Source organism: Lissotriton helveticus, chromosome 3_1 (assembly GCF_964261635.1).
Source record: "Lissotriton helveticus chromosome 3_1, aLisHel1.1, whole genome shotgun sequence".
Classification (NCBI taxonomy): Eukaryota; Metazoa; Chordata; class Amphibia; order Caudata; family Salamandridae; genus Lissotriton; species Lissotriton helveticus.
The window spans coordinates 177396445-178549877 of record NC_136061.1 but is presented as its reverse complement, the minus strand read 5'-3'; the positions used below and the strand labels follow the sequence as shown (position 1 = coordinate 178549877).

Below are 1153433 nucleotides of genomic sequence, written 5' to 3'. Positions count from 1 at the left end.
TTTTTTTCAACGCAAGTCGCTACCACGACTTGCGTTGGAGGGGTGCGGACTTAGGAATTTTTTAATTTACTATTCTAACACCAGCCTATGTACAGTAGGGAAGGTGTTGGATAGTAAATTAAAAAATTCCTTGTCCTGCAGCGCCCTCCAGCGTTGCGTTGAAGAAACCACGTTGTAACGGCACGCGGTGTAACAGCCGCATCCTAAAGGCTGTTCCCCTATAATGTCTATTGTCCTTTTAATTACAAGTATGAGCTCAGCTATGTTTTATGCCTTGTCATATGCCTTGTCTTCCTTTTGAAATCAATACAGAAATGTAAACATAAAAGTATATGTTTACCTTTGTGAATCAGGCCCTGATAGCTTTTTCTATCCAGACCAGCATGCCACACACTGTGGTCCCAAGAAGGGGAAGCGTGTGACTATTGCGCCGCTATATTTATGGTGTGGTGATCATCAGTGTGACCTTATGGACCTATGACAGAAAGGGTCATTAGGTCAAAGGTTTATGCCAGCAGAACCAGGGGTGGACTCTGCTAGTGTAAGCCAAGCGCTTCCCCAACTCGAGCAAAGGATTAGTAAACTTGGCGGGGCAGGAACATCACTGATTTACAGCGCTCATGCTCTGCCAAACATTAAACAATGATTAATATTAAGCTGATAGTGAAATGAGCGATGATATAAGATGAGGCTACAGGCGTTCACACTGTTGGTGTTGCTAAATTAAAACACGAAAATAAGTGTGGGTGCACCCAATAAAGAAACAAGCATTAGAAATCCAATAGGTCTCGGATTTATTTGAGTTATAGCTAATAGCATTGTAAATGGCAATGTCTTTTAGCCATGTGTTATGGAGTGTATGCATGTGGTGTGTAGTGGAATTATGTGGGTTGGATTGGAATTGTAGCAATGGTGGCATGCCGCGCTTTAGATTAATATGTTTAAAAGTAAAGTGCACCATACTGCGATTGCTACAATAGTTAATTGTGGATGCATTAACAATTGATGTGTGCACTGATGGCTGGTGGTGTGTGTGCCTCTAGAAATTGTGCACTGATGGCTGGTGGTGTGTGTGCTTGGTGGAAGCTTGCACTGCCGGCTGGAGGTGTGTGTGCTTGGTGGAAGCATGCACTGATGGCTGGTGGTCTGTGTGCCTGGTAAAAGCGTGCACAGACGGCTGGAGGTGTGTGTGCCTGGTGAAAGCGTGCACTGATGTCTGGTGTTGTGTGCCTGGTGGAAGCCTGCACTGACAGCTGATGGTGTTTGTGCCCGGTGAAAGCGTGCACTGCCGGCTGGTGGTGTTTGAGCCCGGTGAAAGTGTGCAGTGATGGCTGGTGGTGTGTGTGTGTGTGGTTGTGTGTGTGGTTGCGTGTGTGGTGGTGAGTGTGTGGTGGTGCGTGTGTGGTGGTGTGTGTGGTGGTGTGTGTGGTGGTGAGAGCAACGCCGTCTCATCGTCATGCTTCGACATCCTACGCATGCTCAAAAAAATCTTCCGTTGGATCCGCACCGAAACAAGAAAAAAGGTCACCCACGCACTGGTCACAAGCAGACTGGATTACGGAAACACCCTTTACGCCGGAACCACAGCCAAACTACAGAAAAAACTCCAACGCATCCAAAACGCCTCAGCCAGGCTCATACTAGACATCCCCCGCCAAGCTCACATTTCCGGTCACCTGAAAGACCTCCACTGGCTCCCCGTCAACAAGAGAATAACGTTCCGTCTCCTCACCCACACACACAAAGCCCTCTACGACCTAGGACCCGAATGCCTCAACATGCGCCTGTCCTTTTACACCCCCACCCGCCAACTACGATCGTCCAACCAAGCCCTCGCCGCAATTCCGCGCATCCAAAGATCCACCATGGGGGGAAGATCCTTCTCCTACTTAGCGGCGAAAACGTGGAATTCTCTCCCCACCCACCTCCGACTCACACAAAACCACCTCTCCTTCAGAAAGCAACTAAAAACTTGGATATTCGAGATTTAAGTAAAGTACCCTCCCCCTCCCTCAAGCGCCTTCAGACCCTCTGGGTGAGTAGTGCGCTATACAAATTCTGAACTTGTGTGTGTGTGTGTGGTCTTATGTGTGTGGTCTTATGTGTGTGGTCTTATGTGTGTGGTTTTATGTGTGTGGTCTTATGTGTGTGGTCTTATGTGTGTGGTCTTATCCTGCGCACTCACTCTCACTCTGCAGTCATTCTGCACTCAGTCTGCACTCACTCTGCAGTAATTCTGCACTCACTCTCACTCAGCACTTATCCTGCACTCATTCTGCACTCACTCACACTTTGCACTCATTCTGCACTCACTCACACTCTGCACTCACGCTCACTCTGCACTCATTCTGCACTCACTCTGAATGTGCACTCTGCACTCTCTGCACTCTGAATCTGCACTCTGATTCCGCACTCTGAAACTGCACTCTGAATCTGCACTATGAATCTGCACTCTGAATCTGCACTCTGAATATGCACTCTTCACTCTGAATCTACACTCTGCACTCTGAATCTGCACTCTGCACTCTGAATCTTCACTCTGAATCTGCACTCTGCACTCTGACTCTGCACTATCACACTCTGCACTCTCACTCACACACTGCACTCTCTCACACTCTGCACTCTCTCACACTCTGCACTCACACTCTGCACTCACTCACACGCTGCACTCACTCACATGCTGCACTCACACTCTGCACTCACACTCTGCACCCACACTCTGCACTCACACTCTACACTCACACTCTGCACTCACACTCTGCACTCACTCACACACTGCACTCACACACACTCTGCACTCACAAAGTCATCTGGCGGCTTCCTGTGTGGTTTTATGTGTGTGGTCTTATGTGTGTGGTCTTATGTGTGTGGTCTTATCCTGCGCACTCACTCTCACTCTGCAGTCATTCTGCACTCAGTCTGCACTCACTCTGCAGTAATTCTGCACTCACTCTCACTCAGCACTTATCCTGCACTCATTCTGCACTCACTCACACTTTGCACTCATTCTGCACTCACTCACACTCTGCACTCACTCTCACTCTGCACTCATTCTGCACTCACTCTGAATGTGCACTCTGCTTCTGCACTCTGAAACTGCACTCTGAATCTGCACTATGAATCTGCACTCTGAATCTGCACTCTGAATCTGCACTCTTCACTCTGAATCTACACTCTGCACTCTGAATCTGCACTCTGCACTCTGAATCTTCACTCTGAATCTGCACTCTGCACTCTGACTCTGCACTCTCACACTCTGCACTCTCACTCACACACTGCACTCTCTCACACTCTGCACTCTCTCACACTCTGCACTCTCTCACACTCTGCACTCACACTCTGCACTCACTCACACGCTGCACTCACTCACATGCTGCTCTCACACTCTGCACTCACACTCTGCACCCACACTCTGCACTCACACTCTACACTCACACTCTGCACTCACACTCTGCACTCACTCACACTCTGCACTCACACACACTCTGCACTCACAAAGTCATCTGGCAGCTTTCTACTGTAACAGACGCGTAGGCCCTTCAGGTCGGCACTCAAATTGCCTGCGGTACCTCCTAGAGTGTAGAGCGACAGGCAGCATGAGATGTGTATTCGGCCCAAAGTTGATGATTACTCAAAACAGTCTGGAATGAGTCCACGGGACATCTTGTAGCACAATCAAGCGCTGCTCCATCATGGTCGGCTGCAGGCCGGCCCTCCTCTTCCCTATGACAGCGAGGCATCACGGGATAAAGACGGAGCAGCTCTGCAGCTAATTAGACAAGGAAACTTACAAGGAACTACATGCATGGCTAAATAGTCTGGAGTGCAGGGAGTGTTGGCGCGATCCATCTCTTTCCCGTCCCATACACCTATGACTGTAGCGGGTTGAACATTAACTCACTGGGTTGGCACTTTTCTCGCCCCTATCCTGGCACATGCAGAGAGGCGACTGAGAAGGAACTGGTATTTTTCAAACGCAGTTCCTCGCTGCATTATCCGCCAGGGCATCAATCTTCAGCTCAATTGTTGCGAAGAACAGCACAAGATGTTTTTTAAGCATTTAGATGAGAAAATGCACGGTGCGCGCGCTTTCCATATCTATGCGGCCGTTTCCTCTCTCGCGGCTGTATTTGTTTTCAAAGGGGAGGACTGGGAAGGCGTTTTTAAAGGACGCGAAGGAAATGGTCATAGAATTGCAGTAGAATGGATTCCTCGTCAGGAAATGTGCTTTGAGCTGTAGTCTGATAGAAACGTGCCCGATAAACAGATTCCATGCATGCTCTTTGGACGCCGTAGCGCTGAGTGCACTGCCTCACAACCTTAAGTAACATATATACAGCATGGATGGGTCTAGGAGGAATGAAATAATGACCCGAGACACATATTTGGAAAACTGTCAGGGTCGGACTGTTGTTTAAACAAGCAGAACATAGACGATACCGCGGCCATCACACTGACACATGAAAGGAAGCGGAAACCAGTCCTTCTGAAACGAGCAGTGGTGCGCGCCCGAAGCCCCGAGCCCTAAAAACTCGAGACTGGTGCACGCTCGCCCAGCATCTGTCTTTAATTACCGCGGGCCCTGACAGCCGCGATAATTGAAGAAATATGCCCTTCTGCTGCGCGTGTCCGCACGGAATATGCAATAGGCGGAGCTACTCTACCGCCTATGGCCTATTGCGTGTTCTCTTCCGAAAACACACGCACGAGAAGGCCAATCGGAATGCAGCTGGCAAAAAAAAGGACGAAAAATCACGAGCAGCCAGGAATTTGTTAGGTAGCTTTTCGGAGACGCTAACTAAAGGACTCTTGGGCTCCGCCCAGAATGCTACGCAGTGTGACGTAGGCCCGAGCCCTAAAAATACATGTATGCATTGAAAACACACTTGAACACACTTGAGCTGATTAGGAGTTGATTTCAATGGATTTACCATATGTGAGATGTGCGTAAATAATGCAAACAATGTATACACAGCATCACTCACAAAAACTGTACCGAGCGACTATAGTGCACCATGTCAGACAATTTGATATTCACTGATTTATTCTCTCTGGAGATGATTATGAAGGAAATTTAAAATATACAATTTCACACAGATCATTTCGCTTGATATGCTAAAGCTTGTCTAAAAATGAACATGAAGATTCAGCTGATTCCAGAGTTCTTTATGAAATGGAGGTTGTTGATTATAGGACTTACTCGCCTTCATTTAGATAATACAAGTTGGACCTGTTAAAAAGACTATTCAATTTGTGGCAACAAATATTTCTCATGCAGTTACTCATGGTGTGTAATCCCTAAACTCAATGTGGTGTATTCACAAGAACGTGTGCTAAATATCACCAAAAAATGCTAACGCACCTTTACACATCGCAGCCCATCACGGGAAAAGAACCGTGTCACAACACCGCGGTACCATGCAATAGTTTTCCCAAAACACGGCCAATGTCCGCGATATAACCACCCCGATGGAGATAAAAACACAAGCCTCAACGCGGAAAAAGACGTGATACGGGCAAAACGCGATGAAAAAATCAGCGATAATCTGCGCCAGGCCTGCAACACACACATGGCAGGTGGGAAAAATCACTATAAAAGTAGAAAAAACACACAAACACAAACTGACCAACACCCAAGCACCATGTAGGCAGCCGTAGCAGGCGCAGAGGACGAGCACAACCCCACAAGCACCCCGGACGACCGGCCCGGGACCTCGGGGACAGGGAAGTGCAAGGACAAGAAGAAGAGGAGGACGAAGTTCAGTCCGTAGAAAACAGGATCCTGATAACGGAGGTGGTGGAATAGCAGCAACAACTGTTCAGCCTCTCCAACGTGTCATTGGGCACCAAAAATAGGATATGGTGGAACATCATGGACAAGGTGAATGCTGTCGAGGAGCACAAGAGGTCAGTGGTCGAGGTCAAGACGCGATGGATTGACATCAAGCGGAAAACCAAGGAGAAACTTGCGGCCAACCATAAGGTAGGAATGCAGATTGGAGGTGGGAGCCCAGCGCCACAGCAGGAGCTGGATGACTTGGAGGAGCTGGTGTCGACAGTCATCAGTGTGGAGACTGTGGCTGGAGTAGGGGGAACAGTCACTGCAAAACAGGACACAACACAACCTCAACAGTGGGAGTGACCACCATGTACTGGGGGATGGGTGGAGAGGCCCACAATCGCACACATGCACAATCAAGCAGAGCTCAGTGCACACCCACAATGACCCTGGGTCATGGACCTGATCTACGCACTGTCACAATGTACATTGCCATGCTGTCTGTATGTCAACATGTTCCATGCAGCCACACACATGTGGATTCATTGTAACACACCATCTCCCCTTCACATTGCAAAGGGCACCGTAAACCCCCCTGCACGGCAGTCCCAGCCCCTCTTCACTGATGACGAGGAGGACACCACCGGCATCGACACCCAAGCCCTCCAAAACGTTATGGACATGATGCGCGACTCACCTCCAGGATCAGGGCAGACAAGCTGCATCGAGGAGAACCCATCCACTACCCAAACTACCCAGCAGGAGGCACCCACAGCCCTGGCAAGACCTCCCAAGACCCCCAGGAACAAACCATGGCCTTCCAACGCCGTGCGCAGGAGGGCCAGTGGGAGATGGCTGAGCAGGTGTGGGTGGGCTTCCAAACTGGACGCCATCCATGGGTGTCTAGGTCCCATGAGGGACCAGCTCCAGTCCCTAACGGACACCCATGGCCGCTCCTTGGTGACAACAAGCCCTGATTGACATCGCTGTAGTCATGACGCGGAGAGAAGAACACCCGTCTGCTCAGGGTGGCTCCAGCGATACCAGCTGTGAGCTGGCACACATGCGGAGACTCATGGAGGACCTGGTGTGGATGGAGGCGAAAAGGATGGTAGTCACCGCTGAACATCAGCGAGATGTAACTGGGATCTACCATGCCCTGCAGATCCTCATCATGGCATTGCTGCCACAAGATCTGGCACTGATGAATGCTTCTGCCCCCACACCGTCCATATCCCCGCCCCCAGGTGTGTCAGGGCCTCACAGTGCGGCAGGCGTTTCCACTCCGGCACCTGATGTGTCACTACCACACAGTGTGGCTGACAATCCTCCTCCTGCCCCTGAACGTTTCAGTGGCACACAATGCCGCAGCCGGTACTGCAACACCCACAGGTGGGGCAGAGCACACTTCCGAGGACGAGGATCCGGCTGGGATTGTTGTCAGAGGGAGGCACCAGCATTCATTTACGCCACCTGGCCTGTTTTTGCTTGGCGCCGCACATGGCCTCATGGCCTTTCACTGGCCCCAGATACACTCCACTGCACTCACCTTGAACCCCGACATGGACTGCCATAGCCTGTTTGATGAACAATGACACGGCGACCAGACTGGAGACTGTACCCTTCCTCTTCCGCAGTACTTGTCATCCCCGGATGGACTCTGGCTGGCCCTCCATGGACCCATAATGTGTGGTGTGCTAGGCATGGACCCGTACCGCTCCCGCTGCATAACTCCACTGTATGTGCAATAAACATCCAGTTATGCACTGCAGTGTTATGTCCTTCTTCATCCATGTATGTATGTGTGGATGAATGTAGGGACAGTGATTCCCCTCACATCAATGATGCCCATCTAGTGGGATGCCAGTCACAGTGTGCTACATTGCCTATTTCGAACAGTGTGCCATGGACACTGCAACAGGGACACACGCTTCAGTCACTTCCTGGTCCGGACATGGACTGAACCATGTCCAGAGCCCCTGAGTCATTGTTGCAAGCGGGCGTATGCCAGGACAAACCACTTCGCTCCCGCTCAGAGGGGGGGCCCACATAGCTACCTTTCACAGGCGTTCACGCTGGTGTTGTGCAGATCACTGGTCTAGTTGTCGGCAAGTCACGGCCACTCCCTCAGGACAGGTTTACACACTCACCACACCCATTCGGCACAGCCATCACAGGCCAGGTGACCACGCAAATATAAGGCGCCGATGACATCACATTCCCCTCTACCGGTGGCGACTGGATGACGGACGCTCCACGGTACTCAATCATAAAGGCCCAATGAGATGTTGTGCGCAATGTTAGTGGCATTCGACGCCTTGTGACCGTCATGGGTCTGCCACCAAGTGACGCTTACTTGGGTTGAACAAGGTAAGTGGCACCCGAAGCCTTGCAGCCAACACGGGCCTGCCACCATGTGGCTCTGACTTGGGTTGCACAGGGTTAGTGGCACCGGACTATCTGAGTAGGTGTGCAGTATGCGATGATGACGTGTGCACTGATGTGGTCTCCGCCATTGAGGACTCGGGACTCAGTGTCATGTGTGTGACCTGCTGGTCTGCAGTGTAAGCCAGAGCCAATGGGCAGCGTGGGCCTACCGCCACGTGGCATGGCATCCGGGTTCACAGAGTCAGTGCCACCTATTGGGCTGAGCAGGTGTGCAGCCTGCAATGATGCCCTATGCACGGGCATGTCCTTCTCCATGGCGTACTCAAGACCCAGCATAAAATGTGGGACCTGGTGGCCTGCGGAGCAGTGCTGCTTGATGTGGAGGGTTCCATGTCCGTGGGCCCCGGGCTTGTGGCTTGCAGTGGCACATGGTGGGATATCTTTTACAGAAGCCGGTGGCAGAAGGTGAGCAGTGCGGCCTGGGTGTGCAGGGGTGGGCATGTTCTGAAGTGCGGGGGGAGGGGCTGGGGTGCATCTGCCTGGGTGCGGAGGGGCGGGCATGTTCCGAAGGACGGCTGGAGGGGCTGGGGTGCCTCTGCCTGGGTGCGCAGGTTGTTTGTACTGTGCCATTGATGTATCTGGACTCTGTTGCAGATGACTTGTCCGTCTCAGATGTGGGACCTGGTGAACTGCACTACATACCGACACGTGGTTGGAGACACACCGGTGGCAGAAGGTGAGCAGTGTGGCCTGGGTGCGCAGGGGCAGCACTCTCTCTCCCCCCTCTTCTTCTCCCTCTCTCTCTCTCCCCCCTCTTCTTGACTCTCTCTCTCCCCCTCTCTTCTTGTCTCTCTCTACCCCTCTCTTCTTGTCTCTCTCTCTCTCTCCTACACTCTCTCTCTGTCCCTTGATGTGCGCAGGACACCCCATCTGATCATGAATTTTGTCTCTTGCAAGCTGGGGCGTACAGATGGTCCGGAGGGGAGCTGCCATGTGTCTTCATTTCTGTTCAGTGTTTTTTTTAATACATTTTTAATTGTTGCTTCGTAAGTGAATGTGTGCTACTCATTTTTGTGTCTGCATATGCATGTCACCAGATGTGATTGTGCGACATCATGCAGATTATTTGGTACATGTTTAGGTATAGTTGATGTGGCATATATATGTTTGGGGGAAGGGTGCTGGTGGAGGAGTCCAGGGGATGGTGGCCGTGGATGTTGTGGCCCTCTTGGGGATCTGAACTGCACAATCGTTGTCTCCGTGGCACCTGTGGGTCTGAAGGTGAGGCTTTTGGATGAGCTCCCTTTCATGCTGTGGGTAGTCGTCCTGCTTAGCACCAGCAAAAGGCAGGTGTTAAATCCCTGCTGCTACCGTGGCTTATCGCCTGTTTTTGGTTCGCATCGCGGATCTGGCATTTCTTTGTGAAAGTGGTGTTGTGTGTTTTTGCACTGGAACGCCTACTCTGCATCTCATTAGGGTTAGTTGGTGGTGTCCACCGCGGAGGTAAATTTCGGGGCAGTTATCGCGGAAATACTGGTGATGTCTGCAGTTTGCACCAGCTTGTGAAAGGGGTGTTAAATCTATCTCCGCCTTTGATGCGGTAAGGTGGGGATAAATCAGAGTTACATCCTTGTGAATATACCCCAGTGATTCAAAATTTGTGGTACGCTGGCCACCAGGGGACTGTATCAATCAATCAATCAAACATTTATATAGCTTGGGAAATCACCCGTGAGGGTCTCTTAGACAATAAAATAATATTAACAAATGAATAAAGCATACATGTATAAACAAGCAAACCATAAAAGGAAAAGGTTATGTGATGGGAATGGTATTTGTCAAAGTATTCAACTAAGGGCAGTTTGTAATCTGATTTTTGGATGTTACAGAAATGTTCTCGTATCCATTGTTTTAAGGGTCTTATTGTGCTTCCAAGGTAATTATTATTTCCACATGGACAGATAATGTTGTAGACCACATAGGGCCTTTCACAGTTAATCCAATCCCTGATTTGGAAATTGTAGTTAATTGACCCAATAACCGTTTTATTTAGACCTAATTTGCAGATAGAGCCGTTGCTGCAGGTGTAGAAACTTACAGGATTTGTCAAGAAGGTGGTTGTTCTTATCTTATCTTGAAAAAGTGAGTGACATAGCTTTTGTTTCAGATTTGGTGCTCTTTTGAAGCTAATTTGGGAGGAGGGGTGGAGCCCCTCTTGCTGTTGTACGTGATGTGTTAGAAGCGAACAGTGTTTTCTCAAAGTCTTCCTGATTTGATGGTGACCATTATTATAGTCTGTGATGAAACAAATTGTTTTGGTTCTTGACTTGAGTCAATTTTGTGTGACTCCTTGAAGAGTCCATTTCTGCTTAGTTCACTCGTTTCATCCATGGTTTTGTGCATGTATTTCTCATTGTATCTTCGTTCTTTCAGTCACTTAGTGAGGTCAATTGTTTTTTGGTAGACCTTGTCCTCGCTGCAGTTCCTTCTCGTTCTACGATATTCACCTTTAGGTATGTTGTAAAGTGTGTTTTTTGGGCGACAGCTTGTATCTTGCAAGATGAAATTAGTGGCTGTTGTCTTGCTGTGTAGGCGGCTATGCAGTTTAATGTTGTGCATGCATAGGTGCAGGTCTAAGAACTCTGGGCCTCATTTATGCGGCCTTGCGTCAGTTTTACGCTTCCGATGCGTCACTTTTTGTGACGCATTGGCGGCGTAAAACATGCCTTCTGTTGCGCACTATTTACAAAGTTATGTTATGTTATGTTATACTGGGGTTTTATATAGCGCACGGCTACTCAAAGAGTGTCCCGGCGCTTTGTTTTGCAAGCTATCTACAACACAACAGATAAAAACAGAAAGGAAACAGATGCGTCATTTTGTTAACCCCTGCGCTACATTATACCTACGTTAGGTATAATATATGCAGGGGGGCGTTCCCCCGCAAAAAGCCTCGTAGAAATTAGGCAGTGAAATCTATGAGATTTCACTGCGTCACTTCTAGGACGCCGTTGCGTCAAAATCTTGCTCCTGCCTCACAGCAGGCGTAAGACTGACGCAGGTCCTTTCACATGGGACTTGCCACATGTGAAAGGACGCATTGGTGAAGTTGCATCACTTTTGTGACACACTCCAGCAATGCGTCACTTTTGCACTTGCAGATACGTCAGAAATACTGACGTATCTGTAACTCCTTGCGACATGATGCGTCATACATTAAATATGACGCATCAGGTATGTCGCAAGGAGTGCGCACTGAGAAGTGATGCATTGCTGCTTTCACGCAACGATGAGTCATTTCTCATAAATGAGGCCCTGTATTTCTTCTTTGGAAGTGCATGTATCTTGTCAATCGTAGACTACCAATGCAGCATCGTGTATGCCATAGCAGAGTAAAAGACCAAAAAAAACCAGAAGCAGGACTCTACATTTGATACAGCTTAGCGATGAGGCTGCTAATTGTATGATCCCAAGACTGTTTGTTTTTTCTTAACTCATGTAAACAGATACAAGGAATGGATGCCTGTATGTTTCTAGTCAGTTTACAAAAAACATTCAGGCCAAGAAATCCCTAGTATTATTAAAACTCACAAACCCATTCTCCAAGCCAATGCTGCTATTAATTAATTCATTGGAAGTGAGGGGTCTTTCTTTCAGCACTTCCCCTCCAAATGACAGTAGATAAAATTATTACACGGTGTAATTTCAACTACATAGGTTAAAACTGCAAGATTCCCCAACTTTGTGTTATGTGAAATCCCAAACATTAACATTTTCCCATTATGTGATTTTGTATATTTTTTTGCTGTGGAAGACTAGTTCCCAGAAAATGCGTCACCAAAAAACATTGTGTACTGGAACCAGCCTCCAGCTATTATCTCGCTTGACTTTTGGAACGCAAAATGCAACTTTGCATGAAAAAAGTCAAGCAAGATAAATGCAAATCACATTTCGGGCTAAAAGTGTACTTTTGTGGAATGTTTGTGTCATTTCACAAGAACCAAATTATGCAATTTTGTACACCCTTAGTTAAAATTATAGTTAGAGATTGTGACGCGATCGCCTATAAGACAATGGGCACTATTTAAATAAGTGGATCCATCAAATCTAAAATCTTACCCTGACAGGAGACCTTTTACCATTATTTGGATCACAAAAATAAATGACTTGTTTAGTTCTTTCATTAAACTGTGATACTATTTGTAATGATACAGGCACATTACCAAGGAGACACCAGGACTTGTACCCTTAACGTTAGGAATGATTGTCTTACACCTTAACCTTTAGGACACAAATGACCCTCCTACTTTTAGTAAAAAAGGTAACCACTCTAAGTTCTAATACGGGGGCAGCTGTGGGGCTGGTGTGCTGAATAAAAGATAGATCAAACTTAGGGTTATCATTAGTATGTTGACCAACTGACAGTAGTTCTGGGATACTCCTGTCTTGAGGGACTGGGCAATGGACACATTTTATCTTTTTAATAGGTCAGGCCCTAAGCAGAAAATATTGGAATCATTCCATTATAATTCCATGAATTATTTGTATTATAATTAGCATATTCATAGTCTTGTGTATTCTCCAGAACATTAGGTAATTTCTGTGTCTTGCATTCTACGTCAAGACATGCAGCGGCCACATGTAAGATAGGGGGGCTGGCGATTCCTGCGAAGGCCACCCGCAACAGCCTCAGGTAAGGCTGCAGTCCCCAAAATGTGTGCCGCCCGAGGCAGACCGCCCCTACCCCTCTTATTATGCCACTGAAGACTTGAGAGTCAAATAATTCACTAAGTGTTGTTATCTTTGGACAATTAAGAACCCCTAATCACAATACAGAAAGTACTGAAATAATCCCAGTTATCATTGTGTGAATTAGTGCTATCATAATTATCTAATTATCATTATCATTCTTCTGAGCATTCTCCAGGATAACAATAGGCCATGTCTTGCATCCTCTAAGCATTAGGGTCAGTGGATTTGACGGAGTGTCAATATCTGTGGGCAGTTGAAAATTGCTAATCACAAGGGTGAGAGAGTCTGAAATGCATTGTATAGAAGGATTCTATCCCTTATGAAAATGCACATTTTTAGATTTAAAGATCATAAACCTCTTTTTGTTGAAGTCTGAATTTGTCTGGCTGCAGAGAAAGATTCACCAACAAGTGTGCCCCTTCAGAATGAGATGTGCACATCTTGCTAATGCTAGCAGGCAAGGGTCACGTTTTCAGTAATTGTACAGATCCAGGAGCCAATATCGTAATGCCATGAAATTTAAAACAGAACTAGTGAAAAAATAATATAGGTTATATTCTATCAACTCTTCCTTTTCAAATTTAGAATCATATGAAAAATACCAGGCCCTTCATACCTATTTGTATCATAATCTCAAATTTGCATGTCAACCATGTGTATTGAAATCCAAGGTTTAGAAATCAGACATGCCACACTCATTTAAGCAGTAATTTCCATTTTTACTGTTTGTGCCATGCATAAAACAACCTGACATCTATCTGCACAGTACCATCAACCTATCCTCCTTTAAATATTTTCTCCAATACTTTCTCAGAAAGTGATGAACAGGCATCCCAGGTGCAAGCCATACATGCATGTGGGCAGTCTTGAGACTTATAATTAGTAAACTACTGCAGTGCTAAATCTGTTCTACAAGAGCAATATTCATGCTGGTTAGATGTGGGGCCTGGGTGACTGTCTTTCTTGTATCTGTCGGGATCCATCTGTAGATCTTGAGCGTGAGCATGCGGAGGATGTTGAAGCAAGAGGAGGAGCCGGCTTTGACTTGCTTGGTCATTGAAAGCGTTGAGTCAAGGATGATTCCCAGGTTGCGTGCGTGGTCGTGGGGGCTGCCCCCAGTGCTGTTGGCCACCAGGAGTCGTCCCAGGCTGAGAGGTCCAGGAGGATGAGTGCTGCAGTCTCCCTGTTGTCTAGATGGGTCCTGATGTCGTCGGTGGCGGCGATGAGGGCGGTCTAGTGGACGCAGTTCTAGAGATTTTCAATGATCTAGCCAAAATCTTGTCCCATAGATCAATGTTCCAAAAACATCCCAAGTCAGTCTCCCAAGTAAGCTCCAGTTTTGTTTTAGTGCGTTCAGAGTTAGTGGCTGTTAGAAAATTAAAAATCAGAGCAGCTTTTGGGAAGAGAAAAAGGATCTTAAGAAGATTATCATCCGGAGAGGTATCATTAGATGACGGAAGCAAATAGAAACCATCAAGAATTACCTCCATAAGGATTGAGTACTTATACCAAATGGAACGAGAACAATGGAAAATAACCTAAAATTGAGGAAACGAACAGGGAAACGTACCATCAAAGAAGTCTTGAGCCCAAATTAGGCCCTTAAGACATAGGGCTATATGTATCAACAAACTCTTTTGCGATTCCTAAATAGCGATTTTTAAGGAATCGCTATTTAGGAATCGCAAAATGGTATGTATGAAGAATTTCGGTATTTTTTTGCGATTCCTTAATCTTCCTTATTTGCGAATTCGCAATTAAGGAATAATTTCCAATGCATTCCTATGGGCCAGGAGGCCCATAGCAATGATTGCGAAATAATTCTCAAATTGCGAATTTGCAATTTGTTAATCGCAATTTGAGAATTATTTCAAGGGTGCAGGGGTGTCTCAAAGACACCCTGCTGCACCCCTGAAATGTAAATGTGTGTGCATATGGCGCACATACATGCGCTATGGGCATGTGTGTGCATCACATGCCACCTTCAAAAATGCCAAATTGTGCATTTTTTGAAGAATTCGCAAGTTACCATCAACTACAAGTTGGTGGTAATTTGCGAATTCTTAACCAAAATGCGCAACCCAAAAATGCTACATACATAGCATTTAAGGAATCGCAAAATTGCGATTCCTTAAATGCTATGGCAAAATAAGGAATCGCAAATCTTTGCAATTCTTTATTTTGCGAATATTTCATACATCCCAAAACATGCAAAAAGACCTTTTGCGATTCGCAAACGCCGAAATTCTGCGAATTTCGGCCTTTGCGATTCGCAAAAGGCTTGATACATATGGCCCTTAGTCTTCCAATAAAGGTGTCTATTTTTGAGAGTGATAAGACGATTATACTATAGAGGTGCCCTTTCTAGAAAGAATCTTGGATTGATAATGAGGTCTTAGCAAAGAACAAGTATGTTTAAATAATGGGGAAGAGGTAATAGAAGTCTTTGAAGAAAAAGCAAGAACTTCTTTCATAGAGAAAGGTGCCTATAGAGAATATTCAATAATACGCCATAAAGGTGGAAAGTGAAAAGAATCAGAAAGAACCCATCTTTCTCCTCGTCATTCTTTCTTTGGCCCAGCAGGGCTCTGCTCTGGGCACTCTCATAGGCTATCTTTCGGCCATTTCTGCCTTTCTTCGGCTTCCTCACCAGTCTTCTCTTTTCAAGTCCGCTATTGTAAATCGCTTCATTAAAGGCATTACTCACTTGTTTCCTCCCATTCTTTTCATAATGACCCAGTGGGACTTGAACCTGGTTCTGATGTATCTTATGTGCGCTCCTTTCGAGCCGCTACATAACTGTTCTCTCAGACTCCAGACACTTAAAACTGCCTATTCGGAGGGTGAGTGAGCTTCAGGCTGTTTCTTCCAAACCTCCTTTCCTCGCTATTCATATGGACAGAGTTGTCCTTCGTACTAGGCTTTCTTTCCTTCCCAAAATGGTTACCTCTTTCCACATAGGACAGACCATCACTTTACCCACCTTCTTCCCCATCCTTCTAAAGAGGAAGAGAGGCTCCACCGTCTGGTGCGCTTTCTTTTTATCTGGATCGCGCTAAGCAATTCCGGGTGGATGACCTGCTCTTTGTTGGCTATGTGGGTGCCAAGAAAGGTCTGTCCGCGCAAAAACGGGCCATCTCTCGAGTTCCCCATCATGACAACTGCCAGGCAGCTATGTAGGCTTCATTGCACATGTTTACTAAACACTCCTGCCTGGACAGCCAAGTCCGGAGGGGTGTTCAGTTCTCCAGGACTTTCTGTTGTGAACATAGTTTGCAGACCCACCTCCAGGGTTGGCATTGCTGGGGTATTCTAAGATGAGGAATCCATAACTAATAGTCTCTTTCAAATGAACAAGTTGCTTACCTTCGGTAACCATAGAGACAGATATTAGTTATGGATTTCTTACCGCCCCACCCATCCTCCCTGTTCTGCGATCTGCGAACTGACTTCTAAGGTAAGGGACTCCCTTTCAGTGCCCTCGTTTTGTGCACCAGTGGCAGTGTCTTGCGTAGCTCTGCGCTTCTGGCGTGGAATGCCGTGTAAAGAACTGACGTCAGGGCGCGAGGGAAGCTTCTAAGTAGATACCGCAACGTCATCCCGGCGACCACGACACCAACGACAAATGCGGAGTCGACCGATACCACCTACCAACGCGCAGGGGTACTGCTGAAGAAAAATTCTCTGGATCCAGTTGGACTCCTGGGGGTAATTCTAAGGTGAGGAATCCTTAACTAATATATGTCTAAGTAACTTGTTCATCGCAGATTCTGTGTACAAGTTATCTTTAAAGGTATTTGCTGAAAATGGCAAATATATTGAATTAAGTCTCAATACCCCTGGTTCAGGATTAATAACCAACCACAATCAATCTTCATTGTCTGTCTTTTTTCAATCAATCAAGGCTCTAAACTGGATAACAAACATGGTACATTCTGATAATCTATAAAATATACATATAGTGGGCTTTAATAATAATAATAAAGGAGTTTGTAGAGCGCATGGACGCCATCCCGGCGTGTCCCCGCGCTGTGGAGAGAGAGGAAGCCGTGACCTGGGGACCAATTATAGGGTGAACAGATAGGTCTTTAACAGTTTTCTAAACTTAGTTTCAGTGTCCGCTAACCTGATGTTCACTGGAAGGGAGTTCCATTTGTTGGCCGCTAACACTCTGAAAGAGCAGCCTCCCATTCTGGCTTTTTTTACACGAGGAGTTATAAGTAGACCAGTTCCTCTAGAGCGAAGTGTTCTGCTAGGCTCATAAGAGAGGGCTAGGTCCGCCAAGTAGAGAGGGGCTTTGTGCGATTTAATCCTATAGCACATTAAGAGTGCTTTGAATAAGATCCTTTTTGGGTTTCGCCTGCCGAAGGCTGCGCTCTGCGCAGCTTTTCAGCGCAGGTGAAATCCTATGTCGACAATAAGGACTTCTGGAACGTCCCCCGGCTCTCATTGGCTAGCTCCATAAATGGAGGCTAGCCATTGAGTGCCGGATCTGTCCGTCAAGGCCGGACCAGATTCGGGGGCGTTCCGGAGATTTTTCCCCAGGGCGGAGTTACGTTTTTCCCGTTCCCTCCCCTTTCAATGAAAGTCTGTCCATTCCCGCCCCCTCCGTGTGCCTTTCCGCCCCCCCCCTCGCTGTCCTGTGCACGTTTCCCGCCGTCCGTGTCCTCTCCCGCCCCCTCCCGCCGTCCGTGTCCTCTCACGCCCCCTCCCGCCGTCCGTGTCCTCTCCCGCCCCCTCCCGCCGTCCATGTCCTCTCCCGCCCCCCTCCCGCCGTCCGTGTCCTCTCCCGCCCCCTGTGTCCTCGTAGGTGCTTGTCCTTCACTTTTCCAAATGGCTTGCGCGCGCTCACTCCCTCTCTTCCACCCCCCGCCCCTCCCGCCCGGGTTTCTCGCCTGTGGCCACTCACCATTTCCAGAGAAGGCGGGGGCATTCTATTTTTGGCACGCTGGGTCAGTCACGTGATGGCGAGTGACGTCACCGAATGTTGTTGTCGGTGCGGGGGGTGTACAGTGGGAGTTGCGGGGATGGAGGAGGAGCGGAGGCGGCCCGGGAGGGAGCGGCGCTGAGAGCAGGGAGGCACGGCCAGGAGAACGGGCCCGGAGCACGCTACAGCAGGTAAAGAATGGACGACAACCCGCCTTGGGAGGATGTTGGACGGTTAGGGCAGTTACTTAGAGTACGGAAGAAATCTAGAGCTTGGAATGTGCAAAGGTACAGGGTTTGTATGGGGAACGCCAATGGTTCTCCTCTGGGGTAGAGGAAGAAGGTATGGGAACGGCTGAGAGGAGAGGGGCTGGCACTGGCACACACCCGGCTCTGGCGACTGCAGATTGGCCCGAATTTCTTGTTGGCTTGTTGTTAACCAGGGCGGATGGGAGTGTGGACTGACCTCCCATATGCGTACTGACTTGTAGACCCCCCCTGGCCCCTCCCCCCACCTCCCGGTGAGGAGTCTGGGTGCTGGAGGTGGGTAGCAGCGAGGTCGCTGCCTCCGGGGTGCCGAGGGGTGCGTAGGGTGCCTGCATTGACTTACTAAGCATATCATTCAGGCGGTGTGTCCCCAGTCTCAATAGACTGCTGGTGTGTGTGTGTCCCTTATGGTGTCATCTCAGCTGAGACTGCAGACACCTCCCGCGCATTCTGAGTGGGACCCCGGGGCCCTCTGCAGCAGGCTGTGTGTCCGCAGTCTCAATAGACTACTGGTGTGTGTGGTGTGTGTCTCTTATTCTTCTCTTTGCTTCTCTCTTCCTCCATCATTCGACCCCCTCCACATTTCTCTCACCAGTGTGTTTTTCTCGCCGGTTCTTTCCTTCCCTCATCCATTCCATTGCCCTCCCGATGTTGCTGTCTCACTTTGCCCCTTTCTCTCTCTCCCTGCTTTGCACGCTTCTCTTTTCTGTGCCTCGCCCTCGTTTCTCTGCTCCCCGTCTCCCTGCCTGTCACCCTCCGTAACGTGCCTCTCCCTCCTCATGCCTCACTCTTACCCTCTTCACTGCCCTCTCCCCCTCTACTCTCTGTGCCCCCCCCCCCGCAGGCACCCCTCGTTTTCCTCTCTCACTGCCTGTTTACTGCCTCTCGCTTTCTCGGTCTCGCCCTGCTCTCTGCCTCTCCCTGACTCTTTTCTCTGCCTCTCCAAAGTGTCCCCTGTGCACCCTCTGCCTCTTTCTCTCTTTCCACTCCACCTCACGTCCCTCTCTTTCTTTAAATCCAGTGTTGTCTGAGTTTCCTCCAGTCTCACCTTTGAATTTAATGACCCATAAATGCCTACTTTCTCTGCCTTTCCCGTTCTCTCCCCTCCTTGCTGTCCTTTCTTCCTCTGCCCCCTCGTCTGTTTCTTCCTCCCCGGCCCTCTTCACTGTTTCTCTCCCTCTCCGTGCCTCTCTGTGCCTCTCCCTCTCTCCGTGCCTCTCCCTCTCTCCGTGCCTCTCTGCGCCTCTCCCTCGCTGTGCCTTCCCTCTCTTTGCCTCTCTCTGTCCAGGCTTTCTCCCTTGCCCCATTCCCGTCACAGCTGGCCAACTCGACTGCGCGGTTTGATCTTCAACGGGCTGGCCGTGACCTCAGTGGTCGTGACATCTCTGCCCTGCTGTGTTCTCTAGCTCCGTGACCTCAGACGCCAGCAGCCCCGTTGCTGTGGTGATCAGAATGCCACCTACAGACAGGTTTGTGGCCGTTGTGGATGGTTTTGCTGGACTTCACTTTCGGGTTGTGTAAGAAGCAGGACCCTCCCATCAGAGGCCGCTCCGCCCGATCACAGAGATCATACCAGCGAGTGGTCACACTGAGAAGAAGAACCCGGAGGAGTGTGCAGGTATGGGCGTGAGTGCAGCAGCGTGTGACTGTTGGATGAAGTAATCAGAGCAGAGAAATAGCCTTCTCTGGGGGTGGGGGCAAGAAGTAAATCGTGTAGGCTGGGCCTTTAGTGGGATGAAAAAAACTGGGGGTCTCTCCAAAGGGCATGACCAATATAATTAAGGACGTGGCTTAAAAACATGTAAACTAAAAGTCTGTGCTTAATAGTATAGTGTGCCGCTCGGCCTGTATTTTGCTGTTTCTGTCATTACATCCAGATATATATATAAAAGTAACATATCTACAACAAGTCGAGACTATTGACTTTGTCAATGGTTGTTAGTTGCATAAGATAAATAAGCAGCAACTATGGGTTGCATATAATATTGGAAAAGCTTTGACTTAAAGCCCTGGTGACACAAGACCATGACCAAGACAATGTTGCTGCTCCTTCGTTTCAAAAAGAGAAGGGAAATCCAGAGAGAAAATTACTCTCTTTAAAGGATTCCCCTCCCCTACACCGCTCACCTGGCATGTCCTCATGCCGTAACTTCTCCACTAGTGAGAAGTGAACAGTGTGAGCACGCGCATATCAATGCTCTGCTATTGCCATTGTAAATGATTGCAGAGTGATTGCAGAGTGCTAGGGAGTGCAGAGTGACTAGGGAGTGCTAGAGAGTGCAGAGTGACTGCAGAGTGCTAGGGAGTGCAGAGTGACTAGGGAGTGCTAGGGAGTGCAGAGTGACTAGGGAGTGCAGAGTGCTAGGGAGTGCAGAGTGACTAGGGAGTGCTAGGGAGTGCAGAGTGACTAGGGAGTGCAAGGGAGTGCAGAGTGCGAGGGAGTGCGAGGGAGTGCAGAGTGACTAGGGAGTGCTAGGGAGTGCAGAGTGACTAGGGAGTGCTAGGGAGTGCAGAGTGCTAGGGAGTGCAGAGTGCTAGGGAGTGCAGAGTGACTGCAGAGATTAAGCTAATGGCAATGTAAATGACAATGCCATTTATTTATCTGTTTTCAAAACCAACACATAAATACACATTTTGTCATTTACAATGCCAATAGCTCTAACTTTTCCAAAGGCGAAACCATTGCATTGTAAATGCTTGTTTTATAGGTAACCAATGTAGAGCAGCCAGAGTTGGTTTGGCCCCATTTATGACGTATTTCCCTCCCACATCATGCTACTGCCTGTTTGTTGTATCACACTGACCTTTATGGATTGTTTACACTGCAGTGCATGAGGGGTTTACTTATATCTCAAAAGCACACTGTATCATCCCATATACATTTTTCTCGTATGCATTATATAGAGAAAACAACCTTTTTTGTTTTTGTTTTCATTCAGCAAGCTTTTATAAATGTTTTATTTGACAATCACACGTGAGTCATACATACATGTATGTACATATATATTTCAGAAACAAACACATAGGCATAAGGGGTGCACTATCTAGCTGCTTAAAACAAAACAAGCATTGAAAAAGTCAATAGGTCTGACTTTATTAGAGTAATATAGAGACACAGGCATGCAGAAGTGCACTTTACATGTATTATCACATCAAAACTTGACCTGCTGGTTTTGCCAATGTTTATTTAGCAACTAGTTTGTTAATCAAATGGTTTGTTGAACATTGTGCAAAGGGTTAACGTGATAGATTTTTTTTATTTTAGAAATACCTGCACATCGAGGTGAAATAACGGGTAAAAACAGAGATCTATTCGCAAAAGAGTTCGAATGTTCTCAGGTAAGCAACCATGTGTCCAGATAATTCCTCTGAAGGAGTCCAAGGCCCTTAGGATGTGCAGGACCAATTGCCATTCTGAAGTTCACCTGCATCCTAAAATGCCACCCTTCAGACCCCATATCCAGAAGCCGGTGGTTCACTAGTGTATGCAGCAAATTCAGTCTGAAGTCTGCCACTGATATATTTACAAAGATCCTTGGTCATATGACTGACGAGATGGGAGGATAGACAACCAGGCAGGCAGCACTGAGTGAGAGGGGGTTGAGAGAAAGTAAGACAGAAAGGGACTAGAAGAGAAAATCTAACAGTGGAGACAGGGAAGGTGCAGGAAGTGTGTGCTGTGAAAGGGTATTGAGGGTGCAGGGGAAGCTAGCAAGAAGCTAAGTAGAGCAGACTGGCGTTAGAAACTGTCGTGCAACACATGATTGATATCCCAAGAGGATAGGGGAGAGGTATAGCCTAGAAGGAGGGTATCATTGAAGGCATAAGAGTCCCTTTGAAAGTCCACGGCTAGTTAATGAAGGAGGCACACTCACTGGACCTCCCTTTGGACGAGATCAGAAACACTTGCTGGAAGAGACACTTGGCAGCAAGGGGGGCTCCTTATAATGAAAGAACACGGAGAAGCGGGACCAGGCCTTCAAGTTCCCTTCTATTTCATTGTTTATCTGCAGCGGGATTAGCCCTGTTTGACTTTTCAAGAGTCATTGCTTTGCTACGAACATGTCTTCTTCGCTTGGTGCCAAAAATGTGTTGCTGTTCCAAAATGAGACTTGACTTTTGTACAGCCTCCCAGATCTGGTGTAATGTTGAGTCTGGTGCAGGGGCTGGAGATAAGACCCGGCCTAACACATCTCCGAAGGGAAATAAGCGCAGATGAGGATGAACAAGAGGGAGGCGAGGTCAGTGTTCTGAGCTGGGTTTCGTTTCTTTTAGTTTTATATTTTTATTGCATTTTGACAAAAGAAAAGAACAAAAGCCAATACATGAAAAATGGATAACAGATATAAACCACTGACAACTTTGGGGGTAAGAAGAGGGTACGGATCTGGCTATCTTGAACATATGGTGGTCAATGGGGTTGTCTGAGGAGGCAAACCATGAGGCCACTGCTCACCGCAGGATCTCTGCCGCTGAGGAGAACTGGGGACCGTGTAGCATCTGTCAGACCCTGTGTCCCCACCATGGGCCTGGGGGTTAATTGCCACTGGTGTCCCAGGTTCTGTCCTAACTGGATCTGCAAAGTGAGCCAGTACAACCACTTCAACACTTAACTCTCAGGGTAGCAAGGACGGGTAGTTACAGGCTTTTTTCAGGGAAATAGTGTGGGGTGCCCGACCTCAGTGCTCAATAATCAACCACCAAACACAATAATGTCAATGTTCAGCCCAGTCTCTTAAGAAAAAGAAAGTACTTTTTATTCACATTAGTAATACTACACAATACAGGGCCCTTGTCTGGTTATGTCTTCCTTGTGGCACTAGACCTGTAGTGTTCTCTCAATCTAATTCACCTTCGGGTAAACCCTTTGCTAGCTGGGCCCATCTAGAGGTCAGGTAAAAGCATGAATCGAGCTTAGGTACTGCCTCAATTTCGTTCCCACAAGTCCAATGCTAATTTAGTTCATAGTTCATTTCAGTTCCTACCCCTGGTATGTGATTGTCCTTTCTTTGCTTCTCCGGAGTGGAGAAGGGAGGCATGGGACGGAAAGGGAGTCCCAGGGTCCTCCTGGTGAAATAGGCGAGGGCAGTTTATTTGGTTATGCAACTGTACGGCTTAGTTCCGTCAGCAAAGCAGCCCTTATGCCTAAATATGGGAAAACACCTGGCTGCTCTGGGTTATTCGGACAGAGGGTAGGTTGTTGACTGCCAGCAGGACCCCAGGAGGTAGCAACTGAGGCGGTGGCTAACCCTTGACAAATGTGTGACCAAAAGTTGACTCCCTTTCCTCTTCCTGGGCTTAGTACAAGTAGTGTAAACTATTGATTGAATCCAATGTGAAAAAACATTGGCATTAGTAGTGGTATCCTCATGGGTAAGGAGTGCAGGCTTTACACATAGGTATTTCCTATTATTAACTATAGTCTTTTTTTTAACCATTTTTATAAGAGTTTTAACATTGACAACATAGTATGCAGGCCAGCATACGCTAGCGGATGAACAAATCAATGCGAGTAGTAATCCCACCTTAGCCCTTATGTTCAAGTGATATATTTCTGAGATAATCAGGAGATACAGGTTCCTCAAACTCATCAAACATATGAACAATGCAAATAATAAGGCACATTAGCAGGGGACGTACAGGGAACACAGCTAGGCAGAGGAACTTTCCCTCATTTCCCGTAGCTTATAAGACCTTTGTCGCACTCACCCTGTTGTGGTAGATCCTATGATTTGGTATTTGGAAGACATTCCGCAACCTCTGCGATTTCTGAGAGCGGTTAGGGAGGTCACAACTTATGAAGAGGACGTGCTATATTTGCATATGGCTTGGTCTGAACTGAGGTGGTGAAGTAAGCTAAAAACCGATGATGGATTCAACCCGGAACAGTGACTAGAGGTGAGTGTCTGAAAAGTTTCAGCGCTCCATCAATCATCTCATTGTGTTTCCTTTGTTCATCCTAAATTGGAAGGGTATGCCCTTACTTGTGTCCCTTGCTCACTTTGCCACTGGATTAAAGCTAGCCCGGCTGATGAGCGGTGCTTCCCCAAAACTTGTACCAGGATGCTTGTTTCCGGTCCAGGGGAGACCTGGCTTGGCAGTTTGGGCTGGACTGTTCCCAGGAGGAACAGGGTCAAAACTGATTTGCCTATTATCTCCTTGTTTTTGCTTTGACCTCCCTAATATGGCAGGGATGCCCAGACGTGGATCTCTTGTTCACTTCAAGCTAGCCTGGCTGATGAGGAGTGTTACCCTGAAACCGGGCCGGGATGCTTGTTTTTGTTCTCCCTTGCTCACTTTGTCACTAGATTCAAGATAGCCTGGTTGATGAGGGGTGTTACACCAAAACCGGTCCCATGATGCTTCTTTCCGGTCCAGGGAAGCATTAACTGGGAAGTTCCAGCTGGACTATTCCCATGAGGAACAGGGTCAAGACTGATTTGCATATGGCTAGGTCTGAACTGGGGTGGAGAAGAGCTAAAGAACGAGAATGGATTCAACCTAGATCTGTGACTGGTAGTGAGTGTCTGAAAAGTTTCAGTGCTCCGTCCATCATCTCCTTGTGTTTTCTATGGTCACCCTAAGTTGGTGGGGGATGCCCAGACGTGGGTCCCTTGCTCACTTTGCCACTGGATTCAGGCTAGGCTTGCTTATAAAAGGTGTTACCCCAAACCGGTCCCAGAATGCTTGTTTTTGGTCTCCCTGCTCATTTTGTCACTGGATTCTAACTGGCCTGGTTGATGAGGGGTGTTACCCCGAAACCGGTCCCAGGATGCTTGTTTCCAGTCCATGGAAGACTTGGCTTGGCAGTTTGGGCTGGACTGTTCCCGTGAGGAACACAGTCTAGACTGATTTGCATATGGTTTATGATTTGGTCTGAACTGGGGTGGCGAAGTGAGCTAAAGAACAATGATAGATTAAACCCAGATCTGTGACTGGGGGTGAAAGAATTTCAGCGTTCCATCTATCATCACCTTGTGTTTGCTTCGTTCACCCTAAGTTGGCAGGGTATGCCCAGACGTGGGTCCCTTGCTCACTTTGCCACTGGATTCAAGCTAGTCTGGTTGATGAGGGGTGTTACTCCAAAACCAGTCCCAGGATGCTTGTTTCCGGTCCAGGTAAGACCTGGCTCGAACGTTCGGGCTAGAATGTTGCTATGAAGAACAGGGTCAAGACTGAATTGCATATGGCTTGGTCTGAACTGGGGTGATGAAGTGAGTTAAAGAACGATGATGGATTCAACCCAGATCTGTGACTGGTGAAAGTTTCAGCGCTCCGTCCATCATCTCCATGTGCTTACTATAACGACAAACTAATGTCTCTTTCCTGTGTACCAGGGTCAACCCGGGGTCCTCTAAGACGTCCAGTACCCCTTCCCAGTCTGTTGCAATGGGTCTCTTTTGCAGCCCCCTTACCTCCTCCCGCAGTAACGCCACAACCTCGTCTCTACCCCACTTAAGCGTTGCTGCGCTCTAATGCCCCGCCCCAGGCAAAATTGCAGCCTTCCAATGCATAGCGACCAATTTATGGACCATCAGCATCGCTAAAACGATTAAACGGTTTAAAGGGCCCTCTGTGTGCCTGCGCTCATATCACCCCAACATACAGCTCGCCATACAAGATCAGTGCGACCCGTTATTCTTGCGAACTTTCCCACGACCTCGAACCATAGGCCCCTTACTAGTGGGCAGTTCCAGAAGATTGGCGCCATTCCACCTCAGGCTCCATGCACTGTGGGGAAGTCGATATGGATTCAGGAAAGATTGTGTGATGTGAAGTAACCCCTGTGTAGAATGTTGTGTTGTATGTACTGGACTCAGGCATTACGGGAGACCTTTTGTGAGAGTAGGAGGGCCCTGTACCATTCCTTCTGCATCAAGCCCTGGCCAATATCCCCTCCCAAGTCCTGCAAAGTGTTATTATGGGATTCTGTACTACATGTAAAAGGGTCTGTGTCAGCCATGTTATCAGACCACGGTCTGCATTGCCTGTATGTGCAGCAATTGTTCAAACCCAGCCACCAGTGCCCTTCAGGGAGGTTCCTATCATTTCTCAGCTTTGCAAAAGGGACCAATGTGCCATCTTGTAACAGGTCTTCCATGGTTTCCACCTCAGCCGTCTCCAACTGTGTCCCCCCAACTCTCCACAACGAGGAGCTCTCTGAAAGTTCGGATAGAGGGTAAACTCCTCTGAAAGCTCTTATGGGAAACTTATAATAAGCCGCTGGTCTGCTGGGGGAATAACCCCTTGAAGGAGGAAATGTTCTAGCACCTTCCGCTGTGTATGGTGCCTGGATGCCATTCCCAACTCTTCTACGTACCGTCCCACCATCCAGCGGGTGGGCCACTGTAGTTGCACTGCCAAGCAATAATGCTCACGATTTGGGCATCCCTTTTCCACCGAGAGCTGCGTCATAAACAGCGCTATCTGCAACTACCCTTGTTTCATAGGAAGCCCCCTAGCATTCCTTGAAGTGCATGAAAGGTGCTTCGTGGGACGTTTACTGGGAGATTATAAAAATAATACAGAGATGAGGAAGTATCACCATTTTTGATAGGGTCGCTCTATGCTGCTCCGAAAGCGGGAATGTAAACCAGAAATGGATCTGCGATTGTAGGGAGTCAACAACTTTCATGAGGTTACCATCTTTGAGGTCCTGAGTGGCGTGATGACTGTTAATTGCCAAGTAACGGAAGGTGCATGGTTCCCAGAGGAGGGGAAGTACATTGACCAGCAGTTGCTGCGATGGGCCCTCCAGAAGAACTGGAAATAAATAAATCTTCGACCAGTACACCTCCAGCCCTGAACTGGCTTAGAACTCCACCAGAATACCTGCTATATCAATAATGCCCTTCTGTATATCTCTCACATAAATCAATACATCACCTACATTGACCGAGGCCACTTGCATCGACCCCTCCAGTGGTATGCCCCAGGCCTTGGCTACCTGTCTAAGTCTCTGTGGAAGTTGCTTGATTGCCAGGGCAAAGAGCAGCGGAGAGAAGGGACAACCCTGGTGTGCACCTCTGATGACCAAGAAAGGGGTTGAAACACGTTGTCCTGCCTTCAAACATGGCATGGGCTCCAAATAAAGAAGCCTTATGAGCCTCTGCAGCCTACCGCCATTGCCTAATTTAGTCAAAGTTGCAAACATGTAGTCCCAATCTACACTGTCAAATGTTTTCTCCAGGTCCAATACTACACACAATGCAGAGGGCCATCGTGCTGGCATGATTTCTAATACTTGGTAAAGTCTGCGGATATTAAGTGTTGTGGGTCTGCTCGATAAACATCTGTTTTGGTACGGATGGACCAGATGCGGGAGATGTTATAGAAGTCTTACTGCATGATTTTGCTCAATATTTTATAGTCCGTGCCTAGCATCGACAGGGGCTGATAGGATGTCATCTCTAATGGGTCACTCCCAGGCTTTGAAATTGAGGCCAGTAATGTCTGATGGAGTGTTGGGGCAAACACCCCGTGGTGAGGAAGGCAGTATATAGCTCCAATAGCTTTGGGACCAATATAACGTCATACGCTTTGTAAAACTCACTGGGCAACCCATTCAGTCCCAGGCTCTTACTTGTGGTGGACCCCGCGAATGGTGTCTCGGATTTTCTGCTCAGTAAAGTGGGGGTTAAGCTCTTCTTTGGCAACCGGCTCAATGACTGACAATGCAAATGTTCCGAGGAGTTCTTGGATTTGGATCAGAAGTATGGGGGGTTATCATAAATTGATCAGTAATAGGCGGTGAATGACATATCTATGTCCATTTGGCTTGTGGAAGGTAGCGTCTGGGCTACTCGTATCGCGTTACGGGAGTGGTTACCATGGTGCTCTTCAGTAACCATGCCGACAGGTGACTCAGATTATCGCCCTCAGTGTGTACCTTGGGTTGGTACATTCTATAGTCAAGGCACATCAACGATTCCATGAGGCTAACATGTTGCTCTCTTGCCGCAGACAGAGCCGGCCACTCAGCCGGGTCGACTTGTGCTGTGGCCTCAAGGGTTCCTAGCGAATCCTTAGTTTGGATGACATCACAGTGTAGGGTAGCTCTTGCGTCCACCATTGTATGTATGTATGCAGTGACCCCGCAGCACCACCTTCATTGCCTCCCATTCTGTCAGTCTCGTGATAGCAGTGCCCCAGTTGTTCGTTAGTAGTATGATAGTGCAGTTCTAGTTTAGTCCCTAAATTCCAGATCCTCCCATGCAATGGGTTGTAATCGCCAGGTCAGCACTGGAGGTAGTAGTGCCCCCCTCCCCCACGTTAATTAGGCATGAAGTGTATTGTGATACGACAGGGTCTTTCCTAGATAAACAACACACGTAATCTTCAGCTGGGTGGCATGGTGATATAGAATGTTTTTGAGCCGCACATGAAGCTCATGTGGCGATGAGTAGGGTCTGGCTGCAGTACACACCAACTATTTACTAAGGACCAATGTGCAAGCCACTGGTACAGGTAAGTCACAGACTCCACTACAGGGGAGGTCATATGGGGAGGGTGAAATCAGTCCAGTTGTGGGTTCAGCACACAGCTAAAATCACCCCCATAATCCAGGGTATATGTGCATATCTGTCAATTTGGTGGAAAGGCCCACCAAGAATGTTTATTGTGCCATTTATTGTGCCACATTCAGTGTGTAATTACTTCCTATTAACAGGGGTTTGACTTCCAGTTGTCTCCCCACAAACATATAAATAACATCCCAATGATCTATTGTTACTGTGCTTTTAGCGGGCACTGAGGACCTCACCCATATAAAGACCCCACTAGCAAACCCCCGAAAATGTGATGCTGTACCATTGACCCGCAACTGTTTTTGTAAGTGTATTTCCTCTACCTTACGTATGTGGGTTTCCTAAAGGAATGCTATCTGGGGACCCCTCCGCCTAATGTATGATTGTACTGCACATCACTTTGCTCTGTCCCCATTCCCTGAACATTCCATGTTACAATCTGCAATCTATCTAATAGGGGCACAGTGGCAGGTGTAGTCAGAAGCACATCCACGAGTCACGCCACAGTGTAATCCAGGAATATGAATATGTGAACAAGAGGACCCTTGGTGTATGCCGCCTACGGTAAGGTTTCTTTGTCCCTGTAGTTCATCAATTTGGCCACAACCCATCTTGGCGATGTGCCCAGCGGCGACTGTCTAACAGGCACCCATTGGGCCTTCTCCACCAAGTAATGAGGCAATATTTGCCCTGTGGGTGATACTGACTGTGCCAGCCATGTTTCGAAAAACACCACCGGGTATGATCTTTTCCCTCCTGAAATCCTGCAACTCAAACACAATGAATTGTGAGCTTTCTGCACCTGGCTGTCATTTGACCAACTGAAGCAGTAATCAGGCCTAGTAACTTGTTCACCTTTCGCAGCAGAAATGATGGGCCCACCTCGCACATTTTTCATGTATCAATTGGCAGTACTCAGGAAGAACTGTTCAAAAGCCCTTTTCCAACAAAACATCTTGAATTTTTTAGGGAAGCTCTGTCTCCATCCTCCTCACTTTAGTACCTGTAGCTCCACCCTCCAGCCACAGGAATGCAGGCAATACACTTCAACGGTCTGGGACTGCTGTCCCCATCCTCCACCTAATGCTATACCAGGCCGGGGATATGCAAAAGTGATTCCATAGGACTCAGTACTTCGTTTCACTCACACACATACCTGTATCTGTGTACATGTACAACACATGCTACACATGGTCACAGGATTCCAGCGCAAGGCTGTGGGCAAACAGCAGAACCTAACACAGGCTGGGCTAGTTGGCCTGACTCCTAATGATAAGGATAAAAACGTCTGGTCACACAATTAATCTTCCAGGACAAGGTATAATGCTTCCACTGGGGACAGTAGTCTGCCCAAAATGAGGGTCTGCCTGGTGTGCCCCCTCCAGGTCACTGGGCATGCCCACAATCTCACACAGTTAGGGACAAGGTGAGGTCCCTGCACACAAGCTTAGATTTAGTATGATACTAAGGCCAAAATATAAGCCAGGATACCGGATACACTCATAGTTGGGCGTTCAGATCAGGGGAACGCACCATGCAGAGGACATTCACATCGCACATGCATCAGTCACTGAAGGCAAGGCTGATCTAATCTGGGCAGGTCAATTAAATGGGAATAAAAACAAGCGGGAACACCATGGCTTGTCAAAATCATCAAAATTGACTTAAGTGAAATTTGAAGCAGTTCATGATCTTTTCAAATAACAAGAATTGAGGTATTTCTGTTTAAGTGAACAAAGAACACATTTTTAACATTTAAAAAGCACTCTTGCATTTCTGAACAATCTTTCAACCAGCACTTTTTTCGTATCCCTTGTTGTCAGTGATGTTTCATCTTGAACTCCCTTAACAAAAAAACAAAAAAACTTCCTTTTTTAAATTAAATCCTCACCTTTTACCTATTTGAGCTGCAGTGTCAAAAAACCCTAGATTGGCTATGTTTTTAACTAAAATACAGGCGTGATTGATGAGTGGTATTTGGCTATTCACGTGTACAGCGGATACATTTATATGAGTTAAAGTGCAGTCAATCACTGACTGATTGGGAGAGGAGTGTCCCATTTCAGTGTGCTAAGGGTAAGATATTGCAGGGTATTGGAAGTATGTTTGAGATAAAATGTTGTGCGTCTCTGGATGTTCGAAAGGCAGGCACTCTATCTCAGGGGCTGAGTGTACGTTTGCATGAGCTATATTGAGATACAGTGTTGTGCGTCACTGAAAGATTTAAAGGTAGATTTGTAAGCATGAACGCCATTTCAGAGTAATGTATGTAACTCTACATGTACTACACTGCTTTGTGTCGCAGGATGACTGCCATGTCCGGCATTGATGTGCTCTGTGTGTTTAAAACTTTAAATGATGCTAGGAGAGTCCCCTGCATGCTATACGAATATGCACCCCTGCCCTGAGTTATGCAACTGCATATGAAACTGATATCCTGCCTTTTTATCAGCCCAGCTCACACTCTAATCAGTGTGTGCACTGAGACCTAGGCCTGTCTGTGGTAATGCAAGGTTCCATGACCAGGAGGGGCAGACCAAATATGCCCTATGTTGTTGACTTGGGACTACTGCCCGTGTCCTGGGTTATTGACATGAGGCGGTCCTTGGTGTGCAGCTATTGTAACCGACCCATTGAAGCAGAACTGTACCCCTCAGATCCTTGTACTGACATTCATTGTGCATGTCGACTGTGAGTGTGCTTTATACATGCGTGGCCCATATGGCGCAGCGAGACTGTGTGTCTAATATGAGGTGGCTCCATCGATTTGCTCCTGTCTGGCAGGGGTAGCTTTTGTTTCTGCTCCTGCCGGGTCGGAGCAGATCTATGTTCCCTGCCCAGGAGAGCACCGGCAAGGAATTAGATTTATAATCCCTGCCCACACTCCCCCAGGCAGGGAACAAGTCAGTGTCCTCAACTCAACCTCAAAGAGTATTTTGATTTGAGGGCACTGTTTAGATACACGTGGCATTTTCACAGCGTGCTTATTGTTTAGTGAGGATTAAGGTGAGAGATAACGCACATGTAGCATGACGTATTCTCCTAAAGCACTGGTCAGAAGCGTGGGGGATTGCGCACAACTGTATGTAAGTCTTGCTCTGGGGGAGAGGTTGTTTAAGGAGTTTGGGTCACTGATCTTTATTATGGTAGTTTATTGTGGGAGTGTATTATTTGTGTTTAATCATAAAAGAATTGTTTTGGAAAATACTCTTTGAGTTGTGTGCTGGCAATATGAGGTTCTCATTTTGATTCTTTCATCACAGTCACCCCTGAAGAAGGCCTTCTCATGTCCGAAACGCATTGGGACTAAAACTTTCACATTGAATTATGAGGAATTATGAACCACCACGGGTCTAAGAGCAAGCCCACTCTAGGCACTTGTTGAACCTTTGAAAAATGTGGAATATGAAAACATCTGGGTGAATATATGGATGACTATGGATTACATTTGGAATACATTTGTTCACTTCTGGACAATAATGTTTGAACTTCATTCATCTCTATCACATCCCTATAAGAGGAGAAAAACATTGTTCCACACTCAGAAATAAAAATGTTGGTAAATAAAACCTTGGGAATATACCTAGGAATTCCCTGGCTACTAACATAGCAGTTGTGCTCCCAATAGGTACTGCCTAAGATTTCCTGGTGGATCGATGCATCATAACCAAACAGACCAAGAATGTCAAATGCTTGCCCTCTCGAATGGAAAGCCTTCTGCTGCCATTGGCACCAATGGGGTCATGGCCTTACTCCTGACTTGCCACTCAATTGGCAAGAAGAATAAGTTCTGCAGAACCTCTTTGTGTCTTAATATATCCTTTTCTCTGTGCCTTGGTACATCCCTGCCCAATAAAACAAAGAGTCCAACCTATATTGGGTCTTTTTAATTTCCTAGTGATCTCCTAAAGGCACTCCATGGGCCAATTACAGAAATGAGCTACTATGAACTAGGTGAACCATTAGACTCTTGCTACTTCCTGTCTCATAATTCACATGCTCTCTGTACATAAATCCATCCTCCCACCAAAATAATGCATTTCAGCCACTACTTTGCTGACTTGCATCTCAGCTTTCTTCCGAAGCCCCACAAGGGACTCATCTTGTGCCTGGTGAAACGTCTCTGAGGTAGGTCCTCCAGCAGCTGACAAGGCCTACAACTGTGGCAGTGTCCCAGACTTGAACACTTAGTCTACTTCAGGTGCCTCATTCTCCTCTCTCTCTTGAGTTGGAGTGATAGGCTCTATGGCGTGTGCCTTTTCAGAGTCTTCCCTTTTCCACTCACTTCCCTTCTATAGACAGTGCAAATCGGACGGTCCCAGGATCTCTCTGAGTCTGATGTATAGCTTGTGCTTTACCCAACACAGCTGATGTGATCCAGGCCATGTAGGTTTTTGGTGCTTGTATTAACCCAGAATCAAGCAAATAATTGTACAAGAAACATCCAGCACCTAGGTGCTCCCCTACATTCCACAAATCATGGCACAAGCTGTCCCTGAATGAACCTCAACTTCAATATAAACAATCAGCTACTCCTTCTTAACCCCAGTGTCTACCACGCCTGTGTCATTGACACTGATGAGATTCTCCTCAGGCTTGAGATACTGCCTCTCAACCATAGTTCTGGAAGCATTATATTCATCATGGAAGGAACCATTTTCCCATTGATATCTACTTTCAATACAAATGTCATGATATTCGAATGATGTGCTCTACAGCATATGGGTTCCATTCCCAAATGTCCATTATTATTAAGTTGAGCACCATGAGGTTTTCTCCGGTCCTCCCACCCATAGTCAATATAATAGCTGGACCTGGTACAAGGTATTCCTCTTGACAGTTACTTTCATCATGCGCCTTCTTATGACATCTATAACAAGTAATCAGTTTGGGCATGGAGTAACTTTTTTTTCCTCCTTTGTCCTTTTCTGTCTGACCTGGAACGCAATTCACTTTTTGCCTATGCCCTCCTTTCCTGGGGGGTTTTACTGGCCTTTGCATTCTGGATTGGAACCTTTCTGTTGAGTTTTCTTCTCTCTTTGGCTTACATAACCCAGTTAGCTAACTACTTGACAACCAACACTGCACGTTTTGAACAGAATACAAGTCTGTCTCTTTGAATTGCTGAAGGTGCAAAGCTGTCTTCAGCCCGGAATTTCTTATCAGAGCTTACTTCATTCAACTGTAGTTCATCTGGTCAGCTTCGGCCATTCTCCCAATGAAAACCATATGTTCCATGAGCAAGCGACTCATTAAAGTAGCTTTGTTAGACACATCCTTCAGCATTCTGCAAGCGATCTCATAACTCACAAACCAATCCAAAATATTCGGGACATCCGCTTTTGGAATCTTTTCAAGCACTGGACAGTTCTGACCCTCTGCACCCGCCACTACCCTGCTAAGACTAAACAGACCCCCTAGGATATAGCGGCATGGATTAGCAAATTTTGCGGCACAAATATGGAAATTTAGCGGCACAAATATAGAAATTTAGCGGCATTTTTGCCGCACTTTATTTTACTCATAATCATTCATTACAGGCTATTAAAGCATATAAATACAGGTGAGGTTTTTGTACAGGATCCATCTTGTACTGATTTACTTGAAAGTGCTCTCAAATGATAATGTCAAGTAAATTAGACATATGAAGTAAATGTATTTGACTTAGATTACACAATTTAGTTATGCTGGGAATTTGGGATGTTAACCTTCGTTTCCTGGTCACATATAGTGCAATTATGTCACTGACTAGATTCATTTATTTTTCTTAATCCCCTTTGAAACCAGAGGTCTGTGTTTTTGTACAACTGCGTCAGATGAATAGTTAAATAAATACAGATTACAGGTTAATCTGGCATTATTTCTAAAGAAGGACATATATAGTGAAGGTAAAGGAAGGCAGGACACTTATCTGCTAATTTCACTGGCTTTCTCATGCTTTAAATAGCTTTTCAAAGCAGAGCTGAAGTGCACTGAAAAATTTAAGAATACTGTGATCTCGTGTGTAATGCTGGTGAAGGCAGCGAGTGTTGAAGCGGATTCGAATGCGTGGCTAAAAAGAAAACCTATTCTGTAACCCTCTTGTTGATGTTTCAACATCCGGTAACTAAGTGCATATAAAATAACGAACACCTTCAATGAAAAATAAATTCAATATAAACTAATCAGCTGGAAATTCACTACTTTATGTTACAAAACCTCAAGTGGTCAATGGGATCACTGGAGATGTGTACGCGTGTAACCAGAGTCTCCCAGAACTGAATCCTGTTTGGTACAGCAGAGAATTTTGATGTGGGTAATTTTAGCTAGAATTACACATAGTATAAAATAGGATGCCACAAACTGAGCAAATACATTTAGGTTAATGATGAAAAATGTCCTTCTAAAGTATAGATTGTTCCCAGTACAAATATTATTATAACTGTCCATTAAAAGCATGCACGCCACAGTTCAGCCTGGAACACCTTTACAATAACTCTCAAAAAGAAGAAATCTTTGTAATCAGGAACCTTAAATTGACTTGATCAATTAATGCCTAAATGGCTGCCAAGCAGCCTATATTTGTGTAGATTAACCAATTACACACATTCACAATTCTTTCAGGAAGCAGGCACCCTGTCAGAACGGATTGTTTCTTGTTAAACTGTCTGCCCTTCTCTGGGATTAAAGAACAGGAGATTCCCTCCCAGTTCAGTTGAGCCATCTCAACTATCTGAATTAACCTTTTGTCTTTTAGCAGAAAGGCTAAAATTACTGACAAATGTTGTCGACTGAAACAATTATCACGGACATGTGACATCAGTGTCACAGGACAGTCTGTGTAAATTAAGAACGGATGGTCAGTGGTCACCCTACTTCTCCGCCGCAGTCCCTTATACTCCCTAGGCTATGACCCATGTATTTCTGTCGGAAGCTACCAACTCGAACAAGCCTTACTTTCACGCTGCGAATGCGCAGCAACGCACCGGAGGTTTTTATGACGTCACCGGAAGGGGGCTTCTAGGGTATATCGGTCAAGCCCTATCTTTTCCATGCATGCACACTTCTGCTCCTGGCGCAGCATCTTCCAGACACGCCCGGGTGGGCAGTCCCTGCTTTAGTCTGGATATTGAGAGAAAGCTCTCAGCGCTGGAGCATGACCCACTTTTCCTTCCTCCAATCCGGAATACAGAATAAAAAGGTTTTGTCATTGCATTCCTCAATTTCACCAGGCACTTTTGCAAAAATCGCGGCATTTTTACAAAAGTGCCGATTTTGCGGCAAATCGCGGAATCGCAAAATCGCAAAATCCTGGGGGGTCTGACTAAACAGCTCCACTGCTACTACTCATACGCTGAACTCCACCCAAGTTACGGTGACCTTAACACAAGGTCCATGGTCAAATACCAAACAGAAATATTATTCTACTGATTGGATTCCAAAGCATCAGATATGCTGCTACTAACTGAACATGGCTCACTGATGAGTCTTTCACAGGTATCTTATCCACCCTTCCAACTGACTGCTAAATCTTACAAACTAAGGGGCATATTTACAAGCCCTCACCACCACCCTGTTACACTACCTAGCGATTTCGCTATTCAATAGGAAAAGGGCAGGCAGATTAAGAGTTTCAGGGGCATATTACCAAGCAATAGCGATAATTATCGCTATGCATGGTTAGTGGCTAAAATTATATCGCCGTGCCCGAGGATTTTTACCGCTGAGATACCTGGGACGCCTCCTCTGCACCCGACATCGCCATCGCCATCCCGGACGGGTACAAGATCGTCAGGAGGGACCGCATCAACCAGACCGGAGGTGGCATCGCCATCGTCCACAGGAACACCATCCGCATCACGACCGACACCAACGACTCCTTCGCCGCAGCCGAACATCTCCACTTCCAGATTCACACCGACCCTAAGACGACCCTCAGAGGCACCCTCGTCTACAGACCCCCGGGACCACGCACACAATTCAGCGAAGACATCACAGACTTCATCAGCCCGCACGCCCTCCCCTCCACTGACTACATCCTCCTCGGGGACCTCAACTTCCACCTGGAGAACAACAAGGACCGCAACACCACCGCCCTGCTGGAAAACCTCGCCAACCTCGGACTCAAGCAACTGGTCAACACCCCCACCCACTACGCCGGCCACACGCTTGATCCCGTATTCTCTTCCAGCAAGTACATCACCTTCAGCCACACCACCGGACTCCACTGGACCGACCACAGCTGCGTCCACTTCAGCTTCAAAAGATCCACGACCCACCACCACCCACAACAGGTACCTCACAGGAATTGGAGCAAGATCACCAGAGACCAGCTCACCACCTCCCTCAGCCAGAGCCCACCCGCCAACACAACGGACCCCAACAAAGCAGCCCGCAACTTCACACAGTGGCTGACCGCCTGCGCCGACGACCTCGCGCCACTAAAGAACCCTCCCAGCAGACCCAGAAGCACGAAGGCATCCTGGTTCACCGACGACCACAAGGACTCCAAGAAGACCTGCCGCACCCTCGAGAAAGCCTGGCTCCTCGACCGGACCACCGACAACATGACCGCCCTCAAACACGCTACCCGCAAGCACCACCAGCTCATCCGCACCACCAAGAAGAAATCCCTGAAGGAACAACTGGACAACAACGCCCACAACAGCAAAGAGCTCTTCACTATCGTCAAGGAGTTCTCCAACCCCAGCACCGGCACCAACGACATCACTCCGTCACAAGACCTCTGCGACTCCCTCGCCTCGTTCTTCCACCGCAAGATCGCCGACATCCACAACAGCTTCGGCGCCCCACCCACGCACCCAACCATCGAACCAACGCCCCCCACCGCCACCCTTCGCGCCTGGACCACGGTGACCACCGAAGACACAGCCCGCACGATGAACACCATCCACTCCGGATCACCGACCGACCCCTGCCCACACCACATCTTCAACAAGGCCGACTCCACCATCGCACCCCAACTCCGGAACATCATCAACGCCTCCTTCAACACCGCCACCTTCCCGGAGAGCTGGAAGCACGCCGAGATCAGCGCCCTCCTGAAGAAACCTAAAGCAGACCCCACCGATCTCAAAAACATCCGCCCCATCTCGCTCCTCCCTTTTCCTGCTAAAGTCATCGAGAAGATCGTCAACAGACAGCTGACCGCCTTCCTCGAGACGAACGGATCCCTCGACCCCTCGCAGTCCGGCTTCAGAGCCAACCACAGCACCGAGACCGCCCTCATCGCAGCCACCGACGACATCCGGACCCTGCTCGACAAGGGGGAAACAGTGGCCCTCATCCTCCTGGACCTCTCCGCTGCGTTCGACACGGTCTGCCACCGCACCCTAGTCCAGCGCCTCAGCAACATCGGTATCCAAGAGAAGGCACTGGAGTGGATCATCTCGTTCCTCGCCGGAAGAACACAAAGAGTCCGCCTCCCCCCGTTTCGCTCCGAGGCCACCGAAGTCATCTGCGGCGTCCCGCAAGGATCTTCACTCAGCCCCATCCTCTTCAACATCTACATGAAACATCTCGCAGCCATCGCACGCCAGCACAACCTCAACATCATCTCTTACGCCGACGACACCCAGCTGATCCTCTCCCTCACCAGAGACCCCGACACCGCCAGAACCTGCCTACACGAAGGGATAAAAGACGTCGCCGAGTGGATGAAGGACAGCCGCCTGAAACTGAACTCGGACAAGACGGAAGTCCTCATCCTGGGATCTTCGCCCTCCGCCTGGGACGACTCCTGGTGGCCCCCAGCCCTGGGCACCGCACCCAAGCCAACCGACCACGCACGCAACCTGGGCTTCATCCTGGACCCCTCCCTCTCGATGACCAGACAAGTCAACGCCGTCTCCTCATCGTGCTTCAACACCCTGCGTATGCTTCGCAAGATCTTCCGCTGGATCCCGACCGAGACCAGGAAGACTGTCACCCAGGCACTTGTCACCAGCCGACTGGACCACGGAAACGCCCTCTATGCCGGAACCACAGCCAAGCTACAGAAAAGACTCCAGCGCATCTAGAACGCCTCCGCCCGACTCATCCTGGATGTCCCCCGACGCAGCCACATCTCCAGCCACCTGAGGAACCTGCACTGGCTCCCCGTCGACAAGAGGATCACGTTCCGACTCCTCACCCATGCACACAAGTCTCTCCACGACCTGTGCCCCAAGTACCTCAACGACCGCCTGACCTTCTACACGCCCACCCGCCAGCTACGGTCCACCAGCCTCGCCCTCGCAGCCGTACCACGCATCCGAAGAGCCACCGCCGGAGGAAGATCCTTCTCTTACCTGGCTGCCAAGACTTGGAACTCCCTCCCCATCCACCTTCGGCTGACCCAGGACCATCTCGCCTTCAGGAAACAACTCAAGACCTGGCTGTTCGAGCAGTAGCATACCCCTCCCCCCAAGCGCCTTGAGACCCTCCCGGGTGAGTAGTGCGCTATACAAATGGCATGATTGATTGATTTATTGATTGATTATTATCAAGGTTTATCTCAAAAGCGGTAAAAATCCTGCAAAATGCATGAATATCGCTGAAAAATCAGCGATATTCATGCATTATCGTGACAATGCTCTTAGCCGTGTTATCCACCTTCCATTGGATAACATGGCTAAGAACTGCTCTGTGCAGGCGTTATCTATTGGAGATATTCGCGCTTAGCGCGGATATTTCCAAAAGTAAGGCTTTGTTGATAATTGGAGATAGCGATATTAGCGACTGTTTCCAGTCGCTAACATCTTGGCAGGCCCACTTTGCATGTCATTAGCGATAAATATCGCTGACATGCAAAGTAGGCCCCAAGATGATCGCTATCTCCAACTAGCTGTCGCTAACTGGTGTTAGCGACAGCTAGGTAATAGGGCGATAAAATTATCACCGCTTTAGTGGGAAAAAGTCCCGCTAAAGCGGTGATAATGGCCCTTGGTAATATGCCCCTCAGTCTTTACCCCGCATCTGGAACTCCCTGCCCTTGGAAACTGGAAGCACCTCTAACTATGGTGATGCTAAAAACTTGACTCTTCAAGCAAACCTGTAATTACTACTCTGAGCTGCCTCTGTGTTAGTTACCTCAGTGCCAAGAAACTGCCTGGAGTTTGTGCGCTCTACAAATTACATTAACACAACCTAACACCCTTTCTAACCTGAGAGTCAAGTACATAAAATGTCCGCTTTGCCTAGTGTACAGAGCCATAGAAGGATGGACCCTAGGATATAAGTGGCAAATGACTTAACCAACATGGTTGTGCCCCAGTGGCCCATCTCTGTCCTGTGGCCCCCTGGACCAATCTGACACATAAGCTACAGTGTTGTGAGTCACTGGATGATTGAAATGGGTGGTAGGCCATCCAAGGATTCTGCGATGCCCGACTCCAAGGCTTTGAAGATCACTTTAATGACTGAAAGACAGGTAGAGCATTGCAGGGTCCAGGAGGTGGCCACATGCCGAAGTTCAGGGGCTCCTCTCTCTGAGCGGTTCCTCGAGATCCAATGGACAAGGAAACTTGAACCCTTCCTAGACTTCATCGGGAAACCTCTAGATAGATCACTTTACCTAAAACTTAGGCTCTGGACTCTCCCGGTGAATGATTTCACCTCCGGGTGGAACAATCTAGGTGGCCTATCAAAAGCCTGCCCTGGTTGTGCAGCCCCCAACGAGTCTGTGGCACATTTTCTCTTTGCCTGCCCGGCATATAGGGTTGCCAGGAAGATATGGTTAAAACCATTATGCAAGGGGCTGGGCCTTATGTGTCACAAAATCGCCCTACGGGTCCTTTGTACCGACACGTCCTCTACTGCTATGGTGTGTGGGGTAGCTAAATACTTGGGTAGTGCATGGCAGACACGTATGAGGAGGGCCAAGCCCACCCCCCATTCAACCTAACTGCCAGATGGCCCCCCGGTAGGAAGTTTTCATGGTTCTCATGTATCCGTTTTTAGTGTATATTTTATTGATTTTAGATTTGGGTAGTATGTGATGCAGTATGTACACAAGGATTGGTGGGTTCTTGTTTTTATCTTTTTAATTGTATTGTATAAATTGCAGACTTTTATGATGATTTTTTTATCGAATAAAGTACATCTGCATTGCAGGGTACTGACTTGTTTTTGTGTGCTACAGTGTTGTGCATCACTGGATGGCTGAAAGGCAGGTGCCCATGGCCGGATGCAGTGTGTATATTTACATGTGCTACTGTGTTGTGCATCACGTGATGACTGGAAATCTTGTAAGCAATTTCAGGGTGCTCTGAGTATGTGTGTTATACGTGTACAGTTATTCGTTATTGTTACGGACCACAAAACCCTTTCTGTGTGTAATTGTATTTTGTGGTGACCAGAGTACGATACGCAGGGCAAATGTTTATGTTACAGGATTAGTATATAGTTGTTTTACTTTAAAGTGCGTCTCATGAATATTAGCTCAGTGTTTTATGTGCAGGGTTTTAGTGGGGCGGATCCTTGAAAACCGACTTTGAAGCGAATATATGATGTTACCACGAATACAAGTTCCACGCATGGCAATACCACGCGAATTTTAGTTCGCAAGTGGCTTTACCACGCTGGAATTTGCAACGAAGGATCATACCACGCATTTTTAAGTCCTAAACACAAACACAAATGCTAAAGATTATTTTCTTACCTGACACCTTCCTGTCTTTCACCAGCAGCCCGTACCTTCCATCCACCATCGAAACAAGCGTGAAAACACGTCTGCCAAAATTAAAAAAGGACTGCCGTAACGGCACGTCTTTGGGGGAGGCACTTTCCTTTTACCTCAGTGCTACTGAAGTGCGTTTTTTTTTTTAAATGTAATTAACCCGCTCTGGAGGAAGCCGTCGACGCCTGCTCAATTAATTTAGGTTTTTCTTTGTCTAATTATCGTAAGCACTGGGAAAGGGAGCCGAGCTCAGGGCAGTAAACTGACACTCTGACGCCGTGTGTGGCATCCTCGTTGGTACTGAAGTGCGTTTTTTTAAATTTAATTAACCCGTTCTTTTTTTTTTTTTTGGGGGGGAGACCCCCCCAGGCCCCCCCCAGCCCCGTTCCTTTTTTTTTTTTCTGGGGGGGAGACCCCCCCAGGCCCCCCCCAGCCCCTCCCCCAGCCGACCCCCGCCAACCCCCCAATCCCCCTAGCCAGTACGTATATGCGTGGCAAAGACTGTCGTTGAAGGCATACGCGTGGAAAAGACGTTTGCGAGGTAAGTGCCTCGTAGTAAACGTCACGCGTAGAAAAGCCTTCGTTGAAAATGATGTTTCCCCAATGACAGACATTTCCTTAAGGAATTCTATGACAGCGATGCAATCCATGTTTACCTTTTATAGGTTTGGCTTCATGTTGTATTCTCTGAGTATTTGCTTTTTCACGATGTTGTGTTTCTCTAGTTTTTTTTCATGTCACATTCGGCTATTGTACATACTTCCAACGGCCTCCAGATGTTTGGGTGAGTTCAGGTTGCGTATGGTTGTTTATGACGCCACACTATTGAGTGCTCTGAAGTTGAGGCAGGTGCAGCACAGGTTCTCACAGTGCCTGTCTGGGTTATAAAAGTGTGCAGTCTACATGCACATCCAATCCTTGGCCTCTCTGCAGGGCGCATAGAGGGTTGTTTGCATATGTGTGAATTGTGGGAAAGTGTGAGATATGCAGACGGAACTCTTCAGAAAGCTGTGTTGAGAAAACAGACGTAAATGTGTAGCACTGAGAGACTGCAGAGAAAAGTGGGGTGAAGGGGTGAAGGGGAGTGTTTGAGACACTCCAAATGCCACAACTTATCCCATAGATCTTCATATTGTCTAATTCACAATTCTCATATTTTGAGAATTGAAACATTTTCATTTCCAATTATTCACAGTAAAATCGTTGTTATTCATTCAACTGATACAGTTAATAAGCATTGTCAAAGCCAACAGGTCTGGTATGAGTTTATTGTTGTGCGATGTTCCTGGAATAGATGCATTAATAGAAATCTTACATTGGCCCATAAATACTGGCCAGATGGCATGCTGTGTGTGAAGCTCAGATGCTTTAAGCCTTGCCCTTAATTACACAGGCCTGACCTCTTGGAAAGCATTTCTAGTTTTGCTTGTGGCACTCCCCTGTACAGATCCCCCATCTTTTACATCCCACTTATAGCACTGCTGATGTGGACTGGTTTCCTCTATTCCCAGTGCAAAACTGGTAGCGCTGCAGTGCTTTCTACACACAAATGTCACCATGTATTATTGGGCAAAATGTATCCAAGGAAAATAGTGTTGGGTGTGCAAGTTGGCCACATTTCGGAGTTCCGAATCAAGATGGCCATAGGCCATGGGCAGGGCCAGCCTTTCTTCAGACAGCGTCCGGGGAAAAACTAAAGTGCTTATTTACAAGCCCCTTGCGCCACTGGTCCGCCACTTTTTCCCATATGTGCCGATCCTAATCGTTGTCCTCCACTCTTTCCCCATCTGCCCTCTTCCCATTGTTGATCCTAGTTTTGGGGGGTTGGTGGGGGGCATGTGTGCTCACAGACTACGTCCTGGATGAATACTCAGCAGTGACTATCCTGTGAACACGCATTTCCATCTGGTCCCCTCACCTCAATCATCTATTCAGTTGCTAAACTGGAGGTGAAAGACTCTGGGAGGTGTCTGTGGGAACGTGGACTGGCGGTGTGGAATAAAATATGTATTCAAGACAGCTCAGGCGGTGAGGCACCTGTGCGCTCCTCCAAATATAAATGCCCCGGCCTGGGCCCAGCTCCCCATGCCAAAAGACGCCCCTGGCCTCGGGATGAGAACTTTGACGTGTTGTTTCAGAGAGACAGTGAGATGAAATAAAGGGTTATGAAGATCAGACTCAGGCGTGCAACACCAATTGGGCTCATAGGGCTTCGCCCTCCCCCCTCCTCCCTCCCCACTCCACCCTCCCCGGGATGCGACACCTTCCCGGGCACACAGACAGTTTTAGAGCTTATGGCAGCCACAGCCGAGTACTTCACAGGTCCATTTACGTGTTAATGAGGCTTCGTTGTTTTTTCACCCCTTCATCTCCACTCTGACTATTGCTGGAAGTATTAAAACTCCACCTACGCCCCCCCACGCCCCCCCCCCCCCGGAAATATTTGGCTCTAGTTGTGCCTCTGATCAGACTGCGGCTGAAAGAGCGTGTCTGCTGTGAGGAGGGCGTTGTACTGTGTATTTAAGCTCTACATCTGTCTGCGAATCTTCCACCTCAGTGCGAACAGGCAGTGTGCTGAGTGTTCACAATGACTGCATATGCAGCCATGTCGACATGTGTAGGGAAGTCACCTTTGCCCCTGGTATAGCATGTAATTTATGCAAGGAGTTAACCTCAGAATAATTCGATTTATAAAGCTGCCAGACCGCGCACATCCCTCACTCCAGGCACGCGACGTGGACGGAGCAGGCTTCTTGGCAGGGGCATGGATGGAGCGTGCGTTTTGTGGTGTGGGTGGGAGGCAGGCCCGTCAGTGTTTTAAGATGAGCGAGGGGGTGCCGAAGCCATTCTGTAGACGTCATTGCGTTCTGAAGATTGCGACTGAGTTTTCCATTGTCCAATGTGTTTATTCTATAAAGTATTTTCACAGTGAGATAGGCCTGTGGCAGGACAGAACATACTCTTTAGCATGGATGCTGAGAGGCAGATTATTGGAGACAGCTGTATGTATCCCTCCCAGAGGCACCGAGGAAGGTCAGGCCGCACTCGCAGAGGGATTCTGGCAGAAAATGGCTGAACGTGATGTCAGCGTTCTCACTGTTGTCTGGGTGGATCTCCCACAGGCACGACCGGCCCACGTCTAGGGAGGCAGGAGCCATATATGTGTTGTTCAAAAGTGTTTTGACCGGGCAGTGCATTAGTGCATCAGTGTCACAGAGACGCCTCTGTACTGTGATGGTGACTGCATGCCAGAACTGATGGAGCTCAAGCAATGTCATCACATCTTGCAAGGTTGGGCCTTGCCGCTCGGGCAGCAGACAAACGGGAAGTCTTCTGCATGTCTCTGGAGAGAGTGCTTCCCCTGCCATATGCTAGTTTTCAGGCAAGTCACTGAAAAGCTACTGTATGGTTTCTAGAACCCTACTTCAGTGAGCATGACAATCATACATGTCCACTGAGGGTGTCGCTGTTTACATGGATTGAGACCCTAGGGTTTGGCTCTGGGGTCTTGGTGGTATGCCTAGGGCATGCCTATTTATCAGAGAGTGGCTGCTGCCCTCTCTATCCACGATACAGAAAAGGGGGTGGTGATGAACAGAGTGTCTGAATTAAGCAGACCACTCTTACCCAGTCCAAAGATCAGGGCTTGATCCATCACCGTTATTTATCTCACTGCCCCATCCCAGCTCAGAACCTGGCTATATGCAAATTAGTCTGTCCCTGGCCCAGTGCATCATGGGAACAGGGCAGACCAAACTACCAAGCCAATTCTTCACCAGAAAGGAGACAAGCTACCGGGGACCGGTTTCTGGCATTTCAGCCTCTTCGGCCCGGCTTGCTTGAATCCTGATGGAGCAGTGAGAAAGGGACTCATGTCTGAGTATACCCTGCCACACCTATAGTGGCCAAAAACGATACAGAAAAGGGGGTGGTGATGAACAGAGTGTCTGAATTAAGCAGACCACTCTTACCCAGTCCAAAGATCAGGGCTTGATCCATCACCGTTATTTATCTCACTGCCCCATCCCAGCTCAGAACCTGGCTATATGCAAATTAGTCTGTCCCTGGCCCAGTGCATCATGGGAACAGGGCAGACCAAACTACCAAGCCAATTCTCAGATGTGAGTCCCTTGCTCATTGCACCATCAGGATTCAAGCAAGCCGGGCCGACGACGCCTGAAATGGCAGAAACCGGTCCCCGGGAGCTTGTTTCCTTCCCAGTACAAGAATTGGCTTGGTAGTTTGGTTTGCCCTGTTCCCATCATGCACTGGGACAGGAACAGACTAATTTGCATATAGCCAAGTTCTGAACTGGGATGGTGCAGTGAGCTAAAAAACGGTGATGGATCAAGCCCTGATCTTTGGACTGGGTAAGAGTGGTCTGCTTAATTCAGGCACTCTGTTCATCACCACCCCCTTTTCTGAATCATTTTGTCCACCATAAGCGTGGAAGGGTATACTCAGATGTGAGTCCCTTGCTCATTGCACCATCAGGATTCAAGCAAGCCGGGCCGACGACGCCTGAAATGGCAGAAACCGGTCCCCGGGAGCTTGTTTCCTTCCCAGTACAAGAATTGGCTTGGTAGTTTGGTTTGCCCTGTTCCCATCATGCACTGGGACAGGAACAGACTAATTTGCATATAGCCAAGTTCTGAACTGGGATGGTGCAGTGAGCTAAAAAACGGTGATGGATCAAGCCCTGATCTTTGGACTGGGTAAGAGTGGTCTGCTTAATTCAGGCACTCTGTTCATCACCACCCCCTTTTCTGAGCCCTCTCTATCCAGGCTGTGATAGACTGACAGTGGCGGCAGCAATAAATCTATAGTCAAGGGGGGTGAGTCACTAGCCACCCTCCTGATCAATTCTCTGCTGTCTATCCCTTGCCTGGGGTCCTGCTACTTTTGTCTACCTGACGTGTGTTTGAGAGCCAGTGGGTATACTGGGGAAGAATGGTGAGTTGAGCCATTGTGTGGAATGTAAGCTGTTCTGCTGGACATCCCAGTTCCCTCTGGGCCCCTCCCCATATCCTTAGAGAGGCCTGGTGGGCTGGGGTAGACACTCAGCTACTACCTGGGTTTAGCTGCACTAACTCTGCTAAGAGGATTTGGTTTGGGGTTATGGGGCTGATCAAGAACCTTTGACTTCACATCATAAGGTGAAACTATATCCTTTCAATCAAAAGATTGGTATCAAGGTTCTAGCGTATGAGAGCAACCCTGTGCAACATGGTCAGCAATATGCAATGCTAATTGTGTGTTTTCAGGTTAATTGTGTTTTTATAGTGTATGGCGTCTAGGCGCTATTATACTGTTTGTGGTCAGAACTCTGGCCCAGAGGGTTGTAGAGACATCTGGTTTTCACTGTTTATCCTAGTTTTATGTGCAGTATAAATCTCTTTTTTTGTATTAAAGTACTTTTCTTTTATAAAAAGTAAAGCATGGCCTGGACATTGATTTTATCAGCTGGTTGTACGGTGTGCATTGTATTCTGAATGTCAAACCCCACCTAACCTCCTTAAGTAAGCCTTAGACTGCTCTGTCTCGCTACCCTCAGAGAGTCAAGTGCCAGAGAGGAGTACTTGGTTATCTAGTTTTGGGTCAACTAGTACTGTGGCCCCAGGACACCGGTGGGGAGCACTCCAGTTGATGCAATTGGAGCGCAGTAACGCCTGAGTGCCAGGAAGCTGGGTTTAACATTGGTGGCAAGCGGTGTTGGATCACTAGACTACAGACTCAGTGGACACTGAGGCCAGTCGATAAGTCCAGCAGGTAGATATGAGCTATATGTAAAATGGCAGATAACATTGTAGAGGAATTAAAACTGCAGAACTTGACTGTGGAGCAATTAAAGCAAATGTGTGCTGACCGGGGGTGGAAAGGCCTAAGGACAGGGAGCACTTGATTAGCGACATGACAAAATGCTTTGAGAAAGAGGTTACTGTTCTGCAGGAGGTGGAGAGCACTGTTATCACAAGCCTGCCAAGTCAGTCAGTGCAGGCTTCCTCTATATCAGCCCCTAGGCTTTCCCTTATGCTTTCTCCTAGGTTTTCCCCTAGTACTGGCCCAAGACTTTTACCTCCCCCTATCTCAAGGACTAGCTTTTCCTCTGTCCCAGGATTTGCCTCCTTAGGAGGGATTGAGCTAGCAGAAACCCTTAAACTTCAGCTGAAACTCCAGGAAGCTGAGGATTTCGTGGAGGAGAAAGGAAGGGATATTGAGAGGGAGAAGCTAAGGATGGCCCGCAAGGCAGAAGAGAAGCAGTGAAGGGTCAGACAGGAAGAGTGGGCTTGGAAGGAGAAGGAGAGGGAAGGGAGAGGCAGGAGAAAGAGAGGGAGAGGCAGGAGAAATAGAAGGAGTGGGAAAGGGAGGAGAAAGAAAAGGATAGGGATTTGGAGAAAGAGCGGATAGCCCTGGAGAAGGAGAAGCTCAAGTTAGCAGCTGATAGTCAAGCTCTGTGGATGGTGAGTCCACTTCAAAGTTCCATGGAGAATAAAACACCACCAAGGTACCAAAAGAACTGATACACATGTATGTCCACTGATACTCTCAGTTGGATGTGCACCTTTCATCTCACATGTAAGGCTCAAGGTCTTAATGGTCAGTCCAAAGCAGCGACTTTACTGAGTTGCTTCCCTCGGGAAGGGACTGAAGTCATTGAAGGATGCCTGAGAAAGACAGTCTGATATATGAGTGCATGAAGGATGCTTTGATTAGGCGGTTTGGGTTGAAACCAGCCCAGTACTTGCAGAGGTTCAGTGAGAACAGGAAGGCAGAGATGGTTCCTTTTGAGAGTTGCATCCATGACATAGTGAGAGACTGGAATGAGAGGGTGAGAAGGATGGAAGCAAATGATTACCAGTCCCTAAATCAGGTGATGAGAGCAGAGCATCTCCATTAGGAGTGCTCTATTCCACTCAGAGAGTATCTGTCTGACCTTTCTGAGAGGGATCTTAAGAAACGTGCAGTGATGGCAGGTAAGTGGCTTGTCAACAGAATGAACAGGGGAAGTGGCAACCCAGGTCCAAGCCCAAAGGGAAGAAGAACTCCCAGCAGGCTGACCCTGAACCAGAGAGGTAGGGCCTGAACAGTTCCCAAGACTCTCAGTCAGGACAAGAGTCTGAGGGGAATGTGGCCTCTAGTTAGTACCAGGATTTTGAAAGGAGGGAAGGGTCCTTTCTCTCCCAAGGTGATTAAATGCTATAAGTGCCACGGAGAGGGACACTTAAAGCCAGACTGCCCAGTGAAGGATGTGGTGCCAGTGGCACCCGTGATAGCAAGTGTGCTTTCACTGTGGGCAGAAATTAAGGGAGGCTCAAGTGAGTTTAACTTAGTCACCAGGTACATCTGGGAACTAGACCCAGAAGCCCTTAAGCAAATTTACCTTAACTCAATGGGGTATATGAGTGTGGTAAGTATCAATGTGAAATGAAAATGAAATAAAATGAAATGAAATGAAAAGAGGATTTATTAAGCGCTACAGCTGCCCTGAGGAGTCCAGGCGCTAAAAACTAAGAGAGTGCCTTTAAAAGAAACAGGGGGATTCTAATTACTGAAACAAAAAAGTTTTAAGCTGTTTACGAAAACTAAACAGATTGGGGTTAGTTCTCAGATGCAGAGGAAGAGTGTTCCACAGCTTTGATGCATTATAAGAGAAGGATCGGCCTCCTGCTCTAGCTCTCTGAATTCTAGGAATTTTGGCCAAAGATGCAGATGATGAACGGAGCATTTTGTTGGGTAGATAGGGGGAGATCAAAGAGTAATTGATTTTCGGGCCCAGTTTCCAAAAAGCTTGGTGAGCAATACACAAAGATTTGAACTTCACCCTTTCCCTAATGGGCAGCCAGTGCAGAGCTCTTAACCCCGGCTTTATTGGGGTTCTTAGCGGGATTCCAAGTAATGCTTGAGCTGCACAGTTTTGGGTTCGTTGGAGTGTTTGCAAGCTATACTCTGGCGCCCCAAGGTACAGAGCATTATTGAAGTCCAGGCGGGATTGAACAAGGCCCTGTATGACTATCTGCTAGGCCTCAAATGGAAGGAGGGGAAGGATCTTTTTTATCACCCTAAGGAGGCCAAAGCAGGTGGCCGCCACCTTGGTGGCCTGTGTGTTGAAGGACAATGACTTATCTAGCCACACCCCCAGACTTTTGATGTTATCTCTTGGAGTGGGAGCTGACCCCATGCTCAGAGGCCACAGCAGCTCCAGAGTGGGAGGGGCTGCCGCGCCCAAGAGCATGAGCTCTGTCTTATCGTCATTGAGCTTCAAACAGGACTTCATCATCCAGCTCTTAACCTCTTCCAGGCACGTTGTTAGATTGGGCAGTGATTGGAGGCCACTCTTCTGCACAAGGGAGACCACTAGCTGGGTGTCATCCGCATAGGAAATGATGTTAATACCATGCGGACGAACAATCCCAGCCAGCGGTCTCATGTATGCATTGAAGAGCGTAGGGCTCAATGAAGAACCCTGAGGTACTCCACACCCCAGAGGCCTGCTTGACGAGACAGATGTGCTATCAAAGACCTGGAAGGTTCTATCAGTTAAAAAAGACTTGAACCAAACCAGGGCTTCGTCGGAAACACCCAGGTCGGCGAGACGGTTCACAAGGATTTTATGATTTACCGTATCAAAAGCGGCACTCAGATCGAGGAGGATCACTGCCATCGATCCTCCCCGATCCAATATCCGCCTCGCCTCCTCTGTCACAGCTAACAGGGCGGTCTCCATCCCATGTTTGGGGCGGAAGCCCGTCTGGGAAACATCAAGCAGATGGTTATCCTCGAGAAACTGAGCTAAAGTGGTGTTAATGTGTTTCTCGAGGATCTTGGTTGCCCATGGAAGCAGGGAGATCGGACGATAGTTGCTGGAATTGCGCGGATCAAGAGCAGGTTTTTTCAACAAACCCGTACCATGGCGTGCTTCCAGGCCAAGGGTACCATCCCACTCAAGATGGAAGAGTTCAACAACTCCATGAGTGTAGCACAATGGTACAGCACCCCACACAGTATATCATTTACAATAACATTGAATACATTCTTCAAAGAGACAATTCAGTAGGACTGGAGGTTCTTTTTTTCTTTGCTTTTATTAACAATTTTCAAATTTTAAAATGAAGAAACGTAGCCAACGCGTTTCGTCCGTAGGACTTCTTCAGGGCGGAAAGTTTTTCTACGGATTTCAATGTTGTCACACAAATCTTTTTATGGGGCATTTGCCATCACGGTTTTAAATTTTGTCAGTAATGATCTTTTCATATATGGCTGTTTTGAAAAAGAATATTTGTCGTTTCTTATTATTTTCTAGTTTGTTGAGCGTCAAGGGTATACAAGGCATAAGTGGCCTCTCAAAAAAGGATGACAGTCAAATCCTTCCGTTTATACTGCGCTCTGGCCATGTGGAACGCATCTATTCACTGTCCACACCCCATCATTTTTCGATTGCGCGCTGTATCTGCCGTCTCACTCGATGCCAGGGTTCAGAGTTGCTGGAATTGCGCGGATCAAGAGCAGGTTTTTTCAACAAACCCGTACCATGGCGTGCTTCCAGGCCAAGGGTACCATCCCACTCAAGATGGAAGAGTTCAACAACTCCATGAGTGTTGCAAGGATGGCTTTGCTGGCCGAAACCAACGTGCCTTGGGGAGCAGGATCACACGGAGAGCCAGATTTTATTTGGTGTACTAGAGTCTCTAGTGTTTCCAGATTCAGCTAAGGGAAGTGGTCTAATTTATTTTGAGAAGGAATTTCTGTGTCTAAGACCAAATCGGGGCTTTGAGTGGGTGGTTCAATGACTGGGTCCGGAAAGGAGTGGTAGATTGTGTTGATTTTGTGAAAAAAAATTAACCAGCTCATTGCATCTCAAAAGTGAGTTGCAATTGTCTGCCAAGTGTGAAGGGGGCCTTATCAGAGATTTTACTATTCGATATATTTCTCTGGGCTTAGATTTAGCCAATGTAATCTTCTCATTATAATGGGCTGATTGTATGACTTTTATGGCGGATTTGTAAGTCCGGATGGCTTCCCTATAGGTAGCTTAATCGGTGGAATCATAGGTCATACGCCATCTCCTCTCCAGTCTTTTGCAGATACGTTTTTTGTCCCTGAGCTCTTCTGTGTACCACGGTGCAGTTTTATTCTGTCTTTTCGACCCGGATATGCGAAGAGGAAGAATTGAGTCTAAGGAGGTGGTAATCCAGGTGTTATATACGTTATTGTTCACAGCTGGGTCACAAGATAATGATGGTCTAGTATTGCTCAGGGTATTGGTCCAGTTATCTACATGAAGTTTGGACCAATTTCGAGTTTTGCGGGAAATGAAAATAGAGGGTAAAGGTTTGTGTGTGGTCCAGGTAAAGGGAATCAGAAAGTGATCTGTCCAAGGTAGACAGCTGATAGTGCCCACTCTGAGATGTTCACAGTTGCTAAAGATCGGATCTAAAAGATGACCTTTAGCATGCGTTGAAGAAGGGACAAGTTGCTCTAATTGAATAGCCGCTAAACTCGCCATCATCTCTGTAGCCACAGTGTCTGACATGTTATCGAAATGGACGTTAAAATCTCCAAGTAGTGTAAAGTTTGAGGGAGATGTGGCCAGTTCAGCGGCCACAGAAGGGAGGGATGTTTGAAATTGTCTAATGGGTCCAGGGGGACGGTAGATAAGGATGCCTGTAAAACTAATGTTGGGGGAAAATTCGATAACGAAGGGCAGACTTAAACAGTCAGCGACAGACTCCGTCAGACAGCGACATACATAGTTATCCTTATAAATGATTGCAAGCCCTCCACCTTTGCCCTGAGATCGATCTAGACGGGCTATCTGGTAGCCAGGTATGAGGGCTTGCACCAAGTCAGGCTGAGAGTCTTGGGCCAACCAGGTTTCAGTCAGAAAGACTGCATCCGGTGTATATTCATCCAACAGCAGGGATATTTCTACACTGTGCTTAGGGAGAAGCCTGCAGTTGAGAAGAAACATGGAGTAATCCCTTGCATCTGGCTTGGCTGATGTGCTGCTCAACTCAGTCTTACAGTGCGGGCAGAGCCGGGGGATCTCCGAGGGAGGTATACGATGACAACAGCTGGATGACAAGGGTGGACGAAGCTGGTGTAAGAAGTCCGAGCTAGACAGCCTCCTATCTCCCACTAAATGGCCAGGGGGGGTGGCCCCTGGTCCCGATTGGGCGCGGACGGGCGCTGACGGGCGCAGACGGGCTTGCCTTTGGCGCGCCGCCGGCGCGCCCGCTGCGCCCGCCCGCTGCGCGGACGGGAGGACATGTGACCTTTATACGATGTTGAGGAGGGTGGGAGGCGTCCTGCAGCTAGACTGCAACCCCCAGTCCTCTCAATATGGCGGCTGTGAGCCCCTGTCCCGGTCCGTCCACGTCAGCGCCTAATCGGCTGCACAGGGGATCGGGGGACAAGGTATGCGAGCTCCACAACTGTTATTTTAAAAGCAAGACACCACAGTAAGTGAATCTACTTGTGGCGGCGGCGCAAAATAATAACAAACACACTCACGCTGTTTTTTAAAAAAGTTAGGGAAAGTAGGTAGAGCCCCCGGCTTCTGCCTCAGGGGTCGAGCAACTCAATAGTAGTCTGCGCGCTGGGGTTTCAAGTTGATTAAATAGCCCGGGAGGGCGGGAGGCATCCGGCAGCTAGACTGCAACCCCCAGTCCTTTCAATATGGCGGCTGTGAGTCCCTGTCCCGGTCCGTCCACGTCAGCACCTAATCGGCTGCACAGGGGATCTGGGACAAGGTATGTGAGCTCCACAACTGTTATTTTAAAAGCAAGACACCACAGTAAGTGAATCTACTTGTGGCGGCGGTGCAAAATAATAACAAACACACTCACGCTGTTTTTGAAAAAAGTTAGGGAAAGTAGGTAGAGCCCCCGGCTTCCGCCTCAGGGGTCGAGCAACTCAATAGTAGTCTGTAAGGAAGGTTTCTGCCATGAGGGATACTGGTGCCCACAGGACTATGGTTGAATGCAGAATATCTCAAACCTAAAGAGATCATCCCTGGTTCCAAGGGTTACGGACTTGTAGCTAGTGGTGATGACATGGAGTACCCTCTTGCTAGAGTGGAGGTAGAGGTGAATGGTAAGAAGGCCATGGTCAACGTAGGGGTGCGAGAGAAGCAGGGTCCTGGGTGCTTTCTGGGGAATGATCTTGTTGAACCCGGGTTAGTACCAGGCCCTGAGGCCTATATAGCCCGGGTTTTATCCACTGTGCACTCTAGGGCTTAGACTGTAAAATTGCTTCCTAGTAGTGACCACTCAAGCAGAAGAGAGACTATAGGGGAAAAGGCCTGAACAAGAACTAAGGGCAGATTCTGAAAAGGCACCTGTCCTGTTGTCTGCACCTCCTGCTCCAGTTGGAGAGGAGGGTGAGCATCCAGAGATAAGGTGTTGGAGTCTGGGTTTATGCCAGAGCTGCAGGAGCTGCTGGTGGCCGGAGGACCGTCCCATGAGGAGTTTTCTAAGGCACATGCTGAGTGTCCTACACTTGTTAGCCTGAGGATGACTGCTCAGGAACAGGTCTCTATGGAGTGGTCAGAAAGCACAAGGTGACTTGCGAAGAGGGACTCCTTTACAGTGAGCCTGCTGACCAAGAGCCAGGAGCCAGCAAAAGGTTCGTGGTTCCTCAGGTGCACAGGAATTTCCTGTTGCACCAACCCATGAAGTACCCCTGGCTGGTCACTTGGGCATCAAAAAGATGCTGCTGCTGTTGTGTTGTTTTACACGACTTTGCATCGCTACTCAATGGATCAAAGCTTTAGTAAATCTGGGCTTTAATCTTTTGTCTGGAAGTCGGACTCCAGAAGGTCATGGCTACAGCTTTCGTCGTCTCTAGAAGTCAGATTTGCAACTTCGGGGTCATGCTGTGGAAAAGTAAATTTTGCCATGTTCTGTGTCACTACGTGTCATCCATCATATGTTATGTGTGCATGACCAATATGCATATGTTATTCCCCATGTCCGATTCAAGACGCAATTATAGTTGTGTCCACCTCTGATCTGCCATTTCCTAGTCCTCATGAGTAATATGAGTGTCAGGCCTATGTAAAGTTATGTTGCCACGTTTCTCAGTGTGCACGTTATTTCATTATAAAGTCCCCGTTTCTAGGCCTCAACAGGGCCCGGACATCAGATTCAGCTCCTGTCTCCTGAAGCCTCGCTGAGGAGTGATCCAGCCCCCACCTGTATCCTCGACCTTTCACTTACTTCCTGCCTCGCAGTGCCCGGTGCAGCTTGGCTCTGCCTCTGAGTCTGCCAAGACTATGTTATGATTCCAGCTATCAGTTTAGTCCTCCTTCTCTGCATTCCTAAGCTACTGACTCGCATCAATAGTTTCCGTCATTGTCTAGCCTATGCGGCTCCATGTTAAGAGAAATACTGTATTTACTGGTCATTTAATATTCTTCATCACGCACTACATGTAGAATAAATGCATGCTCCAGTCTTAGAGTCAGTTAGCTTTTCCCCTCATGACTTCTAGTTTATATCAACATGTTCTCTAAACATCAGATACCAGATAGGGTTTAGGTACATGTCGCTCCGACCCTCCAGACTTTAGTCTCTGCTCCTAGCACAGAGTTCATAGCCCCCAGCTTCTCTTAGTAACACGTCATTGCCAGTTTGCGCGCACCACCAGGTTAGAGGTCCCGGCTCCTTAGGTAGCCCCCTCCTATGTTTCCGCCCATTCATGACATATTCTGTTACGTTTGCATCACATGTCTGAGTTACACCTCTTTTTACTCTTATCTTTCGCGACTGCTACGCGTCACACCCACTGCTACGCCTACCGCAATGTAATGCTATGTGTTCGCGCTATGTATATATACTCATGTATTGTTATTAAAAGTTAGCGCGCTCATCCCAGCCCCAGCAGCTGCTGGGCCCTGTCATCCTATTCCTATGCAGGTTGTCCTGTTCCTGTCCTTATGCTGTATTAAACCTGCAAAACTCCTACTACCTCGAATCTTGACTCTTATTTATTGAGCTATCTGTTATGATATATGTCTAGTCAAAAATAGGGTATTATTTATTTATTTACCACATAATGGCGCCCGAATAGGGACTTGCCCTTTCCCCACGCGTCGGTGAAGCCACGCCGACCCCCTGACCCTCTGCAGTCGTGACGGAACTCTTCTGCGCAGTGGCAGATATTTCTGCTCAAGTATCCCTCAGGCCCACGGAGGAGACGGAGGAGGCGGTCCAGCATCCAGACGAGACGGTGGAGGAACGCGGCGAGTCCCGACCAGAGCCCAAGCCAAGAGTCCAAGGTCCGAGGTATCCGGAGGTCCACCCGTAACTGAAGTCCGAAGTTTGTCGTCGTAGCAGTCCAGTCCAGTCCGAGGCCTTCCGTTCTTGCTGCCCGGTGAGTACCGTTACTGGGGTGGTATCTAGACAGGGTCAATTTAATTGACTCTGGTCTGTGGGTTGGTGGTACACAGTCCCACAAACGAAGTGTCCACTTCGGTGGATGCGGGTCCTGACGTGTCTCTTTAAAGAGACCGGTAAGTTTCGTACTGTTTCAGCAGTGCATCTAGTTTCTGTTCTAGTCAAGTTTCTGTTCTCGAGAAAATTTCTGTTCTCAATATCTCCAGGTAGTATTCTGTTCGAACTGTTATTTTAAATGTTTTTCATGTATTCTAATGTCGTGGTATGAATGGAGTATAAGTATCGTGTTCATTGTGTATTGTATTGTGTCTAGATTACAGTTCAGTCATGCCTATATTTTCCAAGTTACGTCAGTTAAAAACTAGAAAGGGTCTGCTGGAAGCAGCAGTTCCCGTCCCGAACAGGGACAGTCCAGGTCACTTTATGTATCAGAAGCATGGCATAAGCGCCATATTGTATCTAGATTTATGGGTAGAGTATACCAAACAGTTAGAAGAAAAGTATAGATGGCCCGTATCGGGTACATGGGATGCCGAATGCATCATGCGAGTAGAAGAGGCATTATGGAAAAAGAAAGCCAGACAATCACAGAAAGACGCCATCGAGTTATGGCGCAAAGAAGCTCATAAAAGAACCGAAAAAGAAATCAGAAAGTCAGAATTAAGTAGAGAATCCCAAGAACGAGCCCAAGAAAGAGAATTAATCGAGATAGGTGAACGAGTCAAAGCTGAACAATCAGACAGACAGAGGAATGCCCTCATTAAGGGTATGTATCCTCTTCTTGCTGAGGGCTTGCCAAAAGCGACCCCGGAGGCATCCAGTAATTTCCCGCCACCGTTAGTTCCGACCAAGCTACGTCACAAACCGACCGCAGCTGATATTTTTATTTCGTCCTATTTGGACGACACAGTCCCCGAATATGCAAATCCTGTTCGCGCTCCGCCAGTCCCTGTAAATCAGGTAATTCCTGCTCCTCCAGACACCGGGGTGCCCTTAACAGCCCCCCCGGGTCAGCCCGCCATACAAGTCCAGCCCACGTTACAATTACCCACCCTGCCAGGACGAAAAGCATCAGTTGAGGATTCTAGTCTAGGGGCCGCAGGAGGAGGTCTTCCTCAAACTCCGCCGCCATACAAACGTTTATCAGCACTCGAATTACATGCTCAAGCATCACAGCGTACTCCCAAGAGTAATAAGTCTGTTGCAGAAATCAGGCAAACCCTTGGCGAATGTGTCTATGACCCAGTTCCAGGCGAGTTTAATATGGTTTTATATTCCGTACGCGTAAGGAGAGTGACCGAGTATCTAGTCACCCTGCCGAATATGAAAGAAGATCTAGACAGGATATATCGTTTCATCCGTACAGGGGATGACCCACAAAGTATTAGTGATGCCATGTCTCAAAGGAAAGCCGAGATTCAGCGCATGATATTAAAGTTCTTAATTAACTGTCTAATAAGAGAACAGGATTATCCGTCTAAAGACCCGGAAGAAATGAAAACTCTAACAAAGTGGAGTGATAATATAGCCGAAGGAAAGCACAATACCATTGGTGCCATGGAAAGTATGTACAAGAAAATCCGTAGAGAGATAATAAAGATACACGAACAGCGTAAAGCCGCACAAGTAAGCGAGAAAGAAAGTACCTCTGATCCTGAAGAGGAAGACGATGAGAATACTGCCAGAATAGCGTATGTAGGAAAACCTAGATTTCCAGATCGCCATTTACGTCTAGAACACAAGTCAACTTTCCATCATACAGCACCAGAACAAGGTTCCCTAGAACAAGTATTCCAAGCTACCGATCACATTCTGAAATCACGAATCGGTTATAGTGAGTTAAGTACTATGCATGAACAAGAACTAGCCCGATCAGCAGTCAGATGGATTACTGATTCTACCACTTTTCCAGACGAAATAGTGGCACAAATGTTCCTGAAAATGCCCCCAGCCGAGCAGCGACTGGTGGGTATGTATATGATTCAGCACCTCATTACTCTGTATGAGGGTCAACATTCTGATCCAGGCCCGTTACATGATATCCTGAACGAGTTACTCCAGTATAGATGGAGAGGTCTAGGTACCGATTTAGTTAGTGTCATTTTAGAACAACGTCATAAATATAGAACATTCTTGAACCCGCATTTTGTCCATGTCTCACCCCCAGAAAGTAAATCATTCTACATAGACAGACAGAATCCGTTACGAGAAGTCCACCCAGTCAGAGGAACGGGTGGCGAAATGCAGCGAGTGTTTGTATACACTCCGATCACAAAGATGGAACTCCTCGAAATGAAGAAATTAATTCCCTGTCATGACAAAGATCCAGCAGGGTTCCATAGAGAATTAAAAGACATGCTCCGTATGGGAGAATACACTTACCCAGATATCATTAAAATGTTAAAGGTTCTGCTGCCCGCAGGGGTGTATGAAAAGCTAAAGGAAAAAGAATGGGAGGTGGGAGAGAAAAAGATAGATTGGGCAGTCCTAGAAGCAGAAGATAAGATACGTGTACCAGGTACTGGTCTTGGAGAGAAATGTAAAGAATTACCAGAATTATTAATTCAAGTTTTACCCAGATTATTAACAACGAGAAAAGAAGACTGGGATGCAATCTCAGCCTGTAAACAGAAACAAGATGAAGATATTAGTGATTTTTATTCTAGGTTTGAAAAGTGCTTCGGTATCAACAGTGGCCTCAAGACAAGTAGTGAGTCATATCCTCACCTTTTCGTTACTAAATTAGTCGAGAATTCAAGCCCACAAGTTAAAAACCGAGTTTTGAAAGTCGAAAGCACCTGGCAAGCAAATACTCCGTCCCAGATGCTCCAGATGCTCCAGTACCACCAGAATAGAATCAGGGAAGAGCAAGAACACGAGAGAAAACGTATGAAAGACACGAAAATGAAAGTACTAGTTGCACAATCTGTTCCTCAAGACAGTCAGAAGAGGGGTCCGAATCAAGCCAGTCATCCTGCAGCACCCGTTAAAGGGAACTGCAATTATTGTAAACAGCCAGGTCATTTTATAAATGAGTGTGCAGTTCTGAAACATACCATAGCTACTGGTAAGACTAAAGAAAGACCACGTCCGCCTAGACAAGAACAAGTTTCACAGACTCCTCAGTCACAGAATGCACCACAGACAGTTACAGCACCGCAGCCTATTGCTGCAACACAGCATGTTACATCGCAGATGTACCAGTATGCACAGTCTGAGTATCCAGAGTACCAGTCATATTCATGAAACAGCCTAGAGAGGGAGGTAGGCTTGCCTCTCATCGAGATACCTGTAGATCAAGAAGGTCCCTATGTTCACAGTCAAGTATTAGGGAAAGACAGAAAGTTTTTGATTGATACAGGGGCAAGTAGGACCACAATTAGTCACGCTGAAGTTCCAGGGGCTCCGCTCTCAGGCTCAAGAAATGTTTCCCTTGGATTTTCAGGAAAGCCTATCGTTAATGAGATTTCAAAGCCAGTCATTCTAGAAGTAGGTCCATTGTCCCGCACTACTGATCTGTTACTTACTAAGTCATGTCCAGAAAACCTACTAGGCAATAAAACACTGAAAGAGTTAGGTGCAGTTATATGCTGTTCCCCAGAGGGAATACGTCTGTTCCTACGTGACTTTAAGGGTCACTATGTATTACGAGATTTTGATTCCAGACTGTCTAATGTCCCGCAGCATTTATGGGCGCAAGGTCCAACTGATGTAGGTTATATGCAAATCACACCCCATCGTGTGACCCTGAAACCAGGTGTAGTGTTACCACGAATCAGGCAGTATAGATTGCCACCTGAGGCTGTAGCAGCCTTATCCAAAATTATAGACGAGCTCATGGCTCAAGGAGTAGTTGTAGAAACTGACTCCAACGTATGTAACTCTCCGATCATTCCAGTTATGAAACGTACTGATCCAAATGCACCCCCAGTATATCGATTAGTGATTGATTTACGAGAGCTTAACAAATGTATTATTCCTCAGTACCCAGTTGTCCCAGACATCTCTTCCCTGTTAACTGCTATTGATTCCGAAGCCACGTTCTTCACTGTCATAGACCTCAAGAACGCATTTTTTAGTGTTCCCATCCATCCAGACAGCCAGTTTCTTTTCGGATTTTGTTTAAATGGAAGGAGCTATATGTTCACACGCGCTCCTCAAGGTTTCACAGAAAGTCCTAGTATTTACAGTCAAGCACTCAAGAGACAACTAGACAACATTCACATGCCAACTGACACTGCCCTGCTCCAGTATGTCGATGATCTACTGATCACAGCCCGTTCTGAACGTGACTGCGAGCGTGCGTCACTTACAGTTCTGTATTTCCTTGCCGAGATGGGGCACAAGGTGTCCCCTTCGAAGCTTCAATTCTGTGTCCAGCAAGTGGTCTACTTAGGACACTTACTGTCCAAGAGGGGTAGGCAGTTGACACCAGACCGTATCCAGTTAATAGCGAGTCTTCCCCAGCCCAGAACCCAGAAGGAGGTACGTGCCTTTATCGGCCTTACTTCTTATTGCAGACAATGGATTCCTCAATATGCATTTCTAGCCAAGCCACTGATACAGTTAACGACACAGGAGGCAGCCGTATCGACTGTTCTCCCTTGGACATCTGAACATACACTTAGTTTCAACGAGTTAAAGAAAGCTTTATGCCAAGCTCCAGTTCTAGCTACACCGAACTACAGTAAGCCTTTTATACTTTTCGTTACTGAACGTGAAGGTACAGCATTATCTGTTCTTACACAAGATCAAGCAGGACAATACAAGCCCTGTGCTTATTTTTCGAGCACACTAGATCCTGTAGCCCAGGCTCTGCCTGCGTGCCTCAAGTCAGTTGCAGCCACAGCACTAGCTATCAGACAAAGTGATTCCATAGTTTTAGGACATACCTTGACAGTACAAGTCCCACACTCCGTGGAAGTTCTTTTAAACCGAACACAAACACAGCACTTGACAATTGCACGTTTAACAGGTTATGAATTGACACTGTTTCAGCCATACATAGAAATTAGACGCTGCAACATCCTGAATCCTGCTACACTGTTACCATCAGTTAATTCAAATCCAGCCACACATGATTGCGTGGAAGTAGTCAACATTACGACAAAGCCAAGACAAGATCTGACAGACATTCCGTTACCAGATCCTGACCTGACACTTTATGTGGATGGTTCATGTATGAGAACTAGTACAGGAGAACTAGTCGCCGCGTATGCAGTGACTACTGACACTGAAGTTATTGAAACACACCGTATTGATACCCTGTCCGCTCAAGCAGCAGAGCTAGTTGCTCTGACACAAGCCTGTATACACGCCAAGAACCTGAAAGTTAATGTTTACTCAGATTCACGTTACGCATTTGGAGTTGTTCACGACTTTGGAGTGCTCTGGCAGGAGAGAGGTTTCATGACTTCTCATGGAACCAAGATTCAGCATGGTCTCCTTATTCAAGCTCTGTTAGATGCAATACACTTACCGACATCTATCGCTATCATGAAATGCAAAGCACATACGAAAGTTACTGACATTATTTCCCAAGGTAATGATCTAGCAGATCGCACAGCCAAGCTTACAGCACAGACTCCAGACATTCAAGTTAATCCGACACAGACACATACTCCAGATCCGACTACATGTATGACAGTTAAGGACCCTACACAAGATGTCATAGATATCCAGTTACATGCTACTCCCGATGAAATCAAGAAATGGTCTGAACAAGGAGGGGTCCAGACAGATCAAGGATGGTTAACAAAGGGTAGAGCCACATGGTTTCTCCCCGACTCTATGGTTCAAGTCATTATTAATACCGCACATAGTCCAGCACATTTAGGAGAAAAAGCAATGTTAGACAGTATCCAGAACATTTGGTTCAACAAGCATTTACGAGCTGCAGCCAAGCAGAAAGTCCGTACCTGTATGATATGTTGTCAGTTTAATCCAGGTAAAAGTGTCCCGGTGGAACAAGGTGGTTTCCAGCCCCCTGACCACCCTTTTGAGGTCCTCCAGATGGATTATATTCAGATGGAGCGATGTCGAGGTTTCAAGTATGTCCTTGTAGTTGTATGCTCTTTGTCCAGATGGACAGAAGCATATCCAGTCCCAGATTACACAGCCGCGACCACTGCCAAGCAGTTGGTTCGTGAGTTTTTCCCTCGATATGGACTCCCTAGAGTCGTATATTCTGATAACGGTCAACCATTCTCATCTGAACTGATGAAGCACGTTTCCCTGTTGTTGGGGTACCAGTGGAAGTTTCATTGTGTACGCCATCCTGAAGCAGCCGGTCTAGTCGAGAGACATAATCAGACTCTGAAAATTCGAATTGCCAAAATATGTAAAGATAAGGGTGTGGACTGGCTAGTAGCTCTGCCAGTTGCTTTGTTTTATATGCGCATGGTCGCACATTCCAGATCAGGTCTGTCCCCGTATGAGGTCGTTTTCGGCCGCCCCCCTAACATGTGGGGTACTCCTAGACCCCGAAGTATTACTGATGTTTCATGTAATATGCTGACAGATTACCTAGCTTCCTTGATGTCTGCCCTCAACTCATGTCGTTCACAGGTTGCCGCCGCATTTCCAGACAATACCGAGGTGGCACCGCATGAAATCGTTCCAGGTTCGATGGTGCTCGTCCGGAACTTTGACAGATCAAGTCCGCTGGAGCCACGTTGGAAGGAGCCCCGTCAGGTCCTCCTCACCACCCGTACAGCTGTGAAATTGGAAGGACGCCGCGGCTGGGTGCATCTTTCGCACGTCAAGAAATTCTACGGATTAAAGCCGGTTTTTAAAAACATTTCCCAGGATATCAAGACTTGTCAAAACATTGTTCCTAAGGACTGTCCCGCAAATGACATTGATTCAAAACCCCCCCTGTTAGAGAAAACTCCGCAGCAGGAGTATAAGCAAAAACTCCGGTCTAGTAAAATAAGTCAGTCAGTTTGATTGTATAAGTCCTCCCCTAGGTGAAACGGTTAGACTGTTTCTGACATGTATAAAATAGACCCCCATAGTGAGAGAGTTAGTCAAAACTCAAACCGATGTATCGTTTTTCTAAGTTTCATATTATTCATCAGCATAATGATTTCCTGCACTAGTTACGCATTTTTCCTGTGTTTTCCAGTTCCTCATGTAAATAAGCCTTCTATTGTTACAGTAGAACACACGTTTAGTGATCTGCCTCCTCATGAATATTCATACCGCCTCGCTATGCGCAATAACTCATTTATCCGCATGTTACATTACTCACACCAGACCAGCAATGCCACTAATTGTTGGGTGTGTGGTCGACTCCCCCCTTTCCAGACACCGAAGGGATTTCTGCCACTTTTTCCTTATCCGTTTTCACATAATGGTTCGTGTGGAGCATGGTCCACGTTAACGTCATCCTTAACAGATATGTCTTTTCTTAACAGCACATGTTTCCCAGACAAGCAAGGTTTCCCCCACAGAACAGGTTTAGATCTAGAAAATGAAGTATATAATTTAGGTAACTATTCTTCGAATTTCATGGTCCTGAATGTTCAGTCTGATACTACTCCAGACTCACCTGCTATTTCAGTATTACCAGTCAAAGGCGAATTATGTGTCCGAAATTATGGTTCTGTACACGTAGGACATAGTGATTGTACTACTATTATCCAGTATAGTGACAGTGGGAAATCTATTTTCAAAGCTTCACGTCATTCTTATTTTGTTTGTGGTCAAACTGCATATGTTCGTCTGCCCCTCGATTGGGAGGGAACCTGTTACATTGCCTTCCTACTACCACCTGTTTTTCTAGCCCCACCTGACTACCATAGGAATTCCTTCCTAGTACATACTAGACACAAGAGAAACCTCCCGATTGTCGATTATACTGAAACTGCTGCAGAGCAATTCATTGATATTGATAAAGGTGTGTTCCCTTATTTAGGTACAGTTGTAAATAGTAAGCTAATTCGTAGGTTAACAAGAACCCTTGAAGCAGTAGTAGATGAGACTGCCTCCGCTCTAGGTAACTTAACCGAAGAGCAATCCTTTATGAGAATTGTCGTGCTCCAGAATCGTCTCGTCCTTGACGTCATACTGGCCGATAGGGGCGGGGCCTGTAGAGTCCTCGGATCTAGTTGCTGCATTTTCATTCCAAATAACGCGCCGTCTGTTTATTCAGCTATAACCAGACTTCATAAAATTGCCCATCTATTACACCAAGATCCAGGCACCTGGACATGGTCCGGTTGGTTCTGGAATATAATTTCCGCCTGGGGATGGAAAGTCCTGTCCTTTCTAGGTATCGCAGTAGCGATCATATTCAGCTGCTGCCTCTGTATACAATGTGGCCCTGCGATTTGCGGCATGTGTGCTACCTCTTGTATTCCTAGTCCCAAGCCCCGTTCTAAATCTCGTTTCAAGACAATTCGAGATGAACAAATGGTACTGTATGAAATGATAGATGGTATCATGAATATTGATGTTTCCTGATGGAAACGTAGTGACAAGGAGGGAATGTGGAAAAGTAAATTTTGCCATGTTCTGTGTCACTACGTGTCATCCATCATATGTTATGTGTGCATGACCAATATGCATATGTTATTCCCCATGTCCGATTCAAGACGCAATTATAGTTGTGTCCACCTCTGATCTGCCATTTCCTAGTCCTCATGAGTAATATGAGTGTCAGGCCTATGTAAAGTTATGTTGCCACGTTTCTCAGTGTGCACGTTATTTCATTATAAAGTCCCCGTTTCTAGGCCTCAACAGGGCCCGGACATCAGATTCAGCTCCTGTCTCCTGAAGCCTCGCTGAGGAGTGATCCAGCCCCCACCTGTATCCTCGACCTTTCACTTACTTCCTGCCTCGCAGTGCCCGGTGCAGCTTGGCTCTGCCTCTGAGTCTGCCAAGACTATGTTATGATTCCAGCTATCAGTTTAGTCCTCCTTCTCTGCATTCCTAAGCTACTGACTCGCATCAATAGTTTCCGTCATTGTCTAGCCTATGCGGCTCCATGTTAAGAGAAATACTGTATTTACTGGTCATTTAATATTCTTCATCACGCACTACATGTAGAATAAATGCATGCTCCAGTCTTAGAGTCAGTTAGCTTTTCCCCTCATGACTTCTAGTTTATATCAACATGTTCTCTAAACATCAGATACCAGATAGGGTTTAGGTACATGTCGCTCCGACCCTCCAGACTTTAGTCTCTGCTCCTAGCACAGAGTTCATAGCCCCCAGCTTCTCTTAGTAACACGTCATTGCCAGTTTGCGCGCACCACCAGGTTAGAGGTCCCGGCTCCTTAGGTAGCCCCCTCCTATGTTTCCGCCCATTCATGACATATTCTGTTACGTTTGCATCACATGTCTGAGTTACACCTCTTTTTACTCTTATCTTTCGCGACTGCTACGCGTCACACCCACTGCTACGCCTACCGCAATGTAATGCTATGTGTTCGCGCTATGTATATATACTCATGTATTGTTATTAAAAGTTAGCGCGCTCATCCCAGCCCCAGCAGCTGCTGGGCCCTGTCATCCTATTCCTATGCAGGTTGTCCTGTTCCTGTCCTTATGCTGTATTAAACCTGCAAAACTCCTACTACCTCGAATCTTGACTCTTATTTATTGAGCTATCTGTTATGATATATGTCTAGTCAAAAATAGGGTATTATTTATTTATTTACCACAATGCGGAAGCCTTCTGTTTGCTCCCAAATGATCTAAGCAATTCTGCAGTGACCTCGCTGTGTCCTGACCCAAATTTTTACCTATTCAATTAGGCTCAAATTACAAGTTGGTATATAGCGAAACAGTGGTTCTGTCATATCAATATTTCAAGTTTTTGACAATTTGAGGGGGTCCATAGGAGAGGATCCTCCAATTCGGCTAACAGGATTTATAGTAGTATCATATACACATATACATAGACAATAACACAGTTAACAAAAGATATATTGTCTTAACAAAGTTACTTTCACTCGAGAAAAAACACAACTTATCAGGGTGCTCCTTGCACAATGATTGTAACATGCTTGTGTAAAGAAAGATGTGCGTGAATATGAAGAATACGTATATACAATGTATCTGAAAATATTTTGAAACCATGTTTAGAAATCTGTCCACTTTATGGTATGCAACAAATATAGTTCATTTAATTTATAAGTCCATTCATATTTTAATAGTCTGCAGGTGTGATAGAGATACAGATTTGTCGATGCTTCAACCCCCAAAAGTTAAATGTGGCAATTGGTCATTAGATGGGTCTTCCTCAGGACAACAAATGGTGACACTTTGTGAGTGGAAAAGGGCAATGTGTCATTGCTATGTGTAATGGTCATAAGTAGTATAAGTTAGTAAGTCCAGACTAGTCACTCACCTAGTTTCCTATGTGAGCGTCTCAGTTCAGAGGTAGGAGAAATTGCTTATGTTTCCCAAAGGTCACCAGAATTAGGTCACTGTGTGTACAACAATGTGGCCTGAGAAGACCGGAACTTAAACCCCCACCTATTTCACAGAGTTGCCACACCATGCTAGGAGGAAATCTGGTGAGAACCATTTAGTGCATTGCGTGAGAGGAATAATAACTGACTTTTTACAATTAATGGTGATCCCCTTGAGACCTCCATAGCTAATGAATTTCTTAAGAAGGGGTTTCAGCCTTATATGTGGGGCGCACATGTAAAGTGTCATATAATTTGCATGAAAGCAAAATAAAAGTGTTATTTTTTCAACTGGAGACTGTGAGGAATTCCCGTGACAGTGATCCACGATTCCAGATCGACCTTCTACTAGTGTTTAATATCACGACTTCTTCTGATCATTCTGGATATCAGCCAATCTGCATCTTTACATAAATCTCTAAAATATAAAGAAGAGCCCCAACAGACTCGCTGGGCAACTTTTATCCAGTCGGAACTAGTACCCATTCCTGAAGATCAGCCTTATACTTTTGATGTATCTAAGGGGTTTTATTTTGATGAAAAATTAAGTCCTGATGATGGTCTTATACATGACAACAAACAAGACCGAAACGTCGACCAAAGACATCAACTCCTCAGCATTGTTTGCACTGAAGGACACCACGACACATTTATGATTTTGGTTTTCCTTATGTATTAATGGAGCTGATGTACTGTTATGAAATGACCAGTTGATACAGATATACTGCTTTTCATGACTTTTATTTGAACGTTTTGTTCTGTCCTTTGTCCCCATTAAATTTTCTTTGTGATTAACTTCAATACAAACAATTTGAAATATAACCTTCCTCTGCTGTGTGCTTTTTCTCGTTACTGTATTGTTTTACCTTTTTAAAAAAACTGGTGATTAATGTCGGAGTAATCCTGTGGATACATTTAGTTCAATTCAGTAAAAGAACCTATAAATAATCATTACACTTATTCTAACTGATTAACAAACAAAATCCTTTGTAGCCATCCCTCACTTTAACTATTCATTGCCCAAGCCTACAAGGGTTTATTGGGTTTTCCCACGTCTTTGATATTATTTTCAAGAGCAGCAGTCAAGATATATAAGAGAAAACTAAAAATCTCATAAGGCTTAGGAAACACAGCCAATGAGATAAAGAACATTGTACACACAAACAGACAATAGCAACTTATGAACACTTAGAATACCAGAATAAGAGAAAATACAATAGACAGTGTCTAAGTCAGGGAAAAAAGTTTTTGGCAAAAGTACATCAATCCAGGTCCCAGGTAAAGCTGCAGGGAAGCACCAGGATGAGATGTGAGAGCCTTGAGAGAAAGAAGGCGGAGGTGCTGGAACTACTGTCAGGGAGGGAAAAAACATGAAGTTAATCCGTGTTTAGGCACGAAAATACTCACCTCTGCGTCTTTAACAAAATCAAGACTTTCCTTCATAAATTACTAGGGAAATCTGCATTTTATTGCAAGACTGGAGACTCCTATTAAGCTTGTTTAAAGTGCATTAACAACAACAGAAGAAGCCGTGTGTACAGGTTTGCAATAGAACGTCAGAATACATTATCATTAGACCAATCAACTGATTTCAGAATGACATTGAGACGAGAGCCGGTCCTAAAAGCTTTGGAAGCCATTGCTCCTCTGGAAGAATGGGCACCAGAAATGGTCGCATGGATACCCACCAAAGACATAACCAACTTCACCCAACGAGCAAGGGTAGGAGAAGAGACCAATTTGTGGGGTTTTCTGAAAAAAAATTAGGAGTTGGGTATCCAAGGAGGTTCTGTGATCAATTGTATTCTGCTTATATATTTTGAGGCATTGTCCAACACATAGGGGCTGATTACCATGGCGGTTGGACTTACGAACGACGGCCATCATATCGGGGATGGGACTTCCCGAGAAGCTGTTGGCGGCACCGCACCCGAATTACAATGTGACCGTCTTCAAGGTGATAGCAAAGTGTATTTTGTTTATTGCGGCGTGTGCGGCTGGCTGCAGCACACGCCACAGTCACAAAAATGCACATTAGGCATATGCCTGCGCTATGTGGCAGGCACCATGTGGTAGGGGTGCACCATAGGTGCCCCCAAAACTAAACACAGAGGGTGAAGGGGAAAGAAGGGCCTGCTACAGGCCCCCAATGTCCCGTTCTGCCAGCCTATTCATAGTGGGCAGGGCCGGCTTTAGCACTGGTGGCACCCGGTCCGACAATGTTTATTGGCGCCCCCCAATGACCACATCTACCACGGGTTAACTCTCTACCACCATTTAACAGTGCTTGTCAAGTCTTTATAACCACTCTCTCTCAGACTGATTTAGTTTTATAGCACCACTCATACCGATGTAGTTGGTCAGAGCACTTTAAATAACTCACATTGGCACAGAGACAATCATACGTGTGTAAATCAGTGTATGGGAAATGTTACATAAGACAGAGGACTTCAAGGTGTAGGAATCACATGTCATCTGTATTGGTAGGCAGTATAGTGTACGAGTCCTTAGTCTAGATAAGCACAAATTCAGAATTTAAAACAACATCATTGTTAGAGTTTTCTTTAATAAAAATTGATTTCTTCTACCAAATGAACCTTTTTTTCCAGTTTAGGATAAGGAAAGACTGGGGAAAAAGACACATAGCGCTAACACATATCTTGTAGTTTGCATGCAGCTCTTTGATGACAGTTAATAGCTCAGTATGCTATATTAAGATTTTAATTTATAAACTGCAAGTAACAAAGGATCCCTGGGACACAAGCAGTAACCCGCTGACCTGTTTACATTATAGGTACTTTGTGAGCTGCATGGTACATATTCTTTGCAATAGGCATATTAACCCACTGCACTACCTTACAATGAGTTAAAACTTCCACTAGACAAACCTACAATCTCTCTCCAGCAGGAACATTAATCACTAGAGTGATCTTGACGTTTTTATTGATGCCTGCAAATTGCTGGAAGCAAGGAACGCGGCAGCAGGTGCTTTTAAAAGGAAAATATACTTGCAAACAGGCGCCCCACCCCAAGTCAGCGTCCTTGCGGTGGAATTGATCGCACCGCCCTAGAGCCGGCCATGATGGTGGGTAACCCGCCATGAAACGTATGATGGGGAGGGACATCATAATCCCTACGGTGGTGCCTGGCAGACAACACCTCCATTGTAGGGAACAGAGTGCCCTCCAATGGTTCAACGGGCTCCTTGAGCCTATCAGATCCGTGGCAGTCGGTCTCTCCCCCCACTACCCGCCATCCTAGTGTGGCGGGCGGAAAACATGCTTACAATGGCGGGGAGACCTCCACCGAAAGGGTGGCGTCTCACCATCATCGTAATCAGCCCATAGTTTGGATTGATCAGGAAACTAGGGTTAAAACACAGAAGTCAAATTTGTCTTAGTGCGTCTACGAACTGTAAACAGAACACCATAGGCGCAAGGTTGACCTGTTTAGGATCCAATTTTAACAACAGAGTATGCGTTGCCTCGCAAGCAAAAAGCTTTTTGCGTACCCACAGAGAGAGGTCATCAGGATCAATGGGAGAATTGTTCAGCCTTGCAGATTCTGCCAAATCAAAACTCTGGGCCATGGGACAAGCAACATCTAATGATTTCTCCTTACAAGTGGACCAAGCTTTATCCACCCCATCTGCGTGGGTCTTTGCCAAATTTTGAAAACAAATCTAGTAAAGAGGGATCTATGGTAGGGGTAGCACGACATTTTGTCCGGAAGGTAAAGGCGGGGACTGACTTGAGTTTGGCTCTCATTTGTTTTTTCAGAGACCTCGAAGCCACATACTCTCCCATGTGATCAGCGGGAAACACTCAGTAGAATTAGGATGATGAATAAAGTTGGGGTCGAACAAAGGAACACCCTCTGAGTCCTTAACCAGCTTGGCCTTGAAAGGGTCAAGAGAGTGAGAGGCCATCTTGTGTTTCTTAAAAGGAGGAGAAGCGAAAGGGTTCTTGTCCCCAACTCCATCGTTTTCACAATCTGAATCCAAATCGCCTATATGATTGTCCGTATCAGGGATATTAGAAATGACGATAGGAGATGAAATGTGCTTTAACTTTGATTTACATTTGTAGGAAAATGATTTTAAAATGGTAATATTTATTTTGTTTATTCTCCTCCTGAGCAGGAGGCCTGGGAGGAACCACCTCCTCTGCCATGTGTGATGAAAGCTCCATAGCATAACATTATTTATCATATTGGGTTTAATACTAGCCACAGGGGGAAACCCCACTGCCTTACGCTTTCCACTTTCCCCTACAGAATAGCCCAGAATTTTCTTTAACATCAAGTTAAGCACCGATTTTGGTAACTTTATCCAGAGGCTGAACCAGCCTGCTGCTCTGAAGCCTGGAAAATCCCATTCAAATTTGAGGGAATCGTCCTCATCATTATTTTCATGAAAATGGGAGAACTAACTAAGTCCATTTTGTGAAAATGGGCAAAAATGTAAAGGAAAAAGTTCACCTGGAAGTTAAGGGGTTACAATAAGGAAGGCAGTGAGGAAAAAGCCTATTGGTGTACACGGAATGCCAGGAAGGGCAGAGGCAGGAACAGAGGCCGCACTCCTAGAAAAACTTTGAGGTAAGAACCACCACTGGAGGAATTGTTATCCCAAACGGAAGGCAAGGGGGCCAAAATACCGCCACAAATGAGAAGTAGGTAGAGCATGAAATGTCAAAGCGCGTCTCGGTCTGCGATATAATGGGTACTGTGGTCCGCGACATGTTGGCACTCAAGGTAAAACAGCGCTCTTGGACAATGCAGCAATGTACTGACTGGATCAAAACAGCACAACATTAGGCGTGGCTTGGACGGCAATGCGGACAGACGTCTAGCTCCGATGCCTCCAGAGCCCCGAGGTTTTCAGCCGCGAATATAGTCAGCCAAACGAGTTCATCCTGGAACAAGAAGCACAGAAAAAGAAATCGGAACATCACAGGAAGGCAACGAGCCCAGAAAAATTCCCGGACAAGCAGCCAAAGACGCAAAATCTGAAACTTCCCCTCCAGAACCAAAGGGGTCGGAAAGCCAGACAAGATGGCATACGGCAAGCGCGATTAGAGAAGCGAAGAAGTGAGCGCAGCCCCGGCGAAAAGAAAAGAAAAGAGCCCCGCAACCCCTCCTAAACCTCCAGCAAAGGCCCACACAAGCCAGCGACCTACACGAGTCCCCAGAGAGAGCGCTCAAACTAGCTCCGGCAGCCGCCGGACCAAACCAGGGTACAGGAGCTAAACGAAACCGAAACCTAACGTTGGGCACGGCCATTTTGGAGCCAAAAATATAGAGGGGTGGAAGAGGGCTGGCAGCAAACAAGAGACAGCAAGAGCGAGTTGGAGAGATTTAAGAGGCCGCACGAACCCAGAGAATAAAAGCCCCCCACCGCTTATCGGGCGACGGCTACCGGCACAATCGGCACGCGATCCCAGCGGAAGCAGAGAAGTCGGAAGCCTAGACAAGATGGCGGACGGCAAGCGCGAGTAGAGAAGCGAAGAAGTGAGTGCAGCCCCGGCGAAAAGAGCCATGCAACCCCTCCGAAACCTCCAGCAAAGGCCCACACAAGCCAGCCACCCACACAAGACCCCAGAGAGAGCGCTCAAACTAGCACCGGCAGCCGCCGGAACACAAAGGAGTACAGGAGCTAAACGAAACCAAAACCTAACGTTGGGCGCGGCCATTTTGGAGCCAAAAAGGTCAAGGGGTGGAAGAGGGCTGGCAGCAAACAAGGGATGGCAAGTGCGAGTGAGAGAGACTTAAGAGACTGCACGAACCCAGAGAGTAAGAGCCCCCCACCACTCATCTAGCGGCGGCAACCGGCACAACCGGCACGCGATCCCAGCGGAGAGCAAACGAGCCACGACAAGCTAAGAAACGAAACCAATATTAAACAAACACGGACATCTTTAAAGTGGAATAATTGGCGCTGTAAAGTGGAAAAATAAAAAGCAACAGAGGGGCAACGCAACAAGCGGGAGCGCACTAAACGGGAAGGGCTAACAACGCGAGGAAGCGCCAAGGAAGCGGGACATCTGCAACCTCAGCACCCCGCCGTCAGCAAGCAAACGAGCCAGAGGTGGCGGTGCTACGCAGGCCAGCGACTACACCAAAAGACGGGAAGCAGAGCCAGTAACCACAACAAAAGGAATAAAAGGGGCACCACAATAAAAACGCTGGCAGGAGCAAAAGCGAAAACGAGGAACATCAGAGAACCCAGCAGATACAGGACGCACCCCACAGTCCCCGCACCAAAAACGGTGCCAGCCAAGGCCCTAGCATCAATCCTAAAAGAGGGCAGACTAGGCAGCTTCCAATCCAGAAGGGGTATCAGCACAATGGCAGGCCACGAAGGAAAACCCAATAACGACCTGAAAAAACATAGAAAAGAATCGCCGGAGTCACCACTAAAGCAAAAAAATGAAACATCCACACTAGAGATGATCCTGAAAAGGGTAAATGAAGGCAACGCAGTGGCCAAACAAACAAAATTAACAATAGACAATATGCAGCTGGAACTAACAGCAATAAGAGCAGACCTACACAGCACCAACACTAGAATAGAAGCAGCAGAGGCACGAATAAGCGATATCAAAGATGTAACCATCAAGAACAACAAAGCCCTAACAGAAAACTCCAAGATCACAAGAGCCCTACAAAAACAGATGGCTGAACAAGACGATCGGGCCAGAAGGGGGAACATCCGAATACTGGGGATCCCAGAGGGCGCTGAAGACAAAGCTGGCACATGCATGGTCATGCTAGAGGAATTGCTGCCACAGCTGACGGGCCTGAATTTTGATGGGCAGTTCGAGGTCGACAAGGCCTATCGAGTGCCAGCCGTAAAACCACAACAGGGCAAGGGCCCTAGACCAATAATCTTCTGCCCGCTCAGATCAAACCAGACAGACTCTATTTTCACCTTCGCCCGGAGAAACCAAAATCTAAAGTGGGGAAGCAACAAAATAATCCTTACACAGGACTTCTCGAAACAAACAGTAGAAACCAGGAAAGGTTTTCTAGCACTAAGAGATGCTCTACGCAGGAAGAACCTCACCTTCAGCTTCGCAGGCCCTGCACGCTTGAAGACACAGTTTTTCGACGACCCGGACGCCCTAAAAAGATACCTACGAGGACCACCGGCAGAGGACATGGAAACCAAGAGCCCAGGAGCAGCTAAAAGAAGCGCCTCGCCGTACAGCGCAGAAAAGTCAGACTAGAACTGGGTAAACGCTGGCTATGAAGCAAACATCCGAACAACATTGTTACCTCAGTGACTATCTACCTCAACCCTAGTATCGTTTACAGTCTCCTTCCTCGAGACACACTAATCTATGCGCACAGACGAATCTCTGATCACAATAAGCTACCTCAAATACACCATGGTGCCTACAATGGCGAACAACGAACAAGGAGCGGAAGGTAACCAGACGCGGGAAGCAGCCAGAACACCTACCATATCCTTTATGTTTTACACCCGCCATCACTAAAGAGGCACTCTGGTACACAAGCGGGAAGAACTCAACACTAAGCCTCGGGGACTCCTATGGAGCAAGGGAACTTTGCTGTCGCACACCCACTCAGCAAGTGACAGGGGCAGGGGCGTGGGGAGGGAGAGGAGCAGGGAGGTCGGTGGGAAGGTCGGGTGCAGTCATATGGGGTTCTTTACATTTTTTACTCTTTCTCTCTCTTTAAACTTTCTTCCCTCTTTGACCACTACTCCCCTCCTAGGGAAATGCACAAGCAACCACTGACAAGCACAGGCAGGCAACACTGTAACAAAGGCGTAGACACCAGGACAGACAGAGCTATCCACACGAGACAAACCAACAACACCACTAATAGAGCACAAGCATAAGGCGAGGGTCACATCACATAGAATGACACACAACCAGCAATGCCACCTCACAGCCAACATCAAAGTGGTGTCCCTCAATGTTAAAGGTCTCAACCATCCGGTAAAAAGAAGGAAGGTCCTTGAATACCTTGCCAAACTTAAAAGTGATGTGTACGTCCTTCAAGAGACAAAACTCTCTGCGGACGACATAGGCCGTCTCAAAGCTAACTGGATAGGGGAGGTAATAGGCTTACCAGCATACAACAAAAAAAGCGGAGTCATTACATTAATTAACAAGAAAGCAAAGCTAGCACTCAAAGACTCATACGCAGACGACGAGGGGAGGGTCCTGATAACCAGCCTATCCAGGGGAGAGGAGACAATACATGTAGACAATATATATGGGCCAAACACGGATGACAAACACTTCTGGGAGAAGGTAGAAGTACAACTGAGCACACTGCCGCAGGATGACCTTCTAATAGTAGCGGGCGATCTAAACCAGGTCTTTGGCCAGGCCATAGACAGACACCCACTAAGACAGAGCCAAAGCACACAAAGAGGGAACACTCTGAAAAACATGTGCGCTAGGCTTGAACTCAAAGATCCCTGGAGACTTCAAAATCCGGACGGCAGAGAATACACTTTCTATTCACACCCCCATAACTCCTATAGCAGACTTGACTACATTCTAATCTCGGAGGAACAATAAGATTTCCAACCTGGAAAAGGAAATAAAAGGCCTAGAGACGGGCCACATAGCCAACCTAAGAGACAGGAACAACCTCACAACACTAACAAAAAAGAAGTATGAGCTAAATAAGATTCTCAGTGAAAGGGCGGGAACAGGGCTAAACAAATACAAGGCCATAAACCTATGCACCGCCAACAAAGCAGGGAAAGCGCTTGCCTTATACCTCAAAAGCAAGCAAAGGCAACACGCAATAGCGACAGTGATAGACGCCAAAGACAAATCACAGACCGCTAACAAAGAAATCCTCAAAGTGTTCAAAGACTTCTACGAGCAGCTCTATAAGGAGGACCAGACCTTAAGCAAGGACGGCGGAGCAGCTCTCCTAGATAAGATCACAATGCCCACACTTACAGACACACAGAGGGAGACGCTAGAATCGGACATCACAGGCGACGAATTAGAAAAGGAAGTGGGAAGCCTCAAAGAGAACAAAGCCCCAGGTCCGGACGGGTACACAGTGAGATTCTATAAGCAATTCCTACCCCTACTCAGACCCACAATGACAGAAGTCTTCACAAGCTGCGTCCAAAAAGGCCGCATGACACCCACAATGGCGGAAGCCAACATCATAGTAATCCCAAAAGAAGGGAAGGACACACAATATCCCAAGAACTACAGGCCAATATTCCTGATAAATGTAGACTTCAAAATCTATGCAAAGATACTAGCGACCAGACTTAACACATTCCTACCCAAACTCATACACTGCCCGCAGGTTGGCTACCTCAAAAACAGAATGTCCCATGACAACACAAGACTGCTCTGCCACCTAATCAATCATGCTTCCAGAAGCAATAACGCGGCAGTCATGATTGCCTTAGACGCAGAAAAGGCATTTGACAGAGTGTCCTGGCCATTCCTGGACCACAGTATGCAAAAATTCGGCCTAGGACCTAACTATAGGAAGATGGTGCTAGCACTCTATAGCGAGCCTAAAGCACGCGTAGTAGTCAATGGAGGCACATCAGAGCCATTCACCTTAGAACGAGGTACCAGACAAGGATGCCCGCTATCACCGGCCCTCTTCCTACTTGCCCTAGAACCACTCCTAACTGTGATTAGAGTCAACAATGACATCAGAGGAATCCCAATAGGGGGCGACACGGTCAAGCTGGCAGCGTACGCGGATGACATCCTAATTACAACCGAGAACCCAGACCAGTCAATAACCACACTTATGGCCACCACAGAGCAGTATGCACGAGTATCAGGCTACAAATTGAACAGAGATAAATCAGAATGCAAACCCCTGAACATGCACACAACGAAAGTGGTGCTGGGGAACTCGGGGCTAGCATGGCAGAAAAAATCCCTTAAGTACCTGGGGTTGCTCTTTGGGAGAGATCTCAAGACCACACTAGATCAGAATGAATCCACTCTACTCAACAAACTGAAAGAGAGAATAGAGGCATGGTCACCCAAATTCATCACATGGTGGGGCAGAGTAGAGACAATCAAAATGATGCTGATCCCGATGGTGAACTACATGCTCGATATGCTCCCGCTGACCAAAACAGGTGATTTCCACAAGGGACTAGATAAACTAATCAACAAGTTCTTGTGGAAAGATAAAAAACCCAGAATTAGCCTACAAAAACACAGGCTTAGTAAAGGCCTGGGAGGCCTAAATATAACAAATTTTAAAACCTTCCAAACAGCATGCATAGCTAAACAAGGACTGTACTGGCTCACCCCCAAACAAGAATACACCCCAGCATGGCTCTCACTAGAGAAGAGACTGCTGAAGGGGCTGGATCCCATCGCCCTCCTCACGGCGACCAAGCACCCGAGTTCGCAAACAACCCCATACTCAAGAACACCAGGATGGCCCTCCTTAAAATAGACAAAAAAATGGACACAGGCATTAAAAACACTGAGTGGGAATCTATATGGTTCAACCCCAAGATCAAATACCAAGAAAGAACGCTAGACATGCATTCCTGGTACAAGCACAGCATCTCCACCGTGAACCAACTGTATACCCTAGGGACACACACAACCTTTGACTCACTCAAAAATAAATACAAGCTAGGAGACATCGAGCTGTACAACTTCCTTAAGATAAAAGTGGCGATCGCCAAGGCTGACCTCAGAAAGCAAACCCCCCCAATCCTACAATATGCCACCAATCTAAACAAAACAGGACACCAAACGTCGCACCTGTACAAAATACTAAGCCTGGGAACTTCCAAACTGAACAACAAGGTCATAGCATACTGGGAATCACTCCTAGACAGAAAACTTAGCGAGAGAGAAAAGTCCAACGTCTGGACATCAACCTCGAACAAGAAAGTGACCACCACCCTAGCCCAAACTAAATTTTGGCTAATACACAAGGCATACTGGACCCCCGCCCGCCTGGCGGCCATTGGTGTCCGGGAAAACGACAAATGCTGGAACTGCGACGGGCAGAAAGGCGATTTGGCACACCTAATCTTTCAATGCCCCAAAGTTAGAAAATTCTGGCACAAAATAAGCGAATTCATGAACAACATGTTAGGCACCCCCCTACAGCTAGAATTCCACAGCCTAGCCACAGGCTTCATGGCCCCAACAATCCAATCCAGAGAAGACAGAGACCTGATTGACCTCCTACTCACAGCGGCGGTCAAGACGGTTCTGAACAACTGGAAAGACAGAGGGAAGGCGTCCTGCAAGGTCTGGTTTAACTGGGTCACCTTCCTGCGTGGACCAGACACCATAACTTCCAACCATACACCCAAAACCCACACAAAGTGCGAAATGTGGCTCTCCCTGGATAACTACCTGTCCTCACACAAGCCACCGTAGCCGCTCGAGTAAAGATCCTGACCAGTATCAATCTAACACAAGCACTGTGCTCCATCTAACATCACAGCTACACATTTCTCCTCCTCTACTTTCCTTCCTTCCTTTCCCGTCACCGGGGGACACAGACGGACAAGGGCCGTAGACATGAACAAGCACCGGCCATACGAACAATGTGCCACCTAACCGGACCTGTAGAGGCGGGGGAGGCTGCCAAGGCCGGGACAAGAACAATCACCAACTATACGAACAGTATCTAACCTCACCGGCCCGGATTGTCATTGCAACCTCTTGCTAGGTCCTCCCCCCCCCCCCCAGGGCACTCCTGCTTTTCATTTGAATGTACCCCTGTATACTGTACCTTGTATATATAAACTTTCTTTTCAATAAAAAATTACTGAAATAAAAAAAACAGCACATCATTGACAATAACTATCGGCAACCACAAAAGCCGACAAAGTCAGCACAATTTATCATAAACAATGCATGTAATAGCTAAAAGAAGTAATATGCGAATACTTATCTTGACTGCGAGCAGCAAGAAAAGAGAGCTGATTGCAGTCAAGTTAGGTATTATTGGTGTTCCTAGGTTGCCACTGACTAGTAATTTGTACTACGTTCTTCATCCTATCGGATGTGTTCCTTAAGCCCTATGGAATTTGTAGTTTTCTTATATAGCTTGACTACAGCTCTTGAAAATAAAGCAAGATTTGAAAGCATTTTAGGATCCTCCTGTCTTGCAATAAAATCAAATCTCAGTCTTGGAAAGTAGATAACAGTGCTATTTAATGTAGGTCCAGCTCTCCCAGCAATATTCCTTTCCATGACATTGTATACATACTTCTAAACCTGTAGAGCCATTTATCCTTTCCAGGTTTACTATCATTAATTTCTTCTACAGAAAACATGCACATCATTGCTACAGTACTTGTGTTGAGCAATAATATACTTGCTCTGCATTAGCATACTTTACCAGCCAGAATGCCCAACTAACAGCCAGATTGCCCCAAGACATGAATGCTTGCTTTACAAATGCAGATGTTACAGTCCACATTTAAAAATGACTCCATTAATTACTGCTCTTAAAGCAAAACTTTCCACATTTTCAAAAGCCATCACACACACATACAGACAATGAATCATACATGTGTAAATCAGTGTTTAGAAAATATTACATAAGACTAAGGGGACTACAAGGTGTAGGATGCACCGGTCAAACATACTGCAAGGCTCATAACACAGTGGTTATGGCTGACTTTAATATGAAGAATTTATTTCTACCCAAACAAACCTTTCTTAGCAACATCAGGATAGAAAGACTAGTAAAAAACACCTTTCTTACCTGAACCAACCATAGTCAGTTATTATGTGGCAGAAATTGAATGCTATTGTGAAATTAAGAATTACTCTTTCCTAGTTTGATGTGGCAATCGGAATAACTTTTTAAAATGTGTTAATGCCATTGTAGTATTACAGATAAACACCTGGGACCACAAATGTGCCATTAACAGACCATTTTATTATGTGCCGTGACCTACCACCTTCATGGTTTCTCTAGATTTACTATACTTGGTCAGAAAATATATTCCTAAAAATGTAGACATGGAAAAAAATGTATGTTTCAGTAGACGGCTGTTGCTGCGTTAAACCGATCATAGATTGCAATCCCTTATGATTAAAGCCATGTAAACACATGTAATGTTTACGTACCCTTCCCTCCTGAAATACTAAATCTATAACAATATTTTTAAGATAATAGTGGAGTTAGGTAAATAAACTTCCAGAGGGATGCTGTCTCAGATTGAGCCTAATCGTACTAACATGTTTTTTTAAGCTTGTAGACAAAATTCTACACCTACAGAGTGCCAAACACAAGTCTACCTAAAAATAGGCCCCAGTGAATACTTCCCTCTCCACCTGGGTTTCTTCACAAACATGTGCAAAACCCCAAGTTCGCATTTATTGAAGCAAGAAGCTGGTTCTCAGTATCTTTACTATAACCTGTCCCCAAACTGAGAATAATATTATCCTGACATCATGATTGAGGCGCTATCACACAGCTGCTTTAAGAGATATGCATGCAGTGGAGGTCCACGTGATATATGCTTGCTGTTCTTGCATTGACTAAACCTCTGCTGGAGTCTAGCACTTACCTTACATGATCCTGTACCAAGGCCCTCAATTAGCGTGTGTCGCGTGCAGGCCACTGGGTGGTCGTGTAGTAACGGGGCCAGCCATAACATACTCATCAAATACAGAGTTCCCTGCCGTACAAGTGGGGAGCTTTTACCAAAAGAACTCCTACCAACATGCCTGGAGCACATTTGGTTAAAATGCACAACGTTGCCCATCCCATAGTATCGGTGTATGGCAGTCCGAGGTACGAAAATAGGAGTGTCAAAACCCCACCTTAAAAAAGGAAGGCTTTGTAGTGCCATTGACCTGGTGGTCCTGCAGGAGCTAGACTACTGCAAAGGGATGTCTGAGAGGAAAGCCAGCTTAGTTTTGCCCAAATGTTAATAACCACTTGCATGCTAGCGGTTAGCGCCTGGATTGGCCAGAATTGTTTGAAACTGAACTCAGACAAAACAGAGGTTGTCTGGTAACAATTCCTCCTTCGTGCCCCCTTTCTGGTGGCCAACAAATCTGAGTCCACTACCAGTCCCAGCCACAAAAGTAAGAAATGTAGGAGTTATCATGGACCACAGACTTACCCTTTGAGATCAGGGTAATTCAGTTACTTCCTCTAAATTTCTTATCTTACGAATGTTAAGAAAAATCCTACCTTTCATACCCCTAAATGCCCGGTAAACCATAGTGTCCTCTTCATTCTGTCCAGACTAGACTACTGCAATTGACTGTACATGAACATGCAGCAGCAACATCTTCACAGGCTCCAGGCCCTCCAAAATACGGCTGCTATATTTCTTTGCGGAATTCCTAAAATCTGTTCCATTAAACCAGTGATCAAGGACCTTCATTGGCTCCCCGTCATAAAAAGATTTAAATACAAAGCACTCTGCATAGCCTATAAGGCTTCCCAAAATCCGGGACCTGCCTTCTTCAGAAAACCATCTTACATTAGAATCAAAATAAGAGGAAGCTGTCCATCTCATAAATTGGCATTAAGAGTTATTTATTTAAATAGCTTTGCTACAAACCAATGTCTACTTTTTCAAGCACTCCCTCTTCTTCAGGCAGCACGGTGTAATTATTCATTAAACATAGGGGCATATAAGCAAGAACCTCGTTAAAATTATCGCAGTTTTAGCGGCAGGAAACTGCCTCTAAAACGGAAATAATGGGCTTGCTAATATGCGTTAAAGAATTCCAATAGAAGCCTAGGTTAGATTTGCAGGACATCTAACCTGGGCTTCTATTGGAATTCTATACCACGTATTAGCAAGCTCATTATCGCCGTTTTAGCGGCAGTTTCTGTCGCTAAAACTGCGATAATTTTAACGAGGTTCTTGCTAATATGCCCCATAGCATCAAAGCATTGGGATTTTCTTTAGACATATGCTCGCGATGTCTAATAAATGTCATTTGTTCAGCTGTTTGGTAAGAAGGAGTAGAAAACCCCACTTTTAATCTAGAATCATGCACCCTCCAACTAGACATTTAAAAGCATATTCCAAGTGAGAGGTTTGGATTGCTGTTACCTCATACAGGGGATGTACGTTGTTACAACGCAGGTTGTAACAACGCATACCTTTACCACGCGGCCGCTACAACGCACGTCGTTACCACGACTTGCGTTGGAGGGCGCGGATTTAGGATTTTTATAAATTTATATTCCAACACCAGTCCCCGTAACAGTAGGGAAGGTGTTGGAATATAAATTTATAAAATTCCTTATCCCACAGCGCCCTCCAGCGCAAGTCGTGGTAACGACTTGCGTTGTAACGGCCGCGTGGTAAAGGTAGCGTGTGGTAAAAATTTTGTGGTAAAGGTTGTTTACCCATACAGGCCCTCAACCTGCGTGCCCATGCCACGGTATGGTCTTGGAACTACTCGGGTCCTTTGACCACTCGGGCAGAACACAATGAACACATACATTAATGAGCTGGTTTCTTTCCACCTGAATATTGGTCGTTTGGATTTTCTAAACCTATTTTTTCCAGCTTTGGAAGAACCTGGATTATGTTTTTCAGTCAGCAAACCAGTAGATTCGGCCAGGAAAATTTGAAAGCTACAACAATGTTTTTCCTTTTCTCCACTACTTCACCCACACCCCTCAGCCGTCCTCCACTCTACATAGAGCCCTGCAGCATAAATTTAGCACTTGCTCAAAGATGGTGGTAAATGTGTGAGAGAGCGCAAATCGAGAAAAAATAGAAGTGCACCATATTTACAAGCACGTTGCATCAGTTTAGTAAAGATTACATAAGAGTGTCGAATTTATAGAGTGAAAATACATAAGAGTGTTTAATTAAAATAGAATGCATATATCAGTGTGAAAAGCTAATGTAGAAGTGTGTAGAGATGTTAGAATGATGTTGGAATCCCATGTTATGTGGCTGTTGTAGAGGAGAATGTAATACTGCTAAACGTAGAAATGTGTAGGCCACATGGCAGTTCACAGAGAATGAAAGGTGCTGTTATACTCTCACATGATATGGATTTTAATGTTGTTGTGATTCAAAGTATTATTGATCATAGAACTGAAATATATGTTTTATAGAAGTGTTTCATATAACCATTGTGTGTAATAAGTTAGAATACTGTTTTGACTAAGAAATTAAAGGTTTACAGAGTGCACAGGCCCGTTTCATGTAATTCTAGTAGGCCTGAATAGATAAGGTCATTTCTTTTGATCTGCATGTGTTAGAGAGGAATGTCATGTTAAGCATAAATTGCGGAGCCTGCTCGAAGGTTTACGACTTAGAAGATACGGTGGAGGCCGGAATTTTGGGCCCACTGTACAAGTGTCTGTTTGCAGGTGCGAGGAGGTTCCAATCAAGAGAGTGATGAATAGAGTTTTGTTCAGGGAGCCAGGCACAGGCCTGGAGGAGGCTTCAGGAATTTCCTGGGGGGTACCGTCCTGCCGGAGAAGAGCCTGATAAGCAAGGTCAACGTTAACGATGGGCCCAGAGGAGTATCAGCATGGAAAATGCCAGAACTGACACCACGTGAGGGGCGTCTCTAAAGGGCGTTTCTATTGTAAATGTGATTTTTGTATTAGGGACAGCACCCGTGGGTGGAGTTAGGGCAGATGGTCTGAGGAACCTAAGAGAGCGGATGGGTAGGCAGATAGGATAACTGCGAGACACCGATTCACAACGAAGACTAAGGGAAGTGAGTGATCTTCTTTGGAAGTCACCACGGCTGACACCTTTTTAGGTTAAGATTTTACTAAGTAGGGATGTCACTTAGTCTAGTGTAGGTACAGTCTAATCTGGATTTTCTTCTTTTCTGTAAATGACTCACAAGTTACAGCTTGTGTCTATTCTTGCAACTCTGATGATTTTCGAATTGGTTTTGGTGATATTCTTCTGCCGACTAAGAGCATTTAGAAAATTTATGTTTGTATTGATACCAGTATATCTTTTGAACCTTATTTTGAGATGTTTGTATCTCCAGTTAACTTTGGCTTTATAATAAACTTTTAAAACGTATTCGTAGTAAGTGGTTCTTTAAAGTGGTGTAAGTCCTTAGCTGATTGACCTAGTAGTGGATGGCCTTTTACTCTATGACAGGTATCAACGGTTCAGTCGACCTGAGTTGGGATCTAGACCTATAGCAATAGATCAGAAATCCTGCCGTAACAGTTGGTAGCAGAGAAGGATGGTTACCTTCTAGAGGAAGGTGATCTAGACTAGGTTAAGATTACCCCAAGGTCCCTAGAGATCGAGAGATGAGCAGCGGAAGAATCGCCTGCCGAAGAAGGTGCTGACGGTGCGAGAGAAAAGCAGCAGGGTCGGACGAGAGTGAGTATAACAAGGGTCATGCGTTGACAGATTGCGGTGTTTTGTGTTGTATCTGTATTGTAATGTCATGCGGAGTTCAATGACTGTAGTGTGATTGAGAGAGGGTTGTGAGCGCGCGCAACCTGGGTGAAAATCTTAAGTTCGGAGAAGAGCTTAGGTGGTTCGGGTGTATCGAACATCCAGAGTAGTTGTCGACCAGAGTAAAGGGGGTTATGAGGTACCATTGATCGCCCGCAGGACCGAGATAGGGGGAACGCAAGAGTGAGTGTGTGGGTAACGGACGCAGGTCGAAAGTTACCGTGTGTAAGTAACCTATCAGTCAAGGCGATTGTCTGGACGTACACGGAAAGACATTTCGTCAGTTAAGGTGACAATTACAGTTAGACTGTGGGCGTACAGTCAAGGAAAGTGATCGCTTGGTCGGAAGTAATCATTTTTCAGAGTATGGATGGGACGCATGCATGACCGGGAGACGAGCTGAGAAAGGAGGGGAACTGCTGCGAAGGGGAGACGAGTGACGTCAGCGAGAGCCGCGCTGTGATAGGCCGGTTGGTGTGAAGCCGCGCTGTGATAGGCCGGTTGGTGTGACGTCAGCGAGAGCCGCGCTGTGATAGGCCGGTTGGTGTGAAGCCACGCTGTGATAGGCCGGTTAGCGAGAACCGCGCTGGGATTGGTGGATTGTCATCAGGAAGTAAACGAACGCAGAGAAAATAGAAATTTTGTAGATTTTGAATATGAAGTGTTTTAAATGTTTGAGAGCGATCTTTAAGAGAAAAAGAAGAGAATCTTATTACGGTGAAGAGGCACCGCCAGAGGGTACACCAGCTCACTATATGGCAACGAATGTTGGGTTGCATACTATACTGTGGCTTGATACTTGGAGTAAGATTACAGAAGGGAATGAGGAACTGACTTTTCCGAAATACGGAACGTTTAGACTAGAAGTGTTGCATCAGCTGAAAGCAGTTATGTCCTCATTGAGACCTTTGCCTAGACCAACACAGTTTGAGGCCCTTAATGCGTGGATTAGGGCGGCGCACGACAGGAATCAGAACAGACGCCAAGAAAGGGTAAGGTGATCAGTAAGGGCAGTGCAAGATGCCAAATGGGATGCGGAAGCCAAGAAATGGAGGGTACAGACGATTGAAGTGGATAAGTTGTACCCAGTGAGAGAGGTTACAGGAGAAAAGAGACCCATAGAAGAGGATGACGAGAGCGAGTCCGAGGATGGCCTAATAAATAGGTTGTTGATAGATAGACCGCCTCCGGACAATAGGGAGATAGAAGGTACTGAGCTCCCAAGGGAAGATAGGGTTGACATAGAAGGGAATAGGCCACTCCCTATAACGAATTGGGTACCTACCAAAGGTGAGGAGACACCTCAACATAGTCCTGTACAGAGAGTAGTCGGAAGGGTTGTGGTGCAGAAGATGCCAGCAACAGAGAGGGTTGAGTCTTATGGATTGCCAGATGCTCTTCAAGTACCCGTTACCATAGGTCCTATAGTGTCGGTTTATCACCCAGAGAAAGGGAGAGAGGAAGAACAGGTACGGCTAGATAGAGAAAGAGTTGAGATGGAAAGAAGGAATAACACGACAAATGCCTGGAGGCAATTGCCAGGACCGATAACGTGGAGCACCCCATTGGATTCAGCAGTGGATCCCGTAACAGAACAGGGGGGTCAGAGAGGACCGATGGACCTGAGGGGTCCACGGCCGAAATCCTATAAAGAGTTGAGGGCTGACTTGAAGGAATGGGATAGGTCCACAGAAGCACCGAGCAACAGGTCAAGAGCAGAAGCTGAATGGGGAAGTCGAGGCAACGGGACATTATCTCACTGCGGGGCTAGCGAAAGCAGTCAGGAGTGGGACGGTAAAAGTCAGAAGAGTAGAGGAGTTATATTGACGGTGGAAATGGGCAAGAGCGAAAAGGTAGAAGTACGGAGTGTGGAGAGACGTCTCGTCTCATTCAAAGTGAGGGAGACCAAAGGACACAAGAGTACATGGATAGGTTTAAGTGCACTCTCCATGCACCTGATGATAACGTACAGCACTGGAGTCGTGGGAACATGGGGAACCGCGAAGGACCTTGCCATGCGTCGAGTGATCAGAGATCACAGGCAAATTGCGAAGGCATGGGGAATAATGGAATGTCTTACCATGCACCTAGAGAAACCAGGCAGAATGGGAAATGTGGGACTATGGGAAATAGAGAAGTGTTTCACTATACACCCAGAGAGGATGGAACTGCATGGGACCTGGAGAGATGGGAGCATGGGAGGACTCCCCATAACACGCCTGAGCCCAGACGTAGGACTCAGAGCTGTGTTGGGAGAGATGTAAATGGACTCTCCAGAGATAGCATACTGAAAGCTGTGATAAAAGCCAAAAGACTCGATGTGACCAGCTTAAAATCTGACCTGGAGGAGATAATAGATGGTGCGTTGCCTTTAGAAAGGATTGACATGTACGAACAAGATGAGCTGCTGTTTATAGCAAAGGATATTACTCGAAAGGCAAGAGCAACTCATGAGAAACTGTCTGAACTGGCAGACAAGTATATGGTAGATTTGTCCAGAACAAAGGCATTGCAGGGTAACCATAGGTTGCATTATTCAGATCAGGACTTAGAAGAGAGGAGGACAACTGGATTAAAAACACACATAAGGGAACTGATCACAGGAATAAGAGCATGGAGAGATCTGGACAAATGGGAAGAGAGGTGGTCCAAAAAGGGAACTGTTAGGCGGAGCGCGAATGTGATGTCTCCGGAGGGAAGGCTACTGCAGATGGAGGCATTCCCTTTGCGAGAAATAGCGAATGGGAGTTATGTACACGTGCCCTGGAGTAGGGGAGATTTGGCTGCATTTACCAACTCATTTCCGAAGTTAAGGGAAAGTCCCGTAGAGTGGTACAAGCAGGTAGAGAGGTTTGTCAAGATTTCAAAAGTATTGTGGATTGATTTGAACACCTTACTCGACATTGTGGTCCCAGGAGACTTGTGGATAGCATGCAAGGTTAGTGTCGAATGGCCAACTGCAGAACCAGAAAGGGATGCTCGTACTAATGGACCGTCAGAAAGAGTAATGTTAAAATATGAAAAGGTGATGACATGGCTGAAGGAGAAGGTGCCACCACAAGATATAGATTGGGTAAAAATAGACCGAACAAGACAGGAACCCAAGGAGACAGTTCATGAGTTTTATGAGCGATTGCTGAAAACGTTCAAACAATACAGTGGATTAGATGTAATGGATCCCAGAGATATAGGACAGTTTGTATCGAAGTTCGTTTTGGGGTTGAGGCCTGATATTTGTTTGATGATTCAGCAACATTTAATTTGTTGGCAAAACAAACCATTGGATGAAATTTTGAGATACGCAAGGTATTGCAGTGATGAAATAGATTCCAAAGCAAAGAAACTAAAGGAGAAACTGATGATGGTGCAGATGCAGTCGGCTGGAAAGGGTGGACAGCAGCAACAGGGAACAGGGACGATGGGAAGGAAATCAAATAGTCAGAATAAGGACAACGAGGAAAACCCGAGACCTAGAATAGACGTTGCTACATTGAAAAAAATGACAAAGTGTCACCAGTGTCACCAGGTGGGACATTGGAAACGCGAGTGTCCCTATAACCCTGAAAACGGAGAATTAGAAGTAGAGGAGGAGGAAGTTCAAGAAGTTCCAGTTCAAGGGGTGACAGTGCCAAAGAGTAAGGTGGCCAAAGGGGGGACTTCGGCTCCACGAGCTCAGTTCCCGCAGCCACCAAAGATTACGACAGGGGGAAAGATCTATAGACAAATGCCTCTTTTTATAGACGAAGAAGAGTGTTAGTACGTTGATCCATTGACGGGACGACGTGTAAGTAGAGAGGAGGACTGTACCCTCGGGGCAGTTCTAGAGGTGGATCAAAGAGGACCGTTTGTTGAGGCTGAAGTGGCAGGGTGTCCTATAACATTCTTAGTAGATACCGGAGCTACTCGATCAACTTTGAGATCGGCAGTGGTTCCAGATCTACCAATGTCGGGGGAAACAATTCAAGTGGTAGGAGTCGCAAATAGGAGAATGACTAACCCTTTGACGGAACCAGTACTAGTGAGAATAGGAAACCACAACTATGAACATCAGTTTGTAGTATGTGATTCTAGTCCTGTGTGTCTGTTAGGAAGAGACTTATTGTGCAAACTGAACTGCACAATATACTGCACACCTCAGGGAGTGGAGGTACAGACTACAGACGAGGATGCTACCTTTAAAGTTGCAAATTCGAGAGTATGCGTAGAACTGTATCCTACCCTGACTGTGGAGGAGCTTCCTCGGGACTTACGAGATACAGTGTCATCAGAGGTATGGGATTATACTGGAGAAGAGATAGGATTGATCAAAGGAGTAGAACCAGTGAAGATCATGGTAAAACCAAATGTTGAATATCCAAGAACGCCACAATACAAATTGACCCCGGAGATGATTGCAGGAATAAAACCCGTAATCGACTCAATGATTCACCAGGGAATACTGAAGGAAATCGTGGGTAGTCCATGCAACTCCCCGATTATGGGTTTGCTGAAACCTAGTGGGAAATTTAGAATAGTACAAGATCTTCGAAGGATTAATAACATAGTTGTTTCATGTTGTCCAGTGGTACCGAATCCATCAGTGATATTGTTTCAGATACCATTCCAAGCTGAGTGGTTCACAGTGATAGATCTTTGTCAGGCTTTCTTTTCAACTCCATTAGATGAGGAAAGCCAGTTTCTTTTCGCTTTTAAGCTGGAAAATCGTGTCCTAACATGGTGTCGTATCCCACAGGGGTATACAGAAAGCCCATCAATTTTCAACCAGCTATTGAAGAAAAACCTTGAAAGTCTAGTACTGCCACAGAACTCGGTTCTGGTCCAGTACATAGACGACCTACTTGTTGCGTCAGGAACGGAAGAAGCTTGTAAGATTGATACCATCGCTTTGCTGAACCATTTAGCTGAAAATGGGCATAAGGTATCTCCGAGCAAATTGCAGTACTGTCTGACAGAAGTACAGTACTTGGGTCACCGGATAGAAAAAAGAAAGCGCAAGGTGTCACCAGATAGGATAGAGGCGATAATGAAGATGAACTCGCCTACGACACAGAGAGAAGTCAGGATGTTCCTAGGAATGGTTGGTTATTGCCGACAGTGGATAGCTAACTTTTCCCTGAAAGCAAAACCCTTACAAAAACTGACGCACAAGGAGGTGAGTGATCCGGTACCATGGGACAAGGATTGTTTGATGTCGTTCCTACAGCTGAGAGAGGACTTGTGCCGTGCTCCAGCTTTGGGGAGGCCTGATTACGAAAAACCATTTTCACTTTACTGCTGCGAAAGAGAGGGTTGTTCTTTGTCAGTTTTAGTACAAACTCATGGAAATGCCCGTAGACCAGTTGCATACTTTTTGGCTACTTTAGATCCGGTAGCCGCAGCGTTGCCCGGATGTCTCAAATCCGTTGCTACAACAGGTGTCAGCATTGAAAGGTGTGAAAATATAGTAATGGGACACCAATTAGTGGTGTATGTACCTCATTCTGTAGAACTGTTAATGACCAGGACCAAGACACAGCACTTAACCAATAATAGGCTCACGCGCTAATAGCAAGTTATTCTTGCTGCGGAGAACATGACCCTTAAGAGGTGCTCTGTTTTGAATCCTGCTACATTGATGCCACTTCCTAATGATATAGAAGGCGAAGAATGTGAAGATCACGATTGCCTTGATGTGACTGAACTATGCACCAAGCCAAGACCAGATATTGTGGATGAGCCGTTGACTGACCCTGATGAAATTTTCTTTGTTAATGGCTCATGTTTAAGAGACGATACTGGTCGGTTGAGAGCAGCTTATGCTGTTTGCACCATTACTGGAGTTGTGGAAGCCGCTTGCCTGGAAGGAGTACACTCCGCTCAGGTAGCCGAAATCATTGCATTGACACGTGCCTGTTTAGCAGGTAGCAAAATTAGAGTCACCATTTATACCGATAGTCAATATGGTTTCGGTGTAGTTCATGATTTTGGGCAATTGTGGTCTCAGAGAGGTTAAATGACCTCCTCTGGTTCGCCTATTCGAAATGGGGAATCTGTGCGACTGTTGTTAGAAGCATTACAAGGTCCAGCAGCAATTGCGATCGTTAAATGTGTAGCCCACACCAAAAATACAGATTTTGTGTCGCAAGGTAATCGATATGCAGACGAAGTTGCTCGCTATTGCGCGGAGCAAGGATATTCTTTCACGGAAGTGGAAGTAGGTGGGACTCAGGAAAAGACAGAGTTAAACATGATGCTAGAAACAGTGGATACTTGGGAGGATTTAAAAGACATGCAAGAGAACGCACCTGATTCTGAGAAAAAGGCATGGGAAACAGCAGGTTGTGTGAAAAGTGAAATGGGTTTGTGGGTTTCAGCAGATGGAAGGGCAGTATTACCTGATGAATTAGTGAGTCCAATGGCACGACAGATACATGGTCCAGTACACTTAGGAAGAGATGCCTTGCTGAGGTTATTTAGGCAGACTTGGTATAATCCAAGGTTTAGGATTGCAGCAGAAGCAGTGTGTCGAAGATGTTTCACATGTCAGCAATTGAATGTAGGGAAAATAACACCAGTTACAATGAGTCACATTGGGAGGTCTGGGGGGCCTTTCAACCGAATGCAATTAGATTTTATTGAGATGCCAAAAATCAACCGCCTCAGGTATGTTCTGGTGGTTGTATGCATATTTTCCAGATGGGTCGAAGCATACCCTACACGCAGGTGCGATACACTCACAGTAGCAAAGTTGTTGCTTAGAGAGTTGATCCCGCGCTTTGGGGTGCCGACCTCCTTGGAATCAGACAGAGGAACTCATTTCAACAGTGAAGTTGTGAAGATGCTTTGCTCTGCATTAAACATTGATCAGAAGTTGCACTGTAGCTATCGACCAGAGGCTTCAGGTATCGTGGAGCAGATAAACGGAACTCTAAAGTCCCGAATAGCCAAAGTATGTTCATCGACGTCCTTAAGCTGGCCTGATGCTCTGCCCTTGGTACTCATGAGTATGCGTAGCACACCAGACAGGAGGACAGGTCTCTCTCCACATGAGGTTTTAATGGGGAGGGCAATGAGACTTCCGTCTGTTCCAACTACAGCTTTGTTGAATATTTCAGATGACCTGATCCTGGAATATTGCAAGGGACTTTCTGATGTCATTCATTCTGTGTCTCTTCAGGTGCAGGCTGCTGAAGTTCCATCTTCAAGAGACCTATGTCACGACTTGTGCCCTGGTGATTGGGTGCTTGTGAAAAAACACGTCCGGAAGAACTGCCTAGACGTGCGCTGGAAGGGGCCCTACCAAATAATCCTGACAACGAATACTGCTGTAAAGTGTGGAGGGCTGCCAAACTGGATTCATGCTTCCCATACTCGAAGAGTTCCAGCACCCTTAGAAGAAACAGCTCCTCTCACAGATGAAAATCCAGCTGTGGACGGTGAACCACTAGAGGGGATCAGTCAAGCTGTGGGGGTGTCGAAAGAAGTTGGGAGTGCTACAGATCCAGCAGAAGAAAGACAGGACGACAGTGAAACTGAAGTTGCCACCGAAGGAGAAAGTTGCTGTGAATACGGCTCAGACACAGATCAAGACAAAAGTGATCAAGAACCGAGTGTGAGGACAAGAAATAGGAGAACAAGGCGTGGAGAAGCTAGTTGGCCTGAAAGAAAGAAGAGGCCCAGCTTGAAGCCAACTCCAGAGAGAACTCTTGCTCCTATATCTGAAGACTCGATTTGGTCGAAGGTGCACAAAGACAGGAACAGGAAGGTCCGAGAAGATCGAGGAGGGTGCGAGTGCCCTGCAGAAGATACGCTACTCATGAGTGGACCTACCTAGCTGCAGATGTCCAGTGCACGGAGATCCGGGAGGGTGAGGGAAGAGACAGTGACCAGTACTGACCCAATCATAACATTGGAATTAGTGTTGTTGGTACCAGGAGTGGAGGTCGAACGGTTGCTGACACTCACTATCCCCAATCCTCCTTATCTGAGCAGGATAAGAGAACTGGTTTTAAACAGAATAGAATTTCCGACTTTTGTTCAACGATGCCAACACTCGAGGAGATCATTCTTCGTTTAGAAATATTAGAATACGTGATTAGAGCCGCTGGAACACGTATGATTCCAGATTGCTAAAGACTTTGTAAATAAATAGATTGAAAGATAACCTAGCGCCAAGTGGAAGAAGAAGAAATTTAGGGACTTCCCATTTAGTGGACGGAGAAGGGCTAGGGTTGTCTGTTGCTATAGAACTCAAAGACTGATCTTGCAGAAGGGATTATCAGCTTCCAGGTGTGGTTCGGAAAGGCTGAATAAGCAAAGAAAAGAGACTTTGTGTTGTGAAAAGAAAATCAGAACTACACTGTCTTGAGATCATGGAGGCCGGCAACCCAAACCGCAAGACAAAATGCATAGTAGGCACACTTTTAGTGGGAGTAATTTTTCTTATAGTTTTAGTAGTTACTATATCATATGTAGTGGGACATGAAAATGAAGAGAAGGCAACAAAAGAAGCAAAAATTGTATCGATACAGAAACCTACTACTGCTGGTAAAAGGGGGGACAATACAGAGAAAGATAAAGCTTTACTAGCAGCAGAGACTCGTAGGTTGCATGTGGATGAATCACAGGGAAATTTCAAATCAAATGCATATGCTAAATTGCTTTATGAATATATTGATGCTATGGAGGCAAAGGATTGCTACGTGTGCATGCAATTGCCAGCCTCTGTAGACGAAGGTATTAGATATCATCATCTTCCATTGACTTATGGAATCACATGTAGTTTGTTGCTTAGTATATTTTATGAACGTGATGGTTTTGAGTATTATTTTTCAAATTTTGATGCTGTTTTACCAAGAAGTTCCAAACTACAAGCACATGAACAAGTGGGATTATTATAAGAGTGAAGATAGATTAAAGAAATTTTTCATTCCTTGGAAAACGTTGGATACTTCACATGCCCGAAGAAATAATTTGACTTGTAAAGTGTCAGAAATTGAGAAAAGGTTTATAGGACAGGTGGATGATCGGTATAGGAGACAGAAGATCTTACAGGCTTCAGGCCAATGGAAAACAGATTGGACCGAGGAAGAAAGGTCACACAAAAGAAAGGGTGGTAATGGTCCAATAGCTTTAGATCGAGAGAAAAAAGGGAAACTGTGTATATATAGGGGTAAAACCTATGATGAGAATGTGTTTGTGGGAGAAGTAAATTGTGAACATGCTTTCCAATTAGAATATTATACAAAGGATTTCTTGAAGGGAATGCAGGTGATCCCGAATGTATATTTTGTTTGTGGAAGAAATGCATACGTGAAACTACCGGATAATTGGTATGGATCATGTTATTTAGCAATTGTCTTCCCCAAAATATACCATGCTAAGGATCTAGAAATTATAGAGGGAAGAACTCAAGCTAGAGGAAGAAGGGATGTAAGCAATGAGGAGGTAGTTGGAGACGTATTTGGTGCTATGTTTCCTCTTTTAGGGATAGTACTGAATGATGCCAAGATTAGAAGATTGGCAACAGTTGTAGATAGGTTGTCTGCCAGTACTGCTAGATCATTAATGCTGGTGGAGGGAGAGATGCAATCGATAAGGGCAATGGTTCTTCAGAACCGACTTGCTCTAGACGTTCTGTTAGCCAAAGAGGGAGGAGTCTGTAAGGCTTTGAAGGTTCAGGAATGTTGTACTTACATTCCAGACAATTCAAAACCTCTAGAAAAGTATATACGGAACATCACTGAAATTCATCATGAGATAGAGGATTTGACACAGGTAAATGTGTGGGAAAAAGTAGGTCATGGAATGGGTAAAGTTGGAGGTTGGTTTGCCAACCTAGGGAAGGGTTTCATTTGGTACATACTGAAACCTATCATCATAATAGTGATTTGTATAATTACCTTGTGGGGATTGGTGCGGCTGTACCAATGGTATAGATCAAATAGGTTGCAGAGATCCATGAGAGAGCAGGAGAGGAGATTAGCTGCGATGCAGGATAATCAGTACAGGAGTCTGAGGGCTCTAGAGATGATGAAACGAGAGAGTACTGCAACGAGTTCAGTTTGATTCAGTTCATACCTCAGGGATGGTGTTGTGATGGTGATGACTACTAAAAGTCATCAAAGGGGGGAACTGAGAGAGCGCAAATCGAGAAAAAATAGAAGTGCACCATATTTACAAGCATGTTGCATCAGTTTAGTAAAGATTACATAAGAGTGTCGAATTTATAGAGTGAAAATACATAAGAGTGTTTAATTAAAATAGAATGCATATATCAGTGTGAAAAGCTAATGTAGAAGTGTGTAGAGATGTTAGAATGATGTTGAAATCCCATGTTATGTGGCTGTTGTAGAGGAGAATGTAATACTGCTAAACGTAGAAATGTGTAGGCCACATGGCAGTTCACAGAGAATGAAAGGTGCTGTTATACTCTCACATGATATGGATTTTAATGTTGTTGTAATTCAAAGTATTATTGATCATAGAACTGAAATATATGTTTTATAGAAGTGTTTCATATAACCATTGTGTGTAATAAGTTAGAATACTGTTTAGACTAAGAAATTAAAGGTTTACAGAGTGCACAGGCCCGTTTCATGTAATTCTAATAGGCCTGAATAGATAAGGTCATTTCTTTTGATCTGCATGTGTTAGAGAGGAATGTCATGTTAAGAATAAATTGCGGAGCCTGCTCGAAGGTTTACGACTTAGAAGATACGGTGGAGGCCGGAATTTGGGGCCCACTGTACAAGTGTCTGTTTGCAGGTGCGAGGAGGTTCCAATCAAGAGAGTGATGAATAGAGTTTTGTTCAGGGAGCCAGGCACAGGCCTGGAGGAGGCTTCAGGAATTTCCTGGGGGGTACCGTCCTGCCGGAGAAGAGCCTGATAAGCAAGGTCAACGTTAACGATGGGCCCAGAGGAGTATCAGCATGGAAAATGCCAGAACTGACACCACGTGAGGGGCGTCTCTAAAGGACGTTTCTATTGTAAATGTGATTTTTGTATTAGGGACAGCACCCGTGGGTGGAGTTAGGGCAGATGGTCTGAGGAACCTAAGAGAGCGGATGGGTAGGCAGATAGGATAACTGCGAGACACCGATTCACAACGAAGACTAAGGGAAGTGAATGATCTTCTTTGGAAGTCACCACGGCTGACACCTTTTTAGGTTAAGATTTTACTAAGTAGGGATGTCACTTAGTCTAGTGTAGGGACAGTCTAATCTGGATTTTCTTCTTTTCTGTAAATGACTCACAAGTTACAGCTTGTGTCTATTCTTGCAACTCTGATGATTTTCGAATTGGTTTTGGTGATATTCTTCTGCCGACTAAGAGCATTTAGAAAATTTATGTTTGTATTGATACCAGTATATCTTTTGAACCTTATTTTGAGATGTTTGTATCTCCAGTTAACTTTGGCTTTATAATAAACTTTTAAAACTTATTCGTAGTAAGTGGTTCTTTAAAGTGGTGTAAGTCCTTAACTGATTGACCTAGTAGTGGATTGCCTTTTACTCTATGACAGGTATCAACGGTTCAGTCGACCTGAGTTGGGATCTAGACCTATAGCAATAGATCAGAAATCCCGCCATAACATGTGTGCATTAATTCCTATGGATTTGTGACTTCTGTTTTTTTTTACAACTGGAAATACCAACTCCTCATTACATGAGGTTTAACTCGTTACCAAAATGTAGGAGTAAATTTACCATGCAGTAAATCCACACCAGGACCCCCGCTGGGACTCGATGGCACGACAGAATTTCATAATGTGAAGTTGTGTAACAATATCCTGTATACGGCTCATCTTCTATTTGTAGAAAGGATCACAGATAGTGCTTCTCACTTGTAAGACCACATAGTTCCCCGCAAATTGCTCTAAGCTTATCGATCCAGGTTCGGTGCTTCTGCAACATTGACACAGCAGCAATACAGATTGTTACAATCTAATAAACAAGACCAATGTCTATGACATTTGCATTCAGCATCCAAGGCACACAGGCCCTCCTGACGTTCCTTTAGTTTGACTTGGGCATCTTAAACAAAGCCCTAGACTGTTTCACAGTATTTCTTAATAACAGATAATGATTTGTGTACAAGGAGGCTTTCAGATCCTTCGCACCTCACTGATTGTACAGATTGCTAAAGTTGCAATATTTCTCTTTTGACCTTTAATCTTTCTTCAGGATCAAGCTGGCTGCCATATTTTGAACCGCCTGAAGTCTGTTAGCATAGTAGAAGGCATAGCAAGATAGAACAAATGTTCACAATCATGTCTAAATCTTATGATCGTGGTGACAGGAGCTATTTTCCTATCTGTCTTCAAGAATGGCATCAGTTTCCTGAGAACTTTCAGGTGAAAGAATCATTTGAGACCATTGAGACAATCTTATTAGGCATTTTTTACTTTTTGCACTGAAGAAGATGGAGTCGGTAAAAGTTCCATTTCAACTGGCCAGTATGAATCAAACTATGACCAATCTGCAGGCGAAGTGTAACTGTACCTCAAAGCATCATCGACCAAGGACCTCCAACATTTTACAGTCTGGCTCGACACTATACAAGTGTGTACATCTTACATTTATCTTAAGTTGAACCTCTCCAAAACCAAGTGTGTCTCAATGAAGTGGCATATCTCAATGCCTGATTCAGACATGTCCCACTGTCATGTGACAACGCCAGCTTCTTCCTCTCCGATACAACTGTACCACATCGTTTGCATTCTACATTCACAACCATCTCAATTACGCCGACAAGTAGCCTTAAACATCACAGTTTTATCTAAGTCTGCTACATAGAACAACACATGCCAAATCCAAATGCACTGCATCCACTTCAAGGCCTTCACCCATAATTCAAACTGGATTTGCGACAAATTCATCTCAGGCGACTGCATTAACACTTGTCACCAATAAGCTGGAAACCAGAATGGTGCACAAGTGGAGGACATGTAAGAAGCTCTTCTCTGTGTACGCACACAGGCTCTGGAAAGCGCCCTCTGTGATTCTGTGGATCTTCACGGGCTCTGGAAAGTGCCCCCTCTGATTCTGTGGGTCTTCATTCCTCGGACAATCACAAAGGATCTAAAGACCCTCCTCTTCAGACAATAGGTGTCACTATGCAACTTCCTTTAAACCCCTTCTGCCCTCTAGCACTGACCTAAAAGTCTCACAACTAGTACCACCACCAATGTGTGGCCTCTACAGCAGTCCTCCTGAGCCCTGTCCTGACCTACTACTTATCTCTAGTGATCCCACCCCCAGGATAACTGGTGCAACACCCTCCCTCATGTTGTCTTGGCAATATGTCTAGCCCACCCCGAATGCAGTTAGCTTGCGCTGTGTGTACGACCACGCCGGCCCTTACTGGGCCAGTGGTCGCTGGGCGAGGCACATGCTTGTTCGAGATCCTTTCGTTGTTGAATATACTCGTCCATACACCATGGAAAGTGCTCTGTTATCCTGCAGAGAGGCCCCTCTTTAGGCTGTAACCCTTACAGTGAGTAGCCCTCACGGACCTAACGATGCAGGAAATGTGCACATTTTTGTGAGTCCCATAGCCTTACTAGCAGAGCAGCTTAGTTTTGAAAATGCTTTTCATATGAATCATATCGTGATAAGGGCTTTTCTCCTTTCAGTCCCTAAAGTGTTTGGCTCATACCATCTTCTCTCCCCAGTTCATAAAAGAGATTTAAGAGAAAGCAGTGTTCCTAATAACTCTGCAGCATTTAATAACATTTCCTTCCAAAATATAAAGAATTGGAAAATAATTATTTACCATGAAATATAGCGAAAGAATGCAATGTATATTCTAAAGTCTCTAGCCAAGTATGACTCAGCATTAGTGGGCATACATCCAAGCCTGAGCACGTGAGATTACATTGCCACCCTCAATTACTCCACAAGACAGTATCCACCCACACCCAAGCAGATGTAGAGCACACCACTAACTCAAACAAGCATTGAAAAAGCCAATGGGTTTGACTTTTCTACAAATACAGATACACACAACATACACATACATGCAGGTGGAGCAGATCAAGACAACATTAGGAAAGGCACCTATTTTCACAGTCAGCACACTAGCAGACACCTATATACATACACAGTGCACATACAGGCACCCATGTATGCAAGCAATACATGCAGTCACCCATGTCCATATACAACACATGTAAAGTGCATACTCGGCTACACGAGCGCCATGTCACGCGTGCCATCTCAGCCAGTCCTGGTCAAAATATTTTGCATGCTGGGATTCATAAGTCCATATGTATAGCTGCAAAAGTATAAATACAAAAGTGAAAATACAAATCTCTCCCAGTACCAGAAGTGGCTGAATGCGTTACATGTTGACCTGAAACCCTCAACAGCTATGCCCATGTATAAAAACACACATGGACAAATGGATGTACATATATTTTTTAACTTAAATTTGGCTTTTATGGTGTCAACTTCACATGCTTTGAAGAGGTTTATATGCTTTGCTTGTGCATTTGGAAGGACGATTGTGTCTTACAACTACAAGGAGAGCTGTTCTGAGAACTACTTGGCAGATACAATACATGCCTGTAATGGGGCATGAGGGGTTCTGGTAAGAGTGACCTACTGCAGAGAAACTGCTGCTGAAACATACACACATTCTCTACTCAAAAGCCTGACTCCAGTGGTATCCGTTATGGAATTTCTTTCTAACATCCCCATCAATGAACACAAGAATGGCATATTATCACAGCGAGGAAGTTATCTTCTAGTTCAGTGAAGCTTACTTACCTCTATCAACAACCAGAGATACAGTCAGTAAACCTACAAAGCACACCTGAATCCTTTTTTGTATATTTCCAGAAGGGTTTAGTGTATACCTAAATTAGAAACAAGGATTGGCAAAGCCTATAGGTCCTGCCTCTGAGAACTATTGACAATGTTTTGTAGCCATGCTGTACAGCAGCTCGGATGCTTTGCAGCGGGGCTAAAACTGTTTTAATAAAGTTCGATGGTACAGCCACAGCTAATGCACTTTTGTTTTATTGCATTAGCACTAGATGCATCATCGTCCTTTATTTTATTATTGTTTACATTCATGCTGCACAGCAGCCACACTGCTTTTTAGCATGGCTACAAATCATTGCCAGAGTCGGGAATGACCATGCTGTAAAGCATGAACAAAAGGCAATAGAAGAGCCAATATTCTCGAAATGCATGCCCTTGGCTTTGCTAATGTTTGCTAGATTTCGGCACAACTCCCGTGTAATTTTGAGCAAATCTGTTAATCTCCCAATGTGTGAAAAATAAAATGAAAATTACATTCGGAAAAAAAACCCTATTACGTAAAGACAGCAATTGCGCCCATGCCCATGTCTTAGTGAAAATATGTGTGGAAACAGATAACCACTGTTGCCACAGTTAACATCCATTTGAATGGAGAAAAGTACTTCTTTCAAGTTTGTGGCATAGTAAAACATAGCTAAAAATGGCAAGAGGTAAACAAGGACTAAAGTGAAAAAGAAAAATTAAAGTAGTGTCTCTATTACAGAGTGATCAGCAGAAGGACAGCAATCATAGCTGAAGTAATCAGTACTTGGTCCATGCCCCATCAGAAAGAAGAAAAAGTGAAGCCAGCAGGTGCTGGCTAAGTAGAAGGCAGAAAATAAGAGTGACAGTGAAGCCAACAAATCTTAAGCAGTGGCTGAGCTGCAAGCTCCTTATTTTTTTAATTATCTCTCGCAAGCTAGAGCAATTGAGTAAGAATTTATAAAAAAATGTGGAAAATTCTACAGTATGCGAGGGAATATGTCACCTCCCAAATCTGCAGTGTAAAACCCTGTTAGGAATGCTGCAAACAATTATCTATGACTGACCCACATGTGGTTTGTTTCCAGGTGCATCTTAAGAATTTTGGGGGCCCTGGGCCAAATGTATTTTGTTTGGAAAAGCTTTGAATTTATGATTCAATTTCAGCCCTTTCATCCCTCTTTAGCCAGGTCACTAACAGTGCACAGGCACACTGGTCCAAATTCTAAATGTGTTTGTATCTAATATTTAGGGATAGTGGCGTGTGTTTTCAAATTGTACCACAGCAGCGGCTCACTAATAATACTGCGAATAATCTCTGAGACACACTCCCATTTCTCATCTGTGAGGTCCTATTGTCATCTAAAAGAACCTTTTTATGGATGTTGCATGAAACAAACACATTTCTCTCCAAAATGTCTGCAATAGACCCTCACACATACCCACACTAAAAACACATTAATGGAAGACCGTATTTAAAACAATCTGTTTAGGAATTATCCAAGGTCATCAGGACAAGACTCTCTGCAGAACAGAGTTGGCTCTATCAGGGGGCCCGTGAAAGCTATGGCCCTGGACCTGAGTCCACTTTGCCCATATTTTAAAATGTCTCTGTTTGCCTCGACCAGGACTCCAAAGGCTTCAGTAATTGTACCGTATTGCATCTCAAGGCATCTTCGTGATAAAGCACATCAAGACCCGAAGCCAAGATTTGTCAAGGACAAATGGTAGGTCCCAGTCACACTCCAGAGGTCGCTTGGTGACAGATCATCTTCAGATTCTAAATCCTCAGTTAAATCCAACACGAAGCGCAAGAAGTCCAATCAACACTCGGCTCTGTCTAGTCATTCTGGATCTCCTGAGAAGTCACATATGTAACATTGTGCCTCCAGGTCGCACTCCTGAAGGCACTCTACTTCAAGGTCAATTCTGACACTTGTTCTGCGTTAACCAGAAATTCCAGGGCTGTTGGCAACTCCACCGAAAATGAAGGACTGCCGCAAAGCCATACTGCAGATTTTTGGCATGTTACCAGCTCCCTCAGGTGTATCTGCAGGTCCCAAGAGGCCAAGATACCTCATAACTGGGCTTTCACCACCAGGTCCGTCCTCTGCGCCACCTGAGCCCTCTGGGTACTCTCAGTGCTCCCAACTGACTGGTTCCATTTCCAGCATTGCAACCTACACCAGAATGCGAACCACTGATGCTGATGCTGACGCCATGGACTCCTGATGATGACGGGCAACCCATAGTATTATCCAATGCCGAGATAGCACCACCCCAACCTTGACCAAGGTTGCGCACTCCTTTATCTGAGCTGCCTCCGTTTTACCACCTTTCAGATGCTGATACATTGCCTCTACCTTATGGAAAAGCCCAAGTTCTTCATGAATTATTCAGCAAAGACTATGATAATGGGAGCTGTGATGCTGGGGATGAGATTGCCAAGCATTACAAAGAGGATAACTGGTACGAAGACCTCCAGGTTGCCAGTGGTCAGGAAACCTCCCAAGACACTGGACTAGTTTCCCCCTGGGGCATGCCATGGTCCTTCTTTATGGTTATGTGAAGGGTGTCGGAGGTTCTTGATCTTCAACTTCCTACCAAGGAAGTTAAAACCAATGTCTGGATGGAGGCTCATAAGACTCTTCCGCAGTAAGCACAGTGAACCCAAACTTGTTTTTGACAACTCAACTTAACAGGAAACCAAAGAGGATAGAAACATTTAGTAAGAGGGTTTTTTCCGCTACAAGTGTGGCCTTTCGCTCGGTGAATGCCAGGTGCCTCCTAGGCTGCTACTGCCACACCTTGTGGGACTCAGTGGCCCAAGTATTGCCAATGGTCCGTAAGAGGCCAAGGCCATGCTTTCCCAGGCCATATGGGATGGTCGTGATGCGGCCAAGTTCACCATGTGCTGCGGGTTGGATATCACAGACTCCCTCAGCAGGGATAGTAGCACCAGTGTGGCCAAACTCTGGATGCAGACCTAGTGCACTGCCCCAACCTCAGCGCCTACTGGAGAGTAGTGGCAAATGCACTCCATGCCTGGACGGAGAGAGAGCTGCCCTTAGAGTGGCAAACATATCTGCTACATTTCTTCCATAGGACAACCAATACTAGGGTCACCTCCCGGTTCCTAGATCTGGGCATGGTCACTGCCAAGCAACTAATTACAAAATGATGGAAAGTGTCAGATCCCCCACAAGTACAGGCTTGGAAACGTTCCACCATTGCGTGGGCAAGAGCAGAGGGTATAGCGATCAAACGGGAAAGAACTAGTGGGTGTCAGGAAAGAACGTATAGCTGAAAAGTGGGATGTGATCCTAGCAACACTGCAACAATTCACAGACAAGCCAACCCAATCCCTACAGGCACCTGACCGAAACAACCAACACTGCGCATGTGACCCTCACCCATAGACCACATTTCCGCAACCGATCATGCTCCACAAGCTAAATGATACAATTTCTATGCACTTGCGCATCATAACCTTATGGCAGTGGCATTGCTAAGGAGCATTCTACATACTCAAACCTACGTGAGCATTATAACCCTACTCCAAGTTTAACACCCCAGGTACACAGTTATCGCCACATGAACAGCTTAACCAATCTATCTGCATCGAATTGACTATTAAACATAACATGCTCAGCAAAATGTACAAATACACCAGATGTATTGGTTATGGAAAATAATGTACTATAAGCAACCATGTGTTAAAATATTGTGTTGAAAACAACCATTGAAACCTCACTGTTGTATTAACATATATTGATGTCCAGTGACGCACAGCATCCAATGTCGCTACATACTGCAGAAATGATGAAACAACTGCTCATGCAATTGTTTACTAAAAGCCAATAAAAACAGATAAAAAAAAATGAAATTAGAGACATGCATGCTCCACTGCTCTGACAATGATGCCATTAGTGAACCAAGAGCAAAGTCAGTTGTCTTTTGCCCCCTATACATGCCCCACAGTGTTACTTTAGATAGAGTAACATTATAGTCTTTTGTTTTTGTGCAGCACACACTCTGAACTGATGCATTTCAAGGTGCTCTTATGTGACGATGAAAGAAAACAATGTAAAGAGACACAAGTGGTCCGAACGGAAAGGACAATTCTTCAAGAGAAAAAATGCATAAGTCCCAGATTCCACTTGGCCACATTGTGTGATCCTAGACAATTACATTTTTCACTGCCTTTTTTTTCATCATTACTAACAATGGGGAAACCTGGGTATGTATGTAAAGAGACACAAGTGGTCTGAACGGCAAGGATCTTTCTTCAAGAGAAAAAATGCTAAACAATTTAGGTGAAATATATTTAAAATAAACACAATCAAAAACCAAAAAACAATTCAATTTCAATAGTTAATTTTAGATTTTTGGGCATTTTGGTCATCAGTAGATACATTATTTTCATGTGAGCAGTGAAAATCATTAATGAAGAACAGTTTCAAGTACTTTGCTCCAAGGAGGGTGTAAGGGGAAGGTGGTGAATAAAGTGCTCGTAAATAAGATAAGGAAAATTGAGTGAAACAATTAGAAACAGTTTTAAGAAAACAATTATGCAACCTGTCTGTAAATGTTACATATCCTATAGTCCACATTGTGTTATAGAATTGTCATTGTATTCTCAACATGGGATACAGTTCCAGTACAGGTGAATATGGTAATTATGTCGACGTTTCGGCCCCGGATGTGGCATAAGGGCCAATTGTTTCTTTAAAAGGGGTCTTCTTCAGGACGGTGAAGAGAGCAACTTGGGAGACAGTCAAAGGGAATAATGAATTGTCTACAAGTTGTTGAGTAAATACTTGGGTATGAAGGTGGTGGTCAAAAGGCTCACCTTTTCGGCATCGTACAAGGATCAATGCAGTGACTTGAAGGGCCATGGGGCTCCTATGAATGAAAGTCATGGGAGATCGATTATAAGGTCCAATATGGATCCGTAAAGGTATCAATGTATGGAAAAGGAAGCAAAGCGCAAGCGTCAACCGCTAGACACGTGAGTGTCCGGGTTCTCACCCATGAATTCAACTGAAGTGTAATTCCCTTGGGTGATCATTGCGAGTAGAACCCAACTCTTGAGGCAATAAATGTCTGTGGTCAAAAATAATAATGATCAAGTTTATAGAAGGACCAGAATCTATATCACCAATCAAAATTAGTAGAATTTACCTTGCTTCAAACTTCTCAGAGCACACTGGCTACAATGTCATCCTCGTTACTTTGTTAAAAACTGAAGATAGATTGAATCAGGCAATTTAATCTGAAAAAGTAACAACAAGACACGAGGACGCATTAAAAATAATAATAATAAACGTTCAACTTGTTATGAGTGCTACTTAAAAGTAATACCAAGGCCCGGCAGTACTTACTCGGACCCTCGCCGGCAGTTGTCTCGCAGCTTTGCGAGTGACCGGGAGGCTCAGTAGTTATACTGTCAAAAGTGGTTAACGTGCATGTGGCTCTGCTTACGTCGGGAGCACAGCTGCTAAATGTTGGGCATGTTTCTGTGTTTACTCGAGGCTCAAGGAGCCTGTCTGTCGAGGAGGTTCAAGGCATCAATTTAGTTGCTGTTGGGGACACGTAGCTATGTCTATTCTAAGTTGATGGGGCCTGGTCTGTCAGATTGATTCTCGGGAAGAAGCACCATGTGTGTTTGACGAATTACCTGATATTTGCGGTACAAAACATATATGTATGTCAAAATAGTACACAGAAACATGATGTCACAATTAGAAATATATACGATGGGGCAAGCAGTCAATGGCTATTGAAAAAGTTTGTAGTATATAACAATGCAGGATGACCCAGCTGGAGGGTGAGAAGTAGGTTTTGGAAGAGGTGTGGTGCAGTGATCAGAGTTCCTGACTCCGGACCACAGGGTTCACGGTTCAATCCCCGGTGCCGGCGGCAGGTTAGCCCAGCACCATGTGACTCTGGGCAATAGCTCACTTAATCTTCCCGGCGCCCCCCAGCTCCTTGATACCCTCTGGTAATTGTGCGGTACATAAATTCTGGATTTCATTTCATTTCATTTCGGTTCTGACAGTCGGTCTGCATATGACTCTTATGTGGACCTCTTCATATTTGATTGGTGTTAATACAGACAAACATAATAGGTATTGTAAAAACAAGTTGGGAAATCGAAGACATAATTATGTCAGACCTAAAAGACCCTGAATAATTAATAGTCTATTTCAGGTAGTTGAAATATCAGATACCTCAAGCGTGTAAAATTCGGAGTTAAGACGTTGAGGAGAGATAATTGTTTCGATATCTCCTCATGTTCGTTCAAACCTGATTTCACAGTATCCAAGATGTGCATCCATTTGCACTCTCATAGATTTAGTAGTTCATCATTCTCCCCCTCAGGGCCAACTACTACATTTTCCAAAACCAACCATTGCAGGCTGTCAGCGGAATGATGGAGTGTGTGAAAGTGTCTTCTCTAATCTTTCACTGGGGTTCGCGTAACTAGTTAATACCGATAACGAACAAGACCCCTCCTTGCTAACTAGTTATGCGACCCCCAACAAAAGATTAGAGAAGAAACTTGTAAGCACAAGACGCCATGGGCATATGTTAACAAAATACTTACAAGCCAACATCATTCCGGTTTGTCTACAGGTTAGGAACGAACCTGCCATCTTCTTGGACCTACCTAAGGTTAAGGAGGGCTTCAGCTTCGCGGCCAGCAATTGTTCTTGCCACTGGATGCCTAGGCATTGAGACAGCGCTAGAATGTGTTGAAAAATTGACAAAAAAGATCAATGATCTCAAACGTGAAATAGTAGAATACACTGCACTGACCAATGCTATACAGGCACTTGAACATCTAGAGAGGACAGTGCGTGAATTTGACATTAACACACAGGCACGTGATTTAGACAAGCTAACCAAAGACATTTGTTTTTATGATAAAAAGATCACTTACCCGTATTTACAAGAGGACTATTTCACACAGGACACACAAGGCAGATATCCAACAAGAGGCAGAGGAGGATATAGGGGCGAAAGAAGACCTTCTCAGAGTCCTCAGGATGAAGCAGTGCAGGAAGTGACATTGAACAACAAGCGGGTCCTAGTTCAGGACAATACAATCAAGGCTACAGATACTCAGATCAGGCCCAGAGCCCTTTTTAAGGACCTGCAGAATGGAGACCACCCAGAGGACGAGGGAACATGTGGAACCAGGGTCCCCAGAGAGGACAGAATTGGAGTGGAGGCTGGAACAGAGGCCAGAAACAAGTCAGTTTCCAACAAGAGAGTCACAGGAAATACAGGTGAGGAGACAACATTACCGCTGGTAGGCATGGACAGAACCAACCCGATCATCAATGTTAGAAATGGGTGTCTCTAGTTGGCAAGGGTTTGCACTTTTGTCCAAGTAGGGACCCTTCCTTCTAGTCAGGATAAGGGAGTAACACTCCTAAAAAAAAACCTGCTCACCCCCGTGGTAGCTTGGCACGAGCAGTCAGGCTTATCTTAGAAGCATTTGCACATAACCAACAGTAACACAGTAAAAGCACTACACAAGGACACCACACCAGTTTACAAAAATATCCAATATTTTTATATATCCAAAACAAGACCAAAAACAGTACTTGGAAATCTTCAGTCATAAATAGACTTGAAATATAGTTCCTTAAAGTTGATAGCTCCGTCTGGGACTATCATGGCATCATGAACAACAAATCCAAACAGTTCTGACTGACCGTGGCGTCGCGGGCCAGCTACGGTGTCGGGAAGACCTGCAAAACAATACCTTTAGAAATGTAGAGCGTCGGCGACATCTCGATGAGCCCTGAAAAGCCAGTGTCCGCAGGTTTCGGTTCCGGAGGTTGGTGCAGGAGTGTTCGGGCCATTGAAGGCACAGGCGTTGCAGATCGAAGTCCTTGCGGTTGAAGTCAGGAGCACCGGCGCCGGCAGGCATTGGGCTGCAGTGCGAAACGCAGCGGTGCGCGGTGACCTCAGGTCGTGGTGCAGGCAGCGGCTCAGTGGCGGTCATCCATCGGCATCGGTGAGACCAGGGCTGCGGTGCGAAGTGATGCGGTGCTTATCGTGCTGCTAGCAGGTCACGATGCAAGCAGCATTGTCGCCGTTCCTGAAGCGCTGTCGTCGGCTGATGAACAGGAGTCGAAGGCGCTGGTATCAGTAGGCCAAGACTGCGGTGCAGGATGAGGATGGTGTGTCATGGAACTTGCGAGCGGTGCCCTCGAACCATGGTGCAAGCAGCTGCGTTGATGTCGGCATGGAGCATCGTCATCGGGGATCCCAAGGCAAAGTTGTGAAGCAAGGCGGTGCGGAGGGCGGTACCCACCAGTCATGGTGCAAGCAGCGGCTCGGTGGCGGCATCATGAGGCGTTGTTGGTGAGACCAGGGTTGCGTTGTGGCGGTGCCCTCTGCGGTGCCTTCAGCACTCAGCAGCGGCATCATAGACGGTGTTGGGTTGCTTTTTCTTCTGTTGCAGCACAAAACACACAGTCCCCAGTGCTGATGGCAGAAGAACTAGAAGTCTTTGCTGTTCCTGAGACTTCTTGAACAGGGGGCAAGATCTACCTCAAGCTTTGGGGAAACTCTCAAAGAGAAATTTCAGAAAGTTGAGTCCAGTCCTTTCACTGCCCAAGGCAGAAGCAGCCACTGCAGGCCAACACAGGAAATCACACAGCAGAGTGGTAGTCCCTCCTCACAGCTTCTCCAGCTCTTCTTCTTGGAAGTCTCTTTGTTCCAAAAGAGTTCTAAAGTTATGTGGTTTGGCCCCCACTATTTATACTCCAAATCCCTTTGTTCTCTCAGGCAGAGAGTGTCTGTGCTTAGTCCAAACCAGTTTGGTCCTCTCTGGACCAGCTTCCCAGCAGAAGGCAGAGACAGCATTATCAGAGGCAGACCCTGCCCATTCAGGTGAAAGCAAATCGCCTCCCCCTACTTTTAATGCAGCCTATGTCTATTCAACCCAGCCCTGACTCTTTCCGAAAAGGCAGGACACACATCAACTCCCGGTAGGCAGGACACACATCAACTCCCCGGTAGCTGTCTGAGAGAATGCACCTCCCCAACCCCTGTCATTCCAACGCCAGACAGTCAATACACATCATAGCAGAAGCACACTGGATGGCTAAGCAAGAAAATACCTACTTTTTAAAAGTAATATTTTCAAACACAGAATGTTAACATCACCCTTACTCAAAGATGCATTAGCATTCTGAGTTCAGGCATACTAAACTTTGTTTTCCAATCTGGTCCCAATGGGAAGTTACATTTATAAGATGTTATAAATTAACTCCCATGCTTTCCTATGGGCCAGATAGCCTTTCAACAGTGAAAAACGAAATTGGCAGTATTTCACTAACAGGGCATCCCACATATAACAGGGCATGTCCTACCTTTCACGTACACTGCACCCTGCCCACAGGGGTAACTTGGGCCTACCATAGGGGTGACAATTATCTAAGAAAAGGTAAGATCAGGGCCTGGTAAGTGGGTGCACTTGCCAAGTCGACATGGCAGTTATAAACTGCGTGCAGACTCTGCAGTGGCAGGTCTGAGTTACCTTTTCAGGGCTACTTATAAGGGTACAAAAGAATGCGGCCCCTGCATAGGGGATGTCCCCCAGTGCACAGCGTAGGGAAACAAACAAATGCTTAAATCCAATCGGCTGGTAAATCAAATGTTAAACGATCAATTCATATTCAAAAAACGTTTTTAATGACCACTTCAATTCAATGGTCATGATTAGGCTTTCCTGTTTTCAGTTTGTATTTTGGGTAAATTCTGGTGGGGTTTTTTCAGTGTTTTCCAGTGATTTCAATACCTTAAAAAAACAGTGGTTATCAGTGGTTACACATTTTTGCGTCATTAAAACAACAGAAACAGTGTTTTTACGGTGTTTATGGAACTTTTTGCTTTTATTATTGCTTGCTTTCTGCACTGATATTGCATGGTATATAGACAGTATACGTACAGTGTATATGAGGTCCAATGCATTTTTACAAATCAAACTTATCGTAGTACACCGTACAATACTTCTTTAGTGAATCTTTGGTCATGCACACTCACTCTTTCCTTCTCATGTAAACGTTTATCAGTGAAAAGGCCCTCTCAACATTGGCACTTGAGACAGGCAACACCAAAATAGCCAGTACACAATTTGCTAACTCTGGCCACTGGCATAGCTTTCCATGCCAATACTGGTGCACCAGAAGATTGTGATTCTCTGCGACAGGTTCTACAACATATGCGTTGAACTGGGTGCATATGCCCTCAGAGTTATTGAAGCAGTCAAAAATTAGGCCAGCACTTTTGAAACTCTGGAGAAAATTTCCCTTTACGGTAGGGATCTAAAACTTGTGCAGAGTACCACAGTGAGGCTTCATTGACTTCAAATGCCATGGTTGGTGAAGGGCTATTTCTCAAACACTGTAAAATAAAAGTTCCTGAATTGCTCCTCAACATTTCTTTGCTTACCAAGTGGCAAGCACTCGAACATGTTGCAGTGTCAAAGTCACTAAAAGTGTCACCCAGCTTACTCTCAAGGACATGTTTCACATCTACACAAATTATGCTGAACACTTGGCAGAAAGGGTGTTTTCAGACTCTAGGTTGTTTATTATGTCCACTATAGCAGTCATGCTTTCCTGTAAAAATCTAAGAATACAGTAGAGTGTACTTTTTTCAAATCACCATCAATAACTGACCAAAGATCCTCACATTCTTGCCGTTTGCATCATCACTTAGCAAAAGATCTGTAAACTGTTGCCACATGGATAATATAGCATTCACGCCCTCTAAGACTGAGAACCACTGGCTAAGTGATAAAGTTGAGATGACTCTTTCTTTGATGCCACACAAAGCACAAAATGAGAAATATTTGTGTTTTAGTTCCCACGCATAACAAAACAGTGCACCAGAATGGACTAAAAAGTCAATAGCATTCTTCATTAACTTTAAAGATTGTAAATATGCTTTCAGATTGCCATCTAACAAGTGGCAAGGATCTCTTACCGGGAAGCACTTCAGCTCAATTATCGATTTTGACAGGTCTTCACACAACTTTTTCATATACATAGCTTAATCACTGCAAATACAAACAATATCACTCCAATCTTTGTTGGACTTGGTAAGAACTTTTTGCAGCAGTATTTCAAGTGACACTGCATTCCAAGTTTTCCAAAAGTCTGGTGTCATGTTTTCACCAGTATCCCAGATGCTTTGTGACTGCACTCTTTTCACATATACCTGTCACTATACCTTGCATTGAATGTTTAAAGACTGGGGTGTTTGGCAATTCACCTACTATCAATACTGACTCACTAGAAAAGGGGGCTAATGTATCAAGGGTTTTTACACATTCTCTGTGGGTAAATGTGATGGTACATATTGGGAAAGATTCTTATGAAACCTACATTTTTCCTATCAGTGAAAGACTCAAACGTAGCCAAAAAATCAAATATGATTTAGATATTTCCTGATTCTCTACAGTTTATAAAATAAATAAACAACACCTAAAACCTGCTTCTAACCCCTTTATCTTTAGACCAAAGACCACAAAACTGAAAAAAGGATGAAGAAACAATATTTTAGTGACATCCCTAAACAACAAAACTCAAGCAGAATAATGTTAGCCCAGTCTTTCTTACTGCTACCTTATATAACAAAGTTACATTGTATTGGCCCATTCAGGAAGAAATAAAAATTACTCTTTCACTCTCCTTTTCCTTTCTTTGAATGGCATTTAGTTTTTGTTGTGCAGGTTTTTTTTCAGTGTTTATATGTTTTCACTGGTGAGGGCTATTTCCCTTCCGGTGGGGTTTTATCAGTTATTATAGGTTTATACCTAAAACCGGACAGCCTAATCATGATCTTTCAAATGTTCAAATCTCAATACATCAATAATCCCAATGCATTTCGGGCATTGAGTTTGCCCTTTGTCAGGGGATAGATCTACAAGCAAAAAGGATAATAAACAGGGATTAATAGGAAGCATCTCACTGTATCTAAAATTAAGCTCAGGTGACTGATGAAACCGTGATGTGCCAGGGTGTAAGTAGAACAACGAACGTGAAAGATGTGAATTATGTGTTAACCTTCATGGTTCGTGTTGTAAAACATAACCGTTAGGTTCAAAGCCAACTGCTAATATATCAGATAGAGAGTGTAATCAATGGTGGTAGGTGAATTATCATCAGGTGCCAAAGTGATGTGTATGAAACCGAACTGTGCTCAAAAACGTGCAAACGTGTATTCCAAGTGAGTTCCCTGGTGAACGGGATCAGAATAGGGTACTGACAATTATGATCCGAGTTATCTGTACCATGCCATAGAGTGAACCACAAGTATCGTAAAATACGTGCAGTGTGAGCGGGTTAAAAACGCTAATCTAGATATAACATCTCCAAAAAGAACAAAGTTAAGATCTCACGTGATTGGCGGATCGTAAAGGCGGCTGAAGTTGCTGTGTAAAAACCAAAAGTAAAAAATGTGTCATTACGGAAATTAAATCACACGTGAATGTTCGGGCGGGTTCGAATGTCCACCGTGGTGGTACTTACAGAGTGAGGGTGCTCTAGATCAAAATGTGCCAGAGGCATCGGATGTACCGCATGTTGTTGCACTTCGCCATACGCCGGGTGTAACAGTGTGTGACGATCACGGTGCAAACAAAATAGTTAGTACAAAAATGGAAGATGGATGGTTACTTAGCTCTCAGAAAAAGTGGGCGCCATCTTGAAATGGGGTCGGCAGTATAGAACGTGTTGTGACGTGCATGGGGTTTGATGTTCGTGTGGTGTGGGGAATAAATAAAGATAAGTGAAAAATGAGAAAAACCTATGTATATAGAGGAACATTGGTGTGTTTCTAAAATATAGAGTAACAATGAATGGACGAAATGAAAAAACGATCAGTGCAAAATAATGCAATGATATTCAAGTGAAATCAATAGTTCTGTATAAAGGTAACACAGATATTCCATCCTGTCGTTCAGCCCGTTCGGCTACATCGTGCATAAATAACGTATCCAGTAGTTTTCTCTTTGTAACAATTTGTTTTTGTTCTGTATGCCTTCACTTGATTTGACAACCTCTACGACGAGGAACTTGAGTTGGGCAACATTATGTCTCTTTTCAACAAAATGGGTGGCAACAGTAGAGCTCAGATTTTTGGTACGGATGTTGCTCTTATGTTCTAATATCCGGGTGCGGATTTTCCTCTCGGTGTGTCCCACATAGCATGACCCACAGGGACACTTCAGCATGTAGATCACATTAGAAGTGTTGCACGTGGCGTTGACTTTGAGTTTGATTTTGGTTCCTTTCATCGGATGATTAAAATGATTACCCTTTATGATGTTATGACAATTGCTACAGTTGTAGCATGTTAACAGGTCTGTAAATAGAGCAGTTGTCCAACTGTCTGTCGGTTTGGAGAGCAAGTCCTTGAGGTTGCTTCCTCGAGTATATGCAAAGATCGGTTTGCTTTCAAATAATCCCATGAAGTCAGGTTCACTGCTTAGTAAGGACCAGTGTTTCAAGATCATATTCCGAAACCTATGGCTCATGATGGAGTATTTAGACACAACAACCATTCGTTTGTTGGAATCCTTCTTTTTCACTGTCAAAAGATCTTGTCTGTTTAAGGACTCACATCTCGTCTTGTCCAATCTCAAGATCTCTTCAGGATACCCTCGGTCTCTGAACCTGTTACCATGCTACAACTGTAGCAATTGTCATAACATCATAAAGGGTAATCATTTTAATCATCCGATGAAAGGAACCAAAATCAAACTCAAAGTCAACGCCACGTGCAACACTTCTAATGTGATCTACATGCTGAAGTGTCCCTGTGGGTCATGCTATGTGGGACACACCAAGAGAAAAATATGAACCCGGATATTAGAACATTAGAGCAACATCCGTACCAAAAATCTGAGATCTACTGTTGCCACCCATTTTGTTGAAAAGAGACATAATGTTGCCCAATCAAGTTCCTCGTCTTAGAGGTTGTAAAAGAGGGGTGAAGGCATACAAGAACAAAAACAAATTGTTACAAAGAGAAAACTACTGGATCCTTAATTTATGCACAATGCAGCCGAACGGGCTGAACGACAGGATGGAATATCTGTGTTACCTTTCGACAGAACTATTGATTTCACTTGAATATCATTGTATTATTTTGCACTGATCGTTTTTTCATTTCGTGCATTCATTGTTACTGTATATTTTAGAAACACACCCATGTTCCTCTATATACATTGGTTTTTCTCATTTTTACTTATCTTTATTTATTCCCCACACCACACGAACATCAAACCCCATGCAGGTCACAACACGTTCTATTCTGTCGACCCAATTTCAAGATGGCGCCCACTTTTTCTGAGAGCTAAGTCAGTCCATCTTCCATTTTTGCACAAACTATTTTGTTTGCACCGTGATCGTCACACACTGTTACACCCGGCGTATGGCGAAATGCAACAACATGCAGTACATCCGACGCCTCCGGCACTTTTTGATCTAGAGCACCCTCACTCTGTAAGTACCACCACGGTGGACATTTGAACCCGCCCGAACATTCACGTGTGATTTAATTTCCGTAATGACACATTTTTTACTTTTGGTTTTTACACAGCAACTTCAGCCGCCTTTACGATCCGCCAATCACGAGAGAACTTAACTTTGTTCTTTTTGGAGATGTTATATGTAGATTAGCGTTTTTCACCCGCTCACACTGCACGTATTTTACGATACTTGTGGTTCACTCTATGGCACGGTACCGATCACTCAGATCATAATTGTCAGTACCCTATTCTGATCCCATTCACCAGCGAACTCACTTGGAATACACGTTTGCACGTTTTTGAGCACAGTTGGGTTTCATACACATCACTTTGGCACCTGATGATAATTCACCTACCACCATTGATTACACTCTCTATCTGATATATTAGCAGTTGGCTTTGAACCTAACGGTTATGTTTTACAACACGAACCATAAAGGTCAACATTTTGGGCCCGATTCACAGAACTAACTTAAGACAAAATCCTAAACTTACTACTTTTGGTATTCACAGAAGTTAGGATTTTGTCTTAAGACAGACTTAAGACAGACTTAAGTTAGTATTCTGTCTTAAGTCTGTCTTAAGTCTGTCTTAAGTCTGTCTTAAGACAAAATCCTAACTTCTGTGAATAGCAAAAGTAGTAAATTTAGGAATTTGTCTTAAGTTAGTTCTGTGAATCGGGCCCATAATTCACATCTTTCAGGTTCGTTGTTCTACTTACACCCTGGCACATCACGGTTTCATCAGTCACCTGAGCTTGATTTTAGATACAGTGAGATGCTTCCTATTAATACCTGTTTATTATCCTTTTTGTTTGTAGATCTATCCACTGACGAAGGGCAAACGCAATGCCCGAAATGCATTGGGATTATTGATGTATTGTGGAGACCTAATTGAGAGACATTATTGCATTAATTTGTGATGATTTGAACATTTGAAAGATCATGATCATTGAATAGAAGTGGTCATTAAAAACGTTTTTTGAATATGAATTGATCGTTTAACATTTGATTTACCAGCCGATTGGATTTAAGCATTTGTTTGTTTCCCTACGCTGTGCACTGGGGGACATCCCCTATGCAGGGGCTGCATTCTTTTGTTCTCGTTGATAACGCTGTTTGGCACAGACAGTGAAGCCCTGGTTGCACGCGACACTGAGAGAACCATATTTACATTGAATGAACACAGTCTGTGCGTGTCCCACTCCCATTTGTTACATACACGTCTCTGTCCTAAGACGCGGCACGCCTTATCCACAAAATGAACTTTGATACCATTACCAATCTGACTGACTCCAAAGCCGATACATTCGCTTTTTTCAGATGATGATGCTGCAAAGATCTGTGGCCTTATAAAGGAAGACACCTCACCATCAGCTAATACCAGAAGTAAGGAAAGTAACATCAAACAACTATTATACTTACTAAAAATAGAATCCAACTAATTAGTACACGCCAGCACGCTCGTGAGATACAATCGGGCTCAACGGATCCCTAGGGGCCTCAGAGTCCCACTCAAACCATTATTATGTAAAAACAATTCCCGCTTTGCTGAGAAATGGTACGCCATTCTCAACAAATGCTCTCTAGATTTGATCTTACTAATTATAAAGGAGCTATCCAAAGCACTGGAAGGGCTAACCATCAAGATATCGAACATAAAAACAGAGCTAACCAATATCATGGAAACCACTGATTTCACCAAAACATTAGAGGACATCAACATTCAATTGAACAAATACACCCAAGAAATTCAGGAACGTAAAATACGCAAATTCAAAAGAGATACCATTGATTACAAGCTCGGCGAGGTGTACACTTGGGCAGAAGTGCATGCCCGCCGACGCAAGAACCGCCCATACAATCCGTACTCGGAAACGGACACCTCATCTTCAGAAGGTGAAGCTAGATCCAAACCACCCAGAGGACGGAACGCGGCACCGGACAAATAGCAACCACATCAACTCCTGCGGTGCATTTTTTAGAGGAAGGCCCAAGCGAGCAGGCAGACCCAGGCCGGGCAAAAATTACAGACACACCAAAAGCACCCGCGGAAATCAAGAACAAGAAGGGCATCAGGTAAAAATGACAGATTTTAATAATCTTGTGATCAACATCTCATCTTACGATCTCACACCACTTGAGATCCGCACTTTACAGAAAGGACAGACATTCGTACCAACCACCATGACCAATACACTGGAACTTGAAGTCAGTTTTTTAAAACTGATGAGAAACATTCGATTGAGACATTACTTTGATAATGTAGTACAGACTACCATTCCTGAAAATGACATCCTCCGAGGATTGCGACCTCGCAGCACCTTCTTAGCTCAAGTGAGCCACAAAGTCATCGATACTTTTGAAAATCAGGTGAAACACGAAATGTCCACTTTGCCATTCCAACAGACTTCCAAACATTGTAACTTAACGATGAAAGACAGGAGTACTTTGAAAAAATTGGCGAACAACCCGTCCATCATTTGTCAGAATGCGGACAAAGGTGGCGCTCTAGTCATTATGGACAGCACTTACTACCATGAACAAGTTGCATTACACGTGTCCGATACCAACACCTATGTTCAACTAGATGAAGATCCCACACAGGAATTTGCATCCGTTCTAATGAACATCATTCTCAAAGCAGTTGACAACAACACAATCAAAGAGCGAGCTAAGAAGTTCCTAATTCGAGAGAATTCAAAATCCACAAAAAACACCATTTAGACCTATAGTATCGACCAAAGGCAGCATCCATGAACCCGTCGGGAAGTTCATAGATAGACACCTGCAACCATTCGTGATGACCACCCAGTCCTATATCAGAGACACTTCAGACTTTTTAAACAAACTCAATTCCAGCCAAATATCGACAGAAGAGGAACTCTGGCTATGCACTGTGGACGTCAAGTCCCTATTCACATCGATTCCCCACAATTTGGGAATAGAAGCCATTGAACAAGCTTTAATTAACTCTTCACTTGACACAGACTTCCAGATTTTTCTTATGGAATTACTCATGTTCACACTGTATCACAGCTATTTTAAGTGGAACGATAAGTGGCATCTCCAACTGTGTGGCACTTCCATGGGGAATTGCGCGGCTCCTGCCTACGCTAATCTCTTTATGAGACACTACGAAGAACAACACATATTGAATCAACCGATCTGGCAAGAACATGGTAGAATCTTTCTCAGAGTCATAGATGACATCTTCATCTTATGGGCCGGTAAGACAGACATTTTGGAAGGTTTCCTACAGCGCCTAAACATGATTGATGAACGTATCCAGTTCACGTGGGGATTTAATCAATGATTAATCCATTTCCCGGATGTTGAAATTCAACTTATCGACGGCAAACTTTCTACCAACTTGTTTCGCAAAACCACTGACCAAAACAGTATTTTACACGACAACAGTTTCCACAAACCGGGTCTCAAAAACAATTTACCATTCTCACAACTACTCAGAGGCAAACGTATTGTATCTTCACCGGTTCAATGTGATCAACAAATTGATGAGATGCTGACGAGGTTCAGAGACCGAGGGTATCCTGAAGTGATCTTGAGATCGGCCAAGACGAGATGTAAGTCCTTAAACAGACAAGTTCTTTTGACAGTGAAAAAGAGGGATTCCAACAAACGGATGGTTGTTGTGTCTAAATACTCCATCATGTGCCATAGGCTTCGGTATATGATCTTGAAACACTGGTCCTTACTAAGCAGTGAACCTGACTTCATGGGATTATTTGAAAGCAAACCGATCTTTGCATATACTCGAGGAAGCAACCTCAAGGACTTGCTCACCAACCCGACAGACAGTTTGACACCTGCTCTTTTTACATGCCTGTTACCATGCTACAACTGTAGCAATTGTCATAACATCATAAAGGGTAATCATTTTAATCATCCGATGAAAGGAACCAAAATCAAACTCAAAGTCAACGCCACGTGCAACACTTCTAATGTGATCTACATGCTGAAGTGTCCCTGTGGGTCATGCTATGTGGGACACACCAAGAGGAAAATATGCACCCGGATATTAGAACATAAGAGCAACATCCGTACCAAAAATCTGAGCTCTACTGTTGCCACCCATTTTGTTGAAAAGAGACATAATGTTGCCCAACTCAAGTTCCTCGTCTTAGAGGTTGTCAAATCAAGTGAAGGCATACAGAACAAAAACAAATTGTTAAAAGAGAAAACTACTGGATCCGTTAAATATGCACGATGCAGCCGAACGGGCTGAACGACAGGATGGAATATCTGTGTTACCTTTAGACAGAACTATTGATTTCACTTGAATATCATTGTATTTTTTTGCACTGATCGTTTTTTCATTTCGTGCATTCATTGTTACTGTATATTTTAGAAACACACCCATGTTCCTCTATATACATAGCTTTTTCTAATTTTTCACTTATCTTTATTTATTCCCCACACCACACGAACATCAAACCCCATGCACGTCACAACACGTTCTATACTGCCGACCCCATTTAAAGATGGCGCCCACTTTTTCTGAGAGCTAAGTCAGTCCATCTTCCATTTTTGCACTAACTATTTTGTTTGCACCGTGATCGTCACACACTGTTACACCCGGCGTATGGCGAAGTGCAACAACATGCGGTACATCCGACGCCTCCGGCACATTTTGATCTAGAGCACCCTCACTCTGTAAGTACCACCACGGTGGACATTCGAACCCGCCCGAACATTCACGTGTGATTTAATTTCCGTAATGACATATTTTTTACTTTTGGTTTTTACACAGCAACTTCAGCCGCCTTTACGGTCCGCCAATCACGTGAGAACTTAACTTTGTTCTTTTTGGAGATGTTATATCTAGATTAGCGTTTTTCACCCGCTCACACTTCACGTATTTTACGATACTTGTGGTTCACTCTATGGCACGGTACAGATCACTCGGATCATAATTGTCAGTACCCTATTCTGATCTCATTCACCAGCGAACTCACTTGGAATACACGTTTGCACGTTTTTTAGCACAGTTCGTTTTCATACACATTACTTTGGCACCTGATGATAATTCACCTACCACCATTGATTACACTCTCTATCTGATATATTAGCAGTTGGCTTTGAACCTAACGGTTATGTTTTACAACACGAACCATGAAGGTTAACACATAATTCACATCTGTCACGTTGTTCTACTTACACCCTGGCACATCACGGTTTCATCAGTCACCTGAGCTTGATTTTAGATACAGTGAGATGCTTCCTATTAAGACCTGTTTATTATCCTTTTTGTTTGTAGATCTATCCCCTGACGAAGGGCAAACTCAATGCCCGAAATGCATTGGGATTATTGATGTATTGTGGAGACCTAATTGAGAGACATTATTGCATTAATTTGTGAAGATTTGAACATTTGAAAGATCATGATCATTGAATAGAAGTGGTCATTAAAAACGTTTTTTTAATATGAATTGATCGTTTAACATTTGATTTACCAGCCGATTGGATTTAAGCATTTGTTTGTTTCCCTACGCTGTGCACTGGGGGACATCCCCTATGCAGGGGCTGCATTCTTTTGTTCTCGTTGATAACGCTGTTTGGCACAGTCAGTGAAGCCCTGGTTGCACGCGACACTGAGAGAACCATATTTACGTTGAATGAACACAGGCTGTTCGTGTCCCACTCCCATTTGCTACTTATATGGGTGGCACAATCAGTGATGCAGGCCCACTAGTAGCATTTGATTTACAAGCCCTGGGCACACACAGTGTACTAGGGACTGGCTAGTAATTCAAATATGCCACACATGGAAACACCAATCCATAATACAAATTTCCCAGAGAGCATATGCGCTTTAGTACTGAATAGCAGTTGTAAAGTGCCTAGAGCCCTCAAACCAACAACAGCAGGTCAGGAAAAAACAGGAGGAAGAAGCTAAAAGTTTAGGGATAACCCTGCAAAAATGGCCATTTCCAACAATCAATCTGTCAGATTATGAACTATCCACTGACGAGACAGATGTGCTCAGCAAATGCGTATCCTTTGTACCCACTGCATTACCCAATTCATTTAACATCAAGATGGAACTCCACTGTTTTTTTGTAAAGTTTGGCTACTTTATTATTTCAACATTGTACCTTCCCACCCTACTACCTCAGGGTCAGGTCTGAGAGTCGCTTCAACCTTCACCCCACCTGCTCACTTCCTGTCCCACAGAATATTAGCCTATGAACAAGTGGTCCATAGAGACGTTATGAGCAAGATTTCCCAAAAGAAATATGTGAACTATAGCATTTCAAAGGCTGAACGAGAAACTTTGACATCTTTGAAAGACATCGGGGACATTGTCGTCAAAGCAGCTGACAAGGGAGGTGCCATTGTTATTCTAAACACAACTGATTATAAAAGGGATATTATCAATCAACTCACAGACAGTATCAGTTACACCAAACGTGACTCCGAGCCAGCAAAAGGAATCAGTAGACAGATGATGATGACTACTAGGCACGGCTTAAATGAGGGGTACCTTACAGAATTGGAATATGACTTTCTGAACCAAAAGGAACCATGGACAGTGACGATCTATACCCTTCCCAAGGTCCACAAAAATGTTCAGCATCCACCAGGCCGCCCAATAGTGTCTGGGTGTGGGTCCATTTTGGAACCCATTTGCAAATATATTGATGTCTTCCTTAAACCCTGTGCGCAGTCCACCAAGTCATACCTAAGGGATACAAGGGAAACAATCAGGCTGATTAACAAATTTGCCTTTGATTCAACACAAACACTTTTGGTAATGATCGATATTGCATCATTGTATACCAGCATCCCCCAAAGACCAGCATTGGAAGTTATGAAGACTGTCCTGAATAGTAGACCACAACCCGCCCAGGTCCCTGCAGAATTCATCATAGGGTTGTTGGAAATAGCCATGATCAAAAGTTACTTCTTCTTTCAAAGGAATTTTTACTTACAAACTAAGGGAGTAGCCACGGGGGCCAGTTTTGCGTCAAATCTGGCAATACTCTATATGGACAATTTTTAATCCAAATTAATTTTCAGTGATGACAACCCGCATTCCAGGAACATATCCTTCTGGAAGCGATACATTAATGATATTCTGCTCATATGGACAGGCAATGAAGCTGACCTACAATCTTTTCACCTTTGGCTCAATGACAGATCACACAATATTAAATTTACGATCTAATTTAATTGCAATAGCATTGATATCCTTGACATTTCTATCAAAGCAGATGAAAGGTCAATTGTTTACCACTCTTTTCAGAAAAGGAACGGAAAGGAATACTCTACTCCGCTATACTAGCCACCATCCCAGGGGACTGAGGAATTACCTGCCACATGGCCAATTTTTAAGAATATGCAGAAATTGTTCCCGTAAACAAGATTACTTCAGGGAATCTACTGATTTACAACACAGACTGGCAGAGAGAGGGTACCCTATAAGCCTCTTTAAAGAGGCACGCAAGAGGGGACAGAGCTAGCCACGCCGGAAGATGGCCGCATTCTGAGCAAGCTCCTTTGGTTGCTTGCAAAATCCTTCACTTATCCTACGTCACCAACCTGCTAATTCACCAAAAAATGCAAATAAAAGCATCGGAGGCTTGTGGCATTCTGATGAGCCTTTCACTGCCGCCCAGAGTAACTCAGAAGTACGGAGAGAGCACCCGCGACCACACTGCCGAGGTCAGGCCTGCAGAGCGTGCGCGAGTGTGAACCTGCTGAGCCTGTGCAGTGGCCTGCCGGGGGAAAGCGAAAGCGAGGCAGCGGAGGTGATTCTGTCCTGTGCATAGAGGACTCACTGCCCAATGCGACGACACTGACACCAGAACCACTGCCCCCTAAGCGACATGCCTGTAACATACGGGCTTTGTAGGGGACTGGCGGTGGAGATCGCCTAGACCCGAGGCCTAGCTGTGTGGGGAGTCAGAAAGGCCCCTCCTGCTGTAGAGACACCAGTGAGAGTGGGTGAGGGCAGCTCCGCGCGTGTACTGTGGCCAAGGTGAGGGGCCTGGACGCTAAGCTGTAGCGGAATGCGAGGGCTGGAGACTGCACAATAAGACTGAGGCTGCCGAAAACAGTAGCTGGAAGGCTGCCAAGCTAGCACATGCAAGAACACCAGCATGAGAGAAGGCACAGGCATGTTCATCTGCCCGCACTGTAGGAACACTAGAGTCGGCGTAATAAAATACGATAAGGGCCTGGGCTGATAATCGAACTACTGCGGCGCTGAGGTAGGGAGCACGCAGCACCGGGAAGGACGCCCAGACACAATAATTGTCATTAGCAGCCACCACATCCTTGATAAACGTGGGCTGAACCTTAACAAGGAGCAGGAGTCCCGCGAAGCACTGTACTGCAGTGACAGGGAACTGCAGAGCAAGTAACAGGATCAATAGACTGTGAAAGACATCGCTATTAGACTGATCGCCTCTGGATGTAGTGGAAAGGTAGACATAAAACAGTACACATAAGGCGACATACTCTGAACTCCCACTGTGCCACCTGCTCATAGTGCCACTACTGGGAAGCCCAGTGTACCATGCGATAGGGAGTGGAGAAGCACAGCCTTGCTCCAACCTAGTCTGCCCGCACCTCCTAGACAGAGCTGCGGACTCCCTATGAGGACCCACTGGGTGAGCACCTGGAGCTCAGACCCTGCGGAGTGCTAGTCGCGCCCAAGTTGCTTACTGTAAGGTAGACATGGCCACATCCTTTCCAAAGACCCGGAGGACAACACCTCCACATTGCAAAGAATGACGAAGATTCCACCAACTTTCAAACCTGCGAAAATGACCAAGACCATCTTGGTAGACCAGCTTGGTACTCAACCAGCCATGTCTGATGCGGGAACTGAAACTCCCGGAGACGTCCATTCCATGTTCTCAACAATCCAGGCCACCCTGTCCAATATTGATGACAAGATAGAGTCCCTCACCTATAGAGTAGACCACATGTCCGAGTGCCTAGACAAGCACACAGAAAGGATTGACATGGCGGAGCGCCGTATCTCAGATGCTGTAGATGTACAACAACAAATGGAAATCAAACAAGGGAAAATGGACAAAACTCTGGCAGTACTAATGGTGAAGTGTGAAGATTTGGAAGCACGGTCCCGCCGCAATAATCTGCATTTTATGGGAATAGCGGAGACAACGAATACAGGGAACATGAAACACTATATCTAAAACTTGCTAATAAGCCTTCTAGGCAAAGAAACTGTTTCCGACGTCTTCATCATAGAAAGAGCGCACAGATCCCTAGCTCCACCTTCACCACCCTGGGCTATGCCGCGGCCGATCATTGCAAAACTGTTGAACTATAGAGACCGCGATGCGGCGCTTTGCAAGGCCTGTGAAATAGGAAGCCTGAAACAAGTATCTACCCCGATTTCACGCCGCAGGTCCAAGAGGTGCGCCAATACTTCCAACAGAAAGTGTCTCAGAGTACGCGCAGATCACCTAGAGGTGGTCAAGAAGAGCAGGCCAAGACTTCAGACATCGACTAATATGCCTGTCCCCCTGACTTGCTCGGAGGTGACGGGATGGAGATTAGTGTACATCCCAGACAAAGAAACAAATGGACACAGATAAGTGATAAATGTGACTTTATGTTTATATGATTGAAACAGCATGGACGGTGCGAAGTAGAAATATGCGATGTACATGTGTCCAGGCAATACTGTGGTTCGTGTTACAGAATGATGTGCAAGATGGTCCCCCGAAACTTGCATTTTTTTAATGTATTGACAAGTGACCCCCTGTGTGACAGTCACTGGGGTACTCGGCTGGCTGCTCCCGCCAACCTGTGTGCACCACAACTAGTTAAAATTTCTTTAAGGGACCGGTTGGGAGGGAGGGGGGTAGGAACAGGTATTTTGGGTCTGTCTTCGCTATAACTGGGATGTCGAAGTGGTTGGGGGGAGGGACGGGCGAAAATCTATCCAGGAATAGTCAGTAACAGAACGGCAGATACCACATACAACATGAGCAATTAATCTACACGACAACAAAATGTCCACTCAAGTCACCTAACACAGCATGGAAAATAGATCACGAAACACCAGAACCCTGACACTCGTGACATGGAATGTGCGAGGCCTGCAGAACCCGAAAAAAATATGCAAAGATCTTGCATACTTAGATCATCATAAAGTGGACTTAGCCTGTATTCAGGAAACCCATCTCACTTATACCACATGTAGAAGGCTAGGCATGAGATGGGCATCATACAGTCTAGCATCCTCGTACTCCACATACGCCAGATGAGTATTGCTCCTTATTAAGCGCGTAACACCATTCACATTGCTTAGTTCAATAAAGGCTGATCAGGGATGATATGTCATTGTCCAGGGCAATTTTGAAGGAATAGCTCTAACTATTGTCACAACATATGGTCCGAATACAGACGATCCATCCTTCTTTGCACAATTATGGGCTAAACTGCGCACACTGACACCAATGGCAATTATCTGGGGGGAAGATTTTAATACATGCATAGACCCATCCATGGATAGGTCCACATGGAATGACAGGTAAGGGAAACAGGCCTCAAAAGCGCTTAGAGAAGGCATCGAGGAATATGCGATGACAGACATATGGCGCTTGCCACGCCAAGGACACAAAGAGGACACTTGCATATCCACAACACACAACGCACAACACATGATCCAGAATAGACTTCTGGATAGCCACAAATGATATCTACATATGGACAACAACAATAGAAATATGCCTAAGACACTATCAGACCATACACCTGTACACCTTGAGCTCGCAATCCCCACGCACACCCCACGACAATTCACATGGCGTTTACAACAGGGCGCGATGCTATAGTAGGTATTTAAATCTGAGCTGCTGTAGTAAGAATCTGTGAATCTGGAGAGGAAATGATGATGGGAGGCTAGCTGCAGCAGCACACCTCAATCTCCATCTCCCTCGATGGATCGCAGTCTCAGGGATCGACTGCACTGCACGAGGGTACGGACGAGCATCATAGCAGGTCGCTGATGGCAGGAGACGCTGGAGCTCGCGGTTCGGCTGACTGCGGCCTCGCTAGCACTTTTGTTCTCCAAACACAACCAGATTTTAAAGCTCATTTAAAAGAATACTGCAATCCGCGGGATGGCAACGGGCAGTAGCAGAACAGCAAGGGGGAGAGGAGCGGCCGTTCCCGGTAATAAAGGAGCACAAACTAGAGGTGGCCAGCCTCAGGACAACAACAGAGCGGGTCAGACTTCCGAGGAGGCAAAGCAAAGAGGCGGAACCGGAAAGGTAAAGAGGGACCTGCAATTGGGGAACAAACAAACTGTGAACAGACTAGGAGGCAGTATGGAGGGGGGCATGCTCATCCTTCTGTCGCTTCATTGTTTGCCAGCATGACAGTGTTAGGGGCTATACTGGAGAGAACCGAATCCCTGGAAGCAGGGAGGGGGAGACACTAATTGAGGAAACCCAGCAGGAGGAGAATGCTAGGAGGGAAACAGAGACCAGTACTTATTTTAAAGACTCCACTGGGGTTCAAGGAATGAAGGCTCTATCCCCCCACAAAAACACAGACTTGGTTGGAAAAAAGACCTTACTGCCAATACCTAATGACAGCAAGGAGGCTGGCCACAGAGCGGAGTCCGTGGGGGAGAAAACACGGGCAACACCCCATTGCTGCAGTAAGCTGTAGACATTTACGTGTGCAAGATGGCACCTATACTCCAGAAAGTCAAGTTGGGGAGAAATTCTATTTGCTGACGGAAGACTCAGAGATAGCAGAACACGAGGATGAGTCACCAAGTGGGAAATCCCTCTCAGAAGACAGCTCCAGCTCTTCAACCAAATCAACATTAAAGAAAAGAACTTCAAGGAACAATAAGAAGTCTAGGAAGGGGAGCCTCAAAAGAAGCATGCGGGCACATCTCAAGTGGGACTATACTGACGCACAGGTATGGCCCCAATGTGAGAAAGAAGATGAAACTATAGGAACTAAGGAACCTACTCTGCTGACCATTTTAACATCAATTAGACAAATGCAGAAAGAGAACAGAAACGAAGGGCGTAGAGCTAGGGTGGCCTCAAAAAAGGTACAAATAGGAATTTGCAAACTAAACAAAACATGTGGGGAGATTGCGGACTGCCTGACCATGGTTGAGATGCAGACAGAGGCCCTGGAAGTAGATGTAGAGACCATGAAGACGAAAGGTATGGAGCAAGGAGCGGCACTGACGGATGCAATAACCATACTGGAAGAGTATGAAAATCGCCACAGGAGGAATAACCTGCGCTTCTTAGGAATACCAGAAGGTCTGCAAGGGACAGATCCTAGAAACTACATGGTTAAACTCCTAAAAGACTCATTTCCAGACCAAACGAATTGGGAATGGGATAAGGAAATACATCGGGCCCATCGTTTTCCTCTATTCAGGAAGAAACAAACACAGGAAGTAGGAGAGAAACCAAATCTTGGTTTTCATCGGCAACTTTCTGCTGCGACAAATGATATTTGGTAAGGCCCGCCCTAATGCTCCTATAGCCTGCAACGGTGTTACCTATTTTGTGCGTCCTGATTTCACACATGAACAGAACATTCCTTTATTGTTTGATTAATTAAAATCTTACATTGAAACAAAATCATGCAGTACTCCATTATATTTTCCACAGTTCTGCTTACAAGCAAGGAGACGCACTCAGGAATACTCAGCATAAATTTATTTGCCCAGTTAACACGCTACGCGTTTCGACAATGAATCTTGTCTTGATCACACGTGATTACCCCTGTGGGTCACAACATAATATACACTCTGTTGGTTATTCATGGACATAAAGGAAGTCCCCTTGCATTGTTATTTTCACTGTTACAAGGCGCCACCATCTTGGAGTGGTAACCATCCTTCATATTTACAATGAAATTACAAATACCATTGATTCTCGATACCATTTACATATGCATTGTCAGAGAACTCATTATGATAGGCAAGGTAAAAACCACAATTATTATCACAATCGCGATATTTGTATATGAACTGTTATTAACACAGCCCCGAGGAACCACCATCTTGGAATGGTTTAAGTTAGTATTGACTAAACTACATTGCTTATATTCAGGCAACACAGTATATTTCCTCATTTTTATACATTTTCTCTCATTTTGTCAGGTCTAGATTTCTTTCGGACTAGTGCCCCGGTTGGCCCACAAATTGAAATAACCAAGGATTAGGTCTTAAAGTCTCCCGGAACAAAAGCGCCCCATGTTTCCTCACTTTTGGTTCGGTCTAGTGCCCGATTTAACATCTGTCCCGTGGAGACTCATCCCATGGCAAAGGGTACCCTTCGTGCATACTCCCGATTGAGTGTACAATGTTTATAACCCATAATACGGTGCAAAATCAATAAAGTGAAAATATACTTTCATACAGGTGCTCAGTGTCTTTCATCCAATTTTCAGAAGGTCCAAGGACCGTGATGTGGACGTGACAGAAGTGAATTTCCTTCTCCTACAAAACACATAAAAACATACAGTTAAAAATTACATAAAATTATTTTGTTCCTTATTAACATTTTAACTTGTTGTAAATACACAGGATTTACGTTACATCTCTTTATGTGCCTAATCAGTTCTGCTTCCAATTATTGGTCATACCCAACACTGTCTCATCTCATTTTTTATTCCTCATGTAAGTGGGTGGCAAGCTCTTCATCCCAATTCTGCCCCCCAGGGAACCTGGTCTCGAGCTCCATGATCCAGTTTAGAAAACCCGTCTAAAGAAACATGAAGACGATATTAAATTTCGCAAGCAGCGTAAACTGCACAGGGATTGCGGTGATTACGAGAGTGGACGGATCCTAACGTATAGCCCAAAATACGACTATATGTACAATCAAACTGGACTACAAAATCCCAATGCATCGAAAACTGTCCAAGTGGCAGAAAAAGGAGCGTCTAATATCCAGACAGAATCGGATCCGGAAACATCTAGCGCTAACACCAGTAGTACATCAGACCTGGAAGTTGTTACCAAGCAGGCTAATTTTTTAGACGAGTTCAGGGTACTAAGAACACGACGGAAAAAGGAGCAGACACCACCCATCCCTTTCCAAAAGAAACCCACTCGGGGGCGCCCGAGGGGCAGAGGAAGAGGAAGGGGAGATCGTTCCGAAGAAGACTCAAGCTCCAGCAAAGGAGAAGAAAAGAAACAAAAACCAGTGGGAACCAAAAGAGGTGGTTACAAAAAAGGAAAATAACCATGGATGCAGAAACGGTAAATAAAACCATTATCAATCTTTCCTCTAGAACACTCACCCACGCTGAAAAAGAAACCCTATGCCTGGGTCTCACATTTTGTCCCACTGAACTGTTCAATTACTCAGACACTAGAGTCGACCTCTTTAAATTCACCAGGAAACTGAAGTTAAAAAAATGGCATTTCTTGAAACAAAACCAAAATACTAGAGATACAATTGATGGGGAGGTGTCGGATGGTAATGGGCAAAATGATGATGTACTAGACTTGACTATATGGGATAGCCAAGAAGATAACAACAATCTGACTATGGAGGAAAATAGAACTGATAGACCAGCGTGCTCATCTTTTAAACCTAAATCTATTTTTTGTCCCATCATGCCCCATGACGCAATCGACACTTTTCAGGAGGTGGTTACTAAAGAACTCACTAAAATGAAACACACCCCTGGGGGGTGGGGAAAAGGCGAGTTCAACCTCAACAAAACCCAGAGGGAATTTATCCTTTCTTTGGCAAAAGATACTAGTATTGTATTAAGACCTGTGGACAAAGGGGGGAACATTGTTCTGTGGGCAAAAGAGATGTATATCACCGAAGCACTGCATCAACTTACTAGTAGTAACTTTTATGCCAAATGTACTATGACAAACTATAACGATAGTATTTTGGAAACATGGGAAATGCTTAATGAATGGCGCACCAGTGGTCTACTCACATGGCAAGAATTTTGCTTTTTAAAAAAGGATTACCCCAAAATGCCTATATTCTATCTCCTTCCCAAAGTGCATAAGAATGCCACTGTTCCACCAGGGAGACCGATCATCTCGTCCATAGGCAGTGTAAACGAAAACCTCTCACAATATATCGATCACTATTTGAGAGATTACGTGAGTAAATTACCTACTTATATTAGGGACACCACTGACTTCCTGCAGAAAATAGACAGCTTAAAATGGGTAGAGGGCTCTCTTCTCATTACGTTAGATGTGAGTGCCCTATACACAATTATTGATCATGTGCAGGGCATGGAAGCCAGTTACCATTACCTTAAACAAAGGGAGACATGTTACTCCGAACATACCCAGATGCTCATAGGCATGATGAAAATATGCTTAAGAAATAACATCTTTATGTTTAATGGAGATATGTTCAAACAAATACGGGGAGTAGCCATGGGCTCGGCGTTCTCGCCGAGCTTTGCTAATCTGTTCCTAGGGAAATGGGAAGAGGAAATCAGAGATGACAAAAATCTTACAGAAGACTTCAAAAAGGTATCTACCTGGGTCAGATACATTGATGACTTGTTCATTATATGGCAAGGGACACGGGAGGAAGCAACATCATTTATTGACAAGCTTAATAATAACACCTACAACATCCATCTTACACACAACATGGATGAGAAACATGTAGAATTTCTTGATACGGCTATAGAAGTGATTGACAACCATCTCACTTCAAAGTTACACAGGAAAGACACGGCGGGTAACACTCTCCTCCACGCCCTCAGTGCTCATCCGGATTCACTTAAATGGAGCATTCCATTTGGTGAGCTACTGAGGGCGAAAAGGAACTGCAGTGGCAATGGGAGTTTCTTAGCCGAGCAAGAAGTCATGTTGCAGAGATTCAGGACAAGAGGGTACCCGGAGGGTGTGCTCACTAAGGCAGTCCATAAGGTTTCTCTCATACATCGGAAAGACACACTGAATCCCCCTGAAACTAAAGATAAGGATGATGGGATGAGTACTCGGGTCATTACGACCTATAACCAGCAATCCAAGAAAATTAGTAAAATCCTTGCAAGCAACTGGAACATTCTCAAAACCGATAATATAGTGGGTCCGAGCCTAAAAGAAAGACCTCAAATAACTTACAGACGAGGCAGGAACCTCAGGGACATGCTAGTCAGGGGTGACATAACCGAAAATAAACCACACTCCCAAGGCCTAAAGGGGTTTTACCCCTGTGGGCACTGTAGAGCCTGCACCAACAGTACAATGGTGAAGCAGATAGACATACCTGGTAGGCAAGAGCCAAAAATGATAAAACAGTTCTTGACATGCACTACATCGTTTGTCATTTATGTTTTGGTGTGTCCATGCAAAAAGAAATATGTCGGCAGTACCACGTGTATGGCCAAGAAGAGGGTACAAGAACACCTTAGGGCTATCACTCATGTGGACATCCGCTATCCCATTGCAAGGCATTTTGAGGCCGAACATAACTCTGACAACTCCCTTCTCAGGTACTATGCTGTGGAACAGGTGAATATGGGGAGAAGAGGGGGAAACCATGAGCTAGCGTTGAGAAAGAAGGAATCACGCTGGATCATGGAGCTCGAGACCAGGTTCCCTGGGGGGCACAATTGGGATGAAGAGCTTGCCACCCACTTACATGAGGAATAAAAAATGAGATGAGACAGTGTTGGGTATGACCAATAATTGGAAGCAGAACTGATTAGGCACATAAAGAGATGTAACGTAAATCCTGTGTATTTACAACAAGTTAAAATGTTAATAAGGAACAAAATAATTTTATGTAATTTTTAACTGTATGTTTTTATGTGTTTTGTAGGAGAAGGAAATTCACTTCTGTCACGTCCACATCACGGTCCTTGGACCTTCTGAAAATTGGATGAAAGACACTGAGCACCTGTATGAAAGTATATTTTCACTTTATTGATTTTGCACCGTATTATGGGTTATAAACATTGTACACTCAATCGGGAGTATGCACGAAGGGTACCCTTTGCAATGGGATGAGTCTCCACGGGACAGATGTTAAATCGGGCACTAGACCGAACCAAAAGTGAGGAAACATGGGGCGCTTTTGTTCCGGGAGACTTTAAGACCTAATCCTTGGTTATTTCAATTTGTGGGCCAACCGGGGCACTAGTCCGAAAGAAATCTAGACCTGACAAAATGAGAGAAAATGTATAAAAATGAGGAAATATACTGTGTTGCCTGAATATAAGCAATGTAGTTTAGTCAATACTAACTTAAACCATTCCAAGATGGTGGTTCCTCGGGGCTGTGTTAATAACAGTTCATATACAAATATCGCGATTGTGATAATAATTGTGGTTTTTACCTTGCCTATCATAATGAGTTCTCTGACAATGCATATGTAAATGGTATCGAGAATCAATGGTATTTGTAATTTCATTGTAAATATGAAGGATGGTTACCACTCCAAGATGGTGGCGCCTTGTAACAGTGAAAATAACAATGCAAGGGGACTTCCTTTATGTCCATGAATAACCAACAGAGTGTATATTATGTTGTGACCCACAGGGGTAATCACGTGTGATCAAGACAAGATTCATTGTCGAAACGCGTAGCGTGTTAACTGGGCAAATAAATTTATGCTGAGTATTCCTGAGTGCGTCTCCTTGCTTGTAAGCAGAACTGTGGAAAATAATTGGTTTTCGGTCGGCGTGGTCCGCCGAACTTTGAGACGCCACCTGGCTGGGGAGAGAGGATCCCGGAAGGGCCGCGCTGTTGTTCTGAAAAAAGTACTCCATTATATACAGTCCAAATAGAAACAATTCTTTTAAAATGCAATATATCTTATGTAAATAAGTATTTTTTATCAAATCCATTACAAAATAATAAATGTTTATTTTTTTTTAAAGGGCAGAATATAAAATAATTATGAATTTTTTGTTTCATAGAGTTCTAGTTTTTTCCATACTTTCATTAAAGATTTTGCGAGGGCGGAGTTCAAAAGTAAATCCTCTGGGGAGAGACATAAGATCAGTGCCTGTCTGCAAGTTCTCGCAAGTTCTCGCCCCTGTTTCATTAATTAGACTTTTTTCTCAGTTCAGAGCAGAGACACAGGAGAAGAATAATATCCTCCTCACCAGATTTGCACAGCCTACATACAGTATCCGTTGCTTGCTTTTTCCAGGGGGGTAGATGGTATAGACCCGGCAATACACCACAACAGCGCCAAGAAACCGCATGGTGATCGAGCGCTTTACAAGTCTTTTAACTTCAACTTCAACTTCAACTTCAATGTGCTTTCATAAAGATTTGTTTAATTTTCAATGACCATGGAGTGACCATGTATTGCTGAGCCATCTTTTTTTGTAAAACCATTTATTATGGGCCATGCATGCTTCCTTTTTGTAAAAGTGGCCTTGTCATTTAGCAATGATAAATGGTCTGTTGTTTTGTTAACAATTTTTTTTAATGATTCCTGAGTAATAGAAGAGTCCCATACCTGGCTGACCTTAAATTCCTCCAAGGCCTCATCCAAGTATTTCCGAGCTGGGGGTTTGCTGTTGCCACTAATTTCCCTCCAGATTAACTGTGACATCAGTTTGTCTTGGTCATTTTTAATTCTATACCAGACTTTGATTGTATGTCCCTTTCGAGCATACATATGGTTATTTAGACCAAATTCCAGCCTGACTTGTGCTTGTGAGATAGCATCGTTGATGATGGATGCATCTTTCCCGTTTAAGGCTTCACTTCCGTAGGATAGTGAGGGTAGAAGTTTAGCGGAAATCACTTTTAGAAACGTGCGATAGGTAAGGTCGCTAATAGATTTTTAGATAGTCCTAAATGCTGCTGTCAAAGCATTTGATTTTCTATGGATTTCGAGTTTCTGTGGAAGAAAGTTTCTGTTGTCATTGAATATAACCCCCAAATATCTATAGGTTTCTACTTGATCTAATTGTGACTTTCCTAGAAACCATTTGGACTTATATTTCCTGCATAAATTTTTTGTTATAACCATGACTTTCGACTTTCGTTCATTTATGACCATCCTATTATCTTTTGCGTACTCAGATAATCGCGCTATGAGGCGCTGTAGTCCCACTTTTGTTTTGCTTAAAAGGACCACTTCGTCCGCATATAGTAGGTTTGATATGTGCTTGTCTGCAAGCTTAGGTGGATGTGCATTTATATCCTTAAGTACCGCCGTTAAATCCGCTAGGAACAGGTTAAGTAATAATGGAGCAAGTACGCAGCCTTGCTTCAGGCCCCCTGATGTCATGATTTCCTTAGTTAATGAACGGCCATTACCCATCTGCACTCTTACCCAGGTGTTTGTATGGAGGAGACAAATCAGCTGTAATAGTTGTGGGGGGATCCCTCGCAGTCGTAGCTTATCTCAGAGTAGATTTCTGTCCACACAATTGAAAGCTGATTTAAAATTGACAAAGCAAAGGTACAGTGGTTGTTTTATTGCAATTGCTTTATCCATTAATATCGATAGGGTTAGGATTTTTGTTGTCGTACCTAGGCCTTTAATAAAGCCTGTTTGATTGGGCGGGAGAATTTTATTTTCCTTAACCCAGTCCGATAGGCTTGACAACAAAATCCCCGCAAACAGTTTTGTGTCCGTGTCTTGTAGTGTTATTAGACTGTAGTTCTCAGGGCGGGCCCAATTTCCCTTTTTAAAAATAGGGGATATAAGTGAGCCTCTCCATGAATCGGGGATTGTCCCTCTCCGTACTACTTCCTTAAAGACTTTGGTTAGATGTTCAGCCCATATGCCTGGATCCTCCTTGTAGAAGGCAAATGGGATACCATTTGGACCGGGTGCCCCATCTTTTTGTTTTTTTATTAGATTAGCCACTTGAGCTTGTGTTATATCAATTTTATTTGCCGTTTCTGGTTCGGATGTCTCCTTCACTCTATGGCTGTATCTTTCACATGCAACGGTCAAAAGACGGTGGCGCCTAAGACAACTTTTTACCCCATTCCAAAATCTTGGAGCTGAGGTCTTCCTGCAAAACCCTGCCAGACTTAAGATAAATCTAGTGGGCAGGACACGCAGTTTCACCTCGGAAGCACAAGCACAGGAATACCTTAAAGAACTAAGGAGGGGGGAAAAATGAATGGAAAAGACAGGACACGCAAATAATGACTGAAAATGTTAAAAAGAGATGAAACATGATATAAAAAAATGCTATGAAAAAAAAGGACTGGAGACATCGTGCAGTCAAGAGTAATTCAAAATGTTGTGCAGGGAGGGAGGTGGGGGGTAGTGGGTCTGCCGTACATCACTCAGGCTTGTCTGATTGCCTTCTGTCTGGGGGAGGGCGGGGGGAGAGGAGGGTGGGGTTGAAGGAGGGAAAGATAGGGACGGCTCACACAAAGGGTGGAACAGGTGGACTAGGGAAGGTGGCGGGAACAGCTGGAAATAGAGAATGGGGAGGCTAGGAATACCTACACTAAATATTTGTGCGCTAAACAATGTTAAAAAAAAAGGCAAGTAGTGGCGCAAGGGTTGCAACTATTGAAGGCAGACATTGTCTGCCTGCAAGAGACACACCTGGATGGAACTCAAAAGGATGTGTTGAAAAGCCTAGGGTATACAGTAATAGGGGCACCGACTCAGGGAACTCATACAAGGTAGGTTGCAAGATTATCTAGATGGAATTATTTGCAATGTGCCAAAGTTAAATCAAATGGGTTAGGCCGCTGGGTCATTGTAAATGGGAAAACCCCAGATCTTTCGAGCTTCACTCTATGTTCTATTTACGGCAGCAATGTGGATGATCTGTCCCTACTGGAATGGTTTACTAATCAACTGGCGCACTGGCCCCTTCCAATTATTCTGTGTGATGATTTTAATATAAACCTTGAAGTGAAATGGGGTCAGGAGCAACGGTAAAAAGGGCGAAAGCCAAGAGTATATCAAGCATTATGTAATCTATGTCAGGTACACGGTTTACCGGATGTTTGGTCAGTCAAAAAAACAGACGAGCATGGGTTCACTTACTACTCAGCTCCCCATCAAAAACACGTTAGGCTGGATTTCTTCTTTGTTTCCTCCTCTCTATTGGGTAGTAGTAAAATTTGACAACACACCAGAGTGCTATCCGTTGACAGCCCTTTGGTGTTACAGTTAAAGAACGGAAAAACCTCCAAGGGAATGTCAACATGGACCTTTGAAAGGGCTCTTATACTTCACAAAGATTATATTAGCCACCCAAAAGAATGGATACCTGACTTTTTGCAAAGAAATAAGGGGACGGCCTCACTGGGAGTAGTCTGGGACACTCTAAAAGCCGGAGTGAGGGGGATGACTATCCAATACTCAGGTAGAAAAAGAAAAAAAAGGAAAGGGATCGGTGGAACACTAGTCTTCTGAGACTAGCCCAGGCGGAGGAAAAACTAGTTGAGACCCTAACACTGAATCAGGGGATGGAAAATGCACAGGAGGAAGTGGCCCTAGCACTATAGATAAAGTAAAAGTCCATCCGGAGGAGTTGTATGAATGTGGGGAGAATGTGGCCCACTTACTAGCAGTCAGAACGAGGGTAGTGGCGACACACAGTGATATCCTATCTATAAATGATCCGGTGCAGGGTCCTGTAACAGAATCTAGTGACATTCAAGCAGCTTTTTTCAGGTTTTACCAGGCATTGTACCTGGAAGAGATAGAAGGAGAGAGTGGGGAAGCAGAAAACCAAATACACCAATATCTAGATCCATGTGAGCTGGAAGTTCTGACGCAAGAGGAAAATGAGGCTCTGGAGACCCCGATAGTTTGGGATGAAATTGAAGAGGCAATGTCAAACCTTTCCAGGGAGAAAGCAGCAGGGCCTGATCTAATCCCCACTGAATTTTATAGAGCTTTTAAAGAAGAACTTAAAGAAACCACGGCCTCTGTGTTTTTACAGACAGCAGAAGAGGTGGCACCTCGAAAAACCTGGGCATGGGCAAAAATTATAATTTCCCCCAAAAAAGACAAACCGACTCAGGAGTTGGGCTCCTATCGACCAATAACATTGATAATTGGAGACGTAAAAATATACTCCAAGATACTAGCTAAGCGAATTTATCATACCATCAGCAAAATGGTGTACGAGGGACAACATGGTTTTATACCCGGTAATGGAACTATAGAGCATATACGGAAAGTTATTACTCTTTTCGATGTAAAGCAAGTGACAGGGGAGCTGATCACAGCTATTCTTTTAGATGCCGAGAAGGCCTTCGTTCGGGTCTCCGGGCCATTTTTGTGGGCAACAATGCAAAAGAAGGGGATTGGGAACAAATTTGTAGGAGCAATACAAGCCCTGTGTACAGACCCCGAAGCCAGTGTACTTGTAAACGGTGAATTACCCAACCTCTGAAGATCAGAAGAGGGACATGGCAGGGGTGTCCTTGCTCACCCCTCTTGTTTGCCTTGTATATAGATACCTTTTTAAAACATCTAGAAACAGCACAGAACATCATCCTGATAATCAGCCATAAACACAAGAGTAAAGTCTTGGCCTACGCTGACGACTTGGCCATAGTAACACATCAACCGGAGCAAGCTATGAAAGCTATTGAAGAGGAGGCAAGACAATTTGGCGTACTCTCAGGCTACTCCCTGAACCGGGAGAAAACGCAAATAATTATAAATGAATTTATTACATACAATGATAGCCGTGTAGTAAAGAAGGCAAACTACCTGGGAGTTAAAATTAATGTGGATCTGGATCAGGTAGTTAAGGACAATTGGAGAGCTGTGCTGTGGAAAGAAAAATAGCGCTGAAAAAGCTAGATCACTTACACTTAACTGTTATTGGTAGAACCAATATAATTAAAATGATTTCCTTTCCCAAATTGTTATATTATTTAAGAGCAATTCCATTTGTTTTTACACATTTTTGGTTTAAAATTGTGAAAACATTTTCGCACAATTTATTTGGTCTTATTCCCGGCCAAAGAGAGCATTCAAATTTTTATCCCTACCCAAGGAGCGGGGAGGCTTACCCCCCGAATCTTAAGATGTATTGGTGAGCAACCTCACTTACTCACTTTACTACACTATTATGCATCAGCCACAGTACAATGGAAGATAAATCCCCCACCATTTGGGAACTTGTGATTGGTCATGAAGCCAGGTGTTGCCTCTGGCATCAATCAAGTTGTGGATATTACAAAAAAGTCCGATTTAAGACTCTATTAACGGCCTTTAGAATTCTATAAGCTGTATAAATGGTTTAGGGGGCTTAAATCACCACACCCCACTATGGCAGAATAGGAATCTACCAGAACTTTTCAGGGATATACACTTTAAATCCTGATTCAAGGCCGGAATGAAACAGATTGGTTGCTTTTATGCCCACGGGGAATTAGATCATAAGGGGAATTGGCCTCTAAGTATGGTCTTACACACAAGGATTTCTTCAAGTACCTGCAGATTAGGGACTTTCTACAAAAAAATGGGGAACAGATGGATCAGCAAGGGAGAAGGGAACTAGTGAATAAAATCACCTTGCCCACTCCCCCCAGAATAGAGACAGTTTATAAAATATTGAAGAGGGACTCAAAGATGACATGGAAAGTTGCTCCAATAGATAGAAAGATTGGAGATTACGGGGATTACGTTTCAAAAGATTTTTTTGAGCACCGAAGCTATCCTAATATCGGCCAACCTGCAAGTTCAATTTTATATGACCTGTTTTGGATTGTACTATACCCCAAATCGAATAGCGAAATGGTGCGAGGGGAAGGGAGCCTATTGCCCGCGCTGCTCCTTATACAAGGCGGACATAGTCCACATGTTTGCAACCTGCAATAAACTAGAACCCCTGAGCAGGGATATAAATGGATTTTTAAAGGAGAAGTTACAACTGCAGATCGAGCTGGATGCGCCGGCAATCATGTTAGGAATATCACTTTAACCGAATAAAAGGAGGGGCACTGATAATTATAGCAATGGCAGTGTACAGACTGTGTATTGCCACAGCCTGGCTAGATCCGATCCCCCGTAACTTCAACAATGGGTGGCGAAGCTGTTGGCCATATTTAATCTAGCACAGGGGCCTAAAGGCAAAAAAAGGGGGCTGGAGATTTGGAAGCCTGTAGAAGAATGAGTGGCATAACCTTATAGACCTGTATAGAGCCTTCAAATTCTTTTTGTTTAGAAGATTGAAATATTGAAGAATTAAAGTATTGTTTCTTGCATATTCGCATGTGACACGAGGTACTTTAAAACCTGTTAATCCTGTACATAATTTAGTGAAAAATTGTCTGAAATTATCTAAGCACCTTAAGATCAGAATAATATATGGTTAAAAATGAGCCAGGGGGAGAGATAAAACGAGGGGGGGATGGGAAATATGCGTATTTATCGTCTCTCTCTCCAATAAAAATAATTTTTTTAAAAATCTGAGCTGCGACAAGCCATCACAGATTACTTTGAACATAATGTAGGACCAGTAGATAGGTCAAAACATTATGGGAAGCTTTCAAAGTAACAATCTGAGGCTTCTGTATAGGCAAACATGCAGGGATACTGAAAGATATTCAACAACCGCTATCCAAGGTTGATAAAGAAATGAAACAACTAGAAATAGAATATATGACCACCCTGAACCCCAAGATACTGGCGGAAATCAGAACAAGAATTTACACCTATCATGAATTCGCAGACAGCGAAGTAAAATACATTTCAAATAGGCATACAGCATGCAACTATGGGGAGGGAGGACGACCGGGACAAGCGCTTCCTAGTAGGAAACGCCATGCACACACAGTGTCCCACATAACCCAAACAGTAGACGCGCAGGACAGGCCCAAATACAACACTCCATCTATTATTGGTTACTTCTCAGAATACTACGCACGCTTATACTCCGCTGAGTTGAGCAAGACCCCAACTGAAATAAACCAGTATTTAGATGACATTGCCTTGGCATTGTTATCTGATGAGCAATGAAAATACTTTTGCCACTACATTACAGAAGATGAAATAAAAGAGGTGATTAATTCCCTGCCGAATAATAAGCCCCTGGAATGGATGGGTTACCCGGGGGAATTCTGTAAAGAGTATGAAGACTTACTAATCGCTCACTTTGCCGCGATGTATGATGAGGCTTATGAAGACTGTCTGCGGCCGGCGTCATTACGCGTGGCACTGCTGGTTACAGTCCCAAAACCTGACAAGGACCCCGTAAAATGCTAATCTTAACAACCATTATCGTTAATAAATATAGACGCCAAAATATTGGCAAAAATAATTGCACTCAGGATACAACCCCTAATGCGTAACCTGGTCCTGCCGGATCAACCTGGCTTTATACCAACAAGGTCAACAACGCAAAATATGAGGACAATATTTTCAATGTTTCACCATCTGAACCCTGAGTTCCCAGCAACTGCGGCCCATTGGACGCAGCGAAAGCTTATGAATCTGTGGAATCAGCCCTTTAAGTTCACTGTACTGCAGAGAATGGGATTCCCCGAGCCGTTTCTATGCTGGATAGCACTATTATACACGGAGCCGTGCCCACGACTAAGAGTAAATTGCAATACATCTGAACCTATTAATATAAGCCGGGGGACAAGGCAGGGATGCCCGCTTTCGCCACTCTTATTCACACTAGAACCACTAGCATGTAAGATACGGCAGAGCACGCAGACACTGCATTGCAGTTCCAGCTCTGACCAGTCAGTATATCGCTGTATGCCGACGATATGGTCCTCTAAACAAGGTACCCAGATGTTAACTTAAATACACTCATCAGAGAGTATATCCATTTCTAACAGTACTCAGGACTCAGATTAAACTGGAATAAATCCGTGGTGATCCCACTCACCCCAGCCACAACACAACCACTGCTAGATTACCCACTACAATGGCAGACGGAACCTGTGAAGAACCTAAGCATCTGGATATATCGGGATCCGGAGCTGGTGCTGGGTGAAAACTACGGTAGAGCCATAACAAAACTAGGGGCCCAAATAGATAGATGGATCAAACTACCCCTGTCGTTAGCTGATAGGATCGCAATACAGAAGATGGTGGTGCTGCCACGATTCCTTTACCTAGTCATGAACATACCGGAGTGGGTTACACAACAATTATTTACTAAACTGCGTACTTCCATGCTTATGCTGACATGGGTAGGTAAGTAGGCAAGAGTAGGGTGGAAGGAACTGACCAGACCATACACTCAAGGGAGCTTCAGAGCACCAGATTTGCAATTATACTATTGCTGCACGCAGGCACAACACGCACACTACTGGCTACACCCACATGACCACAAACCGCACATAGCAGTAGAATAAGAGAACATAAAACTGACCCCTCTGATTACATTTATATCGGAGCCGAGATGGAACACCCCGAGAGCTGAAATGCACCCAGTCAGCTGCACATCGAGGACTTGACACATGCTGGCGTAAAGAACACATAAACTTCCAATATATGCACCAGCACTTCCCAAGAACCACCACCTGCGAATAACAGTGATGCAAGAAAAGAATATGACAAACCTACTAGGGGAAATGGACCTCTACACCATAAGCAGCATATTTCCACACAGACAATTTATAGCACAAACTGACGCCTCATTTAGTCTCCATCGAACACCTTTAAATATATTTGCGTATTTTCAGCTGCGTATGGCTGTGAAGGAACTATGCCCCACATTCCCTGATGAGCCACCGACATATAATGTGCTACAGATTCTATTAACGTCTCCGACAAGCCAGCGCTTAATCACACGCCTCTATAACGCGGCCCAATGTGAACAATTCAGAGAACAAGAAAAATCTATACTGCGCTGGAAGGAGGCACTTGGTAACCCCATTGCCAAGGAAGACTGGGAGTATAATTGCACACAGTTGCAAATGCTCAAAACAAATTGCAATCTGCGAAATTATACATTTCAAATTTATACACCAAGCATATTATACATCAATTGCATACATATGGTCTGTGAATAGATGACATGTCACAGATGCAGTGCGCATAGTGCAGACTTCTTACACATGGCCTGGGCATGCCCCAAGCTTCAACCATATGGGCGAGATGTGACCAACGCCCTCACTCTCATGCTGACTGAACAGATACCCAATAGACCTCTGGTATGCCTGCAAGGAGAGACTGGAAACATATGCAGAGGAAATACCATAGGCCTCCAGACCTAGGGACTTCTGGCACCCATTTGTGCAATATCTTAGATCCATACAAACAGATGACTGAACACACGCCATAGTACGTAAATGGAATTCACAGTGTATGGGCTTCTGTGTTACAGTACGTCGTAGATGACACAGCTGTAAAAGTCGAGTGATGTAGAATGTAAATACTGAGAACTATGCTTGCTAAAGATGCATCAAGATAAATCAACAAGCTGAAGTTGTGAACAAACAACTATTTAAATGTGGAAAAAAATGTTTAAACACGTCAACATGTGAATTTGTTCATGGAAATATGTATAGTACTTGTACAAATGATGTGGAATTGTGTATACTTTGTCTGACCAGAATAAATCAATTTTAAAAAGGCACGCAAGAGGGTATGGTTCAACCCTAGGAAATCTCTTTTAGAACCCAAAAGCCGTGCCACAAACACCACAAACAAGATGATTTGTGTCACAATATACTGCACAACGATATTAGGGACATTGTCAACACACATTGGAAACTGATTTTTGATGACATTGACATGAAAGATCCACCAATGCACTCATTTAAGAAAGGCAAAATCATTAAAGAACATGTAGTCAGTTCACTTCTAGGGAGCACTGTAGAACTTTCGATTCATTCATTCATAATGGAACTTATGAAAATCTCTGGACACTACAGATGCAGTCATAGCAAAGCATGCAAACTAACATCTGACACCAAGGTTTTCACCCGGAACAAGCGTACATTTAAACTGAGGGATCGCACTAACTGTAACAGTTCAGATGTTATATATGTTATCATATGCCCATGTGACTTATTGCACGTTGGGCAGACTCACCAGAAGGTAAAAACACAAATTTTACAACACTGTAGTCGAGTCAGATGCAATGTACAAGGCGCACCCTTAGTGGAACACTATCACACACTCCAACATTCCGCGGATAGCCTGAAATGGTTGGTTTTGGAAAAGGTGGTACTTGGGCCCCGAGGGGGGACATGACAGAACTACTAAATCTACGAGAGTGCAAATGGATGCACATCTTGTATGCTGTGAAATCAGGTTTGAATGAACAAGAGGAGATGTCGAGACAACCATCTCTCCTCAACATGGGTTGACATCGTCTTAACCCTGACTTGTTCACGCTTGAGATATCAGGTATTTCAACTAGCTGAAATAGACCGTTAACTATTCAGGTCATTTAAGGTCTGACATAATTATGTGTGTGATTTTCCAACTTGTTTTTACCATACCTATTATATGTGTCTGCATTAACACCAATCAAATATGACGAGGTCCATATAGGAGTCATATGCAGAACCTACTTAGCACCCTCTAGCTGGGTCATCCTGCATTGTTATATACTGCAAAATGTTTCAATAGCCATTGACTGCTTCCCTCAAATTAAACAACTGTTTAATTAATGTTTTAATCAATGGATTCACAGTTTTATCTATCTAAATGTTTCAATAGCCATTGACTGCTTGCCCCATCGTATATATTTCTAATTGTGACATCATGTTCCTGTGCACTATTTTGACATACATTTGTTTTGTACCACAAATATCATGTTATTCGTCAACCACACTAGTGCTTCATCCCGAGAATCAAATCTAACAGACCAGGCCCCAACAACTTAGAATAGACATAGCTACGTGTTCCGAACTGATGCCTTGAACCTACTTGACAGTGAAGCCCCTTGAGCCTCGAGTAGACACAATAATGTGCCCAGCATTTAGCGTCTGTGCTCCCAACGTGAGCAGAGCCCGTGCATGTTGAACGCTTTTGACAGAGTATAACTACAGAGCCACAGGTTCATTGACAAAGCTGCGAGTCAACTGCCGGAGACGGTCCGAGTAAGTACTGATGGGCCTCGTTTTTTCTTTATAGTATCACTCATACCAGGTTGAGCGTTTATTATTATTTTTAACACGCCCTCGTGCCTTGTTGTTACTTTTTAAGATTAAATTGCCTGATTCAATCTACCTTCAGTTTTTAACATAACATTGTAGCCAGTGTGCTCTGAGACGCTCGAAGCAAGGTAAATTCTATGGCGGTCTCCTTTTACTAATTTTGATTGGTGATATAGATTCTGGTCCTTCTATAAACGTTATCATTATTATTTTTGACCACAGACATTTATTGCCTCAAGAGTTGGGTTCTACTCGCAACGATCACCCAAGGGAATTATACTTCAGTTAAATTCATGGGTGAGTACCTGGACACTCACGGTCTTTAGGTTGACTATATTCATCATAAATCTAGCATTTGACGCTTGCGCTTTGCTTCCTTTTCCATACATTGATACCTTTACGGATCCATATTGGACCTTGTAATTGATCTCCCGCGACTTCCCCTCATAGTAGCCCCTTGGCCCTTCAAGTCACTGCATCGATCCTTGCACGATGCCGTAAAGGTGAGCCTTTTGACCACCGCCTTCATGCCCAAGTATTTTCTCAACAACTAGTAGACAATTCATTATTCCCTTTGACTGCCTCCTAGGTTGCTCCATTCACCGTCCTGAAGAAGACCCCTTTTAAAGGAACAATTGGCCCTTATCCCACATCCGGGTCGAAACGTCAACATAATTACCATATTCAGCTGTACTGGAACTGTATGCCATGTTTAGAATAGAATGAAACTTCTATAACGCAATGTGGACTATAGAATATCCATAAAAAATGTACAGACAGGTTCCATAATTTTTTTCTTAAAACTGTTATTCACCACCTTCCCCTTACACCCTCCTTGGAGCAAACTACTTGAAACTGTTCTTCATTAATAGTATTCGCAGCTTACATGAAATTAATATATCTACTGATTACCAAATCACCAAAAAGTTGGTCATGAATAATTGAAATTCAAATGCTTTTTGTTTTTTGCTTGGGTTTAATATAATTTTATTTCACCTAAATTGTTTAGCATTTTTTCTCTTGAAGAATTGTCCTTTCCGTTCAGACCACTTGTGTCTCTTTACATACATACCCAGGTCCTACGGATTAATTGGGTTTCCCCATTGTTAGTAATGATGAAAGAAAATAAGGCATAGTGAAAAAAGTAATTATCTAGGGTCACACAGTATGGCCAATTGGAAGCTGGGACTTATACAAGGTTTCCTTGTTCGACATTGTGCAATTTGGCCACTGCATTGTTATTTCTTTCTTTCTCCCGAGTTAGACCAAGGCTTGATGATTTGTGCTTAATTCTTTAAGGGCTAAATCAGAGCACTCATCTATGCATGTTTCACAAGGAGTTGTGGTGTTAGTGTTTAGGGAGAGTGATGTTATAATACAGAAGCTTAAATTAAAACAGGAACATCCACCACTGAAAGTGCAATGAGATCATTTGCTCCACGTAGCTAACTTAATTATTCATTGTCATCCATTCTTGAATTAACTCATCCATCCACTCCACACCCATCCAACTATTCATTCATTCTTTGAACCATGCAGCCATGTTTCCATACATCCAATGATTGGACAAGGTTCTATAATGGAAAAAAATAAGTTGTAAAAAGCACCATATTTGCAGTTTATTTTCCTGAAAATGTCTTGGGGGAAGAACACCCCTGGCCCTCCAAACCCCTTGCAGTGGTCAGGCTCGCTCATTATGTGCAGTATTACGGTTCGTCTGGCAACATTTGCCAGGGCTGCTTTTGGTTCCCAGTCCGGGCATGAGCACTCGTCCGTAAGCCCCAAGGTGCTTCAATACCAAGGTGTCCACACTTGCTACTTAAACAGCTGTCCGTATATGCAGGGCTGCAATGAACTGGATGGGGCAACAGCTTCACTTTTCAGCAAGAGAGGATGGAGGATGATGTAACATTATGAACTGAGGGGGTAAGAGAAAGAAGGAGAGGTTTAACAATGGAAACATGACCAGTCTAACAGTGGCTGATTTTACCAGGGAACAGGGAGGAAGATGTACATGAGGCAGGAGGAGAAGATGCCAGAGCGGGGATAGACAAGGCAAGAAGACCTCTTCTTCCACAGTTCTTGCCCATTTCTGTCATGCTTCCTTTATATCTGTCTCACCCGTGTTCGCAGCTTTCATGTGCCCAGTAGATGACTGCACCCACACACTGTATTGTGCAAGTTCTCATAATGATTAAAAGTGATATACCTATTAACACTAGTTATCTCAATGCTGCATTAATAGCCTATATGGTCCAAAAGATGCAGTAAGTTTCTAAAAACTGAAACTGGCTCATTTAAATATGGCATCCTAGCGAAAGAAGGAGATGGGGGACACTTCATATCCCTTAAATTCACCTTAGGGTATATTAGGACCCCAGCCCAGTGTTCTCTGTAGAAAAGTCTAATAGATTCCAAAGGTCTATCGTCCTCTATCAGGCCCGGACTGGCCGTTGCGGGCACCGGGCAATCCCTCGGTGCGCCGCAAGGGTGGGGGCCGGTTTTGGGACCTGGGGGCCATTTTTGTTACAGGGCCGTTTTTGCAGCATAGCTGCAAAATCGGCCCTGTAACAAAATCGGCCGAAAACCGACCCCGGCAAAGAGCTCGGTCGCACCCCCAGGGGGCCGGCCGAGCACTTTGCCAGGGCCGGTTTTGGTTCTCAGTCCGGCCCTGTCCTCTATTTATTTATACGAAATGCACCACCAGGGCAAAAACCACTGCTCCCTGATGGGGGCCTCCGACTTCCTAATGACCATGTATTTCACTACAGTTTTCAAAGAGAGACTGGGCCTTCTGGAACACTCTTTCTGGTGTTCTAATGGTCCCTGTAAGACATTGTGAGATGGAGAATTCTAAAAACTATTATTTTGATCTTCTTGACCAAACCATTTGTGGGACCATGCTCTTCGCGTGACCGTGATGGGTCTGCAAAATGCCTCCTTTCTAGTTACTGGAACGAATCATCTGAGGCAGCCCAAATAGCACTCTTAACAGTAAAGCGTGAAGCTCTTTGCTATTTTCTAAATTATGGTAAAGAAAAAACTCCCTCCTATATTTTTACAATGTAACATTTCAACATGGAGACTTTCTTTAGAGGGCAACGTTCCTCCTAATGAGACTGCTTGTCAAGAGTAACAGTACAGCCATGTAGTTTAACCTACATTTAGTAAACATATATGTTTAGTAATTTATAGATTTGATAACCTGAGGAGAGAAAGCCTTTCCCTTTAGTGGATAATAAATGACCCTGTATTTTCCCCCACCCCTGTAGCTACCACTAACCAGGGCATCAGTAACTGCAGGGTGTTGAAAGCAACAGTATGAGCACACTTCCCATTCCAATTATGTAATTTTCTGGAAGATAACATACAGGAATTGTTATTTGTGCACAGAATCTCACCTTTTTGCAAAGGTTATCACCCTAAAACTTTGCTTGCAGCAGTCGTAGTCTTCAGTTGCATACTTCCAAACTCAGAGCTACCACTGATCTCATAAGGCTCATGGAGCAGCCTGTATAGTTCTATTCCAGCCCCACCTGGACTACAGCGGTCCTCTTTCTGAAGCCCTAAGTGACTAGACCTTGTCTTGACCTAAGTAGGAATAAGTGAAAGTAATTAGGATCTGGTAACCTTTGTTTGTAGGGCATGTCATATGGATGCAACACTCTATTTACATCCAGGTTGAATTTCTATTTTAACGTAGAACACTTTATACAGCTACGTGAGTTGGTATTTGGCATCTGTATAGCATACAAATAGGCTGATACAGTGGGACACTGTACGGATCCAAGAGGCACATGGGTACAGTCACAATGATCAGAGAGGGGAGAGGGAATTGAAGCGCTTCGTTTATGGTGGGATACATAACGTATGTGGTGCAGACAAGGACGTAATGGCCATTTCCATTGAAAATATATAACTCTGTGTGGGAAACAGGAGATGGTGACTCACTCTCAATGGAACTGAGGCCAAGTGGACCTGAAACAGTTTCTTTCCTTAAATAATCTCTATCATATACTGAAGTGTACTGTAACATCTTTTTAAATTTTTTGCACTCTTAGTACTTCAACTTTGCCTGATAAAGAAACTCTAAAATCATCTCTAATGATGAGCAAAGGCATCATTCAGTCCATGGACGTTGTGTCATCGTTTCAAAAATAAAGCATTGTCTGCATCTAATATGGGTGTAATGCATTTATTATTTTTATTACACGACTCAACACACAATTGTATTAAACAATTTTAAGTCAAAGCTCCGCTTAGACGTCATTTTCTCAATATTAATTTGCCGCGATAGACACATAAACTTTGGGCAAGCATAAAGGTCAATTTTGTATTCTTTTTCAGTCACAACAGCTCCAAGCACACGCTTTGGGCATAAATCAAACCAGATGACTTTATGTGTTCATCAGATATAGCATCTGTTGCATAGTAAATTCATTACTCACTCTCATTTAGCTTTTCCTTCAGCACTTGTATTGAATCATTGCGAGAAACCCTTTTGCAGAATTCTATTTTCATCCTTTGTAGGACTTCAGTAAGACAGTACTGCTTGTGGACAAAACATAACATTGAGTGCAAGCCATATGTACGATGGATTAGTACCTTCCACTAGAAACTTTTTTAGTGAAATTTAGTATCTTCTTGACCCTGGCCAAACTTCTGTCTCATGCGGTTCATTCACTCTTCGTTTTTGCTCTTGCAGTCCTTCCTGTATGTTGTCAAAGGAATCTCCCTACAAGCTGAGTTGACAGTCTGGGAGGATTTGGCAAAAAAAGGTATTAGTCTGTGAATGACAGAATCAGCTAATCAGGGGTCCTCCTGAAACCAATGGTGGAGACAAGCATAATGAGGAAAGACAATTCAAACGTAATCTATTACATTTCAAGCTTCTGGCAGTGGTCACATGATACAAAACATCCAAGGAATGTGATCTGAGGCCCAGCTGAGCGCTTGAGACCTGGGGAACAGCCTTCACTAGTAACAAAAATATAAACAATTTTCACCTGAGGAAACTATTCATTTGTCCATGCCTTGAAAGCCAAAACACAACGGGGCATATTATCAACAACTAGCGATATTTATCGCTAAATGAGGTTAGCGATATTTTTTTTATCGCTGCGCAACGCCAGATTTTATCGCAGAGATAACGTGCTATTAGCAACGTTTATCTCAAATGCGATAAAATATCCGGCGATAGCGGCGCAATGCGTGAATATCGCTGGAAATCCAAGGATATTCAGGCATTAACGCCAATAGGGTCTTAACCTGAATATCCAACTCCCATTGGATATACAGGTTAAGACGTGGTCTGAGCAGGTGTTAGTTTTTGGCGATATTCGCGCTTAGCACAACTTTTTTAATTGCTGTGCGTTCGTTGATAACAGGCGAAAGTGATGTTAGCGACTGCTTTCAGTCGCTAACAGGTTGGGTACGCCCACTTTGCATGTCATTAGCGATAAATATCGCTGACATGCAAAGCGGGCCCCAAACCGCTCGCTATTGCCTACAAACTGTCGCTAACTGCTGTTAGCGACAGCTTGCTAATAGGATTACACACAGTGAGCGACCCAGAATACCCTTGAGGGCTTGGGAGATAATGATAGAAGGGTAAAAGTGCCTTCAAGGGAATTTGTTTACATCAACTTAAGTTATTCAAACCAAACTTGGAGGGATAAATAAATAAACCCTGTGTGGATTCAATCTTTCTATGAATACTACAACTCACATAACATTAAACAAATCAAAACTACATCAAAACACAAGGACTGACAAGGTGTATAGACAAAAGGTTTTTATCAAAAAATAATTGAATCAATATATACAGTAAAACAAAGGTCTGAAGGTCTATAGATAATAAAAAAATATATAACACAACAGAACCTAAGAACACCTATCCAATACAGTACAATAAATGATACAAAAGGAAGAGGTGAAGGTCGACGTTTCGGTCTCTTTAGAAAATACTTTTTGAGACCATCTTCAGGACTGGAGTCAATAAAAACTGTATAATGACCAACCGTAACCTGAAACATAAATGTTCTAAGTTACAAACAGTTCATAGATCAGTTACTCTTATCCATAACACCTTGAACATTCAACATTTAATATTACAAATTAAACACACTAAACATATAACATACTATTACACATTACGACGAATACTATCAAATAATTACACGAAACACTTAGACATGAATCAAATTATCATTTATTGTACTGTATTGGATAGGTGTTCTTAGGTTCTGTTGTGTTATATATTTTTTTATTATCTATAGACCTTCAGACCTTTGTTTTACTGTATATATTGATTCAATTATTTTTACAGGGTTTATTTATTTATCCCTCCAAGTTTGGTTTGAATAACTTAAGTTGATGTAAACAAATTCCCTTGAAGGCACTTTTACCCTTCTAGCTTGCTAATAGGGCAATGAAATTATCGCCGCTTTAGCGGGAAAAAGTCCAGCTAAAGCGGCGATAAGGCCCTTGATAATATGCCCCAACGTGTCTCCATACAATAGACAGACACTTCCTGTGGTCAATGCTAGCCTGAGATAGAATACATGGCTGAAGCAGGTTACAGCTAGGGGTTGGCAGATGGTTCTTTTCCACACATGGATTTGGCAGAATTTTGGCCTCTCCGTGTTACTCTTTAACGCTGAGTTCTGGCCAAATTCCACCAATCACAGCGTGGTGGACTTTGTCTCCTGCGAGGCTCCAAAATAGGAGAGCAGGAAGGAGATTTGGAGTCCTCTGCTGTGATTTTCGAATGTGGGCGGACGCCGGTGTTCGCGGTCAGAGGGCAGCTGCTTGAATATATTTTTTGCAGCTCAAGTAGATTTGCTACTCCAGCGGCAGTAAAATCAACTTGAATGGCCGCGCGCCTTTGCGCTACACATGATGCCATTCGTGATGATTTTCCAGTGCTGCTCATGCTACCTGCACTAAATTGCAGCGTGAGTTGCATATTTCCCACCCAGTTTTTCTGTAACTCCGTGGAATTTCACAGAGCTAAACTCCGCAAGTTTCGCCCATCACTGGTTACAGGTACACTAATATGGTCAAAGTGTGTTTATATTACAGTGTCTTTGTTGAACATCAAAGGATGAGCTCTATAGACGAACACTGCCAAAATATGGATTTCTGATTGTTAACCAGAGCACTATTTACCACAGGATCCACCGCTTAGCACACAGCAGTGTACATCTGGAAGGGAGCACGATTCACCAAAGACGGTGCCTGCTTTCTGTAACCTGACATTTCTCTCAGGATAAGCCTCAGAGAAGGCGAGGGTAGTGCTCTGAAATACAGAGGTATCCCAGGAGCCGCGTGCTTGAACTTGAAGGTATCTTCAAAAGCACTGGAAACGAAGTCTCATTCCTTGCCCGAACCTTCTGTGCTGGGAGGCTTCATTCTCGCATGTTCACTTATCTTTCCCAATGTTCAACCTTTCAATTGTCATCTTTTTATTCCCATCGGCACAAATGATGACATCACAGAGTTACTCAGCCCTAGCTGACAGTGGGATGTTTTACATTACAGAGACGTACACATGGGTACACATGGGTAACATATAAACAAATAAGTAACCCTGATAAGTGCTCTCTCAACAATTAAACAACACAAATACAGTTTTAAAGCCTGTCAGACTAACTACAGCTGAAGACAAACTAGCAGGCTGGCTCTATGACTTGTGTACTTTTACATTCGTTTGGGGTATCAGGAGCCCAGAGATGGCAACATCCTTTCGGGGCATATTAGCAAGGTCCTGCGATAATTATTGCTCAGCGCTTTTAGTGCAAGGAATAATTATAGCAGGCTAATGCTGGATTCCATCGCGGAGATAGCGTGCTATCAGCAACGCTTATCTCCCAAGCGATAGGAATCCATGCGTTAGCTGGTAAACAGTGTGATTATCGCTGGAAATCCAGCGATAATCACACTGCAACCAGCGAAACCTTGCTGATAAGGCAGGGTGATCTTAGCCATGTAATCCACCTCCCATTGGATTACATGGCTAAGTCTGAAAATTAGCAGACGTAAAAAAGCAGCGTTAACCGTGGTTAGCGCTGCTTTCTTTTTCTCTAAGAGGGTTAGCGTGAAGCTTGACAATAGGCGAAATGTCGCTTAGCGACATTCCTCCTATTATTTTGTTCTGGAATGTCCACTTTGCCTCTCGTTAGAGATGCAAAAGGAAGCGTAGTGTGCTAACATGCGATTTTGCATGTATCACCCTGTTGTTGAAAGGGCGATATTTTTATCTCTGCTTCTTTGGTTTTTAAAGGCAAAAAAGCGGAGATAAAGCCCATGATAATATGCCCCTTCATTCCTGAATCACATTTAATCCCAGTTTGATTTATTATTGCCAGGGTGACTACATTAGCATTTGCTACAGCAGCACATATATGGCTCTGAATAGCAGCCTTCACTGGCAGGTTACTTAGTAAATAAAATGCTCTTCTTGTATTTCTTTACAAGGCAATATATTTTTTGTACACTCTTGTTTTATTTTTAACACATCAGGCCTTCTCGCTTTAAAAACAGAATAAAGAAACAACACATTTAAATAATCAATGAATAGTGGATCTTTTAAATATACTAACCGAAGTGCCATGCATGTTTTCAAATGTTTTCACTTCTAGTGAGTTCCAAGCTGAAGTGGTCCATAATGTGTAAAAGAGATACGTGTTTTTTTATTATTACTACACCTCTCTCCATAAATGGAAGTTCCTAATTTCCTAGATAGTAACTGCATCTGTACACCTTTCGTAATGGTGTTAATGGCAAACAAAGAAGCATGGCTTGGTAGAAAACAGACAAAAAAAGACAGCGGAGAAGAAGACAAAAAGAAGGCAAAAAAGAAAAGAAATAGAAAGACTGAAAAGAAGAAAGAGAGATGACATTAATATGCACAAAAATACAAAAAATCAAAGACTAAAAGAAAGCCAATAGGAGAAATGCATAAAGAAGAAAGATAAAATGAAGAAGCAGACAGAAAGAAGAAAGAAAAAAAGTGCAAAAATCGAGAAAGCGCACATGTACAATACGCTGTTTTGAAAGGACGGAGTGTAGTAAATGCGCTCAGTGATTTTTCCTCACTCTGCAAATCGTCGTTCTTAATTTCCTAGACAGAAAGTGCATCAGTATACCTCTGGTAATGGTGTCTATAGCGAAAGGATTTTGGAATTCAGCTCTTTCTAAGTTGGTGGATGAAACTAACTCATTTGGTTACGTTTTTCTATCTGGAACAGGCAAGTGCTAGAGTGTGAAACATAATTAAAGTAATATTGTCAGGTTTCTTCTATAATATGGCAATTAACCCTCTGATTGTTCTAATAATCATACTGAAAGGATTTAGACAGCTCTGAAATACTTTTAAACTAATTTCTTTGTGTGTTTGCGGTTTTAGATTAGTTTAGGAAGGGAAAAAATACTGGATTTCGTTGCGTTTCCCAATATTTTTGATTGCCTGAAATTTAAAACACAGGCTAGGCCGGTAAAAAAAACATGGCTAACATGGCTTATAGACATGGCAAGTCTATAAATCTTTTTACAATATTTACAAGCCTTGGCCTGAAATCTAAGCAGATCCCTCTGTCATCACTAAAGAGGTGGAGTGCAGGGTCAGATATGGACAGAAAATGTCCCTGAATAGTGAATTATATACCTAAAAACACGGGTCATGTTTGCAAATTGGGGCAGTTTTGAGCTTGTAATTATAAGGGGCCAGATTTACAAAGGTACTTGCATGGAGTAAAGTTACAAGTGCGAGGGTACACGTGTGTAGATTCCGCCAAAGTGCGTAGACTCCCCCACAAGAGTGGAGACTCCGCGCTTGTCACTTTACTAAACGCAAGTACCTTCGTGAATTTGGCCCGCGCTGAATAAGTGTTATGCAAGGTATGGAAGACTGCATTGATTTGAGCTTGCTGCAAGCAATGTGTGTTTGAATATTAGAAAAATGAACTATAAAAACCTGCCCAACAAACAATAAACAGCTCAGAAATAGCCGAAACAAACGGCTCACACACTGGACTGTCAGACCAGCCCTTCGGACACTGCCTGATTGCCCCATAGGCCGGTCCGACACAGGCAGAGGATTGTGAAGACTTTAGAACTGACTACATTGTTGGGTTCCTGCCTAGTGGCGCAGATCCCACATGTGGAGCAGCACCTGTCAGAAACCTGGCCAGGAAAGCAAGGGGCTAAAAGTCTTGTAAACATATTCGTAACGCCTGAACAATAGAGAGGAGTGTGTGTTTAATTCAACTTCGAGGACGTGACATCACCCTGCCGTGCTTCAGCCTTGCAGTTCGAGTTACCCCTGGCGACCCGCTGGTTGGCCAGACATCCCTACTCACGAGAGAAACAAATCAAAACATTGACATTCCCTCTGACTACAAATGAACCCCTTGCCCTGTCGGATACCCCCTTAGTGCCCCCAGAGAACGACGCACACCGCTGGCTTTATTGCTCACGACGTGTTAGAAACTTGAAATGCGAACTCCCAGACCCCCGCCTAACCACCTTCCTGTCCTCTTTCGGTATCTTCCATCTCTCTGCGCTCTGGCTTCAGTCTTAGTGGAGGCTGCCTCCTTCCTCGCTGAGGTTCAGAAACATTTAATAAAGCTGGGGTTTAAGTGAGCTTGAATTACTTGTCTTTCATCCTCATTATTACCAAACCTCCGGAGGTTAAAGCAGAAACGGAGTCCTTGATGTACAAAGTATGTAATTTGCAGAATTGGGCCGATTGCGACCGCAAAAATGCTTTTCCTGATGTACAAAGCCCAAATTCCTTATTTTGCTATTGCATTTAAGGAATCGCAAATTTTGCGATTCCTGAAATGCAATGTAAGAAGCACCAAAAAAGTGCAATTTGGCCTTAAGGAATCGCACTTCAAGTTGGTGGTAATTTGCGATTTCTTTGAAAAATTCACTTTTTTACATTTTTCAAAGTGCAATGTGAAGCACATACATGCCCTTAGGGCATATATGTGCGCCACATGTGCACCCATGATTATTTCAGGGGTGCTTCAGGGTGTCCTTTTGACACCCCTGCACCCTTGAAATTATTCTCGATTTGCGATTCTCAAATTGCGAATCGCAAATTGAGAATAACTTCCCATTCATTCCTAGGGCCTCCTGGCCCATAGAAATGAATGGAAATGTATTCCTTTATTGGGATTCGCAATTTTCTAATCGCAATTAAGGAATATAAGAAATCGCAAAAAAATTGCGATTTTTTACATACATCCCTATTTGCAATTCTCAAATAGCGATTTCTAAAAAATCGCTATTTGAGAATCGCAAATCAGGATGTTGATACATATGGCCCTCAGTGACTTGTTACCGAATTGGAAATTGGGTTTGTGATTCAATATTTGTAAAGGGCGTGTTGAGAGAATCTCTTCCTATTTCCAATTCGCAGTGAAATATTTTGTGACCAAAATGTGCTTGCAAAACATTCTCAATTTACTGCAACTCAAATTTGGTGGTAAATCTGTTGCAAATGGGACCATTCCCCTTTGAAAATGTTGGCAACATATTTTTAAGAGCAAGCAGTGGTCCAGCCTGTTCTTAAAACAAGCATTTACAATGCAATAGGTCTCGCAATGACATTGTTTTGAACTAATGGCATTGAAAATGTTATTGGGTTTTTTCCCTTCGTGGAGCATTAATCATGTAATGGCGTTGTAAATGACAATTTTTTTACCCCCTGTTGATCCCCGCAAAGCTCATCAGCATGTGTCCATCATTGTTTGCTGCACACCCAACAAATCCAGAATGGACAGCTGTTTCGCCCAGTGGAGCTATTTCACGAAACTCGCTTAAAAGGCCATTAAGATTGTATTTTAAGTGCTCGTTTACTGTATATGTGGACCAGTGGCTCAGCTATCAATAGTGCAGAGTGGAGGGGCAGTTAGGTGCGCACCTCATCCAAATAATAGCAGTTTTTTGTTATTTTGTATTTTCTACTGCCAAACAATGGTTTTGGGACATTTTCAGTCCTTACGGTAGAACCCAGCTCTAATTAAGCATATGGTTGGTGAGAAAAAGGAAGATGAGGAGGGTTTGTGTTCAGGCGATGACTGAGCGCACCATTATCTTTGTAAAGAGAAACGTCACACGTAAAAACTCAATTTCTGTGAGAATCCAGCTCGAGCCAGTGAGCAGAGCCTCTTTCCGAAACCGAGGCACACGTCTCAGGGTGACGGTGCAGAAAATGTGTAGTGCACCTAACTGGAAGCTTCAATGAGAATCCCACTTCCAGCAAATACTGTACTGATCACTCTGTTACTCTATTTCTAAACTGTTCTAAAAAACACAAAAACAGAATCTTAGTTAGGCCTCTGAAGAGCAGAACATACTCCCTTCTACAGTACAAAGCACACTCTCTTTCAGATGTGAACATTCTCGTTACATAATACAGCAATAAAAACCAGCAAACGGAACGAAAGTGAAGGGAAACAAGGATTACCCTCCTGATGGAATTTAGCGCTACTAAATAATTGGCAACATAACGAAAGTACAGTTTTTATATCGCAAGAGCCTCTTAGAAGGTAGGCTATTTAGCAGACACGTGGACTTCAGTAGTGGAAGTTCATGGTTGGCTGTGAAGTGGGTGAGGGGGCCAGAAAGGATGACAGAAATGGAGTACAGCGCTATACATCCGGGCATACCGTTAATTTACACAAGCCAAGGCTTTCCTCAAGAGTGTTGGCCCATTAATGTACCTGGTGGGGGGGAAACGGCCCAACGCCTGGCTTAAGAAAAAGGTTACAGCAAAGATCACTGTCCTGGAGCTTTTTCCCATTGTTGTGGCTTTCCACTTATGGCCTGCAATATTGTCCGCCAAAAGGGTCCTGCTTTGGTCGGACAACTTGGCAGTAGTGCAAGCCATAAACTCCCACTCTGCCAGTTGCCCCTTGGTGTTATGCTTACTGCGCGAGCTTGTGCGAGCTTGCCTGTACAACAATGTCGAATGCAGGGCGCGCCACATTCAAGGTACCAAGAACATTGTGGCTAATGCTCTCTCTCCTTTTCAGTGGCAACGGTTTCGAGAAGCTTGGCCGAGAACGAGAGAGGAAGCCACCCCTTCCCGGCACATCTCTGGTACCTGTGGAAGTGGTAAAATGAATGAGGGCCCTGGGGGAGCTGTCGCTGGCACCTAAGACCAACAAGAGATACACAGCATGCGTTGAAATATTTTGTGCCACAGTTGGGGCGTGGGAGGACACTGGGGCAGCCGTTGAGTTGAGAGTGCAGGCTTTCATCCTGTGGGCTAAAGACAACAAGAAGAGCCACTCGTGGATAGCGGGCCACCTAGCAGCCATCAGCCACCACGCCAAGCTAAAGGGACAGGCTGACCCTAACAAGACCTTTGTAATTAGGGCAGCATTAAAAGGGTGGGCTAGAAGCGAACCCAAGGCACCTGACAGCAGATCGCCCATTGACTTCCATACGCTGCAAGGCATGATCAATTGGCTGCCCCAGGTCACCACCTCAGATTTCGAGGCGTCACTGTTCCCCAACAACTTTCAGCTTGGCCTTCTTTGGTGCGTTTAGGATCTGCAAACTGGTGGCTAGATCTAAGAACGACACGACTGGTGTAGCAATCCAGTTGCAAGATGTGTCAGTGATAGGCGATGCACTCAAGATCACGCTGCGACAATCTAAAACTGTCCAGCGGGGGAGAGGGAAAGTGTTTTGGTTGCAAAGCCTAGGACTGAACAAGTTCTGACCAGTTAGTCTACTGGTTGCCTATCTAGCCATACGCCCGGCAGTGGATGGGTATCTCCTCATACATGCAGATGGCACCCCTCTTTCCAAATATCAAGTGGAACATGTCATGCAAGCAAGTTTGGTGTGGTCAGGTGTTTCTACACCGGGCAAGCGTTTTTGCACGCACTCCTTCCGCATAGGCGCAGCCACCACAGCATTCTCCGAGGGTTTACACATAGAAGGCATAAAGCAAGTGGGGAGATGGCATTCAAATTGTTACAAGAGGCACATTAGACCAGAAAGCAATATCTAGGTTGCAGTTATTCTACAGAATGTTAGGAGCGTTTTAATAGAAATAAAAAGCAGTAATTGTGAAGTCAACCTGGCCACTAGCCATATAATCATTGCGCGGCTAGTTATCGGGCCCTGTCCCGCAACAGTATGTTATGTTATGTATCGATTTGCAGTGTGGTTTTAACGTGTGTTAATAAAAGTAGTTTCATACACCACTTCTCTTTATTTACCAGGAACAACGGTCTGGGTGTTGGGCCGCGAGGGTGTCTCCAAGTTGGCTCTGTGGGCCGAAAGCAGGAAGTGGAAACATGCGTTTATCAAAACTCAATTTGTATGACGCGGATTCAATGGCTTGCGTTGGATTGGGGTCCTGGGCATATTGAAGCAAGAATTGCAGGGGAGCCCCCATCCCCCAGACGTGCTAGTACTGTACCTGGGAGGGAACGACCTACCTATTCTGGGTAAAAGATTTCTGCTGAGGGACATGAAGGTGAACATTACCAAGATAGGTAACTTATTAGCGTCCTGTGAGCTGTGGTGGTCTGAGATCACGCCACGCCTGGTTTGGTTCGGGGCACGCTCTGGGCAAGCGTTAGAGGTAGCGCGCAGGAGGGTTAACTGCACTATGCATAAATTCGCCTAACTGATGGGTTTGGGCTTTATTAGACATGGGGAACTTCACACCAAATCCACCGGATGCTTCGATGAGGAAGGAGTTCACCTCTCCAGGGTAGGCATGGACTTATTCCTGTTGGACCTTCAGGAAGCCTTAGTATCAGCAGGCTGTGAGTAAGAAAGTGAGCTCAGGTGGGGGGCCCTGGCTGCGACGGTCGCCACAACCAGGGCTGTGGCGGAGTTACAAGACGATCAAGAGGCGGAAAGGTACTCAGGAGTACCCTATTCAGAAGCACAAAGGGTGCTGAGGCCCAATATCCCTGGGAGATCTGTGCGGTGGACCCTGGGGTGCGATGGCGCCCCGTTATCCTACGGGTGGTTGGAAACCTGGACAACCGGGGGTCGCTTGAACGCTCCGCCCCTCGTAGGGGGGGGGGTGAGCAAGAGCGTGGTCCAATGGTTCACCGGATATGGGAGGGGCTATCCTCTCACCACAACCGCTAAGCACCGTCTGGCCAAGGCTGCGATGCTACTTGGCCTATCAGGTGACAAGCTGCGAGGGGCGGCTTGCCTTTGGATCGTCTGTAAGATAACCCACCATGTTTTGGCATAAGTTATGCTAATAAACCTGCAGCAACGTTTTCCCATCAACAAGTTGTCTTGTCTGTTTATTTATGGGATATACAATATGTTATGGGGGGCTGGTGTGCGGGCCGATATTGGCACTAAGGGCCATGTGCTGGATGAAACCAGTACAGACGCACAACATCCGGAGAAAGAGCCACTCCGAGATATTGCAGACACTTTTTGGAGGGTTTTGCACTGTCGAGAGTGTGTCTGCTCGTCAACAGAGAGCCGTTCAAAGGCAGTGCTTAATGACTGCTGGGTCTGAGACCTGGCAGGACTCGCCCACCTAAAGCCCTCCTAATGAGGCCAAGTAAGGCGGCTCTAAGGAGGGAGAGACAGGAAGAAGGGTGAAGGAAGGGGGCCACTGCTCTACCTGCCCCTTCCTCCTCGCAGCGCTGTATAAATCAGGCAAACGCTGTGCAGCGTTGAGGGGACACGTTTGTAGCACCTCTACTCTTCCCAGATAGCCACACACCAGTGTGCTGAACCCCAAAAACAACCACCCTCCCCGAATGGCGTCCCACCCACACATCTCAAAGCCACCCTATTATAAGTTTGACCGATCACATAAAAGCAGGTGCGTGATGTGAAGCTCCATGCGCAATCCGTGGGTCTCAGGCCCGAATTTCATGTGGACACTCAGTGAGCTATATTCCTTGCGTCCGGCGCCCAAGGCCGGGCTCCACGCTTTCTACACCCGCCCCACGAAATACGCTCCTCCCCGGTACAGTGCCCCCTCCCTCTCGTCGCTGTCCACTGCAATCCAAATCCGTGGGCCCAACCAATACTCAATCCCGTTTCCACTATTCGGGCCCTATCTCACTCACCCACATTACCAAACCCAGGATACAACTCCTCACAACAAATACCACCCTCACCCGTGCCAAGCAATGGAACCCAAAGACTCCCACCCCCCCAAAAGCTGTGAATCGACTGTGGCCTGCAGTCGAAATGCGTCCCACGAACCACCCATCCCCCATGCGCCACCCCCCTCGCGCTCTCCTTTACGTCCTCCCTAACAGCTGCCACTGTAACCCACAAACCCTGTGTTCTACCCCTCACCTCTCACGCGAGTTTCTGTCTCCCCCTTGCCAGACTCGACGGTGTTGAAGCGCTATACATGAACACTGGTCGCGTCACACCAGGACAAATTCAGGATATTAAATGCCTTGGAAGCAAGGGTATGGCTACACTCTCTGTTTCGGATCCAAGCCGCTACTTTGCAACAACACTCGCTTAGCCCCTCCAACCTCGATTATTCTTGGCAGCAAAGCATCTCAGGTAGCTTCTACCAAGAAGCCCCCACCCTTGAGGCAGCCCATTGAGTATAAAGTCTATGGTGCCCTCATTAACTTCTGTGGATGGGCATCATTTTGCGTTACTCCGCGATAAAAATAACGTCACGAAAAATGGTAAGACTGGTTATTGGATAAGCTGCTCTGCTGTCTCAGATCACCTATTGTGGGAGAATAACACCAGAAGTGTACAGTACTCTATTTCTGAGAAAATACCTCTTATTTTACCAACTTTTCTGTTCACATGATGAAAATGTACCCAGCTGATGAAGTTCAATCGGAATTTCTCCGTGGCACACCTGCCAACGTGTGATATATCAGTGTGTAACTGGGAGGGTGTATAAACATCTCAGGGGCAGGCACTGTGCGTGTCTGCCGTTTGTGTGAGGCAACATGACCTTTGGTGTGTGTGATTTTTATGTGCATGTGTGCGTGTGAATACTAATAAAATACTGTTCAAGCCCGAGGGAGGGGTGGGCATGGGGGTCTGTCTGTCTGAGTTGTAGGCACGCTCCACAGAGCACTCGAGGGAGGGGGAGGAACAGCAAAGAGTGGGGTGGAGGTAGAGTAGCGAGGGGAGGGAGGGAATTCCGCTTCTCTTAAGACTACAGAATTTGCCGGGATCCCTCTGCCCTCCCCGTGAACCCCTGAGCCGGTGAGCTCCGTGCCTGGCTGGAGTAGTAAACAAAGTAATAAAACACGCCTCCACTGATAAGAATGTTAGTTACGACAGCCGTAAACCAGGCCATCATGTCCGGAGAGGCTGTCCGAAAAGCGGACAGGGTGGCACCCAAAAACACTCCTTTCCATTGGGAAGCCAGCGTTTACCATAAACACTGACGCTACCCAATGGAAAGGAGGGGTGGGGCTTAGAGTCCCCTTTAGAAAATGTTTTCTAACAATATCTCTCGCAGAGGCGGAGCAGCTTTGCTGCTACGCCCACGCAAGACCTAAAAATGAAACCTCAAAGTTTCATTTTCAGTTTTTAAATGTGGCCATTTTACTTTAAGGAAAATGGGATGCATTTAAAAAAAAGATTGCTTTATTTAAAAGCACTCCAAGAGATGGTGGTCTGCTGACCCTAACATGCCACCATCCTTGTGATGGTAGTGAATCCCAGTATAGTTACAAATTGTGACCTAACTCATTAATATTCATGCGGTAGGTCTATTTACGACCAATTATAAACCGCTAACAAAACAAAAGAGAGTTTAATATATTAGGAAATAGTGAATTCCTTATTGCGATTCACAAAAAATCGCAATTAAGTAATTGCTATTCCTAGTTTTGTACATCTTGCCTCAACTCTTTATCGATAAGGTATGGAATGAGGAAAAGAAAATCGGTTCATGGGGACTTTCTAGTCAGGAATGAAAGAATCACCTCCTTCTGCTACGTCATCAGGCCTTACTAATGTGATGACATTCTGAAGTGGCTTTCGCTTCAAACCAACCTAAAAACACCACTCCAGGACTGCATGTCACACACTGGAAACCTTATCATCAATAAACAACGATACCTGTGATCACGCCTTCTTAAACAGATTAAGAGCCTTCACTGTCACTTTGATGACCACTGGTCCCCCATGTTGTTTTTGTAATGGGAGATAAGGGTAGAGGGGGAGACCATGTAGCTCTCTATAATATGGCAGTAAGTCACCCCTTTCTTCTGCCTATAGGCTCACCACCCACACTAACTGTTCTGTAGTCAGTCTGTAGTATCCCTGGTATCCACACTACTGCACTATGAACCCCCTCCGTAAACACTCCCCTATGTGTGGGTCAGGTTGTTGCTAATCTGTAAAGAACCTGGCACACTTCCTGGTACGCATGTGATATGTCCCTTAGAGACACAAAACTCGTTATGTTAAACAACTATGGTGCTTCCATCCTGGCGGAGGGTCAAGGAAATCCTCCCTAGGGTGTCTTGCCAGATAGAAAAACACACTTGCTATATACATGCCCCAATACAGCAGGAAAAACATAACAAGGAGCTGCAGCTCTCTGAACTCCAGGTGCAGACATTCATAAGTGATATATGTAAAGGTTCATACTGTCTCACAATCTCTGGCCCTGATGACCACACTCAGTTAAGAAAATATCTTCTCTCTCTTTTTCTTCATCATGAACAGTGACACGTCCTCCTTTCCAAGACAGTATATCCATACCTGTCCTACTCCATCTCTGGGGTGACACTCATCAAGGAAGTGAATGACGATGACCAGCACTGTGGGCCAAGGTTTGTGACAAAGTCCTCTTCCCTTAAAACAAATTAAGTCCTCACGATGTGCTTTGAACATGCCCACAAAGTCCTCTTCCCTTAAAACAAATAAAATCCTCACGATGTGCTCTGAACATGCCCACAGAGTTGGCAGATCTTAGTGGTGGCTTGCAGTATGCTGTCTGCTTCCAGCTTTCACTAAGAGTTTCTGGGTCTGCCACCTCCAATCTACTTGCGGTTTGCCTTGTAATATATATTTGCTTGATACTGAGAGCCTAGGAGAAGCCTAGGAGAATCTGTGTTGATGTCTTCACAGTGCCTAGTGCTGGCTTCCATGCATCCTGATCCACTCGATTCAGGTCCTCATTTTTGGGTAGAGGTTTCTTGTATCTATCTCACATATACCTGAAGAAATGGAGATCCTATACATGTCATTCCATCAGAGCAAGTATGCTAGTGAAACCACCGATTTTAGAGAAACACACATGCCAGTGTGGCATGACTAAGCACTGAAGCCTTACCCTCTACATTTCAATGCCAACTGAAGGAGCAGTCAAGGCCCGAGAGAAAAGGGTAGGAGATCTGATAGGAGTCAAGTACACTTGGAACACCAATTCTGAAACTTGGACGTGCTGACAAAGAAATTACAACTAAGGTATCCTTGGCCAAAATGGATCACCACCACTACCTAAGCCCCACAAATGCAACTCTGATATTCTGTGGATAGAGGTGTAAACTGAGCAGTAGGATTTGAGGTTAAGATGTGAGCAGAACATCCAACCCTTCCATCCCTCTGCCATTGATCTAGGGAGAATAGAAGTGCAGTAGTGGGCAAAGAGGAACCACACATCGGTCTTGAACCTTTCATATAATGCCACAAGAATCTTCTGAAACATTCCTCTGCAGAGCAGAACACTCTACTTGAATGATTTGGTGATGAGTTGTCCATTACTGTGCCAATGGTGCTAATAACCGAAGTTCTGTGAAGGTACCAATTTAAAATTCAGAAAATGCACATCTGTTGAACATGGCCGCTTTGCCTCTTCAGATACGCATTGGCCACTGTGTTTTCCATCTACATAACAACTATCTGCCCTTCCAAGGAAGAGGCAACATCTTAGAGAACAAACTGTTAGGACTTAGCTAACTGAGTATTCTCGAGTCAGGTTAGTTTGATATATCAGAAAAACATAAAGCAGAGCCAGAGGAGATTTAAAGGCCTACGAAGGCAAACTCCTCTAACTCATATAACAGAACACACTAGAGCCCTCGGGTCTAAGAAATAAAGTTTTAGCCTAAAGGGGAGAACACCGACTCAAAAAAGGCGTCCCTTTAAAGGACGGTTTCCCTCACCCACCAACGGTGGCACGCGTCATCATTGGGGAACCTCCACACACGATGAAGCCTAGTCATGATGCTGGCTACAGCCCCCGCGCTGAGAGGGAGGAGCTCAGGGATGTTTTACTCTAGGAGGGTGGTTACTAAATACCCAATGTGAGTTATAGGTTGTGGTGAGGAACGCAGTGCAGGTGAAAAAGTGAAAATAAGACTGGCTACAGGACACGCCATGTATCTTTATTCAGGTGTGTCCTGAAGCCAGTTTTAAAGAAAAAGAAAAAAAACACGCAAAAGTGCATGGTCTTGGACTGCCGGCCACCTCCCCCCTTGAACACTGACTGAATTACCCAATTCAACCAGTCAACACATGGGGGTCTTTGGAAGTCAAGGGGGGGTACGGGGCCCCCCCCCTGGCCGTATTTATTAAAATATAAAAACAAATCAAAAATTTTAATCAAATAAACATTTCTGATAATTATTAAAATGCACACTTTTCAGAATATTAGATTGACATCCGTTTCGACATGGTATGATGGGCTAACCTTAACAAATAGCTAATACAGCGTGTCTCCTAACGTAATCTAATCATCCTGAAAATTAAACTGCATTCTAATATTTCCAATACTTTTTAATAACTTTTTAATAACTTTAATAAAGGCCTACGGCAAGGTCGCCAACCGGTGTCAGATCCTTTTACAGCTGCGCTCTCGCGTTGAAGATGCGCATGCGCAACCCAGGGCACGTTACACCCACGTGCGCTCCCCGAACTCCATTTAACCATAACAGGAGGGCCCAGACACTCGCGCACCTTAATGACGTCATAGTGTTGTGAGGGGTGGCTACCAGCCTGAGGAAAGCGTAGACTCCCTCCCCCGCACCCTTTAAATTAATGGAGACCATCTCCTGCCCCTGAAGTTCTGAGAGAGACCAAATGGCCCCTCCCGCGGGCGGCCCCTTTCGTGAATGGGTCCGCCCCCCCCGTAAGGACCTTAAAATGCTGCTCACCGATTAATGACCTTACCGCCACAGGCCAGGTAGTTAACCGACTATCTGGCCCCCCCCCAGAACTCCCCCCTTCTAGAAAGGTCATACCCTTCCTGCAAAAACCTCCACCCATGCCAGGATGTTTCTTATAAAAAGGGCATTCCCTTCCTCTGTTAAGTGCACCCCATCCCGCAGGTAGAAGTGTTCCCCCCAAATGCAACCGTGAGGGATGGTCTGTAAGACCGGAGTCCTAAATAACCTGTCCAGCTTGTTGTTGACCCTCTTTAACGAGCTGTTCAACGCGCTGACTGAGTTTCCCCCCCTCCATTGCATCCTTGGTATCAGTTGTGACCATACTACAACACTACCTGGTAACCGCTTTGCTAGCCAACCCGCTGCAGATATAATTTCTTCCAGGAGGACCCTTCTGCCCAGACCTGCCAGATCATTTCCCCCTAAGTGAAGTATTACCGCCGAGGGTGGTGTAGTATGTCGCGCTAGTAAGTCCGACATATAGTCCCTGAACTGATTGAGGCGGAGCCCCCCCCTGCCATGGAAGGAGACCCTGCACCCCCTACTTTCCACCCTTTGTTTGCCTGAACCTGCAAGAAAAATTTTGTTAGCACGTTTGACATATGAATGCCCCACTACCCAAATGACTACGGTCTTCTGTCTGTCCTCCTGGTCCCTCCATGCTGTAGTAAAGTTGTCTTGATGCTCCATGGGTAGTTTCCGTCCTGCGTCACAGGCCCGTGAAACTGTAAATAACCAGAAAAACAGCAGGTATTAGCAATACTCCACATGGCGGCAGCTCTCACAACATGTGCAACCGCACGTAGCGTTTATAAGCGCTTGAGGACCATCTCCCAATTCTTTGCACACTCTTTGTGGTCAAACCCCTAGCTGTTGCTTCTGTGGCTGCCCCTATCCGGAAAGAGTGTGTCCCAAACTCTCTGTGATTATAACCCGCTTTTGCCATGCTCATGGCTAGTACCCTCTGGAACTGAAACCTGGTCAGAGGAGTCCCATCCACATGCATTAGCAGTGACCCCACACACTCCTGTGCCCGCTGTCTTATTAGATCCTCCACATGCGTCACCGGGCAGCAGGGATTGTTCCTTGCCCGATGTAACGCCAAACTTTGGCCCCTAGCGTTCTGATCAGTTTTAGATTTCCTGATGCTGATCCACATAGTGTCGCCCCTTATGCTGATATCCTGCAGCTGAAGGCCGCCTATCTTATCACCTTTGTTGGCCGCCACGAGTTCACCTACCCTGAATGCCCCATAGAAGGCTAACGAGAAAGCAGCTTTAAATAGGCCCACCTCAGACGTAGAGCTACATGTGTCCGGCAGCGCGAGGAGAACAGCTGACAGACGTTCAAAACCTATGGGTTTCCTGGAATCTATGGAGGGGGGCTGCATGCGCCGCCATCCTTTTAATGCCCTGTGGGCCTGAAAGCTGTGTGTAGGGTCCCTGCCCCCCCCGTGCCCGTGCGAAAAAGGAGATAGCGGCCTTGTGCCTGTTGGCTGTTGCCACCGTGCGCCCTTCCTTGTGTAAGCTGCCCAAATACTCATTGAAGCTCGCCTCCCTAGTCCAACTACTCTCCCAGCCTTGTCCCAGAAAGTGACAGTAAGACCTGAACGCCCCTTCGTATGCCGTCCTGGTCTTGGGTGCTAGGCTGGCTGCCACGAGGTCATGTAGTTGGGGGCACCAATTTGCCAGAGAATCGCCGGGAATTGGGCTGGCGCTGTCTCTGCCTCCGGCAAGTGATCCCTGAACACCTGCATCTTAAAGCGAGAAAGGGCATCAGCTGCATTGTTTAACACGCCTGGGACATGTTTTGCTCTGAAAAGTACATTCCTTGTCATGCAACACAATACAATCTCTTTTATCAAGCGTAAAATGAGTGGACACCTTGCAGCTTGTTGGTTGATGCATTCAACCACTGACATATTGTCTGACCAGAATATTACCGATCTGTTGGCCAGTTCCTCGGGCCAGACTTTCAGTGCCACCCAGATTGGGAAGAGCTCGAGGAAACCAATGTTCACCGTCAGCCCGCTCTCCTCCCACCAGGCGGGCCACTTCTGCGCCACCCATTTCTTGCCAAGGATGGCACCAAACCCCACACTGCCCGCCGCATCGGTCCATAAACCAATGTCCGCCGAAGACACCGTAGGTGCACCCCACAGCACTCTTCCATTGAAATCCGCCAGGAATGCCATCCATATCCGCATGTCCTGGCGCACCTCAGCAGACAGCCGTGTCCGGTGATGTTTTTCACGAAGACCCCTCATGGCCTGTGCAATTGAGCGTGAAAATGGGCGAGCCATAGGAATTACTCTCAACGCAAAATTCAACTGTCCCACTGTCTGCTGCAACAGCCCTAAATTCACCTTCTTCGCTTGTAAGCACAGTCCTAGAGTCTGTTTGAATTTTTGGATCTTTTCTGCTGGTAATCTAAAACACCCCTCCACAGAATCCAGTTCGATGCCTAGAAATTCCAGGCATGTCACTGGTCCAACTGTCTTCCCCTGCGCCAACGGGACCCCGAAAGAGCGCATGAGCACGCAAAATTCCTGCAATGCCAACGCACACTCCCGTGAACCCGCCGGGCCCAGAAAAAGAAAGTCATCCAGGTAGTGCATCACCCATTGGTGACCCGTATGTTGTCTTAATGCCCATTCCAAAAAGGAGCTAAACTGTTCAAAATAAGCACATGAAATTGAGCAACCCATGGGCATACACTTATCCACGTAGTACTTTCCCTGAAAGGAGAAACCCAGCAGGTGCTGGTCCTCTGGATGAACCGGGAGTAGTCTAAAGGCTGACTCAATGTCTGACTTAGCCATCATTGTACCTGCGCCCAAACTCCTCAGCATGCCCGCTGCCTGATCGAAGGACGCATACTTCACAGAGCAAATTGTGTCATCAATAGCATCATTCAATGATGCCCCCCTTGGTGCGGATAAGTTGTGGATGAGCCTAAATTCCCCTAGTTCTTTCTTAGGCACCACCCCCAGAGGAGAGCACACAAAATTCTGCGTGGGAATGACGTGAAATGGTCCTGCTACCCTCCCCAAACGCACTTCTTTAGCTATTTTTGTTGACACCACTGTCGGATTGGCAAGGACTGATAGCTGATTCCTACACTGTGGTCTCCCGACATACCCCCCAGCAGGAATTCGAAAACCATGTGTGAAACCCTCTTGTAATAGTCTAGCAGATGTGTGATTCGGGTACCTATTCAACCAGGGGATCAATGCTGACAGCTGGATGGGTGAATGTGCTATTAGCGGGTGGATCTTCCTATTCAGGTTTCTTCCTACCCCTGCTTCCTGCACCCCCAGTTTTATTTCGGCATGTTGTTTCGGGGTGGGACGTGTGGCCACATACGCTACATGCGTGCCTGAACTTACAGGTACCTGGTGCCCTGTTGCATGTCCGCCTATTGAAGTCCCAACATACCCCCTTTGCCCCTCCATTTGCTCTCTGCTTTTGGGCCGCCTCCCCTCCCGGTGCTGATCGAAAGGGCTGTTGAAAAGCCTGCTGCGGCCTGGGGAAATAACCTCTACCCGCATTTGTGCTTGTGCTTGCCCCCTGACCCTTCTCGAATTGATTGTGCCATGAGATAGAGTCTACCTTGTCCCATGATAAAGTTTTATCAAATTCTTTGGACTTTCTGAACGCGACATCATATTCCTTCCACACATCCCCTGCATGATTCTCATGGAACATTGTTATCCTACTTTGGTAGCAGTTCATGGCTGGTTGCATCCCCTTAAAACGTTCGCCCATTACTGCGCCGAACACTGCAAAACCCCTCAGCCAGTTGATGAGATTTTCTTCCACCCTAAACTTGTACAGCTTCGCTCTCCATTCACTGGGCAAAAACATTTCCTTCTGCGATTTTGCATATTCCCATTCCCTGTTATCTATCAGCAATGAAAACATGTTCACATACTTGTCGGCCCATATCAATTCCTTTACACTCTGTGACACATGCTGTGCTAAGCACTCACCCCTAGAGGGCAATGTTCCTTCGCCCAGCAAAGGCAGGGCAATCTCCTTACCATTCCCATTGTCGTTGGGTAACATTGCTTCCGCAGTCTTGGCACTGCCTCCATCATTGGCTGGACCTGTTTGGGGAGAAACCGGTGCAGGCGGCGTTGCGCCCCTACCACTAGCCAACAATATTTGCGTCACCAATGTTTGTTGCTCCGCTGTCAGAGCAGTATTGACCGGCAACGCACCCCCCCCTAACCAAGGTAGAATAGCCGCCACCTGAGCTGCCAGGTCTATTGGCACGGGCCCTGGCGCGGGAGTGGGAGAAGGGCCCGCACCTAGGGGCACCGGAGCCTGTGGTGGCGCGACGGGTGGCAGTGGTGCCGCCGCCGGTATTACTGGCACATTTGGTACTGCCACTGGCAACTGGGGCACCGGGCCTGGAACGGGCACCGGGACCTGAAGTGGCTGGAGTGGGGCAGCTGGGGGTACCTGTGGTGGTACAATTGGTCCAGCAGGAGGTAGGATGGGAATAATATTCTGTGGCTGCCCCCCCACTCTCTTATTTCTTGCTCGCCTGGGTGGTGACACAAAAACGCCCCTTGGCTTGGGCGGTACTATCGTCCGCTTGGGTCTACCAGATGGACCGGCCTGGGCATCTACTTTGGCCCCTAGAACCGCTAAAGCCTTATCCATTTTATCAACCTTCCCCAGTCTCTTATCCATTGCAGACATTCTGCGCATCATTTTTTGTAACATTACACCCACATTTGGATTGACACGCCCCCTTCTTTGAGACATATTTATGAGCACACCGTGCTCCGTACCTGACCCAGTTGACGGTGCCCGAGCTGGGATACGTGGACCAAAGGCCTAGGTTCGTTCCCGTCCAATACAGACCGAGATCCTAGTCTTGTTGTCCTGAAATAGAAATTTCGTTAGCTTTCCAATTGCGGTAGACGGGCCACGTCCAGCCTATATTTGAGTGAAACAACCTTAATTCCAATGGTTAAACATCCAGATTACGTATATACCCTTGCAACCTGTATCTTGTAGCTAAGTCACGTCCTTGTATGATAACAGCAAAATTAAAATGTTTGTCCTGAGTGCTTTGAAAAGAAATCAAACTTTGTACATACCCTGCCTAACCTATTTAAATCGTAAATACAATACACATCTCAAAGCATGTACCTCATTAGCCAGTAAATAAGTGACTAGTCAATAAAGGCAAGCCTCCTTGCTCTCTCGTGCACCCTCCGCCTCAGCTGTCCCTGTTGTTACATACACATTTCACACAAAATATGCACCGCCAATTTCGAGCACAGTAGACACTATTATCGTCAATGGTAACTGCTGTTAGCAATAGGGCAGGGAAACAGGCATGCAATCACTCAGGTCGCTAAGCCTATGGTAACAGTTAAATATCGTGAGCGAACAAGGCAGGCAAACCGGCAGTTAAATATCGTGAGCAAAACGGCAGGCAAACCGGCAAATCGACAAGAATGCACTCAATAAGGTCGCTGAACCTTCCTTATCATTTCCTTCAAATTCACCAACTAACTTCCCCAGCACTTGCACCGCTGTGATGGGTCGTTTACAAACCGGCTTTCCCCGACGTGCGCTAAGCCTTCCTGCCGCTGCCCCCGCCCCGCAAAATACCTCGTGTTCTGCCTCTCCTTCAACGGTCTCCACCGCACGGCTGTGTGACGCCTCTCACTCTTTGTCCCGCGTTCTCCCGCCTTCCAGCAGCAACCGCTCGGCAGCAGCAACGGCTCCAAGATCACCCGACAAGGTCTCCCGCTTCCTATTCGACAGGCGCCGGTCTGTGTTTCTTCAAAACCGAGTCCTCCGCAGCGATCAATTCGCAACGCTCTGATCCAACGCGGCGGTCTGCTGGGCTCCTGGGAAAATTCAGGCGACACAGGAACCTGCAATACCTGCAAAAGAAAGAAGAAAATTAAACGGCCCCACGGTGGGGCGAGGAGCGAGCCTGGGGAGCGCGGGCACAAAGAGGCCGCTTCCCGCGCTCCCCAGGCTCTTAACCCCTTCGCCGCCGCGACCCCGCCCCCTCGCCCCGGAAGCACACCAGTACTTCCGGGGCGAGGGGGCGAGGAACGCGGCCCCGAAGGGGACGGGTTGTGGGAGGGACCGGGCCCCGCCATGCTTGCGTGGGGGCCTATTGGCCCCCCCTTGTATCATGGTCTTGGACTGCCGGCCACCTCCCCCCTTGAACACTGACTGAATTACCCAATTCAACCAGTCAACACATGGGGGTCTTTGGAAGTCAAGGGGGGGTACGGGGCCCCCCCCCCTGGCCGTATTTATTAAAATATAAAAACAAATCAAAAATTTTAATCAAATAAACATTTCTGATAATTATTAAAATGCACACTTTTCAGAATATTAGATTGACATCCGTTTCGACATGGTTTGATGGGCTAACCTTAACAAATAGCTAATACAGCGTGTCTCCTAACGTAATCTAATCATCCTGAAAATTAAACTGCATTCTAATATTTCCAATACTTTTTAATAACTTTTTAATAACTTTAATAAAGGCCTACGGCAAGGTCGCCAACCGGTGTCAGATCCTTTTACAGCTGCGCTCTCGCGTTGAAGATGCGCATGCGCAACCCAGGGCACGTTACACCCACGTGCGCTCCCCGAACTCCATTTAACCATAACAGGAGGGCCCAGACACTCGCGCACCTTAATGACGTCATAGTGTTGTGAGGGGTGGCTACCAGCCTGAGGAAAGCGTAGACTCCCTCCCCCGCACCCTTTAAATTAATGGAGACCATCTCCTGCCCCTGAAGTTCTGAGAGAGACCAAATGGCCCCTCCCGCGGGCGGCCCCTTTCGTGAATGGGTCCGCCCCCCCCGTAAGGACCTTAAAATGCTGCTCACCGATTAATGACCTTACCGCCACAGGCCAGGTAGTTAACCGACTATCTGGCCCCCCCCCAGAACTCCCCCCTTCTAGAAAGGTCATACCCTTCCTGCAAAAACCTCCACCCATGCCAGGATGTTTCTTATAAAAAGGGCATTCCCTTCCTCTGTTAAGTGCACCCCATCCCGCAGGTAGAAGTGTTCCCCCCAAATGCAACCGTGAGGGATGGTCTGTAAGACCGGAGTCCTAAATAACCTGTCCAGCTTGTTGTTGACCCTCTTTAACGAGCTGTTCAACGCGCTGACTGAGTTTCCCCCCCTCCATTGCATCCTTGGTATCAGTTGTGACCATACTACAACACTACCTGGTAACCGCTTTGCTAGCCAACCCGCTGCAGATATAATTTCTTCCAGGAGGACCCTTCTGCCCAGACCTGCCAGATCATTTCCCCCTAAGTGAAGTATTACCGCCGAGGGTGGTGTAGTATGTCGCGCTAGTAAGTCCGACATATAGTCCCTGAACTGATTGAGGCGGAGCCCCCCCCTGCCATGGAAGGAGACCCTGCACCCCCTACTTTCCACCCTTTGTTTGCCTGAACCTGCAAGAAAAATTTTGTTAGCACGTTTGACATATGAATGCCCCACTACCCAAATGACTACGGTCTTCTGTCTGTCCTCCTGGTCCCTCCATGCTGTAGTAAAGTTGTCTTGATGCTCCATGGGTAGTTTCCGTCCTGCGTCACAGGCCCGTGAAACTGTAAATAACCAGAAAAACAGCAGGTATTAGCAATACTCCACATGGCGGCAGCTCTCACAACATGTGCAACCGCACGTAGCGTTTATAAGCGCTTGAGGACCATCTCCCAATTCTTTGCACACTCTTTGTGGTCAAACCCCTAGCTGTTGCTTCTGTGGCTGCCCCTATCCGGAAAGAGTGTGTCCCAAACTCTCTGTGATTATAACCCGCTTTTGCCATGCTCATGGCTAGTACCCTCTGGAACTGAAACCTGGTCAGAGGAGTCCCATCCACATGCATTAGCAGTGACCCCACACACTCCTGTGCCCGCTGTCTTATTAGATCCTCCACATGCGTCACCGGGCAGCAGGGATTGTTCCTTGCCCGATGTAACGCCAAACTTTGGCCCCTAGCGTTCTGATCAGTTTTAGATTTCCTGATGCTGATCCACATAGTGTCGCCCCTTATGCTGATATCCTGCAGCTGAAGGCCGCCTATCTTATCACCTTTGTTGGCCGCCACGAGTTCACCTACCCTGAATGCCCCATAGAAGGCTAACGAGAAAGCAGCTTTAAATAGGCCCACCTCAGACGTAGAGCTACATGTGTCCGGCAGCGCGAGGAGAACAGCTGACAGACGTTCAAAACCTATGGGTTTCCTGGAATCTATGGAGGGGGGCTGCATGCGCCGCCATCCTTTTAATGCCCTGTGGGCCTGAAAGCTGTGTGTAGGGTCCCTGCCCCCCCGTGCCCGTGCGAAAAAGGAGATAGCGGCCTTGTGCCTGTTGGCTGTTGCCACCGTGCGCCCTTCCTTGTGTAAGCTGCCCAAATACTCATTGAAGCTCGCCTCCCTAGTCCAACTACTCTCCCAGCCTTGTCCCAGAAAGTGACAGTAAGACCTGAACGCCCCTTCGTATGCCGTCCTGGTCTTGGGTGCTAGGCTGGCTGCCACGAGGTCATGTAGTTGGGGGCACCAATTTGCCAGAGAATCGCCGGGAATTGGGCTGGCGCTGTCTCTGCCTCCGGCAAGTGATCCCTGAACACCTGCATCTTAAAGCGAGAAAGGGCATTAGCTGCATTGTTTAACACGCCTGGGACATGTTTTGCTCTGAAAAGTACATTCCTTGTCATGCAACACAATACAATCTCTTTTATCAAGCGTAAAATGAGTGGACACCTTGCAGCTTGTTGGTTGATGCATTCAACCACTGACATATTGTCTGACCAGAATATTACCGATCTGTTGGCCAGTTCCTCGGGCCAGACTTTCAGTGCCACCCAGATTGGGAAGAGCTCGAGGAAACCAATGTTCACCATCAGCCCGCTCTCCTCCCACCAGGCGGGCCACTTCTGCGCCACCCATTTCTTGCCAAGGATGGCACCAAACCCCACACTGCCCGCCGCATCGGTCCATAAACCAATGTCCGCCGAAGACACCGTAGGTGCACCCCACAGCACTCTTCCATTGAAATCCGCCAGGAATGCCATCCATATCCGCATGTCCTGGCGCACCTCAGCAGACAGCCGTGTCCGGTGATGTTTTTCACGAAGACCCCTCATGGCCTGTGCAATTGAGCGTGAAAATGGGCGAGCCATAGGAATTACTCTCAACGCAAAATTCAACTGTCCCACTGTCTGCTGCAACAGCCCTAAATTCACCTTCTTCGCTTGTAAGCACAGTCCTAGAGTCTGTTTGAATTTTTGGATCTTTTCTGCTGGTAATCTAAAACACCCCTCCACAGAATCCAGTTCGATGCCTAGAAATTCCAGGCATGTCACTGGTCCAACTGTCTTCCCCTGCGCCAACGGGACCCCGAAAGAGCGCATGAGCACGCAAAATTCCTGCAATGCCAACGCACACTCCCGTGAACCCGCCGGGCCCAGAAAAAGAAAGTCATCCAGGTAGTGCATCACCCATTGGTGACCCGTATGTTGTCTTAATGCCCATTCCAAAAAGGAGCTAAACTGTTCAAAATAAGCACATGAAATTGAGCAACCCATGGGCATACACTTATCCACGTAGTACTTTCCCTGAAAGGAGAAACCCAGCAGGTGCTGGTCCTCTGGATGAACCGGGAGTAGTCTAAAGGCTGACTCAATGTCTGACTTAGCCATCATTGTACCTGCGCCCAAACTCCTCAGCATGCCCGCTGCCTGATCGAAGGACGCATACTTCACAGAGCAAATTGTGTCATCAATAGCATCATTCAATGATGCCCCCCTTGGTGCGGATAAGTTGTGGATGAGCCTAAATTCCCCTAGTTCTTTCTTAGGCACCACCCCCAGAGGAGAGCACACAAAATTCTGCGTGGGAATGACGTGAAATGGTCCTGCTACCCTCCCCAAACGCACTTCTTTAGCTATTTTTGTTGACACCACTGTCGGATTGGCAAGGACTGATAGCTGATTCCTACACTGTGGTCTCCCGACATACCCCCCAGCAGGAATTCGAAAACCATGTGTGAAACCCTCTTGTAATAGTCTAGCAGATGTGTGATTCGGGTACCTATTCAACCAGGGGATCAATGCTGACAGCTGGATGGGTGAATGTGCTATTAGCGGGTGGATCTTCCTATTCAGGTTTCTTCCTACCCCTGCTTCCTGCACCCCCAGTTTTATTTCGGCATGTTGTTTCGGGGTGGGACGTGTGGCCACATACGCTACATGCGTGCCTGAACTTACAGGTACCTGGTGCCCTGTTGCATGTCCGCCTATTGAAGTCCCAACATACCCCCTTTGCCCCTCCATTTGCTCTCTGCTTTTGGGCCGCCTCCCCTCCCGGTGCTGATCGAAAGGGCTGTTGAAAAGCCTGCTGCGGCCTGGGGAAATAACCTCTACCCGCATTTGTGCTTGTGCTTGCCCCCTGACCCTTCTCGAATTGATTGTGCCATGAGATAGAGTCTACCTTGTCCCATGATAAAGTTTTATCAAATTCTTTGGACTTTCTGAACGCGACATCATATTCCTTCCACACATCCCCTGCATGATTCTCATGGAACATTGTTATCCTACTTTGGTAGCAGTTCATGGCTGGTTGCATCCCCTTAAAACGTTCGCCCATTACTGCGCCGAACACTGCAAAACCCCTCAGCCAGTTGATGAGATTTTCTTCCACCCTAAACTTGTACAGCTTCGCTCTCCATTCACTGGGCAAAAACATTTCCTTCTGCGATTTTGCATATTCCCATTCCCTGTTATCTATCAGCAATGAAAACATGTTCACATACTTGTCGGCCCATATCAATTCCTTTACACTCTGTGACACATGCTGTGCTAAGCACTCACCCCTAGAGGGCAATGTTCCTTCGCCCAGCAAAGGCAGGGCAATCTCCTTACCATTCCCATTGTCGTTGGGTAACATTGCTTCCGCAGTCTTGGCACTGCCTCCATCATTGGCTGGACCTGTTTGGGGAGAAACCGGTGCAGGCGGCGTTGCGCCCCTACCACTAGCCAACAATATTTGCGTCACCAATGTTTGTTGCTCCGCTGTCAGAGCAGTATTGACCGGCAACGCACCCCCCCCTAACCAAGGTAGAATAGCCGCCACCTGAGCTGCCAGGTCTATTGGCACGGGCCCTGGCGCGGGAGTGGGAGAAGGGCCCGCACCTAGGGGCACCGGAGCCTGTGGTGGTGCGACGGGTGGCAGTGGTGCCGCCGCCGGTATTACTGGCACATTTGGTACTGCCACTGGCAACTGGGGCACCGGGCCTGGAACGGGCACCGGGACCTGAAGTGGCTGGAGTGGGGCAGCTGGGGGTACCTGTGGTGGTACAATTGGTCCAGCAGGAGGTAGGATGGGAATAATATTCTGTGGCTGCCCCCCCACTCTCTTATTTCTTGCTCGCCTGGGTGGTGACACAAAAACGCCCCTTGGCTTGGGCGGTACTATCGTCCGCTTGGGTCTACCAGATGGACCGGCCTGGGCATCTACTTTGGCCCCTAGAACCGCTAAAGCCTTATCCATTTTATCAACCTTCCCCAGTCTCTTATCCATTGCAGACATTCTGCGCATCATTTTTTGTAACATTACACCCACATTTGGATTGACACGCCCCCTTCTTTGAGACATATTTATGAGCACACCGTGCTCCGTACCTGACCCAGTTGACGGTGCCCGAGCTGGGATACGTGGACCAAAGGCCTAGGTTCGTTCCCGTCCAATACAGACCGAGATCCTAGTCTTGTTGTCCTGAAATAGAAATTTCGTTAGCTTTCCAATTGCGGTAGACGGGCCACGTCCAGCCTATATTTGAGTGAAACAACCTTAATTCCAATGGTTAAACATCCAGATTACGTATATACCCTTGCAACCTGTATCTTGTAGCTAAGTCACGTCCTTGTATGATAACAGCAAAATTAAAATGTTTGTCCTGAGTGCTTTGAAAAGAAATCAAACTTTGTACATACCCTGCCTAACCTATTTAAATCGTAAATACAATACACATCTCAAAGCATGTACCTCATTAGCCAGTAAATAAGTGACTAGTCAATAAAGGCAAGCCTCCTTGCTCTCTCGTGCACCCTCCGCCTCAGCTGTCCCTGTTGTTACATACACATTTCACACAAAATATGCACCGCCAATTTCGAGCACAGTAGACACTATTATCGTCAATGGTAACTGCTGTTAGCAATAGGGCAGGGAAACAGGCATGCAATCACTCAGGTCGCTAAGCCTATGGTAACAGTTAAATATCGTGAGCGAACAAGGCAGGCAAACCGGCAGTTAAATATCGTGAGCAAAACGGCAGGCAAACCGGCAAATCGACAAGAATGCACTCAATAAGGTCGCTGAACCTTCCTTATCATTTCCTTCAAATTCACCAACTAACTTCCCCAGCACTTGCACCGCTGTGATGGGTCGTTTACAAACCGGCTTTCCCCGACGTGCGCTAAGCCTTCCTGCCGCTGCCCCCGCCCCGCAAAATACCTCGTGTTCTGCCTCTCCTTCAACGGTCTCCACCGCACGGCTGTGTGACGCCTCTCACTCTTTGTCCCGCGTTCTCCCGCCTTCCAGCAGCAACCGCTCGGCAGCAGCAACGGCTCCAAGATCACCCGACAAGGTCTCCCGCTTCCTATTCGACAGGCGCCGGTCTGTGTTTCTTCAAAACCGAGTCCTCCGCAGCGATCAATTCGCAACGCTCTGATCCAACGCGGCGGTCTGCTGGGCTCCTGGGAAAATTCAGGCGACACAGGAACCTGCAATACCTGCAAAAGAAAGAAGAAAATTAAACGGCCCCATGGTGGGGCGAGGAGCGAGCCTGGGGAGCGCGGGCACAAAGAGGCCGCTTCCCGCGCCCCCCAGGCTCTTAACCCCTTCGCCGCCGCGACCCCGCCCCCTCGCCCCGGAAGCACACCAGTACTTCCGGGGCGAGGGGGCGAGGAACGCGGCCCCGAAGGGGACGGGTTGTGGGAGGGACCGGGCCCCGCCATGCTTGCGTGGGGGCCTATTGGCCCCCCCTTGTATCATGGTCTTGGACTGCCGGCCACCTCCCCCCTTGAACACTGACTGAATTACCCAATTCAACCAGTCAACACATGGGGGTCTTTGGAAGTCAAGGGGGGGTACGGGGCCCCCCCCCTGGCCGTATTTATTAAAATATAAAAACAAATCAAAAATTTTAATCAAATAAACATTTCTGATAATTATTAAAATGCACACTTTTCAGAATATTAGATTGACATCCGTTTCGACATGGTTTGATGGGCTAACCTTAACAAATAGCTAATACAGCGTGTCTCCTAACGTAATCTAATCATCCTGAAAATTAAACTGCATTCTAATATTTCCAATACTTTTTAATAACTTTTTAATAACTTTAATAAAGGCCTACGGCAAGGTCGCCAACCGGTGTCAGATCCTTTTACAGCTGCGCTCTCGCGTTGAAGATGCGCATGCGCAACCCAGGGCACGTTACACCCACGTGCGCTCCCCGAACTCCATTTAACCATAACAGGAGGGCCCAGACACTCGCGCACCTTAATGACGTCATAGTGTTGTGAGGGGTGGCTACCAGCCTGAGGAAAGCGTAGACTCCCTCCCCCGCACCCTTTAAATTAATGGAGACCATCTCCTGCCCCTGAAGTTCTGAGAGAGACCAAATGGCCCCTCCCGCGGGCGGCCCCTTTCGTGAATGGGTCCGCCCCCCCCGTAAGGACCTTAAAATGCTGCTCACCGATTAATGACCTTACCGCCACAGGCCAGGTAGTTAACCGACTATCTGGCCCCCCCCCAGAACTCCCCCCTTCTAGAAAGGTCATACCCTTCCTGCAAAAACCTCCACCCATGCCAGGATGTTTCTTATAAAAAGGGCATTCCCTTCCTCTGTTAAGTGCACCCCATCCCGCAGGTAGAAGTGTTCCCCCCAAATGCAACCGTGAGGGATGGTCTGTAAGACCGGAGTCCTAAATAACCTGTCCAGCTTGTTGTTGACCCTCTTTAACGAGCTGTTCAACGCGCTGACTGAGTTTCCCCCCCTCCATTGCATCCTTGGTATCAGTTGTGACCATACTACAACACTACCTGGTAACCGCTTTGCTAGCCAACCCGCTGCAGATATAATTTCTTCCAGGAGGACCCTTCTGCCCAGACCTGCCAGATCATTTCCCCCTAAGTGAAGTATTACCGCCGAGGGTGGTGTAGTATGTCGCGCTAGTAAGTCCGACATATAGTCCCTGAACTGATTGAGGCGGAGCCCCCCCCTGCCATGGAAGGAGACCCTGCACCCCCTACTTTCCACCCTTTGTTTGCCTGAACCTGCAAGAAAAATTTTGTTAGCACGTTTGACATATGAATGCCCCACTACCCAAATGACTACGGTCTTCTGTCTGTCCTCCTGGTCCCTCCATGCTGTAGTAAAGTTGTCTTGATGCTCCATGGGTAGTTTCCGTCCTGCGTCACAGGCCCGTGAAACTGTAAATAACCAGAAAAACAGCAGGTATTAGCAATACTCCACATGGCGGCAGCTCTCACAACATGTGCAACCGCACGTAGCGTTTATAAGCGCTTGAGGACCATCTCCCAATTCTTTGCACACTCTTTGTGGTCAAACCCCTAGCTGTTGCTTCTGTGGCTGCCCCTATCCGGAAAGAGTGTGTCCCAAACTCTCTGTGATTATAACCCGCTTTTGCCATGCTCATGGCTAGTACCCTCTGGAACTGAAACCTGGTCAGAGGAGTCCCATCCACATGCATTAGCAGTGACCCCACACACTCCTGTGCCCGCTGTCTTATTAGATCCTCCACATGCGTCACCGGGCAGCAGGGATTGTTCCTTGCCCGATGTAACGCCAAACTTTGGCCCCTAGCGTTCTGATCAGTTTTAGATTTCCTGATGCTGATCCACATAGTGTCGCCCCTTATGCTGATATCCTGCAGCTGAAGGCCGCCTATCTTATCACCTTTGTTGGCCGCCACGAGTTCACCTACCCTGAATGCCCCATAGAAGGCTAACGAGAAAGCAGCTTTAAATAGGCCCACCTCAGACGTAGAGCTACATGTGTCCGGCAGCGCGAGGAGAACAGCTGACAGACGTTCAAAACCTATGGGTTTCCTGGAATCTATGGAGGGGGGCTGCATGCGCCGCCATCCTTTTAATGCCCTGTGGGCCTGAAAGCTGTGTGTAGGGTCCCTGCCCCCCCGTGCCCGTGCGAAAAAGGAGATAGCGGCCTTGTGCCTGTTGGCTGTTGCCACCGTGCGCCCTTCCTTGTGTAAGCTGCCCAAATACTCATTGAAGCTCGCCTCCCTAGTCCAACTACTCTCCCAGCCTTGTCCCAGAAAGTGACAGTAAGACCTGAACGCCCCTTCGTATGCCGTCCTGGTCTTGGGTGCTAGGCTGGCTGCCACGAGGTCATGTAGTTGGGGGCACCAATTTGCCAGAGAATCGCCGGGAATTGGGCTGGCGCTGTCTCTGCCTCCGGCAAGTGATCCCTGAACACCTGCATCTTAAAGCGAGAAAGGGCATCAGCTGCATTGTTTAACACGCCTGGGACATGTTTTGCTCTGAAAAGTACATTCCTTGTCATGCAACACAATACAATCTCTTTTATCAAGCGTAAAATGAGTGGACACCTTGCAGCTTGTTGGTTGATGCATTCAACCACTGACATATTGTCTGACCAGAATATTACCGATCTGTTGGCCAGTTCCTCGGGCCAGACTTTCAGTGCCACCCAGATTGGGAAGAGCTCGAGGAAACCAATGTTCACCGTCAGCCCGCTCTCCTCCCACCAGGCGGGCCACTTCTGCGCCACCCATTTCTTGCCAAGGATGGCACCAAACCCCACACTGCCCGCCGCATCGGTCCATAAACCAATGTCCGCCGAAGACACCGTAGGTGCACCCCACAGCACTCTTCCATTGAAATCCGCCAGGAATGCCATCCATATCCGCATGTCCTGGCGCACCTCAGCAGACAGCCGTGTCCGGTGATGTTTTTCACGAAGACCCCTCATGGCCTGTGCAATTGAGCGTGAAAATGGGCGAGCCATAGGAATTACTCTCAACGCAAAATTCAACTGTCCCACTGTCTGCTGCAACAGCCCTAAATTCACCTTCTTCGCTTGTAAGCACAGTCCTAGAGTCTGTTTGAATTTTTGGATCTTTTCTGCTGGTAATCTAAAACACCCCTCCACAGAATCCAGTTCGATGCCTAGAAATTCCAGGCATGTCACTGGTCCAACTGTCTTCCCCTGCGCCAACGGGACCCCGAAAGAGCGCATGAGCACGCAAAATTCCTGCAATGCCAACGCACACTCCCGTGAACCCGCCGGGCCCAGAAAAAGAAAGTCATCCAGGTAGTGCATCACCCATTGGTGACCCGTATGTTGTCTTAATGCCCATTCCAAAAAGGAGCTAAACTGTTCAAAATAAGCACATGAAATTGAGCAACCCATGGGCATACACTTATCCACGTAGTACTTTCCCTGAAAGGAGAAACCCTCTGGATGAACCGGGAGTAGTCTAAAGGCTGACTCAATGTCTGACTTAGCCATCATTGTACCTGCGCCCAAACTCCTCAGCATGCCCGCTGCCTGATCGAAGGACGCATACTTCACAGAGCAAATTGTGTCATCAATAGCATCATTCAATGATGCCCCCCTTGGTGCGGATAAGTTGTGGATGAGCCTAAATTCCCCTAGTTCTTTCTTAGGCACCACCCCCAGAGGAGAGCACACAAAATTCTGCGTGGGAATGACGTGAAATGGTCCTGCTACCCTCCCCAAACGCACTTCTTTAGCTATTTTTGTTGACACCACTGTCGGATTGGCAAGGACTGATAGCTGATTCCTACACTGTGGTCTCCCGACATACCCCCCAGCAGGAATTCGAAAACCATGTGTGAAACCCTCTTGTAATAGTCTAGCAGATGTGTGATTCGGGTACCTATTCAACCAGGGGATCAATGCTGACAGCTGGATGGGTGAATGTGCTATTAGCGGGTGGATCTTCCTATTCAGGTTTCTTCCTACCCCTGCTTCCTGCACCCCCAGTTTTATTTCGGCATGTTGTTTCGGGGTGGGACGTGTGGCCACATACGCTACATGCGTGCCTGAACTTACAGGTACCTGGTGCCCTGTTGCATGTCCGCCTATTGAAGTCCCAACATACCCCCTTTGCCCCTCCATTTGCTCTCTGCTTTTGGGCCGCCTCCCCTCCCGGTGCTGATCGAAAGGGCTGTTGAAAAGCCTGCTGCGGCCTGGGGAAATAACCTCTACCCGCATTTGTGCTTGTGCTTGCCCCCTGACCCTTCTCGAATTGATTGTGCCATGAGATAGAGTCTACCTTGTCCCATGATAAAGTTTTATCAAATTCTTTGGACTTTCTGAACGCGACATCATATTCCTTCCACACATCCCCTGCATGATTCTCATGGAACATTGTTATCCTACTTTGGTAGCAGTTCATGGCTGGTTGCATCCCCTTAAAACGCTCGCCCATTACTGCGCCGAACACTGCAAAACCCCTCAGCCAGTTGATGAGATTTTCTTCCACCCTAAACTTGTACAGCTTCGCTCTCCATTCACTGGGCAAAAACATTTCCTTCTGCGATTTTGCATATTCCCATTCCCTGTTATCTATCAGCAATGAAAACATGTTCACATACTTGTCGGCCCATATCAATTCCTTTACACTCTGTGACACATGCTGTGCTAAGCACTCACCCCTAGAGGGCAATGTTCCTTCGCCCAGCAAAGGCAGGGCAATCTCCTTACCATTCCCATTGTCGTTGGGTAACATTGCTTCCGCAGTCTTGGCACTGCCTCCATCATTGGCTGGACCTGTTTGGGGAGAAACCGGTGCAGGCGGCGTTGCGCCCCTACCACTAGCCAACAATATTTGCGTCACCAATGTTTGTTGCTCCGCTGTCAGAGCAGTATTGACCGGCAACGCACCCCCCCTAACCAAGGTAGAATAGCCGCCACCTGAGCTGCCAGGTCTATTGGCACGGGCCCTGGCGCGGGAGTGGGAGAAGGGCCCGCACCTAGGGGCACCGGAGCCTGTGGTGGCGCGACGGGTGGCAGTGGTGCCGCCGCCGGTATTACTGGCACATTTGGTACTGCCACTGGCAACTGGGGCACCGGGCCTGGAACGGGCACCGGGACCTGAAGTGGCTGGAGTGGGGCAGCTGGGGGTACCTGTGGTGGTACAATTGGTCCAGCAGGAGGTAGGATGGGAATAATATTCTGTGGCTGCCCCCCCACTCTCTTATTTCTTGCTCGCCTGGGTGGTGACACAAAAACGCCCCTTGGCTTGGGCGGTACTATCGTCCGCTTGGGTCTACCAGATGGACCGGCCTGGGCATCTACTTTGGCCCCTAGAACCGCTAAAGCCTTATCCATTTTATCAACCTTCCCCAGTCTCTTATCCATTGCAGACATTCTGCGCATCATTTTTTGTAACATTACACCCACATTTGGATTGACACGCCCCCTTCTTTGAGACATATTTATGAGCACACCGTGCTCCGTACCTGACCCAGTTGACGGTGCCCGAGCTGGGATACGTGGACCAAAGGCCTAGGTTCGTTCCCGTCCAATACAGACCGAGATCCTAGTCTTGTTGTCCTGAAATAGAAATTTCGTTAGCTTTCCAATTGCGGTAGACGGGCCACGTCCAGCCTATATTTGAGTGAAACAACCTTAATTCCAATGGTTAAACATCCAGATTACGTATATACCCTTGCAACCTGTATCTTGTAGCTAAGTCACGTCCTTGTATGATAACAGCAAAATTAAAATGTTTGTCCTGAGTGCTTTGAAAAGAAATCAAACTTTGTACATACCCTGCCTAACCTATTTAAATCGTAAATACAATACACATCTCAAAGCATGTACCTCATTAGCCAGTAAATAAGTGACTAGTCAATAAAGGCAAGCCTCCTTGCTCTCTCGTGCACCCTCCGCCTCAGCTGTCCCTGTTGTTACATACACATTTCACACAAAATATGCACCGCCAATTTCGAGCACAGTAGACACTATTATCGTCAATGGTAACTGCTGTTAGCAATAGGGCAGGGAAACAGGCATGCAATCACTCAGGTCGCTAAGCCTATGGTAACAGTTAAATATCGTGAGCGAACAAGGCAGGCAAACCGGCAGTTAAATATCGTGAGCAAAACGGCAGGCAAACCGGCAAATCGACAAGAATGCACTCAATAAGGTCGCTGAACCTTCCTTATCATTTCCTTCAAATTCACCAACTAACTTCCCCAGCACTTGCACCGCTGTGATGGGTCGTTTACAAACCGGCTTTCCCCGACGTGCGCTAAGCCTTCCTGCCGCTGCCCCCGCCCCGCAAAATACCTCGTGTTCTGCCTCTCCTTCAACGGTCTCCACCGCACGGCTGTGTGACGCCTCTCACTCTTTGTCCCGCGTTCTCCCGCCTTCCAGCAGCAACCGCTCGGCAGCAGCAACGGCTCCAAGATCACCCGACAAGGTCTCCCGCTTCCTATTCGACAGGCGCCGGTCTGTGTTTCTTCAAAACCGAGTCCTCCGCAGCGATCAATTCGCAACGCTCTGATCCAACGCGGCGGTCTGCTGGGCTCCTGGGAAAATTCAGGCGACACAGGAACCTGCAATACCTGCAAAAGAAAGAAGAAAATTAAACGGCCCCACGGTGGGGCGAGGAGCGAGCCTGGGGAGCGCGGGCACAAAGAGGCCGCTTCCCGCGCTCCCCAGGCTCTTAACCCCTTCGCCGCCGCGACCCCGCCCCCTCGCCCCGGAAGCACACCAGTACTTCCGGGGCGAGGGGGCGAGGAACGCGGCCCCGAAGGGGACGGGTTGTGGGAGGGACCGGGCCCCGCCATGCTTGCGTGGGGGCCTATTGGCCCCCCCTTGTATCATGGTCTTGGACTGCCGGCCACCTCCCCCCTTGAACACTGACTGAATTACCCAATTCAACCAGTCAACACATGGGGGTCTTTGGAAGTCAAGGGGGGGTACGGGGCCCCCCCCCTGGCCGTATTTATTAAAATATAAAAACAAATCAAAAATTTTAATCAAATAAACATTTCTGATAATTATTAAAATGCACACTTTTCAGAATATTAGATTGACATCCGTTTCGACATGGTTTGATGGGCTAACCTTAACAAATAGCTAATACAGCGTGTCTCCTAACGTAATCTAATCATCCTGAAAATTAAACTGCATTCTAATATTTCCAATACTTTTTAATAACTTTTTAATAACTTTAATAAAGGCCTACGGCAAGGTCGCCAACCGGTGTCAGATCCTTTTACAGCTGCGCTCTCGCGTTGAAGATGCGCATGCGCAACCCAGGGCACGTTACACCCACGTGCGCTCCCCGAACTCCATTTAACCATAACAGGAGGGCCCAGACACTCGCGCACCTTAATGACGTCATAGTGTTGTGAGGGGTGGCTACCAGCCTGAGGAAAGCGTAGACTCCCTCCCCCGCACCCTTTAAATTAATGGAGACCATCTCCTGCCCCTGAAGTTCTGAGAGAGACCAAATGGCCCCTCCCGCGGGCGGCCCCTTTCGTGAATGGGTCCGCCCCCCCCGTAAGGACCTTAAAATGCTGCTCACCGATTAATGACCTTACCGCCACAGGCCAGGTAGTTAACCGACTATCTGGCCCCCCCCCAGAACTCCCCCCTTCTAGAAAGGTCATACCCTTCCTGCAAAAACCTCCACCCATGCCAGGATGTTTCTTATAAAAAGGGCATTCCCTTCCTCTGTTAAGTGCACCCCATCCCGCAGGTAGAAGTGTTCCCCCCAAATGCAACCGTGAGGGATGGTCTGTAAGACCGGAGTCCTAAATAACCTGTCCAGCTTGTTGTTGACCCTCTTTAACGAGCTGTTCAACGCGCTGACTGAGTTTCCCCCCCTCCATTGCATCCTTGGTATCAGTTGTGACCATACTACAACACTACCTGGTAACCGCTTTGCTAGCCAACCCGCTGCAGATATAATTTCTTCCAGGAGGACCCTTCTGCCCAGACCTGCCAGATCATTTCCCCCTAAGTGAAGTATTACCGCCGAGGGTGGTGTAGTATGTCGCGCTAGTAAGTCCGACATATAGTCCCTGAACTGATTGAGGCGGAGCCCCCCCCTGCCATGGAAGGAGACCCTGCACCCCCTACTTTCCACCCTTTGTTTGCCTGAACCTGCAAGAAAAATTTTGTTAGCACGTTTGACATATGAATGCCCCACTACCCAAATGACTACGGTCTTCTGTCTGTCCTCCTGGTCCCTCCATGCTGTAGTAAAGTTGTCTTGATGCTCCATGGGTAGTTTCCGTCCTGCGTCACAGGCCCGTGAAACTGTAAATAACCAGAAAAACAGCAGGTATTAGCAATACTCCACATGGCGGCAGCTCTCACAACATGTGCAACCGCACGTAGCGTTTATAAGCGCTTGAGGACCATCTCCCAATTCTTTGCACACTCTTTGTGGTCAAACCCCTAGCTGTTGCTTCTGTGGCTGCCCCTATCCGGAAAGAGTGTGTCCCAAACTCTCTGTGATTATAACCCGCTTTTGCCATGCTCATGGCTAGTACCCTCTGGAACTGAAACCTGGTCAGAGGAGTCCCATCCACATGCATTAGCAGTGACCCCACACACTCCTGTGCCCGCTGTCTTATTAGATCCTCCACATGCGTCACCGGGCAGCAGGGATTGTTCCTTGCCCGATGTAACGCCAAACTTTGGCCCCTAGCGTTCTGATCAGTTTTAGATTTCCTGATGCTGATCCACATAGTGTCGCCCCTTATGCTGATATCCTGCAGCTGAAGGCCGCCTATCTTATCACCTTTGTTGGCCGCCACGAGTTCACCTACCCTGAATGCCCCATAGAAGGCTAACGAGAAAGCAGCTTTAAATAGGCCCACCTCAGACGTAGAGCTACATGTGTCCGGCAGCGCGAGGAGAACAGCTGACAGACGTTCAAAACCTATGGGTTTCCTGGAATCTATGGAGGGGGGCTGCATGCGCCGCCATCCTTTTAATGCCCTGTGGGCCTGAAAGCTGTGTGTAGGGTCCCTGCCCCCCCGTGCCCGTGCGAAAAAGGAGATAGCGGCCTTGTGCCTGTTGGCTGTTGCCACCGTGCGCCCTTCCTTGTGTAAGCTGCCCAAATACTCATTGAAGCTCGCCTCCCTAGTCCAACTACTCTCCCAGCCTTGTCCCAGAAAGTGACAGTAAGACCTGAACGCCCCTTCGTATGCCGTCCTGGTCTTGGGTGCTAGGCTGGCTGCCACGAGGTCATGTAGTTGGGGGCACCAATTTGCCAGAGAATCGCCGGGAATTGGGCTGGCGCTGTCTCTGCCTCCGGCAAGTGATCCCTGAACACCTGCATCTTAAAGCGAGAAAGGGCATCAGCTGCATTGTTTAACACGCCTGGGACATGTTTTGCTCTGAAAAGTACATTCCTTGTCATGCAACACAATACAATCTCTTTTATCAAGCGTAAAATGAGTGGACACCTTGCAGCTTGTTGGTTGATGCATTCAACCACTGACATATTGTCTGACCAGAATATTACCGATCTGTTGGCCAGTTCCTCGGGCCAGACTTTCAGTGCCACCCAGATTGGGAAGAGCTCGAGGAAACCAATGTTCACCGTCAGCCCGCTCTCCTCCCACCAGGCGGGCCACTTCTGCGCCACCCATTTCTTGCCAAGGATGGCACCAAACCCCACACTGCCCGCCGCATCGGTCCATAAACCAATGTCCGCCGAAGACACCGTAGGTGCACCCCACAGCACTCTTCCATTGAAATCCGCCAGGAATGCCATCCATATCCGCATGTCCTGGCGCACCTCAGCAGACAGCCGTGTCCGGTGATGTTTTTCACGAAGACCCCTCATGGCCTGTGCAATTGAGCGTGAAAATGGGCGAGCCATAGGAATTACTCTCAACGCAAAATTCAACTGTCCCACTGTCTGCTGCAACAGCCCTAAATTCACCTTCTTCGCTTGTAAGCACAGTCCTAGAGTCTGTTTGAATTTTTGGATCTTTTCTGCTGGTAATCTAAAACACCCCTCCACAGAATCCAGTTCGATGCCTAGAAATTCCAGGCATGTCACTGGTCCAACTGTCTTCCCCTGCGCCAACGGGACCCCGAAAGAGCGCATGAGCACGCAAAATTCCTGCAATGCCAACGCACACTCCCGTGAACCCGCCGGGCCCAGAAAAAGAAAGTCATCCAGGTAGTGCATCACCCATTGGTGACCCGTATGTTGTCTTAATGCCCATTCCAAAAAGGAGCTAAACTGTTCAAAATAAGCACATGAAATTGAGCAACCCATGGGCATACACTTATCCACGTAGTACTTTCCCTGAAAGGAGAAACCCAGCAGGTGCTGGTCCTCTGGATGAACCGGGAGTAGTCTAAAGGCTGACTCAATGTCTGACTTAGCCATCATTGTACCTGCGCCCAAACTCCTCAGCATGCCCGCTGCCTGATCGAAGGACGCATACTTCACAGAGCAAATTGTGTCATCAATAGCATCATTCAATGATGCCCCCCTTGGTGCGGATAAGTTGTGGATGAGCCTAAATTCCCCTAGTTCTTTCTTAGGCACCACCCCCAGAGGAGAGCACACAAAATTCTGCGTGGGAATGACGTGAAATGGTCCTGCTACCCTCCCCAAACGCACTTCTTTAGCTATTTTTGTTGACACCACTGTCGGATTGGCAAGGACTGATAGCTGATTCCTACACTGTGGTCTCCCGACATACCCCCCAGCAGGAATTCGAAAACCATGTGTGAAACCCTCTTGTAATAGTCTAGCAGATGTGTGATTCGGGTACCTATTCAACCAGGGGATCAATGCTGACAGCTGGATGGGTGAATGTGCTATTAGCGGGTGGATCTTCCTATTCAGGTTTCTTCCTACCCCTGCTTCCTGCACCCCCAGTTTTATTTCGGCATGTTGTTTCGGGGTGGGACGTGTGGCCACATACGCTACATGCGTGCCTGAACTTACAGGTACCTGGTGCCCTGTTGCATGTCCGCCTATTGAAGTCCCAACATACCCCCTTTGCCCCTCCATTTGCTCTCTGCTTTTGGGCCGCCTCCCCTCCCGGTGCTGATCGAAAGGGCTGTTGAAAAGCCTGCTGCGGCCTGGGGAAATAACCTCTACCCGCATTTGTGCTTGTGCTTGCCCCCTGACCCTTCTCGAATTGATTGTGCCATGAGATAGAGTCTACCTTGTCCCATGATAAAGTTTTATCAAATTCTTTGGACTTTCTGAACGCGACATCATATTCCTTCCACACATCCCCTGCATGATTCTCATGGAACATTGTTATCCTACTTTGGTAGCAGTTCATGGCTGGTTGCATCCCCTTAAAACGTTCGCCCATTACTGCGCCGAACACTGCAAAACCCCTCAGCCAGTTGATGAGATTTTCTTCCACCCTAAACTTGTACAGCTTCGCTCTCCATTCACTGGGCAAAAACATTTCCTTCTGCGATTTTGCATATTCCCATTCCCTGTTATCTATCAGCAATGAAAACATGTTCACATACTTGTCGGCCCATATCAATTCCTTTACACTCTGTGACACATGCTGTGCTAAGCACTCACCCCTAGAGGGCAATGTTCCTTCGCCCAGCAAAGGCAGGGCAATCTCCTTACCATTCCCATTGTCGTTGGGTAACATTGCTTCCGCAGTCTTGGCACTGCCTCCATCATTGGCTGGACCTGTTTGGGGAGAAACCGGTGCAGGCGGCGTTGCGCCCCTACCACTAGCCAACAATATTTGCGTCACCAATGTTTGTTGCTCCGCTGTCAGAGCAGTATTGACCGGCAACGCACCCCCCCCTAACCAAGGTAGAATAGCCGCCACCTGAGCTGCCAGGTCTATTGGCACGGGCCCTGGCGCGGGAGTGGGAGAAGGGCCCGCACCTAGGGGCACCGGAGCCTGTGGTGGCGCGACGGGTGGCAGTGGTGCCGCCGCCGGTATTACTGGCACATTTGGTACTGCCACTGGCAACTGGGGCACCGGGCCTGGAACGGGCACCGGGACCTGAAGTGGCTGGAGTGGGGCAGCTGGGGGTACCTGTGGTGGTACAATTGGTCCAGCAGGAGGTAGGATGGGAATAATATTCTGTGGCTGCCCCCCCACTCTCTTATTTCTTGCTCGCCTGGGTGGTGACACAAAAACGCCCCTTGGCTTGGGCGGTACTATCGTCCGCTTGGGTCTACCAGATGGACCGGCCTGGGCATCTACTTTGGCCCCTAGAACCGCTAAAGCCTTATCCATTTTATCAACCTTCCCCAGTCTCTTATCCATTGCAGACATTCTGCGCATCATTTTTTGTAACATTACACCCACATTTGGATTGACACGCCCCCTTCTTTGAGACATATTTATGAGCACACCGTGCTCCGTACCTGACCCAGTTGACGGTGCCCGAGCTGGGATACGTGGACCAAAGGCCTAGGTTCGTTCCCGTCCAATACAGACCGAGATCCTAGTCTTGTTGTCCTGAAATAGAAATTTCGTTAGCTTTCCAATTGCGGTAGACGGGCCACGTCCAGCCTATATTTGAGTGAAACAACCTTAATTCCAATGGTTAAACATCCAGATTACGTATATACCCTTGCAACCTGTATCTTGTAGCTAAGTCACGTCCTTGTATGATAACAGCAAAATTAAAATGTTTGTCCTGAGTGCTTTGAAAAGAAATCAAACTTTGTACATACCCTGCCTAACCTATTTAAATCGTAAATACAATACACATCTCAAAGCATGTACCTCATTAGCCAGTAAATAAGTGACTAGTCAATAAAGGCAAGCCTCCTTGCTCTCTCGTGCACCCTCCGCCTCAGCTGTCCCTGTTGTTACATACACATTTCACACAAAATATGCACCGCCAATTTCGAGCACAGTAGACACTATTATCGTCAATGGTAACTGCTGTTAGCAATAGGGCAGGGAAACAGGCATGCAATCACTCAGGTCGCTAAGCCTATGGTAACAGTTAAATATCGTGAGCGAACAAGGCAGGCAAACCGGCAGTTAAATATCGTGAGCAAAACGGCAGGCAAACCGGCAAATCGACAAGAATGCACTCAATAAGGTCGCTGAACCTTCCTTATCATTTCCTTCAAATTCACCAACTAACTTCCCCAGCACTTGCACCGCTGTGATGGGTCGTTTACAAACCGGCTTTCCCCGACGTGCGCTAAGCCTTCCTGCCGCTGCCCCCGCCCCGCAAAATACCTCGTGTTCTGCCTCTCCTTCAACGGTCTCCACCGCACGGCTGTGTGACGCCTCTCACTCTTTGTCCCGCGTTCTCCCGCCTTCCAGCAGCAACCGCTCGGCAGCAGCAACGGCTCCAAGATCACCCGACAAGGTCTCCCGCTTCCTATTCGACAGGCGCCGGTCTGTGTTTCTTCAAAACCGAGTCCTCCGCAGCGATCAATTCGCAACGCTCTGATCCAACGCGGCGGTCTGCTGGGCTCCTGGGAAAATTCAGGCGACACAGGAACCTGCAATACCTGCAAAAGAAAGAAGAAAATTAAACGGCCCCACGGTGGGGCGAGGAGCGAGCCTGGGGAGCGCGGGCACAAAGAGGCCGCTTCCCGCGCTCCCCAGGCTCTTAACCCCTTCGCCGCCGCGACCCCGCCCCCTCGCCCCGGAAGCACACCAGTACTTCCGGGGCGAGGGGGCGAGGAACGCGGCCCCGAAGGGGACGGGTTGTGGGAGGGACCGGGCCCCGCCATGCTTGCGTGGGGGCCTATTGGCCCCCCCTTGTATCATGGTCTTGGACTGCCGGCCACCTCCCCCCTTGAACACTGACTGAATTACCCAATTCAACCAGTCAACACATGGGGGTCTTTGGAAGTCAAGGGGTGGTACGGGGCCCCCCCCCTGGCCGTATTTATTAAAATATAAAAACAAATCAAAAATTTTAATCAAATAAACATTTCTGATAATTATTAAAATGCACACTTTTCAGAATATTAGATTGACATCCGTTTCGACATGGTTTGATGGGCTAACCTTAACAAATAGCTAATACAGCGTGTCTCCTAACGTAATCTAATCATCCTGAAAATTAAACTGCATTCTAATATTTCCAATACTTTTTAATAACTTTTTAATAACTTTAATAAAGGCCTACGGCAAGGTCGCCAACCGGTGTCAGATCCTTTTACAGCTGCGCTCTCGCGTTGAAGATGCGCATGCGCAACCCAGGGCACGTTACACCCACGTGCGCTCCCCGAACTCCATTTAACCATAACAGGAGGGCCCAGACACTCGCGCACCTTAATGACGTCATAGTGTTGTGAGGGGTGGCTACCAGCCTGAGGAAAGCGTAGACTCCCTCCCCCGCACCCTTTAAATTAATGGAGACCATCTCCTGCCCCTGAAGTTCTGAGAGAGACCAAATGGCCCCTCCCACGGGCGGCCCCTTTCGTGAATGGGTCCGCCCCCCCCGTAAGGACCTTAAAATGCTGCTCACCGATTAATGACCTTACCGCCACAGGCCAGGTAGTTAACCGACTATCTGGCCCCCCCCCAGAACTCCCCCCTTCTAGAAAGGTCATACCCTTCCTGCAAAAACCTCCACCCATGCCAGGATGTTTCTTATAAAAAGGGCATTCCCTTCCTCTGTTAAGTGCACCCCATCCCGCAGGTAGAAGTGTTCCCCCCAAATGCAACCGTGAGGGATGGTCTGTAAGACCGGAGTCCTAAATAACCTGTCCAGCTTGTTGTTGACCCTCTTTAACGAGCTGTTCAACGCGCTGACTGAGTTTCCCCCCCTCCATTGCATCCTTGGTATCAGTTGTGACCATACTACAACACTACCTGGTAACCGCTTTGCTAGCCAACCCGCTGCAGATATAATTTCTTCCAGGAGGACCCTTCTGCCCAGACCTGCCAGATCATTTCCCCCTAAGTGAAGTATTACCGCCGAGGGTGGTGTAGTATGTCGCGCTAGTAAGTCCGACATATAGTCCCTGAACTGATTGAGGCGGAGCCCCCCCCTGCCATGGAAGGAGACCCTGCACCCCCTACTTTCCACCCTTTGTTTGCCTGAACCTGCAAGAAAAATTTTGTTAGCACGTTTGACATATGAATGCCCCACTACCCAAATGACTACGGTCTTCTGTCTGTCCTCCTGGTCCCTCCATGCTGTAGTAAAGTTGTCTTGATGCTCCATGGGTAGTTTCCGTCCTGCGTCACAGGCCCGTGAAACTGTAAATAACCAGAAAAACAGCAGGTATTAGCAATACTCCACATGGCGGCAGCTCTCACAACATGTGCAACCGCACGTAGCGTTTATAAGCGCTTGAGGACCATCTCCCAATTCTTTGCACACTCTTTGTGGTCAAACCCCTAGCTGTTGCTTCTGTGGCTGCCCCTATCCGGAAAGAGTGTGTCCCAAACTCTCTGTGATTATAACCCGCTTTTGCCATGCTCATGGCTAGTACCCTCTGGAACTGAAACCTGGTCAGAGGAGTCCCATCCACATGCATTAGCAGTGACCCCACACACTCCTGTGCCCGCTGTCTTATTAGATCCTCCACATGCGTCACCGGGCAGCAGGGATTGTTCCTTGCCCGATGTAACGCCAAACTTTGGCCCCTAGCGTTCTGATCAGTTTTAGATTTCCTGATGCTGATCCACATAGTGTCGCCCCTTATGCTGATATCCTGCAGCTGAAGGCCGCCTATCTTATCACCTTTGTTGGCCGCCACGAGTTCACCTACCCTGAATGCCCCATAGAAGGCTAACGAGAAAGCAGCTTTAAATAGGCCCACCTCAGACGTAGAGCTACATGTGTCCGGCAGCGCGAGGAGAACAGCTGACAGACGTTCAAAACCTATGGGTTTCCTGGAATCTATGGAGGGGGGCTGCATGCGCCGCCATCCTTTTAATGCCCTGTGGGCCTGAAAGCTGTGTGTAGGGTCCCTGCCCCCCCGTGCCCGTGCGAAAAAGGAGATAGCGGCCTTGTGCCTGTTGGCTGTTGCCACCGTGCGCCCTTCCTTGTGTAAGCTGCCCAAATACTCATTGAAGCTCGCCTCCCTAGTCCAACTACTCTCCCAGCCTTGTCCCAGAAAGTGACAGTAAGACCTGAACGCCCCTTCGTATGCCGTCCTGGTCTTGGGTGCTAGGCTGGCTGCCACGAGGTCATGTAGTTGGGGGCACCAATTTGCCAGAGAATCGCCGGGAATTGGGCTGGCGCTGTCTCTGCCTCCGGCAAGTGATCCCTGAACACCTGCATCTTAAAGCGAGAAAGGGCATCAGCTGCATTGTTTAACACGCCTGGGACATGTTTTGCTCTGAAAAGTACATTCCTTGTCATGCAACACAATACAATCTCTTTTATCAAGCGTAAAATGAGTGGACACCTTGCAGCTTGTTGGTTGATGCATTCAACCACTGACATATTGTCTGACCAGAATATTACCGATCTGTTGGCCAGTTCCTCGGGCCAGACTTTCAGTGCCACCCAGATTGGGAAGAGCTCGAGGAAACCAATGTTCACCGTCAGCCCGCTCTCCTCCCACCAGGCGGGCCACTTCTGCGCCACCCATTTCTTGCCAAGGATGGCACCAAACCCCACACTGCCCGCCGCATCGGTCCATAAACCAATGTCCGCCGAAGACACCGTAGGTGCACCCCACAGCACTCTTCCATTGAAATCCGCCAGGAATGCCATCCATATCCGCATGTCCTGGCGCACCTCAGCAGACAGCCGTGTCCGGTGATGTTTTTCACGAAGACCCCTCATGGCCTGTGCAATTGAGCGTGAAAATGGGCGAGCCATAGGAATTACTCTCAACGCAAAATTCAACTGTCCCACTGTCTGCTGCAACAGCCCTAAATTCACCTTCTTCGCTTGTAAGCACAGTCCTAGAGTCTGTTTGAATTTTTGGATCTTTTCTGCTGGTAATCTAAAACACCCCTCCACAGAATCCAGTTCGATGCCTAGAAATTCCAGGCATGTCACTGGTCCAACTGTCTTCCCCTGCGCCAACGGGACCCCGAAAGAGCGCATGAGCACGCAAAATTCCTGCAATGCCAACGCACACTCCCGTGAACCCGCCGGGCCCAGAAAAAGAAAGTCATCCAGGTAGTGCATCACCCATTGGTGACCCGTATGTTGTCTTAATGCCCATTCCAAAAAGGAGCTAAACTGTTCAAAATAAGCACATGAAATTGAGCAACCCATGGGCATACACTTATCCACGTAGTACTTTCCCTGAAAGGAGAAACCCAGCAGGTGCTGGTCCTCTGGATGAACCGGGAGTAGTCTAAAGGCTGACTCAATGTCTGACTTAGCCATCATTGTACCTGCGCCCAAACTCCTCAGCATGCCCGCTGCCTGATCGAAGGACGCATACTTCACAGAGCAAATTGTGTCATCAATAGCATCATTCAATGATGCCCCCCTTGGTGCGGATAAGTTGTGGATGAGCCTAAATTCCCCTAGTTCTTTCTTAGGCACCACCCCCAGAGGAGAGCACACAAAATTCTGCGTGGGAATGACGTGAAATGGTCCTGCTACCCTCCCCAAACGCACTTCTTTAGCTATTTTTGTTGACACCACTGTCGGATTGGCAAGGACTGATAGCTGATTCCTACACTGTGGTCTCCCGACATACCCCCCAGCAGGAATTCGAAAACCATGTGTGAAACCCTCTTGTAATAGTCTAGCAGATGTGTGATTCGGGTACCTATTCAACCAGGGGATCAATGCTGACAGCTGGATGGGTGAATGTGCTATTAGCGGGTGGATCTTCCTATTCAGGTTTCTTCCTACCCCTGCTTCCTGCACCCCCAGTTTTATTTCGGCATGTTGTTTCGGGGTGGGACGTGTGGCCACATACGCTACATGCGTGCCTGAACTTACAGGTACCTGGTGCCCTGTTGCATGTCCGCCTATTGAAGTCCCAACATACCCCCTTTGCCCCTCCATTTGCTCTCTGCTTTTGGGCCGCCTCCCCTCCCGGTGCTGATCGAAAGGGCTGTTGAAAAGCCTGCTGCGGCCTGGGGAAATAACCTATACCCGCATTTGTGCTTGTGCTTGCCCCCTGACCCTTCTCGAATTGATTGTGCCATGAGATAGAGTCTACCTTGTCCCATGATAAAGTTTTATCAAATTCTTTGGACTTTCTGAACGCGACATCATATTCCTTCCACACATCCCCTGCATGATTCTCATGGAACATTGTTATCCTACTTTGGTAGCAGTTCATGGCTGGTTGCATCCCCTTAAAACGTTCGCCCATTACTGCGCCGAACACTGCAAAACCCCTCAGCCAGTTGATGAGATTTTCTTCCACCCTAAACTTGTACAGCTTCGCTCTCCATTCACTGGGCAAAAACATTTCCTTCTGCGATTTTGCATATTCCCATTCCCTGTTATCTATCAGCAATGAAAACATGTTCACATACTTGTCGGCCCATATCAATTCCTTTACACTCTGTGACACATGCTGTGCTAAGCACTCACCCCTAGAGGGCAATGTTCCTTCGCCCAGCAAAGGCAGGGCAATCTCCTTACCATTCCCATTGTCGTTGGGTAACATTGCTTCCGCAGTCTTGGCACTGCCTCCATCATTGGCTGGACCTGTTTGGGGAGAAACCGGTGCAGGCGGCGTTGCGCCCCTACCACTAGCCAACAATATTTGCGTCACCAATGTTTGTTGCTCCGCTGTCAGAGCAGTATTGACCGGCAACGCACCCCCCCCTAACCAAGGTAGAATAGCCGCCACCTGAGCTGCCAGGTCTATTGGCACGGGCCCTGGCGCGGGAGTGGGAGAAGGGCCCGCACCTAGGGGCACCGGAGCCTGTGGTGGCGCGACGGGTGGCAGTGGTGCCGCCGCCGGTATTACTGGCACATTTGGTACTGCCACTGGCAACTGGGGCACCGGGCCTGGAACGGGCACCGGGACCTGAAGTGGCTGGAGTGGGGCAGCTGGGGGTACCTGTGGTGGTACAATTGGTCCAGCAGGAGGTAGGATGGGAATAATAGTCTGTGGCTGCCCCCCCACTCTCTTATTTCTTGCTCGCCTGGGTGGTGACACAAAAACGCCCCTTGGCTTGGGCGGTACTATCGTCCGCTTGGGTCTACCAGATGGACCGGCCTGGGCATCTACTTTGGCCCCTAGAACCGCTAAAGCCTTATCCATTTTATCAACCTTCCCCAGTCTCTTATCCATTGCAGACATTCTGCGCATCATTTTTTGTAACATTACACCCACATTTGGATTGACACGCCCCCTTCTTTGAGACATATTTATGAGCACACCGTGCTCCGTACCTGACCCAGTTGACGGTGCCCGAGCTGGGATACGTGGACCAAAGGCCTAGGTTCGTTCCCGTCCAATACAGACCGAGATCCTAGTCTTGTTGTCCTGAAATAGAAATTTCGTTAGCTTTCCAATTGCGGTAGACGGGCCACGTCCAGCCTATATTTGAGTGAAACAACCTTAATTCCAATGGTTAAACATCCAGATTACGTATATACCCTTGCAACCTGTATCTTGTAGCTAAGTCACGTCCTTGTATGATAACAGCAAAATTAAAATGTTTGTCCTGAGTGCTTTGAAAAGAAATCAAACTTTGTACATACCCTGCCTAACCTATTTAAATCGTAAATACAATACACATCTCAAAGCATGTACCTCATTAGCCAGTAAATAAGTGACTAGTCAATAAAGGCAAGCCTCCTTGCTCTCTCGTGCACCCTCCGCCTCAGCTGTCCCTGTTGTTACATACACATTTCACACAAAATATGCACCGCCAATTTCGAGCACAGTAGACACTATTATCGTCAATGGTAACTGCTGTTAGCAATAGGGCAGGGAAACAGGCATGCAATCACTCAGGTCGCTAAGCCTATGGTAACAGTTAAATATCGTGAGCGAACAAGGCAGGCAAACCGGCAGTTAAATATCGTGAGCAAAACGGCAGGCAAACCGGCAAATCGACAAGAATGCACTCAATAAGGTCGCTGAACCTTCCTTATCATTTCCTTCAAATTCACCAACTAACTTCCCCAGCACTTGCACCGCTGTGATGGGTCGTTTACAAACCGGCTTTCCCCGACGTGCGCTAAGCCTTCCTGCCGCTGCCCCCGCCCCGCAAAATACCTCGTGTTCTGCCTCTCCTTCAACGGTCTCCACCGCACGGCTGTGTGACGCCTCTCACTCTTTGTCCCGCGTTCTCCCGCCTTCCAGCAGCAACCGCTCGGCAGCAGCAACGGCTCCAAGATCACCCGACAAGGTCTCCCGCTTCCTATTCGACAGGCGCCGGTCTGTGTTTCTTCAAAACCGAGTCCTCCGCAGCGATCAATTCGCAACGCTCTGATCCAACGCGGCGGTCTGCTGGGCTCCTGGGAAAATTCAGGCGACACAGGAACCTGCAATACCTGCAAAAGAAAGAAGAAAATTAAACGGCCCCACGGTGGGGCGAGGAGCGAGCCTGGGGAGCGCGGGCACAAAGAGGCCGCTTCCCGCGCTCCCCAGGCTCTTAACCCCTTCGCCGCCGCGACCCCGCCCCCTCGCCCCGGAAGCACACCAGTACTTCCGGGGCGAGGGGGCGAGGAACGCGGCCCCGAAGGGGACGGGTTGTGGGAGGGACCGGGCCCCGCCATGCTTGCGTGGGGGCCTATTGGCCCCCCCTTGTATCATGGTCTTGGACTGCCGGCCACCTCCCCCCTTGAACACTGACTGAATTACCCAATTCAACCAGTCAACACATGGGGGTCTTTGGAAGTCAAGGGGTGGTACGGGGCCCCCCCCCTGGCCGTATTTATTAAAATATAAAAACAAATCAAAAATTTTAATCAAATAAACATTTCTGATAATTATTAAAATGCACACTTTTCAGAATATTAGATTGACATCCGTTTCGACATGGTTTGATGGGCTAACCTTAACAAATAGCTAATACAGCGTGTCTCCTAACGTAATCTAATCATCCTGAAAATTAAACTGCATTCTAATATTTCCAATACTTTTTAATAACTTTTTAATAACTTTAATAAAGGCCTACGGCAAGGTCGCCAACCGGTGTCAGATCCTTTTACAGCTGCGCTCTCGCGTTGAAGATGCGCATGCGCAACCCAGGGCACGTTACACCCACGTGCGCTCCCCGAACTCCATTTAACCATAACAGGAGGGCCCAGACACTCGCGCACCTTAATGACGTCATAGTGTTGTGAGGGGTGGCTACCAGCCTGAGGAAAGCGTAGACTCCCTCCCCCGCACCCTTTAAATTAATGGAGACCATCTCCTGCCCCTGAAGTTCTGAGAGAGACCAAATGGCCCCTCCCGCGGGCGGCCCCTTTCGTGAATGGGTCCGCCCCCCCCGTAAGGACCTTAAAATGCTGCTCACCGATTAATGACCTTACCGCCACAGGCCAGGTAGTTAACCGACTATCTGGCCCCCCCCCAGAACTCCCCCCTTCTAGAAAGGTCATACCCTTCCTGCAAAAACCTCCACCCATGCCAGGATGTTTCTTATAAAAAGGGCATTCCCTTCCTCTGTTAAGTGCACCCTATCCCGCAGGTAGAAGTGTTCCCCCCAAATGCAACCGTGAGGGATGGTCTGTAAGACCGGAGTCCTAAATAACCTGTCCAGCTTGTTGTTGACCCTCTTTAACGAGCTGTTCAACGCGCTGACTGAGTTTCCCCCCCTCCATTGCATCCTTGGTATCAGTTGTGACCATACTACAACACTACCTGGTAACCGCTTTGCTAGCCAACCCGCTGCAGATATAATTTCTTCCAGGAGGACCCTTCTGCCCAGACCTGCCAGATCATTTCCCCCTAAGTGAAGTATTACCGCCGAGGGTGGTGTAGTATGTCGCGCTAGTAAGTCCGACATATAGTCCCTGAACTGATTGAGGCGGAGCCCCCCCCTGCCATGGAAGGAGACCCTGCACCCCCTACTTTCCACCCTTTGTTTGCCTGAACCTGCAAGAAAAATTTTGTTAGCACGTTTGACATATGAATGCCCCACTACCCAAATGACTACGGTCTTCTGTCTGTCCTCCTGGTCCCTCCATGCTGTAGTAAAGTTGTCTTGATGCTCCATGGGTAGTTTCCGTCCTGCGTCACAGGCCCGTGAAACTGTAAATAACCAGAAAAACAGCAGGTATTAGCAATACTCCACATGGCGGCAGCTCTCACAACATGTGCAACCGCACGTAGCGTTTATAAGCGCTTGAGGACCATCTCCCAATTCTTTGCACACTCTTTGTGGTCAAACCCCTAGCTGTTGCTTCTGTGGCTGCCCCTATCCGGAAAGAGTGTGTCCCAAACTCTCTGTGATTATAACCCGCTTTTGCCATGCTCATGGCTAGTACCCTCTGGAACTGAAACCTGGTCAGAGGAGTCCCATCCACATGCATTAGCAGTGACCCCACACACTCCTGTGCCCGCTGTCTTATTAGATCCTCCACATGCGTCACCGGGCAGCAGGGATTGTTCCTTGCCCGATGTAACGCCAAACTTTGGCCCCTAGCGTTCTGATCAGTTTTAGATTTCCTGATGCTGATCCACATAGTGTCGCCCCTTATGCTGATATCCTGCAGCTGAAGGCCGCCTATCTTATCACCTTTGTTGGCCGCCACGAGTTCACCTACCCTGAATGCCCCATAGAAGGCTAACGAGAAAGCAGCTTTAAATAGGCCCACCTCAGACGTAGAGCTACATGTGTCCGGCAGCGCGAGGAGAACAGCTGACAGACGTTCAAAACCTATGGGTTTCCTGGAATCTATGGAGGGGGGCTGCATGCGCCGCCATCCTTTTAATGCCCTGTGGGCCTGAAAGCTGTGTGTAGGGTCCCTGCCCCCCCGTGCCCGTGCGAAAAAGGAGATAGCGGCCTTGTGCCTGTTGGCTGTTGCCACCGTGCGCCCTTCCTTGTGTAAGCTGCCCAAATACTCATTGAAGCTCGCCTCCCTAGTCCAACTACTCTCCCAGCCTTGTCCCAGAAAGTGACAGTAAGACCTGAACGCCCCTTCGTATGCCGTCCTGGTCTTGGGTGCTAGGCTGGCTGCCACGAGGTCATGTAGTTGGGGGCACCAATTTGCCAGAGAATCGCCGGGAATTGGGCTGGCGCTGTCTCTGCCTCCGGCAAGTGATCCCTGAACACCTGCATCTTAAAGCGAGAAAGGGCATCAGCTGCATTGTTTAACACGCCTGGGACATGTTTTGCTCTGAAAAGTACATTCCTTGTCATGCAACACAATACAATCTCTTTTATCAAGCGTAAAATGAGTGGACACCTTGCAGCTTGTTGGTTGATGCATTCAACCACTGACATATTGTCTGACCAGAATATTACCGATCTGTTGGCCAGTTCCTCGGGCCAGACTTTCAGTGCCACCCAGATTGGGAAGAGCTCGAGGAAACCAATGTTCACCGTCAGCCCGCTCTCCTCCCACCAGGCGGGCCACTTCTGCGCCACCCATTTCTTGCCAAGGATGGCACCAAACCCCACACTGCCCGCCGCATCGGTCCATAAACCAATGTCCGCCGAAGATACCGTAGGTGCACCCCACAGCACTCTTCCATTGAAATCCGCCAGGAATGCCATCCATATCCGCATGTCCTGGCGCACCTCAGCAGACAGCCGTGTCCGGTGATGTTTTTCACGAAGACCCCTCATGGCCTGTGCAATTGAGCGTGAAAATGGGCGAGCCATAGGAATTACTCTCAACGCAAAATTCAACTGTCCCACTGTCTGCTGCAACAGCCCTAAATTCACCTTCTTCGCTTGTAAGCACAGTCCTAGAGTCTGTTTGAATTTTTGGATCTTTTCTGCTGGTAATCTAAAACACCCCTCCACAGAATCCAGTTCGATGCCTAGAAATTCCAGGCATGTCACTGGTCCAACTGTCTTCCCCTGCGCCAACGGGACCCCGAAAGAGCGCATGAGCACGCAAAATTCCTGCAATGCCAACGCACACTCCCGTGAACCCGCCGGGCCCAGAAAAAGAAAGTCATCCAGGTAGTGCATCACCCATTGGTGACCCGTATGTTGTCTTAATGCCCATTCCAAAAAGGAGCTAAACTGTTCAAAATAAGCACATGAAATTGAGCAACCCATGGGCATACACTTATCCACGTAGTACTTTCCCTGAAAGGAGAAACCCAGCAGGTGCTGGTCCTCTGGATGAACCGGGAGTAGTCTAAAGGCTGACTCAATGTCTGACTTAGCCATCATTGTACCTGCGCCCAAACTCCTCAGCATGCCCGCTGCCTGATCGAAGGACGCATACTTCACAGAGCAAATTGTGTCATCAATAGCATCATTCAATGATGCCCCCCTTGGTGCGGATAAGTTGTGGATGAGCCTAAATTCCCCTAGTTCTTTCTTAGGCACCACCCCCAGAGGAGAGCACACAAAATTCTGCGTGGGAATGACGTGAAATGGTCCTGCTACCCTCCCCAAACGCACTTCTTTAGCTATTTTTGTTGACACCACTGTCGGATTGGCAAGGACTGATAGCTGATTCCTACACTGTGGTCTCCCGACATACCCCCCAGCAGGAATTCGAAAACCATGTGTGAAACCCTCTTGTAATAGTCTAGCAGATGTGTGATTCGGGTACCTATTCAACCAGGGGATCAATGCTGACAGCTGGATGGGTGAATGTGCTATTAGCGGGTGGATCTTCCTATTCAGGTTTCTTCCTACCCCTGCTTCCTGCACCCCCAGTTTTATTTCGGCATGTTGTTTCGGGGTGGGACGTGTGGCCACATACGCTACATGCGTGCCTGAACTTACAGGTACCTGGTGCCCTGTTGCATGTCCGCCTATTGAAGTCCCAACATACCCCCTTTGCCCCTCCATTTGCTCTCTGCTTTTGGGCCGCCTCCCCTCCCGGTGCTGATCGAAAGGGCTGTTGAAAAGCCTGCTGCGGCCTGGGGAAATAACCTCTACCCGCATTTGTGCTTGTGCTTGCCCCCTGACCCTTCTCGAATTGATTGTGCCATGAGATAGAGTCTACCTTGTCCCATGATAAAGTTTTATCAAATTCTTTGGACTTTCTGAACGCGACATCATATTCCTTCCACACATCCCCTGCATGATTCTCATGGAACATTGTTATCCTACTTTGGTAGCAGTTCATGGCTGGTTGCATCCCCTTAAAACGTTCGCCCATTACTGCGCCGAACACTGCAAAACCCCTCAGCCAGTTGATGAGATTTTCTTCCACCCTAAACTTGTACAGCTTCGCTCTCCATTCACTGGGCAAAAACATTTCCTTCTGCGATTTTGCATATTCCCATTCCCTGTTATCTATCAGCAATGAAAACATGTTCACATACTTGTCGGCCCATATCAATTCCTTTACACTCTGTGACACATGCTGTGCTAAGCACTCACCCCTAGAGGGCAATGTTCCTTCGCCCAGCAAAGGCAGGGCAATCTCCTTACCATTCCCATTGTCGTTGGGTAACATTGCTTCCGCAGTCTTGGCACTGCCTCCATCATTGGCTGGACCTGTTTGGGGAGAAACCGGTGCAGGCGGCGTTGCGCCCCTACCACTAGCCAACAATATTTGCGTCACCAATGTTTGTTGCTCCGCTGTCAGAGCAGTATTGACCGGCAACGCACCCCCCCCTAACCAAGGTAGAATAGCCGCCACCTGAGCTGCCAGGTCTATTGGCACGGGCCCTGGCGCGGGAGTGGGAGAAGGGCCCGCACCTAGGGGCACCGGAGCCTGTGGTGGCGCGACGGGTGGCAGTGGTGCCGCCGCCGGTATTACTGGCACATTTGGTACTGCCACTGGCAACTGGGGCACCGGGCCTGGAACGGGCACCGGGACCTGAAGTGGCTGGAGTGGGGCAGCTGGGGGTACCTGTGGTGGTACAATTGGTCCAGCAGGAGGTAGGATGGGAATAATATTCTGTGGCTGCCCCCCCACTCTCTTATTTCTTGCTCGCCTGGGTGGTGACACAAAAACGCCCCTTGGCTTGGGCGGTACTATCGTCCGCTTGGGTCTACCAGATGGACCGGCCTGGGCATCTACTTTGGCCCCTAGAACCGCTAAAGCCTTATCCATTTTATCAACCTTCCCCAGTCTCTTATCCATTGCAGACATTCTGCGCATCATTTTTTGTAACATTACACCCACATTTGGATTGACACGCCCCCTTCTTTGAGACATATTTATGAGCACACCGTGCTCCGTACCTGACCCAGTTGACGGTGCCCGAGCTGGGATACGTGGACCAAAGGCCTAGGTTCGTTCCCGTCCAATACAGACCGAGATCCTAGTCTTGTTGTCCTGAAATAGAAATTTCGTTAGCTTTCCAATTGCGGTAGACGGGCCACGTCCAGCCTATATTTGAGTGAAACAACCTTAATTCCAATGGTTAAACATCCAGATTACGTATATACCCTTGCAACCTGTATCTTGTAGCTAAGTCACGTCCTTGTATGATAACAGCAAAATTAAAATGTTTGTCCTGAGTGCTTTGAAAAGAAATCAAACTTTGTACATACCCTGCCTAACCTATTTAAATCGTAAATACAATACACATCTCAAAGCATGTACCTCATTAGCCAGTAAATAAGTGACTAGTCAATAAAGGCAAGCCTCCTTGCTCTCTCGTGCACCCTCCGCCTCAGCTGTCCCTGTTGTTACATACACATTTCACACAAAATATGCACCGCCAATTTCGAGCACAGTAGACACTATTATCGTCAATGGTAACTGCTGTTAGCAATAGGGCAGGGAAACAGGCATGCAATCACTCAGGTCGCTAAGCCTATGGTAACAGTTAAATATCGTGAGCGAACAAGGCAGGCAAACCGGCAGTTAAATATCGTGAGCAAAACGGCAGGCAAACCGGCAAATCGACAAGAATGCACTCAATAAGGTCGCTGAACCTTCCTTATCATTTCCTTCAAATTCACCAACTAACTTCCCCAGCACTTGCACCGCTGTGATGGGTCGTTTACAAACCGGCTTTCCCCGACGTGCGCTAAGCCTTCCTGCCGCTGCCCCCGCCCCGCAAAATACCTCGTGTTCTGCCTCTCCTTCAACGGTCTCCACCGCACGGCTGTGTGACGCCTCTCACTCTTTGTCCCGCGTTCTCCCGCCTTCCAGCAGCAACCGCTCGGCAGCAGCAACGGCTCCAAGATCACCCGACAAGGTCTCCCGCTTCCTATTCGACAGGCGCCGGTCTGTGTTTCTTCAAAACCGAGTCCTCCGCAGCGATCAATTCGCAACGCTCTGATCCAACGCGGCGGTCTGCTGGGCTCCTGGGAAAATTCAGGCGACACAGGAACCTGCAATACCTGCAAAAGAAAGAAGAAAATTAAACGGCCCCACGGTGGGGCGAGGAGCGAGCCTGGGGAGCGCGGGCACAAAGAGGCCGCTTCCCGCGCTCCCCAGGCTCTTAACCCCTTCGCCGCCGCGACCCCGCCCCCTCGCCCCGGAAGCACACCAGTACTTCCGGGGCGAGGGGGCGAGGAACGCGGCCCCGAAGGGGACGGGTTGTGGGAGGGACCGGGCCCCGCCATGCTTGCGTGGGGGCCTATTGGCCCCCCCTTGTATCATGGTCTTGGACTGCCGGCCACCTCCCCCCTTGAACACTGACTGAATTACCCAATTCAACCAGTCAACACATGGGGGTCTTTGGAAGTCAAGGGGGGGTACGGGGACCCCCCCCTGGCCGTATTTATTAAAATATAAAAACAAATCAAAAATTTTAATCAAATAAACATTTCTGATAATTATTAAAATGCACACTTTTCAGAATATTAGATTGACATCCGTTTCGACATGGTTTGATGGGCTAACCTTAACAAATAGCTAATACAGCGTGTCTCCTAACGTAATCTAATCATCCTGAAAATTAAACTGCATTCTAATATTTCCAATACTTTTTAATAACTTTTTAATAACTTTAATAAAGGCCTACGGCAAGGTCGCCAACCGGTGTCAGATCCTTTTACAGCTGCGCTCTCGCGTTGAAGATGCGCATGCGCAACCCAGGGCACGTTACACCCACGTGCGCTCCCCGAACTCCATTTAACCATAACAGGAGGGCCCAGACACTCGCGCACCTTAATGACGTCATAGTGTTGTGAGGGGTGGCTACCAGCCTGAGGAAAGCGTAGACTCCCTCCCCCGCACCCTTTAAATTAATGGAGACCATCTCCTGCCCCTGAAGTTCTGAGAGAGACCAAATGGCCCCTCCCGCGGGCGGCCCCTTTCGTGAATGGGTCCGCCCCCCCCGTAAGGACCTTAAAATGCTGCTCACCGATTAATGACCTTACCGCCACAGGCCAGGTAGTTAACCGACTATCTGGCCCCCCCCCAGAACTCCCCCCTTCTAGAAAGGTCATACCCTTCCTGCAAAAACCTCCACCCATGCCAGGATGTTTCTTATAAAAAGGGCATTCCCTTCCTCTGTTAAGTGCACCCCATCCCGCAGGTAGAAGTGTTCCCCCCAAATGCAACCGTGAGGGATGGTCTGTAAGACCGGAGTCCTAAATAACCTGTCCAGCTTGTTGTTGACCCTCTTTAACGAGCTGTTCAACGCGCTGACTGAGTTTCCCCCCCTCCATTGCATCCTTGGTATCAGTTGTGACCATACTACAACACTACCTGGTAACCGCTTTGCTAGCCAACCCGCTGCAGATATAATTTCTTCCAGGAGGACCCTTCTGCCCAGACCTGCCAGATCATTTCCCCCTAAGTGAAGTATTACCGCCGAGGGTGGTGTAGTATGTCGCGCTAGTAAGTCCGACATATAGTCCCTGAACTGATTGAGGCGGAGCCCCCCCCTGCCATGGAAGGAGACCCTGCACCCCCTACTTTCCACCCTTTGTTTGCCTGAACCTGCAAGAAAAATTTTGTTAGCACGTTTGACATATGAATGCCCCACTACCCAAATGACTACGGTCTTCTGTCTGTCCTCCTGGTCCCTCCATGCTGTAGTAAAGTTGTCTTGATGCTCCATGGGTAGTTTCCGTCCTGCGTCACAGGCCCGTGAAACTGTAAATAACCAGAAAAACAGCAGGTATTAGCAATACTCCACATGGCGGCAGCTCTCACAACATGTGCAACCGCACGTAGCGTTTATAAGCGCTTGAGGACCATCTCCCAATTCTTTGCACACTCTTTGTGGTCAAACCCCTAGCTGTTGCTTCTGTGGCTGCCCCTATCCGGAAAGAGTGTGTCCCAAACTCTCTGTGATTATAACCCGCTTTTGCCATGCTCATGGCTAGTACCCTCTGGAACTGAAACCTGGTCAGAGGAGTCCCATCCACATGCATTAGCAGTGACCCCACACACTCCTGTGCCCGCTGTCTTATTAGATCCTCCACATGCGTCACCGGGCAGCAGGGATTGTTCCTTGCCCGATGTAACGCCAAACTTTGGCCCCTAGCGTTCTGATCAGTTTTAGATTTCCTGATGCTGATCCACATAGTGTCGCCCCTTATGCTGATATCCTGCAGCTGAAGGCCGCCTATCTTATCACCTTTGTTGGCCGCCACGAGTTCACCTACCCTGAATGCCCCATAGAAGGCTAACGAGAAAGCAGCTTTAAATAGGCCCACCTCAGACGTAGAGCTACATGTGTCCGGCAGCGCGAGAACAGCTGACAGACGTTCAAAACCTATGGGTTTCCTGGAATCTATGGAGGGGGGCTGCATGCGCCGCCATCCTTTTAATGCCCTGTGGGCCTGAAAGCTGTGTGTAGGGTCCCTGCCCCCCCGTGCCCGTGCGAAAAAGGAGATAGCGGCCTTGTGCCTGTTGGCTGTTGCCACCGTGCGCCCTTCCTTGTGTAAGCTGCCCAAATACTCATTGAAGCTCGCCTCCCTAGTCCAACTACTCTCCCAGCCTTGTCCCAGAAAGTGACAGTAAGACCTGAACGCCCCTTCGTATGCCGTCCTGGTCTTGGGTGCTAGGCTGGCTGCCACGAGGTCATGTAGTTGGGGGCACCAATTTGCCAGAGAATCGCCGGGAATTGGGCTGGCGCTGTCTCTGCCTCCGGCAAGTGATCCCTGAACACCTGCATCTTAAAGCGAGAAAGGGCATCAGCTGCATTGTTTAACACGCCTGGGACATGTTTTGCTCTGAAAAGTACATTCCTTGTCATGCAACACAATACAATCTCTTTTATCAAGCGTAAAATGAGTGGACACCTTGCAGCTTGTTGGTTGATGCATTCAACCACTGACATATTGTCTGACCAGAATATTACCGATCTGTTGGCCAGTTCCTCGGGCCAGACTTTCAGTGCCACCCAGATTGGGAAGAGCTCGAGGAAACCAATGTTCACCGTCAGCCCGCTCTCCTCCCACCAGGCGGGCCACTTCTGCGCCACCCATTTCTTGCCAAGGATGGCACCAAACCCCACACTGCCCGCCGCATCGGTCCATAAACCAATGTCCGCCGAAGACACCGTAGGTGCACCCCACAGCACTCTTCCATTGAAATCCGCCAGGAATGCCATCCATATCCGCATGTCCTGGCGCACCTCAGCAGACAGCCGTGTCCGGTGATGTTTTTCACGAAGACCCCTCATGGCCTGTGCAATTGAGCGTGAAAATGGGCGAGCCATAGGAATTACTCTCAACGCAAAATTCAACTGTCCCACTGTCTGCTGCAACAGCCCTAAATTCACCTTCTTCGCTTGTAAGCACAGTCCTAGAGTCTGTTTGAATTTTTGGATCTTTTCTGCTGGTAATCTAAAACACCCCTCCACAGAATCCAGTTCGATGCCTAGAAATTCCAGGCATGTCACTGGTCCAACTGTCTTCCCCTGCGCCAACGGGACCCCGAAAGAGCGCATGAGCACGCAAAATTCCTGCAATGCCAACGCACACTCCCGTGAACCCGCCGGGCCCAGAAAAAGAAAGTCATCCAGGTAGTGCATCACCCATTGGTGACCCGTATGCTGTCTTAATGCCCATTCCAAAAAGGAGCTAAACTGTTCAAAATAAGCACATGAAATTGAGCAACCCATGGGCATACACTTATCCACGTAGTACTTTCCCTGAAAGGAGAAACCCAGCAGGTGCTGGTCCTCTGGATGAACCGGGAGTAGTCTAAAGGCTGACTCAATGTCTGACTTAGCCATCATTGTACCTGCGCCCAAACTCCTCAGCATGCCCGCTGCCTGATCGAAGGACGCATACTTCACAGAGCAAATTGTGTCATCAATAGCATCATTCAATGATGCCCCCCTTGGTGCGGATAAGTTGTGGATGAGCCTAAATTCCCCTAGTTCTTTCTTAGGCACCACCCCCAGAGGAGAGCACACAAAATTCTGCGTGGGAATGACGTGAAATGGTCCTGCTACCCTCCCCAAACGCACTTCTTTAGCTATTTTTGTTGACACCACTGTCGGATTGGCAAGGACTGATAGCTGATTCCTACACTGTGGTCTCCCGACATACCCCCCAGCAGGAATTCGAAAACCATGTGTGAAACCCTCTTGTAATAGTCTACCAGATGTGTGATTCGGGTACCTATTCAACCAGGGAATCAATGCTGACAGCTGGATGGGTGAATGTGCTATTAGCGGGTGGATCTTCCTATTCAGGTTTCTTCCTACCCCTGCTTCCTGCACCCCCAGTTTTATTTCGGCATGTTGTTTCGGGGTGGGACGTGTGGCCACATACGCTACATGCGTGCCTGAACTTACAGGTACCTGGTGCCCTGTTGCATGTCCGCCTATTGAAGTCCCAACATACCCCCTTTGCCCCTCCATTTGCTCTCTGCTTTTGGGCCGCCTCCCCTCCCGGTGCTGATCGAAAGGGCTGTTGAAAAGCCTGCTGCGGCCTGGGGAAATAACCTCTACCCGCATTTGTGCTTGTGCTTGCCCCCTGACCCTTCTCGAATTGATTGTGCCATGAGATAGAGTCTACCTTGTCCCATGATAAAGTTTTATCAAATTCTTTGGACTTTCTGAACGCGACATCATATTCCTTCCACACATCCCCTGCATGATTCTCATGGAACATTGTTATCCTACTTTGGTAGCAGTTCATGGCTGGTTGCATCCCCTTAAAACGTTCGCCCATTACTGCGCCGAACACTGCAAAACCCCTCAGCCAGTTGATGAGATTTTCTTCCACCCTAAACTTGTACAGCTTCGCTCTCCATTCACTGGGCAAAAACATTTCCTTCTGCGATTTTGCATATTCCCATTCCCTGTTATCTATCAGCAATGAAAACATGTTCACATACTTGTCGGCCCATATCAATTCCTTTACACTCTGTGACACATGCTGTGCTAAGCACTCACCCCTAGAGGGCAATGTTCCTTCGCCCAGCAAAGGCAGGGCAATCTCCTTACCATTCCCATTGTCGTTGGGTAACATTGCTTCCGCAGTCTTGGCACTGCCTCCATCATTGGCTGGACCTGTTTGGGGAGAAACCGGTGCAGGCGGCGTTGCGCCCCTACCACTAGCCAACAATATTTGCGTCACCAATGTTTGTTGCTCCGCTGTCAGAGCAGTATTGACCGGCAACGCACCCCCCCTAACCAAGGTAGAATAGCCGCCACCTGAGCTGCCAGGTCTATTGGCACGGGCCCTGGCGCGGGAGTGGGAGAAGGGCCCGCACCTAGGGGCACCGGAGCCTGTGGTGGCGCGACGGGTGGCAGTGGTGCCGCCGCCGGTATTACTGGCACATTTGGTACTGCCACTGGCAACTGGGGCACCGGGCCTGGAACGGGCACCGGGACCTGAAGTGGCTGGAGTGGGGCAGCTGGGGGTACCTGTGGTGGTACAATTGGTCCAGCAGGAGGTAGGATGGGAATAATATTCTGTGGCTGCCCCCCCACTCTCTTATTTCTTGCTCGCCTGGGTGGTGACACAAAAACGCCCCTTGGCTTGGGCGGTACTATCGTCCGCTTGGGTCTACCAGATGGACCGGCCTGGGCATCTACTTTGGCCCCTAGAACCGCTAAAGCCTTATCCATTTTATCAACCTTCCCCAGTCTCTTATCCATTGCAGACATTCTGCGCATCATTTTTTGTAACATTACACCCACATTTGGATTGACACGCCCCCTTCTTTGAGACATATTTATGAGCACACCGTGCTCCGTACCTGACCCAGTTGACGGTGCCCGAGCTGGGATACGTGGACCAAAGGCCTAGGTTCGTTCCCGTCCAATACAGACCGAGATCCTAGTCTTGTTGTCCTGAAATAGAAATTTCGTTAGCTTTCCAATTGCGGTAGACGGGCCACGTCCAGCCTATATTTGAGTGAAACAACCTTAATTCCAATGGTTAAACATCCAGATTACGTATATACCCTTGCAACCTGTATCTTGTAGCTAAGTCACGTCCTTGTATGATAACAGCAAAATTAAAATGTTTGTCCTGAGTGCTTTGAAAAGAAATCAAACTTTGTACATACCCTGCCTAACCTATTTAAATCGTAAATACAATACACATCTCAAAGCATGTACCTCATTAGCCAGTAAATAAGTGACTAGTCAATAAAGGCAAGCCTCCTTGCTCTCTCGTGCACCCTCCGCCTCAGCTGTCCCTGTTGTTACATACACATTTCACACAAAATATGCACCGCCAATTTCGAGCACAGTAGACACTATTATCGTCAATGGTAACTGCTGTTAGCAATAGGGCAGGGAAACAGGCATGCAATCACTCAGGTCGCTAAGCCTATGGTAACAGTTAAATATCGTGAGCGAACAAGGCAGGCAAACCGGCAGTTAAATATCGTGAGCAAAACGGCAGGCAAACCGGCAAATCGACAAGAATGCACTCAATAAGGTCGCTGAACCTTCCTTATCATTTCCTTCAAATTCACCAACTAACTTCCCCAGCACTTGCACCGCTGTGATGGGTCGTTTACAAACCGGCTTTCCCCGACGTGCGCTAAGCCTTCCTGCCGCTGCCCCCGCCCCGCAAAATACCTCGTGTTCTGCCTCTCCTTCAACGGTCTCCACTGCACGGCTGTGTGACGCCTCTCACTCTTTGTCCCGCGTTCTCCCGCCTTCCAGCAGCAACCGCTCGGCAGCAGCAACGGCTCCAAGATCACCCGACAAGGTCTCCCGCTTCCTATTCGACAGGCGCCGGTCTGTGTTTCTTCAAAACCGAGTCCTCCGCAGCGATCAATTCGCAACGCTCTGATCCAACGCGGCGGTCTGCTGGGCTCCTGGGAAAATTCAGGCGACACAGGAACCTGCAATACCTGCAAAAGAAAGAAGAAAATTAAACGGCCCCACGGTGGGGCGAGGAGCGAGCCTGGGGAGCGCGGGCACAAAGAGGCCGCTTCCCGCGCTCCCCAGGCTCTTAACCCCTTCGCCGCCGCGACCCCGCCCCCTCGCCCCGGAAGCACACCAGTACTTCCGGGGCGAGGGGGCGAGGAACGCGGCCCCGAAGGGGACGGGTTGTGGGAGGGACCGGGCCCCGCCATGCTTGCGTGGGGGCCTATTGGCCCCCCCTTGTATTTTTTTCTTCTATACGAGTGGAAAAAGCACCCGAAGGGATGGAAGCAGCAGCGAAATTGAAGCAACACAGAGAAGAGGGTGGGCAGTGCAAGCAAGACACAGGGAATGAGTGGGGGGTAGCAACACATGGGTAGGAGTGTGGGAGGAAGCAACGCCGAGGGTGCTGGTAGGTGACTGAAGCCATGCCAGTGGGGGAGAAACAACACAGAGAGCGGGGAACAGAAGCAACACGGAGGGCGCAGGAGGGAGAAAAGCAAAATGGAAAGAGAAAGCAAAATGGAGCTGGTGGGCATAAGCACTTGAGCGAGGGAGAGGTACACGGAGTGTGGTAGTGGGGGAGAGAAGTACAGAAGGGAGAAAGCTGGAAAATACATGCGCTATCATGGAGTGCTTAAGAAAAAAATAGTGTTTAAAAACACAAGCAGTGGAATGACAAAAGTAATGAGCATCCAAACTCCAGAAGGTGGATAAACACAAGAAGAGGAATGAAAGCCCACAAAACCTACTGAATAAGAAACAAAGAAGAAAATAACCGACAGTGAAAGTAAAGCCAACCAATAGTAAGCAATGTAGGTTCATTATTCCAAAACGTCTCACAACAGACTGTGCATGCACTGTCTAGTAGGTGAGACCTAAAATTAAACTGCTGACACTGTAGGGAACTCTAAATATAGTAATGTTCCCCCCTATATAGTTGTGGTGGCCGGCCCACCAAGGTCTAAATGATCCATGAGTTGTCAGAGCCTGCCGTTAATAAAAATGTAAAGCTAATGGATTAACTGTAAAAAAAACACATTTGATAGCGGAGGTATCTTATTGGTGATGGGTTCATCACTTCTGGAAAATGATTTCTACCAGCTGACCTGAATAAATCACAAACTGAAAAACGTACAGCCAGTGGTAAATAAAATATATAAAGGTCAAAATGATACAACATACAAGACCATACAGCTATTCAGTGACACTTGTGGATTCAGAAAGAAAACAAGGACATCAACCACTCCAGCAGATGTTCTTCAGCTTCTACAAGGTCCATACAAGATACAGGTGTCTTGTGAGACCCCTATGAGCAACACCAAAGGCATAGTGGCCCAACTGAGGCAACCCCAGCTCTCAATAGAAGTGATAACAATGACCACCATCACAATAAAGGCAGCGAAAAAAAGGAACTTCCCCAGTATGGCACATCGCATGTCCTTCCTTCTGGACAGGACAGAATCACATACATGACTCAGACTAACATACCACTACAAAAAATGTGGGAATTAAACAGTTGCTTATTTTCATATACACTGCACCCTTAGGTAGGGCTCATAGCAATAAAACATTTTGCAAACTACATTCGAACTTCATAGCTTTTTACAAGTAAAACATAGCTCAGCAGACAGGTTAGCAGACACATCTATACTAATGGATATTCTTGCCATGCAACAATGAAACACACATTAATTAAGCTGCTTTTCAGATACTATGGGCCAAATGTATGAACACATTTCCCATAGACACAGAATGGTTAAAATCCTTTGATACATCTGGCCCCAAGCTTCCAATTATTTATATTTTTAACTCATCAAGTGGATGTCAGGGGTAAAAAGAGAGTGGTACATAGTAAATAATATTTTTTATTAGGTTAAGACTTTAGACTTGTGATGTCTTGGATGTATAAAAAAGACAACAGATATAATACATATTATTACACATACAATTAAGTAAGAGCATTTCACTTCATGTACTCACCTGCTTCTCTTTCACAAGCAGAGCGCTATTCCTTTCTAAAGTTCCTATGAACTCTCCTTTCTGGTGTTTTGAATGACGATAGCGACCTCAGAAGAACGGCTCAATGTTTCTAACTTCTGCGTCTCAAACTCCAACCCCCAATCGCAGAAGCTTCTCAGGCAAATGAGGGAACCTGAGAGGAGAGAAAACCACAGGGAGGATCCAAGGAAGTTGAACTGCTATCTGCAGAAGTAACCTGAGCCAGGGACTATGGCTCCATGAAGGAATATTGTTGCCCATCCACGTCCATTATTGTATATGCACAAATAACAAAATGCTTTGTGTTTTTCTGCTTATGCACAATTGAGTATGAGCAAAATTAAATTGATTTAAAACAAGTGACTACTATGTATAGTATTGGACAATCTAGCACAATAACTCTTATGGCCTCATCTTAACAAAGATTCTATGAATTGTGATTGTTAAACAGATTTTATTGTTGCATACTATTGGTAATAAAGGAGGAAATACTTTTACAAAAAAAGGCTTACTGTTTGGGTATATTGGATGTAAATATGAGGAAAGTATGATGTGGAAGGAGTGAATGAAATAATAATAACACAGGGGACAACATTTTGTTATCCATGAAGGAACCACCAACAGAACCTCTGCCTGCTCCTACCTTTTATTGCTCAACACTATGCTGATGAAAGCAAAGGGAGGGAAAGAAAAGAGAAGTAAGTCCCCAGGACCATCAGAAACTCATAACATCTACCCTCCACATTGCTGGCATGTGAGAAGGGAGCAGAACCTGGGAAGAACAGCACTCTGAGGAGTTACGAAATGCTCCAGAGAAGGAGTACCTACCTCTAGCAAGAGGACATAGAGTCATGAACAACGAGAAAGGGACATTTTGGATCAGTAGATTTGCATGCCCACTCTCTCCCTCTGGAAGATAGACAAGAAGTGATAAACCAGGTGAAAGAGACGATGGGGAGCCCAAGGGACAATGTGCAGTGCAGCCGCCATGTCTCCTGGCACTCTCAAACACTGAATTACTGGGGCTTCCTTGTATTTTAAGAGACGTCTCAGTTGTATCATCAATTTTGCTGTCAGAGCTAAGGACGAAAGACTTTCCCGAAATTGGTCTTGAATAGTGCCCTATAAATTGAAGTTCCTGAATTGAAAACAAATGTGATTTCATTAAGTTCAGAAGGAAGCCATACTTTGTCAGACAGTTACACACTAGCTGAACAGCTTCCTGACCTGGAAAAATAACAAGTATATATTAGCCATTCGTATACGTACGGGAAAACCAACATGTGAGAGCCCACCAATGGAGCCAAGGTCTTGGTGAAAACCCTTGGAGCTGAGGATAGTTAGAAGAGAAGCAAACAAAAGTGGAAATGTTCTACCAGAGCATTAAATATTAGGATTTGTTCAGAATGCAGATTCATGAGTATGTGCAAATAATAATCTAATACCTCAATCGAAGCTAAGTACATATGTCTGGAAAAAAAGATCTATAGTATACTAAAGACTCACCATTTTGAAATATTAGAAAAGAATGTAAGGATGTACAGTCCTCAAATCCAGGACTGGTCAAAATTCTCGGGAGCTTTTTTGTATCACAAACATAAGAGAATAAGCCTTACCCTTTCTCCCCTTCTGGTACCGGAATTACTACCAATATTCTTAAATAGGTTCCGAACCCCTTCGAGTAGTCCCTGATGCTTGGCAGGATTGCGTGGAGTTGTAATGAAGATGTCCTTGGGAAGCACTGAAAAGGATATTTTGTAGCCTTCCCTCACCAATCAAAACCTCCAAGCATCCGATATATCTGATTCACAGGCGAAATAAACCGTCTGGATCCATCAACCCACTCTGCCAAGATAATCATGTGGACTGGAATTTGCTAGAGAGGTTATAGGCAGAGTTGGCTGGATTTTTCAGTGAAGGGACTATCATGGCCACAGCATGTTGATATCAGGCAAAGCAGAGGCAGCGGCTACCTCCTAACTGACTAGGCAGAGGAGGTAGATTGCTGTGTTGAAAAATTATTTTACTCAAAACACCGCCATGCAATCCAAAAAAAGAAACTTCGTGCAGATAATGGCCGCTACAACAGGTCTTATGTCACCAAAAGAATACATTTAACAAAAGAGAACATAACATAATTAAATAAACTTCTCTCTTTCTGGTGAAGTCCACTTACTGGAAACACAGAAATAAAATCCGGAAGTGCACCCTACTATATGGATCACAAAATGGAAGCTTCCTGTGTTGGCCATGTTGGGAGGGACACTTATGTAAGTTTTTCTCCTATGGGTGAAAACCATGCATGCGAGACAGAAGGCTTATGGTGGTAGGACCCGATGGTAAGATATTCTCTAACAGCCACATGCATCATTGTTGGTAGTTGCGATTCCTAAATTGCGAAAATTAAGGAATCGCAATTTAGAAATTGCAAATACCTATGTATTAAAAATTCACAATTTTTTTGCGATTTATTATTTTTCCTTATTGACGATTCACAATTTTGCGAATCGCAAATAAGGAATCCCTTTACATTGATTCCTATGGGCCTAGAGGCCCATAGGAATCAGTGGGAAGGCATTCTCATTTTGCGATTCGCAATTAAGGAATCGCAAAATGAGAATGCAATTTCTAGGGTCCCCCCTGCACCCCAGAAATGTAACTTACAGTCCATTTTTCACACATACATGTCCAAGGGCATGTGTGAGTGTAAAATGAAAGTGTCAAAAATGCACTTTTGTGCATTTTTGAAACTTTTCTTAAATTACCATGAAGGTTGACTTCATGCTAATTTAACACTTCTAATTTGCGAATTCACAAACTTTTTCAGATGATGCATTGCATTTAAGAAATCGCAAAATTGCGATTTCTTAAATGCAATCGCATTTTAAGAAATCGCAAATAATTTGCGATTTCTTAAATTGCGAAAAAACAAAAAAGGTTAATGCATCCCAAAACAAAGAATTGCATTTGCAAACAGCCGAATTTTGCGATTCGCACCGTTTGTGAATGCAATTCTGTTTGATGCATGTGGGCCTAAGAATTTTGAGGGTGTTGGGCAACCCTGACCATTATCTCTGTACTGAGACTGGAAAGAAAATCTGATTATGATTAGTGGTGTGTAGAGCCATGGTGTACAGGTGTGGGGTGTTGTGCGAATTCCTTCCAGAAAGTGAGAGGGTGAAGGGGAAGAATTGAAAGAAGGAGTTCTTTTTTAAGAGATGGAAATGTCCACCGCTTTGATGTATTTTTTGCACACACAAATCTAAGAAAAAATATATGTGATATACAAGAGTGCTGCAGGATCTTTCCTGCGAGCATGTTGACCAGTAACCTCTTGTTGTTGTAGATGCAACATACCTCTAATTTTCCCACCTTTTAAGCAAGTCCCAGGAAGGGACTTTGGCAGCGTGATATGTATATGATGTGGCCCCTGTGTGACAGTTGTCATTCAGGACTATGGTTGCCATGAGTGGGATTATGGGTGGAAGAGGGGTCTTGCACAAAGGAAGGCGAGGGAGCACCTTATCAACTACAAAAGAATTCCCCAGGAACAAGAACCAAAAAAAAACTCATTACGAGCAGTCTGGAAACATCTCAGGCCTGCGCAGTTTCCCTTGTGGCTCTCGGTTCTCAATTCAGCCGAAATCTCCAGGTGAATATCTGGGAAGGATTGTTAAACAGCCCAGAGAATCGAATGGGTTAAATACCATCCACTGTAATTCCCAAACCCTAAATGGGCACTCAGGGTCCAATTCATGAAAGGCGAGTGTTTGCAAGCCGAAAACCTTAAAAGATGATGTAATCGCTTCACCTGTGTTTTTTTAAAGATACAGTATGTTAGAAAGGCGGTCCCTGGGGAGGCAGAAGATGTCTGACTGATCACCCCGGGACCCACCACTCCTTATGGAATTGGCCGAGCGCCGTCGAGAGGCCTCCTGGATGAGGGTCCTCTCCTAGAATCGTCACAGCAGAGCAATCACGCCACTACAAAGGGACACCACACAAGAGGGTAACTTCTTAGAATCTTTATCAGCAATAACGATTGGTTCTTTTGGCAATATGTACAAACGGATCGAGGGATCCTTAGAGTCTCGGTAACTGGGGGAAAAGGGTAGCGGGACAGTCTTGGTACCAGTCTGGCACAGGGATACCCTACGCTCAGCTCTCAATCCTCGAGCTGGGGGGTTCCGCGAGGTCGGGCCGTGGCAGCAGGCTCCAAAGATGGTTTCAGCGAGGTTGGGCCGCGGCAGCGCCGGCAGGACCCGAAGATGGTTTCAGCGAGGTTGGGCCGCGGCAGCGCCAGCAGGACTCCAAAGGTGGTTTCAGCGAGGTTGGGCCGCGGCAGCGCCAGCAGGACTCCAAAGGTGGTTTCAGCGAGGTTGGGCCACGGCAGCGCCAGCAGGCTCCGAAGATGGTTTCAGCGAGGTTGGGCCACGGCAGCGCCAGCAGGCTCCGAAGATGGTTTCAGTGAGGGTGGGCCGCGGCAGCGCCAGCAGGCTCCAGAGGTTCAGGGTTCAAAGTAGCGAGATCCCTCATCCTCATGCGTACTCTTTAGTCCTTCCCCCCTCACTTTACTCACACTTACTATCGTGCTGTTTCTACACCTACCCTCACTACCTCCTCCACCGCTCTACACCTCTACCCACAACATGGAACGCACTGGCATGAACACTTATAAAATCAATTACCCCCGAGCTTCCCAAAAAAAACGCCAAACGTTTTAAACATAACTTTTTGAAATCCCATCCTGAAACCCCCTTCGTGGACTCTTATCTCTCACTTAACAATGGAGCCAAGAACACTGACATTATCTTCTACACTCCACGAAGAGCACAATGGAGAAAAACGTTCCCCACCCTACTCACCATCTCCGCCACTAGGAAATCCGCCCATGGCCTAACACTTACCACCGCACCATCCCAACTCTTCCCAGCGAGAGCTACCATCACTATCTACAACAATGGTATTATCCTAACGCAATCCACAGACAGGAACCTTGACCTATTCGACAACCTGTTCCCCACTTTCAAAGAACATATCTCCAACCCTCTGACACATACCCATCTCACCCCCAACCCCAACACCCTCGACTCGATTCCACTTCCTACCACCAACCACCTATCCTCACCCACTTTCTCTCCTTCTAACCCTACACAGCACCAGAACAACACACCCCTCCGCCCTCCCCCAATAACATAGCACATCATCAGATCGACTCACCTCGCCCCCCCACCGCTAATATCCCTATCACCCACCCACCCCTCATCATAACACCACACCCCTCTACCCCAGATGTCAATCATCCCTCCTCTCTCATTCAACCCACCCCCACTCCCCTTGCCCTTCACCCTAACACCCCCCTTCGGTTACCAGCTGGACTCCCTGAACGCCCCACTTCCCTTAACTCATCTCCTCCTCCCCTCAACAGGACCATCTCCCACCCGAGGACCATCACCCCCCTATACTCATTCCCCACCTCCACACCTACACCCCCACCAACCTGAACCTACACCCATCCCCCAAACTCCTTATCACCCTTGCCTCTTACCCCCCTACTACTCCTACCCCCCCACTAATCCCTCTACACCCCTCCCAACCGTCCAATAACCCTGTCACTAATACAATCAACCGCTGCACTCACACCACACCCCTCCCCCCACTTCAATATCCATGGTACTTTCTCACCCTCAGCGACTTCCCCCAAGATCATGTCCACCCTCCTCCAAATCAAAGAGGACCTACACACCTTCAAAGAGCTACTCTTGACACACACAAGACACACCCTACCCACCACTACTCCCCCTCCCAACAAGTCACACACCCATCCTACTCACCCCCTCACACAAAAGTCCCCCCACTCGACCCCTACCCCCGCTCACAAACACTCCACCCACCCACACCGTACCAGCAATCCACACTCGGAACACGACATACGCCCCCTCCTCCACTCATATGACCCCACTACCCAAAATCACATAACCAACACACACCTGCCCATCCCCACAATTCAATCAAACCCTCTCAGGCCCTCCACACACAGCAACAGAGGCTCCGTCCCTATCAACCTTAAAAAAGTCCCCCTCATTATGGAACCCTCTACCTCCCTTATCACCCCTCGGCTCAAATGCACATTACTAAACTGCAGATCGGCTCATAGACACTCCTCAGACATTGCTGATCTCATAGAAACCCTAGACCTTGACCTAATGATCCTCACCGAAACTTGGTTAACAGAATCTTCTACACCTATCATTGACATTCTAGTTCCACCCAACTATCACATCATTAGACTTGCCAGGACTGTCAAGGCAGGTGGTGGAATCGCTTGCATTCATAGGAACAACCTCTCCATTACTAGAATCACCTCCCCCACTCTCACCTCATGTGAATACATCTGCCTGGATGTCATTAGCATAGGCAAACCTGTATGCTCTCTGCACATCATTTACCATCCACCGGGGGACAACCTCATCTTCACCCAACAAATCATGGACATAATCACAACCAACTCCAGTCATCAAAATTCTCAAATTTTCCTTGGAGATTTTAACCTCCACTGGAACGATCACAATGACGCGCTGGTTAATAGTTTCAAAAACTTCCTCAACGCTCTTGACCTCATCCAAATATGCAATAGCCCCACCCATGACAAGGGCTCTATCCTCGACCTTATCATCTCCAAAGAGGACTCCACCCAACTGGAATCAATACAACCCTGTGACTGGTCAGACCACCACATTATCACATTCTTTATCAATGAAAAAATGAAACTTAACCCCTTCGGGGCTGATGACGAGCTGGGCTCGTCATGGAGTAGGGCGCTCGCACGCTCATGACGAGCCCAGCTCGTCATGAGCCCCACCCTCGGGGGAAGCGCCAGCGCTCCCACCGAGTCTGGCCGATCGTTAGGATTTCTGCTGGGATGGCAGGGGAAGACCGTCCCCTGCCTCCCCCCGCCATCCCCGCCCGCGTCATCAATGACGTCAGCGCGCGAGGCGCGCTGACGTCACTGGGGGTTCCTGTTGTTTACCGACGCGCAGGGAAGCCATTTGCTTCGTGCGCGTCGGAGGAATCAGAGGTTTGTTTTGCGGCTGGGGCAGGGGGGAAAGTTTTGAAAAGGCCATCGAGTGAAAGGAAAGGCTTTTCCTTTCACTCTTTGCAAGTTTAGAGCATTCCTGCTGCATGATCGTGCGATCGTGCAGCTGGAATGGTAGGGAGTTTTTTTTTTTTTTTTTTGAGGTCAATTTGAGGTCAGTTGTTCGGGGAGCGGCCCCTTGGGGAAGGGTCGCTCCCCTTTTTGGGGTAACAATAATTTTGAATTGTTTTCATGCCTCTGGTATGAAAAAATGTTCATTTGTTGAAAAAAAAAAACAGATGGGGTCATTTTCAAAATGTGAATGTAGTGCTGATTTTATTGAAGGATGCAAGTGCCTCTGTCCTTCATCTCTTTTATTTTTTGTGTACCTGAAGTGGCTGAAAAACACACCTGTGCTGCCTAGGCAAAGCTCACTAGTGTTTTTGGGCTGATGAATGTTTTTTTTTGTGTGCTGCTTTTCAAACACATGCTTTGTCTCCAGTGACCATGTGTGTGTTACTATGCCATGTGCGCAGGGGTCCTTGAGTGAGCTGTCTATCATAGTGGGAAGCTCACAAATGTTTTTGGGCTGATGATTGTTTCCTGAATTTGTGCTGCAACTCGAGCGCCATCTTTGTCTCCAGTGTCCATGTGTGCGTTACTATGCAATTGCACAGATGTGCGCAAGGGTCCCTTGTGTGAGCTGTCCATCATAGTGGGAAGGTCACAAATGTTTTTGGGCTGATGATTGCTTTCCTGAGTTTGTGCTGCAACTCGAGCGCCATCTTTGTCTCCAGTGTCCATGTGTGCGTTACTATGCAATTGCACAGATGTGCGCAGGGGTCCCTTGTGTGAGCTGTCCATCATAGTGGGAAGGTCACAAATGTTTTTGGGCTGATGAATGTTTTCCTGAATTTGTGCTGCAACTCGAGCGCTTGCTTTGTCTCCAGTGACCGTGTGTGTTACTATGCCATCGCACCAATGTGTGCACAGGTCCCTTGAGTGAGCTGTCCATCATAGTGGGTAAATTTAGGAAAGATGGTGCACTCCGCTAGTTGGTGGGCGTTGCCAAACGGGGATCTTCTGTGTGAGTTCACATGCCTCTTATGTGTATAAATGGTCAGAGACTGATGAGAGCAGCAGATGGGGAGAAAGAAGCTCCTGGTCATAGGAACTGTTTTTGGATTGCGCTTGTGAAAATCAAGGATGCAAGTGCCTCTGTCCAGCATCACAGTTAACCACAGTAATTCTGTTGTCCCCCTCCCCATGAGAATCCCTGATGACGTCAGCGCGCACAGCACGCGCCAACATCTTCAGGGATTCCCAGGCGGTCGGGAAGCCATTTGCTTCCTGCGCCTGGAGGTGTTAGGTTGGTTTTGAGATATTTGGGGGGGTTTGCAAAGAGGCATCAGGGGAGAGGTAAGTGAATTTCCTCTCTTCTGATGTCTCTTTGCAGGGCATTTCTGGCTCACGGTCGCGCACAGCATTGCGATTGTGCGGTGGAAATGCCCCCACTAGCACCAGGGATTTTATTTTAGATTGTAGGAAGTGACCCATTGGGCAAGGGTCGCTTTCAGGTGGGTCGGATTTTAAATTTAGATTTTCTGGCCTCCCCCCCGGTGGGCAAATCAACCCGTACTTTTGTCCGTTTTGCCCTTTTTGATGGCCCATCTGTGTGGATGTGATTTTGGGGGTAAATTTGTGTATTGTTTATTCATTTGTTATGTTGTTTGTGAAATGTAGTATTACATTATTTTTTTCTTCTTTGTTTTTGATCCAGGCTTTTGCTGTTTGTATTGGTGCAGGTTGTGGTTCGGTTAATGCTGGTTTTGCAGCTTGTGTAGTTGCATGTGCTTGGTAAGTAAATGTTTTTTGTACTATTTTTCCTGGATAAATGTGTTTTTATGAAAAGTGAAGTTATTGCTGTTTGTGTGGCTTTGTGTTTCTTGATTGTTAACTTTTTTTTGTATTGCTGCTTGATGTGTACTTTGTCTAATCTATACTTTTTTTTCTTTCCAGTGGGATTTCCTTTCTTTTTGCTGTGTTTCAGCAGAGTAGGTGCTGGTGAGTCTTCTTATATTTGGTTAGATTTGAATTGTTTTTGAGTGTATTGATTTTTGTGTGAAGACTCTACCTTGTTTACTTCTTACTTTGCACAGTGTAGGTTGTTGTTCACTTGTGTGTGTAGTCTTCTTGATTTGTAAGGATAATGGCTGCTCGCAGGATTACTGCTAAGCAGGTTGTTAGTTTGCTTTTTGAGTCTTCCTCTGACCATGGTCCAGACACTGACTCCGATTCGGAGCATGAGGTAGGTGCAGAAGATTCAGGCAGTGAGTTTTCTCTTCGCATGGTATCATCGGATGATGATTCTTCTTCTAGTGCTGATGAAGTGCCTGTGGTAGAGAGGGACATTGATGTGCCGGTAGAGAGGCAAGAGCCATGTGAGCGGCAGCCTAGGTCCTCAAGGTTTCCCTTTTTTTCTCGTCGGGAACAGGCAAGTGTGGTAAAGGCTGCGCCCAAAAGGTTTCACATTGCTGTGGTGCGCCAAAGGTTATCTGGTGCTGCTAGTCTTCCTGTTGTAGAGCAGCATGAGGCATCTGGTGCTGCTAGTCTTTCTGTTGTTGTTGAGCAGCAAGTGGCATCTGGGGATGCGAGTTCTTCTGTTGATGTTAAGATGCAAGAGGCAGATGGGGATGTGAGTTCTCCTGTTGGTGAAGAGATGCAAAATGTATCTGGGGATGCTAGTATTCCTGTTGGTGTAGTGATGCAAGAGGCATCTGGGGATGCTAGTGTTCCCGTTGATGTAGTGCAGCAAGAGGCATCTGGCCTGCAGGCTAGGGTGGCTTCTTCTCCTCATGTTAGTGATGACGTCTGGGTTGCCCCTGGCATGGTGCAGCCGGAATTGCCAGACTTCACTGGTGTTCCAGGGTGTAGAGTGAATACTGACAATTTTTTGCCAATTCAATTTTTTCAGTTGTTTTTTGACGATGAGTTTTTGCAGGAGATTGTGGAGCAAACTAATTTGTATGCAGAGCAGTATTTGAGGGACCACAGTGCCAGCCTTAAGCCCCATTCTAGAGCTACCCATTGGTCTCCCACATATGTTGAAGAGATGAAGAAGTTTTTGGGATTAACTGTTTTGATGGGCTTGCTAAGGAAGCCATCAATGTCTTCTTATTGGTCCACTAGTCCCTTGATGGCAACATCTATATTTCCAGCAGTTATGACTCGTGATCGATATATGCTTCTTCTTCGCATGATGCATTTTGTTGATAATGATTTAGCGTTGCCACGCGATCACCCTGATTGTGACCGTCTTTTTAAGATTCGGCCTGTCCTTGATCACTTTGTTGATCGTTTTCCTGAGATCTTTGCACCTGGAAGAGAAATAGCTGTGGACGAGTCTTTGGTATTGTTCAAGGGCCGCTTGGTTTTTAGGCAATACATTCCTAGTAAGAGGGCACGCTATGGCATCAAACTGTATATGCTGTGTGACAGTGAGACTGGATATGTTTATAATTTCAGGGTGTACACCGGTAAGGATTCCAGCATTAACACTTCTGCTTGTCCGTCCACTTTTGGAGTGACTGAGAAAATTGTGTGGGAACTAGGTAGACGATTATTTAACAAAGGCCACCATTTATATGTAGATAACTTCTACACTAGTGTGCGTTTGTTCAAGGAGTTGGCCAAAGTGGGCACTGTTGCATGTGGCACGATGCGCAGTAACCGGAAAGGTTTCCCAATAGAACTTGTTTGCAAAAGGCTTGTGCGGGGACAGTCTACTGCATTGCGATGTGGGAAGCTTCTAGCTGTGAAGTTTTCAGACAGGAGAGATGTTTACATGCTGACTACTATCCATGACGAAAGCACTGCCAGTTCGGGGTGAGACTGCTGAAGTGCGTAAACCTGTGTGCATTTTAGACTATAATAGGCACATGGGTGGTGTTGACAGAGTAGATCAGAGGTTGGAACCTTATGCTGCTCTTCGAAAGGCTTACGTTTGGTACAAGAAGTTGGCTATCCATCTTTTCCACTTGGCATCCTTTAATGCTATTGTTGTTTTCCAGAAATCTTGTCCTGAGTCAAAGATGCCTTTTGTTAAGTTTCAGGAGACTATAATAGGCAGCCTTGTACTAGTGGAACAGGCAAGTGTGCCAAGATTTAGAGTGGTGGAGGAAGTGGCTAGACTGAAAGATCGCCACTTTCCAGAATACATTCCTCCCACAACTGCAAAAGACAATCCCACTAAAAGATGTAGAGTCTGTTGGCGAAGAGAAGTGCGGAGGGAGTCTCGTATGCACTGTCCTGACTGTCCTTCAAATCCTGGATTGTGTGTGCCAGCTTGTTTTAAATCGTACCACACACAAAAGAAGTTTGGGGAGTTTCATTGAGCTTGTAAGTGTACTGTCTGGTCTGTTTTCTGTAATATTTTTTAGTTTGCTTTTAGGTTTGCATTAGTGCAAAGCATTTAGTTTTTGAATTTGTGTTAGCAGATGTGTAGGTTTCTACATTTGATTTGGGGTATTTCTTTAAAAAATTCTAATTTCGATGGTGGTGTGTGCAGGATTGTGCTTGGATTGTTGGTGTGCGTGGACTGGCGCTTGGCTGGTGGTGTGCGTGGTCTGGTGCTTGGCTGGCATAGTGCATGGATTGGAGTTGTGCTGGGGGGGTGAGTGGATTTTTGCTTGGCTGGCGGAGTGCATGGTTAGGTGCTTGGCTGGTGGTGTGAGTGGATGGCGCTTGGCTGGTGGTGTGCGTGGTCTGGTGCTTGGCTGGCATAGTGCATGGATTGGAGTTGTGCTGGGGGGGTGCGTGGATTTTTGCTTGGCTGGCGGAGTGCATGGTTAGGTGCTTGGCTGGTGGTGTGAGTGGATGGCGCTTGGCTGGTGGTGTGCGTGGTCTGGTGCTTGGCCGGCGGCGTGTGTGGAGTGGTGCTTGGATGGTGTTGTGTTTGTGGAGTGGCGCTTGGCTGGTGGTGTGCGTGGAGTGATGCTTGGCTGGCGGTGTGTGTGGAGTGGTGCTTGGCTGGTGTGTTTGTGGAGTGGCGCTAGGCTGGTGGTGTGCGTGGAGTGATGCTTGGCTGGTGGTGTGTGTGGAGTGGTAGTTGGCTGTCGGTATGCGCTGAGTGGTGTTTGACTGGCAGTGTGCATGGTCTGGTGCTTGGATGGTGGTGTGGGTGGACTGGCGCTCGGCAGGCGGTGTGTGAGTAGTTACTTTCTGTTGGTCACTACACACACTGCTAGTTGAGTGACACTCCACACAGTCCATCATTTTGTGTAGTTGTAGTGTCAGAAATGTGGGCGGGTGAAAGTGATGGTCCCTTGAATGGCGCTGTTTGCTGGTGTGAGTGTTGAAATGTGATGGGTCCGCGGCTGGCGGTGTGAATGTTTTGTATGTGTCACGCGTACGAAAGGTGTATGAATGGCCTGTAAAGAGGTTGGTGCCTTGACGTGGCTTTACAGCTCACGAGCTGTGAGTCAGTGGTTCAGTTTATCATACTTTCAATTATACTCAGTGTATTTCATTTTTGATGAAATTACTTGCGTATCCAATTGTATGTACTGAATCATCACTCACCCTCGTGCCAAATCCAACCAGTATGTGTGTGTGCTTGCGGATTAGATGGGTGTGCAGTAATAGTTGTTTTTTTTCTCTTTCTGCATTAGGGTGTACCTTGTCCCTTATTGTGATTGTTGTAATGTGTTGCTTTTCCATTCAGATGCTGTCAATGGTCTGGTTTGTATCAGGTATGAAAGGTGCGTGAATGGCCTGTAAAATGGTTGGTGCCTTGTCGTGGCTTTTACAGCTCACGAGTTGCGAGTCACTGGTTCGGTTTTTATGCATTTATTTATTGACAGACCATTTCATTTTTTTGAAATATCTTGTTAATAAAATTTTATGTACTGAACCATCACTCGCCCTCGTGCCAAATCCAACCTGTATGTGTGTGTCTTTGAGGAACAATGGTGAAAATGTTAAGTTCACCAGCTTTTGCAAGAGGGGTTACCTGGGTTTTTGGCCCCGTGCGAGACAGCCATCTAGGGAAACCTACCAAACCCACACATTTCTGAAAAGGAGACACCCGGGGGCTTCCAAGGAGGTATGGCTTGCGTGGATCCTCCAACGTTCCTTTACCCAGAATCCCTTGCAAACCTCATTTTGTGCTTGGAAAAAAATCAGTTTTTTCACACGTTTTAGTGTGGGAAAGCGTGGCATCACTAGGCTCACACAAATTACCACCCACCCAGCGTTCCCCAAGGTCTCCCGATAAAAATGGTACCTCACTTGCCTGGGTAGGCATAGTGGCTGCTTTAGGAAAAGGCCCAATTCATACTGTGGCGACCAAAACATTACCTTTAGCCAAATAATCTTATTTTTTGAGGGGGTCACCTGAGCTTTTGGCCCGGGGCTTGGCGGGCATCTTTGGAAACTACCAAACCCAAACAGTTCTGAGAACTAGACACCCGGGGGAGTCCAGGGAGGTATGGCATGCGTGGGTCCCCCAATGTTTTCCTACCCAGAAACCCCTGCAAACCTGAAATTTGTCCAAAAACCCACTTTTCCATACTTTTTGGGTGGGATCTCGCTGCCGGAACAAATGTCCTACCACCCAGCGTTTCCCTTGTTCTCCCGAGTAAAATGATACCTCACTTGTGTGGGTGGGCCAAAGGCATGTGACTCAGGCTGGGGTGCTCAATTTGTAAAACTTAAATATGACTAAAAACTACTTTTTTTCAAAATTCATTTTTGGCGTGTTCTGCTTTGGGGCACCCACACAAGTGAGGTATCCTTTTACTCTGGAGAACAAGGGGAACGCAGGGTGGTAGGACTTTTTTGCCGGCACGGCGATCCCACGCCAAAATGTTTGGAAAAGTGCTATTTTTACCTATTTTTAAGGTTTGCAAAGAGTTCTGGGTAGGAAAACATTGGGGGACCCACACATGCCATACCTCCCTGGACTCTCCCGGGTGTCTAGTTTTCAGAACTGTTTGGGTTTGCTACTTTGCAAAGAATACCACCGAGCCCCGGGCCACAAACTCAGATCCCCCCCCCCAAAATCAAGGTAGTTTTGCAATGAGGTAATGTAAATTCACCACCGTACGATTTGAACCGTTTCCTGTTGCAGCCACTATGTCTATCCACGCAAGTGAGGTACCATTTTTTTTGGGAGACCTGGGGGCACGCTGGGTGGGTGGAAATTTGTTGATCCACGCAGATTCCAGAACTTTCCACCACAGAAATGTGAGGAAAATGTGTTTTTTTGGTCAAATTTTTATGTTTGCAAGGGATTCTGGGTAACAAAACCTGGGGGTAGGCAGACGAGTCACCCCATCCTGAATTGCCCTGGGTGTCTAGTTTTCAGAAATGTATAGGTTTGCTAGGTTTCCCTAGGTGCTGGCAGAGCTACGGCGCAAAAACAAAAGGTAGTCTTTTTGTCCGAATCGTGCTAAATTTCACTGGGAAATTGAGGTGCGACCATGCTGCGTTTTGCGCTGTTTCATGTCGCAGCCACTATGCCTACCCACGCAAGTGAGGTACCATTTTTTTCAGGAGACCTGGGGGCACGCTGGGTGTATGGAAATTTGTTGATCCACGCAGATTCCAGAACTTTCCACCACAGAAATGTGAGGAAAAGGTGTTTTTTTGGTCAACTTTTTATGTTTGCAAGGGATTCTAGGTAACAAAACCTGGGGGTAGGCAGACGAGTCACCCCATCCTGAATTGCCCTGCGTATCTAGTTTTCAAAAATGTATAGGTTTGCTAGGTTTCCTTAGGTGCTGGCAGAGCTACGGCGCAAAAACAAAAGGTAGTCTTTTTGTCCGAATCGTGCTAAATTTCACCTGGAAATTGAGGTGCGACCATGCTGCGTTTTGCGCTGTTTCATGTCGCAGCCACTATGCCTACCCACGCAAGTGAGGTACCATTTTTTTCGGGAGACCTGGGGGCACGCTGGGTGAGTGGAAATTTGTTGATCCACGCAGATTCCAGAACTTTCCACCACAGAAATGTGAGGAAAATGAGTTTTTTTGGTCAATTTGTTATGTTTGCAAGGGATTCTGGGTAACAAAACCTGGGGGTAGGCAGACGAGTCACCCCATCCTGAATTGCCCTGGGTGTCTAGTTTTCAAAAATGTATAGGTTTGCTAGGTTTCCCTAGGTGCTGGCAGAGCTACGGCGCAAAAACAAAAGGTAGTCTTTTTGTCCGAATCGTGCTAAATTTCACTGGGAAATTGAGGTGCGACCATGCTGCGTTTTGCGCTGTTTCATGTCGCAGCCACTATGCCTACCCACGCAAGTGAGGTACCATTTTTTTTGGGAGACCTGGGGGCACGCTGGGTGGGTGGAAATTTGTTGATCCACGCAGATTCCAGAACTTTCCACCACAGAAATGTGAGGAAAATGTGTTTTTTTGGTCAAATTTGTATGTTTGCAAGGGATTCTGGGTAACAAAACCTGGGGGTAGGCAGACGAGTCACCCCATCCTGAATTGCCCTGGGTGTCTAGTTTTCAAAAATGTATAGGTTTCCTAGGTTTCCCTAGGTGCTGGCAGAGCTACGGCTCAAAAACAAAAGGTAGTCTCTTTGTCCAAAGAACGTAAAATTTCACTGGGAAATTGAGGTGCGACCACGTTGCATTTTGTGCCGTTTCCTGTCGTAGGCACGAGGCCGACCCACACAAGTGAGGTACTGTTTTTATCGGGAGACCTGAGGGAACGCTGGGTGGGTGGAAATTTGTTGATCCACGCAGATTCCAGAACTTTCCACCACAGAAATGTGAGGAAAATGTGTTTATTTTGTCAAAATCTTAGCTTTGCAAGGGATTCTGGGTAACAAAACCTGGTGGTAGGCAGTCGAGTCACCCCATCCTGAATTTCCCTGGGTGTCTACTTTTCAAAAATGTATGGGTTTGCTAGGTTTCCCTAGGTGCCGGCAGAGCTAGGGTGCAAAAACTACAGGTAGGCACTTTGCCAAAAAAGGGTCAATTTGTAACTGCTAAATTTAGGTGTGACCACGTTGCATTTTGCGCCGTTTCCTGTCGCAGGCACAAGGCCGACCCACACAAGTGAGGTACCGTTTTTATTGGGACACTTGGGGTAATTCAGATTTGTAAATCAACTGTTATTACCAATTGAGCTTTCATGCATTTCTCCCTTTGAATGAAAGACATTGTGTAAAAAAAAAATCTTTATGAAACATGACCAATAATTCTCATGCTAGTGAGTATTCCCAACTTTGAAAATGTGCAATTATATACTGTTTCTGAACTCTATATTTTGTACCCAATTCAGAAATACATAGGTGTCTTTCATACAGATTATTCCATGTATACATTTTCCAAGACAAAGTGCACTATACCCAGTAAATGAAAAAATACCATTGCAAGTTGCTGCTCAGTTTTTGGATCTGGGTTCGTCGGGTTCTTGGTGAAACTACAAGTCCTATATATCCCCACAACCAGGAAGGTCTAACAAATGTAACGGTATATTGCTTTCCAAGAGTTGTCAAAATTAGAAAAAGTTATAGGTGAAAACGTTGAGACAAAAGGCTGTTTTTTTTCAACAAAATTTCAAATATTCCCATATCTAACTGTTAGTTTCTATAACGAAACCTTCATGGATTTAGACAAATGACCCCTTTCTGAATTCAGAATTTTGTCTAATTTTCGAAAATGTAAAGCTTTCCAGGATCCATTATTGCTTTCAAACTCATTTCTACCATTAACTGGAAGGAGGTGGAAAGCTCTAAAAATAGCAAAAATAGGCTATGTCCCAGAAAAATGCCAAAACTGAGTGAAATATTTCGGTTCTCTGACAAAAGTCTGTCATTCCCTGAAAGCTGAGAAAATGGAGATTTCAGCCCCACAAACCCTTTTGTGATACCATTTTCAGGGAAAAACCCAGAGGCTTTCATTTGCAGCCCGTTTTTCCCATTTTTCTGAAAAAAACAAAAAAATCACTATATTTTGGTTAATTTATGGGACCCCTCCAAGGGAATCCACAAACCCTGGGCGCCTTTAGAATCCACATGATGTTGGAAGAAAAGGACGCAAATTTGGCGTGGATACCTTATGTGGCCTAAGCGCGCACTACACCAAAACGCCAAAAAAAGCCTCAGCACAGGAGGGGAAAAGGCCTAGCAGCGAAGGGGTTGACTCAGTTCAACCCACCAAATCGAAGACTTGGAAAAGAGACCTGAAGAAACTTAACCGTAACTCGTTACCTCCCTCCAGCTTCAATCTCCTCCTTCCCCCTACCGACACCTCAGATGTTCATGCATTGACCCACCACTACCTCAACACTATGACCACTATAATCAATGAGGCAGCCCCCCTACAACTAAAGAGAGTCCCCACTAAGATCTCTAACCCCTGGTACAATGGCAGACTCAACGAAGATAGACGTGCCATGCGAATTGCAGAGCGCACCTGGAGATCAGCCCCTTCAGCATTGCACCTTAAAGCTCTTAAGAAAAAGAGAAATGCCTACTTTAGGAAAATGAAACGCTCTAAATCAAACTTCTTTAGCCTCCAGCTAGACCAAGCACAGAACCGACCGAGGAAATTGTTTGATCTAATCAAAACACAATCCAAGGAACAGCCCAAACAACCACATAGTTCATTGCTCAATACGCCATCCTGTGAAGCCTTCTCAGCCTTCTTTACCCTAAAGACCGACAACATCAGGATGGATCTCCTAAAAGACCTTAGCCTTTACGCTAGCCCGCACAGCATAACTCCCACTGAAACAAAAAACAATGCCGCATGGTCCTCATTTGAAACCTACTCAGAAGAAACAATTGGCAAACTGCTCAGTACACTGAAACCTTCTAATCACCTCACAGACCCTCTTCCAGCTAACGCTGTAAAAGATTTTATCCCTCTGCTCCTCCCACTGTGGACCAAAATTGTTAACAGCTCACTTCAACAAGGACTCATCCCTGACTCCCTCAAAGTGGGTCAAGTCACTCCTATTATCAAGAAACCAACAGCGGACCCCACGGACCTGAACAACTATCGTGCTATTACCAATATCCCCACCCTGGCCAAACTGTTGGAAAAATGCGTACAACTCCAGCTAACAAAACACATTGAAAAGTTTGACCTCCTCAATCTTCATCAATCAGGCTTCCGATCAGGTCACAGCACAGAGACAGCTATGACACACATAATTGATGATGCCCTCCAAATCCTAGATCAGAATGATTCCTGCCTCCGCATCCTACTTGATCTATCCTCCGCATTTGACACTGTCAAACACGAGAGCTTACTCGAGCTGTTAAATACCAGAATGGGTCTATCAGGGACCGTTCTCAAGTGGTTTACCTCCTTTCTGCATAACAGATCACATTAATTCAAGAGCAACAACTTGATGTCCTCACCTATGCCTGTTACTTTAGGCGTCCCACAAGGCTCTTCCCTATCCCCAACATTGTTCAACCTATTCATGGAGCCTCTCTCCGCCTTGTTACAAGCATCCAATGTTCACTTTCATATGTATGCTGACGACACCCAGCTCTATCTCAAATTACAATCCCTCGAAGACATCAATCTGTTGAATTCAACGCTCAGAAACACCCAAACATGGCTGGCCGAGAATCACCTCAAACTTAATGCTCAGAAAACTGAGTTCCTTCTGATCACACCTCCCGCAAAAATCTCCACCACACAAACCTGGCTTAAAAACCTAACTGCACTCAACATCCAACCTACCATCGTAGACTCCGCGAAATCCCTTGGCATCACCCTGGACACCAACCTCAATATGCAACAACATATCAGCAAGGCAATAAAGGGATCTAACTTCCAAATAAATACTCTGAGGAAACTTAAACCTTTCCTCCCAGCTAAAGACTTCCAAACTGCAGTACAAGCCCTAGTCATTCCTCGGATAGACTACGGAAGCGTCGCCCTCTGTGGACTACCCCTATCAACAACCGCACCACTAAAAGCCTCACTGAACTCTGCTGCGAGACTCATCACTGGTTCAAAGAAATGCTCCCATATCTCCCCTGACTTGAGATCCCTGAACTGGCTGCCTTTCGAAGCCAGAATCCATTTGAAAATCGCCTGTATGACTCACAGTGCTGTACACCATAACTCACCCAGCTACCTCACTCAGAAGCTGACCATCTCAGGTGGCTCAAGAAACACTAGAAGCACAAAAACCCTTCTTCTGAAACCCCGAAGATTTCGGAAGGAAAAAACCTATAAACAATCCTTTTCAGGAATGGCACCCAGGATCTGGAACTCACTCCCCCCAGAAACCAGACTTATCTCCTCCACTTCATTTTTCAAGAAGGAAGTTAAAGCTATCCTCATAGCTAAATTCACTTGAACATTGATCTTGGATATTTTTGCACCTTTGTATTATCTGTATGTATCTGCTTGATTTATTATGCTCCTCATTATTACTTCCTCCCCTTTCTTTAGATGCCTTTTATTTATCTTCATTTATGTCGTGATCAGATACTTTGTTCAATACCTGCTTGTTTTTCTTCTCCATTGCTTTAGTATTCTGTAAAGCGCTCTGTTATCTGCAAAGATCTTGTTCGCGCTATATAAAACTCTCAAAATAAAAATAAAAAAAATAAATCTTCTCAGGGTCAGCCGCGACAGCGTCAGCAGGGCTCTCGACTCCAGGATACAACTGTCGACCCATTATAGAGCTGCCCCAGATATAGGTCTGGAGTCCTTTGATGTCCGGACCCTCGCGCCTGGGGGTCAGAGGGGCCGGGATGGGAGCGTCCAGACACCCAGCAGGGGGGTGGAGCCAGCGCCCAGGGAGGCCGGAGGGCGATCGAAACCAGGCGTCCGGGGACGGCTGATCCGTCAAGTGGCCGCTTTACCACCTGGTTGGATCTTGGTGCCTCGATGTTGGGGCTTCGCGGGGGCTGTGGCCGAGGTCGGGCCGAGGTCACGTGGTCCGGACGTGGAGGGTCCAAGATGGAGTCGGGGCCTGAAATGGTGGCCCGGGATTGGGGTCGGATCCGCAGAGTGGGGCGAGTAGGGGTCGCCGGGCTCCTAAGGGAGAGAGCCGGGGGTCGCCAGGGGTGGCGGCTCTTGTGAAGGTTGGAGGGGATAGCTTCGTGAAGGTTGGAGGGGATAGCTTTAGGCCGGGGGACAGGGGTCGATGCAGTCCAGGGCCCGCCATGCGGGAGAAGTGGGACCACGCCACGAGGCCGGGTCCAACACAGTACCTAGTAGCAATTGAATTATCGATACAGCTATGAAATTCCATCATCGTTGAATCGGAGTAACGTAAGCCTCTGCAGCCCTTGTGGTGTGTGTGTGTGGGGTGGGTGGGGGGGAGGGGAATGTGGGTCACATCCTTTCAGGGCTCCCCCAACTCTTCAATACGCCCCTAATCAGCACAAGGCCGATGAATAGCTGTAATATGGGAGACAAAGTGGCCCCTCTTCAGATTTTGCAAGGTGGCCCCATCATTTTGCATTATGTCACTGCGCTGGATATGATGGCCGTGTTCTGCGCAGACACTGTCTTGAAGCGTGTTCTTGCTCTAAGAGTGTGCTCCATAATTTACAGATGGAACTAATATTAATGCATGTGCTGGCGAGCTGGCAATATGGCGCCTGCTAAAGAGAAAATGGGGGAATAAACTGAAGACAAGCGAATTCCCTGATGTGCTGACAAGAAATGGCCACCCTCTCTAATGAAAACTAGTTAAGTCCTGTTTTCGTAAAATTAGAAACAGATCATGTTATTTATTAACTGACATCAGTGCTGAAAAGGCAACATAGGAAGAAAAGATGAGGCACTCAGTCTGGTGTATTTGTTCCTCTGTAAACGTTTGCTGGGAGGGTCACAAAGGACATTTGTAGAGACAATTGTTACAGGGACTACTAATTCAGGAAAACAGACACTGCACACCAGAACCCCATACAGTGGTTAGTGGCGGTTGGTGACATGCTTAAGTGGTAGGGCAAACAATAAATCATTTTGAACCACTACCAGGCATCAGAGGCCCAACTAGAGCCAAATTTCGGGGGAGCTTAGAAAACATTCCGAGTGGGGGCTGAATCTTTAAGCAACATGCAGAGTGGAGCTCTTAGAAGGGGTCAAACAACAGCAAGGCCTCATTAACATGCAAATGGTCTTTTAAAGACCTGTGAAGTGCTCGGGTGCTGCTGTGTGCCCGGGAAGCTGTCTCATCCCGGGCTGCCACACACGGTGGGGGGGAGAGGGGCTGAAGCCCTTTGAGTCCAATCGCTGTTGCGCGCCTACCAGGCATTGTGAAACAGTGAAAATACCTTTAGGGTCAACGGCAAAGCTTTCAATCATGGCTCGTTATAAACGGTGTTAATAACGGACCATGAGAGAGAGCTTTAGGGTTGAGGCAGGAGGGGGTGAGTGTTTCTCACTGTGCCTGTCAGTGGGCCATAAAATAAAATATGTACTTATCCCCTGACTCGCCTCCTCCGGCCCACCTCGGTGTTCTTCAGTCGGAGAGTACGTGGTTTCAGAGCCAACACCCTGTAGTGAGTGGTTTTAGATTTGCATATGATATACACCTTTAAATGGTTAAAATAATTTTATGTTTTCTGTATTCTCAAATCTAGAATGTTGATAGTGCATTTTTCATTATGTACCTGCTGCTTAACTGGATATGACGTGGGTCTCTGCAATGGAATAAAAGCTTTCAGCTTTACACTACTAACTTGTAGTTTCATCTTCATTTTCTGGAAAAGGACTTCCTACATTTATTGGCAACGATTTGACTGAAGACACACCGACCTATTGAATTTATTGAAATTTTTATCCAGTTTTATTCACAAACATTTTACTAAGGAAAATTTCAGAATTTTGCTTCAACTTTAATATTATCATATTTCCAAAGAATTACGATTGTTTGAAGTGGGTTTCCAGTAATTGAATTCCTCATTGCGATATATTAAAGGTACTGTGCAGATCCTTTATGATTCTTTTAAAGACCGAAAGTGTATTTTATACATTCGGACGCATGCACTGTGTTCATTACTTAGTGCGCGCTAGAGTGTAGTACATTGGATATGTAACTTAAACGTTACTGTTTACCGTTGATTCTGCTCTCCACCGTTCCTCGATTGATTTCTTTCAAAAGTGCCTCCATTCCTGGACTCATTGATGGACTCGAGGATTCCCATTTGAAGCGCTCATTCTGAGATCTGCTGAGTCTCTACATCACAGATTATTATGCAAGTGGATCATTACGTTGAAGACGCTCATCACGCTCTCTGTCATCACGTTGAAGACGCTCATCACGTTGAAGACGCACATCACGCACTCTGTCATCACATGATTCACGCTCTGGCGGCCATCTTAGCTTCACATTACCGGCATTTACACATAGATTGAAGACTTTCTGTCGGAAGTATTTCGTGCAATCTTCTCCTGACGTGGATGTCACCGGTGCTTTTCTTCTATGATAAGCACGCGCTGTTGATTTCGTGTTGGTTACTCATTATTCACTGGTGATAATTTAGTTTATTTCTGCTTCTTTACAGTTGGCGTTTTACTTGTTTTACTTGCATTTTATTTTAGAACACTATTATATAATGCTTAAACTGATTTTGCATTTTACATAATGCCTTCTTCTTCTTCTTCTAACAATGTCATCAGCCTCCACCATTCTTACTTAAATGGTATAGGATCTTTGATAATTATTTAGAAGCAATTGATGCTGCTAAATATTCTGCATCTGGAAAAAAGCACTTTTATTCAACCACTTAGGTAGTGCAGGTCAGGATGTATTTGATAATTTACCTGTAATTCCAGCGCCACCTGGTGACGAAACATGGAATGTCTTTTCTGAGGCTTTAGCTAGATTAGGTAAAAATTACGTTGATGAACCATCTGTCATGGTTGAGAGGCATGTGTTTTTTAAGCATAAACAAACACAAGATGACTCAATTGAAGATTATTTGGCGTTTTTGCGTGTCTTGGCAGCTAAATGTCAATTTGCTTCATACTTGGACACAGCCTTGCGTGATCAATTAGTTTTCAATTGTCACAATAAAAAAATACAAGAACGTATTTTAGCATGCAAAAATCCTTCCCTTGATGAAGTAATGGATATTGCCGGAATCACTGAGCAATCTGTTATCTCATCAAAAATGTTAACCCAGGATTCTGCTAGTAAATCTTCTAATAGCTTAGAAGTGACACAAGTCACTTCCAATATTAAATGTAATGAACCTGTTGTAAATGTTGTATCTACAAAATGTAAACTAAGTTTAAATGTGGAAAAAAAGGTTCTTGCTACAGATGTGGTTCTAAGTATCACATGGGCAATAATTTAGGTTGTCCTGCACAAGGTAGGAGGTGCTATACATGTGAAAAAATTGTCCATTTCAATACTGTTTGTAGATCAGTTAAACATAAGAGCAAAGTCAATTCTGTCAATGTTGATGAGGATGAACTGTGTCTCAGGCCATGAGTAATATGTTGTCTACTATTGAAATTAACACCTTACATGGAGATACCAAAAGATGTAAAGGTCCTTTATGCAATGTATTAGTAGGACTTATTGATATCAATGTTATGGCTGATTCAGGGTCTCCAATCACGATACTAGATGTTAAGACTTTCAACAAATTCTGGTCTAAGGTTCTTCTTAGACCCACTAATGTCAACCCTAAGGCATTTGGGGAATTCAATATCATCATGTGTGGATATTTTTCAGACTCCATCAAATTTAAAGGGAGAGAAATTTATACTAAAATCTACGTGGCTGTGAATGGTCATGATATTTTAGGCTGGCAAGATCAAGCAAATTTAGGGATTATTTTAAAACCGGAACATCCAGAACCTGTTGTCTTAGGTGATTTGCCAATTTTATCAGTTGCACAAGATACTGTCCAAACCTATGAGGATCCTGTTTTAGCACATTTATTCACCAGATATGCTAGTGTGTTTTCTGACAAAGTAGGTTTGGTTAAAGGTTTCCAACACAACATTAAAGTTAAAAAAAAATGCAATTCCAGTGATTCAAAAATGCAGACCCATCCCTTTGTCAGCCAGAGAGGATTTAAAGAAAATGCTTCATGATTTATGTGTACAAGACATTATAACGCATTTAGAGTCCTCTGAGTGGGTTTCTGCAAGTGTTGTCGCTCGCAAAAGTTCAGGTGAGATTCGTTTATGTGTGAATTTAAGAGCTCTTAACCGCAATATCGTGGTAGACTGGCATCCCTTACCCAGAATTCAAGAAATGTTGTCTAATCTGGGTGGTAGTAGGTGTTTTACCACAATAGATTTAGGATCAGCGTACCACCAGATTTCACTCTCTAAAGAATCCCAGCCATTAACCACATTTGTTACTCCTTTTGGGGTCTATATGTACAAATGTTAGCCCTTCGGATTAGCATCCGCTGCAAGTGTTTTTCAACGCTTGATGGACCAATTATTTACACATATCAATGATATCCAAGCGTTCCAAGACAATATCTTAATTCATACAGCAACATTAGAATCGCATTATAGCCTACTTGATATAGTTTTACAAAAATTAGAGACTGTTGGTATGACTGCTAACAAGAACAAATGCAAATTTATCACTCAAGATGTCTACTATTTAGGGCACAATATTTCTGTTAATAGCGTAAAACCTAAATTATCCTTAATCAATGCCATCAAGGATGCTCCCAGACCTCAAGATAAAGATGCCTTAAGAGCATTTTTAGGACTTAGCGAGTATTATGCTTGTTTTGTACAAAGTTACGCTATAATTGTGCAGCCTCTCAGAGACTTATTAATAAAAATTCCAAATACATTTGGTCTGAGGAAACTCAACAGTCATTTGTTTCAGTAAAAAAATTAATTTTGGAAGCACCAGTTATTAGAGCTTTTACTCATGGTCAAACCAGTATTGTGAATGTAGATGCTAGCTCTAAAGGATTAGGTGCAGTGTTGAGCCAAATAATTGATGGTCAAGAGTATACGGTAGCATTCGCTTCCAGAACATTAAGTGGTGCAGAAGCTAATTGTAGCACAATTGAAAGGGAGGCTTTGGTGTGCTGTTGGGCCGTAGAAAATTTCAGAATGAACATTTGGGGTTCTAGAGTCCTACTTTTTACAGACCACAAACCTTTAATCTATATGCTTGGGGATAGTTGCTCTAACAAAGCTTCCTCATGATTGATCAGACTTTTGGCTACGCTACAAGAATTTAACTTTGATATTAAATACATTCCAGGTGGTAAAAACATCAGGGCAGACTGTTTGTCACGTATTCCTTTGGATGGTGTAGAAATGGATAGTCCTATTAAGGACAATATTGGTGATGTTGTTTTAACCATTAATGATTTGACACAGTTTAGTAAGTTGTCTGAGGAAGAATGGATTGAATGCGATAGGAATGATCATTGTCTTGGAAGGGTGAAGAAGTTTTTAGTCCAAGGTTGGCCTTGCGATAGAAGGTTGTCTAATCAAGACAAATGTTATTCGCAAGTTGTGCAGAATTGTCTATTGTTAATGACGTTCTAGTTCGAGAAGACAAAGTGGTACCACCTGAAGGTGTGAGGAGTAAAATTATTTCCCTTGCCCATGAAGGACATTTAGGAATGTCTAGTACAGTTTGGAAAATTAAAGAGATGTATTGGTTACCAGGCATTGATTGTCAGGTTAAGGCTTTTGTGGATAATTGTCCTGAATGTTTATGTTCCGATAAACTTTGGCCACATCGACGACTACTTTATGTCCTGTCGAATGGCCAAAAGGTCCTTGGCAAAAGTTAGGATTGGATTTTTCCGGTCATTTAATCTGCTTGGGAGCGATAATAGGTTTTTGATTGTGATCATTGATTATTTTTCTAAGTGGCTGTATTTCTCTTTTGTGAAGAATTCTGATTCTAAATCTGTCATTATGTTTTTACAATGCCTATTTTTGATTGAAGGTCTTCCTTCCCAAATTGTGACTGATAATGATTCTTATTTTGTGTCTAATGAGTTTGAACATTTTATGGGAGAGGTTTCTGTTAAGCACATTTTAGTACCTTTGTATAGTCCAGCTTCAGGCAAAGAGGTTGTTAAAAGAAGGGGTGCAAACAGCTATAGCAAACAGTCTGGATGTATTTAAGTATGTAAGTGAAAAGGTGTGGAGTTACAACACAACTCCCCATTCAACCACTGATGTTTCTCCATATGTGTTGTTGAGGGGTAGAAAACCTATTTCTCTGTTTAGTCCATCATGGTTTTCATTTGCATAACGTTAGAGAACATGTGAAAGAAAAACAAAGCATGTGTAAGGAAAATTATGACATGAGAAAACATGTTAAAATAACTTCTTCGTCTCCAGGTGACTGGGTTCTTATAAAGAAACCCATTGAGGTTTGCAAAGGACAATCTAGATTTTCAGAGCCTGACGGAATTGTTAAGTTATCTAAAATGGCTGTGATGTTACAGAATCGAGGTTGGTGGAATCGTAATGCTGTAATAAAACAAGAGGAACAAGCTAAGATAATCTGTAAAAGATTCAAAACTCAAACTGATTCTGGTTTGATCTTGGTGTACTCACTCATAAGCATAATAATTTTGGTGACGCAACTTGTTCTTCTCATTCTTAGAGAATTGGGGGGAAGGTGATGCTGATAATATTTCTTCTCCTTCCAGGATGTGTGGAAAATATTCCAAATAATGTTAAAGGATCTTGGGATAGTATACAAGTGAGGTGCAGTTCTCGTATCAGAACTTCTCATTTTGTTTATTATTAATGCTGTTTTATTTATTTTTATCTTATTTTGTTTTATTTTGGGTTTTTTCTGTTTTGTTATAGGATGGGGGGTGTAGAGAGTGGTTTTAGATTTGCATATGATATACACCTTTAAATGGTTAAAAGAATTTAATGTTTTCTGTATTCTTAAATCTAGAATGTTGATAGTGCATTTTTCATTATGTACCTGCTGCTTAACTTGATATGTCGTGGGTCTCTGCAATGGAATAAAAGCTTTCAGCTTTAAACTACTAACTTGTAGATTCATCTTCATTTTCTGGAAAAGGACTTCCTACACACCCTTAACCACTCCGGACGCTTCTCTCATGCTGCGATAATGTTAAGCCAGGAATCAATACATTTCATACTTAATCCCCCAAAGGGTAAGGACTGCAATTAATGATTCAGTAAAGCACAGCACTGATTGTACAAACAGAAAAATAATTGACTTGAATAGTGTTAAAATATTGAAAAAAATCATCATGTATTTTAGAGAATAAATAAAACAAAACATGACACATACCCAATATACACAACAAACATAAGTGATTATCTACAATGGTGAGAAAAAAAAGAGTAAAGAAAGTGACTGAAGTCTTTATTTTTTTAACACGTATCAACAATACAAACTTTACATAACAAATATAGCACATGGAACAGAAATATTTCATTGTATAGCGTTGTATTGACAGTGACAAAAGCCTTAGCAAGACCTATAATTCATCTTCTTAGTTGCATGGGTCTTGTTGGGCAACAACGCTTATATTTGAACATCGACGTTTAGACCCCTAAAACCGTGTGCATATGAAAATCATCCCAAAGGGGGCTTCATCAGGACAAATGAACAGTGTGTTTTGCCTTCTTAGGAGACTGAAGAAGCAGCTAGCCTTGTTGACAGTATTCAAACACTTGATTAGTCTATTACAGGTATATAGTCATCCGAAGCCCACCCAGGCCAACCAATGCTCAACAAACATTGAAGGTAGAGTGTTCTTCCTCCTTCCCTTGCCTGATCAGGGAAATTATTGTGGAGCCAGGGACACACGTGCTCCCTTATGACCTCCGGCGTCACTCGCTCAGAGAGTGATGAAAGCATCTTATGCCACTAATGGCGTGCACACAATTTATATGGCTAGCAGGGCCTGGGGCCTCTGTCCGTGTGTAAAAGTCAGCTACTTCCTTTTGTGCGATATAATAGTCTAGAATGGACTTCAAATCAGTTGCAACAATCATGAAGCCCTTACAGGGTGGAACCGACACAAAAAAAAACGAGGGCATCAAAATAAAAGTGGCCCTCGTTAGCAAATAAAATAGTTTTAAATACACAAAGATAAGAGATGCACATATAAAGAGGCAGATTCACAACAAACCACTATGCCACCGAATATTATGTGACCGGGATGTAGAAAATAGAAACTTTCTCAGGGGTCCCACTGATACTTTGTCCTTTTAAACCAACAAAGAAGAAATTGGCACTGAAGCTGAAATATAAAAAGAATGCATTTATTCACCTCAGATGAGGGAGACTACGTCATACAGAAGCCTTAGCAACTGAATGAGGCAGTCTAAGGAGTACAGAAAACAGGGGCATTATATATGCTTAGGGTTACATAGTCAGCATAAGACCAAGGGGCAGTCCTGGCACATGTAAGTATGCAAAATGCCTAAGATGGGCATGCAAGATCTGCTTGCTCAACAAAGTGGGAGGAGAGTTACTTCTCCATACAGCAGCAAAAATAGCCTGACAGTTATACTAGAGAAGCAGGTTTATTCTACTAGCTAGGCCCTTCTGAGCATGTGCAAAGGTGAAAAATGCTAAATATGATTAGTTTCTAGGCAGATTACAAGAGCAGTCAACACTGAGGGAGGACAGAGTACATGGTGAGCACGTGGCAGCACATGGCAAACACGATGGCAGCCAGAAATACAAAATGGCTTTCAGCTCATGCTAACAAATCCCTGCAATATTTTACAGATGGTCCTTTTACCATGAGCTAAAGACATTCCTATGATCCAGTAGGAACATAGAAAATATTTGCACATTAATTTTCATAAATTTATCAATATCCTAATTCATTGCTAGGTGGGCATTTTCCATTCGAAACATTTCATTAAGCGGGTATATATAAAGTATAAGCACGAATACAAAGGGAACAAAGCAATAGGTCATAATTAACATACAGACAGTAGGAGAGAGTAATGACCACTATTACAAACAGAATTATTATTTTTCTAGTCCTAAGCAAAAGCAAATCCTAAAACCATCTATTAAACATTTTCAGGGCTACTTGTCCATTTTCCTTTTATGAGGGCTAGAACATCAATCATATCTGGGACCAGGAGGACCACACAGGGCCATAGGAATTAGGACGAAGAGCTGCAAAGGGCTACTCCTCTTTAAAAACGGGACATCCAAAGGGGTACATTATTGACAAAAAAAGAAGTCCTTGGGGAAATTGAAGCCGCTGTACAACCAAGCCAGAGGGAAGTCTTCTCCCTGTGTCCGTTTGAGCCTCACAGGCAGGTTCTTGTTGTTTCCATGGTCGAGCTGCACAACTCGCAACTCAAGAATCACAGCACAGTTTCAAGGAAAAAAGTATTTTCTTTCAGGATAAGGTAGTAACCCACCAGGGCAAATGCTCTTAGCGATCCTGTCCAGTGTCTCAGGCAGTGCACCAGTTTTCTTCACTTCAATCTAACAGGCACCAGAGACACAGCACCTGTACCCTAAACTCAAGTCCTTTCCTAACTCCTGTATTGCTCTGCTGGCGCACTGCTCATTCGTTGGGGCCACACATTGCATCCAGTGTACCCAGGTATCTCTTGACCAACAAACAAAGGAGCAAACATGCATTCACTTTAGGACCAGGATTCAGAGGCCTGATGCTAGGATCTCTGAAGCAACCCTTGTTTCAAAAGGGGTCACTTCAAGCAAAGCTTCCTCGCCATTCTGGTCGGTCTGTGACTCTCAGCTGGGCATTAAATACTTGATCCATAATTTCTCCTTTCTGATTTGTGACCCCGTCTTTCACCCAAGACAGTGGCAGGGGTACACACTTGATCACAGGGCTTCCGCCTTCACTGAGGTCCTAGTTGCCAGCAATGCCTGTGCTGGTTACCTTCACTTTGGCTTCAAGCTGGACTGGTGCTGACGCTGACTCCCAAGGCTGAATCTGATGTCCGGGCCCCTCTGGCAATGGTTGTAAGGCAGCAAATATCTATTGGTGGACAGAACAAAAGGTCTTGAAACAAGGCACAGAAACACTCTATCAACAGAGAGGATAGTCTCAAAATACTTCCTAGTCTTGGACCGCCCCATATATTAGCAAGGTACCCAAGAACCACTTTCGTATATCTATGAGAGAGTACAAAAAACAACAGCCTAGACCTATTGGCAAGTATTTTTTTTTATTTTTTTTATTTTGAAAGTTTTATATAGCGCGAACAAGATCTTTGCAGATATCAGAGCGCTTTACAGAGGAGGGGTACGAGCATGTGAGTGAATAACCATTGGGGTGGGGGTGGTATATGAGGGAGCATAGACAAACAGATACATCAATAATGATAAAAGTACAAATAAGTGGTAGCATAAACAAACAGGTAAGTCGATATCACACGTCATACAAAAATGCAAGGGGTTCGCACAAGTGGTACAGCTCGGTATCGAGTCTTTGAAGTTAATCCCCAGTAGTAATTCAAGTACATTTAGCCATGAGGATAGCTTTTACTTCTTTCTTAAAAAGTATGGTAGAGGAGATGAGCCTAGTTTCAGGAGGGAGTGAGTTCCAAATCCTGGGTGCCATGAACTCTTTGGTGAACTGATAAGAGTAATACATCACTAAAACACAAGCAGCCAAGGAAGTCTGTATTCATTTACTAAATTGTGAGGAAAAGAGAAAAACAACACAGACATACTCTAAATCCTTACATTGGTGTATTCCTGTGTACTAATCTGAAAACCCTCAAAAAAAGGAAATGTTCTACACTTTTGCTCATAAACTTTACATTACTTGTACAGGACTGCAGACACTTCTAAAAAGATTCTTCTTAATAAAAGCACCTACAATGTGCGCTTAGGACCATGCTCTCATGTTATAGGAGCAGCAGGAAAAATCTAAAACTGCTAATTTAACAGGAGCTTCTTATCTATAAAACAACATTTTCTTCAAAACATTTTTTTTGCTAAGGATCACATGGGCATCTTCCCTGCTTTCTACTTTTCATGATCCAAAATATGCAACATCAGCTCTAATAAGGACTGTCAGTTTATTTACACGGACTAGCTAATAAAAAACTAGCTATGCCATTACATAACTATGTAGGATGGAATAACATACAATAGTGCTGTTATCACCTATGAATTTTAGAACAAAAACTACCCACATCTAGTTCCCCTTAAAGATCAAAATAATGGAACAACAATCTAGACTACTGATCCTGTCATAATTTCATCAAACAGGATGGGCAGTAACATAACATATATATTAATTCATTTTATTAATGCTAACAATGTTTAAAACAGTATTACTGAATAGCCAATTAAATGTCTCATTGCTATTTCACAGACAGCTTAGACAGGCTAAAAAGAATTGAGAAAAGGAGAGAGCAACATACATATTACCTAGCCTTAATTTGTAGAGGAGATAGCCTCCTTCCCCCATTTTGACGCTAGGAAACCTGAAACAGATTTCAGTTCTGTCAACACTATCAACCCCTATTTGTAGCAACTTTCCATAAACAAAGTTATACGAGGTACATAGCACCTTTGAGAGAACTAAAAAAACGCATGAATACCCAAACCACAATCCCTTTTAGCAAATGTACAAGTGAAACATGAGGGCGAATGAATTCAAACTAAATCCCATTGGCTCAGCCCTAGTAAGCACCAAACTAAAAGCATTAGTGCTGTATATATGGTCAAGCTCACATATACAATTGTATTGTGGTATAATCATATGAGTGCATAAAAACTTGCTTTTGCCAACAAAAAATAAGCACAACTCCTCCTTCTTTCCCTGCGCTGCCATCATGTCTTTCAAAAAGTTTCAGATGTCAAAATGTCAAAGCAGACCTTGCTCTGGTAGCCCTGCCAGGCTTCTAAATATAGAACTGACTGTCCTATTCTGTGTGCAAATTTTCCATGCAGCTTTCCCTATTCAAAGTCACCCTAAAAAGAGAAAGCTGACCCATTCCCCTGTTTGTCAGTTTAATAACTTCTGCTGGTTTTTTATACATATTTTCAATTGTAAGCAGTGTGCAGTATACTTGTCGGACAATATTGAAGTCAGCTGTTTGTATTATACCTAAATGTATGCATTAATTGAGGCCTAAGGCAAGTTAAAAGCTGCTCTGAATGCAGAATTTCTTTTTAAATTAGTGAATTTTGCCCAATTTCGACTTTGATATTTGGGGCACTTAAAAATGAATATCCTATAATATTTTTGCATAATATTCATCCCCAGAATGTTCGCTACATAGCCCAGGAGTTGGAAATTAAAAATAATCATATATACCGTTATAAAAATTAGTTTTTTACGCCTGCGCGGAGTTATATTTCATATGCAAATGTCCTCATTATGCGGTACAACACAACTTAAATTAAATTTTAATGCTAGGAGGTCACAGTATGAGTATTAAGCTTTATAAATATAAAAAAACGAATTTAAAAGCACTTATTTTTTAATAATTGTTTCATAATAATTATTCCACATAGGAAAAGCAAGCTGCATCCCTTGCCTATCATATATAGACACATTCATTCATAAGCCTAAGCACAGAAGCCTAACTTGAAACATGAAACATTTTGCGCCACTTTTTTAAAAAGAACAGTCATTATTTAAAATTAGAACCACGGATATGCTTATGTAAAAAGGCTTTAGAAAAGGAAATCCTTACTTTAAATGTTTTCCTGTTATCCAAAACAATGAACCTGATTTTTGTAACTTTTTAAAACAGCAGTCTGAAATGCAGGATTTTACCCTGTGTTTAACTGACAAAATCCTGGCTGAGTCAACATTCCTGTCTCTCCGTGGCCTACAATCAAAACAACAGCTGTTCATCAGGGGCAGTTAAAACACAGCTGTTTCTAGGACTCTGCAATAGCTTCCTTCACCCAACCCGGGTGATATACACTTGTCGGACCACTTCTTTGCCCTGAAGAAGCCCACAAGGGTGAAATGCGTTGGCTGTGTTGTATATGAATTACGAATAAAGGATTTACTACATCAAGCCTTACCTGTTCCTGTCATCGTCATTCGTCCATGTGTTGTGGACTGTTTCCAAGGATTGTTGTGAATTTGTCTCTTTATATGTGCCTCTCTTACCTTCGTGTATATGTATTAAATTTAAGACCAATAATGGTGGCTCGTCTTTAGAGGTGGGCCACTTGTGAGAGACTATATAGGAAAACCCTATTATTACTGTTTTTGAGAATACCGGAAGTAGTGCGTTGGCATATACCCCGGCCTCGTGTCTTTGTGTGTTCAGTTTAAAAAGGTCTCACATTTGAAAATCAGGGCTGTTTCAAACTTTTAAAGACACTCTGTCTAAGTGTTTTGCAAGGTATTGGAGAGTGCATGCATTTATGTTTGCTGCAGGCAATATTTGTGCTAATAACAGGCAAACGAACAGCAAAGACTGGCAAACCAGACCATGTGCAGCCCACAAACAGGCAAAAGCAGCTACAAGCAGCTAAAAAGCTGATCCACACACTGATCTATCACCAAGCCCTTTGGGCACTACCAGACTGCCCTATTAGCCAGTTGAACCTGAGCACTTAGGCAAGATAGTATATTAACAATGCTCTGAAGCAGCATAGCATCGTTCTAGTATGTATAGTTAGCCCATACCAGGGTTATTAAAATACAAGCTGTGAGTCCATGGTTTTATCACAACTAGAGGATACAACGACCTGCCTCCTGCGTAGCAAAGGTTTCATCAAATCATACTGGCAGTCTTTAGGCAATACTGCACTGCCCATGCTCTTTTCTCTGCCCATCTCAACCTGACTTGTCCTTTTCTTTGCATTTACATAGTGGTTGCTGTCACTACTGTCGTCCCAAGTACTCTTAACTGCCCCTGCAAAAATATCCAGGTTTATGCATGTGTGGTTGATAGGATCCTCCTGGGTGTGGCTGATCAAAGTAGAAACAAGGAACTACCAGAGATGCAGATCAGAGTAGCACGTCTTGACAGCCAGGATTTAGGCATCCCAGACTGTCTGAGTACATCCTGACAATGGGAAACGTGGGTATCATTTATTAACCATGGGGCAGGGGTTAGAAAAATAAATGAAAAAAGTTACTTACTTTGCTGGTGGACTGCCTCCTTGCATCGTTCTCTTCTGTTCCTACTTGATGCAGGAAGCAACCCCAGGCTCCCCTAAGCCAAACAGAACACTGCAATGCAGCATTGTGGTTCGGCGTTCAGACAATAAGTGGGATCCCCTAAATGTTCCTCACCAGGCTGTATATCACAGACTGATGGGGAACATGCAAAGTGTGCAAGACTGTTTGGACGACCCAAGATGGTCGGCCAAACTGTCATGACCACTTACGTGCCCACCATCCTCTCTTTGCTGGCTGTGATGACCAAGCCCCGCCCACCCCATAAACCTGCCTGGGAACAGAAAAATAAAATGATAATAACATAGTGTTATTATCATTTTATATTCACTTTTTCCACTGCTCAAAATGCAGTGAGGCGACGCTCCTCCCCCTTAGCATTAGGCCGACGCTGCCGTGTGGAATCAAAAAGGGAAAAAATTGAGCTTGTGTTTCACTGGCCTTTAGAGTTGGGTAGTGAAGAAAGAAAGAGGAGTCCAGAAAGAGTAACAGGTTAAGAAGAAGGAGAATCAGAGTAATAACCAAAGAAAAATCAGAAGACAAGAGGCAGAAGTGAGCCCAGCTAAGAAGATGCATTAAGAGGGCTGACAGGCAAAGCTCATTGCAGAGGTATGAACATTTATTAAATTGACTACAGTGGTCTTGTCTTGTCGCTGGAAGGTGCACAAGCTTAGCCGGGTCATATACTTGAGCTTGGGGGAATCCTCTTTCTCCACTTGCAGTGACCCAGAGGTTATTAAGCTACACAGTGACACTCAGGACTCAGTAGTGCTTCATTTCCGGGATTTCCTTTTACAAACCATTTTCAGCTGGTCTCTTAGTCCAAATGGTTTAATTACTGGGTATTATGACTGCAATTAACACAATGCACTTCTCTGTGAAAATAAACTCAGGGGTGGAGCACTGCATCACTGGTGACTTGGAGTAATCTGATAACAATAAGTCACCCAGCAATAACAAAATCAAAAAATATGTTGTAGGCAAATGTAAACACGTTATGCAACAATAATTAGGATGTACAAAGTATAATAAATAGTGTATGCACTTTGGCTAACGGTGGTGTTCGTTGTGGAAGAGTTGTGGATCCCATTCACAAAGGTAAATTTAGACCAAAAGTTTAACTTTACTACTTTTCAGTATTCACAAAGGGACTTACGAGTAGTACCTGCTCAGGTTCCGCACTCAGGGCGGTGGTCTGTACTCAGGGGGAAGTTCCACACTTGTGGCGGAAGCTCTGAACTTGAGGCGATAGCTCCATATTTGGGCGGGGAAAGTGTAATAAAACCACATAAAAGCAACACACATCCAAGGCTGTTTTTTCCAAACACCTGGCAGCTTTGTGCCTTGCCATTTGTCAAGCCTCAGCATGTTGAACATCAGGAAGAAGAAAAAATAGGAACAGAGGAGGAAACCTAGATGATAGTCAAATTTGTAGTGGAGACCTATGAAAAACGACATGGTCTTCCCCCATACCTCAGCTGTGCAACACAGAAGGCAGCCCTATGACAGCAGTACATTAATTCAGTTACAAAGAAAGGGAATCCCTGTTGTTATTGTAGCAGACTAGGATCGCTGGGATGAAAATAAAAAAAGGGGGGTGAAGTTGTTTAAGCCAGAGTGGATCTAAGCTTTTTAATTAAAAAAAGGGATATAATAAGGATTATGACAACACGACCTTTTAACCTAGATTCAGGCACAACATTAAAGTACACAGAAGTAAATAGAAATACTCTCAAATTTATAAAAATAATGTACAGAATTTATTTATGGCCTCCCAAATGGGTTACAATCTAAAACATCACATTAAAAATACTACCAAAGATTGGTAACACAGTATAAAAAACAGTCAAAGTATAAAAAAGTCGACGCGGCGTTTCGGTGCTATTTTATCTTGACACCTTCATCAGGACATTTGGAACATTTGACTCCGTATCTGTGTATTTGCGTTGATATAGCTTATCAATTGCTTTTCAACTCGGTGTGGACACTTTTCAGATGGTTGTCCTACGTCTTTACACGTTTCTTGTTGATAGGAACCAATATTATGTATCTGCACGGAGGGGCCACCGTGGTTAATAGAAATGGCTTCGTTAGTTTATTCTTGTGTGGAAATCATCATGACTTAGGACTTCTAGTTATGGCTGAGATAGATGAGCTTCATCCACCATCCCAAGCATTCACAATGACAGGAAGTTCGATATCTTTTGACTTAAAATCGGCCTCCCTGCTCCTCCGTGCTTCCTCCTTCGTTTCAATTTGAAGTGATACGGAGTCAAATGTTCCAAATCTCCTGATGAAGGTGTCAAGATAAAATAGCACCGAAACGCCGCGTCGACTTTTTTATACTTTGACTGTTTTTTATACTGTGTTACCAATCTTTGGTAGTATTTTTAATGTGATGTTTTAGATTGTAACCCATTTGGGAGGCCATAAATAAATTCTGTACATTATTTTTATAAATTTGAGAGTATTTCTATTTACTTCTGTGTACTTTAATGTTGTGCCTGAATCTAGGTTAAAAGGTCGTGTTGTCATAATCCTTATTATATCCCTTTTTTTAATTAAAAAGCTTAGATCCACTCTGGCTTAAACAACTTCACCCCCCTTTTTTTTATTTTCATCCCAGCGATCCTAGTCTGCTACAATAACAACAGGGATTCCCTTTCTTTGAAACTGTACATACCCCATCCCTGATATAGACAACAGGGGTACCTCCCTTTCTTGGAGACATTAATTCAGTTACCACATTGGGAGAGGATGTCTGGACCATCACCAACAACAAAAAGAAGTCCCAGGGTGAGCGGAGATGGGTGAAGGAAAAGTTCACAAGGATAGAGGAGGCCAGAGCTCTCCCTGGTGGAAAACTGGAACCTGTCTCCATCTCACACCACTTGTAAGGACGTCCTCTCCACCATGCTTCATGGGTTACCTGTGACAGACAACCAGGGCCGGACTGGCTGCAGCGGGCACCGGGCATCTCCCCGGTGGGCCGCCAGGGTGGGGGCCGGTTTTGGGCCACTGGGGGCCCTTTTTGCAGCACAGTGCAATTTCGGCCCCTGTAACAAAATCGGCCGAAATCGGCCCTGGCAAATAGCTTGGCTGCACCCTGGTTTTGGTTCCCAGTCTGGCTCTGCAGACAACCTTATTGTGGTGCCAGATAATATGTGATAATTACTTTATTAGTAAAATGTTTAATATGAAGAACAGATGTGACTATGGAAGTCACTTCGAGTTTGTGCAAATATTCATGGTGAATTCTACTCTCATGTGTTTCATTTTCACACTACAAGTCCCAGAATCCTAAGTACTGCAAATCATAACTCCCATTTACTTCTTCACAAACAGTTGACCATCTCTGCTGGTGATTTTTAATGAAGGTTTGTAACTGGCACATTTAATTGTGCATAAATTAGTTCATATCATAGTTGCATTGTAATTGCATTTAATTAACTACGTGGAAAGTTGTACATAATCATCATTTGTTGCATTTGTCTTTTGACTTCTTCATTTTTTTTTCACATACAACCATAATTGATCCACAAACTGGAGCAGAGGTCCCTGCTCTTGCAGGAAAGCAATGTCATGGGGCTGATCAACAGCTACCACTGGCCCAATCTGGTACAGAAATATGCCTAGAAGTGGGTCCCATGTACAAAAGCATTATCAGTCAAGCAATAGATATTTTCTTAAATTCCAGTATTTGTTTCAACCATGTGATATCTATACTACTATAATAAAGGAAGAACTTTCAGCCTTTGAGGCGGGTAAACTCGGGAACCACAGCGCCAATCCACACACCCGATACGCCGGGTGTGTAGATGGTTATAGGCTCTATAAATAAAAAAAAAAACATTATTTAAAAAATTTACAGTAAAAAAAAAGTAGTCCCTCCGAAGTAGCACCGGCCTCGACGTGCGTGCTCACGTCAGGAGCGCGGGGAGGAGCGGCGTCCAGGAGCACGACTAGGAATGGCGGACATGGCGCGGGGGAGGAGCGGTAACGTGAGGAGCAGCGGACAGGCCAGTGGCGGTGCGAGCAGTGGACAGGCTGGAGGAGCGGCGGCTGAGGTAAGGGAGCGGCGGACATGGCACGGGGAGAAGCGCTGACATGAGGAGCAGCGGACAGGCCAGCGGTGGTGCGAGCAGCGGACAGGCGGGAGGAGTGGCGGCTGAGGGAAGGGGACCCATGTCGGGGCAGAGGGGACCCATGTCGGGGCAGGCGGGTGTTGGGGCAGGCGGGGGTCGGGGCAGGGGGGGCCCGGGCCAGGCGGGGGCCGGGCTGCTGGACAATGTCGGGGCGGGCGGGGGCGGGGAAGCTTGTTGCTCCCGGACAACGTCGGGACGGGCTGCTAGTTAACTAATATATGAGGCTTTTAGCATGTGTCAAATAGAATGATAATGAAATTATACTTATATCCTTTTAGGCCCTGTGACGTTGGCCAGGACAGCACATATTACAGTGACTTCTACTCCACGTACGGATGTGATAAATGGTCAGACACCACACACTGGGCGGATGTTAGACCCTGGCAAGGTCACTTACATATAACTTTATATAAAGCTCATTGTCTGATATATTGGTTAACATGTTAGCAGTATGTGATGTGCATAAAATATTCCTGTTGTCACCCATCTTCATATGCTCAGATATGGTTCATAAGAGTAAACTTCTTCATAACTAATGTTGGCTAATGAAAGTATGACTCTTCATTTAAATTGATATAAGTATGAACCTCATTGCTTATATTGTCTCATCTAAAGAGGAGTAGCACTAACTATGTTGAAAGTGTATTCTAATGACACATACATGTATAATAATACACATCATTCTTTGTACGGACAAATGTATATGTTTGTTTTATTACAGCTGTTGTCAGGAGTACTTCAGTCATCCAGAGTACATCATCCAGGGAATCAGGAGACCCTCTGGCTGCAGCAGTCAGTCCCACTACCAACTGTCCGTCAAGGTAAATTGCCACATAGTGTCGTAAACTATTATTTTCCAAAGAGTTCACAATAACCAATTCATTGTGAAATCACTTTTGTAGATATCACCACTTTTCCTAAGCTTCTAATGTTGGTGTGTGAAATGTTCCCAACATAATCAGTGATGTCTGCGTTTATTTTGTATGTTCACTTATCATTCATGCTGAATATTAACTAAGGTGTCACTTCCTTATAAAGCTTCTGAATTGAGGAGCATGTCTTCTGGCATACAATCAAGAAGCCAGGTTCAGCAGCTAACATTCCTGGGGATCTCAATACCACACAGATCTATGGCTGAAGCTGTGAGTGTGATTTTGTATTTCACATCTTCATTGAACCCCTCAATGCTACAGTGTGAGCTGTCACACGTAGGTTTACAAAAACCAGATGACTTCAGATAGTTCCAAAGAAAAATGGTTTTAATGGTTGTGTTGTAGCACATGATATCTATGGCAAGTACTTTATATTTTGCAACCTCTGTCTTTCAGGTGCTGGGGACAATGAGTAGCTTGGTGGAGCTGAACCATCCACCAGCGGAGGGAGGTGGGCAACCCGATCCTACACCTAGCAGCAATGTCAGCGGCTAGCACTGCTCAACAAGACAAGGATGAGGAGGAAGGAGATGAGCAGGTGCTGGTCACAGAGAAGGACATACATGAGGGGGACTGCATTGTTGGCCCACTGGCCAAAAGACTGAAGGCAACAGTAGGTCCAGCAAGCATTGTGCCTCCCAATTCTCTTCTGAGTATTGCCCGTTCCCAGCAGTCAGCCAACAAGCCTACAAATCTATATAGGATATGCGCATTTTAGACCACATAAACTAAGGGATTGGTGTCCAGACTGATTCCAGACACCCCCAGAGGATATGTTAGTCTGTAGACCAGCTAGCTCACAGTGCCACTATGAGCCCCTCTTACCAAGGAGCGAATTGTTTCTGGAAACTATTGAACATGACAACCCTGACCCCTCAGGGATCGTGGAAACAGTACAGTACTTTTCGCTCAGTCACTCGTGCTCACTTTGTCTCTGAGATATACACAGAATAAACGGTGGGGATCTTTTCAATAAGTATTTATTGAACCAGCGTAATTCTAGTATAAAATACGTGTGTGCAACAACCATGAGACAGAAACAGATATATACAGTTATAAGCACCAGCAGAGTAAAGAAAAGGTAGAATTCTATCATAGTGCTAAAACAATGAATATATGCAGGCATATAGATGCATGGCAGTAATTATGTGTACTCCGACTATGCCAACCCTAACTAGATGTATCTAACTGTACCTTGCATGTATGTAGGTGTATAGCCAAGAATCCCCTTAGGATAGGGCAAACCCATTACCTGATGTGGGAGAGCGAAGAACCCTGCCTTTGTCTCAAGATGGGATGGACACCCCGAAAGGGATGTCAGACCACTACGTGCTGGAGTTTCTGCGTACAGGGACCTCAGTGTCTCGTGTCAGCATGGAAGTCTTTCTCCTCTGGTTTGCCCAGTGAAGATGTGGTGCTTATATACCTGAAAGGTACCCTCTGGGGTTCTACATAGATGTGTCATGGTACTGTGGGCATGTTGGCCAAGTGATGAACCTTATACAGAGTTATTATGAAGAAGATGGTAATCCTGCTGTGATCCTGAGAATCCTCATGCATAATAAATTAGGCTAGTTTTCGGAGAAAACCACACAATGTTTATGCAGCGCCCAAGTAGATAAAAGGTCAGCACCAAATCTGTTATATAGAACAATGATAGGACAAATGTAGGTAAATGGTTGTGCAACTACCTAGGCCTATATTGGATTTCATAACACCCACTCCTCATCCCACTGGACGATAAAGTAATAAATGCTAAAATATGCCTGTTTAAAAGCATAACAACGTTGCAAAAATGACAGTATAAAAAGCATCTGTAAACATGGTATGTGTTAAAAAATGATGTAAACCATAAAAAGCTCTATAAGTCAATATACTGTTAGACTAACTGAGCACGCCGAAAGCCGTAGTGTTCAGGGAGAGCAAAAGTGGAAAACTAAAACTAAAATGATGTTTTTGAATTCCAATTCAGGTTGTTTTTTAAACAGGCCATATTGTCCCAGCTCACGGAGAGCCAAATGTTTATGTGTCCTGTGTGGGAGACGCAACTTCACTACTGCTTGCGTTCACAGACGACAGTCCCTTTAACAACTCTTTTAACAGGTCAATGGAGCAAAGGTGATCTTTTCCGGTTTCCACAGCCACGGTCAAAGGTAATTGGTCTAATATTTCAATGTGCAACATTGTATATTTTACATCTCTTTGTGTCATTGTTTTTTGCAGTTCTGTTAAATGATAAGCAGAGAACATAGACATTCTGTTGATTAATCGCCATGGGACATGACCAGAGTGCAGTAATTGTAGCGTCCAGCTTAATAACAGGATGGATCATAACTGCGATTGCCCATGTTGAAGAATGGACAGGTCCTGTTGTATCATATAAGTTGCAGAAGACGTAATGTTGCCTAGTGAATACATTCTGGATATTAGTTTGGTCATGCCATTGTCGACCACTGCCAGTGCCTTTTCTAGGTTAACCCTATCAATTCCATGCAATCTCTCCACAGCTTCCTGTCGAGAGATTTTTCATACTTCGTTGTAAATAGTGTATAAGAAGCGTTTACAACGTGGTTCTCTGGGACCTAGCAAAATATCCCTAAGATCCATGTCATCTGAAAGTAAGGACAAGTGTTGTTTTACCTGGAACGGTGATGAGGTATTTAGCCAATCTAGGCATAACTTCTCAACACTATAGGAAGTCACCACGCCCAGATGTTCTTGTTGTATATAACGTAGGTCAGGCCTATAACTACTAAACCCTTTGGTGGTACCCCTGAATATTTTCTGATACCTATTGGTATCTATAGGGCAAACCAACCATCCCTTCCAATTGGGGTCTGATAATTGTATGAACCATCATGTATAATATCACCAAGCATACCCTCACTTGGCTGTATATAATTTTACCATCCCTCAAAGTGTGAAAGCGAGGGAATCTGAGGTGTGTTCAAGTCTTTGATCTTGGCTAGTCCAAGACAGAAACTCTGTTGCACTGTACTTGCCAATTTTTAGTCCCCCAGACAGAATTTGTGTCTATGGTGTCCCTCCGAAAGTCGAACCCTTATAAAGATAGCTGGAAAATAAAGGAAGCAGAGTTTATCTCTTTCGTGTTAGTAAGCATATTTTTCTTTGTATGTGTAGGTGCAACCTTGTAATAATATGAGGTTGGGTCCAAAGTATTAAACCCAGTGATTGTGAACAACATTTTGGTGGTGTTGGGCAATGTTCCCATTGATGGTAAGTAAACATGTTACGTGGGATACTCGCTTTGTTCAAGAAATGATGACCATAAGGTTGATAGCAATACATGGTATCAAAATCAGATGTATCATCATACAATTTATTTTTAGAAAATGCAGCAGATTGTTCTAAATCAGACAGCATACTATTCACAGTTTCAAAGTCCCAATCATCAGAGAATGTACTGGAGGTGATGATATCATTCAGAGAAATGTTAAATACATGCAGTATTGTCAAAAGTTCAGTGGGACCAAATACATCATATGAAACCCTATCCCAAACTATTCTTTCAGGAATCGGAACTGCTGTAATGTTCACAAAGGACAGGTCTCTTCATTCACAATGAGATGACGTATGTGGTTTCAGGACCAAGTTCACATGTTGTACAGCAGTGCGTCCCGGGAGATAATGTCCATTCAGGAGCAGGAAAAAGACAGTCACTAATCCAAAGGACTAGGAAAAGTAGACCACTTGCAATCTAAAGCTGTAGCCAGGGAGATACAAAGTAAGTCTTTTTCAGCCAACGGTAGATATTATATATTTTGTCTATGCGGGAAACAGAAGCTGGTGGTGACTCAGGTTCACTCAGATCCAGTGAGAAGGTATCGAAATCTATGAAGTAGCCAGACACTGTTCAATCTATCTTTGGTAGCTCAGCCGGTTTTGTTGAACTGGCAGATGACTTACATAAATGTCGGTATTGGGCCAAATTAAGATTTGCGTTTCATTAGTATTTTGTTGTTGTTCAATTTCAACTGGTATGAGTTCTATTCCATAGTTGGCAACTTCATTACTTCGTGATGTAGAATCTTCAAACATTATTAGTCTTTCTGTCTGAACTTTCTGTATGGTAGCAAGAGGAGATTGGCGGCTATCCAGGAACCCACGTGGCCTGCTATACAGTATCGGCCACATAGTGTGGTTTGATCAGATCAATGGAGACAACTCTCTTTTCTTTTTTTCCAGCAAGAAGCAGAAGAAGTACCGTTCTTGTTCCTTCTACAGCCAGGACAGGTACAGGTGCTTTGTTAGATGGCCCAAATTCTTTTTTGTCCACAATCTTTTCCCTGACCAGATGCCCAATCTTTGGGACCCAGGCAGGTCTTGCCGGAACAGCTTTAGCTTCCCCAGTGATGGTGCTTTTCACTTGGACGTTGCTTTGTAGTGGCCAGAATTCATTGAGTTCCTGTAAAACGTGGGCACACAACACTGGTCTGGGTGGGTTTTTGGACAACGTAAACAAAATGTCTGCATCCAAGGAAGTGATGGAGGCAATGATATTCTCACAAGTCTGGACTGTGACTCTCGGAACAAATGCAGCTCATCTCTGACCTCTTGTAAGCCCAGAGAGAACACAGTTGGACATCATCAACTGCTCCCTTCACTCACTGGGGTGCAGCCTCAGGAGCAACCACACTCAAATGTGTTTTGGTCGAACATGAGGGCTGTGGGGTGTTGGGAGCAGATCTCACCTCAGATCTTCTTGGCAGGCACTTGGGGAAGGAGGAGTGGCACGGGGTGGAGCTGGAGGTCCCGATGTAATGGGGGCTCAAGAGTAAGAGAGGGGTTGGGAGCAGGCCCAGATTGTGTTAGGGCCTGCTCAGGCGACACCATCTCCATTTCTAGTTCTTGTCAGCCAGGAGAAGACCACATTCAACAGCCCCTGGCTGGTGGTCCCCCACTCAGTCCCCTAAGCCTCCACCCGGACTGTAGATGTTGATGACAATGTCTCTGGGTGGGTGCACTACCGCTGCTAGTTGCCTTGTCCCGCTCCTTCTCCTCGCTGGTAGTATGTAGAGTATGTGCCAGCCGGATAGCCAGGATGCCCTGGTCTGCCCCAGGTGTTACAGCAAACAAATGATGGACGGAATGCTGACAATGCAAACATTCTCCCCCAGTCAAAAGATCTGGGTTAAATCCATCGTTCTTTTGACCACTATGCCACCCCAGTTTGGACCCAGCCACATGCAAATCATTCTTGACCCTGTGCCCCATGGGAACACCCCAGACCGAAATGCCAGGCCAGGTCCTCCCTGGACCGGAAACACCCATCCTGGGACCGGTTTCAGGGTATGTCACCCTTCTTCAGCCAGGCTAGCTTGAATCCAGTGGCATAGTGGTCTACCCCAGGTCCAGTCCAGATGGTCCTTGTCTAGCCCGGTACACTGAAAATGAAAACAAACAATTTTTTAGTTGGTTTACAATTTTTAATAAAGTTAAAGACAGCATAAAGCAAGTGCTAACATTGTAATTCCTTGATCACACTAACTAATAATATGTGGTTTGAATTCAAAAGTAGGTATGATGTCACTGTGATGCCAAGAAATTAATTAAACAGTGAACATTTTCTCATTTTAGGTCAGTATAATCTTCAATATTTATCAACCTCACTTTCAGGTTTAGTACAATGAAAGGTTCCCGACATTTTCACGTTGTAATCTTCCAATATAATTTTACAAGTGAAGATTGTACATAGTCAGTCTCCACACCTAAAAGTGGATCCAGGTTTATCCTTTTACATGTGGAGTTCTTAGCCCCAAATGCGCAGCCTCAACAATCTTATACTTACTATATACTGTCATCTGTTGTGTAGTATAGATGCTAAATTTGTTCTACCTATGCAAACAAGGCCTTAGAGGTAACCTTTGCAAAGATGTCATTCAAAGGTTTTGTATATTCCTTTGAAACATCAGACACTGTACATGGTAAGAGACACATTTTGCATTACAAGACTGCTTGGTTTGTGCTTTGCACTGGAATTCATATGTGCTTACTCAGTACCGGTACATATAAATTGGAAATTACACACTTGCCACTGTTGAGAATATGTGTGCATTTAGTACACATTGGATATGTACGTATCATTTGAATGAGACAAGTGACACAATATCAGCCTATCTTACAATAAATATTTGTGTGGAACCTCCACTCGAGTGCGGAACCTTCACAGGCAGAAAGATACTACTCCTAAGTCTGTTTGTGCATACCGAAAAGTAGTAAAGTCAGACCTTTAGTCTAAGTGAGACCTTTCATCTAAGTTTTCCTTTGTGAATCAGGCTCTGTAAGCAAGAACTTTTCACACAGCAATTTTAAACTTTTGAAAAGCAGCAAAAACTCACAATTTTTTTGATCTGAGCTCTTCTGTGCACCAGTGGGAATGCCACTAACAGTGAAAGACTGGAGCAGGCCAGCACCTGTTGAGCAGTGCTGAGTATAGTGGTCACCTGTGGGAATAGATGCCTCCTTTGACAACAGGCCAGCCTACAGCTCAGGAATAAGCAGCAACATGGGGGAACTCTGAAAATAGGATCTCACCAACACTATGTTCTCTGGAATCACTGCTAATCATTAAAACGCTACTGCTCTCTTCCTCTTGTTATATTACTTTAACTTAGTATAGCACATGAATCACAACCCAAGGAATATGTTGGCACTTAGGTTAAACACAGATAAGTTAGTACGCTAAGTTAAAATAGAACTGTCTTAAGACATTTCCTGAATTTGACATGATCTGTGCAGATGCAGATGTGATAAGGTAGATAATTTCATTAGGAAGTGGCAAGACAAGAGAAAGACCTGCCTCCACATCTTGTCAATCAAATACGGGGGACGGTAAGTAAGGCTTTATCCTTAGATCTCAATTTCCTGACTGGACGATAATAACTGAACTTCTGATGTAAAGTAGCAAGGACCTTTTCCCATTAAGGATTTGTGCATAAGGCATCAGAGTTTGAAAACTGATATTTTTCTAACTGGCAGGCAGCCAATGTAAGGCTCTCAGTAGAGGTGTATATTCAGAGCCGGAAGGAAGATTCCAAACGAGCCAAGATGCCGTGCTTTGGAATACTTGCATTTTCGATATCAAAGTCTCATTCGCTGATGCAAGTAGTGCATTTCCATAATCTAATATACTGATACCCAGTGCCTGGACTAGAGTTTACCTAGCAGAGAGAGGAAAAAAAGGAAATGCTTTCCCCAGCAGTCCCATCATGTTGAAACAAGTGCTGCTAATGGATACATGTTCTTTCATTGCTAAGGGTTGATCCATTTTGACACCAAAGGTTCCTAACTGACTGCCTGGGAATGGGGAACATGACATAGCTCCGAGGGCAACCATTCAGGAGACCAAAGTTGTTGGGCCTTACCAAACAACATAATCTCTGTTTTATCACTGTTTAATTGTAAACAGTTTGTTGTAATCCAGTCTGCAAATGCTTTCATGCCTTTAGAAAAACTTTTTAAACTTCATTTAGATCTTTATCAAAGGAAATAACCAGCTGAGTGTCATCAGCATATGATGATTTTTTAAATCCATAAATTTTAAGAATCTTGGCAAGAGAGACCATCTTGATGGTCTTCACAAGCACAGCGGCACCAGGACACCACGCTGCACCTCAGGCAGTCAATATGAACTCACCTCTATGTGGCATCTGAAATGCCTCATTGGATTGGTGAACACATCCAGGAGGCAAGGTGCTAATTGTCAAAGTACAAAACTATCTTTGTAATTAAGACCACACTATCAGCTGAACACAGCAGCTGATAGTATGACTTATTAAGAACCCTGTGGTCATGCGGGGAATGTTCCATAATGCATTAGTTTGACATGTGCTGCAAGGTACTTGGCAGTGCTGGGTATGGGAAAAACCCGGGAAAACCAAATCAAATTTCCTCCTGCTGAAAGCAGAGCTAAAATTTGAGCTGTAAAGGCCTGAGACAGAAACCTAGAGCAGTATTGGGCCCAGTAATTTTGAGCCCTGGAGGATATTCCCAGTAGCGGTCGGTGGTGGGAGTAGCTGCCGGGCGGTGACATGGGGAGGGGGAGGGGCAGGGTGGGAGGGGTAGTAATCTATGGATCACGGAGGATTACAGGTAAGTAAACATATAAATAAATAAAACGAATTTTGTTGGGTGCACTGCATCGCATTTGGGGATGCAGTGTGCGCAACGAAATTCATTTTATTTATGTATATGTTTACTTACCTTTAATCCTCCATAATCCATAGATTACTACCTCCCACCCTGCCCCTCCCCCTTCCCACGTCACCGCCCGGAAGCTACTCCCACCACCGACCGCTACTGATTATTCCCCATCTAGATCCACACCTTATGTATGTATTTAGTATTTATAAAGCGCAATGTAACCCTACGGGCATCCTGGCGCTGAGACACGGTAAAAGATAAAAGCAAGCTGCGAGGGTCTAAAACTACCGGTTACACTCTGGGGAAAAGCCAGGTCTTAACTTTCTTCTGAAACATCAATAGATCCTGTATTTGCCTCAATTCCAGGCGGAGACTGTTCCATAACCGGGCGGCTGCCACGCCAAACGCTCTTCCCCCCAGTGTGGTTCTCTTAAACCTAGGGACAATTGCCAGGCTGGCTGCCGAAGAGCGCAAACTTCACGCAGGGACATACCAACCAAACCTACCCTGAAGTGGTTTGGGTCCAGATCCTTGAAGCACTTTAAAAGCGATACACAAGGACTTGAACTGTATTCCTTGGCTCACAGGAAGCCAATGCAGCTCAGCCAGTGCCTGGGAGGTTGATGATCCACGAGTTGCTTTGCTGCTGCCGCCTGGATACTCTGGAGCCATGAGATCAGATACTTCGGGGACCCCAGTAGCAAATCATTACAGTAATCCTGGCGGGGTAAGGACAACACTCCTGACCACTGTGCCTCTGGCCTGAAGAGGTAACAAAGGTAGTGCCTTCCGGAATCCTTTGATGTTATTGACTACTTTGTTGACATGCGACTCTAGGTTAAGCTTGTCATTGAAGCTGACCCCCAGGTTACGTACCGTGCTCACTGGAACCAAAGGGGCATCTGTAGGGATAGGCCAGAAGTCAAAGCATAAAACTGTTGGCACTCTGCCAACCCCACTGTGCAAAATATCAGTTTTATCATTATTTAATTGCAATGCATTGTTTCTCAACCACAGTACCATATCCAGCATACACTTATGAAACGCTTCTTGAGAATCCGCATGATCTCCTTCCAGGGATACTATCAATTAGGTGTCATCAGCATAATTAACCACACTAATATTGTGGGCTTTGATGACATCCATGAGCGGCCGTATATAAACATTGAATAAAACCGGGCTGATTGAGGACCAATGAGGGACCCCGTGCTCATTGTTGGTAAAGTCTGATTGAAAGGGGGGTAAGGCAACAGCCTTCCGTCTACCCACAAGATAGGGCTGGAACCAACACAGAGACATATTTGCCAGTAACAGTCATGAAAGTATTATCCAGAAATAGTAACTCCTTGCCTTCTATCCCCTCCTCTTCGTACAAGCGAATCTCAGAATTGGCCCCTACATAGTTGTCAAGTTTTCAGATTCCTTGTGTCAGAACCCATTTCAGAGGGCCACGCGGCAAAGCAGGAGCTACTGGGCTCTACTGTGGAGGTTAAGTCCTTTTACTCCTGAAGTTTCGGGCCCAGCCTACTATGGGTCCTGAGTAACTGGGCCAAGTACAACCTGTTTTATCACTTGACTCTCAGTAGTAGCACATGTCAAGCAGTCCAATGGTTTTCAAGAGGGAGGTAGGTGTGAGCCATATACAGGCTCAAAGTACACAAAGTAACAACAATAAGAAGCATTTTAATGTGAACACACAAAGCATAGAGCACACACAAAATTCCATCCACAGTCTCTTAAGGTCAGCGTGCCAGCATCATCCTGGGAGGTATCCTTGAGTCCCTCCGTCCTTTCTAGTGAGTCTTCTTATTCTTCATTTGGTACTAGAGGTGATTCCCAGACACGGCCCACAATAATCCGCATGCAACAAATCCTCAGGTTGGTATTAAGAGTCAACTTTCACTGCACCAGGCGCTAAGTACATGCAAGTCCACAGCAGGCCTACTGGCCTCAAACTATCTTATTCAACTCAATTGCATATGGCAAGTGCAGGAGGACTGGGCACATCTTAGCTGCTTCCAGTCTCCTGATGCTGAGGGTCCACAACCTTTCGCTATCATGCCCCGATGACCTGTGGGGAAAGGAGCCATTCTACCCCAACATTATGTGTGACATTTCCATGGTTTTGGTGCACTTATGCGTGATATTCAACTGCCACATTTGTGACACAAACCTAACACATTCTCAGGAGTAAAACCTAGTAGTGGAGTGCCAGGAAAAACATAAAATTTGCTCTTTTGAGCAATGAGAAGCTCTCAAATATCTTGACACTGCTGCAATACTTGTATTATAAAACAAAACACTAAATCTCAGCACATATTTTTCCAGCCTATCTTATACTGTGAGCAATATGCTTTGAAAATAATGACTTGCATATTCACAGTGTTTTCAGTCGTAGGCTGAGACCGTGCAGCACTATGAATACAGTGGCCACTATTTCTCACTGTACCAACCAGGGTTTAATTTGGTTTGTGTTTGCAGGGGCAGCTCCGCCGTTTGAGCGGAGGAGCATCGCCCCACTGGTTAAAATCCCTAGAATCAAAAAATAAAATGGTAATAAAGTTGGTTAATTACCATTTTATTTTTCTCACACTTGCGTCAGGACGGGGATGGCGCCACTGCTGAGTGACAGCAGCACGGAGGAGAATGAGCTGCCTCAGCACTTTTCAAAGTGTGCATGTCTTTTTGGCTGACCATCTTGCTACAGCCAGCTGACATGCGCACTTTGAAACCTCTAACCCAACTATCTTAAGACTGCTGGGTTAGAGTAAGTGCAGGGCTCCAGTGTTCTTGGGAGTGGTATGTGAGGCCGCTCCCTCCAAACAGGGCGCTGCTCTTACAGAATGATAGCAGCACCAGGATTGGTTAAGGCACTTCTCAAGGGCTCCTGCAGCAGGAGGAAGACGTACAGCGAGGAATGGGTTGGAGTCAGACGTGTTGCAGGTAAGTGTTTTTTTATTTTTACCCACCACCCATTTGCCTGCCTCACCACTCCCCAGAGATGCCAGCTGCCACTGTGTGTTTGATTACACACACACCATCTGCAGTGGTTGCATTACCTTATTGCGCTTTCATAAGATAAACATAAATCAAAAGACAGTAAAGTTGCCCATCGTCAGAGAGGTTAGTTATTGGGCTGCAGGCAGTCAGTGCTAATTGTTACTAGGTTGGAAGCTCTCATCTCAGAGGCTTAGCTAGCCTGGTTACTGCACTGCTCTGGCGGTGATCCTGCCCTGTTGGTACTTGGCAGGGCTGGTGCCACACTAGGCTTATAGTGTTTGCACTGGTTTGTTGTCAGTCCAGATAATTAGCTGAGCTGTGCTCACTGTGTCTGCTCTGGCTGTCAAAGTGGGTAAGCCTGGGCTGTAACTTTGACTGTGCACTCAGTCGCCCATTGGACTGGACACCGGGGCCCCACTCCCCATAGCAGAAAAACATCCTACACCGCCGCCCACTCAGCGATAGACATAGTCCACTCAAAAGTCAATGGTGCCAAGATGCTTAAGGAAACACACAATATAATGCGAAAGGTGGTGAGGTAGGCAAAGTACCACCATAGTGTGGTCAAAGCTTGGGAGGGTGGCAAGGAGAAAGCAACAGCTCAAAACATTATTCTACGAGCTGAGAGAGCAACACATGTACATTCATCTTGGTGAAGCTTCAGAAGTTATGACCATGTTCCTGTAAGACGGCGGCCATTTTGTGGTTCGGCTGCCTATAAAAGCCACACCCATAAAACGACTCACTGCTTGTTATTTTTTAACCTCACCTAATGGAATCAGCTTGCTGGATCTAGGATTGGCGGTTGAGGCTGACCTACATTCTGGCCATCTGATTTATCCCGTGTCATTTAGACTTCTTGGTGACCATCAGTCTGACGACGACTTGAAAAACCAGAAAGAACAACAAATCAACAACAGAAAGCCATTCTGCAACAATAAAATAACTTGTGCACATGCAGCGAGTAAGGGGAAGTGCACTTATCATAATTTAGTCTTGAAACCCAGCAAGGAATGGGAATTTTAGCGAAGTTAAGTCTGAAAGAGAAGAAAAGAAATCTTGGTTAAGACAGAGAATTGCTGAGGATTTGGGGAATTTGTGATATAAGAGTAGATGCAAACAATGCTATGAGTAAGCATGTGATTTGTTTTCTGTGAAAAAATGCAGGCAGGAGAATTGCGTCTCGTACAAGAACCCTCAAAAAAGGTTTCCAATCCTGACCTGAGAAGGTTGAGAAAGGGTATTGCGAACCCCTGAGTAAGGAAAAAGTTATATCATCGTGATGAATACTTGTGAGGGTTGGAAATGAAGCCGGGGCTAAAGTCTAACAAATCTGTGTAACAACTTCTAAGGATGCAGGAGCAACACATATCAGACGTTACAGGGTTCCAGTAATTACTCATGGGAAAAAGTGTATGCATACAGGTGCACTGGAAGTAGGGGGGGTTTGCCACAGCACTCCCAAAATAACCATGCTGGAGTTCAGAACGTGAATGAGCAAGAAGTACACCATTAAAAATATTGTTTATCTTTTTGATTTTCCAGGTAGTTTTATTTTATGAAAAGAGAGTATAAAATAAACATGCAACCGAGAAATAACAAATATATAAAGTACTAGAAATAAAGAAAAGAAGTACAGAGGGCAGTAAATTCCGAGTATCCGCACAGCAGAGTATCAAAAGTAGCAATGTTTTGGTAAAGTCTGTAGGATTGAGTAGAGGAAATATTCTACGGTCTGTGTGGCTCGGTTAAATAAAACAAGAAAGTGGTTACTGAATAGGGTAAATTACCTAGGAAGGGTAATTTGATGGAATGATCAGAGTTCAGGTACAACTGCCGACCTATAGTTTATAAACCTATGGGATGGATTGTACTGCATGCAACAGTCCACTGGTCGGAGAAAAAGAGAGGAAGGTGGAGGAAGGAGAGAGTAAGAGATAGAAAGAGAAGCAGAAGTGGCGTGGCTCTTCTGGACCGCAGTGGGCTATTAACTTGGTATGGCACTGCGCAGGATCCTGACTGGGGGTGTGACGGTGAGGAGGGCCTATGGGGGTTTGTGTTCCTGTATAAAATTGTCGATTCTAACCCAGAATCGTCTTGGTCTTTGGGGTATAGTGCGTTATCCGCACTCTTAATTGAACAAAATAAGTTCCACCACTTGTCAAAGGCACTAACAGACGTTAATTTCCAATCTGAAAGTATTATATTTGTGCCAAGGGAGAAGAGATCAACTAACAAAGCTGTGTGCGTTGATAACTAATAGGCTCTTTGTGATCTGCTGAACTAATTCTTGGATTTGTTTATTATCTTGACACATTTGCTGTGCAGTGGCAGAGGTCAAATGTCAGGCTATATCTTATGTCAAAAGAACTTGGTATTGGTGTTTTCTCTTCTTTCTCGGACTGCAAAGTGAGACAACTTTGAAAAGTTTGCTATGTGACTGTCTTGCTGGTGTGAAGGGAAAGGCTGGCGGATGTAATTTTCTCTAACAATTACCAACATTTAAATATGTGTAAATGAAATGTACAGTAATTTCAAAATACATCAGCAGCTCGCCTAGCACAAAGTAAGCACTTTTTTGTTAGTCTGAATTGAAACAGTGATTTTAATAGGTCCTAATCAAAACACTTTACTTGGTGATACGCATATGACAAATACTCATGAAACACGATTCTCACATATTATTATCATTCATGCGCTATATAGTTTTATCAGTAAAACTGTATCCTATGCAAAATCAGTTCCCATTACAAAGCAAAGCAGAAAGTGCTGTCTGTGAATGACAGTGTTCTGCCACACTTTAGTGGGAGTGTGCTCCAAAATGCACCACTTAACACATACTACACACCTACTACTCTCCTGCTGGATGGGTATGGCTCTTTTTTGCTATACTTGTTCTTTGTGTCTCTTGGATATTTTTCAGTCGTCTCAATCCCTATGAGTTCAGTTATGTATCACTGATGGCAGCTTCCCACTCTCAAAATTGTTCAAGCACCACTCAGTGTATGTTGAAGTAATGAGATTACCAACAATAGTACAGGAGGATCCGGAGAATCACCAATTCACTATTCATTTTTTGCCTTTATACAGACAGCTGGTCTATTAACAGTGATTTGGATAGGCATAGACAATTCATAATCAAAGTGGAATTATTCATTTGTGTCGGTATTCCAGAGTCTCAAGAGAATTGTTTTGAAGACCCTCAAGCACACATTCACAGTATGCGGTGTATATTTATTTTTCACTAGTGTGGTTAGGTGGTTAGTATCTTCACTGGGAATATCACTTGAGTGTTCTGTTCCCCAAGTGTTCTACTGTCCAAGTGATTTACTATCCTCCACGTTTCAGTGGCACAAGGAACTACGAAGTCACGACCTAGAGTTCCAGTTCTTCGAACACCCACAATTGAAGCCTCTCTCTCATTATCCCATTCCCCTTTCCACTGTTGGACTGACTCTGTTTCAAGTGACCCATTGGTGTTGCGGTGGCAATAGTTTTGTGGGGGAGTTTGAAGCCAGCCTTTCTGAATCTGTCTCGAACCCATAGGATTGCTCAAACCACCCATTCTCACTGTAGGGGGCACACGCAGTCCACACAGGAAAAAAACAATCTCTGAGTTGCTGCACATCGGCCAATCAGGTTATGTGTGGTCGCAGAAGCAACAGAACCACCCAATCGACATGGCCTGCAAGGCCTGGCTTAGCGATATACAATATTTTTAAAAAACAAGCCACGCTGCACCTGCAGGAAATGAATTAAAACCTACAAACCATCAGTCTCAGCCACAGCGACAGCATCCGTGAGTGACCGTAGCAAAAAGCAGTCAGGGGCAGGCAGCACAGCATCCGAGAAACAGACTGGTTGCTTTTGTTTAATTGGAAAGCCACAACCCGGTGCTAAATGAAGTCCAGTGGAACTGTCATTTATGTGTGACTAATGCATTTTGGTGTGGTGATGTGATCACCAGCACTAAAATGTGATAGTGTAAGCGCTGATGCGTGGTACTTTAACAGTGCTGCCCCAAAAGAATAAAACCTGAGCAGTAGGGCTTAAAACTGCTTCATGATCGCACTGCGCTAGTCACTCTATAGGCTTTTGGGTGGCTCCCATCCAGCTACCAGAGTGGACCACAATCTTGTAATCTACTTGTTTCGGAATGTGCTATCTAAAACGGTACCTTCAACTGTAACAAACGCCTTCGTAAAATATATTAATATATTGCAGACACAGAGTTAGAAATATACATTATCCCCTTTTTCGGTGCCCTATACCCATTCTTTCGTACCAAGGAATATATTGGCTCCCATGTTTCTCTCATTTGCAAGTTTGTCAATAGATCATTACAAAGGGACACCTGTCGAGCAACCTCAAACTCCAAGCGTGACACCATTCTCAAAGATGTCCTCCTTAGACCCAAAGCTGCCATTTTGCTACTTCAAACAGCTGATAATGAAGAAATTCATCTCTGACTCCAGTACACTCACAACTCACCACTGGAAATTACTGAAAGGTGTATGTATGTATGTTTGGATTTATATAGCGCTTATAACCCAGGGGTCTCTAAGCGCTTTGCCTTGGGAACCCGTCCTGGCTTTTCCCTGTGAGATAGCCCCTACAGGGCATCCCCAAGGTGAAAGCCAGGCATTTCCCTGTGAGATAGCCCTGTCAGGGCATCCCCAAGGTGAAAGCCAGGCATCCTGCCGCGGGGGGCCGTTGTGGAGATTAAGCAAGCTTAATGCCCAGAGTTGCAGAGTGTGAACCCATGATTAGGTCAGGCACCGAAGCGAGAATTATCGAGTCCGTGGACATTTGAGCTCGAGACCCTGCCGCGTCGGGAATTGAACCCTGGTCCCGGGTCTGACCTCTGCTTCAGGGTCTGCCTGCTCTAACCAGTGAGCCACACTTCTCCACTTATGTAGGCAAAGGTTTTTCACTGTGACATATGTCCATGACGCTGAGGTATAAGGGATTATTGAGCAATTAAAAAGAAATTGGAACCTATTCTCGCCGTTGGGGGAGCACGCCTGAGTGGTAGTTGGCTTAGCACTAACAGCGCGACGACTGAGTCAGTCATCACGTCTGCTGTACTTGCAGTGATTTTCTGCAGAGAAACGTGATTCATGGAAGAATTCTTGGACCTCGGTGTATTTTGTCCTGGAGAAATTCCAGGCACGTGGATATTTTGTTTATTTATGTGGTTTATGTGGTTAGTTTTTGTATTGCACACTGTCAATCCTAAACCAAAACACTTACAAATGAAGAAATGCTTTTAACAGATCTTTAAAGTTTAACATCCTAGGACAGACAGGTGTAAAAGTAGTGGGGATATTGGAAAGCATGATGGTAACTCATTGGAAATAAATATGACAGAAGGCAGTTGGAAGCTCTGAAATGGTATATCATGGGACGGTCACTAACGGTTCAATCACAAATAATCTTAATCACAGTTTTGAGAAGTTGTCATCTATGGCTGCCCTCCAGAAAACATCTGATGCATCAGATGAGAACATTCATCTACAGAGACTTTTCACTGTATATGCTTTCTTTCTGGGGACATCCCCTAGGAACATAAGTTGTCATTGCTAATGCGAAGTGTGTATAGTCTTCCTCGAGGAAAAGGGCTGGATTGATTTTTTATTCCATCGGGCAGTTCCCCAATGGGCTGCTTCCATAGGAAGCCGGTTTTGAAAGCCCAGGGCCACTGGAGGTGCCTTTGTCACTTCATTCCCCAGCTCCCCATGATTATTAACTGCAGAAAATACAAGGGGCCTTGAGAAAGAGAAAAGCGCTATAGGATGCCTGCGGGTAGCTACCGCGCTATACAAAAACCAAATCCAATCCAATCCAAAGAGGGGGGACAGGCTTGAAGAGAGAGCAGGGTGGTCAGAGAGGGAGAAGGACGAGAGGACCAAAGGGCATAGAGGGAATGGATGGATGGAAACGGAAAGTTAGAACAGGGGAAAGGGGGAAATGGGGTTGGTTTGAGCATTTTCGGCAGGGCTCCTTTTGATTCCCTGGTCCTCCAATCCTGTCGACGAACTATGGACTAAACCAAGCTCTGGTAGGTGGAGTATATGAGTTCAATGGACAAAGATCAACATTTTATAGTCTCCCGATTGTGGCGCGGCAAAACGTCCTCTGACCTTTACACATCAACTGTTCCTCTGCAGACAGCAATGGCCCAACTTGGCATGCAAGAAGGTTGACAAGGGTTTCTGTCAGGTACACTGGCCGGATTTAATTGTTGTGGTGGTCCAAAGAGATACACTCTCTCCCTGTGCAGCCTCAGCAGAGACCATCTGGTCAGTCTTCTGGTATTGTCTGCTAAGGAGTCTGAATAAAGTCGGCCCTTGCATAGTTGTTAATTGCTATGGGGAGGCCTTTGCTTAGGTCAATTACCTTGGTTAAAGTAGACAGTGTGCTCTGGAAATGACAGCCCTCTGGAGATGATCCACCTTGACTACGAGTGTGGGAACTCTGTTCTCTTGGTAAAGAAGATTCAGCGTCTCGAGGTGTTTTCCAGTGTACTTCCAGCCAGGTCCCCTCTAAGGAAGAATGATGTAGGAAGACGGTCTGGCCATGACTTGTCTATTTGCACCAGCATCATCACTTTGTGCTATCAGGACAATGGTCACTCGTACTTGCAGGATGGCCATATTACAGGCATCCCTGAGGTGAGCTGCTGCTCCTGGGTACCTCAATAGGCGTCAATGATTCTAACCTGTGAGATATCAAGATATCACCCCTGTGATCTGTCTTATGGAAGACAAACCCCAGTTTCTGGGATATGTGGGTGTCGTCGCTGCCTTCTGTGTGTTGTGAGGCAAGGGGCAGTTTCTAGGCTACAGATGCATCAGCTCTTTCTGTGCTTGACTATGGTATGGAACCTCTGTCTTGTATGTTTTGACAGACTCAGGCCAGTTTATGGGATGTGAGCAGTGAGTCGATAGGACAGTGCCTCATGTCTGCCCTGTACGAGCTGAACTACAAGTGTTTCAGATCTTTCTGGGGGAATACCGTCTGTATATCTGCCATTTATTAGTTGTACTTCGGCTTTGTCATCTCCTCTTTCTTTAGATGCGGCATATAGTACATCTTTTTTAATATTAGTGGTTAAAAGTCCGTTTCTTGCGAGCTCAGTGTAGCATTTTCCTCTGTGCGTCTTGGGTGAAATATGATAGCTTTACTTTGGGGAATAAAGATACTGCAGCGTGACATGTGGGTGTGGTGTCTCTTTGCAGGGTGCCACCTTTGCCAGACTACCTGATACGTTTTGTGACACTGATGTCTGCTCGGGGAGAGGCAGCCCGGCCAGCCTGAAATGGCGGCTTCCCTTCTGCTCTCTGTGCTGACATATGAGCCCGTAAGATCTGTCTTCTGAGATATGGTAGACAATGCCCAGAGTAGGGGATACTGTGTGCCTTAAGTGCTGTCTGTGTGTTGGCAACCTTTGACCTCTTCGTCTGCTCGTTTAGGGATAACAGAGTCTGGGATAGGCGAGTTTCAGGTCTCCCCTGTCTAGGACAGAAGAGAAATGACCAAGTCCAGGGCAGCGATGCAGCACCACTGCCCCCTGTCGGCTGGAGGAAGGAAGTGCTCCTCGAGGGTCTGAATGTGGCATCTCTAACCTGTCTCCCTGAGATATAGGGTTGCCATGTTCTCACCCTCATCTTCCCTGTCTGTCCTCTGGCCATGGCCTCTTTACTTATCTAAAGCAGATAAATGATTCATACATGTGTTTCTGTTCTCTGGCCAAGAAATGGTTGAAATACTTGCATACCTGGCTGACTGCAGTTAGGAACACAGAGGGCCAAGAAAGATATTGGGTCTGGCCGAGGTCCAGACGTCGCTTGTGTTTTTCGTCTCTGCTTTCAGCACTGTGGTGAAGGATGGGGATCGGGGGGTTGCTTGGTCCACGCAAAGGCCTGAAAGTGCTGATTGACACTCATATAGTCAGTACAAGGATATCAGATTGACTCACAGGGAAAAGTTAAGTTTGGAAAAAAACTTGGAGACGCGTGTAGAACGAGAGGGTTAGAAAGAAGTAAGGAGGTGTTTTGTGATGTACGGGTCTGCAAAAAAAGAAGTAATTTAGGCCGTTAAACGAAACGAGCTGGTACTCACAGATCAGGTGCAAACCGTAGTGCAATCGAATTGGGATTTCGGCTAGTGTGGTAATATTACACTCTTACCCTCAAAGGCCATCAGGTAAAGCCTGGTGGAATTGTGCATGCACGGATAATGATACCCTTAGCAGCATGCCAATAACTCTATGGCAAGGGCAATCAGGAAGGGGGATAGGGGGATCTCTGACCTGTATCCTGGCTGTTGGGATATAGCAGAAATCTTCAGACAAGAGGGTGGTGGGAATATAGTACTAATTTGAGAGGGGAGGTTTAATGGAAAGAAAGATTTCTGTAAGAAGCAGGCCTACTGGAGACAAAAATGGTTAGAAATGTTCTCTTTGAGAGAAGTTGGCTACCCAAAGAAATGATTTGTGTGACAGGGCTTGAAATGAATGAGATTTGTAATGAAACCGTCGCATTTTATGAAAGGGAATTTAGTGGAGCTTTGTCTGGACTAAGGATTCACTGAATGACAATTATACTGGTGTTTAAGAGTTGTTTGGTGGAATGGCGATTTTTGCGGGGTTTCAGAAGATGTGTAGTTTCAGGGGTAGTGTTTGGGGTGTTACCCACCTCTCCCAGTTATTGCATAATGTACTTGTTATTTGGTTTAAGGATTCCCAGTCAGAAAGGCAGTGTTAGATTTCTCCGTGGGTGCGGGGTCAGGGGGGTGGGGGTGGCTAAAGCAAAAAAAAAATTGACCATAAGGTTGAACACAGGTCCCTGCAGCAGACGCCTTCGTCCACTGAGACACCAGACCCGGCATACACACATCTCTCTCTCTCTCTCTCTCTCTCTCTCTCTCTCTCTCTCTCTCTCTCTCTTCTCTCTATCTCTCTCTCCCCTCCCCCTCACTCTCTCCCGCTCTCTGTCTTCCTCTCTCTCCCTCCCTCCCTCTCCCTTGCTCTATCTCCCTCTGTCTCCCTCCATCTGTCTCCCTCTGTCTGTCTCCCTCCATCTGTCTCCCTCCGTCTTTCTCCCTTAGTCTGTCTCCCTCAGCCTGTCTCCCTCCCTCTGTCGCCCTCCCTCTGACACCCTCCTCCCTCTCTCTCTCTGTCTCCCTCTCCCTGTCTCCCTCTCCCTGTCTCCCTCTCTCAGTCTCCCTCTGTCTCCGTCCCTCTGTCTCCCTCTGTCTCTCTCCACTGTCTCCCTCCCTCCTCTGTTGCCCTCCTCCCTATATCTGTCTCCCTCTGTCTCCCTCTCCCTCCCTTTGTTTCCCTCCCTCTGTCTCCCTCCCTCTGTGTCTCCCTCCCTCTGTGTCTCCCTCCCTCTGTCTCCCTCCCTCTGTCTCTCTCCCTGTCTTTCTCCCTGTCTCTCTCTCCCCCTGTCATCCTCCCTCTCCCTCCCTCTGTCTCTCACCTGTCTCCTTCCCTGTCTCCCTCCCTCTGTCTCCCTCCCTGTCTCCCTCACCCTCCCTCCCTGTCTCCCTCTCTGCCTCCCTCTCTGCCTCCCTCTCTGCCTCCCTCTCTCTGTCTCTCTTTGCCCCCCTTCCTCTCCCACCCTCTGTCTCCCTCCCTCCCTCTGGCACCCTCTGTCCCCTTCCCTCTCTCTGTCACCCTCTGTCCCCTTCCCTCTCTCTGTCACCCTCTGTCTTCCTCTGTCAACCTCTGTCTCCCTCCCTCTCTCTCCCTCTGTCTCCCTCCCTGTCTCCCACTCCCCCCTCACTCCCTGCCTCCCTCCCTCCCTCTTCCTCTCACTCTCTCTCCCTCCCTCTCTGCCTCCCTCTCTGCCTGCCTCTCTCTGTCTGTCTTACTCTCCCTCCCTCTGTCACCCTCTGTCTCCCTCCCTCGGTCACCCTCTGTCTCCCTCCTCTCCCTGGCTCCCTCCCTCTGTCGCCCCCTGACTGCCTCTCTCTGTCTCCCTCTCTGTCTCCCTCCCTCTGTCAAACTCTGTCTCCCTCTCTCCCTTTCCCTCTCTCCCTCTCCTTCCCTTCCTCTCCCTCTGTCTCCCTCCCTCCCTCCCTCTCCTTTTCTCCCTCTCCCTCTGCCTCCCTCTCCCTCCCTCTGTTATCTCACCCCTGTGTGTGTGAGCCCTCAGCCTGGGCTGAGACAGCTTCCCTGGCAGACACATATAGCCACACCTGAGTACTTCATAGGTTTTTAAAAGACCATTTACATGTTAGTTACGCTTTGTTGTATTTCACCTCTTAGTGCCCCTGCATCTCCAATCTGACAATCACTGGAATCCCCCGGTCTCTGAGAGTCCGGGCATTTGCTGACACAATTAAACATTTTTTTTTTTAAACACAGGTACGATGTCTGCAAGGTCCGCGGGCTGCCAAGGAAGGCTTGCCGGGCTGCTGGCGGCCCGAGGGTCATACTATCAGTACCCGTGGTTTAGACCAATAGACCAAACTCACAACACACACACACACATGCACGCGCGCAGACACACACACACACACACACACCAGGACAGGGGAACACAAAGAAAAAAATTAACAGATTAATACCCGATACCTCTAATGTTCCAAATATGATGCTGGTTACCGCCTGCTCCTCGCACTGGGCCAGATTCACAGAAATTCCATACTCTGTGATTTACAACCTCACATAGATATAGATTTACTCATTATATGAATTCACAAAATGCTTCCAGTTTATTTCTAGACACCTCCCCAAGTTCTAGGTTTCAAGGTGCACGTCTGGAAACTTTTTGTCAATTCTATTTTTGCACATACAATGAACTTATTTACTTTTTTCTCTACGGCGCATATATTTTCTTCTATAACACATCCCTTTCCATAAATCCCCACCAATTTGTTGATGTTCTCTTGCCAATCCTACCCTCCAAGGGTATTTACTCCTGCCACTGAAAGAGTAAATCTCCAACTTTTTTCAGCGTGGGACGGAGATGTTGAGCACCATCAAACGTACGTTTTTGGCTTTTTAATGCTCTCCAACAAACACTTGCTGCAGTTGTGGAAGCAAGGATTCTGCTGTCTGTTTGGGCCTTTTCCTGTCTCTGTGTTGCAGTTGGTGGTGAGTAACCTATTTTTTTGCAGAACATACATATAATTCTATACCCAGGGCCATAATTATGTAGGAGTCGCATCACTTTTGCACCACGCAACATGGTGCATGTGCAACATAACTCCAAAATGCGATTTATCAAGCCACGCAATGCCACTTTGCGGGCCCTGGGTAGCTTGATAAATTTGGAGTAACGCTGGACAAATCGCTGTGTTGCGTTACTCTGCCCTGGGAAGGCGTTCCTACGGCGTTGCATGGGTGTTCGCATGCAACACCCATGGATTTTGCTGCATTCCCAGATGTACCATTACTGGTAGACTTGGAAATACACCAAAATGCAACGCCTTTGCAGGTGAGGTATAACAATTAGATTTATCTTTATTTCTCCTCGTTACTTCCTCTTTCTATGTTTGCTGCATTCTGCAGTACACATAGAAAGTGCAATATGTCTCTTGGGATTGTTTTCTGAGTAGGAAGGTGTCCCTTCCTGCACAAAAACAATCCTGCATGCAACGCAGGCATACTTGCAACATGGTGTAAGGGTGCCTGTGTTGGCGCTAGGCAGACCATTGTTCGCCAGCACTGGGTAATAGCTGGAATGCACCATATTGTGATGAATACAGAGTATTCCTGTCCTTTGCCTATAATGCAAAAACAACAGTTGATGGACAGAATACAGAAAAATGTCATATATTCACCCCAGTACAGAGATCGGGCCTAAATCCATCATTTTTTTGCTCACCATGCCATTCCAGTTTGGACCCAGACATATGCAAATCAGTCTTGACCCTGTACCTCATGGGAACAGTCCAGCCCGAACTGGCAAGCCAGGTCCTCCCTGGACTGGAAAGAAGCATCCTAGGACCGGTTTCGGGGTTTCACCCCTCTTCAGCCAGGAGAGCTTGATTCCAGTGGCATGGAGAGCACAAGACCCACGTCTGGGCATACCAGTCTCACTCGGGGTGACAAATTAAAAAACAACAGTTGATGGACAGAATGCAGAACAATGTCATACATTCACCCCAGTACAAAGATTTGGGGCTAAATCCATAATTTTTTTGCTCACCACGGCATTCCAGTTTGAACCCAGCCATATGGAAATCAGTCTTGACCCTGTGCCTCATGAGAACAGTCCAGCCCGAACTGCCAAGCCAGGTATGCCCATCCTGGCTGAAGAGGGCTGAAACCCCAAAACCGGTCCTAGGATGCTTGTTTCCGGTCCAGGGAGGACCTGGCTTGGCAGTTCGGGCTAGACTATTCCCATGACGCACAGGGTCAAGACTGATTTGCATATGGACAGGTCTAAACTGGGGTGGCATGGTGAGCAAAAGAATGATGGATTTAACCCAGATCTCTTGACTGGGGGTGAATGTTTTGATTTGTCCTGCATTCCGTCCATCAATTGTGTGTCTTTTGCTTTCTCGCCTCAAGTGTGCCAGGTATGCCCAGACGTGGGTCCTGGGCTCACTGTGCCACTGAAATCAAACTATCCTGGCTGAAGAGGGGTGAAACCCTGAAACCTGTCCGAGGATGCTTGTTTCTGGTCCAGGGAGGACCTGGCTTGGCTCGCGGGCTGGAATGTTCCCATGAGGCCCAGGGTCAAGACTGATTTGCAAATGGCAAGGTCTAAACTGGGGTGGCATGGTGAGCAAAAGAATGATGGATTTAACCCAGATCTCTTGACTGGGGGTGAATGTTTTTTTTTTTTTAAATCTGTTTATTGATTTTCAAAACAAGTAAGTACAACCATCAGAAATGGTAATACAACAAACACCAGAACATTCCCGCATCCGTCATCCCAACATACATTTTATAAAATTAGACATTGTTATAATTTGTACCAAGTACTAGGTAAAATTGAGTTAGTGCACAAATTTCACAAGGTAGACCTGAAATAAAATGGTGCTGATAACATTAGGTTTCACGGAGTGTCCAAGGATTCCACACTTTGCAAGTAGTTCGTAAAATAAGACCAGTAGTCTTTCGGTCTAGACCTTGCCGGTAGTTCTTCCTCATAAGTTAGCAATTGAGTCTTGCAGTGTGCTAGATCTTTTAGCCACTGTTTCGTGGTCGGTACTCTTGTGCCACCCCAACATTGTGAAATTTGCCTTTTAGCTAACAGCAGGGAGATTGCACAATACTTACGTTTCCCTGCTTTGACCCCAGTTTGTAGACCCAGGAGACACAGTTTTATAGTGCAGTCAAATTCTATTCCCACCATGTTCCGAAGAATTGCAATCACTTGCCCCCAATAGTCCTGTATTTGCGGGCATGACCATGCCAGGTGAATGAAGTCCGCGTCCTGTTCCCCACACCGTTTACATTTAGCATCGTCCCGTAGCCCAAACTTGTGTAGCCGTGATGGGGTGTGATATGATTGATGGAGGTACTTTAGGTGTAGAATGCGTAAATTGCCATTCGGAGTGAGTAGTTTGATCAGTGTGCACGTGGCGTACCATTCTTTCTCAGTTAGTGGGTCTGAGAGGGACTCATTCCAGCGCTCCCAGGCTCTGTTAGATGTGAAAGGGATCTCGTTCTGGGCCAGCTTGTAAAGGCGGGAAACCAGGTGTGCCGCATTTGAGGTGGTGAGTACGTACTGCAGTGTGTCTAGACTGGGGGGTTCTGCCGGGAAGTTCGGGTATAAATCACGCACTGCTCTTTGTAGCCTATAATACGTGAAGCGGAACAGGGCGGTTTGATTGCTGATATAAGACAAATCATCTATGTTTCTGAATACGCCATCCTGATAGAGATCTCCAAATGTGGCAATACCAACTTGTTTTAGAAGACCCATACCCACTTGTTCGTTAGTGACAGAAATCTGGGGATGGTAGTGTAACGGCAGCGCTGGCGCGTAGAGTGGTGTTTTGTGCGTTAGGCGGCCAATTGCGCCCCAAGCAGCTATTGTTGTGTCCACTGTGTTAATATCCGCTGCGTGCAACGGCGGTCGTTTATGCGTGATCATCGCTGTCAGCGGTGTAGGAGAGGCGTCCCCCTCCTCCACCGCCGTGTGTGTAAGATAAGGGACTGTGTGATACCAGTATGTTACATACTGCGCTTGAGCACAGAGGTAGTACAGGTAAAAGTCAGGGACACAGAATCCACCTCTTTCATAGGGTAAAGTCAAAGTTCGTAAATCTATGCGAGCCTGCTTACCCGCCCAGATGAGTCTGAGAACCATCGAGGTGATATTTTTGAACACTGCTTTCGGGGGTGTAATCGGTATGTTGTTAAACAGGTACAGGAGCTTGGGGAGGGTATTCATTTTGGTTATGGCTATACGGTCAGCTAGTGACAGTGGGAGTTGTATCCATCGGTCAATTTGCCTATTCAGTTTATCCAGTACTCTGCCATAGTTTGTACGAATAACTTCTTCTGGGTCCCTGCTGTACCAAATCCCCAAGTACCGAACCGGGTCTGTTTGCCAATCTAGTGGGAAATCAGTGGGGTGTCGCTTCGTGGTGTCTGTAAGAGGGATAATTACCGATTTGTCCCAATTGATCTGTAAACCCGAGTGCCCGCCAAATTTGATATACTCGCGTAATATGGGGTTCATATTTTGTTCGGGATCTCTAATGTATAACAGCATGTCATCAGCATACAGAGAAATGTGTAATGGACGGCCCGGAAAGTGTAATGCGGAGTGGTTATATGATTGTCTGATAATGCATGCTAGTGGTTCCAACGCGAGAGCAAATAATAATGGGGACAGAGGACAACCCTGCCGTGTTCCTCGGCTTATGGGGAAGGGGCTTGAAATATAACCATTGACCCGGACCCTGGCTACAGGGTTCGTGTACAGGAGCGTTACCCATGTTACAAACCGTGGCGGGAAGCCTATGCGTTGGAGTATTGCAATCAGGTACGGCCATTCAATTGAGTCAAACGCTTTGGCAGCATCTAGCATAACCGCCACCGCTTTAGTGTTAGGAGTTAAATAGTGGGAGAGTGCGAACAAGGTCCTAGTATTGTGGGAGGTCGCTCTGGTAGGTATGAACCCTGCTTGGTCCGGTAGTATCAAATTAGTCATTAGGGGCTGTAGTCTGACCGCCAGCAATTTGGCTAGTATCTTTGAGTCGACGTTTAGTAGTGAAAGGGGTCGGTAGGAGTCGCAGCATTCTGGGTCTTTGTTGGGTTTTAGTAGGGTTATGAGTACAGCTTCTCGTAGTGATGGTGGGAGTGTGGCTTGATCAAATGCATTCCCATACATGGCAACGAGGTATGGCGCCAAAGTGTCAGCGTATGTTTTATAAAATTCGCAGGTGAACCCGTCAGGGCCGGGCGCTTTGCCATTAGGCAAGGAGCGAATTACGTCTTTAACCTCTTCTACTGTAATTGGCATCGCTAGGTATTCACGTTGCCTATCCGATAACCAGGCAATGGCTGTGTCGTTCAAATAGGCTAGTGTTTCTTCCTTGGGCGGTGTGGGTTTGGAGGTGTACAGTGTGCTAAAGTTATCTACAAAGGTACGTAATATGTCTTCGGGTTGTGTCAGTGGAATGCCCGTGGAGTCCCTGATCTGTGTTATGGTTTGGTGGGGTTTCCCATCGCAAATTTTCGATGCAAGTATGCGGCCTGGTCTCCCACCCTCTCCATATTGTTTTGCTACTGGTCGTTTGGTGATATACTTCAGCTCATCAGTGGCATATGTTTGATGTTCAGTAAGTGCCTTCCTCAGTTCCCCCAATACAGTAGCATCCTGCGTCCTATCATATTCCATTTCAAGCGTTCTTATCTTCATTTCACACTTCTTAATCTGATCTCTTAGGTCTCGCAGTATCCCCACACTGGTACTGATACAAACCCCTCTAAGTGTCACCTTAAAGGCCTCCCAAAGTATACCTGGGTCTTCGACCGATGCCATATTAAATTGGAAGTATTCTGCGACAGCCGTCGCTATTTTGTCCGCGTATAAGGGGTCTAAAAGTGCTTTGGCGTTAAAGCGCCAACTGAATGGCGGGGGTGTATACTGTGGAATCCGGACCTGCAGCTTGAGGGGATTGTGATCAGATACAGTCCTGGGAAGCACAGAGATGTTGTCAGTCCACAGCAAGACCCCATCTGACCCCAGCCAGTAGTCTATCCTGGACCAGCTGCTGTGCATGGCATTAATGTGGGTGGCAGCAGTCGTATCTGGGTTCTTGGCCCTCCAGATATCTCGTAAGGGGAAAGTGGACATCATGTCTTGAATCTTAGCCCTTGCTTGTCTATGTGGTTCAACGGTAGTGCCAGAGCGGTCTAGGGTGTCATTCAATGCGACATTAAGGTCCCCCCCCCATATGATGCATGTGTTGGTGAATTCCACCATTCTATTCCATAGTTCCTGAAAAAATTCGGGTGAGTCCACATTAGGTCCATAAACATTCACCAATGTGAGGGGTTGGCCTCGCAATAGGCCAGACACGATGACGTATCTACCGTTGGGGTCTGATATGGACCTTTCAACTCTGTAGTTAACACCTTTCCTGACCAGTGTCATAACCCCTCTTGAGTAGGAGGAATATGAGGATGAGTAGCACGATTCGGCCCACCGTGACCCAATCTTTCTATACATAGTTGGGGCTACATGTGTCTCTTGCAGTAATGCAATGTCAATGTGGTGCCTGTCCAGACTTGCAAATATCTGTCTAGTTTTTTTGGGATTAACGATACCCCGTACATTCCATGTCAATAATTTCAGCCCATTAGTGTTAGCCATTACTCAACTGCGAAATGATACATAACCACATATGTTTCAGCTGAAGAGTTGGAAGTGCATAACTCACCATCAGACAGTGACAAAGATCCATGGTACAAATTTGGAATTGTTTTCGGGAATTAGCAATGCATCTCAAACATACTGGTGTTGCAAGTTTAACGAAACCCAAACTGGTCCCACACCCACCCACATCAGCAACCCAAATTCGCTGAAGCCATGTCCCTTTAAAAACTTCACCAATAACCATAACTTTGGGGAACTCCCATGTGGAGGTCCGCCGGGGTCGCACGGTCACCATCCTACTCAAAGGATGGGGTCAGATCATAATCCAAAAATGCATAGTGTAGGTTGAAATTGTAGCTAACTATCCAGCCACAAGTGGACGAGAAGTCGTCTGCATAAGTGTAATCACTAAGCCCTCAACAGAGAGTGTGTGCCTGTGTTCCCAAGTCACATCAGCGTTACCACTACTTGCTGCGAGTAATGTATCCAATGTCTCATAGTGTGGTAGTCAAGAGTACATGTGCCTTTAGTTCAGCGTGTCGTGTTAACATGCCCCACAGATCCCGACTGGCACGACATTGTCTATGTGTCCATGGCCCCTGGATGTGCAGAGGTTCGTAGGCAGCCAGAGTTAGTCTGGGGGAAAGTCATGCCGTAAGGCATCCAGCGATAGATATAGTGTACATCACATTATCCAGTGCAGTATGTCGCCATCTTACCTTACTCCGTGTCTGTTGCGTTCTCTTTGCGGTTCACCTTTTTACCCTTTGTCGTCACAGTTTTTATGAAGTCCGTGGCCGCCTTAGGAGTCATAAGGATGATCGTTTTCTCCTCCCATGTGACTTTAAGTCGCGCCGGATACAGCATGGCATATGGTATCTGCAGGTCACGTAGTTTGGCCTTGGCGGTGCTGAATTCTTTTCTCGCTTGTTGCACTGCATACGTGTGATCTGGAAAAAAGTCCAGTTTGTTACCTTGATGGGTGATGGCGCCTTTCTCCCTTGCCAGCCGTAGTATGGTATCTCGATCTCTGTAGTTTAGGATTCGAGCAATTATGGGACGAGGCGTTGCACCAGTCGGTGGTTTCGGCGCCAATGCCCTGTGAGCCCTTTCGACGATAAACACAGAGGACATAGAACTTTCACCAAAGATATCTTTGCACAGCTGTTCGATATAAGTCTCCATGCGTCCCGTGTTGGTTGTCTCGGGAAGGCCTGCGATGCGTATGTTGTTTCGACGCGATCTTGCTTCCAATTCCTCCGCCTTCCCCTTGATTACCGCCAGGACCTTCTCCATACCCGCACATTTAGTGGTGGTGGCATGAGCGTCGTCTTCCACCGTGGATATGCGTTTTTCCGCGGCATCCAGCCGCTCCCCATGTTGCTCCATCCGTGCATGCATTCTATCCATGCGACCAGTCAGACTATCAAGCTTACCATTAATATCTTGGAGGTTGTTGTTAATAGCCGCAAGAATGTCTGCCATGTTGGTTCCTTCCAAATTGCCATTCGTCGCCTCCTCGTCCACTGTTTCCACTGGACCCTTCGGGGTTTTTCGCGCTTCAAAGCTGAGTTTGGATTGTTGCCTTTCAGGTTTGCCCATGATTGTTGAGCTTGGACGTGCAACACACGAAGGTCGTCGCGACGGTGTATTCTGGAAATCACCTGCGACAGGTGTTCGAGTTTGTCTAGTGGGAAGGGTGGTTGGCGGTCCCCTTCCCGGCTTTACTTGGGACCGTGTAGAAGCAATGATCCAGTCGGGCGGGATGGAGACGCACTGGGATCACCTAATCAGGAACGTAGGTGCAGGACGTAGTATGTGGTTAACTGCAAGGTGCGTCACGTCGTCCGTGTATCAGAACTCAAATCGGACCACAGGGGTGACCGGTTAACGTGCTGATTCGGGTCTTCTCCGTCCCCGTGAACAGTTGGACGTCGATGTGTGGTGGCGGCAATGTAGCTCACTCAGAAGTACTGGCTCACCGGGGACTGAAAACTGGTCCCTGAAAGCGGATGGATCTGGGCTTCCCGCTTACGAGAGTAGACATGGCAGCATGGCGGGCAGCGAGAGCGGCGGGTCCCAGATGTCGGCGCCCAGAGTCACTTTCCAGTTTTCGCGGTATTTTAACTCCCTCTATTGTCATGAGGGGGTGGGTGGCAGAGCGATATCAGCGGCGTTGGTAGCTTGCTGGTGTGGGGATAGTGCACGATTTTCCAAAGGCTATACTAAGGTGTGCATATTACCCGGAGTGGTCGCATCTATCCCCGACTTGCTGCTCGTTTAGAGGGCTCCGCCATCTTGCATGTATTCGCCTGGGTGCCGCTGGTAATTAGGTGACAAACTCAGCTGTAGGGAACGCTCTGAGGCAAGAAACGCGCTGTTGTTCAGCTAACAGTGGGGAAAGGACCCGTGACACATATCCACCCTCGGGATCTCTGTTCCTGCCGTCAACCGTTAATGTTCTCCGTTACGTCTCTCACAGCGCCGCCATCTTGTGTGTAGGACCGTGCTATGACTGTCCCATGGAGTCACGAAAACGGTACAATCCAGAGTGATGGTCTGCGCTCGCTGCGTCGCAGGCGTCTCTTACCGCTCATTCATCCTGTGTAGGGCATCGCCGGGGCCGCCGGTCGTGTATGCGCTCCGTAGTCAGTTGCAGCATAAGGGTCACTGTCGGAGACTGCGACCGGGCGCCATGTTAGCTTTGGGCTCCCGTTCCCTACCGGAGCTGGTGGCGCCGAGGAGAGTGTTTGCAGCCACCGTCTGGGTCGCGCCGATTGTGCCCCTGAAGTTTATAGATCCTACCATATGGCTCAAGTCGGCTGATTTGCAGGTTTGACAACCTTTAAACGCGGTTGCATGATCTTCCCGGCGGAGCTGCTGTGTCAGGCAGCCATCCCGCTGTGCGCCCCCTAGCGCCTCCCTGGGGGTGAATGTTTTGATTTGTTCTGCATTCCTTCCATCAATTGTGTGTCTTTTGCTCTACCTAAAACGCAGCGCAGCGCAGCACAGCAAAGTGACTTTCTGCTTTGTGTTACTTTTCATAAATATTCCCCTCAATATTTAGATACATTTTAAATGCTTCTAGAGTGTTGTTATACCTTTTATAATGTCACTTCTCCCCAATGCTCCACAGACTTCTTCCCAACTCCTTAAGGCCCCTTCCCCTGCTCATTGCATCCTCTCTTCCGGGCCAGATTTAGTAAGCTTCAATCTAACAGCACTGAGGTCAAATCTCAACGCTACATTGTGCAAATGAAAAAAAAGAGTGCAGTGCCACACTTACAGAGAGTCTACATTAAAAAAAAAGGTTTTAAGAGATACCAAACAATGAGCTGTGAGTTTCTTGTGTGAAATTTGTACTTAATGTACAAATTCCAGTCCAAATTTCTACGCAATCGCCACTGTTTGAGGTTAAGTTGCACAAACTGGGTTATTTTGCGGAAATTGCATGTTATGCATGGGAATATCATGCAATATACCCCTTGCGCCCCTGTTTTGCACTTGGTTTTATTTGGCACTAGGACCTCATACAAAGCCATATCACACTAATTTAGGAGATTTGGCTTTCTTTTAAATTCAAAGTTTACGCTATTCCCACTCACTTACTATCTCTCTGCATAGATGATGTTGGGCTGGGGTTCTATGTTAAAAATCAATTTTGTGCTGTTCCTGCATCACGTTTCTGGTGCAAAATGTATTTTGATGAATTCTGCTGTTATGTGAGCTCCCACACTAAATAATAGTAAATCTGGACCTTAGTTGGGTACCTCAAAGTGTGTATGTATTAGTGTTTATATGGCACAAACCTAGCTAGGAAACAACTAAGTGATGTATATTAGACGGGTGTTGGGTGACAATCTACAAGATTGTTTACATCAAATGGGGTTCAAATTTTTTGGCACAGGAAAATTAAGTGATGTGCCCAGAATCACATGATGTTGAGCCAAGCGGCAAGGCCAAATCTGGGTCTCCAGGTTTCAAAATCACCAGCTTTAGCCATTAGGCCATATCTCCTTTGTGATGAGTATTGGGAAATTTCAGGCTCACACCCCTCGAATTCGGCTGACCAAGCCAGTGGCAGACGCCACAAACAAAGTATGGTGGCCGGGTAGATGGAGCACGGGAGTGAGAGAGCAGGGTGGGGGTAAAGCTGTGGGGTATTAATAATGACAACAACAACAAAAAGCGTACCTTAAGCTGCTGGCCTTCTCCCACGTCGTGCCTCCTGTGCTCTTCCTGCTCTCAGCAGACACAGACTCCCTGTGCAATCCCTGCGCAGGGCTCATTCTATGAGAGCAGCACGAGGATTGGCCTCAGCGGGCTGAAAAGTCAATACGCTCAGACCAGGGAGTCTGTGCAGTTTCTCCAATCAGGCTGAAACTTAAGTGTGAAGAGCACTCCTCCTCCCCCTTCCATGCCCCTGTCCCATCCCTCCCTGCATACACTGGCAAATGATGATAGAACATTGTTTTATTTTTCACCTGCTGGCTTTAAGCCAGTGGGGCGACAATTCTCCGCCATTGCGGAGGAGCCGCCCTGGACCAAGCTATGCCATGGGTTTTATTGGAGTGGAGAAGGCAGATTATTTTTAAATTGAAGGGGAATTATATAGCTGGACAGGATTTCTAAATATCTTCTGTTGAAAGATTATGGAACATTTGTCTTCAGAAAGTGAAAAAAATAATTGGGGAAAACATTAGAACAGCATAAGTATTTCCATGCCGGTTATAACTCTTCCTTGCAAGATTGACTGTAGCAAGGTTTCGCAATAGGCACCATGCACTCATAACTGCAAAACAGAAACACACCACACACAGAACACAACTGTCAATCTAATAAAAGATACAGTAAGCAGGTCCAACATTGTACTCAGCATCCTCCACATTAACAACCCTTTGCCACAAGCAACTCTATGAAGCTCCCGACAGACAGATGGCACAAGCTACATCTTCCTGCCCACCAAGGATGAACCCCTACACCCAGTCCATCCATGGTACAACCTTGAACTACACCCAACACACACGTCACTAAAAGACAACGGGCCCGATTCACAGAACTAACTTAAGACAACATCCTAAACTTACTACCATTCTGGTATTCATAGAAGGCACTTACTCATTTTGGTATTCACAGAAGGCACTTACTCATTTCGGTATTCACACAAGTTAGGACTCCTAACTCTAGGACTCCTATATGCCTTCTGTGAATACCGTAAGTCTTAAAATTGTGATTTTTCTCAGTTTAGTAGTAGTAAAGTTAGGACCACTGCCTGTCCCCCAACTCTGCAGAGCACCTGTTGTCCCACCTCAACTTTAACGTTACTATTCCACAGAGCGAAGCTTTGCAGGGTTAGCTCCAGCTGCACCCCCAACACAACAGATTATCTTCTTACCTATGGCCAATCTTACAAAAGAGGCCACAGGTGAAGAAGCATCATTACCTTTTAACTTTGAGTCAGAATGGTGACCCCTAGTCACCTGTCTGATGCAACACATGCAAAAGGATATTGTTAGATCTGGGGGTCTCTAGTTGGCAGAGGTAGGTACTAATGTCCAAATAGGGACCCTTGCTTCTAGTCAGGGTAAGGGGGATACACTCTTTAGATAACCCCTGCTCACCCCCTTGGTAGCTTGGCACAAGCAGACAGGCTTATCAAAGGCAATGTATAAAGTATTTGTATAACCACTCACAGTCACACAGTGAAAACACCACAATTGGACTCCACACCAGTTTAGAAAAATAAAGTTATTTAATCTAAACTACACAAGACCAAAATGACAAAAATCCAACATGCACAGTTCAAGAATATGATTTTAAAAGAGTTCGAGGGTGTGTGTCAAAATAATCCACAGTTGCGTCACGTTTAGCCAAAAGTACCTTTAGATGTGACAAAAGTTCCAAACTAAAAGCTGCAGCATTGAAATACAGGCGTTGCGTCACTCCTGAGACCCTGGGTAGGCGATGCGACAGCCCCGCTGGATGCAGCGGGCATGTTGCAACGAATCCGATCTGTATGGGGAGGGGGCGATACCTTGTATGGATTCGGATACGCAGGTTTCGTAGGAAGCGTCTCGCAAAGGTACGATGCGATGACCTTCGGGACAGCGACGATCTCAGGTGCGATGCGCAACGCAGCATCAATCTTCTCCTCTCGCAGCCCCTTAATGCGATGGCTCTGCGACGATACTCGCAGTGACATGATGCAGTCCGCAAGCAAGTGGTGCGGTGATCTCACCTAGCGACGACAGGCTCTGCGACGATACTCACAGCGATGGTAGTCTTCCCGCACGGGAGCGATGCGTTCCACAAGCGAAGGATGCATCGGTTCTTGCAGGGGCAACAGGCTCTGCGGCGATCTCGATCTTCGGGGCGGTGGGAATTTCCTTGCGCTATCGGGGATGCGCTCCGCAAGCGAGTGATGCGAGAAAATTTGCAGATTGTCTTAGTTTCTCCTTGGCCAGCTTCCCAAACAACAGGTACAACTTCCAGAGGCACCAGGACTGGACCAAGCACTCTAGGAAGGACAGAACTCTCTCAATAGAGTTCAGGGGGGAAGCTGGGGGTGAAGTCCTTTTGTTCCTGGGACTTCTTAACAGGGAGTCAGCTCTACTTAGGCCCTTGGATATCTCTTCAAGCAAGGGGACACAGCACAAAGCAAAGTCCTTACCCTCTCCTTGGCAGCAAAGCAACTGCAGGTTGGCCCACAAGTACACAGAAGGACAGTCCAAGATGATCGAATTTTCTGTAGTCTGGGGTCCTGTACTTATACCCCAAAAAGTCTTTGTTCCCCTTCTGTAGGAGGGCTCTGAGCCCGGTCTGAACCAGTTCTGGGTGTTCCTTGAGCACTTTGTTTTCCTGGCTTCTCCTTTCCTTTCAGAGAGAGGGGCTGGGTCATCAGCCGCCCAGCAGGAGGTGGAGCCAGCATTGTGGAAGGTAGGCACAGCCCTATTCAGGTCCAGGAGCTACTCCCTCCCACCACTCTAGATGCTGATGGAGCTCTTCATCCCAGGGACGGGCCACTCAGCCTCTGGGAGCCACCCAGTTCTGTAACAATCAATTTACAAACAGGCCAAGGCACACAGAAAGGTCAGACAAGAAAACAGCCACCTTCTAAAAGTGCTGTTTTCAAACACAGGATTTAAAAACCATCTTTCCTAAAAATGTGTTATTAAATTCTGAGTTCAGGGAAACCCGACTTTTATGTCCTATCTTGCTCCGATGAGAAGATATGCAGGTAACCACTGTACACAGCATTCCCCATTATAGCCTATGGTCAAGATAGCCTTACAATAGTGAAAAACGAAAATGGCTGTAATTCATTACCAGAGCATGTCACCCACACTAGTACATGCTCTACCTTTCACATACACTGCACCCTGCCCAGGGGGGTACCTTGGGCCTTCCATAGGGGTGTCCAATGTGTACAGAAAAGGAAGGGTTAGGCCTGGTCAGTGGGGACACTGGCCAAGTGGACATGGCAGTCCACAGGCTGCACACAGGCACTGCGGTGGCAGGACTGAGACACCATTTTAATCACCTGCCCTGGCACACTCAGGGGACTTCTTGGTACTACAAATATGCCAATCATGGACAACCAATTACAATAACAATTTACTCAGGGAGCACTTGCACTTTGACACTGATCAGCAGTGGCAAAGTGCCAAAAGCATCTAAACCAGCAAAAACGAAATCCAGCACAGCGTAAAAAATACAGGGGCTAGAGGCAAACGGTAGAGGCAAACAGTCAGGCGAAACCACGCCAAAGATGCCAGGTCTAACAGATTTATTTTAACTGAAAATAGATCACCATATTGTCGCTCCCATATATGTTTATTTGTTCCTGGGGGAGTAGTCATTATGTATAAGTATGGTAGCACAGGCTTTCAAGGTGCCTGGTGTTGTGGTGACTCATGTCTGTCTTGACTCTGTTCTTTTGCCATCACACTGCTGGCGCCCTCAGGGTGTCTTCTGTGCCCTTTTTGGCGATTCCTTGACCTAGTTCTGTTGACCTTTCGCCACCCCTCACTCCAGTTCCATGCCACTTCAAGGGTCAAGAAGAGCCATGTCTGCCCCTCCTACCTCACCCAAAGCTTTGCCAGAAATATAATGGAATGTTGTCCTTTAGTGCCCTTTTTAAACTCCAAGAAACTACGGTGTTGCCTCTGGACCTGCTGCATGAAGTCAGGACAAAAGGTTTTCATTGCATTTTCATATGCGACTGGCAGGGCACTCCGGGCAGTCTGAAGGATAACATCTCTGTCTCGAAAGTTAAATATACAGGATATGATAGGGTGGCGCCCGCCCAGAATACACTTAACTTGTTTGACTGAGAAATATATGGAGAGACCCCGTGGTTGTATTCCCTTAAGAATGAGGTCCTCGACAAATAAGTCCACTGCAAGTCCCTCAGCCTGCTCAAGGAACTCCAAGTATACGCACATTGTTACGGCGTGATCTACCTCTCCACGTAGTGCAGTCTTCCAGGCGAGCATCCAGTATTTTATTGCCTGTTAATAACCCACTTACTTGGGTCTTAAGGATTGAAGTTTTATGGTGCAAAGTGGTTGAGGAGCCCTCCACCTCCTGAACTCTTGTGCTAATGTTCCGAAGGTCTGCCCGCAGAAAAGAGACCTCCGTCATGGTGGAGTCAATTCACTTTTCCAGCGCTGTACGAATTCCATTAATCGCAGCCAAGCGATTGTGCATTGTGGGTTGTGGTCAGACAGTCAACAATAGGGAAGCAGTCTGAGGGGAACTCTGAGAAGGGTTAGGCATGTATATATAAATGCAATTTATTTTGTGCAAATACTGGGAAAGATCAACACATCTGACGTTCTAACAGTGCATGCAAATCTAAACAGAGCCTGAACAAAATGAAAAAGTATGTGTAAAGTGCTAACAAGGTGCAAGCCTTTGTTTCGCCTCTGCTGCATTTGCATCAGGTGTGAGGCTCCTGGCTGCTGCCAGCCAGGAAACTCCAACAAAAGGAGGCTTGATGACCCCTGAGATTCGGCTTTTGTTATGGCCGAGTATCCCAGCAGGAGTCAGAAATAAGAGAGCCCCCTCCCTGCCTGCAAGTTGTTGTGATCGAAAGCAGACAACAACGTGCAGGAGCTGCTGAATGTGTCCCAGTGTTTGGAAATTACACTGGGATGAATCCAGCATCTTTTTTTTAGTGGGACCCAACTTCTTGGCAGGGTGGACGGCATCCACCCTGTGAAAGAAGTGGGGGGACGCCGTCCACCCGCGTGGACCCCCGACTCGTGCCCTGGGCATAATGGACTCTTTAGGCAACATATATTTATCCAATTTCATCTAGTGAATGCCCCACTAACGCATGCCAGTGGTCACAGTGCACGCAGAGGAGGACGAGTCACAAGCGGGGTAAGTCTGGGCCCGTCAGGGGTCTCGCCGCCGAATTCCAGTGGGTATCACTGCGCACTCCACACAGCCTGTTGGTTTTTCCCCCAGTTTTACGAGCCAAACAGATCTGGTGGTTTGTAGGTATTAAGCACTCCCACAATGTTGAAGAGTGTAAGTTAACATTCCCTCCATACAGGCCGCCGCCAGCAGTGATATCTCTTGCAGCCCACTAGTCAAGATTCACAAGAGCATCGCAGGCCCCCTAATCACCAAGGATGGAAGATGTCTCATGATAGCCAGCGTGAGAACTGCTTCCAGCCTTGATCCGCACCACTGCCACAGTCTGGGCATCTGGGCCCTCCACAGCAATGTGCCCCAGCTGCGTAAGTGCAGGCGGGCAGCCGGTTTCAAACGCTCTCCCTCAGCTGAGGCACCCCACCGTAGGTGGCATTGCAACTTCTCAGGGGAACGGGGGGGTCCGCCGGATCCTCTCGCGGCTATCTACCCCTGTCACAGAATGCGGCCCCCAGGGTAAGTGAGGTTGGCAGACCAGTCTTCTCCTGGGGAGTTCGCGCGAGCGGGACAAGGTGTTAGGTGGTGTAGGGGGTGGGCTTAGGGGGTGGGGTTTTTGGCTAGCAGTTAAAAGTGAGCAGAGGAGGAAGTTTTTCCTTTTCCTGTCCCCAGCGTCTCAGGGAATAGGCCAGAAAAAGTTTTGAGGGAAAGTTGAGATTAGGGAGAGGTAGCGGTGCATCTCCCAGTTGGTCGACTGGGCGGGGGAGTGAGCCACTGGGGTCCCTGTGTGCTGTGCGACATAGGGCGTTGTCGGCTGTGGCGAAGGGGTCTGGAATTAGGTTGTTGGACGGTTGACCTGCAGAAGATGCCATATGGGGGATCCCGATGTGGCAGCGATCTGCGCTATGTTAATTTTGCTTGGCCTTGGCGGGAGAACAGATCTCCTGCGGCCCGGCGTGCTGGACCAGGCGTGGGTCGGGATGACCCGTACGCCTAGGTCCGCATCTGCTGGTATGGCCGCGGTGGTGGTGGCATGCCAGGAGGAGCCACCACCGTCCAAAGCAGGAACAGCGGGGAGGGGGCGTGGCAAGAGGCAGACAGACGGCAGCAAGCGCGGGGGGCAGGCATCAGAGCCACCCCGCGCGACTTCAGAATGTCCCGGCCTTGCTTCAGAGGCCGGATGGTGCGGGAGGGGGGCTGCCCTCAGTGATATAGGTGCGCCTGCGACCGAGGCTGTTGGCGCGGTGCTCGGAGGGCTGCAAGCCCGATCACAGTTGGACAAGGGCTGGGGGGCATTTCCTGCGATTCGAGTGAGGCCGGTGGGGGGAGGGAGAGAGTTCTACTGAGGGGCCTGCTGCGGAGGACTTTGTTTTGGTACTGTCAGGCAGTGAGTCGGTTGAGGAGGAAGGGGCCTGGGGGAGCAGCCAGTGGACCTATCTTGCAGGAGAAAGGGTGTGAGCAGGCCACAAGGTGGTAAGGGAAAAGGGCCTTTGAAGGTTTCCAGGCCACAGGTTCCCTGGGGGATTCCAGGTAGGAGTGCCCCTGCCCCTTCCCAGCTACGGGGGCAGACCCCAGGTTTGTTAGGTCAGTGGTTATGGTCAGACAGGTGTGACAGCATGTCCCTTGAAGAGAGGATACATGACCAGCATCGCATCATCGAGGAAACAGAAATGAGATGGCAGGTACTGTGTGCTGCCAGGGAGGCAGGCTGGGGGAGTGCGCCTGGGGGGTTGGGCCCCCGGCGCATTATCGCGACATAGGGCTAGTGAGTGGACAGGCTACAGGTACCTCAGGGTCACAAGACAAACGGGTGTGGGCGGAGATGGCAGGGACTGCCTTGACGTTGCAGAGACCTCAGGCGTAGACGGCCTGGGGGGTGCAAGCCAGCAGTGGAGGCTGGCAGAGGCAAGGGTGGACCGGTGCAGGGCGCAAGACGGCCTCCAAATGCCGGGGCGATGCAGCAGGGGGTCTGCGGAGGCCTGTCCTCCACTGAGGGAGCGGGCAACAGCAGTACCTGAGTGCGAGTTTGTGCCTGGTGTGAAAGGGAAAGGTACGAAGAGATTGGTGAGTGAAGTGCAGAGGTGGTGGATGAGAAACAATTGGACTATGATGAGGACAGTGAGGAGTTGGAAGAGGGTGAAGTCTGTGAGGATGTGAATTGGGGGAAAAGCAAGACGACAACAGGAAAGTTTGGTGTTTACAGGCGCCACAGGCCAGCACCAGTGGGGCCAAAAAGGCATGTCAGAAGACGGCGGACGCCAGAAGAAAAGACCGGGAGGTGCCCGTGAAACTATCAGGTGAGGGTGCCTGGTGGGATAATTGGGATGACGGCCCCAAAGGGGGGGCGTAGGAAGGCCTGCCGGTCGGTGGGTATGGGGAATGGGTCAGTTAGGGATGCTGGGGCGCCGGCTGAGTTGGAGGTGGCAACGACTGGGGGGAAGCAAGTGGTGGGAGCTGACAAAACAGAGGAGCAAGGTGGGAAGGACGACGCGGGGGACAAGCATCGTAAGAAGTTGCCGTACATGGGTCTGGCTATACTGGTTGGGTCTCATTTATCGGAGAAGACAAGGTCTAGGATTTGGAAGCATGAGTATATGGACGTGTTCAAGCTGTTGTACAGAGAGATACAGGCCAAGGAGGGTTTTAAGGAGGAAGAATGGGAGTTGACTAGGAAGCATCTGGATAGGACGATAGCTCTGCTTAACTATATGGACATGATCAGGAAAGCCCAGATGCATTTTGGCGGGTTTGCATGGCTCAGTTATGATGAGGAGTTCAGGGCTAGGATTAGCGTTAACCCAGAGAAGCCTTGGGGGTTGGTGGATCAGGAACTCTGGGTGCAGTGGATGTCCTCCATGCAGTCGGTGGCATCTAAGCATATGGGCAGCGGCCTCCCGGTCTCGTACCGGACATTTCAGTTGAGTCCCGCCCAGCCTGGGGCGGGAGGGCAGGTAGTTTCCACCGATTGGGAAGTCAGACCACTTACACTGGGGCAACAGGTCAGCCGCCCAAGCCCGCAGGGGCCACTACAGGGGCCTGCAGGAACTTTAATAAAGGTTTCTGCACGCGACACCTTTGCAAATTCAAGCATGAGTGTTCCAAGTGTGGCGGACGCTACCCTGTCACGCAATGTTTCACTCTTGCTACGCCCTCCGAGCAGTGGCGGATTACTAAAGGACGTGGGGAGGCTGGGCCAAAGGGCCCCTACACCGGTTGACGTGGAGGCCATGGTCCATGGCTTTCTTGGTACCCTGATATAGAGGCGGCGTTGAAGATTCCCTGGGGGTTTACGGAGGGATTTTGGGTTGGTTATGAGGGTCCCTGGGAGCAAAGATGGGCAGAGAACTTGAGGTCAGCGGAGGAACTGGCAGGGGTGGCGGCAGCAAAATTGCGGAAAGAAGTTTTGGAAGGCAGGATTGTGGGCCCGTTTGAAACTTGGCCGGTCCCGGACCACATTATCTCACCTTTGGGGGTGGTGCCCAAGAAAGAGCAGGAGGAGTTTCGGCTGATTCATCATCTGTCCTGGCCGGAGGGGAGATCAGTGAATGATTTCATTGCGGAGGAAGATTCCAGGTTGTTGTATGCTTCGGTTGACGATGCCATCGGTTTGGTGCGGGTGTGTGGTTGGGGGCGGAATTGACAAAGTGTGACATCAAATATGCGTTTCGCCTCCTTCCCATTCATCATGCGGATTTCTCCCTGCTGGGGATGCAGTTTGACGGTCTTGCCTGTGGGTTGTGCGATTTCCTGCGCTTTGTTTGAGATGTTCAGTTAATTTGTGCATTGGGCCTTTATGGACAGGAGTGGGCATCGGCTGGTGTCTCACTATCTAGATGATTTTTTTGTTTGTCGGGCGAGGGCAAACTGGGGAGTGTGAGATGGCCCTTACACAGTTCCAGAGTTTGGCCCAGGATTTTGGAGTTCCTTTGGCAACTGAAAAGACAGCTGGGCCCAGTTGTTGCTCGACATTTTTGGGTATTGAACTGGATTCCGTTGCATGGTTGGCACGTTTACCAGACCAGAAGGTGACAGAGATGCAGGCTTTTCTGCTGCATGTGATTGGGTAAAGGAAGATTGATCTGAGGGTGGTGCAGTGTCTCCTGGGGTTGTTGAACTTTACGTGCCGGGTTGTGCGGGCTGGGAGGACTTTTTGCAGATGCCTCGTCATGGCCATGTCTGGGGAGGTGTCCCCTCATCACAGAGTCAGGGTTACGATGGGGGTCCGGTCGGATCTGGGGGTGTGGCAAAGTTTCTTGTCTGATTTCAACTGTGTGTCACTGGATTTTGTGAATGATAAGATGGTTTGGCAGGTGCAACTCTTTTCCGACGCTGCTGGCGCTGCTGGTTTTGGTATTTTTTCTTGAACGGAAGGTGGTGCACGGAACAGTGGCCAGCTCAGTGGCTGAAGCAGGGCAGGAGCATTGCTTTTCTGGAATTTTTCCCACTGCTTGTTGCACTGAAGGTGTGGGGTCCGGAGCTTCAGAACAGGTCGGTTTTGTTTCATGTGGACAACAGGACAGAGGTGGATTTGGTGAACAATCTGAGGGCGAGGGACCTGCGAGTGCTGCGCTTACTGCAAAGTTTTATTCTGCTATGTTTGTGATTTAATGTTCTTTTTTGCGTGAAACATGTCCCAGGTGCAAGCAATGACATTGCGGATGCATTGTCTCGTTCACAGTGGCAGCGTTTCAGAAGTCTGGCGCCGGGAACGGAAGCTTACAAGACCAAGGTGCCTGAGGGTATCTGGGCCTGGGGGGAGTGAGAGTAGTGGGCCTGGTGGAAAATCTATAGCAGACTCAAGGAGACGCTCGTACAGGTTGGCGTGGTCTGAATTCTCTGCCTTTCTTGGCTGGAACAGTGAGACATGTCGTATATGCCCGGGCACAACTGTGAGCTGGGAGTTGTTCAATATGTCCTGAATTGCATGGATAGGGGACTGTCGCAGATGACGATTTCAAGAAAACTGGCAGGGATCTCCTTTTGTAGCATGTTGTACTTAGGTTTTGATCCAGCTAGGAGTGACTTGCTGAGCAGAATATTGAAAGGTTGGGGTCGGGAGAGGGGTAAGGGTGGAGGGGTAGCGCTTAGAGAGGTGATCACTTTTGACTTGATGCAAAGTTTGTTGGCAGAGTTGTCGCATTGCTGTTACGAAGGCCACGAGGTGGCATTGTTCCGTTTGGGCATGATTTGGATGTTTTTTGGGGCTTTTCGGGTGTCAGAGTTAGTGGGGACAAGGGGCAAACCCGGCAGTGTGTTTGAAGATATGCGGTTGGATGGGATGCGTCTGGGTATCTGGTTGGGTTGTTCTAAAACGGACCAGGTGGGAAGGAGCAAGTGGGTGTTCCTGGGTGAGAGTGGCTGTGCCGGGATGTGCTCGGTGCGAGAGTGGAAAGAATTTTGTCTCAAGGCACAAACGACAGTGGGAGAAATATTTTGTCATGCTTCTCAGAAGCGAGTGACAGCTTTTCAGTTGCTAGAGGTGTTGTGGATGGTGCTGCGGCACGCAGGCAGTGACCCTGCTAGGTACGGGATGCATTTGTTTCGGATAGGTGCGGCGATGGCGGCAGCCAGGTTGGGGTGGTCATGGGAGGAGATCAGGAGAATTGGGCTTTGGAGATCTCGCTGCTGCAAACGCTATGTGCGCAAATGATGGAGAATGGTGTGTTGGGTAGGTGGTAGGGATGCTGGAGCAGTAGAACATTTTGTCAGCTGTACTAATCTCTTTTTCCTTCGTAGGTTGCGTTGGGGGTCCGGGAGCCAAGACGGTTACCTGGATTGTCGGACACACTTTTGTTCATTGGGCCTCAAAATATGCAGACAGACAGGTGTACGGCCGTAGCCTAGGTCTGCGAAGCAACCACCATGAGGTCCATTAGTGGAGTAAGAGTGGGATGCGCTGGGGAGCTTTGTTGACCTGGCTGACAAAAAAGGTGGCTCAGCAGGGCTGCCTGGACATGATTGTTATCCACTTGGGGGAAATGACTTGGTCAAGCAATCAGGAGTGTCCCTACTACATCTGATGCAACGGGATTTGGAGGCTGTTGGGCTTGGCCCTTTTGGCAGGTTCACCCCGAAACTTTTTGCATTTTCCTAGCCTGTTTCTGTAACCTGGTGTTGGTGATTTTAGTCCTCTGCGCAATTTTTCACTGTGGTCTAGTGTAAAGTGCGTGCGCTCTCTGTGTATGTGTGGTGAGAGTGGCCTGCCCTCCCATAGGAATGCATGGGGATATGTGTGTCCATGGTAGTTCCTGATGTGTGGGGAGTGCAGGGGCGAGTTTGGTATGTGCGAACTTGTGAGATTAAATGCCGCGCGATGGAGTGCGCAGATTTAATGTGTCTAGTGGAGAAGTGCCACTTTTAGAAGTTGGCATTTCTGTGTTCAGTCAATGTGAATTGACTGTCTGGCATGTGGTGACAGGAGCTGGCTGGTGTGCTTGGCTCCAGGAGTCAGGATGGGTCTGCCCGGTGGTGAAAGGGGAGATCTGCATGTAGATGGGAGGGAGGAGTTGCACCTGGGACCTGAAAAGGAATGTGCCTCCCCTCCACAATGCTGGCTCCACCCTCTGTGGTGCGTCTGATGTCCCTATCCTGTCCAGTGAAAGGGAGAGAGGGGCTGAGCAAGACAAAGTGCTCAGGAGTTCCCCTGAACCAGTTGTAGCTGGTTCTCCCATTGCCTGCACCCTGTAGACAAAGGAAAGTGCCATATAAATATAGGGGCTGTGTCCCCCTGAAGCTGTTCTACTTTGGATCCTGACCCTGCAGGGCGTGCTGCTGCTGGGGCCCAGGGGGGCTGCCATGAGGGCTTGCCTCCCTGGGCCCTGCATGGCCCCTGGATGCTCAAGGGACTATTGGCACTTTGTGCTGTATTCTCTTTATTCCTAGGGACTTCCAGGCCCCTTGTAGCTCCTAGTATCTGGTGAGCGCTACCTTTCTCCAGGGACATTTTCTGCCTGCTGGATCCTTTGCCCTGGACATTTTGGGCATAGCACCTCGTGAACGCTGTATTTTCCTTGCCCAAGAGGAGCTGGGGCTGTCCAGCGTCACGCTGCTAAGAGGGAATCCCACATTAGGGATTCCCTGTGACACCTGCAATGGGGGAAGAGTTTTGTTAATAAGCCCCAGTGAGGCCCCCGAGGGCACAGCCGTGCCAGGACCCGTTTTTCCTACTTGATCAGAGCCCCTGAGGCTCCAGCATGGCTCATGTTTTGTTTCTGAGCCTGCGGGCTCCAAACCTTTGGCGCAGTTGTTGTAAGGGCTACTGAGAGCCCATGCCATATTTCTGACTTTTACAGCTGCCCAGCAAGTAGTGGGTAGCTGCACCGTCTAGGCGTCATTCCTGAGAGAGTACCTGAGAGGGACAGAAGTGGCACAGGGGTGCCAGGCCTTCCACAGCTGCGCGGCACTTAGTGCCAGCTGCAGCGTTTAGGCCCAGTTATTGTTCTCAGTTGCCCAGCAAGTAGTGGGCAGCTGCAACGTTTAGGTTTGCGCAGATGGCGCACCCCTGACTGGCGCTACCTAGGCAGCATGCCCTGACATTCTGGACACAGGGCATTTGAGCGCCTTTGGAGATGGCCAGTTGGCCAGGGGGATGGTTACTTTTATAGGGGGCCAGGCCCTAATGTGATTTATGTACTGAAGTGATTGTGGAGCTAGGCAATGTAATGCATTTAGTATGTTTTACGCACCCTGTGTTTGATACCTCTAGATATGGTTTAGGCTTATGAGGTTGTTTTACCGATTTAGGTTTGTGTAAGTAAGATTATGTTTCACTCTGTGATTTACGCCCCTAATGTGAGTTATACTTAGGAGGTAGGGTCTAATGTAAATGTAAAATGTAAATGTAGTATACTTGTAAAGCACACAGCTGCCCCAGCAACGGGGCGTCCCGGCGCTGTATAACTCTGGGGAACCCGTCCTGGCTTTCCCTGTGGGATGGTCCCTTGCTGGGAGTCCCCAAGGTGGAGCCAGGCATCCCCGGAATTGGTGGGGCCGTTGTGGAGATTAGGCAAGCTAATGCCCAGAGTTGCCGAGTGGAACCCCTGATTAGAGTAAGCACCGAAGCGAGAATTATCAAGTCCGCTGACCAAGGTCCACGACCCTGCCGCGTCGGGAATTGAACCCTGGTCCCGGGCTGACTTCTGCTCTCAGGCCTGCTGCCTCTAACCAGTGAGCCACACTACTCCTAATGTGTTTAGACCAGTGAGGAGATTGCATAATGTGTTTATGCTGGTGAGGTTGGCGCAGGATGTAATTCGCGCCTGATGTGACTATGCATAATGTAAAGTTAGGTTACAGGTTGAGGTAGAGTACAGTGATTACCAGTGGCTACTGGTTGTAGGTTTATGATCTATTTTTACTTGTACCAATTTCTGCTAAATGTTGATCCCGACAGTGGCCCACGTGGCCCTGTCCTGTGTAAAAAATACCTTGTGAATATTGGCCGTGCCAGTTGGCACAGTGTAGGTTATGTGTTTACCATTCTAATGTGTTATGAGAATACAAAGGCTATTTTTATATAACCATGTGTGGAGTTCCTTTTGTAGTGTGCCTGGGATGTTGTTGCTGTGTGTGTGCGCAAATGCTTTACACATTGCCTCTGGGATAAGCCTGACTGCTCGTGCCATGCTACCAAGGGGGTGAGCAGGGGTTATCTTTGGCGTGTAACTCCCTTGCCCTGACTAGAGTGGTGGTTTCTGCCTGGCCTTGGCGCAAGCTTAGCCAACCAGAAATCCCAGTTCTAACATTGGTGATCAGCGGTGAGGATTAGGACTTGTGTTTGCGCAGTACCACAGCGTCAACTGGCTACATTACAAAACTCTGCATTTTAGATAGTCACATGTTGGGGATTATTGTTTTTGATTTTGTTTGTCCTCAAGAGTGTAATTTTTAAATGGGGTTTCCTGTGCTGTATGTTTAGTGGCAGAAGAGAGAAAATGACAGGGCAGGACGCCAGTAGGTGGGGAGGTTTCCATAGATTGGGAGTCCCTTGCTGGGTCCCGTGCCCAATCCCTGTTCCTGTCCACAGAGGTGTGGGTTGATAGGAGAGAGGGAGTGTGGAGGAGAAATGGCTAGCTCAGGAGGGTGGTTATCGCCTGAGTGTAGTGTGTGTGTGTCTGGATTCCCCAGTATGGTGGGAACCAGTGGTGGCAGCAAAAGTGTGTCCAGTGTGTGAAGTCCCATTCCCAGTTCCCAGAGTATGGTGTCTGGTGCTCAGTAAGAGGGGTACAGGTTGAGAGCCAGGGGCAGTGAGGAACTGTCTCACCAGTCTGGAGGGGGCTTGTGGATGAGTGATGTGTTTCACTAGAGGAGTTGGTGTGAGTTCTTTTGGTGATAAGAAGCTTGCACAGAAGGTGGACCTCTGGTGGTGTACTAGAGGTCTTGCAGAGGCATTGGGGAGTGATTCCAAAAGGAGTGGCTTGTGTATCTTCTGGTCCTGTGTGGGGAAGAGGTTCATGTATAGCCCAGCTAGGTCCCAGTAGAATCGGAAGGGTGTAGGGGGCCACGTCCTGTCTCTGAAGAGAAGGAGTGGGAGGGACCGTGTGTCTCCATGTGCCTGAAACCCTGTCTCAGGGTCTGGAGGGTTCCCTAAGGGAGCGCCAGGTCGGGCGCCTAGGCTGTACTGGCAGGTCATTTGAGGAGGATCTTCCTGTGTCTAGAGGAAGGGGAGTGTCTGTAACCAGAACTCCGGCGGTCCTGGTGTTGGGCAGTACCGCTCCTAAGTGGAGGGTGCAGAAGTCCTGGATGAGGGGTGAGAGGGGACAACCAACCCCAGTGGAAAAGCCAGTGGGTCAGGGGCCAGCCAAAAGGGCTGAGCCATCCGTGAGTGACCATGGTGACCCCACTTCTGTTCTGAGAGACAGGCAGACTGTCACACGACACATTAGTGATGTGTCACCCTCAAGGGGGGCATGCATGCTCCCCGTGAAATCCTGGTTCGCCGGGCATTTGACCGCCCAGAGTGCTTGACCATTTGTGGGGCCTCTGGAGATCGTTCCCCGAGGAGGGGAAGGCCAGGTTCTGGCTGTTGCCTGACCTGGAAGCCAGGGCCTCTGTAATCAGTTCCCCTGGCAGGCTTGCCTTCTAGAGGTACCCCTGTGAACACAGGAAGGACCCATCTGAAAGGAGAGGGAACCTGTGTTTCCCAGAAGGGGTGGTGCAGGCCTCGCTGGGATCCTTAGGGTCCCTGGCTGACTATGATAGTACTACCCTGAGAGCAGGTGCGGCCCATCTTAAAGGAGAGGGACCCTGCACTACAGTGGGAGGGTGCAGAGGGAGGGAGTCCTCGCCTCTGACCCCGGTGCATCCGGTGAATGTAGATCCCAGTGGGTAGACCAGTGATGGAGAGAGGTCCTGAACTGGTGGGACAGTTGTGTTCTGGAGGGTGCTTCCCTGGGAGGGTGCGGAACCCCAGAAGTAGAGGTAGTGTGAGGCATTCTTGCCTGTGACCTCTGGTCAGCCTGAGGGTGCGACCCTAGGTTGAAGGATCAGTGGTAGTTGTAGCTACACTGCGAGGGAGAGTGGAGAATGGTTATTGTGTGCCAGGGGTTACTGCCCCCCACTCTGTGGATTGGCCAGGACCTGTGACTTCTTGATGGCCTAGGGCCTGGTCCGGGTGGTGGACAACTAGAGAGTACCAGTGGGGTATTCAGTTGGGCCGGAGAGTTCTTGTTTAGAGGAAACCATGTGGGTTCAGAGTGGCGTAGAACTGGAGGGTGTCCCTGCCATGCGGGCCCGCGTCTGTGTTCTATTGTCCAAAGCAGGGAAGCCCATCAAGGGAGTGATTGGTCTCCCCTGTGTTTTTGGCTGGAAGGAGGTTGTGTTGGACTTGACCCTTTTGGCACGTTCACCCGAAACTTCTTGCATTTTCCTAGCCTGTTTCTGTAACCTGGTGTTGGAAATTTTAGGCCTCTGTGCATTTTTTCACTGTGGTCCAGTGTAAAGTTTGTGCGCTCTCTCTGTATGTGTGGTGAGAGTGGCCTGCCCTCCCATAGGAATACATGGGGATATGTGTGTCCATGGTAGTTCCTGATGTGTGGGGAGTGCAGGGGCGAGTATGGTATGTGGGAACTCGTGAGATTAAAATGCTGCGCGATGGTGTGCGCAGATTTAATGTGTCTAGTGGAGAAGTGCCACTTTTAGAAGTTGGCATTTCTGTGTGCAGTGAATGTGAATTGACTGTTTGGCTTGAGGTTGTCAGGAGCTGGCTGGTGTGCTTGGCTCCAGGAGTCAGGATGGGTCTGCCTGGAGGTGAATGGGGAGATCTGCATGTAGATGGGAGGGAGGAGTTGCACCTGGGACCTGAATAGGAATGTGCCTCCCCTCCACAATGCTGCTCCACCCCCTGTCATGCGTCTGATGTCCCTAGCCTGTCCAGTGAAAGGGAGAGAGGGGCTGAGCAAAACAAAGTGCTCAGGAGTTCCCTTGAACCAATTGTAGCTGGTTCTCCCATAGCCTGCACCCTGTAGACAAAGGATAGTGCCATATAAATATACGGGCTGTGTCCCCCTGAAGCTGTTCTGCTTTGGATCCTGACCCTGCAGGGCGTGCTGCTGCTGGGGCCCAGGGGGGGGCTGCCAGGAGGGCTTGCCTACCTGGGCCCTGCATTGCCCCGGGATGCTCTAAGGACTATTGGGACTTTGTTCTGTATTCTCTTTATTCCTAGGGACTTCCAGGGCTCTTGTAGCACCTAGCGTCTGGTGAGCGCTACCTTTCCCCAAGGACATTTTCTGCCTGCTGGATCCTTTGCCCTGGACATTTTGGGCATAGCGCCTCGTGAGCGCTGTAAATCCCTTGCCCAAGAGAATCTGGGGCAGTGCAGCGTCGTGCTGCTGAGAGGGAATCCCCAGATTAGGGATTCCCTCGTGACACCAGCAATGTGGGTGCCCACCCCGCTTATTTTTATTTAAATGAGCAGGTTCCCACCCTGTGTCGTCATGTGCATTTTTTTAATTAGTGCGCGGGTGCCCACCCTGCGCCTTTGTTTTATGGGTGGAGCGGGTGCCCACCCCGCTTTATATCTTTAATGTAGAGGGAGCCTACCCCTCAAAATGCCCAAGAGAATTCACCGCCGCGGCCCGTTCATGAAAACGGAAGTCAGGCAGCATTGTGCCTGGCGGCGGGCGGGTCATCCAGGTCATCGGAGGAAGTCCCGCGCACTCCGCTGCCGCCTGGGAAGGCGCCCGGGTGAAGACGCTGGCGCCTGCCGTGCAGGGCTCCCATGGCTGAGGGAAAGCCCCGCGGGTGCCATCACGTCGAGAAGGTGGCGGCCGGAGTGGAGTGAAGCCCCGGGTCCCAGGAGGGGGCCCGGGTGAAGAGAGTGCGGTCGGAAAGAGGAAGTGCCGGCAGAGCCTCACGGGCTCTATAGCAAAGTCCCTGGTCCCAGGAAGGGGCCCGGGTGAAGTGGGGAGAGATGCGTCAGCTGTTTGGCGGGGCTCCCGTGAAGCTCAGGGAACCCCCGCACAGACCACACAGAACATCAGCGAAGTAGGGAGGATCCCCAGCGCCAGTCCCGAAGAGCAGCGAGGAGCGCAGGATCCTGCTTCTGAAGCCGGTGAGTGGATCCTCAAGATGGGGACAGTGTGGGGGCCTGAGCGGTCCCGCCGTAGCAGGCCGCTCCATCGTTGGGACACCAGTTTCTTTGTGGGTCATGTTTTGGCTTGAATAGCAAGCGCGCTCTAACAAGAGGGGACAGTGTTCTTTTCAAATGTATTGGCCTTATTGTTTTCCGAGCCAAAGATGGCTCCAACGATTAGGGGGCATGTGTTAGGGGACAGAGCCTGCGGGGTTCCAATGCTTAGCCTACCTCAGTCTTAGAGCCTGCTTGGCTCCAACATGGAGTTTTGTTAAGAAGCCCCAATGAGGCCCCCTAGGGCACAGCCGTGCCAGGGCCTGGTTTTCCTACTTGATCAGAGCCCCCGAGGCTCCAGCGTGGCTCATGTTTTGTTTCTGAGCCTGTGTGCTCCAAACCTTTGGCTCAATTGTTGTAAGGGCTACTGAGAGCTCATGCCATATTTATGACTTTTACAGCTGCCAGCAAGTAGTGGGCAGCTGCACCGTTTAGGTGTAATTCCTGAGAGAGTCCATAAGAGGGACAGAAGTGGCACAGGGGTGCCAGGCCTTCCACAGCTGCGCATCACTTAGTGCCAGCTGCAGCGTTTAGGCCCTGTTATTGTTCTCAGATGCCCAGCAAGTAGTGGGCAGCTGCAACATTTAGGTTTGCGCAGATGGCGCACCCCTGACTGGCGCTGCCTAGGCAGCGTGCCCTGACATTTTGGACACATGGCATTTGAGCCCCTTTGGAGATGGCCAGGTGTCCAGGGGGATGGTTACTTTTATAGGGCGCCAGGCCCTAATGTGATTTATGTGCTAAAGTGATTGTGGTGCTAGGCAATGTAATGCATTTAGTATGTTTTACGCACCCTGTGTTTGATACCTTTAGATATGGTTTAGGCTTATGAGGTTGTTTTACCTATTTGTGTAAGTGAGATTATGTTTCACTCTGTGATTTACGCCCCTAATGTGAGTTATACTTAGGAGGTAGGGTCTAATGTGTTTAGACTAGTGTGGAGATTGCATAATGTGTTTATGCTGGTGAGGTTGGCGCAGGATGTAATTCGCGCCTGATGTGACTGTGCATAATGTAAAGTTAGGTTACAGGTTGAGGTAGAGTACAGTGATTACCAGTGGCTACTGGTTGTAGGTTTATGATCTATTTTTACTTGTACCAATTTCTGCTAAATGTTGAACCCGACAGTGGCCCACGTGGCCCTGTCCTGTGTAAATAATCCCTTCTGAATATTGCCCATGCCAGTTGGCACAGTGTAGGTTATGTGTTTATACAAAGAATACAAAGGCTATTTTTATATAACCTTGTATGGAGTTCCTTTTGTAGTGTTGACGTACCTTAGAAAATAACATAAGGAGCTGTAATTACCAATAGCCCCAATATCAATTACCCAATAACCAGTCAGTTGGGGATGTATGACGTTACAACGCATGCTTTTACCACGCATGCTGTTACAACGCAGTTTTTACAACGCAAACCTTTACAACGCATAGCACTTTGGGGTGCTGGATAGTGAATAGTTTAATTTGCTATTCCAACTCCAGTCCCCGTGGACACTAGGGAAGGTGTTGGATAGTAAATTAAATCTATTCCCTATCCTAGAGCGCCCCCAGCGCAATGCGTTGTAATGGTTTTCGTTGTAAAACCTGCGTTGTAAAAGCACTGCGTTGTAAAAGTTTCGTTGTAAAGGATGTTTCCCATCAGTTGGCAGTGAAGAAAGTTCAATCGTTTATTATACAGAATATTCTATAGAGGAGCCTCTCCCATCCTCACCCATCTAGGTGCGTGGAGAAGACTGTTGGCCTACACTCAAAATAATATACTTTCAGGCAGGTACATGAAGTCACCGTACATGGAAAAACACTACTCAGCTCCTGGCCCTCGAGGAAGGACCATATATGGCACACATGATTAGTACAAAGCTCTGCTTTAGTTATTATTGGGGAGGACAGGAGGGGTGACTCCCTTTTGTCTCAGTGCCCAGGAGTGCAGGCACGGCGCCTTCAGGAATGGGCTTATCGCATCCAAAGCCAGATGCGACCTTGAGTCCCAGGATAGTAGAAGAATAGCGTGTATTCAACTGTGTCCAGCAAATCAACTAAGCTAGGGCCTGTCAGCCATTGGAAGGTAGCACATGATCACTGTTCGTGCCTAACACAAATAAGAAAAGATGGCGTCTGTATATAGTATTCGGCCTACTCGATGAAAACAGAACACCCTCACAACATACCCTTACTAACTCAGCTAAAGAAGTTATAAACCACGACCAAGACATATTTCAGATTATTCACACAGTCCAATTGGATATAATCCATTTGGAGCACCTCAAAGGGCAAAGATGTTGGTGCAAAGTTCCCACTGAGAACTGGTTCCCTGCCCCCAGGGTTGTGTCGCAAACAAACCATGCAATATTGGACCAAATGGGCAGCAGTCTTAGAAATATTAGGATTATTCCACTTGGGGTCCAATAGAGCACAGATGCCTTTTGCCCCGATATGTGCTGGGCCATGTGCCATGGTCAGTACAGCATTAACCAATGTGTTAGGTAGCAACCATCTCTGTTTTTCAGTCATATCAACCCAGCAATAGTTTTCATCTAATCTTCCCACTTCCTTTTCCCAACGGGCCAATTCAGAGGGTGTAGCTTCTTTCTGTATGTCTCGAACACTTTCCATAGTATTATCTAACATTTCTGTCTCTGCAACCCTCCTAGCAGAGATAGTCAAAAACATAGATGACATTTTAGATTTTGCAGTTTCCTTTGCCACCTGATCAGCAAAAGCATTTCCTTCACCCACTGCATCTACTACGGCTTTATGCGCGCTGCATTTAACTACAGCCACTTTTTCTGGTAACGTTAATGCTGTTAGTAATCGTAAATCAAAGGACCATGTTGTATTCTTTGACCATGGGAAGTGAGAAAACCTCTCTCTGCCCATAGGCGGCCGAAACTGTGAGCCACGCCAAAGGCGTATTGGCTATCTGTATAAATGTTTTGCTCTCAATCCTTCACTCAACTCGCAAGCTCGAAGAAATGCCACTAACTCAGCTTCCTCTGCTGACTGATAGGGTACTCGAGAAGCCTCAACTACAGTGCGGAGGGTGGTAATCGCATTCGCACCTGTTGTCGTGCCATCTGGTAACATGAAACAAGAGCCATCAACATACAAGTCCCCTTGGGGGTCATATAGAGGAATGTCTGTAAGGTCTACCCGTCCCTTTGTTTCTTCTTCGGTCCGAAATATACAATCATGTAAGTCATTAGTTTTTTCATCCGAAGGGAGGGGTAGCAACGTGGCAGGGCTCAGAGTGGCACACCTATTAATTGTAATATGGGGAGCAAACAAGGTCAATTCATAACCTGTAACACAAACTGAGTCTTTGTTTTGTTCAATAATGTGTCCACAGCATGCGGTACCATTACTGTGAGGTCAATATTCAGAACGAGCACCTCCGACTGATGAATGGCCACCAAAACAGTGGCAGTAGCCCTCAGACAGCTTTGAAGCGCTCTGGCGACGTTATCCAACACCGCCGAGAAATAAGCACAAAGTCTTTGCTTACCACCAAATCCTTGTGTTAACACTGAAAGCAAACAACCATCCACCTCCCGTACATAAAGCACTAAAGGTTTTCGGTAGTCAGGAGTACCCAAGACGGGTGCAGAGCAAAGCACAGATTTCAAAGAGTCAAAAGCTTCCTGGCATTCATTGGTCCAAGGTGGGGGTTCATGCACATCTTTAGTAGTCAAATACAGGAGGGGTTTAGTAAGAAGAGAAAAATTAGGAATCCATTGCCGACAGTAAGAGGTTATGCCAAGAAATGCACGAACATCACGCTGAGTACGCGGTACAGACATGTTAGAAATAGTAGTCACACATTCAGGAGTTAGTCTCCACCCCTCTTTCGACAGTAGATGACCAAGATAAGTCACCTCCTGTCGACAATATTGGAATTTGGAGAGGGATACCTTGTTACCGTTGGCTGCCAAATGAAATAATAATTTAACCGTGGCTTTCTTGCAGCCTTCCTCAGTATCGGAAGCCACCAACAGATCATCAACATACTGGAGGAGCATGTTGTCAGGGTATAGGGTTAATTCATCTAATACTGCTTTCAAAGCCTAACTATAGATGCTAGGACTCTCAGTGTACCCGTGGGGTGCGCGGCAAAATCGAAAGCTGCGCCCAGATAAGGAGAAGCCGAAAATATGACGGCTATCAGGATGGATCGGAATGCTGAAGAAAGCGTTCTTCAGATCAATAACCGAGAAATACTTTGCAGTGGGAGGAATCATGGTAAGAATAGTAGTGATGTCAGAAACCACCGGATACTGCGGCACCACTATTTTGTTAATTTCTCATAGGTCAATTACAAACCGATAAGTATCAACATGGTCAAACTCATTTCCAACAGGGGCCTTCTTTAAGATCGGTAATATAGGGCTATTGCATACATTTGCAGCTGTTTCTTCTACTACACCTTTGTCAATCAGGTCCTGGATGATAGCAAGCAGAGCCTTTTCACCAGCCGGTGAAATCTTGTACTGAGGTATGCGAGGCAAGCAAGCTTTTGGTTTTAGTGTGATAGAGACAGGCGGAATTTTTAATAAACCGACATCCGTATCCCCCGTCTCCCACAGAGTCGTGCCAGGGCCCGTTTTTCCTACTTCATCAGAGCCCCCGAGGCTCTAGCGTGGCTCATGTTTTGTTTCTGAGACTGCGGGATCCAAACCTTTGGCACAGTTGTTGTAAGGGCTACTGAGAACCCATGCCATATTTATGACTTTTACAGCTGCCCCGCGAAGTAGTGGGCAGCTGGACCGTTTAGGCCTCATTCCTGAGAGAGTCCATGAGAGGGACAGAAGTGGCACAGGGGTTCCAGGACTTCCACAGCTGTGCAGCACTTAGTTCCAGCTGCAGCGTTTAGGCCCTGTTATTGTTCTCAGCTGCCCAGCAAGTAGTGGGCAGCTGCAACGTTTAGGTTTGCGCAGACGGTGCACCCCTGACTGGCGCTCCCTAGGCAGCGCGCCCTGACATTCTGGACACAGGGCATTTGAGCCCCTTTGGAGATGTCCAGTTTGCCAGGGGGATGGTTACTTTTATAGGGCGCCAGGCCCTAATGTGATTTATGTGCTGAAGTGATTGTGGTGCTAGGCAATTTAATGCATTTTAACAGCGTGGAGTGAGTATTGTGCGATCAGGCAGGTGCGCCTCGCCTCGCCCAAGGAGGATGCACCTCTCCTCAATCCTGCTGCGGACCACACGGCCGAACTCCACCGTACGCTCATGATGTGGGGGTGTTACTCTGGACGGGTGGGGTCATCACCACCCCTGGAAGAGTCCGGCTGGTGTAGTTTGCGCTGCGGGGGGCACGCACCCCCTTTACTCCACCGCTGCTGCTGCAATTGCTGCCCCCGCCACATAAGGTAACCAATTGAGGCCGCTGCATGAGCATGTTCACCAAGCTCCGCCACTCGGCCGGTATCGCTCAGAGCCAGCGTAAGTTTAACACCACTGGCAGCACCACGGAAGACTCTAACTAAGCGGTAGAGGAATGCCGCCGGGTGCCAGATAATGTGACCGGGCCGCTAAATAAAGCAGCCATCTACTTTGGCAGTAAACCATGACCCCGCCAAGAAAATTTTAATCTTGGTTGTTATCCCTACCTATCATGTTTTCCATTTCTCCTCCAGCTGTTGATTACAAGTTAGAAACTTGGTGAATGCTAGGGTCAAGATGCTTAAGAGCATGTGTGTGCTTTAGAAATCCTAAAATCAATCAATCAATAACTCGAACCATCCTTCATTCTTCCATTCTCTTCATCCACCTTTCTATCTCGTCATTTATCTACTCACCCATCCATTCGTCCATCTTTTTTTCTCAATTCATCCTCCATCTGTGCCTCCCACCTTCCCTTCTGTCTTTTGTTTCATTCGCTCTTGTTGCATGTCTTGCTCCACTCCAAAAATCCATCATGTTATTCTTTTGCAGTAGTTTATACATCCAGTACTGTCCCTGCATACGATGGGTAAAGAAGCGCCAGTGACATTTCTAGGCATTTGCATGTGAGAGAAATACACTGCATGGCTACTTAGGTTACAGCAGAGAGATTCTTTCACTGGACTTTGAATGCTTCCTCTCGCAATGACTCTAAGTTTGGGCAGGAGGTTTTTATCAAATGTTACTCAGGCCTGAGCATCAGAGAATTGCCTGTTTCCCTATGCCTTTTCGGTCCAAGTCTGCCATCTTTTTCTTCTGACATTCCTCTGTCTCAACAGGTGAGCAGTCTACCCACGAGATGACGATGTGAAAGATCCAGGACGCAAGGGTGGGATAAAGTTACCTTTAGGATATTTCCATTGGTCCTCAATGTCTTGTTCACCTGTCAGCCAATGGTCAGAAAAGGCACAACAACTGGTTCATTGTCCAATGAAGGTCTTGCGAGAGTGATGTGATAACAAGGGAGCAGCCAAAAAATTAAAATACTCGCCACTTTGATCCATCCCTCGAATGCCACTTGGTGACTAAAGCGATTAAACTTTAGCCACTCTAGATGAGGTCCCTTAATCCAGCCTTCTGCCCATCTATTTTTCCATCCTTCAAGCCTTTCACGCATCCTCCATCTATCCTTATTTTCATGTGCCCACCCATACATACATCCTTTCACCATTCCATCCATCTACCGTCTCATTATTACAGTCTTGCATCCATCCTTCCCCTCACACTTCCAACCATTCCTCCATACTTTTACCCGTTCATCCATCCATCCATTCATTTTCATCCATTCACCCTCCTTTTATAATTACACCCAAATTCATCTTTTCAGCCTTCTATTATCCCAGCCTTTCATCATTACAGACACTTTCTTTCACCCACCCATGTAATTCTTGGTTTCCCCTTCCTTTCATCAGTCATTTTATCCTTGTATTCATTCTCTCATCCACAGTCCCTTCCATATTTTGTCCTTCCTTTTGCTATTTCTTCTGAACATCTCTCCCACTCTCTCATTCTTTCCCTCTATTTTTCTCTTAATTTCTTTGCTGTGGTTCACTCCTGATCACTGTGTTGTTAACCATTTTTCCTTTACTTTTTTTGATTTTGTAATAGCTTTATCTGCAGAGCTGCTGCCAGGACAGGGTCATAAATAACAATATTTCTCAACACCAACCCCGCTTAAGCGGTGAAAGCGGAGGTTGAACATGCCACTGTGTGACGAGTATGGGTGTGCACGTGCTTATGTGCACTGGCACGCAAAATCTCTGTAAACAGCACGAGAGCAGCGTATGGGCTTGCTAGTGGGTGTCAGTATGCAAGAAAATTGATCTTGGGAAAAGAGCCTAGCCCTTTCTAACATCTGGGTATTTTTTATCTCATGTTACTAAATACGCCACATTAAGTCACGCTCACCCAGGGACAGCTTAAGGATTTTGGGTGCCCTGGGCCTAACGAAGTTTGGTGGCCCCTTTTTGGACCAGCATTCAATTTATGATCCAGTTTCAGCTCTTTCATGCAGGCCAGGTCACTGACAGTGCACAGGCACACTTGTCCAAATTCTAAATGTGTTTACATCTATTATTCAGAGACCACGTGTGTTTTCAATATTGTAATACAGCAGCAGCTCACCAATATTACTGCAAATAATCTTTGCGACACCCTCCCATTTCTCATATGTGGGGTCCTGTTTTGATCTAAAAGAATTTTTTTTTTAATGTTGCATGAATCAAAACAAAACATTTATCTGCAAAATGTCTGTAATAGACTCTCACGCTTCACCCACATACATTTTGTTAAGGTAAAACGCTATTTAAAACAATATGTTTAAGAATGATTTAAAGTCAGCAGGGCAAGACTCTGCACAACTGAGCTGGCTCTATCAGCAGGGGGCTGAAAGGGGGGGGGCCTAGGCCATAGCTCACTTTACCCATGCCTTAAACTTTCTCTGCGTTCAATGGGTTTCTCTTCACTCCCATCTGTTTTCTTCAGCATTTCAGTTGATATTGAGATTTTCGGGAGCTTTACACCCCAAAAGGCTTGTTTTTTACCTGTTTTGACAACTGCAACGTACTTCGCAGGGCATGAGTTGGGGGTACACGCGGGTGGACAGCGTCCACCCACTTTTTTCACAGGGTGAACACCATCCACCCTGCTAAAAATGTGTGACCCACTGAATATTGTGCTGAACTCGTCCTGGTGTAATTTCCAAACACTGGGACACTTTCAGCAGCGCCGGCCCGTTGTATGCTTTCCATCTGCAACAAGCCACAATGTGCAGGCGGGGACAGGGCTTTCCAATTTAAGATTCCTGCTGGGCCATTAACAAAGGCCGAATTTGAGGGGTCATCAGGCCTCTTTTTGTTCAAGTCTCTTGGCTGGGAGCAGTCAGGAGCCTCACACCTCATGCAAATGAAGCTGAGGAGAAACCAACTAAGGCTCTGCCTAGGCTGCAATTGCGCAGTCTCACTGGCGAGATCCTATGTCTTAGAGTAGGGGGCTTGAACCCGCCCCTCTTCTCCATTGGCTGGCTTCCTAAACGGAGGCCAGCCATTGGAGGAGAGGGGCGTCTGTCCATTCTAGGCCCGTGTTTTTGGGATTGAGGGGCGTGTTTTTTCAGGTTCTTTCTCTCCTCTTCCCATTGGTTGGAATTTTACATTCCAGCCAATGGGAAGAGGAGAGAAAGAAAAACACGCCCCCCCAGTCTGAAAATGTCGAGGATTTTCAGAGAGCCATTTCTGCTGGACCGCCGGCGTAAGAAGTAGAGAAGCTGCTGAGTCCTCCGCCCCAGCCGGTGAGTGCTCGCTTTTCTTGCCTCTTCTTGCCTCTGTTCCCTCGTTGTGTTTGCTTTTCTGCCCCCTGTTCCCTCGTTGTGTTTGCTTTTCTGCCCCCGTTCCCTCGTTGTGCTTGCTTTTCTGCCCCTGTTCCCTCGTTGTGCTTGCTTTTCTGCCCCCCGTTCCCTCGTTGTGCTTGCTTTTCTGCCCCCCCCTTCCCTCGTTGTGCTTGCTTTTCTAACCCTCCTGGATGTTTCCAAGGCGTCAGGCAATGGTATTTTGGTCAGCCATGTAGGAAACTTACTGTCCCGATGTCCGCATTTACCTGAAAGCATTCACTGCCATTTCCCACTGACCGCATTAGAAAATGGTGGGCTGAATTATTGCGTGAGGATCCCCAGTCAATGTGCGCCTGTCTGTGCCGCTTGTAACGATGTCAAGTTGTATCATCAGTGAGCCGACACCTACCCGCAGTGGTAGCTCAGACAGACAGAGCAGGGCCTCCGCGCTCACACCGCTCCCATCGGCGGCCTCGGATCCCCAAGCGCCGGCGCCAGGCTGCACACACCCAGGCAGTGGGGTCATCTCAAACTCACTCTCCTCATCTGCGATATCCCGCAGCAGGGCTGCTTCACGTTCCGCACCTCACAGCAGGTCTGAAATCCACCCCGAGTTTACGTCAGCAGCCACGGCAATCCCCGCAGCATGAGCAGTGCCCAAAGCACAGCAACGATCCTCCTTATGCAGCCACAGCATTCACAGGGTCGAGGCCACCGTTTCCCGCAGGCAGTGCGAGCCAGCACCGGCAGGCAACTTAGAGCGCGTGTGTGTGTGGCTCTGTGTGTGTGTGTGTGTGGGGCTCTGTGTGTGTGTGTGTGCGTGTCTCTGTGTGTGTGTGTGCGTGTCTCTGTGTGTGTGTGTGTGTGTGTCTGTGTGTGTGTGTGTGTGTGTGTGTGTGGCTCTGTGTGTATGTGTGTGGGGCTCTGTTTGTGTGTGTGTCTCTGTATGTGTGTGTGCGTGTCTGTGTGTGTATCTGTGTGTGTGGGGCTGTGTGTGTCTCTGTGTGTGTGTGGCTCTGTGTGTGTGTTTCTGTGTGTGTGAGTGTGTCTGTGTGTGTGTGTGTCTGTATGTGTGTGTGTCTGTGTGTGTGGGGCTCTGTGTGTGTGGGGCTCTGTGTGTGTGGGGCGCTGTGTGTGTCTCTGTGTGTGTGTGGCTCTGTGTGTGTGGGGGGGGGCTCTGTGTGTGTGGGGGGTCTGTGTGTGTGTGTGTGGGGCTCTCTGTGTGTGGGGGTCTCTGTGTGTGTGTGGAGGGCTCTGTGTGTGGGGGGGCTCTGTGTGTGCATGTGTGTGGCTCTGTGTGTGTGTAGCTCTGTGTGTATGTGTGGCTCTGAGTGTGTGAATTCTGTGTGTGTGGCTCTGTGTGTGTGTGGGGGGCTCTCTGTGTGTGTGTGGGGGGGGCTCTCTGTGTGTGTGTGTAGGTCTACAACATGGATTATTTATTCAGAACAGGGGGCTGTGTGTGTGTGGGGAGCTCTGTGTGTGTCTGTAGCTCTGTGTGTGTGTGTGTGTGGCTCTGTGTGTGTGGGGGGGCTCTGTGTGTGTGTGGGGGGGGCTCTGTGTGTGTGTGTGTGGGGCTCTGTATGTGTGTGTGGGGGGGGCTCTGTGTGTGTGTGGGGGGGCTCTGTGTGTGTGTGGGGCTCCGTGTGTGTGTGGGGGGGCTCTCCGTGTGTGTGGGGGGCTCTGTGTGTGTGTGGGGCTCTATGTGTGTGTGGGGCTCTGTGTGTGTGTGGGTGAGGGGGGCTCTGTGTGTGGGGGGGGCTGTGTGTGTGTGTGGCTTTGAGTGTGTGGCACTGTGTGTGTGGCTCTGTGTGTGTGGCTCGGTGTGTGTGGCTCTGTGTGTGTGTGTGGCTCTGTGTGTGTGTGTGGCTCTGTGTGTGTATGTGGGGCTGTGTGTGTGTGTTTGGGCTCTGTGTGTGTGTGTGTTTGGGCTCTGTGTGTGGTGGGCTCTGTGTGTGGGGGGGGCTCTGTGTGTGTGTGAGGCTGTGTGTGTGTGGGGGGGGGCTCTGTGTGTGTGGGGGGACTCTGCCTGTGTGTGTGTGGCTCTGTGTATGTGTGGGGCTCTGTGTGTGTGTGTGTGTGTGTGTGGGTGTGTGTGTGGGTGCAAATGCAATAGGTCTCGCATTTGTGAGAGATTCAGCTATTGACATTGTAAATGGCAATGCCATTTATTTATCTGTTTTCAAAACCAACACATAAATGCAAATTTCGTCATTTACAATGCCAATAGCTCTAAATTTGGTAAAGGCGAGACTGTTGCATTGTAATGCTTGTTTCTTGTATAGCCCTACTCATTCCAATGCAGGGTGTCAGAGTGCTTTACTTCAACACATGCATATTACATGTACAATACATTATATATGTTTGTAAATGAATGTACAGGATGTGTTACATAAAACTGGGGAATGGCAAGGTGTAGAAGTCACGAATCATCTTCTATAGCTCACTTTTCGATTATCCTCGCAATGCGCTCAAACATACACATGAAAGACCTGCCAAACATATATGTGAGGGCTTTACATCTGATGTCACTTCTTGTCATGCAATTTCCTGTAAAGTCGTGGCTTGTGATACCACTTTCTATGATGTCAATTATTGTGATGCCATGTGTGATGTCATGCGCCCTGATGTCGTGTGCCGTGATGTCATGCGCCGTCTTGTTGCGCACTGTTTTTTTGCGTGCCGTGATGTTCCGCGTTATGTCACTGTATACTGCCTAACTAGGTTAGTCCCCCGCTTGTGCCCGGCTACTTAGACTAGACCCTTCCCAAGTGGCAGAGATGGACTTTGAACCCTGCGGTGTTCACTTCCCATGTCTGATCTCTGTGCTATAGGCAGAAGCATGAAATCTGTTGCTAAGCAGAATCCGAGACTACGTGGTATAGTGGTGTTCCTAAACACATTATGCATTTCTCACACCCTATTTCTAGGTAGTGGCGCATTCGAACTCTGCAGTGCGCATGCTCCCCCTCTTCTCTAATTCCCCCCCACCCACCCCGCGTGGGCCAGGAGACGGTTGACTGAGCCATGACAGGCTGGCCGCCTGTAGCGTGAGAGATGCCCGTAACGTTCCTGGGTACATGGCCCATGTAACATGGACCGGGTGGTTTAAAAATGGGTTCCAATTTTAGTCAGTCATGGGGTCTCGCTGATCTGAGCGCGCAGGAATGTCCTTAGCAGCAACACTGGCCCGGAGCGCGAGTCACCAATGAAGATTTATTGTGTTTGTCTTACACTTGTAATTCCAAGCAGCGGGATGCCGGCCAGCGGCAGAAACCGAGGCACAGAGCTCTGGGAATGAGTGTGTTTGCGCAGGAGGGAGGAAGGCGAGGGGGTACAAACTGCACATGGCGGTGCCGGCGGGAGTCCCTGAGACGTGAGACCTGTGCATATAACACCTGCGATCAGGGCTAGAGGGGGATCACTATGTAGTCAACCTATTGCGTGAATCAAGTGCAAGCTATACCCACCCCAAGCCAGCAAAGGAGGGGGCCATGGCTCCTAAGTCCGGTCGAAAGCTTGCTTCATTTCAGGATCTCTGCTACATACCGTCTAGACAATGTGTCTCCACGTTGTTTCCAAAGAATGTTTGATGTTTACAAAAAACAGCTATTGGATTCAAAGGATTCCTACACTTTTATTTTTTTTGGTTTGTGTTATAAACCCAACTTTGTCTCAGTGCAGTATGAGAGCATGTGTATATACAAGTTGTATATATTGCGCGAACCTAGCCGGACAACAGGGCAGCATTTGCAAGGTTGAAGGCAGATTTGCAGCTATCAAGTGATTGGTGGTATAGTGGAAGTGAACTGTTACGTCCTTGTGCATTACTGTTGTTTACAGATGCGTGTCTACATTTATTTCCTAAATTGGAGCAGGACTGGGGTGGTAATGATGGAAATGGCTATTGAATCCGGATCCTGGGTGCATAGCTAGAGAAGGCCTTTTTCCTTGTATTTTTGCAATTATTCATCTCCAGTCTGGGGTTCTGGCCATGGGTTGCCTGACAGCAAACAAAGGTGTTGAACTCATCAGCCAGTTAGGCAGGGGTGCTTTTCATGGTGGCTTTGTGAATGATGCAGATAGGTGTGTAGAAAGCCCTTAGGGGTGGTCCAGTATGGTGTCGGTGGAGTCTTCAAGCAGGGTGTTACCACCTCCCAGTTGAAAGAGCACAAAGAACAGAGCAGCAATTCTGAAGTCACATTCTGGAAGGAACCTTTTCACTTCCTTTACTGTAGAACAGATGCCAGGCTATCTCTGTTATTTTCGTGATGTGGGTGCCAAGAATGAGGGCAGTTTTAAGGGTGAATCCAAATGCATGGTATTGTGTGAACGTTGCAGTTCAATTCCATCGAGGCTCCTGTTGTTGAGCCAGGGCTGTGGTACTTGTTTGTTGGTCTTTCAGCAAATATTAGGACTTCTGTTACAGTGGTTTTGAGCTTCACGTAGATGCAGGAGATATAGGTCTGGTCAGAGTTTGAGGCATTAGATGTCTGGAGCGAAGGATAATTTCAAGTAGAGATGACTGTCTTCAGTGTACTGGTGAATATTAAATCTGTTCGCAGTAAGCAAAGTCTCAAGGGGCTCCATGTAGAAGGTGAAGTTGACCGGGTCAAGATGAAACCCTACAGTATCTCCTGGGACCTAGAAGTGCCCATGTGAATGAACCGGCATCTTTTGGATAGGTGAGGAGAATCAGTGAAGAATATTGTCGAGTTCAGGCCGACCGTGATGGAGGGCAGGCCGGCTCCGAGACTCATGCAGGTCCAGCTGAAACTGTACCTTGGATGGAGCAAAGTGTTGATACTGAGAGCACGATGCATCAACCTTTCCCAAAGGAATTGTCGTCAAGCTCCGTTGAAATGTAGGCAATGTGTCGTCGACGAGCCACACAGAGCCCTGTCGTTGGGCCGCGTGGGCTGTAGAACCACTGGCATTGAGCCGCCCCTGCATCAGCATCGAAGGGCGATGCGTCTGTACCGACCAGCGCAGTGGTGACGATGCATCCGTTTTGTAGTAAAAAAGCTGCAGAACCCACTTCTTAGGCCCGGGACTGGAGGGGGATTGCCGCCAAGGACAGGACTCACAGTTGGCAGAATCCATCAGCACCAGCAGGGTTGAAGGAAGCCTTTTGTGTCCCTGAGACTTCAGAAAAAAGGAGGCAAGCCAGCAAGCCCTTGGAGTCACTCTGGGTTTAAGTGAGATGGGACCAGTCCTTGTCCTCAGCAGGCAGCATAGCAGATGAGCAAAGCAGCGGAACAGTTCCTCAGAACAGTCAGTCAAGGCAAAGTGGCAATCCTTACAGCACAGCAGTCTTTACTCAAGCAGAGTTCTTCCCAAGTCCAGTAGTGTACTGATTTGGTAGCGTCAGAGCCCCAAAACATATACCTAAACATGCTTTTGAAGTGGGGGGTGACTTCAAAGCAGATCCTTGAAGTTAACAGATCCCCTTTCATCCCAGCCCTGTCTGCCAGGCTATCTGTGGCAGGTAATCAGTCCTTTGTGTGGGGGACAGGACACAGAGTATTCAAATGTAAGCGTGAGCTCCTTCTCCCCCTTCCTCCCCAGGAAGGCTATTAGAATGCAGATGATTCCTATGTCACACCCACCCTTCCTGTGTTTGTGGCTTTTTAGAGGGAATGCACAAAGTGTAGCTGTCACCCAACCCCTAGCTGTCACCCAACCCCGATGTATTTTGGTGACAGGCTGCAGGCACACAGAGCAAAGTTAAAAGTATTCACTATTAATCATGAACATATTTTCACTTAGACAAATATTTATTATCTCTAACAGCAATGTGGAAATGTTCAAGAAAATTGATCCTGCTTTTCCTCAAAACATATTTGCACGCTTTAAATCCATCAGTGTGTCAAATGCTTGTGTTCAAGCTTCCAACACCAAGGAGACCAAGACAGAACATGACTCCCAATTAATGTTCTGTATTTTGGCAAATAAATCCTTTGTATCTTTTACATGAGATGCTTAATTTTGTACAAAAGGAAATAAGAAATGGTCAGCATAAATCAAAGTGTTTTCATACAAGCAATAAACATATATTTGGTATCATGGGTGGATCATTCATCAAATCCCATTCGATCAATCCACTGTTATACCATTCCTCAAGAGTGATATCTATTATGTAGGTCTAGAAAATATTGCTTGTCTATCCTCTGATAATATTCACTGTTATTCAGTTGCCTATATACATCCTCAAAGTGTTTGTCTTTAGACATAAGTTCCATATTTCCACCTTTGTCAGATGGTACTGTAATGATGTCATGGCATTATGTTCTTCCTGATTTAAAATTCTGATGGACCATGGTTGTTTGATTCATTTATTGTAAAAGATCTTTGGTAATCAGTTCATGATATACATCAATGTTATCTTTCAGCATTTGTGGTACATATTTAGCTATAGGTTTGAAGATTGTCTGTACAGTTAGGTCTGTTTTAATGCCAAATTCATTAGGTATCATCACCCTATAATTGGGATCAAAAGGGTCACATTCTTCATCAGCTATAGGCATATCTGTTATATGATTCAATTCATATAGTGTTCTATATAATCAATGGTCAGATTTGATTCATCAATAGTCGTTAGCATAATGGTTTTTACTCTTATTTGTTTCATTACATGTACTTTATGAAGTTTAGATTTACGTAAACATTTGAACAAATCAATCCCCATTTGAGCATAATCAGCTTAACAGTATGGACAGAAAGATGATTCTAAGCTTAGAACATTAGTCCCTATATCAGTTAATTTTTGTGAGGAAAGATTAATCACCAATAGTTGACTTCACAACTTTGTTCGTACATTATTTTTTCCTGTCTCCTCGCCCGCATGTTTCCATAGTGCTCTTCTTGTATTTTTCAGTGGTTCTTGTTTTTACTCTTTTTCCTCGACCTTTCTGTTGAAAAGTTTGATTTAACTGTTCATTGCCTTGTCTAAATAGTCTGAATTCCTCGGAAAAAGACAATTTATTTCCTTGCAATACACTCGTTTCATCATAAGAGTCCAATTCAGAACTCACATCCAGAGCTGTATCCTCCATCATACTATCCCTCAATTCCAAGGGGTTATCTTTGGTTGTCTGCATTCTAACTTTATCAAAAGGTTTTGCAAAAGTTAAGATACATCCTGATTCATAGTCATTTTCATCCTTCTGAAATTTTCTTCGTTTGCATTGGATTATCTGTTTCTCAACAATTTGAATGCATTCCTCACCCAGTTTCAATGCATTTGTCACCCAATTTGGATCCAATCCATTCTTTAATTTCTCCAGTAGTTTATGGATCTTCTCCAATAAATGCTTTCCCCATGCATATTTTATCAACATTTATAAAATTCCCTGTGAGCATTTGTTTGAGGTCTATGCCCTTTCATCCAAAAAATTAGGATTTGGTTTACAAAATGTCAAGATCAAGAAGATTCAGAATCCTCTTGCGACATGTCCCACCTCTAAGTACTTTTGCAGTGATGTTGCTTTCCCCCATCTGCTCACTTCTTTCCTCCGTAGTTTCTCCCATAGCGATACCTTCTGTTTTGCTGTTAGACTGGCTCCCTGTGTGGGGCTTGAATTGGCACTGTTATTTGTAGTAAAACACACAAGATGATGGACGGAATGTTGCACAATGGCAAAACATTCACCCCCAGTCTCAGATCTGGGTTTAATCCATCGTTATTTTGCTCACCAAGCCACCCCAGTTCAGACATGACCATATGCAAATCAGTCTTGACCCTGTGCCTCATGGGAACAGTTCAACCCGAACTGCCAAGCCATGTCTTCTCTGGACCGGAATCAAGCATCCTAGGACATGTTTCTGGCTATCAGCCGTCTTCAGCCAGGATAGCTTGACTCCAGTGGCTTAGTGAGCACTGTTATTTGTAGTACCTGCTTTTGGTTTGAGAATCATTAATGCCAATGCCTCCCGCACTTTTAAAAGCGCCCCTGCCAGTGTTGTTTATTCAAATTACAGTGGCTGATCGTGTGCATGAGGTTAATTCCTTTGCAGGCTATGGCGGCCTAGAATCTATTGTAATCAAAAACAGAATTACAAACACAGGTAACCCCACCATTCTTCGATGCTGGACTCAACCTGTGTGTACTGTTCCGTCCTCTGTTCCAATCTCTTCGTGCAGCCGGCGGGCATCCCTTCCCCTATCACTTCGGTTGCCTAGTTGAGACATAGGGACTCTCAACCTCTGAGCCTGGGCTTGTGCTAGGTTATCTCAACAACGCCAAATGACGAAATGAGTTTCCTCCCTTACGTTCATTGGTATGTACAAACAAGCCACTACGAGCAGTCGTGATGCTGTGCAATACAGTTTACTATGGCAAAGAAACGGACGCATCTCAACCCTGTCCGGGTGTTGGTCACATGATTAGCCACAAATGAATTCATTAATGAATTACATAGTAGAGAAATAAATAAAAGACTATGCTTCCCCATGCAGACTACCCAAATTTCATACACAATAACATGAATAAGTTACATAAGGGGGGGCGTGGCTTGACGCAAGGCAAGATGTCCGCTTTGTAATGCGGCTCTGCCGGCCACCAACATTATCTTTCAGCAATCCTGCGTTTCCTGTGCCATTAAAGTCACCAAAATTGCTGCATCTCCTTCACAGACACAGGGCTACACGCTGATTGCATTTGCGGACGGATCGCTGACCCAGAAATCGCGAAACAGGCGTTTGTATCAGGGCTGCGCCGTGGGCAAGATGGCGGCCTCCCAGTCCGCATTGAGGTATGCCAGAGCCCGGGGCCCGGAGTGAGACTAGGGTGCCCGAGCCTCTCCTGGTTGCCGGCTCTGGTGGACTGTATTGACATAGATAGCGCAGAGGACTGCGCTCCATGTGCAGCGAACTCAGAGGACATTTAAACAAGAAACCCCAAGGCCGTGAGGTGCGGGGAGCAGCGGCTCGGGCTGCTGTGATCACCTGGGCCCTGAGGAGATTGCGCAGCCAGCGCGTTAGCGGCTCGTGAAACTCAAGCGCTGCAACCACCAACCGAGCTTCAAAGCGAAGAGAGAGGGGAGAGGGGTTGGCCTAACGGCTAAGGCGCTCGACCTCGGACCTGGGGATCTGGGTTCGAGTCTCGGTAACGACGCCAAAAAAAACCTTGTCATTCTGGGCAAATCACTTAATCTCCCCGTGCCTAAAATGAAAGTGTGTCCTCATGTAACGTAACTGGTGCTATGTAAAGCGCTCTGATAACTGATTCGGTTCGGTTCTAGTTCGCGCTATATAAAACTCTAAAAAAAAAAAAAGAAGAGAGACACCGGCAAAGACGGCGAGACATCAGATGCTGAGGGCTGAAGATCGAGATTGCCTACAGGCAAGACGTTCCTCACCAACGGAGTCACAGGAGGCCTTGATTTCATTGTTGCACCCCCAGTTTCAGGCTTCAGACTCTGTGACATTGGTCTGCTCAGCTATGCTGCCAATCTGCAGAGACAGAATGAGTCAGGCTGCCCTCGTCAGCAGCCGACTTGACTACGGAAACGCCCTCTACGCCGGAGCCCCATCCAAACTCATCAACAGACTCCAAAGAATCCAGAACGCCTCCGCATGCCTGATTCTCAACGTCCCACGCCGGGACCACATCACCCCGCACCTGAGAGAACTGCACTGGCTCCCCATCGACAAAAGAATCACATTCAAACTCATGATCCTCGCACACAAGGCACTCCACAGCACCGGCCCAGCCTACCTCAACCACAGACTCTCCTTCTACGTACCCAACAGGAAACTCCGCTCCGCCGACCTGTCCCTGGCTGCCGTCCCACGCATCCACAAAACCACCTCCGGGGGCAGATCCTTCTCCCACCGCGCCGCCAAGTCCTGGAACGCCCTCCCCCTCCCCCTACGACAGACCGCAGACCTCCCGGCATTCAGAAGACTGCTCAGGATCTGGCTCTTCGACCACTAGCTGCAGCTCCCCCCCCCCAGCGCCTTGAGACGCTAGCGGGTAAGCAGTGCGCTTTACAAATTCCCTGATTGATTGATTGATTGAGGCTGCGGCCTTTATATCCTTTGCTGAACAACGTTTTTTGTTACTAAAGTTACATAAAAACAAAATAAGCCACCATGTTTATGCCATAGATGTGTATTTTACAGATATATTTGTCCAAAACTCAAATGATTTGAATACCATGTAGTTGTAAGCATGATATCCATGAAGATGTGCTCCGACAACAGAATCACAACCAATGCGTTAATCATTGACAACTAAGTAGTATGTCTGTGGGACAACTACATGGTATTCAAATCATTTGAGTGTCGGACATATATATCTGGTTACAGCCGCCATTTTGTTTTTTACTTGGCCTGGAGAAGGAAAAATAAAGTGTGAAAATAGATAAGGTGTTGGGATACATGTATCCAGAACCCATAGGGCAGACGGAGGTGTCCTTGAGGGACCGCTTATGGGCAAGAAATTACCCATAAATTGTTGTGGGGCTATATTGTAGGAATCGGATGTACCCGCAGGAACCCGTGAATCCAAAGCCTAATTGGAAGAAGGAAAACCTCATCCACACTAACACCATACACCTGCCCATGCACAGCCATAGGCCATGCGCAGGCCGTAGGCAAAGGTGTTTGTATCAACGTAGTATAATTATATATGACTTTAAAATCCTTTGAAAAACTAAAGGTTACAGGGACGTTATAGTTAGGTTCACATTTCACCCACACAATACCATAGAAATTCAGCAGTAATAGTTATACTTATAGTTATACTTATGTGAAGAAACTATAACTTGTGTTGTTAAGTAACTTTAGGCTACAAGTTATAGTTTCTTAATATAAGTATAATTATAACCACAGCATTTCAATGGTTTTGTATGGGCAAAACGAGAATCTAACTATAACGTGCATGTAGCCTTTGGTAACTATAACGTGAATGTAGCCTTTGTTTATTTCAGTATATATATATATATATATATATATATATATATATATATATATTCACTGAAAAAAACATAGGTTTCAGGTACGTTATAGTTAGGAATTAGCATTTAAAAAACCTTAGATATTCACTAGTGTGGCTCACTGGTTAGAGGCGGCAGACCCGAGAGCAGAGGACGCCCCGGGACCAGGGTTCGAATCCCGGCGCGGCAGGTTTCTGGACCAGGGTCAGCGGACTCGATAATTCTCTCGCCTCGGTGCCCACTCTGATCAGCGATCACACTCGGCAACTCTGGGCATTAGCTTGCCTCATCTTCACTAACGGCCCCACCAGACCGCCGGGGATGCCTGGTCTCACCCTGGAGATACCCATTAAGGGACCATCTCTCAGGGAAGCCAGGAAGGGTTTCGCAGCGGTCGAAGCGCCTTGGGACCCTCCGGGTAAGTAGTGCGCTATATAAATGCCTATACATACATACATACATACACTGATAAAACCATAGGTTTCAGGGACGTTATAGTTAGCTGGACGTTTCACTCTTACAAAACAATAGAAATTCCACCGTTATAGTTAGTTCAGCTAACTATGACTCGTGCACCCGCAATGCACTGCTCATGACGTCACATATTACATCATTCATGACATGGTCAGTGACGTCACTGATGACATCACTTCTGTTTCCCCTCCCACTCTGCTGACTAAGTGATATCCATCTGCCCATGTTTGTCGTAGCAACTCCTGTGAATGCTTGTACCTACTATTTGAGTCTACATGCTTACACTGCAACATACTCAGTATAAAAGGTCCATGGTCTGTACATTCAAGCCACTAACTCCTAGAACTCTTGAGGGTGTTGCATGGATGTGGTCTCACTCATGAGTGAATAAACTTGTTTTTTTGAATGTCAGCTTCAGTGTCAATCTCTATTTCGTTGGTCTAAGGACCTGTGGACAAAGATAAGGGTGACCCTGCACCCGTGTGCCCCTAAAAAGGCACATTTCCATAGTTTGGCACCCGACTCGTGGGGCTCACCATCTTCGCGGTCGCCTGACGGAGTGGTCTTGATGTAAGAATGGAATCTTGCTAATGAGACGTCCTGCATTAGGAGACCCTTGTCTTTGCAGACCGAAGTGTTTTCTTGATCGGACCCTCCAGGTGGTGGCCGGTCCCGACTGAGATTTCCTTTGGCGCACGCTTTAAGGTGACCATTAGGTCGACCAAGAGATTGGCGGTTGGAGGTTGGAGACTTTTGTTTGGTAAGGTTGCTGAAGCGGCACTCCTGCTTTTGGATTTGCTTGGCCAATATTCTGGTTTTGTTTGTTTGTTTACCTATTGCAATAGTTAAAGGCAGGTTATGTGGAGATTTTTCTCTTCTTTGATATATCTGGGATAAGTAATATTTTACTATAATTTAGTAGCGTGCCTGCTCCAAGCACACTTTGTCGGGTGTGTTGCTGTCTTGGAGGTACCAAAATGGATTTAGAAAGAAGTCAGCCGGCTCCCCCAGAGGGGACAACTAATAGGCACATGTACATTAAATACGCTATTTCTTCCATAATGTATAGTACACTGTGGAACAAATATACGAAAAAGGATCCTGATTCACGATGGCCTGTAAATGGGTCATTTGACTCTAAAAAGATTTAATATTTAGAGCACTGTTTCTTTAAGAAAAAAATAGACAGGATATGTTTGATTGTGTACGAATGTGGGAGAAAGAAGTACGAGAGGGAGTGAAAAGAGCAGAAGTTATAGCAGTCAAAAAACAACGAAAAACGATATAAAAAACGCTAAAATTAAAAGAATTACGAAAAGAAGGAAAAAATAGAAAAAGAAGATAGGGAACGTCAAATAGAGGTAAATGGCCAGTACCCTATTAGGTGCCCTATTTATCCCATACTTAATAAACCTCAAGATGATTCCATCTTGATAGATGGACCTCCACCCTCATATAAATTCCCTAGTGCCCCTGAGAATGAGGTTCCTGACGAGGAGCATTTGTCTTCAGATGAAAAAGATAAAGATAAGTAAGGTGGGCGACTAACTTCTCTAATTTGACCAAGGAAGAGAAAGATAAATTACGGACATTGCCAGAGAGGAAGCACGTCGGACTACTACAGCGACGGTCCTCACAGTTACAGTTCAAACTTGGGAAAATGTCAAACAGTTATATTTTTTAGAAAAATTCTCTTGGGAGGTAATATATGGTTGGTGGCATAATTCTAATGAAACAGAGCCAGATGATATCAGCATTGATTATAAACAGTTAGTAGATGGGACTTTCCTTTTTTCAAACTTACCTGATATGATTAGGCGAGTGGTAAAATTCCCAGATGAAACATTGCATTTACGAAAAGAGAAAGAGTTAGCTAGAAAAAATAACATTGTAGAAATAGCTCCATCTCAGACAAAGGTAGTAGATGTTTCTGTAGATGCGAACAAACCTAGTAGTAGTGAAGCTGTTATGAAACCAATGCGTGAAGCAGCACCTCTGTTTGTATGATGATTCCAAGGGATATTTTATTCATAATTGGGTCTATACCCCTTGGAGTAGAGCAGATGTTATGGCTCTTAAAGCTGCTTTACCTGATCCGCGGAAAAATCCGGCCGCTTTTTATGAAGAAGTGGAAGGAGCTATTAGCTCCAGCACAATGACCCTGCCAGATATTGATATGTTTTTTGGACTTATTTTGCCCCCTGATATATGGAGAACAATTTGGAATGTAGACAATATTGCAACTTATGGTGATACTTGGGTGCATTTAGAGGAAATAGATGAGGCTAGAGAGCCTGCTCAGAAACCGCAACAGGTTATATTAGATCTTCCCAAAGCTATTGTAACTAGGTTGAAGACTCCCATACCCCCTAAGATAATAGATTGGACCACGTTAGCAGCCTGTAAACAGAAAAAGGATGAGTTAGTTTCTGATTTATTTTCAAGATTTGAAGAGACAGTCCATGATTTTAGTGGTCAGTCATTGGCAAATGATATGGGTAAGCACTTGTTTGTTGATAAATTTGTCACTAACATGTTGCCAGAAATAGCTAGTTGCCTAAAGGCCAGTGAGAGTTCATGGACTACGTCATCCCTAGTCTCACATTTGACTATGGCCCAGTATTATGAGCGTCAGGAATTGGAAGCAAAATGCAGGGAGGATAAGAAGGTTAAGGAGTTGAAAATAAAAGTTATGTTGGCTCAAGTATATGGTCCACCATTTAGGGGAGGTGGAAGAGGCGGACATGCAATGCATACACCTGCGGTGCCCCCTCTCCCTTGAACAAATTTGTCCCCTGACCTGTGCGCCTATTGTAAAGAGACTGGGCATTGGCGTTCTGAGTGCCCTTTTTGCAAAGTCAGCAGTACCACCGGGGAAGGGGTAGTGTGAGAAGACGCCCAGGAAATTCAGGAAACAGCGGAGGTACAGGAGCTCACCTCAGATTTGAAGCAGTTGAACAAGGACCAAATTACTCTAATACTTTTGATAGACGAACTCAATATCCAATGTCTGATTATTCTGCTGATGCTCTTGCAGATTCCGATTATGCATAGGGATGCCTAGGATGGGGTAAGGAACCAGTTGAGGTGCCAGTAGAGCAGAAAGGTCCTTATGTTAATGCAAATGTCTTGGACTCTACTGATCAGTTTCTGGTTGATACAGGAGCTACTCATAGTGCCCTGTCTAAAAAATTAGTTCCTAGGGCTCTCCTGTCCGGCACATCTGCCTGGTCGACTACAGAGACATCAATTGCACGTTTTCCCCTACTACCAGCATAATGATTGAACAATTACAAATCGTGATGGTAGGTTGGGGGAGCTAAAAACACAGGTGGTAGTAGGAAGACTATGTAACAGGTACCAGACCAGCCTGAATATAGGAAGTAGTATGTCTTAGTTCCACAAAAATAAGTGTGACGTAATGCAAGGAAGCTATTTCGGCTTCTCGTAGACATCTGCAACACTGCAGTACAGTTACTGTGGCCCACTGGTACATCGCCTGTTCTTGGAACACAAAGGGGGCCAATGGTCATGGCAACAGAGATAACAAGGGGTCCATTTCCTTTATCCAACCTAGAATTTGAATACACATAGGGGCATATTAGCAAGAACCTCGTTAAAATTATCGCCAAAACGGCGATATTGGGCTTGCTAATATGCGTTATAGAATTCCAATAGAAGCCCAGGGTAGATGTGCAGGACATCTAACCTGGGCTTCTATTGGAATTCTATAATGCATATTAGCAAGCCCATTATCGCCATTTTAGCTGCAGTTTCCTGCTGCTAAAATGGTGATAATATTAACGAGGTTCTTGCTAATATGCCCCATGGTTTGTTGCTACACTTCTTTTACTATATTCTTCCATTTCTAAAGCAGTCCCTTTTGCTTGTGGGCCCCCATCTTCGTTGGGGTAACAGATTTTGTTCATTAGACGCATGTAGAAGTTTGAACCAAGCTGGGCATGAGCCATTGTGAGAGAATGGCAGCAGTGACAACGGGATTCTTTTTATTGTTCTGATGAGGAGGAATCTTGCCACAAACCCAACAGTTAGTAGCATTGCTTAGCTGGTGTGTCTGATGCAACATTTGAAGAAATTAATTATTTCCCAGATGTTGCCGGTATGCCTGTTCATGTTGCGGCAAATCAAAATGATGATGCTCTTTTGCACCAAGTGATGTAACAGTTATGTTAGGTAAGGAGGCTCCAGGTGTTACTTCCTCCACTACCCACATTACAGTAGCGATGATAGCAACAGTCAAAGTTAGACCAAGAATGCAGATTGTACAGCCGTTGCACATTGTCACAGCGATCTCCTTCTTCTTAGGCGAGCTCATTTTCATTGGCAAACAACAAAACAGATGGTGCCCTAAAGTCCTGGGCAGGCGTTGGTTTCTTCACTAACATTGAGACGAGTAGTCACTAAAAGTCTACCCCCCCCCTTTGAAGTCAGTCTTTAACCATCCAGGACAGTGGCTCAAACAGTCTTTTTCAAAAATAGAAGGTCTTTCTTCCTGGATCGAAGCAGATATCTAGATGTACCAGGGATCTTGTGGTCTGGGAAGACTTCCTCAGGTCCTTCAGGTGACGTAGCTTGTCCTTTCCCTGTAGCCAAAATGCCACAGTGATCTGTCAACGCAGCTGGGCTCTCTGGAAGGACTTTGTGACAACAAAGTCACCAGGGCGCAAGCAGTGGCCCTCATCTTGCACCTGTTTGGAAGAGTCTCCCAAACCTGTTGATAAATAGAAGACAAACTGTCAGTCAACTGAGACAAATAGTCGTTACATTTGTACATCATGTATAGGGTGTGGCTTAGGAATCCCCCAAATATTCATTGGCCTTCCAAAAACCAACTCATATGGTGTAAGGCCAGATCGTGTATGTGGTATCGATCTAATAGATAGCAATGCCAAGGGCAGTGCATCAGGCCATTTCAAAGATGTGGAAGCCTTTATTTTGGCCAGTTTTAATTTTAAGGTAGAGTTGTAGCATTCTACTAGCCCTGCTGAGTGTGGGTGAAAAGCAGCATGAAACTTCTGCTTAATTCCTAACCCTTTCATGAGATACTCAACAACTTTCCCAATGAAATGAGGTCCGTTGTCCATTTTCAGGACCTCAAAAGCTGCAGTTGATGTTGCAAACCCTCCTAATGGAGTTTGTGTTAACTTTCCAGGATTATACTGGAGGCAAATCAGACAGTGTTTCTTAGCTGTACCGACAATCTCTGGATGATCCCAAACTTGCATAAGTAGCTTTGCTATTGAGGGTGAGGGTGCTCCAACATGTGCCGGCCCATGTGCCATGTGAATTATAGGGTGTAAATAGGGTGCAAGTAACTTCCATTTTGTCATTTCTTTATTCCTCAAGCAGCCCTCATTGTCCAATGCTACTACCTTGGACCATTGGTCTAATTCATCAACAGAGGCAGATTGTTCCATGCCCAGGACCTCTTGCCTGGCATCATGCCAAGTTTCAGCCTGTGATTTAACTACATACATAGATGTGGTACTTCGTTGTAATGCAGTCTCACGAGCTGTGTAGTCTGCAAAGGCTTTGCCTGCTCCTATTTTGTCAGTCACTTTCTTGTGTGCACTACACTTAACAATTGCCACTTTCTTAGGATATGTCAAGGCATTAAGGAGATTATGTACTAATTCCCATGCACTATTTGTGTGCCATGTGAAGTGAGAAAGCCTCTTTCTTTTCAAAGTTGGGCAAAGCTATGTACCATGTCGAAGGCGTCCTTAGTGTAGTCTGGAGTTCCTAATACTGGTACAGAACAAAGAGCGTCACATAACTGTTGAAAAGCATTCTGGCATTAAGTGGTCCATGGGAGAAGCATCGGAGTGTCTTTAGTCAGAAGGGCCTGCAAAGGTTTAATAATGTCAGAAAAATTAGGGATCCACTGCCTACAAAAAAAAGGTAAGGCCAATGAGTGCACAGACATCTTTCTGAGTGCGGGGTACAGGAGTGTCTAAAATGATCTGAATGCGGCCTGGTGTGAGTGCACGTCCCCCCTTAGACAGGAGGTGACCTAAATAGGTAACATGCTGTCTACAAAATTGTAATTTCTTTCTAGAGACTTTGTGATGATGGGAGGCAAGAAATAAGACTAATAACAGTGTTCCTTCTTCACACTAGGTAAGGACACCAGAGCGGCATCCTCATTGATAAGACAGGATCTCTCAACCATCGAATGATTGTTATTTAAAATAACACGCACACTTTCCGGAGAACGACGTATTGTGGCACGAAAATATTTAAGCATATTGATACCCACAATATGGTCAGGTGGGGTAGGGAGAAGCAAAAAATGTACATGCTGCAGTGAATATGTGAAGTCTGAATTCAAGTGATTGTGAAAGTGGGCTAGGTGTAGGTGCCCCATGGAATCCTATTGATGTTACCATCGATTCTACCAAGTCACAAGATGGCTTCCAACACTTCCTGGTTTGGAGTGTTGGCAGCCAATCACAGTGAAGCTCGTGCTCAGGAGGGGTCGCGACTCCACCGCGTCCCTAGATATCGAAACTTTTCTTTTTCAAATTTCTCAGGAACTACTAAACAGATTTACACCATTTAACAAAAAGGGCTCTTTCTGAAACAAGACCTACCTTTTTGGCCAATTTGGTGTAATTCCGTTCAGCAGTACGGGTTGTAGCTGAGTCTAAAGTTTCCTATGGAACATTACATGGGGAAAACATGTTTTGGGACCCCCCTTTTTTCTCAGGCCTGCTTGTCGAATCACTCCGAAACTTTCAACACAGGAGCTGCCCGGAGCGGACCACTAGTTTTGAAAATTTCACGAAGATTCATCAACCGGCAAAGATATTGAGAATTAAAGCACCTGTGTCTGGACACTGCTTATACCTCAATCCTATGACTAAGGAAATGAAAGACTTTTAAAATCTGCAGCCACTCTTCCCTTGGAGAATAAATACTGTGTTTTTCCATAAATTGGCCTCAGCACTTTTCCTTTGTGTGTAGAAATACTTTTTAGACAAGAGACCGGCCAAATATCGAGAACATGGTCTGATGTTGACTGAAATGTTGGAGTTCTGTCTACAGAATAATATTTTTTTATTTCAGGATACCCTATACAAACAGACCTCAGGGACGGCGATGGGAACCTGCTTCGCCCCCAGCTACGCGAATCTTTTCGTGGGCTGGTGGGAGGAGCAGGTGCCCCTTGCCGGGAATAACGCAAAGTGGGCAGGACGTATTGTGGTGTGGTGTCGTTACATTGACGACTTGTTCGTAGTGTGGAGGGGTTCCTCCACTGAAGCCAATGACTTCATTTTGGACCTCAATAACCACGACTTACATTTAAAATTCACAGCAGATATCAACAGGGAACAAGTGCATTACCTAGACCTTAGAGTATTTGTCGGTGATGGTAAGCTACAGACCGCCCTTTATAGAAAATCTACGGCGGGAAATAGTATCCTCCACGCCGAGAGCAGCCATCCACCTAGCCTCATAGAGAGTATACCGTATGGTGAGCTACTCAGATTACGTAGGAACTGCTCACGTGACACCGACTTTATGTCAGCTGCCAACAAGAGCATACAGAGGTTTCTGTTGAGAGGCTATGATCTGGATCTATTGAACAGAACCTTGGAAAAAGTGGCCAGAATCCCGAGACGAGAATTACTAGATTGTGATCAGAAAAGGAAGAATGATCCTGAAATTACCAATAAATTCAGGATGATCACTACATACTCAGAGGGGGCCAGTGCCCTTAGAGGCATGATTTCAAAAAGCTGGCATATCTTGCGCACGGATCCAGTTATTGGCTGTGATGTACCTGTGAGACCCTTGATCACCTTTCGTAAATCAAGATCCCTAAAAGATATGATAGTTCATAGTCATTTAGCTTCGAACAAAACTCCAGCACAGGGTACCGTTAAGGACATGGCAGGCTTTTTCCCATGTGGAAAATGTCGAGCATGTGAAAACAGCAAAAGGGTCCTTTCCTACCAGATTCCAGGTCTAGCTCAACCCAAGAAAATCAAAAAGTTTATTACATGTACAACACCTTATGTGGTATACTGTTTGGTGTGTCCCTGCGGCCTCAAATATGTGGGAAGCACAATTAACGTTAAGATGCGAGTGCTGGAACACCAACGGGCTATAATGAATAAAGACGCATCTTATCCCGTAGCCAGACATTTTGCGCAGGAACACCACAGTAACCGCCAGTTACTCCAATATTTCGGTTTAGACCATGTGTCACCTAACCCAAGAGGGGGAGACAGACTATTATGTCTCCGTAGACTGGAGTCACGTTACATAATAGACTTGCAAACTAAACAGCCGGGTGGGCTGAATATTGGGGAAGAACTGACTGTGCATCTAGGTAAATGAAAAAATGAAAAACTGAAAAAATGAGGCTATGACTTTGTAGGTTGCTGAATCCTAAACGTTGAAAAAGCTGAAAAAGTTGTGATTAATAGGGATTAATTGTGTACCTCTGGAAGAGGACATTAGGTAGAACAAACTGGAGAAATGAGCTTTGGAACTGTATGTAAACAAATATGTATGTAAATAGTCTTTCTTTCTCTCCCTATCTATATTGTCTCTGCTCTCTTCTTCTCTTCCTCCTTCCCTTTCCCTCGTTTTCTTCTCTTTTCTCTTCTTGTTTTTTCGCTTACCATATATCCTGCTACAAACTCACCATCTTTATCTCTTTCTTGTAGCCTCATCTAACCCCTTCTGCATTATCGACCTATATTAGAATGATAACTGATAGGGGGTTTGCGACTATTTATAGTCGTGGTGGGCCATTATGGACCAATTTATGAGACTCTAGATTTTTGATTGTGTGGGCGCTATGGATATATGAGGCAATATGTTGCAGTTTTTCTGTCATTACATTAGTCGGTGAGGTGCCGATACACGGCAAGATTATTTTCTTTCTCACCGACAGGGGTTCAATTCCCATCAATGGGTCACAATCACATCAGTGAAAAAACTAATATGTCATCCCATGTAATTGATTTAAAACTGCACGCCTTTGTGGAAGTTATTATAGCAGTATGATTTTGTAACAATCAAAAAGCCAATTGAATTGATCACAATGAAGTAAAATGATTGAATTGTGGCACATAACTGTCGGTAAAGGCTGATACACAGCTAGATCGTTTTTGGGTATACTGACAAGGGGATCATTTCATTATGTTTGTGGCATTTCCTATATTATTTGTAATGTTAAGAAATGGCCGCCGCAATTGTCAATCTAAAAATGTCCGTCTTTCATTTTAACTGACAGGAAGTGATTTGTATATATTGTGCAAGATAGGCACGGGAATGTAAACACTGACGAAGGACACCTGGTCCGAAACGCGTCTGTTTTGACTGTCCGTGGCTGATTAAAATATTCGCTGCATACACCCCCCGCGAGTGCGTTATCGTTTGTGGGGAAGGAGAAACGATTTGAGCTGCCATATATATATATATATATATATAAGACCAAGGCAGAAATGCCGAAACGCGTTACAGCGGATTAAATAAAGTGCAAGAAAAGGAAAATTGTACACAAGTTGTTTTCTTGGTGTTGGCACCCGATCCCTATTGAGGGAATTGGAGTAAAAATATATATAGATATATATATATGAACAGCTGTACTCATATTCAGGCCTTTAGTCTAAAACATGTTAACAACAAGCGGTGAAATGTATTATCAATCCAGATAAAGTAAGGTTCAATATTAGTGCTCATTGATACAACGACATACACCTCAAAGGACTTCATTTTAAACACGCTTCATAATCTTAATCCTCCACAAATCTCTGCATGGCGTGATTTAACAATGGCCTTTGGATTGGCCTTATGTTCCGGGGATGTGTGAACATATCAGTAAAGCCCAATTTCAGAAAAATTTATTTAATATTCACCGACCACTGGATTTTGTTAACATTTTGTAAGGCTAGGCAGTCAGAGATGCACTCTCCTACCAGTTGATCCTCAGGATTCAGCCATCATTTTATCCACAACAAGAGTGGGGCAATTGTGATCTGGTCCTCTATAAACCGGATGCCCAGCTCCTTGTGGCAAATAAAATGTGAAGTGTTTTTTGGCACTGCCAGCAATCTACGGGTAAAACCATTTTCAATGTGCTCCAGTTTATCCACGTTTTTAAACCCCCACACACCAGCCCATTGACAGCTCTTGAAATACATTTGGATTTAAACAGGGCAATCATCTCAGACCGGGGTTTGCGATTTAAAGTCCTTGAAAATGTGAAGATAGCTTCTGTATTTCTATTTATTTGAAAGGATTTCGTTTGGATATGTGCCCTCTATCTTAGAGTGGAGCTAAAAAGTTATTCCTAAGTAACCCAAATTATGTATTTTTATGTGAGCACCCACCACATTCTCAGGCACTTTGTTTTTGTCTGTAAAGAGCCACATGTCATGGTATATGATTTTGCCTGTTAAACCTTTAAGCCAAGGCCTTATATATACTCCATATAGTATTTTAGCAGCTTTTTGAGGGCCATTTGGCATGCGTGCAATTAGTATTGTGTCATCTGTGTAAAGAAGTATGGGGAGAGACATATCTTGGGCATATCTGCCCCAGCCTGCGCAAGGTGTTCAGTTATGACATTTATACATAGTAAGAACAGAAAAGGAGCTCAGATGCAGCCCTGTCTTACTCCTCTTAGGGAAGACGTTTGGAAGCTAAGTCCTGCTGTGGTTCACAGTGTACTTCTGCTTTAAGGTCGTAGTGTAGACGTTTTACTAAAGTAATGAGATTAGGTTTGACCCCCATAGTCTGCGTTAATTCCCAAAGTTTGACCCTACTGACCAAATCGAATGCACTTGAGATCTATAATAGTAATATGAATGCCCCCCCTTATTTGCCGATACATATTTGCTAGTAATAAGGTGCAGGTTTAACGATTGCTTTATAGTGCCTTTAACCGGTCTGAACCCAAACTGAATGGGGGTTAAGATCTTGTTCTCATTTGCTCACTGCCAATTATACCCTCCCCGAGATTTTTGCAATAGTGTTAATCAGAGATAATGGGCTATACGAGTCCGGGTCTGATTTGTCTCCTTTTTTGAAAATGGGAACTAAGGTGGCAGAGCACCATGACATGGGTATGTGGCCTTCCACTACACACCTTATGAAGTTTGTTAAGACCTGACTCCAGAGGTATATGTTTGATTTAAAGACATCAATTGGCACCTCATCAGGTCCAGGGGCTGAGCGACTTATTGGCAAGACTACCTTGCCCAGCTCAATTAGCCGTAGCAAAGGGGCCTGAACTACTTCCTATTCAGCAGGCCCGGGTAGGACAACAGTGTGGCGTCGACCTTCCTGATTAGGATGAAAAACTCGTGTTAAATGTGATAGTCAATTAACTTCTGGAATCAGAGCCTGTAATCTTGGGGGTGTCAGAATCTGAGAATAAAGGGTGATTTACTACCTTCCAGAATTTTGCACTGTCCCTTAAGGAGGCAGCGGCTGTCAAGTCTTCTCAGGCTTTGGTTCCTATTTCCTTTTTTCTAGTCTCCACAATATTCTTATATTCCCCTCTCAATCTACGAACCGTCATGGTATACTACGGGGTCGATTTTAATGCAAGCTTTAAACACTTATGGGCAGCAGTGCATGCAGCATTCTACCAACAATGTAAAGGAGCCTCTTTTATTGGTCTGTTGACCATCATGCACCCAAATGTTGCCTCACATAAAAGATTAAAATGCCTCAATATGGTTTGAGGAGAGAGGTTATCTGCCAAACAAGCTATTATGTGTTTCAAGTTCTCCTGAACTATTTTTTGTGTAAAGCACATTGGATCGATTGTTTCCTACCTGACCCTCATTCCTTTATTTTTGTTAAAAACCTGTTTACTCCCTTTGTCTGCAGAGCTTTTCTTGGCAATTGTATCTAGGGAGAAACATACCTGATTATGATCACTAAGACAGTTAGAAATAGTTTTAAGATCAGAAACAAGGAGGACTTAATCTGCGGAAATTAGTATAACATCTATAGTGCTCCCCTTGGATCTCCCGTAAATGAAGGAATAGTTTGACTGGAGCCTGACCTGACCCACCCAAAATGACTAAGTCATATATTAATATAATAGTGTTCAATGTATCCCCCAAGTAGTTAGGTTTAAAGTGTGCCCTGTCCAAACCATTTCCCTGCGGCAGTCCACACATGTGATGATGTTGTAATCCCTAACCCATAGCAGGATTGCTTTCTTTTTTTGCTGCAGAAATACGTACACCACAACGGATAGTCCCCTGAGGCAGGCATCTTGTGAACCGACTATCAAGTAGGCGGCCTTTGATATCCAAAAAATATCAATGTATTGCACTATCCTAAAAATATCGAATAATATGGTTGCTAGGATTATATGAATAGGTGTATTTTTTGGCACGTCTGAACTTTGTCGAAAAAGCCCAATGCCTTAATTAATGATGTACATTATATATGACGCTGTGATTAGTCAATCGGTGTACTGTTGATCACTATATAAATTTGCTCAATAAAATAAAAAAAAATAATATAAAAAAGGACGCCTTTCAACTTACCCTGGCACAGGCCTTACAAATGGCAAGGTGCTTGGCGACAAGCCATAGTGATGAGCAAGGGGGCCCTAGATAAAACAAGCAAAATGGGCCTCTGACAACTAGTTGGGTAGTAAATTCCAACAATAATCCAGGTTAAGTAGGCCCGCACCTCTCCACCCCCTACACTACTGATAGATACTCCCCTGGGTGGCACCGATTCATGCACTGAAAAGCCGCATGAAAAGCCACCTTTGGCTGTCTGTGTTGCCTTTCTTCGTGATGCCCCTGAATGCAGCTTTGGTATAGATTAGATTTAATTTATATTTTTAAAGTGCAGATTATACCCTAAAGTGTCTTGACGCTAGCTCTGCACTTCTTGCCTACTGGAGAAACGATCATAGGACAATACACGTGTAGATTACAGGGCCGATGAAAACAGCCAGGTTTCTAGCTGCTTTCTAAAATCGTGAGGTTTGCCTGTGATCTCCGATGAAAAGGCATTTGGTTCCAAAGAATGTCCATAGCATAAGTAGATCGTTTGTGCTTTGCTTTGTAAAACTGAACCTTCTTCTTAAATTTGTCAGTTTGTATTTCTTCTGACCCAGGAAAGCGCTGCTATCTAGTACACCTTTCAAACATAGAACCTCTCAGAAGATGTTTAGGCATTGCCAGTTTTCTGAATGTTTGAATCCATACAAGAGCAGTAAACATCGTGTTTCCAGTACCAGTTTATTATTAGCAATTGGATATTCACAAGGATGCCTACGAATTTTCAAGACTTTGGACGTTATTTTACAATACGTTTTTCAAACATGAGATTTAAAATGTTTTTTGTTTGCGCTAAATAGAAATGAAAATGGACAGATTAGCAGATCTTTTCTAAAGACAACTGCGTAATAAGGCCGAGTGATGGGGGGCATAAATGTTTAAATACAGAAGATCAAAAGTCAATAAATGCCACATTTCAGATAATTATGCTAACATGTCTTTGTAAAATGTCCTTGCTTAAATGAGAAGATAATAATAATTTCTGTCATATATTACACTCGAAGATGACGTCCTCCTGTTTCTAGGTGCTGAATACCAGGTGATAATGTTACATTATAAAATGTTACCCATCCTATCAACCTCAGAATAGTGTACGACGAAGGTAGCCCAGCTGGCATTTGCCTCCTTAACTGACAGCTAGACATCGAACTCTGTAGGTGGCATTTGACTCACTGAGGCATCTTGGCACAAATAAACCCATCAGTAATGTAATTGTTTTCAACTCGTAAAATGTCCCTAATTACTTCATAGATGACATCACTGATGACATAATAGGCCCCGGCCCGGTACCGCAGAGCAGTGGCTTTTGTTGTGAACAGGGGCGGAGCGAGGTGGTGGCTGGCCTCAGGTTCAGCCTGGCTCTAGTCTAGGCCTGGCTATGACTCCAGGTGGGTGGGTACTGCTAGTCGGCTCAGCTGGTCCTCTGGGGGCAAACTAAATGAAATTCCGTCTATGACATAGTTCGAAGACCTGCTTTCAATACTGATCAGAAATCCATGTCTTAAGGAATGGGTTAACTGATAGATATGCTGGGTATTGAAAAAAGAAATGCAGTGGCATCTGCCTACGCTTTGCAAGCAGCTTCGACTTGAGGGCTGCGATCAGTAAATTTTCACAGCTTTGTGGATGGTCTTTGTGGTATGGAGAAAGCTGCCTCCCTTCCAAATACATTTGCTGTTAACTAAGTTTTAGCAAGACTGAGTTTTTAAGTGTGTCTGTAGTCTAGCAATAAAAAGAAATAGTTTCTAGAATTATATTTACTTGGTAATGTTAGGGAGACCTGGAACTGCAGATATGTTTGCCATTGAATAATAGTGGCAGTTTAACTTGCACTGACCGCACTATCCGTCCTTGGTGTGAGGTTGCGTTAATGTACATCAGATGCGCTCAGAATATAACATGACATGAATGACCCTTCACACATTGAACTTAAAGGCATTTATTATCTTTTATTCTCAGTGCTAAATATTTCTAAATGGTATGTGCTGCAGAACTTGTTCAGGTTGGTTCTCCATTCAAATGTCTTTGCCAGGCTGCTGTTGAGACACGGTCTTTGTGTAAAGGCGCCACTCTCAGCAGGTAGCCTCTGGCCTTGAGCATCCACTACAGAGGTACACCGAGGTGTCAGGTTCAGTGCCCTTCTTCTCTGCATAGCTGCTCTCACATGCATTTGATTTGTTTTTAAATTCAATTCAATTAATCTTTATTCGGATGCAGACTGTATCCATAAAAGCACAGGTCAAAAAGATCAGTATTAAAATACATAAAATATTTAAGAATGCAAGAGTATAAAAACAACAGCATCATTTGTTTTATAGCGCTACTCAAAACCAGTGTTGGTTGTGTGAACACTTTACAACACACACACATTATATATGGAGCCAATGAATTATACGTGTGTAAATAAGTCTATAGGAAGTAATACATAAGACAATGTGAATTGCAGGGTGTAGGTCTCACATATCATCCATACTGGTAGGCAGCAAATTTTAAGAATGTGTGTTCTGGAGAAGCACACATGCAGGATTTAAAATGTACCTCACTGGTTGAGGTTGGCTTTACTATTAAGAATATATTCTACCCAAACAAACCTTTTTTAGCAGCATTTGTATAATGATAAACTGGGGAAAACATAATGTTCTAACCTATAGCATGCAGTTTGCCTGCTGCTCTTTGATGACAGTTTATTGGTTATTGCCATATATTAGGATTGTAATTTAGGAACTGCTGGTTACAAAAACATCTCTGTGGCAAGAGCAGTAACCCACTGAGCTATGCACATAACATACAGTTATGTGATTTGCATGGTACATGTTCTTTGCAGCAGACATATTAATCCTTTGTGCTACTTTGTGATGAGTCAAAACTGTCACTAGCCCAAACTCTAATCTCTCTCCAGCAGGAACATTAACCAACAGAGTTAACTTGGCATTTTTATTGTTGCCTGAAAACTGCTGGTCACATTACACACAAGGTACTTTGCAGAAGGTGCTATTAAACCCATAATTTATTTCTTTACACAGCACACCCCAGGTCAGCATCAGGTGCGGCTGCACCAGTCAGTCCGCCCCTTAGTTCCTTGCAGCGAGAAGAACAAGACCATGTTTCAGCACGCACCTGTGTATGTGGTGTTTGTATAGCACAAACCGAGTAGCGCAGCTCTGTACAAGGCCATGGTCACAGGTAAATCTATGGAGTGCTTGGAGGGGTAACTGAGCTCTGAGATGTGCTGTAAAATACACCATTTAGGTCTGTCTTATTACAAAATTTTCTTGGGGGAGAATCCCCCTCCCCCAAACTCCACTATTAGTGATCAGGCTCGCTTGTTGCGCTCGTGACGTGCCGGACGGGGGCTGGTCTGCCAAAATTTGCCAGGGCTGCTTTCAGTTCCCAGTCCGACCCTGTACTCGACCTCTCATTAGCCTTCGATACAGTCAAACATGACAACCTCATGAGCATTCTGGAACATAGGATGAGACTCTCTGGCGCAGTGCTAAAATGGTTTGCCTCCTTTCTCCATATTAGAACACAGAGAATTAAATCCAACCAATCCCTCTCCCATCTAAGTCCTTGCACCCTAGGGGTGCCCCAAGGCTCCTCACTTTTGGTCACACTTTTTAACCTATTCATTGAACCCCTCACCGAAATCCTCAAAGCATCTAACATCCAATACCACATGTATGCAGATCACACCCAACTGTATATGAAAATCTCCTCACCTGATGATACTAAGTCACTGAACGGTACCTTACACAAAACCCTTAACTGGCTTACCTTCAACCATCGCACACTAAACGCCCTCAAAACGGAATTCCTCCTTATTTCCCCGCCCAAGCAAGCACCCATCATTGAGGAATATATGAAAAATCTTTCTGCTCTCAACTGCACACCACATATCATAGACTCTACGAAACCCTGGGTATAGTGTTGGATAGGAACTTGAACATGCAGTATCACATCAGCACTTCTATCAAAGGAGCGAACTTCGAACTGAGCATCCTAAGGAAACTAAAACCTTTCCTTCCACCTGATGACCTCAAGTCTGCAGTATAAGCATTAGTGATCTCACAGCTGGAATATGGCAGTGCAACACTCTGCGGTCTTCTAAGGTACAGACTCCCCCCTTCAGAGTCTCATTAAATGCAGCAGCCAGGCTCATCACAGGCTCCAAGAAGTCCAATCACATCGCCCTGGACCTGAAATCTCTCAATTGGCTACATTTCGAAGCAAGAATACACCTAAAAATTGCCTGGATGACCCACAAAGCCATTCACTTCAATGACGCTTCTCTACCTTGCAAAAAAACTTGAGTTGTCAGGTGGTGCCCAAACCTCCAGAAGCTCCAGCACCCACTTGCTTAAACCAAACAAATTAAAAAAAACAAAAACCTACAACCGTTTCTTCTCAGGAATTGGCCCAAGAATCTGGAACTCCCTGCCTCCAGAAATGAGACTGATTCCATCAAAAGTGTCCTTCAAAAAAGGAAGTGAAAGCGCTACTGATGAATACATGCCTGTCCTGAAGTCCAGTTGTGGTCCTGAGTCACCTCATCTACTATCACGCATGCTCTAAAATGTACAATGACCAAGTCACCTGAAAATTGTTTTTCAAGTTGTCCATTGCCCCTCACACGTTAGACAAAATGTTCTCACTGAATAAATTCCAGTGACCACTAATATTGTGACTCAGTCAGTATGCCACCTTATTTTTTGATGCCATTGTTGACTCAACTGAGCCAACTGGTAAAACGGGGATATTTGCCAAGATGAATATTTAGGGACTGGCAGCAGGAGTTAGATTAATAACCGTGAGAGGGTCAGCTCTAAAATTGCCTTTATCATCAGTTACCGTTGGGGACGTTATGGTAGGAGGAGTTAATGAGGGCTGAGGCCTGCTTCCCTGACATGAGGGTTTGGAGATTAAACCCAGAGCTGCATTGCCACCTGATTACCACTCCACCTCTTTCTACAGCTTGAGCCAAGGTAATCGCTGAATGCACAATCAAACTTGGTGCACTTTCACCCACTCGCCCTAATATCTGATCAGGCAACACTGATTGCAGGTGGACTTTGCTGGCGATTTTTATATTTTTTAAACCATCCTCAATGGTTCTAAGTCGCTCAAGCACTCGGAGTAGTTTTAATTCCAAAAGGTAATTGAAGAGCCCACCTTTATTGGCCCAGATATCCAAATTTGGTGCTGGTGGAGAAGGAACTCTACACTGCCTCAGAACCTCTTGATTCCTTTTCCTACGCTTCATTGCCAGCCTTGGCTCTGGTCAGTGTTCAACAAGTTCAAATTTCCCCCACAAGCAACTAGAATGGGTAGGAAGTTAGCAGGGCAGGGGCAGGAGGGGGTTGACACTGGGGAAGCAGGCAGCAACAACAAAAAACGTACCTTCTCGCCGCTTCCTTGCGGAGTCTCTCCTCCTTAGTCCTCCCTCGCTGACCTGAACAACAGGAAGCACACCCAGGCTCCCAGTCAGCCAATCACAACGCTGCCTTCATAGCATTGTGATTGATCTGAGCGCCGTATTTCGGCACTCAGACACTGACTGGGAACCTGGGCATGTTCTCCATGCAGGCTATAATGCAGCCTGCATGGAGAACATGCGAAGTGTGCAAGCTTGTTTTGGGCTCCCTAGTGGATCGGCCAAGCAGTCATTGTGCATTTATGAGGGTGCTATCACTCCTCTCCTGCCCCTCCCCCCAGCCCCCACACACAAAGGTGCAGAAGTAGGAGAAAATAAAATGAAAATAATGCGAGTTATTATCATTTTATTATTTCACTGCTAAAAAGCGGTGGGGCAACTCTACTCCACCTTAGCGGAGGAACCGCCACTGAATCTTCCCTACCTAGACTTTCCACAGCAGCTGATGGGGGCTTGATAGAAGAAGGATTGACAGAGGAGGCCGGCCTAGACGTTGATGCCATAGGCATTGGTGGCGAGGACAGTTTTATTTAATTAGAAATAACATTTACAGGCCGCACCAAAACAAATTGTCAATTGATGTTTGCCGTTGCTCCAAGGGGAATGCAGCAACCATTGTAGGGATTTTCCTTTTCCCCATTTCCACGTGCACAAACCATCCAATGAAAATGGCCAAAAAGTCCACAAGGGGTGCCAGGAACTGGCACCCAAAACATTGGGCAACATTTATGAAGTTTTGCCATAGGGCAGCGCCGCAGGCCTTCCTGCTGCACTGCATTTACATGGCAGCATTAATTAAAAAAAAAGGCTTAGTGCTGCCTCGTAAATATGGAGCAGGCTCCTGCATCATGGAACGGATTTTGTGCAACGCTTAAGAGCAGTGAGGGCACCACAGGAAAGAAAGAGGGCCCTACTTATTCAGTTTGCTTTTAAGCCTGTCGGAATCTCGTTTTTCCTTCCTTTGCATCACTTGCCTCATGTGAGTCATGTGAATCTGGGGGATGAAGTCCCACCCCAGACTAGGGAACTCAAGAGTTCAGAGAGGCAAGGGCACAGGAGCAACAGCAACAAAAATGACAGTAAGACAGCGGCCACATACCTCCTCCCCCAGACTTGCTGAAACCTGCCGCCTCCACCCACAACCATTGCAAATTCAGTGAAGGCTCCATGGAACTCAGCGCCCTGAGAGTCTGCTCCTTGATGAAGTGTCCGGTGTGGTGAAATGGTAAAGGGGATCCTACTTGGTGCTTACTTTCAGTTGCCCCTGTAGCAAAAACCTGTAACAGTCAGTAACCAGGCACCAGCAGCGCTGAAATCACCTGCTGCCCTGCCTTACACCCGTACCTGTCCATCTCCACGAGCAAGTCAGGCACAGTGTCAGCAAACGGAGTCAGAAACAGCAGTGGAGCCAGCAGCTGGGCGGGGCAACAGGAGCACCAAGTAACCAGAACGGGAGGAGCTGGGGTAGTAAAATGAGGCCAAGTATGGAAGCGCAGGAGTAAAAAAAAAAAGCCAAAAAAAACCAGCTTCATCATTCAACTACGAGCCCACGACAGCCAAAGAGCCTTTGACAATATAGGAAGGCCAAAGAGGCCACAGCGATGTTTTCCATCCTCGGGCAGGGCTCCCACAGCCTCACAGAAACTTGCATCCTGGCGAGCTCCTCGGCGTGTAGCGTGCATGACGTGCAGAAGTATATAGAAGTAGAATAAGAGGAAAAGAGAGGATAGTAAAGGAGAAAGAAGAGGACAAAAAGAGGGAAAAGAGAGAAGAAAAGAGAAAAAGAAGTAGACAATAGTCAACACTAACTGATCAATATGGGTGTTATTTGATAATGAAAATGTAAACAAAATAACATGGCAAATATATAGAATAATATATACAAAACATAAACTGTAACATGGCAATAACTATAGCCTAAGACCCTTCAGAAGCGGGATATACTGGCCATTAAAGGCATAATCCTGCTTTTGGCTCGGGCCTTTAACAAGGGAGCGGGACTTTAATGCAAGTTTAGTCCAGATATGGAGGGCTATTAGAGCATTCCGCCACTAGAGGGCAGAATGTTCTAAAAAATAAAGCAAAGGCCTCATGGAGCCCGAGGGGATTGTAATCATCTCAGGCTCCTTGAGGCCTTCTTTCACAGCAACAGCTGTGAAGGATAACATGAGAATGTTGGACTTCTGGTCTTCTAACGGCCATTAGCAGCCCAGGGCCCTCCATTGTTTTCAATGTATCTCCCAACATTACAATGTCATATTTAGGCTTCACTACTTGCATGTAGGGATAAGTGTCTGATAAGTGGTTCCCACAATGGTTCGCTTCTGGCAAATAAAAAAGTAGAATGTAAATTGTGCCAATCCAAGCGGTGGTTATGACAGACCAAGTTCCAGCACTGTTGGTGGATAGAGTCTGTAGACTCCCAGTTGGAGGTGACTATCTGTAACCCATTTGTGATCACAAGGTCTGCTAATTTGCCACACAATCTGTTACGAGACCAAAGATTAATCAAACCACCTAGAAATAAAGCAGTCAATGAGAATGGAGAACTAACTCCCATACTGTCACGTATTCCTGTCCACACAATATCTCAGAATAGAGAAAGCCTGGGACACATAAAAAGACATGTAAAGGTATGTCCTAGAGTTTGTATTGCAATGCCAACAAATATCTCTTTGAACACATTTAGTTTGAAGAGATGTGCTGGTGTACAATAAAGCCTGTTATAAAAATAGTATAGGGTTTGAGTAAGGTAAGCAGGGCGTGCGGTGGTGTGGATTTTCTCCCATAATGTTATATCAATCAATCTATCAATCAGGATTTGTGAAGCACTGCTTATCAACCGTGTGGGTATCCATGCGCTAGGAGGGGGGGTGAATTGCTGCTGAGATTAATTAGTCAAAGAACCAGGTCTTCTGGTCTTTCTTGCACTCCTGCAGGGTGGGGCTGTGTGGAGGTGGAGGTCGTTCCAGGACCTGGCTGCCAGGTGTGAGAAGGCACGGCCGCCACTCCTGCTTCTGTGAATGTGCAGTGTGTGGGCCAAGGAGAAGACCGAGGAGCAAAGTTTGCTGGTAGGTTGATGGAAGATCACCCTGTGGTTGAGGTAGGCTGGTCCCTTGTTGTGAAGGCCTTTGTACGGGTGGATGAGCAGCTTAAATGGCACCATTTGCTGATGGAAAGCCAGTGTAGAGCTTTGAGTTGGGGAGAAATGTGGGTCCGCCTCAGGAGATCAAGGATGAGTCTGTCTGCTGCGTTCTGGATGATCTGGAATCTGTTTAGTAGTTGTGTGATGATTCCCATGTAGAGGGAATTGCCGTAGTCTAGGCAGCTGGTGATTTGGGCATGGGTGACTATGCGTCTGACTTCAAAGTTGAGCCATTTGAAGATTTTTCTGAGCAATTGCAGGGTGAGGAAGCAGGAGGATGAGACCGAGTTTATTTACTTCCTCATGGAGAGCTTGCTGTTGAGTATTAATCTGAGGTATCTTACATGCTCTGTGGGTGTGGGGCCGAGCTCCGTTGGCAACCATCATTCGTTCCACAGGGAGTTGTTGTTCCCAAAGATGAGTATTTCTGTCTTGTCTGTGTTGAGCTTGAGGGATCTGTTTTGCATCCAGCTTGCCACACTTGTCACGCACCTGTGGAAGTTAGATTTGGTGTTAGTTGGGTCTGAGGAGAGTGAGAGGGTGAGCGGAGTATCATCCACGTAGGAGATTATGTTCATGCCATTGGATCTGACCAGGGTGGCTAGAGGTGCCATGTAAGTGTTGAAAAGGGTTGGGCTTAAAGAGGAACCTTGTGGGATGCTGCAAATTATGTTTTTCGGTCCTGAGGTTAAACGTGGTAGATGAACACTTTGGGTTCGTCCAGGTAGGAAGGACGAGACCCATTCGAGCGTTTTTCATGTGGTGGAGACTGGCAGGAGGGTGTTGTGGGACACGGTGTTGAATGCTGCAGAGATATAGAGGAGGATCAGGGCGGTGATCACTCTCCTGTCTAGGAGAGTTCTGAAATCGTATGTGGCCACAATTAGCGTTGTCTCAGAGTATGATTTGTGCAGGTGGGCATTGAGTTAGAGGTTTATAGCTTTCTTCAGCACCATGGCTGGAAGTGCTAGTAGTGAGATGGGGCGGTAGTTTATGAGGTCTTTGGAGTCTGCAGTTTGTTTTTTGATGAGCGGTTTAATTTCTGCTTGTTTCCATCCTTCAGGGAAGGAGGCTGATGTGATGAATGTGGTGATGATTGTGGTGAGTTGTTTGCTGATGGTGCTTTTTCCTAGGCATGTCACCTTTTCATTATTTTTTGCTATAGGTTCTTTTCTCATTTTTATTTCATATTAATGTGGCACCCAATGTTATATTTTTGATCTGCGCGTTTTTCATTAGTTATATCTTTTTTTCCGGTCTGTTTTGCACTGACAATCACCTTATTGACTTGCAGTTTACTTCATCATCCTCCTAAGCAGCTCCCTTAGGTCCGCCGCGCATTTGGTTCTTTCCGCAAACGCGGTTTCTTTCTCTTTTGCATCCCTGTATCTTTTTCCTATTTAGAATTTTTTCCTCTGTTTACACACCATTCCAAGATGGCGCTGCCTCATTTTTGGCACAAGTCCTAGTTCCATCTCCAAACACCATTCCAAGATGGCGCTGCCTCATTTTTGGCACTAGTCCTATTTCCATCTCCAAACACCGTGCGGAACGCTGGTTAAGTATTGTGCAAGGTGGAGACCAGCAGCGTTTCTCTTTCAGAAGACCCCCAGACTGTTGTTTCTTCTCACGGTTAGAACCGGTAAGTTTACTGGCCCCCTAGTAAACCCTCCTTTAAAACCATAGCCCGACATTAAAGCCTTCGAGTACTGAAGGCCTAATAATTACTATTATTCCCTTTTTTAGGGAGTCTGATTTCAACAAAAGACTTTGAATCAAAGTGGTGAGTGTTAGTGTTTTTCTCACTTGGTGAGTGTTTTATTTTGACCCTAGTAGTAACCATTGGTTATTAATCTTGCAATACAGCTTCAGTTTTATGGTGATCCATATATTTCATGCCCCCCACAGCATCACCTGAAAATTGCCGGTATCCGTTATAGATTTTGAAGACTCCACTGTCTACCTTATCCCACGTTATTCAGGTGTGTAGCCATTAGATAACATTAAAGGTGTGCAGTAGTGTTTAGCCACTACATTTCACTGGTTTCCTTTATTGAATGGTATCCCCATTTGTGTTACAGAAGGTCTCCCCACAGGACAGACAGGTATTTTCATAGTACAATGGTCTCTTTGCAGTTATTATAAGGTTTACTTCCACACTTGTTGTTTTCTCCAACCCACAGACTTTAGGTGAAGGGTTCTATCCACTTTTTTTCACGTGTTCCTTTACTATCATGATTTTTTATCATCATTACGTTTTTGGATATGTGGAGTACATTGGTTCCTTCTATATGTTCTACACATGGCTGTTTTATAGAATTGGTAATTTCTGATCACAATACCATCATTTAACCACGGACTTTTATGTACTCACGTGCAACTTTCTGCTGTTTTTTCCTCTCGCTGCGTATTCACACAATTATGTTAAGTGATATATGCTCATTGTTTTCTATGTAGATTGTCCCCTGAAGAAGGGACTCTCAGGTCCCTAAATGCATCGGGCCCACGTCTAAAAAAAATTCATAAACAATTGATTATCTTTCTCTTTGTAAATGTTCTCAAGATACATTTATAAGGAATTCATGCTTTTGATTTCTATGTGAATGCAACTAAAAAATGATATCAATGTAAAAAAAAAATTGGGATTTGAACAATTACCTGTAAAGATTTACATTTACAAGTATATTTGCTATTCTTGTGATTTAATTTTGATACAGGGTTGTGTCCCGGGGTGCCTGGGGACTCGGGAGTTAAACTATCCACTACTGCACTAACTGGCAAGTCAATGGAAGGAGAGGCAGAGAACTTATATAGACTTCTCAAAGATGGTTTTATTTGCGTATAGGTCTTTCTCCTTCGGTTGGTGATGCGCTCTCTAGCGAACGCTGCAGGGTCATAGGCCTGGGTGCGGGGTAGATCCAGTTTGGCTCTGGAGATGGTTCCACACGTCCTCCGGACCAGGGGTCTCCTTATGAAAGAAAAGAAGACAGAGGAGTATCAGGACCGGGTAGGCACCTACACGGTGAGGGACCGGGAGTGAGGGAAACTCGTGCCACGTGGTCTATACACAGCTCGTATAAGGTGAGGTAGTGCTCGTGAGGGGGGGTATCAGGGACTCTTTACACTGGCTGTACAGGTCAATCGACAACAGGCGGGACTTGTCTTCCCATCCACCCTGCCATACGACCCCGTACCTGTTGTAGCCACTCTCCTCCCGTGGGAGAGTGGCGGGGCGGCTCGCAGATCTGTTGGCCTCCTGGCTTCTCCGTCTCCTCCGCTTTCCTCGGGCTGTTGTCCTCCGACTCCTCGCGCTGTCCCTCGCTTCCTCGATCCGGGCTCCTTTTGTCGCCGACGCGTCATCCTCTGGGGGCGAAACTACTCGTGCAGGGTCCAACACCTTAAAGGAATAGGTTTCATTCCGGTCCGACGTCGGCCACCAGTATTCCGGGTCTCCGGTCCTCCAATCCACGTCCACGTCAGGGTCAGGCGGCTGTGGAGAGGGGACGGAGTCAGGTGAGACAGCGGGGTCCGACCACCAGTCCGTGGTCTGACCCCCCTCTTGGGGCCCCCGGGGACCCACCCCGTCACAGGTTGTTAAATTGTATTCAATGACCTAGAGGGTCACTTTGTGACCATTTGTGGATAGTGCGCAGTGTTGCGACCGTCTTGGTAGCATTTTTCCACTTTTGTCTATAGACCCCTGTTAGACAGCGAGGATTACACTGCTGCACCAATTGTGTTAAGATTGTTTATTTGTTATCAATATTTGATTACCTTTTGAGTACCTTTAATTGGTGTGCGCTTCCAACCCCACTTCTTTTCCTAGGTTGAACATATGGTGAGGCACGGATCATTGGGGGTTTCCTGAGTGGATGGAGCCCATGATTATGGCCGTTGTGTTCACAGAGAGAGGCTCCCATGCGCTTAGTGAGCTTTTGAAATGAAATGACAGAATTTTCTATAGCTCAACAGCTACTCCAGCTAGAGTGTCCTGTCGCTAAGATGGACATTGGTACTTTGGTGGAGATAGTGGTAGAATACTAAACAAGACCAATTCTTGAAAATCCAGGTTTTAAGGTGTTTTCTGAACGTTGCCAAGTCTGCTGAGGGTCTCAGTGAGGAGGGTAGGCTGTTCCATGTTCGTGCACTCAGAAATCCAAAGGATCTTGCCCCTATGTGCACCAGGTGTATTTTGGGGATGCGTACAAGTTCGGCAGTAGAGGATCTTAAGGTCCAGGTTGGGATGTAATGGATAACACGCTTCTTCAGGTACATAGTGTCTAGGCCATGGAGTGCTTAAAAAAATATCACCATGGCTTGAAATGTAATTCTTTCTTTCATACAGAGCCAGTGCAGAGATTTGAGAATGGGGGTCATATGAGATCTAGACTTTGGTCTGAGGATGGCGCTGGCCACAGCGTTCTGCACTACTTGTAGACGCTGAATGAGGTAGTCAGGTAGGCCTAGGTACAGGCTGTTAGCGTAGTCCAATTTTGATGTCACTAAAGCCTGAACCACAATCTTCCTAGTGTCTACCGACAACAAAGGGAGACATTGTTTTAGCATGCAAAGTATGCCAAAGCAGGAGACAGCCCATGTTTGAATCTAGGGGTGCATGGAAAGGGCGTTGTCAATGACCACACCCAAGTTTTTAACCTTTTCCTGGGCCGACTGAGGGGGAGACAACTCCGTTGGCCACCAAGTGCTCCAGTTACATACTGCCGGTTGGCTCAAAAAAGATAATCTCAGATTTGTCCAGATAGCTTTTTAGCGGATTCATTTTGAGCCAGTTGAAAACCTTTGTGAGGCAAGATCTAATGCTGTCTCTGACAAATCTGCTCCTTTTTCACACGTAAAAATCAGTTGTATATCCTCGGCGTAGGAGATAATCTTACCCCCGTCTTCCTCTACCAAAGATGTTATATATATTGAAGAGGGTGGGGCTATGAATGGAGCCCTGTGGTACTCCAGCGCTCAGATTTAGCATTGGAGATGAGAAGGGAGGTGTCCACATTTACTGCGATCTGTTTTAAAAAAATGATGACATCCAGGCCAGGGCGGTCCCGCCAACGCCTATATTCCGCAACCTGTTGAGCAGTCTCTCATGCGGGACGGTATCGAAAGCTGCTGAGAGGTTGAGTAGCACGAGGACTGCCCTGTCACCCTAATCAAGTTTATCCTTAATGTATTCAGTAACTTCCAGAAGGGCTGCTTCTGTACTATAGTTTAGCTTAAACCTGATTGTGAGCTATGTAACAGGTTTCTATTTTCGATGTACTCTGAAAGAACTTTGTTAGCATGTTTCCCTAACACCGTCGAGAAGATCGGAAGGAGCGAGATGGGCCTGTAGTTGGTCTAATCGATCTGGTCTGTGGCAGTTTTTTTAAGAGAGGTAGAATTTTTACCTGCTTCCAGATCCTTGGGATAATACTGTTAGAAAACAATAAGTTCAACACCTTATTTACTATAGGGTTAATAATAGGGGTTAAAGGAGCTACTAGTTTGACAGGGCGGGCCTCTTTGTGGAACCTGATTTGAGGCAAAGGAGATAATTGAACAACTCCTCTAGTTGCAGTTCTTGGAACTCTAACAGTTATGGGCCCGCAAAGCACATACTTTTACATTCTGGGATTGATAGAGGAACATGCTCTCTATTAATACCTTGTCAAAGGACTGTTGATTGAGAGTAATCTTCTTGTGGAGGGATGTTGCTACTTGCAACTTGTGGAGTTCGGTGTTGTTGAAAAGCCTGTTGAGTTCAGCTAGTGGTGGTTGGGGGTTGAAGTTCTCGTAGATGATGGTGATTTTGTGTACAAGAACTCAGCACAGGTGTTGCATAGCTCCTGAGAGAAGGTGACGACATTCTCGGTAGCAGTGGGGTTGTAGAATTCTCTAATGATGCAGAATAGTTCCTTGCTGTTATTCAAACAGGCATTCAGGCTGGAGACCAGGGCGTTTCTCTTTTGGTAGTGGTACCTGTTGAGGGCTAGTTTGAAGTTATTACGAGGAAAACAAGTTGAAGAAAGAAAAACAAGTTAAAAGGGAGCCTGACAGATAAAGCAAGTTAAGAGGGAGACAAATTGGTTACAAGGAAGGAAAAAAGAGATACAAGGAGACAGTAAGATGAAGCAAGTTGCAAAGAGCAAAGAGCCTAAAATTTAAAGCAAGTTAAGAGTGAGGAAAACGGGCTAAAAGGAAGGAAAAACATGTTACAAGAAGCCTGAAAGATAAAGCAACTAAATAGGAAGGAAAACAGATTAAAAGGAAGAAAGAAATTAGATTACACAATGCCTGAAAGTTAAAGAGGATCCTGAAAGATAAAGCAAGTTAATAGGAAGTAGATGGGTTAAAAGGAACGAAATATTTGTTACAAGGGGCCTAAAAGATGAAGCAGGTCAGGAGGATAGAGAAATGTGGGGGTGGGGGGAGGGAACGAACCTGGTGACGAACCAAGGATGCGAGTCACTTCTGGAGTAGCATAACGAGGGAGAGCTGGCCCAATTGGATTGTAAATCTGATTCCCAGACGAGTTCGGTTTTAGATTTGTATCTGTCTGTTGGAATATTTTACAATGTTTCATATATAAAAGCAGCTTTGGAAAGATTGCACCCACTGCCACTTCACCTGCCATTGCACACACACCAGCTCACTGACCAGCCTCACCCCAAACACACCACAGATACTACCTGAACAAAAACACCAACTTGCATGCCCCCTTATCAACACTCGCTCACTATACAAGCATTCCACTGAGATATGGAACCTTCATTGCCACTCTTGCACCCAACATCATCTTCTTCTCTGAGACCTGGCTCTACCCCACACCTGCCCCAGACATTGCCACAACGATCCCCAATGGATATAAAATCAACCTCTCCATGCATCTCCAGACCTTCACCTCACTTTCGGAAATCCAAATGGCTCTCAAGACCTGACTTCAAATAAGCCTCAGGGGGCAGCAAGCGCGGGATACTCTATTGGGTGATTGAGTGTGTTTAAATGCATTGTGGGACTTGTGGGGAGAAACTTCCAATAGAATGTCTGTTGAGGAAGGGCTCAAGGATTTGATTGCAATCACAGTCCAAAACGAAAGTTACAGCGGTACATTGTGCTATCTTTTGAGAGGAATTACTTCAAATGGTTGGGCCAGGGTTTTAAGGACCATAAACATTCATCATTGTAAAAGTGATGCCATCAATTTTAAGCTGGGCTAAAACCCTCAACCTTCCTCGTCATTCTCCTGGGACACAAGTGAAATGTTTAAACGTTTATGATGCAATATTGCCACTCTATTTTTATGCCACACAGGGAGAATAGCCAAGTTTCCCCACTCATTGTTTAAGTTTATTAATATCTGCATCATTAAAGTGACTTACTTGAAGTAATGCTAATTGAAAATTTTAGTCTTGACAAGTGAGATAAATAATGTTGGCGTTTGATGGGATTTTTTCAAACCTTTGAAGTTCCATGTTGTTATTCTGAGCATCATTCTGGAACAAGTCATCCGTTAACATCAAAATAATACCTAGACGTCGTAGTTGTAAATGTAAAAGTATTCACTGGAAAAGCCAGATGCATGTTCCATATGAGAGTCTGGTACTGAAATACAAAGGGAGAAAATCAAAGAGGTTAAAATGGAAATTGATCCGAAGCAAAATCACAGTACTTAAACATGAAAAAGCAGTGATTTAATCATAAACAAGCTAACTTAGCAATTACAACAGTCATGTTTTGGCAGTAGCACCTATCTCTATTTCCTCATAACGATATTGGCAGAGAAAGTCCTCCAATTTAGATGGGTGTTCAAAAGTGTAAGGGATATCTTTGTAAGTGATCTTGACGAAACATGGGTGGACTAAACAGTATCTAATGTTCATGTACTTTAGTTGCAAGACGGAGTTCAAGAAAGCGATTCCTTCTGACAGCTGTGACATTGGAGATATCCTGTGAGAGATATAACTTATGACCAGACTGCCGAAAGTGCCCTACTTGTTTGGCTGCAGAAAGAATGCCCATTAAGTCAGTGTGCTGCAAGATAAGAATAATTATGCCCCTAGGTCTGTAATGAGGATTCATAGCAGATGGTTTGGGGCCCAGGCAGTGAGCTCTTTGAATGTTTGGTGGGTTGTTCTCCTGTAGAAGGACAATGGAAGGGATTGCCTGTTGCAAAAAGTGGAGATACTTTTGGAACCTTTTGAGTTCTTCGATATACCATAAAGACAAGTTGTTTCTCTGATTTCAGTTTTCTAAGTATTCAGTGGTCTACTTGAGTTGTTCAATTTCTTATGTCAACTGAGATACATCTGGGATGGAGTCCTTAACATCACTAATATACTGCGCTATAGCTGTAATACGTTGGTCATGAGTGGGCCATTTCTCCTCAATACATATAACGGAAGCGTTAGTATCCACACAAAGAAAGGTTTTAGGGCTTTGATTTCTTCCATAACATCTTCTAATGTGAGAGGGGATTATGATTTGGAGAGAGATTGCAAGTCTTTCTTAGGTCTTTTGACTGAAATAGAAGGTGGTTTAGCATTAAGACTAATGCAAAACCAACCATCCTGAAGTGATTGGTGCCATCCATTAGGACTGAGAAATTCTTAGGGATGCGGTCCAGTTGATGATTTTCATGGCGCATAGTAAGCTTGGCTGAGGATGAGAGAGATGTGCCCTTTTCCCTCCACTTCAGAGATCTACCCATAAATGAGTATGATTTTCCCACACTCATAAAAAAAAAAAAATAGGGAGAACAAGTTGTGAGTAGAGAAAATACCTCCAGGCACACCAGAAGGATGGGACCCACTGAGGTGTCAAAAGCAGTTGTGCAGCGTACCTTAGGAGATCTACGCCGCTCCTGTTGTGAATATCATGCCAAGGATAAATAATAGCAGGACCACAAGTGGCATGGAAAAACAGACTATGTAACAGCACCAGCAATAAGGTGACGCGAGAAAGGCACTCCCATGCAGTAACACACAGCTGCTGAAACAAATGCTGAATTGCCAGTAATTTCTTCAAAAGTAACAAGAAAGCCTCTTACTTTGCTCCAAACATCGAAGTAATATTGCACAGGATGTAAGGGTAGACAACTCCAGTCACTACGTAAGAGTGTTTGATTCACCTCAAAAGCCTGGAATGGCAGCCCTCCTGACGTACGTGGCTCAGCATGAAGGACAGAATGCTGCAGTTGTGTTTACATTGAATAGAAATGTCAGGATTTTGTGGCCACTTCCTACCCCTGAATTTAGTGGTTTTAGAAGGAATGAAGCGGGGAAGTAGCATTAATCCAAGAGTTTGCCACAGCCACTTGAGAGAACTAGAGCCCGGCGGTCATCTTGGCAGCGCTTGTGACGCACCATCTTTCCTGATTTTGATTTAATATTGATTTTATATTTACAAAGCGTGTGCTAATGCCCAGAGGCATCAATGCGCTAAACCTGATAAAGGGAAGACTTGAAAAGGAGAAGGCAAATAAATCTCTAACCTATTGTGAACAAGCAACATGGTAAAAAGCAAGGCCTTAAGGCCCTTCCTGAATAGAAGCAGTTCTGTGGAATGTTTTAAATGGGTGGGAAGGATGTTCCACCGTTTAGATGTGATAGTAATAAAACCTTTGCCACTCCAGTTAACTAACCGATATCTGGGGATCTCAACCAGATTGTGGGTGGAAGACCGGAGATTTCTTGGTGGAACATACCAGTGGAACCGGTGTATTCAGTATTTCGGTCAGGAATTGTGTCTAAGGCCCTAGAGCCAATACAGAAGGCTTTAACCCCTTCAATGCTCATGACGGAGCGGTTCCGGCATGAGCATCGGTCATGCTGTGTTCATGACGGAAACGTTCCATCATGACCACACCCGCGATTGGAATGTTCAGCACCGGGGGAGAATCGGCACCGCAGGCAAGGTGTTAAAGTGAATCCGTTTCTTCATGGAGACCCAATGAAGGGGGATAAGAGCTTGTTTGGCTGACTGATGCCTGGGAATCCCCAGCAGGAGTTGGGCTGCCGCTTTCTGAAGAACCTGTAGTCAGCTGCGGCCCATGGACATAAGAGCGGTGAGGTGGTGGGGCTAGGTTGGTGGGTAGGGGGAATTTCGACAGACAACGACAAGGGGAAATGATTTATTTATTTATTTTTCCCTTGTGGTCGTCTGTCGAATCCCCCCGCCCACAACCTTACCCCACAGCTCTTACTTGCTTTGGGCCGGGGATGCCAGTAGCTTGCCAGGAAGACCTTTCTGTAGACTGACAAAGACGGCATACCAATAATCTAATTTAGAAAGGATCAGAGCAGAAACAATTGTTTTTTGGAGCTCTCGAGGTATAAATGGAAAGATTTTCCTGAGCATTTTTAATGTGTAGAAATTGGAGGAGGCAATAGCATTTACCTGGTGTTTAAAGGATAAAGCTGTGTCGATGATTGCTCCCAAGTTTATTGCTTTTGTTACTGGAGTAGGGAGTGAACCAACTTCCTGAGGCCACTAAATAGGTGACTAAAAGGAGATGTTGGATCCAAAAAGCAATACCTCAATTTTGCCTGAGTTTAATTTATTTAACCAGACTGTATTTTTCTGTGGATGCCAAAGTGATCTATATGTTATAAAGATCACAATTTTGGAAAATGTTTATGATATTGTCGAAAATTTTATGTCTGAAACGTTTGATTATCTTATAAAAATGATGATGACCTATCATTCTGTCATAAATGATACAGTTTATCTATACATTTCTTATCTTGCCCACTCAGTTTTGAAATGTTATTCTTGAAAATACACTCACCCTAGGCAGTAACTTGGTTTACCTGGACTTGTGATCCATCCATTCATTCATCCATCCATCCATCCATCCATCCATCCATCTATCCATCTATCCATCCATCCATCTATCTATCTATCTATCTATCTATCTATCTATCTATCTATCTATCTATCTATCTATCTATCTATCTATCTATCTATCTATCTATCTATCTATCTATCTATCTATCTATCTATCTATCTATCTATCTATCTATCTATCTATCCCTCTCTCTGCCTGCCTGCCTGCCTCTCTGTCTATCTATCAGTGAACTGTAAGGCCAGCTCCCCTCTGAGTGGAAACACAAGCAATGCCAGACCAGTTTCGGATTATTTTTCCAATATTTTTATATTGATTACTTACTGGACTATTAATTCATAGCGAACTACTGTGTTTACAATGGTGCAATACATTTGTAACACGATATTTATGTATTCTATATTCAGACATGCAGCTATCAATATAAGCTGGGTGTTCAAGTTTTAGGATCAGTGCAAATACTCTGCTTAGTTGTAACAGTTGTGGCTGACAGAGGTGATCACTTTGAAGAGAGGAATGAGGGTCACATTAAATGGGAGTGAGACTATGCATCGGGTGCTGAGGGGAATGGTGCCAAAGGTGAGTTGGGAAGTGAGATGATAAGGGATTCGTCTGTGAGGAGTAGCCACTTTTGGGCAAAACAATTCCCTATATTCCCTGTAGTTGTGTTTCTGCCTGGCACTCCTTTGGCCAGGCAGAACATTCCAAATGCTCATGCACTCCAAACAGTCTTTCCCAGCATGTGGAGAGAGATTCTGAAATGACCTCCCATGCATCGCAGACTTGCTCATGTGTTGGTGCAATTAAGGGAAAGTCTCAACCCCCACCTTTTCATAGTAAAGATGCTCATTTGTCAATCACGTTTATCCTTTCTTCTACATGTCTATGTGCATTTTTACAAGTCAATTGTTTTATCTTATATCTCACACAGGTCACAGCCTATTTAATAATGCCTCAATTTCAGGAAGGACCTTAGATACTCACCATTTTAGAACATGGAAGGACCCAGGTTTCTCTACCGTAACCCAAAAAACCCTCTTACTTCTTGGTTTCAAATGCCATCTGATATTCACTTTTGATAGCAAACAATTTAACGAGAGCTGACTCTTGAAGGGCATGTTGGTGACGCTGTATAGAAAAGGAATTGAATATAATATATACTATATTGCAGTCCTTACTTTAACCCTGTAGCATAATTTCGAATGTTTTCACCATCTGAATGCATTTGAGATTTAAATACTATCTCCACAAATGGTAGTGAGCAACAGAGTGGGGAGCACCTCTGCTTCTGGCAGAAAAAATTCTATGGGACTCTATTACACTTAGCAAGAGTAAGCATAGCAACATGCACACAAACCCTTGGGATTGCAAGTGCTGAAATCCAAGTGCCAGCTCCGCAGATCTCCAAAAGAAAAACTTGTCTGGTGAAAGCAGTGGCAGCCTCCACAGATTCTTCAGAGTGAGCCTCATGGTAAAGGTGGACAGGCCAAACCATTCAAAAAGCGAGCCTAGCTAGGGGTTGATGCGTCCTTTTAGGAAAATACAAAGCGACCCATCAAAATATTCATCAAGTGAGACATGCAAGAGGTGGCATGTAAAATATGTGAAGACTGCATCAATCAGAAATATTTTGTTATTTGTTGACATTTGCGATTGTTTTACTTTAATATATTTATATAATAATAATACTGCATTGAGTGACATCTATTAAAATTCACCATTCCTAAACATTCCCGTAGCAAGATTTACGACCGAATACCCTAAAACTGACGTCATGTGTGGACCAAAAGTCAACTTCATTTTGGTGGGTACTGTATAACTGGTTATTTGTATTGTGTTTGCAGTAATATGTACTATATTTGAGAAGGTATGAATGATTATTTTCTTTTTACATTGCACACTGAAATAAACGGCATGGGCAGTTTCCCACAACTTTATCAAGTTGCTATGAATAAGGGTGTTCCCCTTCTTTGGTTACATGTGCTAATTAATCAATAAAGAGTGTATGCATGTGATTCATGGAATGGACATTCGTTTATATTATTCTGTTGTGCAACATGATAATCAGGTTTGCTTGAATGTATTTGCAGTATTGAATGTAAACGCTGACTCTTCTGTTTCACAATATTTGTTATTGATTTCTGAGTAGTTTCTACATGTTTGATAACTACATATCTTTTTCATTGTTTTTGTTCAAAAGAACAGAGGCTCGCACAATGAAGATAAGTGAAAGGGCATTGGGCTACTCTCTGTTAATTTGGCTATTCTGAACGTTTTAACAATTCAAAGCTGCGCACAAAGCATGAGTAGGACAAGTCATGCAGAATAATTTCACTGATTCTAACTGAAGGCTACTGAGAACGGAGACACTTACCCCCAGATGCATCAAGCATCCATTTTGAGATTCCTTATTAGCGAAAAATAAGGATTTGCTAATAAGGAATCGCAAAATGCTATGCATAAAAAAATCACTAAAAAAATTACGATTTCTTAATATTCCTTAATTGCGACTCGCAAATTGCGAGTCGCAATTAAGGAATACCTCCCTATTCATTCCTATGGGCCTATAGGCCCATAGGAATGAGTGGGAAGACATTCTCAATTTGCGATTAGCAATTAGCTAATCGCAAATTGAGAATGCAATTTCAAGGGTGCAGGGGTGTCCAAAGGACACCCTGTTGCACCCCTGAAATTAATCTGTGCACATATGTTGCGTACACACATGCCCTCAGGACATGTGTGTGCGCAACATGAAACTTTGAAAAATGCACAAAAGTGCATTTTTCAAAGTTTTTGCAAATTACCATGAAGGTCAACTTCATGGCAATTTGCTCCCTCTATTAGCGAAATCGCTAATTTTTTTAATTTGTTGCATTGCATTTAAGGAATCTCAATTTGGGATTCCTTAAGTGCAATCGCAATTTAAGGAATCTCAATTTTGAGATTCCTTAAATTGCGATTTTTGCATTTGGGATGATGCATCCCAAATGCAAAAATACAGGTCGCAAAGGGGCAGATTTTGCGACCAGATTTTCCTTTCATGCATCTGGGTCTTAGACTTTGCTCACTGAACTTGTCAGTGCAGCTGGTCTCTAGCGGCCACATGCATCATTGTAGGATTTTGCAATTCCTAAATTGTGAAAATTAAGGAATCGCAATTTAGGAATTACAAAATCCTATGCATCAAGAAATCCTAAAACTTTGTAGGATTTCTTAATTTTCGGAAATTGCGATTCCTTAATTGCGAATCGCAATTAAGGAATGGCATTACATTGATTCCTATGGGCCTAGAGGCCCATAGGAATCAATGCCTTTTTGCACCCTTGAAATGTTTGTTTTAGTGCAAGTTTCACACACACATGTCCAAAGGACATGTGTGTGTGTAACATGACACTTTCCAAAATGCATTTTTGTGCTTTTTTAAAGAATTTCGCAAATTACCACGAGGGTCAACCTCGTGTTAATTTGCACTTCCTATTTCAAAATTCGCATTTTTTTACAAATTCATGCATTGCATTTAAGGAATTTTCGGAAATTGCGATTCCTTAATTGCGAATCGCAATTAAGGAATGGCATTACATTGATTCCTATGGGCCTAGAGGCCCATAGGAATCAATGCCTTTTTGCGAATTTTGTTTTTGCCAATGACATTTTGTTGATGCATTGCAAGGGTGCTGAGGGGGGTCCAAAGGACCCCCCCCTGCACCCTTGAAATGTTTGTTTTAGTGCAAGTTTCACACACACATGTCCAAAGGACATGTGTGTGTGTAACATGACACTTTCCAAAATGCATTTTTGTGCTTTTTTAAAGAATTTCCAAAATTACCACGAGGGTCAACCTCGTGTTAATTTGCACTTCCTATTTCAAAATTCGCATTTGTTTACAAATTCATGCATTGCATTTAAGGAATCGCACAAATGCGATTCCTTAAATGTATTCGCATTTTTAGGAATTGCAAAAAAATGCGGATTTTCAAAAATTGTTTCTTGCATCCCAAAAACTTATTTAGGAAGCGCAAAGGGCCGAATTTACCGATACGCACCGTTTGCACTTCCTAAATAGGTTGATGCATGTGGCCGTATGTCCCTGCTTTTTTTATTGAACCCCATTGTTCAAACACAATGCAGATGTGAACCATCTAATACTCAAAATAGAGTTTAATTCTGCTGCACTAGAGTACAGGTCTGTTTAGAAGTAGCAGCGTGGGGGTTGACATTTTATAAATGCATAATAGCAAAAATATTGGAGTTTTACCCTTTATTCACTCTTTTGGTAAACGTTGCTGCTGCTATTTTATTTGTCTTTATTTTAGTTACAATTCATGTTGTGTGCACTAGACTAGGATTTAGATTTTAAATACATCTTTCAAATGTATCCTTCGTATTCTAGTGTTCTTGAATATGTTATTCCTAATGACTTAGGGATTGGGGTTCTACTAACGATCCCTGTAATGTCGCAAGGGATTGATCGTTATCTGAAGCACATTGCACTCAAATGTTGCTCAGTGAGTTATGCAGTGGTTGTAATACAACTGGTTTTCTGTCTCAGTTGACACATTGATTCATTTTTAGTGCCAGAGGGCCCAGAAAATCTCTGTGTTTCATCCTGTTTTTAGAAAATCTAGAAAACATATCAAGATGGGTAAATAGGGATTTCAGGACGGGTTCTCCCAGCCACATACTCTGTAACATGTTTCTAGTGTGGTACAAAATGACCATAACCTTGGAATAATCATATTTCAAGAGGTAAATTATTATATTGTGTTGAATAAAAGTGAGTTTCTAGTTATACTTATCACATAGTGTATCAACCCAACACTTATAAAACAAGATAGAAAACTACAGAAGTAAAAATAAAAAAATGCTTCCTTGTTTGTTCTCCCCAGTGCAAAGGTAAATGTAAGGAAGGCAGAAAACAATATTTATCTAATAACACTTGACTTACTTTCCTTGATAAACAAAACTATTTCAGGATACGCCCTACACTTCAATAGAGATATTAGATTGATGAAATGAACATGATAACAAGATGGCATGTGTAGGAAACTGGGTTTTGTTGCAGTACTCCCCACCCCATGGTTTGCTTGGGTTTTGATGCAACTTTGACTGAAGTGTACTGAATCCATGTTAACCAGGTTCCCAGTACCAGTATTCTTTCCCTAAAACTGTACAATTGTTTACCCAATTGGCAAAACCTTTAGTACCCTCTGTAAGTCCCTAGTAAATGGTACCCCTGGTACCTAGGGCCTGAGGTGACAAAGAGAAAGCCTTATGGGTTGCAGCACAAATTGTGTTATGCTAAGGGACCCCTCACTAAGCACATGCAAGACCGCCATGGCAGGCTGCATGTCTTGGTGCACACAAAAGTGAAAACCTGATATGTCACACATCCCTTGGTGCCTCGTCCCTAACACTGTATGTCATATTTGCAAGTCACCCCCACAGCAGGTCTAACAGCTCTAAGGCAGGATGCTGAATTTTACCTGTGAGGGTATACCTGCATGAGCAGTTATGCCCCTGTGCTGGTCAGGCCTATGTTAGAGGTCATAGAAAGCTGCTTTCTTTGCCTTTACTGGCTTCAGATGTTGGAAAAAATCCTGTCCTCCTGCTACACATTCTGTACCTATTCTGTATGTGTGCTTGTGTGTATGCACACGCTGCTTCCACCTGTCCACACCATGGGTGATTATTAGAGTTCTGTGTCATTGCTTCCTTGGCCTGGAATTCAAATGCCAACCATGTGACCACCAGATCTAGACATTTGGCTCGAGCAATCCCTTTGTTATCTCATCCACCTCAGGACAGACTGCCTAACTAACTCATCACTCTGCTTTGCCATTGCCTACGCCACCTCTCTAGCGACTAACCTGTTTTAACCCTAAACCAGCCCTTAATCTTCTCAACTTTCTGATGGTTCCTTCTCAATAGGAGTGTGAGATGTAAGTAAAACCACCTGGAGACACATAGAAATGCAACCTTTGAAAGCAGATAAGGAACACCAGGTCAATGTAAACCGCCCTCTTTTATCACGGCAAGTCTTGAACCCATGTTTAATCTTGGTTACCAATCTCTATATTTCCCACATATCTGTCTCAATTCTTTTCTTTTTGGAAGTATAAACTCTCTCAGACTCTGAGCCTGCATATGTTCCTGTGGTGTTGGAACTTAACTGTATGGAGCCTGTGAGCGCAGCAGTCCACCATGAACCAGTCCACAAGGAGTGTCCAGCACAGGGTGTGCCAGACGCTAGGGCGGGTTCTGGTGTGGCACTGATGAGGACAGTTTGTGGTGAGATGCCACATGCCACATAGACAGGAAGAGAGATCGGCAGTAGGAAGCAAGGCATTGTGCAGGTTTTTGGCACTTATGATGTACCCTAAAAATTTATGTTGTACACGTCACTGCGTATGTACCTCTGCGTGCCCATATTTTGGTCAAAGATGATAGTGAAGGAGAGATGGTAGACCGGCCTAAACATCTATGTGGAACGTAGCTTCTTTGTTGAGCCTATTGTGGCAGTGAGTCTGATATTTGAACTATATGCTGGAGTTTCCTGCAGGAATAAACTGTGCATCCTACATAGTCCCACACAATTTATATCTTCCAAGCTCCCTCACAAATACCCCCGCCGGGTCCCCTGAAATATTCTAAAGCCCACTCTGCAATCTAGCACAGTCCATTGCAGCAGATCTTTTATTTTAAAATGCCACTCGCTCCTCCTAAAAAGGGATTCATCAGATTTTCAGCCAAATGCTCTAAGAAAGAGGTATCCAAGAGAAATCAAGCCAATTAAGGGAGCTGTGAGTAGCAGGTGAGCTGTTTGAACAAAGGAAATAGGTTGACACCAATGACCATGCGTATAAAATGAAAGGGTCATCAGAATGAAGGCCCTCCTCTGATCGCTGCCTTCAAGGCCCTGTTTTGCTGCCACAGCCAATGTAACGTTCTGATACCTGCTCTCTCATGATTTGTTGGCCCTCCACTGACCAAAACCTATATGTGCCTTGTTCCCATTCACTCCCACATCAATGTTCAGAAAATTTATAATATGGAAGCACTGTACAAAACATCAGACAGTGCTCTCGCCTGGGGTTTTAAGGCGTGGGCAGTTGCCCAGGGCTTCACCTTTGAAGAGGTTCCTTGAGAAGGATATATTTCTCTCTCTGTCTCTATCTCACCTTTGTCTATTTCTCTATCTGAGCCTCTCCACAGTCATCCTGAGGATGTTTGGGGCCCTGGACAAGACACATATCAGGAGTGATTAAGTGAACCCATTTCTGAAATATATACGTTTTATATTTTTGGACAACGTGTGGGATTCAGTTTGAAAAACTTGGTAATTCAAAATTGTTTGAACAAGGGCCCAATAATATGTCATACCCGGGGCCCCAAAAATCCTTAATGTGACACCCGTGCTCTCCAGTGCCTCAGCACATGTTGGGTTATGGAAAGTAATGATTCCTAATGAATTACATTACATATTTTGCTATTTCTCATAAATAAATAATTCAAAGTCAATAATTTTGGTTATAGGACTACTCATCATATTGTATGACTCCCCATTCAGTAATAATCGTGTCTTCTGTTCAGATGCCAACCAGGGATTCATTTTTAGGTCTCCCCTACCAGAGAGCACAAGCTACCTATTTACAACATCTTACTGTCTTGGCTTTATTATCGATCTCATTTACTTGCTTTTTATTTGTTAGCTTGTGTGGGCTTTCCTTCCTCTCTTTGTGTTTGTCTCTCTCTTGGAACATGGCCTCATTACTTGTCCTATCACTACTTACTTTTCAAACACTACTTTTTCATTTTTGGCTAAGCAGTCCATGAGAGTGCATGGGTTTTTCAGCTGATCCATTTGTACTTCTCTTAACCCTTGTTGCTTTCTCTTACCTACGGGCTTCACTCCCGTCCCCTCCACAATGCATTGGCCCATGTATGTTCCCCCCTGCTCTGTTTTTGTTCGTGTGCTTCTCCCCCAGCACCATGTTCTCCGCCCGTGCTCTACATTACTCACTCTCTCTCTGTCATGTACTTCTCCTCCAACCCTCCATATTCCTTCCACTTTCTCAAACCCTCCAAGATGCTTCTGCCCTCCCAAGCACTCTATGTTGCTTCCACCACCTAAAAAAAAAAAATCAAGTTGATTTATTTTATTTTCATTTATTTAACCAACTCAAATCATTAAGTAAAAAGAAAAAATAGTGATTTAGTAGGCGCACACATGAATGGTGCACATGCCTAGATGTTACAAAGTCCATCCTTGTGGTATGCGGTGAATCCCGTAGGTGCCAAATAGGAGACCTATTGGCTTTGCCAATGCTTGTTTCATTTATGCATGCTCTCTCTGTGCCTGGGACAAACGTTGATGCTGCTGTACTGAGCCTGGCAGAGATCACCCTTCCAAGAAAACTAACTCATCCATTTAGTGTTGCTGCAGCGCCTCTTCCTCTTTCATAAGTTCATACAATATTCTCTGCTACTCTTCCACTGCTAATGCAATAGACAGTAGTTCAGTTTCTTCTAAAAACGACGACATCCTCATAAGCTCATGCAAAGACACATGCTGGTTGGCCAATGTACTGTGCGCTCACACAGTTACACTGAAGTAAGTGTGTGTATATGCGTATGTATGAATGCATGAATATAGTATTCGTATCACATAATCCTGCAGAAAGGCAGCCCCTGTACAGTGTCAAAGGTAAGGAAACAGTCAACAAGTTTATAGGCTTTTGGCACTGGGTCGATATAGGGAGGTAGCTGATTTGTGGGCTGTTATTGCATCATTAGTAGTGTTGTTGAAAAAGGTGCATCATTCACTTTTTCCTTGTACTGCCCTTGATGGATTCGGGGATATTGTTCGAGATCCAGAGTGCATAGCTGGAAAAGGCCTTTTGATATTTTCATATTTAGGTCTCAACTAGATAGCGCATGTGCTGTCTCGAGGAGACGGTTGTAATCAATATGTGGGCTTCAGCTCGCCCATAGGTTTTCCATTTGCTGGCACCATCATCTCTCTCATATTCTTTCTCCACATTTGTCCGTGGCATGTATGCCTCATGCCGCTTTTTGTGTTTAGCCCTTCCTGAGAGCACTTCACATGAGACCTCGTGTTTTCAATTGCTCCAAGCTCCATTTCTGTGAACAGGCCTGTAATCTTGCTCTTATCTTGTCACATTTTCTGCGCATTCAAAGACCGAGGTAAGATGTCAGATGTTGTTTTCGATGGCGCGTGTTTACTTTTCTTTATTTGACTTCAGATTGAAAGGAATTTTTTTAGTTAATGTCCTGGTGCTAACTTGCCCGTCCCCCTAACCCACTCCCGCTTCACTGCTTGACCAGTTCTCATACTCCCTCCCTCATTGCTGCTTGTTTTTAATCCTATTGAAAAGCTAGGGCTGCTGTGCTACATAACTTTTTTTTTTTTAATTGTTATGGTGTGGTTAATGCAGGTCACGCCATAGTGCTTTTTTACTTTAACTGATCTTGCTTGTTAATAATTGCGGGAACCCAGTCTAGGGGACATTGAGGTGCTTTATATTTAGGAGCAATTACATTGCACAAGGTCACATACATTTGTATGGATGTACGCAGAATCACAGGATGTTGAGGAACATTGGACTCAAAACAAATTATAGCAGGAATCAGCGCCAATGGAGTACTTTACATTCACCATCTGTCACATTACACACAGTCAACTTCATTTTTTTATTTTTAGTATGTGCCCAGAATCACAAGTTGTTGGGCCAATGCCAGGACTCAAACCTGGGTCTCCACTTCCAAGGTCGGCAGGCCGCGCCAAAAGCCACATCCTCTGCCTTCCACGTCTCCCCCTATTATTTATCTTGTCCTGTGATTCCCCCCGCTGTCCTACTTCTTTAACCTCACCCAGTCCATCTTTCAAGCATATGCACAGTGAGTGCCACCAGTGTATAACGGTTCAGGAGCTAAGCTCTGTCGCCTGGTGACTGGCCCAATTTATTCTTGTGTTGCTACAATTGCTTTAAAATACGTTTTGTTTTAGTTTAATGTTCAGTTTTTGTTTGTTCCTTGTAGCTGATTTCTCTGCCATTTGCAATACACAAAAGCATTACGCAAGCACTGCCACAATTGTGGCTGGGTTTGTGTACTTAACATAACTAATACAGCTATGGGCAGTTCTTGCCGAACGTGCTAATGATAGATGTAGAGTTGTGTTAGGGGTATAGTGTAAAAAGCTGAGACCTCCAGCTCGAAATGGCAGTGTATTGTAGTGCTACAGTTAGATATCCCTCTGTTACTTATGAGCGGGCTTTCCAGAGCCGGTACCTGCTGGCTGTGGTTCCACACTTTATATGTCTGCTACTTTACTGCGCTGTGATTCTGCTGACAAAAGGGCTTTAATTGAATCTCTGATGTCACAAGTTTTATTTGGTGAACTGATGGCACCCCTGTTAGCTGCACATCATGAGGTTATTACTGCTTGGATAATATGTGGAAACAGACACCTGGTGTAGTATTATTAAAGTGCATTAAAGCTGCCCCGTTTCCTGGTACAAGTCACCTTCTCTCACTTCCAAGTGACTTAGGGCCATATGTATCAATGTTAGGTTTTGCGATTCTCAAATAGCGAATTTTTGAGAATCGCTATTTGAGAATCGCAAAACGCTATGTATGTAGAATTTGCAATACATTTTGTGAATCCTACATATTCCCAAATTGCAAATCGCAAAATGCAATTCGCAATTAAGGAATACCTTCCCATTCATTCCTATGGCCAACAGGCCCATAGGAATGAATGGGAAGACATTCTCAATTTGCGATTTCCAATTAGAGAATCGCAAAATGAGAATGCAATTTCAAGTGTGCCAGGGTGTCAAAAGGACACCCTGTTGCACCCCTGAAATGAGCATGGGTGCACATGTGGTGCACATACATGCCCTAAGGGCATGTGTGTGCACCACATGCCACTTGGTAAAATGCAAAAATGTGCATTTTTGAAATAAATCGCAAATTACCACCAACCTGAAGTTGGTGGTCATTTGCGATTCCTTATGCCTTATTCGCAAAACTTGGGTGCTTCATACATTCCATTTAAGGAATCGCAATTTGCCTTATACCTTAATTCCTTAATTTGCGAGACAGTTGGGCTTTCATACATAGCACTAGGCCAAATTGCAATCGTAAATGCTGAAATTAGCGCAATCGCAATTCGCCTTGATACATATGTCCCTTACTCTCTATACTAGTAGTTTATCATTTAATGCCAAGCACCTAGTATTGTGACAGGAGCATGCAGGTAGACACAAAGCAAATTCTCCACTATTGCTGTGCCAGTGCTGAAGCTTTAAGTGCTGCAATTGGTTGGCATTTCACCCCACTGCAATCTACCCCACCTCAATCCAATCAACCCAACTCCAATTCAATCCACTCCACCCCAATCCACCCCCCTACCGTCCAATTCACTCCAATTCACCTCACTACAATCCACACCACTCTAATCAAACCCATCCCACTCCAATCCACCCCACTCCAATCCACCTCACCCCACCCCAATCCACTCCAGTCCACCCCAGCCCACTCTAGTCCAATCCACCCCACTCCAAAGCAGTCATCCTGCTCCAATCCAATCCAACCCACTCCAATCCAATCCACCTCACTCCAATCCACCTCACCTCAATCCCACCTCACTCCATTCCACCCCAATCCAATTCACCCCACTCCAATCCAATCCATCACACTCCAACCCACCTCACCCCAATCCACCCCACCCCATTCCAATCCAATTCAATCCAACTCCCTCCAATCCGGTCCAATCCACCCCACTCCAGTTAACCCCACTCAAACCACGCTTCTTAGTCCGTAGTCTGATGGTGCACCGCCTGCAGGGGTGCCGCGAGCCACCAGAGATTGAGAAGAGGGACTGATGGGCGGATAGGTGGAGGGTTTGTGTGTGTGAGTGTGTGTACACGTGTGTCACTTTCCTTTGAGTATTTGAAAAGGCTGGTGGAGGCCTTTACATCATAGCTAGTCAGAACGAGGTCAGCGTAAATGATGGCTTGTCAATAAATCGTACAATAACAACCAGTCTATAATCATCAACTCAGACGAAAGAAAAGGCATTTGGCACAGGAGTTTGGAAGGCTGCTAGTGCTTTGATGCCTCAAATGAAGCGCACTCAACTCTGAAACGTGATGAGTCAAGCATTCCAGCCAGTTCCAAAGAGGCTTTGGTAAAATTATGAGCTTTAAAAGAAATGTGCAGAATTCTGTAATCCAAACGTGCCCGGATTCTCAAATAATGAATCTTGGAAGGGCTGTCAAAATTCCTTCACCCTCTTGATAGAGCAGGCAGTGCTCCCAGGAATGGTCAGTCGTTGTGACCCGAAGATGCTGAAGAGAGCTGTCCTAGACGAGTGGGTGTCAACAGACTACAGTACCATCATGAGTTGTGGAAAGTGAACCCTTCTGAAATCTTTACAGCAAGCTCACAACTCGACAGAAACAACTTATAAATTGGAACCTCTTTTGGAACCCTCCCCTCTTCCTCTTCTCAAAAACACATTACGAACAAGACAACTTCTCCTTGCACGCCCTTAGCTAATGGGTCGCCCCTCAGACAGTGTTCGTTGTTCGTAACACGATATTTGTAATAACTTAAAGATGTGTTATCTCTGGCTTCCAAACTTTATTCTCGTGTTCTCTTTCTCCTCTCCTATTACATGTGGCGTTTTCCATCAACACTGATGGCTGTTGTATATTATTTGTTCTTTCTAAAATTGAGTTGTATGCCTTGTTTGGTGAATTGTATCCTTTAATTTCTTGGCAAGAACAACTCTGTTTGGCCCAAGCGTTTAATAAAACTTGACTTTGTCTCCGCTTCTGGGACATTCTTTGACTTCCCTTTCAGTGCACTCACAAGCTGCATATCGAAGCAGGTGGTTGTGTGTGCAGTTAGGTTGCCTGGTGGAAGTTATATGCACTTTTGTGGTCGTGTTTGGCATTCCACTGCTATGTGTACAGTTTTTGTTTTATAAAGCTGTGTGCACTCCTGGAGTGATCCCACATTTCTGGTGGTGACTTGCATGCATCTGTGTTTTCATTAAGTGTGAGTTGTGTTCTGCTTGCCTAGCAACACAATGCATACTGTATTGGGCGGGCATGTGTTTTCCCACACCAAGGGTCCGATTAGGATGTCAGTCGGAAAGTCTCTGAACGCTAGTCTGAGGCTTTCCGACTGACACGGTTGGTTTGCGGTCTGACCGCCTGATTGTCGGTTGGAACGTAAACCAGATGGTCATTCCGACTCGGTTTTGACCGGGTGTCGGACACCACCAGCTGGCCGGAACCGCACAGTATTCCCCTATGGATGGCATTACCGCCATTGGATTTATGATATCGGTTTCCCACAGCATTTCTGTGCCGGCCGTTCTGACCTGTCGGAAAGCAACTTTGGGTGCCCGTAGCAGGTCCCCCTTGCCTCCGCGGTGTACGGTTGGTGGCTGAGGTACTACCTAGGGTGCCTGCCTGTAAAACTTTGCACTGTGTGGCAGGGACCATGAGGTTTCTGCCACCGGGTGCAGGGTTTTACACACACACACATTTCTCTATAGGAGCCTGTATTACGGCTGGTTACGGCCATGACACAAGCTCCCATAGAGAAAAGTGAGTATGAGACCAATCAGTGTTCAGTCGCATTGTAATCAGGCAGTCGGAACCGCCGACCTGAGGTCGGTTGGTCCCGAGTCCAAGACGGTGTCGCTTGGAGACACTCCAACCAATATCGTAATAAGCCCCCAAGTGTCTCTGGTCCCCCAGGTTTGACAGATTTGTTAGTGGTGATGGATAGCTGCATATACCAATGTGTTTGAGCGCTGCTATTTTGTTTCTTGTACCACTGGAAGGGGTGGTTATAGGCTGTGATGTGGTGCATGTACCTGTCACACCTAGAGTGTGGTGTGAAGTCCCAAACTTTGTAAATGCTTGTAAGTGGTGCTAGCATCAGTTGGCTTGTTTTTTTTAGTATGTTCATTTAAAGTTCCTTGTGACATGTATGTGTTTCTCTCACCTACTTTATGGTGTTATTCTCCTGTAAATTACCTGTTTATTGATGAGTATGAAGTGACCACATCCGTACATCTCTGTCTTCATATAGAGGACGATTTTTATACTGTTCTCTGCCACTGTTGTGAAATTTGCTCGGATTGTCTCAACGTGGCAAGAGTGTGTATCATTATTATGGTGGTTTTGAATGTTTATGGTTGGAGAGATACTTTGTTTATTTCATGTATAAATCCAAAAGGGAGTTGAGCTGTGTTCTGTCTCTCTTAGTGGCTAGACTCACTCTTAGTCATGGGCCAGGGAGCAGAAGGTCAGCTTGAATAAAGTGAAAGATTGAACTGAACAGGGAGGAGTACCTTAACCTATGTTGGCCGACAAATACTTGGAATTAAATATACATTACACAAGTCATCCTGAGCAGCCAACACTACCCAGATACTGTACTTTATTGTTAACCGTTTGTTAATTACACCAACCTAATTGGCGAAATTGACCAAAGAGTTTCATGCAAAATGTTGGCCTTGTAGTGAACAAAGAGGTGATTTGAAACACATGTTGTTTACATGTGCACCTTAAATTACTTTTGGAATATATTCTGGAAGGAGCTGAATAAATTGTTTTGTGTCAATGTTCCATTCAAACTCTCAAACATATTCTTGGGCAGGTCTATCGAAGAACTGAATCAACCACTGCCAGAGCTTCAGACTGCTTGACTTATTGCTAGCGGTTGCCTTCCAGCACATAACTTCGAATCGAAAAATGTGCAGCAAAGGCCATATTTAAATCTTAGTGGTATGCTGTCTGATTCAGCCATAGACTGGATAGTATCACCTTGTTCACTGGCGGTCAAAAGAGAAACCTTGTGAAATCCTGTTACAACTTATTTTTTGTAAGTTTTTCTTTATTACAACTTATCCCAAATATTCTTGTTTGCTAGCAAAGAGCAATCATATTTTTCCTGAAGAACTTAACAGACCACTTTAATTGTTATACTTTCATTATTTCTGTCTGTAGATAAACACTAATATTTTATAAGAATATTTTCATGCAGGATTGTCTACACCGCTTCCATTTCATGGCCACTCACTGCTTTTCCTTAAATACACTGAATTATTGTGATTTTTCAGTTCCTGTTCTTATAATCCCCTCCTCCCCTTTCTTTCCTCTGATTTTCTTTTGTTAGATGCTCATATTCATCCCTTAAGCGTTTTCACATAATTATTCTCTCATTGATGTGTAATAAGTAGGTTCACAGTTTTTCAATACTTATGCAGTTGTCTCTGTGTCTAGAATGCAATAATCTCCTTTTCTTTTCCCAAGTTCGTTTTGTGAATCATGTTTATTCTAATAAATTGATTAAATATTATTTACAATAATGCTTCACAGTTAAAAAAAACAAATTTTGAACTGCAACTGTATATTAGTGAAACTTGCCACCCAGCAGCTTCCTTAAACAACTTTCCTGATCAAAGGACACCTCCGTTTTTAAATTGTTAACAGCTTCAGTAAGACAACTGTGACACAACCGTTTACAATTATTTTGTGAGTGTAAGAGCGTGTGTTTTACATGGGACTCACGTTCAATGATCATCATAGTTGTCCATGATGGGAGCTTTGTTTGTGTTTATGATCCCAAACATGCATAGGTTGGGATAGAAAGATGGTCTGGAGGACTCCTGGCGTGGACTTTATTACAATCATACCTTATATCATAGTCATTGTGAGATGTCAAGGAATGGTCAAAGAATGTAGTTAGTGGGCTAAAGTCCTCCGTTGGCCTGCACTATGTTGCAGATCTCTTTAGTTATTTCATGCCTGTTCACTTAGTGATGGATGGTTTACTGCTTCTGAATGGTACAGGACTGGGTGATGGACGTGGCCCACAGGAGTTCTGCCTTATTTGAGTCTAACAGGGTCAAGCAATATAAGGGACTTACTATGCATGTTTGAAATGCAATTGGGCCCACGCCCACTGAGTGTTATGCTATTAGCATTAATGAGAGCCAGGTGGGTTATGTATGAATTTACATTACAATATAGTAGCCATGCTAGAAAAAGGTCAGCTCTTCATAACTTACCTCTACCTAGAAAACTGTGTGCTGATTGTGGTGTTCCATTACTGTGAACTTTAGACTGTAAGCTGTATTTCAAGGAGTATTTAGTGTTCTGGGTTCTATCTTAGGGTTATCGGATGGCGTTGTTATCTTGGAACAGTCATGTTTTCACCTCTCTTCTGAACTATTAGCGGATGTTTCGAATCTTGACTGGCAATGGATTGTAGTATTTGTGTAGTACCCCTATGGGGGTCGCTGAAGTGATTGCACAGTGTAGGGCAGAGGTCTTCAAACTTTTTTACTCTGAGCCCCCCCTAAGCAAAATGTTTTGAGGTTGGGCCCCCCTCCAAAACTTTATGGGAATGATTGGGGGAGCGGGAGGGACATGGCTGTGTGCAGGGAGCGGGGCTTATGAGATGATTTCAGGAATACTTTTTCTATAGCTTATGAACCACACCAAATATGAGACTTATAAAACAGCAAATGCATCAAACAAAAACAGATATCCTAAACAAAGTACTCCCCATAATTGGGGTGTTGTGAGCCCCTCATACTCTTTGACCCCAATGCAACAATACCCGCTGCACTAATGATAACTGCAGTCCTGAGTAGCAGGGTATCTCCTCTGCCTCTTTTAACTCATCCCCACCATGATGTATCATCACCTCTGTCCTAATGCTTGAAAGAACAATAGGCTCTGATGGCCCTTTTTTTAAAGGTAAACAGTCATACTTGTGATGCAGTGGGCCCCCCAAAGACCTGGCCCCCAGTCCTGCTGCATCTGCTCCTTTATGATAACCAGCAGTGGCCACTTACACACTTGGCAGCAGTACCAGCGTCACTAATGAATGACCCTTTAAAAAAACTAAAAACACTTATATTGTCACCTTCTTTGGGGTATCTCTCAGAAGAAGCGGTCTCTGGCCATTTGTAAACATAAAAATGAGTCTGCATACAGTGCTCCTTATTCTGGCCCTTCTCTTTGACAATATCTTTGAACCTTGCTACTTTCCTAGACCATTTCTGTGAGGCCCCAAGGATTGATTGGATTAGGGCTCTGCATCTGAATGCAACCCTGCTGGCCTTCTACCTGCCACCCTAGGGACTCGGCTTGCACACAAAAACTTCCCCTGAATGGTTAGTACTGACTTTGAGATGCCGGTGCCTGAAACGAAGTGTGTGGCAATAGTGCAGAAAGTTAAAAAAGAAACCGGCCTTCTTACCAGCCATTAATTGATTGAGTCACTTAAAGCCAGGGCCACTGGAATTATGAGTTTCTGCAGCAACAGCTTTTTCCACATAATTATCAGTTTAGTGCATTTGCTACATGTTCCGGAGCAGTGGAAGGCCCTTTGCAAAGATTGACTGGTAATCTTGTAGTTGCTTTCTGCTGTATTTGGGTGTTAAACTGGTACTAATGAGGTGAAATATTTCCCCTGACAGCATTACCGTGAGTTAAAATGACAAAATAATGAAGTAATGCTAACCACACAATGTGGCACATTGTGCCACATAATTTACCTTTTCTTGTCGCATAATTTAGTCAAACCTGCCACATAATGTTGTCCTCTTCTGCTGAATAATTCCAGTGGATCTGCTTAAAGCTTTATGGTGGCAAAGATCTATCCTTTTTAAGATGTAATGTAACGGAGTTATCAGCTGGGATCTGGAATAGTGGAGACACTTACAAAAATGTCTGCATTAGATACAGTTTGATTACTTATTACTTAAAAGTATATTTTGTAAGGACTTGTTTTATCTCAATCACTGCATCATTTTGCAGCAGCCTAGCTTAGAGTATTTAAATACTGTTTTAAAATGACTTACATATTCACAGTGCTTTCTGCTACAGTCTGGGACCTCATAGCACTATAAACAGGGCCATTGGAATTATGCGGCAGGAATGGAATGGAATGGAAAGACGATTTATAGAGCGCGATAGTTACCCTAAGGCGTCCTAGCGCTAACAGACACTGTGAGCAGAAGGGGTGGGCAGGAAACCTAATTGAGTTTTAAGAAAAGAAGGGTCTTTAGTAGTTTACGAAAAGCCAGTAGGTTAGATTCTGCACACAGGTGGAGCGGGAGGGAGTTCCACAGCCTGGATGCATTGTACGAGAAGGCGCGGCCTCCGCATCTGGCTTTCTTGATCCTAGGGACCGTCAGTAGAAATGAGTTCGATGATCTGAGCTCCCTGGCGGGAGAATATGGAGTTGCCAGGGAGCAATTGATGGGCGGGCCAGTTTCCCATATTACTCGGTGGATGGTGCATAGAGATTTGAATTGGATTCTTCGTCTGATTGGTAGCCAGTGTAGGCTCCTTAGTTCATCCCTAACTGATGTTCGGCGGGGAATTTGGAGCAGTGTGCGGGAAACAGTTCTGCACAATCTGCAATGTGTTCAGGGTCGACTGGGGGGCACCCAGATACAGAGCGTTTCCGAAGTCCAGTCTAGACAAGATAAGTCCCTGGATCATGATTTTCCTGGCCTCAAATGGTAACACGGGGAGAAGGCCAAATTATGCAGCATGGTTGACAATTCTGCAGCAAGCAGCGGCGAATTATGCTGCATATTTTGTGATAGCATTACTGTACTATTTTGCTATTTTTACACTTGTTAACATTGTCCTGGCCTTTATTGCCCCGCATAAGTACCACTTTAACACCCACATATAGCAATAAGCAACAGAAAGGTGACCAGTCTACCTTTAGGAAGGACCTTCCACTGCAAGGTAACATGTGTTGCTGCATTTTTAAATCTGCAAATTATGCTGCAGATGATGGATTATGTGGCAAATGAGGGAAAACCCTAACTATGTTCTGAGAGTGCAGGGTGAGTGTGATAGTGAAGGGTGAGAATGAGCAGTGAGTTGTTTGAATGCAGGGTGAATTCCCAGACACTTGAAGTTAATCAGCATGTTATTGATGTGGTGTAGGGTTTCAGATATAAATTAATCTATTGCTATTATGGAATTAATCAGGGAATCGAGGGTGAAAGAAATAATGTGCTGATCCCACAACATTTCCAGTCTTCTGATTAGGGTTGCCAGCTCATTATTTTGATGTTGCAGACATTACAAAAATAAACATTCACCTAAAGCCCTATTTTCAACACTTATCTGTGCGTACTTTTAAAAGCAAATATAAAGCACTTTTAAATGTGTTCTAGGGCTGCCTGAAACCTAAAGCCCTATTTTCAGCACTTATCTGTGCATACTTTTAAAAGCAAATATAAAGCACTTTAAAATGTGTTCTAGGGCTGCCTGAATGATTCATGACTGACAATAAAAGGAACAGACAGAAAGTCACTTTACAAATGAATACATACTTTTTTATTTAAGACCATATTTAGTGTCAAAGCAGGGTCCTTGCAGGCTCTTTAAACATACAATGCTGGCATTTTTTCTATTGGCAACCCTTTTTTGTACTCCTTTTCATGAAATGCATTTTCTCACTACATCAGTAAATTTATACTACAATTGTAAGGAATAGGCAGAGTCGGGGCCCAGGAAAAAGAAAAAAAACTAAGCTTCGGTAACCAGTTCTTGAAGGTATTTAAATGGTCTTTAAAGACCTGTGAAATTTGTGCTGGAGTGTTAATAAGACTCCAGACACTGCCCACCGAGCCCCCACTGACCTCTGGCCCCACGGCAACTCTGAGGGCTTTGGAGTAAATGAAGATAACCTGGAAATACAGCAAATAAACATCGCTGCACTTCCAGGCGTCTTCATTTACATGTGCTTGCAGAGGCCTTCTCTCCCCCCTGGGAACCCATCCACGCCCCCCAGGTGGCGCGCCCCACAGTTTGAAGAACTGTGGTGTAGGGTATGTGATTGGAAGAATGTTATCTTTGTTTTGAACCAATGTGGGAAGAATTTCCTTGTTGTGTGTGATGAAACAACAAGTCAAAGCAGTTGCCTCCTACTTCCACAACCTCGGCACTCTCCGCAGAATTTTCAGATGGATCCCAGTCAACTCTAGAAAGACCATCACTGAGGCCCTCCTCACCAGCCATCCCAATTACAGCAACGCACTCTATGTCATCATCTCCGGCCAGCTCCTCAGAGGACCCCAGACCACACAGAACACTGCTGCCAGACTCCACAAACAGAGCCATATCATCCCCCCCCCACCTCAGAAACATCCACTGGCTCCCATCCAGAAGACATGCTAGTTCAAGATCTTCACGCATGCCTACAAAGCCCTACATGATCAAGGGTCAACCTACATCAGCCACTGACTCAACTTCCATCAACCGCGAGACAAATGTGCTCCTCCTCACTAGCCCTTGCGCACACATCCCCAAATCTGTTGCAGCGGAGGTCGCTCCTTCTCCTACATCGCTGGCAGAACCTGGAACGACATGCCCCCCACCTTTGAACAGCTGCCTCCCTGGCAGCCTTCAGAAGGAAACTGAAGAGCTGGCTTTTCGATGGAGACCCCACAGCCCCAGCTCCTTGATACCCCTAGGGGTGACAGTGCTGCACTATAAAATGCTGTTTGATTGAATGATTGATTGATGACCACCGAGGTGCATTTATTGTGTTATTATGGGATGCATCATGTAGCAGTGTGTTGGATGATGACGCACAGTTTTACATTTTTCAGTATGCTTGTAGCTTTGAACACCTCTGCTGGCCCCTTTATGGTATTTCTTATGCTATAGTCTGCTTAGCTGGTTAATGCACTGGGTTGGCCAATCAGAGATTTTGTGTAAAGCTGGGATCCTGAGCTGGGAAGGTTGGAGGGAGATAGAAGTATAAAGATATTTCGGCATGGGCATTTTTATTATTATTCCATATCTGAGTGTCTTTGTGAGATGGAAAAAAGCAGTCAGATTGTATAGATTTTTAGGAGTTGCAGTGGTGAACTATATTAAAGTCTGCCAAATTGTCTAGCCATGTGTGACTGATCTCCTCAATATTTCCATACCTGTTCATTTGGTGATGGACATTTTTTACTGTACAGTGTTGGTGATAGAAAACCCTCACAGCAGATATGTCTTATGTGAATTTAAGAGGTGTAAGTTATAATTTTCTGCTGACCACTGGGTATTATGGTTTTAGTATTATTGTGGGCCAATACTGTTATATATGCAAACACATACGCATAGAATGCCATGGCAAAACAAAGGTCAGCCCCTCTTAGATTACTTGCATATCCAAAGCAGTTTGCTGCTTAAGTTGTTTGCAATTTGTAGATTGTCAGCTGAGGATTGTGCTTTAGGGTGCAACTGTTTTCTGGGCTCTGTTGCTGGGATATGTGTGGTACAATTATTTAGGAAATAGCCATGTTTGCAACTGTCTTTGTAAGTGTATGCTTCGGGGTGCCTATAATGTTGGCTGGTAGTGAGTTCCAGAGCTTGGTGGCTTGTACTGAGAAAGCAGTGCTTTCTACGGATTTCTTATGGCAAGGTGGTCTGATGATATGTGGTGTAAGCCTAGAGTGCATTGTTCTGCTTGGTTTGTATTGCCTAGAATTAACTGACAGGCATAGCGGTCCTTTAACTTGGGAGGGTCTATGGACAATGCAGAGTGCCTTAAACAATGTCCTTCTAGCTATAGTTAGCCTGGGGAGTAATTGCAGGACTGGAATCATGCAATCTCTTAGGTGACGGCAGAGTGGAAGCCCTGCAGCAGCATTTTAGATAAGCTGTATTTTGCACGTCATGAAAGTTGTTTCACCATTGTAGAGTTGTAGCGTCTGTTGGCATAGTCGGGTTTGGAGATTATGAGTTTGAGAATGGCTTGGAGTGTATGCTGGTGTGCAAGATGTGGTATGATGCAACATAGTGTTTTCATTGTTTAGAAGGCATTCTTAGCATGCACTGTCAAGGATAGGTCCTAATTCATGGTTTTTCTCTTAATGTTGTTGGAGGGGCTTGAAGTTCCTTAAGCCATATCACTTTAGGATGATACAATTGCCCGCATGTCATTGTCTATGTCTTTGCGGAATTGAGCCTTAGATGGTTATTCATCATCCATGTGTTTATGGCATGAAGACAGTCATCGAATTGTGAAGTCTTTGGGGAGATCCATTTTTAAAATGAGTTGGTGCTTTCTGCATAGTTGTAACTGGCGAGGCTGTTTGATATAAGAAGATATGCTAAAGGGTTTAGGTAGATGTTGAATAATAGAGTGGCTATGATGGACCCATTAGGAACCCCATTGTGTTGTGTATGAGGAGGTGATGTGAAAAAGGGGTAGGTAGACTAGACTTTGTCAGTCTGTGCAATAATAAGCCATCTAATTTAGAGCATTTCGTAGTGACTTTTAGGAAGCATGTGATGGTGGACAGTGTCAAATGCAGCCGATAAATTTAGAAGTAATAAGGCAGCTACTCAGTTTCTTAGAATTTGAGTTTTGAACAATAATTGATGGATATGATGCCTGACTGTGCCTCGGCCTGGTCAGAAAACAGAGTGTTGGTCCGACGGTAAGCCCTAACATTTGGTATAATTCCTAAAAATGGTCCACTTGATATGGACCAGTAGTCAGTTGAGTCAGATGAGTCAAGTTTTTTTGTTTTTGAGGAGGGGTCTAATGTAGGAGATTTTCAGTTTATTTGGAAATTAACCTAATTATATGGACTTGTTGTGTAAGCATCTGCCTATCTCTCCTGCACAGGTTGAGTGAAGGATATCTTTAAAGATGTCTGGTTGTGCTTGGTCTGAAGGAGATCCAGATGATCTAGCTGCCATAATATTTTTGGGAAAATATTTTTTTTTACAAGGTTTTGAAAGTATGCATTGATTATCTCTATGTCTCTTTCTCAGGTGGTTAGGTCATGCGTTGTGGTGTTATCCGTATTCTCCATAAGGTAATTTTCAATCTTTAGAATTTTTTAGAGCATTTCATTAGAGATTTTGTCATAGAAGTTCTGCGATCATGGTGCTTCTGTGTTTAGGTAATAAGCACTGATGAATTCTGTTTGAATTCATGGAGTCCTTCAGAAGGGCAGTCTACTTCAGTATGCGGGAGGAGCCCTGGGATCTATATATGGTTCTGTTGGCTCTGTTATGACATAGCGTGATTTTGTCTGCTTCATCTGATTTACTGAATTTGTGTTGTAGAATGTTTGAGTTGTCTATTCATTCTTTTGATTTTGTGATTAACCCATGTGATGTGCTTTTTGTGGTCAACCCCGGATGTGGTTTTTTTAGGTATCTGTTTGTCCAGTGGTGGAGATGAAGTTGTAGAAGTTGTGTGTGTCTTTCGGCCGCATGTTTATTGGAGTTTTTTCAAGGTGGGTGTTGAGTTGCTGAATGTCAAGTTTCTTCCACTTTCTGTTCAAGCGTTTGTTGTTCTAGGATTTTGTTGTCTTTGAAGTGTTGGTATAGACAGGTCTGTATAATCTTTAAGTGATGATGTAGTTGCACCAGCTGAATCTATGACATAATATCGAAACACACATTATCGTAGTACAAAATTATCGACACAAAAATATCGACATCAAATATATCGTCATCCTATATTTATTTAATCACATACACAAATATCGAAATTAAAATATCGCAATACATAAACATCGATATCAATTATATCGACCCCATATATATCGCAATATTTAAATATCGATAATTAAAATTTATAAACAGTACGTTAAAAATATCGAGAGTAAAAATATCGGCTACAATAATATCGTTATTTAAGCAATATCGAACAATTTTATTATTATTCTATAACACTTTTAAACATTAAAAAAATACTATTAGCACTACAATTCACATTTTACAACAATTTATAAATACATAAATTTTCACATTTAAAAATAAATGATTTACACATGTATAAATTATTTCTTTAACATATTATATAAAGGTATGTATGCTCAACATTAATTAGCGTTTACCATATATGGTAATTAATTACACCAACAGTTTTTCAAAAATACAAACCAACGAATCAAAACAGTACAAACATAAACTCACCAATAGCTAACTAATTACTAACTCCAAAACACTATATAAACAATTACATCCAACAAACAAATTACCTGAGAAAAGTAGAAGACAGGAAAGAATACTGTGGATACATTTGACGACGCCTACAAGAAAACTAAGATTCAACCTACCATTAAGAGGATTGAAAGTAAGTAACAAAATGTAACTTAATTAAAGGAACTGCTAAAATTACACATTTAGTAAAAAGGACAAATTACTCATACATATGTATTGTATATTATCTCCTACCACTACAGAAAACTTCACTACTAAAGAACAGAAAAAACTAAGAAGAAAACTACGAAACTACAAACAAAGTAATCATTTTTTATTTTTTATCGAACAACATTAATTAATTGAAGCTTTAACATTAAAACAGCAAACAGACCTGCTTCCAAAAATATGTTTATAAATATGGATTTTAATGAATATTTTTTTTTTTTACAGATAAAGACATCAAAGAAAATACAGGCCACAACTGAAAATTGAACAGATTGCCTTACACCAACAAATATCAAAGAACAGAATTCAACAAACAAAGATACAACTACCAAAGTAAGTATATCCAAACACTTTTCAAAAAGATAAAATAAGTAAAAGCTTTAACTTATAGCAAAACATGTAAAAGCTACCCAAAAAAAATAACTAAACAATTAACACAAATAAATGTTTTTTTTTCAAGCAAAGAAACACCAGAAAAGACAGACCACAAGGAAAAGAGTAAAGAACATCAAAATCACAGACTAAACTTCAACCAAAGGTAAGCATGCACAATATAAATATTTATAATTCCCACTTAAAATACATATAACTATAATAACTATACCATATATTTCTAATAGATTTAAAAAGGAGAAAATGACAGAAGGAGCTGAATTTGTTACCAGTCAAAAAGGGAAACTATTACTCTGCTACATGGGTTATACTTATACCCAAGAGAAACAATTTGGGATGAAAGTAAATTGGAAATGTTGCAAATATTACTCTAACAAATGTTATGGAAGAGCAACAACTAGAGAAGCAACTGTCCTTTACACCAGGGAACACAACCACCCTCCAAATGTAACAGAAATAGAAGTCAGAACAGCATTAGAAAACATTAAAGAAGCTAGTACATGTTCCCAAAAACCTACAAGCCTAATTTTAAAAGAACAAATTCCACAAATCCCAAAAACAGCCACTACCCAAATGCCTAATATAATTTCTCTCAAAAGAACAATATCACGTACCAAAAAAGCAACTACTACTACCACTCCACCTCCTAAAACATATAGTGATATAAATTTAACTCATGACCAAACTATAACTTTAAACAAAATACCTTTTATAATTTACGACAATAAAAACAATGAGAAAAGAATAATAATCTTTGGTACTGCCATAAATTTAATAAAACTCCAACAATGCCAATTTTGGATGATGGACGGTACTTTTAACATCTGTCCCAGACCTTTCTACCAACTTTACACAATACATGGCTTATATCAAAACTGTAACATACCTCTACTATATGCACTGCTTCCAAATAAAACTAATTCAACATATATGGATTTATTAAACATTATCAAACAAAAAACAAATGACTATTCCCCTGAAAAAATTATACTGGATTTTGAACAAGCAATGCTCTCAGCTATTTTAAAAATACACCCCCATACCTGTATCCAAGGCTGCTATTATCATTTTAATCAGTGTCTTTGGACGCATTTACAAAAAACTACTCTAAGCATAGAATATGCTACAAGCTCATCTTTTGCATATCAAATAAAAAAACTGATAGCACTAGCTTACGTCCCTGAAACAGATGTGGCCGAACACTACAACCTTTTAATAGACAGCCAATTTTACAAACAAAATGAATCAAAGTTAACTCCTCTCTTAGACTACTTTGAGGACACTTGGATAGGTAGACTCCATAGATCTGGCCACAGGAGAAATCCTAAATTCTTAATACCCTGGTGGAATGTTTACAGAAGCACCTTAAATGGAGAATCTAAAACAAACAACGCAGTTGAAGGTTGGCACAATCCCTTCCTCCAATCAACAGGCCGAACTAAACCAACATTAGAAAAATTCATTACATGCCTCCAAAAAGAGCAAAGTTATCAGGAATTCAGAATGGAGCAATCCATTACTGAACTAACTCCAAAAACATCCAAACAAACAAAACAAATGCACAAATACCTAGAGCAACAAGTAAAGCTGTACCCTAGCACAACAGGCATGGAATACCTCAATATAATAGCCAAAACACTACTGTAAACTACTCTAAGCCACAAACAATCTCAATAGAAAAATGTTCTAATACAATAATATTACATTCATATAATTTATCTCGAAAACAATTAATGTATGGAATATATATTATATAATTAAATATATATACACACATTAATTATGTTTGAAATAAATAAAACTAAACAATATTTCTATTTATTTCTATTTATGGTATTTATATATGGTATTCATTAAAACATTACCCACCCACAATTATAAAAATGTAAAAAAACTTACCAAAGATATTCCAAATGATGTAGAATCCATTTCCACCAAAATAATCCAGTTTCGAATACCAGTTACCCAAAAAAAATGAAAAAATACAACTGTCCCAAAATAGATAAATCCATTCCACAAAGCTCTTTCGAAATACCATAAAAAACCCGAAAATTGTAAAAATGTAGAAAAAACGCTCCAGAAAAGCCGAAAAATTTAAAGAAGTGTCTACAAACTATTAGTTAATAAAACTAACGAACACTTCTCCCCAAAAAAAAACGCTTCCTTCGGACATCAGGAACTCCTGCAAGTGAAAGACATAAAAGAAATATTCCCACCCACATAAAATAACACATACACTCCTACTAAAAGTAATAGCAACATAATATTTCGAATAATAAACTTAAACATCGAAACACTAACTCTACACACAAGGCAATACAACACTAAAAAGTACGTTAAATGTACATCTGCAAACACAACATATCATAATCGCCAATACAACACATTTACTTCTAACAACACTAAATACGACCAAACTACTCTCAAAATTAATTCAAAACACAGTTAAAACATATTAAATAAACCTTACCTTCAGAGACGTGAAGTGTTTCCCAACCGCTAGCTGAACTTCCTCAAAATGACACAAAACGACCTAAAGCGGTTACAAAATAAAGGACCCAAAACTAAAGAAAATGATAGAAATTACACACTTACTATGTAATGCAAGCAAAGTATTTGTTAATTTAATAAACCAAGGAATACTATGAAAAAATAGTAATTTTTCATTTGTATTAAATTACTTAGAAAAATGTACACAATTTGTAAAATTATAAAAAAAAATATTATAAAATACATAGGGGCCCATTAGGATGTCGGGCGGATTGCCCCCGCCAGGGTGGCGGTAGCCACCGCCACCCTGGCGGGGGCAATCCGCCCGACATCCGCATTCTAATTCCCCCCGCCATATTAGGATGGCGGGGGGGACCGCGGCGGACGAAAACACCGTCCGCCGCTTTTCCGCCCCGGTCGCATTGCGGCCGGGGCGGTAATGGAACCATATGGTGGCGGTGTCTATCAGACACCGCCATCCATATTAGGGTGCCTGTCTGGAGCTGCTTTTCCGCAGGCGGGGATTGCTGCGGGGGCCCCCTGCAGGGCCCCCAGGTTCACACCACTGTCTTGGGGCACATGGGGGGTACCTATGGTACCCCCCCACATTTGCATATGCAATACGGCAGGCACCGCGCGGTGCCTGCCGCTTTGCATATGCAAATGCAAAAAAGCATTTTTAGCATCGTGGCGGGCGGTGCAGAGTGCACCGCCCGCCACAATGCTACAACTACAGGATGTGCCCGCCACTGTGGCGGGCACATCCTAATGCCCCCCACGGGACCCCCGCCCTTATGGCGGGCGGTCCCGTTTCCCACTATGGTGACGGGCGGACAAAGTGCGCCCGTCATCATAATGACCCCCATAATATTTATTATTATAATTGTAAAAATGTTGAAATGGTGTAAAAAAAATTAACAAAATGTTTAACAAAATGTATAAAAATAAATCTATTCTACAATATTTTCTTCAATTAAAATGTTTGTCACAAAATGTAATATTAATATATTTATATTAATATAAATACTAAACTATTGTTTACTAACAACATGTATTTGAATATATACATTGTATATGTATTTTTCAAACAGTATATTTTATTTGGATGTATGACGTTACAACTCATACGTTTAGAACGCATACCATTACAACGACATTTTTACAACGCAAAAACTATTACAACGCATGTATTTACAACGCATGTTTTTACAACGCAGATACCTTTACAACGCATATCATTACAACGTAAGTATTGGTAAGTATATAATAATTTTGTTAATTTAAATTAATAGAAAATAATATAATTTAATTAAATGTAATATAATTTAATGTAATTTAATATCATTTAATTAATTTAATTTAAATTTTAATAATTAAAAATAATATATAATTTAATTTAATTTAATGTAATTTAATTTCATTTAATTAAATTAATTTAAATTTAAATTTATTTTAACCCTGTACCCCTGTACCCCAAAAACCCAAAACTGACCCTGAACCCTAAAAATACCCTTTTACCCAAAAACCCAAAACTGACCCTGAACCCTAAAAATACCCCTTTACCCAAAAACCCAAAACTGACCCTGAACCCTAAAAATACCCCTTTACCCAAAAACCTAAAACTGACCCTGAACCCAAAAAATACCCCTTTACCCAAAAACTGAAAACTGACCCTGAACCCTAAAAATACCCCTTTACCCAAAAACTGAAAACTGACCCTGAACCCTAAAAATACCCCTTTACCCAAAAACCCAAAACTGACCCTGAACCCGAAAAATACCCTTTTACCCAAAAACTGAAAACTGACCCTGAACCCTAAAAATACCCCTTTACCCAAAAACTGAAAACTGACCCTGAACCCTAAAAATACCCCTTTACCCAAAAACTGAAAACTGACCCTGAACCCTAAATATACCCCTTTACCCAAAAACTGAAAACTGACCCTGAACCCTAAAAATACCCCTTTACCCAAAAACTGAAAACTGACCCTGAACCCTAAAAATACCCCTTTACCCAAAAACCCAAAACTAACCCTGAACCCTAAAAATACCCTTTTACCCAAAAACTGAAAACTGACCGTGAACCCTAAAAATACCCCTTTACCCAAAAACTGAAAACTGACCCTGAACCCTAAAAATACCCCTTTACCCAAAAACCCCAAACTAACCCTGAACCCTAAAAATACCCCTTTACCCAAAAACCCAAAACTGACCCTGAACCCTAAAAATACCCTTTTACCCAAAAACTGCAAACTGACCCTGAACCCTAAAAATACCCCTTTACCCAAAAACTGAAAACTGACCCTGAACACTAAAAATACCCCTTTACCCAATAACTGAAAACTGACCCTGAACCCTAAAAATACCCCTTTACCCAAAAAACCAAAACTGACCCTGAACCCTAAAAATACCCCTTTACCCCAAAACTGAAAACTGACCCTTAAAAATATCCCTTAAAAAAAAACCAAACATATAAAATGTAAAATATAATTATATACTTACCAATACTTATGTTGTAAGGGTATGCGTTGTAAAGGTACCTGCGTTGTAAAAAAATGCGTTGTAAATACATGCGTTGTAATAGTTTTTGCGTTGTAAAAATTTCGTTGTAATGGTAGTGCGTTGTAAAAGTTGCGTTGTAATGGTTGTGTCCCATTTTATTTACTTATAACAATACTTATGTTTATTAAATATGTACTCTTTGAATTAAGTAATATTACCAATATTGTTTGAAATGTTTAATAAAATTTACACAAATTCCACTAATATATTAATAAATATAAATGTAAAAAGTATATGTTATACTAATGTTTATTGTTGTTCTTTCTCATGTTAATAAAAAATTTAATTTGTTCCAAAAAACACTACAGTATTTAATATTTTACTTCACTAAAATATTTATTTAATGACATTTCAATCTACATAACTTTACTATTCCCACTCCAGTCTACATTAATTTGGTGTAGGTGCTGGACACTAATTAAATATAATTTACTATTCCCACTCCAGTCACCATTAATTTGGGGTAGGTGCTGGACACTAATTAAATATAATTTCATTTTCTCACTCCAGTCTACATTAATTAGAGATAGATGGTGAACACTAATTATATATAATTTACTATTCCTACTCCATTCTACATTAATTAGGAATACTTTAGCACACTATTTACATATACTTTTAAATTCCCACTCCAAGGTACATAAAATGCATGTATATATATGTTTAGTTAAATAAAAATACATGCCTTAAACACTATATACAATAATAATGTTTAAAAAATAATCTTTTCTAATTAATAATTTTTATTTTCACTATTCAAATGTAGTATAATATACAAAACTGTACAGCAATATAGATTGTTAACAATTTTACTCACTCCATACACTCAACAAACAAATATACTTATTCCGAATGTGTAAATATCAAATAAATGTAAAAAAATATTCCGATTATTTATATAAAATAAATTGTTAAACATATTTTAAAGTAGAACAATATTGTAAAATGTTATAGAAAAAATTTCGCAATTTATTTTAAAATTTTTGCGAAATTCGAAATTTTAAATTTGTATTTAATGTACATATTGGTTTTATAAATGTTTTGACATATTTTAACAAAAAATTTTAAAATATATAATTTTAAATTATAAAATATATATATCTTTTTTTTAAATTTTCCCAATAAATTTAAAATTTAAAACACTTTTTTTATGTAGAATTATTTAACTATTTTAAATTTTTTCTCTTATTTAAATATATTTATTTATAAACATTTTTTATATTATATTATTTTAAAATAAATATTATAAAATAACATCTATTTCAAATATCAAATTTATAAAAAAATATATTTGAAAACATATTTTTAAAATTTTGAATTATTTTAAAAAATAATAAATTTTTAATTTTTAAATGTTTTTTTAAATTTATTATATTTTTTCAATTAAATAAAAAAAAATTATAATTTTTTTTAAAACACTCCCCACCCTTATCCCCTATAAACCCAACATCCCGCTCCTAAATTTATATATCTATTAATACATTTTTATATAAAATGAATGTTTAAATTTTTTTTTAATATATTTTCCAAATAAAAAAAAAAATCTGCAATTTAATATTTATAATATATACATTTTTAATACACTCCCCACCCTTATCCCCTATTAACCCAACATCCCGCTCCTAAATTTATATATGTTTTATTTTTTTATTTATTATATTTTATAGGTACACATTACTATTAATAAATTGTAAATATTATTAATTATTACACAACAATAACACATATTACTACATAATTATTACTATATATTTTATTTCGATATTTTTACTATTTATCGATATTTCTTTACAACGATATTTTTACTTAGATATTTTTGTTATCGATATTTCAGCACACATACTTATTACGATATTTTTGTAATCGATATTTGTGATTCCGATATTTTTCATCATCGATATTTAAACTTCGATATTATGTCACTTCGATATTAAAAGTTCGATATTATGTCTGAGTACCGCACCAGCTTACATGGAATTGTATTTAACTGTGACTCGTCCTAAGGTTACAAATATAATATCTATCTTTCATCCTGTACAGTGAGTTGGGCCAGAAATGATTTGTTGTAGGATGAAGGCTTCAAGGTTGGTTGTGATTTTCTTGGTTGTGGATGGATTCTTTTTTGTCAAACCATATGGCGAGGTCTGGTAGAATGCATAGGTTTGGTCTGGTCCAGATGGGTGTTAGTTACTTATCAAGTAGGACATCTTCAAAGTTGGCATTGCGGCATGGTGGTCTATATATTATGAGGAAGGAATGAGTAATAGTTGGAGCGCCTGATTAGATCCACATTTTGTGTTTTTAATGGAACATTAAAGACATCCCCTTGGGCACACCTAGTTCTCCTCCTTAGAAAAAAGAGGATTCCACACTCTTTGTACCTTTGTTTCTGTATGTATTTTTATTTTTATCTTTGTTCTAATGATATTTTACGTATTTTTTATAAACATTCTAGTCATGTTCAGTCTTTCCTCATGTTCATATCAGCGACAAAATTACATTATTATCCAATGCATTTCGGGCGTATCCATAACGCCCTTCATCAGGGAATCAACACTGCAATCCAAAAATAAATACAATCATGAGTCGAAGTGTGTTGGATTGATATCGTGTTCAGCTATGCCTAATGTTCGCTACACCAATGTGTATTTAATTAACTTCACCTCATTCACCATATTCCCCCGTGCTACCTAGTTCAATCCTGACTTGAGTGAAGCCACTTACGTGTCGCTGTAATCAACCTTGCAATGAGTCACTGTAATATAAAAGATCCAAATAACAAAACATCAGTAAGGTCTCTAAGGAAAACGCTTGAGTTAGCGCTGTGTTCAACCGACAAAACTACCATAACTTCCTGGTTCTAAAACTGACCTGCTCTGTGCTATCTCGGCGTTCTAACTCATTCTTCACCCCGTCCGACATTCCTCCATTCCGACCGGTTGTTATGGTTACGAGCAATCTGCTCTCCTATAGGCTAGAGTTCCGGTCATGTGATCACGGAACTAGCCGATATACTTCGCTTAGACTCATATAACAGGTAACGTGTTAATCATCTCACAAGGATATAACCAATCCTTACAAAAAGTAAATAACGTGTATGGGCCCTACACAAACTAAATTATTATTAAATGTAAAAATAGCTTTACACTGCCAATCATAAAAATGCCTAAGCCGTATGGGTTGATAACAAAAGAACCGAACCCCTGACTTCTCAGAACTACATGTGTCTTCGGTTGAATCGGTGTGCTATAGTGTTAATGACGTGATACAAGTGAACAATGGTTACATAGCGAATGGTTGATCAACTCATGATTAAACATACCGATAAATAGTATACATTCAATTCGCAGGTTTCCCTTTCAGGACAAGGAAAACAACAGTCACCTCTTATAGTCTATTTACAAATAACATGATAATTCACTTCGCTCATTGAGCCCATTCGGGCTCTGTGTACCCAGTTTATGTATCCAAAAGTTCTCTCGCTGCAGCATGAATTTGGTGTTGTCTCTTCCTTCTTTTGTTTCAACTGTCTCCAATACCATATACTTTAATTGCGAGATGTTGTGCTGCGCCTCCATGAAGTGGGTAGCTACTGAAGATTTTGTGTTTTTCGTCTGTATGTTGGACTTATGCTCTGTGAGTCTTGTCTTTATACTTCTTTCTGTTTTTCCAATATATAATTTACCGCATGGACATTTTAATGCGTATATTACATTTTTGGAGTTGCAAGTCGCATTTACTCTCACTTTGATCTCTTTTCCTTTCATTGGGTGGTTAATCACATTACCTCTGATGTTGCTGTTGCAGTTTCCACAACTTAGACATGGTTTTGTGCCCTTATATTCTTTGGTGAGAGGTTGGTGATGTTTTAGTATTTCTCCCAAATTTCGTGCTCTAGTGTGAGCAAAGATAGGAATTTGATCAAAACATTTTTGAAAATCCGGTTCCAGTTTGAGCATTTTCCAATGTTTGATAATTGTTCTCTTGAAATTGTGACTTTGTGTTGAATATTTAGATACCGCTACTATTCGAGCTTCCTCATGTTTTTTTACAGGTTTCAAGAGATCTTTCCTGTCTGTGGCATCCACTCTCTTTTTGGCGTGCTTTAAGTGAGTTCAACAATATAGACAGTCGCATACAACTTACTTGGGATATCTCAGAATCTACAGTAACCTTTTTGGATGTGAGGATAACGATCACAAATGAAGGATTTGAAACAAACATATATAGAAAAGAAACAGACAGAAACAATATGTTGCATTTTGCCAGTTTTCATCAACCAAGTTTAAAAAAACATTTACCCTACTCACAGATGACCAGGGCTAAAAGAATCACATCGGACAGTACCAAAGTAGCCACCACATTGGAAGAAATGTCAATGAGATTTATGAACAGAGGTTATCCCAAAGAAATTATAGACAACGCCAAAAAGAGAGTGGATGCCACAGACAGGAAAGATCTCTTGAAACCTGTAAAAAAACATGAGGAAGCTCGAATAGTAGCGGTATCTAAATATTCAACACAAAGTCACAATTTCAAGAGAATAATTATCAAACATTGGAAAATGCTCAAACTGGAACCGGATTTTCAAAAATGTTTTGATCAAATTCCTATCTTTGCTCACACTAGAGCACGAAATTTGGGAGAAATACTAAAACATCACCAACCTCTCACCAAAGAATATAAGGGCACAAAACCATGTCTAAGTTGTGGAAACTGCAACAGCATCATCAGAGGTAATGTGATTAACCACCCAATGAAAGGAAAAGAGATCAAAGTAAGAGTAAATGCGACTTGCAACTCCAAAAATGTAATATACGCATTAAAATGTCCATGCGGTAAATTATATATTGGAAAAACAGAAAGAAGTATAAAGACAAGACTCACAGAGCATAAGTCCAACATACGGACGAAAAACACAAAATCTTCAGTAGCTACCCACTTCATGGAGGCGCAGCTCAACATCTCGCAATTAAAGTATATGGTATTGGAGACATTTGAAACAAAAGAAGGAAGAGACAACACCAAATTCATGCTGCAGCGAGAGAACTTTTGGATACATAAACTGGGTACACAGAGCCCGAACGGGCTCAATGAGCGAAGTGAATTATCATGTTATTTGTAAATAGACTATAAGAGGTGACTGTTGTTTTCCTTGTCCTGAAAGGGAAACCTGCGAATTGAATGTATACTATTTATCGGTATGTTTAATCATGAGTTGATCAACCATTCGCTATGTAACCATTGTTCACTTGTATCACGTCATTAACACTATAGCACACCGATTCAACCGAAGACACATGTAGTGCTGAGAAGTCAGGGGTTCGGTTCTTTTGTTATCGACCCATACGGCTTAGGCATTTTTATGATTGGCAGTGTAAAGCTATTTTTACATTTAATAATAATTTAGTTTGTGTAGGGCTCATACACGTTATTTACTTTTTGTAAGGATTGGTTATATCCTTGTGAGATGATTAACACGTTACCTGTTATATGAGTCTAAGCGAAGTATATCGGCTAGTTCCGTGATCACATGACCGGAACTCTAGCCTATAGGAGAGCAGATTGCTCGTAACCATAACAACCGGTCGGAATGGAGGAATGTCGGACGGGGTGAAGAATGAGTTAGAACGCCGAGATAGCACGGAGCAGGTCAGTTTTAGAACCAGGAAGTTATGGTAGTTTTGTCGGTTGAACACAGCGCTAACTCAAGCGTTTTCCTTAGAGACCTTACTGATGTTTTGTTATTTGGATCTTTTATATTACAGTGACTCATTGCAAGGTTGATTACAGCGACACGTAAGTGGCTTCACTCAAGTCAGGATTGAACTAGGTAGCACGGGGGAATATGGTGAATGAGGTGAAGTTAATTAAATACACATTGGTGTAGCGAACATTAGGCATAGCTGAACACGATATCAATCCAACACACTTCGACTCATGATTGTATTTATTTTTGGTTTACAGTGTTGATTCCCTGATGAAGGGCGTTATGGATACGCCCGAAATGCATTGGATAATAATGTAATTTTGTCGCTGATATGAACATGAGGAAAGACTGAACATGACTAGAATGTTTATAAAAAATACGTAAAATATCATTGGAACAAAGATAAAAATAAAAATACATACAGAAACAAAGGTACAAAGAGTGTGGAATCCTCTTTTTTCTAAGGAGGAGAACTAGGTGTGCCCAAGGGGATGTCTTTAATGTTCCATTAAAAACACAAAATGTGGATCTAATCAGGCGCCCAGGGACGTTGGCCGCCACCCACGGAGCACCCAAAACGGTTTAATTTAATTGTGGAATCATAAGCTGTGCACTTATCCCTTTCCCCACGTACTTAATAGTTGGAGGGTGACATCTTATCATCAAAGATTCACAGCTGTCCATGGGAAGTTTTCGATTATTGGGTATTTGTAGTGTTTTTTCATGAATGACAGTTGGCCTCTGTCAAATTTGCCAATATGATTTTTGGTAATGATGTGATAATCAGGAGAGATGCCTTCATGGCATGTGGGTGCAGAATATTCATGTTTCTGTAATGTAAGTGAGGTCTAGTGTAGTTTCTCAGATCAAAGGTCAAAGATGTGAAAGTGATTTTTGTTCATGGATATTGCACTGAAGAGTAGGCATTTTAGTTGCTTTGTTTCTGTCTGCTTCATGCCCAAAAATATGTGGTGGAGGAGAACAGGGCATTTTGGTGTAGTTAGTTTGGGGGTGTACTGTGCTTGTGGCCTTTGGTGGAGGTCGAAGGGAGATTGTTTGGTTAGAGAAGTGAGAACTTTAAGATCCCTTTCTGTGTGAGTGGGGGTGGGCCTTTATGTGGTGTGTCCTGGTGTTGTAACTGCTGTGTTGTCTGGTGATTATTGTAGTGTGGGGAGTTGTGGTGGGAAGGTGCAATCATTAAATCTTGCGATCATATGTTCACGCCTTTGCTTGATTTTTAGTTTCCTTCTGGCAAGTGATATTGTGTTTTTGTATTCTTTGTGATAGGTTGTGTGGTGTTGGTGCTTTGGTCGTTTTTGTTTTGCAAAAGTTAGATGGTTGATGGGGAGGTTTATGAGTAGGTAAAGAAACTCAGTGATTGTATATGAGGGGTCTGCATTAGGTATAGGTGACGTTTAGGGAGTATTAATTGATCAAAATCGTGTAATTGAATAGTTTACTTGCTTACTGTATTTGCTTGCTTGATATTCTTATGGTGTAGATGCAATGTTTCTCACCCCTTCCCGACTCAAACAGACCCAAATAGGCAACACCCTTAAACTGTCTCCCTTTACCTGGATTCCTGGGCTGGAAGAAACAATGGTTGACTAGGATACATATCTTAATGGCATAGTGAAAGGGTCTTTAATGATTTGAAGACAGAAAAACGGAATAACATATTTTTACCGAGACATAAAAACAACAGGCTGAACAGAGTAAAATAACTCATTTGCACAAAATGGTACAATACACCATGGGGTAAGGATCAGGCAGTGTAAAAAAAATTACGCTGCTGCGGGCATGTTGTCACAGCAGAAAATGACACATCGGAGAAAAATGGACGTAAGGCTGGTTAGCGGCACGTAAGGCGACACTAGCCACCCTTGCATCACTTTTCATTGTGTGAAGCATCAAAAAACCTATAAAAAATGACCGCTTTGGAAGAAAAAAAATGTGCACACTTTACAGAAGCCAGCCATGGAGCGGGGAGAATATCAATCAATCAATCATGCCATTTGTATAGCGCACTACTCACCCGGGAGGGTCTCAAGGCGCTTGGGGTGAGGGGTATGCTACTGCTCGAACAGCCAGGTCTTGAGTTGTTTCCTGAAGGCGAGATGGTCCTGGGTCAGCCGAAGGTGGATGGGGAGGGAGTTCCAAGTCTTGGCAGCCAGGTAAGAGAAGGATCTTCCTCCGGCGGTGGCTCTTCGGATGCGTGGTACGGCTGCGAGGGCGAGGCTGGTGGACCGTAGCTGGCGGTTGGGCGTGTAGAAGGTCAGGCGGTCGTTGAGGTACTTGGGGCCCACGTCGTGGAGAGACTTGTGTGCGTGGGTGAGGAGCCGGAACGTGATCCTCTTGTCGACGGGGAGCCAGTTCCTCAGGTGGCTGGAGATGTGGCTGCGTCGGGGGACATCCAGGATGAGTCGGGCGGAGGCGTTCTGGATGCGCTGGAGTCTTTTCTGTAGCTTGGCTGTGGTTCCGGCATAGAGGGCGTTTCCGTAGTCCAGTCGGCTGGTGACGAGTGCCTGGGTGACAGTCTTCCTGGTCTCGGTCGGGATCCAGCGGAAGATCTTGCGAAGCATACGCAGGGTGTTGAAGCACGATGAGGAGACGGCGTTGACTTGTCTGATCATCGAGAGGGAGGGGTCCAGGATGAAGCCCAGGTTGCGTGCATGGTCGGTTGGCTTGGGTGCGGTGCCCAGGGCTGGGGGCCACCAGGAGTCATCCCAGGCGGAGGGCGAAGATCCCAGGATGAGGACTTCCGTCTTGTCCGAGTTCAGTTTCAGGCGGCTGTCCTTCATCCACTCGGCGACGTCTTTCATCCCTTCGTGTAGGCAGGTTCTGGCGGTGTCGGGGTCTCTGGTGAGGGAGAGGATCAGCTGGGTGTCGTCGGCGTAAGAGATGATGTTGAGGTTGTGCTGGCGTGCGATGGCTGCGAGAGGTTTCATGTAGATGTTGAAGAGGGTGGGGCTGAGTGAAGATCCTTGCGGGACGCCGCAGATGACTTCGGTGGCCTCGGATCGAAACGGGGGGAGGCGGACTCTTTGTGTTCTACCGGCGAGGAACGAGATGATCCACTCCAGTGCCTTCTCTTGGATACCGATGTTGCTGAGGCGCTGGACTAGGGTGCGGTGGCAGACCGTGTCGAACGCAGCGGAGAGGTCCAGGAGGATGAGGGCCACTGTTTCCCCCTTGTCGAGCAGGGTCCGGATGTCGTCGGTGGCTGCGAGGAGGGCGGTCTCGGTGCTGTGGTTGGCTCTGAAGCCGGACTGCGAGGGGTCGAGGGATCCGTTTGTCTCGAGGAAGGCGGTCAGCTGTCTGTTGACGATCTTCTCGATGACTTTAGCAGGAAAAGGGAGGAGCGAGATGGGGCGGAAGTTTTTGAGATCGGTGGGGTCCGCTGTAGGTTTCTTCAGGAGGGCGCTGATCTCGGCGTGCTTCCAGCTCTCCGGGAAGGTGGCGGTGTTGAAGGAGGCGTTGATGATGTTCCGGAGTTGGGGTGCGATGGTGGAGTCGGCCTTGTTGAAGACGTGGTGTGGGCAGGGGTCGGTCGGTGATCCGGAGTGGATGGTGTTCATCGTGCGGGCTGTGTCTTCGGTGGTCACTGTGGTCCAGGTGTGAAGGGTGGCGGTGGGGGGCGTTGGTTCGACGGTTGGGTGCGTGGGTGGGGCGCCGAAGCTGTTGTGGATGTCGGCGATCTTGCGGTGGAAGAACGAGGCGAGGGAGTCGCAGAGGTCTTGTGACGGAGTGATGTTGTTGGTGCCGGTGCTGGGGTTGGAGAACTCCTTGACGATAGTGAAGAGCTCTTTGCTGTCGGGGGCGTTGTTGTCCAGTCGTTTCTCCAGGGATTTCTTCTTGGTGGTGCGGATGAGCTGGTGGTGCTTGCGGGTAGCGTGTTTGAGGGCGGTCATGTTGTCGGTGGTCCGGTCGAGGAGCCAGGCTTTCTCGAGGGTGCGGCAGGTCTTCTTGGAGTCCTTGAGGTCGTCGGTGAACCAGGATGCCTTCTTGCTTCTGGGTCTGCTGGGAGGGTTCTTTAGTGGCGCGAGGTCGTCGGCGCAGGCGGTCAGCCACTGTGTGAAGTTGCGGGCTGCTTCGTTGGGGTTCGTTGTGGCGATGCCTCCTCCGGTCTGGTTGATACGGTCCCTCCTGATGATCTTGTACCCGTCCGGGATGGCGATGGCGATGTCGGGTGCAGAGGAGGCGTTCATCCAGGTTTCCGTGAGGAAGGCGACGTCCGGTGATGTAGCGTTGAGGAGGTTCCAGAGTTCCACGGCGTGTCTGTGGACGGAGCGGGTTTTGATCAGGATGCACTTGAGGTGGTTGCTGCTGGTGTTTGTCTTGGCAGGTGCGGGGCAGGTTCGGAGGCAGGTGAACTTTCAGGTGCAGCAGGTAAAGGGTCCGTGGGTGCGTCTCGGGGTGGCTCGGCAGCAGGCGTGGGTCCGGCCGGCATTGAGTGCGTTGAGAGTGGTGGCGTCGTAGGTCAGTCGGGTCGTCTTGCCTCGGCGGGGAGGGCCAGGGTTCCTGGCGCTGGGCGCGGGCCAGGCGCGGACGGGCGCAGACAGGCTTACCTTTGGCGCGCCTTCGGCGCTCAATCGGCTCTCCCGCTGCGCGCTTCCGCAGCCAGGAAATAACCCCATCACCCCTAGCACCAGCCAGGATGTCCAAACAGACTCTCGGGAGAAGAGGGAGATGAAGTGCAACTTCAGTGAGATGGAGGATGAAATCTTGATCACTGAGATGACTGAGATGACAGAGCACCAACAGCAGCTATTTGTCACCTCCAAATTGACATTAGGAAAGAAAGTCCATAGTGGCCAAGATCAACAGAGTGGGACAGGCCAAGAGGACAGTCACCGACTGCAAAAAACGGTGGCTTGACTATAAGCGCAGGACGAAGGAGAAACTGCCCAAAAACCTGTGGTTGAAGCCCGGTGCCTCATGAGGAGCTGGATGCCTTGAAGGAATCTGGGGCATGTACCATTAAACATCACACAAGTATAAGTCACACTGCCCATTTACATGTGGCACTGCTCAGTCCAGCTCCCTCGCGTTTCTCCCTTCCATGTGCGAAGTGCAGTACCAGTCCAGGTTCACCTTTGTATACTGGCACTTAGAGTGGAAACATGAGTCACCAGAACTACAAGTACCAGAATACAAAACATAAAACATGTACTGGAACAACAAATCATGCATGGAGACAATAACCCGGACCAACCTGACTTTAACGATGCAGGCCACCTTGCACTATGATTCCACAGTGTCATGTACACAAATATGGACTTTAAAGAAATGGAATGGGCTTGTCAGAGGACAAATTGCACACCTGAGAGGGGGGTGGGGTGAGGGTCATGTGAATAATAAACATAGGAACATGCCAAGAGTCACATGTATAGTAACCTGCATTTCACACAGCTTGTCCTGACATGCGGGGCGAGAGCACACAGGTGTCAGCTCCAATGGTAGGGACTTGCCAAACTCCTGTCATTAACTAAATCGGACAGGGTGTGGGGGTGAAAGCAAGTGATGTACACCAGAGGACCATGTGTGTTGAAACAAAAGATGATGTTTGGGTCTGGTGGGTCGTTGGAAAAGGAATGCATTGTAGACTCTGCCTGAGCATCTTGAATTGCCACTGTGTTTGAATTGGGAGACATAGCATATCAAGGAGGAGAGAAGGGATTAGTGCACTGCAAGGTAACCTGACCAAAACACATGCACTGCTGTGTCTGACAGTGTCCCACTTGTGTCACAGCTTGGAAGGGATGACAGATAAGAGACCGTTGTGGAACCACATCCTACATGTGACGTGGCCCTGGGTGAAGATGTAGCACATCACAGGAGGGAGTCTGAAGGCAAAACGTCTCATCATCCCTCATATGTCAAAGTCAGAGGATGTAAAACAGGGATCTGTCAAGGTTTAGGATGAACTAGTCTGCTACCTCAAAGGGCAGGAGTCAGGGATGGTTGGAGGCTGAGGTGGGTGAGCCCAGTTGTGTGGCAAACCTGGCTAGGAACATGTCACCAAGTCCAGCACTACTACCAAGTGCGCTACAGCTCATCCCATATCTCTCAAAAATAGCAAGTCATGTCAGTCCATTGGATATTGTAATGCATACTGTTGGTGGTGTAGGCACATGAGGGCAAATGTATTAGCTGGGTTCCATCTGTTTGTGGCAGTAAGTTGAGTACCTGGCCCAAATCAGGTTTGGCAGTGGAGGCATTTACCCGTACAAGTGAGGGGGTCTGAGTAAAAAGATGTGTGAAACTGTGCAGATTAACTTCTCTGTCAATGATGAAATGTGCTGAGTGTCAATGTTAGTAATCTACCTAATTTGACTGGGCCCATCCTCTCAGAGTTGCTACACAGTGCCCACTATCCGCAAATATGGAGCCAACTGTGTGTGCTATGAAATCACATTTGTATACACAAACCCCTGGTTAGTACATGCCCTCATATACTCCTGCAGTGTAGCAAATTTGGATGGTGGGTAGAGGTGTGCAGGATATGTGTGAAAAACTAAAATCATAGCCACATGAAAGCACAATTTGCATGCAAGAAAGCACAAAAAGGCAGAGTGCACTGTGTGAATGGCAGACCACAAGAGCATAACTAATTTATGAGTAAAACCACTTCATCTTCACAGGTGCTGTGAGCTGAATACTGTTCACGGAATGCAGGCACCCTGTGGACTAGGTGCAATGTGCACAGTAGTGGTGTCAATACATCAAAACTCAATCCGTTTAGGCATCTTGAAAAAGGAAGCTAATCACAAAGGCAGAGGTGAAATGTACCTCCTATTACATGTGCAGAAATGGCAGGGCCAGCAAGCTGTGCAACTGTGTTGCAACACGCCATGACATGACAGGTCAGCCCTGTCATACAGTAATGTGTGAATAATGCAGAGATATTGCCATCTAAAAGGCAACTACACTGCAACTTGGCCTCTAAACATATGGGGATCAGATGTCAGAAGCATCAGTGTTGATCTGACAGGGAATTAATAGGAAGTCTGAATGTCAACCAGATTACTCATGTCACCATCTAACATATATCTATTTCATTGCAGAGGGTGTGCCAATAACTCCTGACCCGTTGCTTGTCCTGGATGAGGATCCTGCTGATAATAACAGGCTGCCAACCCTCGGCCAAGAAACTAGGAAATCTAGTACGCCATTTGGACATCATCTCCGGTTGTAAGAAGGGCCGACATGGTTGCACTGACTCTAGAGGATCTGCCTATCATCCAACAATCACCACCAGCCAGCCCACCCCCAGCCCTGGACTCCTACACTGGTGATTCAAACTTCGTGCAGTAGGAGTGCATCAGGAGCTGGTAGATGAAGTGTGGGTGGGGATGAAGAGTGTTGCAGGGACCCTAGAGGGAGTTCGTACATGTCTCAGTCCCAATAAGGACACCTCGTAGGCGATAAGAGATACCTGCCCTCCGTTCCATGGTTTGGAACAGTCCCTGGCTGACATCGCTGGTGTCATGAGGAAGAGGCACAAACAACTGTCCTTCTGCAGTAGCACCAGCAAGGCTGCCAACGAGCTGGGGGGGATCCACATCCTCCGGGAGTACATGGAGCAGACTCCAACATAGCAGAAATGGCTGCCTTACACCACAACGCTGTCGCTGTGCTGGGAAACCAGCAGGCCCTTCTTACTGCTGTGCTGGCTTATTTGTTGGTGCAACGAAATACTGCTGGGGACAGAGTATCCACATCTTCAGCCCCTGATGTGTGTGTGCCTCAGTGCCACCGGCACCAACAACATCCCCCTCTCAGAGAAGGATCCACACACATCAGTGAACAAAGATGTGGAGTTTCCCTCTTTCCACCGAAAAACGGGCTTGTAGCATTTCTCTGTGCCATATGGCCAGTTTCCCTATTTACCTGTGCTTATGGCCATGCCAGTTCACTTCACAACTGGTACTGTCCCCGCTTTGCTTTCCCACCTGTTGATCTCATCTATTTGTGGACTGTCTATGTGGCCCATCTTCCCTAACCACAACTTGGATCTCCTCCTCACCAGAACACTCCTCTACTCCACATGGCCCTGGCATGTATCCCCCATGGACTCTGTCAAGACATCCAATGGCTCAATGTTGGGGTAGTTGTCAAAAGGACTGCCACTTGCTCCTTGGTTCACATGTCAATAAAACCATTTTCTGGTCATGATTGGACTGTGTAGACCATGGTGGATGTGCTCATTCTAAAGACACTACCTAACATCTAAAGGAATTATGTTTCATCTCCCCAGGGTTAAATCTGCACAGTCCATGTGAAATAGTTTATGTGATGGGTGGGAAACTGCAATTATAAAGGTCTAACCATGTGTTGCTTTTGCAACGCGGTACGAACAACAATTGTGTCTTGACCATGCATTCCTATACAACGCATGTCGTTACAACGACATGCCTTAGGTAAAGCGCCGTTGATCTTTGAAGTCCAACGCTTTCCCTACTGTTGTGTGGACTGTAGTTAGAATAGTACATTTTACTATTCCAAAGTCCAGCGCTTTACCTAAGGAAATTAATTGTAAAGACTTGCGTGGTAAGGAATGAGTGGTTAAGTCTCATTCGTTGTTCTGACCTCATTGTTAAGGATCGCAAGGTTTATGCATGCGTAGTTGTGTCATACAACCTATGTGTTCCCTATGGTCATCTAAACTAGCAAATAGTAACCCAAGGTCATATGCATGAAGTGCAACAATTAGCAATCAGTCAATGGTAAGACTGTGTGCAATTTTTGCCCAGGTGGGGGATACTTCCATGCATTCTAGCCAGCAGACCATGTAACAGAGCAGTCAGCTTCTCGCATGCTTGTGTCTAAGCTGCTATATGGTGAATTTGCACAGAATTTTAAGTACTAACTCTGTTTTACATTGTTGATAGCTTCTCCTTGTTGTGTTTTAATCTGTTTTAAATAGAAAATAGATAATCACACTGAACTTAGAATTTGAATTGAGGAGGGTGGTGGTATTCGAACCCTGAGTGGGACACTCTACCAGACGTTAGACCAGACACATTGTAACCGCCATTTTGACTTTGTGCGGTCTAGCTGTTAAACTAGGGAAATAAAACAGGAAGCTGCGCGAGCGCACAGCGGATGCACCTAAGGCAAGCCCGTCTGTGCCCGTCAGCGTCCCTGAGGGGACCGGCGCCGGAAATGTTGCTGGGTACTCGCCGGATTTTAATCATGGCATTAGGTATCGCAGATGTAAGTTATTAGCCATCAGAAAGGGCACAAGCTGCCGCCCCCACTTATCTCTTTCAGCCGATGTTGACTGTCTTGCCTGCAAATTTTGCAGATGGACTGCCTCTTTCCTCAGCGCCAAGGGCACTGAGGCTTTACAGAAATCCGATAACGGCGCCCACCTGGATCGGACCTCAGGGGAAGGAAATCACCTGAAGGCTATCCTGCTAAACATTCGGTCGTTAAAAAAAACATGAGCTCTCCGGCCTTTTAACTGATCTAAAGGTTCTCCTTCTATTAGACAAAGAGTGACAGGTACCGTCACTGGTCTGCTTTCACCTTTCTTCGGGTCGCCTAAAACGACCCCTAAAACAGAAGATAGACAGTTACGTAGTCAACTGCCTGATTACGAGGAAAGAAAAGTGCTGAATGAACTAGCCCGTAAATGGATTACGGATACTGTTAGATATGATGTTCAGTCTGTTATGGAAGTTTTCCGTCAATGGAATGCACCCACTCAGAGATACGTATTCGAAGAAATGTGTGTATATCTGGGCGAAGATGTGAAAACAAATGATCCCACATACACAATGAACTAACTATGGCGTACACGCTTTAAGTTCTATGAAGGTATGATTATAGGTGCAGATGTTGAGAAAGCAATAGAGTTATTGCTCTCTTATAGGAGTAAGGGAAACGTCTCTAGATCATGTCACGAAGACGATGTATCAGGCGGGAAAAGAGCAAAACAGTACCCCATGAGAGAGGTTCCTCCGGTTTGGAGGGAAGGTGATGCGAATGCGAATCCACCGATTCTGCCTCATTTCCAGAGTGTATGGGTACATGTCCCCTGGAAAAGATCCGATGTCTTAGCACTCACTCAAGCAGACACTGCCTGATCCTCGTAAAAACCCGACTGGGTATTATAAGGAGTTATCGCAAACTGCAAGCTCATGTATAATGAATTTAGCGGATATAGACATGCTGTTTGGGAACGTTGTTCCACATCCTCTATGGAGCAAAATACGTCATACGAACCATGACCAAGAACTAGGTGACTCATGGGTGAACATTGCCGCTATAGATGCTAGACAAATTGGTGGTTCTAAACCTGAGCCGTTAATAGCTGAACTTCCTGGTAGAATTATCGCGTACATGAAAACGATAATGCCTGAAGTACGCGTAAACTGGGACAAGTTATCTGCGTGCAAGCAGAAGAAAGATGAGAATGTGTCTGACTTTTTCACAAGATTTGAGGAGACTTTCACCGATCATAGTGGTCAGGATATGGCTACCGAGGGTGGCCAAAGATTGTTTGTAGACAAATTCGTACATAATTTAATTCCTGAACTGTGTAATAAACTGAAAGATTCGGAGAGTGCTTGGGCTGTCTCTACGTCAGCTCAAATTTTAGCTACAGCCCAGTACTATGAAAATAGGCGCAAAGACGAGCTAGATAAAGTCGACAAAAAGACAAAAGATTTAAAAACTAAAGTTCTTCTCCAGCGAGCCTATCCGCCTCGTACGGCTAGTCAGCCCAATTATCAACAACAACAGCAGTATTCGAGAAACGCGCAAGGAAATGAGTTTTCCCATCAGCGTATTGCTTATGGCCCGAATCAATGTGCGTATTGCAAGGAAGAGGGTCACTTTAAAGGTAATTGTCCGGCTCTTGCACGACGTTTGAGCGGTGCTTCAGGTGTAAGGGGAAGAGGTGTTCAACATGCCCCTAGAGGTAGGGGCCGTGGAAATTTCACCCAAAATACAACTTCTTTTCCGCCTCAGAATTCGATGAACAGCTTTGACCAACAGAATAATGCGTCATCCAGGTCAGCTCAGTACTATACTGACGACTATTACACCGAACACGAAAATGAGGGTAACGATTGCTAGGACAGCCATGGACAGTAGATCAGAATGGACCTTATGTCAAGGTAATTACGTCGGGAGTGTCAGAGCCATTTCTGCTGGATACTGGTGCTACAAAAAGTTCTATCATGCACTCGAAACTTCCTGGTGCACCTTTGTCTGGCGAAATGAATGTTTCAGTAGGTTTCTCTGGCGCCCCTGTTAGAAACCCGATCTCCAGTCCTGTATCTCTTTCTATTGGCCCATGCGAATTAGAAGCACCCCTCATTTTGACAACAGGTTGCGGTGAAAATTTGTTAGGCTTGGATTTGCTAAAAAGGTTATATGCGACTTTGTACTGTTCACCCTTGGGAGTACAACTTACTTTAGGTAAGAAAGTCATTTCTCCAATGTATGTGTCAAAAGAAAATATTGCAACTGAATTGTCATCACTTCCTGATATACTTTGGGCTAATGGCTCTAATGATGTAGGTCCTTTGGAGATAGCACCGTATGTCATAACATTGAAAGCCAACGTTAGGTAGCCACGCATTCCCCAATACAAAATTTCTAGCGAATGTGAAAAGGCGTTATTGACGATTGTTTATGACCTGATTGATAAGGACGTCATTGAAGAAACGACAGGAAATGTTTGTAACAGTCCAGTCTTACCGGTTTTAAAGCGTACGGATCCTTCACAGCCCCCTGTGTATAGGTTCGTGATCGACCTCAGAGAAGTGAACAAGATAGTTATCCCACAGTTTCCAGTTGTCCCCGACATTACTGCTTTATTGACGATGGTGCCAGTTTCAGCAAATTGGTTCTCGGTGATTGACCTGAAGAACGCTTTCTTCAGCATCCCGATTGCTGAGGAGAGTAGAGATATTTTCGGATTTAATTTAGGAGGACGAAGCTTCCGCTTCAAGTGCGCTCCTCAAGGCTACTGCGAAAGCCCATCAATATTCAGTCAGGCCCTGAAAACACAACTAGACACGATTGTTCTACCGAATGGTTCAACTCTGATTCAGTACGTAGACGATCTGCTGATCGCTGCAGACACTGAAGAGATTTGCAAGAAAGCTACGTTATCATTATTGCATCACTTATGTGACATGAAGCACAAAGTCTCTCTTTCCAAACTACAATTTTGCCGACAAGAAGTAACCTACCTAGGTCACATCTTGTCGAAGGAGGGAAGGAGACTGACACCAGAGAGAATACAGGCAATTGCAGAACTGAGTGCCCCAAGGACACAGAGAGAGGTTCGAGCCTTCTTGGGCATTACATCGTACTGTAGACAATGGATACCGAATTTCTCACTACTAGCTAAACCCTTGCTGGCACTACTCTGTAAAGACACGCCAAATCCTATGCCTTGGTCTGAAGATTGCCAGACGAGTTTCCACGAGTTGCGTGATGCATTGTGTTCGGCTCCTGTGTTGGGAAACCCCAACTACAGTAAGCCTTTTATATTATATGTCCATGAGAAGGAAGGTTGTGCATTATCAGTTTTAACACAACATTTTGGGAACAGACAGCGCCCATGCGCGTATTTTTCGGCAACTCTAGACCCTGTGGCTAAAGCCCTACCAAGTTGTCTGAGGGCTACCGCCGCAGCAGCTGTCTGCATTCGACAATCCGCTGGATTAGTCATGAATAATACTCTGATCGTTATGGTTCCGCATGCAGTAGACATTTTACTAAACAGGACGAAGACACAACACCTTACTAGCGCTCGACTATCCAGTTACGAACTTACACTGCTAGCAAGTCACATCCACATAAAGAGGTGCGATACACTGAATCCCGCAACGTTATTACCCATTCCGACAGAAACAGACAAGATTGATAACCATGACTGCTGTTTTAGGACAGAAGAAGAGACAAAAGGGAGAGTAGACTTACAGGACACTCCCCTTCCTGAATGCAATGATACTTTATGGGTTGATGGTTCATGTTTCAAGCTGTCGAATGGTGATACGACTGCCGCATATGCCGTAACGACATTACACACCATTATAGAGACCGCGCGCATTTCCCATAATTCTGCACAAGCTGCAGAGCTAATTGCGCTTACCAGAGCATGTGTGTTAGCGAAAGGAAAGCGAGTGAATGTGTACACTGACAGCCAATACGCCTTTGGTGTGGCTCACAGTTTTGGGAGATTGTGGTGTGAACGTGGGTTTCTTACGTCACATGGTGCAAAGATACAACATGGTCAGCTAGTTAATGAGCTCCTCCAGTCACTGACCTTGCCACTACAAGTTGCCATTGTAAAATGCAGTGCACACAAAAAGATTCAGGATGATGTTGGCCGCGGGAATGCATTTGCAGACGAGGTTGCGAAAGAGACTGCAAGGAACACAATGAGTCGGATGTATGTTGTAGGTCCCGCTAGATGGATTACTGATGTTGGAATGTGTGAGGACACCATCGAAAGCGTGAAATCTATACAAGCCGAGGCAACTGAGAAAGAGGTGAATGAATGGAGAGAAAGTAAGGGTAGGTTAGATGCGAATGGTTGTTGGGTCGAATTGTCAGAACACCAGCGATGGCTATTACCTAACGCATATGTACTTGCAGTAGTAACAATGGCTTATGGATTTGCGCACATCAGTTCGAAAGGAATCTGTAAAGTATTGGCCCCAGTATGGCAAAACAGCAATATCCCGAAATATGCAGAGAATGTGGTCAGAAACTTTATGGTATGTTTGAAGTACAATCCCGGTAGGGGAACCCCAACTCCAGCTGGTCATTTTGCGCCTCCAACGTATCCGTTCGAGGTTTTGCAGCTCGATTTCATTCACATGGAGAGATGCAACAATCTGAAGTATGTGCTCATTGTTGTTTGCGCTTTCTCCAGGTGGGTGGAAGCATATCCCCTTAAGGACAATACTGCCTTGTCAACTGCCAAAGCTCTTGTCAAAGAGTTCTTCCCGAGATTCGGCATGCCTAGAATCGTCTGGAGTGATAATGGAAGTGAATTCGTAGGACGCGTGATGAAGAGAGTGTGTGAATGTTTAGGCATACAACAAAAATTCCACTCTGCGGATCACCCCCAATCAGCTGGATTGGTAGAGTGCTACAATGGCACTTTAAAGCTCAAATTAGCCAAGATCCAAGCCTGTACAGGTCTTAAATGGCCTGACGCCTTGCCTCTGGCACTCTTGTCAACCAGAATGACAGTCCATTCCAGGTTAGGACTTAGCCCCCATGATATAGTGTTTGGCCGCCCAGCCAACGTCTGGGGCGTGCCAAGACCAAACAAACTCAGCGAAATAGAGCACCCCGTACTGCTTGACTATTTGTGCGAATTGACAACTAAATTGCGTGTTTTACACCAACAGGTTCACAGTTCCTCTCCACCAGCCTCTGACGATCCAGGTCACTCCATCACACCCGGCACGTGGGTCTTGGTGCGGAATTTCCAGCGCACAAACAACGGACAGCCGAGGTGGACCGGACCTTACCTGGTACTTCTTTCCACGAGATCAGCGGTTCGGGTGGAAGGCAAAAAGAACTGGGTGCACGGGACCCATTGTAAACGGGTCCCTCTGCCCCTTCCATACGACCGGTGGGTCAACGAAGGAATTGCCGACTCCGAGACAGAATCCATACCTCGCTTCATCCCTTTCAGCGATGCACGTTTAAAAGAAACTGGTACCGAAAAGGAGAGTGATCATATTTTACAAGGACTTGTGCCACCGTCTATGCAGTTGGACACTACCGAACCTGAGACATTGTTTGAAGACCACACCGTACCTGGGAAAGAACAATATAATCTAAGGTCAAGACAAAGAGACTAATAAAAAAAACAAAAAAATGTGATTTTCCCTTCCCCCAAGAACTATTTTTGATTTTTCAGCTCTCTCTCACTCTCAGGAAACTTGCTCATTTTTGATTTTCGAACCGCCATCCGGTTCTGCTGCTAGGGTCGCGGTTGAAGGCTGGGGAGTGCAACTGGGGACGTCTAGGTCAACGGTTCTGGTTGGTCCAAGGGAGTTACCCCAGACTGAACAGAGCGCACTCCCTGGCAGAACCAACCTACCACCGCGGGCAGCAACTAGAGGATGGAGTTTCCTAGGGTAAAGAGACCTACCAGACTCCCGAACATTGAAAGACAATTATGCACTGTACTGGCCAAAAGAAGGTTTTTGATAACATGTATTTTAATGTTGTGTAGCATAACGATGTTTTTAACTGGTTATACTCTATTCGTATTCCAAGTTACTTTTTCAAATGACACCCGGCCACAGCCTCCTCCTACTATCTCTCCACACTACTTTCACCCTCTACCTGAACACGAGTCTGCCAGAAGACTCGAATTTGTAAATAACTCATTCATTCAACTTCTACACCAACACCAGTCCATAATGAACACGTCGAACTGTTGGATATGTGGCACTCATGCCACACACAATGGATAAGGGTATCCCATACTTCATCCTGCCATTCAGTTATTATGGTTCTCTGTGGGCTTTCCAGACCATGTTCCTATTCGCCCTAGAACCATACCCGACCCGTTCTACTGAAAGTGATTCCAGTAACAAGGCACTAATAGCAGGGATAAGAAATATGAGTAGAGAGTTCGACACCTATCTTACGATTCCCAAAGATGAACTCACTCTGTACACTCGTTGGAACGTAACTAAATATGGGGTTTACCTGAGTAAGAGCCAGACAGCAAAGAAATCCCGCCTAGTTTGGATAGTACCCAACCGAGGTCACTTATGTTTACAAGGTATCGGCAGGGATCCCAAAGCACAATTAGGAAAGAGTATATGCACGGAAACCTATGTGTTCGCTTCCCGAACTTCCCCTATACTATTAGCAGCCAAAGGCACGTATTTCGTCTGCCATGACCAAGCTTACACCTGGTTGCCCCCTGACTTCTCAGGTACATGCTTTATCGCATTTCTGCTGCCTCCCACCTACACGGCCAGAGCAGATTACCATCGGACAAGGACAGCTAGAGGTGTCGTGAGTAAAGACGACACCGCGGGTCAGGAATTCGCTGACTTCGCAAAGGGTTTTCTGCCATTTTGGGGGCCTATGGTGAACAGCAGGAATATTCGCCAGTTATCGAGGATAGTTGAATCCGCCGTGATTACAACGGCCGGAGCCCTTGGCAATTTGACGACCGAACTTCAGTCGGATCGACTTATGACCCTTCAGAACCGAGTTGCCCTAGATATCATACTCGCCGATCGTGGTGGTGTGTGTAGAGTGATCCAATCCAGTTGTTGCATTTTCATCCCTGATAACGCACCGACAGTGTACCAGGCCATCTCTAAGCTACACGAGATATCTGGTTCCCTTCACGTAGAAAAAGGGGACTGGTCCTTACTAGGGTGGTTCTGGGAACTGATCGCTACATGGGGATGGAAAACACTGATCTTCATTGGGATGATCTTAGCACTTCTGTTTATGTTCTGCCTGTGTGTACAGTGCGCTCCTGCACTATGTGGCCTCTGTGCTACCTCATGTGTACGGAAGCCTGTGTCAAGGGACGAACTGAGCAACAGAATGATGCTACAGCAGCATCTCCACGAATTCCTTCATACAGACTTAGACTCGGATTAACACGAATTATTGCCTTATATGAGGGCAAAAGGAGGGTCTGTGGTTCTGAAATTTTGGACCCTACTGTTGTCCCGGTATCGAGGTCCGATACCCGTATCCCGAAACATCAACGTACCATGACGAATTTGGTATCGACGAACCGATAATGATTAGGACATCATTCCTATGCATTTGCATCATGATCGAGACATGCTAACACCCCCGAATCGTAGTTTCCGTCCCAACCCCTCAGACTCCATTTTGTAAACAGTATCCATCTTGTGTCTTGCCCTCATGATAAGTCAATTAAAGGTCGAGCTTGATCTAAAAGGACACGTCCACCTTCCCTGAATTCCCCCTGACCTGTCCCAACTGACTCCCTTGCCTCCAGCCAAACCTGTTTGGGCAGCTCCTCGCCCAGTGGCCAAACACGATAGCATCAATGCACAACATACCACAAACCATTTACCTCTTACAGATCATGTTTTCTACACACATACACACCTGTCCACGCTCCCTGTTTATGGCCAGTTTTATGACTAGGAGGTGCCTTCTTTTATTGGGGTTTCACCGATATCTGATGGGAGTTCCGGGTCTGGCTAGGTAATCTATCACGAATTGGACATCTAAAATACGGGCTTGCCTACATGACTTCGCTCTTTTGTATTATTGTAGAAATATGTGTATAGCCATATCATAAACTCAAGAATTCTTGCCTGCAGCTATTATTTTTGTATATAAGGAGAAGGCTGGTTCTGTAAAAACGAACAGTCTCCTGAGAACACATGACGCGTGTTTGTCGTGCTTCTAGGACACCTGTTACTTGGTAGCTATCAATAAAACTTGATCTCTGACTCGACTAGAAGACTCTGTGTTTCTGTGGTCCGGAACAGGGAGAACTCAGAAGTCTTCGGGTGTTATTCCCTGACACCACCGGGTTCTTAAAAACCCGGCACCTCAACAGCTCTTCCCAGGAGCATTAAAGGTAGTGTGCGCCAATATTTAACGTCTTTTTTAATCTTGTCAGGGGTTGGGTCAGGTTCTTTTCAGTGAATTGTGAATGATCATGTGTTACAAATATCCGAAGGTACTTAAATCCAGCCGTGACTATTTGAAGTGTGCACCCATGCTGTAGCCACGGTGGGGGGCCATGTAGGACACAGAGTTGATGGTGTATCCTGACACCCTTCCATAGGCCATACAAATATCTAAGAGGCACTTGATGGATCGTGCTGGCGATGTTAAATATAATAAAATTGAATCCGCGTAAAGCAAAATACGATCCTCCCAGCCCCCGGTCCATCTCATCCCCCGTATCATAAGGTCTTGCCTAATCCATGCCGGAAGAGGCTCAAGGACTATGGCAAACAGAAGTGGCGATAATGGACAGCCTTGTCATGTTCCTCTACCCAACGGGAACTCAGCCGATAAATGGCCGTTTACTATTACCTGCGCCAGTGGTCGAGTACCCAGCAGTTGAATCCATTCGCAGAATTTTGGCCCAAACCTCATGTGTTTGAGGATTGGGAAAAAGGAAAGGCCACTCTACTAAGTCAAACGCCCTTCGCGCATCTAGCGAGAGTATGGCTGCTTCCTCTGCTATAGTCGATCTACGCTCCATTACCCCATGCAGTCTTCTGAGATTAAGTGCTGTGTTGTGGTAGGGCATAAATCCGGACTAATCTGGATGGATCACCGTTGATAAGTGTGGTTGCAGCCTAGTTGCTAGCGTCTTGGCAAGTATTCTTGTCTCCGCATTTAGTAGGGAGATCGGTCTGTAGGATGTACATTCTTGTGTCGGCTTACCAGCAACTATGGTGGTGAGACGTTGGTCTGTAGGTAGGATCCCTATGTCAAGGCTCTCGGTGTACATGGGGAAGAGGTGTGGTACTAGTTGTGGGGTTGCTTGTTTATAGAATTTGACCGGAATCCCATTGAGCCCTAACACCTTTCCCATGTGCAGTGCCCTAATTGCTTGAGTAAGTTCCTCTGGTGTAATGACCTCATCTAGGGCTGCTATGGCATCCTCACCAAGTGTAGGCATGCATATGTCGTGTATGAATGCAAGGTCTCTTCCACCGTTGCAGCGGCAACTGGTGTATAAATTGCCTCGTAGTGATGCGCAAGAACTTCAGTGATTTGCTGCGGTGTAGTGACTAAGACTCCGTCGTGTGACCTTATCTGAGTTATCCAATTATTTGCTCGTTATTTCTTTCCCAACCAGGCCAATAATCTGCCTGCTTTATCTCCCTTCCCTGTTCATATATTATGTGTTGTGTCTTGGTCAGTCTACTAGATGCCTCTTCATGCGTGAATGCTCTATATTCCTGCTGTGTCAAGTGTAGTCTGTGTGTCGTCTCTTCAGTGGTGTCAGCGGCCTGGGCAGCCTCCGCTAATGCAACCTCTAATTCTAATCCGTCAATATGTTTTTAGCGTTCCCTCTTCTGTCCCCCAATGAGGGAGATGGCGTGCCCATGGAGTACTGTCTTATATGCCTCCCAGAGGGTTATTGGAGAGGGAATTGAGTGTTTATTTTCTTCGAAATAGCATTTTAACTAGGTCTTTCCTTATTTTGCGATCCCTAAGATACCCTGGTCGGATTGGGAACAACCTGCAGTTTTGCGGGGTGAACGGTGCATAAGCAACGAGGACTGGGGAGTGGTCCGATATACCTCTGGGCAGATGTCTAACCTCTGTCATGCCTAGCATTCCTGTGGCTAAGGTAAACATGTAGTCGAGCCTGGAGAGGCTATTATGTACCCCAGAATGGAATGTCTATTGTCTTTCCTCCGGATATCTGGTCCTCCACACATCTAGAAGTCCAAGCGCATCTACAAATTCCTGCGACCTATGGGTAGGTCCACCAAAATCTCAAGAGGGCTGTCGGTCGACAGCTGTATTCATGGTGGCATTGAAGTCGCCAACAATAATTAGCTCTCCACTGGGGAGTACGAATAGGAATTTCCCATGGTCTCAAAAGGCGCTCTGATGTAACGTCGGAGGTATGTACACCAACACTATATTGTATAGTCTGCCATCCCATTGGCCTGTGATTGCCGCAAATCTCCCCTGATGGTCTTGGTGTGTTCTGGACACTATCAAAGGAAAGCGCTTGTTTATGAGGATCCCGACTCCTTTGGACCCGGAGGTGAATTCGGAGTGGACCACCATTCGTAAGCCCCAGCGGTCTAGGGCTTTAACAGTTGCCCTCTATATGTGTGACTCTTGAAGGAGCGCCACGCCGGATTTTTCCGTCCAAGATACTTCAACACCAACCCACGTTTAAATTTGTCCCCAAAACCCGTTCACGTTCCACGAGATCACAGTCAGTGGGGAACCTTGCCGCTGGGTGTCCTGTGACTGTAAGACATTAGTCTTATCGACTTGGTCTGTGTCTGTCATAGTTATCTGTACTGGTCAATCTGCCCTGGTCTATTCTGAATCTGTCTGACGTGCAGTGGTCTATTTTGTACCTCGCTGTAGCTTTGCGAAAAATGGCTTCATTCAGAACTAAGAAACCCATCATTAACTGAGCCCATCCCACAACCCTCCTCCCTGCCTTCCTGCCTAGCGGATTTAAAACTACCCGCCTCCCCAACTCAGCAGAGTGCTTAAGTCCCATAACTGTGTACTTGCGTGAGGGGGTGAGTCGCTCCTTGACCCCCGCGCACCCCCGAAACAGTCTTTGCAGTCTGTTATGCATGATCTGCATCCAACTTCCTCCCCGTCTGGGGCGCAGTGTTAATATATCGTCTCACATAGTCTATTGCAGTCTTCGTCTTGTAGCCTGTAGGCACGGCGACCCTTTCACCGCATTAATAGTCTGTCTTTAGGTCAGTAATTGAGCCTTGATATGATGCCGGGGTGTATCCTAACTGAGGTTACAAAGTTTTTGACTCCGCTTCGTATCTAGCCGCCATTTTGTGCTTTGCCGCCATTTAGTGTTGCCTCACTCAGGCAGCGCAGCGAACACAGTGTTTTTGTATTTTCAGCTGCCTACGTGTCTCTCGTGTCAAGTAAACCCCCTGCCCTTGTTTACGAAACCGATGTCAGGGTCTGGCCGAGTCCACTAATCCATGTCTAGGCTGATTGATCCCTGTCTCGACTGACTGTTTGGCTCTCACTATTCTTCCTGACTTTATCTTATTTGACTGGCCTTCGCTATTCTCTTCGTGTATTCTCTTTTTACATAAACTGTCCTTTGAAGTATTCAAACATGTTCTACCACCTGCAAATTGAATTACGGGCACTAGTGTTGATTAACTTGAGGGGAGGAGAGCACACAGGGTCTGAAGGAAGGGTGTGTTTTGGACATTCGATAGCTTGTTTTCGAACTATTCCTATTCGTCAGTTTTGTAAGTTTGGGAGTGGGCATTGTAATTCTGTGTACTATAATAGATTGTGCGCCACAGAATTAAGTGGCAGTCTCCTGATAATCTACTTTCTGTAACTTCTAGGACCACTGTGCTTAGCTGCAGCTAATAAATCTGATTTTCTACGCCCAACAGAGTGTCTTGTGTCTCTGTTCGACAAGGCAGGTGAACCCGGAGATATTAGGCGTGCTCTGCGCCCCTTGGCCTATAAGGCCCGGTTCTCCATAACGGGCAACATTGCACAGGTCACGTCTCAGGGTCTTGAGGTAATTCTTTCACATTGTTATTCTGCGTCACTCCCGTTTCCTGTATCAGCGTTCAGTCCTGGCGTTTCATGCATCCCCGCTTGTTGGGCAGTTGCGATGGTTGTCGCCGTCGTCTCACCTCCTGCTGCCTATTGCTACCTTTAGCTGGGCGCCAACCAATCCTGCGCCTCTTCCGGCGACGCGAAAAGTAAACCAGCTTCTGCCTTCTGCTTCGACTCTTAACTTTGCAGGATAAAGCATTGCATATTTAAGTTCTCTGTTGCGGAGCTCTCATTTGACCTCTGTAAAATTCCGCCGTTGTTTAGTGACTGCCGCTGTGTAGTCCGGGTATAGGGTTACCTCACTGTTGTCAATCCGGAGGGGTGGTCCGACTCGTGCCGCTTTTAGGATTGCGTCTCTATCTCTACAGTTAAATATTCGTGCCAGGATTGGCCGCGGGGGGATCCCCAGGTTTGGGTCATCTGCCCCGCACTCGGTGGTCTCTTTTCACTGAAAAGAATTCGGAGAGTACACGGGGTTGTAATTCTGCTTGAACTAGCTCTAACACAAAGAGGTCTAGTGCTGGCCCCTTCACACTTTCTGGCACACCCACCAAGCGGATGTTGTTGCGCCTTGAGCGCCCTGCTTGATCATCCAGTTTCTCTGCCATCTGCTTGGTCGTAAGTTCTAAGTGGCGTACCAGCCGCTGCAGGGTCGCCGTGTCTGTTGAGAGGTCTGTCATGGTGGCTTCAACCTCCGCCATCCTCGTGCTCATTTTGGGAATGTCCGCTCTGAGTAGCGTTATGTCACAAGAGATAGTACCAATGGAAGTTTGCATTTGCTGCAGAGTAGTCATTACATCATGTAGGGTGATCTCTTTTGGTTGTTCTGCCTGTTGACTGGTGGCAGCGTGGGCGTCGTGTTGGGCGCATCATGTTGTTCTTTAGTGATTGCATATTTGTCTATGTGATTGCTTTGCACCGACCTTGGTCCCCTGCCGCTCATGGCTCTTTGAGGTTGAGGAGAGTGGATCCTGTTTAGACGGTGTAGGGCAGGCGGCGCCGGCCACAGAGAGTTAGTACTGGACCAGTATTGGGGGTAGGTGCCTGTAGCTCCTGGTCATGGGTATCTGACTGTGGTCCTGGATAAGTGGGATTTGGCATTGCGGCTATATAGCTTAGTGGTCCACAGTCCAGGGTTTACTTCTTTCTTGCAGGGGAGCCGTCCGCAGGGGCCAAAGGAGTGTTATTAGTGTTAGGCGGGTCGGCATTGAGTAGCTTTTCCTGGTGGCGTCACAGTGTCTCCGTGGCTCTACCTCAGATTTCTTCCTAGCCAGGCGGTTGTCACTAACCGCCTGTGATCGTCTTTTGAGGCCACTGCTGGCCCCACCACTGCTTCTTAGGCGGCTGCCGCATATCCAGGGCTCTACGCCGCATCTCCAGTGTGTCTACGCCGCGTCTCCGTCTTGTCACTCTTCCGCTTCCATTCCATTTCTGCACCTATGCGGCGCCTCAGCTGCACGATACATTAATTTCCCCCGGACAGCGTGATCTCTGAAGGCCGTCTACCTCGCGTGGAGTGTGAGCTATACGAGGCAGCCACCCTTCGCTATTCTCTGCTATGCACCGCTTTATGGCAGGAAGGTAGGCCCTCTCAGGGCACCCCTGCGATGTTGCTGCACCTCAGTTCTTGTCACAGGCCTGTAGTGACTTAGGCCCCCGCCTGCGTCTCATCTTCGGTCTGTTTGCTGTCCGGTCGGTCTCTCTTTTGATCCTGATGCCGTCTGAATTAAGCGTGTATGTTTCCCCCTGGATCGGCGCCCCCAAGCCGCCGAGTATGTTCTTGCGGTGGGCAGCTGCAAGGATCACTTTAGTCACCGCCAGTCGTCACCCCCACTTGGAGTGTGAGCTATATGGGGCTGCTGCCCTCGGCCCTTTCCCGCTATGCGCCTCTTCGTTGGAGGAGGGTAGGCCCACTCCGGGCACTCCCACGATTCTTCTACCCCACAATACTTTTCACAGGCCTTTATTGACTTGGGCCCACGCCCGCATCTCACCCCTGCTCTTTGGTGGGCCGGAGGGTTCCGCCTTTGATCTTGGTGCCGTCTGGGTTATGCATCTATATTTCGCCCTGGACCGACGCACACGTTGCCGACTTCGGTCCCGTGGCAGGCGGCTGCAGTAGTCACTTTAGTCCTCGGCTTCACCGCTGAGTGTAAGCTACAGCTCCGCCTCTCGGTCTCCGGCAGGTCCGACTGCACGCTTTTTCTTTCAAACTCAGGCAGTGGCCCTCGGAGGTGCTGCAACACCTCCGCCTTCTATTTTCGGTGGTGCAGATTGCAGGATAAGTGCCAGGATTGTTGGTGCATGCTCAGTGGTCTCTGGAGCCCTCCTAGGCCGCGGCCATCTTCGCCGGTCGCAAGCCACGCCCCTCGGCGGAAGAATTTTAGTCCCTCTGACAAAGTCACTTATAAACAGGCCTTGAAAGTTCTTTACTCCAAGGTCAATGAAGAAAAGACACTCTTCCTAACCACCAAAGTTGAACAAGCTGAGAACAAGAGTAAGGAACTGTTTAAAATCGTCAAAGATATCCCCGAATGCTATGGACAGCCTATTTACCCCAACCAGCGCATGGACTAACAGTTTAGTGCATTATTTCTTTGCGAAGATTAAAATCAGCCAAGATTCTTTTAAGGAGCTGCCATGGGTAAAGGGGCATAATACAGCTGCTACTCCAAGAGTTAATTCTACTTTAGGTCCGTCTCTTTCACAGCTTCCGCCTATCCTACTGGATAAATCCCTCGAGGCAATGAAGGCTCTGAAATCCGGTGCCCCCATGGACCCTTGTCCTGGGAAAGTACTGGTGTCAATAGCTGAAGCGATTAACCCAGCGGTTAACCGGGTTCTGAACTCCTCCTTGTCGGAGGGAATAATGCCTGAGAGCTGGAAACACACAAGAATCCACCCACTGTTAAAAAAATCTACAGCAGGCCCACTGATAGAGAGTAAGTATAGGCCAATTTCACTGTTGCCTTTCTTTTCCAAAGTTTTGGAGAAATATGTAAACATAGTTACTATGGAATATGTGGAGGCCAATAACATATTACATCCGAGTCAGTCAGTCAGGGTTCAGAGCAAATTTCAGCACTGATACGGCCTTACTAAAAGTCTCTGAAACTTTCAAAACTACCTTGGATAGGGAGGGCAAGGTGGTCATGGTGCTTTAGGAACTGTCTGCTGCCTTGATACTGTGCCCCATGACGGACTCCTAGAAAGACTTCAGGACTGCGGTATTGGTGGCAAGGTTCTTAAATGGTACACTTCCTTTTTAAGTGGCCGCCAGCAAACAGTATGGTCACCTCCTTTCTCAGCCCCTATCACCTCCATGAAAGTTGGAGTTCCCCAGGGCTCTATTTTAAGTCTAGCCTTGTTTAATGTGTATATGGCCCCCTCGCACTCTTTGCTGAGGAATACAGTGCTAAAATCGTATTTTACGCCGATGACACGCAACTTCTGTTCATCTGCGAGAAGGGTACCGTGTTCAGAGGCAGTAAGATAAACACTTGCCTAACAGAGGTGTTTTCCTGGCATAGAGGGAACCAATTAAAGTGTAATCCCAAAAAGTCGTAGATAATTTTTTTTGGTTCCAATTCGAGTGAGGTGTGGCGCCAGTGGTAGCCCCTGGACATGTCCCACCCGAAGTCCTCTGTTACCACCGTACGCCAGTAGGAGTACGTCAATTCTATTGTTTTATATAATGTTTTTATTCATCTTATTAGCACTATGGTAGAAATGTATCTACTTTTTACGATATTGGTACTAGCGATTACAATTGTCTGCTCCTGTCTTTTGATCGTCACAGCTAATATGTTTCACACTAGACTGACACTTGACCAATAAATAATTATTGAAACCTTTTCAATTGTCATTTCCATGTGTATTCTGAGCAAAGAAAGCACGAGTGACTAAACGAAAGATACCGTATTGTTTCCACGATCCCTGAGGAGTCAGGGTTGTCATGTTCAGTGGTTGCCAGAAACTACATAAAATTAGGGCTGGGCGTAGTTTGCGAAGTAGCGCTACGGGAAGCTACGCGTGGCACTACACGAACTGCGAATTACCCTGTTCGCACTGTGCAAGATGCCATTTTCAATGATTGCACAGTGCAGACAAGCAACTGGCACTGTGCAATCATTGAAAACGGCATCTTGCACAGTGCAAGCTGTAGTTTTCTGCCGCTCGAGTAGATTTTTACTCGAGCGGCAGCTTTCTCAACACAAACTGGTAGTTTCTCATCGCGAGCGGTCGCGATCATACGCGACCACTCGCAATGAGAAAACCTGACCTCCCCACGTTGAGAATCTCGCCAGGAGGTTTATTTTCCACGCTCGCGATTGGCAACTTGATGTTGCTGATCGAGAACGAGGAAAAAGTCTCACCGGGATGTCATTGTGCTTGCTCGTGGTCGGCAACTTGACGTTGAGGACTGCGAGCAAGCAAATAATTACAGATGCGCTATGCTATGCGTGTTTGCACTGTGCTACTGCAGTTCGCGTAGTGTGAAGTAGCGCAAACTACGCAAACTACGCGAGCGTAGCATAGTGCTTTGCCCAGGGTTACATATAATACTGTAGAATAGAGGGGGTGGTAGTGGCACCTTAGAGCTAACTGGTCTGACTCATCCTGTGGGGTGTCCAGAGTCTGTTTGCACACCCAGCCCTCAGTTTAGGTCATCCAAAACACACAGGTCCTGGGGTCCTAGGAACTACACAACATGGCGCCGCCAACTTTAGTTTGGTTCTTATATTAACAGCAAAATCTAAGTAGTTCAGTCGTGCTTTCTCATACAATCCTACTCAAATTTTCCAGAGAAGTCTGAAGTGGGAAGGTTAATCCGCCTCAACTGAAGGTTTTAAACAAGCTTGTAAGGATTGAAGGTTCCCATATTGTGCTAAACCTTACCTCCGGAACCTTTACTTTCTACTTCTTTCAAAATGACTGAACCTGTGAGTAGCAGTGAAAGAAGATGAATTTGCTAATGCTCTAAATCAGTGGTTCCCAAACTTTTGACTCCTAAGGACCCCCACTGAATCACTACTGGAAGCCGGGGACCCCCAAGCAATTTGTACAGTTTCAATTTCAACAAATTAAAACAGTAATTCGCAAAATATACACAAATAAGTACACACCAAACAAATACTTGCATTACTAAAGCTTTTATTATTTTATATTAAAAAATATGCAAAAATCAAAACATTTTAATGGGAAGGATACTAACTTTTCAATGTTTGGTTTTATTTCAGAAAGTTGAACCCTTAGGTCAGATTCAACATTTTGCAAGCGATTTCTGCACTTATTTTTAAGGTACATAAGATTTGAGAAAGCCTTCTCACATAAATATGTGGTGGGGAAAGGAAGTAAAACCTTAAGTGCCTTGTACGATAAGTCAGGGTCATCTGTTCGTACATGCAGCCAAATATTTGTCAGACTCAGAGACTTTTCCTTGAATTGAAGTTTAAGTGCACTATCTGTAGAGATTTCAATCAAATCGTTTTCTTCAGATGCGGTCAGCCCCATTAAATTGTCAATATCAACATTAACAGGATCTTTAATCCAGTTTTTGCTTTCAACTGGAAGTAGAAAGTACATACGAAAACTACACCGCATATCTTGGATATGCTGGATAAAAATTTCCAAGACTTTGTTCGATAATTCATCATCAGCAGATTCCAAGAATGTCTTCCACCAAATGTAAATCTTTTGCTGCTTTTTCTCCAACCATTGCTGTCACCATGGTTTTAGCAGGAGGTACTATTAGTTCTTCAGCAATTGTATGAGGTTTTCCAGCTTTTGCTATGAGCATGGACACTTCATATGAAGCTTTCAGAGCATTTTTATTAACAGATCTTGTTGCAGTTTTCTTAATTATTTTTCTACTTTTTAGGAGCTCTTGCTCTTTATTCTTGAAGAATTCTATGGATTTAGTTGCATGTTCTTTATGCTCAGTTTCCAAGTATCTTTGTAATTTAGAAGGTTTCATGGCCTCACTTGACAACATTTCAAAACATAGCACGCATTGTGGTTGCAGTTCATGTTCTGAACCTGAACATGTGAAACCCATTAGTAAATATTTACCATCGTATCTGCGACACTTCCTTTTCTTTTCACTTAAATCCCTTTATTTTGACCATGATGGCCCATCATTGATTTCTTCAGTGGCTTTCCGCTTAAGGTTAAGCCAGCGATCCATCTTCCTTATGTTTGGGATACAAATGACAAGTCTATTTCACAACCGGTTATTGAATCCATTTCCATCAAAGCTTTTTGGTGAGGCACGTAGTAGACCTTCACTACTTTACCTACTACAGTTTGTCCTCATCAGATGTTTTTGGACTATATATGCTTTGACGTTTAGAGATGAAGCAGCACCTGTAAGAAGATTTTAATACTGTATCAGCACTTCTTGAAAAGACAGGACACCAGCAAATCATATGCATGGATATGAGAATCTTATGTGCACTGCTTCAAGAAAATTCCACTTGCTCAGTTTAATTTTAATGGGAAGTAACCAAGAAGCAACCAATGTGAAAATTCTAACAAGATAGTACACAAATCGATGAGTCCAGTGTATAGAGCAATTTAAGCCCTTTATTAGGAGTTCCTCATGGAAGTGCAAGAGATGGCAGTATGGTATCTGCACAGGAGGCATATTGTTTCTGCAAGATCATGGAACAATGTTATTCCAATTACCATAAACACCTATTAGGCATAATCTTTAGTCACAGACAGTAGAACAACATTTTACCACCAATGGGTGAGCAGTGCAGTTAAGTCATATTTTAGAGAGGCCTCACATGGCACCTGACGAGACCCTTTCCTGTTAAGGTACCCACTGCCTCCTTCCCCTGCCAACAACAAACCACAAAGGCTACACAGTGTCTATTAAGTGGTCCTGATAAGGGAGCATATTCCACAACCGTTCAGGCATACACAAATAGTATTTTTACACAGGGGCAACTCGTAGCTCCCCGAAGACCCTATCGACTGGTTCCTACAGGTTTAGACCTGTGAACCTTCATACAGTTTTTTTTAAAGAGTTATATATAGGGCAAACTAGAACCGAGGATATCAGGTATCAGAGCACTTCACATGACCACCAGTTTCGTTACAGATGGACACATTAATTTTTGTACTGGGAGATTAAGTGATTTGCCCAGAATCACAGGATGTTGCGCGTCCCTGCTGAGACTCAAACCTGGTTCACCCGCTTCGAGGTTGACCTCGCATGACAGGACGGCCCTGTTCAAAGTCAGCAGGGGAGTAGGTCTTTGTTTGTGTGCAAACGAATCCCCAAGCAGAAATATATTACTTTGACAACCTGGTGATCAGTGATATGTAATTGATTCTTTTGTCGAAGCAAAACACATTTATGAATTCCAGCTCAGTCTCCCCCGGGAGGGTCAGTGGTACAGTCCTCACTTCCATGAGTCTATCAGATGAATTTTTCCATTACAGTCCTCTTTCAATTTAGAAGCAGGGGAGAGGTGGGACTGAAAGAACAAGCATTGGCATAGCCAATAGGTCTCGCCTTTGGGACCGTATAAGTGTTTAGCCAGAGATATTGACTTTGCCTATGTATTTAAGCTGTGCTGTACAGAAGTCTGCAGCATGCTGGAAAGTTATAATAAAGAAGTGGCAGAAACAAACTTCACCCAGGCTTAATTGTGGGTTAGGCAGAGGGCCCGGCTGGCCAAAGGCTGTGCACATTGGGAAGGGAACACTTTCAGAAGTTGAATTTACTTGTTAGTATAGTTTGACAGGGGGAATTTGTTATTCTAAAACAGCGATACTCAAAGTACGGCCCGCGGGCCAATTGCGGCCAGCCAGGCCTTTACATGCGGCCCTGTGTAAAACAACAGACGGATCGGAATCAACTGCAATTCCGCCTGTTGTGATTCCTCGGGGACCGCATTCACTGGGAAAAGCATGAAAGAAGCAAGGGCAGAATCTGTGTCTGACAAGCTCACCCACAAAAGGTCATCCTCCTGCAGATTCCAATTAGAAACAAACTTGATATATCTGTTCAGGCGCACAACGCTCATTGGGATCAAAGGGCTTCGCCCACCCCCTCCCCCCATCGTCATCTGTGTCAGTCCAGGTGAGACAGCATCCCAGGCACACACACACAGTTTTTGGTAGGCTGGCTGGTCGTCTGGGGCTCGTATTACTACAGCCGCACCCGAGTACTTCACTGGTCTTTAAAAGACCATTTACGTGTTAACGAGGCTTTGTTGTTTTTCACCCCTTCTTGGAGCCCCACTCTGCCAATTGCTGGAAGAATCAACCCCCCACCAAAATGTTTAGTTCCCCCCCCACCGAAATGTGGCTCTAGTTATGCCTCTGCATCTTTTTTTGGAGAAACTGCTGTCATGTTGTTGGTGTTGTTTTTCACTTTCTAACTGCCACATTGAAAAGCCCCCTTGATTAGTTTGCTTTGATGCGGTGGTTTAATGATTGTAAATAGATGTTCCTTCTTGCCACATATTGCTCCGGACAAGTATGTGAATAAACATGAGAAATGATACATATTTGAATTGTCCTCTGATGTTGCTGGGCTGTACTCGATTTCCATTTTACAAAAATAAATGACAGAAAAACATTTTTAAAGTACGTTTGGCCCGTATGCAGGGGGTTTGTGTTTGTGGTCTGGCAACTGGCAAAGATTATCGATGACGCCAAAATCAGCCTCATTGAACAATTCGGACATCAGGGGTGTGCTTGTTTCCTTAATCCGTGCATCAACTGTGCGAAGCCTCGGTGTGCCAACCTTGTGAGTGCGGTGAAGGCTGTCTGACCTGAGTCTCTGTCAGAAATAACATGCTTAACTCTTACAGGAAGACATGATATTTTCTGAAAGTAAAGATTGTATACCCTCTTTTTTCTGTATTTTAAATTTATAGCACATACAAGTGAGAGAGCGCAAACTGACCTAAATGTATGAGTGCATCACACTTACCTGTAGTAAGCATAAATCATGAGGAGAAATGCCATGAGTGCTAATAGTATCTGAAATTATATTCTGAATGTATAGCTAATGTAGAGATTTAAGTAGAAGTGGAACTAATACAGAAATGTGTGACACTATATGATTTTATTAGATGTGATTATTCCTGAATTCATGTCGTGTAGCTGCTAAAATGTAAGATGGCATGTGGTAAAACGCAGAATGTGGTAGGCCTCAGGGCCAAAGCTAGAAGGTGTTTCTTTTCACGACATAGATTGAAATAATGTTTTGGCCATTGCATTAATGGGCCATGATTTATAGATGTGTTTACTGAATAATAGAATAAGAGTATTAACATGCTTTAATTAATGAAGAAGTTGAATGCTATAATCATTATGAGAAATGCTGTGGGCCTGAATTATTTTAAACATTGATTTATACGTACATGTCTGGGCTGAGAAATGTTGCAAGCCTTTTTGGAAGTCTATGAGAGTTGGGTTCTTGGCTGCAGATATCTGTCTGCAAGGAAAAGGGGGGATCCAATTATAAATGAATGAATAGAGGTCTGTTCAGTAGACGGCCCAGACATGGAGGAGGGTTCCGGAATGTTTAAGGGGTATCAGCGGGCCGGAGAAGAGTCTGAGAAGCAAGGTCAACTCCAACGTACGAGGCCCAATACAAAGCAGCATGGAAAAAGCCAGAAGCTACACCACGTGAGAGGCGTCTCACGAGGGGCGTCTCAAATGTTGTTGACTGTTTTGTATTAGGGACAGCACCCCTGGGTGGAGTTAGAGCAGATACCTGAGGACCCTTTAGAGAGCGGATGGGTAGGCAGAGAGGGGTCATGACTGGAGAACTATAGGTTTTCACCAAGAGACTTAGAGTGAGTGACTTCCCTTGGGGGTCATTCACTGCTGACACCTTCGTTAGGTTGGGATTTGGTTAAGTAGGGATACCATCTAGAGCAGGGTAGGGACAGCCTAACCTGTGCGTTTTCCTCCAACTTAAATGAAGGAGAGATATGCGTCAATGCTGATAGCTTTATTATTCTTAGAACTTGTGTTAGTGATTTCCGTTGCTCGTCTGAGGGCTTTCAGAGAGCACATGTATGTAGTTGGACCTGTGTATCTCGTGAATCTCATTCTGAGATGCTTGTATTTGCAGCTTATCATATCTTTACAATAAACTTTTGAAAGCTAGAAGTTGTTTGTGATCTTTGGGAGCAGAGTCCTTTATTGGGTGAACTAACTTGCAGAGAGGTGCACTTTCTTCCTCAAAGACAGGCAATAAAGGTTCAGTCGACCAGATCGAGGTTTGGATCAATAGTGATAAGGTATCGATCAAAATCTCGCCCTTCCAGTTGGTAGCTATAGAGGATGGTTGCCTTCTTGAGGACGGTGACCTAGGCCAGGTTAGCTTACCCCAAGGCCCCTAGAAATCGATGATCGGAAGAACCGCCCGCCGAAGAAGATCCGGATGACGTGAGACAGAAAAAGCAGCAGTATCGGTCGAGAGTGAGTATAAAGGGTCATGCGTGTTAGATTGCGGTGTTTTTGTATTGTATCTATGTTGTAATGTCTGGCGGAGTTGAATGTCTGTAGAGTGACTGTGGAACAGGTTGTGAGCGCGCGCAACCGGTGGAAATCTTAAGTTCAAGGAGAGCTTAAGTGGTTCGGGTGTATCGGACACCCAGAGTAATTGTCAAATAGTGTGAAGGGGGTCATGAGGTACCATTGATCACCCGAAAGACCGAGATAGGGGGAACGTAAGAGTGAGTGCGTGAGTAACGGACGCTGGTCGGAGGTTACTGTGTGTGTAAGCAACCTATCAGAGAGACGATAGACATTTCGTCAGTTGTGTTGACAATTACATATAGACTGTGGACGTACAGTCGAGGGAAGTGACCGCTTGGTCGGAAGTAGTCATTTTTCGGTGTATGAATGGGACGCATGCATGACCGGGAGACGAGTTGAGAAAGGAGGGGTGCTGCTGCGAAGCGGAGAAAAGTGACGTCAGGTAGTGTCGCGCAGTGATTGGCTGACCGAAGAAAGACCGCGCCGTGATAGGCCAGCTAGAAAAGACGTCAGAAAGTGTCGCGACGTGATTGGCCGACCGGAGAAAGACCGCGCTGCGATAGGCCAAGCTAGCAAAGCCGCGACAGGATTGGTGGATTGTCATCAGGAAGTAAACAGAGTAGCGAGGCTGGATATTGTGCGCATAATTATGAAGTGTTTTAAATGGCTGAGAGCGGTGTTTAAAAAAGAGAAGCGGGGATCGTATGAGGGGGAAGAAGCCCCGCCGGAGGGTACGCCAGCTCGTTACATGGCAGTGAATGTTGGGCTGCATACGATCCTTTGGATATCAGAGTGGAGTAAGATTACTGAAGGAAATGAGGAACTGACGTTCCCGAAGTACGGGACGTTCAGATTAGAGGTGTTACATCGATTAAAATCAGTCATGACCTCAATGAGACCCTTGCCTAGACCGACCCAGTTTGAAGCCCTTGATGCATGGATTAGGGCAGCGCATGAAAAGAATATGAACAGACGACAAGAAAGGGTGAAACGATCGGTAAGGGCAGTGCAGGATGCCAGGTGGGATGCGGATGCTAAAAGATGGAGAGTGCATAACATGGAAGTAAATAAATTGTACCCAGTGTTAGAGGTGCCCGGTAATAAAAGCCCCTTAGAAGAAGATGATGAGAGCGAAACAGAGGACAGCCTGATAAACAGATTATTGACAGACAGGCCACCCCCGTATAATAGAGCAGGGGGAGAGGTCGAGCATACTGAAGGAGAAAAGGGGGGCAATGCAGGAGAGCATAGACCGCTTCCCAGTTCAGAGTGGGATCCTGAGGCAAAGAAAGAGCTGTCCCAGCCTAGTCAGGTGCAACAGGTAGTTGGGAGGTTTGTGGTACAAAGAGCGCCGGAAACGGAGTGCGCCACATCCTACAGATTACCAGATGCACTACAGGTACCTGTTACCATAGGTCCTATAATATCGATATATGACCAAGAAAGAGCAAGAGGGGAAGAACGGGTACGGAAGGACAGAGAAAGAGCAGAGAAGGCAAGGAGGAACGATACGATCAATTCCCCAAGTCAGATGCCGATACCGAGAGAGTGGAGCACCCCGATGCACACAGCAGGGGACCCAGGAGGGGATCCTGGGGGCCCTAGATGGCCAGTGGATCTGAGGGGATCTGGACGAAAATCCTTTCAAGAGCTAAACGAGTACATGAAGAAGTGGGATGAGGCAGTGGAGGCTCACAAGAGCATCATAGCTGCAGAAGCTGAAAGGGAAAGTCAGGACAGCAGAGCTCGGACTCACTGCGGGGCTGGGGAGAGCAGCCCGGAGTGGGACTGTAGAGAGAGGGATAGTAGGGGAGTCACCCATTGGGCCCGGAGTGGGAATAGAACAGATCTGGAAAACGGGGGCCCCGGGAGTGGAGGGGTGGCGTGCCCAATACTCAGTGAAGGGGAGAGGAGAGCGCAAGAGTACAGAAACAGCTTTAAGTGTCCACACTGTGTGCCCGGCAATAGAGAACAGAATGGGAGTTGTGAGAGGTCGCACCATAGTCCCTGTGATGACGGAAATGAGCGCAGCCCAGGGAATATGGGGAACCAGGAAGGATCGTATCGGATACTGAGCGATACTAGGCAAAGGGAGAGTAGCGACCAGAGGGAAAATAACAGAGAGGCGTACGGTGAAAGGAGAGAAGCAGAAGAGAGTGGGCAGAGTAAGAGTGGGGGTAACAGGCCCGTGTTCCATCACCTTCCAAGATCGGATGGCCGAGCATGGGACCTGGAGAGATGGGAGCAAGGGAGAGTACCCATTAACTCTCCCGAGCCCAAACGTAGAGCTCGAAGTTGGGATGGTAGGGAGACCAGTGAGCCCCCTTCGAAAGACATATTGCGAGCTGAGATAAAAGCTAAGAGACTCGATGTCGCCAGCTTAAAGTCAGACCTGGATGACATGATAGATGGTACCCTGCCTTTAGAAAGAATGGAAATGTATGAGCAGGATGAAATACTGTATATGGCAAAGGATATCACTCGAAAGGCGAGAGCAATCCATGAGAAGTTAGTCGAACTAGCAGGCAAATATATGGTGGATCTGTCAAGAACCAAAGCATTACAGGGTAACCACAGGCTACATTACACAGATCGAGACCTAGATGAGAGGAGAACGATTGGGCTGAAAACGCATATAAGGGAACTGATCACTGGAATAAGGACATGGAGGGCACTAGATAAGTGGGAAGAAAGGTGGTCCAAGAAAGGGACCGGTAGGAGAAGCACGCTTGGGACGACACCAGGAAGGCTGCAGGGAATAGAAGCATACCCTTTGCGTGAAGTCGCCAATGGGAACTATGTGCATGTCCCTTGGAGTAGGGGAGATTTAGCTGCTTTTACCACCTCCTTCCCCAAATTGCGGGAAAACCCGGTGGAGTGGTACAAGCAAGTTGAGAGATTTGTAAAAATCTCAAAGGTCCTATGGATAGATCTGAACACGCTGTTTGACATTGTAGTACCAGGAGATCTGTGGACAGCATGCAAGGTTAGCGCTGAGTGGCCCACAACGGAGCCAGAGAGAGATGCTAAGACTAATGGGCCGTCCGAGATTGTGATGGCAAAATTCGAGAGAGTGATGAATTGGCTGAAAGAGAAAGTGCCAATGCAAGACATAGATTGGGTCAGAATAGACCGAACCAGACAGGAACCCAAAGAGACCGTCCACGAATATTACGAGAGATTACTGAAGGCGTTTAAACAGTATAGCGGCCTGGATGTAATGGATCCAAAAGACATAGGGCAATTCGTGTCCAAGTTCGTCCTGGGACTGAGACCGGATATTAGTTTAATGATTCAGCAACACTCGATTTGTTGGCAAAGTAAACCCCTAGACGAAATACTGAGGTATGCCAGGTACTGCTGTGATGAGATAGACTCCAAGGCTAAGAAACTAAAAGAAAAGTTGATGGTGGTACAGATGCAGGCAGCAGGAAAGGGGGGACAGCAGCAACAGCAGCAAGGAACAGGTACAGGAGGAAAGAAGCAGTACAGTCAGAACAAGGGCAATGAGGAGAGTTCCACCTTTAGACCCAGATTAGACATAGCTGCCTTGAAGAAAACGACTAGGTGCCACCAGTGTAACGAGGTGGGGCATTGGAAACGCGAGTGTCCCTACAATGTAGAGATAGGAGAACAAGAGATAGAGGAGGAAGAGGTCCAGAACGCGCCTACAAGAGGGGTGACGCCATACCAAGGAAAGGTGCTCAAAGGGGGGGGGGCTCCTCCCCGAGCCCAGTTCCCGCAACCTCCTCGAGTAGGGACCATGGGTAAGACCTATAGACAGATGCCCCTGTTTGTAGAAGGAGAAGAGTGCTATTATGTGGACCCATTAACCGGACAGAGAGTGGAAAGAGAAGACTGCACCCTCGGGGCAGCCTTGGAAGTGGATCAGAGGGGACCCTATGTTGAAGCAGAAGTAGCAGGGTGCCCCACGACATTTCTGGTGGACACAGGAGCCACTAGGTCCACGATCAGATCAGCTGCAGTTCCAGACCTGCCCATGTCTGGAGAGACCGTACAAGTGGTAGGGGTCGCAAACAGGAGAATAACCAGCCAATTGACAGAACCGGTACAGGTGAAAATAGGGAAGTACAGCGATGAGCACCAGTTTGTGGTTTGCGATTCAAGTCCTGTGTGTCTGCTAGGAAGAGACCTGTTGTGTAAATTGAATTGTACTATATACTGTACACCTCAGGGAGTGGAGGTATTGACCAATGATGATGATGCAGACTTCAAAGTTGCAAACTCAAGAATATGCGTGGAGCTGTACCCTACTTTAACAGTAGATGAGCTCCCCTGGGACTTGAGAGAGACAGTGGCACCAGAAGTATGGGATTTCACTGGGGAAGAGATAGGATTGGTCAAAGGGGTGGACCCAGTGAAAATTGTAGTGAAACCGCATGCTGAGTTCCCAAGAACACCCCAATATAAATTGACTCCAGAAACGATTGCAGGCATAAAGCCCGTGATCGAGTCCATGATTAAACAGGGAATACTGAAAGAAATCGTGGGTAGTCCATGCAACTCCCCGATTATGGGTCTGCAGAAACCAAATGGGAAATTTCGGATAGTACAGGACCTTCGAAAGATTAATAACATAGTCGTTTCATGTTGTCCAGTGGTACCGAATCCATCAGTGATACTGTTTCAGATTCCATTCCAAGCTGAGTGGTTCACTGTGATTGATCTTTGTCAGGCTTTCTTTTCGATCCCTCTGGACGAAGAAAGCCATTTTCTTTTCGCATTTAAGCTGGAAAATCGCGTCCTAACATGGTGTCGTATCCCTCAGGGGTATACAGAGAGCCCATCGATCTTTAACCAGCTTTTGAAGAAAAATCTTGAAAGTCTAGTGCTGCCCCAGAAGTCAGTTCTGGTCCAGTACATAGACGACCTCCTTGTGGCGTCAGAAACAGAAGAAGCTTGCAGGGAGGACTCCATTGCTTTGTTAAATCACCTAGCTGCCAATGGGCACAAGGTGTCCCCGGGAAAGTTGCAGTACTGCCTGACAGAGGTGCAGTACTTGGGACACCGAATAGAGAAAGGCAAACGAAAGGTGTCACCAGACAGGATAGAGGCGATCATGAAAATGAATGCGCCTAAGACACAGAGAGAGGTCAGGATGTTCCTAGGGATGGTGGGTTATTGCCGACAGTGGATCGCGAACTTTTCACTGAAAGCAAAGCCCTTGCAAAAACTGACGCATAAGGAGGTGAGCGATCCGGTACCATGGGACAAAGACTGTTTGATGGCATTCCTACAGCTGCGAGAGGACCTGTGTCGTGCTCCGGCATTGGGAATGCCTGATTACAATAAACCATTTTTTCTTTACTGTTGTGAGAGAGAAGGTTGCGCGTTGTCTGTGTTAGTCCAAATCCATGGGAATGCCCGTAGACCAGTTGCTTATTTCTCGGCTACTTTAGACCCAGTAGCCGCAGCGTTGCCCGGATGTCTCAAATCCGTTGCTGCAACGGGTGTCAGCATTGAGAGATGTGAAAATATCGTCATGGGGCACCCGTTAGAGGTGTGCGTGCCCCATTCTGTTGAACTGTTGATGACCAGGACCAAAACACAGCATCTGACCAACAGCAGGCTCACGCGCTATGAGCAAGTTATTCTTGCTGCAGAGAATGTGACCCTCAAGAGATGCTCTGTTTTGAACCCTGCCACCTTGATGCCACTCCCAAATGATATCGAGGATGATGATGAATGTACAGACCATGACTGCCTCGATGTGACTGAACTATGCACCAAACCCAGACCCGACATCGTAGATGAGCCACTGACTGACCCAGATGAAATTTTCTTTGTCGATGGCTCATGTGTAAGAGACGAAGTTGGGCAGTTGAGAGCAGCTTATGCTGTTTGTACAATTACTGGAGTTGTGGAAGCTGGGTGCCTGGAAGGAGTACACTCCGCTCAGGTAGCCGAGATTATTGCCTTGACACGTGCTTGCTTGGCAAGCAATCAAATTCGAGTCACCATATACACCGACAGCCAATATGGTTATGGGGTGGTTCATGATTACGGGCAGTTATGGTCTCAAAGAGGGTTCATGACCTCTTCAGGCTCTCCCATTCGCAATGGAGAGTTTGTGCGCCTGTTGTTAGAGGCGTTGCAATGCCCAGCAGGTATCGCAGTTGTAAAGTGCACCGCACATACCAGAAATGAGGACTTCGTTTCGAAAGGCAATAGATATGCTGATGAAGTTGCGCGGTATTGCGCAGAACAAGGGTACTCTTTCACAGAGGTGGAAGTGGGTGGAATAAATGTAAGAACTGAATTAGCCATGATATTGGAAACTGTTGATACTTGGGATGAACTGTCAAACATGCAAGAAAATGCTCCTGATTTTGAAAAAGAAACATGGGAAAAGGCAGGATGTGTAATGGGTGAGTCCCATTTTTGGGTCTCAGCAGACGGCAGAGCAGTGTTGCCCAATGAGATGGTGAGTCCAATGGCCAGACTCATACATGGTCCCGTACACTTAGGGAGAGATGCTATGCTGAGAGTGTTTAGACAGACTTGGTACAATCCTAAGTTTCGAATAGCAGCAGAAGCAGTGTGTCAGCGTTGTGTGACCTGTCAGCAGCTGAACGTAGGGAAAAGAACACCAGTTGCACTGAGTCACATAGGAAGGTCTGGAGGTCCATTCAATCGAATGCAGATAGATTTCATTGAAATGCCGAGATGCAACCGCCTCCGCTATGTCCTGGTGGTTGTTTGTGTGTTCTCCAGATGGGTTGAGGCATACCCTACACGTAGGTGCGACACCCTCACAGTGGCCAAGTTACTGCTTAGGGAACTCATTCCGCGCTTCGGGGTGCCGGCCTCTTTGGAATCAGATAGGGGAACGCATTTCAATAGCGAGCTTGTGAAGATGATTTGTGCAGCTCTAAATATCGATCAGAAGTTGCATTGTAGTTACCGACCAGAAGCCTCAGGAATTGTGGAGCAGATCAATGGCACGATCAAAGCCCGAATTGCCAAAGTGTGCTCCTCAACGACCCTGAGTTGGCCTGACGCCCTGCCATTGGTTCTCATGAGCCTTCGTAGTACCCCAGACAGAAGAACGGGGTTGTCACCCCATGAGGTGTTAATGGGGAGAGCAATGAGGCTGCCATCTGTCCCAACTACTGCACTGTTAAATATCACAGATGATATGATCCTGGACTATTGTAAGGGGCTGTCTGACGCCATTCGTTCTGTGTCCCTTCAGGTGCAGGCTGCCGAGGTTCCATCGTGCCAGGGCCCGTGCCATGACCTGTATCCTGGGGACTGGGTCCTGGTGAAAAAACATGTGAGAAGAAGCTGCTTGGATGTTCGTTGGCGTGGGCCCTTCCAGATCATCTTGATTGCGAATACGGCTGTGAAGGTGGGAGGCCTGCCCAATTGGATCCACGCGTCACATACGCGAAGGGTTCCAGCACCTCGGGAAGAAACAGCTCCTCTCTCGGATAGACGTCCAGCAGAGGACCGAGAAGCCATAGAGGGGGCTAGCCAAGCTGAAGAGGTGCCAGCGGAAGCAGGGAACGAGTCTGACCAAGCTGAGGACGGTCAGTACAACAGCGAAACAGACGACGCTACAGAAGGAGAAAGTAGCTGGGAGTACGAGTCAGACACTGACAAGTCTGACAGAGAGCGAGAACAGACAAGAAGGAGAAGGAGTAGAAGGGCACGTGGAGAAGCTAATTGGCCGCAAAGAAGGAGTTCTAGCCTGAGGTCAACTCCAGAGGTAACCCTTCCTCCGATATCAGAAGACTCAGACCCGGAAGAAGGTGCTCAGGGCGCTGAAGCACCGGACCGAAGAAGGTCAAAAAGAGTGCGTGTGCCTAACAGAAGATACTCCACTCCTGAGTGGACATATCTGGCGACAAATGTCTGTGAAACAGGAGACAGGGAGGATTCGAGCGGTGGTGGTGTCCAGTTCTGAGCCCATCGTCACCGTGGAAATACGACTGTTGGTACCCGGAGTCGAACAAGAAGGGTCACTAACATTCATGCTCCCCAGACCTCCCCGCCTCAGCAAGTTAAAACACATGTTTCTTTCAGAATTGCAATTCCCCGACTTTGGTACAACGATAACAGCACATGAAGAGCACAATCTTCGTTTGGAAATACTGAACTTTGCTATCGAAGCTGCAGGCACAGGCTTGATAGTAGACTGTTAAAGGACTTTGTAAATAAAGTGAACAGAAAAAAGAAGATTACCTAGCGCCCAGGAAGCAGAGAATTTTAGGGAACTTCCCTTGAGTTGATGGAGAAGGGCTAGGGTTGTCTTTATTGAACTGTTAAAGGACTTTTGCGAAAAAGGTTGTCAGCTTCCAGTTGTGTGGATTCTAAAGACAAAAAGGAAAAAAAGAGACTGTAAAGGAACGAGAGGAAAAGAACTTTTTGCTAAGATAAGAGAGAGCCATATTGTCTGACGAAATGGAGGCCGGCACCCAGAACCGCAGAGCTAAATGTATAATAGGTACACTAATAGTAGGAGTGATAATATTAATAGCTTTAGTGGTAACAATTTCTTATGTAAAGGGACATGAGGAAGAGGCGAAGGTAACTGATGTGAAATCTGTAGAAACGCTTACACCCACTGTTGCTGGTGAGAAAAGGGAAAACATTCAAGAGAAAGCGTTATTAGCTGCAGAAGCCCGCAGGTTACACGTAGATGAGTCCCAAGGAGACTTTAGGTCAAATGCTTATGCTAAACTCTTATATGAATACGTGGATGCCATGGAGGTTAAGGACTGTTATGTCTGCATGCAGTTGCCGGCGTCTGTAGATGAAGGCATTAGATACCATCACCTCCCGCTGACATATGGAATTACATGTAGCTTATTGCTTAGTATATTTTATGAGAGAGATAGTTTTGAATACTATTTCTCCAACTATGATTCAGTGTTGCCAGAAGTCCCAAATTATAAGCAGATGAACAAATGGGACTACTGGAAGAGTGAAGACAGATTGGCCAAATTCTTCATTCCTTGGATTACCTTAGATACTTCACATGCCCGTAGAAATAACCTGACATGCAAGGTGTCAGAAGTCGAGAAGAAGTTCATAGGGCAGGTGGATGATCGTTACAGGAGACAAAAGATTTTGAAAAAATCAGGACAATGGAAAACAGATTGGACCGAGGAAGAGAAGGCACACAAGAGAAAGGGTAGTAGTGGTCCAATAGCTTTAGATAAGACGCAGAGAGGAAAGCTATGTCTTCACCGAGCCAAAACGTATTATGAAAATGTATACGTGGGAGAAGTCGACTGTGAACATGCTTTCAATATAGAGTACTATACTAAGGATTTCCTGAAGGGAATGCAAGTGATTCCAAATGTGTATTTTGTATGTGGAAGAAATGCTTACGTGCGACTACCTGACAACTGGTATGGATCATGTTACCTAGCAATTGTCTTCCCCAAAATATATCATGCACAAGACTTAGTGATCATCGAGGGCAAGACATCATCAAGGGGAAAGAGAGATGTAGGAGATGCAGAAATGGTTGGAGATGTCTTTGGAGCTATGTTCCCTCTTTTGGGAGTAATCCTTAATGATGTTAAAATTAGACGACTGGCAACAGTTGTCGACAGGTTGTCTGCCAGCACTGCTCAGTCCTTAATGCTGGTAGAAGGAGAGATGCAATCGATAAGGGCTATGGTTCTTCAGAACCGTCTTGCGTTAGATGTCCTACTAGCAAAAGAGGGCGGAGTCTGTAAGGCTTTGAAGGTCCAGGAATGTTGTACTTACATTCCAGACAATTCAAAGCCCCTTGAGAAAGTTATTAGGAACATAACTAGTATTCACAAGGAGATCGAAGACTTGAGTAGAGAAAATGTCTGGGAAAAGGTGGGCCACGGAATGAGTGAAGTTGGAGGGTGGATTTCCACCATAGGCAAAAGCTTTGTGTGGTATATACTAAAACCTATCATCATAATATTGATCTGTGGGATTATATTGTGGGGATTGGTGAGGGTATTCAAATGGTACAGAGCAAGAAGGTCAGAAAGGGCCCAAAGAGAACAGCTGCAGAGATTGGCTGCCATACAAGATAATCAGTACAGGAGTCTGAGGGCTCTGGAAGCGCAGAGACAAATTATGCCAGCAATAACTGCAGTTTAAATGTTAGTGATGACCCCGAGAGGTCATCAAAGGGGGGAACTGAGAGAGCGCAAACTGACCTAAATGTATGAGTGCATCACACTTACCTGTAGTAAGCATAAATCATGAGGAGAAATGCCATGAGTGCTAATAGTATCTGAAATTATATTCTGAATGTATAGCTAATGTAGAGATTTAAGTAGAAGTGGAACTAATACAGAAATGTGTGACACTATATGATTTTATTAGATGTGATTATTCCTGAATTCATGTCGTGTAGCTGCTAAAATGTAAGATGGCATGTGGTAAAACGCAGAATGTGGTAGGCCTCAGGGCCAAAGCTAGAAGGTGTTTCTTTTCACGACATAGATTGAAATAATGTTTTGGCCATTGCATTAATGGGCCATGATTTATAGATGTGTTTACTGAATAATAGAATAAGAGTATTAACATGCTTTAATTAATGAAGAAGTTGAATGCTATAATCATTATGAGAAATGCTGTGGGCCTGAATTATTTTAAACATTGATTTATACGTACATGTCTGGGCTGAGAAATGTTGCAAGCCTTTTTGGAAGTCTATGAGAGTTGGGTTCTTGGCTGCAGATATCTGTCTGCAAGGAAAAGGGGGGATCCAATTATAAATGAATGAATAGAGGTCTGTTCAGTAGACGGCCCAGACATGGAGGAGGGTTCCGGAATGTTTAAGGGGTATCAGCGGGCCGGAGAAGAGTCTGAGAAGCAAGGTCAACTCCAACGTACGAGGCCCAATACAAAGCAGCATGGAAAAAGCCAGAAGCTACACCACGTGAGAGGCTTCTCACGAGGGGCGTCTCAAATGTTGTTGACTGTTTTGTATTAGGGACAGCACCCCTGGGTGGAGTTAGAGCAGATACCTGAGGACCCTTTAGAGAGCGGATGGGTAGGCAGAGAGGGGTCATGACTGGAGAACTATAGGTTTTCACCAAGAGACTTAGAGTGAGTGACTTCCCTTGGGGGTCATTCACTGCTGACACCTTCGTTAGGTTGGGATTTGGTTAAGTAGGGATACCATCTAGAGCAGGGTAGGGACAGCCTAACCTGTGCGTTTTCCTCCAACTTAAATGAAGGAGAGATATGCGTCAATGCTGATAGCTTTATTATTCTTAGAACTTGTGTTAGTGATTTCCGTTGCTCGTCTGAGGGCTTTCAGAGAGCACATGTATGTAGTTGGACCTGTGTATCTCGTGAATCTCATTCTGAGATGCTTGTATTTGCAGCTTATCATATCTTTACAATAAACTTTTGAAAGCTAGAAGTTGTTTGTGATCTTTGGGAGCAGAGTCCTTTATTGGGTGAACTAACTTGCAGAGAGGTGCACTTTCTTCCTCAAAGACAGGCAATAAAGGTTCAGTCGACCAGATCGAGGTTTGGATCAATAGTGATAAGGTATCGATCAAAATCTCGCCCTTCCACAAGTTGTAAAGTAAGACTTTGCATACACAGAGCAAACACACGAGGTACTGAAAATAATATTTGTACTATGAAAAACAAGACATGATAGAAAAAAACTTTGCACACAACTTGCAGCCTCATTCGAGGAAATGGTCTTTGAAACTGGTTTTAACTTTTACCGTACTCTATCCTCGTTATGATACTGTGTTTTTCCAAAGTAATTTTCGCCAGATATTAATTGAAAGCAATTACAGATGCAAAACACAGCAAATAAGCTAAATTTGCACAAAACCAATGATTGAAACAAGCATTGGCATTGCCAATAGGTCTCGCTTGTGGGACCTTATAAGTATTTAGTTTTGCAGCACAATATCCGATTATGCAACAAGGATATTGTGCTGCAAAACAAAATACTTATAAGGTCCCACAAGCGAGACCTATTGGCTATGCCAATGCTTGTTTTCTTTTTCATCTCCTCTTCATGGTCGAGTCAAGCTTAAATTCTCTGGGGCTTGTTTTGTGTTATCGCGTTCTCGTGAGGGGAACATCAGCGCACCTAGCAATTGGCATTCTCAACTAGAGCACCGCATTGATGTACAGATAAAGAAAGCGGCAAACAAAAAGCAGAATTACAAAAATCTCAGATGAGTTCCGAAACAAAGGAGATAAGATACCAGGAACAGGCTATGTTGTGTGTTGATGACTGTGAGATAGCGAGTTAGTGTGAGCAAAAACTACTGTATTGGACGCTGGTGTGGAAGAAGAGATGCGCAGAGAGGACACGGAACTGGTGTGAGGCGGAAAGGAAGGAAAGTAATGACAAGAAGGGAAGAGGACCGAGATGGGAGGAGAGAGGATGAGCACGAGGGGGAGAGAGGATGAGAAGGAGGGGGGGGAGAAGTAGGAGGAAGAGATGGGATCGGAGAGAGATCGAGGAAGGGGGTGGGGAGAGAGACGCGAAAGAAAACAGAAGTGCAAGTGTGTGGGGATTGCGTGTGAGAGAAAGATTGCGATCTAGATGAGACAGAAGGGGTGAAACGCTAACCTCGAGAGAGAGAGAGTGATGGAGAGGAACGGAAGGAGAGAGGGAACAAATGACACGAGCAGTGGAAAGAAGAGATAGAAAGATACATCTGTGTCAGTGGAAAGAGGGGGCAGCGAAAGACCAGCAATGACGAAACAAGACTGCCTGTGGAGACCAACTACGGGCAAAAGCAAAAGCAAATGGAAGCAAATGGAAGCAAATGGTGGGGGCCTGAAGGAGGAGGGGGTGCGAGGGATGAGGGAACACGGCCTGGGGGAAGCTGGCTGGGGAGGGGGAGCAGAAATGCAAGGAAGGCTTTGTGCGGCGTAATTAGGGGAGGAGAAGCCGAGAAGCCGCAGAGCGCACGCTGGGCGAAGCCCTTTGATGTGCTGTGCGGCAAATGGAGGGAGGCTGATGCGCGTTCATGTTTGAACACGTGGTTCACATGAACTTCATGAAAACGCCAGGCAAAAAGCTGGTGGTTTCATGAAGATTTTGCCGACTTGAATTCTCGCTCCGCTCGATGCGCATGCGCGCATCGATAGTTCGCGAGACCTAAAAACAGGTGCCAACCGTGATTGTGCCAGATTTTACAATTACCATTACACTCAGGATGAGCCCATTATAATTGTGCTCTTTACCTTGGTGTTGTTTTTTGGTCATGATGTTACTTGATAAATCAAAAATGCAATGGCCAACTCGTAATGAGGACCAGAAACACATGCAGTCACAAACAGCCACCCCTTTATACAATGGATTAATAACTCACAACAAAATAAAGGTACAACGGTCTGGCCATGATTCTCTGATGTGAGCCTCAGGAGCAAAGGCACTTGAGTCAGACGAATGGGTTTTTCTACTTTTTGGGTAAGTTGATGGCGCTCACTGCTGAACTCAGTAGCATAACGCAAAATGATGGGGGCCCCCCTGCAGAATGTGACGAGGGACCCCAGAATCTCCCTATATCACTGATATTCATTGGCCTTTGACTAAATGGTGGGGCTCCCCTTGAACTGCTGCCCCCTCCGCCCACCCAGGGACTGCAGGGGCCTGCGTTATGCCCCTGGCTGAAATCATTCCTAATGGACGGCGGTACTCAAAGTACAGCACACGGGCCACTTGCGGCCCCCATGGAAAACAACAGCAGTCATGGAATCTATGCCATTTCTGCTTGCTGTGATTCCTGAGGGGGCCGCATTCGCCTGGAAAAGCATGAAAGGAGCATGAGTAGACAATCAGCGTCTCATCTACCTCTCTGACATCACTTGCTCATGAGTGGTGAACACTGAGGGCAAAACAACAGTAGAAGAAAAAAGTTGTGACAGAGTGCCAGGCTGTGGGATGGGCCAGGAAAAATGTGAATTATTAAGCCCAAGTGGTGGGTAGAGGTAGGATGGAGTTAAAGTAGAGGAATATAGCAAGCATGGAACCCTGGGACCCTGAAACAGTAGGGTCAGAGTTAGAGCACAGGGTCAGAGTGAAAGCCTAGGCTCACAGCAGACCCCATGAGCAGAGTCATTGAGTGTAGGGCTCAGGGAAGAATAGTAGTAGACGTGCTGCTTGATACATGCATTATTATGAAATGACATGCACCTACCTGCGATGATGATACTTTTGGAGATGACACTACAATGCCTCTACTGTATTTTTGCAAGTACTTTCTAAGTCCATTACGAATATGGCAGCCTGCTGTCAGTTATGCTTTAATTGCTAGGTTAGATACATGTGGTAAGTTTTATGAGCTGGTGTTTGTACCGCAGACTGGACAGAGGAAAGGAATCCTACCTCTATCAATTTACTTTGCATTTTCACCACTGAATTTTGCATGATGATCTTGGGGCTTAGTACTGTAAACTCTCAACAGGGCCATTAAGGGGTTGTTCAGAGCAATTTTAAGAGGTATCGGAGTAGGAGTTGTGTCTTCTACTGAGCGACAAATGAAGAGTGTATCCAAGAACATTTAGTAGATGGAAGTGATAAGTGTCACTCAAAATGCTACACATAAGATGTAACAGCGTCACACATAAGCAGTCCTCAAGTATGGAAATGTCACACATAAGCTAACTGAAAACTTGGCAGCTCTGCCAAAGCATAGTGGTTTTCCTTGGCAGGTTTCTCCTGATTCATGCAACTTATGATGCAACTAAGGTGAATGTTGATTTGGTCTTTTTTTTAAATCCACGTGAAGGATATAACTTGTGGTCATTGATGTAATGCCAATGAGGACATAGCTGGCAGGTTTTCAGATGACATATGTGTGCCATTGTCAAGGTTTCAGTGTACATATACGTTCTGTTTCACAAAAAAATGTATGCCACTTAGAGTGACACTTGCTTGCAAGCGAACCAAAGCAATGAAGTCAATGGGAAAAGGTAAGTATTGGAAATGACACCATTTTGAGCTAGGAGAAGCTCTAAAAATATCTCAAAACTGTTCAAATCCTCTGAAATGGAAGGTCACTAAACAAGACGTTGCTAGGATGTGGGCCGGCTGAACAGACTTCCTAAGGCACTGCCCTTGCTAGGTGGTAGGGGTAAAGGTGGAAATGCATTTTCCCTTGTGCAAGGCTTTGCAACATCCATAATTAGAAGGCTAACAAACTTCAGATAGTACTCGTTTACATATGACCTTGTATATAGCATGCACAGTTTTTCCCCAATTATGATATGTCCCCTGGTGGAAGGTATAGTATTGATTATTTGGGTTACGCATTCTCACCAAAACTACTAATTTTCACATTTCCACCAGTGCCATGAATTTACCAAACAGAAAACCCCCCTAGGTAGCAGGCGTGCACCAATTAGGTTAATTTGTGAATGTAAGCGAGAAGATTTATTGCTGATCACCATGTGGTAGATCCGCTCTGTGCAACTGGGGGCCTAAGAACAGGGAACTGGGTGTTTGTCAGAAGGCAAAGATGGAAAGCTATGGTCAGAAACACACAGATCCCAGTAAAAATAAAAATATTGACAGTTATTATTAGGGCTACATACACACATATATTGCATTTCGAAATACAGCATTGTCTACTAATGTTTTGGAAATGGGTGATTTTTTTATGACCCAGTAACCCCGCCTCCACTTACCCCACTTCCCCACGGACCCCACCTCCATCTCACAGGCCCATCTGTGCGTCCCTCGGCCACAAACCAAACTGTAATTTTGGCCCCCGAGAAAAAGTTTGTGAGTACCCATGTTCTAAAACGAATAACACTTTAAATTAAAAAAAAATTTTAGAGAAGAAAAGATCTAAAAGTGCAACAACTACAACCCAGCGATAACTATAATAAGTTATAGTTATCGTGATAAGGGGCAGCGAATGAGCAGTGGGCAGTCAAGGGGGGCGGGGCCGCAGGGGGCACAGTGGCGGGGGAAACGAGTGGAACAGAAGGAAAAAGGGGCACAAAAACAATGAAAAAACAGAAGGCAGAAGAGCCCAAAAAAGAGTGGAAAAGAGGGCAGAAGGGCACAAAAAATGAGGGAAAAATGAGTGGAACAGAGGGCAGAAAGGCACAAAAAACAGGGGGAAAACGAGTGGCACAGGGGGCAGAAGGGCACAAAAACCGAGTGGAACAGAGTGCCGAAAGGCACAAAAAACGAGGGAAAAACGAGTAGCATAGAGGGCAGAAGGGCACCAAAAAACAAGTGGAACAGAGGGCACAAAAAACGAGAGAAAAGCGAGTAGCATAGAGGGCAGAAGGGCACCAAAAAACAAGTGGAACAGAGGGAACAAAAAACAAGAGAAAAACGAGTGGCACAGAGTGCAGAAGGGTAACAAAAAACGAGTGGAACAGAGGGCAGAAGGGCACAAAAAACGAGGGAAAAGCGAGTGGCACAGAGGGCAGAGAGGCACAAAAAATGAGGGGAAAAAGTGCGGCACAGTGGACAGAAGGGCACAAAAAAACAAGTGGAACAGAGGGCAGAAGGGCACAAAAAACGAGTGGAACATAGGGCAGAAAGGCACAAAAAACGAGGGGGAAACAAGTGGAACAGAGGGCAGAAAGGCACAAAATATGAGGGAAACGAGTGGCACAGAGGGCAGAAGGGCACAAAAAAACGAGTGGAACAGAGGGCAGAAAGGCACAAAAAACAAGGGAAAAATGAGTGGCACAGACGGCAGAAGGGCACAAAAAACGAGTGGAACAGAGGGCAGAAGGGCACAAAAAACGAGGGAAACACACACAAACACGCACACACAAATTAAACACTTACATACAGTCCCAGAAGAAGAGCCCTCCTGCCTGTTCAACGTGCTCCAGCCTCCAATGCTCTTCAATCTCGGCATCGGATGATGGGCAGAAGTGAATAATACAATAAAAGGGCAATCACCCTTCAGCTTGCACCTATAGCTGAAGGGTGTTTGGCCAAATTTCATTGCAGTCTTGCCGTCCCGGTGCCAGCAACATTCACACCTCTCATGTGCTGTGAGCCTGGGGGCCAGATTGTATAGCTGTCACACCTCTTACATTAGGCACTCCAGTCCTGCGGACCTCCTGGGAATGTGCCACGGACCCCTGGGTAGTCCGCGGACCACAGTGTGGGAAATGCTGCTCTAAATATCACAGAGAAATGCAGACAGACAGTAACTCTGAAATTGTTAGAACATGGATTACCTGAAGCAGGTGGCCATGTTTCCTTCATGATTGAGGCACACAAGGTGTTCGTAACAGAGGTATTTAATTCCTGGGTAAAATTCCCACCTGCAGATCAACAGACACAATTATATTACAAATATATTGAAGTGGATCCACCAGAAGGATACATCCCATACGAGGACATTGAAGTTCCGTTAACTTACCAGCAACATAAAAACTGGTTGAAAGAGGCCGTAAATCACACAACTTCGGTTGTAAGATGTGGTCCGCTCAGCATAGGAGGAGCGACATGGCCGGTCTTCGCGGCTTACACTCCGCATCCTGGGATAGACACACTCCCAGAAGGGGAAGTGCGTACACTTTACAAAGAAGTAGTAAGGCTATACAGACATATTGCAAAAAACAACAAGTGATGGACTGAATGTGGATCAATGTCACACACTCCCCCAGTCAAAAGATCTGGGCCCAAATCCATCGTTTTTTTGCACTCCACACCACCCTGGGTCAGATAATGGCTTTATGCAAATCAGCTCTGACCCTGTTGCCCCATGGGAACAGTCCAGTCCGAACTACAACAGCCATATCTTTCCCAGACCGGAATCAAGCATCCGAGGACCGGACCGGTTTCGAGGTAACACCTCTCTTCAGCCCGGCTAGCTTGACTCCAAGTGGTGTGGAGTGCCTGGGACCCACGTCTGGGCATCCCCAGCGCACTTAGGGCAGACATATTGTCCATTTCATCACGCGAACACTCACATGGAAACCTGTGTGAGCTGCTCCACCTGGAATAGTTCAGACCCAGCCCAATCAATAATTAGTCCACAAACACTAAAGCAATAATGGGTGCGTTCCCATCAAAAAGGGATCAAGTACCATTCTGGATCGTTGAAAAGATAGCACAGTTAGAAGCAGTATTTCCCGGTACAGGTCCACAGGAAAAACACAGAATGTTAACAATTTGCTTGCCAATGGGAATGGTTCCCTCACTGGAGGATTGTCCCACATGGGGAACAATCTTTGCTATGGTTGGAATACACAGTACCCCAACCATATCAGTTATTCCTGATGTATTAAAACAGATACAGAATGAGTACAGGACAGGAGTTGCCCTGGACTTGTGGATGGAACTGATGGGTCATTTTGACTAAGTCTTGGCAATTATTCTGAGCAACATCAAGGGGGAAGCAGCAGTGGTACCTATATGCCAGGGGTACTCATAGTATGGCCTGCGGGCCGGTGGCGGCCCGGCAAGCCTTCCTGGGCGGCCGGCGGACATTGCAGACACCTGTGTTTAAAATTAAATAAATTAAATAGTGTTCGCAAATACAGCCGCAGCAGCACAGACTCAGACTCTGCTCCGAGGAGGTCCGGGGGGTTCCAGTGATTGTCAGAGGGGAGCTGCAGGGGCCTAGAAGGTGAAATTCAACAACGCTTAATTAACATGTAAATGGTCTTTTAAAGACCCATGAAGTACTTGGTGCGGCTGTGTGCGCGCGGCCGGGGAAGCTGTCTCAGCCCGGGCTGAGGGCTGACACACACACACAGGTGAGAGGACAGAAAGGGAGGAAGGGAGACACAGAGGGAGGGAGGGAGGGAGACACAGAGGGAGGGAGAAGGGAGACACAAAGAGAGGGCAGGAGGGAGAAAGGGAAACAGAGAGTGGGAGACAGGGAGGGAGACACAGAGGGAGGGAGGGAAACAGAGAGTGGGAGACAGGGAGGGAGACACAGAGGGAGGGAGGGAGACACGGAGGGAGGGAGACACAGAGGGAGGGAGGGAAACAGAGAGTGGGAGACAGGGAGGGAGACAAAGAGGGAGGGAGGGAGGGAGACAGAGGGAGGGAGGGAGACACAGAGAGATGGAGGGAGACAGGGAGGAAGGAGGGAGACACAGAGGGAGGGAGGGAAACAGAGAGTGGGAGACAGGGAGGGAGACACAGTGGGAGGGAGGGAGACACAGAGGGAGGAAGGGAGGGAGAAATAGAGGGAGGGAGGGAGACACAGAGGGAGGGAGGGAAACAGAGAGTGGGAGACAGGGAGGGAGACACAGAGGGAGGGAGGGAGGGAGACACAGAGGGAGGGAAACAGAGAGTGGGAGACAGGGAGGGAGACACAGAGGGAGAGTGGGAGACTGGGAGGGAGACACAGAGGAGGAGTGGGAGACTGGAAGGGAGACACAGAGGGAGGGGGAGACTGGGAGGGAGACACAGAGGGAGAGTGGGAGGCTGGGAGGGAGACACAGAGGGAGAGTGGGAGACAGGGAGGGAGACACAGAGGGAGGGAGGGAGGGAAACAGAGAGTAGGAGACAGGGAGGGAGACACAGTGGGAGGGAGGGAGTCACGGAGGGAGGGAGACACAGAGGGAGGGAGGAAGGGAGACACAGAGGGAGGAAAACAGAGAGTGGGAGACAGGGAGGGAGACACAGAGGGAGAGTGGGAGACAGGGAGGGAGACACAGAGGGAGAGTGGGAGACGGAGGTAGACACAGAGGGAGAGTGGGAGACCCGGAGGGAGACACAGAGGGAGAGTGGGAGAGAGGGAGGGAGACACAGAGGGAGAGTGGGAGACTGGGAGGGAGACACAGAGGGAGAGTGGGAGACTGGAAGGGAGACACAGAGGGAGAGGGAGACAGGGAGGGAGACACAGAGTGAGAGTGGGAGACATGGAGGGAGGGAGGGAGACACAGAGGGATGGAGAGGAAGGGAGAGAGAGGGAGGGAGACACAGAGGGAGAGGGAGGGAGGGAGAGAGAGAGAGAGAGGGAGAGAGAGAGAAGATGGGAGAGAAGGAGGGAGAGAGAGAAAGATGTGTGTATACTGGGTCTGGTGGCTCAGTGGACGAAGGTGTCTGCTGCAGGGACCTGTGTTCAACCTCATGGTCACAATTTTTGTTTGCTTTAGCCAGGCCCCCTCCCCCTCTGACCCCGCCCCCACCGGTGCGTCCCTCAGCCACAAATCACACTGTAAATTTGGCCCCCGAGAGAAAGTTTGTGAGTACCCATGCTGTATGCCAACGCTTAAGGAGCGTGCATTACCAAAAATTATCAAAGAAACCTATGCTTCACTAGGTAGAGATAGCTTGGGAGCCAAACCAGGGACACCACAAGTGGTGAGTAGTTCTGATAAGGATAACTCAAAGTAAGCACCCATTTCTTCTAAAAAGAAATGGGATAATAATCAATCTAAAAATATTAATAACAGAAACACTTTACGATCAAGGGGTGGGTCTTCCCAACAAGAGTCCTTTAAAAAGAGGTACAACCTTAGGAATCGTGATAACAGTAGGAAACCTGACAGGTATCAGTATTCTGATACAAGTTTCTTTCGTTCCTTTCAGGGGTCATCGACAAGTTTGGAGAGGGAAGGATGGTCAGAAAGTATTGAAGATCAACCAAAGGGAAAAAGGGAAAGACATCATACTTCAGATTTCATTGTCAAACAAGAAAAGAAACCTAAAGCAAAGCCCCAATTCAAAAAGAAGAACGTAGCTGGCTTAAAAATTAGAAATGCCCAGGTTACTGAGTACTCAGCTTCTGAACGGGGAATCAATCAGCGAATTAAAAGTGCACTACTCACCCGAGAGGGTCTCAAGGCGCTGAGGGTGGGGGGTGTGGGAGAGAAGACTCCGTTCAGCTGAAGAGCCAGTTCTTGAGAGTCTTCCTGAAGGTGTTCAGGGAGAGGGCGTGTCTTATGTCTGCCAGTAGCTCGTTCCAGGTCTTGGCTGCGATGTGAGCGTACGATCTTCTGCCTGCTCTGGCTTTGTGAATGCATGGGGTTTTAGCCAGTGCGAGGTTGGACGAGCACAGGTTTCTTTTGGGTACGTGGAAGTTTAATCTGTCGTTGAGGTACTTGGGTCCGTTGTTGTGTAGGCATTTGTAGGTGTGCGTGAGGATTTTGTAGGTGATTATTTTCTCCACGGGAAGCCAGTAGAGTCTCCGGAGGTGTCGGCTGATGTGTTCGTGCTGGGGATGCCCAGGACAAGTCTGGCTGTGGTGTTCTGTAATGTTTGGAACTTACAGAGTAGGGATTTGTTGATGCCGGTGTAGAGTGCATTGCCATAGTCCAGTCTGCTGGTAATGAGTGCATGGGTAACTATCTTTCTTCACTCAGGGGAGATCCATTGGAAAGTCTTGCGGAGTATGCAGAGGGTGTTGATGCAGCTGGAGGAGACGGCGTTGATCTGTCGGTTCATGGCAAGCAATGAGTTGAGTATGATGCCAAAATTTTTGGCGGGGTCTGAGGGTGTGGGAGGGCTTCCGAGGGCTGTGGGCCACCAGGTGTTGTCCCATGCTGAAGGAGTGGTACCGAGAATGAGGACTTCTGTCTTCTCTGCATTGAGTTTTAGGCAGCTGTTGGTCATCCAGACTGCGACTTCTTGCATTCCTCTCTGGAAGTTGAGTTTTGCGGTGGCAGGGTCTTTGGTGAGGGAGAGGATGAGCTGGGTGTCGTCAGCCTAGGACAAGATGTTAAGGCCGTGTTGTGGAAATGTGGCTGCGAGGGGCCATTTATTTATTTATTTTATACAATTTATAAAGCACGCAAATACCTGTGGGTGTCTTGGCGCTTCGGAAAGCAAGCATGAACCATGATCTATAGACTATTGGCTAAAAAGCAATGTTTTTATCATTTCCCTGAAGGCAATTAGGGTCGGGCTGGACTTGATGTGGATGGGGAGAGAATTCCACAATTTGCCTGTGGTGACGGTGAACCGCCTATCACCCCATTAAGCTGTCTTAAGGTGGGGTACCTTCAACAAATTTGCTGTAGATGACCGTAGAGATCTGTTGGGGGTGTAGGCATCAAGAGCTTCCTTCAGGAACAAAGGTCCAGTATTGCCTGTGGCTTTATAAGCGATGTAGATGTTGGAAGAGGGTTAGGCTCAAAGATTAACCCTGTGGGACTCCGCAGGTGATGTCCGTGGGGGCGGAGAGGAAGGGCGGTAGTCCAGTCAAGGGCAGTTCCTTGTACGCCAGCGTTGTGTAGTCTGGCGACTAGTGTCCGATGGGAGACTGTGTCGATGGCCGCAGACAGGTCAAGGAGGATGAGGGCTGCGCTGTGGCCTTGGTTCAGGAGGGTGCGGGTGTCGTCCGTGGCGGCGAGTAGGGCAGTCTTGGTGCAGTGGTTGCTTCGGATTGGGACGGGTCGAGGACAGCGTGCTCTTTGATGAATCGTGTCAGTTTCCTGTTGACTGTTTTCTCTGCCACTTTGGTTGCGAAAGGGAGAAGCGAGATGGGCCGGTAGTTTTTGAGGTTGGTGCGGTCGGCTGTGAGATTGATGAGATGGGGCCTGACTTCAGCGCGCTTCCAGTCATCTGGGAAGGTGCCCGCTTTGAAGGTGGTGTTGATGGTGCATTGCAGTTCAGGTGTGATGGTGTAGATGTGGTAGATGTGCGGGGCCCCCGAGAGGATGCCTTTCATGGTTATGGCAGTGTCTTCGTTCGTGATTGGTGTCCAATTGGAGATGGTGGGCTTGCTAGTGTCTTGGGGAGGCGGGGTGCTGGCTGTGGCTTCTTGTGGGTGGTCAATGAAGTTGTCATAGAGTGTTCTGATCTTGAAGTGGAAGTAGGTTCCAAGTTTGTTGCAGAGATCTTGGGACTGGGTTGACGTCTGTGGCTTCGCTGCGTGGGTTGGTGAATTCCTGAATGACACTGAGGAGTTCCTTTGAGTTGGTGGAGTTGGTGAGGATTTTGTTGTGGATAAAGTTCCATTTGGTTGTTCTGATTTCGTTGTGGTAGTCCATCATGGCGTCCATGTAGGTGGAGTAGTTATTGGTTCTCTTGGTGTTCCTCCAGTTCTTTTCAAGGCATCTGCAGGTGCACCTGGCTTCTTGGAGGTCGGTGGTGAAACAAGTAGCTTTTTTGGGTGTTGTTTGCCAGGGTTGCCTAGCGGGCAAGCTCGTCTGCGCAGTTGGAGAACCAGGTGTGGAGTCCTCCTGCTGTGTTGTTTGTGTCGGATGCGCAGGTGTGGTTGTCTCGGTGAGGGTGGTGTTTAGTTGCTCGTCCGTGACCTTGCTCCAGTTTCTTCGTGGTTGGTGGGGATCTGGTTTTGGTGCCTTGGGCTTATCGATGGTGAAGAGAACGCAGTGGTAGTCGGTCCATGGTGGTTACGTGGTGTGGCTGAAGGGAACATTGTTGCCTGCAGCGAAGATGGGGTCGAGGGTGAGTCCTGCTCTGTGTGTTGGTGTGGTGACAAGTTAGTTGAGTCCGATGCTGGCGAGGTTGGCACGTAGGATGGTAGAGTTGGGGTTGCTGGGGTTGTCAAGGTGGAAGTTGAGGTCTCCAATGAGTACGTAGTTCATTGATGCGATTGGCGTGGGGTACGATGAAGTCGGTGATGGTGGTGGTGAAGGGTGTCCGGGAGCCGGTAGATGAGTGTTCCACAGAGTGTGGTCTTAGTGCTGGTGTAAATCTGGAAATGCAGGTGTTCTGTGAAGGAAGGGTTTTCGCTGGATGTGGTGAGGTGGAGGGTGCTTTTGTGGGTGATGGCGATGCCTCCTCCCTGGTGGTTGGGGCAGTCTTTCCGTGGGGATCTTGTATCTGTCCGGGATGGCAGTGTTGATGTAGGGGGCAGAGGCGGTGTTTGTCTAGGTCTCTGTGAAGAAGGTGATGTCGGGCGAGTGAGCCCCGAGTAGGTACCAGATTTCCATGGAGTGTTTGTGTACAGAATGCACGTTGAGGAGGAAGCATTTTTGGTGCTGGTGTTGGGGCCGGGGTGGTGGTAAAAGTTTGGCGAAGTGAAGGCAGGAGAACTGGCCGTGGGTTGTGTTCGGCAAGCAAGGCCTGTTGGCAGTCTCTGGGTCTTCCGGGGTTGAGTGAGAGGAGGGCGGCAGATTCGTAGCAGTGGGAGGTTGCAGATCCAGGGGTATGTCGGTGGTCGCGGTCGGGTTGGAGACAGGCGCAGATGAGTTTGCTTTAGGCACATCTTTGGCGTGCCAGAGGTGCGACTGCCCAACGGCTGCAATTAAGTAGGGGAGGAGGTAGGGACAGGCAGCTGGGAGGCAGGATCGGATGTGGACAGGGGGGCAGGGATGCAGGGGGAGCAGTGACAGGAACAGGAAGCGGGAGAAAGGGGAACGGCGAAGAATGGGCACTGAGGTGTAAGGAAAAAAACAAAACACAAGATAATACCAGGAATTACAACACGCGACAATACCAGGAATTAAAACACAAGATAATACCTGGAGTTACAAAACCCAGGGGGCGGAGTCAGGCAGAGGCAACAGGAGGAAGAACTGGCAGGCTGCGGTCTCGAAAACCTCCCAGGAGGAGGATTGAAGGCTCAACGACGGTGAAATAAGCGTGGAGCTGCTGGGGAGAGAGTATGCCTTCGACTAAGGGTCAGAGGTCTGACGATGCTAGACAGCATGGCAGAAGTAACAATAGCTCGTCAGAGCCTGAAGAAATTTCTGGTGACAGAAGTATTGAATGAATATATCACAGTGGAAACACCTGATACAAGAGTGAGTGTCCCACACCGTCTACACAACAATTAATCTCCAAATAGAGGGGGACATCTCAAGAACAATTAAACGTCTCTTTTGGGAAAATTTGATATTTGGATACGACATCCTGTTAGCAAAAATAGATTGGCCGGCTGAATTTGTATGGATTGCCCAAAAGTTGAATGCCTAATTTTGCCTGCTTTTTCCAACCTCGTTTCTGTTTCCTTAAAACACTCATACGTGCAAGAGTGGGCACAATCGCTAGCTATGGCATTATACCGCAACCATGTAGGGTGGGACGAGGAGTCCAAACACCACAAAATCCCATTAAAAACGACTCCAACTCCACAGAGACAGTACCCTGTTAAAAATGGAGCAAAGAAACAGATCAAAGAAATCTTAGACCAACTGGAATACCAAGGTGTGATTGAAACTTGCACCTCGCCAATAAACAACCCTTTGTTTCCCGTCATGAAACCCGACAACACATATCGTTTGGTTTTAGATTAGACACTTGAACACATGCACAAAAACATTTGCAGTTCAGAACGCACATAGTGCTGCAATAATGACATTCTGCGGAAGAAATACAAAACAACGCTAGATGTCTCAAATGGATTCTTCTGCCAATATATATCGCTCCTGAAAGCAGATATTCAAAAATGTTTTTTGCCCTCTGCATTCAGCATCAGTTTTGGCGCCTGACCCAAGGCTAAAGGGAACAGCCCCAGGTTATTTTTGGAGTGTCAGAGCTATTACAAACTTGTGATGAAGTGGCAGTGTCCTACGTAGATGATATTTATCTGACAAACTATGAATTACTTTAACACTTGAGCAGGGTGGACAACATAATTGTTGGTTTTGCCAATTTGAGCTACAAATTTAACTTAAAAAAATCTAAAATAGCCCATCTCAGCCTGATATATTTGGGATATGAACTTTCAAGTGAAGGCAAAAGCCTGGCTACAAATTTTCTATGAAAATGCGCGCTAATCCAGCCTCCAAAAACTCTGAAGGGTTTACAAACCATTTTAGGATTTCTAAATTATGCAGAACATACATTCAAGACTACACGGAAAGAATAAAACCTTTGTATGACTTAATCAGACTTGATTTTACATCAAACAAGTGGACTCAAAAACATACAGACACTCTACGTTCAGTTCAAGCTGACGTGATAGCTTCAAAAGACTTACAGACACGAGTAAACGTCCGCAACCTGGTAATACGGGTCGTCCCCAGGTTATCAGGGTATACCTTCATCACGTTCAATGAAGGTGAGACAGTTCAAATCACGTACAAATCTAATTTGTACACGAATGCAGAAAGTCAATTTGCAGCAACAGAAAAAATCCTGACGGCAGTACAGACTGCGGTAGGGAGAGAAAGAGCACTAGCACATGGGAAACACATTATCCTTGTGACCCCGATACCGACTTTAGAATCGGTAACAAAAGCCAGCATTGCCTCCACAGTGGATACAATGGGCTAATTTTCTCACTGTAACAGGTGTAGAATACAGATATGATCCTACACTGAAAACACAAGCCTTTCTGCAGTAAGAACAAGAATACCCTGTCCCGAATGAGATCTTGCCTCTTGATCAGTATGAATACATCATTTACACTGATGGTTCTGCCCAACCGGCTATTGGAAGTAAACAGCAATATAGTGCAGCGTGTGCTATAGTGAAAGGTCGAATGCGGGACAGCAAGTCCCATCCCAGCAATAAGACTACACAATCTCTGGGAGATTTACAGCACAGCTGGCAGAACTGAAAGCCCTGATACTAGCATTACAGTATACGGATCGGGAATTGCCCACACTGATTTTGTGCGATTCATTTTACTGTGTGCAATCTTACAACACAAATCTTCACTACTGGGGCCAGAATGGGTTCAGAGACTCCAAGGTTTGCACGATAAAACACAAATTGTTATGGGAACAAGTGGCAAAGCTGAAAGCATGCCTGCAATGAGCTCAAGTTATTCACGCTTTGAGTTTTCAAAGTATTGGCATACACATTGTAGGGAATTCACTGGCTGATCAAGCCGACAAGGCAACAGTGCAAAATGCCATTCCCGCAATCACTCGTTCACTCACGAGACTAGATGGAGATAAAATAGTAGCTATCAATGCCACAAAGAACGGCTCTACCGTCCTGCCAAAAGGCTTTCCACTCAAGTACTCCTACAAGTTGGATGCGCAAAACACACCGTATGCTCAAATTCCAGGAGTGGGGGATAGAATAATACCAAACAAAGATCGCAGATTAGGTTTATTACAAGCTGCACACGAGGATCTGGGCTCTGCATACGCAGGAATCACTGCAACAATTTCAATATTGAAGCAGCATTACTGGTGGTCGGGGTTGACAAAATAAACAAAGGACTATGTCCTGAAGTGCTTTATGTGCCAGCAGATGAAGGGTTTCACCATTTACAAGCCACCACTAACACCATTACTGATTTCAGACAGACCTCTCGCATGTGTCAGATGGGGCTTTCAAGTACATCTTGGTCTCAGTGGATTCATGCTCTAGATTCCTATGAGTTTGGCCCCAGCCCTTGGCTGACGCTCGAACTGTTATAAAAGATTTGCAAGTCTTCATTGGGACATACGCAATTGGCACGTTACATTCTGACCGTGGCCCTGCGTTTAGCTCTAGGGCTTACAAGGAAGCCATAGAAAGTATGGGAGTGGTCTTGCGGTACTCCTCCCCCTCCTATCCCGAGGGAAAATCGTGGTGGAGAGGAAAAACTGGGACCTAAAGCAATCCTTAACAACAATGGTATTAGGCAAGGATAGTAGTTGGGTCAATCACCTATATGGGGTCCAGACAGAGGGCACTAAATATAATGCCAAGAAAATCATTGGGAGGCTGTACCCCTTATGAAATCCTGTTTGGGACAAGAATGTGGGTACCTGATCTCGATTGTGCCAGCACAGTGGTGGATGCAAAACCATTTGAACTGAATGACCGTTTGGCTGTTTTACAGGAACTCAATGATTTCCGAGCGTTACAAAGCAATGTGCAAGTCAAATGCACCGCCACTGTGGAAGTGAAACCAGTCCAGGCAAGATTAGGAACCTGGTCATGGAAAAGATTGTGGACAGAAGAGAGTTTGGGCCATCTTACAGAACAGCCGTACCTGTCCTAGCGGTAGTGGGAACAAGAACAGTACTTCTTCGGCCTCTTGCCGTCAAAAAAGAAAAAGATTTGTCTCCATTGATATGATCAAACCGCATCATGTGGCCGATTCGCAACAGTAGGCACCATCGGATCCTGAGTAGCCGCAGACCTTCTCTTGCTACTTTACAGGAAGTTCACTTGGAGAAACAAATAACCTTTCAAGACTCCATTACGCAATGTGAAGGAGTAACGAATAATGGAGCACAAATCATTCCAGCTGCAATTGAAAAACATCAAGAAGAAACAACAATGCAAGTTGCAATTCAGCCCAACTATGATGTCTACATTAATGTGCCCTCAAAAGAAACATCTGCCAGTTCTACAAAACCTGCTGAGCTACCGAAGATAGATCGAACTGCGTCTGGCTACTTCATCAACTTCTATGATTTCTCTTCAGATCCAAGAGAACCTGATCAAATGCCACCCACTTCAAAGAAAGAAACATTTCGACAATTCTATCTTTTGCTCAAAAAGACTTACTTAGTGCCACCTCGGTTGCATATTTGGTTCGCAATAGGGGCAGTATACCTGTTAATTTGGATTGGTACAGTGACTGTCTTTTTTCTTCTTCTGAACGGACATTAACTCCCAGAACGTTCTACAGTACAATCTGTGAACTTGGTCCTGAAACCACATACGTCATCATACCTTAAACAAAGAGACTTGTCCCTGGTGAACATTACAGCAATTCCAATACTGGATGGTATAGTTTGGGATGAAGTTTCTTACGATAAACATTAGAAAATTCTACATTTGTTTAAAATTTCTTAAAATGATTTCCTTACCCCAGTACACTATCTGATGACATTGAGACTGTAAATACTTTGCTCACAGATTTAGAACAATCTGCTGCCTTTTCTTACAGGGAATTGTATGAGGATACAACTGACTACGATACCATGTTTTGTTACCAGCATTAAGGGCATTATTTTTTGCATAGAGCAAGTGTACTACGCACTGCTAATGTGTACCATCAATGAGAACATTGCCCGATACTGCCAAAAGGTAGTTCTGCCACATTCGTACAGAACTTTGCATACTTTTCGGAGTTCAATACATCCAACCACAATCGTTTTACTACAAACTTGCAAAGACTAAGAAGAAAATTATGCTAACAAACATAAAGCTGATATATTCAGCACCTTTTATCTCCCAACTGTTTATACAGGGTTTCGACTACTGGAGAGACAGCATAGACACAAAATCTATGTGGAGACATGAAAGTGGCAGGTTCAGGGAACTGATGCTTTATTCAGAGCTTGTATCAGTTAGTTTTAAACAAACTTTATTCATTTTTCTGCACATACAACAGAGAAGCAATAGTTCCATAGAGATATACAAACATGACTTCATATGAGACCATTAGCTTTATCACTTTACAATATCTCTATAGTTGCCTGTTCGGATCTGAGTCTGACGGTATTTAGTTGTCTCTCATTCTCCCTGTGTTGTGAGTCGCAGTTGATCCTGCTGTTACAATGTTAAAATGACAATATCTCCAAAACATTAAACAACACTCTAAAATTTTGAACTATCCCCCCTGCCTCCCTGCTGACGGCTACTATCTAATATATAAAACAGAATTACAACATGCTAGTTCAAACATGACTTGCTGTGGTTATTAATTATCTATTTGCTACTACGTTATATTTTTTGTAATTTGTGACCAGGTACTACACAGACTCTTATGGTTTCACTTGTGCTGACAGTTCCAATTAGTGCAAAAATACGAACCCATATCTATCTATAATTAAGTGTGTCAATATCCAGGGTTGAAGGTGTCGACCTCTTTGAAGGAGGCCACAGGGCTTGCCTCATACCATTACAGATGATTTTCCTGAACAGAACAGTGCAACAGACTAGCTATTTTGGGTTTGCAAAAATCAAAGACCTGAAAACACCAAGCATCCCTTCACCCACACCTAATAAGGTTTTCACGAAGAACACACTAAGAAATGAGAGGACACATGGTACAAGTACATACAATTCATCATCTCCCAATTGGAAGGGTTGGTTGGTTTAGCCTGAAGACACGAATATGTGTAATGCAAGATTCAAGGGAACCATCAAAGGGTTTAGTATACATAGGCCCGACCCACACTATGTACACACAGACGACCCAGGGGTAGTGACTTCCTATAGAGTCTGGAAGTTTTGCCAAGATTTGCTAAAGACCTCAACGCTATCCCAGGTGAAACAACACTTGTCCCTTCTGTCAGACAAAATGGATCGTAGGGATTTCTTGTTAGGTCCTAAAAAACCACATTGCAAACGATTTGTATATTCCATCTATGATGAGGTTTGGAAAGTCTCCCAACAGGAAGCTGTAGAGAGCCTTCGGAAAATAGATAGAATTAACCTAGAAAAGGCCTTAGCTGTGGTAGACAACTGCATGACAACACTCTCGTCTCGTATTTATTCACTGTCCTCAGCTATCGACATAATGGAATATAATTTGTCTATTCTACAACATTGGCAATCACAGCTACGTGCTATTAGGCTTTTAAGCTGGACACTTTAATCACTGCGTTCTGGGCATGTTTCATGGCGATACATTAAAAACAGAAATCTGTTTTTGGCTTACAATCTGACTGAAAGGCAATTTACCATGGCACGCAGAGATGCGAAGTACACCATGCTGCTCGTTGAAAAACTACAGAAGTTACCTTTCACTGTAGCAGTCATCATCTACAGAATTGTCAATCCATGGCTTTATCACACTGCAAATCACAACATTCCAATTCTATTACTGCCTGAAATATTACTAGGGCTGGGCGTAGTTTGCGAAGTAGCGTTACGCGAAGCTACGCAAAGTGCACTTCGCACTACGTGAGCTACGTGTAGCACTACGCGAACTGCGTAGTACCCTGTTCGCACTGTGCAAGATGCCGTTTTCTATGATTGCACAGTGCGGACAAGTATCTGGCACTGTGCAATCATTGAAAACGGTATCTTGCACAGTGCAAGCTGTAGTTTTCTGCCACTCGAGTAGATTTTTACTCGAGCGGCAGCTTTCTCAACGAGGACTGGTAGTTTCTCATTGCGAGCGGTCACGAGCATACGCGACCACTCGCAATGAGAAACCTGACCTCCCTGCGTTGAGAATCTCGCCGGGAGGTTTATTTTCCACCCTCGCGATCGGCAACTTGATGTTGCTGATCGCGAACAAGGAAAAAGTCTCGCTGGGATGTCATTTTGCTTGCTCGTGGTCGCCAACTTGACGTTGAGGACCGCTAGCAAGCAATAAATGAACGCTGCACTACGCTACGCGTGTTTGCACTGTGCTATCTTCAGTTCGCGTAGTGTGAAGTAGTGCAAACTACGCGAGCGTAGCGTAGTGCTTTGCCCAGGGTTAAATATTACCCAGTAGGCAGGTATGAAGCTTTGGGCGAAGGGTACATATGAGAAATCTGAGAGTTGCCATACACATATAGGTTTAGGAACAAGGACAAGGAGGTTTTCTTGAGTTGTTCAAACTGCGAAAAGGCCTTAAGTGGGTCTTTAGTGTGTAAGGAAGTCTCGCTGCACAGCGCATGTAATGTAATGCGTCAATAGCGAACTTGTCCTGCTACCTGAAGGGTTTTCCAGCTACTGTGATTCATCCGGGTTTTGAGTTACTTTCAAATGGGAGTTACTTGATCCTGAATGACCAAGGTTGCTGTGTTATGATGTCCGGCATTGCTTATCTAGTGACCGTCAACTCTAGGCTTATTTGTTGTAAGCAAGTATTGTTTCCCCCAGCTCGCACAGTTAGGGATGCACCTCTGGGGCCTTCACTGAATGTATCCAACATAGGGTTTGATTCTCTGAGCAGACTGAAAGCTATGCTATTTCAGCATAATGTGGCCTTAACGTCAGCCCGAGCGAACTTTGATCTCCAAGTGTCAAAGTCCTTGGAAGAGATAGAGGCTCTGGTCTGTACGAACTTCCAGCTCCATTTCGGAGAAATGGTCCATCATATCTTTAACATGTCTAATACGCGGGGGATAGTACACTTATTTAAGAGCATTGGATCAGGTCTCTTAACCACCTTTCAAACCATTTTCGAAGTGATTCCATCATTTATACACTACGTACGTTTTTGGAGGGCTTCCTTTGCTTTCAGAAGCGGGCATCCTGATAATTCTATTGCCTCGCAATGGATGTTAACAACACTGAAGACATGGAGAGAACACTGCTGGAGTGGCGTTTTTTTTTTGTTGTTTTTTTTTTTTGCAGAGTTTTATATAGCGCGAACTAGAACCGAACCGAATCAGTTATCAGAGCGCTTTACATAGCACCAGTTACGTTACATGAGGACACACTTTCATTTTTTTTTTTTTAGGCACGGGGAGATTAAGTGATTTGCCCAGAATCACAGGGGGTTTTTGGCGTCGTTACCGAGACTCGAACCCAGATCCCCAGGTCCGAGATCGAGCGCCTTAGCCGTTAGGCCAACACCTGTCCCCCCGCACGTTGTCATGAGCGGTTGGTGTTCTTTGTTGGTATACCTCGGCTACGAGAGCTGAGTGAGCATTGGTTCCTGTCTTTCAGACCTGTCTGGCTTGACCACATCCTGCCAGTATTCCACTGCCTCTTTTGCAGATTTGGACGCGTGATGGACCTCTGTCTGATACTTCCATTGGTTGCGCCGCCGGACATAGACATGCTCCTGGCGACTTTGAGGGTCCATGTGCAAAGTTGTCCACAGCGTATTCCCATGTTGATGATGGCGTTCCTGGAACCTTTACGGGACACTTCAGCTCCTGTTAGAATGGAAATCGTCTCCACCGCGGATGTGCAAGCATCAGTCTCAGGCACACAGGCATCAAATTCTTCCTCGACGGCTGCCGAGGGAACTAGTGATGACCACCTCTGCTCCCTTGATATCATACTGGAGGTACTAGAAGGACTGCCTCCTGCGGAGGAAATGTTCAGTGATGTTGAGTCTTCAGCACAGGATTTCTAAACAATCTGGCCTCTCCTGTGCTGGGAACCATGTGGCAAATTTTTAAACATTGATTGATGATTGCAAGGTTCTCACAACAGGCATCTTCGGCTGTCTGTAGTGAGACCTTATGAGCCAGAGCTATTGGTTTGGCAAATGCTTGCAGCTTTGTCTTTTACCTCCACTGGTATTATCTCAAATTCCTCAATCATGGTCTTTTGCGGGTGTTTCTTCTGCTGTCCCAAACTTGGCTTTCCTGCTTAGGTCAGCCTAAACACTGCTTCTTGACATGCTGCCTCTGAAAGCTCAAACATTTTTAGGTTGAGCATTCAAGACCTTTTATATATACGTTAGTATATACTTATATGTGTATGTACTTTGTGGGCTCTGGAGATCAGCCCTAGGACTTGTCTGGTTCCGCTTAGGGACTTTTCTTTTCGATTCAAAGGCCTCTATTTAACTGTCTTGATAGAAAACGACCAGTAGAGGTCAGTAAAATACTAGATTTGCTTTCTGCTTGTTCACCTGCCTCCATTTAACTGTCTTGATAGAAAACAACCAGTAGAGGTCAGTAAAACACTAAAATTTCTTTCCGCTGAGAGACTTTCTTTTTTACATTTTTCTGGCAACTGCCTATATTTAACTTTGTTGATGGACAACGCCCAGCAGAGGTCAGTAAAATACCAGAATCACTTTAGCATACTCTAGGTTCCAGACCATAGAAATTGTCTTCCTCGAGCACCCGTAGACAATAATATTGTTTTCAAATCTTATATTTTCAGTAATATGACCACCGAAGACCCTGATTTTATATTAAAAACAGAGCTTTGGGCTATACCATTTCCCGTTGGAAGGCAATATTTCTCCTCATGTGTTCACATACCTGGCATGTCACACAGTTTGGTGCTTACTTTCCCTCCATGTTAAAGAACAGTAGATGTTTCAACGCCCAGGCTAATGTGCTGCACAGCTAAATGCATATAAAGTCCCAAAGGCGAGACCAATTGCATTGCAAATGCTTGTTTACCTAATGCTGCCTCTATCACTGCTGTCCCAATGACTTGTCCATTCTAACATTGCTACCAAAGGCAAAATCGTTGTTCCAGTAAACCTCACCTAAAAACCACTTGAAAGTTTACAACACTGCTAAAGTATTTCTCATAACCCATGGTGTGTCTGCCAAATATAGGTAAAGTATATTTCTTGACAGGTTACACCTCATTCTCAATTCCCCCATCTTGCTTTTTGGCCACATTCCTCCTTCGGTCCAAATCTAATTTCCTCCTTTGCGTTAGGCCTCTGAGCTCACATTTAGAAACGTGCTCTTTTCGGGGGCATTGCTTGACAAATGTAATAAATATTTAGGGCTATGTAACACAACACCACAATTAACGTGGAATAAGACTGTGGAGGACACTCTGCTGTGCTGTCATGCTAAGCTGTAGCAAGACTATAAGTGTGAAGCCAAAGAACATTACATTACTTGCTCTCCGATGTTCGCAATGGTTCCCCAAACTTCTTTCAAAGAGTCTGCGTTTCCAAAAACACAGGAACTGTGTGTTCGTACTACATTAAAGTTATGCTTCATAACCTGGTGTGGGGGTCTGATTCTAACATGTTTGACACCAAACACAGTAGGGTTTGTTTCAGCCATTTTATAGTTGATCATCACGCGGTTGCATAATGCCACTCTATATGTCGTAAATGGCTGTCTCACTGACAACCAGGGAGAGTGGGCTCCGTAGTCTGCAGGGGTTTTCTGCTCATGCAGTGGTACCAAGCCACTGCCTTCAGGATTGTTAAGGCCTGCTATAGGGGTGACTTATAGGTTTTCAGTGCAGTGACCCTTAGATATAGTAAACCTATATCTTAAGTAAGTAGTGCATGCACCACCTTACACAGGCTGCAATAGCAGGCCTGTAGTTCCATTTTGCATGGCCGCTCATGGGTGGCATAATACATGCTTTAGCCCATGGGAGGACTCTGGGGTACCTTTGCCCTGGGTACATGGGTACCATGTACTAGAGACTGACAAGGGTACCCCAGTATCCAATCTGTAGTTTACCTAAGTACATAACATAACAGTTTAGGGAGAAAGCAGATAGACTGGGGTTCTGATTAGCAGGATCCGAGGCAGACTAGTCAAAAACAGTATCACATTTAGCAATAAGTGGGGGTAACCATAAGAAGCAGATCCTACTTTCCTACACAACGTCCCCCCAAACGTTAGGAGATCAGACTAACCTTGCCCAGTTGAGTCTTTATTTTCTAAGTGGAAATATCTGGAGAGTCCATCTGCATTGGCACGGTTACTCCCAGGTCTATGTTCCACTTTATAGTACATCCCCTGTAGGGAAATGGACCAACTCAAAAGTTTGGGGTTTTCACCCATCATCTGTTTTAGCCGTAGGAGGGGCTTATGGTCTGTCTGAACAATGAAGTGAGTGCCAAACAGGTATGAACTCAGCTGGTTCATGGCCTAGGCCACAGCAAAGGCTTCTCTCTCTGTAGCTGACCAACGTTTCTCTCAGGGTCAACCTTCTGCTGATGAAAGCTATTGGTTGATCCTGACTCTCTGCATTAAGTTGTGACAACACAGCCCGTAACTCCAGATCAGATGCATCAGTTTTTAATTTTTTTTATAAATATGTTTATTTATTTTAAATAATTCAAACTTACAATCAGAAAAATCATGAATGCACGATACAGACTGGCAGTTGGGCAATCGCAGTTGGCATAGGGCAAAAATACTTTTCATCTGAAAGAGAGCACGGGGTTAGATTTCAACACAGTTCATATACATACGCTAAGGGTCAGATCTAACTGAATCCCAGTCTTCAAGGATAAGTCCGGTCTCACAATCCTCAAGACCCTATCCCCGCTCCACCCATTGGTAAGAGCTAGTCCCCCTCTTCATCACCCGGTTCTAACCCATAGTATTTTATCCACGGCGCCCATACCTTTCGGGACTTCTGGGGGAAGCCTCTCGCCTTAAAGGTCACTCTCACTGTAACCATATATAGATCCAAGCATGCTCTCCATTCTTTGAGTGTAGGGAGTCGGTTATCACCCCAATGTCTATCTATGTCCCTCTTGGCAACCACAAGCCCCAAATTAGCCAACATGAGTTTATGCCTTGTCAGGTCCACTCCTGTGGCGATCCCCAGTATAAGGAATGTTATGTCTAACTCAAGTTGGGCCTCCAGTATGTTATTTAGTTTTGTAGTATCCTGCTCCAATAAGTTTGAGCCCTACCCCACTCCCAAAGGGTGTGTATAAATGTACCCCGATTTGTGTGGCATCTGAGGCAATCTGGGTTATATGCTCGCCCCATGGAATAGAGTTGTGCTCTGTCAAAGTATGTCCTCTGCAGAATTTTATATTGAATGAGCTGTAGTCATAGTTTAATCGCTACTTCTCATGGGTGCATAAGGGCTGCTTCCCAGGCTATATTCTCTAGTGGACCCGTGGTAAGTTCCTATTTATTTCGAAGAGGGCACAGTTTGTCAGGCATATTCCTGAAAAAGTCTGCCTTCTAATGGGGCATTTGCTGGCAATGTCTGTCTGTCCAGGCCCTCCGCCTGCCAAGCATGTTTAGTCTGAGATAGGCATAAGCTTGATTATCATGTAGTTGATATGTGGCTTGCAACCAGGCAAATGGGGCCAATGTACCTGCCTGCAGTACATCTCCTACTTTTAAAATCCCTATTAAATCCCACTGTTTAAAACCTCTTAGTTTCCTAATTTCATCCCGTCTAGAACCCTCCCATAGCAGGGTCTCCCTTGTTGGGTTCCTGCACTATTTCATTTGCTTCTCAGCCATTTACATGCCTCCAGCACACGTTGGGTTGCTGGTAAGAGTTGAGTACTACCTTTGCCACCATAGATAAAGTGTGATTGCTTACGCTCTCTGAATTGTAATCTTTCCAACCTATAGGTGGGATGGTCTCCTGGAGCATGGCGCCATTCATTAATTACAGTGAGATGGGCTGCTCTGTAGTAGGCTCTGATATCCAGCAGGGCAAGACCACCGTTGTATGGGTTTCGCTGTAGTGTTTTTAAAGCTATTCGCAGATGAGCTCGTCCCATAACAATAAGCGTAGCTCGCTATTGAGGGTTGCAAACACGGTCTCTGGGATTTTACAATATGTATTTTGCAAGATGTATAGCAATTGTTGGAGCATTGTCATTTCGTACATTGCATCCCTTCCCATAATCGTCAATGGGAGTTTTCTCCATCTCTTGACATCGACATGGAAATTCGAGAGAATTCGCCCGATATTGCGCTCTAAGTTGACTGCCACCTCAGTGGTAATATAGAGTAGGTGAACCCCTCTGTGGATAGCCGAACGCAGCTCGGATAAGTGTGGAGCTCCACCATTCCGGCTATAGGGTATAGGACAGATTTACCCCAATTAATCCTATATCCGGCATGTCGCCCATATTCTCAGAAAATTTGTAGTAGTTTGGGGAGTGTCGCTACTGGTTCAGTGATGTATAATAAAATATTATCTGCGTACAATGATATACGTTCTTCTTTTAAAAAGCAAAGACTCGTCTACAAAACCCCCTAGACCTTGAGGAGTTTGCACCACACAGGCCAAAGGCTCCAATATATGAGCAAATAATAGGGGGGGATAGGGGACAACCCTGCCTAGTGCCTCTTTGAATCGACCAACTCTTCGAGACCGCCTGTTAACTCGGACTTTAGCCTCAGGAGCATTATACAGGAGTGCTAACCAGTCTCTAAAGATTGTATCGAAGCCAAACCTTTCCAGTGTACATCTCATGAAGGGCCAATAAATGGTATCAAATGCCTTCTCGGCGTCTAACTACAGGAGCCGATGAGGACTTTCCCGACCCTGAACCGTGGCCATCCAATTGGTCAAGCGTCGTAGGTTTAAACGCTTGGCTCGCTTAGGCATGAAACCAGATTGGTCCCTATGAATCAAGGAGGTAATGACAGTCAGGAAACGCGTCGCAGAGTGGTTGCTAGAATTTTGGTCTCGATGTTAAGCAGAGATATGGGTCGATATGACCCACAATCCTCCAGAGGTTTCCCAGTCTTGTGAATTACCACTACCATGGCCATCCGAAGATCTAGTGGGAGCATCCCTTGCTCTTTTGCTGTCAGGAACATATTTCTCCAGGGAGTCCGTTTGGGCCCGGGGTTTTCTCCGACTTTTGGCAGCCGGTGGCCTCTGTTACTTCCTCGAGAGTGAGGTCCTCCTCTAGTCTGTTCCTCTCCTCCCAAGAGAGCGAGGGAAGCTCAATTGTGTCCAAGTAGTGGATTATTTACGCCACGTCCACCTGCAATGCAGCTGCGTACAAGTTCGTATAGTACCGTGCAAAGGCCCCTGCAATATCTGTGGGTGTGGTATGCGTGGTGCCTTGTTCTGTGTTTGACGTTACCCATCTCCACTCCATGTCCTTCCTGCCCAGCCACGCTAGCAGTTTCACCGCCCTGTCGCCCGTTTTGTAGAGTCAATGTTGGACTGTCAGTTGGCGAGCCCTAACATCCCTGGTCGCCAGTGCCTGATACTCCCTTCTGGTAATCTCAAGTTGGCGAAGGGTCTGAACAGTCATTGTAGAGGCGCCACTACCCTCCAGATTCAAAAGCATGTGGTCTAAGGCCTCCATTTCCTGCGCTTCTCGTCTCTTTTTATTGGCAATTATATTTTGCGCTCTATCTCTAAGCACCGTCTTGAATGCTTCCCATAGGGTGACTCATGACTGTACTGAACCTACATTCTCCTTAAAATAAAGCTCAGAATCGACCCTAATCTCTTCAGCCACCCTCTCATCTTTCAAGACCCATGGGCTCAGTCTCCTGTTCGTTACTTGACAGTCACCCTTCCCGCTCACCATTAACAAAGCGGTGAATGATCTGAGATGCCCCAAGCTAGGTAATCCACCCTCTCCACCGGAGAGGGTGGATTACCACATCATTGACCACATCATTGAAGTCCCCTACTATGATATGTAGAGCGGGTCCGGAGTGCAACAGGATCTCCATCAGCCTGTCTAGCGCACGTTGCTGCAGTCGCGGGGCGCATATGCACTAATAAGTAAGAACGCTGTGCGATTCCAAATCCCCTGGACTGCAACATAGGTAACGTCAGAGTACAGCCACTGTTGAGTAATACGAAAGAGAGGCAACTTTTTAATGAAAATTGCCATTCCTCTCGACCCCTTGGTGAAACCTGGGTGTGCTATGGTGGTATATTGTCCCCTTCCCAGGAAAGAACAACTCAAACCCATTAGGTGCATTTCCTGTAAAAAGATTATGTCAGGTTTAAGTCATTTGAGATATTGAGATACAAGACCCACTTGATTTTGTTTCCTAGCCCATTGACATTCCATGTCAATGCCGTGAATCTATCCCTGGTCAAGGCAATAGGATACGTGACTCCTTATGCACCTCGCCCCCTCCCAGAGGTTTGCCCACATCCCACAAACCAAGCTCACTCTCTGCATTCATTTGATTGAACAAAAAAAGAACAGCCCCCCTCATGACAGTCTCAATACCCAACATAAGACAATGTCTAACTCACCCCCGACCCTACGCTCTTCAGGTACCCATACCCTCCCCCAATTCATCAACATGACAACTCTGGCACAGGTGATCCACTAAGAGGTCTGTACCCCTCACTCCCTGTTTCAATTAACTACACTATAATACAATGACAACACTCAGTGTACCTCACTGTATCAGGCCAAAGATTTGTAATGTCTACCAGGCCTTAGGGTTATCTTACTGTCTGTAGGCAGCCGTCCGGCCCCATCTTAGTCCTCTTTACCATTACTCGTCGGATGTTGCTGTTGCGCGCTTGTGTTGAGCAAAACCGTATCGAGGCTTCTAACAGTTGAATGCTCTCTAGTAACGGAAGTTCACTGTCTGCATCCGCAGAATCTTCTCTTTCTGACAGTTCAGTGTGGGTATTGTCACTCGGTCTCAGCAAGGTGTGTGACACATGGCCTTGCTCGACATCGTCATCCGGGTCCGATATTTGGGACCTACTTTCTCTAGGTTGCAAGGACCACACCAGTGTTCCTCAGATTTTCAACACTTGTCTCCTGCAATTTTCTTTGGGTCGCTCCTGACTTGAGCCCAGTCTCTTTTCTGTGAACTGATTTGGAGCTTGAGGTGATCCGTGCCGGAATTGAGGCAGTTCCTCAATCCACATCCATGCCTCTTCTGGAGTCCGAAAAAACAACTTGTTGCCTTGGAAGGTAACTGTAAGCTTAGCTGGGAAAAGTAACATGTATTGAATTTTGAGTGTTCGAAGTTTCGCCTTGACCGGATCGATGGTTTGTTCTTATTTTTGCAAGTCCCATGAGTAGTCAGGGAATACCATAACTCGCAAATTTTCATATTCAATTGCTCCCATCTTTCTTACCTCACATAGGATTAGGTCTCTATCTTGGAAGTTCAAAAAGCGGGCCATCAAGGTTCGAGGGGGGGCCCTGGAGGCAGACGAGCAGCCGGCATCCTGTGCGCTTGTACTATGACAAAGCAAGATGAAAACTGGGTATTTAAAATGGTGGCTTTGAGAAACATCAGGAGAAACTGACCCGGGTCCGTCCGTTCAGAGTTTTCCAGAAAACTAATAAATCGAAGGTTATTTCTGCGGACCCCATTTTTGGGCCTAATTTAACTTGATGCAACGTCTTCGGTTCCTTATCTTTCGCCATTGCAGGCCGACAGATGTGAAGGTATATGCAGAACTTTTCTGCCACAGTCACGACCCTTGGCGCACAACTGTTGGTCTCCCAGAGATTCACCCGCAGTTGTGCCCTGCAATTCCCAGGCCAGCTGTAAAAGGATACCTTCTGGTGGTGCATCCTGTCCTTCTTTCCTGTGTAGCTCCTGTCAGCTCCTCTGTAGGAGCTCGTCGAGGTGGGGAGGTGAGTGTTCCACGGGTTACAGGCCTTTGTACAGGGGATGTGTTTGGCCATTTCATCTGTCCATACTACTGGAACACTATGTCTCCAAGAAGCCAGTCGCTCGAGTTTGCACCTGGGCCTGCAGGCACAACGGTGCCTCACTCCCACACTTCAGCCACCCATAGCCGCTTTAGTGGAATCCACATGAGGGGAAGGATAAGGGAGAAAAGCACTTCTTCTCCCTCAGCAGACCTCTTGAAGTAGCTCTACGACGTGCCACCAGATTTTTGGGACAAGGCCCCATTCCTCTCAGACGCCACGTTGCCAGCTAACATGAGAACCTCCAGCGCAGTTCCAGTGCAAGCAGGTCACTCTGCGTGGTCTCAGCCGTGACCTTCCCTGCCTGTCTTGAAGGCCAAAAGACGCTGGGCCTCTTGTGTAATCTCAAGGCATTTACCCCGGTGGATCAATCCCACCATCTCGGCTTCGCAGTCCACAATGCTGGGTGTCTGGGCCTGAGGAGCCACTGTCCTTCGGCCCTAGGCGGCGCAACCTGCCCCAGGGTCTACAACGCTGTTTGTCCCAACTGCACGCAGCCGGGCAGGTCACATGGATATCAGCCCAATGTTGCAGTTCCTAACAGGGCGAGCAACTCCAGGCAGCAGCACAGTCATGGGCCCGCCGACCCATGCGCCCTCCTCCACCACAAAAGGACATCCAAAGCCACGCTGCCTCAGGCTGGCCGACTCACGGAGTCCTACTCTGTTCAGGAAGCAGCCATCGAGGGTAAGGAAAAGTGACCACTAGGAGTCGTGGTCGATCTGGCCGCCAATGGATTCCAGTGCCGGGAGGCAGGGGACCAACTTCTTCTGGCAAGGCTTCTCTGGTCCGCTCGCCTCGGCAATACGGTCCGATGTAGTGCCTGTTTCAGGTGGACCACCATTTTGTGTTTATGGTGCAACCGCTCGGGGTGGGGGGACGAGGTTCACCGGCAATTCCGTTCTTCGGTGCGTTGGTGTGCTCCCCTTCCGCCTCGCAGTCCAGGGCCCTCTCAGGGTCCGCCAATCACCGCTGTAAGCCTCCGCAGGCCGCCAACTTTAGAGTTGGCACACCAGCGGCGATGCAGAAAGGGCTCGTAGCACCGCAAAAAAAAAACTGTGCCGCGTTCTTGCAGCCCGTCTCCGCTTCAGCCCACCTTCCGATCGTCACTGGAGCAGTTTTCAGGTGTCGAGGGTCAGGATACTTCCCACATTTTAGTCGGTGCCGGCAGAGCTAGCGGAAAACGCAGCTACCTGGCCATGCTGTTGGCCACCCCCCTAGATGCATCTGTTTGGACAATAAATTGCTTGGAGTAGTCAGGAGTCTGCAGAATGGGAGCGGTGCACATGGCCTGCTTGAGATCATCAAATGCCTTCTGACAGCTAACTGTCCACTGAAACTTCTCGCGCATTCTTTTTGATCTAAGATCATTGAAGGGAATCACTATGGGCCCATATGCTCTTACAAATCTTCTGTAATACCCAGTCAGGCCAAAGAAAGCTCTGACTTGAGTCTGGGTAGTTGGAGCAACCCAGTCCATTATGGTCTGGATTTTGCTCTGTAATGGTTGGACCTGGCCTCCACCCAGAAGGTGGCCCAGGTACACAACCTTGCTCTTCCCTATCTGGCATGTAGTAGCATTGATAGTGAGGCCTGCTTTCTGCAGAGCCTCCAAAACATTCTTCAGGTGGACCAGGTGATCCTCCCAGGTGGAGCTCAAGACAGCTATATCATCGGGATATGCTGCACTATAGGCTTCCAGGCCTGTAAGGACTTTGTTCACCAGCCATTGGGATGTGGCACGTGCATTCTACAAACCAAAGGGTATCACAATAAATTGATAATACCCACTAGGGGTTTAAAATGCAGTTTTTGGTTTGGCATCTTCAGCTAGTCTGATTTGCCAATAGCCAGCAATGAGGTCAAATGTGCTCAAGAATTTGGCTGAGGCCAAAGTGTCAATAAGCTCAGCTGCCCTAGGAATTGAATGAGCATCAGTCCTAGTGACTGCATTGAGTCCCCTGTAGTCAACACAAACCTCATCTCTCGTTTACCACCCTTGTGTGAGGCTTTGGTACCAGGACCACTGGGCTAGCCCAAGGGCTATCTGAGGGCTCAATAACTCCCAACTCTAGCATCTTTTGGCCCTCAGTCCTCATGTAATCTCTGACATGGTCACGCCGCCTATAAATCTTATTTTTAACAAGTAGACACTCACCTGTGTCCACTTCATGGGTACACCAGGTGGTCTGACTAGGAGTCAGAGAGAACATGTGCTTATATTGATTGAGGACTTTCCTGCAATCAATCTTCTGTTGGTCAGTGAGGCCGCCTGCCAAGGCTATACCATCAACTGGCCCATCAATAGGGTTCTGAGACAGGGGATCAGGGAGAGGGTCCCTCTCTTCTCCCTGTCCCTCATCATTTGCCATGAGCAAGCTCATGTCAAACCTGTCCACAAAATGTTTGAGCCTGTTCACATGGAGCACCCTGTGGGGGCTCATAGGAGTGCTAAGGTCCACCAAGTAGGTGACCTCACCTTTCTGCTCAATTATATTATGGGGTCCACTCCACTTGTCTTGGCGAGCTGCTGGGGTCACAGGCTCCAACACTTATACCTTCTGCCCTGGCTGGGAAACAGTCAAAACAGCCTTTTGGTCATGACAAGCTTTCTGTAATTCTTTACTTGCCTCAGGGTTTTAGCTGGCCTTCTTCATGTACTCGGCCATCCTGGAAGGGAGACCAAGTACACAGTCCACAATGTCTTGTTTAGGAGGTTTGAGAGGTAACCCCCTTCCCTCCTTCACCCTACACAGGGGACCCCTAACTGGATGCCCAAACAGAAAGTTCAAAAGGGCTGTAGTTAACCCTCCTTCTGTGGGACCTCTCTGTAGGCAAAGAGAAGGCAGGGCAACAGGACATCCCATTTTCACCTAAGCTTTTCTGAGAGGCCTATGTTCATGCCCTTGAGGGTTTTGTTGAACCTTTCAACTAACCCATTGCATTGTGGGTAATAGGGTGTGGTGAAATTATAGTTCACTCCACACTCCTTCCACATTGCAGTGATGTAACTTGACATGAAGTTGGTACCTCTGTCAGTTAGTACCTCCTTAGGAAACCCCACTATAGAAAAGATTCCCAGAAGGGCACTGGGCACCACAGGGGCTGTGGTGGTTCTAAAGGGTATTGCTTCTGGATACCTAGTGGCATGGTCCACCACTACTAGTATGTAACTGTGGCCAGATGCTGTTGGAGGGTTCATGGGACCAATGATATCAATCCCAAACCCTCTCAAAGTTAATCCCTACCACAGGTAGTGGTAGGAGGGGGGCTTTGAGGTACCACCTGACTTACCACTGGCTTGACAGGTAGTACCGGAGTGACAAAACTCCTTTGTGTCCTCAGACATGGGAGGCCAGTGAAAGTGAGGGACACGCCTTTCCCAAGTCTTGCTTTGGCCAAGGTGTCCTGCTAAGGGAATATCATATGCCAAGGTGAGTAGGAATCCCCTAAACTTCAGAGGTATGACCAACCTCCTGGAGGCACCAGGCTTGGGGTCTCCACCCTCCGAGTAAAGGAGTCCCTCATCCCAATAGATCATGTGGGATCCACTGATACTCCCAACAGCCTCTGCAGCAGCTTGCTGTCTGAGGGGTTCAAGAGAGGGGTAGGCTTGCTGCTCCAAACTCAGTTCTGCCCTCGAAGGGCCCCCTGTCCCCAAGAACTCAACCTGAACAGGTTCAAGTTCATCTGAGACAGTTCCTTCACAGGGACTAAGATCATCTCCCTTAAGAAACTGATCCGTACTCTAAGTCTGGGGGGAAGACACAGCCTCACCCTTCCTGCTCCTTCTGTTGGAAGACCCTTGGTCCATTGTTTCAGGGTCCAGGGCCTGTTCAGTGTTTGTCAAAGTCAAAGTAGTCTTTATTTCGATAATTTCAATCACCATAGACACAATAAAAAAAGTACAATACAGTATTCCTCATACACCACTAGCAGCAAAATTTGATAATCCGATTAATGTAAAAAATCTAATAAAGTTATTAAAATAGTTTAAGAGTTAAAAAATCTATGTTTAAAATTTTTTTTTTAACATTTCATATCAAAGCACATATAATACCTGTATATATAGCAGCATGAATGTAAAGGTTATCTCAAACTATACAGCTAAGGAACAGAACCTCAGATACCATAAAACCCTATTTGAGTTCCACAAGTTATATTGATGTTATTTCTGTGAATGGCCCACATCCAGCTCAAGAACTTAGCCATTGCAATAGCTATGTTTTCCCGCGGGTGTTTATATGCAGGGCATACAGATTGAATATGCATTATAGACTCGTCCATCAAATGACATGAGGGACATTTGGTATCTATTTCATTTTGCCATTTTCTAGTAAAAGTTTTTATGGGCAGTCAGCCTACTCTAAGTTGATAGAACAGTTTCCTGTCACTCGGTCTCGTAATGAAATTCCAATAAGCTTCAGATCTCGGTTCTATTTTGTGTTCCAGGAAAATACCTGTAAGGGAAGTATTTTGTACTCGTGAGAACGACTTACTATTCATCATGTTCCAATATGCTCCTTATAGTCTTTTTTGGATGGGAACCTACTACCCATCGGATCCTCCCACAGGTAGCTAAAACCCATATCGGCCAATGTGCTCTTTAACATTTGTAGACATATAATTTTGCATGCCGAGTCGATTTCCTTTACATGTTTCAATGCATTTGCATATGGTAGTAACTCTGGCGTAGCCCAGAGCCTTCTCCAGTATGCTATAAGTCTATATGGTGCTAGCTCCTCCAGTGTGGTACAACCCAAATCTAAGGTAAGAGGTTTGAGTGGCGTGGATTGTGGAAGGCCTGTCAATGCTCACAAGAACTTGTTTTGGACTATACTTAGCGATGTTATATTTTCGAAGCCCCATAATTCGGCACCATACAGTATAGAGGCTCTGATCTTTGCATTGTAAATCGTTATAGCAGGGCCTACCGGCTTAGTTTGTGAGAGCCGAAATTCATTTAAAAGGACACCTGCAAATTGGGCATGCCTTAGGGACAATATATCAATCTGTGGTTTCCAATTTAGCCTTTTTCCCAAGGTCACACCCAGATAAGTTAATGTATCTGTTTGTTCAAGTGTGGCATTATCCATTACTACTCTTCCTTTTACTGCTTTATATCTGTGTAAAACCATAAATTTCGTTGTATCTACATTCACCACTCGATTATGGTCTTTGCAAAATACCGTAAATCTATCCAGTGCCCATTGCAGGCCCATTTGTGTCTTAGATAGGATTAAGGTATCATCTGCAAACATTAGCAGTGGTACCTTAGTGCCTGCTAGTGAGGGAGCGGCGTCTGTTGGCTCATGATAAAAAATATGTAAAAGCCCTATTAATAAAAAGTGAATAAAGGGTAGGTGCCAAAACACACCCTTGTCGTACCCTTTGCATACAGGGAATCGTTCAGTGACCTTCCCCTGAGACCCCCAGCGGACCTGAGCATAATTAGACTCATGCAATTTGATGATCACAGAGAGAAGTTCTAGAGGCATCCCTGCTTCCTTATGGATTCGCATAGTTTATTTCGAGGGACTAGATCAAATGCAGATTTTAGGTCTATAAAAGCTGCATATATAGTTCCCCCTGCCAGAATTACAGTGGTCCAATAAATCAGCATAAATCTAAAAACTTTGATCTATAGTACTAACATGGGGACGAAAGCCAACCTGTAGTGTTGATAAAATCTCACATTCATCTATCCAAACATTTATACGGCTTAACACGAGCCGGGCCATAATCTTTTGCATCGTGTCTATTAGACTTATTGGCCTATAGTTTTTTTGGCTGGTACGATCCCCTTTTTTATAGATCGGTATATTCTCAGCAGCGCGCCAAGCGTCTGGGATAAGTTTCCCTCTCTTGCTATAGCATTTGCTAATAGATGTATGTATTTGGTCCAGTTTGCTTTATCGAATTTAAATAGGTCAGCGGGAATGCAATACGGACCAGGTGTCCTTCCAGCTTAGATTGCATCCAGGGCTATTTCAACCTCCCCAATCTCAAAAATCAATGTCGTCTCTGGGACTAAAACGAGGTTTGAGTTTAAGATGTTTGGCGGGGCAAAAAATTATACCTCGAAATAAGAAACCCACTGTCCCGGTGCAACATTGTTGACTGGGGTTTGCAAAATTTCACCACTCCCCCATTTTACATTATGCCAAATTTTCTGCATATCTTTCCCAGAGCTAGCTTGCAACATCTCTTTCCATCTTATTTAAATGTATTTTTATTGAGTCAACAATTGTCAGATCAGCAGGTTACCATCGCATGCCGTAAAGACTTGTGTACAATTCAATATTCATTGTCAAAAACAGTATTAACCAGGACTCAGTTTTTTTTCCCCCCTAACACTCCCTTCCCCTCCCCAACCACCCCCACCCCCCGTCAGTGTGCCCTCGAGTGTCTTCGTGCTACACAGCGCCTATAATTCTGGTTGCTACCATTGTGAACACAAATCAGTGTAAATTAACATCCCCATGATTCTCAATAGATAGTAGATAGTAGATTTCGTCCGGTTGCCCAGGTGCGCTCCGACTCTCCCTCCTGAACTGTGAATATTTCTGGATGTGTCATGTAGTGCTTAGCTCCTCCCTACATGTGATCAGGTGTCCCCATCTAAAACATTCCCCTCTGCATTCCCGGGGTCCCCTGCTCTGGTACTCGCTCCCTGATCTACCACTGCCTGTACCTCGTCAACCCCATCCGGCTCAACCGGTGATTGAAGGTCCGTTACTAACGCTCCCCAGGCCCTTGCAACTTCCAGCGCCTTGTCATTAGAGGAACGTCTAGCCAGCTGGAGCCGAAGTGTCGCCTCGCTCCCTGCCCAGTGCTGGAAGCTCGCCTTCCATCTCCCAAAGCTAGGGCCCGTCCTAGTCTTCCAGTGCATGGTAAGCTCCCTCTTTGCCATTATTAAACCCAAATCATAAAATTTGCTTGTCACTTTAGTGTTAGGGGTATGCGTAAACCACAACAGGAGGCAGGTTCCCATCTCAGCTTCCAACTCACGCTCCGTCACTCAGTTCCAGCATGCTATCACATCCTTCCAATAAGAGCCTAATCCCGTACAGGACCAAAACATGTGACCAAAATCAGCGTCTTCTGCCTGGCACCGAGGGCACAGCGACTGGGTCCCTCCAAAATGCTGCCGGACCTTGACCGGGGTTAAATAGGCCCTGTGGAGGGTATAAAATTGGACCAATTGAAACCTGGCATTGCGGGTGCCCTTCCAAGCGCGCCTCAACAACTGTGGCCACGTCGTCTCAGGAATAAGCCTACCAAGATCTTGCTCCCATTTACCCTTCAAGTTGTCCAGAGGGGAAAGGTGTTCCATGGACAATCGCAGATACAATCAGGTGACGGCCTTAAACGTACCCGCCGCCATAGTGATGTATTGGCACCCCATCGATGTCGAGGGCTCCGACAATCCCATTTTCCAGTGTTTCTGGATTCCCGCCTCTAGGGCAGCGTGCAATAAGTAGTCCCCCCTTGGTAGGTCAAAGGCCTCCCGCAACGCCGGGAAAGGCATCAAGACACCATCTCTATATAGATCCCCAACCATGTGGAGACCGCGCTCCTCCCAGCCAGCCAATGCTGACCAGTCTCCGCCATGAGGGAGGGCTGTGCACATACCCAAGGGGATTTCCGGGTCATAGGGGCTCGCAAACCCTGCGCGCCTCTGACTTCGCAGCCAGCATGACCGGAGGGTGCGCTCTTCAAGGGTGAGCTGGCCCAATTGAAGCTTCTACCGGAGAATAACGAACGACAGTACGTGCCTAGGAATGACCCTGCCCTGCGGACCGTCCGGCCCCCTGAACTCTCGTGTCACAGCCTGTGTAAGCCACTGTAGCTGTGCCGCCAGATAGTACCACTCGAAGTCCGGAGCCGCCAGACCCCCTTCCTTCCTCGGTCTCATCAGGGTGGCCAACGCTATCCGTCCTCTGCCTGATCCCCAAATAAACCCTGTCATCATCGCCCGGAGCGTCCGAAAAAAGGAAGCAGGGATCCAGATCGGCAAAGTACGAATAAAATAGAGCAGCCGTGGGAGAGCCACCATCTTCAAGAGTGCTATGCGCCCAGCTACTGATATGGGGAGAGTACGCCAGAACGCTATACTGCCTCTGAGCCCTCTCAGCGCGCCACCCACATTCCCGTCAAAGAGGTAGGCTGGAGCGTGAAATATGCGGACATCCAAATACGGTAGGGAGGCATGTTCCCACCTCAGGCCATCCAGTGCCGGGGGGCGGCCGACCCTCAGGGGAGAGGGGGAACAAACAGGTCTTGTTCCAATTCACCCGTAAACCGGACAAGCAGCCGAAGTCCCCGAGCAAGTGCCTAGCACCTGCAAGGCGTCCCTTGTGTCAGCCAAATATAAAAGGAGAAAGTCCACATATAACGATATGTGATGAAGCTCCCCACGTAGCGAGACCCCCTCGTACAATCGTCCCTGACGAGCATGGGCAGCTAGCGGTTCAATTGCGAGCGCAAAAAGCAGTGGGGACAGAGAGCAGCTCTGACGGGTACCTCTCTCCACCTGGCAGGCCGCTGAGACACTACGTCCCATGCAAACCCGTGGCAGAACTGTATAACAGGCTGGTCCAACGTATGAAATGATCCCCCAGACCAAAGCCCTTCAACACTCGAAACAAATACGACCACTCTACACTATCGAACGCCTTTTCGATATCCACCGACAGCACTGCTGCCCTCGCCGAGCCGTGTCCTCCATCCCCCATGATCCGGATCAATCGCCGAATACATGTCGCAGTATTCCTAGCAGGGATAAACCCCGATTGCTCTGGATGTACTAGTGTGCCCATGTGATCTAAAAGGCGCGTGGCCAAAATCTTACTGAGGATCTAATAGTCCACTGTGAACATGGAGAGTGGGTGGTACGCGGCCCCCGACTTGGGGTCCCCACCCTTCTTCAGCAGCGGCACTATGATCGCTTCTCTCATGGTGGGCGGCAGCCTGCCCAGGGTCCATGCCTCCTGATAAACCGACTGCAAGTGTGGCACCAGGATATCCAAATACGCTGCGTAGAACTCCACCGGGAGGCCATCGGCTCCCGGCGTCTTTCTCCGAGCCATGTGTTTAACGGCCGCCCTAATTTCTCCCGGCGAAATAGGCTCCCCCAGCTTTGTGCCTTGTTCCGGGTCCAAATGTGGTAGCCCCGCGGCCTCTAGATAGTCGTCCAGATCCTCAGGGGGGTCCCTCATCTTGCTCTGATATAGCAGCGTGTAATATTCCCAAAATTGGTTGTTCACCTCCGTTTGTGAGAAGACCAGGTCCCCTGCAGGCGTGGCCAGAGACATTATAGGGGAGCCCCGGACTGCCGGGTTAGCCAACCAGGCCAACAATGTCCCTACCTTGTCCCGTTCAGCATGAGCGCGGACTATATATTCCCTATAATCATAGCAGCGGAGACGCTCGACCTGCGTAACCACTTCCTCGCGCGCCGTCGTCATCGCATCTGGGACGTTCCTATTTGCGTGGCTATCTATTTCTGCTTGACGCAGATTAGCCTCTGCCCGGTCAATATCCTGTAACAGTACCTTACGCATCCCAGCAACTGATGAGATACATGTCCCTCTCACCACTGTTTTAAAAGCGTCCCATTCATGAGCTCTGCTCGACGCCGTCCCCGTGTTGTCTAAGAAGTAGCACTCTATGCCCTCCCCTAGCTCCGCTGCAAACACGGAGTCCTCCAGCGTCGCCGGATTCAATCGCCACGTCGGGATCACCTGTCGCTGCCGCGACCAGAGCACGGCTATCAAGCAGGGGTTGTGGTCTGAGAGTGTACTCGCTAAGTACTCACTCTGGTACGTGAGCGCCAGTGCCCCCGGAGTACATAAAATGCCATTGAGCCGCACATGTAAATCATGCGGCACCGAGTAAAAAGAATAGTCCCTGTCCGAGGGATGCTGCGCCCGCCAGGCATCCACAAGACCCCACGCTTCCTGCCATTACCTGTGTGCCTTGGCCACTCGTCGTACAGCCGACTGAGCCAGCGGAGGGTGAGAGCGGTCAAGTTCCACGTCAGTGATTGAATTGAAGTCCCCCCCCCATAAACAGCGTCCCAACCAAGAATGACACCAACTTCCCAGAGAGCCGCACAAAGAATGCGGCATGGTCAGACTTTGGAGCATAGACGCTGCTGAAGGTCACATCTCTGCCGTCCAGGCGGCCCAAAACCAGCACGTATCTCCCCTCTGGGTCTATACCAGTGGTCATAGGTTGGAAGGGGACCCCCGATCTCACCCAGACTAAAGTCCCCCTGGCGAAGGCAGAGTAAGTGGTATAAAACAACTGTCCCTGCCATCTCTTTTGTAATGCCCGCCCCTCTGTCTGATCAATGTGTGTTTCTTGTAAAAAGGCCACCTGGATCCCCCTGCGAACTAAATATGCATGTACTTTATAACGTTTTCTCATGGAGTTCAGCCCTCGCACATTCCACGTGATACACTTTAATTCAAGTCGGGTCGCCATAGGAAAGGAAGACACAAAGCACAACCCAGCACAGTCTAACGGGCACACTGATAATCCCCTCTTGATCAGAACTTCCCCAACAACCCCCACCCCAACTTTCCCCAGAACAGGCTCTAACCGTAGGTACCCATCCAAACACAAACCAACTAAGGGAAATACCCTGGTAGCAACCAGAGTCTCACAGTAAGTGTGAGGTAGAGGGGGTGGTCCAACACCAGCAGGGGCCGGACAGCCACCTCACTTGTCCATTCTAATGTTCAGGCCTCGGATATGATATTCCCCCCCTCCCAGCAGTGCCCCGCCCCGAGGGGGCCCCCCAGGCAAATCTCCCCCCCCCAGAAGACGCCCCCCGCTCAAATCAGAGATCCAGCCCCCCGACCTCTTCCGCTGAACCATGTCCACCCCTCCCAGTGGGGCGGCCCTGCTTCCTGGACGTGCCCCCTTACTGTGCACAGGTCAGAGTCCGGGATCAACACTCGTCCAGCAGGCTGTCAGCAGTCCGTGGAGTAACCTCAGGCAGATGGTCATTGTCCTCCTCAGAACCCTCTGGCCCCACCTCCTCCGACCCCTGGTGGGATGTAGTGTCCGCCAGGGACGACGCATTCGTCGCTCTGGAAATGATAGCCACCGCCTGTAGCGCCGCTTGCCGCTCCAGTCCCGTCTGGGAATTTGTTGGCGATTTTCCATTCGCCCCACGTTTCCTGGCGCGTCGGCTTCTTCGGGGTCTTGGCTGTATCTCGGCCTCCGATACCCGTTGTCCCGGACCATCCTTGCCCGCGCGATAATGTTCGAGCCAGCGCCAAGCATCATCGGGATTATCAAAGAAGGTCGCAGTCCCATCTATCATCACCTTCAGGCGTGCGAGGAAGAACAAAGCGTACTGTATACCCTCCGAGCGGAGTGCCCTCTTGACAGTCATAAAGGAAAAACGGCTGCGTTGGACCTCCTGGGAATAATCAGGGTAGAGGGAGACTGATGCATTTTCCACTTTATAGGGACCAGACGTCCGGGCATTCCGCAGTATGAGATCGCGGTCCTTGAAATGGAGCAGACGTGCGACCACTGGCCTGGGGGGACGGCCCTGGGCCGGGGGCCGGGCCGGCACACGATGAGCCCTCTCCAGTGTATAGAACAGCGACAGGCCTTCAGGAGCGACCACCTCGCACAGCCACTTTTCCAGAAAGTCACCCATATTGCCCCCTTCGCATTTTTCTGGAAAGGCCCACCACCCTTATGTTGTTGCGTCTGTTACGCCCTTCCGCGTCTTCGGCCCTCCTTTCCAGCAATTGCATTCTACGCAATAGGTCAATCAGCGACGCATTCGTCGCCTTCTGCGCAGGTTCCAACGTTGCAAGCGCAATTTCCGTGCCCTTGACGCGATCCGCCAACTTGCCGTGGTCAGCCCGCAGCAGTCCAAGGCTGGTTGAGACTTGCGTTATATCGTGGTGCAAGGATTCTTTCGTGTCCGCTATGGCCTTAAGAATTTGGTCCATTTGCTGTTGCTGTAACCCCACAGCCGGACCCCCAGCCGGGTTCTGGTCATGAGGGTCATGCGAGTCGTCAACCGGGTCAATCTGCAGCGCCTACGGGACGCGCCGCGGCTTCCCCATGATCCGCTCTCGATATCAGCGGCTCAACGCAAAAACCCCCCAGGCCAGGTGCTCCCAACCGTGCACCGCCAGAAGCGCTAGGGTGTGCGCCGGCGGGTCTCCCCTATGCTCGTGGTCCACGTCGCCCAGCCTCACCACAATGGAAGTCCTCTGTGCTTCGTGCACCAATCAGGGGTCACTGCAAACACAACAATGATGGACAGAATGTGGATCAATGTCACACATTCACCCCAGTCCAAAGATCTGGGCCCAAATCCATCGTTTTTCCACTCCACACCACCCTGGGTTAGACAATGGCGATATGCAAATCAGCGCTGACCCTGTGCCCCATGGGAACAGTCCAGTCCGAACTACAAAAGCCATGTCCTTCCCAGAACGGAAACAAGCATCCGAGGACCGGCCCGGTTTCGAGGTAACACCTCTCATCAGCCCGGCTAGCTTGACTCCAGTGGTGTGGAGTGCCTGGGACTCACGTCTGAGCATCCCCAGTACACTTAGAGCGGTACCTGCAAACACAACAATGATGGACAGAATGTGGATCAATGTCACACATTCACCCCAGTCCAAAGATCTGGGCCCAAATCCATCGTTTTTCCACTCCACACCACCCTGGGTTAGACAATGGCGATATGCAAATCAGCGCTGACCCTGTGCCCCATGGGAACAGTCCAGTCCGAACTACAAAAGTCATGTCCTTCCCGGAACGGAAACAAGCATCCGAGGACCGGCCCGGTTTCGAGGTAACACCTCTCATCAGCCCGGCTAGCTTGACTCCAGTGGTGTGGAGTGCCTGGGACTCACGTCTGAGCATCCCCAGTACACTTAGAGCGGTAACTGCAAACACAACAATGATGGACAGAATGTGGATCAATGTCACACATTCACCCCAGTCCAAAGATCTGGGCCCAAATCCATCGTTTTTCCACTCCGACGATGGATTTGGGCCCAGATCTTTGGACTGGGGTGAATGTGTGACATTGATCCACATTCTGTCCATCATTGTTGTGTTTGCAGTTACCGCTCTAAGTGTACTGGGGATGCTCAGACGTGAGTCCCAGGCACTCCACACCAATGGAGTCAAGCTAGCCGGGCTGATGAGAGGTGTTACCTCGAAACCGGGCCGGTCCTCGGATGCTTGTTTCCGTTCTGGGAAGGACATGGCTTTTGTAGTTCGGACTGGACTGTTCCCATGGGGCACAGGGTCAGCGCTGATTTGCATATCGCCATTGTCTAACCCAGGGTGGTGTGGAGTGGAAAAACGATGGATTTGGGCCCAGATCTTTGGACTGGGGTGAATGTGTGACATTGATCCACATTCTGTCCATCATTGTTGTGTTTGCAGTTACCGCTCTAAGTGTACTGGGGATGCTCAGACGTGAGTCCCAGGCACTCCACACCACTGGAGTCAAGCTAGCCGGGCTGATGAGAGTTGTTACCTCGAAACCGGGCCGGTCCTCGGATGCTTGTTTCCATTCTGGGAAGGACATGGCTTTTGTAGTTCGGACTGGACTGTTCCCATGGGGCACAGGGTCAGCGCTGATTTGCATATCGCCATTGTCTAACCCAGGGTGGTGTGGAGTGGAAAAACTATGGATTTGGGCCCAGATCTTTGGACTGGGGTGAATGTGTGACATTGATCCACATTCTGTCCATCATTGTTGTGTTTGCAGTTACCGCTCTAAGTGTACTGGGGATGCTCAGACGTGAGTCCCAGGCACTCCACACCACTGGAATCAAGCTAGCCGGGCTGATGAGAGGTGTTACCTCGAAACCGGGCCGTTCCTCGGATGCTTGTTTCCGTTCTGGGAAGGACATGCCTTTTGTAGTTCGGACTGGACTGTTCCCATGGGGCACAGGGTCAGCGCTGATTTGCATATCGCCATTGTCTAACCCAGGGTGGTGTGGAGTGGAAAAACGATGGATTTGGGCCCAGATCTTTGGACTCGGGTGAATGCGTGACATTGATCCACATTCTGTCCATCATTGTTGTGTTTGCAGTTACCGCTCTAAGTGTACTGGGGATGCTCAGACGTGAGTCCCAGGCACTCCACACCACTGGAATCAAGCTAGCCGGGCTGATGAGAGGTGTTACCTCGAAACCGGGCCGGTCCTCGGATGCTTGTTTCCGTTCTGGGAAGGACATGGCTTTTGTAGTTCGGACTGGACTGTTCCCATGGGGCACAGGGTCAGCGCTGATTTGCATATCGCCATTGTCTAACCCAGGGTGGTGTGGAGTGGAAAAACGATGGATTTGGGCCCAGATCTTTGGACTGGGGTGAATGTGTGATATTGATCCACATTCTGTCCATCTTTGTTGTGTTTCCAATCAGGGGTCAAGCACCAGCAGCTGCCTGTCCGGGACAGGGCTCCACCCGGCCCCACCGCCAGAACCGGCAGGAGATGGACTCTCTCCGCCTCGCCCGCCGGCACCCCTCTCTCCACGGCGGCGTTCCTCTCCACGAGGATGTGGCCCCTACAGGCGCTGCCCCCACGACTCCAGCCGCCACTCCAGGCACATCACCATCCTCCTCACACGGTGTGTACTCCCAGTAGAATACCGCACCCGGGACGTCGCGGCAGGCCGATCAGGAGACTGGAGCAGGCACTCCAGTGAGTCGTCCTTGCGATCACCCTCTAGGCACGCAGGCAGGCCACCAAATTGCAAGGCAGGGAGTCGGCATGAATACCTGTGCTAGCCGTCGCCCGCCGATGAAGCCAGCTCTCCCCCAGGACGAAGTGCAGGGAAGCAAGCACCGGAAGGGGGGGGACTTCACAACGTTAAGGCTCTGACGCCCTTACAGTCGCAGGGAACTCCCGCCGTATCACCACGGCAGCACCGTCCTCAGAAATGCATCCCGGGGCCCGAGCGGGAGTTCAGGCGTACCTCCGATCCCCTGCCGTCGCCGACGTGGCCCCAGGTCCGCTCCGACAGCACTGCTTTTCCAGGCGCCGCCCTCTGTCTTGATGCTGCAATCCCCGCACTCTGCTGCGGCGTCCCCGCCAAGCCGCAGTCCACCACCGGCGGGCACAGGATCACTCGGGCCGGAGATGCCAGGCCCTGGACAGGCCATAGGCAAAATGGCCAGGCCACTTCAAAGGCGGCAGCCACAGACGCTGCGCCGGCGGCCCTCGCCGTCGGAATCGGGGCTCAACCTGGACGCAGGCACCCCACTTCCCCGGGAGGCCCCCGTCGAGGGCTCCGACACCGCCGCGGGGAGTCACAAGACAGGATAAATGCCGAGGCTGACACGGAGCACGGAGCTCACACGTCCATTCCCAGTGATGCCTAAACCACGCCCCCTCTTTCCATCTTAGTTCATCAAACTCCTGTTTGGCTATATGTTGGGCTTTTTTGTAAGCAGTCCGTGCAATTCTAACCTTCTCTATTACCTTCCCCCTTATTGCATGAGACAGATTCCTATACGCTACTCTGCATTCCTTGTTGTACCACTTGGCTGATTTTTTGGGGCTCAGTTCCTTGTTTTTTTAGTCTTAACAAAAAAACCTTTACGTTTAGCGAAGAGATCTTCATGAGCTTTTATAAATGCATGTTTACTATCTACATTGAGATCTAGAGCTGAAATGATTAATATCGTGTCTTCCAATGCATTCTTCATCAGCTCCTTATTATGGGCATTTCCCAATAACATCAGCCATTTTACCGTTCTCATGTCAGCGGGACACACCAAAGTGAATCCTCTTCACTACTAAAACCACTAGCTTCGTAGCCTAAGGGCTCAAATGTACAATTAAAATCGCCTGCAATAACTATATAGTTATTCCCCCTGAAATTCTTAATAAAGTTATCTAATGTGGCAACTGTGGGTGAAAATTTTCCACCCGCCAAACCTCTTGCATAAACATTAATCACTATTATATTTAAATCGTGTTTTGATCTCAGTATGATAGCTAAAATATCTGGGCTGTCTGTTTGTATTTCTTCAATCCTATAACCTAAGTGTTGTCTTACCCATTTTGTTAATCCCCCAGAAAGTCTCCCCTTTTGATTAGGGATGGCGGGTTTTATAAAGTTTAAGAATCCCTGACGGAAAATGGGATTCTGTGACCAGGTTTCTTGGGAAGCCCAAATATCAAACCCCTCTACAAAAGAAGACCAATCAGAGGATGCAGTCTTCGCTTGTAAGCCAGCTATATTCCACGATGCAATGCCTAAAAGTCTTGGGCTTACAAAGTCGCCATTTTGGAGGTCAGTGCCCTCATGGTTTGTATTTCCCAGGATACTTGGGGTTTCGTTAGCTGGTGTTTGATTTGCTCTTACAGCCCCTGAAGATAGTTGAGAGGGGAATGACTCTAGACAGTCATTATTTTGCTGTGTATTTGACCTTTTTCCATTACATTGTCTTGGGTCATTTACCAGAGTCATCCTAGAGTCTATGTTGTATACCGTGTTGTGAGACCCCAGCAAACCAATAGGTGACAGTAAGATGTCCACAGCGACAGATGCCGAAGACGGAAGATTCCCGCTATTCTCTGGTTGGATTGGGGTTAGATCCTGTATATTGACCCCATTAAACAAGATTGATGGAGACTGGCTTAAATTACTCTCATTGTAAAGCAATAGTGAGGCCTGTAGTCAGTCGCAAGCTTCTAAGTCTGAGAGAGGAGCAAATCTATTTTCACAAATTAGGTTATATTCATTTGTTGAACCTCCTAAGGCAGCCCTAGAATGTCTCCCCCGCACAAAACTGTGTTGATGAATCTGTGGTGTTATTAGGTGGGGTGGTCTGTAAAAAAATCCCAAAGGGAGAACTCTGATATTATTCGGATTCATATCTAAATCGGTGCACATCATATCCAGTAAAAATGTTACAATGGAAAGATTATTAAAATTTAAGACTGCACAATCCCCCTCCTTTTCTTTCCTTAATGGCCCTATCCAGGTTGCTCTTCTAGCCATAATCAATTGGCTTTGTATGTTCATGTCCCACACCCAGCCCCTCTCAACTTTTGTGCAAGACTTTAGTCATTAATTGAGCTGTGGATTCAACTTGACCCTCCCGCAGTAGAGGCTCGTTACCTAATACCACCACCAGTGGAGCATCCGCTGGTGGGAGATGCAAGGTTATGGACTGGCTTTCTGGTTTCATTGGCCTTCGTGCCTGTCTTTCAGTCCTCCTATTGGCACCTGGGCTTCCCTGGGCCATAGATGTTAAGGCTTGTCCAGTGACTTCACGGTCGTTAGTGGCCATTGATGAAATACTTATAGTAGCTATGCTGCCCGGTATTTTAGCAGCCAACAGGCTTGTGGTTGTGTGTGCAAATTCGCCGAGGCAGTCAGTTCATTTGTCAAGTTCCTCCATAATTTTAACTGGCTGAATATTCTTTGGTGGTGCTGGGGATATGGGCTTTGGCCTTATAGGTAGAGGTAAAGTGGGTAGTTTAACTGGAGTGTCCGCTTGCTAGTTTTCCGATGAGTAGCTTCCGTAAGACCCTATCTTAGTGAGTAACGCCTCTGTTGAGTGAAAGTTTGACTTAGCCAATGATTCAAGACCATTTAATTTATCTTCTATCTGGACCAATCTCATTGTGAGGGGGTGTAAAATAGTAAAAAACAAAGTTTCCAATCTTTGCCACGAGACTTCATCCATAGTCAAGTATGATGCTTAGGAAGTGGCGGTGATCAGTGTTTTTGTAAGACTTTGAGTTTTTGTACCTTGGTCATTGGGGTGGTCAGATGAATCATCCCCCCCTCTTCTAGATTGTTTAGGCAGTTTTGCTGGTTTGGGCCTCTGTGGTCCCCCGCCCCTCTTCCTCTTCACCACTGGATCTGGGGTTGGGCCCAAACTCGGTGGCTTTGTCTTCCCTAATGCCCTGGTTGTGGCTCTATAGTTGGTACAATAGGGCTCTACTTCTAGAGTAGACTCACAGTGTGACAGTTCAGTAGGAGGTTTGGGGACTGTCTCTGGGGCTACAACCAATACTATTTCACTCAGTTGGTCAATTTTAGATCCGTGGTCCGGAGTAGCAAAGGAAGCCAAGCCCCCCAGTGAGGATCTTTTGTTTGCAAGTGGCTCCAGGGATAGGCGACTCTCTGGCCTCACTATTTCATGATCAAAAATTGGTCAATGGTCCCAGCAATGCTTCCGCTCGGCAGCACGCCCTTCCCCTTCCCCTCGCGCTTGTTCATTTTAATATATAATAAGTCTAACCAGCAGCAGTTAAAATCAACAGGAGGAAAATGCTGGGGAATAGGTTGACTTAAAATAGCTCGTAGTAGAGGAGCCGTTCACTATACCTTAATTGTAGCAGATCTCAGAGAGGGGGGCCCAGCCCGGCCTCCTCCGGTCACTGACCGGTGCAGACGGGCCCGCCCTTGGCCCGGGCATCACCCGCGCACGTCCCAAGTTGCGGGAGCCCGCCTCCGCTTATGAAGCACCTACTGGAGCTTCCAGCTTACGTGGTGGCCGAGCGCCACTGAGGGAATGCTGGTCAGTGAAGTCCTTCCCAATCCCGGCATTGGTAGCAGCAAGTGCAGCGGGAGATGGTGGCGTCGCGGTCCCCTTTGGACCGGAAGAAGGTAGGCGGCAAGAAAAGGTTTGAAGTGTATCCCGTAGAGCGGGAGCCCGCGTCCGCTTATGAAGCGCCTCCTGGCGCTTCCAGCTTACGTGGTGGCCGAGTGCCACCGAGGGACTGCTAGTCAGTGAGGTCCTCCCCAATCCCGGCGTTGGTGGCAGCAAGTGCAACGGGACATGGTGGCGTTGTGGTCCCCTTTGGACCAGTAGAAGGTAGGAGGCAAGAAAAAGGTTTCAAGCATGTTTGTCAGTTTGGACTGTGACCTGGTCATAGCAAACACATCTGCAGAGATGCCCAGCATTGCTGCATGAGTCCTAAGTTCCACCTCAGCCCAGGATGAAGTCTCCAAATCATTGCACAACAAACATTCTACTGGTAGGTCTGACCTAACCACAGCTTTCTCAGGGCGAGTTACCCCTCCCCAGCTGAAATTACCAACTGCCAAGGAATGGTCAGTGCTGACATTGTTTGCATTGGTCACTTCTTCAAGTAGAATTTGTTCAGTGGCCACAAGATCTTTTATCACCATAGTGACACTTGCACCTGTGTCCCCGTATGCCATGGCCTCCTTACCATTGATTAAAGGCTGCTGTCTGTATTTGCACAGATTACTGGGACTGACAAATATGGTGGCAATATGCCACCATCAGCGTCAGGATATCCTTCCGCCATCGCGCCACCAACGACGTCAGACGCCGTGACTTCTTGCTCGCCTTCGGCTTGCTTTATCAAAGCTCTATCATAGCTTCGTTCTCTATCATTTTTAAAGAAGTCCAAGGGTCACGTCCGACGTCTCGAGCACCTGGATCCTGTTATTAGTTGCTTGGTACGAGACCTAATAACAAGCCATATCTTAGTCTTTTTATCGGTATAACTACAACGTTAGACGCTGTGACTTCACGCTTACCTTTGATTTTGTATCGACAAAGCTCTATCTAAGCTTTGTTTTTTATCAAATCTTTAAAGAACTCGAAGGCTACGCGCGACGTTACAAGCAACTGGAAAAGGAATATGGAACAATAATTTCCCCTTTGGTCTGTTACAATCGACATCACGATAGTACTACAGCATTTCAAATACTGAATATTGAGAATTGAGGCGAAATAGGATTGATAACATTCTAGTGACTAGTGGCTATTCCTGAAGAAGGCGCTGGTTCGCCGAAACGCGCGTCGAATTAACTATTGTGCCACATATTTTTGTTTTATGTTTTTTCTTGTAATTTGTGATATTAATTGTATTAATATTGTGTTTGGAATTGTTATATATTGTATGTCGATACAATTTTTTTGTTAAATGAACCTTGTATAAAAATGTGTTTTTAAAGAAATTCTAAATTTTAAAACAATAAAGACAGAACTCAAATTTAGGATGTGTTAATTCTCCCATTTATCATTGTATAGACAAGAGTATACAATTGCCTAGGTCGTTTTTTTCTCATAAATATTTCCCTGACCTAGGAATTGAACTAATCATAGTTCAGGGGGTCCTTGCTATATACATTAACCATCACCGTCAAGTACAGCCTGAGCTGGAGTTCTGGCTAGGCAAGAACCTATCTCAGAGCCCAAGGTTAACCCTACTAATCCCTTGTTCCCTGTACCACCACTTGTACTTGTGCTAGGGGGCGCAGTTGCCTTAGGGGCAGTGGTGGTAGGAAGATTTTCCTTGTCTTTTGGACAATCAGCATCTCTTGTCCAATGTAATTGGGGGTGAGGTCGCACACTACTCACACACCAGCGGGATTGCCCCTAAGGACTCCCTTGAGCAGTTGGCTGACGAGCCTGGGACAACGCACCTGCGTGCCTGAGTGGTACTAAACCTGGCAATATTTGGCAGCCACCGGCAACCCCAGAACACGGCCTAATCCCTGCTGATGAGGGGTAAATACCCCGAAACACGTGTCCAGGGATGGCGAAGATAGCGAAGATAGCATAGAATCGAAAGAAGATGCATCGCGGAACACGAACTACACTTACCACAGTCCTTAGGGGCGATCCCGCTGGTGTGTGAGTAGTGTGCTACCCCACCCCCAATTGTAATGTTAAAGCTCCCTTGAGCAGTTGGCTGACGAGCCTGGGACCCCGCACCTGCGCGCCTGAGTGGTACTAAACCTGCCAATATTTGGCAGCCACCGGCAACCCCAGAACACAGCCTAATCCCTGCTGATGAGGGGTAAATACCCCGAAACACGTCTCCAGGGATGGCAAAGATAGCGAAGATAGCAGAGAATCGAAAGAAGATGCATCGCGGAACACGAACTACACTTACCACGGTCCTTAGGGGCGATCCCGCTGGTGTGTGAGTAGTGTGCGATCCCACCCCCAATTGTAATGCTAAAGCTCCCTTGAGCAGTTGGCTGACGAGCCTGGGACCCCGCACCTGCACGCCTGAGTGGTACTAAACCTGGCAATATTTGGCACCAGAAAACGGCCTAATCCCTGCTGATGAGGGGTAAATACCCCGAAACAAGTGTCCAGGGATGGCGAAGATAGCGAAGATAGCAGAGAATCGAAAGAAGATGCATCGCGGAACACGAACTACACTTACCACAGTCCTTAGGGGCGATCCCGCTGGTGTGTGAGCAGTGTGCGACCCCACCCCCAATTGTAATGTTAAAGCTCCCTTGAGCAGTTGGCTGACGAGCCTGGGACCCTGCACCTGCGCGCCTGAGTGGTACTAAACCTGGCAATATTTGGCAGCCACCGGCAACCCCAGAACACGGCCTTATCTCTGCTGATGAGGGGTAAATACCCCGAAACAAGTGTCCAGGGATGGCGAAGATAGCGAAGATAGCAGAGAATCGAAAGAAGATACATCGCAGAACACGAACTACACTTACCACAGTCCTTAGGGGTGATCCCGCTGGTGTGTGAGTAGTGTGCGACCCTACCCCCAATTGTAATGTTAAAGCTCCCTTGAGCAGTTGGCTGACGAGCCTGGGACCCCGCACCTGCGCGCCTGAGTGGTACTAAACCTGGCAATATTTGGCACCAGAACATGGCCTAATCCCTGCTGATGAGGGGTAAATACCCCGAAACACGTGTCCAGGGATGGCGAAGATAGCGAAGATAGCAGAGAATCGAAAGAAGATGCATCGCGGAACACGAACTACACTTACCACAGTCCTTAGGGGTGATCCCGCTGGTGTGTGAGCAGTGTGCGACCCCACCCCCAATTGTAATGTTAAAGCTCCCTTGAGCAGTTGGCTGACGAGCCTGGGACCCCGCACCTGCGCGCCTGAGTGGTACTAAACCTGGCAATATTTGGCAGCCACCGGCAACCCCAGAACACGGCCTAATCCCTGCTGATGAGGGGTAAATACCCCGAAACACGTGTCCAGGGATGGCGAAGATAGCGAAGATAGCAGAGAATCGAAAGAAGATGCATCGTGGAACACGAACTACACTTACCACAGTCCTTAGGGGCGATCCCGCTGGTGTGTGAGTAGTGTGCGACCCCACTCCCAATTGTAATGTTAAAGCTCCCTTGAGCAGTTGGCTTACGAGCCTGGGACCCCGCACCTGCGCGCCTGAGTGGTACTAAACCTGGCAATATTTGGCAGCCACCGGCAACCCCAGAACACGGCCTAATCCCTGCTGATGAGGAATACCCCGAAACATGTGTCCAGGGATGGCAAAGATAGCAAAGATAGCAAAGATAGCAGAGAATCGAAAGAACAAAAGAAGATGCATCGCGGAACATGAACTACACTTACCACAGTCCTTAGGGGCGATCCCGCTGGTGTGTTAGCAGTGTGCGACCCCACCCCCAATTGTAATGTTAAAGCTCCCTTGAGCAGTTGGCTGACTAGCCTGGGACCCCGCACCTGCGCGCCTGAGTGGTACTAAACCTGGCAATATTTGGCAGCCACCGGCAACCCCAGAACACGGCCTAATCCCTGCTGATGAGGGGTAAATACCCCGAAACACGTGTCCAGGGATGGCGAAGATAGCGAAGATAGCAGAGAATCAAAAGAAGATGCATCGTGGAACACGAACTATACTTACCATAGTCCTTAGGGGCCATCCCGCTGGTGTGTGAGTAGTGTGCGACCCCACTCCCAATTGTAATGTTAAAGCTCCCATGAGCAGTTGGCTGACGAGCCTGGGACCCCACACCTGCGCGCCTGAGTGGTACTAAACCTGGCAATATTTGGCAGCCACCGGCAACCCCAGAACATGGCCTAATCCCTGCTGATGAGGGGTAAATACCCCGAAACAAGTGTCCAGGGATGGCGAAGATAGCAAAGATAGCAGAGAATCGAAAGACCGAAAGAAGATGCATCGCGGAACATGAACTACACTTACCACAGTCCTTAGGGGCGATCCCGCTGGTGTGTGAGTAGTGTGCGACCCCACCCCCAATTGTCTTGTCCAATGTATCTTCTGTTTACAGCGATAACACCAAGGTTTCTCTTTGCCTTTCCCTTTGTTGGATTGTGACCCCCCCCGCCCCCAGATGCAGGTTTTTTGGGCCCTGGTGCAGACTGTTTTTGATCTTTACCCTTGTCCCCCCTCTTATCTGGAGTTTTAGGATCTTGTTTCTTTTAGTCACCACCATTGTTCTGTTTTTTTCTGGTTCACCCTGGTTCTGACCCACTTATCTGCCTTATTTCCCAATTCTTGGGGAGAAGTCAGATCAGAGTCAACCAGGTATTGATGCTCCCTCATAATCAAATTGTACTATCCTTTGAAATCATTCACTTTGCTGCCAAGCAACCAGCCTTCCAGAGACACTCTCTTCTGGGTGTCTCTGGACTTAATCCTATACTATTCAGTGGTTAAGCCAAACCTATCAATGGGAGCACCCTTCAAGATTGAGTAGCTGTCAGCATCCTCTTCTCTAACAGCGAGGAGCGTATCTCTACCTTTATCAGCAAAAGAGAGCCACAAGATAGCTGCCTACTGCTCTTGAGGGACCCTCTGAACTTTACAGGCCCTCTCTAAAGAAGTTATCTATTTGTGGATGTCATCCCCAACATGGTAGGGAGGCACGATCTTGCTCAGGTTCTTATTATCAAAGAATGTCCCTTAACTCTAGGGACACTGTTGCTGCCACCATGGGACTCTAGTCCCAACTTTTTCTCTGGCTCTCCAGACTTCTAGGGACTCTTTATCAAGGGCAAATTGCTCTTGCCTGTGCCTAAGCCTAGCTTTCTCAAGTTCAAGAAATTGGTATTCCCTATCATAAAAGTGGCCACTCTTGCTAGATACCGAGGTCCCTACTGACTGCCCTGAGTGATTAGACTCTGCAGTGGGAGTTCTATATCTCCTTGGTAAACGCTGTACTCTTCCAGGAGGAGTAAAGAGATGGCCCTCATGGCCTCCTCCAATCGCCTCTTGAAGATCTGAGTTATCTAGGTGAGAAACATCAGGTTTTCCCTGGTCAGGGTTAGAGTCTAGGCCATGAAAGGTGTCACCTCCTGACCAGTCTTCATTTCCTGTCCCACCCACTCTGTCCTGTTCATCTGACCCAGGTGTCTTCCTTAGGTCATCTAACAGTACCACCTTTACCAGGCGTTGATTGTTGGTACTTCTGCCTGTCTTCAACTTTCTAGAGGCACATAGGGCTTTCAATTCTTGGAATAAAACCTAACTCACTGTATCTAGAAGGCAGAGAGCCACTGGCATCTCCTTTTGTGGACATACTAAGGGATCTATTAGGATGGCGGGCAGACTTTAGTCCGCCCGCCACCCTAGCGGTGCTGGGATTGGCCGCCAGTGGTGCATCGGTCCCGCACCAGCAATGAGGATGCCACCGCCACAGTGGCATCCCCATCCACAACAGTGTGGCGGTCGGTGCTCACAGCACCGCCTGCCACAATGCTGTAGATGCACCTTGTCCATGCCAATGTAGGGGGGGGCAGACACCACCACCATATTGAGCCCCTTATCTGCCCGGTCGACTCGACGACGGGCGGAAAACTGGCAGAGGATCTTTCTGTCCATCGGGGTCCCCCCCGCCATCATAATATGGCTGGGGAAATGGTAGGTGGGCGGTGAGGAATGGCAGGTGGATCGCCACCGCCATATGGGTGGTGGCGATCTGCCCGCTATTCTAATAGACGCTTAAGTGTGGTGTGGTGTGGTATTGTACCTCCCTAAACTAGTGGGAGCTAAACTCTCTGAGGTTGTAGAAAGGGTGTGCTAGACCCTTGACTTTCCCAACCTTAAGTTCAGTAGAACTTACTTATTCTAAGCTAGTATTATATGTACCTAGTACTAGTGGTTTTTCAGTTAATCAATAAAAAAGATTTATCTAGTAAAACAATGCAGCCTTGAATCCCAACTGCTGCACACCAATGTGAGACGGTGGCCTGGTATATGCGGTTCACTAATTAAACTGGGCACCTTGCATCAGTCCAAACAACACTTATGGTGATTTAAGAAGTCAAAGATAACCTTAGAAAGCTATCCAAGTGGTATCTGTGGGGAGCAGCCTTCAGGCTTATTCTTGAAGGAATGTTAAGCAACTTGTTTTACCAGAATGCAACCTTATAGTATTGGTTAAAATGAAAGGAGAACCGCACAGTAGTTATAAACATATGTAATTATTAATAAAACATTATCTAGTACGACACAGTATCTCCTTCATGAAGATAATCACAAAGCACACAATACATAGGGACAGAAATGATAGTAATTGGCACTAATACACAGTGGGCCCCAGGGGGGGACCAAACCATATACTAAATTAGAGGTATAAGAACCATGACTGGAGTCAGGACTGTGTCGAGAGGATGTAGAATCGCTGGAACCCCAAGAAACCACCCAAGGTGAGTAATTAGGGACCCCACAGAGGACGGGTGCAGTGTGAGAACACAACCTCATCCAAGTTTTAGAGTTTAAGGACCCTTCCCAGTGGAATTCAAAGAAGCCCCGTGGAAGCTAGGAGGCTCACTCGTGGATACCAAGGTACCCAAGTTAACTCTCCCAGGGAAGCCGGGTGCATAGGTTTGAAGTGGCATCAGAAATCGCAGCCGAACCCAATAGAGGACTTCAAAGAAGAGCCGCTACTGGAAGGAAGAAAAGTGTCAGTTGGAATTCAAAGGTGGATTCTTGTCGAAGAGTACCTGAAAGCAGAGGGGACAGAGTCTGGGTCACGCAAGAGTGACCAGGGCTCGGAAGACGAATGCCCACCGATGTCGGGTGCTTCAGGTGCATTGATGGGGTTCATGACTCTGCAGCTATGGGGACCAGGAGATGTTGAGGACGAGCAGGATACGAGCTGTCCCGCAAAGGTTGTCGAGTACTGATGGGTCGGTGTCCGGATGGAGCACCAACAAGCCTTGGCAACGTCCAGGAGACTCACAACAGCAAGGGGAGTCAGGGCAGCCCTGGAGCAACCAGGGAAGCCCTAGAAAAGCAAAGTTGACCCTCAAGTGGACTAACAGGCAGGAGGAACAGGACTTGTGGGGGACCTTGCGCAATTTCACCAAACAGCAGCCCACAGAGCACTCGGTGCAAGGAGGCCCGAGTTCTTGGTAGGAAATGGTGCCAGAGGTGGGGCTATTCGGAGCCCAATGCACTTGTTCTGAAACGCCAACAAGCATATGCATTTGCAAATGTACGCGGTGCCCAGGGGTTCAGGTATTGCAGCCCCCACGAGGGAGTCTGACCTCAAACTTGGTGAGAGGGCAGCTCGGACCTCAAGGGACCTAGAAACCCACCTCCAGTGTTGCTGAAACTTTCGGAGTCCGTAAGAGCTCAAAATCAGCAGACCGGACAGCAGTGTTACGGTGCCTGCGAATGCAGGGGAGTGACTCCTTCACCCCAAGGGAGATATCTTTGGTTGTCTTTGATGCTCCACAGGTCCTGCACAGATCCTGTATAGTGCACAAGCACATACAATGCTTCAGACTGAGAGGGAGACGAAGTCAGGCCCAAAAGAAGTCCAGCGAAGTCCAGTGTCCAGACAGTCGAAGTTCAGTGGTTTCTGGTTCAGAATCTTGTCCACGTCAAATCTAAGGTCCTACATCCAGGTAAGCCCTTTTGTACCCTCGGGAAATGGTTGGACAGAATTAGGGGACCCTCCCAGGGGAGGGTCTGGACAGTGGGGAGGTTACTACCATGTCCTTTGTCCAGTTTCACGCCAGAGCAGGATCCAATGGCTGCCAGGACTGGTTTGAACTGGACTATGCACAGGGACACCAAATGTGCCCCTCATGCAGACTTTCGGTCACTGGCAAGCGCTCCCACGTAGCCCTAATACACTAAATCCTGTCTGGGAGGTGGTCACGCCTTCCTGTGACAGGATGCCTATTGTTCTGCCTTCCCCTGCTCGAGCTTGGCTCAGCAGCAGGAGGGCAGAAATGTGTCTCTGGTCGGCAGCAGCCATTTTGTGCTTCCTGGGACTAGAAGGCTGGTACTGGGAACACCAGGGACCCAACAAAGCTCGCTTCCGAGGGGTGGAATTATACCTCCCACACCGGTTACCGATGAGAGGGATATGATTCCAACATGTTTGACACCAAACACGATAGTGTTTGTTTCAGCTGTTTTAGAGTTGGTATCACGCGGACGCATAATGCCACTCTACAAGACAGAAGACGGTTGACTTCCCTTTCTACACCTCTATGCCAGTTTCATCCTCTGTGTTGGTCCCGCGCAACAAACCCATACACCAACTGTCCTATGGTGTCACTTTTTTCCAGATCCTTAAGCAATACTTGAATGGTGTGCGTTGTAATGCAAGAAATGTCCAGGAATTTGCTTTGACATTTTTCAAAATCCTTTATTGATCAAATTTTATAAATGGTTCACAGAAAAAATGAGTTCAGCCAACGCGTTTCATACTCAGAGAGAGTGCTTTTATTGTTTTCTCTTGGTGTTTCCTTGTCTCTCCATATATAAATGTATGATGAAATGATTTTGTTATAAAATTTGTGTTAAGGTTATTAGTCTTGTAATCTTGTTTATGTACATATTTTTTGTTGGTGTTATGTATTTTCATATTTTTGTGGTTGTCATGTATTTTCATATGCATTTATTAATGTTGTCGTGTAGTTTTATTGTTCCCCTTTTCCCATGTTTAAATTTTAAATGTGATTTTTGTCTGATCTTCCCATATGTGAATATTTATGTATTTACTTTGTCTGTTTTCAGCCCTGACGAAGTTCTCTCTGAGAACGAAACGCATTGGCTGAACTCCTTTTTTCTGTGAACCATTATAAAATTTGATCAATAAAGGATTTTGAAAAAGTTCAGAGCAAATTCCTGGACATTTCTTGCATTCCTGCGCACACCATTCAAGTATCGCATAATGCCACTCTATATGGCGTAAATATCTGTCTCACTGACAACCCGGGAGAATGGACTCCGTAGGCTGCAGGGGTGCTCATGCAGTGGCACCAAGCCCATGCCTTCAGGATTGTTAAGGCATGCACGATCCTATAGGTTTTATGTGCAGTGACCCGTAGATATAGTAAACCTATATCTTAAGTAAGTGGTGCATGCACCAACTTACACAGGCTGCAATGGCAGGCATGTAGTTCCATTTTGCATGGCCTCTCATGGGTGGCATTTATTTATTTTATTTATAATTACACTTGATTAAGCGCACAGCTACCCGGAGGTTTCCCGGCGCTAAAACATGCTTCAGCCCATGAAATGAAATGAAATGAAAAAGAAACTTGCTAAAGCGCACTGTGGCCAAGCGGCTTCCTGGCGCTGGGGGGGATAATCGGATTCTACACAGCAACCAGGGGAACTAACCAGGGAAGGCCTGGAGAAAGAGAAAAGTTTTTAAAGCTTTCCGGAAGGAAGAGTAAGTAGGGATAGAGCGGATGGATAATGGAAGACTGTTCCAGAACTGGGGGGCCAAGACCGAAAAACGGGTGCCACCAATTCGGGCTTTACGATAACGGGGGACTTGAAGAAGGAGTAGAGATGACGAGCGAAGAGTGCGAACTGGGATATAAGGAGTGATCAGAGAAACAATAAAGAGTGGGGCAGAATGAGTGTAGGCTAGGAAGGCTAAGCAAGCTAATTTAAAAAAGGAACGAAAGTAAACCGGAAGCCAGTGAAGGGACTTGAGGACGGGCGTAATGTGAGAGAATTTGGGGAGGTGAAAGATGAGCCGGGCGGCCTGATTTTGAATGGCCTGTAGCCGGCGCATTTCGAAGGCGGGGATGCCAGCATAGAGGCCATTCCCGTAATCGAGACGGGAGGTAATGAGGGCCATAATGATGGATTTGAGGGCGTCGATGGAAAAGAACCGGGAGATTTTACGGATGAGGCGGAGGGATAGAAAACAAGATGAGATAACAGAGCTAACTTGAGTATGCATAGAGAGGTCATTGCTGACCTTAATGCCTAGAGTGCGAACGGAGGGGACTGGAAGAGGGGGGGTTCCGAGAGAGAGGGGCCAGTGGGTCGGGGACCAGGGGTTAGAGGGGCCACCTGTGAGGACAAGCTCCGTCTTGTCAGGATTCAACTTAAGGTGGTTCGTGATCATACAGTCCAAAATAAAGACTAAAGTGGAACTGAAAAAAAGAGAAGAAACAGGAGTGGAGAGATCAAAGATGAGCTGGAGGTCATCAGCGTAATTGTACACGGAGACCCCCAGCTCACGGAGGGAAAAAATAAGAAGGTAAATATAGAGATTAAAAAGAAGAGGGGAAAGGGAGGAACCTTGGGGGACCCCACACACAAGAGGGCGGGGGGAGCAGAGAATCCAGTGAGCTGGACTGCCTGGGACCTGCCCTGGAGAAAGGAAGTCAGCCAGGAAAGTGCCACTCCCCTAATGCCGGCTGCGCTGACACGGTCGAGAAGAATGGCATGGTCGACCGTGTCAAACGCAGCCGACAAGTCGAGGAGCACCAGCGCCTCGGGGAGGTTGGAATCAGCCTTTCCCTTAAGCTCATCCAAGACAGCGGTGACAACAGTCTCGGTGGAGTGGCCCGGGCGGAAACCCGCCTGGTGGGAAGCTAAGAGGCCATGCTCCTCAATATGGGAAGACAGGCAAGATGTAACATAGCTTTCCACAATCTTCCCCAAATAGGGAAGAAGGGAAATGGGCCTAAAGTTGGAGGGGGAAGAGGGGTCCAAGCCAGGTTTTTTTATAATAGGGAGAACTGTTGCGGCTTTAAAGGAGGAAGGAACAGATCAGTGAGCCAAGGACGAATTGAGCAGTGTGAGAGGGGGCCCAGGGCAGTGAGCAAAAAGAGTTTGAAGAATCCGGGCCGGAGCGCAGTCATCTGGAGAGCCAGACTTGATCTTAGCAAGCAAGGAAAGAAATTGTGCAACAGAGATGGGGGGGAAGCGATCAAGCAAAAAGGGCGGCGGTGGGAGAGGGGGGATATCCTGGGTAGGAGGGGCAGCGGGAATATTGGCTTTAATGGTAGCAATCTTATCAATAAAGAAATTATTAAGTGAAAGACAAAACAATTGAGATGGAGCAGAACTAATATTGGTGCGGTCGGATGTGGCAAGTTGCTTGACAAGTGAAAAGATCTCTCGAGGTTTATTTGCGGAACGGGCAACTTTTTCAGAAAAATATTCAGTTTTGGCCAATAAAATAGCTTTTTTATAGCTGTTGAGCAATGATTTGTATTTAGTTCGGAGTAGAGGACAGTAGTTGCGCCGCCAGTGATGCTCCGAACGCCTAAGGTTAAGTTTGAGCTCTTTAAGTTCACTAGTGAACCATCTGTGGGCCTCATGGGGCCGAACAGATTTGATGTTCTTGAGGGGGGCGGCGAGGTCACAGGAGGAAGAAAGCCAGGTATGAACAGCGTCGGCTTGAGCTTCAAGAGGGAGATCCGTCATGTCGGGCACTGTTGAGGCCAGGGAAGAGGAGAGAAGAGAGAGATCCGTATGGTTCCAGCAGCGGGCTATCAGATTCTTTGAAAGGGGGGTTTTTACAGGAAGGGGGAGGGGAATATTGAAAGAGATCAAAAAGTGATCCGACCAAATGCATGGAAGGATAGAAGGGGCAGAAACGGGGCGACGCAGTGACCAAACAAGGTGTGACCCTTAACGTGAGTTGGGGAGGAAATGTGAGGAATGAAGTTTAGTGACTGGAGGGTTGCAGAGAAGTCTTTAGAAGCTGGACTTTCTCTAGGATCGTCGGGCCAATAATTAAAGTCCCCTAGTAGGACAACTGACGAGTTGTTTACTGCCAAGGTGGCCAGGATGTCTTGTAGTAGGGGAACAAACTGAGGCATAGGCAGAGGGGGCCGATAGACAAGGACGAAAGTGAGGGGGTCAATAAGATTAGTGGACCGAGCGACCAGAAAATCCACGTTGGCTATTGGAGGATGATCGAGAAGCTGAAATCTCAGCGTGGATCGAATAATCATTGCCACGCCGCCACCCGCTTTTCCGGCCGGGCGGTCCATGCGGAGGGCATAATGTGTATCCGGAAGAATAGCTAGGAGGTCAGGAAGTGAATCTGTAGAAAACCAGGTTTCCGTGAGGAAAAGAAAGTCGGGGCAATCTGAGGATAAAAGGTTGAAGAGTTCAATTTGGTGCTTGACTGCCGACCGGGTGTTAAGCAGAAGAGCGGAGGCAGCGGAGAATGATGGTTTGGAGGGAGGGGCTGCCTGATAAGCCGCAGGGGAGGAAGTGGGAGGGAGGGAGGGGGGGGTAGGCAAGGATGAAAAGGCGCAAGAACACCAAGTGAATCAAGGCGTAAAGCCAACGAAGGAGGGAGGGGAGTAGGAGCCATAAGTGCGGATAATTGTGCAGAGGTGTATGACACAAGTTGAGCAGGGTATGTGGCCCCTGGTCCCGGCCGGTCGCGGACAGGCGCAGACGGGCTTGCCTTAGGCGCGCCTTCGGCACGCAAACGGCGCGCCCGCTGTGCCCGTCCGCTGCACGTACGGGGGAAGCACATGACTTATAGGACCGTTAAGGGCGTGGCCAGGAAGAGTGGGCGTGGCTAGGGGGAGCGGCTCGCTGGAGGCGGCGAGCGAGGGATCCTGGGGCTGCTGCAGCGTCTGCCTGGGCTGCGCGGGAACTGTGAGGTAAGGGAGAGGTCCCTGAATGCAGGGTGAGTTAAGATAAAAAGCGCGAGGCGAGCGCTGTTTCAGAGCAAGTATTTTAAAAAAGATTCAGGGCTTCTAAAGTAGCTCCCGCGGAAGGCAGGGGAGAAATCCAACTGGTGAGCTCGTATTCAGCTCCTCTTTTAGAGCCCAGAGTGGGCGTGGCCAGGAAGAGTGGGCGTGGCTAGGGGGAGCGGCTCGCTGGAGGTGGCGAGCGAGGGATCAGAGCAAGTATTTTAAAAAGATTCAGGGCTTCTAAAGTAGCTCCCGCGGAAGGCAGGGGAGAAATCCAACTGGAGAGCTCGTATTCAGCTCCTCTTTTTGAGCCCAAAGTGGGCGTGGCCAGGAAGAGTGGGCGTGGCTAGGGGGAGCTGCTCGCTGGAGGCGGCGAGCGAGGGATCCTGGGGCCGCTGCAGCGTCTGCCTGGGCTGCGCGGGAACTGTGAGGTAAGGGAGAGGTCCCTGAATGCAGGGTGAGTTAAGATAAAAAGCGCGAGGCGAGCGCTGTTTCAGAGCAAGTATTTTAAAAAAGATTCAGGGCTTCTAAAGTAGCTCCCGCGGAAGGCAGGGGAGAAATCCAACTGGTGAGCTCGTATTCAGCTCCTCTTTTAGAGCCCAGAGTGGGCGTGGCCAGGAAGAGTGGGCGTGGCTAGGGGGAGCGGCTCGCTGGAGGCGGCGAGCGAGGGATCAGAGCAAGTATTTTAAAAAGATTCAGGGCTTCTAAAGTAGCTCCCGCGGAAGGCAGGGGAGAAATCCAACTGGAAAGCTCGTATTCAGCTCCTCTTTTTGAGCCCAAGTGGGCGTGGCCAGGAAGAGTGGGCGTGGCTAGGGGGAGCGGCTCGCTGGAGGCGGCGAGCGAGGGATCCTGGGGCCGCTGCAGCATCTGCCTGGGCAGCGCGGGAACTGTGAGGTAAGGGAGAGGTCCCTGAATGCAGGGTGAGTTAAGATAAAAAGCGCGAGGCGAGCGCTGTTTCAGAGCAAGTATTTTAAAAAAGATTCAGGGCTTCTAAAGTAGCTCCCGCGGAAGGCAGGGGAGAAATCCAACTGGTGAGCTCGTATTCAGCTCCTCTTTTTGAGCCCAGAGTGGGCGTGGCCAGGAAGAGTGGGCGTGGCTAGGGGGAGCGGCTCGCTGGAGGCGGCGAGCGAGGGATCAGAGCAAGTATTTTAAAAAGATTCAGGGCTTCTAAAGTAGCTCCCGCGGAAGGCAGGGGAGAAATCCAACTGGAGAGCTCGTATTCAGCTCCTCTTTTTGAGCCCAAAGTGGACGTGGCCAGGAAGAGTGGGCGTGGCTAGGGGGAGCGGCTCGCTGGAGGCGGCGAGCGAGGGATCCTGGGGCCGCTGCAGCGTCTGCCTGGGCTGCACGGGAACTGTGAGGTAAGGGAGAGGTCCCTGAATGCAGGGTGAGTTAAGATAAAAAGCGCGAGGCGAGCGCTGTTTCAGAGCAAGTATTTTAAAAAAGATTCAGGGCTTCTAAAATAGCTCCCGCGGATGGCAGGGGAGAAATCCATGGGAGGCCTCTGGGGTACCCATGCCCTGGGTACATGGGTACATTAAACTAGGGACTGACAAGGGTACCCTAGTATCCAATGGAGTGTACCTAGGTACATAACATAACAGTTTAGGGAGAAAGCAGATAGAGTGGGGTCCTGATTAGCAGGATCCCGGTCAGACTAGTCAAAAACAGTTTCACATTTAGCAAAAAGTGGGGGTAACTGTAAGAAGCCGATCCTACTTTCCTACACTGTAATACCATTTGCAATATTATTATTTGCTTAATTATACCTATCTGGGCAGCAGGTCAATTTTCAGCTCTAATTCAGTTCTTAACTCAATTATAAGTATAATTGGGAGGTATATATGTCAATGTCAATGTCAATGTCAATGTCAATGGTATTTATAAAGCGCAAACAATCATCCCGAATAGGATATCACGGCGCTATCATGACAGTAGTGAGTGATTGACAGATAACAGAGTCAAGATTATATTTAATCAGATTTAGGGAAAAGAAAAGTTTTTAATTGCTTCCTAAAGGACAAATAACAGTCTGTTAGTCTGAGTTCCATCGGCAGCTTATTCCAATTGTTTGCCGCCAGGTGGGAGAACGCCCGTCCACCCATCCTAGCTGTTTTCACACGAGTGTTTCTTGCTCCAGCTGCCGTACGGAAGCGCAGGTTCCTAGAAGGAGCATATAATCTGATTTTATTTTTTAGGAAGCGAGGACCCGTATTGTGCAATGCTCTATGCGTTATGCACAGTAGCTTAAAAGTGGCTCTCTGCCTCATTGGTAGCCAATGAAGCTCTCGCAGGCAGCTTTTGGCTGGGTCGTACTTTCTTTTATTACAAATTGCCTTCGCCGCAGGGTTCTGTACGACTTGTAGTTTGGCAAAAAGATAGTCAGCCATTCCCACGAACAAAGAGTTTCCATAATCCAGCCTACTCATTAATAAGGACTGGACCAGTATTTTCCTACACTCAATAGGGATCCATGGGAAAACTCACCGAAGCATCTTAAGTAGTGCAAAGCCTTTGCCACAGATTATAGATACATGGGTTTTCATGCTCAAGGTATTGTCTAAAATCACACCTAGGTTCTTGGCCGTTGATGCTGGACTGGGAGCGGTGCCCAAAGTTGTGGGCCACCAGCTGCTGTCCCATAGTTGTGTATGTCTACCAAACAGCAGTACCTCAGATTTGTCTGCGTTTAGCCTAAGGCAATGGTTGTGCATCCAGTTGGCTAGTTCAGTCAAACAGTTCAATAACCTATCCTTAGGGTCATCTTCTTCATCTAATGAAATCATCAGTTGGGTGTCGTCTGCGTAGGAGCAGATTCCGACACCCCACTTTCTCCCTATTTCGGCTAGTGATGAGACAAACACATTAAATAGGGTTGGACTCAATGAGGCCCCTTGTGGGATCCCATACTTGATGTTCCGGGGAGGGGAAACAAAATCACCCATCCGTACTGACTGTGTTCTGTCTTGCAGCAAAGACTGCAGCCACCTTAATGCCTCTTCCCGGATACCCTTGGCTGCAATGATTTCCAGGAGTCGGTAGTGTGGGACGGTGTCAAATGCCGCCGAGAGGTCCAATAAAATCAGGGCGACTGTTTTTCCCTGATCTACCTTGGTTCTAATATTGTCCATCACTGCCAAGAGTGTTGTCTCGGTGCAGTTATTGGCCCGGAACCCTGTTTGGGAACTATCTAATAAATCGTTGGTTTCTAAGAAATTGGAAAGCTGCCTGTTGACTAATTTCTCCATCACCTTAGACAAATAAGGTAGTTGAGAAATAGGCCGGTAGTTTGCCGGATTGTGAATATCAGACCCTGCTTTCTTTAGTAAGGGAGTGACTATGGCGTTTTTCCAAGTCTTCGGGAATTCAGCAGAATTCAACGAAAGATTAAAAACTTTGGTTACAACTGGGCAAATTATTGGTGTTAGCTGTGAGAAAATATGATGCGGGCATGGGTCCAATGGAGAGCCTGATTTTACTTCCAAGATAGCATTGCCCACTTCCTCCTCTGAGAAAGGGCCGAATCTAGGACAGCTAGCCAGAGCTGGGGATGATACACGGGGTAGTAGTTGCTTCAATTCGGTGTTGGAAAAGGAGGCATAGATCGTATCGATCTTTTCGCAGAAGTATTCATTAATTTCGTTACAGCCTTCTTGCGAGGGAGTAAGATCCAGTGAAAGATTGGCAGGGCTGCATAGGTCTTTGACTATTTTAAATAGTTCTTTCGATGAATTTTTGCTTTCTGTTATCCTCCGTGAGAAATAATCTTTTTTTGCTTTCCTAATAGCTTTATTGTAGAGCGCAAGTTCCCTTTTATATGTGGCTCTCGTTTCTAAGGTTTTATTAAGTCTCCATTTGTGTTCACAAGATGAACATTTCCTTTTTAAAGATTTTAATTCAGGTCCATACCATTTCTCTGAGACTGTGCCTCTACGTTTGTGTATAGAATGTGGAGCTGAGCAGTGTTCCAGCGCACTCCTGATATTATTCTGGAGCTCTTCTATGTCACCATTAATATTAGTGTTTCCTGTGGATACATGTGTAAAATAATGCTGGTATTTTCTACAGAATTTGTTTTCCAGCTCCTTGTTGATGCTGCTGCTGAAGCCAAAGGTTTGGAATGTTTAGTAGGTACATTAATAGTGAACACAATCATAGAATGGTCAGTCCATATCATTGGTTTAATCACATTAATGTCAATGGCTCCTATATTAGAAAACAAGAGATCTAAAATGTGTCCTGCACTATGCGTTGGCTGATTAATTCTCTGTGTCAGCTGTAGAATTTCCATGTCCTCCACTAGCTGTTTAGTTAATGGGTTGTTACTGCTATCAAAATGTACATTAAAATCCCCTATCACTAAAATATTCTTGTTCTTAAGACAGACCGGCAAAATTTGAGTAAAGAGTTGGGCACTGAAGTCTAATGTGCTAGCTGGGGGGTTATAAACTATCACTCCACCAAATAGAATGTTGGTGTTTATAGATACTGAGAACGCCATTGCTTCATGGCTGTTGGACTGTGTGATCGCTTCTTGTCTACAGGTGAAGGATTCCCTAAATAGCAAGGCCACCCCTCCGCCTCTTTTCTTCACTCTATTCAAGTTAAGTATTTTGTACTCCGCTGGAAGGGCTGTCGCGATATCTGGGGTACTATGAGTATCAAGCCAGGTCTCAGTTATAAAAACCAAATCAGGTTTGGAGTCGGTCATTAAGTCCCATAGCTCCGTCGCGTGCTTGGGTAGGGATCTAGCATTGAGGTAAATGCATTTAAGGGCCAGATTTGGGGTGTCTGTTAGACAGACTTCTGTCCCTATGTCACTTCCCCATCGGCAGTTCCGACAACAGAAAGGGCCAATAGTATCATGTGGTCCCAATCGAGCACAATGTGTGATCTTTCTTACCCCTAAGTAGTTGAGACTTCTAAACTCACTGCTGGAGTACGAGATAATGCGGCTAATACCCCCTGAAGGTAATTGGACAGGGGGTGTGGCCCCTGGTCCCGGCCTGTCGCGGACGGGCGCAGACGGGCTTGCCTTTGGCGTGCCTTCGGTGCCCCGCCGGCGCCCCCGCAGCGCCCGTCCGCTGCGCCTCCTGTATGAGGGTGCCATTTTATCCTGTCAAGGGCGGGAGGGGCTTAGCGCTAGTATGCTAGCCCTCCACCTTCTCCTCACCCAAAATGGCGGCCCCGAGCAGCCCCTACTCGGCTACAATCGGGTCAAAACAAAGTGCAAGTGCCTTTAAAACCCTGGTACAGTTTTAAGAATTGGCAACAATGTTTGAGTACAGGTCCCGGCTTTCCGCCTCAGGACACTGTGTAATTTTTAAAAATGACGATTTTTACGAGTGCAGTAAAAAATTCTGTGCAAATAACAATTTTTAAAAAGGCAGATGACAAATAGTAAGGGCGGTTTCAAACGCCTTCAAGCGCTCAGTTTCACCATACCACATACACTAGCAATCAGTGGGGGAATGGTTTCTCTGTGGTTTTTATCCTGTCAAGGGCGGGAGGGCGGGAGGGGCTTAGCGCTAGTATGGTAGCCCTCCACCTTCTCCTCACCCAAAATGGCGGCCCCGAGCAGCCCCTACTCGGCTACAATCGGGTCAAAACAAAGGGCAAGTGCCTTTAAAACTCTGGTACAGTTTTAAGAATTGCCAACAATATTTGAGTACAGGTCCCGGCTTTCCGCCTCAGGAACCTGTGTAATTTTTAAAAATGACGATTTTTACGAGTGCAGTAAAAATTTCTGTGCAAATAACAATTTTTAAAAAGGCAGATGACAAATAGTAAGGGCGGTTTCAAACGCCTTCAAGCGCTCAGTTTCACCATACCACACACACTAGCAATCCGTGGGGGAATGGTTTCTCCGTGGTTTTTATCCTGTCAAGGGCGGGAGGGCGGGAGGGGCTTAGCGCTAGTATGCTAGTCCTCCACCTTCTCCTCACCCAAAATGGCGGCCCCGAGCAGCCCCTACTCGGCTACAATCGGGTCAAAACAAAGTGCAAGTGCCTTTAAAACCCTGGTACAGTTTTAAGAATTGCCAACAATGTTTGAGTACAGGTCCCGGCTTTCCGCCTCAGGACACTGTGTAATTTTTAAAAATGACGATTTTTACGAGTGCAGTAAAAAATTCTGTGCAAATAACAATTTTTAAAAAGGCAGATGACAAATAGTAAGGGCGGTTTCAAACGCCTTCAAGCGCTCAGTTTCACCATACCACACACACTAGCAATCTTCGAGAAGCTGAACATGACAGGTATGTCTACATGTATATGTTTGCTACAATTTATATTTCTTGCTTTCATGCAGTACTCCAGCAGTCACACATATGTAACATAGCACATCGCATATGGACTTAATGAATCTATGACATCAAAATAATGAGTTTATATTATCATTGAAAATATCACTAAAAGTTAACGTTTGAGAGGGAAATGGGGTATATTTACATGAAAAGTACTGGGACGTCAGCATATACCTTGCATTTTTTTGTGTTAAGGCCCTACTTCAGGGTGAAAAGATATATGTACATAAATAACGAGCTGATTGTTCTTGTGTATGCGCATCTATCCACTATTGGGTTTGTGCACTTTGCCTGGAAAGGGGGGAGGTGTTACGGGGTGAGCTTGGACATTTTTGCCTAGGGCAACAAAAACTCTAGCGCCACCCCAGATCGTAAATATGCTTCAAGTATAAGTAGAAATCTACAGAAAGTAGGTTTATATTTTTCATGAATCATGCCTTGGGTGTATGCTTAATATGTTCTTTTGCAAAGAAAGCATGACTACGCAGCTCCCTGCACTACATAGGTTCCGTTTCTAGGCACAGGACCTCTGTGTTGGGAGCCCGCAGCCACGCCTCTGAGGACCCGCGCAGATGTGCGACTGTTGATTTCTGAATATGGTCCTCTGTGTATATTTGAAGAAAAAAGGAAGTTGTACCTGCCAACTATCACTTGGAAAGAAATCCAAGTACATTATTGCAAACATCACTAGACAGAATGTTTTCCTTTTTGGTTGTTAAACATCTGATTGCTTATAAAAAAAAAACGCTGCAAAGGCCAATCCTATGATCTTTCAAATTAATCACGAGGTCTGTAATTTAACATTGCATATGGGGAATAAATAGGTTTAAATCAATTTAAACAAGATTAAGTCCCCTCTTATAATAATAAACATTCCATGTCCAGCTTCAGAAATCTTTTTGAATCAGAAAATGGTAATTTCTAGACATTAATGTTACACCATCTCTTTTTTCCGCAGAGTGAACGAAATGCTTGCCAACCCAAACCATCATCAAAGCCAAGTAGGAGATGTGCATAAATTGTTTCTCTTGGAGAAGAACGACCGGAGCCGCTCTTTTGTTTTAAAGGCAGAAGGCCATATAGGAGGAATTAAATACTCCTTCTGGGGTATTGGAGGTGAGATTTGTGAAGGTATTGACTTTTGTTGTGTCACTGGCAAGGATACCAGTAGGAATAATGTTCATTGCTAAGTCATAGAGTCTGGGGTGTGGGCTGGCGTCAAAATCGTTCTGGAACAGAAAATAGGCCCTTGTACCAAAATAAAAGTATCCCTCATTAGTGAATTAGATACTTTAAAAAGTGGTTCATGTTTGCAAATTGGGGCAGTTTGGAACATGTAAAGCATGCAGTATGAGTGTTTTCAAGGTATGGAAGACTGCATGGATTTGAGCTTACTGCAGGCAATGTTTCTTTTAACATCATAGAAATCCACTGTAAAAACCAGCCCAGCAGACCACAACTAAGGCCCACAAATTCGCCAAAAAAACAGTCTACACATTGACCTACCAGACCAGCCCATCTGGCACTGCTTGATTGGCCTATAGGCCAGTCCAACCCTGACATTGAGTAGGACACAGCATAAACTCAGACCCCTTTGTAGGAGTAGTGTAAATGCATAGGCAGAGGCCACAGCAGACCTGGACACGGGTTGTGACACAGAGATTGACTGTTGACAGGGAACAGTAGTGGGCACGGTCAGCAACAGGTTGGCCAAAATGTCCCCAGAGGATGTTGAGGGCTGTTTCATGTTCGCAACGCGTCCTACATGATTGCCACTAGTTGACAAGAAACAGTACACCACAGGAGGAAGCAGCTTACTTGAGTCTCAGTGCTAAAAAGAGGAAAATCCGCACTATATTCAAGTCATTGCAGGACAGTATGCAGTCAGTTAGCACTAATTTGTGGGTTACCCGTGATGTATGTGAATCAATGGAAAAACCAAAACGGAGAAACCACATTGGAAGACAACAAATCATGGAAAACCAATTTTAAAGAAAGACAATTTTAAGGAAATTCAAATAAATCCAAAATTAATGGAATATTTTAATGGAAATATAACTTTAAAGGAAAAATCAAAAATGATGTGACACTTGGGTGAAGTTTAAGACTAGTGTGGATTTTTAGGTTCCGGATGGATAATGTTTAGGGCTTTTTAGTGGTCAGGAATGGGTGGAGTTAAAGCTTAGAAAGAAGTTTCAGGTTCCATGTGTAGTGAAATTTAGGGGTTGTGAGGGTTTTTTTAGGTTTCAGGAATGGGTGGAGTTTATCGGTGGTGAGAGGGTTTTTGGGTTTACAGATCAATCAATCATTTGTAAAGCGCACTACATGCCCGTGAGGGTCTCAAGGCGCTGAGGAGAGGGGAGGGGGCCGCTACTGATCGAACAGCCAGGTCTTGAGTATCCTCCTGAAGGTCAGCAGGTCTTGGGTCTGTCGTAGGCTCAGTGGGAGGGTGTTCCATGTCTTGGCGGCGAGGTGGGAGAAGGATCTCCCACCTGTGGTTGTTCTTCGGATGCACGGGACGGTGGTGAGTGAGAGGTCGGTGTAGCGTAGCTGGCAGTTGGGGATGTAGAAGGAGAGCCATCTGTTGAGCTAGGCTGGGCTGGTCTTGTGGAGTGCTTTGTGTGCGTGGATGAGGAGCTTGAAGGATATCCTCTTGTTGACGGGGAGCCAGTGCAGGTTTCTCAAGTGAGGGGTGATGTGGCCGTGTCGTGGTTCGTCGAGGATCAATCGTGCTGAGGCATTTTGGATGCGTTGTAGTAGTTTGATGAGCTTGGTCGGGGCTCTCGCGTAGAGGGGGTTTCCGTTGTTGAGTCTGCTGCTGATGAGGGCCTGGGTGACTGGCAGGAGGAGGAGACGGCGTTGACTTGCTTGGTCATTGAGAGCGTTGGGTCGAGGATGATTCCCAGGTAGCGTGCGTGGTCGGTGGGTGTGGGGGCTGCCCCCAGTGCCGTCGGCCACCAGGAGTTGTCCCAGGCTGAAGGGTTGGAGTCGACGATGAGGACCTCTGTCTTGACTGAGTTCAGCTTCAGACGGCTGATCTTCATCCAGTCGGCGACGGCCTTCATTCCTTTGTGAAGGTTGGCTTTGTCGGTGATGGGGTCTTTGGTGAGGGAGAGGATCAGTTGAGTGTCGTCGCAGATTATGTTGAGGTCGTGCTGTCGGGTGACGTGTGCGAGCGGGGCTATGTAAATGTTGAACTGTGTCAGGCTGAGGGAGGATCCCTGGGGTAACCCGCAGATGAACTCAGAGGCTTTGAAATGGAATGGGGGGAGGCGGACGCTCTGGGTTCTGCCGTAGAGGAAGGAGGTGGTCCATTCCAGAGCCTTGTCTCGGATCCCTGGGGCATGCGCGTAGAGTGCGGTGGCAGACAGTGTCGAAGGCGGCGGAGTGGTCTAGGAGGATGAGTACTGCAGTCTCACCATTGTCCAGCAGGGTCCTGATGTCATCGGTGGCGGCGATGAGGGCAGTCTTGGTGCTGTGGTTGCTGCGGAACCCTGAATGTGAAGGGTCCAGGATTCTGTTTTCTTCGAGGTATCGGGTTAGCTGTCTGTTGACGATTTTCTCGATTACCTTGGCCGGAGAGATAGGCCGAAAGTTCTTGAGGTCTCTTGGGTCTGCCTTAGGTGTTTTGAGTAGGGCGTTGAGCTCGGCGTGTTTCCAGATCTCTGAGAAGGTTGCAGTCTCAAGGGAGAGATTGATGATGTTGTGCAGGTGGGGTGCGATGGAGCTGCTTGCTTTGTTGAAGACGTGGTGCAGGAATGGGTCTGACGGACAGCCGGAGTGGATTGTGCTCATGTTCTTGGGTATCCAGTCATAATATCAAGTTTTTTATTTCAACTGGACAGAATATCGAGTAAAAAATATAGAATGGACAGAATATCGACTAGACATAATACAGACAACAAAAATATCGACTAGAAAAAATTAATATCGAATAGAATGGACATAATATCGAATCAAAAATATAGAAGACATAATATAGACAACAAAAATATCGAATTTAAGGTAAGTTAATATTATTTTTTGTTTTTTGTGTAATATAATTCTGTAGCGGGTTGTGGGTTTATAGGGGAATAGGGTGGGAAGTAATTTAATTATAATTAATTAAATATGTTAATTTATTTATTGATATTTATTTAGAATTAATGGTTAATTAATTATTAATTGGTAATTAATTAAAATATAATTGGTAATTAATTATAATTGATTAATAGATAAATATTTTAATTTTAGTAATTTATTTTCTGTAGCGGGTTGTGGGTTTATAGGGGAATAGGGTGGGAAGTAATTTAATTATAATTAATTAAATATGTTAATTTATTTATTGATATTTATTTAGAATTAATGGTTAATTAATTATTAATTGGTAATTAATTAAAATATAATTGGTAATTAATTATAATTGATTAATTGATAAATATGTTAATTTTATTAAATTATTTTCTGTAGCGGGTTGTGGGTTTATAGGGGAATAGGGCGGGAAGTAATATAATTATAATTAATTAAATATGTTAATTTATTTATTGTTAATTATTTTGAATTAATTGTTAATTAATTTTTAATAGGTAATTAATTAAAATATAATTGGTAATTCAAATTAATTGATTAATTTTTAAATTGAAAATTAATTTATTGTTAATAGGTAATTAATTAGTATTAGTAGGTAATTTTTTATAATTAAATAATTTTAATTTGTATTTATAAATAATTATTTAATATATTTTATACAATTGTTAAATATTTTAATTATTTTGTAATTGGTATTACTATTTATGTTATTTATATTTATATATGAAGTATTTACTTTCCCTACTATTGCACTCACTGGAGTTGGAATAGTAATGTTTACCCCTACACTATCCAACACTTTCCCTACTGTTGCACTCTCTGGAGTTGGAATAGTAATTTTAACCCCAACGCTATCCAACTCTTTCCCTACTGTTGGACTCTCTGGAGTTGGAATAGTAATTTTAACCCCTACGCTATCCAACGCTTTCCCTACTGTTGCACTCTCTGGAGTGGGAATAGTAATTTTTACCACTACGCTATCCAACGCTTTCCCTACTGTTGCACTCTCTGGAGTGGGAATAGTAATTTTTACCCCTACGCTACCCAACGCTTTCCCTACTATTGCACTCTCTGGAGTGGGAATAGTAATTTTTTCCCCTACGCTATCCAATGCTTTCCCTACTGTTGCACTCTCTGGACTGGGAATAGTAATTTTTACCCCTACGCTATCCAACTCTTTCCCTACTGTTGCACTCTCTGGAGAGGGAATAGTAACTTTAATCTCTACGCTATCCAACTCTTTCCCTACTGTTGCACTCTCTGGAGTGGGAATAGTAACTTTAACCTCTACGCTATCCAACGCTTTCCCTACTGTTGCACTCGCTGGAGTGGGAATAGTAATTTTTATCCCTACGCTATCCAACTCTTTCCCTACTGTTGCACTCTCTGAAGATGGAATAGTAATTTTAACCCCTACGCCATCCAACGGTTTCCCTACTGTTGCACTCTCTGGAGTGGGACTAGTAATTTTTACCCCTACGCTATCCTATGCTTTCCCTACTTTTGCACTCTCTGGAGTGGGAATAGTAATTTTTACCCCTACGCTATCCAACGCTTTCCCTACTATTGCACTCTCTGGAGTGGGAATAGTAATTTTTTCCCCTACGCTATCCAATGCTTTCCCTACTGTTGCACTCTCTGGAGTGTGAATAGTAATTTTTACCCCTACGCTATCCAACTCTTTCCCTACTGTTGCACTCTCTGGAGTGGGAATAGTGACTTTAATCTCTACGCTATCCAACTCTTTCCCTACTGTTGCACTCTCTGGAGTGGGAATAGTAACTTTAACCTCTACGCTATCCAACGCTTTCCCTACTGTTGCACTCGCTGGAGTGGGAATAGTAATTTTTATCCCTACGCTATCCAACTCTTTCCCTACTGTTGCACTCTCTGAAGATGGAATAGTAATTTTAACCCCTACGCCATCCAACGGTTTCCCTACTGTTGCACTCTCTGGAGTGGGACTAGTAATTTTTACCCCTACGCTATCCTATGCTTTCCCTACTTTTGCACTCTCTGGAGTGGGAATAGTAATTTTTACCCCTACGCTATCCAACGTTTTCCCTACTGTTGCACTCTCTGGAGTGGGAATAGTATTTTTTACCCCTACGCTATCCAACGCTTTAAATACTCTTGCACTCTCTGGAGTGGGAATAGTAATTTTTACCCCTACGCTATCCAACGCTTTCCCTACTGTTGCACTCGCTGGAGTGGGAATAGTAATTTTTACCCCTACGCTATCCAACTCTTTCCCTACTGTTGTACTCTCTGGAGTGGGAATAGTAACTTTAATCCCTACGCTATCCAACGCTTTCCCTACTTTTGCACTCTCTGGAGTGGGAATAGTATTTTTTACCCCTACGCTATCCAACGCTTTCCATACTCTTGCACTCTCTGGAGTGGGAATAGTAATTTTTACCCCTACGCTATCCAACGCTTTCCCTACTGTTGCACTCGCTGGAGTGGGAATAGTAATTTTTACCCCTACGCTATTCAACTCTTTCCCTACTGTTGTACTCTCTGGAGTGGGAATAGTAACTTTAATCCCTACGCTATCCAACGCTTTCCCTACTGTTGCACTCTCTGGAGTGGGAATAGTAATTTTTACCCCTACGCTATCCAACTCTTTCCCTACTGTTGCACTCTCTGGAGTTGGAATAGTAATTTTAACCCCTACGCTATCCAACTCTTTCCCTACTGTTGTACTCTCTGGAGTGGGAATAGTAACTTTAATCCCTACGCTATCCAACGCTTTCCCTACTGTTGGACTCTCTGGAGTTGGAATAGTAATTTTAACCCCTACGCTATCCAACGCTTTCCCTACTGTTGCACTCTCTGGAGTGGGAATAGTAATTTTTACCACTACGCTATCCAACGCTTTCCCTACTGTTGCACTCTCTGGAGTGGGAATAGTAATTTTTACCCCTACGCTATCCAACGCTTTCCCTACTATTGCACTCTCTGGAGTGGGAATAGTAATTTTTTCCCCTACGCTATCCAATGCTTTCCCTACTGTTGCACTCTCTGGACTTCCAGTCCCAGCATACATCGCTTTAAATTGTTCACCTGAGATGGAACTTTGGGAATATTCAGGTGATTCAGATTGTAACAGCAATAAAAGAGGGACTTATGAAACTGGTTGTTGTTTGCTTGCAGTCTAACAATTTGCAGATATGCCTATGAAGAAGGGTGGTGAACTCGAAACGCGTCAGGCTCTGCGGGCGCCGACTGCATTTGCTTCTTCCCTAAACTGGAGAGTGCTATCAGGGAGTGCACTCCGCTTTTGGGCAACTTGTGAGACTTGAATATTTGCGGCCGACCCGGCCAGGGAGAGCACCGCTGCACAACGGAGCGGTTCCGCTGCTGGTTCCTGAATCGGCATAGCGGACCTGGTTTGCACAAAACTTGACCGGGGAAGTGCTATGCAAATGCTTTCATGAAAGTGGAATTATTTTATTGTGAGAACTGCAAGCAGCCCACATGGGTGATATATGATTGGACTTCCAGTCCCAGCGTACATCGCTTTAAATTGTTCACCTGAGATGGAACTTTGGGAATACTCAGGTGATTCAGATTGTAACAGCAATAAAAGAGGGACTAATGAAACTGGTTGTTGTTTGCTTGCAGTCTAACAATATGCAGATATGCCTATGAAGAAGGGTGGTGAACTCGAAACGCGTCAGGCTCTGCGGGCGCCGACTGCATTTGCTTCTTCCCTAAACTGGAGAGTGCTAACAGGGAGTGCACTCCGCTTTTGGGCAACTTGTGAGACTTGAATATTTGCGGCCGACCCGGCCGGGGAGAGCACAGCTGCACAACGGAGCGGTTCCGCTGCTGGTTCCTGAATCGGCGTAGCGGACCTGGTTTGCACAAAACTTGACCGGGGAAGTGCTATGCAAGTGCTTTCGTGAAAGTGGAATTATTTTATTGTGAGAACTGCAAGCAGCCCACATGGGTGATATATGATTGGACTTCCAGTCCCAGCGTACATCGCTTTAAATTGTTCACCTGAGATGGAACTTTGGGAATACTCAGGTCATTCAGATTGTAACAGCAATAAAAGAGGGACTTATGAAACTGGTTGTTGTTTGCTTGCAGTCCAACAATATGCTGATATGCCTATGAAGAAGGGTGGTGAACTCGAAACGCGTCAGGCTCTGCGGGCGCCGACTGCATTTGCTTCTTCCCTAAACTGGAGAGTGCTAACAGGGAGTGCACTCCGCTTTTGGGCAACTTGTGAGACTTGAATATATATATTTATATATATATATATATATATATATATATATATATATATATATATATATATATATATATATATATGCATTACATTTGTTTTTTAAAGTTATATTAATTATTTTTTAATGTTATGTTTATTTAAGTATTTTAAATGAGTTAAAAATAATTTTATTTATTATTATATTACTTTTAAATGACTTTTAAGACATTTAAAAAATTCGATATTTTGACAGTCTATATTTTTTACACTCGATATTTTGGAGTCGATATTTTTGTACTTACCTGTTTAAAGATAGGAAGTCCATATTTTGTAGTCGATATTTTGACCTCGATATTTTGTCGTCTCGATATTGTGACTGTCGATATTCTGTCAGTGATCCTGGTCTTGATGGTGCGACGCTCATGCTGGACCAAGCTAGCAGGGGGTCGTGGTTGATGGTGTGCGGAGGATCTGTTGTGTGTACTTGTCTGTTGGGGCTGTCTGGGTGTTGAAGCTGTCGTGGATGTCTGCTATCTTGTGGTGGAAGAAGGTGGTGAGGGAGTCGCACAGGGCTTGCGACGACAGGATGTCGACAGGGTTGGAGCTGGGGTTGGAGAGTTCCTTCACGATGTTGAAGAGCTCCTTGCTGTTATGTGCATTGTTGTGTGCATTGTTGAAGGAGGTCCTCTTGGCCGCCCTGATGAGGTGGTGGTGGTTGCGGATGGCGTCCTTGTGTGCTGCGTGGCTGTCCGGAGTTTGTTCACTGTGCCATTCCATCTCTAGTTTCCGGCAGGCTTGCTTGGAGGCAAAGAGTTCTGGGGTGAACCAACTGGCCCTTTGCTGGTGTCTCTGTGGGGGCGTTTCTTCAGCGGGCGAGGGTTTTGGTGCAGTCCTCGATCCAGCGTCTGAGGCTGTGGGCAGGGTCGTCGGTGTTGGAGGGTTTGGTGGGTGGGCTGAGAGCGCGGTTTGCATGTACTTGGTCTTCAGTGATTTTGCTCCAGCAGGGGCAAGGGATCTGTTGGGTGCGGTGGTGTGTGGTGGGTTTCTGGAAGGCGAAGTGGATGCAGCGGTGGTCGGTCCACAGGAGTTCGGCGGTGTGTCTGACGGAGACGTGTGGGCTGGAGGAGAGGACGGGGTCGAGCCTGTGGCCAGCAGAGTGGGTTTAGGGGTATGAGTTGTTTTCAGGGTGCAGGGATTGGTTGGAGTGTAGGGATGTGGTGGGGTTTTCGGGTTCATGGATGCGCAGAGTTTAGGGCTCGGTAGTGTTTTTAAGTTCAGTGATTGGTAGAGGTTAGTGGTGGTCAACAGTTTTTAGAGTTTTAGAGTTCAGGATTGGGTGGAGTTTAGGGCGGTGAGTAGTTTTAAGGATTCCAAGATGGGTAGTATTTAGATGTAAGAAGGGGTTTTTAGGGTTCAGGGATGGGTAAGAGGTATGGGGTGGTGAGTGTTTTTTATTGGTCATGGAAGGGTGTAGTTTAAGTGCAGTGAGTGTTTTTTTAGTGTTCAGGGATGGGTGGAGTTTGGGTGTGGTAAAGGGTTTTAAAGGGTCGGGAATGGGAGGTGTTTGGACATAGAAGGGGCTTTCAGGGTGCAGTAATGGGTGGACTTTATAGGAAGTGATGGTTTTACGGTTCAGGGATCATTGGAGCATAGGGGTAGAAAGTATTTTTAGGGTTCAGGGATAGGTGGAGTGTAGGGGTCAGGGATGGGTGTAGTTTAGGTGTATTGAGAGCCTTTAGGTTTCTGGGATGGGTTGAGGTTTGAGATAGAAAGAGCTTTAAGGGATCAGGGATCGGTGTAGTCTAGGTGTGGTGAGGGGCTTTTAGGGGGCAGGGATTGATGGTGTTTAGGGATTGTGAGGGATTGTGAGGGGTATTTAGCGGTGGTTAGGGGTGAGCAAACTAGAGGCATCTGATGTAATTGTTTGACAGTGTAAAAGATATAAAAAAGTAATGTCTCATGAAGCAAAGCACTGAAATGAATACCTCTGACAAAACGGTTTCTGAAAGTAAGATCTGCAACCATTTACACCTCAAAAATAAGTGTGCAAAAATTCTATGAACTGATTTTTACAAAAAGTGAAATACCATTCATTCTGAAAATTTCCATTAAACAGTTTCGATGAAATGGTTTCTCTGTAATGGTATATGGTTAATTTATTTTTCTATGAACACCCATACAATCATTACCTGTGCAGAATGAAAGTTGGCTTGTAAGTGGCATGTTTGGTTCAGACCATAAGGTGCAGACATGTTGGGAAGCATTCCGCTGAACAAAGATAGCAATGTCATTAGTACTGCTCAGGGCTTACCAATGGGTCAATGTATTCAGACCCTTGTGTATTCCTGTTTGTGCATGGTCAGAATTATAAGTTGTTAGGTATTTATGCTTCAGGTAAATATCGGATGCGTTAAATAGCATAACCTTCATTAAATTTCAGCAGGTCAAACCTGCTGAAATTTAACAGAGGAAATGTGGACAGTACTTACCGTACAAATAGCATGAAAAGGCCACTTGGTCTACGAGATGTGGAGGAGTGTATTGGGGTGTCCCTTTTAAAGGACGGTTTCCCTCACCCACCGAGGGTGCTTCATCATAGGGTAACCTCCACATATTAGGAACTTTAGTCATAATGCAGGCTCTAACCCCCTCTCTGAGAGGGAGGAGCTCAGGGATATTTACTGAGTTAGTAAGAGGTACACTCAGAAGCACGAATCCTCCTGAGGCGGAAGCCGGGAGTTCTTTTGTTGTATTTATTTTGAAACTTATATGTCACATCATTGCTGATTTTAAAAGCACTCACTCTGTTTAGGACTTCAGGACTCTGTCCTCTAGCGCACTGACAGCCGAGTACACGCTGGTCGCGGACCCTTGCAAACAAAATTTTCCCGCCGCCATCACCGGCGAGCCGCGAGGCCACGCCCACTCTGAGGCCACGCCCCCCGCCCTGTTCTGCTTAAAAGCGCCGACCTTCAGCGCCACAGTTAGAAGCACGAATCCTCCTGAGGCGGAAGCCGGGAGTTCTTTTGTTGTATTTATTTTAAAACTTATATGTCACATCATTGCTGATTTTAAAAGCACTCACTCTGTTTAGGACTTCAGGACTCTGTCCTCTAGCGCACCGCACAGCCGAGTACACGCTGGTCGCGGACCCTTGCAAACAAAATTTTCCCGCCGCCATCACCGGTGAGCCGCAAGGCCACGCCCACTCTGAGGCCACGCCCCAACCCTGTTCTGCTTAAAAGCGCCGACCTTCAGCGCCACAGTTAGAAGCACGAATCCTCCTGAGGCGGAAACCGGGAGTTCTTTTGTTGTATTTATTTTAAAACTTATATGCCACATCATTGCTGATTTTAAAAGCACTCACTCTGTTTAGGACTTCAGGACGAATCCTCCTGAGGCGGAAGCCGGGAGTTCTTTTGTTGTATTTATTTTAAAACTTATATGTCACATCATTGCTGATTTTAAAAGCACTCACTCTGTTTAGGACTTCAGGACTCTGTCCTCTAGCGCACCGCACAGCCGAGTACACGCTGGTCGCGGACCCTTGCAAACAAAATTTTCCCGCCGCCATCACCGGCGAGCCGCGAGGCCACGCCCACTCTGAGGCCACGCCCCCCGCCCTGTTCTGCTTAAAAGCGCCGACCTTCAGCGCCACAGTTGGAAGCACGAATCCTCCTGAGACGGAAGCCGGGAGTTCTTTTGTTGTATTTATTTCAAAACTTATATGTCACATCATTGCTGATTTTAAAAGCACTCACTCTGTTTAGGACTTCAGGACTCTGTCCCCTAGCGCACCGCACAGCCGAGTACACGCTGGTCGCGGACCCTTGCAAACAAAATTTTCCCGCCGCTATCACCGGCGAGCCGCGAGGCCACGCCCACTCTGAGGCCACGCCCCCCGCCCTTCCCATCCCCTTATCAACATGTGCATTTACCGTACGCGCAGCGGACGGGCGCAGCGGGCGCGCCGTTTGCGCGCCGAAGGCGCGCCTAAGGCAAGCCCGTCTACGCCCGTCATCGCCAAGACATCGCCTCTCGCCTGTCCCCCTGGCCAATCTACCCGGGAACCCATCCGCTATGACAGAGACTCCCTTATGGCACTGAACCCTAGAAGGAACTGCAAGATGACATCGGGATATCTCGGACAGACCTACCTCCACTGTAAGTCTTGTCATGTCTCCACACCCAACCCTTGTCTGCCTAAACACCTGTCAGCTATGCACAAACCTACCCCCCTCACCATCCTACAACTCAATGTGAGGTCGCTCGGTACGCACCACCAAGAGGTTAACACCCTGATAATGGAAGAAAACCCTGACATCCTCTTCATTTGCGAAACCTGGTTACACGACGACATGACCAGTATTATCAATCTCGCGCTACCCGAGAGCTATCACATGAACTTGATAAATAGAGACACTAGAGGTGGCGGCATCGCTGTCATATACAGAAAGCAATTTCTGTGCTTGTTCACTAAAGAAACTATCTCGAACTGTGAAAGCGCTCGCTTTAAGATCACTGCAGGACCTCAGTTCTCACTGTCCGGCCTCTATATTTATCGTCCCCCCGGGCCTTCATCTGAGTTCATAGAAGCTCTCCTTGAAGTAGCAAACTCCCTAGTGGTGAGCTCGGCTAATTTCACTATACTAGGAGATTTAAACCTCCATTTCGACCGGAACCAAGACCCTACTATTAAAAATCTTCTGGCCGACCTGTCAGCCCTACAACCCTGCCCCCTGATTCAGGATGCCACCCACTCGGCCGGTCACATCCTAGACCCTGTTTTCACTAACCTCCGGAGACTCTAACAGAGGTGCCCAAACCCATGGACTGGACGGACCATCACTTAATCAAATTCACTATACTGATTAAGGAAGCGTTCACTGGAGCTGAATCCTCCCGTCACCTCAAAAGAGCATGGCATGAACTCTCACCCAGTGACCTGCACGCCACCTTAGGAGAATTCCACCAAGAAGCGCATAAAAACATAGACACTACATATGCTGCTTTTCATAATTGGATCACTCAAGGGTTAGACACCCTTATACCGCTCAAATGGACTAAGGGACGCAACTCCCCCTCCAACCCTTGGTATAATAACACCCTGAAAGTCATGCGGAAGGACTGTAAGACAGCCGAAAGAGCATGGAGACGTGAATACAGCAACAAAGACAAATCTGCCTATCGTTTCAAACAAAAGCTTTATCACAAAGCAATTTGCTCCGCTAGGGCCTCCTTTTACGCTGAAGAGATTAACTCTAGCCCTAACCCCTCCAAAGTGGTGTTCAAACTTGTGGATGAGCTGCAGAGTAAGAGATCTCCCTCTTCTCATACCATGTCAGCACAGCAATGTGAGGACCTTGCATCCTTCTTTGTCGACAAAGTATAAAACATCTATAAATCCTTCCCGCACCACTCAGCCGCATCTCTCAACTCCCCCCCTACCCACCAATAAAGGCACCAAGCTGGAGCATATACCTGAAATCTCCCAGGAAGACCTGAAGGTACTCTGCAAGAAAGTCAAATGTGGTTCCCCAGCAGACCCCATGAGACCGGCCCACTTCATGGAATCTCTGGAATTCCTACTTCCCTCCCTAGCATTTATACTGAACCTATCCTTTTCCTCGGCCACGGTACCGACTGCCTGGAAGCAAGCATGGGTCTCTCCCATCATTAAAAAACCGACTCTCGATCCCTCCAAACTGGAGAACTTCAGACCCATTTCATTGCTCCCTTGGATATCCAAGCTCGCAGAGGCCCACGTTAACATCGCCCTGTCCAAACATATGGATCTAAACAACACCTTAGATCCATCTCAAAACGGTTTCAGGCCAGGCCACAGCACCGAGTCTGCCCTCCTAGCTACGTCAGAACATCTCCGGACGATTCTCGATACCGGCCAAAGTGCTGCGCTGATCCTATTAGATCTCAGCGCGGCCTTTGACACGGTATCCCATAACATCCTGTTGAATCGTCTGGCTACCGCTGATATCGCGGACCGTGCTCTAGAATGGTTCCGCTCCTTTCTGGAGGACAGGTCATTCAGGGTTTCGGCCCCTCCATTCCTCTCCCAGTCCCACACCATCGGACAGGGAGTCCCTCAAGGCTCTGCACTCAGCCCATCCCTCTTCAACCTATATGTACAACCTCTTGCGGCTGTAGCCAGAGAATGGGACCTCTCGCTGGTGTCATATGCTGATGACACTCAGCTGGCTATCACTCTTACCGAGGGTCCCTCCACCTCTGCAGCAAGGTTCAGGGATGGGCTGGCAGCGGTAGCCCAATGGATGACAGACAATTGCCTACAGCTCAATGCAGGCAAGACGGAGGTGCTGCTCCTCGGAAAGAACACCAGTCACTGTAACCAACACTGGTGTCCATCGTCGCTGGGCACCATCCCACCCCCCAAATCCTTGGTCAAAAACTTGGGTGTGTGTATGGACTCATCACTCAACTTCCAGACCCACACAAAAAGAGAAGCGGCCACCTGTGTGGGTCTGATGAGGAGCCTCAATCCCATACTCGGCTTCTTTGAGCCCAAGGTCCGCCAAACAATCATCCAAGCCACAATTCTGTCCCGCTTAGACTACACTAACGTCTTACTTTTGGGCGCCAATAAAGCAGAGATAGCGCGTCTACAGCGCGTACAGAATACCGCGGCAAGAACCTTAGTCGGACTTCCCCGCAGATGCTCGGCCAAAACCACAATCCGAAAACTGCATTGGCTGCCTATCGAGTCCCGAATCAAGTTTAAAGCTCTCGTCATGATCTTTAAAATCCTTAAGACTGGACGCCCAGAACTCCTCCGGCCTCTCCTTACACCTTATGTGCCACAGCGCAATCTGCGCTCACTAGGGCAACAACTTCTGATGGTCCCTTTCACAAAGTTGGCTCGACCTGCCTCTTAGCATCCGCTCACTGGACAATCTGTATGCCTTCCGGAGAGCCGTGAAAACCCACTTATTTCCTCCCCTCTAGGTCCTGCCTAGTCTCTGCCCTCTTGAATGTTCTGTGGTTCACCAGCGCCGGGACGCCCCTTTGCTGGGGCAGCTGTTTGCGCTCTACCAAATTTTAACATAACATAACACTAAGGCCTGTGAGCAAGCAGGGTGTGGTGAGGAGTGAAAAGAAGAAAGAGGCATGTGAGGTAAAACTAACTCCAGGGTACACTGTCAACTTTATTTGGATGTCCCTGGGCCAGGATTGAAATCAGACTACAACAGGAGGGTATTCAGCCTGTCATAGAACTGTGTGGATCTACATGTTTCTGTCTTACACCCTCCTTAGAGGTGTGGCAGCTTTTTTCAGGACCTATGTGAAAAAATTTGTAGAATGGGTCTTGGAGAAAACATTCTAAATCATAAATCAATGTGATGCTATACAAAACCAGTAGTTCGAGTGGAGTGCCACTCTATCAGAGTTCCACTGAAAGAGATAAGTTGTTTCAAAAGTAGCATACTCATAGTTAAACAGTGCATTCACTCCAAAGGCTCACAATAAAGCTAAGGGAACCATATTTAACCAACTAATTTGTAAATATCAATTCATCATAGTATGTATGTGCTCTATCTTACCCTACCATAAAGACAGGTAATAGGCATCAGCCTTACCGTGGCCCAAACCCAAGGTGGCATCAAAGTCCTATAATTAGAAGGACATGTGGGGTCTCAAAATGATATAAATAGTCATTAAAAATTGAAAATTAAACAGTTGACTCAAATGTATATTCATATAATTGTTTTCATTCTGTATTAATGGTGGGCAGCATCCTGATACACCTCCCAGCTGGATATATGTTGCAATGTAGTTGCAAACATTTGTATATAGCAAAGGTGCTGATAGTTACAGTAGAGAGAGGTATTATCTATCATGAAGATGACAATACTGTGTTCAATAATTAAGGTCATGGCGGGTGTGTGTTGGGTATTCCCCTAATTGGTGAACCGACTGCCAGACCATCAGGTTATGCGGTGGCCAGCTCAGTAGAGGCCGATCTTTGTTTAACAACATGTTAACAGGACAGCCTTTCATTGAAAGGAGGGGAAAGGGGTAAGGGAAATCGTCCAGTATATCTGACTGGCAGTGCCAAAAGGTGTAGGTAGTTGGAACGTAAAATCGCCCAGGGCCCGAATCTAAACCGGCCCCAGGGAGACTAAGGGCACACAGACGGGATGGATTGGAAAACGAAATGTGTACGGCGGCTTTGTGTTCACAAATGTGGTCTTTTGAAACCATACTGCTTACGTTTTGTAAGCATATAGGCAGTGGACATTGAAATGGGTCCTTTCTGGGCCCTGTAGTTATGTCCTTAACTTTTCAGGCAAAAATACTTGTTGATTTCTGAATAATGACTGTAAAAGCTCACCATATTCCTGCTTACATTTTACATGCTTTATTAAATCTTTAATTCCTTATGAGTGTTTGCTATTTCCAGGATGTTGTTACCTTTTCTTTTAGGCAGCATATTGCTCTTGCCTAGTGTGTAATTTGGATTGAGTCACATCCAGTTATTTATAGCAGGTCAAATTGGATTGTAGCTGAAGGCAGTAGGAGTTTCTCTCAGTGGGGCAGTATGGTATTCAGTGAGGGAGCAGATTTAGCACTGGGGGCAGAGCTGCTCAATTTAGAACTGGGGAACCAGGTTCAGCCTTCATGAACAGTCCCCGAGACCACTCTCCTGAGGGAGCACATTCCCATGCCAGACCTTAGAAGGCACCAGAAGGCACCAGAAAAGCCCTGGTGTGTTAGCACCAGCAGGGGGACCCTAGCAGTGGCAAGTGTGGGTTAACCTTGAAGGCTTGCCCACCTACGTAGTAGCAGACCCTAGAGCAACAGTGACTCTGTCACTGAGGTCACAGGACCCCTGAGAAGAGCTGGCTCTAGGGTGGTGCGACTGGTGTGACCGCAACGGGCGCTGACTTTGAGTGGGGGCATTGTATATTATGGTTTTAAAAGCACTTGCTGCTTCCTTCCTGGCCGCCAGCTATTTTCGGCAATAATAAAATGTCATGATAACTCTGATGAATAAACTTCTACTTAGAGCAAGATCAGAGATTTGTCTAGTGGAAGTTTTGACTCATGGAAAGATAGCGCAGAGGGTTAATGTGCCTGCTGCAAAGAAAATGTACCAGGCCCATCACAAAGTGCACATTTTGTAAATAGGTCAGTGGGTTACTGCTTTTGTCAGTGAGATACTTTTGCTACTTGCAGTTTATAAGTTAAAATCCTAACAAAGAACAGTGAGCTATTAGCTTTCATCTAAGAGCTGCATAGAAACTGCAAGGTATAAACTAGAGCGTTATGGCTTTTTCCCTAAGCCTTTGATTATCCTAATGTTGCAAAAAGTGTTATTTTTGATACAAATCAATAATAATTTTTAAAGAGAACCCCCAATCATGGTATTAAGTTTTAAATTCTGAGTTTGTGTTTCTCCAGGCCAATCACTATTAAACTATGCTGTCTACTAGTATGGTTATCATGTGACTCCTACACCTTGTAGTCCTTTGTCTTATGTAACATTTCCTATACAATCATTTACACATGTAAAATTGATTGTCTCTGTGTATATTGCTGACGACAGAAACTCCATAGCTCGGAAACAAATGGCTCGTGCTTCCACTTTAAGCGTTTTTGGGACATTCTGTGATTAAAATAAATTCACAAAGTGGAATATGTTTCTAATGTCAATAGCTCATATTAATCGTTAAATAAACATGTGTATCCATTGGTTGAATTACATAACATAATAATCTGTAACTGGTCAGTGAAATGCCACACAAATACTAAAGATTGGGAAGTTTTGCGCATCCTGGCCACACCTCTAACTCCGCCCACTGATCCAATCCTCAGGTTATTCCCGCCCTCTGATTCTCCGCCCACAGTTCCCCTACTTTTTTTTCCCCACTTCGACCACTGGTATAGAGGCAGTACTGTACCTTGGAGTGAATATGCAGATGGCGTGGATTGCGCCTCAGAAGGATTACTGGGTCGCCGTAAGAGCGATGATTTGGTTCGATAGCTACGACGCCTGCCTGGGGGCGTCAAGCTTCTGCCACGCCCACTACCATTGTCCGACCTATTAATGCATCGTCCCTTCAGAAGTACAATGCATTTGGGATATATAGTTCATTAAGGCGCCGTACATGTAGGTGTGCAGTGGTGGCATTGTGAATTCAAATTGTAAGTGCACCTGAAGACAGATTGTGTCATTAAGAGTATGAACCACGGTAGATGGGGATAGTGCAAAGTTTAGTATGACAGTGAAATGGGTGGCATCATTATAAAAACAACCAAGATTGATGGAAGTTGTAATTAATATAACACCACTGATGAACAAGATGATAGTGTCGCGGGGGATATCATGTTCATTGGAGTTTGGTGTGTAGCAGCTATTCTCCTGTAGTATTTGTCTACAGATGTGCATTACTTAGGATTCATCCATGGGAAAATATGTGATGTAATCTATGAGAGTGCTGAAGCATAGCTGTCACACTGGTTGCCAGAATCCCTTTTCACTTTATGATGGAATCAAATAGAGGGCAAAGAAGGAGTTCTAGCAGAGCAGCTATATCTAATGTGACAGGTAGCTGCATATATATGTGCTCCAAGTTATATGGTGAACGCCATCAAAGAGAGTTCCGAGGATGGCTTAATATCAGTCATCTGTGTGTGAAAGAATTGAAATTCGATCACAATGAATACCATGACAGTGTGATCAATGGAAAGAACATCAGCTTGGGATTGAGAAGCTATATTTCAGGTCTGTGACTGAGTTCAGGTCTGTCACAGAGTGAACCAGGGTATTTCATCATTGAGACCTTGGCTATCACTTCACAGCCTAAATACCCATCTCTGTTCTTTCCTATAAAGGTATTGGATTATGTTCATAATGGACTGAGGAATGACCGATTTATCCAACACCGTCTCTAGAAAATGAGTGTTCAGTTTGGTGGCTTGTTTGCTGCATTGAATAGTACTTTTGTGTTCCATTATTCGGGTCTAGACCTTCCGCGTCATCATTCTCATGTATTTTAGTCCACATGGGCATGTAATCAAATAAACCAACCGTTATGAAATCTAATTTGTGTCTTGTCTTTGTTCCCAGGGTCTGTTTATGCCTATGTTGATATGGATGAAATGAGAGGTTTGAGCACATGTACCACAAGAGTCACATGGGAAATTTCCTTTGACAAGTTGGAAAACTCCAAAGGGTACTCTGTTCATTCATGTTCAGAGTCCTTGGCCTCGTGTGAGTCAAATTATCTCCCAGGTCGGCAATCCTTTTGAAAGTGAACATTGGTTGTGCTAATGAGCTAGACCCTTTGTTAAGGATGGGCCAGTTTTTGCTAAAAGATCTCTGAATGAGGGGTCCATGTGTTGCTAAAGGTGTTTATGCATACCAACCTCTCTCAGGGTTCTTTTGGCGGTCATGCTTTTAAAAGAGCTTCACAGTTGTTGTTTCTCGCTCTTTTGGAAGATCTATATATCAGATGCTGAGGTTATTGGCGAACCGAAGGTTGTGATGATAGATTTGCTGCATGAGTTCTGTACTGTCTATCATCAGAGCAGTTGCGCTGTTAAAGCTGGTCCACAGGCCTCGGAGGAGACGATTCAGCAGTTCTTAAATGGATTCCCGTTCCCAGTCCTGTCGCAAAAGCAATGGACGGAATTAGATGCACCGCTTACACTTGAGGAAGTTCGGGGTACTATGAGGGCTTTGCCTTCTGGAAAGATTTACGGTCCCGACGGTCTTCCTCACATATTTTATAAAGCATATGCAGATCCCCTGAGCCCCCAGTTGTCAAAGTATACGCAGAGGCGGTTGAGTCTCTGGCCCTCACTGCCTCGATGACAAAGGCCACGTTGATCACGCTCCCCAAGCCAGGTAGGGACCCAACTTCCTCGGGGGCGTATAGTCCCTTAGCACTTTTAAACGAGGACTATAAGATTTTGGCGGGTGCCCTGCCAAAGAGACTGACGCTGCTGATCCCCCAACTGGTTCTCCCAGACCAGAATGGGGTTGTGCCGGCTCGCAATACATTGCTTAATATACGATGACTGTTCAGGGTAATGCGTTGTGCTTCGTCAATCTAGCCGACGGCCGGTGGTGTTGTTCTAGACTTGGAGAAGGCCTTCGACACAGTTAAGTGGCCCTTCATGTACGCTATGCTTCATCGTTACGGTTTTGGTCCCTATATTCTAAGCCTTATAAGGCTGCTGAACGGCCTCCCACGGTTCGGTTGCGGTCTCTATTTTCTGAACCAATCTCGATAGAATGAGGGACTCGTCAGGGGTGTCCTCTCTCCCCCCTGATCTTCTCCCTAGTGATTGAACCGTTAGCGTTGGCACTACGCACCTCTGCGCCGAATTGGGGGATACGTCTCAGGGATGGCGTGCATGCTATTTCGCTTTATGCAGACAACATTTTGCTGTACATGCAGGATGTACTGGCGATTCCACAAACCATCCCCGCCATGTTGAAATCTTTTGCAGCCTTGTCTGGGCTGTGGGTGTACAGGGGCAAATCTTGTCTCTACCTCTTTAATCCTAGTGGAGCTGACCGGTACCTTGCCAACATCTAAACTACACGTCCCAGAAGAGCAGTGGGCTAATTAAGCAAGGAAGCTAACGCCCCCAGCACCTGACAGCACTATTTGAACACCTCGCGCCTCCCGCTTCGCGCTGAGGCTGGGCTGGGTCACCCCTCCAAGACCTGGAATCCTAACGGCGGAGGAACATCATCCTAGTAGGTGAACGGCACTGATTTGTACCTTTATTTATCAAGGGCTCCTCATCCACCAATTAGCACCAACAGGCGCACCTCCTGATCATGACATCTAGGGAGGCTAGAGGGAGGAAGGGCATGGGTGTAGGGTATGTGGCTGGGACTTTGGACCAGTTTATCGTCAGGGCTTCATCCGTGTTAGCTCATGAAATTGCTATCACGGGGCGTCGCCTTTCGCTGGAACCGGCTTACCTGAAACGCTCCTCCTTAGGGGCTATGGCCAATGCCCGTTCACCTTAGTTTCCCGTTCAGCATGCCCCCATAGGCGGAGTGGTGAGGGAAGGGGATGCTGAAAGACAGGTTTTGATTGCTCCTGTATCTGATATGGAAAAAGAACCCATAAGCACCCGTGAACAGCCATCAAGGTCAGTGCCAATTCAAGCCAGGAGCACGGTAGTTTGCGTGGCTGAAGTGCATCAAGAACAACCTAACCCCACTGACTCTGCTGCTGTAAATCAGGGGGCAGGGGGTAAGCGCAAAAGAGGTGGAATACGGGGTAATAGCCAGCAGAAGGGCAAGAAAGCCAAGACCATCAAGCAGAGTAAATGGGTGCCATCACTGGTTACGGATGACTCTATTATTGAACTGCCACAGTCCCCAACCCCTAATGGAACATGCCCTAGGGGGGAAGATAACACAACGGACTTGGCGGTTAGAGACGAAGAACATATGCAGAAACTGAGTGTCTTAGTAGCATCACTTTTACAGCCCCTAATGGATAAACTGTTATACATCCAAAGTTGTTTGGAGAAATTGGAGGAAAAAATAACCCCTAAGATAAGATGCATAGAAGGGGGGGGGTTGGGATGGGGGGGGGAATGGGCTAGGGAGGAACGGGGGGAAGGTGACCCTGTTGCCCACCCTTTATTTATTTATTTTATTTATTTATTTATGCATTTTTATATAGCGCGGACTTTACCCGAAGGCGTCAGAGCGCTTCACAATAGGAACAGAAATGAAACATAATGAGAAACATTACAAAAGAACAGATTACAAAAGCATACGTTACGTTACATAAGGTAATAGTGACAATTGTGAGCTAACAAATTACATGAGGTAGTAAAAATTGTGAGCAACCAGAAATACATGAGGTAGTAAAGGTAATAGTGACAATTGTGAGCAAACAAAATACATGAGGTAGTAAAAATTGTGAGCAACCAAAAATACATGAGGTAGTAAAAAGTGCACAAGAGGAAAAAGTGACAAGTGTGCAGTTACAAGAGAAAACAAAGTATAATTTGAGGTATAATACTGCAATAAGTGCTAGACACTCAGGCACAAGAACAAGCGTTACGTAGGCAAAGGTGGCACTTGTGCAAGTATCAAATGTAAAAACATGTGAGAGGTAGCAAACCGTGTGTTACAAGGGCAAAGTGGTGTGTGCATGTTACAAAAGGGCACCAAACACAAGTACATGGAAAATACTGCAAAAAGGCAGACACTCCAACCACAGGAATACACTGGGAAGGCACTTCCATGGTCATGGAAAGTAGAAATTATCAGTAGTGGGAAGTCTTCCTCCAAATAACAAGAGGACGTGAATTACTTTTGGGGGTGTCTCTGGAGGAGGAGAACTTTGAGGTCCCTTTTGAAGGCCTGGACCCAGATCTGGAACACCAACTGTATCGGGGCAAACTGAACGTCCCTCGGGCTTTAATAACCCAAGGGGGGGACCAGTAAGGGAAGAACTTGCATTTAAACCAAAGGCTCAAGGTTCGCAGAGGGGCGATGGCCCTGTTAGAGCAGAGCCGGTGATGAAGAATCCACACTCTCATTTGAACCTGCCACCAGAATGCACTCCGTACGTGGTCATTTTGACTGGTGTCCCAGAATGGGGGAGGGCAAAACTGAATCCCACGACTAATTAAAAAACAAGACCACACATTGGCTAAATGCAAAAAGACCACTCCCCAATGATGTAAGGTGTAAAATTCTTTCAGTACGAAGAGTAAATTGGGTGGGGAACAAGTGGAAAACCATAGCAGGAGATTGCATTGTCATAAATTTTAATGGAGAAGCGTGGCTCAGTGGTTAGAGGCGGCAGACCCAGAAGCTGAGATCGACCAGGGACCAGGGTTCGATTCCCCGCCTCGGCGGGTCTCGGGCTCAAAAATTCCACGGACTCGACAATTCTCGCTCCGGTGCCTACTCGAATCACGGGGTCACACTCTGCAACTCTGGGCAATAGCTTGCTTAATCTCCACTACGGCCCCTCGCGGCGGGATGCCTGGCTTTCACCTTGTGGACACCCTGCCGGGGTTTCTCACAGGGGAATACCAGGACGGGTTCCCTAAGCAAGTGCCAGGATGCCCTTTGGGTGACAGGTTTGCGCTATATAAGTACACCTACATTTACATTTACATAAATTTTAATGACCCTAGAGTGGTGGAACATGTTTGCTGGGGACCGTGGACAAATTCTACAACACCGTCCGTGCAAGCCCAGAACCTAAGATATTTTTATAGCCGACCGACATGTAAACAGGCTCTGGAACGTCACTATGCTCATCGGGGTAGACCTGAAAGTGAGAGTAGAGAAAGAGGGGGTGAGAGAGGGAGGAGGAGTGACCTCGTGGCTGATCCATCAGGGGTGGGAAGCCAAAGCATCTCCCATAGAGGGAGAGATTGGGAGGGGGCAGGACCAGGCCTATCCTTGTATAATAGGTATGCACCACTTCAGGGGGGCAGACATCTTAGGGAGGTGGACTGACTACAGGGTGTGGGTCACACAGGAGGGAACACGTCAATCACCTCCCCCCCCCCGACCATCAAAGCCCATTCAGAGTGATCAAGGCAGGGTACTTAGGACCAGTATGGTCTGTCAGGCTCGGGAGGAAAAAAGGCCAGTGGTGGTAGCCCCAAATATTGAGGAACTAAGCAGGGAATCAAGCCCTATTATTAGTAAAATAGGGAACACTATTAATTTGGTTTGCTGGAACGTGGCAGGTCTGGCCTCAAAATTCCGGAATAAGGAGTGGCTGGAATTTATTAGTAAATTCCAAATTATGTGCTTTCAGGAAACCTGGGAGGTTGATCGTACAAAGTTCCACTTAGTGGGGTACAAATCCTTTTGGATACCGTCAAAAAAATCAATGGCCGGCAGAGCAAGGGGGGGCTCTTAACATTTGTAGATGTCTCACTAGGTGGGACCTGGGGTGACTTAAGATGGAACTCGGAAGACCTTCTTGCACTGGAGTTTAGGAATAGGGAATATAATATAACCCTGGTGAATTTTTATAATTCAAAAGGCTCCGGAGTGAGAGAGCTCAATGAGAGGCTTAGTCAGTTGAAGCAAAATCAGAAATCCATGGTACCAATGTTAGTCGTGGTGGGGGATTTCAACTGCCACCTGTGCCCCAATTTGCTTCCTATTACAGAAGAGTGGAACTCCTGTAATTTGGAGGAAGGGCCACACTTCGAGCACACATTGGAGGGTAAGGGCCTGAGTAGGCTAATGTGCAAATATACTCTGGCTCATACCATTGATCTAGTCAGGATCCCACCAGACAGGCAGATTACGCCTACCTTTAAAGGTCGGGGCTCTATTCCCTTTATTGATTTTATCTTAGTGTCGCATTTGATAAAAAAAGATTGAGGGTTTCTCTTTTTTTTTGTTTTTAAATATTTTTTATTAAAAGTTTTTCACATTTATACTCCAAAACTTTTACATCAAAGCACAGCTTTATACAGTATATCTAAACCGTCAATACTTATATACAGTAAATACATATTGCAATTGAGCTTCATTGCATTATACTACGATGATATAAGTTATCTATGTTCATCCAAAAGAGATCAAGCACTCCAGCCTGGGAATACATTTACTATATTTTATAAATGCAAGAAAAACAGGAAAAGGATGAAAAATACCAATTAGTTCAATTATTCCTTCACTTAGGGCAGCTCCAATCCCTCTTTCCATCTCCTAATAGGATCCCATATTCTCAGCCCAAGCTGCCTCCCTCTCCTACCTTTCCGTGCATAGATTGATTTTTCCAAGTTATATGCAGCCAAGAGGTTTGCCAACCAAGTTTGTAGTACCGGGGGGCTTTTATCCAACCAGGCCCTGGCTATGCCTAATCTGTAGACTGCCATAGCTACAAACGTAAAGTCCTGCTGTGAAATGTCAACATCTGGGCTAATACCCAATAATATCCAGGTTGGTGTAAGTGTTATCTGGATGCCTATTGATCTAGCTAAGAGTAGCTCTATATCTCTGATAAGGGTGTGTAATTTGGGGCAAGTAGCAAAAATGTGTACGATATCTGCTTCTAGAAGAGTGCAGCGGGGGCAGGAAATCCCTGAGGTACCGCCCCACTTTGTTATCCTTGCTGGGGTAAAATAAAGAGAATATAATGTTTTGTAATGCTGCGCCTGCAAAGGTGCTGAACAAAGGATTGTACGCCCCAAATCCAGCGACTCCTGAAACCAGTGTATTTCGACGCTCAATTTCTCAGCCCATTTAATACTTTATTTATCTATATCATCTGGTTTCCCTTTTGCTAAAATTGCATAGAAGCTACGGATCGTACAGTCGCCCCCTTTCCCTATTTTATCCAGGATTCCATTCCTACCAAACCCTGCAGGGCCACCCTGTTTAGCGTTCAAGAAGCTCCTAACCTGCAGGTATTTAAAAAAACTCCTAGTGTCTATGCCATATTTATCTTTTAGTTCAGTGAACTGCACCATCCCGTCCAAGTCCATAATATCACCAATCTGTACTATCCCATTATCAGCCCTTATCAGCCCAGCCTGCCATGGTTGAATCCGCGAAGATCGCCTCTGGGAATGATCTATTTTTATACAGTCTCCTGTATCTACTATATCTGCCTAAACCACATTTTTTCAAAAAGGCAGTCCAGATTCTGATAGCGGCACTAACCGTCTTAAACCTCGTCCTCTTATAATATACAAAATCAGTGAAATTTAAAAAGCAATTCTCCACCTCCACCCCAAAAACCGCTGCATATACCTCTGTGGAATTATTAGTGATCCTTTGATCTATACCACCCCCACCGATCAACCCCTGCATATATTGTAGAGCCGCCGCCCAATAATATAGCCTAAAATCCGGGGCGCCCCACCCACCTCTATCTCTGGGGAGGTAAATGAACCTATATGCCCGCCGTGTTTTGCCATGGGCCCAGATAAATCTATTGAGAATTAATTCTAAGGCATTAAACCATTTAGCCTCAAAATATAAAGGAATGGCTCTAAAAAAATAAAGAAATTTAGGCAGAACCAACATCTTAATAACGTTGGTACAGCCCACAAGGGATAGATGTAAATTGTTAAATCTCTCTAAATCTGCCCTTACTCTAGCAATTAACGGAGTCATATTGCTCTCGACCATCTTATCCAAATCTGCCGAGATCTCAACCCCCAGATATATTGTGGAGCTAGTGACCCGTATATCACTGCAGCATGTGTATGTATTTTTAACTATCTGGGTCTTAGTTCTGTTGAGCTTATAGCCTGAGACCTCACCAAAATACTGAGCTTCAGCTTCCACCTCCCTGATGGCTACGGTCGGGTTAGATGTTAAACTGGCCACATCATCAGCCTAAGCCAATGTTTTTACCTCCCTGCCATTTATCCTTATTGGTGGAATTGCAGGATTAGTTTCTAGGCTACGCAGCAAAGGATCCAGGTATAGAGTGAACAGCAGGGGGAGGAGGGACAGCCTTGTCTAGTCCCTCTCTGAATCCTGACCGCCATTGAATACCCTCTATTAACCCTAATCCTAGCTGTTGGTTCTCTGTATAAGGTCTGAATAGCCTTTATGTAGCCCTCTCCAATACCACACCACCTCCTTGATGCCCACAGAAAGTCCCAAGAGACCCTATCAAACGTCTTTTCCGCGTCAAGGAACAAGGCTGCCATAGGGTCTCCTGGGACACACGCCGCATCAAACATTGTGACTACCTGTCTGACATGCTGTGTAGTGCCTTTGCCAGGGATAAAACCATGCTGTGAATGGCTTACCAAACTCTTGTTGATCCTAGCAAGTAGTTTTGCTAACATTTTAGAAAAGATTTTCGCGTCAGCGTTCATTAATGTGATTGGCCTATATGACCCTGGTGCTAATGGGGGTTTCCCTTTCTTTAATATTACTATGATGTCCGCCCGCCCCATGAGTTCGGAATCAAATCCCCTTGCTGTGCCTGTAACATAATATTAAACATATCAGCAACCAATACTCCTTGGAATACTTTATAAAATTCTATCGGGATCTGGTCCGGGCCGGCAGCCTTACCCGAGGGGAGGCTGCCCACAGCTGCGGTGAGCTCCTCTAACTGGAATGGTAAGTCTAAAGCGATCTTTTCTTCCTCAGGCAGACTCGGCGGTTGGATGTCTCTAAGGAACCTTACTATATCAAATGATCCCATTTCATTATCTGGGGTATATAGGTCCGTGTAGAATTGTCTGAACACTTCCCTCACCATATCTGGTTCAGAGACATAGTTGCCCTGCCCATCAGTAATCTCCTTAATATCAGATGAGGCTAGTCTCTGTCTGGTACGGAAGGCTAATATGTGGCCCACCCTCTCGCTTAACTCATAAGCAGTTTCTTTTTTGATAAGATAGTGCTCTGCAGCTTTATTGGCAATGCATTCCGAAGCTTCTGCTTTGAGCGCCACAAGTGTTTCTCCAGCGGGAGTTGTTTCTGGATATTTCTGGTTAACTCTTCTTCCGCCTTCAGCAGATTTTTACTCAGTTCCTCTGCCCTAGCTTTTTCCCTCTTGTGCTTATGTAAAGAGAAACTCAGTGTCTCTCCCCTGATCCCGGGCTTTAAGAGCATCCCACACCATGCCTGGGGATGCTGACCCTCTATTTATCTCCAAAAAGTTCCTAATCCATATTTCCATATGTTTAAAATATGCCTCATCCTTCAACAATGCCCTTTCAAAAGTCCACTGCGTTTCCCGTCTTTGTAGCCGACCTATTTTAATCGTTAAGTTAATGGGCTATGGTCTGAAATAACCCGGGGTGTCTTTCTATCTGGGCGCCAGGAACCAGAGAATAGGATGTAAAAAAATAATCTAACCTAACCATAACTTTGTGGGGAGCCGAGAAGAATGTACTGCCGTCTATATACGAGTGTATCTTAACCCAAGGGTCTACCAAAGAATTATGCTGCACCATGTCAGACAATGCTCTATGCGTTTTCCTCTTCCTCCCTGAGTACTGCCCCCCTACTTGTCTGAATGAGCTAACAAGTTCATGGATATTAAAGTCGCCACAGCACACAATTGGTTCGGGCCACTGAGCCAACTCTGTGTCCAAAAATTGGAAGATATCGGGGTCATCCTCAGTGGATCCATAAATTGTAGCAATAGTGAGCCTCTCTCCTTTATAGGTTATTTCCAGCAACACCCACCTACCCCATTGATCCTCTTTTTTCCTAATAACGACCACGTCCCTGCTTCTACCCAACACTGCTACTCCTCTCGTTCTTGACCCCTGCTTAGTGTTTGCCAGTAGTGAGAACCCCAGTTGCTCCAAAAGGTACCCCTTTGCTCCCTCTATGTGTGCTTCTTGAAAGCAGCCCAGGTCTAGACGAAGTGTTTTATGTAGTGCAGCAACTCTAACTTTTTTGTGCACCTCATTAAGTCCACAAATGGTAATTGAAGCAATTCTGCATGTCATTAGAATACATCAAATGCTTTGCCTACCAGTAGAAACAGCTCATTAAACAGAATAGAACGAGAAAAAAAGACAATTATTCTGCGATGTGCATACTGCAAACCGTGCGTGCTCCCCCTTCCCACCTCCCCCCCTCCCTTCGGCTCCCCTCTCTCTCCCCCTCCCATGACCCAGCCTCCCGTCCCACCACCACTCCTACTGGCAAATAGGTCACACATGACCTATGTGTGACGGCTGTTGAGTGCAGTAGCCGCAGCCCCCCCCCCTCCTCTCATTTTTTTTACCCACCAGTAAACGTTTCTTCCCCTGGCCTTACTTAAAGTATGACAAAGTATGACAAACCCAGTGACCATACAACTAAACCATACTCAGGTTAACCGCCCTTTTTATCTCCCAGATCCTTAATGTATTGCTGTACTGCTAACTCAGAGGTAAAAATCCTGACATTTCCCCTCACAATAGGTTTGAGCCTTGCTGGGTACAGTAGATATGCTTCATGGCCCAAATTTTGTAGGGGTGAGATCAACTGTCTAAGCCTCCACCTCCTTTCCACTGTGGCGTGGCAAAAATCTGGACGCTCAAAGAAGTTAACTCCTTCAAATGTATGTCTTGCCTCTGGTCTCACCTTGTCCATGATGTCCTGCCTAGCCAAGACGTTACCGATATATACCAGAATTGCTCTGGGTTTTGAATCTCGTGCTGGACCGTAATTCTGCCTCTGAACCAACGGGAAACGGTGTGCCCTCTGTACTTCGGATCCCAGACCCAAAATGTAATGTCGGGAAATGCCCCCTTTAGCAGCTTGATCACATATGCCCTTGCGTCCTGGCCTTGCAACCCCTCCGCAATCTCCAAGAGCCTTATGTTATTATGCCTCTGGCGATTTTCAAAATCTTTGAGTTTCCATTGTATGTCCAATGATAGTTATTCTTGTGATGCTTTAAATTCCTGCCACCTGGTAACATCGTCTTCTAGTCTACCAGTCCGCTCTTCCACGTGGGACACCCTGTCTGCCATCTCTTCGTATAGCTTGTTCATCCTCCTCATGGAGCTCTGTAATTTTTTAGCGGTCAGCTTGGCCCGCCTACTCTCTGATCGAGCTTCAGATTGCATCTGTTTTATGGTCGCATATACAAGGTCCAGTGAAGTAGCTGAGGCGGACTCCGCCCTTTCTCGCCCTCCGTTTGCAGACCCTCACCGTGTCCTTCGTGGTGTAGAAGAGAGGTTGCTGAATAGTCCCAGCATAAATTCGTATTTGAGGTTTGTACTGATGGACTATTTGAGGGCATTTGGTTTTAGTTTTTTTATGTATTTTCTGTAAGTTCTTATGGCCTGGTGGGGCTTTCTGAACCGATGATTTCCTTACGGGTTCAGATTCAGAGTCTGTGCTTAAAGACAAACTCTCATCTCCCTCCTCACTTGAGAGATAAGAGTCAGAATCTTCATTTAAGGAAAAAAAGCAGTCACCTTCAGGGGTGCCAGGGATTCCTGGGAGCCCCCCTCTGCCTACTACTAGGGCTTTGCCATCCCCCTCCTCTGAAATAATCCCGCCAGTAGCCCCTTTAATTGCCTGTTCGCTATTCACCAAGTATGCTTCTTCCGAGAGGTCAGCAGTATAAACAACAAGGGAACCCGTGTAGGTAGTTGAGGACCTCAGGTAGTTACTGGAATTTCAAAACAACAAAGGTCCTAAACTTATATCAATGAGATTGAAGGCGATAACCATAGACTTCAATAAGAACTATGTCTTTTTGTTCCAATGTCCAGCCGGGCAAAGGAATATTTATTTTATGAAATAAAGAGAAAATTCAAAAATACGTAAGGCACAAAACAATTCATAAACCGGGCACAAGCCTGTACCAAGTAAGAAAGGGAAAAGGACAATACACAAGAAAAATAACAGGCAAACAGAGTGGAGCGAAAGGTGGCTTATAATGCAATGCAATCTTTTGTAAGCACAAGCCAACAGTGACCGCAATACATAGTATACAAATGGAAGTTGCAGTACTGTTACAACAGTCGACGTTTCGATCCCTATCTCCAATAATAAAATGGGATCATTTTCAGGACTACATAAATTGCTTTTGCCTGAATTGTTTATGGAAGGCCTGTGGAAATAAACAGGAAGCAAAAAGGGAAGAGACAGAATTTTTTAACTCAGGGAGAGTACAAGGTTAAAAAACCAGCATGTCAAACATTTCAAAAATCTGTGACAAGTGTTCAAACAACATCAATGCAAGGTGCAGAGAAAATTGATGTGAAACGGTGTCTATTGTGCACAAGGGGAGTGATAGACAATAGCATTGACTACTGGAAAGGGCATTGGAGTAATTGTGCTCATATTTCTAGTAGTTTTTCGTATCTACAATGCAAGTGTGATTCGCACAAGATTTGGGAGCTATCGACGGTTGGTGGTGCGACCTGGTGCGGTAAAAATTATTATTCACAACGGCGACACCTGGTCTGGTAACCCGTTGGGGTGTGGGGCGAGTCGTGTCTTACTGTGCAATTGCCGTTATAGCGCAGTGAACGATGGGCGGCGATAGTGGTGTTGGTGCAGAGGGGCCATACTGACCTGTTGAACAGGCAGTGGAGAGCCGTCGGCATCTTTATCTGGGGCCTCGAGGATGGTGCTATACACCTAAGGGCAACAGATAGCCAATTAGCAACTTAGGGAAAGTCACGAGTACTGGTAAGGATAGGAGCCATGATCGCGGACAGGGGAGTTACCTGATATGATATAAGGGAGAACCTGATGAGGCTTGGGTGAAAGATGGCAGGGTGTCAGAGAAGCGTTCCTGACCCAGTGTGGATGACCTGCAGAAAAATGGATTGCTTAGTTGGGGGTGCCATCGTTCAGAGTGAAAAAAGGGAGTAACATGCAGCGAAGTATAATACCTATCAAGACTGGCGACGTAGCCAGGCAGCGGGATTATAATGGGAAGCTGCTGGGTGTTGCAGTCCGTGTTCTGCAAAGCCTGTAAAGTTAAAATTAAATAAGGGAATCAGGTCCATTGTCGTGCTGGGAACCGGGTTCCAAGCGCACGGGTGAGGTGAAATCAATAACCGGCATACGGCAGGTTAGGTTACCGGTCAGCACTGGCGGTAAGCCAGGCAGTGGGAGTTCAATAGTGTGGGTCTGGAGAGCTGGCAGCGGGATAGGCGGCTGCTGAGTATTGAAGTCCGTATCCGGTTGATCCTGTAAAAATAATCATTACGGGGATCAGGTCCATGTACAAGCTGATTGCAGAATAACAAAGCGGACTGAGTTGTCACGCTAGAAGCAAGGTCTAATAGCGGACAATAGCGGGCATAGAGCAGTCTTACCTCAATGGGATTCAGAGGGCGGGCTGCACAGAGTCCCGTCCAGTGCAGCGAAAATGCTGAGTGCGAATCGCTCTGTTTGGTCGAGGGAATTGTAATGCACTGTGAGACGGTGGACATAGACAAGGGACTTACCCAGCCAGAACCGCGGGGGGCATTTTGGAATGGTGTGAGGGTGAATACGAACGGCGGACATGTTACAGTGGGTGAAAAAAGTGCTTAAAGTGAATATATATACAACAATTACAACAAACTTCCAAGAACAAGGTACTTCAATTGTCTATACCATATGATCGAAGTGACAATTGATCCCATTATGGCTCAGTTAGGATCCATCGTATTGAATGTACATTCAGACCTGTCCAAAAGTTTTTTATCAGAGTGAGTTTTGAGAAACAACAAGTGACAGGTAGACTTGATGGAAAATTAGAGCAGATTGGTCCAGTCTTCAGCTCTGTTGAGTCCATCCTGTATGGAATTGAATTGAATGATTGATTTCAGTTCCTCTTTGTTCAACAATTTTCCCATGTCACCACCTCTGGGAGGTAGCTTCAGTACTTTGAGGACTGTCCACTTCAAGTCATTTTCAGTATGTTTGCACATTGCATAGTGGTCGACCAGAGGGGCGTTCACAGTGCCGCATCGAATACGGCTCCTATGTTGTCCAATTCGGGTCTTGACCTTTTGTGTCATTTGCCCTATGTATACTTTCAGACATGGGCATTGGATCAAATATATCACGTTTGGTGTGTTACAATTTGAAAAAGCATGACTTTGCACAGTTACATTGTTAAATGTAAAACTTCTTCCTTCTATTGTCAAGATACAGTTGTTACAACCCCCACACTTCGAATGACCAACAATGGGGGACAGACCCCATACAGTGTCGAGAGTAGATGCAGGTGGTGTGAAAGGTAAGGCTGCCCTCACGAGATGGTCTTTTAGATTTGTTCTTTTTAAAGGCAAACAGAGGTTTATCAATGTCAAGGACACCTGAATTAATGATTGGCCATTGTTTCTTTTTGTTCAACAACAATTTCTTTGAACAAATCAAGGGCACCTCAATGGGAGCTATTTTTGCCCCGAATCTGGCGGTGCAATTCATGGACCAGCTTGAGACTAACATCATCCTTACCCCCTCTAATCCTTTCTTCAAAGGGATTGGCTTTTGGCGTAGGTATATCGACGACATTTTCATTATTTGGAAACAGGATGTCGATTGCCTGCGCCAATTCCTCCATTGGTTGAACAACAACTGTTCAGGGTTGTCATTTACAGTCACCACTAACAATGAATCTGTTGCGTTCTTGGACCTGACAATTTCCCACAATGAGGGGCACCTTCTCTTACGTCTCTACCGCAAACCCACTGAGAAGAACACCCTGTTGGCCTACAGCAGTAACCACCCTAGAGCCTTAAGGGATTCTTTGCCATATTCCCAATGTTTACGAATCAGGCGCAACTGTTCATGCAAAAGTGATTATTTCCTTGAAGCTGCAGTTCTAGCATCTAAACTCAAAGAACGTGGGTACCCAAGAAAAATCGTAAAAAATGGTTCCAAAAGAGCATGGTACTGCCCTAGAGAGGTTCTGCTCACCCCCAAACCTAAAAGCGATTTGAAACGAATTGCATGCGTGACCACGTTTTCGCCCATCTCACACAAATTGAGGAAAACTATATTAAAACAATGGCCAATCATTAATTCAGGTGTCCTTGACATTGATAAACCTCTGTTTGCCTTTAAAAAGAACAAAAATCTAAAAGTCCATCTCGTGAGGGCAGCCTTACCTTTCACACCACCTGCATCTACTCTCGACACTGTATGGGGTCTGTCCCCCATTGTTGGTCATTCGAAGTGTGGGGGTTGTAACAACTGTATCTTGACAATAGAAGGAAGAAGTTTTACATTTAACAATGTGACTGTGCAAAGTCGTGCTTTTTCAAATTGTAACACACCAAACGTGATATATTTGATCCAATGCCCATGTCTGAAAGTATACATAGGGCAAACGACACAAAAGGTCAAGACCCGAATTGGACAACATAGGAGCCGTATTCGATGCGGCACTGTGAACGCCCCTCTGGTCGACCACTATGCAATGTGCAAACATACTGAAAATGACTTGAAGTGGACAGTCCTCAAAGTACTGAAGCTACCTCCCAGAGGTGGTGACATGGGAAAATTGTTGAACAAAGAGGAACTGAAATCAATCATTTAATTCAATTCCATACAGGATGGACTCAACAGAGCTGAAGACTGGACCAATCTGCTCTAATTTTCCATCAAGTCTACCTGTCACTTGTTGTTTCTCAAAACTCACTCTGATAAAAACTTTTGGACAGGTCTGAGTGTACATTCATGGGATCAATTGTCACTTCGATCATATGGTATAGACAATTGAAGTACCTTGTTCTTGGAAGTTTGTTGTAATTGTTGTATATATATTCACTTTAAGCACTTTTTTCACCCACTGTAACATGTCCGCCGGATGATTCATCCTCACACCATTCCAAAATGGCCCCCGCGGTTCTGGCTGGGTTAGTCCCTTGTCTATGTCCACCGTCTCACAGTGCATGACAATTCCCTCGACCCAACAGAGCGATTCGCACTCAGCATTTTCGCTGCACTGGACGGGACTCTGTGCAGCCCACCCTCTGAATCCCATTGAGGTAAGACTGCTCTATGCCCGCTATTGTCCGCTATTAGACCTTGCTTCTAGCGTGACAACTCAGTCCGCTTTGTTATTCTGCAATCAGCTTGTACATAGACCTGATCCCCATAATGATTATTTCTACAGGATCAACCGGATACGGACTGCAATACTCAGCAGCCGCCTATCCCGCCGCCAGCTCTCCAGACCCACACTATTGAACTCCCACTGCCTGGCTTAACGCCAGTGCTGACAGGTAACCTAACCTGCCGTATGCCGGTTATTGATTTCACTTCACCCGTGCGCTTGGAACCCCAATCCCAGCACGACAATGGACCTGATCCCCTTATTTAATTTTAACTTTACAGGCTTTGCAGAACACGGACTGCAACACCCAGCAGCTTCCTATTAAAATCCCGCTGCCTGGCTACGTCGCCAGTCTTGATAGGTATTATACTTCCCTGCATGTTACTCCCTTTTTTTACTCTGAACAATGGCACCCCCAACTAAGCAATCCATTTTTCTGCAGGTCATCCACACTGGGTCAGGAACGCGTCTCTGACATCCTGCCATCTTTCACCCAAGCCTCATCAGGTTCTCCCTTATATCATATCAGGTAATTCCCCTGTCCGCGATCATGGCTCCTATCCTTACCAGTACCCGTGATTTTCCCTAAGTTGCTAATTGGCTATCTGTTGCCCTTAGGTGTATAGCACCAACCTCGAGGCCCCAGATAAAGACGCCGACGGCTCTCCACTGCCTGTTCAACAGGTCAGTATGGCCCCTCTGCACCAACACCACTATCGCCGCCCATCGTTCACTGCGCTAAAACGGCAATTGCACAGTAAGACACGACTCGCCCCACACCCCAACGGGTCACCAGACCAGGCGTCGCCGTTGTGAATAATAATTTTTACGGCACCAGGTCGCACCACCAACCGTCGATAGCTCCCAAATCTTGTGCGAATCACACTTGCATTGTAGATACCAAAAACTACTAGAAATATGATCACAATTACTCCAATGCCCTTTCCAGTAGTCAATTCTATTGTCTATCACTCCCCTTGTGCACAATAGACACCGTTTCACATCAATTTTCTCTGCACCTTGCACTGATGTAATTTGAACACTTGTCACAGATTTTCGAAATGTTTGACATGCTGGTTTTGTAACCTCTCCCTGAGTTAAAAAAAAAAAATCTGTCTCTTCCCTTTTTGCTTCCTGTTTATTTCCACAGGCCTTCCATAAACAATTCAGGCAAAAGCATTTTATGTAGTCCTGAAGATGATCCCATTTTATTATTGAAGATAGGGATTGAAACGTCGACTGTTGTAACAGTACTGCAACTTCCATTTGTATACTATGTATTGCGGTCACTGTTGTCTTGTGCTTACACAAGATTGCATTGCATTGTAAGCCACCTATCGCTCCACTCGGTTTGCCTGTTATTTTTCTTGTGTATTGTCCTTTTCCCTTTCTTACTTGGTACAGGATTGTGCCCGGTTTATGAATTGTTTTCTGCCTTACGTATTTTTTAATTTTCTCTTTATTTCATAAAATAAATATTCCTTTGTCGGGCTGGACATTGGAACAAAAATACATAGTTCTTATTGAAGTCTATGGTTATCGCCTTCAATCTCATTGATATAAGTTTAGGACCTTTGTTATTTTGAAATTCTTCCAAGAGGTCAGCAGCTTCCCCCTTAGAGCGATTTGCCTGAGTTTGACACCCGCTCATTGTAACCTCAGCCTCCTTACTTGAATTTTGCTGATTTACGATCCCCACTGTCTCGTGTATTTCCACTGTTGGAGCCACCGCTGCTTGAGCTGGCATCCCGGTAGCCTGCTTGTCCAGTCTCTGCTCCTGTCATAGCTGTTGCCCGGTAACCGCTTTTCTGGCGTCTCCAGCCGGAGATGCCTCGCGTTCTGCCAGAGCCTCCAGGGGTTTCAAGGAGAACGATTCTACCAAAGTTGATTGGCACAGTGCTGGATCTCTCGGATCTTTGGGGATTCTCGCCGTCTGTTTTGCTGAGGCGCCATCATTACTGCTAACCTTGGCGGAGCCCCCATCTTTTCCTTCGTGATATGCTGCTCGGCGGCGCTGCCTCCGCCGCCATTGCCACGAGACTCAGATTGCCTTCCAAGAAGTCTCCGCTGTTGGGCAGATGTCCGTATTGCAGCTGCTGGTAAGGCATCCTTGTCTCCATTCAGTGGCGCTGGGCGTTTCAGAGAGTCCGCATCTTTCTGCTGCCTTACGGCCTTCGGTGCCATCGGTGCAATCGGTCTGCTATCCCTGAAGTGATGAAGCCTCCAGCGCTGAAGATGCTGAAGCCGATCCCTAAGCCAACGAAGCAGTCCTGACTTCTGAGTAAGGTAAGGGAGCACTATTATTCCAATCATTCCGTTAGACCATTGTTACTGCATCTCAGAGGCCAGATTTTCACTTTTGGGAGGAGAGTGAGTTTGCTGCGACTGTCCGCTTTAATCAGTCAGCGGCCATCTTGCCTCCTGAGGCAAAAGATTGAGGGTTTCTCTATAGAAGCAAGTGGCTTCAGCGACCATAATCCCCTAACATTGGTCTTGCAAGTATCAAATGCAATGAGGAACGGAAATAAAGGGGAGGGCCTTAATAAGGAAAGGTTAATCGACCAGGGTAGGTGGCTGAAATGGGCAAGAATCGATGGGGAAAGTTTTTATAGGTCCCTGGCAACTAAAGGTGGAGGGGTTATTGATAAATGTTTGGATCTCTCGGTAGAAGGACACGAATTAGTGGCGGCTTTTGAGGAAATGGGCCGGATAATTGATGCCCTCCTCAGAACAAAAGGACAGGGAAGGCCCAGAAGGGATCCCAGATGGTTTGATAATGCCTGCTCACTTGCACAAAGGAAGCTGAGGGCTGCTCTGAGGTCTAACCCTAGGGACAGACTCAGGGTCACGTTATGTAGAACACGTTATAAAAAGGAATTGAGCAGACGGAAAAAGTCGCTCCAAACGCAAGTTTGGGAGGACTTAAGAGGCGCCGCAGAAAGGAAGGATCTGGCTGCCTTCTGGAGCATAATTAATAATCCCCGTTTCAATAGGACTAACAGCCCAGAAATTGGCTCTAACATTTTACCGGAGCACTGGGTAGAACACTTCTCTGGCCTCTACAATAGGAGCCATAAGGGGCATCGAAATAGGGGTGAAGGTGATGGGCAATGGAATGTAGTGCTAGAGTTTTCATTGAAGGAGGTCACTGCGGGTATCGGGGGTCTTACAAAACATAAGGCGCCAGGCCCGGACGGGATTCCACTGGATCTCTTTCTAAGTAAAGTAGATCTGTGGGCCCCAATTTTAACTAGAACATTGAATGCCGCAATAGCCACAGGGCTACCTCGGTCATGGTCGTCGGCTACAATTGTGCCGATTTTCAAAAAGGGCAATAAAGATAACCCCCAATGCTACCGCCCGATTTCTCTTATAGATGTCACGGCAAAATCCTGGGTCGAGTAGTCCTTAATCGCCTGATGACCTGGGCGGAAGACCATCATATCATCTCTGACGTCCAGTACGGATTTAGAGCCAATAGATCAACTCCAGACCAGTGCCTGAATCTTTACTTATTGGTGTCCAAGTATGTAATTGCAGGCACAGAAACGGTCCACTTGGCCTTTATGGACCTCACGGCAGCGTTAGACTGATAAGCTGTGGGACCTTCTAGATAGCCTAGGCGCAGACCAGAATCTCATATGTATTTTAAAAGCCCTGCACTGGAACACCTCGGCCAATGTAAGATATAATATGGAGGGGGGATGCACAGATTCCTTTGCCTGCAAAAGTGGCGTGCGGCAAGGATGTATTCTGGCGCCCTTTCTTTTCTCTGTATATATAAATGGTCTGGAGAAAGCGCTACTACAATTACAGGTGGATTCCCCAAGTATAGGCAGAAGAGCAATCCCAGAGGTACTTTACGCGGATGACGCGGTTTTGTTGGCCCGCACTCCGTGGGGTCTTCAGACCCTGATAGATGGATTTGTGACCTTTATGGGCAACCTAGACTTGTTGGCGAACTTATCCAAGTCCTATGTTATGGAAGTGGGGAAGAAACAGAGGGTCTGTTTTAATTATAGTAGTGGAGAATGTAGAATTAAGAAGGTGCAATCCTTTTCTTACTTGGGAATATTGTTTGATGGGCGTTTAAATTTTAAAGTCTTACTTGAGGAACGCTGCACAAAGTTGTTGTCAAGTACAGGGGCCATAATGAACTTTGGCCGTAGACTGGGTAGGTGGTCTCCAGAGCAAATGATGACGCTGTACAAATCCATCTGCTACTCTAAAGTGGCGTATGGAGCGGAGCTCTGGGGGTTCTCCGAGCTGGATAAGTTGCAGGTTGAGGAGAATAAGTTTATGAGAAGGCTCCTGCGGGTCCCCGAGGGCGCGCCTGCTTATATTGCTCATGAAGAATTGGGGGCCCCCTTTTTAGAAGATAGGATACAAGTTAGACCACTGTTAGCATGGCTCAAGATTTGGGAAAACCCGGAGGCTGACTTGACAGGGCAAATTATTATGGACTACCCTGGCTAAAGTCGATTAAGGCAGCCTTTGGGAAAATTGATTGTAAGGACCTCTTTCCCGACCCAGCTAGGGGAATAGTCCGGGATAAGGCTAGTGTGAAGAAGAAGTTCTTCACCTACAAGACAGCCACCAGAGAGGAGAAGGAATGGGGGAAACAGTCAGTGAGCGCTTATAGTTTGGTCAGGTCTTGTGAAGGAATGGAACCATACTTGGCACTCATATATAACCCTCAGGATAGATTTTTAATAACACGTTTTAGGCTCAACATTTTACATTATTTATTAGCTGATCCAGCAGGTTTTATAAATTTTGGAGAGCCAAAGGTGCCCTGCGGCTGCGATCATAGATCTCCACAGGACACCCTTCATTTTGTATTACTTTGCCCATACTATCAATTGCCAAGGCGTTTGTATTTAAAAAATTGGTTAAAGAAAATGAAATTCCGACACGCTAGGGTTGCCCTTTTATATTTACAACTAGCGCAGGACCCTCTTACCCTGCTTGCCATCACTAGTTTTTTACGGTTAGCACTGAAATTAGGAGAGACAAGAGGCTCACTGGATAGTAGAGGGAGCCAGGAAACAGGACTACCTCACCCCAATTGAATTATAATGAATATTTCTGCTGCTGTGTTTTTAGCTATTGATTGTCATATTCATTGACTCTGTAATGAATTATTAACGTGTTTTCCTTCTTTGTTTTTTTTAAAAAAACATATGTACTTTTTATAGTGTTGTAAATTATGCCCAATAAAGGAATTTACTACTACTACTACTAGTACAGAAGATCCAGGTTGGGAGGTGGACGGGATGGTAGTTAAATGGCAGCCAGTGGCGTTTAGATACCTGGGTATCCACCACAACAGTCAAGATCTTATGGATGGTAACATTATGTAGGCGGTTACAGAACTTAAGTCTCAGATTGAATTTTGGAAGACACTAAACCTTTTGGTTATGGGTCGGGTGGAGTTAATCATAATGGTCATGCTGCCACGCCTTCTTTATTATTTTGCTAATTTACCACTCTACCTACCCATGTCCTACTTCTGCTCTCTGGAGAGGATTGTCCGGCACTTTATCTGGAATAACTTGTGATGCCGGGTGGCACTGATGAAATTATACCTCCCTTGCTCGAAGGGGGGCTAGCTTTGCCCAATCTGGAGCAATATTTATTGGCCTCCCAAATCTTATGGGTACAGGAATTACACTTACTGGACTCGATGGAGCATGACCACCGTACTCTCCAGACAAGATCCATTACCTATTCAATCCTGGTAATAAATTGAAAGAACCTCTTCCTTTGCTGGTACGGATAGCGCAGAAATGTTTCCATAGGGTCCTTCGTCTCACCAAACATGTCATACCAAATGCACCTGGTGTGCCTATATTAGGTATGTCGACCATGCGAGGATGTGTTCAGAGTGCGGACCTTACTTTCTGGGTGGATGCTGGTATATCCACCTTAGGAGCCTTAAACTAAGAGGGAGCATTGCAGCAGTTCCTCGATATCACAAATGAGGATGGTGTCCCCCAGGCCAATTTCTGAACCATGCCTCCTGGACAGCAGCAATGAGACGGTGGAGGAGACATAATGCAAGAACCCCGAACGCATCTCTTAGTGCAATACGTGCACATTATGGACACCGGCCGTCACTTGGTGAAGTGGTTCGTGGAATCGATTAGAGAACATACCCTAGTAGACTTAACGCCGTTGCGAGTTAAGTGATAGGCAGATCGAGGGACGCCCTTCTCGGAGAGGGAATGGTCGATGGTACTCGAAAGCCCCAAGCAGGTCCCCAGAAATGCCTGCTTTAGGTTAATCCAATATTACATTGTCCATAGGGCTTATCTTATCCCAAAATAAATTGGTATTTTCATAGGCAGGATGCGCGCTGCAAGCTGGCGAATGCAGATCTGTTACATATGCTCTGGTCCTACCCTGCCCTAAAGACTTATTGGGATAAGGTGCTAGAGGCATTAGCCACTTGTACGGATAGGGAGATACTGCTGACATGGGGGATGAGCATCCTTGGTGTGTTCCCTAGGGATAAAAAAACCCAAACTCCACCACTCTTTTGGACTTGGGCTTTATTGTGGTCAAGCGATTAATTACCAGCAGGTGGAAGTCGGAGCAATTCCCACCGATGAAAGCTTGGCTTCTTTCCATGCTGAACTGGGTGAAGACTAAAGCGGTTTCCCTGATATGAGAGGATATGTTGGGTTTACGTAAATTCCCCATCTCTGCTGAAGGGAAAGTTATGATGTGTGCGCTACAGGAATTGCTGGTGCTGGATGATTCAATGGATGTTCCCATTCAAGCTGACTAAAGTGTTCGACTGGGGTAGACTCTTGTCCCGAGTTGCGAATTGCTATGTGGACTGAGACCCCTGTCTCCTTTGCTGAGTGGTCACCTCTTTTAGTGGTCCGTCAGGCCACCCATAGAGTGATCAGCGGGACACTAGGGTGTTACATTAGAGATCCATTTTTTCCTTCCTCCCTCTCTGCAGCTCTCGCTATCCTTCCCACCCCATTTCCCGATAGTTTTCCCACGTTTGTTGTTCTTATATTATGTTTGACTCCAGAAACAGATTCATGTGATATGGTGAGTGAAGCCATAAGAAACATAATTATATAATTTGTTGTATGTTGCATAGTAGAAGCCATGTTGCACCACAATGTGTTTGTACAGTACTCTTGGTGACGGGAAGAGGTATCCTAATAGTTGGGTTGTACAACAAAGTTATTACTGGGTATATCTACGTTCACTATGTAACAATGCTGGCGTGTTGTTGATATATTACTTGCACTTGATTTTTGCCTATTGGCTCTGAACGGTGTTTTATATGATGCTGTATCTTTTATATTCATGTTCACAAACAACAAAATCTTTAATAAACAGATCAAACAATAAATCAGAGCAGTTGTGCTATACCCTTAAGAAATGACCAAATGGCAGGTTATCCCTAAGAGACTTGGGATGTTAACTCAAATAAGCAAGCTGGGCTTTTCTGGCCAGGGGGTTTCTGTACAGGTCTGTTCATAGGATCTCATCAGAAGGGTGTATCAACATATCTAAGAATGAAAGGTGTTTCTGACTGTATTCACAGGTAAATTTCAAGAAAATATTACAAACATTGTGTCAGTGGTGGAATGAGACTATAGCTTCTGCAGTGACTTGCCATATGACAAAATTATCATCGATATACCGCTTCCAAAGTAGAATGTGATTGGATTGGAGGGGGTTAATGGAGGTAAAGACCACTTCTGTCTCAAAGGAGTACATGAAGAGGTTTACTCAACTGGGGTTAAAGATACTGCCCATCGAAGTCCCTTGTAGATTGGCTACATATTGAAATACGTTTTCTTTCATGGCTAGTGTCAAACATTGCATGATGAATGACACAGGAGTCAGAGTGTCCAGCTCCTTAGACCTTAATAAGGCTTCTATTGTAGACAAAGTTAGGTCCTTCAGGATGCAGGCGTAGAGGGACTCTACATCAAAACACACCAGGAAGTCAGTCTTGATGTAGAACTCCATATCTGCCAGTACACATAGCATATCTTTGGTGTCCTGTGTATACGTTGGCATCCCTCGTACTAGTGGTCTCAGGAAGAAATCCGCAAATTGAGAGAGGGGATCTAATAAAGACCCAATTCCTGAGACGATTGGATGTCTGGGCGCTGGCCTTTGATTCGTATGAATTTTAAGTAAAACATAAAAATAAGGAGGAATGAAATCTGTGTTGATGAGAAAGTCTGCCTCTTTTGAGGTCAGCCAGCCAATGACTTTAGCATCTCCTACCATGGTGGTGATGATTCCTAGAAGCCTCTTGGTGGGGTCCATTTTCAATGGACGATATGCACTCCTGATATCTAGCTGTCTCAGGCATTCTCCAGTACTGAATCTACCATAGATTGACATGCTTAAATGTTCCCCGTCATCATGGTGGGAGTCTTGCGGTAGTTAGAAAAGCTGTACTATAAAAGTACATAAGAAACCTTCAAATGGAAAGGAAAACTTTAACAATCCATCCACATCTTTCTGTAGGTCTAAACTTTAACCAATCAGAGAAGAGCCCTAGAACCTCAACTCCCCAGCAGAGCCACCATACCTCAGATTATTATTTTTTTTTTTTTAAGACCTTTATTACACAAATTTATCAGTACACATCGTATAGCCTACAACCCCAAGGGCCGGCCACGTCACGGATAATGTCTGTCAAATAATGTTCAATTTAACACAGCCTTTCAGCCGACAACCCTGGGGCCCGGTGGCGTGGTTTGATAAAAATGCATATCATACAATCAGTGTGTGTCCCGGATAAATACCAGTTCTAAAGTTTTTTGTGTTAGTCTTAGAACTTGACACCCATATGCATCAACTATATTAAATAAAATATATATATGGTGGGCACTTCTGTAGGCAGCCATAGCAGCGTGAACAAAGCAACAGATCAGTTATGTAGGTAGTGTAGATCCAGTGTTTTCAGGTACTTATGTAGGCACCTCTTCATCTATCTACGGTGACCAAAGAGATCTCCTATCTTCCCCCTATACATCTCCATCATATTCATCCTCTGAGTCTATAATCTCGTCCTCCGGCAGAGGGTCACAGATCTCCCCCTGGACACATTCCATGGAGTCCATATCTTATTCCACCTACGTGGACTGGCCCTAGCTGTGTATACTACGCGTTCAGTGATCATTACCATGTCCATATTTCTGCACCATTGTGCTAGAGTGGGGGTTTCTGCCGCCCCCATTTCTGTGTGATATCTCTCTTTGCTATTATCATACCTACCGTGACCCATTTCAACCCATGTCTGGACAAGTCGTTGGGGTCCCATATATTCAGTAGACATTTGCGCGGCTCGGGTACTAGAGATGCATCCAGTGTCTGTGAGATAGTACGCATGATTTGTCTCCAGTGGTCAGCTATAAGTGGGCAGTCCCATATAGTGTGTAGAAATGTGCCCTCCTCCCCACAGCGGCGGAGGCAATAGGGGGATTGCGCCCGATGTATTTTATGAAGTGTGGTTCTGGTGTAATATACCCTGTGCAGGATTTTAAGTTGCACTAAGCAGAATCTGGCCGAGATACCCACTTCTCTTGGGGACGCCAATGCTTCGTTCCATTCTGAGTCGTCCATGTCACCTAATTCTTCCACCCATGTTTCTCTTAGTTTTAGTGAAGGGTCTGGTAAGTTGTTTATCAGTTTCCGATACGTTAGTGAGGTGGCGCTGCATTGCATGTAGTCTGTAAGCAGTCGGTCCTCTAGTGGAGAGGCCTCCAGGACTTCTGTGTCTGTCGGTATCGCCGTCAGTAACGCATGACGAATTTGTATGTATCTATAGGTCTCAGTCGCTCCCAACTCATACTGTTGCTGGAGTTGGGTGAATGGAATCACTGTTCCCTTATCCAATAAATCGCCCACTGTTGAAATACTGATGTTGTCCCACTGTGTAAAGCCCTTGCAGCGTCTCAGGTGTCCGAACACCCTGGTGTCCCATAATGGGGTTAGTTTAGTGATTTTGTCTTTCCACCCCAATTTCGCTTAAGCCTTGTGCCATAGTGTGGTCGTGTGTTTTGTGGGTCCCACTAGTTTCACTGCCAGTCTTTTGTCATAGAGCATCGCAAGCATATTGTCCGAGTTCATCTGTTCCCTATCTGCCTTGTATGCTGGGTCGTCTTGGGGTGTGTGTAGCCATTGATTAATGGTTTTAAGGTGTGTCGCCCAGTAGTACGCCTGTAAATTTGGCAGCGCAATCCCCCCTCATACCAGCTTCTGTTCAATTTGGTGTGTGCTATTCGTGCCGGACGATTGTTCCATAGCAAGGTGGACACCAGTGCTGTTACCTGCCAGAAATATCTCGGCGGCACCGGAAATGGGGTATTGTCTAGGGCATATAGAAATCTCGGCAAGGCCATCATTTTATATAGGGCCGCCCTGCCTAGGAGAGTCAGGGGCAGTGTCGCCCAGTGTTTTACATCGTGTCGCAGACGTTCTAGCGGTGGCTTTAAGTTTTTATCAAAGAAGTCGGAGGGGCTCCTTGTAATGTGGATGCCTAGGTATTTGAAGGACTCGTCTGTAAGTCTGAGGGGGCAATCATCGTGAAGTGAGGCAGTAGGGCCTCGTACGACAAATAACACTGATTTTGCCCAGTTTATTGTGTACCCTGAGATCTTCCCATGCGTGTCACACAGTGTCAGCAGTGTCGGTATACTTTGTTCCGGTTCCGTTAGGTATACTAGCATATCATCTGCGTACAACGAGAGACAGTCTTCCCATCCCTCCCGCCAACTAATGCCTTTCAGTAACGGTGTCTTTCTGATCAGTGTTGCCAAGGGTTCTAGTGTAATCGCAAACAACAAAGGCGACAATGGACAACCCTGATGTGTTCCTCTTGCCAGTTGTATTGTGTGGGAGATGTGTCCGTTAGCTGTAATTTGATCCATTGGGTTAGTGTACAGGAGTATTATCCATGCCATGAATTTTGGACCAAACCCCATTCGTGACAGTACTGCAATTAGGTATTGCCATTCCACTATGTCGAACGCCATCTTTGCGTCCAGCGAAAGTATCACCGCTGGCGACGACAATAGCGTGGCTCGCGCCAACACTCCGTGGACCCGCCTGAGATTAAGTGCAGTGTTTCTGTGAGGCATGAAGCCGGATTGATCGGGGTGGATCAGATTCGGGAGGTGGGATATCAGTATGTTTGCTAGAAGTTTCGCTAAGATTTTTGCTTCTGCGTTTAGAAGGGATATTGGGCGGTAGGAGGTGCATTCCGCCGGCGGCTTGCCGGGTTTCGGAATTGCCACTATCATTGCAGTCCGCTGGTCTGGTGGGAGGTCGGCTGTAGAGGAACATTCGAGGTACATCGCTAATAGGGGCCCGCTAATTGTGTCAGACATAATTTTATACCACTCTATAGAGATCCCGTTGGGTCCCAGAGCCTTCCCGGATTGCATCGCGTGTATGGCCCGGTGTATTTCCTCAAGAGAGATGTCGGCCTCCAGTTCGTCAACCGCTTCCGATGTCAATGTAAGAATCTCAGTGTGTCTGAGGGAGTCTTGTGCCTCCTCCTCTGTTACAATTCTATCTGGGGTGTAGACCATTTGGAAGTGGTCCGCCAGTATGCAGACTATCTCCTCAGGACGTGTCTGAGTAATCGCGTCCTTGTTATACATTTGTTGTATTCCACGCGTACTTCCCCCTTTTTTGTCCAACCAGACCAGCATTTTTCCTGCTTTGTCCCCCATGTCGTAAATTCTATGTTTGGTGGTTTCAATGTGTTATATTGTCTGTTGTGTCAGATGATCTCGATATCGCTGTTGATGTATTTTCAGGGTGTGCGCGGTGTCAGGAGTTGGGTCTGCCGCGTGCGCTGCATTCGCCGTGTGTAGCGCTAGTTCTAGCTCTGACAATTCCTGCTGTCATGTACGTTTGTAGCCAATGATTGAGGTTATCGCCTGACCTCTAAGAACTGTTTTATATGCTTCCCATAGTATGGTTGGAGAGACGACTGATGTCGTGTTTTCGGCAAAATAGTGTTTAGTCGTGTTTTTGAGGTCTTTTGTAATCTTCGGTATTTTGAGATAATTTGCATAGATGGGAAATATTCTCTGTCGTGATTTCTCTTGGGTGGATAGAAGTAAAGTAATCGGGGAGTGATCAGAAATCCCCCTGGGTTGTACGTCTATTTTGTCAATGTGCTGGAGTCCGTTACCCAACAATAGGAAATAGTCTATGCGCGATAGGCTGTTGTGAACCGTGGAGTAATATGTATATTGATTTGTAGTGGGGTGCATGTGTCTCCAGACATCTACCAGCCCAGTGCCTCAAGGAAGCCTCAGAAACGGGAGGGTCCGGCGGGTGGGGTCGGGCCGGGAAACGATCAACTGTGGCGTCTACAATCGTGTTAAAGTCTCCCCCTATAATAATATCCCCTTCAGGCAGTTCCAGGAGGAATTCCCCCAACGCTGACAGCATGACCGAGTGGAGTGTCGGAGGTATATAGACAGAAATCACATTCAGCAGTCTACCTTCCCACTGTCCCTGAATTGCCGCAAAGCAGCCCTGCTTATCCACCTTCGTGTGCCTGATAATGAACGGGGAGGACTTTTTTACTAGTGATAGAGATCGTGGGTCACCCGACCAACAATTTCACCTATAGGTTTCGGGCCCATAGATTTCAAATCACCATATACATTAATCAGGTGACCTCAACAACCTACCATCAGCAACCCTAATTCTTTTCTATTGTATTCTGATGTACCCGACTTACCATCCACCGTCACGGGTACCTAATGACCACGATAGATCAGGGAGCTAGCTGTAAAAGAAAGGCAGGCAAAATACAAACCCAACTTTAAATAACTTTGATATTCATTAAATGACCACGGACAACTGAGAAGTTTTAAAGGTTTTATCTAGAAATCAGTTTCTGAGAGCATTAGGCTTACAGTTAAAAGGCAATCGATAATCAAGATAACGAAAGAACATAACCATACAAGAAAAGTGTAAGGGCAATCATTTAAGTTGTAAATAGTGCGACAGGGAACACGCTAAGTAGACTTAAACTGAAACTCAAGAATAGACATCTATAAATGAGCAAACTTATTGCATGTACTAGAATTTTATTATTGGGACGTACTTTATGAAAATGAGTGGAAAATTTGAATATCAAAAGGGTGAGAAGTGGAACACACTATAATTCAATTATTATTATTACTTCAAGAATAGAATTCAGGAGAAACTATGAACCACATCTAAATTCATAAACAGTATGGAGAGAATTGTGCTCTAAAAGGTAGGGTAACATAGGAACATGCTATGAAAAATGCAATGATCATTCAGATTGCGAAAAACATGGAAATTATAACATGTGCAAAGGTATGTCTTTAATGAAGCAAAGGCAGAAAATAGAGAGGTGCAGTATAGAGATCTCAGCCCTATCTATATATTTACCTAGAATGGTGTGAAAACCAACCCTGGCCACGGATCAGTCAAGGACAGGAAATACCCCAAGGAATAGCAGTCATCAATGGGACAGCAGGTGCAGAATGGACACCCCAGGACAGGACAGGAAACCCAGATTAGGATCAGGACAGGACCACCAAGGCACGACCAGCACCCGCAGTTTGGAAGCAACGCCTGCGCTCCACCCTCTCTGCAGCTATCAGTCAGAACCCCGATTGGGTTAGCGAACTCCCCAGCAAAGTGCTCCGCCAGCACTTAAGGTTTAGTAAAACCTTTAAAGTCTAAGGTCAAATTCGGACAGAGTGCTCCGCAGCGCTCTGTATTCAGTCACCTATTGAGTGCGTTGGGTCAGTGACAGGTCAGCTATTCAGACAAGTCGGACAATTTCTCTAGCTGAACCTAGGCTAGATATACTGTTTTGGGGTCAGTGTACCACCCCCCAATGTTGCAAAGTGTCACAATCCACAATTTCGATTGGTCCCAAAGTAGGCTAGGTTAACACACCAATCAGAACAGACTATTGTAAGCCCAAATTTACATTCTAGGGATCCGCCTAGCAGGATTGGGGTTCCCACGAAAAGTATCACAGAATACAATGAAGAATTACATTTGTTACAAATGAAGAACAAATTCTGCTCCATCCTCCTAGGTCAGTGATGGCTTTCGCAGGAGCATCTTGACTGTGGCTGCCAGCTGGCTGAGTTCCACTGCTCAAGGACATTTCTCCCTGGCTGCGTTGACATGCGCAGAAGGGACCGTCAGAATGGTTCTCGTCACAGTCAGACCCCCCAGTTATCGTGGTACATGAAAAGTAAGCGAAAACAAATTAAAACATAGAAATAAATGAATATACTACACATCATGATTGTATACTTATGGTTTATCACTATAAAAATATACTATGCGGTTTTATATTAGTGCAATACACAATAACACGAGAGCATCTGCACGAGCTTCACCAAGTTAATACATAAGCAGCCATCTTGTGGCTATTACGCATGCGCACCCTTTCCCTCCAGAATCACAACTACGTCACGTCACGTGAGTGTGACTAACGCATGCGCAGGAGCAATATTCCAAACGGCGGCCATTTTTAAGGACACAGATTAATCGTATTAGCAAAACACATAGGCAAGCATCACTAAGATACACGCGCATTCAAGAAATAAAGGAAAATTAGTACAACATACAATTTTGTTACCGGGTTATAACAGATTCGAGGTTCATGACTCAAGCAAGTCGCGAAATATGCGAAATCTTCCTCTATCAACCCCCTCTTTGATGATATTTACTATCATCACAAATAAAAATGGAACCAGATGCCAACTTTTCTCACACCTTATGCATCTCAATCTCTTCCAACAAGCGATTCAATTTCTCTTTCACATCTTTATCAGGGTGAGAATTTTTCACCTTTTTGTAAATCTGATTATTCATTTCTTCCAATTCAAGCTCATCCACACTCCGTTTCACACCTCTTCTATTCACAGTGTATTTCTTTGTGTGTTTGCGACATTTGCAACAGACAAATATGAGAAAGATTAGGATACCTATCACTCCAATTGGCATCAGTACCTTGAACAATAAACTTCTACCTAAATTAGCAAACCAATGACCTACATTGGAGAGACCATCAACAAGTCTCTTCCAGGCACTGTCAACGACCAGTGGTTTGAGTTCCTTTTCCAAATTAGTAATGTTTTTCACATATCTTTTGATCTGTACACTTTTGTCCGGTATGTAAGTGCAACAATGTTGCGCCTTCAGCATCCGGCAGACTCGGCCCTCTTTTGCTAATAAGGTGTCTAGCGCAAGTCTGTTCTGCAAAACCATTGATCTGATCGCAACCATTTCGGTATTGACCAGCAGAAATCCATGAGCTGTGTCAGTAGACAACACATCCACTATGGTGGATAATTTGCAAATTCTGTGTGTGTTCAGAACCACTCCCACTCCAGGTATCAGTGCACTAAAAATACTACCCATTATTTCACCTACGATTTCTCTTCTACTACGCACTAAGCCATTAGTGTTTTCATTGCTTCCAGCAATTTCTTTCACATGGTATATTTTCGGGAAAACAATGCCAAAGTAGCAGCTTCCATACCAGTGATCCGGTAATTTGAAATAAGCCTTGGTTCCACATATATAATAAATTCTGGGAAACACAGGTCCTGACCCATTTTTGAAACCCCAACCTCCAATTACCTTGTAATTGTGTTCACATTGACTGGAACCAATGAAAATGTTATTAAAATAACTAGTCTTCTCGCGGTGAAGACAGAGTTTCCCTTTCCTTTCGAAATCCAGCAACAAAGCAGGACCACTCCCACCATTTGAGGTGCCTTCCATGTTTTCAGCCCATTTAGGAGTTTTCTGTCTCTTATCATTTGCCTTTCTTTCGAAACTCTCCCTTCTTTTCTCTGCCATGTTTAAAAATATGTTTTCTTGTTCATGTAATGAACAGGTCAAGTTATCTCTGTGTGCTTCATTTAAGTCTATAGTACCTATTGTCAGAAAGTATTCTCCCATATAACGTGTAACATCACTTTTAGTATGTACAGGATTCAGATTTCCACGTATAGGAAGTTCAGAAAATATTACGTCTGAATTAGAATAGTAATACTGTAACGGTCCTCTTTTGTAAAATAAACTAGCTAAAATGCTACAGGAAATCCCATAGGTCAAAGGTAGGTGATGATAAGTCACGCCTTCAGCTACAGAAGTAGGTAGCTTCATGCAGACATAGCAGTCTTCTATTTCCATAGTTTCTACATAGTGCACTAAAAGATTAGAGAAAACATTTAACTGTGTCTGGTTTCTAACTCCATGATAATGTAGTCCTTCCTCATCTGATGCTTCTAAGTCGCGTTTTGTTTGTCTGAGTGCCTTTTCACGTCTTTCTACACTTCGTGTTGTCAGTTCTTCAGTGTCAGTAGTCACAGTCGGAGTAGGGTCAATGTTAGTATTTTTGCTTACCATATGAGGAATGAAAACTGTTAGTCCTATCCAAATTATTATCACTATAACTATGCTACATATACATACTCTGCAGTTATGTTTTGCAACAACTGCGTCTAGGCCTTCCATTCACGTTTGAATCAGACATTTTCGTTCAGAAGAAGATTTCTCAACCCCTCTTTGTAACTCTGCACAGATAGCTTACTCGTGCAAATTCAGGTTAATTCGTCTTCCTCTTCTGTAGACTGATCAGCAATCGGTTCTCCGTCACTTTCGTCAGTTATATCAAGATCCTCAAAATCCTCCGAAATTAAAAATGTCCATTCAGGATCTTGGTATTTTTCGTTCAGTCTTTTTATTCGATCACTCCTTCTTTTGGAGCTTTCTCCAGTTTGTTCTGCAAGTTGAGGACTTTTCCTTCTTTCTGCAAGTTTTTCTTCTACTGTTTTTCTTCTCAGTCTCAGTTTCTTAATATATCCTGGTTCAATATTTTTCTTTTTCTTGAGTCTTTTAGCTGGCACTATGATTTGGCTTTCTTCTAATACTCTTTTATTTTCGTTTGTTTGTGGCACTTCTATCTCCTTTTCTTCCCTTCCTGTCTGACTAGTTCCATGTCTTATATCTGTTTCTTCTGCCTGGTTACAAAGCTGGACTGGTTCAGGTGAATTTTGGGTTTGGCTTTCGAGTGTCTCTGTTTCTGAGTCCTGAACACGTTCTTCTAATTCTATCTGATCCTGTTCAAGCACTTCGATCTCTTGATTTTCTTCCACTCGAACTTTTGTACTAGTTCTATTCTGTCCCTTTTCAGTGTCCGGAGTTTGTGGAGGTGTGTCAATCACCTGTTCTGTCCCTGTCTGACCTTCCTCTTCTTCCTCAGATTTGACGTGAATCTCAATAATCTGAGGGTCTTCGCCTGTGCCTATCTCTTCCTCTCTATTCCACTCTCTATCTTCCTGGGTTCGCTCTCTTGTTCTGATTGGGTCTTCGTTCAAGTCGATTAAGGGTATCCAATCATCCGGACTGGTGCTCGGTTGTTCGTCATCAGCTACGTCAGGACCAACGTCTGCAGACCCCTCAGCTGGACAACCTTCAGCTCCAGGTTCCTTGTCTGGAATCACTTTCTGTGTATGGCTGGCATGGATCCACTTGGGAACGCCTGCACACTTCACTGCTGTCGTGGTCACCAGTATTATTTGGCGCTTTTCTCCCCACCTCGGTGCAAGGCAACTCGAACGAGTATGCTTCTTGATTCTAACCCAGTCACCAGGAACCAACTTGTGGACTGGAGTTGTCGGGTTGGCGACGGCGTCTTCCCCAATCTGGCGAGAGATAGAACGCACTTGGTCACCCAGTTGCTTGCAGTACTCAAGTACCAAATCATCAGTAATGCTTAACAGTTTGTATCCTGGTACCCATGCTTGTCTCATCACTCTTCCCATCAGGATCTCATGGGGGCTCAAGCCTGTTTTTCGGTCTGGAATACTTCTGAGTCAATTCAGTACAAGAGGCAAGGCAGTTATCCAGTTCATGCCAGTAGAGTCACACATTTTCGCTAATCTCGATTTTATAGTGCCATGTATTTGCTTTACTACTCCAGAAGCCTCTGGACGATATGCACAGTGCAGCTTTTGTGTGATTCCAAATGCTTTACAGAGCTGATCGATTACCTCATTCTGAAAATGTTTTCCTCTATCTGATTCAATAGTGATTGGAACCCCGAACCTAGGTATTAGTTCTCGTAGTAACATTTTGGCTACGGTTATGGCATCATTCTGTGTGGCAGGGTAAGCTTCCACCCATTTTGAAAACAGGCAGACAATGACAAGGACATACCTTTTTCCCTCACAACGAGGCATGGTAATGAAGTCAATCTGTATTCTCACAAAGGGACCCCCTGATTTTCCAATTTTCCCCAGTTCAACTACTGTTCTTTTACCAGGGTTGAACTGCTGACATGTTAAGCACCTCTGGCAGAGTGATTCCGCTACCTTCCTGAACTTCGGATTATACCAGGTCTGCTGAAACACCAGAACCATGGCATCCCTACCAGTGTGTGAATTTCCATGTATCAATCTGGCCATAGAGGCAAGCAGGTGTCTAGGTAACACAGGCATACCATTTGGGCCACAATGACACCATCCTCACTTCTTGGTCGACAACCAAGTTTTCTCCACCTTTCTTGCTCTTTCAATGGTGTAGCATGCTGCCAATCTCTCACCTCATCCCAGGTAGGCACTTCTTCAAACACCCTAAGTTGGCAGCTGTTTCCAGTCCCTCCCAGTTTGATATTTATGGACATCCGATCTTTAGTGTAGTGTAGTTCCTATTATCCCAATAGGCTCTGCGCATTGGAATAATACCTTCAATAGTATAGGCCTAGACCAGACGTTAACTAGGTCTTCTATTGTCGATATTAGACTTAAAGTTTTGGGTTTGCCAGCTAGCTCAGAGTTCACTAGAAACTTTCTCGAATAGGCAAGGAGGAGTTGAACCTCCCTGGATAGACAAGAAGGGATTTAGTTTCTGACAACCATAGAACATGACAACTTTGCTCTCCCCTAATCAAGAGTGTATCTCTAGAGTCGTGTGAAAACAAAAGACAACTTATTTTACTCAGTCAGTACGTGCATTCTTAGTCTCACCAGATTGTAGAGAAAAGGAAGAGACGGGCGTGTTCAATAAAAGATGTTATTTATTGATCAGTCTCTTTTCTCATACAAGAGAAATGGATCGATATTATCGCAATACTTATGGTTAAGTAAAGTGCATACAATAAAAGCAGAAGTATAAAATAATACTGTAAAAACATTTATATGGTTTCTAAGCCATAAGGTGGTTTAAAATGGATAAAATAGATACATACACATATACATTTGACTAATCGTACTCAACTGGTGTTTCTAACTACGCCTACCCCGGTGTACCTGACCTAAGCCTAATACGTGGGCGGGAATAGAAAGTAGCAGTTTAAGTTAAGTTTGTTTTGCCAAGTGACTGACTCAAGAATTCTCTGCAAGGGGTTATTCAGTTCTGTACCTTGAATCTAGGATGAATGAGGGATGGTATCTCTCGTCTCCGGTCTCGATATTCCAGGCTGCCTGCGAGGGCTGCCCGGAAGCGCCGGAGCTGGATTTCTCGGCAGGAGAAAGCAGCGTCTCGTTCTCAGCGCGTCAGGAAGGCGGGGCTGCGCCAGCGGGGTCTGCTCTGCTCTGGGCTTCGGCAAGTCTGGCTGCTCCGATCTCGTCACCACCGCGTGTGTTTGCTTAAGGCAATACCGGTAATATTTATACCTGTAATGTGCCGAGATTGACGTAAGGATGGACATAGATACGTCAATAAGGATGTCATACGACTTGGTCGTTAGCACATTCTTTTGCTGAAGTTCTCGATGAAATCAAAACAATGGCCGCAGGGTTTTTCCCAGGTTGTCATAGGTTTGATTTGTTTTGAGAACTCCGTATGCCTTATCAGGGGCTGGAGGAATATCGCTTGTCTAATTAGATGGCAAGCGTTATGACCTAATCAGATAACACGTTCCTGTGCCGTAGTGTGGCTTAATCAGATAACGGTTTCTGCATCATGGGATGGCTGCTAGTTAACTTGTTAACCAGAACAGGGTCAGGAATAGGGGGATCGATACAGAACCTATAAGAATACATCACACCCACTCCACGCTAACTGTGGCCATGTTTACGAATCTAGGCATAGTAAAACATACTGTAGAGTATCGTGTATACCTTACCACCCCAAAATACATATAATGCATTTCGAATAATGTAATATACGGAAAAAAATATTCACATGTACTATATGCACTCAAGCTGTAGAATAATGCTAAAGTAATCACGCATATGTATACACTATTGCTAAGTTGTATATGAGAATTTACACATGAAATGGCTCTTAATACAGAAAAAAAGTTCGAGACCATTTCATCACAGAATAAACATAATTATGAACATACCAGCGGGCAGCTAATGTATATAAAGTTTCTAAAAATAGAAATTTTAGTTCTCTAAGAATAGTTCTTACTTTAAGCAGATGATTAGTGTCCCGAAAAAATCGTAAAAATATTTTGGGGCTGCCAAAAAATTTGCTGTCCGTGAACTGGAGGGAAAATTGTTCATGTAATTTCATCATTAAAGTTGAAGGCCAAATTCAGGGTGTTTGGAACGCCGTGTGCTAGCTTGCTCAAAAGTCTCTATTTCTGCTCTGGTGAGAACATCATATCATTTAGACTGTCGAAAAAGCTGTCAACAGCTTCCTGGGAGAGTTCCACTAACTCGGAAAAAGGTGTAACCATGCATTCGTGCGCATGATTGTCTCCATTGATGTTTTGATTAGTATTGCTGACAGAAGGTCGTACCTGATCGATGCTGCTTTCATCTTGAACTTCACTACCCCTAAATCGTAGTGGTGAAGTTTCCACGAATGCCGTCATCAGGATTGGCAGCCGTTGAGGGCAGCACAAAGCATGAGCCTTTATCGGACCCAACAATGTTTCTGCATCCATAGGCGCATCCGATTGTAGCGTCAGACAGGTGTCCAACACGCATTCTTCTCCGCACAGCAGGCACCTTAATACAGGTAAAACACATCGATGCCACATTGGTCGAAATGAAAGAAACCAAGTCATGTTCAGGTCTCTAAGCCAGGATAGTCCCAGGATTTTTGATATCCGGTCCCGGTATCCAATGGCTCGGATTGTTTCTTCCCTTGTCGCAGGTGTTTTGTCTGTGACATGGTTTGCCATAACGAAATATTAGGACCAAGAATAGGATTCCTGCAATTAGTCCCAAAATGAGGGGAAGTCCGTCAAAAATCGAATGGACGAAATCTGGAAAAATACCCAGTATGGCTTTGAATGGTGTTAATGCCATCGAAAATACTGTCTTAAATACTTTTGAGACTCCACTGGTATCAGAAATATTTAAGATTTCATTCAGGATTTCCGCGAAATGTATGGGGGAATTAGTTGATAACAATGAGTGAATCTCTGCAGTCGTCCTTGCGACTAGGAGATCATACGTTTCTTTTGATGACGTGAGTCTGGTCGGCGTCTGAAGAAGCACTGTTTTCATTCTGCTTAAAGTATCTATTCGAATAGAAGTAATTTTCAAGTTAGGCCATGCCCTTGCCTCCCTGTCTGGAAAGGAGCTGGGGAACAATGAGTGTCCACAGCACATGACCTTCGCAGTCGTAGTTATGTGATAAGGAGTCCCGGGCATAAGACTACAACATCTGCGATCCACAATTAGAATGTAACTCCCGTTATAGAGTCTTTTAAGGAATGGTTCTATCTCTGTTGCAGGTGCGCCTAGCTGGGACATGAAAGGTTATTTGAGTTCCCTTCACAGGCTCCATGCAAACTAATTCCATTACACAGAAGTGTACCGCTTAGTGACATCGCACAATTATTGCCACTAAGAAACACTTTCTGTCCTTTATTAATGACACATGCATGTGAATAGGGCAAGTTCCATGTTGTCTTAATGTACCCTTTTCCCAATTTTTCGTACATGCCAGCCTGTATATATTTTTGGCAGTATTGAAACCTGAAGGTTGATATTGGAATATTAATTATCCCATGTATTATCCATTCACTGACAGGTCGTTCTGACATTGTCACTGGTAATCTCTCGAGTTTCTCAATGCTCAGGATTGTATAATCAGCACCCTTCTGTGCCATACTGATTTGTTTATCAGTAAGGTTAAAGATATTGAATAGTGACGTTGTGTTGATTAAACGCCAAGGCACATAGCCTGAACGCAGATTTTGTAACGTCCAGCCAAGCTGTACAATAGAACGCAATTGAGACTGACCGTGTTGTAACAACAGTAAGTCTTGCGATATTATGTCGATTGCTGAAGACACAATGCTGTCCAAAGAAAAAATTCTGGAGGACAGAGTCATTAACCCATTGTCCACTACAGAAAGTGATTTTTCCAAATTAATACGGTCAATTTCCCGTATACTTTCTGCTGTCTCAATTTGAGTTACCTTCCAGGCCTCATTGTAAGCTGCATATACAGAGGCTGCTATGAAGCGTTTTTGACGCTGTTTGCGCGGTCCCATAATGAAATCACGCAAGTCAGCACCATCAGTAAGTAAAGTTAGGTGTTGCTTAATTTCTGTCAGTGTGGAAGTTTGTAGCCATTGAAGGCATAATTTGCCCACACTGTAGGTGGTTATTATCCCTGGGTGTTGTCTTTGGGAATATCTAGGGTCTGGCCTGGTCAATTTGAACACCTGTTTTTTGTTCAGGAATCTGTCTTGACAGTTATTAGTATCTGTGGGCAGATCAACCACTGTTTCCAATCAGGATGTGTTCTGTTTTGGTTTAATATATAGTTTACGTCTATCTCTTCATCTGTAGAGCTATTGCTGTTCATTGTTGGCTTTGGAATAGACGGTTTATTTAAGTCTTTGATTTTGGCTAGGCCAAGACAGGTAGTTTGTTGAACAGTGTCATTTAAAAATATAATTTGTTCTGGGATCATGCAGGCTCTAAACAATGATTCTATACCTTGTACTTGCCATTCTTTTGTACCCCAAACACTTTTAACTTCAACATTTTTGTCCCAATAATCAAAACCAAAAGTATTCATTTGTTCAAAAAATGAGTCTGAATATATCAATTTCATGTTTGTTAGCATGGTCTTTGTCCCTGTCTTATTTGACAATTTGAAATAAAATGTTTCAGCATTACTTGTGTTGAACCCTGAAAAGTATGAATATTTGTCGTAAAAGGTTCTTGAGCTTCCTTTTGGAGGGGTTGCACAATGTTCCCATTGATTATAATTTAAAACATTTCTAGGTTGTGCAGATTTATGTAGAAAATGGTTACCATAGTGGTTGTAACAGTACATACTATCATAATTAGTCGAACCCTGCAAATAATCATGTTTGGTAAATTTAGCAGACATCACTAAGTCAGACATCATATTATTTATACTTTCAAAGTCCCAATCATCAGCAAATGAGCTTGTTTTTACAATGTCACTCAACGAGATCTTAATTTGGTGTGGATATTTCAGGATCTCAACCGGACCATAAATTTCGTAGTCAGTATTGTCCCATGCTACCCCACCCGGTATAGGATTGGCTGTGAAGTTGACTGAAGAAAGTTCTCTTTTCTCGACGTGTGAAGATGTGTGTGGCTTGAGGATCAAGTTGATTTTCTGACTTGCTGTGTCCATTTTAGCATATTTTCCCTCAATGAAGCGTCCCAAAGTTAGTACCATGATGAGCCAAAGTATGAGGATAAATGCACCAAAGCCCACCCAAAATTCAATCCATGGAGAAATCAGATATGTTTCTTTCAGCTGTTTCAAACGTTCTTTAGCTTTATCTTTAAAGGTTTTTGTTGATGGCTGTGTTTTTGATTCACTTAGGTCTTCAGAGGAATCATCGAAGTTTATGAAGTAGCCGGATGCAGTTCTGTCAATTGTTCCAATTGCTTCAGGATTACTGTTTCTTGCATGTTCGTTTGTTACTTCATTGTAGGTTGGTGTGTCTCTACTAAATGTTTTTATTTGGGTTTTCAGAGGTTTAAGTTCCAATGCATTGTTGCATAGTCCTTGTTGTTCTTCTGTAGGCGTTTCGAATGTGATTAGCCTCTTAGTTTGGACCTCTGTATTGGTAGCAAATCTTGGTGTTCTACTACTTATCGGGAGTCCACTTGGCCTACTGTTTGTTATCGGCCACATGATTGTGGTTTTACCAGGTCGATGGATACAACTCGGTTCTCCTTTTTACCAGCAAGCGGCGGTAGTACAACTGATCTTGTCCCGTTGATAGACAAGACAGGAACTGCTTTTCTGTAAGAAGGCCCAAATTCCTTCTTTACCGCGATCTTTTCTCTGACTAGATCCCCGACTTTTGGAATCCAGACAGGTCTTGCTGGGACAGGTGGTGGTTCTTCAGTGGTTGTTGGCTGCTGTTTCAACTTTATGTTGCTCAGGTCTTTTCTTGTTTTGTTTAAGTCCTGCAAAATAGCCAAACGATCTTTGATATCAAAGCTTTTTTCCTTTACCACTGAAGTCTGACTGTCAAGATCTAAGACTAACATCCTAGTTCCAAACAATAATTCGTACGGACTGAATCCCTTCAGAGAATTTCTTGGCAGGTTATTTAGACTACGTTTGACACTTATTAGATGTTTGACCCACCCAGCTCCCGAACCTAATATCCTTCCTGTTATAGATAGCTTTATGCCTTGGTTTTTTCTTTACACCATCCCGTATCCCTCAGGAAGGAAGTGAGAAGAATCCCGCATCGCTATGCTCATTTGGCCGTGCTTCCCCACAAGCTTGAGGGCTAAAGTGAAAACATTGGTCAAACGTAGCATGCTCCTAGCGTATATGCCATTTAGACTTGCAAATCTTTGTATAACAGTCCAGACGTCAGCCGAGTGCTGGGGATCTACATTATAAGTGGAAACTAGCCTGTATATGTTAATCGGACGCTTTGCTTTTTACTGCTGATCCTTTCTGGAGTGAAACGCCATGGGAGTATACCGTTTCTCTCGCCACTGCGATCTCTGTTGCAGTTCTGGCATTTTTTTTACAAAAATGTGATGCTGCAGGCTCATGCCTGGCCACCAGTACACTGATTGTAATTCTTCCAGAGAATCTTTTAGTTTGAGGTGTCTGAGACCCTCGCCCATATGTGCGTCTGCTATTAACAACGTTCTCCTGTCCTTGTTTGGAATTACCCTATCCCCCACTCCAGGGATTCGAGCAAAAGGGACGGAGTTTGCATCGATTATGTATGTATAATTGAGTGGATAGTTGATCGGTAGCGCTGAGCAGTCGCCTTTTGATGACGTTTTCACCGCCAGCATTGTTTCACCGTCAATGTATTTCACTGTACGCTTTTTTCTAGCTACGGAAGCCGATTTAGTTGCTACCGCTGTGGCTGTCTCAGCCAATGAATTCCCTGCAACGTGAACGCCATCACGTTGATGACTCAGTGTATGTATCACGTGAGTCTTTGGTAGTTCTTTTTGTAACAGAACTATTTGTTCCCAAAGCAGTTTTTGCTTTATTGTTGTACCTGTGTCATCTTTGTAACCGTTTTGAATCCATGTCTGCAAATCGTTGTTATATGATTTGACGCAGTAATATGAATCGGACACTATGAGTGTCGGGAATTCGCGATCTGCATTATCTAGCGCCATTTTCAATGCTATTATTTCAGTCTGTTGTTCTGAATTAGTTTCTACTGAGTGTGTTTTTGTTAATAGAGGTCTTAGTTTACCTCCGCGCCACACTTCTTTTGTAATCTCACATGTGGGGTTGTATGCTTGTTCTCCCCAAACGGAGGGTTGAGCATGTCCGTTTGTATAGTGCCCACACTCCCAGCGCTTACTCCCCTCTGCGCCCCATAAACTCACATACCAAGGAAACCATGAGACAAATTAGTGGGAAAGCAGTGGTGCAGGTTTATTTTGCACAACAAGTGGAAATAAGGTGGGTCATCTTACGGGCGATCCAATGCGGCAGCCCCTCGCTGTCCCGCATGCCTAATGAGCCATTCTTGCACGGCGAGTCGATGCTCTGACGGTGCAGTCCCTTATCACTTTCTTTCGTTCACTCCCGCCCCCCCTGTCAGGGCGGAGCGATGAGGCACACCCCCGGTCGGTTCAGGCCCCCCGACCGCCCGAAGGACTAACGGGGCGCCGACGCTGTTCGCTGGAACCCCCTCGGCTCCAGGTTCTTGGCTCAGGCACCCCTACTGTGCCAGGCAGAGGTATTGACTGTGTCCTTCTGCCGCAGAGGTACCCCTACTGTCCATCTGCCTCCAGATCGCCCTGTGACTCCGCCTGCAACACAAAATTAGACCGTTAACAGTTCCAAACATGCCTGCCTGCCGCTCTGCCGCTGGGTCTGGGTCAGGGAGGGAACAGCGCAGAGCAGCCAGGAACGCGACGGCAGGAAAGGCCGAGCCTCGCTGCCGCGCTAGATTTAAACCCCTTAGGGGCCGCCCCTCGCACCTGGTGACCCGCGCCCATAGGACAAGCATGGAAGGGGGCGGGCCAGAGCTGGCGTGCGCGCGGAATGTGGGACTAAGATGCTGTCTTCGCTTAGCTCCCCTTCGCGTCGCGCGGCCAGCGGCATAGTGCCCACACTCCCAGCGCTTACTCCCCTCTGCGCCCCATAAACTCACATACCAAGGAAACCATGAGACAAATTAGTGGGAAAGCAGTGGTGCAGGTTTATTTTGCACAACAAGTGGAAATAAGGTGGGTCATCTTACGGGCGATCCAATGCGGCAGCCCCTCGCTGTCCCGCATGCCTAATGAGCCATTCTTGCACGGCGAGTCGATGCTCTGACGGTGCAGTCCCTTATCACTTTCTTTCGTTCACTCCCGCCCCCCCTGTCAGGGCGGAGCGATGAGGCACACCCCCGGTCGGTTCAGGCCCCCCGACCGCCCGAAGGACTAACGGGGCGCCGACGCTGTTCGCTGGAACCCCCTCGGCTCCAGGTTCTTGGCTCAGGCACCCCTACTGTGCCAGGCAGAGGTATTGACTGTGTCCTTCTGCCGCAGAGGTACCCCTACTGTCCATCTGCCTCCAGATCGCCCTGTACTCCGCCACAGCTCTGGAGGAGGCCCCCGTCGATGACAGAGCCCCCCCACCACCTTTTACTTTTCCTACTGTTTTCATCACTTGTATCTTACTGTGCCTTGCTGCATTGGTACCTGTCAGCCAGGTCACTGGCACCCTGCTGCTGTTAGGCACTCTTCCAAGTCCAAGAGGAAGACATCCATGCCCAGCCCAGACAAGTGCACCCCGTCCTTTTCGTAATAACCCACAGTCCTTTCCTGAATCAATGCATGCCTGATAAACCCCCGGCCTCTCCTTTCCATGAATTTCTGCATGGCCCTACCACATGCTACTTACAACCTGCCGCTGACAAAGCTTCTTGTACGTCTAGGAGGAAAAAAAAAAAAAAAAAAATAAATAAATAAATAAATCCATACCCAACCCAGACCAGGCACCCCGTCGCTCTCGTAATAACCATCAGTTCTTTCTTGCATGAGTGCGTGCCTAATAAGTCCCCTTTTCTCCATGAACTTCTGCATGGACCTGTTGACCCTCCTGCGGGGCTGTTCTAATAGCTCAGTAGCTCCTAGCCTTTTCGTTATGCGGCCACGCCCTTCTGGCGGCCACGCCCTTCTGCATGGCCCGAATCAGGGACCAGGTCGTTCCCTCCTAAGTGTATAATGAGAATATTGGAAGGACCGGCCTGCACTACAAACGTTGTTCAAGCTTATTTTCCAGCTGGCCCCATCTCATACCAGGAAACCCAACCACCGAATGTATGTCCTAGCAAAAGCCAAATTCCATCTTTTGGAAGTCGCCCATCGTTCCAGCCTGGGAACGTATGATTGGCCCATCACCCACACGCAACAGTCGCTGCAAAGAGGCAAGACAATTTACCAGAAGTCATTTCTTTGCTCGCCTGAAGTCTAGTTACTTGACTCTTTCTCACTCTGTGAACATGAAAAGGGGGTTGCTTCAAATTAACCTATTTGTCCCATTTCCTGGTTTCGCTTACTATGCAATAAGGTAGCTGTTTTCCTTCGTAGATGGGATACAAGGGCTTGGTTAGTGATTATTTGCATAATTTTATTTGTTGCCAGTGGAAACCAGTGATATTGGTACCAGGAAGCAAAAGTGATGGGAATGAGAAAGTTCCCTACCGCTGAACGTTTTCTTGCTGTGGGGCCCAGCATCAGAAGTAAATAGACAATGGAGTTACAGTCAATCGTCCTTCCAGTTTTATGTTGTACATAAGGTAAATTGCTAAAGGCCTTTCCAAGTTTTGATGTACAGAAAATCGCTTTCTGTCTCATTCCAAAGTCGTTTGCTTGTCTGCCTGAGGTCTAAATACTAACTTTTCCTCGCTCTGTGACTTAGCTGTTTATGAACATGTCATATTTATTCGCCTTTCTTATATTTATTTGCTTAATGAGCAATGCGTTCGCTGTTTTCATCTGGAATTAGTATATGGGGGATTGGATTCCTTGTACCTGTGTTTGGTACTCTTACGTAACTTGCACCGTCACTTTTCTCTGTAACACACTGTTCGCTACCTCGCAACTGTTGTTTGCCTTTGCTACTTGCACAAGTGCTACCATTGCTTCCATAACGTTTGTTCATGTGCCGGACTGTCTATCATATATTGCCGTATTTCAACTTAATTGTATGCTGTTTCTCTTGTAACCTGCACGCTTGTCATTTTTTCCCCTGTCATGCACTGTTTGCTACCTCATGTATTTCGTTAGCACTTTTACCACATGTACTTAACGTCTGCTTTTGCAAGTTTTTCCTGTCATCTACTGTTCCTAATGTGTAGCGCTCGCACGCCCCCGGGCGAAGTCCGCGCTATATAAAACGCATGAATAAAATAAATGAATAAAGTTGACCTCAGCAAATGAAGGAATGCCCCACTCGGGATGGCGTGTTCACCGTCCTGCATAGCATAATTCATTTTACAGTGAGGGCCAAGAAGTGGCTGTGACTCCTGCTAGAGCACTTGGTGTTCAGGCTCAAAACTGACTGTCCTAGCTGAAACACATGTGCGCCAAACAACTAATCATCATTTGAACATATGCGCGCTAACGCAATTTCCTTCTCTGTAAGGGGCTGTCCTGTGCCTACAGGGTTAGTCTGAATAATGATGAAACCTGCTATGGTAAACATTCTCATTTAACATGATCCCTGTGGTGAACAGCTTGGCCATCACTAGTCTCTTACCATGTTTTTTGACCATTTGCATTTGCCACTCGCCCAGATTCAGGCTATATAACTTGAACGGTGCAGACTAAACAATGATTGCAGGATATACATTTTGTTAGTACTATTCCAACGAGGGTGGGAATGGCTTTGCGTCCGCATTATTTCAGGATTCCATAACTTCCAACTCGCCCATGGGAATGTGCGTTTCATTAACTCCGCTGCAGATACTTCTTACCTATGGGAATCCCGGGAGAGTGGTAAATCTCAGGTTACTGCTCTAAATACAGACCCTCACAAGCGTGTGGGTGCTGTTATCCCTAGCTGAAGACAGAGGGCGGGTAGCGGGCGTTGCGACAGGGGCAGAAAGCATCACGCGCCTCTGCCTCTTGGTTGTTTTGCCAAGCCCAGCTGCGAATGAGATAGTTTACACGATGGTGACACACAACCAATGGTGGCTGCCCAGGGATTCTCTTTGAAAGACTGAGGCCCGTTGTTTGCAGGTTAGGCAGCACAGAGCAGCGCAACTGTACAACAAAATTGTGAAACCTCTTGCAAGCTCGGTAATTTAATGTCACATATTGTACACCATAACAGCTGACCCACTGAACAATCTGTTTCTAGTGGTTCTGCCTATATTACAATGAGCGCTATGAAAAGAGTAATGCAATTCTGCAACCAGTGCTACAGGTTTCTGAATATGTTTCCAAATTTAGATGGACCAAGTTCATTCTGCCATTGCTGCTTTACTACTCACTTACTCTGAGATAGTGGTGACGAATATCATATTCATACATAGGAAATGCGCACTCCACGAGGGCCTAATCCAACTTTTCAAAGATGGGAAACGCGAGTATTATGCCATAGCATGTTATTGGCAGTTATAGAATACTCGCTCACCATGGGCTTCCTGGCGCATGGAGCGCCTGACCACGATCACCCGTGACAATCATTCCAGAGATTGTTTACACGGAGCAACTCCCAACTCTCTTTTAACCGTGAGAGTATCACTCTTCGATTAGCCAATTGTTGTCATTCCCTAGCCCATGAATAACTGTTACATATATTTCGTGGGGGAAACGCACTACTTAAAACAAATTGATAATAACATCCCCCATCCCTATTACACTATGAAGTCGCAAATCGTGAAATGACCTTGGGCGTACAGAGAGGAGGCATAACAGCTTTTGTACTACTGACCGCAATTCTACTGCCCGCATTCTGCTCAACTGTTGAATCACTGAACAGTGCAGTGGTAGGCATGCCTGGTGCGAAGAATCCCACTTCCCAATTAACTGCATTATCTCCTAGTCTATGACTACAAGCCTGTGCTATGCACCCCCTTACTTGTGATGCTTTAAAGCCTATTAGAATTTATGACCGTGACAATTAGCTTCACTGTGCACCCCCTTACTTGTGATGCTTTCAAGCCTATTAGATTTTATGAACCGTGACAATGATCTCACTGTTCGCTTATGTTTAACTGGTTTTAGACTTTGATTTATGGTTCACCATGGTTCGAAACCCAGTGAAAAACGGTTTTCAAACGGTGGTTACTTATGCAACAACACATTTGTGGGCAATTAAACGCTGTCCACGAGAAATGCTTGGTAGACTTTTGGGAGCCGGGGTGCTCCTTCCATCAAAGCTGCACATTTGATTCTGTACGGTGCCAACCAACCTTGGTTAATCTCGTCAAACACTACTGGTTAACAAGTGCATGGATAAACCGCTGCAGGTCAGGGGTGATAAACCGCTGCAGTTCAGGGGTCAATGTGATATGCAGCAGGGTGAAGGAATGGCAAAGGGGCTTACAGAATAAATAAATCATTAAATGATTACCATACAGTGATTCTCCAAAGTATGCGGTATCCAGCAGGGTAAAAGGATGACAAAGGGGGCTACAGAATACATAAATCATTAAATGATTTACATAAAGTGATTTTCCAAAGTATGTTTCCGAAATTGCTAAGCGTGAAAAGTATAAACAATGCAACTGAAGCACGCGGGTGGAGATTGTTCAACACCGTGCTAGTGAATGTATGTATGTTACACGTATAAGTCAAGTTTCAAAATTATGGAGTCAGCCACAAAGAGAAAAGAAAGTAGCCCCAGCTCCCGACATGGCAATACATGAGCGGCGCTATAACTGTCGATAGTAGAAGGTCTTTTCCCTGTCCTACGGTGTCCCCCACGCCGCACTGGTGCAGAATGCCAAGCGTGTGGAGCATCTCCTGCTTTACGACTTTCCCGCACTTTATTACGTGAGAGTGGGGGCCTGAGCTGGAGGTGGTTTTAGAAATGTGGTGCTACACATCCGAGCATGAAGTCGGGCCAGTTTGAATGAGCCCGCAGCGCCCCCACCTCCTGCTCGCTGTATGAAAAACACCCAATGCTCCACGCCTTACACACCTGTGGCTCAGTTCCTGCTTCACCACATTCCGGCACTGCACCCTATATTTCGTACCTTGTTATGGACTGATGTTTACTGGTCTTTAATTATCGGCACTAGGCGCTGCCCTGCAGACTCACGGTAACTGAGATCTGAGTTTCTGTACCTGTGGTAAATTTGGCTGTATCCAGCTGGCTCATTCCACCTCACTCAAGTTATGTTAAAATAGCGGAGCGTTTGGGCCATTAGTCTGAGACTTAATAATTGTCGCAAGTGGGATGCAGTGGATGTTCACATGACCCACGTGCATGATTGTAAATGTATTGCTCCAACGAGCATCGCTATGCATTATGGTAGGTGCACTGCCTTGAAGGTAATATAATTGTATCCAGTAGCTAAGTGGCTAGCTCTTAAGTACAATTGCTAGACAGCTGCTTAAACTTCCCTTTTTTGTCAACGGACTGACACATCACAAACGCGATCAATTCCTAATGTTCCTAAATACGAATCATCAGGGGCTAGCATAGAATCAGGAAACTCACCTCTCCGACGGATTGAAAACTCAAAAGATAGGGTGGGCAGGGACCACGCAGCCCCGCTTTCCGGGTGATTATTTACCCTCGGACAGATCAAACCACAAGGGGAAATGGTGATTCGATCTGCAAAAAGGGGGGTGACGCAATGGGAACCGAACTTTCCCATCATCACATAAATTGCTTATAATAAATCACCGATGAGTCAGTACGGCAAACCACTCGTGAGGGAAAACAACTCGTGAGGGTCTTAGACATTCACTATGTTGAACTGTGGGCAATGGGACAGGCGAGGAGCAAGGCGAACGACATGGTCTCTTCAGTCGTTATACATGCCATACAACGACAAAGTAAAAACCACTAATACCCGAGCGCATTGCACGGGTTTGTATAAACATCAAGACGCACAAGAGGGCACTTGTCAGGTTAAATCTTTCCCTGGTACAATATTGTGTAAATGTTCCCCTACAGGGTTACCAGTGGGGCTGGCTGCAGAAAATAGTCCTAGCCGCATAAGTCTCTCTTTAGTCGACATAAAGAATCAGGAATTGCATTCCCCAAAAGATACGATATGCAACTTTGCCCTCCCCAAGCCTAAATATTTCAATTGCAAAACAGTCTGTTTAAGACATTTGTCAAATGTCTATCTGCTGTAAGCCAATTATATTAGCTAAGACAGTAGGTGAAGCCAAAGCTCGGCAATAATATTAGCTAAGACAGTAGGTGAAGCCAAAGCTCGGCAATAAATCACAGTACATTTTGGTGGGAGAACCGTGATTCTCGTAAATACCCAAATGATTGTAAACACGTACACACCGCAGTTTCATGCGTTCTTGGGCTAACCTGTCACTAGGCAGTGCGAATAATTCATAATAAAAAGTAGGTTTTCTTGCAATAATTTTGAATCTCTGTATTTTGTCTTCTCTGCCTCTGGCCCCGTCGAGGGTTTCTTAATTGGGCCAAAGACTCAGAGGCGTTGCTTTATTCATTCAAGGCGCTTTTATCTTCACCATTCTATTTGTGGCTCAGACTTTTCATATATACATCATAAACGATGGGCCATGAGTACTGATACGCACGTGGCCTATGCCAGTTATCTTGAAATCTAGTGTAACTTGCACGAGACATCCTTACAGCCCGTTAAACTCTTCCACCATACTCATTTCTCTCGTTAGCTGTTCATCGCTCCGGTTCGCTAGTTAGTTCCCATTTTCCATGTTCATATTACTTTGCCAACTTGCATTTTCCTTCTCTGTTTTAACTGATCATTCGTTGTCTGTACCTTTACTATCCTGTCGCTGAGTGTCCTCTGTAGTGGTTCTACTTTACTTGTAGACCGCTCTCCCCGCCCCGATGGACTCTCTGCGCTGTTTCTATTACATATAATTAATTATTATCAATGTAATAAGGACATTGCTAGCAGCGTTGAGTGAGGCTGGAGGTGCGCGTGGGGCAAGTTTTCCGAAAGCACCCACACTAGAGGTCGGCTCAGCTCAACGCGCACCTCACATGCTACCAGGGTAGTCATCGCCTCGCGCGGGTGATCTGCTAGTTGCGATTAAAGGCAATGCCTGCGCAGGTGGCATAGCTTTCGCGGCGCTGGCTTCCCCTCTCTTGTCCACTACTTATAATTTCCAGACATCGTGACTCACGCACTCTTGAGAAAACATCGATATACTTGTCTGTTGTGCTAACTATATTTTAACTGTTATTCTCCGCTGTATGTTCTTGAATAGCTTTGCCATAAAATAGCATGCGCTGTACAAGGTGGTACTCTTAGCACAGTGCAGCACAACCTTGTGTGAGGTAAATCAACCTGATCTCATCGCCTTTTCAGATCATGCTCGGCTTGTGCTTCAGTGAGCTAGCAAATGCGTCTTAAAACACCGGCACTCCTCTGGCTTGTTGATCTCAAGAAACAAGTCAAGGTTGAATGACTCCTAATTACATGCTACGTCTAGCAGTGTTATTCAGTGGGTGGGTAAAGACCTGCTTAAAAACACCGGCGCGCTAACGCTGCTTGGACTGCACGAAAACAACATCAACGTTCTGTATAAAGCCTAACCCTGGCAGTTACAACGGCTCGAGGCGCTAGTACCGAGCCGAATACTCGCGATTTATCGAAGGTGAATACTTTTTTGTCAGAGACTCTCGCTTGGTCGACGCGCGGAGGCGTCTGCTGCGCACCGACGGCATGTGCAAAGTGTTAATTCATGTATCAGGAGCAACCACATCGCACATTTCATGGGCGAACCTTGCAAGGCTTTGGTTTCGCGCCATTTTTTGTCATTATTTCGTGCCGCCATTGCCAAAATTCGGCGCCAACCCGGCAGCGGCTACCTCGATGAGCGACCCTCGGGACTTTCCCGTGCAGGCTAACCCGCTCCATCACGCCACGGTTTAAAGGTCCAACGCGACCCGTGCGGCACTGCTAGCTCTCTCCGCCCCTCCCCACACACCGCTACCATAAGCTCAGCACATCGCCCCGCCACCACTAACCCCCCCCGTGGCCGATACCACTGGGCCCCGTACAACCTGGTCATGTCCAGGGACGAGGCCGGGGAGAGGCAAGACGGCAGCACATACCAAGTACCACGACGACCAGACGACCGGCGAACAGCGCAGAGCAGCCAGGAACGCGACGGCAGGAAAGGCCGAGCCTCGCTGCCGCGCTAGATTTAAACCCCTTAGGGGCCGCCCCTCGCACCTGGTGACCCGCGCCCATAGGACAAGCATGGAAGGGGGCGGGCCAGAGCTGGCGTGCGCGCGGAATGTGGGACTAAGATGCTGTCTTCGCTTAGCTCCCCTTCGCGTCGCGCGGCCAGCGGCATAGATTACACAAGCGTACTGTCGTAAGGGCAGAATGTCGATTGGCAGAGGGAATGTTCTTTCATATTCTAGATTTTTCAATTCTTTTAATTCTGGATCAAAGTAGTATTTTACTTTGTCGGTTGTAATTGAATTCACCCATTGTATCCATTCCGGATTCAATGCTGTTGTTGGTAAATTACACGGTGTTGTTAATGCCTCAAAGGCTGATTCTGCTGTTCTGACTGTGATGTGTCTACCGTCAGCTTTATCTTTTTCTCTAGCTATTGCGGTTTGAACTGCATGAACAATGTTTTCTTTAATGCTGAATTTCTTTTCAGCTTCTGTGTACAAGTGTGATTTGAATGCAATTGGTACCTTTTCTCCCTCGTTAGAGGTCAGGTATGTGAATCCGCATCTTCCTGGGATGACTCGAATCACAAGATTGCGTGTGTTATCACGTGTTTCTAATTTTGTTTTAATTAACATGTCTGTTTGTAAGGATCTCAAAATTTCTGTGTGTGTTTGAGTCCAATTGGTTCTTTTAAAATCTGGTTTTATTAGATCATAAAGGGGCTTGACCCTTTCTGCGTAATTTGCAATGTATGTTCTTCCGAAATTTAGGAAGCCTAGAATTGACTGTAGGTTTTTTAGTGTTCTAGGTGCTTGGAGTACGGCACATTTCTCTAGGAAATTGTCAGCCAGGCTTTTGCCTTCACTTGATAATTCATATCCTAAGAACAGGACTGTTAGATGGGCAATTCGAGATTTTTTAAAGTTGAATTTGTAACCCTCTGCTGCGAACCCAAGTATTATGGTGTTCACTCTCTTCAAGTGAGTATCCAAGTCATCATCTGTTAGGTATATGTCGTCGACATAAGATAATGCTTCATCATCATATGTTTGTAGTAACTCTGTTACTCTCGCTGAGAATAATCCTGGGCTGTTCTTGAACCCTTGGGGTAACCGACAGAATTGTTTTTTAGCGCCATTTATTGAGAACGCGGACAAATATCTGCTCTCTGGTGCTATATTTTGACAAAAGAATCCATTAGAGATGTCTAATGTTGTTTTGTATTTTTTGCGCACTATGTTATTCATTAGCGCTGCACTATGCGAGTTTTGCACTGCAAAAGTCTTGCAACATGAGTTAAGGTGTCTGTAATCCAAAACTAGACGATATGAATTGTCTGGTTTGGAGACAGGAAACAAAGGGTTGTTCATTTGTGAGGTGCAAGTTTCAATCACCCCCTGGTATTCTAATTGGTCTAGTATTTCTTTTACCTGTTTTTTAGCTTCTTGCTTAATTGGGTACTGTCTTTGTGCAGTAGGTTGTGATTTTAACTGGATTTTGTGAGGAGGAGAGTCCTCATCCCATCCTACGTGATTTTTATATAAAGCAGGAGCTTGAGCTACTGCCCACTTTCTAGCAAGTGTGTATTTTTTATGAATTGGGATATGATTTGAGAAGGCAGGCATAATTATTTCTTCGCCATGAGGGCAGTCCCTGACAAACTCTGGTGGCCAGTCTTTTTCAGCTAGAAGGATGTCATAGCCCTTGGAGAGATTATCCCAAAATAGTCCCCTTATTTTTCTAGTCTTATCCCCTTCTATACGTAAAGTTATTTCATATATTTTGTGAGGTTTGCTAACTCTGGTGTCTGCAGTTTCCACTTGAAGATATTCATTCGTGTCCACTGTCTCCAGGTGATTCATAAGGACTTTGCGAGCTATGCTCACTTCTGCAGCGCTGTCTAGCATTGTCTGAGCCCATTCTCCGTTTTTCAGTTGTGTCCTCAGTATTCTCGGCATTGTTAACTACTTTAATACTGGCTACCTTCTTTTTTGGAAATTGTAATTTCTTATTTGGATGAGCAGGTTCCTTGTCTTTGGACTTGACGTGCCCTTCCCTGGGTTCCGATCGTCCTCTTCTTTCCGATTTCTGCGAGGAAGTCTGAAAAGATTGAGAGGGACGTGTATCAAAATCTTGATATCTATCCGGTTTCTTTATATTATCCCTATTTCTAAGGTTGTATTTTTTCACAGAGGGCTCACTTTGGGGAGACTTGGGTCCTTGGTCCGGAGATCTTTCTCTCCGCCGAGGAGACCTTCCTCTGGACTGGAATCTCTTTTCTTTTGGATTGGATTGTTTCTTTCCATCCCAGTTCTTCTTTTGACTGTTTAGATGATTTTTAATAAATATTTTTTCAGGACTTTCAATCAGTTGGGGTTTTATTGGTATTCCACCTAAACTATCTCTACCTAGTTCCTCATAGGATTTTTCTATAATTCTGGCAATTTCAGCTGGTTGGTCTGCTATATCTGTTTCTTTTAACCTTTGGCGGATCGCCACGTTTGCTGCTTCTCCCTTTATATTGGCTAGTAATATAGCCGAGACCTGCTTGAAGTCTTTCAGTAATTTCATACCAAGAGTTAAAGCGGGTTCTGGACCGTATTCGTCTTGAATTTGTTTTAGCACATCTGGTATTACCGAAATGGATGGAACACCATGCGTTTTTGTGTAGATGGAAGCAAAGACTGTACCCCAAGTGTCACAGTCCTCCACGTGTGGTGCGATTCCCATTGGAAGACAGATAGTCAGAATCCTGTGTTTATCCACAGGGGTGGTGTCTGGAAACACCGCCTCTATTTGGGTGATTTTTTGTGCTAAACAGAATGGTATTTGTTCCCTTTTAGCTGGTACTTTACCTAGGCAGGACTGTATGTTCTGTGGTGTAATTTTATTTGTGTTCCCCTGATGAGGGGTCAGCTGTGGAATTTTAATTGCTGGTTGGATTGTTGAAGTCCGCATTACATATTGGACTAATTGTCTATGTACTTTTATTAATTGTTTTAGTTGTATTAGAAGATCTGCTGCAGACATTCTTTCGATGTCTGGATGTGGTGTGTATCCGGCTAGGACCGGCCACGTTGCTCCTGGTCTACCTAATGGACCGAGCCTGGTGATGTGATTGTTGTGTTTTAGGGCGCCATTAAACAAGAGCGCGTGCTCTTGAAATTTAAGTGGTACTTCCACCTCCTCAAAAGGAGTGTATTCATCAGGAGGTTCCTCTGTTTTGTAATAGTGGAAGACCTTTGTTACAGCATTTGCTGCTGGAAAGTGTATCCATGAATAGAATACCTCTGTCTGCCGATATTCGTGTGCCTCTATTACGAATATGACTGTGCCACCTCTAGGTGTCAGTCCATTTTCTATAAGTTTTAAAGTTATAGATTTCCTTTTGTTGACCGGGATGAGTATTATATCCGGGTCTGCTTCTTGCATAGTATTATCAGCTGTTACGAGTTCAGCTGCTACTCTAGCTATCTCTCTTTCTTCTTCAGTGTCTGACATTCTACTGTCAGGAAGGTTATTTTGTTTGTTTGCAGATCAGGTTTCTTTGGAAACAAAGATTAGATGCACAATATTTTGGAACAGTGTATCCTTCAACGTTGACTAAACCAAGAACCATACATAGGAGTTTCTTCCTGCGAGGTTTGGCGGATATGACCTTTCACCCACTCCAGACGTCTTTGGAGTATTATGGGTAAAAAGGGGTCTGAGTGAAAAAGCACGACTGAGTTACTCTAATGTCTTGCATTAGTTTTATCGCCTTTCCAAACGTTTGGGCGCCATGTAGTGTAGTTCCTATTATCCCAATAGGCTCTGCGCATTGGAATAATACCTTCAATAGTATAGGCCTAGACCAGACGTTAACTAGGTCTTCTATTGTCGATATTAGACTTAAAGTTTTGGGTTTGCCAGCTAGCTCAGAGTTCACTAGAAACTTTCTTGAATAGGCAAGGAGGAGTTGAACCTCCCTGGATAGACAAGAAGGGATTTAGTTTCTGACAACCATAGAACATGACAACTTTGCTCTCCCCTAATCAAGAGTGTATCTCTAGAGTCGTGTGAAAACAAAAGACAACTTATTTTACTCAGTCAGTACGTGCATTCTTAGTCTCACCAGATTGTAGAGAAAAGGAAGAGACGGGCGTGTTCAATAAAAGATGTTATTTATTGATCAGTCTCTTTTCTCATACAAGAGAAATGGATCGATATTATCGCAATACTTATGGTTAAGTAAAGTGCATACAATAAAAGCAGAAGTATAAAATAATACTGTAAAAACATTTATATGGTTTCTAAGCCATAAGGTGGTTTAAAATGGATAAAATAGATACATACACATATACATTTGACTAATCGTACTCAACTGGTGTTTCTAACTACGCCTACCCCGGTGTACCTGACCTAAGCCTAATACGTGGGCGGGAATAGAAAGTAGCAGTTTAAGTTAAGTTTGTTTTGCCAAGTGACTGACTCAAGAATTCTCTGCAAGGGGTTATTCAGTTCTGTACCTTGAATCTAGGATGAATGAGGGATGGTATCTCTCGTCTCCGGTCTCGATATTCCAGGCTGCCTGCGAGGGCTGCCCGGAAGCGCCGGAGCTGGATTTCTCGCCAGGAGAAAGCAGCGTCTCGTTCTCAGTGCGTCAGGAAGGCGGGGCTGCGCCAGCGGGGTCTGCTCTGCTCTGGGCTTCGGCAAGTCTGGCTGCTCCGATCTCGTCACCACCGCGTGTGTTTGCTTAAGGCAATACCGGTAATATTTATACCTGTAAGGTGCCGAGATTGACGTAAGGATGGACATAGATACGTCAATAAGGATGTCATACGACTTGGTCGTTAGCACATTCTTTTGCTGAAGTTCTCGATGAAATCAAAACAATGGCCGCAGGGTTTTTCCCAGGTTGTCATAGGTTTGATTTGTTTTGAGAACTCCGTATGCCTTATCAGGGGCTGGAGGAATATCGCTTGTCTAATTAGATGGCAAGCGTTATGACCTAATCAGATAACACGTTCCTGTGCCGTAGTGTGGCTTAATCAGATAACGGTTTCTGCATCATGGGATGGCTGCTAGTTAACTTGTTAACCAGAACAGGGTCAGGAATAGGGGGATCGATACAGAACCTATAAGAATACATCACATTAGCACACTGTTTTGCCACTTGATCAGCAAAATCATTTCCCAAAGATACAGCGTCAAGGCCTTTTTTATGGGCAACCACTGCTAATTCCTTTGGTAATTGGATTGCTTCCAGTAGATTTTGTACAACCCTCCCATTCCGAATGGGGGTAACTGATGAAGTCAGGAATTCTCTTTGTAGCCATAATTGGCCAAAGTCATGCACAACCCCATAACAGTACTGACTGTCAGTATACACTGTTATTCTTTTGTCTTTTCCCAATTTGCAAGCTCTTATCAATGCTACCAATTCGGCTACTTGTGCAGACTTTACTCCAAATAAACATGATGCTTCTTTAATGCTCTCTAAAGAGACTACAGCATAAGCAGCGCTTAGGCCTACAAGTTTGTGTCTCATACATGAGCCATCCACAAAGAACTCCTCATCATGTACAGGCAAAGGTGTTTCCTTAATGTCCGGGCGGGGTTTAGTACTGAATTCTGTCAGGTCAATGCAGTCATGCTCGTTCTCTCCTTCATCTTCTACAATCATTGAGTCAGGGAGTAGGGTGGCTGGGTTCAGGATATTACACCGAGTAATAACTACATTTGCAGCACCCACGAGAATCCTCTCGTATTTAGTCAGCCGACTAGGGTTGAGATACTGAGTCTTGGTTCGGGTCAGTAAAATTACAACTGCATGTGGAACATACACAGTTACAGGATGTCCCATCACAATGGATTCACTCTGCTCTAAGCTCGTGCAAGTGGCAGCTACCGCTTTCAGACACCCAGGTAATCCAGCAGCCACTGGATCCAAAGTTAAAGACAATGGTCCTTGACAGGGAAGAATAGTGCTTACAATGATTATAGGCCACAATATGCACTATAATGAACAGATAGTCCAGCCGGACTATAGAATTTATTCAATAGTAAAATACTTTAAATCCAACAAACAACAATAAGGCAGTAGGACACAGTCCTGTATCCACAGTGCTGCACAAATAGTACAAAATACACTTAACTAGGGTATTTCAGGCATTAACAGAAACAGGAGCAAAAAGGTGACTTAATAGTATAATTGCTTCACATATGTGGAAAACACATGATTTTGGCACGTCATAGTGAACTGGTGTTTAAACACATATTTAGTCGGCGGCGTTTCGATCCAATCTTTAGTAATGGATCATCATCAGGACATTTGGTTGATTGCCTGAATTAAAAAGCATAGGCATGGAGGCACTTCAGATACGAACGTTGTCTGATTCACAGTTGAGGAACCAGGGAGAGTCGAATAAACAGGAAGGTGTGGCTGGCCGGAGGGTAGTCGTATAGTGCCTTATATTCTAAGTGTGCGCATAGCCTGAGACAATTAGTCCACAGCGTAAGCGGATGATAGGGAGGCTGTGATTAACCTCAAACTGCGGTGACACCTCGCAATATTAGTAAGAGCAGGAAGTGTAGGCACAGGGCGCTGCCGCTGAAATTGCGATGATCGATATGACATGCGGTTAAAATCGTAATTCCGGGTGAATATCTAGGGACTCGAGGGATCCGAGCCCTTCGCTATGGTGCGCGATAGCTGTAGTCAAGCTCCTAAGGTTCACAATGGAACGCGCAGGAACATCCCGGCGGGATGTGCCAAAATCATGTGTTTTCCACATATGTGAAGCAATTATACTATTAAGTCACCTTTTTGCTCCTGTTTCTGTTAATGCCTGAAATACCCTAGTTAAGTGTCTTTTGTACTGTTTGTGCAGCACTGTGGATACAGGACTGTGTCCTACTGCCTTATTGTTGTTTGTTGGATTTAAAGTATTTTACTATTGAATAAATTCTATAGTCCGGCTGGACTATCTGTTCATTATAGTGCATATTGTGGCCTATAATCATTGTAAGCACTATTCTTCCCTGTCAAGGACCATTGTCCTTTGCTTAACTGACACCCCAGGTCCTTGCTTACTTAGTGGGTTCCCTTGTCCTTTAGTAACACACTGGATCCAAAGTGGCAGAAAAATATGCCACTGGGCGTCTAGTCAAGCAATGCTCCTGGGTTAAGACTGACAATGCACAATTGTCTCGTGTGTCACAGAACAGGGCAAACTCCTTAGAATAGTCAGGCATGCCTAAAGCAGGGGCTGTAAATAAACAATCTCGTAATTTGGTAAATGCTGTTAAGCTTTCATCATCCCATTCAACTGGGTCTTTTGCTCCTTTCGTTGTCATTTTTATCAAAGGCTTTGCTAGGACTGCGAATCCTACAATCCACTGCCTGCAATAGCCTACAACCCCAAGGAACATTCTGATCTCTTTCTGAGTACGGGGTAACTGCATCTTTTGAATTATTCTAACTCTCTCTGAAGTGACTTTTCTGATGCCTTTTTCTATCTGGTGCCCCAGATATTTCACTGACTTTGAACAGAACTGCAATTTTTCAGGGGCCACTTTATGTCCCTTTTCACCTAGGTGATTCAGCAAGGCAATGGTGTCAATCACACAGTCCCTATGACTTTTAGACGCCACCAAGAGGTCGTCAATATACTGCACCAAAACAGACTTTCCAGGTAAGACTAAGGATTCAAGGCACTTTTTCAGGATCTGATTAAAGATAGAGGGACTTTCGGTGTACCCTTGGGGGACCCTATTCCAAACGTACACGTGACTATTGGAAGCAAATGAGAAAAGAAATTTGCTGTCTGGATGCAATGGGATCGAAAAAAATGCGTGACACAGGTCTATCACAGTGAACCACTCAGCATCCCAAGGAATCTGATACAGGATCACTGCGGGGTTCGGGACAATAGGACAGCAGTGGACAACAATCTTGTTTACCTTTCTCAGGTCCTGCACTACTCTGTACTTGCCACTAGGTTTCTTGATTCCAATTATGGGGGAATTACACGGGCTGCTCATCACTTCTTGTATGATGTATGCTTCTAGCAATTTCTGTATTTCAATGGCAACTCCTGCTCTCACTTCGGCACTCATTCTGTAAGGCTTGGTATTGGGGTAAACTGCATTTTCTTTCATGGCTATTTGTATGGGATCTACATTTGCCATTAGTCCTACATCCTTTCCAGTAAAGTCCCATACTTCTGGTTTCACTGTCTGTTGAAGTTCTTCAGGTAAGTCTTGTATAGTCATTCGTTTAATTTCTGAGTCAGGTCTGATTAACATTAACTTGTAGATGCCATCTTCGTCTGGGGTCTGAATTTCGACGCCCTTTGGTGTGCAAAAGATAGTACAGTTCATTTTGCACAACAAATCACGTCCCAGTAAGTTTACTGGACTAGTGTCACAAACGACAAATCTATGCATTTCTTTAAAGTTCCCTATTGTAATCTCCATGGGCTCAGTAACTGGGGTACTAATCAATTGGTTAGATACACCTACTACCTGGATTGCTTCTCCCGAGAGGGGTAGGTTTGGAACGTCCGCTGTTCTCACAGTAGAACGGGTAGCACCAGTGTCCAACAGAAAGGTGACATCATTTCCATCAACCTTTCCTTCAATGTATGGTCCTGACTGGTCTACCGGCAAGGAGGCGCCAAGTACACACTCCTTGTCCTCCCCTCTCAGGCCCCGTCAGTACTGGTCGTCACAGAGAAAAGTGTCATTTAACAAATACTGCGAAGTTGCTACATTTCTGTTCTCATTGCCTCCCCAGATCTCTATGTCGTCACCCTGCGGTGATTTTCCCTTAAAATTAGGTTTTGGCGCTCGGGGCACTTGGATTGTTTTTACCTGCTGCTGGGTCTTTCTTGGTTTTTCATTCTGCGTCTGTGGAATTAAATCAGGGGTTTGGGTATTATCATGCTGTAAATACGGACACTCGTCTCGCCAATGTCCAATTTCCCCGCACTGGTGGCAGGGAAATTTCTTTTTAGCTTCTTCTCTGCTCATTTTTACTTTGGGCTTTCCCCCACCCCCAGGGCCTTGATTTTGGGTACTCTTACTCAATTTACTTAATTGCTTTTCCTGTTGTTCTGCGAGCTTTACTTGTGCCCACATCACCTTTTCCTTGAGTGCTTTTTTCTTATCTGCCATCTCGTCCTCACAGTATTTTGTATACCGTAGGACCTCAACTATTTTCTTGGACTGCCAACAAATTTTATTATCTTTGATCCACTGACAAATTTCAGGTCTTAAACCGTTTACAAACCTGTAAATGAAGTGAGTCATATCCTTCATCTCGATGTTATCTATGCCACTGTATGTTTTAAACACCTGTAACAGTCTTTCATAAAAGGAGTGCACAGTCTCGTCCCTTTCCTGCGTGGTTCTATCTATTTTTGTCCAATCAGTTTCCTTTGCGGGCACTTTTAGCTTCAGATGTTGGATTACTTGTTCATATTTTCTCATCACTTCTTTAGAGGGTTCCCCTGTTCTAGAGTCCCTCGGGTACTCCTCACTAGGCCAAGCTATGGCTATTTTACACTCGGTCCATAAGTCTACCGGAACCACAATATCAAAGAACCCATCCAAATCTTTCCACAGGCATTTTTGAACCTTTACAAACCTTTCCACCTGCCTGTACCAGTCCACAGGCTTCTCTCGTAACTTTGGGAAATCATTTGTAAAGGACACAATGTCCTGTCTGGACCATGGAACATGTACGTATTTTCCACCTGGCACTTCACGCATAGGACATAACTGTTCTGGTTTATCAGCTTCCTTTAGAACGAATTGAGGAGTCACTTGTTTAGATCTAGCCTCCTCTTTCTTTTTGGCCCACCTGGCTTTCCACCTGTCCACATCTCCCCATTTCTGTAATACTGTCAATAACTCTTTGACCTGTGCCTTTTTCCCTGACATATTCAGGTTTTCCAGATCCTTGTCTGAGAAATCTGCTCTGTACGGTTTTTGCAAAGGTTTTGATTTCGAGATATCTATTCCCATACTAGCTGCAGTGTCAGTTAGTTTTTCATGGAGTACCCTGGCATTTCGAGTAAGGCTCTTGCAGATGAACAACAGCTCTTCTTCTGAGTAGGTATTTAATCGATCTAATCCTACATTTCCTGCCATCAGTTCTTCTATTTCTACTCTCAGTTTGTAGAGATCTAGAGGTTTCGACTGAAGAGTTTGTTTTTCTAATTCTCGACTCCATCTCTCAATTTCTTCAGGAGTTACTACCGTGACACTCTTAGTACCCGAAGTTGATTCCATTTGAATCTCCCTCGCATTGAAAGGATTATGTCTTTTCTGCATCCTTTTTTCTGGTTCCCTAATGGGCAGATCCATTAGCGACACTTCAGACTCACATTCACTTGTTAAGTCATCTACAATTAAGGGCTCTGATCTCAGTTGGGCTACAACCGCGGTAATAACTGGAGTTCTTGGACTTCCCTGTCGATCCCCATACAATGGAACCACTGGTCCAATAGTAACCGGGATTGTTAAAGACTCAGGACTTGCATTTAACTGAGAAATCCTCTGGATTATTTCAGCTCTCTGCTTAGCTAGTGCCTCTCGTTCTCTGTCCTCCAATATCCTTTCGACTGAATTGTCATGTAATACTTGTGGGGTTAAAGTTGGAGCACAACTCGGGGCAGTGGGAAGTGTCTCTCTGGGTCCTTCGTTATTACTAGGTCTTGGGGGCAAAGTACCTGTGCCTAGGAATCTTGGTTCTTCCTCATATGGAGGGTTTAGGAACGGCATCCTTGAACTGGATGATCTTGCCTCACCTTCGTAGGGAGATCTAGAGCAAAAGTCTCTTTCACGGGAGTATCTTGCGTCCCCATTAGCTGGCATTCTTGGATAAATATCCCTGGCATCTACGGGACCTAAACTCTCGGTATAGGGAGGTATGAAGCAACCCCCTTCCACACTGGCAGATCTGGCCTCTTCCTGGAGAGGAGGTCTTCGAGAATTATCCCCCTCACTGGAAGGTCTATTTCTTTCATTGTAAGGAGGCGGACTTCTCATAAACAGGTCATCTAATAATTCATCATCCGACTCTCCAATAGGTACCCAATGTTTGCACTTTTCTGTCTTCTTTTCCCCCCCAGGAGGACCACCCACCGGCATCATTGGAAACAGTCCTTCTACAATCATATTCTGTCTCCATTGTTTCATCTTTTTGTCTCGAGTCTCTTGCTTCAATTTCGGATAACATTTTGTAAGCCCTTTATCCATTCGGGGCTTATCTCTTTCGAAAGCCTCGATCTCCCATTCTTCTAAAGCTTCGTACTGCGTTAATCTAGGTCTGGGATGTAAATCATTCATTCGGGTTCTCAAATTGAATAGAATTCTGCCGTTAAATGTACCCTCTAACGGAAAAGCCAATACTCCGTCATCTTTCGTGTACTCCACCCAATTTTCCAACCATACACACGAGTGGTACCCTTTATAGAACATCATGAAAGATGCGGGAGTATTCGGTGGCGGAATGACAACACCTTCTCTGGTTCTAATTGGTTTGTCCTTTTTGAAGTAATTCTTTACCTTATTTACAAGGGACAATTTTCTTTTGTTTCCGTACATAATGTCGTTTTTGACACCTTTCCACTGATCGTTCTCAAACCCCAAATGTCGTGGATCAGGTCTAGTATGCGGTCTATACGAATGCCACATACGATTTCTGCGAGTGACTTTGTTTACAAAATCACTTCCAATCCAAATGCGTCTTTTATTTTCGTGCAACCAATAGAGTGCACGGGTTCAAATAATCTCGACCAATGGGTGCGCGGCCTTTCGTGAGACAGTTCTCACGCTTCGGCCCTCACCCCTCCTTTACAATTCCAGCTCCGCTACACACCCGCTGCGTCTACCAATCCCAGCGCGGCACGGAGTGACATCAGAGCAGCTTCGCGACTGACTCCCTCCTTCACAAGGTAACAGAAACTTTATTTCTTTCTAAAGTGCTAGTGCTTGGTTATTTAACAACGAATACACATTCGCCACTGTACTCAAGTGTCTAGACAGGAAAGATTTGTTTCACTGCAAGTAAACTCCTTCCGTCTACTTTTCACACACTACGGATAGCTCTCTTCTGCCTACCCTTCACACAAGCATTGGAGAACCTGCTACTTCCCTAGACTCATCCACCTTTCCGGGATATATCCAAGTCTAAAGTTTCACCAGCGAGCCCCTTTTGCTTTCACTCAAGCTCCGATGAACCTGCTACTTTTCCGGTGTGACCCTCACTAGGTTATGCCACAATAAGAATTTTGTCAATGAACCTCGTTGCTAACATTTATTCAAACATACATTTAGAAACCCTAGTTAGTGCTTCCAGTTCTACCTAACCTGCACCAACTTCCTTAGAGCCAGTGACCTCAAAGCAAGTGGATTCTCTTCACCACTTGCTATTCAATTCCCCGGGGATTCCAGACAACAAATAACGCTTAACTTACAAATGTGTTACCCCGCCGAACACTAGTGCACGCTTTAGTCACGTCCAAGATGGACTATGGCAACCTGCTCTATTTAGGAACCCTCGAGAAGAATCTGAGCCGCCTACAGGTCTTGCAAAACGCCGCTGCCCGGCTAGTTCTCAGACTACCTAGAAGATCAGCCTCCAAAGCCGCGCTCCAGGCCTTGCACTGGCTTCCGGTCAGGAGCAGGGTAGAATTCAAGGCCCTCTGCACCTGTCATCGGATCATTAACGGCAGGGCACCCCTCCCACTTCAGGGTCTCCTGACACAATACGAGCCTTCCAGTGTGCTTAGATCCTCTGGCTCAGGGCGCTTGACCATTCCTAAGGTGTCCAGAGCAAGGATGGGTGGCAGATCCTTCAGGTACCTTGACGCATCCAGCTGGAACAAACTTCCGGTAGCGCTGCGTTTGGAACCAGCAGAGTCTATCTTCAGAGCCAAGCTGAAAACATTTCTTTATGCCAGATAGCTGGCCTTCCCCTCAGCACACTCTCTGGCCATGCTCGCATCTCAGCGCGGGGACACGCCGTTGTGCGTCACCATGCGCTCTACAAGATACCCTATTATTATTATTATTATTATTAATACATATATCAGTACAATAATAGAAAAATCAATTTAAAACATTTCATAATTTTCAAAGAAAAACATTTCACGCGAGTGATCAATTCGCATGAACTGCTTCACCTTTTTCGTAGCAGCATAAACACAGAAAAAAAATAAAATAAACCCTTTTAGCAGCATCCAACTTATCTAGCTTAACTAGTCCTACCTGACTTTAACTAGTCCCTAACCATCCTCTTTGCTACCAGAAAATTACTGATAGAGATCGTGGGTCACCCGACCAACAATTTCACCATATAGGTTTCGGGCCCATAGATTTCAAATCACCATATACATTAATCAGGTGACCTCAACAACCTACCATCAGCAACCCTAATTCTTTCCTATTGTATTCTGATGTACCCGACTTACCATCCACCGTCACGGGTACCTAATGACCACGATAGATCAGGGAGATAGCTGTAAAAGAAAGGCAGGCAAAATACAAACCCAACTTTAAATAACTTTGATATTCATTAAATGACCACGGACAACTGAGAAGTTTTAAAGGTTTTATCTAGAAAACAGTTTCTGAGAGCATTAGGCTTACAGTTAAAAGGCAATCGATAATCAAGATAACGAAAAGAACATAACCATACAAGAAAAGTGTACGGGCAATCATTTAAGTTGTAAATAGTGCGACAGGGAACACGCTAAGTAGACTTAAACTGAAACTCAAGAATAGACATCTATAAATGAGCAAACTTATTGCATGTACTAGAATTTTATTATTGGGACGTACTTTATGAAAATGAGTGGAAAATTTGAATATCAAAAGGGTGAGAAGTAGAACACACTATAATTCAATTATTATTATTACTTCAAGAATAGAATTCAGGAGAAACTATGAACCACATCTAAATTCATAAACAGTATGGAGAGAATTGTGCTCTAAAAGGTAGGGTAACATAGGAACATGCTATGAAAAATGCAATGATCATTCAGATTGCGAAAAACATGGAAATTATAACATGTGCAAAGGTATGTCTTTATTGAAGCAACGGCAGAAAATAGAGAGGTGCAGTATAGAGTTCTCAGCCCTATCTATATATTTACCTAGAATGGTGTGAAAACCAACCCTGGCCACGGATCAGTCAAGGACAGGAAATACCCCAAGGAATAGCAGTCATCAATGGGACAGCAGGTGCAGAATGGACACCCCAGGACAGGACAGGAAACCCAGATTAGGATAAGGACAGGACCACCAAGGCACGACCAGCACCCGCAGTTTGGAAGCAACGCCTGCGCTCCACCCTCTCTGCAGCTATCAGTCAGAACCCCGATTGGGTTAGCGAACTCCCCAGCAAAGTGCTCCGCCAGCACTTAAGGTTTAGTAAAACCTTTAAAGTCTAAGGTCAAATTCGGACAGAGTGCTCCGCAGCGCTCTGTATTCAGTCACCTATTGAGTGCGTTGGGTCAGTGACAGGTCAGCTATTCAGACAAGTCGGACAATTTCTCTAGCTGAACCTAGGCTAGATATACTGTTTTGGGGTCAGTGTACCACCCCCCAATGTTGCAAAGTGTCACAATCCACAATTTCGATTGGTCCCAAAGTAGGCTAGGTTAACACACCAATCAGAACAGACTATTGTAAGCCCAAATTTACATTCTAGGGATCCGCCTAGCAGGATTGGGGTTCCCACGAAAAGTATCACAGAATACAATGAAGAATTACATTTGTTACAAACGAAGAACAAATTCTGCTCCATCCTCCTAGGTCAGAGGTGGCTTTCGCAGGAGCATCTTGACTGTGGCTGCCAGCTGGCTGAGTTCCACTGCTCAAGGACATTTCTCCCTGGCTGCGTTGACATGCGCAGAAGGGACCGTCAGAATGGTTCTCGTCACAGTCAGACCCCCCAGTTATCGTGGTACATGAAAAGTAAGCGAAAACAAATTAAAACATAGAAATAAATGAATATACTACACATCATGATTGTATACTTATGGTTTATCACTATAAAAATATACTATGCAGTTTTATATTAGTGCAATACACAATAACGCGAGAGCATCTGCACGAGCTTCACCAAGTTAATACATAAGCAGCCATCTTGTGGCTATTACGCATGCGCACCCTTTCCCTCCAGAATCACAACTACGTCACGTCACGTGAGTGTGACTAACGCATGCGCAGAAGCAATATTCCAAACGGCGGCCATTTTTAAGGACACAGATTAATCGTATTAGTAAAACAGATAGGCAAGCATCACTAAGATACACGCGCATTCAAGAAATAAAGGAAAATTAGTACAACATACAATTTTGTTACCGGGTTATAACAGATTCGAGGTTCATGACTCAAGCAAGTCGCGAAATATGCGAAATCTTGCTCTATCAATCCCCTCTTTGATGATATTTACTATCATCACAAATAAAAATGGAACCAGATGCCAACTTTTCTCACACCTTATGCATCTCAATCTCTTCCAACAAGCGATTCAATTTCTCTTTCACATCTTTATCAGGGTGAGAATTTTTCACCTTTTTGTAAATCTGATTATTCATTTCTTCCAATTCAAGCTCATCCACACTCCGTTTCACACCTCTTCTATTCACAGTGTATTTCTTTGTGTGTTTGCGACATTTGCAACAGACAAATATGAGAAAGATTAGGATACCTATCACTCCAATTGGCATCAGTACCTTGAACAATAAACTGTTCCTCTAGAGCCTGACGTGAATTCAAAGTGCACTGCCATTTGATATCCTCTTCTATCTAGCGCCAGGCACGCCTTCCCAGTAAGATGGGTTTCCTGCAATAAGACCAGTGCCGGTCTCTGTCTTTTTATCGCCTATAGTACTAATCCCCTCTTGATTTTGTCTTCCAGACCCCTCACATTCCAGGACATCAAGCCCATGGGGCCCACTGGTATTATCTACGCTACTCTATCATTGTCGGTAAGGTGTGAACTGTGTGCCATTGTAAAGGTGTCTAAGGTTGTAGAAGGGTAACTTCCCTTCTGGTATCCTGGGTCTACCCCGTAGTTGTGTATGTCTGGTGTGGTCGCCGTTGTGTGCCGTTAAGACGTTTTTAACTTGGAAAACAAAAACTAACTCCTCCCTCCCCCCCTGCCTCCCTGCTTACCGGACATTGAACCGCCCGCCTCCCCAACTTAGCAGAGTGCTTACCCATTCCCAAAAACATTGTACTTGCTTGTTGGGGCGAAAGGTCCCGTGGAGGAGGCGGCTCCATTGACCCTCTTTGGCCTCCCCTAGTTCAGTTCCGTCAGGCAGCACGATCTGTAGCGCCGAAATGCTGCTATTAGTGCAGCACCTGGTGTTCATGAACCTGATTCGTGGTCATCCTCTCGCGTCTCAGGCCCTGATAAGTGTTCCAGAGTTTCCCCCCCCCCCCGTGGCTTGGAATCCGTCTTGGCCCTCCTCTTGTCTGTTCCGCTGATTTTTGTTTGTGCGGCGGGGTGGTCCAACTTGTCGCCACCCTTCCAACCAGTCTTGCGCAGCTTCTGGCGTATCAAAGAACCAGGTTTTATTGTCAGCCACTACTCGCAGCTTAGCCGGGAATAGCATCGAGTATGGCATACCTTTCGATCTCAGTACTTTCTTGACTTCTAAGAATGTTCTCCTACGACGGGAAACTTCGGCCGTGTAGTCTGGGAAGAAGGTGATTGTGGAGTTCTGGACTTTGATCGGTGGTGAGACCCTCGCCGCCTGTAGGATAGCGTCCCGGTCTCTAAAAATTGGACAGTCTGGCCAGAATTGGTCTGGGGGGTAAGCCTGGTTTAGGTTTTCCGCCAGGAACCCTATGCGCCCTTTCCACCGAGAAGAAGTGCGACAATCCTTTGGGCTGTAGTCTTGTGTTAATTAGCTCCTCTACGTAGAGATCCATTGCTCTGATGCCCTCTGTCTCTGGAACCCCAAGAATTTGAACGTTATTTCTTCTGGAGCACCCTTCCTGGTCGTCCAGTTTCTCTTTAAGGAGTTTGTTGTCAGCCTCCATGCATTCCACTGCGGATTGTAGTTCAGACACATCCGCGACCAGAGATTTCATGACAATCTCTACCTCTTTCACTCGGTCAGTCATTTTATGGAGGTCCGCACGTAGCAGGGCCACGTCCGTGGAGATTGATCCTACCGTGACCTGCACCTGGGACAATGCTTTAATGATGTCTTCCAACATGATCTTTGTAGTTCCATCTCCTTCTGGCGATTTTCCTGTGGGCGTGCGTGGATCTGTTTGAGGGGGGTTGCGTTTGTCGTAGGCAAATTTGTCCAATCTCCCCTGTGTCGCGTTGTTCCTCGAGCCTTTGCCCGTCATTGCGCTGATTAGCGGTCTTTCTGTAGCTGGTCAGACTCGTGGCTCTCTACGTCTAGCCTCACGGGGAGCAGCGCAGCAGTGACCCGCACCAGGGAATCGCGGCGACGCCATGACAGGAGCTCCAGCACCGGTCCGCCCACAATGATATCCGAGTGGGAAATGTGGTAGCTTGAAAGTGAGCTGCGGCTGTCTCACTGCCCCTCTCCTTCTTGGAGCCAGGCCGGTATTTACAACTTCCTCCCGCAGCCCGCTCAGGCACCCCGACTCACCCCAGATAGCGAGGTGAGGGGTCGTCTCGTCTCTTCCCCTCCTCGGGCTCACCAACCGCCTCTCTCCCGTGCGCGAGTTGTGCACTCGCTACAAGGGGGACACGTAGCGTGCAAGGCTCCTCTGCGTTGTTCGATGCTCCGGTAGGGCTGGGGGATATGAGCGTCTGCCAGGGATCCGGACTCTTCCAGTTGAGTGACGACACGCCCCAGTGGCAATGATCACTGCTGGGGCTATTCCACTCGTGTTGGCTGCTTGTTGGATTTTCCCTTGGTGATATGTGCCCCAGCCGCCGCTTCTGCGTTGGCAGCACTCTGCAACGGCGCCGCCGCCGTCCAGGCTCCGCCGCAAGCCTGCGCGGCCTACTTCCGGTCTCTCGCCGCCGGATCGCCTGCACTTCCGCTCCGCCCTGGGTCCTCACTCCAGGTCGGGTCCCAGGGTCGCTGTGTAGGCTCGTGCCAGATAACACTTCCGTTCTCTGCTGCCCGGGCTCCAATTTTTACCGGAATTATGCCGATCAGCGCCGCTCGGTCCCAAAACACAGAGGCTGCCTTCTGAGATATTAATAGTGGGGATCAGTGTACGGATTAGTGATTTGGAGTCGCCTCACTCTCGGAGCTCCCCTTCTATGCGGCCGCCATGATCGGCTGCTAGCCACGCCCCCATACCTCAGATTTTTAACTGCACATCGTGTATAAGGGAGTCTCCCTGAGGTCTGCTCAGTTTATTCAGTGAGCAAACTTTTGACCCTGCTGAATTCACCTCAAGGTATTGGTCTTCTTTCTACTTTGCTACCAAAATGTCAGAGGGATCTAAGAAAAGGCTTTTTAGACCTTGCAGGTCTTGTGGGAAGCCAAACCTTTTCTCTGAGGACCCCTGTTAAGACTGTCTCTATTGCCTTTATCCCAAGCATACTGCTAAGGACTGTAAATACTGCAGAACCTTTTTGGCCAAAACCCTGAAAGACAGGGTGGCCAGATTGTTATTATGGCTCCAGAAGATACAATCCAGATTGGATTTTGGATCTGATGTTGAAGAAAGTCCTGGGCCATCCTCAGCTGAGAGGAAACGTAAAAATGAGGGCTCTAAATCATTAAAGGCTGATCCAAAGGAAATGAAGGCTGATAAACCTTCCACTGCCAAAAAACAGCCTTGAAACATAGAGACTCTGATCAGAAAAAGTCTTTAGCTGCTTTTCTGCCTGTCACACTGCTAAAGCAGGCTTAGTTGACAAAAAAGCTCAGTCGACAGACCCGTCGTCGAGAACGGGGCCAAAATCACCATCAACGTTTGTGGCTACGACCGATTTGATGATGGCAGTGGTAACAGCCCCGTCGACGACTACTGTTGTTGTGAACCATTTTAGGACACTATTGTAAATTTCCCAATTCATGCACTTATATAGGTATAAATCACTATGTCCTTATATAGGCATAAGGATCATAACCATATTTAGTCATAGCTCATGCAGTCCAAATACGGCAGGGTTACTTCCACTAGTTCCGAAAATATACAACGATTTCTTGGAAAACTCGGCTTCAGCAGCTAGGTACTTTCCCTTGCTCGAGAACTGACTTGTCCAAGAACTCATGGAGTTTTCAAAGAACTGAGAGTCTTTAATGGCGTTATTATGTCCACCTTTACGTCAAACTCGGCAACTTCAAGGTATAAATATGCCCACACTTGCCTTAGCAAACACACAGTGGTTTGGAGCAGTTCGACTATCTACTTGCAGACTTTAACAGTCCAACCTGCTATAAGAATTCCACAGCACACCCCTCATCAGGGGTACATAAACAAAATCACACCACAGACTATACAGTCAGTCATCGGTATGTTGCCTGCAAAAAGGGAACAAATTCCATTCCGGTTAGCCCAGAAAATTACTCAAATAGAGGCAGTATTTCCCGATAGTACACCTCATGAGAAAGACAGGATTCTAACAATCTGTTTACCAATGGTAATTGCACCACATGTGGAGGACTGTGACACTTGGGGTACAGTCTTTGCTTCAATCTACACAAAAACACATGGTATCCCGTCTATGGCGGTGATACCAGACGTTCTGAGGCAGATTAAAAATGAATACAGTCCAGAACCAGCTTTGAATCTTGGTCTGAAATTACTGAAAGATTTCAAACAGGACTCGGCTATTTTATTAGCTAACATTAAAGGTGAAGCAGCATCGGTGGCAATCCGCCAAAAATTAAAAGAACTAGAGCAACCGTATGAACTTGCCGGAATTATTGAAAAATCCTATGAAGAACTTGGAAGAGATAGTTTGGGAGGGAAACCTGTAAAGTCCGAATTAACAGAAAATCCGGAAAAAGTTTTTATCAAAAACAATCTAACTGCTCCTAAAAAGAAATGGGAAAATAGTAGACAGTCACTTCCTAAAGAGAAGCGCTCTCAGTCAGAGGTAGATCTCCTCAAAAAGAGCACTCTGAAAAGAGGTATAATCTTAGAAATAGGGATAATTTAAGAAAACCTGATAGATATCAAAATACTGATACACGATCCTCTCGTACCTTTCAGACTTCCTCGCAGAAATCCGAAAGAAGAGGACGATCAAAACACAAAGAAGAACGCATGAAGTCCAAAGACGATCAGCATGTTCCAAAAAGTAAGAAAACTCGATTCTCCAAAAAGAAGGTAGCAAGTATAAAAATCAGACATGCCGAGGATCTTGAGGACACAACTCAAGAACGGGGAGTGGGCCCAGACAATGCTGGACAGCGCAGCAGAGTTCACCATAGCTCGCTGGATCCTGAAAGATCATCTGGAGGCAGTGGATCTGAATGAATGCATTCAGGTTGAAACTGCCGACACCAGAGTTAGTGTACCACATAAGTTATATGAAGTAACACTCCGGATAGAGGGGGAAATAACTAGTAAAAGAAAAGCACTCTTTTGGGAAAACCTGATAGATATCAAAATACTGATACACGATCCTCTCGTACCTTTCAGACTTCCTCGCAGAAATCCGAAAGAAGAGGACGATCAAAACACAAAGAAGAACGCATGAAGTCCAAAGACGATCAGCATGTTCCAAAAAGTAAGAAAACTCGATTCTCCAAAAAGAAGGTAGCAAGTATAAAAATCAGACATGCCGAGGATCTTGAGGACACAACTCAAGAACGGGGAGTGGGCCCAGACAATGCTGGACAGCGCAGCAGAGTTCACCATAGCTCGCTGGATCCTGAAAGATCATCTGGAGGAGGTGGATCTGAATGAATGCATTCAGGTTGAAACTGCCGACACCAGAGTTAGTGTACCACATAAGTTATATGAATTAACACTCCGGATAGAGGGGGAAATAACTAGTAAAAGAAAAGCACTCTTTTGGGAAAACCTATCTAAGGGTTATGGCATCCTTCTGGCTGGAAAAAGACTGGCCACCTGAATTTGTCAGGGAGTGCCCACATGGCGAAGAGATCACTATGCCAGCCTTCTCAAATCATATTCAGATTCATAAAAAATACCCCTATGCCAGAATATGGGCTGTGGCCCAGGCTCCAGCATTATATAATAATCATGTGGAATGGAATGAAGACTCTCCTCACCATAAAATCCAGTTAAAAACTCAACCTACTGCTCAGAGGCAGTGCCGAGTAAAGCCGGAAGCTAAAAAACAAGCCAGGGAGATATTAGATCGACTTGAATACAAGGGGGTGATTGAAACATGCACCTCGTCCATGAACAATCCTTTGTTACCTGTCTCTAAACCAGACGAATCATATTGTCTAGTTTTGGATTACAGACATTTAAACTCTTGTTGCAAAACTTTTGCAGTCCAAAATGCACACAGTGCAGCACTGATGAATAACTTAGTTTGCAAAAAATACAAAATTACATTAGACATTTCAAATGGATTCTTCTGTCAAAATATAGCACCAGAAAGCAGGTATTTGACCGCTTTCTCAATAATGGGGACACAGCGTTACTTTTGCCATCTCCCCCAAGGATTCAAGAATAATCCAGGGTTATTTTCAGCCTGAGTAACAGAGTTACTACAAACGTATGATGATGAGGCATTATCTTATGTCAAAGACATCTATCTTACAGATGATGATTTGGACAGGCACTTGAACAGGGTGAACACCATAATACTTAGATTCGCCTCTGAAGGGTATAAATTCAACTTTAAAAAATCAAGAATTGCCCACCTCAACGTCCTATTCTTGGGATACAAACTTTCAAGTGAAGGCAAAAGCCTAGCAGCCAACTTTTTAGAAAAATGTGTGCTGCTCCAACCTCCAAAAACGCTGAAAAACTTACAGTCAATTCTAGGATTCTTACATTCTGAATTACGCAGAAACGGTTAAACCTCTCTACGAACTAATCAAACCTGATTTAAAACATACAAATTGGACTCAAAAACACACAGAAAATTTGCGTTCAGTACAAACAGACATGTTGGCAACAACAAACTTACAAACACGCAACAATGTATGCAACCTTGTAATCCGAATCATCCCAGCGAGATGCGGATTCACATACCTAACCTTTAATGAAGGTGAAAAGGTACCAATAGCTTACAAATCACATTTGTACACACAAGCTGAAATGAAATTCACTTCAACAGAAAAAATTCGGACAGCGGTTCAAACTGCAGTAGCAAAGGAGAGAGCCCTCGCACAGGGTAAACGCATTAAAGTCGTTACACCTGTACCCACCTCAGAAGCAGTTACGAAGGCAAACACTCCAAATGCAAAAGCTCTACATCCAAGATGGATAGAATGGGTTAATTCTCTTGCTGCAACAGACGTTGAATACGTTTTTGACCCTTACTTGAAAACACAAGAATTTCTCCAGTACGAACAAGAATGTCCTCTGCCTACTGAAATTCTACCTCTAGAACATTACGGCTGTATAATATATACAGACGGATCAGCCCAAACCGCAATCGGGGGTAAACAAGCTTATAGTGCAGCATGCGCGATTGTTATAGGTCGCTGGCGCGATGGAAAATTCCGACACATGGTCACAAAAACTCAATTTCTAGGAGACTGTACAGCTCAGCGAGCTGAACTACAGGCTTTTCAAGATGGCGCTTGAAAATACCGATCGCAGATTCCCCACACTTATAGTGTGCTATTCGTATTACTGCGTCCAGTCTTACAATGAATATCTGCAGAACTGGGTTCAAAATGGTTTGAAAGACGCAAAAGGTGGCACAATCAAGCATAAAATGCTTTGGGAACAAGTAGTTCTATTACAGAAAGAACTACAAAAGACTCACGTGATCCATACACTGAGTCATCAGCGTGATGGCGTTCACATTGAAGGGAATTCATTGGTTGATGAAGCCGCGAAGGCAGCTGTGCAAACGGCTTCCGTAGCTACAATTACTCGTTCGAAAACAAAAATAGACGGTGAAACCATGCTCGCTGTCAGTGCAACAAGCAAAGGCAGTGGAGCCGCGTTACCTCAAAATTATCCACTCAAATATACATACATAATTGATGCAAACTCTGTTCCTTTTGCTCGAATCCCTGGAGTGAGGGATAGGGTAATTCCAAACAGGAACCGGAGAGGTGCTCTGATTCATGAAGCACATATGGGAGATCTAAATCTCTATTAGAATTAGAAGAGATGTACTGGTGTCCAGGGATGAAAGCTCACGTATACGAATTCGGAATTAATTGCGATGACTGTTACAAATACCACAGCTTTGAACACCACCAGATTCCTGACTACAGTGTAGGCAGCCCAGTACAGACACCATTGTTAGATAGCATTAGACTATCCATGCTCAAACGTCACAATGGAAAAAGCGGTCCCACAAATACTAGGACAAGATTCTTTTGGATGAGGCCTCAGCCCTCCGCTGATGCCCAAACTGTTATAAAAGATTTGCGAGTCTCTATAGGCACATACGCAATCGGCACGCTACATTCTGACCAGGGTCCTGCATTTAGCTCTAGGGCTTACAAGGAGGCCATGGCCAGCTTGGGCGTTGCATTGCGATTTTCGAGTCCATTCCATCCTGAGGGAAATTCGGTTGTGGAGAGAAAAAAACGTGACATAAAGCAATCGATAACAGCTAGGGTATTAGGTTCGGGTGATTGGTGGGTCAAACATCTAATCAATGTCCAACGTAGTCTTAGTAACCTGCCAAGAAATTCTCTGGGTGCAATCACTCCATATGAAATCCTTTTTGGTATTAGAATGTTGGTTGAAGACCTCGATCGTCACACTTCGATGGTGGAACAAAAATCATTTGATATCAAAGATCGTTTGGCTGTTTTGCAGGACTTAAATGAAACAAGGAGAAGTCTAAGCAACACCAGTGAAAAGCCAACGACCACTGAAGAAAAACCACCTGTCCCAGCAAGACCTGTCTGGATTCCAAAGATTGGGGATCTGGTCAGGGAGAAAATAGCAGAAAATAGAAGGATTTTGGGCCTTCTTACAGAAAACCAGTACCTGTAATAGCAATCCACGGATCAAGTACAGTGCTACTGCCGCCCCTTGCTGAAAGAAAGGAGTACCGGTCTGTATCAATTGACCTGGTAAAACCACACCATGTGGCTGATAATAAGTAGTAGGCCCAGTGGGCACCCAAGATGTAGCAGACAACCAAATCTTGCTACTATCCAAGATGTTCAAACTGAAAGACTCATCACCTTTGAAGATTCCAAAGTAAGAAAAGAAGGACTATGCAACAAAGGCATGGACCTTGTGCCTCTTGAAACCCAAACAGTTTGTCAAGAAACTCCTGTCTACAATGAAGTAGTATCTGACTATACAAACATGTCAAGGGAACAAGCAACTCCAGCGATTTCAAAGAATCCGGATGCAACCTGAAACTACGCCAGCAAATAAAACTTTCAAGAAACAATTAACGGAACTTGGCCAAGATCTTGCAAAAACATATCTGGTTTCACCATGGGTTGAATTTTGGATTGGATTAGGTGTATTTTATCTCCTGCTATGGCTCATTCCTGTTTTAAGTTTGGGAAAGCTGATAGATGGAAAACACATTAAAATGGACACAGCAAGTAAAACATCACCTTGCTTCTGATGCCACACAAATCATCTCATCATGAACAATGAGACCTGTCATCAGTGAACATCACAGCGGTTCCTCTACCTGGTGGAATAGCTTGGGATACAACTGATTATGACATTTATGGCCCTGTCGAGCTGCTGAAAATTCCACACCAATTTAAGGTTTCCTTGAGTGATTTCATTTTCACCCAGCACATTTTCTGATGATTGGGACTTTGAAACTCTTAATAACATGATGGCAGACTTAGAAATGTCAGCTAAATTTGCAAAACATAAATACTTAGAAGGTTCGTCAAATTATGAAGAAATGTATTGTTTTAATCATTTTGGTCATCATTACTTGCACAAATCTGCAAACCCTAGAAATGTTTTAACTTATAATCAATGGGAACATTGTCCAACACCTCCAAAAGGTACTTCTAAAACATTTTAAAGAAAATTTCCATATTTTATAGGTTTTAATGTACCAAACCCGGAAAGATTTTACTTTAAAAATGTTAATAAGACAGGCATGAAAAGTATGTTGATAAATACTAAACAAATTTATTCAATTGTCCACCTTAGGCTCTGACTTTTGGAAAGACAACATTGAGACAAAAACTGTCTGGGGCGCCAATGACTGGCAGGTACAAGGTTTAGAAGCATTGTTCAGAGCCTGCATCATCCCAGAACAAATACTGTTCTTAAATGAAACTGTTCAACAGGCCTCTTGTCTTGGCCTGGCTAAGATAAAAGATTTAAACAAACCGTCCATACCTAAACCCACACCTGATAGTAATTTAACTACAGATGAGGAGGTAGACGTAAATTATATTTTTCTACAAAACAGAACACATCCTGAATGGAAAAAATGGTTAATCTGGCCCACAGACATGAATAACTGTCAAGATAGATTCCTGAACAAGACACAAGGGTTCACAGTAACTCGGCCAGATCCAAGATATATCCAAAGACAACATCCAGGGATAATAACAAATTATAGTGTAGGAAAACTGTGCCTTGAGTGGCTACAGAGATCCACACTTCCAGAAATAAAACAACACTTATCTTTGCTTAAAGATGGTGTTGATTTACGAGAATCCTTACTGGAACCTAGTAATCCACGTCATAAACGTTTCATATATGCCGGTATATACGCTGCATACAATGAAGCATTGAAAGTCACGCAAATAGAAACAGCTCAAAGAATACGAGAAATTGATAGTATTAATTTAGAGAAATCACTCTCTGTAGTTGACAATGGGTTAACAACTCTGTCGTCCAGAATATATTCTTTGGACAGCATTGTATCTGCTGCCATTGACATAATGGAACAGGACTTGCTAATGTTACAACATGGCCAGTCTCAATTACGTTCTATAATGCTGTTAGGCTGGATGTTGCAAAAACTTCGTTCTGGCTATGTGCCTTGGAGTTTAATCAACACTACGTCATTGTTTACTGTGTTTAACCTTACAGATAACCAAATCTCGTTGGCACAGAGGGGAGCAGACTATATGGTGCTGAGCATTGAAAAACTGGAGAGATTACCTTTGACCCTTTCTGAGAAACCATTGGTTGAATGGATAATACATGGCACCATCACGATACCAGTGACGATTTTCCAGTTTCAGTATTGCTTGAAACACATACCAGGAGGCCTGTATGAAAGGTTGGGTAAAGAATACATTAAGTCGACCTGGGATTTACCATACACACACAAATGTTGGAGTGGGGGAAAGGAGGTATTTCTTAGTAGTAAAAATTATAAAAACTCACTAAGCGGTACACTGTTATGTCAAGGTATTAATTTACACGGAGCCTGCGAGGGTTCTTCCAAAAACCTTTCTTGCCACCTGCGAGGTTCGCCCAGAGCGGTGATAGATCCAATTTTTAGCAGCTTTCCAATGGTAGCTACATTATGTTAAATGATCACAGCTGTTGTTGAATGATGCCAGTAATAGGCTATCTGGTTAGTGTGTCAGCCAGGGTCACTTGTTATATGCAAGTATTGTTTCCTAAAAGCAAGACAGACGGGGAGTCGCCGTTATGGCCTTCACTGAACATCTCTTCTATACGAATTGATACTTTAAGCAGAATGAAAGCCATTCTTTTGCAAAAAACTGTGCCACTGACCTCGTCCAGAGAGACATATGATCTGCATGTTGCAAGGTCCTCTGCAGAGATACATGCATTATTATCAACAAATTGCCCAATAAATTTCGCAGAAATGTTAGGTCGTATCTTTAACATGTTTGATACCAGCGGTATTGCACATATATTTATTATGATTTTTTCGGGACTGTTAGCACCCTTTGAACTCATACACTCTGTGTTCAGCGGCCTGCCTCTTATTTCCGGACTCGTAGCCGGGATCTTATTTGTATTCCTCCTGCTCCGTTATGGCAAATCCGGCCACCAGCGATACCCAAGTCAGCATGGAGAATGTGCTCCAGGCCATGAGGTATCGTGGCAGAATAACACAGATCCTTGGCTTGGCTCGTTTGAGAGATCTGAATACCACATGGTTCCTGTCATTCAGACCAATCTGGCAATATTGCATATTACCTGTTCTACAATGCCTGCTTTGTGGAGAGGAATGCGTGTTAGATATCTGTCTAACACTACCATCGGCTATGCCAACGGATGTTGACGCATTACTGGGTCCGGTAACGGCTCATGTGTTGTGTTGCCCCCAACGGCTTCCAATCCTGATGACCCCATTCATTGAGATCTCACCGGCAAATCCAACTGGAGGTGAGATACGCGGACCAACAGGCACACATGTACCATCTGCTATGAACATTGCTAATGCGGCTGACGCTGACGGCGATGCTTCACATCTATGTACAATTGACCTTCTTAATGAAGTAGTTGAACTTTCATCTACTGTGGTAGACGATTTCTTTGCCAGCCTTGACAATTGAATGTTTTCTCCTGACACCAAGAATAACTTTTGAAATTAGCACACAGCGTTCTTTCGAACTCTGAAATTTGACCTTCACTTTTTTCAAAACAAAAACTTCCAAGTTTGGAACTCTATTTCACTACAATTGAATTTGACTTTTTCCAAAACAGACTGAACTTTGGCACAAAGCAATCTGCTTAAAGTAGAACTATTCTTAGAGAACAAGAATTCTTTGACTACTTCCTAGAAACAATATTGACCTAATGCACAAATAGAACTAACTTGTATATTCTGCTATGAGATGGTCTCGACCTTTTTTATGTATCTAGAGCCATTTCATAAATGTAAATTTTGTGATTCATTTGGTTAGCATTGCTAATATCATATCATATGCTTACAATGAAATCGTTGCCCTTAGATGCATATTGTACAAATGCTCATTTTGTGTTTGACCATTAATTCATTTTATGTACTTTTAGGATGGGATTGTACAAACTAATGCTCTAGCTTTTATGTTTAGTACTTAATGATCGATGAACATGATAACGTGGAGTGGGTGTTGTGAACCATTTTAGGACACTATTGTAAATTTCCCGATTCATGCCCTTATATAGGTATAAATCACTATGTCCTTATATAGGCATAAGAATCATAACCATATTTAGTCATAGCTCATGCAGTACAAATACGGCAGGGTTACTTCCACTAGTTCTGAAAATCTACAACGATTTCTTGGAAAACTCGGCTTCAGCAGCAAGGGACTTTCCCTTGCTCGAGAACTGACTTGTCCAAGAACTCATGGAGTTTTCAAAGAACTGAGAGTCTTTAATGACGTTATTATGTCTACCTTTACGTCAAACTCGGCAACTTCAAGGTATAAATATGCCCACACTTGCCTTAGCAAACACACGGTGGTTTGGAGCAGTTCGACTATCTACTTGCCCGACGCGCCCTGCTACTGCAAGTGCCGAAGGAAGCCGACCCTCCAGCAGATGCACTGAGAGAGACGCTGTCTTTTCTCCTGCCGAGAAATCCAGCTCCAGTGTTTCCAAGCTACCCTTACGGGTTGTTGGGAAATCGAGTCCTGAGCCTGACCTTCCTCGTTCCAAGCTTAGGTACGGAGCTGATTAGACCCTAAGAGAAATCTTGGACAGATTCTTGGCAAAAGAATACTACATTTATGCTACACCTCACTTACTTCTTCCCTTGTACCAAGCTTAGGTTAGGTACATTGGGGTAGGCATATTTTAGAAGCACCAGTTGAGTACCTTTAGCCTCTGTTATTTATGTATGTATTTATCTATGGTGTAGGCACCATACAATGCTCTTACAGTAATATTTTATTCTACTCTTTATACTATTTGCATTTTATTTTGCAACCAGTTTTACGATTGTAGCAGTTCATTTCTTATGCTTGAGAAATTAGACTGTTCAATAAATACTTTTATTGAAAACGCCTGCCTCTCTATTTCTCTGCACCTCTGGTGAAACGAAGCATGCACGATTGATTGAGTAAAATATCTATCTATTGTTTCCACGACTCTGATGATCAGTTTTATCTTGGGGAAACAAAGTTGTCATGTTTATGCGGTTGTCAGAAACAAATCCCTTCTTGTTCATTCGAGAAAGTTTCTAGTGACCTCTGAGCTAGCTGGCACTCACAATTAAGTCTAATATATTCGATAGAGACCTAGTAGACCTCAGTCCTACGTCACATCTATAGGATATGTTATTCCAATGCGCAGAGCCTATTGGGAATATAGGAACTACAATACACTGTGACAACGATCACCTCATCAATGGCTATGTCTACGGCTCCGATGACGGTAACACCGTCAACGACATTGTCTACGGCCCTGTCGACGGCGGTCTTTAAGTCTCCTTCTAGACTGCCGGTGTCGACGACAATCACTGTCAGACGCTTCCCTTCATGAACGCGTCGTAGACGGAACATAAACAGGACACTAAAAGACTTCAATTAGTCCAAAAGTCTCCAGGTGTCCTAGATATGGAGGAATCAGGAGATGTGAGTTTGTTCAGTCCAGCTTACAGCCCATCACAGCTCAGGGGTAAATACTAGGACACGGATTAGGAAGATGAGGCATATATGCAGGAGACGTCAGAGTTTATGGAAGGGGAATACTCTTTCACGGCCCGTCCTCGGGTGCAACGATACAACTCTTTCAGGCGCACTATCCATATGAGGCTTATGAGGAGCAACAGGAGGTACAAAGAGATACCATGTTGGTGCCAACTTCCCTGGTCACCAACCTTAGGCACATGCTCTATGATTACTATAGGCGATTTCCGGACTCTCATGCTCCAGTCCCTGTAATGCCCGGGGGACCGGGTATTCAGGTTCAATCACCACCACCAGTGGTTACTCCACCGCCTGCTTCTCAGGAAGAGAGACCAGCTCCTCGGAGCATTACAATATGTGATGATTACATCGAGAGTGAAGCAGAGGACCAGCCTGAGCAGGGTGAGCTCATTCAAGCTCCAAACTTGGTTGGTCCAGAATGGAATTATTATGTCGCTCCATCTTCGCCGTCGCCTCCCCCCCTCCAACGAGTACGCCTCCGGGAGATATTGGAGGCTGCCATGAGTTACTGGAAAGGGCTTCTTAAAGATTTAAGTTGCCTTTACCCGTAGTACAGACCGAATGCTTCCTCTATGATTTTAAGGATCCTGTTAGAAAAATGGTACGATCCATACCAATAGTGGACTAAATATGGGAAGTAGGTTTGAAGCTTATGATGAATCCGCCCTCTGTTCTGGCTGTATTACAGAAGATGGAAAAAAATACAAAGCGCCCGATTCGGCTCCCGCGTGCTTAGTTGGGCATGCTCGACCGGATTGAGTAATAATATAGGCTGCGCAGAGGCGCTCCAAGAATCCGGCATCGCCTTGTTCGGTGCCTCCAGACAGAAAAGGTAAGCGGCTCGACAGTATCAGCAGATGCTTTGCTACTATGGCAGCTACTTCCAATGCCTTAGCGATTTTGAGGCATATGAGCACCAATTGTGGTCGTATCTTGCACCTGTTCTTGAACTCCTTACAGAGGATAAAAAGAAGAAAGCAAAAGACCTCCTGCAGGAAGATGCTAGGGCTTCTTCTAAAGTAATTGATTTGGCTATGAATCTGTCCTCAATTGCTTTCAGGCAGATGGCAGGAGCCACTGTTCTCCGTTGGTAGGGCTGGCAGAGGGCGACGTCCTTCCGCCCTGAAATTCAATCAAAGTTCTTGGACATGCCCTTCAATGGGGAAAACCTGTTTGGTAAACAAGGTTGACAAGACATTACAAAAGGAACCAACGTGCTTCTTCATCTGGGGCCTGTGGAAGTGAGCGACAAGCCTGTTTAGGGTCTTGTCTTGCCCCAGATGTCCTGCGAGAGGCACGTCATGAGCCAGACCCATTAGGAAGTTTCTGAAGCGCTCGGGTACCACCAGCACACGGGCTACACCGGGCTCAGCAAACTTAGGCTCACTATACAACAAGTCATCTTCCCAGTAGATAAAGTGATCTCTGGCTGCTCCACCTGCTGCCTGGTCTGCAGCCTGTTGCCGCAGACCAAAGAGGGAAGGGCATTCCTTCTGCGCCTGGCAAAATTCCTCCCTGGAGGGACCACCTTCCTGCTGCCAATGGGTCAGCTCGGGGAGGTCCCCTAGTTCCGCCACCTGTTCCCCTGTAGGTTCCAAGGCATCCCCCTCAGGTTCTGCTCCTTCCTGGACCCTGGAAACTGCTGGGGCGGGTTTCCCGCGCCCCCTGCCTCTTCCTCTCCTGGCAGGTCTCTGGGCCACTGTTTCAGGCTCCAGTTCTGCTGAGTCACCCTTACTGGCTGCCATAGCACGTGTGGTCACACAGATCCACGCAGGCAAACCCAACATCTCCAAGTGAGTTCTGTGTTCTACATCCTTCCATGGAGAACTCTCCAGGTCGTACCTAACAGACAGTCTACAGGCAAGGCATCACTGACAACAACCTCCAAAAGACCAGAGACTCCCCCCCCCCATTCAAAGGGAACACGCGCCAACTTGCAGAGGCGCACTGAGCTGTCAGCTGCCACTACCGGGCGGAGTACATCAGGGATGATTTGCTCTTCAGACACCCACTGACACCTTACGGATGTCACGCTGGCTCCTGTGTCTCTCAGAGCCTCTATCTCCCTCCCATTGATGGTCACCTTCTGCCCATACTTCTTAGTGTTCAGGGGCAGTAAGGTTTCCTGGACCATCTCTTGGTCTCCTAGTGAGATAAGGGACATAACTGCTAAGCCCTCCTCCCCACTGGAAATCAAATCCCCGCCCAAAGCTACACTCGCTAACCCTGGGATTGGAGCACCAGTGGGTGCTGGATTCTTTTTAGGACAGTTAGGAGCTATGTGACCCACCTCATTGCAGTGATAGCAAGTAGGCGGAGCCCGGATGTCTCTGTTATCTCTCTTGTCCCGCCTGCCCTTAGGGGGCCATGGCTGTCTAGACTTGGGGGGTTGGGATTCCTTTCCCTGGGAACTATTTTGGGGCCCTTGTGAGAACTCCTTTTGGTTACCCTTGTCCTCCCCACTCCTCTGCCTGGGACCCTGCCCACCTTTGGCACCCACAATTCCTCTGTGGACCCTGGTACTGGTCCAGCGGTCCGGCTCTTTAGCAAGCTCAATGGGGTCTGTCAGCTTGCTGGCTAAAAGATGCTGGCGCAGCTCTGGAACACAAAGACTGCTCAAGTGCTCCCAACTGATTAAATGCAACAACCCCTTAAAATCAGTTACTTTTTTGCCCTTCATGCAACCTTCCAGTGCACGTGAGTACAAATTCACACACTCCATCCAAGTCTCAGACACTCTCGTCTTAGAGTTTCTAAACTGCAGTCTATACTGCTCTGGAGTAAGGCCATACCTGAGACATAAGGCATCCTTCATATTGGGGTAGGTCATGGCACCTGCCATCTCTAAGGGCTCTAGAGCACTCCTCCCAGAAGCCTCAAAATGTTTCCACAGGCCCGCCCCCCAATGCTGTTCAGGCACACCATTCATTCTCAATACAATCTCATACGAAGTAAACCAGGCATAAATATCCTCACTCCTATGGTAATTCTGCACCAGGTCCTTCATCCCCATGCACTGGCTGTGCACTGCCACCATTTGAACTGGCATCCACCTCCTTGGCTTTAAGATCCAGTTCTCTCATGCTCAACTAATGAGCCAAAATCAATTTCTTTTCCTCCAGGGCACGGGCATTTTGTTTGTCTTCCGCTGCCCTTTCTTTCTCCATTTACAACTGCTTCATTTTTAACTGCAGGACTTCTAAGTCATGTTCCCTCACTCTTTGATTCTCCTCCAACTCTTCTTGGGTGAAGCCCCTACCGGAATGGTTACTGCCAGCCCCTGAGCCTCCTCTGCCCACGGGCAGATCTGTGATTTGGAAACCATTCCCTGTATCCACATCATCATTTCCCTCTTGTGCCTCCCAATGGGCCTTCAAGATTCTCTGCAGCTCATCCTTCCTGTAGCCGCTTTTTATGGGGCACTCAAACTAGTGGCAGAATTTCCTAAGTTCCTCAACTTTGTAGGAATACAAATCCTCAATGACAAATTCCAACTCTGCTTCTGCCTCTTTACTGGGTGCCTTTCCATTCTCAGACATGATGCTTGGAAGAGTTACTCAAAAATAGAATCAAAAATCAAAAACAAGTAGTATGCGATGGCATAGTCATCTGCACTCACTAGTGATGTACACCAATCACTGTGGGTCTAGTACAAATACAAGTTTAATTTCCCACCGCTGACCAACAATGTTAGAACTGGGGGTCTCTAGTTGGCAGTGGTAGGTACCACTGTCCAAATAGGGACCCTTGCTTCTAGTCAGAGTAAGGAGGAAACCCTCCTAGATAACCCCTTCTCATCCTCTAGGTAGCTTGGCACGAGCAGTCTAGGCTAACCAGAGGCAATGTGTAAAGTATTTGTACCAACACTCACAGTAACACAGTGAAAACACCACAAACTGACTCCACAACAGTTTAGAAAATTAAAGGTATTTAATCTAAACTACACAAGACCAAAATGACAAAAATCCAACATACACAGTTCAAGAATATGGTTTCAAAAGAGTTCTTAAGGTTTGCGATAAAATTCTTCAGGTTGCGATAAAATAATCCACAGATGCGTGAAAAGTTCACAGTTGCGTCACGTTTACTCACAGTACCTTTTAGTTGCGACAAAGTTCCAAAAGCAGAAGCTGGTGTGGTGGAAAACAAGCGATGCGTTGCTCCTCAGACCCCGGGGAGGCGTTTGCGACAGCCCCGCTGCAGCAGCGGGCGTGTTGCGACGAATCCGGTCTGTATGGGGAGGAAGGCCACTTGTATGGATTCCGATGCGGAAGTTCCGTAGGAAGTTTGTTCTCGCAAACGCACGATGCGACGATCTTTGGAGTTGCGACGATCTCCGGGGCAACGATGCGTGGACCAGCGGTGATCTTCTCTCTCGCAGCTCCTCGACGCGATGGTTTCTGCGATGACACTCGCAGCGACGTGATGCGGTCCGCAAGCAAGCGGTGCGGCGATCTCACCCAGCGACGACAGGCTCTGCGATGACACTCGCAGCGATGTTAGACTTTCCCGCACCGGCCTGGTGCATCCCACAAACGAAGGATGCGGTGGCTCTGGCAGCGGCAACTGGCGCTGTGACAATCTCGGCCTTCGTAGCGACGGGAATTTCCTTGTCGGGGATTTGCGAGCGATGCGATAACTTTTCAATTGCAAAAGTCTTTCAAGCTTAGTTTCAAGCTTCCCAGCACAGGTACAACTTCCAGAGGTCCCACAACTGGATCAAGCCCTCTAGGAAGGACAGAACTCTCTCAGCAGAGTTCAGGGAAGTTGGGGGTGAAATCCTTTTGTTCCTGGGACTTCAGAACAGGGAGCCAGCCCTTCTCAGGCCCTTGGAGATTCCTTCAAGACAGGGGACACAGCACAACAGCAAAGTCCTTCCCCTCTCCTTGGCAGCAAAGCAACAGGTCAGTCCAGCAGACCAACAGCAGGACAGTCTTCCTTCTTCAGTTTCAGCTTTCTCCTTGGCAGAGGTTCCTTCTTGATTCCAGGATGATCTAATTTTCTGTTGTCAGGGGTCCTGTACTTATACCCTTAAAAGTCTTTGTTCTCTTTGTGCAAGTGGGTCCTGAGCCCGGTCTGAACCAGTTCTGTGTAGTGCTTGAGCACTTTGTTTACCTTGCTTCTCCTTTCCTTTCAGAGTGAGGGGCAGGGTCGTCAGCCGCCCAGCAGGAGGTGGAGCCAGCATTGTGGAAGGCAGGCCCAGGTGCTATTTCCTCCCACCACTCAAGTTGCAAATGCAGTCATTCAGCCTAGGGCTGACTCAGCCAGCCTCCTGGGGAATCCCCAGCCCCATGTCACTCTCAAACCAGACAGTCAATACACAAACAGGCCAAGGCACACAGAAGGGTCAGACAAGAGAATAGCAACTTTCTAAAAGTGCTGTTCTCAAACACAGGATTTAAAAACAACCTTTCCTAAAAGATGTGTTATTAAATTCTGAGTTCAGGGATACTAGACTCTTATGTCCTATCTTGTTCCTATGAGAAGAAATGCTGGTAGCCACTGTAGCCAGCATCCCCCATGTTAATCTATGGAGCAAGATAGCCTTACTATAGGGAAAAACGAAAATGGCTGCCATTCACTACCAGAGCATGTCACCTGCACCAGTACATGCTCTACCTTTCACATACACTGCACCCTGCCCATGGGGGTACCTTGGGCCTTCCATAGGGGTGACTAGTGTGCACAAAAAGGGAAGGGTTTGGCCTGGTCAGTGGGGACACTGACCAGGAGGACATGGCAGTTCCTAGACTGCACACAGGCACTGTAGTGGCAGGCCTGAGACACCATTTTAGGGCTATTCATGTGGGTGGCCCAATCAGTGCTGCAGGCCCACTAGTAGCATTTGTCATCACCACCCCTGGCACACCCAGTGCACTTTACTAGGGACTTCATGGTGATACAAATATGCCAATCAGGTACATCCAATCACAACATCAGTTTACCTAGGGAGCACTTACACTCTGGCACTGATCAGCAGTGGAAGAGTGTCCAAAGCATCTAAACCAGCAAAAACGAAATCCAGCACAGCATCAAAAATACAGGAGGTAGAGGTAAAAATATAGGGGGAAACCACGCCAAAGATGCCAGGTCTAACAGAGATCATGCCCTCTATGGGCTTATTGTGTCTGCTATGACAGTTTGTATTCAGCAAAGTTTGGAACACCAAGTGCCTCATTGGTCTCTATCTCATTTTGCATATGGGAACCTTACTTCCTCAACTATCACTATGTATGCCTATTTAACCTACATGAATCCACATCTCTTCTTCGTTATTTGAGCCTCTCGGTGCTTTGGTTTGTAATTTGATAATATATCTTGACTCCAATGTGCATAACCTCCTGACTGTATCCCCTCCTCTTTCCCTCTTCTCAATCTGATCTAAACAGAAGAATGTAAGGAGACTGCTATTGCGCTGATGTTCTGCCTCGAAATGTCGAGCTATAGGACAGTTATGGTCCCTTTTATTAATCGCTCTTAGAAGTTCTAGTATACGTTTCTAAGTGGGATGGATAGTACTCCCCATATATTGTTTTCCACAGCAACATACTAAGCAGTAAACAGTGTGGTTACATAAACCACTATCTCCATCTACCGTGGTTGATCCACTTAGTGACACAACCCGTCTTCAGGTGCACTTTATTTTTGTGTTTTATAGAGCGCGAACATGACCCGTGAGGGTATCAGAGCGCTTTACACGGTATACATTGTTGAACAAGCAAAATGTTTTAAGTGCACAGACAAACAAGATCAACATGTATGGTTACAATCATCGTCAGAGTCAGAAGCAAAAACAAAGGTTCCATATGTTTTTGTCGTGGGCAGTTGGTGATATGGGAAAGCGGTAGTCATAGAGTAGTCCCGCTCAGTGAGGTGGTTGCAGGCAGGCCTTAGGCGAGGAATTTACCCATGAGGAAGGTTTTGGTCTCATTTTTGAAGCGTGCTAGAAGAGGGATTTTCCTGATGGAAGGTGGTAGAGAGTTCCAAATTCTTGAACGCCCTGTTGTAGGTTCTTTTTTTTAAAAGGAGGCAGGTTGGAGTAGGAGGTTTCTGGCGGACCTGGAATTCCTGCTTCCACCGGATATCACTAATTTCTGTGCCGTATAAGCAGGGGAGTTTGTGTATAGAGTCTTGTGTATAGTGCATGCCAATTTAAGCTGAATTCTGGCCTCCAGGGGGAGCCAGTTCAGCGCTTTCATGTGTGGAGAGATGTGGTCAAACTTCCTGGTACCTGTGAGTAGTCTGGCAGCCGCATTGAGGCAGGCTTTTAGAGGCGCTAGGGAGGTCTTAGGTACTCCTGTGAGGGTGGAACAGCCGTATTCCAGTCTGGAGATGACAAGTGCTTGAACTTCCATTTTTAAGTCTGGTGCATCGATGAAAGGTTTCAGCTTCCAAAGGTAGCTCAAGTGGAATCTGGCTGCTTTGGCCATTGAGTTATGTGGTCTCTCATTTTGAGGTTACTGTCGAGGATTATGCCCAGGGATTTGACAGAGTCCACAATGGTCGGTGGGCAGTTCAGGGCTGTGATGGCCTTAATCCACATCTGAATCTCCGGGTTGGCTTTTGATGGGGAGATTAGGAGAAATTCCGTTTTCTTTGCATTCAGTTTGAGTTGGTTATTGGCTAGCCATTGGACAGTTAGTTTCAGGGTCTCGTTCAGGGAGAGGATCTCATTGAGCGAAGAGATGTTGATGTATATTTAGGTGTCGTCCGCATACATATGGTAGGAGATGTTGGCGGAACGGAGAACTTCGGTGAGTGGCTCTAGGTAAAGGTTAAAGAGGGTGGGGGAGAGGGTTGAACCTTGGGGGACTCCGACTGTGACCGGGGTGGGAACTGATAGTTTGCTGTTGATGAGGAATCTCTGAGAGCGGTTGTGGAGGAAGGACCTGAACCATGCTAGTACCACGCCATCCAGACCCATCCTGAGTCTGAGGCGTTCAAGTAGTTTTTCATGGTTGACCGTATCGAAGGCGGAGGATAGATCAAGGAGGATTAGAAGGCAGGTTTTGCCTTGGTCTAGGGCTTGGAGGGCATCGTCCACGATGTGGAGCATAGCAGTTTTGGTGCTGTGCCCTGGTCTGATCCCAGATTGGAAGTCATCAAGTAGGTGGAAGTTGTTGATGTGCTGGCCTAGTTGCTGTTGAACACACTTCTCCAATACTTTGGCTAGTAGCTGGATTTTGGAGATAGGTCTGAAATTGTCAGGGGAAGCTGGGTCCAGTGAAGGCTTTTTCAAGATGGGGAGGACTTGGCCAGCTTTCAAAGGGTCCGGGATCAAGCCCTGCGTGAGACAGGCATTGATAATTGTAGTCCAGCAAGGAATGATGGATTGGGAGGCAGCGGCGAGGCAGTTGGAAGGTAGCGGGTCATTGAAATGGTTGTTTGGTTTTAAGGTAGAGAGGATTTTTGAGATGGAGTCTTCATTGTAGTATTCAAAGTCAGTTCAGCGGGCTTGGTTTTTAGGAGAGGCCAGGATGGTAGGAGCGGAAGAGTGTGGCAGAGCAGGAGGGGGTTGGGGGCAGGTGAGGGTACTGAGTTCAATTCCTAATGCTGTGATTTTATCAGCGAAGAAGGAGGAGAATTCATCTGACGATATTAGCGAATTGGGGGATTCTTTCGGTGTTTTAGCCAGTTTATTAGATTGGAATTTGACCAGTTCAAAGGGCTTTTGGGGTCTATTCTTGGCGTTCCCCAATTCCGATCTGAAGTATTCTTTTTTTGCAATTGATGATGTAGTTGTTTTAGGCAAGGAGGGGTGGGTGTTGTCTCCAGTTTCTTTCAGAATGACGTAGGGATCTCCTCTCCATGTTGAGGGAGCCAGTGAACCAAGGGTTTCTGTCATTGATTTGTGTTCTTTTTAGTTTTAGAGAGGCAAGGTCGTCCAGAATGTTTGAAATGGACGATGAGTAGTGCTCATTGAGATGAGATCGCTAACCTTGGTTATGTGCAAGGGGGGGAGTAGGTCAGATTTGCAGCAAGCCTCAAGTTTCATAAAGTCTAGGTTCTTAGTGTCTCTGGTCCAGCGTTTGGTAATCACCGGTTGAGACGACTTTGTCTTGCGGGTCCCGGGTAAAATGAAGGATATGGAGTGATGGTCAGACCAGTCACAGAGGTCTATGGAGATAAGCTTGACAGCGGACTCCTTAGAAATGATCCAGTCAAGGATGGCTCCTTTTGAGTGGGTTGGCATAGAGCAGGCTTGGGTCTGGGCTTGGTCAGTTAGAAGGTCTTTAATGGCATTGACGTAGGGATCTTTAGCATCATTCCAATGCAGGTTGAAATCACCCAGGAAGACCTCTGTGGCATTGGAGGAAATCTTTGTTGTCATGATTTCCAGAAGGTGATCAGTGAAAGCGTCGTCATTTAGGGCACCTTAAGGAATTACATATCCCAACAGCATTGTAGTTCTGAAGGGACGGTGCATTAATTGGTCATACAAAGGTAATTGGCATGAAGGTGTTGTGTGTCGATTTAGATTCTGGATATAGATTTCCCGATGTATGCCCTGATTTAGGCATTCTCCTTGCTAACCATATACAGGCATGGCCACCTACATCTGTTCATCTACGTCAAAACGAGTTCTTGGAAAACCAGACTCTGAAGCCTTTAGGACTTCCCCTTGCTTGGATATTGATTTCTCCAGGAACTAATTTATTATGCATTAACATCTATTCCTTAGGGGTTCATTCATGATGTTCTTATGCCCGACTTTAACGTAAATACTGGCATTCCTAAACACCTTCAAGTTATAAATATACTTTCACTTGCCATGGCGAATCATGGTCCACGGTTCGGCTGCCTACTTGCACGACGCGGCTCGCCGCGGCAAGTTCAGAAGGAAGTCAAGTCCCCAACTGACACACTGACCAGATGCTGTCATCTTCCTCGTAGAGAATCCAGCTCCAGTGTTTCTGACTCCCCTTGCGGGGTGTTAGAGATCGAGACCCGGAAAGAGATTCCAACCTCACTCATTCAAAGGTATGGAGCGGACTCGAACCTTGAGGGACTTTTGGCAATTCTTGGCAACTATACCTAAACTAAGACTATAGCTAATCAGCACCTACTTCTTCCCTCATACTACACCTAGGTTAGGTACACTGGGGTAGGATTATTTTAGAAGCACCAGATGAGTATTTTAGCCTCTGTTATTTATGTATGTATTTTTATGAATATATATCATAGCGACAAACCATGCAATTGCAGTATTATTTCATCTTACTGCTAACGCTGTACGTATTATACTTTGCATTCTGTCTCACGATTGTAGCAGTTCATATCTCTTGAATGAGAAATAAGACTGTTTAATAAACCCTTTTTATTTAAATGCCCGTCTACATATTTCTGTTTAAACTCTGTAGAAACGAAGCATGCACGATTGACTGAGTGAACGGATTATGCATTTTTTCCACATTTCTGAGAGTGTCCCGATTGTAAGGGAAAGAAAGTTGTCATGTTTATGCGGTTGTCAGAATCTAATCCCTTCTTGTCATTCGAGAAGTTTCTAGTGACCTCTGAGTTAGCTGGCACACACAAGTAATCAGGTGTAATGTACTCGATAGAGACATACTGACCTCAGTCCTATGTCAAAACTATAGTGTATATTATTCCAATATGCAGAGCCTATCAGGGATATAGGAACTACACAACATGGCGCCCAACGGTTTGGTAAGGCACTAATTAAACGCTAGATAATGAAGTAACTCAGCCGTGCTTTTCTCAGAGACCCGTACCCATAATACTCCATAAGACGTCTGGAGTGGGTAGGGATAATATCCGCCATAGCTGAGTAGGACGAAAACCCTATATATTAGCTGTTTGGTTTGTTCAACGTTGAAGGATTCAGTGTTCCAAAATATTGTGCACCTAATCTTTGTTCCCTTGAAACTTGCTCTGCAAATTTTCATTAAACAATGTCCCTAAACGGGGATAATAATACCGTAACCGGTGGAGTTGCGGCTCTCCCAGTCGTAACAGCTTTTAATCAAACAGGTTTTAATGAAACCAATGAGGATGTTATACACATCCATCCAAATTTAAGGAAAGCCATCACTCTAAAACTTATAAAACATGGCCTAACACCTAGAGGTGGTAGAGCAGTTTTTGTGATAAAGGCACATGAATCTCACCAGACAGGTATTCTGCTCATGGATAGTATTCCCAGAATCAAATCCAGTAATAAGAATGTTTCACTTCTACAAAGAAGATGAACCACCCGAGGAATATATTCCTTTTGAGGATGTTGAAATTCCACTCACATACCAGGAGCATAAACTCTGGTTTAAAGGCGCCCTTAAACATTACAATTACATTACCACATTCACTTGGTAGACGAGGAGCAACATGGCCAATTTTAGCCGGCTACACACCTGACCCCAACATGGAATCAATGTCGGACAACAAATTACTTAATAACATACAAAAGTTAATAGAACTGTGCAGTTAAACCACAGCTGTCCTGAGGTCCTGAGAAGGATTCTATTATAAACAATCCCACCGCTTCTAAAAAGAAGTGGGAAAATAGCAAACAACAATCAAAAGAGAAAGATTCTCAATCCTGAGGTTGGTCTCCTCAAAAGGAGCCCTCTGAAAGGAGGTATAACCTCAGGAATAGGGATAATTTGAGAAAACATGACAGGTATCAAGATACTGATGATACATATTCCTCTTGTACCTTTAAGATATCGTCACAGACAGCTAGGATTTTTCTCAGTTTAGGAGTAGTAAAGTTAGGACTCCTAACTTTAGGACTCCTAAACTGAAAACATCCTAACTTTAAGACTTTCGGTATTCACAGAAGGCATTTAGGAGTCTTAAAGTTAGGACTCCTAACTTCTGTGAATACCGAAATGAGTAAGTGCCTTCTGTGAATACCAAAATGAGTAAGTGCCTTCTGTGAATACCATAATGGTAGTAAGTTTAGGATTTTGTCTTTACTTTACTACTCCTAAACTGAGAAAAAATCCTAACTTTAAGACTTTCGGTATGCACAGAAGGCATTTAGGAGTCTTAAAGTTAGGACTCCTAACTTCTGTGAATACCGAAATGAGTAAGTGCCTTCTGTGAATACCAAAATGAGTAAGTGCCTTCTGTGAATACCAAAATAGTAGTAAGTTTAGGATTTTGTCTTAAGTTAGTTAGTTCTGTGAATCGGGCCCCTAGGAGATTTACAGCTCATCGAGCTGAACTACTAGCATTCATAATGGCACTTGAGAATACGGATTATGCATTCCCCACATTCATAGAGTTCTTTTTACTGTGTTCAATCTTACAATTAATATTTACAGAATTAGCTTCAAAATGGTTTCAAAGGTGCAAAAGGTGGCACAATCAAGCACAAAACGCTTTGGGTACAAGTAGTTCAGTGCAAGACGGACTACAAAACACTCACGTGATACACATGTTGAGTCATCAACATGATGGTGTTCACGTTAAAGGGAATTCATTGGCTGATGAAGCAGCGAAGGGGGCTGTGCAAACGGCTTCCGTAGCTGCAATCACTCGTTCAAAAATGAAAATATACAGTGAAATAATACTGGCTGTCAATGCTTCAAGCAAAGGCAATGGTGCAGCGTTACCTATAAAGTTTCCACTCAAATACTCATATACAATTTATGCGAAAAGTGTTCCGTTTGCTCAAATCCCTGGAGTGGGGGATAGGGTGACACCAAACATGGAACGAAGAGCAGCTCTGATTTATGAAGCACATCTGTGAGAAGGTCTGACACACTGGGGTATCTCTAAAACAATATTAACATTAAAAGAGATGTACTGGTGGCCAGGAATGAATACACTGATTCACATTTTCATCAATAACTGCATAGACTGCACTAGAGATCGCAGTATGGAACGCCTCCAGGCACTTGTCTACAATGTAGCCAGCCCAGTACAGACACAATTGTTAGACAGCATTAAAGTATCTACATGCAGGCGTCCTTTTGGACAAATGCAATCCCACATACACTAAGTCAAGGTTCCTTTGTATGTGGCCTCAGCGCTCGACTGACACTCGAACTGTTATAAAAAAATTGTGAGTCTTTATCGGCACATACCCAATTGGCATACTACACTCTGACCAGGGCCCTACGTTTAGCTCTCGAGCTTTCAAAGAAGCCATGGCCAGTTTGGGCGTAGCTTTGCGGTATTCTTCTCCATTCCATCCTGAGGGAAATTCTGTTGTGGAAAGAAAAAACCAGGACATAAAGCAGTCTATAACAGCTAGGGTATTAGGTTTGGGTGATGGGTGGGTCAAACATCTTTATGGGGTCCAACGCGCATTAAACAATTTGCCAAGAAGTTCTCTAGAGGGTGTCTCTCCATATGAGGTCCTATTTGGGACAAGCATGTTGGTTCCTGACCCTGATTGTCATGGAACAGTGGTGGAAAATAAGAAATTTGATATCAAAGATTGTTTGGCTGTTTTACAGGACTTAAATGTACTAAGATCGAAACAAAGCAACGTGCTCCTGAAGCCTACCACCACTGGGGAAAAACCGACCGTCCCAGCAAGGCCTGTCTGGATCCCAAAGCTTGGAGATCTAGTCAGAGAAAAGATTGCGGACAAGAAGGAATTTGGGCCTTCTTACAGACAACCAGTACCTGTCCTAGCAATCTACAGATCAAGAACAGTACTACTGCCGCCCCTTGCTAGTAAAAAGGAGGAAAGATTTGTGTCCATCGACCTGATCAAACCACACTATGTGGCCGATACTAAGCAGTAGGCCAAGTGGACTCCAACAAAGTAACAGACACTCTCCTCTAGCTACAATCCAAGAGGTTAAAAATGAGAGACTCATCACCTTTGAAGATTCTACAGTGAGAAAATAAGGACTATGCAATAATGCTATGGAACTCGTTCCTCTTAAAACCCAAATAACAGTTCTTCCTGATACACCTGTCTACAACGAAGTAACAAGTGATCAAGTGGTTCCAGCGATTTCAACAAATCCGGATGCAATTCCAACCATTGACAGAACTGCCTCTGGCTATTTCATTAACTTTGATACGTTTTCTGAGGATCCCAGCGAAACAGAAAAAACACCAGCACAAAGAACTTTCAAAGAACAAGCAATAGACTTTTTTCATTTCGTGAAAAATACTTATCTGGTTTCACCATGGATTGAACTATGGATTGTTTTAAGAATATTCATCTTTCTAATTTGGTTAGCTCTGGTAATAACTCTGGGTATGCTGATAAATGGAAGATATGTTCAAATGGACACAGCAAGTAAAAAAGTTAACTAACTTCTCCAGTCACACAAATCATCCCATCGTGAACAAAGAGACTTGTCAGCAGTGAATATCACACCCGTTCCTATACCAGAGGGTATAGTTTGGGGCAGAACTGATTATGACATTTTTGGCCCGTCAGAGCTTTTGAAGATTCCACACTTGTTCAAGATTTTATTAAGTGACTTTATTACCTCTAGTACCTTTTCTGATGATTAGGACTTCGAGACTGTTAATAACATGATGTCTGATCTAGAAATGTCTGCAGTATTCACAAATCATGAATATTTAGAGGGTTCATCAGACTATAAACAAATGTATTGTTATAACCATTATGGTCATCATTTTTTGCACAAAACTTCAATGCCTAGAAATATATATGTGTATAACCAATGGGAACATTGTCCTATACCTCCAAAGGGTAGCTCAAAAACATTTGCAATGAAATTTCCATATTTTTCCGGGTTCAATATATCCAATGCTGAATCATTTTATTTTAAAAATGTGAACTAGACAGGAACAAAAAATATGTTAACCAATACAAAACAGATTTATTCTGCAGCCTTTATTGCCCAACTGTCTAGACAGGGTTTTGACTTTTGGAAAGACAAAATTGAGACAAAAACTGTCTGGGGTATAAAAGATTGGCAAGTGCAGAGGGTAGAAGCTTTGCATAGAGCCTGTATCATCCAGGAGCAAATTATGTTTTTGAATGACACTGTCCAACAAACGTCTTGCCTTGGGTTAGCCAAGATCAAAGAAATGAACACACCGACCATACCAATACCTACAAGTAATAGCACTACACTGGGGGAGGTCGGTGTACATAACATTTTGCATCACAACAGATCAGATTCAGAATGGAAAAAATGGTTGCTCTGGCCCACAGACACAAACAACTGTCAGAACCGATTCCTGAACAAAACACAGGGTTTTACTATCAATAGGCCAGACCCAAGATATGTTCAAAGACAGCATCCTGGGGTAGTAACAACATACAATGTAGGGAAGCTATACATTGATTGGCTAACGAAATCTACACTTGAGGATGTAAAACAACACTTACCTTTACGTAAAGATGGCGCAGACCTTAGGGAATTCTTGCTAGGACCATGAAAACCGCGTCAAAAACATTTCATATTTCCCGGTATCTATGCTGCTTATTATGAAATATGGAAGATTACCCAAGCAGAGACTGCAGAACGAATACGACAAACTGATCGCATTAATTTAGAAAAATCTCTCCCTGTAGTAGACAATGGGTTAATGACTCTGTCGTCCAGGATATATTCATTGGACAGCATTGTGTCTTCTGCCATAGACGACATGGAACAAGACTTGGTCAAGCTGCAACATGGGGCGCCGCACATAGAGACAGAACAAGTCACTGACTTGTGAGAATCGAACAAGGTTCTTTCACCACTCTCCCGGCACCCTGAGGAAGCCAGAAAACGGCATCAATAAGTTTCAGATCTGATTTAAAAAAAAACAAGTGTGGCAAGTTACCCACTTTATTAGGAGCCGCAATGAGCTCTTAAGCACACTTGGTCCTGACGAAAGCCTCAGGATTATACAAGAAGGCTGAAACATGTTGACCTACTAGTGAGGTAGACTAGTAACTGGGTCTACAGACGCACCACCTCATTATTTTTAATTTCTCCCATCACCGTTTTTCTAAATACATTTTTTTGTTTTAAAGTGATGTATGTAATTTTAACTTCACTGCACTTGAGCACACACACGCCCTCTTTTTAGTCTCTGGACACTACTGGCAAATTAGTTGGTCTACCTCCAGGTGGAGGATAGCATATATACTATCTAAAAACCCTATGATGATGCTTCAACAGTATACCTAGGCGGAGAATCAAGATATACCGCCAATTGCCTGTGAACGTTTATGAGGGTTTGTATACGGTTCCAATATGACTAAGACCCTGATTTTACAGGACAAGTGATCCATTCTCCCCCCTCCTTGATTTTCTTGAACTAACCATTGGAACCAAATGGATCACAGATTTTTATTTCCTCCAAATTGATTATTACATGCTGCAACATTGTCAGTCTCAATTACGTTCTATCATGCTATTAAGCTGGACGCTACAAAGCTTGTGTGCAGGCTATGTGCCTTGGCATTTAATCAACACTACGGCACTGTTTTCAGAATTCAATCTCAGAGATAAACAGATCAAACTGGCATAAAGTGGAGTAGACTATACGGTGCTGAGCTTTGAAAAACCAGAAAAATTACCATTCACATTGGCAGAAAAACCAGCTACTGAGTGGATCATACATAGTAAAATTACTCTGCCTGTTACATTTTTCCATTTTCAGTATTACCTAACAAGTATACCAGCAGGCAAATATGAAAGTTTAGGTAAAGAATACATCAAGACATCCTGGGATTTACCATACACACACAGATGTTGGAGTGGGGGGCGTGAGGTTTTTTTTACCGGTACAAACTGTGAAAACGCACTAAGCGGCTCTCTGCTTTGTTGGGGTATTAATTTACATGGGGGCTGCGATGGTTCCACTACAAACTTATCCTGTCACCTGCAAGGCTCACCAGCTGCAGTGAATAATGCAATTTTTGGACTACTTTCTTATGGAAGTTACCTTATGTTGAATGATCACAGCTGCTGTGTCATGTTGCCAGGTATCCCATATCTAGTGACTGTTTCATCCAGGGTCACATGCTGTATGCAAGTATTTTTTCCACAAACCAAGACAGCCAGGGAGTCGCCTTTATGGCCTTCACTGAACTTCTCTTCTATACGAATTGATACTTTAAGCAGAATGAAAGCCATTCTTTTACAACAAACTGTGCCACTGACCTCGGCCAAAGAGACCTATGATCTACAAGTTGCAAGGACTTCTGCGAGATACATGCCCTTTTGAATACAAACTGCCCTATACATTTCTCAGAAATGTTGGAACGTATCTTAAACATGTCTGATGCAAACAGCATTGTACATGTATTTAACCGTGTGTTCAGGACTGTTAACACCTTTTCAAGCAGTTCACCAACGTCACTCCAAGCACCATAGAGAGCGCTCTATTGGAGATGAAGTGTTGTGAGCGCATCGTCCAAATTTTAGGTTTACCTCGTCTACGAGAATTAAATACCACATGTTTTTGTCATTCAGACCAATCTGACAAGATTGCATTTTACCTGTTCTACGCTGCCTGTTTGCGGTGAAGAATGCGTGCTAGACATCTGTCTTACACTCCCATCAATCATGCCCACAGATATCGCTACTCTGCTGGACCCGGTGATGGCCCATGCTCTGTGTTGTCCCCAGCGGCTACCAATACTGATGACGGCATTCATTGAGATCTCACAGACGCAAATTGCTACTGCTGAGGTACGAGAGGAAACAACAGGCGCGCAGGTAACATCCGATACGAACATTGCTGATGTGACCAATGCTGACGGCGGTGCTTCTCATCTATGTGCGGTTAGTCTTCTAAACGAGGTAATCCAACTTTCACCTACAATGGTAGACGACATTTTGCCTACAGAATTAGAAGATTTCATGTTTTCTCCATCCCCAAACACTGACTTTTGATTCAGGCACACAGTGTTCCGGAAAGACTCTGAATTTGGCCTTCATTTTTCAAAACAAAGACTGAAACCTTGAAACTTTTTCCTATGATTAATTTTTGTTCCCAAATTAGTATTTTTCTTTTTTGGGCAAAGTAATCTGCTTATAGTAGAACTATTCATAGAGAACAGAATTCTTTGAAACACTTTCAGAGACAATATGTGACCTTGTCAATAACAATTGATTTATGGGAACTTGCCATGAAATGGTTTCGGCCTTTTTTCTTCTGTATTTACGAGCCATTTCATCATGTATATATGTTTATGATTCATTCATGTAGCATTCAAACGTCTGCATACGCTTAGAATGAAGCATTGCTTTAATGCGCATAGCAACACTTTTAAATGCATTTTTTTGAAATATGTTTTTGGACATGTTTTTAGCACATCATGCGATACTCTATTTTTAGATATGTTTAACATGTTTAGGATTTAGTAACGTCGTTCATACGAAAGTGGAGTGGGTGTTGTGTGTCGATTTAGATTTCGTATATAGATTTCCAGATTTATGCCCTTATATAGGTACAATTCACATTGCCCTTATTTAGGCATAGAAATCCAGCCCTTATTTAGGCATGGCCACCTACATCCGTTCATCTATGTCACAACGAGTTCTTGGAAAACCAGACTCTTAAGCCTTAAGGACTTCCCCTTGCTTGGATATTGATTTCTCCAAGAACTCATTTATTATGCATCAACATCTATTCCTTAGGGGTTCATTCATGACTTTTACGTCAATACTGGCATTCCTAAACACTTTCAAGGTATAAATATACCTTCACTTGCCATGGCGAATCACGGTCCACGGTTCGGCTGCCTACTTGCACGACGCGGCTTGTCACGGCAAGTTCAGAAGGAAGTCAAGTCCCCAACTGACACACTGACCAGACACTGTCATCCTCCTTGCAGAGAATCCAGCTCCAGTGTTTCTGACTCTCCTTGTGGGGTGTTAGAGATCGAGACCCGGAAAGAGATTCCAACCTCACTCATTCTAAGGTATGGAGCTTACTAGAACCTAGAGGGACTTTTGGCAAATCTTGGCAACTATAGCTAAACTAAGACTATAGCTAAACAGCGCCTACTTCCCTCGTACTACACTTAGGTTAGGTACACTGGGGTAGGATTATTTTAGAAGCACCAGATGAGTATTTTAGCCTGCGTTGTTTATATTATGTTACCTGGATTTGTATAGTGCACAGCTGCCCCAGCGATGAGGCGTCCCGGCGCTGCCAGCATCAGAATAACAGACCTAGGAACCAAAACAGTAAAACGCCAAGAACAGGAAAGAAGACCGAAAAGATTAGGCTAAAGGAAAGAGGAAGGTTTTAATTGCTTTCCTAAAGTCCAGCAGATGTTCCATCCTGCGAATCTGAGAGAGGCAAGGAATTCCATAACTCGGCTGCAAAGCAGCGGAAAGAACGACCCCCGGACAGAAGACGTTTCACACAGGGGAACACTAACCAGGAGCTGCCCCAAAGAGCGCATCTGGCGTGTAGGAACATACGAAGTAAGCAAATTAGTTAGCAGACTGGGCGGGGCAAGCTTCAAGATCTTAAAGAATAGACACAGCGTCTTAAATTGAATGCGCTTAGCCATAGGTAGCCAGTGAAGTCTCCGGATAGCGCTAGTAGAGGGGCATGTCCGCAGACGGCCCAGCAAGGCTCTGGCGGCAGCGTTCTGAACACGCTGCAACTGCAGAACTTCAGCCTGATTAGCCCCCAGCAAGAGAGAAATAGCATAGTCTAGTCTGGATAGAATAGCAGACTGAACAATCAGCTAGTGCGTAGGTGGATCAAAGAACTTCAGAAGGGGCTTAAGACCCCGAAGGAGGCCAAAGCAGGTACCAGCAACTTTTTTAGTATGGTCTTGAAAACTAAGGAAGGAGTCCATCCATACCCCCAAGTTCTTAACCAGTGACTTTAGAGTGGGGATACTACCAAGAATGTTCGGCCACCATTGCTCATTCCACAAGCTCGAGTTCTTCCCCACTAACAGAACTTCTGTTTTGCTAGCGTTCAGCTGGAAGCAATTTATTGTCATCCATTCTGCAACTGCAGCCAGGCCACTTCTAAACCTAGAGGCATCTGATGAGAAGCCATCTGCCAGGGTCACCACCAGCTGCGTATCATCTGCATACGAGACCATGGTGAGGCACCAGTGCCTGGCGACCGCTACAAGAGGCTGAACACACAAGTTAAACAATATAGGGCTTAGTGCAGAGCCATGAGGCACACCCTGGTCAATGGGATGCGCCTGAGAAAGAAACAAGGGGGCCGAAACTATGAAGGATCTTTCGGTCAGAAATTATCTGAACCATTCCAGAGCCAGACCAACCACCCCAGCTTCTTCTAGCCGCTGTAACAGAATCCCATGCGAGACCGTATCAAAGGCGGCACTCAGATCAAGCAAGATCAGTGATCGGAATCAATAATGGTCCGCAGATGTTCTGTCACAGCCAGGAGAGCAGTATCTGTGCTGTGACCGGGGCGGAAGCCATTTTGAGACGGATCCAAGATGTTATTGGTGCTCAGGGAGCTCATTAGTATAATGTTGACATGCGCCTCTGCTATCTTAGCCACCCAGGGGAGGAGAGATATTGGTTGAAAATTTTCCAGTTTTGCCGGGTCAAGTGATATTTTTTTAAGAATAGGAGATACCCACGCCTGTTTCCACAGCACCGGGACCGCCGCTGTGGAAAAAGACGTGTTAAGTATCTGACACAGCGGGGCCAGGCAAAGAGAGGTTGAATCCCTGAACTGGACAGGCTTTAAAGGATCGGCCGGAGAGCCAGATTTAACTTTTCTACTCAGCCGAATAAACTAATTCTGTGAAATACTGGGGATAGCCGTCAGAGGGTGCAGTGGCGGGGATCCACAAAGAGCTATAGGAGGAGAAGAACACCCTTGTGGGAAGGACCAATAGGTGGTATGGACTTTCTCAACAAAGAAAGTGGCCAGCTCCTCACACTGCTGCTCAGATGAGATAACAGATGCCACATTTTTTCTAACCCTAAGCTCTTGAAGGATCTTGAAAATACATTTGGCCGGGTTAAGGCAAAGCTTTATTTCGTTGGCATAGTAGGCCGTTCAAACGGTACAGATAGTTCTATGATAGTGTTTAATCGCGGCCAAATAGCATGTTTTTTTCATTGGGCCGTTGTCCTTTCTCCACTCACGCTCTGATTTCTTATATGGAAAACAACAGTGGTCCCTGACAACAAGACAATTAATTACAAATAAATATAGACTCAGTCAGTTCTATATTGTAGAAGACATGCCCAGCCGGGCAGAGGTCCTCAAAATATGTATTTAAATCAGAAAATGTTTTCAAAACACAATAACACCTTCAACAATTCACGTGCGTGGGGCACAACCTGTACCCAGCCGCAACATTACACGAACAACATACAGAAAGGGCTTGTAAGGCAAAATCAACAACCTCTGAAAAGTTGAAATTTAGACAGAGAATATCTTATAGGTACCATTACACATTTTTTGTAACTAATAGTATCACAGGTATATGGTACACACTAGGTCGACGACGTTTCGGACCCCTTGCTAAATGATGGGGTCCATCATCAGGACAAAGCAATGGTTGCCTTTTGAGTTTAAAAAGCCTCTTTTGCCAGAGGGGTAAAGGTACTGGAGCTCAGTTAGACCCGGGATCCCTTTAATTAAAAGTGGTAATCCGCTAGAACTGGTATATCTAGATGAAGGGAGGGATTGGCGTTTTAGGGCTGTGGCCAAACATCTAGCAAGGTAATTTACCATAAACTAGAAGCGCCTTACCAATGCTACAGATTATAGGTTATTGAATTAAGAGCTCGCGCTGAGAAGGCCCAAAACGGGAGATATTATCCACTGGGTCGTGTCATCCATGGATCAAATACGCTAGCTTGAGGGTCCGGAGGTTAAGAAGTCTTGAATCCACATGTACCTTGTAAGCCGGGCAATACCGGGAGCGCCGCGTCGCGCTGGGATCCTGGAACCAGGGGGCCGGATCAGTCGGCAGCCGCGATTTCCTGGTTTGATTTCTTACAGGCCTTCCGTAGAGTGATCAGCGAGTCGTTATACCATGGGCTTGCATCAGAAGTACGGCCTTTCGACCATTTAGCTGGAATAAGAGAATCCATCTCTTGGATGATCCAGTTGCAAAATGATCTATAGCCTTGTCTGCATCGTTAAAAGGTCTCAGGGGATTCGTGACGAGGAACGCATAAAAGTCCTCCAACCTCAGTTTCCGTCAAGGGCATCTAAAAACAGGCAGTTTGGTGGCCTTATTAAGGGGCTCAGTGGCAGGGAAGGACATTACTACCAAAGAATGGTCGGTTCACCCAATGGGTTTAGGAGTTTCCACTGTAGTGGAAAGAACATTAGAAAAGATAGGGTGTAACAGATGGCCAGATAAGAGGGTGGGGCCAGGGACCAATTGGTTTAGTTGGCACTCAGCCAGATCTGCAAGCAGACTACAGATTTCAGTGTCTTGCACCAAGTCAAAGTGCAAATTAAAATCGCCCAAAATGCTAAAGTTAGATGTACCCATAACAAGCATGCAAATAGCCGTCAATAGGTCAGCTTTAAATTTTGTGGCGGGCCCCGGTGGGTGATAAACTAAAAGTCCTGATAAGGTCAGATGAGTACACACTGTAATACTGAAAAAAGCACATTCACAGCCCTTAATTACCTCTTTAATAAAAAGGCATGAGTAATAAGATTTAAAAATCTACCGCCCCTGGACTCTATTAACCATACAAATAGTGTACCCAGAAGGCAGTGCTAAATTCGGTTCAGCCACCATATCGTTGTTAAGCCAAGTCTTAGTCAGAAAAAACACATCCGGAGATTCCTCCGTTACCAAATCATAAATTTCTAGATAGTGCTTAGCCAATGTCCTAATATTTAGATGGAGAATTTTCAGCTACAGCCTGGGCTGAGAGGTTAGGTGAGGGTAGAAGAGGCAATAGCGAAGGGAGACATATCTACAGCTCGAACAACAAAAAGGCCCCTCCAGAGGAATTAATGGAGGCGCACTGCATACCTTAGCAGCGGAACTGAATGCTAGTTATTCTTCCCTAGAATAGGTGCGCAATCCTAAGGAAACCCGGCCATCATTCCTGGCGAGAGGCGACGTACCGGCGCAGACGGGGGCAGATGGGCTTGCCTTTGGCGTGCCCGCTGCACTCCCGCGCCATCTCTGGTTAAATACTGGTGGAGTCAGGGAGCCCAGACAACTAGACCGCCAACCAAGATGGCATCTAGAAGTGGCCGACCGGAAGGGGGGAGTTCCGGCGGTCAGGTTTCAACTCGCCCTCCACAGCAAACAGCCAAGGGAGGCTGCGGTGGACCGTGGCGTTTTGAAGCCAATGCTAGCAAGGTAGGGAGAGTCTCAAGAAAGAGCACAATAGTAGCCACAGTACAATGCGAGTAATTAAAAATGAGGCAGAAGCGAGATAGAAAAAAATTAAAACAACAGCGCTACCAACGTGGTGCAGGACTAAACGTCAGCTGGGCAATCAGTTGAACTCTCACGCAAACTCCCGGTTAAATACCGGTGGAGTCAGGGAGCCCAGACAACTTGACCGACAACCAAGATGGAGTCTAGAAGTGGCCGACCGGAAGTGGGGAGTTCCCGCGGTCAGGTTGCAACTCACCCTCCATAGCAAACAGCCACAGGAAGCTGCGGTGGACCAGGTCGTTTTGAAGCCAGTGCTAGCAAGGTAGGGAGAGTCTCAAGAAAGAGCACAATAGTAGCCACAGCACAATGCGACTAATTAAAAATGAGGCAGAAGCGAGATAGAAAAAAATTAAAACAGCGCTACCAGCGTGGCGCAGGACCGCACGTCAGCTGGGCAAGGTATGTATTTTTATGAGTATATGTCATAGCTACAAGCCATTATATTGCAGTATTATTTCATCTTACTGCTAACACTGTACGTAGTATCCTTCGCATTCTGTCTTACGATTGTAGCAGTTCATATCCCTTGCATGAGAAATAAGACTGTTCAATAAACCCTTTTTATTGAAACATCCATCTACATATTTCTGTGTAAACTCTGTAGAAACGAAGCATGCATGATTGACTGAGTGAAACGGTTATCTATTGTTTCCACGATTCGGAGATTGTTCCGATTCTAAGGGAAACAAAGTTGTCATGTTTATGTGGTTGTCAGAAACGAATCCCTTCTTGTTCATTCGAGAAGTTTCTAGTGACCTCTGAGTTAGCTGGCACACACAAGTAATTAAGTTTAATGTACTCGATAGAGACATACTGCCCTCACTCCTATGTCAAAACTATAGTGTATATTATTCCAATGCGCAGAGCCTATCAGGGATATAGGAACTACACTACAACAGAGGTTTGACACCCCCGTCATAGCGATCCAGTGATGCTTCCGAGGCGCAATTTGTGCCATCTACATCTTCACTAGAAGGTACGGTGCTGCTTCTATTCACGCTTGCATGCCGGCTTGGGTAAGGAATGCAGATTGGGCGCCGCGCGGACGGCTTTCCGACCCGGGTTTATCCCGTCTGTGTTCCCTTAGTCTCCCCGAGGCTGGTTTAGATTTGGGCCTGGGCGATTTCACATTGCAACGACCTACACCTTTTGGCACTATCGGTCAGATATACCTGACGATTACCATTCCCTCCCCCCACCCCTTTCAACAATAGGCTGTCCTGTTAATATGTCGGCAAGCCACGATCAGCCTATACTGAGCTTGTCGCGGCATATCCTGCCGGACTGGCGGTTGATTGACCAGTTAGGGGAATAACCATCACACACTCACCATGACCTTAATTACTGAACACCATATTGTAATCTTCATATTAAAAAATACATCTGTCTACTGTAACAATCACCACCTGTGTGTGCAATATACAAATATTTGCAACTACTTGCAACACATATCCAGCGGGGTCATCCACATGTCGATGCTCTCCATTTGGAGGAGTAACAGGATGTTGTCCACCATTAACACAGTTTGAGGACAATTGTAAAAATTTGCATTTGAGTCCACTGTTTTATTTTCAATTTTTAGTTATTATTTGTAATTATTATTTATATCATTTTGAGACCCCACCTGTCCTTCTAATTATAGGACTTTGATGCCTTCTAGAGTTTGCGCCAGGGTAAAATGGATGCCTATTACCTGACTTTATGGGCAAGGAAGAGCACATACATACTATGGCTTTAAATTCTGAGTGGTGTGATGAATGGATATTTACAATTTATTTGGCTACATATGGTTCCCTCTGATAGAGCGGTTCTCCACTCCAACCACCGGTTTGGATACCATCATATTTATTTTTGATTTAATATAATTTCTCCAAGAGACATACTACACACATAGGTCCTGAAGAAAGCCGCCACACCTCTAAGGAGAGTATAGAGTTGAAACATTTTATCACCTGCACAGTTCTATGATAGGTTGAATACCCTCCTGTCGTAGTCTGATTTTAATCCTGGCCCAGGGACGTCCCCATAAAGTTGATAGCGTACCATAGAGTTAGTTTTACCCTAATATCTCTTATTTTCACTCCTCACCACACTCTGCTCACTCACAGGTTTTAGTATTCCTCTTTCTAACCCAGAAAACAGCCCTGAGCTCCTCCCTCTCAGCGAGGGGGTTGTAGCCTGCATTATGACTAGATTCATAATACTGGGAGGTTACCCTATGATGTAGCATGCCACCCTAGGGTGGGTAAGGGAAACCGCCCTTGAAAAGGGAAACACCCAAATCACTCCTCCACTTCTCATAGACCTAGGAGCATTTTTGTGGTATTGGTTTCTGAAAAAGTCTTTAAATCTCCTCAGGCCTTCTTTTGTGTTATAGTGAACATATTTTACATACCCCATGGGGATTTTTCATGTGTTAAACACCATTATCCTTATGTTATTCCCCGAAAACATGTGATAGGCTCTACTTATCACACACAATAAATAATGTACTCCGGATATTGCTATTTATGAGGTGCAATAAATAGCACTCGTAATCAGGCCTTTAGTCTTTTGGTGGTTCTTTTCTGGCTCTCTCTGACACTTAGGCCCTAATTATGAGTTAGGCGTAACAGTAATTACCACATTTCTACTGTAAACAGTGCATGAATTTGCAGACTCTCCTGATCATGAAATGAAAAAATGCAGGTGATATTTAGCATATGTGCTAACTACTGAACGTCTGTGGTGCACATGTGCTATTTAACACGTGTTTTTTAACTTGTGATTCTCACCTCATGCGAAAAATAAAGCATGTGGCAAATACACCCCATTACAAGTATAAGAGATCATTGAAAACTAGTGGAAAATATCACCTTAAAATACCTCCAGTCAAAAGCCGGAGTTAAAATCCCTGTCAGTATAGGAAATTAAAGAAAAGCTATAAAATAAAATCACATACACCTGCACAGAGAGCCATACCTACATAAACATCCATGGACAGGTGAAGCTCTCACAGGCTGATTGCAGCACCTCTCACTTTCATTCTGCAGAACTCCACCATGGATGCAGCAATGCTAAGCTGTTATGTCACGCTAAGCCAAATCCATGTTCTGCTGCAATACACCATACCGCATAAGGATGGAAACCATGCCACCAATCAGTGACCTCAAATGTGCTGGCAACACAGGATGAGAGCCAGAATTGACAGAGCAAGGTTGGCACCCATAAGCAAGAGTCAGCTTGAGATTCAGAGGATATACTGGATTGTAATGAGCACCATAGCAATGATATTTTCATTACTATGGATACTCTGGAGCCCAGCATGGGGCTCCACTGCCATCCTCCCTTCTTGGAAATGCTAGCTGTGCTAAAATGCTTTGCCGCAGGTGCCACACAGCAGGATTGGTGCTCGATGTTTGTCAGTCAATGTTTAGTAAAATACTCTGCTTAGTGATGGATGCTTGGAGAGAGTGAGTGAACAGCATATATAGTAGCTCTTGCACACTCACACTGCTAATGTCAGCAAAGCAATCATCTACGGTACAGCAGGATTCCATGACAAACTTGTGTCAATTGACTACACTCATGTACACCTGGTAGACAGAAGAGAGTGTGCTGAATCCGTAAAATCGAGCACACTATTTATATGCAAATGCTGTTTGGTGTGGATCTGTGTATACTGAACTTCTGTGTTAGGTACTCTTGATCAAATCACAATGCCATGATGCTGCAAAAAAACAGCATTATTCATAGTAACGTCTAATCCGTTGCGGAGAAAGGTTCGACCATGGAAGAAGGTGGAGGCAGACCCTTTAATCTCTACGCTTCTTTCCATCTCACCACCTGAGAGGAGTGAGAAAAGCTTAGACTCTGACACCACAGCCCTTATGGTCTGGATCTGCACTGCTCTGGACATGCTAGCTCCTGAGCGGTTGGAGAAGACCAGTGCCATAGGAAAGGGAGTACCGTGGTTTGACGCCTCGCTCAGGGAAAAGAAACAAGTTCTTCGCAAGGCGGAGAGAAGGTGGAGACTCAGCTACAGTCCAGCTGAGTCGGAAACCTATAAAATACTTCTGTCAAAATACAAGGCGGACATCCTGGCGAGGAAGGCAGCCTTCTATGAGGACAGAATTAGAGGGGCTGTGAACAAACAAAGGGAGACATTTGCAATCCTCAGGGAACTAACGCAGCTGGAGGGGAGAATTCCTGCAACCGATCAACCGGAAAGTGCAAGATATTATCAGGGATATTAGGGAGATCCCAGCGGATCCTCTTCTGCCATCTCGCCCTGCTTGCCAGGAGCTGACAGGGTTGCTGAACAGTATCCCATGTTTAGATGAAGAGAGCTTGGCGGTCATCGCATGCCAAATAAAATCAGGATCTAGCACGGATCCATGCCCTCCGAGAATTTTTCAAATGGCCTTGCCCGGCATTCAAAGTCAGCTGTTGAGCCTATTAAATGAGTCATTAGAAACGGGCTATCTCCCGTCAAATTTGAAGGAAGCTAGGGTCACTCCACTCCTGAAGAAAGCAGGAGCGGACACCAAGGCTTTAAAGAATTACAGGCCCATCTCTCAACTGCCATTTCTGAGCAAGATCCTGGAGAAGCATGTCCTGAACACGCTGGCCGGCTACCTGGAGGAACATGGTTTACTCCACTCAAGGCAGGCAGGCTTTCGGCCTCAACATAGCACAGAACTGGTAATGGCCACAGTTGCTGACGAGCTGAGAGTCCGGGCAGACAATAAACAGCCTTGTGCCCTGATTCTATTGGACTTGTCTGCGGCGTTTGATACGGTCAGCCACACCATCTTGCTGGACCGTATCAGGAAGCTGGGAATAACAGGGCAAGCATTCAAATGGCTTGAATCTTTTCTTACGGGTCGGACCCAGAGAGTGCAGTTGGGAGACCAGTTATCGGAGGCAGATGCTGTGGCCTGGGGTGTACCCCAGGGGTCCGCACTATCCCCCCTGCTTTTCAACATCTACCTTCAACCTCTTGTGGAGGAGTTAATGCATAGCAACTGCCAAATCTTTAACTATGCCGACGATACCCAGCTACTGGTTCAGCTGGAGGATTCAAGGGAAGCGCAGGAATCGGTAAGGAATCTGCTTAGATTCACTGTAAATTGGATGACCAACAACATTTGTTTTGGCCCCCTGAATTAGGGACTACACCTATTCCTGGAAGGGTGGTCAAAAGCCTGGGGTTGAAGACTGATGCAGACCTTTCTATGGCTCCCCAAGTCTCGGCAGTGGTTGGGTCTTGTACTGGGGTGCTTAGGCAACTCCGGAAGTTAGTACCCATTCTATCGGCCCCCACACTACAATCCATAGTGTCAGCCACAGTCATCTCGCGGCTGGACTATGGGAATGCCTTGTACTTAGGCCTTCCGCAGAAGCTTTTGAGGAAACTGCAGGTTGTACAGAACGACGCAGCCAGGCTGATCTACTCACTACCTAGAAATTCGCATGCAACCCCCTTGCTCCGGAAGCTGCACTGGCTGCCCGTTAAATTCAGAGTGCAGTTCATGAAGCCATTTTTGGTAAAGCCCCGGAATATATTAAACAGCGTTTGAGGAAGTACATTCCAGGTAGAGCCTTGCGCTCGAGTAAAGCCTCCAATTTGTTTCAATCCAGATTTAAGCTAAAATCCAAAGGGGGCAGAGCTCTGTCCGTACTTCTCCCGCAAATCTGGAACAAGTTACCAGCCAGCCTGAAGGAAGACTCGCAACTACTGTCTTTTAGGAAGAACTTGAAGACCTATCTGTTTAAAAAGTTAACATCCACGCCCTAATCTGGGCCGAGGGCGGAGTGATTCAGGAGGCATCAGGTTATGTACCTTTTCTGTGTGAGCGCTTAGAGACCAGTGGTGATTTGCGCTATACAAAAACTTTTTAACATAACATAACATAACATACTGTGGTAACATCACTATCAACCTTCATCATCAAAACTACAATGCTGTATGCTTGCCGTAGTTCAATCTCAATAGATGTTACTTGTACCATTAGAGAGATGTTAGCCCCTATGACATCAAATACGTGGATAAATGTGAATCAGTGTACATAAGCGTAAGAAATTTCATTGATCACTCTTCAAAATGATAATTATTCTCAGCCAAGTCAACTTTTTTTCAAAGCTTTATTTAATCAGCATGACTGTCACAGACAAATTACATTTAGGTGAGAGCCTGAAGAAACATAGGACATTGTTCTTTCAAATACATCTAATCATTGTTCATTTTCTGTTTCTGTGATGTCCTTCTACCTCCCTCTCACGCTTCGAGTCATGACTCTTTTACCACAACAGACCTAACCAAAAAGAATCCCGCCTCAACATTGTTGCAAACAAACCCCCGACCCCCCCTTCTCCCGCCTCCCCTGCGCTGGTGGTCGTGGTTCATCAACTGTCTAAATGTCATTGAATAGTTGGACTTGTATCAGAGTAGGGAGCCGTGTCCAATGTAAGGCTTGCAAGGACAGGAGGGATGAGACTTGTATCTAGAAATAAGGTGGAAAAGTTGTAATGCTCATATTGAAGGTGCACATGCCGCTGATGGAAGGCCACTCGAGGGAAGGGAAACCAATGGACCACACCGATACTCATCATTTTTATAATCATCTCTAAAAATATCTGCAACTCTTTCCATCGAGAGTATTTTCCAGAGTTGTGAGTGCCAGAGAGACAGCACTAGAGCCTTGTTCTTTTTCCAGGCTGGCCCTATTGTTGTTTTGGCCGATCCTAAGCATGCCCATAAAATCACTGTGTCTGCTTTTTTCTGGTGCTCTAATGCCTAAAAGTACTTCCTCGATGGAGGTCGGTATGGGATAACCTGGCATTCCCTTAATATGAGTGTGAATCTCCTCCAAGAAAGGGTGAATAGTCGGGCAATCCCACCATATGTGGGGAAAGTCCCCAAGAAGACCGCATTCGCGCCAGCAGAAATCAGAAGAGTAAGGAAAGATCTATTTAAGTTTAGTAGGGTAGAGGTACCAATCATAAAGAGTCTTGGAATGGGCCTCTCTTAGACTCACTGTGTGATTACTCTTTGTTATATCCGACCACAGATGTTTCCACACTTCCCCTGAGATATCTCTCCCAATGATCTGTTCCCAGAGAGACATGTACCAGGCCCGTGGGGCGTGTCTTGCCGACAATAGTAGTCCATAGAGAAAAGAGATCACTCCCCTCATGGTGCTCACCTTCTGAACCCATTTTTCTATCATTGTGCGTTCTCTGGTGGTGGCTTCTCTTACCATAGGCTGAGAGGCTCAATGTTTGAGTTGGAGACAGTGAAAATGTTCACTGCTCGGGACCTGGAATTCTCTTTGGCATCTTTCGAATGTCTGTACGTCAAAGTTGTGAAACATGCCTGAAACCATCAGACAGCCACCTTCCCGCCAAGTGTCTCATGGGCCATCTCGCAAGGTTGGTGAGAAATCGGGGTTGAAATGGATGGGTGTGTACGGTGAAGGAAAGGATGTCAGCCCCCCCTCCCTAGTTACCTCATCCCATACCTTGAACGTGGTGCTTGTCGGAGTGAAAATGTATGCATTTGCTGGCCTCTCTTTTTTCGATCTCCAGAGGATATCCCAAATCGTCCTGCCCATCATTGCCCTGTCCATGTGTAGCCAATGCTTATCGGATTCTCTCATGGACCACTCCTCCAGTACCCTCAATTGGGCAGCCTTGAAATAGACTGAGAAGTCTGGTAACGCTACACCCTCTCCTTCTTTGGCCGTCTTAAGACATGGAATGGTAGGCGTGCTCTTCCCCCTTTCCATATGAATTTAGTAATTAAGGAGCGTAACTTGGGCAGCAGCTCACGTTCTAAATCAATCAGGAGAGCCTGGAACAGATAGCGTAGCTTCGGAAGCAATGTCATTTTGACAGCATTGATCCGTCCTAGCTAGGAGATGTACAATGGTTCCCACCGTTTGAGGCCCTTTTGTATTTGGGGCAGCATTGGGGGATAGTTGGCCTTATAGAGGTCTTCTACTCTAGGAGTGAGTTTGATCCCTAAATACTTAATGGAGCTTTTGGTCCATTGAAAGGTGGTTAGGCTTCCTCTTCTGGGTCTGTAAGATTCAATAGGAAGGATTTCGAAGTATTTACCTTGAAACCCGCTACGGCTTCAAATTTATTTAATTCTGTCTGTAATGCTTGTAGGAAGGTTCCCGGGTCTGTAAGCGTCATTAAAATGTCATCAGCGAAAAGCGAGGTCTTATGTTCTGTGCCCCTGAATTGTATGCCTCTAATATCTGTGTTAGCTCTGAACTGGACCACCAGGAGCTCAATGCTAAGAGCGAACAGCAGGGGGGGACAGTGGGCCCCCCTGTCTTGTGCCCCTACTCAGGGAGAATGGTGGGTATTACGACCCGTTAACTTGTACTCTTGACTGTGGATACCTATAGTTAGCCCAGACCATGTTAATGTAGCCTTGCCCAAATCCAGATTTTAGCACAGTCAGAAAATGGAAAGACCAATCCACCCTGTCAAAGGCCTTCTCCGTGTTTAGGCCCACCAATAGTGCCAAATCTTGAATTTGGCCACTTTCTCAATCAAATAAATAGTTCTTCGAATGTTATTGTGAGTTTATCTGCCTTTTATGCAGCCCGATTGATCAGGGTGGATTAGTAAGGGCATTAAGATATCTAGTCGCGCGGCAACTATGGCAGAGAAGAGTTTGGCAACCAAGTTCAACAGTGCAATGGGTCGATAAGATGCACAGTTATGCGGATTCTTCCCTGGTTTGGGAATCACCGTGACCACAGCCTCAGCCATAGAGTTTGAAACATGAGATTCTTCTGCTATCGCATTAAAAAACAAGGTGAGGTGTAGTGTGAGTTTCGACGCATATATTTTATAAAATTGAGCTGTAAGCCCGTCAGGCCCTGGGTATTTGTGTAGTTTGAGTTTCGAAATTGCTGTCATCACCTCATCCTCCGTTATCGGTCCATTCAGCCGATCGTTCTCTGCAGGCGAGATCTGGTGTAGCAATACTGAGTCCACGTATTGCTGCTATAGATTAGTATCTGTACCTGTGTAGAGATCTAAAAAAAAAACGCTGAAAATGTGTGCTTTAATGTACTCTTTATGGGCTATAGTGCCATCCCTGTCCTGTATGCCCCCTATGTATTCACATTCCCTCTTTTCGCGCAACTGCCTTGCTAAATGGGCCCCCTCTTTGCTTCCGTGCACATCCGAGATTTTCCGGAGTCTCAAGAGTGTGTATTCCACCCTGTTAGCATAAATTGCTTTGATTTCCCCCCTCAGTGCTGTGAGTTGCCTCTTCAATATATGTGACGGTGCTGTCTTATGGTCCCTCTCTCCTTTCGCCAGTTCCTCATCCAGTGCTACTCTTTCCTTAGCCCTCCGCTTGTTTAGGGTGGAGCTCAGCTCTATGCACTTACCCCTGAGGATTGCTTTAAATGCATCCCAATTATTCTGGACTGAGGTGGTCTGGGGGCGATTAAGCTCAAAGAAGTCAGAGATGGATTTCCACAACTCCTCTCTCAAAAGTCTCTCCCTGGTCACTGGAACTGGAAAATACCATTTAAGAGTGCTTGCCCCCTTGTGCCCCCAAGACAGACTGATAGTTACCAAACTGTGATCTGAGATCGTAAGCGGGAGTATCTTTGCATCTTCTAAAGAACCTAGGAGAGATTGCCTTATAAAAATGTAATCTAACCTAGAATATGTCGAGTGGACATGTGAAAAGTAGGTTTAATCTTTGGTGGTCGGGTAGAGCGTCTGCCACCCATCTCGTCAGCCCAAAGCTTGTATTTTCTGCTTGTTTCCCTTATAAAATATGTTTGTGGCTACCCTCTGAGAGTGTGTACTATCCATCTCTGCTTGCCATGTCAGATTAAAGTCACCCATGAGTGTCATTAGGCCCTCTGCAAATTCCCCAATCTGGTCTAGGAGTGAGGTCAGGAACTCAGTTTGCTCTGTATTGGGGACGTATACGGAGTTAAATGTGCAAAGTCTGCCTCTCGGTCTCCCCTTCACCATGATTATTCTGCCCTCCTGATCAGACTTAATAGCCTCAGTCTGGAATTTTGTAGAGCTGTGGAACAGCAGGGCAACCTCCTTTTGTATGGATTTGTCGGACGATCTATAGATTAATGGGTAGCTTTTATGGCGGAGCCGCATCTCTTCTGTTTTTTTAAGATGCGTTTCCTGCAACGCTACCACTTCAAACTGGTGGTCTGTGAACTATTTCCAGACTTTTTCCCTTTTAAGGGGCGAATTCATACCTTTTATGTTCCATGACACTATTAAAACCATATTGCCATTTTTGAACACTGGTCCTCCTTCTTCCCTCCCTACATATCCCCGCTCCTCCTTTAACCATCCCTGGTTGTTGTTTACAATTACCTCTTTTAGCAGTGAATAGTGATCCAGCAATCCCCATTTGTAACAGTTGTCTATTCATTCTTTGATCCCACCAACAGATACCCTCCCCTGTGTAAAAAGACAAAGAAAATCAAACTTCTCATCAACCTTTCGCCCGACAGCCAACGGGCTTCCAGCCAGTTCAGCAATGATAGAAACTGGTCTAATAACCGGAGACACAGGCAGTGCCCAGAGCCCAGAGTCCCAACCAATGGATGATTTCATCTTAGCGTTCCATCTGTAAAGAAATCTTTAGTATTAGGGTCCAGTTCAGACCGTTTACCCTTACGAAGGTGCGCCAGTTCTATTAAACATCTTTACACCTGTGTTCTTCTCTCCTGTACTCGTAGCTCCGTCCCCAAGAACAAGGCATGGATTGTCTCCTGACCGGTGAGGGATTGGTCTTGGCACGTCATTTGCTACTTGGTTTGCCTTTTGTGAAGGTGTGCCATTGTTGTCTTCGCCTTGACGTCGCGTTTGTGTCTTTTGAGGTGCCTTGGCTGTTGCCATCTTCAGGGACAAGGAGGCCCAAAATAGGCAAGCCTTCTTCTAGACCTAAGACCAGGTGGGATTTGTTGTTGAGTTCAAAGGCTAGACCAAATGAGAATGTCCATCTGTAGCGTATATTGTCTTCACTGAGGTTGGTGGTGATCAGCCTTAGTTGTTGCCTGCGTGCCAGAGTGGAGGGCCTCAGACCCTGAAATAATAGGCACTTGTACCCCTGGAACGCGGTCTCTTCATTTTTCCTTGCGGTTTGTAGTATTGTTTTGTTTATTTCAAAAGAATGGAGCTTAACGGGGACATCCCTTGTGCGGTGCCATTCCCCTGACTTCAGATTCCCAACTCTGTGAACCCTATCTATTTTAATCTTCAGCTGACGTGGACTCACAATTTCTGCAAAGAGCCCTTCCATAAAGGCCTCCAGGTCTGGGCCTTCCTCACCCTCCTCCAGGTCTCTTGTACGAATATTCTTCCTCCGAGACCTGTTTTCTAGGCCCTCCACCTTCAGGATGGCTTGTAGGAGCTGCGCATGGAACTCAAGTGGTTTTTCATGTATCCTGTTAGAGCGGGTGTCCAGGTCTTGTGTATGTTCCTCAATTTCAAGAACCCGGGATCCCACAGCGCCCATATCCTGCTGGAGGGTAGACATGCGTTCGGAGAGGTCTGTCTTCAGTTGTTCCATTGAGGCCCGCAGGTCTTGTTTGATTTCTACGCACAGTTCTGATTTGAAATCTTTGAGAGAGGCCAGCAAGTCCTCACTGGTGAGTGGATTGTGCTTGTTTGTCCACTTAATTTGTGTTCTTGACTTTTTTCTGAAACTGCGAAATACGTGAAGACCTTGTTCGTTGCCTTTTTTGGTGGTATATGGACACCTCGGAGAGCTCTCCCTGCCAGCACAGGTCAATTCCTCTCAAAGTATGGCTTCTGTGTGCGGAGTTACTTTCAATTGCTGACCTACTCTTGAGTGGGAGACCGGGCGGGAGGGTCTTGTTCTGACTGCAGTCTGCGTCATCCGTCGTACTGTCATGCACACGAGAAGGCAGTGCGATCACCCATCCAAAGGATAGCGCTTATGTTAAGGACATTATAAAGTCAGCGTGTTTCGGCTACCTCTCCCAGTACGATGCTGTGTCTCTTACCATAAGGTCAGGGCCTCCATTGTTTCCCAATATTAATTTTCAGCCACCATCTTGGAGTCAGGCAAATGGTGTCACTTTGTGGTTACTTCACCGCAGCCCTTGCTTACAATTTTTGAGGGCAGAGACGCAGCGTGGCTCCCTCATACCCTGGTCAAGCAATCATGTCCCCTATTCAGCATCTCCTTGCCCCCACTGCTGTTAGGCCGTCATTTTGTGTTTTCCCTCTTAGGGTCAGGCAGGCCCTCTCAACCCCCTTGTGGGCTCCATTAATTCATGCCCCACTGTCAGCAAATCTACTGGGGGGTGAGGGGGTATAGTCTGTGCTCCCTGCAGAAACAGCATTCTGCACCCCGCCTTTCTCCACTGCTTCGGGGGGGACAAATGGGAGCCTCCTCGACCCTGGCCCCGCTTCAAGGCCCGGAGTAGCCGCTGCCGATCATGCGCAGTGCCGCCGGGGAGGGGCCCCCCCGCCAGGCTCACCTTCTCCGCTGCTTCTCACCTCCTGTGGGATCGTCGGTGCTCTGCCTACCCTCCGGACGCTGCAACGAGCCCTCGGCTTCATGGCTGCCTCCAAGCCGGAGTCTGAACACCGGCAAATCTTAACTTTTGCAGCAGAGTCCTCGCGTCGCCGGTCTCTCCGCTACCTCCCGCAGTCATCCTGAACCAAATCTGGTAATTTTTAGATCGCCAGCGCTGTGGTTGCGCTCTGCGTTCAGTGCAGGTCTCCGGAGCTGGAGTAAATTCGTCCACCCGGCCATCTTGCCTGGCCACACCCCCGAAGTCAACTTTTTAACAACCAAATGTACTCCAATTACAACTCTCATGTCTCTTACCTTGAATACTTCCAATCTCGCGACTTTTTTTATGTCTTCTACTCCAGACACATTGACGATTATCATAATTTTTTCTTCCCACGGCTAGAAGTAGAGCTGAAGTGGAGAACTATCATCAGTTGCCATTAATGATTGTGCTTGGCAACTCGCTTAAGTACCTAGCATTGCAAGGGGTGGAACCTGTTTTTAATGTTCTCAACATTATGTGAATATTAATAGTAGTAATGTATTTTGTCCACAATCTCCTTTCACATGTGAGTTTTTGTTTGCTTTTGGAGGCATCTTCAGTATGAGACAGCACATTAAATGCTCATGGTGTCTTACCGCCCCCTTAGCTAGGACTTCCAGCTCAAGATCTGTGAACTTCTGCTTCCTGTCCCTGCCTGGATACATGATGGAAGACTTTAGCAGGTTTGTGCTTGTGGTGACTAAGTGATATCAGATGATGGCAGTGGATTCAATTTGTCTTGTTTTGTGCTCAGTCCCCACAAAATGAATGCCTACATACTCCCTCGAAGGAAAGAGTTATTGGTGTACTTTTGGGGTGTTCTGAGGTCCTTCTGTTGGTGTGGCTGATTTTGTTCTCTAGGCATTATTTCCATCACTGTGGGTCTAATGATACGTTCAAGACATGCTATGCGTTGCTGGCTATGTGTCTGCTGCTACTGTTTAAATAGAAGACAGACTGGACAGTCAACCACTGTGAAAAATGTCCATCAGTTACTCATTTTCGGGCTCCCAGTACATCATCTGGTCTACTCCACAGTAGTATGACCACCACTCTATCCCCATAGATATATATTGGAGAAATATAGTGGTGGATGAATGTCTGGTAAGTTTTGTTCATTTGTGAGTAACGGAAAGCAGTGCATAAAAAATAAGTGCAAAGGGAAAAATATAAGTGTAAGATTGGATAGTGCATACAATAATCACTTTATTCTAAGGTCATGCACCTCCAATATTAAAAACAACAATAGTGCAAAAAAGTCAGGTGGTTCAAACAAATACCTTCTGACTGGGCTATCTGGTCGACATGTTTCTGCGGGTAATGGTCATATATTATACCAACCGCTTCCTCAGGACCCATAAACTTAATTGCTACTGCATAACGTGATAATATGTGAAAAAACAACAGGACATTTGTGAACAGAAAAAAGTGTCACCTGTACACTTCCATTTTCCTCCTTAAATTGTAAGGGGAATTGCCTCACCTCACCTGGCAAACAGCTCAGGAAAATGAAGCCCCGCTCTCTCCGTCGGTACTTCAAACAGTCAGTCAGTGGTGGTCATACTACTGTGGAGTAGACCAGATGATGTACTGGGAGCCCGAAAATGAGTAACTGATGGACATTTTTCACAGTGGTTGACTGTCCAGTCTGTCTTCTATTTAAACAGTAGCAGCAGACACATAGCCAGCAACGCATAGCATGTCTTGAACGTATCATTAGACCCACAGTTATTTGTTGTTTCTTAGTACTTGTGTGGGGGGTTATAACTGTGCCCGGGTCTCTAAATACTTCCCTTGAACCCTTAAATAATTGTTTGTTGATTGTAATTATTTCCATCACTTCAGGACATTCCAATGCCTGAAAATGGGCACCTTCTGATGTTTTGTGCTTGTGCTGTTTATCAGGTGTGGTATTTACCACATGCGGTAACACACATTCACTATTTAACACATGGAGTAAATGCTGATTCCTTGCTATACAGTAAAAACTCATGATCAGTGTTTTTTTAACATGTGTGATATTTACCGAATCTTTTAGAAACCTTTTTACTCTATGTGCAAGATTGGTGGTTTTTACCACCAAACTCATAATTAAGGTCTTAGAGTGAGTCTGTCTAACGTTTTTATGCACCATCTTACTTCCTATGATGTTTGAGGTTTTCTCTCTTTCTGGTTGTCCCAGAAGTGAAATGCCTTCAACACCTACCTCTTGCCATCTCTTTGCATTTAGCAGGGAGTGTGAGAGGATATATGTTGGACTTAGGCCTTTTTCGCAGGTTTACCCCCAGACTTTTTGCCTTTAGCCTCTGGCTTGGTGGTAGTGATTTTAGGCCTCTGCGCACTTTAGCACTGTGGCCCAGTGTAAAGTAAGTGCTCACTCTGAGTGCGTGTGCTGAGAGTGGCCTGCCCTCCCATAGGAATGCATGGGGGATATGTGTGTCCATGGTAGTTCCTGATATGTGGGGAGCGCAGGGACGAGTTTGGTATGTGCAAACTCGTGAGGATAAATGCTACACGATGGTGTGCGCAGATTTATTGTGCCTAGTGGAGAAGTGCCACTTTTAGAAGTGGGCATTTCTGTGCGCTGTGAGATGTGAATTGCCTGTCTGGCTTGTGAGTGACAGGGGCTGGCTGGTGTGGTTGGCTCCAGGACCCAGAATGAGTCTGCCTGGTGGTGAATAGGGAGATCTGCATGTAGATGGGAGGGAGGAGTTGCACCTGGGACCTGAATAGGGCTGTGCCTTCCCTCCACAATTTTATCTCCACCCCCTGTGGTGTGTCTGATGTCCCTGGCCTGTCTTGTGAATAGAGAGGGGAGCTGAGCAAAACAAAGTGCTCCATAACCAGTTGTAGCTGGTTCTCTCCTTGCATGCACCTTTGGGAACAAAGGATTTAGCTGTAAAAAAGGAGGGGCACCCCATGAAGAGGTTTTTGTTCTGGACTTGAATCTACCAGGGTCGTGCTGCTGCTGGGGCCCAGGGGAAGGCTTGCCTCCCTGGGCTCTGCCCTGCCCCTGGATGACTTGGAGACTTTATTCCTTTGGGACCCTCCTGCTCTGCCCCAGGATCCCCTTTTTACCTTTGATGACCTTTTTGCCTGTCCCAGCTCATTGCGAGCGCTTTATTTTAATTAACCTCCCCAGTGCTGTGCTGCAATGCTTCCCGGAAGTAATCCCAGCATGGGGATTCCCTCCCTTTCAGAGACGGAGAGGCGCGGGTGCCCACACCGTATTGTGGTGCCCTTTTGCGGGTGCCCAGCCCGCTGGTGCTTTTGTTTCTAATAGCGGGAGCCTACTCCGCTTTATGGGGCTTTTATTTAAATTATCGCGGGTGCCTACTCCGCTTTATATTTTGAATTAGAGGGAGCCTACCCCTCGTTTGCCTCGAGACTCACCGCCGCAACCCGAGCCGCACATCAAATCCCTCCCGGGCCGCTGCCCAGTACGACCCGGAAGGCAGGCAAGTCTGTGCCTTTGGGGGCTGGGCTTCTGGGCCGGAAGGGAAGCCTCGCAGTGGAAGAAGCCGGCCGAGCATGGCCGGATGCCGCTCGGGGCTCCCGTGAGCTGTTGGGAGCCCCGGTAAACCTGTGGGGAGAGAGAGACGCCAAACGCATGCTTCCTGCAGAGGGGGCGCGAGGCACATTGCCCGTGCCTGCACCTTTGTTTCAAGAGCCGAAGTGGCTCCACCAGTGGGCATGCTTTGTTTTTTAGGGCCAGATGGCTCCAACAAGGCCCCCATTTATTTTAGAGTCCCTATGAGGGGCTTGGGACATACTTCATTTAGGGCCCGTGATGGCTCCACCATGTACATATTTATTTACAGCACCAGCATGCTCCACGGTGCTCTCCACGCTTTGGGGGCAAGTCCTTTTTCCTGATGGTGGCCCTATTATTTAAGGAGCCAGTGTGCTCCCTGAGACATGTTTATTTTTAGAGCCAGATGGCTCCAACCTTTGGCCCAATTCATTTAAAGGGCCTCTGAGAGCCCATGCCGCATTTTTACCTTACAGCTGCTCAGCAAGTAGTGGGCAGCTGCACCGTTTAGGTCTTTTATTTTAGGGGACATGTTTCTAAACTAGGAGTGAGACGTGCTACTTCCCCCCTACCTTGGCCTGCACAGCTGCGCAGCACTTAGTGCCAGCTGCAACGTTTAGGCCCTTCATTTCAGTCTCCCAGCTGCCCAGCAAGTAGTGGGAAGCTGCCACGTTTAGGTTTGCGCCAAATGCGCCCCCGTGACTGTCGCTGCATTGGCAGCGCGCCCTGAATTTGGACAGAGGGCATTTGAGCCCCTTATAGATGGCCAGTTGGCCAGGGGACTATTAAGTTTGTAGGGTGCAAGGCCCTAGTGTACTTTTTATAGGTGCTATGAAATGTGATGTTTATAGTATGTGTTACGCACCTTGATTGATGCTTATAGATGTGCTTTTAATGCTTGCTATGTTTTACCTACTGTCTTAGGTCTTATCGTGATTCCCTACTGTGTTCTAGGTTTGATTTATTCCCTATTTCAGGTTATGTTATTAAGCTCATTTTCTAATACAAGGTATGTCTAGGAGATTGTGGTCTACTTCATTCAGACTTACGAGGTTTTCGCAGAATAGATTTCTCGCCATATGTGACACTGTGTCTGTTATGATTTATGTTACCGGTTGACGCTGAGTATAGTGTCTGCCAGTGATTACTGGTTGTGTTCTAAGTTCCTGATATATTTCTTTTACTATTTTTATCATGTGACAATTTTGATTTAATAAGGGTTGTGCAGGCGCTCGCACTGTGATGCACTCACAGGCCTTTTTAATGGTAATTAAATTGACACAATGCCTTGCAGCACTCTGCAATACATTACGCCATGAAAGCTCTTTCTCGAAAAGTTAGTAAATATCTTCCGCAGACTTTTCATTATGACCAGGAAGGCTTTTCCTTCAGGGTGCTCAGTTTTGGCTTGTTAGGGTTAGCCGAAGTTTTTTTCCCCCAGACGTGAATGCTGCTATATAACTTTTGACCTGAATTGTTATAACTAAGCCCATTATAACTTCAATCAATCAATCAATCATGCCATTTGTATAGCGCACTACTCACCCGGGAGGGTCTCAAGGCGCTTGGGGGGAGGGGTTTGCTACTGCTCGAACAGCCAGGTCTTGAGTTGTTTCCTGAAGGCGAGATGGTCCTGGGTCAGCCGAAGGTGGATGGGGAGGGAGTTCCAAGTCTTGGCAGCCAGGTAAGAGAAGGATCTTCCTCCGGCGGTGGCTCTTCGGATGCGTGGTACGGCTGCGAGGGCGAGGCTGGTGGACCGTAGCTGGCGGGTGGCCGTGTAGAAGGTCAGGCGGTCGTTGAGGTACTTGGGGCCCAGGTCGTGGAGAGACTTGTGTGCGTGAGTGAGGAGCCGGAACGTGATCCTCTTGTTGACGGGGAGCCAGTGCAGGTTCCTCAGGTGGCTGGAGATGTGGCTGCGTCGGGGGACATCCAGGATGAGTCGGGCGGAGGCGTTCTGGATGCACTGGAGTCTTTTCTGTAGCTTGGCTGTGGTTCCGGCGTAGAGGGCGTTTCCGTAGTCCAGTCGGCTGGTGACGAGTGCCTGGGTGACAGTCTTCCTGGTCTCGGTCGGGATCCAGCGGAAGATCTTGCGAAGCATACGCAGGGTGTTGAAGCACGATGAGCAGACGGCGTTGACTTGTCTGGTCATCGAGAGGGAGGGGTCCAGGATGAAGCCCAGGTTGCGTGCGTGGTCGGTGGTCGGTTGGCTTGGGTGCGGTGCCCAGGGCTGGGGGCCACCAGGAGTCGTCCCAGGCGGAGGATCCCAGGATGAGGACTTCCGTCTTGTCCGAGTTCAGTTTCAGGCGGCTGTCCTTCATCCACTCGGCGACGTCTTTCATCCCTTCGTGTAGGCAGGTTCTGGCGGTGTTGGGGTCTCTGGTGAGGGAGAGGATCAGCTGGGTGTCATCGGCATAAGAGATGATGTTGAGGTTGTGCTGGCGTGCGATGGCTGCGAGAGGTTTCATGTAGATGTTGAAGAGGGTGGGGCTGAGTGAAGATCCTTGCGGGACGCCGCAGATGACTTCGGTGGCCTCGGAGCGAAACGGGGGGAGGCGGACTCTTTGTGTTCTTCCGGCGAGGAACGAGATGATCCACTCGAGTGCCTTCTCTTGGATACCGATGTTGCTGAGGCGCTGGACTAGGGTGCGGTGGCAGACCGTGTCGAACGCAGCGGAGAGGTCCAGGAGGATGAGGGCCACTGTTTCCCCCTTGTCGAGCAGGGTCCGGATGTCGTCGGTGGCTGCGATGAGGGCGGTCTCGGTGCTGTGGTTGGCTCTGAAGCCGGACTGCGAGGAGTCGAGGGATCCGTTCGTCTCGAGGAAGGCGGTCAGCTGTCTGTTGACGATCTTCTTGATGACTTTAGCAGGAAAAGGGAGGAGCGAGATGGGGCGGAAGTTTTTGAGATCGGTGGGGTCCGCTGTAGGTTTCTTCAGGAGGGCGCTGATCTCGGCGTGCTTCCAGCTCTCCGGGAAGGTGGCGGTGTTGAAGGAGGCGTTGATGATGTTCCGGAGTTGGGGTGCGATGGTGGAGTCGGCCTTGTTGAAGACGTGGTGTGGGCAGGGGTCGGTCGGTGATCCGGAGTGGATGGTGTTCATCGTGCGGGCTGTGTCTTCGGTGGTCACCGTGGTCCAGGTGCGAAGGGTGGCGGTGGGGGGCGTTGGTTCGACGGTTGGGTGCGTGGGTGGGGCGCCGAAGCTGTTGTGGATGTCGGCGATCTTGCGGTGGAAGAACGAGGCGAGGGAGTCGCAGAGGTCTTGTGACGGAGTGATGTCGTTGGTGCCGGTGCTGGGGTTGGAGAACTCCTTGACGATAGTGAAGAGCTCTTTGCTGTCGTGGGCGTTGTTGTCCAGTTGTTCCTGCAGGGATTTCTTCTTGGTGGTGCGGATGAGCTGGTGGTGCTTGCGGGTAGCGTGTTTGAGGGCGGTCATGTTGTCGGTGGTCCGGTCGAGGAGCCAGGCTTTCTCAAGGGTGCCGCAGGTCTTCTTGGAGTCCTTGAGGTCGTCGGTGAACCATGATGCCTTCTTGCTTCTGGGTCTGCTGGGAGGGTTCTTTAGTGGCGCAAGGTCGTCGGCACAGGCGGTCAGCCACTGTGTGAAGTTGCGGGCTGCTTCGTTGGGGTCCGTTGTGTTGGCGGGTGGGTTCTGGCTGAGGGAGGTGGTGAGCTGGTCTGCGGTGATCTTGCTCCAATTCCTGTGAGGTACCTGTTGCGGGTGGTGGTGGGTCGTGGATCTTTTGAAGCTGAAGTGGACGCAGCTGTGGTCGGTCCAGTGGAGTCCGGTGGCGTGGCTTAAGGTGATGTACTTGCTGGAAGAGAAGACGGGATCAAGCGTGTGGCCGGCGTAGTGGGTGGGGGTGTTGACCAGTTGCTTGAGTCCGAGGTTGGCGAGGTTTTCCAGCAGGGCGGTGGTGTTGCAGTCCTTGTTGTTCTCCAGGTGGAAGTTGAGGTCCCCGAGGAGGATGTAGTCGGTGGAGGGGAGGGCGTGCGGGCTGATGAAGTCTGTGATGTCTTCGCTGAATTGTGTGCGTGGTCCCAGGGGTCTGTAGACGAGGGTGCCTCTGAGGGTCGTCTTAGGGTCGGTGTGAATCTGGAAGTGGAGATGTTCGGCTGCGGCGAAGGAGTCGTTGGCGTCGGTCATGATGCGGATGGTGTTCCTGTGGACGATGGCGATGCCACCTCCGGTCTGGTTGATGCGGTCCCTCCTGATGATCTTGTACCCGTCCGGGATGGCGATGGCGATGTCGGGTGCAGAGGAGGCGTTCATCCAGGTTTCCGTGAGGAAGGCGACGTCCGGTGATGTAGCGTCGAGGAGGTTCCAGAGTTCCACGGCGTGTCTGTGGACGGAGCGGGTGTTGATCAGGATGCACTTGAAAAGTTTAGTGCTGTTTTCAACTTATAGCAGTTATATTTTGAGCTCTTTTGGATTTCATGACCATTGGTGAACCTAACAGAGACGCTATGACCAACAGGACCTTTCAATACTTATTGAAACACAGATGAATCCTCTATTAATGGGAACATTTTTAATGCAAAAGCCATTCATTTGAAGACACATTCAAGCTTTTCGGCGCTTTTTTAGGTCTAGTTTAACAGTTGCCAGGCTTTTGTGATCAACAGGAAAAGAGCTTTAAGAAGAGATACTGAAAAAGGGGCTTTGGCTCCACTCCCAAGTTGATCCTTCTCCATACTGGAGTTGATTGGGTAGACGTGGTGTACTTCCACTGAAAAAGTGTGCTTTTATGTCACAAATGATGCTCAATAGAGTAGGCCTGGGTTGTTTATAGTGACAATCCAGTGATCAAGACTGTAGGCCCCATTGATCTTTTGGAGAAATTTATGTCAATTGCCATAGGTCTAAGCTGTTTATTATTTTTTTTAAAAGATATGAGAAAGGCAATAGCCCTGAATTATTTATCGTGAAAAGTATATGTTACATCAAATGGTCGTATGGAACTACTTGCCAAAAAACTCATACACAGTGGTTTTACTTCGTGAACTCTGACAAATGCAATAAAAAAGGGTTAAGTACCTATATCCCATTTTAGGTCTGCCGACGGTACATGCTTGATATTTTTCGAATAAGAATGAAGGTTCACACCAATGTATACCTTGGTCTTACTAAATTGTTTGATAGGACTTGCTAGAGATTGTCGGGCGTGCCCTGTTCGCCGATCGCGGTCGACGGGCGGGCAGATCCGGACACACATAAAACGGGCGGTCTGTGAAAGGAGCGCGCTTCGCGTTCTATCGCAGTTGCTGCCTAGCCTCCCCCCTCTCCAGGTCATTCCTTACCTGATTTTGCCTGAAGCCGTCAGGTTCGTGAGACTTCTCCGAAGTGTTCCCTTGACCACTGGAGGACTCTTCTCTTCCGGGCTCGTCGATTCCTATTCCGAGTTGCTCTCTTTCGCTGTTGTCCCCTCGCCGGTAGCCCGCTTGTCAGTTGAGTGGGTCCTAGGCAGTTGGTGCTTCATCTTGTCTCTGGCAAGATGCTAATAGAGGAAGAAAAAGAGAAATATTTTAAAGTATTCTAGCCTTCTAACATCTACTGTAGGATCGTGATATTTATTGTTAATATGGACATATACTTATCTGATCGTTTGGGAATCCATGCAGCGTGTTTTCTGTTTCTTCTTTGATTCTTACTGCATTTTACCTGAGCTGGAATTACAGAGAAATCAGTATAGGTTAGTTCCAGAGTCTTGTGGATTAGCCTATTTACTAATCTGACCCAGCACCTTTTTGTGTAGCGTTTTTCCTTCTTATTTTATCCTGTCTAGGGATATATGTTGTTTTTTTCCAAAGAACAGGCTATACATATGATTTTTGGGTCTGGTGTATATTACGGTAGCATTCATTAAGTTTGGTATCATACACTCTCTTTGTGATTATGTATCGGGATCCACAGCCTTAACGTTAATGCGTAGTATTTTCTATCTTTATAGACACAAACAGTCTCAGTTGGTTTTCTGCATATTATTGCTTTGGTTGTAGTAGAAGAGGGATTTTCATCAGGTACACTATATCTACATGTGTGTTCAGTTATTGTTATCTGTTACCCACATAGCTTATTGTATGATTATTTCACTTAGGGAGAGAATGCAATCAACCTACAATGGACAATGTGCCAGATGTCACAATCGTGATCGTCTCCTTCTCCCTTTTGTTGTTTTGTTTACTCTCTTCCCCACATTCACCTCATCGGCTTTGACCTTGTTTGGCTAATCTGGTGAGTGAGGGAAGTTGGGATCCAGCATCGGTTTTTCCACCTCACTTCTGCGGAAACACCCGGTGAGTCCGACATAGACCAGTGGCGGCTGGTATTTGACAGAGCGGCGGCGAGTCGCGGTGCGGGGGGATGAATTAAAAATTTAATTACGGGTTGCGGGGGGTAACTAATAAAAAATTAAAATACTACCTTACCTGTCTAGCCCCCGCTGTCGCAGCCGCCTCTTCTGGGTCCTCTTCTGCCCGCTTCCAGGGCAGGAAGCAGCAGGGAGCACCCGGCTCCAAGCCTCCAGATAGACAATCATAACTCTGCAATGCTGCATTGTGATTGGTCTGAGCACTGTGGATCGGTGTTCGGGCAGAGAATGGGAGGCTGGGCATGTTCTCCATGCAGGCTGTAATGCAGCCTGCATGGAGAACATGTAAAGTGCGCTTGGCGGTTTGGCCGGCCTGAGGCGGCAGGCCAAAGCCTCATGCGTACTTGGAGTGGGCAAAGCACTCCTCCCTTGCGCTGTTCTGTGAGCAGAGCAGCCCTGCCCCAACCCAGCTGAGGAAGGGTACAAATAAAATGATAATACCTTGAGGTTTATCATTTAATTTTTTTCTTTTTCGACCTGCTCTATTGGGCGATGCTCCTCTGTCTTAGAGGAGGAGCCGCCACTGCTAGAGACGAATACCACATGGTGATGCTTATGTTAATATTAAAGAAATTAGGCTTTTAATACTGATTTTTAAATGTGGTGATAAAGGTAGTGTGCCTCTCATTTTACATTGTGAACAGCTTTACAAAGTTTTTAGACTTAACCTTTCTAATAGTGAAACGCTTCATGTTTTACAATAGGTCCATGTAGGATGATTAGGGTTTTTTTGCAATTGGAGCCGGCTTGTGCACACATTTTCACATAGAATTGCATGGGAGTATAATTCATTTACAGAGTCAGTTGCTTACAAGGATATTTCTGTGATTGTCACCCTGGTCAATCTCAAAGGACTTATAAGGGGTGAGGTCCAAATTATAATTCCATCTGAAATATTTTTCATTTTGATTATAGTATTTAGTTGTGTGTGCATGAAATAACTGTTCTATTTTAAAGAAAACGCACTAGTTGAACACTGATGTATTGAGTATTAGTATTGTACATTGCTGTGCTCGGGGTTTCTAGCCATAGCTCCTCACTGTAGCCTTGGATTGCACTACCTTGTTAGCCTTAGAAGCAAGTGTTAAAAGGGGCACTTGGTCCTCACAGGGGCCCCAGGGTACCAAAGGTGAAAGACTCCCTTTAGTGACAATTAGCACTAATAACTTTTTACTGACCTGGGATCACCTAAACCGTAATTGTCAAATAGGATAGGAAGGAGTTTTTATATTGTAAACTATCTGACAATAACAACAGCAAGGGCTCTATATTGTGAACCCTCTTTCAACTACAATAGGTAGATGTTTTATATGTTTGAAGCCATGACAAAAACCATAGTATGAGGCTTACATTTTGAGCTATGTAATAAATACAATTATAGGAGGTTTAATATGGTGACGTCCCTGACAAGTGCAATAGGAAGAAGTTTGGTACAGCAGTCCAGTTTTAGGTCTAGGCACACTGTTTGCTGTGTGTTTCTAGAAGGAGGCTGTATGTTAATGCTTTTGGACTGTCTAAAATGTTTGCTGTCTCTCTAAGAAAAAGTGCATGGTCATGTGTATATTCATATTTTAGCCAATGGTTTGCGTTATTGATTTGTAAATGTGGTGAAAAAGGCAGTAGGACTCTCATTTTACATTGTGAATGCCTTGGAAAAACATGTAGGCCTAGCCTTGACCCAGTGAAAAGCTTTGTGTTGCAATAAGCACATTTAGGGATAGTCTGGTTTATAGAGGTTGATCCAGCTGCCGTTGAAATTGTTACTTGGTACCACACAGAAAACAGGTGTACCAGGTTAGTTACCCTCTCTGATATGTATATATGATTTGCACCCTGCCATTCTGAAAGGCTCCTCCTATAGGTGTGATTTCAATTTGCAACTACGCTTGAAATCTTGTAAATATTTGTCATTTTGTGTTTATCGTTTAGGTGTGTGTTAATTATAGTATGTTTATGACTGGGCATTGATTTATTATTATTTGTGTGTGCTGCTAAGTTTTGATTTTCTCGCTCACATTACCGCCACAATTACGTCTTGGGCTGCTTTGCCTTATTAGCTGAGATTCAAGTACTAAAAAGGTTGATTAGTTCCTAGATTAAGAAATAGAGGTACAGAGGCTCCAGGGCACTTGAGAAGAAAGACCCTAATTGACACAATTGGATTCCCACTAACGACTGACTGCTTGAGAACATGCTGAACCGGATTTCTCAAATACAATATTAAGGGTTTTTGCAGTGTGAACTTTCTGTGACATACAACATGGGGGATTTTTCATTGTGAACTCCTTGTCTAACACTATAGAAAGAAGTTTTGTATTGTGAACATTGTAATTGCATTTATGTAGCACTTACTACCCCTGATGTGGCGTCAAATCGCTTTTTCAGCGAGTAGCACACTCCTCCGGAACGCATAAAGGATTAGTGTTGGATTAGTACAGTGAAATATGAAAGTAATTTGAGTTGTGGATAGGTTAGTCAGTTATTTGGATTCAGAAGGATAGCGGAGGGATAGAAGACAGAAAAAGATTTGCATATATATAGCGCTTGTTACCCCTGATGGAGTGTTGAAGTGCTTTTTTTGGCACGCTACTCCGGAACCCATAAAGTATTAGTGATGAATTAGTAAAGTGAAATGTGAAAGTAATTTGAGTGGTGGATTTTAGTCAGTTATTTGGATTGAGAAGGACAGCGGAGGGATAGTTGAAGGAAAAAGGTTTGCATTTATATAGCGCTTGTTACCCCAGATTGTGTGTTGAAGCACTTTTTTGGCGAGTATCACGCTACTCTGGAACCCATATACAATTAGTTTTAAATTAGTATAGTGAAATATGAAAGTAATTTGAGTGGTGGATATGTTATTCAGTTGTTTGGATAGAAAAGGGTGGCAGAGGGATAGAAGAGGGGAAAAGGTTTGCATTTATATAGTGCTTGCTACCCCTGATGAAGTGTTGAAGCACTTTTTCGGTGAGTAGCACGCTACTCAAGAACCCATTAAGGAGTAGTGGTGAATTAGTATAGTGAAATATGAAATTTGAGAAGTTGACATGTTAGTCTGTTATTTTGATTGAAAAGGATAGTGGAGGGATAGAAGAGTGAAGAATTCAGACTTTTTTTGGGAGGTCATAGCAGTAAGAGGAGGTTTGGGATGAGTAAAAAGAGGTGTGAAGTGGAAGAGTCAGAGGGAAGAGTTTAGAAAGGCTTGTTTTTGGGGATCGGTATAGTAAAAGAGGTGTCAGATGATGCAAGGAGGGGTAGAGGGGACAGTCTAGAAAAGCTTATTTTGGGGATCATAGTAGTGGTATGGTTTGGGATGAATGGGAGCGTGGATGTATAGGATTTATTGATAGAGGTATAGGGTAATAAATAGGGTAGTGTATTGGAAAGAGTAGTATAAAGAGGTTTGAGATGAGTCAGAAGAGTTGAGGTAGAAGATATACTGAGAGAGGCATAGGGTGAGAAATAGGCTAGTGCATTGGATATGCTGAATTAGAAAAAAGTAATAAATATATTGATCCATACGTACATGGAAAGTATATAGATGCATAAAGGAAGTAAGTATATGTAGATTAAATATATTGATAGAGGTATAGGATGAGAAATAGGATAGTGCATTGAATATGCTTTTTGGAGAAAATAAATAAATACATAGATCCAAGTTCATGGAAGGTATATAGATGCATAAAGGAGGTAAGTATATGTAGATTAAGAATGCATTAGATGAACTCTGGTTTTCAAGTATTGTACTTAAAAATGTATTTTATTTGTTTAAAAAAAATTAATTATTGTGATAATTGCAATAAGAAGGATGCTGTCAGCTATGATGAATACAACAGTACACACTGAGTCTTCATGAAATGTTTGTTATATTTCTAGGCACAAACCACATGGTCATGTTTAGTGTCATGTTAGAGCTATCAGGCTTGCTTTATTAATTATTTACTAAGGTGACAAAAAGGTAGCAGTTTAATTTTACTGTTGCTTGTAGGCTTACTCTTTTTTTGTGAAAAGCCTAATGTTTTCCAATAGCCCCAAGCAGAACCATTGTCAGTTACTAGGATTAAAGCCGGCTAGTGTGCAAATTGCCTGACTGTACTTACAGATTAAAAGAGCAGGACTCCATTTACAGGGTTAGTTGCCACCTGTAATATTTCTTTAGTGCAGGTGATTAATACTCAGCTTAGTGTGTGAGGTCCCTAAAGGAGGGGTTCCAATTTGTAATTCTGTCTGTAATTGTGTGAGTATTTGTCATTTGAGTATAGTATTTAGTTGTGCATGCATAAACGTATTTTCTATCTTTAAAGAAACAGCATTGGCTGGACACTGATTTATTGTGTGGTACTTTTATGTGTTGCCCAGTTCTGATTTTCTAGTGTTCCACAGCTCTTGGAGTCACCCTTGGACGCAACTGCCTCAATACCAAGAGTCAATTTTACATTTTGAAGCCTGGAACAAATGCAACAGGAAGAGGGTTTACAATGTGAACTCTGTGACAACTACATTAGGAAGACCCTTCTGTTGTAAATTCCTTGTGGAACCACATAGGAATTTGGCTATCTACTGTTTAACAGTGAGAGACCTTCTTAAACAGAAGTCTAGTCCAGGTGCTGCTAGAAAGACCTCAAAACCCTTGTGTGCATTTGTAATCATATGTGTATGGACACTGATTAAGAAATATTGTGCACTTTGTGGGGTTCTTTAAGGTCTATTTATCCCGTTTAAATGCTTTAATTTGTTCTTATGGCTTTTCTTTATTCACTACACTTGTGCTATTTGATTCCTGATACACCAATGTAGTAGTAACACTGACTTTCCAGATTTGTGAATTGTCTACCTTCAGTCACTTGTTTAATGACTATTACCCTGTTGAAGTAGAATGCAGATAGAGTGGGGGGATATGGTTGCATCTAGGGAATCTTGTCATGTTATGATAGCAAGTTTTATAAAGCGAGCATTCAACGAAAGGTCTCTTGGCGCTAAAGCTACAGAAGTAAACCTACAATTATACGCTCTTAGTGGTTAATCATAAGCAATCCTGAACAGCCAGGGCATAAGGAGTTTCCTAAACTTGAAATAGGATAAGGCAAACAAAATATCAGATGGTAGGGTGTTCCAGATACCGGGGGCCAATGTAGAAAAGCTGAATCCATCCAACGTATTTTTATTAAAGGAGGAAACGGACAATAAGTTGAAATGAGAGGATCTTCAGTTACAGCCAAGTGTATATTTGTTAATACGAGCCGAGATAAAGGCTGGGCTACAATTCTGTAAAGATTTAAAAGCAATGCAGCAGGCATTGAAGACTGAGCGTTGCTCAACTGGTAGCCAGTTCAATATCTTCAGCAGGGGTGTGAGGTGACGCTTCCAGAGTAGTTGATAGAAAAGCCTGGTAGCTTGACTCTGTATCAATTGCAGCCCACCAACTAGACCCTTAGGTTACCCCAAATAAAGGTTGTTAGCATAGTCCACTTTAGAAATAACCAGTGCAATGACAACTTGTTTGATAGCCTCAAAGGAAAGCAATCTCCCAAATGTTCTAATTTTGCGGAGTTGAAAACAGTAAACTTGAGATTTCATTGACAGCTTAGAGTCAGACACGGCCCCAAGACTTTTAACTTACTTCTTGGGCTGTGGAGGGGAGCCCATAGAGGGAGGCCAAAAAGCAGAGTTCCACAGATCCCAATGCTTACCAAAGATAACCATTTCAGTCTTGTCTGAATTAAACTTTAGATGATTATTATTTATCCAATCACGGATGAATACTATTGTATTCTGAAAGGACACTTTCGATTCCGAAGAGTTATTGATGGAGAAAATCAATTGTAGATAATCTGCATTATTGTACACCTCGACTTGCATTTCATACAGGGCACACACTAAGGGATGATTTTATAAATTAAAATGATAAGGGGAAAGGGGCGAGTCCTGAGGAACTCCACAGGGCTAAGTTAACCTTTTGAGCTTTAAAGGAAGAAAGCTTGACAGACTACAAGCGATCCTTCAGGAACGAGATAACCCATTCCCGAGCAATATCTTGGAGCCCTGCGGCAACGACACGGTCCAGCAAAACCCCATGGTCGACCGTGTCAAAGGTCGCCAAAAGATCAAGTAGTACCAAGGCCTGGGTGGTCCCTTTGTCAACAGCCCCCTATAGATAATCCACCACCGACAAGATGACTCGCTCTGTAGAGTGAGCAGGTATAAAACCGGGTTGGTGGGGATTAAGGAAATTGGCTTCTTCTAAAAAAGAGCACATTCAGCCTGCCATATGTGCTTCAGGTACCTTAGCCAAGTACAGAAGAAGTGAGATGGGGCGATAGTTTTTTCAATATAGAAGAATTGTCCCCAGCTTTATACAACAAAGGTACCACTGTGGCTTCTTTAAAGGCAATAGGAACCAAACCACAGCTCAGGGACTGATTTAGAAGAGATAATGCTATTTCAGGAAACAGACTTAAAACCATTCTTAACACCTGCGGAGGACAAGGATCATCTGGTGATCCTGATTTCATTGTGGTTAATAATTCCAGAAGGCACTCCATACTGATGGCAGGAAGTTCATACATTATCACCGGATTGTGATCTCCCGCTGCTGCCCCTTTATTAGAAGGCCAGGATGAGATACTAGGTTTATAGATTGACCTTCATTTGGTAGTTAATGGCTCTTGGCTCACGCCCAGGCCCTATTACTGTGACCAAATATTAACCCTGGGCGAAGTATGCAGAGTGGCACTCTGCAGAGTTCCACAGAGTTAAAAACAAACCTCTGTGGAACGCCACTCAGTTCCACCTCAGCCCCACAATTTTTTTAAAAAAGGGTAAAAAAAACACTTACTTTCTCCTGTCGGATGCGGGACCCCTCACAGCGGTGTCTCCTGCTTGCTGTCATCCTCCTCCTCGCGTTGCCAGTCGCAACCCCCTATGTTTTACATCTGGTGTGAACTGCGCATACGCAGTTCATGCATGATGTAAAATATAGGGGGTTGCGACCAGCAACTCAAGGAGAAGGACAACAGCAAGGAGACACTGCGGCGAGGAAGAGGGCGGCCCGCAAATGACAGAAGAGAAGGTAAGTGTTGTTTTTTTACCCTTTTTTGGGCCGTGACACAGGGGGCTGAGGGACGTACTCTGCTCCGCCACGGGGTCGGAGTTTTGCCGCAACTTTGCGTTCCCAACGGAGTTGGGAGTTGGTAAAACTCTGCAAACTCCACTGGCAGAGCGGAGTACGCCGCCCAGACTTACCAAAAATGTTTGTGTGACTGTCAATACTGAGCTTTCCTTCTGCTGGCATATCAACAAGATCTCTTGTACACTTGTCTCTCTTTTGAAGAGCATATGGAAAATGTTTCCCTGCCTCTTAGTTAAAGGAAAAAGATGGACGATTCAGGCAGCTATTTCATTTTGTTTGAATTTCAGGAACGCAGTCTTGCTTGGCTTGCCTAAATATCTTATCTGTTGCCTTCAGATTGTGCAAAGAACAGCTGCCAACCATATCGGTTACTTTATTCTTTATACTTTATACTTCTGATAATCCCCATTAGACATCCTCCGCAGATTACCAGTGAATAAACTGATATTTTAAGACACTTTGTGTGGTGTACAAGATGCTTGCTGGCACTTGAAATCTCAACTCTTGGCATCACCCATGCTTGATTGAACAAGATCAGACAGACACGTTCTTGGTCATTGCTCTTAAACCCAGTACATGAAAACTAAAATGCCCATGTGAATGCAGGGTGAGCATTGTGTCTTTGAGAGTGCAGGGAGAAGCACATTAAGACCAGTCCTGTTGGCATTGTCATTGCGTGTTTTAGTTGGCCTCTGCACGGTTCCTAATAATACTACACTGGAAGTTTATGCAGTTATGATTCTAAGCAGGCACGCTTCACCTCCTGGTAAGTCTGCCATTTATTGGCACACATTGCATCTTATTGTGCCTTTCTTGATGGTAAGATATTAACATCAGCTAGCTCATGGCTACCTTTTATCGGTATTTACATATTGGCTGTTTTTTTTTTTTAACTTTATTTTCCCAATTTTTACATACCAGAATACAGAAAGGGTGAATACATTGCATCATAGAATGTCTGTCATGGCGAAAAGCAGCATACACATCATAAAATGAATTAGAAAAGAGGGGAAAGATGTACATGGAAAAGAATGTGCAGAGAATATTACAGGATAAAGCCAACATATATAGAATGCAGATTAGCAATGAAGAAATGCCATATTTCACTAAGAAGCCAATACTTCACATAAGTCACAGCCGAATCACTGGTGATCGTACAAAGATGAGTCACAAAAAACAATGAACAAAATCTGGAGTAACACAGAGGCTGTCTGCCTAGCCCACCCCCTCTGGGACGAACCCCTGAGATGTTTGCTAGGGCAGAACGGGTCTGGTCATGGCGATATAGCTCCTATAGGGGCCCCAAATATCCACCGGACGTGACGGGCCAGGTAACAGAGTGGAGTATTCCTCGCAGTTTACATTGCAACATGCCAAGCTACGAATCCAAGCTGCTCGTGTTGGGGACCTCCTACTGCTCCACAGTATGGCAACCTCCCTTTTGGCCAGCAAAAAACCCAGCGCAGCAAGCTTCCTGACCGCACATGAAAATTAGCCACATACCCGAGCAATGAGATCTCAGGGATGGGCTCCAGTTGCATTGAAAGCATGTCGCCCAACGTGGCATGAACGGAAGACCAATAAAGGTGTATCTTAGGACAAGCCCAAGAGAGGTGGACAAAATCAGCAAAAGGAGCCCCGCATTTCTGGCAGTGATCTGTTAGGGTCGATTCTGTGTGAACGTGCAGGAGTGTGATAGAGTCTACGAAGAAACTTGAAATGTAAAAGCTTGTGTCTACTATTTAAAGAGACCTCTTTAGTCACCCTACAACAATATTCCCATTGGTCGTCCGTAATGGGTTTACCCAAGTCCTCCTCCCATGCCGCCCGAACCCTGACATCTGAAAAGGGAAAGGAATCATTGCATTGCTTATATCATTTGGAGACCAAATGGGCACCGTTTGTGTTTTGAATAAGCAATGTCAGTGGTGGCGTAAGGTTAGGGGCATTCGGATAGAAAGGAAAAGCAGCCCGTAGCATGGAGTGCAGTCAAGTCAAGACGAACGTATCCTTGAAGGAACGTTCAGAAAAACGGGTGTCCGAAAAAACGTGGCCGTCGGGAAATAGGTCACCAACAGTGCAAATGTGAAATTGTGTCAGAGTACGCTGGATAAAAGTCTCGGCTGTTATGGGGAACAACGAAGGATTGAGTAGGGGTAATGCCAGAGAGTACAGTCGCTCAAGGCCCAACAGTCTACTTAATCTGTCCCATGCCCAACATGTGGTCGATACTGTTTGAATGTCTCGGGGTCCTGAGGGAATCCAGTAGGTAGCAGTTCAGAAAGAAGGCGAGGGATCACCAAGTCTGTCTCAGGTATCAAATAAGGAATGCGTGCGTCCGGATGAAACCAGGCATGAGCATAACAGCATTGTGCAATCAGATAATATAGAAAGAAGTTTGGGACCACGAAGCCCCCTCTCGCATATGTCAGGGTCAGAGTTCGCCAGCTAACCCGAGGCGCCTTGTCCCCCCAAACTAGACGAAACAACAATGAGCGCAACTGGGAAAGAAAGTTTTGGTGAGTGGGATGGGGATGTTGTTAAACAAATATAAAAATCGCGGAAGGGGGGGCGTGGCCGGGCAAGATGGCCGAGCAGACATGACCTGCATCGGCTCCCGGTCCGCGCGCTACCTGGCGAGTGTTTCTGGCGGCGCTCCTGAGCGGAATCACCTCCTCAGCATACTCTTGGGCGGCAGATGGTCTGAGGCGCCGCCAACAAGCACTTTGGCGGTTTCCCGGGGTCTCGGGGGTCCCCACGTGCCGATTTCGGAGGCGACGAGAGCCCCCGAGGACAAAATGGCGGCCGGCAATCGGCCTTGAGAGGCTGCGAGACCGCGCTGTTCGGCGGTGGCAGAGGAGGCGGCGGAGGAATGCTGGAGTCCCTAAAGCAGCGGAGGCAATGATGGTGAGTCCCGGCTCTGCTACGGCGTCCTAATCCCCTGGCCATGACTTTACAGAGGCGATCACCCCAGCTGCCTGACCCTTAGATGGTGGCCGGAGAGGCCTCCTGAGACGCTGACAGTCCCCGAAGGCTTCCACTATGCTCTCCCCTGCCTGAGGACGCCACTTTGGAGCCGCAGAAGTGGGGCTGAGACGACATGCGGTGGGCAGTGATAGGGGCGAGAGGGCCCCCCTATAAAACCAAGGAGGCGGTTCTACAGGCGGCCAGAGCAAGGGACTCTAGTTCCTTCCAGAATTTCTCTTGCGCCATCTTCCAAGACGTTGCTCCTTCCACGCTGGCGCACAGGCAGACGCTGCGACCTATCACTACCAAGCTCCAGGAGGACGGTATTAGATACCGGTGGACGTACCCTTTTGGTCTATGTTTTGAATACCTCAACAAGAGGCGCCACATCACCGACTTGAAGGATGGACTGAATCTTTTGGGCCTCCCGTCGGAGGAGAGGGACACTCCTTCTGAGACACGTGGCGACCCTTCCTGGGGCAGAGCTTCCACTTCGTCCTGGGTGCAGAGCTCGAGAAGAGGGAGACGCTGACGACGGTCGAGGGTCGCTCCATCGATGTGAGTCTGCCTGCCCCCCTGTGGGGGCGTTGCTGGGTCCCGGGACACCGTGGGGGACTTCAAGAATTCCGGAGCCTCAACAGAGGTGAGACTATGTAGTTCATGTGCCACTAGTAATGCTCCTCTAAGTCTTTTCTGTTCCGGCTCTTTATGGGTCAGGGCGAGAACTACGGTTATGTCTCCGGGGTTGTTTGTTGCAAATTGTAATATCAGTAGAGCCTTGAGCCTTATCTTTTCTCCGATTGGAGGTGATGAGATGTCTTCAATTTCAAAATGTTTCGTGCTATAGCAGCTATGGACTTCAAGAATGGGACCTGTGTTTTGGGCTTCATGGCTAGGGGTAAATTGTGCGGCCTTAATGACTCGATGATTCCTTTATGAGATCTCGCTGAGGTGGGGTGCGGACTGGGTCCCAGGACCCGTTGTCCCCCCCTGGTCCATGTGGGGGCGTACTCGCCCTACTCTGCGACTGAACATTGGTTCTGGGTCAAAGTTCTGATTTCTTCCTTTCTTGGGTTTTGTAGGGGTAGAGGGGTGGGTTGGGAGGGACAGTGGTGGCAGCATTGTTTTGTTTTTTGGCAGCAAGGTTCTGATATGGGGGTGTGCAATTTCGATGAAGATGCACGGGAATTTGGGGAGTGATAAGGGGGGGTGAACTTGGGGGATGGGGGAGGAATGTGATGCTCGGACGACTTCAGAACACAGCGAGACATGTAGGGAGGAATGTTGTCAGGGTGGATAGTTACATGTTAGCCCCCGGGATTGTGAGGGGACGGGGGCTTCTTAGGGCACAGTGACTCAGTCTCTACCTCTGCTGCCACTTACTATTGGAACGTGGAACATCAAGGGACTGAATTCTCCTCAGAAGCGGCAAAATCTTTGGAAATATGTCATAGATCACCAGCTGGACATAGTTGGCCTCCAAGAGACCCACTTAGTCAAAACGGAGGACACACGTCTCAAGCACAAACAGTTCCCGCTCATTTATCGGTCCTCTGCCGCCACGAAGCACAGGGTGGTGGTCCTTATGTTCCGTTCGGCCCTGCAATTTGAACCTTTGGGGGTGCAGAGCGATAAAGATGGGCGCTGGGTTATGGTCAAGGGCCGACTGCGGGGGAAACTTTGTACTTTTATAGTGGTGTATGCTCCTAACACTGGTCAGACCGGGTTCCTCCAAGTTCTCCTGGGGAAAATCACGGATTTTGCTGAGGGGCCGTTGTTCCTTATGGTCGACTTTAACTTGGTATGGCAGAAGGATCTTGATAGGACTCACCCACAACGATCCGACATGGGCACATTTTCTCAGGACACACAACAGAAGATTCAAGACTTAGGCCTTCTAGATGCATGGCGGGCTCTGTACCCCCAATCACGAGAATACACATTTTTCTCCCACGTTCATTCGGTCCTATTCCCGCTTAGATTACATCTTCCTTAGCCAGTCCCTTTGGGGTGATCTTCGCGAGGCTAAGATATTCCCGCTGTCTATTTCTGATCATAGCTTGTTCTCGATCTGTCTTAACTGGGGTGTGAGGCATCAAGCTACTCCTAGATGGTACTTTCCGGCATCCCTGGCCCGAGACAAAGCCTCTTGCGATACTCTGAGGGGGCTATCACTGAATTCTTCTTCCTTAATGACCCGGGGGACACATCAGTATATAACACTTGGGACGCTTTTAAAGCGTTTTTTAGAGGGCAGTGTCTAGCTCTAAATGCCGCTCTCAATAAACAACGTGGATGGGAAAGGGAGCAACTGGAGGAGGAGCAGTCCACTCTCGAGAAAATCCCACAAGACGAACCCCACTAGACAGGTACAACGCAATCTGACGGCGGTTAGGGGCAAACTTCGGGCGCTATATAATAATAGGGCTGAATATACCTTGTTGAAATTGTGGAATTTTTCTTATTCTCAGGGTGACAAGGTGGGTAAACATCTTGCCAGGCAGCTGCGGGACAAAAGGGAGCGGGGATATATAGGGGGGATCCAGGATCCCTTGGGAGAAATCACACACAGAGACGAAGTCAAGGCCGAGCTCTTCGGAGCCTTCTACAAGAGTCTGTATTCAGGGGACTCCCGGGGCCCATCCGAGCAACGCGAGTATCTACGGACCTTGCCACTGCCCCAGATCTGGGCAGAATGGAACGAAACACTGTCTGCTCCTATCATTGGGGAGGACGTGGTGACTGCCATTAACGCTTTGAAACCCCATAAGGCTCCTGGGACAGATGGGTATACGGCTATATGTTATAAGACTTTCTCCTCCGAACTCAGTCCATATTTAGTGCGCTTATTTAATTGTATGGCTGAAGATGGTGAGACATCTGGAACTATGGCTGAGGCCCTAATTTCAATTATACCCAAACCCGGGAAGGACCTTAATAAGTGTACCTCCTACAGGCCAATTGCCCTCCTCAATCTGGATGCGAAGCTATACTCGCTAAACGGCTTAACGATCTGATGCCGGCGCTCATTCATCCAGACCAATCGGGATTTATTAAAGGTCGCCAGCCCCATGACAACACTCGACGTATAGTGCATTTGATTGAGAAGGCCAATAAGTTTAAAATCCCGGCGGTACTTGTAGGGCTCAATGCTGAAAAGGCATTAGATAGGGTGGATTGGGGCTTTTTATTCCAGACACTGACAGCTTTCGGTTTTTCGTCGAAATTCTTATAGATGATTCGGGCTAACTATCTATTCCCCAGGTCTAGGGTCGCGGTTCACGGGCACCACTCCTCTTTTTTTGAACACTCAAGGGGCACTAGGCAGGGGTGTCCTTTATCATCTCTGCTTTTTGCCTTAAGCATAGAATCTTTGGCACTGGCGATTCAAGCCAACTCCGATATTCGGGCCTGCCCTTCACTGGAGAGTCGCACAAAATCACCCTATTCGCGGACGATGTCCTTTTATCCCTCTCTGAGCCGGCTCACTGCCTTCCATCCGTGCAGGGGAAACTGGAGCGCTTTGAAGCAGTGGCGGGTTTCAAAATTAACCTTGACAAGTCCTACATCCTCAATCTCACTCTCCCCCACCCTGAAGTACTTAGGCTCAAACCTCTCACACCTCTACCAAGGGCTGGGTCTTCTATTCAATATTTGGGGGTCCATTTGACTCCTACGTTGGGGAAACTGTATTCGGCTAATTTCCCCCCTATATTGGCTAAGATCCAAACTGACCTTGCTCGATGGAAACCTATGTTCATATCCTGACTGGGGAGAACCACGCTGTCAAAATGTTCCTAAGCTGTTGTACCTGTTCCAAGCCCTTCCCATCGAGCTGGACGGGGACTTTTTTTCGGCGAGTGAAATCTATGATACTAAGCTTTATTTGATAGGGTGGACGGGCGCGATTTTCTTTCTCTATTCTGCGCCGACCAAGGAGAGAGGGGGGTGTGGGGCTCCCACATATTCATTTATAATATAAGGCGGCACAACTTCGGGTGTTGGTGGAGTGGACGCAGCTGGAATCAGAAAAACATTGGCTACATATGGATCGAAGTGTTGCAGGTAGGACAATCTGGGATTTGGTATGGAGGCCCAAGTGCGACAGACCTAGGAATGTGTATATCAGCATTCCCACCAGCACGACTCTGAGAGTATGGGACTCGGTATTCAGGGATGATAGGTGGACTACCTTTCCCTCACCATTTACACCATTACATTTCAACCCCGTTTTTCCCCCTGCGTTAGGAGAGGGTACCTTTGCGGCATGAAAGGAGGGAGGATGCCTTACATTAACACATCTATTTCACAATTTCGACCCTCCCACTTTCGAAAATTGTAATCGGGACTATGGGGTAGGGACACTGAAAGGTACCATCACGCACAACTACTCCACTGGGCACTCTCCCCTCAGGTGGGGGAAGCAGCTACACGCCCCCTTACGAAATTTGAGGCATTTCTTACTAGGACCTCTTCGATGAAGGGTGTCATCTCCTTCATATACGGGTTCCTACTCTCCACGGCAATTTCCCCTAGGCCCCGATACATGTCTATGTGGGAGGGAGTTCTTCAGCAGGATATCACTGACGAGGAGTGGGCGCACTTATGGTCAGACATCGCAAAGTTTAACCACTCCTTGGAACTTAGGGAGGCTCACATGAAGACTATGATGGATTGGTACCTACACCCGGTCAAGTTACAGCAGATCTTTCCCGGTTCCTCCGATAGGTGTTGGAGGGGGTGTGGGTACTTAGGGGATTTTCAACATATCTGGTGGGACTGCCCCATTATCCGGCCTTTCTGGGAGGAAATTCTAGCTCAAATCAAAGAGATGCTGGGTTACCCCATCCCCACATCTATGGCAACTATCCTTCTAGGATTACGTGATCCGATCTTGGAACATCAGACTAAGGCAGATAAAAAGATTATGTGGCTTAGTATTGGGGCAGCCAAGCTCACCCTGGCGGCGGCGTGGAAGAAGAGAGGGGCACCGCCATCTCCCTCTGGCACTCCCGTTTATGGAAACTATTGACGGACATTTTTAGGGATGATTTTAAGAACTTTGAATTTCGGTGGGGCCCCATGGTCTCTTTTCTTTCCAGAGGCCTCCCGTCTGCTGTTTGCCCTGCTAGCGTTAGAGCTCTCCACCTTTTCCAGCTCTGAATCCCTAACACTATGCGAGTTCAACCTCTGATCTATGCTAGCTCTTCTTTATTTCTTCTTTTATGACAACGCCCGTAGGGAGAGCTACACAGGGAGGCTCTCAGACTCATGCTTCACACTGGGGCGGATGTCGCCTTCTGCTTGAGGAGTGCAGGACATTCTACCTGACGACTAGGGGGTGGATGCCCCGAGGTTTTGAAACATATCCCCTTCATATGGCAGGCTGCATGGCAAACCCCGTTTCTGTCAGAAACTGTAACCCTTAGAGAGCTGTCTTGTAAGCCAGGGGTCTTTGTTCAGTTGGGGTTCTTGGCCTGTTTCAACCTATTGTACTTTGGCTTTGATTTGATTGCTCCCCCCTGTGTAGGAAGATGTGTGGGATTGTCGCATGTTTCTGGTTAAAACAATAAACATATATTTGAAAATCGCGGAAGGACCACGATCTTAATAATGGCGACTCTTCCGGCAATGGATAACGGCAGACGTAGCCATTTTACAATTTGCGATTCCAGAGAACTCATTGCTCTGCCGTAGTTCAGTCGGATCATGGTATCGGTATCAAGATGGATCTGGACACCAAGATATCGAACCGAGTTCAGGCACCACTCAAGGGGGAACTCACAGCTCCAGGCACTGGTGCTGGCGGTAAGCGGAAAAATTACAGATTTATGCCAATTAATGTGTAGCCCAGAAAATTTACCAAACCGGATTATCTCCAATATAAGTGGTTCTAGGTTAAGCCGAGGTGTCCTGATATATAAAATAGTGTCATCAGCGTAGAGCAAAATCAACAAAGGACCAGTGTGAAATTGGATGCCACAATGTAAATGCTTTTCTTGGAAAAGGCGCACCAGTGGGTCCTTTGCCAAAATAAAAAGCAATGGGGACAATGGGCAACATTGGCGGGTGCCCAGAGTCAATGAAAAAGAGTCAGAGATTGTACCATTTAGCCGTAGTCTGGCAATTGGCTGGGTGTAGAGCAATGCAACCGTGGAAACAAAACATTCGGGCATCCCCATACGCCACATGATGGACAAGAAAAAGGCAATTCAAGGGAGTCAAATGCCTTCTCCGCGTCAAGGAGGACAGCGGAGGAAGTGTGTGGCAGGGTCAATCCTATGCAGCACAGTGAAGAGGGTCCTCAAGTTGAGGGAAGTGGATTGATGCGGAACAAAACCCGACTGCGCCGGGGAAATGATGGATTCCATCAATAAGGATAGGCGTATCGCAATGACCCTGGCAAGTATTTTATAATCAAGGTTCAGTAAGGACAGCGGCCTGTAGGAACTACACAATTTCGGATCCTTACCGGGCCTCGGCAAGAGAATGATGATCGCTTTCCTGAATGTTGGAGGAAGACAGCCCACCTCCAGTGCCTCAGCGTAAACCTCGACCAGACTGGGAACCAAGATGTCTTTATAAGCCTTATAAAAATCTGTCGAAAAGCCATCAAAGCCAGGAGCAGACGAGCCACGCAGTGCCTCTATGGCCTCGAAAACACTGTCTTGGGTGATGGGGACCGCCACAAAATCCTGCATATATCGCTCTAAATATACTATTGCTATCTCTGCGAGGTAGGCATCCTGCTCACGCATGTCTCCCGAGATTCTGGATGTATATAGCGCTTTGTAATACGCTAGAAAGGAATCACGTATGTCTGGGGTCGAATGCAGCAAAGTATAATTTGGGCCGATGATTTCCGTGATGTAAGAAAAGTCTCTAGGGGGACGAAGGGTCTGAGCCAACAGCTTACCAGGCCTCTCGCCTTCCCTATACCGCCGCACTGTGATCTGCTTCTGCAGAAACAATAACTCACGTTCAGATGCATCTCTAAATTCAATCATCAATTCGAACCGTTTGGCCTCGACCTTATCGGACGTGGCGATCAATAGTTCCCGGTCCAGTGCAGCGATGTCTTTTCAATCCTATTGAATGTTGAGCGTAAGTCCCTGAGCACCCCGGCATGCTTAGCTATGCATATGCCTCTTATGTAGGTGCTTAAACCCCTCCCACCAAACCGCCCAGGTATCCACAGAGCCAGAGTTGAGCTCAAAGTAGTCCTCGATGGCTTCTTGGATCCCCTCAAGGAAAATCGGGTCAGCTAGCGCCTTCCCGGGAAAGCGCCACTGTCGCTCGAAGCCGCCTGGTCTGGGAATTAGTAACTTGAGAACAACTGGAGAGTGGTCCAAAAGAGTATGGGGAAGGGTGAGGAGACCATCCACCCAGCCCGAGAGCCCCAGGGAGACTAACCAATAGTCTATCTTAGTCCAGTTGTCGTGGAACCCAGAATAGTGAGTGAAGTCGGGAAGACCAGGGTGCAGTTGCCTCTCGATATCTATCAGTGAGAATTGAGAGCAAATGTCACGTAGGGCGTGCCGGGAGCGTGGCTTGGTGTCAGATGAGGTGGAAGTACTATCCCTAGAAGGGTCAAGCAGCAGATTGAAGCCGCCCCCCATTATTAATAATCCCGGATCCAGTGAAAGGAGCTATACGTTCAGGCCGTGAAAAAAGGAGGGGGAGTCAGTGTTCGGGCCGTAAACCCCAATAAAGGAGACCTTATGTCCCAGGAGAGTACCTGTAACTATTAGTGTCCGACCCTCCATATCCGCTAAAGTCTTGTGTAATGCAAAAGGGACCCTATTATGTATGAATATGGCAACTCCCCTGGAATACTGGCTATAGTTAGAGAAAAATCTGTGAGAGCCCCAGCTTTTTGCGATGGAGGAAGGGACCGAATCGGACAGATGCGTCTCCTGCAGAAATTTAATATTTATTTATTTTATTTATTTATTTAGGCGATTTGTTAAGCGCTCAATTACCCGTGGGTGTCTCGGCGCTGAGTGAAAGAACTGGTCCAAGAGGAGTTATTGCGTGAACAGCCAAGATTTTATCTGCTTGCGGAAAGAGAGAAGAGAGGTGGAGGCTTTAATGTGCTGAGGAAGACTGTTCCATAGTTTTGTGGTGGTAACTATGAAGGATCTGTCTCCCCATGAGACTTTTTTCGTCCTGGGAACCTGCATGAGTCCAGCGGTTGAGGATCTTAGGGATCTGGCAGGTTTGTAAGGACAGAAGGAGTCTTTCAAATAAGCTGGACCTTGCCCATGAATTGCTTTATAGGCAATGCAGAGAGCCTTGAATTTAGTTCTCTTTTTTACGGGTAGCCAGTGAAGCTCTCGGAGTGTCCCAGAGATGGAGGCATACTTAGGACATCCAGAAATCAATCTGGCCGCCGCATTTTGCACCAGTTGTAATTTCTTTAAAACACCTTCTTGAGCGTTGACTAGCAGACCATTACAGTAGTCAATGCGGGCCATGATGAGTGCGCTGATCAGCGTTTTTGTCATGTTCATGGGAAGATATGGTAGAAGTTTTTTTATCATTCTCAAAGTGTAGAATGAGGAGGAAACTACTGCGTTAACGTGGTGCATGAAAGTAAGTTTGGTGTCCAGTATAACTCCAAGATTTCTAGCCTTGGTCACCGGGGAAGGGGGTGGTCCCAGGGCATCAGGCCACCATGTGGGAGACCAGGCAGGGGAGAGATTGCCAAACAGCATCACCTCCGTTTTATCGGAGTTTAACTTCAAGCTGTTTCTTGCCATCCAATTACTTATTGCCAACATTCCCAGTTTAAAGTTGGCGGCCACTTCATCTCCGTTTTTGTTTATGGCTAAGACAATCTGGGTGTCGTCGGCATAGGATGTAACCGCCAGGTGATGGATTTTTATGGTCCTCGCTAAGTCTGACACATAGATGTTGAATAATGTGGGACTTAGCGAGGACCCCTGGGGAACACCACAAGGAGGAGTGAAGGGAGGTGAGTTGTAGTTGCCAAAGGCAACAGATTGAACTCGATTGGCGAGGAATGAGGCAATGAGTTCCTTCGCTGCACCCGTAATGCCTGCCATTTCGACACGGTCGATCAAGGTGGAATGATCGACCGTGTCGAAGGCCGCAGACAGGTCCAGTAGAATAAGCACTGCTGATCCTCCATTATCTAAGGACTTCCTAATTTCCTCTGTGGCTTTAATAAGCGCGGTTTCCGTCCCGTGTCCCTTCCGGAAGCCGAATTGTGTTTCATCCAGGCAGTTATTTTGATCTATGAAATATGAGATTTGTGTGTTCATTATTTTTTCCACAATTTTGGCAGGGAGTGGGAGGCAGGCGATTGGACGATAATTAGCAACTATCGTCGGATCAAGTGAACTTTTTTTGATAAGTGGTTTGACGATGGCTTTTTTCCAGATGGAGGGAAAAGTAGTGGATAAGAACATAGGATTAAAAATATCAGTGAGTTTAGAGCTTATAATTTCGTGGAAATTTTTGAGAATGACGGGGGGACATGGGTCTTCCGGAGATCCGGAGTTCGTGGTGCATAAGAGATGAGACACCAGATCAGAAGAGATCTGAGAGAATTCCTGAAAGGAACTAGAAGGGTTTGTTCGAGGGGGGTTGATAGAGTTAATGTCCGACGGAGTTTGATCGATAGAGACGGAGTAAGGGTATCCAGTGCCTTTATTCTGGGCTTTAAATTGGGAAAAGATGTCCGTGATTTTTTTTGGAAATGGTTTGCCAAAGAGTTACATAATTCTTGGGTGTATGTAATAGGGGTGGATGCTGTTTGTCCAGAGAGACGCGTCACTACCTGGAAGAGTTGTTTGGTCGAGTCTTGAGCAAGGTTAATTTGACTTCTATAGAACTTACTCTTCTCCTTGATGATTAATTGTTTGTAGTTATGCAGCATGGTTTTATAGAGAACTTTTTGCTCTTGGTCGTAGTCACGTCTCCATTTGCGTTCTTGGCGCCTACATTGTTGTCTTTCAATTCTAAGGGTATCATTAAACCAGGGGGAGGACTTGACGATTCTATTGGAGGATTGTTTCTTAAGTGGGACTGTTTGATCGACAGTGTTTCGGATCCAAGTGGTATATTTATTGGCCGCTAGTTCAGGATCAGCCTCAATGGGTGGTAAGGAGGTCAGAAGTAAGGATTGGGAGGCAGGAATGTCGATACTTTTCCAGGCTCTAAATGTATTCAAGGGAGGGGAAGTGTGAACTCGGAGGGGGGTAGAATGTAATATAAAATCGAAAAGAATAGCAGAATGGTCCGTCCAGGTGAAGGGAAGGAGATCCTTTATCACTAAGGATTTCTCGCTAGAGAATAGACCGTCCAAAAGATGGCCCGCAGTGTGCGAGGAACCAGTGACCAATTGTGGGAGTCCTATAGTATTTAATTCTGATAACAGAGCAGAGGTATCAGGATTATCCAAAAGTTCGAGATGGAAATTAAAATCACCTAAAAAGGTGTACTGACTTTCACCTGCCAGTGGTTCAAGGAGCATGGGTAAACTAGCGAGGAAAGGACTGCGAGGACCAGGAGGGCGGTAGATAAGTGTACCTTTGAAAGGGGGCGCATTCGGGATAGAGATAGAGAAAGACAGTGCTTCACAGCAAAGGGTAGGAATAGTTTCGGTTCGTACTATTAAGTTTTCACGGTATATAATGGCTAGTCCGCCTCCTTTCTTTGGAGGAGGTCTGTCCAGTCTGATATTAGCGTATCCTTCAGGGGTAGCAGTAGCGAAATCTGGTCCGCAGGAGAGATCGCCCCACGTTTCGGTAATGAAAAGGAGGTCAATGTTGTGGCTCTCGATGAAATTGGAGATTTCATATTTGTGCTTAGGGAGGGAGCGCACATTTATCAGAGCGGCTATACATGATTTAGGCAGTGCCTTTTTGATTGAGGTCGTTGTAGGTGAGGGTCGGTAATTGTTAGTGATGAATGAGCATTTTGGGCAGATATAAGGAAGGTGGCGTGGTTGTTCTGCTAGATTGAGACGCTGGCATTGATGCGAGAAGGAGTTTAGCGAGTGGAGGTAATCAGAATTGTATCTAATGGTAGTTGCAGGCTTAGTAGTGGTGAGACGGATAGGGGGGGTGGCCCTGGGCCCGGTCCAGGCGCGGACGGGCGCAGACGGGCTTGCCTTAGGCGCGCCTTTGGCGCGCAAACGTCGCGCCCGCTGCGCACGTCCGCTGCGCTTCCTATAGATGCACATATTTATAAATGGAGATGGAACCGAGTGCGGGGGGGCGTGACCTCGCAAGTGGGCGTGTCCCGTGGCTTGCGAGGGGAATGGTGGCCGAGAATGTCAGCAAGACTGGGTTTGCAGCGCTAAATCCGCTGTAAGTGGAGTGGCCTGCCCAGGAAGATCTGGTGCCAGGAGGCAAGTGAGTGAATTAAAATTCTAAGCAGTTTCAAGCAATAATATTTAAAAAAGTGATACGATCTAACTCAACTCCCGGCTGAGCCTCAGGAGGTTCTACAGTCTAACAGGCGACGCTCATCAATCGGCGCGCTTTATACCTGTAAGGGGGCGTGGCCTTGCAAGTGGGCGTGTCCCGTGGCTTGCGAGGGGAATGGTGGCCGAAAATGTCAGCAAGACTGGGTTTGCAGCGCTAAATCCGCTGTAAGTGGAGTGGCCTGCCCAGGAAGATCTGGTGCCAGGAGGCAAGTGAGTGAATTAAAATTCTAAGCAGTTTCAAGCAATAATATTTAAAAAAGTGATACGATCTAACTCAACTCCCGGCTGAGCCTCAGGAGGTTCTACAGTCTAACAGGCGACGCTCATCAATCGGCGCGCTTTATACCTGTAAGGGGGCGTGGCCTCGCAAGTGGGCGTGTCCCGTGGCTTGCGAGGGGAATGGTGGCCGAGAATGTCAGCAAGACTGGGTTTGCAGCGCTAAATCCGCTGTAAGTGGAGTGGCCTGCCCAGGAAGATCTGGTGCCAGGAGGCAAGTGAGTGAATTAAAATTCTAAGCAGTTTCAAGCAATAATATTTAAAAAAGTGATACGATCTAACTCAACTCCCGGCTGAGCCTCAGGAGGTTCTACAGTCTAACAGGCGACGCTCATCAATCGGCGCGCTTTATACCTGTAAGGGGGCGTGGCCTCGCAAGTGGGCGTGTCCCGTGGCTTGCGAGGGGAATGGTGGCCGAGAATGTCAGCAAGACTGGGTTTGCAGCGCTAAATCCGCTGTAAGTGGAGTGGCCTGCCCAGGAAGATCTGGTGCCAGGAGGCAAGTGAGTGAATTAAAATTCTAAGCAGTTTCAAGCAATAATATTTAAAAAAGTGATACGATCTAACTCAACTCCCGGCTGAGCCTCAGGAGGTTCTACAGTCTAACAGGCGACGCTCATCAATCGGCGCGCTTTATACCTGTAAGGGGGCGTGGCCTCGCAAGTGGGCGTGTCCCGTGGCTTGCGAGGGGAATGGTGGCCGAGAATGTCAGCAAGACTGGGTTTGCAGCGCTAAATCCGCTGTAAGTGGAGTGGCCTGCCCAGGAAGATCTGGTGCCAGGAGGCAAGTGAGTGAATTAAAATTCTAAGCAGTTTCAAGCAATAATATTTAAAAAAGTGATACGATCTAACTCAACTCCCGGCTGAGCCTCAGGAGGTTCTACAGTCTAATATCAATGTTATGTCGGACAATATAATTAAGGACTTGATTACATTTCTTAGAGTTATTGAGACCCCTGACGTTCCATGACATCATAGATAGCCCGGAAGGCCCGGGCTGCTGACCTAAGCTAACCATGACAAATATCTAAAATGTAAAAAACTGTAGTGCATGCAATCAATTTGCCACATATCGACCCTCCCAGTAAGGATTCCAAGTGTACAAAAAAACGAAGCAAAAAAACCCCACCCCACCCACCACCCAGCCTCAATACAACCACAAAGAGGTAAACCCCATTTTTCATGATGAAACAACAGAACCAAGTCAATATACCAATCACAATAAGAGACTGATAGGCACAAAAATAAAACGTTATGTGGAACAAAAAACCTTTGGTATTCACCGTGGGGCAAGGCAACGCCACGCCAGTTGAGCAAGAGCGAAATAACTTCAAAAAACAATTGAGAAGATGTGAGCGTGGGATAAAACAGTGGCACACAGCTATAACATATCATGGCAATCAGCCCGTCCCAGGCTCTGAGAACAGATCAACACTGGCCTGTGAGTCCCCTAGAGACGGAGAGCCAGTACTAGGGTCAGCAGGAGTTCCAGAGCGACTCCCCTTGTAAGTATGACAAAATTCCTGTGCCTCAGTGGGGGTATCAAAGATACGAGCTCTGCCATTCACATCGATCCTCAGTCGTGCTGGATACAACATGCCATATCTGAGGCCAAAGTTCCTCAGGGTCGCCTTTACACCATTAAATTTGCGCCGTGCATCTTGAACCATAATGGCAAAGTCAGGATTGAAGGACAGCTTGCTTCCTTGCCACTGGATGTCTCCCTTGTCTCGAGCCAATTGGAGAGCAGCGTCACGATCCCTAAAATTCATCATTCTGGCAATGATAGGGCGTGGAGGGAGACCGGGCCGAGGCCGTGGGCCCAATGACCGGTGCGCCCGCTCAACAACGAAGCCCTGCGTAAAAGTGTCTCTAACGAACAGAATCATTCTACTAAGCAGTCCATGTGTCCAGTGGAGGCCGTCTCCGAAACGCCAATGATCCTGGTGTTGTTTCTGCGGCTACAGGCCTCCAGGTTCTCATTCTTGATGGCCACATTCTTGAGGATCTTTTCCAGTCTGGCCAGGCGCTTTAGCGAGGAAGAAGAGCCATCCTCAATATCCGATACCCTTCATTCCACCACGTCCAGCCTCAGGATGGTGTACTTAAATCCTCGCCCCCATATCCGATAATTTCTTATCCAGCTAGTCAAATCTGTCTTCTAAGGATTTAAAGCCAGCCCTCATTTCGTTGAGCATGGCCGTGGTCAATGAAGCAGAGTTCTCCGTATTGTTAGAGCACATGGCACCAGTAGCTGGGTCCGAGGGGGCATCTGATTTGGGGCCCGGGGGCCTTGTCGAACTGCAACTTGCGCTGATTGGGATCCTTCTTCCCCATTTCGCAGTTGCAGCGGCAGGGCGTCACAAAGGTCGAGAGGCACTAAGTGCAGGCTGGGGGGTGGTGCCGGCGGGGCCAATGGACGCAGAAGGGACCCACAGCTGGCCCAAGTAGTGGCAATTGCGCAAACACTGTGCCGCCAGAGGCTGCCTGACAAACAGGTAGGGGCACAAGTGTGGAGATGCCACCAGACCTGGACCCAGAGAAAAGCAGCGGACAGGAGAGGAGCCTGGGTGGCACTGCAGCAGGGTAAGTAGGATCCACAACAGGTCACGGGGGCTGAGAGCGTTGACCGGGGCCGCTGAGGAGGCACAGAAACATCAGCCAGGCATGGAGGCGCTTGTTAGGTGGGCCAGTGCAACCGAGCAGAAGTCATTCTACTAAGCAGTCCATGTGTCCAGTGGAGGCCGTCTCCGAAACGCCAATGATCCTGGTGTTGTTTCTGCGGCTACAGGCCTCCAGGTTCTCATTCTTGATGACCACATTCTTGAGGATCTTTTCCAGTCTGGCCAGGCGCTTTAGTGAGGAAGAAGAGCCATCCTCAATATCCGATACCCTTCATTCCACCACGTCCAGCCTCAGGATGGTGTACTTGAATCCTCGCCCCCATATCCGATAATTTCTTATCCAGCTAGTCAAATCTGTCTTCTAAGGATTATAGCCAGCCCTCATTTCGTTGAGCATGGCCGTGGTCAATGAAGCAGAGTTCTCCGTATTGTTAGAGCACATGGCACCAGTAGCTGGGTCCGAGGGGGCATCTGATTTGGGGCCCGGGGGCCTTGTCAAACTACAACTTGCACTGATTGGGATCCTTCTTCCCCATTTCGCAGTTGCAGCGGCAGGGCGTCACAAAGGTCGAGAGGCACTAAGTGCAGGCTGGGGGGTGGTGCCGGCGGGGCCAATGGATGCAGAAGGGACCCACAGCTGGCCCAAGTAGTGGCAATTGCGCAGACACTGTGCCGCCAGAGGCTGCCTGACATACAGGTAGGGGCACAAGTGTGGAGATGCCACCAGACCTGGACCCAGAGAAAAGCAGCGGACAGGAGTGGAGCCTGGGTGGCACTGCAGCAGGGTAAGTAGGATCCACAACAGGTCACGGGGCTGAGAGCGTTGACCGGGGCCGCTGAGGAGGCACAGGAACATCAGCCAGGCATGGAGGCGCTTGTTAGGTGGGCCAGTGCATTCAGGAATCGAGGCAGCGAGCGATAGCCAGCACTAGGAGGCAGGAACTCCAGAGGCAAGAGGCTCCATGGGAGTAAAGAGTCAGGGCGAAGGTGAAATGTCCCAGCATAGAGGCCTCCATGCTACTCCCCAAACAGCCACCACTCAGTATGGCCGATAGCTGGCCCAAAGGTGGGGAGGCGGGGGGCGGGAGCAGCAAGCACGGACAGGCCCAGCGCCGCCACTGCCTCGCGAGAGCGCGTTGGGGCCTCCACGCTAGTCAGCCACTCCTTCCGCCGCAGCCTGCAATCCAGGCCCCGGCGCCAAGACGAGCAGCAGGACCAAGGTAGGCCCGGAGGCGCCCTGCGCCAAGCGGGACCCAGAACGCAAGCTGCAGCAACAGGGACAGGGGGGAAGAGCCCCAAACACCACCGGGGATGAGCGCAGGGCAGCGCCAGACCAGAACCCAGGCCGCACTAACCTCACCCTCTGGCCGCCGTGTCCGCGTCAGGAGAGGGCCTCTGAGTCGCGCACGCCTCCAGCTCCGGGCCGTCTCCCCAACAGTCAGCACAGCGGGCCGCCTCAATTTGGCATTGGGCGCTCCACAAGGCATCAGGGGCAGATGGTGGGCGCTCGCTGGTGCAGAGAGTCCGCTCACATCCCTAAATAGGTGGTTGCCCAGCCCGACCGTGGAGCTTCAGACAAAGGCGGCCTTCTTGGTCACCTCCGTGGCCACGCCCCACAGATTGGCTCTGTTTAGCAAATTAATGTCGTAGGCATTTCTTTATAACGTTTAAATGTATAAATATAATATTTACATTTTAAAGACCTTTTTATATCTGTCAATAATTTTAAAATAATATATACATTTATTTCACTGTTACGTAAAGTCCTTTTTTCCAATTTTGCTACTTTTTTTTGGCTAACTGTATTCTGTATTCTTCTATTGTTCTTCAGTGTGAAGCAGCAGTTGACAAGGATGACAGTTCCATGGATGCAAACAGTGTTTTTGTAAGGGTATTTTTTTCCCAATTTTTAATTAGTAGTAAGAGGTCAGGTTGGTCTGTAGGAAGGTTAGTGGGTTTAGTTATAGTGGTTCGGTTAGTTGAGTTCCGTGCATTATATATTTGATAGAGACTTCTAGCCGCATATTCCTTACCTTGGAATATTCCCTATGGGTCAGACTGCATCCAGAAATGTTTTGAGCAGTCCCCTTGCAGGCCGGCATGTGTCATTTTTCAGCGATGTGTGACATCATCCGCACTACAAATGCACCACCACAGCATGTTGACATCAGTTCCTTTTTTCCTGAGCCATTGGCGTGGATCCGGAAGACCTCCCCGCAGTCATTTTTCTAAATGAATATTTCAACCGTTTCGTTGATTTCGACCAGTGAGCCTATTTCCACCTGCTTTTGGACGATGTCCCAGAAGAAACGACTAGTTTCAAACCTTGTGGTGCCTGTCACAGGCTAATGTCTGTGACAGACCTCCACTTGATGTGTTTGTGGTGCCTGGGACGGGGCCACGGCTCAATGCATGCGCGAATTGCAGGACAGTGAATTCAAAGCTATCTGTGTGCTGGCGATGAAGCTTCTGGCCGTTTGCCATACGACTCCGCACCACTTCAGGTACCAATTGCGAAGGAGGTCTCAAAGTCTCTCATACCGATCATTGTCATGATCACAGACTTCTTCAGGCAATTCGCACAAGGAGAATTCAAAAAGTCTTAGCATTCTTCGACTTCTCCATGCCGATCCAATTAATTGAATGAGGCACAGGAATGATGCCACAAGTCCAGGCCCCGCTCCCAGGTCCTCCCTGTGGAGCCTGCGTCTAACACAGGGTCCGCTCTACGTTTACCTACGTTTCCTGAAACCATTGCGACCCCCACCCAACTTCGAGAGTTTTCTGAGGCCTAGAGCCTCATGTTTTGGGTGGTAAACCCCTCTGGAGTGCCTTCTGGCCAGGGGGGAGTCTGACTGGTGCTCTTCCAGCATGTCCCCTCTCAGCGCCAGCAGTCCCTCAGGATTGGTTGGTGGATCCGCATCTGCGTCTACCGCAACTTTGCGACCTCCTCTGGAAACCATTCTAGCACCATAATTCCAGGTGCTGCCGACACCCATCTGTAGCGCCAAACCCATCGTGATTCCAGACTCCGATACTGATCTGGACCGGGCCGCCCAGCGCCAGGTCTGGCACTGACCAGTCCCATAAGGCCTGAATTGGAGATGGATCCCAATTTCCCTGAAGGGCCCTCTGAGGAGAGGATCTGAGGATCCCTATGGCTATTCTGACCTTACATGTGGTATGAGGGCCTGGTTGATGCCAGTGGTCGGAACACCTCACCAGAACCAGGCACTTGTCTTCTCTCTCCTCCCACAGTATCTACAGAGGAGGGATCTTAATTTGTGACATGGGTCCAGAGGGCGACTGAGATCCTGGACCTTCAGATGCCCACAGTTGAGGCCAAACCAATATCTTGACCGAGGTGACCCCTCAGAACCCCAACACTTCTTCAATGAAGCCCTCACTGATGTCCTACTCGGTCTTGGGCCAAGCCCTGCATAGTCATCCATGTGCATAGGACTTTCTCTCACCTCCATTGTTCCTCTCCTGGGGATCCAGCCTTTCTGACCCAGCACCCCACCCCTGGGAGTCTGGTAGTCCAGGCCTCTACTTCCAAAATCAACCCCAGCGCATTCCCAATCACACCACTGGATAGGGAATCCAAGAAGCTACGCACCTTTGGAAAGTGGAAGAGAAATGTTGTTATATGTATATACCTTCACCACTTCCGAACCACGGCGAAATGAAGACACGGACCCAAGACTGTCGGCAAGGTAGATTTATTGACCTCTCAGGCGACGCGTTTCGAGCAACGAGTGCTCTTGTTCACACGAAGTGATATATTATAAATATATATATAGTTTTATATATATATATATATGTATATATATATGTATATATATATATATTGGTTACCAATCCGCATTCACTCCGATCAAGGATGGCACTGACACCGTGAATTCGACTCAAGAAAGAAGTTTAATCCATAAAGCTGCTACAGACGCGTTTCGGCAGAAGCCTCCGCCTTGCTCACTTGGCATATATATATATATATATATATATATATATATATATATATATATATATATATATATATATATATATATATATATATATATATATATATATATATATATATATATATGTATATATATATATATGCCGTTATTCCCCTGCTGTGTGGGATACAGCTATACTTTCCAAAGCTATTACTGATGGAAGAGATGCAGCAAAGTTCACAATAGAATGCAGATTGGATACAACTGACTTGCTGGGCAGAGATATTGCTTCCAATGTGGCACTCCGATGTCAAACATGGCTAAGGAAAACTGACTTTTCAAGGGATGTAGGCATCACTGATGGATATGCCCTTCGAATGCACTTGCCATTTCGGCGCCAAGGAGGATCTGCTTGAGCGCTTTAAAGACGGATGTATGACGGTACGACGCGGGCTATTAACACGCGTACCGTTACAACGCATGTTTTACAACGCAAGTCGTTACCACGACTTGCGCTGTAGGGAGCGGACTTAGGAATAGTTTAATTTACTATTCCAACACCAGTCCCCGTGGATAGTAGGGAAGGTGTTGGAATAGTAAATTAACTATTCCTTGTCCTCGAGGGCCCTCCAGCGCAAGTCGTGGCTCATGGGTGGCATGTGGCCCCTTCCCCTTTAAACCATAAGGTCTGGTGGCCAACCCCTCGACACACGCGGATAAAGGTCGTGCACGGCAGATGTTTGACTTTATGTATGGTAATAAAATATTACTTTACGTTAATAAAAACTAGAAATTCACTGAAAACAAAAAAAACTTTGAATTTCACCAAAAAAACTAAGGTTAAAGTAATGTTATAGTTAGATGAATATGCCAGTGACAGCATTAATGTTTTGAAGTAAAAACAGAAAACACAGAAATCCACTTTCATCCTCGCTATGCACTGTTTATGACCTCACATATGACATCACTTGTGACATGTTATATGACATAATTTATGACATCACTGATTATATATCAAATGTCATAATTGATGACATCACTGATGGCATCACTGATGACATCATCCAATGAGTGTCTTAGTTTGTTTTATAGTTTACATAGTGGCGGATAACTACCATATAACATTTCTACCTAATTTTGTATAGCATTTGTCTAGCTAATCGGTATTATTGTTTACAAAACACTTGTGCTCCTAATGTACTATAGATATGTAGAGGTATTGAACACATTATAAATCTTTGTAATGACTAGGCCTGGGCAGAGTTTGCAGAGTGCCGCTATGCGGAACTCCGTGAATTGACAAAAAAACTCAGCAAAGCTACACGGAGTTCTGCGAGAGGCGAAGTGGGTTACCTTGCGCCATTTGCACTGATTTTTTGCATGAACGGCATTCCACACCGCGCAAGAGGGTGCTGCTTCTTTCTGCCGCTCGAGTAGAAGTTCTCCTCGAACTGCAGCTTCCTCAACACAAACGGAAGGTTTCTCAACACGAGTGGTAGCGACCATCCAAGACCGCCTGCATTGAGAAATCTTGCTGGGAAGTGGTCTAACATTGGATTTTCCTCGATCGCTCTCGCCAACTTGCCGTTGGCGAGCACAAATGAGGAAAAACTCTGCTCTTTGGAGTGGAGTTGTTCGAAACTCCACGACATCCGCAGAGTGCGGAAAACTATGCACACTCCGCAAACAGAGCAGAGTTCACTACCCAGGCCTAGTATTGAAGAGTAACTCTGGGTGGAGGTGTCAGTAGAATTGTGCTCATTATGTTCCCCACAAGTTTTTTGGTACTGTCGAAAAAGTTTCCAGCAGGAGCAAAGATTCTACATACTACATACTAAGTATTGTAAGCAGCCTTGAGTTATTCGACAGAATCATCTTAGCTCTAATGGTATACCCAGTTAAAGATCAATGTGTACAAAAGAAGCTTAGGAGATGTGATCAGTGATATTATCAAAGATGTCATCAATTATGTCATTTTATATGTCATCAATGATGTTATAAATTATATACATATATATATATATAGATTATGCATATATATATATATATATACATATATATATATATATATTTATTTATTTTTCCCTCCAAAGTGACCCACTGCTCCTAGGGCGCTCAACAGCCGGTGCTCTGCATAGGCACCGGATCCAGATCCAATATTAATTTTAGAACAAAAGATGCGGCACACCGAATGGTATTTAGCTTATTTTATTGATAAGCTCTCCCCCATCAACGCGTTTCAGCCACCAAGGCTTTGTTCACGGTTGGTAAGTCCTTCTTTCATTTTTACTTATATACCCACTTCTGCCTTTAAGTGGCATTGTGGGATATGTAGTTTAACACAATATTGTCACAAAAACTTTACACACAAACAGAAAGACAATTGCGCTGTTTGAATAAGTTAAGTATGAAATGAAAAAACACTCTTCGAAATGTCCCGGGTTAGTACCCAGCATCCTATTTCTGAGTTACAGATTTGTGTTAATGTAATGGTATAGTACCCAATTTCAAACTATAAAGTATTCAGTTCAGATAGGGTGTTTGATGGATCAAAGTTATTCCAAATGAACGGAGAGTTCCTCATCAATGTTGATGCCCCCCGGCTGTTTTGTCCTGAGCTTTATGATGAGTCGTGATTCAGCTTGGCGTAACTTACGGACATGATCACCTCCTCCATTTTGATCTCATAGAAGCACATCGCTCTCCAATCTCCTTTTTGGCATGAGTGGATATGTTTAGCTGTTGCATATGCCATGTTGGCATTCTTCACTGCACGTATATGTTCAAGGACCCGCTTCTTTAACATGCATGTCGTGCTTCCGATGTATTTTTTTCCACATTTGCACTCTATCATGTAAATGACAACTTTAGATGTACAGGTTATATTCTCTTCAATTACCATTGTTTTTCCATTTGGTTCTTGGATGTTTGTCATATTTTTGCCTATCTTGCAGGCTTTACACGATTTGCATGCTCTATGTCACGATTCAGCTGGGTGATAGCGCTCTTATAATATGATCTGGTGTGAATGCTGGACTTCAAGTCCCAGAATGCTTAGGGCTGTTTGAGTTGGCCTTTCTCTCTTTCTCTTTGCCTACTTAGGCATTCCCTTTCCTGTGTTCAGGTGCTTGTCACCTGATTAGTGAGTGTCCGAGTCTTGGAGTTTACACTCGTTTTCTGGAGCCTGTTACTGAGAAACTTGTTCTCGTTCCTGATGTGGTAGCGCATGACGCGCTGGATTCATACCATGAAGATTGTATCCATGTTTGCTGCGCTGGGCTAACTTTTGGTGCTGCTGGAACCCGGAAGCGTTTGGAAACGCTCTTCCATGCGGAAAGACGGTCGCGCTGAACTTTAAAAGCGGGTCGCACAGAACTTCGGACATTTTGTAGTTAGTTGTAGCGCATGCCGCGCTAGATTAGAGAGGCTCATACTCGTGACAATAACGAGCGAATTAGCAGTGGGAAAGTCTACTGCCTCATTGGACACACAATCTGAATGGACACTCACGGGTGCAGATAAGTACTAACGTATTGAGTGTGGTGGAGATTGTAATCCCACTGACGTAATTACTCTCTGCCTTTAAGAGTATAGTAATTACCTCTGTCATTATCTTTTCCTTTACATTTTCTTTATTTCTCCCTTTTGTGACTTTTTCTGAATGATACCATCTGCGGCAGTGTTTAATGTAAGTTAGTCACTCACACATAGTTGTTATTATATGTTCCGCAGTTGGTGAATGTGTGAGGTGACGTGTTCTTTCTTCTTCTGCAGGGTCCTTGGCTAGGAAGAAGTAATTCTGTTGTCCTATATCGTCCCAGACCTGCTGATTTACACTGCTGCATCTTTATGGTTTATTTATCCACTTTTCCCCTTCGCCTGTTGTGATACCCTTGTTGGAGTTAAATACCACTACTCACGGGAGGTATTGCATATAGGGGAGGTCGGAATTAGGCGTCTGACATCGCTCCTGCTGTATCCGGTATATAAGAGGTTAGTCTACTCATGTTTTGGATTCTGACAGAGTGACAAGCCCACGGATTACATACGGCCTAAGCGATGGATACTAACACCGTTCTAACCTCGGTGTTGGAATCTTTAACTGCCCTCCGGATGGAGGTAGACGCGTTTAGAGGGGAACATACTGATATGCGCAATGAGATGATTACAGTACGGAGGGAGGTCGCAGGCCTTTCACGGGGTGGTCCTACTGGTAATCATGGGGTTCCTACATCAGAAATTGGACATTGCCCCCCCCCCTGTTACTAGGGATACTCTACAGGCACAGAGCGGGGGCGCTAGCCCTTCAACCATCCAGGTTATACAGCCTCTTCAGCTTCCTCTTTCACCCCCTGAACGATTTTTTGGGGATCCAAAAAAGTTCAACATATTCCGGGGACAATGTAGGTTACACTTTATGTGTAAGCCGGCTGTCTTTCCAGATGATCAGTCCAAGACAGCGTTTGTCGTATTTGGGGGGAAACGCTGCTACATGGTCTTTCCCGTTAATAGAAAGAAATGACCCTGCTCTTTTTGATTTTTCTAAGTTGTGTGATGAAATGAGGAAGCTTTTTGATAGGAAGGCTCATTCTCTATCCTTAGACAGAGAACTTATTACGTTAAGACAGGGCACGCAAGATCTGTTGCCTTACATAACGAATTTCAATAGATTAGTGGTGGAAACGGAGTGGCCTCTTGAAAAACGCACTTCACTATTTTATCAGGGGCTGCGCAGTGAATTAAAAGACGTTTTGGCTCAAGTTGTTCATATGCCAGCCACTTGCGAGGACCTGATTGACCTAACAGTCCAGCTGGATCATCGTTTACAGGAGAGAAAGGGGGATAAACAACGTGGTGACTCCAAAATCCTGTACACTAGACCCAGGATGTCGGCTGAAGAAAATACTTCCTCTTCAGATGGATCCGAACCAATGCAAGTTGGAGGCATAAGAGGGCCTATTAGTTCTGAGGAACGGCAAAGAAGAAGACAGTTGAAGCTGTGTATGTACTGCGGGAAGGCGGGCCATTTCATTAAGAACTGTTCTGTGAGAACCAAACTCCCCTATAAGGAGAGGCAAGAGGGGAAGAAGGTGCCTGTGGTGGAGTGGGCAGATGAGCCGGCGGAAAACTGACTTCCTCAAACATGATTGAGACTCCTTGTTTGAGGTCAGAGAATAACGAAGTTTCTTCCGCTCTGATTAACACCATACAAAACTCTGTGGCACACATGAATGTGTGTGTAACCTTGGAAGTGTCTGTAGGAAAACTGAAATTGGTCCATGCACTTTTGGATTGTGGAGCCACCGGGAACTTTATCGACCAAACGTATGCTCATGAACTGGGTATTCCTTGTATTCGAAAGTTGAAGCCTGAACCGGTTAAGGCAGTAGATGGCGCAGCATTAACCTCTGGGCCAGTGTGTTCCCATAGGCACCCCATTCTTATGCAAATGGGGACAACGCATTTCGAAAACATTCAATTTGATCTTATTGATGCCCCGAACTTCAAATTGATATTGGGCATGCCTTGGCTAACTACGCACGATCCTCACGTGCAATGGGCTGCAAGAACCATCAAAATGAATTCTATGTTTTGTGCTCAGCACTGTACAAAAGCACAATACACAACAGAAAACTCACGTAAGGAAAATCCTGCGGTGTTATTGGCCTCTAGTTGTAGTATACAGGCGGTGTGCCTGGTGTCAACGTTACCCGAAGAGTATGCGGCCTATCAAGAAGTATTCTATGAGAAGGAGGCGAGTCGATTACCTCCCCACCGGGAGTATGATTGCGTGATAGAATTGGAACCCGGCGCAAGCATACCGTGTAGCAGGATATACGCACTCACAGAGCCTGAGAATGTGTATTTACAATCGTACTTGCAAAAGATGTTGGCCTCTGGGTTCATTCGTCCTTCTACTTCGCCTGCCTCCTCGCCGCTTTTTTTATTTCAAAAAAGGAAGGCGGTTTGAGGGCATGCATTGATTATCGGGCGATAAATAGAGTCACGAAGAAGAATAGGTATCCTTTACCCCTGATACCAGTGCTGATGGATCAGCTGAAGGGAGCCATTGTGTTCACGAAATTGGACCTCAGGGGAGCATACCATTTGGTGAGGATAAAACGGGGCGATGAATGGAAGACAGCCTTCCGAACGAAGTATGGTCTGTATGAATACCGTGTAATGCCTGTCGGCCTATGTAATGCCCCTGCCGCCTTCCAGTTTTTTATGGATAAGGTCTTACGTGGATTGTTGGATGTCTCATGTATGGTTTACATTGATGACATTTTAATATACTCCAAGACCGAAGAACTCCATGTCCAGCATGTGAAGGCTGTGTTGCAACGTTTACAACAAAATGCCTTGTTCATGAAACTCGAAAAGTGTTTGTTCCATGCAACAGAAGTGGAGTTTTTGGGATATGTGATCGGCCCAGGGGGTATATTCATGGACAAAAAGAAAACTGATGCCATCATTCATTGGGAATCTCCTACCAGCGTGAAAAGTCTGCAGAGTTTCCTTGGATTCTCTAATTTTTATAGGAGATTTATCAAAGGATTCTCTTCCATTATACAACCTATGACGTTACTGCTACGGAAAGGAGTCTCTTTCTGTTGGAATAATGCAGCAGAGGCTGCTTTCCAGTCACTGAAGAGACGCTTTATTTGTGCTCCTGTTTTGCGTCATCCAGATCCCGAACAACCGTTTGTGTTGGAAACAGACGCTTCATATTACGCCTTGGGAGGAGTCCTTTCCCAAAGACATCCTGATACTGGGCAGATTCATCCAGTTGCCTTTTTTTCCAAGAAATTGACTCCTTCTGAAGTTAATTACAGCATTACAGACAAAGAACTGCTGGCAATAAAAAGAGCATGTGAAGAGTGGAGACATCATCTTATGGGGGCCAGACACACAGTGGAGATTTACACGGACCATCGTAATCTCCTCTTTTTGAAAAGTGCAAAGGCATTGACACCTAGACAACTTCGATGGTCCCTATTCTTCGTGGATTTCCATTTTCTGATCAAGTATCGCCCAGGGCCCCAAAACGGGAAGGCTGATGCCTTGTCTAGGCCCGTAATTCCTGTGGATGCTTGTTTAAGAGAAGAAAACGAGGAGCCGCCATCTATTCTGCACAAAGCATCTTATCAGAATGGAATAACAGCTGTGACTACATCAGAGAGTTTCTAGGATGATGTTAGGAGGCAATGTGACGTCCCAGATGCCCAGGTTTGGGTGGATGAAGACCCTCTTCATCGGTGTAAGAAAGATGAGCTGCTGTTTCATGACAAACAGTTGTATGTTCCCACTGGTCCATTACGTCAACAAGCTCTACAATGGACTCATGATTCTTCGTTGGGGGGTCATTTAGGGCAACAAAAAACATTGCAGAATATGTCTCACTCTTTCTGGTGGGAATCGATGAGAAAGGACACCATGGAATATGTCTCCAAATGCTCCATTTGTGCTCAAGCCAAGTCTAGTCATCAATCTCCCTGTGGGTTGGAGCGGCCGATACCGGTGCCTCCATCTCCGTGGCACACAGTTTCAATGGATTTTATTGTTGAAATGCCCCCCGCCCACGGTCATACCACTATTTTAGTCATCATTGATCATCTGACTACGATGGGGCATTTTGTTGCTTTGACTAAGCTACCTACTTCAGGAGAATTGGCTATTACGTTCTTACAACATGTGGTAAGATTGCATGGACTTCCTTCTGTTCTAATAACTGATAGAGGAACGCAATGTACATCTCGGTTCTGGAAAGGGTTGTGTACCAGCATGAAGATTGATGCCCGTCTGTCCACAAGCTACCACCCTAAGACAGACGGTAAAACGGAGAGGTTAAACCAAACCCTAGAACAATATCTTAGATGTTTCACCCTCCAGCATTGCGATGAATGGAGCACCCTATTATGGACTGCCGAATTTGCTTACAATAACGCCAACCACTCCTCTTTAGGTTGTTCTCCCTTCTTTTGTTTACTGGGTTATCATCCCAATATGTTGCCTTTAGCCCATCCTGTCACTTCTTCTCATCTCTCGATACAAGGTCATCATGCACATCTTCGAGAAGTGTTGAGGGAAGCTAAGCAACACTTAGGAGAGGCCAGAGATAGAGACACACATTATGCTGACCAAAAGAGAAAGGAAGAGCCTTCCTATCAAATTGGAGATAAAGTGTGGCTGAACACTAAGCATTTGAAGTTCAAGGGAAACACCAGACTGCAGCCTAAGTTCGTAGGGCCGTATGTTGTACATAGTATAATAAACCCTGTTGCAGTAAAGCTTCCTCTTCCTCCTTCGTGGCATATACACCCTGTGTTCCACGTTTCCCTTCTGAAGCCGTGCAATCCTTGTACTAGGTTGCCTTTGAAACCTTGCCCCCTAGAAGTGGAAGGGGAGTTGGAGTATGAGGTGAGGGCCATTCTTGACTCCAAAAGAGTAAGAGGAAGGGTGTTGTACTTGGTGGATTGGAGGGGGTATGGGCCTGAGGATCGCTCTTGGGAACCTCGGTCCAATCTGCATTGTCCAGCACTTCTGCGGCGTTTCCACGCACGGTTTCCTGGGAAGCCTGGTGGACTGCCGGGACGTCGGTCATTTTGAGGGGGTTCTGTCACGATTCAGCTGGGTGATAGCGCTCTTATAATATGATCTGGTGTGAATGCTGGACTTCAAGTCCCAGAATGCTTAGGGCTGTGTGAGTTGGCCTTTCTCTCTTTCTCTTTGCCTACTTAGGCATTCCCTTTCCTGTGTTCAGGTGCTTGTCACCTGATTAGTGAGTGTCCGAGTCTTGGAGTTTACACTCGTTTTCTGGAGCCTGTTACTGAGAAACTTGTTCTCGTTCCTGATGCGGTAGCGCATGACGCGCTGGATTCATACCGCGAAGATTGTATCCGTGTTTGCTGCGCGGGGCTATCTTTTGGTGCTGCTGGAACCCGGAAGCATGAGGAAACGCTCTTCCATGCGTAAAGACGGTCGCGCTGAACTTTAAAAGCGGGTCGCACAGAACTTCGGACATTTTGTAGTTAGTTGTAGCGCATGCCGCGCTGGATTAGAGAGGCTCATACTCGTGACAATAACGAGCAAATTAGCAGTGGGAAAGTCTACTGCCTCATTGGACACAAAATCTGAATGGACACTCACGGGTGCAGATAAGTACTAACGTATTGAGTGTGGTGGAGATTGTAATCCCACTGACGTAATTACTCTCTGCCTATAAGAGTATAGTAATTACCTCTGTCATTATCTTTTCCTTTACATTTTCTTCATTTTCCCTTTTGTGACTTTTTCTGAATGATACCATCTGCGGCAGTGTTTAATGTAAGTTAGTCACTCACACATAGTTGTTATTATATGTTCCGCAGTTGGTGTATGTGTGAGGTGACGTGTTCTTTCTTCTTCTGCAGGGTCCTTGGCTAGGAAGAAGTAATTCTGTTGTCCTATATCGTCCCAGACCTGCTGATTTACACTGCTGCATCTTTATGGTTTATTTATCCACTTTTCCCCTTCTCCTGTTGTGATACCCTTGTTGGAGTTAAATACCACTACTCACGGGAAGTATTGCATATAGGGGAGGTCGGAATTAGGCGTCTGACATCGCTCCTGCTGTATCCGGTATATAAGAGGTTAGTCTACTCATGTTTTGGATTCTGACACTCTAAAACCTTTGCGTTGATTCATGAGCCAATCCGTCTTCTTTTTGATTTGAAAATGGCTCTTCACCAGTTTATCCTTTGAGAAGTGTTCTTTTGGTAGGTTACAGTTGGCTTATTGCCTACTAGTTCTCCAATATCAGGATCCCCTGAGATGAGATGCCAATATTTCCTCATTTTATTTACGATGCTTCCACTCTCCTTGCTGTAGGTTGTTATGAATCGTGGAGGATTTATTTTTGTTGTTTCCTTTGATTTTTCCATCAAGATTTCAACTCTGATTTTTTGATCAGTTCTTTTCTTGCATTTATTTAATATGCGTTCATTATATCTTCGTGCTCTGAACCTTCTTTTGCTCTCTTGAATCTTGTCTTCCGCATCTTTTTCTTTGGAACAGTTCCTCTTCATTCGAATGAATTCCCCGTAGGGGATACTATTCACTAGTTGCCTGGGGTGGAAACTTGTTCCATGTAGGACACAGTGTGTCGCGGTCTTTTTTCTGAACAGGGTGGATTCTATTTTACCATTGTCTATATAGATCCTGGTGTCTAAAAAGTCAATCTGTTTCTTGTTGGTTGTACACGTGAATTGCAGTCCCACCTCAATTGTGTTCAGTTTGGCGAAATATTTCCGAAACTCTTAATCAGTTCCATTCCAGATAAGGAATAGGTCGTCGATGTAACGTACCCATAAGATAACTTTATCCATCTCAAGTTGATTCTCAGTGTCCCAAGCAATGGTTTGTTCCCACCACCCCATGGTGATGTTGGCGTAATTTGGGGACAAAGAAATTCCCATGACTGTTCCGCACTGCTGTATGAATAGTTCTGTATTGAAAAGGAAGACATTGTTCGTGAGGCAAATATTGATCATATCGAGAAGCATTCTGGTGTGATTCAATTTTGTTATACTCTGTTGTTCCTTATATGAAAACCTATCCAAATATGTGGACATATTTCTGGCTCCAATCGCTCAAAGCATGAGCTCGTACTTAAAAGATACTAGAGACTTCTTAAGGATACTGACAGGAATAACATGGAATCCAGATTTTCTTCTTGTTAATATCGATGTCGTATCACTATACACATCCATCAGACATGACATCGGAATGACGGCTTGCCAATATTTCCTAAAACAACAGAGTTTAACAAAATGGAATCACACCAGAATGCTTCTCGATATGATCAATATTTGCCTCACAAACAATGTCTTCCTTTTCAATACAGAACTATTCATACAGCAGTGCGGAACAGCCATGGGAATTTCTTTTTCCCCAAATTACGCCAACATCACCATGGGGTGGTGGGAACGAACCATTGCTTGGGACACTGAGAATCAACTTGAGATGAATAAAGTTATCTTATGGGTACGTTACATCAACGAACTATTCCTAATCTGGAATGGAACTGATAAAGAGTTTCGGAAATATTTCGCAAAACTGAACACAAATGAGGTGGGACTGCAATTCACGTGTACAACCAACAAGAAACAGATTGACTTTTTAGACACCAGGATCTATATAGACAATGGTAAAATAGAATCCACCCTGTTCAGAAAAAAGACCGCGACAAACAGTGTCCTACATGGAACAAGTTTCCACCCCAGGCAACTAGTGAATAGTATCCCCTACGGGGAATTCATTCGAATGAAGAGGAACTGTTCCAAAGAAAAAGATGCGGAAGACAAGATTCAAGAGAGCAAAAGAAGGTTCAGAGCACGAGGATATAATGAACGCATATTAAATAAATGCAAGAAAAGAGCTGATCAAAAAACCAGAGTTGAAATCTTGATGGAAAAATCAAAGGAAACAACAAAAATAAATCCTCCACGATTCATAACAACCTACAGCAAGGAGAGTGGAAGCATCGTAAATAAAATGAGGAAATATTGGCATCTCATCTCAGGGGATCCTGATATTGGAGAACTAGTAGGCAATACGCCAACTGTAACCTACCGAAAGAACACTTCTCTAAAGGATATGCTGGTGACAAGCCATTTACAAATCAAAAAGAAGACGGATTGGCTCATGAATCAACGCAAAGGTTTTAGAGCATGCAAATCGTGAAAAGCCTGCAAGATAGGCAAAAATATGACAATCATCCAAGAACCAAAATGGAAAAACAATGGTAATTGAAGAGAATATAACCTGTACATCTAAATTTGTCATATACATGATAGAGTGCAAATGTGGAAAAAAATACATCGGAAGCACGACATGCATGTTAAAGAACATATACGTGCAGTGAAGAATGCCAACATGGCATATGCAACAGCTAAACATATCCACTCATGTCAAAAAGGAGATTGGAGAGCGATGTGCTTCTATGGGGTCAAAATGGTACCAGAAGGCAATCGAGGAAGTGATCATGTCCGCAAGTTACGCCAAGCTGAATCACGACTCATCATAAAGCTCAGGACAAAACAGCCGGGGGGCATCAACATTGATGAGGAACTCTCCGTTCATTTGGAATAACTTTGATCCATCAAACACCCTATCTGAACTGAATACATTATAGTTTGAAATTGGGTACTATACCATTACATTAACACAAATCTGTAACTCAGAAATAGGATGCTGGGTACTAACCCGGGACATTTCGAAGAGTGTTTTTTCATTTGAAACTTAACTTATTCAAACAGCGCAATTGTCTTTCTGTTTGTGTGTAAAGTTTTTGTGACAATATTGTGTTAAACTACATATCCCACAATGCCACTTAAAGGCAGAAGTGGGTATATAAGTAAAAATGAAAGAAGGACTTACTAACTGTGAACAAAGCCTTGGTGGCTGAAACACGTTGGTGGGGGAGAGCTTATCAATATCATAAGCTAAATACCATTCGGTGTGCCGCATCCTTTGTTCTAAAAAAAAAAAGAATATATATATATATAAAAAATCACTGCAAAACCCAAAGGTTAGAGGGACATTATATATAGTTAGGCTCAGATTTTTCTCTTCTAAAACTATAGAAATTCTGAAGTTATAGTTACCTGAGCTAACTATAAATTACATCCCCACAATGCACTGCTTATGAACTCACATATTACATCACCCATGACATGGTCCGTGACATCATTGATGACATCACTGATGACATCTCAAATGACTTTACTGATGACATCACCCACAGAACCACTCACACACCCACTTACGCCCCCATACAGCCTCTCATACATCCACTCACACACCCTCAAAACCACTCACATGAACACTCTGCTCCTAGCAAGTAGTTTGACAGCTCCCGCTTGCTGGGAGTAGGTTAGTATTTGCTCTCGCTTGGTGGGAGCTAAGCAATAGCAATTTGCTATCTCCCGCGGTTTGGCACATATGGGAGATAGTATGAGCCGGCCCTGGGCTGTGGCGGTCCCCAGGGCCATTAATGGATCCAGGAGGGGGGCTGTAAAGCCCCCCTCATTTCATTTCAAGGGCCTGCTCCGGGGAGGTGGTGGTCCCCATGTCGTACGTGGCCCCTGGTGGGGCGGTAGCCCCATTTCCTCTATTATATATATGGCCCTGGAGAGGTGTTTCCACGCAGCCCCCTCCTGTTTTTTCATAAAGCACCAGGGAGGTGGTGGACTCCGGGGCTCTTACAGCCTCTGGAGGAGCTCCAAGGCCCTCCTCCACTCTATTTTAAAACTCGGCCAGCAGATGGCAGTCCCCGAGGGCAAGATTGGCCTTGGGGAGGGGAGCAGTGTGCACCACACCCCAAAATATATTGTAAACTATGCTCTCGGGACCTGGCCCACTTGGGGGCTTTAATCAAAACAAGCACAGGAGACCACAATCTTGTTTTTATTTATAAAAAAAACAAATTGCCACAAATTCATGCCTACGGTATCCCTGAACCAGTGCTAAGGGCCAGAGTATTCCTATCCTTCCCCCTTTTCGTTATTTTTTTGTTTTGTTTGGGACTCCACTTAAGCTCACAAAGTGGCTGCCGCAACGGATTTCCCTCGCTGCCAACATATATATCTGTCCCTTAATTGTTAGTTTGTGTTGAGGTATATTATTTTGTGTGTGTATCTTTACATTTATTTATTTTTTCAGGGTGTTATTGATAACAAAAGAAGTCAACAATATGCACAGGGTTTCACTGTATACATGGTGCATAATAGCCACTATTAAAGAAAGTTTTACAACCCATAATCACAGATAACATCAACAGAGGACAAGACAATAGTAACTTCACGAGGGATTCTGTCAACGCAGCTATTTGCATATTGTGCTGGTTAGTAAAGCAATTGTTTTACATATTGAGGTGAAGCCGCGCAGTAGCTAAGAAAAAACAGAACTTGCTGTTTGTCTTATAACTAAGCTGTCTCACAACAGTCTGCACAGCCTTTAAGCCATTTCTTATTAGCCGTAGGTGGCTCCTTCATCCTTGCAAATAGCAATTCTCGTTTCACAAATAAAAGGGCCACTACAGTTATTCTCCTAAAAGTCTTCAGGAGTGGGTTAACATTCTTAATAGACTACATTTAGCAGGGCAGTCTCCTACTGTATCGGAGATCAGGCCTAATTTCTTAGTGATATCTGCCCAATATAATCGTATTCGTGAGCATCCAAAATCAGATGAGAGAATCCATCTGCTTTGATTTGGCAGCTGGCACAATATGCCGGGGTGTGTGTTTATTTATATTGACATTTTATTAATTGATAAATTGGTTATCAAAAGGTTTGTTTATTTTATGTTTCTGTTTTAAATATTGATGGCTGCCTTATGTTTTGAATGACTAAGGTACAAAGGTGAAACCTGCCCATTTATAATTTAGTGTGTAGTCTGTCCCAGGAAAGATGGCGGTCTCCGAGGCCCAGATTGGCCATGCGGAGTGGAGCAGTGTGCGCCCCCTCCCCAAAATATATTGTAAATTATGCTTCCGGGATGTGGCCCACCCAGGGGCATTAATAAAAACAAGTGTGGGAGACCGCACACTTGTTATTTTTTTTTGTTATGGGTTTTTTTTTGCCACAAAGTCACAACTCTGACACAATTTTGTGTAAAAAATGTAAAACAATGCATAGTGGACCCTAGAATCAGGGCTAGGCTGAGGAAGGAGATGCCTTTGTTCTATAGGTCCGGGAGGAAAGCTAATTGGACACCAGCTCAATGGGAGGGGGAGCTGGTCCCAGAGCCAGTTTGGTGTAGCTTAAGAGGGAGGGACTGCTTATTTCCCTAATCACACCCTTGCCTGGCACACAAGCTCCCTTCAAGAACAGAAGGCCTGTGCCATCTTGGACTCCTCCTAGAATAGTGCATTCTAGGACAATTTGCAGTAAAACAAAAAGGATGTGCTGCAAAAGTGTGTAGTAAGGGAAATAGAGGGGTGGTTAGGACGTGAGCTGTTCTAATGATACTTTCAGGAATCACCACCTTCAGTCATTAAGTGGTTGTGGTGCTTTTATTTCACCTTTTCTTATTTCATTCAAAGTACAAACTATTACGACATTTGATTCATGTCATAGAGGAAGGCACTGTAGATTATTCATAAATACAGATAAACATTGACATAAAGCACATTTCAAACAAAATATCTGAAAAAACCAAATCAATGAACAAACAAGTAAATACAAAAAACAATATGGCAAACATCAGACCAGTCCTTATTTGTATGGTAGTGTAAATAATTAATACTTATTAGACGAACAACAAGCCAGATGCAGCTAGATTAACCGAGGTTACAACAGACAAAGTCTGGTTTGTATATGGTACATTCCATAAGCTGGTAGTGGCAGTTACTAGCTGTAAGGGGGGGTCAACGTGTTTCTGGACCCAAAACATTCTAAGGGTTCTCCTCAGGACCAGGACGGGGTCAGACACTACAAAACATAAAAGGGAATGGTATGTGATTAGGGAATCCCTGCGTTATATAAAGGGAAAATGATTTTGAGCTCGGGTGGGGGGGGGGGCGTTCGCTTACCTATTGAAGTGGAGGAATCAGGAACTGCCTTTAAGTTAGTAGCAGCTGTTGAAAACTGGGTTGGACGGTGTGCTATAAAAATGAAGGCTGAACTACTGCACAACAGTAGGTCACCCTCCCAAGACCAAGGGTTTGTTAGGAAAGAGCCAAAAAAATTGGCAGACAAGAACAGGAGCGTAAACCGAGTCAGCATCCTCCCAAGATCTATCACTGGGAGGATAACCCTTCCAATGGATTAGAAACTGCAAATTGTTCCTAAAAAACGGGAGTCACAGATTTCCTGGACCGCGTAGTTAGGAACATTATTGACCAAAACTGGAGGTGATTGAGAAAAAACCCTCATACAATGGTCAGTAACATTGGGTTTCAATTGTGAAGTATGGAAAACAGGGTGCATCTGCCAGGAACGTGGCAATTGTAGATGAAAAGACACTGGGTTCACCACTAGAGTGATTTTGAAGAGTCCATAATAGTGTGGTTTTAATTTACTAAGGGACAGGTGGTGAGGCAAGAATCTTAAGAGCCAAACCTTATTGTTAACCTGATATGATGGAGACTGATGTCGAAGGGCGTCAGTAGTATTTTTCATTTTCTTTTTTGCTTTCTGTAGGCTGAAATGTACCCTTTGCCTGACAGCTCGAAGATGTTGGGTAAAAGAGGCTGCTGCTGGAACAAATAGAGTCATGTAAATTCGAAGGAAAGGATTTAGGATGGTAACCATATAAAAAGGGGTAGTCTTAGATGCACTGGGGACAGCGTTGTTATAGGAAAACTTTGTTAACGGTAAATAGGAAGACCAGTTGCTTTAGGTAGAGTTGCAAAAGCAATGGAGGTATTGTTCCAACCACTGATTTAAGTGTTCAGTTTGACTATTAGTCTCGGAATGAAACCCTGAGGACAAGGCTACCTCAGTGTGAAGGGATTTGAAAAAGTGTTTCTAGAATTGAGATATATATTGGGGACCTCGGTCCATGGAAGACCATATAGGTGAAAGATCGCTTGCATGAAGATTTTTCCAAATTCTCTTGCAGTAGGTAGTTTTCTTAAAGAGTTAAAATGTGCTATCATGGAAAATGAGTCTACTGTCACCATAATGACTTAGTTTTCTGAAGAAGGGTCAAAGAGGAAATGAAATCAGTGGCCACAGTATGCCAAGGAGCTGGTGGAACAGCAAGAGGTTTGAGGAAACCTATGAGTTTAGTGTGAGGGGTTTTAGACTGAGCACAAATAGGACAGGAATATACATAGGTCTCAGTATCTTCATTTATTGATGGCCACCAAAAAGAGCGCAGCACTAACTCTAGAGTATTAATGAAACCACAGAGACCAGCAATGGGAGAATCCTGGCAGATCTGCAAGGCATCTAGCTGTACCTGCTGTGTAGGAATGAATAATGACTTCCTGTTGTAATGGATTTTATCATGTTGGTTAGGCTGATTATTCAACTTCTTCCACTCTTCTCAGGTTACAGAGGTATATTCCAATTGGACCCTATCAAGGAATGATTTAACCATGCCAATGATTTGTTGCAGCTCAATAATATTTTGTTGTGGAAAAGTTGGACTTTCCGGATAACAATGGGTAGGGTGTCTGCCAGATTGTTCTGAGACCCTGGTATATAGGTAATGGTAAAGTCGTATTGGCTAAAAAACTAAGCCCACTGGGCCTGACGACTAATCTGACACTGAATGCTACAAAGACATTGTAGGTTCCTATGGTCTGTTCTGATTTCGAAAGGCTCTTTAGTACCCATTAGAAACTGCCTCCACTCAAGACAGGCTAACTTCATGGTTAACAGTTCTCGCTCAAGAACAGAGTAATTCCTCTCAGTATCTGACAAGATATGTCACAAATAAAACATAGGATGTTCCAGACCCTCATCTTTTTGTCTTTGGAGGAGAACAGCCCCTATTGACCTGTCTGAAGCATCTGTTTCTACAATATACCTTTTTGTTGTATCAGGATGACATCAAAGGGGGAGCTTGAGTGAATGCCTCTTTTAAAGACTGAAAGACTCTTTCTGCAGCTTCGGTCTATTTGAATCCTGCCGAAGATTTTACTTCTCTAAAGTTTGGGAAATATAACTTGTTTGGTGAGCAACGTTATCAACAAACTGGTGATAGAAGTTTGTCAGTCCTAGGAAATATTGGGTTTCTTTGCTGGTTATTGGTTGAAGGCCAGTCTAGATTAGCCTTTACCTTTTGTGGGTCCATGACAGTTCCCATCTTGTTGATCCGTTAACCCTAATATTCCACTTCAGGCTTGTCGAATTCACACTTTTCAGGTTTACAGAGTAGACTGTTTTGGCGTTATCTTTCCAGGACTTGAGTGAAGTGTGCATGATGCAACTCTGGAGCTGCAGAATAGACCAGGATGTCATCCAAATATATTACAACAATGTGGTTTAGAAGATACGCAAACACATTATCCATAAATCATTGAAAAATGGAAGGAGCATTGGTCAGTCCAAAGGGCATAACTCGATATTCAAAATGGCCCAACGGTGTTCTAAATGCGGTTTCCACTCAGCTCCATCCTTGACTCGAAGGAGATGACAAGCACCCAGAAGATCCAATTTGGTAAACACCTCTGCCCCTCTAATAAACTCTAAAATAGCCTTTATTAGAGGCAAGGAATTGCGATCCTTTATAGTGACATTATTTAACCCCCTAAAGTCTATACATGGCAGCAGATCTTTAGCCTTCTTTGGCATGAAGAAGGGGGATGCCCGGGCAGGTGACGAGGATAGTGTAATCAGACCACTCTGAAGGATCTCTTTGAAATATTGTCTAATTGTCTCTTTCTCCGGTTCAGTGAGAGAGTACACTCTTCCAAAGGGTACTGTTGCTCCAGGTTCTAGACGGATGGCCCAGTCAAATCCCCTAAGGGGAGGTAACATCAAATAATTTTTCAGTTTCTGGAAGACACCCGCATACATCTGGTAATTACTAGGTGCCCCTTGAACTACATTGATGGAGTTGCAGACATATTCTATCGCTATAGGAATCTTCTTAGGTGACCTGTATTCCAAAGTCGCATGGCAGACCTTTTGACAGAAATGTGATGATAAGGAGATAGTACTGGTTTCCCAGATGATATAAGGATTGTGTCTGATTAGCCAAGGTATTCCTAAAATCATGATATGTTTGGGTGAAGCAATCAAATAAAAAAACAAATACTCTTGATGTCTTCCGAAAGTCAGTTGTAATTATGGCGTCATTTCTCCGACCCGTCCAAAGACATGGGGGTTCCATTCACTGTATGTACTTGTTCCGAAATCTCCTTAGGACCTCTAAATATTTCTTTTTCCATGGCCCATCTTTCATCCAAATACATTCCACTGGCACAAGAGTCTAACAGTGCGAGTACCTTTCTGTCTGAACCATTAGGTAATCTTAGAAGCATAGGCAGAAGAAAGAGAAAATTTGAAGTTTCTTTCAAGGTGCAGATTGAATGCATGCCAGACCATCCCGTTCTCGCCCTTCTTAGAGAGGACGGGATCCGGCCTTTCCTGTCTGCCTTGATGGATGAGTAGGAAATTACGAATCATATGCTTTCGTTCGGTCTCAGACAATGGCCCTCTGGTCAGATCTATCTGCTTAGGTTATTCTTCAGTCAAAAGGTAAGGAAACATCTGTTATGCAAGCATTGGATCGTGGCATTCATGTATGTTGCTGGACATGCAACTTACGACTCTCCAATCTACATTCATTGAGGCGATATTCTACTGACAACGCCAAATCCATGAGACCGGCCATAGTATCTGCTCGAGGAGAATGCACCAACTCATTTTTTATTTTTTCTCGCAGACATCTGCGAAAAAGAGTGACTAATGTATCTTCCAACTAAGTGATCTATGCTGCTAGTTGTCTAATACAAGTTATGTATTGCAGGACATCTTGATTCCCATACTGGATATCACACAGGGCTTCTTCTGCTGAGGTCTCCAAGCCAGGTCTTGTGAACATTTGTTTGAAGGCAGCAAGAAAGGACATGTAGTTGGACAACCGAGGGTCTTCCGTGGCTATCAAGGGTGTTGCCCATGCCAATGCAGGGATAAGGCGCTAATCAAATATCCAACCTTGGTTCTATCTAGTGCAACCTGGGCTGGACAGAAAGCAAAGAACGCTGTCAAATAATCAAAGATTTTTTCAATGTATTCGGATCACAGGAATAACAAGGAATGGTGGTAGATTCTATGGGCACATCAGACCTTTTAGTTGCTAAAACTTGACGTAAGGCTACATTTTCATCACGCAACTGTTGTAATTCTTGGGCTTGCAATTGAACAATCTGCACTAAAGCCTGTGCTGCCTCTACAGATCGTTCTGGAGGTGATGCTTGGGGAACATCCATGGCAACAGGATCAAAAACGGGTTTTGGGCATTGTAATCTGTCAAAATCAGAACTTTTCTCACTTACTTTGGTGCAGTGGGAAGGTTCACGACTCCAGTTCTTGAAGGTTCTGGTCTGTCCAAGGTAAGGGCGACACTTTCTGGTAGCCACGTTTCTGCCAACAATGTAACGCCAAAGCAGACTGTGCCTTCTAGAAGGAGTTTCAAAGAGAAAAAACCTGAAGGGAAAAAACTCGTATTGCAGGCAGAGACTCCAGGAACGGAAAAGGGTGAAAGGGTGAAGGGAGATGACCAAGAAAAACGGCCAGAGGATACCAGCAAGGAGAATGAATCTGAAGACTGAAACTCCAGGCAAGATCAAACAACTTCATGGAATCCAAACAGGAACAGGAAGCACTAACAGGAAACAAAAATACACCAGACAGGAGTATAATGCATCCAACAGGAGCGAGGACACACTAGCAGGGGCAAGGAGTATTGCAACACAAAGAAATGAAAGATTCAGCCCCTTATATGCCCATAGACCGGAAATGATGTAACAGGCAGTAAGCAATCACCATTTTGGATAGGGAAAAAGCAATGAAAAGGATAGGAAAGGTCGCCACCTTAGAATGGTACAACAAAATACCATAACCAGGGGCATAGCTTGGTCAGTAATATTGGGGGAGGGGCGGTGCGCTTCAGATATTCCCAAAATGTAATGTTATCATTTTTAATGATCTTATTCATAGGGAGCTATGATAAATAGATTTCAATATTACAAATAAACATACAATGTCTATATATCAAGTTTCATCGTGATTTATTCTCAAAACGTTTTTGAGCAAAAACAAATGTTCTTCACTTTCTTTTTTCAAATCACAGTTTTGAAAAGGTTTCAATACATACAATTACAAGAATTCCAAACAACTAATACACTGATTACAATAACAACAACAACATTATCAGCACATATCATGTTCAGTCTCATCTTTATTTGTCAACATTATAAATCTTTTAGTCAACATGAATTTCACATGCCGCTTTTTCAGGGCGGAAATGTAAGAATTGAAATTAGAATCACAATATTTGTAGGCATTTGGATATTTGCTATTAAACAAAAATTCCTGACTGTTAATATGCATGGTTAAATACTGCATGAAGACTCATACACATCATTAAACCCAATGTTATCACATTTCCGACTTTCAAAGTTAAATGCCACACAAGGACTCATAGGCATCCTTGAAACAAATTTTTCTATAGATATTTGAAGGCATATGTGTTTATCAGTTGATTTCTTAAAGAAAATGTAAGATAATTTACATGTCTCTGAAAGCTGTCCCTACTCACCCCATTTTTAGATACAAAACATTGGGTTTAATGGTGTGTATGAGTCTTCATGCGGTATTTAACCATGCATATTAACAGTCAGGAATTTTTGTGTAATAGCAAGTATTTAAATGCCAACAAATATTGTAATTCTACTTCTTAAATTTCAGCCCTGAAGAAGCAGCATGTTACGCAGTGAAAGCTGCCTGAAATAAATCAGTTGACAGTACATCTCGAAAAAAGATCGTTATTATCAGAATATTAGTTGTTTTACATTATATGAATTGTATATACTTAGACCTTTTCAAAACTTTAATTTGAAAGAAAAAAGTAAAGAGAAAAATGTTTTGATCAAAAACTTTTTGAGAATTAATCACAATGAAACTTATATGGACATTTTACGTTTAATTGTAGTATTGAAATCTATTTGTCATAGCTCCCTACGAATAAGATTATTATATGTTTAAAGTATCGACCTGGTTGGGCCCCGGTCTAGTAGGTAGCACGGGCGCATGGGCATTATCAACTTTGCACAAACCTTTAGATGTTAATGTTAAAATACGTTATACCAGGGGGGGTGGTTACGACACCACGCAAGATGGCGGCTTGAGGGTGCTCCTCTGCCGAGCCGGACCCTCTTCAGCCGCTTTTCGCCCTCTTCACCGAATGCCCTGACTCTTCCTGACGCGCGGTTCTTCTCACGAACCGGCGCGCTTCATTAATATGCTGCATTAAGCTTCCTGGTGGCTTCTCTGACTTTTCTTTCCTCATTGCCATATGTTTGCCACAATATTGAACACACTCATGCTTGTAGTCTCCGAACCTTCATCTTTCCTCATAATATAGTGACACCTTCTACAGTTTTTCTTTTTATTGTCTTCTGCGCTTTGTTTGGCAACTACAACTGGCATGTTTATATGACACTCATGAATGGTGTGTGCGCTTGGCACTCATAGTCGACATTTTACATTACTTTGTTGGCTCCAGCGCTGTCATGCTAAGAAAAGCAAAATTGACCTTGATAGAAGACCCTGTTACAAGCATGAGAAAGGCTCCTAAGCATTAGGAAAAAGAATACAATTAAAGGAAACTGAATTGCTTCACAAACACTTACGAGTTGCTGAACTTTACATGAAAGAAGTCTGTCATCGATTCTCTATTGCATACCTTTTAAATAAATGAATGTGAATTGTAAGTGGAGCTGCGTACTAAAAATTAATGTATGCAGGAAAAGTGGAGTGATACATATCGGCTGGTTCATTCTTTGTGCTACGTGCTTATACTCCATAAGAATATAATATTAACAAACTACTATGCAGCGTGCCATATATGCGGCGATTTGAGATGTCAACAGTTCAAAGATATGTGAAATCAGGTGCAAAAGAGTTGTGAAGTCATCGTATGCGTCAGTTGTACCAGTGACAGGAGCTATCCCAACGCTCAAATCAGCGATAGTTTTACGTATTTTCAGTGGGCACTGAATGTCAGTTGTTACCCACATCACAAACAGCTAAAGATGAGCTCTGCTGATGATGCTTAAGACACTATGAAGTCGCCGTTGTGACAGACATCTTTAACATTCCAAGTTGGTCTCCAGCTTCTGTGGTGATGCGTCACGGATTTATGCTTGCTGCCATTTTGTGACTGATAGTTGCGCTACGTGTCATATCCCCGGAGTGCGTCTCCTCTCATTACTCTGCGCACATCTTCAATTATATCGTTGTGAATCAAGCTGGCTTACAACTCCCTTTCTCTATTGCCTCTGCATATTACATAAAGGAAGAGCTACTCCACTTGCTGCCTTTTCTTGTTTCACTTTGTTGTGACACCTTCTGCATCCTGTGGCTCTACTAGTTTTATATACAGTACTGTATAGGTGGCGCTTTATGGGCAAACTCCGCACACCGAAATTTGTCTTTGAACCTTCTTGTCGCTGTATTGAGGATCTTTCTTCTCCATCTGTTCCTATCTCTGTTTCTTCAACTCCAATGGCTGGTGCTCCTCCTAATCGATCTTCTGCATCGCAATCCTTGTCATCCAAATCCTCTCCTCCTACCACCTCGTCCAAGCGATTGAAGCAGACTCCCCCTTCTCCAGACATACCATCCCCTCCTAATTCTATGGAACTAATTTTGGAGGAGATTCGGGCTCTGCTTCCATTTGTTGAGGATACTAACAATGAACTGAAACTTCTGAAGGAGAAGTGGTCAACTATGGATGGCAGAATTGCGTCTGTGGAACAACAAGTTTTGGAGATACCAACCCATGCTCAATGCATCTCTTCCCTGGAGAAATCGGTTCTTGCGCTTCAGCAGCACACGGAGGATCTTGAAAACAGAAATAGTAGGAATAATCTTCGTATTTATGGTCTTCCTGAGTCTCTGAAAGGTGAAGATCCTGTTACTTTCTTCACCTCTTTTCTTCCAAAATTATTGGATATGCCATCCACCACTTCTCTTACCCTCCAAAGAGCACACAGGCTTGGCCCTCGTTCTTCAACTTCATCGCAATCACGTGGAGTCCTCATCCTCTTCTTGAAATTCATGGATCTTCTTTCAGTTCTTTCTGCACCTAGGTCCAAGCGTAAAGTTTCCTGGTTGGGTCAGAGAGTGTTCCTTTCTCAACGCAACAGCAGCCAGGAGAAAGGAATTTCTTAATCTTCGTGCGCCATTACGTTCTTTTGGTACAAGATATGGCTTGTTTCATCCATGCATCTTTAAGGTCACCCATCAGAATCGAACATGGACTTTTCAAGACCCCGGAGAACTTAAGAACTTTATTCACATTCAGAATAACAGTAGCATGGATACTTCCTCCTCTCCTAGTGACTAATTCATTTGTCGTTTGTATTTGATGATTAATCTTTTATGATGCTTTTTCTATGGTTCTGACAATGTTTCTACTCTTTATGTATCTGTTACTGGTTACTTTTCAATTTGTTTTGAATGTGTTCTGATGTGTTCTGATGTACTTCTCTCTGTTCTATTTTCCTTGTTATACATTTTTATTGTATTATTGGTGTATTATTATTATTTATTCTCTTTCTTTATTTATTCTCATACAGGTTCCTGATATTTGTTCTTCCCATTCCGTGTGGCTCCTTGTCTTTGATTTCCTTGTCCTGGCTCGGTTGGACTTCCGCTTTTCGAGTGATCCGTCTTGTTAAGTGTCGACATTGCCCCATTTCGCTCTTTTTTGTCCCCCTCAGGTATGTTCCTTTCAGTCATCCTTTGGATATGTACTGTCTACTCTCTTCTTTCACTTCCCTTTCCCTTTCCTGTTTTCACCCTTCCCTCTCCTTTTGACCCTTTATTCTCTTTTCTTTCCTTATTCTTTTTCACTTAGGCTACATTTGGTATATATGTTTCTTTGTATTACTTCTTTGTATTATTTGTATGCAATTCTCTCATTGGCTATCTGTTATGGCTCAATTGTTTGCAACTCTTGTTCATATTAATCTTATATTTCTTATGCATTCAGACTAATCTCCTGGAATGTAAAAGGTTTTAATAATCCCATTAAACGACAGAGTCCTTTCCCATTTAGCGTCTTATAATCCTGATTTAGTCCTTTCACAAGAAACCCACATTAATGACAATGAGTGCCTTAAATTAAAAAAACAGTGGGTTGGTACGGTTTTATTTTCTCCTTCTGCCAATAAGAAGAATGGTGTTGCTGTTTTATGTCATAACAAATTGACATGTAAAGTGTCATCACAAGAAAACGATGAAGATGGTAGATGGATAGTGTCTAAATTGCTTATTAACTCTATTCCTTTAACTGTTTTCAATGTTTATGGTCCCACCCAACCTGATTCTTCTTTATGGCCTATGATTACAAACAAGTGTATTCAATATAAAGATGCTTCTTTCATTTTAGGTGGCGATTGTAACCAGTTTGTAGATCCGTTTCTAGATCGCAAATCTTCAGTGCGATTTATCCCACACAACTCTCATAAACAATGTCTTGACACTATCTCACAATCACGACTTATTGATTCCTGGAGACTTTCCCACCCTGACACTTTAGATTATTCCTTTTTCTCTCCTCCCCATTCATCTTTTTCTCGTTTGGATTATATTTTTCTCTCTCAATCTCTGTTTCAAACCTACTTTCTTCTTCTATTGAACCAATTGTTATTTCAGACCATGCTCCCATTGTGACGGATCTTGATTTACTTCCACCCCGTCCCAAGCACTCTCGCTGGCGTTTTAATAGCACACTTCTTACTGATCCTAAGTTCTCTTCTGCATTCCGCTCCTTTGCTGAAGAATTTTTTCTTCTTAATGCTGATCTTGGTACCCCACCTTGTATCCTCTGGGATTCTTTTAAAGTTACTGCTAGGGGATTCATTATCGATTTTGTTTCTCGGAAACAGAAACAATATCTTCAGAAAGGTAACTCTTCTCTAGCACATATAAAATCCTTGGAACATAAATTTTATACCTCATCAGATAAAAATATGATACCTGAGCTTCTACACGTGAAACTACAATTTAATAGACTTACAACTGATAATGCCTCTTCAATTCTTCTCTGTTCCAGTGCTCATTATTATGGGGGTCATAACAAATCGGGGAAACTTCTGGCTAATTATCTAAAATCTCGTAAGGAACGTACTCTCATAGAAGCCGTTTATTCTCCTAAAAATTCTCTCCTACATAGAGATAAAGCTATATTGGATCAATTCCAACTATTTTACCAACAACTTTATATGCCAGAATCTCCTCCATCTCCTGCTCCTATTCAATCCTATTTTGACAAGCTTCCTCCCACCCTCATCTTAATATCCAAACACTTGATTGTGATCCCTCCCTACAGGAACTTTCATTGGCTTTGACTTCTCTCACTAAAGAAAAGACACCTGGTCCCGATGGCTTTCCTGTTGAATTTTAGTTACATTTCTCTGATTTCCTCCTGCCCAAACTTCTTACGCTTTTTCAATCCTTTTACTCTTCAGGTAAAGCTGAAGGTACTTTTCAAGATGCCACTATCTGTATTATTGCAAAAGAAGGCCGTGATCTCAAATTTGGAAAAAATGATCGGCCAATCTCTTTAGTCAATGTAGATTATAAATTGTTTGCCAAATTACTTGCATTGCACTTAGATCTTCTAATGCCACATCTTATTGGCAAAGAACAATGCGGTTTTGTGAAGGGTAGGCTTACTTCTGACAACTCCCGTCTCTTCCTTAATGTTCTAAATAAAGCCCGCTTCTTTCTACCCCTCTGGCCGCCATCTTGGTTGACGCAGAGAAAGCCTTCGACCAGGTTGACTAGTCCTTTTTATTTGCATCTTTATGTTGGCATGGTTTTGGTCCCAAATTCATTTCTCTCATGTCTCTCCTCTATTCTGCTCCTCAGGCATTAGTACTTGTAAACGGTCAACGTTCTTCCTCATTTACTCTTCAACGGGGAATTTGACAGGGTTGTCCTTTATCACCTCTCCTTTTTGTTCTAGCTCTTGAACCTTTTCTTTCTTCTATCCGTAATAATACCTCTATCTCTGGTTTTTCCTATGGTGATAAACAATTGAAACTTTCTGCTTATGCAGATGATATTCTTCTGTTTATTTCTAATCCTGAAGTGTCCATTCCCTCTTTACTTTCTGAATTTACATCTTTCTCTTTAGTCTCTGGCTATAAAATCAATTCAGATAAAACGGAAATTCTTCCCTTAACCAAAACTTGTCTTCCTCATCTTTTCTCCACTACTGGTTTTGCTTGGAACAGCTCGAAGATTAAATATCTGGACATTTGGTTCTCCAACTCCATTTCTTCTTCGGTTAAATTGAACATGTCTGCGGCTTTATCCAGTATTGATCAGCTTTTTTCCTCTTGGAATCCTCTCTTTCTCTCCTGGTGGGGCCGTCTAGACTCAATAAAAATTATGATGGCTCCCATCCTAATTTATACTTTTTCTATGTTACCTGTTCATATTCCTGCCCTTTACCCTTAAACGTATTGATTCCTCTCAGTCGAAATTTCTTTGGAAAAATAAAAAATCTAGAATCTCTCTTCTTACGCTTCGTAAATCTAAATTGAATGGTGGAGTTAAATTCCCTAATTTCCGCCTATATCATAAATCCTTCTCACTTCGTCAAGCGTCCCGTTGGCTCTCTTCAGTCCCCTCTCCTTTTACTCCTCTCTGGCTTCCTATTGAACAAACTCTTTTACTACCTTTTTCTTCTGATGAGGTGATACGTTTTTCTACCAAATCTCCTTTTACATTATCTCCTTTATTCAAGCATACCTCTTCTCTTTTAAAACCTTTGGTTTTCCCTCAAGAAATCACGCAGGCTTCTTTTTTAACTACCCCCATTTGGTATAACTATCTTATTCTTCTAAATAATAGACCCATATCTTGGATTTCATGGAGGTTAATAGGTATCATATGGGTTCATCATTTATTTGATGGCTTGACCCCTTGTTCTTTTCCTCAATTTCAACTTTTATTTAAGTGTCCACACTCTTTTCTATATAAGTTCAATATCCTTATGGGAATTATTCTTGATCGCTATTACTCTCTTCCTTCTTCATCTTCCGCAAACTCACCTCCATCCCATCTTCTTTCTATTCTTACTACTCTCCCTAAAGCTTCTCTTATCTATACTTTCTTTTCCTCACCTAATCCTGACCGTGCTAAGACTAAAGTGGAGTTGGCTGGGAAGACGGACTTTGGTTGTACTTGGTCGGTTGCTCTCTGGGATAAAATTTGGTCCAGATCTCTGAAAATTTCCCGTTCTGCTTCTCTTACTCAGTCTCTTTTCTATTTCTATCACAGACTTTTTCTTTCTCCTCTTGCATTGTCTCACTTTCTTCCTCTCTCTAACTCTAAATGTTGGACTTGTGATGCTTTACATGCAGACCTTCTGCACTTGTTCTTTTTCTGTCCTGTTGTTTCCGGTTTTTGGAACAAGGTATGGTTATATCTCTCCCACATATTTTCACTTTCTATTCCATATACCTCTAGCACTCTCTTTCTGGGTAGTCTCTCAGACACCTTAGAGCTCCCTCCACATTCTCATGGTCTTTTTGATCTTATGCTTGCTCTAGCCTTCCAACATATCTCTTCTAATTGGAAATCTCTCAGCAAAATTTCCATACAGAGTTGGTGGAACACTTTATGTCATTTCCACAGGCTTGATGTTGCTTTCGCTTCTTCATCCAAACCATTACGCAACACTGATCTCTACTGGTTACCTCTCACCTCATATCTAGATCAATTGTCTTTAAACCATCCTGTTCTTGTTAACTCGGAGAACTTTAAACCTCCTTGAAAAGTTTACACTCTCTCCTTCCTGTCCTTTTATTTCTTACAGCCACTTTACATTATTACATGATTTGTTCTCCTTTATACTATTTCATTTTGTTATTGGACACTGTATCATTTATTTATTTGCCGTAATTTAGCCTTTATTATATATTTTACGCTTTTATTACTTTCTTTCCCTCCCCCCTTTCTTTCCTCCTTCTCCCTTAAAATCTCTATAAAATGCTTCTTCTCTTACCTCTCATGCTTTGACAGTAGTACTCATTAATGTTTTGATATGTTATGCAATTTTACTGTTTCTATGCTGATGTCTTCGCTTGTTTATCATTTTTTTTAATAAAGCTTTTCAAAGAGAAAAAAAAAACATTATACCATAAGCAGAACGTGTGACAGGGGCTTAAGGGGCAGTGAAAGGGGAGAGGAATGCAGATTAGTAGGGACACTAAGTGAGCGAAATCATAAAATTTTGTAAAATAACCAACATTTTTGAAGGCTTTCAAAACTGAGAGCGAGAGAGTGAGAGAGAGAATGTACGTGTGTTTTTGTCTATGTGTATGTAAAAAGTTGTGGTGAAATCTGAAAGACACCTCACCATACCGTACTGAAAGCACCTGTATTCAACTATTTACCAGATATTATATTTATTAAGGGGGTGTAACACTCAACCCCCCCCCGACGCTAAACCCCTGAACATAACATAATATATCATGTTCCTTGTTTCTGATTTACCATTCCCTTAACTTTCTGACTGCTCATTTTAGAGCATGAGGTTGTGATTCCATTCTATCTTTAGGAAGATTAGAGAAGATCCCATGATTGTATAAGACAGGTTATTTACGTTAACCCTTGTTCTTTATCAAGGGTAACTTCATTGAATCCCTAAAAAAAACATTCTTGCTTCTAGGGTAATTCCACTCTAATAATAAAAATAACGTCTGGTTTAAGGTACTAATGGATGTATTAGTCAGGCAAAATAAACTGTCACTTCCAGTACAATCATCAGAATGAGTTAGTTATGAACATCAATAAAACAAAGATCATCAAAATTCGGAAAACAAGCATCACAAACCAGAGCGCATGACGACTTGTATCAAATTCTAGGACTGTAATACAGGCCTTGAATGCAAACCTATCCAGATGCCTTGAAATTAAAAGCTACTTATTTACATACCAAGGAGTCTCTAGCACAACCTGCTCCACCCCAGAGCCGTATTCATTTTAACCGTTCCTCGCTAAAAATATATGCCAGTAGTGTCTTATGACGCAATCACATTCGGAAACAAAAGGAGGTCTTTAAAAAATTATGAGCAAAACTATTAGACATATTTTTTTATTTTCCTAGTTCCACTCTTGTCACACAGCGATGTCAAGAGTTAGACCTTGTCATCATGGCCTATAGCATCCATGCACATAGTGCCAGCTATTGTTAATGACTAGGGGTGCCAGTGGAAGGCACATTAAGGCCATAATTTGTGCAGAGGCTCCATGGACACAAAACCTAGACAGAATCGTATCACAATATAAAAAGACAGAAGACTCGTTGAATTACCCAGGCTTCCCTGACTTAAAAAAAACCTGAAAAATGTAAATTCTTTGAGGATAATTTAGAATGTTAAACAGCAAGCGAACACAATTCATTGTAGCATGCCTAGAAAATTTAGAGCCATAGAACTGTCCATGAACACATCTTGAGACACACATTTTAACAACATTTCTCGAATGTCTTTTCTTGCTGCTCCTATTTGCTGATGTAAGTACAGGCTCTGAAGCAAGTTTTTCCTACACGCCCTGTAGACTCTGTGGGTAAAAAATAGAGGGCCTCATTTATGAAAACTGTTGCATCGTTGCGTGAAAACAGTGATGCAACAGTTTTCACTGCACCCTCTTTGCAACATGATAGATACCTCATATTTAATGTATGGCGCATCATGTTGCAAGGAATGACAGATACGTCAGTTTTACTGACGTATCTGTCGGCACAAAAGTGACGCATTGCTGGGGGGGTGTCTGAAAACAGACGCAACTCCAGCAATGTGGCCTTTCACCTGGGGTAAGTCCTATGTGAAAGGCCCTGCGTCAGTCTTACACGTGGTGTGAGGCAGGCTTAAGATACTGATGCAGTAGTGTCCTAAACGTGCTGCAGTGAAATCTGATAGATTTTACTGCGCCACTTCTACGAGGCTTTTTGCTGGGGAATGCCCACCCTGCATACATTATACCTGACGCAGGTATAATGTAGCACAGGGCTTTACAAAAGGATACATCTGCTTAAATGCGTCACTCTGTAAATACGACGCAACATGGCCCATTTTTTACGCCGCCGGTGCGTCACAAAAATGTACGCAGTGACGTCGTAAAAGTGTTGTAAGGTTTCCTAAATAAAGCCCAGGATAATTCTTATTTGTTTATTTTTTTGCAGTTTCATACAGCACGAACTCGACCCGAAAGAATGGCACCGCTTTACATGAGCACCAGTTAATGCATTTAATCTTAAATTAAGGAACTGCAACCACTGGGGCATTTCGACCCATGAACAGTCAGACAATCAGGCAGGCTCTGTCAGCGGGGTTTCAGGGTGAAGACGATCAGACGTCTGCTGTTTAGTTAAAATCATTGGCAGCTGTCCAACAGTTGGAAAGATGTGTGATCACACAAGGAATATGTGAGAGCACACGAAATGAGAATGGATTTCAAGCAAAAAAGCATAAAGGACAGAGATACGCTCTTAAATTTCGTTCACAATAGAAGCTAACCAACATTTGTAACATTAATTCAAGCTTAAGACATTTCTGAATGGTCCTTAAGTAATAAAAGTTCGTTTTTTTACTACTAAGAGTTTCTCCCCTTTTGTTTCTTAATGTGATTTTTTTATTGCGGCTCTATTTATGATATTGCGACGAAGTTAGTTGATTTACAGTAAAGATGATTTGATTTGTACTGCTTTATGTGACAGAGAGACAGCGAGATAAAAGTTCTCTTTTTCCTGTCTTTCTGACTGTGATGCTTATCTACCCGGTGTTTCTTAATATCTCCTTGTAAAAAAAGGACACAGAAATTGTTTCCAGCCATTACCCTTTTAAACAAGCATTTTCAATGCAATAGGCCTCGCATTTATGAGAGTTTGAGCTATTGTCATTGTAAATGCCAATGCCTTTTTTTATGTGTTGCTTTTAAAACAGATAAATAAAAGGCATTGTTATTTTTAATGCTAATAGCTTAAACCAGGGTTCTCCAAACCGCTCCTAAACTCTCGCAAATGTGAGACCTATTGCATTGCAAATGCTTACTATAAAAAAAAATTTAAAAGCCTCAGGAGACAGCGTGTCCTGCCTGCAACAGCCGGCAGGACAAATCTATTTGAGAAAATAGTGCTCGGAGGATGTAGTAAAAGCCTACCCGGCAACAACACACTTAACGGGGTATATTGCCATGGAAGGCTACAAAATGAGACATGGCAGTAGTAAGGAGGGACTACTAAGCCTTTTGACCAATGAATAGCCATATTTTACAGAGGACAATGAGACAAGCCAATTAAAAATGTGGGCGGAGAGTGGGCGGAGCATCAAGTCCCTACCTCAATACAGCATGCCTTACAGAGCAGCGCATGATTTTACTAGGCTTGACCTAAAACAAGCATTGACAAAGTCATTAAGTCTGGCCTTCTTTAGATGAAAATGCATTCATTTAAACCTGAATAAACAGCTTCTCCCAAAGTACTTTATGTTTATCCGACTAACCCCTAAAACATCAGAATCATGGTTAAGGTAGCTTACATCTTTGACCAATGGGCTGAAGTTCTTAAAAAAATCTTTCCCAGTATCAAAGAATAAAGAGAGTGAGCAGGTAATAAAATAGAGAAATATGCAAAGTGAAATGAATGAAAGCTGGAGAGTCCTATGTGGCAATTGTTTCAACAGAGGTTCTGCAACAGAATCTTTAAAGAATGGGAAGCCAAAAACAGCATCCATTTAATGGATAATGGTTAAGCGCTAAAAGAAAAATCCCAAATTCTACCCGCAAAACTGTGGCTTTGCCTCTGTATCCAATTAGCTTACAAACTTAGGGGCATATTTACAAGCTGCTTGCGCCACTTTTGTGTCACTTTTCCCATGTTAAAAGTGTCACAAAAGTAGCGAAAGGGGCTTGTAAATAAGCCCCTTAGTGACTGCCATGAAGCTGAAGAAGCAGCAGCATAGGAGAAACACCTCTTGTGGTGTAGTTTTAGGACCCATGCCTTCCTCCTTAAGTATGCACGTGCTGGGAGGAGCATATGTGACAATTCCGGAAAACCACAGCAGCTTTAGGCAATGCTCGATCTGCAAAGAAAGACGCCCTCTTGAAGAATGTACCCATGGAAGTCACTAAAGCAAGGTTTCCTTTATCACATTCATCTATGGTTTCCACCAGGGACATGCATGTCTACTAGTTTAGAATCTGTTTCCAACTATCCAAAAATGATTTTTATTGGCAATTACAGCTTGATTGTGAAGGGAACATATGCCATTATCATGGTTCTGCAGCGGAATGCACTCTAAAAGGTTAGTTCTTTTTACTTCTCATATATGGTAGACTGTGGTGCAAAATGCTTGAACCAATTGTACAAAACATTTCTTGCAAGGTGCTCCTGTCTTTACAGTGGGAGATGACTCGTTAGATTTGCTCTATTAGTCACTTGGTGACTAGTTTATTTAAATATTATTAACTTATGAATATTAAAAAAAAGGTAAACAGCAGTGTGCTGGAAGTTCAATGTCCCAGTTAGTCTGAACTTCTTCTGTCCTCTTTAAAGAAACCCGTTTCCAAAACTATCATGGGTGGCGAGGTCAATCTTTGTGTTGTTTGCACTGGCGAGTGCATCTCAATATTAACGTAGCATGGTAAAGGAAGCAAGGCTTGTGAACAGGCATGAGTATGTAACATCTGTGAAGGTTCAGGTTTTTTCCCAAAGAGGCACACCAGGAGAGCAGGGGCATTGTGGGAAGCAGAGCAGGGCATTCAAACATGCCTACACCAAAGTATAAAACAGGGCGTTCGGGGAATCTGTCAGAAGCAAAGAAAGTGCAAAACTCAGTGAAGAAAACAGAAATAACGAGCACCTAAATACACTGTACAAACATTGTGTAATCCGAAAAGTAAAGGTTTAACTGTTCTCTGTGTAAATTAAACAAGTATCAGTTCTGTTTCTATTGTGAAGCCTCTGACGCCTTCGGGTAAAGTCCGCGCTATATAAAAACGCATTAAATAAATAACTGTGTGGACTTGGCGCCGTCTCTGCACATGTCACGGTATATGCGGCGGCTACTGCCATAGCACAGGGATGCAGGTCTGCTGAAAATCAAAGTGCGCACTGAAAATAAAGAGTGTAAGCAGTGCCCTGAGCTGCGGCAAAAAGACACCCGAGCTTGGGAGACGAGTGCAGCCCTGCCAAGTATCACGCATCAGGCGTGACGCTACCGCATTTCAGTGAGGTGGTCTGCATCACCGCACTGAAATGCGATGTCAGACATATAAGGGCCTGTGCCTATCAAGCGCTGTTCTTATAAAACACTAGCATCAGTGGTATATAGGCAGGCAGCTCGCGCTGCAGGGGAGACTTCTTGGTGTCTGGGTTCTGAGTTGCGGCGCAGCGCTTGCTATAATGTAATTACTGTATTGAATCACTGCGATAGCGCGGTATACTTTCACTTTTAAGAGTTCACGGCCCGGGCAGCAACTTACTGAACTTAGAAATGGCTCCAGGCTGGTCTTGATGAGGTCACAGGCAGCGCCGTAATGAATCCCGCGCCCGCTGTATCATACGCGCCTGACCCAGCTCTCTCACCACGGCCCGGTCGGTGGCAGAGTCACTTAAGAACACCAGGACAGACTGCGGCGGTCAGAGTGGTTGCTTCACGGCTCCAGAGCACCAACAACTGTGCAGCTGAGCCGGCCGGCCCGAGCGAGCCTGATTTGGGCGGCCGGTCACAACATAGGGAGGGGTGAGCTAGGCGGCCGGCATCGCCGCGTGAAATGCAGCTCTGCTCGACTCTTTTCAAGTAAGTGTGTGTGCCTAGCCCCAAAGTTAGAGAGGGGCGTAAAGTAAGAGTACTTCGCAGTGGCAATTAAAAGATGCAAATTAGCTGTGCTTCCGGCTTTGAATTCTGACAAGTTCAATGCAAACACGCGCCACTCTCCGCACTCGCAGCCACACACAGACTTTCACATAGTGGCCAGTCAGTGACACGCGTGCACAGATAACATTTACAGCATGACACCTTTCGCAGGCCGGCTCCGCAAATGTAACACGATTTCTCTGTGCCGCATAAAAACCCACGTGACATCTACTAATGTCTACATGATCCTCCATATAATTACCCACTGGCTCCAGGCTGCCATGCCCCAAATGCCCGGCGTGCATGTTGCAGTCCGCCGCAATTCGTTTTCCCTTCGCTGTGGGCCAGCCAACAACTCAGACTGTGCTTTACTTTATTCATGAGGCAATTAAATCCGGCGCTCAGGAGAGGCTGGCGGGTGTCTCTTGAAGGTGGAGCCCGTGTTTGTGAGGCATTTATTGTTGCTCTAATTTAATTTATTATGTTTCCCTCGTCTTCATTGCTGGATTTCGCTCGCGAGAAGGTGTCACTCCTGGTCGTTCAAATGTCACTCATTATTACACTGACATTCGGACAATGTCACACATACACATCTGAAACCTTGGCAGCTATGCGAGTGTCTGGGCACCCCCAAAGCAACGCCGAATATTGGGAATACTCACTGTTACCTGGCAGCTCACACAAAGCGATACACGAGCGCAGGCGGGCCGCGGGCCTTGTCCTTCTTATACTTCCATGGCCCTGGTCTGCCCCCTGTCCTCGGGCTCGGGTCGTACGCAGCTGACATTAAACCTGGGTCCTTGTCCTGCTCTCTTTCTGTGGCGGGCGGGCACGCGCTCGCTCAGTGCGTAGGAGGGACGCACTGGTCCTTGTTCTCTTACGCACGCGCCGGCAGTCAGACAGACGGACGGACCGAGCGCCATGGAGCCGCCGCTGCTGCCCACCGCCTGCCTCCTGCTGCTCGACGGGGCCCGCGCCGACCTCTCAGGTGAGTGCGAGGAAAGAGGGGGGGAACATCTCACCCTTGGGGGGGGGGGAGGTGTCTGTATGTGTGCATGTGTGTGTGTGTATGTGTGCATGTGTGTGTGTGTATGTGCGCTCGTGTGCCCGTGTGTGTGTCTGTGTGTGTGCTTGTGCGAAAAGCAGGGGCTGTGGCTGTGTGTGTGTATGCATGAGGCTTCCAAGGAGAGAAAGAAGAGACAGGAGAGGGTGAGCGCGCGACCTGATCCCATTGCGGCCGGCTGCGTGCGCGTAACAGCCTCTTGTCCGCTCTGCCTACTCCTTGAAAGTCAAAAGCCTGAAATGATTACAAAAAGACTCGCTCTGCGACAGCAGGCCTTTGGCCTGCAATCGCAGGGCGAGTCCTAAAAAAGGAGTTCATTGGGCCAATAGGGTTAAAAACAAATGTGCCTGAAAAGTATTTTTATTTTTAAAAGAGTTATTTGGGACCCCACACATAGGCAGAGATGTTCAGTGTTTATTGGTTCGCTCAGGATGCACATGATGGAGTGCTAGAATCATAAGTAACTCCTACTTGCCTGCTCCATCTCCTTGGGCACGTGCATCCTTAGCCTCTTCTATGCCCCCTTTCTCCCTCCCTCAGGAAGCTAACTCTTGTTCCCAATATCTCTTTTTTATATCCCCTCTCCTTCGAGGAGCTCGCACCTGTTATCTCTTCTCTGATAATCTCCTGTCTCTATCCTTGTTGCTTCAACTCCCTTTCGTTGCCTAATACGGTCCTTTTAACTTTTCTTTCCTTCCTTTTGCTGCCCCTCTTCCCAGCTCTACCTTTCCAGCCTGGTATTCCCCATCACTCTTCCTTGCCCCCGTTCCCTGCCCCGTCATCCCTGCTTCCCCCACTCATGTGCCACTCTTGCACAAGTCCCTCTTTGCTGTCTACCATCACCGAGCCAGCATCTCTGCAGCGCCTCCACAGCATTACCTTCCTCCCTTTTAGCGTTCACATCCAGGCAGCCTCCTTGGCTTGACATTATAAGCGCTTGAACCAAAATTAGTTCAGCTCATAAAGCAGGCAGCTGGAATGCGTCTGAGTCTTCAATTAGAGGTAAAACATTTAATGTTGTACTTAGTGCCTGGAGGGTGAACATGCAGCCTGTAAAGCTCGTGGCAGGTGTTACTCCTTTTTCTTATGAATAAATGCCTTGTTTAGCATACCTCCTTTAGATGAAACCGACTCAATTTAAGATTTGTTATATAACTTCTTGTTTTTACAATATTATGACACATCACATATACTTTATTTAATATACTTACAGCCTTACTTTCATCCCTCTTGGCTGGACGCAATTACTGTTGCAGGCATGTCTGTCGCTAGCAGTAATGATCTGTTATTGTTCGTTTGTCGGTACAAAAGGGGGTGGTGATATACGGAGCATCTGAACCAATCAAACACTCACACCCAGTCAAAAGATCTGGGTTTGATCCATCACCGTTCTTTAGCCCACTCTGCCACCCCAGTTCAGACATGGCTATATGCAAATCAGTCTGACCCTGTGCCTCATGGGAACAGTCCAGCCTGAACTGCCAAGCCATGCCTTCCCTGGACCGGAAACAAGCTTCCGAGGACCGGTTTCTGGCATTCCAGCCGTCTTCAGCCCGGCTTGCTTGAATCCAGTGGCAAAGTGAGCAAGGGACTCACGTCTGAGCATACCCTGCCACACTTATGGCGGCCAAAGCGGTACAAAAGGGGGTGTTGATGGATGGAGCATTTGAACCAATCAAACACTCACACCAGGTCAAAAGATCTGGGTTTGATCCATCACCGTTCTTTAGCCCACTCTGCCACCCCAGTTCAGACATGTTCATTTGTCGGCAGGTCGCATCTACTTCTAGTCGTATGTTGCAGTTAATGCACATACGGTATGCTGTATCGCAGTAGGAGCCTGCTTTCTGTCTTGTCTAGGAGTGTGTGATGTATCTGGGGGATGGAATACTCACTTCTTCATACACTCTGGCAACCAACGCCAGCGACAGTGACGTAGTCGAAAACCCAAAACTACAAGATGCGACAGCCCTGGCTGAGGCTAGGGGGACGTATGGACAGGCTGTGGTGGTTGTACAAACGAAATAAAGAAGGCCTCCTAACGATTCTTTCCCACGTGCAGGCCTGTTGCAATGATTGAATGGTAATCATTTCTGTGGTGACATTTATGTGAGGGGGCAGCAGGAAGTGTTAAGTAGCACAGCCACACATTAGACATTACACAGATGCCACACAACATGTTTGGAGCCTGAGGCCCACACCCATATACATGAACCTCCTTTAATTAGCCGTTTGGCCTAAGCTAAGCCCGCGCATGGAATGTGAGGTGCGCTTAAAGTGGTCAAACTATGTACATGTTTCTAAGCATAATTAATTAATTTACAATGATGGGCTGGCGCATTGTAGTGGTTGGATTACTTTGTTGGGGTAATAGCAACAGGATCTCACCACAGCAGGGAATGTAGTAGCTATACTTCCCTTGGCCTGCTTCAAAGGTCAAACTGCTTTGAAGAGGTATTTATATATGGCCGCCAGCTGAGAGACAGACAGCTACGCAGTAACTTTTGATGCTGTGCCAGGGCCCACACCAAATAACGTTCCAACTAGAGCCCTTGAGGGAAATTTAAGAGAGGGGCGGGCATCTGGTGTCCACATAGAACGGGGTGCAGGCCATGAGAACAAGGTCAGAATCAAAGAAAAAAATATAAAATGTCCTAGTTATCGAGCAGGAATGTTTCAGGTCTATTAAGGATGCAGAGGTGAGGATGATGCATCACCTTCTTCACTTTATTTGAATAGCAGTCGCTTCTCAGTTCATTCTTTAATTAAACTTGAAAACTACAATTTCCAATGCTTCGGAGACAAAGTAACAAAGGGCCTTTGTGTTGGTGCCGGTGTTGGTCTCACGGCCATCGTAACTGTGTTTTCCGCCCGCCATATTACAATGGCGGGCGTGTGGTTAGCTGTCAGAAAGATCGACCGTCAGGCATCTGATGGGCTCCTCGAGCCTGCCGGTGTGTTGGAGGGAGTTGTATTCCCTACAATGGTGGCACTGCCTGCCTGGCACTGCCACAGGGATAACAATGTACCTTTCTGTCCGCCGTTTCCTGGCAGTTAACCCGCCATGAAAAGCCAGGCGGAGAGGGATTTTAGGGGGCCCCTCCCCCCGGCCCTCAGCTGTGGGTTTTGAGATGGCACCTATGGTGCCCCCTTCATATGCCTGCACCATGTGGCAGGCACTGCATGGTGCCTCCCACGTAGTGCAGGGATATGTGAAGTGCCCCCTTTCTGTACTGAGGCATGTGCTGCAGCCAGCAGCACCCGTCGCAATACAAAACATAGGCATTGCGACCGCCGTAATGGCGGTCGCATCCTAATACCTATGGCGGGACTGCTGACAGCCTGTCAGGCAGGACTGCTGACAACCTGTTGGATGGTCCAAGGATGGCGGTCGTACGAAAGTCCAACCACCATCCTAATCAACCCCAAAGGGTCCAGATCATGTAGCTCAACAGGGCATAACTGATATTGATTGACACCGCTTTCTCTTCTACTTTCTTAATGCAAGGCTCTCAATCATTGTTTCTTTTAACAATCATGTTCTGGTCTGCTACTACAAAAGAACAGCGTAAAGACTGTCATCTAATACTTAAATATACACTAAATACTTGCACTCGACAAACTGATAAGTTACACATCATTTTGAAACAGATCAGCTATACATTCAGTTTCTTGTCAATTAGAAAGAGTGTAATTAATGATCCAGCGCTGATCCAAACCAAACTTTCAAACCATCACTATATATCCTAGGAGCTATCACACTTTACTCGTCGATGGGGCCCATAACACTACGAGTCATTCATTCACGCAAATCACCCTGCTCCCAAGATCAGTGAAGAACCAGTGGAGGAGACGCTGGATTAGTGGAGTGTCTTACTTCACCTATTTAATCTAAATTTTATACACTATATACATCTGCAGTTTATTATATCTTACCATGGTTTTACTCTTAAGAAACATTTAAACACCCCACTGTTTGGTCAATGGATCAGCTAGTAAAAGTTAACTAATGGACAACAAGACTAGCTTAATTTTTCATTTATTTAAATTTTATTAAAGATTTTATCTCCTGGCATGACCTTATTTTATTTACCCCTAATTTGAACACCATTAAACATTTAAATTCACCTAAAGAAAAAGAATATTAAATTCAAACAGCTTACATTTATTAGCAGAATAGTTCAGAAAAATAAGTCAAAGACACATTACCAATGATATCGGCAATGGAAATCAGAGTTAACGTAGAATGGTTCCCAAATAAAGCCTCTCTATTCTTTCTCGATGTTCACCTCCCATTAGGACTCTGTCCCCATCAAAAGTTAAAGTCAACAAAATGTCAAAATCTTTGCACCATGGAAAAATCAATCAGTCCGACAGCATGTCGAGGTGCAAAAATAAATTGAAAAGCACGCGCTCTTCTTTTTTCCAAACAACCTCTTTTCTATCCTTTTTCCTTAACTATCTAAAATTTTAAACTTTTAGGGTCCACGCTCGATTCTTATTGGTCCATTCAAGGGGTGGATGAGGATCATCCTCATTGTCCATACTTCCGCCAAGTCATAGTTCTAATCTTAATAAAAGTTCTGATTGTTTATTATTAAATTATTTTCACTCGTGTCTTTTAACTTGTCACTTGATCCCAGGCTCATAACTCGGACATCTAAATCTAGGCACCATTGTGCTCTTCAAGCCACGCTGACCTTGACCCACGCTGCACAGGCACAGACTGCTTGCATATCTCTCGAGCATAGTCGGCAATGCGTAGAAAATCATTGTCTTGGAGTCTCGCAAACCCTCCATTTATATTTAGGCTTAATGGGCCATAATGGGAACTATTATAGAAACAAACACAATTAAACGTTAGATTTTGAAGTATAGCCCTTCTGTTTAACCTTCCCCCATTCTATATTCACCCTGTTAGTGGTTACCTAGCCATTTAAGCAACAATTATGCATTGTTGTCTTACCATTCTTAATCATTTCTGCCACAATAATACATTTAGGAAGCATACATGCATCGCTTTTCATTAAATTATAGCATTTCCGCACTCTATTAGTAAGACGGCTTCACATAAAAAATGGATTACGTTTGCAACAAAAGCATATTAGTATCCCACGTGTGTTTGTGTGTGTGCTTTCTATTCTACCTTGATTAATTTTAAAACCACAAGATTAATGCATATTACAGTTATGGGAAGCCAACTTTACGAGGGGTATACAAAACATTTTGTTTTCACACTTACTCCATCAACTCCCCCCTTTGGTGATTTATCACCAAATAACACCCAAAATTTTCATACCATTTTTCGAAACATGTTTCTAATTCTTTTAATTAGTATGAGTTATACTCTAGTATCTTCTATTGTATTTCTGTCTTGATAAAGTTTCTCCTTAAACTCCTCCATTTCAATGTCTCCTTTTTCACGTTCTCTTTCTTGTCTCTCTTCAAACTCCTTTTTTATAGACTTTTCAAGGTTTCTTATTTTTCAGTTTACAACGTAATGTTAAGACTAAAAATATCACTATTATTAGTGTTACTGGAATTAATACTTTCCCTATTTTTGATCTACCTATTTCATAAAACCATTTCTTAACGCCTGAAAAACTTCTACCAAGTTTCTCAAGAACACCATCAACCTCCAGTGGTAAATTTTCTTTATGCAATTCTTTAAGATTTGTAATATAATGGTTTGACTTTTATCAGGAATGTAGGTACAATAGTGCTGTACCTTTAAAATTCCACAGACTCCTCCCTCTTTTGCCAAAATTATATCAAGAGCAAGTCGATTTTGCATCACCATAGCTCTCATAGCCACCATTTCTGTGTTAACCATTCAAAATCCCCCTGTGGTATCTGTTGACAAATGATCTACTATCGTTGACAATTTCCGAATTCTGTTTGCATTAACCCCTTCCATGCTGCCGTCTGCCATTGGCCGACGGCAGCACTACCTCGCTGGTGCCGCACTGCCGCAAAAACACTGGACGGCCGCACTGCCGCAAAAAAGCGGAAGCAGCCAACGGGTTAAAAGATATACCCACTGCTGGTATCAATGCTCCAAAAACATCACCTACTATTTCTATTACACTTTCCCTTCTCCTACGACTTAAAGGTTTACCTATCTCGTGATTTCCATTAGTGCCTCTATCTACATGGAACATTTTGAAAGACAAGACCTACATAACAGGACCCATACCAATGATCAGGCAATCTATAATAAGCTTTGTTCCCACATAGAAAATATATGCCAGGGAAAACTGGATCATCACCTCCTTTAAATCCCCAACCCCCTTTTATAATATATGTATCTTCACATTGACTTGCTCCCACAACATAATTATCAAACACAGTATTTTCTCTTCGAATACATAATTTCCCTAATAATGGTGCATCTATATTTATAGCCACATTCACATTATATCCTTCTATATTATCATCCTCAAATGTCCACATTGTAGATTTAATATTTCTTTGCTTTGTCCTTCCTCTTGTATTGATTCCTTCTTTCCTCTACCATATCCAAAAAGGTTTTCTCCTCATTTCTCATTTTACAAGTCAAATTATGTTTGAACGCATAGTCATGGGTCAGTTCTTGTGTTTCCCAAAAATATTCTCCAAAAACCTTTGCAGGCTTGATTTGATTCAATTCAGCAACAATTTTCAATTTTGCAAAAACCTAATCAGAATTGGAATAATAATACTCTAATTTACCTGTTCTGTAAAACAAACTAGCTAACACACTACATGTAACCCCATATGTTAATGGAAGGTGGTGGTACGTCACACCCTCTGATACAGCTGCTGGTAATTTCACACAGACGTAACAATCACTAGCGTCCATTGTTCTCACATATTCAGATAATAACTTTGAAAATATATTCTTTGAGTGATCACTAAGCAAATTATCTTGATGTACTTCAGGTCTATACACATGCATTATTTCACACTTTGACTCATAGGCCTTTTCTCTCATACTCTCATTTGCCTTTGCTTTTTCAAAATTTGGCCTGAAAGGAATTACAATAGCTAATATCAACCATACCAACATCAATAGCCCTGTACATATTAACCACATTCTACACCATTTTCTAACAATAGTACATTTCGATCTTGTTACATCATTAGTAGCCATTTTCTTTTTACACAGCGCTTTACACAATCTTTTCTGTCTTTATATTGTCTCTTTCAAATCTCTTTTGCACTTAATAGTGTCCTTACCACCAATAAATTCAACAATCTTGTTCTTTCACTTTTCCCTCTCTTTGGTTTCCCAGTTCAGGTACTCCTTTTTCCCTCCTTTTGAGTTTCAGTTCACTCACTTTCTTTTTCTCCACTTTGATAATTCAAATTTTCTTGACTGCTATTTACTTCCCTTATTGGAGGCAAAGGGATGTACGACCATTCAGGTGACTTGTATTTTTGGTTTGGTCTTCTTACCCTTTGTGCCCTTTGCACAATTTCTATCTTTTCTCCCAGCAATTCCTTTTGACTGTTTATTTCATTTACTTGATCTTCTTGGATTTTTGATTTATTAACTAGTTTGAATCTCCGACCATCATTTGCCTTATCCCAATTATCTCCATTAATGTGGTTTCTTGGTTTCAGTCTCACAGTGTTACGTTCCACTCTCCAAGCTCTCTTTCTTGAGCTTCTCCTCAATTGAGTTTCATCCTCACTGTCATCAGACTCAGTTTCAGATTTCTCATCAGTTTCCTTTATGGTGAACTTTATAATGTATGTTTTCTTTACTGAATCTGTTTTCTCTTTGGTCAGGTCTTTCACTCTGTTAGGAACTTCTCCAGAGCTGGTACTTGGAAGCTCCTCCTTATCGTGAGTTATTTCCTTTTCACCAGTTTCAAGATTTCTGTTCCTACTTTCAGAGCTTTCAGACTGTCCTTCAGTACTCATCTGACTACCAGTTTTGTCTTTACTTTGATCAGTATTCACACTGGTATCAGACCTTACCAAATCTTGACTTTCGGGTCGATCTTCAGAATTTGGTATTTGGATGACTTCACTTTCTCCTTCAGATGCAGAGTTTGTATCTGATATTTCCAGATATCAATGAACAGGACGAGCTACAGTTTCTGGATTTTTATCTGGTTCACCTTCAGAATCTGAGCCAGTTGTGCTTTCTGCTTCTTTCTGTGGATTCTCAGGCACACGGATGGTATGGCTGGCATGTAACCATCTCTTTACATCAGCACATATAACTGCAGTCGTGCTAACCAGAATGACTTGTCTGGGCTTCTGCCAACGAGGAACTAGGCAGTTTCTTCTCCTGTGTACCTTTATCGGAACCCAATCTCCAGGAACTAGATCATGAGCTGGATGTTTCTCTTTTGAGTGGTCTCAGTTCCCACCTGATGGAACACAGAAGTTACCACGTCAGACAGGTTTTTGCAGTAATCCAGTATGATATCATCGTTAATAGTCAATAGTTTATCCACTGGCACAAACGCTTGTCTCATTACTCTTCCCATCAGAATCTCATGTGGACTCAATCCTGTCTTTTTATGAGGTATGCTCCTTAGGGTCATCAGAACGAGTGGCAAAGCATCAGGCCATTTCAATTCAATGGCCAAGCACATTTTTGCAATTCTGTTCTTTATGGTTCCATTTACTTGCTCAACTACCCCAGAAGCCTCTGGTCTGTAAGCACAATGTAATTTCTGACGAATGTCCAGTGCTTCAAAAATCATTTGCATTAACTCATTGGGAAAATGTGTTCCACTGTCAGTCTCAATTGTTACTGGGAAACCAAAACGCTGAATGATTTCTCTTAACAATAGTTTTGCAACTGTCACTCCATCATTCCGTCTGGTAGAGGAAGGCCTCCACCCACCGGGAAAATAGGCATATGATCACAAGTCCATATCGAAGCAGATTACAGGGTGGCAACTCGACAAAATCCAATTGCATTTGTGTAACTGCTGATAAACAAGACATCGTTGACAAAGGCTCTCAGCGATCATCCTGAACTTGGGATTATACCATGTCTGTCTAAACATCCTGATCGTCGTCGTCGTTGTATCCCCTGGTGTACTGTCAGCCCCCCTGTTTGATTGTGTATATCCCCGTTCTGCTGGTATTGTAGTTTGTAGCATAATAGGACTGTTCCCCTGTGTTTTCTGCGCCCCCTGCCCCTGCCGCGCTTCCCGCCACCTCCCCGCTCCCCGCCCCTCACCTCTGCTGCCCTCCCCATTCGCCGCCCGCTCCCCGCCTCCCAGCTGCCCCTCCCTCGCCCCGCCCCCCCACTCTCCACATATGGCAGAGTGGCCTACGCGCAGCGTTGACGCGCAGCGGGAGCACCGATTGAGCGCCGAAGGTGCGCCAAAGGTAAGCCCGTCTGCGCCCGTCCGCGCCTGGACCGCGCCCAGTGCCAGGACCCCTGGCCCCCACCGGCGGAAGCCGACCCGACGAACCTACAACGCCACCGAACTCAACGCTCTCAACACCGGTCGAATCCCGGGATGCTACCGAGCAGCACCGAGACGCACCCACGGACCCTTCAGCTGCCACTCCTGCAAGTTCACCTGCAACCGGACCCACGCTACACCAGCACCCACCAAGCCGAACTCCAGCAGCACCCACCTGAAGTGCATCCTGCTCAACACCCGCTCCGTCCACAGACACGCCGTCGAGCTCTGGAACCTGCTCGACACCACAGCCCCAGACGTCGCCTTCCTCACGGAAACCTGGATGAACGCCTCCTCAGCGCCCGACATCGCCATAGCCATCCCAGACGGCTACAAGATCATCCGGAGGGACCGCAGCAACCAGACCGGAGGAGGCATCGCCATCATCCACAGGAACACCATCCGCATCTCGACTAACACCGACGACACACTCGCACCCACCGAACACCTGCACTTCCAGATCCTCGTCAACCCCAAGACCACCCTCAGAGGCACCCTCATCTACAGACCCCCGGGACCATGCACTCAATTCAGCGAAGACATCACCGACTTCATCAGCCCGCACGCCCTCCCCTCCACCGACTACATCCTCCTCGGAGACCTCAACTTCCACCTGGAGAACAACAACGACCGCAACACCACCACCCTGCTGGACAACCTCGCCAACCTCGGACTCAAGCAACTGGTCAACACCCCCACCCACTACGCTGGCCACACGCTCGACCCGGTCTTCTCTTCCAGCAAGGACATCGTCTTCAGCCACGCCACGGGACTCCACTGGACGGACCACAGCTGCGTCCACTTCAGCTTCAGGAGAACCACGCTCCACCATCACCAGCTACAGGTTCCCCACAGAAGCTGGAACAAGATTACCACGGACCAGCTCGCCACTGCCCTGAGCAAGAACCCCCCCACCAGCACAACGAACCCCAGCCAAGCGGCCACCAACCTCACGAAATGGATCAGCAACTGCGCAGACGACCTCGCCCCTCTGAAGACCCCGCCCTGCCAACCCAGCAGCAAGAAAGCCCCATGGTTCAACGACGAACTCAAGAGCTCCAAGAAGAACTGCAGAGCACTCGAGAAAACCTGGCGCAGAAACCCAACACCAGACAACATGACTGCCCTCAAGCTCGCCACCCGAAAACACCACCAACTGATCCACGCCACCAAGAGAACCGCATTCAAGGAACGACTTGACAACAACGCACACAACAGCAAGGAACTCTTCAACATCGTGAAAGAGCTCTCCAACCCCAACGCCCGAAATAACGACATCACCCCTTCGCAAGACCTCTGCAACTCCCTCGCCTCCTACTTCCACAACAAGATCGCGGACATACACAACAGCTTCAGCACTCAACCGACGCACGCCACGACCGAACCACCGCCCCCCACCACCACCCTCAGCGCCTGGACACCGATCAGCACCGAGGACACCGTCCACACGATGAACTCCATCCACTCCGGTTCCCCGACAGACCCCTGCCCTCACAACGTCTTCAACAAAGCCGACGCTGTCATCGCACCCCACCTGCGGGACATCATCAACACCTCCTTCGACACCGCAACCTTCCCGGAGAGCTGGAAGCACGCCGAACTCAGCGCTCTACTCAAGAAACCATCAGCCGACCCCACCGACCTCAAGAACTACCGCCCCATCTCGCTGCTCCCGTTTCCGGCTAAAGTCATCGAGAAGACCGTCAACAAGCAGCTGGCCGCATTCCTCGAGACGAACGGATCCCTCGACCTCTCGCAGTCTGGCTTCCGGGCCAACCACAGCACCGAGACCGCCCTGATCGCAGCTACCGATGACATCCGAGCCCTGCTCGACAACGGAGAAACAGCGGCTCTCATCCTCCTGGACCTCTCCGCGGCATTCGACACTGTCTGCCACCGTACCCTAGTACAGCGCCTCAGCAACGTCGGAATCCAGGAGAAGGCACTGGAATGGATCACCTCCTTCCTCGCCGGAAGGACACAGAGAGTCCGCCTCCCCCCGTTCAGATCGGAGGCCACCGAAGTCATCTGCGGCGTTCCTCAAGGCTCCTCGCTCAGCCCAACACTCTTCAACGTCTACATGAGCCCCCTCGCAGCCATCGCACGCCAGCACAACCTCAGCATCATCTCCTACGCCGACGACACCCAGCTGATCCTCTCCCTCACCAACAACCCCGACACCGCCAGAGCCAACCTCCACGAAGGGATGTCAGACGTAGCCAAATGGATGTCGAACAGCCGACTGAAACTTAACTCGGACAAGACGGAAGTCCTCATCCTGGGATCAACACCCTCCGCCTGGGACGACTCCTGGTGGCCCCCCGCCCTAGGCAGCGCACTCAAACCAACAGACCACGCACGCAACCTGGGATTCATCCTGGACTCCTCCCTCTCCATGACCAGACAAGTCAACGCCGTCTCCTCGTCATGCTTCAACATCCTGCGCATGCTACGTAAGATCTTCCGGTGGATCCCCACCGAGACCAGGAAGACGGTCACCCAGGCCCTCGTCACCAGCCGTCTGGACTACGGCAACTCCCTTTATGCCGGAACCACCGCCAAGCTCCAGAAGAAACTCCAGCGGATCCAGAACACCTCAGCACGACTCATCCTGAACATCCCACGCCGCAGCCACATCTCCGGGCACCTGAGAGACCTGCACTGGCTCCCGGTCAACAAGAGAATCACCTTCCGGCTCCTCACCCACGCACACAAAGCCCTACACAACCAAGGCCCAGGTTACCTCAACAGCCGCCTCAACTTCTACGCTCCCAAACGCCAGCTTCGATCGACCAGCCACGCCCTCGCCGCCGTCCCCCGCATCCGAAGAGTCACCACAGGAGGAAGGTCCTTCTCCTACCTGGCCGCCAAGACCTGGAACTCCCTTCCGACCCACCTCCGCCTGACCCAAGACCACCTCGCCTTCAGGAAGCAGCTCAAGACCTGGCTGTTCGAGCAGTAGCGGACCCCCTCCCCCCAGCGCCTTGAGACCCTCCGGGTGAGTAGTGCGCTATATAAATGCTTTGATTGATTGATTGATTGATCATGGCATCCCGTCCAAATATGAGCTTGACCATGGTACATTCGAGCCATATTAGAAATCATGCTATCAGGCATTACTGGTCTTTCATCTTTATAAACCCAAATTTCATCCTCTTCTCTTTGTCTACATCCTGATTTTAACCAAATGTCCTTCTCTTCCTCACTTGATTCTTCCTGCATCTGTTTTACTTCCTGCCAAGTCTCAACTACTGTGGTTAGCATTAAAGGACTTGAAACATGTTCAGCTTTTCTGTCCCGATTTATAGATGCAAGATTTTTAGCACCGTATTTAGCAATAGAGCCAACAAAGCGGTTGCCTCTGGTGAAATAATCATCTCCTTTCTTGTGAGCTGCACATTTTACAACAGTAATTTTCTCAGGTCACTGGATTGTACCAATCAGCATTTTCACAAACTCAGCATTTCTGATGGGGGATCCTGCAGAAGTTAAATAACCTCTGTGGGACCACAGTTGACCGTAATCATGGACAACCCCAAAACCATACTGACTGTCAGTTACTATGGTGACTCTTATTTCTTTTCCCAGTTCACATGCTCGAATCAAAGCAATCGACTCTGCTATTTGAGCAGAACGAATTCCTTTCAGACAAGATGCTTTCAGAACGTCTGCCATTGTACATACAGCATACGCAACACTCAGAGCACCCTCATCTGTTCTCAAAGGATGTATGTCGTTACAACGCATGCTTTTACCACGCATGCCTTTACCATGCAGGTTTTACAACGCAAGTCGTTACAACGACTTGCGTTGGGGGGTGCTGGATAGTGGAATAGTTTAATTTACTATTCCAACTCCAGTCCCTGTGGATAGTAGGGAAGGTTTTACTCCAGTCCCTGTGGATAGTAGGGAAGGTTTTGGATAGTAAATTAAACTATTCCCTATCCTACAGCGCCCCCCAGCGCAAGTCATTGTAACGACTTGCGTTGTAATACCTGCGTTGTAAAGGTACTGCGTTTTAAAAGTTGCGTGGTAAAGGATGTTCCCTATTCTCAAACATGAACCATCTACAAACATTACATAATCAGATTCAGGCAATGGCTTTAATGTCAGGTACTGGTGTGGTACAATATTCAAGAACATCCAGACACTTATGATCAACTTCATTTCTCACCTCCACATCCATGGCATCAGGTAACAAAGTGGACGGATTTACATTCACACATCGTGCGATTGTCACATTATCTGCACCCAGAATTACTTTTTCATACTTAGTCATTCTGTTATTGGTAAGGAACTGTGTTCTGGTCCTAGGGAGGAGAATTTCCACTGAATGAGGTACATATACTCTCAACAGATATCCCATCACTATACCTTCACTCTGTTCCAAACTCCCACTTGTAGCAGCTACTGCTTTCAAACATCCTGGAAATGCTTTGGCAACTGGATCCAAAACAGCTGAGAAATATGCAATTGGCTTTCTCAGTTTTCCATGTCTTTGAATTAGAACTGATAATGCACATCCCTATCGTTCACTGCAATACAGTTCAAACTCTTACTCATAATCAGGCATTCCCAATGCTGGTGCTTCACACAGACTGGTTTTAGTCGTACAAAAGCCTCCAATTCTGTTCTGTTCAGCACTATGGGGTCTCTTACATCTGCTCTTGTCAGTCTCTGCAATGGTTTTGCTATCAGGGAAAATCCACTGATCCATTGTCGACAGTAACCTACCATTCCTAGGAACATTCTCACCTGTTTCTGAGTTTTAGGAGGTTTCATTCCCTGTATCATTCTGATTCTTTCTATGGTAACTTGTCTGACTCCTTGGTCAATCTTGTGACCTACATACTAAACTTCTTTTGACAGAACTGTTACTTTGATGGTGACACCTTATGTCCTACTTCTGCCAAATGATTCAGTAATGCAATGGTATCTGAAACACATGCATCCTTGGTTCTTGATGCCACTAACAGGTCATCAAGATATTGAACCAATACTGAATTTCCAGGCATGTTCAAACTCTCCAATTACTTTTTTAGCAACTGATTAAAGACGGAGGGACTCTCAGTATACCCCTGAGGAATTCAGCACCATGGCAAAATACGGTCTCCAAACCGGAAAGCAAATATTGGCTGGCTATCTGGGTGTAATGGAACTGTGAAGAATGCATTACATAGGTCAATGACTGTATACCATTCTGCATCATGTGGAATTTGGTGCGAGATCACTTCTGGGTTTGGCACAACAGGACAGCATGGGACAACAATTTTATTAATTCTTAGTAAATCCTGTACTATCCTAAATGTTCCATTAGGCTTTTTCAATCCCATTATAGGTTAATTACATGGACTGCTTATTATTTCTCTTAAAATTCCCTGTTCAATCATTTTGTTTATCACTGGAGTTATTCCTTCAATTATTTCTGCTGTCAATTTATATTGGGGAATATTTGGATAACTCACTCCTTCCTTTACAGAAACTTTCACAGGATCCACACCCTTCATTAATCCAATATTCTCTCCTGTGAAATCCCACACTTTTTCTTTGACTGACTCTCTTAACTCACCGGGTATCTTTTCTTTGTCAAATACAGGAACTTGCTATTTTGTTCTGAGTCGATCAGTGACATGGTCATTTTATACAATCTATCTTCATCTGGAGTTTGGAGTTCAATGCCATCTGGTGAACAGTAAATGGCACAATTAATTTTACACGGTATGTCCCTTCCAAAAAGGTTAACAGGACTACTGTCACACACTACAAATCAATGCATATCTTTGAAATTTCCAATTTCCACTTCAACTGGTTCTGTCAGGGTTGTTTTAATCTGTCTATTTGCTACGCCTACTACTTGGATACTGTCTCCTAAGAGAGGAAGATTTTGAACTTGTACTGATCTAACAGTAGAACGAGTAGTACCTGTGTCCACTAGGAAGGTCCCATTTACATCATTCACTTTTCCATTCACAAAAGGACCAGATTGATGTACCTCTAGAGTTGCGCCAAGTACGCACTCTTCTCCCTCTCCTAGGCACCGTCAAAGCTATCATCAGACTCACTCCCATCTTCCTTCAGCCAATACTGTGAACTCACATTCACTCTAGGTGATCTTGTTACCTGTTCTCCTCCGAAGAATCCTGTTTCTGCACTGTATTTCTGTAGATTTACACTGTGTGGAAGTGGTGGTTGTGGCACCTGACTCTGTAGGGTAACTACCTGTTGCTGTGGCGATGACTGCTGAATTACCTCATTCTGCACCTGCGGAGTCAATGATGTATTTTCGGGATTAACTCTTGGTGGCAACATACACTCGTTCTTCCAATGCCCTAACCTGCCGCAATGGTGACATGGAAACCTTTTCTTTGCCTCTTTCAAATTACCCATTCCTTTTCCTTTATTTAAATTCCCCTTCATTTTCACCTGAACTCCTTCGAAACTTTTATTCTCTAATTGAGCTACTTGATGTTCAGCCACTTTTACCTGTGCCCACATGGCTTTCTCTTTAAGCTTTCTTTGCTTAACCTCAATCTCATCACTGCAATATTTCGCAGACCTCAACACCTCGTCGACAGAACATGACTGACAACCCATCAAGTTATGTTTGATCATATCTTCTGTCTCTGGTCTTAATCCGAAGACAAAACGATACACAAAATGACTCATGTCCTTTTCACTCAATTCTTCATATCCACTGTATTGCTTAAACACTAACAACAATCTCTCATAAAATAAATGTACTGATTCTTTAGGGTCTTGCAATGTTCTGTCAATCTTTACCCAATCTGTTTCTTTCAGAGGGATTTTATTCTTCAAGAATACTATTATCTGTTCATACTTTCGCATCACCTCAGGTCCAGGAGCACCTGTTCTAGGATCTCTTGGATATTCGGCTTTTGGCCAGTCCACTGTTATCTTGCATTCAGACCATATGTCTGCTGGTACTACTATGTCAAACATCCCATCTAAATCTTCCCATAGTTCTTTTGAGACTTTTACAAATCGATCCACTTGTCGGTACCATTCCACTGGTTTCTCTTGCAACCTAGGGAAATCATTTGTAAATGACAATATGTCCTGTCTAGTCCAAGGAACATGCACATACCCTCCTCCTGTTATTTCTCTCATAGGAAATTCATTTGCTAGAGGCTCCTTTTCTCTAACTGGAAATGTTAATGATGTTTTATCATTGCTTTCTTCCCTTTTCCTTGTCCATTTTTTTTCCACTGTTCTACATCTCCCCACTTCCTCAACAACACTATCAATTCCTTTATCTGGGTTAATCTTCTGGCAGTATTCATATTGTCAATATCTTTATCAGTAAAATCAACTCTGTAAGGCTTTTGTGATATTTTAGTATTTGCAAAGTCTATATTGAGTTCATTTGCCAATCCTTCTAGTCGATCATGCAGGTTTTTAGCTCTCCATGTAGTGCTTTTACACATGAACATTAATTCATCATCTTGGTATGCTTTTAACCTAGCTGTTCCATTTGTTCCAATTATTAATTCTTCCATGTCAATTTTCAATCTGACCACATCTAACACTTTAGGTTCTTGATCTTGCACTTCTAGTATTTTATGCCATTCACTTAATTCCTGTTCTGTTGTCCTACAGGAGTTTGTGACAAATCAATTTTCTCTATACTTCTTTCGGATGTTGCAGAAACTGATTCCGCACCTGTTGGAAACTTATATGGAAGACTTTGATTAAAGCTCAAGTCAGGCGGAGTCATCTGACTAGTATGCCTAACTTCAGATTAGTCTGGATAAACCTTTTCTCTTACTTTTTGCAAACTTTGATTTAAAGGGATAGTTAACGATGGTTCTTTTATTTTCTGATTTTCGAACACTGGAATCTCAGGACCTATTGTTACTAGGACAGTCACAGCTTCTATTATTTTAGTGAGTTCCTTCCTATATCTGTTCAGTCAATTCATTAGTAGATCGCACATATTCTGACGTTCTTGGTTTTTCTTCAAATCTCCTCTCTGCTCTATCCATGCTACCTCTAATTTCACAATTCTGTCTGGGAGTACCAGTAAGTCTGGTTTCCATTAATGGGGCATTAGAATCATATCTCAATTCCTCTCTCTCGGTACTGTCTTTAATTTCAGAAAATCGTCTTGGGGTACCAGTAAATCTGGTCTCCATTGGCGGAGCATTTAGAGTCACTGTTACTGAACTCAGTTGATATGGTGGGAGTCTTCTATTTAATATCTCCTCCAGTACTTCATCCTCTGTCTCACAATCCCCATAACTCTTCCTTTCTGGTTCTACACTATTTCTCTTTTCCGTACACTTCCGACCTACCATTTCATCAACTGTCCTTACCGGATACATTCAATCACACATATCAGCGTTTCTCCATCTCCGCATTCTACTCTCATGAGTCGTTCCCCATAAACCTCGCAATCTAGTCCTAGGTCCTCTAAACTCCTCAAACCTTTGTCGCTCCAATTCATGCATCTCATCTTCCCACTCATTCAATGCCTCAAATTGAGTTGGTCTAGGTCTCTGTTCAGCTTAGTCATCTTTTCTCTCAAATTTCATAGTACAGCAGTGCTAAAAGAGCCTACTTCTGGAAATGCTAATACGCCGTCATTCTTAGTACATCCAGTCCAATTGTCTAACCATATACATGTATGATAGCCATATTTTGTCATCATGTACGATGCAGGCGTTTTAGGTGGAGGAAGCAATTTTCCCTCTCTAGTCACTATTTCCTTATCCTTCTTAAACACATTCTTTAATTTCTTAAACCATGTAGATTTTTCCCTTTGTTCTCCATAATAAAACTAAATTTTTCGACGGTTTCCTGACTTTCAAACAATTGCGCACTCTTCCGCAGACTGCTTCTCTGCACCAACCTATCACAGCGCGGTTCAAAGTAACGCACCAATCAGAATACAATATGTTCCAATCACTCTCAACCAATGCTTACACTGCCTTTGCTAGCGCACCAATCAGCGCTCAATCCGTTCTAGTCACGCAGGACAATTCCAGCGCGACACTTCTGACGTCAGCCCTGCTCCGGCTTCTGCAGCTTCGGCTGACCCCTCCTTTACAACAATTATCGGCACACTGTATTTACACCTTTATACACCCAAAACCAGTTAGTAACCACATAAAACATCTCCATTTGTCTGTTTCGCTAAAACCAAAGTGATAGTTTCCTCAAACTCACAAGTATTCTGTATTTCCAGTAGACAGCGCTTACCTCTTCTCTACCACAGAATTTTAGTTTTGCCGATAAAGTAGCACTTCCCTCTACCATACCCTTCTCTCAAGCTCCGGTATCAACTCTGTTACTCTCTTAGGGCTAAGTTTTATGCAGAGTACATTTGACTCCTGTGCTTAGAGACAAGATTTTACAGGTGTCCTTCGCTATACATTCACCACTTTTACATGTAAAATGTCCCTAACTTTGTAACACACGACTATGTTACTGCTTTGAAAAAGACTATGTGATGTGCAACTTACTTGCCACACTTTCCTCTTCCTAGGCAGAGTAACCAGCTTCCTACTTCCCAGAAGCCTCAAAATTCTGACTACACATAATGTAATACAGACTCAACATATAATGTTAGTCATAATTTCTGTACATCAAAACTCTATATACATTACCCTACTTATTCTATATATTACTTCTCCAAGTTAACCTATAGCAACCAGACTCCTGCTACCAAGGAAAACTGATCCAGCGCTGCTCCAAACCAAACTTTCAAACCATCACTATATATCCTAGGAGCTATCACACTTTACTTGTCAATGGGGCCCATAACACCGCGAGTCATTCATGCACACAAATCACCCTGCTCCCAAGATCAGTGAAGAACCAGAGGAGGAGATGCTGGATTAGTGGAGTGTCTTACTTTATCTATTTAATCTAAGTTTTATACACTATATACATCTGCAGTTTATTAGATCTTACCATGGTTTTACTCTTAAGAAACATTTAAACACCCCACTGTTTGGTCGATGGATCAGCTAGTAAAAGTTAACTAATTGACAACAAGACCAGCTTAATTCTCCATTTAATTAAATTTTATCAAAGATTTTATCTCCTAGCATGACCTTATTTTATTTAACCCTAATTCGAACACCATTAAACATTTAAATTCACCTAAAAAAATAGAAGATTAAATTCAAACAGTTTACATTTATTAGCAGAATAGTTCAGAAAAATAAGTCAGACATATTACCAATGATATCGGCAATGGAAATCAGAGTTAACGTAGAATGGTTCCCAAATACAGCCTCTCTATTCTTTCTCGATGTTCACCTCCCATCAGGACTCCGTCCCCATCAAAAGTTAAAGTCAAGAAAATGTCAAAGTCTTTGCACCATGGAAAAATCAATCAGTCCGACAGCATGTCGAGGTGCAAAAATAAATTCAAAAGCACGCGCTCCTCTTTTTTCCAAACAACCTCTTTTATATCCTTTTTCCCTAACTATCTATCTAAAATTTGAAACTTTTAGGGTCCACTCTCGATTCTTATTGGTCCATTCAATGGGTGGATGAGGATCACCTCATCTCCTCATTGTCCATACTTCCGCCAATTTGTAGTTCTAATCTTAATAAAAGTTCCAATTGTTTATTATTAAATTTTTTTCACTCGTGTCTTTTAACTTGTCACTTCACCAAACTTTCCCAGGTTCATGACTCAGACAACCCCATCTTGGCACCATTTTGCTCTTCAGACTACGCTGACCTTGATCCACGCTGCTCAGGCACAGACTGCTTGCACATCTCTCGAGCATAGACGCGCATGCGTAGAAAATCATTGTCTCGGAGTCTCGCAAACCCTCCATTTTTATTTAGGCCACCTGGCCATTACGGGATCTATTATAGAAACAAACACAATTAAACGTTAGATTTCTAAGTATAGCCCTTCTGTTTATTCCCCCCATTCTATATTCACCCTGTTAGTGGTTACCTTGCCTTTTAAGCAACAATTATGCATTGTTTTCTTACCATTCTCCATAATTTCTGCCACAATAATATATTTAGGAAGCATACATGCATAGCTTTTCATTAAATTATAGAATTTCCGCACTATGTTAGTAAGACAGCTTCACATAATTAATGGATTACGTTTGCAACACAAGCATGTTAGTATCTCAAGTGTGTTTGTGTGTGTGCTTTCTATTCTACGTTGGTTAATTTTAAAACCACATGATTAATGCATATTACAGTTAAGGGAAGCCAACTTTACGAGGGGTATACAAAGAATTTTGTTTTCACCCTCGCACCATCATTAACATTATCCAAACAAATGATACAAGAAGTCATTATAACTTATTGTTCCAGTACATTATGAACTCCTTTACTGACTTCTAACTGCCTTCAGAGAAGCAGGGTGGGGAAGGAGACTTCCCAGAAAAACTCATGGGAGGGATAATCCTCACCTCTGTATCCTTAATAGAATTTAAAGGAAATGTTATATTCTCTGTCAGGATTGGGGCGAGGATTATGCATGTTTACAGCTTGCTTACCACCAATGAAGCTGCTTCCAAAATGGATTTAAAATATAGGGGCATATTAGCAAGAACCTTGTTAAAATTATCGCCGTTTTAGCGGCAGGAAACTGCTGCTAAAACGGCAATAATGGGCTTGCTAATATGCGTTATAGAATTCCAATCGAAGCCCAGGTTAGACATGCAGGACATCTAACCTGGGCTTCTATTGGAATTCTATAACGCATATTAGCAAGCCCATTATCGCCGTTTTAGCGGCAGTTTCCTGTCGCTAAAATGGCGATCATTTTAACTCGGTTCTTGCTAATATGCCCCTTAATTTCTTAAAGGTTGAATCAGATGACCAATCAGCAGTATTCATGATATCCTCTAATCTCCCTCCAACTACAATCACTTTAGAGGCCATGGCTCCACTGGTTGGATGGGCTCTGAACTATGCAATGTAATTTCTGGCCTCTTGCATAATTCACCTTCCCCACCTGGTAATTAATAGAGAAGTCACCGCCTTGAACTGCTTCTTCAATACAATAAGAAGTTGCTTTTCTGTCAGTGGTCTTACCTCTGATGTCATGTTTCCATACACCTTAATTTATCTAGTCATGCATAATTTAGGTTTGTAAGAAAACACCAGGCATGATACTGACCTGGCGCTGGTTTTGGTCCTTTTGGTTAAAGCAAAGGTCACTCAACCTAAAATACCCATTCTGCTTGAAATGTCCAGAGCCCTGACGTCGGAGAACCTCTTACATGAAATCATACATACAGCTCCATAGCAAATTTTGCAGACAATTCTTTTCTGTTAAGGAATTTGTTATTTTGCCAGGTGAGAAGCATATTTAAAACCACGTTAACATCCCACAAGGTTGAATACCTAGAATGGGGGCTTTGACAGAAGCATTCCCCTCTTGTGTTTGTACACACACAGGTGTTTGTCCACTGGGGTTTCATTGATTGGATGTGCTGCTGATCTGGCCGATCTGAGTGTATTCATTGTTCTATAAGTAAGTCGCCAGTCCTGACCTAGCTTTATCCGAGAGAAAATTCAGAATATGCATAATTCCTACCCCCATAGGGATCAAAGTTTTTCTCTAAACACCTACAGAATCATTTTCTCCATGCTGTTCTGTAGTTTATGATTGCGCCCTCAGCCCAGGCACATCTGATGAACTCTGCACCTTCTTTGGAGAGTTAATTGTTCATCCACCTTCTCCTGAAATCTTCCAAGCCATAAGCTTCAGGTGTCACTGCAGCACCATGAAGTGAGTATTGCTGGCGCAGTCCCTCAGTATTCTAGGAATGACCGGTAATGCGACAAGTAGGTCCAAGACAACTCCATCAGTATCAGGAACCATGGTTGCAACCTCCAAATGGGAGTCACCGGAATCAGAGTTGCTTTCTGTCGTCTAGACAGATCTGTTACTCTGGTGATCATAATGAAATAATTCTTGTTGAATGACAACTGCTGGAGAAATGCATCCACTGCTGCTCCCGACTGGTCTGGTCTCCAACTGAAGTACAGGGGAAGCTGACTGTTCAACCTGGAAGTGACGAGATTGTCTTGCATGATCCATTTCTGATAATCAAACCTTTGAAGACATTCTAGTTCATTTTCCAGCTGCGGTAGTCTGGCGTGTCCCCAAAATTCCAATCTGCCACTTGGTTCTGCCAGCCTGGTAAATACTCAGCTGATACTGAAATCTGGTTCTCCAGACAGAAGTGCCAGCAATTCTTCACCATCTGTTAGGATGATCAACGTTGTGCCTCCCAGGCGGATCATGTATCTCACTTCAAACATATTATCCATCTTCAGAAGCACATAACTGTACAATTTGCCCTATGTTATGGATTTGATAGTGAAGGTACTCATTAGGCGTTCCAAGCAGTTTATATTACGTTGACATTCTTCCTCCAACCATCAGCTGCCCATTGAGATATTTCTGCACCTTGCTCTCCAGCCCCATCGACTGCCTGGCTTCTTGAAATAATGGAATCCTTGGATGATTCCCTTTCTGAGATTCATCACTTCTCTTTAGTGAAGTGGCCTGTAAAGATCACCTAGATCGAACATGATAGGAGTCCCACAATTCTGGCCAGCAGTCTGGGCATAAGCCCAGGAGTGTCTTCCCTCCTAGGGCGGGGTCAAAAGCAGCACTCGGCATACTGCAAACGTTTCTGTTCCAGAAGAGCGACCACCTGTGTAACTACCATCAATATAGAGGCATCTATGACCTCACAAAAGTGATCATCAATCAGGAGGCAAGTCATGCTGTCCTCCTCCATATAGGTCTCTTCAATGTCACGCAGGTTGGGCAGAGTATTATTGAGATCACCCACTGAACAAACATGAGGCCTTAGAAAGGTGGTAGCCGAAAAGTGTCTTTGCATATTTGTACCAAAATAAAATCTGGGTAGAAACTGCTCCCTTGAGTGCTGGTATTCTTCGTACCTTGCAGCTTTAATATGGATGCGCAATCTCGCCTTTGCGCACAGAGCACCCGCCCATGAGTGCAGAGATTGAGGCGATTTGAGGAAGCAGAATATATATATGTATATATATATATATATATATATATATATATATATATATATATATACATATACATATATATATATTATATTTTATATACACACACATACATATGTATAGCCCAGTGGGCTGACTAGCCTACACCACACCCGAAATGCAAGAGGGAACCCACCCCCGGCGCCGACCTGGATGCTTTCAAATAACCTGATGAGGGCCTTCCCGGACCAGTCTCGGCATTTAGCTCTAGATTTCCCAATTCCTGGAACTCTGGATCCAACCCATTGAGGTTACTACCCCCCATAGACACTGACTCTTCCTCTGGCTCAGATGTGGAGCCAGATACGGCGTCCTGCCCATGACAACCCTCTCTCCACCAACCTAATGGTAACATGCCAGCAGGCAATGCTCCTCAGGGATCTCTCATATGCTAGACCCTGATCAGCTCCTCACACATCGAAATGGGCCCCGGTGGGAAAAGTCACAACCTATGTCGGGGACGACTGCACAAGCAGGTGGATATGGAGATCTGCAAGTGCCTTGGGGTGAAGTACCCCCGCACATCTCTAGGCGATAAGGTGGTGCTGACTCCCAGACATTGACAAACGCATGGGCACCTAGGGAAATACATACGGACCCTAAGATAGGTATAGACACATCCTGGAGGGCTTGTCAGGATAGGCTACTAGACATATGGAGGGCAGTAGCTGCAACTATGGACTTTGCCAAGAGGCTTGAGGCCAAACCGGTGCAAGCTATGGTAAAGGTGTACCCTGAGAAGAGCCTTCCAATGGAAACCTGTGGGTGCGACGTCTGAAGGTACAAAGATGTTGGGAAGTTCCAGGCAATTGAAAATAAATTCCTGCGTAGTCTCCTCGCCGTTCCCACCAGTACCCCAACATTCTTAGTTCATGAGGGTCTAGGTTACATCACTGACCTCATTGCACTTGCACCTATTTTGCTGTGGTTTAGAATTTGGTCTAGCACAGCTCTTAATTTAAATCAGCTTGTGATTGAGGACTGTAGATCACTTACTGGTGCACAAGTTGATGCTGAATAGCGTGGGTTGTATAAATCTGTTGACCAACCATAGACAACTATGGCCAGGAGAGATGCAGGATATAAAAAAATATGTTCCTAACTAGGTGGCAATGCGAAAGAGAGGATCGAGAGTTGCTCGAACCCACAGTAACACAATACATTCTGTTGAAAACATGCCCCCTTGGGGAACCCTATTTGTCATTTGTTACCAATACCAACCATCATTTTTTATTAACAAGGTTCAGGATTAACTTAATTCACCGGTTTTTAGCCATTCCCAAAGAATTTCATAAACTGGGTGATTTAAAACAGTGTCACTGTGATAACTGATCAAGACATTCACACTTTATGTGTTTTTGTGATTTTTATCAGGCATTAAGTTTCGAGATACATCCTCCCGCTGGTAGGAAACAATCAATTTGCACAAGTAAGACCAGCTATGATGTACTAACAAATGCTGTCTTCCCCTACAGTTTGCTTTGGGGTGGCAAGTTTCCTCACCAGACCCCTGAGACACAGGAAAAAGCTATTTACTGATTAGAGGTTATTTTCAATCACAATAGACAGCGCCAATGACGGCTAGTACAGGGGAAGACCTTGCATTTGCACTTCATGTATCTGGTACTGTAATGATTCATTTGCACTTTACACAATTGTTGTATGTTGCCTATGACTAGTGCCATATAGTAATTTTTACATTGGTTCTTAATTGATATAACTAGATTAATGGTCCTATGTGGCCCAGATTATTTCCTGCTAACATAGTGGACCCTAAATGAGAGGTTTTTGTTGTCAGATTTTTATTAGGATGAACCACTATACTGGTTATTTATAGCCATTACTTTTTTAGATGTTTTTCCTTTTAACTTGGATTTTGCGCACCATATCATGGGAAGCTTCATATCCATGTTAATGAAATTGTAAATGTTTTTACCTTGTGCCACGTTCATGTTTTATATATTTGTCTGCACAATTATGTCAAGATATGTCTGTATGCATAGCTGTGATACAATCTGACTTGTAGGTGATTGTATGTCGTTTTTTGGCCTACATTGGCCGAATAAAAGTTATTGACTGACTACTTAACTTATCTCACCCAGTGACCTGCATCTTACACATGGCAGACGATGCCACAACGTCGATAACTGTGACCTCGCCAGGTGTATTGTTAGGGTGGGCCCAACGAGCCATTATCTTTTTGGAGAATGCAAGCTGCACCATCTCAACAGAGAGGCACCGTTCACTCCTCATAAAGATAGACCTCAAACTGGGGGACCTTGTTTCATCACTGTAGTAGTAGTACTTTATTGATTGATTAATTAAAATCTTTACAACTAACGAATAGTCAAATATGTACATTTAGTTACATTACTTTGTTAAAAAAAAATTATTTCCGACTAACGGTAAATTTATAAAGAAGCATTTTGAAACACTTTTTAAAAAACAAAAATAAAGTGAGTACATATGTTTAAAAGTTAACAGCAAATATAATTATTTTAGAAAACAATGTTTTGGTGTTCTAATTTTTTCAGTGCAATTGTTAAGAATTTTGCGAAAGCAGAATTAATGGGTAGATCATCTGGACAGAGACATCGAATCAGTGCTTGTCTACAAGTTCTTATCAGTCTTTCATTGAATAACCTTTTTAATAAAGTTAATCTTTCATTTTTTAGTTCTGGACAGATGCACAGGAGATGTAAGATATTTTCCTCACCAATTTTGCACAACCGACACAGTATGTTATTTTTGAGTTTTTTCCAAGGTAGTGCATGTGATTCTCCTGGCCATATTCCAAATCGAGCGTTAGAAAACATATTCATGCTTCTCCACGACCATGCCGTGTCCAGATACTGCTGAGACCTCTTTTTTTTGTAGCCGTTTATTATGGACCAGGCGTGTTTCCTTTTAACGAGGGTCTCTTTATCTGTTATCAATGATAAGTAAACCGTTGATTTATTCACAACTTTTTTGAAGGATTCCTGGGCTACAGTAGTGGTCTAGATCCCTCTAACTCCAAGTTCATCTAAAGCGTTGTCCAGATATTTCCACGCAGATAATTTTTTATTACCCTCGATTTCCTTCCATAAAAGCTGCGAAATTAAGTTCTCCTTATCATTTTTTACTCTATTCCATACCTTAATTATATGTAAATGTAAATGTACAGGAATTTATATAGCGCAAATCACCAAGCGGTTTATAAGCGCTTGCTTAGGGAACCCGTCCTTGTATTCCCCTGTGAGATAACCCCGGCAGGGTATCCACAAGGTGAAAGCCAGGCATCCCGCCGCGAGGGGCGTTGTGGAGATTAAGCAAGCTATTGCCCAGAGTCGCAGAGTGTGAACCCGTGAATCGAGTAGGCACCGGAGCGAGAATTGTCGAGTCCATGGATATTTTAGGACTCAAGACCCCGCCGAGCCGTGAATTGAACCCTGGTCCCGGGCTGACCTCTGCTGCCAGGTCTGCCTCCTCTAACCAGTGAGCCACACTTCTCCACTCCATTATATGGCCCTTCCGTGCGTATAATTGGTTGTTCAAACCGAATTCCAACCTCACTTGCGCTTGTGAGGCATTTGTTGGTAAGCAAAATATGGCGCGGAAAGTTTTTGCAATAGCAATATTAATGATTATTGCGTCTTTTCCGTCTAGAGCCTCACTGCCATAAGATAAGGAAGGCAACAATTTTGCCGATATCACTTTAGGGAGGGGGAGATAAGATAAGTTACTTGTAGAATTTTTGATTATCCCAAACGCACCCGTCAATGCGTTTGCCTTCCTGATGATATCCAGTTTTTGGGGGTTAAATTTACCATTATAGTTAAATATAATTCCCAGGTCCAAGTGTGCCATTCCCATCAGAAACTGCCCCAATTCCCCAGGGTGGGCTGTTTGACGACCCATTGATTCTTGAACTAGGCAAAATCGTAGCGACGTTCAACTTGTTAGACAAGGTCCAGGTGCCTATCAAATGAGTCTTCATGCTCTGGATTTGGCTGAGTCAGAGGGCCCTTGGCCAGCTGCTCTCACCCTCCAGCCCCCGGCAGAGTCTACAGCAAAAGACAAGGGCAGTACAAGGATGTCTCAACATTTGGTAACTTCTACCCAACCAGAGGTAATCCCCAAATTTGGGGCTCAAGTGGAGGCCACAGAGAGGGTGGCCTTCAAGGTTCAAATCAAGGTGAGTGTGCATCTTTTCTTGCATCAGTGCTTGGTGGGCAGGCTACAGGGGTTTGTTCATAATTACGCGGCTACCACTACAGATGCTTGGGTACTGCAAACCGTACAAGGTCTCTGCATAGAATTCTACGTCTCACCTATTCAAAGGAGGTTTCCTATCCCGCTGTTTTTTTTGGCTGCAGATGTCACACACTGGTAGATACAGAGATAGTGTAATTACTCCACAAAGTGGCGATTATATAGACATCTCCTCGCCCAGCAGGGTTTCTCAGTAATCTCTTCATGATGGACAACTGCTGATCGTAGGGTGGCCAACTGCCGTAACTCAATCTAAAGGAATTCAACTAGTGGCTGATTTATCGCCACTTCATAATGGAGGGTATGTACCTCTTGAGGGATCTCTTTCAACCCAACGATTAGATGATGCACCTCTACCTCAAGGACACTTATCTGACCATCTGGATTTTTTTGCACCACTGTCGATTCCTCCAGTTTCAGTTGTGGGGCGGTCATTCGAATTTTCCACTCTCCCATTTGGCTTGTCATCTGCCCTATGGTTTTTTACTAAAATAATGCGCCCAGTGGTAGAAGTCTTCAGGGCTTGGGGCGTCCACCTCATCGTTTACGTAGATGATCTTCTCCTGATGGACCAGTGCTCCTGGAATCTCTTAGTGCAACTTCAGATGGCGATCTCCCCGCTGAAGTCCCTTGGCTTCATTATCAGCCAACATAAGTCAGTCCTCGATCTTTGGTGTTCCTGGGTTTCCAAGTGGACCTGGTTTGAGCCACTTTTAGCCTTCCTTCCACGAAAATAAACAAAATCAGCCACGAAATGCGCCAGATGATGGCCAAAACATCCACTTCCCTACGTCAAATAGCGAGGGTGGAGGGATTGCTGTCCTACTCAATCAAGGCCACCTTTCTGGGGCCACTTCACTATCGGGCGCTGCAACAACTCAAGGCGTTCCAGTTCCGGAAAGGGCTCATGTACTCTCAAGTAGTCCTGTTAATGTAAGAAACCAAGGAAGAGATACAATGGTGGCTTGCCCACATGGAAGCGTGAAATGGCTGGGCGAATTCTAGTCATAGAACCAGATGCTAGCCGCACAGGCTGGGATGTGAGATGTGGGGAATTCTCCAATGAAGAAAGATGGTCCTCTCATGAAAAATCTCTGCCCATCAACTATGTCAAGCTCCTGGCCGGGTACTTCACAGTCAGGTGCTGGACCGAAAGCCAAACCAAATGTTGTGTCCTGGTCAAGATGAACAACGTAGCAGCAGTGCGCTATGTAAATCATGTAGGGGGCACTCGATCCAAGAGCCTCTCGAACTTGGCCAGAAATTTCTGGGATTGCTGCCTTCTAGGAAGATCCAACCATGTAGCTGATTGGCATTCCCGACATCTAAAAGATGCAAATCTTTCGCAGTTACACCCGTTGGTCTACGAGGGCCCTCAGACCAAATGAGGTTTATTCTCGGTGGACCTCTTTAAATCTTGTCTGGACCACCATCTCCTCAGGTACCTCAGTTGGCGGTCAGACCCCAAAGCAGTAGTCACAGATGCTTTTCTCCAGGACTAGTTCCCAGAACAGGGATACACCTTTCCCCCATTTGCGATAATGCACCTCTCGGCACAGGTACAGAAACAGAAGGCGTAAATGGTTTAGGTGACCCCGATTTAAAAATTGCAAGACTGGTATCGGGTTCTACTCAAACTTTCTTAGGATTTTCCAATGCATCTACCCCTCTTTCCGGATCTCCTCCAGGATCTAGAGGGGAACCGTCATCAGCTAGTGCTGAAGGGGTCTCTACCTCTCATGGCATGGAGGATTACAGGGAATGCTGGAAGGTCCCAGGGATTCCGAGCCATGCTGCATTCTTCCTCTCTAGGGCACATGCTGGCTGTACTATCAAATGGTATAGATAAGCATGTGCTTGATAGCTTGCCTGGTGTCACCAACAACACCTGGATCCGTTGGGGGGCAGATTGTCCATATCTTGAGATTTCTCGCCTCCCCAGCCCCTGAGGGTCAGACCTGTGCATCCATCAACACCTTGAGGTCAGCGATATCGGCAGGTAATACACCAATAGGTGATCATCCGGTGGGAGAACACCCCTTGATAAGAAAACTCCTACAGGGCATCCGGTTAGCCCTTTCTCCAGAACCTAGATACTCAACACTGTGGGATGCCAATAAGGTCCTCAACTTTTTCTTGTAATGGCAGTGCAATAGGAATGTTTAAAGGAAGGAGATGTCAGCCAAATGGCTACCCTGCTATGCTAGATATCTTGTTGAAGGATTTCCAATGTCAGAACACTGGATATTATGGACAGAGTTTCACCCCAGACCAGGCTACTTTTCATGTTTCACATCATACTAAATGTAATTCACGTGTGATTTCTTACCCTTCCTTTTCAGATTCCCTAAAACTTTGTGTAGTGCGGTGTATTAAGAACTACGAGACAATGACGGCAGATATCCGTTCACATGGTGAGAGATAACTTTAGATTGCTCTCAGGGGAACATACAGGGTGGTCTCCACGCTTATCATCGGGTTGGCACAGCGACCAGGGCGGCCAACTCTGAAGTGCGGGGCTCACAGTTCCATCCCCAGCGCCAGAGGCAGATCATCTTCATCATGTGACACCCTTACTGGTGATTAGTTTGTGCATAGAGCTGGCATTGATGCTACAATATTTGATGCTCACTCTGCTAAAGGAGCCATGGCTTCAAAAGCTTTCCCTCTCAGGGCTCGCCTGGAATATATTCTCATTGCAGCAGACTGGTCTTCTGATTATACCTTCAAGAGGTTCTACTTTAAGTGAGCCAATAGCATTGAAAAGCTGATTGGGGAGAAGCTTTAAACCAGCATAATCCTTGCCTTCGGCGCTATCATAAAATGAAACATGTTCTAGATAACGTAACGGAATGTTTCAATTCCATTAAGGATAATGGAGGTGTGGATTAGGTCACCCTTTGCTGAATTTAACTACGCCCTCCCTAGGATGGGATGCTTTCGTAAAGCTGGGTATTACTGTACGTTCGATTTTGGTACCATATGGACTGTGTGATGGATACATTTGTTGGTGTTATTTCAAGGTTCTAGATAACCTGTTACAAAGTCACAGGTATGGGATTTTCACTCGTATCTGTTTATTCTTCCTTCAGAATCTGAGGGGGCTAAATAAGACTTAAGACAACGTTAATCGATTCCTGCCACCGAAAGAAAGAGGAGGCAGCAACAGGGACTAAGGACGATAAAAATATCCCTAATACTGTTGATTGGACATTGACTTAATGTTAAACTGTTGACATTTTCCCAGGGTTTTATGGGAAATTAAGTCTATGTTTGTTGCTTAACATGGCTGCTGTATAATAAAAAGTGACAACAGTACAGCATAATCCTCACCTCTGTGTCCTTAATGGAATTAACTTTGGGTAAATGTGTCTGTAGCACTATTCCCTGTAAGGAGAGCGCCTGTGCGCGCGCACCTCTGTCCTCCTGAGCACATAGTGCTGTGTGTGAAGTGCACCCACACAGCACATCCTGGGAGGGCATTCGTGTTCCCAAAGGGAGAAAATGCTCTTTCACTTGCTGCTTTTCTTTAGTAACTAGAGAACAGCTGCGGGGCTGATTGTGGGCGTTTTGAAAGTATTTATGTTAAACAAAGCACCTGTCAAGGGCTGCATTTAACATAAATACTTTCAAAAGGCAAACAATCAGTGCCACAGCCGCACTCCATTTAGAAAGGAAAGTATGAAGTCTACAAACACGAATGAGGTGTGCTTTCAGAATCATCTAAACACAAACGAGGTGTGCTTTCAGAATCATCTGAAAGCACTTTTAAATTTGATACATTTATTGAGCGCTGATGTGGGGCTGATTGTTTGCCTTTTGAAAGTATTTATGTTAGATGCAGCTCATGACAGATGCTGTGATTAACATAAATCGTTCAAACAGGCCCACTATTAGCCCGCCATGCTGCAGTAAGAAAAGAAATGCAGCAAGTTTATAAGCACAATGTGCTTTTAAACTTGGCTAAACAAGGGTTTCAGACCCCCTCACCCCCGTTACTCCCCCTTAATTATCAGCCATGGATCATTCAGGCAGCCCTAGAACACAAAAGTGTTTTCTATTTATATTTGCTGTTCGACGCATGCATAGGTAAGTGCTGAAAATACGGCTTTAGCTGACTGCTTTTCTTGTACCGTCTGGGACATCAACATAATGAGCTGGCGACCTGAATCAGACGACTGGAAGTTTGTTGCAGGATCAGCACATTATTTATTTCCTCCACCCTCATCCCTGATTAATGCCATTATATCAATAGTTTAACTTATATCTGGAACCCTACGTCGCCGTCAATAACAAGTTGAGTTACTTCAGGTGTCTGGGATTGCACCCTGCATTCAGACAACTTGCTCCTCATTCTCGCCCTTCACTTTCACGCTCACTCTGCACTCACAGCGATGACAGTGCACTCACACTGATCACCATGCACTCACACCATTCACCCGCGCACCCGCACTCACAGTGATCACTCTGCACTTGTGTTGTTCACCCTGTCTCTCGCCCTGCTGTCACACAAGCACACTACTCACCCTGCACTCATGTGGCACTTCACTCTTATTTCCCCCTCACTGCTCAGTCTGCAATCTCACTCAAACAAGCCCATCACTAACCATGCATTCATTTGTCCCACTCTGTACTTATATTCGCACCCAAATTCATATGGTCACCTCATTCACCCTGCAGTCACTCCTCTTACCCTACTCTCATGCTGTGGCATCGCTCACTGTGCACTGACATGGGCACTCCTGCCACCCACACAGCGCAAAGGGTTAATGTGCCTGCTACAAAGAACATGTACAATGCAGATCACAAAATTAAGTGTAAGTAAACTATGAGCAGCGCTATTAAAAATTGCAATGTTTTTCAGAAAGGTGATATAGAGAGATGAGGTGCATTGTTGGTGAGTGGTAGTGTGGGAATTAATAAAGAAGGAGGAAATGGGGGACGGGTCACTATAAAACACTGTTGCACAGTGTACAACCAGTGCTAGGGCCAGCCCTGGCTATGAGTGTTAGCCCCCCGAAGTTCAGGTCTAGTTGTTCGCCTGATCACAGCGTCAGTCATGGGCTGCATTAAACATACATTATTTCAAAAGACAAACCATCAGCCCGCAATTAGAAAAGAAATGCAGCAAGTTTTATATAGTGCGAACTCAACCCAAAAGTAATGGAGCAATTTACATGATTTATTTATTGATTTGTATGCATGGGGAGATTAATTGATTTGCCGAGAATCACAGGATGTTAATCTGATCCGAGACACAAAACCCATCTCCTAAATTGGCACCTTTAGCATTAAGCCAAAACCTCTACCACAAGAGCGGTAGCATTTTCAATATTATATACAACTTTATGCAACAAACAACCACTGACAAAGCCAATAGTTCTGGCTTCTTGTAGATGTAATGTTACTTGTATTATATATCCGGATGCAATGACAGAAGAAGCAAAATATCAGTCGGGCAGCACACTATGCTAAGCACAGATTTTTTGCTTAATTGCTTTTAAGCCACGCCCTTAATTGCATTGGTCACGCCCCTTTGAGAAACCCCCTCGTTTTTTCATCCCACTTAAAGCCCTGGTCTACACGTGCAGTCGGGTTCTTGGCGCAGATAGCCTTGGCTACAGCACACAGAGACCTTAGTCTGCCGCACACAGAGGAAAACAATTAGAGGGAACATTGGTCTGTACTACTACCAACATGCTAGCTGGTCACTCTTCTTCTCGGAGTCAAATGAAGTGGACACAGAGAGCCTGTACATCACCTGTAAATCTGACTTCACACAGTTAAGTGCAGACTTCGTCCACAGAACACAAATATTTTGAATGTTTATTACTATACGAGTTTGTTTTTTGTTAAGTATGATTGATCACATAATGCCTCGTCTGCACTACTGCCCTCCTGTGGGCTCATGTCCAGCCAATCCTCCCCATTGGCAGGCAGAGTCTGACAATTTCATAACCAACAAAGCTGGTGTCAGTGTTCATTTACAGGGTAAAAACGCAAGACTACATCTGGAACTTGTAAACGGTATATAGAGAGAAATAAAGCCAGAACAGGATCAGCGAAATAGGAGAAAACTAATGAAAGAAGCAGTAGTTGCCAACAACATTAGGAATCTGACTGCTGGGCGTTGTGCTGTTTCTTCTGGTATGAATATCTGTGTATCACCCCTCACTCTGTCCTCGTCGCGCTTAAATGACCCTTTAACAATAACCTTTCTCGGTTGACTAAGTGTAGTTTGTATATATGTATTCATTCCCTCTCTCTCCCCTTTGCTCTCTCTCTTTGTCTTCTTTTATTTCACAAAGTAAAGTGCTATAAAACCCAAAATTCATGGAGACCTGTGAAATATAAAAAAATATTTAATGTGACCCTTTGGAACAAACAGCCTAAATCCAATTAGCGCATATTGTTATCTGCACTTTGAAATAAATGTATTTTTCAAGCTAACAACTCCAAAATTAACTTGTGATATAAAATAATTCACAATGGGTCACATATGTAATATAGTAGAGTATTTGCCATCTGGGGGTTCAGGTGACATTTAGAAACCACTTTGCAACTATTTAAATTTACTGGACGAAAATTCTGATCCTTGTTTCCACCATGACTGGTAATACACCGATGCCTGATCCCCTACAGGGCTTGCTTGTCTACGTCAAGGACATCTCACCTAATACACGCATATTCACCATTATAACACCACTACTTGCAAAACAAAGACTTGCGATGTGCTGGGGTAGTAGACGTTGCCCCGCTGATTCCAACTGGTTGAAAGATATGATCTATTGTGACAGCACCAGTGAAGTATACGCATGCCTGCAGCCCACCATGTCGTGACCCAAAGACATTTGGCACCCACTACGTTATTACCTACTACCGCTGGACTCTGATGCTTCTGATTAAGATAACACGAAGCATGACTTAAATATGTGTTGAGCACCCCAATTTCGATTCTTGCGCATAATTCTGTCCACATAATAGACCATTTTTTTAACACTCTTTTTATTGGTATTCATCAATACTCAATTGATGATAAAGCAATGTGGGATTCTTGTAAAGCACACTGTTACTCTATCCGAGTGTCCTGGCGCTGTAGATCGCTGAGGAACCCGTCCTGGTTTTCCCTGTGAGATGGTCCCTTTCTGGGTATCTCCATGGTGAAACCAGGCATCCCCGGCGTCTGTGGGGGGCCGTTGTAGAGATGAGGCAAGCTTAATGCCCAGAGTTACCGAGTGTGTTCCCTGGTTAGAGTAGGCACTGAGGCAAGAATTATCGAGTCCGTTGACCCTGGTCCAAGACCCTGCCGTGTCGGGAATTGAACCCTGGTCCCGGGCCGTTCTCTGCTTACAGGTCTGCCGCCTCTAACCAGTGAGCCACACCACTCCACTCAATCAACATCATAATACAGGACATAGTTTACAGCCAGTACCGACATTTGTGAGTTATGTTCTAAAACTTGCCATTACGAGCTTGCACTATTACCCCCTCACTCATCTCTCCCAAAGGACGTTCTATTTCTTGGTATTGCTGGGGCACACACCTGACCCCTATGTGCATTCTACTCACTCCAGATGTGATCCCATTTTTGAGACTGCCTCTATTCTCATAAAAGGTCTTTTCTGCAACCGTCGACCAGTTCATGTCTCTTTCTCATTCCACTAGTGTGGGTGGTTCACTTACCCTCCATTTATAAAAGACAATTTTTTAGTTTTATCTTTGAAAGCCAGATGCACCCTCTGTCTCCTAATAGATATGCATACACACATGACTAACCTGATTCTCAGCTGCAGTTTTAAATGTTAAATGCCTGCACAGCTGCCTGCCTCTGTTCCTGATTGTATATATGTTTATTGTGATACAAAAGGGGATGATGGACGGAGCGTTTGAGCAAATCAAACACTCACCCCCAGTCAACTGATCTGGGTTTAATCCATCACCATTCTTTAGCTCACTCAGCCACCCCAGTTCAGACATGGCCATATGCAAATCAGTCTGATCCTGTGCCTCATGGGAACAGTCCAGCCCGAACTGCCAAGCCATGTCTTCCCTGGACCGGAAACAAGCACCCTGGGACCGGTTTCGGATTCATAATCCTCATCAGCCAAGCTATCTTGAATCCAGTGGCCAAGTGAGCAAGGGACTCACGTCTGAGCATACCCTGCCAACTTAGGGCGAACAAAGCGATACAAAAGGGGATGATGGACGGAGCGTTTGAGCAAATCAAACACCCCAGTCAACTGATCTGGGTTTAATCCATCACCATACTTTAGCTCACTCAGCCACCCCAGTTCAGACATAGCCATATGCAAATCAGTCTGACCCTGTGCCTCATGGGAACAGTCCAGCCCGAACTGCCAAGCCATGTCTTCCCTGAACCGGAAACAAGCATCCTGGGACCGGTTTCGGATTCATAATCCTCATCAGCCAGGCTATCTTGAATCCAGTGGCCAAGTGAGCAAGGGACTCACGTCTGAGCATACCCTGCCAACATAGGGCGAACAAAGCGATACAAAAGGGGATGATGGATGGAGCGTTTGAGCAAATCAAACACTCACCCCCAGTCAACTGATCTGGGTTTAATCCATCACCATTCTTTAGCTCACTCAGCCACCCCAGGCCAGGGAAGACATGGCTTGGCAGTTCGGGCTGGACTGTTCCCATGAGGCACAGGGTCAGACTGATTTGCATATGGCCATGTCTGAACTGGGGTGGCGGAGTGAGCTAAAGAACGGTGATGGATTAAACCCAGATCAATTGACTGGGGATGAGTGTTTGTATTCTCAATGCTCCGTCCATCACCACCTTTGGTTTTTCTTTGTTCGCCCTAAGTTGGCAGGGTATGCTCAGACGTGAGTCCCTTCCTCAATTTGCCACTGGAGTCAAGCAAGCCTGGCTGAAGACTGCTGTAATGCCAGAAATCGGTCCTGGGAAGCTTGATTCTGGTCCAGGGAAGACATGGCTTGGCATTTCGGGCTGGACTGTTCCCATGAGGCACAGGGTCAGACTGATTTGCATATGGCCATGTCTGAACTGGGTGGCGGAGTGAGCTAAAGAACGGTGATGGATTAAACCCAGATCAGTTGACTGGGGGTGAGTGTTTGTATTTTCAACGCTCCGTCCATCACCACCTTTGGTTTTTCTATATGTTTATTGTGTTCATGTTTATAAAACATGAAAACGAAAAATAAGGATAAAAAAAAACATAACACAAGCTTTTACCAATTAAAAATAGGAAGGCTGTTAACAAATTTATTTTGTCTATTTTATCTTCGGCTATAGTGCGGACCAAACACCATGGCACTTTACACAGAACATTCTTTCTACATATAAGCATTCCTAATATGCGGTTCTGAAGAGAGAAGCACTTGATCTATATAACCAAGTTGAGAATAGATTATAGCAACCTGAAAGGAATGGGGAGGGATGGAGGAACACGTAATGGTGCAGGACACTGTCCAGTCAACATTCACACATTTAAACATATTTGCAATTTCTGGCTCAGAAGTATTAGAACAGTAAATCCCAAGGTTTGACTAGCCCAGTGGGATGTATGACGTTACAACGCATACTTTTACCACGCCTACCATTACCACGCATTTTTTACAACGCAGGATCCATTACAACGCATACCATTACCACGCATGTATTTACAATGCATATACCTTTACAACGCACACAATTACAACGTAAGTATTGGTAAGTATATAATATTTTTTATTATTTAATTTAATTAAAATTAATATAATGTAATTTAATTTAATTTAATTTAATTTAATTTAATTAATTTAGTTTAATTTAATTTAATTTAATTTAATGTAATTTAATTTAATTAATTTAATTTAATTTAATCAATTTAATTTAATGTAATTTAAATTTAATTATATTTAATTTTTACCCTGTACCCTTTTACCCAAAAACCCAAAACTGACCCTGAACCCAAAAAATACTCCTTTTACCCAAAAACCCAAAACTGACCCTGAACCCTAAAAATACCCCTTTACCCAAAAACCCAAAACTGACCCTGAACCCTAAAAAAGCCCCTTTACCCAAAAACCCAAAACTGACCCTGAACCCTAAAAATACCCCTTTACCCAAAAACTAAAAACTGACCCTGAACCCTAAAAACTGAAAACTGACCCTGAACCCTAAAAATACCCCTTTACCCAAAAACTGAAAACTGACCCTGAACCCTAAAATACCCCTTTACCCAAAAACTGAAAACTGACCCTGAACCCTAAAAATACCCCTTTACCCAAAAACTGAAAACTGACCCTGAACCCTAAAAATACCCCTTTACCCAAAAACTGAAAACTGACCCTAAACCCTAAAAATACCCCTTTACCCAAAAACTGAAAACTGACCCTAAACCCTAAAAATACCCCTTTACCCAAAAACTGAAAACTGACCCTAAACCCTAAAAATACCCCTTTACCCAAAAACTGAAAACTGACCCTAAACCCTAAAAATACCCCTTTACCCAAAAACTGAAAACTGACCCTGAACCCTAAAAATACCCCTTTACCCAAAAACCCAAAAGTGACCATGAACCCTAAAAATACCCCTTTACCAAAAAACCCAAATAATATTTTTAATAAAATAATATACTTACCAATACTTACGTTGTAATGGTATGCGTTTTAAAAGTACCTGCGTTGTAAATACATGCGTGGTAATGGTATGCGTTGTAATGGATCCTGCGTTGTAAAAAATGCGTGGTAATGGTAGGTCGTGGTAAAAGTTGCGTTGTAAAGGTTGTATACCAGCCTAGTGTGGTCTTGTAAACTTTTTAATGACTCCCGCCCCTCCGCCCCCCACTTGAAAAGAAAATCATCGGGCCCCCTCAGAATTTTTCACAATTTTTCAATTAAATTGTATCTATTAAATGTATTCACAGTGGGTAGCTGGGACTTTTGACAAATATTTGGAGTCCCTTCCCTTTTGACACATACTCCCACCTGGGATATAAATGACAAAAGATGTTACTGATGGCCCATTTCAGAGCATAATGCTTTTTTGGCTAGAGCACGGAGCGTCCCCCCCACCCCCGATCACCTGAGGCCCTCCTAGGCCCCCCCACCAGTTTGAAGACCCCTGGACTGGCCTATTGTTCAATCCGGCAGTGATTGATAGGCTGTTCGGACAGAACAGTGTGTGCGCCATTTTTTTTATCAGCAAGTGGGTCTGTTTTTACTATTGCTTTCCCCGATATTACCAAAAATATTGCCTGTAGTGAACACAAATGCATGCAGTCTCCCATAGGTTGCAAAATACTCATACATTGTTTCTTTGCAAGTTCAGAACTGACCCGGGCTTATTGTTTGTCCCAGTCCGACCCTGGTCAATACAATGGGTCTTAATTGTATGTATTCTTTTACCACAGCTTATTCTTTCATGTTGCAAAACACAGTGCTATAAGTTAATGGTTCAACGAACATAGTTTACTTTTATAGAAAATCAGCCTCCCACTCACTAGCACCTATAACATCTGACCTACCACCTGTAGGAAGCTGGCTCTTTATATACAATACCAAAAAGTGGTATAGTGTGCAAAGACTACAGTGGATCCCCAGAGGCTTTACAGAGGCTAAAGTGGATAATACTAATGCTCTCTTTTGTGGTAATATGGGCAAGCAGTTAGTGCTTATCAAAGAGTAGTGCCTAGTATTTGTTGTACTCACAGAGACAATAAATGAGACACACACTCAATGAATAAATGCAAGACCAATTTATGAAAATAATACTTGATTATATTTATGTTGTAGAACTTTGAACTTTGTTTCAGGTAAATACGTTTTTCAATATAAATATTTCTCAATAAGAAAGTAGACAGTGCAATTCTTTCGCTCGGCAGTGTTAGCCATTGGGAGAAAGAAACCATTCAGCACACCGGTAGGTAACATTGACTTACGATCCAGTCTGCATGCAATAGGCAAGGTTCAAAACAGTGCCAACAGTGCATCACGAGCGCCACAGGGGCAGCCAGGTGCAGGGTGGAAACACACTATTGGGCGCCAGATACAAATCAATGGAGAATTGTGATATTGCAAAGAGGCTGATACAGGCAAGTAACAGCGGCTTGGCAGACCAGTCTCCGGGGGTTGAGGCAAGCACTGGGCAAGGTCTAAAGCAGCACCAGCAGTGCACCACAAGCGGCACAGGGGTGGCCGGGTGCAGGGCGCAAACACAGCATCGGGTGCCCAATACAAATAAACAGAGAATGATCAAATCGGAAAAGGGATGCAGGCTCAGGCCAGGAGGCCAGTCAGAAGAAACCACTTCATCAAGGCCCAGGGCCGACGAGTGCAGGGGTGTCTTTTGATGTCAGAAATGGCTTCCTGGAGCAGGTCGCAGTTTAGGGGGTCTCCATGCAGAAGCTGCAGGAGAAGTCGGGGACTTCAGGAGGAGTCATCCTACGATCTACTCGGGCTCAGGAGCGCTGGGGAACCTTGTTGGTACCGGTGGGCCACTTCGACTTGGGCCGGAGGCGTCGGACACAGAGGTGGCACCGGTTGTTGAGTTTCAAGGATCTTTAGGTCACAGACCCCTTGCTTGGAGGTTGTTGCTTTTGAACAGGTCTGCAGTGCTTTAGGGGTCTTTGTCGAAGGCAGGCAGGCTTACAAGGGTTTTGGAGGTTGCTGGACTACAAGACGAGGCATGGGCTGCAGACAGGCCATCATGGCTGGGGCCAAGTATGGGGCTCTCTTCAGTCATGTCTGCTTTTCTGGCTGCTCTGTGTCCGTTTCTTCTTAGGTCATCAGGATCTGAGTCATTGGGTTCAGGGGTGGCCACTAAATATTGAATTTAGGGGTGTTCTAGAGTGACAGGTAGTAGCCAATGGTCTACCTACATTCAGGGTGTTCACACCCTCTATATGACCACTTCCTCTGGGAAGTGGGCATACCCTGACCTTAGAATACTACTTTCTCTCAAAACACTATGGAGGAATTTGAACTGGGGGGGGGGTTCACTTCAGCTCAGGGCAGCTTGGGGTGGCACTGGCTGAGAGTGGACATACCTACTATTCTCACTAGTTTTCCCGCCAGTCCTGTCGCCAAAAAGTGGGACATGGGCAGGGGAAAGGCAACTCCACTAGCTGAAGTGGCCAGTTGTCGCAGAACAAAGGACAGGAACCCTTTGAGGCTCACCGCTCTGTTATCCTGTTCCTGCATAGGAGAGGTGTGAAGCACCTTACCCAGAGCAGGCTTTGTTTCTGGCCCACGAGAGCAAAAGGCTCTCACCTCAGGGGGTCAGAAACATTGCTAGAGGTAGCAGGCTGGTGGAGATCAATCAGACACACATTAGTAGGTTGGTAGGTTTTCAGGGGACACCTCTGAGATGCCCCATGAGTGCATGTTTTGATAAATCTACCACTGGCATCCGTGTGGGTTTATCAAGACGAGATGTTTGGTACCAAACATATGTGGGTACAGGGACACCATCATGGAGCTAGGAAACTCGTAATGATGTGTGCCCAGTCCATGTACTCGGTGTGGCTTCCCTGGGCACTTGCAATATCTAAGAATGGACTTAGATATTACAGGGACTTATCTGCTCATGCATTCATGCCCTCACATGAGGTATACTGCACCCTGCCTTAGGGGTGTAAGGCCTGCTGTAGGAGTAACTTACCTATGTCTCATGAAGTGTGCTGTAGGTATTGCACATAGTGATGTGTGCCATGTCGACTCTTCACTTTTCTCTATACCAAGACTTGCAGGCTGCAGTGGCAGTGTGCATGTGCTCTGTGAGGGCTCCCTTGGGGTGGCACAATTTGTGCTGCAGCCATTAGTCACAAGGTCCTTGATACCAGGGGTACCTTTTGCTAGGGACTTATATGTGAGTTAAAGCGGGGCCAATTATGGAAACAATGGTAGTTTTACGAAAAGAACACTGGTATTGGGAACCTGGTTAGTAGGAACCAAGTACACCTCAGTCAAAGCTGCTAAAAAAACAGGTAAAAAGTGTGGGGGGTATTTCAACAAAACAATCGAGCTTCCCACACCACCATGTCGAATCTCCCCTCCACCACCGTGTTTGCCACACCATCTTTGTTTGATGAGTACACCGTGGCAATCATTAGAAAAACTCAGTTCATCACCCTACCTCTCCCAGACTGAGAGACGCACCTCAGTGAAAGTTTTCTGTTTTTACCTCTCCTGGCCATACCGGTCTTACTCTTGTTGACATTGATGCAGCTTTTTACTTAGCCTTCTTTGGTCATCCCACAGCAGTTCTAGTATGAGGCCCAGTCAGGAACTTAGGACCTGGTATACAAAAGGATTTTCTGTTCACAAACCCTGCGATTCTGTAAATTGCAGGGTTTGTGACAAGAAATTGCGTCTTTAATGTACTAAATCCATTTATCAATCCGGTAACATGTTATTGAATCGCTTAATGGATTTAGGAAATAATAAGCAATCTCTGCTTTGAAGGGGCATGTTTAGGACGCTCTGAATAGCGATTCCTTATGGCATGTATTAATGTTTTGCTGGTAAAATGCGGTCGCAAAACATTAATGTATTACCTCAAAGGCGGTGGTAACCAGTTTGCTAATGGAAAGGTGTCCTGAGTACACCCTTTCCTCTTTGTGAATGGTCCAAAATGAAAATAAAAATTAGGAGTAGTCAGTGGTCCAATGGACCACTGCCTTCTCCTAAAAAATAGTTTCACAAAATGTTCTTATTTTCAAAAACACATCCCATTTTCCTTTAAAGAAAATGTGCTGCATTTTTTTTAATTGCTTTATTTAAAACCAATCACAACATACCTGTCTGCTGTCCCCAGCAGCCAGAATCCCTTGGCAGCGAATCGCAGAGCGTTGCAATTTTTGACCTACCTCTTTAATATTCATGAGGTAGGTCAAATTGCAACACATTACAATGTGTTATTTTGTGAGCCTACGTATTAGTACATGAAAATACTGTTGAATTCACTAAAAGTTAGTGCGTAAATTGCAACCACTTTTAGCATGCATCTGGCCCTTAGTTCTGAGTTCCAGGGCCTGATGTACAAAGATTTCTATTAAGAAATCATAACATTCTTCAAATAATGATTTGCAGATTCAGATTTCCCATTAGGAATCTATTAAAATCGATTCTGTAAAAATGGCCACAATTTGCTCACGGACTTATACCAAATGCACGCCCCTTCCAAGAATCAATATGTATTTATTCTAAAACCCAAATTGCAGTTCGGTAACATATTACCGAATAGCAACTTGGGAATTGTACATTTTAAAAAGCCAATTTACAGTCGATAGGTGCAAATTCGACCTCTGCAATCTTAAAATCGCTTGGTACATCTGGGGCCCAGGTCTATCTTAATTGAACATTTTTGTCAAATCAACATGGCATCCACTGTCAGACAGGCCTGCCAACTTACACGGTGCCACCATATGACTGAGGGTTTTATCGCTCATCTCACAGCTACCTAGTGTAGACCTATTGGCGGCTTGCATCTACTGAGGGGAAGGGGGGTGGGCAAACGGGTGGGTGTGTGCCTGAACAAACAAAATAAAATAAATTCAAAAAAGAAAACTCTAAACGGATCGTGACAGACGACGGCCTCCTCACTCCGGCCCTTTTCTGCTGGTATTGCAGTGCAGGCCCCAGCAAACTTCTTCAACCAATCCTGGCCTGCTAACATGCTGTTAACCAGCATGTGAGCAGTGCCCTGACTGGGGTGAGCAGCCATTCTCAGTGCCTGCACTTGCTCTCAACCCAGCTATCTTAACGCAGCTAGGTTAAGAGGTTTAAAGTGTGCATGTCTGGCTGGAGACATGCGCACTTTAAACAGTGCAAAGTCAGCCCTCTGCCACCACCTCTCTCTGCTGTCACTCAGCAGGCCCAGCCCCGACACTCGGTTCAGGATGGGCTGATGAAAAAAAAATGGTAATGAATTACTAATTTATTTTTCATTTCTGTGGGTTAAGTGGGCGACCCTTCTCGCTCCAATGGAGGATCCTCCCCTGTGTAGACCAACTATCACCCGAGCTAGAAACCCATGACAGAATATAACATTTTCCAGCTATCGCAACAAGAATTTTAGATTTTATTAAGGACACGGAGGCGAGAATTATGCTTACTCAATTTCTTTACTGCGAACACAGCAGCCAATGAAAATAAAACTACACATTGTAAAAACATCAATACCCATGAGGCTTTGAACCACGCCTCAAATATCACAGCCAATCACTGCATCCTAAGTTATCCAAAGTAGAGAGGCATCAAACTGGCTTCCTCTTTCTTTGCGCAAACTCAGTCCATAAGAACAAACTAAAACCATAGTCTTAAACTCTCAATGGAGAGATGAACTGTTCCTTTACGAATTCTCAACGGAGGATAAATCCACAGCACGCAAAGTTATCTGCTTCAGTCATGAGGGCGATGCATCTCCATCCGGAGTGACCATTTAATTCTTGTTGGAATCATTTCCTAAAACAGAAACAAGGTTGAGAAAGGGAACCCGCAACTTCACTTCTCATAGGGTGGGCACATAACAGAGTTATAAACATAACCTTTAACAACTTAACAGTTGAATAAACTGTCCCAACGGATGGGATAATCCTTGCCTCCGTGTCCTTAATAGAATCTAAAATTCTTTTTGCAATAGCTGGAAAATGTTGTATTCTATAGCAGGACGGGAGGCTTCTGATTATGCTGGTTCTGAGCTCATCAATCACAGCATCAGAAACATGAGAAATAGGCTTATAATAGAAAACTTTAAACATAGAATCTGAAGACCAGTCAGCTACTTTGAGGATGTCTTCCAAACGGGATCCCAACATATAGGCTTTGGAAGCCATAGCCCCTCTCGCAGAGTGGGCACCATACACAGAAATATCAATACCTGCCTCCGACATCACCCATCGAACCCACCTAGCTACGGTAGCAGCAGAGACTGGTTTAAATGGCTACTGGACAGAAATTAACAACTTACCCAAAGGATCAGATCTGTGTGCAATAGTACGTTCTTCATAACATTTCAAACATTGTAATACACATAGCTTTTTATTATGAGGGAAAGAAGGGTACTCCACTGAACATGACATAGTTTTTGTCCGTCTTGTGATCACAGAAGAGACACCCTGTGGAGAAAACATCCTACCAGCCAGGTCTAAGGCACGAACATCAGACACTCTCCGGCAGGAAATGAGGCATAGCAACATGGTAAGTTTGGCAGAAATCTGCTTTAGAGACAAACCAGCGTTATCTGACCAGGATTCCAGAAGTTAAAGAACCTTGGAGACATCCCATAAAGTCGAATACCTGGGACGAGGAGGGTTAGCCACCCGAACACACTTAAGTAACTTACAAACCAGAGGATGGGTTTACCATCAACATGATCATGACCTGCAGAAATAGCAGACCTGAAATTATTAACTGATCAGTAAGCAAGGCCTGATTTTGCACATTCAGAAAGGAAATTTTAAATCTCAGTCACATCTGATCCCACGAGATCCACCTGCCGTTGAAGGCACCAACCCATCCATCTCTTCCAGGAAGCTGAATATCGCTTTCGGGTGGAAGGAGCCCAAGCTTGTTGCATAAAATTGGCAGCCGCCTGTGAAAGGCCTGCAATGCTCTCATGTCTCCTGAGAGCGTCCACACCATCAGCGTTAGCTGGTTCTGCAAGACCAGTGGGTGACCTGCTCCCAATGGGTCCTGGAGAAGAGTCTGGAACACCGGAAGTTAGAATGGAAGATCCACAGATAACTCCAATAGTGTAGGAAACCACAACTGAGTCTTCCACAAAGGTGTCATCAACACTAATGAAGCTCTCTGTCGACGGACAAAGGCCGCCACTCTTGGGGATCAGAGCAAACAGAGGGAAGGCAAAGTTCCTCTGATGCCCCCAATTGTGAAGGAACGCGTCCATTCCCATTGCCATCGGATCCGGTCTCCAACTGAAGAACAGGGGAAGTTGGGCATTGAGGCAAGAGGCAAACAGGTCTATCTGGCATGGGCCTCGCATATCCATGAACTGAGCAAAAAGAGAGGGGTGAAGCTTCCAATCGCTGTAATCTCTGAGGAATATGGAGTTCCAGTCCGCTACTTGTTTGAGCTTCCCCGGAAGGTATTCTGCCACAACTGAGATCTTGCGAACCAGGCAGAAATGCCAGAATTCCTTCACTATGTTGACTAGCATACGGGACCTCGTCCTCCCTAGACGATTGATATATCTCACCTCTGAAACATTGTCCATTCGAAGAAGGATGCAACAATTGCTCTTCAGGGGTGAGATAGATCTGACGGCAAAGGAACCTGCCAGCAACTCTAGGCAATTTATGTCCAACTTTAGTTCTTCTGATGACCACCGTCCTCCTGTGGTAAACTTTCCACAGCGAGCGCCCCAGCCCCATTAGCTGGCGTCGGATTCGACAACCACGTCTGGGGCGGCTCCGAAGATTGCTCGCCCATTCCAGGCCGTCATGTGCTCCAACCACCAATGAAGCTCCTCTCGAGCTTCTAGGGATAAGGGAATGAGATGATCGTAATGGAACCTCTTCTGAATGTAAAAGATCTTGAGTCTTTGAAGGGCCCTGTAATGCAAGGGACCCGGAAAAATGGCTCGGATCGACAAGGCAAGAAGCCCCACAATCCTTGCCAGGACTCTCAGGGAAATCAGGTGCTTGGACAAAGTGGATCTGATCTCCCTCTTTATAGACCTGATTTTGCTCACTGGAAGGAGGAATTGTGCAGAGATTGAGTCTAGCAGGAATCCCAAAAGCTCCATCTGTTGGCTAGGTACCATCAATGACTTCTTGGTGTTGATGACAAAACCCAGATTCTGTAACAGGGACATCGTCCACTCCAGGTGTGTGAGGAGAAGATTCCGATCCTGCACCAGAATTAACATGTCGTCTAAGTACACAATGAGGCGCACCCCCATTTCCCGTAGACAGGAAACTACTGGCTTCAGGAGTTTGGTGAAGACCCACGGGCCGATGAAAGACTAAAGGGGAGAGTGCGATATCGGTACCACTGCCCTTTCCATTGAAACTGCAAGAATTTTTGATGTGAGGGGCACACTGGTACTTTAAGGTAGGCATCCTTCAAGTCCAGCCGGACCATTCAGTCCTCCTCCAGCAGGAGATCTCTCAAAAGATGAATCCCCTCCATCTTGAAATGTCGATAGACTACATAAGGTTTGAAATCTCTTAAGTTCAATACTAGGTGTTGACCTCTGCCTTTCTTCTGAACCAAAAAGACGTTGCTGCAAAATCCTTCGGGATGAAGTGTCCCACGGCAATAGTAGTTCTGAGTCTATAAAATTCTGTTCTTGAAGGGAAAAAAGGGGAGAGCGAGGGGGAAACACCCGACAAGGACAATCCAACAGTTCTATTTGATAACCCTGGACGGTCTGAAGGACCCAAACATCTGAAGTGAGATTCGTCCAACTGTCCACAAAATGTAACAACCTTCCCCCTAGGGGGAACAATGGACATACAGGACTTACCAGAGGACTGGGAGTCGAAATACTTATATCCACGGTTGACACCCCGGTTGAAGCGGCCTCTGTAGCCGCGCGATCTGGAGTGGTAGAAACCAGCTTGTTCGGGTTCCTGGATGTTACCTCTGCCACGCCTGGGGGCGTATCCCCTCTGAGGACTTGGGTTCGAATAGCGGCCGGTCGAGTGTCCTCTGCTACGCCCGGCCCTACCAGAGACCTGGAGAAGCACTCTCTTTAAAGAAGCTTGAGATTTGTCGAGGGAAGCAAAGGTGCTCACAAACTTGGCAATATCCTTCACGAATTTGTCTCCGAAAAGTTGACCCTCCGCAAAGGGGCCCGGTTCAGATGAGGCCAACTCTACCAATTGTGGATCAATCCTGAACAAGACAGACTTACGTCGTTCTGAAGCCAAGGCACAATTAGCGTTGCCTAACACGCAAATTGCCCATTGCCCCCAACCAGCCAGGACCTCGGGATGGATGGCGGCCCCTGTCTCCTGAGCCTGGAGGGCCAATTCAAGAATTTTTGCTAAAGGGCCCGAAGGGTCGAGGACCTTATCTTGGCACGCGCGACCAATCCCCTTCTTAGGGTCTTTTTTAAGAAGGTGGTCATTGAGGTATCTATGTTCGGGGTGAGAGCCACTTTGTGGGCTAAGTCTGGGCGGGGACATTTTGTTTTAAGGCGAGCCTTAACCTCTTTGTCAAAACCTTTATGCAGGTGGGTCTGCAAATACTCAGCCACCGCAGGGGGAGGGACCCAGTACGAGGACCTAGGATGGACTATGTCTGAGGGATCGAACATGAAGGGGGAAGGATGGGAGAGGAAGCGTGCCTACGCTTTTTTCACACACTTGCGAGGTCTGGTGTCCTGAGAGGAGTCTGTGTCTGTATCGGTATCTGTAGTGGTATCAGGAATAGGAATAGTAGAGGACTGGGGCTGAGGGGGAACAGGGGCGCCATCTTTGGCGGTTTCCTTAGATTTGTACAGCTTAGAGTATGTGTGTGCGAGAGGCCATGAGGGACCAGAGGGCTCAGTCAAGGGAAGACCCGGGGCAGCGGGGGACCCAGAGGGGGGAGCTGGAGTTTTAGGAGGGACCAGAAGCTCCAATTTCTTAGCTAGGGGCAACAGGGCGGAAGATAGGGCCTTATCTAATTTGTCATCCAACTTTTTATCAATAATGTCCTCCATGGACTCTTCTTCATAATTTTCTTCATCGCCCTGATCCTCACACGCAGCAACTTCCTCCTGGTAGAAGTCACACTCTGCCATGATCGTAATAGAATATTAAAATTCTACTCAACAGTCCCCAGAGGAAAGCACAATTATCAACCCAGTATTTAGGGGCGTCGGTTGGGAGTAAAGTCGGGCCTAGGAGCCAGTAAAATAATACCAAAGTCAAATACAGTCAAAGTAGTCCCAATCTAGGCCTAATGGAGGGAGAAAAACCCCTACGAAGTCAATGTAGGGGCACCAAAAATTAACCTTCCTTCCAGGCTTCAGGAAAGGCAAGGGTTAATGCATGAATTAATTGTGGGGTCTTTTTCCACAAAAGCGCTGCCTTATCTGTTAATTAAACGGCCCGATCTGGCTCCTGGCGTGCTGTGTATGCTCCCCTGTTCAGCCTGGGGCAGGGCGTCTATTCCGGCTAATTATAAAGGCTGCGCTCGAATCCAGATGCACGTGCGAGCCCTGGAGACGCACGCTGAGTGCATGTGAAGGCCCGACATGCACCTCCCTCCCACCGGGGGGCCCACCCCCTCCGGATCGCGTACCGCGATCCCGTAGGCAACACTGAAGAGCGAGTGCAGGACTCAGGGAACCTAAAGAGCAACACGCACTCAACAGGGGAAAAAACTATCGGACCAAAAGGACGGGGCATAAACGGAGGAGACTCCGGTGCTAGCGCTACTTCGCAGAGTCACAGAAAGCGCGCGTAAGGCCCTGATTAACAATCCATAAATAACAAGCATGATACGATGCATAGCAAGACAGTATTGTAATAGCATAAAAAACACTGTAAAGGGGGGCGTGGCTAGCAGCCGGAAAAGATGGCTGCTCACTGAGAGGGCTCCGGAGGAGAGGTGACCTTCTAGGTCAATCCGATCACTTATCATGAACATTTAAGCCATTCAGAGGCTTTCGCGGAGGCTGGGGACAGAGCGGTTACAATCCGACACCGGGTGCTGTGGTTCACTGGTGGCTAGCAGGGACGGCCTATTCCCATCGCGGCAGCCGGGGACTGGATTGCGGCGTGCACCCGAGGCAAAGGGAGGAGCCGGCGAAATGGCCTGTATGACAGTGGAGACGCCGGATACCCATCCGGGCACGGCGGAGGGGTGCGCAAACAGGTGCGGTGGCTGACGAGGCAGCATAGACAGTGCCGGAAGGATCTGAGGCCCGGAAGACTGCATCTGTGGGGTGAGGCCTGCGCGCCGAGGGGAGCCGGGGCCTCGATTTCATAGGAGCTCCGGGCCCTCCTGTACATTGGGACAAAGTGAGGCGGCAGAAACACAACCCGAGTGGCGGGGATGGCGCCGGAAGTGCCCCCGGACATAGCGGTCTCCCATGCCTGGGGCAACAGCAGCGTTAATTGTGCCAGCGGGGCCCGTGACCTGTGGGTCCCATCGCCAAGGTGAGGACTGCTTGCTGTGAGAGGGCCGGGGCCTGAACTTCCTGCCTGCCCCAGAGCCCCTCTGAACACCGGCAGGGCAAATAACTTGGAGGGCAGCTGTGGAGCGCGGTGCTCCCCCCCCAGTGAGGGCAACAACAACTCCCCCCCCCGAAACCTGTGGGGGGGGGCGCAACGACCCATCTGTCCCACCCCATAATCTCTGACAGGGGAGACCTTGGTTAACTGCGGACCACTGCCCACATAGGGCGGTTGATGCCCGGGCGGCACAGACGTTGACCGGGGCATATGACCAGCTCCCAACTCAACTCCCCCCCCTCCGTTGACGCTCATACCAAGGATTCTGAGGGGAGTACGCCATATTGTGTGGGGGCCCTTATTTTCCACCAAGCCACGAACTGCTAAGACACCCACTGTAGCGGGCAGAATATCAAAATAACCTCCTCCGACAACCCTGTGCATCAGTATGACGGGCAGAGGCTTACTGAATCAGACTGCACAAGCCAGATTGGATAACTACGCCTATGGGAAGGACTTTCCACCACTGCCAGAAGGGAAGGACTCCTCAGGGAAGGCCGCAGGAAACGACGCTTCCAAAGAAGTGACTCTGGAGGATATAAGAGCGGGACTTACCAGCGTTCAGGCCACGGTGGGTTCCATCTCTACGGATGTGTCCCTGTTGAGGGTGGACTTTCAAAAAATCACAACTAGAGTCACAGAGGTTGAGCAGGTCACGTAAACCTTGACTGTAGACACGGCTGCGCTACAAACATCGGTATCACCCCTCTAATCGGAGAATAAACTATTGGCGGAGAGGCTGGACGACCAAGAAGGGCGCTAGCATAGAAATAACATACGTATTCTTGGAATTCCGGAGAGTGAGGGCACTCCGGCGATGGATCTATATGTGGAGGACCTCATAAAGACCAGGCTGCAACCAAAAAGACTCTCTAATTTATTTTCTGTGGAACGGGCCCACAGAGTGCCAGGTGGACGGCCTAAACCGGGAGCGCCCCCTCGACCAGTACTCGCACGCTTGTTCAACTTCCGGGACAGAGATGTCATCCTGCAAGCCGCGAGAATATCCCCGCAGATCCGTCTACAAAACTCAGCGGTCTCTTTCTTCCCAGACTATACTGTGGTGGTCTCACGGCGCTGTCGTAGTTTTCTAGAGGTAAAAAAGGCATTGAGAGCTAGAGAAGTACCTTACTCAATGCTATTTCCAGCAAAATTGAGAGTTGTAGCACATGGGAAGACGTGGTTCTTCGAGACCCCGGAGGAAGCTCATGATTGGCTTGAGGGCTGGCGGTGAGTGGAGGGACCACGCCGCGGAAACAGAGTCAACGCCGTAAGACCGACAATGAAGAGTCAAGCAGCCAAGAATACCATCAATCCGAAGAGGGCAATTCGCCGAGGGTGGACACAGATGACCTCGGAAATGAGTGAACCGGACCAGCGGAAAGTTGATTGTATAATAGACACCTGTGTGTACATAGCATTGCAGACGAACCGACTCTGGACACCGGGCTGATGCAGGCCCTGCTGGGTAGAGGAGGTCTAATTCTCCTCGGACTTCTTACCCCCTTCACGCAAGTACACTGTTTTGAGTTGGGGTGAAGCACTCTGCTATGTTGGGGTGGCAGGCAGTTCGAAGTCCGTCAGGCAGGGAGGCAGGGAGGGGGGATGGATTGAGGGCTGGGGTAGTTAAGGTTTTATGTTTCTTTGTTATAATTAGCATCGGAAATGGCACTATAGTGTGGTATGTACAGACTGGCAGATCCTCGCACGACATGACTGGGTTACAGCTCACATACATTTTCCACCACACAGATGGCGACGCACAACCCTCTGGCTGATGCCCAGGACACAACCCCCGAGGTTCTAGTAGCCCCACTCACAGTACTTACGTGGAATGTGCATGGATTAGGGGACAAAATTAAAAGAGGGCTGGTGCTACGGGCCCTGAAGCGTCAAGCTCCCACATTAGCAGTCCTGCAAGAAACGCACCTCACGGGCGCGGCATGTAAGGCATTAGATAGGTGGGGGTACAAGATATTGGTGCACTCCGAATTTTCGTCAGGATCTAGGGGGACGGGTATCCTGCTGCGAAAAAACTCTCCCTTTATAGTACTGCAAACCAGAAAAGACGATCAGGGGAGGTTTGCTGCAATACAGGGTCAGTGGGAAGGTAGGCCTATTAATGTGATTTCAGTATACATCCCCCCGGCACTCCAAGCAGTGGCATTCCCAGCCCTCAGTGAATTTTTGTTGCCCCTGCCGGAAGGTGACCTTGTTATTGGGGGGGATTTTAATGCCACGATGAACGCCAGCGCGGACCGGCGTCCAGTGAGGACACTGACACTGGGGGTCTCCCGCTTATGAAGCTTCTCGGAAGCGTTGGGGCTGATAGATGCATGGAGGCATACCCATCCCACAGCACGACAATACACATTTCACTCCACTGTGCACAACAGTTTATCTAGGATAGATTACTTCCTGACCTCGGAGGCTAGTCTGCACCATATTGACAACATTGAAATCGGACATAGGGGTATATCAGACCATTCACCTGTTGTACTAACATACTCTTACCACCACACTTCCCGCAAGAGGCTCTACCCTATTTATCCAGGATACTTACAGGTCCCGCAGATTCGTAAAGAAATCCGTAAGGCCCCCAAACATTTCTTTGCAGAAAATGTGTCATCTGTTGACTCGACGTCAGTTCTATGGGAGGCCTATAAGGCAGTTCTCAGGGGACAGGCGATTACCTCCATCACGGGCTACAAGCGAGAGAAACAGCAGGACCTCACGGCCTTAGAGCTGGAATTGAAAGCCGCTGACACTGATCATATGGCAGATCCTACACCCGCCTCGGCACACACCTTACACCTAAAGCAACAACAATACAGGGAGCATCTCAGGCAGGAGACAACATCGGCACTCACAGCGACCAGGCATATATCTACGATGTTGGGGATAAAGCAGGGAAGCTGCTGGCCTGGTTAGACAGGCGAGAGCATGGCACCAAGACTATAGTGCAACTGCGGACTGCGGACTGCGGGGGGTCAACTCACGTCGGATCCGCGGGCCATAGTGCAGACGCTAGCCGGGCACTTCCAGGCAGGCTACACATCGTCCTCGAGTACTTCGGAGTCTGAAGCAGCGGCCTCTATAAAAAACATAACAATGCCTAAGCTCACGCAGGAGGCTTCCTTGGAGCTCGAGGCAGATCTCACGAAGGAGGAGTTGCATGCTGCTATCAGATCACTGCAAACGGGTAAAACACTTGGACCCAACGGGATCCCGATAGAATTATACAAACTCACGGCAGACACTATTTGTCTGCACCTGCTTAAATTGTTCACCGACAGCCTGGGTAGAGGTCAGCTGCCATTTGACCAAAGAATGGCCACAATAGTGACTATCCCGAAGCCCGGGATGCCACCGTCTGAGTGTACCTCCTATCGCCCAATCTCGCTGCTCAACGCGGAGGCGAAAGTACTGGCTAAAGTGCTTGCAAATAGACTGCTAGTGCACCTTTTGCACTTAATTCATTTGGATCAGTCAGGCTTCATGCCAAAAAGGAATACCGCACTTAACCTCAGGTGACTGCATGGTGCGTTGGCTTCGGCGCACACCCTGTCGGAGCCATCTGCAGTCATATCCCTGGATGCGAGAATGGCCTTCGACATGGTGGAATGGAGCTACCTCTTTGCGGTTCTACCACACTTGGGCTTTGGCCCAAAGTTCTGTGCCTGGATCCGGCTCCTGTATGCCAACCCTCTGGCGTGTGTGGCGGTGAATGGGCACCTGTCGGGCGCTGTGCCGCTGGCGAGGGGGACACGTCAGGGATGCCCCCTGTCACTGCTTCTATTTGCATTAGTATTAGAGCCCCTCGCGGCGTGGATTAGAGAGACCCCTTTGTTGCAGGGTGTTCGGTGGGCGGAGGGATGGGAGGACTGAATTTCCCTATACACCGACGACATTCTGGTGTACCTTACGAATCCTGAAAGTTCCATACCAATACTACTTGAGATGTGCAACGCTTTTGGGAAAATCTCGGGATACACTATAAATTGGTCCAAATCGGTCTTATACGTACTGAAGGGACCTACACCGCGGCTCCCCCTGGACTGCCCACTCATGGTGTCCCAGAACTCCTTTAAATACTTAGGAATTCATATAACGGCGGACCCAGCTGACTTTTTCGCACGGAACTTAGCGCCCCCCCTGGAACGCTTACGGAGAGATGTGTCGCACTGGGAATCGCTCCCCCTGACACTGTTGGGAAAGGCGGCGTTATTTAAAATGATGGCCCTACCCAGGTTCTTAGACGCTCTTGAGAACACGCCGTTCCCGGTACCATCAAAATACTTTAAACAAATAGCAGCACTGGTGTCTACGCTCCTATGGGGCAACAGGCCGGCGCGCATAGCGCAAGCAAAATTGCACCGTGGATGGTATGACGGAGGCATTGTACTCCCCAATGTTCACTTGTACTTGTACTACTGGCCAGCACACCTCAAGATTATCAATCACTGGATACACGCCCCTGAGGCGGATCCTGCATATAAGGCAGATAGGGCGCAGTTAGGTACAGGAAATATGCTGGTGGCCCTATATAATAAAGGACAAGCTATAAAATTGGAGGGGCCGACAAAGCACACAGCCATGCTATGGCACACGGCGCAAACACGGCTGGAATGGAGGGGGTTCATTACCAAACTTACCCCACTCTGGGACACTAGACAACTGGGAACATTGAGGAATAGCAAGGGGTTTGAGCGGTGGGACGACATAGGAATCTCCACAGTAGGTGACTTGTGGGACAAGGGGACGGTCATCCCATTTAACCAGCTCAGGCAGCAGTATGAACTTGCACCTACCGAGACCTTCCGATACATACAAATACGCCACGCACTCTTAGCAGTACTACCACAAGACACTGAAGTACCTGAGGCCTCCCTTCTAGAAGGCAGGCTGCTCACAGACTTCATGCCAAAACGCGCCACATCTTTCACCTACCGCAAGTTGGTTAATAACCTGCCGGACCCCACTAAGACCCTGAGAGACAGGTGGGCGGCGGATATTGGAGACATGGACGAAACAGAATGGCAGGAAGCCTTGGCCTCACCCAAAGAGGTGGGTATCCCGGCAAGACTCAGGCTTGTACAACTCAAGATTTTACACCGTACATACCTCACCAGGAGCACACTACACAAAATAGGCAGGGAACGACATCCGTATTGTTTCAGGGGGTGTGGGGACGATGGCTCTTTCTTTCACACGATATGGGACTGTGCACTGATAACAGATTACTGGCAGAAGATACTACGAACAATATCACAGACTATGAGTGTCTCGCTGATGCCGAAGCCTGCTTAATGTGTGGGAGCCCAATGACCTATCGCGACACGGGCAGACATGGGTAACATTGGGCCTCATGGTTGCAAAGCGAAACATAGCGCAAAAATGGGGGGCTGCTGAGCTGCCGTCATTGGCGTCTTGGTGCAAAGATATGGACATCATTATGTTGACAGAGAGCACTGTGTACATGAACTGGAGATGCCCCCGGAAATGGACCCATATATGGGCAGCATGGAACGCGTACAGGGGGGACATCTGCGAACCAATACTAGACTTTGATGAGGGCAGTTCAGATGAAGAATCTGGGGAGGGATAAGGGAGGTGGGTTGGTGGGGCCAGTTTTAGCCAATACACTCTATAGCTGGTGGGAGGTGGTAGATGACGAGGATTTGTGCCTAGAGCTGTTTCCGCATATTGTAACCTATATTTCTATGCATGCTGATTGTCTTGCCGATGCTACGGATAAAAATAATAAAAACAGTTTAAAAAAAAAAAAAACCTGTAAAGATTGCAAACTTATATCACAGTATCAGTGCAAGGAATACAAGGTAGAGAGGCACTTATCAGCAAAGAAAGACGAAGCCAGTTTGGCGCCTCTCTACTTTGTATACCTTAGAATGCAGTGATTGGCTGTAATATTGGAGGCGTGGTTCAAAGCCTCATGGGTATTGATGTTTTTACAATGTGTAGTTTTATTTTCATTGGCTGCTGTGTTTGCAGTAAAGAAATTGGGTAAGCATAATCAGAAGCCTCCGGTCCTGCTCTAGAATATGTGTCCAGCTCAGGTGTGAGCACAGCTCGGCTCCATCTAAACCCCCTCCCCCCCAGGATATGAGAGGCTGCTCAAGATGAATCCCTTCTTGCTGCAGAGAGGGAAGTTGTGGCTGTTTAGGCTATGCAGGGGGTCCAAAGCCTCACTCGCCCCTGTCCCCTCTCCACGGGCCATCCTCTTCCTCACTCTACGAACACACAGTGAGGCTTTTTCTAAGGCTGCAGCTTTTGCATTAGGGTAGAAGGTGTAATGAGGTGAGGGCCCTAGGCCCGCATTGGGAATGATGGACACACAGGACACAGTGGTGATGTGGTACAACTGGCCCAGAGCATGTGCACTCCGCCTCTTTTATTATCTCAGCGTCACCTGACCAGTGACGTCTGTGGTGGGTGGGTATACAGTGTAACACATACACACTTGGCACACTAGAATGCTGACTCCATGTCACTACATCCCTCCCCAACTTGGTGAAAAATTAAAACCTGACGAAAAGTGTAACCTGTGAGAAAGAAAAATGTACCAAACGTAACATAGGACTCATAACTTCAAACGAGTCTCTTTGGCTGCTGCCGGCAACGTAGTTGAAGCAGCCAGGACCAACAGTTCGCTGTGGCATGGTTCGCAGGTGTTCGGTGGGTCTGGTCTTCTGTCTGCACCGCCTGGAAGTTGTTCTCAGTCTTGCCTTTGCTTCGCTCAACTGGTGATGAGGAGTAGGTGGAGAGAAGGGTGGATGATATGGGTGTTGTCTGTCTTCTAGCTTCCCCTACTCAGTCCTGGTCTTTGGTGATGTCTCCGGGCAGACTTCGAAATGCCTTTTGGCAGGTGAAAAGAGTAGGTGCACACATCCTTCTCACTAGGATGCCTCTCTCGCCAGTGTTCTTCTCTCACAAGATGTCCGGGAGGCCCTCTATGCCAGGCTTCCACTGGACTGGTGCTTTCTGTCGTATTGCTTCACCATAGCCTTCGGGCCGTTAGTGGGACACGCTACGAGCCTCACTGTTGTGTCCTTAGTTCCACCTGAAGGTTGAGTTGTTGACTCCTTTCCTTGCACACGAGGCTCTCATCCACGTGGGACCTGCAGACGCGCAGCTGTGGATCTGTCTCCCGTGCGGGACTTGCTGCCCTTAGAGTCCCTTGAGGCCTCTGCTCCATCGCTTGCCATGGGCTGGTGTGGATTGGTCAGTTCCTCTGCCTCCCGATGCCTGAGCACTCTCGCCATCCAATCTTCCGCTCAACCCCAGAGGTAGATGTCGCTAACAGTCTAGCTTGCTCTCTACTGCGATCACCATGTGTACGGATAGCTCGTAGGTAGACATCTTTGATCTGTGCTGCCGGTGCTCTTGCCAGGCCTTGTCCTCCAATGCACTCAGATGTTCCAGTGCCTGTCACCTTCCTTTTCGCAGTGGCGGTGTGCCACTCCGACTTCTTCTTCCTTCTTTTCGCAGTGTCGGCGTGCCACTCTGATTTCTTCTTTCTTCTCCTCACAGTGGCGCATGCCACTCTGATTTATTCTTCCTTCTTTTCGCAGTGGCAGCGTGCCACTCTGATTTATTCTTCCTTCTTTTCGCAGTAGCAGCATGCCACTCTGACTTCTTCTTCCTTCTGGGTGGTGCTTCACTGTCGTCTGTACTGCTGCACATTTGCTTCATGCGCCTTCGCACTTGTCTGTTGCTGAGTTCCTGAATCACCTTTTGTATGTTTGGTGGTACTCCTGTCTCTTCCTAACTGTTGCAGCAACAACCTGTGGCCACTAGGTATCGCTACAGTCTTTGTTGGTCTCTGCTCACCTCAGTACATCAGGTGGTCTGCGCCACCGCTGTCGTCCTGCTCCTGGTCACTACTTGTGAGCGCTGGTCACTGCGCTCTCCTTCGTGCACTGCTGGTGCTCTTGTGTGCTCTGTCTTTATTCTGCTCTTGCCCCTTTTCTTCTACTTTCATTCGTGTTGTGGTAGTGCAGTAGGGCTTACGTTGATATGAGTCCCAATTTTCATTGCTTTCTTCTGCTTGTGACCTTCCTTGGAGGCGGCACCCTACCAGCAGGGTGGCTCTCCACTGACTGTCCCCGCTGACTATCTCAGTTTCGTGGGTCACAAACAGACTAGGAATTGTCTCTCATGTGGCCCTCGCTGTAGGCCCCAACAGTTAGCCTTCCTTGCTACATATCACTGCTCACATTCTATTAATGTTCATTCACTTCTTTAAGGTGTGCTTAAAGTGTGCTGTTGCACCTAGACCACTAGGTGGCAGTGCTGCCTTTCCTTGCTCATTTGTAGGGTTCTCAGTTTTCAGTGTTGTGCTCTCTGCCCTCGTTGACGGAGCACCTTCGCCAGCTGGCTGCTGCACGCGTTCTCCAGCTGCCCTGCACCGGGACCACAGTAGGTGACAGTATTTATTTCCTGTGTAGAAACGTGTGCATTTGCGTGCACACGATTGTGCACTTCTCTTTCAGATCCTGTTGTATGCCCTGCAGCGCTCTCTCTCCTTGACAGCTGTGTGAGGGGGGCATCTTGCGCACTTCGCACCTCTTTTCTGAGCGTTTGCTGGGCGCTGCTGTTAATTGTAATGCCTGCACCGTTTCGGGCCGGCCAGAGCAGCGTCACTCACGCTGCGGGCCGCACCTTGTTATCCGTTCGCGGCTGCTCCTGCCGCTTTCCTTTGAGCACTGTCCCTGGGGCCGGGTCACTACCACCTCCAGCTGCCCCACTTCCCACACGCTGCAGCACGCTCTCTCCTCGGCAGCACCAATGCCCACAGCTGCTTCCCGGGACACGAGAATTCCAACGGTACTACAGTGAGTATCACTTTTTACTTTTAAAACCTTCGCGCCCCTCGCGGCAGGCCTTTCTCTTACTGGCCCACGCAGGGGGGGGATGCTGGTGCCGCTCCGCCGCAGGCCGCCCGCTGGCTCCTCCTTGTTACTCACTGCGCTGGGGACTAGAGTGGGCGCCGGGGACCTCTGGCTTTTCTGGCACTATACCCGCGCGGGCTCACCTCATGGCTCGCGGGCTTTCACGTTGTCTATATGCGGGGTGGGCTCCCGCTCCGATACCGGGACAGGGACATAGGTCGATGGCACCGGTCACCCCACGACTTTACTCTCCTCACTTTCGCCCACACCCAAGTCAGTCGCCATAGCCTCCTCACTGCGCGGCGGGTCGTCGCGGCCGATGTGGGTGGGCTACGCTCGGCTTCAACTTTTCCCGGGGCCCTTCACACGCCCGCAGACTGTCGTCACAAAGGGGGGTGGGGTAAACACAGGCACACTGAGGAGCGGGGTGGCCTCCCGCTGGCTTTGCTTCGCATGGGGTCACTTTGCTTCTGCTTTCCGTCTGCGGCCTCTCACCTTCGGCCGGCGGGCCTCTTCTTCCACGCGGGTGTGCTCCGCATTGGTCACGTCACGGTGGGGCATTCTGTCACAGCCGATGTGGGTGGGCTCCGCTCGGTCTGCACTTTCTCCCGGTGCACTCCCACGCAGGGGGGGCAGCTGACACTGGGCTCGTTGAGGTGCCGGTTACCTTCTTATCTCCATGCAGGCCGCAGGGCTCGACACACGCCCTGCGGGCCTTTCAGCAGCCGGCGCCGTTTACGGGGGTTGCCCTCGAGGCAGGCAGCTCCCTCCCCTTTACCACGATGTTTTTCAGCTGTGGCACGCGTGGCACAGCTTCCGCCTCGCCGCCATTGTAATGAGGTGAGGGCCCTAGGCCCGCATTGGGAATGATGGACACACAGGACACAGTGGTGATGTGTTACAACTGGCCCAGAGCACGTGCGCTCCGCCTCTTTTATTATCTTAGCGTCACCTGACGAGTGACGTCTGTGGTGGGTGGGTATACAGTGTAACACATACACACTTGGCACACTAGAATGCTAACTCCACGTCACTACATCAGGGACAGGAAAACACGTACAAGTCGCGGCTGGCCCCGAAAATACCACATTCTGGAACATGCTTTAAGGCTGACCCTCTTGACCTCAACATAGAAACACAATCTTGCTGAGGTCATACAAAGGAGGGTCACAGCTTGCACACTTTCGGAGAATTGGGATGTACCGGCCAATCAGAGGCTACGAAAGTGCATTCCTGTAGCAGTTGCAAACACTAGGACTCCCAGCCAATTCATTCTTTCTAAACTCACCAGTCACACGAAGTTCCCAAAATACCGCCAGGACTAGGCAGTTAGAGAGATAGAGAAGAGTGACGCGCGGGGGCTGATGGGAAAATGGTCGAGACATAGAAAAGGGCAGAGGTGAGGGAACAGTAATTATGGAAGTCAGGGAGGATGGGAAAGAGGAGGTTAGGAGACGAATCGTTTCCGAATGCGGTTCTTTCCACCAAAAACTCCCCGGAACAGACAAGAAACAGATAAATCAGAGATATAATAATTCAGGGAGAGAGGAGATGACAGACGCAACAGACGTTATTACTTCTCGTTATGTGGGAGTTGGGCACAGGGCTGGATTGCCGTGTAATTAGCTCTTCAGCGGCCATCTTTAACCTTTCTTTAATTGCCTGGAAACGCTGCTCGGAATTACTTCTGGAGCCTCGCTGCCTCCTCCATGCGGACTTCTAGGAAGGCAGACAGGTCTGTCTGACACGCTCTCCATAAAGAGCTGAAAACTACCAGAGCTGTCCAAGATAGGGTCTGGAGGAAAGGGTCTCCAGCTTTTGTTTCTCCCACACTCTGTCCACTCCTGGAGGGGTCACAGGGTGAAATTAAGTTAGACTGTGGCCCATGGTTGGTAACCCTTAGCTCTTTTACCAGGGTCCACGTCCCGGATGAAAGAAACCAGAATGATTCGTTCTTAAGACTCTGGTGCCTTCCTGACCCTCAGCGCGTGGACCAATCTCGGTCTGGACAGTGCCCGTGAAATCCAAGAACCCCTCCATAAAGACTTCTCAGGAGAGCATCACTTAGAGCTTGGGGGCAGTGGCGCTGAAACCAGTGCAGGAGATGCTGCAGCACCCCCATACAACTTGAAATGGTTTAGACAGAGAATTAACAATAACATGTTTTTCTTCTGTAAGCATTTTTGTGTGTTTTCTAAGAAACGCTGTCAAACATCCCCTATGCTTTTTGTGAGGGGTGACATTTTTGTGTGCATTTATAAACATTGTTCAATCTCAAAATAGTGCAAAAAGTGGTTTTACAGTTTAAGTTATATGTGTACAAGCACCAGTTGCTCCACGGGCCGGACTGACCACCAGGTGTTTCATTCTAAATACATAATGCAAAATCTAATACTTTTAGAGTATGCTTTATGCACACTTTAAAACCATTTGTTTTTGCATTGTTTATTTGGAAGTGCTGCAAGTATGGCTGGCAAGAATTCTCCAACCCCCCCAGCCGCAGCAAACAATATCACCCCTTCAGAAGAGCTTGCTGACTTCCACTTCAACCCTCTGTCCAAACTGCCTGACTTCACCCACTACCCCACCACCACCACGACAGTCGCCCAGATAACTGACCGGAGTCAACTTACCCAGCAGGACACATCTTCCAACACGAAGACAATATATTCAGAGGCCCCCACGACCCATGCCTCCATCACATCTTCACCCTAAGTGGGCACAAATCAGCCTTAAACCCATGACCATCATCAATGCCTCTATAGCAAACGCCACTTTTCTATATATGTGTAAACACACGGACGTCCGTGCCCTCTTAAAAAATTGTCAGCCGACCTCAGCAAACTCTTTAAAAAAAAAACATCTTTATTCAATCACTTATTAGAGATCATAAACGCACAAATTCATTACCAACACATAATATATAACATAAAATACAAACACTATTATACATCCGATAAGACATTCAGGTCATAATAAAGCTAATATTTGGATGTGCCCAGGATGCCTCGTTTACACATAATAAAATCATAAGTAAATTAGTTAGTTGATTAACTTCTCGGGCTACCATGGGTCTTTCTATTTCTCAACAAGGCACACAGGAATGTGGCTACAGAAATGCAGACAAAAGGGTCTGAGAGGGACTTTAAAAAGTACAATGCCACCCTGCAGCGAATAAAATGACAGTGCCTTAAGATTGGGAGAATAAAAGTCTCTCTTTCTATTTGATAACATTTACAAAACAGTTTAAGATGGAGATCTGACTGGGGTGACTGATTATCACACGCACATAATATCAGGTCTGCATGCTTGTATTGATTCTCTGGGAAACCTAGCATCAAGGTTCATGCGAAAACGCAGCAAAATAAACTTGTGCTGTCTGGACGAAATACAGGACTGATATGAAAATCCTTTCTTGTGAGATTAGGTCATATACGAGTGTGGTGTATCATTGATTTGATTGGGACCTATGTGGTTTTCATGCTATGTCTATAGGCATTCTTTACACTGGCCTAAGTTGAGCTGCATGAGTGTGACCGGATTGGTGGAATTGAGACATTGTCGATGCTATTCCCTTTGCTGAGATAAGCTAATGTAGATCTTGACATTGCATGCTATTGAATATTGGACTGCTACATACGTGATATATAGGTTGTACCGTTACTAGGATTTTAATTGACTCACTGACTTTGCCAATTATACATTCTGAGTCTGTCGACATGGTTGATATACTGTATTTTTGTAAACAAAGCCTTTCTATTAGTCGCTAGTTGTTGACATCAACAGAGCATACAATGCGATCTGTTGTTTTTCTTAATTTGGATTTAATCAGATCACTTTAATTGAATCTGAGTTCTTCATAGTTTGATAACCTTTTTTTTCAGAGCGGTGCCCCACGTCCTGAGCTGTCGCCAGGTGAGGTGTTGTTCCTTACTCGCCAGTGACGGGTAAGTTTCCTATGGACATCTGCATAGTTGGTGTGATTAAATGATTGATGTATGAATCTCACTAACATCTGATTAACTGATGTCCCTCAACTTTCTCTACACCGTTGACTTGATCATATATAATGCAGTAGCATTTCATATCTAGGTCCTGAAGAAGGCTAGACACTTGTAGGGTCATGAGAGCCGAAACATGTATACCACAGTTGCAGTTATTATGTTAAACTGCTTGACATGCACTGTTTTTAATCCTGACATCAAGAGACAACCATTAAAGAATTTTTTTGTCTCCTGATAGTTCGTTTTAGTTAACACTTGCACACTTTTGCTTCAATTTGCACTGCATTCATCACTTACTTATAACATCAACAGCTCTTCACTCTGGATTTAGTAGTCCTAAAATAGGGATATCATCCATAAAAACATCCTTGTGCTTCTCCCTCATAGTGAGGGAGTTGTAGCCCTCGGCTGTACTAGGATTTGCAGCCGGAAGGAGATCCCAGATTATGAAGCATGTCACTTCGGTGAGTGATGGGATTCCGTCCTTTAAGGTAGGACTTCCTGTGTAGGTTCAGTTTGGTGTACTACACGCACGCATGTCATCATAGTTATAGGTGACATTCAGAGACCCTCTGAATTGTTTGTTGTGTATTGATCCAGAGTCAGCATGCTGGATCAAACCAGCCTCTGACTTTTGGCCTGTTAGCACGCTTGGGATGGGTCAGTGCCTACCTTAGTTTCTCTATCAAGGCTCTAAACTGGGAGACCAGCAATGCTGGAGGGAACCCCACGGATACACATAGTAAAATAGTCATCCCTTGCTTGTGCTATAGGTACATGATACCCATTTTTCCTAGTTAAAAAAATATTTCCTGTTACCTCATGCTGTTTGGTCGGCTTATGGGGGATGTTTAAGTAGCTAAATAGACTTGCCTGATCACTGTAACAGGTGAAAATAGTGTCAGTGTGGGTGACTTTACCACTAATTGTAGAGTTTACTAACTAAAAGAAAACCCTTCTTTTCTAACTAATGAGCCTTTGTCCGCACCTGCAGTAGAAAAAAATGCAAACAAACAAATTCTTCATTGAAGGTTGTTACGAAATATATGTTAGACTTTAAATGTGAGCTGGTACTGAAACAGCTCTCGAGGCCCAAAAATCATGTCAACTTAATAGTGTACAAGGTTACAAATACGTGCATATTTCTACACACATGACAAATGCAGACTCTTATCGCATGAACACACTGCAAATTATTATGGGCGTAAAATCCGTTTCGCGGGCAAATTTGCAGATTTTTGGCAATTTCACAATCCTCGAATTGCACGAAATTGCCCAAAAATCCCCAAATTTGCAAGCTACAAATTATTTTGCTTGGTCGCGATTGAAAAATACAATATCGCGCGTGCGGCGTTGACTTACTGTGATCCTGAGTCCGCCGAGTTGTTTTTCTCCCAGTTTGCGTGTGCTGCACTATTTTCGATCTTGCTGCGTGATTGCGTTTTTCAAACGCAATTACGTCATCGCGGCTTGCCATCTTGCACAGCGAGAGTTTGACAACGCGAGCACGTCATAAAGGCCCGCGATCACGCATTGCGGGAGTAAACAGTGCCGAACAGGTAGATGTGGCGCGCAGCTGACTTACGGCGGGAGATTTGAACAGCTTGCGTTCCCGAAATTGCAAAAATTGCAATTCTGCACAAGAAATCCACCGCAGGCAGCATAAACCTTCTGAAAATGTTGATTTTGATCAGAATAACTCCTCAGATTGACATTTGGCAGCACTTTTTGGTGCAAGGAGTCCATTTTTTGGGGGGGGGAGGGGTGGGATGAAGGAAGTGTCCCCGAGTCTCCAACTTCCTGTTCCTGACCAGCAGGCTCCTCCCAGTGCTTTGTCCATGTCCTGGTCACTTTTGATTGGGATTTGGAGCTGGAAGGATTACTTTTTGTGGCTGCTGCTGGATATTTGTATTTGAGGACTTTTGGGATTTTGGAGTTTGGATCACGTTTGGATTTGAGATTTTACAAGTAAGTTGGTGTTGTTTGTTTGGGGCATTGCAGTTGCTGCAACTACAATTTTAAAACGTTTTCACAACTGTAAAAAAACTATATTGTGGACTGTGGGTACCCACAGTATCCAGTAGGCCCAGGGTTAGTCATGGGTGCATGATACAACTTTTTCTGTGATTTGTTTTTTAACTTAATTCTCATTTATGTCATGGAATTTTAGCTGTTATATGTTGATTTAGTTTTTAATTTTGGGGTGCCTGTAAAGCCTCACTAGCCAGTAGGCCCAGGTGCAGTGAGTGGTGCATGGACCTAGTCTTTCTGTGGGGTGTCTTGAATTGAAACATCCTTGAGGGCATGGATAGCATTGGATTGTGGTGATTTTTGTGTGTTTTTCGACTTTTTGGGGTGTTGTTGGGGCCTGGCCATTTGGGTGGGGGCCATTTTGAGGCCTGGTCCAGGCAGGGCCTGGCCATGTGGTGGGGGTCAAGGGGCCATTTTGAAGCCAGCCTGTGTGCTCAGGCCTGCACCCAGTTTGCTTTGCTTTCATCCATTTTATGCCCAGGGGACTGAGTGGTGCATGGACCAAGTCTTTCTGTGGGGTGTCTTGATTTTAAACACCATTGAGGGCATGGATGGCATTGGATTGGGGTGACTTTTGTGTGTTTTTCGACATTTTGGGGTGTTGTTGGGGCCTGGCCATGTGGGTGGGGGCCATTTTGAGGCCTGGTCCAGGCAGGGCCTGGCCATGTGGTGGGGGTCAAGGGGCCATTTTGAAGCCAGCCAGTGTGCTCAGGCCTGCACCCAGTTTGCTTTGCTTTCATCCATTATGCCCAGGGGTACTCAGTGGTGCATGGACCTAGTCTTTCTGTGGGGTGTCTTGAATTGAAACATCCTTGAGGGCATGGATGGCATTGGATTGTGGTGATTATTGTGTGTTTTTCGACTTTTTGGGGTGTTGTTGGGGCCTGGCCATGTGGGTGGGGGCCATTTTGAGGCCTGGTCAAGGCAGGGCCTGGCCATGTGGTGGGGGTCAAGGGGCCATTTTGAAGCCAGGCAGTGTGCTCAGGCCTGCATCCAGTTTGCTTTTCTTTCATCCATTTTATGCCCAGGGGTACTGAGTGGTGCATGGACCAAGTCTTTCTGTGGGGTGTCTTGATTTTAAACACCATTGAGGGCATGGATGACATTGGATTGGGGTAATGTTTGTGTTTTTTTTAAACTTTTTGGGGTGTTGTTGGGGCCTGGCCATGTGGGTGGGGGCCATTTTGAGGCCTGGTCCAGGCAGGGGCTGGCCATGTGGTGGGGGTCAAGGGGCCATTTTGAAGCCAGCCAGTGTGCTCAGGCCTGCACCCAGTTCGCTTTGTTTCATCCATTTTATGCCCAGGGGTACTGAGTGGTGCATGGACCAAGTCTTTCTGTGGGGTGTCTTGATTTTAAACACCATTGAGGGCATGGATTGCTTTGGATTGGGGTGATTTTGGTGTGTTTTTCGACTTTTTGGGGTGTTGTTGGGGCCTGGCCATGTGGGTGGCTGCCATTTTGAGGCCTGGTCCAGGCAGGGCCTGGCCATGTGGTGGGGATCAAGGGGCCATTTTGAAGCCAGCCAGTGTGCTCAGGCCTGCACCCAGGTTGCTTTGCTTTCATCCATTATGCCCAGGGGTACTCAGTGGTGCAGGGACCTAGTCTTTCTGTGGGGTGTCTTGAATTGAAACATCCTTGAGGGCATTGATGGCATGGGATTGTGGTAATTTTTGTGTGTTTTTCGACTTTTTGGGGTGTTGTTGGGGCCTGGCCATGTGGGTGGGGGCCATTTTGAGGCCTGGTCCAGGCAGGGCCTGGCCATGTGGTGGGGGTCAAGGGGCCATTTTGAAGCCAGCCAGTGTGCTCAGGCCTGCACCCAGTTTGCTTTGCTTTCATCCATTTTATGCCCAGGGGTACTGAGTAGTGCATGGACCAAGTCTCTCTGTGGGGTGTCTTGATTTTAAACACCATTGAGGGCATGGATGGCATTGGATTGGGATGATTTTTGTGTGTTTTCGACTTTTTGGGATGTTGCTGTGGCCTGGCCATGTGGGTGGGGGCCATTTTGAGGCCTGGTCCAGGCAGGGCCTGGCCATGTGGTGGGGGTCAAGGGGCCATTTTGAAGCCAGCCAGTGTGATCAGGCCTGCACCCAGTTTGCTTTGCTTTCATCCATTATGCCCAGGGGTACTCAGTGGTGCATGGATCTAGTCTTTCTGTAGGGTTTCTTGAATTGAAACATCCTTGAGGGCATGGGTGGCATTGGATTGTGGTGATTTTTGTGTGTTTTTCGACTTTTTGGGGTGTTGTTGGGGCCTGGCCATGTGGGTGGGGGCCATTTTGAGGCTTGGTCCAGGCAGGGCCTGGCCATGTGGTGGGGGTCAAGGGGCCATTTTGAAGCCAGGCAGTGTGCTCAGGCCTGCACCCAGTTTGCTTTGCTTTCATCCATTTTATGCCCAGGGGTACTGAGTGGTGCATGGACCAAGTCTGTCTGTGGGGTGTCTTGATTTTAAACACCATTGAGGGCATGGATGGCATTGGATTGGGGTGATTTTTGTGTGTTTTTCGACTTTTTGGGGTGTTGTTGGGGCCTGGCCATGTGGGTGGGGGCCATTTTGAGGCCTGGTCCAGGCAGGGCCTGGACATGTGGTGGGGGTCAAGGGGCCATTTTGAAGCCAGCCAGTGAGCTCAGGCCTGCACCCAGGTTGCCTTGCTTTCATCCTTTAGGCCCAGTGGTAGTGAGTGGTGCATGGGCCAAGTCTTTCTGTGGGGTGTCTTGAATTTATACATCATTGAGGGGATGGATGGCATTGGATTGTGGTGATTTTTGTGTGTTTTTCGACTTTTTGGGGTGTTTAACTGATGTTCCTCTGGCTTCCATTGCTTTTAGGTGCTCAAGAGAACCACCAGTGCCAGGAAGAAGTCCTGCAGCGGTGTGTGCAGCACAACGTCACGTGTGGCCACAGACAAGACAACTCTGCAACTCGTGCAACTGCGGCCTGCTGTTCTGACATCTGAAGAAGATGGCCCCAAATAAAGGTGGCCGTAGCGAAAAAAGTTGCCAGTGCCACTGCCAGTAAGAAGGAGCAGAAGAAGCAAGTGGCACCACCTACCAAGGAGACTAGTGTGCCCACCGACACCTTTTTTTGGAGAAAAAAAACCACGCCTGAAGCAGCAGCGGTGTCCGTCGGGGACCAAGCTGGAAGCAGCACCTCCGCTTCATTGGGCTCAGTGCCACCACGCCAAGTTAGGTCCAAGACCATGAGTGCTGCTGCGGCAGCCACTTTGGTTGTTCAATCACCATCGACCAGTGATGTTGGCTCATCACAAGAAAGTAACATCCAATCAACGCCGGGTGTAACTCAGCTGACGAGTGTTCAACAACCAGAGCCGCAACGACAACCACAGGTGCAACTAGTACAAGTGCAAGTACATGGGCAAGGAGAGGCGCAAGTACATGCTCAAGGAGAGGCGCAAGTACATGCGCAAGTACATGCGCAAGGAGAGGCGCAAGGAGAGGCGCATCGAGAGGCTCATCGAGAGGGGCATCGAGAGGCACAACTAGAGGCGCATGGAGCGGCACAACTGCCCACAATGCTTGTTCCTCCAGAAGTAGGGGCACATCAGGAAATCGAGATTGAAGCGGAGGTATCATGCGAGGAAGCCACTCCTCCTGATGTTGATCCATTATCTTCCACACCCCAGCAAGAAAAAGGTCAAGGAGGGCTACTACTACTACAAGTTCTTCTTCAAGCCCCCTTCATTCTGATGACCTTGATCCTGATTGGAACCCACTAATGCAGTCTGAGAGTGAGGCACGCCATGAGCCGACAAAGGTAGCTAAGCCTAAAAGGAAGGTTCCCGCAAGGCTTCAACTTATGGGTGATGACAACGAACAAGAAGTGGTGTCTTCTGCTGCTGATGAACAGTCTGACGACGACCCAGTCATCACAGACATCACTCCAGCCCCTGCGGACATGCAGCAGACTGACATTTTCACCCTATCCCGAATGGCTGCTGAGCGGGATGTGGGCGGCGTGGCACTGGTACCACCACCAACGCAGTTAACTACAACACCAAAACGACCTACAGCTTCCATATTTTTTAGTCAGAAGGGCCAGCAGGGACCTCCATCCAGCTCGACCTCCATTACCTCAAGTAGTGGTGCTGTAAGTGAACAACAGAAACAAATTCAGCCACGCCCATCCTCCACTTCATCTGGCATTGCAAGTCAAAGTAGCACCTCCATCACCAGCAGACATTTCCAGTCCCCAGTTTGGGACTTCTTTACTGTTAGCCAAAAGGCGGAAAACATGGCCATTTGTTCGATTTGTAAAGTATCAGTTAGGCGGGGTAAGCTTGCTACCAACTATGGTACCGGAGGCCAGAGAGGTCATCTCAAAAAACACCACCCAATCCAGTGGTATGCGCACCTAAGTGCGATCCAGGACGCCCAAAGTAGAACTGATCCAAATGTATCCATTGACATTGCATCTTATGCTGACGAGGGGCTGATTGTGCAGGGTGGAAGTCAAGAACCGACTGACATTTTTCTGGTACACCCAGTACCCCTGGCAGCAGCACTGCAGTGGTAGCGCCCATACCCTCTACCCCTGCAACATGTATGAGGCACACTAAGAGTCTGGGACAAACACCAATGCAAAAAGCTAAATCAATGAGCCTAACTGGTGTGAAGTCTGCATCATCATCATCATCACTTAAAACGGTCCAGTCCACCATTAGCAGCCTGTTTATGTCGGATGCGCCATTTGAACGCAACCACCCAACGGTACGTCTGTATAACGCAAAGCTGGCTAAAATGCTAGCGCTGGACCTTCTCCCTTTCTCTTTCGTGGAAGGGGTGGGTTTTCTAACATACGACGCCGCAACCCTCTCTGCACTTAACACCGGCCGACTCCCCAACTGCCACCAAGCTGCCCCAGGACGCACCCATTGACCCTTCACCTGCCAATCCTGCAAGTTCTGCTGCATCAGGACCCACACTGCAACCACTACCACCAAACAGAGCCCAAACAACAACCACCTGAAGTGCATCCTGCTCAACACGCGCTCTGTCCACAAACACGCCATTGAACTATGGAACCTACTCGACACCACATCACCGGACGTCGCCTTTCTCACAGAAACCTGGATGAACACCTCATCAGCGCCCGACATCGCCATAGCCATCCCGAACGGGTACAAGATCATCCGAAAGGACCGCATCAACCAAACAGGAGGAGGCCTCGCCATCGTCCACAAGAACACCATCCGCATCACGACCAGCTCAGACGACACCCTCACAGTCATCGAACACCTTCACTTCCAGATACACACCAACCCCAAGACCACACTTAGAGGCACTCTCATATACAGACCACCAGAACCCCGCGCACAATTCAGCGAAGACATCACCGACTTTATCAGTCCACACGCCCTCCCCTCCGAGGACTACATTCTTCTAGGGGACCTCAACTTCCACCTGGAGAAGAACAACGACAGCAACACCACCACCCTTCTGGACAACCTCGCTAATCTCCGACTCAAACAACTGGTAAACACCCCCACACACCACGCCGGACACACGCTCGACCCAATCTTCTCCTCCAGCAAGCACGTTTCCTTCAATCAAGCCACAGGACTCCACTGGACAGACCACAGCTGCATCCACTTTAGAAAGACCTTGACCCACCATCACCCACAACAAGTCCCCCGCAGAAACTGGAACAAAATTACCACCGACCAGCTCACCACATCTCTAAACGAAAACCCTCCCGCCAAATCATCGGACCCTAATTAAGCATCCATCAATCTCGCACAATGGATCACCCACTCCGCTGACAAATTAGCACCCCTGAAAAACCATCACAACAACAAAGGTAGCAAAAAAGCCTCCTGGTTCAATGACAACCTCAAGAACTCCAAAAAGAACTGCTGCACCCTCGAGAAAACCTGGCGAAAAAACCCAACCACAGACAACATGTCCGCCCTCAAGGACGCCACCCGCAAACACCACCAGCTGGTCCGATCCTCCAAGAAATCAGCATTCAAGGATCGAATCGACAACAACGCCCACAACAGTAAGGAACTCTTCAGCATCGTCAAAGAGTTTACCAATCCCAGCGCCGTCTCCAACGACATCACCCCCTCTCAAGACCTCTGCGACTCTCTAGCCTCATTCTTCCACAGCAAAATCGCTGACATACATAACAGCTTCGGCGACCAGACCACCCCCTTACCACCAAACTAAAGCCCCCCACCACCACCCTTTGCTCCTGGAACCCGATCAGCACCAAAGACACCATCCGCCTGATGAACTCCATTCACTCCGGATCACCAACCGACCCATGCCCCCACCACATCTTCAACAAGGCCGACTCCATCATAGCACCCCATCTCCGAGATATCATCAACTGCTCTCTCAACACCGCTACCTTCCCGGAAAGCTGGAAACATGCCGAACTTAGTGCCCTCCTGAAGAAACCTACAGCAGACCCCACCGAACTTAAGAACTACCGCCCCATCTCTCTCCTCCCTTTCCCTGCCAAAGTCATAGAGAAGGCCGTCAACAGTCAGCTCGCCGCCTTCCTCGAGTCCGACGACTCCCTTGACCCCTCACAGTCTGGATTCCGAGCCAAACACAGCACCAAGACCGCCCTCATCGCAGCCATTGACGACATCCGAACACTATTAGACAACGGGGAAACAGCTGCCCTCATCCTCCTGGACCTATCCGCAGTGTTTGACACGGTCTGTAATAGCACCCTAGTACAACGCCTCAGCAACGCCGGGATACAAGGAAAAGCATTGGATTGGATCATCTCGTTCCTCGCCGGAAGAACCCAGAGAGTCCGCCTCCCCCCTTTCAGATCAGAGCCCCTTTCAGATCAGAGGCCTCCGAAGTCATATGCGGCGTTCCACAAGGATCTTCGCTCAGCCCCACCCTCTTCAACGTCTACATGAGCCCCCTCGCACCCATCGCACGCCAGTACAACCTCAACATCATCTCCTACGCTGACGACACACAGCTGATCCTCTCCCTCACCAAAGATCCAAACACCGCCAAAACCAACCTACACGAAGGGATAAAAGACGTAGCCGAATGGATGAAGAACAGCCGCTTAAAACTGAATTCTGACAAGACGGAAGTCCTCATCCTAGGATCATCCCCCTCCGCATGGGACGACTCGTGGTGGCCACCGGCACTGGGCAGCGCACCCAAACCAACGGACCATGCTCGTAACCTGGGATTCATCCTAGACTCCTCCCTCTCAATGACCAGACAAGACAATGCCGTCTCATCATCATGCTTTAACATATTACGTATGCTCAGAAAGATTCTCCGCTGGATCCCCACCGAAACAAGAAAGACAGTCACCCAAGCACTTGTCACAAGCCGACTGGACTACTGAAACACCCTCCACGCCGGAACCACAGCCAAATTACAGAAAAAACTCCAACGAATTCAGAACGCCTCCGCCCGACTCATCCTAGACATACCCCGCCACAACCACATATCCGATCACCAAAGAGACCTCCACTGGCTCCCCGTAAACAAGAGAATAACATTCCGTCTCCTCACCCACGCACACAAAGCTCTCTACGACCTAGGACCCAAATACCTCAACACGCGCCTGACCTTTTACACCCCCACCTGCCAACTCCGATCATCCAATCAAGCCCTCGCCGCGATTCTACACATCCGAAGAGCTACCATGGGAGGAAGATCTTTCTCCTACTTAGCGGCCAAGACCTGGAACTCTCTCCCCACCCACCTCCGCCTTACACAGAACCACCTCTCCTTCAGAAGTAGCGAACACTCCCACCCCCCCTCAAGCGCCTTGAGACCCTCTGGGTGAGTAGTGCGCTATACAAATCTTGACTTGACTTGACTTGACTCTTGAATTTGTGGCAACAGTCTGCCCTAAATGGAAGGTTCCTAGTCGGTCCTATTTTGCCAGGGTTGCTGTTCCAGCACTATATCAAGATGTGCTGGAGGTGATTGGCGCAGCTATTCTGAAGAGTGCTGTTCACACTATCCACATGACAACAGACATGTGGACCAGTTGCCAAGCCCTTGATTACATGTGCATCACTGCACACTGGGTTTCTTTTGCAGGGGTCAAACAGTTAGAAAAAGCAGGTATTGACACGGACACAGTTTTTCATGCTACTCGCAAACATGCAACAGTAGGCATGTTTGCCATGGAGGAATCTCACACTGCAGCTAACCTTTTGGAGGAGTTGAACAGGAAGGTCTATGAATGGCTGCATCCAAGAAATCGCATAGTTGGTTATGTTTCCACGGATAATGGCAGTAATATAGTTAGGGCCATGACTGATGGTGGATATTTCAGAGTGCCGTGTTTGGCGCACAGTATTAACATCGTGGTGCAAGAATTCTTGAAAAAAGAAGAGCCAGTCATCAAATTACTGACCATCTGCCGAAGAATCTGCACACATTTCAGCGATTCTTTTAAGGCCCGGAAGCAGCTGAGGAGCATTCAACATGAACGTAAACTGACAGTCAAAGGACTAATCCAGGAGGTGGCAACACGTTGGAACTCAACCTTTTACATGCTTGAGCGTCTGTCTGAGCAGTGGGGGGTAATAAATGAGTATGTCTATAAACTGGGTTCTACTCAGAAAGAAATGAGGCTAGAGTTGGAGGAATGGCAAACATGCTTCGTCCTTTTGAGGACTTCACGCGTGAAGTCAGACGGGAGGACTGTTCTTTGGGCAAAGCTATCCCATTGTTGGTCATGCTAGAGCACCAACTGAAGGAGGTGTCTTCAACGTTCAGAGATCATGCTGAAAAGTGAGAAGCCTATGGTTTGGCGGAGAAGTTATTAAGGCGCCTACTTCACAATGAAAGGCTTCAAAACATACATACAGAACAACATTACATTTGTGCCACTATTCTGGATCAACCGGACAAAAAGGCAGTGGCCAGCAAAGCATTCATTCCTTTTGATGAAGCAGATGTTTCAAAGTACAAACATTGGCTCGCTTTGTCAGCGACTCGGTTCGAAAAAGAGCGGATGAAATTGCACGGAGACAGCACAAGTACAACTGAATCAGCAGGCCATCCGGTGTCAAGTTCCACTTCTGAATCCATGGCCGAAGGGAGTCACTTTCCCTCACAGCCATTAACAAGACCAGCAACCGTGTCATCATCATCCTCACCTGCACCAGGCCCCAAAAAAATATTGTCGGAAGCGGATTGGCTAACTCAGCATGGGTTTGCTCGGTCCACTGCTGCAAAGGCCACAGATTTTACGCAAAGTGGAGCAACCCTGGAGAACCTTGAGTCGGTGGTGCAGGCCTATCTGGATGACCCAACAGAGATCTGTCTTAATGAGAACCCATTGGTGTATTGGTATAGGAAAAGGTCTGGATGGTGACTGATCAGCAACCTGGCTCTAAATTATTTGTCTTGCCCACTCGCAAGCGTGTCTTCTGAACGTGTTTTCAGTGCTGCTGGTGCCATTGTAACTTCAAAAAGAAATGTGAAGAGGTTAACAATAATCAAGATGAATCAGCACTTCATACCAATCGATTACATAATACGTGGCAGCGCCGGGACACCCCCGTTGGGGGTAGCCGCACGCTTTATAAGCTTCAAAATAAATAAATATTAAATAATGCACGCAGGAAGAAGAGGACATCGACTTAGGTGACGCTGACGGAAGTTCTTCTCTGTCACCAGACCTACTCCCTTCTCAATTCATAGACTTTGAGGACGAGCTCTACTTCCCTGACACCGAGGCCTGAAAATTACTTCCTTTTTTTCCGTACTTATTCACTTTTATTCCTGTGTGTCTTTCTTTGTTTTGCAACTTTTACTACAAAAAAACTCTAATCACCTAATCACAACAAGTCCATCATCAGCACTGTCTTCATCTTAATTTCCTTATTGATTTGAAGGTGCCGCAGTCTGCATTCCTGATGTTCACAAGTTCACAACTCAATCATGCTCCTCTATCCTCCTCCTCCAGACTCCCCCTATCCATTTCCCTCAAGGCAGATGGATGGATTATGGAGAATAAATAAACGTTGTCTTCGTAGACGAGTCCCCTCAAGTGGGACTGAAATCACTGACTGACTACATGCTTGCTGATTGTTGACAGACTTACCTCTGAAATTGACAGGAGAGGCTGCCCTGTGGGCCCTCACTTTCCGAAGAAGATGCGGACAAAAAGTAGAACAGGTAATGAATAATGAGAAGATGGCATGCAGTGGACAGCAATGGCTGTCTGTCTCTGTTGAAACCAATTGCTGTTTGTTTTTTGTGTTTTTTGTGAACAGCGCAATTTGCCATGTTTTGATTATACCAATATTGCAGGTTTTTGGGGGTTTCTTTGGGGGTGTTCTAGATATGCGGTGCTGGGTCGGGGGGTCTAGGAGCACTGCTGGCACAGTCTAATTTTGATTGCATTTGTTTTTAAGGAAATCCATGGTGGAAAAGTGGAGTTATGGCCTAGCTGCACAGAGCGTTTGGACAGAATTGAAAGAAGGCCGAATATATTCTAAGTATGAGATTTTCCAATTTTTGCTTTTTGCCTGTTTGGGGGGGGGGTCTGCTTTTTTGCGGGTGGGTTGGCAGGTGTTGGGGCATTGCTGGGAAGGTCTAATATCGGAATCAAGTGGTTTGGACAAAATCCATGGTGACATTTTTTTCCGTTTTTGCTCACTTGCCTGTTTTTGGGGGGCTGTTTGGGGGGTTCCTGGTGTTTGGGGGGGGGTTGGGGGGTCTTGGATCAACGCTGGCTATGGATAGTTTTGATTGCAAGTGGTTTGAAGAAAATCCATGGTGGCAAAGGGGAGTTAGGGCCTAGCTGCAGAGCACGCACGGAGTGTTTTTGGAACTGGGCCTAAATATTTCTAAGTGCCCGTTTTTGTATTTTTGCTTTTTGCCTGTTTGGGGGTCTTTGACTTTTTAGCGGGTGGGTTGGCGGGTCTTGGGGCATTGCTGGAAAGGTCTAATATCGGAATCAAGTGGTTTGGACTAAATCCATGGTGGAATTTCTTTTCCGTTTTTGCTCACTTGCCTGTTTTTGGGGGGCTGTTTGGGGGTGTTCCTGGTGTTTGGGGGTGGGTTTTGGGGTCTGGGAGCACTGCTGGCACAGTCTAATTTTGATTTCATTTGTTTTTAAGGAAATCCATGGTGGAAAAGTGGAGTTATGGCCTAGCTGCAGGAATTAATAGCTCGAGACTATTGGGGCTAAACTAAGAGCTAATCTAAGCTCTCAAAAAATGCGGATTTCCAGAAGGGCATGTGTCCCGTGCACGTGCTTCTATCCGCCTGCCTGCCTGCTTGCCTCGCATCACCACATCAAAGCGTGGTGCCGCCAGCAGCTTCACTTCAAAGGGATCCGCTCCGCCCCCTGCTGCATCAAAAGCTTTCATTTCGCGGCCGCGTTTATTTACTTTCATTTCACGGCCGCGTTTTTTCTGCCCCTGTTGCCGTGTCTCGCATTTCTCCTCCCCCCTCCCCACAGCAATGCCAAGAGCTTGCTTTCCCTCGGCTGCCATCTCGCCCCTATCCGTGGTTTCAGCTTTCACTTCCTTCACCCCTCTCTTCTCTCCGATTTTATTTCCCCTCCTCCCCACCTTAGCTCTTGCATCTCTCCTGCTCTTTTGCTGCCTCTTTCTTTTCTTGATGGTTCCTTTTCACCCAGGATTCTTCATTTCTTCTTCTCTCTACGTTGTTAACATTCTTTTTCTTGACTAGGCTTCCTCCTTCTGCCCTAGATTGTCTCTTAACATTCCCTCCTTTGGGTTTTCATATTTTCTCCAGTTCTCCACTCCTTAGCATCAAAAGACGTATGCTTTTCCTCTAGGCGCTAACCACTCTGCCGCTTCACTTGCCCATGTGCTCTTCTAATTGCCTCTCAAAGCCCAATCCTCTTATCCACACCGCCCGCCATCTTACTCCGCAGGACACACTGTTCCCAAGGCTACTTGTACTTGAACACGAGAAGCCGCATTGTCAATGAAGGAAAACACGTGTATTGTGCAGTGGAGAGCACCATGCCCCCCTAAGATAACCCGCACACATCCAGCCAGGACTTTCTTCTGCGCCATGAAGCGCATGCCCAGCTCTTGGGGGTTTGTGGACAGTAACGTTGGATGTCGTTCCAGGGCCGCGCATGCGCGCCCATGAATCCTCGAATTACCTGCATTCCCAGAGCAGAACTGGTTTTGCTTTTATTCTCATGTCTTTTTCCCCCACTGCTCCTCCACTCCTCTCTCTCCCACCTCCCTTTCACTCAGTCACAGGGGGTGTGCTTGTAGTGAGCGTGTTAACAAGGATCGGTTTCTGGAAAAGTGCTGGCGCCTTTCTTTGAAATTCTAAATATTCAGGATTCACAATTTTTTGTCTTTATGTTTGCTGGCTATGTTTGCGTTAGGGTGTGTAGCTTTAGTTCGTCCCTCTCTTTACCCAAAGCTTGTTTACTGCAGGTAAACTGACGTTTGGCTCATGTTCTCATGCGGGTGGGGATTCATTTAAACAGCCATCACATTCTTTTCAGACCCCAGTGGAGGGGAGATGCAGATCGGCAATTTTACCCGTATCTGCTGCCCCTGGATTCACAAAATGCTTCGTAAACATCAGGAATAATTTTATTCAAAACAATGAAAGTGCGATGGAGTGCGTTTAATTTGCATTTATAAACCACGCCGCAGTGATTTTGGGCTCAACTTGTCTGTGTTGTTTTAGCCCCGCCATTTTCTTCTCATGCACACCCCCTCTCCCTCCCCCACTACTCAGCAGGGGAGGCCAGAGCAGCTGTGCCACCCAGTCTCAAACGCCATCCTGCATAAAGGCGCAGTTTTTTTCTAGGTGCCTCAGTCAAAGCATGTTCTTCGTTTCACAGAAGATCAATCACTTCAAGGCGCATCACCCCTACTGAGGAACATAATCTCTTTCAAGGCGCATGGTTCCATTCAAACATAACATTCAAAGAGCAACAATCCGCACAGCATCCCTTTCAAGCCGCATCGTCCCTGTCAAGGCACAGCATTTTTCCTTTCCAGGCGCCTCACCCAAGGTGCATCATTACTTTTGGAGCGTATCATTCTTTTCTATGCGCCTCACTTCAAAGCGCGTCATTCCTTTGAAGGTAGCCTCTTCCTTCTGACTCACGCCGTTCCCTCTAAGACAGCCTTCCCTTGAGTGCTGCATTCCACTCAAAGTGCCCCTTTGAGTACCATATGCCTCCAACAATGCTCATTCCTTGAGTACCGCATTCCATATCCGGGAACAGTAATTCAAACCCCCCCCCCCCCAGCAAAGACACTTGGCCACTTCAGGAAAGCCTTGTTTCTGCCTGTACCTCCTATTCTTTAGAAAGCGCATCGTCCGTCCAATGGAGGCATGGTATCTTCCAAGGCGCTGTGCTTCTTCCAAGGCACCCCTTTCCCCCAAAGCAGCTCGCTTTGATCAAGGCTCCCCTTCTTCCCAAGGCACTGCATTCAGCCCAAGGCACCTTCCTCCCCTGATGACAGGCTATTCCCTCAACGAAGACTATTCCCTCAATGGCACCGTAATCCCTCAATGCACTCTATTCCCTCAATGTACAGTATTCTCTCAACTCACACTATTCCCTCAATGCAACCACACCCCCTCAATGCTATTCCCTCAATGGCACCCCATTTCTTCAACGCACACTGTTCCCTCTATGCAACCATATTCCCTCAGCCCACACTATTCCTTCAATGCACATTATTCTTTCAATGGTACCATATTCCCTCGACGAAAACTATTCCCTCAATGCGTGTGCACAGAAATACGCTCCCCCTACCCCTCCCACCAAGCAAGACAAGCCAAGAACATCAAAGCGACCGGCCACTTTGAGTCCATTTGCCACCAGCCACTTCACAGCTACGCAGGTCATAAACAGGACCATCTGCTCGTGAATCGGAATGCTGGCATGGTTGCCCAGCCCCCCTCCCAGCGCTCGTGGCACGTGCATTCTTTTGTCGTCTCTTTTGCTGTTCAGCTTCAACCAGTGCCCGACATCGCACCCCAGTTCTACGCTCCTCACATGTATCAGCCTGCCCCACCTGAGCTCTATTTACCACCACTGCATGGCCCAGCCCCTCTGAAACCCTTTAATCCCATTTCCACCTTCTCACAACCCCTTCGAGGACTGTTATCTTAACATTTGTGTTTCTCTCTCTTATGATGTCTGTCCTGCCACCATATATATTGGACCCTCACTCCCCCTCACACACCCTCACTCCCCCTCACACTCCCTTACCCGTACCCTCACACCCCCTCACCCTCATACCCCTCACCCTCACACACCCTCACCCCCCACCCTCATACACCCTCACCCTCACACACCCGCACACACCCTCACTCATCCACACTCACCCTCACACCCCCTCACCCCCACACCCCCTCACCCTCACACCCCCTCACCCTCACACCCCCTCACACCACCTCACCCTCACACCCCCTCACCCTCACACCCCCTCACCCACACACCCCCTCACCCTCACACCCCCTCACCCTCACACCCCTAACCCTCACTCACCCTCACACACCCTCACACACCCTCACCAGCATAGCATAACAAAATATAGCATAGCATAACAAAACACAGCATAGCATAACAAAAAAAGCATAGCATAGCAAAACAAAACATAGCATAACAAAACAAAACATAGCATAACAAAACAAAGCATAACATAACAAAGCATAGCAAAACAAAACTTAGCAAAACAAAACATAGCATAGCAAAACACAACAAAGCATAGCATAAAAAACACAACAAAACATAGCATAGCATAACACCACATAGCATAACAAAACACAACTTAGCATAACAAAACAAAGCATAGCATAACATAACAAAGCATAGCAAAACAAAACATAGCATAGTATAACAAAACATAGCATAGCATAACAAAACACAACAAAACATAGCAGAACAAAACAGCATAAGATAACAAAACATAGCATAACATAACAAAACAAAGCATAGCATAACAAAACATTGCAAAACACAACAAAACATAGCATAGCATAACAAAACACAACAAAACATAGCATACATAACAAAACATAGCATAGCAAAGCAGAGCAAAATATAACAGCATAACAAAACACAACAAAACATAGCATAGCATAACAAAACACAACATAGCATAGCATAACAAAACAAAGCTTAGCATAGCATAACAAAACAGCATAACAAAGCATAGCATAGCATAACAAAACATAGCATAACAAAACATAGCATAGCAAAACAAAGCATAGCATAATAAAACACAACAAAACATAGCAGAGCATAACAAAAGATAGCATAGCATAAGAAAGCATAGCATAGCAAAACACAACAAAACATAGCATAGCATAACAAAACATAGCATAGCATAACAAAACATAGCATAGCATAACAAAAAAAAGCATAGGATAGCAAAACTAAACATAGCATAGCATAACAAAACAAATCATAGGATAGCAAAAGAAAACATAGCATGGCATAACAAAACATAGCATAACATAACAAAACAGCATAACATAACAAAACATAGCATAGCAAAACATAGCATAACAAAACAGCATAACATAACAAAACATAGCATAACAAAACATAGCAAAACCCAACAAAACATAGCATAGCTTAACAAAAGATAGCATAGCAAAACAAAACACATAATAGCATACCAAAACATAGCATAGCATACCAAACACAACAAAACATAGCATAGCAAAAGAAAGCATAGCATAATAAAATACAACAAAACGTAGCATATCATATCATAACAAAACATAGCATATCATACAAAACATAGCATAGCATAGCAAATCAAAGCATAGGATCGCAAAACAGCAGAGCATAACAAAGCAAAGCATAGGATAGCAAAACAAAACATAGCATAGTATACAGCATCACTCAGCACCACCACAGCATCACTCAGGGGCACCACAACATCACTATGCGCTACCACAGCATCACTGAATGCCACAGCATCACTCGTTCGCCATCACAACATCACTCAGCGCCACCACAGCATCAATCTGTGAACCAATTCAACAACAACTGGTCCAAATATGTTCTCTCAATGTTTCAAGCTTTATTACAAATGTAACAAAAGGATGTTAATATTTCACTTCTGTTCTTAGATTTTCGTCACAATAAAATACACTGAACGTAAAAGTTTAAGCTAATGCCATTATAAATTACAATAACTTTTATTTAAGTATTAATTATTAAAAAAAATTAAAAGCCATTGTTATTTGTAATATCAATACATGTAAGTCACATAAATACAACACATATTGCATTACAAATGCCATAGGTGTCACATTTGCGCAAGTTATAACTATTGGCATTGTAAATGACAAAGCTATTAATTTCACTATTTTCAAAAACAAAACATAAATTAAAAAAATTTCATTTACAATACCAATAGCTCAACTAATGCGAGACCTATTGCATTGCAAATGCTTGTTAACTTAGGGCTCGTTAGGGTTAGCAGCAGTATTGCATGTGTTTGGGGGTGTTCTAGATTTTTGCAACTGGGTTCTGGGGTCTTAGAGCACTCGTGCGAATGTGTAATTTTGGTTGCAAGTGGTTTGAAGAAAATCCATGGTGGGGAAGGGGGGATTTGGCCTAGTTTTAGAAAGTGTTTGGCACTATTCTTAACTTAGGGCTCGTTAGGGTTAGCAGTATTGTATTGCATGTGTTTGGGGGTGTTCTAGATTTTTATGACTGCTTGGGGTCTTGGAACACTTGTGGGAATGTCTAATTTTGATTGCAAGTGGTTTGAAGAAAATCCACGGTGGGAAAGGGGGGTTTTGGGCATTCTTTCTGAGTGCGTTTTGGCACGATTTGAAATTGGGCCTCTGCGAGGTAGCAGCAGTATTCTGCACGTTTTTGGGCGGGTAATGTGGGGTGTTCTAGATTTTGGGGATTGTCATCTCTGAAACTGAAAGTGTAATTTTTGCACTACACAGCGTACCTTTTTTTCTCCGAAGTGTATTTATTACTTACTGTTGTGTTTTTCCATCAACAATTACAGGCAGGCTTTTACCCTGTGCCGTCGATGTACTCTTCAGGCTTACTATTAGCGATCCACAATTCCGCATCAGGCAGGCAGTGGACAGTGTGTCTGGGCACCAAGATTGATCGACAGAGCATCCGATGGAATGAAGGAGTACCGCGAATAAGAGGAATGGCTGGACGCATCAACTTCACAAATTCAACGGGACAACTACAAAAAACAGTAACAGTATCCAAAATTCTCCTTATCTTTTAAATGATATTCTTGTGAACTTGAACATACTTCTACTAGTGTGACTCTGTGCGTTTGTTTGATCTCTGCTTCAAATTCATCCCTCCAGCTATTTGATACGTCTTTGCTATGGTTAACACTAATTTAATGTTCTAAGTGTTTATTCTCTCTGAGTGCAGAGAGGCAAGTGAAATTGCGTAATGACTGCCGCCCTGTACTGTCAACTAGTTTCTTCGTAGTTACTAGTAAGTTGCAGTAAGTAGTAGTACTACTTTTCAGTAACCTAACCATCCATTTAGTAAACAACTTCTGGCATGCAGTGGTGAACTTCCTTTATGTCCCTTAAAAGATTTATCAATATCTTCAAATCCAAAGATTTGTTTCTCTTCATTTGTTGTTTGACTGTCCATGCTGTGTTTTTTTTTCCTCTCTACCAAACTTTCCACAAAAAAACCATTCCCATCCAATTTTCAAACCCTAACCCTCTTTCCCCGGGCTGTGTGGTATTTCATTGAGGTGTGACTGAAAACAACAATAAATTCCACACACTTGCTGGGGAGGATAGGGTCAAAGCAACCAAAATCATTAGTACAATCAGAAGTTCATGTGCGCCATCGTGGATTGATAAGAACATCCTCCTCCTACACGATGTGAATAATCAAATGCTTAATGCTTACCTTACGTTGGCACTGCTTAGGCTACAATTTAGGGCACTGTTCTGTACCGTACTATCTATTGTACTGTTTCTAATGCTACGCTCAGCCACTCAATGTTTAATTTCCTTTTTTTTCATATGGTGATACTGCCAGTGTGTACCACTACTGCTACCAGCACAACAATGATATTGCATCCGTCGAGGATTCAAGTCAACAACCAACCTTAATCACCATTTGCAATGCAGCCAGCCCTGGGGCTACCCCGATTCTCAAACACAAATCACAGGTAAGATATACTGGACAGGTGAAGAACTGGGATTTCAAGTACCCAGCGGCGCCAGGGACACGCCCGAAGTCCTCTGGGTTCCCTTGCCTTGGTATACAGAGAGACGGAATACTTCTAGGTGGCGTCAGAGATCAAATTTATTAGCTGCAGCTAGTAGCAGAAAATCCAGCAATACAACACGGTGTGCAACTCAAGAAACTGCTCAATTTTCATAGAGCAAGACATCATTATTTATACACATTTTACTCATTATAAATGCACACCCACTGCGACAAATTCTGACCAATAGAATACATTTTACATACATCATCACATTCCAAAAAGCTCACTTTACATCGTTCCAACCCACAGGTTAATTATTAGGACTATCCCAAATTCGATCTTTGCAAGCCGGACAAAACCCATAATTAAAAGCATTCCCCATGAAATGAAAAGTCGTAAGAAAAGAAACAATTTAGATGCTGAGTGAGATAAGACATGTGCAAGGAAACTAAAAGTTAACGATCTCCTGAACATTGATTGCCAATTTCAGACAACGATCAGCTAGTGAAACTGGTTTTGCAAAAGGTCGGTTTCAGGTGAAAAGGTCGGTCTCTCTGCAGTTCATTCAGAGTCAGAAAAACCCAAGCTAATATATGCACAAACTCAGAAGTCCAGGCCACTTGTTCGTTGGGCCTATTTCACAGGCCTACGTGAGGGCAAGGCTAAAATGGAGTCACGAACAAAATGGAGTCAGGTTTGAGAATTACAGAACCACACACCCTCCTTTTGCCATTACGTAGGCAATGACCTAAACTCATGTCAATCTGAATCCAGGTCTATATCTATTCTCATCAGGCCATCAAGGTGTTGCTGTAACATCATCCTATTATCCTCTACTTCTCTCGGGACGGGTCTCCTCACACACATTGTAGCACAAAGACTACAAATGGCGGGACCACACTGGATACAAAGACAACAAGAGAAGAGGATAGCCAAAACCATGCCAAGGAATGTCAAAATCTTCCATCCCCATTTAGACAGTACTTCCCAAAACCATCCCGTCAATGACCAATCTCCTTCGTCCACATGAATAGACTCAGAGATCTTATGTAACCTATAGATGGCTTGGTACACTGTAGGGGCATTATCTGGCACGTAAATACAACAACTAGATCTGATCAATTTGCATACTCCACCTCTATCTGCAAGTATGACATCTAGAACTACACGGTTCTGCAACGTCATAAGGCGGTCCGCTTGAAGCTCAGCTGTAACATTACTAAGAGCACCTGCTGTCTCAATAATAGTAGCTTCAACAACGCGGACAAGCTGTCGAATATGCCCACTATTGATCATTGGACCCCAAAAAGGCAGAAAACCCTTGAAGATATCTCCTGCTTCTTGACCTGCAGTATCTTCCTTATCGAAGACACCTCTACCATATCTAGTCTTGTGGTAAATCGGAACCGTAGCATATGTAGGGGGAAGCAAAAACGCCACATAACATGTACCTGAGAAATCAGGAGGCAACCATGTATATGCTCTGTCGTAACATACAAAATACGTGCCTGTGGCTGGCACAAACGGTGGAGATTTCTGGGACGAATAGACATAGGTGTGATCACACACACTCCTCCCTAGTTGAGCTTTCAGATTTCGACCAGTACCTTGCAAACAAAAATAACCTCGGTGGGGCACGATCCAAATCGGGGGAGACCTTTTATGTCTCTCCTTCTCAGTCAAGCTGGTAATATCCGGTCAAATTCCAACCAACATAAGCCTGCATTTCATACTTAGGGATAGCATTATACGCATCGATATCTCTGATCATATCTACTATTCCCTTTATCAAGGCATTGTTGCTCGCATTGTCTTTGATGGAACGTATAAGAGATGCTTCATTCGCATAAATAAACATAGTCTGTAAAGCCCATACAGACCCATTAAGAGAAAAAGGCAAAACCAAATATGGCATTCCCTTATCTGTCATATGCGGCATAAGACCACACACCCAACAATTTGTGGTATTTACAACTAGCTGATGCTGATGTAACATCTGTATAAATGAATTGTTCACAAATTCTGATCTTCGTGTCTGTTCATGTTCAGGCAACATATAAAACTCATGTGGGAAAACAGTAGGAAAAGAAAGAGTAGGTTGGGAGGTAGATGCAAGCGTCTGTTGTGTGACATAGAAAACCCAACCCACGGCCCCTCGTGGCGGGATGCCTGGCTTTCACCTTGTGGATACCCTGCCGGGGTATCTCACAGGGGAATACCAGGACGGGTTCCCTAAGCAAGCGCCTTGATACCTTCGGGTGATACGTGCGCTATATAAGTCGCAATAAGTCGCAATACAAGCTATCTTAATATTCAAAAGCATTAGAAAACACATTATTTAAAAAACATTTGCTACGAACCAATATACACATTCGGACTTTAGAATCCACTTTCCTAACACTCTGGTCAGACTCAGAAAACTCCATCCTCTAACGTGCTGCTCACGGTCGTTACCTTCTTCACTTAAGTGTGCGCCAAGATCGCACTAACGACCCTGGACCACAGACCTTGTGTCAATACGTGGTCCACCCCTTAAGAACTTCCTATCGTGACCCTGCAGCGGAGTCCGGATGGTGACTCGAAAAAGGGAAAAACAAAAAAAAGTATCCTGATCTGACAAGGTGTAAATTCACTATCTAAAAAAATTCCAGATTCATATTTATTTTTGTCCATATGTACAGTCTTTCTCGGTCTGAAATCGTAGCGACCTTTATCAGGCACAGTCTGATCCTTAAAGAGGAGTTCCGGATTGGTGGTATCAATCTTCAGATGAGGAGGCACAGCAGCTTGCAGAACATCATCATCCTCGCGTTCTGCCCGAGTCCATGTCAAATGAGCATCGCTAAAAGGAACGAATCTAGGGACTCCCTCACATTCGGAATCAGCTATACCATCCCTCACCCACTGATCATACGGTAAAGGCATAGGAACTTTTTTACAATGGGTGGCATGCACCCAGTTCTTTTTGCCAGCTACTCTAACAGCAGTTCTAGTGACCAGAAGAACTAAGTAGGGACCAGTCCATCTTGGTTCCAAATTCTTGGGGCGCTGGAAATTCTTGACGAGAACATAATGTCCAGGTTCGATGGAGTGGCCTGGATCTGTAGTAGCTGTCGGTAAACTGTCATAGACCTGTTGGTGGAGAACACGTAATTTAGCAGTCAAGTCATGTAAGTAATGCACCAACATAGGGTACTCAAGGTCACTGTTTCTTTTAGGACGAGGCACACCCCAAACATTCGCTAGACGACCAAAAACTATTTCGTATGGGCTAAGTCCCACACGAGAATGCACTGTCGTCCTTGTTGACAAAAGAGCCAACGGCAAGGCATCCGGCCATGTAAGACCAGTGCTCGCTTGTACCTTAGCTAATTTCAGCTTAAGCGTATCATTGTAACATTCAACAAGTCCAGCAGACTGGGGGTGATTCGCTGCGTGGAACTTCTGATTGATACCCAAACCAACGCATACTTTCTTCATGACTCGGCCCACAAATTCACTCCCATTGTCCGACCATACAATTCTCGGCAAACGATACCTCGGGAAATACTCCTTGAGCAAAACCTTGGCTGTAGACAATGTAGTATTATCCTTTAGGGGGTAGGCCTCTATCCATCTGGAAAAGGCACAAACAACCACAAGGACATACTTCAAGTTATTACATCTCTCCATGTGAATGTAATCTAGCTGTATCACCTCAAACGGATACTTTGGAGGAGCAAAATGACCAGCTGGAGTTGGAGTTCCCTTTCCAGGGTTATACTTCAGACAAATCATACAATGCTTCACAACATTCTCAGCACATTTCGGAATTCCAGCATTCTGCCATACTGGAGCCAACAACTTACATATCCCTTTTGAGCTAATGTGAGCCATTCCATGAGCCATAGTAACCACTGGGAGCACATACGCATCAGGCAACAACCATCGCTGGTGCTCCGACAACTCAATCCAACAACCTGTTGAATCCAACATTCCCGTACTCTCTCTCCTCGTACTCAATTCTTTCTCCGTAGCTTCAGCCTGAATCAACTTCACACTTTCCAATGTGTCTTCACACATTCCTCCAGCCATAACCCAATCAGCAGGGCCTGCAACATACATACGGCTCATCATGTCTTTCGCTGATTCCTTCGCAACTTCATCCGCAAACGCATTCCCTCGACCTACATCATCCACAACCTTTCTATGCGCACTGCGCTTCACAATTGCAATCTGTTTTGGGAGAGTAAGTGATTCAAGAAGTTCATTCACTAATTGCCCATGCTTATCTTCGTGCCATGAGAAGTAAAGAATCCTCTTTCTCTCCACAAACGTCCGTAACAATGGGCAACACAAACGCATACTGGCTATCAGTATAAACATTCACTCGCTTTCCCTCTGACAATACACACGCTCGTGTCAATGCAATCAACTCTGCTGCTTGAGCTGAATTCTGTATCACACGTGCCGTTTCAACAACCGTACGTAAAGTCGTGACAGCATATGCCGCAGTCGTCTCACAATTCTGAAGCTTGAAACACGAACCATCTACCCATAGGGTACCATCAACATTCTCAAGAGGAGTATCTTTAAGATAGCCTAGCCTAGCCTTCGTTTCATCCTCTGTCCGAAGGAAGCAATCATGCTGTTCTTGAGAATCCGTCTCTGTAGAGATCGGCAACAACGTAGCTGGATTCAACACATTACATGCTCTAATGTGAACATGACTAGCCAAAAGTGTCAGCTCAGAACCTGACAGACGTGCACTAGTAAGGTGCTGAGTCTTGGTCCTGTTCAATAAGGTATCCACTGCATGTGGGACCATCACAATCAACGTATTATCCAATACCAAACCAGCAGACTGTCGGATAGAAACAGCCGCTGCCGCTGTAGCTCTCAAACAACTCGGCAACGCCTTAGCAACTGGGTCTAACGTAGCAGAAAAATACGCACATTGACGCTGCTTATCTCCGAACTATTGAGTCAACACTGACAATGCACAACCTTCTCTCTCATGAACATACAACGTGAAAGGCTTACTGTAGTCAGGAGTACCCAATACCGGAGCCGAACACAATGCATCACGTAATTCAGAAAAACTTTTCTGACACTCGTCAGACCAAGGCAGAGGATGCGGAGTATCTTTAAGAGTCAGCGCCAACAGAGGTTTCGCTAGCAGGGAAAAATTAGGAATCCAATGCCGACAATACGAAGTGATACCCAAGAAAGCCCACACTTCTCTCTGTGTGGATGGTACAGTCATTTGAGCAATCGCTTGAATTCGTTCTGGGGTCAACCTTCATCCCTCCTTCAACAAGAGATGACCTAAGTAGGTTACTTTTTGGTGACAATACTGTAACTTTGAAGGTGACACTTTATGATGAAGGTCAGACAAATATCGTGACAAAGAAAGAGTAGCCTTTTTACAGATATCTTCGTCATCAGCAGTAATCAGTAGATCATAAACATACTGAATAAGAGTAGCACCAGAAGGCAATACAAAAGCATCAAGTTGAGTTTTTAGCGCCTGACTATAGATGGAGGGACTTTCACAATAACCTTGAGGAGCTCTCTTAAACCGGAAGCTTTGGCCTCCTAATGAGAATCCAAAATATCTCTACTCTCCTCAGCGATAGGAATACTGAAGAAAGCATTCTTCAAGTCGATGACAGAAAACCAGGCTGCCGAAGCAGGAATCAGAGTCAACAAAGCAGTGATATCAGGGACTACAGGAAACTGTGGCACAACAATCTTATTCACTTCTCGAAGATCGATCACAAACCGATACACAGGTGGCTGAGAAGCATCAGTACGCTTAAGGACAGGCAAAACAGGACTGTTACACACATTACCTCTCGTTTCTTCAATTACACCCTTCTCAATCAAATCATAAATGATCGCCAAAAGAGCTCTCTCGCCATCACTTGAGATTTTATATTGGGGAATACGAGGTAGCCTAGCATTTGACTTAAGGGTGACAACATAAGGTGGAATCTGCAAAAGACCAACATCATTGGGACCCGTAGCCCAAAGCGTATCAGGAAGAGAACGCAATTCCAGTGGAAGGCAATCTTTAGACAAATACATCGGCGAAATCACTTTCTTACCCAAGGTAAGATGTACTCCCGAAGGAGAACAATGTAATGTCGCATACAATCTTTTCAGCAAGTCCAAACCCAACAGATTCTCACCATAACCAGTCGTTAGAATAAGGGGGGCTTCCAATTCACAAGGACCAATAGAAAGAGGCAAAGGATTAGAAACCGGGTTACAAACTGGGGTGCCTGAAAATCCTACGGAAACATTGGTCAAGCCAGACAAAGGTGCGCCAGGAAGTTTAGAGTGCATGATAGAACTCTTCGTCGCACCAGTATCCAAAAGAAAAGGTTCTGTCACACCTGATGTAATCACTTCAACATAAGGTCCACTCTGGTCTACTGGAACTGACACTACTCCCTCTCTTTGCCCATGGCTGTCCTAACTATCATTATAACCAGCACTCTCACCTTCAACACAGTAATCCTCAACATAGTACTGGACAGACTGACCGCTCGGAACATTCTGTCTGTCAAAATAATTCGCAGAATTCTGAAGGGAAGAGGAACGCTCATTCTGGGGTGACACACCATGTCCCCTACCCCTAGGAGCTTGCTGGAAACCACCACGACCTCTCTGACCAGATACGCCATTCGCACGCTGTAACAGAGCCGGGCAACTATTCTTAAAATGACCTTCCTCTCTGCAATAAGCACACCATTAGGACTAGGAAAGAATCGCGGAGCATAAGGCTCAGGTTTCTGTAACAATCTCTGAAACTGTGGAGGTTGCTGAAACTGTGGCTGATTCTGACGAGGCGGATAAGCTTGCTGCAAAAGAACTTTCGTCTTTAGATCTTTCGTTTTCTTCTCTACTTTATCCTTCTCATCTTTATCCCTATTCTCATAATATTGTGCAGTAGCCAATATCTGGGCCGACGAAGAAACAGCCCATGAACTCTCAGAATCTTTTAACTTATTAGAAAGTTCGGGAAGCAAATTAAAGACAAATTTGTCCACGAACAACCTTTGACCACCTTCCGTACTCATGTCCTGACCACTATGATCGATAAACGTTTCTTCAAACCTTGTGAAGAAATCGGACAAACTTTCGTCTTTCTTTTGTTTGCATGCTGCTAACTTGTCCCAATTCACTCGTAAAGCAGGCATCATAGTTTTCATTAGATTAATAATCCTACCAGGTAATTCTATAACTAAGGGCTCAGGTTTGGCACCTCCTACTTGCCGACCATCTGCAGCAACAATATTAGCCCACGTATCTCCTAATTCTGCCGCATGATTCTCATGACGAATCTTCGCCCACAAAGGTTGAGGGACTACATTACCCATCAACATATCGTTGTCAGCTAAATTCATAATACACGCTTCAATTGTCTGAGACAACTCCTTGTAATAACCAGCAGGATTTTTATGGGGGTCAGGTATGGTCTGCTTAAGAGCTAAGACCTCTGCTCGCTTCCAAGGAACATGTACCCACACTCGCTGAAAATGGGCCGGTGCGGCCACAATACCCAAAACGGCATCAGCCTGAACTGCGTCTCTCCATACAGGGGGAACCTCTCTCATAGGATACTGCTTCACTTTCCTCCTAACAGATGGATCAGGTTCATACAATGGCTGAGGCGGTAACCTAGACCTGAAGGCAAGTATCGTCTCTACAGCATCTGTAACATCAGATTCCACTATCGTCCCTTTAGCAAACTCTGACTGAACATCAAGCACTTCCTGTGGAATCGGACCCAACTCATTATCTTCCCATTCCTGCCTCAAAAAGGCACACATTACATTAAAAACATACCTTTGCTTAGGCGGCTCCCACTGAAAGAAAACATCCAAAACTGCTGGCAAATTATACCTGGAAGCATTTAAAATCCATCTACGAGCCAACAAATCCAACACTGCTCGCTCTTTGGAACTAGGAAGCTGACTACGACTCTGCTTTCGTTCCGAAACAGGGGTCATACTCAGTGGCCCAAACAATGGAGACAACAGATTAGCAACAGTGTCAGTCATTCGTTTTCGAGCAGAAGGAGAAGAAGCAGACATAAGAACAGGAGAATAAGTATTTTGAGGCAAAAGAGGTGTAGGGACAAGAGCAGTAGGAGTCGAAGATGCAGAAGTAGAAGGCAAAGGAGTTTGAGGCAAAGCTGGAAGCAAAGCTTGCGACCCTAGAGTGGGTTGCGCAGTAGGAGGCAAAACCATCTGTGGAACAACGGGTGGCTGAACAACAGCAGGAGGATGGACAACAAAGGGTGGAACAACCGGGGGTAATGGAGGCGCAGTAGCACCCTGCACATAAGGGGGTGGCAATCTCAGCAAATGAGAGATCAAAGGATCTTTTTCAAGATCTTCAGTCACTTTTGGAGGAGAAAGTGGCAAGGCCGGATAAAATTTATCGATGGCCATGCAACGCTGTCTATCTAAGACTTCACTCGCACGCTCTTCTCCATCTTCCTTAAACTGCCTAGCAGCTTGTAGTACTGACATACCCTTATCTTTCCTATCTCTCTTTGCTTGCTTAATTTCTCGCTGTTTGGCTTCCTTACGCCAAAGGTGGAAAGAGTCAAACATTGCCGGCCAGGCTTTCTTCCTAAATAGCCTAACTTCTAGATTGTCTAAAATCTCTGTTTCAAAACTACCATGTGGGGGCCATTGCAAAACACCATCTTTTTTTGTGTAGCGGACCCATACTTCGTTATAAGTAATAGGGCCCACTCCCTGTTTAGAATAGAGCTCATAAGTCGGAGTTCCAACCGGAGGTATGGGACATGAATCGGGAATCCCTGTTACAACCACAAACAAACCAATTACCAAATTTACCAAGACCAGGCATCTTGCTCACTAGTCTGGTTTCAAACTTCAAAGGGAATCAAAAAATGATACACTCGTAAATATACAAGCCCTTCGGCTTTGGGCACTGCAGCAACCAAATCAAAACCAAGGAACCAAACAAAGTCGTGGGAGCGACCCACTTATACTTAACCAAATATCTGTCACGCCACCAGAAGACCGTCTATCGTCTCGCTTTACAAACATCAATCGGAGAGTCCAAGACAAGGCGACAGTCAGGGCAGCAGTCCTTCGTAGCCTTTGGAAAGCGGGAAGCCTTGCAGAAAAGACCTTCGGTCCACGTTGAAATGCAGGGGTCGATGAAGTGGGGGCCCTCCTCCAGAGTTTCCTCACGTGGCTCCTCGCAATCTTCGTGCTTGGACCGGTACCACTGAAGTCGCCCCACGTTGGCCGCGCCAACTGAAGAACTGGGATTTCAAGTACCCAGCGGCACCAAGGACATGCCCGAAGTCCTCTGGGTTCCCTTGCCTTGGTATACAGAGACACGGAATACTTCTAGGTGGCGTCAGAGATCAAATTTATTAGCTGCAGCTAGTAGCAGAAATCCCAGCAATACAACATGGTGTACAACTCAAGAAACTGCTCAATTTTCATAGAGCAAGACATCATTATTTATACACATTTTACTCATTATAAATGCACACCCACTGCGACAAATTCTGACCAATAGAATAAATTTTACATACATCATCACATTCCAAAAAGCTCACTTTACATCGTTCCAACCCACAGGTTAAATATTAGGACTATCCCAAATTCGATCTTTGCAAGCCGGACAAAACCCATAATTAAAAATATTCCCCATGAAATGAAAAGTCGTAAGAAAAGAAACAATTTAGATGCTGAGTGAGATAAGACTTGTGCAAGGAAACTAAAAGTTAACGATCTCCTGAACATTGATTGCCAATTTCAGACAACGATCAGCTAGTGAAACTAGTTTTGCAAAAGGTTGGTTTCAGGTGAAAAGGTCAGTCTCTCTGCAGTTCATTCAGAGTCAGAAAAACCCAAGCTAATATATGCACGAACTCAGAAGGCCAGGCCACTTGTTCGTTGGGCCTATTTCACAGGCCTACGTGAGGGCAAGACTAAAATGGAGTCACGAACAAAATGGAGTCAGATTTGAGAATTACAGAACCACAGAGGTAGTGGAATAATGGGCTAGGAGGACTAAGTTGGGAGGAGAGCAGAGACTGTAAGTACTACTAGTAAAGTACAGTAGTAGGGCTACTAAATTTACTAACTTGGTTACTTTCATTTTGGTATATTTCAGGACTAGATGTTTCATTCATGCTGGTATGTTTGAAGAAAACAAACGTCCAGTAACCACTGCCAACCCCCACACAAAATAATATATGAACACGTATACTGTGTTTTAGTAAGAAAAATAATTATTAAGAAATATGTATTCATATTGTTGTCAGCACAACAATAAAATAAATTACCCGAACTCACCCCCCCTCCCTAACCCAACCAATGTCCAAAAGTCCAAAAGTCCCCTTTCCCAAACACCCAATTCCCACTCCCCCCAACAGTCTTTAAACAAGGGGCAAGGGACAGTCACTTCCTCCGGTGGCGTAGTTTGGAAAGCTGTTGCTGCACGTCCCGCAGCTCTTTGCGGATGTCCCGGAGCTGGCGCTGATGTTTTTCACCCAACCGCTCGAGGTAGTCCACTCTTGTACGTAGCCGGCGCACACGAACCATCCAGGATCTGGGGGGGGGGGGGCGCTGATTTTGTTGCTGCTGTGCGGTGGCGGCGGGAGGCTGTCGGGCCACGGCTCCGTTTGGCTGGAGGCTTCTGGCTAGTGGACCCGGGGGCAGTGGAGGAGGATGTAGAGGTTGATGTCTCCTCATGCTCCCGAGCCCACAACCGTCGATACTCGGCACAAATAGCCTCCAGCTTACGGGTCCTGGCCCGGACAGCCATCTCCTTGCGGGTGACATTTTTTGAAGTAGCATCTATGAAGAAAGAAAGAAAAATACTGTAGCCAATAGTCTTTAACATAAAGTCAAAATAATTCAACGGAAAGTTGACACTCAGTAACACCAGCAAGCAGCAAACACAGTATAACATTTTGGCATGTATCTTTCTGCCGTTTTTGTAAGCCTGTGACATTACTGGGAGTTTCTAGAATTCCACTAGCAGCACTATGGGTGGACTCACTACTACATACATAGTCAGAGAGTACTTTAAAAAGGCCTTTTTTACTTTTTTTCCCTTGTTTTGCAAAAGAAATTACTGGTACGTGAACTTGTGGTAGCCGCCATAATGGCAGCTCACTTAGCTTTCACCCAAGAAATACAGACACAGGCCATGATGATGCAGACTCACAGTACTTTAAGCAGTACATGCAGGTGGGGATAGGAATGTCTTACTTTTCTATAGGGGTGGCTGGCACTGCCACTGGCCATACTTCATCCACTCAGCGTCTGCTCTACTACATCATACACCTCTGCTATCGATGAGGAGGATAAAGAAGATAACATCCAGGCTTCCAAAGTACGTCTATGATTCTTCTTAATGTCTCAAATGTACCAAACTTTATTTTTGTCAACAACCAACTAACACCCTTTTCATTATATTTTGGTAACCGCCGTCTTCTTATGTTGAATTGCATTCAACAAAACCATTTCCCTCGTTTCACCCTTCTTTAACTTTTCGTTCTTCACATCCCTAAACTACATCTGATATGACTTGGCTTCACAATAAGCTGAGTTGAAGTGAAATAGAGGGGGCCATTGGTTACCCAAGAAGTACCGCCGCTAATGCTATTTCAAGTCAAGGTTGACTGTCTTCTCCGTGATAGCCCAAAAAGTAGTTCTAAATTAGTAACTGTTCTTAACAGTACAGTGTACTTATACTAGTGTACTGTGTACTACTGTACAGTACATCATACACTCCTTTGCGAGCCTACTCAAAAAAATTTCAATAAGTAAGGAGTATAATAACTTACCACCGTCCGCCGCCACTGAGTCTTCCCCCCCTCAGCTCCTCCTGTTGGCGCCACCGCATCCAGAGTGGACCCCTCCACACTGCTGGCGCCGGCACTGGTGGTCATCTGTGCCGCATCAGATGTTGTGACGTCTAGGAAAAACATGTCATATTTTCAGATGCCATACACAACCCCCTATTTTGTCTCGTAATGGAAGAAAATGTTACATAACACATTTTTTATTACCGGGATTGAAAAAAAATAATGGTTTTGTGGAGGGTGTTAACCTTTTATATGCTTATTCCATTAAATGCTACACTTCTTCTTATGACAACTGATGAATGCTTGCTTAACGTGCACCATTTTTCTCATTACAGAAAGAAGATTCCATTGCCCTTCTGCCAGATGATTCACCAACTACTAGTAAGTCATCACCACCAGCATACTTTAAGTACTTTAAAGAAGGTGGGGGCTCCCGCACAGTTATTCTAATAATTTCATGTGTCTGTTAACTATTATTAAGTTTGAGTCATACTAATTTCATTCATGGGAATGTTGTTTAAACTTTAACGTCATCTTCATCCATCACCATTGCTCGCACAGAATACTACGCTATCTATACTACTATTATAAAGGAAGAACTTTGAGGCTTTGAGGCGGGTAAACTCGAGAACCACTGCGCCAATTCACACACCCGATACATCGTTGTAATCCTCAGGGTGTGCAGATGGACCATAGGCTATATAAAGTTAAAAAATACGTTATATTTAAAAAATTAACATTATAAAAAAAGTAGTCCCCTCGAAGTAGCGCCGGCCGCGACCTGCGTGCTGACGTCAGGAGCGCGGGGAGGTGCGGCGTCCAGGAGACCGAGGAGGAGGGGCGGACATGGCGCGGGGGAGGAGCGGTGACGAGCGGCGGACATGGCACGGGGGGGGAGGTGAAGAGCAGCGGACCGGCGGGAGGAGCAGTGACCAGCGGCGAGGAGCGGTGAACTGAGGAGCAGCGGCTGAGGTAAGGCTCCGGGGGACAATGTCGGGCAGGCGGGGGTCGGGGCTGGCGGGGGACGGGGACTTACACCAAAACAGAAGGATAGAATTTAGATCGGCTGAGGTAAGGCTCCGGGTGACAATGTCGGGCCAGTCGGGGGTCGGGGCAGGCGGGGGACGGGGAGTTACAACAAAACAGAAGGGTACAATTTACATCGGCTGAGGAAAGGCTCCAGGGGACAATGTCGGGGCAGGCGGGGGATGGAGACTTACAGCATCTGCCATGGAGATTTATGCAGAGCGCCTCAATACTGGGCCTTTCTGACATCCGGGGGACATTGTCGGGGCAGGCGGGGGTCGGGGCAGGCTGGGGACAGATCGGCCGGGGGCCCGGGCTGCTGGGCAATGTCGGAGCAGGCGGGGGTCATGTCGGGCAGGCGGGGGTCGGGGAAGCCTGATTGCTCCCGGACAAGGTCGGGACAAGGTCGGGACGGGCTGCTAGTTAAAAATAAAGACATAATGTTTTCATTTCTTAATTGAAAATAAAACTTTAAAACTAACAAACACTGTGTGGTTTTTGTTCACGAGTGAGTTTGAGGTTTGAACTACTGCTCTTGGCAGTCATGTTTCAGTGACTCAGATAGGCCGGGACTCGGCGGTAGTCTTCTTCTGTTCTTCTGGGTCGTAAAATCATTGGTCAGACACACTAGATAGTCGGTCAGGGGATTGGGGGTTCAACTTCTGTTCGGACTGAGGTATGTCGAAAGTCGAACTGCACCTATCATCAACAATGTCCTATTTATCTTGTCCATACTTCCTTGTGTGCAGAATAGTCCCTGAAACACTAGCGGTATGGGATGTGCTCCTCTCAAATCAAAAAGGCAACTGCTACCTTTTACTTGGTGTAAACAATGACATTTTGTTGTTGGAAATTGTCAAAGCACTTACATTAAGAAGACTGGAATAGACAGCAAGGGCAACCCAGAGGACTGCACTCAGTGCCTAGAGCTATTGCTGTATCAGAGTTTTGTTTCACACCGTTTGCCGAATGGGCAAGCTTAGCTACCTACACAGACCGATTCATAATCATAAATAGTAGTAGCACAGAGAGTGATGGTAGAGGCAGGATAAGAATGTAGAAAGTAGTCTACATTAGAAGAAGATCAAAGACTATTTTGTAAAACATAGAATCATTAGGAAACAGTTTGTAATGAATAGGAGCTGGAAAAGTTAGGGAAGTATAAGTATTAATATAACAATAGAACAACTTACTGGGGCCAGCAGAAGAGCCTGCAAGGGACTGATCCTGTCCACCTTCTGCTACCGGAGTCTCAGTCGCCGCCGGCGCCTTGCCCCTGGGAGGTGCTGGTGATCATGAAATAAAGAAACACAACATGGATGATTGTTTCTTTGGAAATATTTGATTTCTTTGAACAAAATCTAAAATTATGTCGGGGAAACAAATTAACAACAATTGCATCTGATCTGGTCAACTAGGAGGATAGTAGTACAGTATTGCAGGATTTGCAGACCGTCTAATAGGAAAGTTATGTAATTCACTAACTACATCAACAACAAAAAGGTTCTACTACGACTGCTATCACTCAGCAGCACGAGACGTCGCGTGACAGACACAGTCCGTCATCATGATTGCAGACCACTAACAAATGTCCTATAACAAGTAATAAATAATATACTCAACTTATCAATCCACCACTATCTCTTCAAAGTGGCAGCAGCAGGAGTACAAAGAAGGACTAGACTTGAGTCTACTGTCTCTAGCATTACGCAGTAATGCTCTCAAATGACTAAAAAGTTGCAAACAAGTAAGCATAGTAGCAAAGCCAATAACCAGGCGAGCACCTGCAATGACAGAAGCTATTTAAACATTAAATTACCTGCAATGTAATCGAATCAGCAGCATTCGTACTCTTCAGGAAAAAAATAGATTAGCAATATAACAGAGCAGAAGAAAAAAAAGTAGTTATTAAATGGCTACTTACTAAGGCCAGGGATCTCCAATCCTAGCAGGTCGAGCATGTCATGCTACCGGTCCAGGATGTCAGTACACCGGTGCGTCGCTTGCTGGTAGGTGCGCCGGACCCCAGACTCCTTACACATGGCCCGGCACACCTTCTCCCACAGCTGGCGACGCTCCCGGAGGCCGTAACCGGAAGCAATCCGCCCACCTGCTGCCACAGTCTTAGGGAGGTGGACTTGAACAAAAACCATCAAGGCGGCCACCCCCATCCCAGAGAAGATCTCCCTGGCCTGGACTGTCTCCCCCCTCAAACGCCCGCAAGGGAGCCGGGTACGGGGTGCTGGGCCCTTCCCCTTGCCCTTGTCGGCTCCCTTAGCCATGGTCCTGGGCACAAGAAGAAGGAAAGAAGAATATGTGTGAAAAAAAATAAGAGAGAGAGCAAAAGAAATAAAGTAGGTAATAAAGTAACAAAAAGTTAAAAAAAACACAAAATATAGATGTAGGAAATTGTAGAGATAGATAATAAGAAAAAAAAGCAAAACAAAGTTCAGAAAAACATAGGATTACAAAGATGTAAGATGGATAGAAAGGTAGCATGCCCAAAAACCATAGCAATGAATGAAAAACAAGATAGCCGCGCCCATAGAGGACCGCGTGGGTAAGTTCGCGTGATATTTCCCCCGCGAGTACGCCAAAAGCACCCGTGAACCCGTAAACGCGCCACGCGCACAACGCGAGCACGCAGCTAGCACCCGGAACCGGAAATACGCAACGCGCACAAGATGGCCGCGCCCATGTACGACTGCATGGGTAACTTCGCGGTCGTTGCGCTGCAAGCGGCCTGCGAAGACGCGAACACGCAAAAAAAAGAGTTCAATTTCGCGCCCCGCGAATCTCGCAAAATTGCAGAAAAACAAATTTTGCACAACAGAAAGCACTTAGCAGGTGCAAAAGTTCAAGCTAATTTGTAAGCATTCCCTGTAGTGCTTCCTGACGGGCCCCTCCAGAGTTCAGTTGCCTACTTGCAACTATTCTCTGACCCTGCTCTGACCCTCAAAGCACGGTCAGAGAATAGTTACAAGTATGGCACAATGCTCCTGTACAAAAAATGTACCTGCAACAGGAAGCACTTACAGCTAAGGAAGCAGGTGCCAGACTTGAAGCGCAAATTCAGTGACACATTAACCAGCCCCAAATTAATTCATCTCAGTTGAGGCTGGGCAGGTGTGCTTTTCCCCCATAATCTACAGTGGTGAACCAGAGGGTGCTGTGATGAACCAGAGGGTGGCAGTGATGAACCAGGGGGTGACAGGGGTGAACCAGAGGGTGACAGTGGTGAACCAGAGGGTGCTTTGATGAACCAGAGGATGGCCGTGATGAACCAGAGGGTGCTGTGATGAACCAGAGGGTGGCAGTGATGAACCAGAGGGTGACAGTGATGATCCAGAGGGTGGCAGTGGCAAGCCAGAGGGTGGCAGTGATGAACCAGAGGGTGGCAGTGATGAACCAGAGGGTGGCAGTGGTGAACCAGAGGGTGGCAGTGATGAACCAGAGGGTGGCAGTAATGATCCAGAGGGTGGCAGTGGTGAACCAGAGGGAGGCAGTGATGAGCCAGAGGGTAGCAAGGGGTGAACCAGAGGGGGGCAGTGATGAACTAAAGGGTGGCAGTAATGATCCAGAGGGTGGCAGTGGTGAATGAGAGGGTGGCAGTGATGAACCGGAGGGTGGCAGTGATGAACCAGAGGGTGGCAGTGGTGAGCCAGAGGGTGCTGTGATGAACCAGAGGGTGATAGTGATGAACTAGAGGGTGGCAGTGATGATCCAGAGGTTGGCAGTGGCAAACCAGAGGGTGGCAGTGATGAACCAGAGGGTGGCAGTGATGATCCAGAGGGTGGCAGTGGTGAACCAGAGGGTGGCAGTGGTGAACCAGAGGGTGCTGCGATGAACAAGAGGGTGGCAGTGGTGAACCAGAGGGTGACAGTGCTGAACCAGAGGGTGCTGTGATGAACCAGAGGGTGACTGTGGTGAACCAGAGAGTGGCAGTGGTGAACCAGAGGGTGGCAGTGGTAAACCAGAGGGTGACAATGCTGAACCAGAGGGTGGCAGGGGTGAACCAGAGGATGGCAGTGGTGAACCAGAGAGTGGCAGTGGTGAACCACAGGGTGGCAGTGGTGAACCAGAGGGTGGCAGGGGGAACCAGAGGGTGGCAGTGGTGAACCAGAGAGTGCTGTGATGAACCAGAGGGTAAAAGGGGTGAACCAGAGGGTGACAGTGGTGAACCAGAAGGTGCTGTGATGAACCAGAGGGTGGGAGTGGTGAGTGCTGAACCAGAGGGTGGCAGGGGTGAACCAGAGGGTGTCAGTGGTGAACCAGAGGGTGCTGTGATGAACCAGAGGGTGGCAGGGGTGAACCAGAGGGTGACAGGGGTGAACCAGAGGGTGACAGTGGTGAACCAGAGGGTGCTGTGATGAACCAGAGGGTGGCAGTGGTGAACCAGAGGGTGGCAGTGATGAACCGGAGGGTGGCGGCGATGAACCACAGGGTCGCAAACAGGCTGGACACGTAGAAACAACATGGTCGCGACCGTTGCAACCACACAAGTAAGTTCGCGTTCCCGAGCTTGTAAGAAACCCACGCAAACTGGCAAAAATCCTTGCGAACACGCAAAAAAAATCCACGAATTCGCGGATTTTGCGGATTGCGAGTTTGCTTTCGCGCGAACTCGCAATTTTCGGCCATACTTACAAATTATTACAAAATGTAATTTCAAATAAACCAATATGAATATAATTTCTTGCTACACATCTAAATACTTACACATTAGTCTGCACATAGACTTTATTTCACCAGTTTCACAATGAGACACATATAAACTTTAATTTCTTCTACAATATTATTATGTAAATATCGCAAAACATTTATTAGTCACATTTCTATGCACCACATTTATAAGTCCCATTAGTTTTACATGGAGTACTTTAAATATACAATACCCCTTCTTTTCTTAGTAACATTAATCACACAGAATATATTTTAGTGCTGACTGCACATGATTATAATGCGCTCCTACAGTATCTTAGGATGGGATCAAAATTAAGCAGCTCCACCAGCATGCAGGTTGGTGGCTGGTGCAGAGTCAAAAGCATTAAGACCCATAACTGTAATCTTGGTGGGGTGTAGACCATAAAGTCGTGTGTCTAGAATGCATTTGCAGACACAACGGCAGTAGGCACATTTCTCGAGTTGGAGGATAGAAGACTGTAATTTTCTGGAGGAGTTTTCAGTTGATTGTTAATTAGAGAGCCCTCAAACCTTTCCCCTTTTTTGTCTTTTCATAGTGCAGTTCTGCCATTGCTATGCTATGGCAGCATAGGATTATCGGCTGTGGATGTGTTGCCTCGTGTTTGTGGGATATCTTGTTGACTGGATTCTCTTTAGCAGGATTCTATCTCCCTTCTGTGTGTCACTGTCTCCCTGCCTTAGCGCTCTGGTCCCCGTGTCTGTCTTCCTGTTCCCCAGTGCCTATTTCCAAAATACAGCTTCCTCTTCACTCTTCTGCAGGGTCCTTATCTCCTTGCTCCTGTTTTTACGTCCCCCTGTTCCATCGTATATCTTTACACTGTTGGCTGTGCTTGTGGTTTATGTCCACAGTGATGGGAAAGCAGCAATTTATTATTAAAGATTTTATTCCTTGGCTTGTATTCCACTGCTTACTGACTAAAATGTTATAAACATTATTACCTTTACATACTTCTGCCTTGCCTTGAATTATGGCTGGTTATTATGTTTTTGACAACTGCTCAACATTCGGCAAGCTGCAAATGTTATTTTATCTGTTTTTTAGGGTATGAAGAGTCAAAATACCTTTTTCCTGCAATTCATCAACTTTTCAAGACATCGTGATGGCAATTTCCCAATGATGTTGTGGGCAAGTTCCAAAATGTACAACAAACTTCCTTTGGGATTAGCTCATCATGTCCTGATCTTCTGGCTAAACATTATTGTCTGCTCATGCCTGAAAGTTCTACAGGTCCTTGCGAAAATAGATAATTTTTTCATGTGTAATACTTATAACTTCTACAAACATTAATTGCATTACAAACACTTGATTTATGGTTGGATGACTGCCTGTGTTTCAATTGTCCTGTAGGTATGTCTTGGCCTACAAAAGGCCCTTGAGATATCTGCTCAGTTATATGTGGTTGTCTTCTTGAGAATTGAACTTTAGGTATACCCTTGCATACATAAATCACATGAGAACATTTTCAATGTATTTTCCATGCGATTTCAAAAGTCGTGGTGAATATTTGCAGCACAGTGCAGGTTGCCAGAGTACACATACAATTTCACAGTTCCTGCTAGACATTTTCTACTTGAACCAATCTCCAGCCTACAAAAAGTAAACAAAAAGCTTATAAAAACTTCAAATTCTGTGAAATACACAAGACCCAATAATTGGGATTAATGCAAGATTACACTCACATCTCTGCGTATAGCCCCTCCTGTGCCCTGCTCACCTTTCTGCCAATCTTTTCTATCTACCAGAGAATAACCCGGGGGGATGGTAGCTCCTTTTCATATCATAAAACAAAGCGCGTAATCTTTTGGAAACTATTGATGACGTCACTCTTCATAGTCAGTATCTTATTCCTGCACTATGGTTATTCGACAGGCCAGCCCAGCCCAGTGCCAGGGCATCTCTTGGAGTATTCGACCTCTGTACAAATATATGGCCTCCTTTATGGTTTTTTTGTCGTAGGGCAGCGCAGCAGGCTCCCCTCCTGTGCTACCCTACAGCAAAAAAAAAGGGCAGGAATGCACCTTATCTTTTAGATGCGGCACATTCGTGTCCTTTTCCCCTGTGCTGGAGCACAATGGGCTGCAGTGCGCCAACATAGGCACGTTTGCACCATGGTGCAAGGGTGCCTGCGTTGCAGGGATGGTTATTTTTGTTCAGGTAGGGAAACCTTCCTGCACCAAAATAATCACAAGAGGCGTTTTCTTCTCTCTGTGTGTGCTGCAGAATACAGCACACACAGCAAGGGGAAAGCGAGGAGAAATAAAGATATTTCTCCTCGTTGTGCCTCCCTTACACAAGTTTTTGGCACTGCCTCAGACTTATGTTTTCTTGTAAATCTGGGGCACTGTCAAAAAGCCATGGATGTTACTGGGAACAACCCCAGCAACACCCATGGAACACCCTTTCACACAGTTTCTGCGTGAAAGGGGCACATATTTATAAGGTCATGAACAGCCACAAAACGTGGCTATGTGGCCTTATAAATATGCCAATGGCACAAAAAAGATTTGTTGGCATTTGCAGTCAAAGCTGCTTCCTAAGCAAGATTCATTGTCAGCACTGGGCTACAAAAACCTAGGGGGCACCAGACGTGCTCTACAAGCAGCAAATGTTGCCCACATGCCAGGGACTACGTCCAGCTAAATGCATCTTTGTTTAGACTGGCAGAAATCCTTGCACATGCGAAGTGCAGCTGTAACCCAAGGAAGGTGATGCACGAGTGTCTATACTAAGATGTCTAGCTTCTACAGACTCCTATATCAGAAAGAGCTCAAAAGCCATGTAGATTTTGATGAACATTGGCTGCCCCTTTAATGGAAATGTGCATTGTGTCCTTTGGGCCTTCTGGGCTTTCCTAATGAAATGCCGCTGGCCGCGCGACGCGAAGGGGAGCTAAGCGAGACAGCATCTTAGTCCCACATTCCGCGCGACAAACGGTGCTGCCAGCTCGTGACCGCCCCCTTTAATGCTCGCCCTATGGGCGCGGGCCAGCAGGGGTGAGGGGCGGCCCTTAAGGGGTTTAAGTGTAGCGCGGCAGCGAGGCTCGGCCTTTCCTGCCGCCGCGTTCCTGGTTGCTCTGCGCTGTTTGGCCGTCCTGCGCCTGCCTGTCTCGCGGGTCCTGCGTCGGGTTCGTTACCTCGACGGGTTCGCGGTGAGTACTGTTTTCAGGGTCCGCTTGCTGAGGGTCTAGAGCGGGAAGAGGGACACATGTTGTCCCCGGTGCCGAACAGCCGTTTGTGTGGCCTGGTGGGCCGAGGGGTGCGTGCCGGTGCCGAGCAGCCGTTTGTGTGGCCTGGGGAGCCGAGGGAGAGCGTGCCGGGCAGGGTCGGTTCCGGCGGTGTTAGAGAGCTGCTCAGAGGTAAAAGTTTAAAGCCGCAGGAGAATAGCGTATGTAAATGCTCACACCGCTGGACAAATGACGTGGGGCAGTCTGTTTCCGGGCAATCCTAGTGTGAAACAAAGGCCTCCCTTTCAATTCTTATTCCGAGATGGAAATCAAATTTCTCTTTTTACCGACGAACTGCCTTTAGTCGGGAATGTTTATCATCAGAGGGATCAGGCCAAGAGCACGTGTCCTCTGCAGCGGTATTAAATTTCTACTTAACGCAGCGCATTTAAGGAACAATAGCCGGCACGACTTCGCCTCGATGTATAGGCACAGAGGTTTCGGTATGACAACATTTCTCTACAGAAGGGGGGACGAGTAAGATGGCAGTATGCGGTCTAACCTTTGAACAGCCCTTAGCTAAAAATTTCAACAGCATGAGCTTATTTCACTGAGCTATCCTTCCGACTGCAGAGTGTATATTTATAACGTCGCTCTGCCATGGATTGTCAAGTTCTTTTGCCTTTTGGCCCGGTGGTGACCTATAATTCTTTGTGCTGTATGTTTCAACCCCCCAACCGTGCACTGAGGCTTTTGTGCTAATTTTGGGTGGGTTGGTGGGGCCTAAGGGGCCGAGGGTCAGCGTGTACTTTGCGGAGTAGGATAGTGGGAGTGTCGATGCGCCTCGTTACCGTGTGGGATTGTGGAGGACTTCAACTCGATTAGGGCTTGAGTTTAACTTGGAAGAAAGGTCCCGGTGTTTGGTGTTAAGTCAACATAGTCACATTGTGTTTGAGGGCGCAGCGAGGTGCGGAGGTTTTTGGGTTGTGTTGTCGTCCCGATGCAGAGCAGCGGTTGGTGGGGCCTAGGGGGCCGAGGGTCAGCGTGTACTTTGCGGAGTGAGATAATGGGAGTGTCGATGCCGCCTCGTTACCGCGTGGGAGTGTGGAGGACTTCAAGTCGATTAGGGCTTGAGTTTAACTTGGAAGAAAGGTCCCGGTGTTTGGTTAAGTCAACATAGTCACACTTAAGGTTCCCGGTAGCATTTACGCTAATTAGACTCCTTTTCAGTAGCCATGGTGCACAATTTTTCATGTTGGCGCAGAATACCCGCCTTGGCCGCGGCCAGTAATCCCCGAGATTATGGCCTTGTTCTCGAAAGTAATGGTAAACCGCAGAGCATGGCGGGTAGAACTAGGGCAGCAATCTGTGTTAGCCGCCCTCGAGAGGAAATATTCTCCGGGCCGGCCACATCCGATCGAGGGACAACCCTAATTCCACTTTAATTTTGGTTGTGAGGTCGGTCAAGGGGGCAGTTGTGCCTGTCCGCCAGGCGTATGACATCGATGTATTTCTTGGTGGCTGCGCGTGTCTCCGCCGCAGCTGCATGAACGCCCAGGCATACCAGCCACCCGAGTTGAATTACTCCATGCTGCGGCAGTGCTAAGAAAAGGTTAAACGCTAAACACGTTTCTATTACAGCTGCTCCTGGTTTATGAGCTCTAGTGACTGTGTTTTCAACAACAATTGCCTCCGATATTCTTTGTCTTTTGCTCTTACAGTGCGAACCTGCACCAAAAGGAGCGCTCAAAAGTGGCACATGGCACAGGATACGAGCAGTTTTTAGGGCCCGGGTGCATATCGGGTGATTGGCCAGAATTACGGAATGTTTTGAAGGTCCATCCTAATGGGCGCTTTGTACAGACTGGGGCATGATGCCATGGCCTTAAGATACGGAAAGCTTAAGGTGCGTTGCTCTGGGCTGATTGGTAGAGTTCCGATGCTGCGCAGCTACAGGTAAACAAAAGATGAAGTATGCAAATAAGATAGTTTGGGAGGAGAAGGGTTTTTACCAATGTGCTTTTATCGTGTTACAACCTATACAGTCGGTAATTTGCATGCTCAACGAGGCTTCTATCAGCCCGAGTTTCCGTTGCATATACTTTGCCACAATTTGAGGTAACATTTACATCTTGTCTTTCACTAAGTTAAGCGGGAGAAATGTATTAACATTATGCAATATGCTACTTCTTGGATCATGCTGAGAAAGTATAAGCAATTCTTTCCACGTTACTATACTGTTGCGTTATTGTAATATGATGATATTTAAAAAGGGCCTACATGAGCCATTTTATTTTTTCGGCATCTTGTAGAAGTGCACCATCGTTTTTTAAACTGACACAGAAAAGCGTAGATTGAGGAACTCAGCATAGGACTGCACCCCGTTCTTATTTACGGCACATTTAGCAGTAAATAACTTTGGCCATTAATACTCTTTTATAATAAAGTACCAACTTGTCCACGCACACTTGGGTCATGCTGAGAAAGTATAATTAATTCTGTTCGAGTCACTGGACTGTTGCTTCATTGTATGCGGAGAAAGTATAATTAATTCTTTCCGGGTAACTGTACTGTTGCTTTATTGTATGCGGAGAAAGTATAATTAATTCTCCGAGTTACTGTACTGTTGCTTTATTGTAATATGATAATATTAAATGGGCCTACTGAAGCCATTTTATTCAGCATCACACAATTTTTCGGCCTCTTGTAGAAGTGCACCATCGTTGTAAAACTGTCACGAAAAAGCGTAGATTGAGGAACCCAGCATAGGACTGTATTTCGTTCTTAGTTCAAGGACTCCTTGCATCCTTCTCAGGAGAGGATTCCAACAGCGGCTCATTAGTCGGTTTCAATTTTCGATCACGTCGTTTAGCATTAAACAAGTGAGATCCTGTCTCCTGAGGCGAAAAGCCGGGAGTTGCTTGATTTGATATTTTAAAACTGGTGTCCTGTCCTATATTGTGTTTTTAAACCCTGTACTGTGTGATTTTAAACTTTGTACTTTGTGTTTATTAACTGACACTCTGGCACTTTAAGGTGACGTGCAGCGGACCTAGCGCTGCCACGTGACACCCTCGACCGGCTCCACTCGCCGCTGGCCACGCCCACTTCTGGCCACGCCCCCTTCCCGCCCTATTAGTAGCGCTGAATACCGAGCGCTCAGTTAGATCCTGTCTCCTGAGGCGAAAAGCCGGGAGTTGCTTGATTTGATATTTTAAAACTGGTGTCCTGTCCTATATTGTGTTTTTAAACCCTGTACTGTGTGATTTTAAACTTTGTACTTTGTGTTTATTAACTGACACTCTGGCACTTTAAGGTGACGTGCAGCGGACCTAGCGCTGCCACGTGACACCCTCGACCGGCTCCACTCGCCGCTGGCCACGCCCACTTCTGGCCACGCCCCCTTCCCGCCCTATTAGTAGCGCTGAATACCGAGCGCTCAGTTAGATCCTGTCTCCTGAGGCGAAAAGCCGGGAGTTGCTTGATTTGATATTTTAAAACTGGTGTCCTGTCCTATATTGTGTTTTTAAACCCTGTACTGTGTGATTTTAAACTTTGTACTTTGTGTTTATTAACTGACACTCTGGCACTTTAAGGTGACGTGCAGCGGACCTAGCGCTGCCACGTGACACCCTCGACCGGCTCCACTCGCCGCTGGCCACGCCCACTTCTGGCCACGCCCCCTTCCCGCCCTATTAGTAGCGCTGAATACCGAGCGCTCAGTTAGATCCTGTCTCCTGAGGCGAAAAGCCGGGAGTTGCTTGATTTGATATTTTAAAACTGGTGTCCTGTCCTATATTGTGTTTTTAAACCCTGTACTGTGTGATTTTAAACTTTGTACTTTGTGTTTATTAACTGACACTCTGGCACTTTAAGGTGACGTGCAGCGGACCTAGCGCTGCCACGTGACACCCTCGACCGGCTCCACTCGCCGCTGGCCACGCCCACTTCTGGCCACGCCCCCTTCCCGCCCTATTAGTAGCGCTGAATACCGAGCGCTCAGTTAGATCCTGTCTCCTGAGGCGAAAAGCCGGGAGTTGCTTGATTTGATATTTTAAAACTGGTGTCCTGTCCTATATTGTGTTTTTAAACCCTGTACTGTGTGATTTTAAACTTTGTACTTTGTGTTTATTAACTGACACTCTGGCACTTTAAGGTGACGTGCAGCGGACCTAGCGCTGCCACGTGACACCCTCGACCGGCTCCACTCGCCGCTGGCCACGCCCACTTCTGGCCACGCCCCCTTCCCGCCCTATTAGTAGAGCTGAATACCGAGCGCTCAGTTAGATCCTGTCTCCTGAGGCGAAAAGCCGGGAGTTGCTTGATTTGATATTTTAAAACTGGTGTCCTGTCCTATATTGTGTTTTTAAACCCTGTACTGTGTGATTTTAAACTTTGTACTTTGTGTTTATTAACTGACACTCTGGCACTTTAAGGTGACGTGCAGCGGACCTAGCGCTGCCACGTGACACCCTCGACCGGCTCCACTCGCCGCTGGCCACGCCCACTTCTGGCCACGCCCCCTTCCCGCCCTATTAGTAGCGCTGAATACCGAGCGCTCAGTTAGATCCTGTCTCCTGAGGCGAAAAGCCGGGAGTTGCTTGATTTGATATTTTAAAACTGGTGTCCTGTCCTATATTGTGTTTTTAAACCCTGTACTGTGTGATTTTAAACTTTGTACTTTGTGTTTATTAACTGACACTCTGGCACTTTAAGGTGACGTGCAGCGGACCTAGCGCTGCCACGTGACACCCTCGACCGGCTCCACTCGCCGCTGGCCACGCCCACTTCTGGCCACGCCCCCTTCCCGCCCTATTAGTAGCGCTGAATACCGAGCGCTCAGTTAGATCCTGTCTCCTGAGGCGAAAAGCCGGGAGTTGCTTGATTTGATATTTTAAAACTGGTGTCCTGTCCTATATTGTGTTTTTAAACCCTGTACTGTGTGATTTTAAACTTTGTACTTTGTGTTTATTAACTGACACTCTGGCACTTTAAGGTGACGTGCAGCGGACCTAGCGCTGCCACGTGACACCCTCGACCGGCTCCACTCGCCGCTGGCCACGCCCACTTCTGGCCACGCCCCCTTCCCGCCCTAAACGGTCCACTATTTAAATGTGCATTTCTAGAACGCGCAGCGGACGTGCGCAGCAGGCGCGCCGTTTGCGCGCCTAAGGCGCGCCTAAGGCAAGCCCGTCTGCGCCCGTCCGCGACCAGATCGCGGCCGGGGCCAGACATGCTGCCGGTAGCGAAGAACAAGGTGGAAGGATAGCGTGGTCGGGTGAGGACCTCAAGGCGCTCGATCCCCCATCCAAATGCTGCCCCCATTATATTGACCCTTTGACCCTCGAACTCCCTCAGACCTGTAACAACTGTGGGATAGCTATTGGCAGTGATGCCTCTGTGATATCCCCTAAGCCCAAATCCCTATTTCTAACAAACCTAAGGGCGGGCCTTCTTAACTGTAGATCCTTAGCCAAACACGCAGATGATGTCTGGCTTTTACTTGAAGAGCAGGAATGGGATATATCGTTTCTAACTGAAACTTGGATCAAGGAGGACAATTCGACCTCCATTGCACTTGCAGTCCCTTCGGGATTTAAAATATGCCTCGCCAACCGCCCTGGGACAAAAAGAGGCGGCGGTGTAGCCATTATTTTTAAAGAGCATTTAGTTTTGACATCCTCTGCCCCTACTGCCATTCAAGGTATTGATGGCCTCCACTTTTGCTTCCAAGTGAGCCCTCAGCTGTCACTAGCAGGACTAGTGTTATATCGCCCACCGGTTGGTACAGACCCCTACCTTACTACTTTACTGGACACCATTGTCCAGAGTTCGCTTCTCCACCCCCTTTTTATTGTGGTAGGCGACTTCAATATCCACATGGACAAACCCGACTGTGCCATGGCAGAGCTGCTAAGATCCACGTTAAATATGGCCAGTCTCAGACTGATCAATGAGGGCCCTACTCATACAGGGGGCCACACTATTGATCTCATTTTTTCAAACATTGAGAATGTGCAGTCTGAGACACCTCTTCCTCTGACATGGTCAGATCATGCACTCGTCCCATTCACACTGAATATTGCGACTGATACCCCTGTCTCGAGTAAACGGTACTTCTTGAAGAGGCAGTGGAAAAAACTGACCCCTGATACTATGTGCCCTGTCCTTGCGCAAACCATCCCGTCCCTGACAAATAATTCCAATACGGATGCTATACTTCTTAATGAATGGATCAGAAAGATGGTTTCCTCTATTGCTCCAGCCTCCCGGGCCCTATCTAAAAGAGACTCTCCCTCAGCCCCCTGGTTCACGCAGGAACTTAGGAATGAGAAAGCAGTCTGTAAAAAACTGGAGAGACTCTGGAGAGTAAACTACGGTCCAGAAGAAAAAGCCAGGTATAAGGAAGCCTCTAAACAATTCCGGAAAGCTATTAGGAAAAGCAAAAAGCGCTTCTATGCGGACTTAATTTTTCAGGCAGAACAGTCCAGCAAACAAGTTTTTAAAGTGGTACAGTCGTTTTTTAAGCCAAAATGCATTGAAAGAGAGGTTGTACCCACTGCTACGCTATGTGAGCAAATTTCTGAGTATTTTGAACAGAAAATTAAAAAGGTGTACGACTCTTTTGGTCCAATAACAAAAACAGTGAAGCAGGACATAGCGAATAAAGGCGAGCTAGAAGAGACTTTTACCCAGTTCATGCACATTCCACTGAATGAGGTAAGGCAAGAACTTAGCCGATGCAAATCCGGTTCCCCGGACGACCCCTGCCCAGCTAAACTTTGGAGTGCCATTGCAGACTCGGTAGCCCCGATACTTCAATGTATTTGGAATTCTTCAATTGCTTCGGGCATTTTCCCTGACGTCTGGAAGCATGCCACTCTCCTACCCCTAAAGAAGAAACCCAATGGGGACCCTGACGACCTGACGAATCTCCGCCCAATATCCCTATTAGCTGCCCCGGGAAAAATGCTGGAAAAAATTATACAGCGACAATTGAGTAAATTTGTGGAAACCAACAACATCCTACATGAAACTCAATCGGGTTTCCGACCCGGTTTCAGTACGGAAACAGCGCTCATAGAGGTAGCCGAGTCAGTGAGGTGGTCGATGGATGCAGGAGACTCTGCAATGCTGGTACTCCTGGATCTATCGGCCGCCTTCGACACGGTGGACCACGCCAGCCTACTCAGTCGGCTCGCAGAGATAGGCATTCAGGACAGAGCACTAGGGTGGATAAACTCCTACCTATCGCTTAGAACGCAGAAGGTAACACTTGGGACGTTCTCTTCCACGCCCAAAATTCTTGGCTGTGGAGTCCCGCAGGGATCGGCCCTCAGCCCCCTTCTGTTCAACATCTACCTGGCTCTTCTTTTTACGTTAATTGCCAACTGGGGTGTCAAGGCAATTTCATATGCCGACGACACCCAGTTGGTATTTCCGTACTCGGAGATGACACATGATTCTTTCTCAAATTTCAAAGGTTGTCTCCAGGATATAGCACACTGGATGAACACTAATAAATTAAAGTTGAATGCCAATAAAACCGAAGTCATCTTCTTCAGCAAGGGTCCCCTCCCCGCCCATGAGCTCTGGTGGCCCACGGAGATGGGCCCGCCCCCCTCACCAAGTCACTCGGCAAAAAATCTTGGAGTGAGATGGGATGATAACATGTCCTTTTCATCCCATGTCCAACAAGTGGCCGGATGCTGTCTCAGCAAGCTGAGAAACCTCCGAAAAATCCTAAGGCTCCTACCGGAGAGTTGTAGAAAAACGGTTGTTCACGCGACTGTCACCTCACGGCTGGATTATGCCAATGGTTTATACCTGGGCCTACCAAAATACCTGACTCATAGGCTTCAGGTAGTTCAAAATGCGGCTGCGAGACTGTTACTGCGAATCCCTTTCAAGCAGTCAGTCTCTCCGCATCTTCGAACCCTGCATTGGCTACCAGTAGCCAACAGGATAAAATTCAAAGCTCTGACACTTGCGTTCAGATCTCTGTATGGCTCCTGCCCACAATACCTGAAAAACCGCCTTCCTAGATACTTTCAAAGCCGTGCACTACGATCCAATGACCGTTTCCAACTGGTCATCCCGCGGGCAAAGAAGGCCCGGCTAGGCGGTCGGACCTTTTCAGCCAACGTCGCCGCTCTGTGGAACTCCTTGCCACAAGTTATTCAACAGGCCCCCTCCGAACCCTGCTTTAGGAAATTACTAAAGACCTGGCTTTTCTCCCAGCCACGCTAGCTCCCATATTTTGTATGCCTAAGGTTATCAGTGATCTACTAGCGCCGGGACACCTCCTCGCGAGGTAGCTGTTCGCGCTGTATAAAATCCAGTATTATTATTATTATTACTATTAATACTCTTTGATAATAAATACCAAATTGTCCAAGCGCACTTTAAATTTTGCTGAGCACTGTTTACGGCTTACCAGACTTTCGTGATGATTTGCACAGACACTGGCTAGAGCTGGTCAGTTTCCTATTCGGGCACTTTGCCGTGTCCGGCAGTAAATGGCCTCTTTGCTGGTCTAAAACAACGAGGTCGTTTCACAAAGAAGGGGATTGCTCAGAGCTTAAGGCACCTTGAAATTACCGCTCGGAGGACAGGTGTTTAGTTACGGTCAGCTTTAGTGCCGGCATGACACGGTCACCCACCCCAGAGCGCTTGAGGGCTCCGGTGAAAGACGAGCGCCTACACAGTTTAGTGAGCATCACTGGTGGCGCCAAGCCCGCCATAACACAACATAAACAGTGCAAGTATTTGTAAAGCGCACTTATCAGCCATGGGTCCAAAGGCACTGAATAACTATTGCCTATTGTAACCCAACTCAATGGTCCTCGTTTTATCGACCTCGGAGGATGATGGGCTGAGTGGACCCGCTGGCACTTTAACTGGTTACCTTGAGGTCGTACACGGGCCAATAATAGGGCCCGGACTTGACGGGTAGGGGAGCTTATAAGCGCATGTCCGCTGCTTTAGCCCCGGGCTATTGGCTCCGAAATGCGGCGGGGCCGGCTGTGGTTCTTTTGACACGCTCTTGACCGCGGCGCTAATTCCCAGGATACATACTGGTCATGACGGGGAATAGATTCACCATCGTTGGGTGGCGTGAGGTATGCGAGTTCAGGGGTTATAGGCATGGAAGTCTAGAGTATTGAGTAACTTTACACTTGTAAAAAGCCGAAAGTAGTGAAGTTACACAGAAGTGGAGGAGTAAACTGACACATGTAAATGTATTTACTTATAGGTTTACCTTTGTGAATGGGCCTCTAGGAAACAAAAAAAAAAAAATAAATAAATAAATAAAAATAAAAAATAAAAATAAAATTTTCGGAGTGACCTTGCACACGTAAATTTACCTTTGTGATAGGCTCCCCAGTGATGAGTGGTTCGCTTGTTAGAACAGCTCCAGCTCTTGTGTGTCATATTCAGAAAGTTTCTGCGATCTTGGGGTACACCATGGTGCAAGCGTATTTTACTCAGTGAATGTACCCGAGGGGCTAGCGTGCACTTAAAACTGACTACAATATATCTGACTGAGATATCACTACTACTTGCTCTCTGAAATTAAGTCTCTCACCCCACCATGCTTGAAACAGATTGTCTTTGACATGAGAGGGAACACAAGTCATCTGTACTATCGGATTCTGACTTGAAAAAGCAGTAGTATCTATCAAAGAAACACGTTTATTGTACCCATATATTAAATGAAAGGATAAATATACAAATTGTTGAGTGCTCTGAAAGTCACCGACTGCCCATAAGGCAACTGTGTAAAATGAATATACGTATGCTTGCTATATACCTTCATTAAGCAAAGGTACATTAGTTTATGCTCCGTTGCGTGGATGCAACTGACAAAGCATCAACGTGCCCTTATGCACGGAGCAGGGAGCACAGCGTTTGGTGTGTGGGGCTATGTTCGCCGGTATCAGTCCCTCGTTACAACACCCCGGAGCAATCAGTTTGGGGTCTCGCCTTAGTGCATTTTGCTACGGGATCATTGGGGAGCATGGTTCAAGGGAGGCCTACACTGGAGCTGGCATAGCGCACATTCCGATCTGACACGGGGTATTGACAGGGAAGCTGGGGCGTGTAGTTCTGCATAGATTGTGTTATGGGCACCTCAGGGGAAGAAAGCCCCATCCTCGTGCATTCATGTGACCAGCTGCGGCGCATTTGGGTATGCAAGAACACGGCGATAATTGGATATAACGATGCAGGAGTCTAACGAGAGCACCCAGAAATACAGCGCTCGCGCTAGGGGCGTTGACGTATCACTTAAAATTGGTAATGAGGCAGGTTGAAGCACTGCACAAGAATGCCCACGGGAAGGAATATGTTATCGAGTAACGGCAGCAAGGTGGTTGAGGTGCGCGCGTAATTGCCCGCGGTCCCCAATTCACGCCATATCACGGCCCGTGCGCAGCACCTTTTATCAGCTGTGGTGGCGCCGGCCCAGAAGCTTTCCCAGCGTAGTGTCAGGGCTATGTGGCCAGAACGGTTATCGTCAAGGGATGCAGCGTAGGGTCGGAGCGCATGCGGGCAGGTGTGTGATCGTTAATGGATGAACGGTGAAGGATCGAAGTGCACAGGTTAACTTCTATACCTGGCAGGTTACTGGGCCAGCTTCTTAAAATGCCCTCAGGCTACATCTGTCAGTGCAGGTATGTTTAGCAATCCTGGTGGGTTGGATTTTGTAAATTCCAGGGAAAGGTTGTCCAGTTGTAGCCATAACGGATATTGGAGACAACAGACAGCTATGGTATAGGGCACGGGAAACATAATTTTAAGGGCGATTGCAGGTTCCTTAATTCCGCAGGCATAAATACAATGTGGTAACCCACACATGTAATCCCAAGGGCACTGCAGTAGTGGGCAGTGGACCACATCACTTGCAGGAGTGTCCATTCGTATGTTTTGACATATTAATGCGAAGCGAAGAGTGTGTTGCAAGAGGAAATGGCGGGTGCATATTTCAAATAAGTACGATGCTGCAATAAATGGCAGTCACCCGGCAGGGACCCAAGTAGGCTTGCCTGCAACTTTTTCACCCATAGTCAGGTGCGGGCACTGTAAGAGTATCAGGAAATGACTCTTTAGGGTTTGTTGAAAGGGGTACACACGGCATTCCCAGTACAAGCTATAACAGTAGTACTTGCACACAGAAATTTCATTAACGGTAAGATGCTTTCCGAAATGATAAAGTTAGCGATTGTATTGGGCACGTGTAAATGTGTGGTAAATACGTAAACCCGTATATTGGTTCATTCACCTTTAAGCACATGGACCCCCTGCCTTAGTGTGGGAATCCCACTGCGAAATACGACCGAAGGATGGGAGTGCCAACGGGGAGGAATAAGTAGAATTAGTAAGAAGGGTCATGATGGTGAACACCTTGCCCCACTGTGAAGGGGGCCAAACATATACCCGAACATTAGGAAACGAGTGCAATAGTCAGCCCGAAATTACTGTACAGCCGATGCCAATTCGTGCATTACACATAAAATGGGATTGCTTTAGCACATACTCCCTACATCGAAAATATGTACAACAGCCTAGCTTGAGGTTAAATGGGAAGATGGTTGTTCGCCTAGAAGAATATTAGGAGTGCATTCGTGCGGCAGGGGCACTAGGCTTGTCACAGACAGAGGGAGGTCAAACACTTTCAAACAATTTGTTTAAAATGGGGGCAGCCACTGCTGCATATAGGGCTGGGCTGGGCAAGGAAGGTGTCAAGTGAGTGGGGAGGTGGCCATCCTCTTGCTACCAGCTGACTGTTGCGTGTGGGTGATGGGCCATTCGTATGGTACCAGGAACAGTGGGTGTCATACGGGAAATGGGATCCGGCTCTAGAAAGGACACGAATTTCATGGCTGGGTTCCCGGGTACGAGATGAGATGGGGCCAGCTGAGGCGTAGGATTGATCAATGTCGAGCAGCACAGGGTGGGCCTCACAGCATCAGCATCATCCACTTGGGCAGGAACGATCTGGTGACGATGGGGAGGAGAGCTCTGGTAGATGCAATGCAGAGGGACTCAATGACCATAACGAACAAATTGGGTGCCACCGAGCTAATATGGTCAGAGTTTGTTCCCCGTAGGGCCTGGAAGGGAGCGCGATGAGCTGTTGCCTTAGAGCAAGGCAGGAAAGAGGGTCAACAGGACCATGCAAGAATGCATGGAAAGGAGAGGCCTGGGGTTCATCAGGCATGCGTGATACAGGAAAGGACTGTGGGCATTACGGAAAGGACGGGGTGCACTTGTCTGGGTGGATGGACGTCTTTCCCCTAGACTTAGAAGAGTGCCTAACAGCAGCAGGGTGCCAGTGATCTGGTGACAGGTACCAAATGCGGCAAGGCGAGACACAGAAAGATACAAGTGATAAACTGTAACAGAAAGTATAGGTGGTGGGGGGCTCTGTCATCGACGGGGGCCTCCTCCAGAGCTGTGGCGGAGTACAGGGCGATCTGGAAGCAGATGGACAGTAGGGGTACCTCTGCGGCAGAAGGATACGGTCAATACCTCTGCCTGGCACAGTAGGGGTGCCTGAGCCAAGAACCTGGAGCCGAGGGGGTTCCAGGAAACAGCGTCGGCGCCCCGTTAGTCCTTCGGGCGGTCGGGGGGCCTGAACCGACCGGGGGTGTGCCTCATCGCTCCGCCCTGACAGGGGGGGCGGGAGTGAACGAAAGAAAGGGATAATGGACTGCACCGTCAGAGCATCGACTCGCCGTGCAAGTATGGCTCATTAGGCATGCGGGGCAGCGAGGGGCTGCCGCATTGGATCGCCCGTAAGATGACCCACCTTATTTACACTTGTTGTGCAAAATAAACCTGCACCACTGCTTTCCCACAAAATTTGTCTCATGAGTTTCCTTGGTATGTAAGTGGTATGTGGCGCGGAGTGGAGGAAGCGCTGGGAGTGTGGGCACTATGCCGCTGGCCGCGCGACGCGAAGGGGAGCTAAGCGAGACAGCATCTTAGTCCCACATTCCGCGCGACAAACGGTGCTGCCAGCTCGTGACCGCCCCCTTTAATGCTCGCCCTATGGGCGCGGGCCAGCAGGGGTGAGGGGCGGCCCTTAAGGGGTTTAAGTGTAGCGCGGCAGCGAGGCTCGGCCTTTCCTGCCGCCGCGTTCCTGGTTGCTCTGCGCTGTTCCCGCCCTGGCCCAAACCCAGCGGCAGAGCAGCAGGCATGTTTTGAACTGTTAACGGTCTGTTTTGTGTTGCAGGCGGAGTCACAGGGCGATCTGGAAGCAGATGGACAGTAGGGGTACCTCTGCGGCAGAAGGATACGGTCAATACCTCTGCCTGGCAAAGTAGGGGTGCCTGAGCCAAGAACCTGGAGCCGAGGGGGTTCCAGGAAACAGCGTCGGCGCCCCGTTAGTCCTTCGGGCGGTCGGGGGGCCTGAACCGACCGGGGGTGTGCCTCATCGCTCCGCCCTGACAGGGGGGGGCGGGAGTGAACGAAAGAAAGGGATAATGGACTGCACCGTCAGAGCATCGACTCGCCGTGCAAGTATGGCTCATTAGGCATGCGGGGCAGCGAGGGGCTGCCGCATTGGATCGCCCGTAAGATGACCCACCTTATTTACACTTGTTGTGCAAAATAAACCTGCACCACTGCTTTCCCACAAAATTTGTCTCATGAGTTTCCTTGGTATGTAAGTGGTATGTGGCGCGGAGTGGAGGAAGCGCTGGGAGTGTGGGCACTATGGAACGCATTTCATAAAATGTGATGTGAACTGTTTCCCAACCAAAAGCAATGCTTCCTAACCAAATGTTTGGCTTCCTAACTAAGGGCCCTATTAGGATGGCGGACGGACCTGCGTCCGTCTGCCACCCCAGAGGTGGAGGGACCGTCCGCAGGGGTAGCGGCGGTCCCTCCGTGCAAATTAGGATGTGACCGCCACCCTGGCAGTCACATCCTGCTTGATCCAGCACCCGCTGCAATGTTAAAAATGCAAGCAGTGAATTTGCATGCACAAAGCGGCAGGCACCGCGCGGTGCCTGCCGCTTCGTGCATGCAAATGCAGGGGGGTACCATAGGTACCCCCCATGTGCACCCCCACCCCCCCTTCACCCTGGGGGCCCGCAACGGGCCCCCAAAGAAAAGACCGTATGCCTTTTTGTGGCGGCATTGCCGCCGCGGAAAGGCATGTCCCAGCTCATATCCTAATATGGCTGGCGGTGTCTGATAGACACCGCCACCATATTAGAGCTTTTCCGCTGGGGTCTCCCGGCGGAAAAGCGGCAGACGGTCTACCCGTCCGCCGATGACCCCCCGGCCATCCTAATCTGGCGGGGGGTCTTCCAACACACCGCAGCGGTGAATCCGCATCCTCCGGGCCGGCGGTGGCTTCCGCCGTCCCGGAGTATGCGGATTCACCGCAATCGTAATCGGGCCCTAAAGACGATGATTTCAAGTCAACATATTTCTTATGCGATTCTGCTCTTCCTAACCCAATCAATGCTTCCTCATAAATGCAATGTATTTCATTGGAATGCTTTTTTTTTTACCTATTGGAGTGTTTCATAACTAAATCTAACACCACCTAATCAAATACAATGTTTGTTTACCAAATTTGCTCTTGAGAGGAATTGAGAACTGTGCTGACGGTTATATAACATAATATCGACAGACAGAATATCGACATACAAAAATATCGACACAAAAATATCGAAATCAAAAATATCGGAGTCATATCTTCATAAAGGTAAGTACTAAAAATATCGAACATTTAATATCGTAGTACAAAAATATCAAAAATAAAAATATCGTTTTTTTAAATGTATTAATAATAATGTAAAAATAATGTTAAAATACATATAATTTAACAAATATTAAATAAAAACATTAAAACATAATTAAAAAATTAAAAGTAATACATATACATTTAAAATAAATTAAAAACGTAATAATTTAATGTAATTTTATTTTTTTTAATTTCATTTAATTGATTTAAATTAAATTTAAATTTATTTTATTTTTACCCTGTACGCCTGTACCCCAAAAACCCAAAACTGACCCTGAACCCTAAAAATACCCCTGTACCCCAAAAACCCAAAACTGACCCTGAACCCTAAAAATACCCCTTTACCCAAAAACTGAAAGCTGACCCTGAACCCTAAAAATACCCCTTTACCCAAGAACTAAAAACTGACCCTGAACCCTAAAAATACCCATTTACCCAAAAACTGAAAACTGACCCTGAACCCTAAAAATACCCCTTTACCCAAAAACTGAAAGCTGACCCTGAACCCTAAAAATACCCCTTTACCCAAGAACTGAAAACTGACCCTGAACCCTAAAAATACCCCTTTACCCAAAAACTGAAAACTGACCCTGAACCCTAAAAATACCCCTTTACCCAAAAACTGAAAACTGACCCTGAACCCTAAAAATACCCCTTTACCCAAAAACTGAAAACTGACCCTGAACCCTAAAAATACCCCTTTACCCAAGAACTGAAAACTGACCCTGAACCCTAAAAATACCCCTTTACCCAAAAACTGAAAACTGACCCTGAACCCTAAAAATACCCCTTTACCCAAAAACTGCAAACTGACCCTGAACCCTAAAAATACCCCTTTACCCAAGAACTGAAAACTGACCCTGAACCCCAAAAATACCCCTTTACCCAAAAACTGAAAACTGACCCTGAACCCTAAAAATACCCCTTTACCCAAAAACTGAAAACTGACCCTGAACCCTAAAAATACTCCTTTACCCAAAATTAATTAACATTATTTAATTACCAATTAATTATTAATTAAAAATATGTACAAAATTATATTACTTAATTAACTAATTAATATTAAATAATTACCAATTAATTATTAATATGTACAAACTTATATTAATTAATTAACTAATTAATATTAATTAATTACCAATTAAAAATATTTACAAACATATATTAATTAATTCATTATTATTAAATTACTTCCCACCCTATTACCCTAAAAATACCCCTTTACCCAAAAACTGAAAACTGACCCTGAACCCTAAAAATACCCCTTTACCCAAAAACTGAAAACTGACCCTGAACCCTAAAAATACCCCTTTACCCAAAAACTGAAAGCTGACCCTGAACCCTAAAAATACCCCTTTACCCAAGAACTAAAAACTGACCCTGAACCCTAAAAATACCCATTTACCCAAAAACTGAAAACTGACCCTGAACCCTAAAAATACCCCTTTACCCAAAAACTGAAAGCTGACCCTGAACCCTAAAAATACCCCTTTACCCAAGAACTGAAAACTGACCCTGAACCCTAAAAATACCCCTTTACCCAAAAACTGAAAACTGACCCTGAACCCTAAAAATACCCCTTTAGCCAAAAACTGAAAACTGACCCTGAACCCTAAAAATACCCCTTTACCCAAAAACTGAAAACTGACCCTGAACCCTAAAAATACCCCTTTACCCAAGAACTGAAAACTGACCCTGAACCCTAAAAATACCCCTTTACCCAAAAACTGAAAACTGACCCTGAACCCTAAAAATACCCCTTTACCCAAAAACTGCAAACTGACCCTGAACCCTAAAAATACCCCTTTACCCAAGAACTGAAAACTGACCCTGAACCCCAAAAATACCCTTTTACCCAAAAACTGAAAACTGACCCTGAACCCTAAAAATACCCCTTTACCCAAAAACTGAAAACTGACCCTGAACCCTAAAAATACCCCTTTACCCAAAAACTGAAAACTGACTCTGAACCCTAAAAATACCCCTTTACCCAAAAACTGAAAACTGACCCTGAACCCCAAAAATACCCCTTTACCCAAGCACTGAAAACTGACCCTGAACCCTAAAAATACTCCTTTACCCAAAATTAATTAACATTATTTAATTACCAATTAATTATTAATTAAAAATATGTACAAAATTATATTACTTAATTAACTAATTAATATTAAATAATTACCAATTAATTATTAATATGTACAAACTTATATTAATTAATTAACTAATTAATATTAATTAATTACCAATTAAAAATATTTACAAACATATATTAATTAATTCATTATTATTAAATTACTTCCCACCCTATTCCCCTATAAACCCACAACCCGCTCTAATACTAAAACGCAAAATGTTAACAAAATTACTAATTTTCAAACATACATTTCTAAACATATTTAGCAAACATATAAACAACAAAATAAAATACATAACACTAAACAACAAAATTTCGATATTACTAACATACATACCTTAATCTCGATATTCTGTCTGTCGATATTATGGCACATCGATATACTATACCATCGATATTAAAACATCGATATTATTGTATATCGATATTTTAATTTCGATATTTTGTCTGACTACCGTGCTGACAAAGAGCACATTAGTCCAAGAGTAATTATGTAATCACTTGTGTTGGTCAGACATGTTCTATGAAAACTGTGACATCAGAGACAGAAGAAACTGAGGGCCTCATTTATGAGGTTTTGCCATAGGGCAGCGCACCAGGCCTTCCTGCTGCGCATCCCTACGGCAAAAGAAAAGGGCAGGAATGAGCTGTTTCTATAACATACGGCGCATTCCTGTCCTTTTCCGCTGTGCCGGCGCACAGTGGGCTGCCGAGCGCCAACGCAGGCACCTTTGCACAATGGTACAAGGGCGCCTGCATTGGGGGGATGATTATTTTTGTACAGGACGTGAAACCTATCTGTACAAAAATAATTACAAAAGGTTTTTCCTCTTTCTATGCAGCACACATAGAAAAAGAAAAAGGAAAAACGAGGAGAAATAAAGATATTTCTCCCCGTTGCGCCTCCCTTACGCCTCCCATGGGGAGGCGTAAGCTTTTGGCACTGCCTCAGATTTACGATTTCTCTTAAATCTGGGGCAGTGTCAAAAGGCCATGGATGTTGCTGGGAACGCACTGCGCGCCCCTTTAATGCAGAACACTGCGTTAAAGGGACTGATATTTATCTGGCAGCATTAAGCCAAAAAAAGAGGCTTTGTGCTGCCTGATAAATATCACGCAGGCTTCTGCGCCACAGAAAGTCCCACAAAATGACGTTCCGGAGGCGCAAGGGGCCTCATACATGAGTCCCTCAGTGCCTTTTTTAGGCCTTGACTAACGCTGGTTACCCTTCCAGGACGGCAGAGCGTATGACTTCCTGATGGAGGACCGTTTGTCGTATGTAGAGATCCTTGCCTGCTTGGCGAGGTTTTCTCTGCTGCCATGGGCAGACTGGGCGTCATGTTTGAAGCACCCGCTCGGAAAACTTTCTTTGTTCAGACAAAGCAAATTTGGGTGTTTGTTTCCTCAGTTTGTTTCCTCCTCCGCAAATGGATCCAACACAAAAGTAACTTTTTTTCCCAATGAGTGGCAGTCATTTACAATTTACCCTGGTCGTTTCTACCATGCCTTGCCTTTTCTGGGGGGAGTGAAGAGTTTGGATTTGGGGTCTCTTGTTGACTGGAATCTACTTAGCAGGACTCTGTCTCCCATCTTGTGTCGGTGTCTCCCTGCCCATCACCCCATTCCTCATATCTTCGAGTTTCCCAGTGGCTGTTTCCATATTCCAGTTTTCTCGTCGCTCTTCCTCAACGTCCTTATCTCCCTGCCCCAGAATTCATCGCCCCTCTTTCTATAGTATATTTTTTCAATATTATCTGTGCCTTTGTCTCATTTTCACAGTGATGGTAAAGGACACTTTTATTATAGAAATATTTTATTTAATGCCTGGTATGCCTCTGCTTACTGACTAACGTGATAAATATTACTACTTCTGCATACTTTTGTCTTGTTTTGAGTTATGGCAGGTTATTATGTTCTTGACAACTACTCAACATTCGAAAAGCTACAAATGTCATTAAATCTGTTTTTAAAATGACTCAAAACACCTGTTTCCAGCAATTCATCAACTTTCCTAAGCATGCCTCTAAATCTGAACCAGCAGCTGTCCTGTGAACCTTTAAAATCCTAGTCCGCAGCTGTCCTGTGAGCCTTTAAAATCTCAGTCAGCAGCTTCCCTGTGAGTCTTTAAAATCTGACTGCAGCCTCCCTGTGAGCCTCCTTTACAGAACTTCCTGAAGTATCTGCCTTTCAAAGCGTTTCTACGGCCACTTTCTACTCTCTGAAGAGTCAGCAACTGGTAGACCTTCATTGCCTATCAGTCACACTGTGTTGATCTTCAGAATTTGATTTCCCTTATAAATGTCCATATTTCCTGCCTCAAATGCTTACTTTTCACTTCAGTTTTTTAAGAGTGTCTCATACCATCTTTGGCGATAAACTGACTTAGAAATGTAATGCCAGTGTCACCTCTACATATTCCTTGAAAGGACTCAAGCAGCCATGACTTCTCACCTGTCAAGGTCTTTCAGCCAGGCCGGTAAGTGTATAGGTTAGAAGTTACCCTATAAAAGAGGGACCATGTGGGCTGAGTCCATCTGCCCTGTGGTCGCTTGAGTCTTCATTCACTTCAATTCAAGGTCCTGGCTCGGCCTAAACCTTTGAATCTTTAATAGCATATTTGAAATCAATGTAGCTGCAGTTGGCAATAATGGTTATTAGCCCTGGTTGTCCCTAGTCACTGGTCTCTGTGGCCCTCAGAGATGTTCTACTTTAGTCTGCTCACAATGTGTGTTGATGGCTAATTTTGGAAAATCGAACCAAGGTGACACAGTGTCATTGGAACTACTGAAGACATTTCCAGCTCTCTTTTTGCTCTTTTCAGGTCTTGCCTATAGACAGCTTTCACTATCTGTTGACAACAGAGAAGTTAATATAGACGCATGGTGGGCTTCGGTTTTGCCTTTCGCTCGTGATTCAAGTGCATCATGTCTATCTCAGTAAGCTTTAATCCTTATTCTGTGCTTTGGTCTCACTGTGTTTTTTTTTTGATTGAGCTGTATCCTTTCACTTCGACATCAGGATATCAGGACTTCTCATTACAGTGCACAAGGAACTATTTCTCTCTTGCGCTCCCTCTCCTTTATCATTCGTTCCCTCTCTTTATTCAAACATAATCCCCCCTTGCCATCGTGGCCCAAACCCTGAAAACTCCCCCCCACCTCCTATGTCACCCTGTCCATCGCTGAGGAGACCTATTGGCTTTGCCAGTGTTTGTCAAATAAGTGTACATGTCTACAAGGACTATTTACTGACTCCATTGAAGCTATCTGGGGAGATGTGACTGGCAGAGTGTGTTTTTACAGTAGACAACCCAGCCACTGACTGTGGTATGTGCTAAGATGGGCTCCCTGAAGCCACAGAATGTGTTCTCACTGAAAGAAGCCATATTCAGAGAGTGAGATGTACGTTTCCAGGCAAAAGATGCTATTTTGACCATCCATATGTTTTGCGTGTCTTTATTCATTGCAGTTTTTGGCTGTAGATTGAAACATCCATCAGTCAGAAGCCTGCACCACTCGAAACATGTACTAATTCAGTGCAATCTTGCTTCCGTAAGCATTTTCAACTAAAATTTGAACCGGTTATATAGCAGTCAGTGACTAGACACCATTGTACATTGGAAATTAAACTGTCTTTTACCATGAGCTATGCAATGCCTGCCTTGTGCCCGCCCTCCTCCGAGCCAGCAGGAAAAATGACTGAGGTTTCAGATACCCAGAGGAGTTGACAGCAGAGAGTGCAGGATCCTGGAAGGGGAACCTGGGAGAGGAACTGCTATGGCTGAGAAGTTAACTTCCAGTCGCTCTGCTTTCTAGATAAACAAACATTTGCAATACAATGAATCTCGCATTTACACAAGTTTCAGCTATTGGCATTGTAAATGACAATGCCTTTTATTTATGTTTTAAAAACCAAAACATGAATAAAAGGCAATACCAAAAGCTCAAACTTGTGTATATGTCGGAGTCCTCCCCCAGCAGGAGGTCAACTAGAAGGTGCTCCCTGACCACAACAGCTAATAAATCAGTGCCGAAAACTAAACAAATAATTACAAAAAGGGGGTGGTGATGGACAGAGTATCTGAGTGAATCAGAACACTCCTACCCAGTCAACAGATCAGGGCTTGATCCATCACCGTTTTTTAGCTCACTGCACCATCCCAGTTCAGAACCTGGCTATATGCAAATTAGTCTGTCCCTGGCCCAGTGCATCATGGGAACAGGGCAGACCAAACTACCAAGCCAATTCTTCACTGGAAAGGAAACAAGCTTCCGGGGACCGGTTTCTGGCATTGCAGCCGTCTTCGGCCCGGCTTCCTTGAATCCTGATGGTGCAATGAGCAAGGGACTCATGTCTGAGCATACCCTTCCACGCTCAGGGTGGCCAAAATATTTTACAAAAAGGGGGTGGTGATGGACAGAGTATCTGAGTGAATCAGAACACTCCTACCCAGTCAACAGATCAGGGCTTGATCCATCACCGTTTTTTAGCTCACTGCACCATCCCAGTTCAGAACCTGGCTATATGCAAATTAGTCTGTCCCTGGCCCAGTGCATCATGGGAACAGGGCAGACCAAACTACCAAGCCAATTCTTCACTGGAAAGGAAACAAGCTTCCGGGGACCGGTTTCTGGCATTACAGCCGTCTTCGGCCCGGCTTCCTTGAATCCTGATGGTGCAATGAGCAAGGGACTCATGTCTGAGCATACCCTTCCACGCTCATGGTGGCCAAAATAATTACAAAAAGGCCGAAGACGGCTGTAATGCCAGAAACCGGTCCCCGGAAGCTTGTTTCCTTCCCAGTGTAAGAATTGGCTTTTGTAGTCTGGTCTGCCCTGTTCCCATGATGCACTGGGCCAGGGACAGACTAATTTGCATACAGCCAGGTTTTGAAACTGGGATGGTGCAATGAGCTAAAAAAACGGTGTTGGATCTAGCCCTGATCTCTTGACTGGGTGAGAGTACTCTGCTCAATTCAGAGACTCTGTCCATCACCACCCCTTGTTGTAAATAATTTTGTCCACCCTAAGCGTGGAAGGGTATACTCAGATGTGAGTCCCTTGCTCATTGCACCATCAGGATTCAAGCAAGCCGGGCCGAAGACGGCTGTAATGCCAGAAACCGGTCCCCGGAAGCTTGTTTCCTTCCCAGTGTAAGAATTGGCTTTTGTAGTCTGGTCTGCCCTGTTCCCATGATGCACTGGGCCAGGGACAGACTAATTTGCATACAGCCAGGTTCTGAAACTGGGATGGTGCAATGAGCTAAAAAACGGTGTTGGATCTAGCCCTGATCTCTTGACTGGGTGAGAGTACTCTGCTCAATTCAGAGACTCTATCCATCACCACCCCTTGTTGTAAATAATTTTGTCCACCCTAAGCGTGGAAGGGTATACTCAGATGTGAGTCCCTTGCTCATTGCACCATCAGGATTCAAGCAAGCCGGGCCGAAGACGGCTGTAATGCTAGAAACCGGTCCCCGGAAGCTAGTTTCCTTCCCAGTGTAAGAATTGGCTTTTGTAGTCTGGTCTGCCCTGTTCCCATGATGCACTGGGCCAGGGACAGACTAATTTGCATACAGCCAGGTTCTGAAACTGGGATGGTGCAATGAGCTAAAAAACGGTGTTGGATCTAGCCCTGATCTCTTGACTGGGTGAGAGTACTCTGCTCAATTCAGAGACTCTGTCCATCACCACCCCTTGTTGTAAATAATTTTGTCCACCCTAAGCGTGGAAGGGTATACTCAGATGTGAGTCCCTTGCTCATTGCACCATCAGGATTCAAGCAAGCCGGGCTGAAGACGGCTGTAATGCCAGAAACCGGTCCCCGAAAGCTTGTTTCCTTCCCAGTGTAAGAATTGGCTTTTGTAGTCTGGTCTGCCCTGTTCCCATGATGCACTGGGCCAGGGACAGACTAATTTGCATACAGCCAGGTTCTGAAACTGGGATGGTGCAATGAGCTAAAAAACGGTGTTGGATCTAGCCCTGATCTCTTGACTGGGTGAGAGTACTCTGCTCAATTCAGAGACTCTGTCCATCACCACCCCTTGTTGTAAATGAAAACTAAACAAAAGCACGAAACATAGCGGAAGTTGCTTTCTCAGCCTACTTCAATCAATACGCACACCCAAAGTCCGCCAGGTTGCACCTTCCAAGAGCTCTGGCAGTAACAAACTTAGGGCCCGATTTCGATTCGGGTCGGAAGACCAAATCGGTACGTGTCGGACGGATTCCTTTCCGACCGAGCAATTCCGATGTGCTTGGTCGGAAAGGAATCCAACTCGGATTTCCAGATGGCCTACGACGGGCTCGGAGAGCCCGTCTGCCATCCGGAAATCCTCCAGTACTCCCCAGGTCGCCTCTTTACGACCGAGGGAGTACGATGGCAGTTTTTCACTGCCTTTTCGTGCCGGTCTGTCCGGCACAAAAAGGCAGTCTGAAACTGTCTTTGGGGGCCCCCAGCAGGGTGCCCATGGGTGCAAGGCTGCAGAATGGCAGCCTGGGGGCACGTATGGTGCCCCTCTGTGGATCCCTGCACCTGGTGTCAGGCACCTTGGGGTTCGAAACACAGGGTGCAGGGATGAACTGCACCCCTGCTTTTCTCAATGCAGGCATGAATTCTGGTTGGAATGTATGCTTGCATTGTGAAACATACGAATGCGACCGAACAGGGTTCGGTCGCATCGTACTAGCAGGGCCATAACCAACCACAGCAGGTCGGTCGGTTACGGCTCCTGACCGTTGTCGGACGGACCTGAGTCCGACATCGAAATTGGCCCCTTAGTGAAAAATGAACGAGTCCACAGAGACCAATTCCAAGCTTTCGTAGCACAGCTCCATTATGCAGTGAAACTGTAAGGGAACACCCACCGAGTGCTGACACAGATATATCCTGCAGTTTCTGTACTAACTGCGAGCACAGCAACCAGCATCCCTAACTACTCTCTGGGCGACCCGGAAAGTCCTCCCCACCAGCGCTGAAGGTGAGCTCTGGTGGCACTTCACCTCCCCCACCTTCTTCCATGGAGTTCACAGGGCTAGTTGAGGGATCACAAACTGCTTAGTATGGGGTGCCCGTCTCTTGCCTCTGGCTGCGCCGACCCTCTAAGCAGCGCTACCAGCAGCAGGCAGAGTTGGCTGGTGCACGCATGACTCAGCCAGCATCTTTCGCCAACGCATCAGGTCCGGAGACCCGATCCGGCAACACCAGCCGGCCCACACATTATCTGTCTCCCAAAACTGGCAGAGCCCCTGCACCGAAGAAAAGAAAGGCTCGAGTTTTTGAAGAACGGAAATGAAAGAAATAGGATTAGAAAAAAGTAAAAGAAAGGCGCACGACTCCCATTTTTGGGAGGAGGTCCGATAGGGCAGCGAATGCTGCGAGGAGTGTAAACTAAATTCCAGCAGTTTACCGACAAATGACATATGGGTGCCCCTTTAGATTAACAACACTGGCGCACATGCAGCAATGGCGGCCGCAGCACCCTCTCGCCATGCTTTAGTTGAAGTTTAAAAACGGGCTGTGCGCCCCTGTTGTTAATCTGAAAGGGCGATTTTTTGGAGGTGTGCAGGTAATTAAAAGAAGCACAATAGAAAACCAGATGAAGCAGCGCACGTCGTGCCTGCACGAAGAGAAACTCATTAAAGAAAAGAGTGCTCACCAATTTAAGAACATGTTCCGTGTGACAACCGAAGGAAAGGAAGGGCCGGTCGCCTTGGGAGGTTACAATTGTAGACAATGCAGTAGTAAGTAGGGACAAACAAGCCTGCTAAGGAATCGGGAAGACAACACAAGGAGATGATGAACGGAGCGCTGAAACTTTTCAGACACTCATCCCCAGTCACAGATCTGGGTTAAATCCATCATCGTTCTTTAGCTCACTTAGCCACCCCAGTTTACACACAGCTATATGCAAATCAGACTTCTTCTTTTTTTCTTTACTTTATTTAGCAGTTTTTGAAAATAGGAAGCAGAGCACAGAGTTTAATTGCATTATATATCAAGTACATCTCGACAAGGGCAGTTCAGTATACTCATCAATGCACAATATCACAGCGCAACAGTGACACATCTCAACGGATACATTCCAAAAATCCAGTAGTAAACATGACAGACCTGCAGTCAAAGGCAACCTCGCCCAGTTTGTATCATACTATGCAGGACGAACAAATCATGTTATGAATTTAATATCCCCTTCAGCCCACACCAAATCAGACTTGACCATGTGCCTCATGGGAACAATCCAGCCCGAACTGCCAAGCCATAGCTTCCCTGAACCGGAAACATGCATCCTGGGATCGGTTTCGGGCTAACAACCCTCATCAGCTAGGCTAGCTTGAATCCAGTAGCAAAGTGAGCAAGGGGCGCACTTCTGGGCATACCCTGCCAACTTAGGGCGAACTAAGCAAACACAGGGAGATGATGGACCTAGCGCTGAAACTTTTCAGACACTCACTCCCAGTCCCAGTTCTGGGTTGAATCCATCATCATTCTTTAGCTCACTTCGCCACCCCGGTTCAGACACAGCTATATGCAAATCAGACTTGACCCTGTGCCTCATGGGAACAGTCCAACCCGAATTGCCAAGCCACATGTTCCCTGGGCCAGAAACAAGCATCCTGGGACCGGTTTCGGGCTAACAGCCCTCATCAGCCAGGCTAGCTTGAATCCAATGGCAAAGTCAGTAAGGGATCCACGTCTGGGCATTTCGAGCTGGACTGTTCCCACAAGGAACAGGGTCAATACTGATTTTCATATGGCTGGGTCCAAACTGGGGTGGTTTGGTGAGCAAAAGAATGATGGATTTAACACAGATCCTTGTGACTGGGGGTGAATGCCTACATTGTCCAGCATTCTGTCCTTCAATTGTTTCTTTTGCATATGTCTCCCTAAAAGGGAAGGGTATGCCCAGAATCCTTCAATTGTTTCTTTTGCATATGTCTCCCTAAGTGGAATGGGTATGCCCAGACGTGCGTCCGGTGCTCACTACACCACTGGTTTCTAGCTAGCCTGGCTGATGTCAATGTCAATGTCAAATGCTTTTATATAGCGCACTTATCACCAAAAAAGGTCTCAAGGCGCTTTGCAGAAGAGAGGCATTAACCTACCAGGGTGAGGCACATACAAAGAAACTTTATTGGGGAAAGAGCCACGTTTTTAAGCCCCTTCGAAACTCCAAATGATTGGAGAGGGACAGGAGATATGTAGGTAGCTTATTCCATAGTTGGGGAGCCACATATGAAAAGGATCGGCGTCCATTCCTGGACGTCCGTACTCTAGGCTGGAACAGCAGAAACTTAGAGCTAGAGCGAAGCGCTCTGGACGGGTTATACCAGGCTAGTTTTTTTGTTAGATAGGAGGGGCCGATGCCGTGAAGGAGTTTATGAGTTAAACTCAAAATTTTAAAAAGGCATCTTTGGCGCACAGGGAGCCAATGTAGTTTTTTAAGAATAGGTTTGGAGGCAGACCTAGAAGGCAAACCCAGCACTAGCCTTGCCGCCGCATTCTGAATAGTTTGTAATTTGGTTAGTAGATTCTTATTGATGGAGGCAAACATGGCTTTTCCATAATCGAGCCTACTAATGATCAGTCCCTGGACCAGGGGCTTTCTGGCTTCGATTGGGAGCCAATTAAAAATTTTGCGCAGTTGTCGAAGAATACCAAAACAAGTCCCGGCAACCTGGTTGACGTGAACCCTCATGTAAAGATCCCGGTCAAGCATGATCTCTAGATCTCTTACAGCTTCTTGATTCTCCGGGCAAGGCCCTAGATCAATAGGCCACCAGTCCTGCGACCAAAAGGTCGTTGCTTTTCCAAATAGTAAGATTTCAGTCTTGCTGCAGTTGAGTTGAAGCTTGTTATCACTCATCTAGTTTTTAATATGGGTCAGACATTGTTTAAAACGAATACAGGTTTCATGGGAATTAGATCTGCAGGTAATGAGTACCTGCGTATCGTCTGCGTAAGACACGGTGGAGAAGCCATAAGATTTTATTATATGGGCCAAAGGACAGAGTTAGACATTAAATAAAAGGGGACTGAGGATGGACCCCTGTGGGACCCCTGCAGAGAGAGGAATAGTGGCAGATGTGTGGGAATTCATCCTGATGTGAGAGTGGCGATCCTTGAGGTAGTCCACGAACCAGGCCAAGGCATTGCCTCTGACACCAACCTCCCACAGCCGATGTTTCAAAATGCTGTGAGAGATGGTGTCAAAGGCAGCGGAAGGATCCAATAGTACCAGAATTGCTGATTCGCCCCTATCCAAGGAAAGTCGGATGTTATCCACTATTTCCATTACTGCGGTTTCCGTCCCATGAGCGGCACGGAAGCCAGATTGTGACGGGTCAAGGAGTGCATGGGTTTCAATGTAAGAGGACACACGTTTGTTTACCAAAAATCAAGAACCATACCAAAGTAAGGTAATAGAGAAATTGGTCTGTAGTTGGACACAATAGACGGGTCGCTATTAGGCTTTTTAAGAATTGGTCTGATTTGCGCCAATTTCCAGCTACTAGGGAAAGAGGCACTCTTAAAGGAGGCATTAAAAATACTGGTCAAAACGTCGGCCAGCAATGGAAACAAATCACTGCACTTACCGGGGAGCAAGGGGTCATTAGGAGATCCTGACTTAATTTTCTTGAGTGCCACTAGCACTTCAGCAGGGGAGGTGGGCTCCAATTCTATCATGGACGGAGAATCCGTGATTTCAGGGGCGGGCTCAGAATTACAGAAAGCCTCCACGCCTGCTGCCACACTTAAAGGTGAGGAAGGAAATGAGGAGTATATTGCCTGGATCTTATTGTGGAAATAGGAGGCCAGTGAACTCACCCAAACTGGCGAGGGGTCAAATTCAGATTGCTCGACCTGTGGTGTGGTAAACTCCCTAACTATTTTGTACAATTCTTTACTAGATTGGGGGGCCTTATTTATTCTTTGAGAAATATAAAGAGATTTTGCTGCCTTTATATGTTTCGTATAATCAGAATCAATTAATTTATACTTCAAGCGGTTTTCAGGCGTTCTGGACTTACGCCATAGTCTCTCCGCCGATCTACAATCAGTTTTCTCTCGTTTCAAGGTCTCAGTAAACCAAGGTGAAGCTATCCTTTTCAAATTTACTTTCCTTTCTGGGATAATTTCATCAAGTGCATTTCTAATAGATTTTTCCAGTTGCATGGCCATTGTACCAACATCCTTAGGATTACTGTCCGGAGGCTTAAAATGTGTCTTAAACGCCTCGGAAGTCATTTTATAGCAAGGTCTAATAAGCATGGATTCTTTATGGGCGGTAGTCTGTAACCTAGAAGGTAGAGGAAATTTAAAATTTGTTAAAAAATGATCCGTCCAGATCATCTGCAAGGGAGGGTCACAATATAGATCAATCATATTAGAAAATACTAAATCCAATAGATGCCCGGTTAGATGGGTGGGGCAATGGACCCGCTGAGTTAAACCCAAGGTTTCTAAGGTTGAAATCAAGTGACAGGAATCCACGACATGTGGTAGCTCAGCATGGCGATTAAAGTCACCTAGGAAGATAAAATTGTCTGTGGTCAACACATGGGAGGCTAAGATATCCAGCAGATTGTTAGCGAATTCAGATTTACCTCCCGGGGGTCTATATACTAGGGCTGCTCTACCTACCACGGCCAAGTTGTGTTTTATGTTAATTATCAATATTTCAAGCGAGTCACTGGAAAGCGAGTCAAGGCGGGTAATCTTTAAGGGGGCATTTGCAGCTACTGCGAGGCCTCCCCCTCGTTTACCCACTCTATCTAGCCTAATTAGGTGGTATTCACTGGGAAATGCCGTGGCGATATCAGGCGAAGCCTGATTATGAAGCCACGTCTCCGTGAAGAAATGATAAATGGTGATGCCCTGAAACCGGTCCCAGGATGCTTTTTTCTGGTCCAGGGAGGACCTGGCTTGGCAGTTTGGGCTAGACTGTTCCCACAAGTAACAGGGTCAAGATTGATTTGCATATGGCTGGGTCAAACCGGGGTGGTGTGGTGAGCAAAAGAATGATGGATTTAACCCAAATCCTTGTGACTGGGGTTGAATGTTTGCATTGTCCAGCATTCCGTCCATCAATTGTTTATTTTGCATAAGGAATCAGAAGCTAGCATTTATGAAGGACAATGACACAAGCCAATGACAAATATGGACAGAGAGTGGGTGGGGCTTCTCTTCCATGCTCCAGTACAACAAGTCTCGCAAAGCAGCGAATGCGCGCCGACTCAGGTCGACCTAAATATGAGGGGAGAACCTCTGCTGCCCCCATCCAGACCCTCCTAGAGCACGTCAGGCTTGCTTTCGTCCCATGCTCTATTTTTTGGCAAGTATTTTCACTCCACCACATACACAGATCTCCTGTTGTCACTGAACATGGGATTGTTATTTAAACATCTGCCATGGATACCTGTAATGTCGCATTCCAGCCGTTATTATGCTAAGCAAGTGTGACAATGTAAACCTAATTTGGCTGTCAAATGAGCGAATTAATTAAGGCCCAGTTCCTTCCGACTGCTCAGACTGCGCCGCAGTTCATACATATCGAGCCTCCACCTTGCTGCTCTGCTCCCTCTATTCACCTCCCTTCTGCTGGTTGCTTATTTACAGTTTGTTTGTTTGAGACAAGAGAATATCATGAGCTCTTCATGGAAAAAGTCCAGACTTCTGAGGGACGCGTGAATTGTAATTGGTTTTTCTCAGCCTCAAAATACTGTCTCTCCTGTTAGCACCATAAGACCTGGAGAATGCACAGTTTCTGAAAGCACGCACCCACACAGAGAGATGGCGAGAAATGTTTGGAAAAGCTGAGAGGGGGGTAATGGCAGAGATATCGAACATGCAAGATGAAAGGTGAATTGGAGAAGGAGCCAGAGAAAAACGAGCCGAGAGTGAAATGCAGAAAGAATATGGGTCGCGGAGAGAGATCGGCGAGAAAGGGCGACAGAGTGAGGGATTCTTGTGATGAAGGTCTGTGAAGGTTAGAGAGGGATTATGTTTGGATGGTAGACGCTAAATTAGATTATATTTGGGTTACCTCCATTCAGTTGGGTTCCCTCGCTTGAGTATATTTGGCGTGCAATCTTATTTAAGGCATTCCACTGAGCAACCAAAGAACAAAAGTGATGCTTACTTAAAAAAATCCTTTATTCTATAATTGGAGGACAGCTGAACATCACTGTGATTTATCTCCTCATAGCTCCGTCGACCGCTTGCATTGAGATTCCATGCGAATGAACTTGCAGCTAATTTTAATGAGCACTATTGACCATATTGTGGCAGAGCTGAGAAGGCAACTTGTGAGTTTTCTCATTACAAGCAGCATGGAATATCGAGTTCTGTGGCATGTGCTGGAAAGGTCAGCTCGTTCCTGCGAGTTTTTTTGATCATTCAGCTGCGTGTCATGGTGCCGGAAACAATCACAGTGCTAGAGATAATTACGCAAGAGAAAACTGTCAATTGTGGCCTTAATGCTGATTCGTAACATCACAATGTTATGACGTTCAACTAGAATTACTGCCTTATCTTTTTCTTTATCCAATGTTATCATGTTGAGGTTGAAGCAGGGCGCCGAGCTGCATTTTATTTTAGCTGCTGTTCTAGAGACTAAATCAGCTATAAAACAAGTGACGGTTGCTTCGAAAATGAAAGCACCAGCGGACACTGAATGTTGCAGGAAAGCACGTCATGTCTGCAGTAGTAAAGACACTTTAAAGAAAGTAGTGCTTACAGACTTAAAAAAGATGTATGTGTAACAACCAAAGTAAAGGGGCCAGTAGCCATGGGAGGTTACAAATGAAGACAAGGTGGTACTAAGGAGGGACCAACGCACCAATTTACGAAGGACAAAGGCACAAGCCAATGAAAAATATGGGCGGAGAGTGGGTGGGGCTTATCTTCCATACTCTACTACAGCAGATCGCCAGAGCAGCGCATGCGTGCTGCCTCAGGCTCGACCTAAAAGGGGGCTGAGTGGTAAGGCAGTGGCTCTAGCTATAACATCAGGCTTCTGTTGTTCCTGCATTTGGCAATCATAATTGATGATTTTCGAAGATCAACATTTGCGGGTTGAATAGTCCACAAAAGACCCATCTGTGGTGAAAAAGAGAAGCCAGAGAGGATTGATCAAATCAGCATGATCCGTTTGACAACAACAAGGACCAGCCCAATCGTTTTTCCCGCTGAGATTTCACGTTCACAAACAGCTCGTGACCACAAATTTCATGTTTCTGAAACACTTGTGGGACACTGTTTTTTGACAACAGATGTCAGAACTGACTGAACACCAGAAAAAAACCAAAGTGCAAATGTAACTTTTCCGAACAGGTCAAACACCGCTTAAGGCCAGCCAGGTAAACTCACTATTCATTCTGTATGGAACCCCAACCTGCTAAAAAGACAAATCTATTTCCGTATTTTCTAGTTCTTTGCATGTCAACTTTAATTTAAAAATCGGTTTTTCTAAACGATTTTAATCTCAGTCGTTCTATCATTTGGATAATGTTTGCACAAGTTTATATCATTCTCCTGTGGCATCCTGATGGAGATAAGCCTTTGGATTTAGCCTGATGCAATTGGTAGTGAACGGATATTTTAAGGAAGCCTTCTGATTCGCCCCTCTTTATAAAGTTCTGGATTTGGGACTGTGCGAGCTCTGCTAAATCAGGTTAGACTTCTTCCCACATGAGTTTTTCCAGTCAGCCCCTTACCCATTTGGCATACATTGCCTTGACTAGCATTCTGAGCCTAACACAAATTTATGACTGAGAGGATTAAGGTTATTCAACTAGATCCAAAGTCATTTTACCCGGTTTCAGTGGGTGTCTTCCTCTCTCGGAGATCTGAAACTCTTTTGCTTGGTTTTCTCTGTACTTAATTTCTGTCTGGTTTGATAGAATCGTTTTAAAAGTACTTCTTTTGCTCCAGGATTTCAAGGGATGCTATTTTACAGCATGGAGGGCATCAATGCTTAAAAAAGTAACTACAAGGGTGCCTGTCTCTATCGTGCCCGAATGCCAATGTTGCCAAGTTAATGCTGTTTAGTCTTGATTCCACTTCACACATCTTTCTTTCACCAGCCTACACTTCGTGTCTCTTTAGATCTTTATTGCAAGTTATTTTTTACAACCCTTTCTAAATTTGGGCATGATTTAGAGTTTAAGGGACGAGTACTCTGTCAAATCTGGCCCTTTGATGCTATTCTCTCATCTTGCTCCTTCTTTTCTTCCCTGTCTCTGAATTTCTCTCACTTTCTCTGGGTTAAAGAAGTGTGATGATGAAAACTATGTCCCAGTGCTCCAAATTGAGTGCCGGTGCCCACCCCTGCAAACTATGGAACAAATTAAGGACTGTGAATGACAGCCGTTCAGAAATCTTGTTGCGTTTCCACCTGAGAAGAGTTTAGTTGAAACCCAACAATAAAGTTTTGAGTCATAGGGCAACATCTTGGCTTTAGCAAATACCACATTTTTGGCTCTTTTGTGGAAATGAAAACAAATTACAGTGTATTTAGGCTCGATATCCTGTTGCAGACAGATTTCGAACACTTGCTCCCACTTTGAAGAGCACTGTTCTGAGATGTAATTCCAATCTTGAAATTGATGTCTGTCATTTAAAATGAGCATCACAAGGTCAAACGCAATAATGTGCAGCATAGACCACTTGACCACCAGACAGAAGGGTCTTCACACAGATGGATTAAGACAGAGACATTGTTGCTTTCGTTTCGTTTTTTAACTTTGAGTTGTTATATGTCAAATACAACTGAATCACTACATGCTACCTTACAGTGGCTTGCTCCCTCGGACTTAGGGGGGACCCGTAAAAGCTGACCTGTGGCGTGGAGGGCGGCCGGGCTTGGCTCCGCTGTCTGTTTCTTGCCCTGTGCCCTTCCTTGGTGTTCTGCAGCCGGGCTTCGCTCCGCTCAGTGTCCGGCCGGGCTTGGCTCCGCCGGGACCCTGCTTCCTACAACTCCCAGCAGCCCTAGCGCGGCAAGGACGCCGCTGACGTGACTCCGAGGGCACCAGGAGGCGCATAAAGGCTCCCTTGGTGCGGAGCTCCTGGGGACCCGTAAAAGCTGACCTGTGGCGTGGAGGGCGGCCGGGCTTGGCTCCGCTGTCTGTTTCTTGCCCTGTGCCCTTCCTTGGTGTTCTGCAGCCGGGCTTGGCTCCGCTCAGGGTCCGGCCGGGCTTGGCTCCGCCGGGACCCTGTTTCCTACAACTCCCAGCAGCCCTAGCGCGGCAAGGACGCCGCTGACGTGACTCCGAGGGCGCCAGGAGGCGCATAAAGGCTCCCTTGGTCCCTCGTCCCACGGGACGCGCGCGGGCGCGCCCGGGAGAAGCCCGGGACAAGAGCGGGACCGTCTGTGGCCGTCCGGGGCCGACCAGGGACGGGACGGGCCACCCCCCTTTGGTTGTAACTGTGAGTACCAGTCCCTATTCTTAGGGCTGAAAGCTGCCCATTGTACATGCTTTGTCTGTTCCTGGCGAACCCGATCCTCTGTGTGCTGTAACTATCTGCGGCCTTAATCCGTTAGTAATTATGTCAATCCAAACTACCCTAACGGACAATTATTTGGTGAAAGTTGTTAGTAGAATTCACTGTGATAGAAGGAAATCATTAGGGAAGGGCACTCTACCTGACCTTCCTTCGGACCTATCAGTGGATCCCACTAATGAGGGTACTAACGACACAAATTTGGCCGCTGAGACTGATAACACCAGTACTAATGCTGAATCCGCCCATGCAGAGGCCTTAGTAGATCTCACTGCAGAGGAGGAACCACCAGATCCCTCTGAGTCAGTCGATGGCACCCCATCACAATCTATTAGGTCTACACGTCTCATGAGAGCATGTAGGAAACAAGCTCCAAAACGGGGAAGTCACTCAGCCAGGAAAAGAAAGGACATCGCCCCTAAGGAGAACATTGGTGATCAAGGGATATCTACCAAGGACAACTCTGTTACTATTAATACTAGCCAATTTGATATGTTACTAAGCTGTATTTATGACAAACTAAAGTTGGTTGTGGAGCCTTTATTAGTTAAAATTGATGCATTGTCGGCTGAAGTTCTTAGACTAGTGGCTATGGTGGATCAACAAGTGGCCAAGTTGGATGATTTTGTTAGAATTTATACATGTTCTCAACCTGTACCTAAGCTAGACAATGTAGGAAGACGACCACCACAGGCGACACCTACCTTGACCAACCCGAAACCTCCCCCAGTACGCAATACGGGACGACCTGGGCAGGTACCGGTGGTTATACCAGCGGCCTTGGGGCCTGCAGGTGTAAATTCCAGTACAAGTACAAGTACATTACCAGCACCTAGTAGAGCTAGGACCATGCTACCGTCAGTTGTGCCAACTGCTATAGCAAGGCCCGATGGGATGTATGTGGGTACAAGTGGCCGCCCAGTAGACCTTCCACCAGAGTGTGTACCCTATGTTGTTGTTTTAACCAATGTCCCGCCTCTTAACCAGGTTCAGGAGTCCGGAGACTCATTAAAAAATAAAGCGGTCTCCTGGTTAAACCGTCACTGTGGCTATCCAGTCAACTATTCTGACCAAATCATATCCATCAGAAGGGTTGACTGGATCGGTAACACTAGAAAGACCTGTGGGGGTGACTGTGTGATTATCAACTTCAAACACCCCCAACATGTTGCGACGGTCTTGCTTAGAGCAGTTGGCCTAACACAGTCTGAGACTGATGTAGCCGCAAGACCTTTGGGCTACTTCTACAATCATCTTAACAGGTTGTCTCCCGCTAATTGTAGAGATGGGGCTCTCAACTCTAATGCCATATTTAATGGCAATAGACCTATGTTACCTACCTTCAATTCTGGTTTTACTGATGGCAGTTCTATTTTGCCTACTACCCCCCTGTTGAATCCTGTCTGTAGTGGCAATAGAGTTGCAATACAAAACACCAACTTTGCATCTAACTGTGATAATAATTTTTCGCCAGTTAATGGGATGGTCTATCAAGTCCCAGTCCAGAACAGGTACCAGTCCTTGAGTTTTTTTGATCAAAATGATTGACATCAGATGGGGCCTGGGACGGGGAGGAACGTTACTTTGAGCACCATCAATTACAATGCTAGCGAGGCGAAAATGGACCTTTATTCTGCCATTTTGGACAACCCTGTAAGTGGGGCAGCAGTCCACTGTGTAAATGAGATTGTGGAGGATACAGTGATTGCTACAGGGATTGCCTTAGGCAGTTGTATAGATGCCCCAGGGTTAGATCTGAGTAATAGAGGTAATCGCTCTGATGACACTGTTGATATCGCCAATAATTGCCATCCTGAGGGGGTTTCTATGGCAAGCTGGAACATTGCCGGGTGGGCATCTAAGCCCTTTAAAGCAGAATGGGAGGAAATTGTAAGATCCTATGATATTTTATGCCTGCAAGAGACGTGGTGTGTTAACAAACCTAGTTTTGAAGGGTATACATGCTACAGCCTGGATGCCTCTGAATCAAATCATGGTAGGGCTAAGGGAGGTCTCCTTATTCTTATTTCTGTAGATGTTAAGTTGACTATTATCAAACTTCTGTTAGTCGAACCGCACTCACAAATCTTGTGGGTACATCTACCGGATAGCACTAATGTGCTTTTAATTAGTTTTTATAATAATAACTTCACTAATTCTAGGCACAAAGCGATAGATGAGCTATCCTGTGCTTTAATGAAGCTGGTAAGCGAAGCAACATGCACTTTTAATTTTGTCTGGGTCGGGGATTTTAATTTACAAGTATGTAGTTTATCCTCCTCTAGGGTCTGTGGGATCCTAACTAATAACGGGGAGAATATGGCCCACTTCCCACATAATGCGTATGGAGAGACAATTAATAACCTTATGGTCTTGTTTGATCTAGAGCTATTAAATATTGCACAGGAGGGAAGTGAGTGCTCAATTCCTACCTTCACTGGAAGGAATGTGAGCTCCATTATCGATCATATTATGGTCTCATCAGATTTGGTACCCCATTGTACAATCAGGGTCAAGGATACATCCTCCCTGAGCGACCATAATTGTGTCAGCTTGCAAATTACTACATGGATGATTAGAACTGAACCACCTACCAGAATACTGTTAAATATAGAGCCGCATAGGCCTAATGGGGTTAGGCTGAGATGGAAAGGTGAAAATTCGGCCATAGTGGAACCTATAATCATAAATAAATGCATGATGGACATTGATATTATCTTATCTTCAGGATGCCCGTCTACTCAGGTTATGACTCACTTTTTTAATATCAACACTGTCATTAATAACATCTTTACGGGGAAAAAAGTAGGCAGAGGAGGGAAAGGGATTGGATGGTTTGACCATGCCTGTACGTCCCTGCTCTCATTACTCAAACAAGCTTTGGCCTATACCCCCAGAGATAAGGAAAGAGTCAAACTTTTAAGATTTGGTTATAAACAGGCGCTATGTAAAAGAAAGAAGGAACTACAGCAGGAAGCCTGGGAGCATCTTACACAGGCAGCCGAAACTGCTGACAGTCGCCTGTTTTGGTCCACTGTTAATTCCCCTTTCCTCCAAGATGACAAAATCCCGCATCTTTCATCTAATGTAGGCAGCGAGGATTGGGTGAACCATTTTTCGGCGATTTTTCAAGATAATTCCTTGATGCCCAATGAAAACAGGATCTGGCCTGTAGTACCTTTAGATATTACGCTGGGAGAGGTGGAAAATGGTATCAAAAATAGCAAGGGGGGTAAGGCCTAGGGACCAGATGGAGTCCCGATTGATGTCTACAAGGCCCAACCGCAGCTATGGGGACCTATACTTACATTGGCACTTAATGCTGCCGTAACCACCATGATTCCACCAACATGGGGTGACTCCATAGGGGGCGTGGCTTGGACGCCGATGGCGGAGGTCGCCTAGCGTCTCGGCTCTGCGGCCGGACTCCCATTAATCCTGACACAGAGGGGTTTCCCGTATTTCTATTACCCCCCCTGGACACTCTTGTTGACCCGCTTGACCACCTACGCTCGCGGTGGCCCGAGGAGACCCAGGGGCGGAGGGCGACGCCGAAGAACGGAGGCAGCGAGGAGGAGCCCAAGATGGCGCCGACACCGCACTGAGGACGGCCGAGACCCTGATCTGTGCGGCAGCCCTGCAGAACCGAGTGTCTCTTCCCCCTGCTGAGACGTCTGCCTGTGCCCGATTTCTGGAGGATCCCATGCCGGGACCCTGAAGCAGTGACCGGCTATACGGTAGAGGTGCGGGGGAGGGGCGGCGTGACCCGATCGCTGCCTGGTGTGCGCCGAGGCGGGAGCCGACGGCGGTGACCGGGGCGCTTGCCTCGGGGATCCCTGAGTGGCGCTGAGGAACCGGCGGGGGACGTTGTGGGACGCCCCTGGGCCCCCCGACCATGGCGACTCTGCTCCAATTGAGCCCCGTGATAGGGCACTAAGAGGCGGCCGACGGGGGAAAAGTGGTTACTGAGGAGAGCCCTCTGGTGAGCTCACCCTCCGCGCCAGGGGGAAGGGAGAAGCGCGAGGAACACTACGGCGACCTGCTGGCCCAGAGGAGGCGCCGGGGGACACACCCTGGGGATCAGACACTGACCTCTGCCCGCATAAAGAGGAAGCCTCCGCCGGGCCCGGCATGAGGACTGGAATACTGCGGACCGACGGGGACCTCAGGAGTGGCTGAGGTCCAGTGAAACGACCCCGGAGCACTGCGGAGGGCGCGTTACTCCTGCGGCCTGCCTCGACCTCACCTGCGACAGGGGGCACGAGCTTCCGCAACGGAGGGTGACAGTGTTAGGCCCCTATTGGCATCCCAGGGGCCTGATCCGGTCCAACGGTGGGCGGCCGCCCGGAACACCACCTACCGGCCTACTGGACTGAAGGGTGTCCAACAGGCACCTATCGCCATGGGAAAACCGAGAGGCCCGAAGGGGGGCGCCCAGACGGCGTCGGACGCAGAACCGCCGGACAACGAGGAACGATCGCACGCAGAAAATTCAGGGAGCCCCCATATTCAGGCACAACTGGACAAAATCCTATTGGCAATCACAGAAACCAGATCAGCCCTACGGGAAGATATTGCGCAGGTGGCGACAGGATTGGGTCTGCTACGTGCAGATCATGGCAAGCTATCTGACCGAGTGAAAGAAGTTGAGGGATCGATGAAACACTTGGAACCGGCACAAAAAGTCCTGGATGCCACGATGAAGGACGCCCTGACCCGCATAGCAGCACTGGAGAAGCGTGCGGAGGATGCGGAAGGGAGAAACAGAAGAAATAACATTCGCGTAGTTGGCCTTCTCGAAAAAATTGAAGGAGGGGACATGGTGGCGTACCTAGAACATTGGCTACGGACAACGGTGGTGCAGGAGGGGCTGTCCCCCTTCTACACATTGGAGAGGGCGCACAGAGTGCCGGCCAGGCCCCCCCTTCAGGGCGGGCCTCCCCGCCCGGTGGTGGCGCGGCTGCTCCATTTCCGAGACAGAGACCTTATACTCCAAGCTGCCAGACAGAAAGGTCCTTATCAGGTGGACAACAGCCGAGTAAACATCTTTCCGGACTATACCTATGACACGCAAAGGCGTCGATCATCATTTCTGGCCATCAAGCGGCAACTACGAGCAGAAGGCATCCAGTACTCCCTGTTGTTTCCGGCGCGACTTCGTATCATCGTGGATGGCTCCACCAAGTTCTTCGACACGCCAGACGAGGTGTGTGGTTGGCTGGAACTGTACAGAGCGGGCAAAGATGGCTTCGGAACTTCCTCTCAAGCCACGTTGGAGGATGCGTTACGGAGGAGGCCTAAAAGATTCAGACACTGAAGAGGCAGAACTACTAGACCGTCCACGGTGGAGACTGCAGCAGAACGACGTGGTGCGTTGGAGATGGTTTCTAACTTATCTGGCCCTTCGATGGACCATCGGGCAGCTCATTCTGAACCGGGGGAGAGTGGTGGCCATTCGGACACAGAAGGCTCCGAGACGGACAGCGTGCGACTTCCGGCGGTTACCCCCGAGACAGCTGAAGGACTGCTGGATGAACAATGATAATATGGGGTGAGGAGGTTCTGGTCGGGGAAATGAGGGGAGAGAGGGGGTTGCGTAGGAGTCGAGGGACACAAGAGGGTAAATGTTTCATTCACTGGTTGCGAGGGGGGGTTGCTGGGACTTCCTTCTACATATTCTATTATTGTTGGGTTCGGCCGCGCCGCGGCCTGCAGAGGGATCCCGCGTCGACGCTCGGTCCCCCACATTGCCCTTAAGGCACGCCTACGGTGGCTACCGGTAGGATAGCGGGAAGGGAGGTTTTGGAACCTGCAGTTTGGATGGGGACTAGATGGTACTATTTAGAACCTGTTCTGGGGGGGTTGGACGGGGGTTCATGGTTACAAGTTGAGTTACAGTTGTTAAGGGGGGGACTCGTCATCGATGTGGAGGTTGTTGGGCAATTTCCCATGGCCGTGTTGTGCTTGGAGAGACTGGTGAAAGCGTTGTGGGATAATGGCTGACCTCTCGAATTTGAAATGCGTCACCTGGAATGTGCGGGGCCTGCGCACCATGTCCAGACGCCATAAGGTCCATGCTTATTTGAAGCGTAGAGGGGTGCAGATCGCTTTGCTACAAGAAACGCATCTCAATAAATCTGAGAGGCTTGCGCTGCAGCGTAGATGGCGGGGACAGATATACTGCACCACATACTCAGCTTATGCGAGGGGCGCGCTGATCTGGATAAAGGCGGGAGTACCCCTGCAGGTGGATAGCCACACTATAGATCCAGAGGGGAGATATGTCGCGTTAACAGGGAAGCTTGGGGGCAGAGATTTGAGCATCTGCTGCATTTATGCGCCCAACACGGACCAGCTCGCCTTTCTCAATTCACTGTCGGGTTCTTTGGCTCGTTACCTGTCGGGACCCGTCCTGTTGGGTGGGGACTTTAACTCGGTGCTCGACGTTGACTTGGATAGATCTCATCCTCCCCTCCCGGACTCCCCGGCGCACAGAACGGCGAAGGGTAGACTGTCCTGGCAGACTAGGTGGGGTCTAACGTATATCTGGCGAGCGCATAACCCGCTTACTCGGGATTACTCACACTTTTCAGGTATGCACGAGTTGCATGTGAGGTTGGACAGCTTCCTGGGATCTGCGGAGGTGGCCACTACGGCGGTACGATCCGAATATTTAGCGAGAACGATCTCTGACCACAATCCGCTATTGCTGGGCCTTAAATGGCTCCAGGGGGCCCCTTGTGTACCTACCTGGAAACTGCGGCCAGAGCTGCTGGAGGATCAGGTGTTTCGCGGGGACCTGGAGAATAGGATAACAAGTTACTTTACGATAAACGAGGGTACGACGACGGAGCGGGCCACGGAATGGGACGCCTTTAAGGTAGTGGTGAGGGGCTATTGTATAACACAAAGGGTCGGAGTGCGCCGCGTGCTCCTGGAAGACCTGACTAGAGCTGATCAGGTCCTCCGTGACCTGGAACTCTCCCGACCGGGTCGCCCAGAGCTTCAGCAGCGGGTCCTGGCGGCTAAGGAGGCGGTGGCGGTGGAGGTTGAGCGGCTACGTAGCTACGACTATAAGACTTATCTATCTAGATCATTAGCGGAAAGCGACAAATCTAGTGCGTTGTTGGCTTGGCTTGCTAACCCTACCAGATGCTCCTCACCCATCGTGGCGATGAGGACTGGCGAGAACAGGGAGGTTTATACTCCGCCTGAAATCCTCCACTGCTTCTGGTGCTACTACAAGCAGTTGTATCGTAGTCGACTGCAGCCGGATGCCTCCCCGGCGGATGCCTTCCTGAGGGTCCTGCCTATCCCCGCGCTGGATTCGGAACAGGCGAAGGCCCTGGGTCGCGATGTGGAACTGGGTGAGATCAAGGGCGCGATCAAAAGAATGGCGCGTAACAAAACGCCGGGCCTGGATGGCCTACCTGTGGAATTTTATTCCGCATACTCAGATATATTGGCCCCCAAGCTCCTGCAGGTTTACAAGGAAGCGAAATCTTTGGGACGATTGCCGAGCTCGATGCGGGAAGCACTGGTGATACCTCTCCTTAAGCCGGGACGCGAGGGAACGGACCCGGCCTCTTATAGGCCACTCTCAATGCTCACGGTCGACTACAAGATCCTGAGCAGCATATTAGCTGAGCGGTTACTTGAACATATGGGCTCCCTGGTGCACGCCGACCAGGCGGGCTTCATCCCCAAACGTAACACGACAATGAACATTCGAAAATTATTCAGACTACTGGAAGCGGGGCACGAGGATGCTCCTGATCCTATGATTCTTTCGATAGACCTGGAAAAGGCCTTCGACAGCCTGGAATGGGTCTACCTCCACAAGGTCCTCGAGAGATTTGGGCTGGGAGAGGGATACCTGCAATGGACCAGAGTGTTGTACGCCTCGGCGGTGGCCAGAGTGAAATCGGGCCCGCTGGTGTCTCAGCAATACACAGTACAGAGGGGCACGAGACAAGGTTGCTCGTTGTCCCCATTGTTATTTGCCCTAGCGGTGGAACCGCTGGCTATCTCAATCCGCACAGGTGCCCACTATAGGGGTCTACAATCTCCGTTGGGCCCCCAGTATATTTCCCTGTATGCTGATGACCTGCTGCTCTTCCTCGAGGACGCTGATGCGGCCCTGACGGGAGCGGACTCGGTGCTCACGTCTTTTGGGGAGTTGTCGGGACTTCAGGTGAATTGGGCTAAGACCTGCCTGTTTCCGGTACGCCATGGTGGCCTCCAACCGGACATGCATAGAGAAATTAGATGGGAACCGACCTGTTTTAAGTACCTGGGGGTACATGTTTATCACCGCCCGGCTGACATACTAGAGGGTAATATCTCCAGGGGCATTCGAGCACTCAAGGGTAGCATGTCCTTTTGGTCTACCCTACCCCTATCGGTGGCGGGGCGTGTAGCACTATTAAAGATGGTGGCACTACCCCGATTGCTGTACTTCTTTCGAACGCTCCCGGTGTGGATCCCCAGGTCTATTTTTAAGAACCTTGACTCCATAATCGTGTCATTCCTATGGGGCACAGGCCGGCGTAGGGTGGCGCTCCAGACCTTGCTGAGACCTAGAGCGGAAGGAGGTTGGGCGGCCCCGGACTTTGAGATATACTATTTAGCAGCCCAGTTGCAGTTTTACACCCAAGAAGTCGCTCGTGAGTTCCGCGGCCCGGAGGAACTGCGGGGCAGTGGCACACCAAGACATGTTTTATCGTACATTGCGCTGCAACAGACACTAGAGTTGAAACACCTCACTCAGGAAGACCGCACCATACGTTCCTGCTGGAACCGAGTACATCGCAAACTAGGCGGATCGCGGCCTTATGCCCCGGAGATCCCGCTGGGAATGCTCACCGCACTGCCCCACGGCGGAGACTGGTCCCGTCTCAGTGTTTGGGAAGACATGGGGATACAGACGGTAGGCGACCTTTACGAGGATGGGGGGCTGCTACCCTTCCAGGCCCTTTTGGACCGCTACGACATCCCTAGGGGCGATTTCCTGATCCACGCCGCAATCACGAGAGCGATTCAGGCTCAGTGGAAGACTGGCCACGAGGAGCCGCAGTTGTCAACGGCATGCCAATATGTCATGATGTCTGCGGGGACTGTGAAGGCGGTGTCCTGCCTCTACTCCAGATTGGTGGAGGGGAGATTGACCCCCTTGGCGGCCCTCAAAGCCAAATGGGAGACGGACATAGGTAGAGAAATTCCGGAGTCCACGTGGTCCCAGCTGCTGCAGAGAGCCTGGAAGGGGACGAGGAACGCACGCTTCCAGTTGGTCCACTTCTATGTGTTGCATAGAGCCTACCTGACTCCGGTGAAGCTGCAGCAATACTTTGGTCTGGAGACGGCAGCCTGCCCTAGGTGTGGGGCACCCGGGGCGGACCTCATGCACATGTTGTGGTCCTGCTCTGTGCTGACTTCCTATTGGGCGATCGTAGGAGACACACTGACCGCGGCGACTGGTAGATCATTACAGATGGACGCAGCTGTGGGGATCTTACACTGGTTTCCGCATACACCTAAAACTAAAATTACCAGTAAATTCATCGATTTGGGATTACTGTTAGCTAAACGGGAAATTACCAGACACTGGAAGGCGCGAGCTGGTCCGTCGGACACTAAATGGCGCAATGAGCTGCTTAAATGGGCAGGGAGTGAAAGCACGCTGCGATTCCAGCAGGCAAAGCGAAGACAGGATGAACGGGCGCTGGAGACGGCTCAGGCTTGGGAAACGATAGTGCAGGCCCTGCGCGACCATAGCATTCATACTGACACGGACAGCACGGAAGGGGGAGGCCTGGATCCCACAGACGCGACGTAATAGCATAGCACGACGCCACCAAGGCAGTCTCACGGCCTATTTCACAGATGAGGAACATACAAAAGTTGATCTACCGATGACGAGTGGGGTGGTGGGTGGGAGATGGAGGAGGCGGGGTGATTTTGTTTTTCTAAGGCACCGGGACAATGAATAGTGATGAACAACACTGTCTTCCTCTGGAGGGTAGAGTAAGCGGAGGGAGGGAGGGGGATAGGTTGGGGGTAGTTGGATAAAAGCAGATGGGACTAACTATATTGTCTGCAATATACTATGTGCATAGAGTGGTATACGATACCAGAAAATGGCGTACGCCGCCCGACCTCCGGGTTGTGGGCTGAATGGCCGTGTATAATGATTATATGGTTCCCACCCACACTTGATTGCATAATGAAGCAGATGCCAACGTTGTACTTAGAATCACTTCCTGCAATAAAAATATATTTACCAAAAAAAAATGGGGTGACTCCATTATAGTCCCAATTTATAAAAAGGGGGATAAAGCACTGGCAAGTAATTACCGGCCCATCAGCCTGCTCGACTCGTCTGTAAAAATCATGAGCAGAGTTCTGCTTGTCAGACTGGAGGAGTGGGCTGATGAGAACGGAATACTTGCAAATTCGCAATACGGATTCAGGAAGGGTAGAGGGACCCTGGATCAGTGCTTAAATTTGGAGCTGCTGATAGGCAAGTATACCAGAGCCAAACCCGGTAACATCTATCTTTGCTTTGCTGACCTTAGCAGTGCTTTTGATTTGGTTAATCATTCACTTCTTTGGACAGTTCTGCTTGATATGGGTGCCCCGAAAGAAATTGTCTTTTTCCTCGCCAGACTATATGGTAAACTGAAATCATGTGTTCGGTATGGTGTCAGCGGGGAATGTACCAGTGATTTTAATGTTCAACGGGGAATCAGGCAAGGTTGTGTCCTTGCTCCCCTTTTATTTACCCTTTTTATTAATGTGGTCGAAGCCGCCTTGAAATCTATCAAGGCCGATGCACCACAAGTTGCAGGTGATAGTGTCCCAGTCCTGCTATATGCAGACGATGCGGTGCTCCTGTCCCGGACACCCATTGGTTTGCAGCGTCTGATGGACAAGTTCACCGAATTTATCGGGAGAAGGAAACTGTTGATCAATAAGAACAAAACCCATACCATGATCTGCGGGACTAAAGTGGGCAGAAATCACCCCTTTTTTATCGAAGGGGTCAAAGTGCAGAATGTGAATAGCTTTTGTTACTTGGGGGTTACTTTTACTAGCGATGGTAGATGGAGGGAGGAATTAACGAATGTTCGAACCAAAATGAGCAAAAGCTCTTATGGCATTTTTAAATTTGCGTCTAAGTTGGGGGATAGACGAATCAAGGTTATGTTGGAAATCTACAAGGCACGTAGTGTATCCATCGCCCTTTACGGGGCGGGGCTCTGGGGCCACTGCAAAACTGATTGTCTACAGATAGAAGAAAACATCTTTCTTAAGAAATTACTGTGCCTCCCTAAATCTGCCTCAACAGAGTTGACCCATAGAGAGGCAGGGGTTTCTCTCCTAACAGAACTCGCTTCGCTTAGGCCTTTATTGCTTTATCGAGCAATTTGGCTTAAGGATGAAACCGAATTTAATCAGCTAATAATAAGGGACTGCCTTGAACTAGACAACTGTATGCAGATACCGTGGCTTAAATATGTTGTAGATTGTTATAAAAGTATCCTTGATATCGATTTGTTGCTAGAAAACTGTCCCCCTAGAGGTCTTTCGAAGCTGGATCTTAAAAAGACTTTTATGTGTCACAAAGCTCTTAAACGTTCAGTAACCACCAACTCCCTCGCTACTGTTAAAATGTACAATAAATATATTGCTGCTGAGGGATTTCAATGTTATCTGAGCGTAGTAACTAGGCCAACGCATAGATTTGTACTGACCAGACTAAGAGTTGGCATTGCTCACATACTAGTGGCCTTCCCACATCCTAAAAAGCCTCCTGTGGGTCCGTGTCCTTGTGACGGACATTCTAAGCAAAGCACAATGCCCTTTATGCTTATTTGTCCCCTATTTCAGAATGCAAGGGTTTCTTTTTTAAAACCATTATTTCTTAAATATGGAATGTTAAATATGGAGGATGCTATGTGTTTGTTGTATAATTTGGACTACCCCGATATATGTTTTTATACTGCCAGTTTTATATGTAAATCTATGGCTTTTAGAAAAAGTATGAGTTTTTAAATCATGTGTGTATTTTATTTCTGCAGCCTGTTTGCTATGCTTTTATGGTCATTTTTACCATGAACTGAATAAAGCTTCATGAACTGAACTGAGTGATCTCATGTAATGTCAGGGACAGCTGGCACGGCTCACGGGGGGCGGGTGCGTGCAGGGTGTTGGAGATGGGGCACGGGCAGCATTGAAAAAAATAACAACACTTACCTTGCCGCCGGGTCTTGCATCTTCTCTCCAGCTCGCCTGTGTCCGACTCCAGGTCAGAACAGGAAGCAGGCAGCCAGGCTCCCACCTTTAAGTCAATCACAACGCTGTAATGCAGTGTTGTGATTGGTCTGTGTGCCGTGGCACTGTGCTCAGCTAGGAGCTGTAGAGGTGGATATGTTCTCCATGCAGGCTGTAATGCAGCCTACATGGAGAAGGGGGGGAAGTATGCATGACTGTTTTGGGCGGCCCGAGAGTGCTCATAAAACATTCACTGTGCAGAGGAGTGTTCTACCACTAGTCCCTTGCAGCTCTGCCCAGCCCCCTCACACACTGCCACAGCAGGAGGGCAAAATAAAATGATAATAACATTCCGATATTATTTTATTTTTTCCTTTCTTTTGCTGCTTGCTGGCAGTGTGGCGACGCTCCGCGGCCTTAGCGAAGGAGCCACCACTGTGCAATGTAAAATATCAAGAAGTAATTAACATGCAATGAACAGAGTGCTTTTTGACAATTTGGACACAAAAGGAGCTTTATAGTAGTTAGCAACAAACCTTTGTGAGCCCTACATAGAGGTCTTGTATTAGGTGAGACGCGATCGTCCAAAGTGTTTTGCAGAGAAAGATTTAAACTTGGTGTCCGCCACAAGGTGTGCACTGATTGATGGGCATATAATATCAACCTTTTATATTTTTCTTCTCATTTAGAACCCCCCTACTTTATCACCCAGGTGGGTTCACATATAGCCCCCAGGGTCTACAATAGTTACCATCACGATTTAAGTTATCTCCTAACACCAGAAATCTGTTGCTCACCGACAACATAATACATTACATAAAGCCCTGCATATCAGACATAGGTACAAGCCAGAAGTGTGTGTCATCTGTCAGTCAAAGTATATCAATCCTTACAGCATTTACTTCTTGACCCCATATTACTCTCTCTTCTGTTCCCCACAAAATTCTCAGCTCTCTGCTTCTGCACAGTGCAATACCGTCTTCCTCCATGTGAAATGAAGGAGGGGCTGAGGACATTTCCATAGTAGAGTGATGACCATTTTGGCTAAAAACATTGCCAAGTCTAAGAGCCATGATGCCGCTTTGCTCTGTTTAGGTCTTGGAAATAATCCCAGCATGCAGCCTTCTATATGATGGAGACCTGTGCAACCGGGTATTTGGATTTTATATTCTGCTACTTCCTTCCAGAAACCAACCCCACTACAAAGTGATCTCACATAGATACTCCTGTTTCCCATCTCATGATCTCAATGACTGATTCAGTGCTGGAATTGAAAAAACCTTACTCTGTGAACCCTTAAATTGGGGGTAAATGTGTGGCAACAAATAGAGGATGTAATCACAAGGGACAGAGTGATGAAAAGCAGTCTGATACTCAACTGATACATTCATGTTATTTATAAGCCTGGGCATCAAACTCTGCTTTGCCGTCGGAGTTTTCGAAGCATTGGCAACTCCGCACTCCGTTGGGAACGGGGAGTTCAGGCAAAAACTATGACTCCGTGGCGGAGTAGAGTTAGCCGCTGCACCCACGCCCAAAGAGTAGAAATAAGCACTTACCTGCTCTGGCGTCCCTGGGCTGCCCTCTTCCTCACCGTGGTCTTCTTCTGGCCGTCTAGTCACAAACCCCTACGTTGTACATCTTGGAAGGACTGTGCATGCGCCATCCTCGCAAGACGGCAGCCCGGAGACGCCAGAGCAGGTAAGTGTTTATTTCCTACTTTTTAAAAGTTTTAAATGTAGTGTAGGTGGAGGGGAGCGGAGCAGAGTTTTTTTCCAACTTTGTCGAACTCCATATAGTGGCACCCCGCCAACTCCGCCCACCCTTAGTCTTTTAAAACTCTGCCGCAAAGAAATTGGTAACAACGAGAAAAGTGACACTTAATTTGTTCTGGCTTAATTGATTGCAAAGGCTGCATTTTAAAATAACCTTGTGGGGTTAAGGCACTTGCTCCAGAGAGCTTTGTGTGCCTAGTAAATCTCATGGAATAATGTTAATGTTAAGATAACTCTGGTAGTTATTGCACTTGCTGGAAACAATCTGTGATTTGTCTAGTCATAGTTTTGACTCATAAAGCAGCATTGAGGGTTAATGTGTCGCCTGCAAAGATCATACTGTAACATGCACATGACAGCAGTTTTTTTATTTTATGTAGATAAGTGGGTTACTGTTTTTGACACAGATATCCATTATTGCTTACAGTTCATAAAGTGTAATCCATCTAATAGTGCAGAGTGACCTATGAACTGGTATCATGTACCTGCATGGAAACTGCAAGGCATGAGTATAGAATCTTATTATTTCCTCTCAACCTGTTGTTATTATAGGGCTCATAAAAGGGTTTATTTGGGTAGTTATAAACTCTTATTAGCACAGACAACCATAAGCACTATGTTAAGTTTTAAATCCTGACTTTGGGGCAGATTATGATAGCAGAAGGCCCGCCACCGCCAGCCGTGTGGTGGTGGGCTCTCCGCCATCGAATTGCAATTTACCCCCGCCATATTTGGATGGCAGGGAGAATCGTTGGGGCAGCGTGGCGGTCACACATACCGCCCGCCACCGTCCCTCCACAGGCAATTGTTCTGATTGCCTGCCTGACCTGGCCAGCATGTGTATAATGGTGGCGGTGCCTACAATGCTGGCTGAAGCCAGCCTTTCCTTGGAGGCTTCACCGCCATGGAAAGGCTGGCAGGGATTGGATTTGGGGTCCATTGCAGGCCCCCTTTTTGTTGGGGGGTGCACTGGGGGGTACCCATGGACCCCTCCTACATTTCACAAATGCACAACATGCTGTTTTAGCATTGTGGCGGGTGCTGCAGCCAGCAGCACCCACCGTATCGTTAATGTAGCAGGATGCGACCGCCAAGGTGGCGGTCGCATCATAATCCGAGGTGCGGGACTGCCGACTTACAGGCGGGTGGTCCCAGTCCCTGCTACGATGGCGGGCGGACATCGTAATCAGCCCCTTTGTGTTTCTCATGCACTCTTTTAATTGTGTTTCTCATGAACTCTTTTAAATCCTGACTTTGCATTTCTCGTGTCTTTACCAGTAAAGTCGGTATGGAACTCCTACACCTTGAAACCATCACTGACTTATGTAACATCCTCTACATTTATTTGCAAAAGTGTATGATTTATTGTCAGTGTATAATGTGTGTCTATGATGTAAATCGCTCTAACACCATGCTTTGGGATGAGTAGCGCTATAAAAGAATTTTAATTAAAAAAATCTAAACGCTATTTAAATTGCTAATCGTATAAATACTCTTACAGACCAATTTATCTGACATTCTTACTGTGTATGGACAGTGCATATGCTAGGATTGAATAAAGTCAAAACTTGCCTCCAAATCGTAGTTTCTTCAAAGTGCTTGTGAAATGATAAGAAATATGCCTTTGTTTCCTCTCCATTGTATTGGTGTTTAGCTGTTAGGTTACAGATAGCTCTCAGCCAGGATCATATTCAAACAAAATGGGGACTGATGGCCCTTTGAATTCGGCCTTGTTTAAGACCCAGCTGGATTCTAAAATAAGAAAGCCCCCTCGCCGTCTGCACATTGCTGCCCTGACCAGAAATCATACATTGTAAAGGCATTGCTAAAATGTGACCCTGTGTTGGCAAATTACACCAGGACAAATTCAGCATATTTCACTGGGCCTGACGGATCCGAGATCTGGCGCAGTAACAGCTGCTGTATTAGGTGTCTGGCTGGATCACCCTTCATTCTAGCACTGTCGGCTTTTCTCTCATCAGATATCGCCACAGCCTATCTCCAGTGTGATCTGCTGCACAGGTGAGAAAGAGGAATGCCTGAGTAAGTGGGTCTCAGAGTGCTTATTAGCCTTGTTTTTGCATTGCAAGGCATGTGAAACACAGGGAGGATATCCTTCTTTTTCAGGTCGAGCCTGGGCAGCACAATGCCTGCTCTGCGAGGCATGCTGTATTCAGATATGGACTTGAAGCTCCGCCCACTCTCTGCCCATATTTTTCATTGGCTTGTGTCATTGTCCTTTGTAAACTGTGGCTTTGCTTCTCATTGGTAAATAGGCTTAGTAGTCCCTCCTTGGTACCACCTTGCCACCTCCCATAAGGAATGGTCCTCTTCCGTGTGTTGTTACTCAGTAGACTTTAATTACAGTCTTCGAGCACTATTTCGTTAAATGGTTTTCACCTGCCTGCTGTTGCAGGGAAGACATTCTCTCTCCTATGCTTTATTTTCTTTTTGATAGCATGGCATGCAAAAGTGACGGCTGCGCCTTTGGTTTATTTGCGGCACTGACTGTGGCGGCATGGTTTTTTGGTATTTACTCACTTTTTGTTGTTGTTGTTTACAAGCACACTAAGCCGCGCTTTCACGTTAATAGAGACTGCGCTCCTTTCTTTAGAGGAGCCACATCTAAAGAAAGGTTTCATGTTAATGGAGGCCGCGCCCCTGTCTTTAGACGAGCTGTGTCTAAGGAAAGGTCCGCGGCCGCTATTAAAGTGAAATCCTGGTATGGGGCGCTTTTACAAAAAATGAATTTTTTAGTCAACTTGACAAACAAATGCTTTTTTTTGTTAACGCGCCCCATACCACGCTGTTACGTTACTGGTGACCGCACCCCTTTCTCTAGACTTGGCTTTTCTATAGAAAGGGGTGCGGCATCCATTAACGTGAAAGTGAGACATAGGGCGCTTTAAAAAAAATAATGTTTGCAATGCAATTGGTGAAAATAGCTCAAAGTCTCGCAAATGCGAGACCTATTGCATTGCAAATGCTTGCTTGAACATTATGTATGTGCTTAGTTTCAGTACGATCTGAAAAAGTTGTCCTTTTTAAACTATGCAAATGCATAGTGTCTGCAAAGAACCGATTTCATGGACATTGATTTACCAAAATTTATGGGGTGGTGAACTGACATCACAAACCATTAACCCTTTGGCACCATTATTTTGGCTATCTGCAGATTCACTTTTTCTGCTGAGTCATTAAGGGATAAGCAAGGAGTGCAAACTACAGAAAGTACTTTATGTTCCTGCCTTTGCCTCATGATACCAGTGTTAGCACGACAGTGCCAAGTGTGGCACAGTGCAAGCTGGGATCACTGGCTGTTACACCCGGCTACCACAGATTGAGTTCCATAAATGATTCATTGCAGAGGTTTCACTAAATTGCAGCTGTTTGCATATGAGCAGGTAGGACTTAGCTCAGATCCTGCCTGCCATAGACCTCAGAGACTTCATGGTGGACTGGAGCCTGCAGAATGCCTAATACCATATTCTGTGCTGCAAGCCCACAGGTGCTTATGGGCAGTTCAGTGGGCTAGAAGCATTTTCATTTCGCAGTGTCCTCATTTGGTCTCGCCATTGACCCTCGACAATCACAAAAGTGATGGGAGTGGTCGTGCCTTCAGAGGTTAGGGGTAGCACTCATTCCCTACCGCTACCACTTGCTGCTGAGTCACGCTTGCCTCAGGCAGTTATCAACCACGTTCAGACAATGGCAAACCTTCTGACACCATAGGGGTTCACTATCCACGTAACAACATGTCAAAGTCACATCTGACTATTTCACAGACACTCCCATTCATCTAAGCTACTGAGATATTCCAGATATGATATGTTTTCGTGCCTCTCCCCGGAGAGTTCCAGACATCCAGGCTATGATCCTGGTATTTCAGCCTCTGTCCTGGAACCCAGTGTAGTGACTCTTTGCCTGTTAGGATTGTTAGCCTCCTGCATCCTGCTGGCCGAACATACCAGATGGCACATGCAGGCTCTACAATGGGACCTCAGGTCCCAGTGGACACAGCATCAGGGGAATCTGTCAGATTGTATTCACTGACAAAATATCGATAGCAAAAATATAAAAGACAAAAATATCAATGGTAAAATATATAATGCAAAAATATCGACTCCCTTTACTTAAAAAGGTAAGTACAAAAATATTGAATCAAAAATATCGAAGTTAAAATTATAGAAGTAAATAATATTGACTTAAAAATCTAAATAAAATAAAATAATATATATTAAATATATAAAATAATAATATTATCTTAAAAAAATAAATTACAGTTAATATACATTTGAACTAAATATAAAAAAGAAACTTAATTAAAAAAATAAACACAAACATTATATTTTATAAATATACATATATTTACTTGAAAATAATTTATTAACTTTATCTTTATTTAATGTTTAAACTTTTAAATTATATAAAAATAAAATATATACATGTATTAATAATTTTAAATAAAAAAATTCTATAATTAATAAAAACATTAAACTATTTTTAAAAAAAATACATTTCGCATTACAATAATACAACAGTAGGGAAAATGTTGGATAGTGGATTAATAAAATATACTATTCCGACTCCTGTGAATACAACAGTGGGTAAAGTGTAGGATAGCGGAGGGGTAATAATTACTATTCCTACTCCAGGGAGTGCAAAAGTAGAGTAAATGTTGGATAGCAGAAGAATTAAATGTAGTAATCCAACTCCAGTGAATGCAACAGTAGGGAAAATGTTGAATAGCGGAGGGGTAAAAACTACTATTCCCACTCCAGTGAGTGCAACAGTAGGGAAAGTGTTGGATAGCAGAGGGGCAAAAATTACCATTCTCACTCCAAAAGGTACAACAGTAGGGAAAGTGTTGGATAGCGGAGGGGTAAAAAATACTATTCCCACTCCAGTGAGTGCAACAGTAGGGAAAGTGCTGGATAGCGGAGGGTAAAAATCACTATTCCCACTCCAATGAGTGCAACAGTAGGGAAAGTGCTGGATAGCGGAGGGGTAAAATTTACTCTTCCCACTCCAGTGAGTTCAACAGTAGGGAAAGTGTTGGAGAGTGGCGGGGTAAAAATGACTATTCCCACCCCAGTGAGTTCAACAGTAGGGAAAGTGTTGGGAAGCAGATAAACAAAAATTACTAATAATATTTAAACAATTGAAAAATATTAAATAATCTTAGAAATAAATAAAAAATATTTTAAAAATATACAATTAAATATATTATAAAATGAACACAATTATAATATTAATTACATTTAACAAAAATTTACAATTAATATATAAAATAAATTAATACATAAATGTATATACAATATTAATTTAAAAAGAGAAAAAATATTAACAATCAAAATATTTAAAACATAAATGTATTTGTTTTATTTCCTACCCTATAACACCACACCAATAATAAAAAAGACTTCAATATTTTTATTTAAATGTATTTCAATAATTATCATAATTGATAATGAATTTAAAAAATATTATTAATAACAAAAATAATGACATTCATTGAGTACACTTTCTTTAACACTATAATATCCAGAACACACACCGAAAACTAATTACACAATTACCATATTTAATTACTAATTAATTAATTTAAATTAATTAGCAACTAATTAATAATTCATCAATAAAAAATGAATGACTTCCCACCCTTTCCAACATTAAACACCACTACACACCACAAATTATTTAAACAATTACCATAATTAATTACTAATTAATTAATTTAAATTAAGTAACAATTAATTTATTATTCATCAATAAAAAATAAATTACTTCCCACCCTTCCCACCATTTACACCTATAAACACCACAACACGCACCTAAAATTCTAATTAATTAATTAGAATTGATTAACAACTAATTATTAATTCATCAATTAAAAATAAATTATTTCCCACCCTTCCCACCTATAAACACCACAACACACACCTAAAATGAATTACACTGTTACCATAATTAATTGCCAATTAATTAATTAAAATTAATTAACAGCTAATTACTAAATAATAAATAACAAATTAATTTACACATATTAATAAATAAAAATGTGCACAGTTGTCTATTAGGATAACTGACATATCAAACGTTTTTTCTCTTCGCCATAACATCGGCAAGGTGTGTGAACAAGCTTCAGGCTCTTTCAGTTCACCCATCTTACACTAGTTAGTGTTGTGGACCCAGTCTTCCTTTCTGCCAAATGTGGCCACTCCATTTCATGTTGGGAAGGCTAACACCTTTCCTGCATTCTTTGCCCCTCCTCATCCCACTTCTGCATTTAGACCCCAAGATCTTGATCTCACAAAAGAACATTGGGTGGTCAACAAATTATTTCTCTGCATAAATATCTGCTAAATACTTACAAAGAAGCATCCTGTAGAGGACTCTCAGGTTCATTCCACCAGGGTTAAGGCTGCTACCACTGTGTTAGTGTAGTAGAAAGGATACATGTACTTCAAACATGAGATACAACGGTTGTTTATTCTCGCATCACAGCCTGAGGTTCCCGGCCTGCTCGATCCATCAACCGTCTCACACTGTGGGTGTCATGACCTCAAATTGAATGCCAAGCTGAGCATTCCATGTGTCTCACAACAACAGCACACACGAAAGTCACAAGATGCAGTGAGACAACTATAAAACACATAAAGCACAACATATCGCCTTACTTTACAAACAAAACAAAATGCTGGTAAGAATATAAAAGAAAAATAAACTGGAAAATAAATAAATGAGATTCTATTGATGAATGATCACAAAGGCAATAGACTATACAAAACAGAATTATTGACACAAAACTCCATAAACCTTTCACTAAGCAGGTCGAAAAATAACTTACAATGTCATTGCATAGTCAGCAAATTTGATAGGCATGTGATTTAAATGAAGATACCTACCAGTATAACTAATACCATTTTCAGATTTGCCACATTTTCTCTTACTACCGCGAAAAATCCTCCTTCTACCCATATCTATTTCTGCCTCTCCTCTACCAACAGTAGCCACCTTCTTCTCAACGTCTTGCATCTCGGTACCTACATCCTCACACAACCACTTTCTAACTTCATTCATTTTACAATGCAGTGCTACCCTTCTTTTCGATTTCAGTCCATTTTTTAATACCACATGCCATCCATGCACCTCTGTCACTTCGATGGGGTCAGACAATGTATTCACTCCATCTTCCTTCTTTCCAAACTTGATTTTAACCAAATCTCTCCCTTCTATCCTTCCAATATTTTCAATTATTTTTTCTTTCTTACTCATTGTACTCTCAATTACCCACTGGGGTGTTAACTTCCTTTTGGGTTCTCTGCCTCTCATCCCTTTGAAAGGAGTTTCGCCTGTAACTCCATTCACAGCCTTATTGCACCGCCCAAACGACATCATCCACACATTTCTTAACAGCTTGTTTGCCTTATATCACAATCTGTATGGTCCCCTTTGGTACTCTATTCACGCGCTCCACCATTCCGCTTGCTTGGGGATTATAAAGAGAGGTGCGTACATGTATACTATTCCACTACAAGAAACTCTGCATGACATGAGACGTTATTTGTGTACTATTATCTTTCACCAATATACCTGGACAGGCTTCACTCATAAAAATAAGTTTAACATTTTTTATTACATTATCAGAAGTGACATTCCCTAAAAATTCTACAATGTCTCATCTTAAATAAACATCCTCTAGTACCATTGCAAACTTTTTATTCTCAGATTTTAAAAAATCCATGGGACTAATAAAGTTCACACAAACCTTTTCCCAAGGAGTACCGCATTAATGTACACTTATAGAACCCATTCTTTGTGTAGAAACCTTTAGTCTTTTCTCACTTTCTCTGCACAAAGAGCAATTCTCCACCAATACATCATCACCTTGATCCAACCCAGGCCACCAAAACTTGACTTAGAGACTTTTCCAGAGTTTGTCCTTAGTGGTGTTCATGTGCCAAGAAAAATAATTTCTTCCTCAGTCCTTCTGGAGGTATATATCTCTCTCCTCTTATTAATAAACTGTCAGTAGCTCCAATGCTGAGTTCTTCCTGCAAATTGACATAGCTCCTGCAACTTACTAATTCCTTAAATACATCATCTTCCTCTGCTGCTTCATGCCACTCTTCTTTGGTAATTAATTTGAATCAATCTTCTAGTGCATCTGCTGACTACGACATAGGCCACATGTTCTATTTCCAATCCTTCATCTCCACCAACAAGAGGCAACCTCGATAAGCAGTCAGCCTGCACATTCCTCCACCCTGCTACATACTCAACTTTGTATTTATAATATTGCAACCTGGCAGTAGAGCGCATGAGACATGAAGAACCTTTGCCTACACCACCAGGACTCAAGATCTCAATACAACTGCTTGTGATCTGTTCTCAATGTGAAATTCGCACCCCATAAGTAGGTGCAAAAATTGTGAAATCCCCATGCTGCAGCTAAACCCTCCATTTCAGTTGCTGCATAGTTTCACACCAATTTGTTAAGTGTACAGGAAGCAAATACCACCATTTTTTCCTTTCCCCTTTTATCTGAGGTAAAACTCCACCAATGCCAAGAGCACTGGTATCAACCATAAGGAACGTTTCTTTCCCTGGGATCAAATGGATTTAAAATGCCCACATTTACTATTTCATTATTAAGGGGTCCATTAGGATGACGGGCGGACTTTGTCCGCCCGTCATCCTACCGGTGTATGGGACCACCCGCCATAAGGGCGGGGGTCCCGTCCTACCTATTATGATGCGCCCGCCACAGTGGCGGGCGCTTCCCGCATTTGTAGCATTGCAGCGGGCGGTGCTGAAAGCACCGCCCGACACAATGCAAAAAATGGACGTTGTGCATTTCAATGCACAACATGACAGGCACCGCGAGGTGCCTGTCATGTTGTGCATTGAATTGCAGGGGGGTACCGTAGGTACCCCCCATGTGCACCCCCCATGCCCATGGAGTCCCTGGGGGCCCGCAATGGGCCCCCGCAGGGGGACTCCGCATGCCTTTCCGTGGCGGCATTGCCGCCACGGAAAGGCATTCACAAATGCCTATCCTAACATGGCCGGCGGTGTCTAATAGACACCGCCACCATATAAACCCTTTTCCGCCCTGGCCGCAAGGCGACCGGGGCGGAAAAGCGGCGGACGGTCTTTCCGTCCGCCGCGGCCAAACATGTCATCCTAATATGGCGGGGGGTGTTTTGTGTCAGGATGGCGGGCGGATTGCCCCCGCCAGGCCGGCAGTGGCTACCGCCTGCCTGGCGGGGGCAATCCGCCCGCCATCCTAATGGACCCCTAATTCTCTTAAATGCTCTGTTTTATTTAGCTTCCCACTAAAATTGTCCTGCTGTGCTGACCATCTTGGACTCCCATTGTTCATGACGAGCTCAGCTCGTCATGAGCACACGAGCAGTGTACTGCATGACGAGCTGAGCTCGTCATGAGCATGGAAGGGGTTAATATAACTTTGTGAAAAATGTAGCTTCATTCATTAATAACACCATTTCAGCAATATAGGGCACAAGAAAGCTGCCCACTACTATACTCTGGTTCAGTGATCTGAGATCAACACAGAATCTGAATTTGCCATCTTTCTTTTTTGTGATCACAACCGGAGAGAGCCATTCAGATACCTCCAAAAGCTCAATAAACCCTTCTTTTTGTATATATGTTAAATTCTCTTTTACCTCATTACGAAAGGCAATGGGGATTTTCCTTACTTCACGTCTAATGGGTTTGGCTCCTTCTTTCACTTTAATTTCATGAACATACCCTTTGAGTTTACCTAAGTTATCACTAAATACATTCTCATGTTTGGCCAAAATAGATTCTACTTTGTCAACATCTTGTACCATCAAAACTTGTTCTTTTGGTATGGGGTCCAAAACCACATGCAAGTCATGTTATTGTACCCATCCCAAAATGGCTGGGCCCTCCCTCAAGACATATATTTTGCCTAGCCTACCGCTTGCTTACCTTTGAATTCAAAGTTGGTCTCTACAAACCCCTCAATAACTATAGACTATTTGAAGGTACTAGTCGGTATAACAGTGTACATGGAGCTCAGATCAACCATTAACTCTAATGATACTCCATTCAACATAAAGACTACTTTTGTTCTTTGTATTTTGACTTTCTTTTCACTCTCTACACAAAGTACTATATCAGATGTAAGAATGTCTTCGACTACAAATGCAACCCAGATTTTTGAGAAATCTTTTCAGACTCTTGCTAGCTGTCCCCTTTTCCCACATTTTCTACAATCTTTAACTCATGCAAAACAACCCCTAAAATCCACAGCATGAACCATGCTCCCACACCTATAACAACCACTGAATTCACTCTTATTATTCATAAAAACTTTCATTTTTGGTTTAGTTAACGGTGTCTTTGAATAAATCTTTTGTTTGGCTCAGTTTTCAACAGTCTTAAAATCTTTCTTACCAACAACGTTAACAGTATCTAAATTTTTTATTTCTAGTTTTTGCATCTCTCTCAAGCTTGAGTCAGATTCCTCTACAATTTTTGCTATGGTGATCGCTTCTTGTATAGTTGGGTGCCTGGCTGCCCTTAGTCTTTGATATAATCTTTTATTTTTACATTGAACTATTAATTGATCACGGATCATCTGATCTGTCATTGGGCCAAAGTCACATTTGACTACCAATTCTCTTAACCATGTAACCATTTGGTCCACTGTTTCTTTTTTCATTCTGTGTTAAAGAGTAAAGTTTATGTTATTGCAAGACAATGTTAACTTGTTTGCCATAGCACTTTCCTAATCTACATTTTGCCTTTAAGTTTGGATTTTCAATAGGTTGACCATCAGCTCCCATTACTTCTGGCTGAAATGTAAAAACATGCAGACTCTCTTTACCTAGGGAGTTTAGCAGTTACACGCACTTCGAACATGAGATACAACGGTTGTTAATTGTCCCATCACAGCCGGAGATTCTCCGCCTGTTCGATGCGTCAACAGTCTCACTGTGGTAGAATGCCTCGTTGAGCCTTCCATCTGTCTCACAACAACAGACAGTCACGAGATGTGGTGTCAGAACTATAAAATACATATAACATGCAGAGTCCCTGGCCTTGACATTTGTCAGGCAGCTATGTGGGTCACAGTACATACATCCACGAAGCTCTACTGCCTTGATTAGCTGGTCTGTTGAGAGGGGCATTTTGCCTACTTGGTCCTCCTACAGGACTTTTTGGTTTGAGTCTGTGCCCTAAATCAGCTCCTGGGGATATACTACTATAGTATATTTTCACAAGGTGAGGAATTTGCAGTTAGAAGTATCCATTGTAAAAATAAGTTACTTGCCTTCGATAAACATCTTTCTGGTGGATAAAGCAACTACATGTAAATTCCTCACTGACTCTCCCATCTCCCCATTCTGTGAACTGGCCTCTTTTTTCATCTAAAAAGTTTGCAATCTTGAGATCTGTATACTGCTCCTGCCAATCTGCCTATACGCTCTGCAGCTGAGGGTGTGTGCAGCCTAAGAAAGCAACTGATGTCAGCATGTTTGGGTGGCACCTATATGCGATGCCATGTGGTGTCTCTTTATTAATGTAACTTGTATAGTTATCCGCAATGTGCTTGCCTATGTGTGAATTCTGATTGGTGGTTTCTGCTGATAATGGAACCTATGCATCATAAGCCACATGGAATTAGTGGTTCTGGTTTCCATGGAGCTTGGTGTAATGATTAGAAAATTAGAAGTTGGTAGAAGGGTGGTTGGTGTAGAGTCCTGAATGCTGGGCCCCTACCGACCCTGGCAAGGGTGGCACGCTTGCGTGGGGGCAGATCGCGCACAGCGAAAACACTCAGGCTGACACCGGTGTTTGTGTCGGAAGTGACGTGCACAAGCGCCCGTCCCTCTTTTATTTAGCCCCGCAGGCCATGCCTGGCCTGCGGATGTGGGGATGCGTGTACGTGCGGCAACTAGACCGCTGGCGGTATTACATCCCTATCCAACCATACAAATTTTTCAAGAGCAACTGAAAATTAGTTCTTATCTTGACAATTAGTTCAGACAAAAGTCTCAGTACTTGCATGTCCCTTGATGATAGCTTCAGGGTCTCAGCAAACAGGCATAGTCCTTTAACTTCTGACTCGGTGGTGGATTAGGTCGCAGATTGTACCTCCGGGTGTTGCCCCGGCTACTTTCACTACCTTGATAGGCATCTCCGATAGCGTCAGACGGCGTTTGAGATACCAACGCCGGATCAGGTCTTTCCGCCTGGCTTTCTGGGGGTGTGTTATCTTCTTCTCCGGGTGTTGCGGTTGTGTGTGGTTCGTTGTCCTCTTCCGCTGTCTCCGCGCATTGTCTGGGCTCTGGTGGGACCGCCTTGAACAAGGAGGTATTTCGTGACACTTCCTCTTCACCTTTCCTTGCGGTGACCATGGTGCCTTTTGTGGATGTTACTGTCCATATACCCGGCTCATACCGAGTTTGGAATTTCCCTCCAGGACGTCTGTTTCGTATGATCACCTGTGTCCCCTGGCTTAAGTGTCTTGGAGCGGCTCTCCGGCATCGGCTAGCTCGCTGATTCCTTTGTCACCTCCGTTCCTGTGCTTCATTGGTGTTGGCCAAGTCCGGTGTCCATTCCGGGATAGAGGGAAGGAGGTCTCTTCGTTGTCTTTGGAACATGAGGGTCCATGGGCTCTGTTGTGTGGTGCAGTGAGGAGTGCCCCGGTATTCACGTAGAAATTCGTGTAGTCCCTGTTCGGGATCGGCTTGCTCCACCACCGCTATCCGTAATACCTTATTGAGGGTTCGCAGAAATCTCTCAGCGTCCCCATTTGCCTGGGGCCATTGAGGCGTGATGCGACGATGTAGGATGCCCCTTGCTTTGAGAAATGTGGCAAATTCGGCCCCGTGAAATGGCGGTCCATTGTCACTCCGTTTTTCAGTTGGGTATCCAAACATGGAGAATATTTTTTCCAACGCCGGTCCTACATGCGTGAATGCAGTAGAGACAACCCTCTCCACTAGCGGGTATTTTGAATAGGAGTCAATGGCCACGAGCGTGTGTCCTTCCCCTGGGAAGCTTCCAAAGTCTATGCTGACCTTGGTCCAGGGAGATGTGCAGGCTTCTTCCGTGATTACTGGTGCGGGTCTCTCAGGATCGCTCGTCAGTTGGCAGGACATGCAGTTTCTCACGTACTCCTCCACCATGGCTTCCAGTTCCGGGAACCACACCTTTTACCTCATACGCGCCTTCATTTTCGTCACAGCTTGGTGACCCTCATGGGCGAGTTGTGTTGCCCGGTGTCTCAGGTTCTGTGGTATCACCAGTCGTGGCCCTCTTAGTAAAACTCCGTCTTCCGTGGCGCTTAACTCATGCCGGACCTGCCAGATCTTCGTGAGTGCCTCTTTATCTTCCGCGGTCCATGAGTTGGGTGGGTGTAGGTAGTCGGCCCACGAGCCTTCTTGAACTGCCTGAAGCGACCTCATGTAGATATTGTCAGCAGCAGCTGCTTCCTTGATGTCTTCTATCGTCATGCACTGTGGACATGAAGTGAGGGCCACCCACTGGGCATATTCCTCGCAGTCGTCGTCTACTGATTGTGGTTCCTGTTGTGAGGGATGGCGCGACAGATAGTCTGCAGGATTTTTGGCCCCTGGGCGGTATACCACCTCCATCTCGTATGGCTGTAGCTGGATCACCCATCGTTCAATGCGAGGCGGTGGGTGTGGGGCCGTTCCCTTGAAGAGGGGCACTAGGGGTTGGTGGTCAGTGACCATAACAAAAGAATCACCTTGTAGATAGAAGTGGAAATGACCACAGGCCCATTTGATAGCGAGAGCCTCCCTCTCGATCTGTGCGTACCTTGTTTCAGTTGGAGTTAAGGCCTTACTGGCAAAAGCTAAGGCCGTCCACTGTCCGGGTTCATGTTCTTGGGTCAGGATAGCGCCGAGACCTACCGGACTGGCATCGACGATCACCTCCGTGCGCTTCGTGGGGTCCAAGTAGGAGAGGGTGGCTTTCTCCAGGAGGGCATTCTTGATTCCCTGGAATGCTTCATCTTCCTTCGGGCCCCACTGCCACGTGGCATTCGTCTTGGTCAGTGCTCGCAGTGGTTCGCTTCGAGTTGCGAGGCCCGGTATGAATCGGCCACAGTAGGTGGCCATTCCGAGAAAGCTTCTCACTTCCGTCGGAGACTTCGGCACTAGGGCCTCCTTTATGGCTTTGGACTTCCTCGGGTCAATCTGGATTCCCTCCTGGTTGAAGACATAACCAAAAAACTCGATGGTGGGTTGAAAAAACTGACATTTTTCTCTGTGGAGTGTCGCTCCATGGGTGCTCAGTCTTTTCAGGACATCTCGAAGGTGCTTGTGGTGTTCTGACGCGGTGGCAGAATGTATCAAAATGTCGTCGCTGACATGTATTACCCCCGGCAAGCCAGATAGGAGTTCTCTGATAGTGTTCTGGAACACTTCCGCCGCCGATGAGATACCGAAGTTTAACCGCTTGTAGCGCCGGAGGCCAAGATGGGTACTAAAAGTGGTGATGAATCGGCTTTCCTCCGCTAGTGGTAGTTTATGGTATCCAGCGTTGAGGTCGATTTTCGAAAACCACTTTGATCCGTTCACGTCGGCCACAATGTCATCTATAGTGGGGGTCAGATGTCTCTCCCTCCGGATCGCTGCATTTGGTAGCCGCATGTCGATACATAGGCGAATTTCACCCGGTTGCTTAGGCTTTTCTACAATGACCATTGGCGAGACCCACGGGGTGGGCCCCGTGACTTTTTCTATGACGCCTAGGCTCTCCAGTTTTTCGAGTTCCTTTTCCACCAGTGGGCGAAGGTGAAAAGGTATCCTGCGGTGACGCAGGGCGGTGGGAGCGACAGATTTGTCAATATGAAGTTTGATGGGCTCACATTTTATGCAACCCAGGCCTCTGAATAGTTCAGGGAAACGTCCTAACAGTTCCTCCACTTGATGTGCTCTAATGCGATTGGCAAATGCTATTCGTTTCAGGTCCTCAGCAGTGTGGCTACTTAGTAGGGTGTCTGCTTCTCGGTTGATGATGTGAACCGTCGCCATTACCTCTGACTCGTCGGCCTGAATCGGTATTGTGATTTTTCCCTTGAGAGGCAGCGGTGTGTCCGCTCCGTAGGCGAATATCCTTGTCTTGGATGGTAGTACCTGGGGCCGTGGGCGTAGTTTGTTGAATTGTTGCAGGCCCATCACATTGACGGTGGCGCCAGTGTCAATAATGGCCTTGACCTCGTTACCTCCCATCTGCACAATGCACGTTGGTTGTGGCCGCCGTCGTTGCTTGAGCTCCCGTGCGAATGAGACGATGTAGGCCTCTTCATCCTCCGACTCCGAATCGTCGTACACCGTGGGTAGGTGTCTCTCTGTCTTCGCTGATGGTGGGTCAGCCAGCGACAGCTGACGAATGGCCTTGGTAGGCGTCCGTGATTTCTTGAAGCTCTTGGATGTGTTCTTTCTGCGGCATACCGATGCGAAGTGGTTTGGGATTCCACAATTTGCACATGTCTTACCCTGGGCCGGGCAGTCCTTGGCCGCGTGGGGCTCATGGCCGCAATACCCACACCGGGTTTGGGGCGGGTCTCTCCGATATTCCTTCTGTGGTGGTCCACGTGGTTGAGATCGTACTGCGTCAGCGCGTTCAACCTTGATATTTTCAGTTTTGATCTGGGGTTTGTGTAGTGCCTGTTCCATGGCGGTGGCTCTGACGTTCGAGAGTTCGTGAGATCTGGCCAGGATAAGGATATCCTCCAATGAGATCCCTGGTTTGCGCAGAATCGACCCTCTCAATGTCTTGTCTCGACACCCTTGGATGATCTGCCCCCTTATGGCTCTTGGTTGGTCCTCGTCGGTGGAGCTGGCTAGTTCCCTGACGCGAGTGTGGAATTGGTCCATCGTCTCGCCCTCCCGCTGACGTGCCTGTCCCAATTTAAATACCTCAAAGTCCACGTTTAGCTGGGGGTCGAAGTGGCCGTTGAGAGCAGCAACCGCTGCGTCATAGCTGTCTGCTGCTCCCGTATTAGGTAGATGTTTGAACCGTCTGAATATCTCATCCCCTGCATAGTGTAGTAAGAGTGACCTTTTTACAGCATTGTCAGTCTCTCTCGTGACCACAAAGTAATTTTCCAGTCTCTCAAGCCATATTTTCCACGGCGGCGGTGGATGGGTCTTCCGCTTCGCTGAACGGCGGTAGCACCCCCGCTGCAGCGTGCTGAAACGGGATGTTGATGGTGGTTGCTGGTGGGTCTTCGTCCCCCATGGTGGCAGTGCGACTGTACTCGTGTAGAGTGGTCTGGGTGTTCCTCTTGCTCCCCTCTTGTGTGGGGACGACGTGTGGCCCTGCCGGCTATCCTCCCCGAAAAAACGCAGGTATTCGACGCCACGTGGCAGATGCGCGGCTCACCTCGGTTCCACCGCGGGTCCAGTAGGCCTCCGAGGGTGTGAGGGTGTCGCGGTGCTGTCCGGCGTCCTCCTCCAACACCAGGTCGCCGTCTGTTTCCCTCCTGGACGCAGCAGGGAGCCCCCTGGGCGTTCCCCACGATGCACGCACAATGCGTGAGCAACTGCAGGGCGTTTTCCACGTCTCACGCGCAATGCGTGAGGATTGGCAGGGTGTTGCACCGGCCCGCGACTCACGCGAGATGCGAGAGGAATTGCATCCAGTCGCGTCAGCGGGCCGGCCGTGGCAGCCACAACGTCGCGTGTCCCTCCAGCAGTGGCAGGAAAGCGCCCCAAGGCCCAGGCGAGGAAGTCAGGGAGGCAGCAAGAGGCGCGCAGGCCCGGGGCAGGCAAGCGCCGCAGCCGGCGAGCACGCGGCAGGCACCGCGGAAGGGAGCGTACAGCTCCGGGAAGGTTTCCGGTGCACGGGCGAGGGTTGGGCCCCCTCCGCTCGTCGCCAATGTAGAGTCCTGAATGCTGGGCCCCTACCGACCCTGGCAAGGGTGGCACGCTTGCGCGGGGGCAGATCGCGCACAGCGAAAACACTCAGACTGACATCGGTGTCTGTGTCGGAAGTGACATGCACAAGCGCCCGTCCCTCTTTTATTTAGCCCCCCAGGCCACGCCTGGCCTGCGGATGTGGGGATGCGTGTACGTGCGGCAACTAGACCGCTGGCGGTATTACAGTTGGAACGGAGGCAAGTGTGGTGGCTGAGGTGTTTCACTTTATCCTGAATAAACCTGTATGAATTCAACTCATCTTGAGCCTGTTACTTAATTTCATTCATTCATTCAATCTTTATTCGGTTTAAAAAACCTTGTAAGATACAGTACATTTAATCATAATACATCATTACTTAATTTCACGTCCCCACTCCTTCCGGAGCGGAACATCGGTGTGGAGCCACACGCCTCCACGTACTGGCGCACAGAAATATTGCTTTAAAGTTTCCAGATACAGTCTGACACATGGGGAACATATACAAGGTGAGAAATCTGATGATAGAGTATCCACCAGATAGATAGTTACCATAGGTATGTAACTTGTTTATTTGTGACATTTGGGCTTCTGAAAGGCACCTTAAGCATTCTGCAGGGGGACCCAATTGCACTGGTTCCACGCTGTTTCAGGGCAATTTTAATAAGGCGCTGAGAAATTCTGCAGCGAAATTTGCAGTGCACGTGACTAGAAAAAAAATATTGTCATCAGCTTCCCAATGCAAAAATCACATCAGCAAAAGTGGTGCTTTGAACCTGCCAGGTGATGCAAATATTAGTTCAAGACTGTTGAAGAATACCAGATGCACATAACAGTTTTCCCTTCGCAGCGCTACATTTTGCCTCAGTGGTGTAGCTCACATGATCTGGTCCTATTTCTCGGATAACAAGTTATCAGAAATCAAATATGCTACATACATACTTTAGAAATACAACAAAAACGCATGGCTTACCTTTATCTAAAATCATGCCTATGTTGATGAAATTTGGACGATCTTAAAAATATTATCTCCGACCCTGAAAAACTGAGGGTCTGATTAAGGGCCTGATTACAAGTTGGTTCATTCCTTCCCATGCCTAAACCCCTTTATATACAGTGGACAGAATTACAAGTTTGGTTTTATTGAACGCATCCGATAATTATTAGATGCATTAAATGACTCAACATTAGTTCAATTGGCAGGATAAAGCTGCTGAAAGTTCACAGGGGAAAACATACCTTATTTACAGCATCATGTGGATTTAGGTGCGTTAAACACCAAAACCTGCATGGTATTCCCCATAAGCTCCAAATTAATAGGTGATGTTTATTTCACCTAATAAATAATGTACCTCGTGGTATCTTTAGTTACCAGGGGTGATAAATAATGCCTCAATTTGTAATTGAGTCCTAAGAGTGGCTCGCAATATTCTGATCCATGCATAAACTCCAGTTTACGTATTGGTCGGAATTACAAGTTTGAAGTTGTTGAACGCATCCGATAATTATAGGATGTATTAACTACCTCAACCCTTGTTAAATTTCAGCAGGTCAATCCTACAAAACATTAATAGGGGAAACATATGGTATTTACAAGCAGATTTTAGTGTGTTAAACACCAAAATATGCATGTTCTTCCCCATGACCTCATAATAGGTGTTATTTATCACACCCAATAAATAACGTACCCTGTGGTATACTTATTTATCAAAGGCAATAAATAACGCCTTCACTCATAATCAGGCCCTAATATTCAAACCGCATCCCTAAGCTGAATCCTCAGCGTGTTATGTGTGGACATAGTAACAGTGTTTCTGTTTCCTTTAGGTGCAGACAATGTACCCATTTATGAACAAAAGGCGACCTCTGCTGACTTTTTTTATGTACTGGTGAGGGGACTATACATGGCACATGAACTACAGTATCTACCTAATGGAAATGTCTTTTTGGCATGACATGCCCCTCCCACGGTGTATAAAACGTTTTAGCTCCGTACACATACACAAAGCGGTAGATTTTCAAACATTTTGGACTGGGTTAGTGTCAGAAAATGGATTCTAACCAGCTCAAAATGTTTTTTTTACCAATTCACTTTCCAGCGCAAAATTTGTTTTGGGACATGGGTGACGCATGAAGTGTCAGCTCCTCTGCTAAGGCAGAGGAAGGCCGCCCAACATGCTCGTTGGGCAGTGGAAAATAATAATAAAAGTTATTATCATTTTATTCTCCTGTGCGACTCCGGGCGGGGCGGGGTTGGCTTGCCTCAGAGAAGCAGGAGTGGTTTTCACTCCCTCCCTACATGTGCATGATGCTTTGGCCGGCCCTCTAGCGTAGTTGGCATGTTCTCCATTGGGCTGTGTTGCACAGCCCCGCGGAGAACATGCCCAGCCTCCTCAAGCACTGCCTGACCGGCCAAACAGGCCGTCAGACCAATCACGGTGCTGCTCCTGCAGCATTGTGATTGGCTGGCAGAATCAGAAGCCTTGGTGCTTCCGGTGCAGGCTGCAGACTGGGGAGAGGTGTGCTGCGGATGCAGCACCAAAGCAGGTAAGTGTATTTTTATTTGTTTACCCCGATACCCCGCCCCACCACCCGCATTTGGAGGCAGCCGCCACTGGGTATATGAGCGTTTCCATGCAACCACCCATGCCTTTTGATGCAAAACCCTATCTACAAACAATTGTAGACAGGGTTTAGCACCATAAAATAACGCCATCTGATAGGAAGTGTTAAGAGGAGAAATATTTGTATTTCATATTTCATTTCCTACTTGGGAAAAGTGTTTGAACTTGTCTAGGCTTAGTGTTTTGTACTGGTGGGGTACCCTTCCTGTACAAAATCCAAGCTAGACTGAGGCATGCACCTTAGCGCTATGCCGCTAAGGTGTGTGCCTGGCGCACGGCAGCTGAAATCAGCCCCGGTGCTAGGGAAAGTGGAGAGAGCCATATCTATGTAAATATGGTGCTCTCCTGCTCCCTCCCAGTCACACGACGCAGCACAGCCTCTCTGGGGGCTGCGCTGCGTTGCATACCTTTTTTGGAAGTCTGGCACTAAGACTGGGGGCTGGTGGAGGACATGTCCCAAATATTCTGCTCAAACAATTGAAAAATTGCAGGCTGGCCAGTGGTGCTGGGACAATTTTCACAGTGGGGGTTTTGCCATCAGTGTTACAGACCAAAGTCATAGGGATTGTGAAAAATCCAAGCATCACACACAGTGGTATAACGAAACTTATGGGGGCCCCCTGCAAAGTACATAGAGGGCCTCTCTGCCCCTAGACCCAGTCAGTGTACTGTGCTTAGGGTAACCCTGGGCGAAGTACTACGGTACGCTCGCGTAGTTTGCGAAGTTTGCTCTACTTCACACTACGCGAATTGCACGTAGCACAATGCAAACACGCGTAGCAGTCATTTTTTGCTTGCTCGCGGTCCTCAACGCCAAGTTGGTGACCGCAAGCGAGCAAAATGACATCCCGGTGAGACATTTTCCTCATTCTCAATCAGCAACATCAAGTTGCCGATCGCGAGTGTGGAAAATAAACCTGCCGGCGAGATTCTCAGCGTGGGGAGGTCAGGTTTCTCATTGCAAGTGGTCGCGTATGCTTGCGACCGCTCGCGATGAGAAACTACCAGTCCGAGTTCAGAAAGCTGCAGCTCGAGTAGAAATCTACTCGAGCGGCAGGAAACTACCGCTTGCACTGTGCAAGATGCGATTTGCAATTATTGCACAGTGCGGACAAGCATCCTGCACTGTGCAATCAATGCACAGTGCACTACACAGTTCACGTAGCTACGGGTAGCTCGCATAGTGCGAAGTGCACTTCGCGTGACTACGCATAGGGCTACTACGCAAACTATGCTCAGGGTTAGCTTAGGGGCCCCCTGGAGCTCAGCGGTCCTCCCGCACCACAGAGGCTAATATGGCACCACTGTTCACACCACATAGAACAAGTGAAGCAAATGAGCATGAGAGTAGTAAGGGTGTGCTTTGTAAATGGTGATGCATTTGGAGAACGTTGTTGCAAATATATTAATTACATTAGCATGGTATGGTAGAGAACTCACTTACAGACAGCACATTTTCTATTGTCCAACAACTTTTAACAGATATGCAGGTTTACTGATAAATCTATAGCTTACAAATGACAATCTGAGGAAATCGGGTTTCAGTGACTAATATAGATTTTCCTAATAATGTATGATGGAAAGTCTTAATTTTACTAAAGACATGGAGGTGAGTATTATGCCTTCTTGTCTTGCTTTATTTCAATAGCAGCAAAGATAACTAAAAACCTACAGTTACCAGAAGGCCAAGGAACAGATTGGTCAATGGGGAAACATGGAATCAAAGACTAGTAACCAATGAACAGGCGGACCCATGTATAACACTTGTCTTGACTGCGAAAAGCCCTCTTTTCTTCAGCAAGCAGATTAGATACTGTCCATAAACAAAGGTAAAATAGAGAGAACAATTCCAAAGGCCAGAGTCCAAACAAAAAACTCTTGACAAAAGTCCAAGAAAGTCATCCTAGAAACCAGAATGAGGATTGGAGGATCAACGTTAAACGATGGAACAGGACGTAGCAGAATAGAAACATTTTGCGGGCCATTGCACCGATCAGGAAGAAGCTGATGGTAGAGCTGGAGCCGCTGTAGGGAGGGAGAAGAACACATATTAAAAGGTGTTGAAGTGGGATAATACTCGCCTCTGTGTCTTTACAAAAATTAAGGCTTTCCGTCATAAATTACTTGGAAAATCTACATTTTATGGCAAGACTGGCTTGATTTAAGCATATCAACAACCAAAGAAGCAGCAGTAATAACAGGTTTGCAATAAAACATTCAAAACACATCGTCATTGGACCAGTCAGCCGATCTCAAAATGTCCTCCAACCTGGAGCCTGCCCAAATAGCTTTGGAAGCCATGGCTCTCCTGGTGGAATGGGCCCTGAAAACAGAGACATCAATACCAGCAAGGGACATCACCCACCGAACCCAATGGGCTAAAGTGGAAGAAGAAATAGGATTGTGGGGTTTACAGAAAGAAATGAGAAGTTGGGAATGGGAGGACGTTCTGAGATCAAAGGTCCATTGTTTATACACCTTCAGGCATTGACCCACACATAATTTAGGCTGAGAGGGATAATACGGATAAAAGACTGTTCAAATTAGTTTTTGTACGCTTATTAATGTGAAACATCACACCAGAAGGGGTAAACTGACAAGAGGAAACATCCATATTTTTGACATCAGAAGCACGTTTGATGGTAACCAAGCACAAGAGCATAGTAAGTTTGGCTAAAAGCATTTTCAAAGAAAGAACAGCATTGTCTGGCCAATCAGAAAACATTTTGTGTACCAAATTCACGTCTCATAACTTAGAATACTTTGCCAAAGGAGGCTTGGAGAACTTTACACCCCTAAGGTGATGAAAAATTAGGGGTTGCTCACCAACTGGTCTGCCTTCGATAGCACTGTGATTAAGAGAACTCACAGATCTGTACAGGTTGGCAATTCTGTAAGACTTACCTGAACTAGCTTCAGAAGCCAGAAAATTGACAATGTAATTTAAATGTGCTGAAAAGGGATCGATATGTTTTCCCAAACACCAGCTTGCCCATAAAGACCATACTGATTTGTAAGCTTTAGTTGTTCCTGGAGCCCGGCCTCTGCTAAGGGAGGGTAGACCCGAAATCTTCCAAACGCACAGAATCAACGAGTTATCCAGAATGAGATTGTGAGGTTGACCCAAGGGATCTAGCAGAACATTGTTGCAGGAAGGAAGGAGAACCGGAAAATCCACAGCCATCTCCATCAGAGATGGGAACCAAATCTGTGACTGCCAAAAGGGGACCACTATCACCAGAGAGGCTGTCTGACGCCTGACCTGGGCCAGAACACTGTTGATCATGATAAAAGGAGGGAAGGCATAATTGAGAAGAGGAGACCGAACTTGCAAGAAAGTATCTGTGGCCAGAGCCAAAGGATCTGGACGCCAACTGAAGAATTGTGGAAGCAGGGAATTCAGGCGAGATGCAAAGAGATCGATTCAAAGGGTCCTATTTTTGAAGCAGAGATTGAAAGACGGATGGAAGAAGCTTCCAATCGCGAAAGTGCCAGTCTACTATGGAGTTGAGATTGCCTAGGAGGTATTCTGCTCTGACAGAGATCTTATTGAGAAGGATAGAGCAGTGAATTCTGTCCTTTGTGAAACTCTTGATTGCAAAGGAGTCTGCCAGTATCTCTAAATAGTTTATGTGCAATCTCGACTCCTCGAGTGACCATGTACCTCCAGTCGAGATTGTACCACAACGGGCGCCCCAGCCTGACAGACTTGCATCAGATTCTAACACAAGATCTGGGGCTGAGGCGAAAATTGTTCTGCCGTTTCATGCATCTAAATGGTCTATCAACCATTGCAGCTCTAGATGAGCTTTGTGATCTAAAGAAATCAGATCGGAATAAGCCAGGCTTTGATGCAGATGTCGTATTTTTAGGTGCTGGAGGGCGCGATAATGAAGAGGCCTTGAAAGATTGCCTGAATGGATGCGGACCACAGACCTACAATTCTCGCTAGGGATCTGAGGGAGATCGAGGAGTTCTGCGGCACTTGGGAGATTTCTGATTTTATAGCAGAGACTTTTGTCTGAGGAAGGAGAAGAGAAGCAGTATAAGAATCTATGAGGAAACCTAAGAACTCGATGTGTTGAGAATGAGTGTTAGGTTCCAATCCTCAGGATCGTTTATTGCTATATGCGGTCCACCTCTTGACCTATCCACGCCTGTAATACCGTTATGGCACAGGACGAGGGAAGGATCAAGTGAGGGAAGGAAGGGAAGGGGTCTGCGTGGAGGGAGATCTGAAACGACAACACAAACAATCACTACTCCTCTATCACTGCTATAAATATCTGTAGAACCTACACGCTGTTCATTGACATATAATACCTGAGCGGAAATCGGTGCACTCCCTGAAGAGACAAAAGAATCAAGTCTTCTCTTGTGTTGACTGAACCAAAGGGGGAGACCCTGTATGATGACACACAACTTTATTACTATTTGTTATACCACAAAACTCGACTGAATGAACTAGGAAAACTAATACTTTCTTACCTTCCTTTCTTTGGGTCCTTGTCTACTAATTTTGGTGCTCAAGTGTTCCCTCCACAATAAGAAAATGAAGAATAGAAATTCAAACCAAAGATGATAATCCACAGCTGTTTGGTAGGTAAGGCACAGCCGTTATGCAATTTACTCCGAGGTACTATTATAGAAAGCGCCGTCTTCCCCAAAGGCACAGTGCTCGAAAAGAACAAAGAAACATTTCCTGATTTCAATAGATAGCCATCCGGTGTATCTAGCAAAGCATCTAATTAATCGTCCTCCGCATTAACTCCAGGAAAACGAGTTCGCCAACGGAGGACCCAAGGAGCAAAGGCGGCCGACAATGCCATCCGAATAGAGCCCTTAAGGAAACCGGCGAAGAATCAGCTTTCCCCTCCGGCGGCCGAAAATACCACCCGAATGTCAGCGTTTCAGAAGTCCCCCGCAAGAGCCATTGATTAGCGCTCACCAACGGGGGGACATACAAGAACAAAAGAACTTTCCTTAGGACCGACCGGAATTCGTCCTCTGCATGAGCACAAGCAGCGGCTCACCAACAGAGGGCAAACAATATGCTTAAGCCGATCGTTTCAGACTGAGAGCAGCCGCAACTCAGTGAATCGAGCGAAAGCAAAGGAACACAAAAAGGGTCCAAGAATGGCTTACCTGAAGGTATTTAGAATCCACAAGCCACAAGACTTCAGTCAGCAAAATATTTGACGTACTTCCTGAGCAGTCACATGATTAAATACCCATCACATGATCCTTCTACTAGGCACATGGAATTATGGGAGATGTAGTCACTTGGGCATGCTAGTTTACTTCTCCTTCCTTAGCGCCCGAACTGGTTCATGACAATGAGTGAGCATGGATTTTTTGGGGTTTAAAAGGAAACCCAGATCTGAAAGGAGAAATTGAGTGATGCTCAAATGAGACAACAGAGTTTGTTTGTCTAAATTCATTAAAAGGATGTCGTCGAGATAGATTATTAATCTAACCCCGAGAGACATCAGACACGTTACAACCGGTTTCATTATCTTCGTAAAGCACCATGGTGCTGACGACAGACTGAATGGGAGGGAGGAAAACTGATGTTACTCCTAGCCATTGAAATTGGAGAAATTTTCAGTGGGTTTGATGAATCAGAATAGTGAGATAACGTCCTGTAAATCTTTTCTGACCATCCAATCGTGTAAACGAAGAGAATCCCTGAATGATGGTTTCCATTTTGAAATGGCAATAAAACACGAATTGGTTGAACCATTTTAGATTTATGACAGGACGCATTTTCTTGTTCTTTTTGCGGACTAGAAAGATGGAACTGAGAAATCCTGAAGGATCTAGAGGGGCAATTTGAATAGCTTATTTTTACAGAAGGGATTGAACCTCTATTGAAATGAGATTTGCCATGTCGGTTGAGAAGACGAGAGGAGGAGGAAAAACAGTTTGGAAAGGTGGAACGTAAACCTCTATAAGATAACCTTGGATAGAGTTTAGAACCCAAGGATCTGATGTTAAAGTTCACCATTTTGGGAGAAAAAGACTCAAACGACCCCTTCAGGGGGAAGGTGTGAGGGGCTTACCTTGTTGGAAATTGTTCCTGAAGTTCTTTTGTGCATGACCTCTGAAACCACAACCTCCTTGACGGTAGAATTGGGGTTTGTAATCTTGATAGTTGGAGTTGAAATAGAACGATCCCCTGGAGCCTTGGTTGTGATAGGAACAGTCGGCAAAGCGACTCCTGCCTCTGCCGGCCCTTCCAAAAACACGTTGCGAAAAAACTTTCTTTAAAGATTGCTGAGCTTTATTAATGGCATCAAATGTGGTGAAACACTTAATTAAATCTTTCACTAAAGAGTCACCAAACAAAAGTCTCTCTGCCTTAATACCAGGGTCAAGAGCAGCCAAGTTAGCCAACTTGGGATCCAACTTAATAAGGAGGCCTTTGCTGCATTCATGGATAATCACCGAGTTGACATTGGAGAGGAGACAAAAGGCTCTTTGGACCCATCAAGAAATGAACTCTGGATCTAAATCCGTGCTATCCAAGCGAGCCGATTCCGCCATATCAAAAATGCGAGCTAAGAGCCCTACAACATCCAATAACTTGTCCTGACAAGTAGACCCAGCCTTATCCACCCCTTTACGAGGATCCTTACCAAATTTGGAAAAGAAAGTTAGTAAAGGTTGGTCAAAAGATGGTTTAATCGTACTGTTGGAGGAAAGGGAAGGCTTAGGACATTCCGACTTGAGTTTGGACCTGGTGGGTTTATCCAAAGGTAGACGAAGCCTGGCTGAGATATAGTACCAACATGAGCAGGAAAACAGTCCATGGAATTTGGATGGCGAATAGAAGAAGGATCAACATGGGAGAGCCATCTAAATCCAGAATAGGCCTGGAGGAAAAAGGATAGGTTTTAGCCTTTTTTGGTGGAGGGGAAGACGGGTCATTGGCATCAAAAAGGTTAAACAAATCATTTGTGTCACCAAGATCGTCATCTGTGTCCAAAATCTGGGAAATCACCAGTTTCTTAGGTACCTCAGTGTTTTTTTACTTAGATTTGCATTTACCAGAAAAAATCCCCTCCTTAGCAGGAGGCACCAAGTCCTCTGCCTTACATGAAGAAACCTCACTCAACGTATGTGACGCATCTGCACTATCATATTTAGCGCTGAAAGGTACCAATTTCCTCTTTCTGCTATCCCCCGCAGAATGGGCCAAAGCTTTGGACATCAAAGATAGCATGGAATTCTCCATATCTTTTGAAAATCGCTTCATGGAAGCTTCCACAGCATGATCCACAGAGGAATTAATAAAAACATTTACATCGTTTTTGAAAGCCTCTCCTTCATTTTGCATATCTGAACCTGGAGAACTATCAATCTCCATAATAGAAAATGCAACCAGGCAAAAGAAGAGGTAACAAGGGGTTAACTGAGAGCCTGACAGAAGCTTGGGACCGCCTCTGGGCGTGAACGTTATGCCAGAATAGCCGAAGGGAGAAAGCCACACCCAGGAGGGCAAGACAGCAACCGGAGCGAGAGATAGCCAAGGAAAGTCCAGCTCCATGTTTCCCAATTGGCCAATCTGTTCCTTGGCCTTCTGGGAACTGTAGTTTTTTTTGGTTATCTTGGCTGCTATTGAAATAAAGCAAGACAAGAAAGTATAATAGGAGCCTCCGGTCTAGCCATAAAATTAACATTTGCACATCTCTAAGTAATATTTTGAAGTAACCAAACCAGCCTGGTTGAGGTAAAAATATCCCTGTTTAATGGTTACAAGTCCCCGGCAACCACACGTCCCGACATTAAAAGCAGGAGGCAGGGATAAACAACTGACTTTCCAAACCATAACAAAAGTTCCAGCGTTCGGGTCAATGTGCATTAGCGCAAGGTGGAAAGGAATCTACTGTGCACCAGTGCACATGGAAAAAACACTACAAATTTCTTGATTTGTTTTGATCCTATTAAAAAGCTTTGCTTCCATCACACTTCGAAATTACTAAAATAGTGTTTCCTTTGTGCTTTCTTAGCTGTTGGTATATTTTGAAATATATATTTAAGTTTTATTGTGCTAGTAAAGAACTTACACCCTACAGTCTTTCCCTTCACATATTACCTGTATTCCAGCAGGATTGCCACATAGTTCACTTTACAAAACTCATAAGTCAGAAAATGAATAATAAACACCAATCTCCATGTTAAAAGAAGAACCAGCGATTCACCAACAGATATAACCTGACATTTCACCTCTGGCTTTGAATGCATAGCAAATGTATCAAGATAAAGACAAAACTTAAAATTTAGTTTAGTTTAATAGCTTATAAAGCGCAGGAATCACGCCCAGAGGGGTATCTCCACGCTGTGGTAGTGCAATTCCTGACAGTTAAACCACAAAGAGTTCAGTTTTCAGGCATAAAGGCATCTTTATTGCTCATTCACCTTCTGAACTCCAGCATGGTTATTTCTAGGACTGCTGTTGTACACCCCTCCCTTCCTCCACACCTACTTCCAGTGCCTGTGGGCTGGCAGCAACTGGTGATACCCTGAAGGGAAGTCCAGTGTTGTTGGTGATGTCACTCAACAACAACGGGATGAATTGGAATTAAAAATGCTAGTCCTGACGGGGGTGCGGTGATGGCTATACTGAGGACTAGGGTGCATTTATGGCAGCATTGCCACTTAGAGGTCTGCTCTGGCAGCTGTGACTGTACACAATATATGGCGCTCTGTAAGGCACCGGTCTTTACGTCTGTCCTATTCCCCCACCATGTTTGTAGAGACTCATTCTTCACATGAAGTTGCCATATGCAATATTCTATTAGTTCCCATTACAGGAAAGTAGCGGTAGAGTGAACATAATGTCTTTTGTTTCTACAAACTGGACTTTCCCAGTAATTGAGTGGTAAGTAACTTGGCTGGTATTTGACTGCCTCGTGCAGCACCGACTAAAAAATCTATGGGCCCTACGGGGACAGTGACTGCAAGGACCCTCATGCAAATGTCAGCACTAGCATGGCATTCAAGGGGTAGCTGGACTTGAAGTAGCTGGTCCGGGCACAGTGTTCCGAATCTGCACTTGCGCCATAGGCACACAAGAGACCCCAGAAAATGTCCTTGGTGATTCCAGTCTCCTAAAGTGGGCTACTGATTGTGTCATTGTGTAGATAGTGTGAAACTTAGTGAGCAATTGAGAATATGTAAGTCACTAATACGTGATAAACTCTGCCCAGCACCAAGCTAGTTGAAAGCAGCACCTTGAACCAACACGTACATGAGGGCGTGGCTTGAGCACGCATGATGGCGGATGCAAACTGAACTCGCTCTGCTGGCTGCCCAAATTATCCGATGATTTCTGCCCGAAAGGGGCAGCATCCGCTCACCAGAATCGCTCCTGCCATCTTGGGGAAATATCCTGAGTGCTGGGGTCCAAGAAGAATCGTAAAGGTAGCGGTGCGCTGCGTAACGCCTTCGAACTGAGCTGCCTGAACGGCCGAGCTCGGCTGAGGGTCCGGCTGGGCCTCGCCTGAGCCTGGGAGTCCAGGCAGTGGTCCCCTGCTGAGAGTGAGGCGCTGTGCAGGGTTGCACTAACAGAAGTGTCAAGAGGCCGGAGCGAGTGTGCGACCGGCAAGGGTGTGGAGAATGCGCCTGCCCGAGGCCACGCAGTGGCCATAAGGAGGGCGGGCCACTAGTCAGGGAGGGCTGTCCCGCCCCCGCATGACGCAGTTGTCTCCTCACCTGAGGCAGTCTCCCCTGGTTGGTGGAGACTGGTAAGTGATGCACGTCCGGGGCGGCTGGGAGGAGCCGTCTGGAGTACATCAGACCCCTGCCCCGCTGGGGAGGCCTCTTCGCCGCTCCGGACGTCGCAGTTCCATGTTGGGACACTCTTTTGTCGAACACGTCGGGACACTCTTTCGCTTCCGGTTGCCGTTGGATCACCCTTGTGACGCGTCGTACCGGGTCTGGCGTCGGTTTTGTTCCGGTGAGTGTGGGCATAGTAGCCGTTGGTTTCCTCTCCCCCATCCTGCCTCTGGCTCCGTGTGGGAGTCGGGTCGTTGTGATTTGTTAAGCAGGAGTTGGGGTCGGCGTGGTCCGCGAAACCTCCACTTTGAGGGGGTGGTGCTGCGCGGCAGAGGAATGAGTGGCATTGAGCGTGGGGGCGTTTGTGTAGCGTGGGCACTGCTGTCTATACGGAGTGTGGCGGCGGAGTGTGTCCCCACCTCCCCTTCCCCCCCCGTGGCCGTGTCGAGGAGGCCCGTCGGAGTTCAGGGGCAGTTTCGCGAAGCTGTTGTACCGCCGGGCTGGGTCATTGCACTCTCGAGTGGGTTGGTGAATTAGCGTTGCATGCCTATTTTTCCGGTTTGGGTACTACTATTCGGTGCGCCAAGGAAGTTACTCCAGGTGTTTTCCGCTCTTTCTACTAGAGCGGGTACATAGCTGCCGTAGGTCTATCATCCGATTTAACAATCACTAGGAGGTGTCGCGTTGTCTCTAGCCGCGCGAGGCTTGCAGTCTCTTGGGTGTGCCTACGCCAACTGTTAGGATGCCTCCTCGGGTATCTGCCAGGCGTGCGACCCCGTAAGGCGATTATTGTATCTCTTAAGTTCATTAATTGATCAGATTATAGAGCGTCAGCTGGTGGAGCTTCCCTCAACAGAAATCTGCTTGTTTTCAGGACATGTAGTGTGCGCTGTGAGCGGATCCTTTTTCAGTTCTGTCTACCGTTATTAACCAGCACGAGGGACCAAATAGATATTTGAGCAAACGGAAATTTCATCTACTTAAGACGGCATGTTCGAAGTGTGCATTTGTAATGGGATGATTGCACGGAATCTCTGGACGCCTGTATTTAGACTCGCTGCAGGCGGATTTGTATATACTAATTCACTATGTATGCCTCCTGGGCTTGTTTGCCGGTTGGTATATCGTCAGTCTGCTGGTAACACATTCCACTTGCGGCCATTTTTAGGGGCGGTAGGTCCCATTAGCTCCGGCGCACGTGGGTAATGGCGTCCGGATCCGTCGATTCTAAGGGGCATTAGATCGCGTGAGGTCCCGCTCATGTGGGTTCAGCGCCTGGTGCAGGCAGTAGCTTTGGCATGTGCATTGCAAGGTGTTTGTTTGACTTTGTGAAGGAGGAGGAGCTTAGTGTTTGTATGGCTCGGGGGTAGGGGTGCACCTTCACAGGGTGCGGGTTCTTCGAAGTCGCCTCTGGTCGCCATCTTGGCCACAGGGGCGGGGACTGCTGGCCCGCCCCAGGAACAGCGTAGTGCATTGTGGCTATTTGTATTTACCGATCGTACTCGGGCCATCTATGGAGTAGACCTTTGCTAAGCTCTGCTTGCTGGCCCGTACAGCGGTACGCCATGCAAGCGCCCACTACGGTGCAACTAGCTATGAGGTATGCGTGCCACTTATGAAGTAGACCCCTGTTATGCTCTGCCTGCTGGTCCGTACAGCGGGATACCATTCAAGCGCCCGTAGCTACCTATGAGGTAGGCGCAGTTTCATGTACGCGCCATTTATTGAAGTAGACCCCTATTAGCACTGCGTGCTGGCCCGTACAGCGGTACACCATTCTAGCGCCCAGGAGCCCATGAGGTATGCGCAGTTTATGTTCGGCGAAGTAAAGAAATGCCAGCATGCTTCGTGACGTGTACCCTAGGCAGTTGGTCGGATCTTGCGTAGGGTCATTTCACGAGGGGACTCCACGCTGTCCCGCCCCGTGCCAGAAACGGTTTTGAACTAGGCGCCAAGGGTAGCGGTCCGATACGTCGGCATTGTAATAGCTTGAAGAACGGTGGCTGGGGAGTCATTTCTTCCTGTATATGGTCTCGACAATAGGCATTGTAGGTATTGGTGCGCGAAGATGGAGATTGTTTTCGCGACCTAATAGTATCGGGTTTGCATGTGAAACTTCTGAGACTTCCCCGATATTCGAAAATACTACATTATTTCAATCATTATGACATTAATTTTCCTGGCGATTGTCGAGTGTAGGGGAAGCTACGCTGCACCGTAGCAGTGTGCTAGAGTCTGCCAGCATTATTTTCAGTCGCATTCGAAGGGAAAATTAGTATGTGGCTCCCCAATGCTTCGTAGTATGCAGTGCTCACATATGAACAAAGTGGGCATGTTCTGCGTAGAAAGCCGGAAAACGCCCGCTTTTCACCTAGGAAGGATTTGACCCCTAGTGCATTGACCCTTATGCCCGAGGCCCCCTCCTAGATTGGCCGACCTTCTCACTCATGTACCATTACATTTCAAGTAGTGGGTGCTCGATAATAGTTGTTGTGTTTCATTGAATTACACCTATTCTTTCAGATAATAAGAACTCAAGGATACCAGGTTTTTGCTAGCAAAAGCTGCCCAGGGAATATCCTGTGTTGTGAGCTAACTGCTCACCTTATATTGCTGCTCCCGGCATAAGACCCATAGGTGCCCGAGTTCGCACTACCAGTAGAGTCCAAATGATACCCTAACAGGCAACGACAAGTTCTCGCAGAGGTCTAAATCGGATATCTCGCCCCAAGTATTGATACAAGGGAACTTTTAGTGGGTATGTGGCCTGTTCGACATTAAGATCTTACTGTAGTACACCTACCCTGGTCAGTACTTGAATCCGACCAGTGAGTTACTCAGAACTGCATTGTTTGCTTGTATTTGGTGTGTGTCTACCAAAAACTTTGTTATTCGGTGTGTTGATCACTGTCCAATACAATCTTTTGTTTCGCTTATTACTAAAACATTTCTTTCTTGAGGTTAGCTACCCTGAAGCTATGTTTCCTGTAGATAATAACAGTTGGTTATACTTAGTTTTATACATAGCAGTGTATAGTCTTCAGGTCTCTCCTAGGCAGCACTTGCGCTGTCTCATCGAGGCATGATGCAGGCACGATAAGGGCATGATGCCCCGCCCGCTTTCTGCCCACTATAGCTTATAACTCTACTCTAGTGTAGCCCTGGTACTCTTTTATCAAGCTATAGATCGGCATTGCAGGGAGTTATCTACGATGGTGTGGGTGGGAGTATGTCAGCAGCATAGCATGTGATAGAACTGGTCCAATAATATTATAGCTGGATGCTGGACAAGAAGTTGAGAATAACACCCTACTCCTGTTCCTTATATGTAGATTCCCCCTCATTGAGACAGGCATAAACAGGAGCGTAGCTGCAGCGGGTGCAGTGGCACCAAAGACACTTGAACCCGCCTTATTGCTTTAGTTGTCATGGCTGCAATTTTATCATCCTATCTCCATCACGGGGCCCATATTCTTTCTTAACAGTGCCTATGACACACTAACTACTCTATTAGGCATGCACTCCGCACCCTAACCTTGCGATTCCTGCTCAGAGTAAACAAGGCAAAACGCAGCTATAGATAATGCTGCACTCCGGGCCATGTTACGACAGTATCCTGACGTCTTGGCAACGCACGACTACTTAAATGTGATAGTTCAGCCTTGCATCTGACACGCAGGTAATCTCTAAGGAAAATCCAGTATCGTTTTATGTGAATTATTAATTTCGAAGCACTTACCTTATAACGTGGTTCCTTTTACCACAAAGAGGTCATCATCTTACTACCAGTCCAGTCCAGTCCTTTATTTTCTAACATGCGGCGAAGTGCTAGACATAAGACATTCATATGTCACACGTATAAAGACTGGTTATGCCACACATACATAGTCTCAAACTTTGTCAGCTATGTATAGGTCCCCGCAATTGCTCCGGTAAGGTAACAAGAGACTCGCTATTCTTGAAATACATGGGGTTTAATTGTTTTACAGTTACAATTAATATTATGTATGGGGGTGACTGAGGGGTGAATATACAAGCCTACGAACAGTGATACGCTATGGCACAAATAATAATGAGCCGATAATTACGATCCCTTGCGGAGCAGCGGATGTTTCCCTCGTCTCCACGAGAAAGCGTCCCCTTTTAGCTATTGAACTATCACTCATATTATGCTCAAATTATACAATGTCGCACATAGCGACCTGCAACTTGGCAGTATGCGGACTGGAGTAAACACCCCAGCATCGGAGTTAGGTGTTATGCTAAACAAGTGAGTGTTCATGTTAATTAAGCTAATGCCTTTTGGAACTGCCTTGGCGTGCCCAGTAGACGAAGTAGCGGTAGCAAAGGTGTATTGTTTCCATATGATTTGTTTACATGCTACCCAACGAATTTCTTTCAAACACATAATCTACAAAAACTGTGGGCGGACACCCCCTCCTGGGATGAATTAGCTATCCAGACTGTACTTAGCACATTATGGGTGGGTATGATTTTCCCGACCGCAACGCTTACCAATTCCGCCTTATCAATCTCCAGGCGAAGCACTGTTACACCAGAGAATCCTGAATGGATCCGCATTAAAGTCCCCCCCCCCACTATGGTATTTCATTCAAAATAAACCTTTGCCCAACAATATCGTCCCTGTTAGACACGTTCTCTAATGCCAGACGATTTAGTGGTGTGCCTATTCTTAGGCTACTTCTTTGCAGTACAGCCACCCTGCGGGGGGTTCAATAGGTATAGCACGCAATTCATACTGGAGAACCAGGCACAAGAACAAACGTTAAGTAGGCAATGTTTGCACTGGTGCAAATGCAAAGATAAACACGTGAGAAATTGCAAACAGTGCGTTAGAGAGAAGTGGCGTGGCAGGCAACAAAGAGCACCAAACACAGGTACATAGAGAGCACTGCCTGAGCCTGGACTGCCAATAATACCTATAGTAGTGGGCCCCCAGCAAACTCTATAGAATTGCTCAGGAATGGAAGTAACAGCTGTACGAAGACACAGAATGTCTGCTGGTGGTCCAGCCCCCCCCTTTTGTTTTCACTATTGGGGTGGTGGCTTGCACGATGGGCTCCTATCAGGAATTGGACTCACTGTTTCTCGCTCAAGGTTAGCGTGGTTGGGCTCGCCTGGCTTGCGTTCTTACAGCCTTGTGTTGAACATGAGTATCCGCTGTTTTCCTTGTGCCCCTCCCTAGGTGAGAAGATGGCCTGAGGTTTGTTAGCGCCAATTTTGGGGAGCACCTTGGTTCAGCTTTTAAATCCCTCTTGGCGGGGTCGCAATGCAATTTTATATACAAGCTATTCTTGAGGTAGCAGGGTTGAGCTGCCGCCAGGTCTAGGGGGCATGTGATACCAGCTGTTTACCTGGGCTATCCTGTATATAAAATGTAAGTCCACCTCGCAAGTTATACTAAATTATGCTTGCGCACTGGAATATCCCTTGGTACCTTGCTTGAGTATAGTGGCACAAGCATTCACTAAGCACAGTTACAGTTGAATTTGGAGAACTGCGCTTCGGCAGAAGTTATACGTTACGGGGGACCCCTCGAACCTGGGATAGTCGACACTATGGCTGTAGAGGGTTTGTCACGGGGGTATATGCTCTATAGTGTCAGCGGGGCTTTTGGTCAGCAGGCATGTCATGATGCAGGTCGGGATCTTAGGTGTGCACTTGGTTCCAGTCCCTGCAACCCCTGGGTGGTGGTCGTAAGTCTACCTTACAGACAAGCTATCTTAGTGGTAGCATGGCCTAAGCTGTTCCAGACTAAAACCCGAGAGGGCAGGTGATGCCTGCTGTTAATACCTTTTAATCTGTATTGACACATGCAAGGACATCGTCCTAGTTATATAGTATGATATGTTTATCCCTTCTATGCCTCTGTGCTCTTTGACTTTAGCAGCACAAGCGTTATCGTAAGCACACTGTCCTATGTTATGCGGAGAGCGGCGTTACAGCAGTTTGTAACTTAGCTGGGTGTAGCCTGCTGGCGCTTGTCGTGAAGGGTGTTTGAGTTTCATGGCTTGTGCTGGAACGCCTATTAATTGATACGAAGCGCCTTCAGCAGTAGGGGCCACCCCTCTTCACTTTGTCACTTCCCTGGTAGTAAGACTACACGACCTGGGGATGTTTACACTGATGTTACAAAGGAGTAAGACCCGGGGTAGCTGCAGATTAGTGGCATAATGGCCTGGGTTTCTTCATGTTGCAGGTCTGGATCTTACCGGGGCACTTGGTTTCTGTCCCAGCAATCCCTGGTGGTGGTCTTAAGTCAATCTTACAGACCAGCTATCTACAGGTAGCGTGGCCTAAGCTGCTTCCAGATTAATCCCGAGAGGGCAGGTGATGCCTGCTGTTATTACCTGTTCAAGCCGGTATGGGCATATGCAGTTATAGCCCAAGTTATATAGTATAATAGGTATTCATCCCTTCAATGCCCCCTGTGCTCTTTCAAGTATAGCTGCACGAGCGTCATTGTAAGCACACTATCTCCATGTTATGCGGAGAACGGCGTACAGCAGGAGTTGTAACTTGTTGGGTATAGCCTGCTAACGCATGTTGTGAAAGGGTGTGGTTGAGTGGCTGGGCATGTGTTGGAACGCCTATTCGATTCGAAGCACCTTCAGTTGTAGGGGCCCCTCCTCATCACTTTGTCATTCACCTGGTAGTATGACTTCAGGTAACAAGGCTTGGTATACTATGGTTGTAAAGCATTAAGACCCGGGGTATCTGCAGATTAGGGGCAGAGGGGCCTGGGTTACTTCAGGCATGTAATCCTCATGTCTGGATCAGGTTGCTCTAGGTGGAACGGGTCCACCGCTCACCTGTCATTTTGTCTTGGACCGTCAAAGTGCTCTGCAGAGCAAGAGTTGCAGGTTTCCCAATAAAGCTAAGTGGTGGGGGGCCGTGTAAGGATTCACTCAGCGGAGGGGCCTGGGTTCCATCAACCACGAGTTGATTCAGGACAAGGTCAAGGGTTACTTTGAGGAGGGTGGTGTTCATCTCACGCTGTGGGCTTGGACCTGTTCCTCCTAGACCTTAAAGAAGCATTGATGAGCAAGGTTGCAGGTAATGAGGAGTAGGAATGGTGGGGGGCCTGTGCGGCAGCGGGAACCACCGCACGGGCTGTGGCGGAGTTACTGGGCGATCCGGAAGAAGAGAGGTGCAAACGCTGGACGTCAGCGGGCACATTGGGGTGCCAGAGCATAACCTCAGAGCCTAACCTGTAACCTCATGAGAGGTGCAGGAATTCGTGTCGGCGCCCCAGTAGTCCTTCGGGCGGTTGTGGGCCTGTGCAACCGGGGGTTTGCCTAGACACGCCCAGCAATGGGCGTGTCAGTATAATTATGGTAATTGTGCAACAGTTGGGTGGTTCGCCACTGTGTTGTTTGGCTCAACAGGCGGGCAGGTGGCGAGTATGCGGCCTGCCCTAGGATCGCCCGTAAGTTAACCCACCGTCATTACATATGTTGTATGTAATAAACCTGCAGCAAATTTTTTCCCAAACCTAACACTTGTGTCTTTGTGTTATTTGCGGGTTTGGGCATTTGTGGGGGCGGGGGTTCTTGTGGCCCTGATGTGACTATGCGCCTGCCCGAGGCCACGCAGTGGCCATAAGGAGGGCGGGCCACTAGTCAGGGAGGGCTGTCCCGCCCCCGCATGACGCAGTTGTCTCCTTACCTGAGGCAGTCTCCCCTGGTTGGTGGAGACTGGTAAGTGATGCACGTCCGGGGCGGCTGGGAGGAGCCGTCTGGAGTACATCAGACCCCTGCCCCGCTGGGGAGGCCTCTTCGCCGCTCCGGACGTCGCAGTTCCATGTTGGGACACTCTTTTCCCGCCCTTCCTCTAACCCAGAGTGTCTGCTTGAGGGGGCTCCGGGGGGAGCTTTTAATGTATTCCCTTTTTTCGTTGCAGGCGGAGTTACTGGGCGATCCGGAAGAAGAGCGGTGCAAACGCTGGACGTCAGCGGGCACATTGGGGTGCCAGAGCATAACCTCAGAGCCTAACCTGTAACCTCATGGGAGGTGCAGGAATTCGTGTCGGCGCCCCAGTAGTCCTTCGGGCGGTTGTGGGCCTGTGCAACCGGGGGTTTGCCTAGATACGCCCAGCAATGGGCGTGTCAGTATAATTATGGTAATTGTGCAACAGTTGGGTGGTTCGCCACTGTGTTGTTTGGCTCAACAGGCGGGCAGGTGGCGAGTATGCGGCCTGCCCTAGGATCGCCCGTAAGTTAACCCACCGTCATTACATATGTTGTATGTAATAAACCTGCAGCAAATTTTTTCCCAAACCTAACACTTGTGTCTTTGTGTTATTTGCGGGTTTGGGCATTTGTGGGGGCGGGGGTTCTTGTGGCCCTGATGTGACTATTGAATAGCGGTGAGACGTGGGAGGCAGCCGGGATGGGGAGTGGGCCCGGCACACTCCTGGTGACTCGCTGCGGCCTGCGCGACACCCCCGCGCCTTCGGCCCTTCGACACCGCAGCCCGCCGGAGGCAATGAGGGAACCCTCTCCCTGGAGCATGCCAATGGCTGGCAGCGGGATGCCCGAGTCGATGCAGTGCCCGCCTCAGTAAATACGGGGTCAGAGAGTGCGAGCTGGCAGGCCCGATGATGAACAGTTGCTGCAGATGGAAGGAGTAGTGAGCTGTGGCTGCAATGGGCAGAGCTGAAGGGACCGTGAGGCTTCTCCTCCTCTCTACCCGCCTTCACTGACCTCCCTTCCCACCTCCATTGACCGGAAGAGAAGAATCTGCGGGGAGCACACAAGCCGCAAAAGGTACGGAACGGTACACCAGGGCACACTCAAGAAGAAGACGGGGGCTGCGGGAGCCCGTCATCACAGGAGCTGGCTCTAATACAATGAAATAAAAGGAAGGCGCACTTGTACCTAGAGTTGCGAGGTCCGGTGTGCGTGAAGGCAGTACCCAGCGGTTGAGCTCTCGGCCAGGAACCACCTTTTTGTGATTCATGCAACATAACCCTGGATCCGAAGGAGAGGCGCAGAAAATCCGTGGAGAACTTGATATTATTGGAAGGTACTACTTGGAGAAAGTTTGGATTCCTGGCAGGACAAGCAGTGATGCACGGATCTACCGAGCTAAGAGGGAAGAGCCACTTATCATTGGGAGGGAACGAGCCATAGTATCATCATTGGCATCCTTTTCCACCCCCCCAGCATAATATACATTCCCATAAATAAACACACAACACATTTTTGGTTTGGGTAAAGTGTCTGCAGGTTTATTACAAACAACATTATGTAATAGGTGGGTTATCTTACGGGCGATCCAAGGGCAGGCAACCAACTGGGCCTCCTCCCCGCCTGATAAGCCAGGCAGCACTGGGGCGAACCCACCTATGCTACCCTTACTAGTGATCCTCTCCCAGATCACATGACCATTTCTACATTGCTCACGCCCATTTCAGGGCGTAGCGTCGCATAGCAAACCCCCGGTTATTCAGGCCCACAACCGCCCGAAGGAATAGCGGGGCGCCAACACGGTTTCAAGGACCCTCCCATGAGGCTCCTTGGATTTGGCTCTGGCAACCCCTATGGTGCCGTGCAAAGGAACCCTTCTGTACCCATTTGCTTCCAGATCGCCCTGTAACTCCAACTGCAACGAAAAAGGAAAACATTACAATATTCTCTGCCCCCCCCTCCTGCCACCACCATGCCGGGTAAGCGATAGGGAGGGAGACGGCGTGTACAGCGATCAAAGAGATCGCCAAAATGGTGGGGGAGGGATATATACCCTCCCCTAGTCCTGAGCGCCCAGGAAGTGACGCCCCCTGTGTGCCGCTACAAGGCTGGAGAGGGGGGGCTCCAACCAGAGTCCCTGCCCCTGAAGGGGGTGGGTGTATGGGGTGCCCAGGCGACACTAGAGAGCTGACCTCTCTATTGGCCCCCTGTGGGTGCCTCGGCTAGCTGCATAGTATCGTCATTGGCATCTTTTTCCACTCCCCCAACATAATATACATTCCCATAAATAAGCACACAACACATTTTTGGTGTGGGTAAAGTGGCTGCAGGTTTATTACATACACTGTTATGTAATAGGTGGGTTAACTTACGGGCGATCAAAGGGCAGGCAACCAACTGGGCCGCCTGATGAGCCAGGCAGCACTGGTGCGAACCCCGCCTATGCTGCCCTTACTAGTGATCCTCTCCCGGATCACATGACTGTTGGTACATTACTCATGCCCCTTTCAGGGCGTAGCGTCGCATAGCAAACCGGCGGTTGTTCAGGCCCACAACCGCCCGAAGGACTAGCGGGCGCCGCCACGGTTTCAAGGACCCTCCCATGAGGCTCCTTGGATTTGGCTCTCGCACCCCCTATAGTGCCGCGCAGAGGTACCCTTCTGTACCCATTTTCTTCCAGATCGCCCTGTAACTCCGCCACAGCTCTGGAGGCGGCCACCGTCGCCGCCAGAGCCCCCCACCAAAACAGCTATAGTCTTACCCGCAACCTCTCCTGTCTAAAGCCTCCTGCAAATCTAGATGAAAGAGAACCATCCCTACTGGTTATAGATGACCCCTCTATATCCCAATAACCCTTGGCGTTATCCTGGGTCAGCTAGTGTCTGATGAAACAAAAGGCCCTTTTGGCCTGTGAAGTTGTGCCAAGAACTATTCACCATTAAGCGGGAAAGTTCCACTGCATCACATGCCTCAGCCCCAACTCTGAGCGGGATGAATGCAGACACCATGGCTCACATTGCCCCATCTATTTGCTGATCTCATCTAGCTGCCGTCCTTCTAGCACCGTGTGCACCTGAACACCTGCTTGCCCCAACTATGGGACAGCAGCCCACTAGCTAGGTGACCACTCCACCACCCGCCTGCCTACTTTAGCTTTTATGGGGAGAATAATTATACTTAACCTTTGACAGTCCCTTTGCTTGCTAAATCCTGACATCACTAGTTCATCACTAGAAGTGTATGACAATGAGTAAGGGGCCCTCCTGCCCTTGCCATGTATCCCTTATTCTTTATGGGAATTTTGTCTGTTCAGTTCACTCTGTGGTGGAACTCCCTAGGCATACCGCTTGGAGAATCTGTCTGATTTAGCAGTGCGCCCTTGACGTTAGCTTGGATCAGCTAGTGTCTGATGAAACAAAAGGCCCTTTTGGCCTGTGAGGTTGTCCCAAGCACTTTTCACCCAACGCTGGAAAGTTCCACTGCGTCACATGACTCCGCCCCGCCCCAACTCTGGGCGGGACAGTTTCAGACACCCTGGCTCACAATGCCACACCTATTTGCTGATCACACAAGCTGCCGCCCTTCTAGCACCGTGTGTGTCTGGACACGTGTCTCCCATCTCTGGAACAGCAGCTCACTTGTTAGGAGACTGCTCCTACCCTGCTTGCCTACTTAGGCTATTAGGGCGAGAAGGATTATACTTAACCCTGGCAGTCCCTTTACTTGCTAAATCAAGGTGTATAGGAATGTCCATAACTAAAGCAATCAGGTCAGACAGGTGCTCCCCAAATGCTGCGGTGTTGCCTGGAGGGTGATAAAGAAGGTGGCAGTGGAATGAAGCGTTGTCCTTAGTCTTGATATTGGCAGTAAGACATTCAAAGGATTTGTATTTGCAAGAGTCCAATTCCATGATGGCGATGTGGTCTCTGTGTATGATAGCTAGACCTCCCCCTCGTTGGTCTTTTCTATCTTTGTTGATGATGGAGAAACCTGGTGGCACAAGCATGTCTAAGCATGGAGTGGAGAGGTTATTAAGCCATGTCTCCGTGATGAACGCAATATTGATGTCCTGCGTAAGGATGGCTTCTGCTAGTTCAGTTGAATGCCTAGAGGCTGATCTGCAGTTAATGAGCATGCAGTTGGTGGCGACCTCCTTTTCGGCGTGGATCTTACCAGCGGGGGCCCTAGGTATGGCCGAGAGGAAGGGAGGGAGTCTGGGGGTTGTCGGGGGGAGGATGTCTCTTCTGAAACCCGTGATCACATAGATCTTGGATTTGGGGGAGTCTGTAGGGGGGTAGTCATAGGTTGCGGCTAGATCAGTCGCTTCTTCTGAGGACATTCCGGCTTTGCATCTCGAGGGTCATGGCGTCCGGATCTTGGTGTCAGTATTTAAGAGTCTCTGTAACCTGGGCGTTGGGGCTTTGATCTCTCTGGTGTTCTGTGACGGGAACTCACTGTCCTTTCTAGAGGGTGTCTGTGGTCTAGTCATGGGGGTCGCTAGGGACCTGGCAGGGTGTTTTAGATGATTGGAATAGGTGGGGGGGGCGCCCTGGGAGGGTATTGGTGGGATTTTTGGGCCTTGTCTAGGTTAGTTAGGATTTCAGTCAGGCCCTTGACAATCGTTTCTAGCAGCCTTTCTAGTGATGCGAGCCGCTGCGCCATGTTATCGTGGGCGGGGGAAGTGGGGAATTAGATATGGTCGTCTAGAGTGGTGGAGGTTGTGGCTAGGTTAAGAAGCCTATTGCTCCTTGTGTGAACCAGGGTGTCTCTGTTAGGGACCCTGGTCGTGGCTGGGTTATGATGTATAATGCTCTTAGTGTGGGCCGTGCTGCCTCTGTTAGGGACTATGGGTAAAGGGAGCATTGGGTCATGTTGTGGTTTCGTCCTCCTGAGGTCTGCGGGTATGCTAGTGTGGGAGAAGGCCGGAATCGGCAGGGCCGGGTCAAGGAGTTGGTGTGGGGGGTCTGGTGAGGCAGATGGGCTGGGCGATCCTCTGGGAGTTGAAGATCGCCAATCCTGTGGGCAAAGAGGTGGGAGGAGACTCGGGGGCAGGAGGTGGCAGCGTTGGGCATGGGACAGGTTGACCACGGGTGGGTGCTGGGTCAAAGAGGAACAAAGCACGTGGAGGTGGGCGGTTTGGAGGGCGGGAAAGAGGGAGTCGAAGGCCTCAAGATTCTCATTGTTTGCCTGTATCAGGACTGTGCCGTTCATGTAGATGGTCACAGACGTGTTCCCACCCCTAGTCAGGCGGTTGGAGAGCAAGGTCGTCAGTTTGGAGCTGTGCGAGGTTGTCGTGGTTTTTGAGATGTAAAGTTGTGTTCTGAGTGTGGCATTCCAGTTGCCGGGACTTTCAGTGTGGAAGAAGAAATTCCTCTTAGTCTGCCCTTTGGAGATTAATGTGTAGTCCATTGTTTATGTTGATGTTTGCAATCCTAAGTATGTTTATTATGAATAAACACGTTGATGAAAATACAGGTATGGCGGTCACCGGGCAAGATATGCTGAAATGACATTGTGTGCATATTAACACTTGTTTTCTTTTCTTTATTGTATCAATTCCTGAATTTTCACATCGTGACCAGGCCAATATGGACGCCAGCTTTTTGGATTAAAGTAATATGTAGTCCTTTGTTAATGTTGGCAACTTTAGGCATTTGTACATTTAAATAAGGATACTACAATGACGTCTTGTATCGTTATCAAGGTTGGGATGAGCCGAAACACGTGGATCACGTCCTTTGCAGATTAAATACTTCCAAACTACAACCTGAGTGCTGATTTCTTCCTTGTAAGAGTGAGAGGAGATTAAATACATATATACAAAATTCACTGAAAAAAAACACAAGTTTCAGGAACATTATAGTTAGAAATTAGCATTTAAAAAATCTCAGAAATTCACTGAAAAAAACACAGGTTTCATGGACGTCATAGTTAATTGGACATTTCACTCGTACAAAACAAGAGAAATTCGGCTGTTATAGTTAGTTGTGCTAACTATAACTTGCGCCCCCCACAATGCACTGCTGACGGCGTCACATATTACATCACTCATGACATGGTCAGTGACACCACTGATGACATCACTGATGACCTCTCAAATGACATCACTGATGACATCATCCACGTGATCATCTGATGCACCTACTCACACACTAAAATACAGACTACGATTCTCGAAACCATAGACACACCAATACTAGTACAGCTACAATATTCTGTGCACTATGTATGCAGACCTCTAATATACTATTGATATGCTCTTCTACAAAACCCAGTTAGTACCTATGCAGTCTGGGAATCCTTCTGTCTGTCCCATGCACTTCTCCATTCACCCATCCAGCACTATCTACGTATCCTATCACTCCACCAATACCTAAGCTCTTATAAATTCAGCACGTACTTTCTTTGCAACACTGAAATTACTCCAGTTATTAGTCGTATACTTAAGGAATGGCATAGTCACTAACACAAGTGCAGGTACAATATTTTGTACACTAAGCATGCACAACTATAACCAGCTACAAACTATTGATACGCTCTGCTAAATACCCAGTTAGTACCTATGCAGTGTAGGAATCCTCCTGTCAGTCCAATGCATTTCTCCAACCACCCATCCAGCACTATCTACTTATCCTAACACTCCACCAATACCTAAGCACTTATAAATTCAATATACACTCTGTTTGTAATACTGTAATTATTCTAGTTACTAGTCATGAACTTATGGAATGGCCTAGCTACTAACACAAGTACATCTATAATATTTTGTGCACTATCCAAGCAGACCTCTAACTAGCTACATACTATTGATACACTCTTCTAAATACCCAGTTAGTACTCATGCAGTGTAGGAATCGTCCAGTTTGTCCCATGCACTTCTTTAATCACTTATCTTCCACTATTTACTTATCCTATCACTCCACCAATACGTAAGCACTTATAAATTAAGCGTTCACTCTGTTTGCAGCACTGTCATCTTTCCAGTTACTAGCGGTATTCTTATAAAATCACCTTGGCACCAACATAAGTACACATAAAATATTTTGTGCGTAATCCCTACAAATCTCTAAGCAGATACATGCTATTTGTCCACTCCATTAAATACTGAAGTAGTACCCATGCAACATAGGATACCTCCTGTCAGTCTCATGCAATTCTTCAATCAACCATGCAGCACTATGTTCTTATATTAACCTTCTGCCAATACACAAGCACTTATGCGGCAGATTTACAAGCACCCCGTGCCACCAGTATGTCACTTTTTGTAACGTAGTGATGGCGCCAGGAGAGGAAAAGCCACCCGGCATGGTTTTTCCTCTCCTTGTAAATACGACCCTTGCATACACAGAACTTTGCATTGAAGGGGCATTCCATAGGTGTTGCTGTGGGTGTTCCCAAGCAACACCGATAGAACAAGACACATATCCAGATTTATGAGAAATTGTAAATCTGGAGATGTGTGTGAATGCTGCGCCATCCTAGAGTTGGTTTAGCGAGGCGCAACAAGGAGAATTGATTTAATTTCTCCTCGTTTTTTCCTCTTTCAATGCATGCTGCATTCCACAGCATACATTGAAAGAGGAAAATGCCTTTACTGATTGTTTTTGTGCAGGAAGTTGTCCCTTCCTGGACAAAAACAATCTCCGCACGACACAGACATTCTTGCACCATGGTGCAAGGGTGCATGTGTTACCGCATGGCTGCAGTTTGTGCAGCAGTGCAGAGGGAAGCACAGAGTTGCAACATATTCATATGTCACATCCCTGTGCTTCGGAAGTGCCACAGTGCAGTGCAGCTAGAGCTTGCAGTGTCACGCTGCATTACTTCCTCATAAATGTTCGCCTATAAATTCACCATACACTACTAATGCATTCTTTCAGTCAATCATGCTGTATACATATATTCAACCAAACTTTCACACATTATCTTGTAATTATAGTTCTTTTATTAACCAGATAAGGTAGTTCTGATAAGAACTTTTATTTTCTTCTTTTTTTATTTTTTTGAACAATTTTGCAATTTTTTTGTGTTTTTTCAAAAAATGAACAAAAAAGAACGAATAAAACAGGAAACTTTTGGAATTACTTATCATTCCAAAAACAACAACAAAAAATTAACGATGGTTGCGTTGCGCAGCACAAACTGCATCCACCGACTGCTCACTGAAGCATATACGTTTCTTACACTTCACGCAGTGCTGCTGAGAAAGGCAAATTCTGGCCTAATGTCCATTGCAGGTGTTCCTGAGTACGCTCCATACGTACATGCCACAGCAGGTGAGGGGTTCAAAGCAGTTCGCCTCATTTCCTCCCGAACAAGATTGAGAGGATGTGTGGTCCGGACATGCTTGTAAGTAGAAGCAATGCCACAAGAGTATTTTTTTTCACTGCCTCTTGACAGGACTCGGTCACAAATTTTGCATGTCACCTTTCTCGCATTTACTTTCTTCTCTCCAGGTGGAAAAGTGAAGAATTTCCACACAACAGATTCCTGCCTCTGTGGACGTGGTGCCTCCTGCAAGAATTCTTCTTCAGAAGATACTTCCTCCTGCCGCTGCTGCTGTCCAGATGCCATTTTGTTTGATATTTTTTGAAAAACACCAAAAAAAAGCAAAAAGGGTTCTTGTAGGAAAAGAGATGTCTCTCTAAAGATGCTCCAACAAGACTGATTAAAATGGGTGGGGTCCTTCAATAGTTACAGTGGGAAATGTTATGAACCAATGAAATCTTTTTTGTTTAGGTCGCATGAGATCCGCGCACTCTGCACTCACAAAGCACGCATCCGACGCTTCTTCGCGGAAATATATTTAAAAATAATATAAGTTTATTATAAGTACAAATATATTATTTTTATGAATTTCTTAGATAATCTCTTGCCCTAATATGTATATTAAAGACACATACATATCATTTTAGAACATAACATTTTTTTGCGGGAGTTGCGCACCCAGCGCGCCCCAGCACGTATATGACTTCATGCGGGACCCGCCACTGCACAGGCGTCGCGTACCGTAATGCGCATGTGTTGCAAATGCGCTGGAGCAAGAGTCGCGGACTGGTCGCCTACCAATCGCACACATCACGTAATATTAAACGTATATGATGTAACTGAAAAACACGCAGCCGTCGCACACCATACATGGAAGCTTCACGACCTTTCTAATATGGCGGCTAGAATCCACTCACCCACTGTGATGTGTACGCTTTGGGTGCGTGACTCCAAAACATTTTTTGAAAAAAAAGAAAATAATATAAATATATTAAAATAAAAAAATAAAACAAAAAAATTCAATATTATTTCAGTTTGAATTTTTTTTATTTCTTTTTTTGCAATTTTAAGAAAAATATATGTTATTTAATGAATAAAATATAGATAAACAGTTAAAAAACTGTAGAAAATCAGTACAAAAAATAGGTATAACTTCTATTGCACTTAAAAATTAGCCTTTAAAAACCCTTTGAAATTCACTAAAAAAAACATAGGTTTCAGTGCCGTTATAATTAGAAATTAGCATTTAAAAAAAGCTTTGAAATTCACTGAAAAAACCATAGGTTTCAGAGACATTATAGTTAGAAATTAGCATTTAAAACACCTTAGAAATTCACAGAAAAAACCATAGGTTTCAGGGGGTTATAGTTAGCTGGACATGTATATATGTATATATATATATATAAATACATATATATATATATACTTTTAATATATATTCTTATGAGATTACATATGTGTATGAGTGGAAGTATGTTGAATACGATTGTGTATTATTGGGTTTTGCAAGAGGGAATACATCCTTTTTTAAAGTTGAATACGGAACCCTATCCCTTTGCCGAGTAAAGGGTCACTCTCGCATTATTTTTCTTTCTTCCCCTGGGCTTCTCCATCCTTGTGTAACAGCCTCGTTTTGGTACTTACCTCTCATACCACTTTCTTAGTATATGGTGTGGCCCCCTATAGGGCCCCATGTGTTTTTCTATGCTACGTACCTGTTTCTAAAGTATTTATTGTGTTTATTTGATATCTCTGGGTAGGAGATATGCCAAGTTAGTTATTTGTGTTGTTATAATAAATAATCTTGTATTTTTGAAAACACTTGTGTGGTTCTTCCTTGTGTGAAAGCTTGCTGACTGACTATGTGGGAAATGTGCAAGGTTTACACCCTCTTGAATAAGCATTAGCTGCTCTCCATAGCTACACCTTGAAAGCTTTGGTTATCAAGGACCTAAACACTACCACCAAGGATTGCCTGGACTCATTGCACAGTGCCTCGCCATAGGTGAACACTATATACTGAGCCAGCCTCCTACAATGATTAATATGGAAATGAGTGTATGCAGTGTGCAGGGCCTAACTGAAAACCAAAACCACCCCTAGCAAAAAATGGCAAACGTATCAAACTACGGCAGGCTGAGACTAGAATGGGTCCATGGGATCATGGTAGCTTATACTGGTCTGAAAGTAGCTACCTAGTCTGCAGCCCACTGCAGAAATATCATAGTCTGGCCTGGGCAGTGTGGTGTGGTGTGGTGATGGCAGAAGTTGCAGTCACGCAAAATGCATGCAGGGTTAGACAAGAACAGGACTAAGGGACTGCTGCCTGCGGAACAAGGGTAAGAGCACGATCTCCATAAATGAGTGTCAGTAGTTCTGCCCATTAGACACCCAGACTACCCAGATGCCCATCAGTACTAGCATGGTTAATATAATTTGACCCCTTTCACACCAGAACCACTCTGGAAATGCTAACCTCCAGCATACTTCCAAAATCCATGAATGTGCTCTTAGTGAACTGCAGACTGCCTACACACTCAGCTAGTTCTTAAAGACTCTGAGGCAGATTTACTAACATTTTGCATCCTGGATATGCCACTTTTTTGGCTCAGCCACAACGCAAAATGTTATTCGTGATTTACAAAGCAATGCAACTCAGATTTGCGTGTCTTGCCATGGGATTTCCCCCAAAAGTAACGCAGGGCAGCTCATAGCGCTGCCTTGTGTTACTGTATGTTAGGGAAACGTTCCATGAGTGGAGCATAGTTGTTCCCATGCATCAACCCATGGATTTTGGAACATTCCCTGACGCAGGCGTAACGAGGAAAAATGTGTTTATTTCTCCTCATTATTTTCTCTTTATATGTGTGCTACATACTGCAGCACACATAGAAAGAAGAATATACCTTCAAGGGTTCATTTTGTGCAGGAAGGCGTCTGCATTTCTGCACCGATTCGGTATATACAGATTCGGTAAATACCGAGTCGGCAGTATGAAATTCGACATGTGAGCCTGCCAACCAATCAGGGACACCCTAAACACCCCACTACCAAGGCCCAGAGAATCCAACCAATCAGAATGAAGCACCCCTCCCCAGTACCTGGGCGTGGCCACACCAATGCAGGTGCACACCAACTGAACAAACATTTGAGCTGAGGTGAGAGGAGCTGAGCATCCAGAGCCAAGCACTGCAGCAGGATGGAGTCTCAGGAAGGGCAAACGGAAGGTGGGGAGCGCAAAAGAAAGATAAAGTTCAGTCCAGAAGAACTACAGGTGGCTGTTGAAGAAATAGTAAGTCACTACCACCAAATATTCGGGAAACAGTCTCTGCATGTAGCAGAGTGTGTGAAGAGGAACATATGGCTTGGCATACAGGGAAAAGTTAATGCCATTGGTGTGACCCACCGGGAGATAGAGGACATTAAAACGCGTTGGTATGATCTGCGTATCATAACCAAAAAGAAGATTGCTGCGCAGAACAAGGATGCTGGTGTGACAGGAGGTGGCAGGAGCAAAGCACCAAAACTGACAGAGATGGAGGAGCTTGTCGAAACCACCATGGAGCCAGAATGCATCCCTGGGATTGGAGACCTGGACAGTACAGCAAAAGCAACTAAGAAACAAGGTAAGATGCATGTACCCCAATCCACAACCAATTACCCGAACCTGTACCCCACTGTGTAGAATCATTACACTGCAGAACAGATCTTACTTGGGGCCAGCAATGCATCATGGTAGACGTAGTCCTGAGTACACACATGCAATGCATACACCACAAGACTCAGCAAGGCATGCCACACACATCACCAAACACACATTGTACACTGTGCAAAGGTGTGTAAACAATGTATTTAAGAACTACACACAGATGAACAACAACCTTGACCCTATGTCAATTTGTTTCCACAGGAGAGTCCTCACGCACTCCAGCACCAGTAAGGGAGGAGAGGGCACCAGCAGCTAAGAGAAGGGAAAAAGAGAAAGAAGGCATAAGTCACAGTGCTGTGGAAGGAGGCAACACCACCACCCAGGAAGCCTCATCACCAGAGCGAGCCTCTACACCTGTCCCGCTATCACCTCTGTTATTCGGATCTCCTGAATTGTTAAGCACACCGCCTACACCCAAAGCTAAGTCCAGGTCGTCCATGCAGGGAAGTGCAAGTAGGCCTGATGTGCCCCCTCAGAGGATCCTGCAATCCTCTGATTCGGAGGATGAGGATGTTGCACAGCAAACAATAGCACCTGTGGCTGACAAGGCTACACCACAGATTCCAGCAGGCTCTGCGCGCACCAGTGTCCTAGGCAGGAGGGCACCTGAGGGTGGCGATGGCCAGGAAGGTGGGAGCGTATTCTGTGGCCTGGAGGCCACAATGAACAAGGTACAGCGCGTGCAGGCCAAGGTACTGTTGGCCGTGCATAGGCAGGTGCGCTGCATGAACAAGAAAATGACCAACATGGACAAGGGAATAGGCCACATAGCATGCAGTTTGGAGGCAATATCAAAGGGGATAACAGACATCTCCACCTACATGGGTGTACTGTCCGATAAGTTGGACAGAGATCACATACAGCGGCGCAGGGAGCGGCAATATATGCGGCAGCAGTCAAAGTCTATTAACAGATTTGCTACAACTACTTCACTACTTTGCCGACGCTCCATATCCATGCAGGATGCAATTGTGCACTGCTGCACAGACTTGACACGGGGCATGGGAAGGGTGGCCTCTGCGATGGAGCAGATGCTAACCACCAACACAGGCAATGCTGGTGAGACGGGTATGGAGGAGACAGAGGGGTCAACCAGCAGGAGTGGCTCAAGCACACCTGTACCAGAGGTGCGCCGGAGCATCAGGCGCAGCCATGCTGAGTCACCGCCCAGCAGAGCCCAGCAGAAACCCAGGCACATCAATCCCACAATGTAGGGCGTGGGCGTAAACACTGAACAATGCCAAAGATCCACAGGACTGCACACAGTGACGGCAACTGAGCACAAGCAGTCATGGACGATGATGGGCAATGGCTTTTCCTATGTAATGATGATGTAGTGAATATTAAACTACACTCGTCTAACACTATACCTGTCTATGTGTCATACATTACCTAGAAATATCGATGTGTAATTTCTGTCCGTCTCAATCTTCCATCTGTTGCTGCTGGTCCTGTTGCTTGGGGGTCTGCATGTTCTTGGTCATCATCGATGTCCTCGTGATGTGTCACCTCCACCTCTGTGCCTTCTTTGGTGGCAAGATTGTGCAACATGGCACAGGTTACTATTATCTTGCAACACTGGATGGGGGTGTACTGTCGGGCACCTCCACTCTTGTGGAGGCAACGGAACATGCTCTTGAGTAGTCCAAATGTTCGCTCCACTACGTTGCGAGTTGACCTGTGTGCCACATTGCAACGCCTTTCGTCTCTGTTAGTTGGGTTGAGGTACGGTGTGAGCACAAAGGAACGCAGGGCATATGCACTATCGCCTAGGAGGGAATGAGAGGTCCATGAGTTACATACACTTAACACATACATCTGCCATTCATTTCAGGGTGTGTTACACTTATTTACCTAGCAGATATCCATCTCCAAAATCTCCAGCAACAAGCCGTGTGTATATTCTGCTGTTCTGGAATATGGAGGAGTCTTGCTTGCTCCCAGGAAATTTGGCCACTATGTCTGTGATGATGTTGCCAGCATTGCATATCACCTGCACATTGATGGAGTGCGTTGACTTACGATTTCTGTAGATGTGTTCTGTGGCTGCAGGTGGGCACAGTGGAATGTGTGTGCCATCTATTCAGCCTATCACATGCGGGAAGTATGCCAGTCCATAGAATTCAGTTTTTGTTTTAGCAAGTTCCGCAGGTGTGTCAGGGAACCGGATGTAATGGTCCATTCTCTGCGTCATGGCATCCAGGAACTCCCTGAAAAAACGGGACAGACAGCTCTGGGACACACCACCCACTGCGGCAATCACACTCTGGTAGCTCCCAGAGGCAAGCAGGTGTATGCTACAGAGCACCTGCACATGGGGTGGGATGGCGTGGCCCTTGGGTGTTGGGTGATCCAGGTATGGGTGGAGGTCCCTAATTAAGTCCATGATGGTTCTAGGGTGCAGCCTGTACCTCTGAAGTATCTCTGGCTCAGTCAATTGGAACAGGGTGATCCTCTGCCTGTACACCTGCTCCTCCCTTCTCCATACCCTCTCACCTGCAGCCTGTAGCCTTTGCTGCCTCGCAATCACATAGAATGCTGCCATTCTTGCAACACTGTTGCATTTTGGGACCTTTTTTATAGCCTGCACCTGGTTACCACCTACTTTCAGTCCATGGTAAATACCGACTCTTAAATACCGATTTTCTTGGAATTCGGTATTTTTGGCCTTTCCTACATCTCGATGGGCATTATTTCCGATTTCTTATTTACCGATTCGGTAAATAAGAACTCGGTAAATATGGAATCGGTAAATACCGATTCGGAGTATATGGACTCGGTAAATACCGATTCTGACTTTTACCGATTCATATTTACCGAATCGGTACATTTTTGACACCTACATCTCCTTTTCCAAATACCGGTCGGAAACGGACGATTTTACCGATTTTCGGCCGTTACCGACCGGTATTTGCCTACCTACATCGGGCCCTAAGTGAGAGAACTGCTGGGAGCTTCTTTCCATATTGAGAAAGTGAGAAAAGCATTCACTGAGCAGGCAGCGTGGTGTGATGTGTCTGCAGGGGCAACAGAACAACATGCAGCCCTGAGCCGGCGATGCCAGCTGTTAGTGGAACATTGCTGGAATGCAGCTGAGCCACAGTCTAAACACAGGAAGGAACACAGGGTTTAGGTGGAGCTGTGAAGCACCTCTGTACAGAGACCTTCGACTGTCTGACCGGGACAGAGGTGTTTTGAGAATAATGTAAACTGAGCATTTGGAGTCACATCTGCCGAATAAGGTGAAGGAGTGTGCTTGCCTAGGACTTTACAGTTTTCTGCATTTAGTTATGGCTATCACATCTCTCCAAGTCACTCTGGAATCTACAGACCTGATGTACAAAGGACCCTTTACAGACCAAGATGTGCAGTTTGCAAACAGCTGCTTTGTGAACGACTTTGCAATGGCACCTGTTTTGTGAAAGGTCACTTCACAAATTGTGCATTCATTGGGGGACGCAAAACGAGCTGCCTGATGAATATTTACCAGGCAGGTCAGAATGTATAACTCGTCGTCAATAGCTGCAAATGCAGCGATGGCGGCCTGCAATGAATAATGCCAGACCATTCTCTTTGCATTTCTTTACCCAGGCAGGTTTTCACAGCAGCCGATGAGCATTAAAGGGACAGGCGCTGCTTTTCCAAAAACTGTTTCTCGCCAAAGTTTCTTAACGCGGTTGTCAAAGGGGAAGTTGTCCAACAAGAACAATTTTCCCTTTGTGAATCAGATATCAGCCACTAAAAGGTGTCTGGATCTGATCAATAGTTTACATTTAAGGGTTGGCGATTTTGGATGTGGATGCAAAATTTAGGGCAATTCAGCCCATTTCTGCTAGTTCTGCATCCTCCTGCCGTGGATTAAGATACCAGGTGGAATGCTCCACAGCACACGATTTCCTCAGTCCACACACTGAGGAATACTTAAACTTTCCAACAGGGTCACGGATCAGACAATCTAGTTAACTAAATACTAATTAGATCAAGCTACCTAAACTGCTTAGCCCCACAGTTTGAAGACCTATGGCCTAGAGCCAACTGGCTTTACATCAATATGAAGTTGCTGAACGGGGCAATCAGGAGGGAGTGTCGCATCACACCCCACTAAATTTCTCTGATTCCATTCTGGAATACTTCTGCGGAAGCAGATGTCAAAAATTCAGTCTCTTGTAGCTTCGCAGCCCCAGGTGTGTTGAAAATATGGTGATGTACCGGCTATCCAGATAGAGTACTAGCTGGTGGTAGCCAGCATTAAGGTCTAACTTAGAAAACTATTTTGCTCCTTTAATTTGCCACTACGAGCTTGGGTTGCCATATTTGGAAGATCACATTAGGTTGTGTGTTAAAGATTTGATTTTGGAGCACTTTATGAATAAACGTCTAGATTTGACTCAAGCAAAGAAATCAATCATTAATTATGCCCAAGTCTCAACAACCCATGGCATAAAGCCTTATTTGAGGTGGATTACATCTCCTACACACCACGATTGGCTTATCCTGCTTAGACTTGGCACTTTGCACTTTAAATTTGCCTTTCCTTCACCGGGGCCTGGAATCAGGAAATATCATTTTGTGTGTGTGACAATATCTTGATTCAAACTACTAGCCACTAATTTCTGTTGCTCTTTGTATCAAGAGTCAGGGAACTGTTTCATAAAATTAGCATCTCCTCTTTGGCATTTCCTCTTTAGCGATGTTAGCTTCCACACGCTCCCATCGCGCGCTTGATTTAGCTTTCAGTTTCACTGCTGCGACTTAGACTCCTCTTTGCCGTGCCTTCACGCGCCCGGACAAGAGTTTGCTGTGCGGCCACGGTGCTTCGCTGCGCTTTCACTTTCTTTACGGCGTTTCCTAGGTCAGCGCTTGTTTGAATTTTAATGCACTTCTGTCTCAGGGTGTCTTGTTGTCCTCTGTGCCACCAATTGTTGTGCTTGCTATTTACTCCCAATGGTAATTTGTTCCGCATTAAAGCTCCCATTTCTCTTAAATGCGTTCCCCCGCCTGCCCCGCATTACCCGGCCGTTTCTCAGTATTGTTCACCCTTGGAAATGCCTGCGCGACGAGTCCTGAGTTTGGCTGTGTCGCAGCTTGCATTGATTTTATGTTTGTGATAGAGCTCCTCGCCATTGTATTAACTCACTGCGGAGTATGTAAGCATGTCGTCTGCACTCGGGAAATCAGTTGTAATTTTGCTTTCCCTCCCTCCGACGTACTTACGCTTTCCCTCCCTCCCCCGAGAGGCTCCTGCGGGGAGGGAGGGAAGAGCGTGCCTTCAGTACATAGCCGCACATGGAGAGGAGAAAACCCGTACACACACACGCTGTGCTGCCGCCTTCCAGTTCGCCCCCAGCCTGGAGCCGGTGAACTGCCCGCCCTCTGCGTGTTTCAGTTTTAGATCGCTTCGAGGCCGCCTGTGGGACACACATGCATGTGGGATTGTGCGGTGTTTGGGTGGATTGTCTGCAGACTGCAGGAGTGGACGGAGAGGGGGCTCTGGTACTGTCTGTAGCCCGAAGAGAGAGAAGCGGGTCGTGAGCACGCAGCCACGGTAAAGGTAAACTGCGCGGTAAGCGGGGAACTGGGAACTTGCACGGTGGGGACAAATGCAGCCCGGCTTTACTGTAGTTCATCCCAGAAGGCATTTGAATCTCATTGTTGTGTGTGTCAACTTTTTACTGGGATTTCCATCGCAGTGTATGCAGTTCTGGGACTATACTTGGATTTGTGTAGCGCCTCATACCCCATGTTGAAACAGTAAGAATGAGCAGCACCCCTGGTATTGAACCTGCTGGCCTGCTTGACGGTCCGTAAATCTTCTAAAAGTATTACGGTGTTACTTACCATGCGCTTCGAGGTCGCCTGTGGGACACACGTGCGTGTGGGATTGTGCGGTGTTTGGGTGGACTGTCTGCAGACGGCAGGACTGTACGGCGAGGGGGCTCTGGTACTGTCTGTAGCCCGTAGAGAGAGAAGCGGGTCATGAGCATGCCACCACGGTAAAGGTACACTGCGCGGTACGGGGGGATCTGGAAACTTGCACGGTGGTGACAAATGCCGCCTGGCTTTACTGTAGTTCATCCCAAAAGGCGAATCTTCTAAAAGTATTAAGGTGTTACTTACCATGCTTTATCGTCTAGTTGCATATAAACTGTTTATGCAAATGTAAAAGACTGGCACGATGCAGCTTCCCCTTTTGTTTTTCACAGATGCTATATTTGTAGCCTCGCACAGATATATCTCACTAAATTCACAGTCTTGAACAGAAATAGCTACTCTGAGTGTAAATGTCTTGCCTTTAATTAAGTTAAAACCATTTACTTTGCTATACAATACCATTAGCAAAGCAAATGGCTTTTACTTAAAAAGGCGAGACCTATTGCATTTTCAAAGCTTGTTTTCTCTCGTCCTTACTTTTTTCCTTACATTTGGCTCTAATGATCACTTTTCATTTGTCCCCCTTTCTCTGCGGTTTTGCCGTGTTCACATTGTCTGTTTCTCTGTTTCTTTCACTGTACATGTCACGCCAGGGCCCACACTCCTCTGTCATTTTTCACTAACAACGTTACTTATGAGCATTTTGGGGCATATGTATCAAGTCAAATTGACTTCGCAAACGCCGAAATTCGCATAATTTTAGCGTTTGCGAACTCAATTTGGACTAATGGTATGTATCAAGGAAATCTGCTTGAAAAATAAGGAAGCGCAAAATGTGCGATTCCTTATCTCGCGATTGCATTTAAGGAATCGCAAATTTTGTGATTCCTTACATGCAATGTAAGAAGCCAAAAAAAATCGCGAATAGGCCTAAAGGATTCGCAAATTACCACCAACTTCTAGTTGGTGGTAAGTTGCGATTTCCTTTCAAAATGCATATTTTTTCATTTTTCAAAGTGCCATGTGACGCACATACATTAGGGCATGTATGTGCGCCACATGTGCACCCATGCAGATTTCAGGGGTGCAACAGGGTGTCCTTTGGACACCCCTGCACCCTTGAAAATATTCTCAATTTGCGATTAGCAAATTGTGAATCGCAAATTTCCCCTTCATTCCTATGGGCCTCCTGGCCCAGAGAAATGAATGGGAAATTATTCCTTAATTGCGATTAGCAATTTTCTAATCGCAATTAAGGAATTTTAAGAAATCGCTAAAAAAAACGATTTTCTACATACATACCATTTTGCGATTTCTAAATAGCGATTCCTTAAAAATCGCTATTTAGAAATCGCAAAAGGGGATGTTGATACATATGGCCCTTTGTCTCCAGAACTGATGTCAGAAGAAGCCCACAAACAATGCATATTTTAATCGAGCCCAGCATACCAGCCCATCGGTCCCAAGCTGCTAGAGAGGGGGATTCTCTTCTCCCCTGCCATGGTTAATCATGGGGGCACATGTGAAAAAATGCTAGTGCTGATATGTTGGAGGTAATTGTTGACATGAGAGCGGGCATACATGGATAAATGCTGGCCCTTTTATATTGTATGAAATTGTTGGCACTGGTCACCCTTGGAAGAATCCACGATCACAGATTGGTCCTGTCATAGTGAAGTTGTGCGGCCACGAATGGCACCATTGTGACCTTGTCATACAGGAGCAATTCCTGACATATAGGGTGAATCCATGGCAAATTCCTACACTTAAGTGAGCGAGTGAGGCAAGTGATCCAGACTTTTATAAGGGTTTGCTCAGGAGAGAGGGTTAAGGGATTCTCCTTCTCTGAAAAGCTATTGGAGAAAAAAGTGTGGGCTGCAGTCGTCTGTCTTGTTTTCGTCTGTCGGATTCCTTCTGACAGTGGTGAGTTTTTGGATACCGAGGCAGTAGCCTCATTTCTCCACATTCATTTTGAATTTTTTAGTCGCTGTTTAGGTTGCCTTATTGATGTGTGACCCAGACGCACACATGGGGTTAACCTTTGCATCCAAGTCAAAATTGTGAATGATACTTAGAACAGTCAATGACTGAGACGATGGTATAAGCTCTGTGAGACTGCCAGGCATTTTAAAAAGAGAGTTTAAGAGTGAGCACACCTCTGTAAGTTGTGCGTCACGTACAAGAGACAGGAAGCATGCTGATTTTTTACCAGTAAAAGAAGAAATGTAGGGTTTCTAGCAATATCCTTTCTGGCCAACCTGCATTTTCAGTCGCAGCCAGCAGATGGCGGCGCATCCCCATAACTGCGTTCATAAGAAATGTGAATGTTCATCTGAGTAAATAACAGCCTTTATATTACAATGGATACATGCTGGACGTACTGGTCAAGTATGTACCAGTTTCACCGGGGAACTACCAGGTGTTATTAGACCAAATCACAAATAAATTGAGTGCATGGATCCACATCCCTATTTGTTTAGTAGGATGCATCCGTTTTATTAGCTGCACTGTGTACATAAGGCAATATTTTTATGTATTTGCTTTTTACATCAGAGCGTTTTTTTATGTTTGAATTTGTCCCAAGAGCCGAAATGGGCAAATGTCTGCAGCGGACCCCACTCCCAGATGGTGACCCTACAAATATTTGTTGCTGAACAAACCCCAGTTCAGTATTATAATTGACTGAAGAGCCTTCCTAGGAGGGATGTCTGTTCCCTCCATGGTGAGATGGATAAGATGACTCTCCATAGCAGGCAGAAGCAGAACATATGTGGGCTGACTGACGTCCCTGAAGGGGACCCTCCTAAGAGTGCGGCCCCATTAGTGCCACAGGATGGCACACTGGACAGCCTAGTGTCTGGAGACCCCTTTGGGGTCCTGCTCGTCACTTCCGCCCGAGGTGGGGGAAGGGGAGAGGTATAAGTTCCTCCACCGCCCACCTGGCGGCCTCTTTGTCCCCACCACTGATGCCGTTTCCCTCCCTACCGCTTACCCCGCGTAATCAGTGTGGGGGGAAGGATTTTCTCATCTTTTTATTTGTGTTGCATGTGGAGTTACAGAGCGATCCAGAGGCGGAAAGGTACTCAGGGGCACCCTCTTCAGGAGTACAAAGGGTGCTGAGGCCTAATTTCCCCAGGAAGTCCTCGTGGTGCCTGAGATGTCCTACGGGCAGTTGGAAGCCTGTACAACCGGGGGTCGCTTGAACGCTCTGCCACTCGTAGGGCGGGGTGTGAGTGAGGGGGTGGACCGATGGTTCACCGGAAGTGAGAGAGGCTTTCCCCCTCACAACAATCACTAACCACCGATTGGCTAAGGCCACGATGCAAGTTGGCCCACCAGGTGGTAGGCCGCGAGGGGCGGCTTGCCTTTGGATCGCCTGTAAGATAACCCACCATGTTGGCATATTTTGTATGCTAATAAACCTGCAGCAATTTTTCCCATCACAAAGTTGTCTTGTCTGCTTATTTATGTGCATGTATGTTGCTGCGGGAGGGCTGGTGAGTGTGGCTGATATTGGCACCAACGTGTTTACACCCGCCTGAGCATCTACACTGGTTGCAACCCATGTAGCAGGGAGGCTTTACAGCAGCTTGTCCTGGATGGGGAAAGCTTGTGACCTTGAGGGGTCCAACCTGATCGGATGGAGTGGCATTTGTTTCAAGGAGGTCCAGTCCTCCCCAGCCACCCTGGGTCTGCATCTGTAGCATGAAGCAGGGCTCCTCACCGATAAGGGAGCAGCAAAGCACCACACTACAGCTCTCTCAGCGCACTGAGACAAAAACAAAGGCCCAGGCTGGAGGGCCGTTTTCTTCCAGTGTGAGTGCCAACGGTGACAATTAGCCCACCTAAAATGGAGAGTTATCCAGTGAGGCCTGGTTCCACCCGTGAAAGCTCCACTGGGTGTGGTCTGGATTGTTATGGTGATACTGGTGGGACAACTGACACCAGGGGCCAACCAGGGCTGACTGTTCTCTACTCCTCCCGTATCCTTTGTTTTTTTGTTTTGAGACCTACCTGTACATGAGTCTCTCCTAGATCAGGGTCTTGGGGTTCACTCCAGAAATAGATATCTAGTTGGAAATGTCTCCCCCCTACAAAGTTCTACCACACTGACTCATATTGTATTATGCTGACTTTGCTGTGTGTTGCTGTCACCATAGCTTCTTTCACCTCTGGAATAGTCAGCAGGTGAGACTTCCTACCTGGGTAGGTTGTGGGGTAAAGTAAGACAGGTCTCCTTCTTTAATATTTGAAGTCTTGGATTCCCCTCGGGGGCTCATGTTTTCTTTGTTTCTTCTTCTAAAGTCCTCTATTTTCTCAGAAGTCAGAGTGGTGAAAGCCTCCAAAGATTCACTGGGGCTGCGCCACTCACCAGACACATCATGACTGCAGCCGCAGGAGCACCATTGCGGGAGGAGCCACTGGTGGATCTAGATTTCCTCCAGAATATAGTTATTGCAAGTTCTAGATTGGACTTTTGTTTGATGCTTGCCTTGTCTCTTATTTCAGTGTGCACATTAACCTTTTAACCTCATCCTTTGTCTAGACAGCAGCTCAAGATATATCTGGAATGCATGGCCCTAGAACAAGGGGCCATTAGCAGTTTTGATTTCTTTGAAACAAGGGGTGGACAGTTGCTGTTCTATCTAGGGAATGCCAACCCCTCTACACATGCACAATGACTAGGTTCTGCCCCCCATTTATGGCACAGCCAAAGCGAAGACTTGTTTTCTCCAAAGGTTCTGTTCTGAGGTCTTGTGATAATAAGTGTGACAGTTTTTTGGCTTGTCCTGAGGTCTATCTTAGAAAGCCATCTTTTGGTCCAGCTATGGCAAGAACCATAGATGTTTTCAACTTCTCAAAATAGTTTCGACTGCTCCCTAGTACCTGCCCACTTCTTTACCCTTCCTGTCCAAATTCCTAGAAACACTTGTTTTCTTAGAATTACAAGATTATGTAAAGGCCAATTCTTTATGAGATCTCTATTAGGCTAGGTTTCAACCTAGCTGTAGTACATAACTTGTGGAGGTCTCACTTCTTGATGACTTACACAGACTAATGGATGCCAGAATCTCTGAGGTCCTTAATTTATTGAACTTCTATCAGGGGATCAGAAGTTGTAATCAATTAAATGGTCCTAACATGGATTAAATACGTTCTACTTGAATGCCAACAAGTTGTTTCTCTTCCATCAGGGATCTATTTTATCCTAGTTACCTTTTATCAAATATATGCTTCCTCTTGTTCACCTCTTACATCAAGTGGGCACAAAATGTATATGCTAAGGATGCTCAACGAAACCACGCCTTGTCCTCTCTTTCTAGATCCAATAAAAACTCCCACTCCCCCCGGCAGGCAGCCTATCAGATTCCAGATGGTGAATGTCAAGAAGACTATTTAAAGTAAAATCCTAGCAAAACTGAACTGCTTCTGATTTCCCCAAATATGAATACACCAGTTAGTCTTTGTCCATCAACCCTCAGCTAGTGTTCTCAACGTAGGTATCCATTTTGATTATAACCGAGGGTTGGCGACGCACTTGTAAAGCATTGACTATTGTTCAAAAAGTAATTTCTTCTCCTACATCTGAATTTATAAAGCCCATTGGACACCTTCGATCTGATCAGAAATGCTTCCTACTGTCTGCCTATTATGAAAATCACCATGACGTTTAGAGATTGAGCCTTCTCCTTTGCAGTGGACAAAGCCTGGGATGATCTTCCTCATGCCCTTCACAATCAATCTTCCTTTGTGTCTTTTTAGAAAGGCTTTAAAAAGTCCTATTTAATCAGTAATATACTATGACCATTTCATTGTTATCTTTTATTTTTTTGACTTTTGTGAACATTGCAGTATAGAAATACCCATATTCTCACCCTAGTCTAAGGACTAATGTGCAAGATACCTATGGGCTACAGTGTAGCGTCTAGGCTCTCTGACACTGTGAGCAATTGGCAGATGTTCATGAAGGAGGCTAGTCCTTCTTGTATTCCCTGACAATGTTTTCAAGTAGGGTTTCCTACTTTTCTTGATTGTGGCCATGAATTTTGACTGGCAGACATTGATCTTTGGCTGTGGACGCAGCCATGAACTCCAAGACAATGGCCTTTGGGACAGCATCCTCCATGATCGACACGGCACATGCATTGTATTATGTGTTTCTTCCCACTCAATTACAATGGCAGGGAGAGGTTTTCTGGAGATTAAGTCAGCTGTGTGGCTTTTGCTGAAATGAAGCCCTCCACTTTCTGAGAGCGGCTCTCACATCACTTGCTGTGAGTACTTAACCAAACAATCGTAGTCTTAGTTTGAAAAATGTGAAAATCTCTTTCTGCTAGGTGGGTTCTTTCTCAAGTATTCACTGAAAGGTGGCGTGGAGTCAAGCATTGTCTTCTCTTTATTTCTGAACTTAGACAAAGTTATTGTATCTTTGTTGGAAAGTGGATTATTAGTAGGGACAAATGTATATCTGCCGCTGGCAATAAGGCCACCAACTCAGTATAGGGCTCAGAATAGGTCTTAGAAAATGATTCCCATGCTCAACCCTTGGTAGCTTGGCTGCAAGCAGGCAGGCTTAACTTCAAAGACACATATGTAAAGCATCTAAAAACACAAATTCAGTAAATAATAAAGGCACAACGCACAATAAAAATCCAACACCAATTTATATGATTGGGAAATATTTTTATCTTTAAAATGACACCAAAATGACAATAATCTAATATAGGTAACCAGAGATATAAATTTTCAAAGATTTAGCATTATCTAGCACATACAAACCTATAGCGCCTTATCGGGACATCTGGTCGCTATAGACCGGGTCAAAGTCAAGGGTTCAGGCCAACCGCGATGTAGCCCTGCTCGGCTACCCCTCGCGGTAGTTCTCGGTCACAGTTTTTACCTTCGGACTTAGAAACGTTTCTGGAGCTTTTCTTCCTGGGGTCTGTCGAAGCTCTCAGCCAGTCCGGATTTGGTGAGGGTTCACCGGATTGCCTTGCGACAAGCTCCTGGTCAAACTTATGGATTTTCGATCTCTGGAGCGTTCTAGCCGTACGAACCAAGGATCCAGGCCGACACGGGGTTGAAGCCAGGCGGCTTTGTGGTTGCTCCAGGCCACCTGTTCTTCGTTCGGACTTTAGAAACCTTTACAGTGCACTTCACCATGCCAGATTCGGTGAGGGTTTACCGGCCTCGGATTTCGCCTACTCCCGGTGAAACTCTGGAAGTAGGACCTACGGAGCTGTTCAGCGGGACAAACCTGGACGCATGGTTGAAGGCAGGAGGCTGACCTGGCCAGGTAGAGTCGGTCCCCTTATGGAGCTTTTTTCCAAAGTTTCTCCAAAGTTCTCCAAACTTCTGGAACTTCTTCCTGAAGTTCCCCAAAGGGTCTCAAAGTGTCTCAAAATCATTCCAAGGGTCTAGAAGCTCTGAGATGGTCCTGGAAAGTTGAGGCCTTCAGTTCCCACAATCCACTTGAACAAAACCCTTACAAATCCACTGGTCGTGCTCTAGGTTGAGGATTCTTGGTGGTGATGTTCCAGGTGAGCTCTGTTAACCTGTAGCTTACATGGAGTCCACTCTTTAGTCCTTTTAAGGCAAGGTTGTCCACAGGGCTGTACTTCCAGATGGTGCAGAAGGTGCAATCTTCAGAGTACAGGCCTTAGGAAATGCACATCAAACTTCTCAGCATGGCCCCTCTTGCTTTCTTAGGTTTCAAGCAGCAGATCTGAGAGGCTATGCCCCTCTCAGATACTTATTTCCAGTTATCTGGGTCAAGCAGGAGCTGCCTCCTGTCCATGGGGTGTAGGGTGCTGCCCCAAGGTAGTAACTACTTCCTGCAGAGTGTGGCACTATTTTGTCCCAGAGCGCACCAATTCTTCCAAATTCATAATGGCTGATTTTCCAGCAGCAAGAGACGAGCTGGCTACACACACCCCTAGGATGGCTAACCTCCATAGTCTCTCCCCCTTGCATCTGCTCATTCTTTCCTGAAGCCTAGCATCAGGCAGAGTTCAAAATAGTAGAGTTGTAAATGACACTGGTGTCTTCCCCTTCCCTTGAAGTCCATTGTTTATGATTCCTCCTCCTGCTCTGGCACTCATGTGTAACAGAACACTGCCCTCCCAACAGAGCTGGTCTACCCCTGGAGCTCTTTATCACCTCTTCAAAGAAGTCTGGCTAATCCACTTAACTCTGACTAGCCAGGACAGGTCACTAGAAGGCTGAATCTGGGCTTACAGATAAGAAAGTTTTGTAACTTCTTGTCTGCACATTTTAGGAGAAATTCAACAATATCATATTGTTGAGTTTATTAATATCATTCTGGGAATTCTTTGCTTGGGATTTTTAGCCTTCTACTATCAAAAGTTAATTGTTAATAACTTCTTATCATGTTAACCTATGTGGCAGGGGATTTGCAATGGGAACAAGCATTTGCAATGGAATAGGTCTCGCATTTGCTCGAGTTTGAGCTATTGACATTGCAAATAACAATGCCTCTTATTTTTGTTTTACTTTTTAAAACATAAATAAAAGGCATTGTCATTTACATTGCCAATCGCTTAAACTCGTGTAAATGTGAGACCTATTGCATTGCAAATGCTTGTCTTGCTTTACAGTGTGCCTCGATATAGCCCATCATGTGCTATGCAATGCCAGCCGATGCTTTTCAGTCCTAACGCTTTGCCCTGCACAGACAGTGTTTAATCAGGGTTTTGCACTTCATGCTTTATACGCGATGGGGTATGAAGAGTGCAAACCAGGTTTAAGGCAGGCAGAACTGATTGAGGCTTGACGAGCTGTCACCGGAAAGCGTTAGGGGCAAGCCCAGAATGAAATGCACTTTTAATTAGTTATCCCTTGCGTTTCACCAAAGCAAAGCGACTATCTTTCTGGACCACCAGTGCTCTCCAGACGCACACACCATTTTTTACATTTCAAAAAAATTTATAAAAAAATAATAATTTTGCAGTCCTCTAGTTACGATGGACTGCTTTCATAGTAGGTCTGAATGTTTGGACCTCTAGCAGAAACTCCTCTTGCACAGGGGTCGAGTTGTATGGTATTGAGAGCACTCGTTGATTAACGAGTGCAATACAGTTGTCACCATTCATTAAATTTGGAAGGTCAAACCTATCACCTTTCAAAAATGGAAGAGAGTATGATATTTGCTGTCGTTCATATTTAATGCGAAAAGCACCAAACCTCGAATGTTATTCCCCAGGAACCTCAAAACAGGTGTCATTTATCGCACTTTATAAATTCGGCACCACAGGGAGCCAGATTTTATCGGGTGTGATAAATTGCACCTTCCCTCAGGCCCACTCATGATAAGGCCCTGTGACAACCACGTGTTGCATGGTGACTTTCTGCAGCAGAAATGGTTCGCGGGAAGCAGAGAGTTCAAGAAAATAGATATTTATGGTGACGTGATGGGCTTGTGGAGATAATTGACTGAGCTGAGTGCGTATCATATACGGGCTGACCCAGGCGCTCAAATGTGTCTGTTAATCATTGAACTGTTTTTAAATCGCCACGTAGGGAGATCTCAGTGAACAGCCCAATGACGCAAGCACATGTTCATGGACGCACTGGCGTGAGAGAGGCCGTGGGTAGACACAGCCCTTTCAAAGCATAATGAGTGTGTGGTATACCCCAACCGACCTAGTTAGCCCGTCCACCATATTGGAAAGTTATTCCCTTTCCCATTAGATACTAAAGTTAAACGAGTGTTTTATAGTTTTCATTGTTTTCTTTTTACCCAAATAGCAGTAGTTTGTTTTTATAAACTCTGCTAACCTGCTACTGTCCTCGTTTCCTTTTGACAGTCTGTGTGCTGCAGTGATAGTGTGAATTATAGGGTCTCAGCTGGGTTGGACTCCACCCCTTGTGGTCCAACAGATATGAGTGTTTGTGGCTGTCAGATAAACAAATAAGGGGGGGTGGCAGGTGCTGGAATCTCTTATGACCCCACTAAAAGACAAGCGTGGCAGCGAAGCCGCGAAGGTCAAAGCATTTGTAAGCTGACCAAAAACAGATGGCAGGCTGCGTGCACTGCTAAAGCTGCTGACTTTGGAGCTGGAGAACAGGATTCGAGCCTCGGCGTGGGCCTTATAATTTAAGCGTGATTTAATTATGAATAAATTAAACATAAATAAATAAACAGGGTCGAAGAAGTGCAGGAAGCTGCCAGATGTGGAAATGTGGAAAAGTGAGCAGCAAAGAAAAAAGTGATCCCTAAATAAAAAGATAGCAGCCAGCAGCGTAAGTTAACTGTAGTTGGTCAATGCTGCTTCCTCCAGAAAGAGAAAAAAAAGGAAGTGATGTGTCGGACCGCAAGCCAACAACGACCAAGATAAGAACAGCAATGCTAGATTCCACCAATCACAAGCGACAAAACAAAGACAAATGCAATGGGTGGAGTTTCAGTAGTAATAAAGATTACTTGATGCCTCGTACAGTAAGCGCATGCGCTGCCTATGCAAGACCTAGAAATGACTTGGGCCATTTTTACAGCACCAGGGCTCATAAAAACATATTTTATAAGCGCTCTCACTATATCTTAAGGACCCTCCACCCCAGGAATACCTAGGGGAGACTTTAGGGGTTTTGAATATGTAGAAATATTGCAGATCCTCCCTTCACAGTGCTCCTAGCACCAAAGACTATTTTGGAAAGCACAATGTGAGGAGTAAAATGTGCAATTTCACTTAACCCAGGGCATATGAACTCATTTTATAAGGGTCCTCATTATAAATATTTGACCCCCACCCCTGGGACACCTAAGGGAGACACTGGGGGTATCTAATATGCCAAAACATTGTAGGTTATCCCTTTTTAAGTGCCCCAAACACCAAAGTTGAGGTTGGGCACAATTCACTTTTTAAAAGCAGTCCTGCAACACAGAGCTACTTTTAAACTGACCCCAGGCTTCAGCAGTGCACTGATGAAAGTGCAGAAAGGGCTGCTGGTCCCCAAACTGCCATGCCCTATTATATACTAGAGACTGAGAGGTAGTTTCAATCCTCCTGCCCTATTATATACTAGGGCCTTATAGGGTAGCCCATGCCCATCACAGAGGTACCCCAACCCATAGTGTACTCTAGTATATGTAGGTGTTTTCATTGTATTATAAGTGTCTCTTTCAGCATAGCACTGACTCTGGGCCTGGTTAGGCAGAGCCCAGGGTCAGTCAGAGTCAGTTACCACCAGTCCCAGTCAGCAAAAAGTTGGGGGTCCCCAAGGTACAGGATGACTTTGCAACAATCTTTGAGAAACCACTCATGAAGATGCCTCTAGAAATTTCCAACTAGCGAGGAGGCCCTGAATCCTAGTAATTTGTACCTGTAGAGACCAACATGCATGAAGAATGTGACTTTGTGCCATGAGTCATAGTTTAACAACAGCTGGTGCTATCTAATGCTCAGATTCCCCTTGAAGACCCATACTGCTCTATTCAAGTCCACCATGATTAGTGTTTATTCCATGGATTGGGGAGATGCATGTCCAAACAGATGGTCAGCTGATCTTCTGGCTTACCTGGTGAAAATGTTCAGAGAAACTTAGGAGCAGGTCCCTTTACTGGCTCAATTCTCCCATGTATTCTCTTTTCTGCATGACTGGGGACATTGAACAAGATGGGATGATGATTTAAAACTACAGGCTGCAATGATGAACCAAAATCACTGGGTTGAAAGTGGGCCCTGGAGGTGGAAAGGTTGAAGTGCATTACTTGGAGGACCCAATGCAAACCAACTTGCCATGCTATGCTCATCTGATCCTGTGTGAGTGCAAGGAGGAGTATCAATCTATCTATCTATCTATCTATCTATCTATCTATCTATCTATCTATCTATCTATCCCCACCCACGTGTACATGTTTGGAATGTATAAATCAGGCTTTATATGTATATAGCAATACATATATATTCAGATATCAATACACGCATACATACAAAGTCAGATTTAAACATTTTAACCAAATACTGCTTTGCAATGAAAAGTATTGGGGCAAATTAATGTGTGTGGCAAGGTGCAGCTTTTCTTTATCATTTCCTGGTATATTCAGCAGCAGTGATACTGGGGGCACAAGGAGAGAAAAATAGCACTGGGGCACAGACCCCCTATTATGTCATGTTATGTTGTTTTGTGTTCGGTTGTGTTGGGTTGGGATGGGTTAGGTTATATGTATTTGTATAGCACACTATCATCCATTGAGGTATCCAGGCACTTTTCGGGTGTGGGAAGCTAATCTCAGGGCGGGGATCTAGATCTTCAACTTCTTGCATAATTCAAGAAGGTTTGACATATGCATCTGTTTCTGTGGATGCTGAATTCACAGAGTTTGAGTCAGCGGAATCATGCAGAATTACATTAAAATTCCACCAAATTCCTCAGAATTCTGTGATGGGGGAGTTGGCACTTGGTGCTATTTTCTTAATCTGAAAATTGATGTAAGGATGCATTTTGCCTTAGAACATATCACAGCCAAATACCACTAGGCTTTAGTCACTGCAGACTATGCAAGGAGACCAAGTGGTATGCAGTGGTTTCTAAACTTGAAAAAATCGATGATTTTTTTATAGAAAGTATGGAGAATGGTAGATGAGGGGAAAAGGAAGCATCAGGGGGAAAGAAAAGGAAAACTACAAGGAGGTATGAAGGGGATCCATGCAGACGGAAAGAGATCATGAGTTGCTATAAGGACAAGGACAGCTGAAAAGGTGAAAGAGAAGGAAGGCAGGGTGGTGAGGGTGACAAAATAGTCCAAGGCGATATGCTTAAGACAGCATAAAGGAAGAGCAGAGACATCAAAGAGAAATATGGCATGATGGAAAGATAGCAACAGGATTGAAGAGAAACAGTAGAAAATATGAATGACAGAAAGGATGAGAGAAGAGTGGAGAAAACATAGGATGATAAGAAATAAAGGAAAAGAAAGAGATGGGAAGTCAAAGGGAGGAGAACTATCGGAAACTGAATGAGGAATGGAGAGTAGAAATTTGAGTATACTGAGAGAAATGCATAAATAGTAAGGGCAAAGAGAAAAAGAAAAGAATGATAAGGGAGAGGACAGAAAATGAAAAGAAAATATATTGGGATGAGAGATTTGAAAAATGAGAAGGGACGTGAGAGGATAACAGAAAAATAAGGACACAAATTATGGAAGAGACTGGGACGTGAGCAGTAGAAATAAGATATGGAGAGGGAGATGGGTGATTTGAACCTAGAGTGAGTGTAGGCAGAAATGGAGAGGGCAAACAAAAAGAAATGGAGCTAAGATTTGGAGGGGAGGTAGAAGGACGAGAGCAATAGGAAGTACATAAGGATGAGTGAGAGGGATGTCGTGCATAGAATTAGAATAAGGGTATTTATATACTGTTCACTAAAGTCTATACAATAAATGATTGTAAACTTACTTGATATATGTTACACTCATTCTTCAATAACTTTAGGAAAGTAACCACAAGACCTGCTAACACTTTCTCCATTGCTACTCCAGTTGTACAGACTTCTAGTAATGCTACTCCACTCGACGCCACTCCACTCTACTCTACAGCATTTCATTCCATGTTATGTATTCTACTATATGGCACACTATGATGCTCTGCTCATCTCTACATCCCTCCAATCGACATCGCTCCAATCTATGCCACACCACTCTCTGCCACTCCACTCGTCAGAGCCAGTCACTCCACCCGTGGCGTGGCCCATCCTGAGTGTGCCCGGTCTCCGCTGCCAGTAATTGTATTTGCTTCACTGTTGTGCCAGTATTTGTATTTGTATTTGTATTTCGCGTCCACTATTGTGCCCCTGATTTCGTTTTCGTTGCTTCCACTGTTGTGCCCCTGATTCTTTTTGTGCTTCTACCGCCGTTTTCTCCCGCTGTTCCACCCCGCTCCCTGCCGCTGCTCCCCCGCGGCTCCACCCCCGTTTCCTTCTGTTCACCGCTCCCCTCCCCACTCGCCACCCCGCTCCCGCCTCCCAGCTGCTCCTCCCTTGCTCCACCCCCACTCTCCATTTATGGCAGAGTCCGCATGTACGCGCAGCGGGCGCGCCGATGGTGCGCCAAAGGCGCGCCAAAGGCAAGCCCGTCTTCCCCCGTCCGTGCCTGGCACGCGCCCAGTGCCCGAACCCCTGGCCCCCGACGATGCCAGACCTCACGACGGACCTATTACGCCGCCACCCTCATCGCACTCAACACCGGACGGAACACCACCTGCTACCGAGCCACCCGGAAACGCACCCACGGACCCTTCACTTGCCATGCCTGCAAGTTCACCTGCCTCCGGACCGGCACCGCACTCGACAAGCCGAGCACCAGCAACAACCACCTCAAGTGCATCCTGCTCAAGACCCGCTCCGTCCACAGACACGCCGTCGAACTATGGAACCTGCTCGACACAACAGCACCAGACGTCGCCTTCCTCACGGAAACCTGGATGAACGCCTCCTCAGCGCCCGACATCGTCATAGCCATCCCGGACGGATACAAGATCATCCGGAGAGACCGCGTCAACCAGACCGGAGGAGGTATCGCCATCGTACACAGGAACACCGTCCGCATCTCGACCATCTGCAACGACACCCACACCTCCACTTCCAGATACACACCGACCCCAAGACGACCCTCAGAGGCACCCTCATCTACCGACCCCCGGGACCACGCACACAATTCAGTGAAGACATCGCAGACTTCATCAGCCCGCACGCCCTCTCCTCCACGGACTACATCCTCCTAGGGGACCTCAACTTCCACCTGGAGAACAACAACGACAGAAACACCACCACCCTGCTGGACAACCTCGCCAACCTCGGACTCAAGCAACTGGTGAACACCCCCACTCACTACGCCGGCCACACGCTTGACCCCGTCTTCTCCGCCAGCAAGCACATCTCCTTCAGCCACTCCACTGGACTTCACTGGACCGATCACAGCTGCGTCCACTTCAGCTTCAAGAGAAACACGACCCTCCACCACCCACAACAGGCGCCTCGCCGGAGCTGGAGCAAGATCACCACCGAGCAGCTCACCACCTCCCTCAGCCAGAACCCGTCCGCCAGCGCAACGGACCCCAACGTAGCAGCCAGCAACCTCACACAGTGGCTGACCGCCTGCGCCGACGACCTCGCACCACTAAAGAACCCTCCCAACAGACCCGGCAGCAAGAAAACCCCCTGGCTCACCGACGAACTCAAGGAATCCAAGAAGAATTGCCGCACCCTCGAGAAAGCCTGGCGCCACGACCAGACCACAGGCAACATGACCGCCCTCAAGCACGGGGCGTGGCTTGGCGCACAATGGCGACGGACGTGGAAGGGTAGAGCTCCGACCTGAGCTCCCCTTCCCAGGGCCGTTTCTCCGTTTCCAGCATCCTGATCGAGCCGCAGCTGTGAGCGGACCCGGAGATAACCGGAGATAACCCACAACCACACATCAGTCGAATTTGAGGCTGTTTGCCCACCAGGACCCGCACCGGCAGAGGTGGCGTGACTGTGACCGTGCAGGGCGATCCTGTCCCAGCGCGCCCAACTACGTGCGGCCGGGGCTTTGGCGGGAACAACAGGCCCACTGGCACGGCCTGCCCGGCGCCATCCAGCGACGCCCGCCGAACGCAGAAAATAACTAGGCGACCCCCCCTGCCCCTGCTCTACGACCACCGCAGTGACGCCCCTGCGCGACCCTGAAATCACTTGCGGAGCTACTGGAGAGGTGGGGCACCTACACGCAACGGGCATCGGCGGAGGGGCCCTACGCTCGGACGGACCCGTGCCTGCAGTGGCGTAGAACGGACCGCACTGGAGCCTGACCCCGGTGGGGTCGCAAAGATACACCCCAGCGACCTCCGGCCGTACATAAGACCTGCATTGGGGAGAGAGACCCCGGCTGCCTCCCGGGCTGCTCTGGAAATGGAGGGAGGCCGGGAGAGACTGAGACAGCGGCCTGGCCTCACTGGCCGCCATCCTCGAGGACGAGCCCTGAGGGGTGAGGAACCTGGGCTGCGGGAGGCGGATTGTTGGGAGACGATCGCTGGTGGCTGGGGCTTCCTTTGCCAGCCCCATGCTGCAATGCTGACAGCTGGGAACCCCCCCCCCCTCCCGCTCATTGGTGTCGGACACATACCACGAGTGCGGACGGGACGACATAATTGCCTCCCTAGATGACTGGAGGGGATGCACCCACACCGGCGCCATGCTTCGGTAGGGCAACGTGACCGACAGCACAGGACAAACTGCTTCACATGCCGAGGCGCTGACCAGCGCTGCTCCTTCTCTACAGGTGCGCCCTTCCCACGCCGGCCTAAGCGAACACTATTACTGGCCATGATGCCCGGGGAACGGGACTAGGCGGACGCTCCACTGACGCTCCTGGCGTGACTGTGACCAGCGCTACCCACACGCCTGAGGGCTGGAGTCTTGGTGACCAGCCTTCGCCCTCGGGCCCGGCTCAGCTTCACTCCCGGGGTCCGGTACCTTCGCGCCTCGACTACACCTGCACAACTCCTGCAGTCTACTCCCTGGACTCACCTGCATTGAGCGTAGAGGACACTTCCACACATCACTTTGCTCATGTCTGGGGGTGTAAAGACACAAACAGGTACAGGTGGTACTTCATTGAAGGGAAAACAAGTCAAATCGCCACCTAAGATGGCTTCGGACGCTGTGACGTAAAAACTGGACAATGTGCTGGCTGTGGTGGAACGCCTGGAGAAGTCACTTCAGCAGACTCGCACGTCCTTGGAGTCAAAGATAGACAGCGTGGCGATTGACCTCACACATCTCAAGGCTGACCACAGGAAACTGCAAGACCGCACCACAGCATTGGAGGGAGCGGTGGCTGATCTGGAGCCTCGAGTGAGTCAAAGGGACAAACATGTACGCGACCTCCTAAACAGAGTGGAATTCCTGGAAGAGCGGGCGGAGGATGCGGAGGGACGGGCAAGACGGAACAACATCAGGCTGGTTGGCATACCGGAAAAATGGGAAGGGACCGACCCCACTGGGCGTGTGGAGGACTGGCTAAGAGACCTCCTGCCGGAGGGAGCGCTGTCGCCCTATTTTGTGGTGGAACATGCGCACCGCGTGCCCACGAGACCCCTCCCCCTGGGCTCTAACCCCAGGCCACTGATTCTTCGCGTCCTCAACTACAGAGATCGCGACACCAACCTGCGCGAATCCAGAAAACTTGGCGACATCCGGATCGACAACGCCACAGTGATGCTTTTCCCCGACTACACAATCCAAGTGCAAAATGAAGGCTGCGGCAGGCGGGCCTCAAGTACTCACTTCTTTTCCCGGCTCGATTGCGAGTAGGACAAAACGCACTTCTTCACTGATCCTGAAGTGGTTGAGGCCTGGCTGGAATGGCGGAGTGGAGGGGACGCCCAGCAAGGCCAAAGGCACTGCCACGATGTCCCGCTCCCGAGGCCCGAGACGACGTCGCCGACATAAATCGCCCACACCACACCACTCGCAGGAGACGACGGCGCGCTCCCCCCCAGCAGACCTGATCTTGCATGAGCAACAAGACGCACTACGCAAAGTCACGGAAATCAGCGGCTCCCCGGCGCCCTCCTCTGCACCGAATGCTAGCCCACGTGTGTTCCCCAGCGACGACGAGGCCATCTATGGATTGCTGGACTCGCAACAATCCGCAGGCCTTCCTGACGTCACGCCACAGACAGCAGACCTACTCGTCTGAGTGGGGCCCCCAAGATTTCTCGACTCGAAGCACTGCGACGATTGGCTCAACGGCGCTAACCTACCCCACCCTGGAGTGCATGAGGCTCCACGGCGACGAGCGAGGGTAAGGCCCCCTTGCTCTGCAGACAATGGCACCGACGAGACACAGTGAGTAACCTCTTGCAGACTCTACACGCACTGGTCAAGAGACACTGAGACACTCCTCTCTTTGAGTTGGTTGCAGACATAGTGGCGGCATGCGGCCGCACTCTACCAATGACTTGTGCCCCCGCCTTCAATTCGAATGGATTGACACCTGGAGATGTGCATACTCTCCACGGCCCGGGGTTGGAAGTTACCCCCCTCCCCCTTTTTCTTTTTTTATTGTGAACAATACTGCTGTATCGCTATTGGTACCACCCACTTGACACCCCCTAGACTCGTATAGCTAGTTTAACTCACTTGAGTGTTTGGACGGCAACATGTTGTGTGGCCGACCATTTGGTATTTTTTATTGTTCTGTATTATTTGGACTCCATGTTTTCCATCCTATCCCCATCACTTGGAAACTGCCTGGGTTGCTCCTAAATGTGACAGTCACTATGTATGGTATGGACGGGGAAGGGGTGCCAGGGGATCAACGGGGGACCACACTTGGGGGATTGAGGCTGGATGGTGAGGGCGATTCCCACAAGAGTGACGATAATGGCTCAAATTAGGATATGCACATGGAATGTTAGGGGCATGCACACACCAGCGAGGCGCTACCAGATTTATTCTTATTTGAAACGCCACGAATTCCACGTGGCGCTGTTACAAGAAACACATCTAAATAAGGCGGAGGTGCACGCTCTGCGTCGCAGATGGTGCGGACAACTTTATGCCACTGAGTATTCCTTCTTTGCCCGCGGGGCGCTTCTATGGGTCCGACTAGGAACCCCATGGGTGGCCATGGACACACTTATAGACCCGGAGGGCAGGTACGTGGTGGCGAGAGGCAGGCTAGACGGACAGCCCGCAGTGCTGGCTTCGATATACTCCCCGAACAGTGAGCTGAGTAGTTTCTTTACCCGCCTTTCGGCAGTACTGGCGACCTGGCATGGGGTCCCGTGGGTCCTAGGGGGTGATTATAACTGCGTCCTAGATGCGACTCTAGATAGATCTTCCCCACCCCCAACCACTACACAGACACACACCGCCACGAAAGCCTTAATCAACTGGGCCACACAGTGGGATCTCCACGACGTATGGAGGACGCGTAACCCAACAACACGGACTTACTCCTATTGGTCGGGTGCGCACGCCCTACATGTGCGCTTGGACAGATTCATGATAACCACTGACCTTCTTCCACAAGTCACGGACACACAATACATGGGCCGCACACATTCGGATCACAACCCCCACACTCTGGCCATTGCATGGGAGCGTCAACATCCACCTATCCCCACCTGACGACTCCAGCCGGACCTCCTACTAGACGCGACTTTCCGCGACTCCCTCCTCACACAAACTGCCCAATACTTTGACGATAACGCTGGCACGGCGTCCACCCCCCAGATGGAATGGGACACATTCAAGGTGGTGACCCGAGGGCATTGCCTAGGCACGCATGGCCACATGCGACGGCAGCTGGAGGGTGACCTGACACGGTTGGAGACAGAACTACTGGACCATGAATGTGACGCGGTGGGAGGTGCGGATGGTCCCCTGAGGGAGGCTAAGACAGAACATGCACGCCTCCTGGAGCGCTTGCGCACTCTCAACTTCGCAGCACACTCTGCCCGCACGCATCGCCAGGGCGACAGACCTGGCAAACTGCTAGCCTGGCTAATTGCACGGGAAGACCGTACGACCCCGATATCAGAGATACAAGTGGAAGGAGGAGGGTTACTCTAAACGCAGCGCCAAATACATGACGCGTTCGGAGCTCACTACACGGGATTATACCGCTCCCGACTCAGCGTCCCACTACCTGACATAGCTGAATATCTCTCACCCCTACAGCTGCCTAAGCTGGAGACTGCACAACAGGATGACCTCAGAGCACCACTTGCTCCCGAGGAAATCCGTGACACCATCTTCAACCTATCAAACGGCAAATCTACCGGCCCAGACGGCTTACCCGCCGAATTCTATAAGGCTGGCTCGGACATACTTATTCCCCAGCTGATAAAAATGTACACTGCAGCCAAGGACGACTTCTCCCTCCCCCCAACGCTCAATGAGGCTACCCTCATCTCCTTACTCAAACCCGGCAGAGATGGCGAGCAGCTGGGCTCTTACCGCCCCCTAGCTCTCCTTAACACTGATTATAAAATCCTTGCTTCCACCCTAGCCCGGAGGCTGGCCTCCTTAGTGCCGACCCTGGTGCACCATGACCAGAATGGGTTTGTACCGACGTGCCACATCTCCTATAACATCCGCCGACTATTCCGCATACAGGAATACGCCACACGCCACTGGCCGCACGCCGGGTGTCTGGTGCTGGACCTAGAGAAAGCATTTGATACGGTGGAGTGGCCATACCTGCGGGCAGTCATGGACAAATTCGACTTGGAGGATGATTACGAGACCATGGTTGGCTTATTGTACCGTAGACCCACAGTTCGTGTCCGCACTGGCACACTACTTTCTGACTCTATCCGCGTGCAGAGAGGCACCAGACAGGGTTGCCCCTTGTCACCCCTGCTGTTCTCCTTGGCCATGGAACCCCTGGCTGCAATTCTCCGGACCCGAGGCGCGGAGTGTGGTATACTGATGGCGGATGGCCTCCACGCGGTATCGTTATACGCGGACGATCTCCTCCTTTATGTCAGAGACTTGAGCGATGTCCCGGAGTCCCTCGCCGACATTTTCCGCACCTTTGAAGAGATGTCGGGCCTGAGAGTCAACTGGGCTAAATCTGGGGCCTATTCCTTTAACCTGGATGTACCTGAAAGTGACATATACATTGGTGGCGACAGGCTACAATGGTATTCCACGACGTTCAGATACCTAGGAATCCACATCTACCGTGATCCTACGGACATTCTGGAGGGGAACTTGATGCGAGAGCTCGCATCCATCCGGTCACAAATTGGATTTTGGAGAACTCTGCCACTAAATGTAACCCTGGCGAAAATGATAGTCTTACCGAGACTCTTGTACTACTTTGCCAATATCCCAGCCTATGTCCCCAACCGGGTGTTCCGGGACCTTGAGGTCCTACTTCGCGGCTTGATCTGGAATGCGGGCCGACCGCGTGTGGCGCTGACGAAGTTGTATATGTCTACTGAATCGGGGGGCCTAGCGGTTCCCAACATGGAACTATACTATCTGGCGGCACAGACGCAGTGGGTGTCGGGATGGCTGGGTGGCAGGAACCTAGGAGACACCGCCACGGATGTCACTACCTGGACTCAATCACAAGTACACGCCCTGTTTCATCCGCTGGCCCGGGCTCCTCGTCCCCCGCAGCTGCATCTGGCGGTAGCGCACAGGTGTTTTCTGCGATGCCTGCGACTCACCCGAAAGACGATACCGTATGCTCCGATACTCCCACTGTTGGGCACCCTGGTAGCAACTGGAGTACTGACGGATGCAATGCTGGACAGCTGGTCCACCGCAGGGGTGGAAACACTAGGGGACCTATACACTGACGGTGCCCTCCTCCCTTTGCAGGCCTCGCGGAAGATACGACCCTCCCGGCCGGACAATTCCTATTACATGCGTCCCTCATCCGCACGCTGACTGCTGCTTGGGGTGACATGTCCGGGGAGCTGCCAACGCACCATTTCATACAATACCTCCATGTTATGAGCAATGGCACCCACATAATACACTGGCTAGCACAGGCTCTCTTGATCCACACGCAGCCCGACACCTTGCTGTTGAGCGAGAGGTGGGCGACGGTTAGAGGGAGGGATTGGACGGACAAGGAGTGGGCGATGGTGTTGACGGGACCAGTTAACATCCCGCGCAATCCTCGCTTCAAAATCATACAACTCTACATACTACACCGCGCTTATCTCACACCGGACAAAATTAACAGATACTTTTCAGTCACGGACACAGCCTGCAAACGCTGTTCCCTGGTGGGCGCAGACCTCTTACACATGCTTTGGCTATGCCCCAACATCCAGCAATATTGGGATGAGGTAACAATGCTACTTACACACTGCACTGGCGAACACGTGCCGAGAACCTGGGAAGCTTGTATTTTGGGACTATACAAACGCACTAAGCTAAATAAGGTACAGGCCCGATTCTGGGACCTCGGGTTGATCACGGCTAAACGACTGCTTACCAAGCGGTGGAAGGCTGACACCCCCCCCCGCATACACGGCATTGGTACCTGTCCCTCACCAACTGGGCACGAGCGGAGGGCACAGTCTTACGTCGGGAGGAGACGGCAAGGCTCAGGAGATTCCCAATTGCACAGCAATGGGAAGACATCCTCCAATCCTTCCGGCAGAACTGCTCGGAACAGGGGATCACTTGAAGGGATCCGCGCCTGACCTACATACCCCCCACAGGGGACGCCGCGGAATATATTAGTGCCTGCTACCCCCCCGCCCCCCTGCCTCACCGTCCCCCCTCCCCTTCCCCCCCCCTCCGACAGGGTAATACAGGCCGGAACCCACGCCTCCACATGACTGCCGCACTGCGCACAACGCACTGACTGTCACCGGTGCCACACTCGCGCTCCGACATGCCCCAAACACATACCCTTTTGTTAAGCAACGAAGACCTTATCGCCCCGCCTTCGCCTCTGCATATCGGACCCTCACTACGCAGCCTGGACGCGGACCGCCCCACTGACTGCACTCGAGTGGCATTATCAATACGCCCCCTCTGTACAAAACCCCCAAAACACACACGCGACCTACGAGATGCGACCTACTCCCCGTCCGATAGACCTACACTGACACTGCAACACTGCCCCTATTCCCTTACGCACATGGATATTCCTACTCACGCGCCCTCTCCCTCTTGCATATACCCCCTCTGTTATTGTTCCGATGTTTTAATTGATGCGCTGGTTCTCTTTCCTGACCAGGCTCTCTTAAGTTTGTTCATAAAGACATTGTACGAGTTGCACGCACACCTTTGGATATCACTTCCTGGCCCACATGTCGAGACCCCTTCCCTTCCCCAAGCCGACAAAACACAGCAACACCAAACGGCGGCCAGGAGGGCACGACCATCATACACAATTCCTGAGGACGGGCAGGTGGGTCCGGGTTGTTTTATACAATACCGGCTATCTCGCTCGAATCACGGCTACTGTGACACGCCACGTACCTAGGACCACTGAGAGTACCAGCCACGGCTGCGATGCTCTCTGCCGAACGCCACCGCCGACATGAGCTTCTATTGCTAGGAATAGTAAGCTACATGGACGCTTGTTCATTGACACGCTTACGACATCGCACAGAACAACCCTCTGATTTCAATGCCCTGCACCCACTTGGGAAAAGAAATTCACCAACACGCTTACTCATGATATTCATTAGTGGGAGCGGGCTGCTATCCACCTGGTGACGATGACGAACACCACCATTACTTTGCAAACATAAAAAACCTTACAGACCTGCTCACTCATCGCGATATGAGGTTTACTACATGTAAGTGCTGCAAAGAAACACTTTACGCCACCGAACCTCAGGGTTGTCGACCATACGGCTGTGTTCACCTGACAACTTTTCATATGGTTATTGATTCACGCGGCTGGCGCCGAGCGGTTGTAAGCTGTGTAATATGCACTTTGTACAATAAAGGCCTTTAAAAAAAAAAAAGGACCACCCTCAAGCACGCCACCCGCAAGCACCACCAGCTGATCCGCACCACCAAGAAGACAGCATTCAAGGAACGACTGGACAACAACGCCCACGACAGCAAGGAACTCTTCAGCATTGTCAAAGAGTTCTCCAACCCCAGCGCCGGAAACAACAACATCACTCCTTCGCAAGACCTCTGCGACTCACTCGCCTCGTTCTTCCACCGCAAGATCATCGACATACACAACAGCTTCAGCGCACCAACCACGCACACAACCATCGAACCATCACCCCCCACCACCACCCTCTGCAACAGGACCCCGGTCAGCCTCGAAGACACCACCCGCACGATGAACATCATCCACTCCGGATCACCTACCGACCCTTGCCCCCACCACGTCTTCAACAAGGCCAACTCCATCATCGCACCCCATCTACGGACATCATCAACACCTCCTTCCACATCGCCACCTTCCCGGAGAGCTGGAAGCACGCCGAGCTCAGCGCCCTCCTGAAGAAACCAACAGCAGACCACATCGACCTCAAGAACTTCCACTCCATCTCGCTCCTCCCTTTTCCTGCCAAAGTCATCGAGTAGACCGTCAACAGACAGCTCGCCGCCTTCCTCAAGACGAATGGATCCCTCGACGCCTCGCAGTCCGGTTTCCAAGCCAGCCACAGCACCGAGACCACCCTGATCGCAGCCACCGATGACATCAGATCCCTGCTCGACAACGGGGAAGCAGCAGCCCTCATCCTACTGGACCTCTCTGCAGCGTTCGACACTGTCTGCCACCGCAAACTAGTACAGCGCCTCAGCAACATAGGAATCGAAGAGAAGGCACTGGAGTGGATCATCTCGTTCCTCGCCGGAAGAACCCAGAGAGTCAGCCTCCCCTCGTTCAGATCCGAGGCCACCGAAGTCATTTGCGGCGTACCACAAGGATCATCACTCAGCCCAACTCTCTTCAACGTCTACATGAGCCCTCTCGCAGCCATCGCACGCCAACACAACCTCAACATCATCTCCTACGCTGACGACACGCAACTGATCCTCTCCCTCACCAACGACCCCGCCACCGCCAGAACCAGCCTACACGAAGGGATGAAAGACGTCGCCGAATGGATGAAGAACAGCCGCCTGAAACTGAACTCAGACAAGACGGAAGTCCTCATCCTGGGATCATCGCCCTCCGCCTGGGATGACTCCTGGTGGCCCCCTGCCCCTGCCCTGGGCTCCACTCCCAAGCCAACAGACCACGCACGCAACTTGGGCTTCATCCTGGACTCCTCCCTCTCGATGACCAGACAAGTCAACGCCGTCTCCTCATTGTGTTTCAGCACCCTGCGCATGCTCCGTAAGATCTTCCGCTGGATCCCCACCGCGACCAGGAAGACGGTCACCCAGGCACTCGTCACCAGCCGACTGGACTACGGGAACACCCTCTACGCCGGAACCACAGCCAAACTGCAGAAAAGACTCCAACGCATCCAGAACGCCTCTGCACGACTCGTCCTGGACATCCCCCGACACGGCCACATCTCCGGCCACCTGAGAGACCTGCACTGGCTTCCCGTCAACAAAAGAATCACGTTCAGGCTCCTCACCCACGCACACAAGGCTCTCCACGACCTGGGCCCCAAGTACCTCAACGACCGCCTGACCTTCTACACGCCCACCCGCCAGCTGCGATCAACCAGCTCGCCCTCGCCGCCATCCCACGCATCCGCAGAGCCACCGCCGGATGAAGATCCTTCTCCTACCTGGCAGCCAAGACCTGGAACTCCCTCCCCATCCACCTTCGGCTGACCCAGGACCACCTTTCCTTCAGGAAGCAACTCAAGACCTGGCTGTTCGTGCAGTAACGTATCCCCCCCCCCCCCCCAGCGCCTTGAGACCCTCCCGGGTGAGTAGCGCGCTTTACAAATGCCATGATTGATTGATTGATTGACTCTACACTGCTCCAATGTAGGACACTTTCCTCCATATCATTCCACTGTACTCCACTCCACCCTCTGACACTCCTTGCCACTCCACTTAACGACACTCTATAGCCCCACCACTCCATGACACTCTTCTCCACTCTATGCCACTTCACTTTCCAACTCTCTATGCCACTCAGCTCTGACACACTACTCCATTCTACTCAATAATGCCACTCTATGTCACTCCATGCCACGTCACTCTACGACACTCTATGCAACTCCACTCTACGACACTGTACTCCACCTCACTCTAAAACAATCCACTTCACTCTACAACACTTTTGCTATACGCCACTCCACTCTATGCTACTCTACTCATTGTCGATGTACTCCACTGTACGCCATTCTAGTCTAATAACACTCTACGGCACTCCACTCGTTGACACTGTATGCCACTCCATGACATACCACCCCACTGTAGACCCATTCACTCTATGTCCCTCCACTCTACTCCCTCCACGACACTCTACCCCACTCCACTCTACTCTACTCTTCTCTTTACCACTCCACTCCATGACACTCTATGCCACTCTACAATACTCCATGACACTCTACGCCACTCGACAAAACTCTACTCCATTCCTCAACACTCAATGCCACTCCATTCAATGACACTCTACTGCACTCTATGCCACTCAATTCTATGACAAATTACTACACTGTATGCCATGACACTCTACTCCACTGTCACAACTCTCTCTATGCTACTCCATGTCACTTTACTCCCCTCTACGGCACTCCAAGATATGCTACTCCACTCTAATACACACTTCGCCACTTTACTCTACAACACACTTTGCTATTCTACACTACGACATACTACTCCACTCTACCACTCACTACTCCACTCTACACCACTGCACTGTACTTCATGCCCTTCTACTCTACTCCACTACACTCTACTCCCTCCACGACACTCTATGCCATTCCACTCTACGGACCTCTATGCCACTCCACTCCACTCTACTCCACTCCACTTCATGACCGTCTATGCCACACCACTCCACGACACTCCACTACACTCCACTTTACTCCACGCAACTCCATGACACTCTACGCCACACCACAACACTCTGTGCCACTCTATGACACTCCGTGACCCTCCACACCACTCTCCTGTACACCACTAACTTTTAGCCATACTGAACAGCAGCCACTCTGGTGTACAACATGGCTAAACTCATTGGCAAAGCCAATAGCTGTTGCATAGGTGAGGGTGATTGGCTTTGTCAATGCTTGTTTCTCTCTGCTGCTAAATGTATGACTGAAACTACTGCTGATGCCATGTGGATGCAGGCAACAATGCTGAAGTACTTCTACAAAGAGGTTGGCAACTAAGAAGGTATGGGCATTATGGGGGGAGGGCCCTCTCCATTTCTTGCAGGGGGGCCCCCAAAGGTTTTGTTACGAAACTAGGGCAAAGCACCGGAGGATGGACCAACTATAAACATAAACAACACTCAAAAAGCGTGCTCAAATGCAGTAGTATCTCATGCATTTAGCAGGCTAAGCGTGCAGGCATATTTACATACTAAGGGCCAGTATTACTAAATCCTTGCATTGCCCTTGCTTCGCACAAGGCATTGCAAGGGCTTAAGTGAGATTAACTAAGACACGTAAAGCGACCTTGCTAGGCTCTGAGTGGTTTAGAAAATCCAGAGTAATGCTTTTGTGCTTGCCCTTCCTCTCCTCACTTGGAACTTCCAGAGTAGTCTCTTTGCCTGGAGAACTGCTCTGGGTTGAGGGGCCTGCCTGACCAACTTCCGAGAGGAATCCCGTGTCTGCTGCAGTATCTTGTGGTTTATGGCTATGCCGCTTCTAGGCAGACCTGATAGACTATTCCCTGATGTTTTTGGAAGGTTATGTCGCCCTGTGAATTCTATTTACTCTGCATTTAATTTGACCATTGTGGGTGCGGGGTAGCCCAAAATTGTACACCCCCCCTCACCATTTACCTCAATCAGAATGCCCACATTTTACTGGATCAAAGACGGTGTTAAACCTCAATTTCAGGAGGCAATGTGTCTCTGCGCTAAGGCACCTCCCAAAGCATAAAAATCAGAAATACCTTTTCTTAAGTGTGTGGGCCCACTGAATAAGTGAGTATTAGATCAAATAAAAGTTAAAGAGTTTTATTACAAATTCAAAGACAGATGATGCCATGACAGCTCTCAATGTAAAGGTTATCCAGAAATTCAAAATCAGAAATTATGTTAAGTCTTTAGTGAGCAGCGAAATTGAGAGAGTAACGGACAACATCCCTAGTATAACAGCAAAGTCTTATGGTTCACCGCCAAAATAGAGGATTTTTATACATTACTTCCACATATGAAATTACAAGATCTGCAGACTCACTGTGGTGTGAGCAAATGCAGCATTTCATCAGCAAATCAGACCACATGAAAAGAAACATAATTTTTCCTTAACACCTAAGCATCATCCTTGTACATGAATATTTGTTCAGCAACCTCTATTCTAATATCATCCAGAGATGCTAGAACAAAACTAGATGCACTAACAATAACATGTTATGTGAATGAATAGGACACAGTGCACCTATGGACGGACCTACGTGATGTTGCGGGTTGTGACGGAGCTGGGGAGAGTTCATCAAGCGGAAAATAACAGTATCAATGGAAATAAACCACTATATCTCAGCTTGATAGTGTGCTGCAGAGTTTGCAAGGAAAGAAGTGGTTGTTGGGGTGAGAACATGATGGACAGAGATGACTTCCTGTTAGATCTGGCATCCTTGGTGTGGTTTTCCCCCTAACTTTTTGCCCTGAAACCTCCTGTTTTGCTGACTTTGTTTTTTCTGGCTTTAACCAGTGCTAAGGAGCTAGTGCTCTCTCCTTAAAACATGGTAGAATTAGCTTATACCTAATTGCATATTTGATTTACTTTAACATCCCTAGTACTTTAACGTCCCTAGTAAAGTGGCACTACCTATGCCCAGGGCTTGTAAATTTAATGCTGATAGTGGGCCTTCCCATTAAACATAATGGGGTAGTCCTATGTCCCTCAGAACCTGGGTATACAATTTTAAACTGCAATGAGTTCTGTGGGGTGACACAACTCTTGAATATAGTTAGACACAGACAGTTTGGGGAAGTTTACTAACATTTAGCACGGTGTTTGTGTCACAAAAGTGATGCTAATCGGCACAAAATCTTTTTTTCCCAATTTACTTTCCAGCGCTAAACTTGTTTAGCACTGGAAATAACAAAAAGTAATACAAAGCAGCGCATAGCGCTGCTTTGCATTACGTTGCTCCATAGGGGCATACCAAGGATGGTGCATGGGTGTTCCCATGCAAGCACCTAAGGTTTCTCATGCTAAACCCAATTTACTAAATAAAGTAGATTGAGTTTAGTGTGAGAAAACTGCACCCTTTTCAAGTAGGTGTAAGGAAGGAAAAATGCTTTCATTTACAAAGGGGGAAAAGGTTAAAGTGAGTCTGTGTATAGTATTTTGTACTGGAAGGGTTCCTTCCAGTACAAAACCTATGCTAGTCTCATGGAGACACCCTTGCACCATGGTGCAAAGGTGTCTCTGTGGCTAATGGCAGCTGATTTCAGCTCAGGTGCTAGCGAGAGGGGAGGAGAGTGCCTTATTTTAGTAATTAGGGTGCTTGCTCCATCTCTCCTTTTCACATAGCGCTGCACAGCATTTGCAGCTGCAGCATTGCACTACGTGAAAAAATAGTAAATCTCCCCCTTTGTGTCCTATTGGATAACAACTGCAACAAAGTATTTCAAACCACTAAGGACACCAGCCGTTATACATCACCCACTACGTCATCACGTGTTTATTTTCCTTTGATAATAAAAGTTCCTCAAATTGGATTCTTAAATCTCATTCATTGTAAAAATCCACACAGTGCGGCAGCCACAAACTTTTAGCCATTTTGTTCACTTGTACAGGTTTCTCCTTTGGATCCCTATTCTCCTCTGACTTCCTGTGTGATCCTGGACAGCGCTGTACTCCTCTTTCTGTGTATGTTTTCTACCCAATTCCCAGTCCTTGTCCAAGTCCCTGACTGTGTCCCAGACAGTCCCGGACAGTCCTTGACAATTGGAGAGCCCCGGGGGCAGGTCTGCTACCCCAGGGGAGATCCTGCATGACCTATAAGTGCTGCGGTCTTGCAGGTCCTCCCATGACTCCAGAAAAATGGAGGAACAAGCAGGGGACAGCACACCCACAGTAAATAACAGAAGGGGAAGTAGTGTTTGGTGGCACAGATCTCCCACCGGTTGAAAATCCCAGACGAGTGGAAGCGGGAGAGCTTCCTGCATTACAGAGACCTGGGTCCTGGAAACAGCTGTGGGCCTAACCGTGATACCCCTGATGAGTGGATTGGGGTGCCGGAACAGCTGGGGATATCTGGGGACCTGTTAGGCACTGTGCATGATTGTCGGGCTCCCACACGTTCTTGGGAATAGAAATCAAACCCAGTGCAAGTGGAAGACAGGAGGAACTGTCGGAATGTGGGGCCCCCATAAAAACTGTGCGACGACCCCAGCACCATATTTAGAGGCGGGTTGGGTTATTTGGCTCCCAATGTCCTATACCTAGGCGATCCCTGGTGGATGTGACTGGATCGAGACAGTCCGGGGAGCCCAGACGGAGTTTGCTCTTGGACACATATCATCGGGTACCTGCAACAAGATCCAAGAGTGTCCTGGCTGAGGGGGGAGTGCTAGTCTGCACCCACTATGACAGTGTTGTTAATGGTGCTAAAAAAGAGTTGTGCATGGGTGTCTGATCAGGCTGTTCAGCAGCAAACTCTGAGAGATGTGCAAACTTCCGGAGGTGCGGGCTGACTTAGGGTCTCTCAGAGCCAGGGACATTGGAGATTACACAATACATCTGCACAAACTACTAAAAGGGATTGGTCAGGCTAGAAGAAGATCCAAAATGGTGAAAGACAGAACTAATAAAGTTTAAACAAACAAAATTTCGAATTATGCGCAGCAGTGCCCCCAGGTTCCTACCTACCCAGACATGGACCAAGAAGGGGAGGATTCGCAACACCTCCCAGATCTGAATCCCTCCCTTGCAGACATTATGGGGGCAACTCACTCCACTAGAGAAGATATGTCTCAGAGGATCGACGCAGATGCGATAGATGTTAATCTACTGAAATGCGATCTCCATAAAATGTCTGATAGAGTGTCCTCCATTGAAAAAAGATGTGAAGGCCATGCAACAGGAGGTTTGCTCCTTCAAGGACACGGTCGCACTGCTGCAGAAAAAGGTGGTCCACTTGGATGACCATGCTGAGGATGCGGAAGGAAGACCAAGAAGGAATAACTTGAGATTCATAGGATATCCCGAGAAAGGTGAAGGCCCATCAGTGTAACTCTTCCTGGAGAATAAGCATGAGCGCAAAATCCACTCCGATCGCGGATTTTGCGGATTTTCGGTGAATCCGCGATCCGCGAACTCTCGCGGATTTACCGAAAATCCGCAATCCGCGATCGGAGCGGATTTTGCGGTCAAAAGTTCAAGCGAGCCTAATTAACGATGGCGCCGGCAGCTGCCAGCGCCATCCTGCAATAGTTACTTAATTAGCTTCAACAGGAAGCTCTAATAGATAAGATACAGCAGGGGCTCGAGCGCCTGCTTTATTTTAACAGTTGGAGCTTCCTGTTGAAGCTAATTAAGTAACTATTGCAGGATGGCGCTGGCAGCTTGCCGGCGCCATCGTAAATTATTTCAACGGTGGTGTCTTCTTGAATAAATATGAAGGGCAGGGTTCATTCGGGCACGACGGTCCTGGCACAAAAAAATAAACCTCAACAGGAAACACTTGCAGATATCAATAAAGCATGTGCCCTAGTTGAAGCTTAAATTCAGTGACTCATTCATCAGCCCAAAAATTAATCTGCTGCTCTGATCGGTCTCTGCCCTTTTATACACACAAGAGGCATGCTCGCATGGACGCCCCGTCCGTTTGGCCCACACACTCGAGGTGTGCACCGTCTTCCCGCCATTTACCCACTATGATGGACATTTCACTCAAGGGACCCCTGCGCACTTCGGCGCGATTGCATAGTAACACACACTTGGTCGCTGGAACTAGTTGAAGCGCAAATGCAGTGACTCATTAATCAACCCAAAAAAAATCGTGAGCGTTGGGAGGCTGGGCAGATGTGCCTTCTTCCCAAATATATCATCGAAAATCCGCTGTGATGCTGCTCTGATCGGTCTCTGACCTTTTAGACACACAAGAGGCATGTGCGCTCGCGTGGAAGCCCCGTCCGTTTGGCCCCGCCCACACACTCGATGAAGCCCCGCCCCCAAATCCGCAAATCCGCTAAATCCGCGGATTTTGCGGATCCACGATCCGTGGATCCGCTAAATCCGCGAATCGTGGATCCGCAAAATCCGCCCATGCTTACTGGAGAACTGAATCATCAGTGAGCTGGCCCCCATGAGAATCTCAAAGTTTTTCAATATAGAGAGAGCCCACAGAGAGTTTGCTCCGCAACCTTATTCTGGAGCCCCACCAAAAGCTATCATAGCCCATTTTTTTCAATTATAGAGATAGAGGCATTGTCCTCCAAGCCACCCGTTCTAATGGGCCACACTCATATCAAGGACACACCATCGCAATTTATCCTGATTATAGAGAAAAAGTACAAGAACAAAGAAGAACCTTCCTGGCGGTGAAACGCCGTCTCCGAGACGCCAGACTGAAGTACAGTCTTCTCTACCCAGCCAAGCTGCAGGTGGAACATAAAGGAAAAGTATTTTTCTTTCAGTCAGCCTTTCAGTTGACGGCTGAAGTGACAGCATGGCTGGATGAGTCTGGCCAGTCAGGCTCCTGTTTGGTGCTACTGTCGGGATCTAACAGGTCCATGCAGTGAGCAGGCTCAACTGGGGACAGGTCCCAGGCCACTCAGAAGACACAAAGGAAGCACAGCGGCAGCCCCAGCAGAGTCCGGTTGTGTCCAGACGGAACGCAGCAAATGGTGGAGTCGGTTCCTGACTCTTAAGACGGATCACAAGATATAATTCTGGACTCACTTTTGTAAAAGAACTCTGCGAGCTGAGAGTGAGGTGCACAACCTGACATGGGTGTAACAGTTAAGTGTAAATAGTATCACACACATGAATAATGTATAAGCCGAGGTAGAATGTCATTTTAGTAACTTGCCACCACTTGTGGGGGACCTTTCACCACCCTCCAGGGTCTGAGCCACGAGCTGGGAACTACAGGCTTGCCCTCGCACCCTTCCGCTTGCTCTGTCGCTTCTAAGTTAAGACTGTGTGAATACCAACTTAAAAGGCACTAAGCTTGGGACAAACATATTAACGTGGAAAACGAAACATTGGTGCACTAGTTATTTACATTTTGTAATAGGGAAATGTGGAGAGGTATGGGGAGGCATCGGCAGGCCCTGAATCTCTGCAGTCGGGGAAAGTAGGGCAAGCAGTTCTGCCCAGGGGGTGGGGGGGCTGGGGAGTTCAGTTTGTTCAACAATTTGGGGCATGGAGGCTGTCTTTCATGAATGTATCTGGTCTATCTATATCTATACTACTATAATAAAGCAGAAACTTTCAGGCTTTGAGGCGGGTAAACTCGGGAACCACTTCACCAATCTACACACCCGATACACCGTTGAAATCGGCAGGGTGTGTAGATGATTATAGGCTACATCAATTAAAAAATAAACGTTATTTAAAATTTTAGATTAAAAAAAAAGTAGTCCCTCAAAAGTAGCGCCGGCCGTGACGTGCATGGTCACGTTAGGAGCACAGGGAGGAGCGGCGGACATGGCGTGGGGGGGGGGGAGCGGTGACGTCAGGAGTAGAGGACCGGCGGCGGAGGAGGAGCGGCGGACATGGCGCAGGGGAGGAGCGGTGGTGCGAGCGGACAGGCGGGAGCAGCACCGGCGGAGGTAAGGGCACTCATGTAGGGGCAGGCGGGGGTCGGGGCAGGCGGGGGATGGGACAGTCGGGCGGCGGTCGGGCGGCGGTCGGGGAAGCCTGAGGACAAGAAAGAGGAGGCAAACGGTGCACTACAAATGTTAGACAAACGGTGCATTACAGGAGGAAAAGGAGGAAAAAGTGACTTGTAGCGTGTGCAGGTTACAAAAGTGGGGCGGGCGGGGGCCCTGAAGCAAAGTAAATTACAGGAGGAAAAAGTGACGTCTGCAGGTTAAAAAGCGGGGCGGGAGGGGGCCCTGAAGCCTAATTGTTCCCAGGCAACATCGGGACGGGCTGCTAGTATGACATATAAGCAGATAAAGTTCAACTCGATAGAGGGGTCTGAGATGGGGTGGTTGATGGAAGAAGGGGGAGAGTGCATAGTTTGGAAAGTAGGGGATGGATTCTATTTCCTTGAAAATACTCACTTGGAATGTTCAGGGACTGGCAGTATTCGAGAAACATAGGCGGGTATTCGGCTACCTGAAACGGTTTAAAGTCTCAATAGCATGCTTACAAGAAACACACTTGTTTAAGGACTTGATACCATGTATTAGACGTAGATGGAGGGGGCAGCTGTATGCTACTTCATATTCAGTATTTGCTAGGGGAGCACTTATATGGGTGGCACCGGGTGTCCCCTTCCAACATTTGCATCACGTGGTGAAACATAGGCGGTTATTCGGCTACCTACAGCGGTATAAAGTCTCAATAGCATGCTTACAAGAAACACACCTGTGTGAGGAATCAATACCATGTATTAGACGTAGATGGAGGGGGCAGCTGTATGCTACTTCATATTCAGTATTTGCTAGGGGAGCACCTATATGGGTGGCATCGGGTGTCCCCTCACAACATTTGCATCACATGGTTGATTTGCAGGGAAGGTATGGGATCCTGCACAGGACGTTGGAGGGGAGGGAAATGTGCATTATAAATTTATACACCCACAATGTTGACTGTCCTAACTTCTTCCCTTCCGTCATGACGGCAGTGGCGCTGTATCTAGGGGCGGCACTGTTATTGATGGGAGATGTTAATTGTGTCCTAGATGGGACTCTGGACCGTAAACCCCACTGACTATACACCAAACCACACATGGCTGAGACACTGAAAGATTTTTTGCAGGGTATGCAACTTACGGATATCAGCAGAGTGCGCAAACCTGGACTGAGAACATTCTCATGCCACACACCAGCAACTAACGCATTTAGCCATCTTGACTATTGTTTGATCACATGGAAGTAAAATGGATAACATACCAAGCACGATATATCTCAGACCATTTGCCGGTCTTGCTCAGCTTTGAGGGCCGCAGACCTAAGTCGGCAATACGTATGTGGCATCTCAGGGTGGAGGCACTATCGGATCCCCTTTGGCGGCGGTGTTGTCGACTGCCTTGGATAGATACTTTGAGGAAAAGTGGGGATCTGCCTTAAGTAGGGATGCCAAAAAGGTGGTTCTTAGGGGGATCTGTATGCACACAATATAGAGGGTGAGGCAGCAACTGGAACAAGATATAGATACTCATGAGCGTAGCCTGGCCAAACTCAAAGCAGAGATGCACGTTTCGCTACAGAAAAGGAGAGAGTGGTGCGAAGCTCCGCTGAACTGTTGGAATCATGAAAGCGTCTGGAAAAATAAGACTACACTGTCTATAGGCAGTGCCTACACCGAAAGGGGGACAGGTCTGGGGCCATGTTAGCCAGGTTATTAAAAAGGGAATCAACCACATTACCAATCTTACAACTTCAAGATAGTGACGGGAAACTGGAACTAACACTGGGAGCAATCCATGGTATACTGGCAAATCACTTAGCTAATGTCTATAGGAAACACACTGTACCTCCTCGAGTGGCCATGAATGAGTTTTTGACCTCAATGGAACTACCCCATCGGGACCAGGAGGCTGAGGAGACGCTAGAGGCCCGATCACTAAAGAGGAGATAATAGAGACTATCAAACGTTTAAAAAGTGGTAAACCCCTGGGAAGTGATGGCTTCCTGGGTGAGTTTTGTCAACACTTTGCACCCATATTGGTTGACCTGTTGCTGGAGGTTTATAATGAAGCACTACATGCACATATTTTACCGGCTTCAATGAGGTAAGCTCTGGTAATTATGATCCCAAAGCAAGACAGGAACCCCCAGTTGCCGAACTCATATAGGCCCATATCGCTTTTAAGTTTAGACGTGAAACTATTCAGTGGTATCCTGGCGAGTAGGCTTCTCCCTTATATGACCCATCTGATTCATTCAGATCAAGCCGGTTTCATACCACAAGGTAGCACCACTTACAATCTAAGGCGGCTGGCACGTGTATGGCACGCCCCTTGCTTAGCGGTGGAGGACTATGCCTTAGCCCTCCTAGATATAGAGCAAGCTTCTGATTCACTGGCCTGTCCGTATGCATGGGCGGTATTACAACAAATGGGGGTGGGACAGACTTTTCTTAAATGGACACAATTGTTATACATGGCTCCTCGCCCAGGGTAAGAGCAGGGGGTGGAGTCTCTAAGGTGTTTCCGTTGGAATGGGGTACCAACAGAGATGCCCCCTGTCGCCCATAATATTTTCAACGGCATTAGAGCCACTGGTACTCGGAGATAGGCTGAGTGCTTGGGGATACCTGTGGGCAACACCAACCATGTGGTTTCCCTCTATGCCAACGATATGTTGGTGTATAGCCGGCAACCAGCTTTCTCTGTACCTGCCCCATTAGAGGTTCTGAGGGACTTGAGTGCCGTGTCGACTCTCCAAACTAAACATGAGAAGTCTAAACTACTTCTGTTCGGTAGATTAGCAACCCAACCAATTGCCCTGCTTCCCGGGGTCGGGCTACCCTGGACGTCCTAGGCTCCCAGATATTTGGGGATTAAGTTGCCACATAAGGCTGAAAGATTTCTGGAACTTAATATAGAAAGGGTGTTGGAGGGGATTCGGGACTCCATAATTTTATGGAGGGAATTGCCTTTATCCCTTATGGGCAGGATCGTGATCACTAAGATGATTATTCTGCCAAGGTGCCTTTATGTGTTACAAAATTCATTATATAAGATCCCAGCCAGTTATTTCAAAATGCCAGATAGCTTAATGGACCTTCTATAGGGCCCCAGGAGTAAACGCATCTGCCTATCAACACTACAGAGACCCTGGCAGCAAGGCAGGGTAGAGAGAGGTCCCATGTACCGAATTTTACTGTATAGCTGCACAATTGCAACATGCAATTCACTTGTTAGATGATCATGATAACTGGGGGAAAAAGACTGTTGGCAGGGACACGAGGGGGAAAATCCTTGCCGGTACTACAGATGTGTGGCAAAGGAGTCCCTAGAGAATGCCCTTACATCCTCCGTCATGTAGCCGAGTTATGGGTGACCACAGTAAGAAAAGTGGTGAGACATGCACCATACGCACCAGACATGCCTCTTTGGGTGATGCCTCCGATTACTGAGGTTGCTGACTCAATGTCAGTACGAAAATGGTAGGACAGGGATGCTTGAAGATGGGGGATCTATACAATAATGGGCAGTTTGTGACGAGGGAGAGTGTGGAGGCCTCCTTTGATTTGGGCAGAGAGCAATTTTTGCAATATGTAAAAATCTCTCGAGTGGCTGGTGAGCTTAGGCCGCCCTTCACAGAGGAGCCTCCCCTAAGAAAAACATTGCAAGTAATGCTGTTTTTGGCCCACGGTCGACTTGAGTATATCGTGCGATATGCGATGATTGGCCAAGGAAAACACTCCCCCTTACAGGCAAGATGGGATGAGGTGATGGGAGAGCACATGACAGCACAGGAATGGGGCAGGATTCTTGACGGGGTGAAATTGGTGAGCTATAGCGCTCGATTTAAACAAATCCAATATAATTTTGTATATCAGGCTTACCTCACCCCCAAAATGTTGAGCAAAATATACCCAGACTGGTCCAGTGATTGCACCCGATGTGGGGAAATGGAGACCGACTTCCTGCACGTGGTGTGGAAGTGCCCACTTGTAGTCCCATTCTGTTCGGAAATCCTACAGAAACTACGAGCGGCCATGGGGTGGGAGATTCCTAGGGAGATACGCACAGCACTATTAGCAGAACTGCCCACGCTCAAGAATAGGAAACTGAGCTAGTGGCGTAACGAAAGTTTAAGGGGCCCCCCTGCAATGTACACGCAGGGGGCCCAGCTCCGGATTTTATCCAAAGCGCTCAGACCTGAATAGTGTGCTGAAGGGCCCCTCTGCAGTTGGGGGCCCCCTGCACCGCAGGGGATGCGGGGCCTGTGTTACGCCCCTGAACTGAGCAGGAAATTTGTACTACTGGGATTAATCTTAGCAAAAAGACATATTGCGATCGCATGGCTGAGTCCGACACCCCCAAAGTGTGAAATGTGGTTAAAGGACATGAGTGTATGGGCAACGGCAGAGAAAGTTAGGATGAAACAAGTCTGTAGAGACAACAAGCTAGAAGATGATATTATGGCCTGGACGGCAATGATCACTGACTTAAGGACCCCACCCTACCCTGCTTAGTAAATAGCAATAAGGATGTGTTAGACAGGGAAAAACACAAGACCCATGATTATTTCCAGTTGCACAAGACCAGACACAACATAGTCACAAAAACGTGGAGTAGACATTCATTGGGAGGGTGGGGGGGAGTTAAGGGATAATGTTGGCTTGCGTTAAAATCATACCAAAAGCAAACAAGAAGAGAAAAGAAATGAGTTGAAATAATGGAATTAACTCACAAAAGTTGCAATACTGCTCGGTTAATAATCTGAAATGTATGCTAGATTGATGCATTGCAGGGTATCAAAGTATTTTCTGATGTAAAGAAACTGAATGTAATACTCCTGGTATTGTATAAATGAGAAATATGAAAATGACAATAAAGTTTTGTTTTTTTAAACGCTGAATCCAGTGTTGGCTGCAGAATCCCATGTACTGGGGGCGGATTCCCTAGGGTGCCCTCCTGTATTCCTGGTACCAGCCTTTCAGGGTCTAACAGCAGGCTAGTTCTGCTGCCGACCCAAGACACATTTCTGCCCTCCTGCTGCTGAGTTGAGCTCGAGCAGGGGAAGGTAGAACAATAGGTTTCCTGTTGCAGGGATGTGTGACCACCTCCGCAGACAGGACTTTCATATTGGGCTGGGGTTGGGTGCTTGCCAGCACCACCAGACTGCTTTGAAGGGCATGTTTGGTGCCCTCCTTGCATTCTCCACTTTGAGCCTGTTCAGGGAGCTGCTGGATCCCGCTCTGGCCTGAAACTGGACAAAGGACATGGGAGTATCATCCCCTCTGTCCAGCCCCTTCTCTGGGAGGAACCCTTGAATCATCCCAACCCTTTCTGTAGGGTACTTAAGGGCTTACCTGTGTGTGGCTCTTCAGATTTGTCGAGGGACAAGATTCAAACTTAAAACCACTTCAATTGTCTGCGCACCTTGGACTTCACTTGAAACTGAGACGACATTAAGGAAGAGTCCTGCTGCTCCTGGTCTCACTTTTCTGCAAGTCTTCTGCATCATCTGTGCCTGTGCTTCATCCAGGTTCCTCTCCAGACCTGTGGGCATCAAAGAAACCCAAATGAATCTCCCTTGGAGTAAGGGAGTCACTCCCCTGCATCTGCGAGACCTGCAATGAAGTTGACTGCTCTGTTGCTCCTAATTTCCTACGGACTCCAAAAAGCCCAGTAACACAGGTGGTGGTTCTGCAAATCCCTAGAGGTCTGTCTCAGCAGGTTTGAGGCTAGTTTACCTCATCAAAACCACTGGAACAGAACCCCTCTGCACCACATCAACTTGCTATTGCCAAAGCTTTTTGGCTCTGTCCTCCAGAGATCTTTAGGCTACAAGAAGCTCCAGCCTCCAGCATCTCTTCCTGCCAAGATCTTTGTCCTCACCACATCCTCTGCACCATGGACCTGCATCTTTGGTGAGCTGCTTGAGGTCCTCTTGCGACTCCTGTGCCTTTGGCCTGTGGTTCCTCTTGAGGGTCTTCTTTGGCTTCAGTGGCCTACCCTGCTTGCTTGGGGCCTGCTCTGATCCTCCTGAACTTGGTGAGACACCTTTTTCATTTACCACCTCTGTTGCTGCTGCCAAGGCGTGTTGGTGCTCACGCTGGACACCAATCCCCTGGTTCTTGACTCCCAACTTGGGGCAGCTCGTGAACAGCTCCTGGTCCTCCACAGCTTTGCCTGGTCTTCACAGTTGCAGCGACAAGGTCACTGTCATCACTCCTGCATCTTCTGTCTTATGTGGTCATTGGTCTTCCGTGCCTCCTGGTCACTTCCGAGTGGCATAGACTCTGTCCTCTCTGCTTGCAGATTCTTCTCTTCAAGAATCCATCCTTGGATTGCACCAGACTTTTTCACCATCTTACCCAGCAGCATCTTTTCTGGAGTCCTCCATTGTGGTCTACAGAGTTTTCCGACGTTACTACGCACCGATGCACCCGGTTTCCCTGGTGCAAGTATCCTGGTTCCTGGGGTATCCATGGGTGGGGTGACTCTCCAACCTTCCATCTTCCACTAGGTTTCTTCAGGGTCCACTGGAAAGGGTACTTCCTCTTGCAAACTGCAACTTCCCATTGAATTGCATTGAGTATGCGGCTGTGTTTCCACTGTTTGCATACAGCCTCCGTTGGGTTCCTGGGTACTTACCTCGGATGGTTCCTTTTGACCCCAGCTCTTCTGAGTCTTCTGGTCCAAGTACCAACTTTGTTCGCAGTTCACATTCCACTTCTTTAATATATAGTTTGGTCTCCACTTGTAGACCACTGTGTATTTGTGCTTACTTACCTGTTTACAGTTGAACTATTGTGTGTATTGTGTTGATATCTTGGGGTAGGAGAGATACCAATGTAGTAGTAAGTGTGTATGATAAATATACTTATTTGTATAACTACCCTGTGTTGTTCTTTTCGTTTAACCTACACTATATGATTAGTTCTGGTAAAACAAGCTGCTTTACACTCCTTCTGAACTAAGCCTGAAGGCTGCTCTCCACAGCTACCACTTACAGAGCTTTGTATTGTTGTCAAATACCTCTAAAATCACCATTTGGGTTGTTTGGATTAGTGCAGGTTGCTTTAATTAAATAAGTGTGCACCATATGCTAAACCAGCCTCTGACAACTATGATGAGAGCAAAAGAAATTTTTGGAAGTGTGGAGAATGGGTGAAAGTGAGAGCTACAACTGGAAGGGAAAGGTGTTCTAAGTTTGCACGGCCACTTAGGAGTATTGAAATTATTTCGTAATGCTGTGAAAACCAAAGATGGCTGATATGGAACCTAGGGAAGATTTTAGGAATTAAGAAACATGGGTCTGGGCAAGTGGATTGTGCAGGGGCTGCAGTGAGATAGGTTAAACGTCAAGTGTTTATATTGATTTTTTCTTTCGTTGCTAAAACTAGTGAGTTCTAATTTTTTTCCTGAAAGGAGTGGTGCTCATATAATTAAGGGCATGGCTTAAACATACACACTAAAATTTGCGTATACTGATACCATACCTCTACATTTGCATAGAACAACAACTGGCATACGTGACCATTGATTTGTGCACTGTGCAGAGAGGCCAAGGATTGGATGCCCACGTATTCTGACACCCTTTTGCCCTACTGACAGGCACTAAGAGAAACCCTCACTGCCTTCAGCCACAACTCAGTTGTGCCCCGTTAAAGACTCAATTCAAATTATGTTCTAGACAAGAGTAATATGCTGCCTGGAAAAAACGTAACCCAACCTCCTAGAAAAAGCAAACTGTAGTGAAGAGGAACACGTGAGTATTATTCCAGATATATTTATTTAGTTAAAGTAGTTCACAACATAATGCCGTCAGCTTGTCAACCTGGACGCCGGCTCGCTCTGTCAACATTCCATGGCGAGCGCCTGGCAGTCCAGGGGAATATACCAACTTGCGATAAGGAGGAGGGGGGGGGAGATGGGGAGAACAGGGAGAGATAAGAGTTAACAGTAGTTACAACACATCATCCTCCTTAAGGGAACTGACAGTGGGGAACAGGGAAACTAAGAATGAGTGCTCCTGTGCTCCTATGACTTTAGTGTGAGTGTCTATCTCATTATGTACTGTTTGTGCCACTGAGGAGAGGTCCTCCACCTGTCACTCCTTCTGTCTAGCCTGATGTTTTCCCTGATTTCTTTACCTCCTGCTCTTCTCATTACTGTCCTTGGTTCTCCCACCTCTGCTGGAACCACTCGATCATGACTCCATAGTCTACCATCATCCACAACCACAGAGTTTCTGTTTCGCTGCTGGATGGTCTTGGGGGCATAGAACTTGCTGCCACCACTCCACAGTCTCTCTGGTTTCTTTACATAAACTCCTTGTCCTTCCTGAACTTCTCTCTCCTTCACTCCCCATTTCTTATCATACCACTCCTTGTATTTCTGCTGACTGTCTTCAATTCTCCTCTTGATCTCCTTGTGATCGGTCTCCTTAGTTTGTTTTCTCCCCATCCAACTGGGTGTGAGTTTCGTGCCAGCTTTTCTTCCCCTTAGCAACTCAAAGGGTGTGCATCCTGTAGTGGATTTCGGCGTGGTGTGATATGCCCACAACATGTCCCTTATGGCTTCCTCAATGTTCTCCCCCACTTGGTTGGCCAATTGTATGCACTCCTTCAACATACGGTTAACTCTTTCCACCTTTCCGTTTGCTTTGGGGCAATACAGCGGCGTGCGAACATGGGTCACCGAACAGTCTTTGAGGAAATCCTTCATCTCTTCTGAGGTTAGCTGTACGCCATTGTCTGTCACCAGTGTTGAGGGTATGCCTTCTAGGGTGAACACCTCTTTCAAGAAATCAACTATGACTTTGGTGCTCACATTGTGAACGGTCTTGCAGGTTATCCAGCTTGAGAAGTAGTCTACTAGGACCAATAAGTACTTGTCCTGGGGACCTTTGCCATGGATAGGACCCGCTATGTCGAAGCCTAACTTGCTCCACGGCACCTCCGGAACTTCAACTGGTGACAACGGTGCTCTCCTCGTGATCTTGGATTTGTCACTCAGGGCGCATGCATAGCAGTCACGCACCTTGTCCTCCATTTCTCTGTCCATGGTAGGAAACCAGTAGTCCGCACGAAGTCTGGCTTTGCACAAACTTCTGCCTAGATGTCCCTCGTGAGCCAACTCCACTACTTTACTTCTTAATGCTTCTGGTGGGACCACTTTCCCTGATTTCAGTATTAGGTCACCTTCCACAGATAGATCCTCCCTCACGTTCCAATATGGCTGGATCTCTGTCTCCATGTCTTTGCATTTCTTGGGCCATCCAGATAGTATATAACTCTTAACCTTCTTCATAACATCATCCTGTTCCATCTGGGTTTCCCATGACGCCTTTTCCACTGCCGCTAAACGCACCTCAAGGATTGAGTCGCTCTTCATTTCCTCTACCTCTTCTCCGTCTGCAGGTGCTCTTGATAGGAAGTCAGCAACTCTATTTTGTTGCCCAGGTATATAGGATACTCTGAAGTTGTAAGCTTGTAGACCCACTGCCCATTTAGCTATCCTAGGCGTCATGCTTTCCATGTCCTTCTTGGTGAACAGTGAGACCAGGGGTTTATGGTCGGTCTGTACTTCAAAAGGAATACCCCAAATGAAAAACTTGTAGTGACAGATGGCCCAATAGACAGCTAGAGCCTCTTTCTCTATGGTGGAGTAATTCTTCTCAGATGCTGTGAGAGTTCTTGAAGCGAAGGCTATCACGTTTATCTGGTTGCCTTCTCTCTGTGCCAGTGTTGCCCCTATGCCTCTGTTGCTGGCGTCCGTAGAGATAATGGTTGCGCCATTGGGATCAAACTTCCCTACATACGGGGCTTCAATGATAGCCTTCTTTATGCACTTCATGGACGCATCCTGTTCTTTTCCCCATTCAAAAACACTGTCCTTCTTTATCAAGTCTCTTAGTGGTTGCGACACCATTGCAAAATTCCTAATGAATTTAGCCATGTATTCCGCAAGACCTAGGAAAGACAGAATGTCCTCTTTACTCTTGGGAATGGGAGCATCCTCCACTGCCTTCACTAAGTCATGTTTAGGTTTGATGCCATCTTCAGATAAGGTATGTCCCAGGTAATCCACCGAACTTACTCCTAGTTTGCATTTTGAAGGCTTCGTGGTGAAGCCCACTTCTTTCAACTTTTCCAACACTTTTCTAGCCATTTCATTGTGTTCTTCTTCGCCACTTCCAAAAATCAGGATGTCATCTTGGAAACAGATAGTGTTCCTACAGTCTTTTAACACATGTTGCATGACTCTTTGGAAAGCAGCAGCTGCCGATGCCAATCCAAATGGCATTCTCTGAAACTTAAAATTTCCAAATGGGGTGGTGAACGCTGTCAGTATTTGGGAATCCGGGTGAAGCTTGATTTGGTAATAGGCAGAGGATAGGTCCAGCACGCTAAAATACTTGGCACCCCTGATCGTGCTTAGCATTTCCCCTATCCTGGGAAGAGGGAACCTGTCCACAAGGATATTCGCGTTAAGGTCCCTCAGGTCCACACAAAGTCTTATGCTGTTCCCTTTATCTTTGGCCATGATGACAATCGGGGCCAACCAGGCTGAACTCTCAATTTCTGTGATAACTCCCTCCTTGACTAGCCTCTGAAGTTCCTGCTGGAGGGGCTCTCTCATGCGTAAAGGTATAGACCTGGTCTTGTGCACCACCGGCACCGCCCCCTCCTTTAGCACAATCTTGTGCATGTAGTTCTTAAATACCCCCAATCCGTCACTGAACACTTCCTTGAACTCATTGGTGAGATTCTCTGATATGCCTTCCTGGTCAATTAACAACACCTGCTCTTTGTTGTTTGGGTCAAGTATGATTCCTAACTGCCTCTGATGTTTCCAGCTTAATAGGGTCGAGCCTCTCGTGGATACATACACCTTCCCTACAGTGTGTCTATCCTTAAATGAGATTCTCATGGTCACCATTCCTTCAAGGGAGATCTTCCCTTTGTTGTAACCCTTGGGACTAATGTCTGGTGGTAACAATTTTACAGGATGGTTGGCAAACTTATCTTCAAACACTTTCTTATCTACTAAAGTATAAGGGGAGCACGAATCAGCATACATACTAAACATCACTCCGTCAAGTAAGACATCACATTTAGGGTAGACCTCATCACTGTTATCCTCCTCATCCCCCACTTGAAAAATGTATGATTTTTCCCTTTCCTCTTCCTGGGATGACTCCTCAATGACATGCACAGCCCTGCCAGTTGCTTTACATACTTTGGAATAATGCCCCCACCTGTTGCACTTTCTGCACTGTACATTCCTTGCAGGACACTTCCAGTTATTTGCCAAATGATTTGGACTACCACATTTGTAACACACTGTGGAACTGGGCTTGCTGCGATTAATCTCTTTACTCTTGTCCCCTACTTTACAAACCGTTTCACTCTCAGAACTAACTTTGCTTTCAGATCTCTCTCTGTTTATGCCCTCGGTGGCTTTCATTTCCTTCATGCATCGTGCTGTGTGCTCTAAACCCTTAGCTATGTTTATTGCCTCCTCCAGATTGGGGTTCTTGGTCAGTAACTCCTCTTGTATCTTGGTTTCATTGGTGCACCTCACCAACTGGTCTCTTATTAAAGAGTCTGTGAGTTGACCAAACTCACATGTGGCAGATAAGCCTCTCAACACAGCTATATAATTGCTCACTTTCTCCTCCCTCTTCTGTACTCTCTTAAAGAACTTGTGTCTTTCCATCACCACATTTATTTTCTCCTTAAAATGAGCTGCTAATTCCCTCAGCGTGCTTTCATAAACATTGACACCTTCTTCTACCTCCTCTTGCTCATCCTCGATCAATCTCCCTGTTATGTCTTCATATATTTTCCTCCCATGTGTGCCCAAATTATGTAGCAATATATGTTGTTTGCGTATATTAGTGTAGTTGCTGCCCCCAATTGCTATTAAATAAGATTTGAAGATACCTTCCCACCTTCTCCAAGGGATAACTGGTTCTCCTAATTCATTAAGAAAAGGCGGGGGTTGGCTCATTCCTGCTCCAGCCATTGCCATAAAGTTCCTGAAATCCTTTTGTTTCTATATTTTCTAAACTGAGCAACAGTACTCTAAAGACTTGAGAATGACCCTTTGCCACTGTTTGCTGTGGTTCCAAACTGAGTAATGCACTTATATTCACCACAATAAAGAAATAAAGCACAAAAAACCCACACTTTCCTATTATGTAACGTAGTGCTAGCACACTTGAGAGAATGAAATTAACACGGAGGTTTATGCAGTCCTCTTTCTGCTTCCACAGTATAGAAATTGAGTCCCATGTAATTGCCTGCTTCCCACCAGCAGGCGGGAACTTCCTGTGGAGAGACTTCCCCCTAAAAAAAAAATAGATCCTGTCAGGAAGACGATTAGAATGGAGCTGAGGTAACCGGGCGTGCACTCCTCAGAACAGCTGCCTCAGAACCCCTCAACACAGTTTTCACAAGTTCATCCACCGAAGCGGGAAACGAAAATAAACCCCCAAGTCACCACATATCTCTGGGAGAGATCACCGGTGAGCGCTCTGCATAGCGCGGTGTTTCAATCAGCGCCGTCAGTTCAATGCGCGCAGAAAGCTCGAGGTAAAGCCAAAGAGTCTCACTTGAAATCCACTCGCATGTAGCCTACACGCGCCAGGGCATAATGCAGGGTGATTTACTCAGGGCGCCTCGCAGCAGGAAAACCAAGTAATTAGTTCCGCATGCCGCCCCTCACAGAGCACTCTTCCCTTCCGTTCGCAGCCCGTGCCCGACCCGGCACAAAGGTGTGAGCGATGACACGCCGCCCCAACACTTCAAATTAGCTGCAACCCTTCCTTTGTAATTACACGTCAATGCAGGCAAAGCGATGCCCGACCTGGCAACCGAATAAACTAACAGCCCTCTCCAAGTGTTATTATTATCTTTATACAAATAGTCTTTTGACTTCAATCGCCTCGTCTTTCCTTTTCTCCTTACTTGTGAAGGCAGCTGTTAGTGACAGCCAGCATCAGTCACCCGCTTGCTCCTTTTCTTCGTTTAACCGGCTCCGTTTTTTCTTCCACCATCGACAAGCAATAAATTAATTCCAGGGAAACGGCAATAACTGTCCCTGGCCCAGTCTCCTCCACCTCGTCGCCAAGAAATGTAGTGAAGAGGAACACGTGAGTATTATTCCAGATATATTTATTTAGTTAAAGTAGTTCACAACATAATGCCGTCAGCTTGTCAACCTGGACGCCGGCTCGCTCTGTCAACATTCCATGGCGAGCGCCTGGCAGTCCAGGGGAATATACCAACTTGCGATAAGGAGGAGGGGGGGGGGAGATGGGGAGAACAGGGAGAGATAAGAGTTAACAGTAGTTACAACACAAACATTCAAAGGGAAGGCAAGATTCAGTAAAGCATATGAAATATAAGCAGGAACAACATGCATTATTACCTCAACCTTTTTAGGTCTCGCCTGCCAATACGCTTGCGCATTGCTGGCGAGAGATATAGAGGGCCATCAACAAATCCTACCAAGAGGTTTTGGAGTGCCGATTATGCCCAGTGCATGTGAGGCATTCAAGCGCGAAGCTTCGCCAGCGCGCGCTCGGCCTCACTTCCTGCTCCCCCTCTTACTTTCGTTATCGCTCACACCCCATATGCTCGTTCCCTCCCACCCTTCCGACTTCAAAGGAACGCCGCTCCCCTGCTCCCCCGCCTCCCCGCCACGCAGGCCGAGAGCTTGTCCTTCTAACGTTCCCTCCCACCCTTCCGACTTCAAAGGAACGCCGCTCTCCTGCTCCCCCGCCCCGCAATGCCGAGAGCTTGTCCTTCAAAGTTTCTTGTCTGTGCCTTCATTTTATTTTACCTTCACGTGTTCTTTCCCCATTTAAAATCCTTTATTCCAATCTTGCCTTTTCATTTATTGTCCTGCAACTAATTTTATTTCTTTGTCTCGACTTGTCCTGCCTCTAACTGGCTTTCGTTATCGCTCACACCCCACAGGCTCGTTCCCGTCCACCCTTCCGACTTCAAAGTAACGCCGCTCCCCTGCTCCCCTGCCCCCCGCCACGCAATGCCAAGAGCTTGTCCTTCTAAGTTTCTTGTCTGTACCTTCATTTTATTTTACCTTCACGTGTTCTTTCCCCATTTAAAATCCTTTATTCCAATCTTGCCTTTTCATTTATTGTCCTGCAACTAATTTTATTTCTTTGTCTCGACTTGTCCTGCCTCTGACTGACTTGTCTCCTTCTTGTTAATACTCTCCCCGTCGCTCTCTTCCCAGTTCTCTCATGCAGCCTCTCTTCGGACTGCTCCCTCTTTCATTTCTCCGTCTTTCTGTTCTTACCTCTTCTCTTTCCCCTCTACTGACTTTTGCTCAGTCTACCTTTATTTTCGCCTTTGATTCATATCTCCGCTCACCTCACCATCTTTCCCTCTCACTCTCCCTTTCTTGTTGTCTTTATTAAGTACCTCGTGTTTTATTCTCGCCGCCTCAACACACAACAGTGCCGTACTCTGTCCTGCCACCTATCCTCATGTTCTTGCCTCACCGGGACAGTCCCTCTGCCCCACACTCTGTCCTGCCACCTATCCTCATGTTCTTGCCTCGCCGTGCCTTTCACTCTGCCCCGCACTCTGTCCTGCCATCTATCCTCATGCTTTTGACTCGCCGTGCCTGTCCCTCTGCCCTGCACTCTGTCCTGCCACCTATCCTCATGTTCACACTAATCTGTCTGCTTCCGTGTCTGCGAGCACGCAGGACAAAACATATACACGCGCTCTGCCTTTGCTTGCGCCTGGTTGCTTGTTTTTCGTGCTTCTTGGCGTCCTTTACTACTGCTACCATGGACTGAGACGTGTTGCAAAAGTACCGAAAACTCTACCCACTGCGGATCACATACAGTTCATGTGAGAGCCAGGCGCGTGCACAGCAATTCGCTACCCCTACCCCTCCCACAAAGCAAGACAAGAACATCAAAGCCAGTTGCCAGCCGCCACTTCACGTGCTCCGCAGGTCATAACAGGACCATCTGCTCGTGAATCAGAATGCTGGCATGGTTGCCCAGCCCCCCACCCAGCGCTGCCTTGAAGGCTTTCCCCACATGCAGGGACTTAAACCAGACCAGACATTTACAAACTTTACATTCACTAATGCACCTCTTTAAGGCAATTAACTAATTTAGCTAAATAAATGCAATTTATGCTAGACACAATCGTTGCCCATCCATATTCATCTTCTAGTTATTGATGACACTTTTTGTATAGCTGATAATTATGTACTTTTGACAAAAATGTCCAACTTGCCGTCACTGGTTTTGCCTGATCTTGGTATTAGTTTTACCCTGCAGGCTATTCCTTCTTGTCGTTTATTACAAAAGTGCCATTAGAAAAAAACTTTTCACTGTGTCACAGATTAAAATTAACAATAACTTTACACAGGAAAACAACTATCCTTATAATAAGGAGGCTTCTTCAATGTGGTTTTACTGTACTACACAAATGTAACCCCTTGAATTCTCATTTAGTTTAATAACATTGGTTAATAATGTATTAAAATTAATTAAACTATATATGCATACGTGAAGAGTATATTAAGCTACTTATTACCATTGTTGGGGAAGGGAAGGTACATCATGACTTACTAGAGACTTCATGAACATGAAGCCTCAACAGCCACACACTCAATAATGGTCATAAATAACATATCACACTCTGCACATCTGCAAATATACTATGTGCTATTTTCCGAGCAATACTGTCAAAATAGAAAACATTTTTCTCAGATATTGAATGGCAGACAATTCTTTTGTGACTAGAAAATCAATGTGGGTGGCAAAACACCCTCTCTGTGTATCTCATTTAGTTTACTGTATTGTACAACCCGAATTTTATTTCACTAATGCTCTTCCTGATGATGACAAAGAACACTGGGCAAAACCCTAAAACAATCCTGATTGGTCCTATTTCATGCCCTTCGCCACAAGTTAACGCAGCACTTGGTGCAAACATCTTTTATCACCGTATTATGAAAGCAGATTTTCAGAGGCGGTAACGTGTGGCAAGATTAATTGTGCATACTTGTTTTGTTGCATTGTGTTTGGGTGGTGTCCTCCGTTGATTTTCAGCTGTGTTTCGTGCTCCATTATTGCATTGTGTTATTTTTGTGTTGTACTGTAGTAGCTCTGTTATGCTTTTGTTATGTTAATTTGCTTTGTGTTATCCAGACGTGCAGACGTGAAGAGTATATTAAGCTACTTATTACCATTGTTGGGGAAGGAAAGGTGCATCATGACTTACTAGAGGCTTCATGAATATGAAGCCTCAACAGCCACACACTCAATAATGGTAATAAATAACATATCACACTGTGCACATCTGCAAATAGACTATGTGTTATTTTACAAGCAATACTGTCAAAATAGCAACATTTTCCTCTACCACTCTACCGCCCTCACGCCCTCACTCTACCACTCTCACACCCTCACTCTACCGCCCTCACTCTACCACTCTACCGCCCTCACTCTACCACTCTACTGCCCTCACTCTACCGCCCTCACGCCCTCACTCTACTGCCCACACTCTACCACTCTACCACCCTCACTCTACCGCCCTCACTCTACCACTCTACCCTCCTCACTCTACCGCCCTCACTCTACCGCCCTCACTGTACCGCCCTCACTCTACCGCCCTCACTCTACCACTCTATCACTCTATCGCCCTCACTCACTCTATCGCCCTCCCTCACTCCTCTATCGCCCTCCCTCACTCTATCTATCGCCCTCCCTCACTCTATCTATCTATCGCCCTCCCTCACTCTATCTGTCTATCTCCCTCCCTCACTCTATCTGTCTATCTATTGCCCTACCTCACTCTATCTATCTATCGCCCTCCCTCACTCTATCTATCTATCGCCTTCCCTCACTTTATCTGTCTATCTCCCTCCCTCACTCTATCTGTCTATCTATTGCCCTACCTCACCTGTCTATCTATCGCCCTCCCTCACTCTGTCTATCGCCCTCCTTCTATCTATATCGCCCTCCCTCTATCGCCCTCCCTCTATCTATCGCCCTACCTCCATCTATCTATCTATCGCACTCACTCTATCTATCGCATCACCACTGCCTCACTCAGCACCATCACAGCATCACTCAGGGGCACAACAACATCACTATGCGCTACCACAGCATCAATGGACGCCACAGCATCACTCGTCGCCACCACATCACTCAGCGCCACTGCAGCATCAATCTGTGCAACCATTCAACAACAACTGGTTCAAATTATTACAAATGTCCCAAAAAGATGTTAATATTTCACCTCTGTTCTTGGATTTTCGTCACAATAAAATACACTGAACTTACAGCCTGATTCATCAATCTCCCGTTTTGCGAGCCCCTAATATCGATTCATAAGGAATCGCTGTTAAGGACTTGCAAAACGGGATTCATGTAGAAATTGCATAAAGAATTGCGATTCCTACACATTCCTTATTTGCGATTAGCAAATTGCTAATCGCAAATAAGGAATAACTCCCCATTCATTCCTATGGGCCAAAAGGCCCATAGGAATGAATGGGGAGTATTACTTATTTGCGATTAGCAATTAGCTAATCGCAAATAAGATAGCGATTTAAAGGGTGCCAGGGGTGTCCAAAGGACACCCTGTAGCACCCCTTAAATGCAAATTGAAACAGGTGTTGCGCACACACATGTCCAAAGGACATGCGTGTGTGCAACATGCAACTTAGAAAAATGCTTTTAAAAGCATTTTTCTAAGTTTTCGCTATTTACCACAAGGTTTGACCTCACGGTAAATTGCAGGCCGAAATTGCGAATTCGCAATTTTTAAATGGATGATGAATTGCATTTAAGGAATCTTAAATGTAATTCCTCGCAAAATAGCGAAATCGCTATTACCGATTTTTGCATTTGGGATGATGAATCCCAAATGCAAAAATAGCGCTCGCAAAGGGCCAGATTCTCAGAATCTGGCCCTTTGCGAGACGATTTCGGCTTGATGAATCAGGCTGATAATCTTCACAAAAGTTCTTTAAGAAAATTTAAGCTATTGCCATTATAAATTACAATAACTTTTATTTAAGTATTAATTAGTTAAAAAAATTAAAAGCCATTGTTATTTGTAATATCAATACATCTAAGTCACGTTAAATACAACACATTTTGCATTACAAATGCTATAGGTATCACATTTGCGAAAGTTAAAACTATTGGCATTGTAAATGACAAAGCTATTAATTTAGCTATTTTCAAAACCAACACATAAATACAAAATTTCTCATTTACAATACCAATAGCTCAAACTTTCCTAATGCGAGACCTATTGCATTGCAAATGCCTGTTTATACTCATTGTTCAGAATTCGATCAATGTGGTTGCATGAAAAGTTGAGGACTTTCATACAGGACCCGAATGGGACCCGGTTCAGTGTCCGTTTTAAATTATTACAGGGTGTGAGACCAGGAGAAACCCGGCCCACTTAAAGCCCTGTCCTCGCCCTTCCTTGGGCGAGCTCCCTATCCTCGTGTTCAAGGTGTTAAGGTTCAACAGATAATGAGAGAGACTGGCAGGCCAGGGCTGCCAGTACAAGAGCCTGAGACCTTAGATTCACGGAAGACGTCACGGCTCCATCTTGCCCGTAAGAGGTGAGGTGTTGCACAAATCGCTTGAGAGGTGGCACCCCCATAAAAAGTGGGATACCCAGCCACTAATAACATCCCACCTCAAGAGATTTTGCCGTAATTATCAACGAGGTGTTCATTTGCAAATGGAATAGGCCCCACTAGGTGGCGCTGTGTGTGATGCCAGAGTTATTATTGTGATACGGGTCGCCTGCTTCCGCGGGAACTGCTGTTTCTGAAATTATCGCTAATGGAATAAACACGTTACCTTCTTAGCAGAGCTATCAAGTCCCTCAGTATCTTGTATGACACTGTTGTCAGTCCTGAATTTTCAACCAACAAAGAGGTGCATCCTGGGACTTGTAGTTTTATTTTTCACAGTATTGTAAGTGTGGTGCCAAATTCCAAGAAGCGTTGTAGGCTGAAAAGCCGCGCTTCCTGCGGGGACCTGGAGCCACTTGACCTCTGCACAACGAGAGCTTTGGATACCGAATAGTTAATATGACTGTGCCCATGTGTGTAGTCATATGACCCGGTGTTATCATGTGATGTCACTTCCTACTGTTTAATGCAAGCGGCAGGATCGCAGCCAGGACGTGCAGCAAAGTAACAAAGAGAGGACTAAATGCATTGCAGGGCTTAACAGGTGAGTGCGGGCTCGCTATATATGGCAGCGATATGTAAGGGATTTGTCCAGAATCACAGGATGTTGAGACTCGAACCAGGAGCACCAGCTCTAGAGCCAGTAGCTCTGGCGGCTGCGCCACATCCTCCGCACTTCTGTGATACTTGTCAATTAAACGAATGCATTCTCCATGCTTGGGTTAAAGTCTTGGGAAGTAACAGACTGAAAGAACAGGTTTCATTGGTTTTGGAATCCCACAGAATCAGTTAGTCATAATTTTCTTCTATGATAGGACAGTCTCTTACTTATAGCACTGCCGCTAACGGTCAACTATTTTCTTGGTGTATACATGATTTTTTTTCTCCAAAAAGCAAATTTACACTGCAAATGCTTGCTGATTCAGCTGTACTTTAGTATTTTTTTTATTTTTTTTAGCGTTTTAAATAGCGTGAACGCGACTCAAAGATATCCGGTACCAAAGAGCTTTACATGAGCACCAGTTTCGTTACAGATGGACACATTCGTTTGTGTTGAGGGCGGGAGATTAAGTGATTTGCCCGGGATCACAGGAAGTTGAGCGTCCTTGTTGAGACTCGGGCACAGTTCCCCAGCTTCGAGGTCGACGGACCTGCTCTAGCTGTAAGGCTACAACCTCTACCGTATTACCAAACAATAAATCATCTATTGGAGAACTGATTGAATTGTGACTTCTTTCAACTGCATGAAGAACCAATGGTAGGCGCTTGTACAAAAACGTTCGACTGGCACACAAGTAAGCATTTTGATTGCAGGGCTGCCCCGGGCCCACGAAGGGGGCCCTCCTAAGAGGGTGGCCCCCCTTAGTGCCACAGGAGGGCACACTTTTAGCCTCCCAGTGTTGGGGGGACTCTCGAGGGTCCCCCAGGCCTGTGTCACTTCCGGGCAGGAGAGGGCGGGGGGAGAGGTACTTATACCTCTCCCGCCCACCAATCACCCTCTTTTCTCTTGCTGCCCTTACGCCGTTTCCCTCCCCACCGCGTACCCGGCGTACATGCAGGGGGTGTGTGATTCACTAACTTATTACTTTGTGTTGCAGGCGGAGTTACAGGGCGATCCTGAGGCTGTAAGGTACAGAAGGGTACCCTCTGCAGAAGCACAGTAAGGGTGGGAAAGCCAAAAATCCCCAGGGAGGCCCTCACTTTGGACCCTGGAAGAGCGACGGCTCCCTGTTAGTCCTTCGGGCGGTTGTGGACCTGAGCAACCGGGGGTTGCCTACAACACTCCCCCCCCCCCCCCCCCCCGAGTTGGGAGGGGCGTGATTAAGGGGGTGGGCTGGCGGTCCGCCAGTGGGAGGGGCTATCTCCGCCCCCCACCCCCCCAATCGACAAACACCGGTTGGCGAGGGCCACCGGGTATTTGGCTCATCAGGTGGGCAGGCGGCGAGGGGCTGCCTGCCCTGGGATCGACCGAAAGATAACCCACCATGTTGGCATATTTGTTATGCAAATAAACCTGCAGCAATTTCCTCCACTAAAAATGTGTTGTCTCTGATTATTTCTCCAGAGTATTGCTGTGGGAGGGATGGGGAGTGTTGCCGTTATTGGCACTATGACAGTTCTAACTAGATAGCCAGTGTGGTGGTCACTCGTATTCCAGCTGCTTACTTGTTTGACATAGAAGTACTGTAACCCTGCTATTGTCACCACACACATTAAGCTGTGTGGGTTGCGAGAGGATTTGAAGGTGCACATTTAATCTTATTGTGAAGCAAAGCATGACCACTTTAAACCATTATTCTTCAAGCAAAACACCATGAATTTCTCATGTAAAGACTTCGGCAGTTTAATTGCTAGCACCAAGCCTAGAGACAGATCTCAGTCATAGGAGTCCCAGAGCACCGTCCCAAGTATGCACTATTATAATGTGTCATGTCTAAATTGTATTTACATCTGTCTCCTTCTCGGTAAGTACAACCCACACACCAAAGTAATCTGGGGCAGCAGTGGCGAGGGAATTGTGGGTAATGGAATTGTCTTGCTGGAATAACAATAGAGTTGTTTACACTGGGCTGTAATTGCAGTGACAGAGCTGCAGAAAAGAGCAGCCCTTCGGCGATATGAAGGCAGATTATTTGCCACGAAGAACGGGGGGGGGGAGGGTTGTCATTCCACAACTCTATCACCTTCTGTTCAATAAAGCAGTGATCTAAATCAAGTATTGCAATTTCTTGCTTGCAGTCCATGTAAGTGTGTCTTTTCAGCAATTAACACAGCAATAATGCACCTCAAAACCGGGCACCAAGCGTTCGCTCCAGTGGCCGCTAAGAGGGTGGTGCATCGCCCCACTTCTCAGAGCAGTAAAAAGGGAAAAACAAGCATTTGCAATGCAACGGTCTCAGCTTTAGTTAAGCTTAAGCAATTCTGTTTGTAATTAGGTCACTTTTAGCTTTGCTTTTATTAGTGTTTTTTTAAACGTTTATGTATATACCATGCATATGTATGTATATGTATGCATGCATTCATATCGGTATTTATATAGATATGCAGTTGTTTATATATGTTTATATCTGTTTATAAATGTATGTGTATATATATATATATATACACATACACATACAAATGCATATATATATGCATGTTATGTACATGAAAGTTTTACAAACACTAATAAAAGTAAAGCTAAAAAGCCACCTGATTACGGGGACAAGTCCATAAAAAACGGAATGCCACCAATAAAAAAGGGATGTGGTGGGAAACAAATGTGCATAATCAAACACAGAAAAAGCGAAGCGTGGCAGGTCCATCTCCAGCCGCGGAGGGCATTATGGGGCCTAATCACGAGACCGGTCAGCTGCTATCATTCATGAGGGTCGCCCACTTGGAAGTGGCGTGTCTGCCCTCCAGGCTTTGCCCTCTCGGAGATCAATTGTGTAATCCCAGTAGAGACACTGCTGTTCAACTGCACCTCCTTTCAATTATTTAAATCTGAAGTGCCCATTGCTTTCCCAGGACGGTGATCCTTAGAAGCCTCGCCGCCAACGATTGATCTTAGGCGCTCCTGGCTTCTGCAGTACTAAGAGTCAGCACCATTTGCTGTGCCATTATACATACCCTATGTAGATCTGTCACTTCAGTCCGTACTTGGAGAACCCATAATATTCCAGTATGGCGACCCATGCAAATCGGCAATACAGCACACTCATAAAGCTCCAGTGCTGACTCCCTTCAGTACTGTGAAAATGCATATCATTCTATTAAAACAACTATCTCGACCTTCAGCACATTGCGGAAAAGGAAATCGTATTGTCTATGTTTGCCAGAGCCCTTTAGTAGAGTTTCTTTAATTCTGGCAAAATGTTGATCTCTTCTGTGTCTTTAAAAAGCACATTTCTGTGAGACAATATTGTTTGCCTGGCTCTATCTCCGACGTCTATGGCTTGCAACAGAAACCAGAGCTTATCACCAAACTTAAGTGGTGAAGGATTCCTTGGTCATGGGCAGTAATGGAGCACGCTCAGGAATCCCAAGAGTGAATGCTGCAGGTGGTGTAACGGATACATTTTTCTCTGCCTTACCTGCGCAGAGTGGGGCAGCACGAAGAACGCTGCTGTACCAGCACCACCGGACTTTTGGTTGACATTGGAGGACCAGTGGAGTGGCCACTGAATGCGTGAGCTGAGGGATTTAGTAAACTCAGCGCTTCAGAAACATTTATAACTTCTCCACATTGTCTGTGTGTGACACTCATTTGTGCCTACGACTTTCTGCACATTCAAACTGCCAGCAAATAACATCACAGAAATCATCCCTGAGCCTATCACCAGGTCACAATTACATCTCAGCCAATTCGCGGAGGACGCTTGGGGGTGGGGTTGTGCTTCCATTTGTTTGGCGGACTGACGCTAAAAACATGTGTGCGGGCCATAGTGCCGAAATGGAAGCGCGGAAAGGCTTAGGAAAATAGGTCTTCAAGCGCTTGTTCTTTGAAGATCATGGTGCTCTGACTGTCAACTCTCATTATTCTGAGGGGGTCTAACCTTAGTCCAAAACGGGGCTGGCAGGCCTTCAAGTGCCGGCTTTAGAGCCGGGGAACCAGGTACAGCATCGGTGCAGCGATGATACCAAAAGTAAAGAAATAGAAACAAACATCTATTTCCTTACTTTTGGTATAATCGCTGCACCCGCGCTTTACTCATAATGTTAGTAGTAAAGCGCAGGTGCCACGATTATACCAAAAGTAAGGAAATAGATGTTTGTATATCATTAAATGTCGCCAGCTCGACTGCGCATGTGCGCAGTCTTTCGCAGGCCGAGACCTAAAAAGAAAACAATAGTAACAAGGTTATTATCATTTTATTTTTTGGCTGCTGCGGGTTGGGGCAGGGTGGGGCTGAGGGCTCAGGGTGGGAGGAGGAGAGGATTGTGCGCACTAGGTGCGTAATGACTGCTTGGCCGGTTGTTTTCTGCCAGCCATGCACACTTAGCATATTCTCCACCATGCTGTAAAAGATATCCTGGTGGGGAATGTGCACAGGCTCCCTGTCCCGATGTGAGTGTCGATCCACGGCGCTCAGACCAATCACAACTCAGTGATTGGCTCAGGAGAGCCTGTGTGCTGTGTGCGCTTCCTGCAGCTTCTTCTGGAGCATAGAAGCAGGGAAAGACGCGGCCGCCGGAAAAGGAAAGTGTCTTTTTTGTTGTTTTTATTATTCCCCCCTCAACCCCCATCCCAATTCCCCCACGCCTGTTCCCTACCAGCCGCAACTGGCTAGCTCAGCTTCACAAAAACTTATGCAGCACCCGATTGATTTCCATTTGCTACGCCCCATGCCTTTTTCACGAACTGTAGAGCCCTTGAGCCAGAGGGGGCACAAAAAAATTAATTTGTTGATTTCATTCAACTTTTAATCGGAATTTAATAAGGCAGCTTATGTTCTAAAAATGCTGCCTCTGGAAATTTAATAGCGATTGGAAATATTAGTTATTTAACTCGTCAAAAATGTAATAACAAAGAAATGTACGGTTACATTTTTACAATCCGATGTACCTTTATCCTTCCTTGGGTTTCAGACAGAGCTCATTTAGTGAGAGATTTACGCTATTCTGAGACTGACACCAAGCAATGGAAAAGGTTTGTAGTAAGAAATAATCTTCTGGTTAATCATTTTAATCATAATGTACACGGTAATATACAAGATTGGTTAAAGGAAATTGCATCAATAATGTCTGCTTTTAAAACAGTGAGGCAATATTCCAATGCAAATAATGATCTGCTGGAAAGAAAGCATGAGACGTTCTCAATAGAGACTGCAATGAGTGCATGTCATACTAAAAAGCCATTCACTTACAAAATATTATATGTTACTAATCTACCTCTCTGCCAATTATGTCTACCAGGATCGGCACAGTCTTTTCTACAGTCATGGACTTGTAACACGACTCTTCAGGGATACGTCCAAACATTATTCTTGTCTTGATGAATATGAAATATCTCTAAACCTATTTAATCTGTAGGCAATCTTGTCAAAGTGAGGTACGACGTAAGGAATAACACCAACTACTAAAACAAACATGTTGTTTTCTTTCTCCCTTATTCATTTTTGATTTATAAAACAGGTTATTATTTATCACATAGGCTAAACTGATGCATTTACCAATGCTTGTTATCTAGGCCTGGCTAAGAGTTGCCTGAGCGAAGGCATTCCTCTGCAGCGGAACACATCCTTGGTCGACTAATTACCGTATTGACTGTAGTGTGTTCTTGCAGCTCATCGCATTTCTTGAAATGTGGGCAGTAACTGGTGTCAGCTAGTCCCGCATGCCTCCCGCCAAGGTACCAGATAGGCAGGAGCAGAGCAAGCGTCCTTCAAATACACAGAAAGGATACACTGGTAGTGAAAGACACAGGTCCGAAAACGTACACACATAATGAGGCTCACACCACCAACACTTCCACCAGCCAGCTAGAATGCAAGCTTGACTTCCACATATTGCGTCCAGCCTCTGCGGCTCGAGCCTTCCCTCGTTACAGCACATTTACAGCAAAGGCAGCAGCATTACCACCCTTGTAGTGGTGGTGGCAGAGGCCTGGCGTGGTCGCTGTAGGAGCAGAAGAGGGGCTGTTGGGGTGAATCAACTGGCCCTTGGGCAGTGTGGCATGATGCATTCTTTGGATGTACCAACATGACCCACAAATCTCTTCTATAAACACACTGCCCTAGTTTCTCCTTAGCTGCGCTAAACCGCCCACTAATTATATGTCTTGTTGTAGTGGCGCCACAGTGGTGAAATTTAAGAGAGACTGTCGTTTTAGGCCTCGGCCTGCGTAGGCTGCACTTGCACAGTCTCGCCGGAAAGATCTTATGTTTTTCAGAGTGGGGCTTGAACCCGCCCCTCTTCTCCATTGGCTAGCCTTCTAAATGCTGGCCAGCCATTGGAGAAGACGGGCGTCTTTCCATTTAAGCCCCGTCTTTTTGGGATTCGGGGGTGTGTTTTTTAGGTTCTTTCTCTCCTCTTCCCATTGGCTGGAATTTTACATTCCAGCCAATGGGAAGAGGAAAGAAAGAAAAACACGCCCCCGAATCCGAAAATGACGGGGCGTTTTTCCGAGGCATTTCTGCTTGACCTCGGAGAAACATGGTGGTGTGCATGGCGTGGTCCGCTTTCCAGCCGGAGCTCGCTTGTTTGTTGTGGCCTGCAAGTGGCTGGGTAAGCTCTCTTCAGTTGGTTATTAGCTGTTGCTGCAAAAAAACTCTAAAGACTGTGACAGAACTGGCTACGTGAATGGTTGAGGCAAGTACATTGGCGGTTGAGCAATGGACGCTAAACGTGCCCTCGCATGGGAGCATCGCTGCTACACCTCTTGTGCTCGGTTGAATGGGATTCGTGCTTGTAAGTGCACCATCCATACAGCAGCATTATTTTTGGTGCACTCTGCAGGCAAGAGCCTCACGTTCTGCGTGTTCGTCATGTCACATCACCCACACATGCGTTCCGCGCGGTCCTAGACTCTCTTCCCCGCTCGGAGCCCCGCCCCCTGGCACTCAGAGTCCTACTGTGTGCTTCAAGCTGACCACGGTTTTGGACAGTCCCTCCCTTGCAACCGCTGCCCTGGGCCTCCGCTACCGTCCCGTGCTTCTGCGAGGCCGGTGAGTGAAGTACGCACCCACCTATTGAGGGGGGTACCACACGGGCTGCGCACCCTCAATGGCTCGGGGAGGGGCTTGGCTGTTTTGATTTAAGCCCGCTCAGGGGACACAGGAGATGCTCTCAGGTGCTAACTGCTAGGACTAGAAACAGCAATACTCTTGCATACAAACACAAGGTATAACATAGGTAACAAGATAATCGTAAACATAAACAATTATAGCCAAAAGTAAACAGAAGCAGGTATCTGAGTGTGTCTTTAATGTGGGTAGTTTAATTGAGTCCACAACCAGCCGACACGTGTTTCGTCGTGTGAGAATAGATCACAAGGACTCTTCAGGGCTTGTGGCACAACCTACAAGCCTGTAGGTCCAGAAAGTGAAGATTCATTATTGATACGGAGTCAATGTTTCCTATTCGTGAGTGTGTCACTCGAAGTCAATAAACCATAAGATTATAAGTGTGGGACATCTGTCGAATTGGAACAACCAGAATACATGGGTGCTCTATTAGTAAACTGTCCGTTACTTGGAAAGCGGCGACCGGGAAACACAGGAGGAGGGATGCAACGTATCTGACAATGAACTTCGAGTCTCCATAGCGACTAATGCAATATACTGACGGGAAGTGGATCCCCTCCCGGTACCGGCCTAATACTCACACATATTAAGCGTTTACTAATAGAGCACCCATGTACTCTGGTTGTTCCAATTCGACCTACAGGCTTGTAGGGTGTGCCACAAGCCCTGAAGAGTCGTTCTGTTTACTTTTGGCTATAATTGTTTATGTTTACGATTATCTTGTTACCTCTGTTATACCTTGTGTTTGTGTGCGAGAGTATTGCTGTTTCTAATTACCGTGAGAGCCTTTAGACTCTCTTTCTGGACGGTTAAGGGTTATACCGTTCACTCTTACGCACCATACCTTATCCTTGATTGTAACACTCTTAACGGTCACACCAGGTAGCGCGCCTACTTTTCTGAGAATTTTGAAAAACCCTCGCTGCTGTATCTAACTGCCAGGACCCCTGAAGCGCCACCCCAACTGTTCTGTAATTGCATGGCAGCCCTCGTGTTACTGCTCATTTGTGTTTGTAAAAATGCTCCCATGCTTTATTCCTCGGAGGAACAGTCCGAGAAAATAATTTCAGTTTATTTCTAAATGCCTTTTATGTTTATGGATTTGTTTAAATGTATACCTGTGTTTGCCCTACGGTCTATAACTGAAGTCTCACAAAGGATATTTTGTATTACCTTTGAGGAACCTCTGTTTACTTTATTTTGGCTCCAAGTATACACTCGGTCTGAAAGTACCTGGTACGTGCAGTTATTTGTATGGTACGAGCTGTGCACTCCTGCGAGTGACCAGGTTCAGGCCGTCAGATGAGGCCTCCCTTCTTATTAGCGACAACTATTTTCTGGACACGTTTGTCCTCACGGAGATGTATACAGTGAACAATCTGGCCGCTGTCCACGTTCAACGGTTTAGGGTCTGTCTCAAAATATCAGGTTGTTCTGCTGTTACTTAGACGTATGCAGAGGTCGATGTGGGCAGGGGAGCTATGTTCCCAAGCGTTATTCGAGTGTGCGCAGAGCCTACGTGTCGAGTGGGCAAGCGGATCTGTGTGTTAAATACAAGGGCTCTGTGTTTATTGTGTGTTTGGGAGTTTATCTATATAGACTACACAGGCGAATCAGTATACTGATAGATGGGAGCCCGTACACGCTACACACAGGCCATAAACTAAATAATATATGTGTCTGTATACTGGCTTTTATTAAATGTAAATAGGGGTATTGTACTAGGGACAGTGCACTAGTGGGTCTATTGGGTGTGACCAGCGTGAGGCGAAGTCAGTGTTTTAAGTGTGCACGGGGCTCAGTATTTGTAAGTGTTTCCAGATGTCTGTCGAGCGTGTTCACGTCTGTATTCTAATATATTGATTTTGACTCCGTTTCTTTACTACTCACTCTCTACTACTCTAATTCTCTTTACTACTCACTCTCTACTACTCTCTACTACTCACGCTCTACTACTCTACTACTCTCCGCTCACTCTACTACTCTCAACTACGCTCTACTCACTCTCTACTACTCTGTACTATCCACTCTACTATCAACTACTCACTCTCTACTACTATTGGCATTGTAAATGACAATGTCATTTATTTATCTGTTTTCAAAACCAACACATAAATAAACGTTTTGTCATTAACAATGCCAATAGCTCAAACTTTTGCAGAGGCGAGACCGTTGCATTGTAAATGCTTGTTTATGTATAAGGATATCCCTTTCTTCCAATGGCAGATGTGTCTGATTCATTCCCCCATTATGTCTTTGCGACATGACAGAAAGGAGTTTAATTTTCTTTTATAACTGCAGGGTTAGGAATTTCATAATCGGAACTATACATATCAGAATAATAATTTAACCCCTTCGCTGAGGCGGCTATTCCGCCGCAGCGCTAAGGGGGAGGCAGGGCCGCGCGGCGCTCCCGTACTCGTGACGGAACCGCTCCGTCACGGCCCTCGGGTGAGCTGTGCTTGTGTCAGAACGGTTCCGTCACGGCCCGCCTGCTCTTTAGAATGTCAGCGCAGGCGCGGCGAGCGGGCCGTGACGGAACCGTTCCATCACCAGCACAGCCCACCCGAGGCTCATGACGGAACGGTTCTGTCACGAGCATGGGAGGGGTTAAACAGATATTTCCAATGCTAAATATGTAGCATATTTTTCGGGCATTATTGTGTCTAAATTATATACTCACCCTCGCACGCTTTGTAAACTCTCAACCTGTTTTTTTTAATGATTTGAGGAGGTGCTAAAAAATAAACCATATGCAGAAGTATTTTTCGCCATCTTTTGACGCAGGTACTCAGTCTGCTGTTGTGCACTATTAAAAGGGCAATATCCCAGACCACATGGTGCTTTCACACCCATAAAAGTCGAAATTACATTGAAATGGAGTTGAGATCTTTGTGAAGGTTAACAATTAAAAAAAATAGTAGCAACTTGTGATTTATTTTCGGGTTTTGTCTCCCTGCAGACAGTCTCAAGTTGATGAGCCAAATGAGGGATGTGGAGTGGATTTGGCTTTGATCTATAGATTGTGCCATTCTTGTGTGAAACACTCAGACTTTTACTTAGGGGACTGCTTCTGTAGCCCTTTAGTACCACTCACAGCTACACAGTTAAGATATAAGTGGCATTGGAGCGCCTAGCTAAGGTGTGAGACCTCAACCCAACTTAAGACAACATTGAATACTGGAACCCGATAGATGCAAAGAATAGGGGGGAGAGAAGGTCAAGAAGAGGAGGCGAAGAAATGTTGGCTGGGGTGGCTGAGTTTGGAAAGAAACTGCTTCTTTGACATCTGTGCATAGCCTTTTGTACGCCAGCTACCCCAGGTGACCGCCTAGTCCACCAGCACAAGAGCGTATTAGCTGGAAAGGAAGTCTCTAAAAGAGAGTGGCAGGTGAGGGGTCCACTGTCAGTAATGCAGGAGTCTTCCTTCTAATCTGAACAGTCCAGCTGAAACCCAACTTATTGCTTTAAACTGGGGGAATTACTCCGTTGTCAGTGCTGTTGCAACAGAAACATATCCTATGTAAAACAGACATGCACACAAGCGTGGGGAATGGGGCATTATGATTAAAGGTGGAATGGCATGTCAAGAGGACTGGCTGGAAAGTTGGTCTTTGGGTGATGTGGAATGGGTGGCCTGGCAAGGGCAACTAGGAATGGGACTCGTTATTGGGCGAGGGGGGTAGTGAATAGCACCAAGAGAGGCAGTAAATTAGGCTGGTCATTGGGGGAGGGAGGAGGCGGAGCACACCAAGAACGACAGAGCATGAGACTGGACATTGGGTGACTGAGGAGCACACCAGCAACAACAGAGAGCGAGACTGGACATTGGGTGACTGTGGAGCACACCAACCCCAAGAGAGAATGAGGCTGGACATTGGGTGACTGAGGAGCACACCAACCCCAAGAGAGAATGAGGCTGGACATTGGGTGACTGAGGAGCACACCAACCCCAAGAGAGAATGAGGCTGGACATTGGGTGACTGAGGAGCACACCTACCCCAAGAGAGAATGAGAGTGGACATTGGGCGAGGGAGGAGTTAGAGTACACTAAGAACAGAAAGTGAGATCAGCTATTCAATGAGGAAGGAGGTGGAGCACATGAGCCCAGACATTACATGAGGGAGGAGGCGGAACAAACCAAGAATGACATTGGGAGACAGAAGAGACTGAGCGCACCAACAAGGACAAAGAATGACTGATCATTGGATGAAAGAGGAGGCCGACCATAAAAAAATAAAAATAAAAGGTTGGGAGGGTCTAGGAGATTGAACATTGAGCCAGTGGAAAGGTGGAACATGCAGATTTGCAACTGTAAAGTATATCCCTGATAGAAATTTGCTACATATATTGATTGTGTGGGTTCATCTCAGATAGTGCTCTAGTAGGTGATCCAAACTCTCAGGTTTTGGACATTTGCACCATTTATGACATGATAGTTCAGTGCAGAAACTTTGAGTGTCCCGGTGCTTCTTTCATCAGATGGAATATATACCCTATGTGATACCACTGCTGGGGACCCAGGACGAACTGCACTTCTCTTTTCTATTGTTGTCCCTGACTATTTCTGGAGATGGGCTTCTCTGAGTAGTTCTTATAACTGTCCCTTCTTTTCTCATAGGCTGGGCATGTCGGCTCCAAGGAGGAGCCTATCAGACGTTCGAGAAGTGATCACTTCTGCTCATAAGGCGATCTCTGTGGATGAGAAACTACAGTTTTATGATAACTGGGCCCAAGACTATGAAAAGGTAAGTGGGCATAGTCTCTGCTTATTTGACCTGTTACCAAAAGCAATTCACCCAGCCGGTCTTTAACTCCCCACCCTGGTTTAAGACAAGCATTACAGCTTTATGAATAGTAGTCGCGTAGAACTGGGTATAATTGCCCAAACTGATACTGATTCTATATGCTGGACCATTGCTTCTTGTGACTTGGGGAGAGAGAGAGAAAGAGAATATACATATATAGAGAGATATAAATAATGTCAGCCATTCACAAAATTAATGCCCTGGAGGATTATGACAGTGAGAAATGCAATACTTTTAATTGGAGAGTACCTGCACTTCTCAGAAACAAGCAGGTACTCTGGCACAGAGTGCCTACACTTCGATGTTTCCATTTCAAGCACTGCATGGGCTGATAATGAAGGTCTTCTCGGAAAACGGTTCCCCATGTAGCACTGTGCTTATTTTTAGGTCTCGCCTACGCAGCCCGCATGCTCTGCAAAGGAGGAGACCTTTAGGAATCAATTTGCTTTTTCGCCCAAAAACGTGCACGCTTTGCATTGCTTTCAATGCCAATGCGTGCACGTTTGACGATTCCCTTGCGGGAGCGAGCTTTGGCGACATCTGTTTGTAATTAAATTTCAAACAGATGGTGGCCCTGCTCGCACCCGCCTGGGAAAGGCTTTGTCGGTCTTTTCTTTTTTTTTTTGCTCGTCACTTTCTGCAGGCACACTTCTCCCACTTTAAATTAGTTCACCTACCGCCACACTCACGGCATCGGGCGCTCTATTATTTTTTCTTTCTCAGCTGTATTTTTTTTTGCTCAGTTTCTGCAGACACACTTTCCCCCCTTTAAATAAACTTTAGTTTATCTACCGCCACACTCATGGCCTTGTTATTTCTCCTTAGTGTGCTCTGTTCCACTAATTTTGCTCTTTTCAGGTAGATCGGCTCTTTTTAATAATGCGACAGTACTCGCATTATTCCTAGAAGCTCCTGGGCAGTTTGCCTAGTCATTCTTGTCTTTCTTTAGTTTCTACTGAGGTTGCTGGCAGGACCAATGGTTTGTAGCGACTGTAGGACTCTGCACAGGTGCATCGCATATCTTGTGGTTGGCGCACGCGTGTTGTGTCTTAAACCGGCAAGCGGGCCTTTGCGTGGTGTGAAAGGTTTACCAGAGTCTGACTGGTGATATATGAGCAAATCCTTCTGCAGCACTTAACAAAGTCGTCCAAGAGCCTTTAATGTTTCTCACCCGCTCCGAATATGACAGGTAATAATCCCGGTTCAAAGAGATGGGATGGAGAACTGTCTTGAACGATTGGTGTCATTAAGTGATGGTACAGGCACAAGGGGGCAGAAGTGTCTTGTGACTGGAGGCTCTCTGTTCTGTTGGGTCTTGGGGTTCACCTCTCTTAAGCCTTTGGATGGGGGACTGTACAGAGGAGCCAACACTTTCAAGTCTGCCAAGGGAAAGCTTATTAGTAAGCACATGTTTTTCAATCTTTGTTATATTTCCGGAACTGACATTTCATAATGGTGTCACCATAAATGACGTTTCTGAAGGGCACATTTCTGTGCTACCAAGCAAGCTCTAGAGCTTTAGAAAATGGAAAAAAATCTATTTCACAACCTGCTGCGCGTGGAATAAGCCACTAAAGCTATCTTACTGGCGTTTGAATGGAATCTGTGATATTGAGTATACAAACCGATTGCTGTTGCAGACACCCAACTAAGCCATCTCATTGGGTTTAGAGCATGTTACCGGCAGTTTCTCTGTTCGTTGCACGTGCTTAATTAACCCACTACTATTTTATTGCCACTATTCTCACATTGTGCCTGATACAACAGTCCGAAACCTTAAAGCGTGGATGCATTGAAACAGATTAAATCTTCGATAATGCTCTGACAACAGTCCTCCCTACAACTGCCCGAGTTCCCAACAGATACTCTGAAAATTTGGGTGTAATTTCAGAATCAAGCTCAACCTATAACATAGTTTAATTTGCATTGAGAAGTCTGCTGCTTTAGAGGGACATAAGTAGTTTAAAGACTTTTTGTGATTTACACTTGTTGCACAGCTACGGTTACTGCATTGAGTTCCTTCCTTTTAAACATCATTACGTTAATCTGTTATATTCCAATGGGTTTGAGTGAATTAAACCAAGAGTACAAATACCATAATGCCCTACTATGGTAAATGACAGCCTGCAAATGGAAATATGCTCCTCTGTAATATGGAGGTATATGTGGAGCCGAACCTCAATATTTCACTGAGCCCCAATGTTTTATGCACCACGGTCTTTTACCTAATGTAATCCGGCTTGGTTGTTCTCATTGATCTAGTGGAAAGAGACTCCCCAACATTAAACCCATTAATTAGCAGAGTAAAATTCAAATAAGAACTGGGATCACTCAAAAACTGAGTTTTATGTCGAAAATTACTTTTAAGACGTATTACCGAATTTTTCAATATAAATGATACAGAGAAATGTATAGATGAACATGATGGTTCAGCTAAAGAATACGGAATCAAACAAGCATTGGCATAGCCAATAGGTCTCGCCTTTGGGACCTTATAAGTGTTTAGTTATCAAGTACAATATCCTAGTTGCAACATCAAGTTTTGCATAGCTAAACACTTATAAGATCCCAAAGGCGAGACCTATTAGCTATGAAAATGCTTGTTATATGCTGTTTCTGTCACACAAGAGCATTTTCATAGGTGACTTTGTGAAAGCTTTGCTCGGGTTTTCATTTTAAGCAATATGTAGATGTATGCGGCGTGGAGACTGTTTGTGGGACAGTATTCACTCTGTGTATTTCAGTTTGAATGTAGGTGTCTGTATGAAGCTGCAATCTGATAGGCCACCTCCTATGATGTCACATTAGAACTGCCCAGTGGCAGCTGCTGTGTGACTGGAAATCTTCGCATCAGGATGCAGACCAGAGCAGGAGTAGGCTCTGCAGCTTGTCCATGAGCAAGAGCTGAGACTAGAGCTATTTTAAAATGTGGCCAAAGTCCTCAGCACGCTACTCACAAGGAGATTCCCAGACTCCCATGCTCCCATCCCAGAGTGGTTGATCCTGCCTGTCATACTTGAGAAGGTCTGGACGCGAGGTGGCCTCCGAGGTTCTAGAATTGAAGGTGATCTACCAGGAGTCCCTTTCTGAGAGTGGGGTGACGGTCACTGGTTCTGTAGAGACAGGAGGGAGGTAGTATGTGAGAATGTGCAGAGTGATTCATATGTCCTACCTGTGTGATTTTACTACTATCTTACATTTATACAGCGCACAAACTGTCACCATTATGCCATTGCAGAGCATCCTGCAATCCGGGGATGGCTTTCCGACCGGTTGCAAGGTTTTCATAACATACTGGAGTATGACTTGATTTTTGAAGGTTTCGGGGGAGTGGAGGAAAGTGTGGAAGGTGCCTCTGTCAGCCTAAGTGTACTGGTTTGAAGGATGACGCCGTATGGCTGTGCCAGGCTACTTACATATTCTTTCATTCGGTACATATCCCCATTGCCTGGCAGATGTGTATGTGTGTGTGTTGTGCAGCTGGTTGTTGTCCTGGTAGCTAGTTAGCTGCACATTTGTAAAGTCTTGATCACATGTTCATGGTTGTCTCCACGCATTCTTTTGTACTAAGGTGTCTTTGTGAGTCCATTTGGTAGATGAGTCACTATGCAGGTCCAAGAGGTTAGAAGAGTCAAAGTCCAAGGCGTCCTCATTTAAACCTTAAAATGCTGATGCAGATATTCATTGCAACCAGTTCAGTAAAGCTCTGTCTCAGTCTTCTGCACCAGGACAAGTATGGAGTCACAACGGTTATGTTATTAGTCACGTGCAAGGTCATTGCAACAGATGCTTTACACCATCAGGGAGAAGACGCTTTTTATCCAAATAGAATCAACTCTAATAGGCAAGAAAATGCGTCAGTCCGCATCTGAAATCTAATTGGCACTTATAACAGTACCCTGGAGAAGTTCTTGATGAACGAAAGACATTGGCTAAAGACTACTAGCAATTTGTATAGCTACATTATCAAGGAAGAAATAAAGACTTGGGTGGAAAACATTGTGGTTGTCTCTAAAAGGGGTGTGGCCTATCTATTTAAGGGTGTGGCTTAAACATGTTAACTAAATTTTCTGTGACTACCGTAGTGTGCTACCCGACCGGTATTATGGTTCTTCTCTGAACCCTCTGTTATTGCATTCAACTGACATACCCCTAAAACTAGCCAAAACTATTGGCTTTGTAAGTGGTCGTTAGCTGTTTAAGATGAATGAATACAAAAAAATGTTTGGGGTACATTTTAATATTGAAAATATTCTATTCTAAAATTGTGCGACTGTGAATTACACGTTGCTGAGTCCTGTGGAAGGGGTAGTGGACTTCAGACTGTCTCAGTCACTCCTGTTATGTTCACTCTATGTTAGACATGGATGTACTTTTTCTCTTCTCATCTCGTCTAGCTTCTTATTTTAAGCCCCATCTCTTTCCTCTTCAGCACCCTCTTTTCACTCTCTCCTGATAGCACGTCCTCAAATCCTTATCACTTCACCATCCCCCCAAACACACAATGCGCTCACTCACTTGTTAAGCACTGCATTTTATTTTGTTTTCACCTTGTCAATATGTTGACAACTGTGTACCTCCTGCAAACACATTTGCACAGAATTACCATTACAACTGGAATACATGGCCATTGCATGGGCGCTCTGCAGAGATGCCAAGGATTGCTAGACCATGTATTCTGAACACTTTTTTGACCCACTGACAGGCTTTGTGAAGAAACGCACACTACCTTCAGTCTCGGCTCCACAGCTCTCAATCTTGGCCCGTTATAAACACCTGAAGACGACGCAGTTCAAAGTATGCACTATACAAGAGCATTTATGTTGCATGAAAAAAAACTACAGAACCACAACTTCCTGAAAAAAGGGCAACACTCGTAGGGAATGCAAGATTCAGTTAATTGTGAATTATAAACAAGCACTTAATTATTCAGAAACCAATCAGTGTTTTTGTGTATTAATGTTAAGATATGAAGCTTCGTGAGCTTACCTGTGGTACCTCCAAGGACATTTTTCACTGAACTCTACTCTCTTGAGCATGCTTAAATGGGGTAGTGGGCGACGCTGCATCCCCCTGAACAATCTCTAACTTCCGGTGGGACACAGAGGGTTTGATGCCCCCTGCTTCGAAGCATATTTCCTAGTTGTTCAACTACAGTGGCTATCATGCTGGTCAGCGCAGAAACACATGGGGAGGCTACCAATGAACAAGGACTCATCTCTTTAGCAGCCTTCTTCTACCTTAGGCTGTACTCCCCTTGCCCTGGCTGTTAGAGGTGGCAGCATAATTCTCCTGTATGCTCTGCATACATTGCCTCATGATTTGAACTCCTGCATATACACCGTCCATGCCCGTTTTCGGCCTCCCTCATTTCCCGGGTTATTACACAACCAGAGCCCGCGGCACTGGACTGACCACTTGGTAACCACAGTGGGTGCCCTGTATTCAGAGGGCTACCTACTCACCTTTGAGCAGCCGACCATGGACTAAAGGCCTCCCTTGGGACAATTTCTTATCCACCGCCAGCCCCTTGCAAACTTGTGAGTCCTTTGGGGCTCACCTGACATGAAACTTTCCCTCGCTCGGTATTACATGCAATACTCCTAATGGGTGACGGCCGTCGTCATATAACATGGCTCTATAAAGCCATCCATGAACTCGCGAACACCCCACTTGCTACACTATGACACAGATGGGAGGACAACTATCAGAGGGCTCTTCATGATAAAGAGTGGACGCAAGTGCTAGCTATACACCCCCAATAGGTTTTGTGTAACTCCTGATTCAAAAACATTCAGTTCTTCATACTACACAGAGTTTATCTTTCCCCAGCCTAACTAGATCGCTGGTACCAGAGTGCACAAGAAGACTGCCCCCGATGTCACGCACCTGACGTGAATCTTATGCATATGCTGTGGTCATGTCCAGCTCTATTTGCAATGAGGACATGACACTTTGTTAGGGACTTACCAGTAAATCAAATATGTCAATCATGGATAAACAATCATAATCATTATTTAGACCGAGAGTATGCACTGTAGCACTGATCAGCATAAAATGCTCAGAATCCCATAGCCAACAAAACCAGGGTCAGAAAAATAAGAGGCAAGTAGCAGAAAGTTTGGGGATACACCTGCAAAAATGGCCAATTACAACAGTATTCCTTTCTAATATATCATTTCACTCCTATTTTGTACTGCAATGATCTGTTCTGTTATGTGCACTGTTTCCAATGAAAACAAGCATTGGCATAGCCAACAGTTCTCGCCTTTGGGACCTTATAAGTGTTTAGCCAGTTAATGTTGTTGCAGTAAGGATATTGTGCTGCATAACTAAATACTTATCAGGTCCCAGAGGCGAGACCTATTGGCTATGTTTATTGATATTTAGAAACTCTTTTTTAGTGTTGTCTTTGTTTTTTACGTATAAATTACGATAAGAGATTACCCAAATGTGGGAACTATTTGTGACACGCCATGCCAGTATTTGTGGATGAAACTTCAATATTGCATTTTCCTTGTTGCCCGTGATAATTTTTTATTTATTCTTGAGTGCACCTACATGTATATTCCTGTGCATTTTTGCGTGCTTTTTAAATGTTTGTTTCAACCAAAAAGGGTAGGGTGCGGGAGTTGATGCCCGCTTTTTATATCGATGTATTTAAAACAATCGTCACTTACGCGCCTAGAAACCAGCAGTGGCAGCATGAACGCACAGTTGCCAGCTGGGGGTGGGAGGGAGAGAGAAAGAGAGAAAGGGAAAGAGTGAGAAAGAGAGAGAGGGGGAGAGAGAGAGCGAGAGAGAGCCTGGGAGTGCTGCGTGCATGCGCACGCAGTCAGCTCATTTTCAAGCACTGCACTCGTGCTTGTGGGGCGCCCCTGCTCGCTCCCGCAAGGTGGATGCCGCCACAAACACGAACTGTGCTTGAAAATGACCAGAGCGACGGCTATAGGTCCTCCTATACAATGCATGTGCGCTGCGTAGGCGAGACCTAAAAAAAGATAAATAATGGGAAGACAAAAGGCTTGTGAAATTTAAAGCATTGGTCCACCTGCCCTGACACTTAAGTGTGCTTCTTCTTAGGCAGGTTTCATGCGATTATTAGCCAGATGTTTATTTGTTATTTGGGAAAGTGGCATCACTCACAGTGCAGGAGATCCAATGGCTGAAGTGGGCTGACACATTACCATGTAATATATGGCGTAATGGGTGGAAGCAAAATATGAATGACATTTTAACAGACCGATGATCAAGGGGGTTAACCCAAAGCCCCTTGATGCATAGATATATGTATGTATTTGATACCTATGACATTTTTTGATTAAATGAGGATATAGACTCAGCTAAATCTCTCAGAAGGCCACACCTAAAAATACCTTCGAAATACTCGCTTACATCCGTGCGCATTAACCTAGTCAAGTAATACTTAATTTTCCCTGCGAGTTTCTCTCGAGATTTTTATACTCTGTCACCTAAGAGTCATATTTTGCTCTACCTCCATTATTATGTGTTAAGGTAAATTGGCGATACCACCATAAAACACAATAGGACAAAATGGTATTTTGACAAGACGTAACACCATTGCGAGTATAGATCACTGAGTGATGTCAAAGACGCTTAAGGAGCACACAGCTGAGCGACCAACTCACAGGTGCTCCAGAGCGCGTGCAAGTATTTTATGTGCAATACACACCCCGAATTGACATGTGAGCAAAGGCAACCCATGGTCCTGAAAGCATTACGCCTGGAGCCACCCAGCAGTTGATTTTCAGAGCAGTCGACCCTTGGCTCGTGCCCCAGGCCATTCTGCGTGGTATTTCTTCTGTGTAACTTTATTTGTCATTTTCTTACCCGGCCTCATATGTGGCTGTAAACATTCGAGGAGCCAAGGAGAGACTTAAAATCAATGGGCATTATATCAGTTCTCTGCCATGGCAGGAAAAAGGCTGTGACATCTACGAAGTCTGAGGTTCGAAGTTCTGTGTGCACAACTAAACATGCCTCATTGGAGACAAACTTATGTTATATAGTTAGTGTACTATACTATTTTGGGGGAAGAGGGCTAGAGGAACCAAAGCAAACTAAAAGTATACAGAAATGTAAATAGAAATTAAATTAAAGAAAAGAGCATAAAAAAAAGAGTGGAGAAAACCAGGTGTGAAAAAGAACGAGGGAGCGCCCGGGTTAAGAGTGATGCACGCGTGAGACAGAGGGGGAGCAGGAGGTGAGCCCAGGAGTTGTGCGTGCGTGCGCGCGCGCAGTCTTCTCTTTTTGGAAGCACATACTCGTGCATGTGTCGCGTCCCTGCTCGCTCCCGCAAGGTGGATGCCGCCACAAGCACAAGTATATGCTTCCAGAAAGAGCAGAGCGACGGCTAAAAGTCCTCCTAAAGCAGCGCATGCGCTCTGCGTAGGCGATACCTAAAAACGAAAGAAAATATTTTTGAAAAAATGTTACGACATGAATATAAGGCCCGATAGGAACTGATTTCTGTGTCAGTTTTTTTTAGTTCGGGTCAGAGATCCAGAGGTGCTGGCCGACTTAAAGCCCATGTTGCAATATTGTTCCTGTGAATGGTCTTGGTCTGTTTCGATTGAAGGGTTATGGTGATTGATGCCTATGTAACTTGGCACTTCGTTTAATTGATTAACTCCCTGACCCTGTTCAAAATCTTATGTGCTGTTGTGAGTATCACCCCAATCGCTTTTTGTAAATGAAGAAAGCTTTGGTCAATCAGTGGTGCCTTAGCCGACTTACTGAAGCATCACTGCAGGAAGGGAATGTGAATTTTGTTGGGGTTTGTCTCTGGTAAGTTTGAGACCTCAACGTGCACAATGCATCAGCCCAAAAGAGCTGAATGATCGACCTGTTAAACAATGAAGAGTCAGAAAATCTAGAAACAAATGTATGCTATGCAGCTTCTGAATACCAGATGTAGCTCTTAAAGAAAAGGTGGAAAGACTGCAGCTGGTTGTTGCAGGTGGGGCGCACCGGCACTCATTCTTGGAGACCGGCACTTATTTTTCCTCAACCGACTTTAATCCAGAGCAAGAAAGGGAAAAACATAAAAGGCAGAAAGAAGGAGGAAGAGAAAGATGAGAAATAGTAAAGGAAGAAACTAGGGATGAAAAAGTATTCAAGAGAGAGGTTAAGAGGAGGGAAGAGTCTGGTGATGGATTAAAGCGGCATGAGGTGGAATTAAGACTACGCAGCCTTTGTATTCGGAATTGGCACCCCAAAATTAACTAGTGCCAGCTAAGGGCTTCTGAGTAAAAGGTTGGTGCCCGGCACTTATTTTTTAACAAATAAGAACTGGGAACGAGCGATCAGTTGAAATTTAAGTGTAAAAAATAAAAGTGCCTTCTAAGTGGTTGTAAAAGCTGGAAATTAACAATAGACACCTGGGCATTTAAGTGCCGAATGAGCTGTCTTTTTATTTGCGCTTTGTCCAGTTACACAGTTAATGTGGGGTGGTTATCCTTGTAAAAGCCAGAGATAAATAAAGAACACGATTCAGCCACTAAGAAAAGTAAAATGGGTTATTTTGTTAAAAAAAGAAAAATTCACGCCACCACCATCATGTTCCAATAATACTAATCATCACCAGCAACAGGGATTCCAGAATGTTCCAGTGTTTTATGTCTCCTTGGAGGTTGATACCTTTTTTAGCACCATCCACGGTATGGCCCTTTTAAGCATTTGAATTGTTGGAGATTTGAAGCCCACTCACCCCAGCAGCGCAGAACCGACTGGTGCATTCCATCAGGGAGACTGCTAGAACTCACCCCTTTTAGACCAATGCCCTGCTTCTTTGAAGCAAGTCCCCTTAAGTTAGACCAGAATACTTTAAACATGTTTATTCTGTCCCCATCAGATATTAGAATGTAACCAGGTGTCCCTCCCAAAATTACAGAATACATCATTGCGGTTTTAGTCAATGCTAAATATTTGGAGACTGCTAATCGTTTGTCTTGGCGCAAGTCTCAGTGGCGGCTGGTGGAATTGGAGATTGGTGAGTCGTAAGAGCAATGAATGAATTGCGCACGAGTGAGCGAGTTTGGTGTTTATGGTTGAGGTTCAAGGGAGTGGGGAGGGTCAACCCCTTTGAGAATTATTTTTAAAAAAATGTATGGTGCGATGTTACATGAACAATCAGGGTTAGAGGGAGTATCACTGGTAGAAAGTAGGAGGCTGGTAGCAGTCACTATATAAAGAGCTAAGGGCCTGGAAAAACACAGTCGAGATTAAAAATGTAACAGTGATTGAGATTGGAAATAGGGTTGTATTACAATCCAAAACTCAAGAGCCGTCCTTCTTGTGTTCTGTTTTCTGGCATTGGCAACCATTGACTTGAGAGTGAGCGCCACTTCAACGTACCACTAAACATGGAAATTAGTCATTTTGTAACTGAGAATTGACACTACGATTGCTAAAGGAGTATATACCCATTTGGAAAGTCTTGAAGCTCTTCTACAAAGTGTTATTCACGCATATCATATACCTCTCTCAATAAATCCTCTACGCCCACGCTCTGACTCATCCCAAATCCCATTCTACTACTTTGATCCCCAAAATAACCATCCCTTCTTAGACTTTTCCCTCCTCTACTGCTCCTTGCATCATCTCAAACCTCTTTTTAGATCTCCCAAACAAACCTTTCTAAAACCTTCCTTCATGTATCCTCCTAGACTCATCCGATACCTCATATCTCTCCCTAATCCACTTCAAGAGATTTTTCTCTCCTTCCTATCTCCTTTACTCATCCCAAACCTCCTCCTACTGCTATGATCTCCAAAAAATCACTTTCCCTCCACGATCCTTTCCAATCCAACTAACAGACTTGCATACCCACCTCTCAAATTAATTTCATATTTACTTATACTAATTCACCACTAATCCTTTTTGGTTCCCAAGTAGCATTCTACTTGCCGAAAAGCGCTTAGATGCCTCGTCATCGGTAATAAGCGCTATATAAATACAATTGCAATTACAATATTGTAAATTCCTGCATGGAAGCCGCCCCGTTGTACGCATTGCCACAGAATGCATTATTCAGGAAACGGTATAGCACATGTGCCATAGAACCACCAGGGAGCATCGGTACACCACTCACATAAAACAAGGGCAAAAAACGCACACTCACACCCTGATCTTTGTCAGAAAGCCGGAGTTACTAGCATCCCCATTGGAATACAAAGTAGGTTAAAAAAAGAAAAACATCAAATTTGACAGTTTTAATCAGTATATGGATCAATCAATCAATCTATCAATTAGGAGTTTATATAGCACGCTACTCACCTGTCAGGGTCTCACGGTGCTGTGGGGGGGGGGGGTGGAGTGCTCCGGATCAGTCGAAGAACCAGGTCTTGAGGTCCTTCCTGAACGAGTGCGGGGTCTGGGAGCGTCTGATGTTCACAGGGAGCTCGTTCCAGGTCTTGGCTGCGATGTAGGAGAAGGCTCTCCGGCCAGCTCTGCTTCTGCGGATGTGGGGTACCTCTGCCAGGGCAAGGTCGGCGGAGTGGAGGTTTCTCTTGGGTACGTGGAAGGAAACTCTCTTGTTGAGGTATTTGGGTCCGATGTTGTTGAGGGCTTTGTAGGCGTGGGTGAGGAGTCTGAACGTTACCCTCTTCTCGATGGGGAGCCAGTGGAGGCCTCGTAGGTGTTGGGTCATGTGTTTGTGGCGCGGTGTCCCGAGGACAAGACTGGCTGCAGAGTTCTGGATGGTTTGAAGTTTGTGTAGAAGAGTTCTGTTGATTCCGGCATAGAGGGCGTTTCCATAGTCTAGCGTGCCGGTTATGAGCGCTTGGATGACGGTCCTTCTGCAGTCGGGGGAGGGGGTCCATTTGACGGTCTTACGAAGGATGTGCAAGCAGTTGACACTAGTGGAGGCAACAGCGTTGATCTGGAGGTTCATGGAGAGGGAGGAGTCCAGGATGATGCCGAGATTTCGTGCGTGGTCTGTAGGGGTCGGTGGATTGTCCCACGCAGAGGTGCAGGGTCTGAGGATGAGGACCTCGGTCTTCTCTGAGTTGAGCTTCAAGCAGCTGTTTCAACCAGGCTGCCACGCTCTTCATTCCTTCCTGAGTTGAGCTTCAAGCAGCTGTTTCATCCAGGCTGCCACGCTATTCATTCCTTCCTGGAAGCAGAGTCTGATGTCTTCGGGATTCTCCGTGAGTGAGAGGATGAGCTGGGTGTTGTCAGTGTAGGACACAATGCTGAGCCCATTCTGTCTGACGATGGCGGTGAGGGTGGCCATGTAGATGTAGAAAAGCGTGGGGCTGAGTAATGATCCTTGGGGTACTCTGCAGTTGATATCGGTTGGTTCGGAGAGGAAGGGAGGGAGTTGGATCCTCTTAGTTCTGCCGGAGAGGAAGGATTGGATCCGGTTAAGGGCGGTTCCTTGTATCCCACGTCATGAAGTCTGGCTGCGAGGGTGCGATGTGAGACAGTGTCGAAGGCTGCAGAGAGGTCTGCGGATGTCGTCCGTGGCAGCGAGGAGGGCTGTCTCGGTGCTGTGGTTGCTGCGGATTCCAGACTAGGAGGCGTCTAGGATGGAGTTCTCTTCGATGAAGGTAGTCAGCTGAGTGTTTACGAGTCTCTCGGCGACTTTTGCTGCAAAGGGGAAGAGGGATGGGACGGTCGTTTTTCAGGTCTGTCGGATCTGCAGTAGGTTTCTTGAGGAGGGGTTTGATCACCGCCCGCTTCCAGTCATCTGGGCAGATGCCGGCACTGAAGGAGGAATTGATGGTCCGTCCTAGTTCGGGTGCGATGGCGGCGGCCGCCCTGTGGAATATGTGTGGTGGGCAGGGGTCCGTTGGGTCCCCTGAGGGGGTTTTCTTCATGGTCGCAGTGATGTGTTCGATGTGGCGGGTTCCCAGGTCGTGACGGTCGGTTTATCTGCGGCGGTGGTGCCCGGTGTTGGTTTGCTGAAATTGTCGTAAAGGGTCTTGATCTTTAGATGGAAGTAGGAGCTGAGCTTGTCGCAGAGTTCCTGGGAAGGTGTGACGTCCGTGGCTTCACTGGTGGGTATTGCATACTGCTGTATGTGATTGAATAGTTCCTTGGCGTTGGACGTGTTGGTCTGGACCTTGTCTCTTATGAAGGTCCGTTTGGTGTCTCTTATGCGCTGGTGGTATTCCTTCAGGGTGCTCCTGTGGTTATTCTGTGCTTCCATGGTTTTCTGGTTTCGCCAGGTTTTCTCTAAGCGTCTGCAGGAGCATCTGGCTTTTTGTAGTTCTGTGGTGAATCAGGCGGCCTTCAGAGGGCGTTGTTTGGCTGCGATCCGGAGGGGTGCGAGCTTGTCGGCGCAGCAGGAGATCCAGCGGTGAAATTCTATGGCTGTGGCGTTAGTGTCGGTCGTGGCACTTGGGGGGTCTTGGAGGAGGGTGGCATTGAGACCCTCCTCTGTGACCTCGCTCCATTTCCGTCTGGGCGGGCGCGGGGCAGGCTTGGCTGCTGTGATGGTGTTGAAGGTGAAATGGACGCAGTGGTGGTCCATCGAGAGGGGCTGGGTGGTGTGGGTGAAGCTGATGTTTTTCCCTCCCACGAAGATGGGGTCGAGGGTGTGTTCAGCTCTGTGAGTGGGCATGTTGACCAGCTTCTTCAGTCCGAGGTTGTCGAGGAGGTTGGTGGAGTTGGGGTACCTGCAGTTGTCGAGGTGGAAGTTAAGGTCCCTGAGTAGAATGTAGTCTGTAGAGGTGATGGCGTGGGGTGCGATGAGTTCGGCGATGGTAGTTGAGGGCTGGGTGCGGGGTCCTGGCGGTCTGTAGATTTGAGTGCCGCATAGTGTGGCTCTGGGGCTGGTCCAGATCTGTAAGTGGAGGTGTTCTGTGTTGGAGTTGGGGTCACTTGAGCTGGATGTGGAGAGTAGGAGGGGGCCTTGTGTGTGATGGCGAGTCCTCCTCCTGGGTGGTGGGGGCGGTCCTTTCTCTGGATCTTGTAGCCGTCAGGAATGGTAGTAGCGATGTTGGGGCCGGAGCGGCCGCTGGTCCAGGTTTCAGTGAAGAATGCGACGTCAGGCGAGAGGGTGTCGATCAGGTCCCAGATTTCCGTGGCGTGTTAGTGCAGGGAGCGCACGTTGAGGAGGATGCAAGTCAGGGTTACGGTGGTGTGATCATCAGGCGGACCTTCGGTGATAGCGGGTGCTCTGTCGATGGTGAAGGATCTGCAGCAGGGTCTGCAGCAGAACTGTCCATGGGTGGTGTTAGGCGAGGATCTTGCGCAGTCGCGTGTCTTCCGGGGTTGAGTGCGTGGAGGGTAGTTGAGTCATAGCGGTGGGGCCTGGGAGAGCCAGGGTCCCTGGTGCTGGTCGCTGTCGGGTCATGGACGGGCGCAGACGGGCTTGCCTTAGACGTGCCAGCGGCGCGCCCGCTGCGTGCTTCCTCCTGCGTGACCGCACAGTATGGGAGGGGGGCCGGACTGTAGGTAGGGAGGTGGGAACGGGGACTGTGGCAGAGGGGTGGGGCCACAGAGAAGGCAGCAGCAGGAGAAAACGTCGAACCTGAAACGTGAAGAAAAGGAACACAAGAACAACAATGCACACAAGTATCAGGGTACACGTAATTAGATAGTGCTTAGGGGACCAAGTGGGGCACTCAATGGGGAAAAATTACCGCACAATGCACACAAATATCAGGGCACAAGCTATGAAATACGCTTAGGAGCCCAGTGGGGCACTCGGATGAAAAATGTACTGTAGCGCGAGAGCAGAGAGCTGCAGGTGCGAACACTGGTAGGAAGGAGGGCTCTGGACGCGGAGCTGCTGGGGAGAGTGCTGACCTGGACCGGAGGTCTGGGTGGTCACACGCACTCCCTCGCAGCAGCCGCCATTAAGTAGGGGAGGAGGGGCGGGACTGTAGGTAGGGAGGCGGGAACGGGGGCTGTGACGGGGGTGGGCCGCAGAATGTAAGTCTAGACTTTTCTGGGTCCTTCTCAATGGGGACTATCACCTGCATGTCGTCTGCAGACGAGATGGTCTCAACGCCACAGGATCTTATGATGGCTACAAGCAGGGCCACATAGATGTTGAATAAGGTGGGGCTGAGAATTGAGCCCTGCGGCACCCACTTATCCACTACTGTGGTTTGGGAGACAAACGTGTCTAATGGGACACATTGAGTTCTGTTGTTAAGGAAACTCTGCATCCAGGCCCAGGCTCGTCCTCCGACACCAATCTGCCGCAACCTGTCCAATAAGACATGGTGGGAGATGGTGTCGAAGGCCGCAGACAGGTCTAGAAGCACTAGCATAGTGGGAGACCCTCTATCCTGTAGCATCCTGATAGTGTCGACCACTTCTACCAGTGCCGCTTCCATGCTATGGGCTGCCCAGAATCCTGACAGCAAGTGGTCTAGCAAATTATGCTGTTCTAAAGTATCCCGTCCATTGCCTATTAACCAATGTCTCCATGACCTTTGAGCTTCTTGGGAGGAGAGAGATTGGTCTATAATTTTGGAGCTCTGTGGGGTCTGATTGCACCTTTTTAAGTAGAGGTTTTATATGTGCCCTTTTCCAGCTTCTGGAGTAGGTGGCTGCAGCCAAGGAAATGTTACACACCTCGGTTAATGATGGGGCAAGGCTAGGGGCAAATTCAGCCATTATAAATGGCAGCACCAGATCCGAGGGAGCACAGGATTTTGTATGCTCCAACAGGCTTTGCACATGCTCTGTGGTGATGGTGGTAAAAGAGTCAAGTCTGGGAAGTGAGTGGTCTCTCTCAACCGGGGTTATTTCCTCAACAACTATTCCTACCGCTAGGGATCGATACATTTTGTCTATCTTGTCCTTGAAAAGGTTTGCCAAATCATTGCATAGCGTTTGCGTAGGAGTGATAGAGGGAGTGTTTACTTCCGGGTTTGTAAACTCCTTCCGAATTTTAAAAAGCTCCCTGGAGGAGTTCCTTGCCTCCCGGATTCGCAGACCAAGATGGTCTCTTCTGGCTTCGCTGCAGTTTTTTAGGTATACTTCATGTAGTGTTCAACACTGATGCACAAAGTTCCCCTAGGGGGTGGGTATGTGTGGGTGATCGGTCACCCTCTCTCCAGGGGTGGTTGTATGCGGGAGACAGGGACAGTTGCCCCTTATCGGAATTAGGGAAACCTCACACAACAGGTCGGTTCTACGGCTATTGTCATGTCACCAACCAATTGTTTCGTGTCATCATCGGCTTCCTGCTCCTGCGTCAGGCCGGCGCTGCAATGCCTGACGGGTAGCACAAAGTGCTACTCTTTTGCGGAGATCTTTTATTCCTGGCCGATGTGTGGGTGAGTGTGAGGGGCCCAAGTGTGTAAGTAGTGAGCGTGGAAGTGTGATTTAAAAAAAGTCAGTGTAGTCTACTCTGGGCAATTTTATTCTAGTAGCTAACTGCTTTCATTAAAAGTAAGAGGGGTATGGGAAATCCACCAAGCTATGTGTGGGACAACCCATTCAACCCTCAGAAGTGGTCAGGTCGACATGTTTCATGCCATAACGGCAATTCATCAGGACCTAAAAGTGCTCATATACTGGGACGGAGCCCAAGGTGGGCCGCACTGTGTAGTGGATACAACCTGAGGGGTCACGAACTGGAACAGGAGGAGTTCCTGAGTTGTAGTCCGCCCTATAGGAGAGAAAAGGCATATAGTTATGTCTGTTCTCTATGCGGTTATCATTCAATCCTGTGATCATGGTAAGAGCCGCTGTGTTATACATTCACCCGGATTGTGGATAACTAGAAAAGTGGAGAGAGGTGGAGTGACGTTAAGGACCATAGTGGTCGTGATCATGCCATATCAGATTGCCATCATATATTGTATACATTACCAATTTGTAGGAGTAGGCATTTAAGATTGGATAGCAGTTTTGAGGGATTGTATGCCAAAAAAGGAGGGTCTCTTACATATCATTATTCAGAGAGGGAGGCCTCTTCATGGGACTTACCCTCAGTCGTTGTTGACGGTCCCCGCAGTCTGCTCAAGCGGGACCAGTGTAATCGACTGTGAGTCTGAGAGGATACGGGGATATAAAGGAGATACTGAGTGGATTAGGCCTGGGCAGTAGTTAGGCTCCAGGCAAGGCGGTTCAATGCCAGAGCCTTATTTCACAGATAGTCGGTCATGGAATGGTTTGACTACCCATCTGGCACCGGCGGCGGAGGTATCCCACGCAGGGTGAGCTGCAACCAAACCGGGTGCCCCGTAGGGTGGTGTAGTGTCTGAGTGGGCATAGCAGCAATAGCGCCTCCCCGGGAAAGTCCGTGGTGTCTTCGTGATGACACGTCTAAGTGGACCGACTGAGCCCGACACCACAAGTCTCAAGATTGAATAAATGAAGGTGCCAGGTCCGTCAGCACAAATACGGCCCACGGGGATGGCAGCCATGGCGGCCAGGAGCCCTTGCACCCTAGTAACGCGGCCCCGGCTCGGCAGTTACATCCCAGTCGAGGGACACTCCCCCCGCCGTTTACCTGTCGGCAGAGCGACCGAAGTCCATCGACGCGGTCTATCATTAGTCATCCCACCAAAGCGGACCGGAGATATTCTCGAGCCCGGTAACCCCCTTACCTTAATGGCATGAGGACGTTACCTCAAAACCTAGGTCCGCTTGACCGGCAAAGCTCGGTCGTGGAGCAGCTGGTAATGAGCGGCGCATCTTGGCGCGCTTTTAACTCGTAGTTGTTGTTTGTCCTGGGGGCGTGTCGGTAATGTCGATCACTGAGTGACCCATCCAAACGCATGCGCAGGGGTCTAGCATCTAAGGATTAGTCTGGGCGCCATCTTGGGATGGGACGGCACATAATATACTCAGAGGTGAGTGGGATGAACGTGTCTGTATGAGTCAGACGCGCACAGGCGCTTGGATGCCGTTCACTGCTCTGTGGGTTAGTGATACTTGTATGAAGGGCGTAGGGGATTCAATACAAGGTTGGGCATATACACAATTAAAGTATCAGTTTGCTAGTGGATGGACGTCACGTTACGAGCATGCACAATGGCATCGTTAAAGGAGGTGATGGCCGTCATTATAACACCTGGGGTGCCAACTGGGTGTAAATAGGTATGGTGCATCTATTTTGAATGAAATGTCTAGTGCACCCGGAGTAGCAGTGTCTCTCCTGTACCGACCGGTGATCATGCCATATCAGATTGCCATCATATATTGTATACATTCCCAATTTGTAGGAGTAGGCATTTAAGATTGGATAGCAGTTTTGAGGGATTGTATGCCAAAAAAGGAGGGTCTCTTACATATCATTATTCAGAGAAGGAGGCCTCTTCATGGGACTTACCCTCAGTCGTTGTTGACGGTCCCCGCAGTCTGCTCAAGCGGGACCAGTGTAATCGACTGTGAGTCTGAGAGGATACGGGGATATAAAGGAGATACTGAGTGGATTAGGCCTGGGCAGTAGTTAGGCTCCAGGCAAGGCGGTTCAATGCCAGAGCCTTATTTCACAGATAGTCGGTCATGGAATGGTTTGACTACCCATCTGGCCCCGGCGGCGGAGGTATCCCACGCAGGGTGAGCTGCAACCAAACCGGGTGCCCCATAGGGTGGTGTAGTGTCTGAGTGGGCATAGCAGCAATAGCGCCTCCCCGGGAAAGTCCGTGGTGTCTTCGTGATGACACGTCTAAGTGGACCGACTGAGCCCGACACCGCAAGTCTCAAGATTGAATAAATGAAGGTGCCAGGTCCGTCAGCACAAATACGGCCCACGGGGATGGCAGCCATGGCAATCTGATATGGCATGATCACCGGTCGGTACAGGAGAGACACTGCTACTCCGGGTGCACTAGACATTTCATTCAAAATAGATGCACCATACCTATTTACACCCAGTTGGCACCCCAGATGTTATAATGACGGCCATCACCTCCTTTAACGATGCCATTGTGCATGCTCGTAACGTGACGTCCAAGAGAATATCTCCGGTCCGCTTTGGTGGGATGACTAATGATAGACCGCGTCGATGGACTTCGGTCTCTCTGCCGACAGGTAAACGGCGGGGGGAGTGTCCCTCGACTGGGATGTAACTGCCGAGCCGGGGCCGCGTTACTAGGGTGCAAGGGCTCCTGGCCGCCATGGCTGCCATCCCCGTGGGCCGTATTTGTGCTGACGGACCTGGCACCTTCATTTATTCAATCTTGAGACTTGTGGTGTCGGGCTCAGTCGGTCCACTTAGACGTGTCATCACGAAGACACCACGGACTTTCCCGGGGAGGCGCTATTGCTGCTATGCCCACTCAGACACTACACCACCCTACGGGGCACCCGGTTTGGTTGCAGCTCACCCTGCGTGGGATACCTCCGCCGCCGGGGCCAGATGGGTAGTCAAACCATTCCATGACCGACTATCTGTGAAATAAGGCTCTGGCATTGAACCGCCTTGCCTGGAGCCTAACTACTGCCCAGGCCTAATCCACTCAGTATCTCCTTTATATCCCCGTATCCTCTCAGACTCACAGTCGATTACACTGGTCCCGCTTGAGCAGACTGCGGGGACCGTCAACAACGACTGAGGGTAAGTCCCATGAAGAGGCCTCCCTCTCTGAATAATGATATGTAAGAGACCCTCCTTTTTTGGCATACAATCGCTCAAAACTGCTATCCAATCTTAAATGCCTACTCCTACAAATTGGGAATGTATACAATATATGATGGCAATCTGATATGGCATGATCACGACCACTATGGTCCTTAACGTCACTCCACCTCTCGCCACTTTTCTAGTTATCCACAATCCGGGTGAATGTATAACACAGCGGCTCTTACCATGATCACAGGATTGAATGATAACCGCATAGAGAACAGACATAACTATATGCCTTTTCTCTCCTATAGGGCGGACTACAACTCAGGAACTCCTCCTGTTCCAGTTCGTGACCCCTCAGGTTGTATCCACTACACAGTGCGGCCCACCTTGGGCTCCGTCCCAGTATATGAGCACTTTTAGGTCCTGATGAATTGCCGTTATGGCATGAAACATGTCGACCTGACCACTTCTGAGGGTTGAATGGGTTGTCCCACACATAGCTTGGTGGATTTCCCATACCCCTCTTACTTTTAATGAAAGCAGTTAGCTACTAGAATAAAATTGCCCAGAGTAGACTACACTGACTTTTTTTAAATCACACTTCCACGCTCACTACTTACACACTTGGGCCCCTCAAACTCACCCACACATCGGCCAGGAATAAAAGATCTCCGCAAAAGAGTAGCACTTTGTGCTACCCGTCAGGCATTGCAGCGCCGGCCTGACGCAGGAGCAGGAAGCCGATGATGACACGAAACAATTGGTTGGTGACATGACAATAGCCGTAGAACCGACCTGTTGTGTGAGGTTTCCCTAATTCCGATAAGGGGCAACTGTCCCTGTCTCCCGCATACAACCACCCCTGGAGAGAGGGTGACCGATCACCCACACATACCCACCCCCTAGGGGAACTTTGTGCATCAGTGTTGAACTGTACCTTGCGGGACGTGCACACTGGACCCCTCTAAATATTGTCCCTCAACCCCTGTCCCTCTAAGTTGATTATAAATATACTTCATGTAGTGCTAAAAAGGCCTCCTTGTCCTCTGATCCTTAGTTTTCCTCCATTTCCTTTCTCGACATCTGCATTGAGTCTTTTCTTTTTTTAAAGTCTCCGAAGACTAGGGGGCCGAGCTGGCTCTTTCCTGCGTGCGTATGACTCTAAGTGGCGCAATAAGATTTAAAGTGTCTTCAATTGTCGCCTCCCAAATTTCTACGGCCTTATCACTTGCCTCTGCTATGTCCAAAGAGGGAGGTTTGAAAACTTGGCTAAACGACCCCAGAGTAACTTTCCTCCATGCTCTCCGAGGGGTCAGTCTACATTGGGGCTTTCTACCTCTCCCAATCACCTTAGTAGTAAATTTGAGAGGAAAATGATCAGTCCGGGACCTTACCCGTGGGGATCTACTGAAAAGCCCATGTTGGCAAAAATATTGACCATGGTGTGCCCTGCTATATGGGTGGATTCATGGATCATTTGTGTGAGCCCCAATGCCTCCATGGCCGATACCTAGCATTTCATATCTGTGTTTGCAGGGTCATCTAAGTAATGGTTGAAATCGCCCACGAGGAAGAAGAGTTCTGATTGTGGAATATATGGAGCGAGAGACTCCAGTAGAGAGGTACAGAAGACTTTTTTACTTTCTCCTGGGGCGGTGGTATACTGCTGCCCCCATCACACTTAGTCCTTCCTGTGAGTGTAACCGAAGACCAAGAGTTCCAAACCGTCTGTCATCACTGTATCTAGTAGTTTAATACGATGGGGGCCCAAAAAACTATTGCCAGGCCACCTCCCCTCTTGTTCACCCTGTCTAATCGTAGAATAGTGTAATCCTCAGGGAGTGCAAGGGTTAGCACTGGAGTAGTATGACTCTGTAGCCAGGTCTCTGTGATAAGGCATATGTCTGGCTTTATATCTTTTAGTAAATCCCAGAGTTCTGCAAAGTGCTTCGGGATAGATCTCGCATTAAAATACAATACTTGGAAGGGCTCATATTTAGATTTACACCTAGAATTATTCGCCATCCTGCGGTCCTTGATCGATCTAATGCCTGGCTTGCCATAGAGATGGTGGTGGGGTAAATCAGTTCTTTGCCTGCATTGTGTACCTGTCCACCCACTATGGCCTCGTGGTCCCATCCCCCCTGATAGGTCTATCTTACTGCACCTTCTCGAAGTGCTGCCCCTTGGGTCCAGTAGCCTTTCCTTAGAGTATTTTGTAACCGTCATTTCTGCCGGTGAAAACGAGCAGAGATCCCTGGCAGCCGGCAGCGTCCAGGCGCGGACAGGCGCAGATGGGCTTGCCTTAGGCGCACCAGCAGCCGCCAAATTCAGGTAGCCCCTTTCCTGCAAGGCAGCCTCTCTCCACTCAAACGGCCTCTCGAAAGCCCGACTGAGGTGGACCGGAGAGTTGCACCCCCCTCCAATAGTTCCCCGGTAAGTTCAGCAAGTAAGTGCAACAGCGCAAAGTTAAAATAACGTTAACTCACACAGTAAGTTTTTAAAACCAAGGCGCCTACTGCGCTCTAAAACACTCAATAATTTTTAAAAAGAGGCTGGCGCACGTAAAGTACCGTCCGTTACCGCAGCATATGTGATACTTGTGAGCATTTTTCCAAGAAATGTAGGGAAAGTTAATGTGTGTGTAGTGTAAAACAATGAAACCAAGCCAAACTTTTTAAGTGAGATTAGAATGGATCATATTGAAGAAAAAGAAGAAGAAAAACTACATTCTTATTTTACTTACACAGTTTAGCTCCCTCACTTAATATTAATCCAGTTAAAAATATTGTAGGAAAATTTGGGGAAAAGAGCTCTTATTACCTTTTATTTGTTCATATTATAATATTTAACATTTCATAAAGTTTAGTTATCCATTTTACACAAAGACACTTTGCCAAGTATGTTGACACAATGCGGTTGAAGGTTCAATCCCCACCCAGCCACAGGCTCGCTCACATCTGACCATCTTTTAGTGCCACTAAAAGGTGGTCCGCCCCCCAGTTTGGAGACCTCTGAGTTAGACTGTTAGAGGGTCCTTCTTTTCGAGCTGTGGTGAGTCTCTTTCTAGAGCGTTACTTCAGGGATAATTGTAGACCATCCCTCCAAATGAGTGTTAGAACACCCCCTGTTTATGAGATATGCAGTAGGACTTACAATGCGTTCCGTCCATCATTTTGTGTATTTTGCTGTTCACCCTATGTGGGAAGGGTATGCCCAGACGTGGGTCCCGTGCTCACTAGGCCACTGGAGTCAAGCTATCCTGGCTGAAGACGGCTGATAGCCAGAAACCGGTCCTAGGATGCTTGATTCCGGTCCAGGAAAGACATGGCTTGGCAGTTCGGGCTGGACTGTTCCCATGAGGCACAGGGTCAAGACTGATTTGCATATGGCCATGTCTGAACTGGGGTGGCTTGGTGAGCAAAATAACGATGGATTAAACCGAGATCTGTGACTGGGGGTGAATGTTTGGCCGTTGTGCAACATTCCGTCCATCATTTTGTGTATTTTGTTGGGAAACACCCCATTCCTTAAGTTGTGATGTGTCTCTTTCCACAATGCACAGGTTACCCAGTCAAACTTATTTTTTACGATTTTAGGTCTCTGCTGTCACACCTCCTGTGTTCCCATTAGAGCGTCTTTCCACCATTTCAGTTCTCTGCTGTTACACTCCCTCTGTTCTCTGCAGGATGTGGACATTCTGGAATACCGTGCACCCCGGCTGGCCGCTGACTGCCTGGCATCCGCTTTCCCGACTGATCGCGACTCAAGACTGATCCTAGATGTGGCCTGTGGCACAGGACTCGTGGCTGCGGAGGTAACAAAACTAATACTACTTCCTTCATAGTAGTCCATGTAAGACTATCATTTAGTCAACAATGCCACTCCACTCTTAATGGTTTGCTAACTGGATTACCACCCTCTTTAGCACCACCACATCTCATTTCCTTGTTCCAGGGTTTAGGTCTGTGATGAGACATCCACCTCTTTACTACAAATACTCCATTGCAAATTCTATTTCCCAAAAAAGATTACACTCTATTTTAATCCGTCTCTTCCCCACCCATCTACCCTTCTACATGGATTCTTCGGGGAAACATAGTTGTGGTAATTGGCATCCTATTTTCCCAAGGTTGGGTTGGCACACAATTTTTTCAAATGTTAATTCCCTCAAAATGGGTATTGTGGGATGGTCCCTGGGGTGTTTGTACCTCTCTACTCTGAGATGTCATCACCTCAAACTCAAGGTCTGGAAATTGAGTAACCAGGACTCCAGGAGTTAGCCATTTCTGGCCTAGTAGAATTACACATTCGAGCTTTGTCGGCCTTCCACAAAAAAGGCATATAATCGCCATACATCATTCTTCCAGGGTTTGTGAATGAGTGGTGGTTTGCCTACACTGAGTTGTGAAGCGGACCAATCATTATATTTCTAACATGATGGCTTTCACATGGCTTGTTGACTGCTAAAGTATGTGTCCAGTGTAAGGCCATTGGTGGCTTCAGAGAAAATCCCTCACAGGACTGGTATCCAAGGGGAATTTTGGAGGGAGAATTGTCAGTTTCTTTTGCTGATACACCTCCATTTTGTCCTTTTGCTCCTCCTTCGGAATTACTCCGACAACATCACGCGACCTAACCTTTCAACCTGTGTATAAAGTGGCAGCAAAATTACCCACATAACAGGTATTCTATTTGGTGATCATTACAAAGGTAATTCAGAGGGGGTAACATAGGCGGCCATCATGTTATCCGATAATCTTGCAGGAATTAAATGGTTCTAAGGGCAAAGGCAAACTTCATGCCAAAAGTTCAGTTTTCCAGAAAGAAGTAGGGTTGGTGTTACCAGGTTTCTTTGTTAGATCCATCTCATTGGTTGATGCTACTCCCCTGGACCTGGATATAGTGATGTACTCTATCAACTTCTTTACAGAGCGCTTGCATTAATGCCAGAGACCGAGTTAGCATGGAGAAACATGCCATGAACATCAGAACGAATGAAGGTGTTTAAAACGAACTCAGGCAAAACTGGCAAAGCTGTTTATACAATCTGACAGGCTCTATCAGCCGAGCACGTCAAATCAGATTGGGAGTAAAACATTGTACACTGAGGCCTTGTAACCCTGCACCATCATTTTACAGAGCTTAAACTGCAGGTTGCTTTTGTCCTTTGTGTACTTGCTAATTTGTATGTTCTCTGTTTCCTGGGTCCTTGCCCCAAAGCTAAAAGTCCCTGTTTTGAGAGGAGAAAGCAATTCTGTTTCTCCGCCAACCAGTCTTCTTCTAATGTACCTGAATGTTCCTCTTCTTCCTCTTACTGTGTTATGCTGGGTGAGGCTTGGAATCCTGGAGGCCAGTGCTGTGTGCACCAACCAGCCAATCCCCCCAACCCTAGCTAACTCTTCATCTGGCATTAGGTTCATATGTCTGGGAAAGAGATGGAAACTCCCAGGAAACCCCTCTCTTTTTGACTGGATATGGGTTAGTTTTGAACAATGCTTGCACAATGGTTTGTTATAGCTTCGGACCCGTGCCTCCAGGACAGTATGAAGAAGGCCCACTCAAGCCAGTACTTTTGAATTTCGAAGAGACTGTGCACCTGCCCACAGAGAGTGTTTATTAGTGAAATGGACTTGTGGGTAGATGTTTCCTCTTCAAGACAAGCGCCAGGCTAAATGCTAGAGAAGCTCAGCTGTTGTGACCTGCTGGAAATAAGAGATGATACATTTCCAGTCACACAAGAGAGGTTAATTTACATTACCAAAAGGTAGACTTGCACAAGCCAGGCTGACAGAAGCACGCCCAGCATGGATGATGTCTTGAGATGTGAGCCATCCAGGAGGAAAGGAACATCTTGCAGCCTGGAGACCCAGAATCACCCTGAGCAACTTCTTCACAGAGAAGTTGAGGAGCTACAAACTGCTTTCCATTGAGAAAAAAAGAACTGGTAACCAAGCGGGTAAGGGCGCTCAATTTATCTTCAGGAAATTTCACTATATACATAAGTCAGTGGTGCAGCTAGGTGAGAAAAGGGTGGTTACCAGACTACCCTCAAGACCACACATGTGTGTGATAATAAGATTAGAAATGGGGGATCCCACCTGCGCTCCTAAGTATCTGAAAGTCAGATTCACCAAGTATAGGCTAGTCGAAGTAATCATAGGATAGAAGAACAATCATGCTGTACATTACAATTATAATAATAATGTTGTGACCCAACGTCACTGGTCACTTGATACAGTGTTAATTTCTCAAATCCTGGTATAAGAGTTACGGTAACTCAACAGAAGGGTCCAAATAAATGTCCACAAAGTAGTATTAGGTCGTAGAGTGCTTCTTTTATTCTTGAGAATATTTCCAATCGATGTCAGTACATTCAATTCACAGCCAACACGTGTTTCGTCTGGCTTATCAAATCAGCCAATGACTTCATCAGGGCTGTGTTAAAACATCAAATAGGTATATATCAGTAATTAATTATTATTACAGGGACTTCATCAACAACTGGAATAAATAAAGTAAAGAGAGTAGACTCCAGTGATAATGAGGAATGGAAAAGAAAGTCTACTACGCCAACAGGGTCATAGAGTCACCATTGTGCATACCAAATTATCCAAAATACAATTTCAATATGGCCAAAATCACCTTTAATGTTAACTTGAATCCTGTCATAGAAGATTCATCTCATCCTCTTGACTTCTAACGGTTTTTCTGTCTTCTAAATAACACAAGTTAACATGTGCAATTAGTAATTTATTGTATAGTCACAATGCCCAATCCTAATTTCTTCACCACATTATGTCTGAACCTAAAACCACTCTATCATAAAATTAGGTTATAAAATTAGGATGTAACGCAAAAATTCACATTTCTCTGAACTCACCAATTATAAATATCACCATCAACTCCCATAAGTCATCAGGAGTTTAAGCATATGAAAAGTTCCCAACTGTATGTGGAGAGGTACGAATTTATGATAAGAAATTAAAAAAATTGATCAAGAGGTTCAGTATTGATTCATCGGGAATCGCAAATAATGTACCCACTATTGTACAATCTTACCTATTTATTATCCTAAAGAGTGTACGGCATCACGTAACACAGTAATTGGAATCCATAAGATATCTGTGGTCAATAGTATGCATAAAAGGAGGAGCAAGTAATATTGCGTAAATAATTTTCCAAATATTTCTCACCACAAAGTCAATTGATTGTAAATAATGATCCTACCTCAGGCTCCCAGATTAGTCATAGGTGCCTTGTGGATTGATAAAGAATGACGGGTGATAAAAATTTTACCCTCCAGAAATTTCCGAATACATTGTTATCTAAGCAAATAATGTCTTAAATACTCAACTCACCCACTATTCGCATGTAAGTTGTCTCTCCATCTATTAATCGTCAAGTGGACAAAATAAGGAGTGGGGAAGAAGAAAGTACAACGTACATTAGTACTTGTGTAAATTTTTGACAAAATCGCTAGGGTAGTCATATTCAAAGATCCTCACTTACCAGTTTCACGTGTAGTCTTTTCTATATCGAATTCCGGCGTACTGCGCTGTCGCCATATTGAAATGGCTTTTTATACCGCGAAATATGTGGGCTCCATATTGTAGTGTGCAAAAGTTCCGTGAAAAATAAAATAAAATAAAATACTTCCCACAACTAATTACTTGTTTAAATAAAATAGCAACGGTCTGTTGCCCTAGCAAACCTGTACAAAAGAGAAAATGAACAGAAACCTCCCTCTATTCTGCTCGTAAACTCACTAATCTCTACTACTCAACCTCTAAGTAATAACTTGAATAGGGGAACTAAACAAATGTTAATGTAATCGAATATTCTTAAACGAACAGTATTATAGTTTATATTAAAGAATATTGTAGTTGTACAAATAAAAAGTTTTTTATATAACGAATAAACCAAGTCTCGAACCATGTTTTAAAACATTGGTCCAACAAGCTCTTATACCGTGTGCTATCATTAGTTGCTTCAGATAGCACAGAATATAGGCCATATTCTTTAGTCCTATCGAGTTAGTATTATTAGTGCCATAATGTGATGTAGAATGGGTTCAGACAATGTGAATAAGATTCAAGAAAATACAAGTCATATAAATATTCCTAAGAATAATAATATACTATGTTAACCCTCCGGTCCAAACAGAAAGGAGAGTATAGCCAAAGGGAAAGGGAGAATGTTTCTAGATAGACATAAATTGTCCCCAATTATACATGATACGTATATTATCTATATTAAACTGTTACAATTATTCGTCAATGTGATACTGTTCAAATTACACAACAATAACTGTATGAATTTTCACAGTTACCAGAATCAACTAGACCACAGATTACTTACATAATGGGCTAAAGTACATACAAAGTTAATTGTTTCATAAGTATAAAGTGTCTTGAGATATCCTTTACAAATGTAAATAACTGTCATTGTCCCTAGGACCACAGAATACAAACAATACAGATCCAATATATATGACTCTTACTCATCGAAAGTTATTGTTCATTAACCATTGTGAATATGTATACATATTATGGTATCATACATCGCCTAACATATTCAATGGCCCAAATGATATTGTAATTCAGAGTCTAAATTCAGGCCATCTTCGACGGCTCTAAGTTTCATGATCCAAAGGCATTCCCTACGTCATAACCGTAAGGTTCTGTCCCCACCTCTCTTGTCTGCTTTCATTACATCGATGCCGTGGTAGAGGAATTGATGTTTAATCTTGTCATTCTGGGTCCTAATAAAATGTGCTGCTATAGGATATCTTGTATCTCCATTTTTCAAGGCCCTGAAGTGTTCCACCATCCTATCTCGTAATCTTCTAGTAGTACTCCCGACATAGATCTTGGTACATGAACAAACAATGACATAAACCACATGTGTGATATCACAGGTAATAAAGGAGTTAATTTTAAAAGTTCCCATTCGATTATAATTAAACTCCTTAATCTTGCTAACGGCCCATCTGTAAGAGCTGCAGTTCCCACAATGAAAAAAACCTGATGGTTGGCGTGTAAGCCAATTCGATTTATCAGGTACACTGTAGTAACTGGGGCAGAGTTTGTTAGATAATGTTGTCCCTTTCTTATATGTGATGTTAGGTCTTTCATTTAACATCACCCTAATATCCGAATCACTCAATAATAAATGCCAGTATTTCTTAAGGACTCCATATAACCAATGAGATGCTTCTCCGTAACTAGTCACAAGTCTCACCAACTCTTTGGTGTTTTTCGCATTTCTTGGACTCGACTTGGCTCTCAGTGTATCCGATCGTTTAACACTCTTGGCTCTCCTAGTAGCCATATTAATCACTTTTTCTGAGTAACCTCGAGCTTTAAACCTCTTATTCATATCGGTCAAATTGGTTTCAAAGTCTACATCCTCAGAACAATTTCTACGTGCTCTCAACATTTCTCCATATGGGATGGAATTAATTTGACATGAGGGGTGGCAACTGTCCGCTGATAGTATTGAATTACAACTTGTAGTTTTGCGAAACATCCTGCTGCACAACTTATCATCTTTTTTTTTTTTTCAGAACAAATACAACTTATCATCTTTAATGAATAGTTCTACATCAAGAAACGTCAGCCTCTCATAACTGTGTTCTGTTGTGAATTTCATAAATACATGATTATCGTTGAGTTGTTCAAAGAACTCATGTAACTCTTCTATAGTACCTCTCCATATCATCAAGCAGTCATCTATGAACCGACCCCAATAGTACAGGTGATCGATCCATTTGCTGCCCCTCGGGCCCCAGATCCACTCCACCTCAAACCAACCCATAAATAGATTGGCAAAAGACGGAGCGAACCTGGAACCCATTGCCGTACCAAGTCTTCGTTTGTACCATTTGTCTTTAAATAGAAAATAGTTGTTCTCAAGAACTATTCTCGTCATATCTAGTAACATCATGGTGTGATCATATTGTTCAGCTGGACGTTTTCTCAGAAAAGTTTCTATAGCTGCTATCCCCAAATCGTGGTCGATATTGCTATATAAAGAGACCACATCTAGTGTCACTAAAATCATACCACTTTCCCACATAACATCATTCATGAGATTAAGAACATGTCTAGTATCTTCGATGTGTGAAGGTAAATTGTGCACAAAAGGACGTAAGTAAATATCTATGTATTGTGATAATTTTTCAGTTGCTCCATCAATACCTGAGATAATAGGCCTCCCAGGTGGTTTCTCTCTGTTTTTATGAATTTTGGGTAAACAATATAAACAGGGGGAACGTGGTGATGTGATTTTCAAGTACATATATTCATTATGATCCAGCAAAGATCTATCATACCAGAATTTCAGTTTGCCATTAATAAATGGTACTATTGTTTGTAGTGGATTGGAAGCCACCTTCTCATAGTACTGTAAATCATTAAGTTGAGAAAAAACTTCATTTTCATAGTCCACAGTATTCTGAATAACTATATTTCCTCCTTTATCAGCCATTTTTATGACTATATCAGGATTTGAAATTAAAGTTTTCAGCGCTAAGCGTTCTTGGCTAGCCAAGTTGTTAAATTTAGGATATCTCTTATTATGTCTAATGTCTTTATTGATTTGTCTGTCTATATCCAGATTGACTGCTTTAAAGAGAGCATCTATTACATTCCCCGAGTGTAACTGAGGGGTCCAGCGTGACTTGCTCTTCAAACCACTCTCTACAGTGGTTTGATTAATCTCTAAATCCATAAGAAGCTGTGACATGGTGAGTGGATCTTCTTCGCTCTCTGTAAGGGACAAAAGAAGTTTAGTCTCTTGTACCTCTTGAATTGAGAGGTTACTTAGTTCAGGCCTAATCACAGTGCTAGGTAGCTTCGGGTGGTTTGCAAAGTACTTCTTTATTTTCAACATCCTAGTAAATTTATACACATCAATTTTAACTAGATTCCAATCAAGTTTGTTAGATGGACAAAAATGTAGACCTTTTTTGAGCAAAGATACCATGTCATCAGTTAAGTTCACTGAAGAAAGATTAACAATTTCAATTGCATTCATATCATGTACATTTTCTACTGGTTCTTCCAGGACCGAGTCCTCATGCCTTGCCTTATTCTTGTTTCTCCCTTTGCCTCTGGTTCCTCTCCTTGTCTTACGGTTCCTAAGTCTCGTCTGTTTCCAATCCTTATCCGACGTACCTCTTCTAAAAAACTATTACCAACTCTTGTTGCTCCTGAAGTGTCTACAGAGTCTTCGTTCTCACTAGTTGAGATATTGCTAGAAGAGGAATAAGGGTCGCTAGAGCTCGAGGTCTCTCCTTTCTTTTTAGACATTGGTGGTTTATTCATTAAGTAATCAAATCGCCGTGCAAAGGTAAATACACGGCCCATGCGGTAATCGTTCTCATCCCTTTTAAGTTTTTTAGCTTTCCTTCTTTTGATATCAGTTTGCATTTCAATTAGAATTTCATCAAGAATCGCATAATTTTTCATGGTAGCTTCCGGAATATTAGGTACCTTTATCTCATCTTCTAGAGTTTCTATCTCCATCAGCAGTTTCTTAATTTTTCTTTCGGCATTTTCTATTAGGATGTTAATGAGATTCCTCGAGCTACTAGTCAACTCTTTTTCCCAAGTATCAAGTAAATCTGGCTCAAGATCCTCATAGGTAGGCATAATTTGTGACCGTAGTCCCCTGGGGATTCTATTTAATACTAAATACTGTTTCAAGGTGGCAGTGTCCCACCATTTGTTTAGTTCTGCTTTCTTGAGCCGCTCCAATCTAATAAATTTAGCTCTCAAGCCTTCCTGTTTCTGCTCCTTACTGGCACCCACAGCTGTACCTATGGAGGAGCCTGCATTTAAGTTGGAAAAAAGGTCCTGTGCTTCCTTGTCCCTATTCATGGCAGTTCCTGTGGCTGCCCTTAAGCTAGATTAATTGAGAAAAAAAGAACTGGTAACCAAGCGGGTAAGGGCGCTCCATTTATCTTCAGGATATTTCACTATATACATAAGTCAGTGGTGCAGATAGGTGAGAAAAGGGTGGTTACCAGACTACCCTCAAGACCACACATGTGTGTGATAATAAGATTAGAAATGGGGGATCCCACCTGCGCTCCTAAGTATCTGAAAGTCAGATTCACCAAGTATAGGCTAGTCGAAGTAATCATAGGATAGAAGAACAATCATGCTGTACATTACAATTATAATAATAATGTTGTGACCCAACGTCACTGGTCACTTGACACAGTGTTCATTCCTCAAATCCTGGTATAAGAGTTACGGTAACTCAACAGAAGGGTCCAAATAAATGTCCACAAAGTAGTATTAGGTCGTAGAGTGCTTCTTTTATTCTTGAGAATATTTCCAATCGATGTCAGTACATTCATTTCACAGCCAACACGTGTTTCGTCTGGCTTATCAAATCAGCCAATGACTTCATCAGGGCCGTGTTAAAACATCAAATAGGTATATATCAGTAATTAATTATTATTACAGGGACTTCTTCAACAACTGGAATAAATAAAGTAAAGAGAGTAGACTCCAGTGATAATGAGGAATGGAAAAGAAAGTCTACTACGCCACCAGGGTCATAGAGTCACCATTGTGCATACCAAATTATCCAAAATACAATTTCAATATGGCCAAAATCACCTTTAATGTAAACTGAATCCTGTCATAGAAGATTCATCTCATCCACTTGACTTCTAACGGTTTTTCTGTCTTCTAAATAACACAAGTTAACATGGGCAATTAGTAATTTATTGTATAGTCACAATGCCCAATCCTAATTTCTTCACCACATTATGTCTAAACCTAAAACCACGCTATCATAAAATTAGGTCATAAAATTAGGATGTAACGCAAAAATTCATATCTCTCTGAACTCACCAATTATAAATATCACCATCAACTCCCATAAGTCATCAGGAGTTTAAGCATATGAAAAGTTCCCAACTGTATGTGGAGAGGTACGAATCTATGATAAGAAATTAAAATAATTGATCATGAGGTTCAGTATTGATTCATCGGGTATCGCAATTAATGTACCCTCTATTGTACAATCTTACCTATTTATTATCCTAAAGAGTGTAGGGCATCACGTAACACAGTATTTGGAATCCATAAGATATCTGTGGTCAATAATATGCATAAAAGGAGGAGCAAGTAATATTACGTAAATAATTTTCCAAATATTTCTCACCACAAAGTCAATTGATTGTAAATAATGATCCTACCTCAGGCTCCCAGATTAGTCATAGGTGCCCTGTGGATTGATAAAGAATGCCGGGTGATAAAGATTTTACCCTCAAGAAATTTCCGAATACATTGTTATCTAAGCAAATAATGTCTTAAATACTCAACTCACCCACTATTCGCGTGTAAGTTGTCTCTCCGTCTATTAATCGTCAAGTGGACAAAATAAGGAGTGGGGAAGAAGAAAGTACAATGTACATTAGTACGTGTGTAAATTTTTGACAAAATCGCTAGGGTAGTCATATTAAAAGATCCTCACTCACCAGTTTCACGTGTAGTCTTTTCTATATCGAATTCCGGCGTACTGCGCCGTCGCCATATTGAAATGGCTTTTTATACCGCGAAATATGTGGGCGCCATATTGTAGTGTGCAAAAGTTCCATGAAAAATAAAATAAAATACTTCCCACAACTAATTATTTGTTTAAATAAAATAGCAACGGTCTGTTGCCCTAGCAAACCTGTACAAAAGAGAAAATGAACAGAAACCTCCCTCTATTCTGCTCGTAAACTCACTAATCTCTACTACTCAACCTCTAAGTAATAACTTGAATAGGGGAACTAAACAAATGTTAATGTAATCGAATATTCTTAAACGAACAGTATTATAGTTTATATTAAAGAACTATTCATTAAAGATGATAAGTTGTATTTGTTCTGAGTTGTGCAGCAGGATGTTTCGCAAAACTACAAGTTGTAATTCAATACTATCAGCGGACAGTTGCCACCCCTCATGTCAAATTAATTCCATCCCATATGTAGAAATGTTGAGAGCACGTAGAAATTGCTCTGAGGATGTAGACTTTGAAACCAATTTGACCGATATGAATAAGAGGCCCATTATGTAAGTAATCTGTGGTCTAGTTGATTTTGGTAACTGTGGAAATTCATACAGTTATTGTTGTGTAATTTGAACAGTATCGCATTGACGAATAATTGTAACAGTTTAATATAGATAATATACGTATCATGTATAATTGGGGACAATTTATGTCTATCTAGAAACATTCTCCCTTTCCCTTTGGCTATACTCTCCTTTCTGTTTGGACCTGAGGGTTAACATAGTATATTATTACTCTTAGGAATATTTACATGACTTGTATTTTCTTGATTCTTATTCACATTGTCTGAACCCATTCTACATCACATTATGGCACTAATAATACTAACTCGATAGGACTAAAGAATATGGCCTATATTCTGTGCTATCTGAAGCAACTAATGATAGCACACGGTATAAGAGCTTGTTGGACCAATGTTTTAAAACATGGTTCGAGACTTGGTTTATTCGTTATATAAAAAACGTTTTATTTGTACAACTACAATATTCTTTAATATAAACTATAATACTGTTCGTTTAAGAATATTCGATTACATTAACATTTGTTTAGTTCCCCTATTCAAGTTCAGATACTTAGGAGCGCAGGTGGGGTCCCCCATTTCTAAACTGCTTTCCAGGACTCTGTTGAGCCTGCACCATCTCCCACCCGCCCACTGTGATAGGAGAGCACGTTTTCAGGCATGACCCAGCCTCAGAGAGGGAATTTGAGGTGTGCCCTCTTCCCCCTCTTTATCTAAGGTCTTGGCGTACTGTCCCCTTCGCTGCAACTGCGTGTCCAGGTTCGGGAAGCACTTGAATGGTCTCTCCAGCCCAACCCATTCAGTTGTTGTGCATGTTTGAGTTGGCTGCTGACACTAAATTCCAGTTCTCAGTTCCCACAGTGACTATTCCCAGCCCTGTATCTGGCGCCACCAACCAAAAATATTGACAGAGAGGGGCACATTTCTTCATAAGGGCTCCTGAGTTTGTTACTCCCCCCTGTGTTGCCTCGCACGCCCCGTGACTTCATTGTGTGTCTCCAGTACTAGGCTATGTCTTCATTATGATCATGAAATTGTCTTGTTCTACTCTTACCCACCAGTTATCGAAGCATGGATTCCAGCTCTTCCATGGCGTGGACGGTAGCGAGCAGATGCTGGAGGTCGCGCGCCAGAAGAAGCTTTACCTGGAGCTGAAGCAATGCATGTTGGGACAAGACCCACTGCTGGCACCTGCAGGTAACATGCCAGGGAAGTGGCAAGAGAGGGTGGGAAGGGAGAGAGGAAGTAAGAGAACGAGAGGCACTGGTCAGGAGTATCTGCGGGAGGATTGCGTTGTCGAGCCAAAGAGAACCTTGAACGGAGAGGTGAGGACGCACAGAGAAAACGAGGACAATACTATGGAGGAAGTGATGTTCAGCAGTCGGATGTTGGGGGTTAGGGATCCTTTTAAACCCCACTGCGGTGGCCACCACAGCTATTGTGATACTTTTACCTGCCGTGTTCACCCCCAAATTATTGTTCAACAGGTAGAGTTGTGGCTGACCATGTCCTTTGCGTCTAGATCTTTCTGGAGAGTATAACATTAATGTCTGTCCAGTCCTCCAATTTATAGAGGTAACATGTAGATGACAGATAAGAAATCAGTAGGATGGTCATATTGAATAGGAAGACATATTGAGCAGGGAATGTATGCTGTCTCTGGTGTGTATCTTCTTAGGTGACAGTATTGCTGCCTGAGGGGAGATATTTCCTATGAGAAATAAGGTGGTGCTGAGGTCTGTGTTTTCTGCCCCTACAGAGCAGTATGATGCTGTCGTCATAGTAGGAGCCCTGAGTGAGGGGCAGGTTCCCTGTAGTGTGGTACCAGAGTTGCTCCATGTGACAAAGCCTGGTAAGAGACTCATCCACCGTGTCTGTTTCTGTTTGCAGGACTGTATGCTGGGTTGGAGCAGTTTACATTATAAGTGGCTGTTGGAAGATTATCTAGGCTATTGTACTGTGGATATATTAACACGAGTAAATTGCAGAATCACATTACATTTCACACATATTAACAATTCTACGCATAGGAAAATGCATTTGCATGTAATCACATGGCTTTCAGTAAACTGTTGGGATTAGAACATTGGTCCTTGGACTTTCTCTGAATGTAAATTTTTTTGTGTGGGTTACATCTAATTGATCATGGGCCTAAAGCCTCCTTATTGGTGGTTTATGTCCCTCTTCCCCGATGTCCTTTTATGGCATCCACAAAACTGCTAAATAGTTTGGCCGTGATGAGGAAGTCAACCCGATTTAAAAACCTTAGCTAGATGTATGGTCTGGGCTGTGCTCTTAAACTTTGGCCAATGTGTCACTCTTCCGGAAACATGAATGTTCCAATAGATGATATGAAATAATTGTAGTTTCAACAAACAAATGTTTAAACAGGCCCAACAAACACCTTGACTTTGTGGGGTAGAACCCTCTGTCCGAGAAAGAGCTGGGTTGTACAGGCAGGGATTTTAACTTGGAAAGAGCCACGGATTATTATACTAAATTTTAATTATGAATTCTAATCTGGGAGCATCCAGTCAATGCTGAGGTGTACATGAGTATTCCCTATTACTTAGTGCAATGAAGAAACCTAGAAGCGCGTCAATCGTAGCACTGTTTTTCCTGGGAAGATGCATTATTGGTTAGGAATGTTCTTTGTTACTTGTAGATGAGCTGTTGATGCAAATGTGCAGCATCTTGATTCTGCAACCTGCATCAAAAGACTGATTCCTGGTCGATCTGCTGTCAGGACAGAGCACATGTTGCTTGCTGGAGCACAAATGGAGTTAAACCTCAATACCTGCACTATGGTCTTCTTAAACATTCAGTCAATGAAACTGAAATGAAAATGGCATCACCTGCAGGGATCTTTTAGTATTAAATCTGTTTATTGGCAGAAAAAGACAGACACAAGCAATAATTCGTACAGTACAGGACCACAACAGTAAAATAGCATTAAGAAGCATAGGTAAACGGCCGACAGTAGTGCGGAAAAAACAATATCAATGCGAGCCAACTGTCGCGCTTGCAAGGTTCATTTGGAGCATCATAGCGGTGTCTAAAAATGAAAACAACAACCAAACCCCATATTCTGAGCCCCGCCACCCCCAAACTGCCTACCCACCCCCCTTGTTCCAGGTCGAAATTCCATCCACTCGATCCCTATCTTCTAACTGGATGTCTCCGAGTCTGCTCCTTGCGATAGTCTCAGAAGGCGTAGGTATCTGGGACAGGTCACTTCCCTAAATTCCGTAGCTAAAAGAGTCAAGAAGGGTCGCCACAAATCTGGGTACTTGTCCCCCTCCCACTTTGCAATCAAGGACAGCTTCTCCATTCCCAGGACGTTCCAAAGACGGTGCAACCAGCCCTGAAAGGTGGGAATGTGTGTGGTGCGCCAGTAAGCTAGAACATTCTGCAGCGCTGAGCCCAGAGCTATGGCCATCAGTCGACCCCGACGGGCGCGCAGCGGATAGGTAATGGGATTAGGTAAGCCCAGCAACACATAAGCAGGGAATCTCGGAAGTGTCGTGTCAAATTGTGGGTCCACCTCGTCCAATACTTGTTTCCAATATCCCTGTAGGTGAGTACAGCCCCACAATAGGTGCACCAGCGTACCCCTCGCACCACAACCACGCCAGCAGGACACATCACGCGTACGATTCATCTCATGGAGCTTCTCTGGGGTATAATACCAATATTTAGTGACTTTAGTGAGGGTGTCAGTCAAGCCCATGTGATAGGCGGAGTGTCGAGCCCGGTAACAGATGCCTCCCCATTCTTTATTGCTGAGTGTGCGTCCCAGGTCCTTCTCCCACCTCGCCCTCCCTGAGTTATGGACGTGTGTGTATCTGCCTAACAACATGCGGTAGAGGTCTGATATGAGCTTTCGATCAGACTTCCTCGTGATCAGCCAATATTCGTACTCACTGAGTCTGCGGTCCGCCCCACCCCGGATCTGCGTATGGAGTGCCCAGTGTCGCACCTGGAGATAGCGGAGGCGCTCTTCCTCGGCCATATCATATTTTCGCCGGAAGGCATCAAAGGGGATGACTCCCTCCGCCGCGTACATGTGTGAGAGCACCCTGCATCCCGCCGGGCCCCATCGGGTGAAGGCCGTGGTATCCTGACCAGGACCGAAGTCTGGATTGTTCAGTAAGGGCGTCAGCGGAGATGGGAAGAATGTCAGCTCATGTGTAACATTCACAAGATCCCACACCTCTAGTGGTGTCCTCGTGATATACGAGGCGTAGAGATTAGGGGGCTGATGCCGCCGACGCAGGAAAGGAACCTCTTGGAGTGTGCGGCCCGCCACTGCCTGGTCCTGAAAGAGCCAGTGCTTCTCAGACTCCCACTTGCTCCATTCCCCCAGTGTTCGCAGTTGCGCCGCTTGATAGTATAACAACAAATCCGGCAGACCCAGTCCCCCACTCTCAGGAGGCAGCATCGCCAAACGAAGCTTCATCCGTGGCCGGCGTCCGTTCCAGATGAATTGTGCCAATTGGGATTGAGTCTGGCGGATCCAGCCTTCCGGGGGCCTCATAGGGATGGCGCGGAACATGTAGAGGACTTGCGGCAGGAACGTCATTTTAATAGCCGCGACCCTGCCCAGCCAGGATAGCGGAAGTTGTCTCCATCTACCCAATTCGGACCGGATCGTCTGCCGGAGCCGGGTATAGTTGAGGTGAACCGTGCCTTGCAAGGTGCCCACCAGCTGAATGCCCAAATAAGGGCCAGCCTCCGAGGCCCACGGAAAGGGAAAGAGCCCCTGCAAGTAATCACGCGTAGGCGCCTCTAGGGAGAGGTCAAGCGCCACTGATTTGCTCAGATTGACCTTAAGGCCTGCCACCCCAGCGAAAGCGTCGAGAATGTCCACACAAGCCGGCAGCGACTCTCTGGGTGAAGATAGCGACAGTAGAACATCGTCAGCATACAAACTTATGGTATGCTCGAAAGCTCCCATTGTAATCCCATGGACCGCGGGGGCAAGTCTCATGGCCTGCGCCAGCGGCTTCATATAGAGGGCATAGAGTAGAGGCGACAGTGGGCATCCCTGTCTCGTGCCCCGCTCAATGGGAAAGCGGGGAGAGGAGCAGCCGTTTACACGGACTGTCGCCGAGGGCCTCGAGTGGCAATTCAGGATCCAGGTGCGGAATCTGTCTCCCAATCCGGCCCTGACCAGGACTTGCTCCAGATACGGCCAGTGGACTCGATCGAACGCCTTCTCCGCGTCAATCGCGAGCATCATATATTCCCCTTTTGTACGTGTGGCCTTCTCAATTAAGTGTAGTGCCCTCTTGGTGTTGTCTACGGTTTGCCGCTCCGAGATGAATCCGGCTTGGTCCGGAACAATCAGTCTCGGCATAAGCGGGGCAAGTCTCGCCGCAAGTATGCTCGTATACAATTTCAAATCAATGTTAAGTAGCGAAATGGGTCGATACGCTGCGCATGTTGAGTGGTCCTTCCCAGGTTTGGGGATAACTGAAATGGTGGCATCCAGGAGGTCCCCTGGGATTGCGTCCGCCTCCGAAAGGGAGTTAAACAGAGTAGTAAGCAAAGGCGCTACCTGTACGCAAAATGTGGCTGTGAAGCCGTCAGGCCCCGGAGCCTTCCCAAGTTTGAGCTTGTAGATGGCTGAGATGACCTCCTCGTGTCTGATGTTGCGGTCCAGGGCCTCCGCTTGATCCCGTGTAAGCACCAGGAGCTGGGCAGAGTCCAGGAAAGCCTCGCCCGTCGCCAGGTCCAGTGCGGATCCCACGTACAGGGAAGTATAGAAGTCCCTGAATGCGGCTGCAATCTCCACATCCTCTGTTGCCAAACTTCCTTCCGGTTTCCTGATTTCCTTCACTGAGTGACGCTGCCGCGTTTCCCTAAGTGCCCGGCCCAGTAAGCGTCCGCATCTATCCCCCCCGGTGTAGTACATATGACGCACCCTCAGAGCTGCGAATTCTGCCCTATGCTGATCCAACGCACTCAGCTGCTTCCTGACCACTGTCAGTTGCCTCCAGATCCTGGGGGCACATGTCCTTTGGTGCATGCGTTCTAGCTCCTGAACGTTTTGTGTGAGCTCGTCCCTTTTCTCTGCCCTCGCTCTGTTCTCCGCCGCCGATATGGCTTTTAACTCTCCTCTAAGAACTGCCTTCAGAGCCGCCCAATGTGTCACCGGCGAAGTATCGGAGGTGGTATTATGGAGCAAATAGTCTTTTATCGTGCCTACTATTTTCTCAATTATGTCTTTGCGGTGTAGCAGCGTGTCACGGAGTCGCCAGCGGCGTGTGGGTTGTGTCACCGGGGAAAAAAGGAACGCCGCGGAAATTGGGGCATGATCAGAGAGGGACGCAACCCCTATGTCAACCGTAGATGTCAAGGCCTGAAGAGAGGTAGAGGCTAAAAAGTAATCCAGTCTTGCGTATGTGCGATGTGCGCTTGAGAAGTATGAGTATGCTCTAGTACCCGGGTGGAAGCTGCGCCAGAGGTCTACCATACCCAGTTCCCCCAATCTCGTCAGCCCCCCATCGGAGAGGGTCCCCGTCTGTGTGGTGCGCTGCGCTGATCTGTCCAAAGTGTTATCTAGTACCAGGTTGAGGTCCCCGCCAATGAGGATATGCCTGTCCGTGGACGCCGCCACTTCGCTGAGCGCTGCGTGAAAGAACTTTTCCTGACCCTCATTGGGGGCGTACACCGAGCAGATCGTGAATTCGGACCCCCCCAAAGAAAAATGGTAGGATAGCAACCTCCCCTTTATCTCCGCTCCCTTCCGCAGCACCCGCCCTCTAAATCGTTGCGCAACTAAGATCGCAACCCCAGCTGTTTTACTCGAGGTGGATGAGAAAGATTGCTGTGGGAAGCTACGCGCCTTCATCCTAGAGCAGTCCTTATGTAGTAGATGCGTCTCCTGCAGGAGACAGATATCGGCCTTCGCGTGTTCAAGGCACGAGAGGACTGCCTTCCGTTTGATCGGGTTGTTGAGCCCTCTAACATTTAGGGAGAGGACGCGTAGTTCAGTAGGGGGCATGATTCATTCCTACCTTTGACTGCTCCACACCCCCGATACCCACCCCTGAAACGGCACCGCCTCTCATGGATGGCTCACCTACCGGCCCGCGTCGCAGCCTGGTGCGGCCTGCCCCAATACTCTGGAAACTCTTAGTGTCCTTCCTCAGTGGACCCCAAAGGACCTGGAACCCCTCCCATCCCCCCCTACAAAGTCGTGCAAACCTGTCTCCTCCCCCCCTTTTCCCCAACACTCTTCCCTCCACCCTCCCCCACTCCATCTCCTTTCCCACTGAACACAACCGTGAAAATGAAAAAATAGAGAACTAGACAATTGTCCATCATCTCTCACAGATGACTGGCTACAAGGTATTGCGGGGATTATGAAGTCAAATTCTTCTTCTGTCCTCCCCTTCGCCGACCTCCCAAAAAACACAGTAGACCCCAAACGGTGCGAGTCCTAGGCAAAAAATCTTCCTGGCTGCTGCATAGTTAAGTCTGTAGCTACTGCTTCCACTGCTGCCCTCTGGCCATCTTCGATCTCCGTCTTCGGGGGTTTTTTGACTCGGCGCCGACTCCGTTGTTGGCGCCATTGAGACGAGGATTCTCCCGCGCCTCCTTGGCGTGGCGGTTGCTCTTCCTCCTCTTTCGGCGGGTCTATGCCCAGCACCTGACAAGCGTCTTTTAGAGAACGGAGTTGGTAAAATTTGTTGTTTAGTTTGAACATGATCCTGAACGGGTGCCCCCAACTGTAAGGTATGGCTTGCTGCTGGAGATAGCTTGTGACCGGTCTGAAGCAGCGGCGTTTCTGCAAAGTAAGTGCCGATAGGTCCTGGAAGAGAGTCGGGGAATGGCCACGAAAGGAAATGGGGTGCATCTGCCTCGCCTTCTGAAGAATATCTTCCTTAGTGCGGAAGTCCTGTACGCACACCAAAATGTCCACTGGAAAGGTCGACCCGGTTCGCTGGGGCCCAACACTGTGTGCCCTGTCTATCGTGAGTGCCGTCTCTCCCGGCCGGCCCAGGACATGGTTGAAGACCTCCTTGGTAAATTTAAAAAGGTCCTTGTCTTCTCCGAGCGAGCCACTCCCCGAATACGTATGTTGTGTCACCTGGGGCGATTTTCAAGATCTTCTAGGTGTGCCTGGAGGTCCACCTGTTGGTCATGCAGTCGTATAATCTCCTGTTGGGGTGCCTCTGTTTCGACATCGCGATTGTCCTGTTTCGTTTCGAGCTCCGCCACCCATTCACCAACGCCGTCCAAGTCTGACCACACCGCTCGGATCTCGTCGAGAATTCTTTTTTGAGGGTGTGGATGTCTTCCCTTAAAGACGTGAAGAGGGACTCAAGGAAGGCCTTCGTGATGGGTTCCGAGCCCGCCACCTCCGGGTCGCTCCGTCGTGCTCCAGTGCTCGAAACGTCCTTAGCCGTCGAGGGCGACTGAGCCTTGGCGAACATCTCCTTCACCGTCTTGTCTTTACGGGCCCTTGATCCCGTCAACATGGCCGCCACGTGGCAAGGCTCTCCCCCGTGTAGATCACCAGAGCAGTTGTCGAGCGTGTGGACACCCTGACAGTCGTATGGTTAGACTGGGCCAGCTACTAAACTGCACACTGTCGGCCGACACCCGCCGCCTAGGAAAGTCGCGCCAATTGGTCTCCCCCAACTCAAAAACTCTGACCACTCCGGGCGCAGTCCGTGACACCTCCACTTCTCGCCACGGCCCACTCCTCGCACCGCTCCTGGGGTCGCTTCGACCATGTCGTCTGTAGGCCCTGTCACAGCTCGCTGCGCCACGCTACTCCCTCTACCACAGGCCTCCGCTCACTTCAAACACAGCCCAGACCTAGGGCCACAGTTCAAGCTGGCGGTAGATATTTTCGGCGACTACGCGGTCTCCTCTGCGCCACTGGGGCCCGGGGCCAATGTCCGCAATTGTCTCCAAACAGTCCCCCCGGCAGGCCCGCAGCAGCAACAGACGCGTTCTCTGTCCGTTGCCTCACGCAACACTCGTGCGTGGGCCGGGCCCGCCGTAGCCGCCCTAGACCTCACTGAAATGCGGCAGACCTCGGGCCCCCAGCCTCGGTGCCACTGAATAGTCCCTTAGGATGATGCCTGGTCCCGGACCGCACCCCAAAGTTCTCAGCCGTTAGGTCGGGCCTCCGTGTTCAGCGCGGGTCTCTATACGTGGCCGCCGCCCCCACCTCCTCACCTCTTCGCCCTTGTGGGCCCCGCAACCATCAACCGCTCCTGCGTCTGGGCGGCGGGCCCGCAGTAGCAATCGAGCGGGGGATCCGCCGATGCCTCGCGCCGGGGTATGCGTGGGTCGGACTCGCCGAAGTCGTACCAGACCTCGCGTAGGGTGGGCCCAGATCTCGGGCCTCCGGCTCGGCCGCTGCTTCACTCGTCGTTCGCTCCTCCCCTAGTACCGGACGCGATTTTAGGCTGCACCGCGGGTCGGACGGCGATGTTCGCTGTGAGCGCGCCGCGCACCCAACAAATGCCCCTGCCGATCACCCGTACTACAGGGGATGCCAGGCGAGCTGATGGGGTCGCTGAAGAGGGGCTCCGTGAGGCCGGAGCCGGTGCTGTGAAAAGGCCGACGGCGGGAGCTCAGAAGGATGCGTCCGCTCACGCCGCCATTTTGGCCATGCCCCCTGCAGGGATCTTTTAAGGGGGAACAACCATTACAACGCAGGTTTTACCACGCATTGCTTTTACTTCGCATGCATTACAACGCATGCGATGTTACAACGCGTGGTAAAACCACGCATACAATTACATCACATGTGCTTTTACAACGCATGCGATGTAATGTGTAATGGCGGCGGCGGTCGGGGTGGCTATCCACGTCGTTGTGAGGAAACTTAGGCTGGTTCCTCACAACGACGTGAAGCAAGCAGGAAGGAGGAAGCGGGATCCGACGGCGACGCTGGAGAGGAGAGAGGTAAGGGGGTTTGTGCATGGGGTGGGGGTTACTTTCGTAGGGTTTTAGGGTAGTTTAAATGTAGTGTTTTTTTAACACCTTCGCTGCGGCGGCTATTCCGCCGCAGCGCTAACGGTCGCGGGGGGCGCGCGGCTCACCTGCGCGGGTGACAGAACCGTTCCGTCACAGCTCGCGGGTGAGCTGTGCTTGTGACGGAACAGTTCCGTCACGGCCCCGCCCGCTTAATGAAACGCGCCGCGCAGGCGCGGCAAGCGGGCCGTGACGGAACCGTTCCGTCATGAGCACAGCCCACCCGAGGGGTGTGACGGAACGGTTCCGTCAATAGGGTAGAAAGAGTTAAAAACGTTTTAGTGTGTGTTGTGGTGTTGTCGTGTTTGTTTAGTGTAGTGTATTAGGGAGGGTAGTGTAATGTTTATGTAGTGTAGTGATTTAGGTTTTAGGGTAGTGTAGTGTTGTAGTGTTTATTGTAGTGTATTAGGGTAGTGTAAGGGTGGGAGTAGTGTGAGTAGCGTAGTAGTGTTTTAGGGTTAAGGGTAGTGTAGGGGTGGGAGTAGTGTGGGTAGCGTAGTAGTGTTTTTGGGTTGGGGTAGTGTAGGGGTGGGAGTAGTGTTGGTAGCGTAGTAGTGTTTTTGGGTTGGGGTAGTGTAGGGGTGGAAGTAGTGTGGGTAGTGTAGTAGTGTTTTAGGGTTTAGGGTAGTGTATGGGTGGGAGTAGTGTGGGTAGCGTAGTAGTGTTGTAGGGTTTAGGGTAGTGTAGGGGGGGAGTAGTGTGGGTAGCGTAGTAGTGTTTTAGGGTTAAAAGTATGCGATGTATGCGAAGTATGCGATGTAATGGAATGCGATGTCATTGACATTGCGTAGTAATACCCGCGTTGTAATGGCATGCATGGTATTAGTATGCGATGTAATGACATACATCCTCTTTTAAGAGCTACTAGAACAGGGGTCTCCAACTTTTTCGCTAATGAGAGCTACTTTTATTCAACAAAAATCCTCCCAAAAATCCTCCCAAACTACCAACATTATCAGTACTGTACGCTTCAGAGAAGAGTACATTAGTGGTCACCCTATGCAAGATTACCAGCCGTGATCACCTCAGTGCAGGATTTCCAGCAATATTGTATTGTAAAAAAAGCTTAGTCAGTTTGTCAGGAATACTGCTAAAAAATTAATACATAACAGCTGCACTGCTCCCCAGCACAAAGGGGTAATGTTAGTAATAAGTCTCCCAAGCTGCCTGATTTCTCATTTAATATCCGCTTCAAATAAATTTATTTTTCAAATTATGAGTTTGAAAAATACACCCATTTTCGTCTCAAATACACACTTTTCAATTTTGGTAGAAACATATTAATCCAAACAAGCAAAAGCTTTCATAGTACGCTGGGCTACACACAGGCGAGCTGCTCGCAGGTAGCTGGAGAGCTACAAGTAGCTAATGAGCTACTCGTTGGAGAAGCCGAACTAGAACAATAATTCCGACAAAAGAACATTGGATGTTATAACATTTTCTGTAAAGGGAGTAGAACAAAAAAGCTTTCGGCCAGCCACATTGTACACTAGATCTGAGAAACCAACTAATGGATTCCAAACACATGAAATGCATCACCTACTCATGAGATTTGCACATGATGGACGGTATTAACCGGCAGGATTTAGGTTCAGACACAACCAATGAGATGGTGACATTATTCAGATACATTTAGTTTCTGCTTGAGGTCTCTGGGCAGCCGGAGCACCTGAAAAAGACACCCCAGAAAGAAATGACGGCAAAGTGAAGTCTGCAGCTAGAATATTTGCGAATACGTCTAGCCTCATGGTAGATACGTGTTTTGCTTCAGGATTGCAATCAACCCAGTCACTCTGCCGTTGGCATTTCTTGAGCTTAATCAGTCCTCACTCTTTCATTCACTAATGTATCTGTGATTATTCATCTATTCTTGTTCAAGGAATCTTTATTCGGTGATTAAAAATCATCATAAAAGCACATACATAATTACATGAATAAAAAGTCATTAAACATTTCAAGATCCTGATACAAAAATATTAGTGTTAACATGAAACACAAGCAAATAGAGAATATAACACTTTGGAAACAATAAAATCGGGAACACATCATTCATTACCCCTAGTTAGCCTTAAACGGACCGCTACCTTAATAAAATTCATTATACAACACAGTGTAAACGGGTCCGATGCTTTTTGTAAAAAGACTAATGCCTCCCTGGCATGTTCCAGTTTAGCTTGTTTTAAAACTTTTACAAGAAATCTGCGCCTGGGCATTATAAAAAAAGGGCAGAATAAAATAAAGTGAAGGGAATCCTGCGGAGACCTGTTGTCGCAGCCGCAGGATCCCTTCTGTTCAATTGATGTTGCAAACCCTGCTGGTGATGCCAACATAAATGGGAGTAGGTTCAGTCTAAACCGACACATCAATAATCTATCCTGTGCATTGTGCATAAGGTACAAATATGGCTCCATTCCCTCAACGCTCTTCACCAGGTTGTGAGCCCTCACTGTCTTTTTAAGCCCTTCAGCCTCAGCTCTACATTGACATTTCAGCTCTAGAAAGATTTTCTTTACTTGCATCTTATGCTGGGCTACAATTGTTGCAGGGTTAGTGAAGAGATTCCCAAAGCCTAGTTCCTCTAGGGTGTTCTTTACATAATTGAGCCAGGGAATTCGCATACTTTTGTCCCTCTCTAAACAATCCGATAAAATTTCTCTGCTTAGGGACGCATCAGGATTAACCCAGATTTTTAACCAGGCCACAATTGGCCTGAGTTTTACCAAATCATCTAGGTGTGGCCTCCCTAATTCCCTGTGTGCTATGAAGCCAGCAGTACTTGGGGGCACCCTCAGGATGGATTTTAGGTATTTGTTTTCCTCTCGTTGGATTCTTGTGGTGTTAACAAAGCCCCATACTTCTGCCCCATAAATTACTTTAGAGCATGATACGGAGCTGTACAGGTTCATCACCTGTTCCGGGCTCCATCTACCTAACCTCCTGCCGTAGCTTGCTATTGCCCCATTAGAAGCGATCATTTTGCAGCAACGCTCCTCCACCAGGGAGTTAAACTGTAAGGCGCCATCAAAAGTTACACCTAGGTAAGAAAACGTTTTAACCTCTTCTACTATGTGACTTCCTATTGTGTAAGTGAATTTTGAATGAGTTTTTTTACCAGCCAGGAGCACATAGGATTTACCCAGGTTAACAGAAAGATATAGGGCACCCATGAACTTAACAAATCCGTCAATCAGGATTTGTAAGCTCCTGGGTGTGCGTGCAATCAGGACCGCGTCATCTGCATAAAGCAGAACCGGAATATGACGCGACCCCACCCTTGGGCAATCTGTCTTTAAACCTAACAGATACTGCTCCAGATTATTGATATAAAGGGAGAACAAAAAAGGGGCAAGAATACAGCCTTGCCGGACTCCACTCATACAGGGAAAAGAGTCAGTCAACCCCCCCTCCCTATTAAAACGAACCCTAGCCGTGGTGTCACTATGCAGTTCCCTGAGTATGTTAGTTAAGCCGCTCTCTATCCCCATGTGGGACATCATGTCCCACAATTTCTCCCTGTTGACGTGATCAAATGCCGCAGCCAAATCCATGAATCCCATATAGATCGATTCATCACTAGCCCTGGTGTATTTGGCAGTCAGCATGTAAAGATTCAGGCATTGATCACTGGTGGACCTCCCTGTCCTAAATCCATATTGAGTGTCCGAGAAGATATTATTTTCTTCGGTCCACTCGGACAGTCTATTAAGGATCGCCCTACCCAGGAGTTTAGCCGATACGTCAATCAGGGATATAGGACGATAGCACTTAGGGTCGTCCCTTTTGCCCTTCTTGAAAATCGGCACAATTATAGCATTGGACCAGGACGGTGGCAAACCACAGGTGATAGCAGTGTTTATAACCCTGGTCATTAAAGGGGCCCAAAGTTCTATGCTGCTCAGAAACAGGTCGGGGGGAATACTGTCAGGGCCAGGGGCTTTATTTCTGGTCAGACCCTCTATCCCAGCAGTAATCTCCTTGATAGTGAATACAACCATTGAGGCCTGAGTTGGAATTTCAGGTGGCTTCACGGGGGTACCTGACTCATGATTATACAGACGCCTATAGTGAGTGACCCACTGTTCTGGAAGGATGTTAGACCCTATCTCCGGAGCGTCGTTTTCCTGGAAGGTGGGTTTGTTGATGATTCTCCAAAAACCCGCTAAATCCTTTCTTTCCCCTGCTTCTCTTAAGTCTGCCCACGCTTCTCCCTGCAGAGCGAGTTTCCTCCTCTTGGTCTCTTTCATATATTTCTCCCTGCACGCCTTAATTTTTTGGGGGTCCCTTGGTTTAAATTTAAGGCTGCTTTTAAGCTCCCTCAATGCTTTTGAACAATCTTTATCAAACCATCGAGGGTTGCCATGGTTCCTTGTAGGCGCACTAATTTTTAGTAAGCCATCAACCAGATTAGCAATCTGACCGAATGCTTCCAGTAGCCTTGGTCCGTGGACTTCTGTGTCTAAACAGTCATAACGATTGGATGAACTGCAACCACCTCAAGCTCAACCCAGACAAGACCGAGCTGGTTTTGACTGGATGGTGGTTGCAGTCCATGGTCCCCCTCCTTTTGGCCCCCTTCCCTTGGTGTCCCCCCACTCCCCGTGCCCAAAGTGAAAACCCTGGGGATCTACCTCAACTCTCAACTCACTGTCCATTCACAGGTTAGTTCCGTAGTTTCTTCTTGTTTCTTTTCCCTTAGAATAATTAGGAAAGTCTCCCGTTTCTTTTCCACCCCCGCTTTAAAAATCATCGTGCTGGCCATGGTTTTGTCCCGTATAGACTATGGGAACATAGTCTACAATGGGGCCCCGGCCTACGCAATCCACCGCCTGCAACTGGTGCAGAACCAGGTGGCCCGTCTGATCTATGGCCAGCCCAAATACCATCGGGCTACCCCACTGCTCAAAACCCTGCACTGGCTTCCAATAAATAAGCGCGCCCTCTTCAAGCTCGGCTGCCTCACCTATCAGGCCAGATCAGGCACTGCCCCTGAATTCATTTGTTCGGCCATTAAGCCCTTTCTTCCCGGCAGAGAACTCCGTTCCACCTATTCGGCCCTTCTTACTATTCCCCGCTTTAAAAAACAGAAAGCGGGTGGATCCAGTTTTGCTGTCTTGGCTCCAACCTTTTGGAACTCCCTCCCTGCTGCCTTGCACACTTCTCCTTCCTACCTCCTGTTCCGGAAGAACCTTAAAACCTTCCTCTTCACGCAAGCCTACCTGACATAGACTCTTCTTGTCACCGCCGCCCATCGTCCGCCACTAGCGCCATGAAACCGCCTGGTAAACGAGCGCTGTACAAATGATTTTAAATTCAAAATTAAATTCAAAATTCAAATAAATAGCAGATTTGCCAGCGTCTGCCAGGGCCTTATAGAACTTTTCCCCATCTAAATTGGCCCATTTTAATCTCCTGCCTTGGTCTGTTACCCTCTCCGTGGTTGTGCGGTGGTCTCTACTTTTTGAACCCACCCTATACATCAGCTCCAAAACGAGTGGGTTATGGTCGCTGAAACTACTCCATTCTATCCCTACACTAATTATATTATTTTGCAGGGATCTTGAGACCAGGATGTAGTCTATGACAGATGAGCATCCTCTACCCTTGAATGTGGGTGGGAGTGTACCATCCTTCTGTGTGCCTATCATATTAATAGTGTGCTCAAGATCATACTTGAGCCGGAGCATACTAAAAGCTGACCCTGTCGGCGTATGGGAGAAATGCGGCCCCTTCTCCATAGGGCATTGGGACCAGTCTGTGTTAGTTGGGACCAGTGCCGGACAACGGTGACAGTTAAAATCTCCCATTACCAACAGCGCATTTGACTGCCCCTTTTTCTGGGCTGTTATTTCCTGACCCAGCCTATAATCTAATTCAGCTACAAATGAGGTGTGGTCTCTCGCGATTTCGTTGTTATAGATATTAAAAACAGTGAATCTTAGCCCCTTCCCGGTGAACCGAACTGCTTGTGTCCCTTGGAAATTCCAATCTGGAGAAGACCAACTGCCCGGGATGTCTAAATCTACGTAAATAGATAGTCCTCCCATGGCTCTCCCTGATCGAGATTTTTGCGCGGGTACAAAGAAGCACTTATACCCCTGCAAATGAAAATTATTCTCCAGGGCCCATGTCTCCTGCAGGCTGATTACATGAAATGTTCTAATGTAATCCAGCCACTCTTTGTTGTTAAATTTGGCTGCCAAACCTGCTATATTCCAAGAAATCATTTTCAGTTCCTCACAACTCTGCTCAGTTCCCCCTTGAGGCCCCATTTGTATCTCAATTTCTGACCCTTGTATGTCCAGCCCGTGTCTCCCTCCTATGCTTTCACTATCTATAACCCTGGACCCATCTAACACAGGCTTCCCGACCCAGCTAGGTGAGGTTTGCTGTGCTACGGAACTTTGCAGCTCCAACTCATCTGTTAAGGCCCCTTTTTCCCCAACTCCCAAGGGGACCATCTCCGTTTGTCAATCAACCCCCTCAAGGCCGTCCAAACAGTTGAACCGGTTGAGAGTGTGAAAGGATGGCTCTGGGTGGCTGAATGGTGGCCTGGGGTTAAATTCATGCTGTCTTCCCTTCCGACCAACCCTCGTCCAGTTATCATAGGTATGAGGCGGGTGTACAGGGGCAGGGATAGGGGGAAAGAAGAAAGACACACGAAGGGTTTGAATAGTAGATTCCCGTGATCTGTTCTTTCCTTGACATATGTAAGAGACAGTTCCAGCATCCCTGAAGCTCACCAATATACAATCCCCTATTATGGATTTATGTGTTCTCCCCACCCAGGGCACCCTTCTAACCATTATGATTTCACTATTTAGAAATACCGGGAGGGGTCTATTCACATTTAGCCACTTAATTACCCTGCTTTTTAAGGAACAAAAGTCCTCTGCTTCCCCCACTTCAAGTGAGGGAACGCCCGCCATGACTACCATGTAATCATTTGCCTCTGGGGGTAGATTAGGCCTACGTGACCTGGGGGGAGGCTTCATTAAAGGTGTTGGCGCAACACTATCTACAGATTGTGTTAAAGGGACAGGGTCTACGGGGGGGGCGATCTATTGGAATTAAATGACTTAGTTGGTACAGAGTTAGTCCTTAGGGGTTGTTGAGGGGCCTTGGCATTCACAGCTTGTGGGGGGGCTGAGCTCCCTGCACTAGTAGATGGCTGCTGGGGAACCGTAGGAATGGGGATGGACTCCGAAGATCTTCCCTGGAGGCCAGCCGGGATTTTCATGCTACTTAATGTAGCCTCCACGATAGTAAGTCTAATCTCGACCTTTTTGATGCTCTCGCTGATTGGTAGTAGTAGCGACCTGAGCAGAAATTCCAGGTTACCTAGCGGGACAACAGAAAGGGGGACATTAGCAATATTGTTTCCTATATCTTTTATCAGGGCAGGAGCAATAGCAGCCAGTACAGTGGGTTTAGGGTTTACTTCATCCACTAATCTCTCAGTCGGTGGGGGGAGTTTGGATGTCCTCCCAAACTCAGAGTGAGGGGTTTTTGATTTGTTTTTCCCCTGGGCACCCCACGACTTCCTCCTACGTTTGTTTGGGGGGGCCCATATGCTCCTTGTGCAACAGCTGGCTTGGGTTTGGCTTTCCTAGCTTTCGGGGCTGGGGGGGGTTGAGAAATTAAGTCAATGGTCACCCTGCTTGGGCTTGGGCTGATGGTTGGGGTTAGACTCGTAGATGGGACTGGTGGGGTGTTAGTGCAATCCCTCAGCAGGAGAGGGACATCGTCTGTAGAGGTCGACTCTTCAGTGAGTGAGGTAGAATTTTCACCAATGGACCTATGTTTCAATTTATCTATGGAGCGTCTTCGCTCTGCCCTGAGCCGGCTTAAGGTGCTCTCCTTATCCCCATCACCCGCGGCCCGGGGAAAGTAATTATCTAAGGTCCTGTTTTTAACCCCTCCCTGCTTCATGGGGGTACCCTCCCTTACCGGAGAGGGCATTTCTACTTAGGTGAGATGGTAATATATGGAGAGCAATATCAGATGATGAGACCAGAACTCAGGTATCTAACGCAAGAGGGTGGGCCCAGCCCAGCCAACTCCTGCCTATGACGGCCGCAGACGGTCCCGCCCTTGTCCCGGGCTTCTCCCGGCGCGCTCCCGCTCGCTCCCGCGGAGCGGCAGCACTGGTCACCTATAAGCAGTCTCGTGCGCTGATAGGCGGGGTGCGTGGCCAGCAGGGAGAGAAGCCCAGGTGTGGCTAATTGGGCGCGCAGGGACTCCTGGGCGCTGGAGTCCCTGCCTATGTACTCGCAGCCCCGCCGGCACTCTCACCTGCCCCGCGCTCCTCTCTGTGGTCTCCCAACAGTCAGCAGCTTCCAAAGATGACAGACGCTGCGGGATCCGCGAAGCGGGTCTGGCAAGGCGCTGGCTTTTTCCTCGTTAGGCAGCAACGAAGGGTGGTGTCAGGGAGCCCAATCCAGGTAGGGGCCAAGTCAAAGCACCAAAAGGATCCCAAAAGGCCAGAAGCAAGGTCCGCTTTTCAAACTAATGGTGGGGGGGCGTGGCCAGCGGGGAGAGCAGCCCAGGTGTGGCTAATTGGGCGCGCAGGGACTCCTGGACGCTGGAGTCTCTGCCTGTGTACTCGCAGCCCCGCCGGCACTCTCACCTGCCCCGCGCTCCTCTCTGTGGTCTCCCAACAGTCAGCAGCTTCCAAAGATGATAGACGCTGCGGGACCCGCGAAGCGGGTCCAGCGAGGCGCTGGCTTTTTCCTCGTTAGGCAGCAACGAAGGGTGGTGTCAGGGAGCCCAATCCAGGTAGGGGCCAAGTCAAAGCACCAAAAGGATCCCAAAAGGCCAGAAGCAAGGTCCGCTTTTCAAACTAATGGTGGGGGGGGCGTGGCTAGCGGGGAGGATAGCCCAGGGTTGGCTAATTGGGCGCGCAGGGACTCCTGGACGCTGGTGTCCCTGTCTGTGTACTCGCAGCCCCGCCGGCACTCTCACCTGCCCCGCGCTCCTCTCTGTGGTCTCCCAACAGTCAGCAGCTTCCAAAGATGACAGACGCTGCGGGACCCGCGAAGCGGGTCCGGCGAGGCGCTGGCTTTTTCCTCGTTAGGCAGCAACGAAGGGTGGTGTCAGGGAGCCCAATCCAGGTAGGGGCCAAGTCAAAGCACCAAAAGGATCATCTATTCATTCATCCATGCCCTGCTCCCTCGTTCATGCATTAATTTGCTAATTTATCCATCAGGCCCTGTCACTCATTAATTCATCTGTATATCTCCACTTTGGGCCATTCTTGCAGTCACCTTCCACCCAATTCACACATACAAATAAACTAAGCCTGTTGCCTCTGCCAGTGAGTGGTTGCATTAAGTTAAATGGGTTCCATGATACAAAGGTACAGACTACAGTATAGTATGAACTATACATTCCTCCACAGCACTGTTCCCTTCAGTCTAGAGTCCCTGTCTGGTAGGGTGGTGGCTGGTTTGCAGCACCGTGACTCGGGCAGTGGCAGCACGTGCTACAGCAAAGATCAATGTGTCAGAGCTCTGCAGAAGGAGGTTTTCTGAGCGATGGTTGTAGGAGAGTAGGGTCTGCTTCCTATGGTGACCCCCACTCTTTGCTTTGTTTCACTGGTTTTTCGACTTTAGTCTGGCTGTGGCCCTGCAAGTCAGGACCACAGCCTAGCTGTTCTCTCTCTAAATTGATTGCATGTGCTTTAGGTACATACCAGATTGGTTACTAAGTTACCTTGTGAGCTCCTAGTATATGGGACCTTAGGTACCAAGAGCATAGGCACCCCAGAGGCCTACCAGGGGCTGAAGCAGGTATTATGCCACGCCTGGGAAGCCTTCCAAAATGGCACCAAAGGTCTGCCCTTGCAGCCTGGGTAAGGTGGTGTAATCAATCACCCCTTACTTAGATATAGTATACCTATATCTACCTATATATATATATATATACATATTAACCTAAAAAGTCACTCCTATGGCAGGCCTTAACAATCCTGAAGGCAGAGTGCTTGGTTGTGTGTGAGAGGGTGCCCTAGCATGAGCTGAGCCCCTCTGCATCTTTTGGAATCCCTTCCTTATAGCTGTTCTATGATACAGCCATACCATATACTCTTAAGTGCATTATAACCTCGCAGTAAATGCTAACTTTGGTTTGGCTGCATCAAAACATCTTGTGTTTGGTGACAAACACTTTGGAATCCTACCCCCCTCCCACCCCCCTGCCAATTCTGGCGGCGGTGGTAGTATTCCACCCTTTTAGAGGGAGAAGACATGTACACTCTGGTAAACCCGGTAGAAGTTAAACAGAGCCCCAGCATCACAAAATGGATGCTGCTGCCACAGACACGAGTCTGACCTCCTGCTGCTGGACGAAACTCTGACAGGGGAGGCTTGGACAATAGGTTTCCTGTCCAGGGAGGTGCTATTGTATTGGGGCAGGGTGAGTTTCATTCAGTGAATGCTTTTCAGACACTGCATGGGGCATACAAGGTGCTCCATGCATTTCCCAGTTCAAACCGGTTGCTGGGGCACTCAGCCCCAGCTCTAGGCGCAAAACTGGACAAAGGGGAAGGGGTGTAACCACCCCCTCCCCAGGTCCTCCCATAGGTGGGACCCTAGAGTTAGTCCAACCCCTAAACTTAGTATAAGTATAGGAGCCTAGTCACTAGGACTTTAGATTACCCTGAACGAAACTCTGAAGACAAAATCTTGGACCTTCGACATTCCATATCGACTGGAAGACGGAAGAAATCTCCCTTGGGGTCAAGGATTGGCCTTCCTGTTCAAACAGGCACCAAAGAAGCATCTTGCCGGTCTGCATTTACGAGGCTCCCACCGGATCCAGAAGAATTTGCGACACAGGACACGGACTTCCAGACATCTCCGAGGCTGACACGAGTCCCCAGCAAAGCTGAGACCTGTAGCTATCACGACGTGGGACCGAAACTCCTGGACATCCTGCAAGTTTGCAAGTGCACCTACTTCCCGAAGTTGTTCATTGGGCTATTTGTTGCCCTTGCCCCAAGCACCTTTTGCACCGAAGCTGAGAGGCCACAAGTCTTCCGTGGGCCTGTTTCCTTCACACAGCTCGAGGCTCCTTCGCGATCTCTAGTCTGTTGGCTAGTGGGTCCCCACGAAGGACAATCCTTTGTTTCTTGAGCTTTCCTGGTTGCTCCAGACGTGCTCTGACTCCCCCCCCAAAGGGTGAGTCCCTCAGATCTTGCTGGTCTGCACCGAAGCCAATCTTGTCATCTTGCGTGGGTTGCTGTTGCCAAGGCTTTTTGGGTCCAATCTGGATACCGACGCTGCAGCACTCGACATCCAACGTGGGACAGCTCGAATCGAGCTTCTGGTTGTTGTCGACGCCTCCTGGTCCTCGTGCCTGAAGAGTCAAGCTTCACCTCCTCCACTTGAAAGCACCTGACATCGTCTGGCATCTTCTTGTCGCCACCCTGGTCACTGGCTAGTGACCCAGACTCTGTCCCCTCAGCTTTCAGGTACTTCAGATCTCCGATCCTCCCTTGGATCCATCCGAACACTTTTCTCCTGGTCGCCTGCAGCACTTCTTTACAGCTCTCCATAGGTAACGACGATGAAACCAGACACGAAAAGACACCTATGTACCCAGCTTCCCTGGGTGAGGTAACATGAGTACTTGGGTGCTCCTGTGGGTCTTGACTCTCGAAGTGTCCAGTACTGAAGGGGTTCTCTCGCAGTCGACTCCTAAGTGTCCTAAATTTTTTACTTCGTAACTTAAACTTTCTCCGTAGAAGTTAATGGTGATTCGCGGCTGTGTTTAGACACTGCACGTGTCCCCCGTGGGTCTCCTGCGTCCCTACCTTGGGTGGTTCCTGGTTGCCCCAGGGATTCCACAGGCCCTAGGCCTCACTTCTATCCGGATGTATGACATTACAACGCATGCTTTTACCACGCATGCTTTTACATCGCAGTTTTTACAACGCATACCATTACAACGCATAGCGCTTTGGGGTGCTGGATAGTGAATAGTTTAATTTACTATTCCAACTCCAGTCCCCGTGGACACTAGGGAAGGTGTTGGATAGTAAATTAAACCTATTCCCTATCCTAGAGCGCCCCCAGCGCAATGCGTTGTAATGGTTTGCGTTGTAAAAGTTGCGATGTAAAAGAACTGCGTGGTAAAAGTTGCGTTGTAAAGGATGTTTCCCCTTCTATCCCTCACATGGTTCTTATACCACTTTCTTAGTATATGGTTTGTGAGGTCCCTAGGGCAAAACGTATACTGTGCTAGTTTACTGTGTGCTATTTAAGTTCTTGTATTGTACTTTGGCCTCTAGCCTCATAAACCTACCATCAATAAGGGTCGTTTGGACTGGTGCAAGGTGCCCACTAGAATAGTGGACAGCATATGCTAGGCCAACTTCTCACAATGGTCTCCTTTGAGTGCAGCGCCACATTCAAAGGGAAGGCTGCAGTGGAATTATGGGATGGGAATGGAGGCACGAGGAGCTATTCAATAGCACAAATTGAAGAAATAGGTGCAATCCATGGGACCTGGGGTTGAATCTCCACTTTGGCACTTGGTTGAAAATGGTGAGATTCTGGGCAAAACACTTCGAACTTTATTACAGGTTACACAGACTTTGGTATGGGGCTGCAGGGTCCATGAACCTCCGAGTTTTGGCCAGTATTCCTGCACCTAAGTGCGTCCATTAAATGTTGTTGTCCCTGAAATGGAGAATAGCCATGTAAACCTGGAAGTACCTGGTCCTTTTCTGCTGGTTTTCTCTGACTCTATGGATACATCCTTTATTACCTGCCATGAGCAATTGTTAAATGGCACCAGTAGGGCCAGTGAAGGTTGGGGTGAGAAGCTGGCCTGATGTATGATGTCCTCTAATGTAAGTGGGCACCTTGCACCAGTCCAGACAACCCTTATGGTGATTTAAGAGGTCTTAGGCAACCTTAGAAATCTCTCTGAGGGGTAGCTGTGGAGAGTAGTCTCCAGGCTTGGTCCAGAAGGAGTGTAAAGCAGCTTGTTTTAGCAGAATGCAATCTTATAGTATAGATTACATGAAAATGAACCACACAAGGTATTTATAAAAATATGTATTTATTATAATATACTCTCTAACACGTTTAGATATCTCCTACACGGAGATCAACACAATGCAAACAATAGTTTGCAAAGAAACGCAGTAAATAGCACGAAGTACACAGTGGACCCCAGGGGGGGAACGAACCATATACTCAGAAAGTGGTCACAACTCGGGTCAAGGCAAGGTTGAGAGGATGTAGAAGTGCTGGAGACCCAAGGAACGACCCAAGGTGAGTAGATAGGGACCCCACGGAGAGTGTGTGCAGTGTGGGAACACGACTGCCTGCTTTGTACGACTCTACATGTAAGCTGCGGTTGGATTTTTAAAGATTAAGGACCCTTCCCAGTGGACCCTGAAGAAACCCAGTGGCAGACCGAAGATTGGAGAGCCACCCACCCGTGGATATCCTAGTACCCATGTTGACTACACCAGGGAAGCTGGTGCATAGTGTGAAGTGGTGTCGGAAACCGCTGTCGAACTCAATGGTGGACTTCAGGAAAGTGCCGCTGTTGAAGAAGGAGAAAGTGTCCGATGGAATCAGAAGGTGGATTCTAGATGAGAGCGGACAGAGTCTATGTCACTTAGGAATGACCAGGAGACTTGGAAGATGAATGCCCTCCGATGTCAGGTGTTGCAGGATGGGTAACGAGGACCTAGACTCTGCAGATGTGAGGACAGGGATTCAGTTATGGCAACCCTCATGAGGGATACTGGCCTCAAACTTGGTGAGAGGGCAGAGCAGGCCAGGCCTCAGGAGCTGTGGCAAACCACCACCTGTGTTGCAGAACCTTAAGGAGTCTGGAGGAGCTCAGGATCAGCAGACCAGTTGACTTAGTTGCAGTGCCTGCGAATGCAGGGGAGTGACTCCTTCACTCCAAGGGAAATTCCTTCAGGTGTCTTTGATGCCCACAGGCCTTGGAAGGTTCCTATATTGTGCACAGGCACAGACGATGCAGCAGACTGGAAGGGAGACAAATATATAATAGAAGGGGGTTCCCCAGGGGGATTTTGTGATAGTGGACAGGAAAAAGGGGAATCGGAGCATATCGAATAGAACAAAAGTAACCCTGCCACAAGGATATAGGAGGTCCTATTACAGGATCCAATCAATCAAAAATGGGGTGAACATGAAGCTCAGAGCCAAAGACTTCACCAGTGCTATTTTAGTACATGATATTTTTATTTTTTAACTTTTTTAACACATGATTTGTCTTTTTACACATGGGGATATTTTATATTGGTACATGATACATTTTAAAATAACATCTGGGGAATGGGCATATCCCGTCCGGGATACAAGGGAAATAGATACGATACACAAGGGGGTTCCTCACACTCCCATACACTCAAGGGGATTTCATATATACACCATCATTCAAAATACTCATTAGCTTCCTCATTCATTCATATTCACTCTCATACACGTACATCCGTGCCTGCAACAATGGATGGAAAATGGTTGCATGAATTAAAGATGGAATAGGAGGGCAGATCTGATGGAAAAAGATTTCACTGGGGCTCAGGAGCTGCCGTCCAAAGGTTTGCGCCGACGCGCGTTTCGGTGTTGGCCCAATTAGGCTGCACCTTCTTCAGGGAGGGAGTGTACAATCAGGGAGGGGAAACACACAGGCTGTGAATAAAAAAACACAGTTTTCAATACATCATTCATTTATAGGTTTGATATAATACATATATTTGATCACATTTTCTTTTTTGATTATCCTTTTTCTTAATATAAAAACATGATGGTTCAGTCAAGGCTCTGATCTCAAAAGGGTCACTCCTCAGTAGTCACACTTCCCAGAATTGGGAAGTGAAAGGTCACCTATAAGACCTAGGTTAAGGTGGACACATCCACATTTATTCAGTTCTAGGTTCAATCACTCATGTAGTCCATTCGTTTTCGCTCTTTGGGGTGGCTCTATGAATTATGCTTACGGTAAGGGCAGAGAGATACTATACATGGGTTGAAATACAGTCAGGCCTGTAAATAGGGAGTAAAAAATGATCTAGGATGTTCTAAATAAGCATCAAGTACAAACAATATAGGTATAGAGTTTAGAGGCTACTTACAGGATTAATCAGGTAGAATATACTGGTAAATTTCAAGGGCATCCACACATTAGAAGTTCTCGATAGGGGACGTCTATATACCCGTTAAACAAAGGGAAAAAAGGGACTATGATGAGATCGGATCTCTATCAGTATCACGGGAAGTCAAGCAAACACTTTTAAATAATGTATTTACCTGAGAAGGGGTCACTTTGAAGTCCCTCTCGACATTCAAGATATCAGTGAGTCCTAGGTGGCATATGATCTAACGCGTGGAAAAGAGGATAATGAAAGTGTCTCATATGAGGGTTCTTATGATTTTGAGGGGGGTAAACGGGGTATTCAATAGTGATAAAGAAAAGTGGAGAAAGTACCTTAGGGTGAGGTGACACTCGACCTCTACCGGGTTTCTGCGGAACCGAAGAATAACGGGAACACAGCGCGGATAAACTCGGCTTTTCAGTCCATTAGTGGTATAGTCTAGAAGAAACATGTAGGGGGGATAGGGGGTTCATTAGACAGGTACCGGCTCAGGACTCATCAAGGCATGGGTAATATTCAGGTAGGTCACTTATCAATAAAAACATAAATAAGAAAGGGCTGGTCAATTACTGATTCCTTAACGAGTGAGTGAAAACCGCATCATATTGATCAATATCGAGATGCGGGCAGAACTATTTATATATTAGATCCCTGAGATGGAAGAGGATGCCCTATCCTGCTGACACCATGTAGACATAAAGGCAATATCGTTCATATATAGTGTCCTTAATGGTAGAACACGCGGCATGTCATGTTAGCTGTTATACGCATACAGGTTTAACTGTTCGAATAGATAGAGTGGCTATTAACAAATTTGGGGGACGCCGGAATGGTCGAGTGCATCATGCAGGTGGCGTAGCCCCAAATTGCTTATATCATGATGGTGGATATGGGGGCGATATTCTTAGATGTCAAAAGGGACTACATGGATATATACAGGAACAATCACCTGGTATAGCACTGTTTGTCGGTCTGGAGTCAAAAGGGGTGGGATCCAGGAGTCCGACCTTTGGGTAAGCGCTCTCAGGAGTGAACTCTAAGGGAAATAGGATTTCTATTAGTTTTGAGGTTTCAGTTACACTAAGCTTAAAGGCATACAGGATCATTCGCGGCTGGTTAAGTGGTGTCTCCGCCCAGGGCTTACCTGGGTCTCTGTAGGGCTTTTTCCTTCCATGCAGCAGCGTAGTCCTCGTATAGCCGGATCAAAGATGACAAACAGGGTCTCGAAAGACTCCGTTTATATCGTGGAGACCGTGCCGTCGGAATAGTGTTCACCTGAGCGGGGTTCTGCGATAGCGATGAAGGACATTGCGTTTCCTGCCTAATCAGGCGCCATCTTGGAGTGGGGAATTACGTTTTAAAACGTAGTTTAACCATCACGATGAAGTTCATCTGCGGAGGTTACGTGATAGCAAAGACAGACTTTGCTTGTCATACCTAGATAGGTGCCATCTTGGAATGGCAAGCTACGTTTTATATCGTGGTAAGAAACATCTGCACATATATAGGGTTGTCCAAGTTCAGATTGGTCTATACATCTCTAGCGAAGAGGTCACCATAGGGTATAGACAAATTGTAGATTATTGTTTGAGAGGTAGGGGGGTAGCCATAGGGTAACTCTATCACTGCAAATAGGGTCACATCATCGACTGGATACATTGACATAGGTCTCCATTTGTTGGTTAGTGGTCTCTGTTCTCATAGGGGCATAATCCAGAAATACATAGTTTACACAATTGCATTGTGCCATGGGCATTCTTCGTTCAAGCCCTTCATCACAGAATCCAGCATAAAGATCCAAAAAACCTCCCGTTTTTTGCGGAGGTTGATGGGATCTATGCCGGGTTTGGCTTGGATTTTTTCCAGAATGAACCATCTTAGATCGGATTCACAATGGGATTGCTCAAGCCAGTGGGTCACAATAGGGGCAGATGCTTTTTTGTTTCGAATGTTGCATTTGTGTTCCCCTATTCTTACACGGCATTCTCGTTCTGTTTCCCACAGATAGGGGAGATCGCAGGGGCATAGAATCACATAAATGATGTTCGACGATCGACAGTTGGTCATTCTTTTATTGCGTGCTATACATATGGTGCGTTCCATAGTTTTTACAGTCTCTCCAATTATCGCCTGGGGGCAGGCGTGGCAGGTGCCACACCGATGGTTTCCATAGATGGGCTTGGAGTTGGTTATGGCAGTTAGGGTGCCCTGTTGACTTTCTGGCATCTTTCCTCTCACAAAGAAATTTTTGAGGTTCATATTTCGTCTGAAGGCAAAAATGGGTCGGTGGAAGGGAGTCCCATTTTTCTCCAGATTCAGCAAATGCCAGCTGGAGTTAATGGCCTGGCGGACTTTGTGGTTGAGGTTGGAGTGACGAATGACACATACCAAATTATCTTTAGTTTCAGTGGGTTTAGGTTGGAACATAATGTGCCTGTTTGTGTATCTCGCACTCTTGAAAGAATCCATCACAAGCTTGTACGGATACCCTCGATGTAACAGTTTTTCTTTTAGGATATCTGATTGAGTCAAAAATTCCCGCATGTCCGTACAATTTCTTCGAATGCGGAGAAATTGGCTATAAGGGATACTCGTATCTATTTCCCTTGTATCCCGGACGGGATATGGCTATTCCCCAGATGTTATTTTAAAATGTATCATGTCCAATATAAAATATCCCCATGTGTAAAAAGACCAATCATGTGTTAAAAAAGTTAAAAAATAAAAATATCATGTACTAAAATAGCACTAGTGAAGTCTTTGGCTCGGAGCTTCATGTTCACCCCATTTTTGATTGATTGGATCCTGTAATAGGACCTCCTATATCCTTGTGGCAGGGTTACTTTTGTTCTATTCGATATGGAAGGGAGACAAAGTCGATCCCAAATGAAGTCCAGGGAAGTCCAGAGTGCCTAGACAGTAGAAGTAGAAATGGTGTCTGAACGAAATTTTCTCCCACGACGTGCCTAGGGACCTACACCCAGGTAAGCCCTTAGGTACCCTAGGGAAAGGGTTGGGACGATTCAGGGGACTCTCTCAGGGGAGGGTCTGGTCTGGGGGGAGGTTACTCCCATGTCCTTTGTCCAGTTTTACACCAACGGCTCCCAGGACTGGTTTGAACTGGAGTATGCATGTGGACACCAACTGTGCCCCTCATGCAGACCGAGTGGTGCTGGCAAGCACACCCACCCGACCCCGATACACTAAATCCTGTCTGGGAGGTGGTCACACCTCCCTGTGACAGGATGGCTATTGTTATGCCTTTCCCTGCTTGAGCTTGGCTCAGCAGCAGGAGGTCAGAATTGTGTCTCATGTTGTGCTATCTGGGTCAAGAAGACTGGTACCGGGAACACTGAGAGCTTAACAGAGGGCTCTTCCAGTGCTTTGGGGGTATGATTCCAGCATGTTTGATACCAAACATGATAGGATTCTTTGCAGCCAGTTTCAAGATTGACATTGCGTGCCCCTCTATATAATATATGGCCGCTTCACTGACAGCCCGGGAGAATGGACTCTGTAGGCTGTAGGGGTGTCCTGCTCATGCAGGGCACCCTCTCACCTAGAACCAAGCACCCTGTCTTCAGGATTATAAAGTACTGCTATAGGGGTGACTTATAGGTTTTAAGTGCAGTGACCCTAGATATAGGAAAACTATATCTTTAGAAAGTGATGCTAGCACTAGCTTACACAGGCTGCAATGGCAGACCTGTAGTTCCATCTTGAATGGTCTTCCGTGGGTGGCAGAATGCATGCTTCAGCCCATAATGGACCTCTGGGGTACCTATGGCCTGGGTACCTTAGTATAATATACTAAGGACTGATAAGGGTGCCCCAGTATCCAATCTGAGATGTACCTAAGTATTGAACATAATAATATAAGGGAGAAGGCAGATAGACTGGGGTTCTGATTTGCAGGATCCCAGTCAGACTAGTCAAATACAGCTTAGCACCAGGCAAAAAGTGGGGGTTACCATGCAGAAGGATCCTACCTTCCTACTGTTGGGGTGAGAGGAGGCAGGGGCCTAGCTAAGAGGAACATTATTTGGTCCCAGTGTGATGCTGGTGGTGACGTGCAGGGGTTGGCTTTGTCTCCACCAACAGTCCCTGCCACTCTACAGCTTCTGTTTTTACTGGGTTTAAATCCTCACTGGTTAAAACCTGGTCTGGTGTTTTCAGGACCGGAAACTCTTGACCACTCTTAGTATCGCAAAGTGGGATACCCAGAGGTGCCAGCATACATCTTGAAAAATGTAAAATATGGAATTCAAAGAAGTACACAATCTTGGTATTGTCTCCCTGCCCCCCACATGATGTACATCACTCCATCCATTGCTCACCAGCTACGTTTCCGGGACATGGACAATCTCCTGCAGGTGCCAATAGAACACGAGCCATGGCCACTGGAGGTGGGGGAGCAGGAGTGAGAAAATATTTATTCCAACTACACACGATAGCAGGAATCCTTTCTGGGGTTTAAGAAGCACCTCCGCCTTCTGAATATACATTATGCCCTCTTCTTTCTAGTATTGCTCAGGATTGTACACCAGTGAGCCTTCTATTTTTTCACGGTGGTAAAAGAGGTATGACCTGGCTGGTGGCCTAGGGTTACCATTGGCCAGATAGAGGTGAGGGAGGCTGTAGAAAATATGGATGCCGTTGTTGGCTCCATCGAAGGTCCAGGCAAAATCGGCCAGGGTGGTGGCTGCAGCATTGAGGCAGGCCCAGGAAGAGGTCAACTGGTGGGAGGCCCTGTCCTTGGACTTGGGTGCATCTGAAAGCTGCTTATCGTCCTGGAGTGACTCGGAGAGTGGGCCGGCGCACCCTGGTGTGACACCAATGACGGCAGATGAGATAATTTGAGGGGTAGTCTGATATGTACGCTGGAAACTATGGTTCTCTGAGTCTGCTCATATGAGGGGGGCATGGGGCTCGCGGAGGCTCAACTGCAGATCTGCAGGTCAACACAAGTCACAAGTTGCTTCCTACCACTGTACAGTGAGTTAATAGTGTTGCATGTTAACATGGTTGGGGTGACAGACACCTCAGCAGTTGGGAAAGCAGGTAGTTTCAATCCTGCAGCCAAAGAGTGTAGGGATGGTCACCAGGAGGTGAGGAGGATATGGGGTGGGTTGGGAACAGCACATTGTCCATAGCGGGGGCCACCCTGTTCAGTGATCTGATATGACAGGGACAATTTTCCAGTAGACGTATGGCTGAACCCATGGTCCATATATCAACAGAGGGGGGCTGTTGGACCTGTCCCTTTCTACAGGGTCACCTTCAAACTTTATTTCGCCTTCTTACTCTACTTTTTGCTGAAATGGTTTTTGTTGGCCCTAGGACTCTGGGCACTTTACCACTGCTCACCAGTGCTAAAGTGCATGTTCTCTCTACTTTAAACATGGTAACATTGGCTTATCTACGTTTGGCATGTTTAATTTACTTATAAGTTCTTAGTAAAGTGCACTACATGTGCCCAGGGCCTGCAAATGAAATGCTTCTAGTGGTCATGAAGCATTGATTCCACCACCCACTTAAATAACTCTTTAAATAAGCTGATAAGCTTTTTGAGATGCACCTTTGCGTCTGTGAGAGATACTGGGACCTGAAAGGATTGGGGCAGCTTGCTCAGCAACCCCAGATACATTTTGTGTTTTATCTCTACTTATGAAGGATAATATCCAGAAACACATGTGTCTAGAGATTGACAGCACTAACCTGCACCAACTTTGGTGAAACACTTCAGCAAAAAGTTAAGTAAGCATTTAAAATTAACTCAATTTACCATATTTATTTATTTATTTATTTTATTTATTTATAGTGTTTTATATAGCGCGAACAAGACCCGTGGGTATCAGAGCGCTTAACATAGACGATTACAGATTGACATTATAGTAGCAATTATAACAACAAAAAACAAAACAAATGAGGTAGATGATGATATACTATCTAGGGCGATTTAGATAAATAAATTCTTAACGCCTGTGCCATTAGCATTAAGAGGTGCATAACGTAAAACTTGAGTCATAGTCAAATATTTGGCTCGGTGAGGTAGGGTTACATAGTATTATAATACTACCATAATGCTAAGGGGTGAACTGTGCTGGGAGGTGAAGCAGTGTGCTCCCATCCCCCATCAACTATTTAAATATGTCTCTGGCCTGCCAATGCAGAGCCGGCGTGTGCAGTTTTAAACTGCTAAGTCAACCTGGCAAGTTAACCCTCTTGCCAAGCCCAAACCTTCCTTTTTAAAACATATGTCTCCCCTAATTTAGTCCCTGAACAGTCCCAAGGACAGGGTGCAGTGTATTTTAAAAGCTGGCCATGTACCTATAAGTTTTACATGTCCTGGTAGTGAAAAACTCTTAAATTAGTTTTTCACTCCCGCAAGGCTTATCTCTCCCATAGGTTAACATTGGGATTATCTTATTACATTTTACAAGCCTAATTACCAATTGGGAAAATCTAGACCTTTCAAGTTTGGGGTCTCTGGACTCACAGTCAAAATTAAAAGTTTGATTTTAAGTTCTAAGTCTGAAAATGCCACTTTAAAAAAGTTGCCATTTTCTTACTTAAACCATTCTGTGCCTACTGCTTGTCTCTGAATACACATCTGGGGTGCTTGACAGCTGGGCGTTGTGCATTCCCTCCAGAAAGCCACACACAAAGTGAGCATAGGTGTGACTGATGGGCCATCAACTTCCTGATGGTTCACAATGGAGAGACAGCCGCTCTCCTCCTCCTGGACCTCTCGGCAGCCTTTAATACCGTCTGCCACCGCACCCTAATAACCCGCCTCTACAACACTGGGATCCAAGTAAAGGCCCTGGACTGGGTCACATCGTTCCTCTCCGACAGAACCCAGAGAGTCCGCCTCCCTCCCTTCCGCTCCGCGGCCACCAAGATCATCTGCGGCGTACCCCAAGGATCCTCACTCAGCCCAACCCTCTTCAATATCTACATGAGCCACCTCGCCACCATCGCACGCAAACACAACATCAACATCATCTTCTACGCCGACGACACCCAACTGATACTCTCCCTCACCAAAGACCCACTCACCGCCAAAACCAACCTCCAGGACGGAATGAAAGATGTTGCAGAATGGATGAAGCACAGCCGTCTGAAGCTCAACTCGGACAAGACGGAGTTCCTCATCCTTGGACAATCCCCATCTGCCTGGGACGACTCCTGGTGGCCCACGACGCTGGGCACCGCACCGACACCCACGGACCACGCATGCAACCTGGGATTCACCCTGGACTCCTCCCTCACGATGACCAAGCAAGTCAACGCAGCCTCGTCCTCGTGTTTCAACACCCTGCACATGCTCCGAAAGATCTTCCGGTGGATCCCCACCGAAACCAGAAAGACGGTCACCCAGGCCCTCGTCACCAGCCGACTGGACTACGGGAACGCCCTATACGCAGGAACCACAGCCAAACTTCAGAAACGTCTCCAGCGCATACAGAACGCCTCCGCACGACTCATCCTCGACATCCCTCGCCACAGCCACATATCCGCCCACCTGAGAAACCTGCACTGGCTCCCCGTCAACAAGAGGATCACGTTCAGGCTGCTCACCCACACACACAAAGCGCTCCACAACACTGGCCCCGAATACCTCAACAACCGCCTCTCGTTCTACACCCCCACCCGCCAGCTCCGCTCCCCAAGCCTCGCCCTCGCCACCGTCCCGCGGATTCGCAGAACCACCACCGGAGGAAGATCGTTCTCCTACCTGGCAGCCAAGACATGGAACTCCCTCCCCGCACACCTACGACTGACCCAGGACCATCTCACCTTCAGGAAACACCTCAAGACCTGGTTATTCGAGCAATAGCGGCACCCCCCTCCCTACAGCGCCTTGAGACCCTCATGGGTGAGTAGCACGCTCTTCAAATGGTCTGATTGATTGATTGATTGATCCTGGGCAGGATGGATGGAGGAGCTGACACTTACACTTGAAAAGGCTTTACCTGTCCCCACACAAAGGGTTGCATACCCCCCTGTTGTGAGTCTAGAGCCAGAGCATGAAGGGCAGGGTCTTTGTGCACTTCAAGGGCCTCTCTTTCAAGGCTGCCCCACCTCAAAGGCACTACTAGGTATAGGTACTGAACTCCTGACGCCACCAAATAGGTACACTTCTGGACCTGAAGATATTTTGAAGGGAAGAAGGACCGATGTCTTCCTGAAAAGGAACTGAAAGGACTGTCACTCTGATGGACTTTGCTGGACTTCTGATTTGCTGTGCCTGCCCTGCTGCCCTCCTTGCCTGGGAGTGAGAAGGACTGGACCTGCATCTCAACATCTCCGGAACCAAAGTGACTCTAAGGGCTTGCTGACTTTCCTCCTGTTCTAAAGTCTCAGGGAAATCATAGACTTCCAACAACCCTTCTACACACAGCTCCTGGACTTTGCCAACTATACGTCTTGCCCTACAAAGTGTTGCCAATCCAGCCATGGGCCTTTGGAAGTGGGTTTTCTGGCTGTGTTCCTGCAAAATCCATGTATCTGTCGTTGCACCGTTCTGAACTGAAGCATCTCTCCTCAGCTGGTGAGGACAAGCACAGCGCATCGCTGGCTGCATGGCTCGACGACAACATATTGCCTTCATCATAAAGGGCTCACAATGATGCATCTCTGACTGCGTGGATCGGAACCAACGCATCCCCTACATTCGAAGGGATCAATGCTGAGGCATTACCTCCTCTGCTATTCACATTGGGTCTTCAACGTCAACACATCCTCTATCCAAATTTATTTTGTCCACAGGATAAGGTTGTTCCCTGTATCTGACCCGCTTTCCATTGCGGTCGACCTGAACATTCAGATTTGGCTGAGTCAAGCGCGACCAGAGAGCCCCGTTTGGTTCTTCTTGTTTCTAAGCACTATATTTCAAGATACTCTTTAAAAATTAATAACTCTGGTTCCACGTATTGGATTTTTGTTGTTTTGGTCTTGTTGGGCTCATTAAATTAAGCTTTATTTTTTCAACATGGTAGTGGATTATTTTTGTGTGGTATTTTCACTGGTTTACTGTTTTAATTGTAACACAAATACTTTGCACATTGCTTCCTAAGTTAAACCTGCCTGCTATGTGCCAAGCTCCCAGAGAGTGAGCGCAGGTTAATTTATGGTGTGTAACTGACTTACCCTGACTAGGATTGTGGTCCCTACTTGGACAGGCTGCATACCTCCGCCAACTAGAGACCTTATTTCTATCAGGGCTCTCCTGGAAAATGTTGTCTTGGAATGTCAATGGCCTCTAGAGTAAGTTGAAAAGGGGTATAGTGCTCAGGTACCTGGCCAACCACGATCCCAAATTTGTTTTGCTGCAAGAGACACAGTTGGTGGGGAATAATTGTGGCTTCCTGAACTTGTGGTGGTATAACCCCTTGGCCCATGCTAGCTTCTCCAGGGGATCGAGGATGCGGGTGTGCTGATGCGCAGGTCACTGCTGCTGCAGGCGGCCCGTAAATGGGTGTTCCCCCAGGTATGCTATGTGGCTGTCTGGGGTAGCTGGAATGGCATGGGATTGGCAGTGGCCTCCTGGTATTCACCACTGGGATTGCAGGAGGAGGGGCTAGTGAAGCTTGGGGAATGGATAGCACATGCCCCAAACACCCTGTTGCTGGTGGAGAGTGACTTCAACTTGGCGCTTCAGGGGACTTAGACTGACTGATTAAATAGGGGGGGTCTCCTGTAGGGAAGACACCTGGGAGATTTCTTAGCCACGACTTGAGTGGTGGGCTTGCAGCGGGCTCATAATCCCCAACGCTTCATTACTCCTTTGCTTCAAATTCTATGTGGTCAGTGTCCAGACTAGACTACATGTTGGAGCTCATCATCCGGTGGGAATGTTTGGGAAAACAAACTACTTGCCCAGAGGGATATAGGACAATGCTCCCATGGTAACAACTAGGGCCGGACTGGCCATAGCGGGCACCGGGCAAACCCCGGCACGCCGCACGGGTGGGGGCTGGTTTTGGGCCCCCGGGGGCCGTTTTTGTTACTGGGCTGTTTTTGCAGCATAGCTGCAAAATCGGCCCTGTACCAAAATCAGCTGAAAACCGGCCTCGGCAAAGAGCTCGGCGGTACCTCCAAGCCTCCCCCCACCGAGTGGGGAGGGGGGCGGCCGAGCACTTTGCCAGGGCCGGTTGTGGTTCCCAGTCCAGCCCTGGTAACAACGCTTCAGACAAAGCTGCCCGGTCCTGGGAGGGGGTCGAAGTAAGACCCCCGGGTAGTGTCAGATAAGTCCACGTGGGACATGATTAGGCAATCCACCAAACACAATTCTAAGAAAATGTGGGGACGGTGAGCTCTGGTACAACAGTTTGAAAAGCATATACAGCAGATCTGCGGGGAGAGCTAATAGTCCATATCATGCGAAAGAAAAGGGAGGAGTGCCGGGAGTTGGAGGAGGAACTGATGCATGCAGAGTCTGAGTATGTGGCCCACCCTACCACAAAGTGGGCCTAGGACTGTGGATGCTGCAGGAGGAATATTGGAGCCTGGCCTAACTGGAGGACAGTCACATTTCCAGCACTAAGCAGGGTAGGCTGTGCAAAATGGGAACAAAGCTGGGAAGCTGTTGGCTGGCTAGAAAGCATGAGGGCCAAACATGGATACATTAGAGTGGAGACTTCAGATGCAATAACACAGGCATTTGCAGAGCACTTGAGTGGGGTGTACTGTTCGACAGTGAAAAAGAACTTGTGTGACATAGTGCAGTTAGATATCTTCTGGTGTTCTGCCTTTAGGAGGTGAGCAGATCCCTGGAAGCGGAACTAATGGCAGAGGAGATCTCGGAGGTGGTATTTCAGCTCCGGAGCCAAAGGGTCTGGAGTCCAAATAGGTTCCCGGCTAATTTTTTTCAAGGGGGTGAAATCCATCATATTGTTCCTCATTAAGGTGATGTTTGAGGAAGTGTCATGGAGTAGCACCCTTCCTAGAGATCTGCTACAGGCAGAAATAGTCCTCATCCACAGGGAAGGAAAGCTGGGTGATCACTGGGCCTCTTACAGGCCAAGCTCCCTACTGAACATGGAAACTAAAATCCTGGACAAGGCACTGGCGTCCAGGCTCATGAAGGTCATAGACACAATCATGGCCACAGATCAGTCTGGGTTTATGTAGTACAGGGCAACCAGACGCAACGTTCATTGCTTGTTTGGGTGTCTAGTCTGGAGGGACCGGATTGGGTAGCCCGCAATACTCCTATCAGTAGATGCTGAAAAGGCATTTGATTTCGTGGAGTGGCCATACACCTGATGGCAGTTCTGTAAAAAATAGGATTTGGACCAAAGTTTCTGCACTGGTTTGGGCTGCTGTACCGGGATCCAGTGGCCCAGGTCCACGTTAATAGGGCAAAATTGAGCGTATTTAGGATGGGCAGGGGCACCAGACAGGGGTGTCCCCTTTTACCGGTCCTGCTTGCTTTTCATTGAGCCTTTGGCGACCTGGCTTTGGGAGGGTAAGGGGGGCGGGGAGAGTTGCACGAATCAGCAGCCTGAAGGGAGACCTGGACTGGAAGGACGTGGTCTTACTTTATATAGGAGATGTCCTCTTGTATCTAGCAGAACTGGAACTCTCGATCCCACGTGTTCTGGACATCCTCTAGGTATTTGGTATATTTGCGGGATACGCATCAACTGGAGCATATCAATCTAGTTTTCATTGACGGACAGGTGGCCCCTAGGGGAGGAGGTTGTCCGCTGCACTGGGAATGAGTGGGATTTATATAGCTGGACATCTACGTTACCACACAGCCTCACATCTTTTTCTGGGAAAACCTGGAGTTTATACTTCTTCACTATAAGGGGGTGGTGTCCCATTGGAGAAGACTTCCGCTCTCCAAGCTGGGCCTTGCGGCACAGTACAAGATGATTTAACTCCTGAAGTTTTTGTATGTCCTGCAGAATTCACCGTTTGGGGTTACAGAGAATTTTTTTTAAGGAGATTGGGGTGATGACTAGGCAGTTGATTTAGGATGGGAGCCCACTGAAGATTGCATTGCTGTCTTGATGAGGAAGCCTAAACATGCAGGGATGGCCCTCCCAATTTGAAGTTATAGTACTGGGCATCCCAAATGTAAGTCATCCATGATTGAGTGTATGGGATTGTTGCAAGGATTCGGCTCCTACACAGAACTGTGCACAGAGACCCAGGACCTTAGTGAATTGTGGTGTGCCAAAAACTCACTTCAGTACCTAGAAACCCCCAACCAGCTAGCATCAGTGTCACATTAGCTCTTCGGCCTATAGTAAAGCAACCAATGATTAGACAACCCAGAACATGCGACTTAGGTTATACTCAGGAATGGTGGGAAAGGAGAACACTCTTTCATTATACTCTCATACCAGTCCACAACAGGAGTAAAAAAGAGTCACGGGAAAGGTTAAAATATTTATTTTAACGACATGCTCTCAGATGCAGTATCTTTGCCAACATAAGCAGACATATGATTAGAAAAATATGATCAGCATTGTTACAATTCCATAAAACACAAAGGGAGAAATCATATTACAATGATGGTGAAAACAGGTCTTATAGCGCCTAGTTATAACACCCTCCCTATCTAGGAACTATGTTTTATAAGATAAATAGAAGGTCTCTTAGGCTAATCTGGGGAACCCCATACCTCTAAGATCAGCAGTAGTGAATCAAATCAGGATCTGCAAAAGCTCTCTGTCTCACTGGAAACGGCAAAATCTTCCAAGTGTCTGAAATCATGGCTACAGTTCAATAATAAAGGCGCCAGTCCAGTACTTGTCTATGAAGCAGTGTCACTTCAATCAAACAGCGTATAGACACAGTACGTTGCAACCGCCTCCAATAGGAAGTCGTTGTTTTCATCAGTGAACATTGCAGCCATCCTGTTCAGTAATGGAAAAGAACACACATGTTCTTCAACAGTCGGAGCCTCTAGCACCATCAGAGGACAGCTCGGGTGTTTTTCGAGATAACTGCGTGCCAAGAAGTCATGGGCTGCAGTCCATATATTCCAATTGCCTAGGACTCCATGAGCCGCTGCGCAGGCCACAATCCCGACACCAGAACAATCTAATTCATGAGCAACTAAGGGGCTCATTAGTAAATCATAATCCGGGTTAGGAGACAACATGTTGCAGAGACACAAATCCAGAGCCCATTTAAAATCGCAATCCAAGCAGTGGAAAACTGGCTGCACGCAATACGCCACGCTCAAAGTAGCCAGAGGCAGCGATCCATAGTACTCAAGCATCTGGTTATGAAGCTGAAGCAGCCAGGGCAGATTGTTGCAACCATTTTTCAGCAAGAAAACCAACAGTAGTACACCGGCATCCAAGGCGAGAATGAACGGGAAACCGGCAAATAGGCTGGAAAAAATCGAATGAAAAAATGCTGGTATCACACCAAATATAGTTTGGAATGAGGTTACAAGGCCAGAACTTACTACTTTAAAAAAGTGTGCCAAGCCCCTGGTGGAAGAGGCATTGAATATTGTCTGAATCAAAGCACCAAAATGCAGGGGGAGATCTGTATTTAATAAGACATGTACCTCATTACGTGTGTTAGCAACGTGAAGGATGAATGTTTCACGCGCAGATGTAAGGGCGACTTCTTTCTGGGATAAAAGAGCCCTTATTCGACTAATCTTGTTGAACTCTGCTTTCAAGGTCGGAATAGAAGGCCAAATGGATACATCGAGTCTCCCATGCAGAGGGGGAACAGCACATTCTTACAACAGACAATACGTTGGGAAACAGTCACTATGTACAAGCATACCTCAGCAATCTTCATTATCTAATAACAAATAACTACCATTTGCAAACAACGTGAAAGTAGGTGTAATAGCTGGGGCGGGAGTGCCTTTTAAAACACAAGCTAAATTTGGTGCTTCTATATTACAAGAACCGTGCAATTGTAAATTCCAACAGACCAATGAGTGATCCAGGGTAGAAGTGCAATCTTCACCTTTTAAATACACTTCCTTTCCTTCCCTCAAGCACCTATATGTAAAGGGGAGTGACCAAACTTAATGGAGATAGGTGCTACCTAAAGGCTCAAATCTGCCTATGGCATGGGTACTCACAAACTTTCTCTCGGGGGCCAAATTTACACTGTGGTTTGTGTCCGAGGGCGCACCAGTGGGGGGTGGGGTCAGTGGGGGAGGGGGCGGGGCTAGAGCAACAACAAAAAACTGACCATGAGGTTGATCACTGGTCCCTGCAGCGGACACCTTCATCCACTGAGCCACCACACCCGGCATACACACATCTCTCTCTCTCTCGCTCTCTTTCTCTCTCTGTCTCCCTCCCTCCCTCCCCCTCCCTCTCACTCTCCCTTACTCTGTCCCCCTCCCTCTGTCCCCCTCCCTCTGCCCCCTCCCTCTGTCTCCCTCCCTCTGTCTCCCTTTCCCTCTCTCACTCCCTCACTCTGTCTCCCTTTCCCTCTCTCACCCCCTCACTCTGTCACTCCCTTTCCCTCCCTCCCCCTACCTCCCTTTCCCTCTCTCGCTCCCTCACTCTGTCACTCCCTTTCCCTCCCTTCCTTTTTCTCCCTTCCTTTCCCTCTCTCACTCCCTCACTCTGTCTCCCTTTCCCTCCCTCACTCTGTCTCTCTTTCCCTACCTCACTCCCTCACTCTGTCTCCCTTTCCCTCCCTCACTCCCTACCTTGTCACTCCCTTTCTCTCCCTCCCTTTCCCTCCATCCCTTACCCTCCCTCCCTTTCCCTGCATCCATTTCCCTCTCTCACTCCCTCACTCTGTCTCCCTTTCCCTCCCTTACTCCCTCTGTCTCCCTTTCCCTCCCTCACTCTGTCTCCCTTTCCCTCCCTCTCGCCGTCTCCCTTTCCCTCCCTCACTCTGTCTCCCTTTCCCTCCCTCACTCTGTCTCCCTTTGCCTCCCTCGCTCTGTCTCCCTTTCCCTCCCTTACTCCCTTACTCCCTCACTCTGTCACTCCCTTTCCCTCCCTCACTCTGTCTCCCTTTCCCTCCCTCACTCTGACTCCCTTTCCCTCCCTCACTCTGTCTCCCTTTCCCTCCCTCACCCGGTCTCCCTTTCCCTCCCTCACTCCCTCACTGTCACTCCCTTTCTCTCCCTCCCCCTCCCTTTCCCTTCCTCCCTCCCTTTACCTTCTACCCTTTCCCTCTCTCACTCCCTCACCCGATCTCCCTTTCCCTCCCTCCCTCACTGTAACTCCCTTACCCCCCCTTACCCTCCCTTTCCCTTCCACCCAGGGCACAAGTCCTAAAAAAAGAAGTGTGGGGACGCTGATGTCACAACAGGAAGTGATGTCACGAAAGGTGGCTTGCACCATCAGATTCATTGCCTCCTCTCGCTCACCCCTTAGATGCGATTGCATCAGAGAAGCCAGCGCGTGAGTAGCGTTCTGAATGAGCTCCAATCTCACCCCAGAGAGGCCAAATAGTGAATGTGCTGCTCCATTTGCTCCAGTTATCGAGCTCCCAGTAAAATTAGTGGGGGGACGCCGTCCACCCGCGTGGTACCTCGACTTGAGCCCTGCTTCCACCCTCCCTTTCCCTCCTTCCCTCTCTTACTCCCTCACCCGTTCTCCCTTTCCCTTCCTCACTTAGTCTCCTTTTCTTTCCCTCTCCCTCCCTCTCCCTCTGTCATCTCACCCTGCCTCTGTGTCAGCTCGGGCTGAGACAGATTTGGAGCACACACACATAGCCGCACTGAGCACATTAACAGGTCTTTAAAAGACCATTAGCATGTTAACCGCATGCGTGCGGGCGGAATTCCGCCCGTACGCTGGGATTTGCGGTATCGCATGTTTCATGACGAGCTGGGCTCGTCATGAGCGTAGCAGGAGGCTAACTCATGACGAGCCCAGCTCGTCATGAGCGTCGAAGGGGTTAATGAGGCTGTGTTGTTCACCTCTTAGCGCCCCTGCAGCTCCACTCCAACTATGGCAGGAATCCCCCCGGCCGTCCCCCACAGAGGAGCAGAGTCTAGGAGTCACGCTGCTGTAACTTAGTTTGCAGACACTATTTAAAAACAAAAAAATGAAAACACTGGTATGATGTGTGCAAGGTCCGCGGGCCGCCAGGGAAGGCTTGCCGGGCCGCCACCGGCCCATGGGCCGTACTGTGAGTGCCCCTGGCCTATGGCATAATGTTTCATGCATGCCTTAAATTTAAACAGTGGGAAAGGTAGAGTTATTAACCCATGAATAAGCCAAACAGCAGAATTCGTTTTGGCCACAGAAAACTGTAAAGGTTCCAACTTTTCAATATGTAACAGAGAAAATGTGGCATCTTTCATTGACATAATTTGTTTAACTGTTAAATTAAATGGCAAAAATAGTGAAGTAGTGTTCATGTAATCCCAAGGCACCTTCCCTGCCTTCAACGTTTGTAAAGTCCATGCAAACTGCATAATATAACGCAATTGATTTTGACCATGGTACAGAACAGCGACATCTTCTTGTACAATATCAACAACAGATGAAACAATATTATCTAATGTGTAAATTCGGGAAGAAAGTGTGTTAATGCTATTATCTACAACTGCAAGCACTTTTTCTAAATTAGCTTGATCAATAGCCCTTAGTCTAGAAGCAGCTTCAACTTGGGACAACTTCCAAACCTCATTGTAAGTAGCATGAATCCATCTTTTGGATCTGCCAATCGCAGGACCTTTTACAAAGTCATTCAAGTCAACAGAGTCAGTTAATTTGGACAAATGTAATTTTACTGACGTCAAGGTGGAGTGCTTGAGCCAACTCTGGCATAACTTGCCTACAGAATAGGTAGTGACAGAATGGCCACTCTTAAAACGGGGATCTACTCTAACCTCTGTATAGCCAGGGGTCAGACCTAGAAAACGGTGCTGGCAGAAATCTGCACTTTTTTTCCACAGCAGCCATCCTTCGGGGTTCAGAACGGAAATGTTAAAGGATGAGTTTCGCAACATAGTTTGTAAATCACCAAAGCAATTACTGGTGTAATTATTCAATTGGGGGTATTCACCCACATCAGGAAAAGAAGGAGCATTTATTTTTTTTGACGCAGCCAATCCTAAGCAGGTGGTTTGTGAAATAGTTGAATTCAGAAACAACATATGGTTCGGATGAGACATGCATGCTGCAAAGCCTTTAGTTCCTCGTACTTGCCAATTTTTTGAACCCCAAACAGATTTCAGATCAATAGTATCTTTCCACAGCTCATAGCCCCCTACAGCTAATTGGTCAATAAAGGACTTTGAATACAATAATTTTGTGTGGGTAAGTCTAAATTTGGAAGAGGACTTCTCAGTCATCTTAAAATAAAATACAGCAGGATTTGACTGATTAAAATCAGTAAAGTAAGAAAACTTTTTTTAAAGTGTTTTGGAGCTGCCTTCAACAGGAGCGGGACAATGTTCCCTTTGAGTGTAATTAACCACATTTCTAAATGTGTTTGCCTTGTGCAGAAAGTGATTGTCATAGTGTTGGTAACAAAACAAATCAGTATAATTAGCAGAATCTAAATACAAATCTTCAGCATCAAAGGCAGCATAATATTTCAATTCAGAAAAGAAAGCCTCTATGGCTTGGACGACCCAATCATCAAATGCGTATATTTTGTTTAACCACATCCCCCATTCAAACACGAAGTACATTAGGGACATTAATAACTTCTGCGGGTCCGTGAATCTGAAATTGGACAGCATCCCATACAATCCCATCTAAGACAGGTCAAGCAGTGATATTCATGAAAGTCTGGTGCCTCTTCATTCTGTGTGATGAGGAGTGGGGTGCCAAAGTTCCATCAATTAGTCTAATTGTAGTTCTCTCTTTAACATAGTGTCCGTTCACAAGACGGAAAAAATACACCACAAATCCAATGGACATGAATAAGAAAATTGAAAAAAGCACCAGCCGAATGTAAGTCCAAGGGGGAATTAAAAAATGCTTTTTAAACCAAACAGCAAAAATCGAATCTTTTGAAGGGGACTTTGATGTGGTAGAACCAGTGTCAAATGAAAAACGTGATGGATTAGCCACACAGGTCTCCAAATCAGGCATAGATAAGTCAGTGGGGTAAGTGTACTCCGTATCATTAAGAGGATCACCAGCTGGTGGATTCAATAATGGATGTGTAACTGTATTCATCTCAATGGCCACATCAGGTCTGGTGGTAGGTGCCGGAGCCAAAACAGAGTTTCGCATCATTGCTGGACTAGAGAATGCAGGTGTCATACTAAGAAGAATCGGCCACTCTGCGTAGTTTGACATTGTCAATGGAGATGTACCTGTTCCCCTTTCGCCCAGGAAGAGGAGGTAAAATGACTGTTCTTGTACCCTGCACACCAAGCACAGGAACTGGAGCTCGATAGGAGGGGCCGAATTCCTTCTTGTTCTCGACCTTCTCTCGGACCAGTTCTCCAACTTCGGGTAGCCAGCCAACTACGGGAATCTGCAACGCAGCATCAGATGTGGAGGGCAAATGTTCCTTTGCAAGACTGTCTCGGGTCTTTTGTAGATTCTAGAAAACAGTACAATGTTCATCTACATGAAAAGGGAGCGGCTGATGCCGCTTGGTCTAGACCCTCAAGGTCCGGAACAAACATTTTGATACCAAAGAGCATTTTGTATGGGGTCCGCCCACCCAGAGACCTTCTAGGGAGATTATTAAGTGCACGCTGAATGCTATTGAGGTGGGCTAGCCATTTCCGGCTTGTACCTAATACCCTGTCAAGGATTGCTTTAAGTCACGGTTCATTCGCTCCACAACACTATTGCCCTCAGGCCGATATGGAGACGAAAATTTGCCTTGGACCCCCAAAGAACTCATGGCATCCCAGTACGCCTTAGAGTCAAATGCTGGACCCTGGTCCAAATGGAAGGTTCCGCATGCAAAAATTCCCACAAAGAAACGCAAATCTCTGATGACAGTGCAAGAATCAGCACTCCTTTGGGTCCACACCCACACAAAGCGCATGCAAGAATCAACTGCAACTAAGATTTACTTATTTGCAGTATCAGAGGAGAAAGGACCGCAGTGATCTAAGTAAACGCAACCAAGTGGTTTATTAGATATGTACAACTGTGTTTGAGGCGAGCGTGCAGCAGTAGAAGGTTTAATCTGCTTGTTAGTGCAATCCGCGCCACCAGTAACGCTGAGGTAGGAGAGATACAGTAGCTGACATGCCGGCATGTGCCGAGGCCATACCCTCGTGAGCCGCTGTAATGAAAGTCTGCCTGCGGTCCGCGTTGGGCATCAACTTGTCACCAACGTCGTTAATTCTCACATAAGAAACTATATCAGGACTTAAATGATAAGAGTATTTAGAAGGGAAACCTTTCCGGTAATTACCTCCCTTCCCTGTTGCGGCAATATCTGCCAAGATGTCATCATCAATCTTACTTTTGGAACGTGTAACTGCTGCTACTAAGTATGTTGCATCTGCTGTCTTGGCCGCTTCATCTGCGAGACTGTTTCCAACAGCGTGAACTCCGAAACGCTGGTGACCAAGAGTATGAATTACAAAGTCGAGAGGGAGCCATTCTTTAAGTTCAGCCACTCGAACCCAGATCATTTTATGTTTTATTGTGCGACCTTTGGAATCACGATAATCATTTTGAGTCCAAAAGAACAAATTGTCATTGTATGATTGAACACAGTAGTAAGAGTCACTTACGACAAGAGTAGTCATACTAAGATCTGCGTACTCCAATGCAAGCATCAGAGCATGAAGCTCTGCCAATTGGGCGGTACAGTCCCCTAATGTCTGTGTATGCACTACATCGGACTTGAACTCGCTGTTCACCATCGTACCTACCAAATTAGCGCAGCCCGCAGAAAATGCATGCTTTGAATCCATCGCGGGCTGCGCTGACCCGTCAGTGTAAATGATACAATGGAAATCCTCCGGCGGGCGCATGGTCAGAGGAGCTGGATGAACAAATTCATACTGTAAAAACTCCTGTGACTGCAAAGAGGCGTCGAAAATGAACGTGACATCCGGGGATGTCAAGGACGTAGCCCATTGTATCCACTGTGGGTGCAAAGCTTTTGAATTAGATACACTGGCTTTCGTCACTGCCTCCAAGGCAGGATACGGAGTAACAACCAAAATGCGCTTTCCCTGTGACCGTTCACGTTCCATGAGAATCGCCATCTGCACTGCTGTCAATACTTTTTCCACAGTGGAAAATCGCAGCTCAGCCGAAGTGTACAAGTGTAACTTGTAAGCGATAGGGACTGTGTCACCCTCATTAAAAGTCAGGTAAGTGAAACCCACCACCCCAGGAACGATTCTTATCACCAGGTTGGTGTGGTTATCATGAGTCAGCAAGAATTTAGATTCAAGAAGATCAGCCTGCAAAGATTGCAAAATGGCTGAATGAGCAGGCAGCCAGCAAGATTTGGAGAAAGTTAGTTGTACCTAAGCGTAAAGAGGCTTGATACGCTGGGCATATTTGAGAATGTAAGAACCTCCAAAATTTAAAAAGCCCAGTAAAGACTGTAGTTTCTTCAGTGTTGTAGGAGCGCGGAGCTGTGCGCATTTCTCCAGGAAGTGAGGAGCCAAACCTCGGCCTTCATCGTTGAGCTCATAGCCCAGGAATAACACTGTGAACTCTGCAAATTTGAATTTGTAACCGAAGTCCGCAAACTGACAAATTATGGGGTCAACGCGACACAGATGCAGCCATAATTCGTCGTCTGTGAGATAAATGTCATCCACATATGAACATGCAACCCCGTCGAGCCCCTCCAAAAGAGAGACTATGCGGGCGGCAAAGACGCCTGGACTGTTTTTGTAGCCCATAGCCAAATGAAGGGATTGGCGTTGTTTGCCACCACTGGTGAAAGCTGTCCATTGACTACTAATAAAGGACAGGTTGTGGGCGAAAAAGCCATTGGATATGTCAAGTGTGGTTTTAAACCTTTTTCGCACAAGACTATACACAAGAGCTGAACTGTGTGTATTTTGTATCACACACATACGACAATGGGAGTTTAAGTGCCGGTAATCCAATACCAAACGGTACGAGCCATCAGGCTTAGTCACAGTAAAAAGAGGGTTATTCATCGGAGACACACACATTTCAATTACACCTTGATATTCCAATTGTTCAAGGATCTCTGCTTCGGGAGCTTTCGCTTCACGCCGCATGGGGTATTGGGGTTGAGGCTGTGGCATAGACCGCAATGGAATCTCATGTCTGGGGGATAATTTGTCCCACCCACAGTGAGTACGGTACAATGCCGGGTCAAGCACCTTAGCTCAATCTTCTGCGAAATGCAGGGCCTGCTCCTACGACACAGTGTGCGCGAAACTAGGGAGGATTACCTCCTCCCCTTGCGGAGCAGCCAAGTGTTAAACTCCCATTTCATGAGGGAATATGTCCCTGAGATGAGGCACCCCACAACAATCTCAAAAACAGGCAATTGGTTAGGGCCCTCTCAATAATTAAGTTCTAGATTGGGAATACATTTTAAATATTTACTACAAAAATTCTGTAGGTACGATACAAAAATCAGAAATGCAAAAGCATAAAGTCAGTGGCATGAAGGCTCTTAGAATAGGGCATTGCAAAATAATGTACAAATCTGAGAACAATTCTATGTCCCAATTGAGCAGCAAAATTAGCAGAGAGACCGATAGCATCCCTAGTAGCATCGGAAATGGTTCTGGCTCATGTCCAAAATCAGGAGTTTATATAGAAAATATTCTAGAACAGAATAGATAGTGCAGATTCATCGTAATCTAAGCAAAAGTATTTCATTATTGAGAATTCAGAACACAATTTTATGAAACCTCATATTGTCTTTGCATCTAAGTTCTATCCCACTAAATGAATATGGATTACGTCTACTCTGCTAATGCCATTCAGAGATGTCAGAACAAACTAGTTACATGAACCATCACAAATCACTATCAATGAATAGGATACAGTGAGCTAGCGGAAGGTCTATGAAAAATGCAACATCATTGTGGCTACACTGGAAAGGTTTCAGGAAAATAGCAAAATACACCATCAATGGAAATAAACATGGCTCTTCTTAACCTTGTGCTGCAGAAATGATGAACAGTCAAATATGCAAGGGAAGACATCTATATTGAATAAAATGACGTTTGGGCCTAAATTAAGGCCTAGCTAACAAGAGCCAGGAAAACTTAATTCTATATGTCATAGCAAAATTGTTTCAAATACAATAGCATCAGGTCAGTGTGCTCATATAAATTAAAGAATAAATCCACATTTGACATGTTATTAATGATGCACAAAAACTGTAACGTTGGCAATTTATGAATTTACATTTTGGTATGTGGGAAACAAAGGATTTGATCCCCTCCTGGAAACACCATTACCAAAATCAAGACTGCAGACTGTGCAACTACAAACATGAATCTCCATCACATATTCTCTGTGCATGCTCAAAGTTATTAAAAGAAAGATATTTTTGAAAGAAATATTCATTAATATGAACGTATGAACATGCAGGGAAGCTGTGACCACCTGGTTGGGTGGGTCTTCGATTCCGCTGGTCTTCAGGGGGGTTAAATTCATGAATTTGTATCTAAAGGAATTAGAAAGAATTGTGGATGAAAACCAAACAATTTAATATACAGTTTTATGATGATGGTTTTTAAGATGAGGATAATGTTGTGGTGCAGTATTTTTTGAATAGGTCTTTGCTTTTACGAAGTGTAGAATAATGAACAAAGATTCTATTTTTCTTATATCGGATGTTATATTGGATGTTTTAAGTAATGTAATGATATTATATAGTGTAATGGTTTTAAAAGACCGAACATTTGAATAAATTTGACTTTGACTAACGTTGGCAAGCATGTTATTGTTAAGCTTTAGTTGATATGCGAAAATTCAATGTCAAGACCTAGGGCCACTCAAGAGGGAGATTCTGCATTAAAAAGGGAGCATTCATCTTTCCCTTATCTCCCTTCCCACTCAATTTTCATTGCAATGCTGAATATTTTAGCAGGGAGAAAGCAAACACAGTAAGCCTACTTACATGTAAGGCAAAGAAACTGAAGTATCCCTTCTAAAGGGGGTAGCTGGGACGTATGTTTCAGCTTAGATTGTGCACTTCACTGGTGAACAGTTGTCAGGCCTATTTTTGGTTTTCTGTAGGAATCTACCAGTTTAAAAGCTGTAACTATTCTCGTCAGGTACAGTATTTATTTATTTATAAAACTTATAAAACGCACTGTCGCCATTGCAGGCATCCTGGCGCTGGTACTCCAAAGACATGAACCGAGGGACAGCAGTAAAAAACAGCCAACTCAAACCCTAGGGAACAGCCAAGTCTTCACGGATTTTCTGAACGGGAGAAGTTTATCCAGTTGCCTAATCTCCCAAGGTAGACTGTTCCAAAGTTTGGCCGCAGCCACCCCAAAAGATCTTCCCCCTGCCCTGACTTTTTTAAATCTAGGGACTCTCACTAGGCGTGCTGACGAGGAGCGCAGTGCCCTGGCAGGGGTATACCATGCAAATTTAGCTTGTAGCATTCTGGGTCCAAGCCCATGGAGGGCCTTAAAAACAAGGCAGAGAGACTTAAATCATATTCTCTGTCTAAGGGGGAGCCAATGGAGTTCAGCCAGGGCCGCGGATGCTGATGTTCTTCTAGGCCACCCCAAGGCCATTCTGGCCGCCGCTGATTGAATTCTTTGAAGCCTGTCAAGCAAAAAACTGGGAGACTCGAGCAACAGTGCATTGCAATAGTCGAGTCTATTCAGAATTGTACATCTGGCCACCAGGGCCCGGGCAGAGGAAGGTAAAAGTGGCATAATTTTGCGAAGGGACCTAATCAGGGCGAAGCCACTATTATGCACGTGCCATCCCGTACACAATCCTCATACTCCCCACCATACGTTCACACACATACAGGTACACCCCTTCATCACATTCAGATACTGACACTCACAGTGATTGAAACTTGCACTGCTCCTGCCTATGCTGAACCTCTGATTGCATAAGGGAAGCTCGTGCTGCAGATGCCCATGTGGTACCTGTTCTCTTTCTGTAGCTGGCACTAGGCAAGAGCCAAAACGATTGGCGCTGCCAAAGCTTGCAATGAATTCGCATCAGAGATCGGCAGGTACTGAGAAGCTTCCTGGTGCCAATGGACGGCACAAACTGCACCAGCATTGGTACCAATCTTAACATTCATACTGTATACTAACACTACCCTCTCTTTGATTCATTCATAGGCCTAATGCCCTCCCTCTCCTCTCTTCAAAGAGGTATATTGTAGATGTGTTGTGTAAAACCAGGTATAAAGGTTATTTTGTTACTCTTTTTACTTCCTCTTTTCTTGTCTTTCTTTCATAACATTTACCATCCATATTCCACATTTTCCTCACTGTTTTTGTCGTTTATCCTTCTACACTTCCCTCCTATTCCTCACTCTACCAAACTCCTCCTCTCTCTGCCCCCCTATCCAGGTGGAATCGTCTGCCTCACCACCAGGTGCAACCCCTCCAATCGACGATACAAGGGTCGCCTCGAGGAAGTGCTGCAAGAGATGGAGAGCAAAGGATTGTGGGTACAGGTGGACGTGCTGGAGGTGGAGGACTGGGAGAAGGCGACCTCCGCCCAGGAGGCCAGGCCGGGCACGGAGTTCATCTCCGGGGTGGTGTACCTGTTTCGCAAATCATCGCCAAAACAACTGGAAAGTTAATAGGAACGAAGCTCTCAAGATTATCAAAAAACACCTTTTATACGCAAGCAATAAAGTTCGTATTTTTCCTCACAGGTCGTTTTCACTAAGCTTCATTTTGGGGTTGATACAAATATGTCCTCCGAAGTACAGCCGCTCTTGAGAGAAGTCCTCATGGGTGGACAGACGAGCTCCCGTGTCTTTCAGCAGCTAAAATAAACGTGTCATATGCACTTTGGCCAGTAGGTGGCGCTGCTCACTAATATATATATTTTTTTGGTTTCTTTTATGACTCACATTGGAGGACGGACAGTAAGTAGGTTTGCAGTAAATCACTGTCGCTTTCACCTTCTCTGGAGTTTGAGAAATGCTCGGACGGGGCAGAGGATCCTGGTTATAGAAGCACCAGAAAAGAGATATAACACATAAATAATCCACATTTGTAAAGCGCACAATCACCCGTAAGGGTCTCTAGGCGCTGGGGGGCCGTCAGGAAGATTAAGCAAGCTATTGCCCAGAGTCACATGGTGTTGGGCTAATCTGCCGCCGGTGCTGGGGATCGAACCGTGATCCCCAGATTCCGGAGTCAGTCGCCCTAGCCGCTGCGCCACACCTCTTCCTTAAATAGAGAGGATACGGGGAAAAAAGAAGAAGAATGTGACCGTAAAGAGCGAGCAAGTAGATGTGAGTAGGATCAAAGATCTCGGATGTCTGAAGTTGTTCCTGTAATGTTCTTATTTTCCCCACAGGATACACTGAGGCAGGTAGGTGTTTAACACAGGTTTATTTCAATCACAAATTGTACATAACGAGCTAAGGGCGCCGAGCGTCTAACTGCGCCGAGCTCCGGTCGCCAACTGCCGCTTTAGCATTCGCGCCTTTCACTTTTCGCTCTGCTGCGCATGCGCCGCCTCTCCGCTCTAGTCTAGCGCGTGCCGCGTCATCGCGTATACGCGCATAGACTAGAGCGCATACCACATATCTCCCCCCTTTAATGAAAACAAGGATAAGGCGTTCCCCCCCCAAAAGGTTGGGTGTCCTCCAACTGTGAAAGTGTCTTGGTGGGGCACCCAGAGGGGCAGAAACCAGTTAGTGTCCATCCACCTCAAAGTCTCTATAACGAGAGGGCATGATAACTGCCCTTCCGCTGCGGGTGTGTCTTACCGGCATGTTCTCTCCCACTTCTGCCTCTCCTCGGGACACCCCAGCTTCTCTCGCATCTGCTCTCTGTTCTGCATTCGCCTGTACATCACCACCGTCGGAGATCCTGGCTCCCCGGACTTCCGCTTCACTGTCCTCCCTTGCACCTACTACGGGGTTGTCTGTGCCGTGCTCCGAGAGGGCTCTGGCCTCCTGGTGATTCATGCAACTCTCTTCCTCCTCGACCTTGGGCCAGACTACTATTTTGTTGACTCTGGCCATGCGGTCTTGTGACCAGACCTTCCCGTCACTGAGAAGAGCCGCCCTACCACGCACCTCCTTGACTTGTAGTGGCTGGCTAAATTTACTTTCGCCTTTCTTTTGCAGAGTGGGGAGTTTGATCCTAACCCACTCCCCTTTTTCCAAACCCGTGTCCTTCGTGCTGCGTCGCTTGTCATAGTGGGCTGCATAGACCTTCTGGGCCTTCTCCAGATTGTGTTGCACCACCGCTGGGGACCACTTGCTGGTGATGGTCTTCTCCCTCCATGCTACATTGTCCCGGGTGAAGGGATAACGTCCCCTAAGTACTTGGAACGGACTATACCCCACCACCGAGGGCGTTATCCGGTAGGCCCACAGCATGTTCATCACTTCCAACTCCCAGTCTTTTCCTTGCGATATGGCTGCCTGAATGGAGCCCATGAGCACCCTGTTAAACCTCTCAACCTGGCCGTTGCAAGCTGGATGGTACACAGCCGTGTGTTTCACCTCGATCCCATTCCTCTTCATGTATCTTCTCCACTTGTCCGACACAAATTGCGGTCCATTGTCACTGAGAATGGATTTGGGTATTCCCTCTCTGAGGAACACCGAGGTTAGGAACTTAAGGATCGTCTCCGTGTCCATCGACTCTTGAATGTCCACCTCCGGCCATTTGGAGTACTTGTCAATTATCACACAGATGTACTTATTCACACCTCTGCTGTCCAACACAGGCCCCAGAATGTCAATGGCCACCTCTTCCCACGGGCCTTGCGGTGTGTCGAACTTCCCCAGAGCTGGTCTGAGTGGGCGAAGCACCTTATCTGCTCCTTGGCACTGTTCACACTCCCTCACTTGTCTCTCAATGTGGGTATCCATTCCTGGCCACCAATACATCTGCTTGACCAGCGCTTTGGTTTTTACAATGCCCAAATGCCCCTCATGGAGCAATTTCAGCAGCCTGGGTATCAGTGTCACTGGGGGCACCACTTTCTCTCCCCTGTACAAGAATATCCCTGAGTCACTCAGGGACAATTCTTCTCTTATTTCATAGAATCGTCGCACACCCTCCTTGAGCTTCTTCTTGTCCGGCCACCCCGCGGTAAGGTGTTTCCTTACTTCCATCTTTTCCTCATCGAGCTCGTAAGCCGCCTGCCATTCCTGTGCACTGATTGACACTTCGTGATCCTCCATGCTGGCAACCATCTCCTCTGTGTCCGGGGTCTCACCCGGCGCCTCCTCCATCGCGGCTGCCCGGCTGAGGTAATCAGCTACCTTGTTCTGCGTTCCTGGAAGATATTCAACATCATATGTATAGTCAAGCAACTTCAAGGTCATTTTCGCTATTCTCGGGGTTGCGGTGTCATGGCCCGATGATGTCAACACTTTGATGAGTGGCTTGTGATCCGTTTGAAGTCTGAATCTCGTGCCCCATATGAACTGGCGAAACTTACTCAACGCCCACGTGACCGCCAGCATCTCCTTTTCAATTACGCTGTACCTTTGTTCCGTCGGGGACAGCGCCCGGGATGCAAAACTGATCGTTTCCCTGGCACCATCTTCCCTGTCTTGCGCCAAGACGGCCCCCAAGCCCTTGTCGCTTGCGTCTGTTGTCACCACAGTTTTGCCGCTGGGGACATACCCTTGCAATGGGATGGCATGGCTGATACAGTCTTTAATGGACTCGAATTCAGATTGGGCTTCTGCGTCCCATTCGAATTTTGCATTGTTTCTGATTAGTTGTCTCATCCTGTATGTTCTAGTGGCAAAATGTCTGACGAACCGGCTGTAATACTCGGCCATCCCGAGGAATGACCTCACTTCCTCTTTGGTAGTTGGGGCCTTGGCTTCCTTTATTGCTTTCACATTTTGCTCCTTCGGTGATATGCCATGCGTCCCTATCTCGTGCCCCAAGTAGGTCACAGAGCGGGACCCTATTCTACACTTGCTCCATTCCGCCGTCAATCCTTTGCCTTGCAGCACTCCCAGCACTCGATGTAGTTTCTTATCGTGCTCACTTTTGTCGGAGCCCATCACTAAGATGTCATCTTGGAAGTATTGCACTCCTGAGATGTCCTTAAACAACCTGTGCATAAGCTTTTGGAACACAGCCGCAGCGGATGCTAGGCCGAACGGCATTCTCCTGAATTGGTAGCATCCAAAGGGCGTTATGAAGGCTGTGTACTTCCTACTCGACGGATGCAGTTCTATCTGGTAATACGCAGACGTCAGGTCTATGGTGGAGAAGTGGGTGATGCCTTTTGTCCTAGCCAGCATCTCATCTATTCTAGGGAGCGGGAACCTCTCCACTATGAGGTTTTTGTTGAGCTCCCTTAGGTCCACGCAGAGTCTGACCCTGCCATTGGGCTTCTTAACCACTACCAAAGGCGATAGCCACTCCGCACTGTCCACTGGTTCGATGATGTCTTGCTCTTCTAGCTTCAGTAGTTCTTGGCGCACCGCCTCACTCGTGGACATCGGTATGTTCCGGACCTTATGCACCACTGGTACTGCTCCCTCCTTGAGGACCATCTTGTGCACAAATTTGTCCAGTTTGCCAACCGTGCCCTCAAAGACCTTGGGGTATGCTGCCTTCCAGTCTTCCTCCTTCGAGAGGGGCCATTCGTCTGTTAGCAAAATCTGTTCCTTCCCCCCAGGATTGAGTATGATACCGAGGTCGCCTGCATCTCTCCATCCCAGTACTGACGGGCCTTTTTCTGCTACATACAGGGTGCACGTGGCTGACCGTCCTCTGAACTCGAACTCCAGGTCCCTGCACCCAACCAGGGGGATGGCATTCTCGGTATACGAGATGGGTCTGATGTCCGGTGGCATTAGGTCAGGTCCTATGACTGGCGCGAAGTCCTCTTCCCATATCGACCTTTGTACAATGGTCCAGGGGGACCCTGAATCCACGGCCACATGTACTTTGACGCCCCCGATGAGCATGTCGGTGCGGGGCTTGTCTCTTCGCTTCCCGGACACGTCCAGCACTTGATCCTCTATGCACAGGACCAGATCATCTTCATCCAAGTCGTCTTCCTCACTTACGTCGGCCGTGGCTGCCTCGATGCACTTAACGGTGGACTTCGTCCCTTTCTTCCGGCAGACTTTTTCAAAGTGGCCAGTCAACCCACAGAACGAGCACCTGGCGCGGAACGCGGGACAACGCCTGTCCTGGGCCGCGTGTGCTGCACTGCCGCATCTGTAGCATGCGAATTTTGCTCCCGGGCCGGAGCGAGCCATCTGTTTCCCCGACCCTCTTATATCCTTCCTCTGGTCTCCGTAATTGCTTTTGGGTTTGCTGGATTGTGGTGCCTCATCAATCTTGTTGATCATCTGTCTCGGCCCACTTTCCCGTTTTGCCGCGTCTGCGCCTCTCTTTGACATTTCCGCCTTTTTGACCATCGCCACCACTTCTTTCAGGGTTGTCTCGTTCATTGCCCATAGCTTGTCTTGAACCGACCTACTGGTGGTGTGCATTACAATTTGGTCCTTGATGTATTCATCCTGCAGGTTCCCATACCTACACGTGATCGCTAGCCTACGAAGGGCTGCCACATAATCATCAATGGACTCTCCCGCCTCCTGTTTCCGCTGTTAGAAGTTATAGCGGTCTATCGAGACGCAAACCGCTGGGCGGTAATGACTGTCCAGGTCGTCTAGTGCATTCACAAAAACATCCGTCTCCGTTGCACCCCTCTCCTTGGGCACCAAGTTCTTAAACACCCTCACCCCTTCCGGGCCTAAGTTGTGGAGCAATAGTCTCTTTTTCCTTTCCGGCGTGTATTCACCTTCACTCTCATCTCCCAGAGCCTCAATGTAATTTAGGAAATAATCTTTCCAGTCTTCCCATTTTAGTTGGGGTTCACCTGGTCTAGGTAGGAACGGGACTGGTGCCATCAGGGCTGACGCTTGATTCGCCATTTTTCCTTCGCCTCTAGGTTCGCCTTCCTGGGCCCTCCGTTGGGTGGGTTCCCCAGACGCTCCTGCGCTTTCTGCCGTGTCACTTTGGCCCCTTGGGCTCCCTGGGGTATTGTCCCTCGCACTGTGCGCCGTCTGTGCGCTCTCCCCCCCTTCCTCTGGCTTGGGGGAGTCTCCCTTGGTTGCCAGGTTGCTGCCTGGGGGCTCCTGGAGTCTTGGGTCACACTAACCTGGCTTGTAAGGTCAGTGTTCGGTTTCTTGCCGTGCTGCTGCGCTGCTGCCACGCCCTTTGCTCTTCCTTGCCAGTGATTTGCCTTGCTGACTCGTGAGGGTGGCTGTGGGGGTGTTTGCTGTCGTCCACTGCACCTGGTGGTGCCCGGGTCCCAGCCTCGTCGCCACTGTAATGTTCTTATTTTCCCCACAGGATACACTGAGGCAGGTAGGTGTTTAACACAGGTTTATTTCAATCACAAATTGTACATAACGAGCTAAGGGCGCCGAGCGTCTAACTGCGCCGAGCTCCGGTCGCCAACTGCCGCTTTAGCATTCGCGCCTTTCACTTTTCGCTCTGCTGCGCATGCGCCGCCTCTCCGCTCTAGTCTAGCGCGTGCCGCGTCATCGCGTATACGCGCATAGACTAGAGCGCATACCACAGTTCCGAGGCAGGTGCGAGTAACTCATCCTGTCCTAGCTTTTCTTTGCATTTTGGTATTTTAATTTTTAGTCTTGATTTTTTAGTTCTAAATCCTGAACTGAATGTGCCACAAGACACAAATAAATAGGAGTTTGAAAACACTCAAGGAAGGGTGAGAAGAGAGAGTAGTGTAACTGGTAGAGGGGGGCTGAGGAAGAGAGAGCAGGTGGAGAGAAAGTGGGTGGGAGTAGACCAGCAAGAATGGAGAGAAGTGAGAAGAAATGGGGGTGAAGCAAGAAGGAGGGAGATGAGGAATACAGACATGCGAAGAATGTATCTTCTGTGCTGGAACAACAGTAGCTAACAGGCGCGCAACACCCATTGGCCTCAAAGGGCTTCTGCCCCTCCCCCCCGTCGCGTGTGGCATCCCGGCGTGTGTGGCAGCCCGGGAGAGACACTTCCCGGGCCCGCTCACAGCCGCACCCGAGCACTTCACAGGTCTTTAAAAGACCTTGTGCATGTTAATGGGCCTTTGTTGTTGTTTCACCCAATCTAAGAGCCCCTGCAGCTCAAATCTGCCGATTGCCTAAAGATTCAGCCCCCCCCCGAAATTTTTTCTTAGGCCCCACCTCCCCCCCCCCCCCCCACGCCCTCCCGAAATTTGACTCTATAGTTGCGCCTCTGGTAGCTAATCCCTAGGATGGTTCTGAGTAACACCAGCATTGCGGGAGGTGCAAGCCTGGGTTCACCGAAGCTGACCTGAAAGGCAACATCATGCATTTCAGTATCACGAAGTACATGCGTGTTTTAATTACCATCAACAGGAGTCACAGCCCTGAGATTGTGAGTTCTCCTAACCAGAAAGATTGCTGTCCGAGGTCTAACCCTGTAAGGTCTGTAAGCTGGAGGCATAGCTCTGGCGTCTGAAGGTTGAGCCTGTATGCCGTGTAATCTGCCTGATAGATCTGTTATCTTTCACTGTGCGGTATATATTCACCGGAAGGATGACTTTTAGGCCTAGTTCGTAATATTTGTCACCTGAAAGATTGCTGCTTGGCAACTCCTTATGCAGGTTCTGTTCAGCCTGTGGCATGGCGCTGCTATGTGGCAATATCTGTTGTCCGAGACAACGAGCCTGTAAGATCTGTCCATCTTCAGGAACAGTTTGCTGCCTGAAGATCAAGCCTTTCACATCCCTGCTGTCTGAGGTCTTAGTCTGTGTCATCTGTCAGCCTGCACTTGGGTGTGTACCGCCTTTGCAGGCTGAGGCCTGAAGTTGCTAAGTAGGGCCTCAGTTGTACAATCTGCGTAATGTAGAACGGATTTGTAGCATTCAGACGTGGCCTGTAATAACTTATGTGTGTCGTAAGAGATTGATCTGCTGCCTAAAATAACAATATTAGGGAATCTTATAAAGCGCATAGGTACTCCAGCAGGAGTGTCCCAGCGCTAGAGGAGCAAGCTCCCAGCAGAAACACAGACTCCGAACAGCAGGTGAATTATTTAAAAAGCAAAGTTGAAAACTTGAATATATGTTATTTGTGTGACCAGAGATAAAGCTCCGTTGTACAATTCTGCAGCCTAACTCTCCACGAATTAGTTTTAATTGATTCTTTTTGTTCATGCGACCATATAGTTGCATGAATCATTCCAAACAAAGTGGGTGTTACTGGCTGCTCTTTGTTTTTGTCACTAGATGCAGAGATTTGTGTGTTAATTCATTAGCATTAATTTCACACTAGATTAGAGGAATGATATAGAGCAAGTGTACACGTCATGGAAAGAGCACTACAAGGCAGGTGCTAGAGTCATCAGTTATTAAACTTACTGTCTCCAAAGCTTATGGATCTTGAGATGTTTACTGCAAAAGACGAAGGGAAGTAGCAAGTTGGATGTGAGCCAGGTCAGCTTTCCAGATTTCTGGGGCATTGCCAGAGAGAAAGCTCTTGAATGTGCTCTTCTTTGTTTTCTACAATGTCACTCCTAAAGCCCAGCAGAGATGTACTTCTCCGTTTCCCGTGCTACCAGCGAGTTTATAGGGTATGTTTCACTCTATAGCTGGAATTGTTCATGCGGCGCGCTTTATAGGACATTGAAGATCAGTTATTTCATGTGCACTCCTTAACATCATGGCTGGACATTTAAGGGAAACAAGCCCTAGACTTATGTAAAACCGTACATGTTCTCTCTGCAGCATACTGAAATATACACTGAAGACCAGACATTATCAACAGCTACATTTTAATTACAAATGCTGAACCAAGCGAAATTGTTTTGATTTCCTGGGACTTCTGCGAAGGAAACCACAAGCAGCAGCTCCTCCATTGCTTTTCGGCAGTAAGAAATGAAAAATAAATTGATAATAACAAAGGTTATTATCATTTTTCCTCGCTCACTTCCTGAAGCCGAGCTGAGGTCGTGACGGGCCGTCCAATCTGACACAACCGAGCTGCGGGAAGGAGGAGGAGGGGTGGCATTGCTTCAAGTGCGCATGACAGTTTGTCCGGCTGTGTAAGACTGGCCAAACCGTCATGCACACTTCGATTTCTCCACCAGATCTGTGCTGTACAGCCGGGCAGGGTTGGATTGGGAATGAAAATCGGCCCGGGCACGCAAAAAAAAACGGTCCACATTTGCATAAACACTCCTCATATCACTGTTTTGGTGTAATCTTATAAAAAAAAATTATGGGGGGATAAAAAAATGCACGCGTTGGTTTACACTGGTGAAACAAGTGAGGCCACTTCTACTCAGGCCCCCTGCCCCGCTTAGTATGGGCACACATTAATGGGCCGGCCAGCGAGACAAAGGGAGTGACACCTCTTGCTAAACGGGGGTAATGAGCGTCCATCCGCCTCTAGAAAGGCCACTCAGACACCTACTGGGCCGCTGACTGTATCAGAACAACAGAGACAGCGCCCAAATAGCCCCCCAGCCTGCTCAAAAAAGCAGCCGACAGCAGAACTCGGACACCGGCCCTTCGGGCATTGCCCGAATGCCCGCGTTATCAATCCGAGGCTGCAGCCGGGTAGCGCGCAAGCACAGGGTTGTAGTCTCTTCGTGAGTGCCTAACCAGGGCGCTCACACCAATCACGGTGTTGCTCTCATGCTGGGTAATACCAGAATGAGACCAGCTTTTGGATAGGTGTAGGGCAGCCTGTGGCATGCCGGAAGTCGAGAAGCAGAGGCCAGAAGAGCACCGACACAGCTGATGGCAGGTAAGCATTTTTTACATTATTTTCCCCATGCTGACCCCCCTGCACTGCCTCCCCCTTGCTGCTCTACCACTTTAATGCCCCACCATCCGCCACTGGCAACCACATGCATATCTGGCGTAGTTCTACATTGTGCAAAGTACATTAAATATAGCACAATACAAGGTGTCATGTGATGTGTTGATCCCCTTTATAAATGTATTTTGAACATCTGTTTAACTAGCAATGTGAAAGCCAATTGGCCTCGTTCTGAAGCACAGGCATTTGCAAGCCCTTGAAAAGTTGCACTCAAACTTTTTTTGAAGAAGGCAGAATCACTCCGGGACGACGTAGTGAAATGCTATAGAAACATGCAATAGTAAAGATAGTTCCCTGAAATGAGCAGTGGAAGGTTACACCTCAAAGAAACAAAGAGGCTAAAATACTCCTAGACAGGACAAACCTAGAAGTAGAGAGAGAAGCCATTACATTTGAAGCATGCGGTTGAAATAAATAAGAAGGCCATTGAATCACGAGCAAAGGGCAGACCCAAAGACAACTTGAAGAATATGTTACTGTATTGTACCTGTCTGTAGCAAGATTTAACAAGCTTTTGAAATGCAATAGGTCTCGCATTTACACCAGTTTGAGCTATTGACATTGTAAATGACTAAACCTTTTATTTTTGTTTTCGTTTTTAAAACATAAACAAAAGGCATTGTCATTTACAATACCAATAGCTTAAACTCTCATATACCGAACAAGTGGGTATTCTATATATCTGTAGTGATAGTGTTCTCACACCTATATCTGCAGTGATGTTGATCTCACACCTAAATCTGCAGGGATAGTGATCTCACACCTATATCTGCAGTGATAGTAATCTCACACCTATATCTGAAGTAATGGTTATCTCACACCTATATATCTGCAGTGAGGAATCCCAAGTTCCTGACCTTGGGTACAGGGACTGGACAGGTACCTGCTTCAGGAGGCCACCAGGCTTGGCTCCAACCGAGGGTAGTTGCCCAAACTCTAGGACCTCGGTTTTGTCTGCGTTTATCTTTAAAAAGTTTGAATTCATCCATGTCATTACATCTTTAAGGCAATTATGAAATCTCCCAGCTGTTAACCCCACACTTTGTGTCACAGAGACCACTAGTTGAGTGTTGTTGGCATACGATACCAACATTATGCCATGCTCTTTGATTACCCGGGCCAGAGGACTGACACATAGATTAAATAATGTCGGATACAAGGCCGAACCCTGTGGAACTCCACATGGGAGATGGAAGATTCCCGATTGCAGGCCATTGCAGTGGATAAGTTGTTCTCGAGATGTTAGAAATTATGTAAGTAGAGTCAGAGCCACATCTTCAATACCCGCATCCCTTAATCAACGCAGCAATACTGCATGATTTACAGTATCAAAGGCTGCAGTCAGATCTAACAGGATGAGTGCAGATCTATCTCCCCCCGTCCATCACTTTACGGATCTCCTCTGTGGCCATGATTAAAGCTGACTCAGTGGAATGCCGCGAGCGGAAGCCATGTTGTGTGGAGTCGAGAATGTTATTGCTATCCAGGTATTCTGTCAGTTCTAGGTTCATGGTTTTCTCCAAGATTTTTGATGGTAATAGTGATCTCACACCTATATCTCAAGTAATATCTGCAGTGATAGTGATCACCACACCTATATCTCCAGTGATATTGATCTCACACCTATATCTACAGTGATCGTGATCTCACAACTATATCTGCAGTAATAGTGATCTCACACCTATATCTGCATTAATAGTGATCTCACACCTATATCTGCATTGATCGTGTTCTCAAAACCTTTATCTGCAGTGACGGTGATCTCACACCTACATCTGCAGTAATAGTGATCTCACACCTATATCTGCAGTGATAGTGATCTCACACCTATATCCGGAGTGATAGTGATCTCACACCTATATCTGCAGTGATGGTGATCTCACCTATATCTGCAGTGATAGTTATCTCACTCCTATATCTGAAGTAATATCTGCAGTGATCGTGATCTCACACCTATATCTGCAGTGATATTGATCTCACATCTATATCTACAGTGATCGTGATCTCACAACTATATCTGCATTTACGGTGATCTCACACCTATATCTGCAGTCATAGTGATCTCACACCTATATATGCATTGATCGTGATCTCACACCTATATCTACAGTGAAGGTGATCTCACACCTATATCTGCAGTGATGGTGATCTCACCTATATCTGCAGTGATACTTATCTCACACCTATATCTGAAGTAATATCTGCAGTGATATTGATCTCACACCTATATCTACAGTGATCGTGATCTCACAACTATATCTGCAGTAATAGTGATCTCACAACTATATCTGCATTTACGGTGATCTCACACCTATATCTGCAGTCATAGTGATCTCACACCTATATATGCATTGATCGTGATCTCACACCTATATCTGCAGTGAAGGTGATCTCACACCTATATCTGCAGTGATGGTGATCTCGCCTATATCTGCAGTGATACTTATCTCACACCTATATCTGAAGTATTATCTGCAGTGATATTGATCTCACACCTATATCTACAGTGATCGTGATCTCACAACTATATCTGCAGTAATAGTGATCTCACACCTATTTCTGCAGTAATAGTGATCTCACACCTATATCTGCAGTAATAGTGATCTCACACCTATATCTGCAGTGATGGTGATCTCACACCAATATTTACAGTGATAGAGATCTCACACCTATATCTGCAGTGATCGTGATCTCACACCATTATCTGTAGTGATGATGATCTCACACCTATATCTGCACTGATAATGATCTCACATATCTGCAGTGATAGTGATCTCACACCTATATATGAAGTAATATCTGCAGTGATAGTGAGCTCACACCTATATCTGAAGTAATAGTGATCTCACACCTATATATGCAGTGAAAGTGATCTCACACCTATATCTGCAGTGATAGTCATCTCACACCAATATCTGAAGTGATGGTGATCTCACACCTATGTCTGCAGTGATAGTGATCTTACACCTATATCTGCAATAATAGTGATCTCACACCTATATCTGCAGTGATGGTAATCTCACACCTATAACTCCAGTGACGGTGATCTCACACCTATCTTTGCATTATTAGTGATCTCACACATATTCTGCAATAATAGTAATCTCACATCTATATCTGAAGTAATATCTGCAGTGATAGTGATCACCACACCTATATCTGCAGTGATATTGATCTCACACCTATATCTACAGTGATCGTGATCTCACAACTATATCTGCAGTAATAGTGATCTCACACCTATATCTGCATTAATAGTGATCTCACACCTATATCTGCATTGATCGTGTTCTCAAAACCTTTATCTGCACTGATAGTGATCTCACACCTATATCTGCAGTGACGGTGATCTCACACCTACATCTGCAGTAATAGTGATCTCACACCTATATCTGCAGTGATAGTGATCTCACACCTATATCCGGAGTGATAGTGATCTCACACCTATATCTGCAGTGATGGTGATCTCACCTATATCTGCAGTGATAGTTATCTCACTCCTATATCTGAAGTAATATCTGCAGTGATAGTGATCTCACACCTATATCTGCAGTGATATTGATCTCACATCTATATCTACAGTGATCGTGATCTCACAACTATATCTGCATTTACGGTGATCTCACACCTATATCTGCAGTCATAGTGATCTCACACCTATATATGCATTGATCGTGATCTCACACCTATATCTGCAGTGAAGGTGATCTCACACCTATATCTGCAGTGATGGTGATCTCACCTATATCTGCAGTGATACTTATCTCACACCTATATCTGAAGTAATATCTGCAGTGATATTGATCTCACACCTATATCTACAGTGATCGTGATCTCACAACTATATCTGCAGTAATAGTGATCTCACAACTATATCTGCATTTACGGTGATCTCACACCTATATCTGCAGTCATAGTGATCTCACACCTATATATGCATTGATCGTGATCTCACACCTATATCTGCAGTGAAGGTGATCTCACACCTATATCTGCAGTGATGGTGATCTCGCCTATATCTGCAGTGATACTTATCTCACACCTATATCTGAAGTAATATCTGCAGTGATATTGATCTCACACCTATATCTACAGTGATCGTGATCTCACAACTATATCTGCAGTAATAGTGATCTCACACCTATATCTGCAGTAATAGTGATCTCACACCTATTTCTGCAGTAATAGTGATCTCACACCTATATCTGCAGTAATAGTGATCTCACACCTATATCTGCAGTGATGGTGATCTCACACCAATATTTACAGTGATAGAGATCTTACACCTATATCTGCAGTAATAGTGATCTCACACCTATATCTGCAGTGATGGTGATCTCACACCAATATTTACAGTGATAGAGATCTCACACCGATACCTGCAGTGATAGTGATCTCACACCTATATCTGCAGTGATGGTAATCTCACACCTATAACTCCAGTGACGGTGATCTCACACCTATCTTTGCATTAATAGTGATCTCACACATATTCTGCAATAATAGTAATCTCACATCTATATCTGAAGTAATATCTGCAGTGATAGTGATCTCACACCTATATATGAAGTTATAGTGATCTCACACCTATATCTGCAGTGATCGTGATCTCACACCAATATTTGCAGTGATGGTGATCTCACACCTATAACTGCAGTGACGGTGATCTCACACCTATCTTTGCATCAATAGTGATCTCACACATATTCTGCAATAATAGTAATCTCACATCTATTTCTGAAGTAATATCTGCAGTACTAGTGATCTCACACCTGTATCTGCATTGATAGTGATCTCAAACCTATATCTGAAGTAATGGTGATCTCACAGCAATATCTACAGTGATAGAGGTCTCACACCTATATCTGCAGTGATAGTGACCTCATACTTATATCTGCAGTGATATTGATCCCACACCAATATCTGCAGTGATGGTGATTTCACACAAATCTACAGTGATAGAGATCTCACACCTATATCTGCAGTGATAGTGATCTCACACCTATATCTGCAGTGACGGTGGTCTCACACCTATATCTGCAGTGATATTGATCTCACACCTATATCTGCAGTGATAGTGATCTCACATATATATCTGAAGTAATGGTGATCTCACACCTATATCTGCACTGATAGTGATCTCACACCTATATCTGCAGCGACGGTGATCTCACACCTATATCTGCAGTGATGGTGATCTCACCTATATCTGCAATGATACTTATCTCACACCTATATCTGAAGTAATATCTGCAGTGATATTGATCTCACACCTATATCTACAGTGATCGTGATCTCACAAATATATCTGCAGTAATAGTGATCTCACACCTATTTCTGCAGTAATAGTGATCTCACACCTATATCTGCAGTAATAGTGATCTCACACCTATATCTGCAGTAATAGTGATCTCACACCTATATCTGCAGTGATGGTGATCTCACACCAATATTTACAGTGATAGAGATTTCACACCTATATCTGCAGTGACCGTGATCTCACACCATTATCTGTAGTGATGATGATCTCACACCAATATCTGCAGTGATGGTGATTTCACACCAAAATCTACAGTGATAGAGATCTCACACCTATATCTGCAGTGATAGTGATCTCACACCTATCTTTGCATCAATAGTGATCTCACACATATTCTGCAATAATAGTAATCTCACATCTATTTCTGAAGTAATATCTGCAGTAATAGTGATCTCACACCTGTATCTGCATTGATAGTGATCTCACACCTATATCTGAAGTAATGGTGATCTCACAGCAATATCTACAGTGATAGATGTCTCACACCTATATCTGCAGTGATAGTGATCTCATACTTATATCTGCAGTGATATTGATCCCACACCAATATCTGCAGTGATGGTGATTTCACACAAATCTACAGTGATAGAGATCTCACACCTATATCTGCAGTGATAGTGATCTCACACCTATATCTGCAGTGACGGTGGTCTCACACCTATATCTGCAGTGATATTGATCTCACACCTATATCTGCAGTGATAGTGATCTCACATATATATCTGAAGTAATGGTGATCTCACACCTATATCTGCACTGATAGTGATCTCACACCTTTATCTGCAGCGATGGTGATCTCACACCTATATCTGCAGCGACGGTGATCTCACACCTATATCTGCAGTGATGGTGATCTCACCTATATCTGCAATGATACTTATCTCACACCTATATCTGAAGTAATATCTGCAGTGATATTGATCTCACACCTATGTCTACAGTGATCGTGATCTCACAAATATATCTGCAGTAATAGTGATCTCACACCTATTTCTGCAGTAATAGTGATCTCACACCTATATCTGCAGTAATAGTGATCTCACACCTATATCTGCAGTAATAGTGATCTCACACCTATATCTGCAGTGATGGTGATCTCACACCAATATTTACAGTGATAGAGATTTCACACCTATATCTGCAGTGACCGTGATCTCACACCATTATCTGTAGTGATGATGATCTCACACCAATATCTGCAGTGATGGTGATTTCACACCAAAATCTACAGTGATGGTGATCTCACACCTATATCTGCAGTGATAGTGATCTCACACCTATATCTGCAGTGACGGTGGTCTCACACCTATATCTGCAGTGATAGTGATCTCACACCTATATCTGCAGTGATAGTGATCTCACACCTATATCTGCAGTGACGGTGGTCTCACACCTATATCTGCAGTGATATTGATCTCACGCCTATATCTGCAGTGATAGTGATCTCACATATATATCTTAAGTAATGGTGATCTCACACCTATGTCTGCAGTAATAGTGATCTCACACCTGTATCTACAGTGATAGAGGTCTCACACCTATATCTGCAGTGATAGTGATCTCATACTTATATCTGCAGTGATATTGATCCCACACCAATATCTGCAGTGATGGTGATTTCACACCAAAATCTACAGTGATAGAGATCTCACACCTATATCTGCAGTGATAGTGATCTCACACCTATATCTGCAGTGACGGTGGTCTCACACCTATATCTGCAGTGATATTGATCTCACACCTATATCTGCAGTGATAGTGATCTCATATATATATCTGAAGTAATGGTGATCTCACACCTATATCTGCACTGATGGTGATCTCACACCTATATCTGCAGCGACGGTGATCTCACACCTATATCTGCAGTGATGGTGATCTCACCTATATCTGCAATGATACTTATCTCACACCTATATCTGAAGTAATATCTGCAGTGATATTGATCTCACACCTATATCTACAGTGATCGTGATCTCACAACTATATCTGCAGTAATAGTGATCTCACACCTATATCTGCAGTAATAGTGATCTCACACCTATATCTGCAGTGATGGTGATCTCACACCAATATTTACAGTGATAGAAATCTCACACCTATATCTGCAGTGACCGTGATCTCACACCATTATCTGTAGTGATGATCATCTCACACCTATATCTGCAGTGATAGTGATCTCACACCTATATCTGCAGTGACGGTGGTCTCACACCTATATCTGCAGTGATATTGATCTCACACCTATATCTGCAGTGATGGTGATCTCACGCCTTTTTACTGTTAGCACATCACTACAGTAAGGACAAGTGAAAGGAGCCCCTTGGTCGTGAAGGGGCGTCATGAGACCTCAACAAACAACAAAGGAAGGCTGGACTCTGGTTTTGAGCAGTGACTGGTTGAAGAGTTGGAGGGAGCCTTGGTGGCTGGCAGAGGGGGAGATGGTGCACACGTGTGCTCTGGAAGCAGAGACGGAGATGGTGTATGTATATCAGCACAGAAATATGTTTAAACTAAACATTAGATTTAAGTGAGGAAAAATACAGTAGCGTGAACGTTTTATTTCGGTGTAGACTGTGCGCGGTGCTGTTGTGTAATGTCGTCACATGCAGACATAATCACATTTAGAATAAAAAAACAGACTTCAGAAACATGATCCATCACTACACGCCTCCTTTAGATAAGAAATACCCTCACGACAGCCGTTAAGGAAACAATCCCGTCCAGATGGGCCATCCCAAAAGAGGACTGGGCGGTAACAAAGAAACCTCATTTTCAATCTGAGGCCGCCGTTTATCATAAACGATGACGCCAGCCAATGAAAACGATGGGCGGGGCTTCAAGTGCCCTTCTGAAATCAACTCTACCACAATATGTTTCGCAGAGTGACAGCGCATGTGCGCTGCAACGCTAGGCGAGACCTAAAAAGTGCATTAAGTGATCATTCCAGCTTACCATTTAGTTATTATGCTACATTACCCAAATGGGTAGTCCCTTTGTCACACTAGCTTTTCTGTTAAGCCAAATTAAGTTAAAACATTACATACCTGTACTGTCCAAGCTGACCACCATATAAAAATTGCAGATTCCCTGGAAAATGTTCTACACGTGCATGCATGTATGTTCATGTGTGTGTGATGTATTTATACTAAAATATACATACACTGAGAATTTTTATATATATATATATATATGAGAAGAACTCCGTTTTTAGTCCCAAGGAACCTCCGAACAGAAAAACGAATCCGGACCCAAATAGGAAATTGCAAAAATTTATTTAATCATCAAAAGTGCAGAAAAACACACACGCCGCCATGACGCCATGAGCAGCTGTGCGCTCACAGCCTTTCCCCTTACAGGGATTTGTTATCATATTGAGTGGCAGGACAGGGGCCACTTGGCAAGAGAACTTCGTGAGTCATAGGCAGTATATTGGACTACCTTAACCAGCATGCCTTTTGACACGCCCACTGGGGCGGGACTCCGTATGTTTAAATAAACCCCTGTTCTTTGTAACATGTTTCCTGCCTCTCTATGCCAGTGAACAAGAGCGTCTTAGCTCGAAACGCGTATGGCTTCAGGAATGCGTGGTGCATGCTGCTGACACTGCCGCCTACGATGTGGTGTGATTCCTGACGTGTGTGGTTCCTCACCTGGGCAACTTGGATGTTTTATATATATATATATATATATATATATATATATATATATATATATATATATATATATATATATATATATATATATATATATATATATATATATATATATATATATATATATATATATATATATATATATATATATATATATATATATATATATATATGCAATGCTCCAAGGTTGCCCAACAGTGTGGGGAGCACACCAGGATCGGTGATTCCTCTAGGACTGCCAGCTCACGTAATGCGCCCTGACGCGTTTCGCTTCCAGCTTTTTCAAAGGCCGGTCACCTCCGTTGTACGGTAACATGCGCAGTCACTTTAATCACAGCTGCCGCCTGCTGATAGGATACGCAGTCTCCCATTGCATTATGGTTATTGTAGTGTCCGTGTTGCGCTCTTAAAACCTTGAATAGGTACGTGACAACAGAGGATCGCTGATGCATGCCCTCAATGAGCTCCGTGGGCTAGGAAGTCCAATTTGGTACCAGTCCTCCCGCATAAGCCGGGCAGCTTCCCAGCTCTGCGACCCGCTTACATTACAAGCAGTGGTGCTCCCCCCGCGGCAGGACGGCCGCGTGTAAATGAATGCTCCAAGGTTGCCCAACAGTGTGGGGAGCACACCAGGATCGGTGATTCCTCTAGGACTGCCAGCTCACGTAATGCGGCCTGACGCGTTTCGCTTCCAGCTTTATCAAAGGCCGGTCACCTCCGTTGTACGGTAACATGCGCAGTCACTTTAATCACAGCTGCCGCCTGCTGATAGGATACGCAGTCTCCCATTGCATTATGGGCAGCTTCCCAGCTTAAAGTGACTGCGCATGTTACCGTACAACGGAGGCCTTAATAAAGAACCAAAGGAAATCATCAGTGTTAGTGTGCGTCTTCAATCGAGGATAACTTGTTTAATAAATATCTATATATATCTATATCTATATATCTATCTATATATCTATATATCTATATATATATTACCTACTGGCGGTCGCCAGTAGGTATATATAGTTAGGACCTAGTTACCATAGGAAATTCCGAACATTCTATTGGGAATAACTTTGGCGCCGATTTAGGGATCTGCCTGTAATTTTCCTTAAATTTGCCTCGCTTCGCTCCGCTCCTTCCCTGAAAGTTTCGGGGGGATTCGTCAAGCGGGGGCCGAGAAAAAAGGGGGGTCCCAAAACGTGTTTTCCCCATGTTAATTTCCATAGGGACATTCTGACAAGGCTACAGCTCGAACGGCTGAACGGAATTACACCAGATTTGGTAAAATGGTAGGGATTGGTATGCAGCAGTGCCTTTTGTATGTTTGGTGTAAATCCCTCCAGTAGTTCTTGAGAAAATTGAATTTGAAATTTTTCAAATGGCATTTTCTATGGGACCTTTAGACACGGCTACAGCCCGAACGGCTGAACGGAATTACACCAAACTTGGCAAAATGGTAGGGACAGGTATGCAGTAGTGCCTTTTCCATATTTGGTGAAAATCCCTCCAGTAGTTGTTGAGAATTTGAATTTGAGCAAATTATATATCTATATGCGCTCAACATTCTATTGGGAATAACTTTTGCGCCGATTGAGGAATCTGTGTGTAATTTTCCAGAATTGTGGCCAGCTCCGCTCCGCTCCTTCCCTGAAAGTTTCGGGGGGATTCGTCAAGCGGGGGCCGAAAGGGGGTCCCAAAACATGTATTTCCTATGTTAATTTCCATAGGGACCTTTAAACACGGCTACAGCCCGAACGGCTGAATGGAATTACACCAAACTTGGCAAAATGGTAGGGCCTGGTATGCAGATGTGCCTTTGCTATGTTTGGTGAACATCCCTCCAGTAGTTCTTGAGAAAATTGAATTTGAAATTTTTCAAATGGCATTTTCCATGGGACATTTAGACACGGCTACAGCCCGAACGGCTGAACGGAATTACACCAAACTTGGCAAAATGGTAGGGACTGGTATGCAGTAGTGCCTTTTCTATATTTGGTGAAAATCCCTCCAGTAGTTGTTGAGAAAACTGGATTTGAGCAAATTATATATCTATATGCGCTCACTGTACGCGCACCGTACGCGCACGGTACGCGTACTGTACGCGTACGTGCGCGTACCCTTACGTGCGCGAGCGAGTTTCTGATTGGCTGGCAGTCGACTGTCAACATTCCAAACTGTCCAAACCAGGAAGTGTTGGCCAACATCTTGCTTTGCAGGAGAACTGAGGCACAAGAGAGCCCAAAACAAGAGTGGAAAACACGAAAAGGGGGCTGGGTAGAGACCCCCCAACCCTCTAGCCCTTCTCAGGGGGTCCCAAAAGGACCCCCAAGGGCAAAAAAAAAATTCAAACAAATCGTGGGGTACGTGCACCCACGATTTAAAAAAAATATACATTTTTTTAGCACTTGGTGGTCCTTCTGGGACCCCCTGAGAAGGGCTAGGGGTCAGGGGGTCTCAACCCTGCCCCCTTTTCGCATTTTCCACTCTTGTTTTGTGCTCTCTTGTGCCTCACTTCTCCTGAGAAACAAGATGGCTGCTCAGGTGGTCCCAGAAGGATAATAACATATATAAACGTTATCCGCTAATAGAATTAGCATTTACAAAACCTTTGAAATTTATTGAAAAAAAATATAGGTTTCACGCCTGATATAGTTAGGAATTAGCATTTAAAAAACCTTGCGAATTCACTGAAAAAACCATAGGTTTCAAGCCTTATATAGTTAGGAATTAGCATTTAAAAAACCTTGCAAATTCACTTAAAAACCATAGGTTTCAGACCTTATATAGTTAGTAATTAGCATTTAAAAAACCTTGCAAATTCACTTAAAAAACCATAGGTTTCAGGCCTTATATAGTTAGGAATTAGCATTTTAAAAACCTTGCAAATTCACTTAAAAAACCATAGGTTTCAGGCCTTATATAGTTAGGAATTAGCTTTTAAAAAAACCTTTGAAATTCACTCAAAAAACTATATGTTTTAGGGGTGTTATAGTTAGCTGGACATTTCACTCGTACAAAACCATTGAAATTGCTCCTATATAGTTAGTTGTACTAACTATATTTCGCTCACCCGCAATCCACTGCTGATGATGTCACATATTAGATAATTCATGACATGGTCAGTGACATCACTGATGACATCTCAAATGACATCACTGATGACATCACTGATGACATTATCCATGTGACAATCACATACACCTTTTCATACACTATTACAATTTTTCAACACTCTTTGTAAAATACAGAGTATCATATTTGAATCCATTGTCACAGCAATACAAGTATCTAAAAATCCACTCAGTGATTCATAGATGTATACACACATCTAATCACTTACCTGTAGATTAACTCATACATGCTGTCAATGAACAATAGAACACTATCAAAAATACTTATACACCCTATATCGACATTAAACAACAGCACACATCTATTCACATATGAAGCCATCCTACTCACTTATGCAAACAATGGATCATACTTACATATTTACTTAGCAAAACACTTATACAAACACCTCTTCATCTATTCATTTAGATAGTAAGTCATACTTAGTGAATTATAAAATCATTATTACAAGTATACAGTTATCCCTACAGTCACTCACACATTCATTGAGTCTTATGTATACTTATTTATAAACAACAACTGACACATACACTGCCTTTTATTTTTCTAGTTTGTTGGAAGTGTACCATTGAGAAATATATTTGCTCATCACCACACCCATAAAGAGATTCACTCACCCAAACTGTTAGAACATGTAGTTTTATCTTCATATATCTACTGAATCAACTATTCACACATCTTTGGACAGTCACACACACCCCACCGAACCACACATACTTTCACACTCCCATACAAATACTCAGTTAACTAATCAATAACTAATATAGACTTTCACATAGCTAGTAACCAACTGTAGAATCAGTTTACACAACAACTGACAAAGTGATACAGATGTTCACACAGTTTAGTCCCTATCCACTATATTTAGTGAGACATTATAAATTTGTCAAGTAAATAGTCAATTACACTGCTACTAAATCCTCCATCCAAATATTTATTTTTATATATCCACTCATTCTTCAATGCAAATTGCTATATACATAATGCATATTTAAATAACGAAGCAAACTACATTCACTGGATAATGTCATCAGTGATGTCATTTGAGATGTCATCAGTGATGTCACTGACCATGTAATGAATGATCTAATATGTGACATCATCAGCAGTGGATTGCGGGTGCGCGAAATATAGTTAGTACAACTAACTATACAGGAGCAATTTCAATGGTTTTGTATGAGTGAAATGTCCAGCTAACTATAACACCCCTAAAACTTATAGTTTTTTGAGTGAATTTCAAAGGTTTTTTAAAAGCTAATTCCTAACTATATAAGGCCTGAAACCTATGGTTTTTTCAGTGAATATATATATATATATATATATATATATACACTCTAGATCTGCTCACCTCAAATGTCTGTTTTTCTATCAAAGTCTTTAAGCATGGGATTAGCACAGTGCCAACCACGCCGAGATAGAAAAGGGCAAAGTCTTTTGCCATTTCTACAGCAAAGTCTTTAAGCATAGGAATAACAAAATGCTGTCCTTGCCGAGCTGTAAAATGACAAAAGGCATTTATCACTCCAGGCACAGTATTACAGCTTTGAAATGGTAAAATACCAACTCAAGCCAACCTGATATGAGTAAAAGCAACCCCTGACACAGTGTTTTGCTCTAATTAGAGCTCTTCAGAGAGATATAGCTTTGTCCAGACACAAGGGAGCACCCAGTATAAGTCAAAGCAAAACCCTTTCAGGCATAGAGTGACGCATACATTATGCAAAAAAGGAAAGAACTCTGGGTAGTTCTCAAGTTTAGGTGGAAAGCAGCTCCTGTTAGAGCACTCTCAACACCAGTGACACTCTAGATCTGCTCACCTCTAATGTCTGGTTTTCTATTAAAGTCTTTAAGCATAGGATTAGCACAGTGCCATCCACGCCGAGATAGAAAAGAACAAAGTCTTTTGCCATTTCTACAGCAAAGTCTTTAAGCATAGGACTAACAAAATGCTGTCCTTGCCGAGCTGTAAAATGACAAAAGGCATTTCTCTCTCCAGGCACAATATTACAGCTTTGAAATGGTAAAATGCCAACTCATGCCAACCTGAAATGAGAAAAGCAACCCATGACACAGTGTTTCGCTCTAATTAGAGCTTTTCAGAGAGGTATAGCTTTGTCCAGACACAAGGGAGCACCCAGTATAAGTCAAAACAAAAACCTTTCAGGCATAGAGTGACGCATAAATTATGCAAAAAAGGAGAGAACTCTGGGTAGTTCTCAAGTTTAGGTGGAAAGCAGCTCCTGTTAGAGTACTCTCAACACCAGCGACACTCTAGATCTGCTCACCTCAAATGTCTGTTTTTCTATCAAAGTCTTTAAGCATAGGATTAGCACAGTGCCGGGGGCGTGGCTTAGCGCCCGAGACGGATGGAGGTCCCGGGGTAGAGCTCCGTCCGCGCCGGAGATTCCTGGCGGATCCAGCCCTCTTTGTCGACCATGCTCCGTAGCGAACGACTTCGGAATACTTCAAGCTTCTTTTGAGTGGCATACCGTCTCCAGGCTCCCTCGACTTTGCCCAGTAGCTCCCGTTTTGTTCCGGTCGCGGCTCTGCGTTAGCCGCGACCGCCATTTTGATTTTTCAGACGGCGTTCGTCTGAGGAGCGAGTCTGCGAAGAATGCAGCTTCCTGCCATAGGCGCATTATTGGAAATGTCATAAACCTGCAGGAAATGAGGATAAACTACTACAGTCTCCACAGGTGACTTTCTTTTATTTTTGGAATCGTTTTTTCCCTTTTTACCTGCAATGTTGCTTTCTCCTCAGCTCTGGCAGCCATTTTAGGCTATATACTGAGTCAGGTTGTTTGCCGCTTCCAATACAAATTTGGTTTTTCTCATTCTCAGTGCACTAATTTGCCAATTTTATCTGGCTCTTTTTGGATTTTCTATTGACTCCTCCTCCTATTGACTTTGCTGATTCTTCCTAGCGCCTGCAGTGCTCATTTGGTTCAAACCTTATTGGGGACCCTTTTTACCTGTGTTTTCATGGCGGAGTGTCCTGGCAAAACCTCCAAACGCAATTTTATCAAGAATTCAAAACTTTTTACTGCGTTGGCTCATTTAGAAGCCTCTGCAGACCCCCCCATTTGCGAACCATCTTTCACCATGGATGTTCCTCCTCAACCAGGATCGAAAACTACTCCCAAGAGGTTGAAACACAACCCTCCGTCTCCCCCAAAGTCAACATCAGCCATTTCCATGGAGCTTCTCCTTGAGGAAATAAGAGCACTGCGTCCCTTCATGGAGGAGACAAATTCCAAGTTGCAAACACTGACTGACAACTGGTCCTTAATGGATACCAGGGTTTCCACGGTGGAAAAAACTGTGTCATCTCTCCAGGAAGCCGCCACCAAGGCGGTCCACATGGATACGCGAATCTCGTCCCTCCAGAAGCAGGTGGAGGACCTTGGAAATAGGAATAGGCGCAATAATCTGCGCCTCTACGGCCTGAAGGAAGGTTGCGAGGGGAATGATGCCATTGCTATCTTTAAATCCTTCTTACCCAAGCTCTTGCATCTTCCTGAGGGCACCTCTCTTAACATTCAGCGCGCACACAGGCTTGGTCGCGCTCCTTCCACTAACTCCCCTGCGATGAAGCCTAGAGGAGTAATAATGTATTTTCTCGAATATACAGATCTGCTGAAGGTTCTTTTTGCGGCTAAAGCTATACCTCATCTTCAATGGTCTGATTCCACCTTGTTCTTTGCCCAGGACTACGCCAAAGCTACTGCCTCACGTCGTAAAGCATTTCTTGATATGAGAGCAGAACTGCGTTCCATTGGAGCCAGATATGGACTTTTTCACCCTTGTTTATTCAAAGTCACTCATAACAACAAGACTATGACTTTCGAGGATCCTCTCCGACTTCGCAGCTTTCTGAATTCCTGTGGTCCTGCTGATATGGAGTTTTCTGGGCCCTCCTCTTCATTTCCACCTTGACTTTGTCACTCATACTTTTTGATCTTCTTGATACTCATTGTTCCCAGTTGTCTACATGCCGTTTTGTTCTTTTTTCCACAGGTTCCTCAGTTGCTGCATAACTTATGCGTTCATCGCCTATGTTGGTTCATTACATGTTCTTAAAATGTTTCATCTTGTTTTTTTCCCCTGCAATTATGTCGTTTGCATGTTTCTAATCCTATTGTTTTCCTTATCTTTCACAGATTATTTCCCTGTGTTCCGCCACATCTCTCCGGTTGGACGTCTCAAGGCCCCGTGTACCTGTCCTCCGTTGGTTGGCCTTTCCTCCCTCCTCTCATCTCCACTTTTTCCCTTCTGTGTCCTGCCCTTTGACCATACCCATTTCCCATCATCTTTTGTAAGTACCGCCCTGCATTTTCCTTTTCCATTGTTGACATGATCCCTATTGTTCCGCATGTTCTTGTCTTGATTTTTTCTTTGTTGCTGTTGGTTCTTTTGGGGTCACTCTTTCTTAGATTGCTCCTGATCCCCTCTTTCTTAAATTTTTACTCACTCTTTTGCAATATTTTATTATCTCCTCCCTTTTCTCTTATCTTTTCATTTCATATTGCTTGTTCTTCTTCTTGTCCTATACATGACTACTTTTCTTCAATCCAATGCTTTTCTTCTATATTGCCTTTCTATACTGATCTCTTCCTATTTTCGATCTTCTTAGCACTTCTACTTCTATGGTATTCTACTCTCCCTCAAGTTCTTTTTCTGTCTTCTCTTATCATTTTACTTCGATCATCTTCTCGACTTCCTTTGCATCCCTTCTCATGTTATTTCTTCACAGTATCTTTTACTTATCTCTTATGGTTTTTATCCTCTACTGCTTTTTCTCTTGCCCAGTCTCCTACTATTTTCCTATCACGATTTCCTTATTCTTTCACAATGTTTTCCTTCTTCATGATATTCCCTAACAATGTTTTTCTTGTTATTTTCTTTTTCGAATTCTCTTATTTTTCTTTTTTCTCTAATTTCTCCCTTCTCGAATTTTATGAGGCTTTCTTTCGTTTCCTGTTCACACTTTCCCATCTTAATTATTCTTGATGTCAGTACGCATTGTTTCTTGGAACGTTAAAGGATTAAATTCGCCCATTAAGAGGCAAAAGATCCTTTCCCATTTAGCTAAATTGAATGTAGATGTCGCCTTTTTGCAAGAAACCCATTTATCTGATATCGAGGCTGCTAAGCTCCAAAGAGGTTGGGTAGGAAAGGTTTTTTCAGCTCCTGGTGATGGCAAACGCAATGGTGTTGTTTTGTTAATTCGAAAGTCTTTTTCTCACTCTGTGTTGCATTCTGATTCTGACCCCGACGGCAGATGGTTATTTGTTAAACTTTCCTCTAAAGGTGTCCCTTTTTCCTTGCTCAATGTCTATGCCCCCACAGGTGGGAATCCTATTTTCTGGAGTGCGTTTGCCTCTCGTATTACTGAATGTATTGATGACAATTTCATTTTAGCAGGCGATTGCAACTTACCACTAGACCCCTTTTTGGACAGGCACTCCAAATCTCTTTTTGTTCCTAATAAATCCCACAAGCTTTTTACACACGCCATTTCTCAACATAAACTAATTGATGCCTGGCGATTATGTAACCCAACCAGTAAAGAATTTACATTCTATTCCCCAGTTCATCACTCCCAATCACGCATTGACTATATTTTTCTTTCCCACCATCTCTCCCAATCCCTCACCCAAGCTGAGATTGGCCCCATTGTATTGTCTGATCACGCCCCAGTTCTAGTTAACATTGACATTTTGCCCAAACCCACCGGCCCCAAAAGATGGCTTTTCAACAATACCCTCCTTCTTGATCCGAAATTTACTGCCTCCTTTATTGAGTTCACTACCGAATTTTTTGTTATTAATGACACTCCCTCCTTAGCCACTCACACTATCTGGGACGCCTTCAAAGCTGCAGCCAGAGACTTTATCCTCAGACATGTTGCGGCTAAGCGCAAACTTGCCCGTAAACGTATCAGCGATCTTTTATCTCAGATCAAAACTCTAGAACACTCCTTTTATACCTCTCACACCCAGGAAAGCTTGACAGCTCTTGTTAATGCGAAAATGAACTATAACAAACAGTCTACTGATGACGCTTCGTTGTACTTATTGAAATCCAGCTCGAAGTTTTATGGTGGGAAAAATAAGGCGGGGAAAGTTCTTGCTAATTATTTGAAAGTTAAACAAAACAAATTGAATATTGAGTCTGTTTTTGATGTTAATTCAATGCTACAACATAAAGATGCTGATATCCTGGAGGAATTCTCCTGCTTCTATTCTACACTTTACTCTTCTGGCACTCAACCCTCTGACCACTCTATTTCCACTTTCTTTACAAGCATACACCCTCCTCCCAACTTTCCTGTTGACCTAACCTCCCTTGAAACTCCCCTCACCATTCGCGAATTACACACTGCACTTCATTCCCTTAAGAAAGACAAAGCCCCCGGCCCAGATGGCTTTACTGTCGAATTTTATCAACACTTCGCTACACTCTTATTGCCCAAACTACTTCACCTTCTTGATTCCTTCAACACCAGCGGTGCTTCCTCGGGCACTTTTTCAGACGCTTATATTTGTGTTATACCAAAGGAGGGGAAAGACCCCCAACATTGTAAGAATTATAGACCGATATCACTTGTCAACATTGACTATAAAATATATGCTAAATCTTTAGCCATCAGATTAGATCCTTTTCTCCCAGATCTCCTTGGCCCTGAACAGTCAGGATTTGTTAAAGGCCGCTTCATTTCCGATAATACCAGACTCCTCTTTAATGTTTTATCTAAGTCATCACGCTTCAATAATTCCCTAGCCGCAATCGCCTTAGATGCCGAGAAGGCATTCGACAGGGTGGAATGGTCATTCCTTTTCTCCGCATTAAAATGGTTTGGGTTTGGCCCTAATTTCATCTCCCTCATCTCCTTTCTGTATGCAAACCCTAGAGCAGCGGTCTGTGCCAATGGTCTCATTTCGTCATTTTTCGGCCTTGGGAGAGGCGTTAGACAAGGTTGTCCTCTCTCCCCCTTTCTCTTTAACCTTGCCCTAGAACCTTTTTTATCTAAGTTACGTCAGAACCCAAACATTCATGGCTTCCCTCTTTCTCATTCGCAAATCAAGTTGGCTGCTTACGCAGACGACATTTTACTCTTCATTTCGAACCCATCTGTATCCATCCCAGCTTTCCTCGCCGAAGTTCACGTATATTCCCATCTCTCTGGTTATAAATTGAATAGCGATAAATGCGAAATTCTACCCCTCACCAAATTCACCTTTAAGCCTGATTTTGCAGCGTCTACTTTCAAATGGTGTCCATCCCATATAAAATACCTCGGTTTGCATATTACTCCTTCTACCTCAGATACTATCTCATTATGCCTTACTAAATGTACTCAGAAGTTATCCGACCTCACCTCCAGATGGCACCCCTTATATCTTTCCTGGTGGGGCCGCCTTGATACCATCAAGATGATGTTATCCCCAATAGTCCTTTATACCATTTCTAATATCCCTGTTCCCATCCCTGCTAAATTTTTTGCAAAAATTAATTCCACCTTATCCTCCTTTTTATGGTCTGGAAAGAAACCGCGCATGTCTTTATCGCGTCTACGTCTCCCCTCGGAAGGCGGAGTTAATTTCCCAAATTTTCCCGCTTATCATAAAGCCTTCCTCCTGAAACAGGCTGCTATCTGGCTTCAAGATCCTAGCGACCCTCTTCCCCTTTGGGCTGAACTTGAGCGCCTCTCTCTTTCTCCTTTTTCCTTTGCTGAGTATCTCTCCTTTTCCCGCAAACCCCAATTCGTGTCCACTCCAATTCACAAATATACTGCTAAATTACTTCTGGCCTCCGCTCCTGCTCCTCCCTCCTCCATTACTGAACTCCTCACCACCACTATTTGGTACAATAATAGCATTCTTATCAAACTAAAACCCTTTTACTGGAAAACTTGGAGGCAGCGAGGTTTAATCTGGGTTTCCCAACTCTTTACTGGGTCTACCTTCACACCTTTTCCCGCTCTAAGCCGACTCTTCTCTCTTCCTTCCTCCTTTGTCCATAAATACATCTTACTCAAGACTGCAGTTATGTCTGTCTACGACTCCCTTTCTCATTCTAATTCACCTGCGATCTCTAATAATCCAATTTCTTCTCTACACACCCGTTTGCGCTCCAATTCTTCAGCGTCCTCCATATATCATTCCTTTCACAACCCACCCTCACCTAGGCCTAAAACCACGGTGGAAGAGCAATGGGAATCTGATCTCGCTGTATCTTGGCCCACATCCTTGTGGGATAAAATATGGACTAAGCTTCGCAAGTCCTCCAGAGCTGCCTCTCTTACACAAACACTTTTCTTCCTTTACAATCGACTCCTTTACACGCCATCTCTCCTTCACAAAAGATTCCCTTTAACTCCGGATCTATGCTGGTCTTGCTCCGCCCCTAATGCCACACTATTTCACATGCTTTTTCTATGCCCTCTCACGCACGCATTTTGGACTAAAGTCTGGAATCAAATCAATTCTATCTTCCAGACTTCTATTCCCTTCTCTCTTACTAACATTTTCCTTGGCTCACTCTCCTCTTCCTGGACCGAAGTTGAAACAAATGTTCATATTATCGATTTGTTATTAGCTGTTGCGTTTCAACAGATTACTGTTAATTGGAAAGACTCTAAGGGCATAACTTTCAAAGCCTGGTGGTTCAATGGATGTTATAATCACAGACTGGATACTGCATTTGTTTATCCCATTACCCTGGCCCCGAAAAGACATGCGTTATGGCTTCCTATAACCCTTTACCTGGATGTTTCTGCCAAACGAGCCTCTCACTTATCCCCAATTCAGCAAGAGGTTTCGAAACCCCCCTGAATCACCTTTTGTTCCTTTTTCTTCTCTAGCATTTAAAATCTCCGCATATATTTGCACTGTTTCCCATGTTATATAGCCTCTTTGAATGTACACTTTACTTATCCAGCCTCATCCCCTTTTTATTTCCCCTTTTCTTTTTCCCCTCCTACCTTCTTTATTTTATGATATTTACTGTGTTACCCTAGTTTATTATCCTTATTGCTGATGCTGTATTTCATTTCGCTCTTTGTAGTACCAATTTTGTTTATCTTAATAAACTTCTATTTGAACTAAAAAAAAAAGGATTAGCACAGTGCCATCCACGCCGAGATAGTAAAGGACAAAGTCTTTTTTTTTGTTTAAATTTGTTTATTGGGTCTGAATCATCACATAACAAAAAGAAGAACAGACAATAATTGCAATACATTACCAAAGTTTTACATCAGATAGGTAAAATTGCATGTCTCGTGACCACAGGTTTTCTCTTTCCATGTGTCAAAGCCTTGTGTGCTCAGTGTGCGACTCATCGTAGAGACATCATGATGTATCGGAGAAAGGACAAAGTCTTTTGCCATTTCTACAGCAAAGTCTTTAAGCATAGGACTAACAAAATGCTGTCCTTGCCGAGCTGTAAAATGACAAACGGCATTTATCACTCCAGGCACAGTATTACAGCTTTGAAATGGTAAAATACCAACTCAAGCCAACCTGAAATGAGTAAAACAACCCCTGACACAGTGTTTCGCTCTAATTAGAGCTCTTAAGAGAGGTATAGCTTTGTCCAGAGACAAGGGAGCACCCAGTATAAGTAAAAAAAAAAAACCTTTCAGGCATAGAGTGACTCAAAAATTATGCAAAAAAGATGAGAACTCTGGGTAGTTCTCAAGTTTAGGTGGAAAGCAGCTCCAGTTATAGCATTCTCAACACCAGCGACACTCTAGATCTGCTCACCTCAAATGTCTGTTTTTCTATCAGTCTTTAAGCATAGGATTAGCACAGTGCCATCCACGCCAAGATAGAAAAGGACAAAGGGCCATATGTAGGTGGCCAAATACCGATCGGTAACACTGAAAAAGGGTCATTTTCGGTGTTACCGACAAAAATTTTGCCATGTGAGATGTAGGTAATACCGAATAGAGTCGATAATAACGAATCGGTAAAAACAATAAGTTACCGACTAGGAATTACCGAAACAATGAATACCGAATCGGTATAAACGATTCGGTAAAAACCCCAAATATGCTATGTAGCAAACCCCGGTAATACCGATTTTGGCCAAAATCGGTAATAACGATTCGTTAAATACCACGTTTCAGGAGCATGTGGTAATCAGGAGGAGTCTATATAAACAGACCCAAAATGCATCAGTGTGAACACAATGGCAGGCCTCTATCTCATAGCAAGGCGGCTACGCCTGAGAGCAGCAGGAATGAGGATCTGGAGACGTGAGGAGCAGGTGTACAGAGTACGCATCACTCTGTTCCAGTTGACAGACGCAGAAATACACGAGAGATACAGATTGCACCCACAAACCATCCTGGAGCTAATACGGGACCTAAGACCCTATCTGGAGCATCAGACGCCAAGGGCCCACGCAATCCCCACCCATGTCCAGGTACTCTGCTGCCTGCACCTCCTTGCATCAGGAAGTTTCCAGGGTGTGATAGCAGCAGTGGGTGGAGTATCACAGAGCTGCCTATCCCGGTTCTTCAACACCTTCCTAGACGCCATGATGGACAGAATGGAACATTACATATCCTTCCCCAGTACGCAGGCGGAGCTGCAGAGAACCAAGCTGGAGTTCTATCAACTTGCCCACTTCCCCCACGTGATCGGCTGCATCGATGGGACCCACATTTCCATCTGCCCACCTGCAGCAAGTGAATACATTTACAGGAACCGCAAATCCACCCACTCAATCAATGTGCAGGTGATCTGCAATGCCAAACTCATAATAACAGACATCGTGGCAAAATACCCCGGGAGTACCCACGATGCTTACATCTTCAGGAACAGTGGCATACATACACGTCTGCTTGCTGGTGAATTTGCCGACGGATACATACTTGGTAAGTAAATGTCACACACCCTGATGTACACCCTGGCACAAGCTGTTGGTCACACCAATCAATGCCACTTACTTCTCATCATAGGTGACAGCGCATATGCCCTCCGGCCTTTTATCCTCACACCATATCTGAACCCAACCACCCGAAGGGAGAGGAGATACAATGTGGCACATAGGAGCACACGCAACGTGGTGGAGCGCACTTTTGGTTTGCTCAAAAGCAGATTCCGTTGCCTCCACAAAACAGGAGGTGCGCGTCTGTACAGCCCCATCAAATGTTGCAAGATCATTGCTACGTGTGCAATGCTACACAATCTGGCCACTAAAAAAGGAACAGCAGTGGAACTAACTGAGTCAGAGGACGAGGACGAGGACAACCCTCAGCCAGAGCCCAGCGCGGCTGGTGCTGCTATTGAACATGATGGGAGACATAGACGGGCAGAGATTACATCACACTATTTCTGAGTGAGTAACGACACTGAGGCATTTCAAATTACATGTAGAGGTGTTTATTTGGCACACCTCCAGCATTGTGAGCATTGTCCAATTGGACATGGGTTACATCACCCATCACATGCATGTGGACAGCCAGTGTCCTTCACTTCTTGCGTCCCCGTGCTGCACGTGCATGTTCCCCATCGACACAGACTTGTGAGTCGGACCGTTCCTGTGCTGGGACATTACGTCCACTACGCCTCCTGCACTCGGTGGGTGAGGGTGTAATGCTACCACGGCTGGTAGCCTCCTCACTGTCCCCCCCCTTCCATATTTGAGGCCTTAGCATTCTGCATGAGCTCTAGCACTGAGGTCATGGACACCATCCCCCTGGCCACATCCCTGCTGCAATGCGCCATCTCCTCCTGCATGGCGATGGACCGGCGACACATCAGTGATGTCGTAGTGGCCAGCCGGTTCACCGACTTGGTATAGTCCTGGAGTCTCTGTCTCTCCCGGCGCATGCCAACACGGTCCTGCTCCAGCTGGCTGCAGAGGTTGTCCACCGAGGTTGCTACCCTCTCCATCCCTGCAGACATATTCTCCCCCATGGCACTGATACCCTTCTCCATCTTGTGCATATGTCTGTTAATGTTTGCCACCTCCCTGTGTAATGACTTCATCTCCCTCCATTGCAGGCGCTGGACCTTCAGCATGTTGCCTTCCAGTCCAGCAAACACACTGTCACCCTGCTCAACTGCCACTGGACTGTCTGGCCTTGCCCTGCGGCGTCGTGATGAGATGTTCGCACCCTCGGATGCAGAACCAGCCCGCTCCCTGTTGGATCTCTCTACGATAGGACTTTGTGCGCGCTGGCTGCCCTCCTCCTCCGACGCCTCCATCTGCTGGAGGGTGTTCACGGCATGCCCCCTGCCTGACTGTGGTGGTGGTGGTGGTGGTGGTGGTGTTGGTGAACGTCGCAGTGGTGACTGAGTGAGAGGGGATTGCGGACCTCCCTGGCGCTGTGGTGATGGCTGTGGTGGAGGATTGGCTGGCTGCGATGGCGCAGAGCTGGTGTTCCCTGCAGGCATGCTGTCTTCATCCTGTTCACTCCCCTCTGGCCTGGCTGACCTGCCTCTGCTGCCCTCAGCTGCACTGCGAGATGACTCGCCTGAAATGACACAAATGTAAATATTCTCAATGCTCTGTCTGCAATGCCATTGCATTAAAGTACATGCCAACAGTGCACAGTGGTTATCCTGACCTATCCAATTCTATTACCATGCTATTGTGTTAGCTGCCCTGACAGTCCTGATCATGATTTCACACTGACTACATCACCCAGAATGCATTGCAGGTAAGCAGTAAGACATGGTGTGGAGTGGGAGCACATTTACCACTATGGGGGTTGGGGTTGGGGTTGGGGAGGGGGTAGGTCAGCATGCTGGGCATGCTTCTTACCTTGTTTTCTAGCTGCTCTGGCGGAGCTGTCTGCGTCTCCTATGCCACTCACACTCTCCCGCTGGATGGTGGACTCTACCATCTGTTCCAGTGGTGTTGGCACTGGGGCTCGATTTTTTCCTCCTCCAGTTTTCCCAGCCAGCCTATGTCTCTCTGCCATCCTCTGTTTTGCTGTTTTTCTGAGGTCGTACCACCTCTTTCTGATGTCCTCTATGGTGCGCAGGGTCACACCTATGGCATTGATCTTGTCCCGAATGCCACTCCATATTTGCCTCTTCTGTGCGTCTGGCACTTGTTGGGACTGGGCTCCAAACAGCTTGTGGTACTCTTGGGTGACATCCTCGATCAGGATCTCAAGCTCCTTGTCGCTGAACTTGAGTTTTCTTTTTCTTTCACCTGCCTCCTTCTCCTTGTCCTGGCTTGCCATTGCAATGCTTGTTCAGTGGTTGCTTTTTTTATTTTCTTGGCTGTTTTGCTGCTGGCTCCTCAGCTCTCCTGCCTGCCTGCCTGCTTCACAGTGCGCTCCAGGCCCTGTGCACCTGGCTGGGTGTGGCAACTTCCTGTTTGGGAAGTAAATGGGTGTATCAGGATTGGCTGATTCACCAAAACGCTATTTTTTGAATTACCGAATCGGTAATTCCGATTTTGGGTGTGGATTCGGTAACACCGATTCGGTAATAGCCTTTCGGTATGTATTTTTATTACCGATCAGTTCACAATCGGTATTTAATACCGATTTGCAACGAATCGGTAATGTTTAACGATTTTTTACCTACATCACGTTTACCTCATTCTTAATACCGATTCGGTATGAATCGGTATTAAGGATTCGGTATTGGCAATTTACCTACATATGGCCCAAAGTCTTTTGCCATTTCTACAGCAAAGTCTTTAAGCATAGGACTAACAAAATGCTCTCCTTGCCGAGCTGGAAAATGACAAAAGGCATTTATCACTCCAGGCACAGTATTACAGCTTTGAAATGGTATAATACCAACTCAAGCCAACCTGAAATGAGTGAAAGCAACCCCTGTCACAGTGTTTCGCTCTAATTAGACCTCTTCTGAGAGGTATAGCTGTGTCCAGACACAAGGGAGTACCCAGTATAATTCAAAACAAAACCCTTTCAGGCATAGAGTGACGCATAAATTATGCAAAAAAGGAGAGAACTCTGGGTAGTTCTCAAGTTTAGGTGGAAAGCAGCTCCTGTTAGAGCACTCTCAATACCAGCGACACTCTAGATCTGCTCACCTCAAATGTCTGTTTTTCTATTAAAGTCTTTAAGCATAGGATTAGCACAGTGCCATCCATGCCGAGATAGAAAAGGACAAAGTCTTTTGCCATTTCTACAGCAAAGTCTTTAAGCATAGGACTAACAAAATGCTGTCCTTGCCGAGCTGTAAAATGACAAAAGGCATTTATCACTCCAGGCACAGTATTATAGCTTTGAAATGGTAAAATACCAACTAAAGCCAACCTGAAATGAGTAAAAGCAACCCCTGACACAGTGTTCCATAGAGCTCTTCAGAGAGGTATAGCTTTGTCCAGACACAAGGGAGCAGCCAGTATGAGTCAAAACAAAACCCTTTCAGGCCTAGAGTGACGCATAAATTATGCAAAAAAGGAGAGAACTCTGGGTAGTACTCAAGTTTAGGAGTATATGTATGTATGTATGTATGTATATGTGTATATGTATGTATGTATATGTGTATATGTATGTATGTATATATATGTGTATATGTATGTATATATGTATGTATATGTATGTATGTATATATATATATGTATATATATGTATGTGTGTATATATATGTATGTGTATGTATGTATGTATATGTATGTATGTGTGTATGTGTGTGTGTGTATATGTGTGTATATGTATGTATATGTGTGTATATGTACAAAGGTTAAAGTGATGTTATAGTTGGGTGAATACATCAGTGCCAACTTAGTTTTGAACTAAAAAAACTGAAATTCACCATTTATAGTTGGCAGAGCTAACTGTAACTTGCACCCCGCCATGCACTACTTATGACCCCACATATTACATTATTCACGACATGTTCTCTGACATCATTCATGACAACACTGCATCAGCTTAGTACATAATCACAAGGCAATTTGTTTAATTTAACATGATTTTTTTCATATTCTTTTCCTTTGCCACAGAGATGATCGACTGGTATGTTCAAGCCACAATATATTGACAACAATAACTACACTCCCCCCCCCCCTTCCCTCGAGTAACCCTGTTAGTTAGTCTCTCGCATCATGCTAGGTCAAGTGTAGTATAAGTTCCCTAGTTGTGTGTTCAGGGTGGGTTGATGTCAGTTAAGTATGACGTTCGGCAGTCTCGTGGCGGTTGCAATTATGCACATGCCATTTGTTGTTGTTGACGTGTTTGTCAGGAGCATTCGTTTTTATTCGGCTTCTCCCTCGTCATTGGGTATTCTAGGTCTTGTACCAGGGTCTCCCAGGCTTTTGCGATCTCTATGTGCCTTAGCCATATTTTGTCTTCCCGCATCAGAACTCAGCCTTCACACCCCGCCCACTTCAGGAGTTCCTTACATCAGGCTGTTATCCTAGAGCCTTCTCTCGCCTTCCAGTTCTTGGCTATCTCCTGTTTAGCCAGAATATATGCAAGGTCTTGAAATCTGCTGGTGACCTTAGTTTTAGTCGAGTGGGGAAACCAGCCCAGTAGGCAGCGGCTCAGAGTGCATGTTAGTTCTTTAAATATGACCTTTCTCACTGACTGCACTACTTGTGTCCAGAATTCCTGCAATTGGGGACAATCCCAGAACGTATGCAGAATGTGGGCCTGGGGCACGTCACATCTTGGGCAGGCTGCATATGTGTTCGGGGGTCAGGTATGCTCTATGCAGGAAATAATAGCATATCAATGTGAAGCGTACGTTTCTGGATACTTTCGGTGCCCCACCCAGTATGTTATCCCATTCCTTGGTCGGTATGGGTATACCCAAGTCTCCCTCCCACTGGAGACAAAGTTTCTCCAGTGGTCGTAGTCCCTCTGTGGGCAGTGCTCTGTATATCTATGACAGTGCTTTGATAGTACCCACTGATAGGGCCATATAATAACAGGTTTGTTGTGGCAAGGGTTCCACAGACCCAGTCAGCCAGTGCTTGCGAACGACTGCCCTATGCAATAAAAAGTGTCCCTGTGGAAGTCCAAACTCTGCCCGGAACATCTCGAAAGGCAGCATCTCCGTGACCCCGTAGAGGTCACCTATTTTTGTTGCCTCCATTTCCATCCACATCTCTAGGTCCTGCCAATTCCCGCGATGCAGGAGGGTCCTTAGAATGTCCAGAGGAATGTCTGGTGAGTCCGTACTCTCATCTTCTGCAGTCCCCGACTCCAGCACTTAGCTTGCACTCTGAGCTCCTGAGTGTCCCTTCGGAGAGCCTATGCACTCTGAGAAATACTCTCAGCAGGTCATTTAGAAATACTCTAGATTGTCTGGGATCGTCTCTCTGTCATCACTGTGAGGCTATGCTGAGCACAAGCCACTGTAACTGGGCTGCTATATAGTATGTTTCAAAGTTCGGGGTCACCAGGCCGCCCTCGTCACGTCAAATGACATCACTGATTACATCATCCAATGAGTGTGTTAGTTTGTTTTGCAGTTTACATAGTTTCGGGTAACTACCATATTACTTCCCGACCTAATTTTGTACAGCTTGTGTCCAGCCAATGGGTGTAACTGTTTACAAAACATGTTCTCCTAAGGCCTCTAGTTGTGTAGAGATGGTGAACATGTTATAAATCTGAGTATTCAGGAGTGACTCTGTGTGCAGGTGATAGTTGACAACTTGTGTCCAGTATGTTCCACACAAATTTTTGTTTCTGCAGAAAAAGCCAGCAGGGCAAAGAGTCTATATAGTAGATACTAAGTATTGTAAGCAGCCTTGAGTATTTAGACAGAATTGCCTCAGCATGACAATTTCTACATAAGACAGAGTGCTGTGTGTCGCTCGATACAAAATTGGGAACCAATGGTGGACAATATTTAACGGGGTCCAGAGTATGTGTCCAGTCAACTATTACGCAAAAGAATACAAAGTTCCCCAGGGATGGTTAAGGAAGTATGTGTAAAGATATGGAGGTAGAACGAAAGGAAGGGAACGAGGTGTTCCCTTGTTGGAACTAGAAGACCTCACACACCCAGAAGCCTAGGTGTCATGCTTCATCATTGGTCTCCTGCTCCTCGTAAGACTGGCGCTGCAATGTCTGACGGGCGCCGTAGGCGCTCTTTGTTGGAGATCTTTTGTTCCAGCCAATGGTTTGAGTGCGTGTAATGGGTCTGGTAAAGGTGTAGTCGTGAGGGAATAGTGAGATTAAAAGAAGGTGAGTCAGTCCACAAGGGACTTTATTAACGTGGCTGACTCCCTTGGTTGAAAGGGTGGGAGGGGAGAAAGGAACTGCTTAGTCTACAGTGGGCTAACTCAACCCTCTAAAAAGGTCGACATGTTTCTTGCCTGTCTGGCAATTCTTCAGGACCTCGGGTGTATGGTACTACACAGTGAGAATTAGGTAGACAAAAAATGAAGAAGAAAGATACAACCTCACTGGGTCAATCAAGGAGCAGGCCAATTGGTCCTGCTCTAGAGGGGAGACCTCGAAAAAATGTATAGAAGTACGCCAGTTAGCATTGATAGTGGCATTATTTCACAATACTAAGTTTCCTCAGCGCTCCATAAAACACACATACATGAAACGTTATGAAAGGGATATTCCAGAATTACACACTAGTGGGCGTATTAAAAGTAGTACGTCCATTCCTGACAATTGGGCAGTGTAATCTTGGAGCAAAAACATATTGAACAATTCAATTGATTGGACGAAGAGATTATCACAAAGCAGTAGATGACTGGATTCGTGCTTACCCTAAGAGTAACACGACAGGGCCCCGCAGTCTGTTCCCGTGGGGCTGTTCGAAAAGGTAAGGTACCTGCAAGAGAGGAACAGATACAGGCACCCGGATGGTGTGTTGAATATAAAACATGCCAGGGAAGCGAGGCCATGGTTGAATGAAGACACATGGCGGGACTAAGAGGAACAGAATCTATGAATGGTAGGACCAATGCGGCTCATCATAGTTCCCTCCTCTGCCTTGTGGGTCGGCCCAGCCATTGATTAGCCCTGCAAGGTGTACAATTGTCCACAACAAGACTGCGTCCAAACAGTACCACACCACTGGACCAGAGGTCGGGCGGGTCGGCGGGGCCAGCGCGCACCATACTCCCCCAAGGGGAGAACGTATCTTCACTGTCCCAGGGAGGGCAGCCAGACCAAAACAACCCGGAATCGGGGCTCTCGGTCAAACCAGCCCGATCACCGGTATCAGGGCGTGGCCTATTGACACAACTCAAGCCAAGGCGCCGATAACTCGGCCGGGCATCCCATGACTATAGGCGTGCCCTCAAGGCCAGAGTAGAGGGTTTCAATGAAATGCTTGGCGTGGTAGAACCAATCACGCTAATGCAGTCACAACTGCAAAAAAGACGAATACACTGCAACGCCGCTTACCTTATACACGAGCAGCCAGGGTGTATAACCTACCACCAACGCGAGGCGCCCCAGTCGGTGGCGCGGAACAGCTGGTACCGAGTCGGTGTGTCCATCGGGATTATATGCTGTTTAGCCGCGTTTCCGTGTAGTGACGCCCCGTCAATGGGCGTGGTCAATGTAACCCCGTCTGCGCATGCGCAGGGGTGTGGACGCGTGTGATGCGCCCGTGCTGTTAGTACAAACCCCGAGTGTGGCGGCCATCTTAACATGGGGTGAAAAAGGTATGGGAACGGAACTCCACCCACTGTACCGATAGACATTACAACAATAATCGAGTCGGTATAGTTGTGTTAATTGTTTGTTGAGGTGGCCCCTGTAATAATACCCTCAATAAGTAGTTTAGAGAGTGTGGTGAACAGGGGGTAGTGAACCAATGTAGGGGGGGACACCCAAGGAACGGTCCGGAAGATCTTAATAGCGAACCCGGGCCATCGAGACCCAACAGTGATGTATGAAGGTGTAGTCTGGTTGCTGGGATGGCAGCTTAGTAAGAAAAAGCGGAAGTGCCAGTATACAGACCAGTGTGTCTTAGCAAAGGTCAATCTGTAATGACAGGGGCGTTTTGGTGTCACCACAATGAACTATGGTCAAGCGTGGTGGGACAAGAGAAAAGGTATGGGGAAGGGGGGTAAAATTACCCATGTAAGAGATACCGGAGGTAAAATGGTATGCCTTTATACTGTGGTAGCAGTATAAGATGGTAGCCAGTGTCTGTAAGCCATACTTAATTACCTAGAAGGGGGTCCTAGTACTGGAAAAGGACATATCAGCCAATGGAAGGTAACTATAAGCCAAGCAAGGTGGTTTATCTCGCTAACAGTGTCCAAGGCACAGAGTCGTTAAGGCCCAGGGTGTCCAACTGGAGGCGATGTATCCATCGCTGTTCGATTCTGAACAGGGCTTGGTGAGTGATGGAAGCGTGGGACTCAAGGACCAGCCATTTGATGTTGTCAGCTTGGTTGCCATGTTGGACATAGTGTTCATACAATCTGGTATGGGTTTTAGAGCAACGAATGTTGCTCTTATGTTCCATGATCCTAAGTTTTACCTGTCTCATCGTCATGCCAATGTAGTGTTTGCCACATGGGCAGGTCAGTAGGTAAATGCATCTAGAACTATTGCAATTAGTATGCTTATTCATGTGCCAGGTGAAAGTGTCTGAAAGTTTAATCTCTTTGCATTGTATTGTTTGTTGGCATACAACACAACCCCCGCACGGGTAGTGACCTACCACCGGTGGAAGCCTCCACAGGGTACTCTGGTTGGTGGTAGTTTGTTTTTTGGGGCGTGTATGAATAAGAGAGTCTTTTAGATTGGCCGTACGCTTAAAAGCGAAGCGGGGGCGCGGAATTTCTAGGTCCCCTGTGTTCAGTAAACCCCAATGTTTATTGACTGTTTTCTTCAGGAATGCGGAGTTCTGTGTAAAACAAGTCACGCAGGTAATCACGTCATCAGGTTCTTTTGGGCATGTCACCAATAAGGCCTCTCTGGGGTTATTGAGGGCTCTTTTGCGTGAGTTGTTAACCAGTCTGGTGGGGTAACCTCTGTCTTGTAATTTGTGTTGAAGCATCACAGATTCTTTTTTGTAATCAGAGGTAGCGGTGCAGTTCCTTCGAATCCTAAGGAACTGCCCGAAGGGGAGGTTTTCCCGTAGGGATCTGGGATGATGGCTACCAAAGAGGAGTAAGCTATTCCTGTCCGTCTCTTTCCTGTACAGGGAGGTGCTAAGTCCTTCTTGGTTCAGACTGATGGTAAGGTCCAAGAAAGGTATCTTGGTGTCTGAGATCGTGGCTGTGAATTTAAGGAATTGGTTTTGACGGTTAATCCACAGACAAAAGGCTTCGCAGCTCTCCCGGTTCCCATGCCACAAAACCAGAATATCATCTATATACCTGCGCCATAGTGTGATATTCTGGTTGTAGGGATTGTTTTCTGAGTAGATGCAAAGGTTCTCAAAAGTGGCCATATAGATGCAGGCCAGACTAGGGGCAAAAGTCGAACCCATAGAAGTCCCCTGGATCTGATGGTATAACTGGGACCCGTATTGAAAAAAGTTTTCAGTTAGTGTCATGCTGGCACATGCCATAATGAAGGAAATGGGTGTAGGTGAGATCCAATCCTCCAGCCGGAGGGTGTGCTCAACTGCTTCGAGGGTGGCCTGTTGTGGAATGTTCGTATATAGGGCCTCCACTTCTAAAGTAAGGAGGAGGTCCACGTTCTCTCTACCCTCGATGGATTCAATGAGGCGGAGTACATCACTAGTATCTTGGAGGAAGGATGGTATCTTTCTCACTATGGGCTGTAAGAACACATGAGTCTGGGAGTAGGATCTGATGCCAGTGGTCTATAATGGCTTGTATTTGGAAGCTGGCGTTTGCATTCAGAGTCATAGTCTGTGGTATTTTGGATTACAGTTGCTCCCCCTTTGTCAGCTTGTTTAATGACGATGGAGCTATCATTGCCTAGATTCTGTACAGCTTGTCTTTCCATATTGGTCAGGTTTTTGAAGCCAGGTTTATTGGGCTTTTTCTCCAGGGACTTAAGGACTGCTTTTTCAAAGACCAGAATCTCTGGTGGAACCATGCCATCGGTAGGAGTGAACGTGGACGGTTTACGCAATCCAGTGTCCACTGTGTCATTCATAGATCTTTCTCCAAAGTAGGAGCGTAGACATATTTTCCTGAAGAGTTGTTTAACCTCACACATCTCGTTGAAGTTATCTGGGGTGGGGGTGGGGACGAAGCCTAGCCCCTTTTCAAGGACCACCGTCTCAGTAGGGGTCAACGGTCTCGTGGAGAGATTAAATATTAAACTCTCCTCCCTCTGGTTGTGCTCCTTATCTCCATTGATGTGGATGCTATTTGTTGGTCTTGGAATTGTACCCCTTTCTGATTTCCTCGCTTCCGCCCTGTTCCTCTGCCCCAACCTCTGTCGTGAAAAGGAGGGTTCATGGGGAAGAACTGTGGTGGCGGACCCTGGAGATAGAACGGGTATTGCCAAGGAGGTATCATTTGCGGTGGTCCCTGGAACATTTGGCCTTGATTAAAACCTTGGTTCCATTTCTGCCGCTGCTGATTCCGTTTGTTGTTAGTCGGATAACCTCCACTGGAATCACTGCTAGATGAGCCCCTACGGTTACTGAATTCTGAGCTCTCATCAGAAGAGTAGCTATTTTTCTTGTTAGTATAGCCTTCCTTGAGATAAGGGTATATCTTCTCCTTATCAAATTTAGACACATCTTTTTGGAGTTTTGTCATTTTCTGTTTAAGCAGAAATTCTTGGCTGTCGGAGATTTCTTGATTAATTTCCGCCAGTTTGGTAGTGAAAGGGGTCTTGGTTAAAGTACCCCTGATGGCCGTTTCCATGGCCGTGATTTTAACTAGTAGTGCATCCGCCAATCTCTAGGCTGTTTTTACTATTAAGAACAGTAAGTCCTTTGTGCACTTCCAAGACACTTGACACCAATCCCCCTTGAACTGACTATCCTCAAAAAAGAGTCTTGGTATGATGGTAACCAGGAGCCCCTGTGGGGCTATGTTGGCCCTAAGATATTCTGTCATCATGATACCATGGACAGTTATCCTCAGCCATTCTTTTTTCATTCCAGTTAGTGTAGACCAGTCATCGTTAGTGGAGTTAGAGGCAGTGGCGCCTCCAGACCCAAAAGGTGGAGGAGCCGATCTTAATGCCTCAGCTATAGCCTCTTCGTCGAAGCTCAGGCCGGGGACGTCCTCCATGTTGGGAAGATCGCAACCGGTGCGTGTATATCACTACTGAGCTACAAAGATTTTTAGAAAGACTGATGTCGGGAAGCCCTATGAGGTAACCAGGGTTTGGTTCCAGGGGCCCGTCGGTCCTCACAGTGAGATGTTACTGTAGGTAACCCTAAAGGTTCCGTGGGTAGGACCCACGCTTGGAACTCGATACAAAATTGGGAACCAATGGTGGACAATATTTAACGGGGTCCAGAGTATGTGTCCAGTCAACTATTACGCAAAAGAATACAAAGTTCCCCAGGGATGGTTAAGGAAGTATGTGTAAAGATATGGAGGTAGAACGAAAGGCTCCACCCCAGATAACTTCAACGAGATGTGTGAGGTTAAACAACTCTTCAGGAAAATACGTCTACGCTCCTACTTTGGAGAAAGATCTATGAATGACACAGTGGACACTGGATTGCGTAAACCGTCCACGTTCACTCCTACCGATGGCATGGTTCCACCAGAGATTCTGGTCTTTGAAAAAGCAGTCCTTAAGTCCCTGGAGAAAAAGCCCAATAAACCTGGCTTCCAAAACCTGACCAATATGGAAAGACAAGCTGTACAGAATCTAGGCAATGATAGCTCCATCGTCATTAAACAAGCTGACAAAGGGGGAGCAACTGTAATCCAAAATACCACAGACTATGACTCTGAATGCAAACGCCAGCTTGCAAATACAAGCCATTATAGACCACTGGCATCAGATCCTACTCCCAGACTCACCACCGTAATCACCAGCTTGGTTATGGAAGGAGAGACCAACAAATGGATCTTTAAGAATGAAGCTGACTTTTTGTTCACCAAGGACCCGGTCGTCCCTTATTTTTACACCCTTCCTAAAATTCATAAGGGTACTACCGTAGGGGCTCATCTAGCAGTGATTCCAGTGGAGGTTATCCGACTAACAACAAACGGAATCAGCAGTGGCAGAAATGGAACCAAGGTTTTAATCAAGGCCAAATGTTCCAGGGACCACCGCAAATGATACCTCCTTGGCAATACCCGTTCTATCTCCAGGGTCCGCCACCACAGTTCTTCCCCATGAACCCTCCTTTTCACGACAGAGGTTGGGGCAGAGGAAGAGGGCGGAAGCGAGGAAATCAGAAAGGGGTACAATTCCAAGACCAACAAATAGCATCCACATCAATGGAGACAAGGAGCACAACCAGAGGGAGGAGAGTTTAATATTTAATCTCTCCACGAGACCGTTGACCCCTACTGAGACGGTGGTCCTTGAAAAGGGGCTAGGCTTCGTCCCCACCCCCACCCCAGATAACTTCAACGAGATGTGTTAGGTTAAATAACTCTTCAGGAAAATACGTCTACGCTCCTACTTTGGAGAAAGATCTATGAATGACACATGACCTAAAATTCATAAGGGTACTACCCCAGTCCCCGGGAGACCGATAGTGTCCGGTGTTGTAACTTTACAGTGGTCCTTTCCTCCCGGCTGTTTCCCCCCCTTCCCTCCCGCAGTAGTGGTTTAGTCCAGCTGTCAGCCTGGAGGCAGCCTTAGAATGTGGTGACTTGATATTCCGCCCAGCTGGGAGCACCTGATAAAATACTTACTTAATAAACCTTTCAGATTCATCACCTTGTAAAGTGTATTTATTACACTTTTTGGCGACGAGGGTCAAGGGGCTGAGCCAGGGTCAGCGTGGTGCCCCCCCCCCTGGATGAAATTATACTGGGACGGAAGAATTGGCAGGAAGATCCACTTACCCTGCGTGAGAATTTTTATCTGGCGCCACCCCAGCGTTTCCACTCTGCATCGCGACACCACTCCAACGTTGTCAGGAAAATATTCTGAAGGAAGCAAGCGGTATCCTGTAAACACCCTGACAGGGGCCGCTAGCTGTTGACTTTGGGGATTATCCGCGAGTAATTCTCGCTCTCAGAGAAGGCAGTTTTCCGCTTCAAATGAACTTACGGAGGTGAGCTGCGGTGTGCTGTGTGCAGAGTGGCGTTTGAGGCGAACTTCACGCCGGTTGTGTGTGGCGAAGCCGGCAGTGAGCCTGTCAGCACATGTGAGGCAAACAATGCTGGGTCGGATGAACGGTGCGGCACATTGAGGCGGAGGATTCTACATCGCCTACCTTACGAGTGGCCGGACGTGAGATCGTGGTATTTGACGGCTCCAGCCAGCGCCGTAACTGAAGCGCAACGGCCCGGTTTGGCGCGTCTTCTCATCAAGCTGCGGCGGCGGATTGACTGTTGTGGGACTGCTGAAGTGTACTCCATATACGGCTCCCTCACAGTGATTTGGTGAAGGTGAGGGGGTTTAGCTCACCCTGCGTTTACGTGTGGCAGAATTTTGTTCCTCTCAGCGATCTCCGGAGAGGCGCCTAAGATCTCTACAGGAAGTTCCCGCCCAGTACCAAACAACATGGGAAATGAAGAGACAGAAATAGGACTGGGGTTGTATCTTCAGGAAAAGGATATAAGAGCCAGTATTGAGGTTTCACTTAGTGATTCTCCATTTTTAGGGGGGTGTAAACCCTTATGTGCTCACATTGATGTTTAGTGTCCATGCTTGTATGCACCATTTTTACTTTATTATTGTGTAGTTCATTTCCTCCCCATTTCTCATCCCAGGTTCAGTTTTTGTTTTACAACACAGTAATTTAGTGTCATCTTGTGGATGGCCATGGCAGGTGCAGGAATGAGCCAGCCCCCACCCTTCATAAATGAGCTGGGGGAGCCCGAAATACCATGGAAGAGATGGGAAGGGATTTTCAAGTCCTATCTCATAGCAATAGGAGGAGGGAATTATAATAATGTGAGGAAACAGCACATTTTGTTACACAATTTGGGCATACATGGGAGAAAAGTGTTCGAAGATATAACTGGCAGGCTAGTTGATGATGAACAAGAAGAAGTAGAAGGGGTGAATGTATATGAGTATACTTTGATGAAACTGGAGGAACACTTTAAAATTAAACTAAATGTTGTGCTGGAGAGACACAAGTTCTACAAAAGGGCCCAGAAGAAAGATGAAAAAATTACAAACTATGTAGCGGTTCTGAGGGGTTTGGCTGCTACGTGTGAATTTGGGGCACTGACTGATTCAATGATAAGGGACCAAATTGTGAGGTGCACTAATGACCCCAGGATACAAGAGGAACTTCTTACTAGGAATCCTGACCTGGAAGAGGCATTGAGTATAGCTAAAGGGTTGGAGCATACAGCCATGTGTATGAAAGAGATGAAAATACATGAGGGAGCAATCAGAGAAAAAATAGAGAGCAAAGGTTCACACGAGTGGGAGACCATTTGTAAAGTAGGGGAGAAGGCTAAGGTTGACCAGCGCAACAACCCTCAGGGTTTGTTTTGTTACAAATGTGGTAGCCCGAGTCATCTAGCAAACAACTGGAAGTGCCCTGCAAGGGATACTCTGTGTAGGAAATGCAACAAAAGAGGGCATTTCTCTAAGGTGTGTAAGAATTTCAACCAAAAAATACATATGGTGGAAAATGTAGAAATTGAAGAGGGGAGAGAGAAAACATATATTTTCCAGGTGGGGGATGAGGAGGAAAATGAATGTAATGAATATCCTAAATGTGAAATTACTTTGGATGGAGAAAAAATTGTTGCATTTGCTGATTCATGCTCCCCTTACACACTTATAGACAAGAGGGAGTTTGATGAGAAGTTTGCAGGACGAGGTGTAGTGTTAGAAAAGGCAGACATAAATCCAGTAGGATACTTCAAGGAGCGTATACCGCTAGAGGGTATGAAGAAAATGAGAATAACCTTTAAAGATAGGCACACGGTAGGGAAAGTGTACATCTCCATGAGAGGTTCTAATCTGTTGGGGTGGAAACATCAGAAGGAACTAGGCATTAAGCTGGACCCCAACAACAGAGAGCAAGTGCTTTTAGTGGAACCCACCAGTGTAGCAGAGGATGTCACTCAGGAGTTTAAGGAGGTGTTTAGTGAAAAACTGGGGGTGCTAAAGAACTATGTGCACCGGATTACACTCAAGGAGGATGCTGAGCCAGTGATACACAAAACACGCTCCATACCACTACGCATGAGAGAGCCCTTGAAAACCGAGTTAGACAAACTGATCAGTCAAGGAGTGATTAAAGAAATAGAGACATCTACTTGGTTGGCTCCGGTTGTTCTCACGACCAAGGATGGAGGAAAGAACATTAGGTTGTGTGTGGACCTAAGAGACTTGAATGCAAACATCCTGATTGACCGGTACCCACTCCCGAGAATTGGAGAGATGTTGACCACCATACGAGGTGCCAGGTACTTTAGTGTGCTGGATCTGTCCTCGGCGTACTATCAAATAGTACTACATCCGGAGTCACAGTCGCTGACAGCGTTCACTACTCCGTTTGGTAATTTCAAATTTCTACGGATGCCTTTCGGTTTGGCGTCAGCGTCAGCGGCCTTCCAACGGGTGATGCAACACGTCCTTAGGGAATGCAGGAAAACCATGTGCTTCCAGGATGATATACTCATTTATGGCTCCAATGAGGAAGAACATAGCGAGAACTTAAGAGGGGTGCTGAGGAGACTGAAGGAAGTAGGATTCACCACCAGATTGAGCAAATGTAAATTGGGGGTGAGCTCAGTGGATTACTTGGGCCATACCATCTCCGAAGAAGGGATTAAACCAAAATGTGATTTGGTCAATGCCGTCAGAGATGCACCTACGCCAACCAACAAAGAGGAAGTGTTGTCGTTTTTGGGACTAGCAGAATACATGGCAAAGTTCATAAAAGACTTTGCCACCAGAACACATGCCATGAGGGAATTAGTGAAGAAAGAAAGCAACTTCGAATGGGGTGAGAGACAAGAATTGGCGTTCAAAGACATAAAAAATGCCATAATTCAGGCACCTTCCATAGGCAAATTTGACCAAGAAGAAGAAATAATAATAACCACCGATGCGAGCAACAAGGGAATAGGAGCAACCCTGTCACAGAGAGGAGAGAAGCAACTTAGGGTAATTGCTTTCGCGTCAAGAACGCTTACTTCCCCAGAAGCCAACTATTCTACAGTGGAAAAGGAGGCACTCGCTGTATACTGGGCTATCAAACACTTCAAATTCTATGTGTGGGGAGTTCCATTTGAGGTGCACACGGACCACAAGCCGTTGGTTCCACTGTTTTCAAAGAAGAATATGGAGGAAATGACCCCACGCATTGCCAAGTGGGTTTTGGGCCTACAGGGTTATAATTTCCAAGCAGTGTACATACCAGGACAACAGAACAGAGTAGCGGATTTCCTCTCAAGAGCTCCGGTCCTCAGTGAAACAGATGAGGAAAAGGTGGAAGATACCATCCTGGAGATAAGTGTAGCAGCTGTAATGAAGGAAGATTGGGAAAACCACATGGAAAGAGATGAGACTTTGAAGAAGGTGAAGAAGTACATCGTCACGGGATGGCCAAAGAAGTGCAAAGAGTTGGAAAGAGAGATCCAACCGTATTGGAATGTAAGAGAGGATCTCTCAGTTGAGGCGAATTATGTCATGAAGTCTGGAAAACTAGTTCCTCCGGAGGGAGTGAGACAGCAAGTCATCACCCTAGCCCATGAGGGTCATCTGGGCAGAAGCCTGTGCAAATCCAGATTAAGAGCAGACTATTGGTTCCCGGAGATGGACCGAGAAATGGAAGAGAAGGTATGCGACTGTTACGCATGCAGTATCAGTGACAAGTCCAAAGTTACCAAGCATTCCCCTCTGATACCAGTGGAAGTACCTATGGCTCCATGGAAAAAACTGGGATTTGACATCACGGGACCCATCCATGGAAGAGGCTCACAAGATTGGTACCTATTGGTACTGATAGACTACTATTCCAACTGGATTATTCATAAATTTGTAGTGAACATCAGCACTAAGTCCGTTATTGGTTTCTTGAAAGAGGTGTTCTCGAGAGAGGGGATCCCCGCAACGCTTATAACGGACAATGGGGTCCAGCTGACCTCGGACGAAATGAAAGAATTTTTAAAAGACTGTTCAATTTCCCATATCCGCACGCCGTTGTACTGTCCCAAGGCCAATGGCAAAGTGGAAAGGGCGAACCGATTACTTAAGGAGAGCATCAAGCTAGCAGGAAAGTCGGGAAAAAATATGGAGGAAGCTGTAATGGAAACATTGTGGGCCTACCATACCACCCCCAACTCCACCACAGAACGTTCACCTTTCGAGCTAATGAGAGGAATAAAGGCTGGATCTAAGCTGTCCCCACAGTGGATGGGGAGAGGAAATCATCAAGAAGTAGATGCGGAGGACATGAAGAGGAGAATTGAAGACAAGCAAGACAAGTACAAAGAGTGGTACGACAGAAAATGGGGTGCGAAGGAAAAGGACCTCAGTAGAGGACAGATGGTGTACATCAGGAGGCCTGACAGAGGGGGGAAAGGTGAGGACAGGTTCTTTGCACCAGGAAGGATAAGGGAGGTCAAGAGCAATGTCGTAGTCATGCAGGATGGAAGAGTGTTGAGTCAAGATAGAGTGGTTCCTGTCACTACCAAGAGAGATTTGTTGGGGGAGGATAGTGCACAGTCAAGAGACAGAGCGGTGGAACTGGGGCAGCGTAGGGAAAGTCACAGGAAAAAGACCACCCCGTTATGGCACAGGCAGTATAGCATGAGATGACCCCTCAGGTCATAGATTTTGGTCCCGCATATGTTAAATAGGCTTAGTTTAGATATATATGTCTGCCCCGTGGACAAATGTTTGCATACTTCATTGTTTTCCCCCTTTCTGTTCTTCCCCACCTCTCCTGTTCCCTCAGGGAGGAAGATGTGTTGTAACTTTACAGTGGTCCTTTCCTCCCGGCTGTTCCCCCCCTTCCCTCCCGCAGTAGTGGTTTAGTCCAGCTGTCAGCCTGGAGGCAGCCTTAGAATGTGGTGACTTGATATTCCGCCCAGCTGGGAGCACCTGATAAAATACTTACTTAATAAACCTTTCAGATTCATCACCTTGTAAAGTGTATTTATTACATCCGGCATAGGCTCACTTCTTGAGCCGTTATCCAAATTTTGTGATGTGTTCTTACAGCTCATAGTGAGAAAGATACCATCCTTCCTCCAAGATACTAGTGATGTACTCCGCCTCATTGAATCCATCGAGGGTAGAGAGAACGTGGACCTCCTCCTTACTTTAGAAGTGGAGGCCCTATATACGAACATTCCACAACAGGCCACCCTCGAAGCAGTTGAGCACACCCTCCGGCTGGAGGATTGGATCTCACTGGTCCTCCTTGACCTCTTATCGGCTCTTTCTATTCGTACACAGGATTTATGAAGTGAATTCTTCACACGTTACCTTAGCCTTGTGTTACTTGGATACAACTTATTGTCACACGCATTCTCAGTGAATATTTCCCGATCTCATTTATTTGTCTGCTTTCCTCGTGGCAAACTTTCTTTCTTCTATTTGTATATGATATGAACAGACACTGTTGTTGATTTATGTGTGCACAGGTCTTTTGCTTCAACTCTGGAGAATAGCAGGGAGCTAACACCTGACCAAAACGCTAAGCAGGATGGTCATCTCCAACTGTTACATGGAGCCACTTTGAACTCTGCTCACAGATGACAACATCAAGATTCACCAACATGCCGTTGATCTACTACTCTACTTGAAAGTCTCATTGTTTCAGACATCCAACATCTCAAACTATTTCTTGCGTATCATCCTGACCTGGATGTCCAGTGCCTACCTGAATCTCAACTCAGCCAAGACAGAATTCCTGTTATATGCCAAGAACGAGATAATAGAAACACAGCTGGCTCAATGACATGTACCTTGATGGTTTTGAGTCCAAACTTTTACCGAAGGCCATGTCACTTGGACTCATACTGGACACCAACCTCACCCTCAAGGAACATAATGGCAATAAAACAAAAACTGCTTCTTTCAGCTAGCTCTTCAAAAGAAAGTAAAACCATTTCATCCAGAAAGAGACTTCAGAGCTGCTGCTCAAGCACTCGTACTCCTGCATCTGGATGGTGATAATGCCTGCTCCATGGCCTCCCACGCTCCACAGTAGCACCCCGTAACTGCATACTATGTGCTGCAGTACATCTAATCCAGGGCCGGCAGAAATATGAATACATCGCCCACATCCTGATGGAGCTGGCCTAGGCACCCCTTACCAGCCCACAGCATGTTCAAAATCAGCGACATTATTTTCAAAGCCATTACAACCAGCATTCCCACTTATCTTGCAGACAAACTAATTATCTCTAGTGGTCCTTGGCACACGTGTAGCCACGACACCATCAAATTGCAGAGTAGGAAGTATAAAAAAGAAAAAACAAAGCAGCTGGTCTTTTCCTTCTATGCACCCAGGATGTGGAACAACATCCCTCTATCCATCAGGACTGCCCAATACTATTCCAATTTAGGAAAGAATTGAAGACACACTTATTTAAATATTACATCACAATGTATTGATTGTCCACAAACGGCTACCTTTCCTATCAGTCATTGACTTTATGCTTCTATTTTACACTGCACAGCGCTCTGCAGACTTTTAGCTGGGTTCGCGTTATCGAAACAAAACTTACATACATGTATCTGCACAGGACTGATTTCTTATGCCCATTTTCCCCGAAGGGTTGTTGTGAATTGTTGTGCAGAAGGGACCAGCTGGCATAGCTGCACAATTTAAAACATGTACCACTTCACCTAAATATACTTGAAACTACACACTATTTTAAATCTGAGCAAGACCCACAACATAGTTACATTTCGCTGAGAAGCGCAGACCCTTGAACTCGCCTTCAGAATGGCTAACACCCCAGATACGGTTTAGTGGGCTGTTTGGAAACCAGGAGACAAGGTATTTATTCTTGGTCAAACTGTTTGGCCAAATTGTGTGCTCGTGGACAATCACTTCATGAACTTATTCCTAAGCTTCCTTTTTGATAGGATTCTGAATGTTTGGAATCATTCTAAAACCTGCTAGTCAGTACGTACTTAAAGAAAGAAATGTACTGGACATTATTACTTGGGGAGAGGGACAGTACCTATCTAGTAATAAAGTCACCTAAATACAATATAGTGGTAAATGTTATAACCTTTGGAGCAAGTACCGGTGTGTTGCAGTCTTGGATTTCCTACTTTCTCCGCAAATTGTACACTCCCTACGTGCCTCTCTCAGCTAATGTGACAATATGAGACTTTGAAACAGGCTCAACAGACGAAATAAGCACAAAGGTATATTTCCATTACAGCATCATGCATGCTATTTATTCACACTTTGTTTAACCTGACCACATTCTGCATTTCCAACTTTAACGCTGAATATAGCCCTGAAGCTGTACTCCTGAAGCTGCAACGTGCAGAACACTTTCTTTTCTGCCACTTCTCCCTCCCAGACTCCAACAGGTTCCTCTTTTACAGCTCATTTAGGGCTCAAACAAAAAAGTTGGGAACACTGCAAGAGTTCTTGAGGTGTACTCCTGGCAGCACCAATCCTCCTACCTTGCTTGTCCTATGAGTGGCAAAAAGCAAGGCATTGGGCATCCCACAATAGTTCATTTTTGGCAGTAGAATAGACCACTCGAAAGTGGGACAAACTAGCAGAAAAAGTGATAGATTGACGGCCACTCAACTAACCGGCAGCAGCATAGTCGCGGCAGGAATGGACACATTTAAGCACGTGTTCTCATTGAAATGCTCTCTCTGTCAGCAAGGTGGCACTCTGGAACCAGCTATCGGGAAACTGAAAAGTGGTTGAGCTTTAATTTGGCTCTTTTTCTGGTTCTCCCAAATAATGATCCTTCCTGACTGGACCAATCGAGAACTTCTGTGGATACATTGAGCCGCAGGTTAATGGTGGTCACCACCAACTCTTGTTTTAGCGCACTGGAACGTTTCATATTTGTTCCGCGGATCCGAGTTTCATCCGAGTATCAAATATTAAAGTACATAAAACTGGTACCTGTGCATATATTAGTCCACTGGCACCATCTTACGGTAGAATTACAAACTGCAGCCAATTCAGGAGACAAAACAAACTATTCTGAATTCATAGGAAACTTCATCTATTGTGGCTGAAATGGCCTTATGATTGAGTGATAAAGTGCCCCATCAAACTACTGCTTCCGACACAATATACCGCTTGCCAGCGGTGTTATTGGGCCACAACGGTGCATTTTGAGAAAAATGTTGGGCGCCTGTACTTCGTTTGTTATATTACCGAACAATCTCTGTTTTGTTCGAACAATCTAGAAAACACGGTTGATGGAGGTGGGGGTGATCAACACGCCCAACACTGCCCCCCTCCACCACACACACCTACACACACACACACCCAACCCCCCCCCCCCCCCCCCCCCCCCAGCCTCCCCCTGTTAGGCAACTTGCTGCGCTGCGTTGCGTGAAAGACAGAGAGCAGAAATGCACCCTATCTGCTAACATATGGCACATTTCTGCTCTCCCATAGCTCTGTCGTACGTCAAGCAGCCTAGCGCCAATGCAGGTACCAAATACAGCCATGGTGCAAGGGGTCCTGCATTACACGTAGGATTGTTTTTGTGCAGGAAGGGATACCTTTTGTCAACCAAAACAATTCCTGCTTCTGCTTTTCTGCTTCTAATGGTCTATCTTGACCGAAATAAAGTTTGTTGGAATGGAATTCCTCAGGGAAATGTCCTCTCTCTATGTGTGCTGCTTAATTCAAAAGGAGGAAATAACAAGGGAAAAAAAGATTTTTCTCCTCATTATGCCATCCTCGGGGCGGCAGAGCAATTTGGATTTGGTGAAATCCGTAGGTGGGTGCAGTGAAACACCCATGCTTCTCCCATGAAATACCTTCTAAAAGTAAATGAAACACAAGGCAGTGCAAGCCGCTGAGTTGCGTTACATTTCTTTACAAAGCCACGCAGGGCAGTGCAAGTCACCGCTTGCATGACTTTGCAAATATCTACTAGCATTTTACATCGTACTGTGCATCCATGCCACAAAATGTTAGTAAATCTGTCCCTAAGAACTTTTGGCAGGCAGTGCTGCCCTGCCACAGCAGCCTGCAGTATGCTGATGCAGTGACCTTATCAACATCTCTGCAGCTCACTCCTCCCTTCCAGAATGGAAGAAAAGTCTTGTTGCACTGGGAAAACTGAGCATTGGTCTGCGCAGCATACCAGATAACTGACCCGAGTAGTGGAGGACGTCTGAGCATTACAATCTATAACTCGTACGTGGGCTGGGAGGTGTGTGGGACAGATACTATACTGTCCTGATCACACCACCAGCCTCTCTACAGGAGGGTAAATGTCAATTTTGAGAGTAAAAGTGGCAAATTGTTCTAGAAGCCATGCAGTGCAAGTTATATAATGACTCAATAAAATCTGTAGGTTGCAGTGATAGTGTTGCCTAAATCTGGAACTCAGTATATATACTGATTAATTAATTTATATCATAGATACAGGCTGGTGAAAATGTATTCTCGGATAGCACTGTGGGCTCAGTGTGGCTGGCCTCCAGGTGGTTTTGGCTGATGCCAATCAGTTTGTGTAACCAAAAGTTGAGCATGGTGGTGTTTCTCATATTTCTGTGATCACAAAGTATTTGGTGGACTAGGCTTTCTCATGTTTTTGGGGGGTGGGCAGTTGTCAGAGTGAGGCCGCTCCCCGAAGCGGTAGAGCTGCTGAGACCCAATCAATGTAGAGCGCAGCCCACAGAGTCCTCTTCTGCGTCTACATCACCACTGGGTTATGGAAGTCCTTCATGATACTATTGGCTGGCCGGAAGGCTGGGGTTGGTGTCAGGCTACCTGTCAAGAAGAAAATGACAAGTGACCCTCAATGTGTATCCTATTATTAGATCATTATTATACCCTAGAACAGAGTTCTTCAAACTGTGGGGCGGGCCCCCCTAGGGGGGCGCAACACCATCCTTGGGGGGGCGCGCTCTCCTCTCTAATTTCACACCTACTCTCTATTTTCACCTTTGTTCCCTGTGGCAAGTCGAGGGAGGAGGGAGGGGAAATCGACGAGGCACGAAGTGCCCATGCTTTTATTCTGTTTACCCTCCCAGGAGGGGGTTAATTCATTCAGCTTCAGCAAGGAGCAGGAAGTCTCCTCTGCTAAACCGAAAACTGCCTTTCGAGGACATTTAATTTAGGAAAAGAGGTCTGTGATGGTTTCTGATGATATTCACAGAAGCCATGGTGACGTGGGAGGCGCTGCTTTAGGTGACTGAGCCCAAATGCAAATTATGGTTCGTGAAAAAATGGGAACAGCGCCAATTGCAAACAGGAAGCATTTAAAGTTGACACGGAGCCCGGCCCCCCTTTGAAATGAAGTGAATCCATACCAAGAGCACAAAATCGTAAAGAACAAATGATAGATGTACTTTTTAGTGTACTTTTGATAAATATACAAATATATTTTTAAAAACGTTAAGGAAGATAACAAGAATGCGTTCTTAAATTATAATATGAAAAGTACCTTACCGTATATTTACGTACTAAATATAGCAAGGCTTTCAGCTTTCCAATTCACCGAAGTGTCTCCGTTGGAACAAATGTTTGCAAATGCTTGCTTGTGTGTGCTTAAGTAGAGGAGCGGGAAAGGGAGGCAGACAGAGAGAGAGGGAGGGAGAGGGATGGAGGGAAATGGAGGCAACAGAGGGAGAGCGAGGGAGGGATGGAAAGGGAGGGAGAGCGAGGGAGGGAAAGGAAGGAGGGAAAGGAAGGCAGACAGAGGGAGAGCGAGGGAGGGAAGGAAAGGAGGGAGGGAATGGGAGGCAGACAGAGTGAGAGCGAGGGAGGGCGGGAAAGGGGGGAGGGAGAGGGAGGCAGACAGAGGGAGAGCGAGGGAGGGAGGGAAAGGGAGACAGAAAGAGGGAGATAGAGAGAGGGAGACAGAGAAAGTGAGACAGAGAAAGTGAGACAGAAAGAGGGAGACGAAGAGAGGGAGACAAGGAGAGGGAGGGAGACAGAGAAAGGGAGAGGGAGACGGAGAAAGGGAGAGAGAGGGAGACAGAGGATGACAGACAGAGGGAGGGAGGGCGACAGAGTGAATAGGGCGACAGAGTGAGGAGGGTAGGAGAGAGAGGGAGACGGATAGGGAAGGAGAGAGGGAGACGGAGAGAGAGGGAGACGGAGAGAGAGGGAGACGGAGAGAGAGGGAGACGGAGAGAGAGGGAGACAGAGAGAGAGGGAGACACAGAGAGAGAGAGGGAGTGAGACAGTCTGAGTGGGAGAGAGGGAGAGAGATGGAGAGAGAGAGAGAGAGAGAGAGAGAGAGAGAGAGAGAGAGAGAGAGAGAGAGAGAGAGATGTGGGTATGCCTGGTCTGGTGGCTCAGTGGACAAAGGCGTCTGCTGCAGGGACCTCTGTTCAACCTCAGTTTTTTTTTGTTTGCTCTAGCACTGCCCCCTCCCCCACTTACCCTGCCCCCACCGGTGCGGCCCTCGGACACAAACCACACTGTAAATTTGGCCCCCGAGAGAAAGTTTGTGACTACCCATGGTTTAACACATTTGAAACAGTACTCTGCCCTCAATAACATTCTGAGTTACTTCAAGTGTCTTGGAATGCACCTTGCATTCAGACAACTTGCTTCTCATTCTCAAAAATCCATCCACAGATTGAGCGTCTGTGACGAAAAACGGGCACACCCGTCACATTTATGTTGGTGGTGTTATCAATCAATGTCATGTGTAAAACAAAGCATCCTAGTAAAAACAATTTGCGCACATTTTATCTAGGAAAATGGTGGTTTGAGCTATGTAATAATCTGTCATTTCAGCACACCCACTCACAAACCTGCACTTAACTAAACACTCTTATTATGTTGGACATTATATGCTGGATATGGCCCCGGATTTGGCGCGGCGGTAAATTATGTAGTGTACCAGATTCCAGAAATTTCTGTCAAGTTTTGGGGGGGGCCCAACAGTTGAAAAAAGTGAGCTGGGGGGGCTCAACCTACAAAAGTTTGAAGACCTCTGCCCTAGAACCATGACTTATCTTACACTACAACGTCTGTATGGTTTTTGTTGCCTTTTTTTTATGACCAGTTTGAATTCCCGAACCCTAATCCTGCCTCTGATACCACGCAGAGCCGTGGGATTCAATGTATTATATTTCAAATAATAACTTACGTTATTATCATATCACTGAGCCTTACTGATATGTTGATCTAAAATGCTAGTTATTACATTGATGTTAGGCTACATTATTCTTTTCAATTTAATCTATATATTGAAATATCATTTAGTTTTCTTCTTAATACTGCTCTGTATATTTGCTCAATCCTCTCTCCCAAGCCTTTGAACCCAGTTGCAAACCTGGGAACCCATTTGCAACATTCAGATGTGATCTTAAGAACTTTTATAATTTTGATAGCCAGGATGTGAAAACACCTCTCCTTCCTACATCAAAAGAGTGTCTCAAAGTGAACCAACTTTGCAAATAGTTGTAATACATTAACAAAAAAAGATTTCCTCCCCTCAGCCAGTCTAAAAATGAAGATAAGATTAAAGCATGATCCACCGATGTATGCAACTAGGTAGAAAGATGGGAGTAGGTCACCTGCAGAGGAAAGGGCACTGCCCCAGAAAGGAGACTGGTCGTTTTGGTAGCACGTGGTGTGATCGAGTGGTTGACTCTGGGGAGTCGGAGTAACGAGGGCGGGGGATCTTCCACATTGTCGATGATCCAGTTACTGTGCTTAAAGTGGGTTTAGCATTATAGTTTATGTGCACTTACTAAAGTTGGGAGGAGGATGATGAGACATGACCTTCGGAATCCGATGGGAATGGAACTATTTGGGATTATTCAGAAGTAACGTGTATGTAACATCAGGGCCAATCCTTTGATCCTTCCCTTAATATACTTAGTGATGGTTTAGAGGGGGGTGTTTGGCAGCACAAAGTAGGTGGCTGAAGTGACTCATGTCATGTGGGGGTCAGGGATGGATCAGTATAACACTGCGAGATAGTGATTCTCAGTGTTGAGCTTATTGGTTATTGTGGAAGTAAGTTGAAATTAACCCTAGCATTGGGTAGACTGACGTTACCAAACTAGTTTACACGTGTAATAGGGTATGATGATGCAGGGAGGGGAGGTGTTAAATATGAAAGCTAGTGACTACAATTCAGTTAGCAAGATGGTAAGTCATGAGAATGGATGGCATTATCTAGCAAAGTAAATCTGCTTCTGTATGGAGAAGAGGAGGGCTACAATAGCCATGGTGCACGAGACGCGTTTCACTGCATCAGTGTTTGAGGCACACAAGAAAATTAAGTGGACACATATATACCTCATCTCTCAGTTTGTCTCTATTCGGGGGAAGGGTTCCTCATCTGGATTAGGAATAGCGCATGGTTCATTTTCCAGAAGCGGATCAGGAATGATTCTGTAAAGTATGTTGGAGTGTAGGGAAGATACACTGAGCGACTTAGTTCTATGCTCTCAGGCCCCAAACCTGTACGATGCGGCTTTCCTTAACAAAGTGTCGGCAGTGATTGGGGAGTTTGAAATATTGCGCCTGGTGTCGATGGGTGATTTCAAATGTCTCTTGGATCCAGGAAGAGGCATCTAAAGGGCTACATTGAGACCGTCAGGTAAAGTCTCCAAAACACACTTGACATGACTTCAGAATAGCAGAGATCTGGAGGATTCACAAGGAAACAAAAGAGTATCTGCTTTTTTTTACATGGTATAGTACGTACATTTGAGAATTGACAGCTAGGAATAAGACAAGGTAATAATAAAGAATAGGGCAAAACTGGTCTTAGGTTGCTTGATGTTCCGGTTCAGGGAGGACCTGGCCTGGCAGTTTGGCATGAATTGTTCATAGTGGATTAGGGTCAAGACTGATTTGCATATGGCTGGGTCTAAACAGATGTGCATGGTGGGGAAAAGAATGCGGGGTTGGAATGCTACCCCAAGCAAATGCCAGTGGTTAGATTTATTTCAAGAAGCCTCCCATCACCTTTTGTGTGTTTGATGTAACATCCTAAGTTGCCCAGATGTGTGTCCCCTATTCACTGTGCCACTTGAGGCAAGCTACACCAGGCTGAAGAGCTTCTATCCGGGCAAAACCAGTCTTAGGTTGCTTGTGTTCCGTTTCAGGGGGGTCATGGCTTGGCAGTTTGGGCTGAATTGTTTCTATTAGAGAAGGGTCAAGACGGATTTACATATGACTAGGTCCAAACAGAAATGGCATGGTGGGCAAAAGAACAATGGGTGTGAATGCTACCCAGAGCGATTGCCATTGGTTAGAATGATTTCCAGCATTCCTTCTATTATCCTTTGTGTATTTGATAACCCAAAGACTAACTGAGTGATGAGGTGTCTCGAAGATGTGACATCGGTGATGTCTTGTAAATTGAAAGTCAAATTCACACATACTATGCACTACACGTTTGTTTTTTGTTTTTTTAATTTCAATTCTTCATGTTATTAAGCAATTTTCCATACGTAATTTTAAAAAAATAAGTCTTCCAGTGTATCCTATCAGGTTATCCAGCCTGACTGCTGAAATGTTTATATTGTAGGGTCAGGCACTTAAAAAAAAAACTAAACTATGATTTTTTGGTGTAATATGCCTTAAATACAGACACAGAAATAAGGAGTTTTCCCATTAGGCATTGATACAATTAGTAAAGTGGCAAACGTGTTGTGGAGGGCATTCTGATCTTATGATGTAACATAAAAACAACTGCTAAGTAAAATAAAGAATTGAAATAAAATAGCTTAACATCACAAGCCATAACCACCCGGCCTCCAATTTCTGATAAACATATGGTGTGCAGTGAGTTGTGAATTTGATGAGAATCAACTTCTTGAGTGGATGAAAGTGCTTACAAATATCTTCAGTATCTGAATTCCTTGACAGATTGCTCTCGAACCATGCACCACTGATGTCTGGGCTTGGAGTGAGTAGTAATCCCATATCTGAACCTCTTTGAAAATTGATTAATGGATGTGGCATTTATTGGTAACACGAGGGAAATGATAAGACAGCTGCTCTCTGAGAGCGCTGATACAGCTCAGGCTCTGGCTGGATGTTGTTGAGGGTGTCCGTCCATTGTGTCCCTGTCACTTTGTTCCGGCTGCTAAAGGATGATCTGGGAGGCCTGGTCGTGCTGCCTGGGGAACCTACGATGATGTAGTGAATAATGGCATGGTCGGTCCAGTTAAGTTCTGTAACATGGCTGAACTTGACTCTGTCACTGGCAGTGAAGATTGAGTCAATTGTGTGTCCTGCGCTGTGTGTGGGGTTGGTGACCGGTTGGGTGAGGCTGATGTTGCTTATGCATCTCGAACGTGAACAAGTCGAGTCTTCTTCTCCGGACACCTCCCACGAACTTGCTGTTAAGCAAAAAGACTACAGTGATATAGCTAAGGATGCTATCCGAGTTCCCTACTGAGCCACTCAACATTGAGTGTATGATATTGGGGACAAGGCCAGTGAATTGTTGGCAAGCGGGAAGTGGCCTCTAGGTGGGTGGCTGAAATAGTGGCTCCAGACGTCGTGAAGCGCTATGACTGAGGTGGGATAGCTGAGAGTTTTGCTAGCCATTTTGAGCAAATCTATGTCCCCACGGCCACCTCCAGGAGGTGGCCGCCGAGCTACTCTCCACCCTGCCCTTACCACGGTTATATCCCGAGGATGTCACTGAACTTGACACTGCTTTGAACCCCGAAGAGGTCTCTAAGGCGATTGGAGCACTACAATCTGGGAAAGCCATGGGTCCTAGTGGCCACCCCATTGAGCTCTATAAAGCCGTCCCCCCTGTGCTTGCCCCATTCCTCATACGAATGTATGAAGAGAGTGTGGACCGAGGACTCCTGCCCGAAACGCAGAGTCTAGCTAATATTATGGTCATACATAAAAAGGGGAAACCACCGGAACATTGCAGTTCATATCGACCAATCTCTCTCCTCGACCCAGAGGCCAAGATCCTGGCCAAAATTCTAGCCCTCCGCCTCTCACCCCACCTCCACAAATTAATTAACCCAGACCAATCTGGCTTTATGCCGGCTAGAAATACCGCACTCAATCTCCGCCGTCTCTTCGGCGTGTTGGACAGAGCTCCTACCATCCAAGAAGACGCCGTGATTACTTCCTTCTCGCCAAAATGGCATTTGATATGATTGAGTGACCGTTTTTGTGCGCCGCACTTAAGAGATATGGTTTCGTTTGACAATTTCTGTCCTGGGTACATCTGCTCTACACCAAACTCCTGGCCCGCATTATGGTGAATGGTGGAAGATCGGCGACTTTTGAGCTAGGGAAGGGCAGGAGGCAGGGCTGCCCTCGGTCACCGTTGTTGGTTGCCCTGGCCCCGGAGCCCTTGGCTCTATGGATAAGAGGCAACCCCCTTATTTGTGGTCTGAACTGGTCTCCGGAGTGGTCGGCCAGAATTTCTCTATATGCCGACGACATTCTCTTGTATCTGGCCAATCCCGATCCTCGATTCATGAACTACTACATATTTTCGCCCTCTTTCGGAAGTACTCCGGTTACACCATTAACTGGGACAAGTCATTGATTTATGTCCTAAGCGGAGAGCCCCCACGCCTACCAGCAGGCTGCAGTGCCAATATAGTCACAGAGGGATTCTGCTATTTGGGCATTTATGTCACAAGGGATGTGGACGTCTTCCATCAGAGCAATCTCCTTTCTCCTTTGCATTGCCTACGGGCTGACTTGCAGCACTGGAAGACGCTGCCCCTCACTCTTCTGGGTAGAGCTGCCCTCTTCAAAATGATTAAACATCCCCACTTCCTGTTTGCCCTGCAAAACACGCTGCACCCCGTCCCGGCCCACTACTTCCAGACGGTTGACTCCGAGGTCCGCACTCTGCTATGGAATGGCGGCATGCCCCGAATTGCCCTGTCCAAACTTACACAAAGTTGATACGACGGGGTTATTGCTCTCCCTGCAATTCAAGCATATTACTGGGCCTCACAGTTAGTGGCCCTCAATCAGTGGGCTCACCGTCCGCTCACGGACCCAACATACAGGATGGACAGTTCTAATATGTCTGCGGGCCATTATTTACGGGCATTGTATGGAGGGCCCCAGCACTTACCCAACTACACTCCGACTTCTACCACAGTTTCCATCTTGCACGCGGCAATTGCCGCACTGGGTTGGAAGGGCAAAATTACGCGGGTTACTCCGCTGCTGGAATCGTGCCAATTAGGCATGCTCTTGAGACAACCAGGATTTTACAAGTGGGATTTGATTGGCCTCTTCACAGTGGGGGAACTATGGACGAAGGGTGCGGTGGTCCCATTTAGTGAGTTAAAAGCACAATATCAACTGCAGGAGGGGGAAACTTTTCGATATCTGCAGGCACGAAGTGCATTATGAAAAGCAATTCCCAAAGGCACCGATCTACCCGGATCCTCGCCACTGGAAGACAGGCTCTTAGATGACTATCTCCCGGACAAGGCCATTTCTCTGACGTATCGCAAAATACTTAACTCGGCGGAAACTCGCAACAAGTTGCTCACAAAATGGGGCGATGACGTGGGGGACTTACCTGATGAGGATTGGAGGGAGGGCCTGGCTTCTCCCTGGGAGGTGGCCATCTGTTCCTGCTTCAGGCTCATTCAGCTCAAAATACTAGACCGGGCCTATTTTACTAGCTCAGCACTTGTTAAGATGGAACTTTTAAATTCTCCGTTCTGCCCACGAAGATGCGGTTCCACAGGCACCTTCCTAGAGCAGTGGTGGGACTGTCCTGTTCTTCAAAAGTGTTGCAGTAGGGTTTTATCCACCATGTCCCGAATATGCCATAAATCTATAGAAACCTCCCCTCAACTCTGTCTGGAACGCCACTGACCTATCTCAAACTGAACAATCGTGGGTTTTTGCTGGGCTGTATAATAGCAAAACGCAATATAGCTAGAACATGGAAAGGGGGAGTTACGCCCCAGCTCATGGACTGAGCGGCCGACATGGACTGGTGCATGCAGGCTGAAGGAGTGGTGTATGAGAGCAGAGGATGCCCAGGTAAACGGACTAAAATATGGGGCCCCTGGAACGAAAGTAGAGGTTTTCTGTGCACCTCCTTTGGTGAGGATTCTTCATTCAATGTTGCCAATGAAACACTCTAAAGAATTTTAGGCTACCATGTGACGTAATATATCATCAATGCTGTCCCTTATCCATCTGATTGACTGTATGTAATTTGTGTTTATAGCATGTGACTTGTTCATGTTGACAACTGGTCTTTTTTGTTTGTATGTTTTCTTTTTTGTATTGTTTTTTGTTTTCTCCTGCAATAAAAAAGATTTCCCCCCAAAAATAATTTTTTTTAACTTTGTCCCAGTCTGGCACGACCAGATAACCACAGTTGGCGCTTTGTGCTATTTTCTCGTTAATCTTCAAAATTGCATTTCTCCAGTTCTACTGATTTAATTTTTGTCTGAAATTATTTATTAAAAATTACTCTTTTTGGGTAGGAGCCGTACGCGCGCCCAAGATGGCCGCGTTGGAGTGAAGCTCCGCCGGACCCGTTCTCCCCGCCCCTACATCCTGACTCTATCCTGCAGTGCTGACACTGCCCACGGTCAGCGGAAGCCTAGTAGTGCCTTCTGGTGTTACTCCGGTCCCGCTGTGAGGTCAGGGACCGGAGCTGTCCGTGCCGGCGATTTGGGCCTCCAACACCTGAAAAGCCTGGGGCTCGAGTGCCTGATGTGGCCGGCCACGGATTGAACAACACCTGCGGCCGGGACCGGAAGTTGCCGGTCGGAGGCGGAAGTCCCGGAGCTGTCTGTCAATGTAGGGGGCTGCACTTATTGAGACGCCCTGGGGGCCTGACTGGGGGTCCCCCCCCCTGCTGTGATACGGCGGCGGTGCGCCCCGTACTGCCGGAATTGCTGTTATGAAGACAACCCCTGCCGAGGTGTTGAGGAGACCGCTGAGAGGCTGACCGTCGCGGGGGTGCCCGTCTTCAGCCACATGAGTGAGCGGTATATCCCGCGAGCACCGGATTGATCGTAGGACGCATTGGGGCATGCCTGGCGGCTGGTGGGTCTGCTGAGCCTTTGGGAACCGCATTGTTGGTCTGCCTGCTCAGAGATTGGGGCAGGAGACCTTGTCTGCCGGTGTTGGTGTGGATCCAGTCCCACAGTGCGGTCGGGGACCGGTGCTGTAAGTGGCGGTGCCGGGGGCCCGCTTGCCAAGTAAAGCCTGGGGCTAGCGTGGAGTTGGATGCGGCCGCGGAGGGGATAGTACCCGCGGCTGCGGCAGGAAGTTGCCGATGGAGCCCGGTTGCCACCCTGAACGGCCTGCGCAGGTAAAGATTGACAGAACCCCCCTCCTGTCTGAGAGAGCTGTGACTGAATCAGGGGGGGGGGGGGTCATTTTCGGAGGGCAAAAGTGGAGAGACACCCTGTGCCATTGGGTGACGTGGAGTGGCGACGGACCCAGTGGGGTGACGGGGAGATCGCCTGGTGACCCGGGATGCACGTTGCAGCTGGGAGGCCTGTCGTCGCAGGAGGACCCCCTCCATGTCCCTAGGGGTCAGTGTGATCTTTGCACCTGATGTGGACGCTGTTCTTCAGGCAACGTGGGTCTCCGTTTCGTATCTGTGACTCCGGTATTACCACTTGAAGATGAGACTGTCCTGTGGTTCCACGCAGTGACCTTAATAATCTGCGGCACCCACCTGATCTGGCAGCTGAGCAGTTTGCGGAGGGGGGGCAGTCATCTCCTTTGTGGTCGACGGGGAGTGTTTCTGGGCGGCCTATTGTGACGCATTCACTGCCCGTTGGTAGATGACCCCCCCTCATATTGGATCCAGATGGCGGCGCGATCGAAGGGCGAGAAGCCGCAGGCCAGGTCGACTAAGGGGTCCCGCTCCATCCAATCCAATAAACTGGATCGATATACACTGCCCAAGGGCTCGCCTTCTGGGCCGGGGCAGATGTTGGGAGGAAGTAAAGTTGAATCGACGGGGGAACCTACGCTACAGGATGTGATGGCCGCTATCGCTGGTATTAAGGCCTCTCTAGGGCAGCAGATGGCGTCCCTAGATCATAAGCTGGACACCGAAGTCAACCTGCTCTGCACTGATCTCACCAAAACTAGTGAGAAAGTCAAATCGATAGACATCAAAACTGCAAGCTTGACGGATGATGTGTCCGAGTTGCAGCAGGAAGTCCGAGCGCTCAAGGACGCCAACGACTTGACGAGCCGCAAACTGGATGATTATGAAGGGCGGGCTCGGAGGAATAATATACAGATAATTGGTGTTCCGGAGAAGGCTGAAGGTTTGACCCCTGATCTTTTTGTTGAGGACATTGTTCTTAAACATCTGCAACCGAAAGGATTGAGTAACCTTTTTACGATTGAGCGCGCCCATAGAATTCCGGGAGGACGTCCCAAGCCGGGGGCTCCACAGCGTATTTCAGAGATAGAGACGCTATCCTGCAGGCTTCTAGATCTGGCGGTCCTTTTGAACTATGAAAATTCCACCCTCACCTTCTTTACAGACTTTACTCAGGCAGTGCAGAGAAGACGACAGAGTTTCATGGGAGTCAAGAAGCGGCTCAGAGACAAGGGTTACAAATATGCCATGTTATACCCGGCCAAATTACGAGGTGAAGTGGAGGGGAAGGCTTGGTTCTTTGATAACCCAGAGATTGCCTCAGATTGGTTGGAGAGACTCGCCCCACAGGTGAATCTCTTGGAGGGGGGCAGTGGGGATGGGCATGGTGCTCTGGAATAGGAATGATAGGTACCACTGTAACTGGAGTAGCGTGGGTTGCTGAAAGGGCGTACTGCTTGCTTGTGAGTTAATTCTGTATAGTCGTCTCCTTCCACGGGGTATGACCCACGGCGTAAGATATGATTCCCATGGGCGGGGGCGGCGCCGCGGGGCTCGGGCTTCCTCCTCTGATCTATATTTAGATAGTTATTAGTTTAGATATGGGACGACAGGCACACTGCGAGTTGGGGGCAGGCAAACGCCGTGAGCAGGGGTGCAGGGTTGGGGAGGTGGGTTGGATAATGTTTTTTGTGATTGTTGTTTTTCTTTTGTTTTTCTTTTTTCCTTTCCCTTTATCTCAGGTGATATCAATGTTGCGAGATGTTTTCCACGTGGGTTGAATGGGGCAGAGTAGCCGAGACTCAGGGATGAGAGTGATGAGTTGGAATGTGAATGGCTTGGGTGACAAGATCAAGAGAGGGATGGTCAGCCAACTTATCACACGACACTCCCCAGATGTGGCATTACTGCAGGAGACACACTTAGTTGGTAATAGATGCATGGCCCTCCATAAAGGGGGGTATAAGTTGGTGGTACATGCTGGGTTTACCACCGGCTCTCAGGGAGTCGGTGTACTGGTCAGGAACTCCTTCCCTCTGTCGGTGCAAGCTACTTTGGTGGATCAAAGGGGCAGGTATGCGGGAGTCTCGGGGCAGGTGGGAGGTAAGACAGTCACCTTTTTGTCTATATATGTGGCACCGGGCCTCCAGACCGAGACCTTCTGGGACTTGGCTGCGGTTTTCCTCACGTTGCCCCATTGGGGGTTTAGTCTTGGGTGGCGACTTCAATGCGGTCTTGGACGGTGAGATGGACCGCAGCCCCCGCATGTGCTTAGATCAGCACAGAAGTGGCTCCCAGAGTTTTTAGACATGTTGGCACTGGTTGATAGCTGGCGATTGCGCAACCCAACTTTGACACACTACACCAACGTATCTGCAGCTCACGGTAGTTTATCTAGGATAGATTATATTTTGTTACCTGCGGCAATGGCGACTGGGATCCAAGAGGTGAAGTTTCTTGGGAGGGGCATTTCTGACCACTCTCCGTTATGTGTGCGGCTGGCCGTAGATTTGCCAACAGTGGGGAGGATAGCTCCCAATAGCGCCTGGCAGCTGAAAGACCCAGCCACTAAGAAAGAGGTGCAGCAGATGTCAGACCGTTATTTCCTGGAAAATGTGGGGTCCGTTGACTCGGCGCAATCCCTCTGGGAAGCATACAAAATGGTGGTGAGAGGTGAGGTATTGTCCTTAGTGTCAGGCGCGAAAAAGAAAAGAGAAGCGGATGTGGCACAGAAAGAGACGGAGGTCATTGTTTTGGAAGAGAAGGTGACCAAGTCGCCTACTCCTGAAGGGCTCCACCTGCTAAGGCTCCGACAGGAGGAATATAAAGATCTTGTTCGAGATAGAGCTGTGGCCCATGATAATGCCGTCCAGAGCCGTATATATGACCACGGTGATAAGGCCGGTAAATTGATTGCGTGGATAAAGCACGGAGAGAGGGCATCTAGGCTGGTACCCGAATTGGAAGGGCGGGAGTCATGTAAGATCATGGCTTCTCAAGCGGTGGTGGATGAGTTTTCAAATTATTACAAGAAAGTCTACACGACGTAGAATGCGTTTACAGAAGCCGACAACAGCGAGATGATCAGGGATATCGTAATGCCTAGTTTGTCAGAGGAAGATAGGAGTTATCTTGACTCCGCGTTTTCGGACAACAAAGTTGCGCAAGCGATCAGGCAGATAAAATCCGGTAAAGCGACAGGCCCTAACGGGATACCGATAGAGTTGTATAAATTGAATGCTGGTAGACTTGCCCCGCACGTTAGAGCCATGTTTTTGGAAAGTAAGGAGAAGGGTGAGCTCCCATATGACCAACGAGTGGCCAATATTGTGGTCATACACAAAGCTGGTAAATCTAAGACACAGTGCTCCTCTTATAGGCCCATATCGCTTCTTAATGCAGAACCCAAAATCCTAGCGAAAATCTTGTCCACTAGACTGGTCAAGGTACTCACGTCTCTCATTCACCCGGATCAATCTGATTTCATGCCTCGTGGTAATACGGCACTTAACCTGCGTAGACTACATGGCGTTCTTGGCGGTTCCCCGAAGATCCATGAGCCGGCAGTGTTGGTATCTTTAGACGCCACAATGGCATTCGACAGAGTGGAGTGGCAATATTTGTTTGCGGTGTTGGCAAAGTTGGGATTTGGGAAAGAGTTTACCGGTTGGGTTCGATTGCTATACGCTAATCCCCTAGCCAGAGTGGTGGTTAATAATTGCAAGTCGGGCGACTTCTCTATGGGTAGAGGCACGAGGCAGGGATGTTTGTTGTCTCCTTTACTTTTTGCTTTTGCAATGGAGCCCCTGGCTGCCTGGGTCAGATGGGACAGGTCGATATGGGGCTTGCGATGGTCGCCTGACTGGGAAGATAAGATCTTGCTTCATGCGGACAATGTCTTGCTCTACCTCACTAACCCTAGAGACTCCTTCCGCAACTTTCTGGATGTGCTTGCCATTTTTGGTAGGTACTCCGGACTGGCCATAAACTGGACAAAGTCGGTACTATTTGTGCTGGTGGGCGATCCTCCAGTGGTTCCGCAGACATGACCTATTCATATTGAGACCGTTGGATTCAAATACTTGGGCATATTTATCACGCTTAATCCACAGTTACGATATACTAATAATCTAGCCTCCCCATTGAATAGGTGTAAGAAAGATGTGGAGCGCTGGAAAACCCTTCCGCTCTCCTTGCTTGGAAGAGCTACGCTCTTCAAGACAATGGCTTTGCCTCGATTTTTGTATGTTTTACAGAATTCTATGGATCCGGTCCCGGCGGCATATTTCAGGGAAATAGAAACTCTTCAGAGGCAGCTCCTGTGGGAAGGTAGGGCTCGTATAGCATTCGGTAAATTGACACTCGCGTGGTATGACGGCGGGATTGGGATTCCAGATCTCCGGAAGTACTACTTTGCCTCACAGCTGGCCGCGGTATACCACATCACTTATGGACTCCCCGGAGATCCAGGCTATGCTATGGACCGGGGTCAGGCCCCGGTGGGGGGGTGATAGTGAGAGCCCTGTATTCTAGACCTGGGAGATTTCCATTGACTGGCCCAAGCGCACATGTGATTCAGGTGTGGCACGCAGCTACTAAAGCTGTGGGGTGGGCGGGCAAATTAACACTGGCCACTCCCCTGCTGAATTCGGAGAAGCTGGGCAGTCTTTGGAGGTCGAAGGGGGTCGATAGGTGGGATCTTATCGGCATTGCCAAAATAAAGGATGTGTGGGGGAAAGACACAGTGCACACCTTCGAGTCCCTCAAACAACAATATAGCTTGCACAATAACGAATCTTATCGCTATCGACAAGTGAGACATGCCCTTGTCACTCACATTTCTATAATGGTACAGTGCTCCTGGAGGCATCGCCCCTGGAGGACCGAGTACTGGACGGATTTATTCCCAAAAAAAACATTTCCCTGATATACAGGAAACTGATTAACAATATGGAGAACCCGCTGGTGCGGATTAGAGCTCAATGGTGTGCAGATGGGTTAGAACTAGATGATGAAGATTGGACGGAGGCGGCCTCCTCTCCTAGGGTAGTTGCCACCCAGAATGCGGCTTCGGCTGGTGCAACTGAAGATACTCCATAGGTCCTATATAACTAGACCCCGTTTGGTGCAAATGGGATGAGCTGATAGCGGAGAGTGCAGGAGAAAGTGTGGAGAAATCGGCACTCTAATGCATACTCTCTGGCATTGTGTTGAGATACAGTTGTACTGGACGAAGATCCATGATGAGCTGAAGGGAGCTATGGGTGTGGAGATACGACCGGAGGCCCGGAGGTGTTTGTTGAACGTGTGGGAGCCTACAGATTTAAATGTGTACCAGAAACAGTGGGTGATGTTGGCGTATATGGTGGCTAAACAAAATATAGCTCAGCTCTGGGGAGCTAGTCAGCCGCCCGAGTCACCAAATGGGCGGAGGACTTTGACTGGTGCATGTTCAGAGAAAAAGCGGTTTATGTGGCCTGGGGATGTCCTAAGAAGTGGGGTAAAATTTGGACCGCATGGAATAGTTATAGAGGGGAGATCTGTGAACCACCTATGCCAATACTAGTCCCGCAGGCACAGGACTCTCTATGATCCCTGCACTAAATATTGACTTATTTAATTCTGTACTTTGCCTCATACCTCGTGTGTTGGAAATGTAATGTGCTCACCTGAGATTTAATTTTCCCTTTTATAATGTCTCCCTTTGTTTTCAATAAAAATAGTTTTTTTTAAATGTACTCTTTTTCTAAATTGGTGTGGGATTTTTCTTGGGTTGTGTTTCTCTTTATTGTTGTTTGAAGTGTTGCAATAATACTTTGTAATAAATTGTCTCTAAATGAAGCTTGACTGTTCTGTGCCGAGCTACCAGAGGGTTGAGTACAGGTTAATTTAGGGTTTGCTGGTGACTTCACCCAAACAGAGAACTGCAGTTGCTGCTTTAGTAGGGTTTCATCCCCCTCAATCAAATCAATGACCCAATTTCTCACAGTAAATATCTATGGTTTGCGGCAGCAGTTGTGGTCACATATCATTGATCAGTTACCAACCCATCAGAAGAGGAAGTAAATGATTCACAAAGAGAAAGATATCCCATTTGGATACTTTCCACTCTGAAAATCCTGTCTGCAGGCACACTGCAATGTTTTCCCAAGCTGGAAACTTTTCTTTTTTCTTTAAAAAGGAGCACCAGTTAATTTAAAGGAACATGGGCTGCTTTAAGAAGAAATTCGTGTTTGAGAATGCAAACGCAGAGATGCTGCTCTGCTGTTCCTCCTAGGCCATGTTTGTAGCCAACCACAGGGGGTTGGAAATAGAGTCCTACCTAAGTAATGTTCATTAGATAGGTCATTCTGCAGTCCCCTGCAACTGGAGAGTTTGCAGTGTGATCTATTGGTTCATAGATCCCATTGCAAAATTGAAGATTTGTTGCAAAACGTTGGTGAGCATTTTACGACTGATCTTTGCAGATAGTCTTTTATTACATCCAGTCCAACTTCATTGTTGTCTAAAGTTGAAATGGGCAAGCCTAGATGCATTTGCTCCTGTGGGACGCACCTTGACAGAAGTGTGACTACAGGGGTCCCTGTGCCCTTCTTCCATAGAGTGTAGAAAACCCATCATTGGGGTATTGTTAAGGGAGATTGGTTAAGAGGTAGACACAGGTCATTCTGGTTTGTAGGCAAAGCACATTGCCTCATTAGGATTCTGTATTCCCATTCTGATGAAAGCCACAGTCTCAATTGATCCATAAGGCAGAAACATGTTGACGGTAACTGTGGTGATGGGCTACTAATTCCCCTTATCTCCCCAGTTGATTTTAATCACCAACAGCCTGATTCATCAACGAGCCGTTTTGCGAGCCCCTAATAGCGATTCATAGCGAATCGCTATTAAGGACTCACAAAACGGTATTCATGTAGGAATTGCTAAATAAATAGCGATTCCTACACATTCCTTATTTGCGAGTAGCAAATTGCTACTCGCAAATAAAGAATAACTCCCCATTCATTCCTATGGGCCAAAAGGCCCATAGGAATGAATGGGGAGTATTCCTTATTTGCGATTAGCAATTTGCTACTCGCAAATAAGATAGCGATTTAAAGGGTGCCAGGGGTGTCCAAAGGACACCCTGTAGCACCCCTTAAATGCAAATTGAAACTGGTGTTGCGCACACACATGTCCAAAGGACGTGTGTGTGCAACATGCAACTTAGAAAAATGCTTTTAAAAGCATTTTTCTAAGTTTTTGCTATTTACCGAGAGATCTGACCTCTCGGTAAATAGCGGCACGAAATTGCGAATTAGCAATTTAAAAATGGTTGATGAATTGCATTTAAGGAATCTGAAATAGAGATTCCTTAAATGTAATTCCTCGCAATTTAGCGATTTAGCAATTACCGATTTTTGCATTTGGGATGATGAATCCCAAATGCAAAAATTGCGCTCGCAATGGGCCAGATTCTCAGAATATGACCCTTTGCGAGCGCAATTCGGCTTGATGAATCAGGCTGTTGGTCTCATGTCTAGCAAAAAAACTGTTTTAGGATGCCACATTGGTTTTTAACACACTTATATCACTGCTCCATTTTTAATTAGAAGTGCCTCCCTGACCCCAAATGTAGGCCCGCTCTCCATCAAATGGAAGTTTTGGAGAGTGAGGATTGTCCTATGATGAAGCTTGACATCTGGAGGTGTGAGGACAATCTGTTACATTTTTATTGTATGCCCAACACTTGTACTGAGTAGAGTTGGGAGGGATACATCACAAATCTCTTTAAGTTGCAATATTCTCGGGGAGCTTTTTTTGTGTACATATACAGTTTTAAACAACTCATGGCATGAGGTTGTCTAGACAATTGAAGCTGTCTGTACGCAGACCTAAAAACAATAATAGGCGAGAACTGGCAGTTCAAAAAAGACCTATTAGCAGCACTGTGGACCATGCACCAGGCCACTGAAGCCTACATAGGCAGCAGGACTAGAAGACCCCTCCTCTCTTGTGTCCAGACAAAGTGCATCAGTAGTAGGTTTCTTTTGGGGTCTTTGGTATTGGGCACAGGAATAATGGAGAGACACGGTTCTCCTGCAGATGAGCTGTACATTTTTTTCAATACTGACCGGTTGTTTTCACTTTCATTACTCTTGAAGTAACCACTGCTTCAATGGGTGGTCCATCAAGAAACTCCATGCCCACCTTGGTGCCTCCCCCATATCTACTGGCCCCGGTTCCAACTTTTCTTCAGAACTGCCCACCACCATGCGGCATGATGGACCCTCCAATGGGGGACCCCCAGGATTCAACAAGTAGATCGAGAAATACAAAAGTGCAGCAAATGGCAGGCATATCTCTGTGAGTGAGGAAAAAGCGATGGGAAGAATGAAGGCTGAAGTCTGAGGACCAAGCAGCCACAGGGCCCCTGACCTCAGTGAGCTAGTTTTGTAACTGTAGTCTTTTGAGCACCGGAAAATGTTTTGTATATGGCCGTGTTAGTGTTATTATTGGTATTTGATATTTAGAGTGCAAAACTGTCACCCCTGAAGGCGTATCCTGGCACTAGCAACAAAAGCAACATCAGCAAATCGACATGAGAAAAATATCGGATCTAAAATCTCACCTCATAACTTTTTCAGAAAAAAAGCCAGGTTTGGAGTGATTTCCTAAATCAGACGAAGTTCCTGTTTATCTCAGGAGTGTTCTACCTTAATACTATTCCAATAGAAAAACCAGGTCTGCATGTAAGGCAGCTGAAAACGGGAGACCGCCAATAGAGGTAGATCAAGTTGCCCAGAGGGTGATAGAAAGAGAATCAATTTCCAAGAATAGACTTATTGGAAGAGTATACAGCCTTGTGTACTAAGCAAAGCTATTTGAAGATAAGATATTATTTTATCAGAAGCCAGTGAAGAGTTTCCACGGCTTAAGCATGAGCGCAAAATCCGCTCCGATCGCGGATTTTGCGGATTTTCGGTAAATCCGCGATCCGCGAACTCTCGCGGATTTACCGAGAATCCGCAATCCGCGATCGGAGCGGATTTTGCGGTCAAAAGTTCAAGCCTGCATAATTTACGATGGCGCCGGCAAGCTGCCAGCGCCATCCTCAAATGGTTACTTAATTAGCTTCGACAGGAAGCTCTAATAGATAAGATACAGCAGGGGCTCAAGCGCCTGCTTTATTTTAACAGTTAGAGCTTCCTGTTGAAGCTAATTAAGTAACTATTGCAGGATGGCGCTGGCAGCTTGCCGGCGCCATCGTAAATTATTTCACCGGTGGTGTCTTCTTGAGTAAATATGAAGGGCAGGGTTCATTCGGGCACGACGGTCCTGGCACAAAAAAATAAACCTCAACAGGAAACACTTGCAGATATCAATAAAGCATGTGCCCTAGTTGAAGCTTTAATTCAGTGACTCATTGATCAGCCCAAAAACTAATCTGCTGATCGGTCTCTGCCCTTTTATACACACAAGAGGCATGCTCGCATGGACGCCCCGTCCGTTTGGCCCCGCCCACACACTCGAGGTGTGCACCGTCTTCCCGCCATTTACCCACTATGATGGACATTTCACTAAAGGGACCCCTGCGCACTTCGGCGCGATTGCATAGTAACACACACTTGGTCGCTGGAACTAGTTGAAGCGCAAATGTAGTGACTCATTCACCAGCCCAAAAAAAATCGTGAGCGTTGGGAGGCTGGGCAGATGTGCCTTCTTCCCAAATACCCCCGGACACACAAGAGGCATGTGCGCTCGCGTGGAAGCCCCGTCCGTTTGGCCCCGCCCACACACTCGAGGGAGCCCCGCCCCCAATCCGCAAATCCGCTGAATCCGCTAAATAGGCGGATTTTGCGGATCCACGATCCGTGGATCCGCTAAATCCGCGAATCGTGGATCCGCAAAATCCGCCCATGCTTACCACGGCTAAATGTGGTTTCTGACTCTTAAGCGCAAGACCAGCCTAGCATCATATTTCTGGACCACTTGAAATCTGTGAATCAAGTAGGCAGAGAGAGGTCAAGGTATACAGCATTATAATAGCCTAAACCGGGATGATATAAAAGCATTCAGAATCTTCACCTTGTGATGGAAGGAAAACAGGATGAGACTCCGCTTCAAAGTTTTAAGTAAAAAAAAAAACTTACCACAGACTTAATACGGTCAGCTACAGATAGGACGGGGTTGAATTTTACTCCTAGGTTCTTCACTGTGGAAACTGAGGTAGGTTTAAGCCCAGTGAAGATAGTCAGAAAGGAAGATTCCTAAAAGATGGCGACCTCAAAGGGAAAGTGTTTCCTTCTCATTGCAGTTCAGTTTAAGATGCTAAACTTACATCTGTTTTTCAACCTGAAACAGGCAGGAGCACTGGGTAGCTACAGCGCCAGGATCACTGGAAATCTTTAATACGTTTCGAGTGTCTTCACCCTATATGTACACATCACTCCAGTGCGACTGTATCAACTGAGCTGCTAGGAATAGATTGAAAAGTAAGGGGGACGATATTGACTTCGGCGAGACCCGGCAAGACAACAATTCAATTGTGGAGGCAAAGGCCCAGCTGTGACTGGGACTGCCCTATCAAACAGAAAGCTGGGAAACCACATCCAGGTGTGGCCTTTTATACCTGTGTCTCATAAGTGGTCTAGCAAAAGCTGACTCTTGACTGTATCGAAGGCCACTGATAGGTCCAAACGAATCAACGCAGCAGGAAGATTGGGATCTGCACAATAGTGTAAGTCATCTAATGATGAAATGACCACTACCTCGGTTTGCCTCCGGATGAAAGTCGATATTGAAGAGAGAGGGTGCAGCAAACTAAACAAAAGCAGACATGTGGTTAAAAAACACTCTTTCCAGCATCTTAACCAGACAAGGCAGCTGTGATATTGAGTGGTAATTGGATTTATGTTCAGGATCTAACGAAGGTGTATTCAAAAATGGAGATACACCTGCAAGCTTGACATTAGCAGGGACCACATCAGAACACAAGGAAGGACTTGGAATAGCTTTAGGAAGACAATGTTCTATTGTGAGTAAAACAAATTCTTGCAGGAAGGTGATCTGTATGAGATTCGGAAGGTTTACTTTCCGAATTGTAGAAGATCACCAGTTAACAGTGGCAGCTGGCAGGAAACGAGGGTGGTGGGGCAAGGGTGGTGTTTGGGTGGGGCTTGAAAAAAAAAAGAACACGTACCTTTCCACGGCCCTCGTCTCTCCGTTGTTCCTTCTATTCCTGGCAAGTCAGGAACGAGGAAGCACCCGGGCTCCCCTAAGCCAATCACAACTTTGCAATACAGTGTTGTGATTGGTTCCCCTTAGCCAATCACAATGCTGCAATGCAGCGTTATGATTGGTCTGAGCGCCATGGTTCGGCGCTCAGATGGGGACTTGGGGCCTGGGCATGTTCCCCACCGGACTGTGTAATGCAGCCTGGTGGTACATGCTAAGTGTGCATGATGTTTGGGCGGGCCATGACGGCTGGCCAAGCAGTCATGCACACTTTTAGAGTGTGTATTCACCACTCCTCCCAGGCTCCGACCCCAGCTCCGCTCTGCCCTAATCCAGCCCTGTAGCAAAGAAAAATAAAACGATAATAACAAAGTTATTATCATTTACTTTTATTAGCATGCGTAAACGGGATTTTAACATGTGGAGGAAGATACATTTCTGTTGGCCCTAGAAGATAAAATAAAATGAAGAAAGATAGAAAACAGCAGTTAAACCTAAAAAGGAATTATGGTGACCACACAGGACCAGATAAATACAGTGATGTTTATTCTCGTAATCTGTATCAAAGCCCGACCAACTGCGATAGAAAGCTTTGTAGAAAGCTGGCTCCCTATATAGTGTACTGAAAAGAAGTACACTGGGCAGAGAGTCCAGAGCATTGACAAATGGTACACAGAGATAAAAGCATATAATGCTAATGCTCTTTTTGTCACAGTGTGGGCGACCAGTTAGGCTTATCAGAGTGTAGTGTTAAGCATTTGTTGTCATACTCAGAGGCAATAAATGAGACACACACTCAAGAATAAATCCAAAGCCAATTTGTAAAAATGAAGTCAATTTTTATGTATTTTTAGAGACCAAGAACAGTTATAAGGTAAGTGCTTTTCGTGTTACGATTTTTAAAAAGTTCGGAAAATATATCACATTTGTGCACAATTACGCACCATAGGAATCAATGGGAAGAAAAAAGAAAATTGCATAGAAAATCAGGCAATGCGTTCACGAAGTTCACCTTCTCGTTTTAGGTTGATGTTGGGGGCGTTACAAGGGGAGACAGGTAATAGTCAATGGGCTATCTACTTTTAGGGTATGTACACCCTCTAGTGACCACTTCCTGTTGGTAGAGGCACTATCCTAGCCCTGATTAGAGGTTTCTCACCATCCCAAGATGGTGGAATTTCAGGAGAGGGGTTCACCTCGCTTTCCCTGCCCTAGAGGTGGTGCAGACTGAGGGGGATCCTCCTCCTGATCTGACTAATTTTCCTGCCTTTCCTCTCGCCAAAAGTGAAATAGGCCTTTCCTCTCGCCAAAAGTGAAATAGGCCTTTCCTCTCGCCAAAAGTGAAATTAGAAAGGGGGCTTGGCCTCAACACTAGCTGGGGGTTCCTGGGTTGAATTTCAAAGGCAGCATTGCCTTTGAAACTTCCCGCCCTGAAAGCCATTCTTATCCCGGAGGAGGTGTGAAACACCGCCACCCAGAGCAGGTATTGTCTCTGTCCTCTGAGAGCACTGGCTCTCACTTCAAGAGGTTAGAAACATTTCTGGTGTTGGCAGACTGATGAAAGCCAGCCAGAGACCCCCACTAGTGTTTGGTTAAGTTTCAGGGGACCCTTTAAAAGGGTCTCCTGTGTGAATTTAATAATAAATCCAGCACTGGCATCAGTGAGGATTTATTAACTCAAGATGATTAGTGCCAAACATCTTGGAAATTATTGAAGCCATCGTGGAGCTAGGAAATTCGTGTTGACTAGTATCCAGCCCTTGTACTCCTTGTGGCATCCCTGTTCACTTACAACAACACAGAATGGACTGGACATTGTAGGGGCATATCTGCTCATGCTGATATGCCATACACATAGGATATAGTGCACCCTGCCTTAGGGCTAAAGGACTGCAGTAGGGGTGACTTACTTATATCTTAGGCAGTATAGGTGTGGCATTGCACGCGGGGCTGTTTGTCATGTCAACTCTTTGGATTTTTCCGCACCAAGACATGCAGTCTGTAATGGAAGAGTGCCTATTCTTGGAGAGGGGGCCCTAGGGTGGCACAACCTGTTCTGCAGCCTCAGATGACCCTCTTCAGTACCCATGCCCTAGGTACAAGGGGTACCACTTACTAGGGACTTACAGAGGTAGCTTATTTTGTGCCAATCGTGGTACAGTGTTTGTGGGAAGGAGACCACGCACCATCCATGGATTTTGATGCAACCCCAAATTTACAAGAACCTGTAAACCTGCGGATGTGCCAGAAACCTAGAGGTATAACAAGAAGAAATATCTTTATTTCTCCTCATTTTTTCCTCTTTCTAGTAAGAGGAAAAAGCCTCTCAGGATTGGTTTTGTGCAGGAAGGTGCCCCTTCTTGGACATAAACAATCCTGCCTACAACACAGGCACCCTTACCATGTTGCAAGGGTACCTGTATTGGTGCTAAGCTGCCAAACGGTGCCAGCACAAGGGGAAAAGACAGGAATGCACTGTATTGGATAAATACTGTGCAATCCTGCACTTTCCCTGTGCCGCAGGGAAGTGCAGCTTGATGACTTGCTGCACTGCCCTGCGCTACATAACTCATAAATATGCCCATTAGGGTAGTTTGTGCTCTCAGGCCTCTCAGACTTATTGAGCTAGGTGTTAAGCTGGGATAGCAAAAATAGTCAAGATTATGCTGAACTATGCCAGGAACATAAATGTGCATTTGATTCTATTCATTGTGGAAAATACGCTCTTGCATCCAAAATTAACCTGAAGATGCATTTTTCGCTAAGAAAATATCATTCAGCAGGCACTCGCCTCTAGTCCTCTGCTCTTGGGTAGGCGTTTTCACTTCAATGGCTCCAACAACATAATTTTCATTAATTTCACACACAAGAGTAACACAAAATTACAGAAATTACTTTGAAAATTAAAAATTTGCCCAGGCCTAGTGCTAAGGATAAATTGCACTCACAGGACTCCAAGTCGTCTTAACTGGTTGCTCAGGATAGGTAGCACTCACAGAGCTCCCATGCTAGTTTATGCTCACATGCTTCCAACCTTTTTGAGCTGCTTGCTTTGGGAAAATGGGGCACACAGGGGTCTAGTTGGTTTCTCTGAGTCAGTTGTAATCACTGCCTACTAGCCTTGTTCCGCTGGTTGCTCTGGGCAAGTACAGGTCCCACTGTTCTCAGTCTTGTTGAGCTGGAGTCACTGGGTTTTCAGTCTTCTTCAGTTAGTTGTTTTGGGTAGTTTCTGCTCATAGGGCTTTCAGACTTCTAAAGCTGGTGTCTTCGGTAGGTTATGCTCAGATTGCCCCAGGATTCGTCTGGGTAGGTTGTGCTGGGATCATTGGATGGAAACCTTACTGTTCTAGGTGATCTGGGTCACTTATGCTGACAAGTCTTCCAGGTTTGTTGAGTCATTTCTATGAAGAAACCTGAGGTCTGCTTACAAATTATTAGCAGTGACTCCCAGAAGTCGACAGTCACTTACCTACCTAGGTTCAGCAGCATGGAATAAGCTCCCCCTGGAGCTTCGTGCATATGAGTAATGTTGCAGTGTTTAAAAAAAAGGCTGAAAACCTGGCTTTTTGTGCAAGAATAAATGTAAATCTATGCAAAGGCACTGGTCCACTCCTAGGAGTAGCTGTGCACGATACAAGTTGCTTTCATCATCATCATCATCATCATCAGTTGCTTGCTCAGGGTAGGTGGCACTCAGAAGCTCCCTGTCCTTGTTGAGCTGCTAGTTATCCCTAGGTTGTGCTCACAGGACTCCTCTAGCCTGGCTGCTTGGAGTGGGATGTGCTGTCAAAGCGCTAGACATTGTTAAGCTAGTTTCTCTGGGCAGGTGGCGCTCATAAGGCTCCAAGTCATGTTTATTTTAGTTGCTGCTGGTAGGCTGCTCTCGTAAGGCCTGTTTCGTTGCTTCTTCTAGGCAGCTGGCACTCACAGTGCTCACATCCATTTGGAGTTGCTTGCTCTGAGTAGATTGCTCTCACAGGATTCCTTACCTTGTTCGATTAGTTGCTATGGGTAGGATGCACTCAAAGGTCTCCATGCTTGTTGAGCTGGTTGCACTAGATAGGTCTCCCTCTCTGGGCTCCTAGATTTATTGAGCAGGTTGCAGCAGGCAGATTATGCCCACAAGTTTGTTGAGCTGGTTGCAGCAGGTAGGCTACGCCCACAGGTTTTCTCTAGGTAGGTTATGCTCACAGGGGTGCCAAGCTTGTTGAGCTATTTCTTCTGGGTAGGTGACCACACAGGGTTCCCAGGCGTGTTGAGATGTTTGATATTGCTAGGTTGAACTCACAGGGCTCCCATGCTTGTTGAGTTGGTTGCTATGGGTAGGTTGCGTTCAGAGGTATCAATGCATGTTGAGCTGGGTGATGTAGGTAGGCTACGACCACAGATGTTTTGAGCTTGTTGCTCTAGGTTGGTACGCCCACAGTGCTCTCATCCATTTCTAGTTGGGTGCTCTAGGTAGATTGCTCTCACAGGGTACCTTGCCCTGGTTCTTACGGATAGGTTGCACTCACAGGGGTCAGATCTGTATTGAGCTGGTTACTCTAGGTAGGATCCGCTCACAGGGCTCCCAGGCTTGTTCAGCTTGTTGCAGCAGGTCGGCTGCGCCCACAGGTTTTCCGAGCCGGTTGGTCCAGGTGGGTTACATTCCAGTAAAACACGATGTGGCTGTTTAGAAGCTGCTCCGTGTTTCAGAGTGCAGACTGCAGGCAGCAGCCACCAGCATTTTAAGGGGACAGAGATCCACCTGCAGACGGATGGAGTGAGTGACTGCACTCAACAGCAGGGAGGTACCGGGGGAGGGGGGTGGACATGGGGCCCTCTTTGCCCCCTTGAGAGAGCAGCCCTCTGTAGGGCCAATAACACTGTGCCCTTTTGCACCCCCTAAAGGCTTGTTTGTCTCTGTGCCTGCGTCTGTAATAGGGCCATTCCAACATGTGAGTGAGGGAACGTCCTTTCAAGATAATGCTGGTGCTTCACATGTGTTCCAGTGGTATCCGTAATACCAAAGGAGCCGCACATGCACCTGCAGCCCCTTCTGTTATACTATAGTGCCCCGGGGGCACACACTTGTTGAGCCATCCCGGGCACTATGGATAATACGGCCCCTGGTGTCATTATTTTCTCACAGATACTAAGACCCAAATTTACATAAGTCATGCAACACAGCATAAAGTTGCTGCAGTGCTTTTTGTGAATGGGCGAGAGTACAACAGCACAATATCTACTAAGATGTGGTGCTGATCTGCTCTCAGATAGCGATTCCCTATTTTGCTCTTGCATTTAAGGTATCGGAAATACCGATTCCTTAAATGCAATGTAGGTAGCATTAAAAACAGTGCACCTCAGCCTTAAGGAATCGCTATTTACCACCAACTTCAAGTTGGTGGTAAGTAGAGTTTTCCTTACAAAAAGCACTTTTTTGTTTTTTTTATGTGCCATGTGATACACATCCATGCCCTTAGGGCATGTATGTGCGCCACATGTACACACATGCACATTTCAGGGGTGCAACAGGGTGTCCTTTGGACACCCTGGCACCCTTGAAATACCTCCCGCTATATAGTGAATCTCTTCCCATTCATTCCTATAGGCCTCCTAGCCCATAGGAATGAATGGCTAGGTATTCCTTAAAACGAATCGGAATTACCGATTAGTTATTAAGGAATGTTAAGGAATCGCTAATATTTTAGCGATTCCTACCTACATTCCATGTAGCGAGTTACTTAATAGCGATTCGGTAATAATCGCTATTAAGGACTCGCTAAATGGAAATTACCTACATCTGGCCCTAGTGTTTAAGATAGAAGCAAGTGCTTTTAAAGTATACTTTTGAGTAATAGGTAAACTGTACCTAGTGCCCTGTCGATCATCTGTGTGTCTTTTGCTTTCTCGTACTAAGTGCACCGGGTATGCCCATACGTAGGTCCCGGGCTCATTGTTCCACTGGATTCAAGCTAGCCTGGCTGATGAGGAGTGATACCTTGAAACCATCCCCAGGATGCTTTTTTCCAGTTCAAGATGGACTGCAGATATGCACTCTTTAAAAACCTGCAGGAGTGTGTCGCCAGTGGAAGGACAAGGGTCACAAACATTATGCTTACTAGGTCCATGCTCCACAGCAGGGACCACACTGGAAGTACCGAGAGGAAGCAGGAAGGACAAGAGGTGCTGACCAAGCAGAAGCAAGGAAACAAGAGATACATAGAAGCCAACCAATGGAAACTAACGGTGAGTAATGGGCGGGCTTTAAGCCCATTTTAAAAAAAATTCCCTAACAAAAGATTTCACTGACAGCGCATGCATGCTGTTCAGGTGAAATCTATTAGGACAGAGGAAATCAATTTTTGGCCCTTTCTCTTACAGCTTAAGTCAACCTCTTCCGACCCTAATGGGTGTCATGGACAGAGGCATGCCACTGACTACTGTAATCAGAGCATCTACAAGTAGTCTGATAGCAAGCCATGCCTCCCTCTAATTCCATCTGGAGATGGAGCCCTGCTTGTGGGATCTGTTATCTTTGGTTACTGGAATTATTGATCACACACTTTTGCAGTGGCAAAGACCTGAAATGTAGGAGCTCACTTTTCCCACCTTTGAAACTTTGATTGTTTTTCTCCTCGCCTCTGCTGATTGTGCATTCTTCTGGCATTTGAGGTGTTTCATTCGAATGGACCACTTCAACTCTGAGGGCAACAAGAAAAATCCCCCACTATACCTTCAAGAACAATACAGAAATATCTACCCTCTTCGATATTTAAATCCGAGAACCTGACTCAACTATCTATCCCCAATGAGATGTAATATCTAAAAAGGACCATTGAGATCTCTTCCTGTAAACATGAGGACAAGTGGCAATCATGGTAAGTGTAGGAAACTTCTTTTTCACCCATACGTAAATTACTTAGTCTCTCATATCCCAGGCTCAGTCGGTGTGACTATCAGGCCAAAAAGTCTTCATTTTGACAAAGTAGACCCCTACTATAGATTCCCTCAACTTAATTATATTAATGACCTAGCTGGAATTTTTGGGCCAATGCAGATAAATGTTCTCCACTTCATTTCAACTGCACTTAGATCTAAAATAAGCTTTCATAGTAGTATAAGTTTTACATCAGAATGCCAAGTGTAAACTTCTGGTTGCATACATCTGGGGACACATCAGTCCTGCAAATGATCAACAAAGCCTCTGCACCACAGTTTCTTCTTGCCTCTCTATCCTCTTCTCCGTTGGTATAGTATGTCTTCTTGGTGAATTTAACGTATTACTACATTATACAGTTTCACCAGGCTCCTCAGGGCTGGTAGTCACATCTTCGGTACGGTTCTGGCCCTAGTTTGCCCAGAATAGTTCAAATATTATTTAGACCCAAAGGTGATTGTGACCCTACACATATCCTCTTAAAATCTTTTTTTTTTTTTACTTTTGCTTCTGCCAACAGTACAACCTTCCTGCTTCTGAGAGTTACCTGTCAACCTTAAAGGCAAGCTTGTCATGAGAACACATGTACCTTTTCTCAGCAGGACTGTATATGATGTTTCGTCTGAATCAAGAGATCGGTCTGCCTGTGTCATTCTACAGACTTAGGACTTATACTTATCAACAGGTTCTTCATAATCATCTAATAAAAGAACTCTGTTCCCACATTTGGTTGAATTGGACATTCTAATAGATTTCAACAGTTCTCATCTATATAATAACAATAAAAAGTCAAATGTATTTTGAAATAAATCCCATCCTCCAGAGCCAAAATATAGTGTCATTGTTATGTTCAGGCATATTTATTTATTTATTTATATTCTTGTATAGCGCCTGAATCAAACCCCGAAGGGATATCTCTGCGCTTGCGCTCCTATCAGATAGACTCAATCATGATCATATGCTGTTAGCAAGTGTTTCTTAAGACTGGGTGAATAAGTAAGTTTTAAGATTTTTCCTGAAGGATTCTAGATTGGTGATTTGCTTCAACATGGGGGGAAGTGAATTCCATAGGACAGGGCCTTTATAGGAGAGGGCGCGACCTCCTTGTCTGGTTCTTCTAAACTTTGGGACCTGAAGTAATTGATGACTGCTGGAGCGTAGAGTGCGTCCAGGAGTGTATGGTACAAACTGTTCCTTCAGGTATTTGGGTCCCGTGCCAAACAGACATTTGTGTATTGTACAACACGTCTTGATTTCTATGCGTTGCCTTATCGGCAACCAATGGAGCTGGTGTAGAAGAGGACGAGAGGGTGTTCTAGGTTGAGCATTGAGGACCAGCCTCGCCGCAGTATTTTGGACCACTTGCAATTTTTTTAGTTGTTCCTCGTTGGATTTCCCTTTCTATGATGTGGGATCTATAAGAATGTACCATGAAACTGCTATAAGTTACATGAGTAAGATTAGTTTATTTCATACACATCCCTCCCATTTCCACCCAAGCCCAGTTTAACCAACGACTCATTTTCTACTGAATTTGGTAGACACATAACAAGAATACTTTATTAATTTTCTACATTTTTGCTTTTTTATCGCCTAATAGAAAGTTTTGGGTTAATAATAATTGAAAATTCAGTATATACAACTTATGGTGATGAGGGAAAATGTAAAGAATTCAAGAAAATACAGGCTATTACGAACGATAAACAGGACATGACATTATTTGTACAGCGTTGATTGTATTATTAATAAAACATTGATTACATACAATATTAATTCAGCCATCAATAATACAGTGATCTGGAAATCTCTCTTTATGTACATGTATGTGAATATTTCAAGGATCTGTTTAGTTGTGCAGAAAAAAAGCAAGAATTGCCCTGGTCATGAAAATACACTGTTTCCCTGTAGAAAAGTGCATCAGTATAAAGCTTGGAGCTCCACACCCGGTGTTCCAAGGGTGGAAAACAACTAGGGGGGCAGAAGAGGGAGGACTCATCAGAGATGACAGATAACCTAGGACTGTATTGGGTTTTGAGACTAGGCCAAGATGAGTTCTCCATTTGCTTTTCTGCATCTCAGTGTTTTGCTATACCCAGACCCTTTTCGTTTTATACATGCTTGCACTGGTTATCACTTTTTCCACCCTCTTTTCCTTGGACCTGTTTCTAAAAAAAAAGTTCTAAATCTGCACTGCAGGTGTGCCACCTGGCAAGGGTGCAGATCAGTGCTTAATTTGAGCCGGTGGTTTCCGGTGCTCGGCTCAGGTGCTTTATTGTCAATACCGGTGCTTATGACAGTCTGCCACATGGTGGCGCTCTTTGGCTAATATAGAGACAAGTACAACATTTGGTTATTAATTCAATATACCTTAAAATGGCTATTTCCTGCCTTCCAAGACATTCCTACAGCTTTGGAGGCTCTGAATGGTCAGAATTGTCACACTTGTAGGTCTTCATGGTTAGTAGTTGTGTTGGTTCTGTCATAGGTGGCACCGACAGGAGCATTGGGCTGGAGCAAGCAGCAGTAGCCTCTACTAGCCTCCTGACGAGGGCCCGGCACTTCTTTTTTCACAAATTAAGCACTGGTGCAGATTTACGAATGTCTGCAATTCACAGGGGTTTCCAGGAGTACTCTCGGAAAAGTGGTGTGAATTCCTAACTGCGTGTACTGGAAGAGCTTTCTTCAGGCACAATTGTACATAATATACTTATACCCATGCAAAACATGCCGGTGCATGAGTGCAACTGCACTGCCCAAACTCCCCATGGAGAAACCCCTTCTCCTGCACTCTGACAATTTTTGGTGTGTTCTCCTTCCCATTTCCAGTCTATAAAGGCATTTACTCCTGCCCTTGACAGGAGTAAATTTACAACAGTTTCCAGTGTGGTAATATAATAGGAAAACTTTCGCGACTACCCACAAAGAAGTCCCTTCTAAATGTGCAGTATTTCTGCAGAGGAATGCCCATCCCCCGCCTTGTGTAGGTTTACTCACACGAAAATATATGCATGAGTAAATCTTTCAGCGGATATGAAACAACATTTTTGTGAATTTCCAAAGTTTTTTTTTACATAAAAAGGCTACTTGCTTCTGTATACTGAACTTGTATGAACACATAGATTGGCGAATGAAGACCCACCTTATTCTTCCTAACTCCTTCCTTCTTTCTAACTCTCCCCACTACAGCCTATAACCTCATTCGTCAAGCTTATTAAAACGTATTTTACCCACCGCTTTCTTCATCTCTCAACCCTCTCTTCACTTCACCTCGCTTTAAATCCCTGATCACTGAGTCCTTTACCTCCTTTTGTAAATATACACTGTCATGAATTCCGGAAACTTTTTTTATTCACATTATTTTTACATTTTTTCTTCCCCGTTAATGTGTGTTTCTTTTACTAAAGAATTACGAATAAAGTTTTAATACAGAGCTGCTTTACCCTCAAATAGCTTATTTATAATTATATATTTACTTCTCTTTTTCAGAAAAGTTAAAATAGTTCTGGCGCTGCTTTGTGTTACTGGGCTCGCAACAAATCTCACATCTATTGTGCGGATGCACTAAAGCATTTCAGAGTACCGGGAGTAGCACTGCAGAGGGCTCGAGCAGAACGAGGAAGATATAGCATAACAGAGGGCACGCGGGGTTTTATTGTACTCCTTGTACAGGAAGGGTCCTTGAACACTTTCATTCACTCCTATATCCCTATTATGTTCTTGGGTCAATTCACAAAGGCATGTATGTGAGAGAGAGTAAAAATACTGGAGCACTAGTTTGGGTTCTTGTGAATAGACCTTTCTGTCTCTGCCACAGCCAGGCGTGTCTGGCCTCACTGGCACCACCTGCCCGTTCAATCCGTAGGAACAGTTTTTAATCCTATAGCTGCCATTTTGTCCCCTCTCTGCCCCTGTGATGTTGTATCATTGGCACAGTCATTGTCATATTTGGTACAGTAATACTTTTTTTATCATTGCCATCGCTATGCTGGTTTATCTTTGGCTAAGTCAGGCTGTTCTGTCTCTAGAACCCCCAATCTGAGGTGTGTCTGGCACAGCCCTGCTGTGTTATCTTCAGCACACCCATTCTGAGGTGTGTCTGGCACAGCCCTGCTGTGTTATCTTCAGCACACCCATTCTGGGGTGCCTCTGGCACAGCCCTGCTGTGTTATCTTCAGCACACCCATTCTGAGGTGTGTCTGGCACAGCCCTACTGTGTTATCTTCAGCACATCCATTCTGGGGTGCCTCTGGCACACCCCTAGTGTTCTGTCTCTTGACCACCCATGCTGCAGTGATTCGGGCACAGCCCTACTGTTCTGTCTCTTACACTCTCACTCTGCTGTGTTTCTGGCACAAGTCAGTTGTTCTGCTGTTCTGTTTCTAGTGCAACCACTCGTGTGTATCTCTGGCAAAACCTTACTTCTATCTGTAACACACCCATTATGCGGTCATTCTGACACAACCATACTGTTTTATCTCCAGCACACCCGTGCTACGGTGTCTCTAGCACAACCCTACATGTCACTGTCCCTAGTACACCCATTCTATCTCTCTGACACAACCATACTGTTCTATCTCTCTAATATTATGTGGTAGCCCGGCACACATCCTAGTGGTATATCTTTAGTACACCCATGTTCTATCTTTATATCATCTGCTCTACAGTGTCTCCAGCACAGCCCTACATTTCAGCATCCCTAGAACATCCGTTCTGTCTCTCTGGCACAACCATACTGTTCTATCAGAAGCACAATATTATTATGTGGTGACTGGCACAATCCTAGTGTTATATCTTTAGCACACCCTTGGTCCATCTTTATATTATCCGCTCTACAGTGTCGCTAGCACAGCCCTACATTTCGCTAACCCTAGAATAACTGTTCTCTCTCTGGCACAACCATGCTGTTCTATCTCTAGCACACTATTATTATGCGGTGACTCTGGCACAATCCTAGTGTTATATCTTTAGCACACCCTTGTTCTATCTTTATATCACCTGCTCTACAGTGTCTCTAGAACAACCTTTACATTCCACTAACCCTAGAACACCCGTTTTGTCACTGTGGCACAACCATATTGTTCTATCTCTCGCACACTATTATTATGTGGTGACTTTGGCACACTCCGTGTGTTATATCTTTAGCAGACCCATGTTCTATCTTTATATCAGCCGCTCTGCAGTGTCTCTATCACAACCGTACATTTCACTGTTCTTAGAACATCCGTTCTGTCTCTCTGACACAACCATACAGTTCTATCTAAAGCACACTATTGTTATGCAGTGACTCTGGCACAATCCTAGTGTTATATCTTTAGCACACCCGTGTTCTATCTTTATATCACCCGCTCTGCAGTATCTCTAGCACAGCCCTACATTTCAGTATCCCTAGAACATCCGTTCTGTCTCTCTGGCACAACCATACAGTTCTATCTGAAGCACACTATTGTTATGCAGTGACTCTGGCACAATCCTAGTGTTATATGTTTAGCACACCCTTGTTCTATCTTTATATCGCCTGCTCTACAGTGTCTCTAGAACACCCGTTCTGTCACTGTGGCACAACCATACTGTTCTATCTCTAGCACACTATTATTATGTGGTGACTCTGGAACAATCCTAGTGTTATATCTTTAGCACAGCCATGTTCTATCTTTATATCACCTGCTCTGCAGTATCTCTGGCACAGCCCTACATTTCACTATCCCTAGAAACACCCATTCTGCAGTCTCTCTGGAACAACCATACTGTTCTATCTCGAGCACACTATATTTATGGGGTGACTCAGCACAATCCTAGTGTTGTATCTTTAGCACACCCTTCTTTTATCTTTATTTCACCCGCTTTTCATGGTCTCTAGCACAACCCTACATTTTACTATGCATAGAACACTCGTTTGCAGTGTCTCCAGCACAACCATACTGTTCTATCTCTAGCACACTTTTATTATGTGGTGACTCTGGCACAATCCTAGTGTTCTATCTTTAGCAGACCCATGTTCTATCTTTATATCACATACTCTGCAGGGTCTGTAGAACGACCCTAGATTTCACTATCCCTAGAGCACCTGTTCTGTCTCTCTGGCACAACCATACTGTTCTATCGGAAGCACACTATTATTATGCGGTGACTTTGGCACAATCCTAGTGTTATATCTTTAGCACAGCCATCTTCTATCTTTATATCACCCGCTCTGCTGGATCTCCTGCACAACCCATTTCACTATTCCTAGAGCACCCGATCTGCAGTGCAGTTGGCACAACCGTATTGTTCTATTTATAACACACCCATAGTAATCTCTTTCAAGGACAACCTTATCTCTCTCTGTGGTACAACCACACCGTTCTGTCTTTGGCACATCTGCACTGTTCTGCTTTTGGCACAGCTGCACTGCTCTGTCTCTGGCACATCTGCACTGTTCTGTCTGTGGCACAGCTGCACCGTTCTGTCTTTGGCCCAGCTGCACTGCTCTGTCTTTGGCACAGCTGCACCGTTCTGACCTTGGACAACTGCACCACTCTGTCTTTGGCACAGCTGCACTGCTCTGTCTTTGGCACAGCTGCACTGCTCTGTCTTTTGCACAGCTGCACTGCTCTGTCTTTGGCACAGCTGCACCGTTCTGACCTTGGACAACTGCACCACTCTGTCTTTGGCACAGCTGCACTGCTCTGTCTTTGGCACAGCTGCACTGCTCTGTCTTTGGCACAGCTGCACCGTTCTGACCTTGGACAACTGCACCACTCTGTCTTTGGCACAGCTGCACCGTTCTGTCTTTGGCACAGCTGCACTGCTCTGTCTTTGGCACAGCTGCACCGTTCTGTCTTTGGCACAGCTGCACCGTTCTGTCTTTGGCACAGCTGCACTGCTATGTCTTTGGCACAGCTGCGCCGTTCTGTTTTCCTAATCTGTCATTGGCACAGTCTCGAAGTTTCATGTTTATCACAGCTAGGTGGTTGTACCCTAGAACGATGGGACGCCTGTCTCTGGCACATTGTCCCTGCTGCTCCTTGGGATGGTCAAGGTGCATTATCTTTGGCATATCTCTGCCATGCACACATGTGGTTGTGCTGGAATGTTTTAAGTCAGGCAGTCTTTCTATGACCTGACTGGTTCTTTCAGTCATGACATTGGACAGACAGCATGTCTCTGTCTTCTGCCACCCTGTGGATCTGGCAGGGTGTGCAACTAATGCTTCTTCCTGGTAGGAAGCGCTGTTTCCTCCCTCTCTGGTCCTCTGCAGATCTGTCCCACTGACAGAGAGAATATAATCTGCCCCCTCACAGTCTCTGTCGATGCATACAGTGTGGTCTACACAGGAATCCTGACATTTAACTGACCTTGGCTTGTCTCTGTGGGGTGTTTTTACAGAGACAGTAATCGACACTGTTACGGTGGTCCCTGCACGACCCCTTCCAGCCCCTCAAATGTGTGCCCCCACCTTTTTCTGGATTCACTGTAAAGATTGTTGGGTCAGCACACACCTCTTTCCCTGTGCAACCAAGAGCGCATGTAAAATGCAAGCAGCAGGGATCCTGTCCTTCCACGTGATGCCAGGACAGACCCCGAAGCAAAGCCCCCACCAGGGCTGGCTGCAGACAGACAGAGGCTGCCCTCAGTGGTAACAAAGACAGGGGTGGCACTCAGGTCATACATGATGTGGTGCTGGTTGATATTTGCTGGACTGAGAGAACCCATAATCACTGTGACGTCGCCACAGTAGCACACAGACCTTCCAATCAATGATGTTTTTCATAATATAAAGTACAACAGTCACACCGACATACAACCTGCCTACTTTTGGTTAAATAAAGCATCTGAGCCAGTACAAGAAAGGAGAATGGAGCTCAGCTGAGAAGGGAAGGTGTTTGCGGTTCTTGGCTCTCACTGTCCATGTGCTTGTCCCCTAAAGCATGTGTTTGGCATTGATTTGCTTTGCAGTACATTTGTAATTGATGATCTTTTCTGTTCAGGCTGTGGGTGGGGACAGCTGAAGGCATCATCTGCTGCAGTCACGATTAATAAAGGAAGTGAGCTGATGGGGCTGGCACAATGTG

General features: G+C 46.0%; 1 protein-coding gene across 18 annotated transcripts; it reads left to right on the top strand.

Annotated features, from left to right (window-relative positions):
* The first annotated feature begins 499042 nt into the window (after nt 1–499042).
* On the top strand, nt 499043–1096395 carry METTL27 (methyltransferase like 27). 18 transcript variants are annotated; one of them, XM_078679518.1, is made up of 13 exons: nt 499043–499358; nt 500365–500522; nt 616047–616273; nt 697027–697170; nt 771063–771125; nt 803584–803629; nt 810021–810118; nt 978926–979052; nt 1002308–1002436; nt 1013779–1013914; nt 1014477–1014569; nt 1087997–1088151; nt 1095854–1096395. In XM_078679518.1, the coding sequence occupies exons 6-13, from the start codon at nt 803612–803614 to the stop codon at nt 1095950–1095952; spliced, it is 855 nt and encodes a 284-aa protein (XP_078535644.1). In that variant the 5' UTR covers nt 499043–499358; nt 500365–500522; nt 616047–616273; nt 697027–697170; nt 771063–771125; nt 803584–803611; the 3' UTR covers nt 1095953–1096395. The 18 variants fall into 18 exon arrangements, 17 of the variants coding, with proteins under 17 accessions (XP_078535644.1, XP_078535642.1, XP_078535641.1 ...); XM_078679516.1 differs by lacking the exon at nt 616047–616273 and having other exon boundaries at nt 771063–771093; XM_078679515.1 differs by lacking the exon at nt 616047–616273.
* The last annotated feature ends 57038 nt before the right edge of the window (nt 1096396–1153433 follow it).

Coding starts and splice junctions, on each gene's coding strand:
- METTL27 (XM_078679514.1), top strand. CDS start 790,345: ATGGCTGGACGCATCAACTTCACAAATTCAACGGGACAACTACAAAAA. Junction 979,053..1,002,307: donor GGGCCCAAGACTATGAAAAG/GTAAGTGGGCAT, acceptor TGTTCTCTGCAG/GATGTGGACATTCTGGAATA. Junction 1,013,915..1,014,476: donor CCCACTGCTGGCACCTGCAG/GTAACATGCCAG, acceptor CTGCCCCTACAG/AGCAGTATGATGCTGTCGTC.